A 1153433-nucleotide genomic window follows, 5' to 3' on the forward strand; every position below is an offset into this window, starting at 1 on the left:
CTTGAAGTATAATTGGCTTCACTGATAAGATGGGAATATATTCAGGTTTGTTGCCAATTTGACCTACCTAGGCCAGGATAGTTTTTAATTCAGAGGGGCACCTACATAAGATCCTTAAAATGCTGAACTTCTTGACTCTGAGCTATTGGGCCAATTAGAGTGTTGATTTTATAAAAATCTAAATAGTTGACCCAAGTATAGGCCGTCCTCAACTAGTTCTTTTACTGGCCGTTCAAAGTTATAACAACTTAGTTACAACTGAAAGTTATAACTGAAAAGTGACATGATCATTTTTCACACTTATGACCATTGCGCCATCCTCATGGTCACGTGATCAAAATTCAGACACTTCTCGGCTGACTCATATTTATGATGGTTGCAGTGTCCCGGGGTCATGTGATCACCATTTGGGACTTTTTGACAAGCAAAGTCAGTGGGGGAAGCCAGATTCCCTTAACAACCCTGTTAATAGCTTAACAACTGCAGTGAGTCACTTAACAAATGTGGCAAGAAAGGTCATAAAAGGGGGTGAAACTCACTTAAGAAATTTCTCACTTAGCAACATAATTTTGGGGATCAATTGTGGCCATAAGTTGAGGACTACCTGTACATAAAACACGCTTCCTCCAATATCATCAGACCCAGCCTAAAGTCTACCTGCTTGCTGTTTCATCAATGGTAGCAATATTCTATGGAGATACTACCCATGTTTTGCAAAATCTAGACAACCATTAGAGATGGAGAAGTTCTTGTTCCTAGTATCATTATGAAACACAGCAATGGTGGGATTCAAATAACTTAACAACTGGTTCTCTGTCCTAATGACCAGATGGGTAGGCAGGGCTTGGTGATCATGTGACTGTGTGGGCGTGGCCAACTCAACATTACTCAGGTCGATGGGCACTTTGCCTTAGCTGTTACAATGTGATCAGGGTTAACCGGAGAGGCAGTTTCTGTAAGCAGGGCAATAAAGATTAAGCTAGAAACAACACCAGAATGTTTCCTTCCTGCCTTCCTTACAGGATTAGCCCTGTAAAGCAGAAAAAAAACCAAAAGAAGATTTCTTCCAACAACTAGTTCTCTGAACCTCTTAGAAAGTTAAGAACTGGTTCTCCCGAATAGGTGCGAACTGGCTGAATCCCACCACTGAAGCACAGATACAAATTATAAATAAGTTGGCTAGCCATGTTGCTGTTAGTTGCAAAGTCGTATCCGACCCATTGCGACCCCATGGACAGCGTTCCTCCAGGCCTTCCTGTCTTCTATCATCCTCTGGAGTCCATTTAAGTTCATACCTACTGCTTCGGTGACTCCATCCAGCCACCCCATTCTCTTGAGTCGTACTCTTCTTCTTTTGCCCTCAATCGTTCCCAGCCTTAGGCTCTTCTCCAGTGAGTCCTTCCTTCTCATTAGGTGCCCAAATTATTTGAGTTTCATCTTCAGGATCTGGCCTTCTAAAGAGCAGTCAGGGTTGATCTCTAGGACTCACCGGTAGATCGCTTTGCAGTCCAAGAGATTCCTGTGAGTCTTCTCCAGCACCAGAGTTCAAAGGCCTCAATTCTTTGGAGTTCAGCCTTCTTTATGCTCCAATTTTCACAGCCATACATTGCAACTGGGAAAATCATAGCTTTGACTATATGCACTTTTGTTGATTAGCCATACCTCAGTCCATATAAAGATATTTATTTATTTTTTACAAAATTTCCAGTCATTGCCCTTTCTCCCTAGAGTGTGCAGCAGGATTCTGAGTTATGAGGAATTTTTAGAAGGCCTGTTTAAAAATAATAATAGCAGGCTGACTTCATTTTTTTGTTGACAGTTTAAATATTTGCTTGCTCCTTCCCCTTGGAAACTTGTCTACTACTTCCACGTTTGAAGGTTGCTATGTTATTGCCTGTTTTATGTGGGTTATTTATTTATTTTTTAAAATGGAATTTCTTATTTTCACCATTAACTCTGTGACTCAACCAGGTAGTGAGACTACAAAAGCTTTCTGGGAGTTAGGATGAGGGAGTGGGATTTTTACTTAGAAAATTAGGAAATGTTTTCAGATATGATCGTTGTACATACCTGTCCTCTTCGCTGGATTTAAAAGGCATATTTTAAAAATGCATGGAAACCGGCATACCTTAAATCTATTAATTCAGGTAAGAATTATTTACACCTTGTTATATATTCCTACTTTATTTTTCAAGCCAATGTTTATATTGTTTAGTTATGCTTGTCCTCAACAACTGAATTGTACTGCCAAGAAAATACTCCTTCCTTCAAAGGAGTTTGAGGCTGCATTCTCCACACATTACTGCCAAATTTAATCAACTTTAAAAAAAGAAATAGAACGTTTAGGAAATTAGGCTGCTGTATTTTATCTAGTTTTTTCCCAACCTGGATGTCCATAAATCATACCTCTCTGTCTGTGTGTGTGTGTGTCTCTCTGTCTCTGTCTCTCCCGCCCCCCCCCTCCCTTCCTCCCTCTCTTATTTTTATCCACACTGCAGAGATGGGATGAATTATGTATTAAGATATTATGACTTTGGTACTTGTGTCAGTCATTGGAACCCATATACATACAGAATTGTATAATGATATCATCCCATTTGTGGAGTCATTCTTGCTATAGATGCAGGTAGTCCACAACTTATAATAGTCCATTTAGTGACTGTTTGAAGTTACAATGGCTCTGAAAAAAGTTATTTATGACCGTTTTTCAAACTTACAACCATTGCAGCATCCCCATGGGCATATGATAAAAAATCATTTGATTGATGCTTGCCTCATATTTAGGATGGTTGCACTGTCCCAGGGTCATGTGATCACCTTTTGTGACTTTCTGACAAGCAAAGTTAACGTGGAAGCCAGATTCACTTAACAGCCATGTTAAGTGGCTGCAGTGATTCAGCTAACAAAGGTGCTAGCAAAGGTCATAAAATGGGGCAAAACTGACTTAACAAGTGTCTCACTTAGCAACAGAAATTTTGGGCTCAGTTGTGGTCATATTTGGAGGACTACCTGTACTGCTCTTTGTAAAAAGCACATATAATTCTATAGAAAACATGAATTCTTGTTGTTAACGCCTGGTTTTAATTAAGTGTGTTCGTTATGCGTATATAAAAAGGCATCTGACAAAATTAAGGTGAAAGGATAAAACCTGTTGAGCTTAAACAATTGTTCCAACTTCCTAAGGAGTTGTTCCAGCTCTAATGGATATGGGCTAATGCTATTCCAACAACTCCAGCTAGGCTTTAAGTTAAGAATCCTTCTAGAATGATTACAACATTTCCAGTAACACTGAAATAGATGTTTTGAATTTCAAACAGAATGTTTCAAAACTTGAAATGTTTCACTCTTACAACATTCTGTACACCTCAGCATGGAAATACAAAAATGCAAGATGAAACCTATACAATAAGATCCTCAGCAAACCAGTAGGAACACAGCCTACAAAAGAAGCAAATGTCTAGTTAAGAATGTGAAACTTGGGTATTATCCTTATCCCTTCCTAGCCAGCCATATTCAGGTGTTTAACTCCAGAATGCAATTGCTCAATAAATTTCGTACATTTGTTTGCACAACGATCAAAGATAAAGAGAAACACCACATATTGCAGTCTTATTCTCTTGGGTTTGGTGTTAAACATCTGAAATATTTTTTTAAAAGATTGTTCCATTCTGGAACTTGCTAGTGGAGTTTTGTTAGATACGAATAAACATAGGAAACAATTTAAAAGTTGAAATTTTCCACAGGGGTGTTAGATGCTACCTATCTTGTGAGCTATTTTATGTTTTCCACAGGAGGAGCAAGAGGCTATATATAAATATCTTGTGTTTCTTTAGTTATTATATGAACGTATAATATTTTCTGCAAAGGGTTTCATTTTCTGCATCCTTTATGAAAAAGTACCTTTTAGCTGGAGTATATGCTTTTACTTGTTTAGGGAAAAGATAAAGAAGGGAAGCACCAGCAAATTGTACTGCTGTCTCAGCATTTCTATGGAATTTTTGAAGTAAGCCTATAATTTGGAGATTTGGAAACAATGCAGAATTTATATTAATACCTGGATTAGTTTCTTTTGAAGAATAGTTTAAATGTTGAGCTTTTCTATTTCAACATAATGAAAAGTCCCATAGCACCTGTTGAGACCCATTTTCATTACTTGTTCAACTAAATGATCACAAATTGTTCAGAGAATTAAATTGGGGGGAGGTGCAGGTAAGGAGAAGTTAAGGTTAAGGTTTAAGGTTTATTGCATTTATAAGCCACCCTATTCCCCAGAGGGACTCAGGGCGGCTAACAAATCCAAGGGAGGGGGTAGTACAAACAAGGCAACACAACAAACAAAATAATCAACAGTCACACAATTCGAGCGGGGAAGGGAACTCGTCAACCCCAGGCCTGCCGGAACAGCCAGGTCTTAACGGCTTTACGGAAAGCCCGAAGGGAGGTGAGGGTCTGAATCTCCGCGGGGAGTTCATTCCAGAGGGCCGGAGCAGCCACAGAGAAGGTCCTCCTCCGGGTGGTCACCAATCGACATTGGCCGGTAGATGGAATCCGGAGGAGGCCTAATCTGTGGGATCTGATGGGTCTTTGGGAGGTAATTGGCAGCAGGCGGTCTCTCAAGTACCCAGGTCCAATACCATGAAGGGCTTTATAAGTGACGACTAGCACCTTGAAGCGTATCCGGAGACCAATAGGCAGCCAGTGCAGCTCGCGGAGGATAGGTGTAACATGGGTGTACCGAGGTGCACCCACAATCGCTCGTGCGGCTGCATTCTGGACAAGCTGAAGTCTCCGAATGCTCTTCAAGGGCTGCCCCATGTAGAGTGCTAAAAACCATGTATACTGTAACTTTCTTAGAAATTGTTTTCTAACAAAGAAAAAAAATTCTGATTATATGTTTTTTTAATTACTTCAAAATTGTGCTTTAATGCATGCATAACACTGCATTATTGCAATCTTGCAGCTATGCATACAGTCTTATGTTTTAGATGTGGGAGCAACAACCCCATAACAACAACCCCATAACTCAGGGATGTCAAACTCAATTTCATTGAGTGTAGCATCAGGGTTTTGTTTGACCTCAAGGGGGGCGTAGCCAGGGAACATGGCCAGCTCGACATCACTTATGTTGGAGTTTGCCTGTGGTGGCCCAAGCACTCTGCAGCGAAAATGGGCTCTTGAGGTCCATTTTCTGCTGCGGCAGCCTCCTGCAATCCTCTGCCAGTGAAAATAGAGTTCTGTTTTCATTGGCAGAGTGTTGTAGGAGGCCGCCGCCGCAGAAAATAGTGCTCAGGAGCCCGTTTTTGCTGGCAAAGGCACTGCAGGCCAGTCCTTCACTGTTTCCAGGGCAACTCTGTGGGCTAGATCTAAGCACCCAATGGGCCTGATCCAGCCCTGGGCCTTGAGTTTGACAACCCTGCCATAGCTGTTTAAAAACTCAAGCAGAGCATTACAGCTTATGAAAATATGTTTCTAGTATGAATCCAATAGAAGACTCATTCAGCTGATGAACAAATCTCTGTGCATCTTGTTTATAATCATTTGCCGATCTAAATAGTTGTTCCCTGAAAGATCACAGTGCCCTTTTTGAGCATTAAAATCCGGTCCATTCCCTGCACACCCTGAACTCTCAGAGGACATGCTGCAACCTTAACAAGGAGAACTGCTTGCTTAATTTCTCTTAAAATTCCACATGATTCGTAAAGCAAAGCAAAACTTTCTAACTTGAACAACAAGTTTCTGAGTTGAACAAAATACTTTACACATTCTGAAGTGTTGTATTCATCATACTCACTAACAAATTTTCTGAAAGTAAAGTAGATAAACATCAAGATGCTGACTAGGCAGTCTGAAGGTTTTGCCCTGAATTTATGTCTGAAACCTAGCCTCATCTTGGTAAGGATGCTTCTGTAAATTGATGATAAGATTGGTCTAAACATGGTAAGAATGATTCTTATATAAACGGATGACAAGATTAAATAGCAATAAAATGGGAAGATTTTGCTGTACTGCAATCTCTACATGGTTAACCTATAAAGAGCACTACTGTACACAATAATAGTCTACTGTGATAATAATTTATACAGAGAGTGTAGTTTGTGTGTAGGTGTATATGTGCTTTCAAGTCAGTGGGTGACTCTTGGCAACTACCTGGACAAACTCCTGCAATTTGTTTTCTCAAAGTTTTCTCAAACATGATTTGCCAATTGCCATTCCTAAACCTGAGAGAAAGAAGATGAACCAAGGTAATCCAGCTGGCTTTGTATCTAAACCAGGTCTAGAACTCTCAGACTACAGTTTCTAGCCTTAGCCATTACATTAAATAGGATGCCAGAGAGTACTTCTAGCTTTAAATTCTTATTTATCAATGCATAGTAGAGAAATGTTCTAGAAGAAGCTAGGATTTGTCACAATTCATGGAAATAAAGATTTCCACTATGTTTATATTAATCTGATATCTGTCTGGCGTAAATGCATAAGTATATTTATATGCTAAATGTAAGGTGTTAAATATTAAAGTTGCCTGGACACAGGTATTCAGCTGAGGACTCTGCCAGTTACGTATCTTGAGCAGCGGTGGGATTCAAATTTTTTTATTACCGGTTCTGTGGGCATGGCTTGGTGGGCGTGGCTTGGTGGGCATGGCAGGCTTGGTGGGCGTGGCTTGGTGGGCATGGTAGGGAAAGGATACTGTAAAATCTTCATTCCCACCCCACTCCAGGGGAATGAGTCTGCAAAATTGCCATTCCCTGCAAGAAGAACGAAGGTTGAATTTTGGACCAGACTACTCAGAGTAGAATCGGTGGTGTGTCAAGGAGCCTGGCTCTTAAAGGTCTTGAGACAGGGAAACTACATTGAGGGAATCTAGTGACCTCAGGCAGGTCTATCATCAAAAGAACTCTTTTGCATCTTGGAGCGAAGGGAGTGGACGCGACAAGAGGTGTAGCAAAAACAGTAACCTTTATTCAAAGCATAGTAACTACGATTCAACGTGGCGTGGTTCGCGCCAAACATTTATACCCCCAAGTTTGAACAATGAGCCAATAGGGCGTCGAGTAGCTCGACCAATCGGAGAGAGGATTAAACTGGCTCCGCCCAAGAACCAATCAGAAAGGGAGACCTTACTTCCCGCGCTAGTATTCAACACCCCTCCCCCCCTAGTCAAGGTACCCTTAGGAAGGGCAAACATAGTCTTGTAGATAGGTGGGACGGTGACGCTCTCGTCCCGACCTTCGTAATTCCCCGGCGGATTTCGTCGAGGGGGAAACTGCCGGCGGAGGCGTGTCCGTAACGGGGCGGTGAGTCTGCGGCGTGGCCCCAAGAGATGATGCTGGCCCGGGGCCCCGTGCCCAATGTCCGTTTGTCCAAGGTGGCGTCTCCGTGGCAACAGGAGTGTCCGACAGTGGCCCCCTGCAATCTGGTTGGGATGTAGATTCAGAGTCTCGATAAGGGCTTCGCGGGAAGGAATAGCCGGATGAGGCACGTCTGTCCGAGAAGTCGGCTTGTCCCCCGTTCCCCGAATGGAGACTGTCCGTTGGGGAAAAGGTCATCAAGGGTAGCTCACGCTGAGAGCAAGTGTCTGAGAGGCTCGGGCCGTCTGCTTCCGCGGGGAGGCGTCGCCTTAACTGGTCCAGGTGGCGCCTCCATTGTGTTCCGTCGGCCAGACCGGCCCTGAAGGAGCAGGGGCCAGTCAGAGCTGTGATGGTCGCAGGAACCCACCGTGGATCCCCGGAAAAGGAACGGGCCCATACGGGATCCCCTAACTTAAACGTATGGGAAGGAAGGGCCCCTAGGTTGCTCGGCAGATCCCCTGCGTAAAGTGGATGTAGCCTATCTAGGGGGGTTCGCAATCTCCTTCCCATCAAGAGCTCCGCCGGACTTTTATTAGTCGTTGGGCAGGGTGTAGAGTGCTGGCTCAAGAGATACGCCGCCACCCTTTCCTGCCAGTCGCCCTGGTCCATGCGGCCCAAGGCTTCTTTGGCTGAGCGGACTGCGCGCTCCGCCCGGCCGTTACTAGCTGGATGATAAGGGGCTGTGGCTGCGTGTCTGATTCCTTGTTTGGCCAGGAATTCTTGGAACGTGGTGGAGGTAAACTGGGGCCCATTATCTGAGACTATCACATCCGGTAGCCCATGTGTGGCGAACATCTTACGAAGGGCCCTCACTGTACTCTCTGCTGTAGTAGAGGTCATGATTACCAGCTCCACCCACTTGGAGTAAGCATCGACTACTATCATAAAAGTTCGGCCATGGAAGGGGCCAGCGAAGTCAATGTGTAAACGGGACCATGGGCCTCTAGGAATTTCCCACTCCCGGGGGGCGGCTATGGGGGAATTCGGCCTAGAGTTTTGACATATCCTGCATCGACCTACATAATCTGCAATTTCCGAATCTAGCAAGGGCCACCATACATAGCTGCGGGCTAAAGCTTTCATTCGCGCTATGCCTGGATGGTTTTTATGAAGTGCAGGCAGGATTCGTGCCCGCAGGGCTGTGGGGATCACTACCCTATCCCCCCAGACAAGACAACCCCCATGAAGGGCAAGTTCGGCTTGTCGTGCTTTAAACGGTCGGAATCTTTCCGCTACCTTTTCCGCGGGCCAACCCCTCAAAACCCATGAAGCTACTTGGGATAAGACCGGGTCAGCCTTTGTACAAGCTGCGACATCCGCAGCAGAGACGGGGAGGTCAGATTCAGCAATGGACAAAATAGAGAGAGAAGGCACATGGGCTGTGTCCGTCTGTGGCAAAGGGCAACGGCTCAGGGCGTCTGCGTGCCCTAGCTGCTTACCCGGATGGTATAACAGCGTATACGAATACGCCGTTAAAAACTCAGTCCAGCGTGTCATGCGGGGAGACAAAATAGGGGGAGTTGGCTTGTCGCCTGCTAGTAGCCCCAGGAGCGGCTTGTGATCCGTGACAAGGGTGAAATTCCTACCATAAAGGTAGTCATGGAATCGCTTAATGCCGGACACTGCAGCCAAGGCTTCTTTATCGATTTGGCTGTAGTTCCGCTCCGTTGAAGAAAGTGTCCGGGAGTAGAAAGCTATGGGGGCCTCTGAGCCATTCGGGAGGGCATGGCTCAGGACCGCCCCTATACCATAGGGAGAGGCGTCGCATGTCAAGACTAGGGGCATCTTATCGCTATATTGGATTAAGACTGCCGATGAAGTTAAAATATCTTTTATAGCCGCGAACGCATGCGCTTCACGGCTACCCCATTTCCAGGCCGCTGACCGGTCAAGCAGTCGATGTAGCGGTTCAGCTAGCGAGGCCTTATGGGGAATAAAAGGGGCATAAAAATTTAACAGCCCCAGGAACGCCTGCAATTCCGCCCTAGAGGTGGGTGCAGGTGCGTTTTTAATGGCGGCAACTTTGGAGGGAGTGGGGTGGATGCCTTGTGCATCGATGAGAAATCCCAGAAATTCTACTTGGGGAACAGCAATTTCGCATTTGCTGCGCTTTAGTTTCAGTCCTGCCTCCCTAAAACGTGTAAGAACCTCCCGCAGTATTTTCAGGAGTTCCGAGTGGCTAGGGGCTGCGACCAGGACGTCGTCAAAGTAAGGAACGACACCGGGGAGCCCGTGGAGCAACCGCTCCATAAGGCTCTGAAATATCCCCGGGGCAACTGAAACGCCGAATTGGAGACGGCGGCAACGGAAAGCCCCGCGGTGTGTGACGATGGTCTGGGCTGTAGCCGCGTCATCGTCTACGGGGAGCTGCTGGTAGGCCTGTGCCATATCTAGCTTGGCAAAAATACGGCCTTGCCCTAAGGAGTGGAGTAGATGTTGCACTACGGGAACGGGATATGGATTTGCCTGCAGGGCCAAATTGATGGTCGACTTATAGTCGGCACATATCCTCACCGATCCGTCGGGTTTGACCGGGAGTACTATGGGAGTTTCCCAACGGGCATGATCTACGGGCTCGATTACCCCCTGCTCTATAAGCTTATCAAGTTCAGCATCTACCTTTGCTCTCAATGCGAGGGGAACCCTGCGTGCCTTCAGCCTAATGGGCGCGACCTGGGGATCGAGGCAAAGGGAAATGGGGGTGCCCTTATAACAGCCCAATCTCCCATCGAACACATCTGCAAACTCGTCTAACACACTATCTGCGGTGCGGGGAACTACCCTGTGCACCCCTTCTATAGTGAGACCCAAAGCGGGGAACCAATCCAACCCAAGGAGAGCGGGCAGGTCATTCCTAACAATTAAAACTGGAAGTTTTCCTTTAAAATCTCCGTATTCCACCCGGATGTGGAATATTCCTGCCGTGGGAATCCCATTTCCCTGGTAATCTAAAAGGGAAACCCCAGCGGGGCGCAATTTACTCTGGGGAACCCTGGGGCAAAGGCGGGAAAACAAAGCCCAAGATAGAAGGGAACGGGAAGACCCAGAGTCCACCTCCATTCGGCAAGGCTGACCTTCGAGACGGACGACGGTGCTAATTTTGCGATGGCCGGCGGGAACGTGAGAAGCCTGGTAAACCACGCAGTCGGCGCTGGAGGGCTGATAGGTTGAATGGCAGTCCTCAGCTCGCCTCGCAGAACGTGGTTGTTGGCGGCCTTTCAGTGCCTGGCGCTGGTCGCTGGGCTGCATAAACGACGGGGCTGGCACAAGAGCCCGGCAGACCCTGGCGAGGTGTCCTTCTCCTCGGCAACGGCGGCAGACGGCAGAACGAAACGGGCAGGATGCGCGGCTATGGCGACCGCCGCATCCGCGGCAAGGGGCGTTTGAGACTGGCTGAACGGGCGTCGGTGGTTGCTGATGTGGCCTCCGCTTTGATTGCGTCCTCATTTGTCCGACGGTTTCCTCCTCCTCATCTTCCGAAGGAGAGGGGTCGTCGACGAGGTTCGTCTGGGTGGAAGGCGTTGCAGCGGTTTGCGCGGGGGTTTTCAGCTGGAGGCGTTCGATGTCGGCCGTGGATTGTTCGGAGAGCTCTGCTGCTCGTGCGGTCTCCACGGCTTGCACCAAGGTAATTTTGTGGTTCCGGAGCATACGGCTGCGCAATTGCACGTCGCGGACCCCGCATACAAACTGCTCCACGAGGTTCTCCTCCAGGTCTGCAAAATCGCACTGAGCGGCCACTGTGCGCAAAGCCTCTAGAAACTGGCTGATGGATTCGTTGGGCTTCTGCACTCGGCGGCGAAAAGTAAAACGACGTGCGATCAGAGAAGGTGAGGGAGCGTAATGGTCCCTCAGCCTGGACATCAGCTCGTCCCACCCAAGTTTGTAGGCTGGCCTCGGGGCGGCCAGAGCTCTCGCAGAGGCAAACATGGAAGGCTCACAGCAGGACAAGAAAAAACTGCATTTCTCCTCGTCAGTCTGTGCCCGGTTCTTCGATGCGATTAGATAACACTCGAAACGCTCCATGAAACCGTCCCATGATTCTCCGGCAGATCCAAACGGCGCGAAGGGAGGAAGCGATGACGCCATTGTGGTATGAAGCCAGAGAGGGAAGAAGACGGCAAGAAAATTTTACGTTCGCTGCCGGAGTTCTCAACCTGAGGAGCGGATTCGTGCTGCTTCAGACGCGATGGCAAGCTGGCTTGTTCTCCTCCGTGGTCGCGGGAATCTCATCCCATCCTCGTCGCCAGTTTTGCATCTTGGAGCGAAGGGAGTGGACGCGACAAGAGGTGTAGCAAAAACAGTAACCTTTATTCAAAGCATAGTAACTACGATTCAACGTGGCGTGGTTCGCGCCAAACATTTATACCCCCAAGTTTGAACAATGAGCCAATAGGGCGTCGAGTAGCTCGACCAATCGGAGAGAGGATTAAACTGGCTCCGCCCAAGAACCAATCAGAAAGGGAGACCTTACTTCCCGCGCTAGTATTCAACAAACTCCAAGTGTGAGTGGACTTTATTAATAGCTGTCTTGGATGAGAAAATGTATTCATTTTAGGTATCGCCCAACTCCAAACTGACTCTGGGCAGCATACAATCAAGGCAGCAGAATAAAAATAGAATATAAGAGTTATTACATAAAAAAATAAGAACCAGCTAGCCACATCCACATACAATGTGACAGGGAATCCAAAGCTGGGAGAGAATCACTAATGAGGGGACTATAGCTGAATACACTAGTTAATATGATTACTGGGTGTTTGTGGAGGTTGGAAAATACTTAGTGGTATTTGATTGAGTTGGGACATTACCTTTAATTGGCATCACTAAATTGCTAGTTTCCAGTGGGGCTGAGTGAGGCCCTATAACAGGGGTTCTCAAACTTTTTAAACGGAGCCGATTCACGGTCCCTCAGACTGTTGGGAGGGGAGCAGATCGGCTGGGTGGGCATGGCTAGGTGGTCATGTGACTGGGTGGCCGTGGCTAGGTGGTCATGTGACTGGGTGGGCATGGCTAGGTGGTTATGTGACTGGATGGCCGTGCCAGTTTAGCAGTCCATTTTTCCTTTGTTCTTGCTGTACTTGCTCCTCCCCTATTCACACACGGTCATAGATCACATGACTGTGAAAAACATCCTGAAAGGCTGTTTTTAAAGCATTTTTAAAAGACTTTTAAAAGACTTTTAAAGAACTACTTTACAAGTTGGCAGCAGAGCAGCTTTTCAAGCCAGCAGCAGCCCCTCCCCTACTCACTCACCGATCCTGGATCATGTGGCTTCACTGGCGAGATCACCCATCACTCAGCTGGCTCCCCTTTCGGACTTTCCTTCCTTCGGTAGCAGCAGTGTGATCAGAAGTGCAACTCAACCCTTGAAATAACTAACCAGAAGTGCATCTGGAGTAGATGCTTGCTGGGAGATAAGGCCGATGGTAAGGGGCAGGGCAAGGGGTGGGGCTGAATCCCACCACTCCGCGGGCTGGATACTTTGCATTGGTGGGCCGTAATTAGAGGATCGGTGCCCTATAATAATAGACAGAAGAATTGTCAGGCTTAGAGCGTTGATTGACCTCCTATCATTATAATCAAATTTAATACTGTATTTTACACTTACACTTTTTCTTGTCTTCCAGTGCTGCTTTTAACCTATACAGCCCAATACGGTTTAGCATTGAGGTAGCTGCAAGAGGGACTCAGGGCGGCTAACAAATCCAAGGGAGGGGGGTAGTACAAACAAGGCAACACAACAAACAAGATACAGAGAAAAAAAATTAAAAATAATCAACAGTCACACAATTCGAGCGGGGAAGGGAACTCGTCAACCCCAGGCCTGCCGGAACAGCCAGATCTTAACGGCTTTACAGAAAGCCCGAAGGGAGGTGAGGGTCTGAATCTCTGCGGGGAGTTCGTTCCAGAGGGCCGGAGCAGCCACAGAGAAGGCCCCCCTCCGGGTGGTCGTCAATCGACATTGGCCGGTAGATGGAATCCGGAGGAGGCCTAATCTGTGGGATCTGATGGGTCTTTGGGAGGTAATTGGCAGCAGGCGGTCTCTCAAGTACCCAGGTCCAATACCATGAAGGGCTTTATAAGTGATGACTAGCACCTTGAAGCGTATCCGGAGACCAATAGGCAGCCAGTGCAGCTCGCGGAGGATAGGTGTAACGTGGGTGTACCGAGGTGCACCCACAATCGCTCGCGCGGCTGCATTCTGGACAAGCTGAAGTCTCCGAATGCTCTTCAAGGGCTGCCCCATGTAGAGCGCTAAAAACCATGTATACTGTAACTTTCTTGGAAATTGTTTTCTAACAAAGAAAAAAAATTCTGATTATATGTTTTTTTAATTACTTCAAAATTGTGCTTTAATGCATGCATAACACTGCATTATTGTAATCTTGCAGCTATGCATACAGTCTTATGTTTTAGATGTGGGAGCAACAACCCCATAACAACAACCCCATAACTCAGGGATGTCAAACTCAATTTCATTGAGTGTTGCATCAGGGTTGTGTTTGACCTCAAGGGGGGCGTAGCCAGGGAACATGGCCAGCTCGACATCACTTATGTTGGAGTTTTCCTGTGGTGGCCCAAGCACTCTGTGGCGAAAATGGGCTCTTGAGGTCCATTGTTTGCTGCGGCGGCCTCCTGCAATCCTCTGCCAGTGAAAATAGAGCTCTGTTTTCATTGGCAGAGTGTTGTAGGAGGCCGCCGCCGCAGAAAATAGTGCTCAGGAGCCCGTTTTTGCTGGCAAAGGCACTGCAGGCCAGTCCTTCACTGTTTCCAGGGCAACACTGTGGGCTAGATCTAAGCACCCGCTGGGCCTGATCCAGCCCTGGGCCTTGAGTTTGACAACCCTGCCATAGCTGTTTAAAAACTCAAGCAGAGCATTACAGCTTATGAAAATATGTTTCTAGTATGAATCCAATAGAAGACTCATTCAGCTGATGAACAAATCTCTGTGCATCTTGTTTATAATCATTTGCCGATCTAAATAGTTGTTCCCTGAAAGATCACTGTGCCCTTTTTGAGCATTAAAATCCGGTCCATTCCCTGCACACCCTGAACTCTCAGAGGACATGTTGCAACCTTAACAATGAGAACTGCTTGCTTAATTTCTCTTAAAATTCCACATGATTTGTAAAGCAAAGCAAAACTTTCTAACTTGAACAACAAGTTTCTGAGTTGAACAAAATACTTTACACATTCTGAAGTGTTGTATTCATCATACTCACTAACAAATTTTCTGAAAGTAAAGTAGATAAACATCAAGATGCTGACTAGGCAGTCTGAAGGTTTTGCCCTGAATTTATGTCTGAAACCTAGCCTCATCTTGGTAAGGATGCTTCTGTAAATTGATGATAAGATTGGTCTAAACATGGTAAGAATGATTCTTATATAAACTGATGACAAGTTTAAATAGCAATAAAATGGGAAGATTTTGCTGTACTGCAATCTCTACATGGTTAACCTATAAAGAGCACTACTGTACACAATAATAGTCTACTGTGATAATAATTTATACAGAGAGTGTAGTTTGTGTGTAGGTGAATATGTGCTTTCAAGTCAGTGGGTGACTCTTGGCAACTACCTGGACAAACTCCTGCAATTTGTTTTCTCAAAGTTTTCTCAAACATGATTTGCCAATTGCCATTCCTAAACCTGAGAGAAAGAGGATGAACCAAGGTAATCCAGCTGGCTTTGTATCTAAACCAGGTCTAGAACTCTCAGACTACAGTTTCTAGCCTTAGGCATTACATTAAATAGGACGCCAGAGAGAGTGGTCATGTGACTGGGTGGCCGTGGCTAGGTGGTCATGTGACTGGGTGGGCATGGCTAGGTGGTTATGTGACTGGATGGCCGTGGCCAGTTTAGCAGTCCATTTTTCCTTTGTTCTTGCTGTACTTGCTCCTCCCCTATTCACACACGGTCATAGATCACATGACTGTGAAAAACATTCTGAAAAGCTGTTTTTAAAGCATTTTTAAAGACTTTTAAAAAACTTTTAAAGCACTACTTTACAAGTTGGCAGCAGGGCAGCTTTTCAAGCCAGCAGCAGCCCCTCCCCTACTCACTCACCGATCCTGGATCATGTGGCTTCACTGGCGAGATCACCCATCACTCAGCTGGCTCCCCTTTCGGACTTTCCTTCCTTCGGTAGCAGCAGTGTGATCAGAAGTGCAACTCAACCCTTGAAATAACTAACCAGAAATGCATCTGGAGTAGATGCTTGCTGTGAGATAAGGCCGATGGTAAGGGGCAGGGCAAGGGGTGGGGCTGAATCCCACCACTCCGCGGGCTGGATACTTTGCATTGGTGGGCCGTAATTAGAGGATCGGTGCCCTTTAATAATAGACAGAAGAATTGTCAGGCTTAGAGCGTTGATTGACCTCCTATCATTATAATCAAATTTAATACTGTATTTTACACTTACACTTTTTCTTGTCTTCCAGTGCTGCTTTTAACCTATACAGCCCAATACGGTTTAGCATTGAGGTAGCTGCAAGATTATTTTCTTCATTTAGAGGCAGTCAGTCCAATTTTGTTCCCCAAAAGAAAGAAGCTGCTAGTCCATGGTTTCTGTGTGGTGAAACATGCTGAGGTTTGCAACCATTGTCTTGTTAGGGATGTACCTTTTTATAGAAAAGATTCCTTCTGGAAATTAGTCTTGTTCCTGTTTTTTGGTTTTCTGCAAAATATGAAAAACAGCTATTTTGGAGAGTTTGTGAAAAATAAGCATGTGCCATTGGGTTGTGAGTTTTAATTATTTGTTACGGTATTGCTGACTTTAGTTTATCCAAATGATTGCAGTAGAATATACAATGAACCAGATGAGATGAGATGAAACACATACACTGCCTTACTAGGAGTGTATGTACACTGAATGGCATTTGTATAGCAAGTTATATGGACCGAGACAGTAGAGAGAACTGTTGGCAAATAGTGAAAAATCTTTAATTCTTGAAGAATTGTTTTTCCAATAGTGGTAGTTTAAGTAAAGATATAAAGTATAGTATTTCAAAAGGTGTATGAATGAAAGGAACAAGTTTCTTGTTCCTTATCATAGCAATATGAAAACTTAGCATTTGCTAAATTGAAAATGTACATAAATATGGCAAGTGTTAACTTGGTCACATTTTTATGCATTATTGCATTATTGCTATTGTCTTTTAATATATATTAATACTATAATATTTAATATTGTATCAGTATAATATAGTGTAGATTGCATAGCTAAGTAGGCTTGAGATGGTATATCAATTTCATGCTGTAAATAAACATACTACGGGATTTTAATCACACAATTTTGTTCCTGAGCAAAATGGATTTTTTTTTTACTGTTTAAAGTTAAAAAAATCAAATATAAGAAAAACAGTGTTTAAATTTTTATAACCTCATTGCCCAACTTCTTCATAACTTCAGCAGAGAAAAATGGGAAAATCAAATTTGATAAATATAGAAATGGTTTTCAGGGTATTGTAGTAGTAGAATTCTGAATACTATTGATAGTATTATTTGAATTATTCAATTATTCAAATTGTTCTTTGCTTTAGTTACAGTCATGAAGTTGATCTTCATTTTGGTTCTGGTCACTAATTAAGATTTATTTCTGGGAAATGTTTCTTGGAGTTGTATTTCTAAAAGCATAAGGACAGAACATAACGTGACTAAATTACTTACATGGGGAATGAACTGCTTAAGGCAGAAAACAGTATTATGCAAACATTGTAAATTCATAACAATCATCTACTTGATTTTCTAAATTCTAAAAAAACTTACCACTCCTTTTTTTCTTACAGATTTCATAACATATACTAACCTGTTTGCCTTCAGGAAGAATCCTGAATCCTATGTACTTTTGTGAAAATGGCATTGTCCAATTTGACTTCGAAGGCTGTACTGATTTATGATGACTGGATTAAAGATGCTGGTATGTCCTATTCTTGATAAGGTTCTCTTAATTGTGTAATATATCTCATTATACTTTAAGCATGTAACAACTTACACATAAATAATGCTTCAAGATATTTTTATGGAGACATGAAGACCGAGAGCAGTTAAACTTAGTTCTTCACAAATTTCTTCATTTTTAGTATATTCTATTTGCATATAATGTAACCTTTTTAAACATGCTACTTCGGCATATATTTTAACATTGTTTTTGAGAAGATGGAGATGGAAATTATATACCTTTAAAAGATTCCAGTTAAGAGTTGTGCATTAAGCTAAAAACATAAGAATGATTAATGTAACGATGATAAAATGATCTAACTGGCATGTTATAGCAATAACATTTAGACTTATATACCTCCCCATAGTGCTTTACATCACTCTCTTGGTGGTTTACATATATTCAGCAATCTGGTTCCTCATTTTACCGAGCTCAGAAGGATGGAAGGCTGAGTCAACCTTGAGCCAGTCAGGATTGAACTTCTGGATGTGGACAGAGTTAGCCTGCAATTCTGCATTCTAACCACTGCACCACCAGAGCTCCCGCTCTTATTCCCAGTGAATAAGATAAGGCAATGTAATATTTGTCCTGTTTACTGTAAACATAACAGGCAACAGTCTTAAGGTGTTGACTTCTTTCTCATTTCTCACTAGCAACCAATAGTATCCTTTAAAGAACCATATCAAGATGCTGAATCTAACCCTGGCATTTTCTAATAAGTCTCCTCTCATGCCGGCCCCCAAAACATTCATTCAGAAAATGAAGAAGATGACACAGCAGAACAGGGAATATTTATATACAAAATACATAAATAGTTTTGATTTTGGAAGCATGGAGGTTTACATGGTTTAGCAAATAAAATAATGGTTATGATTGCATTCTTATATTCCTTATGATTGCCTTAATTTTTAAAAGCAGGTATAAAAAATATTATTGTTTTAGTACTTATGCATTATCACATTCTTTCATGAATCAGTTTTTAGCCACTGAACTGATGACTGTTGTTGCATTTGGAAAGGTAGGGATTGAAATAACAAGTGGCCCTCAGTAGCTTATTAAACCTTGTGAAAGAACTGAAATAAAGAAGGTAATTGAGAAGGTAATATGGCAATTTCTTTCTGAAATAGCTTCAGGTCACAATGCAGAACTAAATGTTCCCGCTCATCAATGGCTATCTGTCATTAAAACATAAGACTTCAAAGAGAAAAGTGTTGTAATATAACAGATTGTGTATAGGAAAATGTTTAGCCTTTGTCTTTGGCCATTTAAAACATGGAGCAACATTTGTGGGAACTTTTTTCTGAATTCCCATTAGGATGGATCAATTGCTTTCTCAACACTACATGATTGGAATAAGAGTTGGCTTCAGAATTAAGAGTGTCCTGGCCAGCAGCAAAAGAAAGTTGAAGGATAGGGTAGTGATTTTAGATTCAGAATAAAAGACATTTGGATTCAGAAAGATTAAAATATTACATACAGGTTTAATACAGCAAGTGTTAAGGTGTGATGAGAGTCAAAGCATTAGAAGTAGGAATTAAAAAATATAATTTATTGCTAAAATTATTAAAAGTGTGCTTTAGATAAGAACATTTGAAAAGAGAAAACCCCCAGAGCTATCCAATTTCAGTCATCTTTCTTTTTATTAAATACTGTTTACAATGGCTTCATCTTTTCTGATGTTTTTATCTTAACAACGTTTTCTCCATTTGACATTGTCTGGGTTTACATGTTGGGCTAAGGCATAAAGTAATTATGTGTGATGTGTGAAACTAGTAAATATTCCAGTGGTTTCTGGTGATTAGAATTTTCTTATCCTTGTCCTGTTCATCCTTTCCCTCCCTCTAATATTTGACTCTTATTTATATTGGCTTTTTAAAAATCACTATGACTATTGGCATTGTTTACACATAGTATTGAATTTGAATAGAATGCAGAATTTGTAGTGACTTTGATATCCCATAGTCTCTTTAAGTTAATATTTCTTAAAATATTTCTTTATGGACATTGGGCAGCATACAATTTAACATGGTAGGAAGATTCAGTATTTTCCTTCCAAGGTTTTCATTGCATTGCCACAGTTGTGACAGAGGAGTTGAAAACAAAACTATCCGCCATGATTTCATTTCTATCTGTCTGATGTTCTTTAGCTTAATCGATATATATATAAACACAAAAACACTCACACACATATCACGAAATCTCCAGAACCGTAAAGCCTACAAACCTGAAATTTGGCACATATGTTCCTTTTGGCTTCTAGGTGCTCGGTAACAAACAATTTTTTGAAATGAACATCAGATCATTAGTATTTCTTCTATTATTATTAACACGCTCTGATGATAAGAAGTTAGACATTCTACTCCCCCTCCAAACTTGAAAACCTGGACGTGGGCATGGCTAGCACATTACTCATCCAGCCTGCTTGCTGAGAGTTTGAAGAAGAGCCTGAGGGAGAGAAGGGGATAGGATAGATAGGGGAGGATTCTATGGGGCAAGCCTGAGGGAGAGAAGGGGACAGGATAGGGGAGGATTCTGTGTGGCAAGCCTGAGGGAGAGAAGGGGATAGGATAGGGGAGGATTCTATGGGGCAAGCCTGAGGGAGAGAAGGGGATAGGATAGGGGAGGATTCTATGGGGCAAGCCTGAGGGAGAGAAGGGGATAGGATAGGGGAGGATTCTGTGTGGCAAGCCTGAGGGAGAGAAGGGGATAGGATAGGGGAGGATTCTATGGGGCAAGCCTGAGGGAGAGAAGGGGATAGGATAGGGGAGGATTCTATGGGGCAAGCCTGAGGGAAAGAAGGGGATAGGATAGGGGAGGATTCTGTGTGGCAAGCCTGAGGGAGAGAAGGGGATAGGATAGGGGAGGATTCTATGGGGCAAGCCTGAGGGAGAGAAGGGGATGGGATAGGATTCTGTGGGGCAAGCCTGAGGGAGAGAAGGGGAAAGGAGAGGCCGATGGTAACCACTCATTAATTTTCAAGTGTCAACTTATCAAGCCTGATCACACAGTTTCGTAGCAGAGCATGGGTATTCAGCTAGTTTTCAATAGATTTAAAGCCACATTGGCTAGGAATTCTGGGATTTGAAATCCAACATATTGGCAGAGATTCAGCTATTCCTTTTCATCCAAAATGCCTCCATGACAAACATTGACCTCTTTTTCAACATCTCCAATATTTCTCTTTTTTACTCTTAAATTCATTTTTTTTTCTGGCTTGGCCATCTTTTATACGAAAGAAAATTGTCAGAAGATTTTCTACAACTGATGAAAATTTGTGCTTAAATGATATAAATGGTGAGATAATAGTCATGCTTTACTTGAATATTATCCCAGCATCTATTAAACAGAAGCAAAATTATCTGTATTTTAACTGTTGGTAACCTATGCTAGAACACCTCATACATTGACAATATAGATGAATGAGTTTTTCCATAAAAGAGAATATATCTGGTCAGAGTTGAACTATGGAGTTTTTAATGTGCTAATAATGTTATCTAGTTGGGTAGTGAAATGTCTGCAAGAACACACCCAAGCTCAAAGAACATAATGAACTATATGAATTAGTTTTTGTATTGAAAACTATTGAATAGGCAGAGATGAACTTTTACCTAGATCTTAAATATCTATATGAGGTGGCAAATATTGCTAAATTAATAGAATAAATTTATGAGGAAGGAAAAATATTTAACCACTGTTTGTTCTAGTTATAATTCTCATGAAAATAGGTAATTTGCACATTCATACAAATATTTTAATAATTTTACCAGTTATGATTTTAGCTTTGGCTAAATGAGAAGCCGTACATTGTGTAATGTATATGTGAAGTTTTTATATAAAGCAAACAAGAAACTTAAGATAAAAAAACCTGTACTTTTGAACTGGCAAACAGCCATATTAGGTAGGCAATAATTTAGGTTAAAGAATATGCTTGTTATTTAAGTCAAAATATAGAAATATTAAAATACTTTTTAATATCTCTTTTCCAGATCCACGAGTTGATGGCTACCTACTCATGTCTTCACCTTTCCCACAAGCATTTATTCTTGGAACTTATATATATTTTGTCACTAATTTAGGGCCAAAGTACATGGAGAACAGAAAGCCTTTTGATTTGAGGCAATTAATGTTTGTTTATAACTTTGGCATAGTGGCTCTTTCAATATATATGACATATGAGGTAATTAGTAGATTGCTCATTTGTTCTAATAGAGATGTACAAAGGATTCTCCTGAAATATTAATGATTTATGTAACTTAGGTATACAGAAATACTTTTGAAATCAAAACTACATTTTAGTTTCTCGGTATGGTGTAAACTGCTAAGCATAATCTTCGTGAGATATGAGTATTGCCTACTCTTTCTTCTATCACAGTCCTATAATGGGTCTTGTAGATAGTTTTGGATATAAACAAGTTAGGGACTACCCCAAAAAGAAATAAGGTTGGGCTGGAACAAAAGAAAAAATGATTTAATTTCTACCTGAATAAAAAATATAATTAAATGCAATTTATAGGATTGTAATCCAGTCATATATTTAATTATTAAAGTGATAATGCTATACAAACTCTGGAATACCCATGGCTTACAAAGACTATAAACAAACTTGGATCTTTGACATTCGAGGCCAATTCTTGGGAAAATATATTATGGGATTTAACTTAAATAAAATTCTCCTTGTTTCAAATATGTATGTCCCCTTCGTAGTTCCAATGGTGCTTTTTCAAAAGGCAACTGGACTTTGTTTTCCTTTGAAGACATTTTGCTTCTCATCCATTTGAGTATTAAATTTTACACATTTGAAGGCATCGTTTGGAAGAAAATCAGCCGGCTTTTAAACATGCAATGCAGGCTGAGTGCACATGTCACACTAAACTACAATAAGGTTTGTTTGTACTTTAATGGATTATATGAAGCCAGCCATTTATAGTTTATTCAGTTAAAAAAAAAAGTTCAGCAAATCCATACATAAAAAGCACTTCCCTGGAGCTTTTTATAGCATTCATCAGTGCTGTGTATGGTTTGGTTCCTTCTTACTGTAATTTTTTATGCAATCCAATGATTTGTAAAAACTAAATATTACACTAAATTCTTTTCTTCCACTTCTAGTTCCTCATGTCTGGCTGGGCCACAGGCTATACATTTCGCTGTGATATAGTTGACTATTCCAGGTCACCTATGGCGCTCAGGGTGAGTATTGTAATGATATTATTGTAATCCAAATTAGGGCTGTGTCTGGTCTTTCGACTGTATTTTTCATCCAAAAGTATCCCAAGCGACTGAGTTTGTGAAACTGAACAACAGGCCATAAAATAGGACCAGACCAGTTAGAAGACTATTCAATTTAATAAAAAGCAAGAGGTGACTTTTGTTTAAGCTTATGGAAATTTCAAAAAAAAAAATTAACAAATCCTATTATGTAGCTTCATGATTGTTGGAGTGAAAAATAACTTGATGGCACATTATCAGTCAAGCAATTATGTAGCTGTGTTTTTCTTTTATACCAAAGGCCAACCAGTGATGGGATTCAATTTTTTTTACTACCGGGTCTGTGGGTGTGGCTTGGTGGGCGTGGTATGGCTTGGTGGGCGTGGCTTGGCTTGATGGGCATGGCAGGGGAAAGATACTGTAAAATCTCCCTGCACACTCCAGGGGAAGGGTACTGCAAAATCCCCATTTCCTTCTGATCAGCTGGGACTCGGGAGGCAGAGAATAGATGGGGGCGGGGCCAGTCAGAGATGGTATTTACCGGTTTTCCAGAACTGGTCAGAACCTTCTGAATACCCCTGCCCCACAACCCCCAGGTTGCAGCAGGCTGTTCAGAACCAGACTGCAGAAGCAATGGGTGAGTGTGCACTTGTGGGCTGGTGAGCTCATGTGTGCTCCATTTATATGCACATGCCTGCTGCTTGCGCAGAATCATCCCCCCCCCCTCATGTCAGTTTGCAAAGCCATAAAGTTTGGAGACCACTGTTTTAGAGACTTCATTGAATTCTGCTTATTTCTGCCTCAGGAATAATCATATAGGGATATTTCAGTTTTCCTACAAAAGTGTCGAATGTCAGTTTAACGCTGTGTATATAAAATAGTCATCATGCTTAATAAAATGGAGAATTTTCATACAGTATTGAATTTACTCAATGTTTTTGCTTTTTATAGATGGTTCGTGTCTGCTGGTTGTATTATTTTTCCAAATTCTTTGAGTTGCTAGACACTGTGAGTATGATTATATAGTTTAATAAATATATTCTGGTCTGTATACATAATAAAATACTGATTAATAAACAATATCATATATTTCAGGGATTTCTGTGTATATAGAGTATTTGTCATCATTAGAAGAAATGTTAGATTGATACTACTGAATGGGTGAAAACTTTCTGGAAATTAGACTAATTTGTATGGAAAATCAGACAGCTTAGTTTCTCACTTTTCTTCTTTCAGTGAGAACAGCCATGTCAAGATCTGCTCATTATTTATTCATAATAATGATGCTGTGCTTTACCCTTATCTATAGATTTAATTGATAGAAAGTTTAGTCCAGTCTTCAAACTTAGCTCTTCACATATCTTTGGACAAGTTTCAGAATTCCAAACTTGTGGTGAAATTTAAATTTATTTTTACTACCGGTTTTGTGGGTGTGGCTTGGTAGGCATGGCAGGGGAAGGATGCTGCAAAATCTCCATTCCCACCCCAGTCCAGGGAGAAGGATATTGCAAAATGTCCATTCCCACCCAACTCTGGGTTCAGCCAGAGGTGGCATTTGCCAGTTCTCTGAAGTACTCAAAATTTCCATTCCAGAACATGTCAGAATTTCACCCCCTTTCAAACTATGCTGGCTGCGATTTCTGGGAGCTGTATTCTTAATACCCCTAAAAGTGCTCTAAATGCAAACTGTAAATTTATCTAAGTGTTGTATTGAATATTAGAGTCAGGAAAAAACAAATTGTGCAATCAAAGTCAGTGTGTGAGCCTTGAACCGAAACCCAAGAAGTTAACAGAATAATTTCTGAAATAGAACATAAAAGTTTGTAGAAAATATGCATTGAAAAACATTTCAGTCATTGATAGATCATAACTTGAAAGAAACAATATAGAACAATCACATGGAAAGTCAATTTCTTTAGTAAGACACAAAATGATAACTCCGTTCTTGGATGGAAAACTATTACAAACCTATTGTAGGCCTTGGGGTTTCCTATATAAAGAATATAATATAAAAGAGAGATCCAAAGACTTGTAGAAGATCCTTTGGCTCTGTGTTAATGTGAAACAATCTTTCCAATTTTTATTTCCCAATCCAGCTACTCCCAGCCTTATGAAATTGTTTTGAACTAGAGCTCTATATCATAGATTTATTATTTACATGCACTATTCAAGTGGTTTTAGGTGGGGCTGTGACTCTATTGTAGAGTCATTGTATTGTAGACTCTATTGTATATTACTTTCATCCTTTATGAAAATAAAGGACGCAGAATAGACTGTATAGTTTAGCATATGAATGGGCCTAATTCCCAGTAGCACTAGCATCTATGGCTGATTGGGGAGGGATTCTAGATGCTGTAGAATCAATAAAATTGTAGGTTTTTAATAGGTGGGAATGACCTCTGCCAAAGATCATAGAGGATTATGATAAGAAGGAGACAATACTTGTTAGCAGGACCAGAAGCTTGACTTGGTCTAAACCAGCTTCTTTTATTTTGAACCAATTACTTTGATTTTTGCAGGTATGCTAGCGTTTGTAATTTATTTTCATCTGTAAAATGTAAATCAGATAACAAACTTTTATATATGCTGAACTGACCTTTCTATTCATACTGTTCATTTTAAATATGATTCATTTCAGGTCTTCTTTATCCTTCGAAAAAAGAATGCCCAGGTGACATTCTTACACGTCTTTCATCATACAATCATGCCATGGACTTGGTGGTTCGGAGTCAAATTTGCTCCAGGTAGTCAAAACTTCAGATTTCAAGTTGAAGGGTGCCTTTAAATAATGACAGAGTTTTGTGGGCTGAGAGGAGTTGTGTCAACACTTGGCCAAATAATGAAACTAAGTATTCCATTTTTGGGGGGTGCATTTGGTCTCTAAGTAGTTTACTTAGCTATTTGTTTTTTTTTTTTAAATGGTCTTTTTCTTCTAGATCTATTGTGAGCCAAATCAGAGCATCAGCAAACCCATAATTAAGCTGAAATCTATAAATCCTTGAAGTTCTTAATAGTGTTCTGGTAAAAAAAAAAGAGAAGAGAACAGGGAGCAGATAGAGAAAATAAAAACTGTATGTCAAACAGCATAAAGACTGTTTGAAGCCTGCTTCTCTCCCACTCTTAAACTTATGTGCAAACAAGGTGAACTTAATGTAAAGATAAGGAATATTTGAGAAAATATTCTTAATGATACTACTGCTTTCTCTTTTGAGGAAAGAGCTTGTTTGAAAGAAAAGATGAAACAAAGAACGGCTGTCTCTTTGTATAGAACTGGGAGAGGCAATTCTGTTATTTTACTAGAGAGTCTAAAAAATAAGGGAATAAGTGCCCCAGCTATAAAGCTCCTTGACTTCTCCTCCCTTCCCACTCTTTAATTCTGGCACTGTGAGGAAGGAAAAGGGGAAAAAAAGAAAGCAGAAATTAGGCGAGTCAGAAAATATAATGTTTATGCCTACCTTCTTTCTTATGAGTTGTTTATAGTGACTAAGGAAGGGAGAGTGGGTCTCTATCAGAGGTGGGTTCCTACTGGTTCAGATTGGTTCAGCCGAGTAGGTAGTAACTCGGCTGGCCCCGCTCCTGAGCTTGTTCTATCAGCAGCGCCCTAGCCGCTACCATCTTGTTTTTTGCTGCTGCGCATGTGCAGAAGCATTTTTTTAACTACTGAACGTGCACGTGCAAAGTGTGTACATGCGCGAAGTGCATCCCTGAACGAATTGGCAGTAACAGAAGCTAGAACCCACCCCTCGTCTCCATGATGCAAACACTAACCTTTACCTATGGAGCAGTCCTGCAGTGTTCGCTCCCCACTCCCAAGAAGCAGAATAGTATTACGACCCAATAGATTTTTAAGTCATTATTCTTGTATTATGAAAACAAATAATGACATTCAGACAAGAGAATGAAAAAGATTATTATTGGCTGCATAATATATAATCACCTCAACTCAACTCATACTCCCTCTTTACTTCAAAATAAATATCAAGTTTATCCTTTCTTATCAAAGCATACAGTTGTTCATATGTTTTAATAACTAATATGGAAAATTTTTGATTTGCAAATCTTTGTGAGTGGGTTTATGTCACTCAGTAAACTGCTATTTATCCATGTTTTATTAAATAAATCATAGTTTAGTTTTAACGGAATATGAGACATCCACATTATGATACACAATTTCCTAGGGAAAGAAGTAAAGCTTAATGGAAGATCAAATTTGTGCAATAAAACTAAAATCTCAGGAGTCTTAGCAAATGAGTTTCCTTTGAAACTTACTATATGAACTCAACACCTGTCTTAACTTTAGAAAATGTTAAGCTGAACTAATCTGCCTGAATAAATAACTGATTGTGGTTAGTAACCAATTAACAGCATAAAATTTAGAGAAGGCTGAGATGAGGGAGAAATTGCTTTAGTCTCTCATTCCTTATCTTGATTGTGATCTAAAACTGGTTGAATATAAGTTACCTGAGACTTTATTTATGTTGCAGTTTAAGGAAATGTAGTAGCATAGATTTTTATCAGGAAAGGAATAGAATGTTATACTAGGCAGCTTGAATAGAGATAAAATTAACTCTCTTAATAGCATAGTAACAGTATTGCTTCACAGAAAGAGTAGTTGAAACTTGAAAGCAACTTCCAGCGCAACTAGTGGGTCAGTAACTGAGTTTAAATATGCTTGGGATAAACATTGGTCTATCATCTAACAAAAAAAGTAAAAATGAATAAGATAAAAAATAACAATAAGTTTTAAAATAACTTTAATTAATTGATTAAACAGAACAAAAACCCAAGGGGCAGATTCAAAGGACTACAGGGACTTTTTCTGCCTTCAATTTTCTATATTTTTTCTGTTTTAAAATGATCAAAAATGCAGTTTATGAATGCATGTAGCATAGGTTCAAAGTGTGGGGGAAGATGGATTTTTAGCAATATGAATCCTCTAAAACAGATGCCAATAGCTCATAAATATTTATGGATCTCAGTTAGTTAGCATGCCAATAAAGTACTAAATGCCGAACAAATAGAGCGGATCTGAGTATATTGGTTTTCCATTAGGTATGTCCTATAAATTCTGCCTCTGTCCGAGCTAATAATTCAATATCTAAATGAGAGTTGATTATGCCCATATTTGATAATGGACAAAGTTCAGCTATGGAACAGTAGTTGGCACTGTGGCAGCTCAAGGAGAAAACAAATAGTGCTTAGATTATGCACATTACATATGTTTATTTCCTCATATTTGTTGGGGTTTCTAGAATATTGTGTGAATTTAGCTGTTTGTAATTTATTCAACAAACTATACTTAAGCCAACATGAGATGTCTGAATCAAACATACATCAATAAAAATAATTATTTCATTTTTACATGTTAGTACTGGGCATCCACATTGTTACTCTCTTATAATGAATAAGAGATGCATTAAGCTTAACATGGGAAAAGCTACAGTATACTGTCCCAAAGGTGCTTTTTCAAAAACAACTGGACATTGTTTTCCCTTGAAGACATTTCGCTTCTCATCTTTTCTTCTTCAGTTCAGAACTGAAGAAGCCTCTTGGATGAGAAGCGAATGTCTTCAAGAAAAAACAAAGTCCACTTGCCTTTGGGAAATAAGCACTTTTGGGACAACCAAATTAGGTCTCTTTATACCAGATTTCTAGAGATGCAGTTGAAAATGGGATCAAAATCAGTATTGAAATGGCTATGATTGTTTTAATTCAATGCACTGCTCTTTGAAAGTCCATTCATACATTTTCTGGAATTACAGAAGGAGCTTTCCTTTCTCCAGTTTTTTCCCCCTGAAAGATAAGTTGGGCTTCCCAAAGGGGATTTTTCAAGAGGGAACTGGACTTTCTGGTTTTTCTTTGAAGACGTTTCATTTCTCATCCAAGAAGCTTCTTCAGCTCTGAAGATGTTTCTTGGATGAGAAGCGAAATGTCTTCAAAGAAAAACCAGAAAGTCCAGTTGTCTCTTGAAAAAGCATCTTTGGGACAACCATGACCTGGATGACTGAGAATCTCCATAGACATAAGTTGGGCTTATTGGGAGAGACTGACTGGCCCAAATTCATTCAGTGGGTTTTCATTGCAAATGTGGACTTGAAGCTGTTTCCTTATTATATTTTAGTCCAGTAATTTACCGTATTTTTCAGAGTATAAGACGCACCCAGAGACTGAAAATCTGAGTGCGCCTTATACACTGAATACAGCATTTTTTGCCTCCTGAAACCCCACCCCTTCACCAAAATAGCTGTGCAAAGCCTGTAGAAGGCTTTCAGAGTGTTCCTGGGGGCTGGGGAAGGCAGAAATGAGTGAAAATGGGCTGTTTTTGCTCAATTTTGTCCCCCCAGCCCCTAGGAGTACTCTATAAGCCTCCTGAAGGCTATGCATGCAATTCTTTTGATGAAAAACGGGCAGTTTTTGGGAGGTTTGCAGAGTGCAAAAACTTTCTTTTAATTTTCCTCTTCAAAACCTTTGAGCGTCTTATATTCTGAAAAATACAGTAATCACTATGCTGTGGTGTAGCATATTACAAAGTATGGCAAAAAGGAACCATTGAATTTGTAAATTATTTTTACATATGACTCAAAGGAAGCATTCAACAATGCCTGTTTTATTTGATGTAGATAATCAAATTAGAAGGAACCTTAGAAATAATCTAGGCCCATGATGGCGAACGTATGGCACATGTACCAGAGGTGGCAAATAGAGCATGCTCTGCTGGCAGGTGGACTATCGCCCAAGGTCAAATCTCTAAGTTGTTTCTTTCATGAGCTCCTGTTTCCCTGCAAACAATGAAACAGAAGCTCACGAAAGAAAAAGATCTTACCTGTTGCCGCGCTGCCAGTGTTGGGATGCCCTGCCTCCTGCCAGCCAGCTAGTCTTCGGGTCTCTGCTGCGCATGCACACACATGCACATATTTACACATGCCCATGAATGTGTGCACAGATGTAAGTGCATATACATGTCTGCGCATGTGTACGCATTGGGCATGTGTGCATGTGCAGTTTGGGTACTCGGTGACCAAAAGGTTTGCCATCACTAATCTAGGCCATCTCTTTGTCCAATGCAAGAGTCACTAGATCTCTGAAGACCTTCCAAGTTCTGTTTGAAGTGAAGTGCTTTGCTTTATGTTACAGTTTGTTTTACTCATTAACAGATCAAAGAGTTAGAAAATTCCTCTTGGCATATAACCTTGTCTACTTCCTTGTAGCTTTAACCCATTGGTTCTGGTTCTGGCCCTTGTGGTCCTAGATCAGCAGTTCTCAACCTGTGGGCTGGGACCTCTTTGGGGGTCAAACGACCCTTTCACAGGGGTCACATAAGACCACCAGAATAAACATATTTTGGACGGTCTTAGGAACCGAGACACCAATTTGATGGTTGGGGGTCACCACAACATGAGGAACTGTATTAAAGGGTCGCGGCATTGGGAAGGTTGAAAACCACTGTCCTAGATAATCAGTTTACTCCCTTTTCTAAATGACTGTCCTTCAGGTATTTAAAGACTGGTTTCATATCTTCTCTCAGTTGTCTTTCCTCTCCTCAGGCCTTTTTACACTTCTTCATTTGACTTAGTTTCCAGACCCTTCATCATTTTGATAGCTCTTCTCTGAACTTGTCTTTTGAACCTTGGTGCCCAGAATTGTGCCAAGTGGAATCTGACAGAGTAGATTTTAACATTTATTTCCTGTGACTTGAACTCTGTGATCTTGTTAATATAGCCCAAGATAGAAATTGCCTTTTTCACTTGCTGAATACCTTCACACATTTCTGCCAAGTTGCTGGCAGGATTGCTGCTGGTTGATATTTTTTTTAAAGGTCCTATGTACCTTTTTTTCTAGTGGTCTTAAATTCTTGTTCTAACAAGCACAGCTGTCTTAAGCGATAAAAGAGTCTGAACAGTGGAAAATTCTTCTTTGTTGGAGGTTTTCAAACAGGCAGGTTGGTTATCTACCTAGGATGATTAAACTTAATCCTGTACAGGGGGTTGGACTAGATGACCTAGAACAGGGGTGTCAAACTTGAAGCCCGCAGGCCATATGTGTCACACATTGGCTTTGCCCAACCCCAGTTTAGTGAAGAGAAAAAAGAGTTGTGATACATCTTGGGATGCTGTGAGTTTGATACCCCTGACCTAGAAGGTCCCTTCCAACTTATATATTCTAGAATTCTATGAAGCCAAGGCATCCCCCTCCAATACTTATGCCTTTTATTATACACATTTCTCCCCATTAAATTCTATTCATTTTAGTTCACAGTTGAAGTCTATTGAAAATATTTTGCGTTTCTTCTCTCTCCCCTCCCCTGCTTTGGGTTATCTGCAAACTTGATAAGTCTCCCCTTATATCTCTCCTTCATCAACATATTGAATAGCACAGGTCCCAGTGACATTTCCCTTAATGCTTCTTTGCAAACTGAAGTGAAGCTTTTAATGAGCACTCAGTAAGCCAATTGTGAGTGCTTCTGGTAGTTTTACCATTCTAGCCCCTATTTTACCATTTTACCATTTTACTAAGGAGAACCATGTGACTAGAAACCATGTGAAACAAGGTCAGCTTCACAGCCTTGCATAAGATATTGACCCCTATGTTCCATGGAAGTTGGAGGCACCACTAAGGTCCATGTATGATGTCCTTAAAGCAGAAACAGGACTTTAATCTTGCGGGCTCCCTGCTCACCCTGGGCAGGTAATTCTGTAGGAGTTGGGCTTCCAGGCTCTGAGACATATAGAATTAGAAAATTAATAACCAGCACTCTGAATTATGCCTGGCCGGAAAAGAACTGAGGACCAATATAGCTCCTGGAGGATGAGTATGCATGGAGAAAGTTAGGGATATGTGCACCAAATTCTTTTTCTCTTTAGGTAGAATTCATCTTAAGCTGCTAAAGGCAGTGTACTCTGATGCACATTAGAAAAAACTCTCCAGGTAGGATTTGAAGATAATGAATAAGCAAGGTTGCATTAGGAACATAATACAGGTAGTCCTCGAATTATGACAAAGTTCAGCCCAAAATGTCTATTGCTAAGTGAGACATTTGTTTAGTGAGTTTTACCCCATTTTATGACTTTTCTTGTCACAGTTGTTAAGTGAATCACCGCAGGTGTTAAAGTTAGCAACATGGTTGTTAAGTGAATCTAGCTTTCCCATTGACTTGGCTTTTCAGAAAGGTGCAAAAGGGCCCTGGGAAACTGCATCTGTCGTAAGTATTGAGTCAATTGCCAAGCATCTGAAATTTGATCACATGACCATGGAGATGCTGCCATGGTCATAAATGTGAAAAATGGTGGTGTCACTTTTTCACTGCCATTATAACTTTGAATGATCACTAAATGAATTGTTATAGTCAAGGATTATCTGTAATTAATTTATGGAATAGGAAGCTATTTGCTTTCAAGAACAAAATAAATAGCAAGTAGGGTGGTATTCTATTGTGCTCTTGCGGAGGGAGATCCAGCCAAAACATATCGGCAACAACAATGTGGGCAGCTTTGGTGAACAACATTCCTTTTCACCATGTTATTATGCACAATCTGAAACAGATGACAAACATTAGTTAAAATGTGTGCCATAACAATTCTGTTAATGTTTTAGATACCATAACTGGTGATTGTTTTTTTTTTTTAAAAAAAAACAGAACACTTTAAAAAATCCTTTTGACACTATGCATTTAAAATAATTCTTCATGAGCTTGAATGTTGTGGTTAGCTGATGCTGTAACAGACTTAAATAATGGTTTTGTCATCAGAGCTGCATGTGGAATTAGAGGAAAATAAATAACTTGCTGAACAAGATTCATGCAAATTCTTTAGGCACTGCTGCTTAACATTGCTCCAGTTTTAACTCGCTGTAGATTCTGCTATAGACTTCCGGTTTATTATTTCCCTTAGATTTGACGGATGATCTAATTAAAAGCTGCAGAAAATACATTCCATGAATTTTCCACTATTGCAGATTGAGTATAATCAATGTGGATTTTTCTGGACCAAACAGCAGCATTAGACATTTTGAAAAAAAATTCAAACCTACAACAGCCATTCTTCAGGCATAATCATATAAAACACATCCACCCCTAATCAGTGATTCCAAACATTGGTTATTCTCCCAGTCTTGATGAAAACTAGTTAAAAATCCCAATTAAATAATGGTAACCAGATGCCAATTCTCCGTAACTCAGAAGTTACTTCATCCTGGATTTAAAGATGTTCAACAATCATTACTAAAAAAACAAACAAGAAAACCCCTTAAAATTGTTGCAGAAAATCAGGCGATTTGGATTGCGAGATCAAGAAATAGCTTTATGTCCTGCCTTAGTCCCCCTTCAAGACTCTATTTTTAGCTACAATTGAGTCTTGCCTCTTATAGTGTCTTATTATAACATTTGGCATTGCATATGCAAGGTTAATATCTCAGGAGTACATATTAGCAATGCAAACATATAATACAACCACGTGTATGATGATACATAGCAGTGAGAAGAAAAAGACAAGTAAAACATATAGAATGATTTTCAGATCTTGCTCTCTGAAGGCACTTTCTCCAGTCCCCAGGGTGCATGTTCCAGTCCAATTACTAGGCAAGCATAAATATACATTTTTCCCACATAAGAAGAAAACTCCATTTCTCCTACACACATACCTATGTCATGGAAAAGGCATGGGCTCTGAAGTTCTTTTCATTAGTGCCTGAGAACTGGACCTTCCCTAAGTTCTTAACTTTTGTTTGAGTCCTAACAAACTAAGGTCCAATAGTTTTGCAGCTGAATGGACTAGGTTCCAATCTGGTTCCTTTAATAACCATGTCCAGTCTGGATCTTTTGTATCATCCATCTGCAAAGGCTTATTCGTGGTTCCCTTCACAAACCTTCTTTTCTCTGGGTTAATAAAATTTCCATCAGACTTTGTATGTCTGCCCAAGTAGACTGGTGAGTTCAGAAAAATGGATGCAAAAAGGACATGCATCTCATCTGGATTTTCTCTATAATTAGGAATTTGATTTTTCCAATTATATAAATTAGCCATTGAGAATGGAGCATATATCCACACCTTACGTAACTCCCCCGCAACTCCTGGCAATAAAATTCCCTTAGGGGCAATTTTAGTTTTTGTCTCAACTGCTCCCTTGGACCGGGTTTGTGGTCCACTTGATCTGTCCCTTTGGTAACCTTTTTGGTTTTCTTCCTGGGTCTCCTACTTCTTCAGCGTCAACCATTTCATATCAAAGATACTTAGGTGGAGGGCACTGATGTCGGAGACTCTCTCTCTCTTCTTTTTTGTAAAACAAAAACAAAAAAACACAACACAGGAACAAATGTTTCATTGAGACTCTCTTTTTCTTTTTTCTTTTCTTTCCTCCTTGAGGCTTGTTACTCATCCTGGTCTTCTCTTAATGCTGCGAAAGATTGAGGGCAAAAGAAGGGGATGACAGAGATGAGGTGGCTGGTTGGAGTCACTGAAGCAGTAGGCATAAGCTTAAATGGACTCTGGGGGATAGTAGAAGACAGGAAGCCCTGGAAAAATGTTGTACATGTGGTCGCAATGTGTCGGACACGACTTCACAACTAACAACCACCACCTTCTCACAGCTTCGGGTACCGTTCCAGTACAGTGCTCTGGAAGGCCGACCCGCCCGACCGAGCTCCTTACTGTGTTTTAAGCTTTTGACGCTTCCAGGCACGTGCATGGTGCATACAACGCCTGCGTGATGCTCTGCGAGCAGCTGGAGCATTGTGGAGGCTTACAGAGCGTTGTTTGCAACACACAAACACATGTGCGCACCGCATGCGTCCATATGGGCGAAGCCGTGTTCCAACCATACCTGTTGGAACGGGATTCAGAACCCACCACTGGTGTACATGCATTTTTTTCATTTATTTATCTATTGATGTTAATGGCCTTGTGAGCAGGGAGTATATAGAAAAACTCCAAAATATCAGTTACATTTATTTGTTTGAACACAAAAAGCTGTTTTATTCTTAGGCTAAAAGCCTGAGAACACTTAGGTTTTGAACACCACAACTAAAACATCCTTTTACTTGAATCCACTCTTGATTACTCCAGCTTTCCTCACTTCATTAGTTGAATGCAAGTTATTTTGGCTGCTAAATAAATAAGAGAGTCTGATCAGCTAATATAGAGGGTGTCCAGCATGGATAATTACTGCTTTGTGAAGTTCCTTCTTAAATTTTCTTCCGCCTCTTTAGCATGACTATAAAGTGAATTGTTTTCCAAATGATGGCAGTGTTGGTACAAATTCATCATCCATCCATTCATTTTAAACCATTTAACTGCTAACCCCAAATGCCCTCCATATAGTATTGGAACTATACATCTCAGAATTCCTAACCAGTATTTATTTTTTATTTTATTTTGTCAAACATGTACAAGATAACAGGTATAAGAATAAACATAGACATGAGTCTATATTAGTAACAAAGAAAAAGAGTACAAATAAATGGGGACAGTAGGACAGGGATGATGCTGGTGCACTTAACAACGCCCCCTTTATGGACCTCTTAGGAATGGGGTGAGGTTCCACGGTAGGACAGTTTAAGGTGGAAGCTGTGGGGGTTTGAGGATTGTAACAATGGAGTCAGCTAGAGCACTCCAGACATTGACCACTCTGTTGCTGAGTCATATTTTCTGCAATCGAGTTTGGAGCGGTTTGCCCTTGAGTTTGTATCTATTGTTTGCCTGAGTATTATTGAGGTTGAAGCTGAAGTAGTTGTTTGACAGGTAGGACGTTGTAGCAGACAATTTTGTGTACAATGCTTAGGTCAGACCATAGGCAGTGTTGTTCCAGGTTCTCCAAGCCCACAATTTCGAACCTGGTGGCATAATGGATTCTATTGTGAGCAGAGGAATGGAGTACTCTTCTCGTGAAATACTTCTGGACCCGCTCAATTGTATTAATGTCTGATAAACAGCGTGGATAGATAATCACTAGGAGTTGAAAACAGCTTGATGGCACATAATTCACATGCTGATTGCAATCCAGTATGTTGTGTTTGGACTTCATCTGGAGGGCACCATTTTGGGAAGTCTGCACTGTAGCATTGCATGTAGCATCGCATTTTGCCATACAGAATTTTTCTTCTAAATGGCATTCACCCATTGCACCAACATATAGACAAGCTTTACATTAGATGCTAGGATAAAATGTGTTTGGTTAGTTTGTAACTCAGAATGATATATGACCCAGGCAGCTATGGAAACTCAGTAAATTGTGGATTATTGGCTAGCCATGCATTAGCCAGTCATAAATACAACTTTAGTAGAAATCTATGAAAACAGGATTAAAGTACATTGTTGGGTGCTTATTATTTCTGTTGTTTCTCTGATATACTTCAACTATGACATGCTGTGACTGATAATAAAATGTGACCGAGTTGCATGACTGGAGACATATCTTGCCTCCCTTTCTACAGGAGGTTTAGGAACATTCCATGGTATGCTCAACTCTATGGTTCATGTGATCCATGTACACCTACTATGGACTTTGTACGCTGGGGCCAGCATTTCATAAGCACTTATGGTGGAAAAAATATATGACAACTATACAACTGGTAAGTAATTTCGAACAGAGTTACAGAAAAAAAATAGGCTTAGATTTGAATGAGTCGTACTACAAAAGGTAAATAGGCACATTATAAAGTCGTGAGCTAGCTAGATATATTCAAGTTTTCCACTCGGTTGCTTCCATACAGCCGAGTTTTCTCAAACAGATGATTATATAGTGAGTGGTAAAGATTACCTACATTAACAGATGTTATTTATTTGTGATTCTGGGTATCTAACAAAGATAAAACAGAATATGAATAAATGATACAATAAAGCAATGAAATAAAACGTGCTGGGAAAAGCACAAGAGTCATATAATTAAGTAGTGTCATATACCCATCAGGGGTAGCAGAATGAAAAACAAGATCTTCAGGGTTTTCTTAAAGACCATCAAAATTTTAGGAGAGATATACTGATCTATGTTGTTTTAATTTTTACTGTTACATCTGAGTCCTCATATTTTACACCCCAAGTGCTTACAAAGGATGTAGTTTATCATTTGGCTGGCTGCCAGAGCAGAAGGGAGCACGTTGCCAACCTTGCCTGGATTCCACAGCTAAGCGGGTGAAGCCTAGTTTGAAATGGGGCAGTTTGTGAATATTATAAAATGGGTGGATCGATGCGTCCTCCAGGGAAGAAGAAACATAAGGAAATAGAAATAAAATCCTGCAAAATATGGTGTTTCACATTAGGATCATGATTATGCACAAAGTCTCCAAATTTGATTATCCTTAAGGAGGAATGCATATTTTTTTCTGAGAATGCATTCACTCAGAGGTGGATTCCTACCAGTTCGGCTGAACCGGTAGTGGTTTGCAGGCCTGGGTCACTGGAACTGGTTTTTAAATGTTCTGCAATGCGCAGACCTATTTATGGCAACTGTGCACGCTCGCGGAGCCAAACTGCCCATGCACCAGCAGTAATGCCAGTAGCAACCCACCCCAAGTTGGACATAGCGGCAGGGCGGGCAAAAGCTGATTTCTTTCTTTTGCAGCGGGCTGCCCCGACACAGAGAAAGAAAGCTCGCGGGCTGCCCTCCCTGCTCTCCTACCCCCTTCCCTCTCTCTCAAACAACTCTCTCTCAATTGACGAAACAAACAAACACACACAGACACAAATTACTTACAAATTACATTAATTTTGCAATTCCTCCCCCTCCCTCCGACTCACATACCTTTCCAGCTGTTTCACAATCACAGAGGAGTTCAACTCTGCTCTTGCCTGCCATGTGAAATATAAAATATAAAGGAAAAAGGCAAGAGCCTGCTGAGGTCAGGCTGGGTTAGCTGCTGCCAGAGTCCCCATTGGATGACTCTGGCTTAACTGTTTCAAAAAGCCTCTAAAAAAAACACCTCTACAGGAGGAGGCAAGAGAACCACGTGCCTCATATACATAAGAAATTTTTCGGCTTTTAACCCTTGCTTAACTCTGCTGAGTGATCACTAAAGTCAGACTAAATGAGGCACATGGTTCTCCCCGCCTCCTCCTGTAGATGGCTCTTTTAGAGGCTTTTTTAAACAGTTAAGCACTAAGCAGAGTCATCCACTGTGACTCTGGCAGCAACTACCTCAGCCTTTTTTCTTTTACATTTTTTTCTTTTCATGATGACAGTGGTGAGGCTGTGCCTCCCCTGCTTGCATGTCACTGGACTCCAGGAGTTAGATTCTGAGCTGCTCAAGGTTGACTCAGCCTTCCATCCGTCCGAGGTCGGTAAAATGAAGGCCCAGATTTTGGGGGGGCAATATGCTGACGGTAAACTACTTAGAGAGGGCTGTACAGAACGGTGAAGCAGTATATAAATCTAAGTGCTATTGCTATTACAAACAAGCATGGAACATTTCCTTTCTGTTATCTACAGTATTGGAAGCTGTATTGTGGAAAGAGTTGAATCAAACAGTAGGTGGAACCAGAGTCCAAAATGCATACAGACAGGACATTTGTGATAGTGGTGAAAAGCCAAAAGTGGGCTGAGTGAAGATGTTTTTTTTAATGCAAATAGATGAGGTTGTAGTCACACGTATTCACCACTTTGGCTTGTTGCTCCATTTCACAAATGCTCCAGGTGAGAATACCTGTTCTCTTGTTGGCATTTCCTCTTCCTGATGCCCTCTTCTCTCCAATTGTTGGTCTGTACAAAAGGACAGAAGCTACTTACCACAGCTCTAAAATGATTTGTGTACACATGTCCTAAAATGTAATAGCAGGCATTATGGAATTATTTGGATTGCAATTTCCTTCTTAGCTCTGTCTTAATTATTCTCTTTGTTTTAAAGTAATATCCTTTCAAACATTAAACAAACATTAAATACAGCTAACATAAAAGGAAAAAGAGAAGTTAAAAAAATACAAATATCAATTAATAAATATTAATATATATATATATATATTACTCAACTTTTAGAGATAATTTACAAACCTAAGTTTAAATGAATAATACCAATATTTAAAATCACTGAACATAATACAACATTTTAAAAAATCAATATTCCTAATATTCTAACTTTCAGCTAACTTGTAATGTTGTCAAATATGAATATCCATGTATTCAAAATCCATATTTCTTTACACATTTCGTATCTAGTTTTCAGGTCCTAAGTCAAAATAAAAAAAAATTCTCTCTTGTAAGAAATGTAAACGAAATAATTATTTTTTCCAGGTGCAGTTCATTTTGGTGACAGGGCATATAGGACAAATCTACCTCATGGATAATTGTCAGTATCAGTATCCGATTTTCATGTTCATCATTGGGCTCTACGGATCTCTGTTTTTAATCTTGTTTCTACATTTTTGGTATCATGCTTATACCAAGGGTAAGCGGCTCCCAAAACATTTGCAAAATGGCGTTAGCAGAAACAAAAATGAATGAAGGGTTCAGCGACAAACAAAATCTGCAGTACTTGACAATCAAGAGGCTTCAGCGCCAGCACACTGGATGTTGTATATGATTTTCCAGGACAAGAAAATATTTTTTATAAATTATTTGGAATTTAAATTTGATGTGAGGAGAAATAAAAAGTACCTAGTCCAACCTGCAACTTTCAGCAATAAAGTATTATTGTGAAAATATATGTATTAAACAACAATTTAGCGGCTCTTAAATGCTTATGTATCTTCATTAAAACAAATGATGTGTTTGATAAGTATACAACAATACTTTGAACACTGAGATACATTCATTTTAACGCGTCACAACTTCTTTAGACTGCTTTTAACTGAAATGGAAATCGGTTTCATGGATGATACAAAGGGGTATAAACCTCACTGTTAATATTATCTATCAACTTTGTTTTATACAAACTGTACTTCTGTATTAAAAAACTATGATTCATAAGTCTTAACTCTTGAATTTTTTTAAACGTGTCTTAGGGTTTTAATAATGGATGGTTTGGAGGAAACATTCACACCCTGCGAATTTGCAGAACAATGAATTTATGCTTGCTAAAATATTGTCATGTTTTAAAGTAAGGCCAGCTTCTTCTGGAATCAGTTCGAAGCTTATTAAGATGGAGTTTGTTAGACTGTCAGGAGGACCATAGCAAAATCCCAATAGTCCCTGGGAAAAGCTATTGGCAGTTAAATGGATCTTAAGTCAGAATTTTTTTAGTGGATCTAAAATTCAGTTTTACATTTACACCAGCTCTTTGCCTAAGTTCCAGTCTTTCCACTGCTTGATCCAGAAGCCCTGGACCACAAGGGGCTGCCTCCACTACAAATCCCAGCAAACAGGATTTGAGATACTACTTGAAACTTCTGCCCGTTAGGGAACAGCTGATGGGGACATACTCATGAAGCAGAACCCCCCCCCCACACACACATATATATTAACGCATGTTTGTGCAAACCATAGTTGAGCAAATCACAATTGCCTCAGTTCCCACTAAGATTAAAAGAGGTCACATGGCGTCCTTCAATTCTTGGCTTATAGCCTTTGTGTCAACTCCGCGAGGCAATTTAAGAGAGATCAATCCTTGCACCCTCCATATAAAATGGGGGGAGAAGATGGAATCCTTCCAAATTGCGCAATGACGCAGAATCGATTTTTAGCAAGAGGCCACCTTAGCAGGCGCCAGTAACGTCACCTGCCCGCAGCATACAAAGGGGAGATAGCCGAACAAAAAGCATCTCCTGAAATTATCAGCCCCTTCCTTTTATCTCGCTGCCGCCCAGCGATTGGTGACGCAAAAAGGAACTGATTGGGCGCTGACGGTAAAAACGCACCTCTGACGTTTCTAGCAGAGAACCCAATCGCCTGCTTATCGGGGGCAAAGAGCGAACGCAGGATGATTTTTTTTTTAAATGAATGGAGTGTTTCTAAAAGGATTTCCTCCAATCGGCTAATGCTGCGGTATCATGTGACCTAGATTTAGTCCAATCAGAACGCGGTAGCCTCGATTCAAACTTTCCTTCCAAGGTTGTATCTATGCTGTGTCCCTCGTCGCCGTGGAGACGGAGTTTTATATTTTCTGGGCGACCGATGGAGCCTCGATCGTGGGCCCCGGGCCCTACCGAGCAACTCGGCTGGTGAGTAAAGCACGTTTTCCGAAGGCTTTCTAAGCACGAGCTGCCTTTTTTTTGTTGTCCTGAAAATAAGTAATATTTGAACATAAGAAAATAAGCATGTGACCCGGTGCCTCCACTCCCTGATAAATTCGTGGTAAATAGCATTCCTAAATCTTGAAAAAAATCCTGTTTGCTGTAGATTTAATATATAATTTGACTACAGTTATATACTATACACTTTATATAATTGACTACAATTCAGGTTAACAATTTTCTGCAGGGTGAATGGTCTTAAATTGCCCCAAAGCACATGCATATGTATAGTCTTTACATTGAGTCTTTATTGATTGGCCTGATGAAAGAAATGTCCTTCTGGGTTCGACTCCAAGTGGGGAAAAAGACACCGGAGACATGGAGGCTGCTTGGAAAGATGGTTTAATGGTGGACAGGACCACATGGCTAGAGTCCTGAACAGAAAAGGTGGATCACATGCATCAATATTGGGGAAGAAAAGATAGAAGGAAAGGCTGAGATGCTGAGACCCTGGTTTTATGCCCCTCTCTGGTCTGAGCTTGTATTCTGATTGGTTGTCAGATTTCCATGGGGCCATGCAGGGGCAACTCTCTAGGCTGTGTTTTGAATCCAGGTTTAGTTGATTCTCAGATGCCATGTGGTGAGTTGGGTAATGGCTATTGCTAGCATGCCTTGATTCCATCACCTGGAGCTGAAGGGGAGAACTCTTTATTATGTAAAGGACTGGCTTGGCCATCTTAATGGCCCATTGACAAAGGGGGTGGGGGCAGGAAGCTGCAGGGAGCTGTTCTCTCTCTTTAAAACACGTTTCTTCCTTTTCACATCCAGGGAAATATTCAGCCCTTTCAATATTTCCTAGGATATTTCATTTTTCTGGGAGGGTAGGTTTTAACTTCCTACAGGCTCCTGGGCCATATCAAAGTGCAAAGTTCCAGAAACAAATTATAACTCAAATTTAATAATAGCAATTTGAAATGAAATTTGATAAAATAAATTTAAAATGGGATTGGAATAAAATACGATTTAAAATGGAATTGGAATAAAATACGGCCTAAAATGAAGTTGGAATAAAATACAATAATTTAAGATATAGATAAATATGATAAAATTATATTTCTGTGTCACCCCTGCAATCTACCCCCAATCAGTTCCACATATGCAGATCTCAGCCGAACCATTTTGTTAAGTATTGTGCTGTGCTAAATTATTTTCCAGTTCGGGCTGCACATAAGAGACACATAAGGTATAGTGAAATCCGATCCTCCTAATTTGCGGCCAGTTTTGGAATTACTCCAGCACATCTGGGCAGGTGCTGCATTGAAGAAAGCTGGTATTTTGAATAGGCTGACCTGTTTTAGGGACATCTGCACCTCTAATGGAAATGAGGCTGTTATAAATTAACATTTCAGCTGTGGATGCTGGGATCGCCTGCATTCACTGCCACTGAACCATGGTCTTTCCCCGAGTTCCTGTTTATGTGACTGATTCAGCTGTTCTTCAATTTTGAGTGTACTAATGCCAACTTAGATAGCAGCATGTAATGTGAAAACACTAAACCTGGTTGAACTGCTAGGTTTGGGAGACACTGTCAGAAAAATCATGGGATGGTAGTATAGAATGGAAGGAGAATCAAAAAGGGGAACTTCCTGGGAAAAAAGGCACCTGCATACTGTTGTAGGAAAACTGCAAGTTCATGCTGGTGCATTTGGGTATTTTAATACATATTTGGATAGTCTATTAAATGCATATATGTATACAGTACAGTTCTTTCTGCTGCAGCCAGAGCCTGCATAAGTGCTACTTTGTCTGCAAGACAAAATCTACCCATCTCACTCGTCAAGTAAAGGTAAAGGTTCTCCTCGCACATATGTGTTAGTAGTTCCCGACTCTAGGGGCCAGTGCTCATCTCGGTTTCAAAGCCAAAGAGCCAGTGTTGTCTGAAGACATCTCTATGGTCATGTGGCCAGCATGACTAAACGCCGAAGGTGCACAGAACGCTGTTACCTTCCCATCAAAGGTAGTCCCTATTTTTCTACTTGCATTTTTACATGCTTTCGAACTGGTATGTTAGCAGAAGCTGGGACAAGTAACGGGAGCTCATTAACGTAAAAGTAACGGGACATTTCTGATCGACAAGCTCAGCGCCTTAAGCCATGGCATTACTAGTCAGGGTAGCATTCAAATTCTAATCTCCTGAATGATATGTATCTGTAGAGAGTCAGACCTAAACATTAGCCCTCCTGAACATTTCAGAGATTCAGTCAGATATTTGCAGGCAAAACAGAGGTATCCCTAATAGCTGCTCATCTTTGTCTTATGCCTTATCAAAACTGAGTTTGTATTTTCTTTATGGACGCAGCACCCATAGCTTCATTAATAGATCACTGTTTACGATGCAGCAGAGTGTGGTGTTAAAAGCTTTGAGTGGGCTGCATTATTTTATATAGTAGATGAGAGAATACATTTCCAACTGTTATCACTTAATTTTAAAAAGAGTATTAGAAATACCACAAATTAAGACTAAGCTACAGCCTTTCTTCCAGAAATCTTGGGAGGTTTTTTTTAAAATTAACAATTAAAACTTTGCATCCAACAAATGATGATTCCAGGTACAGGTAGTCCTGACTTACGACCACAACTGAGGCCAACATTTGTGTTGCTAAGTGAAATATTTGTTAAGTGAATTTTGCTCCATTTATGACCTTTTGTGCCACAGTTGTTAAGTGAATCTCTGCAGTCGTTAAGTTAGTCATACGGTTGTTAATGAATCTGACATCCCCATGGACTTTGCATGTTAAGAAGATCATAAAAGGGAATCACATGACCCCACGATGCTGCAACCGTCATAAATTGAGTCAGTTGTCAAGCACACAAATTTTGATCATGTGAGAGTACTGCAAGGATCATAAATGTGAAAAACAGTCCTAAGTCACTTTTTTCACTGCTGTTGTAACTTTGGTCACTAAATGAACTGTTGTAAGTCAAGGACTGTACTGAAACAATGGCCTTGTGCAATATTAAACCTATATAATATTCTTCAGGACATTGAATCTTTTAAGTGCTTGCTGGGTGGTGTGGATGTGTTTTGCATTTCTAGCCACCAGATTTTGTTAAATAACCCATGATTAAAATTTATAATTCAATATGAACCCAGTTTATGAATTTTTGCAGGTTCTTGAACAGTGTGAGAAAAAAAAATCCTTAGATTTCTATAGAGACTTTTATCATCAACATTACTCCTGATTTGAATCTTTGCCTCCTGCCCCAATTATGATAAAGGTACATAGATACCTGCACATTTGATGGAGATAAGAAAAATAGAGCTACCTGGGTTACAAAGACTGGCAGGAATGATGGTTCTAGAAAATAATAATGCAACTTCATCATTTGCCATAAATTGTTATTTATACGATGACCTACATATAAAGTGTAAGGAATATCATTCATTTGTTATGGCTACCTATTGAAACATTGACTTTGGGCAGCCAACAAAATTAAAAAAACAGCTACAAACTTTACAAAATATTGCAAAATACAAATGTAGTTATTTGGACTTTCCAGATGCTTGGTCTTCCACTCATATCCATCAGCTTTGGGCAGTGGCTAGGCATTATGAAAACTTCAATGAAAAACAACATGTTGCCACCTCTGAGCTATAGGGAGTGTTATTCTTCTTCCTCTGTGAAGAGAAATAGGCTTTAAGTCTTGCCTGTGATATATGAACAAGACAGGTGTTGAAGGCGATCAATTTTTCTCCATATTTTTTATCTCTTATGAGCAATGAAACGGGACACAACTTTTTAAGATAAATAAAACCGTGTAAAATAAATGGCCGATATTAAGACAACTGTGATTGAGAATTTCAACACACAAATCACCATGTCACAGTTTTGTGCATCTATATACACCAATCAAAGCAGATTTATGCTCAAGTAATTTAAAACCTGAATGTGCTCAAGCATGATTTTAGAACGTATGGTTGTTAAAAGGGAATGTGGTTATATTGGAGAAAGTCTGAAAACAACCTGAAAACAACCAGGCCTTTTTTTAGACTGCTGATTAGAAATAATATATAAAAACGGAAAGAGCTTGGCTAATATGGAAAAAGCCTAAAAGCTTAAATTAGAAGGTACAAGTTAGGTTTCTTCATACACTCTTTTGTTCCTTCTCAGGTGCTACCCCCAACAAGTACTAACTTGTGCTTAGATAAAACTTTCATATTTCTTTTCAGTGGAATGAGACTGTTGAGCTCTTTTCGAATGGAATGCCTTTACGGAAACATCGTTTTCACTTCAAAAGCTACGAAGGTTGCTCACAGCTTCGGAGGCTGTGGAGTGGTTGCACAAACTGCTGAGACGCAACCAAAACTTTAGCCCAGAAGTAACTCGTGCCAAACAGTTCAGCTTCTCAAAAGTTCCTGAAGAATCACGTTATTGAAGATATCAAGGACGATGGGGCAAGATGATTTGAAGATAATGGTAAATTATATAGGTAAATAACTGAATGGATTCTTCGGGCAAAAACTGTGTACTGTGTTCATTTTAATGACTATTTTCAAGTAAGCGTTAAATCCTTAGTAAGAAAGAAATGCACGGTTCTTGCAGCATAAGCAATACAGGGAGTCGCCATTAACAACGGTATTGCAATCGGGAATTCCATCAGTGTGGTTGTAAGTGAAAACTCACACAGCTGCACTAGCTTATGAAAGTCGTTATGGATGTTAAGCAGATCGTGCTTGGTTGTTACAATTATGTCACTGACTTGCAACTTCCTGCCTGCTTCCCATTAACTTTGCGTGTTGAAAATCCAGTAGTGAAGTTGCAAATAGTGATCACATGATCCCTGGGGGGGCAACCGTTGTAAGTGTTCACTGATTGCCAAGCACCTGAATCATGATCATGTGACCATGGGCATGCTACAACAGCCACAACTCATGAACCAGCTGGAAGACTTGTTCTAGTACGTTTACAATACAATACAAATACAATACAATACAATACAATAGCAGAGTTGGAAGGGACCTTGGAGGTCTTCTAGTCCAACCCCCTGCCTAGGCAGGAACCCTATACTGTTTCAGACAAATGGCTGTTCCAACATCTTAAAGACTTCCAGTGTTGGGGCATTCACAACTTCTGGAGGCAAGCTGTTCCACTGATCAATTGTTCTAACTGTCAATTTGATCTGTTATGCCTCTTATCAGTAAGACTGAATGTATTCAGTCTTGGTATTGTAATGGTATTGTTGCAGAATTGACCTAAAATAGCTTAATATTTTCCTCCAGAGCCAGGAGGTACCTGCCTCTTTCAGGTAGTCTACGACTACCATCCTTGCATCTTGTTCACCAGAATTTTGCTTCTGTTCCTTGCAGGCCTATTCATCCATAGACTACTCAGGTGCTTAAAAGGAACTTCTGTTATATATTCAGCCAGGATACCAAACATGCTCAGAAATGGGGATACATCAGTCTAAGAGAGTTCCTTGATTGGGAAACTAGTCACTTGTCTAGCTGCAATTCCACTTACAAAGTTTGGTGGGTTTTATAGGCACTTGATCTTACCTATAAAGATTCAGATCATTGGTTCTTACTCAAATCATGATTGATTGTGGAGCCAACAGTAATTTTGTGGACTTCACACCCAGAATTTGGGACATGCCATATAGCCATCAGTGTCCCTAGAAATAATTGATGAAAGATCCCTGCTATTTGAAATAGTACTGACCTAGTGGAAATGGGGTTAGAAGAACATATAGAGGAACTGTCATTCTACCTAGCCCTATCCTTAATTTCCAATGATTCTGAGAATTGCCTAAGGATGACTTCAAATCATATGTCAAAAGGAATTAATATACTTCAATTCCCCCATCTGTAGGGAGCAATTTTTCAGCAAAAATAAATTAGAGCAAAACAGTTTTCCAGCTATGTCTTAATGAGCACAATCCCCTACAACCACATTGTCCCTATGACTGTCCTGTGGGCATGATCCCTGGAGCCGAGATTCCATTGTACATCTACTTCCTTTCAGAAATTGAACTTTTGCAACTCTGCAAAATTTCATTACAAAAAAATCTCAAGATGATTAATTTATCTCTACATCTGTAGCTACTTTTACAGTATTCTATTGTCAAAAAAAAGAAAAAAAGTCAGGATAAGTTCTGCATGATTGCCTGATCCTCAACCAGATCATAATTCAAAATCAGTACTCTACTTGATCTCAGAATGTCCAGGGCATATGTGAAAGGGCCAGAATTTTACAGATCTCAGTCCCAGAGGAGTTACATACAACTGGAATGAAAACTGGGAAGGCAACTAATGAAAAAGCTGTTCTTTCCACCTGCTAAGGGTGTTTTGAATATATTGTGATCTCATTTGGTTTGTGCAACACTGCCACAATATTCTAGCACTTGATTAATGACGTTTTCAGGAGTTTACCAACCAATCTGTCATAATCTATTTAGATGACACCTTGATTTATTCATGGTCCCTTCAGCATCACAAATGTCATGTAAAAGATGCTTGCAGTGCCTCAGATAACATAATCAGTATGCAACTCCTGAAAAATGCAACTTTGAAGTCAATGCTATTAATACCATAGACATTGCATCTCTACCAAAAAGAAAGTTCCAAAAGGACCCTGCCAAAGTAAAAAAAAACTTCCTACTGACAACTCTCAAGATGGGTCAAACAACCTATGCCGAAGCTATGAGCTCTCACAAACTATTAATACATCTTCATTCCAAACTTTGCAAAACTCACAGCTTCCACCAATCTGTGCTGGAAATACACCCCATTCAGACAGAATATCCTATTCCAATAAGGTTTTGGACAAATAAAAAAGGATTTCTCCACTCTATCTATCCTCCAACATACTGACTATACTCAACCATCTGTAGATGAAACTGACATTTTTGACATCACAGCTTGAGCTATTTGCTAAATGCTACAAGAAAGCTAAAAACAGAAGAATGATAAATCCATCAGAACATTTCTGTGCTATGGTCTGGGACAAGGACTCTTGGCTATTAAGGCAGACATTGAAACTTGATGGTTTCAGTTGCTGAAAAGAGATCAACATCTAGAGCAAATTCAGACCAACCACCATAACCGAGGGAGAGAGTATGAGGTTGAATGCTTCTCCCTTTTGTAAATGCTAGGCTTAACTCCCCCTATCCCAAGGCATAAATGTTTATAGCACCATAAATTGATAGGGAAAGTGTTCAACCTCCTCCCTCCCCAATCTGCCTAGAGACAATCTGACCAACAGACTCAGTCCATAGTTATCCATGCCAGTGTTCCAGCTGAACAATTGGCCCTTCCAGCTGACTACATTAGCCACACCCTAACTTTTTCAAGGGTACCTCATTCCATAGATAACCAGGTCAGCACACTGATGGAAGAATTTGTTCTCCAATTTGTTTCCTTGTTCAAGTCAGACACCAGATATCATAGTTCAGAGTTCAAAAGTTGATTCAGTACACAAGATTCCTAAATGAAGCTGGCTCCATGCCAGGGATGCAGTACCCTTTTATAATCGGGTACAAATGTCCATGTCTGCTTTAAAGATCTCAGATTCTAATTTTTCTAATATAGTTTAGCCGAGTTTCCTACTTTCTAATTGATATGATTTATCTCTCTTGCTATTATTGTGATAGTTCTTATTCATCCCTTATGTGTCCCATGTGACACACTTGCTTCAAAAAATGATGGATTGCCTTTCCCTTTAAAATTATATTAGTTGAGCTAATAATTAATTTCTAACAATACCACACCCTCCATCCCTCAAGCCAGTTAAAAGAGAAAGCCAATCCAGAGGTATATGGGTGTGTAGGAGAACAGGAGACAAAAAAAAAACGGAAGTGACATTCAGACAAGTGCAACAGCCACAGACAATAAAAGGGCTCATAATTGTAACTACAAGCCATGGTAAACAGCCTATTTTGGCTTCATCCCTACCTGGAGTTTAGGTTGCATGTTTAATAATACCATTGCTTAAAAGCAGAGCTTGAAATGTAGCCTGGACCTCAGCAACAAATGTGTTCTGCATCAGGTTTTATGAAAGGAGCTAAGGGGCTGAGGCAATGCCTAATGTCCAACAAATGCAAGAACATTTGTAGTGAGCCAAGGATTGCATGCCACTTCAAAAACATTTAACTATTATGGGTACTGAGCCCCAAAGACTTGTTTACCTGTCTAAGTTAACTTGGCAAGGCTAGGAGGGTGGAGTTAACCCATTATTATTGTTGAGGAACATATGTAAGAAGTAAAAGCATTGTATAACATTTCCATCTAAGCCAGGCATGTCAAACTCAAGACCCGTGGGCCGGAACTGGCCCGCGGGGCTTGCTGTAGCCCACGGATCTGGCCCTCCCAAGCTCTGTTTTCGCTGGAAGAGGGTTGCAGGAGTTTGTCTCAACCAAAATGGAATTCAGGAGCTCATTTTCACTGGCAGAGCGCACAGGCCACCACAGGTGCCCCTGACACAAGTAACATCAAGTTGGCCATGCCCATCCTAGCCACGCTCATCCTGGCCACCCGAGGTCAAACCTAACGTTGATGCAGCCCTCAATGAAATTAAGTTTGATACCCCTGATCTAAGCCGCTGTTTCTCAATTTGGCAACTTTCAAAATTGCCAAGTTTGAGAAACACTGATTTAAACTGCAGTGTGTCCAGTCATTGCAAGTGACCCCTTAACAATAAATTGGAATACCTTTTAAACAGGTGTCTGTGGAGATTCTCAGTCAGGAGGACTTTTAAACAGGTATGAAGCCAAATCAACACCAGATCATTGTTTCCCCTTTCAATTTTTGAGCATTATCATGGTTTTATTAGCTGAAATTCTTCTGTGTGATGGTAAAGCAAAATATAAAATGGTTAATAAAACAGCATTTGAGTCCTGGTTTTAGCTGATCCCAAATGATAACTTTCTTCCAATAAGAAGAAAAATATTGAAACAAGTGAAGGTGAAAATTCTGCAATACTCTGCAGCATCAAATTTATCTATTTATAAAGATATTTCACTTGAATAAAACTTTGTTGTGATTTCCCTCTCAAAGCAAAAAGATTTTTTTAGCTCGATCATGTTATAAATTGATATAATTTTTTGTGTATCTTTAGTTTTGGAGAAGTTGTGTAATTTTGTATCTGAAGTTCTTTCAGCTTAAAAGAAAGATTGTCTTGTAGCATCAATGGGGTTAGATTATCAGGGCAAAATGATAGTGTTCCTATGAAGGTTTTAATAGACTGTTTTTAAATTTTAGGTTTCCTCCTTTCTCACCATTAAAACCATATCCTAAACGATCTCCTTACCGAAAAGAAATTGTGAAATTCCCAAACTGGGACTTTGAAAAAGTTACTTTTCAAGAGCACATCCCAGTGAAACCAATCACATTGGTAAGATATCTTCCCATACATTAATATGTGATGCATTGAGATATACCTGAGATTATGTCAAGATTATCATCTTTTCCACCTTCAAAGATACCAAGAAAAATTAAAATTGGCAGAAGTCTGTAGTCTGTAGAGATTCTCAGTCATCCAGGTCATGGTTGTTTTCAGGAGGAAACTGGACTTCCTATTTTTTCCTTGAAGACATTTCGTTTTTCACCCAAGAAGCTTCTTAAACTCTGACAGGATAGTGGGGGATGGAATTAAAATTAGGGTCAAAATTGGTGGATTTATAGAACTTGTTTCATTAATTTGAATTGGACTTAGTTGTGACTCTTTCCATAGATTGGGTCAAATATATTGCTGGCAAGACAATGTTGCCATGAAAAGGCAAAAATTATAGATTAACAATAATTAGGGTTTTTCTCCTCACACTGCTACAGAATTCTGAAATGTGGTTCAAACGGCACAGCATAGCAATTGGAGAAGTACCAGGATGCAAACTCATCCATCGTCGACAATTAAAAGAGGCAAATGTAGAAGACATATGGAAGTCCAGGACTTTATCATAGTAAGCATATTGCCTGAGTTGTTCTTTTACAAAATAAATGTGGTTGGAATGTACTTTCTTGGTTTTGAGGCTTGGCCTCGATCTCTCTTATTCCTTTGGAATAGATTGTTCCTCCTGAGAATCTGGACTGCATTTCACCACACATTAAGCCACTGCAATTAATGTTAGGAGTTGCTTCCAAAATGGAAAAAATATACTTAAAAGTCCTGATAGCCATTAAAAAAAATCCAAAGGTATCAATGAACAAATCGGTAAATTATTTTCTGTCTCTACAGACTTTCTTTATTGTTTCCAGGAGATGATCTATAACAGTGGTGGTGAAAGTTTTTGGCACTGGGTGCCCAAACCGGAATGAATCTGCATGCGCATGCACGTGATGGAGCAACAGAAACCCAAAGACCAAGTTGCTGTTGCGCATGTGCGTGCAGGCCACCAGGTCTTCAGGTTTCCAGCATGCACATGTGCGCTGGCCAGCTGGTTTTGTGCACACTTAAGCAACAAAAACCCAAATGCCAGGAGGCCGGCGCATGCATACACACTGGCCAGCTTGCCTTTGGGTTTCCAGCACTCCAGAACACACGAAGACCAGCGCAGCAGAAACCAGAAGAGCAGCCCGCGACGGCACATGTGGCCACCAGGAGGGCATGTGTGCCATAGGTTCACCATTACAGATCTATAATGACAGATCTGATTATGCAACTTGGATTGTTTTATTTATTTATTTACTTAATTCATATGTCTTCTATTACGTGGTTCGAGGCGAGTCTGGGTGACATAATAAAACCTACATGTATAAAAACAATTGTAAGTATAAAAACAGATTAAAATTAGAAAAGGTTTAAAGCAGAAACAAACAAACATGGGTTTGGAGCAGGGAATGGTGTTGCTTTCTCTGTTACTACACCAGCCACCTGCATCCATCAGCTTCTCTTTCAGGGTTCCATGCCAACTAGCACAGCCAAATGTTAATGCTTTTCCTGAAGGCCAGAAGAGAGGTAGTAGATATCACCTGCTATGTCAAAATATCCCAAAGGGCAGGGGACATGGCAGAAAAGGCTCTTCTAGACCCTATTAGTCACAATTCCTTGGCTGATGAGGTCCACAGTATGCCCCTTCAGCCAGCACGAGAGGGGCAGGTCAATCCCATTGAAGAAAGAAGGCTCCAGAGATAGCCTGGAACCCTGGTGGGTTTCAAAATTTTTAGAACCTCTTCTGTTGGTGTGGCCTGCTTTGTGGGAGTGGCTTGCTGGCCATGTGACCAGGTGGAGTGGCTTGCTAGCCATGTGACCGAGTGGGAATGGCTTGGCAGTCATGTGACTGGTGGGTGTGGCCAACTTGTAAAATGTGGTGAAACTCACTTAACAACACTCTTGCTTAGCAACCAAAATGTTGGCTCAAAAACTCTGGCATTTGAAGCACGCAAGTCTTAAAGCTGTCAAGTTACAAGACCCTTGCACCCCTAACCCTTTAGAAAAAAAAACCCAAGGCTGTTCAAACTTGACAGCTTTAAGACTTGTGGACTTCAACTCCCAGAATTCCTCCTCTCGCTCTTCATCTTGATGATGTACAGATGGGCAGGGGGAGGGAGCTGAAACCGGTTCTAAATGGCACTAGATTTGTGGAACCTCTTCTATAGAAGAGGTTATAACTGGCAGGAACCCACCCCTGCCTGGAACCCTACTCTAGAGGGCTTTAAAGATAAGTGACCAACACTTTGGATTGGACCCGGAAGCAGATCTACACCCAGTGCTGTTTGTACAACAATGGTGTACACTGCCTCTCATCCAGAGAAAAAGATGATAAAGTCCCAGATCCTAAGGCTCCATGTATTCACAGCTGTTTTGTCTTACCAGCCTCAATTGAAGGCAGCCACGATTAGATCACCAGGGATGGAGATGTAAAGCTGTGTCATTAGCATATTGATGATAACTCATCCCATGGTGTTGGATGATTTCACCCAGCAGTTTCATACAGATGTTTTATTAAAGATTACTTTTAGTCCATTCACAACACACTTCTGGAAAACTGACTACCTTTCTTTTAGTGAGACATTTTGTCCAATAAACAAAGACCTAATCTAGAATGTAGAGTGAAACATTTTCCTAACCTTTGGGCGTGTTGTTCTGTAACCTGTGGGCTGCAATCTACTACCGGGCCATGGCCTGTTGGCCACAGGGCTGCATGAGTGGCTGGACGGTGAGCATGCATGTATGCGCATGCACCCCCCCTCATGCTAGCATCACTGTCAGTGCCACATGGGTGCTACTGTTGCCCATTTGCATCATGCATGCGCTCGTGTCACTGTTCGTACATGCACATGCACAAGTAAAGGCCCCGGCCCCTCCTCCCCATCTCCAGGCCACCAACCCAGAAAGGTTGGGGAATTCTGCTATAAGTCACATGTGCTGAAGTGTATCATCCAGGAACTGGATGAGCTTGTTACAGGTAATATAGTACAGCCACAATTGGGTAGTTTCACAATTTTGCACACTAAGGATCATTAAGCAAGTCATCACGCCACTGGGCCCAATTTTGAAAACATTTTTACGACAGTTGCTAAATGAATCGTGGCCGTTAAGTGAATCCAGCTTCCCCAATTGACCTTGCTTGTCAAAAGCTGTTATGAGTGCAAATCATGAGCACATGACTGCAAGAAGCTGCACTCATAAATTTGAGCCAGTTGCTAAATGCTCTTATTGCATGGGTGGTACGACGGTCATAAGACGCTTTTTTCGAGGCCAGCATAACTTCAAACTCTGATTAAATAAGTAGTCATAAGTTGAGGACTACATGTGTGAAACACCGAAGAGAAAGTGATGCAATTCCCTAATCTCTCCTTTCGCTTTTATTATAGTTTATTATAGTTTAAAAATAGTTTATATTAAAGTAGCACTATCATATGTATGTAATGTTGTTTGCATCTGAAAGATGCAAATAATTTTTGTTTTAAAACAGTTTTATTGTTTACTAATGAAGCTTTGAAGATGGCTTATTATGCACAAAAACACATAATCTATTCATTAATATATATGTACATAATTCAGTGACAATGTGAGCTATTTAGCTGTAAATCATTTTCCAGATAACTGCTGTTAGCTAATTTACGTAAATCTGTTTGCTTTATGTCTTCTATAGCTTGCAAAAAACTTTAGGCTTGGATTCTCTGAATGATATTTTGGACACTAAACTTGTAAATCCAAAGGACATCATTCAGAATGTGTACAATGTCAACAAACAAGGAACTGTCATTTTAGAAGATAAATCAAGTAAGTGGAACTTGTTTAATATGTTATAGTTTTGCTGGAATGCCTCAGGAAACAAATATATCTTGATCACTAACCTGCTCATTCAGTGGCAATAAAGTTCTGGGACAGATCTGTCTAAAGAAATAAAAGAATTGGTGATAATTTCATTCCCCATAAAATCTATGAAACATTGATAATTCCAATTACCGTATTTTCAGAGTATAAGACGCACCTCTTTCCCTCAAAAAGAGGCTGAAAATCTGGGTGCGTCTTATACACTGAATACAGCATTTTTTGCCTCCCAATACCCCACCCCCTTCACCAAAATGGTCATGCATAGCCTTTAAGAGCCTTGCAGAGTGTTCCTGGATGATGGGGAGGGCAGAAATGAGCAAAAAATGGACAACTCTGCAATGCTCCTAAAGGCTATGCATGCCCTTTTGGGGGGGGGGGGGGAAACGGGCCCATTTTTTGCGAAAAATGGGCTGTTTTGGGGAGGTCTGCAGAGTGCAAAAACTTTTTTAAAAAATTTGCCTCTTCAAAACCTTCGTGCATCTTATACGCCAGCATGTCATACTCTGAAAAATACGGTACTCTTTGCTGTCTTTCCTTGTACATGCCCTCCCCCAACTCTTAACTAATTCCAGGGTTGAGCACAGCACACCTAAGTGGGAATGGGGGACAACCAGGGGTGGGATTCAGCCGGTTCGGAACAGTTCAGGCGTACTGGATGCTAATTTTATAACTAGTTCGCTGAACCGGTAGTTGCAAGGACCGACTGGCCCCTTCCACTCCACCCTGTCCTTCCTAGGAATCTCCATGTGGCCTGTTTTGGATGCCAGGTAAGTGCAGGCTCCGGCCCCTGGGAGGGTGTAAAACGGGCCTCCTGGAGTCTCTGGAGGGCCTCTGGAGCCTGGGGAGGGCAAAAATGGCCAACCCCACCGTGGTTCAGGAGGCCGAGTAGATTTCCTTTAAAAGGAAACTATTATGGGTTATCTCTTAAAGCTCCATCTGTCTCTAGTATTCCTCAGTGGCTACATAACCCTGCTAGGAAGGGTCATCAGAAAATTTGGAACACAGTATGCTCAAGAAATAGCTTTCCATAATCTATTCTGAGGACAGTATGGCTTCCACGATAGCGCAACTATAGTTAAAAAGTGGCTGGATGAGGGATAATAAATTGAAACTGAATCCATTACATGTTGTCTGAGTTAACTTTCTGCAAATACGTTTCACTGCAGTGTGCACTGTTGAAATGATAAGCAGCATCCTTAGCAAAACTGAGTGTATTCATTTGGGTTGTACTTTTTAAAAAATGTTCTTTATTACGTAGAGATCATCTCTGTGCACCAAGAAATAGAATGCTTATTATCTTATTATGATTAAAAGTTATTGCTTTCTCTTACAATCTTATTACTGGTACTGTTTTTGTACTCTGAAATCGTTTTCCTCAACAACTACATGAATCCCTCCTTAGCTGATCAATGAGCAGCAGCCTATAAAGACTCATATAATTCACTTGATATATAAAAACTAAAGGGGACAAATATTAATCCTTCTATGGGGAGAATCATAAAATCGTTAAAGAAATGCATGCCTGCAGTTGTAATTTAAAACCCAATTTCTTTTGTATAATAATTTCTAACATATTAAACCACTTTTTAAATTCTTTGATGCAGAAGAAGTTCCACATTGGGTTCTATCGGCAATGAAATGCTTAGTGAACTGTGAGTATTTTTTAAATTTTATTTCTGTATGTCGTTTGGAATTTACACTTTCACATTGACTTCAGTAAAGAAGAAACCCCTCATTCTTTTTTTAATAAACCGGTTTTGATTAAATGAATCTGTTTTCCATCATAGTTTTTCTAATAACAATATGATACTTTCTGCAACAGAGCTGGGAGGAAATCAATCTGCCACATAGCATGTCTCATTCTCATCAACCATTGTTCCAAAGGTGCAGTTTATTTGAGTGGAATATTTTCTGAGGAGTGGTCTGGCGATGGGATGAATACAGTCCTCAATGCCTTAAATTACATTTAATGACTTTCAAAGTTACACGTGAAAAAAGGGACTAAGGATGACTTTTTACATTTATAACCATTGCAGCATCCCCATGGTCACATGCTCAAAATCAACTTGGCAACTGACTCATATTATACAGTTACAGTGGTCCCCCTTTGCAACCTTCTGACAGGTAAGTCAATGGGGAAGTCAGATTCCCCTAGCACTGGTTTACAACCTCTCAACTGCATGAGGTCACTTTCCAGGCAAAAAGAAGTTGTAAAACGGGGCCATAATTCACTTAACAAATTTCTCACTTAGCAACAGAAATCTTGGGCTCAATTGTGGTCATAAATAGAGGACTACCTGTATTCTTTCACTGTCTCTGACCCTCAGACACTAGGCTAGTCCTCTTCAACGTCCTTGAATATTTAGGTTACTGAGGAAAGCAGGATGAATCTGCTGAACTTTCTAAAAGTTGCTAATACACGCGAAGAATAAATTTCCTTTTATGTCATAATATAGATAATAATGCTAAAAGACTAAGTTTAATTGGTTTCTTCAAATTCTTCTGAGGAAAACATTCCTGACAGTTGGAACAATTAATCAGTGGAACAACTTGCCTCCAGAAGTTGTGAATGCTCCAACACTGGAAGTTTTTAAGAAGATGTTGGATAATTATTTGTCGGAAGTGGTGTAGGGTTTCTTGCCTAGGCAGGGGGTCGAGCTAGAAGACCTCCAAGGTCCCTTCCAACTCTGTTATTCTATTCTATTGTAAATTGAAAGTGTCAGGTGGATTGCACACTTTTAAAAATTGGTATTGTGACCTCCTATAACATAGTATACTTTCCTTACTCAAAGGAAAGTGATCCTTTCATTCCATGTCGTACTTAATTTCACACATAGAAGCAATTGGGATTTGATAATAAATAGAATGCAATGTTTTAAAGTTTTTGGAATGGCCATATTCGCGCATGGTGGATATATGAAAAGAAAAAAATACTGAAGAAGGTATGTTTGTAAATTGCTTCATGCTATAATTTCAGGTAGTATGCGTATATTGTTCTTAGTTGTAGTCATTCTCTACTATTAGAAAGCCCTTTCAATTGTTCCTCATGGTTGGTTACTCTTCGTGTTAAAAGATAATCTGTTTTAAATCAGGGATTATCTATCTGGAGGAGCCAGGAATAAGGATTAAGTTGAAGCGCTTTCAAAAGATAATTCCCTGGGTCTATTCTGAAGTGGTTTTGGCTGAGAGAAATCTGTACTGCAAACATTTAAAACCACCAATTTGTTTAGGAAGTTCAAAACTACCTTGAAATTACAAATTTATGAATAGACAAGATTGCACAACAAGTTTTTAGAAGGACAGTACATTAAGTCCTTGTTAACAGTTCAATCACTATTTTCATTCATATACCTATGTGACAGCATAGTATTGTCGTTGCCGGAACCTCATTTCCATTGAGGTATGGTTGGCCCGCACCCTGTTGCTTTTCTAAAAGCTTCTAAAAATGTGATTTTTCTCAGTGGACTGACGACCACAAATCTGGATGGAGCCAATCATGTGGCTGATTTGATTGTGGTTATTGTTGCCATGGAGGTGGTGTGGGGTTGTATTAATAGGTTTTTATGCTCTGGTGGACTTTTACAATTTTGTAAGCCACTCAGAGTCAGCTATGTGTGAGCTGGGCAGCTGTACTTTAATAAATTAAAACAAATAGAATTTTCATTATGACTACACATGTAAATTAGTGTCATTTCTGCCATCTGCATAATCCAACCAGGATATTTTTTTCATTCTACTTTCCCCCTTTCCATTCATTTAGGGCCCAGATATCCAGATCTGAAACATCCCACCTACTCAGGTTTTGAAAGAGATGTCTTTAGAACCATAGCAGATTATTATGCACACATGAAGGAGCCTCTTCTCACTTTCCAGTTCTTTGATGTTTTTGTCAGTGTGCTGGGTAAGTTATGCTATGAAAAACACATATCTGGCAGGCTGAGTGCCCAGTGCTTGTGCAGCAAAACTTTATTGCTCTCCTTCAGCATCTTTCGTAATGAAAATGACTCCTTCTAGAACTTGATAGTTTGAGAATAATGGTTGTTCAATGGATGTACATCTAACAGGACACCTAAACATTTCTTTTTTTAAAAAAAATTGAACTTTCAGGATCCGCAATTCAGACATTACATCCTTCTTTAAGAAGGGCAAGCTTCCGAAAGGCAAACCTCAGCAATGCAAATAATCTTGAGGGCAGTTTATTCAGAGATTTGCCTGGGGTGCATTTAAAGCAGGGGTGTCAAACTCACGTCATCATGTGACATATCAGGACTCCCCCCCCCCTTTGCTAAACCGGGCGTGGGTGTGCTCAGCACATGACACATCTGGTCTGCAGGTTTGACAGCTCTGATTTAGAGGAAGAATCTAACCTACTTTGAGCAGACTGGGGATTACCTCACAGCAGTAAGGGCAATAAATTTCAATATTTCCCCACCCTTAGTGTCTACTTTTTAGAGAAATTGGTCCCTTTTGGGTAGGGAGAGCCTCTTCAAACAACTGATGGTCCTCTGTGAGGATCTGATGGGCGGGGGGGGGGCATCTTCAGATTCTCTGTGCCTTGGACTTTGACTTGGCCGAGCAGGCCGAGGTGGCCTGATTCATGGCCTGGTGATATGATCTGGAATGAGATTTGGTTGATGACACCGGAGGAAGTAGGCAGGAATCTTTGCTATGAACGCAACCATCTGTTTACTGGATTTGAGACCTCCTTGGGTTAAACAATTAAGAAGTGACCTGCAGTTAGATTCATGCTATAATATCAGCCTCTTTCACAAGGGAGTGGGAGCCTGCAGTTTTGAAAAAGGCATCGGTCCCTCCTTCTTCAACAGATGACTTTGGCTCCAATACTTTTGGGGAAAGTCATTGAAAAGGTAGTTGATTTTGTAGCTGATGAGAACGCCGGAGGAAATGCATTATCTAAATGTCAGGTTTCATGCTGGGATTTAGCACTGACACGGCTTTGGTTGTGCTGATAGGTGATCTGTGGTGGGATAGCGGCAGTGCATCCATCTAATTGGTGACTTTCAATGCCATCAATCATGGTATCCTTCTGAGCTGCCTTTACTTTGTAGGTTAGAGATTGGGCCTCTAGTTTATGATGGTTCTCTTCCTTTCTCTGAGACAGTTACGGTCAGTGTTTCAGGGTGAAAAGAGCAAGACTTTCCTTTGTTGGTACTACAGAGTTATCTTTCTCTTTCCCCTTCTTTTCAACATCTGCATGAACCTGCTGAGTGAGGTTATCCACTAGTTTGGGGTTTGATATCATCAGTACCCTGATCATATCCGGGTATATTTTTTGAGTCCAGGCTAACCAGTGAGACTGTTGAGGTTCCAATGCCTGTAACCAGTGCAAATTTGGATGGGAAGGAATTGTGTCCACTCAATCCTACCAGATTGAGAGACTGGATTTTCAAAACAGATCAGATCTGGGAATATTTATATTTGACCTTAAGATGGAATGGCAGTTCCCCATTAAAGGAGGCGTGTAATTAGGGGTTGTCTCCCATAATATCTATCCTGCCAATGTGATCTGGCAAAATTGGCACACTCTGGGTTTCTTCCATTAAACAATGCCATCTACTGGGACCCCAGAAGCAGATCTTCACCTAGTCCTAGCTTGAGGGTAATTAAAGCCCCCCCCCTTTTGTACCACTCCACTTTGTCAATTTGTCTTTGTAGTTGTTGTTGCTCTTTTGCTTTCTTGCTTTTAAATATTTTTAGTATTTGTAAACTACCCAGAGTTTCTGAAATTGTGTGGCAGAATTTCACAATAATTACTTCAAAACAATTATCTTCATGCAGAGACAGTTCAGCAATACCATAAAACATAACACCTTAAACAACTTCTTTGATTGTTCTGATTAACCCTATAATTAGCATATTTACATCCTATGGTTTTTCAGGAATTTTGTTGATCTTATTGAATAATTTCAGTAGGGTGGTAGTCTTTTAAGAATTAGTATCACTTCTTTCTTTTGTAAACAAAAAGTTCTTTTATTTCCCACTAAAGTACATTTTATTTGTTTGGGTGGTAAGCAATTTTATACAAGTCAGAAAGGGAGCAAGAAATCATAAACCAAAGACTACTTTATACCAGTAATGTTCACTATTCTTCTCTCAACTTCATACATTGCCTTTATTCTTTTAAAACTTCATTGCTTTTTGTTTGAGGACTTCCACAAAATAAAAGTTTCTTAGTCTTTTGACCTAAGTGGTACATGTAGCATACTGACACACATTCAAGGGATCTGTGTATTGACACTAACATCATACTTAGACATATACACAAATGTTCTGCCATCATTTGTGCTGTTGAAGTGTTGGCAAAGCAATTGTCGTCATGGAAATGACTGTTACCTGATTGTCATAATTCCCCATCCTACCTTTCCATAACATTTTGGACCAAATTTAACACAGAAAGATTCATGTGAGAAATGTTGGAAACTGTTAATAAATACAGTTCAACAATGGTAGATAATTATCAGTCTTGAAAACCTCACCACTATTTTCAAATATGAGTTATGTAGACAATAATTAAATACCAGACAATTTCAGAATGACAGAAGATCCAGTTTGGTAACCCTCATTGTTTCTATTCCAGCTGCAGAACTGTTAGCCATTCTAATTTATGCCTTAAAATGAACAGTTATCTTGGGATCTTTTTCCATGGAGACCTTGCTTTTCTATTTTGCCATGTGCTAAATTGATCTCCCATCACACCAGATTCATAAGCAAAGCTTTGGCCTAACTTGGATTTGACTCTCTTTCTCCTCACAAGGAAGGCTGTTTCTACTAGTTACAGTTTGTTACTACTTAAAAGTTTGTAAACCTTTGCATTTTCAATATTTCCACATAAATATGATCTAAAACAACCATCTACACAAGTCCTAAAACTCAATAAAGAGAATCCAATTCAACCTTTGAGTCAAAAACATACTTATTCAATGATTTATTGAAGTAAATGATCCAAAGTTAGATACTTCTGTGTGGCAAGTATGTGAACCTTTGCTTTCAGTCACTGATATTACCCCCGTTGGGCAAAAATAACTGAAACTAAACGTTTAACATAATAGTTGATCAGTCCTGCTTGGAGGAATTTTAGCCCCTTCCTCCATTCTGACAGCTTCAACTCAGGAATGTTGATAGTCTTGCTTCCGTGAAATGCCCTCGAGAACAAATAACTTTCTTCTGCTTTAACCATTTTTTTGATCATATGATCTATGTATTTGGGGTCATTGTCTTGCTCGGGACCCATTTTCTCTTGATAGTCAGTTAATGGAGAAATTTTCATATTTTCTTGCAAAATTTGCTGATAAAATTCAGAATACATATTTTCCTCTATGATGGCAAGCTATCCTGGTCCAGAGGCAGCATAGCAGGAACAAACCTGATACTGCCACCCGTAGTTTCACAGAGATCTTATGCTGGAATACAAAAAGTTTACGTTTGCCAAACATAATGCTTTTCTTTCAAGCCAAAGAGTTCTAGTTTGATCTCATTCATTTACAAAACTTCTACTAGCTTTCTAACTTATCCATGTGGTGTTTCACAAATGTAGGCAGGCAGCAATGTTCTTTCTGAAGAGTTGTGGCTTTCTTCTTGCAACCCTGCCAAGTGCACCATTGCTGTTGAATGTTCATCTAATGGGGGTCTCCTAAACAATGACATTTGCCCATACAAGAGAAGCCTTTAGTTCCTTAGACATCACATTGGGCGTTTGAGGGACCTCTGGAGTATTAACATGCCTTTTTAGGCTGTTGTTTTGATGATAAGCTGTAACATGGTTTGTTTTATTTTGAAGTTTTTTATTGGTGAATCCTTACACTGGTTTATTCAGAGAACAAGGATTAATCAAATCATGATTTAGTATAGCACTGAATCAGATCTGTAAATTTCATGCCACAGGAAAGATATGTATTCCATTTTTTTCAGCAGCATGGCCATTTTATATAGAAAACTTATCCAAGTAGGATAATCTAGGAATAAGCATAAAATACTGTAGATAACTTTTTAAAATTGGAACATACCATCCACGTTGCTAGCTACTCTCAGAACTATTGACTTGAGTTTCCTTGTAATGAAATCTTATATGGAGTCTAACCTCAAAAGAAAATTTGCTGAATGAACACTCCTGTTCTGTAAAAGTTTGCAACACTTGAAATTACCGAACTTGAAGTTGGAACAGCCAATTTCACTGCTGTTTTCTGGGATAGGTCTGCTCAAAATGACCATTTTTTTCTTCCAGCTGAGAATATGCAAAATAGCATTTCTAAACTCAAAATATTTTATATAAATCTTTTCCTGTGTTATGGTTTCATGACTATAAAACCTCACAACTCCGGCAACTGGGAGAGAATGGCAGACAGCAGCATTGCAGAGGCTCCTACTGCTGCCCACAAAAGCATGTCTGAGCCCACCCAGGGACTACTCTAAGCAGATCAGGCATCCTGCCCCCCAGTGGAGACTACTACTACATAAGCTGACTAAGGGGGAAAGGCCAAGGATAAGGCCTCCTCCTCCTCCTCCTCACGCAAGGGCTCGAAGGCCAAGAAAGACTCCAAATCCGGGACAAAAATAACACAAAGATAAACTGGCATTCACCGAGGCACCCTGAAAAAGGGGAGGCACCACCCTCCTGGCTCTGCCACCATTACAGCTGGACCTTGCCCAGGAGCCTTTCAGCCCAATGCTCCCCATCAACACGTCTGCCCTTTGGGGCGACGTGGGGCCGTGAACACTGAGTAGAGCCTCCAAGGCTACCTTTACCCCAACAGCGGCTGGGCTTCCGCAAGAGGGACAATTGTCAACCTGGCCAAGTTTGCCCCCAATGGTCATGGTGTCACGCTCATTGTGCATTCAAGATTTTTTGGCAGAACCATCCAACCTGAACCTGAATTCCAACAGAAGGCACAGCCTCCACAGGCCACTGCACCCCCCCTGCCTCCCCTTGTTTCACAGGAAGGGGTTGACCACCTCCCCATTGGAACCACAGTGTAGCCCATCACCAACATCTGAGGAGGGGGAGATCAGGGACGCTGACCTCTCAGAGGAGGAAGGGGCTACCCCAGATAAGCCTATATGCACCGGCCCTATTTCCTCCTGCGCTGTTCAAACCGCTACTGAGCAAGGCCAAGGCTGCTTTGCCTTGGAAACCCCGACAGGTCTCCGTGGCCTCTCCACCGCAGCTGGCCACAGCCAGCGTTCTATTTAAGGAGCACAAGTTGGAAGCCAATGTCATACCAGCTCCTCAACTTTTTGTGGACGCATTGCAGAGACAGTGGTCATCTCCGACATCCGGAACCCAGTCCCTCTATGAATGATAAGTGATTCTACATGTCAATGAACAGCTGGACAAGATGCTTCTATGGCCAATGGTTGATCCCCCAATTGCAGCCCTATGCATCGCCCCAGCTATGCCAGGATCCCAGGAAGACATCCTTAAGCCTGAGGATTGACGAGCTGACCAAGTCCTACAGCGGGGTCATCAGGCAGCTGCCTGGGCGGTGAGGGCTACTTCAGCGGCCTCGTTCTTCTCAAGATAGAGCCTTTTTTGGCTGCAACAATTACAAGAGTGTACTCCTGCAGTAGACTCTAGGACTTGAATAAAATAATTGCTGTGGTGCAATTTACTTCAGACGCCACCCTGAGCACCACCAGATTTTTCTCCAAGGCCATGGCCTCTGTGGTGACTTCCCTCAGACTCTTATGGCTACAGCAGTGGCAAACTGATCTAAAACATAAATGGAAGCTAGCCTCGGAGCCTTACAAAGGGAGGGGGGCTTTTTGGGGATGTACTTACTCCGCTGCTTGTCGAAGGCAAAGACAAGCATAAGGTTCTTCCTCAAACCCCAAGAAGGGATTTACTCGCCCGGCCCCTTATCCTAAAAGGCAGAGCCCTTTCGAGCCCAGGAGTATTGGGGGCGGGGGTGTCATTTAGGTATCCAGATTATTCCCCCTCGGGCTTCTGCCCCCAAACTGGCTACGGCCAGCGATCACGGCAGCAGTTGTACCGGCAACAGAGGGGCAATCAGTCTCACCGGCCCTTTCAGGGAGGCAATGACCACAACTACCTCAAACCCTAATCTGGCTGAGGATGGGCCTCTCATTGGCGGAAGATTGCAATATTTTGCTGATCAGTGGGAAGCCATAATGTCCAATTCCTGGGTCAGGGACATGGTCAGGTTTGGTCTGGCCGTGGAATTCATCTCTACTCCCCCCAAGCTCTTTGTTAGGTGCCCAATCTCTGGTAACCCCCCAAAGGCACCTCCTGATGGGTCGGGCCATCCAACATCTCCTAGATATTAAATGCCATTCAGGAAGTTCTTACCACATAGGTCTCAATTTTGTTTGTTATTCCCAAGGTCTCACGGGGCTGGAGGGCCATTTTGAATTTTAAAAAGTTAAACTGTTACGTCTGTTATAGTTGTTTTAAGATGCAATCACTAAGTACAATTCTGGAGGGTGTCCGAGATGGGGATATGCTTACTACTATTGATCTCACGGAAGCCTACCTGCATGTTCCCATTTTGCAGGAGCACCGTCAGTTTCTTTGCTTTTGTTATGATTCGCACCACTATCAATACACGGCTTTGCCTTTTGGCCTTTCTTCCACGCCCCGCGTGTTTACTAAGGTTTTGGTGGCCCTGGCTGCATACTTACGCACCATACCTATCAGGGTTCAACTCTACCTAGATGACGTCTTGGTTCAGTCGAGCTCCCAGGAGGCAGCCGATCTTGCCATGGCATTGCATGTGTTTCAGGCCCATGAGTTTTCCATTAATGAGGGCAAAAGCCATTTCACACCTACCACCAGAATTCTTCACCTGGGGACCTGGATAGATTCGGTGAGCAGCCAGGTCTTCCTCTCCGAGGATCACATACGTAGTCTGCGGTCACTTGTGGCCGAAGTGAGGGGTTCCCGAAGTGCGACTCTCGCCACCTTATCCAAGTTACTGGGGAAAATATCTCTGCCTTATATATCGTTCCCTGGGCTCGCCTTCACACGAGAGATTTACAGTGGTTCTTACTCCCCTTTCAAAAGAAGAGGACTAGTATGTCAATTGTCAAGGTGTCCCTGCGCAGGGGCCTGGTCAATTCCCTCCATTGGTGGGAATTGGGGGCCATAGAGAGGGGTTGTCATTTCAGAGTCCTCCACAGGGTCACTATCACCACGGAGGCCAGCCTTTATGGCTGAGGTGCACACATGGGGCCTCACATGGCACAGGGTCAGTGGTGCCAGGAGGAGGCAGAGTTAATATAAACTGGTTAGAACTGCGGGCTATCAGATTGGCTTTATTGAGTTTCCAACACCTCATTGAAGGTCAACATGTGTTGATCCTCACGGATAACACAACTGCCAAGGCCCTTGTTAACAGCAAGGGGGCACTAGATCTAGGGATCTGATGCTAGAGGCTAATACATTGGGTTCTTGGGTGGAAGACCATCTGCTCTCCATTGGGGCAGAGCACAGGGAAGGCTAATGTGTCAGCTGATTGGCTCAGCAGTTCTAGGATTGGCCAGGCAGAATGGCAATTACACCCTTCTCTCTTTCAGGAGATTGTACAGCGGTTCGGGGACCCAATAATAGACCTGTTGACCTGTTTGCCTTCCAGTACAATGCCCAACTCCCCAGATTCTTTTCGAGGTTCCATGCACTGGGAGTGGAGGGCGTGGATGCCTTCCACTGCCCCTGGCCCAGGGGTCTTCTGTATGCCTTCCCCCCAGTACCTCTACTGCTCAGGGTGATCTGCAAGATTATCAGTGTAGGAGCAGAGCTCATCCTTCTGGCACTCTACTGGCCACGGAGACTATGGTTTGCCGACCTTCAGGCATTGTCAGCGGAGAGACATTGGATAATTCCAGTGGACAAGGTCAGACTTTGCCAGGGATCACTAGAACACCTGGAGCCGCAGTGGCTTTAACTGACCGCCTGGCGATTGAACGGCAAGCTCTCCAGAGGGGTGAACTCTCTTCTAAAGTCATAGGTACCATCCAGGCGTCTAGGAGACTGTCGACTGTGCACATTTATAATGCCACCTGGAAGACTTACTGCGTTTGGTGTCAATCCAAACGCATCATCCCGCTTGAATCTTCCATCTCTAAGGCCCTGGAATTTCTCCAGGATGGTCTCGAAAAAGGGTTGTCTGCTAATACGATCAGGAGACAGGTGGCAGCTCTTAGCACAATACTCACCTGGGGGGAGGGACAGCCTCTTTCACATCACCCATTGGTATGGAAGTTCCTGAAAGGGGCTTCCAATCTGCGATCTCCGGAAGTACATCATTATGGAACCTCACGAAAGTATTGGAGGCACTTACCGGGCCTTTCTTTGAACCTCTGCGGGAGCTTCCCATGCGAATACTTACCTGGAAGATCACATTCCTGGTAGCGATAACATCCGCTAGGAGAATATTGGAATTACACACCCTTTCAGTGAGGGGACACCTGTGCAAATTTTATCCTGACCGGATGGTGCTGAAGCTAGACCCCTTGTTTATGCCAAAGGTGGGGTCCTGGTTTCATAGGGCTCAGGAGGTCATCCTTCCCAACTTCTGCCGCTCCCTGATTCATCACTTAGAACGACAGTGGCATACATTAGATGTCCGTAGGGCGCTCGAGATTTACATTCAGCGCACGGTGAGCCTACGGTGCTCAGATACACTGTTTGTGTCCTTTTTGGAGCAATCATTGGGTCAGAAAGTGTCAGTGGCTACCATAGAATGTTGGGTACGTAAGTGCATCGCAGCTGCCTATGAGGCACGCCAGGAATTGGTGACGAACGGGGTTACCGCCCACTGTACTAGGAGTGTGGCTACCACCACGGCATGGCCCAGTTAGGCATCTGGACGAAATATATAGAGCCACGGCGTGGGCGTCACCTTCGCCATTCATTAGAAATTATAAATTATACAAGTTCGCATCAGCAGATGCTGCATTCGGGCGCAGGATTTTACAGACTGTAGGTTCTCAATGTTTCAGTGCGGAACAGTATACAGCCCATCCTTGAATTAGCCAGTCTTGGGTATGTCCCATTCATGGATGCTATCTCCATCCTTATTGAGAAAGGGCGTTGGTACTTACCTGATACTCCTCTTCTAATAAGGTGGAGATAGCATCCGGCCCACCCGTGTAGGAGTACTGTTCCTTCTGGTTATTGTGGTCAAAATATTATTCTGATCAATGGTTGAGAGAGTTTGAATTTTTCTGGTTAGTGTATTGAGTTGAGTACCAGTAAATTATGGTTGGATAACACGTTGAGTCTGTGATTCTTTACTTCGCCAGAAAGCTAGGTGGGGACACTCACAAGGCAGGTTATATAGGCTGATAATTAATTAATACAGACTCAGTCCAATCAGCACACGGACTGTGTTAACCCATTCATGGATGCTATCTCCATCTTAGAAGAGGCATATCAGGTAAGAACCAATGCCCTATCTCGGAGGCCTGGAAATAATTCTTAATTAGCATAAAATTTGAGGACAAAATGGCTTAGATTCTCTTCCTCTTCAGGTTGTCAGAAAGTATAATCTTAATTTATTTACAATATTATTTTGTATTATAGTTATGTTATTTACAAATATTACTTTGTAAGCATAATAAAAACATTCCCAAGAAAAGATCAGTAGGCAGGCCTTAAATGCTTTTGGGTGATGAAAACAACTTAGCTTGAATCTTTTAATGTTGGGTACCGACATACTTTTCGGTTTCCTTACAGCTTGTATTTTGAATGCCAAAAAATGAATTAACAAAGTGAATGATAAAATTCTCATTTTAAGAGAAACTCGAGGTTGAACATTTAAAAAAATAATATTTAACACCTTTTAAAATCATGTTTTGATCCAGGAATCTTGCAGGAAAAGAAGCTAGCTACTGAAGCATTGCAGATTTCTTGTCTTCTTCTGCCACCAGCAAATCGGCGAAAGCTACAGTTGTTGATGATGCTGATGGCTAAGATACAGTCAAATAAAGATCTTCCACCTCTTTCAGATACACTTGGAACAAGAGCAATGGTGTGTGTCTACCGGAAAAAGAAAAATATTATGAAATCACTTTAGAATTGCTCTGGGGGAGACTCTATTTAATGACTTGTTCTAGAAATAGTAGTAATCTGTACAATGCAGGGTGTGGTTTGCAATATTCTCTTGTCTCTTTCTGTAACTCTTAAGTCAAATCCCGAGGCTGAATTTCCTTGCTAAAGTGGATGAAAGTTGATTCTTCCCACCTATTTCTCACCACAGTCCTTGTAACTTTTTTTTTACACTGCTTGCTCCGTGACGTGACTGGGTTTTTTAGATTTATAACCCTGTCTTAATGGGTATATGAATCAGTGGGTCCAAGAATTGATATTAATCAGTGTGATAGCAGGCCTCCAGTATCAGTATCGGATCAGTTTATAAATACTTAAATCATTGAGTTTGGAGGAATCTTAAAAGTCACATAGCCTCTGGCTGAATACATGACCTGCAGTACAAGATGTAGTAGCAACTTCCATCATTTACGGGATAACAAATAACACATTCAGTATATATTGTGAGACCTGATCTCATTGATGTCCTCTCTCTCCTCTGTTTCAGATGGTTCAAACTTTTTCTCACTGCATTCTTTGCTCCAAGGATGAAGTAGACTTGGATGAACTCTTAGCAGCTAAATTGGTATCATTCATGATGGACAATTATCATGAGATCTTAAATGTTCCTTCAGCCTTAAAAACTGCAGTTGAGGAACATATAGCTCATCTCCAAAGAGTCCAGGTGAGCCTTATGGGGTTGAATTTTATTCTCCTGTATAAAACATTTTTAGTATATTTTGAAAACCCACCTAAATAAGCAGATTAAAGTTTTCTTTGCAGAATTGCTCTTATCCCTCCTTTAGTTGACAGCACATTATATGAACGCATGTAAATTAGGTGGTTGTGTGTGAGTTTGGAAGTAGGAAATCAGGGGATGGTAATAGTTCCGTGTTATATTACAGTGAATGGTGATAATGGAAGAACTAGATATGAGTTCTGAGTAAATTATGCAATGCTCTGAATGACTATGAATGAATAATTGTCCTAATTGGCAGAGACGTTTGGGTGGGTACAAAAGGCATTCAGAAATTCAAGAAAGGGAAAGGTGACAGTTTGATGAATATCTGTTTAAAGGAAACAATTTAGTTTCAGGTATGCAGTGTAAGCAATAACTTATTCATAGATGCACATGGTTAAGAAATGAATATAGTTCTAAGAGTAAAACAAACAAAAGATTGAGATGATTAGTAAAGGATTCAATGGTGATGATAATTTTCTAAATTTGAAACAGTCCAATTTTTTGGGTAGAATTAAGGGTGGATTGAGGGGAGGATGGACATGGCAAAAAAGGAAACAAAAGAAGCAAAAGGGAAGTTACATCAACTTCAGGAGGAAAACATACGAGTCCTATATGAGAAAATAGATTAATATCTCAAGGGATGAGATGAAAATAGATCTAAGAAAAGAGAATGTAACACTGTTAAGAAGAGAGTAAAAACAAACATGTTCGGATTACCAGAGAGTTGTGTGGAGTTATGCTAATGGGATGTAAGTTATCTCATGAAATATGAAGTGCAATAGTGAAGTGAAGGAAGCCAGGGATTAAGAAAGGACACGCACATATAAATAAGAGAATGATTTCTGAACAATAGAGAGAAAGATAGAGCATAAAATGTGTGTTGAAAAAAAAATAGTTGCAAAGAATGTAGTAGTCTCAAGAGGGCATGAAGCAGTTAATAGTAAAAGAGCCAGAGAAAACTCACAGCAATTTCAATGGAAATGTACGATTTATAAATAGGTGAAGAGATCTAAACAAAAAGCCTCAGGTTAAGTGAATAGAATTTCAACAATTAACCCATAGATCGCCCACAATTATTTTATTGACCAAATACTGTTAAAACAAAACAATTTGATGACTCTGAATGACAGGAGATCAGAATCATACTATAAGGTCCCAGAAGTTTCCCCCAGCCACTGAGATGCCAAAGAGAGTGAGACTCAAGACGAGGCTTGCAAGAAATAACAGCTTTTTATTTGTGGCCAAAGTAAAAAGACTAGGTGAATATTATATCCAAAACATACAGACAAAATGCATGTAAGGAATAGTCACACCCTTGTGAGAGTGGCTCAGAGTATTATATACATTTTATGCCGATAGAAACAAAGTTTACTCAATCAGAGACAAAGATTTGTTACTAAAAGTGTTCTTTGTTCAGTCCCCCGTCTCTGTCCACCTTATTTATGGAGCATTCTTATAGCCTTGTGTAGGAGTGGTCCATCCCCGTCCCGTCCCCCTCCCGGCCAAGTGGTTTATTCGGCAGAATGTTTTCAGAGTTCAGAATTTATCAGGAAAACTCCCTACTCTGGTTCTTTTATCTATGGGGTCTGATATTCCTAGGTAACAGTTTCTTCTATATTTTCAAGGATGTGCCTAGCTTTGAAGCCAAGAATAGAAGCGAGAACCAGAAGTGAGATAACAAATTTTGTACTGATGCCAACCAGTATTAAGGTTACAATTTGCTAAACTAGAATTAGTTCCTAACAACTAATTTCTGACAGTATACAATGTAAGCAGGAGTCAATAACAAAACTCAATTCCTAACCAATGACTTCTAGCAGTATATCAAACAAACAGCAGATATTGGTTTAATCAGTAACAATTATATAGTAGCATAAGCAACTCATAATAAAAGCAAATAGCCAATATTGATTCATATACTCCTTCAATACATACCACTCATGGGAGTGTATTCCAAAGTGTGAGGCTATCACTAATAAGCCCTGATGGTGCCTATATACTTACATCTCACATAGGGGGAAACGTTCAAAGGCCTTTTCTAAATATTTGAACTGGGTGCATTTCCTGATAAATCCTACCCCACACCACATAGGATTTTATATGTAATTGTTAGCATTTGTATCTGGAAGCAACACTGCAGTGATCTCAAGATAAGAGCAATTCCACCAGAACAAGTTTTTCTTGCTAACCAACTGGTCACCATTTTGCATTAATTGCAGCTCAGGGCTTATCTTCAAAAGCAACCACATAAAACGCATTGAAGTAGTTTAATTGTGCAATGATCAGGGTATGAGTTGTTATCACAAGGATTTCATAGTCCAGGTACAGTCATGACTGACACACTAATTACAGCTGAGCTGGGCAAAGGTCCCCTGGCCATGACTTCTCTTTCATAACATGGAATGACGGAATACTGGGAAGAATATTTCAGAGATTTGTTATAGAGCTATTAGGGAAGTTCAAGAGTGCAATTAAGGTGGATGCTATAAATGATTAGTGTCCAAGAAAAAAAAAAGTTGCAGGGATGAATGCAAGAACATCAGGGTAATGAACTTATTAAATACTGCTATGAAGATGTTTCTCAGAATTTTAATTAAACACAAAAGGTGACAGTAATCAAAAACTGGGAAGTGCTGTTCAGAGGTGGTATTTAGGAGGTTCTGACCAGTTCTGGAGAACTGGTAGCGGAAACTTTGAGTAGTTTGGAGAACTGGTAAATACTACCTCTGACTGACCCCGCCCCCATCTATTCTCTGCCTCCCGAGTCCCAGCTGATTGGGAGGAAATGGGGATTTTGCAGTAACCTTCCCCTGGAATGGGGTGGGAATGGAGATTTTATAGTATCCTTCCCGTCATGCCCACCAAGCCATGCCCACAGAACTGCTAGGGGAAAAAATTGAATCCCACCACTGGTGCAGTTGGAGAAATAGCAAATGGTGTCTGGTTTGTTATGCAAAATAAATATATGTCAAAAGAAGCAAAATGTATGTTTATAAGAGTGCTACTGCCTACTTTGGTATATGAAAGTGAGAACAGGGTACGCTAAAAGACCCTAAAAGTCGAATGCAGTCAGAATCAGGCACTTAATAATGCATGGGAAATAAGAAGACATAGGATCAAGAATGAGTCTGGACTGAAGGCAAAAGTGAAATGCATGAAGGAGGAATGAATGGACCGAGAGCATGAGAAAGACCAACAAAGTCCTGGATAGATGAAGTGGATGAGATCCAGGGAAAAAAGAAAGGCAAGAAGTTCAAAGAACAGAAATTGGTGTATGAGTTGAATGTGAAGGAAGCAAGAATAGAAAAGTGTGATAAGACATAGTGAATGGTGTTGGTGTAAAGTTGTTTTAGTTCTGTTTCCTTTTATTTTTTATTAACTCGTGCATGTGTATGGTTTGCTGTTGTGCTATGCATAATATTATCTTGAAAGAGAATAGCATGATGGATATTGCTATTGTTTTTTTTTACTGTTGAATGTGATTTTATGCTGTTTTAAGATGGGTAACTACATATATACATTTAATTAATTAATTATGCAGATATGTATGTAGGAGGTACATTACAGATTAACAACTAGAAGACAGTCAGTTAGAAAACATGATCTGATCATTAATAGTTATAAGCCCCTTGACAGGTTGAAATGTCTCTACAAGTATTTTGTGATCCTTCCTTCCTTCCTTCCTTTTTATAAAAAAACCTTTTATAACTAAATGAAAATTATCATAATTAAAATATAAAATTCCCTCCTCTCTTTCGGTCAAATGCAATATGTCTCTCATAGCAATGAATTTCAAAACAAAGGCTTACTATTCTAAGCCTTTCAGTGGTCAATTTTGCTTCAAGTGGTGATAGTTTATTTGACCTTCATAATGTTTATTAATCATAGAGATAAGCAGAAACAAATTCTAAATGTCTTCTTGTGATTTTTTTGTCTCTCTGTGTGTGTAAAATTCAGATAAAATATCCAGAATCAGATATAGATGCTATTTTGCCGTTGCCATCATTTTGTCATCAAATCAGCACTGATGAGTTTGAACACCCCAAAACAAATTGTCGTCAAGGGCCACTGGCAAATTTGTTGGAAGAAATCACAATGAATATGGAAATGTCCATCAAAGAGAAGAAGAAAAGGTTAAAACAGGTAAATGAAATTGTTGATTTTTTTCCCTTCAGTTTTCTCTTCATTTTTGCGGAAACATTTAAGTAATTGCCTTTTTATAGCTAAGTTGGAAAATGGATTGATATTAGGTTCTTTGATTTATATTTATTCATTATTTTTATTTATCAAATGTATATGGTTCCCATTTCATGGAAAGTGCCTTTGGGCAGCATATAACAATAATTTAAACAATAAATGTAACAATACAAAATAATAATTACCTAACCATTAATTGTGGCAAACATATCCAAAATAATAATTATGAAAAAACATTACACACTATAAAAGCAGAACCAAACCAGGAAAGAAAATAATAGAGGAATGTGAAGAATAATGGAACCACCACACAAGTTGATCCATCTTTAGGGTCCTCAAGCATACTGGCACTCTACAAGTAGTCCTCAATTTACAACAGTTCATTTAGTGACCATTTGAAGTTACAACAGCATTGAAAAAAGTGGCATATGGCTGTTTTTCGCACTTACGACCGTTGCAGTATCCCTATATAACATGACACTTGGCAACTGACTCATATTTACAACAGTTTCGATGTCCCAGGGTCAATGTGATCACCTTTTGCACCCCTCTGAAAAGCAAAATCAACAGGGAAGCCAGGTTCACTTAACAACCACATTACTAACGTCACACTTAACTGTGGCAAAAAAGGTCATAAAGTGAGGTAAAACTCACTTAGCAAATGTCTCATTTTAGCAACAGAAATTTTGGGCTCAATGGTGGTCAAAAGCTGTTAGAGCAGGGTGTCAATAAAGTATATGCTAATACAATTCAAGACATGAAACCAATGCAAACAAAGAATAAGAATGAATGAAACAGATGTGTTTTGGGTCTCCTCCAAAGGAAGAGACGGTGGATGCCAAATATAATTCATTATCTTCTTTGCCATTAGCTGCTAGAGAAAAGGCAAGGTGTAAATCCTGAGCCATTTTTTAAATATGCAAATATAAACAAGCAAATATGTTGACGCATTCAAGACTGAATATAACCAAGGTATGGATCATTGCTACTAAATCTGACCAGCTGACAAATGGTTGAAGTTGACACGCCAACCATAATTGTGCAAATGCATCATCTTGTCAGTATCTCGCACCTTAATCCAATGATAGCTGAGCTCAGCAAGCATTCTCAGAAATGAAATTGCTCTTTCAATAAAAGAGCAACCTCAAGGGGAAATGGCTAAAACCACAAATTCTCTGTTGACCAGTAACACTACTCTGAATTGAATTTCAAAATCGTTCTCTCTCACCAACCATACTTTCTTTTTCTGTTTCCATTTAGCCTTTTTAGTTGCCCCTGGAAGCCATTATAGCAATTCATTCGGTGTACCAAGTCTTCCCCCCCACCCCCCTGAAATTTCAGATGATGTTTTGGAAATTTTCACAAATAAGACACTTGATAGGATTGTGGGTCATGTTAAAGGTTCCACACATATAAAGGCCTTCTCTACAGACTCTTAAGTGACTGATAAGGCAAGATGCTTGTGAGTTCCTCAGAGATGGGCTATAGCTCTGTTTAGAGTTTTGCTGATGTTGTGTAAAACATATTTTTATTTCATTTTCATTTTCATTTTATACAATCACTTATATACTGTGCATAAAAAAAAGAAAAAAGGAAGAAAAAAAAACCCAACATAACACTTCATTCCCCCATACACCCTCTCTTCTCCCCCTCCAACTTTCCTTTCACCCCTCCAGCATTCCCCTCTTCTACTTCCCTACCCCCTCAGACGTCTCCCCCTCCCTCCATTTCACCCTCCTTACATTCCCTCTCACTCCCTCTTTACTTCTCCCTTCTCTTTCCCTCTTCTCCTCACTTTGGTGTATCCATACAATTCAATTTGTTTTTTACAATAAAAGTAGAAAAAGAAAAAAAGAAAAAAAAAAAAAGAAAAACGAGCCACAGTACACAGTGAATTCTTATTGTTCTAAGGATTGAAACTGTAATTCCACCCTCCCCCCTCCCCCCTATAATCCCCCCTCCCCAACCCCCTTACGGCTTCGCAGGTCCCATACCCGGCATAATTCTTTAACAAGCATTTGAGTATAATAAGGCCAGCTAACTTTAAAATTAAAAAAATAAGATAAAAGTAAAGCCAAAAAGAAAAAGGAAAAATAGTAGAAAATAAGAAATAAACAAAAAAAAAACACCCACACTCACACACAAAAAGAAGAAAGAAACAAAAAGGGTCAATAAACCCACTACGTTAACACAGCTTCCCATTATCTGTAAATCTTAAACAATGTGACTCATTCCAAATTTCGATTATTTTGCTACTTGCAGGGTTTCAAACTGTATTAGAGCCAGGTAAGTTGGTCAATTAGAATTCCCCAACTAAAAGTCTCCTTGCTTTGTCTATCTATTCAGACCTTTAATTTATCTCTTTTTTATCCAAATATCCAAACCTTTCTATAACACCATTAAACTCAAATACTTCTTTCATTTTTCATTTCCAACACCTCCCTTTCTATCCTTACCCACCTCCACATGTAAATTTTTTACCTTCCACCCTGCCTTTATCCATATCCACATATATATTTTATCCACATTCATTGCTCCTCCCATGTTTACTCCACTTTCCTGAAGATTCTCCGACCAATCTTTCTTAACCTTATATTGATATAGCAACTCAAACAAACATCAGCTTGCGTTCTAGCCCCAGGTAATCTAATTAAACTTTCGCTGCCCTTCCCTCTCCCACGCACCTCCCAACTCCGTTCGTCCCAAACCGCAACTCAAAAAGATCACAATTTCCGCTCTCCTCGCCTAAGAAAATAGTTCATGCACAATTTGAGTTAGAGTTCAGACAAAACTTCTGTACAATATATGTCCACAATCAGCAACGCTTCTTTCAGTCTCCATATCTCATCATCGATATGCCACTTTTCCATTTTATCCCAGACAGAAATCATAAAACTTTAAAAACATCGCTTAGTCTTTATTCTTTAGTCTTCTGCCCTTCCGGAAGAGAAAAACAACACCCTCCGCCTTGTAGCCACGTGTCTCGCTGTTTGTCTTCTCCTTCTCCTTGCCTCTCCCCAGATCCGGATGAATCAGGAAGTCCCGCCTTCAGGGTCTCGTAGTAAAATTTTCGGGCTTCACCGACGGAGTTAATGCGGTGTTTTTGGTTGCCAAATGTAACTGTAATACCAGCTGGGACTTCCCATTTGTATGGAATCTGAGAGTTTCTGAGTTCTTCGGTTAAGAAAGCGTACTGTCTTCTTGTTCTTAATATTTGAAATGGTATCTCTTTAAAAACAATCAAGTCTTCCCCATCAATTCTCAACCTCTTTCCGTAGAGCCTCTGTATTATCTCATTTCTAGATTCCCTTGTAGTAAAGTATATTATTATGTCCCTCGGAAGCTGTCGCTGTTTTGCTACCCAGGAATTCTGGCGGTAAATTCTTTGAATCTGCCAATCAAAGTTAAGTCCCGGACTTCCCACCAAGCGACTGAAAGCCTCAAAGAATGTCTGTTTCAAATTCTCCTGTTGGTTTTCACGCAATCCTCTAACTCGTATCGCAAAGGCAGTCTTGTTATAATTTATCATGACAAGTTCTTTTTGGGCAGATTCAATTTCCTGTTCTAACGTTTGAATTTTTGATATCAGATTAAGGTTAGTTTCTTCCAAAAGTTCCAATTTGTCCTCTGTTTCAGCAATATAATCTGTCATGACTGTCATTACACCGATCATATCCTGCTTTGCCTGAGCAATTTTAGCATCAAATTGATCACATAAATCCGATATCAGTTGATTAATCTCCTGTCTGAAATCATTAAGCGTTTTGAGAAGGAATTCTTGTGTTAGCAAATCTCCCGTGGAGGGTGTAGGAGACAAGGGTAGCGCCTTCATAGCAGTTTTTGGAGATATGTTATTAAGGAAGCGCTTCTGTTTAGATTTGGGAGCCATTCCAGAATAAAAATAAAAGACAAGCAATCAAGCGAGCCAAAAATCAAAGTCTGTGCTCCCCTCAGTTAATCTTTTAGCAATTAGTACGGAGAAGCCTTCAGGAGGGTAGGGTCAACTAGCTCCGTCAGATCAAACACAAAAGCTACGAGATCGCCATCTTGTGACGCAGCTAAAAAAGAAAGGGAGCCTTTTGCGAAATTGAAGCTGGTATTTTAAATAGTAATAGAAGAAATTCCTCGGGAATGGTCCCCGCCCGGATTGGCTTTTAAATAGCTTAGCTTTGTCCTGGGGGGGAGGCAATCTGCCTAGGCTGCAAAAAAGGCAGCGCGGAAAACTGGCCGGAGTAAAGGCTCAGCTAATGTTGAATCTCTTCTCCATTCACAGCAAAAAAAAAGCTATGAATTACAAAGAGATCCTAACGACTGACCTCCTCCCTGCCCCTTTCTGCCAGAAAGGGGAGATATCTATAGATCTTATAAGATATACGAACCAGAGTCCTGGCAGGAGCTTTTTTTTGGCTCCCGACGGCGGCAGCTCCTCCCCTCGAAGCCTAGTTTTGCTGATGTTGTAATGGCTTACTTCTATAAGAGAACAACACTAGGATCTTTTTAAATATATGTTCAATAAACCTTAATTCTGCTCCTGCAGTTCATCAGCTTTTTTCACAGAATTCCTTTGGAAACATCTATAGTGCTGAGACTACAAATGCTATATTCTGTAGCCAGGGCAATACATTTATGGCATATGTAAATATTTTTATTGTGGCAAGTGCTTAAAAACCTTGAGGGAGATGGATGATCTACATACATGAAATATAAATAAATCCCAAACATTGCCAAAGCAACAGAGGAGGATTTAATAAATTTAAATCCTGACCCGATGAAGAAAGAACTGATATCCGGCCTTTATAGAATTTTAGAATTCCTCTCTACAGATACATAACATGCCTTATAAATGCATCAAAAACATTTCTCCCATTTAATGCATAACAAAACCTTGACAGCTGTTCAGGTTTGCCATGTCTTAAGTGAGATCAGAAATTGCCCAATATTTATTTTAGTTTTCAACAATATCAACAAGACAGATGCATTAGTAAGGGAAATCTTCTTTTAAAATTAGTGGTTCTTAGGATTTTCCTTCATATTTAAATATAAATATTTTTTTTCTAGAATGTTTACAATTTGTAAATATTAGTCTTATTGCAGGTTCTCGTAGCTTATAAAAGATTGTATAGAATAAAATATATTATATTTGTTATTTTATTTATTAAATAAATAATGGTGGTATTCTGTCCATCTCGCTGATAAGCAACTCTGGGTGACTTACAAACATATTCTTAAGTGTGAGGCAGGAGCCTATAAATATGAATTTGCTTGCCAAAATTATTATGTTTTAGTCTTTAGTTTAAATAATATAGTCTCATTCATGTCTTAATCATTTTGGTTGAATTTACAATAATGAAATAATCCCAGTATTTCTGTTTCAAAACAAAATGGATATATACATGTGTGTCAGGGATGAGTTCCAGCTTCTGTTACTGCCAGTTCGCTCAGGGATGCACTTTGGGCATGTGTGTGCTTCGGGTGCGCATGCGCTTGATGTGTGCTATGTGCGCAAGCGTAGTGGTAAAAGAAGCGCAGTAGCAAAAAACAAGATAGAACCAGTTCGGGGGCGTGGCCAGCCAAGTTACTACCTACTCGGCTGAAAGGTAGGAATTCACCTCTGATGTGTTTGTATATTTGGGTTGTGGAGATAACAAAAACAGCAGGGTTGTTGCATGGAAAATAAGAGGAGGATAGTGTATTGGACATGCTTGCTGTCTTGAATTATTTATAAAAACAATACAGGTGGGATACAAATAAATAAATAACTTAAGTACTATGGATTGTGCCATAGGGTTTGACAAAATATATGTCACATATTTCTTTTTTACAGTGAGAGATAAGGATTTTACATTGTTTGCTTTTAGTGAACAAACTAAAGCAACTTCCTTAACCCAGGTTATTCCTTTTCAGTTTCAGAAATCTTATCCTGATGTATACAAAGAACGTTTTCCTACTCCTGAAAGTGAAGCAGTTCTTTTTCCAGAAAAAAATAAACAGAAACCACTGTTGATGTGGGCATTTAAAAGGCCTTTCCAGCCGTTTCAAAGAACAAGAAGCTTACGCATGTAAGACTGTGAATGAGCCGAATGTCTATAATGGTCTGTGGAGCATCTGGATTTCCACGTAGGTTCTGAAACTTGTTTAACAAAGAAGAAAATCAAGGCAGAACACTGCTAAGCTGAGCCATTATCACTATTTGGGGGAGGGTGGGGGGAATCCCTTGGTGCTTTTTCATTTTATTTGTTCAAGTTGAGGTTGGGAAATAACGGGTTCAGATGATCGTATCATAGCACGTGAGAGACTTAACACCTGTAGCCTCATTCTGCAAGCTGCAGTTAAACCAAGAAGTCTCTGAAAATCTTTGAGTTATTACTGAGTTATTAAAATACAATAAAAAACACTGGAGCTATCCTAGTATTATCCTAGTGGTTGGGCAGCTGATAGGTGAAATATGTTGCTATGGCTTGCTGAGTAAACTATATTTAAAACAAACATTAGTTTAGAAGAATTTGTCAACCCAGTAGCCATCCCTAGAGAGAAGATAAGTAATAAATTTCTATTCCTTCTGTTGAAGTCTGGGAATACCTGGAGATCCTTACCAGTTGTGGAGAGGCACAGAACCTGGGCTGAATACACAGAATGATCTCTGCTCAATAAATTTCTTTACAGGAAGTCCTTGACATACGACAGCAATTAAACCCAAAGTGTCTGTTGCTAAGCAAGACAGTTATTAAGCGTGCTTTGCGCCATTTTACGACCTTTCTTGCCACATTTGTTAAGTGAATCACTGCAGTTATTAAATTGGTAACACGGTTATTAAGTGAATCTGGCTTCCTCATTGAGTTTGCTTGTCAGAGGGGCGTAAAAGGTGATCACATGACCACGGGACACTGTCATGAATACATGCCCATTGCCAAACCTCTCAATTTTGATCACATGAGCATACCTGCAATTAACTACGTGGAATACATCCTAATAATAGGACTTCTTAAATTAACTAAGTAACCTTGCCTTAATGAGGCCTGCAGAAGTATACAGAATACAGAAGTTTCTGAAAATTGTCGAACTCTTCTGCAGCGTTGTGCAAACCACATTAAAGCAGCAAAATGCATCGCTTGGCCATATGGCGCTCTTCTGGAAGTGGCAGCAATATCAAAATACAATTCAGCCACTGGAAACATGCCAGCTGTTTCCAGAATCACGCCATGCGGCCTCACAATGAAGCAATTCAATCCAGCCCTCTGGAAGGCCTCAGAATTCTTCAAAAGGAAAGTGAGGAGAAGGGTGTTTGATCTAGTAGGGTGGGAATCAGGCTTAGTGCCTGGGGAGACCTGGTGGAAATTGGAAAAGACCCAATTGTGGGGACACAAGGAGCAGGAAACAGACTAAGGGACATTTGGGGCGATGGGAGAGGCCTTGGGAGAGCAAGGACAAGCAGGGCTGGGGCTCCCAACAGCTTCCCCCAACCCTGATCCACCCCATCTTCCACTTATGACATGTATGCTCATGTAATGATTCATTGGGAGAGCTAAGGAAAAAGTTATTAGCTGAGTTCTTCATTTAATTACCATTGCAACATGCGACTGTAATGGGCAGGTTTTATTTCAGTCATAGCTCAAGGATTACCTGTACTTCAAGAGGAATCATGGATTTGCATATTTTATAAAGTCAACCATTATGACTTAATCAGTGAGGCATGTTTTTGACCAATCATGGCCTAATCACTATAATCCCACTCATTTCCTGCAAGACTCCCTCCCCCCTCCCTCTCTCACACACACACCATTTTTGTCCTTGCCTCAAAAGAAGGTGGTGATATGGACTCAGACTTGAAGAGTTCATCTCTCTCTTTTCCAGTCTGATCAAAGTACAATCAGAGAGATTTAGATGTTTATACCTTGCCTTTCTCATGCTTGAATGAATAGTATTTTAGTTTACTCAATACACAAGATGGTTATTTTTTTAATAGTTTTGTGAACAAACCATATTGGTCTGTGTCATGTCACTGGCAGTGGCTAATATAATAAAAGATTTATGCTTATTAGTTCCTTCTGAATCTTAAATGAATGTTCATGTTTTCAATATTTTCCACTATATAGTTTTCCAATTTGGACAAAAGGAACATAAATGGTTAATTAGATACTTTAAGATTTAATTTCTGCTTGCATTTTTGTTTATTAAGATGTGATTATCTAATGCAGTCCATAGGGTAACAATTACTACTGTGTCTGTTATGGGAGGATCTAAAAAGAATGTTTATCGTCATGAAAAAAACAAATTGTACTTGTAGGCAGCACTGAATTTCAAGAAGAGGGGAAAATATTTTATTTGCTTGAATGAACCTGAAACACTGGATCTTGTTCTGCTGACTAGGTAAAACTTTATACTGTTGGTCTTAAGAAGCAAAATGGATAAGTTCTTAGATTCCTGAGCAAGAATTTCAGAAAAGAAGTTTGAAGAATGTTTTTAAGGCATTACCTGTGTGATATTTCTGACACAATACCAGACTGACTTATGGGAAGCAATCTGGCTGTATCTAAAGGGCAGAAACAAGAAGTCTACTTATCATGTCTCACATCCTTGTAAAGTGCATATATATGATTTATTCATACTATATATTCTTTATTCAGAGATATTATTTTATGCAATAGTTATTTAATCCTGGGGATAAGTTTTGAAATGGGGAAATAAGAATCTACTTGAAAATAGTCTTTTGTAGGTCTTAAAGCAATTTCTTCTAGTTACCATATATGCCTTTGTTTAGCTGAGCTAAGACAGCTTAATTGTGCTTCTCTTAATATGATTAATATGATTACCCTTTAATAAGGCTCTCTTTTTGTAATATTAAAATAACTTTTCAATAGCAATTTTTGAAGGAATTGTGGAGAAAGACTCAAAGATTTGGAAAACGATGAATAGGTTTTACATCTTTTCCATGACAGCACAGCACCTAAAAAGCCACCATATCTCCAAACCAGGGAGTGTGGTGACTCCAGAGGTGAGGCCACAGGACTATGATCGGTAGGCTCTCATTCAAGACCCAGTTGCTACCGCAGGATGGGGTGAACTCCCATCACAGGCTTTAGCCGCTGCAGACCCAGCAGTTTGAAAGCAGGCAACTGTGAGTAGATAAATGGGTACTACTTTGATGGACAACTTAATGGAGACATGAAAGGAGCCCCCAACTGGTCGTCCCCCATTCAATGGTCAATCATTTCAACCCAGAAGCACTTTGGTGCTCCCAACATGACTAGTAGCATCTCCAAATCCATTTGTGTCAATCTTCTTTTGTCATCACAGAATAATCCAGAAATGGAGAAGAAAGTTAAAATCTTTTACCAAGTAAACAAACTACTGGGTATTCCTTAGGCAGAAATATAAATCTCCTAACCCAAGTGGCCATCCCATTTATTGCACCAATGATCCAGCAGTATGCTGCAGCTGCCAAAAAAGCCAACACCATCCTAGACTACATTAAAAGAGGGATAGAATAATAGATCATGTGAAGTGGTAATACTTTGCCAAATTCTGCAATTTGGAATTGCAGGAGCTACATTTATAAAATTACTGCTGCTGCTCAGTTCCAGTAAGGCAGAGTCAAAATTTAAAACAATGGTTCTCAATAATATGCCCTCCCGATGTTTTGACTTTGAATTGTTGGTTTAGTTTGTAAAATGTGTTTTTGTGCATGCACAAAAGAAGCAGATATGTTCAAAGGCACCCTGAAGGTTTGATTTGAAAAAGGAAGTTGACTTAATTGCCTTCATAATGAATCTCTAAATCACATATTCATTCAGCTTAGCATGGTTTTAAAAACAAAGAGTTGCCCATGCAACTACAGGAGAAAACTGGAAATTTGTGCTCTGTTCATCTCCATTATGTATCCCCACCACTTCCTTCTATCAACCATCTGCTGACTTTGCTAGAAAATGTTAAGTATGGTTGCTATCCATTTCCCCCTCCCTATGTTTTAAATGTGGATAGATATGTGTAAAAGTACGCACAATTTATGAAAAGGTCATAACAAAAGACAAGGCACTGGATTATTATATGAACTTCACTGTTGTACAATGATAGACAAGCTAAGTATGTATGTATTGGGTGTCCTCCAATCTACTGTACCCCTAAAGAATTTCTGAAAATAAAATATTGTTTTTAAGATCTTTGCTTTATGATTTTTATTATTACCCTAAGCTGTAACTTCCTTACTGTGATAAGGGAAAATGCCTTGCTAAAGCTCATTGGTATGGTTGGCTTATCTAAAAAAAGCATAATATGATTCAAGAAACAGACATACAGTATTCATAGGGAAAAGTTCACAGAAACGAATTCATTTAAATTCAGGGTTTACTTCCAAGTAAACATTCTTATGACTTGAGTGACAAAGGAGATGTAAGAATGAACTAGTTATATTTTTAAAGTATAAGAAGTAGTAGTTTTATCGCTTTTAGCATAGTAATAATTGATTTTTTTTTTAAAAACCTTATGTTAAGAAAAAATTATCTTATTTAATCATTTTAACTCTTTTCTGCCTAGTCTAGTCCTTTAGTTCCCTCTAGTGTCTATTTGTAATCTTTATGAAGCCTTAATTCCTAATATTCCTAATATAATATTCCTAATCTGTTTCAGTCATTTCCCACAAGTATATTATTTGATTATATACTTGTTTTTCAAATTCTACTACAGAAATCTTTCTGGCCTCTGGTTTTTCTTATCTTAAAAGGTTTTTTTTTAAAAAAAACATGAACTGAAATAGTATCTCAAAAAGGATACCAATTTCAATGGATAAACCTTTAAATGATGACGAGAAAAACATTTTGTTTTAAAGTTTACCTTCCATTGATTTTATAGGTTTGAAGGCATTGAACGTAACAAGATAGAGGTTACCAAAATTAGAATACAAAAGACAAATGAAGAAAAGGATCTGGATGTAGAATAGCTCTGACAAAAAAATAGGATGATGCCCTTTATGGGATTTGCAAAGTAGGCTTTGAAAATTCCTTTTAGATGCCAGAGTGAGGAAAGAAAAAAAAGTCATGTGATGTCATACATGATTTAGAGGTCAAGATTGCACAGAGCAAAACAAAGGAATATAAAGATGAACTATTTGACCATAGATAAAACTATTTATTTGATATTTCTGGTAACTCCTATTTGACTTTTTGCCTACCAAGGTTTGAAAGGATGATGATTTCTGGATAGAGGCAGGTTAGGTTTAATAAATTCACCAAAGAAAGATTTTATTTCATCTGGAGAAGAACTAGATATAGTAGACCACCACATATACCTTGGCCAATGGATCTCACCGGTAGGTGATACAATAAAGGAAATTCACAATCGATACAAAAGCTAGGAGTGGCGCAAAGAGCCATGGAATGATACATGCTCGGCATTACAAGACAAGATAGAAAGACGCAAATGGATTAGAGAACAAATGAAAGTATACAATAACATCAATAGAGTAAAAAAATGGAAATGGGCTGGGAACATTAGCAAGAAGAACTCATGGAAGGTGGACCAAGGCAGTCATGGAATGGATTCCACAAGTGTCCACAAAAGAGACCTAAAACAAAATTGATCGATGACATCAGCAAGTATTACAGGCCCAATTGGCAAAAGAAAGTTCAGGACCATATTGGTTGGAAACATGTGGAAGTGGCCTTCATCCTGCAGTAGATAGACAATGGCTACAATGATGATGATGATGATGAATAGTTAGACTATGGGTAGAAGGCTCTTAACCTGTAAAAGAAGGTGAAAAGTTAGCATATGAACTTATGCTCAATGACTGGAAACTGCTTTTTTATTATTTTCTTTATTGCCTTTTTCTTTTCTACTTTTTTCCTTTTTAAAAAATTTTGTCTGCATCTTCTGTACTTTTCAACAAATAACAGTTGTGCAATATCATTTATTTCCAATAATATGGTTCTCAGGGATAGTGACTTATCAAAGGGAGTCTTAAAGTAAGACCTGAGCTATTCTTGCCATGAATTAAAAGCAAATTTAGCTTAATGCCAGTCTTTATGTTATTTCTTTTTTGCATTTGTTCCTTGACTTTCTGCGAAGAAGCTCATGACAGCATATCTATTTTCCATCATCTCTGCACATTATCCCAACTGCAAACCTGTGAAGTAGGCAAAATTGGATCCATTCTGCAATGCAAGGTCAAAATTCAAACGTATTTCCATCAGCTGTGAAAAAAAACAACAACCTGAAACTGACCTGCAAACCTCAGCAGCATGGCCATTTTGTTGGGATCCTGGAAGCTATAGTTCAGCAACATTGGGATGGTCATAACCTTCCTGTATGTCAAGTCTGTTGATCCATGGCTTTTGTCTATCATGGAGGAAAGCAAAAGAATACGCAAGGCCCATATCCAGGTCTCACCTTTCTCCTTTTTATGTCCTCTGAAGCCTCCTCTGACCACAGGCATTGTTTCAATCCCCAAATTGCTTCCTTTTTTTACAAAACAAAGACAGAGGGAGATAAAAATCCTAACCTCCTACGTGAATGGGACCTACTCTGCCTTTTGTAACCCCATCTTCAGCTGCTCTCATCCTACCCCAAAAGTTTTAATTTATACCTTGGCTTGCTTCCAAAAGGCAAGGAGAGTATTTATGCTTTATTTTCCTTTGTAAATAAAAAAAAAAGATTCGGTAATGCAGGAGTGTCAAACTCAAGGCCCACAAGCCGGATTTGGCCCGCTGGGTTCTTAGATCTGGCCTGTGGGCCGCCCTGGAAACAGCAAAGGACTATCACGTGGTTCCTCTGCCAGTGAAAACAGAGCTGGGGGGAGGGGCTCTCCTGGGCTTCGTTTTCAGTCATGACAGCCTCCTGCAGCCTTCTGCCCAGCAAAACAGAGCTTGGGGAGGCTGCACACCAGAGGTGGGTTGCTGCCAGTTTGACCGAACTTGTAGTGGATTTCAGGCCTGGGTTGCAGAACCGGCAGCAACCCAGGCCTGCCACACCCCCGAACCGGTTCCCTCATTACTGCTGGGCCAATGCCATTTTGTTTTTTTAATGATTGCACATGCACAGTTCACTAAATTGTTCTGCGCATGCGCGAAGAACAATTTACACTGACCAGTGCATGCAGCACAGCTTGCATCTGGCACACCGACGGGTTGTGAACCGGTAGTACAACCGGCAGCAACCCACCCCTGCCACACATGGCCCGCCTGGGGGCCATTTTTGCTGCAATGATCTGCAACCCTCTGCCAGCAAAAACAGAGCTCGGGGAGGCTGCACGAGCTGGCAATGTCCCCTAGCCATGCCCCTTCAGCCCCCAGGTCAAACATAATCCTGATGCAGCCCTCAATGAAATTGAGTTTGACACCCCTGCTCTAATGCCTATTTGATCCCACTGTGGCGATCTAGTCTACACAAGGGGGAACCTATCATCAGCAAGTAGCAGTTGCGGAACTTTAAAACACAACCAGGACAACACCCTGAAAATTCCTTATGGAATTTCACGAAAAAGTATTAATAGTCCACCATTCCATTTTGCATTTATGCAGCTTAAGTAATATTTGAACAAACAGTCAAACAGCAAATCAAGAAGACTAAAGATGGGCCCACGTGCTGCATTAATCCATGATTTGCTGGTAGATACATTGTAACTGTAGTGTAAATACCATTTGCAATCCTGATAAGCCATAAATTGGTCTACAAAGGGAACTTGTCTGAGTTTACACAACTGTTAAAATGAGATCAAACACTTGGCTTTGTTATTTATTTATTTATTTATTTATTATTTCAATTTCTATATTTTAAGTCACAGATTCTAACTTCCAAGGACTTTATGGAGAAGACAACTAAGACACCAATCCTTTCTCTTCTCCTTTTATTTCCATATTAGCTTAGTTTGCATAAACTATGTTGTACAAACATAGTTTATACTATGTTTGTACAACATAGTATAGTTCATTGTAATTGTAGTCTAATACTGCACAGTCTTTTAACCATAATTCCCAATTTATCTGAGATTTAGGCGTTACTCAGACAAAAAGTAATCAAGCTAAATTCAGGTAATGCCGTATGTTAAATCAAAGTTAAGATGGCAGCTCACACAATTCTATTAGCATGCTAAAATGGCTTAGCTTATTTTACAAACGCTCCAATTCATAGTATTGCCTCTTTTAACTATCCATAGGATTGAAGAAATACATGTATTTGAAGATAGTTGAGAAGTCTTATGACACTATATTGGAATGAAGACCAGGGACACTGTCGTGGCCCTTTGGCTGCCAGCAGAGGTAGCTGCAGAGTCAGTCGAGGATGAGGTTGAGAGAGACTAGCCAGCTTCGGAGCCTTTGGAAGGCTCTGATAAGGAAACAGCATCAGAGCCAGGGCCTCCCCCATAAGGAGAGGAAGCTCTCTTCAGGGCCTGAGCTGAGTGAGGGAGAGGAACAGATGGGAGAGAGGAAAAGAGAGGAGAGCAAAGGAAAGCAGTAAGCTGGCTCTCAGGAAGAGGCAGACGCAGATGATAGCCAGCCCCTCCCTGACTGGGAAATAAATAGGGGTTTGAGAGTGGCCGGTTGTCGCAAAGAACTGTTCGTTTCTAGTACAAAGCAGGCAATTTGGATTTCTTGGATAAACCCAGGTTTATTGGGACTAATTACATTTGATTTTTTTTGTTTATCCCTGTGAATAAAAGACTCTTATAAAAAGTGGTTTGTTTTACTCGTGAGTAAATATCTTATCACTACTTGTGAAGGCTGGGCCAGAACAGACACATTTAATATTTCTTGTAAGTATTAACAATGACAATCTAATTTCTTTGAGTTCAGTTTTTTTTCTCCTTTAAATTATATGTAATAGTGCAAAGTATGAACCCTACTTGATAGCCTTCAAAACACCATAAAACTACTGCCAAACTCTGGTTGACTTCCTGTCTCATAATTAGCCATAGCCCTGCTTTGTTTTGGCTTAGTTTGTGTAATCTTAATTATTATTTATAAATCATTTCTATGGCTTCTCAGGTCATGGGGACCTGGCTAATCATGACTTGTTCAACAATCCATCATTCAAATTGAGCTGAAGCCTATTGTGGTTGCTGTCCTAAAATCAATTTATGTTTTGATGTGATGATGTACTTTATATAATATAACTAATTGAAGTTAATATATTACCTTATAGAATTTAATTTCCAAGATCTCAGGTGCTATGGTGAGAATTGTTTGATTAGGGACTAATTTTATTTCCCATAATTCCTAATGTCTGAAAAGTAAGTTTGAAAGATGCCCCTTTCCTTCACCTGTTATGATGTAAAAACATAATTCCAATGGTCGTGTGATATCTTAGTGCTATTTTATCACCTTTGAAGATCTCTGTTAAATGTCTTCATAGACAACATGTTCTAATTAGAAGGCTAATGATGATGAGGAATTATAATATGTAGGTGCTCTCTTATGTCAGTACTATTCCATTCACAACAACGGTAATTGATGTTTGTCCATTTAATACCATATCTTCTGATCCAGGAGGTAAGAAGCTCTTGGCTTATGAACTGGCACAATGGCCTTGAAAAGGATGCTTTTTTGTTTCCATTCGGGCAAGCTCCCCATTCTTAGTGTATTGTCTGTTCTTTGGATGAATGAAGCACCAAGAAGTCTTCCCAGGGAAGATCAGTCTTTGCTGACTGTAAGAAGCTTGCACAACTCCTAAGACAGTGATGTTAAATAGCAGCATTCACTTTTCATTTTCTAAGCAACTAATACATCATGTGTTCCAAAATTAGCAACAGGCGGGAGGATATTTGTTGCCATTTTTTGTTGGCCTGTCCGTGACCCGTCAAAACCGCGGAGGACAAAATCGCGCTCGACGAAAGCGCGCATGTGACGTCATCACAGCGCGACGAAAAAAATTAAAAATTGAAATAAAATTAAAGCAAGCCGATTCACATAAAGGTAAGGGTTAGGTTTAGGTTTAGGGTTAGGGTTAGGTTAAGGGTTAGGTTTAGGGTTAGGTTTAGGGTTAGGTTTGGGGGGGTTAGGGTAAGGTTTTAGCTTTATTTTTACATTTTTCGATCACAGTGCGATGTTTTCGTCGCGCTGTGATGACGTCAAATGCGCGCTTTCGTCGAGCGCGATTTTGTCCTCCGCGATTTTGTGGTGGAACCGGCCTGTCTTCATTGGTGCATTTCAGTTTATGTTGCCCTCTTAATCATTATACATCATAAAACCTTTAAATAAAATCTAAAACAAAAACATAAATGCATTCTTCTCTGACAAAGTGCTAACTGATGCTCTATTGTTTGAGGAGCAACAATTCAACTGCATTTAAGTCTTCTTATGATGTAGCTGTGTGGGGGAGAGTGGAAAAAAAGGACAGGAACTTTGCTTCTCTAAATTACAGTGATGTTTATTTTTACGGTACTTTGCAAATAAACAATCTTTGCTTATTTCTAATATATACACTCCCAGACACTTGTCTTGCTTCCTTCTTGCCCGATTCCTACAGGTGTTCCTTCTCAGAATTTTGATATGCTCGTTTTCCTAGAAAGTTTCAATGGGATCACTTTTTGGGCTTGCTTTTAACCTGGAGGGGAGAATAGAATAGAGGAGAAAAGTAACTCTTTCTTGACCTTTTTGGAATTCTGGAAACCTTTACCAAGCTGTCTTTACTGATGTCTGATTTATCCAGGTTTGTTTGCAGGGAGAAATAAAACAAAACTCAATTTGGTGGCCACAACCATGAGATCAAAGCCTCATTTTTAAAATGTGCATCACACAAAAAAATAAAGACAAGCTTGGGACAAACACACACACACACACCCAAAATAGTGTATCCTGCAGATTTCCCTTTCGCATTCTGCTTGTTCCTGTGGGATCCTGGGCTGGAAATTCCTTTTCCAAACTATCCTTTGATATAAACAATTTTTCCAGTTCCCACAGCACAAATACAACTTGGAACAGCATCCAATAACTTTCTCCATTGCCCACAGATCTGCCTTCTTATACGTTTTTATTACAAGGCAGATGCTCCTCTTCTCAGTTTTATGCATGGGGGAAGGAGTAGGAGAAAGAACAAAGAAGGAAGAAGATTTAACCTTCAGATGATTTTGCAGCCTTGTTCCAGATATGGCATCTTACCCTGCCACAAGCTGAAAAAAAGTTATTTCAATTTTCATTGATATAACTTCTAAATCACTGAAACTATGTAATTGTTCTGCTCTTTTCTACCATCCCTGCATGTCCAACTCTGGGCATTATACTCAAAGGATATCTTTGCTATCGTATTATTAGTGTCACTGCATTTTGCATTCACATAAAGATTATTATCTCTAAACATTTTTAAGAAGATACTTATTGCTGTTTGACATGATAACACAGTGACTTTAGGAAGGATGAACAAGCTCTGATGTTCATGACTTGGATTGTTAATAATGTGTTTGATTGCCAGGACAAATTGAAGGAACACTCTCTTCATTGTGATAGTGCCATAGTTGTGGAAGAGCACATTTCAACATTCTTCCTTTGTTGTTCTATTGATATGCTCAGTCTCAATACTTTCCAGAAATGAATCTTTGGGGGGGGTCTTCTAATCCAACCCTTTGCTCAAGCAGGAAACCTTATGCATATTTCAGTTCTCCAATCTCTTCTTTAAAACCTTCAAAGTTGGAGCACTCACAACTTTTGGAGGCAAGTTGTTCCACTCATTGTTCTGTCAGGAAATTTTTTCTTAGTCCTTGGTTGGTTTTCTTCTTGATTAGTTTTCATCCATAGCTTCTTGTTCTGGAATGTTCAGGTGCTTTGGAGAATAGATTGACTACCTCTTCTCTGTGGCAACCCCTTAGATATTGGAACACTGCTATCACTGCTTCCGGAGGGCCACTGCTCCAGAGGGCCAACCTGCCTGCCCAAGCGCCTTATCTGTATTTGAGCTCTTTGGTGCTTACGCGCACGTGCACGGAGTGCACAGAGCCTGTGTGACGCTCCGTTGAGCAGCTGGAGCATCACAGAGGCTCACAGAGGTGTTGCAAGAGGTAAGGATGCGTGTGCTGTGTGCATGCGTCCACTGTGCGCATGCACTGTGCACATTCATGTGCTGGACACCGAGGCCCCTTGCAACCCTACCAGTTGCAATGGGATCCGGAACCCACCACTGTACCTAGACCTTCTTTTCATTAAAATAGACATACTCAATTCCTGCCACTATTCTTTATATGTTTTATGCTGTTTATCTCCTAATCATATTTGTTTCTCTTCTTTGCACACTTTCTAGAGTCTCAACATATTTATTTCGTGATGACAAAAATTGGATGCAATATTCTAAATGTGGTCCTACCAAGGCAGTATAAAGTAGTACTATCACTTCACATGATCTTTATTCTATCCCTCTATTAATGTAGTCTAGGATGGTGTTCGCTTTTTTGGCAGCTGCAGCATACTGCTGCAGAGATTGTCCACTAGGACTCAAAGATCTATCTCGCAGTTACTACTAGGTAGTAACTACAACCATGAACCACCTATTCTAGTGTTGACAACATCAGATACCATTTCCTCCCTCCCTTCCCCATCTTTCTCTTTCTGTCTCATTTCACCACTTTCATATGTCTCTATTTACAGAGAGAGAGAGAGAGAGAGAGAGAGAGAGTGGGGAAAGAGAGAGAACTGTTATGGGTAAGAAAGGAGGAGAATATCCTGATGGTATGAAAAGCTACAGCAAAAATTGCTTGCTGGTTTCTGTTCTAAATGATTTGCCAACAAGGCAGGGCAACTTGGAACTGCAAAAATACCTGAAGGATTTTAGGTAATAAATATTGCAAGAGTTTTCATCCCTATAAGTCCAAAGGAGCCTGCTAAATCTCCTGTTCTGCTTTAAATCCTATTTCCCACCATTGTCTTTCATTTGTTGAACCAGTGCCTCATTCCTCTTTATTACACTGATTTGCATCAGCCTCTCCCTCCAAAACACTCATGTGTACAATAATTACATATGTATAATAGGTATTTATTTACATATCTAACAATATATGCATAGCTACAGTAGCTATTATTACTATCATTCAAGTACAAATTCAAAACATCTCTGTTTAGTGTGATTAGTGTGCCTGCTTCATTTCATCAAAAGTTGCTGATGGAAAAATTATTAATTCTTCCCACATCGTATCCTGTTTCTGCTAAGGTGATGCAGACACTACAAAATATTCGAAGTCTATCATAAAACCACCCACACCAACCAAGGGCCTCACTATCAAAGTAATAATCCAACCTCCCACAAGAGAAGTTGGGTAAGAATACTATTTAGACGAACACAAACACACTACAGCAAACCCTGAACATCAGAAAAAACAGATCATCTATACAACATCTTCCAACAAAATGGATAACCACGCACTTCATCAAAAAGTGCCTGACTACTCAACCCAATATAGCACAATCAACAGAAGCTGTGACAGGGATAATGTTCTGACCCAGCCTTCGCAAGTAGTGACAAGATGTTTACTTGCGAGTAAAACAAACTCTTTTTATAACAGGGCAGTAACAGTCTTTTATTCACAGGGATAAATAAAAAACCAGACGTGATTAGTCCCAATAAACCTGGGTTTATCCAAGAAATCCAAATTTCTTGCTATATACTAGAAATGAACAGTTGCCTGCCACAACCGGCCACTCCCGAACCCTTCCTAATAATTTCCCAACCAGGGAGGGGCTAGCTATTGTCTGTGTCTGCCTCTCCCTGAGAGCCGGCTTACTGCTTTCTTTTGCTCTCCTCTCTTTTCCTCTCTGCGCATACGTGCATCTGGGATAGGCCCCCTCGGTTCCTCCCCCTTACTAGCTCAGGCCCCAGCTGTGCCTCTGTCTCTGATGTTGTTTCTGTATCAGAGCCTTCCAAAGGCTCCGAAGCTGGCCCAAGCTCTCCCTCAACCTCCTCCTCTTCCGAGACTGCAGCTATCTCTGCTGGCAGCCAATGAGCCATAATACTAACATTACTATCATGCATCAAAAACATCAACATCTCAAAAACCATCAATAGACTATTACAACAATATGGCATATAGGACTATATAGGACAGGCAGGCAGAAGACTAGTAGAGTGCATCTATGAATACCAACTAGTGGTCAGAAGACATGATGAAACCCCTTAATTTCGCAACACATGGACACACTTAACCATAGTTTAAACTGGGAAACCGTGAGCATCTTAGATCAAGCCAAGTCCCAAAATGCTAGAGAATTCTGAAAGCCTGATATTCAGGCCATAAACAGGCACACAGAGATAAACAACATCTACATACCATGGTAATCAAAAAGCCAAAAAGGAAACAAAAATACCAATTTACGTCTTCACCGGCAATCAACACCCAGATGAACAGAGATTAACACCGAGATTAACATTAGACCAATAATCAAGAAGCAAGTCAAGGAACTACCAATTCAGACAAACAAGCTAACAGTAAACAACAATCCAAAGAACTACCAAGGTAATTCCCACCAAAACTGACAAGGCAAGCCATCAGTATATACAAACCCACTCTCTACTACCACTGATAATGTTACCTAGTTTGGTAACGAATTGTGTGCAAGAAAACAATCAAGCTCAGAGACCACCAAGGATTCCACCCCAAAATACTTTTTGTAAATGTTTCCCCATCTCTTTAAAAAGCAAGGAAGATTATGGTTTTCCAACATAGTTAAAAACAAAAACTATTTATATCCCACCTTTATTATTTTTATCAATAATTCAGGATGGTGTATATATCTTCCTCCTCCTATTTTCCCCACAGCAACAACAATTTCTTCCACAACAACTCAACAACCCTGTGCAGTCGGTGGAGTTAAGAGAGAATGACCGGCTTTCATGCCTGTGGCAAAATTAGAACCCACAGCCTCTAACCCCTTAAGCACTAGACCAAACAGATGTCTAACTGAAAAGGCTAAAGATGTCATTTTAAAAAATTGAGCTGACTGCAGCAGGCTGGTTTGTTTGTTTGTTTGTTTATTTGTTTATTTATTTATTAAATTTATATGCCACCCATCTTGCCAAGAATCCTGGTGGCTTACAACCAAGTAAAAACGAGATAAAACATTAAATAGTAAAATAAATATTAAAAGTAAAATTCACTTAAAATTAATAATGATGGCAAGGATGGACACGGAGTGGAAGCAGAATCTTATCTCAGTTCATTAACTATCTCCAGTATGCCTTCCTGCATTCAGGTGCCAAGTCAGTTGGAAGAACCAAGGTTTCAAGCCACGTTGGAAGCCTAAAGGGTGGATGCAGATCTCACCTCAAGGTCATGATATTCAGAGGGCAGGAGCCACCTTACCAAAGGGAATAAAGTCCTCCTTGAGTCCAGGTTATTTCATTTTATTGGCAGCAGTATGGAAGTGGTTTGCCGTTAATTTATGGGTCTCTTTCTAGATGTACCAATCTAGCCCAGTGGTGGATTCAGCCAGTTCGCACCTATTTGGGAGAACCAGTTGTTAACTTTCTAAGAAGTTTGCAGAACTGGTTGTTGGAAGAAATCTCATTTTGCTTTTTCCCCACTTTACAGGGCTAATCCTGTAAGGAAGGTAGGAAGGAAATATTCTGGTGTTGTTTCTAGCCTAATTTTTATTGCCCTGCTTACAGAAACTCTCTCATTAAGGTTAACTCTCATTACATTGTAACAGCTAAGGCGAAGTGCCCATTGACGTGAGTCACATTGTGAGTGACATTGAGTTGGCCATGTCCCCCAATCACATGACCACCAAGCCACACCTACCCAGTTGGTCATTAGGGCAGAGAACCGGTTATTAAATTATTTGAATCCCACCACTGCCTACAGCCCTTACTGGGAGTCTCTTCTAAACTCTACGTTTAGCTTTGTCATATCAAGCCATTTTTGGGAAGATGCTGTCACTTGCTATAATATGTCTGCAGTTGTAGAAACATGTAAATGTAAACAAGATTATAGCCTTTGAATAACCTATAATAAATAGAAGTTAGTCAGGGGTGTTATTTGACTTGATTTGGTCCAATCCATGAAAACTAGTTGTTAAATTGTCACACATATTACAGCTAAGCCAAAACTTCACAGTTTTTCTGCTCTACCCAGACAAGCTGGCTTATCCAGGCAAAGTAGAAAGGAAAAATGCAGAGCACATCTGACAAGGATGGGAGGTTTTATGTGCACAAAGTCACAGCCCAGATAGAACTAAGCTACCCAATTTTCCAAAGAGATAGTTTGTCCAGGCTGAATGAAAAGAAACAGCCTTTTATTAATTCTAATGGTATTGGAAATACAACCCAGCACATAAAATCTAACAAATAACTTCTATGATTTATTTTAAAAATCAATTTTTAAATTAAAAAACTCAGCTTGCATAAATGTGATCTATTGATTAAAAATCCCCCCCCCCCAATGTTATAGGTCCATAAGACTATTCAATTCTATATTAATCGAGTGCTAAACAATAGTGTGGCTGTGAGCAGCTTATGCATACTTAACAAATCCTTTTTTAAAAAAATGCTTTAATTATCTAAAAATGTGTGATATCAGCTATATTAAGTTAAGAAGCCTTTCTCTCTATGGACACAGATGGATATCAACTATTTCTTTTGATGTTCTCAGTTCTCCAAGCAAAGCAGCTCAATCAAACTTTTTGAATGTTGCATTATCAAAAATTTCCATTCCACTCAAAGGAAATACTTTACATGGAAGGTTTCTTCTGACAGTCCTATAGTCCCAAACCAGTGGTGAGATTCAATTTTTTTCCTACTTTGTGTGGGCGTGGCTTGGTGGGCATCGCGTGTCTTGGTTGGCATGGCTTGGTGGATGTGGCAGGGGAAGGATACTGTAAAATCTTCATTTCCTCCACATCAGCTGGGACTCAGGAGGCAGTGAATAGAACGGGGCAGTAGGGATTCGAATCGCCGAACTGCCAGCCTTTCTGATTGACAAGCTCAATGTCTTAGCCATTGGCTATTTAATTGTAAGTAGGTTATAATTTTTAAAAGACATATGTGCTGTTCACTCACTTGCTACCTGTGCTTGCATGCTTTGAATAGCTAGATTGGCAGGAGCTGGAGTGAATGACAGGAGCTCGCCCTGTCATGCAGCAGCATTCGGGTCTCAAATACAGGCTTGCTGATTGTCAAGCCAGCATCCTAACCTTGTGAGACACTGTGCTCCATATGTGCTGATAATATAATAAAGGTAACACCTATTTGTATAGGTTTGTAGCAATGTAAGGTTTGAGAATTCTTGCCTTACTGCTGCTGTTATGACTCACTCTATTTCTGATCTTTGTTGAAATATGACAGTCTTTAAAGGAGGTGTAGGTATGTCCTGTTCATTAAATACTTTGCTATTTCCCATGCTGAAAGGCTGACATGATGAATTACTGTCAGAACCATTTGTTGCCTTATTTAAATAACACCTCTGAGGTTAGTTTGATCAACTGTAACCTTGGAGGGGTTAAGGTACTTCTCAAATGCAAAAGAAATTTACATTTACATCAGCACAAAAAGTTGAAAATTACTTCCCTATTGGTTGCTTTTTTTAGGGGACACAGTGGCTCAGCGGCTAAGACACTGAGCTTGTCAATCAGAAAGGTTGGCAGTTCGGCAGTTTGAATCCCTAGTGCTGCATAACAGAGTGAGCTCCCGTTACTTGTCCCAACTTCTGCCAACCTAGCAGTTCGAAAGCATGTAAAAATGCAAGTAGAAAGTAGGGACCACCTTTGATGGGAAGGTAACAATGTTCCGTGCATCTTTGGCATTAGTCATGCTGGCCACATGACCATAGAGATGTCTCAGACAACGCTGGCTCTTCAGCTTTGAAACGGAGATGAGCACCACCCCCTAGAGTCGTGAACGATTAACACATATGTGCAAGAGGAGCCTTTACCTTTTAAATTTGCTTTTAAATCTAGGTTTTTTCACAACAATGTAATAGAAGAAAAATAAAGATGGGCCATTATCAATATAACATCAAAATGCCCCCAACACCACAGAGCTTTGTTTTATATGTAGTTTTACACTGATGAATTTAGAAAAAATTGGCAACAATCTGAAAAGCTTAAGGACATTCCCACCCCAAAACAGTTACAGTGAGAAACAGCTGGGATACAATTTTCAGACTGCAGCTGGTCTTAACTGTTCTAGGATTTTAAGATCTCTCTGGGAAGTAAAAATAATCAAGATGTCATCCATGATTGCAAAGTCCCATCCCTTTTTAAATATCTGTTGTGAATGCAGGACATGTTAAAAAGGGGCAAAACTTTGAGTGTGCAGTCATGGCATCATCTTGACTTTTTCTGTTTCTCATTGCAAATGATGCTTACCCTCCAGAACCTGGTTTAAACTAGAGCATTCCTTTATTTAATGAATAATGCCCCAGATAGGATACTTCTTACAAACTAATTTACCTTTTTCTTTTTTCTAAGAAAGTTATCAAATACATTTTTGTATAATTGTGAACTCTCTTGCCCTTCTATTTTCTAAGAATTACCTATGTGGGTTCAGGAACATTTGTGAAAATAATGAACTGTTGTGGAAGTTTGTAGTTTCCAGCATGCAAACTTCCCATGTACTGTTTATTGTGATTAAAATAATCCAAAAACTGGGTGGGGTAGCAAAACTGCCTGTCTTGTTTCCCTTCTGGTAACAGTCAAACATACCTTCTTGTAACAGCCCATCACAACCGCTTTGTCAGTAAGTCAACTTGCATTCACACAAAGTGCTCCCTGAATTCCCATGATGGCCACTGGCTGAACAGGGTGCCTTTTCGGAGTTTACCCCAATTGGATTCACAGACCACACTTGACTTATTTTAATCATGGCTTACTAAAAAAAAAATTGGCTGGGTTTCATACATTGCATTAAGGTACTATAAAGTTTCATTGGGCTTGGTTTGACATGCATGGACTAGCAACTGCTCTTCAGAGGTCCCAGCAAGAGTCTTCCTTGAGACTTCTGGGTGAATCTTGTGACTTTTATCATGCAGTGAATGTGTGCTAATCTTGAACTTTGCCCTTTTTGCAATAGTCTTTCCTGTGTCTAAGACAGGATATTGAAAAATTCTGGTCTTAAGCCATTCAGAGTTATAGAGTTAGTGCCAAATCCTTGGACTGAGCCTGAAATCAAGGTTTGGGCCACCACAGTGGGACCTGGCAAGATGCATTCTGCATCTGTAGTCTTGGTTACTTTTTGAGTTCAGCCTGACCTCTAGTGCCTTTATGAGCATATCCATGTACCTTTCTTGGCAGAGTCAGACTTGATTTGCCACTGCCTTCTACTGAGGTATATTTTAATCTCCCTGATCTAATCAACAGTCTTGGTATTTCCTGGATGCCTCCCTTTTAAGTATTAACCACCTCCAGCCTGATTCAATTTCCAGCCCAAACTAGGACACCCAAGAGTTGCCTCTGGCAGAAATGTCTATACTGTTTTCATAGTTACCTGTATATTTAAAGAGAATAAACCACAATAATTGAAACATAAGGTTTGGCTCCCTCTCTTGTCTGCTCGAAATAGTAGCACTTAAACCCTTAATTTTTCCTGAACTCTAGTAAACCATTTTTCCTAACAGGTTCCACTTCACTGGCAATAATAGGATTGTCACTCAAAGTTCTACCAACGATAGCTATCTTTTCTCAAATTGCTTTTGGTTCCTTCTCTTTCAAGCTGTTTTGGGATGGAAAACTCTTGCATTCATCCCCCCCCCCCCCAATAATTTTAACCATCTGAATGCAGACCCCAGTACGAACATGTGGATATTGTAGATACAAATAGTACGTAGATAGAAATAATATTTGCACTTCTAATGTGCATTTATCCAGAGGATGGCTTTCAGGAGTAAATGAATTGCTGAGAAAGGGAGGAATAAAAGGTAAGCTGCAATACTGATACATTCTCATTGTAAGGTAGGTAGAATTTGCGGGTTTTTTTTTTAAAAAGAAGATGATATCCTTACCAGATGATCTGGAAATACCACTGAAGTTTGAAATGTTTATAAAGGTTTATAAATGTTTATAAAGGTTGTGTCAAAGGGAGATGATAGATTCTTTTTGCTTTCATCTATGCTTATATATATATAATGTGCTCACATGGTGGCACATGATGTGCCTCTTGACTTTGCTTGTTACTCAGTTAACTAACAGTACATGCAGAGTTTTAAACTCTTTTTTTGCTTTGGTGCTTTGGTGTAGCTTTGTGTTGCATTGTTATTCCATCACTTCTCTTTTTTGATGGGGAAACCAAAGTACTACATCACCAGATGGATTAATTTATGTTGTCCACAATCAAAATGTTGTAACTATAGCAGGGGTGGGCTTCAAAAATTTCAACAACAAGTTTTTTGCCCGGTTGCTGGGTGGGCGTGGCCATGGTCTTGTCGGCCTATTGCACCACAGTAGGGGTGGGGGGTTCACCATCCCCCAGCTCCGGAGGCTTTCCTTGAACCTCTGGAGGCTGGAAATGGGTCCATTTCTTGCCTTCCAGGAGGCCCATTTTCTCCTCTCCCCGAGCCTCACACAAGCCCTGCACTTACCTTGCATCCAAAATGGGCCACGTGGAGAATCTTGGGAGGGGCTGGGCAGGGTCAGCCGGGGATGGGACTTGGAGGTTCTCCGAACCAGCCATAACATTAGCTATGGGTTCTCCTGAACCTTGGTGAACCCATAGCAGCTCCTCTAAACTATAGCCAATTTTATGCAGGTCACAGGGTTCAGGAGCTGTATAAGGACACATTTAAAGGTACCAGGATAAACAATCCTGTCCTTGAGGAATCAACTGTTCTGCTCTTCTAAGCATGTTCTTTTCTTAATGCATCATCTCAGTTGCCCCAAGATTGTTACTGAACACTGTTGTTTTTGGCAAAACCAAGTGTTTGGCAAGTCAGGCTTACAAAGATGTATGCAACTGGTTTGGCTGGTTACGTCTAGGTCAATTAAACTGCTTTCTTTCCAGAATGAAACTTTTCTTTCATTCCGGTCTTGACTGCTTCAGAATTTGTAAACAACAGAAGTAGATAAATCAAGAGCTGCATGGATACACTTACCTTAGGAGACAAAAATTTTCCCATCTGTTAAAAGAAAATGGATCTTGGGTTTTTTCCACCAGGAACATTATTATTGCACCAATCATATTTAATTATTATTGTATATGGGTAGCGTAATCATTCTCAAAAGCTGGAACCCTTTTCTTCATGAATGAGTAGAAGTAGTCCTGTTGTATTCCTTATTGGTGATCATGTTGATATTATCACACTTGGTTATGTGCTGTATTTTGCAGGTATCCCTTTCAAAGCTTGGATAATGTATAAGTAGCCACTCTTGTATAGGAAAATAGGTGTGTCAGCTGAAAACTTCAGAACCTGAACTACAGAGCAATTAACTTAAAAGGTGTGGTAGCTAAGCCAAGGATGCCCAACCTGTAGTCCCTTAGAAGCTCTCCTAAAGTTGCCATCAAAATGTATGCCATAATGAGATAGAAAAGGGACATTACGGAATAATTGGGAGTAATCATATTCCATTCATTTAAATCATTTTATTTTGACTAGGCTGGCATGTCATTTCTTAGCATGCATTTGACAGCAAATGATTGACCTGAAAAAGATTCCATGTTTCTTTGGATAAGATTTTGCGCTAGTTGCGGTGCCTTTCCATTTTTTTCTAACACTTTTGCACATGCAGTCATTGAAAAAGAGCCTGAGTTTTAGAAAGACAACACCACATAGAAATTATGTTCGGAACAAGGCCAGACTATAGCAAGAAGAACTGCTGGCAGGTGGATCAAAGCAGTCATAGAATGGATCCATCTGGTTTTAAGTCTCTTTTGCGGATGTTTTTTATCAAATGGATCCCAGTTGGCTCAGGACCATATTGGTTGGAAACGTGCAGAAAAGGCCTTCATCTTGCAGTGGACAGACAATGGATAGGAGGAAGAGGAGGATGGCCACTATTAGCTTCTTATATTTTCATAGGACCCTTGGTATGTTTGTGTGTAAAAAATGTCAAGAAGTGCACCTTTCTGACCGAAATCCTGGTCTTCCTTTTTCACATCCAAAAATAATGAAGCTTCAATCATTTGGTGCGCTACCTTGTTGTCATTTTTTTACTTTTCTGCAGACACCCTACATCTTCCCACAAGTATTGGATACACAGAGGCCCAATAAGGCCTCTTTGCCAGGCATTTGTGTCTCCCAAATGAGAAGAAGAATTCTGCAAAGTATTCTGAGAAGGACTACTCAGGAGCACCTGACATGCTGAAGACTCTGGTCGGGAATCTTTAAGGGATCTCCTGTGGTGTCACTTCTTGTGACAGAAGCACTGGTTCCTACTCAGCAGTATAAGCAGAGGAGTCCCAATGCAAATAAACAGGCTGCTGCACATATACCAATAATTTATATTACCATCTAGAGCTCCTCCAGAAAAGCCTACAGGCTTAAGTTGCTCATTTCCCAATTACCTAAACATGCTTAAATGCAAATGAAAGAAAGAGAAAATAATACATACGCTAGCATTTATGCTTAGATATACATTACAATATAGTTTGCAATAAAAAAGCAATGAATAGAATCAAAATAGAAACAGAGGGAGCACAGCTCTGGTGGGACAACTTTTCCCAAGTTGCACCCGCTCAAGCTGTAGACAGACCAAAGGCAACATATGGATGGGAAGCGTCCACATGTGGAGTCTTCTATAACATTAAACTATGGTTTGACTGAAAGGCTTAAAAGTGGGATCTGTTCTGTAGAAATCAGGACCTCAAAACTCCCTACCTTTGGTTTAGAGTTTTTAAAAGTGTGTTAACATGCATACACATACGGTGGGAAGCTCTTGGGTTTTTTCCCCATTTCCCAATGAGGCTGAATATGTTGACTAGATGTATTGTGAGATTAAACATTCTGTTAAACTGTTCTGTGTTTCTTTTCAAAAAAGGAAATAGTGCTGATCCTTTTATAAACACAATTGTTTCAGAAGATGTCTGTGATGAAGGACAGACTATGGCTGTGTGAGAATCTGAATAGAAATATTCCTATTTTTTATTATAAACATACAAGACCTTATCAGACTTGATTCCCAGTTAGCTAAGCACAAAATTCTTGGATTTGGTTAAAACAGGGGTTGGCAACCTTAAACATTCAAAGAGCCACAAAGGTCCTAATCGGAAGTCCCCCATTCAATTCTGGAGCCGACCAGAAGTCGGGTTCTCCTGCTATAGAGTCTCCTCCTAGCGCAGCATCCTTTTTCCTCTACTTGTCCTAACCGAAAGCCCTATCAATTGTGGAGCTGACCAGAAAACCCATCCCTTGCCTCCCGGCCAGCCAGTCTGCCCCCCCAACAGTCTGAGAGACCATGAATTGGCCCCGTTTAGAAAGTTTGAGGACCTCTGCTGTATATTATTGAGTGCTTTTGAAGGCATTCAGACTGAATTTGGGCCATTCGGTTCAGATATTTTGGCCCATATTCATGGCTGCACCATGGCAATAAGATAAGGAGAAAGTGATGGAGTGGCTTTGGATTGGTAAATCACCCAACTCCAATTTTAGTTGTGGTGATAGCTGTGGCCAGGAGAACCTCACCCAGCTTTATCCAACATGCCAGTTATAAGCATTTTTAGAACATGAGACTGTTCACAATCATCCAGGCTTTAATCTACTCTTGATTGCAATGTACTGTAGATGGCTACTGCCCCTGAAGTATAATTATAAGCTGCAACTGATCCAGATTGTTGAGCCTATGTAAATTACTTCTCCAGGAGCTCTGTTGGTTACAGATGGCTTCTAGATACAATTCAAGGTTTCAGTTGTTATTTTCATGGGTCAAGGCTTTGATATCTGTGGGATTGCCATCTCCCAATAACCTCTGCCCACCTCGTCATCACATCATATAGGCTAGTTTTTCTCCATATATCCTTGCTTTAGGAATGCCATGTCGGAGGATGCAGAAGGATGCCTTTTCTATTGCTTCTTCCTCTTGGAAAATATGGCTTTTCCTTTGGACACTTTCCGTTTTAATATCTTCCTTGTCTCTATAGACCAGGGGTGTCACACTCGATTTCATTCAGGGCCACATCAGGGTTGTGTTTGACCTCTGGAGGGCTGGGGGGGGCAGCTCAACGTCACTCATGTTGGGGGGCACCTGTGGTAGCCAGAGCGCTCTGCCAATGAAAGCAGGCTCCTGAACTCCGTTTTTTGCCTGTGACAGTCTCCTGCCAGTGAAAATGGATTCCTAACCAGGGTGAAATCCAGCAGGTTCTGGAGAACCAATAACGGAAAATTTGAGTAGTCCAGAGAACCGGCAAATGCTACCTCTGGCTGGCCCCAGAGTGGGGAGGGAATGGAGATTTTGCAGTATCCTTCCCCTGCCACTCCCACCAAGCCACGCCCACAGAACCAGTAGTAAAACAAATTGAATTTCACCACTGGCTCCTAAGCTCCGTTTTTGCCTAAGACCGCTTCTTGCAACCCTCTGCCAGTGAAAATGGAGCTCGGAAGGGATGCCCACAGCAGAGGCACCACAGGCTGGTCCTTCACTGTTCCAGGGCAGCCCCATGGGCCACATCTAACACCCTGTGAGCTGGATCGGCACACAGGTCTTGAGTTTGACACCCCTGCAGACTGTTAACTATAGACTGTTAACAGCCCACTTCCAGCAGATATACATTTGTAATATATTGGTGGCTGTAGGATCTAAAGATACCACTATTAACTAGGATTTACCATTCCCAGATGTTCATGATAGATTACTCTCACTGATGGAAGTGTATATCCTCTAATCTTCCAGATTAGAGATGACTCAAACAGAAAATAGAGACAAGGGTGTGTTATGCAAAAGGTGCCTCCAGGACAAGGATTTTGTTTAATTGGGAAGTCCCAGCCGTGCGGGTAATGTGCCACAAAACGGGTGATTTCTAGAAAAGGATTTTCTGGATGCAGGTACCCCTTTGTGCATTCTCAAAGTACAGAAGTTATAAAATCTGCTTTGTGATTTTATGTTAGAAACATTTATATACGATGCACATAAAAAAAGAGGGCAGAATTGCAATCCAAAAATGTTATGGCCACCATCTTGACATTTTGATCACACACTGTGGACCAATACTTCTCAGTCGAATATTAGTGATTTAATAAGGTAGTCCAGCTAGCTTTTCTGTTGCTGCCCTACAGAACTTTATACAGAATTGAGGCAGGTACAAAGGGGAAATAAATAATGTCCTTTACAAAAATAAGAAAATATTGATCACCACTTTATGAGTTGTTGCATCCATAAGGTTTGGTGCAACATTGGGTCCAGATTCTAATTCATGCATCGGCAACTACCACCAATGAATCCTAGTCTAAGATAGAGTGTAGGTACTGTATGACTTCATGTGAAAAGAGTCTTTCCCCCACCTGCCCTCAGTCGATATGGGGAGGGGAGGGGGATGGCCAATCTTCAATCCAAACCGGATAGAAGCAGGGGTGAAATCCAGCAGGTTCTGACAGGTTCAGGAGAACCGGTAGCGGAAATTTTGAGTAGTTCCGAGAACCGGCAAATACCACCTCTGGCTGGCTCAGAGTGGGGTGGGAATGGAGATTTTGCAGTATCCTTCCCCTGCCACATCCACTAAGCCATGCCCACAGAACCAGTAGTAGAAAACATTGAATTTCACCACTGGATAGAAGCTCCTTTTCCAGCATCTTCCTCCCTGCCTAGCATCACTGATGCTCCACTTACCAACAGTGATTAGAATGTTGTGATAAAAATACTTTTCAAACCCAAAACAAAGGGTGGGGATGGGGATTCTCTCTGCTGGACCAACAGAAAAAGGGAAGCCAATTTTAGCTGGGAACATTTCATGCTTCCACTTCCTTTGAATTTGGGGGCGATTCTTGTCTACAGTGGCTCTTGCAACCATCAAGCAAAGTGTTGCTTTCTTTTCTAGAATATTGGTTATAAAAAGGCATCTCTCAGAGCACCTGAAGTCAAAGGAAACGAACAATAGAACTCCTTAAATCATCTGGAACTGCTTCATAACCTGCTTGTATAGAAAAAATGAACAGCTAAAACAACCACCATCAAGATTGCAGAAGTACAGGATGTCAAAAACATCTATGATTACATCTATACTCAGGGTGTCAAACTCGTGGCGTCACGTTGCCATCACATGACATTTTGCAATGTTTTCCCTTTTGCGGAGCTAGGATAGGCGTGGCATGTGTGTGATACATCCAGCCTGCAGGCTGCCAGTTTGGTACTCCCCTGATCTATACCAATTAAAGCTTCCTCTATTTTTTACATAAGTCCCTCAAGGTGACAGCTATCTCCTGACTTTTTTGACCCACAGTTTTCATAATTAAAGGGCTGCAGTGGCTCAGTGGCTAAGATGCTGAGTTTGTCGATCAGAAAGGTTGGCAGTTCGGCGGTTCGATCCTCTAGTGCCGCGTAACGGAGTGAGCTCCCATTACTTGTCCCAGCTTCTGCCAACCTAGCAGTTCGAAAGCATGTAAAAATGCAAGTAGAAAAATAGGAACCACCTTTGGTGGGAAGGTAACAGTGTTCTGTGCACCTTTGACATTTAGTCATGCCGGCCACATGACCATGGAGATGTCTTCAGACAGCGCTGGCTCTTCAGCTTTGAAACGGAGATGAGCACTGCCCCCTAGAGTCGGAAATACTAGAACATATGTGCAAGGGGAACCTTTATCTTTTCATAAAGGAAGCGCAGGTTGTACAACAGCACTGAAAAAAGTGACATGACCATTTTTTACACTTACAACTGTTGCAGCATGTCCCATGGTCATGTGGTCAAAATTCAGATGCAAATGGCAATTGGTTTATATGAATGACGGTTGCAGCGTCTCGTGATCATGTGATAATTTTTTGCGACCTTCTGATAAGCAAAGTTAATGGGAAGCCAGATTCACTTAACTGTGTTACTAACTTAACAACTACAACGATTCACTTAACAGCTGTGGCAAGGAAGCTCATAAAATGAGGCAAAACACATTTAACAACTGTCTTGCTTAACAACAAAATTCTGGGGCTCAGTTGTAGTCATAAGTCGAGGGATAACCTGTATTGCCATTATATGCATTGCTAGAGAAATCTCCCGGTTGGCCCTGAAAGAGGAAGCTGAATCTCTCTGGGGCAGGGCTTGTGACCGCTTTTCATAGTTACGACCTCTGCAGCATCCCCATAGTCATGTGATTAAGATGCCCAGCAACCGGCTCATATTTATGACCTTTGCTGTGTCCCAGGGTCAAGCGATTCCCTTTTGCGATCTCTGACGAGCCAAGTCAAGGGGGAAGCCATATTGACTGAACAACAACTGGGTCACTCCCCTCTCAAAAGGCAGCGATTCACCCTTATCAACGGTGGCAAGAAAAGTTGCAAAACAGGTCAAAACTCACTTAAGGAATGTCTCCACAACAGGCTCCATTGCGGATGTAAGTCGAGGACTACCTGTACCTCCAGTGGTGGAATTCAATTTTTTTTTTACTAACCGTTCCATGGACGTGGCTTAGTGGGCATGACATGGCTTGATGCCTGTGGCAGGGAAAGGATCCTGCAAAATCCCCAATCCCTCCCAATCATCTGGGACTCGGGAGGCAGAGAATAGATGGGGGCGAGGTCAGTCAGAGGTGATATTTACCGGTTCTCCGAACTACTCAAAAGTTCCGCTACCAGAATTGGTCAGCACCTGCTGAATACCTCCTGTGTGTACCTCTCTCTTTTTAACTGCGAGACGACTTCGCGCCAGGGAAATACGAACTCTTGCACGAGTTTGCTCTCTTTTCTACAAACTGCCTAGACCTCGGGCTCCCCTGCGCGGGTGCGCTCCAATCCAAGCTAAGGCAGCTTTATCCTTGGGCTGAGGAGGCAGGCAAGATTCCGGGTGCAACGTGGAGCGCCGGCTTTGAGAATCATTTGATTACATCAAAGCAAATCACCTGTTCCTCCGAAAGCATTCACACAAAGTCAGCCTGTGCGATTCCATCTCCCGGGGCTGCCAGAGCCCCGCCCACCCTAACACAACGCCTGCCTGAAAAAGGAGCGTTATTAGCTTCAGCAGCCGAGCGTGTGTGTGTGTGTGTGTGAGAGAGAGAGAGAGAGAGATTGAGAGAGAGAGAGGGAGGGAGCTTCCCTTCTTTTTTTCCTTTCTTTCTTTCTTTCTTTCTTTCTTTTTTTTTGTTTGGGCTGTCGGTTGGAGGGTTTTCCTGCTTGTCCCAGCCAGTTGGGCTCGCCGCGGAGAGGATAAAGCAAGTGGCTGATGAAAGCGAGTTCACTTTCATCACTTGCCGTTTCAGCAGCATGCACAAGCACGAGTCCCGGGGCTTCTCGTAATTCCAGGGGCCTGCCTGCTCCTGACCCCGAGGTCTTGTTTCTCCGGCACGGCGCCTGAGGTGGCGCTGGGATTTCCTGTCCTAAATCGCTGTCTCTCCGGGAGGACCCCCCTGTGAGTAAACTCTGCTTTTTGGGAACTCCGGTGTGGGAACCGCACGCTTTTAAATGCCAGCTGCCCCCCCCTTTTTTTTTTGTGTGTGTGTGTGTGTGTGTGTAAAGGCTGGGTTAATGTACAGGAGCCGTTTTCAAGGCTGCTCCGATCCGCCTGCCAAGTTTCACTTGCTCCGTGCCTTTGAACTTCGGTGCCCCGGAGCATTCCGAATTAAGGAATATCACTGTTTCCAAAAGAATGCTGCTCGGCTCTTTCTGTGCTTGCTCTTGCTTAAAAAAATTAGAATTATGAGAATTCATTTTAATACCGGTTTAGATCAGAGGAACATGCTGCGTTTGGGTTACAGACAATATTCCAAAAACAAACAAACTCTAGTGGCTGCATGGAATGCATGATATTCAGTGGTGTAAAGAGACCTTCCTTTTTATGTGTTTAACCTTTATTTTAAAATTGTTTTGTATTTGAATTTGTAAGTCACCCAATGTCTATGGAAGTGGGCTGCTGCCATACATTTTAAATAGATAATTAAATATTCATCCTTTGCTTTTCAGTAGTCTTTATTTGGTGCATCCCAGCCTTGGATTAGAGAAATGGTATTTTATGCTGTCCTATATGTTAGAAGTTGGACTGTAATTATCCATAAGCTTCTGTGGAAACAAGTCTTATTGAATTTAGTGGGATTTATTTCTGGATAAAGAGGGCCAAGGTCAGATGGCAAAGCTTTTAGAGAGGGAAGCAATTAGAGGCAAGCCTGCAGGTAAGGGACTAGCAGCCTTGATTTCTATCTGCCACCTGTTTTATAGGGATAAGTAAATCATCAATGAAAAAGAACTTTAAAATCTCTGGGAAATGTTGCTTTTGTTCCAAGCATGTTTCCATAATAAATGGACACAATGGGACTTAGCAAAGTTGCTAAAAGTCACACTGGATTCAAAGACTTCATTTTTGAAGTTATTTATTATTTTTATGTAGCAAATATTCTACCTTTCCTCCACTAAGCTTAAGGCAGCATGTAGGAGAGTCTTCTTTTAAATTAATTCTTGCAACAGCTATCCACAGAGGGAAGCTGAGCTTTTGCTGCATAGAATGCGGATTTTTGCTCTGAATGGCCATCTGGTCCTTGGTACAATATAATAAAATCTCATTAATTTTAGTAAAGATGCAACATTGTGGAAGGCTTCGGATAGTCAAGTTTACACCAGCTTTCTAAACGAGAAAAATAGCTGCCTGTAATGCTTTCTAAGAATGTGTTATGTAGACAAAAGTTTGTTGTAATATGACTTGCCTTCTTTCTTTTGCTTTAATTTAGATTAGGCTCTGGTTGGTTTCTGAATTAGTGCATCTCTTCTTTCATCACAATGAGTCTATGGAAGTGAAATACCCACTTGTCTATGCCCTCTAAGCATGGTTAAAGCAAGGCCAGTGAAATCCAGTGCACAAATTATGTACTTTGCAAGGGTACCATATGTTTGGGGTGCAAGTTGCAATATTAAAAATAACACCGGGCAAGGGCACATAGAATATTATGAAAGAATTGGGGGTGCTAAGTGGAATTTTGCATCAATATTCCTTGAACACCAACAGGGTCACTGGTTAAAAGTAGAACTCGAGAACCTCTGGTGGCCTTTGAGCTTGGTTGCTTTCTTGCAGACGTTTCATTACCCAAACTAGGTAACATCATTGCTCCTAGCACAAACAGAACTTCCACAAATAGTTTTTTTTAAATTGAGAGTTATATTGTAGAAGAAAAATATTGTGTATACTCTGCGTTGTTCCATGTAACAATTTGTAAAACTGTGGGTTTAGTTTTTCCTGCAGTGCCTCTGTGTCTAATTTTTCCATTTAGAGATTTTTGTAATGGCTGTGAAATAAGTGGTGCAAAGAGGCAGGTAAAAAAAAATTATATGAATCAGCCTGACATATACTGTTTAACTTTACAATTCCTCTTACAACTTCCCCTATATCTGCTTCCTCTACAATAGGGGTAGAATTCAACAACCTGTGGACTTCAATTCCCAGAATTCTTGAGCCAGCCATGGTGACTGAGGAATACCGAGAGTTGAAGTCCACAAGTCATAAAATTGCCATAGTTGCCCACTCCTGTTCTCTAACCTAGTGCCTTCTACAGGGGTGTCTGGCGCTGAGATTGTCATCCATTTGGAAGAGGTCATGTTGGGAAAAGCCCATTTAAATTATTAGTTCATATAATGGCCCCTGCTTCATTTAAGCCCTTTCAGGATAATTTTTGCAATGTTCCATTGAAAAATAATAGGCCACCCTAGTCTACTGTATTGTGCTTATCTCTATCACTAATGGAAAGGTTATGAACAATTTGCATGGAAGTTGGAATTGACTAGAGATTGGGAAAATAGCATAGAAGCCCTAAATACGGTAGATTATTTCTTCCTAAAGTTACCATACAAAGCTCTTCCCCGAATAAAATTAGAATCTTGTGTAAGATTTATGTTTCTCCTTGAACATTATATTCCTGAAAAATAAAATCATATAACCTTGAGCCAGCCAGGATTGAACTGGCTGAGGCCAGAGTCAGCCTGTAATACTGCATTCTAACTACTGCACCACCAGGGCTCCTACATTGCACTTGTTTCCTACAATACCTTTGTGGGGATTTGAGATTGGTCAAAGTCACCAAATGAGCTTCCTTATTATGGGTGAGCATGACCTGCGTCTCCATAGTGATGGCGAACCTATGACGTGTGCCACAGGTGACACGCACACCCTCTGGGGCATGCCAGCCATTAGTAGTAGTTGTAGTTGAGTTTATTTATAGGCCGCCCTTTTCCCTGAGGGGACTCAGGGCGGCTAACAACTTGTATGGGAGGGGAAGACATACAATAACATAAAAACACAATGTATAATTAAAATCAAGCGACATTCATACAACATTCGGGGGGGGGCGGATTATGGTCTTTACCCCCAGGCCTGGCGGGATAGCCAGGTCTTGAGGGCTGTGCGGAAGGTCTGAAGGGTGGTGAGGGTACGAATCTCCACGGGGAGATCGTTCCAGAGGGTCGGAGCTGCTACTGAAAAGGCTCTCCTCCGCGTAGTTGCCAGCCGGCACTGGCTGGCAGATGGCACTCGGAGGAGACCTAATCCCCAGACCAGCTCACCGTGCATGTGCATGTGCCTCCCGTTGACCAGCTGGTCTTAGGGTCTCTGCTGTGTATGCACTGGAGGTGGGGTGCATGCTAGGGGGTGCTTGCATTGCATTTGGGGGGCTCATGCAGCGCTCCCATGCCCCATTTTGGCTTCCAGGTTGATGCAGGAGGCCTTTCAGGCCCAAACCAGGATGCAGGAGGAAGGCGCGCGCACCTTATGGATGCTGGCGCTTTGGCATGTAATGACATAAAAGTTAGCTGTCACTGTCATATGCCTTTAGGCATGCATATCATTGTAAATGCATAGGCTCCCCATTTTTTCATGCAGTTACGAAACAAATGTCACAGTTATTGTGCATGTGCAGGCAAAGCCAGGAATTGTGACTTTAATTTCCTTTTAAGAGTATGCAACATATACAGGTGTGAGTGTGTGTGAAATGTTTGGAGGAGGGTGAATTATGACATAGTTGCAGGTGAAGTTAGAGTGCAGGTGGTCGAGCCAGCTGATAAAACTAGCTCTCCCTTTGCAGAGTTAGTTTTTCCTGTGAACAAAAACTCTGGAAAGTAGGGCTGTATCCATCTGCAAACTAAAAGTAAATTTACTTATGAGCAAGCTGTTCGTTCTACTAGTCTGTATTTTGCTGATTTTTTGTGTGTGTGAACTGGACATGATGCTTGGAATGAAGTGCAAGACTGACATGATCCCAATCACACTATTTAAGTCCACACATCACTTTGACACACACACAGCCTATACTTTGCACCTCATCTAGTTCCTCCCCTTGCCCCTCCTTCAGAAGAACAGCCTCCAAATTGCTAGTTTCCTCTGTCATTATTTGCAGGAAAGCTACAATTTGGGCCCTGCCACTCAACCATTCGCTTAACTGAGTATCCAACTGACCAGTAAGAACAGATTGCTCTGTTTCCTGAACTTCGTAGGATCATAGAACCATAGAGCTGGAAGGGACCTTGGAGATCTTCTTGTCTAAGCCCAGCTTAACAGCAATAGGAAAAATACAGGTGTCATCTTTCAGTGTTCTAGGTGCGCATGTAGCCCTTCTGGTCAAGGGCTTGTTTGTATGATACGCTTAACTGGATCATGGGTGGTAGGTGGAAGAAGCATGATGAGGAAACTCTAACACTAGGAAATGACCTGCTTAATGAACATAGGGGGGGATCAGTTTTAGCCCCAAACAACTCTGAGTTAGTTTGGATCCAAATGAACTTCCCATCTGTTGTTCAGGCTACCGTATTTTTCGGAGTATAAGATGCACTCCCACCCCCCCACCCCACTAAAAGTGGTTGAAAATTTTGGTGGATCTTATACAACGGACATTGCGGCGGAGGACGGGGTGGGGGATGTAGTGCGGCACTTATTAGCTGTTCTAGAATGGGCCATGATGACAGTGTTGAACGGGTCATAGCGGTGGGTGGCGAACAGGTTTTGCCGAACAGGTGGCGGCAAATGGGCGGCGGCGAATGGGCCAGACAAATACTAGATGGATGCTGGGAGGCAGATGCAGATTTTTTTTTTCTTGTTTTCCTCCCTCCCAAAGCTGTGCTTCTTAAAGTCTGGAGTGTCTTATACTCTGAAAAATACAGTATTTATCAACATGGGATCTTTAAGGGAACATAGCTTTATAGCTTTTTTACCCAATGACCTCTCAGATAAGGCACTGAGAAAAGAGCAGAAAAGAGTTGAATGGAGTCACTCCAAATATCTGTAGAGAGATGTCCCTGATTTCAATCCTGCAGATTCCGCCCACCCCCAACCCCGCCCCAATACAATATTGAGGAAGAAGTCAAAAAGTGGTGACGAAAATATCAGTCTCCTCACTTTTTTTTTTGCAGCTGATGAACGGATTATTTTTTAAAAAATGGCCGCCATCAGCAGCCACCTTAAGTTGTGTACTAGAATAGAATAACAGAGATGGAAGGGACCTTGGAGGTCTTCTAGTCCAACCCGCTGCTTAGGCAGGAAACCCTATACTGTTTCAGACTAATGGTTATCCAACATCATCTTAATAACTTCCTGTGTTGAGAACATTCACAACTTCTAGAGGCAAGCTGTTCCACTGATTAATTGTTCTAACTGTCAGGAAATTTATCCTAAGTTCTAATTTGCTTCTCTCCTTGATTAGTTGCCACCCATTGCTTCTTGTTCTACCCTCAGGTGCCTTGGAGAATAGTTTGACTCCCTCTTCTTTGTGGCAGCCCTTTAGATATTGAAACACTGCTATCATGTCCTTCTTTTCATTAAACTAGACATACTAGACATAACAGTTCCTGCAACTGTTCTTCATATGTTTTGGCCTACAGTCCCCTAATGGAAGACTAAAGTAAATCTTTTGACTGGGGGAGTAAATGGTTTGCTCATGCAAGCTGGGCAAGCAAGTTTTACTGTTGGGGTATTTTTCTTCAGGTTGGCTAAAATGCTGTGGAAAACTTGTGACCATTCCTCATGTTTCCAAGCTCATCCAAGTGAAAATATATTAATGCAAGTTGCATTTACCTTTTTTTCTCCCTATTGTTGTAATGTTATAAAACTTGACACTTTGTCTTATTTCAATGCAAATTTTAATGTGGTAATATTTACATAATATGGTTAAAAGTTATTAATTATTTAAAGGTATTGAAAATAAAAAGAGACAAGTAAAACTTCATTGGTGTTAATTCCCATTTTAGGATGTCAGTGTTACAAGCATAAGATTATTTAACTTGTCATCCAAAGTCGAATTTAAGGTTAAAAAAAAGAGAGCACTGCAATTCATATCAATGTATTAGTGATATATCAATGATTTCAATTTTAATCCAGCTATTTAATATTAACATAATATACAATTATAATATTGTTACTTAAAATACATATATGTAAGTGTGTATGTTGATAAAAGGAAATAAAAGATACACAAAGCAAATTTAACAGAAGGTTAAAAAAACCCTAAAAGTTAAATTACTGTAGTTCAAAAGGAATAGAATAACAGAGTTGGAAGGGACTGTGGAGGTCTTCTAGCCCAACCCTCTGCTCAGGCAGGAAGCCCTATACCATTTCAGACAAATGGTTGTTCAATCTCTTCTTAAAAACATCCAGTGTTGGAGCATTCACAACTTCTGGAGGCAAGTTGTTCCACTGATTAATTGTTCTAACTGTCAGGAAATTTCTTCTTATTTCTAGGCTGCTTCTCTCCTTGATTAGTTTCCACCCATTGCTTCTTGTTCTACTCTCAGATGTTTTGGAGAATAGTTTGACTCCCTATTCTTTGTGGCAACTCCTGAGATATTGGAACACTGCTATTATATTACCCCTAGTCCTTCTTTTCATTAAACTAGATATACACAATTCCGGCAACCATTATATTTTAGCCTCCCGTCCCCTAATCATCTTTGTTGCATTTACCTTCAAATACCTGCTTTCATGTTAATTGGCGATTTGTCAATGCAGATGGTCATGTCAGCCACTTAAATAGGCATATCCTAGGCAAATTCCCTTGAAAAAGGAAAAGGCACTAAATTTGGTTCCAGGAATAGATTTTTCACCAATACATTGCAAAAGAAAATAATTGCATCTGGAATCTGAAAAAAAAACATAGATATGTTTTCCTCTTGGGATTCACTAATTGTGAAATATTACAGGAGTTTAAGGAGTTTCATCCTTTTGAGAAAGGTGAAATAGAGCATTATAAATTGATCTTTGCAACAGTCTCAGATTCAAAAAGAAAGGATTGTGGCACAAGAGAATTCTGGGATGTTTTTGCTCTTCTGAAAAGAGAAATACTTTTGGAGCAATACTTTCAAAATTACCTGGCATAGTTCTCAGATCATTCAACATGAATGGGTTTCTGAAATGTATTGTCTATGCCTGAGCAGCCAACGGCAGAGATTTTTCTTGATAAACAGGATAGATTATGAATCAAGTTTGAATTAATGAGATGTCAACTGTTTCTTGGTTACGATAAAGTGGAAAACATCAGATAATGAATACATTTTCCTTGAGGTTCAAAATGAGAGGCAGAGTACTAATAATTCTACAGAGGAATTATTGAGTCTGTCATTTGTACCTCCATAACTGTCTGGTTTGGCTCTGCAAGCAAGCAAGACAAACACAGACTTCAACGGATAATTAGAACTGCAGAAAAAATAATTGCTACCAACCTGCCTTCCATTGAGGACCTGTATACTGCATGAGTCAAAAAGAGGGCTGTGAAAATATGTACAGACCCCTCACATCCTGGACATAATTTTTTTCAACTTCTACCCTCTAAACAACTCTATATACCAGGACAACTAGACACAAGGACAGTTCCCCTCCCCATGACATCACTGGTAAACAACTAATTCCCACAACACTGTCAAATAATTTACTAAGACTATTTTACTATTCTTCTTCTCTTTCTTACTAATATCTATCTCTTCCAACTTACACACACGCACACACCATGTTGTTTATATCTTTCAATTTATATTGTTTTTATTTGTTTCTAATGTGATTTGATAGCTTATAAGTAACCTTGACTATCACTACCACTAATCACAAGTGTTGTATCTTTTTATTCTTGATGAATGTATTTTATTCTCCTTATGTACATTGAGAACATATACACCAAAGACAAATTCCTTGTGTATCCAATCACATTTGGCCAATAAAGAATTCTATTCTATTCTATTCTATTCTATTCTATTCTATTCTATTCTAATAACTGAAAATGGGAGGTATGATATTTTCTTGGCTAGAAACAAATAGAGACAAAGCTTGTTCTGGAAAGTTATTACATGAAATGTTCTTTGACATACAAATATTGAAATCTATTTTGGTGCATTATAGGGGCTGTAGTGTTTCAATATTTTAGCCATAGCTGCATTTCATTTAACTGTTGCAGTTTGTTTCCAAAATACTTTTGTTCTCTTGTAAATAGCAAAAACAAGCATTTTGATCTTTCAGATATAAAAAGTTTACTTTCTGCAAAAAAAACCAAGCTCAAAAAGCACCAAGGATCCCACAGTTCAGGGGTGGGTTCCTGCCAGTTTTAACCTCTTCTATAGAAGAGGTTCCACAAATCTACAGTGCCGTTTAGAACCGGTTCCAGCTCCCTCCCCCTGCCTGTCCGCACATCATCAAGATGAAGAGCGAGAGGAGAATTCTGGGAGTTGAAGTCCACAAGTCTTAAAGCTGTCAGGTTTGAACACCCCTGGTTTTTTTTTCCTGAAGGGTTAGAGGTGCAAGGGTCTTCTAACTTGACAGCTTTAAGACTTGGGTGCTTGAAATGCCAGAGTTCCTGAGCCAACATTTTGGTTACTAAGCAAGAGCTAAGTGAGTTTCACCACATTTTACAAGCTGGCCATGCCCATCCAGTCACATGGCTGGCTGGCTGGCCACTCCCACAAAGCAGGCCACACCTACAGAAGAGGTTCTAAAAATTTTTGAAACCCACCACTGCCACAGTTCAACCCGACTTGCAAATATTCTTTTCTATTGGTATATTTCAGCACCAAGGACCCCACAAATAGAAAAGTGCTAGAAAGCTGGCAGGAATTCGTAATGTAAAATCCCCATAAGGTGAGATGTTGGAACTGAGCTCAGAGTAAGAGAGAAAGAAAACTGGCTAATAAGATAAGATAACATTATGCAGACTCAACTTCTTGAAGAGATGCCTGTGCTAGGGCAGGGGTGTCAAACTCATGTCATCATGGTGACGTCATGTGACCTATCTGGACTTTTTTCCCTTCACTAAACTGGGCATGGGTGTGGCCAGTGTGTGACGTATCTAAGGCACCTGAGGGTAGAACACCTGACGCATTTCCAAGGTACCTGAGGATAGAACAAGAAGCAATGGGTGGAAACTAATCAAGGAGAGAAGCAACTTAGAACTGAGGAGAAATTTCCTGACAGAACAATTAATCAGTGGAACAGCTTGCCTCTAGAAGTTGTGAATGCCCCAACACTGGAAGTCTTTAAGAAGATGTTGGATTTGTACCATTTGTCTGAAATGGTATAGGATTTCCTGCCTAGGCAGGTGTTGGACTAGAAGACCTCCAAGGTCTCTTCCAACTCTGCTATTGTATTGTATTATTGTATCTAGCCTGTGGGCCTGGAGTTTAACAGACCTATTCTAGGGTGATCCCTGAAGATAAGCCAACATAGCAGGGAAGAGAATGATTCAGGATGGGAAGAGAGAAAGAAGAGGATCGAGAGAGACTGAGAAGATGACAAAAGTTGCACTGAAAGAGGTTGTCAGTAAGCTTTAATTTGAAGCCCTTGGTTTAATTCTTGAACAATATAGTAGTTTCAGACTGTTTCATGTGGCCGCAGAAGCAATAGTTTTTCAAGTACGGAGATAGTTAATCTCAGCATAGTAGAGCAATTAGGCCATAAAGCAATTTACTGCATTCCTTTGAAGGCAGAAGCCAGAAGTGCAAGGGGAGGGGGGAAATGATGTTCTGCTTGAATGCATTAACTGAAGGCTGCTGGAATAATTATATAATTATAATTACCCTTTCAGACTAATGTCTTTCTTTCCTTGATATGCTAAAGCAAAACAAACTAACAAAAACCTAAATGGTTTGCAAGAAGGTCTTTGTGTGTCACTGTCTAATCATTCCCAAGAATTCAGGACAATTCTTTCTTTATTAGGAAAACAAAAATATAGAGAAAATAAACTTCTTTGACTTCATTAGTTTTGTAAGGCGATTACTCATTAAACACTTTCTCATGTACAACACTGTGCTATCTCTTGTTTTCCAAGACTGGCACAAGATTGGCTGTATATAGAGATAGCTGGGCTTTGTCTTGTTTTTCAGCATTGGCTACCAATTATACAACCAACTTTGTGCCAGAAATATTCTGTGTTTTGATCAGAAAGATCTAAAATAGGGGTGTGAAACTCGCATCATCACATCGTCCCGTGACATATATTGCAACTTCCCCACGTTTGCTAAACCAGGGGTGGGCATGGCCAGTGTGTGATGCATCTGGCCCGCTGGCGACAAGTTTGACTAAAGCATCATCCTTTCTACTTTTCTTAGAACTAGGCTAGGAAGAACTAAGATAGAAGAACTAGGCCGCTGGAGAGATTAAATAAAAGGAAATTAAGGAAATTATTGGGAACATTTGAGAAAAAGGATTTGCCAGTGAGATTTCAATTGGTCTCTCCACACTATAACACTTAACTGAACTTGTTGATCAGAAAGGTCGGCAGCTCAGAGGTTCAAATCCCTAGTGTCACATAACAGAGTGATCTCCCATTACTTGTCCCAGTTTCTGCCAACCTAGCAGTTCGAAAGCATATAAAAATGCAAGTAGAAAAATAGGGACCACCTTTGGTGGGAAGGTAACAGCGTACCATGCATCTTTGGTGTTTAGTCATGCCGTCCACATGACCACGGAGACGTCTTCGGACAGTGCTGGTTCTTCTGCTTTGAAATGGAGATAAGCACCACCCCCTAGAGCCAGAAACGACTAGCACATATGTGCGAGGGGAACCTTTACCTTTATAATGCTTAAACATCCCGCACCTTAATTTTCTGTGAGCAGGTTTTATCTCAATGTCACAACAGTGGCAGTGTTAGCCAACATCAGCTAATCTTGAAAAACTGGGTAGGATTCATTTTATCACTCAGATGGCAGGGCACTACGAAATTCCATGATTTTAAATTAGTTTGGGAAGTTTAAAGAAAGTCTTGAGAAAAGGCCATGGGAAATTATGGTACTTCTGCAGCTGCTGTGTTGCCAATGAAACCACATGGATGCAAATCATCCAGGTAATTGACTTACGACCAAAACGGGGACCAGAAAAAAGGCATCATGTGACTGCATGCAATTTCACAACCTTTTGCCATGGTCATTAAATAAGTCACTGGGGTTAAGTGTTGTGATGGTCATAAGTGCAAGAACCAAGCCTTAAAGTCATTTTTTAAAGCGTTGTCGTAACTACAAATGGTTCCTAAATGAATAATTGTGAGCCTGTAAAGTTATCAGAAGGCTTACCTTTATCCCCTCACTGTGTGTTATAGCTTATATACAAACTACCGTATTTTTTGGAGTATACGATGCACCTTTCCCCCCCAAAAAAGAGGGTGAAAATCTGGGTGCGTCTTATACACTGAATACAGCATTTTTAACCTCCCGAAACCCCACCCACAAAAATGGATGTGCAGAGGGTTTGGGAGGCCTGCAAAATGCTCCTGGCGGCTGGGGAGGGTAAAAAAGAGTGAAAAACGGCTCATTTTTTGGCCGTTATTGCCCCCCCCAGCCCCCAGGAGCACAAGCCTCCCAAAGCCTATGCATGCCTGCTTTTTGCAACAAATGGTCCTGTTTTTTGCCCATTTTTTGCCGCCCACAGCTCACAGGAGCACTCTACAAGCCTCCCAAAGCCTATCTATGCCCTGTTTTTCACAAAAATGGACTGTTTTTTGCTCGTTTTTGCCCCCATCAGCCCTTATTAGCACTTTACAGGCATCTCAAACCCTCTGCATGCCCCATTTTTCACAAAAAACAAGGCATGCAGAGGGTTTGGGAGGTCTGCAGTGTGCACAAACTTTTTTAAAAATTTACTTTTTCAAAATCCTGGTGCGTCTTATACTCTGGTGTGTCTTATAGTCCAAAAAATAAGGTATGTCCTTTTTACATTGTTTATTTGTTTTCTACATGGCAGATAACAGGAAAGTAGAGTTCCAATTTTCCCCAGTAAATACCCCAGAATCAGGGACAACTTGGGATGATATGTTCTCTAGAACAACACAAGCTAAGGATGCAGTTGTAAATCAAAGTAATCATTCTTCACTCTGTCCTGACATTTATGTACTGGACTGCTAGCAAAATAGGAACGCTTTGCAAGCAATCCATTTTTAGTACTGATTAAGCTTCCTATTAATAGTTCATTTTTTCCCCAATACATTTTCTAGGGCAACTAGAAAACAAGCCATCCATACAAATCCTCCCAACCAAAAGAGAGCTGATATTTTCATGGAATTGAGGTAATCCCATTGAGAGAACCTGTTTTCCCTGTTTCCCAGACTCAACCCATTCAAATAGAAAGTTACTAATAGAAAGTTACTAAGGAGCTACAGTGAACCGGTCAATTAGCACATTTGAAAAATCACTTGGTCTAATGTTTGTTAAAGAACCTACTTGGTAAACTTGGGAGACAAACTGTCAGTTTACAAACCATTCATTTCGTAATCTGTGCACAGTTCCTGATCAGGAAATGAAGGAAGCTTACGTAAACCAACGTTACAATAATTGGTAACTTAAAAAAAATTCAACATACATAATGGCTCTGCAATTTTGTAGGTAATAAAGGCAGAAATCTATTAAGAGCTTAAAACCACCTTGAATTCTTTCCAACTCCTTTAGCAGTAGTAGCCATGAGAACGGTCCGTATCTTTTATATAACAGAGAAATGTGTTGCATTGATGCACAGATAATCCTTGACCTTCCCTCATTCAAAGTTAGAACAGTGAAAAATGCGACCTATCACCGTTTTTCACACACATGGCTTTTGCATCATCCCCATGGTTAAGTGTTTTTACAGTGGGACCGATCTATCAGGGCAACCTGGTCTACCCAAATATAGGATGGGGCATACTGCTTCCACTTTCATCTTTCAGCCCCCATCCAGGAGCCTTTGCAGGCAGTTGCTTTGGCAACAAACTATTTTGTGTTAAATTTAAATTTGTCGGTAAGTTTAAATCCCCATGGTCCTGTGACCAAAATGTGGGTGCTTGGCAACTGGTATGCATTTGGCAATGTCCTGGGGACATTTGATTACCATTTGTACCCTGTTTCCCTGAAAATAAGACTCCCCAGATAATAAGCCCAATTGGACTTCGGAGCGCATGTTCTAAAATCAGCCCTACCCCAAACATCAGCCTTCCCCGAAAATATTGCAACACAGCAGCGGCCATGAGATGACCACGCTTGCCGCCTCCTGTGCCTCAAAAATACTAAGACCTCCCTGAAAATAAGGCCACACGCTTATTTCGGGGGTCAAAAGAAAATAAGTCCCTGTCTTATTTTTGGGGAACAACTCACTTAACAAGTGTCTTGTATAGCAACAGAAATTTGGGGTTCTATTGTGGTTGTAAGTTGAGGACTACCTTATGTAAGTTTCTGGGTATGAGGGTGACGGTTTGTTCTCTGACCTTGTGGGTTGGTTTCTGAATGTTTTGTTACCAGGCTATAAGTAATATCTGCAGCTGAGTTTAAGGACATCCCCTAAACCAGTGATGGCTAAACTTTTTGCCACTGTATGCCAAAAGAGGAGGGTGTGCGGAGGAGCCGTGCACGTGCATGCCCATACCCATAATTTTATGTGCACTTCCCCGCACCCTCGTCTCCACTTTGGTGAATGATGGCACAGTGGACCTGTTTTTCACCCTCCCCAGACTCCAGAGGCTTTCTAGGAGCCTGGGGAGGGAGAAAACGTTCTCCCCTGCCTCCTGCAGGCCCTCCGGATGCTGGAAATGGCCCATTTTCTGACTTCTGGTTTGCGTCTTGGACCGTTCTTTTGCCCTCTGGAGGCTTCAGGGAAGCCTCCTGAAGCCTACGGGGGCGGAAAATGGCCCAAAATGAAGGCCAAAATCAGCTGGCGTGCTGGAGCTAACAGGGCAATGCCTCACGTGCCCTAGGAAATGGCTTTGCATGCCACCTGAGGCACACATGCCATAGGTTCGGCATCATGGCCCTAAACTCTGCTGAAGATGTTATCTAGCTTGGTATCAAAACCTTCAGAAACCAACCCACAAGCTCAAAGAATGAACCATCACCCTCAGCCTATATCTGAGCTACAGATAATTCACCACTATTGCAAAGTTTCTGTGTATGTTGAAACTAGAAAATACAGCCTGGACATCCCTCAGTTCTAGGCGTTCATGACTAGAAAGGAGGAAGACTTAGAATGGAACAATCAGCAACCTTCCATGCTGTAGCTCAGCTGCCTCTTCTATATCCATCTTTAAGGAGCATTCCACCTTCATAAGGAAGGCTTAAACATAAACAATACTAAGAATTATATGTTATCCCCATCATCATCCCCATCCTAATCTGGTTCCACCACAAAACCGCGGAGGACAAAATCGCGCTCGACGAAAGGGCGCATTTGACGTCATCACAGTGTGACGAAAACATCGCGCTGTGATCGAAAAATGTAAAAATAAAGCGAAAACCTTACCCTAACCCCCCCAAACCTAACCCCAAACCTAACCCTAAACCTAACCCTAAACCTAACCCTAAACCTAACCCTTAACCTAACCCTAAATCTAACCCTAAATGTAACCCTTAACCTAACGCTAAACCTAACGCTAACTCTTAACCTAACGCTAAACGTAACCCTAACGCTCTAAACCTAAACCTAACCCTTAACCTAACCCTAACCCTAAACCTAACCCTTACCTTTATGTGAATCGGCTTGCTTTAATTTTAATTTTATTTCAATTTTTAATTTTTTTCATCGCGCTGTGATGACGTCAAATGCGCGCTTTCGGCGAGCGCGATTTTGTCCTCCGCGGTTTTGACGGGTCACGTCCTAATGCACTGTGAAACAATCAAATTTATTGTATGCAGAAAAGCCATCTCCACTTTAATTCTGAAGGCTTCTTAGATGGCCTTAGATGAAGAGATAAAGTAAAGGTAAAGGTTCCCCCGCACATATGTGCTAGTTGGTTCTGACTCTAGGAGGTGGTGCTCATCTCCGTTCCAAAGCCGAAGAGCCAGCGCTGTCTGAAGACGTCTCTGTGGTCATGTGGCCAGCATGACTAAACGCAGAACACTGTTCCTTCCCACCAAATATGGTTCCTACTTTTTCTACTTACATTTTTACATGCTTTCAAACTGCTAGGTTGGCAGAAGCTGGGGCAAGTAACGGGAGCTTACTCCATTATGCGGTACTAGGGATTTGAACTGCTAAACTGCCGACCTTTCTAATTGACAAGCTCAGCATCCTAGCCACTGAGTCATCGTATCCTTTACCTGAAGGGGTAGAGCTACCCTAATCACAAGGTAAATACAATTCCATAGAGAGCAGGCAACAATTATTTGCCGATGGGCAGACTGTCCTGAATTTCTTCGTGACAATCTATTGGATTGCGAAGAATAAAACTATCCTCCTTAAGAAAACTACCTTAATTCAAATTGAGGTAGGTTTTTGAGGTGAAATACAGATTTATTTATTTTTTGCACAAAATAGAAATGTCCACTCATGTAGTTCATGGATTATATCAAAATATGGTTATTAACTAACCATAGTGGCCTTGTTCATCCTTAATGCTAGCCCCAAATTCATGGTTTATAAGTTACAGTGATTGAATATATAATTCACATTTTGGAGAGGGTTGCCTCCAAGACAGTGTTGACTCGTAACAACTGCCTAAACAAGTCTGTGAAGTTTTCTTGGCAAGATTTCAGAAGTGGTTTACTTCCTAGGGATGAGAGAGTGACTGACCCAAGCTGACCCAGTTGGGTTTATGCCTTAGACTGGATCTGAACTCACTCCTGATTTCTAGTTGTAATTACTCTGTGCTCTCTATCACATCTCTATCACGTTAAACCAGAACCAAATAAAACATAGTTTCAGTTACTACAGTTATGAATATGTTGTCATTAAACTTAGATTTACCAAATCTATGCTATGACTGGTTTGTGCTATTTTTGTTCATCCCTATTACTGTTTACTCATATATCTGATGTTGTTAATATAAGCTGTGCTGGATGTAAAGTTGAAATGCAGGCTCATCCATAAATGTTTGTAATAACTTGTTAGGAGTGAGTCATATGCAAAAAGGTTTCCATTTGATATTATTCAGGTTTTTTTTTAAAAAAAACATTCTAATATAAAGGCTGATCAATTTGTTTTTCAATAATTATCACGGAAGAAAGTCAGTTTTTTTATTGTTGTTATCTCTCCTAATTGTGATTCTACATGTAGGGAAGATTTTTTTTTTAATTAGGGCAGCAGCTGTTCTCCAGAAACATGGTTGGCTGTATTCCCCCTACTTGGAGATAAACAATTTATTGTACAAAGAAAATGTTTTGTCATATTTTATGACAGAGTGCTGGCAAAACCATTTCTGGATTTGTTTTAAGCACCTACAGCTGAATTTTGTTGGTAGGTTACGATAAATACCCCTCCAAACAATAATGGAATCGCTATTCTGTTGCCAGATCCACTATTATCCTCCAGAGGACTGCTGAACTACAACTCCCCAAAGGTTCAAGTAGCATGGCCACGATGTTGTGAGATGTGGCTCAACAGAATCTGAAAAACTGCTATTTCCCTAAGCAGAGGCATCCACAGCATAAGGCCCCTGACCAGTGGTGGGATTCAAAATTTTATACTACCAGTTCTATGGGTGTGGCTTGGTGGGTGTATGGCTTGGTGGGCGTGACTTGGTGGGTGTGGCAGGGGAAGGATACTGTAAAATCTCCATACTCTCCCCACTCCAGTGGAAGGTTACTGCAAAATCCCCATTCCCTTCTAATCAGCTGAGACTCGGCAGGCAGAGAATAGATGGGGCCAGGGGCAGTCAGAGGTAATATTTATCAGTTATCTGAAGTACTCAAAATTTCTGCTACCGGTTCTCCAGAACTGGTCAGAACTTGCTGAATACCACCTCTGTCCCTGACTTTTGGGACTCCCGTCTCTCGTGGACAGATCTGTTCTTACTCTAATGTGAATAATTGAAAGTGACTCATCAGAGAAGAATGAGGGGTTTGGCAGGATTGCTGAATGTTAATATTTGGTCAATTCTGGAAGGCTTCAAACTTTTGTGGTGGACCCACTGCCTGAAAGTCTCCAGAAAAAGCTTGTCATATGTTTGCTCCTGTCTATGTTGCACTATGATGTAACAGAAAATTGAAATTCAGATCCCAAACAAAAATTATGCTATGAAATTTATAATTCAACTAATAGTGGTTTTCTTCAATGTGTCTGCTGAATAGTTGGGTTTTTTTTGTGGTTATGTCATTTGTTTTTCAAGCAAGGACACAGACATTGTGCAGTTAGCTACTTAGTTATTTCTCTCACCTTTCTATCATTTACTTTTTCTCTAGAAGGAAAACCAATGGAGAAAAAAATAGAACATCCCAAAGGAAGAGAGTGCCATCTGGTTCCTTTGTAAAATTTTCTGAATGAGACAGAGCGGTTTCATGATAAAATCCTTGTTCAGAAGTTTGATATGTGCCAGTGAAGCCCAGGCAGTGAGGATGGAAAAATATCTACTGTCTCAACTTTTCCCTGGTGACAATCTGTTGCTCTTCCAAGGACTTTTCAGTAATTTCTTTGATCCTGTCCACCCATCTTATTTGTTGACAAAATGCCAATTCTAGGGATTTTTTTTGTAGCTCATCATCCACTTGCATTAGATGCCAAAACATGTGAGTTTGTGCTTGCTATTCAAGAGAACAGCCAGTCTTTCTTTTATCCATAACTGATTTTTCTTGCAGTTCTGGGACTCCTGTAATCATCCCTAAATCTATGATTTGAAGGTGCTTTTTAAATTAATATTTCACCACAACTGTACATTATTGTAGAATATTGTAGAACCTTTTAACTTATTATTTCTATTCTATTGTAGAAATACAATTACTATGGATTTCTTTCGTGACTACTTTTAAGTAATCTTAACCCTTAAATTTTATATGATTCATCTGTTTTTCTTTAAAACAGCTTTCCTTTAAAAAATATGTTCCTGTTTGCTGACATTCTTGATTAACAACTTCTTGCTCTTTCTTGCTCAGTTTAAAAAAAAGTTATTTGGTTGTTTGGTTAATATATGATATTTTTGTTGATCAGGGATTTCACTCTACATTTTACCTGTGACTCTGAGGATAGCTTGTTCTGAAAGACATTGCAATGTTTTCTTCTCTTGGAATTTTTTTTTGGGGGAGGGATTCCATTTCAGTTTCCACAAATAATTTTACGTCTTCCCATACTTTTTAATGTTCTCATGTACTGTACTTATTTTTATAGTGATCTTATGTTCTGACTGTATATCCTCCAAATCAAATCTTGCTGATATAACTGCTATTTTTTTTAAGTTTTAAAGTTTAATTTGTATCTTTGACACCAATAATTTATGATCTATTCTACAGTGGATACCTAGGAATGTCCTGGCTGACTGGATTGTATTTCTTATCTTCTGCTTCTTGTTATACAATCAATTTGGTCCTAAATTGTTTATCTGATGACGGAATTTATGCTTCTTTGAGCAGGTTCTAAATGTAAAGAAAGAATTTTCTTTGCAAAACTCTATATTCTGGATTATTGTTTTTGTTCAATCCAAATCTTTTTGTAATTATAGAATTTTCAATTTCTCCAAATTTTGTATTCAAATTATCTATTAGCAATAATATATCATTTCCAGCTACTGTATTTTATACTTCTTGCATTTCCATTGTTTTCTGCTGTTTTCTATTCCTGCATTCATAAATTGGAAATATACTTAATACTTATTAGGTAAAGATGTGTTAGTTGTTCCCGACTCTAGGGGGTGGTGCTCATCTCTGTTTCAAAGCCAAAGAGCCAGCCTTGTCTGAAGACGTCTCCGTGGTCATGTGGCTGGCATGACTAAACATCAAAGGCGCACGGAACACTGTTACCTTCCCACCAAAGATGGTCCCTATTTTTCTACTTGCCTTTTTACATGCTTTCGAACTGCTAGGTTGGCAGAAGCTGGGACAGGTAATGGGAGCTCACTCCATTATGCAGTGCTAGGGATTCGAACCGCCGAACTACCAACCTTTGTGATCAACAAGCTCAGCATCATAGAAACTAAGCCATTGCGTCCCTAATGACACTCATTAGGTATCCACTAATTCCAATAGTATGACACTGTTGTATGATATTACATGTGCAGGTTGGCTTAGGTTGGTAGGATTATAACTAGGTCTTCTATTTTGCAGGGAATGTTTGCAGGGAATATTTGGCATGATCTTTGTATAGAATCATTAATTTTTTTTGCTTCATTTTCAGTGCCAGCTATTAGTCTCCTATTAATGATTGTACGGCTAATAATGAAGTGACAATCTGGTTTGTACATGTCTTTCTATGAAAAATTGGACAAGTGATACATCTTTTGTAGCTGAATTTGTATAATTCAGAGGACTCAGTCATGAGCATCTGCTAGCCAGGTAAAATTTCTTCTTAGAATGTAGATTGGTTTTTTTTAGTAAATCATCTTTACAAATATTTTGAGATTTCCAGAATAAAAATGAATGTTACTGTTATTCACAGGCCTGTTGTCCATCAAAGTAAGTCATAATGGAATTTGTTGATTTTGGATTGCAAACATTTATGAATTTAACAAATGTTTATACACTTAGGCTTATAATTTAATAAAATCTGTGAACTCAGTCAACTGTATTTCATTCAGTAAACCATATTAAATAAATTTTGGTGGTCAAGTTATGTAATTCCAATTATTAATTTTTCTTTAGATAACATTTTTGGAAAATACAGATATTTAACAGAATAACAAGTTTGGAAGGGACGTTGAAAGTCTTCTCTCTTCTTAAATACTTCTAGTATTGGAGCTCCAACAACTTCTGGAGGCAACCTCTGATTATTTGTCTTAATTATCAGGACATTTCTCCTTAATTCTAGGTTACTTCTTTCCTTGATTAGTTTCCATCCATTGCTTCTTTCTTTGAATAGTCAATGTTAATTTGAACTGATTAATGCATGGTTTAGAAAACAGGGAATTCATAATGTTTTCAACAGTATTAGTCATCATGACTAGTGATAAACACATTTCTTACAAGAATAGTTCTTTGTTTCAATAGATAATCTGGAGCAATAGGATATTGAACATTTTGTTGTGCAATTCTAACTTTAGCTTTAGAACATTTTTTAAACTGTAATATGAACTTAATGTTAATAAATATTAATAAGCTTGGATGCAAACATCTTGCTGTTTGAACTGAGTTGCAAATAGTGGTCCCATTTTTTTTTCTGATCATGCCGTTTTGGATCCTAATATTCCCTGCAACATGAATTGTGTAGTAAATGGCTAAGTCCTTGTTGAAGAACCAGTTTCATGGTTGGAACAGAGTGAACCATTATTTAAATTAGTTTCCTGTTACAACAAAGGAGTATTAGTTGATGAGATCATCACAATCCCTCCTACTCGAGGTATGCCCTTATAATGTGCATGAGTGGGATTAGAGTTTTCAATTTTTTTCCCCTGGGCTCCTTTGCTCAATTGTAAAATACAAAACAAAACAAAAACATTTTGTTTTACGCTGTAGGGTTGTGTGTGTGTGTGTGTGTGTGTGTGTGTTTCTACAATCAAAATAAGTAGACAACACACTATTGAATGTGGGGCTCTGGAGTCTACAGAAATTGGATTTTGGCTTAAATGTCTCTTTAACAGGATGTTCAGCCCTGTCCAGTTTACACTATTATAATTAAAATACAGAGACACAGTGCTGGAAAGCAATTTGAAGAACAAATATTTCTTGATAACTCTGGCAGTAAATTTATTTGCACATACATATTGTTTAGTGCTAAATGTAAGAACATTGGTACAGCAGAGTTAGCTAAGCTTTCCATGCTCTGAAAAGTACTACAGTCCAGCTTTTGTATGTATTAATCATCCCTGTGTTTCTAAACCAAATCAGTATAAATGAGGCATTGCCTAGGATATTTAATCCTTTCATCTTTCCTCAATCTAGCCCCCCCTCCCTTATACATGATGTGTATATATAGCTCTTTCTGCGATTGAACATCTGTGCTTCAGTTCAACAGATGGCTCATCAACTAATGTCCCAGAGCATAATGTGACATCCTGTGCTGGCATTAACCTATCCTTCTTCCATTTTTTCTCACTTTGCCTGGGCTCCAGCTGTATGAAATCTATAGTTATGACTTGTCCTGTGACGACAAAAAAATGATGGAAGAGATAATACCGTAATATTTTTTTTCATCTAGGTCTGATTAGTACAAAAGGCTAGAATCTGGGGTATTTATAGATGACATTTTACCTGATGGTTATACACACTGGCATTTGTAATAGCTCATGTAATGTATGGCAATGGTAAATAATTAGTGAAAGCATTACTGAAAACTTTGAATGAGGTTCTTGGTTTCCTAAGAGGAATATTTTCTTTTGCTCCAGCCTAAGACATTTTAACAACAGATTCCTTTGAGTTTGAACCTGGTTATAGGCTGTAAAAATAAATAAAGAATAGAAAAACAATAGTTTAAAGTACCCCCAATCATCAGCCCTCTGTGGCTCTATAATTTTTAAAAAATGTATTGCCATCTGTTTTTAATAATCTGTGATCTTGGAACTTTACTGAATGGTTTCTAAGAAGTTAAACAAAAATTATTTTGTAGCATGAAGATAAAAATAAATTGGGAGGAAAAAATCTTATGATTTGTTTGACGTCTGTATGTCTAGCTATAGCTAAAGGCACAACAGGCCAAGCTTTATTATAAAAATCATGAGACTTAATATTAAGTTGGCATGACAGGCAAGAAACAGCAAATTGTTTTGAAGTGGGTCTTATCAGAGCTGAGGGTAGTGAGTTGGTATTTCTGTTTAATTTCCCTTAATTACTGTATTTTTCTGAGTATAGGATGCACCGGAGTATAAGACGCACTAAGGTTTTGAAGAGGCAATTTTTTTTAAAAAAGTTTTTGCACTTTGCAAACCTCCCCAAAAGGGTCTGTTTTTTGTGAAAAGGGGCCCATTTTTTTTAAAAAAAGGGCATGAATACCCTTTAGGAGTGCACCTGGAGGGTGCCCCCCCCCCCAAAATGAGCAAAAAATGGCCCATTTTTCACAAAAACGGGCCTGTTTTTCGTCAAAAAAATGGCATGGATAGCCTTTAGGAAGCTTATAGAGTGCTCCTGGGGGCTAAGGGTAAAATTGAGCAAAAAAACAGGCCATTTATTGTTCATTTCTGCCCTCCCCAGCCCCCAGGAACTCTCTAAAAGCTCCCTAAAGACTATGCACGGCCATTTTGGTGAAGGGGACAGGGTTCCGGGAGGCAAAAATGCTGTATTCAGTGTATGAGATGCACCAGTTTTTCAGCCTCTTTTTTGAGGGAAAAAGGTGCATCTTATACTTCGAAAATTACGGTATATGGTCAGAGACAGATATATTGGAAAGCTGAAAAATGAATCAACATAAAATAGGCCTTCCCATTTGAGATGATAACAGAAATCTGATTCGTGTGAACTGTTATTATAGACTTTGCTCCTGGAATTGTCAAATGAGATTTAATCTGCATACTAGGCATGCAAAGAGTGCCATAAATTGATAGAAGAAATATAGCAGATGTGTGGCTGTACATTATGAATCTTGCTTGGTTTTGTGTTTAGACAATGAGATTTCTTTAAACAAAAGGAATGAGGTCCTGTTTAAAATACGAAAATATCCTTTCACTACTCTTCAAAAGAGGGGTCAAAGAGGCCATCTATGTCAAAATTGAGCAGCCCTCTTTCAACAGAGGGGAGGGGATACAACATCATCTATCTCCAGTCTATAACACAGTCCTTTCAGCAGTTCCAAGAAGGCCCCATCCCCATTTGCACTACTCAAGTGACCCTGAGGACACAGATAAACCTCCAAGTGGCCACAATGACTCTCTAAAGCAGTTGGCTGGGGAATTCTGGGAGTTGAAGTCCACAGGACTTAAAGTCGCCAAGATTGAGAAATACTGCTCTAAAGCATGGGTGTCAAACTCATTGTGTCACATGACCGTCTCTGATGTTTTTCCCATTCGCAGAGCTGGGGTGGGTGTGGCCTGCGCGTGACGCATCTGATCCATGAGCCACCAATTTGACACCCCTGACTGAGAATCTCCATAGACAAATTCATTAATGCTGCCCCTTGGTTCCATAGCTTAGAAACATCTGACTTGATCTTTCTTTCTTTCTTTCTTTCTTTCTTTCTTTCTTTCTTTCTTTCTTTCTTTCTTTCTTTCTTTCTTTCTCCCTTTCCCCTTCCCCCTTTCTCAAAAGAGGGAAAAAGTATGCTGCTGAAATTCTGTGATGAGTAAGGTAATTTATTTATGTTTGTCTGTCTGCCTGCCTGCCTGCCTGCCTGCCTGCCTGCCTGCCTGCCTGCCTGCCTGCCTGCCTGCCTGCCTGCCTGCCTGCCTGCCTGCCTGCCTGCCTGCCTGCCTGCCTGCCTGCCTGCCTGCCTGCCTGCCTGCCTGCCTGCCTATCTATCTATCTATCTATCTATCTATCTATCTATCTATCTATCTATCTATCTATCTATCTATCAGAATAGAGCTGGAAGGGACCTTGGAGGTCATCTAGTCCAAACCCCAGTTCAAGCAGAAGACCCTATACCATTTCAGACAAATGACTATCCAGTGTCTTCTTAAAACTTCCAGTGATGAAGCAACCACAGCTTCAAATGGCAAGCTTTTCACTGGTTAATTGTCATCACTGTTAGGAATTTTTTCTTAATTCCAGATTGCTTCTCTGGAATACTGATATAATGTCACCCCCAGTTCTCCTTTTCTCTAGATTAGCCAAATCCAAACGCTACAACTGTTCTTTCGTATGTTTTAGTCTCCAGGCCTTTGGTTGTGTTTCTTTGCACTTTTCCCAAAGTCTCAACATCCTTTTTGTAATGTAATGTTAATGAACCCAACAACATAAAAAGTTGTTGGGATTCATTAACATTAAATATAAACAGGGATGGGGCCAAGTAACTAGGATCTGACTTGGTTGCTATGTCCCTTCATGATGTGCAACTTATGAAAGAGACTCCACACTCTTATCCTCATATGTTATCATAGCTGGAGTCAAACAAGAAAAGGTCACACCTGAGTTTAGCTTTGCTGGCATTTAAAGACCTCAATTTGTTGTTAGGGCCCTGAGTGCATGGAGTTTTTAATTAGAGCCCCTGGAAGGAATTAATTCTGGAAAAATATGCACGTCTTAACTAAACTCAGAAGTGCTGTTATTTCTCTGTAGCAAACGGACTCTTAGTGGTGTAGCTAAATAGAGGGAGTAACTTTGGACCGTGAGAGTAATGATTAACCTTGAAAGACAAGTGTATGGTTAGCTGTCTTGCCTAATGTGTACATCTCTAATGGAAAATGGTGGCTTGTGGGTTAAGAGGCCTGCCAAGGAAGAAATTACTTTTTAAAAAATGTGGTCCAGTCAGAAAGAGCCAAGGGTAATTATGTAGTTCATGAAAACTTGAGATGTAGGCATTGTTCCACTGTTTTGGCATCTGTCACTGTGCCAAGAAGGTAGGAATTTTCTTGTTACATGGTTTGCATACGACAATTCTCTCCCATTTGGGGGAGCTATTGATTTTCCCTGAAAGTTATAGCTATCTTTGACTTGGAAGGTCAGGATTTTCTTGGGCAGAGGAGACGATTTGCAAATCACATACAGCTATAGTGCCAAATCTTGCATGCTGTTGCCTTTGCTAATCCACCATGAGCTTCAAAGTGCGAAGAGAGTAATGCACGTAAAATAAACCAAGGAGTCTGCCATGAAGACTGGAATATGAATTCTTGTTCTAAACTAGAAAAGTGTAGAGCAAACAAAAAATGGGAACCTGTGAGTTTAGTGGATATAGTTCCTTTTAATTAGCTATATTGATAGAAAGCAGGCTTTTAAAGGTCATTTCCATCAGCAGCAATATTTGCTCTCTCTTGACAAATGAATGTTTTCTGTATTTTCCCATGCATTGGCATGCATTCAAATGTCTCAAGAGCACAGTCATCAGACAGAACACTAGGATCAAATCTGTAACTGTCTTTCATTTATTCCCCCTCCCTCTTTTGTTTAAATGTTTGCCCAATAACACAGCTCTCTGTTTGCCCATGCAAAGAAATCTGATACAGTAATACAGAATTTAGAATGAGTTGTCTGTTAACCAAGAAAGATGTGATTTATACGATTTTTTTAAAGTTAAAAAAAAAGTATTTCTCAGTAGAAAAAAAAAAAATGACTAGAGAGTCATTCAAATTGTCCTGCCAAATGTTCAGAGCAGATGTCTACAAAATGCCTATTATCCACTAATCTGAGACTGTTGTTAAGCTTGTATGATGGGAATATTTGGATCAATGAAATTTAATTCATTAACTACTGCTATATGTTGACCAGCAAATAGCTGCTATTGTGCTATGAAGCATAAAGGTAAAGATTCTCCTCGCACATACAGTATGTGCTAGTTGTTCCCAACTCTAAGGGGTGATGCTCATTTCCGTTTCAAAGCCGAAGAGCCAGCGCTGTGCGAAGAAGTCTCCGTGGTCATGTGGCTGGCATGACTAAACACCAAAGGCACACGGAATGCTGTTACCTTCCCACCAAAGGTGGTTCCTATTTTTCTACTTGCATTTTTACGCGTGACCCATCAAAACCGCGCTCGACTAAACCGCGCCCGACTAAACCGCGTCACTGATGTCATGAACAGGGCAACAACAGCCAGCGCGGAGAAAGAAGGGCGCTTTAAATAGCGCTTTGAAAGCAAGCCGATTCAACTTAAGGTAAGGGTTAGGTTTAGGGTTAGGTTTAGGGTTAGGTTTAGGGTTAGGTTTAGGATTAGGTTTAGGGGGGTTAGGTTTAGGTTTAGGGGTTAATTTTAGGTTTAGGGTTTACAGCGTGCTTCTGTCTCCGCGCTGTTGTCGCCCTGTTGATGACATCAGCGACGCGGTTTAGTCAGGCGCGGTTTAGTCGAGGGCGGTTTTGTCGGTGAACCATTTTTACGTGCTTTCAAACTGCTAGGTTGGCAGAAGCTGGGACAAGTAACAAGAACTCACTCCATTACGCGGCGCTAGGGATTCAAATCACCGAACCGCCAACCTTTCTGATCGACAACTTCAGTGTCTTAGCCACTGAGCCAGCGCTTTGAAGCATAGTGACTAACAAATTGCAGCTGTGGATGAGGGAAACATTTTGAAATACTTCTCTAATTACAGAGGTTAGTGGGCAAGAGAAAGTTCCTCTCAAAAATCCCTACTCTTCTAGTTTATCAGGTATTAGGCATTGTCTCACTTTCTACTACGAATAAATCTATTCTACAACCAGGCTATTTTTTTTTAACCTTACTGCGTTTCTGTATGCTAATATTGTTATATCTTTTCTCGTACATTCATTGCTAAAAAATTAGGGATTAAAACATCCAAATCAGTATGTCTTTTCAAGCATGTTATTATTATCCCGATAACACTCTAATTAGAAGTATATTTTAAATATTACAATATTTTTGTTACCATCAAGAAAAATATGTAACTTGGACATTTTCCCTAGTTGAGTATTACAACATATGAAATGGTATGCATGTTTTTGACCAGGCTGAAAATAATATTTACAGTTTTGACCTCAAGTGTGATCACTTTCGACTTGTACATTTTTTCACCCTTACTATTAGTTTCATCTTGAATCATAGCTCCTTTCAGACCTGCAGGTCAGTTTTAGGTACTAGGTGTTTGTTTTGCAAAACTATTTTGTGTTGTTGTGTGGGTGTATGTTACCTTTAACATACGCGTATGCAATGGCTTCATCTACTTAGGTCTTCAGATACCTATACTGTTTCCCTGAAAATAAAACCTCCCTGGGTAATAAGCTCAATCGGGCTTTTGAGTGCATGCGCTAAAATAAACCCTCCCCCTCAAAATAAGCCCTCCCCAAAAACATTTCAACACAGCAGCAGCCATATGGTGACCAAGCTCGCCGCCTCCTGCACCTCAAAAATGATAAGACCTCCCTGAAATTAAGGCCAAATGCTTATTTCGGGGGTCAAAAGAAAATAAGACTCTGTCTTATTTTCAGGGAAGCATGGTATTGTAATTATTTATTAAATATTTTCATTTAATATTTCAGAATAAAAAGAGTTATGCATTGTATTTGATTAGTATTTATTTTAAATACTTCTAAACTTGCTTTGATGCTATGCACCATGAGCATGAAATCTGATATAGTAAAACAATAGTTAATCAAATAGGTAAAGGTTCCCCTTGCACATACGTGCTAGTTGTTCCCAACTCTAGGGGGCGGTACTCATCTCTGTTTCAAAGCAGAAGAGCCAACACTGTCCGAAAATGTCTCCGTGGTCATGTGGCCGGCACTACTAAATGCTGAAGGCACACAGAACGCTGTTACCTTCACACCAAGGTGATTCCTATTTTTCTAGTTGCCTTTTTACATGCTTTCAAATTGCTAGGCTAACAATTAATCAAATATTAAAACATAAAAATCAATTACTGTGGTTTTTGATGAGACAACACTATGAAAAGCAGAACAATTCAACAATGGAACCAACCGTTAAGAGCATTGGTGTCCTCCCCTTCACTGGAGGAGATTAAACATCCCTCTTGCAAAGAAACATTAAGTTAGATTCCAACTCTTAGCAGAGCAGAGGGTTGAACTCAGTAACCTTACTGGTCCCTCTATGGTTCCATAGAGATGCCATATGTTAACATGAACAAATTGTGCTCAGCACATGCCTGAATGGAAATAAGGTTGATACAGCCTTTCTCTTTAAATAAAAAATGTTCCACAAGGTGGCTGATTTAAAAAAAATAAAAGGCCTTTCTATTGGTTGATGTTGAATATCTACAGCAGTGATGGCTAACCTTTTTGTCGAGGCGTACCAAAAGCTGGGGGAGTGGGAGGAGCGGGGAGGGGTCACACATGTGCATGCCCACACCCATAATGCAATGTCCTCTCCCCTGCGCATGCATGCACAACCCCCCTGTGCATGCGCACAACCCCCCCTGCACATGCACGCAGGCCTCCAAACTTCCAGGAGGTCCATTGGGCCATTTTTTTGCCCTCCACAGACGTCAGGAAAGTCTCTTAAAGCCTGGGGAGGGTGAAAAATGGCCCAACATGCACACTGGAAGTTTTGGAACTTCCGGGTTTCCCTTGGGGCTGTTTTTCGCCCTCTGGAGGCTTCAGGAGGCTTCCCTAAAGCCTCTAGAGGGCGAAAAATGGCCGAAAATAAGCTTGCCAGTGCATGCATGCACACTGGAGCTGACAGGGCAATGCCTCATGTGCCCTCAGAAATGGCTCTGCGTGCCACATGTGACACACATGCCATAGGTTCACCATCACAGATCTATAGGATTTGGCACACAAAAATAGGAAGAAATATGCTGCTCAATCATACCTGTTTGAAGGAAGTGATTATTTTGTTCAGAAAAAAAATTCTGGCATTTTGCCTGCAGCTTTTATAAGCTGGAATACTTGGTCTAATAAATCCCATGCTGCTTGGAGCAGCTCTGGTGGGCAGTGCTGTCTACAGGTGAAGCAGTGGCAGTCATGTAAATACTCTGTAACAGCCTTTCCCCCACCCCCAAGTATTTCTTCACCACCAGTCTAATAATTGCTGTTCCCATTTCAGTATCTACCCGACTCCATGGAAAACCTGGAGTCCTGCTGGCTTCCCAAACAAGAGAAAGATGTTTGGGAAAATTGATATTAATCACTGTAATCTTTTCTCTATTCTGAGGCTGACAGAAATGTTTGCTGTGATGGCAGAGAGTCCCAATCATCTGGAAGCCTCTGTAATTTTATAAAGCTAAGGATTTAGCCATGACAGTAAGACTCCATCTGTTGTCCCAGAAAACAGAGGCTCATTGAATCCTGTAATAAACACACCAAGACGACAGATTGGACAAAGAGTTATTTGCATAAAGTAAGCATGCAAGGGGAAAATGTCCCAAAGCAAGCACGTACATCATTTTGGTAATTTCCATTCTACACCTAGTCCTTGAATTACAACCACTTCTTCAGTTTGAAATGATAACCGTACTGGAAAAATACCTTGTGACTGGTCTTCATGAATATGAATGTGGCAGCATCCATGTGGTCACAAGATCAAATTTCGGGTGCTTGGAAATCAATTTACATTTACGAGAGTCGCAGCATCGTAGGGTCATGTGATTTCGCCAAGCAAAATCTGTGGGGGAAAGCTTTGTTGTGGGACCAAGTTGTATACAATTTCACAAGGAAATTTTAATGGAAAAATAAAGCCAGAAATTCTGAAATCACTGCTCACAACTCAGTTAGATTTAGATTTTAGATTTTATTAATATTTATAGGCCGCCCTTTTCCCTGAGGGGACTCAGGGCGGCTTACATAAAATAGGGAAGGGAGGGTACAAGACAATAAACGCAAAACAATACATAAGAGTAAAATAGTACACAACATTCATTCATCATTCGGGTGGGGGCAGATTATTTTTATCCCCAGGCCTGACGGGCTAGCCAGGTCTTAAGGGCTGTGCGGAAGGTCTGGACGGTGGTGAGGGTACGAATCTCCACGGGGAGATCGTTCCAAAGGGTCGGAGCTACTACTGAAAAGGCTCTCCTCCGTGTGGTTGCCAGTCGACACTGACTGGCAGATGGAACTCGGAGGAGGCCTAATCTATGCGATCTAATTGGTCGCAAGGAGGTAATTGGCAGGAGGCGGTCTCTCAAGTACGCAGATCCACTACCATGAAGGGCTTTATGAGTGACAAGTAGCACCTTGAAGCGCACCCGGAGATCAACAGATAGCCAGCGCAGCTCACGGAGGATAGGTGTTATGTGGGCGAACCGAGGTTCACCCACAATCACTCGCGCGGCCGCATTCTGGACTAGCTGAAGTCGCCGGATGCTCTTCAAGGGCAGCCCCATGTAGAGCACATTGCAGTATTCCAGCCTAGAGGTCACAAGGGCCCGAGTGACTGTTGTGAGGGCCTCCCGGTTCAGGTAGGGTCGCAACTGGCGTACCAGGCGAACCTGGGCAAATGCCCCCCTGGTCACAGCCGTCAGATGGTGGTCGAAAGTCAGCTGTGGATCCAGGAGGACTCCCAAGTTGCGAACCCTCTCTGAGGGGTATAAAATTTGACCCCCCAGCCTGAGCGATGGAACACTGATCGAATTATTGGGAGGGAAACACAACAGCCACTCGGTCTTCTCCGGGTTGAGTACAAGTTTGTTAGCCCTCATCCAGTCCCTAACGGCCTCAAGACCCCGGTTCATCACGTCCACCGCTTCATTGAGTTGGCACGGGGCGGACAGATACAACTGAGTATCATCCGCGTATTGATGGTATCTTATCCCGTGCCTGCGAATGATCTCACCCAGCGGTTTCATGTAGATGTTAAATAGTAGGGGGGATAAGACCGAACCCTGCGGCACCCCATATATTAGGGGCCTAGGGGTTGATCTCTGCCCCCCCACTAACACCGACTGCGACCTGTCCGAGAGGTAGGAGGAGAACCACTGCAAAACAGTGCCTCCCACCCCCACCTCCCGCAGTCGTCGCAGAAGGATACCATGGTCGATGGTATCGAAAGCCGCCGAGAGGTCAAGGAGAACCAGGATGGAGGCATGGCCTCCATCTCTGGCTCTCCAGAGATCATCGGTCAATGCGACCAAAGCGGTTTCTGTGCTGTAACTGGGTCTGAAGCCCGACTGGAAGGGGTCGAGATAACTGGCTTCCTCCAAGGACCGTTGAAGCTGGAAGGCCACCACCTTCTCGACAACCTTCCCCACAAAGGGGAGGTTGGAGACTGGTTAAATATCCCACTTCCCTAGGTGTTTTAAGAAGCAGTGTAGTGAAGTCATTATAGCTGTTGAAGTCATTAGTAGCTCATCGATGAAGAATAGCCTTCAAAGACTTCAATTCGCATGACTATTTTCTGCCTGTGTGACAAATTTACTATTTTCTGCCCAAGAACAGGGAGGGTTCAACCAAGCGAACAAACAAGGAGTAGCTTTGGCAAAGGCGGGTGCCTCACATGGGCAATGGGACAACTCGCCGTGGCCAACTTGTTGCAGCCAGCTCACTATGGGACAACATGCCATGGCCAACTCGCCAAGGGATAACTTTCTGTGGGGCAATATAACAATTCAATTTAATTGTTTAAAATAAATAAAAAATATTTTCAGTTTTGCCATTCACATTTTATTCTGTCACTTCTTTTTGTATCTTTTAATGATTCTATTCCACCATTTCCTTGATATTAACATAACTCTTGCCCTTCAGCGAGTTGTCCTGTGGCGAGATCATCATGGCGTACCTGCAGCAAGTTGGCTGTGGCAAGTTGAACTGTGGCCATGGTGAGTTGACGATGACATGTTGGCAGTGGTGTCATAGACTCTCCTTACATATTACATGAAAACACTGCATATTCAGTGTGGAAAACGTAAGTGTATATACATACGATAACAGCCTTACAAGTCTACTTTTCTCAATGCTGGCTTCATATTATAGTGGTATTTGACTGTAGGGTTGACTGTTAACATCAGATCAGATGAGAAAGACAGGCATGATGGTTTTTAAAGACCTCAGCTACACTAAAGTCTTGCTCAGCTTGACCAGAAGTCTAGCTTTCTTACAAAGATACCTTTGTTCTCCCAAATGAGAGCAAAGGCATAACTGAAAAGATCAGGTAGAAAATTACTTGCCTCCTATCCAGGGCTGCTTGAAATTTAACACCAATGTCAGAATAAAATTGGGGGATGTGTTTAGGAAACTATGTTAAGTCACATGAAGAATACAATTCATTATTATCAGATTTGATGTGGCATTTGAGGATAAGTGTTGGGGCAGAAAATGCCAGGAAGCGTGTGAAGGTGAAAGTTAATGCAAGATTAATTGGTAAGGACAATGGATGTTTGAATACAAAGCAGAAACTATTTATTTTGAAGAATCAGAACATGGTAAGGTCACTGAGTGCTTACACATTACTAGCTGGATATCCGTGCTTCGCGGCAAAATTATGTGACCGGACAATGCAGGAGAAATCTGGTTCACTCCAGTTTAATTCGTTGGCTCAGTGGTGGTCGGTGATTGAAACACATAAGGGAATATTGCTCCCGTTGCCTTGAGTCTGGAAGCAGTTCCATAGGTGGAATGCATAGACATTGTGGTGAGGTACTGACGTTTAGTACTGTAAGAAGTCCCAGGCCGCTCCCGAGTGAAGGAGTGTTCACAATCCATTGGCTCAGTGGTGGTCGTTGATTGAAACACATAAGAGAATATAGCTCCCGCTACCTTGAGTCTGGAAGCAGTTCCATAGGTGGAAGGCATAGACATCTTAATGAAGTACCAACGTTTAGTATTGTAAGGAACCTCAGACCGCTTCTGAGTGAAGGAGTGGACTGTCTGCCAGTTTGAACTGAGGTAACGGAATGTGAGGCAATTGGCAGTTGGAACAGAGGTCTTTTCAGGTGGGGAGGGGGAGTAGAACTCCTTAGCATCAGAGTGTGTTAATTACTGTATAAGAAATACTAATGATCTGGTGGTCATTTCAACAAAACCTTTCTTAGAGAGCACCTAGAAGCCAAGAGGAACATACTGTATGTGCCAAATTTCAAGTTTGTAGGAGTTACGGTTCTGGAGATTTTTTGATGAGTGAGTGGTATTTGTCTTTTATATATATAGAAGAATCACTAGAATATTAATGACTGAAATAGACAGTCTTGCTCTATTTCAGATATTAATTTCTAGAAATTAAAGAATTTTTAGAATTCTTTTTATTTTAAAGTGGAAGAAAAAATATGCCCTTTTTGAGTAAAATCATCTGCATTTCCATTATGGTGAACAGGAAATTTAGTCCTGAGTATTGCTTTTAAATATCTACAGGAAAAAGCTGTTGGAAGCTAGATATGATCACCTTTTACAATATAGATTTCCAGGTCCATAGTATGTGCAGTTCTGTACCTAGAGTTATGGAGACCGAATTGATAATATTAACTTTCAGAATGACTAGGAGTTGATCTAGTTCACTTTTAAACGACAACTTTTTCATTTAAATCAATCTGTCTGTTAAGGCAGTGGTCTCCAACCTTTGCAACTTTAAGACCTGTGGACTTCAACTCCCCTATGCTTTGCTGGCTGAGGAACTCTGAGAGTTGAAGTCCACAAGTCTTAAAGTTGCCAAGGTTGGAGACCACTGTGTTAAGGCATTCACAATATTTTCATATAGCCCTTTGGACTATCTGGCTGGTTATTTTTTTTTGCTCTTTTCACACCCATTTCCCAATAAAGCCATGCCCATGTTTTGAATGTTTTTTCACCAAGCCATACAAGACTGTCGCATCCAAATAAGAAAATCTTGTTCTACCCTTCTGAGAAAAGCTTCCATGTCTTTTGGATTCTAAAATAGGTAATTTTTTAAAAATAAAAATTGGGAATAGTTCTTCCTTTACTCTTTTCTCCTCCATTTTAAAACATCCATATTGGCTACAGCTTATAGGGGCTGAACTCCAATAGAGTTGGAAGATTTTGGGCTGATAGTTAACATGGATCCTTCCTCCCCTTTCATTGGTATTATTAACCAATTAAAGCTTTATTAGCAGATTAGATTTTCAGTGATTCAGTTGCCTCTGTTATTGGATTTCCCCAAGTCAGTCTATTTTTCTTTAAGTAATTTACTGAGGACATGGTAGGGAAACTAGTAAAAAAAATATTTCCAAGGATGTGTCCATCATAAACTCTGATTTATCCTTCTTTCACATGAATATCATGTTATGAAGCTGTATGACTATTTTCTCATGTTTCAAGAACAATTCAGATTATTGAAAACATGTTTTAAGAACTGAGCCTGACTTGAAGATCCTAAGTTGTGACAATTGCACATGCTCTCCAAAATCCAAATATTCCCTGGTTTAAAAGTACCTATCCACTGCATGGCAACTCAGCTGGATGTAGTTTATTCAGCAAGTCATGATTAAATAATTCATGTCTAGTATAATAGGTGAACTCAATCAGTGTACTTTAAGCCTCTGGAAAATCCCTCTGAAAATCACAGTTTTGTAATTTTTGACAGTATCTAAAGCAAAAATGATCTAGCTGGGATGGAAATTGTATGGGGGGGGGGGGAGGAAGGAAGTAAAAGCAAACAGCCAACAAATGAACTTAGAGACATTGCTAATCTATGTTTTGTAAGATGACTGATAATGGGAGTTGCAGTTCAACAACATCTGGAGAGTTTTACCATACTTGAATTACATCATGTGGGATTGCTGAATTGAAAATAGTTTTATATGAGGAATGCACCATGCAATTCAGTCTTTTACTGTCCCAAAAATATGTCTTAATTAGTGGAAAATATGTAACTGTATCTAACATTTCAGTATAGTTTTTCAGAGATGCTGGCTTTCTACCTTGCTATCACAGAAGTACAGGTGAAACTTGAAAAATTAGAATATCGTGCAAAAGTTCATTTATTTCAGTAATGCCAACTTAAAAGGTGAAACTAATATATGAGATAGACTCATTACATGCAAAGCAAGATAGTTCAAGCCGTGATTTGTCATAATTGTGATGATTATGGCTCACAGCTCATGAAAACCGCAAATCCACAATCTCAGAAAATTAGAATATTACATGCAATCAATAAAACAAGGAATGTACATATAACAATATCGGACCTCTGAAAAGTATGTACTCAGTACTTGGTTTGGACCCCTTTTGCAGCAATTACTGCCTCAATGAGGCATGGCATGGAAACTATCAGCCTGTGGCACTGCTGCCACATGGAAGACCAGGATGCTTCAATAGCGGCCTTCAGCTGTTCTGCATTGTTCGTTCTCGTGTCTCTCATCTTTCTCTTGGCAATGCCCCATAGATTCTCTATGGGGTTCAGGTCAGGCGAATTTGCTGGCCAATGAAGCACAGTAATCCCATGGTCATTGAACCAGGTTTTGGTGGTTTTGGCAGTGTGGGCAGGTGCCAAGTCCTGCTGGAAAATGAAGTCAGCATCCCCATAAAGCTCGTCTGTGGAAGGAAGCATGAAGTGCTCCAAAATCTCCTGGTAGACGGCTGCGTTGGTCCTGTACTTAATGAAGCACAGTGGACCAACACCAGCAGATGACATGGCTCCCCAAATCAACACAGACTATGGAAACTTCACACTGGACTTCAAGCATCTTGCAGTGTGTGCCTCTCCATTCTTCCTCCATACTCTGGGTCCTTGGTTTCCAAATGAGATGCAAAAGTTGCTCTCATCAGAAAAGAGGACTTTGGACCACTGAGCAACAGACCAAGTCTGTTTTTCTTTAGCCTAGGTAAGATGCTTCTGACACTGTTTGATGTTCAGGAGTGGCTTGAGGAATGCAACATTTGAAGCCCATGTCCAGAATCTGTCTGTGTGTGGTGGCTCTTGATGCACTGATTCCAGCCCCAGTCCACTCCTTGTGAAAATCCCCAACTCTTTTGAATGGCCTTTTCCTGACAATCTTCTCCAGGCTGCGGTCATCCCTGCTGCTTGTGCACCTTTTGCTTCCACACTTTCCCCTTCCACATAACTTTCTATTAATGTGCTTTGATACAGCACTTTGGGAACCTCCAACTTCTTTTGCAATTACCTTTTGAGGCTTTCCCTCCTTATGGAGGGTGTCAATGATGGTTTTCTGCACAACTGTCAGGTCAGCAGTCTTTCCCATGATTGTGATTCCTATGAACCAGTCTGAGAGACCATTTAAAGGCTCAGGAATCCTTTGCAGGTGTTATGGCTTAATTAGCTGATTAGAGTGGGACACTTTGAGCCTAGAATATTGCACCTTTTCACAACATTCTAATTTTCTGAGATTGTGGATTTGAGGTTTCCATGAGCTGCAAGAAATAATCATCACAATTATGACAAACCACGGCTTGAACTATCTTGCTTTGCATGTAATGAATGTATCTCATATATTAGTTTCACCTTTTAAGTTGCATTACTGAAATAAATGAACTTTTGCACGATATTCTAATTTTTCGAGTTTCACCTGTATAATATCCTTTCTCCTGTTTAGTTTTCTCAAGACTGTAAGACATGATGTCCATTTAACCTTTACTTGGAGCACAATGATTTCTTACTCTTTCCACAAATTTTAACAAAGCTATTTGTTTATTTAATGCAAATTTATTTCAGTAGTCTGTTTCTGCCCTGCAGGCTTGTTTCTGAATGGTGTGCTGACTTTGGCCCTAGACCCCAGGGTCATCGTTTGTTCTAAGGCAGGAGTGTCAAACTCACGTCGTCACGTCATCACATGATGTATCGTGACTTTCCCCCCCTTTGCTAAACCAGGGGTGGGCGTGGCGTGAGCTGCAAGTTTGACACCCCTGTTCTAAGCAGACAGCTGCATAGGATTCCTTTCAAACATGCCAAAATCTCCATCTTGTGCCATGCACTTAAATGGTTTATATTGGCTTGCCACTGATCCAGCTTTTCAATTTTTGGAAAGATATTTATCTACTTTCATTTTTTCCCAGCTTCCAATCCTGAATGGAACAACATTAATGGATCCTGTGCATCTTCCACTGTGTCTTACCTGGCATTACTAAGCCCCAATGCACATTTACCAGCCCTTTGGTCCCCAGCTCCTCTTCTTCATATCTATACCAAGCAATTTTGTACCATCTAGAAAAAGGAGCTTCTATTTCAGGGGTGTCAAGGTGCTGCCTGCGAGCTGGATGCATCATGTGCTGGAATCGCCCACCCATTTTAGTGAAGGGGAGAAAAGTCACGATAAGTCACCTGACGACAACATGATGACAAAGTAACACCATGAGTTTGACACCACTGTTCTATTTGCCTTTTTTTTTTGGACATCAGACGAGAGGAAGGCATCTTAGACCTGCACCTTTGCTGAGGTCTGGTGTTAGTAGTGTTTGATTCCTTCCAGAAATCCCTTGAAGAAGTGATCTATTAGGCCAGGGCTCTCAACTTTAGCAACTTCAGCAATGTTTAAGGTGTGTGGATTTCGACCCCCGGAATTTCTCAGCCAGCATGGCGGGGGAGTTGAAGTTCGTACGTCTTGGAAGTTGCCAAAGTTAAGAAACACTGTATTAGGCTGCGGCAGAAAAATTGCTTCCTCCCCCACAGCCTACAGTTGTTTTGCCTGACCAAAATAATACTAGATAAGTTTTGCCAGATATTTAGTTGAATGCCTCCTTGGATTTATAACTGTGACGTTTTTCTTTATCAGCTTTCAAGCCCATCCAAGATGCAAACAAAGTTGCAGGCAACAGACTGTGGTTTTGAAGCCTGATAAAGACAAGGTGCTCTTTTTTTCTTTTGGATATTGTACTATACTGTATGTTCTTTCTGTCAAAGAAAGATAGTTGCTAAGGACAGTTAAGGACAGTTAATCTGGCGCCTTTAACTTCAAGTTTAATTCTCTTATTATTGTCTAAAGGCATTAGAGGAAAAGAATTCCTATCACATATGTAGCACTGTGTGCTAATATTCCTTAATAAAACGTGGAAACAGGATGCACAGATCACCCTGTGATTCTGCATATGTTCCTCTGTTCCAGACCATCCATTTGACGTGGGGTTGGGAAAAGAACTTAACCTACAAATAACTTAGAATTACTAACTGTTTTTCTGGGGATTTGTTAAAGGCTTCCTGATGAAACCTGTAAAATTTATTGGGCCACAGCAACCATCTTGAAATCTGCTGATCATACATTCAGCATTGTCTACTGAATAGTTACATCTGGGTAAGATGGATTAGGTACATGAGCTGGAGATTCTCTGTTCTTATTGTAAAATATTAGTTCTGATTGGCTACATAGACACATCACATTTGAATTATGAATTGCACTGACGTGTCATAGAATACTTGTAGAATTGACAGCAAAATCATTTGCATAAGGTGACCAGACAGTCACGATTTATAACAATTTGTCCCGTGTCCCGGGGCGTTTTAAAAAAGTCCCGATTTTCTGGCTTCATGTTGAAAGCCCAGTGGATTTGCTTAAGAAATCCTATCCGGGGCGAGACAAAAGACACCCTGTCTAACCTCTCTCTCTGTCTCAGTACTTTCATTGAAGATATTAAAACGTTAAAGCAACAAAACGGACCCCCCCCCGCACCTCTTTTACCTCATTTTATAAGAAAAAATGACCAAGTACCATAGAGCTCCAGGAAATGCTTGTCTAGAGAAGCCGCGAGTGTTACTTCCTGGATTTTCCGGAGGGGAGGGGCACGGAGGTTGGAGGTCGGCTCGTGTGGAAAAAAATGGTGGCAAAGTTTCTTTGAAAAATATTTCCCTGACTAATTTCACCATTTTAATTTGCTCAGTTCTTTGTATTAACATTTATATCATTCTGGATTGACTTGGAGTGTTCACTTGTGCCTGCTGGTAAGTGAACTGGGTTTTTTTCTTTTATTTTTAAATGTATTTTAAAATAATATTTTATTTATTGTGCATAGGATTTTTTAAAAGTTTTATTGTGTGAGGATTCTTTTTTTAAATTGTCTTAGACTATTTAAAAAAAGATTCTATCCAAAATAAATTGAAGTGAAACCATTTTTAAAAATTCTATGCACAATACTTTGAAATTTTTACTTCAATTTATTCTGTGTGGGTTCTTTTTTTAAATTGTCTTAGACTATTTTAAAAAAAGATTCTATCCAAAATACAAAATACCAGCTGCAGTTATTCACTTAAGAACTGTGGCAAGAAAGGTGGTATAGTGACCAAAGTTACAATGGCATTGAAAAAAGTGACTGATGACCATTTTTCACACTTAGTGACCATTTTCATACTTAGCGACCATTGCATCATCCTCATGGTCACATGATCAAAATTTTGATGTTTGGCAACAGATTCGTATTTATTATGGTTTCAGTGTCCTGGGGTCATTTTAATTGCCTTTTGTGACCTTTTGACAAAGTCAAATGGGGAAATTAGATTCACTTATGTTACTAACTTATCAGCTGCAGTTATTCACTTAAGAACTGTGGCAAGAAAGGTGGTATAGTGACCAAAGTTACAATGGCATTGAAAAAAGTGACTAATGACCATTTTTCACACTTAGCGACCATTTTCACACTTAGCGACCGTTGCAGCATCCTCATGGTCACGTGATCAAAATGTTGATGTTTGGCAAGAGTTACAATTTATATTTGTAAATTGTAGTTATGTTGAAATAAAAAAAATTACAATACTATTTTTGCGTTATATGAAAATTTTTGTTGCTCTGTATAAATTTTTTAATTAAGCCCCCCCCCCCCCAGTCAAAGGTGTCCCTCTTTACCAATCTGAAAATCTGGTCACCTTACAATTGCAGTGTGTAGGAAACCAATTAAAGTCATCCATGAGCGGTGGTGGAATGATGAACCCATAACCTTCTAGATGTTGTACAGATCTTGGCATTTGTCCTTGTATTAAAAAAAAATCTAGACACTGTTGCTGTAACTTACACCTGTCATTGACCATGAGTTCGGTCATTGTTTTAATTTTGAACTTGTCAAGAAAGCAAGTGTGATGATGTGATCAAAGTCACACCCCAGTTTTATATTAAAACTTATTGCGTAGTCATGACAGTCATTTTGACTATTTTAGCAATATTCTCCTCCCGTACCTGTCACCCCTACAGATTTATACAGTACTGACTAGCAGATTCCAAATTTTCTCTTCTGGCCTAGCTAGACTAATGTTTTCTCCCCAATTGTGTTTTTCTCCATATTCACAGAAGTATATACTTTATATACTTTTATATGCTTTAGAGCCTTCTCCACCTTCACAAAGAAGGTGTCAGCATTCCAAATATCATGCAGAATTAAATCAGAGTCCAAGGCAAGAGCTATCCTTAAAGTTCCAATTTAATAAGTCAGACATGTTGGCACATCTGTGGAAAATCCCAATTCTAAAACTTCCTGGGATTTCACCCCCGTTGAAAGTTCATGATCTTATCCCCACACCCATAAATCCATCACATGGTCCAATCTTCTTCAGCCATGCTGGCATTTCCACCCATCCAGTTCCGGTCAGATGCAGAGGTGCGGAGACAAAAGATGACCTTGGCTTCTAGAAAAGAATGACAACAACACATTCCACAATTCTACTCCTTTCTATCCCCCCTCCCAACTACTACACTAATGAAACAGCACAGTGAAATAAAAGAGAGTGTCGCAGGCCAAAGATCCTAAAAGGGATATAACTGCAGGCCTGACAGAAGGTTCTAAAGCAGTGATAGCTAACCTTTTCAGGATTGAGTGCCCCAAAGCATGCATGCAAATGCACGTATGTGTGCCTGAATACCCAAAATGCAATGTGCATGTGGCCCCTGCACGTGTGCCCGGCCCCTCGTGTATGCATGCACCCCCCTGACACATGCCCCACCCCTGACGCATGTGCGGCAGAGACCGAAAGACCAGCTGATTGACGGGAGGCACATGCACATGCTTACGCACACACACAATCACACACACACACACATTCTCTCACACACACACCATTAATCAATTTGGCCATTGTGCATGTGATAGGCCTATCCACCAGCCTCCCACCTGTAATTAGCTTTGTCATTTTTACTTAAGACATGTTAATCGATGGAGGCTTAGCTCGTATCACTTCCTCCCGTATTCTTTTATAACTACACTTGGAACTCAGATGTTCCAGTAACAGTGTTCTGTCTGCCTTCAGTGTTTAATCATGCCAGCTACATGGCTTTGAAACGGAGATGAGCACCTCTCCCTAGAGTCAGGAACAACTAGCATATATGTGCAAGGGGAACCTTTACCTTTATAAAGATTTTCAATGGATAATAAATGTTTTATTTCTCCTAAAGACAGAATAATTTGTACCTGTTATTCTGTGGCTAGTAAAATCAGGGCGTTTATGTCGATTTATAGTTGTAAAATGTTACATGAAGGCAGATGCGTTGAACTTCAGCTCCAATAATCTCTAGCAATGATGGGCAATACTGGATGGTTATGATTTTATTAAATACAGGTAGGATTGAAAACATATTGTTTCCCAGTTTGTGATTTAATTGCTTCTCTTTGAATGGATTATTTTCATTAATTTGACAAGGCCCTCTTTCCTGATTTTATGTGAAAAGCCAGGATTGGAAGTAACTACATGTTTAGCTAATGCCTTATCATTTCCTGAGGCTGCAACTGTTTTATTTTCTCATAATAATATTATTTCTTCAGCTAAACTTAAGAGATCATAAAACACCCATTCCTATACCCATTTTGAATCCTATTAAATTACTTTGAAACTGCTCCTTGATTCATGATAGCTTATAGAGATACGGTGATAAGAAATTCCAATATAATATTGGTTGTGGCTTAGACACGTTGCTGCAAAAGTAGCAATGCAAAAGTTAAAAAAGGGGGGAGGGGAGTTAATTTAATGTTTAGAAAAAAATTAGATCAAAAGTAAAGGAGTCCCTGCAGATTTTACTCTGCTAGTTATTGCCGACTATAGGGGTGCTGTTTATCTCTGTTTCAAGGCCATTGAGCCAGCATTGTCCATAGTCACGTGGCCAGCATGACATAACAGAGCGCCGTTACCTTCCCATTGAAGAACCTATTTCAAAGGTGTCAAACTCAAGGTTTGTGGGCCCCCAAGGTGCTTAGATGTGACCTGTGGGCCTACCCTAAAAACAGCAAAGGACTGGGCCATGGTGCCTCTGCCAGCAAAAGTGGAGCTCAGGAGGACCACACACAGGCCTCCTGGGCTCCGTTTCCTGCCAAGTTGGCCTCCTGCACTCAGGCCTCCTTTTTCACTGGCAGAGGGTTGCAGGAGGCCATTGTGGCCGGAAATGGAGCCTTGGTGAGTGACATCAAGTTGGCCATGCCCACCCGGCCCCCTGAGGTCAAACAACCCTGAGGTGGCCCCTCAATAAAATCGAGTTTGATACCCCTGACATATTTGTCTGCTTGTATTTCCATGCTTTTGAACTGCTAGGTTGGTAGGAGCTGGGGCGAGGATGGGAGCTCACCCTTGTAGCGTGGAGCTCGGCTTTTAAACCTGAGCTTCCAGCTTTCCAGCCGACAAGCTCAGCGTCTTAACTGCTGAGCCATCGTGCTGCTACAGGGGGAAAAATGGAAAACACAAATAAAAAGAATAAGGTCCTCTTGATTCACTGTTTTATACACATCCAGCATGCAAATTACATGTAAGTGGGCAATTCAAATGATCTGTAAAACCAACAGAAGTTGAAGTGGTAACAGATTTTATCATCACGTAAATTTATATAGCTCAAGACCTTGTGAGCATATCAGAACACATGCATAGCTCTTGTGGAAAGTTGGGGGAGAGGATAAGAAGGAAAATTTGAAAGAAAATATGAGACATAAAATTAATTTAGAAATAAAACCTAAAACAACCTCTGGATGCAGCTCAGGCAGGTTTTTATTGGCTATCTAGTTAATATATGCAGTCTGATAAGAAACCTTTGCCGTCATTTCACCTCTGAAAAAATGGTGCTGAATCCTCTGACAGTTCTAGATGGCCATTTGATGATGCTTGGCTGTTGCTGATCCTTGGCTGTCTGATGATGAAAATGCTCTTGCTGATCCTTGTTTTCAAGGATTATCAGTCTGACGTCTGAGATAAGGAGTCCTGGGGAGGTGGAATATCTCTCACTGAATTTTAAATATTGCTATGCCACATTCGTATCCATAGCTTCTGTAGCAGGGGGTTGAGATTATCAATCTTTCCAGTGTAAAAAAATAGTGAAGCATTGCTGACACGATGGAATATACGGTACTGGAGAATGTGAATCTTCCATAATTTTGTGGGTAAGTTACAAGAGTATGATAATTGGGGTATTATTTGATTCTTTATAATTATTTATAGTGCTTAAAATGAAGAAACTGTATGATAATGTTCTCATGACTCTTCTAGACAGAGCCTTTTTGGAGGTGGCTGTTATGGAAATACAAGACCTCAAGCTCAAAGGGAACCTCAGAATTAGACATTTATTCATTTGAAAGTTACTTTAATGTTTTCAAATTACTTTATACTGTGTAACTCTCTCTTTCATGCTTTATTCCGTCCATGCATGGCAGTTTTTATTTTTTTATTATGTCTAGCAGCCTCAAAAGTTGGAAGTACATCCTGTAGCTCAGCTTTTATGGCCCTTTCATAAAATCATAGAACTGCAGAATTGGAAAGGCCACACGGATTATCACGTCCAACCCTTTGCAATGTTCTGGAAAACGGATTGTTTGAGAGGCATCTAGCCACATCTTCAACATCTCAAGTGATGGAGAATCCACAATCTTATAGGTAGATTAATTTCATTGTTGTACAAATCTGGCTATTTTTCTTCTCAAAAGAAATCTATGTTACTACAACTTATTTTTAGTCTTAGTTTCTATGGCAGTGGGAAATACTTCCTGGAAGTGGTGGGCTCCTGCTCTCACACACGCATGTGCATTTGCACTTAAAAGGTTCCGTGCATGCGCGCACAACATTTAAAAAGGGGAAAATATTACATTTTTTTCAATGAAGATTGCTCTGCGCATGTGCAGAAGAGAAAATCAAGATGGCGCCGCTGAGGATAGAATCGGTATGGTCACGTGTCCAGCCGAGTTATTACCTATTCAGCTGAACCGGTCTGAACCAGTCCGAACCCACCTCTGCTTCCTGACCATCTTTAATTGGACCTTGTTTTATGTACGTGAATACAGCCATCATGTCTCTACTTTGTCTTTCTTCCTCCAGACAGAATAGTTCAAGTTCCTTGTCCTCACAGGCCTTGTCCTCATAGGCCTTGCTCCTAGTGAGATCTAGATAAATTGTTATCTCTTGACGGCTGGTCAACATTAATGGGAACATGGTTCATGGTCTTCCTACCTTAGGCACCAGATTTGAGAATGCAAGGAAAGGCCATGGAGCCTTTGCTTGCAGATTTTTTTCCTTCATAGTTATAAGGAACTCAATCAAAGGTTGAGGCCGGCTACTACATATGACTAAGTGTTAGAAAAATAGGACATCTGTCTTGGTTTGCAGCTTCCATGTACTCAAGAAGTTACATATCTTCCCCCATCATGAAAAAGAAGACAGTTATTTTTCTGAAACAAGCCTACATTTCATTTTTCGAACTTTCAAATTATTTCAGGACTACAGCTTAATTGTTTTTTGTCCCAACAAAGGCCCTTGCAAAGGGAAACAGCTTCTGTTTTATTCTTGTTTTGAGTCATGCCTTTTGTTTTGATATGTATCTGTGATCCAGCACTCCTTTGTTTGAAAAACAAATGCAAGGCTTCAGTTTATGGTTATGTGATATGTAGCGTGTTGATATTTTCCTCATCTGTAACAGTCTGAAAGATAATGTTTGTGTATCAGTCTGAAAGATAGTGTTTGTGTATCAGACAATAATCTCTTAACAATTTACTTTTGGCTTATCCAATTTCCATCCTGTGGATTCCGGCTTACCCATTTCAAATCCCCGATGAAACGAGAGATGAAAGTGCATGCTTGTTTCTTCCCCGTATATTCAGTTGTATCATGGCTATCCATCCTGCAACAATCAATGCCTGTCATTGGTCTCCCCTTTATGATTGACAAAGGCAAACAAGTTTTATCCTTGGACAATGTTGGAGCCTCCTATCTTAACACTGGTACCATAACTTAAATCTGTTTTAGTATGCATAAGGATGCTTTCAACTTGTCTCAATAATGGCTATGGATGAAATGAAGGACACAATAGACAGACATAGACATATTTTTGCCATGGTTGAGATGCAAGCGGAGACATAGCTTTGCTCTTCTCCAAGCTAAATGTGTCCATTTCCTTCAATCTTTTCTCAGCAAGAATGATTTTCTTTGTCCTTCATTATTTTCACTATTCCAAGCTCATTTGTTCATATTGTTTTAAATAGTGGGCTCAAGGACTAGACACTAACTTGAGAAAAGCTGTAGCTAAAGGATATAATTTTTTGGTTGTTTTACAACAATATGAGTTTCCTTTAAGAGACACGGTGACTTAGCAACAGAAGTTCTGGTCCTAATTGTGGTTATAATCTGAGGATTATACCAAAGGTGCTTTTTAAAGAGGCACCTGGACCATCTTTTTCTTTGAAGATGTTTTGCTTCTCATCCAAGAAGCTTCTTCAGCTCTGACTGGATGGTGGGGAATGGAAGGATTTATATTCCTTGCAGACAGCTGGTCATTTGCATTCCTTTAGAGAGTTGTCAAGGCTACTTGGAGGTTTGTCTGTGTCCTCAGGGTCACCTGAGTAGTGTAAATGGGTACGGACTGCTGAAAGGATTGTATTGGGGAGCTGTGCGTTTTGCAGGATATTTTCTGCCCTGTGTCCCTTCAATGTTGAACACAGGCTGTTGGGGACAAGTTTGTATTGTCTGCATCTCAAACTGAACTTCAAAGAAAAATAAGAAATTGCCTCTTGAAAAAGCACCTTTGGGACAGCCATGATCTGTATGACTGAGAATCTCCATTGACAATTTGAGGACTACCTGTACAGCTTCATTGTTTTGGTTAGCAAATGGGTAAGATAATGCAGATATACGTACGTGAAGAAAGATGGAAATACCTTTGAAACTAAATTGTTGTTCCTTGCTTTCCCCTCCTCTCCGCCCATACAATAGAAAGGTCACCAACAAGGACTAAGAATATTAGTGGATATATTGCATCCTGAAACAGAGTCCAAGTCGCCCCCTCCATAAGGATTAAAGAAAAAACATTAAGCATCTCTAAATTCTTGAGGACTCATGCAATGGCCATACATTCTTTGCAATATCTCACTGAAGTCTTGAAAAATGTTGCAGAAATTATGAAGTGAATGACACTGATATAGATGTATAAAACTGCAACGATCCAAAGATCAATTCCCCAACAGTAGAATAAATAATGTGATGAAAATACAACCTATGTGGGATAAAAAATCTAATGGGAACAATGAAAAAATGCTGTTCTGTCGATGAAAAGTAAAGGTAGCTGATCTCTTGCCTTTTCTGTTTGATAATAAATTATCATTCCTGTAATATTTAAGAATTTAGTTCTTTATATTCAATCAAGTTTATAGTGTTGGATTAGTATTCTACTTTTTAAAATGCTCTTTTTTCTGACTGTTCCTTCTGTTAATTCCAGTTTCTGTCCTTGCTAGGAGTAGTTATGCCAATTAGATTAGGTGGTGCAAATGAAGTTTGTTTTTGCTAAGAATTCCATGTCAACTGAATATTTTTTTTCATAAAGAAGAATGGAACTGCCACCTCTCGCAGCAGTGAGGCACCTGATGGAGCTTGGGACTTTTCCTGAATCCCTTGCTCACAGTTCAACTGAAGCCCTAGTGAAAGCCTAGAATAGGGCAGCTACTGGGGCCTTGGACCGCGTTGTGCCTTTGCGGCCTCTGACCCAGTACTGATCCCGGGTAGCTCACTGGTTTACCGAGGAGCTCCGGGGGATGAAACTCTGGAAAAGATGCCTAGAGAGTGGAGGCCAGCCAGTCCGAATCCGACCGAACACTAGTAAGAAGTCATATTAAATCCTACTTAGTGGTGATAAAAGCGGCAAAACGGCAACATTTTTCTGCTCTTATTGTGTCTGCAGATAACTGCCCAGCCACCCTGTTTAGGGTGACCTGCTCCTTACTTAATCAAGGAACTGGGGAAGACCCCTTGTAGGGTAGGGATGAGGAATTTGTTCAGTATCTGCAGAATAAAATCGCTCAGATTCTGACAGGCTTGAACACTGACTGGGTAGATTCGGGAAAGTCGATGGCGATGAATCTTGTGGAAACTATCTGGGATGAGTTTGACTCTGTGACTCCCGAGGGCATGGACAGAGTTATGGGGAGACTTAGTGCTGCCATTTGTGTGCTGGAACCGTGTCCCTCTTGGTTAGTTTCAGCTTCCTGGGAGGTGACACGAGGCTGGCTCCAGGTGATTACCAACGCTTCATTGAGAGAGGGGTTCTTTCCCACCACCTTGAAGGAGGAGGTGGTGAGGCCCCTATTTAAGAAGCCTTCCCTGGAGCCAACTATTGTCCGGTCTCCAATCTTCGCTTTGTAGCAAAGGTTGCTGAGAGAGTGGTAGCACGTCAGCTTCCCCAGTACCTGGACGAAGCTGCGTCTCTGGATCCATTTCAGTCGGGTTTCAGGCCCGGGTACAGCACAGAGACGGCATTGGTTGTGTTGGTTGATGATTTCTGGCGGGCCCGGGACAGGGGTTGCTCCTCTGTCCTGGTCCTATTAGACCTCTCAGCGGCTTTCGATACCATCGACCATGGTATCCTACTGCGACGACTTGGGGGGCTGGGAGTGGGGGGGTGCCATTTTGTGGTGGTTCTCCTCCTACCTGTCGGATCGATCACAGTTCGTGTTGATTGGAGGGCAGAGATCGATCCCAAGGTGCCTCGTGGGGTGCACCAGGGGTCGATTCTCTCACCCCTCCTGTTCAACATATACATGAAACTGCTGGGCAAGATCATCCGTAGTATTGGGGTATGGTATCATCAATATGCTGATGATACCCAACTTTTCATCTCTACCCCAAACCACCCAAACGATGCCCTCGATGTGATGTTTTGATGCCTGGAGGCTGTGCGGATCTGGATGGGGACAAACAGGCTCAAGCTCAATCCCTCCAAGACTGAATGGCTGTGGTTTCCGTCATCCCGGTTTGTGCATCTTGTACCATCTTTGATGATAGAGGGAGAAATCTTAGACCCCTCAGAGAGGCCCCGCAATCTGGGAGTCCTCCTGGATACGCAGCTTAGTTTAGAAGAACACCTGACGGCCGTGACCAGGGGGGCTTTTTACCAGGTTTGCCTGGTACGCCAGTTGTGCCCCTACCTGGATTGGGATGCCCTGTGCACAGTCACTCATGCCCTCATCCTTTCTCACCTGGACTACTGTAACACTCTCTACATGGGGCTGCCTTTGAAGAGCACCCGGAGGCTTCAGCTGGTCCAGAATGCAGCCGTGGGGGTTGTCATGGGGTACCTAGGTGCTCCCATGTTACACCCCTTTTAGGCGGCCTGCACTGGTTGCCGGTTGTTTTCCGGGTGCGATTCAAGGTGTTAATTATGATCTTTAAAGCGCTCCATGGCTTAGGCCCAGGGTACTTGCGAGACCACCTACTGCCACCGGTAGCCTCCCACTGTCCAGTACGATCCCACAGCATTGGCCTCCTCAGGGTGCCATCAGCCAGGCAGTGTCAGCTGGTGACCCCCAGGGGGAGAGCCTTCTCTTGGGAGCGCCTTTCTTTGGAATGAGCTGCCCCCAGAGCTTTGCATAATTCCCGACCTCTGGTCCTTCCGGCGTGCCCTAAAAAGTTGGCTTTTCCAGCAAGCCGGCCTGGCCTGAATAAAATTAATTATTAATTTTAATTGTTAATTTTAATCTAATTTCTAAATCTCATTGTAAATGTCTATTGGGTTTTTTGGATATTCTATTTAATCTTTCTTTTAACTTTTGGAATATGTCTTTTTATGTTGTATGCCGCCCTGAGTCCTTTGGGAGAATGGCTAGGTATAAGTCCAATAAACCATATAAGCCCAATAAACCGAAACCTAAACAAATTAAGACATTAAAAAAATGAGGGAGAAAGCAAAATGCATTGATTCAGCCCTACTTTCAGGAGACCATCTCTTAATTGATTTCTTTAGGTTATCGCAGAAAGAACTCTTATAGCCCTGAAATCAACTTTATCTTTTAGTGGCCAGATGTAGCAGAATATGCCTACCTGTTATTCGTTTATATATTCATTTATTTATTAGTATCCTGCCTTTATTATTTTTACAAGTAACTTAAGGCAGCAAACAAACCTAGTATTCTGTTCTCCTCCTATTTCCCCCACAACCACAAACTTTGTGAGGTGAGATGTACTGAGATAACATGATTGGACCAGGGTTGTCCAGCTAGCATTAATGGCTAAAACACAGGACTTGAACTCATACTCTCCAGTTTTCAAACTTGGTGTCTTAACCACTAGACCAAACTGGCTCTTTTTAAAAACCTATTCCTCCTTATGTTGCTAAACATCAGAGAACAAGAGGGTAGTTTTTGAGGGTCTATGAAAATTCAACACGGTCAACTCACCATGGCCAAATTGCCACAGCGAACTCACCACGGCTAACTTGCCAAAGCCAACTTACCATGGCCATCTTGATACAGGATAACTTGTTGCAGGACAAGAGTTACACTAATATCAAATAAATGGTGGAATGTAATCATTAAATAGAATCATTAAAGAGCTGCTGTGGTACAGTGGTTAGAGTGCAATACTGCAGGCTACTTGTACTGATCACCAGCTGCCAGCAGTTTGGCAGTCCGAATCTCACCAGGCTCAAGTTGGCTCAGCCTTCCATCCTTTCAGAATGGGTAAAATGAGGACCCAGATTGTTGGGGGCAATATTCTGACTCTGCAAACCACTTAGAGAGGGCTATAAAGCACTGTTAAATGATGCAGTGGGACCTCGGGTCACGAACGGTCAGATCACGACCAAATCGGGTTCCGACAAAAAAAATTGCAATTTTTTTGACTCTGGTTGCGAACATATGGTGGTGATCAAATGTGGCTGCAGCTGATTTCCCTTTCTGCGCCATAGAGAAAGTTCTGATTTGCTGAACAAACCTGTCTGCCATTCCACATGTTAAAGTTACCCTTTAATCTAGTTCTCGCTGGCTTCTAGCTTGTTTTGTAATTAACTTTCTCCCCAGCCAAGCAGCCTCTCTCTCCCTCTCCTATCTTCCCGGGAGAGACCCATGCGATGCTGCAGATACCTCAATCACAGTTTTTTTGTTACTGTTGTTTTGCGCTTGTCGGGAGGGTTGGCAACAGAGCCAAACAAGCTCTGCAGTTGGGAATTCCGGCAGCTTGGAAGCCAGGATCTCCCCCCTGCCTTCCCTCCCCTCAGTTCTCTTCGAAGCTTAGGCTTTGAAGCATGGAAGGAAGGTGTGCGTTGGGTCGCTTCTTCTCGCCGGGGCTTCCATGCAGAGAGGAAGGCAGGAGGAGCACTGCAGAAGCCAATCAGTCAGGTCCGAGCCCTCCTATCTTCCTGCCCAGATTGTGGGAGAGCTGGGGCCCCTAAGACAGCCAAGAGGAAGGCAGGAGGAGCTATCTGTGTTATTAAAGGAGTTTACATTTTGCTATTACACTGTGACCTCCAATGCATATGTATGTATAGTTCATAGGGGTCTGGAACGGATTGATCGTATTTACATACAATCCAATGGGAAAATTAGATTCAGGTCACAACCAAATTGGGTTGTTATCAAGGTTGTGTAATGAATTGTGGTCGTGACTCAAGGTCACTCTGTATTTACTGTAAGTCTAAATGCTATTGTTATAGCTATTGTTATTGCTATTGCTAAGTGCTATTGCTATTAAAGAAAGAGTGCAAAAGGAGGCACAGAATAAATGTGAATGGCAAAAGTTAAAATATTTTTTATTTAATTTAAATTTTAAATAGAATTGTTATATGTCCTGTGGTGAGTTGGCCATGGTGAGTTGTCTGCAATGAGTTGGCCATGGTGAGTTGCCCTAAGCAAGTTGTCTCATTCCCAGTTTTTGAGGCACTTCTTCATCCATCCTTGCCTTTCCAGGCATATTTGTCTTGGATTCCCAAATTTCCCTCCGTCATCTAGCCCAGTTCTAACAGTGCTTTTTAATCCAAGGTCCTTCTCTGAAAAATAAATGCTTGTCCCCTTTCTGTTTGAAAACATCTGGTGATGACCATATAAAGATCTGTTTTTGTGCATCAATGAAAAGTATAACAGAAAATCCAGAGAAGGAGGAGCCATCTCGTGATGTTATAACGTGCGGTCTCGATACTCTGAGACCGTTGTTGACACTTTTGCTGCTGGGGGTCCATTGAGACCTAAACCGTCCCATAGAGATGGTGACCAGGAAGACAAAGCCTTGCTGGTCTCAGGGATATTGCAAAATCCCTGATAGACCCAAGGGAAGTGCTTCAAGCCCGTGGTAAACAGGCAGCCCTTAGGCTGATGAAATCGGGATGCTCCAAAAGGAAGGAAGTGAAAAGAGAAAGTGAGTCCATTTAGTGAGATATTTTTTCTATTTTGCTAAAGACTGCCCAAATAAATGTTTCTTTAAAGCCAAATTAGATCCTTAAACAAAGAACTGAGCAGCAAAAATAATCCTAATGGATTGCTGTGGAAGTTTTTTTTTCCTTTGTCATTGTAACTATTTTTGTGGATTGAAATGCTCGTAAGTTCTTCATCTCTCCTCTTAAAGTGAACGGATTCATTTTTTTCCTTCTGCTTCTTGTTGCTTTATTTTTTGACTTCTGGATTAAAATCTTCATTATTATTTTAACAATTCTTCCTACTACTTGTTATTAAATCACACTAAAAGCAATCTCAAGAACTTTGTTTCCTACAGAAGGTGAAAATTAACTGCCAGTTGGAATTTTTTGAAACAACGTATCTCTTTCTTTATTTGACTTCACTAACTTTCCAGCTGAAGGGTGTGCAACTTGTTTACAGAAACTGATAAAAAACCAAGAGCATGAACTATTTTCACAGGTGCCTCTGAGAATTATTTTGGCAGGGAAAGAAAGAAAGAGAGAGAGAGAAAGAAAGAAAGAAAGAAAGAAAGAAAGGGTGGGAACAGAACCCTTCCCCTTTGAAGAGCATAAAAGAACTTGCGTTTAAGTCAATTTAAAATAAAAGTAAGAGAGGCCTGGAAGACTAGACTGGCAGTCATTATTAGTTTCTTTTTCTTTCTCTCTTCTGTTTTGGAAACATGGGTCAATACTTAGATAAGGAAACCTTAAAATTCCAAAATATCTTGGCTGGAATTCAAAATCTATTGGAAGGATATGGGAGAATTGAGAAGAAGCTGGAAAGACTAGTCTTCCTCACAGCAAACGATGATGGGTTGGAGCCCCCAAAATTAAAGGGGAGAATGAAGATATAGAAGATAAGATAAGACAATAATGAATTTATTAATGGAGCAAATGTGGGTGAAAATGGAAAGGGAATGTGGAAAAGGGAATTCGATGAATTGGAGCTCTACCCCAGATTCCAGGACACAGAAGAGCAAAAAAATACTAATGATGATAGACATAAGAAGAGACATTTTTTCAGAAGCAAGATTGATAAACAAAGACAAGTTAACTTTAGTAGCAACTGGTGGGCAAGGAGATTATCTGAGAGACCCTTCAAGCAACAAAGTGCGGAGAGAAGCCTATAAAAACCTTATAAAGGAGATAAAAAGAAGACTGACTCCACAATTGGCAAGAGAGATAAGACTGTTTTGTTACTGGAAAGGTTACTGGAAAGGTTGACAATTAAAGTTGGTAATTAAAAATTAGTTTTTTTATTGTTGATTAATAAATAGGAATTTTGTAACTCCTAGATTGTTTTAGATTGTTATTAAATGTTTACTCGCTAACAATTAATTAACCATAAATAATAATAATGAAATGATAATGGAAACAGCATAATGATATATACATGTATTGACAATTTACTAAAAGAAATTTGGATATAAATTGTAAATTGTGACTTGGGAAAAAGACCTATAAATTTTATTAACAAATCTTCATTTAGATCTTGTTATAAACGTTGTAAGTTTTTTTGGGGGGGGTGTGAGGGCCCTGATGAGAGGAGATGGGGCATAAATAGTAAATTATTTTTAGCCAATTATAACAACAACAAGGAAATGTTAATGGACATTGTTTAACAATACAGTATATACATGCTATGTTATTGGCTAAAGTAACTTGGATATAAATTTTATTAGTGAGTTGGAAAAACAGGGGGGATGGCTTAGAAACTTTATTAATTGACTTTTACTTAAAATATGTAAAGGTGTAATGTTATTGGAGAATTTTTTTGAAATAGCTAATGAATGCCATTATGTGGTTCTGTCTTTAAGTATGAGTGATTTGAGGTAAAAGCATGTTCAAATAATTGTAGTCAAATGAGAATTGTGGTACATTGATAGTAAGATATACAAAGATTTTTGACTTAAAATGTATAATCTAATATGAACTATAAGTAATGACTGTGGAAGAAATGCACAAAAGTTATCTGTAACCAATCGACACGCTTTCTACAAGATGTAATGAAGGATGATTCTTTTTTGTGTGTGTGTTTTTGTTCAATTAAAATTAAAAAAAAATTCAAAAAGAAAAAAGAAAAAGAAAAGTATAACAGAAAATCCTCTGTGTTGATTTTGCTCTGTTCTGGTATCTAGTATAAACTTTACCTTATTTCTCAGTTCGGTTGATTGCAGTTAGTGCTATCAAATGTTTGACTGTTTTAAAATGAAGCTAGGTTCCCCCCCCCCCCCCACTATGCAGTACAGAATCGCTTCTCTCACCCTGAATCACAAACAAGTCCTGTCTTTCTTTTCTATCCTGTCTAACTGGATACTATTTACATGACTATAATCCAAAGAGAAAATGTAACTTTACTTCACTGGACTCTTGGGATCCTTGCCCATTTGCGTACAGCGCAGAAGTTGTATCAGTCTTATGTTGACACTGTTAAATGTCAGGAACTTCGCAAAAGCAGACACATTTTGAACTGGAGCACTGCCAGGCTATGCCGGCCAGTGAGACACTGTGAGGTATGTATTCTGTATTTTATGTTACTGTCTTGAGCCAGCTGTTCCCAACAATATTCTTCAGATGTTGGCTGGGAAGTATAGGAATTGTAGTTCAGCACATCTGGAGAATATCACTTTTGGAAGAGGGACATTGGGCTTTGTTTTGTGACAACTTTTTAACAGGTTAATATCAGCTGATTTAGAATGACAATACTTTTCAGAGGTGAATGTAATAACCCTTTATAAAATCTAGAAATGTCCAAAGCATCATGGGTTGATTTGATAATAATAATAATGACAATATTATTGGAATTGTATAGTGAAAGTTATCCTCTAGCCTGCTTTCTCCTCTGTTGTAGAACTATTTCTGAAAAAAGTAGACAATGTGAAAATGTTTTAGTTATGTCTGTATGAGAAAGCTACAGATACAGAGCCAAGTGGACAGAGTAAAGACAATTTTGCTATGGGCTTAATTCTCCTCTAAACGCAGCTTGTGTCACAGACAAAACCTTGATGAAACAAAGATGAAACTTACTCAGCCTTCCATCAAAATGAAAAAGTCACAAATATACTTTCTCAAGTCCTGAACCATGTGTCTTTGGTTTAGCTTATTATCTGGGTTCACTAGATGCACTGAGTAATTGAACAGTCCAATCTGTTGAGCACAAATGGAGGAATTTGCATAATGTATTAAAGCATTATTTACCTCTATTTACAAACCATAACAGCTGGGTTCATTCAACACGTTAAAGCCAAAACGAATAAACTCTTTTGTGGTTTAGTCTGACAGCTAAGAAGGCTGGTACCCACAGTGTATGCTGTGAATACCAACAGTACTGCATTTGCTGTGAATCTGCAAAGATTTTTTTTTTAAAAAGCAGCAACTATATTCCAAGTGCATATACTAGTGATGGCAAACCTTTTAGACACTGAGTGCCCAAACTGCGCACACACATGCCCAAACTGAAATGTATGTGCATGCACAAATGCATGGACATGTGCATGCATGGACATGTGTGCATGCGCAGCAGAGATCCAAAGACCAGCTGGCCAGAGGGAGGCATCACATCACCAGTGTTGCGGCAAGAGGTAAGATCCTTTTCTTTCGTGAGCTTCTGTTTCATCATTTGCAGGGAAACAGAAGCTCAAGATAGAAACACCATGATGATCTCACCTGGGGTGACAGCACACGCCATCAGAGAGGGCACTGTGTGCCACCTCTGGCACATGTGCCATAGGTTCACCATCACGGGCATATACTATTCCAATCACTTGAAGATTCTTTCTTCTTTCTTGTAATTTGAGACGATATGTCTGATATATATTAGCATCTAAAGCAGGGGTGTCAAACTCACATCACGTTGTCATCATGTGACGTATTATGACTTCCCCCCCACCTTTGCTAAAACGTGGCTGGGCATAGCCAGGGCATGATGCATCCAGACTGTGGGCCACGAGTTTGACATCCCTGATCTAAAGGATGAGCTGATGTATTTTGCTAATCTATTGTAGGAAAAACTATCAAATACTTTATCATGGAAGAAACTTTAATGAATTATAACCCACTTCTTTTGGAAGTGATGTGCTGAACCATTTGCCTTGATTTTTTGAGGGTACTGCTGTGATTTGGTCATTCTGATTTTGTCACAGCTGTCATAGATTGCAGGATATTTTATGATCTATGAGCCAGGTCATCAGTTTATGGAGCTGTCAATGCTAACATATAGACTTTTGTGTACTTTGACATTCTAATGTTCAAACTAAGATCTTTGTGCAAAACATGCACAGTCAAAATGCTCTTTTACCTCCCTAAAACTGTATCTTCCTCTGGCAGGATGGGCTTGTCCGGAAAAAGCAAAACTCAGTATTTTCAGCCAAATAAAAATATTATCCCACCGAAACCAACCCAAAACCATAATGATTAAATGGTTACACCAAATTAGTAAACTGCTCATCTCTTTAGTTCTTGTTCTGATCTCATTCGTATTTCTCAGGAAGGGAGGAGTATGAATCTGAATTAAGGAAGTGAATGTTGATTTTTTGAGCAATATGTTTTCCATGTCAAGATTGACAAAAGGCTGGTCCAGATGACTAAGGAGGATGCCTGTAGTGGCAAAATATTGCAGGCACTGTAAAAAGTACACTGAGCCATTACCACAAGGCCTATTCTACTTTGTGCTCTCAAATGTATTGGAAAAATGTTCTGTAGAATTATTTTACTACTTCAGACAGTAAAAACGTAATATAGTCCAGATCATTGTGTAGGTTATGGCGAAATGTCTTAAAGTGCTCAAAATTTAGAGCATAGAAGTGGGACTCTTCGTGTGAGATTATTAGGACTTTAACACTTAGCTAAGTACAGTCCAAGTCATGTTGTCCCTGAAAGCCGAGATATCCCGCAACACACCCATGCAAAAAACAGCTAGAGCAGCAGGTGACATTTGATATCACCAGGAAAGCACCTTCTTTTCAACCTTATGGGACCAAATAATTTAGGATGCTAGGTAAGAAACATTCAACTTTTAGTGTGGGTCAACTCTGCTTCTAATAGTTGCTTCATGTAAGCTATGCTAGGGCCATTCTGGCTTTGCATAAAAATGGTGACACTATGCATTCTTCTGTTTACTTAGATAACTGTTCCTGGTATACTTAATACTGTTCTGTTTTATTGGTGTGATTGAAGTCTGCAGACAAAAAAAATATTATGTGAATCATCCCTTTTACAGTACAGTAATAATCAGAGAGCAGGTTCATGGGATGACTTGCAGCAGAATATAAGAACATACTCAGTAGAATCCTTATGTTACAAATCATGAAAAATATGTCTATAAAATTGCTTTTTTGGATAATGGACAAACAAAACCATAACTGAATGGTACATCTTAGAAAATGTTAGATGTTAGGATCTAATGTTAGAAAAGATGGTAACTTACTGAAATTGTTCGTATTTATTTATTTGATTTGTATAGTTGCCCATCTGAAGAAGTGTCTCTGGGCAGCGTACATCATAAATACTAGCTTTGATAGAGCAGAGCAGAATTCTTTATTGTCCAAGTGTGATTGGACACACATGGAATTTGTCTCAGATGTATAAGTTGTCAGTGTACGTGCAAGCAACAAGTGGTAGATCTTGATCATAATCATAAAATACAAGCATTGTAAATCATAAGATATAACACTCAGTGATAGTCATGGGATACTAAACAATCCACATAAATCATAATAGGATACTAAATAAAAGCAATCAACATAAATCATAAGATACAAACAACAAAGTTATAATCATAAGATGCTAAAGGAAAGATGAGAAGGATAATTGTAATACAGCCCTACTACATGATTTGACATTCCAGAGCATAAGACAGTGTTGTGGGAATTAGTTGTTTAGTAAAGTGATGTCATGGAGGAAAAATTGTCCTTGTGTCTAGTTGTTTTGGCATGCAATGCCCTTTAGCGTCTTGAGGAAAGAAGTTGAAATAGTTTATGCCCAGGAAGTGATGGATCTGTAGGTATTTTCACAACCCTCTTTTTGGCTTGGGCAGTATACAAGTCCTCAATGGAAGGCAGGTTGGTAGCAATTGTTTTTTCTGCAGTCCTAACTATCTGTTAAAGTCTGTATCTGTCCTGTTTCGTTCATATGCCAAATCAGACAGTTATAGAGGTGCAGATGACAGATTCAATAATTCCTCTGTGGAACTGTATCAGTAGCTCCTTGGGCTGAATTATATGAGTTGACTTGAAGGGGAAGTAATCTATCTCTCTCTCTCTCCCTCTCTCCCTCTCTCTCTCTCTCTCTCTCTCTCTCTCTCTCTCTCCATACATACATACACATATATATACATACATACATACACATATATACACACACACACACACACACACACATATACATATAGATAGATAGATAGATAGATTACTTCCCCTTCATCAAGTCAACTCATATAATTCAGACTTTTTACATATTACATTCCCTTTTACATATTTTTCTTCCCTTCCTTTGTCCCTTTTTTCATCCTGCACTTTTTGTCTTGTGGTTTTCTTAGTTTGCATTAGTTTTTTTAATCTTTGTATTTCTAAACATCAAGAAAAAGTATTACTAAAATGAAGCGCCCAGATATGGATGTAATATTCCAGATGTAGTCTGACTAATGCAGAATAAAACATGATAATGATTTACGTATCTTGGCTTTTGTGCCGTATGTCTGTTCATGTAATCTAGCACTATGTTTTCTTTTTTTGCAGCTGTGTAGTGTTGTTAGCTCATGTTCAGATCATGATCCACCAAGAGACACAAGTATTTTTCACATGCGCTACTTCTCAAATAGTCTCCTCTATCCTATATGCCTTAGATGTTTTCTATCCTTTATATTTGCCCTTCTTCATCCTGCTGTTCTTTGTTCATTGCTTAAGCTTATCAAAATATTTTTTGAATTTTGATAATGCTCTCCAAGGCAATGTTTCTTAATTTTAGCAACTTTAAGCTCCATGGACTTCAACTTCCAGAATGCCCCAGCCATTTAAAATTTCTGAGGCTGAGGAACATTGCTCTAAGGTGTTTGCTATTATCCCTATTTTTATCTCATTCATAGATTTCTTCTTCTAAATAATTACAAATATAGTGTACACTACAGGTCCCAGAATAGAATTCTGCAATATTTTGCTCAATACTTACAGTTTAACTCTATGGTACTGATATATACTTTTTCATTATAATTTTTCAACCAACCCTTCAGCCATCAAAAGTTTATGTAGTTGGCCCACATTTCCTTTAATACAATCTCAAAAACCTATCAAATGCTTTGGCAGCATACACTTGATCCACCTATTTGCCAGGGAAATTGAACACTCTATCAAGAATGGTGGGATATTTTTTTTGCATAATTTGCTTTGAAAAATAGATGCTTCTACCAAGTAATGCATTCTTTGACAAGCACACAAACCAATTGCTTAATAATTGTTCCAGAGTTTTGTCCTGTAATAACCTGTATTTATCTGACTGATCTGCAATTAAGCAGCCCTTGCTTTATCCCTTTTTGGAGAAACAGAATAAACAGCATTTATTCTTAAATCTGCTAGGATTCTGCTTATCTTGAGAGAGGAGTTAAAGGCTTCAATAAGGCATCTCCAAATTCCTTCAAAATTCTCAAATGTAATTGGTCTGGTCCTGGACATTTAAATTCACTCATAGTAGATGGGCTCTCCTATGGATTGCTACTTTTTCCTGTTGTTTTTGGTTTTGTTCAGATCCATTTGAACACAGCCATCTCTTTTGGGAGAGTGTTAAAGCCAAGTATAAGTTGAAGTGTCCTGTTATTTCTCCATCACCTAATAATATTCTGCAATCTTTACCAGATGAATTATCTTTTCTTTTTCTTTTTTTCTAAGCCACTGACATAGCCAAGAAAATATTTTAGTTACTTTTAGCTTTCCTTGAAAAAAATCTAACTTGTTTTTGAATTTTTCTTTTGCAGATGTTAGCTTTTTGCTGAAACACTTCCCTGGTGATTATATCCATTTTTTTTTCATTTCCTATGCATGTCTCTTTTAATTCTGAGATCTGTCGAACCTGCTTTATGCACCCATTCTGCCAATTAATAGATGCTGTATCCAGAGGGGAGGTTCGCCTGAGTAGGTAGTAACTTGGCCGGACACGAGCCCGAACCGGTTCTATCCTCTGTGGCGCCATCTTGATTTTCTGTTCTGCACATGCGCAGAACAATCATTGAAAAAATGTATTTTTTTCCTTTTCTAATGTTATGCGCATGCGCAGACCTTTTTAGGTGCAAATGCGCACACACGTCGAACCGGTAGTATTGCGGGCAGGAACCTACCCGGCTGTATACATGAGTTAAAATGCAACATTGTAATAAAAACCCAAACTGTCGTGGAAGGAACGTATATTTTCTACTGATTGACAAATATTTGGGAAAGTTTTAACAACAATGGATTTCCCTTCCCTTAACGTTTTCAAGTGGAGCCTAAATAGCTGTCTAACTTGGATGCTTCAATTTAGATGTCTGCACTGAGAGGGGAGCTGCATTCCGTGACTCCTAATTAATCCCTTCCAATTCTAGGATTCAGTGATTTTCTTCTGTTGTTCAGAAGACAAGGGCTGCCAGTTTCCATTAATCTCTGCAATGCTTGCTGTTTTACTGGTGGCCACATGGTTGAGCTATTGTGTAACCAATTGTACATCATCCAATATAAACAAAAATGTTGAAAGCTTCGAATTAGAATAAAATTAGCATCCATGGGGAAAATGTGACAAGTGACCTTTGGCTGGCTGGCTTTGGGTCAGGCGAAAAGACATTGCTGATCAGTAGGATACCCCAATCCTCATTAAAGTTGTTCTGAACAAGCGTCACACAATTCAGACTGAATAGATAAATGTGCTTAGACTTGTTGGGGAATAAAGGCTTTCCCTACTTTTGGGGTAGCATGCTGAGGGAGGTATTTTAAGAAGTAGTATTTCATTTCATTTCATTTTATTATATTTATATGCTGCCCTTTTCCCCCGAAGGGGACTCAGGGCGGCTAACAAATCAAATCAGGGAAGGTGGGGTACAGACAAAAAATAAAAAACGAAACATAACAATACATAATTTAAAAACACACAACAGTCATACCATTCGAGACGGGGGCAACAGCTCTTTAGCCGCAGTAAACGTAGTTAGTCAAATTTCATAACGTTTAATTACAATTAATTGACTGTCTTTATTAGGGCTCCCCAATTCCCGGTCCGCGAAGCTCCATTTGTGCAAGTGGTGGGTTCGCAATGCAAAACCATCTCCTCTTGCCCCTCCCAACTGCTGCCACTGCCATCGCTGCCAGTTTGCAAAGCTAGAAAGTTTGGGGATCGCTGGCCTGTATGATTTGTACCTGTATAATAATTTCACCCTTTGTTCCATTAAAAGTAAAAATGCAAAAGTTGGTGAGAACCTTTGAAGGGTCTGTGGATGTCAAATCAGCTTTTAAAGGTCAGGTTCTATAGTTCTGTCCTGGAGATTCATTAGAGCTTTTCTTTGTACCATTTATTTTCTGAAGTGCTGCTCAATTTTTGAGCCATAGTTTGAGATGTTCTGCATGTATGGAGATGATCTAGCCATGATAGTCTCACCCAAAGATACCAGACAAAGGAGGCTGCTTTGAGAAGTTTGACAGAGATTTGTGGTTAGACAACTAGTGATATTCATTAATGCACCTTTTCAAATTGTGTCCTACAATTTGTCCCATTATGGCCTTACCTCTCTATTTCAAAGACTTCCAGGAGAATATTTCTGCATTCTTTATCCTCTGTTTGGAACAGCTTACAAATCACAATCTATTTGCAAGGTCAGCCATACCAATTGGGGTAATTAGATGTTATTCTATCTGTCTGTCTGTCTGTCTGTCTGTCTGTCTGTCTGTCTGTCTGTCTGTCTATCTATCTATACACACACACACACACACACACACACACACACACACACGATATATATCAGTGGTGGGATTCAAAAATCTTTACTACTGGTTCTGTGGGTATGACTTGGTGGGCATGGCAGGGGAAGGATACTGTAAAATCTCCATTTTCTCCCCACTCCAGGGGAAGTATACTGCAAAATCCCCATTCCCTCCTGATCAGCTGGAACTCGGGAGGCAGAGAATAGATGGAGGGGGGCAGTCAGAAGTGGTATTTACTGATTCTCCAAACTACTCAAAGTTTCCACTACCGGTTCTCCAGAAATGGTCAGAACCTGCTGAATACCACCTCTGATATATATGGTGCTAAGTGCATGATTCCTGTGGTGCCTGAAAGTGCATGATTCATAAGCTGCCCAGAGTTGCCTTGTGGCAAGATGGGAACAAACAAATTTAACATATATATCATGTTTCCCCGAAAATAAGACAGGGTCTTGTTTTCTTTTGACCCCAAAATAAGTGCCTTGCTTATTTTCGGGAAGTTCTTATTATTTTTGAGATGCAGGAGGCGGCGAGCGTGGTCACCTCATGTTTGCTACTGTGATGCAATATTTTCAGGGAGGGCTTATTTTCAGGGGAGGGCTTATTTTCAGGGGAGGGCTAATTTTCAGGGGAGAGCTTATTTTAGTACATGTGCTCAAAAGTCCAATTGGGCTTACCCTATTTTCCCCAAAAAAGCCCTCCCCAGAAAAAAGTCTCCCCAATCGGGCTTTTGAGCGCATGCACTAAAACCAGCCCTCCCCCAAAAATAAACCCTCCCTGAAAATATTGCAACACAGCAGCAGCCATGAGGGGACCACGCTCATTGCCTCCTGCAGCTCAAAAATAATAAGACCTTCCCAAAAATAAGGCCAAGCGCTTATTTCAGGGTTCAAAAGAAAATAAGACCCTGTCTTATTTTCAGGGAAACTTAGTATTATCCGGGGAGATCTTATTGTCAGGGAAACAGGGTAGATTAAAAAAAACAGAAGAGGGAAATAGGAAACTGACCTGTATAATTTCTTTATATTCTATAAAATCCTCTCTTAATATGTTAGGTTACTTTTAGTTTCCCAAATGATTAGGAAGTGAACAAAAGCATGTTTCCCATCTTCTAAGCCATTTTATTAATGCTAGATTAGGAAGCTGGCTGTGTGATGTTTGGGATCCAGCCTTGCTCTTGTTTGGTTATGTCTGAATATAGCAGCAGAAGAGGACAATGGAGAGAATAGCTTTCTTTCGGCAACAGAAAAAAATCCTTTATTGCAGAAACTAGCTGACTACAAAGAGAATTTTCTCTTTCTTTTTGCTATTATATGTGCCTGGTGATGAAAATTAAGATATGTTCCCTTCTATAACCTCCTTTTACTGTTAAACCAAATTTTACAAGTTCCTAAACACATTTAGTTTTGGATCTTTTCATTAATCGCTTCCTATGTAGAAATTAATCTATTGAAAGAACTGTGGAGGACTGGTTGAAATTTTAAGCTAATGAAAATTGCCATTTACAAATAGCAACAAAAAATGGATGAAACTGGCTTAGTTTGCTCCTCCACCATGTTTTTCAAAGAAGGATAAGCATATAATGAAATTCTTCTGGTTGGACTATGGATTTCTATTAATGGAGGTGGCCAAAGGGCTATCGGCTATTATATGCAGTCTACCTACCATCCTGATCTCTCATGAATTCTGCTTGCCTGCTTAGAGTAGATGGCCTCCAAGATCCCTTTCAACTCTCTTATTCTAAATTTGTCTGGTCCCCCTTGAAAACCATTTAACTTGATTAAAAACATCTGGTCTAAAATCATCACTGCAGCTTTTGGCAACAAATGCTGTCGTTTAACTATGCATTGATTACCTTTTCAGTAAAGTTTGCATGGTATCAATAGCACTTAGACTTATATACCACTTTCCAGTGATTTAGAGCCCTCTCTAAGTGGTTTACAGTGTCAGTATCTTGCCCCCAAGAATTGGGCCCCCATTATACTGATCTTGAAAGGATGGAAAGCTGAATCATCATTGAGCGGTCAGAATTGAACTGCTGGCAGTCAGCAGAATTAGCCTGCAATACTGTATTCTAACCACTGCACCACCAGAGCTCTTGATGGTAATATCCATCAAAGTAATTTTTAAACATTAAAATAGATACACAGAAAATTGCTGACAGTGTAAAACAAATATAAATATTGTCTATTGGTACCAACTATCCAGGCTAACTCTACTATTAGGCAATTGCCCTAGGCAACAGTAGCAGCCTAAAGTCTTCTCTTTCTGGGTCTCCTATCATTCATGTCTCTATGCTCTAGTTACCACGGGTCATTTCCTGTAACCCCAAAGCCAACCAGCTGTCTCTCTGCACAGTGTAAGTTTCTATCCCTCAGCCAGTGTAAAAGCAAGGTTAACTGCCAATTGGTTTTTAGACATTGAAGTTGGAGCCATCTTGCCCTTTCCCTCAGGCAGCACAATGTCTTAACTCTCTTGGACAATAACAGTCCTATTAAAAATAAAGCCAACTTCTATAAACAAATAAAAATCAGTTCCATTTATCTTTTGTGAGCCAGTGGCTTGATCTTAACTTTAAGGAATCCAAGGAAAATTTTTTGCACCAGCACCAACAGAAAATAGCTCTAGATATAAAAGAACAATGCAATGAGTTCTGATTGAGACATATCTCTGAAGTTGTTTGATTGCTAGCTTTTTTGTTGCCTGAATTGACCCCCTGAGTTTCACTTGTTGCTTCGAAAGTTGTATAGTAAAAAAGTAACAGCCACGGAGGTACAAAGGGCTCAGAGTAAATGAAATCTCTGCTTGCTTCAAGCAGTACCAGTGGAGGTGTTAGGTGCTCATGCTGGCAGTTATTATTTGTTCCAGCCTCATGTCTACCAGGGAATCAGGCACTGCTAGGTTGCGAAAAGTGTTCCATTAATTTCCCTTGCTGGCAATATTCCACAGAGTTAAACTGGAGCATGATATTGGTCTCTGCCTATTTTTTGTAGACAGGTATGGGGATGGGGAAATTTAATACATTCATTTCCCCAGGGCCAGATAAAACTAGAATGCATACATTATGCCAATCAATCTTAAAGAAAAAACTATGAGCAAATACCTAACCACATTAGTCTTAATGCAACATGTCTACTCAACCAATGTCTTGCAGATTTGTAATAGCAATAACAATAGCACTTAGACTTATATACCACTTCACGGTGCTTTACAGCCCTCTCTAAGTGGTTTACAGAATAAGCATATTGCCCCAACAATCTGGGTCCTCATTTTACCCACCTCCGAAGGATGGGAGGCTGAGTCAACCTTGAGCCTGATGAGATTCAAACTGCCAAATTGCAAGTAGCTGGCAGTCAGCAGAAATAGCCTGCAGTACTGCATTCTAACCACTGCACCACCAAGGCTCAAGTTACCTTCCTCAATGCCTTTTAATAAACTAGATGCATGCACCCAAACCAATCAGTGTCAGTATGTCTATCAAATATATTAAAATTATGTTGCCACATTTCTTAAATGTTAAACTTGTTAATAAAATGAGGTGAAATGCACTTTTTAAAAACAAAGTGACTATAGGGTCTAAATACAAATAGGGAAGGAACATTCAAAGTCTGTTCAGTAATTAAAAGATAGACATCTGTGAAAGGCAGTAAAAATAAATTGGTTAAAGAGTAAGCTTAATTTAAATATTTTTTGGTTTCCCCATGCATTCCTGTTTTCTGGATCACTGACTTGGCTGGAAAAAACATCAACAACTGAGGAGAAACTGTACATAAAAACAGAATGCAACCGCCAAAATACCACCACTCACTGCCCCCTTGTATAAACTCTTGTTTAATAATCTTTCCAATAGAATCTCATAAAGGAATACGACAAGAGGCTAAGGACTGTTTTTGTAAATAAGATAATAAAAGTGGAACAAAATGAAACCAAAATTGCTCTGGGGTTGAATCTGTCTGCCTGTCTACCTTGTGTGTCCATGTAATGTTCCATCAATGCTACATGGATGAGACACCACTTTTGAGAGATATATGGACACCACTTTTGAATGGGCTTATAATCCTTGAGTCCACCAAAAGGTAAGGGTTAATCATACGAAAATCTTCTACTTTCAAATACAGTAATGTTACAGCACGATGCTAGGCAGAGGGCATTGAATTACAAGGCTGGTATTTCCATTTCGCATAGTAAGGTGATGGCCTGAGACAAGTCAATTTGAGCATTACCAAAGGACTACCCATAGTTGGTTGGTAATATTTTTTTAACCCTTGAGAAACTACATCAGGAGCTGCATTATTTGATTCACATCATCACTCTATACTTTGGCTGGACTTGCTTATTTGCAAGTAACTTGTAATGGACTTTTGATGATTAGAGATGAACAATGAGGCTTACAAGTTCTTTATAGATAAGAGATGAGATATGGGGAAAAGAGATTTTATGTAGCAGTATCAGAAAGTAATGTTACTTGTCTTGATGAAAAGAGGCAATTTCTTTAGATGATTTCTTAATTTTTTTATCTTCACTTTATATATTTCTTAGTTCATATTATTTTTTCCTCTTTCCATCAACAATAACAAAAAATATTATAAAAAGGAAGTTGTAGTTTAGCAAGAAGTAGAGTTTATATAGGTTTCCCACCCTCATGTTGTTTGGTAATGAACAAGTTTGAACAAGGTTTGAAAGAAAGGCATTTAAAGATATGGTGATGGCACAATATTTGGAGGTTGTAAAATAGGACTCAAGAAAGATCCTGCAGTTTGTAGGCACTTTTGACTGGATGAAATGGGAACAATTGATCATACACCAATAGAATGTAACAAGGTAAATTAAATTATATTCTGAATGTGGTGAACTGAGTAATACTTACTTTCTGAGCACCATATTCCCATTGTGCATTCCCATTATGCAGTGGAGGCAACAGAGTATGGTTTTTAAAATGAAATATGTATCTCAGCTATGAATCAAAGAAGAAGATAAATTTTGGCAAGTATTTCTATCAAGTGTGATTTATCGTGTAATTAAAATCAAGATTTAAAGAATAGTCTAAGCTCCATATAAACTCAAGGAGGGGGTGATTGTATATAAATTAGCCAAAAAAGATAGGATAAAACTGTTTAAAAAATAATCTGGGCACCAGTTATATCTAAAAGATTGAGATTCGTGGGTAAAGCACAAGCAGGCTAGTCATTAGTGTAGCTCTTAGAGGTTGAGATGAGAAAGAAATTTGGGAAGACTGAGATTTCTTTCTCCCTCAAGATATTTACAATATCTCAGCATGCACCCTTTTCAATGTGAAAGGAGCTCATAAATTCCACACGAAACTCTAATCATGCTTTCAGCAGGAGTTTTATCAGCTTTCCTCCTTGAATACTGACTCTACCTTTACAGAACTGAACCAACTAGAGTGTAAGAAATCACATTGGCAAGTGTCAGAAATGAGCTATGGGACCAGAGATGCTTATAAAATAGATCAAAAGCACGTAGATTCTATTGCTCAAACAAGGTCTGAGTAAATAGAGTGCCAAAGATGTTGGGGCCAAACTCATAGCCAGGGAGATGTTCCAAGATCCTGCATTTTCTGTTAACTCATACATGGCAGGTGGGTTCCTGGGTCAAGTCCTATTCATTTGTGACCTGAGGCCATTTCTCCTCCTCCTGCCCATATTGTTTTGTAGGAGCTGGTTCTGCATCATATTATTTCCTGAGTACTGGCTTCATTTCCCAGCTCAGTTTATTCTCATTCTCATTGCTTTTTCAGTTCAGCTTGCTGTTCAGACTGCCTTCCGTGCCCTTTCACAGATTCTAATTTCTAGGCAGGCTTGAGCTGTGCCACCTTTCAATTAAGCCTTGCCTGAAAAGAAGCAATGGGTGAGTCAGAGGACAGGTCAGGATGGCTCTATTCCTCCCTAACTCTCATTTAGATTCAAGGACACAGTGAATTTTCTAAATTTCCCCCCTCATATTTAAAGTAAAATTTATTATATCAGAAAGCGAAGATGGGAATAACAGCCCGAACCAGATAAAAACTAGAATAGTTTAAGGCGTATAGTAGACAGTGGACACCCATGGCGATGGATGAGTCTGTTTTATCTTATGTGAGATTTTTTTTACAGTTTTATCAAGTTTACAAAAAAAAATGAAAAGTGACTTTACTGCTTTGTGTTTTGTTACCAATGATCTGTTGAATGAAATTCTCAGCTGATGAACAGCACGGGATGGAAACATGCTTCAATTATTTCCAGTTCTCAGAAATCTGCCTTCAAATCACCTCATGATTCTTTGATTCTTGGCTAAGTCACAACGGGACTGTATTTGCTCTTTGGATTTTTATAGTCGGGAGCACCTTGAAAGCAAAGTTGTTGCTAAATGAAGTTCTCCAATTTCTATCCTGTTTCCTTCCCCTTTATTTATCTGTAAATGTGTTTTACCGTTTACAAATTTTCACTTCCCCTTATCGCTTGCAACTTTTGTGAGGTTTTTTGAGAGACTTTATTGGAGATTGCAGATGATACTGGGATTTTTTTTAAAAAAAAGGTGTGTATTTGTCCAATGATATAGGCTCCAGGTCACTGGTTTTGGACAGCCCAGGAAAGAAATTCCCTAGTAATGTCTTAAAACCAGGAGGTGGAGGAGAGGGTTATATGCAGCAATGGCACATTCAGACAAAATTCTTAGTTACCTGTGTTGGAAGATATGGCCTTCTGGGTTCAGTTCCAAGTGGGAAGAAAGACACTGGAAAAATGGAGACTGTTTGGAAAGATGGTTTTAATGGTGGACAGGATCACATACCTTGAAGATTTTGGGCAAAGAAAAAAAGGGCAGTGATCCTGAGAGTGCCTTGAGTTTTATACCCTTTTTTGGCTTTTGAATTTGAATTTGTATTCTGATTGGTTGTCAGACTCCCATGGGGCCATGCAGGGGCAACTCTGTAGGCTGTCCTGTGTCCCAGGGTTGGTTGAGCCATGCTGGGTGATGTAATCTTCTCAGGTGCCATGTGGTGAGTTCTGTTGCTAGATGGATAGAGGGCTAATCCTACCTTTGTTGGATCTTGGGTGAGGGCATTTGCCTATTAGGGCATTTATAGGTTATAGGTTTAGGTTTATTAAACTTGTATGCTGCCCTATTCTCGGAGGGACTCAGAGCGGCTAACAAACCAGAAGGGAATGGAAACAATACAGAAAGACAGAGAACAAAATAAAGAAGACAATTTAAAACTCTCAACAGCCACAACAATTCGAGTGGAGATGGGAACTCATCAGCCCCAGGCCTGCTGGAACAGCCAGGTCTTGACGGCTTTGCGGAAAGCCTGAAGGGTGGTGAGGGTCCTAATCTCCACGGGGAGATTGTTTCAGAGGGCCGGAGCAGCCACAGCGAAAGGCCCTTCTCTGGGTGGTCGACAGTCGACACTGGCCGGCGGATGGAATTCGGAGGAGGCCTAGTCTATGGGATCTAATAGGTCTTTGGGAGGTGATTGGCAGGAGTCGGTCTCTCAAGTACCCAGGTCCAATACCATGTAGGGCTTTATAAGTAATGACTAGCACCTTGAAGCGTGTCCGGAGACCAATAGGCAGCCAGTGCAGCTCGCGGAGGATAGGTGTAACGTGGATGTAACGAGGTGCACCCACAATCACTCGCGCGGCTGCATTCTGGACAAGCTGAAGTCTCCGAATGCTCTTCAAGGGCTGCCCCATTTGCCTATGAATGGCCCTAGCTACCTCTTTATCTGTTTAAAAGGGGACATCTTCTGTGGGCTATATTAAGAATGAGTCTGTTTCCTGGCTAAAAACATGTTTCTCCTTTTTTCATCCAGGGGAATATAATATTCTGCCTTTTTCATATTTCCTAAAACATTTCATTTTTCTAGGAGAGGGTTGGGTGCTAACTTCCTATACTTGATAGCTGGGATAAATGCAAAAACTCTATACTCCAACCATGGGAATGTTAGAATGTCCAAATTTTCCTTTGAATAAAAGCTGCTTGTCAAATAGATTGCTGAAAGTACAAAATTCATAAGATTTAAGTATATCATGGAAATGGAATGGGGGAGAGAAGGCAACAAGGCACAACCAAAGTGAGCAGGAATTTGGGTGGGTCAAGAGCCTCAGAGGAGGCTCTCTGTACAGGTCGGCCTCAGCTTACGATCGCAATGGGGACCAGAATTTTCATTGCTAAGCAAAATGACTGTTAAGTGAGTCGCACCCAGTTTTACAACCCTCTTTGCCATGGGTAAGCAAATCACTTTCAGTTAAGTGAACTACAAAGTTGTTAAGCGAATCCAGCTTCCTCCATTGATTTTCTTCTTAGAAGATGTCTGGGAATCATTATTGCTGTATGTACACTGAGAGCTTAGGCACCAGAGACAAATTCCTTGTCTGTCTAATCACACTTGGCCAATAAAGAATTCTAATTCTAGTCATTCTAATTCATGTGACCCTGGGATGGGGCAGGCATTGTAAATCTATGTCAGTTGCCAAATCCCTGAATTTTGGTCATGGGACCGTAGGGATGCTGAAACAGCCGTACATGTGAGGATATATCATAATCCACCTTTTTCAGTGCTGCTCTTAACTTTGAACGGTTGCTAAACAAATGGTTGTAAATCAAGAGCTTCCTATAGTTTGGGGGTTGTAAAGGAGAGGGAGGAGGGGAAGAGAAGTGCTTTCAGATTTGCAAATTACTGTAACCTTATAGTGAGGTAGAATTAGCTAATCTGGCCATGTCCCCCTGTCTGGTTTACCTCCTAAGGCTGACAATTATTATTCCTGTAATTTAAGTGTAGCCCAGTGATGCCGAACCCTTACGACACCAAGTGCCCAAACCAAAACACCCGTGTGCATGCGTGCACTGGAACGCCTGAAACCCGAAGCCCATTTGGCTGGTGCACATGTCCATGCTGGTCAGCTGATCTTCAGGTTCCTGGTGTATGCATGCACACTGGCCAGCTGGTCTTTTCGTACGTCAGAATTCCAGCTGGTCTTTGGGTTTCCGGCAGTCCAGCACACACAAAGACCAGCTGACTGGCATGGAGATGTGCACCAGCCAAATGGGCTTCAGATTTCTGGCACATTTGTGCACCAGAAACCAGCATCTGGCAACACCACACATGCCCACAGAGAGAGTTCTACATTCCACCTCTGGCACATGTGCCATAGGTTTTCCATCATGGGCATAGCCTATTCTTTTTATTTTCATGCATGTGAGTATGTATTTCAGCATCACTCTTTTTTAATCAAATGCACCTATTTATCTGTTAGGAAAAAGATGGCTTTCTGCTACCCAAAGAATTTCCAGTACCAAACAGGGAGATATTTTTCTCCTTGCGTTTGTTGATAAGAGTAGGAAAATCTTTTGAAAATAAAGGAACGGTCAGGAAATGCAAATATCTGCAAGTATTCCTGCTGAAAATATTGAATGCCTTTGAAGATTGCCCTGAAGATTAATTGTTGTGCTTGAGAGGTGTTAAGAGTTTCACCCAGAGCTCTTCAGTTAATTTCTCTCTCTCTCTAGGAATTCCACCCATGTGCAGGTGCTGGTAGAAAAGAGTGAAGAATGAAGCTCAGCCAGTTAAGCTGCTTTTATTGCAGATACAAGATGCCTTAATAAAGAAGGTTGGGTATTGCAGAATTAAGGAGCCAGTCCTTTATTTACAATAGACCCAGAGTTTTAATGTTGCTTTTCTTTCTCAGGCTCTTACACGGTACTACTTGTTCATTTCTTACCTTTGTATCACGGGTGTCTGTACCATATTAAATATTAGTATATAAATGTTTTAAATAAATCTATAAATTTTGCTAATTGTCTGATCTGGTCTCTGCCGCACAGAAGGAAATATTTCGTTAATAAATTTTGAGCTTTTTTTTTTTTTTTTGCAATCCTAAGTGGAAAATGCTTTTCCTTTCCTACTTATCGCCTCTTTCATTTTCCTGACATTATCCAGTTTTGTTTTCTCCTTTCTTGTTTCTAAATAGCTGCCCTTTCTACTCTCTTCATCTCCATTCTGTTTTTTTTCCCCTCCCATCATCTTTTGCTGCTGAAAACAGGGAGGGGAATATTGTTGTGGTGTTTGTATTGTGTAAAAGTCCATTTGGTTATATGAGAGCCAATATAAAAATGTGAATACATTAATTTTATGGATGGGATAGTTTATTTCTGAGGTCTTGTTTTAACCAATAGTTATTCTTTTAGTACTTTTTCCTTAACCTGTTCTTTTTCTTTTCGAATGGAACTTTGGCAAATATGTAGATCGGGGTAGTCAACCTTTTTATACCTACCGCCCACTTTTGTATCTCTGTTAGTAGTAAAATTTTCTAACCGCCCACCGGTTCCATAGTAATGGTGATTTATAAAGTAGGGAAGTAACTTTACTTTATAAAATTTATAAAGCAGAGTTCCAGCAAACCCCTACCGCCCACCATGAAAGCTGGAACGCCCACTAGTGGGCAGTAGGGACCAGTTTGACTACCACTGATGTAGATCAACAATGTACATCTGTGCAAGTGAAATACATTGGAGAGAGATATGTGTGAATGGTTTCAGGCATGGTTGACAAAAAGCTGGACATTACACAGGATCTTTTTGTGTGTGTTTGTGGTCAAGCTCAGAAGAACCACATTTAGTTATATTCTCTGTCTTGAAGATCGCCAGAAGGTAATGTTTTATTTATAGTATGGAATAGAATAGCCCTGAGAGCTGAATAATAAACATAAAGTATGTGTTGAGGAGCTTGCTATACCTGGAGGAGATGCAGTGGGAGCAATGTGGCTCACTAGCGGTGGCCCGACAATCGATGGTGCCAAATGGCTGAGGCATTACCCTCCGAACCCACATCCCCCAGTTGATCAGTCCCAGTAGCCTTCCCCAGTGGCCATGCGACATGCGGTGGGTCGTTCCTGGTGTCGAGGAGATCCATTGCTGCCAGAGGGGTGTTGGCCCAGGCAGCTACTGTGGCGGTTGGCCATGCGCAGCCCCAACACACCAGCTGCCAGATGGTGGTTACCGGTGGACGTGGGCAGCCAGATGGACATGGGGCAGGGTCCAGAGACTTGAAAAGGTGCTGGGAAGTGGGCGCTCCCAGTGCTGACTTTACAAGGGACACATTTCCTGCTTGTTGCATTGTACTCCCTTTGTTCCTACCAGGTCTGGCCTAGGCTGGCTGAGAGTATGTTGGACCAGTCATTTGATTTATCTTCATCCTGTTATTTGACATTTAATTGAAGTAATGTTTGAACTGGATCTATTTCAAAATTCATGATGCCAAATATATTGTACGTCCAGTAAATCCTGGAATGAAATTTTAGAGGTACGGGCTACCGTTTGACAGTGCAGTTTTCAAGTGATGCATCTATTACCCTAACTCTTAAGTAACTAGATACAATAGGAAGTAACAGCCTCATTTTTTCTAATGGATGCTCTAAAACCATCACAAGCTTACTAGCAGTGTGGAGGGCCATTTAGGAAAAATTTCTATTATACTTCCAAGTGGCTGCCATGAACGCTGAACAGAAAATAGTATGCTTTCTGATTGGGTGGAGCAAGAATTCTTAGTGAATATAGTACATTTACATGCATGGATGAAGAAAGACACCATTTAAAGTCTTATCACAAAACATTTTGACTTATTGTATGTATATGTGTATGTATATGTGTGTGTGTATGTATGTATGTATGTATGTATGTATGTGTTTATGTGTACGTACGTACATACATACATACATACACATACACACACACACACAGAGAGAGAGAGAGAGAGAGAGAGAGAGAGAGAGAGAGAGAGAGAGAGAGAGAGAAGGGAATATCTATCTTCAGTCACAAAAAGAGATAATTGAAGAATTTGTAACAGACCTAAAACTTGTGATTAAGTCTTATGATCTTGAAATGTTGAATGAGTCTTTGATGTAAAATCAAAGTCTTTGAGGCATAAGAAACAGGAAGGTGCAAGGACAATTGCTTAGAATGGTACAAAATGCTATTGCGGTATGGCAAATGGCAGACCTCACTAAAAGCTGAAAAAGTGGTGAAATTCATTTTTTTAAACTACCGGTTCTGTGGGCGTGGCTTGATGGTCATGTGGCTTGGTGGTTGGGGCTTGGTGGGTGTGGTAGGGGAAGGATACTGCAAAATCTTCATTCCCTCCCCACTCTGGGGCCAGCCAGAGGTAGCATTTGCTGGCTCTCCGAACCACTCAAAATTTCCGATACCGTTCTCCATAACCTGTCAGAACCTGCTGGATTTCACCCCTGAGTTGAAAGTTTGGGACATAGCAATGATAATACTCCAATATTGACAGTTACCCACAATAAAGATGAATGGGAAGGAAAGGCTTGTTTCTAAGATGGTCAGACAGCTGAGAAAGAAGCCAGATTGCATGCAATCAATGCAGTCAATGTGGCACAAACAACTATATAAACAATGTTCAGCATCAGGCACAGATAACACGATGTGGAAATTACATGTGTAAAATGTGCGAAACTAGATTTCTTTTAAAGAAATATACACAGCAATGTCAAAGGACACTAAATTTGAAGAAGACTGTTTTATCCTTTGCTCAATCAATGTGGCATAGTGAGACATTGGAAAGACGCTACAATTAAAAACAAAACTGAAAGTTGAAACAATATAAGGAAGAAAGAATTATTCACTGTACTGGAAATCCAACTGAATGGGATTATTTCATGTTTAGAATTCACAAAAAAGATGGAAATCTAACAGGTTGCCTGGACCCTGTGTATTCATAGAGACTATTACCCTATTTATAGAAATTGAATTCTTAGCAGAATTACTGTATTTTTTGGAGTATAAGATGCACATCTCTGTCCTCAAAAGAGGGTGAAAATCTGGGTGCGTCTTATACACTGAATACAGTATTTTTGGCCTACCAAAACCCCACCCCCTTTGCAAAAATGGACTTGGAGAGGGTTTGGGGGGCCTGCAGAGTGCTCCTGGGGGCCGGGGACAGCAAAAACAAGCGAAAAACAGCTTTTCTTGTTTTTTGCTCATTTTTGGCCCCCAGGAGCACTCTACAAGCCTCCCAAAACGTGTACATGCTCTTTTGGGGAGGCAAAAATGGGCTGCTTTTGCAAAAAAGAGGCGTTTTTTTTACTCATTTTTGTCCCCCCCAGTCCTCCCCCAGCTCTACAAGCCTCCCAAAGCTCTGCAGCCCCCCCCTCTTTTTTTGCAAAAATACGAGGTGTGCAGAGTGTTTGGGAGGCCTGCAGAGTGCCAAAACTTTTTTTTTTTTTTAAATTACCTCTTCAAAATCATGGTGCTTCTTATACTCTGGTGCATCTTATAGTCCAAAAAATACAGTAACAGACCCAAATATATTTTCCAAGTTGGCACATCAATGAAGAAAGACTCAACTATGTATATCTTAATATGCCATACAATCAGTATAGCTTTAATCATATACTTGTTATGTTCCTGACACTTGACAACTGATATAACATTCTAGGAACCATAAGATATATGCATGAGATATTTGTATGTGGTACCATAGAAGGAGAACATACTTACCAATTAAAATTGGTACTAGAAAAAACCCAGATCTTCAAATATTAAATTGAACAAAAGCAAACATTGTTTTAAAGTTCAGGAAATGCTAATGAATCATGGCATTAAACCAGAGCAGGCTAAACTAAAGGCAATTGTAATAGGCCAGAAAGAGATTCAGAAGATTATGGGAATGGTAAATTATGGCCCAAAATTCATTTCCAGTCTGGTAGCCTACATCAAAATTGGAGGGCATTTTCAAAAATGCACCTGGTATTGGACTTCTACACATTATATAAGCATATAAATAACATAAAGAATATTCTGAGTACAACACTTATTATGGATTGGGTTGAGGGTAATTTTAATCCAGGAAATGATTGGCTCATGGTTGTCTTCTATATATGCATCATATGCTTTAATCCTCATTGGACAAATATATCCTCTCCAAAAAGTCATTTGGATTGCTGTTTGGATCAAACAATTTCATTTCTAAATATATATGGAAAAAATCTTAAAGCAAAAATTAATTATTACCCTGAAATCACCATACTGAAGAAAGGACCAATTAACATCCATCCAGAATACACAACTATTGCTGACATTTCAGTAATAAGACTTTGATCTCAGTTTTAAATCAGATAATTTATGGCAGTTGCTCTCTCTTGATCATATATCACAGATTGAATTGAGAATATCAAAAAAGAATTTAATCCAGAAATTTATATTAATGAAATAAAACAGGGGTCCCCAATTCCCAGTCTGTGCCCTTTTATCGGGCAATGGCCCATTGGAAACTGGGCCATGCAAGTAGCAAATGAGCACATGAGCGCATAAGGCTTCATTTGCACAAGTAGCATGTCTTCATGTAAAACCTCCCCCGCCCATTACTTCTGTCACTGCTGACAGTCCACAGAAAATTTGGGGACTTTTGGAATAAAATGGAAACATCTTATAGACAACATGAAATTGCAACAGCCCTTAAAAATAGATGAAATTCTTGAGGAAAAAATTGTGCGCTGGATCATGCCAAAAACGCCTAGACACTTTTGATTCCTTTGTCTGACCTTTTGAAACTTAAAGGCATGCTTCTCTGATGTCATCCCATCAGTTTATCTTCCCGTTAGAGCCCATCTACATTAAAGAGGCATAGGATTTGAGATATCCAAGAGACATGCCAAAAACATGTCTCCTTGCTTACCATGAACAATAAAACAGAGATTCCTCAGAAGAAGAAGAAAAGGAGGTTTTCCCGAAAAGTCATTCCAGTCTGCTAATGAAACCCTTCAGAGATGAGGATTTCCCCCTGGTCTCTTGGAAAAAAGTAAGCATTGACTTTTTTCACTGTGTCATAAAGACTAGATTATGATAAAGAATTACTTTTTCACATTATTCAAAAGTAACTCAATCATTGGATTTGTTAGCACAGATCATTATTAAAACATCAAAATTTCTTACCTAGATATGGCATACCATGAGTTGTGATAGCAATAACACTTAGACTTATATACCACTTTACAGTGCTTTTGCAGCTCTCTCTAAGTGGTTTACAGAGTCAACATATTGCCCCTAATAATCTGGGTCCTCATTTTACCCACCTTGGAAGGATGGAAGGCCGAGTCAACCTTGAGCCTGGTGAGATTCAAGCCACCAAATTTCAGGCAGCTGGCAAATTATGGACCACAATTTGGAGGCATTAAATTTAAATATGGATTTGAACACTTGACACCAACTCCCAAATATAATCAAATAGACTCATAGAAACATATACAACAATTGTCAAGACTTTCCTGCAAAATGTGAGGGATGCTAAATAAGATTTTTGTCTTCTTAAAACTATCTCTTTTGTAATGTGGAAAGTTTCCAACTGAGCTTCTGTTTGAGGGACCAGGTGAACACCTTTCCATTCTCAGTCATGGAAATGTAAAGATTCTGGGGTGTTGAGAAAAACACTCAAAAATGATATATATGCAATTCTCACCACATTGTCAGAGCTGTGTCTCTTTGGCAACACATATAAGATTAAAGTTTCGGTGTAAAAATTCCAAAAGTCTGGGGACTTCAAGGAAAGATAAATTTGCCAAAGCTCACCATGATCCTGTTGAGTCAAAACAGAATTAGAACAGGTTTTTCAGTGTAACTTAATACACTCCCCTCATAACAACACAGATATCTAAAGCATTATCAGCAGAAAGCTTAGAACAACCAGTAGCAATTGAAGGTGTGATAAAAAAGAAAATAGCTCCTATTATATGTTATATAAAGTCAACTGAAAACAAGAAAGTGAGCAGACTAACTGAACAGTACTGAATGTTATATTATGTGAATAGCTTATTTAGAGAGAAGGAGATGTGAGGAAAATGGTAGTTACCAAAAATTATTCATATTCTGAGGAATAATGTTTCCCGCAAGATATCAGGTTCATTTTTAGCCAGGTGAGAGTTGAGTCCAAGCTGAGCTTAATAAATGCAGCAAGTTTATTTCTTGTGTTATTGGCTTTTCATTTAATAAACTAACCCAAAGCACATGCTTTTTATTTCTATGAAAAAAATACTACAAAATTTCATCAGAATTTGGTAGTCGTCTGTGGAGTTTGGATCTGTGGAGGCGAGAAGGAAAACAAAACCTTATGTGAATTGCTTAACATATGTACTGAGGGTTGTCCAGTCATAATTTATATTTGCATGCAAAACCTAGTGTGACTTTTGAGCTGAGGAAAATTATGCACTTGTGGTTTAGAGCAAATATATAAGGGAATATGTTAAATTCATTATTTCCTGTTTCTGCATTAAAAATGTTTGGGAAATCTTTTGTTTTTTGTGGCCCTTTCTCCTAAAATACATGCTTTTAATAGCATTTTTAAAAAAAGATACTTATTTTTGCAAAATATTATTTATTCAAAATACATAGTTTGCATTCCTTCTTTTTTGTGTTAAAAAATTCAAGATTTGGAGAAGTATGAGTTTTAAAGAGTAACTGTGCTTCCTCATAGGCATTTCATTTCAAATGTCTAGAATTAGATATTAAAATGGGAACCAAAATAACATTTCCCCTCATATACTGTCTTTCTCATAAACCTTAAAATGAAGTCAGAAGGCTTTTTCTTCTAAGATTTGGCCATTTATGGGGAGAATAGTTGGACATTGTTTCTTCTTTCTTTGCTTTATATTTTTTTCTCTTTTGTGCTCCATACTTTTGCTCCCACGGATCTGCAGCTGCATCTTATTTTTACCACAACAGGTAATTAATTGGATTTCAATACAGTTTCATTCCTGGAGCTTAGTAACTAGGTCTCTCCTTTTGCTTTCCTTTTTCTATGGCTTCATCTGACATTTTCTCCCTGGACAGACAGAAACAAAAATGTATTCACCAGATGGCTTGTGATACTTCAAAGGAGTTGTCACAGGAGCTGACAAATGACTCTGTGACTTGCACAAGGCCATTAAAATAACAGAAGAGAAAAAAACAGGATGCATGGAGATTCAATCTTTGTGAGGAAAAAAAAAATTCCTTCATGCAAGAGGAAAAGAGGTTAGATACCAAAATGTGTCCCCTTTAATTGACAGTATTTTAAATGCTGAAGTCCTGGGAGTTCACAGTTGGATAGTAACAATTGCCAGGTTTGGAATAACTACAGTCCAGAAAGAATGATGGCAAGGAAATGTTTCCATAAATCAGGGGGGCTAAAAATGTCATTGGGGCTTGCATAGACTTGCCAGGGAGGAAGAGGAAAAAAAATGTATTCAGGGAAAATTAAGGAGCAAAGTGGATGTTTTATGCTTTGCAGGTCCTCAGCAGAAAGGCAATGACATTTTAGGAAAAGGCAATGAAATCAGCTGATGACTTGGCTATCTCCTTCCCAGAAGCCCAATTAAGCATAGAATATTTGTGTTGTTTCCAGGGCATCATCCATTGCATTGTTTCACTAGGAGAACCTAAGTACCATTTAAAAAATATTTTTGTGAAAAAAGAGAATTAAATAAAAATGGTGTTATTTTCCATAAGAACAGTAATAACAACAGCAATAAATTTATTAATGATAAAATAATTCTTTCTTCTTAAAAATTTAAATTCAGAATCCCAATTTGAAATGGATTTTTTTATTTTTATTTTTGCATAATCTTCTCAAATGTGATGCTGCACAGATATGTTGGTAGTTTCGGGGCAAGATTTGTTTAATTTGTACATATTTTAATCTTGTATTTTAATATTTTAAAATGTATATCATATAATATGTCTAGTTTTAATTGTGATGCATCTGACACCAATAATCAAACTGTCCATATATTACACTTTATCTCCCTGACTTCCTAATGAGCAAGAGCCAAATTCCTTCTAGATGCTGTAATCTGAGGGGTGTCAAACTTGATTTCATTGAGGGCCACATCAGGGTTGTGTTTGACCTTAGGGGGGCCAAGTGGGCATGGCTAGAGTGGGTATGGCCAGTTCAACATCACTCATGTCTGGGGCACCTGTGGTGGCCTGAGCGCTTTGCCAATGAAAACGGGCTCCCGATTTCGGTTTTTGGCTGTGACTGCCTCCGCCAACCCTCTGCCAGTGAAAATGGAACTCAGGAGGAGGCTGCCTGTGGCCTTCGCGAGTTCTGTTTTTGGCTGTGACAGCTTCCTGCAATCCTCTGTCAGCAAAAGTAGAGCTTGGGAGGGCCATGGCAGAGGCACCATGGGCCAGTCCTTTGCTGTTTCCAGGGTGGCCCCATGGGCCAGATCTAAGCATCCCCGCAGGTCGAATCTGGCCCTGGGGCCTTGAGTTTGACACCCCTGCTGTAATCCAACATATCTGAAGGTGATAGACTGTTTTAAGGAAGAAAATGAAAAACATTATCAAAAGGATTGCTATTACTTTCAGGACTTTCTGCCTTTTAATCCAAGAAGTGAGATCCATAGACCAGGGAAAAATAAATATATCCCCCAGATGCAAATTTCTTTACCAAATTAGGTGCCATTTGACAGGACCAGTGCCAACCTCTGACATCACATTACATTTGCCAACTTTCTAATTACCCCAGAGTAAATTCACATTGCTATGCTGATGTCTGCAGGCCTTGCTGGTTTTTCCCCATCTCAGCATTCCTTGTAATGGCAAGCAGCTGGAGTGAACAGCTTCTTAATTCCTTGCAGTGCTCTCTAATTGCATCATGAGAAATGTAAGGAAGGCTATACTCAACACTGTCACCATGAGCACTAAAAGAAGAGGGGGAGTGGGTTCCTGAGAGAACAGTTTATCATAGCCTTTTCAAACTAGCAGTCAGTTCTGAGTTCCTCATAGAACAGGAGTGGGGAACCTGTGGTCCTTTGGGTGCAGTGCTGTAGTACTGATTGTCTATGGAGATTCTCAGTCATCCAGGTCATGGTTTGTCCCAAAGGTGCTTTTTTTCAAGAGGCAATTGGACTTTCTAGTTTTTCTTTGAAGACGTTCCGCTTCTCATCCAAGAAGCTTCTTCAGCTGAAGAAGCTCCTTTAATGAGTACTATTTCCAACTTGACAGGAGATGTACTACAGGTAGTCTTCACCTTATGGCCACAATTGAGACCAAGCTTTTTGTTGCTAAGGGAGACATTTGTTAAGTGAATTTTGCCCCAATTTACTGCCTTTCTTAAATTGCGACGAATCACTCAGTTGTTAAGTTAGTAACACCTTTGTTAAGTGAATCTGTCTTCCCCATTGGCTTTGCTTGTCAAAGGTTTGCAAAAGGTGATCACATGACCTTGGGACACGGCAGTGGTCATAAGTGCAAACCAGTTGCCAATCATCTGAATTTTGATCACAAGATCATGGGGATGCTACAAAGGTCACAAACGTGAAAAATGGTCATAAATCACTTTTTCAGTTCCATTGTAACTTTGAACGGTCACTAAATGAACTGTTGTAAGTCAAGGACTACCTGTCCTGTGTAGAGCACGGATGTCAAACTCGATCGTGTCACGTGACATCATGTGATGTATTGTGACTTTTTTGCCTTTGTGGAGCCGGGGTGAGCGTGGCCTGTGTGGGATGCATCTGGCCCCTGGGCTGCTTATTTTGACACTTTTGGTGTAGAGAAACCTGGAGATACAAAGATTACATGCTTATAAACTCTGTGAGAAAAAACTTGTTTAGAATGAGGAAAACTGAAGTCATCATAGTTTGTCCTTATAATGCTATTTATCAAGCTCTTCATTTTATGGCATTGAATGACTTACATTTCTATATATATTGAAAAATGAAAATAAAGATTTATTACAGTCTGTTTGGGCCAGCACAAAAGACCTCGTTACCTTCTAGAAAGATGGGAAGAATGAGTAGGTGCTGATTTCTACAATGCCATACTCACAGCCTGTCATGATAAAAAGAGAGCATATTGTAATTGTGGAGCATCTGTGACTTAAGATAAAATTCCCATTATAAGCTCTTTTTCAGTCTCTAAACATTTCTACATTTGGAGATTGGAGCAATGTTGTAAAATAAATTCCAGGTCCTGGAACACTGCACTTTTCCACTAGTTGTTGACAAAATCCTTATTTCCATCCTTATGTCAACTTTTCTGGTTTAGACGCGTTAAGAAGGACTGCATCAGCAAGATGAAATGTTGCAATTAATAATGACTTAATTTTCTATACTGTAAAAATATGTGCTGACCATATTAAAAATTGCTGCACTTTTCTAATGTTCCTGATAGAGGCTATCTTTACTATTTAACTTTTCCTCAGGTAGTTATTGGATATTAATCAGAAATGTTAGAATTATAGACTGAATCAATACAAGATTGAATCTATACTTATGGGAATAGCTGTGTATAAGACGCACCAACATTTCCACACTCTTTTACGCGGGGGAAAGGTTCATCTTATACTCTGAAAAATACGGTACTTACCATTTAGGAATTTGTCTAGTACTGTTTTGAAGCAGCCAGCATCACATCTAGTGGCAACATATTAGATACTGTGTGAAGAACTATGATCTCTTAATCAATTTTAAGTTGTCTTCTGGTCAGTTTCATTGGAAGGTGTAAAAGTAAGGAAGATGTCCTTGAGAGAGGCAGGCTCTATGGGCAAAGCAATTTTTTAAATGCAAAATGTCCAGATAAAAATGTTTAGAAGTGGCTCAAATGGACACCTTCTCAATTCACTATAAAAAAGAGGATATAGGAAAAAATCAGACTTGCCATCTTATGTTATTGTAGCCAGTCTTAATAAAAGTAGCTGTAGACATCCTAAAATGGAGCTGATTTCATGGCTTAGTCTACCTAGTAGAACTGACAGATGGACTAGTTCTGATGAGGAGAGCACCTCTTTCTTTTTCTGTTCTGCCCAGTTTAGTTTAGTTTAGTATCATTGCACCTTGTACAACGAAATTAAATGTCATCTTCAGTGTACATTATAACTATAAAAATAAAACACAAACACACATCCTTCACATTCTATACAATTGAATTGAAAACCCAATATTGCATTAATATTGCATTATACAGTAGAATTCAATATAGTTACTGCCCTGGGATAGAAGCTATTTTTCAGCCTATTTGTCCTTGTTTTTATTATCCTGTACCGTCTGCCAGATGGTAATAGTTCAAAAAAAGGGTGCCCAGGATGCGATGGATCTTTAAGAATGTTTTGAACTTTCTTAAGGCAGCGGGAGCTATAAAGCTCTTCCAAAGTGGGGAGAGGGCAACCAATGATCCTCTGGGCAATGAAGTTAACCCTCTGGAGTGCTGTCCTATCTGCCACTGTGCAATTGGCAAAACATAGACAGGTGCAGTAAGTTAAAATACTCTCTATGCTGCAGTGATATAAGGTCACCAACAGTTTTTCATTCAATTGTTCTTTCCTGACAAGTCTCAGGTAGTATAATTTCTGCTGGGCCCTTTTGACCAGTGCTGCAATATGAGCACCCCAGGTCAGGACCTCTTTTATGATAACACTCAGAAACTTAAAAGTGGCCACTTGCTCCATTCGGTCTCCATTGATAAGCAAGGGCTGGATGTCTGATCTATTCCTTCTAAAGTCCACTATAAGCTTCTTGGTCTTATTGGTGTTAAGGACCAGGTTTTTGTCTCCACACTATGAAAGCAACCAGTCCACCTCATCTCGATGGGCAGACTCATCCTCCTGGAGATGAGTCCCACCACTGTTGAATCTTTTTTAAATTTTGTAATAGTATTACTAGTGTGAGTGAGAATGCAGTCATGCACATAAAGAATATTATTGAGTATGGGACTCAACACGCAACCCTGTGATGCACCAGTGTTAAGAATCCTCCCTCTGGAGGAGGTTTCGAAGTATTTCTAGCAGGACTACCAGATTCTGTAATAGCTTTATTCCCTATGCCACCCATCTGGTACCGTGTTTCCCTGAAATTACGATATGTCCTGATTCTAAGCCCATGCCATATTTTTCCTGTGGGCAAAAATATATGCCCCCCCAATAATAAGCCCCCTGGACAACCCCCCCCCCCCGCCAGCCAGGCAGAATGCCACTCACCAACCTAGCGATATCCCAAAGACACAAAGTCGCAGGAGGAGCCGGGGGGAGGGGGCAAAGGAGCTCACATTGTTTGACGCCTTTGGGATAGCGCTAGGTTGGTGGGTGGCACTGTGCCCAGCTGGAGCGGGAGGTTGCCGGGCAGCTGCTCTCATGAGCAGCCACCCGGCAATGCCCCTTTCCAGCTGGGCAGAGAGCCACTCACCGACCCAGTAATATCCCAAAGGTGCTAAGCCGCGTGGCGCTCTGCCCAGCTGGAAAGAGAGGTTGCATGAGCACTTGTTCTGCCTCCAGCTCACGTGCCTTCCTGCCTCACCATGCCCAACTCTCCCTGCAGGGCTGGGCCAGGGCGCCGCCGCCGCCCCACTGCTGCCGCCATGCTCCGAGCATAACCGGCTTCCAAACTCTGGAGATCCGCTGCCGAGTCTTCTGGCACCGGCCACTCTGGGACTGCACTCTATGGTTGTGGGCTGCAAGAGAGCAGCCACCCACCCACCCAGCCAAACCAATAAGCCCTCTCCCCGATAATAAGGCCCAAGCAAAAAAAAATTGGGGGGAGGGGTCAAAAGAAAATAAGACCCAGGAATACGGTAAACTTTCAAGATTCATTTTTCTCACTATGTACATTTATACAGCCGAACTAGACTGCATTGTTTCTCTGTGTCATATAATATATGTGGGTATATGCATGATTTTTTATTTATATTTTTGCCACGTTTATGTAGTGTATATTGGAGATGGTGACCCTTTTGAGAGCTGTATACAATGAAATTTCATTTTTAATGTATGTCGATTAGTCTACATTTAAAGTGACAATAAAGTTATTCTAAGTCTAAGTCTATATTATGGGAATTGGACAGATTCTCCCTGTTTTCTTTTTAGACATAATTTTACATAGCTCAGCTTTCCATTGTAAGCATCTTTTCCTTCAATCCTTGTATCCTGTCCTTATATGGAGGATTATCTAGGTTGCCCTTTTCTCCAGCTCAACAATATCCCTCTTAAAATGAAAACCAGGATTGGACACAACGTTCTAGATGTGGTTGGACCACAGCTAATAATATCAGCCAATTTGTTTATCCCTTGTTAAATATTTCCTAGACGCACATTGTATAGATTATTTAATTGAACTACCTAAAATGCCCCAGGATCTTTTTCTTGTGTGGTCTGGCAGTTCTATTTCGATCATGTTATAAATGAAACATGGATTTTTATCTCAAATGTGCATCACTTTACATTTGCTGACCTTGAATTACATTTGCCATTTAGTAGAGCAGTCACCAAATATGATAAGAATCCTGTGGAGCTCTTCATAGCTCATTGCATTTTTTCCATCATTTTAAATACTTTTGGTATGATCAAAATACCGTGGAATTAACTCTTTAGGTTGGTTATATGCCTTATGTAGCCAAAGGGTAGTAAACAATGACTTTATCATTCATACATATTCTTATATTTATTTCATTTCATATTCTAACCAGCACTTGTGTTTTATTATGTATAAAAAGTAAGAAGGAATATCGTTTTAAAATATTTTTTCCAATTTCCAGAAGGCTTTCTGTTATTGAAAAAACAACAACACTCGGAATAGTTTTGAGTTTATTTTGAACTTATTTTTGGCATGCTTTTGAATTTCCTTTATTGTTTCTATGTAGCAGAGAGTAGGTTTTTTTTCTCTTTTATACATCTTTCCATTACTCTGAAATCTTCCTAACTGGCCATGTTTCTGATCTGAAAAACACTTTTGGATTGTTTTGCTTTGGGATTAAATAACAGCATGGAAAATCAGGGTCATTCAGTAGATCCTTGGAGAAACCATGTTACTGAAAAACCCTCAGAACTTTATCCCTTTATCCCTCTCATAAGTTGGTAGTTCAAGAAAATGACACCTGCTGTTGAAAATTTAACTTTAATGCTCTTTTCCTTTGTTTTTTTAAAGGAAATAAAAGAAGAAAGGGCATTAATTTTGCATCATTCTCATTGAAAGCGTTAAAAAAAATGGAGAAGCACAACACTCCCTCCCATCTGCTCCATGACATTGTTGCTTGTTGACAAGCAATGGGAAAGAGTTCTGCATGAGCCCAAAGAAAGTTGTTGCTTATCCAAGTTGACAGTATTGGGCTAGAAAACGGATGCACAAACTATGGTGTGGATGTGGCATACAGCCCTAAAAGACTTTTTGTGCAGACATCAGTATGGAGGACAGTCCCTGCCAGTTTTAAAATTAATTAAAATTGACTGATGTGCTTTTAAGAAAAGATTGAAGAGGAAAGATAGGATGAAGATTACATTTATGGATGGAGTTTAAGAAAATACTATTGTTAATAATTCATTCTGAATGTGTGACAGTAATTGCATGTAATCCCTAGTTTGTGAATTGTTGAATAGCAAGACATCTTCTAAATTCCAGGTTTCATAATCTGTGTGTGAACATGTTTTGGTAATACTGAACTTCATTGCTGCTATAAAATAGCAGCCAAAGGAGTACAATACTGTCCTTATTGTTATCAGGGAATGCTGCATATGGAATGGGTTCAATTGAATAATAAGATTTGCTTAGTCTGCACTTTCTCTATATTGCTAAAAATATATGAAGACCACAATTGACCAAAGGAATGCTGGGCAGTGAAATAACTGAGATGAAGATCCTTGGATTTTATTGAGTGGGGTTGATGAATACACAAAGGGTATTGTCTAGGCTTGTTTATGAATGAAAATGCTAAAAGGTATTCAGAAGGTATGGATGGGTTCAATCTATGAAAATTTGTAATCAATACAAATACAAATAAATACAATAGCAGAGTTGCAAGGGACCTTGGAGGTCTTTTAGTCCAACCCCCTGCCTAGGCAGGATACCCTATACCGTTTCAGACAAATGGCTATCCAACATCTTCTTAAAGATTTCCAGTGTTGGAGCATTCACAACTTCTGGAGGCAAGCTGTTCCATTGATTAATTGTTCTAACTGTCAGGAAATTTCTCCTCAGTTCTAAGTTGTTTCTGTCCTTGATTAGTTTCCACTCATTGCTTCTTGTTCTCAGGTGCCTTGGAGAATAGTTTGACTCCCTCTTCTTTGTGGCACCCCTCCCCCCCGAGATATTGGAACACTGCTATCATGTCTCCCCTAGTCCTTCTTTTCATTAAACTAGACATACCTAGTTCCTGCAACCGTTCTTTATATGTTTTAGTCTCCCCTAATCATCTTTGTTGCTCTTCTCTGCACTCTTTCTAGAGTCTCTAGATCTTTTCTACATCGTGGCGACCAAAACTGAATGCAGTATTCCAAGTGTGGCCTTACCAAGGCATTATAAAGTGGTATTAACACTTCACGTGATCTTGAGTCTATTCCCCTGTTTATGTAGCCTAGAACTGTGTTGGCTTTTTTGGTAGCTGCTGCACACTGCTGGCTCATATTTAAATGGTTGTCCACTAGGACTCCAAGATTCCTCTCACAGTTACTACTATTGGGCAAGGTACCACCTATACTGTACCTGTGCATTTCATTTTTCTTGCCTAAATGTAGAACCTTACTCTTTTCACCATTGGATTTCATTTTATTAGTGCCCAATGTTCAAGTTTGTCAAGATCCTTCTGTATCTTAAGCCTATCATCTGGAGTGCTGGCTATTCCTGCCAGCTTGGTGTCATCTGCAAATTTGATGAGTTCCTCATATAGTCCCTCATCCAAATCATTGATGAAGATGTTGAATAGTACTGGGCCTAAAACAGAGCCTTGGGGTAGTCCACTGCATGCTTCCCTCCATGTAGATGCAGTTCCATTGAGAACTACACATTGAGTGTGGTTGGTCAGCCAGTTATGAATCCATCTGGTGGTGATGCTTTCCAACCCACATTCTTCTACTTTATCTAGTAGTAGGTTATGGTCTACCTTATCAAATGCCTTACTGAAGTCCAAGTAAACTATATTGATGCCATTCCTCTGGTCCACTAATTTTGTCACTTTGTCAAAGAATGCAAAAAGATTAGTCTGGCATGATCTGTTTTTGACAAACCCATGTTTGCTTTTGGCTATTACTTTGTTTACTTCTAGATGTTCACTAATTCGTTGCTTGATTATCTTTTCCAGAATCTTCCCTAGTATTGAGGTCAGGCTAATAGGTCTATAGTTTCCTGGATCATTTTTTCCCCTTTTTTGAAGATGGGAAACACATCAGCTCTTTTTCAGTCCTCTGGCAGTTTCCCGGTTCTCTAGGATCTCTGAAAGATATAGTTCAGTGCTTCTGAGATCTTGTCTGCCAGTTCCTTCAGAACCCTGGGGTGTAATCCCCCTGGTCCTGGTAATTTGAACTCGTCTAGGGTAGACATGTGCTCACTTATCATTTTCTTCCCTATTTCAACTTGTGTTCTTAATCTGATTTTTGTGGTGCTGTTTTTGATAGGTTGGACTGTTTTATCCCTTTGTGTAAAGACAGACGCAAAAAAATGAGTTAAATAGTTCTGCTTTCTCGCTGTTGCTTGTCACCTTCTTGCCACTTTCTCCAGCAATGGACCAATTGTTTCCTTAACTTTTTTCTTGTTTTTAACATGTTGTAAGAAACTTTTTTGTTATTTTTTTACTTTTGTGGCAAACCTTTCTTCATTGTGAGCCTTAGCTTTCCTCACTTCATCTTTACAGGCTCGGGCTATTTGCTGATATTCTGCCTTAGTTATGTCCCCTTCTTTCCACTTTTTATACTTATCTTTCTTGTCTTTCAGTTTGTTAGAGAGTTCTTTGTGCAGCCATGCTGGTTTCTTTTGGGTGCTGTTTAGTATCGTCCAACACAGATTAGAGCCCTACATGGAAAGAGAGATGCCAGAGATTTAATATATTTTTAGAAAAGGCTGAATAACAGAATTGGAAGGGAACTTGTAGGTCATCTAGTTCAACCCTCCACCCAAGCAGGAGACCCTGCACCATTTCTGACAGATGGCAGTTCAGTCTCTTCTTGAAAGCTTCCCACAACTTCTGAAGGCAAGCTGTTCTATTGGTTTATTGTTCTCACTGTCAGAAAATTTCTCTTATTTCTAGATTGAATCTTTCCTTGATCAGTTTCCATTCATTAGCCCTTTTCCGGCCTTCAGGTGTTTTGGAAAACAGGTTGACCTCATCGTCTCTGTGATAGCCCCTCAAATATAGAACACTGCTATCATTTCTTCTCTTGACCATCTCTTCAACTAGCCATGCTCATATGTTCCTGTAACTATTCTTCATATGTTTTAGCCTCCAGTCCCCTAATCATATTTGTTGACTTTGTGGAGTCCTTGGCGCTTTCTAAGCTTGATTGTTTTTGTACAAAAAAGTTTTATTATCCAACTAGGTAACATCTTCAGTGTGGAATGGAGTGGGGTTGGCTCTCTTGTTTATAGTCAGCTGCTTGTTCTGTAAGCATAGGTGAGGTAGTTGTTTCCTCCTTGGAAGTTACTTGATTAAATTGTTAATTATTTATTGAATTGTTAGTTCCTTGACTTGGATATTGTTTACTGCTTGATTGGTTTGTATGGTATTAATCTGGGTACTGATTGCTGGTGAGCAGATATTGTGGTGTTTTTGTTTCTTTACCTTTATATTATCTATATTGAATGATGTACAAATGTTTATTTCTATGTGTCTATCAGTGGCTGATTTGTCTGAGTATTTTGTTTCCAGGAATTTCCTACCTTTTTTGGATTTAGAATCTAAATCTGTTCACAGTTTCCCAGTTAAAACTTTAGTGAAGTCTGTTCATGTGTTGTGAGATTAAGACGTTATCATCATGTCTTCTGACTGCTAATTAATGTTCATGAATGCAGTCTGCTAGTCTTCTGCCTGTCTGTCCTACATAGGATGCTTTAAAGAAATAAAATTCACAAGGGAAAAAGAAACCAACACACTGTCCTTCCCGAATATTGTCATCAGTAGATAAATTAATGGATAATAGCACTATTGGGAGACCTGACAGGTCAAATTTGGAAGAGATTGGTCTGTCTAACAATCAAACACTGACTTAAAATGCATTACAAGGTTATATGTAATGTATAGCAGTAAAAATCCATAATCTGGTGATGCTGGTATATTATGATACTGGCATATTATATTATGAAAGAACTAAAGATGAGTTTGGGGAAAGCTATACATTATTGGGCATGATTGTTAATGTGTGTATGTGTGTGCGTGTGCGTGTGTGTGTGTGTGTGTGTGTGTGAGAGAGAGAGAGAGAGAGAGAGAGAGAGAGAGAGAGAGGGAGAGAGAGTGAGTCTGCTAGTTTAATAGATGTTGAAAATGAGAGGAGAAAAATATAAGGAAAATGTTTGGGTTATTCAAAAGTATCAGTATCAGGCACCACAGGTATATTTTAACTTTTTGTCCTTTCTCTTACTCCATTGAGAATGCCGCTACTCAGAATGAATAATAAGATTGTTTTATGAATATCTCTAGAAATATATTTGAATACATGGCTTAAAATTAAGCCTGTGTGTACAAATACTATAAGAATAAGTACACATTTGAAGCATGGTTGACTTGCTAATTTATAATAAAAGGATGAGAAAACTAGTGAAGGATGTAAGGTGATCACAGTTGCTGTATGTGAGACAATCTATTTCAAAGACCTTAGATCATGGAAGGAACAAAAAGAAGTAAAAGCAAACTATTTGAACAAAATGAATAGAAAGTGGGTTTGAGAAATGGGAACGTGGAAACTGGTTGGAACGAAGTGAAAAATATTATTTTAAATGGCGAAAGAAGTAAATGCATCTGTACTAATGAAAAAATGCTTAATGAAGTGAAAATGGCTTTGAACAAGAAAAAAAGATGAATGTAAGAAATAATTGCTGCAAAAACTACGGATGACAGAATGATAATGTTTAGTTGCAAAGAATGTAGTGAAGGAGAATATGGAATGGTCAAGATTAAAATAGGCAGAGAAAATGCAGAAAAATGGTGATGGAAGTAAAAAATAGTTTTGGAAATGATTCAAAAGGGGGAAACAAAGAGCTTCCAGCTGGGTGAATTGAATTAAAAATAAAAGTGATGAAATGATGTGAGAATATTGGAAAGAGCATTTTAGAGATTTGTGTGTAAATGATATGTCATGGAAATAGGATTGAAATGATGATTGAAGAGAACCTTGACATCTAATTGGGGGGGGATGTCAAGACTTGCGTGTAGATTCCATCTTGCTCCAAGAGCAGGACAAAGGTCAAGACAGTTGGAGATGGGCTGGGTGAATGGTTGACCAGGGCATCTTTATGTCTTGTTGTGTTCTTAGCATACCACATCACTTGCAGAGACCGCCTTCATGACCGTTGTCCTATTCTAGTAGGTTTCATCCACTCAATCCATCAGAATCTGTCTGCACATGCTCGAGATAGACTATCTCACCCAAGGTCAATGACCCAACGGATACTCTCAACCTTGTTTGGCCAGCCTGTTGAAGCTGTTGCCTGAGGTGCGGCTACTGCTCATGCTACAGCTATTAGGAGCCACATGTGAGAGTTGAGTGACAGGTGGGGACCAAGGGTGGACAAGATGCCCTAAAAGGACACGACATGCCCCCTATACCAGAGGTGCTACTCCTTCCTGAACACCCCATACATCCCAGGAATGAAGTACAGGTGAAACTCGAAAAATTAGAATATCGTACAAAAGTTCATTTATTTCAGTAATGCAACTTAAAAGGTGAAACTAATATATGAGATAGACTCATTACACGCAAAGCAAGATAGTTCAAGCCATGATTTGTCAAAATTGTGATGATTATGACTTACAGCTCATGAAAAACCCAAATCCACAATCTCAGAAAATTAGAATATTACATGCAATCAATAAAACAAGGATTGTACTTAGAACAATATCGGACCTCTGAAAAGTATGTACTCAGTACTTGGTTTGGGCCCCTTTTGCAGCAATTACTGCCTCAATGCAGCATGGCATGGCAGCTATCAGCCTGTGGCAGTACTGAGGTGTTATGGAAGACCAGGATGCTTCAATAGCGGCCTTCAGCTCTTCTGCATTGTTTGGTGGCATGTCTTTCATCTTTCTCTTGGCAATGCCCCATAGATTCTCTATGGGGTTCAGGTCAGGTGAGTTTGCTGGCCAATCAAGCACAGTAATCCCACAGTCATTGAACCAGGTTTTGGTGCTTTTGGCAGTGTGGGCAGGTGCCAGGTCCTGCTGGAAAATGAAGTGAGCATCCCCATAAAGCTCATCTGCGGAAGGAAGCATGAAGTGCTCCAAAATCTCCTGGTGGAGGACTGCATTGGTCCTGTACTTAATGAAGCACAGTGGACCAACACGAGCAGATGACATGGCTCCCCAAATCAACATAGACTGTGGAAACTTCACACTGGACTTCAAGCATCTTGCAGTGTATGCCTCTCCATTCTTTCTCCATACTCTGGGTCCTTGGTTTCCAAATGAGATGCAAAAGTTGTTCTCATCAGAAAAGAGGACTTTGGACAACTGAGCAACAGACCAGGTCTGTTTTTCTTTAGCCCAGGTAAGAAGCTTCTGACGTTGTTTGTTTTTCAGGAGCAGCTTGACGAGAGGAATACGATATTTGAAGCCCATGTCCAGGATCCTTCTGTGTGTGGTGGCTCTTGATGCACTGACTCCAACCTCAGTCCACTCCTTGTGAAAGTCCCCAACACTTTTGAATGGCCTTTTCCTGACAATCCTCTCCAGGTTATGGTCATCCCTGCTGCTTGTGCACCTTTTTCTTCCACACTTTTTCCTTCCACATAACTTTCTATTAATGTGCTTTGATACAGCACTTTGGGAACCTCTAACTTCTTTTGCAATTACCTTTTGAGGCTTTCCCTCCTTATGGAGGGTGCCAATGATGGTTTTCTGCACAATTGTCAGGTCAGCAGTCTTTCCCATGATTGTGATTCCTATGAACCAGACTGAGATACCATTTAAAGACTCAGGAACCCTTTGCAGTTCTTATGGCTTAATTAGCTGATTAGAGTGGGACACTTTGAGCTTAGTATATTGCACCTTTTCACAATATTCTAATTTTCTGAGATTGTGGATTTGAGTTGTAAGCAATAATCATCACAATTATGACAAATCACAGCTTGAACTATCTTGCTTTGCATGTAATGAGCCCTATCTCATATAATAGTTTCACCTTAAGTTGCATTACTGAAATAAATGAACTTTTGCACGATATTCTAATTTTTTGAGTTTTATCTGTACTATAAATGCTAGGGTCCAAGAAAAGAATTGAGGAAGAGGAAGGAATAAATGCTATGATAAATTTGAACAATGGTAAACCTGCTGCTATAGATGGTATACTTTAGTGACATTGTCTTTCTATAGTGCTTAGTAGCCAAAATGAAACAACTAAGTACAGTGCTTACTCAATATTCAGCTAAGCACAGAAGAACTGCTCCTGATTTTATACAGATGCATAAAGGAGCATGACAAAATGCATTCCTACAAGAAATTGTTATTGTGGCAGGTAGAACAATTCCTCTTTGTGTTGTAATGACATGTCATGCTGTGATCCAGTTTCTGATGAATGTGAAGCCATGAACACAAATATTGTTTTTTGATTTGTTCAGAAAATGGCAAATGTTGTCCTTAATCTGTACTCTTTCTGAATGTAAATGTAAATAATTAAATGTGTTCATGCATTAAAATAAAATATCACCACTAATGTGATGAAGATTTTGGAAGAGATAGGATTTCTGAGAAGGCTTTTCATGTGCCTTAACAGATGTTCTTATGTTGAAGTGCCAGTTTTTGAATTCATATAAACATCTGTTTCATTGGAAGTCCTCCCTAATGTGTAACAGTGTACAAGTCAAATAATGTATTCCTGATCTTCATTAAAATTCAAAGTAGAGAACGCAGAGTAAGATATTGCTAATAAACAGTTTGAGTGATGATTGTTCAACAAACAACTTGAAAGATAACAAACAAAAGCAGCAGTCTTGATGACGAAGCAGGAAAAAATCATGTAGGGCAAAAGCTTTATTAGAAGATTAGAAGATTTATTACGAATAAAAAAATAAATTTGTAAATTGAAGATTTACAAAACTTTTCAAGCTTCTGAACCAGGGGTCTCCAACCTTGACAATCTTAAGGCTAAAGGACTTCAACTCCCAGCAAAGCTGGTGGGGAATTCTGAGAATTGAAGTCCTCCAGACTTAAAGTTGCCAAGGTTGGAGACCCCTGTTCTAACCTACCTACCAAAAGCTTTTCACTTTATAAATATTTGCAGATACTTTCTAAAAACAAGAAAAAAACAGGAAGGGGAAAACTGAGGATGGTTTTCACGAATCCCAGACCTGCATACATTTTCTAGACTTAAATTCTCACAATTTACTAAGCCTTAATTCTTAAAATGACACTCTGGGGCAACATACCACTTGATAGGTTCCTTGAGACCGCCAATGTCCCTGCCCTGCATTCTTTTAAAAATAATAATAAAAAAGAATGGAAAGCAAACATCCTGCATTCCTTAAGAATAACAAAGTTGAAAAAACATTCTTAGAAAATAAATGTTGGGTACTGTAACTCCTTATTTGTAATCACATGGATTTGGATGGCTTATAGCAGATTTCGACTCTGCCATTTTGTCAGAGTCAAAATCTTCCAAGAGCCACAGTACAAGTTTGAGTTTGTTTAATATTATTATGAAAAAACATTTATTTATTTACGGCACTACAAACACCCATATATCTCAGCACAGATTACAATAAAATCCTAATAAAATTTCAAAACCTCATGGATGGATATATTTTTTAAAAAACCAGCAACATAAACAATAAAAACACAATATCTTGATCCAATGGCATTTTGTTCCATGATGGAAAAAGGAGAAGTTACCCTCAATGTTGGTTACATCAGTAGCAGGTTGTACAAAAGGTGCTCAGTTGAAAGGTTAAGATAATGTGTTGGATTTTAAAAGTATAGGTAAATACCTTTTCCTGTAGAACTTTCTGTTTATTTGTTACATTTATATACTGCATCAACCAATTGACCAAATCGGCTTTCTTCTATAAACTTGTCAAGATATCTAAGTGTTATCTTGAGTTGGGTTTGGATAATAACAGACAAATAATGTAACTGCTTCAACACCAAAGTGCTATGGCACTTTTGAGAGATGCTGCTCATTATTCCTCATACTACATTCTGTGTCAATCCTAATTTCTGGGCAGACTTGAAGTACCATCCATTATTTCAAGAACATTGTAGTAATCCAACTTTGAGATTACCAGGGCATATGTTATTGATACTAGGATTCTCCTACAGCTAAAAATCCAACTAGTTTGTCCGCTGACTAGATGAAATTATTCCAGCTCCTTTTTGTCATAGGTGTTTTATGGGTCTACAGCATCATAGTGGATGCAGGTGGATTCTCTAATGACAAACCTGTTTTTAAAGACATCTCATCTGAATTTTGAAGAACTCCAAAATCCACCATCTTGTCCACACGTGCTTCTTGTTCTACATGCAGCCTCTTAGGGACATTGTAAAGTCTTCCAACATGTTCAACCTAGAACTTGCAAAAAGAAAACACGCAACTTAGCGCACTGTGTGGACTGAATCATTATGGTTTGTAACCAATTGTTTATAGCCTACTGTGTTATACAAGCTCAGCCAATTATGATTTATTCATTAAATTTTAACATGCTGTGTGGATTCACTCATACTGTATATAATACATTGGAATAATCTGCAAACTTACACATTGGGTCTTGAAGGTATAAGAGGGTCTGGAAAGGGAATTGTTTTGAAACAAAGAGGCATATGGGTTGAAATAATAAATAACTTTGGTGAGATACAGTGATGTTGATGTGCTGCAATTTTAATAGGAATAGAGGAACAGATAGAGACAAAAGAATGAGCAAGTGACTTACTTTGTTTTATAGGCTGTACACAAGCCTGGTTTACTCAGCGATGGTTGAAGACATGAGTAATGTAAGATTATTTCTTTAAACATTTTTCTGAGCAAATATTTTATTGTCTCAGAATGCAATAACCACTACTACTAGAATTTAATACTTTTGATAGGATTACAACAATTCATTAGTCTAAATCTATACAATCAGTATGATTAAGTTATTTACTACTGACAAGCAGCAGTTTGCTGTGAGGAATTCAATGCCCCACATTTTTTATTTATGCTTCCTTACAGGATAGATTTAGGAACAATTAATGTATGTAAATATATGTGAACTATTATGTGCTTTGTTAGCTGATTCACTGTTAAAGTTTCTTCATTTATCAAGCTTGCTTTCCATGTTTCAAATTGAGGGAATGGGGGTTCCTGTAGTGGTAATGTGGATCAGATCATTTCAATTTGCAAGTAGAAAGAATATAGTAATTACACATTCTTTTATCTCCCTGCCATTGAGACACTGTGAGAATCAAAAGGAAGAGTTGATGTAAGAAGAGGCAGGGCAGCCTAGATGCTATCTATCAGCCTGTCTTGTCTATCTACCCATCCACCCTTTCTCTCTGCCCGAGAGAAGGATTATAATTCAGTCTGCTCTTCCCTGTGCATGTTTCTTATCTGCAGAATTTAGCAGAACATGGTGATTCCTGCTTTGATGTCAAAGTGATGCACCCCATTTAGGTGGTTTAGTCCCACACCATTCTGTCATGCCGAAGGGAGTGGCATTAAGATAGGAAACCTTCTGTCCAAAGAGACTTATGGTGTCTCCAAGGCCTTTCAACATTAAGATCACTTAAACCTTTTAATAGCAATAGCACTTAGACTTATATACCACTTTGCACTGCTTGACAGGCCTCTCTAAGCAGTTTACAGAGTCAACATATTGCTCCCAACAATCTGGGTCCTCATTTTACCCACCTTGGAAGGATGGAAGGCTGAGTCAACCTTGAGCCTGGTGAGATTCAATCTGCCAAATTGCAGGCTGCCGGCAATCAGCAGAAATAGCCATTGCTCCACCGCAGCTCATGAGTATCCTAAAATTCCTTTTAAATCTATTTTACTTTTATTATACAAGCTTTCCAGAGAGTGTTGTTGCTAAGATCATACGAGATAAATAAATATAGCCCTCAGTGAAATGAATAATTCTGTACAATTGTTAGATTTTATTCCCTGCTTTATTGCTCTTGTGTAACAACAACTTATGTTACTGATTTTATTTTCTCTCACACATTTACTGCTAGTGACATTAAAAACAACAACAACCAATGCTTGATCTAGTTATCATGATATTCTTTTGTAAATACAAGAAGACATACCACTGGTTAACTAATCTGGTACTTTTAGACTTAAAACAAATTTGCAATTTCACAGAATCTTTTTCTTTGAACATTAGGACTATGCTGGCTTTTCAATCACCCCTTTCACATTTCACCAATTCTCCAGGACTTTTTTTTTTCAAAATTACATTTGTTATATCTGAGATCACTTCTGCCAGTTCCTTCAACACCCTGGGATATAATTTATCTGACCTTGAGGCTTGAATTCATTTAGGGTAGTTATTGCCTTTATTACTTATTATACCTTTATTAGTCTTGAGCTATGTTCCACCCTTCCTTTAATAGTGTTTGAAAAGCTTCCCTCTCTCTTTTGAAAGAAGACAAATTTCAAAGTGTTAAGCTGCTCCATCTTTTCCCCATTTCCCATGATTACTTACCACCTTTCCTGCACAAGAAAGCAATAATCTTCTTGATGCTTTTTTATTTTGCAGATACCACCAAAATCCCCTTTTATTATATTTTGCATTCCTTGCCAATCTCATGCTGTTTTGAGATTTAAGCTTTTCTAACTCCCTCCTTCCAGATTGAAGCTATCAGACTGTAATCATATTTAGTTATTAGCCCTTTTTCCCATTTTTATTCATCTTTTTGCTTCACAAGTTATCAGTGAGCTTGCTATTTACCGATAGACTTTAAAAAATTTGCTCCCTCCCTCCCATCCTTAATCAACTGATTCAAACTTGCATGTTTAAATAAACATTTATTTATTTAAAACAAACATTCATAAAGGCAAACATATACCAAATTCTGGGTGACTCCCAATCAACATGACTGATTTCTCTCTTCGTTATCTTGAGTTCCAGTGTGACATGGCTGCTTTCGTTTAAAATGCCTTCTACCTTCAATCTGATCTTCAACTCATTCTGAGTTGATCAGAATAAGAACCTGAGTAGCTAACACCCCCCCCCACTTGTTTATTTTATTACCTGAAAAATGAAATTATGAGCATTCCTACATGAGTTATTCTGGGGGGAAAATTCAGAAAAATTGAAGTCTTGTATTATCATTGTAACTTACCCTCTTGAGAATTTGATGAACTGGCTTAGAACAGCATCATCCACATCTTTTGCCTTAGTACAGGGCTCTCAAACTTGATTTCATTAAGGGCTGCATCAGAGCTGTGTTTGACCTGGGGTGGAGGTGGGGGTGGAGAGCTCAAACTCACTCATCTCAGGGGCACCTGTGGGGGCCAAGTGCTAAGGCAGACCCTCCCTCTCATTATAACCTACCTACCTACCTTCCTACCTACCTTCCTTCTTTCCTTATCTTCTTTTTCCTTCTCTCTTCCTTCTCCTTTCTTCTTCCTTCCCCTCTTTCCTTCTTTTTCCTTCCCTGCTCTCTTCCCGTTTTCCCTTCTTTTTCTTTGTCTTTCCCTTTCTCCTTTCCTGTCCCTTCTTGGATGCTGAAATTCAAAAGGGGAAACATTTCTACTTTTGCTTTGTTTTTACTTTGCTTTGCTAGGTCTCTGCCAGTGAAAAGGGAAGGACTGCCCCCACGGTGCCTCTGCCAGCGAAAACGGAACCCAGACCCAGGCTCGGTTTTTGCTGGCAGAGGCACCACGGGCCATTCCTTCACTGTTTCCAGGATGATCCCACGGGCCAGATCTAAGCACCCCACAGGCCGGATTTGGCCCACGGGCCTTGAGTTTGACACCCTTGCCTTAGTAGATTGTCTGTATGTAGCTCCTATAATGGTATTATTTGGAGTCTTTCAGCTCTTTAACTCCTTAACCTTTCCCAAATGCTTTTAACAGAACTCCCTGATTAAGTTTATTATTATTTTATAACGCATAAAATGCTATGGCTTTGTTTTCATTGGATATATTTATTTTGAATATTTCAAATAGAAATACTATGCCACAGATTTCCATAGTAATTATCAAGGTAGGTCCTCTAGTACCTCTTTTCCCATGTTAGGTCCTCTAGTTCCTCTTTTGCATTGGTGTTCAAACTCTAGAAGCTGGGAATGTAAGGTCATAGTTGTTTTCATATTTCTGGTGAGTTGGAGCTTTCCGAATATTCTTTTCTTTTCTCATACTTTCTCTAGTCTTATAGGCAACCATATTCTTACCTATTATTCAGCTTTATGCCTGTTTCCTTTCAAGCTTAGTTTAAAGCCCTCCCAATGAAAATCTTTACCAGGAGAACTCTTGCTCCCAATATTTTTTTATTACAGATAATATAAGTCTAAGAATCCACATCTGACTAAATGATATCATCTTAGCCCGTTGTTGACTTCTAAAACCCCGCTCCTTTTTCTTGGCCATTGATCCTGAATATGGAGGAATAATGAAAACTCTACTTGTACCCCAAATCCCTTTACCTTTCTATTCTTGGCTTTATTGTCATATACAATTCATTAAAGTGCCCTCTTCTAAAGTATCATTTGCCCTGACATGAATTAGAAATGGCAAGTGATCAGTTGCTTTGATGGAACGTCATAATATATTTCCAACATTTTCCAGGCTATGTGCAGAAGACAATACACTGCTTGTAACTACTTTTGCCTTTGCCACCACACCTCTTTTTCTCTTCAATAAAGACCTTTAGTTTCATTGACCCCCGTGTAAATGAGAGTCCTTTCCAATTGCTTGGAGAAACCAGGATGATAGAACTATCTCAGGGAATTCTCCTTGTCCAAAGCCTGAAATTGGCTGGCCACTTCAAGTGGTAGGGTGTCAGTCATTATGTCAATTTAGTGATTTGATAATGTTTGTTAATCATAGTAAAAAACACTTTTCAAAACTATGGATCTTCTTCTGGTTCATCCACATTTTCTTGCCACTTATCTCCAGGTACTTACAATTGAGATGTCTTCTTGCACCTTGGAGTCCTCTTCCTCTCCTTCTAGATACCTTCCTGTGTCTGGTTCTCCTTGAAGAACTCTTTCTGCTTGTGTTTATGGAAACTTCTCTATGAAAAGCTTTGCATTTTTCACCAACCCGAATGAGTCCTAAAGAAGAAAACTTGAGTTCCAGTCTTTTCATCTTATTTCCCAGCAAAGAGACAAATCCGCCATTGCCAGTGTAATTGGTATCCTGTTCATGTAGGAAGACATATGTAACACCCACATCATCATTGGTCCCTTAAGAGTCCATCTTTTAATGATTTCTGGGGTTACCTTATTTCTTTCTCCACTTATCTTCCTTATAAAATTTGATGTTCTTTTTAGCTATTCTGTTCACTTTCTCTAGTTGTGAGCTTTTTAAAAAGGGGTGGATGAGGTTGAATTGGTAGCACCAAGCTATTTCAGACATTTGAAATAAAAATACCCAGATTTCTTGTATAGAAATGGACAAACCCAACTGCTTTCCTTTCTTTTTTAATTTTTCTTTTAACTCTCAAGTTATTTCTATCCCATTTATGAAGAATTATGTTGTTTGAAGGGAAAATGACTTTCTGGATGATCATAGGAAGTCATCTGGAGAATTTTACATCACAAAAAAGGTACAGGCAAACGTTTTTGGGTTCAGTAGAAAGTTAAAGATGGATGTGAGTCACTTTTAAGAGCTGAGGTGGCGCAGTGGTTAGAGTACTGTACTGCAGGCTATTTCAGCTGATTGCTAGCTGCAGTTCAGCAGTTCAAATCTCACTGGCTCAAGGTTGACTCGGCCTTCCATCCTTCTGAGATTGGTAAAATGAGGACCCATATTGTTGGGAGCAATATGCTGAGGGCTGAAGTGCTATATAAGTGCCAGTGCTATTGCTATTTTAGAAGGAAAACTTCTATTCTCATTCTTAAGCCTTTTCTCCAAGTCTGAAAAAGCACCTTAAATCCTAGTATCAAAACTGGCAGTTTGCTGCCATATTTTCCAAATATAATTTCAAAATATTGAGAGGCTGCTTAGCATTTGACCCTGATTATAAAGTGGTAGGACAACTGTGGTAAGATCTGTTGTAGATCCTGTCAGCCATGTGCCAATTGCTGAAAATACTGTCTAGTTCATGGTCTGCCTTAGCCTGCCTTCTTTTATCTGCTATGAACAAAATGTTAAGATTCTTTGGTAGATGATGATTTTGAATGTATCACAAACATCTTACAATACATATACAGTGTAATCTCTGTTAATGCAAATCAGTCAATAAGCTTTAACATCACTTTGTCTTCAGTTTTTGCCATGTACATTTCCATGTTACCTACATTTGAAAAGCAAATTATTCCTACCCTGAGCTCTCTTTTGAAACGTAACTGCTTCTGTTTGAATCCAACTGTCACTAAGACTTCCTGGTTCTGCCCACCACTGCCAACACAATGAATTTACACGGTTGTTTTTTGTTTCAGTGTTGTAGGGGCAGGGTAAAAGGAGCACGGATTTATATTAATGCTAATGTTCATGTCATTATAGTTCCAGCAGAATTGGTTGCAGAATTCTTTTATGCCTATGGTCCTATATTCTTCCTCAATCCAATTCCTTTTTCTTTGTAGCTCTCTGCAGTTAATTTTAATATCATTCTTCAGTAAAGAGGTAATTAAGACTATAAATCTGACAGACAGACAGTAAAAGTTTTACTGACAGAGATCACTTATCTCTCTAAGTTCTACAAGAAAACCCATAAATAAATATGATATCAAGGATAGGAAAAACTCATTTTCAAGGTGGAAGTGCAGAGGATATCTATAACCATAGTCTCCAAAATGAGCACACTATCAGCTGTGAAAACCACTTTTGTATTAGTGAGTGTGTTCAGTTATAAATGAAAATGTAAATAATTGTTTCTCTCTTATTTGGCAGAAAGGTGGCTATACCATCAGAGTCAATTTAGGTATTTGCCGAATCTTTGAACAATCAGCCTAAAAGATTCAGTATTACTAATCTCGCATAATCAATGCAGTTTAGAATCATCAGGAAATCTTGACAGCCAAACTAAAACTAGACTGTTCCTGTGGGGCCTCTGTAAACAGTCTTTTTTTCCCCACTGTATGATGGACTGATGGTCCATCATTTCCAATGCTTTCTGCTCTTTACCTTTTGAGGTATAGGTCCATCATTTCCAATGCTTTCTGCTCTTTACCTTTTGAGGTAGGCCACATTATGAAACAGAGTCTTTCAGATGATTGGAATGCTAATTTATGGATATGGGCTTTAATAACAGAATCTTTCAAGGCTGGCTATGTTTCCCTTACCTTCCCTCTTACCCTCCCTGGAATTAAAACAGACCCTCTGGGTTTCTTTTCTTTTTTAAAGATTTGCTTTGTTTCTCAGATATGAAACATGTTTTCTTAAATTGTTGCCATGTAGTTTTTTTGTCTCTGTGGTTCTCCGCACTAAAAGAGAAAATTTAAACTTGCTTGCCTTGAGGGGAGCAGATATGGAGTCAGGAATTAAAGTGTAGTAGTGATTTGCAGCCATTACTAAGGAGAAAATGGATGTTCTTATTTGTGATTATTGAACACTTTCAAGGCGCCCACATGCAAATGTCTGACTCTATTATGAACCTACGATTGAATAGCTCCAAGAACTTCTTTGTTTTTCTGAGGAAATCCTTGGACAAATCCTCCTAATCCCATTTGTAGAACACTCAGTGTAAAGGTTTAGCTCCATCAAAAGTATCACGATTCACTACAGGAGATTTTTTGTGCATTCAACATTGCCAGTATTCAACTTCACAGACAAAAGGCCTTTCCCATAGCTCATGCTTTCCATTATATTCTAGCTAGAGTATGTTAATTAAAAAAGAGGGAAGCTGGTCCTTTATCATACAGTGGGGAAAAAAAGACTGTTTACAGAGGCCCCACAGGAACAGTCTAGTTTTAGTTTGGCTGTCAAGATTTCCTGATGATTCTAAACTGCATTGATTATGCGAGATTAGTAATACTGAATCTTTTAGGCTGATTGTTCAAAGATTCGGCAAATACCTAAATTGACTCTGATGGTATAGCCACCTTTCTGCCAAATAAGAGAGAAACAATTATTTACATTTTCATTTATAACTGAACACACTCACTAATACAAAAGTGGTTTTCACAGCTGATAGTGTGCTCATTTTGGAGACTATGGTTATAGATATCCTCTGCACTTCCACCTTGAAAATGAGTTTTTCCTATCCTTGATATCATATTTATTTATGGGTTTTCTTGTAGAACTTAGAGAGATAAGTGATCTCTGTCAGTAAAACTTTTACTGTCTGTCTGTCAGATTTATAGTCTTAATTACCTCTTTACTGAAGAATGATATTAAAATTAACTGCAGAGAGCTACAAAGAAAAAGGAATTGGATTGAGGAAGAATTTTCCTGCCTTGACAAGTGAAAGTATATAGATGCAGGGAAAATGTTATAATAAGGGCTTTTTTATCCCCTCCCAGTTTTAAATATTGTAAACTGAATCACCATTTTAAGATGTTTTATTTTGTTTTATATATTTGTTTGTTTTATATATTATATAATTTATTTTGTTTTATTTTGAAGGAACTTCCTTCCTTCCTTCCTTCCTTCCTTCCTTCCTTCCTTCCTTCCTTCCTTCCTTCCACTTCAAAAGAGCTTTAGACATTTTCAGTTTATTTCATTTTCAGATCACATACTCTATATCTTCTAAGCCAGGCAGGGGAAAAGTCAAGTAATGCACCAGCAAGATAGATGAACAGTCAGAAACCTGCCCATCAAATCATCCAGTGCAGAGAGTATCCAGCAAGACAGCTGGAGAAGCTTTGTTAAGAATTTCATATGCTGAAGAGCAAGGAAGCTGTTCAGGCACTGGTAAAAATTAGAAATCTAGTTTCTTATTGATTCCAGTTCAGATTCAGAGGAATCTGAATTTCAGGAAAAGAGTATTAAAATATATGGTTTGCTTCAAAATTACACTGCTAGAAAAGAGGCTGCATGAACAGTTTCCCTCAGACTATTGATTTTAATGATCCCAAATATGTACATTCTTATTAACTTGTTCAGAGAAGGAAAATTGGTGACACAATTTCTCATGATTTGGACATTGGAAAAAATAATGTAAGCCCAATAATGGAGTTAAAATGCTTTACAAAACAAAGAGGCTGGTGAGAAGATCCTACACACCACACTCATTTGCATTACTGTTCCACAAAATTGGTTTGCAAGAACAGAAATGTAGAGAGATACAGTAAATAGAGTTGGTGTAATTGCAAACCAAAGATCTCAGAGTTAAATCACCATCAATGTTATATCAGGACCAACCTACCAGCTTGAGAGCCGCAACACTGAAGATAAAAGTCTCCAGTTGAACAAAAATTAAGAGAATGAAGATCATTACAGCATGCTGTCATACATGCATTCATACATACAACAAGTCAACAAACCACAGCTTCAATAGAGTGCTGATGCGAATGTATCCACTGTCTTATAGCCCTAAGGTGGATCTCTACTGCATGGACCTGTCCTTCCTAATTATTGTTGCAGACTGTAGAAAGTAAGGTGAACTAAACTTAGTTAGGTTCCCCTTTCCTTCACTGATCTGAAACCTTATTTTTTTTTTGTTTCACTCCTTCTTACTCTTTTTCTGCACTCTACATCCCGTTAGTTACCGCTAAAGAATATATATTTGCTATGTTAGGTTAAGAAGTAGGATATAAAGAATGTAGAATAACAGTTGGAAGGGACCTTGCAGGTCTTCTAGTCCAACCCCCTGCCTAGACAGGAAACCCTATACCATTTCAGACAAATGGTTATTCAACATCTTGAAAACTTCCAGTGTTGGGGCATTCACAACTTCTGGAGGCAAGTTGTTCCACTGATTGATTGTCCTAACTGTCGGGAAATTTCTCCTTAGTTCTAAGTTGCTTCTCTCCTTGATTAGTTTCCACCCGTTGCTTCTTCTCCTACCCTCGGGTGCTTTGGAGAATAGCTTGACTCTCTCTTCTTTGTGGCAGCCCCTGAGATATTGGAACACTGATACCAGTGTTCCAATATCAATATAGGGGATAGTCAATATCTATATCTATATAGGGGATAGTCTCCCCTATATAAAAGGTGAGGCCAAGACATGGGTGCCCATTTGATATATGAGAAAGTAACTGTTATTTTTTTAAATATCTTTTTTATGCTTGAACAGATTTGCCTGTCTACAGGGTGTCGTGGGAAGATTAGTTTAATTCTGAATGCTGGACTGTCTTCAATCCCTATTTTCCACTTATCAAAAGTGTTTGCTTATGAGCACCCCTTATATCTGCCAACAGATGTATAGCTCGGTATTGCAGATTGATTTCAACTTCTAAAGTGTTTGACTAATTAAAATATTCAGGTCAGCTACAAACAGAAGGGTAACTTCATTTTCTCTCCCTGTCTTTGGAAGAAAAGGCAGCACATAGTAAATACTATCGTTGGGTGAGAGTCTTATTTTCTTTATTAAGATATTTTTCCCCAAAACATTGTACATACGTGTAGGTTTCTCCAATCTGATACATTTTAGTTGTATTAGTGTAGAAATCCCGCTATTTCCTACAAACTTGCTGACTGGATGTGATGGGAACTGGAGTATCAGATGTGATAACTCTTTAACATTTTAGGAGGCATCTCTATTCTTGGCCCAAGTTGAGTAGTGAATGCAAGTTGTCTTCAGGCGAAGAGGACATTTGCAAGAGGAAATCATTACACTTTAATTAAAATGCTTATTTCCTTGGGTAATAGTGTTAAATGATTATTATGATGGTAACATGAAGCTGACTCTGAAATTAACTGAGAATTCAGGGAATCATAACCTTGCACATTTAGAATAGCCCTACTTGGAAAGGTGAGGGGTAGAACTTGGAAGAATTTGTGGTTCTGACTAAGGTCCAAGTATTTATGTTGGCAAGTAGCAAAGATAATTTCTGCCTCACAGAAATCCAATTTTAAAATTAGACCAGAAGACATGCATCTTTTGTATTGTTTCTTTTTTAATTTTTATTTTGCAAATGCCATTACACAGCTGAAAATACTTTGCAAATTTGGAGACTTCTTGACAGTCCCAACATATTTCAAGAGCACCACTTTGGGAATAGTTACTTTACACATACTATTATCTGCATTGGAAACATTTTGCAAGTAAGCAGTTGGTTCTAAGCACACTGAATGTCTCAATCATATGAGTCAGGCTTGGTCATGTGGCTCTTTTCTTTTCAGTCAGCTACCCACCACTATGAATAATCAGACACTGCCTCTGTTATTGAGCTGGGGTCATGAGGAAAATGCACTCATGCATTTTGGAGTACATGTAGGACGTCAAGGTAAATAGCCATGTCAACAACAAAATTGGGCAGAACATATCAAGGACAGTTACATAAAGATGTCTGACATTGTCGTTGACGTGAGGATCAACCAGAACATTGCTGTTTTCTGCCTCAGTGGGCTTTTTCTTGCCTTGCATTCCAGATCTTTTCTCCCTAATTGGCAAAATTAAGTTGGAACACCAGCTTATCAACCAGCTGCAAGCTACAATAATTTAGAAGCCTACCAAGCTGCCAGCAGCTCATAAGCAGAAAGAGGAACTTTCCTACCAGAAAGCTGATGCTCTTGGTAAAGGAAATGTCTTTTGCAATTAGTTTGCTACACAGGACTATTTCTCCAGTTCTCATGCAATTTGCGACTTTCGGGAAAGTAGCTATCTTTCATCAAAATCAGTATATTGTAAAATTGTCCCACATTTCTCAGGATAAATACTTTATCCTTCCTAATTTCAAATTGTACATTTTAAGAGAAGAAAATTAATTATATTTGTCAATTCCTTTTCACTTACTATGGAACAAATTCTCTAGAAGCTGTGGCTTGAAAAACAAGCAGTAAAGTACTGTGTTTCCCTGAAAATAAGACAGGGTCTTATTTTCTTTTGACCCCCAAAATATTGATTGGGCTTTATTATGGGGGGGGGGGCAGAGCCCCATTCACTGACCTAGGGGCATTCCAAACGTGCCAAGCCACGGGAGCCGGAGGGTGGTGAACAGGCGCTCATGCAGCTTGGCGATACTCCTAGGTCAGTGAATGGTACTGTGCCTGGCTGGAAAGGGGATTTGCCGGGCGGCTGCTTGGCTGCTGCAGCAGCGCAATACAGCTGTTCGACCCTGAGGTCCAGCTCTTTGAGAACCCCGCTCACAAGAGAGCAACCGGCTGGCAACCCTCCTCTCCAGATGGGCACAGCACCGCTCACCGACCTAGTGGTATCCCCAAGGCGGCAAGCAATGCGAGCCTTTGCCCCCTCACCCAGCTGCTTGGCGCTTTCTGGATACCGCTAGGTCGGTGACTGGCGCTCTGCCTGACCGGGGGGGGGGGTGTTGTTATCTAGGGGGCTTATTTTCAGGGGAGGGCTTACATTTTTGCCCACCTGAAAAATGTGGCATGGTCTCATTATCATATGTCATATTTTCAGGGAAACACGGTATTTCCTTTCATTATGGGACATAGGTAACTATACTCAAAACTAACCTCCATTTGCCCTATACAAATTAAGGGTCCCAAGGATACATAGGTCCTCAGGGAAGTTTGACATTATACTTAAGAAACAAAACTTTTCTATATGTAATTAAGCTAATGATTTAACAGAAGCAACGAGGTTTTTTTAAAAAATAGAGAGCAATCACTCATAACTGGATATACCTTATACAACTTTCACTGAACTGGTCCCTTTGGTTGCATTGGGATTGCAGTTCCAGAATTTCCAATACATGCAGTCCATCAATAATTTGGATTAATGGTTTAACATTTTCATATTCCAATGCTTGTCTTATTTATCAACCAACCCAGAATAATGCACAAAGAATAAGAGCATAGGAAGGGACCATCGCATTAGTATCAGAAGCTATAAAGTAGCTTTTTACTAATGGAAATGTTTTCACAATGTGTATACGCATTTCCATTTCGAAGAGTTAATGACATGTAATGAGGACACATAATTGACCTCTATACTCTTTCTAGCTAACTTTTGGCTTAAAAAAAAATGAGGAATGACTTTTTTTTTTTAAGTACTCGATTTTAATAGTAAACATTGTGAACTGGCCACAGTAGTTGTGATTATCCAAATTTCAATTCAAGTTGTACTTGTGAAAGCATATAGAAAAGTCAGACTGAAGGGGACGTGACCCCTTGTGGATTACATCCACTGCTCTGTACTGCTCTAATACATAATATGAGCATAACACATAAAGAGAGAGACCAAGTAAAAAGCTAACAACCAATTATATTTTAGAATAGTATCTGAGCCAGACAATCCTGTTAAACTGTAATGTAGTTTGTTTTGGCTTGACGGTTTAGGTGAATACAGCAGGTGTTTCATTGTATTGTGTGCATAAAATAGAAGTAGATGTTTACTCTTCACAGGAAGAAGAGCATATGGGGAAGCACCCTTATTTTTTTCTCATTTGTGCTCTGTTGCATTACATGCTTTTATGCTGTAGTAATCAAAAGAGAGACGTGGTGGGGAAAAAAAATAGGAAAAAAGGAAGAAGCTTCCCCAGCCTTGTGCTCATTTTCGTATGAAGAACTGGTCTGACATTTTATAGCCTGAGGCACAGAAACATACATTACTTCTGCTGTCGATGACCTGGCATCAAAGACCAATACTCTGCTTGGTGATCTGAGGCAGAAAATCCTACGAGCAACTATCCTGCTCACAAAAAGCCACTGATATTCTGATGTTCTCAGCACATACACCAGTTATTGCCTTAGCAATCATTTACTCAGTTTCCCTGTGTTTAGGCCCATAAGACATGCTGAATGGTAAATTAACCCATTGGATAGTTTATATAAAACAAGGGTCCCTAACCCCTGGTCCATAGCCTTCTGCCGGGCCATGGCCTGTTGGGAACTGGGCCATGCAAGCAGTGTGCAAGTGTGTGAAGCTGCATTAGTGCAAGTGGCACACATGTGAAACCATACATACACACAAACACCATTGCCAGTGCTGGTCCACAGAGCTGGAATGGTTGGAGACCACTGATATGAAATGCTTGTCTAAAATCCTTTTGGCTAAATAATTTACTGATGTGCTAGACTTATATATTGCTTTTCTTCAATGTATTGCTTTGGGACTCACTGGAGAAGAGCCTAATGCTGGGAACGATTAAGGGCAAAAGAAGAGGGGGACGACAGAGAATGGGTGGCTGGCTGGAGTCACCGAAGCAGTTGGTGTGAGCTTAAATGGACTCCAGAGGATGGTAGAGAACAGGAAGGCCTGGAGGAACGTTGTCCATGTGGCCGCAATGGGTCGGGCACGACTTCACAACTAACAACAACATTGCTTTTACCCTGCCCCTGCCAACTCTCTGACATATGCACAGACCATTTGCATATAACAAATACCTATTAAATATGCTAACATAAATGAAAAAGCAAACAAAATACTTCATCTGAAAACTATCCCAGAGTTGCAGAGGGTAAGGGCTGTCCTAGCCCTGCCTTTCAAAAAAGCATCTTTAGTCTTTTTCCCACTAGCCCTTTTGAAACATGATTGTTCATAAAAGCAGCTCAGCTTCTCTTTACTGCCTTTTTAGATTGCAATAATGTGCAGTAAAACAGCATGAAATTAAATTTCTTGCTAATTGTACCAAACTGGCAGTGCAGAAGAGGGTAATGGGTAGCAAAAATATCCAAATGCAGCATTGATTTCCAGAACAAACAGCATACAGGAAGTTTTCAGCTACCATTGGCCTCATTCTCTTGCCACAAGGGTGGATTCCTATTGCTAGTAATACACTATTTAATTTGCAGAAAACCTGCTAAACATTAAATGAACACTGAATGTATCCTAGCACTGGGTTAAGAAAAAGTACAGTTATTTGCTCTTCTTTGGGGCACAGGTGGGCAACCAGCAGCTCCCGTACCAGATGGTTCCCTTACCTGCTCTGTGGTCCATGGAGTTCTAGGAATTCTACCCACTTTTCCTAGTGCTAAGCTACTGGACAACATGGAACAGATGTCTATTTTGCCAATACTAATGGCAGCCTGGAAATACAGATCTTGAGTAAGATGACAGGGAAAGAAGGGATTGACTCTGGTCATCTTCTTGACAATTGCTTATAATGGAAGCAGAGAAGTAACAATATGAAGAAATTGGCCTAGAGATGATTTTTTCTAATGATGATAATTCTTCTCAGGATTGTTTCTTTCTACTACCCTGTTTTCCCCAAAATAAAATCTCCCCGGATAATAAACCCAATGGGGCTTTTAAGTGCATGCACTAAATAATCCCTGAAAACATGCCATCCCTGAAAATATTGCAACACAGCAACAGTGATGAGGTGACCAAACTGGCCTCCTCCTCAACCTCAAAAATAATAAGACCTCCCCGAAAAGAAGGCTAAGTGTTTATTTCGGGGGTCAAAAGAAAATAAGATCCTGTCTTATTTTCAGGAAAACACGGTATGCTAAGTAATGGAGGAGTAGCATTGTAGAGAAGGATATGGATCTTGTGTCTGAAATAGAAGGAAAAAGGTAAGGGTGTCTGGGTTTATACTTTATACCAAACTGTGGATTTGATCTGGCTACTGTATGAATGTATTGCATCTTATTCAAAAGTAACTTATTCAGTATAACTGGTGTGGAGTCCCAGCTTCTTGGGATTCTGGGATTGCACAGCACACTAAACCCAAACTAACCACACCATTAGTTTACAGAATATACTGGCTAAAATGTAATTGAATAGTTTGTGCTTGTGTTTTATGTAAAGCATGTTCACAGCATGTTCTTAATTAATTAATTAATTAATTTGTTTAACATATTTCTATGCCACTGGAATAGAAAAAATTATTGGTGGTTTAATCAAGGTTTGCTATGTTAGACTGGATAAATTCACACATTATAAGCCATGAGTTGTTTTAGTCATGATTTTCTGAGCAAACAAAACAATCTGATTTATATGTCATAGTAAGCAAAAACCTAAGTCCAGTTTTATATTCTCCATGCAACAGTATCAGTTCACCTCACAGATTTTTTTGTTGTGGGGAAAGTAAAAGGAAGAAGTATTAGGAATGTTTGTGGCCTTGAGTAACTCATAAAGCAATAAAAGCAGAATAAATATCTAATAAATAATATTTTTGAATATAGGTCTTTTTGTTATGAGACAAAAAAGGTAACCATTGACATGTATAGAATATGTACCTCCAGAGGCATGTTTCAGGGGAAGCAAATCTGCATTATAACATTTTGAATGGAAAAAATAATAGGCCACATTTAAATAGTCCCCGTGTTTTGGTTCTAAGCAGGCTGAAACTGGATCAAGATGATTGAACAAAAAAAAAAAGAATGTTTTCCATGGCAAACCAATAAATATAGTCCATTCTGACTAGATGAAATGGGTTCTGGGCTTTGATTGGCGTGCTGTAGGACAGCCCACTCTGCTACAGCTAATGGCCTTTTTGCTTCTACCGGTAGCTGCCAGAGAGACAACTGGCGTGCAGTTGAGGTTTTTTTCCTTTTGTGTGAATGACAATATTATGGAAGACCAAATATATGGGTCTTCTGTGGGATGGGTATTCTGGCACCACAGTTTGCTTCCATTAAGGTTTAGCCTTGCATAGCTTTGGGCTCAGGGAAAATGGCTTGCTTGGCCAGGATCAAGAGCTAGGTAGAAGAAGAGCTAGGTCTCCTCTGGTCTTCGGGACAGGCTGATGCTGTGGCCAAATGTTTTCTCAGATGCTGCCAGACTAGCCACTTCAGGGTGACATGCAGTGATGATGCAGATTGCTGGAAAGGACCTATAGCAGGGGCGAAATTCAGCAGGTTCAGACAGGTTCTGGAGAACTGGTAGCAGAAATTTTGAGTAGTTCGGAGAACCAGCAAATACCACTTCTGGCTAGCCTCAGAGTGCGGTGGGTATGGAGATTTTGCAATATCCTTCCCCAGCCACACCCTGCCCACAGAACCAGTAATAAAACAAAATGAATTTCACCACTGACCTACCTATAGCCAGAAACTGGCTGGGGTGGGGAGGACACGTATGGTTTCCTCTGGATCTGTGGTCAGAGCACAGGGAGCAGCCAGTGGAGAGCTCCTTTTCCACTTGCGGCCAAGAAAGTAACCGGTTGTCAGCTCACTGCAGGGATGTGAAAGGATGAGTGCTTTTCAAAGTGACTTTTCTTCCACATCTAAGAATTTAGGTTAAACCAGAGCAAGTTAAAAGCAGAATGCTGTTATTAAGAAGCAAACTGTGACACCTGCTTTAAAAAGTTATGTAATGCTGTGCAAAATGGATTTTCTTCTGTTTTCGTCTGTGATTTTTCGATCCCTTACCTAAAGATCTTTCTTTACTTTCAAAGAAGATTTTAAGGATACCTGCTAAGTTAATATTATATTCAATAATCTTTTGAATCCTAGTATAGTTTGTTTTTTAGCTGTAAATTACAAAGTTGTTTGGAGAAGCTGTGAATGTTTTAAAAAATTATACACTGTACTAGAGGAAGCTCAATTATTCCACCTCCTGAAAAACTGAACAGTTGTTAAGGTAATACATATCATATACTTTTCCAGGAGTTTTTACTCTATATAATGCTGGATTAAAACTTTGGTAAGCAAACTTGATTTTCAAGGACAAAATCTGAATATTCTATTTTGCATTGCACGAGCAATAAAAAGATTTTTTGCCTTAGGCTGAGATCAAGGGCCAATCCTACTGTTAGGCAGAGAAAGTACAGTTCTGCCTAATATGCATAAATTTCTTAGGTATTGTGTGGTAAAATCAATGTTATTCACTTCCATTGTTTTTCTTTTTGTTCCTTTTAATAGCTAAATTATTTAAGGGGAGTATGTGCTGTTAAGATGTTACTTAAAATACACACCAGTATTCTATAAAAATGACTTTCAGGAGGAGCTGTAAAGATGGGCTTTTTTGCAGTGGTTTTGTGAACCTAGCTATTGACATTTTAAAACTGTGGTTTGTAGTTTAGCGTGTATAAAGTGAACATTAAACTAACTATTTAACTGGTAAATTAACTGGTGTGGGAGAAGACTCCTGCGAGTCCCTTGGACTGTGCAAGGTGATCAAACTGGTCAGTTCTAGAGGAGATCAACTCTGACTGCTCTTTAGAGGGCCAGATCCTGAAGATGAAACTCAAAATACTTTGGCCATCTAATAAGAAGGAAGGAAGGATTCACTGGAGAAGAGCCTAATGCTAGGAAAGATTGAGGACAAAAGAAGAAGGGGACGACAGAGAATGAAGTGGCTGGATGGAGTCACTGAAGCAATAGGTGTGAGCTTAAATGGACTCCAGAGGATGGTAGAGGACAGGAAGGCCTGGAGGAACGTTGTCCATGTGGTGGCGATAAGACATGACTTCGCAACTAACAAAAACAACAAAATTAACTATGATGAAGCAAATCAGGATAGGTGCAATGTGTAGATGGGTCAAAATGCTTGAACATCTAAATATACTGGAACAGAGTGCAATTTGTAAGTAGGAAGTGGTCCAGTACATGGAAGTTCAGAAAGTTTGTTTATGGATGAGGTGGAAAAGATATAATGATGCTTCCTTCTCACTTTTTAAAGCAATAGTTACAATCAAATGGGGATATTTTCTCCGTACTTTTCTATGTAAGCTGCTTTGAATTATTTATGATTGCAAGGGACCAAGAGGAGCATATTCCAACAGATCTGAACAATTAATATCAATCTCTGTTTTTTTAAATGATACTCAGAATCATTTGGACAATCATTTGTCTGAAATGGTACAGGATTTTTCTTTAAGCAGAAGACCTCCAAGGTCCGTCCCACTCTGTTCTTCTGTTATTCTGAAGAGGTTTCTTTTGCAATACTCACATCCCTGTTAATATTTTGTCTGCTGTAACTGCACAGGCAACTTCGGAATGTGAGAAGATAAGGCACTGTGCGCCCCAAACTATTAAAGGAGCATCACATGAAGCTTCAATAACCTGATAAGGTATTTTCTGCTAGGTATCCTCATTATAAAATTGTTTCTTCTGATCCTCGCCTGGTCATGAAGTGTGACCTTCATATTTTTATTCACAGGGAAGAAAAATATCAACTGAAAACCAGTTCATCCATGGTTATCTAGCAGATACTCAGGCCAACAAATAAAGTTTCTCTCTCTTTCTCTCTCCATAGGTAAAAATTTCCTTTTCCTTTTCTCCCCCCCCTCTCCTCTCTCTCCCCTTGCCTCCCCCGATACATTTCAGACAAAGGGCTGAAATGTCTATTTTTAAAAGCCTCCAGTGATGAAGGACCCGTAACTATTGCAGCAAGCCATTGCACTGATTTATTCTCACTATCAGGAAATTTCTCCTTAGTTCTAGGTTGGTTCTTTCTTTGATTAGTTTCCAACCACTGCTTGCTGTCTTCCATCTTCCTATATTCTGGTGCTTTGGAGAATAGGTTGACTCCTTCTTTGTGGCAACCCTCAAATATTGGAGAACTGCTAGCACATCATCCATAGTTCTTCTTTTCACTAGGCTAGACATACCCAATTCCTGCAACTGGTCTTTTATATTTTAGCTTCCAGCCCTCTATATCATCTTTATTGCTCTTCTCTGTATTTTTCTAGAGGCTCAACATTTTTCTATAGTATAGTGATCAAAACTGTAGCCGCCCTGAGTCTCTCGGGAATAGGGCAGCATATAAATTGAATAAATCAAATCCAAATCCAAAACTGGATGCAGTATTCCAAGTGTGGTATTACCAAGGCCTTATAAAGTGGTACTAAGATTTCACATGATCTTGAACTTATCTCTCTGCTAATGCAGCCTAGGATAACATTGACTTTTTTGATGGATGCAATACAAGGCTGGCTCATAGTTAAGTGATTGTCACTAGGATTCCAAGATCTGTCTTGCAGTTATTGCTACAGAGCCAAGTTTCACCTAATCTGTACCTGTGCCTTTGGTTTCCCCCCTCTAAGTGTACAACTTGACTTTCCTCTACATAGAATTTTATTTTGTGGGATAGGGCACAGTGTTCAAGTCTGTTGAGATCCATCTGGATCTTAAGCCTATCCTCTGGGGTGTTGGATACTTCTGCCAGTTTAGTGTTGTCTGCAGATTTGATGAGTTCCCCTTCTATTCCCTCATCTAAATCTTTTATAAAGGTATTGAGGAATACTGGGCCTAAAACATTACCTTAGGGTACCCATTGCTTACTTTACTCCATATAGATCAGGGGTAGTCAACCTTTTTATACCTACCGCCCACTTTTGTATCTCTGTTAGTAGTAAAATTTTCTAAACGCCCATTGGTTCCACAGTAATGGTGATTTTATGAAAACCTAATGAAAATTTTTAAATAATGCTATGAATTTTTTTTAAAAAGTCAATTAAATTTTTAAAAAAGGAAAGTGCTTCAGTATCGGACAAAACCCCTATCGCCCATCATGAAAGCTGGAACGCCTACTAGTGGGCGGTAGGGACCAGGTTGACTACCGCTGATGTAGATGTAATTCCATTAAGGACTATACATTGAATGTGGTTTGTCAGCCAGTTATGAATTCATCTGCTGGTGATGCTGTCTATCTCACATTTTTCCAGCTTACCAAGAAATAAGTTGTGGTCTACACCTTACACCCACAGCATTTCACTGGTCCACTAATTTAGTTAACTTTGTCAAAGAATGAAATAAGATTTGTTTAGCATGATCTGTTTTTGACAAACCCATATTGGCTTCTGGTTATAACTTTGCTTGCTTCTAGGTGTTCACAGATCTGTTATTGTTTTATTATCTTTTTCAGAATCTTCTTAAGTATTGATGTCAGGCTGATTGGTCTGTAGTTTGCTAGATCTGTTTCATCCCCTCTTTTTTGAAGATAGGATCTACATCAGCTCTTTACCAGTCATCTGGTACTTCCCTGGTGCTTCAGGATCTTGGAAAGATATGGTTTAGTGGTTCTGAAATGACATTTTCCAGCTCTCAGAACTCTGGGATATAATTGGAGATGGGTTCCTACTGGTTCGGACTGGTTTGGCCGAGTAAGTAGTAACTCGACTGGTCACCCTCCCGAACCAGTTCTATCGGTGGCGATGTAGGTGCCGCCATCTTGTTTTTTTGCTTCTGCACAGAATCATTTTTTAACTTAATGCACATGCATGCATAGTGCACGCACGCCCGAAGCATGCCCCTAAGCGAATAGGCAGTAGAAGAAACCAGAACCTACCTGGATATAATCTGTCAGGGTCTAGTGATTTCAACTTGTATAGAGTAGAGGTTCTTTTACCATTTTCTTGCCTATTTTAATTTGAATTCTTAGTCTGTCTTTTATGGTTCTGATTTTGGTTCTTTTCCCTTTCCCTTTCCTTTTCCCTTTTCTTTCTTCTTTCCTTTTCCTTATAAAATAATTTCCTTAATGCAATACATTGGATTTTTCCTTTCCTCCCTGTCTTGCTGGATATAAATTATAATAATTAACATTTTATATGTGGCAATTTCCTTGATTTTTCCTGTGGTGAAAAAAAAAAGCTGCTCAGAGATTGTAAACACATGTTAGACATGAAGCACATATCCTGTACAATAAAAATCCACCAGTAAGATAATGAGATGTGGCCTTTTGCCTGGAGAGGCCATAAGCAGCTCTTGTACTAAGAGTGGAGATCTATTTTTTTATTATTCAGTTGTCAAATAAACTTTGCCCTAAAGGAAGTTGATAAAAGCATCCTTAAACTGCTTTCAATCTGGCTTCTGTTCATAATAGACAAACAATTTCATGCTTAGTTTCTGAAGCATGTAAGCAGGCAGCTTCTTTCATGACCATTTTAAATTGTTCTCATTATTTAAAAAAAGCAATACCATGGCTCTATTTGAGACATAATTTAAATGCATAACATACCTATTTATTTCCTAGAACATCAAATACAACACTCTGCATTTTTGGCACAAAGCTGTTGCCTTGATAGTCCCTATGCCTGGCTTAACAATTTGACCTTGAGTATCAACAGAATCTGACAAGAATATAAAGTAGATTTCTCTAGAGCAAACACTTTTAAGAGCCTGCCTGGAATACCATGCTTTTAGCTATCATCTTTACAATAAAAGGGGCAGGTGGGAATCTTCTGACATATACAATTGGGATATATTTGTTTTTCTTCATTGATTTGAAGTGACAAAAGTGTGCTTGCAGAAGTCATCAGAATTCCAAGCCAGCAATTGAGAAAGAATTCTTGAGTCCTTAAATATCATTTCACTAAGTAAAAATGAAGACTATTGTTGATGCTCTTGTTATTATTGGTATGGCTATACTTATTTTTATAGCAAGGTCTTTTGCTCTCAAAGTACATATAGTAAGTAAATAAGTAAGTAAGTAGACAGGTCACATTAAATTGGCTACTGTCAATGTGAAAGGTTTATTTCCTGTAGAGAGAGAACTCAAATTCTATCTACAACCAAAAGTGTTGGGATTAGATTTAATAATCTCAACTACATGTTCTGTCCCATATTTACCAAGGTAACACTGTTATAAGTAATATCAGCTATTCTGGGGCCTCATTCATACATTCACCTTCCATTACTGTTTCCTGCTATTTTTCTGATGAAAAAATAAAATAAAAAGAGTTTATAAATTGTGCCAAAAAAATATATGCAAACATCTGAGTATGACAGTCATTGTAATAAGTGATTAAAAAGTTGAAGAGATCTAGGTATGGTCCCTTCTCAGCTGTGGGGCTTACTCAATGACTTGACCAATTATCAATTTACCTCATAGAGTTCCTCCTGCTGGAATAACATTAAAGGAGACACTCTTTGAAAGGGCAGACAAAAAGAAGGATATACATATAATCCGTAACAAGTAAAAAGGCAGAATGAAAGCCACAAAAATGAACCCAATTTTCTCCAAATCTGATTCAACCATGTTTAGAAATGTCTCATCACTACTGCACAAAATGCACCCAAAATATATTTATTTAAAAGCTCAGAGAGACCAGAATGTGCCAAGTAAGGAACTGACTGAAACCTAGTATTAAAATAATAATTAATGTTACAATATGTCTATCCTTTAGACTATTTTTTTGAATTATACTCATTGTATCCACATTGGATAACTTCAGTAAATTTCAGGAGCAAATCCAATATACAGGTTCAGTTTTCCTTAAAACAATTAAGTCCTGATTCTGATGCTAGTCTTTACTACCTGCTGCTAATAGGCTGTGATTTCCATATGCCTTTAGCTCTTATTGCTAGTTCATAACATCATCAGAGTCATGTAGGTTCATATGCTTCCTAAATCGCTTTGTAACCATACATTGCACATGAATATGATTTTCTCAGTGGTAGTTTTTATCAGCAGGGATGCTGTGATCTTTTCTATTACCTTTTAAGCTTGCTTCTGATGTGTTTGAAAAATCAAACATCTGTAAACAGCATTTCCAGCTGTGCTTTAAAGAAAGCAAATATTATTTCTTGCCAATCCAGTGCTGATCAATGGATGACTCAGACCAAGCATGTTGAGCTATTCGAATAATTTTTTTTCCTCCTTCTTGCTGCAGAAAGATTATGCATTATGATTTTCATTTGGAAACAACATCTTGCCTGTAACCTTAAATATTGGGTTTAAAGTATGGATGAATTATTTACTGAAAATTAAATAATTGGCCCATCTTGCTTGCGGTACATCTTTTAAAATAACCAAGATAATTGTTTTAGATGAGCCTTTGGCTCTGTCTCACAGAATTTTTGATGTAAAAATTAGCCAAACAATAGAATTTATTCACCCTGCTATTTGAAGTGAAAAGAGATGCTTATGTGAGTTTGTTGCACAGCCTCTTTCAGACTGAAAAATGCATTTGGTCTTTGAATAGTGTGCTGAAAATCACACTCCAGCAACTGTGCCAAATTAATTATCCTCACTAATGTCTATGGAGATTCTCAGTCATCCAGGTCATGGTTGTCCCGTGTTTGAAAAAACACCTTTGAGATATCCTTACTAATGTCTTTCAGAATGATAACAAGAGGGGACAATAATTGAAACTGTTCAGTGCATTAGTCTTGAATGAATATGTTGATTCAGACTTCATTCAAAGGAATGGGGTGTATTTTCCTGTGTATGTGTGTGTGCTTGTGTGTTTGTATCAGAGAGAGAGAGAGAGAGAGAGAGAGAGAGAGAGAGAGAGAGAGAGAGCACACGATACGAGTGCTACCTATATATACAGTAACTTTAAATGTATGGTTTAAGTTATAAACAAATGGTCTGTTTTATGCTTAAGTCTTTCTGTTTATCAGTTGGAAAAGAATGTCCTCAGCTTTAAGACCAATTATTTATACAAATGTCAAAAAATGTTTAAAGAACACCACAATCCTGTATCCATTTATTTGGGACCAAGTCCCATTTAGATTTGCAGTTTCTAACTTGTTTTAATTCTTTATGTTTCATATTTGTACATAGTCTTGTACTGCAGTTTTATATGCTAATTGCATTTCCTTTTACCAAATAATCCCCAGGGAATGTGTTTTACATATGTTTTACAAGTACAAATTATTAATACTGATTTAGAGAACTGGAATATAGTTCTAAGTATGAATGGTATATAGCATTGTGCTAAAGTTCATATAAAGGCGCCATCTCAAATGGAAAACAGGCATCTAATTTGTTTGGAGGGTGTTGGTATGCTATCTCAGAAAGCTCTTGATGCCAAGTTAATACAGCAGCCTTGTTTCATTTGGCTGATCTATTAGGAAATTCATGTTGCTCAGGATGATGGGAATGATAGTTTAGCATCACTAAAAGCATTCGGTTAGGAGAACGTAGGAATTCAGCAACACAGTACCTTGAAAGGTGGTGTGAAACTATAATAGTATATTTTCTTTGCATTAGGTGAAATTTGCTCTTGTTGGAACTTCTGCTGCTAAAATCCCAACCAGATCAGCAACTGCAACATCATGAGCAAGGATACAAACTCTCTCTCGGTCAGAAGTAAAAGTGTAAGTAAGTGGTTGTGTAACCCTCCCTTCATTTTTATAAATTCAATCAGTTGTGTTTCTTCTTACAAGTTTTGTGTGCTTGCATTAATAACATTGTTTAGACAGTTTTAATGAACTCATGCCATGGCTTTTTATCAACAAGATATCTACAAGAATGTTTTTCCCCTCTTTCTCTTTTCCATTTTTCTTTGCTTTCTGAATTTGTACAATTGCCTCTTTGTAGCTACAAACTATTCAGGATATCCAGAAATAATTGAAATGAATAGAACATTGCAGCAATTAAAAGCAAAGGAAGCAGAGTTGGTCACAACAGTCTTGAACCTGGAAGTGATCTGAACATTTCTATAACATATTTTTTTTCTTTTTGAATTTATCCTATCTGCTGATTAATGTGTCTCTTTGAAAAAAAACAAAACAAAATCAAGGTAAATTACTCTTCATGATTAGGAATTTGTTAATTTACATTATTTTAAAATATGCTTTGGCATCACAACACATATTTTATCACGTTGTCATGTTTGGCAAAAGTATCACACCTCTAAGAAATTGCCAGTGAGATTATCATTGCCTTTAAATGCTAGTATCAGAAAATCCCAATCACAGAATAAGTTTGCACTAGTTATTCAGTTTCAAAGTGTCACTCTATTATGTTTGTTGTAGGAGCATGATCTATGTTATATTAATTAATGGTAACTTAAATTATTATTAACTATAATTATTATTTTGGCAAATGGAGAAGTTTTCCTTCCTTCTTCCTTTTTCCCCATTTATTGGTTTAGAAGTGGTGTTGCAATTCGAGGATTTCATTCTCATGTCCCTTTTCTGATTTCATAGGATGTCACAATCTATGCATTATCCATAAGGAAGAAGTGTGTGTTTTGACTGAGAAGTAGCCAAAAAATTTACAGACATAAAAGCCACACGGAGTCTATTGGTTCTGCTTTAATGTTCTTTTGTTTGCTAATGTTATGGGAAGACAACCATGAAAAATACTTTAGTTTAGCCTTTTCTCTCTCCTGCCCTTTAGAAATGACACCACACAACTCAGAAGAAGCAAGGGGCTTGAAAGTGTGTGCCTAGCTGATAATGGCTTTGAGCCCAGAGTGCCACAGTGGTTTAAGTGTGGATGGGTTCAACAATGCTGGTTTTGAACAATATGCTGATGCTTATAAGGGAAGTGTGTATGGTAATATTTGATGGTGAAGTGGGCTGCTTAAATTATGTTGCAAAGCTATAGGAAATAGGTATGTGAGTTAAAGAGAGGGGGCAGTATTTATGGAGGATCTGAGCACAGTTTCTTGGAAAACTTGGAGTTTTGCATTTCCATCATAAGCCACTCATCCTTTTTGAATGGGGAGGGAGACACATGGCACCCTCCCTCAGCCAACCTCTGTTTTCTGTCTTTTTCTGCTTCAGAAATAGTGTTTTATATCTTGTGCCAGCTCAAGTCACGCTGAGCCATGTGTGTGATGCCTTTCAATTGCTTCCAATTCCACTTGGCTACTACATCTGCAGTAGGAACATCCTTTTCCCTCTGGTCCCTGATTGGTACTTTTTGCTGCCATTTGTGAAGAGATAAAAATGTTGGGCTTTTTTCTCCCTCAGGTTTGTGACATAACAGGACAAAGAAGGACACTTTTTTTCCCTTTTTCTTTTAAAATGAGGCAAAACTACTGTGTGCGTGTGTATTTATTATTTTATTATTTTATTTGTTTGTTTGTTTATTTATTTAACATCCCCTCCCCTCTACTTCTCTTACAAGGTGATTCTGGGCAGCTTACAGATCATAAAAAGATAAATAGAAAAGCAAAAATTTAAAACTATGCAAAAAACAAAAACCCAGACCCAGACCTTTTTCTTTCTGTTCTGAGAGTCTGGCAAAATAATGAAGTTTCGTGTTTTCTTTTTTCTTTTAATTGATCCAAGAGGGATAAAGAATCAGGGGAATCTACCAAACTAGAGATCTTGGTAAATTTGGGTTGAGCAGAAGACCAAGCCATGACTGCAGCCAAAGCAAATGGAGTGGTTGAAATCCAGAAAGGGGGGGGGGGGTTCTTAATTTGGCTTCATCTTTAGCTGAGGAAAAGGAAAATGAACATTTAAAAGTGAAAAAAAGTCTCTTGTGGAAGATTGCCATAATTATTCAAAGATCATATTGGTTTAATAACAGTTTGAATTGGAAAGTTGCTATCCCCCAGATGAGAACTGCAAGCCACAGGGGGTGCTTATTTTCTTTGAATTAAATATGTCACTCTCCAATAAAGCTGGGTTAATATCAGATGAAGTGAAGTTCATCTCAGCTTTCTGAGCAATAATGATTTGTCATTTGTCAGGTTTAAGTATTTGTAATGCTTTGGAAAGAGGTTTGGACTTTGTAAAACCCCCCATAAGGAAAAAAAAAGTGTACAACTAGGAGAAAGGTATAAAATAAATAAGAAATGCATGAGCATACTGAATTAGCATAGAACCGTGATGGCAAACCTATGGCACATGTGCCAGAGGTGTCATGCAGAGCCCTCTCTGTGAACATGTGTGCCATCGCCAACTGATCTTCAGGTTTCCGGCGCATGCGAAGACCAGCTGGCCGTCGTGCATGCACGCACCAGAAACCAGAAGAGCTGCTGGCTGGCATGTGCATGCACACCGGCCAGCTGGTCTTTGTGTTCTGGTGCTCTGGCGCACACATGCGTGCACATTCCAGTTTGGGCACTTGGTGTCGAAAAGGTTCACCATCACTGGTGTAGAACACAACTACCCTTCCACTCCCAGATTAGCCATCTTTTATCCTAATATTATAATACAGGTAGTCCTCAACGTATGATCACAACTGAGCCCAAAATTTATGTTGCTAAGTGAGACATTTGTTAAATGAGCTTGCCCTGTTTTATGACCTTTCATAAGGTCATAAACTTGCCAGAGTTGTTAAGTGAATCACTGAAGTTCTCGAGTTAATAACATGGTCGTTGAGCGAATTTGGTTTCCCCTTTGACTTTGCTGGTCAGAAGGTTGCAAAACATGATCATGTGACCCAGGTATACTACAACCATCATAAACACGAGCCATCTGTAGTGGAGGAGGGCGATTTTGGGTTCTCCCTAACCCCTCTAGGGCATTTCCCAGGTCCTTAGCCTCATCTCTAGAGGAGGAATACATGGAGGAGGTTTGTTCCCTGTTGGAAGAGGAAATTCCCCCTCCTGGGCCTGTAGCCAGGGATTTGTCCCAGAACCAAGATTCCACTCCTGAGCTAACCCCAGCCATGAAGGAGGTGGTTTCAAGGGCTATCTCTCAGGGGATTGCTGATGGTATCCAGCAATTGGGACTTTCCTTACCCCTTCCAGGCTGAACCAAAGCCAAAGAGAAGGTTGTTGATCCCCCACAGCAAGAGGGTAGGGTCTCCCCTCCTGCCTCTTCAGATGTCAGCGAAGCATCTGATGCGGAGGAGGGCGGTCATGATGCCCCAGATTTGTCAGAGGATAAGAACCCAATCCCCGACGTTCCCGCCTTCTCAGGGTTATTCAAGCCCTCTATGTTTCAGGCCATTCTCACCAAGGCTAGGGCCTCCTCTCTTCAGATGGGGCTTCCCACACAATCTGATAAGAATTCTGCTGAACAGGGCAATAAGCCAACATCGGGATCTCAGGATCTAGGGACAGGGCTGTTCAAGGAAACCACCCCTCCTCAAGAGTTGGTCCCTGCTCCCCAGTTATTCTTGGACATTATACAACATCAATGGGCCCAGCCAGGCTCCATGGCTAATCCCAGTGGGGTGGACGAGAAGTTTTATTCTATGGAAGCTGGCATGGAGAATCTCCTGAAGCTCCCCCAGGTTGATGACCTCATAGTGGCCCTAACCTTGAATTCGGTCCTCCCAGCTGACCTGCTGGAAGGACTCAAAGCTGAGAATAAGAGGGCGGAGAAGGCCTATCACAAGACTCATATGGCCACAGCGTGGGCCATGAAGGCTTCCTCCTCCTCTTCCTACTTCAGTAGGGTGGCCCTATTTTGGCTACGCAAATTGCTGTCCAATCTCCCAGCTGGTGACATTAGGTCACACCAAGATGTAAACAAAATAATTGCAGCGGTCAAGTACTTGGCCGATGCTTTGCTTAACGCCACCAAATTCTCAGCTAGAGCACTTGCCTCCAATGTGACCTCATGTTGCCTGCTGTGGCTTTGTCACTGGCAGGCGGACATGAAGGAAAAGTGGAAACTTGCTTCCGCTCCATTCAAGGGAGGCAAGCTTTTTGTGGAGGCCTTAGACTCTATTTTAATTGAGTCTATATAAGCGCAAGGTCTTGCCGACTATTACCAAAAAAAGCCGGGCTGGAAAGGGCAGTCATTTTTTCATAGCCAGCCCTTTCATAATGTAGATGCCCCTTCTACCTCTAGGGGTTACACTAGGCCTTACCCAGTCACAGGATTGCTCCCACGAGAGGTCCTCATTCAGGGACAAGAATAGGCAGCAGGGGAACCACAGGGCCTTCCGAGGGGGATATTCCAACTGCTCCTTTAGGAGGACTAAGTGACCGTCATCGGTCCCCTCCCATTGGGGGTCATCTACAGTTGTATGCTAACCAATGGGCGGAGACAACGACAGATGCTTGGGTTCAGAACACTGTTCGGTATGGTCTGATGCTAGAGTTCCTTTTGATGCCTCCGTGGACCTTCATCCGCTGTCCCATTCCCAAATCACCCCTCAAATGCCAGCTGATGCAGGCGGAGATCAGACATTTGCTGGAGATAGTGGCCATCAAGCAGGTAGTTTGACTCCCTCTTCTTTGTGGCAACCCTCGAGATATTGGAACACTGCTATCCAATTGAACAGTACATTAATATGCCCCGGTTTATATTTTCCTCTTTTGCTCTATTACCTACAATTTTTTTTTGCTATATGAACTAATAAAATTTAAATCAGTCACTGGTATAAGTTGTCTAAAAATTTTAATTTCAGAATCAAATTCTTGGAACTCTTAACTTTATTAACTTATCCTTATGTTTAAAAACCAGTAGAACTTTGCTAAAACTTGCAATAAATAACTGCTTTAACATTTTAGTTTTTCAAAGATTCAGCCTGTAAAATATTATAATCAGAAAAGAATCATGATTCTGAATCTTTTTTATTGCTTATAATAGTTAATAAGCAAATAAAATCATTTATTTTATTCTGAACACAACATTCCAATAAAAGGTTCTTCTTTTAGTAGATGTAAATCTTGAATTTGTAACTTTTCAAAAAAAATACTCTGCACATGACTGGAAAATAATAAGATATTCTCCATTTTCTGCTTTATTTTTCATTATTTTAGTCAAGCTCTTTTAATCATAATACCACATTTCAACAATTGTAATTTGTTTGATTATTCTTTTGGGTAGCAGAATCTGCAGAAAGTTAGCTTTTACTGAGAATTTGTTCCTTTTCTTGAATCTTGGACTTTAATTTTCAGTCAGTGTGTCAACTCTATGCATCAGCTTTGTTGTCATAATTTTTTCCATAATCTTATTTTTATCCTCTCTTATCTTATTCCACACGCACTACAGATCTTGATGAAAAGTTAATAATAACATTTTGAATACGCAAGTCTCTGCTAAAAGTTTTAAACCAAATAATTTATATTTTGTTCTTTGCTTTGTTTTCTTGTCAGAAAGCCTACAGATCTCATACAGGTTATTTTTCCTAGGTGCATAATTATTTTCAAATGTTTCATATAATGTATGGATATTTCTCTTATCAATTTCCTCATAAAATTGTAACTTCTTCATCAATCTGAGCTTTCATTTTTAACAGTTTAGAAAACTTTTCCTCCAAATGTTGAGGCCACATTCTCTCAATATTCTTCCAACATGTCTTCATGTATTTCTGACACCACAATGAGTTAAGAATAACAGACCGGAATGTTAAAAAAAATGCCACCAAACTTAGCAATTTTAAGACTTGTGGACTTCAACTTCCAGACTTCTTCAGCTAGCATAGCTGGCTGGAGAATTCTGGGAGTTGAAGTCCACAAGCCTTAAAGTTGCCACATTTGAAGACCTCTGACTGACACAGAAATAAACCATAGACACAAGTGATTGAGCAAATTCTACTAAGTCACAACAGCATGAGAAGGGGCATGACGTTGTCCTTCCACATGAAATGAAACCTACTGTGTAAATGCCAAGATAATGTTAAGAGAAGGCTTTATAGTTGACAACAAACAACAAACAAGCTTATAGTTTGTTTCTGACCTATTCTGGATCTATGAATTTTTAAAAAATGCACCTCACACATATGATTGTTTTCATACTGGGAATAAAAAGACTTAGTAGAAAAGGAACTGGGGCATGGGAAACTGTTGTTCTGAAAGCCAAAGTTCTCTACAATGCAAACTTGCAAATTAAATCGATAGATGCTTCTGCTGAGATAGAAAGTCTCAGGCTCTTTTGTCAACTGCCAAGTGATTAATCACCAAGCCGGAAACAGTCAAATCGGACTTGGGGAAAAATGGTCAGAGTGAAAGCCAAACAGATGTGCATAGAATTTGAAAGAGACCCCAGAACCACCTGCGTATCATATTTCATCCTTTTCCTTTCTTTTGCTTTTTTAAAAAATCAATATTTGTTGTTTCTGTGGGTGCCATGGTTGCATTTATGCATCATGAAAATTTGAAATTTATGCCTCATGCTGGACCAGATCAGTTGAATGCAATTGGCAATCTTAAGTTTTCCTATCTCATCCTGTTTTTATCTCTTGAACTTCCAAAAACAAAACAAAACTAGACTTGTTTTTAAATTTTAAATACTATAAATTGTAGTTTACTGTAGCTGCAGGCATGCTCTTGGCTTCCTGCAATGCCTCTACAGATAATGAAGCTCTGGACAACTGCCAGTTTTCTTCAGTCCTAAAGGACTTCATCACCCAAAGCTAATGACTATTGATCCAGATTCAAGATTCTGTTCTTCAAATATATATGACTCCAAACAACTTGAGGTCAAGATATCTGGCAGACTACCTTCACTGTTATCGGCCAAGTTGATTGTTAATATCTTCTGTTGTGGTTTTCCTGCATATACTGAAAGCTAAGATTTGAAATAGAGTACAGGCACTCTTCAACTTACAACTACAATTGAGCTCAAAGTTTCTGTTGCTAAGTGAGACAGTTATTAAATGAATTTTGCCCCATTTTGTGACTGTTCTTGCCAAGTGAATTGGCTGCAGTAACAAGTGAATCTGGCTTCCTCACTGATTTTGCTTGTCAGAAGATTGTAAAAGTTGACCACATGGTCCAGGAACACTGCAACTCTCATAAATGTGAACTAGTTGCCAAGCATCCAAATTTTGATCACATGAGCATGGGGATGCTGCAATGGTTTTAAATGTGAAAAATGGTCATAAGTCACTTTTTTTAGTGCCATTGTAACTGTAAATTATCACTAAACAAATGGTTATAAGTTGAGGACTACGTACATCAAACCCTCAGTTTCAGAGATGATTAAATTATTCTTGAATGCTCATTCAACCTTGAAAATACATCATCTGCATCTTACAACATGACATTGTCTATGCAAAAGTATACATGTGATTATATGTTATGAAAATGGAAAATAAAAAATAAATTTCGAAAAAAAAGAAAAGAAAATACATCATTTGCATCATTTACATAATTTGTATAATTCAAATAATATCATTTGTATTATTGTGTCATGACAAATGCCATGAGTTGATGCAAATGGTGAAAACTGATGGAGATAACATAAATAGTCTGAACTACTTTGGAAAACATATACATTAAATGCTTGTAGTATATGAATAAAATATGCTCATTATATCAAAATCTATTAAACTGAGATCTAGTAAATCAAGAGCTTATTGGAATTGAAACATTACACAAATATGTGACATACATAAATCTATACATTTATTAAGAATTATGTTCTTGAGTTTTCCAGGTTTGGGTTTCTCTTTATAATTCAACTCATCTGTAAGGAACTGACTCTTATGACATTTTCCCTAGTAGTTCTTAGATGATTTTGCCAAAGCTTATCTGTGAAAACCAATATATGATGATCCCAGAGTTAGGAACAGGAGCAGGGTAGCCTGAACTAAAAAACAACTTAGAAAAAAGGGCACACACCAGTGGTGAAATTCAAAAATTTTCCCTACTGGTTCTGTGAGCATGGCTTGCTGGGCATGTGACTTGGTGAGTGTGGCTTGGAGGGCATGTGACTGGGTGGGCGTGGCTTGGTGAGCATGTGACTGGGTGGATATGGCTGCACAACTGACTGACATACAATGTAAAACCAGCTGGATGTCACACAAAATAGCCCCCGCAACAAGCAGGATCTTCACAGACAATTAGGCACAGCTGATTGTCGCACAGCTGATCAGTAGAAAAAAAAGCTAAAAAAAGTTCCCATGATTGCAAGGCACAACTGATTGTCGCGCAGACTGGTAGCATTTCACACACGCATGTGTGCATAGACAGACAGACAGACAGACAGACAGACAGAAAAAGAAAGAAAACACACAAACCAACAAAATTCAAGACTGAAGAATAATAAAAATACAGTAACTTACATTTTGTCCAAAACTGTCTCCTAGAGAGGAAGACTAAAAATTATGTGATGGGTATCTAGAGTAGCTATCCAAGCTATGGTGCCTTCAAGAGGGTTTCATCACTTTCTCCTTCAAGGTAGAAAGCACAGCACCCTCCTTAAGGAAGCATTAGCTCCCTCTCAAATTCAGTTGAGCACATCTTTCCTGGCCTAGTAGGTTGGGTATGAATGTATGATCCCACAAATGGCAACCAAAAAGAAAGAGTCCTATCCACTTACTTAACCTTTACAAGTTGAAAAAAATCCAGGTAGCCTTGTAATATATTATTTACCTCTTGTGAGGTATATTATTTATCTCTACCAGTACTTGCAATTGCTGGAGGAGACTTTTGTGTCTGCTTAAGCAGGATGTAAGAAGAGCCAGTTGGGTGGAGTGATTAAAGACACTGGGCCACAAACTGAAAGACTATGCTTGCCTAAGGCATGAAGCTAGCTGTATGATTTGGGTCAGTCATTCTCTGTCAGATCTAGAAAAAGGAAATGGCAAGGCACTTTCAACAGTGTTGCTAAGAAAATTGCTGTGACTCATTTATACGTTTGGGACTGGCCCATGCATTATAAGTCAAGGCTACCAACCCTAAAGCGTGTTGCTTCTTTGCATCATCAAGAGACCCATGTTGCAAAGCACCTTGTTGTGTTGAATCCAGACTGCCTCATATAAGCCTAAGAAAGAAAGAAAGAAAGAAAGAAAGAAAGAAAGAAAGAAAGAAAGAAAGAAAGAAAGAAAGAAAGAAAGAAAGAAAGAAACAAACAAACATGGAGCAAAAGTGAATATTTGTCAGTTCAGCTACAGTTTTTAATTTTCACTTTAAAAAATTAATTGAGCAACGTTGAGGGAAAGGCATATAAAAGGTGTAAGGGACCAATGAAATAAAAACTGAATTTTAAATGCATTTGAGAGGTGGCTGTGATGAACTTAGGTCAGTCTATGTGGGAAAAAATGAAGAACAAAACATTTTGGTGCTGAGAGCTTATAACAGAAATTAGTGCATGGAAATATGAAGTGTTTAACAATGAGAGAACAGACTAGTGAAATAAAAACAGACTCTTTCAGAGAGTTATGGCTTACAGAGAATGGCTGGATATTGGAGATCGATTGTGGGTTCCAGGTGCTAGTAAACATGTTTCTAGAGAAAGCTGTTAAATGGGAGCCAAATGGTGTGAAAAATTGAGGGTGTTATGCTACAGGAACTCTTGAAAGGAGAGACAGAACAATCAGTCTCCATGGGCAGATGGCAGCACCAGCAAGTTTCACAGGAGAATCTAGTTTTTTGCCTCACTGCTCATATTTCCAAGGCAAAAGTAGTAATAGAATGATGCCCAGGAGAGCTAATTTATATTCCATTTGTGTGAGACACATGCACTCGGTCTCTCTCCCCCTCTTTCTCTCTCCCTCCCTCCCTATTTTATTAAATGCACTGATTACTATGGAATAGCCTATCTTTTCTATTTAAGTACTAATTAGTGGCTCAGTTATACAGGTAATCCCCAGTTGCTGACTGTAATGGGGACTAGGAACTCTATCACTAAGTGACACAGTTGTAAGGTGCAACATCATGTGACTTGTGATGGCAGTTCTGACAGTCTCAGTTGACATCATTAGACAAATTCTTTGTGCTCGCAGCATGTCTCATGATTGTCATTGGTGACCCTCTTCTGGCTCCCCCATCGAGTCTGCTTTTCGGAAGCTGGCTGGAAAGTTCACAAATGGCAATTATGTGACTGCAAGACACTGCAACAGTGTAATTATGAGCTGATTCTCAAGCATCCAAACTGTGGTCTCATGACCTTGCGGACACTGTGAAGATCACAACTGTGTGGATCTGTCATAAGTACCCCTCGTTCAACTTTGTTGTAACTTGTTGTTGCTCAATACATAGATGTTAAGTACATCTGTAATGCATACATTTATCCAAAACAAATAAAGATGGGAATGTTTTTGATGCCCCCCCCCTTCTCTCTCTCTCACACACACAGGGAGGGAAGGAGGGTGGGAGAGATAGAAATGAACAGAGAAAGTTTAATTTGAATGTGGTTATCACTTGCTTTGCATTAGAAATTGCTGAGAGCTGAGTGTACAATTTACAAAATGAACACAGGAAAAAGGGAGGGGCAAAGGGAAGAGCGATCCAGAGAGCAAGAAAGGGACAAATTGGAAGATGAGTCAAAAAGTGGACAGAAAAGTTATAGAATAGGGGAAAAAATGCTGTGAAATTGATATTGGTTCATGGTTGGTGTGCAATACAATGTAGTGTACTGTTTGTGTGCACTTTTTAAAATAACTTCTAGGATAAGGTAATAGGTAGTAAAAATGCTTTTAAAAAAGCAAAAAAAAAAAAAGGTTCCCAAATCCCCCAGCACATCTGACCGTCAAACAGCTGATAGTCGGAACCTTTTTTAAAAAACTTTTTGAAGCATTTTTCTACTACCAGTTGGGCGAATAGTTAGTAAAACTGCTTTTAAAAAAGTAAAAAAAGGTTCATCAGCTGTGACAATCAGCTGTGCCGTGGGATGGTGGCAATCTTTTTTTAAAATACTTTTTTAAAAGCATTTTTTTACTACCAGTTCAGGAAACTGGAAGCATTCGTTACTACCAATTCCAGCGATCAGGGCAGAATCGGTAGCATTTCACCCTTGTCCTATACATATATAAGAGTTGGCAATGTAATTGCTAGAACACCAACATATTACATTTTACAATTCATACAGTATTTGATAGATTGGGGTATGTTGTATTATATTTTAGAAGCAATTGTCATGGTACTAAACCTATTATTAAATTAAAAAACAACTTATCAAAGTGTTGGAGATGTGGACAGGGTTTAGTTAACACAGAGATATCACACTTCCTGTAATAGCTGTGAATATAATTGTGGAGATTTCACAAAATTGATTAAACAGCCACTAGACTCTGTTATTTTAAAATGGCACAGGCAAGTATGATCAAAACTGAATGAAGTGGAGAGGCAGGGCTTGACGTCAAAACAACATGACATGCAATCTTGGGGTTCCAGCATTGCTGTCGATAGCTCTGTTACTGGACGGTCCTTTTGGACCTAAACTGTTCTGAAGGAACAGTGATAGAGAAGAGCAAGTCCTGCTGATCTCAGGGACATCACAAAGTCCCTGATTGATCCAGGAGAAAGCTCTTTTTGCCAGCTTCAAGAGAAGCAGCCAAAATGGCTGCAGAAGGTTGGGACAAGCCCCTGAAACAGAAGCAGTACAGGAGAGACAGTGAGAAATGGTGAGAAATTTTTTTATTATTAGAGAAGGGAAAACCCAAAAGACTTGGAGTTTAAAATAAAATTGAAAACAGAAGAAAATAAGCGGCGAATTAACCTTGGTTTAAAAGTATTGTGTTATCTTTTACCTTAACTTTGTTTTCCATGGATGGACTTTTTACAAATGCCTCTTACTTTTAAACTGGACTGGTCTCTTTTTTTCCTTCTTCCTCTATACTTTTTCCATTTTTGTATTCGTGGATTAAAAGTTTCTTCTCTCATAAGGCTTGGTTGGAGCATAATTTTTAAACATTTTTTTTCCTCTTCGGAGCTTGGAGTTTACAGAGAGAGGCAAAAACAGATGGAAAAGAGGTAACACTACCATCTAGTGGCTAGAGGCTTGGCAATATCTAATATTATGAAGCTATAGACTTTGTTTACTGAAAGCGTCAGTGGAAAATGTTTTGTTTATACAGGTGTTCCTTTGAAAGAAAGAGAAAGCTTTGATTTGAAAAACTCCACTGAATTTGTATGAAACCTAAAAAGTCTCGGATGTTTTGGCAGTGTTTATAACCTGGAAAATGGCACAATGTGAAGAAGAAAAGGCCCTAACTTTGCAAATAATTTTCTTAGAAATTCAAAAAGTTTTAATAATCACAGAGAGAATTGAAAAGAGATTTGAAGTTATAGATCAAAATACAGAAAGTATGGGGACAGTGATGAAGTTTGAGGATAGAACTCAAAAAAATCACAGAGACATATGAAAGTGATAAGAAAATTATTGACACTAACAGCAAAGTGAGAGTGGAGGGAAATGACAAGTGTGAAATATGGAAATGAGAGATCGATGAACCAGAACTTTATTTCAGATGTCAGAACATAGATGACGAAGAGAGAGAAAATTTGGCAGAAATAATGAGAGTAATCTCGGCAGAAGCATTAATGATAACAAAAGTTAAGCTGATAAAAGGAGCAGATAGAGGGTTTTGAATCCTTATAAGACATGCAATGAACAACAAGTTTTTAAGACAAGTCCACATAAGTTTTATCAAGAAAACACTTAGAATACAGACTTTACAAATGGCAAGAGATATTGGACTACACTATTTCTGGAAGTATACAGGATGATGAAATGAAATGTCACAATAAAATTTAGTTAAATGTAGTTAAATTTTGAGTGCTATATACAACGTAATAATAGCTATAGTCAAATAAATGATTAATAATGATAACAAAGCATTTATATATACTAGATTGATAATATGAAATTTTATACAAACTGTAAGTGAAGATTATGGAGATGATGTTGAAAAGCCTTTTTATAAAAGATAAAAAATTCTATATAGAATAAAATATAAAGATATAATATCATTGGATGATTTCAGGATGATGTTATGAAATGCCATAATATAAATTTACTTCAAATTTAATATGCCTTATGTTGAAAAGATGTAATAATAGCTAGGCGTAATGGATGTTTAATAATTATAACAATTTGTATACACGTATATTAGATTGATGATTCTAATAATGGGAAAAACATGGAATTGAAAATTATTAGAGAATGTTATCAATGCTAAAATAATAGAATGACTTAGAATAGGATAAAAAAATAACTCTTTATTATTGGATATGTTGAAGATGATATAATGAATAATTATAATATTAATGGTTATATATTTAGAATACCTTGTCCAAAATGGAGAAACAATAGTGATAATCAAACAAAGGAAGCATAACAACAATGTATACAAAGATATCTTGATTGACAATATGTGAATTTTGATAAAATTCAAGAGATGACTATGGAAAGGACGCAGAAAGACCTTGTAGCCAATCGACACACTGTATGTAGTTGAAGAGGGTTTTATGTTACACGTGTTTGTGTTTGTTTGAAAATAAAAATTTTATTTAAAAAAACTGAATGAAGTGATTAACAAAATCATGCAAAATTTGACTTGACTTTTATGTAAGGCAAACTTGGGTAAAAGTCATTTTTCTTTGGGTATCTCTTAACCCATCACAACAGGAACATTTAAATTGACTTATTGGATGATTGAGCTTATATTAAAATTTATTCAAAAATCTCCCATAGTATTCTTAATAAAATGAAATTTGATAAAATAATGAAAGGTAACTTATTGAAGTGGCAATAAAGATCATTCAATGATATTGTTTTTATAATACGGATAGCCTTTGAGTTATGATTTTTGGTTCAGTGAAATTAATATGGTGCTGCAGGGAGGTACTTACGACCGGTCCTTGAAATTTGATAAACCTTTCTGATAAAACAGTTTTGGGAAAGAAAAAAATTGGGAAGTAATAATGTAAAGCAGTGGTTTCTTTTATAGAATAGAATGGAAGAAGAAAAGTAGGTGCTATTGAGAGAACAAAAGAAAAATTAGCCAGCTTTGAGAGTTAAATAAGCTGTTTCCTCATCACATGGCTACTTAGAGGGTTTACAACTATTCCAGTGATAGCAGATATATTCTATAAAATTAAGCATGAACCTTGTCTCCCAACTTATTTCATGTCTTTCATAATCAGTAATTTGAAGTGCTGGAATTCTATAAGATCCAAAGTTAACTACCAGCAGAGTAGTTTACTACCAAAATATTTTAATGAATACTTTGGTTCTGGAGAAAATTACCTTGACTGGGTGATCTATTGAGAATTACTGGTACTTTGAAGTTATCAGAATATTTTCCAGTGAGGCATAATAATTCTATAATGATGAGGAAAATGGATGCATTTTGTAATTGACAATGTACCCAGCTGCCTCATTTTGTGTATACGCCAATCAAAAGGTCTTCACAGCTACATCATAAATTGTTCATTATTGTGTGAGCTGGCATCTTTTATTCGGCCCCAGACAGTGTAACAGTACTTTCAAACAAAATAATGTTACTACTTTAGCAAACTCAAGCATCTGCTGGTTGTCTGGATGCTTTAAAATACAGAGGCATTCAATAATGTATGCAAGCATGGTGCATGATTAAAATGAAATAGGAGGTAGTTTGTTTTTAGTTCTATAATTAGCATTTATACTGCAACATAAAGTAGGATATTTTTTTTGCACTATAAGACTCTGATGCTTTGCAGAGTTTTGGAAAGCCTTACCTTGATTTATATAATGTCTGACTTTACACAACCATAACACACTATTAAAAGGAAATAAATAATTCATATTCTTTCACTACTGGATGGATTTGGATTTTAAGTATATGTCTTTTGAACCTCTAGCTCATTTACTTAATTGCTGCTATATGTAGTACTTATATATTATGCTGCATGGCTTTATCAGCAGGCTGCTGAATAGAAAGTGATATTGCAGACTGAATTTCCTGCAATAAAAAAGTACAAGGATAAATAAAGTGTATATTGCCCAGATACATTACCTGCAAAGCTTCAGCTGTATGCTAGATTTATTCAACTTAATATTTGTAGGCTATGTTAACAGCATATTCTTCAAGTGAGTATGTTTGTTGTGTTTTGAAAGTTGGTGGCCAATAGGTGTAAAATTATCAAGAAGTCATGGTTCAGAAGATGATTGTCAAGAACTGAGATTCTTTCCAAATCTTACCTGACTTTGATTGTTAATATTTCCTTGCTATAGTTGAGCGTATGGGTATTCTGACTGAGAAGCAAATTCTGCTTTCCTATTCCTTAGGCACAGAAGGAGCAGTGGTGGAAAACAGGATAATGTTTTTCTTTTGGTTTGGGGAGAATTTGGAGGATTGTCAATGTATTAACTTCATTGAAGCCTGTTTCTAAGAGCTCAAGCTGGCACACCTAATAGTATGAGATACGATTCTTTCAACAAGCAGTTGCCCTTAGAAATAAACACCCTTGTGACTTCAGAGGCTAATGAATTTCTGAGGTGGAGGAGAGAACCTACGTCTCAAGACTCACATTAATATGATGTGTTAGCAGCCAGTATTGTTGGTGCAGATGGGGCCAACAGAAATGTGATTCCTGATAAGAGGCAGGCTATAACTCTCATAAATGGGAAAGAATTGTTTTAGGAAGTCCTTGATCTAAAAATCTTTAAATTGAATTCTATGAGGGAGGGAGAAGTCCAGAATATGGTACTGGGTCTGGTTGGTAGGGATATGCAAGGCAGGAAAGCACTCAGTACTAAATAGTAAATTTAAAAAAAGGATAAGGAAGTTATATGATCAAAGGATTCCAGAGTCTTGTACAATAAACAAACAGGTTATAGAGAACAACAGGAAGAACTAGAAATCTTAAAGTAGAAAGGCCAGTATTGTTTAGTAGGCATAACTGTAACAAGTTGGATGAAGATAATGAATAGAATGCATAAACTTGAGAAATAAATAAGGATTGAAGGATATAGTCTGCAAAAAATGAATATACTGTAATAGTCAAAAGAGGAAGAGTAGGACATTATATATAAAGGGAGTGTACCAATATATTCAGGTTCAAGAATTTGAGCATGAGAGTCAAGTACAAAGAAAAAAAAACATTTTTCATACCAGATGCCAGAATTTGGTCTGGATCCCAGAATTTTTAGAGATGACAGACTTAATAATAATTGGTCTGTCATCATTTGCCCAGATTTGTTTGAAAACTAGCTTGGCGAACAGTGCAAAATCTCTAGCAATTTCTTAGTGTTCTAGCTGATTGGTTCATTTCCCAGAAAACTGAAGAAAAGTTAAGAGGATTGGTTCTCTTATATTTGACCCTACTAACAGGAAATAGCTGGTAGAAGAAGTAAATGCAGCAGAACTTTTGGTAGGAACTTTGAGTTTTCACGAAAGGGACATTTGAGCACACCATGCATACGTACTTGACCACAGGATATCCAATTTTAATATCCTAGTGTAGAGAATACTAGGCAAAATTATGGAATAGATGATTAAGATGTCTATTTGTGACTATGTATAGAAGAATGGATTGCTTGATGGGAGCCAGCATAGATTTATAAGGAACAGGTCAGGTCAAATCAACCTGCTTTCCATTCTTGACAGAACAACCAATTTAACTTGACCATGAGAATGTGATGAACATAGTGTATCTTCCCTCCAGAAAAGCTTTTGAGAAAGTCTTCCATGAAATTCTTTTTTACAAAATATGAGAGTATGTGGGCTGGACTATGCTACCATCTGATGAATACAGAGTTGGTTGAAAAACATCCCCAATTAGCCTTCAATAGCTCCATGTCAAGCTGGAGTGAAATGTCAAGTGGCATATTGCAGGGCTCCATTAGGCCCAGTGCTCTTCAACTTATTTATTAAGTACTTGGATGAAGATGCAGAAAATACAATTATAAAACTTGCAGATGACTCAAAAATAGTGGAGACAGCAAACATATTACAAATTACTGTCTCTTATTTTCAATCTTTCTTGAGGTATGTAAGATGCAGATGCACCAACTAATATATGTTCTATCACGAATTTTTATGTAGCCTTACTGTAGATTTACTACTCTGAGAATATCTTGCTAGGCTGACTCTAGAAATCATCTCTGTATCTTTATAACTTTAAGCAAATCAGTGAGGAGGAGGAGGAGTTCCTAAACTTCAAATCATTTTTTTAAAAAAATGGCAATAAGTAACAAAGACATCATTATCTCTTATTTAATACCATTCCCAATTTCCAAATAAGCTCAGAATAATAGAGAGTATTAACTGAAATGGTAGAGAGACTCAGATTCAAGCCAGGCTTAAAGGAAGCATACAGTAGGTATACTACTGTCCTAATATATAATTACTGGAGAAAGATGTATTGCTGGGAAAGAAGGGTAAAAAGAGAAGATGAGGATGACCAGCAGGAAGGTGAATAGACTCAGTAACAATGGCAATTAGGACACAGCTGAAAGGAACATCAATTTGATGGCATATAATTCATTTTTGGCACATAATATATACAGAAAAGAGAATAGGTTGTTTGCATCTGCTTCACTGTAAACATCTGTAAAGTAAAGGTAAAGGTTCCCCTGCACATGCGTGCTAGTCGTTCCTGACTCTAGGGGGCAGTGCTCATCTCCATTTCAAAGCCAAAGAGCCAGCACTGTCCAAAGATGTCTCTGTGGTCATGTGGCTAGCATGACTAAACGCCAAAGGCACACAGAACTCTGTTACCTTCCCACCAAAGGTGGTCCCTATTTTTCTATTTGCATTTTTACATGATTTTGAACTGCTAGGTTGGCAGAAGCTGGGACAAGTAACCAGACTCCGTTACGCAGCGCTAGGGACTTGAACTGCCAAACTGCCAACATTTCTGATCGACAAACTCAGCGTTTTGGTCACTGAGTCACCTATAAACATATGTAAGTAGTGGCAATAACATCTGTGCTTAAACTACATTCAAAATACTATAGGCTATACTGGTTCCCTAAATTTCAAAAGATTGTAATAGGCTAAATAGGAAAAAGTACAGGAAAAATGGATGACAAATTACAAAGTCACAGGGATCTTCCATACAGGTAACAGCTAAGCTTTACAAACATTTTAGCTGACTAAACAAAGATCATTAAGACAAAAAGCCTGCCAGAAAGTTGCAAAATTAGTGATAATGTGAGAAACTCTGGGAGTTTTCCCTCTCTCCTATAATAATAATACTTTTTATGGTTACCTAATATAATCAATTCACACCATTTATCATTAATTTATGGGATTCATTTAGTAAAGAAAAACGAATTCTATTCAGAGAAGCACCCCCAAAACTAATATTTTAAAATATGTCATTCTGTCTTGAGAGCAGCAGCTAAGGTGGTAGTAATAACAGTATTTCTTCCATCTGTCTTTCTCCTACAGCCCTTATTGGGCCTGCAGTTGGAATTTGGAGATATTAAGGAAGGAAGGAGGATTTCATCTAGAACAGTGTTTCTCAACCTTGCTGGCTGGGGGATTCTGGGAGTTGAAGTCCACGGGACTTAAAGTCGCCAAGGTTGACAAAAACTGATCTAGAACAAAGGCTGCAGTACAACCTTTGAATCATTTGTCACTTCTCTCTTGCCAAAATAAGCTGTTCTCTCCTCTCAAATCAGAGCCAGGAAGGGCACAACTACTGCCACCTCATGAAAGGGAGTCGTAAAGGGAGTAGTCTCTAGAGATAATGAAAATGCCAAGCCTGCAGCTGCCAAGTTGTTCCCATAAGAAATAAGAGCAATTGGAGACATGGGCAGCTTTAATTGGAACAGGATCTGTTGTTGCAAGCATGCAAGATTTTAAACAGACTTCAACAGATTGATCTTTTACAGCTTCCCAGGCCTCTTTCCAATTGAAATGATGTCTCTCTGTGTGTAAATACTTGTCTTTCTTCATGCCTTGTGTCCCTTCATCCCTTTCATATTAATCTCCTTCTTTTAGCTAAATTGTAAACTGAGTGGGATGGAGTTCTCACTTGCTCTTTCACACACATACACAGAGAAAGAGAGAGAGAAAGAGAGAGAGAGAGAGACAGAGACAGAGAGAAATAATAATCCTGTTAAATCATGGGAAAGACCTATATTGGCCAGAATTGTTTATCACAACAGGCTCCCAACCTTGATTTACAACCACAACTTTGAGCCCAAATTTTTTGTTGCTAAGTGAGACAGTTGAATTTTGCCCCATTTTTACTACCTTTCTTGCGGCAGTTGTCAAGTTAGTAACACAAATGTTAAGTGAATCATGCTTTCTCATTGACTTGGCTTATCAGTTGGTTGCAAAAGGTGACCAGATGACCCTAGGACACTGCAACCATCATAAATACATGCCAGTTGCCAAGAGTCTGAATTTTTATCACCTGACCATGTTTATTATACTTGTATGCATGTTGTATGTTTATTATACTTGTATGCCGCCCTATTCCTGAGGGACTCAGGGCAGCTAACAAAAAGTGGGGAAGGGGGAAATACAAAAAACGAACAAGACAAAAACAAGGTACAAGAAACAGATTAAAAGCTACACAACAATCACAACAATTCAAGTGGGGCTGGGAACTCATCAGCCCCAGGCCTGCCGGAACAGCCAGGTCTTGACGGCTTTGCGGAAAGCCTGAAGGGTGGTGAGGGTCCGAATCTCCACGGGGAGACCATGGAGCTACTACAATGGTCACGAGTGTGAAAAATGTCATAAGTCACTTTTTTCAGCACTGTTGCAATGTTGAACGGTCACTAAATAAACTATCATAAGTTGAGAACTACCTGTATTTTGGAACCTTAAAATAAGGTGGGGACAGTGTTCTGTTGCTTCTCACAAGGGCATGTGTACTGCTGAACACCCTGTTGTTTCTGATCTTGGTAAAAATTCATAGCTATAGTAATTAGTGTATGAGGAATGTTCCTATTCCATGGATGTCTCTTATTACCAATACTTTTAAAGACATCACAATTGGTAGTTGTCACTACATCTTATGGAAATGACTTTCATATTTCCTAGTGGACAACCATAGTGGAATCCTAGTGGACAACCACTTAAATATGAGCCAGCAGTGTGCAGCAGCTGCCAAAAAAGCCAACACAGTTCTAGGCTGCATAAACAGAGGGATAGAATCAAGATCACGTGAAATGTTAATACCACTTAATAATGCCCTGGTAAGGCCACACTTGGAATACTGCATTCAGTTTTGGTCACCATGATGTAAAAAAAAAGATGTGGAGACTCTAGAAAGAGTGCAGAGAATAGCAATTAAGATGATTTATTAAAACATGAAGAACGATTGCAGGAATTGAGTATGTCTAGTTTAACGAAAAGAAGGACTAGGGGAGACATGATAGCACTGTTCCAATATCTCAGGAGTTGCCACAAAGAAGAAGTCAAGTTATTCTCCAAAGCAACTGAGGGTAGGACAAGAAGCAATGGGTAGAAACTAATCAAGAAGAGAAGCAACTTAGAACTGAGGAGAACTTTCCTGACAGAACAATTAATCAGTGAAACAACTTGCCTCCAGAAGTTGTGAATGCTCCAACACTGGAAATTTTTAAAAAGGTGTTGGACAACCATTGTCTGAAGTGGTATAGGGTTTCCTGCCTAGGCAGGATGTTGGATTAGAAAATCTCCAAGCTCCCTTCCAACTCTGTTATTTGATTCTGTTCTGTTCTGTTCTGTTCTGTTCTGTTCTCTTCTGTTCTGTTCTGTTCTGTTTTATTCTATTCTATTCTATTCCATTCCATTCTATGGAGTGAAATATTTTTCTTTGCTAATGCTAAAGCTTTCATGATTGATAATTCCAACATCTAATAGAAAGAAAAGTAACTTGAAAGCTCATTTTCTCCATATTATGTCTAATTTTATAAACAATATGTTTTATAAACTTTTTTTTTGTAAACTAAAAAGTATCAGGTTTTGCAACCCTGAGGAAGCCACTGAGGACTTCCCTGGTGATAACTGTGTTCCCTTTCCTGCAGTTGCTCCAGATGTATTATATACTTGTTGTTATATACTTACAAACGCCATAGCCAGAAGTATTGTATATGCAGAATTCCAAGTGTGGTCATGCCATTGATTTATATAAGAATATTACAATACTGACAGACTTAGTTTTGATCCTTTGTAGTCCCTGGAATGAATGAGCCATTTTCACTTCTTAAAAAATGTGCACACTTCTTAAGTTAGGATTACTTTTTTATTTCAATGTACATTGATCCAGGAATACAGGTAGTCCTCGACTTATGATCACAATGGAGCCAATAATTTTTGTGGTTAAGTGAGACATTTGTTAAGTGAGTTTTGCCCCATTTTACGACTTTGAGCCGAGGTGGCGCAGTGGTTAAATGCAGCACTGCAGGCTACTGCTAGATCAGCAGTTCAGCGGTTCAAATCTCACCGGCTCAGGGTTGACTCAGCCTTCCATCCTTCCGAGGTGGGTAAAATGAGGACCCGGATTGTTGGGGGCAATATGCTGACTCTCTGTAAACCGCTTAGAGAGGGCTGAAAGCCCTATGAAGCGGTATATAAGTCTACTGCTATTTTCTTGCCACAGTTGTTAAGTGAATTACTGCAGTTGTAAGTTAGTAACCTGGCTGTTAAATGAATCTGGTTTCCCCATTGGCTTTGCTTGTCAGAAGGTCGCAAAAGGTAATCGCATGACCATGGGACACAGCAACGGTCATAAATATGAACCAATTGCCAAGCATCTGAATTTTGATCATGTGATTTTGGGGATGTGCAAAGGTCGTAACTCTGAAAAATTGTCATATGTTCTTTCAGTGCTGTTGTAACTTCGATGGAGACATCACTGTTTATATCTAATACAGGTTATTTACAAATAGGCTAAAATGAATTCTGTAAATTCTTTGGGAACTCTTTCTCTTGTATCCATCCATTGTAAGACATACTAATTTAGTCCAACTCTCTATTCTTGCATTTTATCAAGTTATATAGGACTTCACCTTCTTATCTATGACTACAGACCCGAGGTGGCACAGTGGTTAAATGCAGCACTGCAGGCTACTTCAGCTGACTGCAGTTCTGCAGTTCGGCTGTTCAAATCTCACTGGCTCAGGGTTGACTCAGCCTTCCATCCTTCTGAGGTGGGTAAAATGAGGACCTGTATTGTTGTTGGGGGCAATATGCTGACTCTGTAAACCGCTTAGAGAGGGCTGAAAGCCCTATGAAGTGGTATATAAGTCTAACTGCTATTGCTATTGCTACTTGAATTACAGGGTTATCCCTGTCTCCTAATTACACCAGAATTAACCATAATTTTCCCTCTAAAATTTCACAATATGACTTTTCATGTTAGCAATCTCAAGTGATTTTTATGAGTTTTTGGTTGGGGTTTTCTTTTGTGGGGAGGTGGCTTATAATATATAATATAAAGATTGCCAACCACAACTTACTTAGGTTTTTTGGTGAGATACTTTTTTTTTTTTTTATTAAGAATTTATATGCCGCCCTTTTCCCTGGAGGGACTCAGGGCGGCTTACAATAATGAGGGGAAGGGGGTGCAAGACAAGACTTAAAGGAAAAAAAAATCGTGAATAAAAGAAAATTATCCATAAAAACACAACATTCATTCAACATTCGGGCGGGGTGAGAGTAATCCTATCCCCAGGCCTGACGGGATAGCCAGGTCTTCAGGGCTGTGCGGAAGGCCTGGACTGTGGTGAGGGTACGGATCTCCACGGGGAGGGTGTTCCATAATGTCGGAGCTGCAACTGAGAAGGCTCTCCTCCGCGTAGTCGCCAGTCGGCACTGACTGGCGGATGGAATTCGGAGGAGGCCTACTCTGTGCGATCTGATGGGACGCAGGGAGCTAATTGGCAGGAGGCGGTCTCTCAAATAGTCAGATCCACTACCATGGAGCGCTTTATAGGTGGTAAGTAGGACCTTGAAGTGCACCCGACGATCAACAGGTAGCCAGCGCAGCTCACGGAGGATTGGTGTTATATGGGCGAACCGTGGTGCGCCCATAATCACTCGCGCGGCCGCGTTCTGAACTAGCTGAAGTCGTCGGATGCTCTTCAAGGGCAGCCCCATGTAGAGCACATTGCAGTATTCCAGCCTAGAGGTCACAAGGGCTCGAGTGACTGTTGTGAGAGCCTCCCGGTTCAGGTAGGGCCGCAACTGGCGTACCAGGCGAACCTGGGCAAATGCCCCCCTGGTCACAGCCGACAAGTGATGCTCAAAACTCAGCTGTGAATCCAGGAGGACTCCCAAGTTGCGGACCCTGTCTGAGGGGTGTAAATTTTGCCCCCCCAGCCTGATTGTTGGAACATTAGCCAAATTTTTGGGAGGAAAACACAACAGCCACTCGGTCTTTTCCGGGTTGAGTACCAGTTTGTTAGCTCTCATCCAGTCTTTAACAGCCTCAAGGCCCCGGTTCATCACGTCCACCGCTTCATTGAGTTGGCACGGGGCGGACAGATACAACTGCGTATCGTCCGCATATTGATGGTACTTAATCCCGTGCCTCCGAATAATCTCGCCCAGCGGTTTCATGTATATGTTAAATAGTAGGGGGGACAGAACCGAGCCCTGCGGCACCCCATAGGTTAGGGGCCTCGGGGACGATCTCTCCCTCCCCACCAACACCGACTGCGACCTGCCCGAGAGGTAGGAGGAGAACCACTGTAGAACAGTGCCGCCCACCCCCACCTCCCGCAGTCGTCGCAGAAGGATACCATGGTCGATGGTATCGAAAGCCGCTGAGAGGTCGAGGAGAACCAGGATGGACGCGTGGCCTCCATCTCTGGCTCTCCAGAGATCATCGGTCAATGCGACCAAAGCGGTTTCAGTGCTGTAACCGGGCCTGAAGCCAGACTGGAAGGGGTCAAGATAGTTAGCTTCCTCCAAGGTACGCTGAAGCTGTAAGGCCACCACCTTCTCAACAACCTTCCCCAGAAAGGGGAGGTTGGAGACTGGACGATAGTTGTTAAGAACTGCTGGATCCAAAGACGGTTTCTTCAGGAGGGGCCTCACCACCGCCGCCTTAAGCGCGGTGGGGAGGTGTCCCTCCCGAAGAGAGGCGGTAACAACCGCCTGGATCCAGCCTCGTGTCACCTCTCTGCTGTTGGTAGTCAGCCAAGAGGGACACGGGTCCAGTATGCAGGTGGAGGAACTCACAGCTCGCATAGCCTTGTCCACATCCCCAGAGGCAACATCTACTTAACTCAGTTTGTGTACTTTTTCTGTTAGATAGGGACTTTCCCCAACTCTGCTTGAAAATGCAATGGATGGATGAAACAATAGTCTTAAGCATTCAAATGGTGAACATTATTTCTTTTCAGAGATTCATTGAATGTCCCTAAAAATACTGAATAAAACATTACTAATTATTCAAAAATGTTCTATTCCTTTTCTATTTGTGGGCTGCAGCGGAATGAATCATAATTGGTTTTATTCAACCATTTATTCTGTTTAATGCAATAAACCTTGGATTTGAAGATCCAAGGTATTTTTAATTTAAGTGTCCAATTTACCTATTTCATTTATTCTTACCGGTTCCATGAGCAGCATACAAAATCAAGGCTCTGTCTTGGGTATGTCCTTGTGTATGAACGGAGAATCTATTTCATGAATTTATTTCCTTAAATAGGAAAATGAACATTTCTCTTTGCAAGGACAAATATAAAGCATGGCATTAAAAGCTGATCTTAAAGTATAACTTTTGAGATGTCAGTAAGGATGACCAGTAGATTTCAATAGTTAGGGACGTAACTTTATATCCACTTTTACATGTTTAAGAGAGTATTTTAGGATGTGTTTTATATGACAATTGAGTGCAAGACTGGGTGAGACCTTTTAAGAGTCAGTACTATGCAGGGGTGGGTTCCTGCCAGTTCTAACCTCTTCTATAGAAAAGGTTCCACAAATCTACAGTGCTGTTTAGAACCGGTTCCAGCTCCCTCCCCATGCCTGTCCGCACATCATCAAGATGAAGAGCGAGAGGAGGAATTCTGGGAGGTGAAGTCCTAAAGTCTTAAAGCTGTCAGGTTTGAACACCCCTGGGGTTTTTTTTTCTAAAGGGTTAGGGGTGCAAGGGTCTTCTAACTTGACAGCTTTAAGACTTGGGTGCTTGAAATGCCAGAGTTTCTGAGCCAACATTTTGGTTGCTAAGCAAGAGCGTTGTTAAGTGAGTTTCACCACATTTTACAAGTTGGCCACGCCTACTTAGTCACGTGGCTGGCAAACCCACCCGGTCACATAGCCGGCAAGCCACTCCCACCCGGTCACATGCCCGGCAAGCTACTCTCACAAAGCAGGCCACACCTACAGAAGAGGTTCTGAAATTGTTTGAAACCCACCACTGGTACTATGACATAGGTGGGACGCAGTGGCTCAGTGGCTAAGATGCTGAGCTTATCAATCAGAAAGGTTGGCAGTTTGATGGTTCGAACCTTAGTAGTATGTAACCTCTAATGCTAGTAATGCCATTAGCTCTCTGCATTCTTTACCCATACCATCTGTGCTTGGGATAGTGACAGGACCCAGCCCTATGACACACTGGACCAAAAACATTGTAAGAAGAACTCGCTTTTTGGGACAGACTTTGATACACATAACTTAGCATTATGTTCTTTCTTTCTTGTTATCCATAAGCATGATTCTTCTTTTACCGAATGGTTTCTATCTGACATAAAAGGGACGGGGTGGCTCAGTGGCTAAGACGCTGAGCTTGTCGATCAGAAAGGTCAGCAGTTTGGCGGTTCGAATCCCTAGCAATGCATAACAGAGTGAGCTCCCATCATTTGTCCCAGCTTCTGCCAACCTAGTAGTTCAAAAGCATGTAAAAATGCAAGTAGAAAAATAGGAACCACCTTCGGTGGGAAGGTAACCGCGTTCCGTACACCTTCGGCATTTAGTCATGCTGGCCACATAAACATGGAGACATCTTTGGACAGTGCTGGGTCTTTGGCTTTGAAATGGAAATGAGCACTGCCCCTTAGAGTCGAGGGGAATTTTTTACCTTTACCTTTACTATGAGACAGGTGGGTCTATAAATTGTAATCAACAAAGAAACTGAAAAAAAAGTTGGTGAAGATTTGGTGCTGACAAGGTAGCAGGATGTGCTTAGTCAGTCTGGCATCTATTGAAATAAAAGTAATACAAAGAAACTGATAAGCCTCAAGGTTCTCTCACAGAATGCAGCTCTAACAATCTTAAAAGATCTGTGGTGGTAGCTTATATATTGCTGGGTTAACCACACAAATGAATTGCTGCATTTTTCTTGGCATTCGCAACTGTGTATATAAAAGAAAAAGAAAACCAAGCCTCTCTATGGGTATCTTGTCTAAATTTTAGAGCTAGTTGAAATGACATTTCAGGATTTTCCCATTGTAAGCACCTTTCGCCTCTCCTTTAGTAATTCTGCCTTATAAATGCTTCCATTGGAACTTGGGCCTAGAACAAAATAAAAACAGGAACAGAAGGCACTCAAAACCAGCAATACAGTACAGTCAATTTCTTTCTTTTTTTTTTTAACTACTTCACCATTTAAAAAATAATAATGTTTAAATAAAAAATAGCAGGCAACCTGGCATTCTGCAGAATACAGTGTCAACTTCCAACTTTACCTTTATTTGCCTGAGAGGCTGACCATCTGCCTAGAAAGCATTTGCTTTGCTGGAACAACCCATGCAATCTTCAAGCAGCTTTTCTCATTCTGGGTAGAATTCTACCAACCCAGGAGCAAGATCAAAAATAAGGACATAATATAATATGCAGATCCTCTCTTTGCATATTCCTTTGTTTTTTCCTTGCTCTTTCTAATATACATTTGTCCTAAGAAAAGAATATACAACTTCTATCAACTTTAGAGACATACCCATGGAATGCAGAGGTGGTATTCAGCAGGTTCTGACCAGTTCTGGAGAACTGGTGGCGGACATTTTGAGTAGTTCGGAGAACTGGTAAATACCACTTGTGATTGACCCTGCCCTCATCTATTCTCTGCCTCCTGAGTCCCAGCTGATCAGGAAGGAATGGGGATTTTGCAGTAATGTTCCCCCGCCATGCCCACCAATCCACACCCACAAAACCTGTAGTAAAACAATTTGAATCCCACCACTGATGGAACAACAAGACTGTGTTCTAAACATGGTCTAAATTTTCTGGGTTTGGGTTTCTAAAGAGTCAAATGAATGTCAATCTTCTTCTGCCTTATGGTCCACAGTTTCATATGCTGTCCACTTCTCCTGTTATGACTGTTACGACTGTTGGTGTGATTAAAAAGGAGGAGACAGTGGTGGTCTTCAATGCAGGCACTTAACCAGGAAAGGTGAATGGCTGCAGTAGTAGGATCTTGGTGATAGTGGAGGCAGCAACAGAGGAAACCACTCCTGGTCTTCTTCTGTTCCCCCTGTATACATTAGGATTTCCTGGGATGAGTTTTTGAATGGGATGTTCCTGCCAAAACTGGACCACTAGTCAGATAATGGCAATTGGCAAGTTTTCAGAATAAAATATAATAATAGCAATAGCAATAGCAGTAGACTTATATACCGCTTCATAGGGCTTTCAGCCCTCTCTAAGCGGTTTACAGAGAGTCAGCATATTGCCCCCAACAATCTGGGTCCTCATTTTACCCACCTCGGAAGGATGGAAGGCTGAGTCAACCCTGAGCCGGTGATAATAGTCTAGGAACCTCCTAGCAATCTTGTCAGATTTTAAAACCAAATCAAAGTGGATGTTATCTGATTCACACATGTCCACCTGAGGTGAGGTTCATTCAATTCAGTTTATGTTGTGTCTACAGGTCTATATGCTGTTAAAGCAACTTAATACTTCACATAATCCTGAGTAAAGATTCTATGATTTCTCTTTCTGGTAATAGTGGGAATAGAAGAATTGTGAGAAAAGGCTAACTTCTTAAATCTTCCCCAGATTTAATACAGCATTTAAGAAAAGAGATGGAATACGTACACTCAGAGAATTTTTGTCTAGCCATAAAAATGATGAGAAAGAAAAATCATTAGATGCACTGAGGATTTATTAATGAGATGGTTTCCAAATTTCCCATCTAGTTAATTAGATTGTCTTTCACTTGATTTGCTTCTCATCAACATCCTTTTCCAGTTTTCTTTTCTTTTGATTAGGTGCCTTGCATACTGTTCATACAGTTCCTTTACATATATCACATCTGGTTAGCCTCCAGTTTAAGCCTAAAATGGTTATTGTGTCCTGCCCTACAGTGATGGTGTCCATTTGTATGCAATAAACTACAGCGTCCTTTTCCCTTACAGTTAGTTCTCGACTTCTGACCCATTCTTTAACCCATTCAAAGTTACAATGGCCTGAGAAAGGATCCTTTACAGCACAGGTGTCAAAACTCGATCATGTCACGTTGACATAATTTTCACCCATTTTGTGTAGCACAAAACTATGCAAAAAGTAAGAAGAGGGCAAATATTCCATCTTCCAGACTCACAAAAGTAGGACTGGCAAGCCAAATGAGCAAGGAAAAGTCGTTCTTCATACTTGCTCTTCTTTTTGCATTGAGCAAAAACGTAATCTGCAGACTGACATTTTATGTTGTTTGGCTCTTCCTACCAGTCTCCTATAATAATTGGAGTTTAGCTTCCTGATTAGTCATTACTAGCTATCCTTTTATGCTATGAGATTAACAGACCTTGAAACCATGTACTAAAATATAAAATTTGATTTTGTTGCGGCCATGAAAGTGACTTATCCCACATTCATTCAATTGTACTCCAGATGCTGCAGAGTTTTTACATTTTCTGTTTAACATTCTGTAACATTTAACATTGTCATTAAGTTAAATATATAATACTAAATTAAAAAGAGATCACCTTGTTTTTTCCCCTCTGGTTTCCTGCTCCCAACCCTCACCTGTCGAGCTGCTTACAAATCCCATTTAGAATTCTGCCCCAGGAAGGAAAGCTTCCGATCCAACAGTGTTCAGCCCAGCTCTAGTCCTATAAAACAGAAGGCTTCCATCTTTTCTTATTAATCAGTGTGTCAAATACACATTGTAGTTTCACAAATTCATTTAACTTGTACAAAACCTCCATTTATCACAAATAGAATCCCTATATCATTTCAAAGCTAAGTACTTCCTGCAAAATGAAACACTGTATCCCCAAGCCTAGCTTTGTATGTCATTCTTATAGTGTACCAGATCCCTGGTACAGGAGGAAAGGTTCAGCGTCTAAAAACAACAAAAAAGCAATATCAGATGACTTTCTGTAGTGTGCTAGATGTTGAGACAGTGGTTGGCAAGGAACTGTGGCATTTATAATTCTTCATCTGAAGAGTTCTACAGAACTCAAAGAACATATTAATTAAATGTACTGGTGGGAACGAAACCACTACAGGCACAGAATTACTTCTTATTCTCTCAATTTGCTCTGAAACGTAAGTTCAGAGTTAAGCAAGAGTTTCATATACAGAAAGTGACAGTGCCATAGATTTCACTAAGCCCAGCCAATTCCAAGCACATCTCAGCCATTGATTTATTTGTGATGAATAGAGAAATTGGGCCTAGCAATATTTTCCCTGGATAGTTATATACTACCTAGGGTTTAATGCTAAGTTCTTCTAGAATCATGTTCCCATCTGAAAACAAAACATCCCATACTCAGAGAGCAGTAACAAATATAACAAGGCCTTGTACACAAGGGTGGGTTTCGGCTTCTGTTACTGCTGGTTCGCTATGTGTGCATGCACAGAAGCAACAACCAAGATGGGGGCGGCAAGTTTGACAGCCCTGGCTTACATGAATGCAACCCAACAATTAAAAGTGAGGGATAATTCCAAAAGTAACAGGAAGCAATTTGTCTCTGGCAATTTTTCTATAACTCCTATTGGTAAAAAAGAAGAAGAAAAAGACAACCTAAAGTAGAAGAAATCAGTTAATTCTCACTGATTTATTGTATTTGTTTTCAAACTGAAAAATTTGATTCAAGGATTTCAAATAGAATAGAAATTCAAATAGAAGGATTTAAACTCAAATAAAGAGAAAGAGAAAGACTCTAATCATGTTTCTCTATTGTTATATAAGACCTTTTCTTTTTCTCTTTTACTATTTGATAATGATACAGTGAATAAGATATTTTCCACAAACCAGTTTTGGAGAGAGAGGGGGGAGGGGGGAGAGAGAGAGAGAGAGAGAGAGAGAGAGAGAGAGAGAGAGTGAGAGAGTGTTTGTGTTTAGTATTGCCTTTAAAAAAATTCTCTAGGTTTATTTTTGGGTTTTCTGATTTTATAGTAATATTGTTATACAATGTAATAACATGTAGAAAAATAATTGAAAAATAATAAAGATTGATTCCACCTCTATTTCAAGTGTGGACAATCCTTTGAGGGTAAAACCAACATTTAATTAAGGAGTGGGCGGCGAGATAAGACATACAGGCTATGTTAGAGACTTCCAAGTTAGGAATGTTTCCTCTATGATTTTTAGGTGAGGTTCTTTGTTTAAAACAAAACATTGCAATTGATTTTGCTATTGTTTATCCCCAAACGCCAATGCAATATTTCCCAAATGGAAGAAAAAAATGTTCTGCTGATTTGAGGGACCTGCAGAACAGATTCTAAGCCCCCCCCCCAAAGGTCATCTATCTGTGCTGTATTATTGACCAGAAAGCCTTCAGACCCCCTCTTTTTCCCCCCTCAAAAAGTCTTCAGTAAAATGATCACTTTAATTTTCATACCAGTGAAAGCTATCAACAGTGTGAGAGAGGGAAACAGATAAACAAATAGCTCCAAAGGCTCACATTAATATATAGTGTCATTTGAGCCACAAAAGGCTTCCCCCTCTGGATGTAGTTTAATAGCTTCCATTTGTTACAAAATCTTGAATAGTAAGGGAAGAGTATTCATCATTTGCAACCAAAATAAGTGGGAGAGAGGCATATCAATATATTTATACAATACGACAGTAATCATCTGGATTAAAAATTGGGAATATACTTACACATAGTCAATGTGTCCCAAAGCAAAGTTGATAGCTCAAGGAAATATCATTTTTAAAAATAAATAAATTTCATAGTAAATATGTCCTAGTTTATTTGCTACATATCATTGTTTGGACTCTTTTATCATTATCTATTCATTGTTCATATTAATTCGAAAACCATTCAGAGCCCCTATTTTGATTACGTTGGAATCTAAATTGTAACTAACCAAATAAAATGTCCTGATTTGAGCACATTTCAGTATTTCATGACATTCTGATAAATAGTCTGTCTGGATTATTGTAAGTGTCAGGAAACTTGAACCAAACTATTACCAGCTATTTGAAGCATAGCAAGCACAGATTAAGATACAGATCTTTGGAATGAAATTTAACAAATGCAAAATTATCCATTTATGATACAGAAATCAAAGGTACAGATAAAGAAACGAGGAAGGAACAGTTATCACCAACCTTTGTCTAATTTCCAAAACTATGGAAAATTAAGCTGTAAGATTCATGGGCTTAATTGTCACAATTATGTTAAAGTATTATCTTCTATATGCTCAGTTGGAAATTATTTCTGGGGCAAAAAAAACTTTAATAATTTTAATTCTAGTCCTATTGGGCCCATCAATCCATAAGGTTAGAATAAGTGCTATTTTTCTAGAGATCTGGATCTTGAAGAACTTGAATTTGATCATACAATTTTGACAATCCACTTCTAACCTTACATTCCTAGTCTGTCAGATACTTTCTTCAGTTCCAGAACTGCTGCTTCAAGTAGCTTCAACCAGGTTTGAAGGACTCACCATTGATTCATGCAGCACATGCTGAGTGTACCATACTCAGTGAGTAAAATCCCCTTTGAGTTTTTCTTAACTGCTAAAGACTATAACAACAAATGTATTTAACTTTCTAGCTTACAGTATGTAAATAGTTTGTCTTCCAGGATATTTTCATCAACTTCTCAATCTAGTTTAAAACCCCACTATTATTTTTTTTTTTTTGGGGGGGGGGGGTTGCCAATAACCAAATATGTCCTTCTTAGCTGAGACAAAATTGGCCAGATGGCAATGCTAGTGATTATTCAATCAAGAGAATATCATTAATTTTAAATACACTGAATGTATGATATATGACTTTGAGGGGTTCTTAGTATAGAGATTCAGTAAACCACCTCTTACAGGTGGCTGTGCAACCCCCATTTCAAAAATAGCGGAGGTCCACTATTGTTTTAGATAAAGTGTTCCATTGTTCAACAGTTGTTTGGAAAAAGAGTTATAATATTCAACTGCATTTCTTTTCATTTAATTTCAACCTTATCCAGCTCTCAACAAAGTCAACAAAGAACAGATCTATCTCTTCTTGCACATGATAGTCTTTTCGTATTTACAGATTACTGACAGCTAGTGTCAACAGCAAATTTGATAAGCACCCTTTCCATTCTATTCTCTCAATCATTTTTAGAGATATATAAGAGCACTGGGCTAAAAATAAAATCACAGAGTATCCTTACTTGGTACTTCCCTCTAATACAATAGAAAATCATTGATAAGTATCTTTGAGGTTGCTTGTTTAATCATTTTCAAATACTATGGACTACAAAACAGCTATCCCACATTTTTCCACCTTACTTATAAGGATATCATATCAGATCCAACACAGGACATGACCAAATATTTTGCTGAGATTAAAGTATGTTTTTACAGCATTCTTTTATTCTTATTGTATATAATGCAGCTGAACTTCAGAATGTTTGAGACTCTATTACAGTGAGTGCTAACCTGTGCCAAAAGTGCATGTACACGTGTGTGACAATTTGGGGGGGATGACCCCCACACCCATTATGCAATGTACTTGTGACCCCTCCATGCCCGCCTGCGCATGCACCTCTTCAAACTCTTCTTTCCCCCCATGCGTGTTTCTGCGTGACTTCCCCGCACCAGCTAGTAGGCCTCCCTGCAGCCTCCTGGGAGAAAATATCCCCCTGCACATGGGCACACATTTTCTGCATGTGCCCCATCTCTGTGCATGCATGGCAGAGCCCTGAAGATCAGCTGGCCAGCGGGAGCCACTCACAGTGAAGCTGAGCTGAGCTGATGGCGTGCTTGCCCGCAGAGAGGATTCTACATGCCACCTGTAGCATGCATGTCATAGGTTTGCCATCACAGCTCTATTATAAAGTCATATTGAATTCAATTGACTAAAACAAATTTATTACAGTGCTATTCTTTCATTCCAGCTTAATTTTAAGAAGTGCAAATGATAGGTAGAAAATTGTATCTATGGATATAATGGAAAATGCAAGAAGATGATAAGAAAAATAATGGGACCCTCTTTCAATAGAAGGAGGTATTTTGAGAAACAAATGATAATCATATCTAAATTGATTACAAAGAAAAAAAAAGACTTGGACAGTCATCAGATAGTTTACATCATTGTTGCCTGGATTTATACGTTGCCATAAACTCAAATGTGATTTGTGGTTCATTGGTTGAAAACGTAATAAAAACAAATCAATCCAATCTCGATATACTAATGTCTGATTAAACCAGGTTGGGATTGTGTTCTCCTTACATAAGGGAATACAGCTTTGCATAATTGCATATGATATATTGAATTTTTGTTCTTGAATAAGTGGAAGAAATGGTATAATTCATAGCACTGACAATTTTTTTCCAGGGGCACTTATGCTTTGAATGAAATGATTATTTGAAGGAATGCTCTGCAGGAAAGTGGCAGATCACTTATAATTAGTGGAGTGAAACAGTTATGGTCTTCTCTGAGTAGCAGGAATCTGTGCACATTGTGCCTCCGTCTGCAAAGTGAGTCATACGATTGGGGGTGGGGGTCAATCCTGCTTTGATCCTTTATTGAAGTAGAGTATCTTGCTTCCAAAAGGTGCCTATTTAAAAAGTTTTTTATTCTGCCTTTATTATTTTATAAGTAATGCAAGGTGGCAAAGATGTGTAATATCCCCCCCCCCCAACAATCTACAAGGTGATTTGGGCTGAGAGAGGATGATTAGCATAAAGTCACCCACCTGGCTTTCATGAATAGGGTGGAACTAGAACTCACAGTCTTCTGGTTTCTAGGCCAAAACCTTAACCGCTAAATGAAGCTAACCTTGCTTTGCCTTGCCTCTAGAAGGTTGAATTGCCCCACTGAGGCAATTCAGACGAACCTAATCTACATGATTGTTATCTGAGAACTCATATTCTTCCTCAGATCAAAAGAATCATTATTCTTCCATGAATTCTTTGTTCAAAAGTCAATTGTGACTTCTTCATTTAAGAATCATTTTTCAAAGGTTGATACTGTAGAACTGAATTTTGTTTCTAAAACATTCATCGCAATTGTACAGATAAACCTCTGGATTACATTGTCTTGCCTCCCACCCCCCCACCCCCCCTCTCTCTCACACAGTCTTGACTTGTGGGAGAAAATAGTAGGATAGGAAAGCAAGACATTTCAATGAATATTTTATTATAACTATGTTAAATCACTGAGATAATTTATAAATGAATAATTAACCCCAAATTCAGGTGGGATCAAGGAAACCTTTCCTTCTCAATGGTGCATGTGTGTGGGAGTGGATAGTCATTTATATTTCACTAAAGAAGCAGAAATCTTTATAAACATAATAAAACTGAAGCTCCATGTTGCCCTTTTGAGCACTTTTTAAACCCAAAACAGCTGTCACTATTGTTTTTTTCATTAACAAATTCATTTGAGCAAAAATACACAAGAGCATTCACACTGTGAAATGCTGCTTACAGGACTTCCAAGGAAAGTGTAGCATCAAATTAAGCATTCTTGTATCCTCACAGGGGCTCATCTAGGAAAACATTTTCATTTGGTGCCTGTGTGTCTTTGGCTTTAGTTGTCATTTTGACTGATATTAATCCATTGCTTTAAAAATCTCTGGAATTGACTTTTCTGGAATGGGAGAAGGTTACAGCTGATTCTTAATGAAATGTTTATTGCACGTACATAAATTCTATTGGATATTCATCTTTTGAAATGTTATCAAATGATAAACTGACAATTTTGTAAAAAAGAGAGAGAGAGATTGTTTCGAATACTGCAAACCTATCTAAATTGCAATCTGATGCAAATGAATAGTTGCTGTTTTGAGATGAGCAGATATAATTTCCTAATGACAGGAAAGACAGCTTTTGGTGTGTGGGAAGAGACCAAAGGTTCACATTGCAAAACAACCATGACATTTAGAAGCAATTTCATCTCAACCATACGTTTGTGCACTGCCCAGCTTTGTTTAAGAGTGCTCCCAGATTGCAATATATTCTATAATTGGTATAATTTCAAATTATTCTATTACTTAATTTAAAAAGAAAGGGTGTTGCAGCTAATATTTAATTAACGTACTAACATTGACTGGGAGATGGCCACTAGTAGGTTTATTCTAATGGTGGGATTCAATTTTTTTTACTACTGGTTCTGTGGGTGTGGCTTTGTGGGTGTGGCTTTGTGGGTGTGGCATGGGAAGGATACTGCAAAATCCCCCTCCCCTCCCCACCCCACTAACTTGCTTTCCAGTTCCATTCTCCTGTTCAGGGCAACAAAAGAAGATCAGCTGGGAGGCAGTGGGGGCGGGGCCAGACTATTTGCCGGGCCTCTGAACTACTGCTACCGGTTCTCCAGAACCTGTCAGAACTGGATGAATAGCACCTCTGATTTATTCATATAGTTTATAACTTTATAATTTCTCAGCATCAAGTAACTAGACTAGTTGAAGGGAACGCTGTGTTGAGAGGACCTCTGATTACGATTCTTAACTTTCCTGTGTATAGCAGGGCTGTCAAACTTGCAGCCTGTGGGTCGGATGCATCACGTGCTGGCCACGCCCCGCCCTGTTTAGGAAAGAGGGAAAAAGTCACAATACATCACATGATGCTGCGAGTTTGACACCCCTGGTATATAGAGTTCACAAGATCTGCTAGTTGGCAGTTGTTTGAATCAAGAGTACATTCTGACTAAAATTATATGCCACATTAAGTAAGTTGTTGGTTTGAGACAATGTTTTGTGTGAACCCATCTATTGTGGTTTGCAAGCCATAATTATATGGCTAGTATGTAATGTGAATCCAGCCCATTGTTTATACCATGGTTAAATGACTATTTTAATGGAATGCTTGAGACCGCCTTTATCTAATCCAAGAGCACAATGCCTGTGTTTTTCCAAATGTGGTTTGATGTTCTTTTCTATTAGAATAATAGAATTATAGAGTTGAGAAGTATCTTAGGGGTCATCTACTACAAAGTCCTCCTCAGTGCAGAATCCATTAGAGCAGGGCTATCAAACTCGTGGCCTGTGGGCTGGATGCGTCACATGCTGGCCACACCCAAGCTTGGTTTAGCAAAGGGGGGAAAAAAGTCCCACTACATCACATGACACTGCCGTGATGACATGAGTTTTCACATCCCTCCATTAAAGCATCTCTGACAAATGACCATCTAATCTGTTTGAAGATTTCCATTTAGTTATGGTATCAAACAAATTAAAATCATATCCCACATAAGATAGGACCAATTGTAACTTAATTAGAATCATCTGTGTTTTAAAGAAACTTAATATTTTTCCATTATAAGGTGTTTTTTTCTTCCTTTCTGAAACTTTATTATAAAAATACTTTTTAAACAAGATGGCATTATCAATGATAGCTTTTCTGCCTCACATTTTTATGATACTTATGAATAATAATGGCTTTCAAGGCAATATTAGATCTGCCTTGAACCGCAGAATCGCATTTCCTAGAGGGAAATTGATCATTTTATTTTATAGTATTTTAGAAAATTGCTTTAATCTGCTAGCCCATGGATCATATTATTGCTGCAATAGCAGTGCTTAAGTAATACTACAAAATCCCATATGTAAAGTATTAAATCCCATATTTAAGTAATGCTACTAAATCCCAAGTTTTGTCTAGAAACATACAGGTGCTTATTTTAAACATATGATTCAAGACTGCGTGGCACAAACCTTCAGCTACTGTATCAAGGTTGCATGCTGAAAAAAGGTCATTTTCCCCCAGCTCATTACTTTGACATAGGTCATACCCAAGGCCTAAACTATACCACATGTAAACATTATATTCCATTGACCTATATCTTGATTTTATTTCTCTTTGGTAAAAGCCCTTATGGGGCAGACATGTACTGGGAACTCTGCAAGTTTTCCCGCAGTTTTTTTTCTTTAAAAAAAGAATATAAACATGCTGAAATAGCTTTATTTAAAACTCCTAGGACTTCCAGTGCTGAAATCATCATTGTCCTCTTTTAATGACACCATAATCCCTTGCAGGGTGGAGTCTGGGCAACTGAATGGAGCTGGGTGATTACTAGCCGGATGCCCTTCCTGCTGCCAGTGCGGAGTTTTCCACCCAGCAGATATATTCTCAGTGTGCAGAGAGATAGAAATATCTGTCTCTACCTAGGATTGAACTCCTGATTCTGGTGGCAAAATTGTTCAGTGATTAAAAGTGTTAAAACCAAATTCTTAACGATGCTTCAGGCTGAGGTGGAGATGCCTTTGGCACAGGATTGGAGAAGTAGTTTTGATCTGGATTTCATCTATGTTGTATTCTACTGGAAGAAGACATTTCAGCAGACACTGTGGATTTCAGTCATTAAAAGGATGATCAAGTATGCTGTACCATGTAATGGCAGCAGTGGTGAGAATCATTTTTTTTTACTACTGGTTCTGTGGGTGTGGCTTGGTGGGCATGGCAGGGGAAGGATCCTGCAAAATCCCCATTCCCTCCCCACCCGACTAATCTGCTTTCCAGCTCCATTCTCCTGTTCAGGGCAACAAAAGAAGATCAGTTGGGAGGCTGGGAAGCAGCAGGGGCAGGACCAGCCTATTTGCTGGTTCTCCAAACTACTCAAAATTTCCACTACTGGTTCTCCAGAACCTGTCAGAACTGCCTGAATACAACCTCTGAATGGCAGTCACTGTTTGGATGTTTTTTGGAAATTAATTTATGATTTTTTTAAAAAGCTGTGATTATTAAACTGCAAAGTATCTCATTCCTGAATTTGTCCCCTACAGCAGGTTTCCTTATCATAAAGTATTTTTATTCAGGTTTTCTTTAATTTTACCAAAGGAAGTGGCAAAGTGTTCTAGTATCACCTTTTGAAGATTGTTTTTAGAATAACCTTTCAGTTGTCTACAACACTTCAGTTGTCTACAACATTTGAAGTGATAACTTTTTAGGAAATACAGTAGCTGTTTTGTGCCTTGAAAAGAAATTAAGTAACTAAAAGATGTTTGTCTTGAGTTTCTAGCATATTCTGGTATAGGATCCGGTGTGCGTCAGATTTTACATGTTGATTTCAAACCTACCCTGATTTCCTGCCAGAGTGTTATAAATGACTATTTAAATATGACTGCAATTACTTTAATATTTTATACCTGTTTTTTTCCCTTTTTAATCAGGAAAGGTTTGACATATTCCTTAATCACTAGATCTTGACTTTGTAAGCTAACAGTTAGTTGTAATGTTACTCAGAGGTTGGTAAATACCTTTCCCCAGGGTTTTTTTCCGTTAATTTTTAGCCATGTGGACTTCAACTCCCAGGATTCTTATTAATAGACATGGTGTCTTGTGGAATTCTGAGATTTGAAGTCTACATGCTTTGTTGTTGTTGTTAGTTGCAAACTCGTGTCCAGCCTATCGCGACCCCATGGACAACATTCCTCCAGGCCTTTTTGCCTTTTGGTACTGTCTATGGGGTTTTCATGGTAAAGATACTGGAGTGGGTTGACATTTCCTTCTCCAGTGGGTGGATCACGTTTTGTCAGAGCTCTCTGCTATGACCTGTCCATCTTGAGTGGCCCTGCACAGCATAGGTCATAGCTTCATTGAGCTATGCAAGCCCCTTTGCCATGACAAGGCAGTAATCTATGAAGGGGCTACATGCTTAGAAATTGCCAAGATTGATCATTCTACCCTCAGCTAATGTATCTAATATTCAAAGGAATATTAGAGGAATCATCAGAATAGAAGACCTTTTAACTGAATAGATGATTTAGGACTTCCTGGCAAAATGTATAGTCTGATGCCAAGGGCTGGTATATGGTATAGCATATACCTTTATCATTCTAGTTATACAAGAGAAAATACATCTGTGATGAATAGTTTTGGACAGAGATGTCTTCAATTTGCAGCTTGATCATTACAAGTAATATCAGTATCATTACATAAATATTAATATCAATGCTCCCTCTCTATTCAGGGAAAAAGTTTTGAATGTTATTGTTTTGGACTTAATAGCAATTTATTCTTTTTTTAAAAAGGATATTTAAGAAAGAAGGATCTGTATTTGAATGATTAAACCTTTTTTCGTTCAGCTAAAATTAGGATATTTCATGCCTGGTTCTCTCGCTTAAATCAATGTCTCTGTTGTCATGATTAATCATTTTCATTGATTCCTTACTTAAATTATATTATTCAAATGAAACTTGGTATTAACTGGTATTGTCTTCTATAAGTGTGATGTTAAGGTTAAGACTATATGCTTATCTAGTATTGCAATAGAATTTATGTCTTTTAAAAATAAAACCATTCTGCTTTAATTTCTTTATACATGACTGCTGCAGGTTGTGTCACAAGTATTTGCATCTTATTGATAACCACGTCAAATTGGCTTTGCACTAATAATTGTTATACCATATTTAGCATGGCTATCATGAGACATGAGTCCCACATTACAGAAACATGATTCTTTATGCCTTCCTTGCCAATGAGCAGTTTATTCTGGGACACCTGAAGGGCAGTTCAGAATCATTTAGCTAGGTGGCACTAGAGGGCACTACTGGAAACATTCATGCTTTACACAGAAGCCACTGGGTTCACATTCTATTAAACCATGGTTTGCTTAACTGATTATTTGTAGACAAAGTAAGAATTGGTTAGATTCACATAAGGTGTGAGACCTGTGATGGCGAACTTATGGCATGCATGCCACAGATGGCACGCGGAGCCATTTGCCAGGGCATGTGAGAGGTTACCCTGTGAGCTGACTTTGGCATTCTTTTGAAGCAATTTTTCCCTCCGGAGCATGAAAAACCAGCCCTACGGGCAAACCGGAAGTTCAGGAACAGACTTCTGGTTTGCTTGTAGGGCCGTTTTTCACCCTCCAGAGGGGGGAAGCATGTGCATGTGCGGCACACCCGCGCATGACCTCCCCGGTGCTTCCCCTGCTTTTGGCATGCGAGCTAAAAAAGGTTCGCCATCACTATGCTAGACTATACACCATGATTTTGAATTCACATATTGTGCTAAACCTAACACACCCTAGTGTGTCACACTAAGCAGCTTAGTGTGAATTCAGCTGCTAAGTATTAGGGCTTAGGATATATTACAAGAACATCTAACTGACTTATGGTTTATGTTGGCTACTCTAAGCTAACATAGAAGGATAACACTTTTATAATACAAGTTGAAATGGAGTGTCCTTCCATGAGTGTATAATGTATGCTCCTTCAGTTGAAATATATCCTCTTTATGCCCGAGGGTGCGGGCATTTGCCATTACCAACCTCTGATAGTGCGTCAACTAATATAGAAAACTAGATATCCTTGACCCATTGTGTCATTATTTCAAAGATATATTCCTCAATGCCTCAACAATGGCAGAGTATATAATATACTGGAAGAAGATTTTTTTTAAAAAAAAAGTCAAAGAGATATTCAGAATTGTATGTGCCTTGAAAGAAGTCTGTGTTGAACTGCAAAGCATGATCAAATATCAGGAACTGACCACAGAATATGCTTTATGATATTTGTATTATTTTATAAAATGCTTTGTGGCAATTTTTAGTCGTTAAATGTTTTATAATAGTTTGCAAATTTTCAATTCCACAGGAGTCATGGGTCTCAGATTTTGCATTCATTCTATAAGTCAGACCATTTGATGTACTCTGGTTTGAAAATTGTTGCCCTGTAATGTACCATTTAAGCCACTTGAAGGTTACAGACATGACATTGTAGCATATAATATAAGAGAATCAACTGCACTTTAAATAAAGTACATAAATTTTATTGTCAGCTTTCCAAGTAACCAAATAGAAAATACAAGAACAGCTAAATGTACTTTATTACAAGGCTACATTAAAAGAATCTTGCAAGTCTGAAAGTACAAATCTCCAGACATGTTTTTTTAATTGCCTGATTAATTAGGGTGCATCCTTTCTAAATTTCTTTCTCTCTCCATTACCCATTTCCCCCTTTTAATTGATCATTTTTAGACAGCATCTCTCCCTCCGCCCTCTCCTCTCCCAGGGTCATTCTCGCATCCATATATGTATCCATCCATTGTTCATTGCCAAATTATTTCTCAACTCTTTAACTTTGTCCATTTATTTTAATAGTTGGTGAGCCTAAATTTCAGGAAAAATATACAAGTGAGAATTTTTTCCAAATCATTGGCTGTTGGAACCAATGAGTAAGACCCTCAAACATATAAATAACAAATTAAAAATGGAAAGTTGTACATGGCAAAGTATTCATGTATATTACAAAAAAACCCAGCTCTTCTAGGTGCTGCTTGGAGTGTCCAAGCATGGGTTAACTTCAGCTTGCTGCACAAGGACTGAGTTTAAATCTGTAATGTAGCCACGCCATCAGTTCCCCTTGGAGGTCAGTTTGAAAAACTCAGTCACCCTAAAAGGCTGCATTGGGGAGTTCCAGTCCTTGGACAGCAAGCTGGACTCTCAAAATTAGATAGTGTAGCCTTTTATTATTTTCTGTTGCTTACTGTATAGCCTTAGACAGTCTTAGGTTTTGTATTTTCCATCAGAAACAGCTTTCCTTTAGTCTCTTCCTTCACATGCAGATCAGGCAGCTAGGAACAAAACAGCCTTCCACAATTACACGCAGTTGAGGCCGCAACGGGAGGCTCGCCAGCGGCCGCTGGCAAACCCAGGGGCAAGGTAGGAAAATCAGGATCCCCAGTGAGCTGACGGAGGACTCTTCGTAGCCCCGGAGGTCTTTTGGAGCCTTCTGGATTGCTGACAGCAGCCCTGGTGCCATTCCATGCTTGCGGCGGCCATTTTGAACAGTAAAAAAGCGCGCTTTTAAAATCAAGCCGTTTTTTACAGTGCTGCAGCCTCGTCCTTTGCAGATTGCCACTGGGAAGGGTGTTAATCATGTGACCTTGCTCTGGGTCTCCAGGCTGGCATCCCCTTCCCCAGGAAGAATTAGCGGCTGCAGGGAGTTTGGCCTTTCCAGGTCATTCCCTGCTTTTTCTATCAGCGCCGATCTGCGGGCACCCAGGAATCTTCCAATTTGGCGCCAAAACTTCATCACTGCATTCCCTGCCTGGGCCATTGATTCAGCTCTCCAATCAAAAGGGGGCCCAACTCTACTCTACTCAGGTGACCACCTTGCATAACGAGGGCTGGGGCTAGTAGTTTAAATTTTTAATTTTTTTATAACTTTGTTTGCAAAGGAAATTTCAAGACCAAAACCAAGAGAAAACTGTACAAAAACACATAGTCTAATTTCATCTAAAATGAAATAGTATATATAAATTTATTTTAAAAAGACAATTTAATTTCTATATTTTTCACATGAATGTGAAAAACTGTGCATCAAAGGATGACTTTTGTATGGTAAAAAGAAAAGTGGATTTTGGAAAAAATAAAGCTAAATGATAGCTTCTTGAAATAAAGTACTGTCCTTTGTAAGAAAGGATGTATAATCACCATATTCTATTCACAATGCCAGAGGCTTTACAAAACCCTGGCTGGAAAATTCTGGGACTGAAACCCACTAATCTTAAAGTTGCCATGTTTCCTGCTGTAGAAGCTTTGAAAACTGTGTGTGTAGAAATAATAGCCAAATGTTCCTTTTGTTGAATGCTGCTTACTAGGCCTGTTAATGTCCAGAAAAGCCAGAAAAATAATGGAATGATACTACTGCTAATCTTAAAATGTGGATTTGTCAGATAACGTAGTGTGGGAAGCCACCACCATCCCTCCTCCTAGAGGAATGAAATACTTTGAGGAATATGAGGCAGAATAAAATATTTCCCCTAAAAGAGAAATACAAATTCTTAAGGGAGACAAAAACTCAGAGCCCCATCTCCCTGCCCCCAAGCACATATTGAGCTGGGGCAGCTTTTAGAATAACCCCAGCACCCCTTCAGAATACAAGCTCCTTCATTGCATCATCTCAGAGCAGACCAAACATCAACCAAACTTAGCTCAGACAAACACCTTGGATTTGTACTTTTCCTACAGAACCAGCTTTGACCCCCCCCCCCCCACATAATCCCTACATGGCCCCATGGGAGTTTGACAATAGAATACAAGTCCTTGCACAAGAACAGGAAGCTCAAGTGCAAAGCCCAAGAGAAGGTATTAAAAACCCTCATTCACAACTCCATGTGGTCATCTGCCCAGAAGCACCCTTGTGGTTCTGCTTCATCAATAAATGACCCTTTTTCCAATCAGCCTCTAGCCTCCATTTTGTCTCCAGTGCCTTTCTCCCTACTTGGAACGGAACCAGATGGATATTTCTTCCCACAATAGGCTTGAAAAGTGATGGCAATGGTAGCTCCTTTTGAAAGATGGTTAGATAATAGTAAGTAGTGTGTAAGAGATTTGCTCCTCACTTAGCATGAGACTCACTGGGTGGCTTGGCTGATTAACCTCTCAACCCAACTTATCTCCATAGTCGCTGATGTGGAGACTTCCACCATCCCATTTCCTGCTTTATGTTCTTCAGGAAAAAAGGCAAAATATAAACAATAATAAATACAGTGTATTCTTCTTGAATAGACCCTTCCCTGTGACTCTAAATGAGGGGATTATAGACTGCACACACAGATGCCTGGGTAAAAGGTAGCAAAAAGAAAAAAAAAACAGCAGGGCAAGGGGGGTAATGAAATATTCATTAATTAACGTGATAAATACTTTGGTCTCTGAATATTATATTAATTTGCATCTCATTATATTTTTATCTCATTATAGTTCTGTCTCCGGATGTGGGGTGGTAGGTTGGAATAAAAGCCACATACTCTGTTTAATAGGAAAGATGCAAAGTAGTGCTGATTGTGTTAGGGCTGACATTTTATGCATGTTATGTATGTTCAGTTTTTATTATCTTGCTCATGATCTCAGGCAATGCAGTGTCTTGTGGAACAGGCTAATAATATAAATGTATTTATTTTTGTTTAATTTAGAAAATGACACCAATAACACTGAGCAGTTTTGGCCAGTTCACTGTCAAACAGTTTTAAAAAAAATATAAACAAGAAATCTCAACATTATAAACTTTACGAAGTATTTTTAACATTAAAATGCTTAAGTTTAAAATGTTTGTGTGAAGAAATCTGTTATAAGCCACCACTTTAGCATTTTAATAAGACTTGGGCATATTTCTTTTAGTGTGGTAATCGATTTGTGAGATAGGCACGAAGGCAACAAAGGCAAATGACACCACACACATGATGTCATGTAAATGGCACAAAATGATGAATTTTGCCTCATTTACTTGATGATGTCATGGCACAATGTATGTATTTCTGTCAACATTATTGTGGCTTTTGGTAGAAGTGTATATAAACATGAGCCCCATTGCGAAAAATGCAGAATGAATTAAAAGAATTGGTGTCAAGTACATCTTAAGCTGCAAAGAGTGTCCTACTGATGAGGCAGGTCCTATCAATCCTGGTTGACTCAATGGAAGTAGGGAGTCCTCTGAGCAGTTTTGGGCTAAGGCATATATGAATATTTGTATGTTGATAAATTTAGAACAAAGGTGTCAAACTCAAGGCCCGGGGGCTGAATCCGGCCCATGGGGTGCTTAGATCTAGCCCACAGGGCAGCCCTGTAAACAGTGAAGGACCAGCCCACAGTGCCTCTGCCAGTGAAAAGGGAAATTGGAAGGGCCACGTGCAGCCCTCACGAACTCCGTTTTCACTGGCAGTGGGTTGCAGGAGGCCATTGCAGCCAAAAACAGAACTCATTTTTGTTGGCAGAGTGCTTGGGCCACCACAGGCACCCAACATGAGTGACATCAAGCTGGCCATGCCGACCCTGGCCATGCCGACCCTGGCCATGCCAACTCTGCCCCTGCCCCAAGGTCACACACAACCCTGATGCAGCCCTCAATGAAATTGAGTTTGACACTCCTGATGTAGAACATCTGTAGCATGTAGCAACTTTACACTTTGACAGTCCTTCTTAGTAATACAAAGCAATTTAATGGGATTCCTCAAATATCAAATATATCAGCATGCCGCATGCACACTTAGGACAATTCAGAATGGATTGAACTGGATCATTAACATAGAAGGTTTGCAGTTGTAAGTTCAGCATCCTGCTGGTTTCCCTTTCATGAAATGATGGGGAATAACTTTAATATGTTTTATGCAAATGTCAGCGAAGCTGAATTTTATTTGTGAAGAAAAGAAATTCCTTTTTTTCATCAAGAGGAAGTGTCAGATTGCATATTTTCAAGTTGTATTTCTGAAAAATGCATACATAGTATTTCTCAGCTGTACAAGTCATAGCCAGACTGTGACTGAAAGCTTAATAAGTTCTTCTTTAAAAAAGTAAGACAATGTTATTTTAATATGGAGGATACCTAAGATCATTTGGTATGATCATTGATAAAGGAACTGTGTGGTTGTTAGGAAAAGCTATTTATTTGTGGCAGAATTGGAGTGCTTCACTTTGTAGATATCAGGGACTTGGGGATTTTTATTTTATCATAATAGATCTGTTATTGAAAGATATGTACTATATATATATATATATATATTCTCTTTACAACATTTATTTTCTTCTATGTAACTTTGCTCTCTAGCTGTGATGGAGTAAAATGAAAATAAATGTGTCTCCATACATTTATTGTTGCTCTACTGAGTACTCCATTGCATATATGAGTATGCATGCCATTTTTCAATTTCGGGAAGTTGTGTCTTGTTTGGATTGCATTTTTTAAAAAAGTAATACAGCTGAAACAGTCAGTTGCAACCCTTTACAACTGCAGAATCTACCTTCCTATTTTTTTTTTTAGACATTTGATCCCCGGAATTTGGACTCTTCTTTTAACTGCATTAAAACAATAGGAAAATTACATGCCACTTTTCTCCTACGTTGGATATTTTTGCTGGCATAAATAGATTTTTTCCCACTTTCCCCTTTTCTAAGTTGAGGGGATGGGGAAGAAAAATTATATTTGCTCACCTTTCTCATATTACCCCAACTCAGATCCTGTTATTACAGGTAATCTTTGACTTACGACTGCAATTGAGCCCAAAAGTTATGTTGCTGAGTGAGACATTTGTTAAGTAAGTTTTGCTCCTTTTTATGACTTTTCTTGCCATAATTGTTAAGTGAATCATTGGAATTGTTAAGTTAGTAACCCAGTTGTTAAGTGAATCTGGCTTCCCTGTTCACTTTGCTTGTCAGAAGTTTGCAAAAGGGGATCATATGATCCAGGGACCCAGCAATAGTCATAAATGTGAATCAGTTGCCAAGTGTCCGAATTTTAATCACTTGAACCCGGGGATGCTGCAATGGTCATAAGTGTGAAAAATGGTCATAGCTCATTTTTTCAGTGCCGTTGTAACTTTGAATGGTCACTAAATGAACTGTTGTATATAGTAAATTATAGCTGAACAGTATGCAATGTGGTGTGTACACAATGCTTGGTAAACAAAATGAACAATGAGAGAGCTGCTCTTCTTACGCTGTGGTTGTTTAATAGATCTTTTCATTATTAAAACAAAAAAAAATCAGCTTCATGTCAGCATGAAAATAATAATTTGCAATTGGCATAGGCTTTATTTTGTTGGAAGGAGCTTTGATTGAAATTGTGTATTATTTGTACCCTTTACATGTGATGCAAGACAACCAAAGGACCGATTTTCATACAAATTCCTATTATTTCTGTTTAGGATTGTTTTACATTGTGTGAAGCAATCTTCTTTTGCAAGAGGTTAGGATAACTGTATCAATTTGTTCTCTGATAGGAAATGAAAAAGGGAGGTAAAGAAGTAAGGCAGAGGAGGTAGATAAAAGACTTGGGAGGCTTAGAAAGACTTTAATAGTGTTATTTTAACATCTCTCAGGTACTAAAAGGAAAATCGTGAACAAATATCTAGGAAAGAAGAAGTAGTGGAAAATTGAAGGCTGCTGACCTCAAAATTACAACCTTCCATTTGCCCAGGCAAACTAATATCCATGAAACACACTGACTGAAGCATCTCCAATGTAAGCTGGTTAAAATAAGAGAGATTTGGTTTGTTTCGCTGTTGAAAGGATAGAACAGCATCTGGTTCTGACGCTTGCTGTATTATAATTTCTAGAGATGAGGGGAAGGATATGGAGATGCAGTCTCATCTTGAGTTTTGCTTTCAAATATTTGATCATGAGAAATATAATTAAAAACAACACCTGAAAGAACTGTGTTTGGGAAGAAACAAGGAAGGCATGAGTCTTGTACCCCTTGGGAAACAGAAATCTATGCATTATATTCATAGTATTGACTTTCATTTGAAGTATTGCTAAGTCACCATGCAGTTTTCTTGGCTAGAGATTGCTTAATAATGGCTTAATTTGCCTGATGAATTAAAACACAAACATCTAGTCAAGAAAATGTGGTACGAATACAGGAGAAATAATAGAGATATTAGTATTGTTGGTGATATACAGTATATAGACTTACCAAGGCAGACAATTTGGATAGCACCTTCTTGGCACAGACTTTTGAAGTAAGAGAGACAAAATAATAACTTAATCTCCTCAACATTTATGGGAAAAGCAATTCAGTCCAATTTTTAAAGTAGCTCAAATTATTTCTCAATCATGGAAGGCAGAAGAAGAAAAAAGAAGCTAGTTCTCCTGATTCTAAACCATAGGGTCCAACGTCGTAGGAAATTAGGAATATATTTTGGATTCCAAGATAATACTGCAAAAAAAAATCTTAGGATCTAACAGAAATAGATACACAGACCTTGATAATTCATAAATTGTATAATGAATAATAAAATTATCATATTCTACCTATGAGATTTTTTTTGGGGGGGGGGGGAATCTTTGATTTACTTTGAAAGAAAATTCATAAACAAATTTTGTTTTATCAAATTATCCCAGGCTTTAATGCTTTCTGTGAAATATTCTTACAGTGTTTTCTTTGCCAAGAATTATTCAGAAGAAAAGAATAAGGTTACACGAATTTTAATGACTGAACCATTTCCCATTTATAACCAATTTATTTCCTAGTACATTAGAGCAGATACTTTTAAAAAAAAGCTTTCTGTGATTTGAGAAGGAGACAAGTCTTTTCACAGATGATGGAGAAGATTGCAACTGACTCTTTAGATAAGCCCCCTTGCATATGTATCCATTTTGGGAACTGTCTGTTATAAATTGTATGAGAAATATAGAAAAATACAGAGTAATTTGATACAGGTTGAATATCATTCATTCATTCGTTAATTCCTCACTGATTTCCTCTATTCATATCTAGCGCTTATGTAACCCTGACATGTTTGATCGTTTACAATGGTTTGCGCTCCCCCCAAATTGTAAATAGTAAATAGATAAATATGTCTGTGTAACTCTTATTAACCAGAAAAAAATGATTAAAAGATAAAATGTTTAGTAGATAACATTAGACTGAATGAAGTTTTTATTGCATGCAAAAAATACGGTAATTCTAAAACACTTCCTTGAAATTGTAAAGACTGCAGTAAGAGAGATGAGAAATGATTTATGCTATCCTTGGCACCAAAAATATGGGTGATATGTGCAAATGCACAATGCCAGGAACAAATGAAAGCAAACAGAGAATTTGCTATTCTAAAGAGCTAATATTGAGATTTTCTGGAGCACATTTCATAAACACTGTGAACTTCTGTTACTAGAGACTGGTGGTTCAGTTTTCTTGTAGGATCTGAATTTTGGCTGCTTCTACCTGCTTAGGAAATATGATTTGTCAATTTGTTTACCTGAGATAATAATAGAAATTATTGGCATCAAAAACTACATACTGCAGGCTTCCTCAACCATATTATTGGAAAATGCATTCTATAATTTAAAGAAAATTTAATGTTTCTATTTTGTAGATTTTATTAAAAACCATGTTATATATTATAATTTGTTGAATAAACAATAATTGATTGGATTTGCATGATATGTTCAACCAGTGAGCTTCAGATTTTACAGTTCTATGAGATACTAAAAAGATAAATGAACTTGTGAATCTCTTTTCCTCATATGAAAAAAATCATTTTATTTATGTATACATGTCACACACACAGAGGAGTTTTTAATACATGTGGTATTATAATTGTTTACTATGGGCTTGCAAAAAATGGGTTAAATCATCCTTCCACTATTAGGCGGCTTCCATTGCTCCTTTCAAACAATGCAAATATTCAAATGTTCTATTTGCTAAACACATACAATGTGCTAGTTTGGATCCAAAGCAAAAAAACAAACAAACCCAACAGTATTTGTATTTGTCTTTTGAAAAGCATCTTATTGAAATGATGTGAGTGCCAACTGCTAATGATATCATGTGTCAGGATTCATCCCCTTCCTTGGGTCTCTAGTGGTGAAATAAATGTGGTGGGATATCATTTATTTATGTCAATAGATTTCAAGGTTGCCTAACTCCTTAACAGCTCTGGGCAACTTTCAATTAAAACAGAGAGAAAGCAAGACATAACAATAAGAAAGAAGAACTGATGGAAGGCCACGTCAACCCTAAATGAACCAAAACTGTATGGCTTCCACAAGTACCCCATTCCTAAGGCCAGTGGGAAGAACTATATTTTTAATAGCATCTTGAAAGATCTTAGAGTGAGAGTTATAAAGATCTCTGAGGGAATGGCTTAATGCATACGTATGCATATATACAATATGCCAGCTGGTTTGCCCAATGTCATTGCAATGATATAATTCATTCATACATATGCATTCAACACTATGGAGGCAGTGGGAGACTTTGAGGCACAGCATTTCGTAATCAGGAACAATGAGATCTCAGCATGAACTTTGACAGCCTTCACTTCATCCCCTTGCCTTTCATTATAGGAGCCTTTAAAGTCTCCATGAAGACTTTAAGGTCTCCGTGAAGATTTTTCTTTCCTTTTTCTTTCCATTTTAGGGTACAACCTTTGGTCGTAGAACTGCATGTAGTCTTCTTGAATGAGATTTCCAAAGTTATTTCAGAGGTTAAAATTAACAGATGACCTAAAAAGAATCAGGAAAATAATCTTCTTACGAACCATATATCGAGAGGGCAAACATTTATTTTGAAATAGTCAAATTGTATTCCTCTTGTATATTTTTTTATTTCTACCTTTTTATTCTAGTTTGAATAGGATTGATAGTGTAATAGTGTATTTCCTCTCATACATACAGGGTGTATAATTTAGTTTGAATAGGATTGAGTGTAATAGTGTATTTCCTCTCATACATGTATAATTGTCTTATTATGGAAATGTTCTGAAATATAGGATGAAATACTTGTAAAGTTATTCTTAATGATGGGAAATAGTTGACTTTGTAGTTGGAAATATTGTGAATTGTACAAGTTCCAGAAAGCTGATTAGGCTCTTGTAAGCCCAACAGGATTTCCCACTTTTTGTTTTAAATAGATGAGTTGTATGTTGTAGGTCAAATTTCAAAGCAGTTTGTTCTATGGCTATGAGTTCTGTTAAGGAAAAAAAAGATCATTGGAAATATCTTTTTGGGTATTATTTTCTATTTTTTGTTTCTTGGACAGGAAATCTGTTAATTAACAAAATAACGTAGAGCATATCCTTTAATATAACAGCTCTATTGATAGATTGGTATATGCATATATTTGTACAAATTCAAAATTTGCTTCTTTTTTGTTGCCTCTTGTTGTCAAGCAGCCTGGATAAGACTTGCACTTTTAAAAAAAATTAAGGCATCACTACCAATATCTTCCAACTTTTGAAATGATAAATATTATAACAACTACTGGTATGTTAGGCTCTTTGCAGAAAGCTCTTTGCAGAAAGCTTTTTACTTTGGTGCCTCATGGAATCGCCACAAATGGTTGGTGTTTACATTCATTATTTATTTCTCTGGGATGTACATTTCAAATCAGATTTAGCGTGGAAAACTTTTACATCTCTAGTGTATGAAAGTGCTGAAAGAGAATGTGAAATATATAATGATATGTCTCACAATCAGAATAGGTTTTTTCTAGCTTAAAAGGCTAGCTTTTGTTCTAGACTTTGAACAAAATACCATGTACCGTATATCCAATTATTGTTAATTATTGGGAACACAATAACAGATTGTAGTGTGAAGATGCATTATGTTTTAATTTTGTCAATTAAGAGAGGCCCATTTGTGCCAATTTCTTTTTACTGAGAAACAATACATTATTTTCAATATTTCTCAGAATTTTGTAATGCAATTATCCAGTTAAAAGATAATTTGTAAACATATAATCCATAAAACACAGTTCAATGATGTATCTTGCATGGAAAAGAAGGCTGCAAAAAGTTACATATATTAGGCAAAATTGCAATAGAAATCCATATGTTAGGAAAAAGGCACAGATTTTTAGTGTGCATTTTTAAAATTCTTCATGAAGAAATAAGATTAACTGAATTTTAAGGTTGCGTGGATTAAAAATTTAAGGCATCTTAATAAAATCTATATATTTTGTTCAAACAAAGGCATAGAATCAAAATCACGTGAAGTATTAATACCGCTTTATAAAGCCTTAGTAAAACCACAGCTGGCATATTGCATTGAGTTTTGGTCACCACATTACAAAAAATATGTTGGGACTTTGGGAAAAAGTGCAAAGAAGAGCAACTAAGTTGATTAAGGGCCTGAAGACTAAAACATATAAAGAATGGTTGCAGGATATGGGTTTGACTAGACTAGAGAAAAGGAGGACTAGAGGAGACATAATAGCAGTAATCCAGTATTTGAGAGGCTGCCACAAACAGGAGACGGTTAATTTATTTTCCAAAGCACCAGAGGGCAAGGCAAGAAACAGTGGATGAAAACTAATCAAGGAGAGAAACCACTTGGAATTAAGGAGAAACTTCCTAACAGTGAGGAAAATTAACCAGTGGATCAGCTTGCCTTCAGATATTGTGGGTGCTTCATCACTGGAGATTTTTAAGAAGACATTGGACTGTCACTTGCCTGAAATGGTTCACCGACAAATGCGCGCTCGACAAATGCGTGCCGACAAAACCCGGCCCGCCATCAACAAACAACATAATGGGACACAAAAACAACGTTATAACCCTAACCCTTTATAACATTGTTTTCGCGTCCCACTATGTTGTTTGTTGATGGCGGGCGGGTTTCGTCAGCGTGGTTTTGTTGGCGCGCATTTGCAAGCATTTGACAGGTCATGGTCTGAAATGGTATAGGGCAGTGGTTCTCAATCTGTGGGTCGCAACCCCTTTTGGGGTTGAACGACTGTTTCACAGGGGTCGCTGAGACCAGCGCAACTCTAAAGTTTAGACTCCACCTCGCGTTCCTTGAAATCCCCGTAGATGGGCTCCAGAGTGGCTGCACAGAACATCGCCGCAGCTCCACGCCATAAAAAACATAAGTGCGCACAAACACCCTGTACAATTAGCCTCGGAGACTTCATAATGGAGGGAAAATGTTCCTGCGAGGGAGGAAGGGGCTTAGGTCCTGCTCAGGGCTGTAATGTGTGTGGGGCGTGTGCGCGGTTATGTTTTCCATGCTGCTGCCAGATACTTTTAACTATATCGAAATCCACAACCAGACCTGTCATCAAGAGCCAAGTTCAGGAGCCTGAATTGGGTCCATTCACACAATGAAAACCTGCTTGCTAAAAGTATCATAAACCATGCACAAAGGAAAAGAGAAAAAAAATGCAATGCAAGTAAACAATTTAAAAATTGATACAAGTGGAATTATTATTAGAAATAAAATGTAACAGAGAAAATGATATGTATGAAAATATAAAGTTGGGTTTCCTGAAATGCCACCCTGAGAATCCATCAAAGAAAGTAAATAAGCAAGGACAACAACGGAAAGGAGGAAAGATGAGGAGGGAAAGGAAGAAAGAATCAGGAGGAGAAAAGAGGAGGAGGGGAGGAAAGAGAGGGGAAGAGGAAGGGGGAAAGGAGGAGGAGGGAAAGGAAGAAAGGGTAAAAGCAGAGAAAGCAAAGCAGGGGAAGTAAGAGTAAGAGAGAGGATAAGAGGGAGGAGAAGAGAGGAGGAGGGGAGGAAAGAGAGGGGAAGAAGAGAAATTTTATGGTTGGGGGTCACCACAACATGAGGAACTGTATTAAAGGATCGTGGCATTAGGAAGGTTGAGAACCACTGCTTGATCCAAGATTCCTTCCAGCTGTATTCTGATGAAAGATTAAATCAATATGATTTGAGAAAGCTAGTTTGGTGTACTGGTTAAGGCACCAGGCTAGAAACCAGAAGTCTGTGAATTTTAGTCCTGCCTTAAGGACAAAGCCAGCTGGGTGACCTTGGGCCAGTCTCTCTCTCTCATCACTAGAGAAGAAGGCAGTGGCAAATCAGTTCTGAAAATGCTACCAAACAAAGTGCAAGGACTGATCTAGGCAGATGCCAAGAGTAAACACAGACTCAAGGAACCCCAAACCATCAATAAATTGTTCACCATATTTGCCTGAATGGAAGATCTGAGTGCAATGATTACCCCTTTTCCCAAAAGAAATAAGAAAAAAGTTATGAACAGAAATACCTTCCTTATTACAAACTTTTGACATTATTTGTCAAGGTTTCCAATTCTGACCAAAAGTAGTCTTGTGAATTTGGCATTGTACATGAGTATTCATGGGATTGTAAATTCCATTTTATGCTACATTCCAAAATGAGCAGAGGTAGGTTTAAAAAGTCTGTATTTCTCTCACATTATGCTAGTGCTAAGTTCTATATAAAGTACAAGATCCAAAAATATGTATACTGTAAGACATAACTAACTGACAAATGTTCCTTGTAATAATAAAATGTAAGATGATGGTATATCGTCAGATCCCAGATATTTTTACAGGGACGCTGGCATTTTGGTGGGAGGAAGTGGGGAGGAATGGAGTGATCCAGTGACATGGAGGCAGGGGAGGCAGAGCCTCACCACTGTCATCATGAAAAGGAAAAAAAATGTAGAAGGAAAAAGGCTGAGGTAGTTGCTGCCAGAGTCACAGTGGATGATTCTGCTTAGTGCTTAACTGTTTAAAAAAGCCTCTAAAAAGTGCCCTCTACAGGAGGAGGCGGGAGAACCACGTGCCTCATTTAGTCTGACTTTATGATCACTTGAGCAGAGTTAAGCAAGGGTTAAAAGCCGAAAAATTCCTTATGTAGATGAGGCACGTGGTTCTCTTGCCTCCTCCTGTAGTGGGCGTTTTTTTTAGAGGCTTTTTTTAAACAGTTAAGCAGAGTCATCCATTGGGGACTCTGGCAGCAGCTAACCCAGCCTGACCTCAGCAGCTCTTGCCTTTTTCCTTTTATATTTTTACATTTTCATGATGGCAGGCAAGAGCAGAGTTGAAATCCTCTGTGATTGTGAAACAGCTGGAAAAGGTATGTGGGTCGGAGGGAGGGGGAGGAATTCAAAATTAATGTAATTTGTAAGTAATTGTAAGTAATGTGTGTGTGTGTGTGTGTGCGTGGATGTGTTTGTTTCTTCACTCAGAGGGAAAGGGGGTAGGAGAGGCAGGGAGGGCAGCTCGTCAGCTTTCTTTCTCTGTGTCGGGGCAGCCCGCCAGCAGAGGGATGCCTCTATGTCGGGACGCCTCTATGTCAGACATAGCATAGCATAGCAGCGGAGCGGCCAAAAGCCACTTTCTTTTTGCCTCACCAGCCATAAACCTCACCGCACGTCACTGGAGTGATCTCTATATGAAGTCTCTGTTTCTGTTTCCCTGCAATGATGTAGTGCAGGAGGACTTTGGTTAGCATTGCTTTAAATATTTGGTTTTAAGTGAGAAGCTTCAGTTCTTGCCTAGATCTCTTGTTATCACAAACCTTTCAATAAAAGTTCATTTTGGAACAACTGCAATTTCAAGAGTCCTGCTTTCTTGGGAAGATTGGAGAGGCAAGAACTTATAGGTAATCATCTTTACAGCTGGAATAATTCAAGGCCTATCTACTTAAAATCTGTAGAAAAGTCCAAAATCCTTCACTAAGGCAAAGTGAGACACTGAAGAAATGGTATAAAGGGTTTTCAAAATATGGAGCCAAATTTTACATCCCAAATGTATTGACCAATATGCACATACATTTTAAGGCCTTATTTTTAAAAATCACATTGCTCAAGCATGTATTCTTTGTTGTCTACCCTTCCATGTACAGTGAAAGCATTTTCTCCATCTCCTCTACAGTTGGATTTCTAGTGTGCATGGTTATAATGGCACTCAAATAGAACATCTCGTGGCATTAAAAATTATTAGCATTCTTTGACATGCTACACACAAAGTGAAAAGCACTCCTGAGGACTGAGGATTCACCATCAGATTTGGCATGATGTATTATGTCTATGTTTGTTCCTAGGGTTAGAGAGGTTATCTCCTTTTACATAATTAACCACATAGTAACAATAGTAGCTATGACAGATGTAGAAGTACATGGCAAGTTTCATAATTAGAACCACCGTAGAACCCATAAGTGAAGATGCAAAAGAGTTTCACAGGAAAATGTTTTCATGATTTTAGTGGAGGAAATCTAGGCATGTTTCCAGTTCTTTGAGGCATATTGATGATTCTGGCACAAATTGGGTAACAGAAATTCTTTTTCATATAAAACAAGTTTCTGGATGAAAATGTTCAAGTGCATAAGTTACTAGTGCTATTTTGGGGTCAGTTATGAATTTGCATAAAGGAAATTCACATATACTCTAGCAATGGAAACATGTGAGGTCTGCAATATTAATTTTTAATTATTAATGACAACTTAAAATTGGCTGTAAAGTAAGATATTTATAGGATTAATTGAATATCTCTCTGCATTTGTTCACACAAACCATCTCTCTCTCCCAAACTAGTCTTTTTCTGTCATTTACTCTATCTCTCTCTCTGTCTGTCTGTCTCTCTCTCTCTCTGTTTGTGTGTGTGTGTATATGTGTGCGCGCACACACACACACACAGGTGTGTGATCACCCACAGAAAACTAGACTATTTGCCAAACTCCTGACTGATCTATTTGTTTAAAATGTATTAATTACTATTGAATTCAGTGGCTTTCACTTCCAGGTAAGTATGCTGTGCTGGAAATGGATCTATTTAACCCAGCTAAAAGTCACAGCCAAGAAAAAGCATTAAAATTCTGCCAGGGTCTGACTTGTATTATTATTTTTATCAGCCATCCAATGCCAAATTATAGAGGGTTGTCACTTTTAGCTTGTCTCTGAGATGTACTGTAGCACCCAGGATAGTCCCACTGAATCATCAGCCGTCAACAGTGAAAGTGTCGTAAGTGGTTTTTTTTTTTTTTTCAGAATATTTTGAAGAGGGTGGAGCAAGCTGTAAAAAAAATCTAGAATGTACAGAGACAAAACTTACAAGCGAATAGCTTAGAAGCGTATAATTAAATATCATAAAAGCAACCAACTCCATATTTTTCCTCATGGAAAGCTTAAAATTGCCTGAACTATTACTGCCCTGAGTGTTTCAACATCATCTAGCATAGTTCTGCACTCATTAAAACCTCATTTTGACTAACACTGAACAGCTTGAAATTTCCTTTTTAAAGATACATATATACATTATCAGATTCAGCTAGTGAAGGGCAATCAGTATAATGCTTAAAAAGAAATTACATATAAATATACTATTTCCCCTTATAACTGCAACTGCACTATTCTCTTAAATGAAAAATAATAAAAATATGGATAAGTAGCTTCCTCGATACATTTGGTGGAATTTGGATCTGGATGATGAGCCCTAACTCACGAGGAAAATGAAGGCTGCCCATCTCTTCATCTAGAGCAGTGATGTCGAACCTTTTAGACACTGAGTGCCCAAACTGCATGCACACGCATGCCCAAACTAAAAAGTATGCACCCAAGCAAAGATGCACTGACATGCGCTTCCACATGCACCAGCATGCGTGCATGCGCAGCAGAGACCCGAAGACCAGCTGGCTGGTTGGGGGTAGAACATCCCAACACTGACAGCGCGGCAAGAGGTAAGATCTTTTTCATTCATGAGCTTCTGTTTCGTCGTTTGCAGGGAAACAGGAGCTCACAAAAGAAACACCACAGAGATCTGACCCTGGGCGATAGCGCGGGTGCCAGCAGAGAGGGCTCTGCATGCCATCTCTGGCACATGTGTCATTGGTTCGCCATCACGGATCTAGAACAATATTTCTCAGTCTTGACAACTAAAGATGTATGGCGATCACCCTTCTTTAGTTTGTCAAGGTTGAAAAACATTGGTCTAGATACATATCCCTAAGGCAAGGAGGAAAATTAGAGAAGTATTTTAAATCCAACTGGTCCCTTGAAAGACTTTTCACTTTAAAGCAGAAACACTGCAATAATGTTGTAGTCCTTAAAGTGTTTTATACACTGTTAGAGAATTAATAGAGATCTAGAGAAGCAAATTAAGTTAATTATAACAATGTCCCGAAGGATGGATGGATATTAGATAGATAATGAGATGTATTTTAAGACATGCCAAACATTGAAACCAAATAGTTACAAACCCATCATTTTGGAAAATAGTTGGATTAGATGTTTCTTGTTTTTCTTATCTTTCTTCCATAATATTCTTTTGAGTCATATGTTTTTAGATTATAACTCCTGAAGATGAACAGTTTTATTATTCTAAAAGGCACTTTGGGAGCATTAGAAGTGGAATTACTTAGAATATCAATTTTGATTTTAGGCTCTTTTACTAAGTCAACTGAAATAATTAAACATAGTTTCAAAGGGCTTTTAAATTAAACCTGGATGAATGAATATAAAGGAATCAAAATGTAGCTTCTAAGATATTGCTTTGATTTCTTGTTCATGAGAGGTGATGGTTGAAAAAATAATAATGGCATTAATGACTAAGCCAACAATGATTTAGCTCACTGATTAATTTCCATTAAAGAAATAAATATTTTTAAAGCCCATGAGAATTAACTTCAGGTGAAATGGGAACCTCTGGAAAACAACAGCTGAAGATGCAACTTGTCTCTTTAAGTCATTGCTGAAAGGTTTGGAAAACTGAAAAAGGGGAAAAAATAGCAAAAATTGACGTAGAATAAATACACAGAATGAATGCAACATCTAATAATGACATCTCTAAATGCTGTAACCAAATGCTAAACATTTGGTAATTCACCACTAGTAAATAATAAATAATTCCTGAAAGTTTTTATCCAATGAGATGCTTTAAAACAGATTGCTTACTTACTTTAACACATGGTAAACATCACTTTGTAGTCAAAATTATGCTGATTAAAGAATGTATGTTATCTGATATTTGGATTAATGGGTCTAATAAAAACAAGCATAAAAGTTGTGAATGACAGCTATTTAGCTTAATTTGGACTTAATGCAACTATGTCTTCTAAATGAAGGATGATTTAGATTTTGGCATTAAGATGTCTAGCCATAGAAAAGTTTGCTTTTGGCAGCATTGGGATTTCATCCAAACACTAATGCAGAGAATCAGTTTGCCATTTGGAGTTGAGTGAATTTGCCATTTAGAGTTATACAGATAGTTCTCCACTTATAACAAGTTGCTTAGTAACCGAATAAAGTTACGATGGATTCCAAAAACAGGACTTATCAGACAGTTTCAAGATTCTTTTTTTTTTTGTACAAATCTTTTTTATTTCCATTTCATTCTATACAATCACATGTTTACTGTGCAACCGAGGCATATAACATTGGGTAATAAACACAGCCATCGCTTTTATAGAAAATGCCCCCTACAATACAAACCCAATATACCGCCTTAGCCCACCATACACCCTCTTTCATCCCCCTCCAACTTTCATTCTTCCTTGTCTCATACCCCTCTACACCTACTTCCCCTCCCCCTCTATCTAACCCTAACCCTATCACTCCCTCTCTTAATCCATTCCCTCCCTTCCTTCTCCTCCTCCTCTCTCTCACCCTCTCTACTCTCCTTCTTCTTTCATTCAGCTCCTCCCTTCGGTATACTTCTATTACTTTCCAATATATTCAGTTTGTTCTGTTTTGACACTAACATTAACAAAACCACAGTATACAAGTGCAATCATGCTTTAAAATTTAACACATATTATATTTCCCCCTCCCCCCCTCCCCCTAGATCCCCGCCTCCCTTCCCTCCCCCCCGACTTCCCAGAGCCCATACATGGTATAACTTTTTGACAATCACAGTCTAAAATATCTCTACATTGAACTCAGCTTCTTGCTGTTACCCAAATTTTTAACAATTTAAGTTATTACTAATTTTAAGCATAAGCTATCTGGAATTTCCTAGTCCCGTATTTGCTTTGTATATAATCAATCCATTTTTTCCAGTCTCGTTTATACCTCTCATTTGAATGTTCTTTAAGATATGCTGAAATTTTTGCCATTTCGGCTAAGTTTGTAACCTTCAAAGTCCATTCTTGAATTGTAGGCAGGTCTTTCTTCTTCCAGTATTGCGCCACCAAGAGTCTTGCTGCCGTTATTAAGTACAGAACCAAATTAATCTCTACTGCTACAAAGTCAATACATATACCTAGTAAAAACAGTTTGGGAGTGAATTTTATCCTTTTTTTGAAGATATTTTGCAGGATCCACCAAATTTTTATCCAAAATGCCTTAACATTACGACATGTCCACCATATATGAAAATACGTAGCATCAAAAGAACCACATCTCCAACATTTAGGCTGAACATTTGAATACATAGAAGCAAGCTTTTTGGGATCTAAGTGCCATCTATAAAACATCTTATAAAAATTTTCTCTCAAATTTTGTGCTTGTGTAAATTTTACATTTCTTACCCATATTTTTTCCCATGTGTCCAGCATTATAGGTTCTTCAATATTCTGAGCCCATTTTATCATACAATCTTTAACCATTTCGGTTTCTGAATCCATCTGTACTAATACATTATATATCCTCTTTATGTGCATTAAACTTTGATCTCTTATTTGTTTAAACAAGTTATCCTCAGCTATTACAAAACCTATTTTTTGGTCTATTTTCCACCTGGCCTGTAGTTGGCCATACTGAAACCACGTTTGAACTACCTTCTCTTTTTTAAGTACCTCTAAGGATTTTAATTGCAACACCCTCTTTCTGTAATAAGGAGTTGTCTATAAGTGGTTTTATCGTGTTTTTGTTCTATATTCATATTTTCAATTGCATGTCTAGGAATTGCCCACATGGGCAATTTGTCATTTAGTTTATGTTGATATTTTTTCCAAACCCGCAATAAGGCATTTCTTAAAATATGATTTTTGAAATTCTTATCCAGTTTTTTGTTAAATAACAAGTAAGCATGCCAACCATATACCAAATCATGTCCCTCAATATTCAATATTCTGTCATTGGTTAAATGGATCCAATCACTAATTGCAGATAAAGCCACTGCATCATAATATAATTTTAAATTTGGTAATTTCAATCCTCCTCTTTCACGTACATCTTGCATTATTTTCATCTTAACCCTCGGCTTCTTTCCTGCCCATACAAATTTGTTGATACCCTTCTGCCATTCTAAAAGATTCACATCTCTTTTGAGTATTGGTAACATTTGAAACAAAAATAAAAATTTTGGTAAAATATTCATTTTCACTGCCGCTATCCTTCCCAACAAAGATAAATGCAGTTTCTCCCACCTTTTCATCTCCATTTGTATACTATGCCAGAGTGGTTCATAATTATGCTTGTATAATTTCCCATTTGAAGTTAAAATATTAACTCCAAGATATTTGACTTTTTTAACAACCTCACATCCTAACATCACTCCCAATTCTTCCTTCTGTTTGGTATTCATATTCATTGCTAATATTTTGGTTTTTCCTAAATTGATTTTAAATCCAGAGACTTGACCATATTGATTAATCGTATTCATTAAAACCTTACTGGATTCCTGCGGTTGTTTCAATATTATAACCAAGTCGTCCGCAAAAGCGCGCACTCTGTATTCTTGCTGTCTGATCTTGATCCCTTTTAAAGCATCCAAGGCCCGTATCTTATTCAGCAATACTTCCAAAGTTATAATAAACAATAGTGGGGACAAAGGACAACCCTGTCTTGTACCTTTTTCTATTTGAAAGGAATCTGTTAAACTTCCATTAACTATAATTTGGGCTTTTTGCTGCTGATATATTGCACCAATTGACCTTAAAAAGCCATCTCCTATCTGCATTTTTTGCAGTATCTTCAACAAGAATTGCCAATTGACTCGATCAAAGGCTTTCTCAGCGTCCAAAAATATGAATGCGGCAGGGATTTGATTATTCTTTCCCAAGTATTCTAAAGCATTAGTAATTAACCTGACATTGCTCTTCATCTGTCTGCCCTGTATAAAACCTGTTTGGTCAGTATGTATCAGTTGTTGGATAACCACCATTAACCTATTTGCTAATATTTTGGTAAAAATTTTATAATCTACATTAAGTAATGAAATAGGTCTATAATTTTTCGGCTGAGTAAGATCTTGGTCTTCTTTGGGTATCAACGATATGAACGCTGTCTTCCATGAAGGGGGCACTTTACCTTCCGATTGAATTTTATTAAATAATTCTCTAAGAGGTTCTACCATTTCTAACTGTAAGTTTTTATAGTAAACGGCTGTTAAGCCATCTGTACCTGGTGCTTTCCCTAGCTTTAATTGTTTGATTACCTGCAGGATTTCCCCAGAGGTTATTGGTTGGTTCAACCTATACCTATGTTCTTCGCTAACTAGGGGGATTTTCTCTTTATCTAAGTATTTATTTATATCTAAGTCCCTAATTTTGTCCCCTTTATACAACTCTGTAAAAAATTCTCGAAATCCCTTTTGGATCTCTTCCTGCTGAAACACTTCCTTCCCTCTGTAACACAATTTGGATACATTTCGAATTTTCCTTTTTTTCCTGATCTGATAAGCCAACCACCTACCGGGTTTATTTGCATTGCAGAAAGTATTATGTTTAGCATATAATAAACTGGTGGCTACCTGGTCAGAGATCAGCATATCAAATTGAGATTTTAATATGGAAATTGCTTCTTTAGTCTTTGTATCACCTGGGTTCAATATTAATTCCTGCTCTTTCCCTTTAATTTCCTCTTCCAATTCTTTACGTTTTTGCCCTTGTTTATGTCTATGTATTTTGTTTATATTTATCAATACTCCTCTCATATAGGCTTTGCTTGCATCCCATACATATTCCATAGGTGTACCCTTATTCATGTTAAAAACAAAGTATTCAGATAACAATTTTTTACAATCATTAACATACTTTTCATATCTGAATAAATTTTCATTCAGCCTCCAGGACCTTCTAGCCTGAACTACCCTTCCCAGCTCCATCCAAACTGGGTTATGATCCGAAAGGACTCTGGCCGTAATCTTTGTCTTCTTCACCCTAGAAAGTAAATCATTAGTAATTAATATAAAGTCGATCCTTGAAAAAGATTGATGTCTGTCGGAGAAGAAGGTAAAGTCATATTCTTCTGCATGCCTTTCACGCCAAACGTCTCGCAGTTCGAAGTCGTCCATCATGTCAAAAAAGGATTTGGGTAGTTTAGCTCGGAATTTAGTATTCGGGCGAGATGTCTTCTTATCTCTTTTGGTGTCAATCACGCCATTCCAATCACCCAATAGTATGCACGACTTAAAGTCCCACTGTACTAATTTAGCATGGAGATTTCTATAAAATCCATCTTGTTGTTGATTAGGAGCATAGATTCCCAAAAGCAATGTCTTTTTCCCTTCTAAGATTAAATCTAATGCGATATATCTTCCAAAGGGATCTGCTTCGATTAGCTCAGCTTTAATGTCTTTCCTTAAGTATACTACTATACCATTTTTTTTTTCCGTAGCAGAGGTCACAAAATGTTGACCAAGTTTGGGATTGAACAGATATTTTTGATCAGTTATTTTGATATGAGTTTCCTGCAAACAAATTATATCGTTCTTAGATTGTTTAAGATAATGAAATATTTTCTTTCTCTTCTGTGGAGAGTTCAGTCCATTAACATTCCATGTCAAAATCTTAGTTGTCATTTTTGGTTGCCTGAAGCTTTTTTAGAGCCTCCCGCATGGCCTGTCTCACCTTGGGTCTAGCTCCTCCCACAGCTTCTGAGCTTGTTGCTGTAGCTCCTTGGTCAATGACCGAAGATTGTAAAGATTGTTGCGTTATGGCTTGTTTTTCTGTTTGTCTGGTGGTCATATGGTTAGATCTTTGTTCCTTAACCCCTTGCCCTTCTGGGAGGGGGAGATGATACGTTTTGTCTGGTGATTGTGTAGTTTGCTGTTTCTCTTGTCCTGCTCGTGGTTTTTCTCCATATCCTGATGGTTCAGAGTGCCCCACTTTCAAAATCTTATGATAGAAATCTCGAGCTTTCCATACAGAGTTGAGACGATATCTTTGCTTATCAAATGTAACTATGATGCCAAACGGGGCATCCCATCTGTACTGTATCTGGCGCTTTCTGAGCTCTTCCACCAAAAAAGCATAATCTCTTCTGGCTCTTAGCATTTGAGGTGGTATCTCTTTCAAAACCATCAAATCCTGTCCGCCAATTTGAAGCTTGGTATTGTAGGACTCTTGTAATATCTTATTTCTGGATTCTCTTATAACAAAATATATTACCACGTCTCGGGGGAGTTGCTTTTGTTTCAAGATTCTGATGGAAAATTCCCCCAGTGCCTGCATTTTGGACACTCAGCATCTGGCCGACCTCTATGGCCATTTGCAGCAGAATAGTCACATGACCATGATCCACAATATTTCCTAGCGTTTACTTCGCCATAGTGAAAAATGCTATTTTTGTTTAACAACTGCCACAAAAGTTGTAATATCAGATGCAGTTCGGCGGTGACACAATTATGACCATCATGATTTATGAATGAAATTGTGGGCTCAGTTACTAACTTTAGTAAGGACTACTTGTGGGCATCTGTAAACAAGTAGATTTAAAATCAAGTAGATTCCCAAATGGTTTGGCTCTAAAATGTTTTCTTTTCTGATGGCAGATAACCAATGTAATTTAAATGTTATATCAATCTCCTGAAGCAATCTAATCAAAAAGAAAGCTTAACATTTTTACTTATTACATTTTTAGGTCAGAGCTTGAGGCCAAGGATAGAAATGTTTTGAAAACATCCCATGTTAAAATAGACAATATCTATAAAATGCATTAGTGCTCTATATTTTAGGAAGTGTCACATTTAATTCTTTTATACCTCAGTGTGAAGAAAACTGTCAGAAAAACAGGACCTTGTTACTACATTTTTAGTACTCATCTTTGTACACCAATTTTAGCAAGACAAAATTGCAACAAAAATGTATATCTATAAATAAAAGTGAAAGAAAGAGCATGAATAATCACTAAAAATATAGTGCAAAAGCCACGTGTTGCAGTATATGTCCACCACACCAGAATTCATGGAAGAGCCTATTACCAAGCCTCTAACTTTTTTGTATTATATACTGTCAATATCTTCACCATGCTGACTTGGTCAGCTGAAATCCAACATGATTTGGAGGATCACAAGTTTTATCATTCCTGCTAAAATAACATGATGAATCTATATTTACTTACAATATAAATATTTATTTCACCTATATTTACTATTTGAAAAAAATGAAATAATGTCACAATATTTAAGCAGTTTGTAAAAAAACTTTTTTTCATTCTATTTTCCATTTTTAATTAAGTTCTCTAACTCATTTTAATTTTTTAATGAAATTAGAGCTTTCATTTTGAGAAGTGTTTGTGTTCCTGAATTTTATTCTTTTTCTCAAAGAAACGTTTTGTCCCTCATAACAACAAACAACAAAGCACCATGTAAAATGGTTAAAATGTCAACTGTCAACGTATAGAGTAAAAAAATTTCAAATTTTCTTTCAAACTCTTTATTTCCATGCTCAATACTGCAGTATAGCTCTTTCAGAACTATTTTTGTTAAAAGAGAGTCAAATATTTTAGCTTGCATAAGATGAACTATTAAATATTCTCATTTATTTTCTTTCTGACCTTCATGTACATAAAATGTGGTCTAGTTTTATTTTCAGTTATAAATTCAAAGATAACATTATGTGAGCCAAGGGCATTCCTGCTACACAAAATGACTTCCATATACCTGTAGTAACCTCTGTTCATAATGATGTTCTGTACTCAAGGATTTTCTACCTCTCAGAAATTGATTTTGTGAGAGTGCAAGAACTGGAAATGCTGTCACCTTCAAAGCTCTCCATGTTCAGGCCGTAACTATTTGTGGGATCACCACCTACAGTAACATCTCCCGTCCCTCATAAAAACAAATAGGTTGGGCTGTCTCCATATGCCCTTCAGTTGCAGGTACTGTGTCAATCTGCTTTCTTTAGGAATGGAATGGAATGGGAATTGGAAATGGAATAGAATACTTTATTGGCCAAGTGTGATTGGACACACAAGGAATTTGCCCCCAGTGCATAAGCTTTCAGTATACATACAAGCAACAAAGTGATAAATCATAAGATACAATCATAAATCATAAGATACAACCAACAAAATGATGCTCATAAGATACCAATAAGAGTAGGTAATAAGAAAGATGAGAAGGATAATAGTGATACAGTCCTGCTACATGGCTAGGCATGGACAGTGCTGTGGGAATTATGTGTTTAGCAGACTGATGAATGGCATCTTCCTGGATATTTCAAAGACTTTTCTCTTTTGATGTTTTATAAAGACATGGTAACTTCAAAGAATAGAGGGGGGAGGGGCTGAATGACATTTTCCCAACAGAATGGAAGCTTTTTTAAAAGTGGATAGTGGTATATTCCTAGATTCTCATATACTGTATGTTTTTAATGGATATGGTGTGCTTTGGTTTTGTTTTAATCTGAGCTACAGATGCCACTCACAGTCAGTTTATGATTGGAATAGCTCATAAGTCCTATAAGATACATACAATCTAAATTGTATGCACCATATATCTAAATTGCATATATGTGTACATGGTAAAGGTAAATAAATTAAATTTAGTGAAACAAACAATAGTCTTCTGATCATTTCCTTTTAAAATAAAATGTTAACATAATTGAGATTTATTTGCTTAGTTTCTGACTATTTTCTGTCCATCTATTCTTTTTTTTACTAATGCAAGTTATAATTTCTATTATTTTTCAGAAAAAGGGAATGAGCCAAAATGCCATAAATTGTTTTTCCCCCACTTGTTACATTAAATGGGGATTTTTTTTAGCCATAAGCAAATCAACTTGTCCATTTTCATTTCCTACCCTGTCATGTATTTGTTTTACATTATATCATGTATAACCAAAAAGAAACAAACATGTTATAGCTTGCTATTGTATGCAAACCATACCAGTAGAGCTATGTTTGAGTATATATCTATATCTATATTTCATCTATCTATCTATCTATCTATCTATCTATCTATCTATCTATCTATCTATCTATCTATCTATCTATCTATCTATCATCTATCATCTATCTATCTGTCATTATACTATAATATGTTGGTTTAAATCTGAAATATATTTATTATAGATTCTGGAAAAAAAAACATTCTGGTATCCGAGATCAGGAATTGAATTATGCTATTTTGAGGCTGAAAAGTTGTGAATGGAAGGAAATAATATTGCTTTATAAATTTAGGCCAGGAATAGAAATGATAAATTTTCAGGATCCTAATATTTTCCAATTTCAGCCTTCAAGGCCATTTGTGCCCTTAACCTTGATTACAGGAAGTGAATGCTTCTTCTTTTGTCCTATTCAAGGATGGGGGTTATCCATTTCATGTGGAGCAGTTATAGTGGTGATTCTGCTTTTACGATGCCATTGTTCGGTTGTTATAAAAGATGCTGTTCAGTCACAGAAAGGCTCATTTAAGAATATGATGGAAATATATTACCTTGCTTACTGACCTTATCTGAAATTCCTGATGAGGATGGAAAATTGTAAAAAATTATGAACAGGACAGAGCTATTACGCCTCAATTGTAGACACACATCATATGCCTGCAACCGACAGAGATGTTGATAGTGAATAAAGAGATTGGAAGGCATCAGATTAAATAAAAGATATGAGGGTAGATTTGGGATAAGGTTGCATTGTTTACCAGTTTTCTTCCATCTCCAAGGTGTTGATTATGGGCTTTAAAGAGGCCTATATTGCATGGGTCCAGGGTATCCGAAGAGTCATTTCACACCAATAGAACTTGTCTACTCCACTCATGCAACCAGACGTGGCCTCCTGCTAAGGAATTTTTGCATGCAGGGTCAATGGAAAGAGTGTTTTCTACTATATGCACAACAGAGGTAGTATTCAGCCAGTTGTGACAGGTTCTGGAGAACTGGTAGTGGAAATTTTGAGTAGTTTGGAAAACCGGCAAATAGGATGGCCCTGTCCCCATTGCCTCCCAGTCTCCCAGCTGATCTTCTTTTATTGCCCTGAACAGGAGAACGGAACTGGAAAGTAGGTTAGTGGGGTGGGAGGGAATGGGGATTTTGCAGTAACCTTCCCCCAGGAGTGGGGAGGGAATGGGGATTTTACAGCATCCTTCCCCTGCCACGCCCACAAAGCCACACCCACAGAACTGGTAGTAAAAAATTTTGAATCCCACCACTGATGCACAACCATGTGGAATACTGTGCAACCTGGAACTTCTCCCACCTTTTGGCCTTCTAGAAGGGTGTTAAAACTGGGTTTTGCTAGTTGACTTGGGGTCCTGAGGGAGATACTCACCGCTGGAGGTGGTTGATGGGGTAAGAAGATCTCATCTCTATACCTTCCATCTCTTGACTCCTGATTTTCTGCAATTTTAAATTTTTTAACTGCTTTTCTATTTATGTTTTTATGATCTATAAGCTGCCCAAATTTACCTTTATTGGGAAGATGGGTAGCATATACATTTAATAAATAAGGATTTTAACCAACAGTCAGTGGAAATATTGCAAGGACGTAGAGTGCAGTGCTTTGCTATTGTACAACATTAAAAGGAAAGAGTGGAGGAAAAAATCCTCAGAAGATTATAATGCTATTAATACAAGGCATCTCAAATACTTTGCGTTGTTTCCTCTCCCGAATCCACTTCTATCAATGTGCTAAAATTCATATTATGCGCTATTGATTTCAGGAAAAGAAGAAACCCTCTTCAGACACTTTAGGTATTCTGTGACTTTTAGTTATGATGCATTATTTCTGCTTATCTTGTTCCTCAGAATCAAACTAACATTCAATATCATATCTTGAACTCCTGCATTTCCCCTTACTACCTGGTTTCCCTGACCTTAACAGAAAATTATGAAGGCTCAGCAGCTATTTACATACTCTTTGATGGTTCAGCAGTTTACTGAGATAGACCATTTATTAGTATGGAAATACTGAAATATGCAATACCATTCATCTGCAGCAGTGTTTCTCAACCCTGTCCCCTTTAAGATGTGTAGGCTTCAGTTCCCACAATTCTCAGTTCCCACAATTCTCAGTTCCCACAATTCTGGAAGTTGAATCCACACATCTTAAAGGGGCCAGGTTTAAAAACACTGTTTTGGGGACTGAAAATAGTTCAAAATTGTGCTTAGATGTGACTTGAACAGAGGACTGAGCATCTGATCACTGCCGATTCTATATATCTGAAAGAATCACCATGCTATTCAAACCTGTTCATATGATGGAATAAGTATAAGTATAATCTTTATTGTCATTGTATTTAAATACAATGAAATTGGTTTTAACCTCACTGGTGCAAAATTATAAAAGAAAGAAAAAAAGAAAGAAAAAGGAAAAAAATGTGTGCATGGAGTGATTGTGGTTGTATTTAAAAGTCTCACAGCCCAAGGATAGAAACTATCTTTAAACCTGTTTGTTCGGCTGACTATACTTTGATGTCTTCTGCCTGATGGTAGAAATGCAAAGAGACACTGAGACACAGGGTGTGAATCATCTCTGAATATCTTCCTTACTCTGCTAAAGCAGCAAGATCTGCAATGTCATCCAGTGGTGTCAGAGGGCAATCAATGGTTTCTTGTGTCGAATTGATCACTCTCTGTAGTGCCTTCCTGTCCGCAGCTGTTAAACCAGCATACCATACTGTAATACATCAATGAAGTAATTCAAGGATTTCGATGTACGCTGCAACAACTTAAATGGATTCCCTAAGCTACTGATTCCTGTGATATTATACAATCATAATAATCACACCTATATAGAAAGAAGCAAATTTATTCTTGGAGTGCTTAATTGGTTCATCAAAGCAGATATTTTGTACTGCTTGATTCATTCTTTGTTGCTTCTGTAATTGTATTTTAGATTTCATTTTCATACGGTGTTTACTTACAGATCATCTAGAGAATTTTTGTTATTGGATAACATATTCTTTCAGTAAACTTTTAATAAAGTAACTCCATGTAGAAAACAAATCTTGTGTCAGCCCCCAAATTTGTAAAATAGTTTTAAAATATTGAAGGCAAATACTTTTTCTTCAGAGCATACAAGATTAGTGTGTATATATCACTGACCTCTAAATTTGTTGTGTGTAATATTGTAGCCTCAAACATTGGTAATAAGAAATTGCCTTTTAATTGCACAGCTGTTGACCCATTAAATTTCAATTTAAGAGAATCTATACATTAGTATTTTTGCGTCAACTGAAATTGCACTTGAGAAAATTGAAAATACATGACATGATTAACATGCAAATAGAAGATTTTGAACACATTGACATCACCCTCTTTCCTAAGATTATTGAAGTACCAATATGTGTTTAACCTTTCTGATAACTCAAACTGATATACAGTCATTGTATGTGTGTGTGACCTACGGTAGTTTTACTACGACCGCAGTAATCCTATGAGGCAAGTTGGACTGAGAAAAAATGGCTGATCCAAAGACAGGTTATTTCTTTAAAAATCTATTAGCAATGTTACCCATATTTCATGATGCACACATAAATCCTACTCAATTTAGTAGGATTTGCTTTGGAGGGAATTATGCCTAAACAGTTTACAGTTGTGTTTTTATTTTTGTATTTTAGATATATTTTCATGTGATCTGTTTTGATTGTGGCAGCAATCAAAATATGTTTAATAAATAAATTTGTCTATCCTCAAAATCAGTGTTTTTCAACTTCAGCAACTTTTAGGTTGTATGGACTTTAAAAGCCAGGATTTGTGAGCTCATGATATATACATTTCTCATATATAAATTTTATAAAGTTCATCAATAAGAAAGTCGATGATTGGGATTTTCTGCAGCTTCAGCAGCACTTCATAAAAGCCCCTGACTTGAGACCCATCAATCACACCTATCTTGTAAGACCATGCAAAATGCTTGAAAAGGGTACTTTATAAAATAGATAAGTGTGAGTAAAATATTCAAGGTATTAAAGCAGCTGCTTCCTCTGAAATGTTCCTTGTGGCTCCTCTGAACATGTTTCATGATTGTCTGTACATGTTTGTGCTTATTTTTGCTTTTCTGGCAGTTCCGATGGAAGAGTCTGCACAATGCACAATAATGTGTAGACATTTCTTAATCTGAGCAACTTTAAGATGTGTAGATTTCAACTCCCAGCCCTGGTACAGATAGTTGATGAAGCCGTACTGAATCTTCTGAGGGAAAGAGGTTGCTTTAATCTTGAACAGCAGCACTACAAATATCCTGCAAAACCCTACCACTTAGGACTCTAATTCATGTATTTAGTATTGCATTGATGTATATGTTACCAGCAATGTGTGAAAAGCTGGCATTATATAGAATGCTTAGGAAAGCTATAGAATGTGTGATGTTTTTAGGCAAAGAAATATCTGTGTTATTTTAATATGCTGTGTATACTTTCCGTATATAATACCTCTCCATTATACAGAATGACAAGAACTATTTAGATAAAGTATGAAAAGAGAATCAGGAAAGGGTTAGAGTTAACCTTAGTCCTAACCCTTTATTGAAAAGACATATATGAATATGAAAGAAGAAATGCAGGATAAAGTACAGGACTTTCTTAGTGAAAAACAAAAAAAACGAAAGACCAGCATTGTCCTACTTGTTGCAATAAGACAGGTTAGAATACGATTTTAGCTGGAGTATTTTATACTTTTGTCAGCTTGCCTTTTGGAATTGCATAGAATGCCCAGGAAGTGTGTGAAATATTAAGGATTTTATACTTTGACATCTCATTTTTGGCATTCCTTAGATTTCCTAGGCATTCTACAAACGCCTAATTTCACACATTGACAGTAACATGTATATGCCTCATCTATATAATTTACAAATATAAAATACAATAGAATACATTTCGTTTCAGGAACCATAGAACAAAAAACAAGGGAAAAATCCACATTATTCAAACTGGATCAGCAAGATAGAGCTCCAAACTAAAATGGGAGCTGAATATCAATACTGAAATTCAAAAGCCTGCCAGAATAAAATTATTTTAATTGTCTTGCAGAAGAACCACAACAAAGAAGCCTGTGAATAAAAAAATCTGTCTTTGGGATCAAGGCACTACATCTCTATAGTCCAGCTCCCACTTTCTATGGGAGTTTATCTGTGCCCTCAGGGTCACCTAAATCACAACTCTTTCAGCAGTTACAGGAAGGTTTCATACCCATTTGCATTCTGATTCAAGTGACAACCCACCTCCCCCCAGGGCCCAGATAAACCTCCAAGAGGCCCCAATGACTCTCAGAGGGAGTGCTAAATGACCAAATTAACAGCTGGAAGGGATCTTGTAGATCATCTAGTCCAATCCCCTGCCCAAGCATGAGACCCTACACCATGTCTGACAAATGACAATTTAGTCTCTTCTTGAGAGTTTCCAGTGATGAAGCTCCCACAACTTCTGAAGGCAAGCTGTCCCATTGATTGATTGCTCTCACTGTCAGAAAATTTCTCCTTATTTCCAGGTTGAATCTCTCCTTGTTTAGTTTCTATCCAGATGACTGCAAGGAATATAAATCCTTCCATTCCCCACCATTCAGCTAGAACTGAAGAAGCTTCTTGGATAAGAGGCAAAATGTCTTCAAGAAAAAACAAGAAAGTCCAGTTGCTTTTTGAAAAAGTACCTTCTGAGGAGCAAAGTACCTTCTGAGGAGCAAAGTCAATGGGGAAACCAGATTCACTTAACAACCATGTTACTAACTTAACAGTGATTCACTTAACAACCATGTTACTAACTTAACAGTGATTCACTTAACAACTGGGTCAAGAAAGATCATAAAATGGGACAAAATTTATTGCCTTACTTTGCTGTAGAAATTTTGGGCTCAGTTGTGGTCATAAGTCAAAAACTATCTGTACCAGTGGAGAAACCAGAAATGAAATTGGCAAAAATGAAGAACAAAATTGACTGAGTTGAGATTTATGCATAAGTTATAGTGGTAGGAGTGGCAAAGGTGGAGGGATAGGTAGTGTCCAAGCCAGTGTGGCTTCTTGGTGACTGCCTAGACCAGAGGTCAGCAACCTGTGGCTCCGGAGCCACATGTGGCTCTTTCATCCCTCTGCTGCGGCTTCCCGTCGCTGGTTGGATCCACAATTGATAGGGCTTTGGGTTAGGACAGGTAGAAGAAAAAGGACGCCGTGCTAGAAGGATACTCTATGGTGGGGGAACTGGACTTCTGGTCGGCTCCAGAATTGAGCAGGGGGCTTCCAGTTAGGACCTTTGTGGCTCTTTGAGTGTTTAAGGTTGCTTACCCCCGACCTAGACAAATCCCCTCAGCTTTCTTGCCCAAGATTTCCAAATTGGATTGCCATTGCCTCCTTCCTACGACTAAGAGGAAATGATCAGCCCAGGGTCCCTCATTCAGTAGGCTTCACACTACAATGCTTTAAAAAGTATGTGTGTATATATATGTGTGTTTGTGTGTGTGTGTGTGTGTGTACACACACACACACACATACATACATACATACATACATACATACAGCTGTTTGTATGTTTCAGCATAACTCTGGAACACCTCGTACAATTTCAACCAAACTTGAAACACAGATGATTTACTTTCTGGTGAAACATTCTGAGGGGATAAGACACCCCTAACACCCCTCGGTACATGTGTTCTGTTAAGACACAGCCTGTTGTGCCTTTAAATGGCTTCTACTGTACTGCCATAAAATGGCTTCTACTGTACAGTGCAGTAGAGTTGCCATGGTAATGGCTTAACAGTACTCCACAATGGGGCTCCCTCTGGTAAGGGGAAAATCCAACCTTAAAAATTACATTTGGTCCAGACATTTCCCTCCTATAAATAAATACTCAGCATACCCAACATTATTGACTAATGTTAAATAATATTGCAAATGAAAGCAACTGTCCAATTTGAAGAGTTTGGAACCTAATGCATAAAGCCTGTAAAATTGACAAAGACTATATAGCTTAAAACTGCACCTCAAATCTTTTTGATTTGGCTGTTGAAACTATTTCCACAAGGACAAACAACATTGTGGCTTAATACTGATACTATACTATAGCATATTATGGTTTGGTATCTTTTGTGAACTTAACCACTGTGATTTGTGGTTATTCTATAATTATAATTAAATAGGTAAGACTTAATGAAAGCCACATTCTTTGATTCTTTGTCAGCCCAACCCGATGACTAAAGAATGCCTTAATGACCAAGCTAGATATGGAGGCAAGGGAAGGCAAAATGAAATTTGATTGCATTAGGACTCTGGGCTTATAACTAAGAAAGACGTACAAAATTATTATTGCATATGCTGCTGCTGAGTCTTGCTGGTGCAAAATTGTTTCCATTCCTGCCTTTCAATTATGTAACTTTGCCATTATATTTTAACAACTTGGTTGCTGTTTGGTGTGAGTTTATATCATAGCACAATGGGATTTTGATGATATCTATGTTCAATCAGCAGGTTGATAAATTTGTGTAAGTGTTATAAGCCAGCTAACAAGAGAGCTTTTGTAGAAACCCGGGTGATTTGTCTTCTAGCACTTTGTAATTTTTGTCGATATTTCTTGCAGAGTGCCTCCTGCACAAAATCTTCAGATAGATCTTTATTTAGAGCCACTGGAAATTGTAGGTAAAATCATGACTTTGCTGAATTGCTTGTGATCTCTCTTCTATAGTAGCTCTTGCCCTGCTGCCTGCCTCCAGTCCCCCAGGCTCTGTTTTTGGCTGTGACGGTCTCCTGCAGCCCTTTGCCAGCAAAAACGGAGCTCAGGGAGGTTGTGTGCCCTCCCCTCCGCTGGTGTTCGTTTTCCGCTGGCAGAGGCACCGCGGGCTAGTCTTTCGCTGTTTCCAGGGTGGGCCCGCAGACCATATCTAAATAGCCTGGCTGTATCCGGCCCATGGGTTTGACTCCCCTATTCTAGAGGGTGTCTTAAAAAAGGCTGGCTTGCTTGCAGAATATCTGGCATGGACTCAAATAGCAAATCTGTGCTGGCAACACAAAATGCCATTGCAGCTTTAATTAAAAGGGTTAACATTGTTTCAGTGGAAACAGTGGAAAGGAGTATTTGGGAATTATTTTATATTATGTCCTACTACTTAAATAAGTGAATCCTTTCTAGTTTGCTGTCCTCTGGAATCATAATAAAAGTAGTTAAAAATCAAAGGAAGCTTATTACAGCATCTTGTAGAAGGACCTGTGTGATCTGGAATATGAAAGAAAGCTTAAAAGACATACTGTGTTTCATCTGTGTTTTGTACTAATTACATGGACACGATCAAAGTATGTAAAACTGAGCAAGATGTAAAAATGAAAGAGTTTAGTCTTTAACTCGCTTTAATAAAGGAGCAACTGAACAGCACTCTGGGCAATTTCAAAATCAGGATAAAGTGAACTAAGTATATAACATATATGCATGATGGAGTTTAAGGTATTCAGTAGACTCAATATACACATATTGCTTGATTGACTCAGTTCTCTTGACTTGACAGTTTTTCAATCAAATCCTTTTGCCCTATGGATTAAACTTTTGAAAACTATTTGTCAATTTTAGCCTTCTTATCTGCCTTGAGCTTATTATCTGTAGACGAATGCTTCATACCTCTGAGATGAGCTTTTAATCAATGCCATTTAGATTACAGGAATGAACCGGCAACCATTTTTAAACGAACTGATAAAGATATGCTGTTTGATGTGATTTGGCTGGTTTTGCCTTAATATGGTTTGAGCCAACAATTGTGGGTTTTTTTTGTATTGATCATCAAAAAGGTAAAAGTAATTTTCTCCCCTTTTCTTCTTTGTTTTACTGTTTTAAAAGAACCAACTCTGGTGAGCTCTAGATAAGTACAACATTAGTGGTTAATCCCAGTAACTGAATAATAAGACAAGATTGCAAACATGCTAACCAACTAGCATTAGTTTTTTTCCAATATACTATACTAGCTATTGTAATTTGTAAAAGTATTTCATGGCTTATTATTTTATGGTAAACCTGGTTATCATGGCTTATTTAAGATTTAGCAAATCGTTTAGCAAATAATATCTCCTTAGCATCATAGTTTAAAGTTGCCATGGTTTTTCGTGGTCCCGTTTCCTTAGCCAAATATTAAACTAGAAACCTTTGCCTTGCACAATCATATCTTTGTTGACAATGATATCTATGCACTTAATATGCACTGTGCACTATAGTTGTCATCCCTGTGAACTTCTGATGCTAGAAAGCTAAAATACAAAGTATTTTCTGTAGCTGTTTACATTGAGTTACTTTGGGTGGGGATATAATATTAAGGATTTTCAATAATGGAGCCATAGGCCATAAGCTTGGTATTCTCTTCTTACACCTTCCAATCATCAAAAACAGTATCATCAGAATATACAAGATAGCTGATCTTTCTCCCAAGAATTTTAATTCCAATTTCTATTTCTGGCAGATCAGCACTTCTCAAATGTTTTTGTGCGTATATGTTAAATCGGTGACGGTATATAACTTTTGCTCATTCCTTTTCCAAGGAAATGAATCATTTGATTGATTGACTGATTTAGGTGCCATCAACTTGATATGACCTCTTTATATTTTTTTATCCAGGTGATTTTCTTGGTAAAATATACAAGTGATTGATTGTTGCCTACTCCTGTGCAGTATGAAATGGCACTTTAATTTCTGTGATTCAAATGATGTGCTTTCAGCATCTTCCTATATCCAATACAAGTGTTTGCTTTAGCTGGGCAGTTTGGGTGACCTTCACACTTTAGGTGACTGTATGAGAATTATATTCTGTTGGCATACAATCCCTACATTTTTCCCACTTCCCTCTCGGAAACATCCCTCACCCTGAAATGATGAGATAACACAAACAAATAGGGAAGAGGGGTTGAATCATTTTGCTGGTGTTTGCACAAATTATTCAATAGGAAGATGAGGTAACCCAATACATACAAGCTTTTTAACAGCTACGGTATTTTTCAGAGTATAAAACGCACCAAGATTTTGAAGAAGCAAATTTTAAAAAAAGTTTTTGCACTCTGCAGACCTCCCAAAAATGGCCCATTTTTTTGCAAAAACAGGCCCATTTTTTTTAAAGGTGCATGAATAGCTTTTAGGAGGCTTGTAGAGTACTCCTGCAGGGTGGGCTGGGGCAAAAATGAGCAAAAAATGGTCCTTTTTTGTGAAAATGGGTCTGTTTTTTGTCAAAAAAAAAGGGCATGCATAGCCTTTAGGAGGCTTATAGAGTGCTCCTGGTGGCTGGGGAGGAAAAATTGAGCAAAACTCACTCTGTTTTTTGCCCATTTCTGCCCTCCCCAGCCCCCAGGAAGCCTCTGGAAGCCTCCTAAAGGCAATGCACAGCCATTTTGGTGAAGGGGCGGGGTTTCGGGAGGCAAAAAATGCTGTATTCAGTGTATAAGATGCACCCAGATTTTCAGCCTCTTTTTTGAGGGATATATACTCTTATACTCTGAAAAATATGGTATCTACAATTTGTTGCAGTTAGCATGGTCAAAAGCTTTTGTGTAATCAATAAAAAAAATATTTACCTTTTTTATGAAACTCTCTTGCATTTTTCATTATCTATCAGATGTTAGCAATCCATTCCCAGGCACGTCTTCTTCTGAATACAGCTTGTATATTTGGCACCTCTTTCCCTATGTATGTAATTCTCACTTACAATTGTCTCATTCAGCAACCACTCAAAGTTACAGTGATTCTGAAAAAATAACTTTAGGATCAATGCCCTCTTTCATGAGTTCACCGCTTTCTTCAGTTACATGATTGCCATTGTATTCAGGAATCATCGTCCTGTACCTGAGTCCTCTCCATACACCTCTTGTACAGATTACAAGAGATGAAGCAGGCACACAGTGGGGATTACACATCAAAAGCAATTATGTGAAGGGAGGGAGGCACAGGAGAGATTGCATACAGACATTGCTTGGTTCTCCCCACACTCAGAGCAGAAAGATTGGAGAGAAGGGATTTCAAGAGAGTAGGGAATACTGTTTGTGTAGCATTCTTGTGAGGCCCACAAAATTACACACTAAATTTGCATTATTTAATGAAACCTTCCATTGGTTTTACCAGATCATGACATTCAGGCATATTATTCTAAGGGTTAAAATCAGTTTCATCAACTAACTAAAAAGAAGAAACATTGCTTGGAAGCCACAGATAATTCCTCCATAACCACTGTATGTATTTGGAAGCAATACATACACTCTAAATTCACTCTGACTGAAATCTATGGTATTTTTTTTTTACATCTGTAATTTCAAGCAGAATACAAGAAATAATGTAATATTTAGAGCTATTCCTGTCCTATCCACCCAGAGTCACTTCTTATGAGAGAGACAGCTGTATAAATGTAATAAATATATAAGAAAATATAAACTATAGTAAAAATTAGCCTATGTAATTGAGGTGATTCCCCCTCCCCCGAAGGAATGAAATGACTAGTAGATATAATCTATAAATTAATAATAAAGTTTCCCCTCATTTCTTTCCTATTTATTTATTTATTTATTTATTTATTTATTTATTTATTTATTTATTTAAACATTTCTAGACTGCCCATCCTTCTCAATGACTAGGTGAATAGTACAGTTCTTGGAGAAAACATGTTAAGAGTGTAAGATAATTTGAAAGAAATTGTATGCTCTTTCTGTTACATTTTTATGTTTTCATGTATATACATATGCCAATTACCAGTGCCTTCAGAAATGCAATATGTGTGCTAGCTTTTCTTTTTTTAACATCGAGGACTATTTCTGTTTATTTTCCTATTTTAAGAAACATAACTGAGCATGCAGGAAATTGTTAAAGAGATTGTTTTTCACTGCAGTTGGGAATGCACGAGTGCTTAAGCCAGCTAATGTACTGTGTGATTTAAGCAAGTGGTCCTGAAGATAATATAGTATTCCAGGTGCTTTTAAGAAGCTATTAACCACTGGGCCATGACTAATGTACATGTGATCTGTAACTGTGATGTGAGAATGTCAGTTTTCTTTGTGAGTTATACCTATATGTCTGTATGAGCAATGCTAGGTTGTTTTTGTGAATCAACATAATTGCAGCAACTTTATATTTACATTTCTTGTTTTACTTTTTTGCACTCGGTCCATTAAAGGCGCCCTTGACATGAATGACGTCAAGTAGGCCATGCCCACCCCAGTATTCCAAGGTCAAACACAACCCTGATGTGGCCCTCAATGACATTGAATTTGACAACCCTGTTGTAGATGATTTAGACTTTAGAGTTCATCCTGTATTATTAGTTCTGTATTTCACTAAATAAATACATATTAAGCTAGCAAAAAATAATTGTGACACACATTTATATTATATGGTTCACATTTAACTAGAAATGATACTTTTTAATAGAAGCACTTTGCAGAATCATATAAATCTCTGGAAACATTAAAAAATTGAAAAACCAAAAGGAATGTCAGGAGATGTATGGTGGGGAAGGTCTAAAGAATGTAAGAACCAGACGTGGGTTGTTACCGGTTTGGCCCGGTTCATCCAAATCAATAGTGGAATTCAGGCCTGGGTCGCAGAACCAGCAGCGACCCAGGCCTGCCACACCCCCGAATCGGTTCCCTCGCCGCTGCTGGGCCGCTGCCATTTTGGTTTTTAGTGACTGTCCAATTTTGTCAGACATCTATCAGAGTCTGAAAAGAATACTTTGAAAATGTCTTCTTAAGCAATTTTAGAACACAACAAGGGAGGTTACAGCCTTGCATTTCTTTTACAATTATGTCTATCCACTCATCACAATTTGCTCCTCACAAAGTTGCTGAGGTTATAACTTTGATGGCTGGAAACAAGAAAGATGTTGCTGAACTCTTGCTGAAGGTGAAAAAGAAATTATCTATAGAATCCTTGAGAACAACAACATCCCCCTGCCTCTTAAGATTGCATCTATAAATGGTGCAAATGCTATGCAAATAGGCAGGGAAAATGTTGACAGACATAATCTTCCTTGTCTCAGAAATTCACAGTTGTAGTCAGGAAATAAAGAGACATTTGTTACTTAAAAGAAAAATTACGGTACATCTAGGCAAAATATTAAAGTGCAGAGACATTATTATAAACAAAAATATATATTGTCAGGATCATTAATGTAGTTGTAATAGGTCTGTGAAAGCTGGACAATTAGAAAGAAAGGATGATTTTGAATGGTGGTGTTTGAGTAAGTTCCTGAGAATACCTTAAGCTGCAAGAAGAACAAATAATTCAATAGAAGATGAAGTAAAACTGAACTTCTCACTAGACACACCAATAATAAAAGTAAATAAAATACAGGTAATCTTCAACTTACAACAGTTCATTTAGTCACCGTTCGAAGTGGCAACGGCACTGAAAAAAGTGACTTATGACCATTTTTCATACTTACAGCCATTGCAACATCCCCATGGTCACGTGATTTACATTGCAGTGTCCCAGGGTCATGTGAACATCTTTTGTGACCTTCTGACAAGCAAACTCAATGGGGAAGTCAGATTCACTTAACAACCGTGTTACTAATTTAATACCTGCGGTGATTTACTTAACAAATGTGGCAAGAATAGTTGTAAAATGGGACAAAGCTCATTTAACCACCTTCTCACTTAGCAACATAAATTCTGGGCTCAGTTGTGGTCATAAATCAAGGACTACCTGTATTTTCTATGCATAACATATGAAGGCAAGAGGCATTAGAGCAGACCCTGAAATGTCTAAAAATCAAAGCAATTGGAAAAAATGCCAATATGAGATAAGAAGGTCAGCTATTATCACTATTGAGGCATGAAAATTGGAGATTGAAAATTGAACAACTGAAAAGCAAACATTATCTGCCCAATTTTTTTTTTAAAGGAAAGCATAGAAATGACGGAACTATCTGGTTAATTAGAAAAGGTGCATTCAAAATCTAGGGGGAATAGATGTCTTCTTTAACCATGTAGAACAAAGGTCACGTGAACAGGTTTTATATAAATTGTTCTGGTTGATCCCTCTGTAATACAAACACAGTCTCATACAGTATAAACACAAAGACAGAGACACACATATACAAACAACACCCATTAATGTCTTTCATCTCATTGAATTGCCTGCCTACCTAATTTCTTGAAAAGGTGGATAATCACCTGGATATATAAATAGACTGATGAACAATGCCAACTATTAATAGAGCCTGCATGCTGTAAATCAGAAATCTCGTATTTTCACAAAAGATTCAAAAGAAACAGGTATTTTATCTTGAAGGGATGATTTGGATTGTTATTAATGAATGACTGATTTACTTTTTTAATGTTTGAGTAAGAGCAACTTTCCAGCTATCATGGAATTTAAGAGCAGTGTAAAACAAAGAAAGTAAGTCTCGGTGGGAAGTTATGTAAACAAAAACCACTTATTGCCTTTTGTCAACAAACCAATTCACAGAACGTACGGCCAGCTGTGTAATTCAAACTGATGAAATGTGATAGTTCATCTATCAAACTATTGTGATCTTCATCTTTTCCCTTGCCTAACATTAATCCAGAGGAAAAAGATATTCTGCAGTGCTAGGCTATACTGTATGTAGAGAATGCTAATATATCAAGAATGTACTATGTATGCAGGTAGAAGTGATAGGTTGTTCCCTCCTGCAAGAATTCCATGCAAAGTTGAAATTAAAAGCTAATTTTAATTCAGTAGAAGGAAGATATACTTAGTGCTTTTATTTATTGGAAGAGAGATACATTTTGTATATCAGCATTCTTCTGACTTCATCAATATCATAAATCTGGACAAGGCATAAGAAAGAATGCTTCCTTTAATACAACAGAGTTATAGTATAGAAGGAAATTTGCCATTTTGAGTAATTTTTCTGCCACCCATGTTTATGCTTTTTAATAAAATATATTGCTTCAAAAAAGCGCAAGCAGATTTTTTTTAAAACCACCACAGACTAACATACTTCCTACACTTAAATTGTCTACTTGTAGTGTGTTTCTGTATGGAGATACTTTCAGTTCAAATACTAACTTGCTTACCTTACTCCCCAGTGCAGTAGTTGAAGTTTCTTATGCAGGAGGAAAGTCTCTTATTTCAGCTTTATTTCTGGAGAATGAGTCATCTAATTTAGCCATCATGGGCCTTGGTATGGGCTTCAAATTGTGACTCATTTATTCATCAGATTGCTGGTAAAATAAAGCTTGTCTAGATGAACAATAATTATGTCAAAGTAATCTCCAAGGATGTCCATCTATTACTGTGAATTCTTTAATATATTAGCTCATTTTGATGATTTTAGAAAGACATTTTAATTAGTAATTTTGAAAAAAAAGAGTGGTGCCTAGCACATACTGTCATTTGCAACCTCTAAGACTAAGTGACCTTCAAGGGCCAGATTTAATACCTTTAGAGTAGGGGTGTCAAATTGGCTGCCCACAGTCCGGATGCGTCACCTGCATACCATGCCCACCCCAGTTCCGTGAATAGGAAAAACATTATAAAATGTCACACGACAGCAACATGACGTGGCGAGTTTGACACCTGTGCTTCAGAGAATCATTTTATTTATTTTCATTCATGCTGCATAACTGGGAGATAATAAATCTTTATGTGACATAATTTGGGAGGGTTTGTGGCATTTGTATGTTAATCAATATTTGCCTGGTACATTTGAACAACTACTATGTATAAGATTCCTATTGATTATGCACCATCAAGACATTGCTGACTCTTAATACCAATACATTTTCTTCTGTGACAATATGTCCCTAACCTGTACCAAAGGTGCTTTTTCAGGAGACAACTGGACTTTCTGGTTTTTTTTCTTTTTGAAGATGTTTCGCTTCTCATCCAAGAAGCTTCTTTAGCTTTGACAGGATAGTGGGGAATGGAAGGATTTATATTCCTTGCAGATAGCTGGTCATTTGCATCCTTTTAGAGGATTGTTAACGGGGTGAGTTCTGGCTGCTGCTACTGCCAGTTTGCTCAGGGATGCGCTGTGCACGGACACTTGATGCACAGTACTAAAAAATGCTTATGAGCATAAGCAAAAAACAAGATGGTGCTGCCTACAATGCTGCCAAGAGAACCAGTTCAGGGGCGTGGCAGGCCGAGTTACTACCTACTCAGCTGAACCAGTCTGAACCGGTAGGAACCCACCTCTGGTTGTTGAAATACTTGGCCTGGATGACTGAGAATTGCTACAGACGTTTAGCTATACAATTTCAGATGAATACCCTTTGAATGTTGTGGGAGTAGGATTTCCAGAGGAAAAAAATGCAGACTACAGGAATGAGGAGCACTACTCAGGTGACCCTGAGGACACTGATAAACCTCCAAGTGTTTCAACAACCTTCTAAACGAATGCAAATCACCAGCTGTCTGCAACTACTATCCTTCCATCCTTCACTACCCTGTCAGAGCTGAAGAAGCTTCTTGGACGAGAAGCGAAGCATCTTCAAAGATAAAACAAGCAAGTCCAGTTGCCTCCTGAAAAAGCACCCTTGGGACAACCATGCCGTGGATAACTGAGAATCTCTACAGACTTGTCCCTAACCTGGTTTTCAACCTTGTTGCTGCTTTAACTCTATTCACTTTGCTGCTAGTCATCCTTTTCTTCTCTTTCTTTCCATTAATAGAACCTTTTCTAGAGAGCTGAGTCTTCACATCATATGTCCAAAGTAAGACACTGTAAATTGAGCAAAGGTGGTGTGGTCCTCTAGTGAGAACTTGAGATTGATTTGTTTAATGATCCATTTGTTTGTTTTCTTGGCTGTCCATGGTGTCCTCAAAAGACTTTCCTAACACCAAAGTTCAAAAGCATCATTACTCTACCTAGTATTCTTAAGGAAGCCTTCAGTTTCCTTAAGAACTTGAAATGTGTTTATACCTGTTTTTATTTTACAGAGAAATTTAAAAATATTGATTAGGAGTGGTAGGAAAAAGCATACTTAATTTTATACTAGTCTGATCTACTCCATTTCTTGTGATGTACAACTTAGATTATAATTAAACTTCTTCAGAATCTCTTTAGACTCTTTTTATGTTGAAGAAAACAAAGGGACCAAGTCCTTCATTTATTTTAAAAGTAACAAGTTTGTCAGAATTTTGTGAAGGATAGATTTATTTAGCAAAAAGATAAAATAAAAACAAACCAGAAATGTTCTGATTTTCACAGTAAATGTTTTCTTCCTCATATATTAGCTTTAACTAAACCAAACAACGCTGGTGTCGACTAACTCTACAAATTTTGCTGAAATCTAAATGTTCAATTATTTGTTTTAATTTGTTTTCCAGAAAGATAAAATAGATTTCAAAATTATTTGCAGTCAGCAAATAATCACTTAGAAATGTACAGAAAATTCAAAGGTAAATGTATATAGGAAAGACATTGGGAGATGAAGCCAACAGGTGCTGCCTAGGAAGTAGTCAGGTAATAGATCGCATACCTGCAGCTGCATAGTGAGCAAACAGCATAGCTCACAAGGGGCCTCCCTACGTTCTTGGGCAGTAAAGGTGATAGTGAGAGAATTATACGTGTAGACTTGCAAGGTTCTGTTAATGTAGTTTTACCATAAAGTAGAATTAGTTTAGCTGTTTCCTGTCTTGTCTACCTGATAAGACTGACATCAACACTGGCAAACTATATTATTGCAATAGTAATACAATAATGTAATAATATAACACAACCCAATAATGTAATGTAATATAATGTATTATCATATATTATATTTGTCAGCCCTGGTGTTCCCATCTGTCCGTGGCTGCCATTCTGATGGGGAACATGCTGCACATTGAAACACTGCATCTCACATGTTTCCAGAAGTTGGGTCTCTCTGTGGCTGTGGCTGGCATTAGAGGCTCCCAGCCATCTCCCCCCTCAGCTGTACATCAAAGCAGGGGGGAGGGTGCAGGGGCTCTGAAGCAGCATCTCCACGCAATTGCCAAGGAGAAGGGGTGTGGCAAGCGCTGACCAGCTAGAACACAAACCCGGAAGCTTGCAGCAGCTGTGGTTGTCGGCTAGATGACAGGCATTTGATGATAGGATGCAAGAAGCAGTGTTTACATTTAACAGCTGGGGGGGTGAGGGAGCATCGGTCGTGAGGGAGGATGGCACATGGGTGGGGTGGATCACGGGATGAGGAGCATGAGAATGGGTGGAGCTGCTCATAGGGTGGTGGGGAACACAGAGCATTAACTCTAACAATTATTCCCTTTGTCTTGCAAAGTGGTGGTCAGTTAGTGCTGACTTGGATGAACATAATTATCTTATGCTATATTATATTATATTATATTATATTATATTATATTATATTATATTATATATATTATATTATATTATATTATATATATTATATTATATTATATTATTATATTATATTATATTATATTATATTATATTATATTATATTATATTATATTATATTATATTATATTATATTATATTATATTATATTATATTATATTATATTATTATATTATATTATATTATATTATATTATTATATTATATTATATTATATTATATTATATTATATTATATTATATTATATTATATTATTATTATTATTATTATTATATTATTTTATATTATATCATTATATTATATTTATTATATTTCAAGAATTATATTCTTGAAATATGCAATATTGAAAAAAAAAACATCTGGGTGACTTTGGGCTATTTATTCAGTTTCAGCCCAACTTACCACCTGTTGTGGGGAAAACCAGAGAAGGAGGGGTATTAGATATGTTCACTGCCTTGAGTTGTACATTAAAACATCGGGACAAAAGTCTGTGTTTGCATAACATCCCTTTCTGCTCTTTTTCCCTATCTAACTCCCTTTTCAAATTGTACATTAATTGAGCCACTCTTTGCACCTGAGGAAGTCGGACAGTGTTTCTCTCTTTTTTTAAAAAAATAAAATTTTATTAAATTTCAGAAAAGTATAAAATACAAAAGAGCAAAGTAAAAAGAATTTAAAAGAAAAGAGTAAAGGTGTAGGTAGAGAAAAAGGAAAATTGGGGAATGCAGACAAAAAGCTATAGAAAAAAGTGACTTCCAATTTTCTTCAGTACAGATAAAAAAACCCTGAGTCAATTCCCCTTTGAGCTACAATAAGCTATAACAAACAGTACTTCTACCACAAGCCAGTCTAGTCATCAACATCCAAGATTAAAATTTCATTTCTTTAAGTTTCAAGCAAAAAATAATAATCCAAGGGTCGTTTCCAAGTAGAAATGAAGCTAGTGCTAGTCTTTTCTTTAATCAAAGCAGTCAGTTTCACCATCTCTTTCCACTCTGTTAATTTTGTCACCCATTTTTCCAATATTGGTATATATGAGTCCTTCCATCTCACAGGATAGAGCAGAGGTGTCAAACTCGATTTCATTGAGGGCTGCATCAGGGTTGTGTTTGACCTCAAGGGGCTGGGCTGGGCGTGGCCAGCTCAACATCACTTGTGTCAGGAGTGCCTATGGTGGCCCAAGCATTATGCCAGTGAAAATGGGCTCCTGTGTTCTGTTTTCAACTGCGACAGCCTCCTGAAACCCTCTGCCAGCGAAAACGGAACTGAGGAAGGCCGGCTGCGGATCTCCTGAGCTCTATTTTCACTAACAGAGGCATTGTGGGCTGGTCCTTTGCTATTTTCAGAGTGGCCCCACGAGCCAGATCTAAGCACCCCGTGGGTCTTGAGTTGATACCCTTGGCATAGAGGGAAGGTCACATTATGATACAGCATAAGAGTGATGCTGCTGTTGTCAGGTAAGTCTGTGCCTTTTAATAAGATTTGTTAACCAATGAAGGTGCTGCTATGAGTTGCCTTCTGATTTTCGTTTTTGTTTTGCAGGATCTGTTATTCATGAGTTTTAAGAATTAAAGCCTGTGGGATTCAAAGGTCTTGAGTGTTTTAAATTAAACAGTCAGTCTTTGTTACTTCCAAACTATGGCTTGTATCCATAATTTGATTTAAAAGGAGTACTTGGATTAAAACGAGAGAAAAAAAATCCATGAACAATTATGAACTTATGAACTATTGTATCCCAACATCACTACGTAGTAAATGCTTAAAAAGTTATTTGTGCCTGCCACCCCAGTTGTAGCAAAACTGTTGTTGTTTTTTGCCAAAATGTTGGGAAGTACCCAAATGTTATCATGAAAGTCTTGTTAAGTTTGTATGCACCATTTCTATAACACAAAGCCAGGCTACTTTTTTATAGCTGGGACGCACATTCTGCCTTCCTTGTTTTGATGCCTTAGAGGCACAATCAATGAAATTGCATCTTACAAGTTGAGTGGTGTGGAAATTAGATTCCCACCCCCTTCCTTGTTTTCACAAGCCTTTAGCGTTATTCAAGATTATTTTAATGTTTTAAATCCAAGTCTAAAGCTTAAAACATTGGCATCACTCTTAAAACTGGAAACCATGCTATTGATTCTTAGTACTCTGTTGCTGAATGTCAGAGCTTGGTTGAAGGAGGCTCCAGAGAACCATTTCAGACTGTGTACCAGGGGTGGGTTTCAACCGGTTCACGGCGGTCCCTGTAAACCGGTTGGTCGGCGAACCTGGAAGTAAGTAACTTCCAGGAACGGCGAAGGGGCCACCCGCACGCCCGCGCTCCTTACCCGTTTTTGACGAGTTCTGCGCTTCCACGCATGCTCAGGACGCATACAGTGCCTGCGCGATCCTCCAGGAGCAGCTGGAGCATCGCACAGATGCTAGTATGCATGCGTGCACCGCACGTGTGCACGAGGACGCCGCTGGCCCCGTTCCAACCAAACTAGTTGGAACGGGGCGAGAAACCCACCCCTGCTGTGTACTATGCTTAATATATCTGTGTAATGTAAGCAAATATATTCTTACAGTAAGTTCTCCAGCAGTGCCAACATGTACGAAGATAAAGGAAGAGTATTTGTAGCTGAGGTTAAAATGAGGGTGCTTGATGCTTTCTGAGGTGCTCTGATAATGTTGCCTAGTTTAGGTAATGAAACATCGGCAAAAAACAACCAAGTTCATAGAAAGTTCACAGCAAGAGACCTCAGAGACCTCTCAGGATGAAAAAATAAGGTTCTTCTTTTTCCTTTTTCATATGATTTTTTTTAAACTAAAAGATAAGGATTTACATGTAATGATGGAATTTTGAACAATTTCATGACAGATATTTATTCAAATAATCTTTTATATTGTAGGCATCGGAAGAAACACTGTACCATCAAAATGAAGAAGAAATGGTTCTCCAAGGAACGGACCAGTATCGTGTTAGGAGGTTGTCCTGTCGTAACCTTCAGCTTCCGCCTTTGGCATTTAGACAGCTGGAGCAGTTAGACTGGGAGAAAAAGGCTGATCCAGAGATGGTGCAGAGGCCCACCAACCTTCCACTGAGAACTCTTCCTCTCATTGCTATTACTGCTGCGGACACTGTCAGGTAAACATGGAAATCTACTTCTTGTCTCTTATGACGGCTGAGGTACAGTGTTTCAACAGCTAGGTTTCTGATTGCATGTGATAAAAAGACTTTTGACTCTTAATCGTGAAGTAAATTAAGACAGCTCGCCTCCAATGAAAGGCACATTTAGAATATTGTAGGCTAATATAACAGTGGTCTTAAATAGTAATTTTGACAAGAGTGGTAGTAAAGAGAAGCAAAAATGCAGCGTTTTAAAGAAATCAAAACAAAATACCACATAGTTTATGCCACAGAGTTGTCTAGTTAATGGCAAGAACAAACTATAGGAATAAATTGAGTGAAACTATTTCTTTGCCTTCCCTCTGCACCAATGCTTTATTGTCTATATACTGTATATAAAAATGGCTGTGTGTGTGTGTATGTTCCAGCATAACTCTGGAGCCCCGCGAGCAATTTCAACCAAACTTGGTACACAGATGACTTATTCTCCGGAGAAAAATACTGTGGGGGGTAGACACCCCTAACTCCCCTCTGGATGTATGTTCTGTTAAGATGCAGCCTGTTGTGCCATATTGTCGTACTGGCTTCTACTGTACAGGGCAGTGGAGTTGCCATGGTAACGGCTTCACAAGGGGGCTCGATCTGATAAGCGAGAAAATCCAACATTAGAAATTATGTTTGGTTTGGACATTTCCCCCCTATAAATAAATACCTGGGCAACACCGGGTTATCGGCTAGTATAGTATAAAACAAGAGCATTTGATCCCAAAATCTTATTGAACTCCAATTCCACATATCCTTGGTTAGCATAGCCAAAGTTTAGGAGCACCGAGTTTTATAACTCAACAGTTCTTAAAAGTACATTTATCTTATTTGGAACAAAGTCTGTAGTTTTGAAAGCCACGTGGTCCATTTTTCTAGAACTGTACCATTTAAAATGCTTAAATGCTCTTCCCTAACAAAATTAAGTCAGCTATATTCTTGACTCTTAAATCATCACTTCATATTGGCACATAATATGCTTCTTGAAAGTAACAGAGTAGTCTCTATATGATGCCTGAGTGGCTGGGATTACTGTAGATGAAGGGAACATTGCTGACAGAGAGATAAGGACCAAGATTATCCATCATAGAGAGAACTGCCATATACATTCATCTGTACTGTTGAAGTTAGCCTAATATTACATAGCTTGCAAAATGCATATGACTGGGCAGATGATGGGTAGAGGAAATGACACATTTTTCAATTTCTATCCACAAGACTGGTTGTGATTCCTATTGTTGAATTGATCTGATAAATGGGAATTTTTATAGCTGTGGCCAAGACGCAGAGTCACATCCTCTTTTTGTTAAGATCAATACACCTTCTTGATGTTTGGTATGTGAAGAAAGAGGAAGCATCAGCGCACAATACTACAACCAAGTTACAGATGAAGGAGCTTAAATATGAAAATATACATCCAAGAAGTTTGGCTTGGTGATTTTACATATGGGATCACTCCAGCTAATGAGTAGAATTAGCAAAATGCCAAAGGAAACATCCTAGATTAATGCAAGAAAAATATGAACGCAACTGATGAGTGAGCAAAAAGTAGTATCACATTTTGAAAAAAGGAATGCACTGCACATATAAAATTAGAACATTCCTCCAAGGAAGTCAAAAGAGCTTACAATTAAAAGGGGATATGCTAATTATCACAGGTGTGTTGGGAGAGGTGACGCATGCAAAGAATCTCACAGCATGTGGATCTTTGTCACATGTCACAGAAAATGTCACTGTCCATCTTCCTGCATAACATAAATTGTGTGTTTAGTCACTGTTCCTAATTTAGTTTTGATATTTTTTTTGGAAGTATGTTTACATCTGAAGTGAGAAAATAATCTACACCTACGTATATGCTATAGTATATTGATGCTAGGCTGAAATGGAGAAGAACCATGACTGTCACATTGATAACTTTTTAAAAAGCTGCTCAGCAAGAATGTAACTTACTGTCTTAGTGTCACGAAGGTCTGGATGGGGAGAAACAAGCTCAGACTTAATTGAATGCTGTTTGTCCAAAACACAGAACCATTTTATTGGTTTGAACTGTTACTATGGATGGGCTCAAGAACTGATTCCATAAACGGGGGTCCTTCTGGATTTTCAACTCTTGTTGCCTTCGAAAATAATTTGGAACCTTTGGTTGGTGCAAAATGCAGAAATTAGGCTGAAGATTGCTGTTATTTTAGTATTGCACCTACATATATTTAATGCACTGTACTGGTTACTAAAAGACTGCAGGGGATATTTCAGTATTCAGTATTCTTGTTTTGACCTTTAAAGCCTTACATTTAAATACTTCAAATATACTTACAGATGGTCTCTTCTAGGTAGAATCTTCCCAGTTTATGCATATGTCAAGGGATACCCCCATCCTTATAACCATCCCATTCAGGAACTTTGCTTGGAGAAAGTCATTCTTGGTAATGTTTCTCATGCTTTGAGATCTAAGCTCCCAGGTTTTATCTGGCAGTGTATATAGTCTTCTGCAAGTTGCTGAAAACTTTGGTTTCTCTATTTGATCTCTAGTATTCTACTCTTAGGGAACGCGGTGGCTCAGTGGCTAAGATGCTGAGCTTGTCAATCAGAAACTTTGGCGGTTCGAAGCCCTAGAGCTGTGTAACGGAGTGAGCTAGCAGTTTGAAAGCAGGTAAAAATGCAAGTAGAAAAATAGGGGCCACTTTGGTGGGAAGGTAACAGCGTTCCTTGCGCCTTCAGTGTTTAGTCATGCTAGCTACGTGAACATGGAGACATCTTTGGACAGCGCTGGCTCTTCAACTTTGAAACAGAGTTGAGCACCGCCCCCTAGATTTGGGAACAACTAGCACATATATGTGTGGGGAACCTTTACCTTTACATTCTACTCTTTACATGTGTTTATATTTTATATACACTCCAGTAGACAAAAGTGAACTGGGCAATATCAAACTATTGTAAAATTAATAGTTACTCTTTTATTTCAGGAAATGCAGATGTTGGTTGAGGAGCTTAGAGGACAGTTATCCTCCCCATGCTGTACCCTAAGAGTAGCTTTCAATGGATGGGCCAGCAAAAAAAGAAAAACATAAGAAGGAGTTGATTCTGGAGCTCCTAACAGTTAGCAACTTTATTACAGGCTGACCTTAGTACCTTAGAACACAGATTTGTGGAGTTGGAAAGGAGCATGTAAGCCATCATCCAAGTCTTCTCAACCTGGGCATCCAAATTAAAATATCTACGGTGTTCAGACTATTGGATTTGAAATGTTTAGATTTTTTTTAAAAAACAAAAACAATCCTTTTTGCTGTATATATGCTGGATTTCCATGCAACATCTCAAGCACTGCGGTTATGGATTCATTGCTGAACCTTTTTTATTTGATGCAGTATCCAAGAATCACAGCAGGTGGCAGCACATAGCAGTCTTTGGTTGATACTAGAAAAAAGCCAAGATTAGGGTGTAGTTGAGAGGTCACTTGATTAGAAAAGCCAGTTCTAGGCTATTGGTTAGGATTGGAAGTCAGCATGTACCCTTAAAGAATGGCAAACCACATTTTTATTGTTTTGACACGATCTACACAGACGTCTCTGTGTGATCACTAGGAGTTGAGTTTGATTCAAGGAAGTTCTTACCTTATTTCCTAGCAGGAATAGCCAACACTCCAAAAGACAGGCTTAAGATACAGAAGTATCTTGACAAACTTGAACATTGGGTGCTATTTAGCAAAATGAAATTCAATGGTGAAAAAAGTAAGGTTCTACATTTAGGCAAGAAAAATCAAATGCACAGGTATAGTATAGGTGGTACCTCGCTCAATAGTAGTAACTATGAGAGGGATCTTGGAGTCCTAGTGGACAACCATTTAAATATGAGCAAGCAGTGAGTTGCAGTTGCCAAAAAAGCTAATACAGTTCTAGGCTGCATAAACAGAGGGATAGAATCAGGATCACGTGGAATGTTAATACCACTTTATAATGCCTTGGTAAGGCCACACTTGGAATACTGCATTCATTTTTGGTCACCACGATGTAGAAAAGATGTGGAGACTCTAGAAAGAGTGCAGAGAAGAGAAACAAAGATGTTTAGAGGCCTGGAGGCTAAAACATATGAAAAACAGTTGCTGGAAATGGGTATGTCTAGTTTAATGAAAAGGACTAAGATGACATGATAACAATGTTCCAATATATCAGGAGTGTCCAGAAAGAAGAGGGAGGGTTAATCTATTCTCCAAAGCACCTGAGGGCAGGACAAGAAGCAATGGGTGGAAACTAATCAAGGAGAGAAGCAACTTAGAACTGAGGAGAAATTTCCTGACAGAACAATTAATCAGTGGAACAGCTTGCCTACAGAAGTTGTGAATGCCCCATCACTGGAAGTTTTAAAGAAGTGATTGGACAACCATTTATCTGAAGTGGTGTAGGGTTTCCTTCCTAAGCAGGGGGTTGGACTTAAAGACCTTCAAGGTCCCTTCCAACACTGTTATTCTATTTGTGATTCTATTTGTGATTTCTAAGCAGTTTTGAAGAGCAATCAGAAACATCTTTTGAGGGATGCTAAAGCTAAAAACTACATCCCATATATGTGAAGAACAAGTTGCACCTACATGGATCAAAACTCTTTAACCCCTTAGGAGAGGAGAGTGTCATTTATTCATGTAGGACTGGAAAGAAAAGAATCCATTTTCCTATAATCCACTTTCTTATCCAATGACAACTATTACCTTTTACATTTATTATTATTTGGTAAACATGAGTGGGGAGCCTTCTCAGCACAATCCTCATGATTTCAGTCCATTTAAAATGCAGTTTATAAATCAGCGCTATAGCTGAAACTCAGTTTCACTTACTCTTGGCATTGCAATAAGGCCAGTGTTCATTGTTTTTCCTTTATTCTGGTTGAATTGATGTGAAATGGTATGACAATGCATTATTGGGGGAAGTTAAAACAAGTAGGAGGTAGGGAAAACACTTGTTTAAATGCTTCTGTATTTTGAACAGGCACTACAGATTATAGAGCGTTTCAGAAATGACCTTGGAGAAACTATGTGAAGCTGAACCCTGGAAAACAAAAGAAATCTAAGGAAGAAACCCAGAGCAGCTCAAACTCCATGGAATATAAAGAGGGAGGGAAAACAAAATGCAGTTACATTCTGTTACTACAGTCATCATCTTCTTCTTTTAACGAGCCCATAATCCCATGCAGGGTGGAATCTGGGCAACTAAATGGAGCTGAGTGTTTACTGGCCAGATGCTCTTCCTGTTGCCAATGCAGAGTTTTGATCAGCAGATACATTCTCATTGTGCCCAGAGAGAGAAATGTCTGCTTCTACCTAGGATTATGAGGTGAGAGTGCCACCTCTAGGCCACCGCACCACTCCATTCTGTATATCCATAAGTACATTTTTAAAACCAGCATCTTTATCGATACTTCAAAAGTACGTTTAGTCAACGTACTAAAATGTTTAATGTGCCAAAATACAAGGGACACTTATATTTAAGTTTAAATAAAACCAGTGTGAATTTGTTTTCGTTTTTTTGGCTCCATCCACTACTTTGAATTTACCCATTTCCAGGTCTTCCAAAGGCCTACATATCCTCATTCAGTTGCAAGTTAGTCACTGGAATTATACTTGTAGTTTGCAAGTAGTCCACAAGTGACACCCAATTATTTAGTGATCATTTGAAGTTACAACGGAAAATGACTTATGACTAGTTTTCACACTTACAACTGTTGCCCCATGGTCATATGTTTAAAATCCTATTGCTTAGCAACTAGCATGTATTTATGACTGTTATCCGCTATCCCAGTGTCACGTGATCATCATTTGTAACTTGCCCAGCCAGTGCCCGACAAGTAAAATAAATGGGAGAAGCTGGATTTACTTAATGACTGCGTGATTCACATAAGAACTGTGGCAAAAAGATCATAAACTGGAGCAAAATTACCTTGCTTAGCAATGGAAAATTTGGCCTCGGTTGTGATTGTTAAGTCAGACTATCAGTACTTGTCTATACATTTTGGGCATTTTGATTTTAAGAAGAGTTTTTGATTTGAACAAGGTAAGTGAAATATGAAATACTAGCTGGATACCCATGCTTCGCAAAAAAACCATGTGATCAGGATATGCAGGAGGAATTGGCTCAGTGGTGATGGGTGATTGAAACACACAGGGAATATTGCTCCCGCCGCCTTGAGTCTGAAAGCAGTTCCATAGGTGGAAGGTGTAGACATTTTGGTGAGATACCGGCGTTTAGTACTGTAAAGAGTCCCAGACCGCTCCTGAGTGAAGGAGTGGAATGTCTGCCAGTTTGAACTGAGGTAACAGAATGTGAGGCAACTGGCAGTTTGAACAGAGTTCTTTTCAGGTGGGGAGGGGGAGTATAACTCCTTAGCACCAGAGTGTGCTAATTACTGTATAAAAATACTAAGGATTTGATGGTCATTTTGAAAAATCCTTTCTTAGCGAGCACCTACAAGCCAAGGGAACCATACGTGCCAAATTTCAAGTTTGTAGGCTTCACGGTTCTGGAGATTTTGTGATGAGTCAGTGGTATTTGCCTTTTATATAGATTTTACTTCTCCAATAGTGGAGCATGCTCTGATTGTTTTTTAAGAATCAGAATCCTTGTTAGAAATGCATTAATAACAGCTGTAATGATTTGCATGAAAGCTACAACATCCCTCCTAATTCAAAATATAGTGCACTCAGCTAGGCAGCCAGTATTTTCCCCTTAAAGGTGTGGCTGTTCAATCTTTCCCTAAAGAGCAGCCTTGGTTGATTAACTTGAGAATTCTATCCTCAACAATCCCTTTCAATCAGTTTTGATTGTCCGTGATCTGGAGTGCAGCCATAGGCTCATTTCCAAAAAATTTTTTTAAAAAAGGAATGATTGGCTAGGAACTTCATCACTATAACAAGTTTGGAACAGTGGTTTCTTTGAACCTGCATTTTTTGTATTCCCCATACAGTTCTTTCCCATTTATAAATAAAGCAGTGATTCCATAGGAAGAAATCCCTTGTGTCTCCAGCAAAGCTAATTGTTCCTGTGAAATTAGTTTCAAGACAGCTGCTGTCTCCAGGATCAGAAGAGGGTAGCAAAGATGTTATTATTTTATATTTCAAGTGGGCTCAGTCACTGTGATTAGAGAATGACAGAGTCAGAAAGATTCAGAAGGCCGCTGCTTTTCAGGGATCAAAATTTAACCGTCTATGACAGATAGCAATCTGGTCTCCGCTTGAACACATCCTGAAGGAATATATTTAACATCTTCCTTGGAAATTGTTTCTACTATCACATTTATATTATTGTTAAAATCATTTAAAAAAAAACACCCAGAATTTGCCTTCCTATATTTTAAAGCTATTGTGCTGTGTCTCTTATCAAAGGTGACTTCCTATTGTTAAGTATTCCCAAGTATTTCAATCTTTTCTCACCAAACCAATTTCTAATTCCCAGATTATTGCTCTTGTCTGACCCTATCAGCATTATGACCACTTCTTATTCCATATTGTTTCTCAAGTTAATAATTTTGAATTTGTGTCTGTTAAATTTCATGCTGTTATTTTCAGCTCCTTTTTATGAAGCAATTACCTTGAATTTTATTTTTGCGGTTGGGGATATGAGCTGTTCTTTGTAATTTTATGTTATGTGTAAAATTTATAATTAGTTCCTCCATCTTTTCATCCATGTCATTAAGGAAAATGTTGAAGGGCCTAGGACATTGGAGCATCCATTTAATAGCTCCCTCGAATTTAATGAGGAGCTATTAATGAGCAATCTGAATATATTTTTGAGCTAATTCTGCATCCAGTTAATTGTTAGGGTACTTACCTAGACCACTGTTAGTCATCTTACTAATCAGAATTTTACATGATACTTTGTCAAATGCTAAAATCAAGATATTTACATCTACTGCAGTTTCATAATTGACTTTCATAGTAACAAAGGTTATTTGATCAAAATGACATATGTCAGTTTGGCTTATTTATAAATCCATGCTCAATTCTAGTGATTCCTGCATTGTTTTCAAGGTACTCATAGATCAGTTACATTAAAGGTAAAGGTTCCCCTCACACATACCGCATGTGCTAGTCATTCCCGACCTACGGGGTGGTGTTCATCTCCGTTTCAAAGCCAAAGAGCCAGCATTTCTGAAGACGTCTCTGTAGTCATGTGGCTGGCATGACTAAATGCTGAAGGTGCACAGAATGCTGTTTCCTTCCTACCAAAGTTGATTCCTATTTTTCTACTTGCATTTTTACGTGCTTTCGAAATGTTAGGTTGGCAGAAGCTGGGACAAGTAAGGGGAGCTCACTGTTATGCGGTGCTAGGGATTCAAACTGCCAAACTGCTGACTTTTCTGATTGACAAGCTCAGCGTCTTAGCCACTGAGCCACCCTCAGTTACATTATAGTCTGCTTAAAAATATCAGTTACACCTCAGTTACATTATAGTCTGCTTAAAAATATTCCTACTGTAGATATCCAAGTTAGATTGACCACTCTATTTCATTGGAAGCAATAAAAATTGGTTTTCTCTTCTTTTGGAAATTAGCAACATTTCATGCATATGATCACCTTACTCTTTCTCTAGGATTTCTCAGAGGTAATATATAAAGATTTTCCTGCACTATTACAAGTTCTTTGCATGCTCTAGAATGCCATTAGTCTGGCCTTAGGGATTTAAACGTTTAAAACAAAAATATGTCCCTCAATCATGTTTAGATAAATCTCTAATTCTATCATTTCATCCTACTCTTCACAATTGCTAATACTTCACATACTTTTTTTAGTGGACAAAACTGAACTAAAATAACAGTTGAGTATTAATTAGCTCTCCTTTTTAATCTTATTTATTGGGCTGGTTGAGAGATTTGTTTTTCCTAAATTTTGCATACTTTTCAATAAGCCTTTGTTGTTTACTCTTGGTATCTTTCACTGACCTCTAAATTCTGAGTTTTAACTTGTCTGACATAATTTCTATAAATTGAAACTATATCTGTGTATTTTTCTGTGGTGAACTGACAGTATCTTTCACCCATTTCAATCTTCAGATATTCTTTAAGCATTTTGAGCAGATAAGATGCAGGGCTAGTACTGCTGAATTGTCAATAGCAATTATGACTGAGAATGACTGGCATTAGTTATGCCTAAAGCTGTGTTGGACTATTACTGTGGTTAATATCCAGGTTGGTTTGCACCCAGCACACTCCCAATCACTTCCTATATTCAAATCAGAGCAAGCATACATGTCACTGAGTTCAGCTAACAAAATATAGTTTGTTTTTTTTATTTCTCAGTAAATATCAAAAACAGTTAACTGGCAAAAACAAGACACGGCAAATGGAGAACTCTTGCCTCTCTTACCATCTCATTGCTGGAAAGTGAAGGAGAATTAAAATCTATTTGTTGAATATCTTGAGATACTCAAACAGAAATGCCATTTTTTGTCAGGTAATCTGAAGGATAAGCATTGTCAGGTTTTGAAGTGATGGAACCCATTCAAAAGATATATGCAAAGTCTTCCAAAACAAATTTCTTCTTATTTAGGTAGACATCAAATTGGCAAAGTCTGTTGTAATTTCAGATCTGACAGAAACTGGAATTTCACCACATAATATTGAAAAGTAGAAACATCCCACAAAAGTCACATTCCCCAATAAAAGCAAGAACCATTATCGGCCGGTGTCTTCAACTCCACCTCCAGCTCTCAGCAAGGACAGCCTCTCTTCCCACGGGAAAGACGGTCACCTAGCCAAAACAATCCTCACTATCTATCTACTCCCCCCACCTTAAGAATATGGGGAGCCCAAAAACCCTCCTTATGTTGTAAAGAGAAAGAAAAGGAATAAATGAGTATAACAGAGAGCTAAATATAATGGCTACACATATGTCAATTTCGGGTATGACAAGCATATTATAAAGAAGAATCAGCACATCTCTCCAGACTCTAGGAATGCTACAATTTTTTTTTGACAGTTCATCTGTTTTTAAATTGCTTAGCAAATACAAGCTAGTGAGTACATTGTGGTCCTTTGCAAAACAGATTTTCCCCAGTGCCCGTGAAATATATCCTATCTCCCACCTTGATTCTTTGTGCAAGAATTCGTCAAAGGAAATTTTGCTGCATGTACTACGTAAGTTGAAAATGTAGGAAGCATAAGATTTACTTTTGTGGGCTTGCCTAAGTATCCTTAATATGTGGCTTCTGTTCCTCCGCTTAGCTTGAGGTTGCATTATCCAAAGTAATAGAAATGCAGAGATTCAGAAAGCATGGTTTGGTAACAGAATGTACTGAAAATGAATTCAGAGAGAAAGTTTTTCTCTGGGTTATGCTTTTGCGGCTCAGCAGGATAGCATCTGTATTGAAAATAAGTGGGAATGAAGATGAATATTATCAAGATCAAGGGGACTAGCCATCTGATTCACCAATGGTTTTTGTAGGGACTTATATCTCATCTTAGTCCAACAGCTTCATGCAGGTTGGCTCCCTTCCTTCCTTTCTCTTGGCAGTGATTGCGCATCATGACTCACCAAATAGTAAGGAAGAAAGCAATACAGCTTTATATCAATATGACGATCCCTGGGAATATTTGCTACTATTTCTGTTTAAGAATAACATGGGCAGTGTGGGCTAATTCCTCTATCATTGCTGACTCCATCCTATAGATTAAAATCTTTGTAGGTGGAAAACTTAGTCCCTTGGAGGTAAAAATCCTTCTTCAAGGATATTTTATAAATGAGTAGCAAAGGTAGGAAAACACTGAGTGATCGTAGTCCACTTCTTATACAAAGCACAAAATGGAATGTGCAAAATGAATTTGAATCCCCTAATACAGTAGATTAATGTTGGCACACACTACAGTATTCTACCCTGTAAAATGGAAAATATAGTGAGAATGATTGTATTGACATACAAACCTTATATATTTTTACTATTGAGCTCTGCTGATGCAGTGATTAAGTGCTGTATAGCAGGCAAACTCAGTTTGAAATTCGATCCTAATGGGCTCAAGGTTGACTCAGCCTTCCATCCTCTGAGGACTCAGATTGTTGGGGGCAATATGCAGAAAATGGTTCTACATTGTAAAATGCCCAGAGAGTGTTATAAATCACTATGGGTTGATATATAAGAATAAATGCTATTGATATTGCTATTATTTAAAAACAGAGTGAGTCTACTTTGGTGGGTTTTTTTTTGTTCTTTAGGGTTTATCTTTATTTCCCTTATGTTAAAATAGTTGGAATCCTTGTATTGTTTTCATGTTTGTAACTTGTCTATTTTCCCCTTCCCTTATATTGTGAGCCGCCCTGAGTCCCCCCAGGGAAAAGGGCGGCATACAAATAAAGTAAAATCAATAAAAATCAATCAATCAATCAATCAATCTAAGGTTTAGATTTGTTCAACTTCATTTACAGAAGGGCAGATTTCAGTTAAAATACAGAGAAACCAATAATGAGACCTGGAAAAGTGACAACTTTTTCATTTCCAAAGCTGTTGAGGCAATGATCTATATCTTGCAAATGTGTCTACTTTGAACCATTCTTTTCTTATTTACAGTTAGGGAAAAGTTAATTTCAACCTAGCCTGAATTGTAAATTTCCTTCCTTCCTTCCTTCCTTCCTTCCTTCCTTCCTTCCTTCCTTCCTTCCTTCCTTCCTTCCTTCCTTCCTTCCTATTATTTCTTCTGTTGCTATTTTCTTATTTAAACAAGAAGTTTAAAAAGTAAACAGTGACACAAAAAAGGGAGGGGAGGTGATATAAGATATCAGAATAATACCACCCATTTCCAGTGAGGCTGTACAATCATTTTTTAAACTACTCAAAATAATTCTCATCATTTGCCTAACATAAGAAAAAAGGCTGGTTTGTGGTAGCATATACTTTTGTAGGCAAATCACATATTTTCTAAATGTCAGTTCTAAATTATAAAGGACCATTTCATTTAGTAAAGTTTAATTTTACTTTTACAAAGCATCCCTTAGGCCCCCTTCACCAGATTTCATTATTCTGAGCTAATTGGGGCAATGAGTGAATTAAATCCTTTGATAGTAGTAGTAATAGTAATAGAAGCGCTTTTGCTTTATAATCAAACCCATGAACAAGTATTTAACATGATTTTGTGCATCTGTTTGAGACTTATGCATCACGGATGATAGCTTCCAATGCTATCCATTTTTATGGTATCTCTTAAGGTTGAATGTTTTCTCTTTTAGTTTTGATTTGTTGAGGAAGTATTTGAAAATTGAAAGAAATATTTCTGTTTGGATATTAAAAATGTTAAAGTAACTAGAATTACCGTGGTGGTGCAGTGGTTAGAATGCAGTACTGTACGCTAATCCTGCTGATTGCCGACTGCCAGCATTCAGCAGTTTGATTCTCACTGGCTCAAGGTTGACTCAGTCTTCCATCCTTCTGAGGTCAGTAAAATGAGGACCCAATTGTTGGGGGCAATGTGCTGACTCTGTAAACTGCTTAGAGAGGACTTTAAAGCACTATGAAGCAGCATATAAGTCTAACTGCTATTGCTAGAATTACTTGAACTGAACTAATCTGCATATTTGCATAAAGGCAAAATGATATTTTGGAGGTATCCTCAGAATCTGATAATTTTGACAAAAAGTACTTCATATTATCATGATGCAAATTTTATCCCTTTTGTATGTCTGCATGATGATACACTACATGCCCAAAAAGCTTGCATTATGCTATTGTGATCCTTGTCTATGGAGATTCTCAGTCATCCAGGTCCAGTGACGTGCAGTGAGGTGTATGGTTGGTGAGGCAGTCCTCTCCCCCGACACCCCACTGACTAAAGCACTTTCTTTCACCTGCCTGTGCTCGCAGCAGAGCTCAGGCGGGCTGCCGCGAGCTCAGGCGGGCTGCCGCGAGCTCAGGCCGGCGAAAGAAAGTGCTTTAGTCAATGGGGTGTCGCGGGAGAGAAGTGAATGCCTGAGCATTGCATTTATTAAAGAAAAAAGAAAAAAAAGAAAAAAAAGAAAAAAGAAAAGAGGGAGCGTGGGGTGGGGGTGGGGGCATCAGAAATGGAGAAAGAGAGGAGGAAGAGTGAGCGCAATGCTTCAGCTTTAAAAAGAATGACAGAGTTGAAGCCTCTAAAAAATGCGCCCTCTGCAGGAGAACTGCGTGCCTCAACTACCTCAGGATTTTTTAGGCTTTTAACCCTTGCTTAACTCTGCTTGAGCACCTAAAAAGTCAGACTAGATGAGGCATGCAGTTCTCCTGCCTCATAGTAGAGGGCGCTTTTTTAGAGGCTTTTTTAAACAGGCAGTCATTCACGGTGTGGCAGCAGCTAGCTAGCCTAACCTCAGCACTCGCCTTTTCCCGTTTACATTTTTTTCTCCTTTTCATGATTGACAGTGGTGAGGCTGTGCCTCCCCTGCCTCCCCTGACTGCATGTCTCTGTCCAGCTCATGATTGTCACAAAAGTGCTTTTTTCAAAAGGCAACTGGATTTTCTTTGTTTTTCCTTCAAAACGTTTCGCTTCTCACCCAGAGGCAAAATGTCTTCAGGGGAAAAAAAATGAAGTCCCACTTTTGGAATATTGTGATTCTTGTTTTGTCCTGTAGATGCCTCTCAAATTTACTGTGATAAGAGAAAAATTAGTTGTGCAAGACCACCAGTTCAAAATCATCTGAAATAAACTACTATTTCATTTCAGGATTATCCATATCATTCTTCAATCATTCTGCTATAAACTGCATTTCTGAGCTTTATCCTAAGGTACAGCCTTAAATTTCTCTTTTGAAGCGAAATAGGGAGAAATGAGAATGACCAACTTAAGTGATTCCTAAGGCATCAGGCAGCATCTTCAAATAATAATTGAAGTATTTGCATTTCCTGTACGTTTGTACTGTTTTGGCTATATTGTTTTGGGTTACCATTTTAATTTTAATGACCAAAGTTTATTGATTGCCTTTGCCTGAAATATTATTGAAATAATGGTCATATATGGATGTGAAATGATTCTTTTTGGGATACACTTAATGTCACCGGTGGAAATTAGCAGCTCAGCACAATTTGGATGCTTTTCAGGGATGGGTTCTGGCTGGCACTACTGCCAGTTTGCTCATGTGTGTGCTTCGCTCGTGCAAGCGCTTGATGCACACTGCATATGCATGCGTAATGCAGTAGAAATTCTTAGATAAAAAAACATGGAAATGAAAGATACTAGAGAATGTTACCAATACAAGAATAATAGAATGACATTGAATGTAACATAAATATATGTTAAATAGAGCCGAGGTGGCGCAGTGGTTAGGGTGCATTACTGCAGGCCCCTTCAGCTGACTGTTATCTGCAGTTCAGTGGTTCTAATCTCACCGGCTCAAGGTTGACTCAGCCTTCCATCCTTCCGAGGTGGGTGAAATGAGGACCCAGACTGTGGGGGCGATATGCTGACTCTGTAAACCGCTTAGAGAGGGCTGAAAGCCCTATGAAGCAGTATATAAGTCGAACTGCTATTGCTATTGCTATATATTATTATTGTAGGTGATGTAATGAATTGTTACAATATAAACAATCCCAATATTTAGTATAGTTCATTGAAAGGGAAGGAATAAATAGTGATAGTCAAACAAACAAAGTACAATGATAATAATGTATATAAATATATTGGATTTGATAATATGTGATTTCATATAAATTTCTAGTGATGACTATGGAAAGAATGCACAAAAACCTTGTAACCAATCAACACACTGTATGTGAAAGATGGTTTTATGTTTTATGTCTTGTTTGTTTATGTCTGTCTCAAAATAAAAATTTTCTACAAAAAAAAAAGAAAGAAAAAGAAATTGTTCTGCACCTGCACAGAACTGAAAAACTTGATGGCAGCGACTGGGGAACAGGTTTGGGGGCGTGGCAAGCCTGGGTCACTGCCGATTCCAGCGACCCAGTCCACCAAACCACTACCAGTTTGGCTGAACCGGTCTGAACCAGTAGGAACCCACCACTGATGCTTCTGGATTGAAAGGATTAGCCAGCTATAAGCAAGGATTAGCCAGCTATTATCCAGGGAATGCCAGAATGTGTTAACAGCACACAATCTTCGAGGAGTCTCCTTTCAAGACCTCTGAAATATGTATGTATACTATGGCTTTTTGATTAATTTCCCACTACTTTCCTCTGGACCCCTACTTTCCTCTGGACCCCCCTACATTAAATTATTAGCTGAACATCCTACAGCTTTTTAGGGACATAGCCGAAACCCAGAAGTTCAACCTGGTGTCTGATGTATTATTCAATAGGGCTGTGTCTCATTTTAAATTCATTTGGAAGAAGATATTTGGAACTTGCTCAAGGGAAATGCCTCACCTCTCTTTATTAATTCAAGTGTAATGGTATGTGGAATGACCTGGGAGGTGAGAGGCAGAGATGCTGCCTAGGGAACATCAAATAAGGTGTGGGGAGAGCACACAGCTGCATAGAAAGAGATTCCTTTTTCTGGAAGCTTATAATTGATAGTTATTATTTAGGACAGAGATCTTCAAACTTGGCAACTTTAAGACTTGTGGACTTCAACTTCCAGAATTCTCCAGTCAGCTGGAGAATTCTGGAAGTTGAAGTCCACAAGTCTTAAAGTTGCCAAGTTTGGGGACCCCTGATTTAGGATATCATCCTGAGTCATTCAGAAAAATGAGAGGATATAATTCTTTATCAGCAGTAATGATACTGATTTTCAGATACTGCATGTAGGTTGCAGCAATCCAGAACAACAGTTATTACTGTCTAGTATTCACCTGGAGTTCTGTAGGCCTGATACTTTAGCTTTATAGAGAGATATAGATATAGATATATGTATGCATAGTTGTATTCTTCACACAAATATCAAAGCACACAAACAATCTTACTATCTCTTCCAGGTCTTGATTTTAAAATAAGTCAGATAATATTCTGCTGAAAACTCTTGTAAAGTTTGCAAGACAATAAAATACATTCCTCTGTTTCAAGGTCAATAACATTGCAGGGACAACCACTTTGAGTAATAGGAAACACTACTATTGTAAACCCTCTTCTGTTTTATAATTAAATTGGTAAATGTAGATTCACACATATTATTGAACATTATATGCTAGTTGAGGGTTAAACTCTTTTTAATTGCTGTTCTCGGATTGAAAGTTTTAAATTCCTATTCCCACAGGACCAGTTTCCATCCCCAGATTGAATAAAATGTTCTTTCTGCCTGACCAATGAAAGGCTTTTCCACTGATGTCTGCTTCCCATCCAAGAGAAGCTTTAAATAGCTTTAAATAATTTCTTTATCTTTGGTGATGAAGTTGGATTGATTCTAGGCAGACAGAGCAATCTAAGATAGAATTCTCTATTGGAATTCTAGCTAACATAATTTTTGTGGGTAGGGAACTAGAGTTACCTGACTTGAAAAGACTGTTTTGGAACACCCAATAATATGCATCATGCTTAATATGTTTACATTTCCCCCTTCCTGAATATATAACAATTTCTTATTCAACTGTATTACCCTTTTTGTACTAGAAGCAGAATGTTAAGTATTAGTTTAGAATTAGCTCTTTGTCTTCCATATATCCTAGTCACCATGTATTATTTAAGAGTCTGAAATATTTCCTAGGATAGATCTTTTAAATAAAAACATTCTCACAGATTGAACACTGTGTTTTCTATTAAACTAAATGTCATGCTTTGCATCTGAATAGTGTTCCAGAGGCTTTATTTAATTTATTTATGATCATATTTATATGGCTGTCCATCACACACAATATGACTCTGGGCAGCATATTATTCCCAAATGTTCTGTGTAAGATCAGGGCAAAAACATCTGTGGACTGATTATAGCATGGTGTATACTCTCATGAAGATGCAATAGAATAGAATAGAATAGAATAGAATAGAATAGAATTCTTTATTGGCCAAGTGTGATTTGGACATACAAGGAATTTGTCTTCGGTGCATATGCTCTCAGTGTACATAAAAGAAAAGATACGTTCATCAAGAAGCATAAGGTACAACACTTAATGATAGTCATAGGGTAAATAAATTATAATGTATAGATTTAGTTCATTCGTCTGAGATGCAATAATTTTAATTTATTGAATGCAATTCATCTTCCTCTAGGTAGCCACATACACTTCCTCTCAAGGTAGAAGGTATACAAGGTTATTAATCTCAGTTATTTTGGCAGTTTTTTTTGCCAAAAGGATATCAGATAAGAAGTTTTCTATGTTGCTCGTTTCCTTTTTAACTTGATCATACATGGAAACGATTGCATTTATAATTCATGTTATCATATATTTGTTTATTTACATACTCTTAAATGGATTGGCAAATGCAGAATGTACTATTGAGTGAAGCTCCATCATTCTCAACAGATGCATACCACACCATCTGGGTACTAGTCACTTTAGCTCCACATTAAAACAAGATATAAAGACGCAAGATTTTTAAAAAAATGCATTAATACTGAGAGCATAATTAAAAAGTAGCAAAATAATATTAAAAGCCTGACAAATAGAATGATCTGTCTAAAGCACAATGTGGAAGAGTTAATGTAGCTTTCCTCTTAATGTAACTGCAGTCAAAAGTGGGAAGGACAGCTGTAGCAATCCTTAATCATTCATACTATGCTTTTATGTTTTTGGGGTTTGGGAAGCCCCTAATGCAGTGGGTCTCAACCTTCCTAATGCTGCAACCCTTTAATACAATTCCTCATGTTGTGGTGACCCCAAACCATAAAATTATTTTCTGTTTTCTGTATTTTTTCGAAAATATGTGTTTTCCAATGGCGACCCCTGTGGAAAGGGTCATTCGACGCCTAAAGGGGTCCCGAGCCACAGGTTGAGAACCACTGCCCTAATGTCTCTCAACCATTTCAACTTTACATTGGCACTGAAGTGTTTCCAAAGCACTTAGCTCCTCCTAACACCTAATTTCTCACAAAAGAAGAAGAAGGATGTTATTTGTGCAGTGCCATCTTGTCTTATCTGGCCACAAGAGGTTTGCCACTCCTTCATGGGCTAGGGCATATGTGAAATTCTAGAGTTTGCCATCCCAGTGGAACTTAATTAAGGAAATTGGATTGCTGAGAAAAATCTGATGGCAATTAATGTTTCTGAAGATGCTTTGAGGAGGCGATGGCATTTGTCTCTCTAGTTATTATTCCTGCAAGCAATGCCACTGACTGCTTAGCAGTAAGAGACAAATTCTTGCTGGAAGCACAGGCTTTGATAATTTATTATTATTCCCAGATTAACTTGTATGATGGAAAATGATTTGTCCAGCAGCCCATATTAATGTGGAATTGGGTTGATTAAATTTTGGAATTTGTTGCTGAATTAAATTACAAAAAAGTGCACTTAATAGGAGGGGGGTTTAATGAAAATTGTCAGAGCTCTTTAGTGATAAAACAGTAATATGTCTCAAATAGATCAATTTTTAGTGTGCCATTTTGTTTTATTCTCAACTTCAGGACTCTCCCAATGGTGCTAAGAAACTTTGATATAACTTTAATTTGATTTTATGTTGAACCAAGTAGTCTTCCACTTGCAATCATTCATTTAGTGACTGTTCGACGTTAGAAAGGCACTGACAAAAATGACTTGTGACTGGTCCTCTCACAACTGTCACAACATTCCCACAGTCATGTGATCAAAATGTGGGTGTTTGGCAACCGACATGTATTTAAAATGATTATAATATTCCATGGTAATGTGACTGCCATTTGTGACTTCCTCAGTCGGGGTCTGATGAACAAAATCAATTGGGAAAGCTGAATTTGCTTAACAACTATATGATTCATTTAATAACTGGATTAGTTTGCTTAGCAAAAAACTTGTAGGATCAGGCATGGCTCATTTAACTACTACCTTATTTAGCAATGGAAATTCTGGTCCCAGTTATGGTTGTATCTCAAGGACTTTCGATATCCCATTGTCTCACAGATTTATCATGGAGCCAGATCAATTCCTACTATCATTCCAAATTCCAAAGCAGTGGTGTTATAAGGCCCCTTTATTGTGGCCATGCATCTCCCTTTGTTTTTCCTGGTTCGTGTTCACTGTATTGCCCTGAAACCAATTACTTTACAGCATTCACAAGATGTCTGACAGCAACTTTTGAAACCCACAATTTTATCTAAGGCATAAGTTACTGCACAGTTCATCAGATATATGGATTGATGTGGATTTATATGCATTAGAATGGGAGGGATGGGGGGAGGGAAAAAACCCAATGGGTTTAGCAAGCCATTGCTTGTTTTTGATATGTGTCTGGAGAACAAAAAAATATAAAACATCGCTTTAAATTATATAGAGCATTGTGGGAGCTAAAGAGTTTGGAAGAGGCACTTTTAACAGTTTGGCACCTGGTTTATACGGGCAATACCTGTTACAGCAGCCATTTTGTAAGCAGCAATTCCTTTCTTGCTCATGGCGTTATTTTTGGTGTAAGCTGTTTGTCTCAGATGTGTTCAGTAGGACTGCTTATGTTTGAGCAGTATGACTTTGCAAATTTTCATACTTGCTTATAATTTTTGCTGGCCTCCATTAATGCTATTACAAAAGGCCAACACTCCCATTTAATTAACAGATTAATAAATCTGGTTGTTGAAATTGAGTGTATCTTCAGTAAGAGTTGGGCTTTATACACTTTAGATGATATTAACTTGATTCCTGCTCTTGTTTTGTAGAAACGATTTTCAATATCTCTTGTAGATATCCTTGTTTCAGTTTTCCTTTATCTACAATAAACCATCTTCTAAATGGCTCAAAAGCCAAACTGAAATATAGCCAATTCAAATTCCCTGATTGTCTCTTCTTCATGACCCCACTCTCTTTTGACATAATTAGTTTAAACAAAAATGCAAATTGGAAATTAAAAGCAATCTCCAGTATGATTTAAACTTTCCAAATAATAAAACTGTTGTTTGATTGATTATGTGCCATCAAGTCATTGCCAACTCTTAGCAGCTACATACATTTTCTCCATAATGATCTGTCCCAATCTCACCCTTCAGTCTTCCAACATTGCGCTCATTGCCACTATAATTGAGTCCACCATCTTAACTAGTCTTTTTTCTTCTCTCTCCTTACACCTTTACCAGGATTACAGCCTCCTCTAGAGAACTCAATACCAAAGGTGCCTTTTTAAGAGGCAACTGGACTTTCTGGATCATTGAGGGGTTGGAACTGTGCTTTCTGCCGGATGTTTTCTGCTATGTGTCCCTTCCCTGTTGAGCACAGGCTCAGGCTGTTGGGAATGAGTCTGTCCTGTCTGCATCTCAAACCGAAGTGCAAATGGTTCCTGTAGTCTGCACTTTTTCTGGAAATCTCTTCATATTCCCTCACCATTCAAAGGGGGTTCATCCCAAAGTATATAGCTAAATGTCTATAGAGATTCTCAGTGATCCAGGTCATGGTTGTCCCAAAGGTGCTTTTTCAAGAGGCAACTGGATTTTCTGGACAGTTTTTTTACCAGAAAGTCCAGTTGCCTCTTGAAAAAGTACCTTTAGGACAACCAGGACCTGGATAACTGAGAATCTCTATAAACATTTAGAGAACTCGATCTTCAAATAATGGGCCGGAAGTAGAGCAATTTGAACCTGATCATTTGTGCCTCAAGTGAAAACTCTTGAGTAGGTTTGTCTGATGAGGATCCATTTCCAAAGGTCAAAACAATTCCGTAACACGGAAGGATGTTTTTGAAGGACAAGGAATGCCAATACGCAATGTTTTAAATTATAGAACCAAAGCAAAGTTTATTCAATAGCCACCCTTTATTAAGGTGAATCTTTTTAATAGTGTTATATAGTCAATTTCCTAATCTGCATATTAGTTCAAAGAAACAAATTTTGCAAAATTCAATTTGATCCGCAATTTTGATGTCTCATAGCATACCCTTATTTTTAATAGACTAAAGCTGTCCAGGCCTGTTCCAGATACGACATTGTGGTATTAAGCCTTTGGCAGTTCTGACTAACCAGAACTGCCATTCTGTTTTATCCTAAACCATTATAGAAAGGTTAGAAACATCGTTGGCTGTAACATTTTGAAATAATAATATATAAATCATGACTCAAAAAGACAAATGTTACAGTCCATTGCAAAGTTAAGCACGCTTTGCATCACTGATTTTATTTCCACAAGAGGACTGAATTCTGTTCTATTTTGTTCAGGTAGAAAACTGTACATCATTGATATTATCTTTGAAATTAATTTACATTCCTCTAATAGCAAGATTTTTTTTTAAAAAAAATACAGACAGTATAAAAAATATCAAATTGTTTATTGGGAACATTTTTTTATTAGTTTTATCAATTCTGCTAAGCTATAGTATATTTCTAACTTTTTCAACTCCTGATTTTATTTTATTTTAAATTCTGACTTCTTAACAAGGTTTCTTCTTAGCACATGTAAAAATGCTTCCTGGTTGCCAAGAGGTTTTTTTTAATCAAAAGAAGAGATTTAATATTTTTCTCCAAAGGTGGACTTGAACTGCAGAAGGAAATGGGAGAAATATGCATAGTTTGATTCCAAAAGCAGCAGATGTCCCTTTTATCCCAAATTTTGCCACTAATTGCTGCTGAAGTCTTTGTTTTTGGTTAGCTACCTATGAATATTCAGCACCAAAGTTCTGAGCAATGCAATATATCATGTCTTCAGTCTGGCTACATTCTATTTATTAAGTGTATTTTTCATATGCACTGTTGCAATATTCGTAGAATAAAATTGCCCTTCTTTTACTTTCTCAACTATTAATTAATGGCTATGCTGATGTTCACCAGCAGACGTGCCTCACTCACTCACTCTCTTTTTTTAGTTGCCCTTCTCTCTGAAATAAGATAATTTGTTGGCTTCGGACATCATGCATTTCTATTGGTGAGAATTTCATTCAGTTTAGTTGTTTTAATTAAATGCTAATTGAAAATTCTGCAGCTCCAAAGATATCTAGAAAACAGGAGTTGAAGGAAAGCTGGCATCTTGGTTATAGAATAAAACTGTATCCATCTGGCTACAACCCAAGTAGCTACTTGGCCTAATCTCTGGGCACACAGTGGACTTTTGCCTTCCCCTCCCCCAACTTTAACACCTCTTGTAATAACAAGAATCTGCTTCCAAGACTGCAGAATTTCAAAAGTAATCTGACATGCCCTGTTGGAAGTCCTGCTGCTCAGGAAAACTAAGCCCAAATCCCTATTGAATGTATAGAGATAACTCTGTGGTTCTTTAGCCCTCTAATCACTACCCAAAATAACATCATTATAATAGCTCTGACTAATTTTGATCATTCAGTATGATTTTAATGGCTTAGCATTCTTCTGGGATTCTCTCTTCTATTCCTTAAAATAGGAGTGGAGAATCTTATTTTGACACTGAAATAGATTCAGCTTCTGATAAACATATCAGTGATTGAATATTTGGAAGTGGGCAAGACTAGCTACATTCTGAAGTTCATTCAATAGGAGCTCCAAATTCCAGAAAGCTGAGAGCACATTGAGGTGATGTTCTTCTGAGATTTCTTTCTCTTCTTCACTGTTGGTTTTGTGGGTGTGGGTATTCCTTTAACAATTATAGTTACTAATCCCTTCAAATGAAGTTCTAGAACTTGATTTCATTTTGTCTTTGTATCTTTTTACAAAATTCTTCAAAACTGAAATTAGCCTTTAGTAAAGTCAGCATTGGAAAGTTATCAAGGCCATTTTTTTTATTTATATAGCCACTTAAATTGTTAAAACATCAGCTATGTTCATTTGTATGTCCTGTGTAGCATCTTTTTCCATATTATTTGTATACCATGTCATTTTAAAATTCACTTTCATATCAGTCTCACTCTTAAAATTAATTTCTAGATCCATTGTTCACAAATATCTTCCAATATGAAAGTATTTTGTTCCATTCTGCAAATGGGTTCTTCTCCTTTAACTCTAATATTTAGTTTCTTCTGGTTCCCTTAATGTCCTACCTTCAAAGTTCAATCCTATATTTTTAAAAAATAAAAATAAAAAATAGCATTTTTCCACAGGAATGGTTGTTATAATTAATAACAAAATCTTAAACTTCATCTGAACCCTTAGTTCATTTTTAATTTTCTAAAATCAATTTGTTAATTACCCTATTCCTCTTTGTTAAAACAAATTGAATTTAAGTCCTTAAATCTGTATTAAAAACCTCTGTGTCTAAGAATTGAAGGAAATTCACCAAGTGTTGTAAAATATACACTTGAAATACTGCATTCAGTTTTGGTTGCCACAATGTAGAAAAGATGCAGAGATTCTAGAAAGAGTGCAGAGAAGAGCAACAAAGATGATTAGGGGACTGGAGACTAAAACATGTGAAGAAGGGTTGCAGGAACTGGGTATGTCTAGTTTAATGAAAAGAAGGACCAGGGGAGACATGATAGCAGTGTTCCAATATCACAGGTGTTGCCACAAAGAAGAGGGAGTCAAACTATTCTCCAAGGCACTTGAGTGTAGAACAAGAAGCAATGGGTGGAAACTAATCAAGGAGAGAAGCAACTTAGAACTGAGGAGAACTTTCCTGACAGTTAGAACAATTAATCAGTGGAACAGCTTGCCTCCAGAAGTTGTGAATGCCCCAACACTGGAAGTCTTTAAGAAGATGCTGGATAGCCATTTGTCTGAAACGGTGTAGGGTTTCCTGCCTAGGCAGGGGGTTGGACTAGAAGACCTCCAAGGTCCCTTCCAACTCTGCTATTGTATTGTATCCATCTCTTCAAAGATTCCTAGTATCTGAAAAAAAATTAACAAGCAATTTTCAAAAGTGTTTAGAAGCGGAAGCACAGTGCCCATAAAGGTTCCAACCATGTTTTGGATGGAGATGGTGTTCTGTTGAGCCCCAGAGCTCTAAACCTGCTGGAGACAGTGGTCATTTGGCTTCCTCCTGAGAGCCCATTGTCTTGAGTACTTGTGGGTAATCCCAAACCATATCTTTATCCAGAGAGTAATTTCAAAGAGATGGTCTATTCACCAGCAAAACATCTTTAGTTTTCCATTCCTTGCCTGGAAGTGCTCCTACTTCTGAGTGTACCTATTGGATTCTATAAACTGAAATTAGTATAAAGTTTGGAAGCCTTTCCACACTTGGATAATAACAGTTTTGAATTGTATACAGTTGTTCATAGTATTCAGGCACCCCTGTCAGCTCTGTTTGTCAGACAGCTCTGCTCAAAGAGACAGTGAAAATGTGCAAGACTCTACAGCTTCAGAAGAAAATGAGTATTTCAGCTATTTATGGTGTTATCATAAAGTTATGGAAGCTAGATATTTCTTGAAGTTGTTATTCTTTCCAGTTATGACAAGACTTCTTTTCTCCCTTTCACTACAATAGAGTCAGGTTTGCATCAAAATTGAAGTGGACAAATGCATTGCTTTTGTCATATTTTTAGCATTTTGTAAATCCATAAAGCTCCCCTCTTAGTTTTTTATTTCTGTGACTTATCAAGTTTGATATCTCTAGTTGGAAGTGTATCAGAATATTTGCTTTTATGAATACATGGGTGTTTATGCAAAATGTTTTACATTTTTCTAATGTAATTGGCAAAAAATAACAAATAGTTAAGATCCTTTTTCCTATCAGTTTGAAAATACAAATTTAAATATATTTGCATTGTAATGCAAACCTAATATACCCTCCCCCCCATTTCTGGTTGTAACCATGCAGGTTTCATATGATGCTCTCTACCATGAGTGATACATTTAGGAATTCAGTCATTAAGAGGATTTTTATCACCTTGATGATGAGAAATCCCAGACAACAGACCTTTTCAGAAGATTTGATTTAATTCTTCTTATTGGGATTTTTGAACCATTTTCTTTCTACCTCTGATCAAGTTCATCATTGCACACAGCTTTAATTTGGATGATGTAACATAGCATAATAGCAATAGCAATAGCAGTAGACTTATATACCGCTTCATAGGCCTTTCAGGCCTCTCTAAGCGGTTTACAGAGAGTCAGCATATTGCCCCCAACAATCTGGGTCCTCATTTTACCCACCTCGGAAGGATGGAAGGCTGAGTCAACCCTGAGCCGGTGAGATTTGAACCGCTGACCTGCTGATCTAGCAGTAGCCTGCAGTGCTGCATTTAACCACTGCGCCACCTTGGCTCAGCATAACCACTGCGCCACCTTGGCTCATTCATAATGCTGAAATGAGGCTTGTTCTGTTCTGTACAGAACATCAAATGATGCTGTATTACTTTACAGTTACAAAGGTAGAAGTGAAGGATAATGAGCAAAGCCAGGATTAGATTCACGGTGTAGGACACAGTAATGAATGGCTGGCATTTAAATAAAAAAAACAAAGGGAGAGGAGGCATAAAGAAACTGAGAAGTAGGAAAGTAATGTACTGTACAAAAGCAACACAATTCTTAAGGTGTTTGTACTTAAGATGGAGCAGGAAGAACTCTAAAAAGTGTTGTGATGCAAAAGCTTTCCCACTGAAACTGAAAGGAGGAATGCAAACTGCCATCTCCCTGAATTAACATAGGGATTGTTCTGTTTTCTGAGTGTCTTTAAGTAAAAGAAAATAAATTACCTCTATCTAAATAGATAGATAGATAGATATAGATAGATAGATAGATGGATGGATGGATGGATGGATGGATGGATGGATGGATGGATGGATGGATGGATGGATGGATGGATGATAGGTAAAATATTCATCCATTCGTCCATCTATCCATCCATCTGTCTGTCTGTCTATCATCTATAAATATAGAGATAGAGAGATAGAGAGATGGAAAGATAGATATTTATTTAAAATGTGTGGCACAATATATTGAAAAGCCTTTAAACACAAATTAGTTATCCCAGAATATTACCATTTTTATTTATTATTGAAATATGGAATAAAATGTAAAACCATATGTAAAAGTGGAATACAGAAAAAAAGGATTAAATGAAAAGAACAAAATAAGAAATACAATATAGACAATGTTCTGAATCGCTCCCACGATTTACCCCAATCAGACCCATGTATGCCGATCACAACTGAACTATTTTAGTCAAATAAGGGTGGTGTATAAGATGTGTTCTGAACTCACATGAAATATGTTGTTTTAGTATAAGGCTCCCAATAGTTTGTTCATCTAATGTGTGATCCAAGATACTTGTTTCACTCTTTCTTATACTCATTTCTGATTGTATTCAGAATATTATCAAAAGGAACGGATGCAAATAAAACAGCTTATTTTGGTCTGGTGTTGGAGAAGGTGCTTCCAATTCTTTTTTAAACTGGTTGATTTTGAATCCACATTTCTTTACAAATCAGTTCTTCATACTTCTTGAGAGCTGTTAGTGTTTGCAAACATGCGTTTGACACTTACAAACCCAGAACTTCTGTCCACAAACCTTGGTATTATTCATCATATCATCTAGAATTGTTGGATTGGAAAAAGCACGCTGACAGAATGTAGCCCATAAAAGCACCTGGTTGATTTGAAAGAAGGAAGGGAGATAAGAAATGTCACAAACCCATTCTGATGATTAAACTGTCTATCTGTGGCTTTCTTCAGATAAACATACTAACTCAATTTGACCATGGTTAATTTGAATGTTTGAGAAAACAGCACTTAAGCCGAGGACACCATCAGCTGCAGATGGATCAACAGAGTTTGAGGCTTTGATTGTTTTCTTCTTGTGAAGATGATGTTTGCATGATGGGGGAGTTTTAGTAAGAAGGGGAAAAAAGATCTCAGGATGTAAGTATCACTTCCTATAATAAACTGATTTTTTAATATCCCAGGGATACAACCCTGTGCTACTGTTGAATATTTTTAGCAACCACAAACAAGGTTTTGGAACTTGTCCCTGTCTCAGGACAGACTCATTGTTCTGCCTCACATAGGACATTTTTTTTCTGTTCCCTCCAGAGAAGTTCTGCAAGGGAATGTAAAAAGATCTTGACTGACATATTCAATTAAGTGGATTAACTTGTGTGCCTAGTCTTAATTATTTTTAAAGGTTCATTTGATGTTAGATTTCTTTTAATTAATTGACAGGTTTTTATTGCAGGGGAATTCTGTTTTTGTTTACTTACTATGATGCAGAGGAGACAAAAGAACAAGTCAGAGAAAGTATCTTTGACAGAATAGGATTTAGGAAATGGTTTCAATTAATAGTATCAAGGGATAAACTTGAAATCAAACACTGAAGGGGAATAAATTAAGGACTTGAAGCCTAGTCCCAAGAAAGCTGAGCATCCTTGTATATTGTTCACATCAATGAACTTTTCAAAGTAGCTTAAAGCTTAATGTACTTTGTTTAAGAAGCTCTAGAAATATGAAATAACAAAGGCTTAGCTGTAACTTTCCACCCCATTAGTTTTATCATGGATTCATAAATATTTCCTTTTCTGATTAATCCATTGTTCTGTGATCATCTCCAGCTTCTGGGTTATGTTACCACATAATAACTTGTTTGTGATGTTGTGTGTGAGCTCTTCAAATTGTTTTTTGTTTGTTTGTTTCAAGCTAGAATGAACTCAAAATCTCTCTGTGTTATGATTGGTGATATATTTTTGATGATTTGTTTTTTAGCATATGGCATATACATGAGACATGGTGGCTCAGTGGCTAAGATGCTGAGCTTGTCGATCAGAAAGGTCAACAGTTCAGCGGTTTGATTCCCCAGTGCCTTGTAACCAGTGGTGGGTTCCAGATCCTGTTGCAACTGGTATGTTGCAATGGGGCCAGGCGTCCACCACGTGAATGCGTGCAGCATGCACACAGCAAGTGCATGCCTACTTACCGACCACGATGCTCCAACTGCTTGGCAGAGCATCGTGCAGGCGCCGTATGCTCCGTGCATGTGTGTGGAAGCCCCAAACAGCTCAAATACAAGTAAGGAGGGCGGGCGGGTGGGCCCTCCGAAGCACCATACCGGAACGGTACCTAGTGCTTCCAGCAGGCACCGGTGCACCCTTACTGGTGCGTACCGGTCGTATCCCATCACTGTGTGTAATGGAGTGAGCTCCCGTTACTTGTCCCAGCTTCTACCAACCTAACAATTCGAAAGCATGTCAAAGTGCAAGTAGAAAAAATAGGAACAACCTTTGGTGGGAAGGGAACAGCATTCCATGTGCCTTCGGCATTTAGTCATGCCGGACACATGATAGCTCTGGCTCTTCGGCTTTGAAACGGAGATGAGCACCACCCTCTAGAGTTGGGAATGACTAGCACATATTTGCAAGGGAAACTTTTACCTTTATCTTTATATCATACATGGATTAGCAATATATATTAACATTTCATCTAGATTAATAAAACACAATAAAATATAAATGTTAAAATTATCTTTGTTCAAATACCAATATCTAGGCCATTTAACTGTTGAAGCGCAACACCCTTTATATTTTTAAAAAAAGATACTGGGCTAGTATATATCTTCAGTTTACAGCCCATCACAATGTGATCTACAGTTTGATGTAGGACCCCACAGTCATACTGAGGGGAGGTTACTGTGCCCCATTTATACAGAGAGTCCTGGCAAAGGCCATGTGAGATCTGAATCCTGTTTTTATTTTTGATGAGATTTGTACCAATAGAGCATTTTTATGTATTTTATTTTTGATCAGTTTATTACACTTTTATGTTGTCTGATTCCAAAATGATATTTTTACTGTTAAAATGCAAGAAGACATAGAAAAACTGTAAAATATCAAAGTCCATTGAGTGTTGGAAGAGTGAAATTGCAACCCAATGGACAACATTCCTCCAGACCCTTCAGTTCTCTACCATCCTCTGGAGTCCATTTAAGCGCACGCCTGCTGCTTCGGTGACTCCATCCAGCCACCTCATTCCCTGTCGTCCCCTTCTTCTTTTGCCTTCAATCTTTTCCATCATTAGGCTCTTCTCCAGTGAGTCTTTCCTTCTCATTAGATGGACGAAGTATTTGAGTTTCATCTTCAGGATCTGGCCTTTTAAAGAGCAGTCAGGGTGGATCTCCTCTAGGACTTACTGGTTTGATTGCCTTGCAGTCCAAGGAATTTGCAGGAACTCGTCTTCTCCAGCACTATAGTTCAAAGGCCTCAATTCTTTGGCGCTCAGCCTTTCTTATGGTCCAGCTTTCACAGCCATATATTGCAATTGGGAAAACCATAGCCTTGACTATATACACTTTTGTTGGCAGGGTGATGTCTCTGTGTGTTGGTGTGTGTGTGTGTGTACATGTGTGTGTTTGTGTATATATGTATATATACATATATATATGTGTGTGTGTGTGTGTATATATATATATATATATATGTGTGTGTGTGTGTGTGTGTGTGTGTGTGTGTGTGTGTGTATGTATATGTATATGTATATGTATGTACACTATATTGCCAAAAGTATTCGCTCACCTGCTTTTACTCGCATATGACATCCCATTCCTAATCCATAGGGTTCAATATGACGTTGGTCCACCATTTGCAGCTATAACAGCTTCAACTCTTCTGGGAAGGCTGTCCACAAGGTTTAGGACTGTGTTTATGGGAATTTTTAACCATTCTTCTACAAGCGCATTTCTGAGGTCACACACTGATGTTGGATGAGTTTACGTGGCCTACCACTTCGTGGCTGAGAGGCTGTCATTCCCAAACACTTCCACGACAGTTGACTGTGGAATATTTAGGAGCGAGGAAATTTCACGACTGGATTTGTTGCACAGGTGGCATCCTATCACAGTTCCACGCTGGAATTCACTGAGCTCCTGAGAGCGACCCATTCTTTCACAAATGTTTGTAAAAACAGTCTGCATGCCTAGGTACTCGATTTTATATCCCTTTGGCCATGGAAGTGATTGGAAGACCTGATTCTGATTATTTGGATGGGTGAGCGAATACTTTTGGCAATATAGTGTATGTATACTTGTATACACACCTGCGCATGTATAAAGGTATCCAATATGTGACAAAGAGAGACTATAGCAATAGCGCTTAGACATATACTGCTTCACAGTGCTTTACAGCCCTCTCTAAGCAGTTTACAGAGTCAGCTTATTGCCTCCAACAATCTGGGTCCTCAATTTACCAAATCCAAAGGACCGAAGGATGGATGGCTCTGTCAACCTTAGACTTCAGAATTGACCTACTGGGAGCCGGCAGAATTAGTCTGCAGTATTGAATTCTAACCACTGCACCACCACAGCTCTATCCTGTTATTTCATCTACATATAGACATTAAAGGAATCCATTATGCCAGCTGATTCTTTTAATTTGTATTTATCGTCTTCTCCCCTTTTCCAGCATTCTCATTGTTTTATTGCCCTATCCTCTTTCCAGCACTGAATAAAATAAGAAATATCAATTTTTTTGCTGGGGGTTTTCTCTTTGAGTTAGTCTTGACTTCTGGTGACTGCCTGGACCAGGGTGTCAAACTCACGATCCATGGGCCAAATGTGTCACGCATTTACCATACCCACCCCTATTTTAGTGAAGGGGAAAGTTGTGATATGTCACGTGATAACAATGTGATTCCGTGAGTTTGACACCCCTGGTTTGGACAAATCCCTGCAGTTTTCTTGGCAAGACTTTTTGGACATGGTTTGCCTTTGCCTCCTAGGTAGGGTTGACAGAAAGTGACTGGTCCAAGGTCACAGAGCCAGATTTCTGTCTATGACGGGACTGGAACTCGTGGTCTCCCAGTTTCTATTCTTATTTTTTAAACCCTACACCAAACTGGATTTAATGGAAAGTGTGGATAATCTTGGGGGATGAGGAAAAGGAATGCTTCCCAGGAAACAACCAAACAAGAGAGAGAGGAGCCCTCACTGGCTTAACAATGAAAAAATTTAGGAAGAATCGACCCTTATGGATCAAGCTGTTAAAAGTGGGAGTGGGACATTTGTACTTTTAGATTTGCAAGATACTGTTGATGTAGTCTTAAAACAAAGTATAATTATTTCATCTAGTCATGTTTCCTGCCTGGTTTAACTGGGAGACCTGACACCACCTCTCACAAGAAGTGCTATACTAATGTTATTATTAGGTAGAGTAGTGTTAAGATAGTAGCAACGCTCAGCTATCTTTCTCACTGTTTATCACCCGTAACAGAGAAGATAAACCTTCATTCTCCACATCTTATAGTATTTTGCTAAACTAGCCTGACTTTGGATAGATAGTTGCATTTGTTATCCACATGACAGAATAACAGTTTAGAAACCAGATAGAGAAAAGAAGATATCTGGAGGAATTCATGGCAAAGGGAAGAAAGAAGGTGAGTGATATATCCTTGATTGGTGGAGACAACTAACATGCTTAAAGCCCAGCTAACTTAGCAATGTGTGTTGTTTCAAGACAAGAGGCGTCTCTTGTGAGGGTTGTTTTCTGTTTGCAGGTGTCCTCTCTTTGAAGGCTACTCAATTCAATGTCTTTTGCATTGGGCCTTCAGGCCTGCCACATTTATTGCTGTGGGAAACTGGGAGGGAGGATTATATGGAGTGGGGTAGATAAAGTCAAAATAACATTCCTTTCTCAGAGAGTCAAGGATATCTTTGTCTTTGAAGAGCTAAGGTGGTACAGTGGTTAGAGTATAGTACCCCAGGCTACTTCAGTTGACTGCTAGCTACAGTTCAGCACTTCAAATCTCACCTGGCTCAAGGTTGACTCAGCCTTCCATCCTTCTGAGGTGGGTAAAAATGAGAACCCAGACTTCATTTGGGGATAACCTGGAAAACCTTCCAGATTCGGGTTTTTCCAGAGGTGCCAATATGACATCTCTAATAAAATGGAACTTTGAGGAATCTCAAGCCTCAAAGTCTTCTTTCATTAGGAGTGTTACTTGGAACCCCGACATTCAAGTCAAGTTGAAATAATGTGAACCAGACATATCTATAGGGGGATGAAAAAAGTTAAGGTAGTATACATTAATGTGCAACCCACATGAAAAATGGGGAGGCTTCAATTGCATGCAATCTTGGCTTTTTTGACCTTTCTTTATAGACTTCCCAGAAGAAAAGAAAGGAGATTGTTTGAAATTACCTAGAAACAGTTACAGTAGCATTTTGAAACCAGCGCAAGCTGCACACTTGGTCCAAATACTCACTCCTCTGGAGATCTACTATATTTCCACTTAAATTGTAGTCATTATTACAATTTAAATGGTAAATATGCATATATGTATACAAATATTAAGACATGAAAATGCAATTTTTAATGCAAACTGATATCCTCTTTATTGGGGTGATTAGTTCCTTATTTGGGATGATGTTTATGTAGTTGTCCTAATCCTTGAACATACACAAATAGCGGTGGTTGTATAGGGTTTAATGAAGATGAGTAGATCTGGTCTTTTCTCTCTCGCACTGTTTGCTGGTTGAAAAAGTATGTGTACTTGGGGGGGGGGTAAGTCTCAGAGCGTGTATCATTGCTTGAACAATTAAATATAATCTAATGAAGTGTTTTAGTGAATGTAATTTTGTGTTTGCTTGATATAGTTCCATGCTTGTAATTTATTTCCTCTTCTTCCTAAACAAATATTAGTTTTGTTTAAGTGGTCCCTATGCATTTCTGCTTAATCAGAGTTCTTGCAGCCACAAATCCCTTTGCATGCTTGGAAACACATTATTCTCAATTATGCAAAAGAGGAGGCAATATCAATTGGAATTTCAAAAAGCAGGTAGGAACAGGTGCATCTAGTGGTTGTGATTGCCCCCAAACCTGCGCCTTCATATCTCTATAAACAAATTTATGACCTGATGGAGTTATTTTGCCTTAATCTTCTTCTCACAAGTGTCATCCCAGAAAATTCTTGTTTTTTACAAGCTCATTGGGCATTTAGAGATTCCATTTCCTAAATTTCAATTCAGGTCCCTCAGGAAGTTTCAGATTCTAACAGAGTAATTGTAACTTAGAGGAGGAAAGAGAATAAAATATAAAGTCTCCCTGGAGTCAAGTGCAACTCCTGGTGATTACATAAACCATGTCAGTTTCTTGGCAACAATTTAGAAGTGGTTCACCATTGTCTGCTGCCAAGATTTTTTTTTTTAAAAAAAAACCTTCCAAATCTAGTCTCTCATTCTGGCATTTTTTGATGCTTTCATCCAAACATAACTAGATTCAAATATGTTTAACTTTTAAAAGCTTGACTGAGTGCGGCTACCTCCTAAGATGGAAGGGGGCAGTGTTGGGCTGCTGTTGATTTGGACAGGTTCGGGCGAATGGGTAGTTGTGACCTGTGGGTGGGCCCGGGCCCACCCTGGTGCTATGCTGTCCTATTTACCTTTGTTTTTGATGCTGCATGCTTGTGCGGAAGGCCGGGTGCATGCATGGATGGTGCGCACCAGTGGTGGTTGTAGGCAGTTCACCCCAGTACAGGCATACCGGAGCCTGCCTGGAGCACTGGATACCGTTCTGGCATGGTGCTCCAGAGGGCCCACCCACCCGCCTGAGCTCCTTACTGGTCTTTTAAGTCTTCGGTGCTTCTGCGCACACACATGGCACATACAGTGCCTATGTAATGCTCCACTGAGCAGCTGGAGCGTCTTGGAGGCTTGTGGAGGCGCTAAGATGCATGTGCGCGCTGCACGCGTCCATGTGGATGCCGCCGGGCCCGTTCCAACTGTACCGGTTGGAACGGGATCCAAAACTCACTACTGGTGCGCACTCACATTTTCAGTGCTCTGTAAATCAGTTGTTAATTCATGTGCCGTCCACCTCTGGAAGTGGGTATAGTGAGTCTCAAATAATCTCTGCTAGCACGAATTTCCTTTTGCTTATTCCTGCAGCAAGAACTTTTGACATCAACAATCTGCTGAAAGTGAATTGTGGAAGTGTGCCATTCAAGCAGAACTGCTTGTTGGCCTCATTATCCCATTAGAGGTTCCAAGGAAGGGGAGGAAGAATGTTACACAAAGTTACATAGAGAATAATATTTTCATATCTTTATCATGAAGGCACAAAGGGAAGATTAAAAAGATTTTAATTGCTGCATTTTGTGGCACTTCGTTCACCTGGAAATTAGTAGAGTTTCCATCAGCCTAAAGTTGATTTATAGTTGATTTATTTGGGGCACTTAATAAAGGTAAAGGTTTCCCCTCGCACATGCATGCCAGTCATTCCTGACTCTAGGAGGTGGTGCTCATCTCCATTTCTAAGCCGAAGAGCCAGCGCTGTCCGAAGACGTCTGTGGTCATATGGCCGGCATGACTGAATGCCGAAGGGGCACGGAATGCTGTTACCTTCCCAACAAAGGTGGTCCCTATTTTTCTACTTGCATTTTTTACGTGCTTTCGAACTGCTAGGTTGGCAGAAGCTGGGACAAGTAACAGGAGCTTACTCCGTTACGCGGCTCTAAGAATTTGAACCGCTGAACTGCTGACCTTCTGATCGACAAGCTCAGCATCTTAGCCACTGTGTCCCCATTTGGGGCACTTAGAATAGTACTATAAGCCAGTAGTTGTTGAAAAGAGCTTTATGAGAGATTCATATCAGATCTCTTAATTAGTACAATCTCAGAGTCTATTGGAAGTGAATTACAATGAATCTGCAATTCATACGATACATTTTAAAATAAGATTTAGGATACTAGTTAAATTTATCCAACTGATATCAAGCTAGAATCAATGTATTTAAAATCTGCAACATTTTGAGGGGTACAAATTTTTCTTCTTTACAAAAATATACCCAAAGGGAAGAGTGGCTTAATTAAAGTATGTTTGGACAATTTACTTAAAACAAATCTTAATTTGTTTTTAGATGTTTGTTACAGGAAAAGCAGTGTAAAGAGATTGACTTTCACTCTTATTTTGAAATCATATGGACATAATCTATATCTGTAGATTATCAAAAGAATTGAAAACAATCACATTGATTTTTAAGTGATTTCATTTATTAATGGATTATGGGCCATTAATTCATGTTTTACTCAAAATGACTCATAACTCAAAGGCATGGTCACAGTCTAATATAACAATCAGAAAACAGGACGAGTATAATCAAAGACTACCAAATAATGGGTTTTTCTGCAGTTTACAAATAGAGGATATGATGATAATTAAGTCATCCGTCATAAACACAATCACAAAAATCCAACGAAATCCAGACATATCAACATAAAATAATAAATAGGAATGCATTAAATTTTATAGATAGATATTATGTATCTTGTAAAAGACTTCAAGACTGGTTTGCTGTTTGTCAAGATACCTGTTCCCAATTGTTCTGTTTTGTGTTTTTAATTCAGTGCCATTTATATTTTTCTTCTGATTTGGATATTTCACATCTAAAGTGTTGGTGGCCTCCATGAAAGCTGAATTTTACCTGGATAGTGAGAAATAAATTAGAGAATAAAACTGATATTCCACTCTTGGTCCATTCAGCAGGATTTCCACTGCAGTTTGTATTTTTCTGTTTTTGAGAAAGATTAATCAAATATAGTCTACTCTCATTCTTTCAAACTTTGTTAGTATGTGGACACACACACACACACACGTTCAAATTGTTGTCTCCTAACTGTTTGACCATCACTCAGCTCTGAAAATGAACATAGATTTAGAATTCTTTATATTCTCAGTAGATATTCTTTCATTTTATATTCCAAGCAACATATTGCCCACTGTACCTGAATACAGTAAGTAGATATGGATATATGTCAGCTTCTCAGTTCAAGCCATCAAGACTGTGCTGTTAAGATAACTAGTTAAAGTGCTGGTTTGGTAAAGTGCTTGATACTACTTTTGATATGTCATAAAATGTGTCCTTTTAGTTCTTCCCCCCCCCCCCCAATAGAAGAGAATATCTGTAGCTCAGGGTTGAACTATTGAGTCCATGGTCTTCTCTGAGCTTTGTTGTTTGCATGTTTCTTTTTTCTGCTTTAATTATAGTTAAATGGTTGTGTGTATTCTATGTAGATTGCCTTTTCAAATTTAGCATTATTTGAGAGCATTTCCAGGAAAACATTGTAACGTGGGATTCTTTCAGAACACTATACATATAAGTACAAGGAAGCAAAGGGGTTGTCTAGGAACAGCATTAGACCATTAGTGCATAAAACCGTAATATGTTTTAATGAGTACTTGAGTAAATGCATAAGCATTATCATAGAAGTCCTATTACAAGCAAAGCAATAATTGTAAAGCTTCCATTTCAAATCTAGAAGAAATGCTTTTAGAGATGTCTAAAAGTGCTTTTTGTTTGCTTGTTTTTTGCTGTGTGCTTCTGAGAAAGGGACAAATGAAAAGGAAGAATCTTCTTGTGTTGTGTGTGTCTAGAGCAGGGTTGTCAAACTCACATCATTATGGCGGCATCATGTGACATATTGGGACTTTCCCCCTCTTCCTTAAACCGGACAGGGAAGGGGCCATCACCCAGCCTGCGGGCCCTTATGGTCTGGAGCCATATTGAGCTTGAAACAAATTGGCATTCGCTATGTCAGTTCAGATAGAGCTAGCTACATGTTCTCATTACAGGAGATTTCCAGTATATAATCACATTACAAATGTGCTGTGCTCCATGCTTAATACAACTTTTCACCAGTGATTTTAAATTGTTTGTCTTTGAGTCATTGAAAGGAAAATATGTCTTGTTCACTGATTCCTGTAAGATGCAGCTACAGAGGATAGTAAATTGAATTTTCAGGGGCCACTGCTTTTTAAGTATAAGTATAATCTTTATTGTCATTGTGCTTTTGGTCCAAATGAAGTAAATTTCTTTTTTTAATAATCATTTTATTGAGTAGATGAAAACTAATATAAACTAAAGTTGGAAAAGATAGAATGTGTAGTAAAAAAGAACAATACAAAAAGAAAAATAGGATGCAAAAAAGAAAATATAAAGGAGAAACTTATAAACAATTTTAAGAACTTATCATATTTTAGTTAATTTTTATTCTTTACCTTTACCTTTAACAATATTGGTATTTAATCTATTCAAACATCCTAGAATTTGATGTCTTTTCATTTTTTCTTGTCCCTTCTCACAACATTTTTCAGAACTTTAATATTTTTTGTATTATTAAAACTTTTTTAAATTTAATATAGGAAAATTATCCAGGCCATTCTCTTGGTTTGTTATTTGTGTAATCCTTTTAACTATTAAGACATCATCCAGATTATTTTTTATGTACAATGTAAGTTCTTTTTCTATATCATTCTTATATCCTGTCACTTTCTAAATCCACTTTTAAATCAGACTCAATCTTGTCAGATATAATTTGGTCCTCTTTCATAACATCTTATAAACACTATCTATTTATAGAGATAGACACTCTTAAAATTAACTTCTGTGTCCATTGTTCAAAATATTCAATATTTCCAGTGTTAAGATATTTTATTCCATTCTGTATTAAAAGCATGAAATGGTGTTCTTCTCCTTTAATTGCAATATTTAATTCCTTTGGGCTATTTCTAGATTGCAATCTCAAAATCCCATCATATTGGGTTTTTTCCCCCAGTGTTCAATATAGTAGTCCACAAAAAAGATTCTTTTAATTAATTTAGAAATCCCATTTCAATTCCATCTAGACTTAGTCTGTTTATAACTTTCCAAAAACAACACTCTACTCATTCTTTTGCCATTTATTTTTTAAAAAATTGCCAAGTCTTTAAATGTATATTTAAAAACGACTTTTATTGTGGACTGAAAGAAACTCACTCACTAAATGCAATCAAACTTATAGCAGTAGACTTATATACCGCTTCATAGGCCTTTCAGGCCTCTCTAAGCTGTTTACAGAGAGTCAGCATATTGCCCCCAACAATCTGGGTCCTCATTTTACCCACCTCGGAAGGATGGAAGGCTGAGTCAACCCTGAGCCGGTGAGATTTGAACCGCTGACCTGCTGATCTAGCAGTAGCCTGCAGTGCTGCATTTAACCACTGCGCCACCTTGGCTCTGCCATTCTGAAAATTCTTAATATTTGAAGAGTATTAAATGGGTAGTTCTAAAAGTCATTAAGAAATGAGGCTCTGCTAACTCTTATATCCATATAAACTACATTACGACTGTGAGCATAGTTGGAAACCCTTGACTCCAGCTGCTTCATTCACAGCTGACCTCAAAATTCCCAGTTCCAGTGGTCTACTCATGAGGCCACTTGTCAGAGTACTTATGGGCAGTTCCATGATCCCTCTTTTTTCTGGAGATATTTCCTTGGCCAAGACTCAGTGTCTGACTGCCGATTTCAGCCATAATGCCATCCCCACTGTTTGAGGGATGTCTAGCTGTTTAATTTTTGCACAGATATTTCCATATAATCTTCCTCGTGGTAAAACTGACACTTGTTTTCCACAAAGATTTTATTGGATCTACCCAGATGGACAGTATAAAAGTTCCTGAGTGACATAGCTTGTATTTAATAGTGCCATCTGCTGCTAAAATATAGCTTGCTGGCAAAATTCTTTCTCTCTTTTTCTGCAGCTGGTATGTGCCCCACACCAATGAAGGAGGTTGGGAGACTCCCTGGTGTAATGTGATAGGGAGGACGAAAGCAAGGTGAAATCATGATTTTAAATGGCCAGAAATCTGCTTGATTAATGTGGGATGGAGGCCCATGATTGCAATATTCAACTGTATGAAACTCTAAGAAGCCATACAAGAGTAAGAGCAATGGTTCATTCCCTCAGTCTGAACTGAATAGCAATAGCACTTAGACTTATATACTGCTTTATAGTGCTTTACAGCCCTCTCTAAGCAGTTTACAGAGTCAGCATATTGTCCCCAACAATCTGGGTCCTCATTTTACCCACCTTGGAAGGATGCACTCTAACCACTGAGCCACCACAGTGAAACAAAGAATATCTGTGTTAATGAAATACCTTGTGGTTTCCCTCCTCCCTATTGGCTTATTACTTCTTCCATAATCCAGAAAATAATTTTGATACTAGACAGAAAAAAACCAGTAATAATACTCCCCCACCCCCCAATGGAAATATTAGTGACCGGAGACAAGGAATAATTAATTGTTCTCAATGAAAGTAATTATTTCTGGATATTGCTGTTATATCAGATAAGATAGATGGTTTGTAGCAGCATCTATATGATGTCAACTTGAGAAGAGGGAAATATCCTCTTAATAGTTAGCTGTACTAAAATTAGAATATCAACATGCTCTCGGTTTTCATGGTTTTTGCCTCTTGCCTTTCAAAGACTGATTTGGAAGTGTAAATTAATCCAACACAATTTTATATCCTGACTACAATTAAGAAGGACCACCACCTGAGATTCCACTTAGTCATCAAGGAAACTTAAACACCCTTTCTTTTCAGCGATTTTTATGACCCTTCAGATTGCATGCAATTCGGAGCATCGGGGGAGAGGCCAATCTTTCATTTGTTTTCTGACAATTTTTATTTTTTACTCTGACCAGTTTCCAACCATATTTTTATATGTGCCTGAATATTTTCTCCCTTTCCTTCTAGGGACACAGCATGCAATACACATGCATTTATCTACTGTGTTAGAAGCAAATGCACAGCCACGACATTGTCAGCTTTGTTTTGTTAATTTTGGTGATAAATGACATCTGCATTTTATTTACAGATTTTGCACTTCAGAACGTATTACAACACATTATGCTGCAACTCCACCTAAGCTGCTTTTCAGATTTGGTTCATACATTTTTTTAAAAGAAAATCAATTTTTAGACTATGCCAATAAATAGATAAGGAAGGATAGTTCCAGATTAACTGGGAGGAAGTAGCAAGCTAGAGCTCCATGATGGCGAACCTATGGAGCCAGAGGTGGCACGCAGAGCCCTCTCTGTGGACATGTTCACCATCGCCAGCTGCTCTTGGCGGGTTCCGGAATCCTGGAAACTGGCCTGAAAAACAGCCGAAAAAAAGTCGGTTTTAGGCTGTTTTCAGGCTACTTTCTGGGCCATTTTTGGAGCCATTGACCAGCTGTCCGGCATTCATGTACATGCCGGAAACCCAAAGACCAGTTGGTCAGAATGTGCATGCACACCAGCCAACTGGTCTTTGGGTTTCCAGCACTCCAGCGCACACGCAAGCATGCACATGTATGCGTCTTCCAGTTTGGGCACTCAGTGCTGAAAAGGTTTGCCATCACTGCTATAGCTTGTATGTCTTCTCTGTGCCATTTTACCAACAGTCTTGCTTAGCTGTAGGAGTGGCCTTATTCTAACTACTCACCAAGCCCCTTGAGCTTTGTAGAACATTATAGAAAATTTAACATGGCAGTTGGCTTTCCAGATGGATTGCTTTCCATCACCAGATGGACTATAGATACTATATCAGTACAAGGCTGCTAGTAAAATCTGTGATTTGTAAACCAATATTTATGGCTTAGTACATTGCACAAATAATGTGGTTATTTAATAAAATGTATTTAAACCAAAATTGAGTGATGTGACTCCCAAATATTTGTCTTACTGTTACTGCTTGAATGTACGTTGGCGGTTTTTGAGAGAGGGAAAGTGGGAGGGACGGAGGAAGAGTGAGACAGAGAAACTGAGATATTTAGATTTATTATTCTGTTTCTTTTAAAATCTAGATTGTTTTATTTTCTCCAAGCCCATGCTTATTCTTTTCCTTTTTTAAATTTCCAATTTATTTGTCTAATTTGTAGCAGAGTCTCTATTAGCTTTTGTATATAATCCATCTGCAGCTGTTTCAGACTTTCCTTTTAGTCTCATTCCCACCCTTAATGAAAGAAAACAAACAAAAACCTATTCTTTTCTTTCTAGTACATTTGTCATGCTTTATGCTGAATTAATTTTCTTAATTTCGAAACTTTATCTGTGTTGTTGAACTATTGTATATATAATACCGACCTCAAATTTCCTCAAAGAAATGGTACCCAAGGAGCATATAATTTGTTTGTGGATTTTTTTTTTAAAAAAAATGGATTGCGTAGTGTGATTGTGATAGTATGAGTGACTCAGAGATGGCATCAGGATTGGGGCTACAAAGCAGAAATCTGATTCCCACACAAGAGAAAACAATTTTGTGACCAAGGGACATATAGATAGCACTTGACTTATAGCCACATATGGGCCCTGGACTTTGGTTATTGTTGTAGTTGTTAAGTTGTTGTGGTTGTTAAGTGGATCACTGCATGACCAGACTTGATTTTACAACTGTTTTGTAATGAGAGTCATCATGGTTGTATCTGATGGAAAATGGCAAAAAAGTCACAAGTCTGTTGTAACTTCAAATGGTTGTTAAATAACCAGTTGTAAGCCAAGAACTACCTGTACAATTGATTTGAAGACAGGAAATAAATAGCCCACATTGCTATTCTTTTAAAAACTTGGGAGAAGAGACTTGTATTTCTCTTCTTAAAAACAACGGACTTCTGTGTAGTTTGTGTTTATACATTCACTTTTCAGAGTCAAACAAGCAGGAAACAGAAAAGCAATATGTCCAGGCCCATCACCCCTTACCAGAGTGTTAGCAGCTGAGTTGAACTTCTATTGTTATGCCAGCAGCCTCTTTAGCAGCATAAAAACAGTATAGAATCCTAAGTTAAACCTTGCGGTCAAATGTAAAAAAGTTGATCTGAGAGCGTGTTTTGAACCTGACGCAAATACTATGTCATCTACCTAGCCAGAGTGGCAAGATTTGTGCTGAACAGATGCAAAGTCCATGGGCTGCTGCTAGGAGACCTGACTGAAGAAAATTTGTTGGCAGGACTGCAATCTACACAAACTGAAACCTTAATCTGCTGCCAAGCCTGTATTTTCTGACCAATTTAGTCTCTAATTGTTGCAGCAAGATGTTGTTCCCACGCATGCTTCCCCTTCAGGAAAGAATTCCACATGTCAGCCAAAACAGAAGTCTTCTCCGTGAATAAGAGTTCCCTGGCCTCCTGTTTAGCCACCTTATCTGAACTGCTGAGATCAGAGGCTTCCACACCCCTGGAACGTTAACCAAAAGGTTATTAATTTCCTTGAATTACAATGCAATGTAGCCCAATTAAAAAGGATCTGTTTGAGGAGAGCTATGTGGAGTCTTAAGATTAGCAGCCCTCCAAGAGAAGGTTGCCTCATTAATACTTGCTGAATGACCCACTGACAACAACCTTCCCAACCTGATGGACTAACTGTGCTTGGCCAAAACACATCACAGTGTGGAATACCAGTAAGTCATCACATCCTAATAAGAGTTTGTGTTGCAGGAGGCCTCCATGACAGCTTGTTACCTTTCATGCTGCAGTGAAAGCAGCTTGTGATTTCGTGGTATGATTTTGTGAAGTGGCCTGCAGGGCCAGAGCACTAGGATTGGCTGCTTATCTTCAATTCTGGCTGGTTGCCTCATCTCTGGCCTATTAAAATGGCATTCAATTTCCTTTGTGCCACACAACTAACAATGCCTGATGCCACTGCGGCTGAGTTCCATGATCCTTTTCTTGGACATAGTGACACAGAAGCTGCATCACAATTCTACCTGAATCACACACGGATAGTCAATGGTCCAAAAACAAATAGAGAGCAGCAGCAGAAGTGATTTAGCAATATAGGAAGACCACCTGTTCAGTTTCCAAACTACGTTCTCCGCTTAGACTGCCTCTCAAGCAAACTTAAGATGGAAGCCATACATACATGAAGTTCTCTATGCCAAAAATCAGGGGTAAACTGCTATGGATTCGCCTGGATATGGGGGAACCCGTAGCTAACGTTATGGCTAGTTCAGAGAACCTCCAAATCTCACCCAGCCCCTCCCAGGAGTCTCCACTCAGCCCGTTTGGGATGTGAGGTAAGCGTGGATGCTCGGGGTGGGGGAAAATTTCAGTTTTCGCCTTCCTAGAGGTTCAAGGAAAGCCTCTGAAGCCTGAGGAAGGCAAAAATGTCCCTCCTCCCCGCCGTGGTTCAGGAGGCTGACTAAGCCACACACATCATGGCCACGCCCACCCAGCAACTGGGCAGAGAACCCGTTGCTGAAATTTTTGAAGCCCATCCCTGCCAAAAATACTCAGAAATACTGCCTTTTATGTATGTTCAAGATTTGAAACATGAATCTAACAATAAGTTTTGAGAATATGGGAGAGATTTAATAATAGGCCCTGGCTGGAAAGTTTACTGTTTTTGAAACATGACTGCGAAGATAACAGCTGGGGAATAGGAATGATATGCAGGGTAGCTTCTCCCAATTGTTTATCTTTTGTGAAATCAGAATTTAATGATTTGAACTTTTCTTTAGGTCCTTGGTGGATAAATTGAGACTGCCCTTTCTATTTTGGCAGAAGGCATGGAGAGAAGATTTCAACATTTTATTGTAGTGAAACCTTTGAGGCTGTAAAACCAAAAACTGTTCAGATTTTAATGTCCTCTAAAACAGTTTACCATTCCTTCTTTCTTCATTTCAAAATGAAGCTGTTGCAAGCATTTTGAATCAGATAAAATTTGATTGTGTTGTCTTTGAATCTCAAATCTTAGATTTGAATCAGATCTTCACACCCTAATGATTATTTTCTGTATTTCTTAAGAGAACTTTTTCTGTCACATTAAAGACAGCAGTTTCAAGTCTTGAAGACTGTATATTCAATCACAAGGTATCAACAACTATTCTAAGATGTGTGCCTTGTCTATTTTTCTTCCTTTAGTGTGTGTTTTCTTGTATCAGATATCTGAAGTGGATAATATCTTCTTGTTACTTTACTCCCTGATTGTAGTACACTATAGTTTGAACCAGTGGTGGGATTCAAATTTTTTACTACCGGTTCTGTGGGCGTGGCTTGGCGGGTGTGGCATGACTTGGTGGGCATGGCTTGGTGGGCATGGTAGGGGAAGGATACTGTAAAATCTCTGTTCCCTCCCCACTCCAGGGGAAGATTACTGCAAAATCCCCATTCCCTCCTGATCAGCTGCAACTCGGCAGGCAGAGAATAGATGGGGGTGGGGCCACTCAGAGGTGGTATTTACCAATTCTCCAAACTATTCAAAATTTCTGCTACCGGTTCTCCAGAACTGGTCAGAACCTGCTGAATACCACCTCTGGTTTGAACTGCATAGTTATTTTTGGTAGAAGAGAAGGTAGGAAAATACTTGGTGAATGGGCCTCCTATGATTAGGACAGCAAGAATTGGGCAAATTAGTTTCAGTCGCATGTTTTTTAAAAATATTTTGGGCTTCCTCGTATATACTTCCATTTACTTAGCTATAGAATTTAATTAAAAAATACAGTGGAGGAAAAAAAGAGAAAGTATTCTGTGATATCAATGTAGGAAGTTTTGAAATGTGTGTGTGTGTGGGGGGGGGTGTTCTTCCTTTTGTCCTAGCTGTCTGATACAGGAAACTAAACAGTTCTTAGTAAAGTATTGTACTGAATTGCACTGCAAATAACTAATGTAAAATTTCACATTTATGAATTTCAATTATTAATTTATTCAAAGAAGTATCAACTTACGAATAGGATAGCGCTAAGCTGTTTGATTAGCATAGCTCTATGGGAACTCAGAAATATGCAGAAGATAATATTTGTTGCTGAACTCACTTTACTATGAAATGTGGGGTTTTGCTTTAACAAGGATTTCTTGTTAAAAGATGCTTAAATGCATATATATACTTAAATGCATATATGCATATTGAATGCATACATTTGCTATATAAATTATGCAAAACAAGAAATTATACCTATTGTCTCAATTTGTATAACACAGAGCAGTGTTTTCAAATTTTCTTGGTACATTATTTGGTTTATTTATAGTGGAATTCAGTTTTTTTATTAGATGTTCTGAACGTTTGTTATAGTCTGCTTTTTAAATTCTGGCTTTGTTAAGAATCACTTTATAAGATTATATCATTTCTGATACATTTGTTCATTTTTTTCAGGTTATTGTTTGTCTTTAATGATGCATCACATTTTTTCACATTTTAATCTTAAGACATCTCCCGATCATATTAGAACATTCGAAGTGACTGAGCATTCTAAATTTAGTTTTGCTAATAGATTATGGAATGACACAGGCTTAAAGAATACTTATTGTCCAATAACAATGCAAATATAATACAAATATTGTTGCCTTAGTACAGTCCCAAAGGAAGAATCTAATTTGTCACAACTGATTGATTTTTCCATTGCAGCAGGAATCTAGTCTAGCAGGCTTTCTAACCATGCAAAATGAAATAATACTACAGGGCTTTTGCTGGCACTAACTGAATTGGGACTATTTTAAGGCATTGTGTAATTATTTTCCTCCAAGCTAATCTTCGTGATTTAAAAATGGGTTGATTTGCTTAGTTTCCTGTACCAAATTAGTGCAATTCTTTAAACTGAAATGATTTTTCTCAGTTAGGAAGATATTGTTTAAACTATAGTTTATGGGTAGAGGGGTTTTAAAGATCAGACAGATGTAATGCTATTCAAAATGTATCTTATGTTTAATTATAGTTGCCATTCCATAAAATATATAGCTGTCCTTTATTTCTAATAAACGCTGAATAGCTATAAATTAAAGTTATTTAAGATTCAAAAAGTGATTTCTGGAGTTTTTCAGAAACCAATATTTACCAATAAAGTTCAATTATAATGAATATTTGATGGTAAACAAAATTGTGTAAGTCAGTGTTTTTCACACTTGGCAATTTTAGGGTGTGTGGACTTCAACTTCCAGAATTCCCAAGCCAGAGCTCCCAAGCCCAAGCTGCCAAGTTTTAAAAATGCTGGCCTAACTCTCTTCTCCAACAATATTGTTTTCTTATTAAAAACCATTACCAAATACATGTTGTATCATACTCGGCAAACTTATAATTATGTTTGAAATTTTATTAAATAGGAGGTGCACTCATGCTATTTCTGGCTGATTCAAAAGGTTAAAAAGTAATCTGCAAAGTCAACTGGAGCCATCATGATGGTCCATCAATGATTCATCATCTCTTGACTGATCCAAAAAAGGGCCCTGTGGATCCCTCTTTACTTTGGCTGAAAAATGCCTTGTAAACCTTTCTTTCAGGACATGATGTAGCCTTCCCATTCTCTGCAGCCCGTAGCGAATTCTAGACAATTTAAGGATTTTCCAATCTATGTTAGCTGAAGGCTTTCCATCTTCTTTTGACTGGGAATAACTCTTTCCATGTGGTTCGTTGGCCATAACCAATCTGATAATGGTGTAAGAGCTGGGATCTCCTTATTTCTTGTGGCCATATTCAGCTGCTGCAGGCATGTACCTCTCTATTTTGGTTGCCTGCAGTGAGTACTGATTGGTTGGCAGATCACATGTTGGTTGGGAAAATATGAAGTCATATTTTAGAAGTCATATTTACTCGCCCCTCATAAATCTCCCATGTGGTGTGTTGGCAAGTTCAGTGGGGAAGATCTCTTCATTTCAGCAAGTACTATTCTTTATGCAACCTACCAGCACTAGAGTAGGGTTGTGAAACTTGATTTCATTGAGGGTTGTGTTTGACTTCAGGAGGGAGTGGGCATGGCCACTTGTGTTGAGGGCGCTTGTGGTGGCCCGAGCGCTCTGCCAGCAAAAATGAAGCTACGAACTCCATTTTCACAGGCAGAAGCAGCACAGGCCAGTCCTTTGCTGTTTCCATGGTGGTTCCATGGGCCAGATCTAAGCAGCCCCCGGGCCTTGAGTTTGACACCCATGAGCTAGAGGATCTGAAAGGAGAAGACAGTCACATCTCTCAGATTTCTCACTTGGTTTTTCAGTAGATCATGAAGATATCTGAGAAAGGAGTTTATGATTGTAAAGATCCTTCCCTCCTTCTCCACATGCATGTTGGGTAGGTTCCACTAAAGGTGTAGTACTGGTTGAAGCAAAAGAGCTTCAGGATTCTTTCCCACCATCCTATCCTCAATAGCAATAACAATAGCAATAGCAGTTAGACTTATATACCACTTCATAGGGCTTTCAGCCCTCTCTAAGCGGTTTACAGAGTCAGCATATTGCCCCCAACAACAATCCGGGTCCTCATGGGGACCTCGGTCACTTAGTGAATTCAGGAACCCCATGTAATGGATCAAATTGCTCCATGGCATAATAAAGGTGGAAGGGAAACTCTCATGCCTTATCTATGGATGTAGAGTGAGAGAGACTGTGTGGCTGAACAGGTTTTATAATCCCAGCTGTATGGATCGGGCAGGTGATCCACAAGAAGAGTAGGACTGTCCTTGCAAAGCAAGAGCAGTGTCTTCTACCCCACCCCTCATCCTCGCAGACTAGCTTCTAAAAGATGGCTAAACCAACCACTCCAGCTGATGCTTAAAATCGCTTTTGCTCCCTGTCTAACCCCAAGCTAAAAAGCATGATTAGTGAATATTTTTCCCACTTGCAGGTAAATCTTGTAGTAAATTGTTACGATAGCACCATTCAATACCTTCATTAATGAGGCGGAAAAGTGTTGGTCCATGGGGGCAACCAATAAATGCTGGCATACTTTGCATCACTTCATGGACTGGAGAACAGCATATTAAATCAGCAATCTCGATGTGTCCATTTCTTAAAACTCACTACTTAAGCTTTTACTTTTTCAGAATGCAAAGAAGCAGGGAAAAGGAACTGAATGCAGTTACTTTGCTAACAGAGCTACTCTGTAATCACATATGATTCATCTGGCTTCCCAATCCAATACCTTGGGAGAAATGTTGAGTCCTTGTTTACCAATATAATCCAATTATCTTTTCTTTTTAAGGGGAAAAAGATACAGACGTTCGTATTATTTAAAAAGCAGGGTTTGAAAGAGCCTTGTTCCTAAACCACTACATTTAATTCTCTGAGACTGGACAGGCTCCCTCCAAAGGACACTTACAAAGTTTCATCACAGATTACTAAACAATACTTATTTCTATATTTATTTCCAAGCCATAAAAACTGTCTGACAGGGAAAGTTTTGGCACATGAAATTGCCTAAAGTTCATCCCCTAGGACAGGTTTTATATATTAATCAGATGTGGACTTCGCTTTGCCAAGATTGCCATGTTTCTTTGAATTATTTTCGGCTCATTTTTTTTTTTGTATCCCAATGCTAGCTGCTTTCTCTCTATTGTCCTCTGATTCTTTGATTGTCTCTGATGTTTCCAAACACAAGATGTTCTTCCTACGTTTATATTATGTGTCCAAAGCATTTAATGAGTTCTTTGTCCGCTTTTTCAAGGTAATCTCGGTCATTTTTCCCAGCACAACAATCCAAAGTCACCCATTTATTTTCAGTAATCTGTTCTGATGGTTTAGCTTTTGTCGTTACTACAAGTGAAAAAATCATAGCCTTGACATGTTTAGGTTTTTATATATGTTCACTGTAGCATTTTGTTAAATTTGTTGTAATCTTTCTTTCAAGTAGCAGTTGTCTCTTTGTTTCATGGTTATAATCATAATATTTATGAACGTTTGAGCCTAGGAGGATCAAATCCATTATTATTTCATGTTCTTCTCTACTGATTTGTATTGGGTTGGCATTGCTTTTTGTCATGACTGTAACATTTTAAGATATGGAATAGCAGATCAGCTTTTCATTTCCAGTCCTTCATCTTCAACAAAGCATCCCTCAAGTATTTTTCACTCCCAACTGCCCAGAGTCTGACTGACAGTAGATAAAGCTAAGCCATCAATCTGAAATTGTTGATGTTTTTCCCCTCTGCTAATATAATTCCAATTTGAAGTGGCAATATAACACACTCCTCAGTGCACACTTTCTCCAACTTTAAAATGTTTAGCTCTCTTGTTCCCTGTTGCATTCTAATTATTGCTTCTTAGTTATTAAACATACTCTTTGATATGTAGGTGAAGTGGCCAGTTTTTAAGTGTTAGCTATGTTAGTCAATCTAAGATAGCTAACTCTTATCGAATATTTTAGTATAATAAATAACCTTTGTTCTTTTATTTTACTTTATTATGGTTTTAAACCAGACTGCATACATAAAACTCGGCCATAAAAGAAAAGTATAATAAAGAAAGACATGCATCTAATCCACCAGGGCTACAGCAATGCAATAAATCCTTAATACTAAAAAGCCATACTTTTCAACTCTGTATGTCACCTTCAGGATCAGCCAAGCAAAAACAGGAATCTTTTCTGCAACTTTCTAGCCTTTTCATTTATCCACTGGGTGTTCATAATGTGATTGAGATGTCTGGGTCATAGCTACATATATTTTTGAAGTCTAAATTGCAAAATCTTGGGTATTTATACTACTATGTGAGCTAAATATAATTTTTCATTAGTTTAGGCATTCTTTAGCCTGCCCTGCCTTGGTATTAGAATATAAACCAATCTTTTCTCTTCTCTGGACTACTACTGTGAATTGTGTATCTACTCACAAACTGCACTGCAGGTATACTTCAATTGTATCATCTTTTATTCTTTTAAACAGTTCAGCAGGTATTATCAGTTCCCATGATTTTGGTATAAGCAATAGTTTCTTAATCCCATTTAAGTTCACTATCTAAAATGTCTGAATATAGTTAAGTAATCAAACTTTTATACCTATATACCTATATATCACTGATTTGGAACATTCTCTGTAGAGCTCTTCAATATAAACCACCTCTTCTTTATGTCCATCCTCACTAGTAAGAGCCGAGGTGGCGCAGTGGTTAAATGCAGCACTGCAGGCTACTTCAGCTGACTGCAGTTCTGCCGTTCGGCTGTTCAAATCTCACCGGCTCAAGGTTGACTCAGCCTTCCATCCTTCCAAGGTGGGTAAAATGAGAACCCAGATTATTGTTGGGGGCAATATGCTGACTCTGTAAACTGCTTAGAGAGGGCTGAAAGCCCTATGAAGCGGTATTTAAGTCTAACTGCTATTGCTATTGCTAAATCTTAAACTTTTTGTCTTTTATCAAGTTTCCCTTGTGTTCTCACATTTAATTTTATAAGGAATAAAATTTTGTTGTTTCATTTTATCCTTTATTTTTCCGCAGTGCTTGTTTAGATATAGTTCCTTGTCCCTTCTTACCCATTTCTGGAATTCAAATTCAGATTTACATGGGCCCTTCTCTCGCTTCTTCCTTTCCTTTTTCTGCTATGACTAAAATGTTATTTCACCTATTTTTGTATTTTGTATTCAGGATATCATCATTTTTTCAGGAATTAATACGTAATCCTTTTTCATTGTCATAACATATTTGTATGGAGTATTTCTGAAATTGTATTTGATGATTTTGTTTTCTTTAGCTCAAGTTTTAATTTTGGAAGAAGTAGTTCAAGATTTGAGATGCAATCAATAAGAAGTCTTTTCTATGACTGAAAATAGCTTCTTCATTTTCACTTACAGAGTATATAATCAGTTTGATTTTGATGTAGTCCTTTGGTGATGTCCTTGTGTAGGGTCATTTTTTAGATTGTTGGAAAAAGGTATTTGCTATAAATGTTGAATTTTCTTAGGAAAATTATTTTCCTGCTTTGTTTCAGACACCATTTTTCCCTCCAGAGTTTTTTTTTTTACTTTCAGATGCAGAATTCTAGTTACCTATAGAAAGTATATCATTTTTATATTCTTATTGTATTGACAAGCTGTAGATCATGGTAAAATGTTCCAATTTCTGCTTCCTGTGCATCTGCGGTTGAGGAAATACTAGGATCACTATAATATTAATTGGCTTGTCTTGGGCTCAAACCTATATCATTGTATCACTCTGAGGAGTTTTATCCAATCTCTGCCTTTGATGATTTTCTATTAATAATATAACTATACTTTTTCCTCTACGATTTTCTTGTCTTCAGTAAAAGATCTTTCTGTCAGGATTTTCCCAGTATGTCAATATTCCCTCTTGACATTTCTGCTCTAACAATCTCCTTAGTTCATAGTTCTGACATTCCAGTAGCAGTGGGTCTCGTATCATTACGGTACTAAATTTTTCTGGACACATCAGCTATTAATATCCCTTTTGGCTTTAATCCGGCCAATGATAGACACTTTAACCCTTCATATATGTCTTCTACACTTCTCCAGCAACTTATTGGATATTTCTTCCAGTATGAATTGGTTGAGAATATTTATTTTGTTTTCTTGGCAGATTGCTGAAGTGACTTGTCATTTCTTTTCCCAGTGTAATTCATATAGTCTGATTTCTTGTCTGACTTTCTTGTCATGAGTGATTCTTTTGGAGGTCATTGGGGTGTATAAGTCCTTTCACAACTATCAAATTCCTGAATATAAATTAGTTACATAAGTAATAAATGTTATAATGATTACCTGTGGTAAATACTCCTTTAAGAAGAGCTTGATGCTAAATAGGTGACTATTTAGATATTTCTACAGTATGTAATATTCTTAGCAACGATAGTGAAGTTTTCTCCCAATCTTCTAGTATGCTTTTTCAACTTTTCAAATGGCCTAAAGCCCTGAAATTTCTTGGTTGTCTCCAATACCAATAATAAGATCAAACTTAGCTGGTTTTTTTTTTTAAAGAGACAGAGGGAGGGGAGAGAAGGTTACCTTAGGGACTGCTATTTGCCATGAAAAATGTCCAGGTCTCAAAAAAAGTGTGTATTTCAATATAATTTAATATAAGATAGCTGAATAGTCCTAGATGTGATTAAGGGGATATATGAATCAAGGAAAATAAAGACTAATAATTGACAGAGACTAAATGGTGGAAGGCTTATATAAAGAAAATGAATGTGCCTTTGATGTTATGTTGTTGTTTTCAAATTACATTTGTATCCTGCCCTTTTTCTGGAGTTCAAGGCAACATATCATTTTATCTCCTAACAGCAATTATCTGAAGCTGGTTGGGATGAGAGACACGAATGGCCGAGTGAGCTCCAAGGTTGTGAGGGAACTTGAACCTGGGTTTCTTCTGTCGTAATCTAATATCGCAATCACTGCTATTACTCACTAGTTCTCCTAGTTCTCATGATAGCAATATGGGAATGCAGACAAAATAACTTAAGAAGCTTGGTGGAATATTTATTTCAAGCATAGGTCCTACAGTTTTGAATCTTCCCATGACATCCTTTCATTCCAATATTGTCCTTTCATTGTGATACTGTTAGTTTAGTACAGGAATATGTCTTAGGAAAGCAGTATATTGCTCTGGCTTTTATCTAAGGTCAGAGAATTTGATGTCCTTCAGTTTATTTGGGCTTCAATACTTCAGCATGATGGATGACAATAAATTGTAGTCCAAAACTTTTGAGGCTACCAAATTGCTTGCCCTGTCTTACTATCGAGAACTTCATTATTTTATAAAATGGCATGTTTCTGAAAAAGGTACCAGACATTCTGATTTATGCTGCAATTTTATTCATATTTAGCTGAACGTAAATGGCATTCAATTTGGAAGCCAAATAAAAATTAATGATGCTTCGAATATAAATGCCATTGATTTCATTGGATCCATCAAAATATGGTCAAAAGTAGGTCAAACCTAATGACACTTATTTTTCTGTAAGCATGCGAAGTTGTGCGGTTAATTAATGAAGGACTTTGCTTTTGTATGCCTCTCAGTCCCATGATACAAAATAAGAGAAACAATTAGCAAAAATCATAATTGTAATAAATACCAGGACCACAAATAACATGCATGTAAAGTAAAGTGAGTGTGTCAATGACTTAGCTCAGGGAACTTGAAGCAGCAACTAGGTTTTTTTTATTTAGTTTTCTTCTCCTCTTATGCTTCTCCTGTGCATGCAGCCAGACTGGTTTGGGAAGCAACTATATGAAAAAATACCTAGAATGATTGGGAAGAGATGCACCAAAGAGAAAAGCAGGCCACATGCCACCAAACTTTTTCTAACATGTCTTCAAGTTTTGGAGGACCAATACATTTCCTCATAATGGAAAAAAAAATCAAAAGCAAATGTGTTATGAAATGAAATGGTTTAGGCTGCTATAAGAAACAAAAAGACAATTGTTTGTCAGTAACTTTGCACAAGTTCTTGAAATTCTTAGCTGATTGGATTTCACCTTATAAAACAGTATAACATCTTTATTGTACTTAGACTAAATTACTCTTCCATTCAAATTATTTGAAATTTATTTATTATTTATGGCATATATTATTTTCCATTGGAAATATGTGTTGTGAATCCTAAATATAACAATCGGATGCAAGAAACTGATTCTTTGAAGTAGAGAGTAAGATTTTTGACACTAAGACGAACATTTTCTCAGAATTTGAAGTTCAAAACTCTGCAAAATTTATGGCATACTTAGGCATAGATGCCTTTCTTTTGGGAAAGTAAATTTATGTGTTATATAGATTTGCAGGCAAAATCACAAACATATGTTTGCATATACACTTATAAAAACACAACCCTTCCCTTCAAATGCATCAGGAAAAGGACGCACTGAGAAACTCTGGAGAAAGGAAAAACCAAATTCCTGCATTTAGCCCCATCCTTGCAAAAACCGGGAGTGTCAATCTCTATTCAACCTCCATACCAGATAGTTTTGATCTGACATGGAATACAATAAATAGGTTTCTTGCTTTTCTCAGCAATCAATCATTGGATTCCTTGTGGATTCCTTGTATAATGTGACATTGTTCTTGATATTCAGAAGAATGGCTATCTTGAGGAATGTTCATGGCCAATACCCATTAATAGTGCTATTCTGTCTGGATAAGTGTTATATGCTCTATCACAGGGGTGTCAAACTCAAGGTTCGGGGCCTATATATCTGGCCCGTGAAATGCTTAGATGTGGCCTGCAGGGCTGCCCTGGAAACAGCAAAGGTCCAGCCCATGATGCCTCTGCCATGGAAAACAGATCTCGGGAGGGCCACCCGCGGCTCTCTCGACCTCCATTTTTGCTGGCAAAGGGTTGCAGGAAGCTGTTGCAGCTGAAAACGGAGCTCAGGACCCCTTTTTCGCTGACAAGAGTGCCCGGGCCACCATTGGCACCCCTGACATGAGTGACATCAAGATAGCCATGCCCCTTAGCCATGTCACCCTGGACCTCCGAGTCAAACACAACCTGATGCGGCCCTCAATGAAATCAAGTTTGATACCCCCGTTCTATCACAACCTCTATTGAAAAGTATTCAGAAGCTTCATTTTCATTTTGGAAGCGTTTTGGAAATGGTGGGATCAGAAGTGTTCTTTATTTTCCCAGAATATAGGATAGGAAACAATGGACACTTTCCATAACAGTATGTAAAATTTCCTAAGCTTTCACCTGAGTACACAATAGAGTTCCCTTCACTGCAAATGAATTTAAACTCTAAATGAGTAGACAGTTGGACAGTTTCAGACTGATTATAGGGAGCTTATGACTTCCTTATTAAAATAACTTCACTGCTACAAAATGGTATCTGGATGCAGTTCAAAATGCTGCTGGACACAAAAAGCTTTATATGCTTTGAGACTGAGAAAGAATCATATCCTCTTTCATATCATGAAATAACGATTCACTTAAGACCTCTTTGTATTTATTATTCAGTGAAAGAATTCCACCTATAACATAATTTAGACAAATAAAACTGTAATACCATAACTCCATGAAATGTGACTATTATAGTACATAGTTAATTCTGCTTCTTGTATTCCTCTATACTTCTTTTAGATATATATTTCTTTTCGTAGATTTTCATGGGTACAAGTAGGAAGGTCTTGGCGCATTCAGGTCTTTTCCCGGGTAAGATTGAGAGTATCTTGGTGACGTTTCGACGAGGTGCCACTTGCCATCTTCAGGCTGTGCCTTTGAAGATGGCGAGTGGAACCTTGTTGAAACGTTGCCAAGAACTCTCAATCTTACATGGGAAAAGATCTGAATTCGCCAAGACCTACATATATGTATGTATGTATGTATGTATGTAAAGTTTTTTAATTTTTCATTTTCATAACATATAAACACATGTATACTATTACATAGCCAATATCGTATTGTATTATTAATTGTTTACATCAATTCATCTTACCATCAACTCCCAAAAACAGTTATTGGCTCTTCTGCTCTCCATACACTATATTTGTAGCTTTATCCATCACTTTTCGTCTCCCTCTCTCCTCCTCCTTCCTACCTCCTTTCTTCCCTCTGTCATCCTTTTCTTCTCTACTTCCCCTTCCTCTTTCCTTCTCCTCTCTCCCCTTTCCAATCCTCCTTCCCCCCGCCCTCTCTCCTAACCCTCTCTTCTTCCCTTCCCTCTCTCCTCTACTTCATACTCTTCATCCCATTTACTTAGTATATTTCAGCTTCTGAGCGAGCTCCATTTTATGTTGATGGTATTCATAATTCCTTTTCAATATATTTAATTTTAACCTATATCTTCCTCCTTTTTTTTAAAAGAGAGAACAAAAAGTATACATATATAGTTATTATACTTTAACACCCCCCCCACACACCTAATTTTGGCCGAGATGTAAACCTATTTACAATTCCCAGCTTTTCTTGTCATTATGTTTATATAATTATACATCCTTACATGCACCCAAGTGCATTTCACTTTCTTCATCATCTTAAAAGTTCTATTTATGTCTATGTTTCATATATTTTAATCTATGCTTAATTATCCTTCTATTGTCATATTCAATCAATTAGCAACTCAGTTTAATTATCATGTATAAAAGTAAAAAACCTCTGCTTTACAATTTCCCCATATCACTTTCATATTTGTCTGTATTCCATATGTTTTAACCTTTATTTAATTATCTTTCCATTATCATATTCAGCCAGTTAGCAACTCCATTTTATTGTCATATTTAGGAATAACCCCCTTAGCTTTATATTTTACCATATAACAATTTCTAGTTGTCTGATTTTTTTCCTAGTAAGTCTTTTGTCCCACTTCTCTATTCCTGCCTTCTCCCTTTTCTTTGTTTTGACATGTCCACCCTCTTCAATTTTCCCCAAGCCTCAGTCAAAAAGATCTTTTATATTTCCCTTTGTTGGGGCGTAACCTATTTCAATTTTCCTTATGCCACTGTCAACCTCCAAAACATCTTTTGTCTGCTTTTTATTCTCTTTTGTTGGGACAGATCCCCACTTTACAATTTTCCCTATACCGCTGCCAAGCCCTATGGAGTTTTTTTGTCTGCTTTTTATTTTTCTCCATTTCTACCCCTTCATTGATTCTCCCCCCCCCCCCACTTCCTTCCCTTCTTCCTCAAATACCTGCTTCTCTGAATTCAGAATTCTATTGTGGCTTGATTTTAATGATTTATGCATATTTTTTTATAATTTCACATAGTTCTTCAAATTCCCACCTTTCCATAATCTCCAGTCCCAAAGTTACAGTTAGTTATATAATTCTTATTTCAGAGTTCTAGTCCACCTTAAATTTATCTATTTCAGCTGCTGTGGGGAAGGGCGACGGGAGCCATCTTGGTCTTTTGTTCTTCCTTAATGTCCAGTTCCAAAATTGCAGTTAGTTATACCAATATTATTTTGAAATTCAGGTCCAAATTTAATTAATTCAACTACTGTGAAAATGGAAGAGAAGCTGGAGCCATCTTGATCTTTTGCAGAAAAAAGAAAAGAAAAAAAAAAGACTTCGTATTTCCCCAGTTCTTGGTTTTGTTATTATTTTTCCTTGCTACTTTCTGCTTTTCATTGGTTATAATTGCTCAAAATATATTAATTGGAACAAATTTGCATACAGCCAAATTCGGGTATATTTCTCTTCCCTCCTGCTTTTCCAAGTTCTGATTTATGGCAGTTGGTTAATTAAAATTTCCCACAAAGGCAAGATTAGGTTATCAGTTGTCAGCAAGGAGATGGTGCCTTTTTTTCTTGATCTTTCTCCCTTGTTGTATTTTAGTTCTCATTAATTAGAGTTGCTTAAGATATGTTAGTAAAAAGACACTCGGACAAAGCAAATCTTCACGCTCCCAGACTCCTTTAAAAAAAAAAAAATATTTTCAAGTCCAAGACCAAATTTAGAGTTTGTGTTTAAGTGGGTTGCGTTTGAGTGGGTTTGTCACTTCTCTTCTTCTTCCTTTCTGTTCAAATTATTTCAAGCAAATGGCTCTCTTTGGGGCTAGTGATTCAACCCTCCATTTTTATCCTTCTTTCTTTTTGCAAAAATCCTGATCTGTCCATCAATATTATTTATGCTTTCAAGATTCTTTACCTTTTCCAAATTCTGATTTATAACTGTGAGTTAATAGATCTTACCAGGCTTTCATCTCGCCTCTGCATGCTCCTGTTCAGCTGCTTTGGACTGGAGCCAGCTTTTGTGCAGCCATGTTGCTGCCGCTCCGATTCAGAGGGCAAATCTCTGACCTATGAGGGACCTGTTGCACTCCCTCTGGGTCTGATGAGACGCTGCTCCTTCTTCACCCCCCTCCCACAGGGGGGGTTCTGATCCAAAAATGGATCTCGGAGACAGTTTGTCAGGTAGGGTTCATGTGAGACTCTTCAGAGCTCACATTCCCCACGTCTGTCCAGCTAGAGAACTTCACGTCGACTCGTATTCCTCTATACTTCTAACTGAAATGTTTTCATGAATTAATTAAAAATAGATGAATAAATGAACTGTACACCGTCACATTAAAGTTTACAGTTATGAATTACAATTTGTTAGCAGCTTTTGAAAGATCCCTGGAAATCATATCCAAGCACTGGGGAGCAAATGGAATTGTACAGCCTTGTTCAGTGCCTCTTTAATTTTGTCTGTGGTTGAGTCGCTTAGGACTGGCTGTTCTAATGAATATCAAATGAAAGCTGTTTTTCCTTTACTCCTTTTCAATCTCTTCACATCTCCCCTGCTAGGCTGAAGAGAACGGCAAGATTTCTTGCACAGGTTGATTGAAAACATGAGCAAGAATAGTATTAGAAGAAAGGAATTCTTATTGTCCAAAAACTGGATTTGTGTGAAGTCTTCCAGAAAGCTAATAAAAAGTAATTGTAGCCAAATTTAATATATTGAATGGATTTAACTGCTGGCTCTTTATCGGTTAAGTCTATTTTATAAACACTGAATATTGACTGCAACCTTACAGATTCACTTGTACTGTTTGTCAGTATCTGTGTGAACACCTCCATTCTATGTCACAATGTTTTAAATCCTAAGGATTTAATGTAGTATTTCATTACTGTGAAGGCAAAGATGAATAAAAAAAAAATAAAAAATAGTGTTATGATCTGTGGCAATGATTGGTTACATCTCTCTGAATATAATTTAACTATTGAATCAGATTTAATGATTTAAACCTGCTGGTTAAAAGTTACTGCACTACAGCAAAGTATTCTTTTTAATACAGTCATTATCACTACTATCAGTTAAACTGTGTTTTCACATGCAGAAGTATGTTTTGGGTTTAAACAATCGCATTTACAATTTAATAAGTTAATTTCCACAAACATCACCCTGGTCCATTCTACAGAGTTTACTTTACGGGTGCACTAATCATGACTCCAAAGCCTATTCTCAGTTGCTATAATCGTCCTAAGCAATTATTTGCTCAACTATAGTTAAGTAAGAGGAACCAAGGTTCACACAACATGTTAAACAATCCTCATTAGCTAATGATCCAGCCCACATCTGGATCACACATCTGCTTTGCCTGGCCTTATTTTTTTTTTTTAAAAGAAAATTCTTCTCAGGTGGCTGACTTCGCAGCGGAACTTGCTCTTCGGCAGAATTATTTAAACCGAAATCATTTTTTCCCCGCACCGTTTTATTTTTATATTATCTTCTCTTTCTCTCCTCCTTTGGATCTCAAAAAAAGTTCAGAAACGACTGGTTTATGATGAAAGTGCTCCACCCCATCCTCACCCTGAACAGTGGGCACAGACATCGCTCTAATTAAAACATTGGCAGGCTGCTTGGGAGGGGGGGGGAGGGACGGGAGAAAAGAAGCGCGCGCTTGCGCGCTCCTGGCATTTTTCCATTTGGAGGAAGCTTTCAAAGCAGGAACGCTTGGCCAGGCTGAATGGGGAATCCTTCCCACCGCCGCCCCCAACCCCTGCAAAGAGGAAGAAATCCACCCCCCAGACAAGCCGGGGAAGACCCCGAGGAGGAGCTAAAGAGCCGCGGCATCGCTTGCCCTCCGTCCCTCCGTTTCGCAAGCGACGTCGACTTCGGGTAACTTTCCGACCCCAAGTCACCTCCCCGCCACCAGCCCCCCCCCTCCCCGAAGAGGGAAAGGCGACCATCCGTAGCAAGCCCGGCTTAAAAATCAAAACCCAAGAAAAGTGGGAAGGGGGTTTGAGCGGGAAAGAAAAAAAGACGCCGAGCTCGGGGAGGCGAAAAGGTCGCTTTTGAGGTTGGGGAGAAGCTGGCGAACCTCGCTTCCAACACTCTCGCTTGAAAATTACAACAGCTTGTGGCGAACTCCCTCGCCTCGCCTGGCTTCTCGGGGCGGCGGAGGCTCCTGCCCTTGTGCGCCTCGCGGCATGAAGCCGGGCGACGTCGTCTCCTAGCGGCTAGGGGCGGGGGAGAAAGTGCGGGGCGTTGCTCGGCCGCCACTCGGCAACGGCGCGACTCGGGAACTGTCCAACTTTTCAGCAGCGCAGTTTGCCTTTCCTCTCGCCCTCCGAGCGCGGGGAAGGAGCGGCCGAGGGAAGCGAGCGCGGCTGCCGGGGAAGGAGCCTGCCGCCGCCTCCTCCTCTCCGAGCCCGCGCGAAGAGCGGCATCCGCAGCAGTGCCTTGTCTTTGCAGCCCTGCCCCGACCGCCGAAGCATGGAAGCCGAAGAGAACCGCCCCAGCCTGACCGAACCGGCGCCCGGCGGCGGCGGTAGTGAGAAACTGCCGGCGCCCAAGCATCTTTGGCGCCACGAGCACCACTGTCGCTACCAGCTCCGGCAGCAGCACCACTTCCTCGTGCACCAGCCGCAGGCGCCCCAGAACCAGCCGCCGCCGCCTGCTCCTCCTCTGCCGCCGCCGCCTTCGCCACCCCCTGCTTCTCTCCCTCCAGCCTCGCGGGGTCGCGTCGTCGGGGGCAGCGGCGGCGGCGGCAGGGTGAGGCATCGCGGCTATTCGGACACGGAGCGCTACCTCTACAGCCGAGCCATGGACCGCGCGTCCTTCGCGCTGGAGACCGGCCACCGGCCCGGCTTGAAGAAATCCAGGATGTCCTGGCCCTCGTCCTTCCAAGGCTACAGACGGTACGCGGGAAGGGCGAGGGGAGGGGAAGGGGGGCTTTGCGCGGCGGCGGTCGGGGCCATTTCACTTGCCCTCCGCCATCCTTCCCCTTCCGACAGGTGAGGGACGAAGTCGGGGAGAAGGTTTCGCCGGGAGGGAGGAGGGTGGAAGGGCACGAACCCGGCAAGGGAGGTTTACCAGGAACCGGGCGCTGGGAGGTCAGAGCGCTGAAGGAGAAGCGGATTCCAGACCCCGCGGAAGACGTGCCGGAACTGGGTGGAATCGTTAGAGCGGCTGTAGGCGCTGGACATCTGGACGTGATACGGAGGCAGCTGCTTGATCTCTTTTTTTTCTTGCTCAAAACAGGCCGACTTTAAAAGGGAAAATGAGAGGGGGGAAAAGCAAGGGAACACTGTTCCTTTTGCTCTGCACACACACAACAAAACTACATATGGCATGCATGGGTGCTTGTACGTGTGTATGTATTTAAAAACTGGATATGAGTAACCGAGTCTGAGTGTGAAACAATAATCATCTCCCCAGATCACTCATGTTATGAATATCTTACCAGGGTAGCATTTACAAGCCTTTCCTCAATCTGCTACCTTCCAGATGTGCCGGCTGTAGTGTCCATCCTCCCCTGAAACCACAGCCATTGGCACCAAATTGAAAAGGGCAGGATTAAAATCTCACACTTGGCAGTAAATCTGTATTCTGTATTCTTTCTCTCCCCTCCTCACTTTCCTGGTATACCTAGTATATTGTTTTATTTTTTTTTAAAAAAATCCAATAATCATTTGCTTTCTTTGCTTTAGTCAACATTCTAGAAGTTAAAGCTTTAAAATAGCACCCCTCCCTACTAAAATGAAGTGACTGCAGTTTGATGGATAAGCGCACAGCTGGTCTTCCTTAGATGCTATTAGTTGATTTAGAGGAAAAGGCATGGAGAAAGTGAGTCAGAGGTGGTAGTTGTTGCAGAAATATAGTTGCTGATAGATCAGATGGTGACATCACTTTTTAAGGAAAACTTCCTTTGGCAATCAGCAAAGAACTTCTAGTGGCAAGATAGAATAGTTTCATTTACATTACCTAATTTGGCTTGAAGTGTGCAGAACTATATCATTTTCATTTACGTATGTTATAAATGATGGGGGGAATTCACACTTTAGTAATTGCTTTAAATTCTTCAAAATCTGGGTTAGTGTGCTCTAGCTAAGGACTGTAGTACAAATATCAGATTTGTACTGATTTTTCACCACATTTTGCACCACATCTCAGTCTAACTACAAATAATATTGTCCACACTGGTGTCATTGTGCTGTTCTTGAAAAGAAGGAAGCAGTGACCAAGATCAATTATGTTGATTCTTCATTACCATTTTGGAGATGAACCATCACTTAGTGCAAATGCTACAGATAACTATTAATGTCATTTTTTCTTTCTCTTTAACAGGAATTACACATTAGAACAACTGTGGTTTTAAGCTTTCCTATAATTATTTTGCTAGAAGGTAAACAATTCACCTGGGGCTTCCAGCATTAGTGACTTATTGGGTCTTCTTTTATGCCAATTGGTCAGTAACAGGCTTCATGTGACCCCAATAATAACTGGATAATGGTAGAAAGTTCTCTAGGTGTAGTGGGAAAGTGGCCTTATGAAGCATAGATGCCAAGGTAGATTGTACTAGCAACCATGCCCCTCTTTCAGTTCTCTTTATTCTACTGGGACTTACTGGGATAGGATATGCAGATTTTATATATACTGGGGTGGAAATTTATGGAAAAGAAATGATAAGCTTACAAATTCAACCTTTGAAGAAAATATTGGTACTGTTTTCAGTGGGTGATTATAAAGGATGAGGAATTGAAAAATGAAAAACCATTCCTTTGGATTCATATTTAGTCATATTTAAAGAAAGCCCACTTGAATCAAAGGCACTTAATAATGCATGCCTAATTTAAGTCCAATATATTTGAATGTTTTTTAAAATTCTCTTTTTTTAAAAAAAGAAAAAAAATCTTCTTTCTAGCTGTGTCTTCTTTATTAGAACTTGGTAATAAGAATGTGATACTGATTTATTCATACTTACCAATAGATATATTAATATTAATGAACCTAATTTAAGAATGAGTAATTTGGTTGCAACCTCAGTTCCTTCTACAAATAAACATGTTTCACCAATGAACCATTTATCTGATATTTCCTACTGGTTGATCTTCAGTTGCATTTATATAATCATGCTTGTTTTATTTTAAAAGGAGATAAATTGCAAAATATTTTATTCTTGTATTTTGGAGAAAAATGATCTAATGTGACATTTCAGTCTCTGAAACACAAGACATTTCTACAGAGCATAATCAAAACATTCTAAAAATATAGATTTCTTCAGAGACCTCAAATGTAATATAAAACAGGGCATTTTCAACTTAGCGAGATTTAAACTAGAAAAAGTATATTTTGAACTATTTTACAAGTTAATATAGTCTAAATTGTAAACATATTTCATAAAAAGTTAACCTTAAAATTCCAGGGTATTTTTAACCTTTTTTTATGAATAAGCTTTTGAAACATTTGCAACATGTATTTCAAATCAGTTTTACAAGTTCAATTATTAGGAGCATTCAATGAATTTAAAGACTTAGATCTTAATATTCAAATGATGCAAACACTTTAGGATGCAAACAGTACAAATACTGATTATGTTAGTTTGTGTACAATGAAATCAAATGTAAGCCCTTTATATATTTTTAATGATCATATAATGATATATGAGAATCATAAAAATATTTTAAGGTACTTATGTTATGGAATGTATGAAGCAGGATTTTCATTGTACAAATTAATATGATCCCTTGGTGAGTTCAAAACTTTCTTTATTTTATTTACAAAAAATCTTTTCTTGTTGGAAAGTATTTGGTAGAGAGAAAGTTGCTGAAAGTAACTTAATATAAATATGTTTGTATTCATATTTGAATATATGAAAACTTGTTAAATTTGCACTGAAGGAAATATATTAAATCTATGAACTTTTTATAGTATACATTAATCTTAGTGGGGGTGTTAAATGCATCACATCTTAACAACTTTACAGCAGGTTTTTAAAGATTAGAAATGTTAATGCAGTCAAGCATGCAGCTATGCTAAGAAGTGAAGTCTAGTCTGTTGTTAAATGGGAATTGCAATACATATAAAATGACCATAGAACTGTTTTTTGTTTTGTTTTATTGACATTCCCTTTGAAAGTACTGATTAATCTCTCCATTCTGTTTTCTCACTTAAAATATAAATGGCTGACCTAGAACATCAATCTGCAAAGTGCCTCATACGCTTTAAAAAATATTTCAATATAGTTTAGACTTTGAAAGAACTGGCATTGAACAGTGTGCATCTTGTGTAGAAAGAAAATGCTTCAATCCAGTTACATGGGGTGGTTGTTATGGAAAAATTTGAAAGTAGGAATGTTATTATGCTGCCTTGAGATTCTGGAAATAACATGGCACAATATAAAAATCTAACAGCAACAACGAAAAACCAATAATAAAGCACCAAACAGTGCTATCTCAAGGATGTATGGTACCCTTAGGCCACATTAAGTAATATTACCACCTCCCGCTGATATGAGGAGCTGCATTTTTAGAATGTGTTGGAAGAAGGATTGGCATTGGCCCTTGGGTTTTGGAATCCTAGGGCTGTGTCTACTTTGCCTTAGCCTAAAGCTGATCCTGCAAACAAGAATAATGATAATTAATCAAAATTATTAAGCACACATCCAGAAAAAAAGCAAATAATCAAGTCCTTTATTGGCATGAAAAGTCTTCCAAAGAATTGGATTCTGTAGATAAGGTATAGTCTTCTAGACTACAAGTTGCCTTGCAGCGAGATGGGCAGCAAACAAATTTAATAAATAAAATAAAATTACTGTGGGATTACTCTTGTCACAAATTTGGGAATTCTCATTGTGTCAGCTGTTAGTTTAATCTGTGGTTATAGGGGATATTATTTTGAAATCAACATAGATAGAGGGAGGACTATATTTAGAAACCATGGTGTGGGATCTCAGAGCTAATGTAAAAGTAGACTCATTTACTTCCAAGATGTGTGCAAAATTTCATTTAAAAAAATTAGTTCAGCGTGTTTCTTTCACTGGCCAGCTGGCTTTCTTTCATAATTATGATTCATTTTCCATTCTGTGAACGGTCCAAAAACAGTTTTGTTTACATCATATACTCAGTTCAACATTTAATTTTCACTTCAACGAAAATGTTAATGAGATTACCTTTTTTTCTTACTTCGCACTGAAATTCCCAAGGATTCCCAAAGATTAAAAGTAGAATATTCTGATCAGATCAGCATACATTTTGTTGCTCATGCATATTTTTGCTGGTAGCCGTAAGTCTAGCAAAGTAAATATTATATCAACAGAAAATCCTTTGATTCTCTGATGGGCAAGATAAGATGTGTGCCTAACAATATGGATATTTATTCAGAAGTAAATCCCAATATAATCTTTGGGGCTGTTCCAACTGTATGGTGAATGCAATCTTTTCCATGCGTTCCTTCAAATATTGAAGGAACCTTTACAGCACTACTCATAACCCTGGTTGCTGTTTTCTACTTTTTTGCTGTGAAAAATACTGAACGTATCACTTGGAAAATAAAAACCTTGGGTTGGCATAATAAATGTTTTAACTCAATCTGAAGTAGATTGTATGTTGTATATGCAGTTTCTTCTTTACCGTTGCTCTTTGCAACTTGGATTGTTTGGCTTTTATTTACTTTATTCTTTATATTATTTTAAATGCTTTGTAAAAAAAAGTTTTGGGGGAAAGTGATGGAAAATCCTGAAGAGTAGAATACAAATTTATTTCTCAAGTAAAATACATTAGGATACCTTCTTGAATGAAACCAATAATGAGATAGAAGAGAATTCAGAACATTTATCCTACCCTTTAGATTGGGAAACGGTAGACAATATCTATAAATGATATTGAAAGGTGAAAGTTGTATTACAACGGGTGCAGATACCTACTTGGCATTACAGTAGCACATAGAAGGGCCATAGCTGTGGTCTTTTCTTTGCAGTGCCACTGAAAAGATTATGGGCAACCACAGCTACTTCAGCATAATTTTAATTCATATAGCCCAGGAATCAGCAAAATAAGAACATCATTTTTTCAGAGGTTTCTATTTTCTAAACTTTGAGCAATGTCTGTCTCTTAGAAATATTTATTTGGAGGAATTGGCTGAATTCCTCTGTCAATTTATTTGACATTGGTGAAGGAATAGCTCCCAACCACCTGAAGACTTCTACAGAATCATAAAATCAACAGTCAGAACCCATAACTTTATATTCCAAGGTTTTGCCATCATGATAAAATTTGCAGAATCTACTACAGGACTGTTAAACCCGCAGTCTGCAGCTGGATGCGTCACATGCTGGCCATGCCTGGTTTAGCAAAGAGGAAAAAATGTCGTGATATGTCACATGATGCTGTTGTGGTGCGCAAGTTTGACGTCCCTGATCTACTGCACAAAAACATTATTTTGGTCTCTCTCTGCCTAATGATAGGGAGATATTCCAGATGCTGCCCATATACATATTCAGCATAGTAAGTATATGGTTTGAATGTGGCTTGGTAGCTGATCGATTGGACAAAATTATAACACGTATATTAGAGCCAGGCACCCCCATGTAATAATGTGACTGTTGCATTCTTTAGCAGTTGCAGCTTCCAACCTCAGCTCAACAGTAATCCCACAGGGATCTCATTACAACAATCTAAGAGAGGGATTACTAATCTATGGACAGTTGTTCCTGTTCAGGAATGGAGACAATTAGCATTCCCCTTAACGAGCAGAAGAAGAGAAAAAAAAAACCTCTATCTTCAGCCTACCAGGTTACAGCTGCTGTACTCTAGATGAAATGTGATGGATGCTTTATTGCTCATACCTGTGCATAAGACCAGCTGTGTATTTTTATATATTTCCATTAACTTGAAGCAAGAAACAGTTTTAGTATTTCTCAAATTTAAAGGATACCTTAAATTTACGTCGGATTATATGCATTTTTCTCCATTATGAGTATCTCACTAGCATTTCAGGGCGTGTTAAGGTGTACTGGTGTTCCTGTGCCCAAGCAAAACTAATAAAGTGATGAGGCTTGTGAAAACTGGCTTGTTCACTTGACGATTATATGTACAGATGCCAACCTTTCTACAAGCCTTTCTTAGCCTGATTCCCTCCAGATGGGTTGGTTACAATATAATCTGCAGCCTTCCCAAAAGACATGCCATGGGGTTACAACTCTCCTGGCTGAATTGTCTTATAAGACTTCTTTCAATATATAATTAGCCATTATAAAGTGGTGTATGGTTTTAAAATAAAATGTAACATGAAATTAATGTTAATACAGATTTAAATAAAATGGTACATGCCTATCTGTCTGTATTTCTATCCATCCATCCATCCATCCATCCATCCATCCAGTGGTGGGATTCAAATAATTTTACAACCGGTTCTCTGCCATAATGATTTCTTCCAACAACCAGTTCACCAAACTGCTCAGAAAGTTAATAATTGGTTCTCCCGAAGTGCTGCAAACTGGCTGAATCCCACCACTGTATGTATGTATGTATGTATGTATGTATGTATGTATGTATGTATGTATGTATGTATCTATCTATCTATCTATCTATCTATCTATCTATCTATCTATCTATCTATCTATCTATCTATTTTTCTATCTATCTATCATCTATCTATATCTATATCTATATCTATATCTATATCTATATCTATATCTATCTATCTATCTATCTATCTATCTATCTATCTATCTATCTATCTATCTATCTATCTATATATATATATATATATATGTTTTCTGAGGTTTTCGTGGGTATTAGTATGTAGGTCTTTGGTTATTCGGGTTTTCTCCCGTGTAAAATTGAAGGTGTCTTGGCAACATTTCGACGAAGTCTCATTCGTCATCTTCAGGCTTTGTGCTTCCAGGTGCAAATATATATATATAAATCTTTATATATATATATGTGTGTGTGTGTCTGTGTATGTGTATGTGTATGTGTATATATATATATAATCTTCTATTTACCTATCACTTCTTTCCTGCTCCTTTACACATCCCTACTTTAAAATTGTTCAGTAGTTCTCTACCCTGAACAGGTATATGTTTGTCAGTGTTGCACTGCACAAATATTGTTTGCATTCACTCATAATATAGTGAGAAAAAACCCACAACTGGATTACAAATGCTTCTTGAAATCATTAATGCAAGCAGGACAAATTTATGGATTAAAATATCTTCAGTGATTAAATTGTAGACTTTAATATCTTTTTATTAAGAAAAATATTATAGCTTCCATCTGAAATATGTGTAATATTTATAAAATAGATTTGAAATATAAATATGTTTATATTACAGTAATTATAGATTTAAAGAATAATGTTGATGTCATTGGAAACAAAATATTAAACATATTTTAAAACAGCTTTAAGAGCACCTGCATTAAGTGTTACTGCAATTCAGCTAAGAAATACAAGCCTTTGGTACAATACATGTTGCTTGAAATGTAAAATGAGATTATTTGTTGGATTGTTTGGTTACGTGTCATCCAGTTTGTGTCATCTCTTAACAACCACATAGATTTTCTCCTTGACAATTTGTTCCTGGCCTGATCTTCCAATGGTTCACCCAATAATGTTGTAACTGAATCTATCCTTGCTGTTGGTCATCTTCCATTTTTCAGCTTTCTCCAGAAAGCCTGAGTTTTCACTTAATGTGTTCAAAGTAGGATAATTTGAACCTACCATAGTCTTGAGTGAAAATGTTCAATTTTTCTCGAATTTGTTTGATGATCCAGTTGTGTGTTCTTTTAGATAGCCATGATGTTCTCAGGAATCATTTTCAAAACCAGAATTCAAAAGCATCAATACTTTTTCTATCTCGTTTCTTCAAAGTTCAACTTTCACCTCTGTGGACTGTTAGAGGGGAAAACTTTGCTTGTACCATTTTCATCTTTGTTGATGTAAACACAATGTTTTTTATTGCTATTGTACCAATTGCAGTCTGCAGCATATTTCATAACTGTTGATTCCTTTACTCTTAATAATCAGTTCTAAAAAAATTGCAGAGATGACTAGGTTGACCCTGAGGGAGAGGTCAAGCATGTCATCAGTTTGGTGTCCCTTCATGCCCAGAAGAGATCAAAGTCCTTCTTGAATTCCTTTGACTCTAATCTACCATCAATTTGCTTTGACCATTAGTACAGGTAGTCCTCAATTTATAACAGCACTAAAAAAAGTGACTTATGAGCGTTTTTCACACTTACAGCCATTGTGGCATCCCATGATTATGTGGCCAAAATTCAGATGCTTGGCAACTGGTTCATATTTATGACCTATGCAAGAACCACCATAAATGGGGAAAAACTCACTTAACAAATGTCTCACTTAGCAACATACATTTTGGGCTCAATTGTGGTCATACATTGAGAACTACCATAGTTCAGATTTTTGTAGAGAGATAGCAGGGAATAAAATTGTACTCCATTGAAAAACTTGGTTCCTGATTTTTTGCGCCTGACAAGAATTTCAATTCTAATTAGTCAATTTTAAATAAATACAGTAGTAATTTTTTAATAAATAATAAAATACAGGAGTCCTCAACTTATGGCAGTAATTAAACTCTAATTATGGTCATAAGCCATTGCAGTTGTGAGTCGAGGCATCACATGATGAGACCCAATTTAATGGAATTTGCGATGGTCATAAAGTGTTTTATGTCACTTTAGGGCAGGAGTTGGCAACCTTAAACACTCAAAGAGCCAGAAAGGTCGTAAATGGAAGCCCCCTCCCCCCCCCGGTTCAATTCTGGAGCTGACTGGACATCCATTTCCCCCACCAAAGAGTCTCCTCCTAGCATGCATCCTTTTTCCTCTACCTGTCCTAACCAAAAGCCCTATCAATTGTGGAACTGACCGGTGACAGAGAGCCACGGCAGAGGAATGAATGGGCTACATGCAGCTCCAGAGCCGCTGGCTGCTGATCCCTTCTTCCCTTCTTTAGGGAAGTATGTTGTAATTTTGAATGGTAATCAAGTGTGGTCACCTGCAAGTGTGGTAAGGTTGAAATCCCATAACTCAAATTTAAATTTGACAAGGGGAGACTTACTTCCTTTTCTTTTCACAGCAACCCAGCCTAAAATTTTTACTTCCTACACAAATATAATTACAAGACTCTGTCTCTTGTTTCTTCTCCTCCACTTTTTTTTCCATGACATAAGGTCAGTTCTACCCTTACATACCAGGTGCGAAGGAACAATGAGTAATAATGAGCTGACGTGGAATTATATGCCATCTGACTTGCTTAGTTTCTATTAAGCTAGTAACTTATTGCCTTCGGTTGAACTGAATCATATTTTTTCCATTTTCCATTTTTTCCCATTTTCAGCAATTTTCATCCACTTTTGTAAGAAGATTGATGGGGGGGGGGGAGGATCTTTATCTCAGGTGTAAAAATGTTTTGAAGGGTCTTGTGGCAATAATACAAAACAAAACAAATTCCAAACTGTTCCTTGTCATTTACTCTATGGCTGGCCTGTCAAACTGGCTGTGTGTGATTGAGTTTGACAACCCTGCTCTATGGCATCAGACAAACCATTTAATCAGCTCCATCTCCATTTTTGGAACTAAGGTCCACTGACATGGCCAAAGGGTCCTCCAGAAAAGTAACAAGGTGAGGGAGGTACAATTGTACCTCCAGGGATATGATGTTCTATAGACAAGGGGCCCCAGGAGAGAAGCCTCTTTTTTGTAATGGGGGAAAGGCAGTTCTTCAGATAACCCGATGTAGGCTATTAAAGGCAATGTAAGTTCTATGTTAAAAGAATCTATTGTCTTTATGCATACTGCATACAATCCTCAGGGCATGCCTTTTTTCAAATGCTTTTCTTTTTGGAATTAAGAAGAGTCTAATAGGCTTTTTGTAGAAAGACAAATGCTAACTAATTTATTAACAGACTAATTCCAGTGGGGACAGAATAATGAAATTCACTTCCAGTGGACTTCATGGAACAATTGTTTTACATCTGCATATGGTTGTACAAATTGTAGCTTTTCCAAATGTTAACACTGCCTGCAGTGACATATGGGAAGGCTGTGTTCTCCAGATATTCTTACATGTCCCTGAGCAAGAAAAGGGCTGTGGAAATAAAAGGCCATGACCAAGGAGAATTTACTGGGAATATGATCATTGAAGCAACCATATTATGACTTAATGCAATATAAACATCCGGTCTATTACTGAATTGGAATCGGTTTTAGTTCTATCTCAGAGTAGATGCTTCGAAATCTATGAGATTTTAAATTAACATGATTCCATCAACCTCTAATAGTCCTGAAAAAAGCTATTATAATTTTATTCCTTATATAATTGTCCGTACTGCAGTCTATGTTGAATATCATCCCCTGACTAGAGAAAGAATTCTGGAATTCCAGAAAAAGGCTGTCCACATTTGTTTGAAAAGCTGCACTGATGGAAAAGCAGTTCAGAAGGCAGGCAGGCTCTTTAGCTGCTTAATACAGGGGTGTCCAAACTTGGGAACTTTAAGACTTGTGGACTTCCCCAGCCAGGGAGTTGAAGTCCACAAGTCTTATAGTTCCCATGTTTGGACACCCCTGGCTTAATAGTTCTCATGGTTAGGAAAATTCCCCTCTTTTGTGTTTGGTTCTCTATAAAGCTCCACCAACGGATTCTTGTCTATCTTTAGCCTCTATGGAGAATAAATCCACACTATTTTTCATGTTTCATATATTGGATGAAGCTGTCAAATCTCTTGTTATCCTTCTTTTAACCATTCTTCATAGGATTTAGTCTCCAATGCCCTCTTTACCCTTGTCACTCTTCTCTTCATTCTTTTCACCTCTATAGTATTCTTTCTTATTATGGAAACTAAAAATGGACACAATATTTCTGGTGCAATTTGATTAGTGCATTCTGTGACTTAAAGATTGCTTTGGCTTTTTTGGCAACTGTAGTAGACCACTGGCTCATGCTTATTCTGTGGTCTACTGAGCTACCCAGCTGCTTTAAGCTAAACATAACATATCTGTTCACATGTATCCATTTTCTTGATTTTACCTACCTAAGTGCAGAATTGTGCATTGAGTTACATTTCATTGGAAGGAGCTCAATGTTCATCAAAATCCTTTGGAAACTTGAGCCTATCTTCTGAGTTCTGACAGTCCCCGTAGCTTTGTATCATCTGAAGATTTGCTGAGTATCTCTTCTATTTCTTTTTCTAAATCACTTACAAAGATATTAAAGAGTTCTAGGCCCAGGATGGGCTACTGATGAATCCTATTATATAACTCCCTCCCTGAGGACATAAACTCATTAAGAAACATGTGTTAGGTAGGTAGATTGTTCAACCAACTGTAAATCCATCTGGCAATGGGACCATCTATTTGATATTGGTCCAGTTTATTAAACAGATCACTTTATCAAATGCCTGACTAGGTATATTAGATCTGTAACATTTTTTGATTTACTATTCTATTTACTTTTATAAAAATATATGGCATAATTTACTTTTAGCAAAGCCTGTTAATAATCTTAACTCCATTCTAAATCCTGGATTATATTTTATAGGATTCTCATAGGTATTGATGTCAGGCTCATGGGTCTGTAATTTCTCAGGTTTGATTTTCTTTCTTTTTTTAAAAAAAATGGAACAATGTTAGCTCTTCTCCATCTTCTGACACTGAACTAACCGTATATTCCAGGCGAATGTAGCCAGTAAGTTTGACAATACATCAACTAGTCCATAGTACCCTCCGATTCAGTTTATATGGCTTCAGCAGCTTGAATTAATTGAATTCTGTGTTGTCTCACTACTGTGTTGCCTATTTTGACCTTCATTTCTCTTCTATACCTTGGGTGAATCTTCTGAGAGTTTGGATCACTTTTTCGTTTGTCAACAAATAGAAGGAAAATCAGAATTAAGCAATTCAACTTCTCCCTGTTGTCCATCACCATGCTGTCATCTTCTCCCACTGGTAGAATAAATCTTCCTTTCCAAACATATTCAAATAATGTTTTTTTGTTATTTTGTGTGTTTGTGTTGATTGAAAGACTCGAATTTGGATTATTTCTTGGTATTCTGCTTCTGTTTCATATCCCTTTTTCCATTTTTTAAACTTGTACTTTTTATTGATCAATTTATCAAAGTCCTTTATATAACCAGGCTGGGCTCATCAGGCACCAGCCATTTCCCCTTCTTTTTGGGTCTTAATCATCTCATCTCCCCACCCCCACCCCGAATTTCCCAACCCTCCTGAATTGATTTTCCATTCAGAATTTCCATCCATGAAATGCTTCCCTCTTCTTCCCTTAAATTACTCAAGATGGAGGGTCAAGATAGTGGAAATTTCTTCAATGTTTTAATGGGAAAAAAGAAGGCTGTGGACTAATATTGTGAACTATTATCTGCTCAAGAATAATTTAGGATCATTTATCATTTTCACTTAGTGATTCTTACCATATAAATGCGCTAAACGAGTCACAAGTGAAATTCATAAATCTCAACTTCATTTGTTTAATTCAGTTTTTCTCTAGTCATGTTCTGCAGATATTTCATATAACAGCTCATGGAATTCCAGTGCCTAATTGGGAATGATAGGAACTCATATCAAAACGCTTCATAGAAACTTCAACACAGAATTTTGAGGAGAAATTTGTACCATAATGTCCAACTTCCTGAGCATCTAAAGTAAACCACTAACAACAGATGGGTGTCCAGTTTCTGCTTTCAACACACTGCATGAAGTGAAGCCAACCAACTCTTTAGAAAATTGTTTCCAATCCATTTCTCTGTGTGTGAATATCTGGAGGATATCAGGTTGAAAAAGTTTTCAGTCATGAGATTTGTGTCACCCATTACTAATGTTAGAAGCAATGTATATTAAAAGAACAAGTTTTTTTATTCCAATAAAGTAGCATCTAAAACTTCAAAGTAATTTAATTGAGTATACTGTGTTCAATACACAGAAGTTATTACATTTTTGTGCTTGAATCTAATTTCCATTTACATGTTTTGCCAAGGCAAACTGGATGAAAGCAAATGATAATAGAATAAGAGTCTCAATAACAGCATTTAAAAATGTGCATTTTAGCTCTAAGTGACAGGAATTATGTAATAGAGTGCCCCGCCTGTGTGTTGGGTTATGCTAATGGGAACTTTGACATACATCTGTGGTGGAATTATGAAGTGAAAGAGGTTATGGATTATGGATCCCTTGTTTCTACCCTGGAGCATTATTCCCTATACTAACTGGCTCTCTGCTAAAACTAGATTTATCTGTTATTTCCTTTCTTTTTCTTACTTTCTTTGGCTTCTATTTCTTCTTTATTTTCTGTGCTGTGCATAAGAATGCCCACCTGAATAAATATGTATGCATGTATGTATTTTTGTAATAGTGCTCTAACAGAAGAAAAATGTAGTAAACAGGTTCAGTCAGCTTTGAGTAATCTAAAAGTAATTTTCACAGAGATGTTTGATTTAAAAATATATGAGAAATATAATCCTTGGATATCAATTGGAGAACAATCATGTTCATTTAAATGAGCAGCAATAATTTGGGAGGGGGGAATATTATTTTCTGACATAATAAATATCACTTTGCGAGGCAAAGTAGATAGATCCTTACAATGATAAATGCAGTGAGAATTAAAACTTGAAGCAGAACTCAATTTTCTGCAGTTTAATCCTTAGCATCTCCATATAAAACATTCAACGAATTAGCTAATGGAAAGACCTCTATCCAAAAAAATAGAAAATAACTTTACTAGTGTTTTCTCTCTTTTTTTTCCTTCTCTCTACAAACGAAAAATGCACAAACAAAATCCAGTAGCACTGAACTAAGTGACCTAAGTTTTTTTGAGACTTTTAGATAAGCTTAAGATCAGCATCTATGATGGACTGCTGTTTGAGTCATGGTCCATTTCCATGTAATTTTCTAGACAATGATATAGGACAGATTTGCCACTTACCTTCAGTCTAATAGTCTGGGAATTCATGATTATTTCTAAAACTTGGGTTCAAAGAGGTTTTCTTAAAACAGCTGTTAGCTGCTTTTATTTAACTGCTGGTAGTTCAGTTTTGTTTCTGTGCATATTCTCTTTCTCACCCATATAGCCAGCTCCCTGACAGCCTTCTTCAAACTGCAGAATTTGCCTCTCATATTATTGATACTGATATTGCCTCTCATATTCAGTGGAAGGGGCTCATCTTTTTGGCAAACATTGGAGCTTCTAGTATCCTTTCATCAATCATGTGACCTGCATCAAAATGTATTTGCATATTTCTTGAGTCAGGGAAGATTCGTTGTGCATAGGGTCTCTGTGTATGCACGAGCTGGATCTCGTTTAATATGATTGATTGAGCTTCGTATGCACTGAATAGCATGTAAATCCTCATATATTGCCACAAATATCTTGCAAACTACTTATCTAAGTATAGTTGAATATCACATTATTGGCCTTACTGATTAAGGCTTCAGCAATTAATTAAATGATAAGGAAAATAACTTCACTGTCAAAACAGACTTAGTTTATTATGAAACTTTCAATGACTTTGCTAGAGTCCTTCATAAACAGGGACTTTAAATTAAGCATTATGTCCAAACAGCAGTTTACTTTAATACTAATCTTTAAAAGCTAACCATCCTTTATATACATTTAGAAGTTTCATTTTAAAAATAGCTGTCATGAACTGTTATAAACCATTTTCATCAAATACAAAGTTGGCATGCATGGACTATCAACTCAAAACATCTGGTATTAATAGTTTCCCTCTATTCAGCTGTAAATCCGAGTCTGCAGATGTTCTACATAAAGACACAATGACTGAGTTGGTTTCCTGAGTGAGTCGTTTGTTATAGAAAAAACAAGAATAGACCTTTTTATCTGTTATGATAAAGTGTTTAATGGTCAAGTCCAGCAGATGGATGGATTAGTTGGTTAGCTGATTTGTTATGATGGTCTAATCCAATAGTCCACGGGTGGTTTATGAAATCTAAATACATAATTAAAATATTGAGATGTGCAGAAGCAAAGTCTCATGGAGGAATAGATGAGAAAAGAATACTCAGACATTATAGTTACCTATAAATAATCAACAGTCACAAAACAGTTCATTTCTATGCAGCATGAATTTGCATGCACATGTTTCGCATATAAATATTTGTCGATTTCTGAAGCAAACATTCAACATCATGTACCAAGTTACTCACCATACTGCTAAATCACATTTATGACATTTATTTACCTGCCAATTTCATCCATCCATCTTTCAGAAAAAGAAAAAATATAGAACTCTTTTTCCATAAATAACTACGGTAACTTTACATTATCTAAGCCTTCTTCTAAATCTGATCATGATGTAGATCAGGCTGATTTTTGAATTATTCAAACCAGATGCATCTAACTGCAGATTAAGCTTTCACAATGGATTGGGAGCTCTCTGAACACTCTGATTATACATACTATTTATTCTGTGAAATTGTCATCCACATACTTTGGTTTCTATCATTTAGTATTTTAGATAAAGTGCCTTTCTTCCTGGTTAACTTAAATTATTACCTAGGAACTCTGAAACAGAAAAGTTGTCAAAGTATTTTATAGATTAGAATCCATGAAAAGAAATCTTCCAGAAAACTACAATTCTAAATGTAAACGTTGGCATTAATTATTTATACATGAATAGAGAAAAAAGCATGTTCGTATAGAAAGATGGAAGAGAAATTATTATGTGTTATTATTTCATATTGTTACAAATTATTATTATTTAAATATACTTAATTTATATTGTATGTAAACGTATGCCATCAATAGCTGAGTATTTAAACAGAGCAAAAATTATTGCAAAGAATCAATATTGAAATACTTAATTTTGTTCTTATGTTATACAGAAACTTATTACATACTGGCCAATTAGATAACATTCAAGTGCCCCAAATGTTTATGGGGCAAGGGAAGCCCTAGTCTTATAAAAATGACTATTGATGGTCCAGAAGAATTAATATTAGCATCCGTGTTAGGACCCATGTTCCTTCAAATCAAATGGCAGAATTATGATGCAAGCAACAGCAAGAAAAATACATCATATGAACAATAAGGCATGCTAGAATATCTGGCAATTCTGCTGCATTCAACAGATGTAAACGTGTTTCCCAAGGCAGTTACCAATTTACCATGAATAGAAAGCATCAAGTATTGAGGCCAATGCTCCTTTTCTAGCCATGGACGAAAGCTATGAAGAAAAACACAGTGACTGTAGGAATCCAGATTACATCACGGAAACCATTCCAAATCTATTACCACCCAAACTGTCCAAGTGTATTGATGAAAAAGAAGCTGCATCTGGATTGGATGCATGATACATGTGAAGTTTTTCAGTCTTGGTGAAAGCTGGCGTTCTTGTCAGCAGGAGCCAAGCGTAACATTTTAATAACTGAAAACTTGAGCTTTCATTCAAATTTGTCACAATAACTCTTGCAAAGAATTGCTTGGTGGATTGTCTTATGCAGTGTTTTTCAACCACTGTGCCGCGGCACACTAGTGTGCCGTGACATAGTGTAAGGTGTGCCGTGGGAAAATTACTTTATATATAGTCAATATAGGCACAGAGTTAAATTTTTTAAACATTTTCTAATGGTGGTGTGCCTCGTGATTTTTTTCATGAAAAAAGTGTGCCTTTGCACAAAAAGGTTGAAAAACACTGGTCTTATGGATAATCAGGGTGTTGGCTTGACTCATTGCTTCACACTGCTCAAACTGAACTATATGCTGAGCTGTAAAAGTTAATTAAAAAGTAGCTCTGCTGATGTTTGGAGCATTGGGAATTGCTCTAAGTATCTAATCCACACTCCAGGATAGACTTGTGTGCTGTGCTTAGAGGTTAAAGATTGAATTTGCCTGATTGATGTAATTGGAGCAGTTAGTATTTGCAAAATAGGTTGAACCAACAAATAATAATAAGATTTATTATAATTATATTTCTGTCCCACCTTTTTTATGTCAGCTGAGCCAAAACTAAGAAAGCATCTTATTTCTCAATGTACTGAGTGGACTCCAATATCACCGCAGATGGGGACTGCAGCCAAGAAATTAAAAGATGCTTGCTCCTGGGGAGGAAAGCTATGGCAAATCTAGACAGCATAAGAAAGGCTGACCGCCAAAGAATTGAGGCCTTTGAACTCTGGTGCTGGAGAGACTCCTGTGAGTCCCTTGGACTGCAAAGTGATCAAACTGGTCAATCCTAGAGAAGATCAACCCTGACTGCTCTTTAGAAGGCTAGATCCTGAAGATAAAACCTAAATACTTTGGCCATCTAATGAGAAGGAAGGACTCACTGGAGAAGAGCCGAATTCTGGGAACGATTGAGAACAAAAGAAGAATGGGAGAATAGAGAATGAGGTGGCTGGATGGAGTCACTGAAGCAGGCAGCATGAGCTTAAATGGACTCCAGAGGATGGTAGAGGATAGGAAGGCCTGGAGGAACATTGTTCATGGGGTCGCGATGGGTCAGACACGACTTCGCAACTGACAACAACTGAGTGATCGAGGCCATGTCTTGTTTTATTGCAGTTTAGCATATTGTACAGAAACAATCACTGAATCTTCTTAACTATAGTTTGTAGTTTAGTGTGTTGTATAAGGCCATTTAAACCTGGCACCCTCAGGGATGTTATGATCATGTGCAAAACTTCCCGTACTTTTCCTGTCAGACAGTACACTCCAGATTAGACAGGGTTAATAGGAGCTTTTGAATTTTGTATGCCAGCATTCACTCTACTAATCATGGTGGCATGACAACAATCAGATACTAATAAGAATGGCAAAATAAGCAAATGTCAAGAAATGAAACATTAGTGTGTTTTTCTCCTCAAATGTTCACGTTAGCATAGTCTGAAAATATTCAGTCTCATATTTTATGGGGAGCATCTGAAGAACCTTTTCGTGCCTTTTCCATTTCACAATATGAATACTTTCTCGTGGGCTTCTTTGTCTCCCAGTATCCTCAAGGCAAATGTCAGAATACAGCACAAATGTACAGGAAAAAGGGACACCATGCCAACATGGAGAGATGCCACAAAATCCTTAGCAGCTCTGCTGTAGGATCATCCCTCTGAAACAGGGAAGATCAAGAATTAGGAGCAGCAGCAATTTCAGAAATGCTCTTTATTGTTTCAAAGTGTCTGGTGTTTTCCCCCTTGCTGCATCTTACACCCCAAAAAATGGAGGTGGGGTTATTTTGAGTTTATTTCTTTTTTTTTTTTCTTTCCTAGGATTGAGCAATCTCTAACCCGTTCCTTTTAATGCCTCATTCATCACTTCCCCAATGCCAGAGCCAGGATTATATTTCATCGCATGTATTGAACTTACATCTTTTCCAAATGTAACAGGCAAGCTTTTCTTGTTATGTCTTCCGCCTGCCTTAAAACTAATCAACATAAGGCTGTTCATATAGGAAAGACCCTTTAATATCTCCAAGGAACTCATGTGGTTTGTTTCCTACCTAGATTTTTTTATCTTTAAGAATAAACATTAACTTTCACAGCTGGAGACCCATCTACAACAGAACCAAGCCTTGGAGAGTAACTTTTAGTGCAGTCTCTATGCTTTATTTGGGAATGGCTTGCTAGTGTTTGTTTGTTTTTGAAGCATAACCACATTCCGTATTGTCATGCCCTACCTATTTTGTTAATTTTGCTCATGGTTGGTCACAGTTTTATCTGTAGCACAAGAGGAATTAATTTTCATTTTTGTGGAAAGGAAGGATGAGAATATATTGTTTTAAGTTGGGCAATTGGCATCTCTATAATGAAATAACTACCAACATATTTGCATTATCTATAGCTTTCATTGCATATTATTCTGAGGGCAAAGACAACATGTGGGGAAAGTGAAACTGATTCTGCTAGCCTACCATATGAATACCATCAGAACAGGACAACAGCATCGCCCTCCTCCCTTACATCAAAGGCACCACAGATAAAATCAGCAAAATTCTCCACAAACACAATATCAAGACAGCCTTCAACACTGACCAAAAAATAGCCAACATCTTAAAAATCCCAAAGACAAAATCCAGCTAGAAAACCAAGGAGTCTATGAAATTTGATTTGATTTGATTTATTGCATTTCTATGCCGCCCTATTCCCAGAGGGACTCAGGGCGGCTCACAAACCAAAGTAAGGGGGGATACAAATAGGAGGAAAACAACGGACAAACAACTACAACAATTTAAAAACAATCAACAACCACACAATTCGAGCGGGGACGGGAACTCGTCAGCCCCAGGCCTCTCTTTTAAGGGCTTTGCGGAAAGCCTGAAGGGTGGTAAGGGTCCGAATCTCCACGGGGAGCTTGTTCCAAAGGGCCAGAGCAGCCACAGAGATGGCCCTCCTCCGGGTGGTAGCCAATCGGCATTGGCTGGTAGATGGAATTCAGAGGGGGCCTAGTCTGTGGGATCTAATAGGTCTGTTGGAGGTAATTGGCAGCAGGCGCTCTCAAGTACCCAGGTCCAATACCATGAAGGGCTTTATAAGTGACGACTAGCACCTTGAAGCGTATCCGAAGACCAATAGGCAGCCAGTGCAGCTCACGGAGGATAGGTGTAACATGGGTGTACCGGGGTGCACCCACAATCGCTCGCGCGGCTGCATTCTGGACAAGCTGAAGTCTCCGAATGCTCTTCAGGGGCTGCCCCATGCAAAATCTGTCCTGCAACATACATAGGACAAATGAACAGGAGAATAAATGCACGCATCGCAGAACATAAGAACGCAGTAGGAAAAAAAGAAAAAACTTCCTCCCTTTCCCAGCATCTTAAAGCTACAGGACATGAAATTAATTTTGAAGGAACCAGGTTAATCTGCAAAACTGAACACTTCAACAAGAATATTTTCCCTACAGAAGTACGGTATTTTTTTCAGGTCAGTGTGGTATACTTGTTTGGCTTATTGAAATTCCAGATACCTTCTGTAGTAATGTCTGGACTTGCTCGCAAAATGTCTCACTGAAACCTTACAGTCTAGGGCTCTAGGACAATTGCTAATCAGTGTAGAAAATATTGAGCTAGACAAACTAATGGACTGATTCAAAGTAAGGCCGCTTGGTTAATAGCTACCATTCATCAATGGGTGGAACAAAAACATTTCATCCCATTTCTTAAAATTAGCTATTTTATTATTTCATGTTAATATTTTAGTTATTTTATCATATGTTAATAATTGAATGGCATTTGCCTGTATTTAATGATTAGCAAATATTTGATTATTAGAACCCTTTGATTAACTTATTAATTTCATGACAAAGGTGTACTGGTGTGATTCAAAATATTAACAGAAAAAGCTAGTCTCTCCCTCCTCTATCTTTGTTTCCACGTGTGTAAGAAAAAAAAGGAAATCACTTGAAAGTATTCTTAATTCTGTTGTACTTCATTGTTGAAATCAAATTATAATTTCATTGTCAAAGCAATAGCTCTTAAAATCATGCTGAGTTATTTAAAAATCAAATCCGTTAATAAGAAAAAGGAAAGCCATATAATTGCTGTATAAAATCCACTGTCACACTGAGTAGTATAAACAGAGGAAACAATAGCTTACTTCTGGACTTCCGGTTGTACTGCTGGCCTCCTCAGAAGCCTGATCTGCAAGCGCTGCAGTCAGCTCCGACCTCTCCCAATCGGAGGGTCCAATTTTGGACCATAGCCCGCCCTGAAGGGGGGATGAAGTAAGGTGGGATTGCCTGGCAGATCGAGGACAGCCACATCTCTCCTCCCTGACTGGGAAAGCCCCTCATCTGAAGACGAGGAGCAGCGGCATCCAAAATGGCTGCCATGAGGCTGGGGACAGCCTGAATCCCCAAGATGGTGCTGGAGAGGAGAAAGCGAATGGAGTGTGAGCTGGGTGAGAAAATACTTTTTATTGAAAGTTGATCCCAGAAATCCAAGAGGGAAGCATCTTTAAAGCTATTTGTTGAAACGGCGAATGGGTAGTTATACCGGAGAATTGAAGAAGGAAAAAACCAGCTTTTTAAATAATAAATAGAAACTTGGTTCCTCAAAGCTAAAAGACATGGTATTGAGAGCATTTTAAAATGCTGGAATTAAAGTCCCAAATGTCTCTTTACAAACATTGCTCAATTGCTCAATTGCTCAATTATTGAGTTTATAATTTAAGAATAATTTGAATATTTGAAAAAATAATTGAAATTGGAACTCTTAACACTATTGCAGAGAGGTTGAAGCAGACAGAAACGAGAGCGTCATCCGCTGATGAAAAGGGAAATATGCAAACTTAGAAATAACTATTCAAAAAAACTGGAAATATTAAATACAGACCTATTCTAAGGCCACTAGAGACCTGATTATTAACTAAGGACTTCAGTTAAGAGCCCCTAAACATCATTGAATATTATTGAACATCTAAGGTAATTTGAAGAGGCGTGGATAACCTCCTGGTGAATTCAAACTGTTTGGACTGACTTGATGAGACATTTAAAATTGTGATTTGGAAGTTTGGTTTTTTGAATTAATGAACTCTGGACAGTGGACTAAAAAGGAGATTGACTAAACACAGACACAGCATAAGCGAGGAGAACTTAAACAGAATGGAGCTTTTTCAAAGCATTGAGAAAATATTTGATTGTATAGACCAAAAATTGGGAAATTTAATGCAAAGAATAATGGACGATGATCAGGACAAGGAAGAAGGGAAAGTGGAGAGAAACCAGCAAGAAGAAGATAACAAGGAGGAGATGTTGCCAAAATGAATAGTGATTAAGGAAATAATAAAGGAAGGAAATAATGTAAAAGATTTAAAAAGGGAATGGGAGAAATAGGAAGAGAATTGGGGAAAAGAGATAGGAGGTAGAATGGATAGTTCTTGAATTAGACAGTGGGAAAGGGTAGAGTTGGGAGGAAAAGTTAGATTGCATAGTCAAATAGAGGGAATAAAAGACAAATATGGGAGGAAAACTAAAAAGAAAATAAGATTAAAGGGTCAGTAGTGGGTAAGAGATGAAGGATAAGGGAAAATAGAGTAAAAGGATATTTTTATATTTCAATAATGTGTATTAATATCAGAATTATACAAGTTGGATTATTATTCTAGCAGTGATAGATATCAGGATAATATTGTAATATAAATGGATATGAAGAATGGGAAAAATAGACTTTGAATGACTGTACTACTAAATATGTATTATAATATGAATAACAGTGGAAGGTTAGAACTTAATGGGTGATTAGGGAGATAGATATATATATAAATATATATTAATCTAAACATGTGTATTAATAGTAGAATTATATGGATTGAAGAACTGGAAAGAACATTAATAGAAATACCCTAAATGTATAAATGATCGTTGTACTAAAACTGTATAAGGAGATATTGAAAGATGGAAGAATGAAGGATGGAACTTTGATTTAACTAAGGAAATATGAACAACAAAATAGGTGGAAAACACGTCTTTCAATATTATAGCAATAGGAAAGGGGGGAAAGAGTTAAAATAGGGATAGAAAATAGTGAGGGAAAATAATAATTATAATATGTTAAGATATGCAAAAGGACAGAAAGGTTCAGAAAGGAAGGGTGATAATAAAAGACATGTATAAATAATATGAAACAATGGAAAGGAAATGTAATATTTAGGAATAATGAGACTATGTTTACGTGTACCGAAATGTATGTTACCCAGGTACCATACCATCCACATATTGGTATAAATATAATATAGAATATAAAAAAAATATAAAAAAAATAGCTTTCTTCTATTTGGGGATCAGATATGCCCAGCACAATAGCATTTGCTATTGGGCTGGTCATGTCAGATTTCCAAACACAAGACAAACCAATGCGGTTGCTTTAGTACATCAGAACGAGTTTTTTTTCCTAACCCCATCTTTCTTTCCTCCCTGGGCATACTTCCAAACAAATTATTCAAGTACAGTCACCCCATAATAGTGTTTTTTTAGAGTATCTACTAGAACTATCTTAGATCCTGAGGGATTCTTGGAAATATACCAAAAGAAACACCAAAAACCAGTTTGCTGGCCTCAAAACCAGGATAATGTGAGTTCTAGTCGTGCCTTCGGCATGAAAGCCAGCTGAGTGACTTTTGGCCAGGCATTCTCTCTCAGTTGGACGTTTTCCCTATTGTTGTGGGGAAACTAGAAGTAGGAAGGAGTATTAGATATGTTTGCTGCCTTGAGTTACTTTATAAAGTAACAAAGGTGGGATAAAAATCAAATCAAATGAAATCAATACAGTTGATAGTTTGCCACCTATAGCTTCTCTGCACATCTCTTGGTTATGAACCATAACTATGAAGTGAAAGATTCCGCTGAACGGAGCACCTAATGTATATACGATTTAGTATGATGTCTTGTCTACCAGCATGGAGAAGTACCAGGCCCTGTTAACTCCTTTGGCTTCTCATATTCCTTGTTCCTAATGTTGCTGTCACTTGGCACCACTATATTTATCACCACTTCTAGTCTACTTCCACTATGTCTTCTTTAAATGTTTGAATGAACAGTACCTGCCTATCTGTCTGGATCTGGAAGTTAAACAGGATCTTAGCCCTGTTTATTCTAAATGACCTTCTGTGGAATCTCCCATCTGAATTTGGGAGTCATATCTATTCATGGTGTAGATTTCCTGTATATACACCATATTTTTCGACATATAAGATGCACCAGAGTATAAGACACATCAAGATTTTGAAGAGGCAAATTTTTAAAAAATGTTTTTGCACTCTGCAGACCTCCCAAAAAGGACCTGGTTTTCGTAAAAACGGGCCCATTTTTTTTTCAGAAAAAGAACACAAATAGCCTTTAGGAGGCTTGTAGAGTGCTCCTGGGGGCTGGGGGAGCAAAATTGAGCAAAAAATGGCCCATTTTTTGCTAATTTCTGCCTTCCCCAGCCCCCAGGATCACTCTGAAAGCCTCCTAAAGGCTCTGCACGGCCATCTTGGTGAAGCAGGTGGGGTTTGGGGAGGCAAAAAATGCTGTTTTCAGTGTATAAGACGCACCCAGATTTTCAGCCTCTTTTTTGAGGGAAAAAGGTGCGTCTTATACTCCAAAGAATACGGTAATATCAGGCCTTTGGTTGTGCCATTCAGTGTTCCTTGTTGGATCTTAGCCCTGAAACTCTGTGTTAAATTGTCTCCGAGGCCTCTGCAAAACGAGAGAACCTGGAAGAGAAAAGTGGAGGGAGACAAAGAGAGAGTTATTATCATTTTCTTCCAATTAATTCTAAAATAAAATATGTTCCTCCTCAGAAAACAATTTTAAAAGCTTTAAGTTCTCTTTCTTAAAAATGTTGTTCATCTTAAAAATGTATGATAAAGGATAGATCTGCTTCATAAATTGAAAACATTTTCAGTCTATAATAAAATTTTGAAAAAAAGTTTTTAAAATGGATTTAGTTAACAGCTTTAAACATGCACGCACTGTTGCTTTTTCTTGGTAACACCAGTACATCTTTCTCATAATGAGCTTACTGTATTTACAACCAGATGTTGCCTTCCCCTGTGACACATCCTGAAATTGCTTTTGAAAATAATGTTATAGTGAAATATGCCTGCAGTTTTTCAAATGGTTTCTCCCTACATTGAAAGAGGCTTTTTTGGATTCTGTTCTCAGGAGACATAAGAATTTCTTTTTGAATTTCTGTTGCTGGCATTTTTGAGCTTTTGATGGAGATGACTTGAGAGCGTTACTACTGGAATGAAAGTTGTGAACCACTATATTGTTTTCAATATCACTGAAAAGGTTGATAGAAATGTTGTAGCTCAGGGGTGTCAAACTCGATTTCATTGAGGGTCGCATCAGGGTTGTGTTTGACCTCAGGTGTCACTCGTGTTGGGGCGCCTGTGGTGGCCTGAGTGCTCTGAAAACCCACTGGCAGAGGTTTGCAGGAGACCGTCACAGCTGAAAACAGAGCTCAGGAGCCCACTGTCACTGCCAGAGGCACTACGGGCCGGTCCTTCACTGTTTCCAGGGCGGCCCCTCAAGCCAGGTGTAAACATTCCACGGGCTGAATCTGTTCCTTGGGCTTTGAGTTTGATACCCCTGTTGTAGCTCATTTGCAGGGTTTTATTTGAGGAGGAGGAGGTTAAAGTGATAATGGCAGCAAAAAGCCGCTGGGAATCAAACTCATCCCTTCAACCCCCAAACTTCCCAAAATGGCTTTAAGTCCTGAAATGTCTGGTTGAACTGAATTGGGGCATAAGTTGCCCATCCCTGTAATGATCCTTTGGTGGTAGTCTTTGGACAGCAATCTAAGTAGGAACAACGTAGGCCAAAAATGCTATATTTATTTTGAAAATATAGTAATTATATCAAAACCTCGCATCCACATACTATATTTCTTCTGTTGCAATCTGTGTCTTCCATCATCTTCTTTTTTGATAATAATAGTTATCTTAGTAGAGTGAGATGTAAAGTAAGTTTGCACTTAATAGTTCTAGATGTCTATATTAGAACTATGTGGTGGTCCAGGTATGAAGTGCAAAAATATGATTGATTGTGTTGAGGTTCACTTGTAAGGAACATGTTACACCGAATGATCCCACAGCTGCTTTAAGATATTAGATGTACATTATCGCATGCTCTAAATCACATGTTATTCTTCAGATATGGATCATTGCACAAACCTAATCTATGTACATTAATTAGCTGTTATGTGCTTCAGTCAAACAGTGGTCTTGCTTTATACTCTTGTTGATGATGCATCAATGACTTCCTTGGAGCTGTAAGATTCCTTGTTGTTTCCCTCCCCTGCCTGCCCTGATTCTTTACACTACATTAGTTTATTTCAAGAAGGTTATTATGCTCCAAATCATGGTGGGTAGGCCATTAAAAAGATGGGAATGTCTATTATTTAAGTATACACACAGGACCTCATTACATCAAAATAAAAAAGAGGACAACAATGACATTGTGAATACATTTGAGAAATACTAATAGTTAAAGTGGGTTATTTTATATACTAGTATGTGTGGTGTGTTTATTTTTTATCCTTCTTTTAAGAAAGAAAATTAGTTGATATTCTTCATGCTATATTAAATTGGACCATATGTCAGTCAACACACATAACAGAAATGGCTATGAATGTGCAATTATGTAGTAATTTTCTGGATTTATTTTTAAACATGCTGGTACTCTGCCTAAAAACTGCACATCTTCCTAAATAAGGATAGATAGAATCCAATTTTGCCCAAATTAGGACCACAAGAACAATATTGCTGCTATATACCAAATTATAACAGTTGTCTTGGTAAATGTCTTGGTTGATAAAGTAGCCCTGCAGGGTTTAAAGCATGAATTTCCATCAGTAAATATGTGAATTGAAACTGTGTATATGAAGCTTGCTGGCTGGGAATTCTGGGCATTGAAGTCTATTATATTTGAAAGACATCAAGGGGGGTAAATGCTGCTGTACAAAATGATGTAATGCAAAGAAATGATTCTTGGATTTGATGACTGTCCTATTGGAACTAAACTGGGACATAGTGACAACACTTATATTCAAACATGCTTCTCTAAAAATCCACACGCTTCCAAATGGGATGCATTTTGTGTGGAAAATAGCACCACATGCTGCTGTTTCAGCAATAGAAATACTTTTGCCTTTCTTATAACACCTGGCTTATTGTGAACATTTTCACAGGGAAATACAGGGAGGGAAGGATTGCTTTTAGAAGAGGAAAAACGTTCATAAAATACCTCACCTTTTTTTGAGTCAACACTATTTGGGAAATTTAGATCAGCTAAATCTATGTCACAGGAATGCTGCCTGGGTTTGCTTTTTCTTTTGATTATTTAAGTGCCACTAATTAAAAAATAAGATTCTCAGAAAAGTTCAGTATTTAATTAGAGAACTAATAAAATGTATGTTGCTAAATATCATGGATGAAGTTTCTTATTGTTTCCCTTTTATCCATATCTTCTTTGTTGCCTTCCTTCCAGATGAAGCATCTTTTAACCCTAGTGCAGTTCTGATGGTACATTTAGATTTGCTTTCTTAGGCAAACTCTACCTTAAAGAATAATGTGTTGAAGTTTCAAGTTTCAGAAAATGCATAAGGTCACTGCTAGCTTCCCAATTTGAAAGTCTTGTGGAAGAGAATGTGGATTAGAATCCATAACACTCTTTCTAACTTAGAAGGGAAGAGGCAGGATTAAAAAAATCAAGACATCTCCTCTAATCTGTGAATCTTCAAACTGACCATAATGTTGGAGTGGTAGGGCTCAGGTCCCAAAACATCTCAATCATTTATGGCAGACTTGAGAAGACTGTAGCACAGTTATTTCTCCCTGGCAAGGGAAAGAGTTGATACTTCAAAGCAAAGTCATCCTTTTCAGCACTTGAACAGAATGCTTAGTCACTCAACCTTAGTCAGCTGCTGTCTTTCAGTTTACCAAGATGCTCAATTTTCTATTTTTCTCCCTTTTCTCTAAAAATACCATGACATAGATAATTAGCTCTTTAAAGTAAGTAAGATGCACAGGAAACTTTTCTCTAAATTTACTAATCTTCCAGTATCCAAATTTTCAATAAAAAGATACTGAGCAGCATCAAGCAAATTCTCAAATCCGTTGTATAGATTCAGTAGAGAAATCTGGTTGCATTAATGTTTTTCAGTTTCAGTAAGTGCAAAAGCAATACCTTAGATTTTGTATTGTTTCATCACACCATGTGAAGTCTCTTTGACTGATAATAAATAAAATAGTATTTCCCAATTTAACTGACTTCCAAAGTATAATCTTCAATTTCTACAATTCTCAGAAATAGCCCCGCTGTCTGGGGAATTATGGGAGTTGAAGTCTATACATGTAGAACCTACACAGGTTGGAAACTGATCTAGAGAAATCACTTCCTTATGAGACCCTCTGTCCACCATTACAGGATTTCATTTGGACTTAATTACTTTTCATCTAGTGCAAATTTGACTCAAGCAAAAGATATATTGGAAATAATAGTACTTATTGAACTGGCTAAGTTTGGATGGCATTCCTAAATTAATTACTGAATTAACTCATGAATACACTGATTTTTAAAGTATCCAGTGTAGGTTCAGGAATACATTAAGCCACTACAAATCCTATCATGTTCCAAATTAATCATGTTTTTGTGTTGTGCAAATGCAGCTGTTAAATCTTTAACTGAGATGCTTAGGTAATACTGTACAAACACAGCTATTGTGAGAGAGGCATAATTTGATCTCTTTCTCTCCATAATGGAGAGTGAGGTTTAACAGTGCTGGACTGGGTGGGGAAAATTTCTCCGCATTGTTTCGTTAATTTTTATTATACCCATTTAAACCACATAAAACGACAAGTTTATTAAATTATTTTGTCCTCCTCTATAGGAACCACTTTGTAAGAGATCATTTAATTCAAGGAAATTGTAAAGCAATCATGAAATACCTAGTCACATTATCTTCTCCTCTCCTAGGTGCTTGAATAGAAATGGGTTTCTAAAGATTTAGTCACCATTTTCCATATTTTGTCTATTTTTGCCTTTCAGAGTGAACGAGGGGGGGGGATTGAGAATGATGGAAGAGTCATAAACTCCTAAATGTCTTTTTCTATAAAAATATGATAGAACCATCAAATTATTTTTTCTTAATAGGCATGAAAAAGTAAGACTATTTCTGAAGACCATTGTTATAATAGCAAAACTTTGCTCTACGTTTCTACTTCATGGGGTATAAGAGTGGGAGAGTGATGATTATTCAGAAAATATTAGGCAGACTGAATATAAAATCATGTTTTAATTGCCAACATTTAATTATTAATTAATTATAACAAGAGCCAATGTTGCTTCTTAGCCTATAAAACAAGGCTCCTTCAAAATATTCTAAAAAATGCAAAGGGCCTGTTTCCAAAATAATAAGATGGGTAAAAATCTACTGGGAACAACAATAACTAATAAGTTTGCCTACTTAGCTAAACCTCAGAGAATTCAGTTTAACTTAAATGGACCCAAACATGCACAGAATTAAATTGATATACCCAATCATTTGTGCTGTAGGAATTTTAATTTGTCTTGCATAGTTATTCTCCAAGGAAAAAAAGTTAGAAAACGATTTAGCTGAAAAAATAGCCTTCTCTCCTACAGAACTTTAGTCATGGACTGGCAACATCTGTCAAATACAGAATAGCTGCTTTGGTCATAATTGTTGGGTAACAATCAAGAGTAACTCCTGGTCCCTTGTCACAGTTGCAATGTTTCTCTTTATGTTAGACAGAGTAGACAATTGAAGTGGTTTAGGTATTTAGGTGAAAAATTGCATGAACTAGCTGTAAAATACTAGGAGTATAGAATCTTCAGAGAAAGCTTTAATTCAACTCAGGATTTATTTCATATGAAATAGTCCTCAATTTATTCAAATTTGAATTTGAATTCCCATTGCTAAATACTGTAGTTGTAAAGCATGATTGCATCACTTACTATGACAATTACTTCAGGATTGATGATGGTTGTTAGGGAAGAAATATAAGATTGATTTAATCAAAGTTAAAATAGATTGTTGCTTTCTCTGATAACCCGTATGTATCTTTGCTGATCAAGACTGAACTATTCAAGGATTTTTTAATAGATAAGAAATGGAATATGAGGAGAAGGACCTTTTGTTGCATTTTAAGAAGGGATGATAAGTTATTAAAAAAAATTATTCTTGTGATAAAGGGGGAAGTCACTTCTTTATATATTTCTTTTCTTTATAATGTTCTTATCTCTTTTCTATTTATTTTTCCTCTTCTGCACTTTCTATTTTTTCTTTATATTCCTTTATTATTGTTAGATTGTATTAGTTTTTCCTTTTTTAATTATCTTTAATAAAATTATTATATAAAAAAATCATAACTAGCAGAACATCCTTCCCCTCTCCAATCTAGAGACAGTAGAGCCATCACTTTGCAAGCACCATCGGTTTCTAGGATCTTTATACCACATTCCAATCTTTAGTGATTTACAGATTATAACAGTTAATCAGGTGTCTAGGAGATGCAGAACCTTGGATAGATTGTTCCAGAGACAGTTTATCCCATTGGGACAAAATGTTCCATTCCAGGTTCTGTTTCTTCTCTGAAGTCTAAAGAGATGTTCCTTGGTCCTGAAATCTTATAGCTCAGTCATTCTCTGCATGCTGTTAAATAAGCAAAAGGTAATGTGAGATCTGTGATATAAATGAGACTAATTTAAGAGCTTCTGATTCAATGGGATCCGTGATGACAGCTCCATAACCTGCAAAAGAGGAAGAGAAAAATATAGCGATGTGGGATTGCTCAGCCAAAGTGCCTTTCCCATAAGACACCATTAATCATCCATTTTCAATTCTTGTAGGAAAAGGAAGTGGCAGGGTTTATCCTTCTAACCAGTTTATATATTACTTTGTTAATTATTTGCAGTCGGAAAAGTGAAGTGGGTTATAAATTCAAGTAAGTACATTGTCTGAATCTTTTAAAGAAAGTGACCCTGTCTGGCTGAATGGATGCAGGCAGGTGGACAGCAGCTGAAATATAGATAAGGCTACCTTAATATCTACTTACCTTGAAAGGAGTGTTACATGAATTTAATGTACATTTGATTCAACTACTAGGGCATTTTAAAAGAAGAGGTTGGAGGGGGATTAATAAAGAACTGGCATGCAGGTACCAATTTTTGCTTTAGGGGAAATGGGGTTGTCACTTTTAAGCTTCATGTGTTTATGTTGGCCTAATGAACAAAGAAGGACAGAAGGAATTACTCGAGTAATTTATTTATTGTTGCTCACCTACAGACAGAAATCTTGCCAGATTACAGCACTTGTCTACATAACTATAGATATACTCTGCAACTGCTTTGTGGATCTACCTTCACCCCTTTCCCTGAACACAAAAATTCCAAGCTTCTTTACTCAATCAAAGAGCCTGAGATTCTGAAGTATATTCCAACACAGTTTGTTAACACTGTGGTTGGATAACTTTAGCATTAGGAAATTTAAAGGCCATAGATTAGAAGTCAAACAGGGACTGTCTTTGTGTAACAGAAATGGAGCAATCAGAATATCTTTATTTTGATACCTACATGAAGGCAATTGTAGAGGAGGTTCAGAAGATCAAACAAATCTTCTCCTGCTAGGTTAAGGATGTCTTTTTATCCAGCTTTATTGGCCAGGTGGCAGCTTATTAAGTCTGAAGCACTTCAGCTTGTATTTGAAAAGTGCATGGGTAGGAAGTGTTCCTCAAGAATATTGACCCAGTAGAATGGTTGTTGAGCTGAACAGATCATAGAATCAAAGAGTTGAAAAGGGACATTTAGGCTATTTGCAGCTACAGTATGTCATGTTTCCAACTTATATTTAGTTTGCAATTAACTGTCAATTTTTAAAAAAAATGATAAATACTGTTATCAGTGAGGTATTTCATAGCCTATATTTCAATTTCTTTTCCAGCTGTGTTATGCATGTGTCTCTTTGTTCTGTAAAACTCAGACCATTTTGAGTTGTATATTTCTCTCTTTCAGGTACAGAGTTGATTTTGAATTATGTGCAAATGTTATAAACAGTCCCTCTACCTCTTAATCTAGGTGGCTTATAAAAATGATAGAGAATGAAGGACTGGGACTGTTATCAAGCTATTCCTGCAGAATTCCCACAATCTCCTAAGCAAATCCCTTAAGTAGAATAAGAGATAAAGTTAGTCTAGCTAGATAAATCCATGATGCCTCCTAGTAATTACTGCATTGTTTTCAAGATTCTTTTTTTAATTTCCCCACTTCAGAGTAATATGTTTTGAGCAACTCTTAATCTGATTCACTTTTGAGCAATACATTAAATTGACTATCCCATCACCTTCCACAGTAGTCAGAGAAATACAAGGATTAACTAAATAATCCCATATTTCAGAAAATTAGGTAGAATTCTGAGTTTCCCAAAACAGCCACTTTATTAAAGAAGCAGCTCTTGAAAGGGGTGGAAGAGAAAAAAAAATACATCATTCTGAAAATTAATGTGACCTTTCCATAGAAAGATTTCCTTTAATCACATCTCAGTGCTTAACAGGGCAGATCTGACGTTGATTTGTAGACGTCTTTTTTTTTCATACACAAGTCATTAAAAACATCTTAAGGAGAGAAATGTCTGTTAAAAATTAACTCAGTATGAAGAAATATGCATATTTGAATATTATAGCAATGCTTCATTTTCCTCAGAGATACAATATTGAAAATAACCCATTAAAATAGTTATACAAGTTATATGGTTATAAAATATGTTTAATATTTTATTTTTATTTTCTGTCTTTGTTTTGTCCTGTGGGAGGAGGGTATTGTAAACTGGAAATAAATGAAACATTATTTAAAAAAAAGAAAAATAACTTATTTTTGCCCATTTGACTTAGTGACCTACATATCCACCTATGTCTGTAGCTATAAGAATGTGTGAGATGGAGACTACAAAGAGCCCTGGAATTAAAAACCACAATTTGGACTGGGATTTGGTTGCAAATTGTTGCAATTGTATGTCAAAGCCCCTACATGGACCCTTTTTTGGGGGGGACAATTTTACAGTGGCCATTGCTTTAAGTCTGATAACATGGTTGTAAGGTGAAGCATGCAAACCACTGTTAAGCAAATCCATTTTCCCTGGTTGGTGTTTTATGCCACAAACTGGGGAAAAATTAATTGTACACCTCCCATAATCTCTCTGTGAGAGAAATGATCGGTCTCCATATTTAATATATAAATATGTAAAAAACTAAACTGCAGTAAACCAGCAAACCCCCCCCCCCCTTTGAAAAATCATGGTCATGTGTCTGTGGGACACCGCAACCATTCATAAATACAAACCTGTTGACAAGTCCTCAAAATTAGATTGTGACCTGAGAATTAGGGGGCATGCTTTATAGACTGCAAAGCATGCTTTACAAGGGCATCATAACTTTGAATTGTTGTTGCATGACTAGTCATAAGTCAAAGATTAACTTTACTTGGATTTGCCTCTTAACTTTCAAATACTCCTGAGTAGCTGTGAAGTTTTATTTATCTGTACTTGCATATAAATATCTAATATACTAATACAAACTTGTATATTTGTCAGATGAGTTCAGAGCTTGTCAAGGAGATGTGGATGCTTGGGATTGGGCCAATAGGTACATACCTGCTTCCTTGGCTATACAGGTAGTACTTGACATGCAACAGTTCATTTAGTGACTGTTCAAAGTTACAAGGACATTGAAAATTGACTTATGATCATTTGTAACACTTGCAGCATCCCCATGGTAATGTAGTCAAAATTCAGAAGCTTGACAACTGACTCATAGTTATGACAGTGTCCCAGGATCACACAATGACCTCAATTGTGGTTGTACATTGAGGACTACTTGTCTGTTGTAAATTGATGTTACCACAATTTGGAGAACCAGAGGTGAAGACTTCAATTCCTAGAATGCCCCAGCCAATATGGTCATTGCTGGAATTTTGGGACTGAAAGTCTACACATCTGCTTGTGGAAATATTACTTTGAAAACCCACAGATATGATATATGCTCTATCCAGTGATGGCTAACCTTTTCCCATTGCGTGCCAAAAGTGAGGGAACACAGGGAGGACCATGCGCAGTCGTGCCCACCCCCATAATTCTATGCGTGCGACATCCCCCTGTACATGCACACGTGACCCCTGCCATCCCCCCTGCTTTTGGCAGCCAATAGACCTGTTTTTGTCCTCCCCAGGATCCAGATGCTTCTAAGGCTGGGGAGGGTGAAAACTACCTCCCCTGTCCTCCCAGAGGCCCTCCTGAAGCCTCCAGAGGGCAAAAAAAGGCCTATGGACAACCTGGAACCAGACTTCCGGTTTGCTGGTAGGGGCTGATTTTGGAACCCTTCTTCTGCCAGAGCCCCGATGGCACCCAACCCTGAGGTGCCGTGGCTGAACCCAGGCGGGGCCATTGAATCCCCCTCAGAGAAACACATCCATCATTTCAGTCCGGCCCGCGTGGGAGGGTGTAACCTTGAACCGGCTCCCCTCAGAAATGACAGCGCGGAAGAAAGGGGTCGGGCGGCTTCATCCCGGCTGCCCGGCAAAGCCGCCCTCCTCTGCCGGAAGGAAAAATGGTGAAAGGAACTTCCTGCCTTTATCATGGAGCGATGCTTCTTATACTTAGCGAGGGTCAGGTATCTCATGGCTGAATTTGTGTTTTAGCACGTAAGGGAATTCTGGCGATTGGGTTAGTCAAGGACGGCAATGGTTAAATGAGAGGAGCCCTAATTCCCCATTCCTTCCTAGCTCCCTGAAAGTTGTAGTCGCCTGGTACTGAGCTGAGGAAAGTCGGCTTCCCCGGCAGAGAGAATTGAATTGAATATAGAATATCAGAGTTGGAAGGGATCTTGAAGGTCTTCTAGTCCAACCTCCTGCTTAGGCAAGAAAACCTACACTGCGAAAAGAAAAGAACGTAGGGTTAGGGTTACAGGGAAGACTCTGTAGAGATTCTCAATCATCCGGTGATCATGATTATCCCAAGGGTGCTTTTTCTGGAGGCAACTGGACTTCTACTCCACAGATTTTTAGCGATGCAATTTGGCATGAACACCCTTTGAATGGTGTGGGAGTAGGAATGGATTTCCAAAGAAAAAAATTGCAGACTACAGGAACCAGGAATACCACTCAGATGACCCTGAAGGCACAGATTAGCCTCCAAGTGCTTCAAGCACTGTCTAAAAGGATGCAAATGAAAATTTTGGCCGAAAATGAAGGCCAAAGTCAGCTGGCCAGCACACATGCCCACTGGAGCTGACAAGGAAATGCCTTGCATGCTCTAACAAATGGCTATGCGTGCCACAGGTTCACTATCACAGCTCTATGCCAATGGCCTCCAACCTTCTGGGCACCAGGGTCCATTTTTGTGGAAAGAGGTTTTTCCGCAGACTGGAGGGCACATATTTTTGTGTACTGCCTGCATCCCGTGGATAGGACTTCGTCTTTGCAGCCTGGTTTCTGGCATGCTGCGGACTGGTGGGGACCCCTGGTATAGGCAATGTTTCCCCTTGTTTTAGGTATTTCTTTTTTGTGTATGATTCTCTTTCTTTTAATTTTAATTCTCCAATGACGCACCTTTTTGTGACCGATATCCTGCATGTGATAAAAATCCTACAACAGTTAGTTTGGGATGTTAAATATATAACTTTATACTAAATATACATTTGATCAGTTCTTTGGAAGGTCCATGGATTGAGTACAAAAAAATAAAAATAACAGCAATTTAGGAGAAAGCAAGAGAAGGAAGCAAGGAAGCCCCAAATACAAAGACAAAATGACAGTTGAACTAATATTTTTTCATAAATTCTGCATTTCTGCAGGTCTTGATCAGATGGGCTGAAAGTATAACATTAAATATAATGATATTTATAAAATACGGATTCAAACAGGTGGGTGACTTAGAGTTTTTCATCAAGTGCAATCAAATCAGACCTTTTGCAAAACCCATCTGACCCTTTTTAGAAGCCACCTGTGAAGGGAAGATAAGAAAGATAGAGAGGAAAGGCCATCAGAAAAAGAAAAAAGTGAAGTCAAAATATCAGAAGAAAAGGACTTGGTGGTCCCCCACATATTTTCTCCAGGCTTGGTTCATTACTTGCTTCAATGCTTTCCAGGAACTGTTATGTGCACCTCAAAAGGTTAAAGGACATCCTTTAACTCAAAACAATTTTGCTCACTTCTCCTTTATTTTTACTTTTCCAGGTCCAAATCATGAAAATAAGGGAGGAATGGAAGTGCAAATGTGAATGACTCTCATATTAAAAATTCCCCAGCTCCAAGATCCAAATATAAAAAGCTGGAATTGAATCACCTCATTCCCTCCAAAAGGTTTTCTGCTAGTTGGGAAGGGAAGTGGCCTTCCCTGAGCCAAAACATGCTGCCAATCCCTGTATGGTGTAGAGCAGAATTGAACAATTGTGGCTGTCCAGCTGTTTTTGGACTGCAATTTGCCTGCCTCCTCGCCATCGGCTGTGGTGGTTGATGGAAATAAGAGCTAGAGCTTAACAATATTTTTCCTCTTGACGTATATAAAATATATGGTTGGCATATAAGGGCCATTTGCCAAAATTGATTCAACAATCTTTCTTTTGTGAGGGGGAGTTTGGTAATTAAAAGATTGCACTATTGCATATCTTCAGTTTCGGGCACGCAGCTAATACTTAAAAAAATGATCAGGTGAACAAGGAAGAACACAAGAACAAGGTGTTGTGTTATTGTATATGGCATCATACTGGAATCCTAGGCTACTTCTGGATTTTTATTTTATATGTACAGTAGCTTGCTGGCAGTTCCTCTGGCAAAGGGCACCTTTCAGTCCAAATATATAAATTTGTTATGTCAATACATTACTGGAGAGATATTAAAAGGAGAGCAGGTTGACAATATTAGTATATCTTGAAAATAAGTCTGCATTCTAATAGGGCATTATTCTGTAAACAAATGTTTAAATTTTGAAATGTTAACTTTATCTCCCACTCCCAATAAAGCAACCTACAAATTCTTTAAAATAAGATATTGTGGAATGAGAATATATCTGATGTGCATATGTCTGTCTGTCTGTATGTCTATTACTTTTTAGCCAGAAGTTTTAACTTTAAAGTAGCCTTAAAAAGGTACATCTGGGCTAGTTATTCCTGACCAGGGTGGATTCCAGCTTCTTCTACTGCTGGTTCGCTCAGAAATGCGCTTCAGGTGCATGTGCGCTTTGCGCATGCTTGATGCGCACTATGAGTGCATGCACAGTATATAAAAATGCTTCTGCACATGCACAGAAGCAAAAACCAAGATGGTGGCACCTACCGTGCCGCCGATAGAACCGGTTCAGGGGCGTGGCCACCTGATTTACTATCTACTCGGCCAAACCGGGCCAAATCGGTAGAAACCCACCTCTGTTCCCCACTCTAGGGTGCGGTGCATCTCCATTTCGAAGCTGAAAAGCCAGCACTGTCCGAAGACGTCTCCGTGGTCATGTGGCCGGCATGACTAAATGCCAAAGGCGCACGGAACGCTGTTACCTTCCCATCAAAGGTGGTTCCTATTTTTTCTACTTGCATTTTTACATGCTTTTGAACTGCTAGGTTGGCAGAACCTGGGACAAGTAACGGAGCTCACTCCATCACGCGTCACTTAGCCACTGAGCCATAGTGTATTTTTAATCACTGTGTTGCATACTAGGAGGCTCTTCTCATTACATGGAAGAGTGATATGCAAATCACCCTTCTCCAACCTGGTGCCTTCTCAGTGGGTTGGAATCCTTCTGGGATGCCTATCCACCATAGCCAATAGTAGCGTTGGCAGTAAATTATATTAATTACAGTTCCCGCACATCTGGAAGTCACTAGATTGGAGAAGTTTATCTTTTAAAATATTAGTTCATAGAAGTGTGAAATAAAATTACATTTCTGAAGCATCCTCAGTAGAGATCCCTATGGGTATTATTATAGATGCATGCTTCTGTGAGTTCAAGCTATTAGGGCTGAATCTGAAGCAGTCAGTTTTCAACACATTTGCTCACTCAATTTGTTGTATGCATAAATTACTTGCAAATGGCCTCTGTCTTGTATCTATAAACTCCTGTCATCTGAGATGCAGATTGGAGATGGTAATGATTTTTTTTCCTCCTTACAGGCTGGCATTAAATTTGCCCAAAGTAGCACAGCTTTGCCATTTTGGGAGTAGGGAGCCCCCTCTGCTGTTAGTTAAGAGTAAATGCTATTATTTGTTATTTCCCTTCCACTCTTTCAATAGAATTGGTAATAGTAGAGTTAGAAGGACACGATGTTCCGATTATGAAGCCAACACTTCAGGTTTCTGTGAAGTGGGAATAACCAGAGCAGAGGAAAGCTTGTTTGCCATAGTTGTCCATTCAGTATCTGAGTACAGATTAGAAAAGGTTGTGCTAGACCAGTTTTTCTCAACCTTGGCGACTTTAAGTCCTGTGGACTTCAACTCCCAAATCTCCCAGCCAGCTGGCTGGGGAATTCTGGGAGTTGAAGTCCACAGGACTTAAAGTCACCAAGGTTGAGAAACATTGCTAGAGCCTATAAAATGGTTGGTTGATATTTGCTCTTGCTTAATGTAATATAATGATTCCACCATACTTGCTCCTTCAGATTCCAAAGCTTATGGCAGATGACTTGAAGGACAGATTAAAAGTTAATTCCACATTTTTACCTAATTTGTGGATAGGAATAGATAGTTTTATCAGGTTTTGAAGGAAACAACTATGCTTCAATTAACAGCACTGTGCAAATGTGTTGTCAGTTGATTATTTGTTCTCTTTGTTTACTAACACCACCAACCAAGCATTCATCTTAGCAGCTAAAAATCATGTGAGCTATTAACCTATATTTCACCTTTTGAAGGATAACCCAATCAAATTGACTAATAAAAGGCAACACACACATATATGTTTGTGTATATATTATAAAACTCGTTTGTGTGGAGCATGTGTATATGTGTGTTATTATGTGTATACTTTTGAGAGAAGGCAACAGAATTTCATTTTTAAAGTGTGCCAGTAAAAATGTCAATAAAGGTTATCTATCTATCTATCTATCTATCTATCTATCTCTATCTATCTATCTATCTCTCATAATAGATGATGATGATGATAATAACAACAACAATAACAACAACCACACTAATAATAATAATAATAAAACAACTGGCCGCTGTGATACAATTGTACAATAATAATAATACGACGACAAGATTTGTGGGACTTTTGAATACAAACGGATCGTCATTTAGAGCACAACATGCCAGATATCACTGTTGTAGAGGTGTACAGTTTATTGATATCGCTGTTCCTGGAGATGCCAGAGTCAAAGAAAAAGCACTAGAAAAAGTAAAGAAATATCGCGACCTGGCCATCGAAACTACATGGCTATGGATGAAGCATGTAACAGTGATACCCATTGTCATCGGGGCACTTGGCACCATGTCCAAGTATTTTATAAGATACATCAACAAATTGCAGTTTCCTGCAATAACACCAGTGGAACTGCAAAAAACTACACTACTCGGAACATCTTATATTTTAAGAAGGTATTTGGTTGATACCTAGGATGCTGGCAGCAAACCGCATCAACCATTAGCACCAGTCATGGTATTTGTAATGCATTTTTTAATGTTCAGTTGGCTGAGTTTCATGTTTAATGAATATAATATAATTATATTAATTATAATAATAATAATTATAATAATAAATAATAATAAATTAATAAGCATGGCATTTAAAGTACAAGTTCTTGGGCTTTAACTCAGGCTGGTTAATCATTTGCCATCCACTGAATCATTGAAAAGCAAACTATAGGATACAATACTAATACAATGATTCAAATGTAACTGTTAATTGCTTCTCAGAAAAAGAAGATAGTTATAATACATTAGAGCCATTCCAGGAATCTTGATGACAATAATTTAATGATGAGGAAAGCCTTCTCATTCTCCATTATTATTGTTATTATTGTTGTTGTTGTTATTATTATTATTGTATATACTGTAGTGCTTTCAGAGCGAAAGAAGCCGCTGCAGCTTCGTTTGTGGGAACCATTACAATAAAACACCAAAGAAACAGGTCTGGCCTGCTTGGTTGCAGAGCCTGTAGCTGTTGTAATATCGTTCAATCTGATTTATAATCCAGCCCTTGAATTATAACATCCTTGTAAGTAATTCATGAACTCATTTCATGCATTTAGGTTGGAGGCAGAAAACCAGTGAATTATAAAGCCATGGAATAATTGACACTTGAGTCTAACTATCCTAGTCTCAATATTGCAATATTTATATTTACTGATTTTGGAAACACATATGAAGCAATAAACCTGCTTTATCAGCTGCTTGGTTGGAAGCCTCTTGATAAACATTGTTGTATACAAAGGCAGATGATTTTCAATGTTTTGGTCATTTCAAAGGAGCCGTTGAAGTACTGCTTGACTAATGGGCAAGAACAAAAAAAAAGATTGTATAGTAAAGGAGATATTGGAAGAAGAGAGGTTGGTTTGAATGTTGTTTTAACATTTTAGCATTTTTACCATACAGGTGGTCCTTGACCTACAACTGTTCATTTAGTGATGGTTGAAAGTTACAACGGCACTGAAAAAAAGGTGACCTACGACCATTTTTCACACTAGCCGCCATTGCAGCATCCCCATGCTCATATGAGCAAAATTGAGATGCTTGGCAACTGATTCATATTGATGATAGTTGCAGCAGGGGTGGGTTCCTGCCAGTTCTAACCTCTTCTATAGAAGAGTTCCACAAATCTACAGTGCCATTTAGAACCAGTTTCCAGCTCCCTCCCCCCACCCATCCGCACATCATCAAGATGAAGAGCCAGAGGAGGAATTCTGGGAGTTGAAGTCCACAAGTCTTAAAGCTGTCAAGTTTGAACACCCCTGAGGGGGGTTTCTAAATGGTTAGGGGTGCAAGGGTCTTGTAACTTGAAAGCTTTAAGACGTGCATGCTTCAAATGCCAGTTTCTGAGCCAACATTTTGATTACTAAGCAAGAGCGTTGTTAAGTAAGTTTCACCACATTTACAAGTTGGCCACTCCCACCCAGTCACATGGCTGGCAAGCCACTGCCACCAGTCACATGGCCAGCAAGCCACTCCCACCGGGTCACATGGCCGGCAAGCCACTCCCACAAAGGCCACACCTATAGAAGAGGTTCTAAAAATTTTTGAAACCCACCACTGAGTTGCAGTGTCTTGGGGTTGTGTGATCATTCTGACAAGCAACCCAATGAGGAAGCCACATTCACTTAACAACTGTGGTAAGAAAGGTTGTACAATGGGGCAAAACTCAATTGACAAATGTCTCACTTAGCAACAGAAAGTATGGTCACATGTCAAGAGTTACCCCTCAACCAGAAGGGGAGGTTCTTTCCTCTTATCCTGAACTAATCTTAGAGAATAATTTTAGAGATTTTAAAAATTGTTTTAGAATAATATGTAGCACTCTTTAGAAACCTTTTAGATATTTCTTTCCCTAGGACCAGTGGTGGGTTCCGGATACTGTTCCAACTGGTACAGTTGGAATGGGCCCATTGGCATCCATATGGATGTGCACAGCACGCACAGTGTACTCATGCGTTACCGCATCCCCGAGCCTCCGCAATGCTCCAGCTGCTCAGCGGAGCATCGTGCAGGCACTGTATGCACCGTGCATGGAAGCACAGAAGCCTTAAAAGACAGGTAAGGAGCTGGGCGGGCGAGTGGGGCCCTCTGGAGCACCGCACCAGAACAGTATCCAGCTCGGGCATACTGGGCATACTTCCTACAACCCACCACTGCCTAGGACTATAGAACATACATCTAGCAAGTCTACTCATATCCTTTTCAGAGGCTGGGTCCTGAGTACCAGAGATGGGATGTCTCTTATGTTCAGGGAGGCATCTTTGACACATATCCACCAGAGGTGGCATTCAGCCGGTTCTCTCTGGTTCGGGTGAACCGGTAGCAGCGGCTGTGGGAGGCTCCTCCCACCCACCCCTACATAATGCACGAGCACTGCACATGCACAGAAGGCGGTGCTCATGTGCAGATGAGGTGCATGTGAGTGAAGCAAGTGCATGCATGACCTTGCTCACATTTGTGAACCAGTAGGGAAGGTAAGTGAATTCCACCTCTGATATTGCATCCAGTTCTCTCTGTTCTTACCCCAGCAATTAGTGAAAGCTGATAGTACAGCTGCAGAGGCTCATGTCCCATATCCCTGTTATTAAAACATCTAATGTCGCTCTACATGGGGCAGCCCTTGAAGAATGTTCGGAGACTTCAGCTTGTCCAGAATGCAGCCCGCGCGAGCGATTGTGGGTGCGCCTCGGTACACCCACGTTACACCTATCCTCTGCGAGCTGCACTGGCTGCCTATTGGTCTCCGGATACGCTTCAAGGTGCTAGTCGTCACTTACAAAGCCCTACATGGTATTGGACCTGGGTACGTGAGAGACCGCCTTCTGCCAATTACCTCCGATAGACCCATTAGATCCCACAGAGTAGGCCTCCTCCGAATTCCATCTACGGCCAGTGCCGGCTGTCAACACCCGGAGGAGGGCCTTCTCTGTGGCTGCTCCGGTCCTCTGGAACAATCCCCATGGAGATTCGGATCCTCGCCACCCTTCAGGCCTTCCGTATAGCCGTTAAGACCTGACTGTCCCAGCAGGCCTGGGTTGTTGAGTTCCACCCTATTCGAATTGGCTGTGTTGTTGTGTTTTTAAATTGTGTTGTATTGTCCTGTTTTGTATTTGTCTTACTTTTCTGTATTGTTCTCCCTTCCCCTTGGCTTTTGTTCAGCCGCCCTGAGTCCCTTTGGGAATAGGGCGGCATACAAATCGAATAAATCCAATCCAATCCAATCTAATATTTTCTTTAGACAAGTATCACTTCTGATCTTCTTGCCTATGATCATCTCTTCAGGAAGGGTCTTAAGAAGACTTGCTTGCTGCTTCCCAAATATAAGCTTGATCAAATTCCCCAAACCAGTCAGGACCAAACAACTATTATGCAAACAGTGGACCTTTTCATCTGCATTTTCCCCATGTTTCCTCAGACCATTGTTTTTCTATTACGATTAATGATGATGTATTCTTCGCATTTTTGGATACCTTAAGTACAGGAGAACATTGTTGAACAACCAACAGGATGGGCTAAAGTTGGTTCATGCGTGGGGTTGACCCATGGTTCATTAAATAAATTATAGCCGGTTGAGTTAACTTCCTACGCTAAGCTTAATTAATTAGGAAAGTGTTTTTCCTCTTTTTGACGAAATACCACATTTGATTTTTGAGTTACTGTATCTACCGAGGGATGCGGTGGCTCAGTGGCTAAGATGCTGAGATTGTCGATCAGAAAGGTTGGCAGTTCAGCGGTTCGAATCCCTAGCACTGCATAACGAAGTGAGCGCTGTTATTCATCCCAGCTTCTGCCAACCGAGCAGTTCGAAAGCATGTAAAAATGCAAACAGGGACTACCTTTGGTGGGAAGGTAACAGCATTCCGTGCGTCTTCAGCATTTAGTCATGATGGCCACTTGACATCTTCGGACAACGCTGGCTCTTTGGCTTTGAAATGGAGATGAGCACCGACCCCTAGAGTCGGGAACGACTAGTACATATGTGCAAGGGGAACCTTTACCTTTATGATTAAGGGCTGTGTTCCAAACCTAATGGGCCAAGAACATACATATTACAAGTAAAACATAATTCATATGATTCTACCCTAAAAATGATCCTTATCACATTAAAAATTAGAATTTGGAGACAACTTGAAAATCTTTGAGATTGTAAGATGTAGTCATCCTGAATTCCCTCCCCCCTCATGATATAATGCATTATTCTGCATTTGGAAAATGCAGGTTTCTTGTTCTAGCAATTTACCAATAATCATTCTAGCTTCTTGGAATTGTGCTCTCTTTGTAGAAACTCAGACTGAATGACATTATTTCACATATGACACAGAAGAACAATCACTCTGGATTTGTTCAACAATGTTGTGTCAAAAGAGCTGTAAAATGTTTAAAATTTATCTTATGTTACACTCCTCCTCTCTCTTTGTGCATGTGTGTGCACACACCTTCAAATATGTATAGACTCTTAGTAACTGCCTGGATAATTCACTGCAGTTTTCTTGGCAATATCTTTTGAAGTGGCCTGTTTGTCTTCTTCCTAGAGTTGAGAGAAAAACAATAGGTAGTCCTTGACTCATAACACCTTATTTAGTGACTGTTTGAAGTTACAATGGCACCGAAAAAAGTGGCTTTTCACCAGTTTCACACTTAAAACAGTTGCAGCATTTCCATGGTCATGTGATCAAAGTTCATCTGCTTGGCGACTGACTCATATTTATGATGGCTAAAATGTCCTGGGGGATCATGTGATCACCTTTTGTGACCTTCTGATAAGCAAAGTCAATGGGGAAGCCACATTAACTTAACAACTGTGATACTGACTTAACAACTGCAGTGATTCACTTAAGAACTGTGTCAAGAAAAGTTGTAAAATGGGGCAGAATTAGTTAAGAAATGTCTCTATTAGCAACATAAATGCAGGGGTCAATTGTGGTTGTAAGTTGAGGACTACTTGTAAAAGGGTCACCTTGTGTGAGAGAGGTTAAGTCAATTTAGTCTAAATAAAGAAATGTATGTTTATTATTACACTTGTATGCCGCCCTATTCACCTGGCTGGCTAAGGCAGGACAGGAGATCAAGTTTCCTGATTTTTTCTACCAATATTGCCATGTCTTAGACTTTCTCAAAGCATTCATTCTCCCAGTTTAGAAAAGCCTGTTAAGGAATAACCATTTACTACTCGATCTAACTTTTCACTATTTATATGCATAACTAGCAATTTTCCACTCCATTTTCACTGTCAAACACAACTTATCTTTACTACTAAATTAAAATACAGTTTGCTAGCTTGTGGTTTAACATATTGTGCGATGGTGAGATTCAGCCAGTTCACACCTTTTCGGGAGAACCGGTTGTTAATTTCTAAGCAGTTCGGAGAACCGATTGTTGGAAGAAACCCCTTTTTGTTCCCCCCCCCCACTTGACAGGGCTAATCCTGTAAGGAAAGCAGGAAGGAAACATTCTGGTGTTTGTAGCCTAATCTTTATTGCCCTGCTTACAGAAACTGCCTCTCCGGTTAACCTTTATTACGTTGTAACAGCTAAGACAAAGCACCCATTGATGTGAGTGATGTTGAGTTGGCCACACCCACCCCGCCTACCCAGCTGGTCATTAGGGCAGAGAACCAGTTGTTAAATTGTTTGAATCCCACCATTAGTAGTTAATTATTTGATTGAAGCAGAAAGTAAGTGATAAATTATGGAATAATAGAATGAAGATCTCTTGCCAATCAAAGGAAAAGTGCCAATTTTTTAAAATGTCACTTTCTTACCAAAAAAAAGAGAGAAGTGATTGTCTCCAAAGTACATAGGGTATTTTCATGTGGAGATACCTACTGGCTTTAAAATTATTTCTAATTGGTTTCCAAAACTGGTAACAGGTATCAGTTTAGTATTCACAAGGAGATTCAAAGTAGAATAAAATCTAAACTAGTTATTCTCTCTACATGGTTCATCCAAGCAGCTTTTTTTTTGCTTTTTCTGCTTTGGTCTGCATTTATTCTTGACCCCAACCCTTCTTGTTTTATAACACATATCTTAAGTACTCATTAAAATTATTTTATGTTTATTATGAAGTAACCAATTTTCTATTTCATATACAACATTTTTGGGAAAATTTTATAACATTCTCAATTAAAATAGTCTAGGGGAAAAGATATTCATTCAGTTGACATTAATGGAAAATTGACAACAAGATGAGGAAATACAGAAAGATGTGGGCCATTTATGAAATGAAAGAGAAGATATGACACCTTTATTATTTTTACAAATAATTCAAGACTGCGAATAACATCCAGCACATAAAATATTGGCATGAAAATGAGGTTTTGTTTCAAATGTATGGATTAAATCTAAGTCTGCCTATGCACGCTCACCAGCACAGTAATGAGTATAAAACTAGAAACATGATTGCTTGAATTGTTTGCAAGAAAAAAAGATTGAGAGACTAAGTGAAGGAAACAAAAGGGAGTTTCTGTGTGGCCAATTTTGGTAGGTAGCTTTTGTGGGGGAAATCATCATAGGAAAAAAAAGGAAACAAACTTGTAATAAAAGAACTACTGCATTAAAAGCAAAGGAGTCTTTATGAAAGAGTATAAAATTGACCCATCTATCAACAGAATGAATTAAAGTTGACATGGGGAAAGAAGATTGGTTTGTTTTTTTCAAACTCACACTAGAGAAGCAAGTCAGCAATACAGTGTATTTCCTATTCTGAGCTAAATGATGAATTGGATCGTGTTATATCACTGAATTAACACTATCTTTCTCACTTTCAGTCCAAACGCTTGCCTTCCTTCACTTTCAGCAATTCATATAAAACTTTTGTCTGATAGCGAATAATGCAAAGTAACACACTTTTTTTAAAAAAAAAACAAACACATTAGTGTGCTTCCATTGAACAGTTTTGCTTAATTACCCTGAAACATATATTCTAGGCTGATTAATATCCACTTAGTACAAAGGAAATACTTTATCAAATACATTTGGGGGGAAATATTGTACAAATAAGCTAAACCTTCAGGGCTTATTGAAGGTAAAAGTGGACACTTTTGCTTTTTCTATTTCTTTTAGACAGGAATGATAGTTCCAAAATCTGGTTGAAATTTTTCAGGTGAAAACCTATGTAAATGACCATTAAAACTTTTGAACAATGCTTTGCTTTCAAAGTTTGATAGTCGGCAAAGTTTGACAAAAACCAACATTTTCTATGGCCATAAATAGGCATTCTTAATAGCTGCCTGTTTCCAGAGTTTATGGGTGCTCTGACAATTATCAAACATTATCAATAAAACAATTTTATTGGCATTTATATGGTTGGGGGGAGAGTTGAAAATACAAGCATCACTATTCCTAAAACCTTGAAATCAAGGGAAAGGCATCCGTGTTGTTCTGTTCGTTTGTTTCCTCTTCTATTATTGCTGGTGGAAGGGAGTCATTATGTTATCTCTTGAGCTAGTACCATTTCTTGTTCCTCTGTGGACATGGCTATAGGGGGAATAATATTCTAGATTTTTAGCAACATGTACCACCTGAACTATACCACCAAAAGGGCAGCTACAGTAATAAAATGTTCTACTGCCATTCTAAAAATACTTTCACTGATTAATTTTATCTTCCATCCGTGGAGGATAAGATCTGCAGAAGCTAGTGACTGCAGGAATATACTCCTAGACGTTAGGACTGAAATTTTATTTTAAAAATAACATTCTAACGGACTTAGCATTTAATCTAATGAGTACTATAACTAATTCTGTGTGTGTTAAGTAAAGGAAATACTTCAATGAGCTAAGCTTGATCCCTGGTGATCCTTGAACACTGCCAGCTGGTTTTTCTTAAAACTTACAGAAAGCCGATTGGTGTCGTGGTTGAGGAAAGAAAACCAGAGACTCTGAATTCTAGAAACCCCCTCCCCCCTAAGCATTAAGTCAGCTGGTGTCTTTGGGCAGCCCTTCTCTGTCAGCCCAACCCATCTCACAAGGTTGTTGTAGGTAAAATCGGAGGCATGAGCATTAGATATGTTCATTACCTTGGGTTAGATATAAAAAAAGCAAGATTAAAAACTGTTGTGGCCCAGCAGGAGCCGTTGGAGCTGCCACCAGACTCCGACAGTGAGGGGCCCTATGAGTCGGCTCTGGAGGATGTGGAGACCCTGGACAGGGTTCCGACTCCGAGCAGGCGCAGAGAGGCTGGTTGGCCACTAGGAGGCGCCTGAGCCTTGGACCAGTGGGAGGAGACAAGGGAGTGTGTTCCTGACGTCAGCAGTGAGTTGTTCCTGGATGCCCGGCACCGAAGAGCTAATAGGCATCAGGAACAGTGCGCAAGTTCAGGAGGTAATTGCACTCAGCTGATGGTAATTAGGCTCCTCTATAGACTATAAAAAGTCTGCTTGTGCACACGCCCTTTTGCAGAAGTCAACACAGGAACTAATGGCGGAGAACATTATTGTGAGCTTGGCAGGCTGATTGCTGCCACGCCTTATCTCTGCTGGATTGCTGCCCAAGCTTGTCTATGCCGGTTTGCTGCCAAGGACCTGTCTGTCTGTTAATTAAATGCGTAACTTATTTTTGGCTCGGAGTGTGTGTTGGTGTGGACGAGGGGGTTCAGAACCATAACGTAATGTCAGGGTTCCAAGAAACACCCCAACGAAAGAAAACTCCAAGGCTTGCTTTTCCTCAAAAGCTCCATTTGTTAGAGATGTCATGTTAGCACATCTGGAAAAACCCGAATCTCAAAGCTTCCAGGTTTTTCCACCCAGTTGAGAGTTCAAAACCCTGCCCCAACACCCACAAGTCTATCACATGGTCCAATCCTTCCTTGTCATGAAGAAAGATTCTTCCCATCCACATCCGTCCAGGTGCAGGGACAAAATTGACCTTGACTTTCTGAGAAAGAATGTTATTATGGCTACCACATCACCCAAATCTGTATAATCCCCCCTCCCATTTCCCACAGTAGAAAGTTGTGACAGGCCTGAAATTCAAAAAGGAAAAGATGGCTTCCAGGTCTGACACTTAATAATAATGTACACCTTTTTATGCTTTTTGTATTATGTGTAATTTTTTATCCACTATGATAACTAAGATACACTATATTGCCAAAAGTATTCGCTCACCCGTCCAAATAATCAGAAGCAGTTGTGAGCGAATACTTTTGGCAATATAGTGTATCTTACTTTGGCAGAAATGTGAGATAAAAATGAATACATGAATTCACAAATAACAATACACTTCATGCACTAATTTGGTGCTGTGAGTTGAATGTATTTTATCACTGGATTCATAGTGTAGGTTTTTGAATTGGTTTTAGGGCCTTGGCTAAGGAATATAGTGGAATTATATAAACTTTGAGAACAGTATCTTTAGTCCAATATGCTTCCTTTTTATCCGCCCTTCTCCTGGTTACCCAAAATCTTCATAGTTCCTGTTCCAAAAATCGAGGACCATATACATAGTCCTCAAATGTTGTTGAAAAATACCTTTCAGCTTCAAGGTGATTGAACATATGCTGGCTGTGGACAATTCCGGTACAGTTGGTGCAACACCAGTTCACTTTAATTCAGTTTTCACCATCCTGGGTGCTGTCCAGATAAATAAAAGTTTGGGTCTCCAAATTCTCTTGCAAGCAGTGCAGGTCTTGATAACTTCTGGGATTCAGGACAATATAGTTCTAATGTTTGAAGGACAAGACATACTCCCAATAATTTATTTTACTTCAAATATTTTTAGGATGTCTATGTGTTCCTGTTTCTCATAATAAGTGAGTTTACATGTGTGTGCCTCTTATTCCTCATAAATAGTACCATTGCTTGAAACAGATGAAGTTATTTTCCTCCTAAATGACCACTAGAGGGAAACCTTGAATTTACATGAGGCTTGGTAAAACTCTGTTTACTTTTGGTTAGTACTACAACATGATCTGAAGACTTCAGCTATTCACTTAAAGTGAATCCACCCTAACTTTTGAACTTCTTTTGACTCTACCTTCTGTAAAATGCTGTATGACTGTTTAACAGTGCAGAGTTGTGTGGTCACAATAATTTAATTCAATTTTGTATCCAAGTTGCAGAGCCCAGGGTCTTTATTAGAAAATGTGGTTAAACATAGGCTTTCTTAGAAGCCATCTATTTTTGAAAAGCTATTGCATTCAACTCCAGTTTAAAGGTAAAGACCATCAGAAAGAAAGGAATAAGTGCCCTTGAAACTACTCCTGAGCAGCCCACTAATGTAGGAAGGTTACTCGTCACAATCTTGACTCACCATGGTGAGATGTATTTGAGTTAAATTATTTCTCTGCATGATATGTATAAATTCCAACCTTTGCACATTATGCATATGTATAAATTACCACATTTTCACCTTATGTCTACCATCTTAATGGTGCATTTGCTCATTTTTCTCAAATGGCCACTCGAATGTGATTCTAAGCAAAGAGGTTTCCTAAGAAATGGTACACCAGGTATAACATGGTTGGAGGCGTGACAGTTGCTAACCTTGTTTTATCCTCTCTCTTGTCATCATCACCCTTATTTTAACTGCTGACTCACCCAATTTGCTGCCATATACCCATAATGCAATTCTCCCATCTCCCCCTTGTGCATGTGTGCCCTAGCCCCCGCACTCACCTTATCCCACCCACCGCCCAAAAATGTTAGCAACCGATTCTCTGCCCGGTTGCTGGGTGGGCGTGGCCATGGTGGGTGTGGCCTACTTGACCTTCTGCACTATGGTGGGCAGGAGCGTTTTCCCCCCTCCCCAGGCTCCGGAGGCATTCCCTCAAGTCAAATATAACTTTCTTTGCTTTTTTTTTCTGGTATGGTAGAGGAAAAACAAACTTTTTCTCCACAAGTTTCCATTCAATATAATGGAAGAGCATTTCCTTATCTTCAAAAGTGGTAAATATTTTGGTGAAATTTTCATAAGAGTGAAGGGCACTTATATATTCATAAATTGGTCAAGGGGTATATATATGTGAATCAAATCTTTTCTCTTTCCTTTTACAGTGAGCTACTTAAATAAAACCCCACAGGAAAGCATCACAATAGAATTCTCTTTATTTAAATATTTAAGCGTGAAGTATGGGTCACTAAGGTTTCAGAACGATGCTGAAATATAACAGGAAAATTATCAAAAAAAAATCCCAACAAGAGAGTAAAGTCAGTATTAAGAGAAAACTGGATGAAATTTTCAGGCAGCCTGAGCCTAAGGTAGAAGAATCTTCATTCTGAAAGGAAGAGAATTCATGGCATGTGCTTCGTGCTGTTTGTGTTTTGACATGCTTCAACTTGCTTGTCCAGTCACTGCCAGTACATAGTCTTCAGGCTCCTGATCATGTCTTTGCTAACTTTAAGAAGTTCACTGAGGTTATACATTTCACCCTCCCGTGTTTTCATGAGAACCTTTTTCCTCAACTTTTGTGTGGATTCCCTGGGAATACTTATTAGGCTACTTTGAAGAATAGGATATTGCACTAAGCAGATCTTGACTCTGATTTACCATTTCTTACTTTCTGTACCGCTGTAGTTTATTTTGGTCACCATCCCTTCCTTCAAGTTATGACTTTCTCATAGAGTTTTTAGATTATGTGAGGTGGGAGTTACCAATTGTTGCATGAAGAAAACCTTGAGGAAGGCGGAGAGCTTTTGACTTGTCTCCTTGTGACAGGAAAATGCATTAAGTTGATGATGCTTTGAAGTGTTTTTGATGACTATGTGTTCATCCATGAGAAATGTATTGTTATTTGGTTTGGAGCAAACAATAAAGTGAGTTTTCTTCCTTAGAAATAAAATTATTTATTCAACACAAGGAGTGAGCTAAGTGATTATCTATCCAGTCTTAAATCTCAAGTAGCTGAGATCACTAGTGTCCTTTTCCACAATATTTCAGGAGTCTACTTTCTTATTATGAGATCCAACATGCCCATTTAATTGAGTTAACAACTTTTTGTTTGGAATTGTCATGTCTTAATTTATTACTAATGGCATTACATCCTGTTCTGGTTTATTCTGAAGAAACCAGTTATTCAGAAGTCATGAACTTTTCTGCTAAAGGAAGCAACATTCAAAAGATGAAAAGGATCTCGGTGGAATAGCTGTTCCACAGGGCAGGGCTGCTATGGTAAAGGCATGCTACCAAGTTCCCACCCAAAGACATTGTTTAATAGAAGGACTTGAAGTGTATGGACAGATACCTCAGGGAGACAAAAAGCTACATTGTGCTAATGTTAAGTTCATTCTTGAAGAATAGTTCCTTGTATAGCCTAAAATGATACCATCTATAAATAATGAAAGATATTAGAAATTTGAAGGAGTAGGAAAACTAACAGAAAGATGAGTAGAAAGATGAAGGCTCTTGAATCACTTATAGATTCACTTAGAACCCACTGATTCAATATGTTTTTATGGGATTAGTTTCTTCTTTGTATTGGTAGGAGTACATAGTTAAAAGAAGGAAACCTGTCTTTTCCACACTACACCTCCGGTAGTTTCCATAAACATGGAAAGCTGGAACCAGAGTGCAATAGAATTATTCAAAGCCATATAGTGAAGACAGAGGGGTTTTTTTCCCTCCTCACCAATTCTGCTTCTTTTACATAAAAAATAGAACCCGTACCTCATTCTTATTTCAGGAATCCACTGCTCACATGTCTTACTAGCATTCAATCTTTTCCAATCAGACAGCAATGTTATTCATTAGTGTTTCTACTCTTTCCTCTGTTTTGGTTAAGAACTCAGATTGGGGAACCTGTTTTTTTTCTGCAAATAATGGACTTTGGACTTGTCATCTAGAAATTAGCTGGTGCATATTTATGACCCATAAATGCCAAATATGCATATGACACACTGAGGCCTTTTATCTGGAAAAGAAAAGGAAAGCCTGAGAGAAGTCTGAGAGAAATGGAACCTTCATGCTAATACTCTTTCCAAGCAGTGGCTGTGAAATGTCAAATCTAAAAATAGTACTGTCTATCAACATGACCAATAAATACCGGAATATGCAACTCCAAATTGGTGAATCGTTATATTCTTTTAGTTGAAGAGCTAGCATATGGTAATCCTGCCTGACCCTAATTGCTGCCTCCCAGAAGTGTTGGATGACAACTTCCATCATTTTGAGCCATCAACCTGTTGCCAGGTAGCTGAGAATGCTGATGGTTGTAGCAAAACACTCCAGCAAAGCACCAGCTGGGAAAGACAGGTGTCAAACAAATTGACAGTCACTGCCATGATCTCAATAAAAGGGTATACGGGGGAGGGGGGAAGAGAAACCCCTCAGTGATAGGTATGCAGAGTTGTTACCAGAATGATTATCACTTTGGGCATTTCAAAGTATATAAATGCTAGTATGATATTAAACATGGATTTGATTTGACAATTACATGCTAAAAAGAATTCCCCTGTTACTTCATCATGCATAAATATTTCTTTTAGCTTTACAGGACCTATCTATGATGCTAGCATTTAGTAAGCTACTTTGATACCAAATATACTATCTGGCTATAGTACTTTGCAGTAGTTATCAGTTGGATAATTGACTGATTTCCATGTAATCCAGTCCTGGGAGCCTAAAATACAGTAACAAGTTTTATACAAATATGAAAATGCTAATTAGAATGTTATGTCCTAAATTTGGAATACCTTTAGGATAGAGCATTATTGCTTAATTTTAAAAAAATCAAATCAGATATATTTACAAATTTGGATCTTTGCAGTTTTGGACCATAAGTTGCTTGCACCTATTCTAAATGTAGCTTTTATTTCTCATCCAAACATTATGGATTAGATTTTAATTGTTTTCATGTTGTTTTTTTTAAAAAAATCATTCCAATTTTGATATAATTAAAAGTAAACTATAGGATATATATTGCAGCTGAATTATTGTTGTATGTGTTTCTGATTGGTGTTTGCTCATTAAATGAGTCATTTCTACCTATTTTATGATTGCTGGAGTGATTCACTATATCAGTATTTGAAAGCCCGGAAAAGAAAATAACAGAAAGGTCATTCACTTACCTTTGAATTCTAGATGCTGAAAACTGGTTCCTGCTTTATGTTGTGAGATCAGTGCAGTATAAGATCAGCAGTTGAAGATACTTTTGGTGATCAAGTAGATGGCAATGAACAGATTGAAATCAGAATTCTTTGTTTCAGTGTATTTCCAAGTGAAAATCAAGTGGACTTGATTTATCAAATTCAAATATTCTGGGTTTATGTGAGAGAGGTCATGTTTCGCTCAGACAAATGGTTTTGCATATGTTGCATATTATCTATAATTGATTACTGAGCTCCCAGAATAATTAGTAATATTATTTGTTTTTGTTTAGAGTGGTCTACTAACTATATGTCACCAAATTATGTTGCACAGGTTTTTATGTTTGCAACTAACCTGTTTGATCCATGTATAGATTTTGTGACTAGATTTGAAAATGAAGACTGCATGCAAATGAATAATGGAAATTACTCTCTATGGAATCTATGGAGGGAGATGCAAGAATGAGTCAATGTGCATATGTATCCAAGAACATTTGTTATGACAAATTGATGTTGGCTTATAATGCAATCAGACTTAGGCACATGAGATGCAGTCAGATCTGCAATGGATCATGTGACACAGCTAAGCTTCAGAACTATAAGCTGTTGTACAAAATTGTTGTGTCATTATGCTTCAATGTCTTAAAAGTTGCACAGAAGACAAAGCCTGAATAGAGAAGTATGAAAAATCTTGTATTTACATGAAAATTCAGTCTAGTTTTAAGTGTTCATATTCCCAATCTGTTGCTAGTCCCAGTAAAATAATAATTTCCAGTAACTGATGTACTTTTACACATTTAAAGTATAAAGTCACATTTTTCATTGATGGTGCCATTAGAATTAGATGAAAGTCCTTCCAAATTTATCAATAAGTACAGCCTTTTAAAGAATAAAACATTTTGTTCAGTCTTTCTGTTCTGTAGTTATGTCTATAGTAGTCATGTTTGGTGAAGTAGTTAAGCATCAGGCTAGAAATGGGAGATCATGACTTCTAGTCCCATCTTATGGGAAGTGAAGTCATCAGGTTGGCTTTGGGCCAGTCACACTCTCTCAACCCTAAGAAGTAGACAATGGCAAACCGCTTCCAAAATCTTGCCAAGAAAACTATGAAGACTAGTCCATATAGTTGCCAGAATTTAACACTAACTTGATGGCACAAAAAATCATTTCTATCATTATATTGTTTCCATAAATTATTCTGCCATTTCTGAACAATTGGATTTGAAAGCTTTATGAGAAAATAAAAGCAATTGGTGGTTGTATTTTAGAACTTTAAAATATATCAGCTTACTTGTAACAAGTATAAAAGTAACTAGGGGATGGGGTGTTTCATATTATAAAATTGCTTAGGCTTTCTTTCCCCATAATTCTTAATGGTGATAATGTTGGTATGTTGAGCCTTACCTTAAATCAATCAATATCAGATAAGAAAAAAGTTAATTTGAATCAGAAGCTGTCCCAAATTCTAAAAATGCCACTGATTGACTGATTACATGCCATAAAGTTGATGTTAATTGACACTGGCTACATAATTTTCGCCATGATGATCTGTCTCTAACATGGTTTTTCAGGGCCTCCAATAGTGGGCTCATCATTACTGTAACAAAGGAGTCCTTGATGCTCTCTGAGCTTGATTTTCTTACAATTGCTACATTATCCAACTAGGTAACATCAGTGCTACAAAGGAGAAGGGTTTGCCTCTGTTTATATGCAATGGCTCATCCTGTCAGTGTGGGGGGAAGTGTTGCTTTCATCTTGGTAGAAGAAGAAGAATAGGCTTGAATAGGCTGTTGTTTACTGTTTGATTGTTTGTATGAGTTGGTAGTTCCTTGATTGGGGTATTGTTTATAGCTTGATCCTGTTTTATCTCTGCTTATTTGGGTCTTGATTGTTGGCAAGGAAGTGTTCTGGGTTTTTGTTTCATTTTTAGCTTTTTGATTGTCTCTTTTGAATGGTGTGTAAATTGTTTATGTGCCTGTGATGTAACTGAACTCATCCACTTGCCTGCTGGTTATCTGTCTCCTCTCTTCCCTTCCATGTCTTTCAACTTTATAGATTTTGCTAGAGACCTAGATATTCATGTAATATGTCTGCAGTAAGATAAGTTGAGTCTGGCCATTTGGGCTTTGAGTGAGAATTCTAGATTGATTTGTTCAGTGATCTAGTTGTTTGTTTTATTGGCTGTCCACAGTGTTCTTGGGAGTCTTCTTCAACACCTACGTTCAAAAGCATCAATACTCTTCCTATCCTATTTCTTCAATTTTTGTAAATATATGCATCAAAGCATCTGAATATCTTTTCCAAGGCTTTCCCATCTCCTCTATCCAGTCTATGATATAGCTAGTTCGTGCCCAGTCATAAGAAGCACATTCTCCTTTACAGAACTGGCAAGATTTGGCACCCCAGAACATACCTCCAAATCAAGGGGGCTCAGGACCCTGGACAGCACCCTGGATTTTAGGGGAGCTGGTAGAGTTTTTAAAAGACATTTGCGTTAATGTCAGGGTTCCAAGTAACACCCCAATGAAAAAAGACTCTGAAGCTGGAGTTTCCTCAAAGTTCCATTTTATTAGAAATGTCATATTGACACATCTGGGAAAACCCAAATCTGAAAGCTTCCAGGTTTTCTCCACCCAAAGAAAGTTCAAGTCCATGTCCATCATCTACATGTCCATCATATGATCCAATCAAACACCATTCAGAACTGCAGATGTCTCCCAGTCACACCATCACAGCTGCAGGGCAAGGTGTCCTTGACTCTCTGAGAAAGGAATGTTATTCTGACTATATATCACCCATATTCCATACAATCCCCCCTCCCATTTTCCCACAGTAGAATATGTGGCAGGCCTGAAGGCCCAATTTAAAAGATGGCTTCCTGGTCTGTTGACTGCAGTGTCCAAGCTGCATCTATGTCTCTCTCTCTAACCAATGGTGGAGCAGGGACATCTGAACAATAGCAGCCATAACCGTGCAATCAAAGCCTTGCTCTTTTTTATATATGCCACACAGGCCATCCACCTAAAAAACAAGCAGAATTTCATGGACTTTCCCTGCTGCCCCCATGCGCACAGGTGCTCTAATGAACAGACTGTCAGAACAGCTTGTGTGATTTTAGGCATTTCTAGAAGAATCTGGATGTAGCTCCTTATTCTGATGGTGACTTTTCACCCAGTTAGTTCAACAGTGCTGCCAGAATCATTAGTAAGATCTAACTACTGGTAAGGTTAATGAATGACTGGATTTACCATATGTGATATAGTAGTCTTGTAAATGTATGAGTTGTAACTGTTGCTTTTCTCCATGGCAAGATTTTGTAAAAGAGAAACCCTTCTATCATGCATTTTGTCACAACGATTTCGGGAAGGCTGGGAAAACTTATGTTAAAAATGTAAGGAAAACACAATGGAAAAACATACTAAATCTGCTGTCTGGCGGAATTAGGAAGTAGGGGTAAGGAAGATGAAGAGACCTTCATAACCTGTAAAGAAGTAAGAGAAAAAAGAAGAAAAAGAGGATAAATTGGGAGGTTGTAGCATCCAGTAGGGTAGATCCCACAGAAGACATCTTATTCAAAGCCTCCCCAACTTGGAAATAACAGCATTTCCAAATGAGCATGTAAAGGAGAAGAGTTTATAATTAGAAATTAACATCTACAACTTAAAACTGAGCCAACTGAATGGATATGAAATTGCAATTAATAGTTATAACTATCAGATTATCCAATAGTAACTGGAAAGTATTTTCTTTTTATGGTCTTAAAAGAGGGATGGGGTGAACTGCATGTAGCTTTGTATACAATGATTTTTTTATATTTGAAAAATGAGTATTTGTAATGTATATACAATATTTGACTTTTAAATACTATGTAACAGGAGAATAAGCAAAGTAGCCTACGCAAATTCCATTCAAGGTTTCTTTCCTCCAGGTTGTAATGTAAACATTTTATGTTTGTTCCGGATGATTATTGTGCAATATTAGCACTACTTGAAAATCAACTTAAACTTTCACTTCCTTTTCAGTGGATTTAGCTTGTACATCTTTGTTGTGAAAAACCTGTTCATAATTTCAACACCATCCTAAAAAAGCTTAGCTTGGTGTTTAATGGTGTGTTATAATGTTTTTGCTGTTAACATTGGTTTACATATTCAGTAGGTTAAGGAACTTTAAAGTTCCTTAAATATATACATAAACAGGCACTCATTAATGATAGTGAAAGGTTGACGTCTCCAATTCTCAATTATAGACAAAAACATCAAAAAGACAAAAATCACTTTCTAAATCAGGTTGTTTTTTTTAGCTTGACCACATAATTGTCTCAATTTTTGTTATTTACTTATTAACTATACAGAATCTTCTTGTGGCATTGTAAGAAATGAGAAACTCACATGATCCTATCCAATCAGACCTTTTTGTGATTTCGAATCATAGTATAGTCTATGTTACTTTAATTCCGGCATAAAATACCACAGTTAAAAGATATAAATGTGATATTAAATTATATTCCTGTTATCCATCATTTTATGGAGATTTTTTGCTTTATCAAACCTGGGCTTGACAGCGAGGATACTTTTGCAAAAATAGAAATTTCCAATTCTTCCCGAAGTTGAATAATACATTCAAGATATGTGTTTTTCACCAGTTTTTGTAATGTCATAATATTCTAGAAAAAATGAAGTTAAAAAAGCAAGTTTCTATATGGTCTAAATGTAATGTTAAGTATGGGGATTCAATTAATTTTATATTAAAAGTTCATTTATCTTATTTTTTTATTCTTTTAATGTTTACTTTATTTTAATCATAATATATGCACATGAGTTACTATATAATCACTAGTGTACTTTGCTGTTGTTAAAATTTACACAAACACCTTTATACATTGCTGTTGTTGCTCTTGTGTGATCTAGGTACAACCTCTACTCAGTGTAGGAATCCACTACTACATATTCTTAACTGCAGTCTTTAGTGAAGGAGACCACTTCATTAAAGTTTCCATTTCCAGGGGCAGCTCTTAGCATTAGGAGAATTTCTGAGTACAATCCAAATTGACATTCTTGTTACTTAAACTATCCTTGTTCTTTCTTCTGGAGCAATTCAGAACAATTTTGCCCCATCTTCTATGTAACAGTTCTTCAGATACTTGAAGGCAGCTATCTCTCTGCATTGTTCTCTCCTCCAGGCTAAACACATACCCAATTACCACACAATTCTTCAACTTTTCATTCCAGGCTTCTTATCATATTAGTTATTCTTCTCTAGATAGGTCCTAATTTGTGAACATCCTTCCTAAAATGTGGTGCCCTGGAGGTTATATTCTAGGCATAATCTCACCAATGCAGAACAGAGAGGAACAATGACTTGCCTTCATCATATTGTTATACTTAAACAAGTGCAGTCTAGGCCTGCATTTGCTCCTTCCTTTCTTTTTTTTTTTCCTGCCTGCCTACCTGCCTTTGTTGTTCTGTAGCATGGGTGTCCAACTCAAGTCCTCGTGGTTGTGTCACGTGATGTATTAGGGCTTTCCCACCTTTCGCAAAACCGGCCGTGGGTGTAGCCAGCATGTGACACATCTAGCCCATGGACCAGGACTTTGACAGTCCTGTTCTGTAGCGTCATATTACACAAAGATACCTAAAACCTTTTTCTAATGTGTTGGTTTCCTCCATTCTATATTTTTTTTTCCTACCCCAATTAAGGACTTTGCATTTATCCAGTTGAAATTTGATTTTCTGACAACTTGCCCCAACCGTTCAAGATCTCCTTTAATCCTGTGAATTGCAGTTCTTAGTGTTTTATAAGTTCCTGGAAAAATCATGGTTTCTTTTGTGAATGAGTCAAAGGAGATCCAATTTCCTGCTTGTTTTTCCCCCATCAAAGACATTTGTGGAAGGTGATGAAAGGTTGGTGCTTCCATCCAATAGTGTGGGAATTGCCAGATTCAGGTAGATCACAGAATTAGATTACTGATCTCTTATGTTGCCTTCTGTGTCATTGGCTTTATGGTCTATAAACAAGGTTGCTATGACTCACTTCTCACCAAACAAAATAATTTCAGGAAGATATGCTACCTGTAAATATTTTAAAGAAATAAGACAGGGTTTTACCTATCAATTAACAGGATGTCAGTTTCTCTGACATCATTATTTTCTCTTTTTTTGTTATTTGGCTCTACTATTTAATACTCTACACTTTATGTAATATTTATTTGAATAGTTTTGTATGCTAAGATAATTTCCTGTTTTGGAAGATAAATAAATTATGCAGTGACTTGGATTTTATTGTTACAAATAATAGCTTTTGTATAGACAAGTATAGACAAGATGAAGGCTGTCATATTTTACCTGAGAGTAAATGTTACTGAATTAAGTTGTATTTACTTCTAAGCAGACATGCATCAATTATAACATAATGTGACTTGATGGTTCAATTGAGCTTGAGACAATCTGTGTGAACTATTCATAGGTATGGGGAATTTAGTGTGGAAGGATTAAGAAGAACCATAGCATATGGATGAAATAATTGGCAAGTTCCACTGAATAAAGCCAAAATTGGGGTCATTAAGAAACTATAGGATGATATCAGTATTCTTGGAAAACTCTTAGTAGTGCTCAGAGTCACTATAACATAAGGTTTAATTGCATGGAGTGTACTGTCGTTGCATAAGAGACAGTTTCAAGCAGAGGCATCCCAAATTCCTAAAAGAATTCTTAGTGCTTTGGTTTTCCTACAGATGCAAAAACAAATTTCAGTTTCCTCTGTCTACTTTTAAAACAAACCTATTTCCTGTTATTGTAGATACACACATTCCTCTTATCCCGATTTGGAGGATAAATACAATTGAGTTCCATAGCAAATATATTGCAATGCCTTTCTATACAATATGTTTAATCTGGTTGCAATTTGTATGTATTTGTATAATTTACTGAACTGTAAACTAACAAAATAAGTTGAGTTCATACAATGTGTGGAGCCACAAAAATCCTAAGATTAACAATAATCCTAACTAAGATTAATAATAAGTAGCTTCAGCATGGGGAATCACTAGATTTTCAACTGACCTGGATAATTGTGTTTTATGAACACAGCCTCTGATACTGAATATTAGCTTAATATTAAGATGTACTGCTTCAGGCCATTTATAACTGAGTTTATAATTTGAGTGGCCCTCCTACTATTTCCTCTGGTACTGACTACACTGCTACAATTGCTGCTGCTACTAATACTACTCCTACTTGGTTACAGTGAATTATATCTGTGCGGAACAGAATAGCAGTTTTTTATGTGGCATCTTCTCCATTCAAATATTGGGAGAAGAAAGTCAAAAAACAAGAATCTATAAGCAATTTTCATAAATCTTTGCAGGTAAAATTGATCATATACAGTACATCTCAGGTTTGACAACAATGCTAGACTGGTTATCTGCACCTCATTTCAATTAGACTTTTCCTAGAATGTGATACTGAGAATGATTTGGTTGTTTGTATTATGCCATAAACTAGATAGTTTTTTTTTAAAAAAAAAATAGAAATGACCCAGGGGACTTTCTGGACTATTTGATGCAATTGAGGTTTGAGTGCACTCTTTTGCAGTACTTTTGATTCTTCCAGTCATGACCAGAGGTAGTATTCAGCAGGTTCTGACCAGTTCTGGAGAACCAATAGCAGAAATTTTGAGTAGTTCAGAGAACCAGTAAATGCCATCTTGGACTGGCCTCGCCCACATCTATTCTCTGCCTCCCGAGTCCCAGCTGATCAATGGGAAATGGGGATTTTGCAATAACCTTCCCCTGGAATGGGGTGGGAATGGAGATTTTACAGTATCCTTCTCCTGGAATGGGTTGGGAATGGAGATTTTACAGTATCCTTCTCCTGGAATGGGTTGGGAATGGAGATTTTACAGTATCCTTCTCCTGGAATGGGGTGGGAATGTAGATTTTACACTATCCTTCCCCTGGAATGGGTTGGGAATGGAGATTTTACAGTATCCTTCTCCTGGAATGGGTTGGGAATGGAGATTTTACAGTATCCTTCTCCTGGAATGGGTTGGGAATGGAGATTTTACAGTATCCTTCTCCTGGAATGGGTTGGGAATGGAGATTTTACAGTATCCTTCTCCTGGAATGGGGTGGGAATGTAGATTTTACACTATCCTTCCCCTGGAATGGGTTGGGAATGGAGATTTTACAGTATCCTTCTCCTGGAATGGGTTGGGAATGGAGATTTTACAGTATCCTTCTCCTGGAATGGGTTGGGAATGGAGATTTTACAGTATCCTTCTCCTGGAATGGGGTGGGAATGTAGATTTTACAGTATCCTTCCCCTGGAATGGGGTGGAAATGGAGATTTTACAGTATCCTTCTCCTGGAATGGGTTGGGAATGTAGATTTTACAGTATCCTTCCCCTGGAATGGGTTGGGAATAGAGATTTTAAAGTAAACTTCCTCTGCCATGCCCATCAAGCCACAGTCACCAAGCCACACCCATAGGAGCAGGTAGTAAAAGTTTTGAATCCCACCACTGGTCATGACATGTCATGAAAGTGTTACTGGAATACTGCTGATTGAGTCTACGTCAATATGTTAGTGATATACAACTCTGCTACTCCTTGTTGCCCAACTGCAAGAAAGCAATTACTATCCTCCTGATTATGAGTCTTTGTCAATATCATGTCTGGTATGTCAAAAACTTTCCCACAATATTTAACCGCATGAGTTTAAAAAGCTGTTTTTCTTTTGCCTAATTTCCTTTCATTTTAATGCTAAAATATCTCATTAAATTGTACCCAGAGCCAGTTTGGTGTAGTGTTTGGTGGAGTGGCAGCAGGCTAGAACTGTGGGAGACCAGGAATTCTAGTCCTGCCTTAGGCATGAAGTCAACTGGGTGACCTTGGGCCAGTTACTATCTCAGCTTTAAGAAGCAGGCAAGAGCAAGTCACTTCTGGAATCTTGTTAAGAAAACTGTAAGGACTTGTTCAGGCAGTTGCGAGTAGTCAGTACTGACTCAAAGGCAATGCGTGCGCACGTACTTTTATCTAGTGGCTTGGGTGAAAAGTATAAGCAAAGCTGTGCTAGAACAAGGGAGACATTCATCTTATACAGCATCTTAGCTTTCAAGAGTTGCACAGATGCTTTTAGAAAGCCAGCAGAGTTTTTGAACATTCTGTGATCCATTTCTTTTAAAATGGAGATTCGTGCAGCAACACGGTTAATATCCCCTGGCAATTTTACTAAGATAGTATGGGAAATTCTACAAATTGAACACTATTTTGTTTTGAATGGCTTGAATCCAGTCCTAATCTATTTCATTGTTCTAACCTTGAATGCTAATATCAAGAGAAAAAGAGAGAGTTTCTGTGGGAGTGGGGTGGGGGGCTTCAAGTTAGTGTCAGTCCTGGCAGTTGCCTTGAGTAGCCCCTGCAGTTTTGTTGCTGTGATTTCAAAGTGATTTGACATTGCCTTTTACTTAGGATAGAGAGGCCCATGGTTACCCAATCCATTTTCTCTATCCTCGGAATAATCCTATAATTATCTTTGACTTAATTTTATTGTAATTCTAAACTAAAGCTTATGTACTCCACCTCCATCTCTTTTTCCCTGCTAGTCACAAGAAAAGGATCAGTTTCCCTGAAAATAAATTAAGATTACTTTTTGGCGCTCAGGATGTGTGCTCCTCTTTTAAGCCATAGTTAAAACAAACTGCAGTTTGAGTTTGAGCATAGGCATAATACTCCTGCAAGCAGTTTGTGGCTGTGTGAAAGGACTTGCAAGCTAGCAATTCATTTACGTAACACTAAATCCTGAGAAGTGGGCAGAAATTGTTGTAATACCTGGAACATTTTGATTGCTTTATTCACAGTTTTTAAATACACTTTCCATTTTCATTCTTCTCTCTCTCTCTCTCTCTCTCTCTCTCTCTCTCTCTCTCTCTCTCTCTCTCTCTCTCTCTCTCACCCTCCCTCCCTCCCTCCCTCCCTCCCCCCCCTCTCTCTCTTTGTATATTATGTTTTTATACTGGTTCTTGTTTTAAAATCCCAACCATAACAGAATTAAGCCAATCCGCAAAAGAAAATATTAGGGAATTTAATCATTAGGGAAGACCAAGACATCCTGAAAAAGTTTTTAAAAGGTTCCTAAAATACATCATGTTTGGTATATCACCGAGGATAATGATACTGTAGTCCCTGATTGCCCCTCCTCCATCATAACCCCCCAATCTATTTCCCAACTTGAACACAAAACTCCCTCCACTGTACATTTGGAAAGAATGCGAGAAAGACTGCAATTCTAATCCAAGAATTCACAACAACCCAGAAATAACAGCAATCCTGTGCTACATGTATGAAGAACTATTTGTTCAAAATATGTAATACAAGGTTAGGTGCTCTTCTTGCAGCGGGGGCGGTAGTTCATAGAGAAAGAGAAGGGGGAAGGACATGCCTGACATCAGCTCCCCTCCCTTCTCCAGAACGAGAAACTCACAGATTGGAAAAGAGAGCCCAATCAGGAAAACATGCCAAGATTTTAGCCCTCCTCCTGGCACTTTTTTGTATACATATTCAAGAGTCACTCAAGCAGCTGCAGCATATTAGTTCCAGTAGTTTTGACAGCCACTGCCACAGGACTGCGACTCGGTGCATTGTCCCTTCGCTCCGTGTTCACTTACCTAGCCAGCAAGAGTGAAGGCTGTTTTGGCAGCATGAACTTGTCATGGAGAAGCAATGCCTGACAGGTTCGGTGGAGGAGTTTGCTTGTTTTTCTTCTTCCCTTCCTCTTCTTTGCAATTCAATATTGAAAGCAGGCAGCACCATGTTACAGGCTGAACAGGCTGAATCAGAGGTGCAGCTTGGCACAGTTCCTCAAGACTGAATGAGCAAAGGGTGTTTTTTTTTTCCCTTTCCAAAGCAGCCAAAACAAATATCACGTTGCATTTGTAGAGATTTCGTTAATATAAGTTGCTTTGGAAACATGGCTCAGCAAACAACAAGCCCAGGCACCTTGATTGTACCTGAAGTTGACAATACACACTGTCAAAATCCATGGCTTAACGAGGATCTTGTGAAGACCCTGAAGGAAAACCTGTTGCAGCATGAAAAGCTCAAGATATCCCAGAAATCTTCATCAATTTCACCGAAGTTGTCTCCCATCATTTCTCCCAGAAATTCGCCAAGGCTGTTGCGCAGGATGCTTTTGAGTAGCAACATACCAAAACAGCGCAGGTTCACTGTGGCACATACCTGGTAAGATCTGAATTGTACCCTCCCTCCCCTCACCCTTTCCAATTTTTTTTTGGAGTAATATTGCAGTTTTGTAATCCAAGGTTGCTAACCCTTCGTCTCAAATTCCTGGAGATAAAGACCAGATTTGATACCGTTAATAGTAGCAATAGCAATTAGACATGAAATCTTGTTCCATTACAGTCAAACTACTTTTGATATTAAATTGACTGAAGCGAATGCTGCTCCAGGAAACAGGAAGGAAAAGCACTAGAGCTGCCAAAACTGCATTCACTTTTTTTTTGTCGCTTTCAAAGGACACTTTGTTCCCTTCGTGGGCTCTGTGGAAGATTTAATTTATGTGAAGAGCAGTAAGTCAGATAAAGGATATTTATCTGACTTACTCTTAAATGATGAAATGATAACATCCTTCTCTTCTCCTCTACCATGTTAGGTGGGTATAGAGAAACAATGTCTCATATTGCAATTGCAAAATCTCTTAAAGAGGATATTATTAGATCTGCCTCTCCATCAAATTTAGATGGAGGGAGAGATGTAAAGAGCAAACATGAATTCCAGGCAGCTTGTTTTCAGATAACTGCTATGAAAAGGTGGGGGGGGGAGGGACGCAGGACAATGCAGTTAATAGAAAAATCTATTAACTGCATTGTAATTATGAACTGGACAGAATCAGTGTGATTCGTATGTATAGATGTATTTTTCAGTTGTTGAACTGACTGCCAGATTATTGCATTTATTTCATTTCTAGTAAAATCTATTCTGAGGGGTTCTTGATGCTCTCCGAGCTTGCTAGTTTTCTTGGATGCATTTCATTATTCAAAGTAGTTAAAATCATCAGTGCTAGTAAGGAGTGTTGTTTGACATTCTGGTGTCTTGCCCTGTCTGTGTTGGTGGGGTGGTCTTAGAGATTCTTGGGCAGTTGGGCAGTTTCTTGATCGAAGTATTGTTTATTTGATTGTTAGTCTGGTGTTAATCTTGGAGTTAATGTGTGCTGATCTGGGTGCTGATTGCTAAAGAAACCTATTCTTTAGCTATAACTCTCAGAATCACATTGGCAAAGATAGCTTTTTATCATTCTGCATGCTTTGAATTTTGTTGGATGGATTGTTTCCTAGAGCAACTAAAAGAAACGTGAAGCTGAACACGGTATTCCAATAGGAATGGAGTAATCTCTGTATGCTCTTCACAGAACATTACTTTCTCATGTTAATATTCATGTCATTAAAATGAGGAAGAATGCTTTAGTCCACAGCAGGTGTGACCAACTTGTTCCCATCTTGTTTTTTGCAGTCCTTTACAACTCTCAACTGTGCGCCTACATTGCATGACACATTTGTAGCCTTTTTCATTGCTACTTTTGTGGGGATCTTCTAAAAGAAAACAATGCCTAAAGAGGTGTGTCGAGCCTTTGATAATTTCAGGGCTCCCAAAGTCCACAAAAACCAATTAAATAGCTATAAAATTTGATCCATCATTTCAAGTAATTGTCACATATCGCCACCATCTGGTCATAAAAAGAGATAAAAAGATAAAACTCTTCAGTCATGGCTAAAAAAGGTTGGTTACCAATAGATTATGTGCTGTCTGTCACCCAAGCCATGATTTTGCCACAATTTGTTAAATAAGCCACAAATCCTTGGTTTGCATAGGATCTTGAGCAACAACCTTGGCTTACAAAGTACAGTAGCTGAGTTCCTGCAACACACAAAGCTTAAATCATACAAACTACACTATGGTTTAGCATGAATGTAGAACTGGGAATGCAGGTTGCCTTTCCTTGCTATAAGGAGTAACAAAAGCCAATGCCTCCTTAAACACTCAGTATGTGTTGAGACTAAACAAATCTCTGTTGAGAAGTGTTTCAATTTATGTAGCTAGGTCTCTTTGTCTACTATTGAATTATGATTGGGCATGATCACAAAATATATGAATTATATTTCTTTGTTGTCACACTTTTTCCAATCTTTTTCTAAGTACCAATTAGGATACTTCTTATTTCTTCTTTTTCATATCCTGGCAATAATTCTATTTCTTTCTTTCTCTCTCTCTTTCTGATAAGGCATGGAAATTGAGACTTTTGATATCTAAAAAATGGAATTCAGTATGAAGGGATTGAATGTTTCCTTTGGGGCTAGAATTACTAGCAGAATCACTGATGGGAATTGATGCATGTTTCATTTGGAAAACAGCAGATTTGGGAAAGTTACTCTCTTCCATTTGATGAGAATTAACATTCATACATAAATGTTTTGGACTTAATTGTAGAATGATCAAGGTTCCTAGATGCTAATAATCTTGTGGTACATGTGTCAAAAGGAATTTTGATGGCGATACTTACTAACTTCAGAGCATGTGATTGGAACATATTGTTAATAATAATTTCATTTGTACACAAGCCTGCTCAGTTAAGGCTTATATGAAGATTTCACACTGAAAAGCCATATCTCAGCTTTCTTCAAACGAGTACCCTTCAAAACTATTGGCGGTCATGCCAGCTGGAAAGAATGAGCATTAAATCCTCTACATCTGAAAGGCTCTGGTTGGAAAAGAGCATTCAAACTCCTCATTGGTAATCTGAAGACTTGATTACTTCTGTTCCCCAACATACTATATTTTACAACTTCTCTTTCAAGTTCAGCATTCCATTCAAACTGTTTATCTTGAAGTCTGAAATCTGTTTAAAATTCTGGTTCAGTGTTAGAAGATATTTATAAGGAAAGATTAGCGTCTTATTTTGAGATATTTATATAGGAAACTCCAAATTTCTATAAAAACAATAATGCCTAAACCATCATTCTTTGCCCATGGCACTGCATAAAGGTCAGTTTTGAAGTTTTTCATTTTCATTAGATATTTTATTTTTATTTTCTCTTTCTCAAGAGCAGCTTTCTTTATTCTGGTGTTCGCTAGATGTGCTGGAATTACATCTCTGAGAAATCCCAGCTGTGTGGCAGTGGGAAAATTTTTGGTCCTAAAGCATTTGAAGGACACCCAGCTGGAGCAAGGCTGTTTAGACGTTCTTGATTATATTACTCATCTGTAAAAAAGAGGAAAACAATTCCAAGACTGTTTCCTGGAAGAAATTACAGTTGTAGAGCTGTTGCCTGTGGGCTTCCATTTTCTGTGGGTTTCTATTTCCTAAATGCTCCATTTTTTTTGCATTCTGCATGGCTGTCCAATGATGAAAGTAAATTGATTTTCAAAAACAACTTATGATGTGTTAGGGAGAAAGATGACATTCCAATATTATCCAATGTTCCCGTAGATAAGTTATTTTTTATTTTAGTTATAATGACATTATAAATGTGATCAAATGACTTTCAGTGGGTTCTCAAATTCAATATGATCTGGGACCGTGATGGCGAACCTGGAAGTGATACACAGAACCATCTCTCTGCGCATGCCAGCTGTCGCCCATTGCTCTTCTGGGTTCTGGTGTGCAGATGCACACTGGGCAGCTGGTCTTCGTGCACGCAGGAATGCCAAAAATTGGAAGAGAAGCTCCCCGGTGCGCGCAGCTGAGCTTCCTTTTTCTGGCATGTTCATGCATACCGACCAGCTGGTCTTCATGTGTGCATGTGCACCAGAAACTAGAAGGGAACTTTCAGCTCTTCCGGTTTCCAATGTCCCCCCCGCCCCGCCCCATGTGCTCTTGTTTCAGTGCTCAGTGCCAAAAAGGTTTTCCAACACTGGTCTGGGATCTCACTTCAAGAATCTTTTCTTAGAAATATCTTTTTTGCTGCATGAAATACTAGGCAGGTAATGGCTAACCTTTTCTGGACCAAGTACTCAAATCCCCAAAATGCAATGTGCACCCCCTGTGCAGATGTCCCGCTGCCACACAGGTGCATGTAGCCCCCGCATGCACCCCATCCCCTGCATGCACCTTGCCTGCCACACATGTGCACGCTTGTCCCTGCATGTGCCCTACCCCATGCATGCACAGCAAAGACCCAAACACCAGCTTCCAGCGGGAGGTGTGCACGCATGCAGATACGTATGAGATGAATGAATGTCCCACTTTTTATTATTATATTGTTGTAAATTTTTGTGTTTTTTAACTCTTACGTGGGGACTGTTTGGGGGAGTGTATGAGTATGTGTGATTCGGAGGACCTGCCGGGAGATGCGGGGGCCATGGGGGTGGTTGAGGGGACTAGAGACACGGGAGAGGGTCGGGGTATTACGGTCGTAACAGGGAGGGGCAGATACGGCGGGGACTTTAGGGCAGGCCATTATCGGGGAAGGAGGGTTCGCTACATTACAGAGATCCCTCCTTCCGGCCCTATGAGTCCCACTCCGAGACCAGATGGCGCAAGTGATCAGGACCCTGGACTCAGGCTGTTGTCGCTAAATGCCAGGTCTGTGGTACATAAAGCTCCTCTCGTCCGGGACTTAATTTTAGACGAGAGGGCAGACCTGGCATGTATTACTGAAACCTGGCTGGGCCCAGAGGGAGGAGTCCCCCTTGTAGAGCTGTGCCCAGAAGGATTTCAGGTGCTGCACCAGCCGAGAGCCCAGAGAAGGGGTGGGGGTGTGGCCGTCGTTATCCGGGAGTCGTTAGTTCCTCGTAGGGTATGTTGCTTATTACTTTTATTATATGTGTCTTTGTCATTGTTTTGTATTCCCCCTCCCTGATTTTATGTGAGCCGCCCTGAGTCCCCTCAGGGAAAAGGGCGGCCTACAAATATTAATAAAATCTCAAAATCTCAAAAATGCGCAGCAGAGCTGAACTGGGGTTATGGTTCGCGTGCCATCAGAGAGGACGCTGTGTGCCACCTCTGACACGTGTGCCATAGTTTCGCCATCACTGTAGTAGGTTCTATTTTCTGCACCTTCCCTCTCTTTCTCTTTCTTTGTCTTACATGCTCAACCATTGTTTAAAAGATGTTGGGGAAAGGGTGATACAAATTCCTAATATATTGAAGTTGATACTGTCAGTGCAGTTGACCTCTGAATCTGAAGAAAGAATGTGCGTCTGAAAATGAATAAAACTTGGTTAGTATTTTGTTCTTTTAAGACTGAAAAAAAATACTCAGATTGTTAAGAGGTTACAATAAAACAAACAGCTATTCTTCAAAGTCTTTTCAACACAGGGCTGCATTTTCTAAGGTGTTTTGATTACTGATGTTGTAGGTGTTACTAATGAGTCACAGGCTATGTGTGGGAATTTTTCATCACAGAGTTTACATTTAGTTAGGATGTTAGAAATACAGAATATTTTGAAGGATTTTACCTCAAGCCACAATGTGGCAAGTTTTTTGGGAATATAGGTAAAAAAAAAGCTTTTTATTATTTATTCAGAAGTGTCTGTCTGCCTTAGGTTTGTAATGAATCTTATTTTATATATACCCATAAATCTTGGGGACTTCCTTGTAAATATTTCCTCCTTTTGAATTTTTAAAAAAAATCTAGACAAAGATCTATTTTTGGAGCTCAAATTCACCTTTGGAATGAATCAGAGGTAGTCAATTTGTTGTCCGTAGACGTTATTAATATCTATTAAAACCAGAATATGCAGAGATTTATGTTCCTTCCCTGCAGCGAGAAAAAGGCGTCATGAAAAAACCCAAGAAGGATAGTATAAATTTGGATGTCACAGTAATAAGGAATATCACAGAGACAGAAAAATTGGGGTGCTTTACTCAGTTTGATCCTTGGGCTAGGTTCAGTCTCTTCCATCAGAAGTGTGCTATTCCCATTATTGTACAGTGGTGCTTCGGTACACATCTTTAATTGGTTCCAGGAGGTGTGATGAATACCAAAATTGATGAGTACCAAACCATTTCCCCCTGTAAGAAATAATGTAAGTGAGTCACAAGGCAGCTGACACTGACAAATTCTTGCTGGTGTCAATGATGATTACCGGGAGGGAAAATTTCACATCAAAATGCATGGAGTACCAAATTTGATGAGTTTCAAAGCAGTTGAGTACCAAGGTCCCACTGTATAGGGAATGTATCAATATGAACCTTCTTGATTTATACTCTACTGTTCAAAGAACTATCCAGTTGCTATGGTGGAGGACAAAGAATGTTCCTCCATACAGTCAGCAAAAATCAACTGGACTTGCAGTTGAATCTTTCTCCAAAGCTGAAGAAAGATAACTGTACTCCACTATATCTAATGTTAGTAGTAAAAAGCAGTTATAAAGAAGATACACAACACAGTTCTGCCTCAAGTACGACGCTGTCCTATTTGCTGGTTCCTGCACAATTTGCATTTACAACAGCCTTCATTAACGAAGTGCCTTCCAGATATGTTGGAAATATAATTATAATATAATGTAGCATAGTCATAGTTTTAGAATTATAAAAATCATAGTCCAGCCTGTTTTACAGTCTATGGAAGTCATTTCATTGTGCCTGATTGTAAACCTTGCCATGCATCTCCAGGTTTATGCATCTGTAATTGCATTTCTATTACGCATCTCCATTATGCATCTATAATGACAAAGAATAGATTTATTCAGCATAGGTGGGCAACCTGTAGGAATTCATGAGTTGCTGAATTACAGTTCCTAGGAATTTGTGTCACTGGCAAGACTTACAATGACGACATTTGTATGGGTGTGCCTTCAGTTTCGACTCCTGGCAAGTGCTTGGACTAGTCCCTGCAGTTTTCTAGGCAAGGTTTTTTGGGGAGTGGTTTGCCCTTGCCTCCTTCCTCGTACTGAGAGACAGGGATTGGCCCAAGGTCACCCTGCTGACCTCATGCCTAAGGCAAGTCTAGAATTGATGGTCTTCCAGTCTCAAGGGCTGCCACAAAGAAGAGGGAATCAAGCTATTCTCCAAAACACCTGAGGGCAGGATAAGAAACAATGGGTAGAAACTAATCAGGGAGAGAAGCAATCTAGAACTAAGGAGACATTTCCTGACAGTTAGAACAATTAATCAGTGGCAAAGCTTGCCTCCAGAAGTTGTACATGCTCCAACACTGGAAGTTTTTAACAAGATGTTGGATAACCATTTGTCTGAAGTGGTATAGAGTTTTCTGCCTAAGCAGGGGGTTGGACTAGAAGACCTCCAAGGTCCCTTCCAACTATTCTATTCTATTCTATTCTATTCTATTCAGCTGAGGTGGCACAGTGGTTAGAGTGCAGTACTACAGGCTACTTCAGCTGACTTGCTAGCTGCAGTTTCACAGTTCAAATTTTACCAGCTCGAGGTTGACTCAGCCTTCCATCCTTCTGAGGTGGATAAAATGAGGACCCAGATGCTGACTCTGTAAACTGCTTAGAGAATATTGTAAAGATCTATGAAGTGGTATATAAGTCTAAGTGCTATTGCTAAGTGCTATTGCTAGATATTAGCGATTGAGAGCCAGTTTGGTGTCATGGTTAACTGGGAGATGGTGAATTCTAATCTTGGTTTAGGTACAAAACTGGCTGTGTGTCCTTGGGCCAATCATTCTCCTTCAGCCCTAAGAAGGAGGCAATGGCAAACCACTCCCCAAAAACCTTGCCAAGAAAATTGCAGGGAGTTGTCCAGGCAATTTCTAGAATCAGACCCACAGACTGTCTCTTGTTGCAGCATTAGTTAAACTCAATCTAAAATTAAGTGTATACGTACTTTCCTGCCTTGATAACCTCTCTGTAAACTAATCATCTTTGGTGAAGGCTAGTGTGATACAGATGATGTGTTAATGATTATTCCACAAGCATTTTTGATAGTAGGTAGTAATTTCAATACCAGAAGAGGGCAAGTGATGTCAAGCCAAATTAAAGCATTATTCTCCTAATTTAGAAGAATCTCTTCCTTTCATAGTCAGCCATTGTAAAGACATAAAATCTAATTATGCTGGATTGTGCTTTGTACAGACATTCAGCAGACTGGATCTGATTATTTTAAATGGATCCACTAATAGGAATTATCTAGGAAAATTCAGTTTGGGGCAAATGAATTTATGAGTTCTTCTACAGATTAGGTCACTAATGTCCATAATATTTTGCAATTTACGCAATTCTAGTTTTAGAACTGAAAGTAGATTAGATTGTGATTATCTTACACCACCTCTAATGCTCTTTCCAGAGGGGTGGAATTTATTGCTGTGAGTGTCTTTCAAATTGCAGCATAAGCAGACATTTCATTCAAGATGGTCAGGGCAGTTATTGCTAATACAGTTTTTCTCAACCTTGGCAACTTTAAGATGTATGGACGTCAATTCCCAGAATTCCCTACCCAGCAAAAAGCACCCACATCTTAAAGTTATCACAGTTGAAGAACTCTGTAGAACACAAGGTCATTGTATTCCAAGCTTCTTTTTTTTTATGTATGCAGTCGAGATGGGACTTTTATTGAAAACCAGTCAATGGTGAAAACTCTGTAACATATTATGAAGGCCCTGCTTTGAGGACTCCAACAGTATTCAAGGTCAGCAGAGAAACAGAAATATTCTGTATTCAAATAAGTTTTGTTAAGACTGTGTTAAAAGCAAGGAAATATTATGACACACAATCAGTGGTGGGTTCCTACTGGTTCGGATTTGGTCAACTGAACCGGTAGTGGTTTGGCAGCCTGGGTCGCTGGAACCTGGGTCGCTGGAACTGGCAGCGACCCAGTCCTGCCACACCTCCAAACTGGTTCTCCGGGCGGTGCCATAGGTGCCGCCATCTTGTTTTTTGCTTCTGTGCATACTCAGAACAATTTTTTTGCATTGTACATGCCCACGCAGTGCGCCCATGAGCAAACCGGCAGTAGTGCCTGCCAGAACCCACCCCTGTACATAATATATATTTAGGTTAAATGAAAGGCATTGGAAGTAAAAAAAAAATGACTACCAGATAAGGCAGATGATACATCTCGAAGAGTTATGAGGAAATCAAAATGAATGCTTAAAGACAGCAGAACAGTAGTAGTATTTGATATATAAATGTATGTATGTATGTATGTATGTATGTATGTATGTATGTATGTATGTATATATATATATATATATATATATATATATATATATATATATATATATATATATATATATATGGATATATATATCCCCCTCCCTCCCTCTCACTCTCCCCCTCCTCCTCCCCATCTTCCATCTCTATCACTCTTATCTATTGTTTCATTATTCCATTATTTTAATAAGTTGATATGTTAATAATCTAGCTTAAGGATTTAATGATTTAGCAATTTACATTTTCTTTAATATTTTATGATTTGTATTCATATATTTTTGGATAACTTTAAACTCTTGATTTTGTATCACTTTACTCTCTGCTTTCTCATCATAATCTTTTACCTTTAATCGATTGTATTTTTGTAGTATGCTGCTTTTTTACTGTGCAAAATTCTGCATAGCGATTACAAGAAAGAAAAGACAAAAGAAAAGAAACCCCCATAACCCCGTTATCTGTCACTATTGGTCATTCCATGTGAAATGACTGAGAATTGAGTTCAGCAAAATGCTGGCTGTGTGCAAATAATATTGAATTAATAAAAATTTCTGGGCTAATACAATAACGTATAATAAAATAGAACCTGCAGACTGGGTTTGTACAATACTGAAGCCCGTTAAGTTTAACATGCAGGTTAGGATTAGGCTCTTAGATTGTTAACTGTCCTATTCCTGAAGTGTCACAGAGGGATCATTTCTGACCCATCAGATTCCTTTTTGATCATGCACTGGCTGGCATTCTGGCACCACCTTGAAAAGCAACGTAATGTATGTTGAATAAACATTTCAAGCTACAACCTGTGCCATAACTATATGACCTCTATTTAGATAGTGAGTCAAACTTTTTCTGTAGGTCTTATATTTCAACAGTCGGGGAAGGTTACATATGTTCATTTTAGTAAAACTCTGGATTAAGTGATCTGTCCTTTAATAGTATATGGAAATGATCTTGAGGGAAAAGGGGAAGAAGAGATGCTGCTTGCAAAACAATCAGACAAGAGAGGGAAGAGCCCTCAGGAGCTTAACATCAGAGGAGAAAACCTACGAAGGAGTCGACCTAATTGATCAGGCCATTAAAAATGACAGTGAAAAGTTTATGATGTTTTAATGTCGCTTAAAAGTAGAATTAGCTCGTTTCATTGTATTTCTTTTCAGGTTTACCAGAAAAGGTTGACAGTTCTGCATGAAATTGCATTCACTGATGAGGCAAGAAAGACATACTTGAGGAATTTTATTAAAGTAGAAACATCTAGATGTATATGCTAATTACCTACCAAATAATTTCCAGCTGCTAGATATTTTAGATTTACTGGAAGCCTCTGATTCTCAAATTTGTGAGAATCCAAATTCACACAAATTTGGATTTATTTTTGCTGTTGACTACTGTAAGGCAAATGAGAAGTCTTAGTGATTACTAACAAAACTATTCTTAAAACATGACAGAAAGGACTGTATCTAAAACTCAAAATGGCAAAGTTATGGACAATAATACTATCTGCAGAACACATAGATAGGTTCACTCTGTATTGTGATTGTTCTCACAGATAGTGGAATTATCGCAGATTGGAATACTCATAATAATTTGAACATATAACTGATTGATTGATTGATTGATTGTAGAGCATTTCTAAGCCACCCCACAAAATATTATTTTGAAACATTTTATGTTAAATCCAGCACTTCCTATTGGTTCATTTTCTCCTTTATTTTTTTTTAAATCTATGTCATAACTTTAAACAAACTCAAAATAATCAATAGATCATTTATGACTAATTTACAAGAGGCTTAACATATGGCAAGCTAAGTGTTTTTCAAAATTTTCCTCTGTGGGAATGGCACTAGGTCTTCTAAATGTTGAAAGGTTGAAAGGTTTGACATATGGTAACTGTATCATCATCTCAGTGCTTTTTCTGTTAAATGTTTTGTGAAGCTTTCAGAACATCAGAACACATAATATCTGGCTCCATTCAAGATTATAACAACGGAATCCCATTCACTTGTCCAGAGTTTCCTTTGTCCTACGCTCTACATACAGTGCCCTAGTAGCACAGTAGTTAGAGTGTAGTATGGAGTTTGATCCTGGCAGGTCTCAAGCCTTCCATCCTTCTGATGTTGGTAAAATGATGGCTCAGATTGTTGGAGGCAATACGCTGACATTGCAAACCACTTAGAGAGTGCACCATAAAGCACCATGGGTAGCAGTGGTGGGTTCCGAATCCTATTGCAACTGGTACAGTTGCAACGGGGCCCGGTGTCCTCCACATGAACGCACGTGGCATGCACATGCGTCTTACCCTCCAGCGACGCTTCTCCAAGCCTCCATGACGCTCCAGCTGCTAGGCAGAGCATTGTGCAGCTGCTGTACATGCCGTGTGCGGAAGTGCTGAAGGGTTTAAAGACAGGTAAGGAGCACGGGCAGGCGGGTGGGCCCTCTGGACCACCATACTGGAATGATACCCAGTGTTCCAGGCAGGCTCCGATACACCCGTACCGGGGCGTACTGCCTGCAACCCACCACTGATGGGGAGGTATATGAGTCTAAGCGCTATTACTACTCCCCTTGTAAGCCCATATCTGCTTCGGAGGCTATTTCAACCTGCACACAGAGAGAGATCTAAGTGGCAAAGCTACAGCAGAATATGCATGGTGGCATCATCCTTAAACTTCACTCTTACATACTTGCATCCTGACATCAGATCCATGTATGTAAATGAAAGGGTTCATTTCACTGTGATATAGCACACACTTCTTGCCCCCATCTCCAGCCAATGCCTTTGCCTCCAATATTGCTTGTTCTGATGGCAGCTGTATATAACCCATTGATGGATTATCCATATTGCAAATTATGCTATTTTATTCCTTCTACTAAAATCAACTATACACTTTAGTAAAGATGTTTCAAATCTTGTAATATTGACCTACTACAAATGTAAATAGATTCTTAGGAAGATGGTTGTTACACTTGGCCTATTGCACAATGCAGTTGGGGGGTGTCTAACTGTTGCAACTTAAAACAGGAGCACATGATACAGAAGATAATACAGAGTTTAAGACTAATAGTTGCTAATAGCCTGATACTTCATTAATATCTGTATTGTTTAATGTCTGGGAATCACACCATCTGATAAAAGTAAAATTCTAATCTTCCCACAATTATTTCAGTAAAAGCCTGAAATTTATACATTATGACAGAGGGAGAAAAACTTTTCTACCCTCACTTTCCATACCATATTTTTCTTTCTTGATTATCTTTTCTACAACATCTGTATATGCAATGAATAAAGAAGGGGAAATTGGGATACAAATGTTTTAGCCATTTATTTCAGAGACAAGGAAAATATTTAGTTTCTATTTCACTGATTAGAATTAATGCATACTTTGGGTCTCTGTTCTCTGCAGAGTTGAATATTATCTATTGCCTAACTACTGGCTAGCTGCATAACATTTCCAGTCGTCCAGCTGTGGATTGAAGTTTTGTGAGCACACAGCAGTAGTTGCTCTCATGATCATCTGCCATTATCAATAGGTGGAAAAAAACTGGCTGTAGAATTCTTTCTATTGGACAAGGTTATGAATTCTCCTGCTGCCATGGCCTCTTACTAAGTGGCAAAGGTTTCCAGGTCCAATTGTGTCCAACTCTGGAGGGCAGTGACCATCTCCTTTTCTTAGCTGAGTGAGCCAGCATTGTCTGAAGGCATTTCTGTAGTCATGTGGCCAGCATGACTATACTTATTTATTTACTCGCATTGGCATGCTTTCACAATGTTAATTGGGCAGGAGCTGGGACAAGTAAAAGGAACTCACCCCATCGTGTGGTTCTTGGGTCTTGAACCTGGCTATCAGCTTTCCAGCTGACAAGCTCAGCAGACCTTGATCCTAGGAAGTCTACCTGTGGATATGAGCTAATGCCTTGGTTGACAATTTTTAAAAATTGGTATGACAAGCGTAATTTGAGCAACAGTTGCAGATATTACATACTGTACATCTTAAAAGAGATAGGTGACAGAGAAGGCCAGTTGCTCGATAGAAATAACACCCTTTTTATACGAGTCAATGGAAGAGAACCATGCATCATCTACTATTACAAGTACATTCTCCTCAAAATCTTCCCAGGTATTATCTGGCATATCATAACTGGAATAATATACCAACAATAAAAAATCTTGCATCAATTTTCTCTGAATCTAACTAGGAGTAAATTTGATTTTCTTCTTCCACTGAACTTACCATTGTTGCTAATTCCAAATCATTTTAACTTTTGATATCTCTTTTATTTACAGTATAGGATGCTAGCAAAGCTTTCATGACAGATTTGTTTATTTCTCTGGCATCAAATGGAGAGAAAGCTAAGCAGAAAAGAAGACTATATTACTGAGTGATCTAAAAAAAATTAGAATCCAGGCATAAATACAACCTAATTTTAGAACAAAAGATAAAAGCAATACGGAATTAATTAGATTTAATGGAACTACATAAATGAGACTTACAAGAGTAACTGATAATGAGTTGCTCTGTTCTCAATTAGTACTTCAAGAAATGGAAGTGCTGCCAGTGATCAGCCATGGCCAGCAGCACCTGGAAGCAAATCACAGGGTAGATAAAACAGTACACAAGAAGGCAAAAGAGTCTTGCGTCTCTTGTTGTATAAGCCCTTGTTGGCAGAAACAGTGGAAAACCTATAATGCATTGATTGGGAATAGAATCAACAATATAAAAGTGGCTGGAACTTTTCTTGGCTTAAAACAACTTTTTATACAGCATAGGATTGATGTTCTTCCAGGAAGAGAGTCTTGTTTGTGAAACCAGATCTGGCATCTGCCCACATAATATGTTGATCAAGTATTATATAGGCAGATCCCTTTGTAGAAGCCAGATATTCAGTGGTGGGATTCAATTTTTTTTACTACCGGTTCTGAGAGTGGTGCTTGGTGGGCATTGCTTGGTGGGCATGACAGGGGAAGGAAAAACCCCATTCCCACCCCACTAACCTGCTTTCCACTCTTTCTCTTATGCAGGGCAACAAAAGAAGATCAGCTGATCAGCTGGGACTTGGGAGGAAGTGAATAGATGGGGTGGGGCCAGCCAGAGATGGTATTTGCCAGTTTGCCGAACTACTCAAAATTTCAGCTACCAGTTCACTAGAACCGGTCAGACTGGCTGAATACCACCTCTGCAGATATTCCATCTCTTCTCCAGCATAAGCCAAAATGGCCCTGTAATTAGGGGGATATAATCACAGCAACCTAAGTAGTCAATAGAACTGGCATGATGTGATCAAGCCCTTGATCACATCATCAGCCACTTTGTTGATGGAGACCACTAATTCATGCCCACCATAAAAACTGTGTTAGGAAAAGAAGGAAAGCATTCTTTTAAAATTGAAGTAGCTAAAGGCAACTTTAAGATGCCTCAACTATATACTGTCAGGATAAAATCAACCCCATGAGGACATCTCTTCCCAAATCAGAAACCAGAGTATGTTTGCATTTTTGTTAGAGGAACTGGACGATCAGCCCTTAAGGCTGTTTTTCTTCAGATTTATTTCTTGAATGTTCCAATGATCAGATATCACCTCTCTTCTTTCTATCTCAAATTTATGGCCTGCATATTCTGATGGTATTTTGGTAATAGCTAACAAAATCAATAGTGCATAAAAGCAACAAAACAGAATCAGTACAAATATATGATCATAGGCCTTAATAAGCTTCTAGAAAAAAAATAGTGTGTTTTCTATTAAGAATTTCCATTCTTTCATTTGATATACAACTTTAAGCTCCCCCCCCTCCTATTCCAGAACGTATGAGAATAGGGCATTTTGTTTACTTGGCACTTCACAATATTTTTTATAAACAATTGAAATTGAAGTGAAAGATGTGAGAGGAAATGTAGAATGCATAAACAAGGAAAAGAATAGGAAAAGTATGTTCAGGGGGAATATATTTATGCTCCCTTAAAACATAAAGATCATTGATATAGTTTATATTTCCTAAAGATACAGAATCAAGACTGAAAAATAACAATATTGATGGCCTGAAGATCTGACAGCAGCGGACATCCCAAAGCTGAGGGCAGCAACTAAGAAGAGAGAATTTCAGATTACTTAACAGTTGATTTTTTAAAAATCATAGTGTGCTGAAATCATTCATTGATTCTGGCTACATGTCATTTCTAAAATCTCTTTTATCAGGAACTTCCTTTCTCTTCCTTTACATAGGTTGAGATTAGATAGATGGATTTATTATTGTGAGTAGTGAATGGCCCTGTAAATGCTCGTTTAATTTTGGTCACCCATCTTACCTACCCCTTGTAGGACATATTTTGGGGGAAAAACATGGCTTCCCCATTAAAAACCATTTAACGCAAAACACCAAAAGAGTGATTGGGCAATAGAGGCAAACATCTTCTCACACATTTCTTAGCCACCTCCTAATTAACATTTTTAATTTGACTAAGTGCAAGAAGACCATACTCTATCCCTACACAGTTCTGCAACATTCTCTTCTTTCAAATACATTTTAAGAACATGTTCTTTTTCACTCAGTTGAATAAAAAGTCAATTTGCAAGATTTTCCCCCTACATGGTACTGAGTTTGTTTGCCTTTCTTGCTTTTACAATGAAAAGGGAGCAAAAAGAGAAAAATTGCCAGCATTCAAATGAAATTAGACATGATCAAAGTAAAGAAATATGGCTGCAACTTCAGTGAAGAGTAGGAGAGACAGAGGAAGCTTCCTCTAGAGCTTATAAAGTGATAACTTTCCTTTCTTGTAAGACAAAGATCAATCTTTGGGGGGTGGGCACAGATCAAAGTAAGTGGGGCAATGATGAAAAACGGGCAGAGTCATATGAATAAGTCAGGATTGTCTGCATTCCCAGTTTCAGAAACTACTTTACTTCTGTTTAAAATTTTATGTTAAGACTATTTTTGGTGTTAGGTTACTTATCATGTGTTTTTTTTGAGCAGTGGCTCTGTTTTGCTGTTTCTGCGGGAAAGTGGGAGGTGGGATGCATGCATATATCTGTGTGTGAGAATGATGTTTATTTGAAAGAGAATACTTAGTGCATATAAATTGAAGATCAGTTGTTTGTATCAATAAAGATTCTCCATTTTGTTCAAAGTTAACTTTAATCAAAAATTATCAAATCATTACCTGCTCATTTTCTTCTGCCCCTGCCCTTTTGTGAAGAGAAATTTCTGGCAGATACGTATGCTATATTGTATAACTTACATGATTATTAAGGATGGAAGTGGTGTGTGTGTATGTGTGTGTGCGGGCGTGCGTGTGTGTGTGTCTGTGTGTGTAATATCCAGGATTCATATCAGCCAGAGCTGATAAGTGGAAGAATTTTTATCTCTGGTTCTTACCCCACCCTCTCACTATCTACTCTGTGTCTACTCTGTGTTTATGGTAAAAGTTGTCATAAATTACAGTTCATCTTCCTTTCAAGGATATATAGAATTCCAAAAACATTGTGATTCTTTAGCAGAAATGTTATAGCTGTAATGTCCTCTGCTTTCTTAAAAATGTCAAATGTGCCCAGAAGCCTACTATTTGATTTGATTTTAAAAACTGTCACCAGTTTTTCATCATTAAAATAAGTATAAGGTGGGATAAAACCTAGCAGCCTGAAATACTAGGATTAAGGCAACAAACAAAATTAGTAAGTATATCAGCCCAAATTCAGTCAATGTCTGGATAAACATAAATCTTCAAGTAACACCAGACATTTATAGTCCAAAGGAGCAAGGACAGAGTTTGAAATGCCACAACCAAGAAGACACTACAGTTAATCACTGTACAATTCATATTTACATATTGCAGTATTTATTTATTTATCCAAAGACATATACTGTAGTTAATCTAAGTAAAATTTTTGAATGTAACACAATGCATTCCTAATCTAATTACCATAAGTAATAACCCTACAATTATTACTGAACTATATTTTCTGTCATACTGGCTAGTGCAACTGGTATATTGTAATTCAGTGATATAGCCATAATCTTTGAACCCATACATATAAAAAGGCAATCTACATTTTGTACTTTGGGGGAAAGGTACAAAACAATATTGCAAACAATAATGTGGAAGAATGTGCTCAGGAAAGAGGTATTCAGCTTCAGTATGCTATTACACTTTACATTCTAATATTAATCTACATTCCCACCCATTGTAAATATTCTTGTCTTTACTCAAGGTGATAAGCTAAAAGAGAAAATGCAGCTGGCTGGTTGTTTCTTTCATACAAAGGAATGTAGCTGTCTTGATAACCTTTATAGCTGATACTGTATATGTTTTGATGACTACACAACATGGTCTGTGCATATGCTTTTATTTTCAGTTGTATATAAAGATACAGAAACTGCTGTTCATCACCAGATTCAAAAATATTTAGTTGGATATGGCTTCTTCGTACACCTGCTTTCTGTTCCAGAAATATTTCAGAATGATCTCTCCTTTGAATCTTGAACTCTATATTAGAAATATATACCTTATACAATAACATAGCAGCATTCATTCTATAAGTTTAAATCTATAGTTATTGTTGAACAACAGAAGGTCAGAAATATTGTTGTACAGATGCAGTTGTGACTAACCAACAGATTGTTTAATGGAGCGAAAGCAAAGGGAACATATGGTATCACTGGGTTTCAGTTGATGCCCCAAACAGATCAAGGGCTCTGTGGCATTTTTAAAATTGTTTTGTGCCAAAAATGTTTTTCTAACATCTCTTATTCTCTTTGATAAAAAAAGAATTATGCTGTTGTATTTCCTTTTTCAAAAGCGAGTACAAAGCTGAGTGGAGGACAGTGAGTGATGTTAACATTGCGTCAATAATATACATCTTCCCTTGCTTTTCGTACTTCAGTTAAATCCCACCAAAGACATTCTCCCTGAGGCCTTTATTAGATCTGGAAAAAATAATTACTGGGTGCTTTGGAGCAGGGGTCAGTAACTCGTGGCTCTGGAGTCGCATGTGACTCTTTCATCCTCTGCTGCGGCTCCCTGTCACCGGTGGGATGCCCAATTGATAGGGCTTTCGGTTAGGACAAGTAGAGGAAAAAAGACACTGTGTTAGGAGGAGACTCTATGGTGGGGGAACCGGACTTCCGGTCGGCAGAGGAAAAAGGATGCTATGTTAGATGGAAACTCTATGGTGGGACTTTTGGTAGGCTCCAGAATTGAATAGGTGGGTTTCCGGTTAGGAAAACCTGAGAGGATTCTCTCTCTCAGTTATTCTTGTCTGCTTCTCCATTTCATAGTGATTTTCAACAGTTAGAATGCATGTAAAATAACCAAAGTAAATGAAACTAGGTAATTAAATAAATAAAAATATAATGTCCTTACACTTTGGTTTGTGCCTTCAAGTCAATATTGAATCATAGATAGGAACCCTACATCATCATCTCAGCATCTGGGAAGCAAGCAGGAAATATGATGTATCTCTTGGAAGAGAAAGAAAAGGTTTAGAAAATTTGACGAAATGTGATACATATCACTGTCAGTAGTACCTTAAAATACAGTTGTGCAAAATGATTTGAGTTGAAAACATTTTGAGCAAAAGAACACCTGTCTGAGATCAAAACAAGATACATTTGCAATGCTTGTTTTGAAGTTAAAGCAAAGCCAATGACTATGACTGGTTCCCATCCAGCAACAGCATTAGGAGAGTTTGTTTATAGAATTATAGGAGACACAAAGTGGAAGTGATTTACAGCTCAGCTAGTCCTACTCCCTGCTGGCACAGGAATATACAAAACAATCGCTGATCACCACTTCTGTGAAAAATCAACACTTCTAGGCAGATTGTTCCACAACTTAATATTACTATCAGAAGAATTATCTTAATATTCAGTCTGAATTTTCTTCCTTTAATTTAAATCTTTTGGTCCTTAGCATGCTCTCTGTTTAAAAAAAAATATCCATCCTCTATTGCATATGAGGTAATTGTAGACCACAATCTTAGCTCCTCTTAACCTTCACTTTTGCTAGCTGAACTAGATAATCCTTGTGAGGCTTCATTTCTAAATCCTGCTAGTTATTCTGTGAACTCATTCCAACCTATACTAGCCCCTTTAAAGATGTGATATACTATACTACAAGCATTATCTAACCAGTGCAAGATACAATGGAATTATGTTCACCCATGATCTGGACACAATGCTTCTACAGGTCAACAACATTGCATTGGCCTTTCTAGCTTCTGCACCACATTGCTTGCTCATATTCAGCTATATTATTCTATTAAATTTGCCCACATGCACTGCTTTCAAGCTAAGTTTCATCAGTCCCGTAGCTATGGATTTGGCATTTCCTACCCAGTTGCAGGAAAATGAAGTTTTAGCCAAATACCCTACTTGTGGTCATCAGTGAATCTGATCAGCATTCTTTTAATCCATCATTTAGAGAAGCAAGGTGAGGGTAAGCCAAAACCAATAAGCTGGTAGTTGGAATGTTGCATGTGCATTGATCTTACACACATGTTCAAAAGGGGCAGGATTTGCATTGTGGCATTCAGTCCATCAACTTGCTTATTTTAACACTCACCCTATCTTGATACTATTGCTTTGGAACATTTATAAACCCTCCAGGTTAATGCACAACCTTTTAGGAAATGCACAACCTTTTAGGAAAACTCTTTGGGTGTGCTTGTACAACCAGTGACCAATCTATTAGACCACAGTACTTTATATTTGCAATTATTCATCTTGCTCACAAGGATACAATTGCCAAATCTTTTCTTCAGTTTTTAGATAAACTGTATAATATTCCCGGAGTGTACCCCATTTTATGATTTTAAAAAATAGATTATTTCTTTTTGGCATGATGAATTCTACAATTGGTGGCATGGCATTTCCCCCTCAAGTAGATACAAATATGCTGTTTAGTAGTTTGCTGTGCTACGTTACCCAATATTGATGTTTAACCAGTCAACAGCTTCATGCATCCTGTTCTTTCCTATCTTTGAATATTAGGACTATGTTTAATTGTCTTCTGCATCTTACTAGCTTTTTGAGAGATTTCAAAGATTATAGTCAGTGGTTTTGAAATCACTTCTCCAATACCTTGAATACTTTGAGGTATAATATCTTGCCCTGATTCTGAATTTATTTAAAGTAGAAATGAAGATTCTTATTATATCTTTACCAGTCCTAATTTGCTTCTCTCCCTTTTCTTAGTCATGCTAGGAAAGGCTCTCTTTATCCTTAAAATATTATAATATTTATTTATTTATTTATTATTTATTTATTTATTTATTTGCTATTTCCCTAATTACCTCTTTACTTTCTCCACACATCTTCCTTGACACTTCTTTTTATTTTGAAATGCTCTAAAAATGCTTCGTACTGTATTTTGCCAACTGCGTTTTATCCTTCCCCATTCCATTCCAACAGGCTTGCGTTACTAGCTAACTCCTTCTAACTCCTTCTTCTCCTACACTTCTGTTTAGATTTCTGAGACAACTTCTTTTTGCTTCTTTGTTTATTAATTCCTATTTGACTATATAACTATTTGGCTTTTCCTTTTTTCTTTCTCATATGAATTGCTGGTGGTTGCTGCATTCTTACGATTTTTACAACCCCATTGACTTCAATCCCTCTTAGAATTTCAGGTCATACTGCCCAGTGTTCATCTAAGTTCAGTAAGATCTGCCTTCCTAAAGTCCAAAATATATGACATTTCAACATTTTTTCTCCTCATTACTTTGAATTTCAATATCATGTGGAATGATTTTTCCAAAAGTGCTGCAAATATGAAGATCTCTTTTCAAATGTAAATGATTGTTGTCGTGTAATAACAATAAAATATTAATTTCATACTTAGCAAATACATGAGTATTTGATTTAATCTTTGCCTACTCTTCTTCTAGAAATAAATCTTTAGGGTTTGTTTATTTTAAAATTCCTCTAGATCAAGGTCAAATTGTGTTAAGTATTTCTTTAGAAGTAGAGAAAAAATATATATAATAATTCAGAAGCAACAGCTGTAAATTTCTTAATTTTGTCTCAGTGGCTTGAGTGCTTGAAGTCTTGAAATATCAGATTTGAAGACTAAAATGAATTCCAGAGTTCTGTCTTTCATTCATCACTAATATAATGTGTGATAGTTCAATTTTGTTTAATATGTTCTTTTTTCATAGAAGAGGATTTGTGTTTCTTTGTTTTAAAATGTATCGCCAAGAACATAAAATTAATTTTCTAATTCGTTATGATATATTCTCAATGTGTGAATTTGATAATTTCACACACAATTGTGAATCAAACCATTCTAGATTAGTGTTCCATAACTATGTTCTGTTCCAATAGGTTTAGTCTGATAATAACATTAATTTGTGTTGAGCAAATTCTCATTTTCACAGCTGAGCAAACACTTGTTTTTTCCCCCCATTCGAATTCTGGCATATGTTGGGGATAATAGACTTCACCATGGGTAGGAGGTACACTGCAGTATCCTGTTACCAGTATTAGATTTACACCAGACATTACTCATTCAATTATACAATGCAAACATGATGCAAACATCAGATTAATCATTGTTGGGGAGTTGTAATTAGGAGTTTGGTTCAGAAGACTATATGCTAAATGTTTGGCTTCTCTGATTTGTTCTTTTTCTTCCTTAGGTACTTATTTTCACATTTTTATTTTTTAAAACTTCTTCTTTTGCTCATCTTTCATGGCAATTTTGCCTAATCATTTTTTTATTTCCTTGAGTTTTTATATGCCTTTTTATATGCCTTTTTTGAGTTTTTATGCCTTTAAATCCTGTTGCATGTTTTATGCCATTTACAAAAATAAAATTTTCAGTGATGTGTGGGGAAAAATATTTTTGCTGAATAAGATCTTTTTGGTTTTTTGATTAAGAAGACAAGTATTTCTCTTCATTCTCCTTGGAAGTGAAAGGAAATAACATAAACAGCAATGCAATAAATCACTTTAAAAGAAGAATGTGAGCAACAAAGGAAGAATCACAGTAACACATACATCTAGTAACACAGCATCAATAACATGCCTTATAGCAGGGGTCTCCAACCTTTTTTATGACTTGTGGATTTCAACTCCCAGAATTCCTCAGCTAGCTGAGGAATTCTGGGAGTTGAAGTCCACAAGTCATAAAGTCACCAAGGTTGGAGACCCTTGCTTTATAGCACTCAACTAGATGATGCAAAGAATAAAAATGCCTTGTCTAGCACTGAAGAAATAAGACTGCAGGCGTGTCAGATATGGAAATATAGAAGACATTCCACTACTGGAATGCTACTTCTGGAAAAGCTCTTTTGATAGATCTCAAAAGAAGGAAAGGCTGAGAAAGGGCTCTTCAAACCAGAAGAGTAGCCAATTTATATGTTGCTGAAGTAAACTCCAGCAGCCTCAATCAGTGGGGACAACCATCTTTCCCATTCTTAAATCTGATGCTATTTCTTATAGACTTCTACAGGGATACCAGGCTGACCATATGACATTACTTGCAGATTTCCACTGGAAAAATTAATAGTTAACAGAGTACACAAACCACCCTTGAATATGGGTTAAACATGTTGGCACTTAGAAGACCTGTGCAGTCAGAAGTCTGAAGGATTACATTCAAATTCATAGAAAGTTATATTTCCATTTTATTCTGCATTGGCCAGATCATGCTTGGAATACTTTGCATTTTAACTGTCAAGTACTACTCCAGATCCATTGCAATTATTCTTTCTCTGGAACCTGAACTGATACTCTCATAGCAAAACAAGACCTCAATTAGAATTGGTTGTATCTAATCTGTATTTATAAAATGGTCATTTCTCAAGTTCCTAATTTCACATTTTCCTGCCAACAACCACCTTCACATTAATATAATTGTGGAGAGGCTTCAGGGGTTTTCAAGAAGAGCTACCAGGATGTTAAAAGGAAAATAAATCAAGCCACCCAAGTCGTTTATAAATATGCAAGTTTCTGGATCTATGTTAAAATTTGGTAAAAGGTTTTTTTATTAATTTTATTGTAATTTATTTGAGGATTGTTGAGAATTGGGTGGCGTACACGTTTAAATAATAATATGACATCCTGGGTTCTTGGGAAGGAACTGATCCATATGAAGACCAACATCAAGTAAAGAACTGGCAGCTGTGACTTCCTATTGTTGCAAACCGATAATAACAACAACCACCCCCAATGGATTAAAAGTAAGAGTATTCAGACTGAATATTATGAGGAATAAACATAACAATTGTTAAAGTTGGTGAATAGAGTAATGTTGGGCTCCTTCTTGCTAGAACAGGGGTGGATTTCCCCTAACTGGAGGTTTTTCAAAATGAAGCTAAATGGCTGCTTTTAGAGATAACAATAGCACTTAGACTTATGTAACGCTTCACAGTGCTTCACATCCCTCTCAAAGCGGTTTACAGAGTCAGCATGTTGCCCCCAACAATCTGGGTCCTCGTTTTACCAACCTCAGAAGGATGGAAGCCTAAGCCAACCTTGAGCCTTGTGAGACCCAAGCTGCCAAACTGCTGGCAGCCAGCAGAATTAGCTGTGGTACTGCATTCTAACCACTGCATCACCGCGATTGATGATTTAGCATATTCCTGCTCTAAGCAGAGAAATGGACTATGTCACATGTGAAAACAGTTCCAACTCTTCTATTTTAAGATACTGTAAATGAGACAATTTTCTAACATGAAGAATTATCCTAAGAGATCCAAATCTTGCTAAATCTTAACTTGCTCTCCAAGTTCTATAATTACTGTATTTTTCGGAGCATAAGATGCACCTTTTTTCCTCAAAAGGGTGAAAGGAGGGTGAAAATCTGCTCCCCACCTTTGCAAAAATGGACATGCAGAGGGTTTGGGAGGCCTGCAAAGTGCTCCCCGGGGCTGGGGAGGGGGAAAAAGAGCAAAAAATGGGCCATTTTGCCCCTCCCAGCCTCCAGGAGCACTTTACAAGCCTCCCAAAAGCCTCTGCATGCCCCCCCCCTTTTTTTTTTTTTTGCAAAAAATGGGATTTTTTTTGCTCATTTTTGACCACCTGAGCCCCCAGGGGCACTCTACAAGTCTCCCAAAGTTCTGCATGCCCCCCCCTTTTTTGCAAAAAAATTAGGTCTACAGAGTACTTGGGAGGCCTGCAAAGTGAAAAAACTTTTTAAAAAAATTTACCTCTTCAAAATCATGGTGCGTCTTATACTCTAGTCACTAGAGTCTAGTGCATCTTATAGTCTGAAAAATACGGTATATATCCACAGTTTTACAGCATTATTTAGTTCGAAGTGTTGTTGCATATTGCACAAAGTTTCCCTTCTCTTTTCTTTAAAGTTTCCAAGAACCTCAACAGGAACGTAGGATCAAAAGAGAAGCCTCTTGCCAATTACTTTAAGCTTAGAAATTAGAGCATATCTCAAAAGAAGACAATGGACATCTTCTGAACTGTTGCCCAAGAACCTAGACACAGCTTGTCCACAAAGAGCTGAATATGACTCAGTGAGACTTTATCTTTTATGATTCAATAGACTTCAAATTTTAATGAAGAATTTCTTTTGAAGTGATAGCTATTAGAAATGTCCTGTGGAAATGTTTCATTGTGAACTATTCTTAAGTCTCCTCAAATACATGTACAGTACTGATAAATAATGGCAAAATAATGCCTATATATATTTTTTTGGACTGTGCACAAAATTATCCTGTGATGGTGCACATATATTGCTATGTTATGTATCGTTACGGATCTTTCATGAAAACATTAGTTATGATTCCCAAATCCATTTGCTTTTGGGAGCCGAGGTGGCGCAGTGGTTAAATGCAGCACTGCAGGCTACTTCAGATGACTGCAGTTCTGCAGTTCAACTGTTCAAATCTCACCGGCTCAGGGTTGACTCAGCTTTCCATCCTTCCGAGGTGGGTAAAATGAGGACCCGGATTGTTGTTAGGGGCAATATGCTGACTCTGTAAACCGCTTAGAGAGAGCTGAAAGCCCTATGAAGTGGTATATAAGTCTAACTGCTATTGCTATTACTATTCTACTATACTCAACATTTCTTATTTGGCTTTATTTGTTGTTTCATACATGAAAAGTTTGCTGAGTTAATGTATTTTAAATTAGATGGATCCAATTGGTAACAAGTAGCTGTATGATTTTTCAAGTCTTTTCATCATTTTGGATGTAAGAGACTGCAAAAAGTATGAATTTCCTTGTCCTCCTTTAAAAAATGATACTACTTAAGGTTACATGCCTATTCTTTATCTTGTCTAAAATCTTTACAAAATAAGTAGTCCCTCAATAGCATTTAATAATTTACCAGTATGTACTCTGCAGTTCCTAGTTTAGCAAGAATTGAGAAAATAGATTTAGACACAAATCCATCTGTTTATTACTGTTAAATTGTTCGTGGAGGCATTATTTTTCCAAAAAAGTATTCAGCACAAGGATTATATTCTCCTTTTCAGAGTTCATACTCTTGGAATTCTGTAGGGGTTTTTTCTCATTTCTGCAAATTTAGGCCATTTGTTTTACAATGTGTATATTAAATCATGTATTGATTCATGTTTCAATGAAATGAATGCACTACATGTCACAGGACAGTAAGCCGAGGTTGTTTATTAACACATGAATGAAGGGTCTTTCATTCTTGTAAGGATTAGCTTCATACATGTCCTAAAGTTACATTTTAATTCTAAAAAACTCTTCAAAAGCAGCAGGTTGAAAGGCTGCCAAAAACAAGGTGATTTTTAATAGGCAGCTGGGAAAGAAAGCCTAATTATTTATTTATGTAAGTCTTCTAATTATTGTTCAAAGAAGTTGCCAAAGCAGAAATGCCTGACTGTAAAGTCCTCATACCCACTAGACAACTGTTGGGGGTCAATTTGGAGCCTTGATGGGAAATCTAATCCAAACTAGAAACTTCTTCAGATTAGGCTAGGTAAATGGGCAAAACCTTCGGATGGATACTTTCATGGGGTTCCTTTTATTCCAATGATAATTTTCCTCTCAGAATTAATTTCGCTATTGATTGCAGCCCAAGTCAGTTTATGCCTGTGGTCAAAACTAAGGTTGTGTTCCTTCCTGTCTATATGCAAAAGCCAATGGGAAGAATCTCAAATCCTTCTCAATGCTTACAATGGAATTGTTTCCTCCACTGTCTCTTTTTCCCCTTCTGTTCAATTGTGTCCAATTCACAGAGACTATCTGGATAAATTTCTGCAGTTTTCCTCGCAAGGTTTTTTTCAGAGGTGGTTTGCCATTCCTTCATTTTCCACTGCTATTTAATGACCACAAGCTAACTGAATGAGTGAGGTAGGCTCTGTGAAATAATTTAGTCCCTCAAATCTCAATAGTACCTGCCACTATAGCATTAATATCTAATAATTGGGTTGGCTGAATTTGCATTGAGATCTATACTTCTGTTTTATTCTAAATCAAATCAGTATTAAAGTCAGGAGGATGGCAAGTCCTAATTTGCTAAGTTTTCTTAATTAAAAATATTTGAACCTCAGGATATGATTCACACTTTGAACTGTAAAGAATGTTAACTACTACAAGTTATTGATATAGAAATTCAGAGAAACGGTACTTTCAAATAAATCTACTTAATATTTAGTAATTAATTATTATACACTGGGCAAAGTTTGAAAAGGTTTAGATAATATTGCCTTTGTAAAGGCTAGTCAAATGCAGTTAGTTTTCTATCATGGCATTATCATTTACCTACAGTTAAAATATTAAATATTAGCCACTCTTTCTCATACTTAACATTTTTATTTCAGACAATTTCTCACCACATTCAATCTTATCGAAGAAAATATTTTGTTGGGAAACACAATAGTAGAACTTAACACCTTTGATCCACCAGAATTACAGTATACCATACATTTAAACAATTGTATAGGTTATTCTCTAAAATTATTATACCTAGCATAATTTAAAACAGTACAAGAATATGTCTTAATTTCTTTAGAATGATTATTCGAGTGTTAAATAGCCTTTTTGAAGAGAAAATAGTTAATTGGAATTGCAACACTGATATATAGGATATAAAAAAATCTGAAAGAAAAAAAATATTTATAGAGCTACATTCTGGCAAGAGATTAAAATGCATAATTAAATGTGTAAATCAACAGAGAAAATGTCATATTACCTTTTTGCTATTAATTGAAAAGAAAAGAAAAAGGTTGAAAAAAAGCTCTGTCGGTCGTCCTCAAATTGTGATCATCGTCATTTGATGGAAGGAGCAAAAGCTCCTTCCATTAATGGCTACTTTTCCTTCTCATATTCCATTTTGACGCTGTTAAAGTGTGTTGTTAGGTCAGGGGTAAGTGAAATGACGCACGATGGTTGCTAAGTATTTCATAGGTACCAGAGTAGTTAATTCGATATATTTGTATGAGCTAATTTCAGTGCTGTAATTGCTGTAAACTTCTTTTTTTCTATATATCCAATTGCGAACATTCTGCAAAATGCATGCGTATCAAGAATTTCAATAACATTTCATGTAGTTTCATGTATAATATATCTATTCATAGCCGTTGGATTTAATAGAATTTCTGAATAGGAGAGGCCTGAAGAGAGCTAAAATACTACCTGTACAAAATACTCATGCAGCAAGATATATTATAAAATACATTGCAAAAAGCTAAATGTTTTACTTATACCCTGAACGCGTTGACTTTCTGAGGAATTGGCTACCTGTTTCTTTATGATTTAATGTACCCAGCTGTGCATTATTTTTTAGGCACTAGACAGAACTCCAAATAAAATGTCCTACTTTTTTCCACTTTTAAATAATATGAGATCAATGGGGCAATGCTTCTGGACTATAGAACATTCAAAACAATTGTATTTTACAGTATTGCATGGATAGAATGAAAAATCCAATCTCTCTTCTTTTCTCTTTCCCTCTCTCTCTCTCTTCTATAATAGCAGACAACGTTAGGCATAGTTGAACAGCTGCTACTAAAGCACTTGGGAAACATCTTAGTCCTCTGGTTGCTATGAAGAACCATAATGTTTTTTTGGCTAGTAAAATGGAAAAATGCTGGCAGGCTGTCAACTGAATTGCTCGAATGAACTGATCTGCCAGTGAAAGAGCACAGCTAATGTTCATCGGAGTACATTCACAGAGGCACAAAAAGTGCCTGTGGAAATTTGGTAGAGATTACCATTCAGTGAATTGAATCTGCCATTCTCTGTGGACAATTAACTATTTGGCTCCCCCTCCCCATAAACTTCTACTATAAACTTGAGAGTAAAAAGTCTTGAACATAACGTGTCTTTTTACTGGAATGTATAGGATTGCAATGTCAAATATAATGTAAACAAACATGGCCTACCAAGTTGACCATGTTAAAAGAATTAAAAATGCAAGGCTCTTTAGAGAAAAATTAGGTTAATATAAATATTTCAATAGTTGCAAATTTTTTAAAGCTGCTTGTTGAACTAAATAGCTAATGGACTTAAACACACATTGTTTATTCGGCAAATAGGTTCCGTGGCCAATACTGCAGTCACTGTGTTTTGTAGTTTGGAGACTACCAGATTTTTCGATTCAACAAAACTGAAAAAGCTCCTTATATCAACTTTGCTATGATGGCTATTTGAGGATAAATACATAATTTAGTTTAGTTCTGATTGATTGATACCTACCTAAAATTTTAAATTATGTCATGTTTTATAAATATGAAAACCGTTTAGTTAATTTCTTTTGTATTTTCCAGTGGATGATGGATTTGTGTACCTTGCTTAGGATGGAAATAGAAACAGGACATTGACTGCTGGAATTAGCATTAATAAAAATAGGAGGCTTAAACAATACAATTATACATTTTGAGCTTGAATGTTAATTTAACATTGCTTACAACCAAGCAAAGGTACAAAGAAACATCCAGTTTATTTGTCTTGAGACTTCTCTCCTCATGTTCATTGACAAATGTAATTGATACAGACATGGCTACAAAAATAGTTTGTTCTGCCATCTCTGTTTTTCTTGGGTTTTAATGATTTTTGTCTAGACCAATGTAAAAAAATGCATAAACACAAAATACTCATGAATTGTTCTGACCCAGCTCCCCAAACATGACAAACCCTCTGAAGGTAAATCAATGATTCCGCTATTAGGAGTGCCAACAGCCCTGGCAAAATGTTTGTCTCTCACCGCAGGCTAACAAGTTTGTCTGGCAGGGAGATGAATAGTTGTCGGCCATGGATGAGAATCCTCAAGGGAAAAACAACTCAAGAAGCTTGGGAAATTTTGAAAAATGAGATTACAAAATAGCAATAGCAATAGCAGTAGACTTATATACCGCTTCATAGGGCTTTCATCCCTCTCTAAGCGGTTTACAGAGAGTCAGCATATTGCCCCCAACAATCTGGGTCCTCATTTTACCCACCTCGGAAGGATGGAAGGCTGAGTCAACCCTGAGCCGGTGAGATTTGAACCGCTGAACTGCTGAACTAGCAGTAGCCTGCAGTGCTGCATTTAACCACTGCGCCACCTTGGCTCTTGTCTAGCCCAGTCTAGCACAATACCAATGAAGAAGAAAAATAACAGCTCCCAAAAGAAACCAGCATGGCTGCATAAAGAACTCTCTGACAAATTGAAAGACAAAAAAGATAAGTATAAAAAGTAGAAAGCGGGGACATAACTAAGGCAGAATATCAGCAAATAGCCCGAGCATATAAAGATGAAGTGAGGAAAGCTAAGGCTCACAATGAAGAAAGGCTTGCCACAAAAGTAAAAAATAACAAAAAAAAGCTTCTTCCAACATGTTAAAAACAAGAAAAAAGTTAGGGAAACAATTGGTCCATTGCTGGGAGAAAGTAGCAAAAAGGTGACAAGCAACAGGAAGAAAGCAGAACTATTTAACACATGTTTTGCATTTGTCTTTACACAAAGGGAGAAAACAGTCCTACCTATCAAAAATAGCATCACAAAAATCAGATTAGGAACACAAGTTGAAATAGGGAAGAAAATGGTGAGGACCTGTCTACCCTAGACGAGTTCAAATCACCAGGACCGAATGGATTAAACCCCAGGGTTCTGAAGGAATTGGCAGATGAGATCTCAGCACCACTGAACTATATCTTTCAGAGATCCTGGAACACCAGGGAACTACCATAGGACTGGAAAAGAGCTGATGTGGTTACCATCTTCAAAAAAGGGGGGGAAAAAACAGATCCAGGAAACTACAGACCTATCAGCCTGACCTCAATTCCAGGAAAGATTCTGGGAAAGATAATCAAGCAACAAATTAGTGAACATCTAGAAGCAAACAAAGTAATAGCCAAAAGCCAACATGGGTTTGTAAAAACAAATCATGCCAGACTAATCTTATTGCATTCTTTGATAATGTGACAAAATTAGTGGACCAGAGGAATACCTTCGATATAGTTTACTTGGACTTCAGTAAGGTATTTGATAAGGTAGACCATAACCTACTACTAGATAAAGTAGAAGAATGTGGATTAGACAGCATCACCACCAGATGGATTTGTAACTGGCTGACCAACCGCACTCAACGTGTAGTCCTCAATGGAACTGCATCTTCATGGAGGGAAATATGCAGTGGAGTACCCCAAGGCTCTGTTTTAGGCCCAGTACTCTTCAACATCTTCATCAATGATTTGGATGAGGGAATAAATGGGGAACTCATCAAATATGCAGATGACACCAAGCTGGCAGGAATAGCCAACACGCCAGAAGATAGGCTAAAAATACAGAAGGATCTTGACAAACTTGAACATTGAGCACTATCTAATAAAATGAAATTCAATGGTGAAAAGAGTAAGGTTCTACATTTAGGCAACAAAAACGAAATGCACAGGTACAGTATAGGTGGTACCTTGCTCAACAGTAGTAACTGTGAAAGAGATCTTGGAATCCTAGTGGACAACCATTTAAATATAAGCCAGCAGTGTGCAGCAGCTGCCAAAAAAGCCAACAAAGTTCTAGGCTGTATAAACAGAGGGATAGAATCAAGATCATGTAAAGTGTTAATACCACTTTATAATGCCTTGGTAAGGCCACACTTGGAATATTGCATTCAGTTTTGGTCACCTCAGTGTAGAAAAGACTCTAGAAAGAGTGCAGAGAAGAACAACAAAGATGATTAGGGGACTGGAGACTAAAATATATGAAGAATGGTTGCAGGAACTGGGTATGTCTAGTTTAATAGAAAGAAGGACTAGGGGAGACATGATAGCAGTGTTCCAATGTCTCAGGGGTTGCCACAAAGAAGAGGGAGTCAGACTATTTTCCAAGGCACCTGAGGGTAGAACAAGAAGCAATGGGTGGAAACTAATCAAGGAGAGAAGAAACTTAGAACTGAGGAGAAATTTCCTGACAGTTAGAACAATTAATCAGTGGAACAGCTTGCCTCCAGAAGTTGTGAATGCTCCAACACTGGAAGTCTTTAAGAAGATGTTGGAGAGTCATTTGTCTGAAACAGTATAGGGTTTCCTGCCTAGGCAGGAGGGTTGGACTAGAAGACCTCCAAGGTCCCTTCCAACTCTGCTATTGTATTGTATTGTGTTGTATTTACAAAGCAAGTGCTTTAACCAAGATGCTGTTACAGCATATATGGTTAAGATATAGTTCTAAAAGACGTTAGAAAGAAATACGGCATTAAGAAAGGATTGTTTTTAAAGAGCTTGTGCTCCTCTCCCCAACAGGCACACACACACACACACACACACACACACACACCACACAGACACATCCCTTTCTCTCTCTTCCTCCCTCCATTTATCATCTATCTATTCATAGATCTCTCTCTCCCTCCCTCTCCCCCTCCCCCTCTCCTATGTGTGCATAAAATACAGGAAGATAAATTATTGGCAACTACTTTCCAGGAAAAGAATGATGGGAGTTTACATCAGTGGGGGAAATTGTCCAATGAAAAGACATGGTTGCCTGTTGTCCAAAGTGAATACCTTGCATGTTATATTCTGGACAGAATTTTCTTCAGTTGCTTAAGGACACGTAAACCTATACAGAAATGATTAATTGGGAAGTTTAGTTATGCCTTAATTGTCTTATGCTTATGTTTATCTATTTGAATATAATTTTGATAAGGAAGGCCTTGATATTTCAGATGTATTGGGCTTGATACTTTTTTTCCTTGAGTTTGAAAATAAAGATGAGATGATGATGATGATGATGATGATGATGATGATGATGATGATGAAAAGAGGAAGAAAGGGACGGAGGGCAGAAAGAGTTGTACTGGTCATGCAGAAATCCTTGAGCCAATAGAGAAACAACTTGGATTTTAATTGTTATATTTTTAGGCAGATCACTTATAATGGATTCTTAAGATATTTTGGAACTCCTTGTGAGATTTGTATGATGGCAGTGGTATAAAGCTTCAAATTCCATAAGATCCTTTGGAGAGAACTCAGAAAAGATATAGCAGTCTTCCAATAAAATCAACAGGCTTCATGTAAACAGAATTCTATGAATGTATTTTCTATGATACATTAGAGATAGCATCTCTATCAGGTAAACTTGTCATGTATGCAGATATAATAAAAAACAAAAGCACATTTAGCTATGAAGTAATTGACATAAAGAAAGCTAGTTTGGCACAGTGGTTAAGGCATCAAGTTAGAAACTAGGAGACCATGAGTTCTAATCCCACTTTAAATACCTAGGATGGAGGCAATAGCAAAGTACTTCTGAAAAACCTTGCAAAAAAACCCCATGAATTGACATTTAATAGTAAAATATATCTACCTGTTTACAATTGAATATAAATAAATGAAGAAACTATATTTTTATTAGTCACTAAACTGATTTCTTAATTTTCATTGCAGACTTGTCATCAGATTAAAACTCTGACTGGGAGAAAAAGTGCAGGGGGACTTTATCATGTCCTTTAAAGACAATGTAAATTTAGAGAGAGGCAAATACATTTTTACAACCCTCCTCCAGTAGAGGCCTGCTTCCATGTGAGTGAAATTTCATAAGCAACATCAACAATTAATGTTAGGCATCGTAAGTGTTATATGAGAAAATATACTTCTCATCCAAGATTAACTACCAGTGTAGAGCCTATCTATGGATGTATGGAAGACAGTTATGCAACTAAGTAATTTTAACATTGTGTTAATAATAATATTTTAACATTTGGTTCACCTGATTTATTAGTTCACATTTATTTAGGTGAGACAATGAGTCAGATTCATTACATCTGAAGGCGCAACCCTACTTTGACAAAACAAAACTTGGCCATGGCACAGAACTCTTATTTGGGAAATATGAATATCTATCTACTCTTCCATGTTTATGGGAATTATCTTAAATAGAGATTTATCTTCTTTTGGGGTAAATCTGGACTCATTATTTTGGAATTTCCCTCTGTTTTATCCAACTGATATCCAATGCAAAAACTGAAAGTTTTGAGTAGGCCAAATTGTCATTTGATTGACCTTTTCCTCACTACTCCCAACATTTTCTCCATCTATGCCTGTAGCATATTGCCACCTCTGGTCTTAGATGCGGTGACAATGCCCTGGACTGACCTAGTGCATAATATGGGAGTTTTCTGGACTCATGACTCCTGATTGAGCAGTTAGCAGTTGTGGCCAGGAGGGTCTTTGCATAGCTGTAAGTTGTCTACCAATTATGATCTTTCCTGGACCAAAAATTCCTGCTCACAACTCACGCCCTAGTCACCTTCCATCTTGACTATTGCAAGTGCAACACACTCTACCTAGGGCTGCCCTTGAAAAGTATTGGGAAATTAGTTCAAAATGCAGTGGCCCACATGGTTTTGTGCAGACCTAGATGTGCACACATGGAATGAAACAACTTGCTATGGCCACTCACTGCAGCCAACTCACAGCAGCCAAATTGTGACAGCCAACTTCCTATGGCCAGCTTGTTGTGGAACAACTCACTGCAGGATAATTCAATAATTCAATTTAATTATTTAAAACAATTTTTTAAAAATATATTAGTATAACTCTTTTCTCGCACCGAATTGGCCATGGCAAGTTGGCCATTGTGAGTTGGCTGCAGCAAGCTGGCAATTGTGAAGTGTCCTAGACCTATGTACATGTGCCATGTGTCTCGCAGCAGCTGCATTGATTGCCAATTTTCTTCCAGGTTCAAATCGAGGTGCTGGTTGTCCCTTTCAAAACCTTGTATCGCTTGGAACTAGTTTATTTGAAGTACTGTCCTTTCCTGGTCATATTTACTTAACCCACCATAGTATGAAGCCAGGGGATGCCTCAAGTCCCCTCTGTTAAGGTCAGAATGTCCTTCTTCTTGATCACACTGTGTTATCAAGACAGTGATCTAGTGGGATCAAGAAGAAGGGCATTCTGTGAGGTATCTCCCTCCCTATATAAATTTTCCCTGCAGAGATAAGATTGGCCCCCACAGTGACCTGAAAACCTGGTTTTGCCAATGGACCTGGGAATCCCAGGGTGGGATGGAGCCATCAAATGGCTTATTTGATTGTTGTCCGGGGAGGGGAGTATTGCTATTTTATTGCTTTTATATAGTCTTTAATCTTTGTAAACCAACCAGCATCACTAAGAATGAGTTGGGTGATCATATAGATTTTCTGAAATAAATAAATAAATTCTGGATCTCTGTTTTTTTCCCCTCAATTTTTCTTTACTTTCAGAAAGTTTGTTGGTTCTCCTATTCCATTCTTTTTATTTCTTTTAATAAAGATTTTGTTATTGTTTATTTCTAGCTACACATGCCTCCATTCTTCCAAGCTCCCATCTGTGATTACCTGCATTTCTGAATCCAAAAAAGCTTTGTGAAAAGAGTTCCCGTGTTCTACTTTTCCTTGTGACTTAACTGAAGTTTGAGAAGCCAGAAAGACTGAGAACCTTTGAAGAATGACCTTCCACTCAGTTCCCTTTTAAGTACAGCAGGATAAAAATTGTAAATTCCAGCCATAAAAATAGTGCTGAAATTAATATATAGTACAATTGAAACAATAGATGAGTTCTTAATCATCAGACCTAATGAGACTAGCTGACCCCCCAAAAAGGTTTTTGAATTTATGCTTAACCATATATCTGTAAATTAAATGTGCAAATCTAGCACAAATATAATGTTCCCATTTTAAAGGTAAAGGTTCCCTTTGCACATATGTGCTAGTCGTTCCCGACACTAGGGGGCAGTGCTCATCTCTGTTTCAAAGCCGAAGACCAAGCACTGTCTGAAGACGTCTCCATGGTCATGTCGCCAGCATGACTGAACACTGACGGTGCACGGAACGCTGTTACCTTCCCACCAAAAGTGGTCCCTACTTTTCTACTTTCATTTTTACATGCTTTTGAACTGCTAGGTTGGCAGAAGCTGGGACAAGTAACAGGAGCTCACTCCGTTACGCAATGCTAGGGATTCGAACTGCCAACCTTTCTGATTGACAAGCTCAGCGTCTTAGCCACTGAGTCACCGCGTCCCTGTTCCCATTTTACCGCGTTCCCATTTTAGGGTGATGCATATTCCATTTTTAAAATTAGTGAGCAAACTGCCATCTTGAGGTAAAGCAGCATTTTCTATATAAAAAGCAGTATATTTACATATCAAATATTAAATCCTTCAGTTTGATCTTTGTTTATATGCAATAGGTAGAAAATGATAGGGTCCTCTTTGGTCTAACAACAGAGGCACAATGAGTACAATGTCTGAATCTGAAAAGGCACCCTACAAAAGACCATTTATAGAGGAGGGGAAACGGGTGGTCCATTGACAACTAGGATTGAATGTGCTAGTGTCAGCTTATGCTGTAATCACAGAATGTAATCACATTGTTGCATCTAACAAAGGACTTTTGGCACCTTTATACACCAGCAATGCACATTGGCAGTTTAGAGCTCGTTGTCAGCTTGGCTTAATGTCTGCCAGTTCACTGAGAGTGAATTGAAGTTATATGAGCCAGATGCATGGGGGGGGGGAGACTTTTGTGTATACAATTGAACCTGTCATCCTCTGTTTTCAAGGGACAGTAAACAGAGGGGAACGCAATATGGTAAACAGAGGGGGAAAGCAGCTATTCTTGGCTATTGACAATAGCAGCCATGATAACAATAGAAGGTTTGAAAAGAAGAATGGATTTTCATATGCCGAGTTTGTGTCGATGCATTCCCAGTGAGAATGGATCTTTAATTCTTATTCCACTCGTCATCTTCGGAGCCTTTGTCATCTACATTTCTGAAAGGACTCTAATAAATGGAGGGGGTGGGGAAATCACACAGGACTACTGATTTAAAGGGCTCCACCTTTCAAACTCCCCTCAATCTTTTATTCTTCCTTTCATGACCTTGATTACCTGATGACATTTGCTAAAAATCATGAAAAATAGATTTTCTTACATGGATCTGCAAAAAATATTATTTTTAAAATAAAACCTTACCTGACAAGAAAATAGCAGTCGATTCATTTCATAATAGTGTTTAGATCACAAAAATATAAAAAATATACATAATGGAAATGTACCTGTTTAAGGATGAAAGCAGAATAACATTTGAGACTGGAACATATTAGTATGCTAATATGAAGTATAGAATGAAGTTTAGGTTTACTGATTCTTTTTTAAAATTTTTTTTTATTATTTACATATAAATATATTGAATACAGTGTAATTGTCCTGGCATTCCACTTTCCATGAAACAAAGATAAAAACAAAATAACATATATACTATTTTAAACATTGTTAGTGTTGTACAGTAATTTCTGACCATCATATTCTAGTGTATCAACCTATTTATCATTCTAATACCTACATCCAAATACATACATAATGTCTCTTTCCATGTTCACCTAACCTGATTCTTTCACATTCTCGCTTCTACCTCATATTTCTAACCATTGATAGAAACTATCCCATGTAGCATAGTATTCTGTATCTCCTTTATCTTTTATTTTTAACATTAGTCTGTCCGTTTCTGCACAGACTAGTATCTTCCTTATAGTCTCCTCCTCTGAAGGGGTGTTTTCGCTCTTCCACTGCTGCGCATACACAATTCTTGTTGCAGTCAAGATGTGTAATGTTAGGTATATTGTCCCTTTATCATAACCATCTGATATAATACCTAGTAAAAATAATTCTGACTTAAACTCTATATGTTGTCTGGTGATTTTTTCTAACTACATATTGCATTTGTATCCAAAATTTTCTTACCTTACTTATTTACTGATTCTTGTAGCCCGGAAGCTTTTTGCTTCTAGAACTAGATAGTTGATTTGTTTTGTATATTCGTTTTCTTATGTCTTGCAGTTTTCAACCCAGTATATTAATTTGCTTGGAGACAAAGAGTTTGCACAAGTTCTTTTTATTCAGTGACTGACTTGATGTTATATACTGTAATATTTGCCAAGAAATCCTAGACTTCCCAAATGAGTGCTGGATGACTTAAGCCTGTCACTTACATTCAATGTAATCTTTTTTTTTAATTTATACCCTGCCTTTATTATTTGGCTGAGAGAAATTGACTGATCCAAAGTCACCTAGCTGGCTTTTACAGCTAAGGACATGAATTTTGTAGAATAGTTGTTATAAGAATTATAGGAGGGAGTCTCTTATATGCTGCTCAAATTCCCAGAGGGAAAAAAGAGATATAATAAATAAAATAAAATATTGGGTTTGTTTTGCATTCTGCGACTAACTCTTTATTATTAAGTTTGGTAATAGATCTCTGCTTTGCTTTATCTATAACTAGTACCGTATATACTCGAGTATAAGCCGACCCGAATATAAGCCGAGGCACCTAATTTTACCCCCAAAAAGCTGGAAAAGTTATTGACTCGAGTATAAGCCTAGGGTGGGAAATGCAGCAGCTACGGTAAATTTCAAAAATAAAAAATCAGTGTTATTTGAAACTCAAAGTTATGTTTATTCAAGGGACCCGCTTAATTAAAGTGTTCTATAATATCAGTATGACTTATAATACTGCAAGTCTGCAATATTAAAATACTTGTATAGGGGATCCCCGGGATCCCCCGAAGAGATCAAATCACAACCAGTATGCCACCTTCTTGGTATATTGTTTTTATTTTCACTGTTTTTAAAAATGAGCATTATTTCATCCTTTTTTTCTGTATGTTTGATTGGTATCTGCAATTTGTGTTAATTCTGTTCATACATATAATATAAATGAAAAACCCAGCTCTCTTAAAAAATATTTTAAGTTCTTTCTGGTGCTCCCTTTTAGAATTGGCCAACTAATATTTCTGTTCGCCCAACTAATGTCAGGCAGAGTTAACTGAAAAAGTAATTTTTCATGAAAGGACATTTTCCTAGGATTTTAATTGTTCTTACTGTCAGATTTCTCCTTATTTCCAGCTTGAGTCTCCTTCTGACAAGTTTCCATTGCTTCTTGTACTGTCCTCAGGTGCTATTGCTGCCGCCGCCTCCTCCTCCTCCAACAGCACCAGCACATTTGCTGCCCAGCGCTGCGGCTGAGGTGAAGCCGCCAAAGCTCCCGCTGGCACCCCCGCAGCGTTGGGCGGATATCCGGCAGTGCTGTTGGAGGAGGAGGAGGCGAACCAGCCTGCCATCGCCGGCCACCGCTAGCCCCGCCGCTCTTCCCACCCCCTTCCAAGCCCCACAGTCCAGCGGATGGAGCAGAAGCAGCTCCGGGGCTTCGCTGCTGCTCCCCGCATTTTCTGCACGGGGATCCCTTGGAGAGGGGATTCCAGCCTGCCATCGCCAGCCACTGCCAGCCCCGACGCTCTTCCCACCCCCTTCCAAGCCCCACAGTCCAGCGGATGGAGCAGAAGTAGCTCCGGGGCTTCGCTGCTGCTCCCCGCATTTTCTGCACGGGGATCCCTTGGAGAGGGGATTCCAGCCTGCCATCGCCAGCCACTGCCAGCCCCGCCGCTCTTCCCACCCCCTGGACTGTGGGGCTTGGAAGGGGGTGGGAAGAGCGGCGGGGCTGGCAGTGGCTGGCGATGGCAGGCTGGAATCCCCTCTCCAAGGGATCCCCGTGCAGAAAATGCGGGGAGCGGCAGCGAAGCCCCGGGGCTGCTTCTGCTCCGTCCGCTGGACTGTGGGGCTTGGAAGGGGGTGGGAAGAGCGGCGGGGCTGGCAGTGGCCGGCGATGGCAGGCTGGAATCCCCTCTCCAAGGGATCCCCGTGCAGAAAATGCGGGGAGCGGCAGCGAAGCCCCGGGGCTGCTTCTGCTCCGTCCGCTGGACTGTGGGGCTTGGAAGGGGGTGGGAAGAGCGGCGGGGCTGGCAGTGGCCGGCGATGGCAGGCTGGAATCCCCTCTCCAAGGGATCCCCGTGCAGAAAATGCGGGGAGCGGCAGCGAAGCCCCGGGGCTGCTTCTGCTCCGTCCGCTGGACTGTGGGGCTTGGAAGGTGTCGGGAAGAGCGGCGGGGCCGGCGATGGCAGGCTGGTTCGCCTCCTCCTCCTCCAACAGGCAACAGCACTGCCGGATCCAGTTGTAGACTCGCGTATAAGCCGAGGCGGCTTTTTTCAGCCCAAAAAGTGGGCTGAAAAACTCGGCTTATACTCGAGTATATACGGTATGTAATGGTTGTAGGTATGTTGGCAGTAGAGTAACTTTAATCCTTTACAGATTCCATCCAGACTGAGTGTGCTTGTTCTTTGCAATAGATTTTAGTTGCTCCAATTGGAGTTCTCTTGCCAATGAAAATAGCAGATGTTTTCAATTGAAATTGAATCTGAATTACAGTTATAGTGGATGTATCTGTAGATGAAAGATCAATGGATGAATGTTGAAGCATATTGAAAACTTTGCTTTGTTTCCCGTTACATAAGATAAAACATTATTTTGAAAGTTAATTACCACAGTTTTATTGCAATTATATATGCACATTTATTGGGAATAAACTCCATTGAATTCAATGCCTAACTAGATTAGTGCTAATCCAATATGTCAGACTGTACATTTGAAAAATTTAAACAAACCTCTTCATAATTATCAGTTTCATCTAAGGGACAAACAGTCAACTTAAAGGTATTTATTTATTTTGCTTACTTACATACTTTGTTTTCTTTTTCTTTTTCAGGTAAGTACCATTCCGAACAAAAGATTTGGGGGTAAGTGTATCAAAGAGAGAAGATTTATCCGGTGGGCAACCATTCTGCAAACTGAATGTTCCAATTGCTTTTGCATGTGAAAATTACTGGTCATGATTAGTCCAAAAGTAAGTTCGGAATGAGACATATTCAACAACATAGTTGGGTAAATATAACCAAGTAAATATATTGAGATATAGCTTGGATTGCATTTGAATGTTTTTCATCTTAACACTGTCTTCCGCCTTGAGAATGCCTAAATGATATAATTTGTTTTTTTTTTCTTCAGCCCCTTTATGTGCTCTTATTGAAAGAGCTTGAAATTTCTTTGTATAATTAGGATTTTTTAGAGAACCATCTGCAAGATTGCTATTTATCTGGGTGATGTTACATTATGCTGTATGAATAGCCAGATTTCAGAAAGGACTGAAATGTGCAACTGTGGATAAGCTGATCTCTAATTATACGTACCCGATTAAGCTATAGTTAGTAACTTCATTCTCTTTGAAGAATCCTTGATTTTGAAATTCATAGGGTCTCTTCTAATGCAACCTCTTCCCCACAAAAGATTGAGTGCTTATTAGCTCTGATAATAGATGCATCCTTACCCATATTGATCATATTTCAGAAATTTGCTGTATTTTACTGGAAATTGAGATACCTGCAAGTTGTCACCTTATTTATCACTTATGATGTTGTATTACCTATTCTTAAAAATGATTTGTATGTTAGTTGTGGTGTATATACCTTTTGTAATTGACAGGTGGAAATTTTGTCGATACATATTTTCTATTATTATTATTAAATCTATTTTACGGTCACATGTTGTCTGAATACCTAGGCTGTAATATACCAAGAAATAAAAATAAACTAGTTTAGACACTTTTCCAAATAATCTTAGACTGGATAATCTAGCTTGATCAGTTCACATTCTTTATTTTATTTTACTTTACTCAGGATCTTGGTTCTAGTGGATCGAGTCACACTTAATGCATAACGTATTGTTAGTTAGAGGTTAGCACAGTAAATGTTCACAGCTACTATAGTTTGTAGCACATGGTTAATGACCTAGAACAGGCTATTATAGTTTATTCAACTAATAATTAAAACAAGCTGTGCTCTCCATTTTAGCTGTTGCAAAACATAAACTAATAATCTTCCACTTTGTCCCTGAGATTTCTCCCTTGCTTTTTGAAAACAGTTTCTTCTGAGGAAAAACCAATGGGCAAAACGTTCCTTTAGACTCATAAAGTAAAGTGACTCAATGAAGTCTGCTTTTTATATTCTTGTATCTGTGTCTCAGTGGCTAAGAAGCTGAGCTTATCGATCAGAAAGGTCAGCAGTTCGGCGGTTCAAACGGAGTGAGCTCCCATTACTTGTCCCAGCTTCTGCCAACCTAGCAGTTCAAAAGCACATAAAAAATGCAAGTAGAAAAATAGGAACTACCTTTGGTGGGGAGGTAACAGCGTTCTGTACGCCTTCGGCATTTAGTCATGCCGGCAAGATGTCTTCAGACAGCGCTGTCTCTTCAGCTTTGAAACAGAGATCAGCGTAACTCCCTAGATTCAGGAATGACTAGCACATATGTGTGAGGGGAAACTTTACCTTTATCTTTATCTGTATTCTTGTATATTCGTCTTTTCTTTGCATTACAGCAGGGGAAGAAGAGCCTAGTCATTTGACTTTAGCTAAGGTAACATGCTTTGGCTAAGATTGAGGGTTCCAGGATCATTCATAATTTCCCCTTTTTATTCCCATAATTTCAGGGCAGATAAGGAAGCACATGATGCAATCCAATTGTCCTTATTAAATTCTCCTCAAAATACACAAGTGTGATTTATTCTCTGGACACTAGATGTCAACTTCTCCACAATATAATTTCTGACCCATTGGAAAGAATGTGTCTTTAGGCAAGAACTACAGCAATTAGAATAGAACTACATGTGAGAGGTTTGGAAAGGATAAATTATCCTTTCCTCAGCACCCATCAAGCTGCAGACTCTATCCTTCCAGGAAGGCCTTGAGAAATCATTGCTCAGCTTAACCTATTTTACAAATTTGATGGAACATTGCAATACTACTTGGAGTTCTTTAGAACTGATGAATTCTACTTGGATTGATGAAGATACTCAGTTATCCAAGTAGAGGTATCTGGTAGTTGAATAATGGAAACTGGATTTCTTTTTCTCTTTGGTTTGAAATGTTTCACTGTTTATCTTCTGAATTGAAGAAGCTACTTGGATAAACAGTGAAACATTTCAAACCAAAGAGAAAAAGAAGCCTTTAACTTCCAAACAGGATAAATAGATATAGTGTAAATGTGACACCCCCCCTCCCCGCAAAAAAAGTTTAAATAATTTGGTCAGTTATAAAGGTCCAATTCTCTATCTCCTTCTGCTGCAATTAATTTATCTCTGCCATTGTTGTCAACCATTCAGTCGTGTTTTGACACTTTGCTACTCTATGAATCAGTACTCTCCCTACCTCTCTGTCTTGTATCTCCTCCTTCAGATCTGCCATGGTCATCCTGGTGTCATCCTGTGTAGTGTCTAGCCAATGGGTACTAGCATTATCCCTTCTCCTTTTTTGGGTGATCATTACAAGCATGACTGGCTTTTTGAGTGAGTCAACTTGCATGACATAGCCAAAGCATGCTAGCCTTTAGTGATCCTGCCTTCGAGCGATATGTTTGGTGAAGCTCTGTCTAGGATTTCTTTGTTTGTGACTTTTGCAGTCTGTGGGATGTGTAGTAGTCATATCCAGCACCACAATTCAAAGGCATCCACCCTTCGGCTATCTGCTTTTTTCAGAGTCCACGTTTCGCAGCCATAAGTAGAAACTGGAAAAAATATTGCCCTGATTAATTTGCATTTGGTTGGGAGGCTAATATCTTTACTGTCCTAGATGTTATTCATGTCAGATATTGCAATTCTTCCAAGTGCTATATGCCTTCTGATCTCAGGGCTGCAAAGGACCTTACTTTTCTCACCACTGAACTGTGTCTTGTTAACCAGGGCCCAATGTTCAAATCTGTCAAAATCCTTCTGAATTTTGAGCCTGTCTTCCAAAGAGGTAGCAATTCCCTCCAACTTGGTATCATCTGCAAATTTGATGAGTTTTCCTTCACTGCATGCTTTCCCTCCATGTAGATGTAGATCCATTGAGGACTACACGCTGAGTGTGGTTGGTTAGTCAACCTCAAATTCTTCTGGTGGTTGTACTGTTCATCCCTCACTGTTCTAGTTACAAAGCGCAAGTACAGAGAGGACTTTCTTCTCTGAGGAAAATGACACTCTTTCTATTAAGACAGAAATCAAAGAAGAAGAAAGCCAGAATTTAAGAGCTTTGAGTTGTCTATAAATAGGTTTCACATTATTCTCCTCTCATTTTAACCTGATGATCCCTTCTCTGCAACAGTGCCATCTAATGGCCCTAGGGGATGTTCCTTATGCATTACAGCATCTGTCTTATGGAACAGCACAGAGATACATAGAGATGCACACACATGCCCTCCAGCTCCTGGCAGCAAGCTCCCCCCACCCCAGCCTTCTGAAAAATCTTGAAGACATGGCTTTTCCGTCAGATGCACTGGGGCCAGGCTATTAGTAGATCCAATATATATCCAGTTTAATTGAATTTTATCCTCAGCTTTCTTATAATGCTATTTTGTTATTGCTTGTTTAATGCTTTGCCTTGACTGAGATAGCTGGTCACTTAAATTCTATAAACAAACAAACAAATATCTATTTTCCCAATAAATATTACTAATCTAAACATAAAGAGAATTGTTCCTTTGCTATTCTTCTCCAGTCCTGGGGATATATGATGAGTATAAGAAATTTTGAGAGAAGAAAGAAGCATGTGACTTATTAATCCATTTATTAAGAGTTTATTCAAGCAAAGGTATCCCAAAATTCTCTTTATTCCCTTGTTCCCAAAGTCCAGGACTTTGCCTTTTATAAATCCTTTTGAAAACAACAGCCATGAATTGTTTGTAGATGACATCCATAATTTGATAATTAGATTAATTTAATTTCAGTAACTCCCCAATAGCAAATCAGTTAATGTGTTTATAATGAAAGCATGGCTTTGTAGCCTCCATCATATGTGAATTCGAGATATCCTTTGTTTTATACAATGGAGGTTATATCAGATTGCAAATCAGCTCTACTTATTTGAAGCATTTTATTCTTATTGTCTAATCAGAGAGGTTCACAGAGTGGATCAGTAAAAAGAAACTTGTCTCCAACTTTATAATTTAAAAATAGGAAAAAGGAAAAGGAAAAAGAGTGGGAAGGGAAAATCAAATAAAAATTATTAGATTATGAAATCATAACTAGATTATAATTATAAAATGTATAATATAATAAAGGATTGTTTGTTTGCAATACTGGCAAATGTCTATAGCTTGGGTGTAGGATAAAAGTGGAGGTTCATTCTCCAAGCTTGTGGATTGGTATCTAAATGTTTCATTATCTGGCTAGGTAACATCTTCAGGATGTTCTTATAGTGCTTATAAGGGCCTCGTGTGGTCCATAGGTCTTGTGATGGAAGAGTCACTTCAGGTGAGGGTCTTGTGATGGGTCTTGTGAGGGGTCAGATCAGTGGTCGGTTGTGAATCCCGTTGCAACCAGTATGGTGCAACCGGGCCAGGCGTCCACCACATGCACGCACACAGCACGTGAGCAGTGCGCACCTGCGAGCTTACCGCCCACAACGCTCCAGCTGCTCGGAGGAGCATCACACAGGCACCGTACGCTCCATGCGCGTGCGCAAAAGTTCCGATCAGCTAAAATACCAGTAAGGAGGATGGGCGGAGGGGTGGTCCCTCCAGAGCACCATACCAGAACGGTACCTTGTGCTCTCAAGCAGGCACCGTCGTATCCCACCACTGGGTCAAATATGGGTCACATCAGGTGAAAGTGATGTGGAAGTCATATTGTTTGTATTTTTATCATGAAAAGGCACTAGTTTAGACTCTAGAACAAGAGTCCCCAACCTTTTGGACTTCAGGGACTACTAAATTCATAATTTTAAATCGCGCAGACCACTAATATTATCTGCCTAAGGACTCGGTGGGTGGGTGCGGCTAGGTAGTCATGTGACTGAGTGGGTGTGGTCAACTTGATGTCACTCACAGCAAGGGGCACCTCGCTGGCCTCTATTTTCTTCTCCCAGCCACTCCTGGCCTGCCTGCCTGGGCTCCTTAGAATCCCAATAGGAAACAGTTGTTGGAGCTAAGCATCCACCACAAGAAAGAGCTAGCAAAATAGCTGGCTCAGTTCAAATTGGATCTGACCGAGAAGGAGTCTTAGCAGAAGCCTCTCACTGAGGACTATGAGCATAGGCTTTCCAAGCAGAGGGGAGTGCAAGGCCAGGTACCAGCACCTGGAGGCCCAGCAGGCTGGGATTGTCAGCCAGTTCCAGGCCTTTGCCACCAGCAGCGCTTCCCTCCAAAGCCCCACACCTGCAGGCTGAAGCAGACTCCAAGTCAAAATTTCTGCCCTCTCTAACCCTCACAAAAAGACAATAAAGGGGGAGACTCTCTGCAGAAGCACAAGCATTCATTGCACATATCTGGCCCAGGGGCCATAGTTTGGTGACCCCTGATTTAGTGGAACATAAAAAATGCAAGTAATTTTGCTGCAGACCATCAGAAATTTCTCATGGGCCACCAATGGTCCATGGACCACAACTGCTGCTCTAGGAGACTGAGTTCTAGTCCAATTACAGTGTTGTGGGGAAAATAGGAGGAGGCAGAAAGGAGCAGTAGGGGCATTCACCACCTTGAGTTATTTATAAAAAATAATAAAGGCAGATTTTTTTTTGAAAAATCTACATTTAAATGACTTACCCTAAGATCTAAAATGGCTATTATAAATCTGCCTTCCAAAACTTTACCTAGTGTCTGAATTAACTAATTCTGAGTTTGCACAATACATTGAACCATATGAGCCATATTTACATGACATGCTAAGCCACATTCAATCAATGCCATATTGTTCCAAATAACTATGAAAGGTAACAATGCCAAGAGTATCACAATAAGCGATAGATAGCATGTGATGAAACCTTCTTTACTTACAAGAACTTAGCATCTCAACTAGTTTAGGAGCCATGTTTTACTATTTGTGCTTTCCAGTTATTATTGACTTTTGGTAAGTGCCTGGACAGGTTCCTGCAATTTACTTGCCAACATTTTCCGAAGTGGCTTTCCTTTCCCTGCTTCCCAAGGCTGAGAGAGAGGATCACCCAGCTAGCTTTGTGCTCAAACCAGCACTAAAACTCATATTCTCTCAGTTTTTATCTTGGTGCCATTAAATTGCTATGTTAAACTGTTCTCACTTTATACATACAATTTAGAAAACTCAGCAAAAACAAGTTTAGTTTTAGAGAGTTTATTCTATCTCTTTTTTTTTCCAGGCTTGAACCTTAAGTAGCTTTGTACTTGATTTTTAACGATATACTTTCCTTCGCACTTTATTTTTTATCCTTTTGCTGTTATAGTTCCAGATAAGAAGCAACAAAGGATCAAAAGTACAGGAAAGCAAGTAATAAATATTTTAAACATTGACTTGCAGAAGAAAAAGCATGGCCTTTTTAAAAGGTCACCCTCAAGATCTGCCCAAGATAGAGATCTCAGATTTACTTAATATGTGGTTTCAGACATTGGATTCCTGAAGCCAATATTAGTAGCCTATTGGGATGTCAGGATGCCTTTCTGCTGTGGGAGGGGGGGTGAGAGAACTAGGAAAGAATAAAGGTATGAATGCCTAATTGCTTAACATTCAGCCTGGTTTTGTAATCTGCTCTATCATAATATAGCAATGAGTTTTCTCTGCCATTTCTAATGCAAGTATTCTTTATACCAGCAGTTAGATTTGGGGGGGGGGGGGCTGGGAAAATAAGGCAGCAGTGGCACTTAGAAAAGAATTATTAAAAGACCAAAAGCATGCATTTTTTTCAGTGAGAAAAGTTATCTGATACCTATCAATGCTTGGATTTATAAAATCTATAAATCCAGCTAGCATGATCAGAGTGCAACTTGTACTCTAAAGTATCTCTAGCATTAAGAGGAGTTTATTCGTGGAGTTCAACCCCAGTGAGGAATCTCCATAAAAGCTTGTATTGAGGGTCTGTCCTCTGAGTTGTGAAGTCATTCACTAAGTGATTTCTTATTGCTAGGGTGGTATAATAAAAGCTACTGATGGTCTGAGGGCTGCGATGGCTCAGCATTTAAAGAAACTTGAGCTTGTCAACTAGAAAACTGACAGCCTGGGTTTGAGACTCAAGCGCCGCACAATGGGGTGAGTTCTCATTCCTGCTCCAGTTCCTTCTCACTTAGCAGTTCGAAAGCATGCAAACACGAGTACATAAATAGGTATTACTTTGGTAGGAAGGTAACAATGTTCCATGCACCTTTTGAATATAGCCATGCCAGCCACATGACCATGGAAAATGTCATCAGACAATGCTGGTTTCTTTGGCCAAGAAACAGAGATGACTACTACACTCTAGAATCAGACACAAATGGACAGGGAAACCTTTACCTATTGATTGTCCTTTATGGGTGATTGGGTGACAATTTCCTGCTGAGCAGACTGAGACTTGTGGAAACCTGTAGTGAAGAAGATAAAGCAGTTTTAAGGGAGCAAGTTTACTCAATGAATACTGTATTTCCACGAAAATAAGACAGGGTCTTATTTTCTTCTGACCCTTGAAATAAGCACTTGGCCTTATTTTTGGGGAGGTCAGTATTTTTGAGGTTCAGGAGGCGGCGAGCATCGTCACCTCTTGGCTGCTGCTGTGTTGCAATATTTTCGAGGGGGGGGAGAACTTATTTTAGTGCATGGACTCAAAAGGCCAATTGAGCTTATTATCCGGGGAGGTCTTGTTTTCAGGAAAACAGGGTAGTGAGATTTAACCAAAAAAAAAAGGCTTGTGGAATACACTGAATATTTAGGAGAGAAACAAAAGAATCTGAAGGCATGGGTGGTATTAGCTCTCTAATCCAAGAAAAAGGATTGGAAAAGGAAAAAAGTATGAAGGTGTGCAGATGGTTATGAAGCTAGCCTTGAAGAAATGTATGGCAGCTGTTACAAAAACAATGGTTTAGCCCAAAAAGATGGGAAGGAGTGAGAAGAAACTGAAGTTTGGTCCATCTTGATTCTCTTGTGTATGAGGGGTGGTAGATAAAATAGAAAGTCTGTCAGGATTTCAAAAATCCATTATTATACCATATGTAAATTAAGTTGTAGTATTTCTTGTAATGTCTGGTACTTGACCAGGTCAGGTGCTTGCAGAGCTGACAAGGAAACAGTTATAAATGGTACCAAAATATATTGGTATTAATATCTAAAATTGTCTGAATGATAATAGAAGATGTAAACTTCAGGAAACAATGTGTGCCATGTAAAAGGAGGTAGTTTGGGGGCCTATTAAACTATTTTTTTCTTTTAAAAGCTCATAACATTTGTACTTTTGTTGCTATTCATGAACTCCTGCTGTTATGGCAAACAAGAGGAACTGAATTTTCAATAGGATAATAGGATTCAATAGAGCTGCTAATGGAAAGCAGGTGAAAGATCTCGTATTTGGAATATAGCTGAAGGCGTAGAAGGTTGAAAATAGTAACAATAGAAAGAGAGGAAAAGTTGAATTATATGCTAAACGTATCTCAGAAGCCCAACTTGTCAAGACCATAGAGACTATGAGGTCTACATTACCAGCTGCCTCCCCCACCCAGTAGGTAGTTTTGTTACTTTTCAAAGCTACTTGCAAATCTTTCCACAAGGACAAGAAGTTTAATGTGAAGGAAATATTTAGTTTTCCCATATTTAGTTTTATTTCTGCTCTGAAATAAATGTTTATTTTTCTCCTGGTGATAATTTTTTTTAAGGTAGAGGATCTAATGAGATGAACTGTCTTTCATTTAATCCTAGCAAGTAGAAAAAAGTTAATAGACAGGGTAGAAGTAATGGGATTTGGGAAAGAATTCTTCAGATTAAGGAAAGCTAAAGCTAAATACAGTCAAATGCATGCAAAGTAGCTTTCCAACCAGGGAAGGCTACCTAATTTTTGCTTTGGTTCAGTCTTCTCCAACAAGAGTTTACCTGCTTCATCAGATAATTGTGAAAAATATAATGAAGGAACAGAATGATAGCTTAAGACAAAGATTTCATGATCAGAGAATGCTAATTACTTTTAGGTTAAATGCTGAAGTCTTGATAAATGGTATGGACTGGATTTGCTCATAGTCTGGCTGACCCCTTATGCATTATTTTTGAGAAGTCCTGGAGAACTCATAAAAAGCCTGGGGACTCGAGGAGTAAATATAGTCCTATGTTTAAGAAGAAGAAAAAGAAGAAAAATGAAATGCTACAGATGCCATTTTGAGCTGCAGAAATACAGATGACCAGATAGGTTTCTATATCTCTTTGCTGCCATCTGTTGGTTGTCTGGAGTTTTGCAGTTCAAATCCAGTAACCCTAACTAATTTGCATTAATTCTGTTTAAAGGGCAGATGGTGTGTGTAAAATGTGTTGCTTTGGTGGTGTGTGTAAAAATGTGTTGCGTGAAAGAGTTAGAGGTTGCCAGCATTTACATCAGACATTCCTTCCTGAAGGAAATTTTGAGTACCACTTCTGCCCTGCCTGCTGTGCCATTACCATTTCATCGTTACGTAGTTAAATTAGGAAGTTATATGGTTTAGTTACATAGGTCATTTAATTTGGATTTAATTCTATTTAATCTAGTAGACTTAATGGAGCTGAATTGGCTTTAATTTTTAAAAATGCTTAATTGACTGTGCAGCAATAGACTCCAAAAAAGTAGAAGCACGATTTCAACATTGCAGAGGTGTTTGCAAGCCAGAACTGTTGCAGGAGAAGATATTTAAACAAAATTAGCATGGACTCTTGGACCATTGTGAATTTGCGAAGCAAAAGACAAATTGGGAATTATTTAACCAAATCAGTACTTTATTGTCATCTTTTAAATTTAGCAATCAACTTGTCTAAAATGCATTTACTGTATAGTTCATTCAGTCTTCAGTCACTTTGAAGACTGATAACCTATTAACCTACACCTATTATAAGGTAGACCATCTGGGATGCCCAAAGCTACAGGCTAAACTATAACTCAGAAAAAACACTTTGGTATCATGTCAAGATAATTGGATAGATATGTCCATGTAAGTTCAAGCATGTCTTAAAGGCAATTTTATTTTTTAAATATTAAAAAAAATCAAAATACTTTTATTATAAATTGTTCTTATCATGTAAAATCAATGAACCTTCTAAGGATATCCTAAGAAGTATGCTATAACATCATATTTTAGTGGCTTATTATTTAAGAAACTTGGCTAAGATTTAGCTAATATCCTGCCATTTCTTCATTGATTCAATTGAATTTGGTGCCTGAAATCTCTGGTTTAATTTCTGTTTTTATATCAGTAATTTCGCTTCTGCTTTAAATTAGGGATGAAAACAGTTCTAGAAATTTTGACATAAAGGCGGTCTGCACATTTATGTTTGAAAATGTAAAACCATATTTCACATATAGTACGACCTTCTCCAAAAGTACGGTTTTCTACATGTGCCGGGATTATACCTTTCTGAGTATCCAAGCAGTTTAAAAGTTGAAGTCCAACTTAATAGATGCATACTACGTTTGGAGAAACCCTGAGGCAATGTATTTGAGAATACTACAGACAGACATTATGGAGTTTTAATTTTGTTTTATGGAATAATGGTGGCATGATATTTTTTTTGGCAGATTATCTTTGCATGTGAGTACTGATGCATCCTGCTTACTGATAGTAGACTCAACTTAAGACATGGCTAACAAGAATTTTTTTAAAAAAAAATAACACATAGAACATGGCCAATGTAGAAGTTATCTGAAATAACTGAATGGTATCAAGTTGCATACCTTTTAAGATAGATACTACATTTCATATCCCAAATCATACAAGCATTATGTAATATAAACCATACAAATGTTACAGCTCTTGCAGAATGTATTCTACATTCCATAATGCCTAATGGAATTAAACAGTTCATGGACTGGCACCAGTTGCTAATTTTTGAGTAGCATAAGATTAGTTTTTTAGTTAGGCTATTATTGGAACCGTCTCCTCTGCTTGTAGGTAAAAGTGGCTCCTAATCTATTGGCATTTTCTAAACTAGATGAGACAATGGTATTTTAATGGCTATTTGGCTTTAGGTAGAATAAACTATGGGTTGCCTATGAAGCATTTGTCAACTTATTGGGGCTTTTAATAAATATGCTTTCCCTTTTTATATTTATGGTGTTATTGCCCATAATAATTAATTTTGAGTAAATTAATTTTATATATATATATTATAAATAAATAAATAAAATATGTAAGGGAGGAAGAAAGAGTTGTAAAGTTACGAAGAAAGGAAGGAAGGAAGGAAAGGAAGCAAGAGAAGGAAGGAAGGAAGACGTTAGATGTGAGGATTCTGAATGAAAACTAGTTATAATGAAAATTAAATTCTTGCTAAAGTTTTTGAAAAGTATGTTTGGCACTTGGTGATCCAAGAAATTATCAAATAGGTTGATATTAATCCAAAAATAAGCCAAGCAGTTAAATGAAATGAATAGTTATTGGCTGCTCTTGTTCTAAAAATCATGATAATAATATTCTGCATGAAGTTTTTGTTGCAACTTTCTTCCCACTATATCTGCTTATGAAGCTTAATAAGGATCTATAAGAATTAGTTGTAGCATAGAGAACCTTCTATTAACATAAATTACAATGGCTGTAAGAATAGTGGCTGGCAATAGAATTGCTGAGTAATATAGGCATCAGGGTACTCCCCCCCCCCCCCACAAAGCCGGGTGATTAACAAGTCAATTCATTAAGTGCTCCTGCAGTTTTTTATTGAGTGCTATGAAATTGTGGAATAAAGGCCTCGTGGTGGGGTGACACAGTTGTATTAACAGTTAATGTTGTTATTTAAAGTCACTAGGAGTTCACAGAAATATTTAGCATATCATTCATTCATTTTATATGTCCACCCAGTTTGAAGGCCTTATAAAAACCAACAGATCTCTGGGGGGAATAATATTCCAGAGGTCAGTTATCAAGACAGAAAAAGTTGTCTTCTTGGGTCTCACCAAATTGGACTCCCTAATAAGCAGGACCAGAGCATGCCTCTTTTGCCAGATCTAAAAAAATGGGTAGATTAGGGGTAGCCAGCCTGCCTTCCTTCCTTCCTTCCTTCCTTCCTTCCTTCCTTCCTTCCTTCCTTCCTTCCTTCCTTCCTTCCTTCCTCTTTATAGGTTACAACCAGCACCTTTGTTTGCACCTGGAAGCATAGCGGCAGCTTTGGAGCAAAGTTGTAACATGTGCTGATTGAGAAGTAGACATAACTACTACTCCTGCTGCAACACTGTAGTTTCCAGAATAGTCCCATGTAAAATGCATTGAGGGGGGACTAAAGGATGAATGGCCATGAACAGAGCCTCATAGTCCAGGAAACTGGGCAAAGGCCCTCCTTAACATAACTATTACCTGTTTTTCAAACAGGAGCTGTGACTCCAGGAGAACCCCTAAATTGTGGATTGGTTCTGTTTGGGATTGAGCAGTCCCATTGAGAACTAAAGATGGAAAATTCCAAAGCCAGTGGACTCTATACCCAAGGCCAGTCAGTCTTGCTGGGATTCAACTGAAACCTGTTATTCCTCATCCAAACTTCCATAGCCTCCAGTCTCTATGATAGAACCTTTATAGCATCACATATACAGCCAAGGGTGGAGATGTAAAGCTGGTATCATCATCTTACTGATAATACCTCATACCATGTTATCAGCTGGCTTGATCCAGCAACTTCAAGTAGGTGTTCAACAAGAACAGAGACAGTACCCTGCAGAATAGGGGCTAAGAAACTCCACAACGCAGGAGGCAAGGGCTTTGCTCCTGATCAACAGGAGCACAGAAAAGTACAAAATAGCAGTACTCTAGGGACAAAAAAGAGAACTAGAACAACACAAGATTGCCTTCTTTCAATCCCCAGAACCAACCTAAAAGGATACCATGATCAATGGGATTGAAAGCCACCAAGAAGTCAAAGAAGAGAAGGATGACTGCATCCTTCTTACCCCAATTCAGCTTTTATCAGAAGTCATTGACAAATGGGATCAATGCTGTTTTGGTTCCGTGCCCAGGCCTGAAATCTGACTGAAGAGAGTCCAAAGAATCTATTTCTTCAACAGTTCTCTGGAACTGCAGCACAACCACCTTCACCATATCTTCCTCAAAAGGGAAGATTAGTAATGCAATAAAAGTTGCCGAGTATGGATAGGACATTTCTGTCTATTTATGGTGAGATGAACTCTGTTTCATTTTAAGTTACAGCCATTATTTCTAAATAGCATCTACACAGAAACCATGGAAAAAGCTTATCAGTTGGCTATATGTCCCTCCCTGACCTGGTGCAGAGATGCTATTGAAATCCTAAAGTAAAATTAGTGTTCAGCACAACACAAGATCTCCTATGAACAAGGTCTCCTATCATTGGTTCCAGTAGTCATTCTCAATGTGCATTGCATGAAACACTAGAATAGCAAGTAGAAGTCACACCCTGGATGTGGTGTGTCGGTTATGTCACTACTTGAAGCTGTATGCTATGACAATAACTACTCATGCCTTGATCCCCTAACCCTACTTTGTTAGCTATGTATTTTCTGTTTTGGTTGCAAGCCATGAAGGGTTTTAAAGGTGACAACCAGCATCTTGAATTGCACCCGAAAGCAAATTGGCAACCAATGCAGCTTCCACAGGAGAGGTGACACATATGCACACTGAGGTCTGCACAAAACCATGGGTGCTGCTGCATTTTGAACCAACTGGAGCGTCCATATGCTTTTCAAGGGCAGCCCCATGTAGAGCTCATTGCAGTAGTCAAGACGGGAGGTAACTAGGGAATGAATGACCATGAGTAGGGATTGTTGATACAGGATAATAGGTACACAACCTGTAGTTGCACAAAGGCCCTCCTGGCCATGACTGACACCTGCTCTTCAAGCAGGAGTCACAAGCCCCCAGATTATGCACGAGGTCTGTTTGGTGCAGTGCCAGCACATCCAAGAGCAAAGGTGGCAATTCTGCATGGAACAAAGAACCCCAAACCGGATCCCCTTGGTCTTCAAGGATTCAGTTTCAACCCATTGCTCCCCATCCAGCTTCTAATAGCCTCCAGGCACCACAAGAGGGAAATCACAGAATCACTTAACCAGGGGTGAGATCCACGCATACGCAGAGCATCAGAAACAGAACGTGATGATGTCCAGGTGGGTGGGTGGAGCTTGCCATTACTACCAGTTCACCCAAACCGGATAGAATTGCACTACTGCACTTAACTCACCATGGGCTGAGATATACAGCTGATCATCAGATATCTCAGCCCATGGTGACTGATGATCTCACCCAATGGCTTCATGTAGATATTAGATAGAAGCGGAGAGGGTACCGAGTCCTGCGACTCGGACGAGGATTGGACCTCTCGCTTCATATTAACACCGACTGAGGGCAGCCACAGAAGAAGGCAGGATACCGTAAAGCCCCAAACCCCGAAGCTGATTCAGAAGGATACTATGGTGGATGGTATCAAAATCATGAATATATTCCCTTCTTTTTAAATCAAGCAATGCCAGTTTCTATGCAGGGTTTTTCCTTTTTTTTTTTTTCCATTTTAGCATTAAGAAAATCCCCTTGTGCTATTCAATTCATCATGCGATTAATATTATGTAGAAACACCACTTGGTTTTTGTCAGATTATGGATTAAAAGGTGTTTGATTTATTAATGCATTTAGTTTATTATGCCGCAAACCTTTTTTTGTTTTGTGCAATAAATATAGAAAGTTGCAATCCTTAGCAGGCCCATAACTCAGAGATCCTAATGCTATTTATTCCTGCATGGTTTCCCCCCTATTTTCCCAACCCCATGTCTACTATCAACTATTCAGTGGGAAGATGTTTCTATTCAATGCCTGCAACTAATATATTGTTATTCATTTGATTTTTTAAATTATTTAGGCTCTCTTTAAGAGATTCCTATAATGCTAACAACAAATAGATAAAATAAACAAGGTTATAAGAAAAGTGATTTTAAAAAGTTTAGAAATTTCCTACATAACATAATGTTTACAGGAAATACTGATAAAGACAAGACTAGATGGTGCTATATTTGGTTGATAAACCACCAAAATATTCCGCTCTATGCCAAGTTTTAAATAATTCTTGGAAAACACAGTAAAACAACACTTTCATATTGTTTCCTAGAAAAAACAGATGTGTTTATAAAGCCTACAGAAGCTTGAGGGAGTCATTGTCTTTGCTTTATATTCATTTATTAAATATGCTTCTTTGCCACTTGAGTTACACAACTAGATAGCTGTAGTAGAACGGTGTCTTGGGGCCCAACATACACTTTAGCTAATATGCAATGGCACAGGCAGAATGAGACAGATACTCAGGCAGCTTACAATAATGGCATTTCCCCCCCCCCCCCCCCCCGGTATGGACTCTTTAGCTCTGCTGTACAAAGTATGGGTAACTAGGTAAGAAATGGAGCCACTTTATTGTATAGGAACAATATTAAAAATTATTCTCTAGGGTTTTGATTCAAGGGGATTTACGGAACAAGGGGCTTTAACAGAGCAATTTCTGGAAACAGTCATTTGTACCTGGTCTTACATTGAAAAAGGCTGTAAAGAGAATTCAATAAATCAAATAAATGCAAGCCATTCCATTTTTATGAGGTTCCCAGGGATGAAATGGCTTGCCTTGATGCAGATCAATAAAATCCCAAGGCTTACTCGTTTCTAAAATAAGCAGGCTGTGAATGTGCAGCACATTTCACGGCTCATGGAAACAGTTTTGAGCAAGTGCCTCCATCTTCGTATGAGATACCTTGCTTGTACTCATGAAAAACCCATCCCATGAAAAGCTATGCTTCATTCCCCCCCCCCCCCCCCCCCCAAGGTTATGAACAGGAAAGCCACAATAATTTGATTCATTGAGAAATGCTAAGCCATAAACTGTGGCTTTTCTCATTCATTGTACTAACTCAAAACATATAAAAATATATTTCTGTCAAATGTGAGCACAGCCATACTTCCTAAAAACTCCACAAACCCAGCAACATTTTCAAGGGATGCCACTTCATGTGGCATTTCTCTCTCCCCCCTCCCCCGCTCTTTTAAACATACCTTTTATATGAAAGATCATTAAATTAGCTTGCTGTTTCAGCATATTATTATAGTCACATACTCATTCTGGCCAGACTGCTGTATATTAAAAGGAAAGCAATAAGTGCTTTGTAGATTGGGGAATATTTAACTCACATTCATTTAATAAATCTCATTAAGGATTTAACAATAAACCCATTATTCATTTGCAATTCTAAGTGTGTTGAAAGGATATTACTCAGCTTTCCCATATGACCAGCCTGGTATTTCTTCTTCCTTCCTGTTTTAAGTTTGTAGGAATCTAAAACCCTTAGGCCATGGATGGTGTCTTTTTCATTCTGCCTTTACCATTAATTTCTCTTGCATCTCCTGTTCATATAGTGCATATAATAATTGCACATTTATATGATGTGTTTCTCCAAAAATAAGACATGGTCTTATTTTCTTTTGACCCCCGAAATAAGTGCTTAGCCTATTATTATTTCTGAGGTGCAGGAGGCGGTGACCGTGGGCACCTCATGGGTGCTTCTGTGTTGCAATATTTTTGAGGAGGGTTTATTTTTGGAGAAGGGATTATTTTAGTGCATGTGCTCAAAAGTCCAATTGGGATTATTATTTTGGGGAAATGGGGTATTATAAATGCAAACATTAAACAGTTATATGCAGATTCCAGAGTGGTGTGTGTGTGTGTGTGTGTGTGTGTATCTGTGTCTGTGTGTGGTTGTGGAATTGGAACAGAATAACATGATGAGGACAAGATATTCTCTGCTTATCTATACAAAGGGACGATGGATTACCTATCTTTCTAGCTGCTGTCTGAGTCTATTTAATTTGCTCCATAAAAAGAAAATAACGGGGACTAGGATGTCTTAGAAAATGAGAATATAATTTAAAATTATCTCTGATCTCTGTCTCATTTATTTCTACCTGTGTGAAGCACGACCACTGAGCAGCATCTTTGTATTCATCAATATAAGTTACCTAATATCTAAGAAAGAACAAGAAAGGTAGTTTAGTTTCCAGTGGTGTATTTGGCTGCATTCCTGGAAAGCTAGGGAATAATATCACCTGTGTTGGTGACTTGTTTGTTTGATAGATTGCTTTGGTTTCTTACAGGCTAATCATAAGAAACAGTAACTCGAAAACAGTAGAAAACTGACTGCTAAAAAAGAAAAGTGGGGTATGAGGATGGACTAAAAGATCTCTAAAGTCCCTTCCAAGCCTAGGATCCCCCAAATCTCAAATTTTCCTTCTGTGAAAATACATGCTTATAATTTTATTTATAAATACTTCTGAAAGAGTGTTTGCACTCAAAAAAATATAGAAACAGCTCACTGAAACTTTTGCTTAAATGGTAAGGTGGGTGTAGCTCTCTAAAGATGGTTTCCATATGTGTAGGCAATTGTCTATTTTCACCTTTTCTTTTCTTTTTGCATTCCTTGCCTTTGGCATGTATTTCTATTATTTGCTATTATTTGCCAGTGTGAGACTAGAATTCCAAAACATTCAAATAAGGGAGTATGTTGACTATATTGATTGATATTCTTGTGGCTGTGTCATTCCAATCCCCATGGCATTTCCTTACTGCCGATTTTAGATAACTCTGCAGATATTCCCCCTTCAATTCAAAAAAGTAATCAAATTCAATGAGGTGATAAAATGCAGTAGCAACACCCCCAGGCTCAATATCCCTAGGTGCTCAGCAGTGCTGATTGTTTAATTGATCTGTGTGCATTTAGCTTGAGATTGTGAGAAAGGTTTGCACAAATACTCAGCTGAACACATTTTCAAACTGATCTATATTCGAGAATTCCACAGTTTTCAGTAATAGAACTCTCTAAATATGCTTTTTTCTTTTCATATCATTATGCTGTATACCACATTCTCTAAATAGCTCAGTATGTTAGGATAGTAGTCCTATTTCAGTACCGTGAATCTAGATAATACTGTACTGATGTTCCACAATTGTAATAGTGAGGGTGGTTTCCCCGCAGGCATTCAGCATGAATGAGCATAATTACATGTGGGGAAAACTGTACACATGATCTGGGTGAGAGGTTTAGCATTCAAATGCCCCCATCATAATTTCAGCAGCAACTTATTTGCAAGGAGCCCTAATTTCTACCTCACTCTGCAACTTTCAAAGTGACAGTTGTGTTGTGTTGTGTATTGTTGCTGAAGGTCTGTCAGTTTACCTTTTTATCCTCCTGTTCAGTAACAAACCCTTGTATTGGAAAGCTGACTTGAGATTACAAATGTAAATGAAAATGGAGTAAAAAATAATTGAAAATGTAGATGGGAGCGGTACTGAATGAATATGGTCAACAGGAAATAATTTGTTGTTATAGTTTATCTATACTGTACTTTGTAAGAAGTATATCATATTAACACAACCTTCATCTCTATACTAAACCAATAAGATTTTCATAGCTTTGAAATTATAAGAATTCCTGTGCAAGCTTGGTTAAGAGATACTGTTGCAGAGCTTCAATATTAAAAATGCAAAGGCTGCCTTTATACAATGAATTCATTACAGCTAAGCCAGAAAGAAAATAGTTTAAGCAGCTGAACCATTCGAACAGGTCCAGAATTACAGAAGCGGTACAAAGTTATTTTAATTTAATCATGGGTATGGAGAAATACTTTTGCCCCATGCAGCTCAAATTTTTGGAGCAATAATTATTCATTAAGTTCTCCATATTTTAGCCCATTGTTTTTCAAACTTGGCAACTTTAAGATATGTGGACTTCAACTCCCAGAATTCCCCAGCCAGGATGCTAAGGGCCATAAAAATCTACTGATCTGCAAAAAAGCATTCAAAAACTGACTCTTGCGCCAAATAAATATTTTGAGGAACATTCGTAGCCATGACAACAATTGCATATGTTTTGGGGTGTTAATTTAAATTATAGCAGCTAGCCTAGTGGAATTTTATGCAATCTATAAATGTAACTTACATATTAGTTTGTCATAATTGCGAAGGTTATGACATAAGATCTAACACCTTTGGGATGAGGGTATTTACAAAATAATTTGATTGCCAAATACTTATGATAAAGTTGAAATATTTAAAACTGGTTGCAAAATACTTTAAATCTTGTCATTGCTTTTGACAGGTTTTTTTCTCTAGCAATTTTAGATTATGGAGGGTGCTGTTTTATGTTCAACCAAAGTTATTTTGCAAGCCACGTGGTAGGTGAATGATCCTCTTCATGTCAATTTTTCTGTGTCTTTAATTAAAACTTTTCTGCAAATTATGTATTAGGCAACTCATTAAACAATGTCCATACGTTTGATAGTTCATCTTTTTCAATTTCCTTCTCTGTACAGTTCATATAACTGCATATGAAAGTATAGTCATAGCAGTGGTGGGTTCTGGATTCCGTTGCAACCAGTACTGTGCAATGGGCCAGGCATCCACCACATGCACGCGTGCAGCACGTGCGCAGCACGCGCATGCGTACTTGCCGCCACGATGCTCCGTGACACTCCGTGACACTCCGTGACACTCCGTGACACTCCGTGACACTCCGTGATGCTCCAGCTGCTTGGCGGAGTGTCGCGCAGGTGCCATAAGGTCCCTGCGAGTGCACGGACGCCCCAATCAGCTCAAATACAGGTAAGGAGGGTGGATGGAGCACATACCAGAATGATACCTGGTGTTCCCAGCAGGCACCAGTATGCCCATACTGGGGTGTACCGTTATATCCCACCACCAAGGCATAGATTCTGTAACTAAAAAGACCGAAGTGGGTTTTAGTTATAAGTAAGAGTGCAACCCCATCGCAACCCGGCTGAACAATAATGTTGAATTTTGGACTGTGACCTGATTGCACCATGTGATTGGATGCTTAGGCAGGGGGAGGAAAAATATACTTTTAATTAAGGGGGAAACCTGAGGGGGATCAGAGTCGGGTTTCCCCAAATGTGCCAATATGGCATGCCTAAAAAAATATACTTTGAGGAATGTGCCTGCCTCAGAGTTTTGATTCTGTTGGGGATGTTCTTGGAAGAGGCATTGTGTAAATATGGAATAGGTGCATTTCAATCTCAAAGCTGGGGGCAGAACAGCCAAAAGTCTATTGGATCAAAAGAATGGAGGAAAAAGCTTAACGTTGAAACCCTGAGAGCTACAGTTTGATTTCTATGTCCTGCAGTAGACAAATTGACTCCATATACGTATATGATTCCTTTCTTGTCTGCAATAAAAGTAACTTATCTAAGAGTATTGAGTCCTTAGAGTTCCAGTTGTTATCTAGATCTTGATTGCAAGGCTGAATTTCTGGAAGGACCTAATTGTATAACTGTGCCTAATCTGATGTCTAATGTTTTACGATACAGCAATTAAAAACATTATTGACAACATTTACAAAGTATACGTTAGTATGTAAAGAAGAGAAAAAAAATACTGCTCAATTTCATGCTTTTTATTCAGAATTAACTTCCACTCTATTTAGGAGAGCTTACATCCAGAAAAGCAGACGTAGGGTTGAGCTAACATCTTAAACATTTTTTTCAAGAAGTGACTCCCTCACTGAGTTTAATACGATTTATTTCAGAACAAATGACACAAGGAAAGAAAGAGTAGAATTTCAGAACTCATCAAAGAATTTAGTAAAACACATCCATTATCTTTGCCTGCCTTTCAAATGGCAAATAATTTTTAGTGTAGTTGGAATAAACTAGAATCCAATAAATGTATCTAACTATATAGGTATGAAAAAAAATCAGCAATATGAAAGATTCCAAATATATTACTCTTATTTTTTATTTACTTGATTAAATGGTATGGGAACAAGAGATTGTTGACTCATTGGCCAAGTAAGAATTTCAGGCAATTACAAATTATTCTGAACACAATAGTCCACTGGTGAAATTCAGTGGTTTGACAGGTTCTGGAGAACCGGTAGAAGAAATTTTGAGTAGTTCAGAGAACTGGCAAATACCATCCCTGGCTGGCCCCAGAGTGTGGTGGGAATGGAGATTTTGCAATATCCTTCCCCCAGGAGTGGGGAGAGAATGGGGATTTTGCAGTATCCTTTCCCTGGAGTGCGGTGGCAATGGAGATTTTGCAGTATCCTTCCCCTGCCACACCCACCAAGCCACCCCCACAGAAACATTGGGGGGAAAAACTTGCAATAGGCCAAGTACTAATATAATTTATGGTTCTCTTATGGGCCTGGATAATTTTGGCGCATAGTTTGAGGGACATCTTTAAAAAAAGGTAAGATGACAGCTGCAACTGTATGATCAAAGTCCCTTTTTACATGTATAGCATCCCTGCATATTTACTTCATTTTAAATTTCAAAAATGAAAAATAATAGCATATAAGGTGCTTGATGTTTGTAGTAAATTTGGCTTTATGCAAGTTTAATACGTAACCAGGAACTGTTCTTGTTATGACTGTTAAGGACTGCCTGCAGCCAGACTTATAAACCATTGTTTGAAATGGAAATGCTTGGCACATATCCTTCAAGTACTAAGACGAGTTTTATCCATGGTACACGCCAGACAAAACAAAAAATCAATGGTTTGCTATTTCCTTTCTTCCCTGCATGTATTTCAGTCGGTTCATTTGGATCTGGACTGGCATTATTTCTGCTTGCTTTAGAAAAAGGAAAAACAAAAACACAGGACATGATGTTGCGGTTGTTATAAGAATCACAGGCTGCAGATGGGGACTAACCCTATCACTTTCATTTTAGAAAAAGCCCACAGCACACCAACAAAAGTAAAACAACAACTGCACTGCAAGTTCACAATTATTGCTCTCATCAGATTCTCTGGGCCTGTTAGTATGACATAAATAACTTAGACTTCTCCTTCTCCCAGTAAGTTTGGCATCACATGCTAGAAGCTTATCAGGAGTTCTGTCTTGAAAAGTTCACTATTGCAGTCCACCAGCCAATGGAAAGGAAATTGAAAGAATGTTACCTCTGGGAGGGATGAGGGTTAGAGATCAAATTGCTACAGAGATTAATGCTGGACTGAGTGAGAGACACTGATTTTCAGTACATCTCCATGTAGAGTATTCTTCTCAGGTTCATGAGAAGTAAAAGTAGTGAACTCCACAGTGCTCAGTTGCTTTTGCATCTTCCCACTATGCTTAACTCGTTTGGTGCTAAATGCTTGGGGTTAGGTGACATATTTAATGAAAGTTCTTTCTTGAAGTTCCCACTACACATTAGCTCTTCTACTGACTCCGTTACATGTGATACAAATCCTATTATTATGTTTGTACATTATGCTTATTTAGCCTGGTTATTGAATGTACCCTGCAGAATACATGTAACTATAACTAACTGAATCTGCAACAGCTTAAGGGACAGAGACACAGTACACCAATCAAGGTTAAAACAAATAAGCTTGACACATTGTATAAATGAAGCTGAAAGCTCTTTACTTGATTAGTAATGTGTATAACTTGTCCACAACTTTGTTCTGACAGCTGGGAAGGATAATTAATTTGATTTGGATGATACGAGATTGCATGAAATATTTGTTTCAGGGATGTATGTCTGAGAAAGCCATGGTTTCATCTTAAGATAGTTGGAAATCTTGATTATAATCGAGTTTCAGATAACATTCTTAGCGTTACTACCATATGATTTTGCAAATGTGCTATTTTAATTTATTCCTATTCTAACTTTTGTTAGGGATAATGCAGCTTATTCATGGTTTATTAAAGGAAGATCGCCTTATTGTTATTTTTTTATTCATGCTATTGGGGAGTAGACTTAATTTGGCAAGCTAAACCAAATTATGTGGTTATACATATTGACTCTTATCTAAATTTATGGTAGCATATCATGATTATTGCTTTGAATTTAGTAAACATTTAACCACAATTTTGCTGGAATAATAAAATACATAATTTTGTTTAAAAGTTACGAGAAAACATTCTTGATATAGTTCTATAAAATTTTAACTGAAAGAAAAGTGTTTATTTTTAAAAAAATACCTATTAGTACTTTTTCTAAGGAATGGATTTTTCTTGGGAAAGAAATGGAAGTGTGATCAGTAGGTTATGTATTAAAAGAATCACTTTCCAAAACATTTTGCTGATTATTTTTTTCATTAGCAAGAATAATAATATATATAACTCTACTCACACCATTATGCAGAAATAAGTTACTTTTATTGTTTAACCATTAATTGGCTTGAAACTCCAATTGAAAAGTGAATAAAAATATAAACAATCTACAAGATTTTGTCACTTGTGGAACAGGTGAAAGAATCTTGGTGATTATTTAGGGTAGGAGTGATAACTAGTGTCCCAAAGCCTTGAGTAAGGCCACAAATCCTCTCAACATTTACTACTAAATTTCAGTTTTTGATAGGAATGAAGTGGGAAATTATTAAATATATTGCGAGTAACCATATTCACTGTATGTAATTGACACATGACTTTAATTAAATGTATATCTAAATGAAATCACTTTTAGTTTCACTCAGAACATCATCTTTTACTCTCCCTTATCCATATTCTTTAGAATGTAGCCTCTAAAATATCTGATAAGTTTTAGATATAGATATTGGACAGAACAAATATTGCATGCACCTTTATTCATGACAAGATGTGCAGGTCCCAGCTGTCAGCATCTGGGACCTGCACATCTTGTACACCTCACTAGCTCCTATTAAAAAACAAGTTCCATTAAAGGAAGCATGAATTAAATTTTACCTAAACAGATTTGTCAACTAATTGGAATTCAAATCAATAAAGGCACTAACAGCGAAATTGATAGGCAGTCCTTAGATCCAATCTAAGCCAAGATTCTAAATGAACCATGAAAAATAGTTGAATTCAATAAGCAGAACAGTACGCATTTTCTTTCAGAGATTTCTACAGTGTCAGGTGCACCTTTCAAACAAGGCTCAGAGGTGAACAAGGTTTAGGCCTATGTAACTTCTAATATAAGCTGTTATGCTACAAGTTGCCATCTTTCATCTGAGTTTTGCTTACTACTAGAAGTATTCATGAATAATACCTCTATAATTGACAAGACGCCTCTTCACAAAACCTGTGATACTGCCTTCTGTCTACTCTTTGGCATTCACTGCAACATCTGTGATGTTCTCTTAGCCTGGTCAGATCAATATTAGTGGCTGCAGGTGCAGAATTTGGAACCTTGGACTATGATTTCATCTAGTTAGTGGCATTAAAGTCTTTTGCAGACATTTAGCCAAGTCCAACCTTTAAAACTGGAACCAGCGCTCATTTGCATATTGCATTATACCACAGGCTTTTGATTTTGTTCTGCGTTTTCCTTATTGGCCTACACTGACCCTTACTAAATTCTGAAGCTTTAGCAACACAGGACCCCAAAGTTTATCTTAGTTTCAAGTTTCAATTTGAGAAAATATATTCTGAATCTGCGAGAATCTCTGCCAGCTAAGGAAGTGTTTCCCTCGTTAACTAGTTATTGTGCCAACTAATGTCAAGGTATCATTGAGAATGCAAAGTTTGTTTCTAATAATATCTTAAATATTAGGATGTGAGAGACTTTCATTTCTTTGAGATTAACTTCTAATATTACAGAAAATTGGAGTTGTTAAATAATCAATCAAAAGGATAAGCTGAGGCATGAATTAATGTACAGTATAATATAAATATTATATTCTACAGGGTATCAACATCTCATTCCACATCAGATTTACGAAGCGTTGTTCGAATAAAATCTAAATAAAGCAAACAACAAAACTCTGTCAAAATCCCAGTTTGCTTCTTTTACTTTGAGTCACAAAGAATCCACTGATCATTGCAAATAACCCAATAAAAAGTTTGGCTGATACTGGAGTAGGTTCACCGTACAAAATTGCTTATAGAACAATGGTCTGTATGGGAGAACTGTCAGAAAGAAAGGTCCCAAACAATCTTCCCAATGGAGAATTCACAGAATGAAAAACTTTAATATTCTAGACTGAATGCCCTGTCTTCAATATTATAGAAAATCTGAAGGCAGATCTCAAGCATGTGGTATGTGCAAGAAGACCTGAAAAGTATTTCTGAGGTTGTTTTTTTTTAAATCTTCTTTAGGGATGAGTGGGAAAATACTCCAAAATCAATTATTCTTAGCTGCCTATGAAAAATGTTCAGAAGCTCTTATTTCTACCGAAGAAGGTATTAATAAACTACTGACTGGAAGGATCTTTCAATAAACATTTTCTTATTTTGAACTTGTAACCTACACATAAAAGTAAATGTTGAAATCTGCAAAATTATTTACTAAGACTGTATTACTATTCTTCTTCTCATCCTTCGTATTACCTATCTCCTTTTCTTCTTATGACTATAACCTCGTTGCTTGTAAAGCTAGATTGTATCTTTATGATTTATATTGTTTTATTTGGTTTCCTAGTATGATTTTGGTTGCTTATTTAGTATCCCATGACTAGCACTAAGTGTTGTATCTTATGATTCATGATGAATGTATTTATGATGACTATGATTATGATTTATCACTTACAACTTTTATGGACAAGTGAGAGCTTATCCACCAAAGACAAATCCCTAGTGTGTCCAATCACACTTGTCCAATAAAGAATTCTATTCTATTCTATTTTAACTTCATCCCTGTCAGCTGCAGCTCATTTGGAGTTTCATTGAAACAGCACTTGTCCAGGGATGCCTAAACTTCCGCATATAGTTGAAAATATAGATAGCATTAATAATTAATAAACCACACATGGGAAGTCAATCTCTGAAGAGAAATGAAACCGGCTCACTTGAAACAGACAAAAGAGCATTTTAAACAGGTACCGGCATAATTTCAGGCCACAATGCTTTAATGAAAAATCTTTCTAGATAGGTTCATTACAGAAGCTGCTTGCTTTCCTGCTTCTGTTGTTTTTTCATTCTCTCTCTGTGCTTCTGAGCCTTAAAGGTTGACAACTGATGCACCAAGATCTTTTGTGTGTCAGAGAGAGAGAGGAGTTGCTTTTATGCTTCTGAAATGACGGCATGAAAGAGAGATGATGTGAGAGAGGCTGAACTGGCTCACTCAGTGCTGGAGATCTTGCTTCTTTTCATGCTTGCTGCCCAAGAATATTGCTTGCAACATCCAAAGTTCCTAAAAGTCCCACAGTGGAAAAATGGAAGAAACAGTGCAAATGTCACAGTCTGCAATTTTTTCATTAATAGAAGTCTAAGATGATGGTAATTTAAAATGGAAAATGACATTATAGGGTGTGGAAATAGTATTTTGTCTCTCTAAGCTTTGTTTTGGATGCATTATGTAAATGAAATGTTTTGTACTGGCTTCAGATGCCAGGCAGCAGATTTTTCTAGTTATGGTTTGCCAGAACCAGAGAGAGTTTGCCAGACAGAGAAAGGATTTGCAGCATATTCAGTATATTCTTTTCAAAGACATAAATGTATATTTTCTTCAGGAGAAAAATAGCACAGGAGAAAAATATCCACTACTATGACTGGAGTCCAAATTGCAGTTTTCTGTATCTGTGGGGGCCCACATTTGGGGGCATAAAAGGGGGGCACATTGCGTGGAACACTGCTACAAAATGGGTCTAGCCATGTGACATACATGACAGACATGGGCAGCAGTAGGATTCATTTACCTTTTCTACCGGCTCATATAAGGAGCGCATATCATCATTAGCTTTGATTCTGCTTACTAAGAATATTATTTATTTGTTAAATTGATATATTTTCCTCCAAGGATACAAGGGACACAATTCTCCATCCGCATAGATTCACACAACTACTTTGGGTGGTATGCATAAAAGAGAAAGTATGATTTTTATGCCATGAATTATGCTCTGAGTACAGATTTAAATTTGGTTCTTCAGTTACTAACACTGGCCATTATGTTTTCTACTACATTTCTTACTTTGTGCTTTAAGTTCTTGGGTGACAGAAGCTGAGGTAGGAAGAACACTTTATTCAGTCTGTGCCACACAACAGGACCTAACTCTGAGCTAACTTGTTTCCCTCTGTCCCATCATTTTTAAAATAGTGCTGTCTTTGCTTATCTTGGTCATGGTTATGATACATGTGAGCAACATGCAATGGATTTCTTTTCATCCTCAAATGTCTTTGGTTGTATAAGGCAAATGTGGCTTTACTAGACCACTATAGTATCCAAATTATGGATTCAGAGGAGACGGAGATGACTCTTTTCTTCTATGACAGAGACAAGTCCTGCAACAGTACAAAATGCTTTCTTAGGCAGGGAAGTGTCTGTGGCCTTTCTCAACGTACAGTACAACCATTTCTGCACTTTCTCCCACTTTTTTGATCCTACAGGAGAGAGGAAAAAGAATGTAAAATATATGTGAATTCAGTCAACACAACTGTATTTTGGTCTTCACTCCAGGCAGAATAATGTGTGCTACCTATTCTGCCGTGACAGCAGACTTGACTAAAAACGAACAAGTGCATCACTCAATTTTCCTGTCAATAATTGACATTCTTTAACAATAAACAATGCTTACAATAGTTAGCATTGCTAACGTTGTGATTTATAGTATGTAGTAAATTCAATTATGACCTGTTCTGATTTATAACATTGAATCAGTATAGCAAAAGCACTTTAGATTTATATACCGCTTCATAGTGCTTTTACAGCCCTCTCTAAGTGGTTTACAGAGTCAGCATATTGCCCTCAACAATCTGGGTCCTCATTTTACTGACCTCAAAAGGATGAAAAGCTGAGTCAACCTTGAGCCTGGTGAGATTTGATCTGCCAAACTGCTGAAAGTTGGTGATCAGCAGATGTAGCCTGCAGTACTACATTCTAACCATGGTGCCACTGCAGCTCAGCAGCATAGAATTTTTTTTAAAAATAGCTTAGAGTGAATTGACGAGAGTTAATTTTGTACCTTGTATTCAAGCCACTTAGACGATTTGGGAGAGAAAGATTTACTATATTACTGTATATTATATTATATATTATACATTATAATAAATATGTATGTATGTACACACACACACAAATATATATTTACAGTCTACACATGTTCTTCACATGTTCTTCAGCTTGGTGCTCGAGACTAATGTTAGGGTTACCCAGTTCTAAGGGTAAGTCCTATCTAGTTAGTTCTCCACAGCAGAGGCCAAAACATGTTTTCCAGATGTAAGCAAATGTAACCATTCCAATCATTCTTTACTTTGGCCATTTTGCCTGGGGCTACCGGAAGCTGAAGTCCAGAAACAGCTGCAGATTTCTCATTCTTGCGTTATTAAAAAAAAGTGAATCTTTGTTGCATTTGAGAATTGGAGCCATAGAGTCAGGAAATGAGAGGCTTGGGAATGGAACGATCCATTTCGTAAACAAAACTCAGGTGTGAGAAAAGTTCTGCGAAGTAACCCATCAGAAAAGAGTAGGACAAAATAGCTCAGCATTTAAATCTATAGTATAGAAATACTACTTGATTCCTACTGGTTAGAAACAGCTCTTCTCTTTCAGGAATTGCTTGATTCTGTAATGAAGTATCTTGTCTAAGAGTCCCAAATTCCTCTGAGAGTGCCAAGTTTCAGTAGGAGGATTGTTGCAAAGGGCAACTATTTGACTCCTGCATATCCTGAGACCTCACAGATATGACTACTTTCTACAATATTTTGCTGAGAAAATCCCTCAGATTCACCAAATATCCACTGGACTCTATGATAAAGACTACAGCAAAGTCAGGCTAGTTTAACTGGAATTTCTTTCACTCTGTGGATTCTAGTGAAATGGACACGATGCTTGCTAGTATGCCTCCTGCCACCTGGTAGTTTGATTAGTACTTTTCCTGGTTTTTACAGAAGATAGGGATCTCTAGTGAGCTCAGCCTGGGAGATGATCTTGTGCCTCCTACAGCCTTGAAAGAAGCACTGCTACTTTCCCTTCTTGAAAAGTTCTTTCTTGATTCGGCTATATTGGAGAATTATATCAAAGGTGGATTCCTATTGGTTCAGCCCGGTTCGGTAGATCCGGTAGTGGTATGCTGGCGTAGGTCGCAGAACCGGCAGTGACCCAGGCTGGCCACGCCCCCAAACTGGTTCCCCAGTTGCCGCCATCACCATCTTTTTTTTAGTTCTGCACATGTGCAGAACAATTTCCATTGAACTGTGCATGCATGCATAGCCCGCATCCAGCGCACACACGCACGAGCGAACCGGCAGTAATGCCGGCTGGAACCCACCCCTGATAATGCTGTGTCTAATCCTAGGAAGAGGGTTAAGATTATGTTTTTGGTGGGGATTTGAACTTTAGATCATGTTGGAAGTTTCAATCCTCATTTTATCAGTTGAGCATGAGACAGTGCTGTATTGGTCGTGATGATTGTTGATTTTTTGTCAAGTTTCTAATTGTGGGGAAATTGATTCTTCTAGTCCTACTAACTTTTAGTCTCCTTTCCATACCATTGACAATTGTATTCTTCTGGACTATTTTCATGGGTTAGGAATTGTGACACATATCCTCTAGTGGTTCCTTTTCTATCTTAATGGATGATTCAAGTCGGTGTTGCAAATGGGGTATTCCAGTAAAATGCTATAAGGCTCAATTTTCTCATACTCATAATTAGTATCTACAGAAAGCCACTGAGAGACACTATCATTTGTTCAGTGTGTGGTGTCATCAATATGTTGTCAAGGATCAGTATATTGTCACTCTGGGCTGCTCCAGCAATGAAGTCCAGGACTTATCCTGATGTCTAGAGGCTGTTAGGGTTGGGATGGGAAAAAACACATAGCAATTGACTCCAAACAGAATGGAGCAGCTATTAATTCAATGACGTTCTCTGCTGCTCCTCGTGTTATTTCTTCAGAATGCTAACATTATTCCAGAGGGACTCGGTATGAAACTTGGACTCACTGCTGCTGCTGGATGGGCAGATGAAGCTGTGGCCTAAAGGACTGTTCTCCAACTTCAGCTAGAGCCCTGATTGCTGTGGAAGCAGGGGAACATTGTGATAGTGACTCATACTTACATCAAGTATCTCAGATCTTCAACGTAGACCAGATTAGGAAACAAGAGTTATGAATGCTAATTTTACTTTTATTATAAGGTTACAGGAGCAGAATCCTGAAAGCTTGAATGCAATTCCCCCTTCCATCTGTTTATTTTCATGTATGTATGTATGTATGTATGTATGTATGTATGTATGTATGTATGTTCCAGCATAACTCTGGAATGCCTCAAGCAATTTCAACCAAACTTGGTACACAGATGACATCCTCTGGAAACAAATACTGGGGGAGGGGTGATATGCCCCTGGTGTGTGTATGTGTGTGTATGTGTGTGTGTGTTCCAGCATAACTCTGGAACACCTGGCCCATTAAGGAGAGTGAGTGTGGAATCCTAGAGCGGAATTTTTTTGTGATCTCATTGGAGGGAGAAGGGAGAGCCTGGGCAATAGCAATAGCAATAGCAGTAGACTTATATACCGCTTCATAGGCCTTTCAGGCCTCTCTAAGCGGTTTACAGAGAGTCAGCATATTGCCCCCAACAATCTGGGTCCTCATTTTACCCACCTCGGAAGGATGGAAGGCTGAGTCAACCCTGAGCCGGTGAGATTTGAACCGCTGACCTGCTGATCTAGCAGTAGCCTGCAGTGCTGCATTTAACCACTGCGCCACCTTGGCTCTTGGGCCATTAAGGGAAGTGAGTGTGGCATCCTAAAGCAGACATTGTTTGTGATGTCAGTTCCTTCACAGCTTCCTCTGGAAAACCAGTCGTGACATTTGTCCTCCAGTGGACCAATGGTCAAGCACCTGATGATTTGGGGGCAAAGTGCCAGGGTGGAAAAAAGGAGCTCATGGGAGGGGGAAGGGAGAGGGCAGGGATGATGGGCATGGGAGTAGGGAGAAGAAAGGCCCCTCTCAATGGCTCCCTGTCAGAAAAAAAATGCTTTGGAGCAAAATGCCAGGATCGTAGACAGGGCAGGAAAGAGGAGTGCATGGGAGGGGAAGGGAGAGGAAGAGGGATGACAGGCATGGGAATAGGGGAAAGAAAGGCACCTGTAGGACAAACACTTCGATGTCTATAAATAACCGGGCAATGGTGGGTCATCGGCTATAAGAACTAAAGAGGATCATGTCAGAGATGTAGTTCTGCTCTAGATTCAGCTTTCTATTGTCTAATAGGTCTTGATTGTAGCTCTTTCTCTTGTCACCTTACATTTATGCCTACTGTCCATTACATTCCACCATGCTAGATTTCTGCAATTCACTCTGTATGGGGTCATCTTTAAAGACCACCTGAAATCTACAAATGATTCAAATTGCAGATTTTCTCCTTCCATTAGAATCAGCCCACCCAGGAACAACATATTAAGAACATTTCCCTAGAGTTTCTCACTGTCATGAAATCAGGGATTGAGGCCAGTTTGATTAGCCTTAATATTTCTGACCTTGCTTGTGCAGCAAGCAAAGAATTTTCTTCTTTGAGGGATTTCTTAAGTTAATAGAGAAAAAAAGCCATAGAAATGTATATAACTGATACAGTGGTGAAATTCAAATTTCTTTACTACTGGTTCTGTGGGTATGGCTTGATGGGCATGGCAGGTGAAGGATACTGCAAAATCTTCATTCCCTCCTCACTCCAGAGGGAAGGATATTGCAAAATTTTCATTCCTACCCCACTCTGGGGCCAGCCAGAGGTAGTATTTGCTGGATCTCTGAACTACTCAAAATTTCCGCTACCGGTTCTCCAGAATCTCTCAGAACCTGCTGAATTTTACCCCTGGTCTGACATCAGTGCAATCGAGCGAGTTCAAAAGTATTTTACGAGAAAGGTTTTCCACTCTTCTGTACACAATAGAATTCTCGATGCTACTAGGCTCAAAATTCTAGGTTTGGATAACTTAGAGCTGCATCACTTGTGGCATACAAAATTATACGTAGTGATGCTTTACCTGTAAATGACTTTTTCTGTTTTAATCACAATAATACGGAAATTGTTCTAAACTTGACTGTAAAAAGTATGATTTCTGTATTAGAGTTGTCAAAGTCTGAAATGCTCTACCTGATCCAGTTATCTCAGCTACAAATTTTCAGTTTCAATCACAAATTGACTTCCGTGGACCTTACTCCATACTCAAGTGGTCAGTAGATGGGGGCGTGCATAAGTACACTAACGTGCCTATTGTCCTTGCTATTGTATTTTTCCCCTTTTATTCTTGTTCTTGTTTTTGTTTGACAAATTCTAATAAATAAATAAATAAATATGTAATTACCCAAGGAGCTTGTTAGTATTAGCAGTTGCATTATATTTGCCCTTACTATAACCATAGCTGTTTTCCTTTGATGTTTCTGTACATCAAAAACTATTGTACAGAAGTTTGCAGAATTCTCTAAATTAAGTAAATACACCTTGTCCTTTTATCCCCTGAAAAGTTTACTCCTCTAAATATTTCTAGATAACTAAGTAAGCCATGTCTCTTGCTCTGTTATCTTTACACATAAGGTATTTATGTGGTCATAAGCCCAAGCAGGAGTTTTATCCTGCTTGGATGTATTATTTGTCATTCAAATGTGTGACATGCCAATGAGCTCAGAGGTTTAGTTCACATGGAGATGATAAATTTGCATCAGAACTGTGCAACTGAGGTGGTAGATTTATTCATTTGTTTATCAAGAAACATTTGTATTCTGTTGCCCCAGAATCAAGAGTTTCCTGACTTATAATAAAAAAATGTAAGAGCTTGTTTTCATTCGAATGAATCATAGTGCAAATTATCACATTAAAATATATTATTGATATACATCAGTTTAGTTGCTTATTGATTTGTATATCATTACAGTGCAAATTGCTTTGAGGTTCATTACTTTTGGTCAGTGGTCAGACTACTCTTCTCCAATTGCTGATGGCCTGAAGAAGTATTGGATTACAAATCCCAACTTGGAATTCTGAGATAGTCTAATATATCTGGAGTCCACCAGATTAGGAAAGACTGGAAGTAAATCTGAGTTAGATTGATAATCTGACCCAATATAAAATAGGCTCATTTGTTTTCATAGATTTTCATGGGTGTAGGTATGCTGGTCTTGTTGTATTTCAGTCTTTTCCCATGTAAGGTTGAGATTATCTTGGCAACGTTTCGGTGAGGTCTCATTCGCCATCTTCAGGCTGGGTTTTGGGCTTAAAGTATGATCGGAGCTGCCGCCTTTCTATAAATCTTGGTGGGGATGTGTGGAGTGCTGGCTTTGTTTCAGTAAGTGGATGATTGGTTCTGTGGTTGTATCATGATTGGTAGATTGGTGCTGATTGGTACTGGCTGTGTGTCCGTTGTTGTTTCGTGTTGTAACGGCCTGGGTGGTGGGTAAGGCTAGTTTGTTGACTAGAGCTGGTTTCCAGATGTCTGGTAGGCGGGAGGTATCATCACATTTATTCATGTTGTGGGGGTGTTTCTCTATTTCAATAGCTTCCATAATTATTCTCTTGTTGAAGTGTTCAGTTTTGGAGATTAACCTGATTTCTTCAAAATTAATTTCATGTCCTGTAGCTTTAAGGTGCTGGAAAAGGAAGGAAGTTTTTTCTTTTTTTCTTACTGCGTTCTTGTGTTCTGCGATGCGTGCATATATTCTTCTGTTTGTTTGTCCTATGTATGTTGCAGGGCAGATTTTGCATGGTATTTCGTAGACTCCGTGGTTTTCTAGCTGGATTTTGTCTTTGGGGTTTCTTAAAATGTTGGCTAGATGTTGGCTATTTTTTGGTCAGTGTTGAAGGCTGTCTTGATATTGTGTTTGTGGAGTATTTTGCTGATTTTATTTGTGGTGCCTTTGATGTAAGGGAGGAGGGCGATGCCATTGTCCTGTTCTGTGTCTCGGTTTTTGGGGGGAGTCTCCCTTTGGATTAGGTTGGTAATTGTTTTTATTTGGAATCCATTGGAGATTGATACGTTTGTGAGAGCGTATAATTCAGTTTTCAGGTGGTCTTTGTTGGCTAGGCATTTGGTTCTGGAGAGTGGGTCTTGGCTACAGAGTTGATGGGTGGTGATGGGATTGCGTGTTTAAGTAGCGGTTGGTGGTTGTTTTTTTCCCCAGTAGATGGTTTGTCCTAGGGAGCCATTGGTTTTTTTGTAGATTAGGATGTCCAGAAAGGGAAATTGGTTGTTTGCTTCTATTTCCATAGTGAATTGTATTCTGGGGTGTAGGCTGTTGAGATGTGTAAGGAAGTTGTCCAGTTTTTCTTTCCTGTGTGGCCAAAATCACGAAAGTGTCATCAACATATCTAAGCCAGAGTTTGGGTTTGTGTTCAGATTTATTTAAGGCGTTAGTTTCAAAATGATCCATGTATAATTTTGAGATGACAGGTGAGGGGGTGATCCTATGGGTGCTCCTTCTATCTGTTTGTATCTTTGTCCATTATGGATGAAGTATGTGTTGGTTAGCAGTGGTTGGTCAGGTCCAGGATGTGTTTAGGGGGGTTGTGTTTCTTCTGGATAGCTGTCAAGGCTTCTTTTATAGGCATTTGGGTGAAGAGGGATATGACATCGAAGCTCATGAGTAGGTCGCTGGGTTATAGGTTTTCTTTATTGTTTCTATGAAGTGGAGTGAGTTTTGTACGTGTGAGGTGATGGATTCTGCATAGGGTTGGAGTTGTTTGGCGAGGAATTTGGCAAGATTCTGTAGAGGTGAGCCTATGGAGCTGACTATGGGTCTGAGTGGTGTTCCTTCTTTGTGTATCATGGGGAGGCCATAGAGTTTGGGCATATATATTTGTTTTCGTAGATTTTCATAGAGAAAGACGGCAGCTCCGACCACACTTTACTCACACAAACAGGAAACCAAAAACACCAGCCTGAAGATGGCGAGTGAGACCTCGCTGAAACATTGCCAAGACAATCTCAATCTTACACGAGAAAAGACCCGAATATAACAAGACCAGCATGTGTGTGTGTGTGTGTGTGTGTGTGTGAGAGAGAGAGAGAGAGAGAGAGAGAGAGAGAGAGAGAGAGGGAGGGAGAGAGAGAGAGAGAAAGCGCTATTTCAACCAAATGTAGTACACAGGTGACTTACTGTCTGGAGAAAAACACCATGGGGGTAAGACATCTCGGGGGGGTGTGTGTTCTGTTAAGATGCAGCCTGTTGTGTCTTTAAATGGCTTCTACTGTACTGCTGTAAAATTGTTTCTACTGTATAATGCAGTGAAGTTGCCATGATAACGGCTTCACAATACTCCACAAGGGGGCTCCCTCTGGTAAAGGGGAAAATCCAACATTAGAAATTACATTTGGATTAGGATTTTCTCCTATAAATAAATACCCGGGCAACGCTGAGTGATTGGCTAGTTCGTTATAAATTGGCCTGAGATTTTTCTCTTTATTGTGATTTGGCGTTGACAACTCAATCCCCTCTGGAGGAGCAGTAGGCAAATTCACTAAATAGCAATAGCACTTAGACTTATATACCGGTTCAGAATGCTTTACAGCCCTCTCTAAGCTCTTTACAGAGTAAGCATATTACCCCCAACAATCTAGCTCCTCATTTTACCGACCTCAAATCATAAACTTTTATGGGTGTAAATGTATCTAATAAAATGGACTGTTGTCCCTGAAGAGGATAATAAAAGTGTTAGCTGTTGAGGTGCCATGCTCCTTTTGTTATTTGGGTTGCATAAATGGATACCACTTGAGAAACTTTAAAGGGCACATTTTAAGCTTGCAAACTGATAATGAATGACTCCTCTAAATGCGCTTTCTCCCATTACTGTGCTGGAATGCCTTGAGCTTGTAGAAATGAAAATTTGCTTTATCCTCCCCCCCCCCCGCCTCTATTTAATTTGCTCCTGTCCCCAGGCTTTTCTCTGCAAAGCCTAACCATCATTAAGCTGCCTTTGAAATATGTAGGACTAAGTAGGAAAATGCCACTTTAACACCACTACAACTAGCCTGTCTCAGTAGTGCTATGGTATGAAGGGAATGTCATGGGAAAACTGAGAAAATTATATCTGAAGAACCATCTCACCCCAATGGGACTATGCCCCATTTGTTCCAGCAGAAAGGGCCTCCTTTGGATCCCATGGGACAAAGAATTTCAGCTGGTGGGGTCCAGGAGAAGCCCCTCCCCCACCATCAGAAATATTCTCCCATCTGAGGTGAGGTCCACCCCACGTTCTTGGCCTTCTGTAGTGGAAAAGTCTAAAAATGTGGCTCTGCTGCTTGGCCATGAGCCCCAATGCTATGCTGGGGGTGACTGATGGGGCAGAGAAGATCACCACCCCATCCTCTTGATTTTTAACTTTTCTAGACAATTTTTCTAATTTCAATTGTTTTTAGCACTTTTAAACTGTTTAATGTAACCTGCTCAGAGTCACATTGAGATGGCAGCATAGACATTTAACAAACAAGCATTTCTATGATTCGCTCAATAATCAGCTGCAAGTGTACAAAGCGTGGCTTCATGGGCATGGCAGGAGAAGGATACTGCAAAATCTCCTTTCCCACTCCACTCCAGGGGGAAAAATACTGAAAAATCTCCACTCCCACCCCACTCCAGGGGAAGGATGCTGCAAAATCTCCATTCCCACCCCACTCCAGGGGAAGGATACTGCAAAATCTCCACTCCCATCACATTCCAGGGGAAGGATTCTGAAAAATCTCCACTCCTGTCTCATTCCAGGGGAAGCATACTGCAAAATCTCCATTCCCACCCCACTCTGGGGCCAACCAGAGGTGGTATTTTCTGGTTCTCCGAATTACTCAAAATTTCTGCTACCGGTTCTCCAGAACATGCTGAATTCCACCCCTGGTACAAAGGCCTTTTATCTCATGCATACTTATCTATTTGTTCTCATATATGGTAAGAGATGTAATAAGATGTGGATGTCAGTTTCAAATTAATTTTAGCTGAAAATGTGAAATGCTGTCTTGGAAATGCTTGATGCGTCTCCATATACCGTAGCTGTATTCACGGCTAGTGGTAACAACTGGAGCAGGGATGAAATCAACCTACCTTTGCAAATGCATGTGCGCTGTGCTTGTTTCGCATGCATGTGCAGAACATAAAAAAGTGTGATGACGTCCAGGCGGGTGGGTGGAGCCTACCGCTGCCTCCGCTACAGGTTCACCTGAACCGGATAGAACCGGCTGAATTGCATCACTGAACTGGAGCCTACACAGTGGGTGCCTATGCTGGCTAGGCAAGATGGCATTATAGTAAGAGAGAGCATATAGCGTTCCCATGGCATAGAAAATATAACGTATTTTCTAAACTGAAAGGGAAAGAAGTGTTTAGCTGGAAGGAGAGGACAGGGTGCAAAAGCCAGGTGTGTCACTTGATTTATACCTTCTGCTAATTTGTTTTGTGTTAGCTTATCTCATTGTATAAATCCAGGCATTGTATGTAAAACCATTTTATGGGTCAAGCTGCGGTATTCACCTCCAGAAGGTTGTGACTGATTTCAGAAACCATTAGCACCATTACTGAGGCCAGGTTTGGCCTCATTGTAAGTTATATATATGTTGCACATATGTTATTACAATGGACATAGGGTGTTTGTGTGTCAAACGTCTTGTCCAGAGCTTAGCACACAAATGATTTCTCAGCATTTGGGGAAGAGAATGAGGCTTTGTCGCATGCATAGCGTACAAGATCCTCTACAGCAAGATGAGTCATAGCCTTTACCAATAGCATCGAGAGGTAATGCGGGCAGTGAATGGAAATGGAAAGAGGCAAAGGCAGCCCTGGATCGCTACGGGCTTTTTCGGTTTCGTCTTCATCCCCATTTGTCTTTTCTTTCTGGGAACTTGGGAGCCTCCGCTGAAGAGAGGCTTTGCCAGTCCTGAAGTACAGTAGTCGCGAATCTTTGGCGTGTCACAATAATGTGCCCGAATTTGGGAGGCGGTGGTGGTGGTGGAGGAGAGCGCTTTCTTACATTTTAAAGCCTTTCTCAGTGTCCCAACGGGACGTGCCGTTTTCTCTGTGATATATTCGATGTGGCACGCAGGAGGGGGAAAAACTTCAACCAGCGGGATTTACAGGCAATAACCGTGTTGCCACACCCCTTTTCCTTTACGGCATCCTGGTCTCAAAGGCTTTGTGTGTGACTGTGAGTGTGTGTGTGTGTGTGTGAGAGAGAGAGAGAGAAGATGAGGTTTTTTTTTCCTTTTTGAGAAATGTAAAGCAGGTGAATTTCGCAGCCCCCTCGGTCTGCATGCCAAGGAGCCGCGGCTTCTTTCTTTAGGGCGCTTCTAACAAAAGGCGTCTTCGGGTCCCCAGGATGATCCTATTAGTCCCAGCGAGTTAAGCCTCGGATTCCTTGTTCCAGAATGACAACAACAGGGTTGGGGGCTGAGCGGAGGATTTGTAGGAGGCAGCGGCCGCCAGGGCCGTCCTTAAAGGAAACAGGAAGTGCCGAGAAGTAATAAAGCAACGTGCTCGGGGTGGGCAATGGTCCGGCTTGGGAGCGCTCCTTCCTCACGCCTCTGGATCTGGCGCGGGGCTTTATGACATCGCTGTTTTCTTGTGAAACTCTCCATTCAGGTACAGGATTTCCTGCCCGGAGGGTTCACAATTCGTTTGGAACCTGATTGCAAACGGGAATGTTTTTTCCCCCCCTTTGGCTGCATTTTCCCCGCTGGGTATTTTGTTTTTAAACCGTCATTTTTCCTTGCGGGGCTTCCTCCACCCCACACGGTGTTATATATGCATTTGCATTGATCTTACTGGAGGCGGCATTAAGCCCTCAGTTTCAGAGTGAAAGATTCCCAAAGCGGGATTTTATTTCTTTGAAATCGGAGCCTTGGGCTCCCTCGGTTTTTTTTTCTTCTTTTTTTTCTTCCTTTCCCCTTCTGTCGAACAGCCGCTTCCCTCCCTGGGTAGGTGTCTGCCGGAGAAGCAGCGGAGGAAAAAGCCTTGGCAGGATGGAGAACCCACCTAAAGGGGCCCCCTTGACGCTAGCACATCCTCACTGCAGCCCGGGGGCTAATTCTGCTGCACAATGATAGTGGCCGAGGCTACCCTGCAAGTGTCCCAAGCTCCCGGGAAGAAAGGAAGACAAATGGTTTTCGAAGGTCAGTGTTGCAGATCGTATTTATAGGCGGAAGGAAGGAATCCCGCGAGTATCACGTCTCTCTATCCAAGGATGTTACCAGACATTCCCGAGTAACAGTAAACAACATCTCGGACCCAATTCCTTGAGGGAACCCAATTAAAGGGGGGGGGAGAGTTTACAGGGAAGAATGTTTAGAGGACGCAGGACTTTAAATTGTAGTCATTGGGCAGGGCACATGTTTTTGTATTACTTCTACAGAATATAGTATTGACTTAAAAGCCACAACCCTAAAGCTGGACACTGCAGCAAAGAAATCTATATTTCAACAGCAGGATTCTAGGTGTGTTTTGTCAGAAGTAAGCCCTGTGATTTTTGGGGTGAGACTTACCCCCTGTTTACCCTTAGTGTCATGGAATTGTCATCTTCCTTACAGTTGAAAGGGCAGCTTTGTAATGGCGTTAAATAGCATCCTGGGAGCACCTTTGGTTCATAATGGTGTGTCAACATCCTCTTCTCTTCCCACGGAGCAAGAAAATAGCACTGCCTAGGACCCTCTCCTCTGAAGTGAGTCAAGGAGCTTTATTTCTAGATGAAAAGTTTGTTTTGTGTGCGGTTATTCGTCGTGTTTTGTCCCTTCTTCCTTGCCAAAAGAAATAAGGAATGCTGAATATGTATTTAAGAAGGAAGAAAAAGCAATATCTGTTTCTAAAGGACAGCATGGCAAAACAGTGTGAAGTTTTGCTTTTCCTCTTAAAAACTGATCTAACACAGATGGCAAGAAACTCACTTTTGACTCACATTTTCCTACTGTCTAAAATGCTGCATATGAAGACACTTTAATTTATACTTGGGATTTATCAAGTGAAATTACTGCCTTTATTTAGGATCAGCTACATAAAGCTATAATTCTTTTGTGATATTTTTTTCTTACGCAAGCAAATGGCATTAATGGATGGACCTAGAGTTAGAAAAAAATAAATTCTTCAAGTTCAGTTCAACTCCCAGTGACTACCCAGATACATCCCTGCAGTTTTCTAGGGGACAATTCAGAAATCATTTGCAACTGCATTATTCCAGGATATATATATATATATATAATTTTGGACTTCCCAATCTTGCGTACAGAAGGTCTCTCATCCATGTGCCAACCAGGCCCAACACTGCTTAGCTTCTGAGTCCAGATTTGGTCTGCAGGTGCTAGAAAATTTTAGGAAAATTCTGTTCTCTATGCTGGAGCTCCAGAAACACATGGAATATGATATATATGTATGTATAAGCATATATATTGAAAACAATTGCAATAGTCCATTACACTAGCTGATGCTATTGTTGCTGTGGAGTGTACCTATGAATACCGCAAGAGATAAAAGTTTTGGATTGATAAAGACTGATGCTGACAGAACTATGAATGTGATGCATGTAAACAATTTCCCATTCAGGAGGCATTCATGGATATGGTGAGTAATTGCTGCGTGCTTCAGCAAAGAACCATCTTTTTCCATCTGGCCTACTAAACTAGATCTTGACTATGATTGCCATAAACCCCAGTCAGATTTGGTGCTATTGATTTGGGAATGTAGGAATCTAACAAACATGGGAGGAAGTCCCTGATTTATTAGCTAAACATTATGGCAATGGATTATTTAACACCTTGGATAAAAATGAATCAGTTTGGAATGGTAAGCCAGATGAAACTAAAATGCATGTGATATAAATCAAGTTTTATATAAACATATGATGTCATTCTGCCTGAATTTGGTATGTTTTATCTGTACATGTATATAACTTTTCAGTGTTTTGTCATTTGAGTCTCTTCCTATAGAGGTGTTACACTGAAAGGGCTGCTTAGCTCATAAGCAATTGGATGTATGCCTTTTCCTCCCTTCCCCCCTCTCCCTGCCCCACCCCCTTTTTGCTAGAAAATGCACCAGAATATGAATGATGCTTTCTCTAATAAATCCTCTACATGTCATCTTTTTTAAAATATATAATATCACTGAAAGATTAAGAATGAACACTTTGGACAAGTTGCATACTTTTATTGGTTTAAAAAAATCTGCAACTGCATTATTCCAGGATATATATATATATATAATATAATTTCTGCTTTGTAAGAATAATTAAGAAAAGAAGCATTTGTGGCTGAGAAATTTTGTGTTTTTCTTTTCTGTTTTCCTGTATAATTCTTATATAATGATATGATTTGCTTGTACCATTTACAGTACTAAGTAGCATTCTATAGAGAATTGTCAATTTATGTCTCTACACCATAAAATATATGCTAGGACCTCTCTCTATGGACTTCTTGCATCTTTCTCATAAAGAACAACAAAAGCAACATTTTGTTTTCCTTTAAGTATCATACCAAGATTTCATGTATATATTTGAAACTTGGGAAAGAAAGGGCTCTGAATTTCTTTCCTATAACAATTTCTAAAACAATGAAACAAAAGGAAAATAAATTGCATGTTTATATTCTTCAAATGACCCAATTAATAAGGTATTTTGACTTTACTAATTCATGTTTCTTGTACTAAGTATGGTTTTCGTCTGTTCCAAAGCCAGACATTATAACCATTTGGGGGCAGCATAAAAATCTCAAAATTGTAGGAACTCAATTTTTCCTTTCCTGATCAGTGACACATCTACGCTTATCTATATGCAATTTCTTCATCATCCATATATTTTTCATTTAAAATTACATTTTTTTCATTTAAAGGAAGCGTATACGATCAATGACCAAGTCATATTGACAGTCATATTATAAACTTAATTTTTTTTCCACATGAGTTTTATTAGTTCTACCCATTCTTTCCCTCTTTACTATGTTGGTGATGAAAAGTAGGTGAGGAGAGATAAATGAAAGTGATGAAATTTTAAACAAGTTGATTTTCATGAGAAAAACTATCTTGCAGATGTTGCACATTACGGAAATGGCCACCTGTATCCTAAACCGATTTTCTTATAGGCTGGTCATAAAGCAGCCTAGAGATTTTTGGATAAATGTATTAGCTTGGCACAAACCATTAGCATACCCAAAAGGAATTAAGTGAGCATGGATGATTCTAGATCTATGATGGCGAACCTGTGGCATGAGTACCAGAGGTGGCACGCAGAGCCCTCTCTGTGGGCATGTGTGCAGTCGCCAGCTGCACCTCCAGGTTCCGTTGCGTGCATGCTGGTCTGGTGTGCATGCGTGCGCGGCCAGTTGCTCTCTTCAGGGTTCCATTGTACGCATTCATGAAGAACAGCTGGACAGCACACATGCACACACCAGAACCCGGAAGAGAGCAGCTGGCCGTGAGCACATGTGCACTGGCCAGCTGCTCTTTTCTGTGTTTTGGTGGTCCGGCACGCGTGCACTAAAGGCACATATGGTCCTGTGTCAACATTCAGTGCCAAAAAGGTTAGTCTCCACTGCTCTAGAGAAAATACTAATTCCATATCTCCAGTGTAGGCTGTTGAAACGAGAGAGGAAAAGACGACTACTGGAACAGAACAAGGTGCAGGAACAAATTAATATTTCAATTCATGTCTAGAGCAATCATTATGGAAGAGAGAAGCATTCATACCTTATATTAACTAGGAAATAAGATTCCAAAGTAGTTGTATGAATTAGCTCTTTAGATATAAGCAGATAAGCTAAACAGGATGGCATTTAGTTCCCAAAGATCTTCTTAGTCCCAGAGTGGAATAGGAATATGTGACATCAATCCTGAAGACTGGCAGCAATACAAGACCTCGGAATGTACATGGCTAGGTATAGATACTGGGAACCAAGCCTTGTGTACTGAGGTGATTATTTGCTGGTCTCCCTTTAGGCCAAGGATATAAACTGTGACACTGAGGAAAATATGATCCCCCGACTCCTTGCCAAAGTGAGGTATGTTTATCTATGTGCGTTAGTGTGAGGCAGGTTGTGAAATATAATGGGTGCCATTTCATCTATTAAAGCCCCGGGAGCCTCCAAATACAGATCTTACCCCTGCCTGCATTGGAGTTATCCTATATGTTGTGGAAAGCCTACTGTGGCTGTACAGAATATGTGCAGTATTAGCGTCTCCCTTTTCCTTGAAAGCAGCATCCAAAGTCCTTAATACTGTGAGCAACCTCTGCATAAAATGTTGCTTGCTTTAAAATATGCTGATGTTGACATGTATTGAATATAGCCAGCTTGCAGAGAAGAGAGCTCCGGTACCAGTGAAGGAATACGTGGATGAATTATTCTATCGTTAGGTATTGTTGACAATATATTTGAGAGTGTTTCACTCGGTATTCACCTTTATAGATATATTAGTACAGCCTTGTTCTATAAAGATGAGGTTGATTGAGGAACATTTGCAAGTATAGACAATAAGTGGGAAACCCTAACCCTTCAAATATTTACTCTTGATATAGTTCTGCATATTTCTTCATAGCTGAAAAAGATGCTTGTTGCATGGGATGCTTGTTGCATGGGAAGGCGAACACATTGCTTGCTTCATGTTCCTCAAGTGTTTTGTGATGATGTGACTGTGTAGTCTACACAGCTTAAAATCCAGTACTATTAAACAACACTTATGACACACATGGTGCAAGAAAATAAACAAGAATATAAAATAGAATTAACATTTAAACTAATGGAGAGAGACAGAAAAATAAAACATTGGGGATAGTAATCGAATTGAATGTGAGTCAGCAATGAGTCAGAATAGGAGAGAAACCATATAATTAGCACCAAAAAAAAAAAAAGTATAGTGCCCAAGAATGAGAATAGGAAAAGACTACTTTGTCCAACCTTGGCATAGCTAAGCATTATGTTAAAAGAGTAAAATCTGCTGTGAAACCTAAGACAACTGTTACAGACAATAAGATAAAATACAGCAGGTTTCAAAGAACAATTAGAAGAGAAATATAATGATTGTGAAAATAATTGTCTTGTTGAATAGAAGACATATTGGAGAGTTTCCTTCTGCAGAGATGTTGAAGAAAAAGTTGTGTCACTCTGTTCAATATTATATATATATATATAATATGTGTGTGTGTGTATTATATATATAACACAAATTATATATATATATATATATATATATATATATATATATATATATATATATATATATATATATATATATATATATATATAATTTGTGCTGATAAATAAATAAAGGGAGACTAGTATAGATCTATTTCAAGCTATTTAGCTCTCATCAGCTAGCCATACCCTTACTGGGATTCAAATAAAACACAAATATAACAAAGGCAACAGTAAAAATATTGGGTTTCTGTCGTGATGGACTCTTGTGACGAGCCGATTGACAGAGAATGGAAGCAATTAGTTTCCTCCCATAATTGGGGCATACCAGGGGTTGTGACTTTATATATATATATGAGACAGTATATTTACTGTCATCTTCATATACCAGTCGATCTTTTATCTAGTTAACTGCAAGCTTCAAGAAGAAAACCACCAATTAATCAGCCACATTTTGGCCCACAGCTTGTGGAGAGCCAACCTGTATGTTTATTTTATGGTTCACTGTGTTGTGCAATCTGACAAAATTGACAATTTTGTAAACGGTCTCTAAGTTACCCATAACTTTGGTGAATATGTGATGTCAACAAAGTCATTACAGTAGCAAATAACTTAGCAAATTAATTTGAAGAGTAATCTAATAGATTTTACTTGAAAGCTAAGCTGCCACCTGTGCATAGGATGAGCTTCTGTGTTATTCTGAATAGTCAATATTGTAGAAGAAGGAATTTCTCACTCCAGACAACAGGCTGAAATCCTGTTCGCCTGTAACTATGGCGGTGATCATTCCAATTTCCTGTGCATCTGGTCATTATATCTGCTTTGGAATAGTCAATTTCAGGTTTATAGTTAGAGTGTGAGAAGGCACTGCTTTATTCCTAATAGATGTGTGAAAGTTTCAGGCTGATTATGCCAAGTTGAGTGTGTGTTTTTGTTCAGTGTTGGCTTTGAACATTCCTTTTAGTGCAAAAGCAGGATTAAAACATTGATTTTAATGAATCAGTAATAATTGTATAATATACCTGTGTTATGGGGCAGCTACTAGCCTGTGGGAAGCAAGTCCAGTTTGGATAGAATAATTGCTCCACAATGGAAACTCAGTTCAGAAATCTGACTAAACTACTTTCAAATAAAACAAAACCTCAGGACTGAACATTCACATGGTTCTAGTATCTATTATAAATAAGTAAATGATTTAGAAGTATATTTTACTTGTATTCTGGAAAATGTTGTTCCATGAGTCAATGGGCAATTGTGTGTTGAATGTCACCCCAAAGGAAGACTTCTGTTCCTGTCTTTATACGTGTACTTTATATGTAGATGCTAACACTGAAAGTGGATTGGCTGAAATAACATTATTGCAATTTGCATCGGATTTTGTGTGGTAGTATTTCAAGGGTCATAGCATGGCCAAAACTCAGGATGGAATAGAAGAGATTAAATAAGGACTGAAGAACAGTCAGAATAAGGACTAAAGTAGCTTCATTAGACTGTTGTCAAATTAAAGTGTCACATATAATATTAAATATGATAAAAAAGGAATGACTGTATCTATATGTTTGATGCTGACTAAAAATTCTGATTTGAGACATATCTGTCTGTTAAGTTAGTGATTGATAGAGAGATGTCATCATCAGCCATTCAGTACCCTTGGGCCACTGAATCAGCATTTTCCATGCCCCTCTATCTCACATCGCCTCCTTCAGATAAGCCATGATCATTCTGGGGTCATCCTTTATAGTATACAGCCAATGGGGAAAGCGGACCCTTCTCCTTTTTCTGCTGATCACTCCCAGCATGATTGACTTTTCGAGTGAGTCAGCTTGCATGATATGACCGAAATATGATAGCCTCCGTTGGGCAATCTTGGCTTCAATTGATATGTTTGGTGAGGTTTGGTCTGTTTGTGATTTTTGCAGTCCAAAAATAACACAGAGAAGCACATTCATTTATTTACTTGATATCATATATGTCATGATGTCTCTGCAAATAACATATGTATGTAAGTGTATGTATGTATGTACATATTTATTTAACACATTCACATAATTTCCCATCTTATAACCAACTCTGAACAACTCCCATAAAAATCATAATGAAAGTATAAAACTAAGCACCTTAAAATGTTAGAACAACAAAAATGTGGCATCAAGTCATATAGTTCCTTATTGCAACACCTGGGAAAAAGCCAGGTCTTCAAAGTTTTACAGAAGTAGGAGGATACCAACTTCAGGGGACAGTGTGTTCCATAGGGCAGAAGCTGCCACATTACAATACAGTTTTGATTGGGCATGCTCCCTAGCTGTCATCAAATGGCAATATAGAGAGCATGCCTACCCTATCTGATCTTTAGGACAGGTTGATGTTTTTAAGGAAAGAGGTCCTGCAAATAACATAGTCCTATGCCTTCTAGGGCTTTAAAGGTGATGTCCAGCATCTTAGATTGCACCCAGAAAGAAACTGGAAGCCAGTATGGAGAGCATAACAAAGGTGTTAGATGGCCATATCTAGGGGCCACCATTAATGTGTGTGCTGCTGTATTGTCGGCCAGTTGAATATTCCTAGTGCACTTCACTAGGAATGAGTGCATTGAAGTAATCCAAACGGAAGTTGACCAAGGCAGATATGAGTGACTGTGAGCAAGGCCTCTGGGTTCGGGAAAGTGTGCAATTAGTGCATTAGATGAATCTGTAAACCTGGAACTCCAGCAGTGGCTGCCACCTGCCCCTTGAGCCAGAACCATGAATCTAAGAGTATTCCCCAAATTTTGTATCAGTTCACTCAAGGAAAGGGTCACTCTATTCTGAGTCAAAGATGAAGTATCATCTGGGCTTGGGAGCCAAAATCTCACAGCCATTCCATCTTGCCAAGGTTGAGTTGAAGCTGATTCTTCCCATCCAGATCCTTATATCAACTGCATCATAATATCATAATTCTAATAATGATTGTATGTTGCTTATGTTAATTGAATGATGTCATCAGTATGACATCATTTTCCCCTTCCTCTTGACCCCGATGGTCATTAGCTGAAGGCTACTTGAATTCACAGAAATAAGTCTGTAGGACTTAGGGTTAGGGTTAAGTAATCAAAAGTTTATTGAATCCTGGCCATCATAACACATGCTTACCATGATTCAGCAAGATCAAATAAAAATTAGTTATAAATATTTGCATGCAGATTTTTCAGTTGAGAATTGGTAAATAGATATAATCCCAAGGCTGAACGGAAATCTTAATATGCTTCAAGCAGTGTTTATGAAGGTCACTGCCCAAATATATTCAGACCTTTTCTGCATGTACTGAAATCCATATCAATAGCAGGAGTTTGAAGACAATTTTTTGTTCCTTTTTACCAAATATCTTAACTTTTTAACATTAGCCAAAGGCCAAAAGGTTTAGCATTCAACAACTGCAAGGAAGGAAAAGAAAAGAAAAATAACACAGTGATTTTTTTATTTTATTCAGAAAACAAGTATGTGTCTAAATCAGCAACAATTCAACAACTTAATCTTATGAGTCAACTGCTGGATAAACATCATTCCTGTTTGCTGATCCCAAAAGTATAGCACAATTTCTTTCCAGGAGCTTTTATTTATTGCCACATTGTACGTATAAGTCACACTTTTTGCTAAAGGCAGTGGAAGATATGTGTGCAATATCTATTTATGACATTTGCAACTGGAGAATAAAATTGAACATAAAATATAATATAAAAGTATTACAAATTTTCTAGGAAATTGTCAATTTCTCCACAGCTTTACATGCATCTAGAAATTAAGAAAAAGGGTGGGATTAGGTTTGGACAAAAAAAGACATGTCTTGATATGATTGAAGCTGCAGTATCCTCCCTTAAAACTGAGACTGGGAGATAGCAAACTAAGACTATATATACAATATATATATATACCATTTACCTGGGGTAATACTCCCTCCCTTGAACTCAGGTGAATGGCAGCACCAATAAGCAATAACTGATCTCAAAGAGCTAAGTTGTGTTAATCTTCATTCATATTTTGTTTGGAGACTACAAGGAAATACAAAGCCTCTAAGGAAGTCTAGAAAGTCAGAAAAAATATCAACTTAAGTTAATAGAGACATACTTCTGTATTTTTTATAAACTACATGAATGTCACTAAGAGATGAGATTGACCTGGTTACCTGAGAGACCGCCTCCTGCCGCTTACCTCCCAACGACCAACAAGATCGCACAGGTTGGGCCTCCTCCAGGTGCCGTCAGCTGGACAATGCCGGCTGGTGGCTCCCCGGGGGAGGGCCTTCTCTGTTTCTGCGCCGGCCCTGTGGAACGATCTACCCACAGAGATCCAGACCCTTACCACTCTCCCGGCCTTCCATAAAGCCGTCAAGACCTGGCTGTTCCGGCAGGCCTGGGGCTGTTGATTGATATCCAGCCCCGCTTAGATGGAATGGATGATGTGGAATTTTAATATTGTATTTTCCATTTTTAAATTTTAAATGTTCTTTGTCTTGTTGTGAGCCACCCAGAGTCCCATTGGGAGTGGGTGGCATACAAATTTTATTAAACTTAAACTTAACTCTCATGGAACTTAATAGGATTAAGTTTTGGATATAAACATACGGTACTTTAATTGTTTTAACTCCAATTTGGAAGTCCTGGACCTCATGTTGTCTACATGAGGTCCTGGACAGTACTGGGATTCAATTTTTTTTACTACCGATTCTGTGGGTGTGGCTTGGTGGGTGTGGCATGGCTTGATGGGCATGACTTGGTGCATGTGGCAGGGGAAGGATACCATAAGTCCACAGGAATTGGTTTGTGATTCCCATATTTTTTGGGTAAATCCCTGAAAAAAATAATCTTATCCCTTACATCACAGGAGTCAAACTCAATTATGTCACATGATGTATCATGACGCATCATGGCATTTTTTGCCTTTGCAGAGCTGGGTGGGTATGGCTTGCGTGTGATGTATCTGGCCCATGGGCCATCAGTTTGACACCCCTGTTTTACATGGTCAGAATGATCTAGATATTGTTGCTCACATAATGGTAACTCTTTGCTTAGATCAGTTTTTCTCAACCTTGGCGACTTTAAGTCCTGTGGACTTCAACTCCCAGAATCTCCCAGCCAGGCTGGGGAATTCTGGGAGTTGAAGTCCACAGGATTTAAAGTCACCAAGGTTGAGAAACACTGGCTTAGATTATTATAATTACTCTGTGTAGACTTTTGGTCTCTAAGTGATTTGTGGCTACTCATAGACACATGTCTGCATAGGATTTGAATTTTAGAATGTTTTTGCTGCTAAAATTTGTAAGGCACCTACTTGGTCATTGTTATACACCTTTCTTTATCTAGGGCTCTCCTATATTAATTTTTGATGAATGGTTTTTGTTTGTCTTCTGTGGCTCACTTTTTTCAGTGTGGCCCTCAGTTTTCCCCAAACAGTAAATTACAGTTAATTGTCAATTAAATGTCTTAATTAACAAGTGGATCTTCAAAATTATTTGAAGAAAATATCCTTCTCAGAATGTCGCTCTATGAGAGAAATGGGCAGTCTCTAAGTTTGAGTAGGGATCTCCAACTTTGGCAACTTTAAGACTTGTAGACTTCAACTCCCCAAATTCCCCAGTCAGCATGGGGAATTCTGGGAGTTAAAGTCCCCAAGTCTTAAAGTTGCCATGATTGGAGACCCCTGTGGTACATCATAGATGGATGGATGGATGGATGATAGAAAAAAAGGAAAGGAAGGAAGGAAAAAGAAAGAAAGAAAAAGAAAGAAAGAAAGAAAGAAAGAAAGAAAGAAAGAAAGAAAGAAAGAAAGAAGAAAGCAAACTCCTGGAAGATGTAATTTAGCAACATTTCCATGACAAGTTTCCTAGCACTGTATAGGTTTCGGTTTCACTGAAGGCTACTAGGGGGGGGGGAAACAAAGAAAAGATGATCTCCCATGCTTAAACCTATGAGTTTGAGAAACTACTCCTGCAGTAGTCATTTTTCTTAAGGGATTTGAGGCAACTGTCTGTTTGTGCACGAATGGCATCTGGACATACAGTAAGTACAGTACATAGGAATATTTTTTTTAAAAAAACCACAAATATTATAAAGCAGCATATGTAGTTGTTATAAAAAGCAAAATATAAAAATCCACTAACATAGAATGAAGTAGCTCAGGAGGCCTCAAAGATGTCTGAAGTAAATATCTTTTGCCATTAGAAAATAATCCTCAAAGAGTCAAATGCATTTCTTTGAAAAAGAACTACAGAGCTTTGCTATCATGATAGAAAAGACCTATCCTGACTCATCCATTCTATTATACTTCATATGGTAATGGGTCATAAAGAAGAAAGGTGAAAATAGAACTGGAACTTCTTTTTCTTTCTTTCTTTCTTGCATATGGGAATATATTAAATTACCTTTTAAAAGCCTCCTCTATACCAATTCTGAATAATATATTCATCCATTGTCTTAATGGCACAACTTTGCCCAGCTTTCAGATATAAATCTTTTCTACTCTTCACAGTAATGGCAAAGGAAGGACAGGATGATTTGTCTGCATTGCCACTGAACAATAGTCCTAAAAAAAGTGGGTTTCACATTATATGGAAGTTTCTTCTGAACTGCCTACACTAAAAACAAAGGCTGAATTTTATACCCATTTACCTGGAAGTAATTCTTCTTTAATGAATTCTGCTTGCTACTTGAGTATAGGATTGCACTATGAAAAATGATAAGATAGGCGTAAATTACAGCATTCGGTTTGGAATCTGATGGAGCAAATTTGAGCAATGTGCTTCTGTTGAGAGAATTTGGGGAAACCACAATTGAGCTAAGGGCCCAGACCTGAATCTCAGTTCAGGAATCCAAATCTTTTTATCTGCGATGGATAAACACAAATGGTTAAAACATTTTTGTAACCTGAAATGGATAGAATGTTGAGGAATTTGATTTTGTATGACATTCCAGGCAATATGCTTGGTTGACTGGGTTAGTTGCCGTGATATTTTGAGGGGTGGGAAGAGGGGGGGGAGCAGTAATGCTGATATATTCAAAATTTCTTAATGGAATTATGTTGTTTCTTTGAAGGAATGAAGCCTGTGAAATCCTATGAGAATAATTTAGTTGTTTGTTTTCAGAAGGTCTTTGTTTTTGGGGAGGAATTTTCAGAAGAGGATGTACTTATCCTGTGCTTTTCTGTAGACAATTGTTATAAAAATAACTTAAAAGATCTTGCTGCATTTCAAAAATTTGTGCATAGGGATTCTTCAAATTGAATGCTCCTCTTGTCTTCCTGTGTTCCTGGTATGTTTGTTCTGTTTAAATCTTCTGTGAAGCTTTTTTGGTAGAATCAATAAAAATGGCCATACATCAATAGGAGTTAAGATGAATGCATAGCTCAAGGTATCTTTGTATTCCACTCATTAACATTTCAGTCACAAAAGTGCAATCATAGTGGGGTCATCTTCTGACAAAGGCAGAAGATCTGGAATTTTCCAAGCAAGCAAACATAAACTGTTAGCCCCTCTCAGTTTGCATAATATTCTTTATGCAATATTCAGTATTTATTTTTTTGGGAAAAAGAATTAACAAAGAATACTGATCTTATGAATTCAGCATTCTACCTCCAAACACTATGATTAAAGAGTCCTGATAGAATCATTAATTGTGATTAGAAGACGGATCATACTCAGTAAACTACATCCCCTCCTCTCTTTGTCCTGTAATTTCCCTATCATGCTGTGATGAACTGTATCAATTTTTTTTATAGATGTACTTTCTGACTGTGTTCATAAAGATGCTTAACCAGCTCAGTTAAAATCTAACTGCTCTGTTTACAAAATATCTGAAGTGTAATTAGACTAAGGTGACCAGACGTCCCGCTTTTGGCAGGACACACCCGCTTTCCAACGCACTTTCCCGCGTCCCGCCCGCCTTTTTAAAAGGCACGCTTTTTTTGGCGCTGGCAACTCCCGCCCATCAGCTGCTAGCTTGCTGGGCTGGCTCATCGTTCTGTTCTCTATCAGATGAGCCAGCCCAGCAAGCTAGCAGCTGATGGGCGGGAGCTGCGAGCGCCAAAAAAAGCGTGCTTTTAGCCTTTTACCTACTACCTACAAATTTAAGCCAGCCCAGCCTCCCGCTCACTGATTGGATTGGCCTGGACTCCAGCCAATCAGTGAGCTGGCTGGGATGGGAAATTTTCAGCACGCTTGCGCGAGTTTCCATTTCCTTTCTACAAAAGACGAAAGAGGTTGCAGCTGCGCTGACTGGTGAGTAATCTAATTCTAATCGAATTTTCCGCTCGCCGCGGCAGGAGGAGAGGGTGGGGGCAGCTGCAGCCGCCCGCGGCCGGTTCAGGGGCTCCTGCCGCCCGGCAGAAGCCCCTGAACCGCGTGCGGGCGGCTGCCCCTCCTCCTCCCTGTTCTCCTGCGGCCGCGAGGAGTAGTCCGTTCGTGCAGAAATTGATTGCCCGCCCCGGCTGAGTGAATTGGGATCGCCTGCGGCCGTGAGGAGTCCTCGCGGCCGCAGGCGATCCCAATTGAATTCACTCAGCCGGGGTGGGCAATTTCTGCACGAACGGAGTATTCCTCGTGGCCGCAGGCGATCCCAATTCACTCAGCCGGGGCGGGCAATTCGTGCAGAAATTGCCCGCCCTGGCTGAGTGAATTGGGATCGCCTGCGGCCGCGAGGAATACTCTGTTCATGTAGGAGTCCTCGCGGCCGCAGGCGATCCCAATTGAATTCACTCTGTGCGGGCGGCTCGGCTGCCCCCTCCTCCTCCCTGTCCTGCGGCCGCGAGGAGTAGTCCGTTCGTGCAGAAATTGCCCGCCCTGGCTGAGTGAATTGGGATCGCCTGTGGCCGCGAGGAGTCCATTTGTGCAGGGGTCCTCGCGGCCGCAGGCGATCCCAATTAAATTCACTCTGTGCGGGCGGCAGGCGCTGCGCCCACGAGGAGCTGCCTCTTCGTGAATGGGATCGCCGCCTCCGAGAGCATGGGCGCAGCGGCTGCCGCCCGCACAGAACATCGTGCGGGGGTCCCGCCGCCCGGAAAGTTATGGAAAGTTATCTGCGGGCGGCGTCAGTTCGTGATAGGGATGTTTCGCTGAATGGCGGCTGAGGGGCACGCTAAAGTGCCAGCATGAGTTTGAAGGGCTGGCTTGCCGCTTGCCTTCCACTTCGGCCCGCGCGGAAGGCAATCCAGCCCTTTCAAAGTCATGCCGGCAGTTTAGAACTCGCCCGCAATTCAGCGAAAGATGTTTCGCTGAATGGCAGCTGAGGGGCGCGCTAAAGTGCCAGCATGAGTTTGAAGGGCTGGCTTGCCGCTTGCCTTCCACTTCGGCCCGCGCGGAAGGCAATCCAGCCCTTTCAAAGTCATGCCGGCAGTTTAGAACTCGCCCGCAATTCAGCGAAAGATGTTTCGCTGAATGGCAGCTGAGGGGCACGCTAAAGTGCCAGCATGAGTTTGAAGGGCTGGCTTGCCGCTTGCCTTCCACTTCGGCCCGCGCGGAAGGCAATCCAGCCCTTTCAAAGTCATGCTGGCAGTTTAGAACTCGCCCGCAATTCAGCGAAAGATGTTTCGCTGAATGGCAGCTGAGGGGCACGCTAAAGTGCCAGCATGAGTTTGAAGGGCTGGCTTGCCGCTTGCCTTCCACTTCGGCCCGCGCGGAAGGCAATCCAGCCCTTTCAAAGTCATGCCGGCAGTTTAGAACTCGCCCGCAATTCAGCGAAAGATGTTTCGCTGAATGGCAGCTGAGGGGCACGCTAAAGTGCCAGCATGAGTTTGAAGGGCTGGCTTGCCGCTTGCCTTCCACTTCGGCCCGCGCGGAAGGCAATCCAGCCCTTTCAAAGTCATGCCGGCAGTTTAGAACTCGCCCGCAATTCAGCGAAAGATGTTTCGCTGAATGGCAGCTGAGGGGCACGCTAAAGTGCCAGCATGAGTTTGAAGGGCTGGCTTGCCGCTTGCCTTCCACTTCGGCCCGCGCGGAAGGCAATCCAGCCCTTTCAAAGTCATGCCGGCAGTTTAGAACTTGCCCGTCATTCAGCGAAACATGACTTTGAAGTGCTGGCTTGCTTGCCGCGTTTCCCCGGAGCGCTCGGACTCCTTCTCTGGGCAGAGTTGGAGCCTATCCTCCACCTCCTCCCAACGGAGGGGCGCCCTAAAAAAAAAAAAAAAGGAGCCAAGCCGTTCCAAAGATGTGAAGGGAAGCAACCAGATCGCAGCGAGGAGAAGGAGGAGGAAGTAAATACAAGTATAATAAATACAAGTATTTATTATACTTGTATTTATTATACTGTGGATTTGGTCTGCATCAACCTGCCGCCTCCCCTCACCAGGCAAATCGCGGTGAAAACTCTGGGTGAGTCTCCGCGGAGAGCTTGGCGGGCAGCTGGCTGGACTTCTAAGAGGTGGGGGGGAGGAGCGGCAGCTCCTTGAAATGGAAAAAGGCTTGCTTCCCCCTCCCCAATGAGACGCCTTCCACGATAATAGGAGAGGAGAGCTAAGAGAACAGGGCGGGGTTGGGAGAAGGCATGGGACCGGGCTCGGATTTGCCATTTGAGAGAGAGAGAGAGAGAGGAAGGGGGAGAACACGAGTGTGTGTATCCCTCCTTCCTTCAGCCCAACACTCTAGCCCGGCTTGGCTCCCGCTTCGTCTGTCCTGCCTCTTCGCTTCTCTGTTCGATTGTTGAAAGTGGGAGCCAAACCGGGTCATTCCTTCCAAGAGGCAAGTTTCCGTTCTCTTAGCTACGTTCTGCCTTGTGATTGCTGTCTCCAGGCTCTCCTCTCCTATTATCATGGAAGGTGTCTCATTTGGGGGAGGGGGGGGCAGGCCTTTCTCCATTCAACAGATCTAATATACAGAGTTTTATTTTTTGGCCCTAAAAATATTGTCACTGAGGATGACAGAAATTTCTTCATCATTGCTATTGGCTTCAAGTAGCAAATAATTAAACATGGTTTTTAGTGTACTTAGTTAGCTATCTGCTTTTTAACATTACATGGTATCAGTTTCAAGAATGCATGCAATCCTGAAAATTTGTAACAAACTTGTTGAAGGGCCTATGAAATATTTTCTAGTTTAGTGTAGAATAAGTATTCTTAATAAAAGAAAAAGTCATTTTTATTTAATCAATTGCATTCCTGTTTATAATGGCATTAATTAACTAAACTGGAAATAAATCTATGTTTTGCTAGAGTTTTAAAATTAAAAAACCTTACATTTTGTAAGGTTTATTTTAATCAGAGTTTTGCCAAGTGAAATTATATAATGGTTCCTCATGTCTCTGTAATTTTCTAAATCTCATCCAGAAGTACCACAGAATCTGGCATTTTCAGCAGAATGATGCTGATGCTAATAAAACATCCTGATTTTTGGTGAAAGGATGGAAAGAGGAAGGAAGGAGGAAGAGAGATCTAAAGAGCAGAAAGACAGAAGGCAGATAGGCAAGAGGAAGGAAGGAAGGAGAAAGAATGGAAAGGAAGGAAGGCTAGAAGGAAGAAAGAGGGAGGGAGGGAGGGAGGGAGGGAGGGAGGGAGGGAGGGAGGGAGGGAGGGAGGGAGGGAGGGAAGGAAGGTGAAAGGAGGAAGGAAGGAAGGGTACTTCCACTTGTAGGCCTGGGACTGAATGCAGGAGGAGTCTCTCCATAGGATCAGCTGCTCCTCTGATCATGGTCTATGAAAATGTTACTGCCTGCCTGATGCAAATTTAGACAGATGGTGCTTTGGGCTGCCCCTCAAATCCCCCCTTTACTCCTCCCCCTGTAGAATTCAGCCCCCTGAGTTTTGCCTTTGAGGGGCATGTGTGGTTATGGCGGATGGCAGAGTCAGCTGGAGGTTGAGAGGGGATTGGGGCTTTTGTCCGCCTGTGGAGTTCTCCCCATGGACAGGATGGGATGTTGGCATGAAAGGGATCCGGGCACAATCTCACCTGTTCCAAGTAAAGTTGCCTTTTGCAATTGGCTACCGGTAATCCTCGACTTACGACCAGGATTGATCCCCCAATTTCTGTTGCTAAGGGAGACGTTTGTTAAATGATTTTTGCCTCATTTTGCGACCTTTTATTGCCACGTTAAGTGAACCATGGTGGTTGTTAAGTCAGGAACATGGCTGTTTAGTGACCAAAATTACAATGGCATTGAAAAAAGTGACTGATGACCATTTTTCACACTTAGCGACCATTTTCACACTTAGCGACCGTTGTGGCATCCTCATGGTTACGCGATCAAAATGTTGATGTTTGGCAACAGATTCGTATTTCTGATGATAGTTTGAAATGGTGACAGTATAAATTATTGCTGGTGTAATACTTAACAATGGTTTTTAAGGATTTCTTTTATTTATAGAATACCTTTTTATTATTTTGGGGGGATTTTTACTTTTAAATTGTTTATAAAATGTATTTACTACAAGAAATGTTCCTTTTTGCAAATGTGATCTTTGCAAATCTTTGTGATGCAATATGTTCAGACCAGGTTTATGTGTCTCAAAGTGGCTGCTATACTATGGGCAGGCCAGGTTGGTGCAAGGCAGCTTTGCCAGATTTGGTGTGTTTCACCCTCATTGAATTTTATATCGTATAAAGAATGGAAGGAGGAAGGAAGAGAAAAAAGGAGGAAGGGAGTGAGTGAGGAAGGAAGAGGATGGAAGGAGGGAGGAAGGAAGGAAGAGAGGGAAAGAGCAGAAGACAGATAAGGTGAAGGTAGATCAGCAAGAGGAATGAAGGAAGAAGTGAGGAGTCTCGAGGAGGGGGAAAACATTTAGTGACCAAAGTTACAATGGCATTAAAAAAAGTGACTGATGACCATTTTTCACACTTAGCGACCGTTGCGACCATTTTTCACACTTAGCGACCATTGCGACCATTTTTCACACTTAGCGACCGTTGCAGCATCCTCATGGTCACGTGATCAAAATTTTGTTCGGCAACAGATTCGTATTTATGCTGGTTTCAGTGTCCTGGGGTGACCTTTTGACAAAAATTTTTTTTTTAATCAAGCCCCCCCCCCCCCCCCCCCGGTCAAGGGTGTCCCTCTTTTCCAATCTGAAAATCTGGTCACCTTAAATTAGACTCTTATGTCTATACCTCTCCTAATCCCAAAAGACTAACAAAGCTTTGGAAATTTCAGCTGTATGTTTGTTCCGCTTAAGAAGAACCTTGCTTAATTTCAAGAAGTCCTGAATCTTCCCAGTAGAGCCATACAATTGCCAGATCTGTTGTGCACTTCTAAACCCCAGGGCTACAATATCGCAAGGTTCCATCAGAATTAACAAAGTGGAAGAAAGGCATGTGATATTGTTGTACAAGTTATTATCCCTGAGTATGGAGACGGGTCCATATCATTCAGTCCTTATCTCTTTAAATCAGAGTTTTGTGCTCTTAGAAATTGAATGCAGGCTAGCTTTAGTTATTTGTTTTATTTAGGGGCCCCTTTACAGAAAGTTTGCATGTAGCCATTGAAAGAGATTTTTTTTTTTAAAAAATGTTAACTTCCAACAATATTTGTTGTTATTACTTAACTCAAAGTTTGGGGTACATTCAAAATTTTCTTTGACATATTGTAAGCCTTAAAACTGAATATCAAAGAAAATTTTTCTGGGCTTCGGGGGGTGGAGCCTGCCGCTGTCGGGAGCTCAACGAAGCTCCTGCCAGGACTCTGGTTCGTATATCTTATAAGATCTATAGATATCTCCCCTTTCTGGCAGAAAGGGGCAGGGAGAAGGTCAGTCGTTAGGATCTCTTTGTAATTCATAGCTTTTTTTTTTTGCTGTGAATGGAGAAGAGGTTCAACATTAGCTGAGCCTTTACTCCGGCCAGTTTTCCGCGCTGCCTTTTTTGCAGCCTAGGCAGATTGCCCCCCCCCCCCCAGGACAAAGCTAAGCTATTTAAAAGTCAATCCGGGCGGGGACCATTCCTGAGGAATTTCTTTTATTACTATCTAAAATACCGGCTTCAATTTCGCAAAAGGCTCCCTTCCTTTTTTAGCTGCGTCACAAGATGGCGATCTCGTAGTTTTTGTGTTTGATGTGACGTACTTAGCCAGCCCTACCCTCCTGAAGGCTTCTCTGTACTAATTGCTAAAAGATTAACTGAGGGGAGCAGAGACTTTGATTTTTGGCTCGCTTGATTGCTTGTCTTTTATTTCTACTTTGGAATGGCTCCCAAATCTAAACAGAAGCGCTTCCTTAATAACATATCTCTAAAAACTGCTATGAAGCCGCTACCCTTGCCTCCCACACCCTCCACGGGAGATTTGTTAACACAAGAATTTCTTCTCAAAACGCTTAATGACTTCAGACAGGAAATTAATCAACTGATATCGGATTTATATGATCAATTTGATGCTAAAATTGCTCAGGCAAAGAAGGATATGATCGGAGTAATGACAGTCATGACAGATTATATTGCTGAAACGGAGGACAAATTGGAACTTTTGGAAGAAACTAATCTTAATTTGATATCCAAAATTCAAACGTTACAACAGGAAATGGAAAATGCTCAAAAACAACTTGTCATGATAAATTATAATAAGACTGCCTTTGCAATAAGGGTTAGAGGACTGCGTGAAAACCAACAGGAGAATTTGAAACAGATCTTCTTTGAGGCTTTCAGCCGCTTGGTGGGAAGTCCGGGATTTAACTTTGATTGGCAGATTCAAAGAATTTACCGCCAGAATTCCTGGGTAGCAAAACAGCGACAGCTTCCGAGGGACATAATAATATACTTTACCACAAGGGAATCCAGAAATGAGATAATACAGAGGCTTTACAGCAAGAGGTTGAGAATTGACGGACAGGACTTGATTGTTTTTAAAGAGATACCATTTCAATTATTAAGAACAAGGAAAGAGTACGCTTTCTTAACCGAAGAACTCAGAAATTCTCAGATTCCATACAAATGGGAAGTCCCAGCTGGTATTACAGTTACATTTGGCAACCAAAAACACCGCATTAACTCTGTCTGTGAAGCCCGAGAATTTTACTACGAGACCCTGAAGGCGGGACTTCCTGATTCATCCGGACCTGGAGAGAGACAAGGAGAAGGAGAAGACAAACAGCGAGACACGTGGCTACAAGGCGGAGGGTGTTGCTTTCTTCTTCCGGAAGGGCAGAAGACTAAAGAATAAAGACTAAGTGATGTTCTTAAAGCTTTATGATTTCCGTCTGGGATAAAATGGAAAAGTGGTATATTGATGATGAGACATGGAGACTGAAAGAAGCGTTGCTGATTGTGGACACATATTGTATATAAGATTTGTCTGAATTCTAACTCAAATTGCGCATGAATTATTTTCTTAGGCGAGGAGAGCGGAGATTGCGATCTTTTTGAGTTGTGGTCTGGGACGAACGGAGTTGGGAGGCGCGTGGGAGAGGGAAGGGTAGCGAAAGCTTAATTAGACTACTTGGGGCTAGAATGCAAGCTGATATTTGTTTGAGTTGCTATTTCAATATAAGGTCAAGAAAGATTGGTCGGAGAGTCTTCAGGAAAGTGGAGTAAATATGGGAGGAGCAATGGACGCGGATAAAATATATATATGGACATGGATAAAGGCAGGGTGGAAGGTAAAAAATTTACATGTGGAGGTGGGTAAGGATAGAAAGGGAGGTGTTGGAAATGAAAAATGAAAGAAGTACTTGAGTTTAATGGTTTTATAGAAAGGTTTGGATATTCGGATAAAAAAGAGAGAAATTAAAGGTTTGAATAGATAGACAAAGCAATGAGACTTTTAGTTGGGGAATCCTAATTGATCAACTTACCTGGCTCTAATATAGTTTGAAACCCTGCAAGTAGTAAAATAATCGAAATTTGGAATGAGCTACATTGTTTAAGATTTACAGATAATGGGAAGCTGTGTTAACGTAGTGGGTTTATTGACCCTTCTCTGTTTCCCCTTTCTTTTTAGGTGTGTGTGTATTTTTTGTTATTCTCTTTTTTTTTTTTTTGGCTTTTCTTTTCTTTTCTTTTTTTTAGTTTTAAAGTTAGCTGGCCTTGTTATACTCGAGTGCTTGTTGAAGAATTATGCCGGGTATGGGACCTGCGAAGCCGTAAGGGGGTTAGGGAGGGGGGATTATAGGGGGGAGGGGGGAGGGTGGAATTACAGTTTCAATTCTTAGAACAATAAGAATTCACTTGTATACTGCGGCTCGTTTTCCTTTTTTTTTTTTTTATTCTTTTTAAAAAAAAAAAACAGATGGATACACCAAAGCGAGGAGAAGAGGGAAAGAGGAGGGAGAAGTAAAGAGGGAGTGAGAGGGAATGTAAGGAGGGTGAGATGGAGGGAGAGGGAGATGTCTGAGGGGGAAGGGAAGTAGAAGAGGGGAATGCTGGAGGGCTGAAATGAAAGTTGGAGGGGGAGAAGAGAGGGTGTATGGGGGATTGAAGTGTTATGTTGGGGTTTTTTTTTTGTTTGTTTGTTTGTTTTTTTTCTCTTTGTTTTTTTGTTACGCACAGTATATAAGTGATTGTATAAAATGAAAATGAAAATGAAATAAATAAAATGTATTTGAGAAAAAGAAAATTTTTCTGAATGTTCTTGCTAAAAATGAATCTGAAGTTGAAGTAAATTTTAACAATAGGTCATTTTAAAAGAGGAATTTACTCAGTTTCACTAAACTGAAATAATAGCCTAATCATTATCAGCTGCAGCTATGGATCCTTTATATGCTCTCCAGGGTCAGTGGTTTGTTCAGCATGAAAAAATGCTGCATGTTCTTATGTAGTCAGATGTTTACATCTCTATTTTTTTTTTTAAAGTAGGAAATTGCAAAGTAGAACATTGCTTAAATCAAAGGCAATTTTTTGACCCATGGATTTCATTTAAAAAAAAGATTGGGATAGGAAGTTTTAGAAAACAAAATGGAGCCGTAGAGACGTTAACACAGCCATTTAGATCTTTATGTTAGTAAAAAAAATCATGCCACCAAAAATTGATCACTTTGCTGCCAAATTTCAAGAGTGTAATTTGGGGTTCTTGCAAAAGCCACAAAATGAAAGCTGTAGCTGCCCATGACTATTTTAAAGGGAACCAGTCTCCAAAAATAAAATAAATTTATTCTTTTCTAGCTCCCATTTTGTACTTTTCTCCTCCAAACATAGACTTCTATACTGTGGTCACTAAATATACTCGGTATCCATTGGACTACATTGTCAATCTATTTCTGCCTTCAGATTTTTCTTCTGAACAGTTTCTCCTGCTTTGGCAAACTGTCTGCTGTTGCAGTTTGGAAAGGATGGTTGGCCATAAATATTCCCCACAGAGAGAATGAATTTACTGTTACCATGTAAGAATCAGAGTTCCTGATAGAAAGTATAGCATGTGGGTATAGCATATAATTTCATAAGATTACATTAATAATAATAATTAGCATCCTAAAAACAATAACAAATGGATAATGCTTTATATTTATATATGCATAGTTAGGCTGTGCAAACTTTTTTGAGCAAAGGCTGCTTTGAATGACATCTGGGGCTGTACTGCTTAATCAGGGTAAGGCCAGGACAAAGACATGGGTAAAACCAAAACAAAAAGTACGTTTGATTAAATTAAAATTAATGCAGCTAATTAATGCGGCCATGCTTTTAATCACTTCCTCATTCTATCAAGATAATTACAGTTTGCTGGCAACTTTTAAACATAGTCTGGAAGCACACCCAACTGTTTTAGTGAGGAAACCATAATTACGATATAGTACTGCTTTTTTCATTCTCAAATTCTGCTGTTGCATGGAATTGCAGTTTCTTTTATTTCCAGCCAAAGGCCTGACTTGCAATCCATAAAATTGAAGCCCAACAGAACCAAATTGCAGAAGATTGGTATAATGAATGGTGTTATGGCACTACTAATATAATGGCATATTTGTTTTTTTAACAGTAATTGTGTTACCTGTAATGTCACATTTCAGCTCAGGGCAATTGTAAATCTTGTCTCTAGATTCTCAATATCCTCATTGTAGAATTGGTTCATTGTGCTCTTGGACATTATTCAGCAAATATGGATGTTTCACTGGAGAAAAGGATGAAGCCTATGTTTCCTATTGTACAAATACAATAGGATTGTATTGTGGCACAGATAGGACTCTGGCATTCTCTGGATAATTGACAGGTGAATTAAAATGACTTTCTTCCTGAGTGGTGGCAAGTGGTGGGAATTTGAGGCCCTACAAACTATGAGTCTGAATTCAAATGTGATACCCTGGTAAAAAGTGATAAGTCTGAAGCCCGAAGTAAAATGACACCCCTGGTGATAACTGATGGTGAGTAGGAAAATTTCAGTGATTTTTTGCAGTAAGTTTTGACCATAATGGATAGACATCAGTAATCTCAATCAACAGGAAATTATATGTACCTTTTTAAGGGTATCTTAAATCAGGGGTCACCAACCTTTCGGACTTCATGGATGACAAAATTCATAATTTTAAATCCTGCAGACCACTAAAATGATCTGCCTAATGACTGGCTGGGTGAGCATGGCTAGATGGTCATGGGACTGGGTGGGCATGGCCAACTCAATGTCACTCACATCTAGGGGTGCCTCACCAGCTTCTACTCACCCCTCCTCTCCCAGCCACTCCTTGCCTCCCTGCCCGGGCTCCTTAGGATCCTAACAGGAAGCAATTGTTGGAGCTAAGCAGTCACCATAAGAAAAAGTTGGCAAAACAGCTAATTTCAAATTGGATCTGACCAAGAAGGAGGCTCAGTTGAAGGAGGCTTTCCAAGCTGAGGGAATACCTGCAGGAGTGCAAGGCCAGGTACTGGTACATGGAAGCTCAGTGGGCTAAGATGGTCAGCCAGTTCCAGGCCACGATACAGTCCCATTGGAACAAGGTCCTTCGGTTCTTCGTCACCAGCAGCACTTTCCTCCAGCCTTCGCCCAAAGTCTTCCACCATTGGCCGCTCTAGGAGTGCTTCTATGGTGGGCCAGCTGCTGGAAAAGTCTCTGTCCGGAAGATTCTCTGTCAGGAAGACTCTGTCCGGCAGCCGGCCCACCAGAGAGAGCACTCCTAGTAGAGCGGCTGATGCTGGAAGACTCGGCCCCGGGTTTTGGAGTTTGGAAGTTATGCTCGGAGTGTGGTGGTGGCGGGCGGCGGCAGCCAGCGGTGGTGCCCTGGGAGAGCTGCGCAAGGGCTTGGTGAGGTTGGGTGCGGAACAGGCACTCGTGCAACCCCCCTCTCCAGCTGGGCAGAGCTCCATGCACTGACCTAGAGGGTATCCTGAATGTGCCACGCCATGGGAGCTGGGTGGGCAGAGCGCCACGTAGCTTGGCGCCTTAGTGATACCCCTTAGGTCAGTGAATGACACTTTGCCCGGCTGGAGAGGGGATTTGCTGGGCAGCTGCTCATGAGCATGGTTACCTCATGGCTGCTTCACCCCTGAGGTTGTGCCTGTCTCTTCAGGAGCCGCTCTCAAGGGAGCAGCCACCCGGCAACTCCCCCCTCCAGCCAGGCAGAATGCCACTCCCCAAACTAGCGGTATCCCGAAGGCATCAAGCAACATGAGAGCTTCCCCCCCCCCCCGGCTCCGGTGGCTTGGCACCTTCAAGATACCGCTAGGTCAGTGAGGGGTGCTCTGCCTAGCCGGAGGGGGGTTGTCCAGGGGGTTTATTTTAGGGGGTGGGCTTATATTTTTGCCCACGTGAAAAATATGGCAAGGCATTAGTTTCAGGACAGGTCATATTTTCGGGGAATAATGGTATATTTTTACACACTTCAAAATATATATGCATGAAATTTGATATCATAAAATGTGATGATTGACTACCTAAATGCTATTAGCCATAATGTTATATGGTGCATCTAGTTCAGAAGTGTTAATTGTCTGAGTACCAGTCACTGAGGAGCAACAATGGGAAGGTGGTAATTATCTTAATATCTGTTTGAGAGCTTCCCAGGGACATCTCAGAGAAAAACAGACTGCTGCCTGTTCCAGTAGGGATCTTTTCAACTTTTTATCTTCATGTGCAAAATTCTAAGAATGGATTAGAAGCTATAATGCTTTTTATTGTGTAGTTCATATTGAGCAAAATTGCATTAAGTGCTTGTTTCTCAGAGTCATTAATTAGATGCCTACCACAGTACAATTAATAATAAAATATTATTTCACCTTTTCATATTCAATAACTGATATGTAGTGTTATGGAAACTGGAGAATATTGTACCATATTTGGCTGCTATCCCCCTACCCACAAGTGAGATCCAATAGTTTGGATTATTGTTAACATTAAAAATATATATTATAAATTTAATAAATATTTAGGCTTTGTTAATATGCCCTAGAATTTCCTCTGGGCTCTTGTAATAGTAAACCATACTTTCCTGGAAACTCAAGGTATATTCTATTATATGTCTATTAATTAAATATTAATTAAACTTAACAAATTTAATGTAATATACTGGCAAATTATTTTATTTTTTTCTGACAACTGAATAGCTTTTGCATGTGATTTTTATATTGATAGCAAACCTTGTAATGGATCTTTTGCTCTTCTTCCAGATGTTCTAATGTTGCTAACTTAGCAGCTGGTTGGGTACCTATTGATGTACTTCAACCTTCTCTTCTCTTATCCCAAATCCATCCTGATATTTACACAGAGATTTCAAGTTTATCTTAAAACTCCTGAAACCTTTTTTTAAAATATGTCAGGAACATACATTACCTTAGCAAAACTGGAGAATATAAAATGTTTTCAATATTAATATTGTGTTAGTGATTCAAATGTAAAACAATATAGGTAAGAATTTTTATGAGTTGCCAGAAAACTGACCTGAAAATACAATCAGTGTGGTTAATAGCCAGTTATTGGGTTTGAATGGGCATTTATTGGATTCGGGACCAAACACTTTTATGATGCTTTTCATAGTGTCTGGAAAAAAGGAAATTCAAAAGCAGGCCATGGAGGAAACAGATGTTGTTTGTTCATAACTATGTGCGGTTTGATTTCATGTTATCCCTCTGTGAGATAAATATACTGTATATTCCCCTACATTCTAGGAAGAGTGTGGGTTTGTTAATTTGTGTTGCTGTGGTATTGTTTGTAAAATGTTGCATAACAGATGTGGACTTTAAATATAAAACTGTAAATTAACCTCCTCTAATCTCCTCCAGTGCCCTGGTGATGTTTTTGATATAAATCCTATCATCCCAACAAATGTGGTGATTAATTGTTGTACTATATGAATATTTTGCAGTTTTAGCTAGGTAGATGAGTCTTTATCTACTTTTTCCAACTAAGGAACATTCCCCAACATTCTGCATTAAAAACAACATCAGTTAATTTGGTGAAAAAGTAATTGTACATCACGCAGCAAAATTGTTACATCTGACAAGAGGATTCTATTTACAATAATTTAGTTCTGAACAGGCCAAATTATATGCAAAGGTCTCATCTTTTATTGAGCAATATTCAATTATTTATCCATTACCTCCATGGTTTCTCACATTTAACACAAGTCAACTTAATCTCACAATAAAGTCATTTTTCTCATGAAACGTTTTCAGATTAGCAAGTAGTGACAACCAGGGAGTTTGCATGGTACTAGAAAATTAGCATTGCACTCAGTATAATATGCTCAAAAAATCACCTCCCTTCTGGAGAGAACCTCCAAGGAGAAGGTTCTTGCTGGCATCATAAATACTCCAGCTTGCTAATTGAGGGCTAAGATGAGATTCTTCTCTTTAGAATAGAGAGAAGGGGGCCTCTAGGAAAATGAATAAGAACAATGTTGGTTTTTTAGGGCTGACTTGTCACTTTTAAATATGCCCAGTGCTACTTTGACATAGCACAGTAGGTAACGTGATCCTCCCTCTGGGCTCCTGCAGAATTTCTTTCTTTCTTTCTTTCTTTTAAAACAAGCTGGTTAGGTTTTTCCAAGGGCTTGTTGGAAGAAATGTCCTTCTGGGTTCAGCTCCAAGTACGGAAAAAGACACTGGAAACATGGAGGCTACTTGGAAAGGTGGTTTAATGGTGGACAGGACCACATGGCTTGAGTTCTTGGGGGAAAAGTTGATCACATGCTTCAAAATGTTGAGTGTAGAAGAAAAGAGAAAAAGAAGGGTTTGCTGAGAGTTCCTAGGTTTTTTATACTCTCTGTTTCCTGTTCCTGTGTAAGAAATGTATGGTTGTCAGTCTCCCATGGGGCCATGCAGGGGCAACTCTCTAGGCTGTGTTTTGAGTCCAAGTTTGGATGAGCATTGCTTCTTCCCAAGTGCCCTGTGGTGAGATGGGTAGAGGGCTAATGCTATCATGCCTTAATCCCATCACCCTGGAATTGAAGGAGGGATCTTTGTTACATAGAATAGACTGACTCAGGCATTTTAATGATCCATTGACAAAGGTGTGGGCTATTAAGAGTGAGTCTGTTTCCTGCCTAAAAACAAGTTTCTCCATTTCTGATCTAGGGAAATGTAATATTCTGCCTTTTCAATATTTCCCAGGATATTTCATTTTTCTAGGAGAGGGGTGGGTGCTAACTTCCTACAGGCTTTTCCAAGGTTATCTACTTTAATGAAGAATAATAATCTTTGATTGAACTGGGCAATGGATATCTCTTATTCTCCATAGTGAGGGGGGAGGAGTATCCAGAATGGGTTTGACTTTGTCCTCTCATGATTGGGTGAGTCAGATAAGCTCTTTGGGTAACCCCCCCTGGGCAGCAGGTCTCCCAGATTTGACTCATCCCAATCAAGGGAAAGGTTGCACCTCTCTAGACCTCCAGTAATTTACAAAGGATTAAAGAAAATAAATAGTGGCCGCCCATTAAACTCCGTCTGTGTTTACATTCTGAATATCTCTGCACTAATCCTAGCCATAGAATCATAGCACCCTTATGGCCGGGGGGAAAAAAGGGTCAGACAGGCTGGTCCCCATGCCAGAACCCACCACAAACTCAGAATGGGATGCCCGACTATGAGAGATCGCAGAAGCACCTCAGATAGCCTATGAATTTAGACAACATTCGCTGAGGGCAGAACATATAGCAGGGGTGGGTTCATCAGAGCCGACTGACTCAACCGGACCAAGGGGACAATTTGGAGCGGAAGCTGCAGCCAGCAATCTTCAAGGAGCTGGCAGAGTGCTTCGGACACCCGGAGATCGACTTATTCGCCACGCCCCTCAACGCTCAGCTCCTGAGGGTCTTCTCCAGGTACCAGACATGGGGGGGGGCAGAAGGGGCGGACGATCTGCAAAGCCCCCGGACCAGGGGTTGTCGGTATACCTTGTCAGATTCCCAGGGTCATATGGGAAACCCTTCGGGAGGGGGAGGAAGGGGTTCTTTTGGCGCCTCACTGGCCCCGGAAGCTGTGGTTGCAGATCTCCAGTCGCTTCAGCAGAGAGGCCATGGAGAATCCCCCAGGAGGGGATATCCCTTAACCAGGAGTCGCTGGAGCACCCAGACCTTCAATGGCTCCAGCTGACTGCTTAGCTCTTGAGCGGAGCACCCTGGGGAAAGACCTCTTCCCCCCAGGGTGATGCAGACTATCCAGACTGCCCGCATACTCTTCACAGAGCATATCTATGGCTCCAGGTGGCAGGCCTCTGCCTCATGGTGTAATCTCCTGGGGCACAATCCTAGCCAGGCCTCAGTGCCTCAGATTCTGGACCTCCTCCAGGCAGGCCGGGATAGAGGGTTAGCTTCTAACACAATTAGGAGACAGGTTTCAGCCATCTCACCAGTTCTCCTGCGTGGCAGGAACCAGAGCCTGACTTACCATCCTATGGTCAGGCAATTCCTCAAGGGAGCTTCCAACCCCAATCCGCACACAGCATTCAGGTTCCATTCCTGGGACTTACACAGGGTAGGGAACGCTCCAATAGGCGCTCCATTTGAGCCGTTACGAACAATTTCCCTTAAGTTCCTGATTCTCACGGTGGCCTTTCTGGTGGCCATCCCCTCCACCAGGCAGATATATGAACTGCAAGCTCTGTCCTTGCTTCTTCCACCAAGACAGAGTGGGGTTACGTCCTTCATTCCCAGGGTGGGCCCCTGCTTTCATCAAACCCAGGAACTGATTTGCCCAACTTCTGTCCAGACACTTCCCACCTGTTAGGAAAGAAGTGGTTCTCTCTGGGCGTAAGGAGGGCTCTGAAGATTACCTCAGGAGAACCAGGCCAGACAGGAAATCCGAAGCCCTGTTTGTCTCCTTCCAAATAGGGGCCTGGGTAACAGGGTGACTTCCACCACATTAGGTAGGTGGTTGCGAACCTGCGTTGCCACTGCATACCAATCGCAGGGCTTACAGACACCAATCATATCACAGCTCACTCCACGCGGAGCGCAGCCAGGGCCTGGGCCACGCAGACACCCCTGGCCGGAATCTGCAGGGCAGCCACGTGGGCTTCCCCCTCTCCCTTTGCTAGGAACTATAAACTGGACTCTTTTGCCTCAGCAGAAGCCTCTTTGGGCGCAGGGCATTGCAGGCGGTTCACAGGGCGGGGCCCACGCCTCAACTGGCATGAGCGGGGGACATGGGGGGTCTTGGGTCTCCCTCCCTAGGGACGTGCAGGCTTTGGTACGTCCCATTCTGGATACTCCTCCCCCCTCACTATGGAGAAAGGGCGTTGGTACTTACCTGATACGCCTCTTCTCATAGTGGGGGGAGGAGTATCCAGTCCCCCCCTGACTATGTTTGTACGACTAAGTTTTATGTTCACAGTTTTATGAAATATAAATATGGATGTTGAAGACGATAAAAGCTAAGAACTGAATTAAGAGTCTGGAGTGAATGGTGCAACGAGTCGGATGGAGCTCTTCGTCAAATCTGGGAGACCTGCTGCCCAGGGGGCGTTACCCAAAGAGCTTATCTGACTCACCCAATCATGAGAGGACAAAGTCAAACCCATTCTGGATACTCCTCCCCCCACTATGAGAAGAGGCGTATCAGGTAAGTACCAACGCCCTTTTTCCATCCCAAAGAAAAACCTTAGAAACAGGACCTTGCATCCATTGTTGCGTTACTGTCCGGGCATAAGTGCACCAGCATGCCTAACATCCCTATCCTACTGTCTCCATTTATTTGTACCCTTTTCCTGTGTTCTTATTCATGTTTATTCTTATTCCTGTTGTCTTGTACATGAGCGACATAAACAACCAACCAACCAACCAACCAACCAATCAACCAACCAACCAACCACCTAATCTAAAAATGAGATAGTAAAACAGAAGCTTCTTCCCCCAAAAAAGAAAGCAGTTGGGATGCTGGAAGTCCACGTTTGGACCAATATTATTTCATATATGTGTGTGTGTGTGTGTGTGTGTGTGCGTGCACGCGCGCACACACACACACACACACATTTCTACTTTTTACCTACCTACTCCTGCTTTCAGTTGGGTTTTTCCACTGTCATTTCTCAGCTTATCTCAGATATCCTGTAAGAGCCATTACATAGGCTTTCTTGACCAACAGTGTGTTTTCAGACTTGCTATACTAGTAAAACTGGTTAATAAGGATGATTGCAGTGGGGACAGAGGGACAGTGAGCATTTGTTGCTAAAAATATTAAAACAGTCACTTCACTTGAGGGCTTGTTAATGAAGATAAAGGAAAAACTGCAGTTGATGATGGCTAGAGCTAAACTATGGTATTGTCAAAAGGGAGGTGTAAAGCTGTACTATTTATAGAATATTTAAGGACTTGCATAATGAGTCAGAGCAAGGGTCTACTATTAGAGACAAGACTATATCTAGTTCAACATCTGCCCTATTTTAAAGGAGTTGGTCTATTTGAAGTTGTTTTTCAAGAGTTTGCCCAACTCAAGGCTGTTTCAGAGATAAGGCAGCTCAGAAGCTGAAAGGAGGCCTTAAAGCTGCCCACAGGTAGTTTAACCTCTGGCAGCAAAAGCTAAGCAGGCAGGCCTATGTTATCTAATCAGTCTTTCCTACTACAATATAATACACTGTACTTTTATTTAAAAGCTTCCTTTTTACAACCCTGTAGCCCCTATTCAGGGTAGAATTGGGGTGACTGGATGGAGCTGAGTGTCTACTGGCTGGATGCCTTCCTGACGGGAATGGGACAACTTGCCACAGCCAACTTGCTGCGGCTAACTCGCTATAGCCAACTCATTATGGACAACTCGCTATGGGATAATTTAACAATTCTATTTAATTATTTAAAATAAAAATTATTTTAATTTTTGCCATTCACATTTCATTTTGTCCTCCCTTTTGCATCCTTTCTTTAATTATTCTGTTCCAACCTTTCTTTGATATTAGTCTAACTATTGTCCCACAGCAAGTTGGCCTGTAGCGAGATGGCCGTAGCAAGTTATGCTTCAGTGAGTTGGCCATGGGAAGTTGGCCATTGTGAGTTAGCTGTAGTGAGTTGGCTGTGGCGAATTGTCGTAGACTATTCCTGACACCTCTGTGGAGTTTGCAGAATATATATATATTGCATCCTAGGAGTGAAATATCTATCACTACTTGGGATTGAACTTTCAACCTTCTGAGTAGGAGGTGAATGTCTTCACCACTAGGTCACATTGCCACTATCTCTACCTACGTTTATTTAAATTGCTGTATTTATTTCTAAAAATGTATCTATTCCTGGGAGTCCCAAGGGAGTGTTCATAGGCACCTCCCTCTCTTTTGCCTTGCCTGAGCCCATTATCTACATTTTAACATATTTAAAGGTTAATTTAAATAGAACGAAAAAAGAAGTGGCATGTAGCAAACTATGCAATTTCCTTTCATGAAATTATTTTCATTCCCATTCAGTTCTTTAAATTTCATATCAGCTTCATTGGCATGCTTAGAAAATAAATGTCCGAAGACATCTCCATAGTCATGTGGCTGGCATGACTAAATGCTGAAGGAGCATGGAACTCTGTTACCTTCTCACCAAAGGTGGTTCCTATTATTCTACTTGCATTTTTATGTGCTTTCTAACTGCTAGGTTGGCAGAAGCTGGGACCAGTAACAGGAGCTCACTCCATTACACTGTGCTAGGGATTTGAACTGCCGATCTTCTGATCCACAAGCTCAGCATCTTAGCCACTGAGTCATCACGTCCCTTTTATTCAATGGTTCACCGACAAATGCGCGCTCGACAAAAGCGTGCTGACAAAACCGCTGGGAAAAAACACGAGTTCAAAATTGCGCCGACGAATGAGCGCAGAAGCGCGCCGACAACAGCGCGCCGACAGAAGCGTGCTCTAAACCTAACCCTAACCTTTACCCTTACCCTTACCTTAACTGTAATCGCGCTTCTGTCGGCGCTCTTTTGTCGATGCGCCTTTGTGGGCATGCTGTTGACATCACGGTTTTATTGCCACGGTTTTGTCGGGCACGCTGTTGTCGGGCGCGCATTTGTCGGGTCACGTTATTCAATATATGTACCTGCCCGTAAAAATGAAAAATATTTTGAGGAGCAACATGGAAGCAATGGATCTATCTCCCCCATTTGCCTTCTGATAATTTTTTTTATTCCACTGTAAAGTCTTTGCCCATGGCAATAATTTTCTTTGAATTATCCTGAAAATCAATTTTTCCTAGCCAAAGAACTCTGACATATAGATGGTCCCATGTCTGCTTTATGCAAACATTTGTCCTTTTTTCTCATAATGCACTTCTTATGTTTTTGACCATGTGTCAGTAATTACTCTTAACAACTGCCAGAGATTTTACAAGGTCACATGCAGAAGCTTTTCCTGACTTGGAATATTAATTATGTATGTTAGGGATTGGACTTTACACATCAACAAACATTTATTTTCATCTGCCTTACATTTTCCATATTCTGAGGGGAATGGAAAACTTTCAAATGGACAATCTGGTATCCTCTATTTTAGTTGCGTGACATACAGCTCCAATCACCTCTAGCTAGTTGGCCAATGGCAAAGATTTATGTGGAACTGTAGTTCAAATCACATCATGTTATGTATTCTTGCTTTGCAATGTAGTTAGCTTCAGAGAAAGAGAGTTAAGTCAGCAGTAAGGAATAAACTGAGTTGTTTGATGCCTCAAATAATAAGAATGAAGCTTCTTAAACTTGATGTAGCCTGAGCTGGCAGCAGATTCAGGGAGTGAGGAAGTTGGGGAGGAACATGGGCCAGTCCTGGAATCTGGGAAAGACTCTGATGAGGGTTCTGTGTCGGAGACAGAGCGGGGACCAGAGCTGTATGCCAGTTATCAGTTGCCTTCGGAGTCAGACATCAGTGAGTCAGATGAACAGCTGGAGCCTGTTCCCAGTGTGCACATATGCAGAGTTACTAGACAAAGGGAACAGCTAACGAACAGGGGTCGACTTGGGAGTAAGGCCAAAGGTGGACAATGAATAGCCCTCCCAGAGAAAATAAAAGAGGGACGAAATGGGAATGGAATTTGCAGGAGATATCGGCCTGTCAGCTCTCCAAGCCAGATAAGGTCTGTGACTATAAATCCTCCCTTGAAAGACTTTTCTGAATGTGAAAGAGAATAATTCACAGTACATTAATAAAATGAGTTTTTGTTGAGACAAGGAGTTGCTTCATGCTCTTGGGAAGCCTAGGTCAGAACACTTGGTGGTATTTTGTATTTACTCTAAAATATGCAAGACTGTTTGCTCACTACACTTAAGTACTGGCTGGATAAACAACTTAATTTGTTAAATGTGCTTTATGGTTTGTAAAGTATATTGGCTGCATTTCAACAAAGCAACAAGTAAACTACATTCTAGCTTAATGCATTCTGTGGAAACAGCAATGGGTTGCCCTTCCATACAATCAAAGCCCTGTATAATCTGCCACAATCATAAAAGTGAGACATAATAAAAACATGAAATTATTTATTAGTCATTGTATGCCTTCGCAACCAGTGCAGTGCAGACTGAAAAAAATGTGGATTATTTTGAAGGAATGACAGATTCAGTCAAACAGATATTTACCTGATTTAAAATAAAATGGTTTGGTGGAGCCGATGATTAACTCTCATTAGCAATTCTGCTTTGAAGAACAAAGGCAGACTTTATTTTGACAGTTTGGTGATACCAATTATGTCAGGAAGTCAGGATAACTTGAAGGAAGAGAGAAAAGAAACAATTGGCTTGATCAAGGACCATCACAATGTGTTTGGTATTGGACTCAAACACCACAAACTGTTAAAAGAATGGTTATACATTTGCAGCAGTAAAAGAAAAATAATACAGTTAGTCCTCGATTTATGACCACAATTGAGCCCAAAATTTATGTTGTTAAGTGAGACATTTGTTAATATCTTTGCCCCATTTTATAACCTTTCTAGCCACAGTTGTTAAGTGAAGCATTGCAGTTGCCAAGTTAGTAACACAGGTGTTAAGGGAATCTGGCTTCCCTATTGACTTTGCTTGTCAGGAAGTCGCAAAATATGATCACATGACACTGCAACCGTCACAAATATGAACCAGTTGCCAAGCATCCAAATTTTGATCATGTGACCATGGGGATGCTGCAATGGTCGTAAATGTGAAAAATGGTCATAAGTCACTTTTTTCAGTAGCGTTGTAACTTTGAACTGTCACTAAATGAATTGTTGTAAGTTGAGGACTGTCTGTATCTACAAGTTTAACTTGCAGAAGATGAAGTAGCATAAATACCAAAATATCAGATCTCGGTGAAACAGTAGAATAAATTTCCTACTGCGAACTTTTCACCAGCAAGATAAGCTTTATCAGAAATGATCACTTTCCTTTATAGAAGTTATATGAGTACAAAATAGATATATGTCAAAAATATGGGAGGCATAGGCACAAACCTCTGTGTGTTAATAATTCACCGGAGGAGGTGGTTAGCAATATTCTTGGTACAACTATACAACTAATGAGTAGGCTAGCTTGGTCACTTAACAGGGAGCGGGCACAACAGTGCCTGCATTTTTTACATCTCATGAGAAAAGTACATCTTCCTTCCTCTGTCCTTACCACTTTCTGTAGAGGGACGATTGAGAGCATCCTGTCATATTGCTGTTTGGTTTCCTTCAGACAGGAAGGTGGTGCAGAGAGTGGTGAGGACAGCAGAAAAGAGTATTGGCAGTTCACTCCCTTCTATCCAGGACATAGCACATAAGCGTTGCTTGAGCAGAGTCTGCAGGATTGTCTGGGATGCTACTCATCCTCCTCATGACCTGCTTTCCTTGTTACTTTCCAGGGGCAAACTTTGTGGTATCAGAAGCAGAACATCCAGATTTAGTCACCGTTTTGTTCCATATAGCATCGACCTTGTTAACTCTCAAGTTTCCTCTTTCTGCTATGTATTAAAAAAGGAATGTTTTAATATTTATATGTATACACAAGTCTAGGTATAGATGTCTGTGTCTATGTGTAATGTGTATGTGTGTATTATACACTGCTCAGAAAAATAAAGGGAACACAAAAATAAGACATCCTAGATCTGAATGAATGAAATATTCTTATTAAATACCTTGTTCATTACATAGTTGAATGTGCTGACAACAAAATCACACAAAAATTATCAATGGAAATCAAATTTAGCAACCCATGGAGGTCTGGATTTGGAGTTACACTCAAAATTAAAGTGGAAAAAAACACTACAGGCTGATCCAACTTTGATGTAATGTCCTTAAAACAAGTCAAAATGAGACTCAGTAGTGTGTGTGGCCTCCACGTGCCTGTATGACCTCTCTACAACACTTGGGCATGCTCCTGATGAGGTGGCAGATGCTCTTCCAAGGGATCTCCTCCCACACCTGGAGTAAAGCATCCCCCAACTCCTGGACAGTCTGTGGTGCAATGTGGCGTTGGTGAATGGAGCGAGACATGATGTCCCAGATGTGCTCAATTGGATTCAGGTCTGGGGAACAGGCGGGCCAGTCCATAGCATCAATGCCTTCATCTTGCAGGAAGTGCTGACACACTCCAGCCACATAAGGTCTAGCATTGTCTTGCATTAGGAGGAACCCAGGGCCAACCGCACCAGCATATGGTCTCACAAAGAGTTTGAGCATCTCATCTCAGTACCTAATGGCAGTCAGGCTACCTCTGGTGAGCACATGGAGGGAGGTGTGGCCACCCCACACCATTACTGACCCACTGCCAAACTGGTCATGCTGGAGGATGTTGCAGGCAGCAGAACATTCTTCATGGTGTCTCCAGACCCTGTCACGTCTGTCACATGTGCTCAGTGTGAACCTGCTTTAATCTGTGAAGAACACAGGGTGCCAGTGGCGAATTTGCCAATCTTGGTGTTCTCTGGCAAATGCCAAACGGTGTTGGGCTGTAAGCACAACCCCCATCTGTGGACGTCGGGTCCTCATACCACCCTCATGGAGTCTGTTTCTGACCGTTTGAGCAGCCACATGCACATTTGTGGCCTGCTGGAGGTCATTTTGCAGGGCTCTGGCAGTGGTCCTCCTGTCCCTCCTTGCACAAAGGCGGAGGTAGTGGTCCAGATTCTGGGTTGTTGCCCTCCTAGGGCCTCCTCCACGTCTCCTGATGTACTGGCCTGTCTCCTGGTAGCGCTTCCATGTTCTGGACACTTGCTCTGACAGACACAGCAAACCACCTTGCCACAGCTTGCATTGATGTGCCATCCTGGATGAGCTGCACTACCTGAGCCACTTGTGTGGGTTGTAGTCTCCGTTTCAAGCTACCACTAGAGTGAAAGCACCACCAGCATTCAAACATGACCAAACCATCAGCCAAAAAGCATAGTAACTGAGAAGTGGGCTGTGGTCATCACCGGCAGATCCACTCCTTTATTGGGGATGTCTTGCTAAGTGCCTATGCTTTCCACCTGTTGTCTATTCCATGTGCACAACAGCATGTGAAATTGATTGTCAATCAGTGTTGATACCTAAGTGGACAGTTCGATTTCACAGAAGTGTGATTGACTTGGAGTTACATTGTGTTTTTTAAGTGTTCCCTTTATTTTTTTGAGCAGTATATATATGTATGGGTACATGTATACTTTCTTTTGAGAAGAGGCAACAGAATTTCATTTTTAATGTGGGCCAGTATGCTCACTGTAAAAAATGACAATAAAGGTTGTCTGTCTGTCTTTCTGTCTGTCTGTCTGTCTGTCCATCCATCCAGATCCTACATGAGCAGCATGTAGTAATTGACTTCCTACTTCTTGTCTAACATTATAGTTCTAAAATTACATACAAGTTGAACAACTGGGATCACACTGATTATATGTTTCTGGACTCGGCCATCAAATTATATAAGTTACGTTTTATGGTATATGTGCTCCATGATGGTTTATAAACCATAGTTGTAGCTTATCATGTTTATATGAATCTAGCAATTTTTGGCTTATTTAATTAACAGTGGTGAAACAAAATAACACAGCATGCAAATGTTAATGTAAATCTAACAAAACTTCTGTTGGGTGGAGGATAAAATATTTTAACACATCTGGAAGACACCAGGATTAGAATGTTTGGGTGGGGAGTTTAATAAGGCAGAAATATTGAAAAAAGATACAGGGAATGGGCTAAATTAAAAAAAAAATGGTTGCAATGTAATGGAGAGAAGAAAAGAACGTAAAGAAACCTAAATAGCTGAAGAATCCCAAGAAAAAGAAAATAAAGAGTTGAAGTATCCTTTTGCTATTTATATTCTTAGAGGCCAATCTTAGTCTATTGTGAACTTTTACCTTTGCTTGGTCTTTCTTTGCAAACCAAAACAATCACATCTCTTTCAACATATGAGTCAGAGCTCTCAAGATGCCTTCATAATATTAGAGCCAAGATGTTGATCACTTGTCAGACGCAAATGCTGAATGAAAAATACTACGGGAAAACCCACAGTTCTCTCAGGTAAAAGAATGATTTGTTTTGGGGGAGCAAAAACTGGAGTGGAAAGAAATTGAACCAACAGATCTCAGCATATTCATACAACTCATTCCATATAGAGAATGAAGTAATCTTGAAGGATTTTTCCTCATGAGGAGGGCATAATGACACACAACTGGGTAATTTACATTGCTTCATAGTCAATGAAGCTTGCATTATTTAAGCATAGTTTTCATTATTTGGATTGTGGCAATGAGTCAAACTCCTTGTCCTCTTTCAGACTTCCTAAATTAAATATTTTCTCCCAGGGATACTCCCTTCTGCAGAAAATTTCAGTGCTATCTCATTCAAAAGTCAGAATGAAAAAAATATATTAAATTATTAATTATGCAAATAATAATTAATAATGAAGCTGGATATGTGAAAGTAAGCAACGGCTTGAAGACTATGGGTGATGAAAGGCCATATTTCAGAGAATTATAATTGCCCGCTCTCATTAATTGTTTTACTCGGTAACTTAATACAAAGAAAAGCAAATTACAAAGCTTCTGTCTTAAAGAGTTTGCAACAAAATGCAATAGTGACAATTATGAGAAGAGATTAACACAGAGAAAGGGTTGTAGAAGCTAATTATTTTCCCTTCTGCTTCAGTAGGTCTATCCAAATCATATTTTTGCAGATGGGTTATGAAGTCTATAGTGAGGGGTAAACATTGGCACAAGCATTATGAGTTCTAAATTTTATTCTTTTCCTTTTAAAGCTGGAGAAAAATATTGAAGAATGCCCTTTTAAAAGCATATTAGCATGAACAAAGCACCACTATTTAAAGCACTGATTACAAGCATAATTAGGACTGGAATTGTGATCATAAGTTGGTACGGTTGCAAGTCAAGGCCCAATGTGACCAGACTTGATTTTTTAAAAAAATATGATAGTTGTTAAGCAAGTCACTCTAGTTGTCAAGTGAACCACATGGTTAATACTATCAAATTGTCTTTTTTGGTTGTAAAATGGGGGAAAAGTCACAAAATGTGATCATGTGACCATGGGATGCTGCAGCCAGACATAAATGTGAACCAGTTACCAACCACCCAAAATGTGTTCATGTGACCATGAGGTAGTGCAGCAGTCATAACTTATGAGCACTCAATAAACAGTGGTGGGTTGCAGGCGGTATGCCCTGGTACAGGCGTACTGGGGCCTGCCCGGAGCACCAGGTACCGTTCTGGTACGGTGCTCCGGAGGGCCCACCCGCCTGCCCAGACTCCTTACCTGTCTTTAAAGTCTTTGGTGCTTCCATGCATGGCTCGTACAGCACCTGCGTGGCGCTCCGCTGAGCAGCTGGAGTGTTACGGCGGGTCACAGATGCGTTGCTGGACAATGAGACGCATGCACGCACTGCATGAGTGACGCACACGTTCATGTGGTTGACACTGGGTTGTTCATGTGGATGACGCCGTACCAGTTGCAATGGGATCTGGAACCCACCACTGCTCATAAATAACATTTTTGTGTCCATAATTTAAAATGGTTATTAAGCGACCAGTCATACATCAAGACCTACCTATAAGACTTATGTGCAGCACCTGTTCCCAGAAACAAGCAAGCAAGCAAACAAACAGGAAGCTAAGAGGAAGAGAGTATCCTGGATGTTCTCTATGAAAAGCTCAATGAACAACTCCAATATGGAAGACACCTGGCTTGGCATAGTAGTATTTACGAGAAGGATCAGGATTTCCTGGTGGACCATATATGAAACATGAGCTAACAATATCTTGCAGTTGCCAAAAGAGCCAGTATAATCTCGGATTTCAGCAACAAAATTATAATGGTGAAATGACAGGAATTGATAGTTCAGCTCTGGTCAAATACACTGTCCAGTTTTGTTACCACAATAGAAGAATGATACCAAGCAACTGGAAAGAGTGCAAAGAAGGTGAGAGGCTGGGAGGCTAAACCCTATGAAGAACTGGATATGTTTTACTAAAGAAGAAAAGGAAAAGGGGAGACTTGATAGCAGTCTTCCAGTACTTGAAAAGCCGTCCTAGAGAAAATGAGCAGTACAAAACCAGAGATCCAAACTTGAAACAAGGATGAATTTCTTAACCTTGAAAGTTATTAATTAAATAAGGCTGGGATTATCTGAGGGGTTAGAGCAGGGGTCTCTAAGCCCGGGGTGCAGTCTACTACCTGGCCTTGAACCCTTTGGAATTGGGTTGTAGAAGTGGCGGGCAAGCGCAGGTACACATCCCCATTTGTGCGAGCAGTGGGTGCACATGGCTGCCACTTGTGCAAATGGAGCTGGGTGCATGCGTGCCTGCCACTGGCACTAATGGAGCTGTGTGTGCGTGTGCCCCCGCACTCACATGGAATTATCTCCTCTCCCCTCCAGATAGTCTGCAAAGCCAGAAAGGTTTGGGAACTCTGGGTTAGTGTGAAAGACCTCCAGTGAGCCTTCTACCCCAGTGGTGGGGAGACCACTAGTTTGCCTTGTTTTGTGGTGGTCCACACTCATTAGATCAGCCAATTTATGAGGGTGTCCTTTACATGCTTTCAAACTTCCAGTTCTATTGTTAATAGTATGCTTATAATAGCATATTTAGGATTGATTACATCTCTTAACCTAAAAGAACTCACCCCCACACAGTTTCCAAATGGAATTTTCCTTCAGAGACTTGCTTTTTTCCTTTGAAATTCTTATTTGTAGACATTGAGGCAAGTTGTTTTCACTGAGGAAAAAAAAAAGTGTGGGAAGAAGGCTTAATGACCACCACTGCCTTCTTTTTGCTGCAATAAAGCAATTATTACCAGCATATGGCTCCTCTTTGTTAAGAAAGTAGAATGGCCAGAAATTATTATTTGTCTAATATAGAAAATATTTATCTACATTTTAACAGCATTTCAACAATAAAAGTAGATGAATTTTGCCTTGATGCGTGTAAATAATCAAAACACAATGCAGAGGGATATTTGCTCCATTGTAAAATCTATCTAAATATGGGATATGTAAGCCTGTATTTAAAGTAAACTGACCCCCTCATTGCTATTCTCTAGATCTGGTAGGACTCAGTCGGAGTAGATATGTAACCTGATTAACAAGTATGTGAAAAAGCTGTGTCTGATAGTTGGCAAAATGCTGTTCTTGTTCTCCCATACAAAGGGGAGAAAGCTAATGAATACAAAAGATGCAGGACACTTAATTGGTTAAGTGTGTCTGGAAGACATTTGGCAGAATTCTCATCAAAGTACTATGATAAGTGACAATCAGAGGGTACACACAGTTGTTTTGCACTTTAGCAGGTCACTGTGAAAGATACACTATATTGCCAAAAGTTTTTGCTCACCCATCCAAATAATCAGAATCAGGTGTTCCATTCACTTCCATGGCCACAGGTGTATAAAATCAAGTACCTAGGCATGCAGACTGTTTTTACAAACATTTGTGAAAGAATGGGTCGCTCTCAGGAGCTCGTCATATTGAACCCTATGGATTAGGAATGGGATGTCACTTACAGTAAGTTCATATGCGAGTAAAGGCAGGTGAGCGAATACTTTTGGCAATATAGTGTATAAGCAAGAGAAAGAAACTTTATCACACATTTATTGACTTAAAGCTTATGATAAAGTGAATGCGCTTGAATTAAGAAATACTTTGCATGAATATGGAGTTGACAGTTACTCAATACAGTAAGAAAAAAATATGACTGAAATATACATAAAAGATAATTAATGGCATGCATAGTGGAAAGGCTCAACATTGTCAACATAAGAGAAGAATATATTCTCTTTAATTTAATAAATTTATGCATACCTGTGTAAGAAATGCTTTTAGTGATGTTGGAGACATAAATGTAGGATTTCTCTTTTTTGTAAGTTGAAACATCAAATGATTTACCATATATGTTAGATTGTATGATTTAACGAGTTGTGTGGAGCTAAAATTTAATATATCAAACACTAAAGTTCATTACATTTAAGGAAAATCAAATAAAAGATTGCAGGCTATACATAAATAATGGACAAAAACTAGAAGAACTGTGTACTTTGGTAGAATATTTAATGAAAATGGGGAAATGGATGAATGAATTACAAAATGTAAATACAAGTAAAGTGGTAGATAGTAGTCTATTGTGAGGAAGAAATGTTTTCTATAAGAGCAAAAATGGCTGTTTATAAGAGAGTGATGAGAAGTGAGGGTTAGCAGTGTAGGGAAAAAGATAAAAATAAACTGAATGTACTGAGGATTGGGAATTCTATAAAGTAAAATAAGAATGGAATTGTTCTGATATGAATAAGTGATGAATGAACAGAAATGGAATTAAAAGTGAGTGACCAGTACAAAGGAAGTACATTCAGGCTTTTTGGTCATATAAAGTGGATGAATGATACAAAAAGTTTGTGAAGACTGAATCATTGGTGAAATTCAGCATGTTCTATCCGGTTCGGGCGAACCGTTAGTGATGGCGGCGGGAGGCTCCACCCATCCACCCGGACATCATCACATCTCGTATAGATGCCCTGTGCATGCGCCGAAGGTACTGCACATGCGCGGAGGTGATGCGTGCCCTCACATTTGGGAACCGGTAGCTAAGGTATGTTGATTTCACCCCTGGACTGAATGAGTTGAGAGAAAGACCAAGAAACTCAGAATTGGATGAAGTTGATGAGATCTTCAGAGAGTGATGAGATTTTTTTTAAAAAAAAGACAAAAGTATAAATTTCTGTATAGACGTGCTACAAGCAAGAATGATTTAGAAGAATAGGAAGGTATGGATATTGAATAGTTTTAGTCTGAACTAGATTTAATTCCCTTTTCTTGATTTTTTTCAATTCCTGCCTCAACTTTCTGTTGCATACTACTACTTATGCCTACCTGAGCTTTACTTAATGCTGAATAGTGTGAGGTTATGCATGTACCATATATATGCATATGCATATGCGCACACACGCGTGCGCATGCACACACACACACACACACATATATAGTCTTTGAGTTTTGACTGGTTGCGTAGCGACTGTTCAAAAGTTCTAGCAGAGCTACTTGTGGGCTACTTATGACCTAGATTTGAAGTTCCCATACTTGCTGCCACTCTCCTCTTGCAATCACATAACTGCACTTCCGATGGTCAGCAATTGGGCTGTGTTTACAGCCATTTGCAGAGTCCCGCAGTCCCATGAACATGTTTTATGATGGGTTTGGTGAAAAACCAGCACTTACTTCCAGCTTTTGGTCATGGGTTTACTTAACGATCAGGGTTTCCATTTTATGACTGCATATGCTTAACAGCTGCTGCAAAAAAGTGTCATAAAATCAAGCTAGTCACCTGATTAATTCATTTTATGACCACGACAAATTAGAACTGTGATGGGCAGGCTCCATTGCTATTGTAGCTTGAGGATTTCCTGTACATAATTACATTATCGTGAATTATAATAGGATAACTTTATCTAACCATAGTCTAGTCTCTCAGTAGGCTGAAGATGAAATCCTGATTTTCACTGTTAAGCCCTGTAATCATGACAGATTCATTAGAACTGATGCTCAGGTTTCTACAGGGAGCATTAAAAGCCAGGGGGACCAATTATAATTGATTCTCTTCTTCCTTCCTTCAGAAGACTGTTGTCAGCTATAACAAAATTAAAATCTGATCAATCAATTGTTTTTCAGATTCAGATGGAGGATATGAAGCTTGCTTGGAAGTATAAAAATATATTAAATGAGAGATACATCAAAGTACATTATAGTATATGAAGGACAGAGATTGGTAACTTTGTCATCTGTGATGTAAGAATATCAGCTGTAGATTTGATTGTGTCATATTTTTCTCATTCATTTCCCCCCCCATTCATTTCCTCATAAAAATGGCAAGCTCCTGACATATAAGATATTGAAAATTCTTCTAACAGTGATTAAAATATAATACTGACTATTCATTATATTTCCGTTCTTGAATTATGTTGTGAACTGATTTATGTTAACATATTACTATTATCCTAGAATAAGGAAAATGCAATTGGTATTGTTGTAGGGATTAGGCAAGTAATTGGGTGCTTTGGATTCAGACTGCAGGTCCATGGAAATCACAAACACCAAGTTTAATATTACATCTTTACTAAAAGGCTTTTTACATAGAACACTGATAGCAAAATGTATGGATAAACAAGAAGGCAGCTACAGTGAGATAAACAGAATTGTATCCAAAGGACCTGTATGGTATATAGCTCCCTTATATGGGGATGGTGTGATACGGATTGGTTCCTTTGATGGGGCAGGATTCTTTCTGGTTAATAGTCTTGTTAAGCACCTTTGTTCAACTCTCCTATCTTGGTGAGCCCTTCCATTGGGGGTGTGTTAGCATCTCCTCTTTGTCTTCTGAGACCAGCAATAGCTTTTTGTTCCTGGTTGCTAGAAAATTAGTTCACTTGCATCCCCTCAAGCTGATGATGCTCTTCATCTTCCAACTCTGAACTAGCCATGACAGCAGGTAATACATGTCAGGCCTGTATGCAATAACACCATTCCCATCCATGTTGGAAGAGTAAACACTTTATGACTGTGACCTAGATAGACACTGACAGAAATGTAATCATGTTAGAGATTTGCCCTCTGGGTTTCAGATTCAGCATCAGACATAATACCAAGAACATGCAATCACTTGAGAGAACTTGGCATGAAGGTGGGTCATACAAGTTATGGAAGGTGTATAAGAACAGAGCATTTCACTGCCTCATGGCCCATAGACTTCATCTTGGGCTGGTGGTATAAGAAACTCCAAAGATTTGGGTTCTGCAGGATATGAACCTCTATGCCCAGAGGGTCAAAATTGGATCTGTTTAGAAGATGTATGGGTTTGTCTCAGTATCAGCCATATACTCACAAAAGTATACTAGATTTAGTCTGAAACAGATGAGACATTGCATAAATATGGATGTTGACCTCTATCTATTGTGGTCAGGACACTTTTCAGTCACATTACAAATCATGAACAACCTGAAACTCATTGAGAGAGTGGAATTTATTAAAACGGTCTGTTTCAGATGTATAAGGGATCCAAATACTTTTGAAGATGTTTGAAGCTTTCTGATAATTTTGGCAGGAAGTTCCATTTTGTTGATTGTTAGTAAAAGTTGCTTGAGATAGTTGCATTTATGTGCTGGTTATGACCCTCCCCAGACCAGGCTCTACCAGTATAACTGAGCTACTGCAATTTCTCCTTGTAGGGTTGACTTATAGAATGTACCAGCCAGACTGCTGGTGAATGAAACCTTCTATTGCACAATTATACTTATTTGCAGTTTATAGTGCTGGTTAAAGTCCTATAAAGTCCAATGTGGTACCTTATGATTCTTCCCATTTTGTACGAACAAGGTAAAAGAGGTACATACTAAAAGTTAGGGAAGATGTAATGGCATGTGAAAAGAACCTGGCAGACCGGGCAAAGAGATGCTGCCAAGGGAATGGGCAGATAAAAGACAACATAGCCCACAGCTGGATAGTGGCATAGCAAAAGACCTCCCTAATTTCTTGGGCTGTAATGGAGGTGAGGAAAAAAATGTGCTTTCAGACTTATAAGATTCTGTTGGTGTAGCTTTACAATAAAGTAGGATTATCTTATCTGGTTGTGCTTCCTATTTGGTTTTCCCCATGAGACTGACACACTTTAATCTTGATCTACCCATTCCCAGTCTGACACTTTTGCCACAGACTAGATTGCATTGACTACCTTGGATTGTCCAATTGAAACAAGGAGGTTTCAGCAACGTTCCTTCCTAGAATCTGTCTCCAATACTCTTTGATGCCACGAGTTGTCTTGTACAGAAAAAACAAAGAAATTATATGGTACTTCCATCACAACATGTTGGTTCACTTGAGACTGTTGCAACAGCAATCATCCCTTTGTGACCTCCTGCCATGGAGACAGCAATACCATGGAGAAAAACATTATAAGACAGGGAGCTTTTAAAAAAAAAAAAAGCTCTTACATACGTATCAGCAGTATTACTCTTCTGCAAAAGTAGCAGAGTACTGTATATACTCGAGTATAAGCCTAGTTTTTCAGCCCACTTTTTGGGCTGAAAAAAGCCGCCTCGGCTTATACTCGAGTCAGTGAAAAATTTGCCCGAAATGGAGGAGAAAAAGGGGCGGGGCCATGCCGCTGGGTGACACTCGTGAATGGCCCAGTGCCCCTGTGAGTTTCCCCTCCCTCTGTGTCAGTTTGCCGCGCAGCGCGCACCGCACCATCCCCCCTCCTCACGTTCTAATGTAATGCAGGGCTGTCTTACGATTCCCCTTCCTCCCCCTCCTGCCGCTCTGCAACGATGTCCCACCTCCTCCTTGTTATGGCAAGCAGCCACATAGCGATGTCCCACCTCCTCTGGTACAGTGATCCAATGATAGGAATCACTGTGCCGTGTGTCATAGGAGGCGGGACATCGCTCCCACGGCTGCACGGGACATCATCATCACAGCGGGACATCAGCATCATGAGGTGAGTGAAGTATTTCATTGAATACACCGCTAGTTTACTGTTTTTCTTTGAAATAAATATTCAAAAACATTATTGGTATCTATTTTTATTTTTGAAATTTACCGGTAGCTGCTGCATTTCCCACCCTAGGCTTATACTCGAGTCAATAACTTTTCCAGTTTTTTGTGGTAAAATTAGGTGCCTCGGCTTATATTCGGGTCGGCCTATACTCGAGTATATACGGTAATCAATGTTACTTCATTATATAATGTATTTCACTTTTCATACAAAAACGAATAAGTGTAAATTCAGAAGGCTACTGAGGGTCTTTGAATTTATATAATGCCAACATTTTGGCATTTGAAGAAAATACGATTAATGAAGTTGCTTTCAAATTGTTTACAACAAACAAGAACATAAGAATCTGCTTTCCTCCCTTATTAACATGGAGAATACATATATAGAAGCCTTTTGTGGCTACTGGTATTGTGAAATGAGACCTCAAAGCAAAGGGAACAGCTTGATGAGGCCAATTGGCTCATTTCTGTGATAAGGCTTCATCATGGACTTTCACACCCCTAGAAGAAGGCCATTTGTGTGAGAACAGGATGAAAGAATATCTTTGACTGGGGGAAAAGGAGACTATATTGAAATATCTGAGAGGCTATTATGCACAAGATGTTCTTAGAATGGTTCCAGAATGTCAGACTACATTCAGTGGGTAAAAATTGCAGGGAACCAAAGTAGTCAATGAACCCATTTTCACTACATAGGGAAAATGATGATCAACTCAGGAAGTGATAAACTCTTCTTGGATAGAAGCTTTTAGGAAGGGAATCTATCAGTTGAGGATACAGAAGCAAAATCTTGCACTTGTAGCCCTGTAGGGAGCTGAGAATGAAATGGATTTCTAGGGAGTGCTTCAATTTTTTACTATCTACATTGGTACTCCATAGCTTTCTACAACTATTGCTCAGCAGATTTGCAACTAGAATGCTTTGTGTATAAGCTCATATTTGGAGATCTATAGAAGAAGATGGCAGAGAAGGAGAAAAAGGAGGAGAAGGAGGAGGAGGAGGAGGAAAACCAATTCCTTGGTTCATGTGCCAAATGTACATGTATTGTGTATTAGCTACCCTTGCAATCTTCCAGCATTCTTCATTTCATTCTTTCCTCCCTACAAAAAGACAGCTAGCAATTCCATGGTAACTGAACATTCATAGTCTTTCCACTGCACACTGTTATACCTTTCCCTTTAAAGATTTTGTCTTTCAGTTTTATGAAGTGTGAGACTCCCTATAGAGTCTGTAGTTAATGCTTCTGTAGTTAATGCTTACATGCTGATAGTAACTGGGACAAAGAACTCCCTCATTAAGCAATGTGGTTATAAAATATGATGTTATGTGACTTTGCCAACTTCTGATAATGTTTCCGACAGTTCCAGCTGTCCAGAATTCATCATTAGGTGAATTCTGCATGGTCATCACAGTGTCCCTTGGTCTTATATTTGCTATTTGCATTCTCCTACTGGCTTCCCCATTGACTTTGCTTGTTGGAAACCAGCACTAAAGGTTGCAAATGGCAATCACATGACCACAGGTTGCTGCAATTTCATAATCGTGAGAGGCTGTTGAGTGCTTGAATTGTGATCATGGGGACACTGTGATAGCTGCAACTGTAAGGATTGTTTACAAGACCCCCTTATGCTGTGACATTGTAAGCTCAAATAGTCACTGGACACTCCTATAAGGAAGACTACCTGTACTGTGTATAAGGGGCATTTTGGTTACATAAGAACTTATACCCATTACTGTCAGAATAAAATTTCAGATTTGCAAAACCCCAATGTCATTGTTAGTTCCTGCCAGGTAAGAGAGAAATGCCCTTTTAATTTGGTTTTGTTGGCCTGCTATGTTATCTATTTTATTAAAAAAAATGCTCATATGTGTACAACTGGAGATTTCACAGATGTTACATATACACTAGACTGGAAGGGTGTGAAAAGCATGTCATGTTAAACCAAGCATGGACATATAGGGAAAGAGGAGAAAAACATTTTAAATCATCCCTGTTGAATGTAACAGGCTCCCTATGAACATGCACAGCATCCGAGGACTGCAAGTCTACCAAAGATGAGGGTTAGAGATACAGAGCCCAACTTATCTATTTACTATTTGCCAGATAGGGTGATCACCGTGCTACGAAGCCTTGCTTCAAAAAGGACAGGGTAAGATTGAGATGGCTCAAAAATAGGGTAGCCCCAATAAAAGGGATGTTTACCATTCCTCCTCTCTCAGTATTTCAAAGGCCTGATTTATTTGCAAACAATTAGACTCAATATTTCAATTTTTGCTTAGCAAAAACTAAGACTGTTCTTGCACCTATTACACTAATTATGGTATTTTATCACAGCATTAGCTTTCATGGAACAAATTGCTTTATCAGGTGTAGTGGGTTATAGTGTGCAAAAGTTTATTCCATAATAATTGTGATAGTTCGTGAGATACAAAAGATTTTTGAAATAAATATGATTTCTTACGGAATTGTGTAAGTGAATAGATAAGATATTTTAAAATGCTGGGTGAAGAAAGACTTCAAAGCAAACAAGAACCAACCAACCCCCCCCCCACCACCACTAAGGTTTCTGCTAATAGAGCATAATTGCTGTATATTACTATGATCAATAGTGACAATGTTTTGTATTTGTTAGTGCCAGTGCTAAAAATGCTTTGTCATCTATGTTGTGGACTAGAGTTGTGGTGCTGAGCAGATTTCGGTGAAAAAACAAAGCAAATATCATAATTACAATTATCATTTCACCCTGCCTGCTTGTGCTATTATGTGCCTAACCACATAATTAATAAAAGATAACATCCACATTGTACACTATCAAAAATAATATGAGATGTTGGCACATGTGTGTCTGTGGCCATATTGATCTTATGCCTTGACCTCTTTGTTTAAATACTTGAACAGGGCATTTGTGTTTCTCACATGGGCTAGGATGAAATGTAACAAGGGTAATTAAAATGGAATTGCCAGAAAGGCATTTAAGCTATCATTCTAGCTCTCTAAGGAAGATGGATTGCCATCTGTAGGAGTACACCTCCCATTAATTTGTGCTTTGTAAGAGGGCAATACTATTATATTCTTACTGCAAGGCAAAACCTCTATGGTATTTTCTGTATCAAGTGCCAAAACAATTTCAGATAGTAGAATTGACTTGGGGAATGAAGATCAGCTGTGTCATTTGCTGATCTGCCTATGGGCTAAATGACAGTGGTGAAATCTAATTTTTTTCCTATCGGTTCTGTGGGTATGGCTTGGTGGGGTGTGTGTGTCATGTGACTGGGTGGGTGTGGCAATGTAGTCATGACTGTCAAAAGACAGAAACTCATTTTAACAATGTCTTGCTCGAGCAGGGGTTGGACTAGATGACCTCCAGGTCCCTTCCAGCCCTGGATTGCTGTGCTCTTTCAAGGTATCCTCTTAGGTTGTGTCTAGTGCCAGGTTTGTGGTCCTACCTCCCTCTCCTCTTTCTTTCTTTCTTTCTTTCTTTCTTTCTTCCTTCCTTCCTTCCTTCCTTCCTTCCTTCCTTCCTTCCTTCCTTCCTTCCTTCCTTCCTTCCTTCTTTCTTTTCACCCTCACCCCCTGTTTTTGGCCTAGCAGGCCTCAGAGAAGCTTCCTGGGAACAAAAGCAGACCCCAAATGCTAAAAAAATAAATAAATAAAAAACGTTCCTACCATCGCACAGCACAGCTGATCATTGGAACTTTTTTTAAACTTTGTTAAGCATTTTTTACTACCGGTTCTGATGAACGGGAACATTTTTTTACTACCAGTTTGGCCTAACCCCTGCTAAATGACCTTCCTCACAGCTCTGTGGTTGACGTAATATGGGGCATTGGGACAGCAAAGATTGAGTATACCAAAGCTGGATTTGGATGGGTAGAAAACAGGTGCTTAGGACAGATTTTATTCCCCTTTTATCCAAGTCAGGATTGTTTTATACCTTATTTTCAGAAGGGTTGGTTTTTGGGGGGAGGGAACAAGTTAAGGAAACTTCAGGTAACCATCCCTGTACTTTCTCTCTCCTTCCCCCCCAAATCCCTCAACATTCACCTTCCATCTTCCTTTCTATCATTATAAATGAACAATGCTGTTCTCTATAGCACTTGAAGCCATGCCAAGAATCCATGGGTGCTTTACAGAGGGTGATCCAATTTTGAAATAAGGAAACCATTAAGTAGTGGAATTCCTGCCTCCTGAAGTTGTGGCTCTTCCATCACTGGAGATTTTCCAGAAGAGTTTGGGTAGCTATTTGTCTGGGATGATAAGAAGATTCCTGCACTGTATAAGAGATTGGATTGGAAGACCTCTAATCTTCAAGGTCTTCCATTGATTTTGTAAGCTCATAAGAGAAAACAAAATATCCTTTTTCCTTTATCCAGAATTTCACTTGGAATTTAAGCCCTGGGACCGTGATGGCAAACCTATGGCACGTGTGCCAGAAGTGGCACACACAGCCTTGTGGACACATGCGCCATCACCAGCTGCTATCTTGGTTTCCCAATGCTAGCTGGTCTTCGCAGGCGCTGGGGCGCCAGAAAATGGCCCAGAAAACGCCCAAAAAACAGGCATGCACGCACCAGCCAGCTGGCCTTCAGGTTTCTGATGCTCGTGAAGACCAGCTGGCTGGTGTGCATGCACATGCCAGAAAGAAGCTGGTCTTCGGGTTTCTGGCACATGCACATACATTCCAGTTTGGCCACTCAGCGCCATCACTGCCCTAGGAGATTGAAGGTATCCTTTTCATTTTGTCTTTTTCCATGATGAATAGGGGCAAAGTTAATTGGAACAATTTCTGGCACAGTAACTAGGACATATAAACTCGTAAGTCAAATACAGAGTCACCGTTTCTGCTATTGTGGCTTTCAAAAGTTGGATTAGTAGAGCCATATAAGGTTGTCTTGCGACCTTTCAAAAAGTCACATCCAAATATGCTGCATGATGCTACAGTTCAAAGCCATTTCATAGCACAGAAATGGGCTGCAATTAAGGCACAGCCTGCCTTTTTCTCTGCCAAGAGCTATACTTGTCTTCAGAAAAGTGGAGGGCATCAATTAATTGGTAAAAGAGCAGATAAGATCAGGAACCTGGCATAAGCTGGACAGTGAGGTTGATGGGTAGAATTTAATTACTATTGAAGGGGAAAAATAATTTATTCACCAGTGCTATTATCTTACTATTGCTCAGAGAAAAGCAGTCACCATTTCACCAAATTAGAAATGGTGCTTGCTGACATTTGACATTAGTCATGAAAGCAATATATTTTACAGTAAAGTTATAAAAAAATCCAACATGCTATGAATGGTGCAGAATGAACTTTCTAAAGTGGAAGGAAAGATGAGTTGACCAATAGGAATATTTAGTACTTGCCTCCTTTTTTAAACAATAGATTTCAAACAAGTAATCATTGGAAACATTATTTCCTACAGCACTTAGATTACTGCATGAAGTTATAGCTGTTATTTATCAAATACAGAATCAAATATCAAGCTAATGCTTGAGGATGTACAGTGGGATCTAATTTGAGAATCTACTGTCATAAAGTTGTGATTAATGAAGATATTACAATATTCCTTTTGTAATTCTTCCTAACCATTTTCATTCTGTCTGATGAAGTAAATAAGATAGATAAGATAAGGTAAAGTAAGATAACTTTGTCATTTTTTTATTGCAAGCACAATGGCCCACATTAAAAATGAAATTCTGCTTTCAAGAGAAACACATATACACATGCATACATACACACACACACACCCACACACCCACACACACACACACACACCAGAGGTGGGTTGCTGTTGGTAGTGGAATTCAGGCCTGGGTCACAGAACTGGCACGCCCCTGAACCAGTTCCTTCGCTGCCGCTTGGGTGGCACCATTTTGAATTTTAGTGATTGTGCGTGCACAGTTCACTGTAAATTGTTCTGTGCATGTGCGCAGAACAATTTACGCTGAACGCCTATGCAGTACAGGCATTGCACGCAGGTTGCCAACCGGCAATAACTGGCCATTTTTGAATATGTAGCGGAAAGAGGAAACTTGAGAATTTACCTTTTATAAAGTATCTTTGATATCTGAGCAGAGGCTCCAAAATTACTGTTTTGAGTTTAAAATAGTTGATGCTGAAATCACACCTTTGCCCCAGAAGGGGGCTGATATCAAAAAGCTAAACACGATTGATTAGTACTTGGATGAGACTCACAGTTCTTGAATGAGTATCCATCAGGTAATCCTGGGGCACAAAAGATAGATAGGGGTAAAAAATTCCAACAGAAGGATATCATAGTTTATCATTGTCAAGAAAAATATATGTTCACATCCTTGTAGTTATGAGGTGTTTAATCTGATTCAAAGGATATCAATCTTACTGATTATGTACGAGTTTTGGCAGCGTGACTAGTATTATGAGATAAATTCAGTAGTAAAACACAGCACACAGTGCTTCAGACAATTAATAGTGGTTTATATATACAGAAATATATACAAACATGTACATGCTGAGATAAATCCCTTACTAGCTAGGAACACAAGGAGCGAAATGTGAGATACATGATGAGTAAGAGAAATGCCCTCTAATGACCACCTATATAGAGAGACTTGTGTGGACCTCCTATCAGAGTCTTAAAGGGGTTATACCATAGCTACAATGAATTAGTCACATTGCATCATCTTACTGATTACAGCTTACAACCTTTCATCAGCTGGCAGCTATTAAATCTTCAGTACCTTGACAGATTTTCCTAAGACTCATAAACTAAACATTAGTTCTGTATTATTTAAAATCCAATTCGTTCAACACAACAAAAAATCTTTGGGTTCTTTCTTACTATGAATCAAATCCTTGCAGGGAAATTAAGATTTAAGGATGTTAATATGTTGTTAAAGTATATTCTAAAAGTTTGGAGTTTGTCTACATCTCTACTTAATTAAGTCTTTGAACTCTGCAAACAAAAAGGAATTCTGAATTCCTGGAAGGAAGTATGTGCTAATTCTAAAGATTAAATTAATCATCTTTCAATTTTGAATTGGCTTTGTATTGAGTGAGTGAGAGAGAGATGTTTATTGAAAGCAGATTGAAATGAGTAATCATGAGAGTATGAGTGACCAATGCAAGAATTACTTGTTTCATCATATTCATATCTGATTCTGTTTAAGCACATAATCTAAAACAAAATGGATACCAATAGCTTTAAGAGAAAACTGATGACAACAGGTTTTTGAAATTACAGTTTCCTAGAAGACTCTTTTATTGCCTCTAAATGCTTGACTTGATAGCACTGAGCAAAGGCAATAATGTTAGTGAACTCTTCACTATTAACAGCAATAACAGCAGCACTTAGACTTATATATTTCTTCACAGTGCTTTACAGCTTTCTCTAAGCAGTTTACAGAGTCAGCCTATTGCCCCCAACAATCTGGGTCCTCATTTTACTGATCTCAGAAGGATGGAAGGCTGAGTCAACCTTGAACCAGTGAGAATTGAACTGCTGAACTTCTGGAAGCCGGCAGAAGTAGCCTGTAGTACTGCATTCTAACTACTGCACTACCACAGCTCCCTACTATCAACACTGAAAAATAATATGGAAAAAAAAAACATTTGTATCATTAGTCATGGTTTAATTGATATTAACAAAATCAGCCTCTAGTCAAGAAGAATGATGGTGGTGTGAAAATTACTGCCCAAATGATTCATCTCTACATACAGGGTTAGTTTTAGGAATTAAATATACATACAAAGTAATTTAAACGCATATTTGCAATATTTGGCATGTATTGCAGAATGGAAAAAGTACCGCTTATATATTTCACGTATCAGAGGATATGATAGAAGCTGAGAATACCTAGAGAGCACTAGGTTGGGAAGTCTGTAGGTTTTGGTTTAAGAAAAATATTTAGAAAGGTGAACATGTCAGAGGTATAAAGAATTTACTTGGAATTCTTTGTATATAATTGATTAACATAATTGATTAGCAATTAGCAATACTTGATCAAGTTACATTTGATTCCTTAGGAAAACCATGTAGTCCTCTTTCTCCTCCTGGTTTGCTTCTACTCTTATAGACTCTGTTTTACTTCCACCAGATACAAACAAGTCAGGATAAAATGTGTAGGGAACTTGATAGCAACAATGCCTATGAGAACACCCTTTAGTGATCATTTCTAATGGAACTTTTAAAAGTTATTGTGGCACTCATATTCCAGCTTTGTAAAACTGGATGGTAGTTTGAATGTTTGAGGACTTAGTGTACATTGCTCTATACTCATACACAGTTGAGAAGTGAAAAATGCATTTATATTACTTGTTGATATGGGCAGCTATAGAAATCAAATCAGTCTATCAGTCTCTTGAATAACTATGCATTATTCCAGAGTTCTTTCTCTCATGCTCTCTTGTTCACAACAGCTTACTTATCAAAATAATATTAAGTCCACAGTTCTTACTGCTTACTTCCTTTTACTGCTGTGTTTTTTCCGATTTTCATTAGAATTCTTTTTCTTTTTTTAAAATGTATTGTTTTCTGTTAGTAACTAATTCTGTCATAGAACAGCATGGGAGTAGAATTGAATTCCTATTAAAAAGCATTAGGTAAAAACTAGAACGAAGGAAATATAAGGTACGGGAACAGGAAATGCTATTCAGTTATCCTGTTATTTTTAACAAACATAACATTAAAAATATTCTTGACTATCAGTAATGGGCTATAACTCAGTGAATTTTGCACTTTTTGCATGCAAGGGATTTAGGCTTTAGCCGAGAATGAGACTCCAAAGGCAAGCATGATTGTATTTGCTTCCTATTATTTTATTATGGATGGAATTCTTGCTGGTTTTTCTGAGCAATTATTTTAAATGGAAAGAAATAATAATGCAACTGTTGTGAACCCACAGCATAATTATGGAGGCTTTTTATCTGTAAATTTAGTTATGGGAAGAGGAATTGGGGATGGGAGGGAGGTAGATTAATCATTTCCACACAGGATCCTATCTGAGTCAATCACCTGACCAGAGGCTTATTCTTTCAAGCTTTTGGATTCATGCTGGAGCCCATCCTTAGGGATTTTCTCTTTTTGCAGAAATTTCTCCACACCTCATGATTTGAACATTCCAATTCCAGAAATATTTGTTTATTCTAATATTTGGGGAAAATTGCTTGAGAAGATTCCACAAAAAAAGATTCGCCCTGGTCTTTCAAAATTGCTTAAGAAGAATCCAGTAGTAGCTACATTATAACTGCAAATTGCATTCTATTTCAAAATCTTTATGTGATCGCATTATCTGCAACCAATTATTTTGGTCATATCAATGTAATTTCCCTTAATCTCAGTAACTACTCCAAGCCATTAAACATCACTTTTTGCCTATCCTTCCCCTAGTTTGTTATGCCTTCTTCTTCTTTGTTTTCTAAAACAGTGTTTCTCTTGAAATTCTGCTTTTTATCTCTCTTTCATTCTGGGCAGCTTTGGCAACTTTTAGCTCTGTTTCAAGTAGCTTGTTTCTGGGCAGAGATCTTGTAAGATCATCTTATTTCTTTATCCTGAGGAAGGAACAAGGGAAAGGTTTTTAGTTATTGCTGCCAAAGATATGCAAAACACACTATGCCACATAATTTTCTTTATAGAATATCACTGCAGTATAGATTGTACAGATATCCTGTCAAGAGATGCCCAGATTCAGATGCTAGGCTATTGTACTATGTAGATTAGCTTTTTGCAGGCATTTAAGCTCCATATGCAGGAAGTGAGTATATCCCAAATGAATCTATAAACAATTTTGGCAATGTTTCCATGTACATGACACCAATGTAGAACTTTTTGTAATGGGCATGAAGGTATGCAGAAATATTATAAGCCTAATAATCTCAACGTCAATGAGCTAAAACTTCCAAAAAAGAAAACTGAAAAACCAACAATCACTGCTCTTAGACTTAATGGTTTGAATCCCATCAAACATTTCAGCATTAACGGTATTAACAAAAAACTACTAATGTGCAAACTCCTAAATATCAGTTCCTTTCCCTTCCTTGAAATGCAAGGACACATCATTTAATAAATTATTGAGCCTTGATCTGGCTAGAAAGATTGATCTCCAAATAGATGGCATGGGTTGTATATACAGATATTTTGCTGATTGATTGGTTGGCTCTCTTGCTGTATCTTCTGACCATACTGAATCATCTTCCTCTTCCTCTTCCTCCTCCTCCTCCTCCTCCTCCTCCTCCTCCTCCTCCTCCTCCTCCTCCTCCTCCTCCTCCTCCTTCTTTTTTCTTCTTTCTTCTTCTAAAATGGCTATGTGTGTGTTCCGGCATAACTCTGGAACGCCTCGAACAATTTCAACCATACTTGATACACAGATTACTTACTCTCTGGAAACAAATACTATTGAGGGTGAGATACCCCAACACCTCTCTGGGTCTGTGTTCTGTTAGGACACAGCCTGTTGTACCTTAAATTGGCTTCTACTGTACAGTGCTATGAAGTTGCCATGGTAACAGCTTCACAGTACTCCACAAGGGGGCTCCCTCTGGTAAGGGGGAAAATCCAACATTAGAAATTGTGGTGACATTCATGGAAGGAGGGTTGAGACAAATAAATACCCGGGCAGCACCGGATTAGCAGCTAATTTTTAATAAAATCTTACATTTCTTCAAATGAAAAAATTGATGAACTTCTATGAGTCAGAGGTGGTGTATGAGGAGATGGAGCAGAGGTTGTATTCAGCAGGTTCTGACCAGTTCTGGAGAACCGGTAGTGGAAATTTTGAGTAGTTCGGAGAACCAGTAAATACCACCTTTGACTGGCCCCGCCCCCATCTATTCTCTGCTTCCCGAGTCCCAGCTGATCTGGAGGAAATGGGGATTTCATAGTAACCTTCCCCTGGAGTGGGGAGGGTATGGAGATTTTACAGTATACTTTCCCTGCCACACCCATCAAGCCACACCCACAGAACCGGTAGTAAAAATTTTGAATCCCACTACTGAGTTGGAGGCAGAGAAAACTGACACACTTCCAATGGCTTAGGCTACTATCTCATATATCACCACCTGACATTAAAGTTACAAGCCAAGCATATCTGGAACGCATTAGAGAATCTTGAGCTAGACTAATGTTGTTAGAACATCTGCCCAGCAACAAACATTAATGAATTGGGTTGTCTCTCATAGATCTTGTAGCTAACATTGGAAATAGCCTCACTGGATTTCTTCTTCTCATTTTTCTCCAAGCCTCTTCCATACTTTTGTAATATAGAACAACTTCTCCCCTAATTCATGTATAAAGTAATTTTGAGTTCTGTCACTGTTTATCTAGAGCTGTATGCATGTATAAAACTTACATTTTGCAGTGATTCACACTTTGTATCTTTGGATTTAGATGAGTTTTTGTTCTCTCTTGAATGTTATTAACAACATGCATAATGTCTAAATAGGCCAGACTTTCCATTCCTTTATATTTTGAATTTGTTTATAAAAAATTTAAAATTAATTCCAGAAATCATTTATTTGGCTATAAATTCTTAGTGAACACCAGTCTTCTGTCATCTTCATTTCTAAACTTCCAGTTGTCTTACAACTCCCCCTGCTGTTGGTATAGAAAAGAGAGAGATAAATCAGAGAGATAAAACTAGTCAAAACCTATTCTAAAACTTGACAATTTTTAATGTTTTGCAGGAAGCAGAACAGTGTTGGCAGAAGTTTGAACTGTATATATAATTCTCAAAATAGAGGAAAGGATATGCATGTATGCAAAATTCAGGGTACTATGTGGCATCTAGCGACTGTCTAGATTTTTTCCCCAGCCTATAATGGTAGCCCTTGACAGAAGTCAAAAGAGGAGAGGAAAGTAAAAGGAGAATGTGGAAAATAGAGAAAGTAGAGTGATAGACTACTAGTCAGGAAGGATTATCTGAAATTTTGAGAACAATTCTGATTAGTGAATGGAAGCTCAACATAGGCAACGTGAAGACGACCAAAGAACAGAAATAGAGACATTAAGAAACTATAGTCTTCGACTTAATGGCCATTCTTTTAACAACCAAGATGCCCATAGCCAGGAAGTTTACAAAGCTATTCAGATAGGCAAAACTTTAACAGCTGAGCAGTGATGACAAAATTTAAACTGTGTTCACTGTTCCTCTTACATCTCAACTCCTGTACTGAGCAGTTCTCCAATCAGAAAATGAAGAAGTATGTTTGTTTGTTTGTTTGTTTGTTTGTTTGTTTGTTTGTTTATATATAAATTATCCTGGAAGAGGCTGATTTCTTTTTGCACTGAAGTTGTGTTTTCTCTCAGCACTGAAGAAGCAGGGCAATTTTCTGCACAGAGAGAAGTTTGTGATCTTGTCAATTCTGGAAGGTATCAACTGCCGGATTGTTGAGGAAAAAAAAAACTCGACCATAAGGAATCATTGCAGCCTCTTGAGATAGATAGTTTTAGCTGAGCAAGACTGCATTGTCTTCACTTTTTCCATCAGGAAATGTTAAGAAGGCCTTTAAGAACACTTCAGCTGCCTAAAAGCAGCCTCTTTGTCAGACATAGAATATCTCTTTAAGTCCCAAAGGTGCTTTTTAAAGAGGCAACTGGACTTTCTGGTTGTTGTTTTTTTGAAGACGTTTCTGAAGAAGCTTCTTGGATGAAAAGCAAAATGTCTTCAAAGAAGAACTAGAAAGTCTAGTTGCCTCTTGAAAAAGAACCTTTGGGGCAACCATGACCTGGATGACTGAGAATCTCCATAGTCTTCAGTGAAAGTTTTTTCTCATTTTCTTAAAACACTCTTCCATTTTCTTTATTTTCAAACCCATTCTGTGTTATGAAATATTTGGATTGAATAATTCTACTATTGTTCCCTGTGCATGCCTATATCATAAAGCAGTGAGGACAAACCTGTTGGGCTCAGTGTATCAAAAAAATGGGAAATGCCTAACTTGTCTCTGCTGGCATGTCAGCCCCACCTAAACTGTTCAGGGTATCTAAATAGGGGGAAGATAGATAATGTAACTATGCTATACCTGTTTCTTTAAATCATACTGTAAAATGTGATTGGTTGCTGTTTCCTCAATCAGCCATAAGAGGGAGCCAGGATGACTGTTAGTTCTCTGTTTGTTAGATGCTGGGCTGATCTGATCTGAGTGTTTTGGAAGCTGGCTGTTAGAAAGTGCCGTGAGTTATTGTAAGTTTTGCAACTGCTAGCAAACTTTGTGTACCGGACTGTTTGTATGATTATGGACTATGTTATTTGGATTATCCCTTAACTGAAAGACGTTGATGACTGACTGTCTTAACTGTGTATGACTTGGACTGTTTGATGGACTCTGATACCTCTATTTCCACGAAAGTAAAAGCCTACTTAAACTGCAGTGTCTCTGTATGCTGGTTTGTGTGTTCTCCAACAACACTCTCACAACGCTTCTCTGAACATACTTGCTCTCCCAACGGGGACCTTACCTAACAGAATTCTATACCACCCCATTTATATACTCTGAACTGTGGAATTCAGCAGTACCAAGGCTGGGCCTGAAATAAAGCCCTGGCTTTAACTTCAGTCCTAGCAACACCCCTGTAACTTAAAAAGGCTGCCACATGCTGTTGCCCAAGGTTTGTGAGCCTTGGGGAATGGTGAAATTGGGCCCATGTCCTGAGACCCACTCCCCAGGGTCTGCCACATGCTGCTTACCTTCAGGTGGTTTTCTCTTTCTATAAAAGGCCCCTGCGGCCTGCCCCGGGCAGGCCTTCCCACTTGAAGCAGCTTTGGAGAATGATCTTCCACAGTCTCTTCAGATATTGTGCAAAGGCTCATCCTGTTATTATGCAATTTTTCAGGGGCTCCAGAGGCTGCATGAGACCATAGGCCTCATGTGCTACTTCTGGAGGGTCTGGAGGCTGTGTAATAGCTCATCTCATTCTTTGAAAGTCATGTGGGAATGGGATGTGGTTTAGAGAATAGTTGTTGTCGGGTGTTGATGAATGCTGGTGTGTCACCCAAAATATCATGGCATGTCACTCTTGATACGTGTTTCATAGGTTTCTACCACTGTAGTAAAATAATTTCCTTCCTTCCTTTCAGCAACTTTGGTACTGCCTGGATGAAGTTGTTACCAAAACAAACCAAAAGTTAGGCTATCACTATAATATTATTTAAGATACTTGAAAAGCCTTGCTTCTGATTTTGCAGAGCTTGTTTTCTCTGACATTTGGTTCATCTAAATCTTACAAAAGACCTTGCCAGACGCTGAGGGAACTGGGAAGAAGCCAAGAACAGAACAGACACACAAAAACTGAAGTGTGTTGACAAGCTGAAACAGAAGCCATTGCTCTGCCTGATTAAAATAGGCTTGTCTTCAACATCTCGCTCTAGCACGTTGGACTTCAATGAATCTCTTGCCATTCATCTGTGGGTACAAGCGAGACAGGTTACAAATGGAGCAGTTAGGGTAGGGTAAGAGAGCATAATTAGGATGTAAGTTGTGCTTTATTCTTAATTTCTGTATTAGACTTAGAAGTGCAATTGGATTTAGCTGAGATACAAATGAGAAGACACAAAAGATTGTAAATCTTCTCTTGTTCCTCTTTCAAGTCCTAGTATTTCTGCAGCTTCTCATACCTCTTCCTGACATTGCTGTCACCTGATATCGCTGCATTTATCACCCTTGCTGCTGCTTAGTCCTTGTCTACAACTACTTCTTCAATGTCTGTTGATTGGCCAGTATCTTCCTATCCATCTTGATCTGGAAATTTCATGGGGTCATAGTCCTATTATTCTCCATGATCTTCTGTGGAATCTCCCATCTCAACTTGGACAGGTTTAATCTATACAGTATCCCATTCCATCCTATCCCATTCTATCCCATCCTGTGCAGAGTCTTGTTTTGCCATAGCACATCCTCTGCTTGATCTTTTCCCCATGTCTGTTGCTGCCTCAGGCATTCCCTCGGGTGGCCAATTCATCTTTGGATGACATGTTACTGATGTATTTATGGGTTTCATCCAGGACAGTAGTTTTGACACTCATCAGACACTGCTTGCCCTCTTTTTGACTTTGATGTTGAGGTGGAAAACTCTGTAAATAGTGAGAGCTTCTGGGTCCTCACATTGGCACTCTCCATGCCCTCCTTTGGCCAACTTATTACATGGCAGAATATCTGACTGACAGGGCATATATGTTGATGGCATTGAACTTGTTTTTCCTATTGAACTGGCTCTTTGGACTCTGTCTTAAGCTTTGTATATTAGATATTGATGCCCATGTGACATGGTAGGTAGGTAGGTAGGTAGGTAGGTAGGTAGGTAGGTAGGTAGGTAGGTAGGTAGATAGATAGATAGATAGATAGATAGATAGATAGATTTATTTTATTTATTTATTTATCAGCACAAATACAAGATAGATAGATAGATAAATAGATAGATTAGATAGATAGATAGATAGATAGATAGATAGATAGATAGATAGATAGATAGATAGATAGATAGATAGATAGATAGATGCAGACAGACAGACAGATATCAGAATATGTCTGGAATTCTACACCCCAATGTGCTATAATTCAAACTGAAAAACTGCTCAGTGGCTTAGAGGCCCACAAGAAAAGTATTATTTTGCTTAATGCTGCTACTACCATGATACAAGGTGAGATTGACAGGTCTCTGTGCTTCATACTCAACCCCCTAGGCAACTTTACTTTGGAGTGGAGTTTGTGTACATTTCTGGATGGAGGAATACAATATATGTTGTTGCTTGCTGCCCTCAAAAATGTTATCCCATAATCCCTATCAAAATATGACCCAGTGGATAGTCTGGGCAGTTTTGGTGTAGGCTGGGGAATTCTGGGAGTTGAAGTCCGGACATCTTCTAGTGGCCAAGGTTGAGAAACACTGGTGTAGTTAATGGTATTTACTAAATTTTGTACATGAGATAAGATAAAGCTGCCATTATTAAGGGCATGCCACCTGAACCTCCCCCATTCCACTTCTTTATTCCACATAAAAGCACACTTCAGTGTTTAACAGTACCAATGTTAAAATCCAGGAAAAGGAAACTACCATAGACAGCCTCACAGTCAATGGGCAAGAGGTGTTAATTGTATAGAGTGTGGCTCTTTCACTCTAAGCTGCTCACTTAACAAAGAGAGAGCTTAGAATGAATTGTGCGGCAAAAGACAAGCCCACAATCCATAGGGGCTTGGGATCTATTCTTCCATTAGTTCCATTTATTCTATCATTTGTTCCCCATGGTTAAATAGTATCTTCTCCCCTGGGGAACTGTGGGAATAAAGGCTTGAGTTTCTCTGTTCCGATTTTGAAAGGCTATGGCCCTCTTATTCACTGATCTCTGTAGCCTGGTGAGACATACTGTATACACACTCAGTGAAGTCACAAAGACGAAGATTAATGCCACCCTTTGTGTTTTAGTTTAAGCACATACTTTATTGTCCAACAGTAGGCCAATTGGTGCATAGCTCCGCTTTGCAGAAACCACAAGGAACTACTCTTTTTCTTCCCAGCCAGAACCTTGTAATGTATTAGATTATTAAATAGAATAGGTGGATGTGTTCAGTTCCCCCAGGCTGAGGTAGTTTTCATGATTTGGGTTATTGTAGAGTCTGCAACGTGTGAACTGCATACATCCAACTATTCTGTTTACTACTCCAGATATCTCCAAATGAATCCTAAATAGAAGATTCCTTAGTCAAGGGAAAGCCCTGTGTATGTGCTCCCAGGGGCACACCAGAACTTCCTATCTTTTTGATTATGTCAAACTGTGGTGGAAAAAGTCACTTGAGAACACACAAACAATTGGAGAGGGTCCAACAATTGTTTGTTTAAAACTATAAGGACCCATTGGTCTCCATCAAGGAGAACCAGAAAATTGTCAACAAAGTTCTTGTGTATGATTTAGAGATCAAAGATGAACATACAGCTGACGAATGACAAATAATTATTTTACAATTGATAAAGAATATAGATAGGTGTACAGAGGGATCAGGGCAGGGGTGAAATCCTCTCAGTTTGGCCTGGTTCAGCTGAACCTGTAGGGATGATTGTAGTAAAAAAAAGCTTCCGAGGATCGCGCGACCCGCCTGTGAGCCACACGATAGTCAGAAGCTTTCCCCCCACTTTTTAAAGCATTTTTTTCTTGCCGGTTCGGGCAAAAAGGCAGGAAAAAATACTTTTAAAAGGGGGGGGGAAGCTTCCAACGATCAAGCAACTCACAGCTGATCTGTGCAATTGTTGGAAGCCCCCCCCCCTTTTTAAAGCACATTTTCCTGCCTATTCACCCGAACCGACAGGGAAAAATGCTTTAAAAAGTGAAAAAAGTTGGCCACCCCCCCAATCACATGGAAACATCCCCCCCAACCAAGCCATGCCTACAAAACCAGTGGCAAAAAAAATTTCGCCACTCGATCAGGGTGTCCCTGTTTCTGGAAAGAGAACACTTTGTAACCCAGAAATTTAGCCTTTGAGAAGTGCATGCCATTTGAGTTGATTGTTATTCTAACACTTTGACCCTGTATCACATTTTGAACATACCCATTATCAGCATCCTTGAAAACTTTGCAGTTTATGGAAATATACTGTACAGTTGATCAATTAAAGATTATTCATTCATGTAAGAAAAGTTCAGTTCCAGGAGGCTTTATGCCAATTGTAGTATGTATATAAGAAAAATGGTTTAACTAATAAGGCTACTGTAGTTGAATACATTGACTTATATAGTATATAAACAAGGAATGGCAAAGATATTCAGGAACCATTGATAGCAATAGCAATAGCACTTAGACTTATATACCGCTTCATAGTGCTTTTACAGCTTTCTCTAAGCGGTTTAAAGAGTCAACATATTGTCCCCAACAATCTGGGTCCTCAGTTTACCCACTTTGGAAGGATGGAAGGCTGAGTCAACCTTCAGCTGGTGAGATTTGAGCTGCTGAACTGCAGCTAGCAGTCAGCTGAAGTAGCCTGCAGTACTGCACTCTTAACTACTGCTCCACCTCGGACCTTAATGATCTGCAGTATGATCTGAAGAAGAATTCATTCCACATACATTTATTTTAATTCAACACATAATAAGATACTTGAAAGGTAGTTTCTCATCAATTGTGCTCTTATTTTTTTTTTCAACATATATATGTAAGCAGAAAGCAGAAAAGATCTAACCAGCAAGTTTCATGATGATTTCAGAAAAGGATGACCATTCATTATTATATTGGGAGGAAAGGGGAATAGGGGTCTTATTTACTATTTTCAAAGGAGACTTTGCTGCCAGTCTGATTGATAAGGGCTATACCAAACTGGAAATGGAACTTGTCTATCTTTTCAAAATATGTGTTTCCTGATAAATATTCTCTCTACTTTCATGATAGATATTTGACATGGTTATCCTGCAGTGCTACCCTCTGGTGAACTGGGAATTATTTATGAAGATGTGTATGTTTGAAGCTATTCCACTGAAAACCCCAAGAATATACATGCTGACTAGAGAGGCTACCTTGAAGTGTGTTGGATATTAGCTGCAAATACCTAATAAATCTTAAGTATAATAATGTTTAGAGTAAGAGCATGAAGCTTTTGTCTGGTTAACGCCTAGCATTAAACCTCTGACTGCATGCCTGGAGCATATTTCCAAAAATAGACGTAGCTAGGCATAAAGCTGAACTTGATTTAATTTAATTTGATTTAACTTATATTTATATTTCATGAAAATTATATTAATTAAATGCATGATTACTTTCCATGTATTTTTTCCTTCTATCACATTAAAAATTACAGTTTGGTGTTACGACTGTTGAAGAGGCTGGTGAGGGTACACCCAAGACTTTGTGGGCACTATGATTTAAATGCAATGGAAAAGCTATTTAAAGTACAAGTGGAAATAAGATGGATGAAATGGTGTATGAATGTGTATATTGCAAATGGGTTTGTCCTTGCCATGTTTAAGTAATATTAGATAATATGACCAATTTCCTCTTGCATTGATTGGTGCCCACAAAAAAGTTACGTGTTCTGATCTTTTAGCCATGTTTGGGATAACATAGAGTCAACAATGCACGGTTTTGTAGTGTGTACATTAAATAGCTTAGTATCAATAATTATTAGTAGCTAAAAATGCATCAGTATGAGCAAAAGAGAGAAAGAGATGTGTTAGAACTGCAAGCTCAGCATTATGTACCCTTTTGCCCCGCAGTGTGTTGAATCTGATATTCCAGAATGCCCATATAGCATGGCTGTGTTGCCAGTGATTTATGAGAATTATAATCCAAAGGTTTGGGAGCTTTGTCGACACTATTCAAAATAATATGGATCCTCTTAATGTGTTAATCTCACCTCTAAAATGAGCTCTATCTCACCTATGAACTACATATCCATTAACAACTTCTAATAGCTGAAGTTAGAAAAACAAACTGACTTGTGTAATCATCACTTTGTTATTGGTGGTAAGATCTGGCATGATTGATGAATGAGAATGACAAAGGAAAAGAGATTGGCTTTCAAATGTGTTTCATTTAATTAATTTAGGAAAACTGAGAAATTTGGGCCAAATATACTATGGCTTTTCTTTGTTCTGAGCTCTTAGAAATAAAGAAGAAAGTGAGTACAAAAACAACTGGATGATCAATCTGTTTATAAACATATAAGCAGCAGGTTGTATAGCAGTTTTATATACTTTTGGAAAATACTATAATCACTGAAATTGCTACTGAATGTTTCCATGTAGGACAAGTTGATCAATTACATATACTCAAAAGATCATCATGATAAAAAAAGAACTGGGCATAATTGTTGCTTAGCAAGTTGGTATTAATCTCTTCTAAAGAGAAATAAAAGGAAAGCCTTAAAAAAAAAGTGTTGAGTAGAATGGGGCTGAAATTTTAGTTTAGAAGGTTTGCTTTTAATTCTAATGAATACATTCAGCAACAATTTAATTTTTCTGTTTTGACATCACTGTCTTCAGCCACAGGTGCTTGACTACGATTTAAGCCCTGTTGGTTATGATGAATCACTGATTTTGTTGATGCCATTATGATGCTGTGTCTGATTTAATGATATGATGGATTTACCAACAACATTTGATTAAATGGTAGTGAAGGAGAATGAGGACAAGGTCAGTAAAGGTGAAGCAGCAATTGCAAACTGTTGAGCAAAGTTAGTATCAAACAATACAAGGTGAATATACCTTCAGCAATTTGGTTTCATTTATGTGAATGTTTATTTTTGCAACTTTTTATCAAAAAAAACTCTAATGCAATTGTCCCCATGAATAGTTATTAATTATAATTTTGTTATTGATTATGTGCCATCAAGTATTTTTTGACTCTTAGCAACAACATAGATTTTCTTCATATCAATATGTACCTAACATGGTTTTTCAGGTCTTCTAATTGTACTTGTTGCCACTGTAACTTGAGTCTAATATTTTTGTTGCCGCTCATTATGTTGACCATTCGTCTTCCATTTTTATACATAGAGGAAAAAATGAGTTTTCTGCCTGAGGTTCTTAATATTTTTTTTTACAAAAATACAAGAGAAATGTGGAGGTTCCTACTTTGTGAATATAAACATTCAAGTAATTTTACTTCTTCATTATATTTGGAGGTCAGAATTTAAAGAATGTTGCTGCTGCTTTCATACGCCCAAGGCAGCTTTGAGACTTTAGAGCAATGGTTCCCAACCTTTTTCTGGTCATGCCCCACCTAAGCATCTCTAAAATTCTGATGCCCCCTCTGTGACATACAATTCTTACTTTACTTAAAAAGTGAACTCTACTCATGCGGAGAAGGCCTAAAAGGCCATTAACTTGGTTTAAACAAGATTCAAATTGCCTCCATTAAAAATCAAATTGTCCCCTGCTGGGCGTGGGCCCTACATTGGAAACCACTGATTTGGAGCTTTCTATTCAATGCAATCTTTGTTTCTTAAATTTAGGAGAAGTTTAAAAGCAAATCATAACACAATACACAAACATGATGTTCAACTAGGGAAAGAGTAAAGATAAGTCTTTTTTTTAATTTAACATGGCTTTTAATAACATTTTCATATTTTTTCATAAATGGGACAATAAATATTTAAAATAGAAGAAATCAAAGCTGATACATTTCATTTCTCCAAGTGAGATGAACTTTGTGCATCCTGTATATTTGCAAGGATGAATTAAAGTTGCTGTCTTTTTTTATTGACCAACAATGAACTTATGCAGTTACAATATATGCAGAGAGAAACAACATATATATTTTTTTACTGCTGGGAATAGTTGTATATTTTGAGATTGGGTTGGTCAAGATGAATGAACATTTTGTTTGCTTGTTTTTTTATAAGAATGTAGCAGCATTCACACTTTTTTTAGCATATATAAATAAATTATAAAAGCTTAAATGCAAAAGATTCCATTAGGCAAAGGGGATTTTCGTCTGAAATCTTAGAAAAGCCATCACATGAATTGATATCAGGAGGTTTGATAGATATGTATAGAATAGGGTTGTCAAACTCAAGGCCCGGGGGGGGGGTGGATCCAGTAGGGGGATGCCCTGGAGACAGTGAAGGATCAACCTGCACGGCCCTTCTAAGCTCCATTTTCGCTGGCAGAGGTTTTCCGGAGGCCGTTGCAGCTGGAAACAGACTCAGGAGCCCATTTTCACTGTCTGAGCATTCGGGCTTCCACAGCCACTCTCCCAGACATGAGTGATGTTGAGCTGGCCACACCCACATCCACCCTGGTCCCTCGAGGTGAAGCACAACCCTGATGCGGCGCTCAATGAAATCGAGTGAACAAGTATTGAACACAATAAAATAATAATTCTAAAATAATCTTTATGGATATAATACTCTGATTCCATTTACTTACTCTTAATTTATTTTATAAAAAATAAATTACCCTGGGGTTAAGTCTTGCTGGATCGTAAATAGGCAAATATAAAATAAATTAAGAGTAAGTAAATGGAATCAGATCCTTTAGAAACTTAATATATAAGTACAGTGCCATCATGCACAGTGCCATTTTCACCACCAATATTATGTGTGATAGATATGGGTGATAACCACAGACATAAAGATACTCAGTAAGCTTCCATGGCTAAAATGGACATTAATCTTGACTCCTTTTTATTAGAGTAGGTCAATGCCTTTACCAGCATGTGAGATGTCGTCAAGCATAGTTAGAAGCAAAGTCCTAAGACTTGGTTATCTTTCAGATGGAAGGAGGCATTTAAGGACACAAAGCTTCTAATAAGTAGGCTTATTGTGGAAAGCTAATGAAACCTTGATGAGATAATTCCGGCATCTACTACATATTAAATGTTTTGTTTATCCTGAATAAGCATTTAGGTGCTTCTCCTATCTGCACAATGCACAGTCTTGAACTCACTCCTTTTTCTATGGGAGGGAATATGTTCAGCTACACAATATTAATTGTCTTGTCTGGTTTCAGGCTATTTAAATAATTGGGCACAGGTGTCGTTTACTCCTTATGCTCAAAACAGGGTAGCTTGCAGCATGCTATGACTTGTAGGCAGAAGAAAGAGACATCATACTTGAATAAACCTGGTTCTGCTATAGAGAAGCCTTGAGTCTTTATTGATTGCATTTGCTAGCTTACTTTGTTCTAACAAGTTTCTAGTATTTTTCTAGGATCTTATTAATAGCTTCTTCTGTCTGTTTCTGTCTGAAAGTCTTCGAGTTTTACTATGGAACTGGGTGAAAAAATATATCATCTTGGTTCTCCAACTTTAGTATTAGATTACTAACTAATAAATAAGATATACCACATTGCATACTTGGAAATATTAAAAATATGGGCACTATTTGACCATGAAATTAAACTAATTTTGGTAATTTGAAGGCTTTAGCTTTGCAACCCTCTCCACTAAAATAAAATAAAATAAAAATAAATAAAATATCCTTTATGTGGTACACCAATGTTCCTGAAATGCAGCTTTCTTGGCAAAATGGAAAACAAGAGAAGTCCTAGAATGCCCTTGAATACCTTGGTCCTAAGCACGCCACTATGATTAATGCTAAGCATTATCTTGCTATGCTTCATAGACTTGTGCCTTATTAGCCAATCCATCACAAGGGAAGAAGCATAAAGCATGTTTCTAGGTGGTAATGAGAACAATGATATAAGACAAGTAGTAATGGGGACCCACAGGATTATTTGAAGATTTATCTAGCTCCCATTTCTAATAATGATCTGAGCATGAAATTTTTAGAACTAATTTATCTTGGAAACAGCAAGGATCCATGTAAACAGTCTTGAGAGTCTTTGGTTGAGCTTGTGGCATAATACCATGAGATGAGCTGCATATAAATTTGTTAAATTAATAATAGCCAAAAATGTACCCAATCTGACAATTTTTGTTTTTGTTTTCAAATAAATCAAAGATCAGCAAATGTGACAACCTACATTAAAGCTTATAGATAAGTTAAGATAAGATAATAAAATGGGATGGGATGATAATCTTTTCTGTGTACACAATGGCCAACTGAGGCTGTTGTTATTAAATAAGTAAGCATTTTGACTTGTGGGTCGATTTCATTCCTATGCTGTATTTTCTGACCCATCAAATTGTTTCCTGACTATACAGTTTAAAAAATATTAAATTGCTGGAGACTACAATCATGATTCTTATTCTATATTAATCTTGGTGAAAATTTGTGCCAATTAGTACCATATCACAGTCTGAATTATTTCCTTTCCAAATTTTGAATACACGTACAATGTGTAGCTGTTTCCAGTTTTTGGTAATATTGGAACAGCTGGAAGCATTTTGAGTTTGATTTGGCAGGAGTTCCTAATCTGACCTCTGTGTCTAGAAATAGAAAGTTCATGCATCTAGCTGTGGTTAATCCCTGTTCTTTCAGGCATTGCATGAAATCTCATTTTTGTGATATTGGACCTTGACAAGCAAGGCTATTTTTGTGTTTAGTGTGAGTGTAGGGGGATCATTTGATTAAAAGTATTTTACAAGCAGCAACATACCTATGGTATAATTTAAAAAAATGTATCCCTACATCAAACAATAACATGTGATCTAAACTTGAGTGTTGTATGTCATCAAACAACAATGCGCTCTACATGGGGCAGCCCTTGAAGGGTATTCGGAGACTTCAACTCGTCCAGAACGCAGCGATTGTGGGTGCCCCTCGGTACACCCACGTTACACCTATCCTCCGCGAGCTGCACTGGCTACCGATTAGTCTCCGGATACGCTTCAAAGTGGTAGTCGTAACTTATAAAGCCCTTCATGGTATTGGATCTGGGTACTTGAGAGACCGCCTGCTGCCAATTACCTCCCAAAGACCCATTAGATCACACAGGGTTGGCCTCCTCCGGGTTCCGTCTACCAGCCAATGCCACCTGGCTACTACCCGGGGGAGGGCCTTCTCTGTGGCAGCTCCGGCCCTCTAGAACGAACTCCCCGCAGGGATTCGGACCCTCACCTCTCTCCAGGCCTTCCGAAAAGCCGTCAAAACCTGGCTTTGCCGGCAGGCCTGGGGTTGATGAGTTCCCTTCCTCTCGACTTGTGTGGTTGTGTGATTCTTGGCTATTTTAATTACTTGTATTCTGTTCTATGTTCCCCTTTTCCCCTTTTGAGTTGTTCGCCGCCCTGAGTCCCTCCTGGAGAAGGGCGACATACAAATAATAAAATTCAATTCAATTCAATTCAACAAAAGTCACCGTATACTGAAGTGTCTGTGACCATTGCTTACCCCAGTTCAAATGTACATTTTCTTAAAGTCTTCCTGAATACAGGTGGCCGTCTCTGGATTTTTGCTTTGTTTAGCAATTGTTTGAAATTATGGGGCCATTGAAATATAACTTGACATCCTGTCCTTCCACTTATATTAATTACAATGTCTCAGCTAATTACAAATTTTATTTTATATATTACATTAAGAGTGGAGAATTTATTCGTGGTGGCCATGAAGAAATGCTAGTATCTATGGCTTGATGGATTGTCACATTGTTTTGAAAGGTTGTCATAGACAATTTGCCAGGCCTCTTTGTTGTCTGAATATATGCACAGATGACATTTTCACTGGATTTTCTGACAAAGTTTCAGGATTACCTAAAGCACCTGTGGTAGAAGTACCATCTCTACATGCATACCCATGCTCAGACATGGGAGAAGGCCATTAAAATGATTTACCTTCAGTCTTTGTTAGGGTTTTCTATAATGTGGTACTTTGCATAGGTCTGGTATGGATGCGTTTCTTTAAACAATGCTGAATTATTCAGTCTAATCCCGTGAATTTCAATGTATGCAATTTCTTTTTTATACCTCTTGGGGAGTCTGGATAGTGTAGAAGAGAACCAGGTTCAAATCTATCCTCAGCTATGGAAGTTCATGGCATAATGCTAGACCATTCATTTTCTTTCAGTCCAATCTACCACAAAAGGTTGTTCTTCGAACTACTCAAAATGTCCACTGCTGGTTTTCCAGAACTGGTCAGAACCTGCTGAATGCCACCTCTGGATAAAAATGCCAAATCTGATCTAAACATCTGGCTAACTGCAATCAACCATAATAATGTAATCTTGTGTGCCTCCTCAGTCTCAACAATTTCAAGCAAATTTGGAAGAAGCATTATATGCATCCTTTATTCATCTCCTGGAGGAAACATGAGACATAACACTATCAAATAAAATGTATACATAGGTCTTCCTATAATAGCCATTATTATTCCATGTACTGACATTCTTAACACTTTTCTGTAATCCATGATCCCCCGTTGAGGTTTCAGGGTGCCTTACTTGGCCCATAATACAATCAAGGGAGACAAACAGCTATTTGTGAGCTCCCCGGTGACAAGGCTGTATTATTTCTTGCAATATTGGAGTGTTCTGATACTTATTTATTGCCTCCCTTTTTTTTTTTTTTTTTTTTTTTTTGCTGTCTGTCAGCAACCATGGAAATCTTTCTCATTGTTAATTCCTGTTTTCCCTAAGCTGAAAAGGATGCTGAGATAGTGAAAAGTAAATCAGGAAGGCCAAAGAAAAGGAAAACATGGTTTCCTTGGCAACAGTTGCCGTGCAGCAGTCAGAGGTGGCATCTGTCTCGTCATTTATTAAACCAAATTGTGGTTTCACAAATCTGAAACAAATCTCAGAATGGTATTGGGTGCTGCTTTATGCACAATCTGTCCTTCTGCAAAGAAAATTTGGTAGTATTATGATAAATTGCTTTATTTTTTTATTTTTTTTAAATAACAGCCTAAATATTGTTACTAGGAATAAATCTGCTCATCTGAATCTTACCTGTAAATAAACATACAGAGGATTATACTATGAAAACAGAAGATATTAGTTGACAGAAATAGAGGGAAAATAATCTAATAACAAGTAATCTTAAGAATGACGTGCATTATAATAATTAACATAAAATAAACACAGAAAAGGAAATATGGAAGCTCTAAGCTGAAGTAAAATACTATTGTTTTAAAAATTATATGAATAATTTTTAAATTTTATTTTTTTATTTTATGTTTTAAAAAAACATGAAGTGTAACGGGGGATCTTTGATGGGATTTATACTATTATAAGAAGAAACCTGAAGTCTCAAAGGAGCCTAGTGCCTTCCAGAGGTTCTGGGACCTCAAATCTTTGCATTCATTCTGGTTGGAGAAGGTTGCCTTTCTATTTTCTGGCTTATCTTGTTGTTCAGATAGCCTCAGTTGAGGGCTCACATTTTTTTACTTCTGAAAAATAAAGTGTTAAAAGGGCATTACAGAAGAATGTTTGCACAGTCCTGTGGAAGATGGAGGGGCTTAGATTCAGCTGTGTGTTTAATATCCATTCTTGTCAGTGTTTTGAAGTTCCTCTTGCGGAATTTAGGGCAAAGCTATTCTTTAAAAGAAAAATATATTCTTCCCAGAGCACAAGAGAATCAAACAGCTGACATCCTCTTTTATCAACATGATATAAATTGACGTCAGAGCTCTGGGAACGCTGGAGGGAACTCTGAGCCTGTTTCCTTTTGCGTTCTTCTGACAGTGAGGATACATTTTTAATTGTTTAGTATCAGGGCAAATTTATAGTCACATGTAAAGCTCTCTTTTCTTCTTTCTAAACATATAATTGCTGCATTGTTAATTTCATTTAATGATGCTATAGTCCATGAGAAGTCATCCTGTAGAAAGGCAGAATGTTACCGGCATTAATTAAAAGGAAAAATAATTATTATATCTGCAAATTTCAATATATACTGCTGAATTTGCTTTGTTTTCTGAGTTGAAATTAACAATTATGAGAATGATGAGTCTGACAATAACTACTGAGAGTTCTTTAAGATTTTGCAAGGTACAAATGTAAGTAAAAATATAATGAAGATAATAGAGAAGATTTTTCAAGATGTTCCAAAATCTTGTGCTATAATATGGCCCCACAAAGTCAAATTATGAATTTGCTTGCAAAATAGCTCAGCTGAACAATGAACTCAGGGATGATTTATTTATTTATTTGTATTTAGTAATCATATTTATATAGCATGTCATCTCATAGTAAAATGACTGATCATATTTTGCTGTCCGAGATAATAGTGAATGGCCCCCCTTCACCCCAAAAACCTGCATAAACTTAGAATCAACTGTTATTTTGATGGCAGCTGGCTTTCTATGGTGGGATGGATGGATGGATGGACAGATGGACGAACAAGCATCTGGCTTTTCAAATGTTTTCACTCTTAGACAGTGTTCTACTCTGAGATTTCTGGTGTGCTTTATGGGAGTACAATTAAAGCAAATAGGTATTAAACCATGGCTTATATAAAAGATTGCTGGTGCTATCCTTATTAATGAAGTGAACTGAGGAAACTGCCTGATGCGAGGGGGACACATTAACAATTAAATTGTTATTTAATATATTATAATTATAGGACTACACTATAAGAAATGAATCTGGGCTTTCCTGCCTGATACACCAAAATCGTGTGACTTTATGTATTATGTATCAGGGGTGAAATTCAGCAGGTTGTGACAGGTTCTGGAGAACCGGTAGCAGAAATTTTGAGTAGTTCGGAGAACCGGCAAATACCACCTCTGGCTGGCCCCAGACTGGGATGGGAATGGAGATTTTGCAATATCCTTCCCCTGCCGCACTCACTCAGCCATGCCCACAGAACCAGTAGTAAAAAAAAAATGAATTTCATCACTGCTGTGTACCCAGTCTTGGGTGGAAGGTGGAGGGCTCAGCTTCAGGCAGCCAAATTGTTTGCATCAAGCCTAAATTTGTTTATTCAATCACAATTAGAAATCACACAGTTTTCCTGCTACTAAAAAGAGAGTTGTACTTATTTCAAAATAGAAGCTTTCTATCACATCATCTTTACAACAAGGAAATAAATCCAGAGGGGAAAAAAGAGAGGATGTAAGCCTAAATTCCCTAAGGCCTTTTCTCATAATGCAAAGTGAAGGTTTTGCACTACATCTGAACCAGAATGATGGGTCACATGCAGGTAACGCATTATGGCTTCAATTCTGTGGGGAAGCTCTTACAAATCTAGTGTGTGTTGTGGTGAAAAGCTTGTCAGAATTTGAGATAAATTAGCTTTACAAAGAGAGAGTTGGGGAAAAAGTAGAACATCATTTTTCCCAATCACTTTTTCATTTTTTAAAAAAAAAATACAATTCTTATATTGGTTAAGTCCTCAAACCCTGCAGAGGGAAGATAAGAAAAGGATTGTACGCAACATTTCTAAAATTAATGTTTCAAGCATTCTCCAAAACTACAAGCAATTTACAAGGCCACAATTAATCTCCCTCACAAGAGGTAACTTCTAGGAAGAGCCTTTTATATTTTCCAGACTATTCAGGACATTACTAAAAACTTATTAGTACGCAATATTAAATTCATAACTGTTATTATGTTCTTATTCATGCAGAAAAAGCAAAGGAGATCTTAGCTTAGTTTTTGGTGGCACATTTTAGTGTCTAAATTAGTTTTGCAATCATAATACAAACATAGTTGAATAATCCTTGATTTACAACCACAATTGAGTCCAAAATTTCTGTTGCTAAATGCGACATTTGTTAAATTCTACCCCATTTTATGACTTTTCTTGCCACAGTTGTTAAGTGAATCACTGCAGCTGTTAAGTTAATAATCCAATTGTTAAGTGAATATGGCTTCCCCATTGACTTTGTTTGTCAGAAAGTCATAAAAGGGAATCATATGACTCCAGGATAGTGCATCTGTCATAAATGTGAGTCAGTTGCCAACATCTGGATTTTGATCACATGACCATTGGAATGCTGCAATGGTCATAAGTGTGAAAATTATAAGTCACATTTTTCAGTGCCATTGTAACTTTGAATGGTCACTAAGTGAACTGTTGTAATTTGAGGACTACCTGTATTCCCAAGAACAATATAGTGGCTCTTGTTGCTCCTTATGTGTTCTCTTGTTTCCATCAGCGAGTCTGCCAATTATTCAGTTTTTCTTTTTGTCTTGTAGAGCCTTTCTATATTTATATAGGTCTCTAGTTTATCTCCTGATTGCAACATAATTGACATGTGACAGTTAGCTTAAAATTGCCAGCATGCCCCTGGCAAAGTTGGTTTTCTTTTATGATCACTATCAGCAATTAATTGTACCTATTTAATTTTCTGCATTTAATTCTATTTACTATTCTTGATGTATTCTATTTACTATTCTTGATGTATTTACATTTAAGAATGTGTAAATATGCACAGTGTCAATTGAAGTGCAAATGATTTGGCTCAAATTATCCTGCTTTGGAGACATTAAGCAAAGACCCAGTTCTGTAGGGAAAAAATCTATAATGTTGGGAAAGCTGGCAGTAAGAAGAAGATAAAAACGAGCAGCAATTATGCAAAGGGTGCCCTGTTAGAAGACCTGAAGCATCAAGATCTTCTTGAGATAATCTATCTCCGTGGTCACTCAGTCAGCATCCACTTAATGGCAATAATCAGTGAAGTGTGCAGACACATTCAGGCCCACTCACCACAGCAGGTTATAGAGTATATCCCGTTGTAAGCATAGTTGAATAAAAAGCTTAGGTCACAAGCAACATATTAGTTTCTAAATTTCATGACATTTTTTTGTCATTTGTGACAAAATACATAGACTACATAGACCAAAGGTGTCAAACTCAAGGCCACGGGGCCAGATCCAGCCCGGGGGGTGCTTAGATCTGGCCTGTGGGTCCACCCTGGAAATAGCAAAGGACTGACCCTCAGTGCCTCTGCCAGCAAAAACAGAGCTCGGGACGGCTTCAGGCGCCCCCCACCCGAGGTCCATTTTTGCTGGCAGAGGGTTGCAGGAGACCATCACAGCTGAAAATGGAGTTTGGTAGCCCATTTTCACTGGAAGAGTGCTCAGGCCCCAACATGAGTGATATCAAGCTGGCTAGGCCCACCCTGGCCACGCTGACTCAGGCCCTCTCACATCAAACACAATCCTGATGCAGCCCTCAGTGAAATCAAGTTTGACACCCCAGAAAGGGTTCTATTTCCACTGATTTATATCAATGGTCCTCAATCTGATATTTTCCAGATGTGTTGCAATATAATTTCCAGCCAGTTTAGATTTTGATTCAGAATTAAGGGAATTGTAGTCTCAGGTTTTTTGGAATGTGTTACATTGGTATAAAGCTGCATGTTGGCTGAAGAATTCTGGGAGTTGAAATCCACACATCTTCAAGTGCTGAGTTTGAGAAACACTGCTTTAGAAAGCAAAGTAGGAGGAGGCATAATGAACTAGGGGAAGACTAGGTAAAAAGTGGTGTTTATGGCTTGGAGTAGTTACTGAGATGAAAGGAAATTAAGTTTATATGAAGAGCAAAAAAGTCTCTAATCCCATAGAGGAGAATTTGAGCTCTTAGAATATGGCTTCTTCAATTTTCCGTGTAGTTTTTTCACTGACTGATGCTTATCAAACCATGAAAGCAGAAACAGTTCCCAGATCTCAAACAAATAAATATTCTGGAAATGTGACAGTATGGTGATTTTGTAGCAATTCTACTTAGTGCAGAATCTTTCAGACAGTTTTGAAACTGCAGCTACAGTGATGTTGGAGCAATGTTTCTGCTATTCCTGACAAAATTATTATTTTTTTCAATGTAGCAATTGAAAAATGACATGAATTGCATTATATATTGTATCTTGCACTACTAAAATAAGAGAAATAGGGTCTATATACATGTATAACCAATACAATTTTAACTTTGGAGGGCCAAGGAAAATAATAATTATTTCAAGAACGAGTGCACCTTTTAATTTAGCTAAACTATAGAATGTATTTGTATTCTACAATGCATGTTTAAGGAAGGCAACCAATTCTGTTTAACCCTACATCTGGGAGTGTTGAACGATGAAACACCAAATAAAAAAACCTTGCCACTTTCTTCTCTTCATTAGATAATTGTTCCTTACATTCTCCTCCCTGGCTTGCTAAATGGAAATTCTGTAAGTTACCTCCAGGTTTAGTGTAGGTTAGAAACTGAAATAAAGGTGTACATTGGGGGTTCGAACAGTTTTGTATTTTAAGAATTCACTGTTTATCTCAATATGCAACCTAATCTCCCTGGTAAATTTTCTTTTGCCTTTTTTTTACTCTAGAGTTCTGTTATTGGAATGTTTCTTTTTTTCCTCTCTTTTTCCTCTCTATCTCCTCTTGGATAAGGTACCAGATCTGTGCTTCAAAATCTAGACAACTACAGGAGTTAAAGTTTTATTTATCTTTTTGTTTCGCTGCAGTGTTTGTCCAGATTTTTCCAACATAGATTTGTAAGCATCCTAGTCTCATTTTAGGCTCAAAAGCCAGCTGGGTGACCTTGGGCTAGTCACTCTTTCTCAGCCCAATCCAATTGCAAGATTGTTGTTGTGTGGAAAAACAAGATGAGGAAGGCATGTTGGATATGTTGCTGCCTTGAGTTATTTGTAAAAATAACAAAGGTGGAATACAAGAAAGAAAGAAAAAAAAGAAAAAAAAAAAAAAGAAAAAAAAAAAAAAAAAAATAAAAAAAAAAAAAAAAAAAAAAAAAAAAGAAGAAAGGAAAGAAAAAGAAAAGAAAGAAAAGAAAGAAAGAAAGAAAGAAAAGAAAGAAAGAAAAAAGAAAGAAAGAAAGAAAGAAAAAGGAAGGAAAGAAATAAAGAAAGATCACACATCCCTATTTTCCATAGAGTTATATATAGCTGCTCTGATCAACTCTCCATTTGATTGAATCTGGAGGGTAACAATTTCTATTTTGTTTTTATTTAATTCTCCATTCCATTCCTTGGAATATTTCCACCTTGATTTGTGTGTTCTTAAAATGTAACTTCATTATCTGTGGTCATTTCATCAACCAAGTATGCTTCAAACCAAAATCTTTAACAAAAAAGCATTAAACCTAGCTTTGTTTCTGGGCTGATTTAGGTTTCAAAAGTCCCTAAGCAAAGCATCTATGATGGGTTTCTTCAGTATCCCCGCAATTCTCCAAGTAGCACTCAGTATCTGAGATTGAAGATGCTCACCACAGAAACAAGTCCCACAACCTATTTCTTTGTGCTAGTTTGCTACTAGAGACAAAACTATATTAGCTGGTTATAGCAACAAGAGGTATGGATACTGCCATCAGTTTTAAAATATTAGCCACCTTCCTTGAAGCTTTCCATCACCTTCTCTAGGCTGTATACCTTGGAATTGTAAGGCTCCAGACAGACACAGAAAAATTATTACGGTACATATTGAGTTGTCTGCATTATTTCTAAAAGTCCAACATTTTTTATCTTAATTTTCATAAATAATCCTACTTTGTGATCTTGTTTGCATGCACAGATGTCTTAACAACTGTTTGTGCTAATCAAGGCAGAAGGATAGTGATTATCAGAGGTGTAGGAGCGGAAGGAGGAGGTGGAGAGCAACCAATTAGTTTTCTTGTTGCATGCCTTCCAGAAAGAATTGCTTGATTTAGCCCAGGCTGGCCTGTCTGTCTGTCTCACAGCAGGTGGCAGTAAACCACTGGGCCATCTCTACAATGCCCAGCAGACAGAAAGGCAGCAGCCAATAAAACAGGAAACTTTCAGATCTGTGAAAAAGTATCTGATGGTGGATACCTTGGTTGCTAAGTACAGATTCAACAGCAGCCAAGCAGCAACTGGACCATTAAAAGCAGATTTAAAACAATTCAAAGCAGAGAAATAAATGGCCTTAGCTATTGAATAGGCCATGATTGATGTTTTAGAAGCTTCCACTGCTTTTTCATGCCTTCTGGCCCTTTGAAGTCTTGGAACAGAATGTTCATTTGATAGGCGTCAGATATCAGTCAGAACAGAGCTGGAAGGAATCTTCCAGGTCTCTTAGTCCAACCCCCTGTTCAAGCAGGAGACCCTATACCATTTCAGACAAGTGACTGTCCAGTCTCTTCTTAAAAAGCTCCAGTGATGAAGCACTCACAACTTCTGATGGCAAGTTGTTTCACTGGTTAATTGTTCTCACTGTTAGGAAGTTTCTCTTTAATTCCAGGTTGCTTATCTCTTTGATTAGTTTCCATCCATTGTTTCTTGTCCTGCCCTCTGGTGCTCTGAAAAATAAGTTTATCCCCTCTTCTTTGTGGCAACTTCTCAAATACTGGAATACTGATATCATGTCCCCACTAGTCCTTCTTTTCTCTAGACTAGCCAAACCCAAATCCTGCAACTCTTCTTTCATATGTTTTCATCTCCAGGACTTTTATCATCTTAGTTGCTGTTGCGTATATGTATGCACACATGTGTGCACACCTCTTCTTCTTGCATCTTATGGCAATGTGATTTCTCCCCCTCCATTTTGTAGTTCGTTCGCTGAAACCAATGGTCTGGTAAATGGGAACAGAGTATTGAAAAGATTTTGGTATTAGATTTTAACTGCTTAGGTTTATTGTCTTTAAGGAAAAGAATTTATTTCCTCATTATAAATGGAAACATATTTTGGAAGCCTTCTCTGGGTTTCAGGCCCAGGACATTTAACACAGTGTCCCACCCATGAAAGGAAAAGGATTGTACTGTTACTCTGAGATACAAATGTGTAGCTTCTTTCTTTCAAAGTTGTTTTGTTTTTTTGTGTTATTCAAGCCTTTTCCTTCTATGAATAATTGTAGGAGAAAATTAAGTTTAATCCAGCCTGCTAGAATGCTTCCTAATAGATTCCAGATAGCATCTATTGCTGTACTGATATAAATTTTCTATGTTTAATGATGACTCAAGTAATCCTGAAAGCAATGTCAATTTATGCATACATATAATAAATGTTTGACTGATCTTGGAGAGTGCATAATTCTATGATAATCAAGTGTGTATATGAAGTAAAAGTTTCTGATGGAATTTGCTACTTTTGAACAGTTTTCAATATGAGATAGTGGTAAATATCTCTGGCTCAAGTGTAGGATGAAGGTGAAAGTTCATCCTCTGAGCTTGTGGGTTGGTTTCTGAGCATTTCGTTACCAGGCTAAGTAACATCTTCAGTGGAATGTAGGGGATGTCAGTGTCGGTGTTCTTCTGCTTATAAGGGGGTTGTGTGGTCAGTAGGTTGTGTGATAGTGAAGTCACATCAGGTGAGAACCACGTCAGCTCAGGTCTTGTGATAGGTTTTCAATATTCGTATTTGTTTTTTAATATATAAACCCAAATATTGCACTTTGCTGTTTCAAGTGTTTGCCATAAGATAATCAATAGGATATTCACTGCTAGGGAAAACATATTATATTTGGTTAAGGCTATAAAGTATTATTGCTTTGGGATCTTCCTCAGTTAAAAATACTGTCCAGTTTTGAAAATGAGAAAATTATCACTTATTTCATTCTATTGACCTCTCATAAGGAATCAGCATAGAGAGGGTTGTAAGTTTGAACGGTCACTGAATGAACTGTTGAAAGTCAAGGACTACCTGCATTTAATGACATTGTGTAGTCCCAATATGCATTTTTTTCTCATCTTATCCCATCTATCTCTTCATGAAAGTGAGTAAACCAGATCTTCTGTGTTAGCCATGCTGACTGATTATCCCAAGCTTGGTAGTGTGTTGTATAGAAAACATCTGATTGGACAGGGCTAAAACCCATGCTAATCCACAAATGAATGCTAAACTATCATTTGATGTGGTAGAAAATTCCTTCTTTTCCGTATTTTTGTTTTTGTTTTTGAAACCAATACATTACAACTAGGCCCTGCTAGTAACAGAACAGAATGTAACAGACGCATCTGATGCTTTCTAAACTGTTTAGATAAAAACATATGATTATTATGTGGTGGGAGAGAAGAAAGATATGTTTAGAATGTAATATTTATAATACTGAACATTTTCTCTCTTCTTTATTTCTAGGTAAGTTTTACTTCACATCTCCTTGAAATGACAGAAATTGTATTTCTTGCATGATGTGTAGCAAATGTAAAAACAAGACGTGAATGCAAAAATGGCATTGTTCGTCAACTTGGGTAAGATTTCAAAACAGCTTCATCATGTGCCTATTTTGTTCTGAGGTTGGTAACAGAAAGTAAGCCCTACTTTGGCAAGAGTTGTTATGTAGAAACATAAACCTGAGTTGACTTTTGTGCTCCACTTGAAGTGCATGGAAACTAGCAGTTTCTAAGGTTTCTTTGGGAAAAAAGTAGCTTGGCTATAATCATATTCATAGTACTAGAAACACCAGATTTTTCTTCTTCTAAATAGGAGGAAAGATTGTTAGGAACATAGTGTTACTCTGCTGTAAAGGATCCAATTGATCTAATCTCCATATTTCTGTATATATGCATATATATAGTATTTATTGCCCAGTCTGCTTGATTGAGGTCTTTCCAGTATTTACCTTCACAGAATATCTTATCATTTGCAGATCATATATAATTTCATATCAGCTATTCTGAACCAGGCTAATGTAGCTCTAGTTCACACTAGTTCAGATATATTAGTCTGGATAGCATTTTGTGAATGAATTGGTCGCAACAAGTATTCCAAAATTTGTGGCTTCTTTTTCTATATTATTTCCAAACCTGTACTCTTTCTGACATAAAGCTTTTTGAGAATTGGAAACTATATGAAAATGATGTGACCGGTACATTTATAGGAGAGCATTTATTATCATTTCCGTGTCTCCCAATTAATAAGTACTTTACTGTTATATATGTTGACTTGACTTTCTCAGCCAATTGATGGATCATCTCCTGGGGAGTCAGTTCAGACTTTAAATAATGGTAGTATAAAGCATCCATTCTGGTTGATATCTGTTGCTGTATGATTTTAACAGGCAAACATTATTTAATTTCTTTGTTCAAAAATACTTGATTGCAAGTGTTGGTAACCAAGACCATGTGTCTGCTGGGGAAAGCTGTTTGCCACTGATCAAAACAGAAATTAGTCTAATGAGAAGAACTACAAGGGCATTCTATAAAAAAGTGGAGCGGTATAGATGATAAATTATGTGAATTTCTGAATCACTGTCAGAAGACTGGAGTTAGGGAAAGTTGAAAGGTTGCCATCAAACATAGCAATCCCGCTTCCCATATCACTCTTATCATCCTTTCTCTTAGCACCAAATTCTAAAGATAAATGTGTAGTTCAACAGACTATTCAGAATCATACTGGTTAATTTTCTGGAGAATTAATAAATAAGGAATGGGTTCATTTTCTCTTTACTTGTGTCCTGATTACCCATAGTAATCCAGCCAAGCCTATTATCCCAACAATGAAGAGAAAATAATTAAAGGATAATTAAAGTGTTTTATCTACTCTTTCTTATAGCTATAAGGGCTTCAGAAGGAGCAGCAGGTGAATAGATGACAACAAAAGTCAGAGGAAAGAAACTGTTGGCAGTGGCACCACCATAGGTCTTTAACCAATATCCTCAAATTCCTAGCCCTGTCAGGTAACCAGGAGCATGATGGTCATCCTCAACAACCCATGGAGTGACGCCAGAAAATGCTTTAAAAAGGAAGAAAACTTAAAAGGGCAAAGTAAAAGTCAAAACACACCAATGAGGACTGAGTTGTGCATATAATATGCAGAATGGCAAATTGAATTGGATCAGATCTTTATATTGCCATTGACCAGCATAAATGTAGAGTAGCAATGGAAAATATGAAGGAAAGCAAAATTCTTTCTGGAAGAAACGACTGGCTTGAGCCTTGGATAGAAGCCTAATTTTAGATGGAAAAATGCAACATTTTGCATTGATTAAAATTACTATTATTATACACTTCATTTATATACAACACAAGGCACCAACCTATTATCCCCACAACTCCATGTCAGCTGAGTTGACAGAGAGTTGCTGTCATAACCTTCTGCTTTCTAGCCCAACACCTTTATACTACTACACCAAGCTGGCTTCCAGAATATCAAATACAAAATTTGTATTCATTAAAAAAAGCAATGGGGCAAAATTGGGGCATTTCTAGAACCAGATATGACTCTTCCATGCCAGAAGATTTCCAGACTGGCATCGGTCTTGGATTTTTGTCATACACAGCATGCATAAATATCATAGAAACAATAAACTCTAGAAATGGAAGGCGCATGTAGCACAGTGGTGGTTTACTACTGGTTTGCGCGTGTTTGTGCACGTATTCGCGCACACACTTCTGCGCATGTGCAGAAGTGTCTGGTGGGTGGGTGAAGCATCCTGTCACCACCACTATCGGTTCCACTATTGGGAGCAACCCACCTCTGACGTGGCACTATTGTTGTGTTAGGATACCCTCTCCCAGCTTCCTAGGTTGTTGCTTTCCAAGAAACACAACTGGGGAATATAAGAATTCCTGAAATCTTTCCAGTATGCGATCAATTCCCTTTAAATTACCTGCTTGTGAGTGTGTGGGTAGAGATCTGTATATTAACCCCAATTTAGAGGATTTAAATTGGTAAACAGAGGAACAGTAGTATTAAAATATTTTATTGTATTTATTTATTTATTTATTTAGCTACTATATTACTATTTACCTCTTCAGGTATAGCTATAGTAACAGACACTCTGAATGCAGCATAATGATACAAAGTAAAATATTACTAAATGCAAGGTTGGACAATACAATTCTACCAAAAATGGTCTGTGCAAATGTGTTAATAGTGGAGACATCCATTGTGCTTTCTTAGAACCACATATGTATGATTTTCATGAACTTCCCTTCTAATCAATGCGACATTCACATCTACTCACACGTTCATAAACATGTGACAATGAGGTTGTTGTTTTTTAAAAAAAGCTTTATTACAATAAGCTAACCATTTTTGAAAACCTGCTGTTTGGGATTGATTTTTTGGGGATAGAACACAGCAACATTCAGGGATTAGAATCTCCAGTGGAAGTCATGCAGCCTTTCAACTAGGTAATTAAATGTGGATTTGTTGTATTATTGAAGATAAGCAACTGCTGTTTTGAGACTTAGCCCTGGCATAGTCAAAGGACAGACAATATTTGGGTTTTCCCATTTTTGCACTAAAAAAAAGAGAGAGCAAAAGATGAGAGCATGGAGAACATAAGAGAATTTGAGAATTATACATGATCACTCTGTCCATATGTCGATATAATCAATATATGTCTCTCTTGTGGTATTGAGGAAATACATTCTAATAAATTTACTACTTTCCAGCTTTGGATTGCAACAAACATGAAGATTGAAATAGAAAAGCTTAGATGTAATGGATAGCATCAGATAGGGGACTGCAATGTCATGTTTCAGTTGTTGTCTAAGCCAGCCTTCTGCTGTATAGTTAAGTGGATTATTTGCAGTATTTTTCCATGTGCTTACTTTCCATATGCTTCCTTTTGCTAAGTCCTTGATATTATTATAGGCAAGGAAAAAGCACAAGAGAGATCAAAATATTTACATGTTGGATTTCTTTTTGAAGAAAACTGTTTTTTTTATAAAACGCAGAGCATTTTCACTTCTAGAAATCTTATTAATATAAATATATCTGCTTCAGGTTCTTATTTCATAGAGCTGGGAGGTCAATTTGCCATCGACTGTATTGATAACACTACTCCGAGTCAAAAACAGAGAAAGATATTTGAATGTACAGTATAGCATATAAATACTATTTAGGAAAATATATTTATTTTCATATTTATTGATAGCATATCCGTGTTCAAGCCTATAATTGTGTGGCTACTTTAGAGAAAGCATATATGAGTTGTCCCAAAATTAGAGTATATCAACAAGAATAAAAATTATGCACTGATCTCTCAGTTTGACTGTCTAAAAAATGAATCTTCAATTTTGCCACTTCTGAATGGGTACACAAACACCTGGATTTATTTATTCCAAAAAATCATAGAAATGAAAGATTGAAAGGATCTTTGGAGATCATCTGATCCAACCCTACCTTGTGCCAGAATCCATTAATATATCCACCCCCGATTAATGAGCATCTATTGATCAAATATCTTCAGCAAAGTCCATCATTTCCCACTGTTACAATGCCATTATTGTTAGGAATGTCAACAAAATTCATCTTCTTTGTAATTTAAACCCAACAGCTAAAACACAATTCTGTGCTGTGTTCTATATGATTAACTTTCAGAACCTTAAATATGGCTATCACCTTTCTTTTTAGTCTTCTCTATTCCAAGCTAAATTATATCCTAATACTTCCAACTGCAGCTTATAGCTTTTTTCCTTCACAGCCCCTTACCATGTCAGTTGTTTCTCTGGTATTCACTGGTTCTGTGCTGGTCCTCTATGATTTTCAAAGATCACAGGAGTGGGCTTTGAGATGTCATCAAGGAAGTTCTTCAAGTCTCCAGATATAATGGATTGACCTGGGAAACATAAATGCATTCATGTTTCTGAGGTACTACCACTCAGACTAGCCTATCTTCTATCTACTCCATGTTTATGTCCATACAGGCATCATAGCCATGACATGGAACTGGTTTTCCACTGCTTTCCTCTGGGATTTTTTTTTAAAAAAATCTTCCAGTCTAGATATTTTAAAGATGGCAGCATGCAAAAATAGACAGTCTGCTCTCTTTTGAAATAAACAGCAGGACCGTAATCAATGGGTTTAAGTTTTCTAAAACAGAATCAGAATGAATTTTAAGAAGATTCTTCTGGAAGTAAGAGCAGTGGAGAATTTGTTCTTACTTGATATTTTTAAATAGAAGCTTGATGGCCACTTTTAAAAAATATTTTAGAGGATTCCCATTGAACTGAACAAGAGTTTGGACTAGCCTTATAATAATCTTTACATTTTGTAATTTTGTAGTGTTCATTTTATATTGTGAGTCATAATTTTTTTAATCAAGTGGATTCTCATGTAATAGAATATATTTTATTCTAATTTTTTATGCATTGGAACACATATTTTGTATTTTTATTAGTTTAAAATATAAAAAATAGTAGGAAAAATAGAGGAGGAAAAAGGGAAAAAGAAAGAACAGGCGTTGATTTCTGACGGCCTTTGTTTCAGCAGAATAAGATAATAACATCAAACCTCAACTTTTTACTTTTAAATAATAGAATAAACTAGCCATTTCTACAAACCTATCAAATTGGTAAAACAACAAACCTATCTAATTGAGAAAACCCCAAATCAAAGTTTCATTTTTTCTACCTCAAGCACAAAGTCCAGAAACAGTAGAATTGATTACAAAAGTAATTGTGTTTTTTTTTTCACTCTGATCAAATTAGTCAATTTAGCCATTGGAATATGTATTTTGGATTAGTAAGACACATGCCTTGATCTTTGCCATTTTAATTTAACAATAGCAACCTAGAATATTTGAGTTTATAGGCAGTTTATTCACTGTCAATAGGTCAAATAACGTTGGTAGACAACCTAATATTTTTTTAATATTTTTGGTGACGTTTCTCATTTTAATTAGAGTTCACAAAAATTTGAAAAGTTTATAGGAAATAGTTTTATAGTCAAAGATATCTGGAGAGTATCAGGTTGCCTGTTCTTGTAATAAAGAAGCAAATTGACCAGAAGTCTCTCAGAATGGCAATTGCAAGCCATCCACAGATACAACAATCAAGGCAGAAGTTTTTTTTACTGGGGAAGGTCAAGGTGAGCTCAAAAACAACTGTGTCACAGAACAGATGATTTTCTGGGCTTAGAAATAAAAAAAAGGTTTTTAGCTCATTCTTCATAACACTTTCAAATATTTGCATGGCTAGATAAAATGCAAATGTTTATACAGCCATAAGTAAGCATTAGGCAATAGCAATCTCACTTCTGTTTCATAGATCTATAGTATATGTAATTCTACTTATGTCTACCCAGATAGCAAGTACATTTGTGTAGTGGTTGTCTCCAGAGTGGTTTAGCTGCATTTGAAGTACAGCTAGCAGTAGTAATTAATTAATCGCCTGATTACTAAATCTCAAAAATTCTATGTTGGGGAAAAAGCAGTTGTTGGATTCCCCTGAACCCTAAGTAGATATGGAAAAGATTGCATTTTTGAACTATCCTGAAATTATCTATTTTCTTCAATGTTAGTTATCTGGGGTATATTTTTAAAAATAAGTATATGGAGTGCAAATCCTTTTCTTTTATGATTAATCATCCTGGGAACTGGGTAGTCAAGACAGGATTATTAAGAAGAAGTAACTGTTTCTGAGCAACAAAGATGATTAGGGGACTGGAAGCTAAAACATATGAAGAACTGTTGCAGGAACTGGGTATGTCTAATTTAATGAAAAGAAGGACTAGGAGAGACATGATAGCAATGTCCCAATATGTCAATGGGTGGAAACTAATCAAGGAGAGAAGCAACTTAGAACTAAGGACAAATTTCCTGACAGTTAGAACAATTAATCAGGGAACAGCTTGCCTTCAGAAGTTCTGAATTCTCCAACACTGGACGTTTTTAAGAAAGATTGGATAATCATTTGTCTAAAATAGCATAGGGCTTCCTGCCTGAGCAGGGGGTTGGACTAGAAGACCTCCAAGGTCCTTTCCAACTCTGTTATTCTATTCTATTCTATTCTATTCTATTCTAGCCATAAATTGTTATCTGTGAACTCAGCCCAGATAAATAATGTGCGAATAGATGCATACATGTTTTTCCCTATACATATCCAATTCTCCTACATTAGCAAGTAATTCAATGAAAGGTGATATTGTGTTTTTTTTAAAGGGGGGGAGAGATACCATGCATATTTAATATTGAAATAGCCAGTGTCCACAGAGAATGCAAATTTAATGTTCAATAGTTGATACACCATGAGCCACAAATTAGGAATACATAGATGCCACTGACCTAACATTTCTATAATGTATTTATTTTGCCTATGCAATAAGCAACATTTGTGCAACAACCTTAGTTTTCTAAACTTAGCAACAACAGCTGATAGGTACACATGATATTCCCCTAGAAAAAAATGAATAAACATTATTGTTCTGCCACAGAACTGCAGCAATATGTTTGCATGTATTTTAATGCGTAACTGTATACACAGTGGCCAGCATTTTTCAAAATCTGACTTTTGAGCCTTTTTTCCCTGAAACAGTTATCTTGTCAACTGCCTTATGGTGGGATACCCCCCCACACACACAATTTATATTTTTAAATTACATTTATATCTATGCATAAAATTTAAGAAAGAATCAAAGCTATATCTTAAACTATATAGAGGCATAAAGGTAATTTCTCTGTGGAAGAAACAAAGAAAACCCTAATAACTTTATTATGTGCAATCACTATTAAATTCAAAATGTAATACCTATTCAGATTACCTAATGGAAACCATACCTTTCATCAAATTTCTCACATTAAAATATCCCCGTTGTTGAGCTTAGCAGATAGTGAAAGGTTTATGAGGAACTTTAATGGAACAGCTGTGACCTGTATGAAAAATATTGCACTTGTCCAATGTGTTTATCAGTTTCTTTGTCAAAATAGGTCACATACTGTTTAGCATATTTATCACTCCAGCAAGACTAGACTGACACTTTTCGCTATGTAAAACATGCAAGCCATTGGTCACCGAGGTCAACAAGCGTGTATGTTTTAATTTTCCACGGGTAGCATTTGAATCTATTTTGGCTGAAGTAATCAGTAAGAAGAGCAGAACTTTGGATTGACAGGGCTGTTCTTGTTAGGCTTAAATTACTTTCAAGCAAAGGCTGTATGCAAAAACAAATTGAAGAGCATACTGTTTAAAACTACCGATAAAGACATTTTTAGAACTCATTAGAAATAGGAAGCTCAGTTTGTGAGATGAAACATGAATCATGATTAGATATATCCATGGTAGGAATAGAAATAGAAAACTAAAAGATCTTTTTTGCCCATCACTACCAATCTACCCAACTGTAAACTATAAATGGATGTAATGCACAAATGCACACCATTAATTCACAGTATGGAAATGAATTCTAAAAAGTCTTGTGAGTGTCCCAGATGAAATGACTATCCTCCAACATTCAAATACCTCCAAAGTTAAGTGAATCCTTAATTTTGCAGCCTTCATTCCAGGATGTGCTTGTGCCTAATTCAAAGAAGAAACTAATCATCTTGGCCAAAAACACTACATCAGATACTTTAGCTTTCTGATGTCCTTGCCTACAAGAGTAATTCATAGATATTAAATAAAAAAGTTTCTTATTAAAGATTAATTCTGGATTAATCTTATGGTTTTCTCTTGTGGAACAAGAACTGCCTAAACAACAGAAAGCAGGTAATGTAGACATATCACAAAAGCATATGAGAAGCCAGGCATTGCTGATTAAGTCTGGTGCTTGTACAATTTTTCTTTAGATTCAAAGGTACCCGAAGTCTACTTACAGGAATGAAAGGGATTTTAGTTAGTCATGATTAGCTAGCACTATTGATTACAATGGGATTTCTCGCACAGCATGATTATATCTGGATCCAATGGAGTGAGGTGTGAATTAATGTTACGCTTTAGAGTAGCATCACATCATCAAGAGCCCTAGAAACACAATGGAATTGTGAAAAGCTTTAGAAGGAATCTTTCAAACTGGGAAAATGTCAGATGTGAGCCTGTGTCATTATGTATAAATGAATTGGATTATGTTGAAGCAAAAAAATATATCTGTAATGGCCTGTGAGAATGACTGGGAGACAAGAGAAGAAGGAGATGCAGCTTAGGCAGCAGTGAGACGAGAGAGATCTCAGTTCACAGGAGGACTGCAGATGTGGGAAGTGTTTCAGAAAAGATCCTTCCTAGTTCTCTGAAAAGTAATGGTGATGAAGGGGCCAAAGTGCCTTGAGACTTGTAAGAGTCTGTTACTGCAACCCTATAATAAAGGTAGTGTTAAGTGCTCTTTGTTTTGATTTCTTGTCTGGACTACTTTGAATAGCAACTTCAACTTACATACTGTTTCACTGTGTTTTACAGCCCTCTCTTAGTGTTTTACAGAGGCAGCATATTGCCCCAACAATCTGGGTCCTCATTTACCAACTCTGGAAGGCTGGATGGTTCAGTCAACCTTGAGATGGTTTGGGATTAAACTGCTTGCAGTTGGCAGAATTAGCCTGCAATGCTGCATTCTAACCAATGTGCCACCAGGACTCTGAAGAGCTGGCACCAATTTTGTATGCTCCTCTACTTGCCTTTACTTTCCAAAGAACTAAGGAGGATCCCTATTGAGATGCTTCCACATCTCCATTCCAACTGTGGACTGAGATATCTGTTGTCTCACTGTGACCTAGGATGTGGCTCTTCATCCTCTGGTCTCCCAAGATTATTTCCACAGACCATTACATAAACCGACATAATTTCACATACATTCATGAAACGAAGAGCTTATATGTAGACAACCTTCAGTTTTCAGAATCCATGAAAATGACAAAACAATAGAAAAAGACAAGAGTAGCTGCTGATCAGAGTTATCAATATGGATACTGAAATTACTAAATTCAGGTAATCTTTAATTATGCAATAAATCAAGTTGTCAAGGTAAGAATCAATAATTCCAAAGAACCCCTTGCTAAAAATTTTGAAGCCCAGCCCTGCATCCTTCCCATTTGATTTAGGGCTGTTGGAAGATACAGAGTTAAAATCTCTGTTCAGATTTTCCATCACAAAGAGTCCAGTATCCTATTGCTTCTCAGGCTACAGTGCTTTGCTAACTGAATCGGAACATCAGCTCATAAACCTGCTAAGCAGGAATATGGAATCTTCAGGGGGGTTTGTATGAGAAAATACAAGTGCAAGTAGAATTCATGCTAGATTCCCCCCCCCCTCCAGGCTGGCAACTGATTATCCTTAAAAGTTAAATTCAATATAACATTTGGGGTTTATGGTAAGACTGATTATAATTCAGGACAGGCAACTTTTTAAAAAAGTTTTTATTTTAAAAAATATTTTAATTTTCTTTTTATAATAAAACAACAAACAAATATAAAATATAAAAATGATGACTGCTTACAGATATACACTTGTATCACTAATGATATTACCTATGATTAACTTTTGCTATGGTTCCTGGTGTTCCTTGGTTGGTTGGTCTTGCAGACATTTCCATACCCAGTTAGGTAACATCAGCAGTGCTACTGGATTTGCTCCACTGGACTGATGCATGTCACCTAATTGCAAGAAACCATCTGCAAGAAAACAACCGAGCTTAGAGAGCACCAAGGACCCCACAGCTCAAACCTGAGCTACAAATATACTTGTCTATTGGAACCTTTCACTGCTAGAATTTTCCAAGCCGGGAAACCCCCTTATAAATACCTAGACAACCTAAAACAACCACAATACAGATAGGCAATTTGGTGTCTTATTTACATTTTGAGCAGGGTACTTCAGATTTATTGAGTTTTATTATGCAATAAGGGATTGCAGTGGCTCAGTGGCTAAGACACTGAGCTTGTTGATCAGAAAGGTCGGCAGTTCAATGGTTCGAATCCCTAGCGCCATGTAACGGAGTGAGCTTCCGTTACTTGTCCCAGCTTCTGCCAACCTAGCAGTTCGAAAGCATGTAAAATTGAAAGTCAAAAAAATAGGAACCATCTTTGGTGGGAAGGTAACAGTGTTCCATGCGCCTTCACTGTTTAGTCATGCTGGGCCACATGACCACGGAGACATCTTCGGACAGCGCTGGCTCTTCAGCTTTGAAACAGCTATGAGCATCACCCCTAGAGTCGGGAATGACTAGCACTTATGTGCGAGGGGAACCTTTACCTTTATTATACAATATCTGAAGTTTTTAAATATGCTTTTCTCAAAAAGAGAGAGAGAGCTCTATTAATAAAGGTCTCCAACAGATACAGTAGTGTAAAATACATGTAATGAAAATAAGAACTTGGTAAATTGTAATGAATCTGCATGTTTGTTAATTTTTCACACCCGGAAAAAAGATGACACCTTCAAACGTTAAAATCACCACACCCTACCCTTTTTACCCTGGAGAAAGTAAATCAAAACACATATGATTGTGGTTTGAGATAAAGGCAGCAAATTGAAATTTACACTGCTCCTGTTGACGTATAAAAATACCTGCAGCTGCTACAGGCACCTACAGTTAATAACTACAACTCTTTCCAAATGCTACCACTGCTTGTGAACTCAATCTTTCCATTGGCCTATTGAAGCAGTCATTGTACTATTAATAATTACAGATTCCCAATGGCTTCTTACCATGTACAGCAGAGATGGGCCACACCTTGAGGACATCCTTAACAAATTACAAAAGGGATGTAAGCCAGGAGTTTTATCTGTCAGTTAGATACAGTTCACCTGAACCAATCACTACATGTTTTTTTTTTAAAAAAAACATGTTTCATGTTTTGTTATTCTGTTCCATATTGATTTTTGTAAGTGTGACCTTTTGAGTCAGTTTTAATTTCTGGAGACTACATGGACATGTTCCTGCAGTTTTCTAGGCAGTGTTTTGGGAAGTAGTTCTCCCTTTCCTTCTTCCTTGGGCCAAGAGATGGACTGGCACAAAGTCATTTTGTGGCTTCATGTCTAAGTTGGGACTAGAAACTTATAGACTCTTGGGTTCTTGGGAGAAGATGCTAGCAAAATGGTGAGAGGAGTATATCTGAAGAGATGGTTCCAGTCAGAGATGGAATTCAGATGGTATTCTGACCAGTTCTAGAGAACCATTAGTGGAAATTTTGAGTAGTTCGGAGAACTGGTAAGTACTGTCTCTGACTGGCCCAGCTCCCATCTGTTCTTTGATTCCCAAGTCCCAGCTGATGGGGATGGAATGGGGATTTTGCAGTATCCTTCCCCTGGAGTGGGGTGGGAATGGAGATTTTACAGTATCCTTCCCCTGCCACTCCCACCAAGCCACTCCCACCAAGCCGGACCCACAGAACCCAGTAGTAAAAAAATTGAATCCTACCACTGTTCCAATTAGGTTGTAGGTCACAAAACATGAGATGGTGACATAAAATCCATAATTACACATGTGAGCAGGAGTGAGATTTTGGTGTTTTAGAGGATGGTATTGTGGGATGAGATTGCTTTGTTAGGTTTAGGTTCACAATATACTGTAATGTGCATCTTGCTTAAAGATCTATAGAATAACAGAGTTGGAAGGGACCTTGAGAGTGTTCTAGTCCAACCCCATTCCCCCCCAGCACAAGAAGGATACTCTATACCATTTTAAACAAATGGCTATCCAGTGGATCAGAAGGGGCCTTGGGGAAACTATAAAATTAATTGGGAACCTGGTATGATCACAGGTCACCCTCTACTAATGCAGAACCTTACTTAAGATCCCATTGTAAATCAGAGGCTTTGTTATTCTCTTATTTAACTTCCTATAACTTCCTAACTGGGTATTTTGTTCTTAATTTGCTAGCAAGTAATTTATTAAAGTCTTTGACATTACAAATACATTTAGAGATTATGAAATCAATAAATTTTATAATTGAAGGAGTCAAGGTTTTCAAACCTGGTAATTTTTCAAATTATAATTTTCAAAAGCAACTGAAGCTGGTTTTCTATGATCACGTGAGATACTAATAACATCTATAAAACTTTAGTAAGACCACACCTAGAATGCTGCATCCAGTTTTGGTCACCACACTATAAAAAGACTCTAGAAAGAGGGAAGAGAAGAGCAACAAAAATGATAAGGGGGACTGGAGGCTAAAACATATAAAGATCAGTTGCAGGAACTGGGCATGGCTAGTCTAGTGAAGAGAAGGACCAGGGGAGACATGATAACAGTGTTCCAATATTTGAGGGGCTGTCACAGAGAGAGAACCTATTTTCCAAAGCACCTGAAGGCCAGACAAGGAATAATGGATGGGAACTGATCAAGGATAGATTCAACCTAGAAATAAAGAGACCTTTTCTGACAGAACAATCAACTAATGGAACATCTTGCCTTTAGAGTTGTGGGAACTTCATCACTGGAAGCTTCCAAGTAGAGTTTGGACAGCCATCTGTCAGAAATGGTATAGGGTCTCCTACTTGAGCAAGGGCTTGGACTAGATGACCTACAAGATCCCTTCCAACTCTGTTGTTCTATTCTAATTTATTTTCAAGATGCTTGCATATTTCTTTAACATTTCTGTTTTTGAGCTTTGGCAATTGGTTGAGGGTATGGATTCTGGTGGTGTTTTTGTTTCACTGCTTTTCATCTTTCTGAAGTCTCCAGGTTCCCAATCAGAAAAAGCCCTGCAGGGGGATTTCAATCCTTCTAGCCTGAAAGAGTAGAAAGGCAAATAATCTGGAGAAATGATGATACAAACTAATAATAAAATCTCTCTCTCTCTCTCTCTCTCCTATTCTCTCTCACATACTTTTGCCACTTCTTTGTGAAATAAATTATTCTCTTCTATCGCCCTGCCCCATTTCTCTTTTTCATTGAAATAAATGTTAAAAAGAAATTGTATTATATTAAACAGAATTAGACCAAGTAGGAAAAATGCAGATGTTTTGATCTGCACAGTATTGGAAGCAGGAACTTGTTAAAAGTTTAGATGAAACACTTCTACACTAAATCACATGATTTACCTACAAACCTTGTTTTGCTCATATACAATATGCATGTTACAGGGAGCACAGTTGTCTGATCCTAGTTTTTGACATCCTACCAGAGTGTGTATGTGGGAAAGAAAAATATATAAGCTCTACACATTCTAGATAGATATATAAAGCAACTCCAATATTGCACATGCTTAATTTTTAACATTATCCATTATTTTCACATGCACATGAAACTAGTCTGAGTTTGCAAAATGCTTTGTTAAGGTACTTGCAAAGGAAAGGGGGAAAAAACCCAGGAATATGAATAAGCAAGCTCTCTTTCATTAGGACTAGCGTCATCTGCGTATAAATAGTCCATCCCAGCCACCAATTGCTGCACTGTAATTGCAGGGAGTGAGTTTTTAGAGACTGAATTTGCAGCTGATCAAACTGTGCTCAGTGGCTGTTGGGTAAGGGGGGAGTGGAGCTAAACTCCTCCAAAGCTTTCCATTTTATTTGTTCCAGCATTTGACTGCAAATCTGACTCTGAATGGCTGTAAGTGGCTGTTGTTGCTTCAGGGTGAATAGAGCAGCTAAAGAAATCGTGCCTTTAAAAAAAAACTTCTTTGAAGTAGCAAAGTGCAGAAGTATACCTGAGCTGTACCTTGGAGCTGAATCTCTGTACCCAGCAGTTGTGTGTGTGTGTGTTTTTACAGCTTTCCTAGGAATGCTCCCTTTCATTTGTTAGCTTTCTGAATATATATCTATATATCTATATACAACAGCTGCAACCTGGATAAAATGAGTTTGCCATCCAGCTGTGAATACCTAACTCTGGAGAAGGTGGCTAGGTTTCGAAGTGCCTTCATTCATGGATCACCCTATGCTATTAACAAGCCTATTGATATTAAGCAGCAAAGAAAACGGTAACTTTGGACTTTTTTCCTTGTTAATTAACAATAATTTAAAATTGGTAGTAAGCTAACAGAGATTTGTCCTTTTTTCTAAGGTGCTTATAATATATAACTGTTTTAAGTACCTTTTAATAGAACAGAGGGATATTTTAAATATGATATTACGTCTACTATTCAAAATGGAACAAAATCTCACAAATCTACCCATAAATATAAAATTCACATTCCTTTAGTCAGTTTTGAAAGTCTAGAGGATACTTTAATTTAAAATTAAATGGCTTTATTTTAGTATGTGCTATGCAGTTCTTTTGATTTGAGTATCTCATATGTTTGTATAACAACATTATCATTTTTATTTCATATTATTTAATAGATGCTTGTTTTCTGAGCTCAGAAACTCCATAGTTATATTTCACACCTCTTTCCTTTTGTGGTTGCTGTTTTGTTTTCTTCAACCATAAAGTTTCATAGAAAACCTATCATTTCATTAATTGGAAATTGTTTATTTTCATGCTACCTGGGAATTATAATTGCAGATTTATTTGCATTCTATTTCTAGGTGTAAATGATGATTTAATATATATTGTAATGCTTATTTAAGTAGGAATCCCCACAATATTTGCTCTTTTTATGCCAGAAGAAAATGTGAATGTTTTTATCAGCATAATTTTACGAACTGCTTCTATCATAATGTTAGGTCTCAGGTGGTTGAGAGGTATTGGATATCCATGCTCGTTACTAATTCTTTGTTCCAACTTGTCACGGGTATTTTCCTGTAAATTGTGAACCGTTACTTATTTTTCTGTAGTAAACTTTGAATATCATAACAGGTAATTAGGACATGTGGCATTTCTTCTTTCGTTTTCACTTATTTTTTATCATTGTGTGATTGATATTGCTTATAAAGCAAAACAGCATGAGGCTTGTCTCACCAAAGAGAGATGTCTGCTGATTGGAAGTCCTCAATCTTTACAATAATTTTTTAAAATTATTTTGATCCCTTTCTGCCTACCTTGGAAAACTAACAAGACAGCTGAGTATGAACAAGGCTTTTTTTTTTTTTTGAGGCCATCTAATGTGACTGAATGTTGTGGGAGAATAGAAAGCAAGGAAGGAGATGTCATGGCATAGACTCTTCTAGAGAAAAGATGGTTGACTTGGATCTTCAATAGCATGGCAACTGCCACAATGTTTGGCATCTCTAAGGCTACAAATCTGTCTTCCAAAGCAATAAGTTCCATGCAGAAAAATATGTTTTTTCTACCTATCCTTTCTCTTTCAATTTGGTGGAAGGGAACTGTTATCAAAGACTTTTGTTTAGAAGAAGTGAATTTTGGTTACCTTTTTATGATGTTCTTGCACTTCACTAATTATTTAGTGACCAAGAGATGTTTTTTTTCACTGCATAAACCTTTTTTCTAGTGGTCTGCGCTCTTCCTGGATTTCCATCCCTCAGTTATGCCCTAAGATAAATCATAACAAACTCTGCATTTTTTTCAGAATAAAAGAAAGACACGTTGCAGAAAATTGCAATGTTATCAGCTTGTGCTGCCTCCAATAATGGAGCTGGCCAAAGTAAATTAGAAATTTGAACAAATTAGAGTTTAAGACAGTAGATCACTCAAAGCAGTAAGGATGGCATTGCACATTTGGTGTGTATTTTATGGTTTGGCTCCTATTCGTTTCTGCTTGGCTCTCCAATTGCCAGTTAAGTAGAAATTGGCTGCTTGCCTTGCAAATCCATCATTTCAGGATTATTTTGTAGCAATACCCATCTTAAGCTGTAATAAAATGCAATTGAGAAAGGCTTTCACTCAAGTTCTGTTCAAATTGCTCATTTGGTTATGTTGCATTATTGCCACAGCTGCTGCTGCTACTACTGCTACAGATATTATAAATCTCTATGTTATTTAATATATGACCACTATTTTCCTTCTGTCCAATCATGTTTGATTCTTGGAGATTGCTGGAACAAATCCCTCTAATTTTCTTGGCAAGGTGTTTCAGAAGTGGTTTGCCATTGTCTCCTTCCTAGGGCAGAGAGAAAGTGACTAACCCAGGCCCACCCTGCTTATATTACCTTCATGAACCAGGCAGAACACTCTCAGTTTTATCTTTGCAACTAGAGCCCTGCAAAGTAGATTTTGTGGAGATATGCTGATTGACTGAGTCATTTTCTGTGCCCGGGGCTAGACCTGAATGTACCCCCCCCCCCCACTCTTGTCCAGGTTCAACACCTGCTTTTCTTCTCTCTCTATCAAGCTTTGTAGAAAGGTCTTGGTATATTTTTGCACATCTTTTTATTGTTGTGCCATATGTCTAAGTTGTGCTATTTTATGACATGGTGTGATATAGAGTTTCCACTCTGTGTGTGTGAGAGAGAGAGGGAGAGGGAGAGAGAGGGAGGTGGTATTCAGCAGGTTCTGACCAGTTCTGGAGAACCGGTAGTGGAAATTTTGAGTAGTTCAGAGAACTGATAAATACCACCTCTGACTGCCCCTGCCCTCATCTATTCTCTGCCTCCCGAATCCCAGTTGATCGGGAGGAAATGGGGATTTTGCAGTAACCTTCCCCTGCCACGCCCACCAAGCCACCCCACGCCCACAGAACCTGGAGTAAAAAAATTTGAATCCCATCACTGGTGTGTGTGAGTATTTTCAGTATGTATAATTTATATTCCCATTCAAAAAAGTTGCATTGGAGTCTTCCACTTTTAGAACTTGGTTTTAATTTTCTTCCATGACCTCAATGTTATATTTATCTGAAGCCCACTCAGACTTCTGCTGGAAGCTACTTACTTTTCTTCTATTTTGCTAACTAAAGCATCTCAGCGATATTGTCACATCTAATAGAGAATTTTGGAAAGAAAGATAGCAAGTCAAACTGTGTTGGGGGAACTTTATTTGTTTATACAATTGATGCAATAGGCATGAGTTTGTGCACTGACATGCCAATTCCTAAATTGGTAAGCCACGTACTTACACCTTGGTGACCTCTTTTTGGTTACTGTCCATGAACATCACTTTGTCCTGAATTAAGCAGTGTGGATAGCACACTTGATTTGGCTTGTAGTGCTTTTAAAAAAACCCTGTAGATCTGGAACTTCCATTGAAATGCTTGACCAGGATTGTATATGAGTTATATGATAGTATGAATTATGTGAATTATTAACCCTGGTGCTATATTTGTTTAGGGTATTTTTAAAGGATGAATTATTGATATTTTTACCAGATTATTCATGTGGGCCATATAAATCTACAGAAAGAAATGCTGGAGCCAGTGGTAGCATTAGGATGCCCTGTAATCAGTGGTGGGTTTCCAAATTTTTTACTACCAGTTTGCTCACTCGCACACGTGATGCTTCTGCACATGCGCAGAAGCATCCGGACAGGTAGGTGGAGTCTCCCGCCACCGCTACTACCTGTTCGGCCGATCCAGGCCAAACTGGGAGTAACCCACCTCTGCCTATAATGTCAGTTTTGAAATACAATTGAAAGTTTGAACGGCATTTTTTTTCCATTTCATTAATAGAGCTGTGCACATTTTGACAACGAATCAAATGCTTCAAAATTTGTGGATGCACCTGTATGATATTCATTAAATCAGCCCCACATTTTTCAGACTTTCATATGAAATTGAAGGGTGGTGGTGGTGGTGGAAAGTGCAATTATTTTAAGGGTTCTATTAGGTTTTGTTGACTCCTTAAAGGACCACCATCTTTTTCAGACTATTCAGAAATTAGGTAGGTAGGTAGGTAGGTACTGTAGATAGATAGATACATAGATAGATAGATACGTAGGTAGGTAGGTAGGTAGGTAGGTAGGTAGGTAGGTAGGTAGGTAGGTAGGTAGTTAGGTAGATAGATAGATGATAGATAGATAGATAGATAGATAGATAGATAGATAGATAGATAGATAGATAGATAGATATGAGACTTAATGTCTTCATATTTGCATGAAACCCAAACTACTTCTTTCAAATCATAATCAGATAAACTTAATGCATAATACCTTTGGCAAAAAGACCTGACTATAGTCTGAATAATTTCATGCCGTTGGTAAGCTCATCGTCATATTCAGTTAGTATCTATGGAAATGAATAAAGAATAATAGCCTATTGGCGGGAATTGGGATCCAGATTATGATGCAGTTATTTGCTGGGCTTTTAGTGTCGCTATAAATAGAAGGAAATAATAATGGGGACCAACATATGTCTGACAACTACTAGGATGTGTTTTGAAGAGCACATCTTGTTCTGTGAAATAAATGCATTAATTGTTCTTTAGAACTGATCAGGACAAACAGTGGGCCTCCAACTTTTTAAACTTATCAATAACAAAAGGAAAAGGCTGCTGCATGGCAGGGGAGAGAAACTGTTACGTGTGTATCCACATACACACAATGTGAAAAAATAAATTTGGTGCAATGCTTTTCCACATACGAAACAAATGAGGTTATGGGGGTTGAAATTTTTTTGGGGGGGAGGAGAAATAAATCTAACATTAAACAGTTTAATCTTTGCAGAAGTTAGCTGTGATAGAACCATACAATGGTATCAAATAAACCAGTTTCATTAGTACTAAACAAATCCCAATAAAATTTAAAACTTTTTAAAAGAGCTTTAAAACAATAAAATTTAAACTTTTTAATGAGAAGGATGGACATATTTACTTTTGCATAATTCCTTTTTCCCCCCCAAAGATATCCACTCTCATCCTGTTTCCCAAACTGCAATTGAAGAATAGTGCTTCCTTTATTAAAACTGTTTCTTTTCAACTCTCCTTAAAATTCTGCAGCTTGGAAAACACTGGTGGTTCTAAACTGCTTTGGACATTCTGTCTTCTAATACTGAAGTTATAGTTGCAGTTTTCTTTTTCTTTTCAATCCTCTGATTCCTCACAGTCGTTCTTCCCTTCTCCTCTGTTATAAATCCCTACTCTCTCCAGGCTTTGCATAGATGCCAGTTTAATCAAGATACAATTACTCATTTACTCTCCTTTGAAATGCAAACATGGCATGTGTGTTTAATAAAAAGAATGCACATGCTTTGTACAGGGTTTTAGAGATATCTGTTTGCATCCAACTTATTTCTGCTTCTGGTAAGCCTGCTAGGCCAGCTTGGAAAGAACTTGAGGAAAGAAAATTTCTATTGACTTTACAGTCTTCTTATAATCCCTACCATGGGACATGACCTATAAGAAATGCTCCTTAAGCTTCAGGACAACCACATAGAACAACCAATGGTGGGATCCTGCTGGTTTAACAACCGGTTTGGTGATCACGTGCTTTGCTGCATGTTCCGCGTGCACCTGCGCGCATGCGCAGTTTTAACAAAACTTACCTTCCACGTTACTTCTGGGGAGTAACACAGCTGAGGCATGGCAGTACGCTCTGCCGAGCGAATCAGCTGAGAGGATATAGGTAAGTAAAGCGCAGGGGTGGGCGGGCCCACCTGACCATAAGAGCGAACCGGTTCTCTCCCCAACTGATCGTCGGAGCTATCAGTTCGCCCAAACCGGTCTGAACCGGGTGAATCCCACCTCTGAGAACAACTTGCATTGAATCCTCAAGACATCTGCCTGTCTAGCACAGTACATGTTTTTGCTATGCTGAAAAAGAAAACCTTGCCATTTTCTCAATCATTCTCAGGCACCTTAAAATATTTCTTTTGTATGTGTTTTTCTTCCAAAAACATTTTATTAATAACCCACTTTTCTAACAATTGCCTGGTTAGCTGTGAACATCCTTTGTCTGCTCTTCAAGTTCTTACAGGCATGCTTCATTATAGTTCCTACTGCTTTTCATTCTTCTCTACTTTTTTCTTTAGAGCAGATTTAAATTGACACCCCTTCAGATATAGGGTATGTTCAAATAATGTGCTATTCTCTGAAAAGAAAGAGAAATAGCCAGGCTAGTTGCTGAGTCTGTGAGTTTTGCATGCCATCAATATTTTTTCCTATGGCTTTTGTTATGGCAGGGTCTTCTGCATATTGAACAAATCATAGAAGATGAAATGATTTTAAGATGAAATGCCTTAGTTTATCTTAAAGATGAAATGTACAATGTCCATAGAGCCGAGGTGGCGCAGTGGTAAGGGTGCAGTACTGCAGGCCACTTCAGCTGACTGTTATCTGCATTTCGGCAGATCAAATCTCATTGGCTCAAGGTTGACTCAGCCTTCCATCCTTCCGAGGTGGGTGAAATGAGGACCCAGACTGTGGGGGCGATATGCTGACTCTGTAAACCACTTAGAGAGGGCTGAAAGCCCTATGAAGTGGTACATAAGTCTAACTGCTATTGCTATAAGCCATGCCAGGTGAAATCTCTGGGGCTTTGGGCCATATTATTCTTCTGCTCTGAGATACTGATGATCATTTTGGCTGGAGGCTGGGTTGGAAATACATATAAAACTTATATTTTGTCATTATAAATTGATTCTGTTGCAATTATATTATCCCCTTTTTTCCCCAAAGGATCAGTGAAAAAGGCTTAAATCTGCTCCAAACGTAACATTTTCAAAGATTATTGCACTCTGTTTAAGTGTATTCAGAAGCCATCCAAGCCTGAAGAGTACTTGCGGGAGCTGAGTCCAAAAAGAACTTGCTGAAGCGAGCTGGGAGCAACGGGGAACAGGAGGGCAGGGCATGCTGAGTCCGTATAGCCATCTGGCTAAGAGAAGCCAGTAATGCTGGCTAGAAACCCTTTTACATGTATAGTTCAACACGTGCCAAGCTGAGACTCCAGTAAAGAGACCCATTCTGCTCACAGTGTGGCCTTTTCTTTTGCTGGCTTGGTTTGTAACCATGACATTCTGTTTTAGCCAGCAGGGTGCTGCAGGAGGCGTCCATCCCATCTCCCCTCTCCCCCTGGCAGGCTCGCAGAGAAGCATTACAATGCTGATCCGTCCGCGAAGAAATCCAGTTTGACACTCCTGCTATAGATAGAAACTGTATTTTTTTTAAATGTGCCTCTTTCTCTTTTCTATCCTATGTTAGGTGCTCTCTAGCTCTTTCCTTTTCACCTTCTTTTCTTTGCGTTTGCAATGGTCACATTTAATCTCATGTTGTTTTTCACTAATAGCATGAGAGCTAAGTCTCAGAACTATCTCCTGTTTTCTGAACTACTGTAGTATTCCCTAGTTCATTTCTGGAAGTGAAAGAACATTAAACTAAGTATTCAACCCTTTCTATATTTACTACATAAAGACAAATTGATATCAGACTAAACATGCAAACTATTCTGCTGTTTATCTGTGGGTGGGCATGGAGCCTGCAATATTTGAAGAATATGGTTGGTGGGGAGGACTACATATTCCGTGCTGTTCCCAATATTTTAATTTTGGCTGGCTCCACTTCCTTCCCGTATTTGGTTGCAAAATCTAAAATCAGAATATAAAATAATTGCACCATGAAGCTCACTGAAAGAATTTTAATTCTCAGTAGATCCATTGCAAGACAATAGCAGGGCTTCCATGCCTGAGCTGCTGAAATCAAGATGACCACTGAACAACAGCAAAGACATATAGAGAACTCTCTTCCTTGCCATCTGATAATCATCTGGATCTTTACAGCCCAAGTATGGTAGTCCCTAGATCAGTGATGCCGAATCTTTTTGGCACCAAGTGCCCAAACCGGAATGTCTGTCCATGTAGGTGTGAGTGTGCGCTGGAGTGCCGGAAACTGAAGACCAGTTGGCTGACCCAGTCATGCCTGTTTTTGGACGGTTTTGGCTGTTTTTTTGTCCATTTTTCAGGGCAGTTTTCACCTGAAAAATGGTCTGAAAATGGCCCGGAAACCAGCCCCCAAACAGTCTGGTTTTTGGCCATTTTCAGGCCATTTTCTAGCACCTGTGAAGACCAGCTGGCTGGCACGTAAGTGCGCATCGGAAACCAGAAGACCAGCTGGCGATGACACACGTGCCCACAGAGAGGGCTCTGCGTGCCACCTCTGACACGCATGCCATAGGTTTGCCATCACGGCCCTAGATGATGCTAGCAGGAGCAAAGTTTAGAAAGCATTTGCCCTCTTCTCTCCTCCCAAATCAACAGGACGGCCCATTTTTCTCTGTCTCTCATGGCAGACGTATGCTCTGCATTCACAATCCTGAAGAGCTTTTTTCATAGACCGACTTTCGTTTCCAACACTTCATGAAATGAAGTGATGATGGTCATTGAACTATTCCAGGAAGCGCTGCAAAGAAATTACTTCGGAAAAAAGTACCATACTATTGAAGCCTTGTATAGTTTTATGTGGTGAAAGCAAGAGAAGTTAAGAACTCCAGCTACTTTCTACATTTTTAGAGCAACTTCCCGCCTCCATGAGCTTGTATCTTTGCCAAAACCTACTGGAGTGGAAATCTGCCTTGCAAAATGAAAAAAAAAGTAAAAAACGTAAGATTTACGTCAGTTTGTTCATCTCCAGAACAAAACGGCATGTTTATGCATACCATGGAATGAATGTACTTACTTCTGAGTGAATGTACTCCGAACCCTCTCAGTCAGAAATGCTGCTAGAGGGGTCTAATTGTCTTCAGCTGAATAAACAAAGATCCTCCTTCCTCACTCATATTCAGTATGAGATCAAAAATAAGACTGGCACAAAGAGAGACTGAAGGTGGAGAGATCCTCTTATTTTCTTTGAATGCATTTCTGGATAATTGCTCATGTTCTCTGAATGGGTAGGAGAGAATTGCCTGAATGGGCAAGTTACTTTCTAATGTCCCTGAACTGACCATATGAAATCATACCTATGGGAGTGCACAAAGAACGTCAGATAGAAAGAAAGTGTGAAGCAATTAAAAATAAAGTTTGGGCAAAGTTTGTGTTCTTATCAAATTTAGCCATGGGGACTATTCTTCAACCTGCAGATATTCATATTAGGTTTATTTGTGTGGTTCTGAGTAAAAAAAAAAAAAAAAAGCATACAACAACAGGCATTAACGTTAAAAAAAATCATTCTGAAGTAGCATGCAAATATAATTTGCTTTACAAACATGCCCTGATTGACAGTAATGTTCTAAAACAGCAATGGCGAACCGATGGCACACATGCTGAAAGTGACCCGCAGAGCCATTGCTCTTCTGGATTCTGGCACGAGGACCAGCTGTCGCTTTGAAAGTGCCTCTTTCTCTAATACACAATTAGGCTGTTAGGCAGTCAGTAGCTGGAGGCAACAATGAAAGTCTGGAAGCTCAATACACCAATTACAATACACAACAAGGCTTGGAAGTCCTTAGCTGGAAGCAACGAGCTCTTTCAAGCAACCAGAGAAGAAAAATCCACTCAGAATACCACGTTAAAGCTGACAGCCCTCCAATGGCTTCCTATGCCGCCCCGCCAAGGGAGGAGAGGCAGGCAGACACCACCCCAATGAGGCTATTGGTGGGAAAGAAGGAAATACTCACAAATAGGAGAACAGAATTCACAATTAAATTACAATTAACTCAATACTAATGAAATTTTCTCTGGAGAAACTAGATGATCAATCGTCCAGATTGATGGACTGACTCTAGGGGTCTGCCTGGCAGTAGGGGCATGGTTTAAAGGTCTCATCAGGCTCAGTGCAATCATTGAGTGGATGAAATCAACACAGTCTGGATACTCCTCCCCCACTATGAGAATAGGCGTATCAGGTAAGAACCAACGCCCTTTCTAAACCAGGGATGGCGAACCTATGCACACGTGCCAAAAGTCACCTGCAGAGCCATTGCCCTTCTGGGTTCTGGCGTGACGGCCAGCTGATCTTCACACAAGTGAGACTGCCAGAAACCAGAAGAGCAGCACGCACCAGAAACCGTGAGACCAGGTAGGCGGTGCATGTGCACGAGCCGGAAACTAGAACATTTTTTATTAAAATATGCATAAGCTTCCATCAGTTATCACATACTTGAATATATTCTCTCTTTAAGGATATAGGACCATGATGGCGAACCTATGGCATGCAGCCATAGTTTCTATGGCCATTCGAACCCTCACCCCAGTTTAGCTCTGCTGTGTATGCATATGCGCCTCCCACCGGCCAGCTTGGGGCTGCACACGCATGCTTGGGGGCCAGGAGGCAGGAGGGCCATGTGCATGCGCAGGGGTGATGAGCATGTGCGGGGGACACACAGACATTGCATTCTGGGGGTTTGGGGGCGCGCACATTCACGCACATGTCTGCTTTGGGCACTTGGTCTGGAAAAGATTAATCATCACTGATATAGGAGAACCTCATTAGAGATCTGGAATTGGAATGGTCTAAGTTTTCACATGATTTCTAAATCAATTTTTAGATTTTTTTCTTTTATTTTTTTTTTCTTTTAGAAAAAAATAGAGCAAATAAATAGATGATGATTCTCTTTTGTGGTGCTTTGTAAGAATTATGGGCATATTAATAAAGAAACTAACCATTTTAAGCAACCTGTACTCTTACTGCATGAAATTGATTGGTTCATGATAGATTACAAGGTACATGAATTGTAAGCAAAGAATAGGATTGTGTATTTCCTTAACGTCTCATTAATTCTCAATAGAAGCTAAGACAAACAGTCATTAGCAAAGGTTATTGGATCTTAAGATTTAACCAACTAATGTCTTGCAAAATGTAAATATTAAGAACCAGCCACAGGAGCAACAGATGTTGGGCACTAGATAAGCAATGCAATTGTGTGCTTATTACATTGCCATTATTAAAAACAAAACCTTCAGTGTTTAAATAGCATTACAGTTATAAGACAAATCAACAAAAGTCAGGACATTGAAGCCTGAAAGTGATGTTTTGGGGGACTGGCTTACTTGACCAGGATTATAATTTTATTTGCACAAAAGAAATGTTTTTGACATCTTCCATATTCAAGCCAAGACAAATGTAAAGAATTTAAAGAACCTGGAGAATTGTACAATTTAAAGAACCTGGAGAATTGTACTTTTGATATAGTCATATTTTGGCAGATGAAACATATTTAGAGATGGAACAGTACTTGATAGCTGCTTCTGTTAAATTGTTAAATTCCCAGCAGAACTGGGAACAAATTCTTCATCAAATTTTAAGGACCAAACAACTGGAATAATCTTAAGAAAGAGGGAAATCTCCAATCAAATCTCAAGAGCAACACATTAGCACCGATCAAAGCATTGCTACTGAAAAAGCCCAGTGATGGATACGTCCATATTTGCCAGCATTGCCAGGAAACTGCAGTCCACTGGAAAGATTAAAGATATGATATCCTTGCACATACCTCTTGGCCACCTTGGAATTTATACTTCTCTTATGAGAATTTCTTCAAGATTTTGTCCTCTTTAAAAATAATGGTAAAGATAATTCTCTTTCATCAAATTAAATAAGAATGGCAGAAAAGCAGGACAGAATTACTTTGCATGGTAATCAGTTTCTGGAATTGAAGCGCTGAAAAAGCTTCTTGGATGAAAAGCGAAATGTCTTCAAAGAAAAATCAGAAAGTCCAGTTGCCTTTTGAAAGAAAAAAACAAAAGCATCTTTGGGACAACCATCTATGACCTGGATGTCTGAGAATCTCCATAGAGAATTTGTGGGATATTTTCCCACCCAATTCTGTCATTAAAATGACATTTACAAACTAAGATAGGTCTAGAGGAGAATATCCAAGATGCTAAGGGGTCAGGAAGGAGAAATTTATGAGGGAGATTTGGGGTATAATTAGCCCAGGGACCCAAGGACTGGAGACATGATAGCTATTTTCAAGTACCGAAAACGCTGTTGTGCAAAACGTGAAGCAAAACCGTTAAGAGTTGTTACAAAAGAGAGGACAAGAAATAATAGTTTTAAACTGTAAGAAATAGAGTTCAGATGGACATTGGAAAACAATTCTAGTGGTATGGAATAGAATCCTTTATTGGCCAAGTGTGATTGGACACACAAGGAATTTGTCTTTGGGGCATATGCTCTCCTCGGTGTACATAAAAGAAAAGATACATTCGTCACGAAACATAAGGTATAACGCTTAATGATAGTCATAGGGTGCAAATAAGCAATCAGGAAACAATATTAATGTAAATCGTAAGGATGCAAGCAACATAGTTACAGTCCTGCAGTCATAAGTGGGAGGAGATGGGTGATAGGAACGATGAGGAGATTAATAGTAGTAGTAATGCAGACTTAGTAAATAGTTTGACAGATGGCATTCAGGGGAAAACTGTTCTTGTGTCTAGTTGTTCTGGTGCAGTGCTTGTTTAACAGTGGAACAGACATCTCTGGAGGTGATGGCTTCTCCTTCACCGTTAAACATGAGCAGAAGTTGGCTGGTTTTTTGGTTCTCATGCTATAGCAATGGATTCCTTCACTAAGTAGGGCAGGTTGGATTAAATGATCCATGAAAGATTTTTCAACACTTACAGTCCACAAGGTTTTTTTTTAACATTTATAAAAATCCTATGATTATTTCTTATATTCTGCAATAGAGAGAGAGATAGCTGGCTGGAATGAGCTGGTTGGCTGCCATATATACAGATTGTTCCTTGGCCATTACCACTGTTACCAATTTTAATTTCTCCCAGAATGTGCAGCCAATAAGAGCATAAGGGTGTGTAGAATATGTTCAAATTAACAACAGGACCAGAAGGCGGGACAAGAAGCAATGGATGGAAACTAATCAAGGAGAGAACTAAGGAGAAATTTCCTGACAGTTAGAACAATTAATCAATAGAACAACTTGCCTCCAGAAGTTGTGAATGCTCCAGCACTGGTGGTTTTAAAGAAGAGATTGGACAACCATTTGTCTGAAGTGGTATAGGGTTTCCTCTCCAAGGTGGGGGTTGGACTAGAAGACGCCAAGGTCCCTTCCACCTCTGTTATTCTGTTAAGATATGGGTTTTGCATCATGAAATTATGAGGTACATTTTGTCACCTGCTTCCCTCTCTACCCCAACCTCCAATGCCTGTGATTAGTTGAAACTGAATATATCAGGCAATCATCCAAATGGGGAAAGTTTATGTGAATGGGATATTTGTTATTACTTTAATTAGACTGCTATTGCATTGGTTCATAATATGCCCAGAAATATTAACTAGAAGAACATTCATAGCTGTGAATGGATGTGAGTTAATGTCAAAGAATATGTTTTATGTATCAAAATAAATTTGCAAAAGAATGCACAGGACCATATTGGTTAGAAACATGCAGAAGAGGCATTTTCATCCTGCAGTGAATAGACAATAAGATGATGATAATGATGATATTAAAATCATACATTCGTTGTTTGACTAATGAAATTAAAGGTTATTCCTACCTGAACCCTACCTGAACCGGGAGGCTCTCACAACAGTCACTCGGGCCCTTGTGACCTCTAGGCTGGAATACTGCAATGTGCTCTACATGGGGCTGCCCTTGAAGAGCATCCGGCGACTTCAGCTAGTCCAGAATGCGGCCGTGTGAGTGATTGTGGGCGCACCTCGGTTCGCCCACATAACACCTATCCTCCGCGAGCTGCGCTGGCTACCTGTTGATCTCCGGGTGCGCTTCAAGGTGCTACTCACCACCTATAAAGCCCTCCATGGTAGTGGATCTGCGTACTTGAGAGACCGCCTCCTGCCAATTACCTCCCTGCGACCTATAAGATCACATAGATTGGGCCTCCTCCGAATACCATCTGCCAGTCAGTGTCGAGTGGCAACTACACGGAGGAGGGCCTTTTCAGTAGCAGCTCCGACCCTTTGGAACGATCTCCCCATGGAGATTCGTACCCTCACCACCGTCCAGACCTTCCGCACAGCCCTCAAGACCTGGCTATCCCGTCAGGCCTGGGGATAAGATCACAATCTGTCCCCACCCGAATGAAGAATGAATGTTGTGTACTATTTTACTCTTATGTATTGTTTTATATTTATTGTTTATACCCCCCCCTCCCTATTTTATGTAAGCCGCCCTGAGTCCCCGCGGGGAAAAGGGCGGCCTATAAATATTAATTAAAAAAAAAAATTCTAGGTGGACCTTTTGCTTGTTATTTTGAGTATTTTTAACCTTGTCTGCTAGAGCAGAAAATACTGGGATTTTAAAAAGTTCTTTGTAAGATTCTGTCCAATCCAATTTCTTGCTCTATTTCTCTTCAGCATAAAGATGCATTTATCTCAACATGATTTGCCTGAAATTTTTCATTGTTAAAAAAATTGCTAGTACACATAAGCGGGCTATGCCTTTCCTATCATGTTCCTTTCATAAAAGTTAATCATTACTATAAATGATGGGATGGTTGAATAAGAGTATCTAGTACTTATTAAGCATAATGTAATCAGCCCAGATGTAAGTAATCTTAAGATAAATAAAAAAATATTACCTCCATTTATATAATTGCACAATCTTGCTTCTGCAGGATATTGCTTAGAACACATATAAGCATACCCAACATTTTTCTACAAAGATATCTACATTTTTAGGAAGTAACTTTTGATACAGCTTAGTTTTTCCTTACAGCATAGATTTCTGTGAACTACTCCTTCCTCATAATGCATATCACACTCATATATTATACAAAATGAGCACAGCATCACAACACTACTGCTGATTAAATCCTTTGATCCTGAGATGCTTGTCCTGTAACAAATAGAAGGTTGGAGGGATTCATACATTCTGTGAATTGTTTGGTTTTTGCTTGTGTATTGTACCATAAATCCAACTTTCTTAATTATGCCCTTATTGTGACCCCATTCTCTGTGATCCATACTTTCACCAACTTGATGGTGAAATATATAAAATAACTATCATATTTAATGTTTTAATTTCTATTGTTTTCTTTTAATCAAATTAAAATCATGATTATGTTTTCCTTGCAAAGTTGCCATTCTTTGCCTTCCCCTTAAGTTAAGACATTTTGCCCATGTTCTGACAGAGCAGAGACACAGATGTCAGGTTTCACACAGCACTTGGCTGGAAATCTTAGCTACTTTTTCATCTTCAGAAATTGGCTTTCTGTGCTGCATGTTCTCAGCTATGATTGGCTAGATTAGTTTCTAGGTGCAAAGAAGAAGGCATGAAAACTGGCCCATTGTCATACACAGAAGTCAATCCCTCTGTAGATCCATGGCCCAGGGTTTAAACTCTAGGCTTTTTTCTTATTTGACATTTCTTAATTGACATTTAATTAATAATACTTTCTTAATTAACATAACTTTGGGAATCACCTGATTTATGTTAACCTAATGATTCTTTCTAGCCTGGAATTTTTGCTTCCTGTCTCACCAGCCATGTCTCTACACAGGAATTTCACCAGGACAGAGTATTAACCTTCCATTAACTCCTTCTCTGTTTGCATAATTCAGATCCCTGGGGAGAAGTTAGTTTAGTTCTGAAGAGCTTAGAGATTGTTTCAGGATAAACTAGCCTCTCCCAACTTCCAGTCTGCCCACACACACCATGTTTGAGTGGGTCATGGAGTTTGTATAAAGTACTAGTCTCACTTCTGACCCATTTAAGCCTGAGCATAAAAATCAAACTCAAAATAGTAATAATTAGATTGTCGGGGTTCCAAATAACACCCCCAACGAAAGGACTCCGAGGCTTGAGTTTCCTCAAAGTTCCATTTTATTAGAGATGTCATATTGGCATATGTGGGAAAACCTAAATCTGAAAGTTTCCAGGTTTTCCCCACCAAAAAAAAAAAAAGTTCAAGTTCCTGCCCAGCACCCACATGTCCATCCCATGATCCAATCAGGCACCATCCAAATCTGGAGATGCCTCCCGGTTACATCATTGCAGCTGCAGGGCAAAGTGTCCTTGAGTCTCTGAGAAAGGAATGTTACTTTGACTATACATTACCCACACTCTATATAATTCCCCCCTCCCATTTTCCCACAGTGGAAAATGTGGCAGGCCTGAAAGCCCAATGTAAAAGATGGCTTCCAGGTCTGACATAGGTAGGACTGTATTAAGCCTTTGAAATTCCCAAATAGTCTCTGGTTTATGCCAGACTACTGTTAGATAATATAAGTAACTGGAATTCAACTAAGTAATCGTGGCATCAATCCTCAAGGCCTGCATTATTGCCATTTAATCTCTATTATTTAGACAAAGTGCTGGCTTTGGCCTTAAAGAGTAGCTAATAAACACTTTGGGTTACTACATCGGGGATATAGAAATCTAAATATACTAGTGGTATATTTTCTATCCTGCTAGATAACAAAGGGATAAAGAAAATATATTTCTGCCATTTAGCAGTTGTCTAGATTTTTGCAACACAGAAGGATTAGGTAAAAATTGGGCATGTATTTCAATAGTGTTTTACTCTAGATCAGTGATGGGTAAACTTTTTCCCATCGCGTGTCAAAAGCGGGGGGAGCACAAGGGGATCGTGTGCAGATGTGCCCACACTCATAAAAATATGTGCATGACACCTCTGCACACATGTGTGCACGATCCCCACCCTCCCCCCTGCTTTTGGTGCACAATGGACCCATTTTTTGCCCTCCCCAGGCTTGGAGAGGGTGAAAGCAGCCCCCCTCACCCCCCCGGAGACCTTCCGGAGGCTTCCCTGAAGGCTCTGGAGGGCGAAAAATGGCCGTACAGGCGAACTGGAAGTCCGTTCCTGAACTTCTGGTTTGTGCGTTGGGTTCTTTCTTTGTCTTCCAGAGGCTTCAGGGAAGACTCAGGAGGTTGAAAAATGACTGAAAAAGCACACTGGAGCTGACAGGGCAACGGCTCACATGTCCTAATAAATGGCTCTGTGTGCCACCTGTGGCACGTATGCCATAGGCTCGCCATCACGGCTGTAGATCATTTTGAATAATTTTCTCGAGATGCCAGAGTGACTAATAGAGGATAAAAATGCTCACCAATAGACAGAGAGAAATAGAAAAAAATTTCCACATTTATTTCTACTTTTATCTATTTTGTTGTACAGCAGAAGCAGTGGAAGAACGAGGGACTCAAAGAGACAGTATTCCAAAAACACATTGCCTCACTGTTCCCAATTAATGGGAAGAATATCTTTCCTTGCCTGCTTAACATTTACTTCATATTGAGTGCGATTGTTCACATGAATAGCAATAATTACCTCCAGTACATTTCCATTACGCCTGCCTAAATGCTATTATTACAACTATGATATCCTGGATTAGTTAGTAGATTAATTTCTGATCATTCAAGGAAAGAGAGTTGAGAATCATGCCAAAACTGCAGCGACGCAGCAGGGAAATATTGGCTGAAATAATTATGCTGCAGATGGGGTGGAGCGGAGTTTTAAAAACTTTCAAATGGTTCAATCTATTAAAAAACACAACATTGAATGCTTGTGAACCACCCCCTGAATTTATTAAAGGTTTCTAGTTGATCTTGTCAGCGGTGGGATTCAACCGGTGTAACAACTGGTTTGCTAGCATGCAATTTGTACACATGTTCAGTGAGTTTGAAAACAGCTCAAAAACTTACTTTCTACTGCAGCACCAGTGAGTAAAACAGCTGAGGCATGGCAATCCCCTCTGCCATGCCTATCAGCTGGGTTTCAAACAAAGGAAATATAGGTCAGTATAGCACAGGGGCAGGTTAATGAGCCCACGTAATTGTCGGAGTGAACCAGTTCACTCTTAGCTGATTCTCAGAGCTACCCGTTCGCCCGAACCAACTGAATCCCAGCCCTGGATATGGTCAATATGGAGTACCTTTTTTTGCCCATTTTCCTTTTGCTCTTCTGGTTGCAAAACTTTTAATATTTCAATTGCTTAACTGGACTTGAACATACTGGTGTGATTTGTATTCCGATGTGATTACTAATGTGATTACTTGGATCCCTAAGGATGTTCTTACTACAGTTGATGCTTTTAGTGTTATTTGTTTTTATTTCAAATGGTATTTAGATCTTAGTTTTAACATAAGCTGCTAAGAGAATACTTCTGGCTCAGGAAAGTACTTGATTTTCAGAATCAATCAACTGCCAAAAACAAGAGAGCTATAGAATCTACAAAAGACATGCTGTTCTCCATAGTGAGGGGAAGAGTATCCAGGATGGGTTGACCTTATCCTCTCGTTGATTGGACTGAGTCAGATAGTTTTTTGGGACACGCCCCTGGTCCACCAGGTACCGCCAAGTTATCAACTCAGTCCCTCAACTGGACAGTTTGCCATCCTGGATCTCTGATAAACTTGGAAGGTTTTTTAAAAAGCAGAAAAATCAAATTGTCTCCCTACCGCAGCAGCTGCATGCAAGCTGGACAGCTCCCTGAGGTGCGAAAGAACTGCCGAAAGCCCCCAGGGGTGGCACGCTGTCCAGGCCTCTGAGTGAGACAAGCATCACTCAGAAAGGAAATCTGCCGGGCAAGCATAAGGGTCGAGCAGTGAGCCACAGCTTTTTCAAGCGCCGCGGAGCACTTGCGCCACCTCCATGCGACACGATTGATCGGGACCACTGGCAGAGCCTAAGGGGGCACTGGATTCCTGGACGATGAGCCTTGCCATGGAGACTCTGCCAGGCGCCGGAGCGCTCCGCTGCTCCCCACAGGGTCGAGCGGCGAACCATGGCTTCCCAGACGCTACAGAGTACACCTTGTCCATGTGGCCCAACTCATTGGAAGGAGCCCACGAGCAGAGCCAAGTCCCCAGCAGCGCCAGAAAGAGGCAGGAGGTGGAAAAACCGTCAACAGGGTGCGCGGCAGCTCCTCAGAGCACAAGTCGCTGAGAAAGTAATTTTAAAAGCGGTGCCCTTTGTTTCCTGGTGCGGGCGCCATCTTGAAGCCGGGAGGAGACACGTGCTTAAAGATGGCGGCACCCAGCGGCACCCAGCAGCACCAAGGAGACCAGCAGGACCCAGGTAGCTGCAGCGACAGCCAGCAGCCCCACCAGAGGGGCAGAGGATCACACCAGGTTAGTGGCCACCCCAGAGGCTGCCCAGAAATGGGGGAGCAAAGGCTAGAGACAAGAAGGAGCACCTTTTCCCCAGGGCAGAGCTAGAGGCAGAGGGTGGTCCCAAGCCTTCCAAATCTCCCTCTAAGTACGAAAGGCGAAGGCACCAGAAACTGGAGCAGCTTTACAAAAAGGTAAGTAGCCATAAGTCCACACAGGCCCAGGACATAAGGGGAAGGCCCCTGGAGTCCCTCCAACAGGCGGGGCCACAGGGGAGGACTCCACATTGCAAGCAAGGACACATCAGGTCTTTGGGGTCCTGCTCAGGAGTGGCAATCACCCTCATATACGGGGCTACCACCTCTGGGATTCCCCCCTGCACAGGTAGGCATGGGCACCAACCAACAACTCCCTACAGGGGTCACGCCCCACTCCATTCCATAACTAGGAAAGAAGACCAATAGACTCCATGGGTTGGAAATCCAAAGTACTTTTACTAATTATAAATGGTAAGCAAGCAGCAGTGAAGCAAAATCTGAATAATATGGCGCGAAAGCAATTGATATATAGCAAAGCCCGTTCCCCCCCCTTAGGATCAAAGCTCCAGTCCAATCATAAGTCCTTCAATTGTCAGGTGTGAGATAACTTCAAAAAGACAGGCCAAGATGGAATGTGAAGGCCGTTGATGCAGGCGGGAAACACGTACGCATGCGCAATCCCAACGACTGGTACATCCTAGAACATTCCTCCAGCAGTCCTCCAGCACACCAAGTAAAACCCTCCCACATACACGCCCCCCCCCTTCCCGTTTCATGGCAGCTGAAGCAGCAGCAAAGCAGAAGCTGACATCCGGCCGTCCCCCGGAAAAAAGGCTGTCAGGCCTGGAAGGAAAAAAAAACAAACAAACAAGACAGACAAACAATAAACAAGCAAGAGAGGGAAAGGAGAAAAGTCAAGGCTTGTCGGGATACGAAGCATAAAATTTCCGCAGTAAGCGGGGGGCACGAACGTGGGACTTATCAACCCATTCCGTGTGGGAGGGGGGAAAATGTTTCCAAGCCACAAGGTATTGGATGCGATTACGGTGGCGACGGGAGTCCAGAATGTCCCGGACTTCAAAATGACGGTCGCCATCAATAAGTAACGGAGCAGGTGGAGGGGCATCTGCGGGCCGGAGGTCGGAGACCCGAACTGGTTTGATGAGGTTGATATGGAACACCGGATGGACCCGGTTGAGATGTTTGGGCAATTGCAAACGTACAGACACAGGATTGATAACTTTCACAATTGGGAAAGGGCCAACATACTTGGGACCCAATTTCTTAGACTTCTGCGTAGTATGCAAGAATTTTGTGGACAAATATACTAAATCCCCAACGTGGTACTCATAAGGCTGAGAGCGTTTCTTATCAGCCTGCTTCTTATGAGCCTTATGGGCAGCGTCCAAGGTGGAAAGAGTGAGGGGCCAAAGGCGACTGAGACGTTCACTCCAGTCAGCAACGGAAGGAACCTGAGGCTGGGCCGTAGGCAGTTCGGGGATAGCAACAAAATCCTGGCCGTAAACCACCCGGAAAGGGGTGAAACCCGTGCTGGAGTGAACCGAATTGTTATAGGCCACTTCAGCATGCGGCAACAAGTCCACCCAATCGTCCTGTTGATAATTGATGAAACAACGTAAATACTGTTCAAGAACGGAATTAGTACGTTCACAGCCGCCATTAGTCTGAGGATGGTAGGCGGAGCTAAGGCCCTGGGCGGAGCCAATGCGCGTGAGGAACTCCTTCCAAAATTTAGATGTGAATTGGACTCCACGATCGGAGATAATACGGTCGGGGACCCCATGCAAGCGGTATATGTGAAATAGGAATAATTTAGCCAACGCCTTGGCGGAAGGAATCTTGTGGCAAGGCACGAAGTGAACTTGCTTGGAGAACAAGTCAGTAACCACCCAGATGACGGTGTGCCCCTGGCTTTCGGGAAGCTCCACAATAAAGTCCATAGAAATCTCCTTCCACGGGGCAACCGGGCGAGCGACAGACTGCAGAAGGCCGTGTGGTTTCCCTGGTGGCTTTTTGGCGGTAGCGCAAACCGGGCAACTGGAAACATAAAGTTCAATGTCCTTTTTTAAAGAGGGCCACCAGAATTGTCTCTTCACGAGGTGCAAAGTTTTGACGAATCCAAAATGACCCGCCATCCTGGAGTCATGGGCGCGACGAAGGACCACAAGACGTAGGGAAGCGGGGATGTATAATTTAGCACCAATCCACGGTAGATCTTCCCTCATGGTGCACTCGTCCCGATGGTTCAGGAACCAGTCGTCTTGAGGAAGAGCTGCTTTGAGGTCAGAAAGCAGATCGTGAGGTACGTCCTTTTGAGCCTTGGTCTGTTGACGTGTGAGTACCGGAGCTGCCAAGAGCGGTTGGACGATACTCAGTTTGGAACAATTATACTGAGGTAACCGGGACAAAGCATCAGCCATGAAGTTCTTTCCCCCCGGGATATACTTTAGAGTGAAATTGAAACGGTTAAAATATTGGGCCCAACGCATCTGCTTTGGGGAGAGACGGCGCGGTGTGCGTAACGCTTCCAAGTTCTTGTGGTCAGTCCACACTTCAAATGGGTGCTTAGAGCCTTCCAGGAAGTGGCGCCAAGTAGCGAGGGCCCAACGGACTGCAAAAGCCTCTTTCTCCCAAACCGCCCAGCGCCGTTCCGTGTCAGTGAGTTTACGTGAGGTGTACGCGCAAGGTTGCAAGTTACCTTGGTCATTGGCTTGTAGGAGAACGGCCCCAACGGCGACATCACTGGCATCCGCCTGGACAACGAACGGCTGGTCGAGATCAGGATGTTTAAGAACTGGTTCAGCTGCAAAAAGGCGTTTAAGCTTTTCGAACGCCGCCTGGCATTCCATGGTCCAGTCCAAAGGCTTACTGGGTTTTGGTCTCGGGTCGCCTTTTGTTTTGAGCAGATTAGTAATGGGTAGAGCAATGTCGGCAAAAGAGGGAATAAATTGACGGTAGAAATTAGCGAAACCCAAAAACTTTTGCAACTGTTTACGAGTTTTGGGAGCGTCCCATTCAGTGACGGCCTTCACTTTTTCAGGGTCCATCTCAACGCCATCAGGGGAGATACGGTAGCCCAGATAGTCAATAGTAGTTTGGTGAAACTCACACTTAGACAACTTGGCATACAGGTTGGCAGCACGGAGTTTCTTCAAAACAGTGCGCACCAGATTGACGTGGTGGTCGTAAGTGCGGGTATAAATGAGGATATCGTCCAGATATACGATAACGCCCTTATAGAGGTGGTCGTGTAGGATCTCATTAATAAATTGCATGAATACAGCAGGAGCCCCCTGAAGGCCAAAAGGCATAACCCGGAACTGGAAACAACCAAGGGGGCAGTTGAACGCGGTCTTCCATTCGTCCCCTTCCTTGATGCGTACTCTATAGTAAGCTTCTCGCAGGTCCAATTTTGTGAAGATGCGTCCCTTCCCCAATTGTGCCAATAAGTCCTTCATCAAGGGTAGTGGGTAGAGGTTGTGAGAACAGATGGCGTTAAGGTTTCTAAAGTCACAACATAAACGAAGAGACCCATCTTTCTTCTCACGAAATAACACAGGTGCCGCCACCTTGGGTCGTGCCGGTTCAATGAAACCACGTTTCAAATTTTTGTCAATGAAAGAACGCATCTCCTCCATTTCTCTGGGCGACATGGAGTAAATGCGGGGTTTGGGGAGTTTGACCCCGGGCAAAATGTCAATGGAACAATCAGTGGGCCTGTGGGGGGGTAAAATGTCCGAAGATTGCTCGCTGAACACTTCTTTAAGATCCAAATATTCTTTCGGAATTTTCTCCTCTCCTGCTATCCTCTCCTGCCCCCTAGCGGCCATCTCAGGAACGTCAGTGACGTTAGGCTGGGTTGGAGAGCCCTCCCCCACAGGAGGCACTTTGGAGCGAATACGCAAGCGGCCTGTCCGCCAGTTTATGTGGGGGTTCCATTTCCGGAGCCATGGGATGCCCAAAATAAGTGGTCTGTCCATGCCAGGTGCGACCACAAAGGAGATTAATTCAGTGTGGGTACCCATTGTCATTTCCAAAGGCTCAGTAAAAAAATGGGCGGGCCCCCCCCCTGCAATCGATCCGTCTATCTGGCAAAAAACAATAGGGGTTTTCAAAGTGCGCAATTTGAGGCCTAATTTCTCAACCATGGCCGGATTGATCATGGACCGGGAACAGCCGGAATCCAGTAATGCTAGGAGGGTGGCAGGTGGTCCCTCAGGAGGAACTCTTAATACAATAGGGAGCAGAAGGGGCCCCTTGTTTGAACTCACCCAGCGAGGGGAAGCGTCGTCATCTGAGTCATCAGAAGAAGAGGAGTTAGCATCCGCGTCATCCTTCAACGGTTGGGCCAGAGGAGGAGGGTTGGTTTCTCCAGCGAAAGCCGTTTCCTTCTTCTTCCTCTCAGAGCCTCTTGCAGATTTCTCCTCACGTCTGGGAGGGGGTTGGGCAGAGAGAGGTGTTTTCGCCCTACAGAGGGGGGCGGTGTGCCCAAGCTTGCCACAGCGAAAACATGTTAAAGGTCTGGAGGGGCCAGAAGGGGGCTCTCTCGCGTCGCCTCGGCGTTTGGAAAGCACTTGAGTAGCAGGAGGGGGGAGGGCCTTGGCAGCCCTTTCTTTCCGCTTCCTTTTTTCTTCAGTGGCATATCGCAAACGAATCAAGTCAAGCTCAGCGTCAGCCGCATGCTCGAACCAAGTGATTAAGCGTCTCGGCAGGTTACGATTAACACATTGTTGATAAATTTCAGGGTTTAAGCCTTCGGCAAATCTGTCCAGCATCGCATCCTCCCCCCAGCCTCTCATGTACTGAGACAGACACTGAAATTCCTGGATGTATTCGGCGACAGGCCTGTCGTCTTGGTCAAAAGTTAAAAACTTCAATTTGTTTCGCTTCTCGGTCAACGGGTCATCAAAACGTCGACGGAAAGCTGCCATAAAACGGTTGAAATTCCCCAAGAGGGGAGAACCAGACATATGCAAAGCAGTCGACCACGCCGCCGCCTCACCATCCAAAGATAACAGGACCATCCTGACCCTTAAAATGTCAGATTCAAAGTCCCGGCCATATATCTCCATGTAATTAAAAACCTGCATGAGGAAGGAGGCGAGGCTAGCCGAAGCCCCATTAAAACGCACAGGCAAAGGAGGGATTTTAGCCATACGATGTCTTCGGGGGGGAGCCTGGGGTGGAGGTCCCCTTTGGTCAGCAAAGCCTCTAGCCGCAGGGGGTGATGCGGGCCGAGGGGGGGGTGGGGGAGAATCCTGGCGTGGGTAACGTTGCCAATTTCTCCAGTCTCTGTCCTCCTCTCCCCTTCTCTCTTCCAAAAATGTTTGACCCCAATAATCAGGTAGTTCACTCCGGGGGGGTTGTCTCCCAGGGCCCTGGTGCTGATAACTTCTCCATTCCCCTTCATCGCCCCTTTGGCTCCAATATTCATGAAACTCACCCGCCTGAGGTTTCCTCACGGCCCCTGGCTCCAGCGAAGTCTGTTGAGGAGGTTTTTGGGTGAGTCCAGCATTCCAGCTTGTCTCTATTTCTCTTTGCCCCACTGAAGTTGACCAACGGGGTAGGGGGGAAGGTTCAGGCTGACTGGAAATTTGCAGTTGAAATAAATCTTCGTGCAACGGCCGGTCAGACGGGCTGGGCTGGTGTAAAGAAAGGTCGGGAGGTCCCAGTTCACTGGAATCCGTCCCTCCAACGGCGCCTTCCTCCTCTCTGGTCGGAGAAGACATTATTTCCCTTCTCGGTAGACATAAAATCTCCTGGAAAGGGATATTTTCAGATTTTGCTTCTTGTCACGCCCCACTCCATTCCATAACTAGGAAAGAAGACCAATAGACTCCATGGGTTGGAAATCCAAAGTACTTTTACTAATTATAAATGGTAAGCAAGCAGCAGTGAAGCAAAATCTGAATAATATGGCGCGAAAGCAATTGATATATAGCAAAGCCCGTTCCCCCCCCTTAGGATCAAAGCTCCAGTCCAATCATAAGTCCTTCAATTGTCAGGTGTGAGATAACTTCAAAAAGACAGGCCAAGATGGAATGTGAAGGCCGTTGATGCAGGCGGGAAACACGTACGCATGCGCAATCCCAACGACTGGTACATCCTAGAACATTCCTCCAGCAGTCCTCCAGCACACCAAGTAAAACCCTCCCACATACACGCCCCCCCCTTCCCGTTTCATGGCAGCTGAAGCAGCAGCAAAGCAGAAGCTGACACCAACGTTCAATGATGCTAATGATGCGGACCTTCCAGCAGTGCATGACAGCAGCATTTCAGCAGCCACAAATACAACCTCAGGGGGCATCTCCTCCTAGGATACCAAAGGGCCTGGAAACCCAGAGGGAAGACATTCCTAGCTTCTCAGCCTCATCACACGAGGACAGTGACCTGGATTGGGAGGAGGGGGAGGTTAGGGAGGATAAACTATCTGAAGACGAAGGCATGCCCCCTCCTAAGCCAGCGTTCACCGGGTTATTCCAGCCCTCATTGTGCAAGTCACTCCTGTTCAAAGCCAAGGCAGCCACCAAGCTTGGAAACAGAGCACAGCAGCACCGCCTCAACACCAGGGGTTTTCAGAAGAAACCATCTTTGATGAGCAGGCCATTGAGACTAACATGGTGCCAACCCCCAGGGCCTTTCTTGAGTCAGTCAAGCACAAATGGGCAGCCCCCACAGCGGGACCCACGCCCACATCCACAGACAAGACCTTCTTCAATGTGGATCAGGACATGGCCGAGGTGCTTTCACAGCCTTCCATCGATGCACCGGTATTGGCACTGGATAGAGTTCTTTGCCGATAACTGGGCGATACCTGGTGCACCAGGGGCGTGTCCCAAAAACCTATCTGACTCAGTCCAATCAATGAGAGAATAAGGTCAACCCATCCTGGATACTCCTCCCCCACTATGAGAATAGGCGTATCAGGTATGTACCAAGGCCCTATTTCAGCCCTTCCTTAGAGAGATAAGTTATAAGCTTAAGGAAAAAAACCTTGCTTATTTATCCAATCTTTCCTTTCTTTCTACAGTACTTCTAAGAACAAATTACATAAAAGAGAGACCTCTTGTGGATGTTTTTCTGCCTGCCTTGCATAAAATTTGCCTGGATCAGTTGCTATAACTTAACTTTGTGTAATATTAATTTTTTGTGCGTTCCTTCTAGATAATGGAATTTAATTATAGCTTTCATCTAGACTAATTTGAAACCCATTACAGAAATTATAAAACTATTAAGATCTAATTCAGGTATAAAAATGTGAAATAAAACTTTTCATAAAAGTAATGAAGGGGTGGTGCTACAATAAGTAACGCAGTATTTTGATTTTAAATAATTGTAGTAAGCTTCATAGGGAAGTGTTTTGGTTTATATTTAAATATTCTGGTACAATTTGTGCATCTATATAAAGTACAGTGTTCTTTGCTTTTTTCCTTTTCTTAGTGTCAGAATCCTGTCTGTCATATTTTAAGGGTTAAATGACTTTCTAATGTTTCATGATAGAGGGATTTTTTAAATTAAATATTGACATATGTATAATATTTTATACTCATTCTATTTTAATAATTTAGTATTGATTTTATTCATATTTATTTTCTTATTTATGAGGAATCTGTCTTGAGGTTGACTAATAGACAAGCACTTGCCACATAATGCTCCAGACTTAACAATTGTTGATAAGAAAGACAAAAAAATATGAATGGTAGATGTTGCAGTATCTGGGTACAGCTAAAGAGAAGAGAAAGAAGTGAAGAAAATCACAAAATACAAAGACCTGCAAAGAGAAGTACAACAGCTGTAGAAAAAGAAGCCAAAGATAGTACCAATATTAATAGGTGCCCTGGGTGCAATTTCAAAACATCACTCAAATGCCATTGGCATTGACAAAATCACCACCAGTCAATTGCAAAAGGCAGCTTGGAGCAGCTTACATCTTGTGGGCAGTAACTTTATTGTTATTAAGCAACAACATCTGCCTATCCCTGGTTCTTTGGAAGAACTTGATAGGTGGACAAAAATACCAGATTCAGTCTAAACATGCGCTGACTGTTTGATAAACCATAGTAATAAAAAGAATACAAAGAATTGCAATATACTGCAGTGCTTATATTTAGGATTCCGGTCATCCCACAACATCTAGCTAGGATTCTGTCTGCTAGTTCCTTTCTTGCTTTTTTTCCCCATAGTCAGCATTTGTAGAAGCTGAACATTTTGATTCCTAATACTGTAGTTGTGTTGGTAGTGGTCCAACTCCAATTCCAGCCTTGCTAATACCAATGGGTTGTGCACAAATACTTCTTGTTTTGGCTACATATAAACTTGGAGCTAAAATCCTTTTAGCAAATATGAATACTGATACCAGCTAGAGTGTATATAATGTTATAGATTATAACTGGCCCCATTCCTGTTGAAAAATTTCCACCCATTCTTCTTTCCTTCTGCTATCCATATAACTTTGCAATTACATAACTTGAAAATGTCATTTTAGCACAAAAGAGCAAGTACATTCATGTTTTCTTAAAATACTAATAAATGTAAAGAATTGTGATTCGGCTAATAAGGCAGAGTATAACAATAAATATGTCATTGTATTACAGTGCTACAAAATATGGTGGTAGAATTACAGTTCTGCTATATTAAGAATAGTATTACATATGAACAAGATAGTATAAACTCCTGATCAAAAAGGGTGACTAGCATGTTTATTTCAATATTGTTCTATTGAAAGCAGAAGAGAGATGCCTAATCTAGAATGCAAGAATTGGGACTACTAGATGGCAGTAAAGAATTTGAATTGTCATTTGGTGTTTGGGTAGAGAAAGGGAGATTACATATAAATGCTTTATCCCTAATTTGTGTAAATATTAGCCAGTCAATCACAGTTTGAGCAGTTCACACCTGATTGACCTTATCTGTGCTTATCATCCTTCTACAAAGAGCCCCATTCCTGATGATCAAACTATCTACATTCTTCAACATGAGGAATTATTTTGGTGTTATAAGTGGAACCAGTTGTTGTTAGTTGCAATGTTGTGTTTGACCCATCATGACCCTATGGACAACATTCTCCAGACCTTCCTGTCCTCTACCATCCTCTGGAATCCATTTAAGCTCATGTCTACTGCTTCGGTGACTCCATCCAGCCACCTCATTCTCTGTCGTCTTCTTTTTCTCTCAATCTTTCCCAGCATTAGGCTCTTCTCCAGTGAGTCCTTCCTTCTAATTAGGTGGCCAAAGTATTCGAGTTTCATCTTCAGGATTTGACCTTCTAAAGAGTAGTCAGGGTTGATCTCCTCTAGGACTGACTGGTTTGATTGTCTTGCAGTCCAAGGGACTTACGGGAGTGTTCTTCAGCACCACAGTTCAAAGACTTCAATTCTTTGGCGTTCAGCCTTTCTTATGGTCCAACTTTCACAGTCCATTGCAACTGAGAGAATCATAGCCTTGACTATTCACACTTTTGTTGGCAGGGTGATGTCTGCTTTTTATTGTGCTGTCTAGATTTGCCATAGCTTTCCTCCCCAGAAGCAAGCGTCTTTTAATTTCTTGGCTGCAGTCCCCATCTGCAGTGATCTTGGAACCCAGGAAAATAAAATCTGCCACTACCTCCATCTCTTCCCCATCTATTTGCTAGGAATTGAGATGGCCAGGTGCCATGATCTTACTTTTAGGTTGTGATTTCTGTTGTTTTACTGTTCTAGAAAATGTGAGAAGTTGATCCTGAAGTGGCTATAACAATATGTCTAATGAAGGTGATCTATAGGAAATTTTAAGAAATCAAAATAGCAGTCTTGACCACTCATTGAAGTTGTTGTCTGCACATTAAAATGGGGGTGACTTTCATTGAGTTTTTGAAGCTGCCATCTTGACTTTTGATTCCCTTCCCCCTTTCCCACAGACACTTCAGGCCTTATGAACAATATCTCAAAAGAAAGTTATTTTCCCTCTCTATATTTAACTGATAGTGATTTTCCAAGGACAAGTGACATCTGAAAAATTACAGCCTAATTTTAGCTGAGATGCAACTGAAGAATGTGACTAGCAGGGACCTTGATATATTTCATGATAAAATGTTGAAAATGGACTTGAGGGAAAGCTGACTTCCTGTGTTATTATCTATTATTGTGAGAAGGTAGTAAATGCAAGCTAAATATTTCCTTGGTAGTATGAGACCTATAACCAAAGAAGGCAATTCTTATATGATGCTGGCATTATTTTTGCCACGGAGTTTCATGGCAGATGGAATCCTTGAGAATGTAGAAATAAACACCTTAATTTGACATCTACTTTGTTTTTGGGCATTGGGGTTTTGATTGTGTGCCATTGGGTCAATCTCGACCCGTAGTTACTACATAGACAAGTCTCTGCAGTTTTCCTGGCAACATTTTTCTGAAGTGTTTGCCTTTGCTATCTTAGTTCTAGGGCTGAGAGAATCACTGGCCCAAAATTACCAGCTGTCTACAAACTTGCCCAAAAGTCTTACCATGGCTGAGCTGTATAAACCAATGTTTTAATTCATTATATGGTAACTTTGCATGTTCATGTTCTTCTATACATATGGATTCCAATTCTGGAGGTTGAAGTCCCAGCCCCTCTTCAAAATGCCAGGCTGGGTTTAACTGAGGAAACAGTGGAATGCTATTTATTAGCTTTAGATAAGTGTGTTGAAGATATGATATGGAGCAGCCTTGTTTAGTCTCTAGATGTGTTTCACTGGCTGATGTTCTGTAGTTACAATTAACCCAGAGGTGGGTTCCTACTGGTTCGGACCAGTTCAGCCGAGCAGGTAGTAACTCATCCGGCCACCCCCACCTCCCAAACCAGATCTATTGGCAGCGCTATAGGGACCGCCATCTTGTTTTTTGGCTTCTGCGCAGAAGCATTTTTTCTACTGTGCATGCGCGCATAGCGTGCATCAAACGTGCATGTGCTTGAAGTGCGTCCCTGAGTGAACCGGCAGTAGAAGAAGCCAGAACCCACCCCTGATCTGGACTATGCATCTGGAGAAACACTAGAGTAGGTATTCTGGACTCATACATAGTTCACCATTAAAGTTAGCCGTCATTAACTTCATCTGCTTATAAGATTGAGAAATAGCAGCCTTTGCAGGTGAAAATGTGAATATCTTTTATTCTTACACTAATGTTCTAAGGCCAGAGTATATCACTCCTGCTTAGACTGTAATAGAATATTGATTTGAGGTCAGACTACCTCTGTTACATTGACCACAGAATATTTTCCATTAAGTAACTTAAAAATCTAATATTTAGTAGGGTTATAACAGCATAAATTATGGACTGAAAAATAAAAAAAAACATTTCTGTGGAGGAGTTTATACTTCTATTCTTCTTAAGTCTGATGTTATTAAATATATAAATATTTTAATGAATACATTCTTTCAGTGGAGACCCTTAAAGAACTCAGCAGGATTGTAGAACTCCCGAAGGGACTTTTTTTTTTTTTTGATGGCAGTGAATCAATCAAGCAAATATTATGTTAATACATCCTGGAGGCAATTTACACCAGCCCTATGTTTGTAACAAGGACAATCTGGGACTGGGAATGCTGCCTTAATCGACAAGGCAATGGTGTGGATTTTACTTCATCAAGCAAAAACTCCGTTATTGGATAGCTGAGGCCCTTTATAAAGACAATTTACTATCTAAAGAAAGGCAATGCTTCAGCACAGCAACAGAATCAGCACTGCTTTTGTGATAAATCTGAGATGTCTTTAGAACTTTTCTAGGCTGGATTCCAGTTGGAAACAACGTGGTAAGTAGCAGGTTTTAGTGTTGCACTTGAAGAACTATTGTCTTTAAAATAGCTATTTACTTGAAACAGCGTATTATTCTTTTGATGGAATTTGCGCCTACGTGATAATGCATGGAGATATTTCCTCAATGCCAGTAAAGCTTTCACCTGGAAGAACATATTTTAATTTTCTTTACAAAATTTCATCAGTTTTAAGGCCAGAATCCAAGATCTTTATTTATTTTAATATTTAGTAATTTAGATCATGTGAAGTATTAATACCACACTTGGAATACTGCATCCAGTTTTGGTTGCCATGATGTAAAAAAGATGTTGAGACTCTAGAAAGAGTGCAGAGAAGAACAACAAAAATGATTAGGAGACTGGAGGTTAAAACATATGAAGAACGCTTGCAGGAACTGGGTATTTCTAGTTTAATGAAAAGAAGGACTAGGGGTGACATGATAGCAGTGTTCCAATGTCTCAGGGGCTGCCACAAAGAAGAGGGAGTCAAACTATTCTCCAAATAGGACAGGTAGGGTAGGACAAGAAGCAATGGGTGGAAACTAATCACTTTACTTTATTTTACTTTAATAAAATTTGAATGCTGCCCACTCCCTTGGGACTCTAATCAAGGAGAGAAGCAACTTAGAACTAAGGAGAGGTTTCCTGACAGTTAGAACAATTAATCAATGGAACAACCTGTCTCCAGAAGTTGTGAATGCTCCAACACTGAACATTTTAAAGAAGATGTTGGATATCCATTTGTCTGAAGTGGTGTAGGGTCTGAAGTGGGTTGGACTAGAAGACCTTCAAGGCCCCTTCCAACTTTATTGTTATATTCTATTCTATTCCAATGCAGCTAAGTTGAACAAGTATATATTTATATGTTTGTGAAACAAGTATTCTTCAGTATTATTTGTAGGACTGCCTTTCTCCAGTTGTCTCCACCCACGTGCCTAGAATAGGCCTGCTTCAGGTTCTTGAAGAAATGTCATTAATGGAGTCGAGTGGTTTCTTTCCTGATTACTAAGTGAAGTTGATGCTGACAGGGAACTTAGGAAATGTTTACTTTGTATCGCAGAAACTGCCCCTTGCTACTAGTTCTTGTAAGATGAAGAAGTGGATGACCAAAGTCTAGGGTCATTTTTAAAAAATACTGCACAGATATCAGTAATATTAGATATATTTAATCACTTAATGAAAAAGAATTGTGGCATTTTCATGAATGATATAACAATGGAAAATGGGTTGTAGATGCACCTGCTGAGTTTTGATGCACCCCCAGAGCCCACTTTTATTGGCATCAAAAATGGGGCAATGCAATTTGTTACGGATAGGATAAATCACTTGTTTCAGAATTCCAATGATAACATATAAGAACACACACACACACACACACACACACACACACACACACACACACATGTATACACATGTATATGTATATTTAAAGTTAGAACTAAAAAATAAAGGTACATAGATCCCCCCTCCAAATGTCCCAAGGGATGGAAAAAGTTGCATTTTCTAAAATAAATATATAGCCAATACAAAATAATTTATCTTCAGTTTCAAGGGGGAAAAATACTGGGCAGTGGGGGGGAAAGGAGATATGAACTTTCAAGAATGATTAAACTTTGGAATTATAATTAATTTCTGTAGCAGTTACTATCACATGAATGCTTTTATAATTCCAGTTTGCAGTTTAAATATTCTGAAATATTTATTGTTTAATAATCATTGTAATATGTTCTTTGATTTCATTGAGACTGGTTCTATTAATTAGTTTAAGTACAAATGGTACCCAGATGAGTAAACTACTGCCATTCAGTGAGAATAAAATTAATGCTATAAAGATTAGCATTGTTAGATAAACTTGTTGAAAGCAAATAGCATATTGCCATACAAGTTTTATGTGTTACCAAACAGCAGTTGCTGCAGTTTGAATAGAAAATCTTCCATTTATAGTTGGATTGTTATTATTCCATTATATTTTGTGATAATGTGTAATTCAATGAAATTAACATGATGTTTGAGCCTAAGTAATATCTCTAGAGAACAAAATGATTGTTCTGCAATTGGAAACAGTATTGTTTGGAGATTTTGTAGAAATGAAACATGGAATAGGCCATAAAATTTTTAAGCACACAGAATCACCTTTTCCTTCTGCAAATTACAGGTGCAAATCCTGAGCTAAGAAAATGAACTCCTTCAAATTAAAAACAAACCCCTCATTATTATTGCCAGAACATTATGTTGTGGTCTGCCAGCCACTGGCCCCTCCAGCAGCCGAATCAGAGGAGGAGGAGGAGAGGCATGGGAGTCAGGGTCAGCATCAAGGCAATTCTGAGGGGATGTTTTTTGGTTTGGTTTGACTTGGACTTCAGTGAAGACAGGGCTTGATACGTCCTGGCCAGGAGTGTAACATATTTGGACTATTATATTCTGGTGCTGTTCTGAGGTGTGACATAGTTATGCACTGGGCATGAAAGTCCAGCCTGCTGCTTCTGTCCATTTACCATATTAAATAGTAATAGCACTTAGACTTATATGCCATGGCCCCATCAGAATCCAGTTCAGAGGAGGAATAGGAGTAGGAATTGGGACTGTCCCATAGAGAAGGCATACCATGGGGTGATGGGGGATGCTGTCCCTCAGGCATTGGGGAAGGTAGTTGACCAGATGGAAAGCTGCCTGCCTGCACAGGCAGAGAGAAGGATCAGCTGCTGACCGTCAGTGGTGCTGATAGGCAGTCAATCTCCTCTGATGAGGAACAGCTACCTGTTTCCACTTTCCTTCCCTTTGATTGCCCTTTGAGTGGAGTAGACAGCTGTTCCTCATCAGAGGAGATCAGCTGCCTATCAGCACCGCTGCCGGTCAGCAATCAATCCTCCTCTGTGTCAGCCCCTGGCGTGCCTTCCCTGTCAGACAGTCCCAGGTCGTCGTCCTCCTCCTCCTCCTCCTCCTCCTCCTCCTCCTCCTCCTCCTCCTCCTCCTCCTCCTCCTCCAAACAAGTTTCTGATAGGGCCATGACACTATATATTGCTTCACAGTGGTTTACAATACTCTCTAAGCCACAGGTGTCAAACTCGCTGTGTCACGTTGCCGTCACATGACGTATCGTAACTTTTTTTCCCTTTGTGAAACAGGTGGGTGTGGCGTATCTAGCCTGTGTGCCACCTGTTTCACACCCCTGCTCTAAGCGGTTTACAGAGACAGCATACAAGTAGTCCTCGACTTACAACAGTTCATTTAGTGACCGTTCAGAGTTACAACAGCACTGAAAAAAGTGACTGATGATCATTTTTCACATTTATGACCTTTGCAGCATCCCCATGGTCATGTGATTCACATCTGGATGATTGACAGCTGACTCACATTTATGACGGTTGCAGTCGTGTGATCTCCTTTTGTGACCTTCTAACAAGCAGCCAGATTCACTTCAGCCATGTCACTAATTTAAGAACTGCAGTGATTCACTTAACAAATGAGGCAAAACAGTCATAAAATGGAGCAAACTCAGTTAACAAATTTCTCACTCAACAACATAAATTTTGGGCTCAATTGTGGTTGTCAGTTGAGGATTACCTGTATTGTCCCCAAAATCTGGGTCCTCATTTTACCAATCTCGGAAGGATGAAAAACTGAGTCAACCTTGAGCCAGTCAGGATTGAACTCCTGGCAGCGAAAGACAGAGTCAGCCTGCAATACTGCATTCTAACCACTACACCACTATGATTCAGAAATATGGTTCCTCACCCATCTTTGATTTAAATCAAAACCCAGAAGCTTTCCAAGGGTTCTGGCAAGGATTTTTCCCCCTCTTAGCAGGTATCTGACTGATATTGATTTATTTCAGGACTGTGTGTGGATGGATTTCTATTTTGCCAGTGAGTATGGATTTTTCTCTCAACCAAAACTTGAGTTTCCAAATTTGTGTGTGCGCGCACGTGTTTAAATATGGATATCATTGCATTTATTCCTTAAGTCTCCCTTAAAAATTAAAGATAACAATTTTCATAGCTTTCTTTTTAGATTTCCATTTAACATTTTGCTATGAGCTGAATAAATGACATTCAGTATAAAGTAACACATCCTGTATAAGCCCATATTCTGGCTTGGTCAGGACATATCTTTGGAAATGCACTCAAACTTTTAAAAAGAAGTATTTTAACTCCCCTCCTCCAAAAAAAGCTGAGATCATTCACATGTAAATGTTTTGCAGCAAATTGTGTTGAGTTCTCAAAGTCATTCACTGTAATAGGAGTAAGGCACCAAGCTTTCTGGATGGAAAAGCTGCCAAGAGGTCTGAAAATAATCTATCCAATTGTGACATTCTCCTGGACTGACTGATGCCTATGTACAATTATATCCTATTAAAATGAAAAACTGATTTAGGACCATCCATCTCTGAAAAGACAAGATAAAAGTAATGTTAGTAAGGTATGTTAGAAGGTAGTTTCACATATTGAGTAAAATATTTTTTCATACAATGAGGGCCTTGCAATGGGAGCATATACAAGGCAATATCACTGTATACCTACATGTGCTTGGTTTCCACCAATATTTGCATTCTTCCTAGAACAAGGGTGTCAAACTCGATTTCATTGAGGGCCACATCAGGGTTGAGCTTGACCTTGGGGGCCAGGTGGGCGTGGCCAGCATGGGATGGCCAGCTCAATGTCACTCATGTCAGGGGCGCCTGTAGTGGCCCAAGCATTCTGGCAGTGAAAATGGAGCTCGAATGGGCTGCACGCAGCTGAGCTCCGTTTTCACTGACAGAGGCACTGTGCGTCAGTCCTTTGCTGTTCCCAGGGCAGCCCCACGAGCAAGATATAAGCACCCCAGATCTGACACCCCTGTCCTAGAAGCATAATGAAGATCAAGGAGACATTTAACAGTTATCCTTACATTTTATATGCATGGATGGACTAACTGGTTTTCCCACTATCCCTTCCCAAATATGTTCTGGATGAGTCATAATCTTTGCGTGTGATCTTTTTGTGTAACAGTTAGAAACAGGTCCTACTTTAGCCTAATATTATATAATATTTTCAGCGTAACATTTTTTCCTAATTTCTAAATTGTTTGGGATACAATTTAGGCTGAAGCGTAAAAATTGAGGGGAGTTTCTTTTGGATCAAGCTTGTAGCCCACTAATCCTTGTTTTTTTTTTCAGGAAGAAACAATTAGAAAGCAGTGAAAAGTACTCTTGCACTTTTAGCTACTTAACTAAAGAAAAGCTTTCTTTTCTTCTTTTCTTTTCTTTTTTGTTGGCTTTCTGGTTCCAGTCAACAAACAGTCCTCAAACTCCAGAAACTTAATAGAGAAAAAGGAATAGTATCTTTTTCCATCTGTCCAGAACAAAACATCTATCCAAGCTGCTGGAATGACAAGAAAGAACCAGGAAGAAAATGTGTGTACTGTAGGGAAATATACCCTGTTTTCCTGAAAATAAGACCTCCCTGGATAATAAGCCCAATCCGGCTTTTGAGCGCATGCACTAAAATAAGCCATCCCCAAAAATATTGCAGCATAGCAGCAGCCATGAGGTGACCACGCTTGCTGCTTCCTGCACCTCAAAAATAATAAGACCACCCCGAAAATAAGGCCAAGGGAAACATGGATATGTTAGCAATAGCAGTAGCACTTAGATTTATATACCACTTCACATGCTTTATAGCCCTCTCTAAGTGGTTTACAGAGTCAGCCTATTTCCCCCCAACAATGTGGGTCCTCATTTTATCCACCTCGGAAGGATGGAAGGCTGAGTCAACATTGAGCCTGGTGGGATTCAAACTGACAAATTGCAGTCAACCAGCAGTCAGCAGAAATTGCCTGCAGTACTGCACTCTAACCACTGCAGCTCATGATGTTACCTATCATTACTAAGCATATATAAGTAGTCCTCAACTTAATCATTTGTTTAGTGAGCATTCAAAGTTACAATGGAACTGCAAAAAGTGATTTATGACCGTTATTTTCACTTACGACCATTGCAGCATTTCCATGATCATGTGACCAAAATTCTGATGCTTGGACTCTGGTTCATACTTATGACTATTGCTGTGTCCCAAGTCCACCTTCTGCGACCTTCTGATAAGCAAAATCAATAGGGAAGCCAGATTCACTTAACAACCATGTTAGTAACTTAACTGTAGTAATTGTAGCAATGTCATAAAATGGGGCAAAATCCACTTAATAACTGTCTCATTTAGCAACAGATTTAGAGCTCAATTGTCATAAATCAAGGGCCACCTATAGCTAAACACGTAGTGCTAAGCCAGGGGTATCAAACTAGCAGCCCACAGGCCGGATGCATCACTTGCTGGCCACACCCACCCACATTTTAGGGAAAAAGTCATGACATGTCATATGATGACAAAGTAACATGAGTTTGACACCCCTGTGCTAAGCGATCACCCAAGACTTATAAACCACTCAGAGTAGCAGGATTCATGTATCATGTTTAACTATGCTAAATAAGGCTGAAAAAGTAAATGTTTGGTTTTACCTAATACTGGCAGTTCCCTAGATAGTGTTGATCAACTCAATCAAAAGTAAACATAAATAAGGTAAAGGTAAAGGCTCCCCTCACACATATGTGCTGGTTGTTCCCGACTCTAGGGGGTGTTCATCTCCATTTCAAAGACAAAGAGCCAGCGCTGTCTGAAGACGTTTCCATGATCATGTGGCTGGCATGACTAAATGCCAAAGGGGCAGGGAGTACTGTTACCTTCCCACCAAAGATGGTTCCTATTTTTCTACTTGCATTTTTAGATGCTTTCAAACTGATAGGTTGGCAGAAGCTGGGACAAGTAACGGGAGCTCACTCCATTATATGGTGCTAGAGATTCAAACCGCCGAACTACTGACCTTTCTGATCGACAAGCTCAGCATCTTAGCCACTGAGCCACCGCATCCTTTGTAAACTTGTAAACTAGCAATAAACTAAAAATAAACAATAAATAAATAAATAAATAAAATAGCATTATAGTAAAATAAAATAGCATTAAAACCCAATCAGAAAACATAAAGCCCATATAAATAAGCAAGTTGTGTGAATCCAGGTTGGGTAAAATTGAATATTTTCATTTTTCTCTTTTGGTTTGGTCTTTACCTAAATGCATTCAAGATATTATTGAAAGAAAACACAGGCCCAGCAATGGTACTTTGCTCTTGAGTTCTGCAAACTTTCTTAGCAATACATGTCATTGCTTCCAGTTAATCAGGGCTGTATTTATAAAGAGCTTTGACGTGAGAGTTTCTCACTCAGTTGGTAATGAGATAAGGCCTTCTGAACCCTGCCAGCTGCAGGAAATCCATGTTATCCTGCCTCCTTTGCTCTCTGTGTCACTTCAGCAGAGCCTCAGAAAAGGACATTCTCTTAGACAGCCACAAGTGCTTTTATGATTAGCTTGAGGCAACTCGTGCTTTGTGGCTCTGATTCTCTAAACAACCCCGGATTTCTTCAAGTCTGCAAATGGCTTTTCTCTGGGACCCCCTGGAAATCTCAACTCTTCCGTGCCCCTCTTCAAGAAACAGGAAGAGGTTTCGTTTTTTGAAGTCATACAGGTACTTGGTCTGACATTATTGTGGGCATAATTTTGTACTTGGCCTAAAGTGAATTGACAAGGTTGAGTAGGGCGTGGAAAAGTATTATTGCTCACATTTGTGTCACACAATTCATATTTTGCATGTTATAGGAATTTTGTAGGTTATAGGAATCTTCCAAGGAAGCAGTTTAACATACAATGTAAGAATTACTTTAGCGTTAGTGTATCAACCATTAATTAATATTTTAAAACAGAAAATGAGTATAAAAAGAAATAACCAGCTTTTAACTAAAGAAGTTTGGGCCAGTTTTAGAAATCCCTTATCTAATTAACCATGCAATAATAGATGGTGCCTTTAAAGTCAATGAAACAGTTTTGAAAGTTCTTTTCATCTTAACCATTTATGGATATAAAGCAATGTGATAAGTACAACAGGGATAATCCTTTTCTTATTTGTGCTGTACAAATGAAATAATATGAAATAAAATGCGTTTCCTCCAGGGTTTTTTAAAACTTGCTGCTTTGCTTTTTATTTTACTAATATAAAAAGACATTATTTATAGCTGCTGATGCTCTTAAGGTTGTAATCTTATATTTTCTAATCCAGGAGTAAATCCTTTCTAACTCATTGATACTTACACATAAAATACGATTCCACTCCTATTCATTAATAAACAAATAGATAAATAAGACATGATTCCACTCTTATTCATTAATAATTTATGTTCATGTAATAAGGAAAATTGCTTTATTCTTGTTTAATATTATATTGTATATGTGTGAATGTAATCTCCTTCCTTCTGTGGGTATATTGACAATATGCCATTAGGCAGTACACCGTTATATTAGGCTGTAATCCTTACTTGGGAGTAATTCTGAGTTAATTTAATGACCTGTATATAATTGCACAGTATGGTTATAATCCTGTTTACATTTACCTGGGATTAAGGCCACTTGAATTTAAGAATGGACACATATAGAAATGTCATACTGATACGAATGTTTTTGCAGTGCCAAAAAAAATTACAAATGATTATATGAAGACATAGGCATGCAATCTTAAACCTATTATGGTACAAGTATAGGGGGGAAAACACCTAATATATAACATTCAAGGTAGAGCACAATGTTAGATGCCATAGATACAATAAAATGCTTTATAACACGTAAGAAAGAACAGTTTGCTTACTTCTGTACTTTTATACTTTCATGTCAATTGTCTCTTTGAATAAGGGAGGTCAGGAAGGGGAAGCAATTTTTACCTTTCTCCATGACTCTCTACCTCAGAATTTTAGTGTTATGTGTCAACATGTTAAATGCATTCTGGGCTCATATGAAAACTGCGTATTAATAGGTAATAAAACTTTACTGTAATAATTTTTATTACTTTTTCTGCTAAAAATTTAAATGTAGAAGGTATTTTTAAAATTAGAAGGTACATTGAGTTCTTTGTTGCTGCTAGATGTTAGATATGGTCATAGTGCAAGCTTTTCTGCAGAAGTCACTTAGTTCTAGAAATTGATGTTATCTGAAGAAAGAAATAATGTGAAACCATAAGGCATTGGATGGGGAAGGTCTCACAGTCTCTTTCTTGATGAAGACAACATTTCATAATGTGTATAATGTTTCCTCCCTACTTTCTATCTGGCTACATTGGGACTTTTTAAACAAATGTAGAACCTTTGCTTGCCATTCCAGCTGTGTATCCAATGACTGGAATTTCCCAGATGTTAATCACTTTAGGGGTATTTTCCCCTCTGAATTTGGAATTCTACTTTTCCCTTCTGATGTATTCTAACCTTCTTGACCTCACTGTGGTAGATTAATTATTATTATTATTATTCAAAACATTCCAAACCTTTTACAAAAAGCATTAAATAAGGGCAAAATAATTAGATAAAAGCAAAAACAGAATAATAGCAACCCATAAAATAAATAGTATGGTATTAGGAGCAGTTAATTAGTTAAAAAAATATAAATATGTGTTTTTAACAGCCGCTTAAATCTCACATATTTTGTTGCTTGGTATACTTCAATGGAGATTGTCTTACAGAATGAGTGCCATAATAGGAAAAGTCCTTTTTTCCCCCATCTTTATGAAACAGGTGTGGGACTGGCCCTCAAAGGATTTGGATATCTGGGAGGCTGATATAATTCAAGATTTGTTTATAATCATTATCAGCTTAATCATAATCTTGAAGGAATGCAGCTACATACCAGAAAAAATGGAACAATCATATGTTTTCATACAGCTAGATTTTCATTTTCAATGTGATATGAAAGAAACCTTAGAAACCATTTGTTATACAATGTTACTCTGCAAAAATTGGAGCAGATAGCAGAGAGATAGCAAAATAATGTAGGTTATTTGAAAATATTCAAAATTTAATTGTAGGCAAGAATAAAAATCAATAACGACACAAAGATCAGAGCAGGAAAAAAGCATAGTGCAATATTTATAAGTGGAAATACTTTATTTATATTGTACATCCACTGGTAGAGACACTATCAATTCTTAATTCAGATATGAGGGGTTTTAATTTGGGAAGACTCTCAGACTTTTTCCTTCCTCAACTTTTCTCCTTTATTTCCTACTTTCTATAGCCATTGAGGATGTGTTATTCAAACTGGAAAATTATTACTGCTATTCATTATAACTTTTAAATCGCATTTTATAACATATTTTATCATGTAATTTAGAAACAAATTTTGAATAGGTAAGATGTAGCTTTTCTCTGTCCTGTTATCCTAGTGAACTCAATTTATATGGAATAGAAAAGACAGTGGTGACTCCATGCAGAGGAGAAATGATGCATATGTATAGTTATTTCTGACCCTTTCAAACAGGGAAATAATGCCTTGTTTCCCTGAAAATAAGACAGGGTCTTATTTTCTTTTGAAACCACCACCACCCCAAAAAAATAAGCACTTGACCTTACTTTTTGGGAGGTCTTATTATTTTGGGGGTTCAGGAGGCATGGTCACCTCATGGCTGCTGCTGTGTTGCAATATTTTCAGGGTGGCTTATTTTGTGGGGAAGGGCTAATTTTCGCACATGTGTTCAAAAGCCCGATTTGGCTTATTATCCGGAAGGGGTCTTATTTTCAGGGAAACAGGATAGCTTTGCAATAATGCATATGCATGATTATTTCTGATTCTTTCAAACAGAGAAATAACAGTTTTGTCCATTTTTAATGTAAGGAAATGATCATTCAGAGAATTTGAATATGATGCCTTCAGAGCTGCAGTCGAGTGAGCGCAAACCATAAGGCAATTTCCCATACCAAATTGGAAAAGCTTCTTTTCTTAAGGAACAAAGAGATTCGGATCTTGGTTCATTAAAAAATCTTCATTTCAACATTTTAAATGACAATATTTTTCTTGGTAAACAAGTTGATTGTTTTACTCCAGCTCTAACTTAAAAATTCCACTGGGATTGAAGCATAAACCCCCACTGCAATTTAGTTCTCAATTCCAGATAAGTAAATTTGCAAACATTCAATTTGTGAAAAAATGAAAACAAATATTTCTTTAAAAAAAACGTTTCTTTAAAAAAAATGACACCAAGTAAATTGGGATCTACAGTTGCTAGACCATGCTCTCTTCTAGGGGCATATATCCCACTGGGAGTAGCATGTTCTAATTAAGTTAACTATAAGTGTCTCTGGATCTGTTTTGCATAATGCTGTATTCCCAAGTGTCCAAGTCCTGGAAAATAATAATAGTGGCTATTAAAAATAATGGACAATTGAGTACTGTTTTTTGTGTTCTTTTGTTTTACTCCCTGCTTTAGTTTCCTCCTTTGATATCCATCTAGGATGTTTCTTCTGGCTATGAAGTCTTGTCATGTGGTAATAAGCAGCTGCCAACCGTTGACTTTTCAAGTACATGTGTGGAAGTTTACACTAAAAGAGAGAGAGAACTGTGAGAAATTCAGTCTAACCATTTAATTATTCCACTTAGTGCTACAATTTCCCCCTAAGTCTTTATTGTTAAGCTTGCCTTACACATTTTATTAATGAATCTGTGTTGGTAATGAATTTGTGGATACGTTTACCACAAATAAATATTTAGACCAGAACTGTCAAAAGATATAACTGCAAATTTATCAGGATCCTGGAGAAAACCCGTTAATCCTACCACAATATTCACAAATTACTGAACTACCTTCAGGAACCAGGAAGTGAAATGAGAATGGCTGCCCTACTCATGGGACTTATATTTTGCCTCTTCTGCATTGACTTTAGATAAGCAGCTCATCTCAAGCTATATAGAAAAAAAGGTTGAGTTTAGGTATTTAAACCATATTATGGTCTGGTTAGTCTTCCTAGGTTTGTTCGGGAATCCAGCCATTGTGATTTACAAATAATAGTATGTGGCTTGTGAAAAGTATGAATTCATCTGTGATACTTAAGAATTATATCTGAACCAGTTCATGATGGCATATATTTACTCTGTTGTCCATCTCTGTGAGGATTCTTGAATGGAATGATATGAATCTGGAATGAAAGCTCACCGATAGGTCTCTGCCATCTTTCAGAAACACATTGAAAGCACAAGCTTTAGCCATTTTTCTTCCCAAATGAGGTGATTGACAAAAGGTTCATAGCATTATCCTTTTCCATTCTATTGGATATTCAGGTGGGAATCTTTCATAATTATGTGGTACTTCAAAAAGAATATATCAGATTTCATTGAATGGAAAAATGTGTGATTAACCAAAATATTCCATTTTTTAAATGTTTACTTTAACCTATTAACAATCCGATTGCCATATTTAGAATTTAATTAGATTAACCGAGTTGGAAGGGACCTTGTAGGTCATTTAGTCCAACCCCCCGTCTAAACAGGAGACCCTTAGACCATTTCTGACAAATGGCAGTCCAATTTTTTCTTGAAAGCTTCCAGTGATGAAGCTCCCACAACTCTCGAAGGCAAGATGTTCCATTGGTTGATCATTCTCACTGTCAGAAAATTTCTCCTTATTTCTTGAATGTTTCCTTGATCAGTTTCCGTCCATTATTCCTTGTTTGGCCTTCATGTGCTTTGGAAAATAGCTTGACTCTGTAGACTCTGTGGCAGTCCCTCAAGTATTGGAACACTACTATCACTGCTCCCTTGGTCCTTCTCTTCACTAGACTAGCCATGCCTAGTTTCTGCAACCGTTCTTCATATGCTTTAGCCTCCAGTCCCCTAGATAGGAAGGTTAGCAGGAAGTAATAAGTAAACAACTCAATACATTTGAAAAACATTGGCTTGGAAAGGCAATACTGTACAAAGATAAATTATCTGAAGAAACAGCGAACAAGGCATTGGGTCAATTTACCCCAAATCTTGGATTAAACTGTTTTGTTGACTAAACTCTGCCTGGGTCCACACATCACACTATACCTTGTAAATCATGAATTCCAAGCCACACTTGGCTTCTGATCATAGAATAAGAGAGACATGGCCTGAATCTGTTACTTCCTTTCAGTAAAGTGGTGGGAGAAATCTCTTCTCTGACCGAGACCCAGGTCTTGAGTTCATTTATTATTTTTATTTATTTATATTTCCTATTTCTAAACTACCCATCTCCCTCAGATTTCATATTGTGGGCATGAGAAAGAGGCAGGAAGGTTGTGGCTTTTATTCACTACTACCCAATAAACTGGCATTGCCCAGGTATTTATTTATAGGGGGTAAATGTTCCCACCAAAGGTAGTTTCTAATGTTGGATTTTCCTCCTTACCAGAGGGAGTCCTTTTGTGGAATACTGTGAATACTGTGAATTACCATGGCAACTCCACTGCGCTGTACAGTAGAATCCATTTTACAACAGTACAGTAGAATTCATTTTAAGACACAACAGGCTGTATCTTAACAAAACACACACCCAAGGGATTTTAGGGATGTTTTACCCCCACAATATTTGTTTCCAGAGACTTAAGTCATCTGTGTACAAGTTTGGTTGGAATTGCTTGAGGAGTTCCAGAGTTATGCTAGAACGCGCGTGTGCGCACACACACACACACACACACACACACACACACACACAGCCGTGTGTGGGTGTGGGTGTATGTGTGTATGTATATATATATTGTATGCGACATTGAACAGTTGCTACGCTTCTTTGTTAAAAAACTTTTCTAGTTCTTGAAATAAAGTTATCAGGCTACATTTCATCAGTCTAATGTCAAATATTGAAACCAAGATCTTCTTTCAAGTCAATTTAATGTATTTCGGGGTGGATAGGAAAAATAAACAAATCTGTACACTACTCATTTCTAGGAAGGTCCTATTCTTTTACTTTTTTTATTCCTTCCTGCAAAAATAACTTTAAGAACTTTTACAGTAATGTGTCAGAAATCATAAGAATATTATAAATAGAACATTAATCAGAAATGATACTAGATACACCAAGCATACATGGTGACACAAGTACAACTTATGTGGTAGAACAGAGTTCTTAGGAACCGCAAGTATAACTAAAATAAGTATCAATCTGAATGCTGTATTGTTTGCTTAGAATTACCAATTGTGGCAGTGATTATTTTTTTAAAAAATGCTAATATAGATATTTGCTTCTTTGTATTCACTCATAAGTAAAATTATTAATTTTATTTTACAAAGTTATTAAAACTTCCAAATGTATTCCAGTCCACATAAAAATACCCTGATCAAGATCTGGTAATTTGTGGATACCCCTCCCCCCAATAAAATAGCTCCACCATAAGTGTCTGAGAAGGAAATGTTCTTGTTCTGGGACTAAAGGAAAATAAAATTGAAATATGCTTAGCCATCTGCTCCTATACCTATAAGATAAGATAGATAAAATAGGCTATAAGAGCCACAGTGGTGCAGTGGTTAGAATGCAGTACTGCAGACTATTTCTGCTGCCTACTGGCTGCTTGCAATTTGTCAGTTTGAATCTCACCAGGTTCAAGGTTGACTCAGCCTTTCATCTTTCCGAGGTGGGTAAAATGAGGGCCCAGATTGTTGGGGGCAATGTGCTGATTCTGTAAAGTGCTAGAGAGGACTGTAAAGCATTGTAAAGTGGTATATAAGTCTAAGTGTGATTGTATTGCTATTTCAGTGCTGCTTCGGGGTATCCATAGGAATTGTTCTATCATATAACAAAAAGGGCGAGACTTGCTAGAAACCCCAACCATCTTGATCAGGAGTTCCAGGAATTTTATTTAACCAACAGTTGCCATGACCTGAAAAAATTGAAAACCCCTGAAGTTGGTGACTTCAGTGTAACAGAAACAAACTAATAATGAGTCTTAGATACCAGCAATGTAAAAATTCCCCAAAGTGGTTCTATGTGGTTATTACTCATATGAAGCCAAATGTTTTTTTTTAAGAATTTTTTTAATTTTTGGTTAAGCAAACACAACACAAAAAACCCCCCAACTTTCGTTACATATTGTAGAAGTGTGTCGATTGGTTACAAATAACTTTCGTGTATCTCTTCCACAGTCATTACTTATAGTTCATATCACATTGTATATTTTAAATCAAACATCTTTATATATCTTACTGCTAACATCCCACAATTCTCATATGACTATAATTGTTTTAAAGTCCTTTTGCATGAAATAATCCAAAATTAAAAACACAACCACATAATGACATTTCATTAATGAAATAAAGTAAGAGCCGAGGTGGCGCAGTGGTTAGGGTAGAGTACTGCAGGCCACTTCAGCTGACTGTTATCTGCGGTTCAGCGGTTCTAATCTCACCTGCTCAAGGTTGACTCAGCCTTCCATCCTTCCGAGGTGGGTGAAATGAGGACCCAGACTGTGGGGGCAATATGCTGATTCTATAAACCGCTTAGAGAGGGCTGAAAGCCCTATGAAGCGGTATATAAGTCTAACTGCTATTGCTATTGCTATTAATTATTTCTAATATCATCCAATAACATTACACCTTTATAACATGTTCTAAGTAAGAATTAATTATGTTTGATAACAAAATTTCTAATCCTCTTTTCCAAGTCGCTGTTTACTATTTGTATCCCAATTCCTTTTATCGAGCCAGTACATATATATATTGTTAACTATATCCCTTGTCATTTCATTGTTATTATTATAATTGTTATTTATTAATAGAAATTCATTCGCTAATTATATCAGGTTTCTCTCATCAAACCAACACATGTGTGTACCTTGTTATCATTATCATTTATTTAACATATTACTCTAAAAATTACTAAATTACTAATCACGAATCATATTGTAGAAGTGTGTCGATTGGCTAAAATAACTTTCATGCATCTCTTCCATAGTCATTATTTATAATTCAAATCACATTATATATTTTAAATCAAAAATCTTTATATATCTTACTATCAACATACCACGCTTCTCATTTGACTGTGGTTGTTTTAACATTCCTTTGCATGAAATAGTCCAAAATTAAATATATATTTAATTTATATATATATTTATAGTTAAATATATATATATATATATATATATATATATATATATATATATATATATATATGTGTGTGTGTGTGTGTGTGTGTGTGTGTGTGTGTGTGTGTGTATGTGTGTGTGTGTGTGTGTGTATATATATATATATATATATATATATATATATATATGCACACATACACACATACATACATACATATATATATATATATATATATATATATATATATATATATATATATATATATAACTATATCCCTTGTCATTTCATTGTTATTGTTATAGTTATTTATTAACAGAAATTCATTCACTAATTATATCAAATTTCCTCTCATCAAACCAATACATGTATGTACCTTATTATTCTTATCAATTATTTATTTAACATAGCACTCTAGAGATTACTAAATTACTAAACATTATTTACTAAAATTAACTAATTTTTATTATCAATTTTCATATATCAGCCTGTATACTTCCAATAATAATACAGTCTTATTTCTTTTGTCATTTATCATTTATCAATGATCTATTTATTTCCTTAATTAATTTTTTGTAGACTTCTCTCCGCACCTTGTTGCTTGTAGCATCACTTAAGTAATCTTGATGCCCTCCATCTGCTATTTTAATCACCTTATCTTTGGTTGTCAATCATGCTTCTCAGAAGTTTTCTCTCCTAAAATCCATTGTTTTTTCTGTTTTTTCTGTTTTTTCTTCTTCCATGCCTTGAAATCTGGGGTAGAGTTCCTGTCGAACTAATTCTCTTTTCCATACTCCCCTTTTCCCACTTTCAACCATGTTCACTCCACTGGTAAAGTAATCAGTTGTCTTGCCTTTGTAATCATTTTCCCCTTCAATTTTTGGGACTCTGACCCCATCATTTTTTGCTGTTATAAATTCTAATTTTTCCATCTTCTTCTCGATTCTCTCTGTTACTTCTAATAAATTTTGAATTCCAGCCAGGATGTTTTGCAAAGTTAATGTTTCTTTTGAATATTGTGCCGTTTTGGCAAGCTGGTAGATACTGCCACTCTGGCTTTCAAAGCTTCTTATATTAAATTAGCTTAAATGCAAATTCATTTATGATCTTCAAAAAAGAAGGTTCTATTTCTTTTTCTTTCCCATTGCCAGTAGGACTCTCAAAGTGCACCTGTATAAACAATTCGTGCCCCTGCTTCTTATCACTTTCTATAAATAAGTTGCAGAGCCTCGAGATACAAAGTCAGTGAGATCAAAAGGAAAAGGGAAAGTGCATTGTTTCAAAAACTCAAGCCTCCAGCCTCCAAGTGGCAGTATTGCTTCCCACTCTCTAATGTTATTTCAAACTTAAAAGAAACAAAGTTTTTAAATGGAATTAATAGCAAGAAATAAAAGTCTTTGTTGAAATAAAGAAGACTTTAATCCATAGATTAAAAAATAAAAAATAGAAGAAGAAAAACTGATCAGTTCTCTTTAAAAAGAAAAAAAAGTTGCGAGCACTTCAATCCACAACGTAGAATTACAAAGAAAAAGAAACACACTATCCAAAGCAATCCAATTTCGCTGCTTTTCTTCTGCTTTCGGATTTAATTTAACTTTTTAAAAAAATTGGGCAGTCTTTTCCAAAACAATAAAGTTTCCTCACCAGATGGACACACTTTCTCTTTCCGTTCCCTTCCAATCCGAAACTGCCCAACTTTTATCAGCCTGGGGCTGAACTTTTTGTCACCGGCTTGAAGAACTTCTCTTGGATCGATCACAGACTTTGCGGTGTCCCTGAGATCAGCAAGACGTATTCTTCCTGTTCACTGTCTCTCCGGGACAGTTTAGGTCTGATTGGACCATCCAGCGGCAAAAGTATCGGCAGTGGTCTCGGGGCATCGAGACTGCACGTCCGTAACGTCGCAGCGTTGGCTCCTCCTTAGTACTATGAAGCCAAATGTTAATTTTTTGCAAACATGAATTGCTACTCTGCAAAAGTTTGCGCCATTACAATTTATCTAAAATCCTAATTTTATTTGTGATTAACCCATGAGAACATTTTGTATCAGAATTTGCAAAAATGGAACACCTGTCATTAGAATTTCCATCCCTGATATAGATAGAAGCTTAGAATTCTAGTGAGCACATTTAAAAGTAATCATTGCTTGAATTTTGCTTAAAAGCACTTTTTTTTTTACTTGAATCTTTGAACGTTGATAGACTAAATGTACAGGTGAAACTCAAAAAATTAGAATATCATGCAAAAGTTCATTTATTTCAGTAATGCAACTTAAAAGGTGAAACTAATATATGAGATAGACTCATTACATGCAAAGCAAGATAGTTCAAGCCGTGATTTGTCATAATTGTGATGAGTATGGCTTACAGCTCATGAAAACCCCAAATCCACCATTTCAGAAAATTAGAATATTACATGCAATCAATAAAACAAGGATTGTACATAGAACAATATCAGATCTCTAAAAAGTATAAGCCTGCATATGTACTCAGTACTTGGTTTGGGTCCCTTTTGCAGCAATTACTGCCTCAATGCGGCATGGCATGGAAGCTATCATCCTGTGGCACTTCTGAGGTGTTATGGAAGACCAGGATGCTTCAATAGCGGCCTTCAGCTCTTCTGCATTGTTCAGTCTCATGTCTCTCATCTTTCTCTTGGCAATGCCTCATAGATTCTCTATGGGGTTCAGGTCAGGTGAGTTTGCTGGTCAATGAAGCACAATAATCCCACGGTCATTGAACCAGGTTTTGGTGCTTTTGGCAGTGTGGGAGGTGCCAGGTCCTGCTGGAAAATGAAGTCAGCATCCCCATAAAGCTCGTCTGCGGAAGGAAGCATGAAGTGCTCCAAAATCCCCTGGTAGATGGCTGCATTGGCCCTGGACTTAATGAAGCACTGTGGACCAATACCAGCAGATGACATGGCTCCCCAAATCAACACAGACTGTGGAAACTTCACACTGGACTTCAAGCATCTTGCTGTGTGAGGCTCTCCATTCTTCCTCCATATTCTGGGTCCTTGGTTTCCAAATGAGATGCAAAAGTTGCTCTCATCAGAGAAGAGGACTTTGGACCACTGAGCAACAGACCAGGTCTGTTTTTCTTTAGCCCACATAAGACGCTTCTAATGTTGTTTGTTGTTCAGGAGTGACATGACAAGAGGAATACAACATTTGAAGCCCATGTCCAGGATCCGTCTGTGTATGGTAGCTCTTGATGCACTGACTCCAGCCTCAGTCCACTCCTTGTGAAAGTCCCCAACACTTTTGAATGGCCTTTTCCTGACAATCCTCTCTAGCCTGCGGTCATCCCTGCTGCTTGTGCACCTTTTTCTTCCACACTTTTCCCTTCCACATAACTTTCTATTAATGTGCTTTGATACAGCACTTTAGGAACCTCCAACTTCTTTTGCAATTACCTTTTGAGGCTTTCCCTACTTATGGAGGGTGTCAATGATGGTTTTCTGCACAACTGTCAGGTCAGCAGTCTTTCCCATTATTGTGATTCCTACTGAACCAGACTGAGAGACCATTTAAATGCTCAGGAACCCTTTGCAGGTTTTATGGCTTAATTATCTGATTAGAGTGGGACACTTTGAGCCTAGAATATTTCACCTTTTCACAATATTCTAATTTTCTGAGATTGTGGATTTGGGTTTTTCATGAGCTGTAAGTCATAATCATCACAATTATGACAAATGACGTCTTGAACTATCTTGCTTTGCATGTAATGAGTCTATCTCATATACTAGTTTCACCTTTAGAGTTGCATTACTGAAATAAATGAACTTTTCCACAATATTCTAATTTTTCGAGTTTCACTTGTAAACTTTGTTTTCCTGGATTTTTGGGTTGATATACCCCAAACCTATAATCTAGGTTTGCTTTTTGTCTTAATATTTGTTCTTGTTGATTATCTGAGCAGAAAACATAATGCTTTAGTTTTTCTGGTTCGCCTATTTAATATGTTGTTTATTACTATGACTTTTTCACAATGTGTAGCCGTTTCCAAAATGAAATCATACCAAAATGGAAAGTGCAATGCTCATAAAGGGGTCTATAATTTTGGATGAGGGCCACTTTCTATCTCTGAATGAAATGAGACTAACACATTTTCACCACCCCGAGAATTGCTATAATATAACTAATCATCTTAAAATGTTATATATAATCTTTCTAATTTGGGATGAAGGTGCGATTGACTGACCTGGTTTGATAGGCTTAGTACTGTATCTATAGTTGTAAAGATAACAAAACACTGCAAAGTGTTGATACATGGGCATATTATTGAATATAATACAGATGGTACCTTTATTTACAATATTGCATAGACCAAATGGGTATTTTATCATTGAAGTATGTTTCAAAAGATATTTATCCATTCAGGTTAATGCCAGCCATCTATTACTATGTGAAACATCAAAGAGATTAGTTTCATGTTTCACTTGAAAAGCTGATGACTAAGGTATGCCTGAGGGTTCATTTGGCTGCAATCATAGGCTCCATGCCCCATGCTACTGAAATTCTAAAATCAAGAATTAGCATACAACAGTGTTTGCAAATCTCTAGGGACAGTTTTATGGTCAGTTCATTTAGGTTAATTGGCCTGCTGTTATTACTTGTCATTTAGTTGTTATTTAGTTATCATGGGGCAATGGCTATCATTTTGTTATGTTTGCTTCTGTGGCTTCATATTTTGGATTATTAATAATAGTATCTAGCCACATTTCCTGTTGGACTCCATTTGGTTGTGTTAGAGTTTTCCAAACATCAGGTCTTCTCCTTTGATTCTTGGTATCTAAAATATATGTATTTTAGTTTCATTATTAGTACCTCTAATGAGCAGTCCAGCATATATTTATATGGGAAGATGATGATCATGTGCCATTAAGTCAATATCAGTCCGTAGCAACCCATAAATTGATCTTCTCCAAGACCTTTTGTGATCTCAGTAGTGCAGTCATTGGAATTGTAACCATGTCCATACATTTTGTGTCTGGTTATGTTCTTCCATTTCCTTCCTCCTTTTCCAACAATATAGATTTATTAAGGGAGCTGGATATTTTCATAATTTGTCCAAACTAAGAAAATTTGACCATAGTTACTTTGTGCTTCAAATGAAAATTCTGAACTGACTTATGATTAATTTGTTTGTTTTCTTGGCTATCCAAAGTATTCTCAGAAGTCTTCCCCAACAGATATGTTCAAATTTGTCAATTTCCCGCTTTCTTGCTTCTTGAAAGTTCAATTTTTGCCTCCATACAGCATCACAGGAAATACCATTTCTTACACAAGAAATTTGCTCATACACCAATCCATGGTGTATTACTTTACTATTGTTCCTTTATTATTGTTGATTCCCAAAAGCATAATCTAGCTACCAATTCAATATCTAAAGCTGATTTTTCTACCTGTTGTTAGTAGCTTGAATTTTATATTTAATTATAGTCCCCCTATTCTTTGTACTTTTGTTACTAGAATTTGCAAATTCTTTGCATTTTCAGCTTTTAGACAAATGTCATCAATAGAGCACAATTATTGAAGTTTCTTTCTCCAATTTTAAACCATCTTCTTCCAATACAGCTCCACTTAGCATATATTCAAATGTATAGGTTAAATAAGTAGAGAGTATATTATTGTTAATAGTTAATGCTAAAAGGCAAAACCTGTCTATCACTTCCTGGTCAATTTTAAGACTGGTTGCCCTACCGGTTGGTCATTTACTTGCTCTTCTTTGTATTTAAACTTAGTTCCATTGTGTTCACTGTACTCCTTGACTCCAATTGCTAGAATTTGCAGATCACTTGTATTTTTAGCACAGCACAGGCTATTGATGTTTCTTCTTCCAGTTTTAAATGCATGCCAATCATTTTCCCATCCAGCCTACTTCAATATATATTCAATTATATAGACTGAGTAAATAGGAAATCACAGTCCAAGCAGCACATAGGAAAGCAAATCATATAATCATCCTGTTCACTTATTGCTAACACAGAACCACTTTGCTTTCCTATGTGTTGCTTGGACTGTGACTTCCTGTCTGTGTATAGATCTTGCATGAAGACAATAAGATTCTGCTGAATTTCTAATAATTCACTGCTTGGAATGCCTGACACAGTCAAAAGTACCTCTAAATCAACAAAGCACCTATTGACTTCTTTTTGGTAATCATTGGCTTTTACAGGGATCAAGTGTGCATCAACAGTAATGTCTCACTCTTTTCTTAAATCAACTTAAACATCTGACATTTCTTGCTTCATGTAGCGCTGGTATGGATTTCCCCCCCTAGCATTAGAAGTTCTTGTAAATAGGGAATATCTTCTAAGGTACTTTGGATGGTGGCATATCTGTTGTACAGAATTTTAGTATATTCTTTCCATCTTTGCTTGATCTTTTAATAGTTACTACGGTAACTGTTTATTAGTGTATTTACCGTGCCAATTTAAGAGTGGAATCTCCTGAATTTGAAAATTATTTAAAAAAACCTTCCTTCTTTTTCTGATTCCATCTTCATTGCTTTTGTCATTTTAATATTCTTCCTTTTCTATTCTAAAAGAGAAAATTTCCTTAAGTTCCTTCCTGATATCTTTGTCTTTCTTGATACCTCTCTTTTTTTCTTGGCAATTTGCAATATTTTTGCTGATATCCAATTTAGTTTCCTGTGTTCCTTGGTCTTTGACAGTTTTTTTTTTTTTTTGGTAATAATCTTAACGATTTCTTTGATTTCGTTCCACAGTGCTCCTGGTTCCCTATCAATGAGGATCAGGACTTCAAAGCAGTTCATAATGTTCTCCTTAAAAATATTGGGTATGTGCTCATGATCATATTGTAGGAGCTAGTTTGGCTTTGTTCTTCTTTTTTTAACTTGATTTAGAAGTTGCACATTAACCGATTGTGTTTTGTTCATAAACAAGTTTTGCCTTTGGTGAAATGGAGTCTGTATTCCCAGGAGGAAGGGACTGCTTTCCAGAGGAAAGCTTTGTTTGGAAGGAAGAGGGTTAAAACAGCTCCTTCCTAGCTTTTATGCAAATAGTTGCTTTAGTCTGGCAAGATTCTGTCTATAAGTGAAGAATAATAGAGGAAACTACTCTAAAATAACTCAATGTGTCGTTCTTGGGGCCTGACATTGCCTCCTGTTGTAACTGAGCTCTTCTTGTACTAATAAAATAGTAAATTTGATTTCCTCACACTCCCAGCAGGTATTATCCTTTCCTTTCCCTTTTCTCCCCTCCCCCACTTCCTTCGTTCCTTTGTTCCTTTCTTTCTTCTATAGCCGCCCATCTCAAGCAATAATTGATTCAAGTAGAAAGTCCAAGGGGAAGATATTCCTCAGTGCAGGGGCCATTGCCAGAAAGGTTCATCTTCTAGCCCTGTCAGCTGAGACATTTTTGGCTGATGGGGTCTGCAGCATGTCCAAAACAGTAAACCATTGTTTTGATAGTTTAAAATTGTTAATAGACAAATTATTGGATTACAATAAACTGATGTATCATTCTCCTACTTTATTGGTTTGGTTTGGTTTGGTTTTGCCTTTATTTGTATGCCGCCCTTTTCCCTGGGGGGACTCAGGGCGGCTCACAATTCAAAAGGGGGGGTGGGAGAAGACAAGCAATAGACAATACAGCATGCTAAAAAGAAAACACAACAGTCGCACAATTCGAGTGGGACTACAATCTTAACCCCAGGCCAGCCGGGACAGCCAGATCTTTAAAGCGGCGCGGAAGGACTGGAGGGTGGTGAGGGTCCGAATCTCCACGGGGAGTTCGTTCCAAAGGGTCGGAGCAGCCACCGAGAAGGCTCTCCTCCGGGTAGTTGCCAGTCTGCACTGGCTAGAATATGGAATTCGGAGGAGGCCTAATCGATGCGATCGTATCGGTCTAGTGGAGGTAATTGGCAGTAGGCGGTCTCTCTTTATTTCCATTTCCTAAGCTATACATTTCTTCTATACTTTCCTCAATATTTCTAACTTTGCCATTCCAGTCTCCAACCAGAAACAGTACATCTTGCTTGTATGTTCTGATGATTTCTGAACTTGACAATAACATTCATGAATCTTCTCTTCTACATTAATAGATCAAACATAAATATGAATAATTGTCATATTAAAGTTTATCCATATGACTTTGCCTAGCCATTCTCAGCCCAGTCCCCACTCACAGTGTCATTGTGGGGAAAATAGGAGGCTCAACCATTTGTTTACTGCCTTGAGTTGTACAAAATAAAGGTGAGATATCATTGTCATCATCTTCATCGGACACTGAGTGTGTTGCTTACTTTAGTATTTTAAATTCTAAATCCTTCTTAATTATGCAGAATGATGTCAGAGCTTTGCAGAAAAATCTTCAGCCTTTCAGCGAGAATTATTCTTCCTTTAAAATGCAAACTTTTTAAAAAATAAAATTGAAAAGACAATGAATATTCAGGCTTCATGGTGCTCTAGAAGCATTGCATTGCTTTGCATCCAGCCCACTTTGGCTTCAAATTAGTAAGCCTGCCTTGAAAGAGTGTGAAAAGAAGGAACTTTTGATTGCCCCCCCCCATCTCTATACTTATGACCCTCTCCCCTGGTTCATGACCTATACTTTAAAAAATGTTGCCTTACACCACCATTGTCTTATCATTCGCTGTAGACCTGGGCAATGTAGCTTATAAACTGTGGTTTAAGGCATAATGCATTCTGAGGCTAGAAATAATTGTGGCTTATTCAAAAACACCACGGTAAGCTAATCAGCTCTGTGATAATGTTTCTCAGCAGTTTGTAAGCATGACATCTAACTGTACAATACTTTACGTAATTGTTCCAAATATTTCTTTTTTTAATTAAAAAAAAGAGTGAAACAAAAATCAAAACTGATTCACTTTACAAGTCCATGAGATACTCTTAATAGTCTGGCTTCGTAATCTAGACAAGGTCTTGTTCCCAGGGCCTAATTTAAGAAACACCACTCCTATTCCTAATTCCCCCCCCCCTAATTCTCCTCCTGCCCCAATTTTGGCAAAGGATGGAGAATATAAATAATTGACAAATTTCATGTGCATAAATAACATACATACCAACAGTGGTGGGAAATAACCTTGGTTGAATGTCCCTTATTTTACAAGAGGAGGTTTGTTGCCATTAATTTCATGAAGTCTGAAATCTATGCTGATACTATAGTTGAAGGAGATGGGAAAATGTTAGCACCTTCCCATTGTGAATAGATAAATCTATCCGTTTGAATTCTGATTGTTCCCAAGACAGGAGTAGGTTCCGGCAGGCAAATGGTTATCCAATGTTTTCTTTAAAATGTCCAGTGTTAGAGCATTCACAACTTCTGGGGGCAAGTTGTTGCACTGATTAATTGTTCTAACTGTCAAGAAATTTCTCCTTAGTTCTAAGTTGCTTCTCTCCTTGATTAGTTTCCATCCATTGCTTCTTGTTCTACCCTTGGGTGCTTTGGAGAATAATTTGACTCCCTCTTCTTTATGCAAGCCCCTGAGATATTGGAACATTGCTATCATGTCTCCCCTAGTCTTTCTTTTCATTAAACTAGACATACCCAGCGATCGTTCTTTATACGTTTTAGCCTCCAATCCCCTAATTATCTTTGTTGCTCTTCTCTGCACTCTTTCTAGAGTCTCCACATCTTTTTTATATCATGGCAACCAAAACTGGATGTAGTATTCCAAGTGTGGCCTTACCACACACATTATAAAGTGGTATTAACACTTTCTGTGATCTTGATTCTGTCCCTCTGTTTATGCAGCCTAGAAATGCAGATAAATGATATGATCCTCAAAATGGTCATAGGAAAGCAACTTTTATTGTACAATTGTGAGCTGACAATTCAGTTCTTTACCTCGCAAATAGGAACAAATTCATGGCCTTTGATTCAGGAAAGAGAAGAGAGCTGTCAGACCTAAAGAAGAACGTAAATCCCCAGGGAAGAGGGTGACATCACACTCAAGTCATACTGTCAGTATGATGAGACGTGCCTGTAGGCATGTCAGGTCTTATTGCTCTGCATCAGTTATTCAGCTCTTTCAGGGCAACGTAGTCTTTTGATATATATACAGTGGGTGTTGCAAGGAATTCCGTGTGCAATCAGAGTGGGATATCCTTTCTGTAAACAGTATTGAAGCAAAACAAAATCCTAAATAAAGGACATGCTGTCAGCTGCCATTCAGTCCTACTATGTTGTCAGCACTCATTGATCTCATGAGAAAAGAGTGCAACAGGATTGTGTCATGAAGGCATTATAGTTTTTAATATTGCATAGATTAGAAATCATTACACCCCTCCACCTGTTTGGACTGAGGGAGAGAATAAGAACGGTTGACAGCACTGATCTTCAAATACCAAATGAAAATGGTGGGTTTGTTTTGCAGCATATTTTGAAGAACTATGTGGAGGATGTTATTGGATGAAGATTCCAGTGTTCTTAAGGCCCTATCTTATCTATCTTGCTTCTTCACAAACAGTCACGAGGGGACTAAACAGCAACTTCAAACTCTTCTTGAATTGTATAGTATATAAGGCCAATCTTGCATAAATATTGAGTCAATCTTGACTCCTGGAAACTGCCTGAAAAAGGCAGGGTTTTTTGGCAAGATTTTCAGAAGTGGTTTTCCCTTGTTTTTTTCCTGAAGCAGAGAGACTGAGCCAAAATAAATACTTGGTTTCATGCCTAAGGCAGGACTAGAACCATTTCCACATTCATAACCTAGTGCCCTTAACCACTACACAGACACAGGCAGAGAGAGGGGGGGGGAGAGGGAAGGGAGAGAGACACAGTCACAGATACACACATAATATTATTTAAATCTATATTCTGTCAAAATGAGCAGTTTACAAATGATTTAAAACATGAAAAATGAGACAATAAAACAACACGAAGAAAAAAGAAATGCAGAGATGGCAGAATTATAAACCAGGGACAAACAAACAAAAACCATGGTGTCCTTCTGAACCAGCTGCAGGTTTGGGAGTGGACAAAACTCTATTAACTGGTGTATTAACTGGTTATCTCCCTTCCTCAGTAGCCAGTTTCAGTAGCCAGTTTCAGTGTTGATTAAGGGTGAGAAATCCAACCCTCTGTCCTAAATTGTGGAGTGCCACAGAATTCGGTACTCTCTCTGTTCCTATTTAAGATCTACTAAAAGGCATTAGATAGAATGACTCATAGCCTAGGGGTGAGATATCCTAAGTAGGCTGATCATACTCAGCAATATATATCTTCCCCTAGTGAAGTAACTGATGTTGCCGAAGTCCTATTGAAGCTGTAGGGATGGCGAAAACAGACTTTGCTTCAACCCTGAGTGGCTTTGGATTTGAGGGGCACCTGAATCTAGGAATTTACCATGTTTGTTTTTGGATGTGGTTGCACTTCCCCAGACGGACCTGCTGTGTAGTTTGAAGTCCTTTGGGGCTCACAACTCCTGTTTGAAGAGCAGGTGGTAGTTGTGACTAGCAGGACCTTGGTATAACTTCAAGTTGTGTTCCAGTTGCACTCATTCCTGGATCATGGTCTCCTTGGTATGGATTACTGTAATGCATTTTACCTTGGATTGCTTCTGATGAATATTTGGAAGCTTCAGTTGGTGCAAAATGTAGCAACACAGACAGTTTATGAGTGAACCTAGATCACCACACATTATACCTCTACTCTGGCATTGGTTATTAGTTTATTCCTGGGTCCAATTCAAGGTGATGGAAACAACCTATAAAGCCCTACATGGCATGGTCCCAGATTATTTGAGGATCTGTCTTTTCACAGTGACATCTACCCACTCTATCAGCTACAGAAGAAGAGGCTTGCTTTGGGTTCCATCCCCTACAGAATGTCATCTAGACCAGGAGGAGGCCCCACCAGATGCTGAAGTTCCCCTCGAGTCTGTGTAGCCCTGACCTTGCTAGACTTCCAGAAAGATCTCAAGAACTGGCTTTGTCATCTACCTTGGAAGCAGAGAAGAGTATGGAGCCCATAAATGGTTCTTTAATGGTTGTGTTCCCCTGGTGACTGTACTTTGTATGGATTTTAATAGTTGAATTGTTTTTAGCATCGCTATTTTCTTATTATTGGTAGTTTTTATCTGACTATCAGTAAGTATTGTGTGTTACAATTCATGATGAATGTATTATGATGACTATGATAATGATTTATCACTTATATCTTGATGTACACTGAGAGCTTATTCACTGAAGACAAATTCCTTGTGTGTCCAATCACACTCGGCCAGTAAAGAATTCTATTCTATTCTATTCTGCTTAGAGCCAAGAATGTGAGATAGGTGGATATAGAAATTGCAAAAATAAATTTAACAAGAGAAACCAAGCTAAGTTAAAAGGAGGTTTAAGACATTCTCACCAACGGCCCGGATGACGAGCCAGGTCTTCAGCCCCTTCAAATCCAGCAGGGTGGGGGGCATTTGTATCATGGGAGGAACTCTCATTCCAGATAATGGGCACTGCTATAAGGAAGGTTTCATTCCAGGATCCCCACAAATGTCATTGTTTATTAATCAAAAAAACCCAGAGTGCACCAACTCTGCCAGATTAAACCAGCTAGGCAGATACTATGGAAGAGAAATGGTCCTTCAAATAACCAGGCCCTATGCTATGTATAGCATAGGGCCTGGTTATTTGAAGGACCATCTTATAGCAGGGGTGGGTTCCAGCAGGCACAAAAATTGTTCTGCACATGCGCAGAAGCGAAAAACAAGATGGTGGAGAGCCAGTTTGGGGGCGCGGCAGGCCTTGGTCGCTGCCGGTTTCAGCAACCCAGGCTGCCAAACCACTACCGGTTCAGCTAAACCGGTAGGAACCCACCACTGGATTATAGGTAACAACCACACTTTAAATTGAATCTAAAAAAACAAGTAGCAACTAGGGCACCTTGCAAAGCAGAGGTATTACATCAGCATGTTTCCTGGGATAAGACAGACCTACCTAGCTTATTATCCGTTACCATAGCTTATGCATAAAGAGTGATTTACTAAACACTGTCATAATTAGTCTTCTATGTTGTCCTCCCCACTCCCCCAAGGGCCTTGTGATACCTTGAAAAGGTCATAGATTTCTATGAGAGTGGCAAAATGATATTATTTTAGATGTTGCACGTGCTTCCTTTCTAGGCCCTGCCACTTTGAAGCCTCTTTTTAACCCATGTTCTGCAGAGAAGTATTTGCATGCATTTTAAGCTTCTGATAAGACAATTGTCAACTATTAAGAGAACCTTAAATGTGACTCCCATGTCAGAGGTAAAATTCAGCAGGTTCTGACAGGTTCTAGAGAACCGGTAGTGGAACTTTTGAGTAGTTCAGAGAACTGGCAAATATACCGCCTCTGACTGGCCCCAGAGTGGGGTGGGAATGGAGATTTTTGCAATATCCTTCCCCCAGGAGTAGGGAGGAAATGGGGATTTTGCAGTATCCTTCTGACACACCCAGCAACCCACGCCCATAGAACTGGTAATAAAAATCTGAATGTCACCACTGCCCCATCTTAATTGTCTGATATCAGTTGTCTGAAGTCAGCTTTTTGACTGAAAGTCAGAAGCTGGAAATTGCAGTTAAAGTGTTTGCTTTTCTGGCATTATTTTTGACTCAGATGGAATGTTAGTAATTTGGAGGGAGAGCTACATTTAGGAATGTCACTTCTCCCCTGTGATTTCTTTCAACGTTTTCAAGCAGGAGAGGCAGTTGACTTCACAGGCCTTGGCCTGCTGACATGCTTGACTTTTGCTTTGTTCCAATGGCATTGCCACTTTCTCAAACCCCTGGTACTTTTCAGAGTAAATAGGCATTCCTTGACTCAGTTTCTATTCACTTCAAACAACAATTCTCCTGAATTCAATTCAATTGTGAGCCACCCAGAATCATTTCCTGAGATGGGTGGTTATAGAAATCAAATAAATAAACAATTAATAAAGTTGGTGATTTCCCGGTTGAAGACTAAGGCAAACTAAGAGTTGAGTAGTTCTATATTTTCTTTATTTTATATTATCTTGCCCTTGTCAAATCGGGCAGCTGGTATTGTCCCGATTTTCTAGTCACATCTGATAGCTCTATATATGTGCAGAGTAATGATGTTAAATATATCGGGAAAAGAGAGTGGAATGAGGAAGCTTTAATGAATAGAGGAAGAGGGCATATGATGAGATGGGCTTAAAGATTCTCTTGTATATTGTAATTTTATTCTGCATACATGATGGTTAAAGATAGAACACTACTAAGTTGGGACCTTGTTTTCTTGACTTTGATTATATGCTTCTTGAATTTGCAAGTCTGCACATACATCCTATGTTGCTCAACTGTTTTTTTTCTGGTTTTGTAAGTTTATGAACATTTTACCTTTTATTCAACTGTGTTTTGGGTTTTTTTAGGACATGCCTTAAGGCTATTCAAATGGTGGAAGTTTCTGCTGTGTTTTGGAATCATTATAAGTAGGCGAGGGGTAACAGAGTGAAAGTAAGCAAAGGGATTCTCAATTACATGCCAAGATTTGCTTTGTTAGCAGCTGACTGAAGAGTGCTGTATCAGCTTTCCCACAAAATAACCAGCCTCCTAGACTCTGTTGTAGCATTTAGGTTTGATGGTTTTGAGAAAAATGGCTACCAATAGTGTACTCTTTCCATAGGATTTGATTCAAGTTGTTTGCTCTGTCCTCAACTCAAGTGACATTACATGGAGCTCTGTGCTTCATTTGCAGAGATTACAAAAATGTGTTTTATTCCAAATCATAGCATGTGATCACAATATCATTTATGGTTTTCATAATTACTTACTTACTTAGTTAATTAGTATGTTCATAGGTATTACAAAACAAGAAAGAATTTCTTATTTAATACACTACAGGTGAAACTTGAAAAATTAGAATATCGTGCAAAAGTTCATTTATTTCAGTAATGCAACTTAAAAGGTGAAATTAATATATGAGGTAGACTCATTACATGCAAAACAAGATAGTTCAAGCCATGATTTGTCATAATTGTGATGATTATGGCTTACAGCTCATGAAAACCTTAAATCCACAATCTCAGGAAATTAGAACGTTACATGCAATCAATAAAACAAGGATTGTACATAGAACAATATCGGACCTCTGAAAAGTATAAGCATGCATATGTACTCAGTACTTGGTTTGGGCCCCTTTTGCAGCAATTCCTGCCTCAATGAGGCGTGGCATGGAAACTATCAGCCTGTGGTACTGCTGAGGTGTTATGGAAGACCAGGATGCTTCAATAGCGGCCTACAGCTCTTCTACATTATTCGGTCTCATGTCTCTCATCTTTCTCTTGGCAATGCCCCATAGATTCTCTATGGGGTTCAGGTCAGGCAAGTTTGCTGGCAAATCAAGCACAGTAATCCCACGGTCATTGAACCAGGTTTTGGTGCTTTTGACAACGTGGGCAGGTGCCAAGTCCTGCTGGAAAATGAAGTAAGCATCCCCATAAAGCTCATCTGCGGAAGGAAGCATGAAGTGCTCCAAAATCTCCTGGTAGATGGCTGCGTTGATCCTGGACTTAATGAAGCACAGTGGGTTTTCACGAGCTGTAAGCCATAATCATCACAATTATGACAAATCACGGCTTGAACTATCTTGCTTTGCATATAATGAGTCTATCTCATATATTAGTTTCACCTTTTAAGTTGCATTACTGAAATAAATGAACTTTTGCACAATATTCTAATTTTCCAAGTTTCACCTGTATATTGCCAAAAGTATTCGCTCACCTGCCTTTACTTTCATATGAACTTACTGTAAGTGACATCCCATTCCTAATCCATAGGGTTCAATATGACGTCGGTCCACCCTTTGCAGTTATAACAGCTTCAACTCTTCTGGGAAGGCTGTCCACAAGGTTTAGGAGTGTGTTTATGGGGATTTTTGACCATTCTTCCAGAAGTGCATTTGTGAGGTCACATACTGATGGTGTACGAGTTTACGTGGCCTACCACTTCGTGGCTGAGTTGCTGTCATTTCCAAACACTTCCACGTTCTTATGATACAGCTGACAGTTGACTGTGGAATATTTAGGAGCGAGGAAATTCCATGACTGGATTTGTTGCACAGGTGGCATCCTATCACAGTTCCACGCTGGAATTCACTGAGTTCCTGAGAGCAACCCATTCTTTCACAAATATTTGTAAACAGTCTGCATGCCTAGGTACTTGATTTTATACACCTGTGGCCATGGAAGTGGTTGGAACACCTGATTCTGATTATTTGGTGGGTGAGCAAATACTTTTGGCAATATAATGTATATTGCCTGCCGCCCCATAATTCAGAATACAATGATTAAGTTATTGTTGTCGTTGTTGTTAGTCCAGCTCTTTGTTATAATTTCAAAGAAATCCAGGGGCACATTACTCTTGCATTTCACTTGGCAGTCTGGAATATATTTCACTCATGATGCATTGCAAACTCTTCAACCTAATCATATCATGTATTCCTGAAAATAAGACAGGTTTTGTTTTTTTTTTACCCCCGAAATAAGTGTTTGGCATTATTTTTGAGGTGCAGGAGGCAGCAAGCATGGTTGCCTCATGGCGGCTGCTGTGTTTCAACATTTTTGGGGAGGGCTTATTTTTGTGCATGCGCGCAAAAGCCCAGTTGGACTTATTATCCGGGAGGTCTTATTTTTGAGGAAACAGTATATGTCTCTCTATTCTATAGAACATCCTTTCTATTTTTTTTTCCTCAATTTTCTGTGAACCCAAACAGGAACCCTTTAGATTGAACCAAAACTGTAGATTCTGTGTGCCAGCAAAAGTATACAGTAGGTGAGATTATTCAATCTGACCATGAAACATAACATCTGAATGGTCCGTAAGCAACCTTTCTCAACTGGGACCACCTCCAAATCTATAGACTTCGGTTCTCAGAATTCTACAGCCAAATTGACAATTGCTGAGAATTTTAGGAGTTAAAATCCATTCATCTGAAGTGAAAGCCAATCTGGATAGACCTGGGGATAGTGTCCATGATTCCAGTATATGGCTGGACTTACATGGATTCTTTGTGGAGTTACAGTTGTACAATAGGGCTACATTTACGTTCAAAGTTTGTCCCCCCAAAATCCCTCCCCTGAATCTGCCTAAAGATGAGCAGTTAACCATGGATTATTTGGCTTGCTTCTCCATCTTTTCTGAGCTGTTCTTGTCTGCTTTGGTTGCTTGCAATGTGCTCTACATGGGGCAGCCCTTGAAGAGTATTCGGAGACTTCAACTCGTCCAGAATGCAGCCGCGTGAGCGATTGTGGGTGCACCTCAGTACACCCACGTTACACCTATCCTCCGCGAGCTGCACTGGCTACCGATCGGTCTCCGGATACACTTCAAAGTGCTAGTCGTAACTTATAAAGCCCTTCATGGTATTGGACCTGGGTACTTGAGAGACCGCCTGCTGCCAATTACCTCCCAAAGACCCATTAGATCACACAGGGTCAGTCTCCTACGGGTTCCATATCCAATACCACCTGGCTACCACTCATGGGAGGGCCTTCTCTGTGGCAGCTCTGGCCCTTTGGAATGAACTCCCCGCGGAGATTCGGACCCTCACCTCTCTCCAGGCCTTCCGGAAAGCCATCAAAACCTGGCTGTGCTGGCAGGCCTGGGGTTGATGAGTTCCCTTCCCCTCTCGACCTGTATGGCTGTATGATTCTTGTTTATTTTAACCATGTGTATTGTATTTTATGTTCCCTTTTCCCCCTCCGAGTTGTTCGCCGCCCTGAGTCCCTCCCGGAGAAGGGCGGCATACAAATAAACTAAATCTGAAATCTGCTTGAAAACTTGGATGGAACACAAAACTAAAACAGGAAAAAAACCTAAAACCTGTAAATTCGGAAACCCTTCACATTAGGATACAGTGGCAATCAAACCAAAACCAGACAATTTTAAATGGTGATTCTAATATTTTATCTAGGGACCTTTTATGCTGAAGTGATATCACCCAGTGTATCAGTGTTACTTCAGGCTTTGCTTGAACAGCTGGCATAATCTTTAAACCTTGGAGTTTGAAGAGCCTGGAAGAAATCTTGTTGAGATCTGACACTGGAATTTAATCTATTTTCTACAAAACACAAGTACAAGAAAATACCAAATGACTGGAGTAAGTTAACTATCACTAACTTTTGCCAAATTTACAGTTGACTTTATTTTTCCTTGACTGTTTGTAGATTTTTCCTATTGTAAATAGGCCAGTAGGGCCAACAGCCAGAATTTATTAAGAACAAAAACATTGTATTCCATATATTGTATAGTGAGATTCATATATAGTGAATTTGGTTTTCTTGGTCGGCAACTATTCTTGCTCCAGAAATAATGTTCTAATTCTAAAAAAAAATTATAAAGAAAAAAAAAATCTAATTCCTTGACTGCAATATCTGACCTTGTTTTCTTCTCCTCTGTCCTCCCCTGCAAGAGAGTTGGCCTTGGAGACACATATCCTCCCTATTTAGATGTTGAGAAATATTAGAACACTCCTGGGCTGGTTATCATTCAGCTGCTACGACTGCATCGAGAGGCCTCAGGTATCATCCCAAAGAGCCAAATCAGCAAGTTTATTTTTACCAGTCATCCAGAGTGACACATTGAGAAGCAGTTGAAGCGAACAATTCCTTGGCTTTCAGTGCATAGTGTCTCTAGCTCTGTTGGATCTTGATTTCCCCTTCTTGCTTATTTCCAGGAAAACATACCTAGGTTGGCAGTCTTTCAGTGCCATCATATTATGCTATGAACTGTTAATTATATTTAGTGGTGCTTACTCCCAAAGTAAATAGATTGCAGGATTATACACATTTAACTGTGAACAAAACATATTAAATCTAAAAGATATTACTTCTGAGTAGTCACGTGCTGTATACATTTTGCTCCCATGTTCTTTAAGATGTTATTATCTAGAATTCTTAGAATTCCATTTTTGGTCTTTATTTATTTATTTTATTTGTCAGTTTAAAGTAAAAGGTATGGGGGTTAGAGAAACTAACAACAGGATTAGGTAGAGTGTTACAGACATTTACTACTCTATTGCTGAAGTCGTATTTCCTGCAATCAAGATTAAAGCGGATTACATTTAGTTTGTATCTATTGATAGCCCTTGTGTTATTGCGGTTGAAGTTAAAATAGTCGCTAACAGGTAGGATGTTATGGAAGACATCTACATGGGGCAGCCCTTGAAGAGTATTCAGAGACTTCAACTCGTCCAGAATGCAGCCGCGCGAGCAATTGTGGGTGTACCTCGGTACACCCACGTTACACCTATCCTCCGTGAGCTGCACTGGTTACCGATCGGTCTCCGGATACACTTCAAAGTGCTAGTCGTAACTTATAAAGCCCTTCATGGTATTGGACCTGGGTACTTGAGAGACCGCCTGCTGCCAATTACCTCCCAAAGACCCATTAGATCACACAGGGTCAGCCTCCTCCGGGTTCCGTCCACCAGCCAATGCCATCTGGCTACTACCCGGGGGAGGGCCTTCTCTGTGGCAGCTCCGGCCCTTTGGAACGAACTCCCTGCAGAGATTCGGACCCTCACCTCTCTCCAGGCCTTCCGGAAAGCCGTCAAAACCTGGCTGTGCCGGCAGGCCTGGGGTTGATGAGTTCCCCTCCCCTCTCGACCTGTGTGGCTGTGTGATTCTTGGTTATTTTAATCACTTGTATTGTGTTCTATGTTCCCTTTCCCCCCTTGAGTTGTTTGCTGCCCTGAGTCCCTCCCAGAAAAGGGCGGCATACAAATAAAATAATCTAAATCTAAATCTAAGACAATGATGTGTACTAAGCTTAGGTCAGAATGTAAATCTGCATCCGGCGACTCCAGCTAGTCCAGAATGCAGCCGCGCGAGTGATTGTGGGCGCACCACGGTTCGCCCACATAACACCGATCCTCCGTGAGCTGCGCTGGCTACCTGTTGATCTCCGGGTGCACTTCAAGGTCCTACTTACCATTCATAAAGCACTCCATGGTAGTGGATCTGGCTATTTGAGAGACCGCCTTCTGCCAATTACCTCCCTTCGTCCCATCAGATCGCATAGAGTAGGCCTCCTCCGAATTCCATCTGCCAGTCAGTGCCGACTGGCGACTACGCGGAGGAGAGCCTTCTCAGTTGCAGCTCGACGCTATGGAACAATCTCCCCGTGGAGATCCGCACCCTCACCACCGTCCAGGCCTTCCGCACAGCCCTCAAGATCTGGCTATCCCGTCAGGCCTGGGGATGAAACTTTACTCTCGCCCCTCCCGAATGTTGAGTGAATGTTGTGTTTTACCGCTAATTATTTTTACTCACATTTTCTTTTTGTGTTTTGTCCTGCACTCCCCTCCCCTATTATTGTAAGCCGCCCTGAGTCCCCTCAGGGAAAAGGGCGGCCTATAAATGTTTAATAAAAGTAAAAAAACTAAAAAAAGTAAATGGTGTAGTTCAAGATTATCCAGGCCTAAAATTTCAAGCCTGGTGGTATAAGGAATTTTATTGCAGCAGAAGAGTTGAGTACTCTTGTTGTAAAATACCTCTGGACCTTCTCTAATGTATTAATGTCCAAAATACAGTGTGGGTTCCAGGCAGGTGAGCAGTATTCAAGGATAGGTCTGGCAAAGGTTTTGTATGCCTAGTTAGCAGTATAGCGTTACCAGAGAGAAAACTAGACTAAAACTAGTCTTTGGGACTCTGTTTTAACAACCAAAGGATTAGTTGGATTTCCCATCCAAGACTGGAGCCGAGGTGGCGCAGTGCTTAGAGAGCAGTACTGAAGACTACTTCGGTTGACTGTTAGCTGCAGTTCAGCAGTTCAAATCTCACCGGCTTAAGGTTGACTCAGCCTTCCATCCTTCTGAGGTGGGTAAATGAGGACCCTGGTTGTTGGGGGCAATATGCTGACTCTGAAAACTGCTTAGAGAGGGCTGTAAAAGTACTGTGAAGCAGTATATAAGTCTAATTGTTATTGCTAAAAGCCTTGAACTTGGAATTGAATTCCTTTATCGTTCTTTTTTTCTGATGTTGAGAATCTCTTGGCTAGAATGGAATAAAGAGACCCGGTGGAAAGGGACAAAGGCAAGTAAAAGGATATGGAGAAAACTAGAGATAAGTTCTCCCAAGTCTTCTATCACACCTTCAAATATAATAACTCTGAAATGTGCCAAATTCATTTCTTCCTATTGCTTGAAAAGGAAGGGGAAATTTTTCAAAGATAATTCTTCCAGAAAATTGGCAGGAAGATGGTTGTTGAAAACCTTGGGAGTTTGAGCTTTCAAAAATCAAGGAAATCTAATAAAGGTAAGGAACTGCTTACACCCCACTGTGATTCTTGGGAATTTTCTTTTCAAAACTCCCTTTAGGAAAAAAAAAGTTATGTTGAGACTAGTGCTAGTTTATCATTAAGGAAGAATGGTTACTAACATATTCCATGACCTTGGGATAACCCCTCCCCCCAAAAAAAACAAATGAATGTGGCCGCTGCTAGTGAGGTAGACCTCTTTTTGCAGTAATTCTCATATCGTATCTTATAGAAATGTAATCTTACCAAAACTATAGTGTTTCCATCTCTACTATCCATACAACAAGTCATATGTTTAATGCAGTGGTTCCCAAACTTGACAACTTTAAGACTTGTGGACTTCAACTCCCAGAGCTCTGCTGGCTGGAGAATTCTGGGAGTTGAAGTCCACAAGTCTTAAAGTTGCCAAGTTTGGGAACCACTGGTTTAATGCATACTTTCCATTTGGTGTTTCTTTAAAATACCATCGATTCTGAAAACTTTGGAGAAACAAACCAGATTTTGCAAGTAGGTGTCTCAAAAAAAAAAAAAAACTATTCGGGATTGTTTTCAAATTGTTTAAAAATAGGTTTTCATGATTTACAATGAAAGATTCTGCAGCATTTATAAAAGGGGCGGGAACAGGCCTTGGAAAAGTGTTGCTATGCTGTGCAAGGTAAACACTGGCACCAATATAAGAAACAAAGGGGGGGAAATGATGCTAATTATCTGCAGCTAAGATCACATGTTTATAAATCTTTCAGATATCAAATACGTTTCAACACAAACCTTCCACATAAATTTCAAAGTTGCACTTTAGAGCTAGAGAAAGTTTATTGCTGTCCGCCCTCTTGCTGCCAAATTTTCCCTTTTAGGGCAAACTTTAATGTTTAGAGATTTTGAGCCCTCACACATTTGTATTTTGACTTTTTAGTGATGCATTTCACACCCTGATCTTCTGGTTAAAAAAAAAAAAGACTCCGCTCTATCAGATCGCTCTAATTTTTAAGTGTTGAATTCGTACGGGGCATCATGAGTAAGAGATTAAGCTATGGGTCTGTAGTTCAAATCTTACGTCTCTGGTTCACGTCTGGTTCAAATCTTATGTCTGCTATGAATTAATCACATGACTGGAGGCCAAACAGCAAGAGCCTTTAAGCTTACCAGAACTATTTTGTTTTAGCTGCTAAAATCTCAAATAATTTTCTTAGAAACAGGCAGAAGGTAGACATTTTTTTTCAAAAAGGATCACCTCAAGTATATTCAGGGCCCCAAATTTATTTTCTTCAGTGTAATTGAACCGAGCTCACCACAAATTCTATTTCTACTCATCCAAAGTTGATTTAAGTTGACACAAGAGAATCACTTGCAATTTGTTTTTGCTAAAACAATTGGCTGTCCGGAATTTGGTAATCTGCTGCAGATCATCTACATGCCAAGCCCAAAATGCCCTCTATTGTCTTAAAATTATTTGATAAATTCTCCTTCTAGTGGATAAATTCAGGGGGAAAAAAGTCAGTCCAACTTTTCTGCTTACACACATCACGGCCATTTACCTTTTTCCCCTTCTCCTTCTGCAGAGAAATTAAATGCTTTATAATCACTATTGCCTTTGTATTCTATGTATGCATTCCTAGAAGGAATATTAGTATTTTATACACATATCCTAATACTAGATCATGTCTAGTATGGAATATGCTATTTAACAATAGTGTTCCTCTGCGGAGTGTACACTGACCTGTTCTACAAATATTATTTAAGATAATACCCAAATGCTATTATTAATTCAATAAGGTATAATATGAATTATATTGGATTCGAAGGATGGGCAATGCACAGCCCTCCAAATTTTACTGAAGTCAAACTGCTATCAATCCTACAGCTAACAATGAGAAGTGCTGGGAATTGCATACTAGCATTTATTGGGAGACCATATACATTGTCCACTTCTACTCTATGTTGTTGATGTCAACCACATTCTACTGTACATTGTATGAATCTGAAAAAGAAGATTTCACAAATGAATTTGCTGAAATATTTGACCCTGCTCATAATAATTCATCTGCATAATAAAGGTAAAGGTATCCAGTTGTGTCTGACTCCAGGATGTGGTACTTATCTCCATTTCTTAGATGAGGGAGCCAGCATTATCCAAAGATATTTTCATAGTAATGTGACTGGCATGACTATAAGCCGCAGCACACAGAATGCTGTTACCTTCCCACCAAAGTGATACCTATTTATCTACTTGCATTTGCATGCTTTCAAATTGCTAGGCGGGCAGAGATCTGGGCAAGTAACAGGAGTTCACACTTTCATGGGGCCCTCAGATCTTGAACCTGAGCTGTCAGCTTTGCATATGTTTAGGACCAGGTTATGCTAGATCACGGTTATCAAACTCACTCTGTCACGTTGCCGTCACATGACATATCATGACATTTTTTCCCTTTCACGGAGCTGGGTGAACGTGACCTGCACATGATGCATCTGGCCCATGGGTCGCCAGTTTGACACCCCTTACTAGATGATAGATAAATAAGTGATCTTATTTAGTTAAAATGACAAACTAAAATTCAGCAGTTAGTGGCAGAGAATATGACTGGAGTAATATCATTTCTGTATCCTGTACTTTCATGGTCTGAATACAATATATGTGTGTTCGTGTGCGTATTGCGTGTATGTATGTAGGTATGTATATGTATGTATGTATATGTATATATAGAAACTAATGTTTTCCCCATCATTTCTTTATCCTGTACTTTAATGGCCTGAATACGATACATATGTGTATACTAATGTTCCCCACCCCCACCCCGCAGCTTGAGAGGTTATTTTTGATCAGGGAAACAGCCTGGGATAATATTTTTGATAAAATGGATTGAGGGAAAAGGTTTAAGCAATCCTCTTTCAGCATTTTTTTTAAAAAAAACCTTTAAAAATCTGAATGTTGGCAGATATTAATGCCCTTGCTGTGCATTATATTTTTAAGGCTGTTTGACCTGCTTGCTTGCAGATATTGTAACCTCAGTGTTTGTCAAGTTGTACTATGTATACCGGTGCTACACAGCAAGACTCTAAGTAAGATGCATGTCTTACTCCAAACTTCAGAAAATCAAAATATTGGGGGAAAGGCAAGGAACCCCAAAGAGCGAACCTGCCCAGAGGATCCAGATGCTTGTTGGTACATAGAGGATGTTGCTACTTTCTGTGACCCCTTAAAATTTACCATGACTCGTAACTATGAGAATGCACATAGTCATACAGGTAATCCTCGATTTATTCATTTAATAGCCGTTCAAAGTTACAACATCACTGAAAAAAGTGACTTATGACCATTTTTCACCCTTTTGACCATTGTAGCACCCCCATGCTCACCTGATCAAAATTTGGATACTTGGCAACTGGTTCATATTTATGACCATTACAGTGTCCTGGGGTCATGCATTCACCTTTTGCGACCTTCTGACAAGCAAAGTCAATGCGAAAACCAGATTCACTTAATAACCGTGTTACTAACTTAACAACTGCAGTGATTCATTTAACAGCTATGGTAGTGATGGCAAACCTACGGCAGGCGGGCAAGAAGTGGCATGCAGAGCCATCTCTCCAGGCACGTCGCCCATTGCTCTTCGGGTTCCATCTGGCCAGCTGGTCTTCAAGTGCGCTGGAGCGCCGGAAAGTGGAAGAGCAGTTCCCTGTTGTGGATGTGCTTGCTTGGAAGCTGAACTTCCAGTTTCTGGTGTGCATATGTGCGCTGGCCAGATGGTCTTCATGTGCGCATTCATACCAGAAACCAGATGAGCAGGTGATCAGAGTGCATGCGCATGCTGAAAACTGGAAGCTTGGTTTCCTGGCACATGCATGCTCATTGGGGAACTGCTCTTCCGGTTTCTGGCGCTCCCCGTGCATGCGCGCCAGGTAGCTGCTCTTCCAGTTTCTGATGCTCCCTGCGCGCACTCCTGTTTCGGCACTCAATGCCAAAAAGGTTCGCCAACACTGAGCTATGGCATGGAAGGTTGTAAAATGGAGCAAAATTCACTTAACAACTGCCTTACATAGCAACAGAAATGTTGGGCTCAATTATGGTCATAAGCCGAGGACTACCTGTATAAATTGTCTACGGAAAACATGGTTTTTTTTTTCGACAAGTGGTGTTCCTTTGATCGAATGATGGTGATATTTAGGATACAAAAATGACTGAGATCCAGGGCTTTAAGTAACAAACAAGGATCCCCTTTAAAATATCTCAGTATTTGCCAATGAACATGTGAAGATAAAAGCTTGGAAGGATATATTGAAAGGAATGTGTGGGTTGATCCCTCATTGAAATTCTTTGTGCTGTTATGGAACAATTTGCATTCAGATGACTGGTGTAGACCTGGAGGGCCAACAGATTAAAACAGTAAATAAACCTTGGTTGATGCCAGCTGGTTATTAATAGGTGTCTGTCTAGGAAGCCACAAAAATCTCATTCTCTACGTCTTGTTTTATATTTTAAGATCTTCTGAATAATGCAACAACAGAATACGGGTGGCTGGAATTGGTTTCATTTCCAAAGCTGCTCTCTTCTGAATTCTTTGCAAGCCGTAATCTACTGTTCTTGAACTATTGCATGAAGGAATAGTTTCTCTGCATGTAATCACTTGTTTGGAGCATAGTTTCCTCCATTTAAAAAGTAAATTACAAAAGCAGATCTATGTCACTGAATTTAAAAATATCTGCCTAGTTACATAAACCACTATAAATAATTTCAGTGCAGCCATTAAAATGCCTCTTTCAAAAACCGAATGTATTTTAAACCAGATACTTTTATTATTAGCCAAGCAGTTTATATGATAAAGTTCACTAAACCTGATAACTGTTTGGAAATGTTAAATTCTAGATGTTGCCTGCAATTCTGTATGCATGTTTCTGGGCTTCACGTCAGATTGAATTAAGCAGAATGCACTTCTAAGTCAAAAGTAACATACTTCATCATATAAGATTGCTCACTCTGAAAGTAAAGATCAATTCATGTATTTGCAGGGAATAAGAGAGGAGCAGCAGACTCCCCCTTCGGCTTATTTATTTTGTTTTGTAACTACAGTATCTTAAGGTGTTCTATCAAACAGATGTTACTTAGCCCTCAAGCAGTCAGTGTTTATGTGTGTGCCTGTGACGAAACAACTGGATTCTCTTTCTAAAAGCTGTGTGAAAAGTGTGAGTGAGCCAACAAGAAGGAAAGAGAGGAATCTCAAATAATCCTTCTATATGGAAACAAGGGGTCATAAATATCAGGTAATCCTCCTGTCAAAATAAGGGGTCTGGTCTGTTGAGCTTCCATTTAACCCTTGCACTTCTGAAAGTGAAGGTTTCCTGCAGACTCCCTTGTCTCATCTTCATGTTCTCCTTTTACCATTTATCAACAATTTTAGAAAGTGGCTGACCTTTAAACCTGTTATTATGGGATTGTGAGAGGAGGAATTTGTTTTGTTTTTTTTTAAAAATACAATCAAGGCTCTTTCGGCTGCTTTGCCTCCCATGTGACTTAGATGGAGAATTGACTCAAAGCACAGTTCCTCCCCCAGCAGCGCAAGGCAGAAGAGAACAGCACTGTCACTTCCAAACAGTCCTGGCATAAATGCAGAGGAATGAGCAAAGAGCTTCAGTACTTTAAAGATCATCTCGAAGGTCCTGAGCTCTCACTTGGAATATGTTTCTTTGGGAGTTTCTCCTTTCGATTTCCTTGGCAAACAGAAAGCATGGGATGGAAGAAGTGTGAAAAGATTTGAAGTGCGGCTGCTAAGGAGTGCTGGGTTGTTATTTGCACGATGAGTATTATAATGAAGCCGAGATCCCGTTCCACCAGTTCTTTAAGGACCTCCGATGCAAGCTGGTAATGTGGTTTCCCCCTCCCTTTCTTAATTCTAGCACTGTGTCTACAACTGCTTTGCGTTCTATTGTGGGATGTGTTAGTCAATTATGCCTCCTGATCTGAAAGATTTGGAGGAATAGGTAAGCCAATATTGGAAATAACCCTTGCCTTGCTCTGTGCAAGATGGTTGTGTCTTACACCGACCTATTATTTTCATGAATGTTTGCTGCTGTTTGAAAAACTTAGAGATGTAATTTGAACAGAGGAGCAGGAGGATCATTATTTTAAAGGGTGTGTAGTTTGCAATATTTGTTCATACTCGGTGTGCATTTTAACAAATCGAGGAGTAACAGATCTTGTGGTGTATGAGGGGTGAGAATTTACCTTATCCACTCTGCTAATTTTTAAAAAAATAATCTTTTTGAAGAGCCCTACATTAATAGTGTTACAAATGCTGGTGCAATATTGTGTTAATAGAACAATCTTGTTCATCTGCAATTAATATTCCCACTTATTTGGTACTAAGAGAAATAAATTTAGTAAAACATATGACTTAAGCATGCATGCATAGATTATTCCATTAGTCCAGAGGTCATATCATGCTTAAATTGGTCCTCAGGTTAATCTCAGTTCTGGCAGGAATTGACTACATGGCCATTGGCAAGCTACCCTCCCCTTATGCATAGTTTTCTATCTCACTTCTGTTAAATGGGGAGCAATTTATCAAACAGGATCACAAAACACATGTGAGGAACTTTGAACATTTGGAAATACAATACTGTGGTTAAATACAATTTTGTAGTCCTCCTTAAGGTTGCAACCTAACATATGCGAGATACAATACATATAACACAATAAATCCAGAAAGATCAAACTAGAACTTGGTTTTAAATAAATCCATAGAGTGCTTTTGTCATCTTACTAATCAGCCGGCATTTTTTTTTTGTTATGGTTGTGTAAATTATAGGACTTTTCAGGATGTTAATCCAGGAAGGACAAATTCACTCTTACCTATAGCTTGTAGGCATATCCTGTTTTATTTCTAGATGCTTTGACATCTTGCCACTTTTACTTAGATCTCCCCTTATGGTTGCATGCATAGAGACATGAACAAAGAAACAATCCAAGTACATATATCATGCTATTTCTATTGTTCTGATAAAATTCATTATAGATATTTTAGATTGTCAATTTCTTCTTTGAATCAGGATTTCTTTTCTGTATTTTCCTTAAGGGATTGGCCATAATTTGATACAATTTAGATAGCTCCAGTAGTGCTACTAATCCATGATGAATCCATCACTTTTGTTAAAATAGTGGGTGATGCATGACATATATAATATTATTAACAAGATGTAGTAAAATGCATTCAATTAGGCTTCACTTTGTACATGCTTCATGCCTCCGGCATGAGTAGCAGTGGATTTAGTTAACCTACGTCAACAGCGCAATGTGACATAGTTGGAATCTTCACAGTAAACTGTTGCCAACTCTCTGTTACAAAAGCAGGAAGAAGCATCTTTTGTTTACCTCTGTAGTCATAAGTCTACAAATGACAGTCTGTATTCAGGCAAAAGCCCAACTGATGTCACAGAATTTTACTTTGTTGCACAGAGAAATATTCTATCGCTTGTACTTTTTTGTTGCAATCACACACACACATGTACGTACGTACGTACGTACGTACATATGTATGTATTGTGTCACAACCCCTGGTATGCCCAAATATTGTTGTGACACAATACATACCTATTTCCCTGGCTTAGCTGATAAAGGAGGAGAGCCTATGGCTTAGTGGCTAATACAGCTGCCTAATATGTAATACAGCCCAGGTTCGATTCCCAGTAAGGGTATGGCTAGCTGATGAGAGCGAAATAGCTTGAAATAGATCTATACTAGTCTCCCTTTATTTATTTATCAGCATAAATGCAACACACACACACAAACACACACATCACAACACACACATTTTTCCACTTTTATATTATTTCACTAATCTTTGTTTTTTCCCCAGTAGCCAGATAATACTAAATGATTCTTTGTTTTATTTGTTTACATGTTTATTGACATACTTTCAAAATGTAAAAATAATGATATTGATCCTATAGCAGTGTTAGATATAGTTTTAAGTGTTCTCTGATGTAGGTCTTGGGGTCCAAGACATTTGGAAGCAAAACATTTGTAAGCAAAAATATTGCTAGCTATAACAGATTATTGTCTATGTCCCTTGAGCATAATCCTGATCTTTATAAATGTAAACCATGCACATGGGAAGGTAAACATTTTAAACATTCTGTTTATAAGTTAATAAAATGAAGGCAGAGTGCTTTTTTCATAATAAAGCTTCCCAGTAAAGTATTTATCAGATATTTATAGACATTTTAATATTACTACTGATTAGACAACTAATACAGACTTTACTAAGAGGGAGGTCCCTCCTACTAGCCACATGCAACAGTAGGTGATGGGCAGATAGCCCCACATGCATGCATTAGCAAATATATGACCCACACATTTTTATGTATTCATTTATTAGATTTCATCGCACCTTTATTACTTTATGAATACCTCAAGGCAGCAAACACACCTAATACTCCTTCCTTCTCCTATTTTCTCCACAACAGCAACCCTGTGAGGTGAGTTGGACTGAGAGAGAAAGTGACACCCAGCTGGCTTTCATGCCTAAGGTGGGACTAGAACTCACTGTCTCCTGATTTCTAGCCTGGTGTCTTAACCACAATAACAAATTGGCTCATATACATTCCCTATAACAGGTATATTTGCATTTGTACATTTCCCTTCTTCCAATCACATCAAATTGTAGAGAACTTTAATTTCCTTCCTTGTATGCTGCCTTCAACATATACCCCTACTCTCAAAATCATGTTTTTTCTAATTTACCATTATTTTTCACGAGGCACAAAGTACATGGGGGTGGGGGGAAGTGTGCAAGAAGAACTTAACTCATTAGGAGTTTCTTTCTAATCAGCCATGCGCAAGGGCAATTTGGACTGTGGGTTGTCCATATCTTTAGTAGCTCAGTCACTGTCATGGTCTGCCTCCATCTTCCTACTTTCATCTAATCCCTCTGGGGGTAGCACCATCCATTTGTCTATCAGTTGGCCTGATTCTTGCAGATCTTTATTATTAATTATCCAAGCTGTTGTCTCGGAATAATTTCACTGTGAACTAGGGTAGAGCATGATGCTAGTTGGAAAAATCTAGTTAATGCACGTTGAAATGTAAAATGAATTGCTAACAACTGTACTCCATTAAGGATTGTTCTGTTTGATGTTAAAAAAATTATTCATAAAAATGAACTCCTCTATATAATCAAAACCAGCATGTCAAGAAGAAATCTAGATGAGAGGCTTCATCCTAGCATGCTCAATTTATGTAATTGGCACACAACTACATAACTATAGTTTAAAATAGCCTTATTCAAAAAGAAGTTAAATGTCTAGAAATACATTAGGCTAGGTGTTTCTTAAGCTTTCCAATCCCTGGCACATTCTGAATTTTAACAAGTACATGCGTTTCCACAAAATGTCCATGGAAAATCCTGTTTATCCACAAAGGACATGCCCCTGGGACTGAGTAAGTCCGAGTCTCATTTCTGAAACTCAGATCCCTGCTGTTCACACCATCTCAAGGATACTTTCTGGGGTTTCTCCATTCTTATCTAAATGAAAGTTTTGTAGGGTTGTTTTTTCATAACCCATGTCAGTAAAGCTTCAGTCTATAGTACTGTTCACTGAATGCTTTTGCCCCATATTAGGACAGTAAAGTTTATAGAAGAAGAAAAGTCAAAACCAGTAGAAAGAAGAGTTTTAAATCTTGCACTCAATCCCGACAAGACTGAGTGGCTATTGATGTTCTCTCCCAAGGATGGTCCAGCTATTCCATCTCTTCCAAATCTTCCATCTCTTAGCCTGGGGGGTAAAATTATACACCCCTCAGAGAGGGCTCGCAATTTGGGAGTCCTCCTGGATCCGCAGCTGACACTAGAACATCATTTGTCGGCTGTGACCAGGGGGGCCTTTGCCCAGGACCGCCTGGTGCACCAATTGCGACCCTATCTGGACCGGGAAGCCCTTCGGATAGTCACTCATGCCCTCGTTGAATCCAATTCAAGATTGGATTACTGTAATGCACTCTACATGGGGCTGCCCCTGAAGAGTGTTCGAAGACTTCAGCTAGTCCAGAATGTAGTTGCGTGAGCGATTGTGGGTGCACCTAGGTACACCGACATTACACCTATCCTCCGCGAGCTGCACTGGCTTCCCATTGGTCTCCAGACACGCTTCAAGGTGCTAGTCGTTACTTTTAAAGCCCTACATTGTATCGGACCTGGCTACCTGAGAGACCGCCTCCTGCCTATCACCTCCCAAAGACCTATTACATCGCACAGACTAGGCCTCCTCCGGATTCCATCTGCCGGTCAATGTCGGCTGGCGACCCCCCGGGGGAGGGCCTTCTCTGTAGCTGCTCCGGCCCTATGGAATGATCTCCCCATTGAGATCCGGACCCTTACTACCCTTCCGGCCTTCCGCATAGCAACCAAGACCTGGCTGTTCCGGCAGGCCTGGGACTGTTGAACTATCCAGCCCCATTCTAGGTTATGAATGTTGTTGAATTTTTAAGTGTTGTTTTTATTTTTATATTCCCCTTTCCCTTTTTATTTGTAAGCCGCCCTGAGTCTTCCGAGAGTGGGTGGCATACAAGTTAATTAATTAATTAATTAATTAATTAAATAAATAAATAAATAAATAAATAAAATTCAAGCATGCAGGCTGTCCTCATCAAAACCAGGAGGAGCAAGAAAGGTCACTGGGTTCCAGAGAAGGTACCTGAGATTCCCTAGGGCAGGGGTCTCCAACCTTGGCAACTTTAAGAATTCTGGGAGTTGAAGTCCACAAGTCTTAAAGTTGCCAAGGTTTGGAGACCCCTGCTCTATGGTTTAAGGACTAAGAGAGGCAGATAGGGTTGTTGGGTAAGGAATGGAGGACAGCACACACATAAATAATCCAAAAGCTTCAGACCTGGTTACAGCACAGAAACCGCTTTGGTCGCATTGACCGATGATCTCTGGAGAGCCAGGGATGGAGGCCATGCGTCCATCCTGGTTCTCCTCGACCTCTCGGCGGCTTTCGATACCATCGACCATGGTATCCTTCTGCGACGACTGCAGGAGGTGGGGATGGGAGGCACTGTTTTGCAGTGGTTCTCCTCCTACCTCTCGGACAGGTCGCAGTCGGTGTTGGTGGGGGGGCAGAGAACGCCTCCTAGGCCCCTAACATATGGGGTGCCGCAGGGTTCGGTCTTATCCCCCCCTACTATTTAACATCTACATGAAACCGCTGGGCGAGATCATTCGGAGGCACAGGATAAAATACCACCAATACGCGGACGACACTCAGTTGTATCTGTCCGCCCCGTGCCAACTCAATGAAGCGGTGGACGTGATGAACCAGGGTCTTGAGGCCGTTAAGAACTGGATGAGAGCTAACAAACTGGTACTCAACCCGGACAAGACCGAGTGGCTGTTGTGTTTCCCTCCCAATAATTTGGCCAGTGTTCCATCGCTCAGGCTGGGGGGTCAAATTCTACACCCCTCAGATAGGATTCGCAACTTGGGAGTCCTCCTGGACCCACAGCTGACGTTTGACCATCACCTGTCGGCTGTGACCAGGGGGGCATTTGCCCAGGTTCGCCTGGTGCACCAGTTGCGACCCTACCTGAACTGGGAGGCTCTCACAACAGTCACTCGAGCCCTTGTGACCTCTAGGCTGGAATATTGCAATGTGCTCTACATGGGGCTGCCCTTGAAGAGCATCCGGCGACTTCAGCTAGTCCAGAATGCGGCCGCGCGAGTGATTGTGGGCGCACCGCGGTTCGCCCACATAACACCCATCCTCCGCGAGCTGCGCTGGCTACCTGTTGATCTCCGGGTGCGCTTCAAGGTGCTTTTTACCATCCATAAAGCCCTTCATGGTAGTGGATCTGTGTACTTGAGAGACCGCCTCCTGCCAATTACCTCCCTTCGACCTATTAGATCGCACAGATTGGGCCTCCTCCGAGTTCCATCCGCCAGTCAGTGCCGACTGGCGACTACGCGGAGGAGAGCCTTCTCAGTAGCAGCTCCGACCCTTTGGAACGATCTCCCCGTGGAGATTCGTACCCTCACCACCGTCCAGACCTTCCGCACAGCCCTTAAGATCTGGCTATCCGTCAGGCCTGGGATAAAGATTTTAATCCGCCCCACCCGAATGTTGAATGAATGTTGTGTTTTATTATTTATTTCTATTTTTACTCACGTATTGTCTTATGTTTGTCTTGCACTCCCCCTCCTATGAATTGTAAGCCGCCCTGAGTCCCCTCAGGGAAAAGGGCGGCCTATAAATAATAAAGAAAAAAAAAAGATAGCAGACAGCTTCTTCTATAAACATTTAGCCCAGCTGGAGAGAAATCTGGGGGGATCCAAGTTATTTATCTTAATTATAGTAACTCTCTATAAAAGAAGTTGGGAGATTCCTCTTATGCTTTCCAAGATTTTGTATTTAGTCCCTACTGATATTAAAGATACCTTCCTGGAAATTTCTGCAGCTTTGGCTTCCGTGATCTTGGCCAGCTGTGTGGTCTTCACATGGACATCATATCATGTACCACTATACTAGACCATCATATATCATATCATAATATAATGTAATATAACTTTTTTAAAAGCCTAATGACTAAGCAGAGAGTCAATAGGTGTGAAAAATGTTTTGTTTGATCTGATGTACTTCTGTATAAGATGAGTATGAAATATTTAACATTTGAAAAGACCAAATTATTTTGGAGGAAGAGATTTTTCATCGTGTTGTTAACATTTTACTTGTAGTTAAGTCAATGAATCTTAAAACCCCTAAATGATGGGGAATTATTATTTGAAAAAATCTTTGTCATTTTCGCCCTCCCTCACCAAATTTGAACTACAAATTAATTCATAATTTTGCTTACAGTCTCTCATAGTTTCATAGTTGCTTTCAGGTTCTTTAAAAAAAATTCTGCTGTCTGCTATACCTGAAAACATTTCAGTATGTAGTTGTTAGGAAAAGACAAATACTGAACATGACTAGGGGTCGGTTGGTCGGTCGGTCGGTCAGTCATTCATTCATTCATTCATTCATTCATTCATTCATTCATTCATTGCAAAGCTGAATTTGGAATACCTTGAATTCAGTGTTGAGGGAGCCATTTGGTTATGAGACTGTATGGAAGAAACAAGCCACCATGCAGAGTGCAGGATAAAAATAAAGGATTAAAAAAACCTTTTTGCAAGTGCTTTGTAAAAATTATAGTAATAAATATTCATTTTATTGAACAATTGAGGCCAATGCCCAAGTTTGTTTTATTTTATATATTTGTATTTATTAGAATTATTACTTAGTAGGCTTTAAACAATCCCTTTCCTTCTAGCCCTGTTTGATAGACTTGCTGTAGAGTGATCATGCTATATAACCAGCAGTGTCCTTAGAGATGGGTCAAAACAGGCAGTGTGGCAGAGATGGCAAAATCCATATCTAAATCCAACAGATCTGCCACCTACCTACTTTGACCTGTCCTATGGATGCCATTGCATATGTCCTACTTGTAAAAGATCTGCCCTCTGTTTGAAAATGGTCAGTCTGTATCTCTCTTTTAAAAGGTACCATCTTCCCTATTGTTCTGCCTTTCCCAATTTGCTGTCATCCATATAAATACAGTACAATACAATACAATACAATACAATACAATAGCAGAGTTGGAAGGGACCTTGGAGGTCTTCTAGTCCAACCCCCTGCCTAAGCAGGAAACCCTATACTGTTTCAGACAAATGACTCTCCAACATCTTCTTAAAGACTTCCAGTGTTGGAGCATTCACAACTTCTGGAGGCAAGCTGTTCCACTGATTAATTGTTCTAACTGTCAGGAAATTTCTCCTCAGTTCTAAGTTTCTTCTCTCCTTGATTAGTTTCCACCCATTGCTTCTTGTTCTACCCTCAGGTGCCTTGGAAAATAGTTTGACTCCCTCTTCTTTGTGGCAACCCCTGAGATATTGGAACACTGCTATCATGTCTCCCGTAGACCTTCTTTTCATTAAACTAGACATACCCAGTTCCTGCAACTGTTCTTCATATGTTTTAGTCTCCAGTCCCCTAATCATCTTTGTTGCTCTTCTCTGCACTCTTTCTAGAGTCTCCACATCTTTTCTACATCGTGGCAACCAAAACTGAATGCAGTATTCCAAGTGAGGCCTTACTAAGGCATTGTAAAATGGTATTAACAATTCACGTGATCTTGATTCTATCCCTCTGTTTATGTAGCCTAGAACTGTGTTGGCTTTTTTTGCAGCTGCTGCACACTGCTGGCTCATATTTAAATGTTTGTCCACTAGGACTCCAAGTTCCCTCTCACAGTTACTACTATTGGGCAAGGTACCACCTATACTGTACCTGTGCATTTTGTTTTTCTTGCCTAAATGTAGAACCTTACTCTTTTCACCATTGAATTTCATTTTATTAGATAGTGCCCAATGTTCAAGTTTGTCAAGATCCTTCTGTATCTTAAGCCTGTCTTCTGGAGTGTTGGCTATTCCTGCCAGCTTGGTGTCATCTGCAAATTTGATGAGTTCCCCATTTATTCCCTCATCCAAATCATTGATGAAGATGTTGAAGAGTACTGGGCCTAAAACAGAGCCTTGGGGTACTCCACCGCATACTTCCCTCCATGTAGATGTAGTTCCATTGAGGACTACACGTTGAGTGTGGTTGGTCAGCCAGTTACGAATATGAATTGCTTCATCTTTTATAATTCACAGATGAAAATTATAGAATCACAAGTCCATTATATTTTCAGGATACCATTTGGGGAACTTTGTTTTTTTCCCCAAAACACCCTCTGAACTGTGTTATTCAGAAATAAAGAATGTTAAATAGAGGTGTGCATTAAATTTAGTCTCAGATCACAGCAGATGGAGCAGGCATTCAAGGTCACATATCTATATTCTTCTACTATATGAAATGCATATGGGATTTATTTTATTACTAGTTGAATTAATGTAACTGTTTTTATAAAGAGCCATCTTGGTGCAATGATTAAGGCATCAGAATAGAAACTAGGAGACCATGAATTCTAGTCCCACCTTGGGCGCAAAGGCAGCTGGTGACCTTGGGCAGTTACTTTTTCTCAGCCGTAGGAAAGAGACAATGACAAACTACTTCTGAGTAAACTTGCTAAGGAACTACTGACAGCTGCCAGAAGTCAATACTGGCTCAAAAGTGCACAAACAATTGTTTTTCTATATGTATGCATAGAAATAACAAAATATCTATGCAAACATACATAAAAGCACTTAAATATGAACCAGATGTATGCTGCAATGCTAAAAAAGCCGATGCAGTCCTAGGTTGTATCAACAGAGGAATGATATCAAGATCACATGAATTGTTAGTATTGTTTTATACTGCGTTGGTAAGACCACACTTTGGAATACTGGTCGAGTTTTGGTCACCACAATACAAAAAAGATGTTGAGACTCTAGGAAGGGTGCAGAGAAGAACAACAAATATGATTAGGGGGCTGGAGGCCAAGACATGCAGGAACAGGGTATGTCTAGTCAAATGAAGTAAAGGTCTAGGAGTGATATTGAGGGGCTGTCACAGAGAAGAGGGGCAAACTTATTCTCCAAAGAACTCTGAGCAAGACAAGAAGTAGCAGATGGGCGTGACCTGACAAAAGCGCGAACGTCAGAAGCGCGCCGACAAAACCGCGGCGCTAAAACCGCGATGTCAAAAGCGCGTCGACAACAGCGCGCCGACAGAAGCGCGATTTAAGTTAAGGTAAGGTTTAGGGTTAGGGTTAGGGTTAGGTTTAGGGTTAGGTTTAGGGTTAGGGTTAGGTTTAGGGTTAGGTTTAGGGTTAGGTTTTGGGTTAGGTTACAGCGCGCTTCTGTCGGCGCGCTGTTGTCGGCGCGCTTCAGGGCTCATTCGTCGCGCGGTTTTGTCGGCGCGGTTTTGTCACTGCGGTTTAGTGAGGCGCGCTTTTGTCGTTCGCGCATTTGTGGTGGAACCGCAGATGGGAACTGATCAAAGAGAGATCCAACCTAGAACTAAGAATAAATTTCCTGACAGTCAGAACAATTAATCAGTTTACATCCAGAAGTGTGAGTGCTCCATTACTGGAGATTTTTAAGAAGAGATTGGGCAGCCATTTGTCCAGAATGGTTTAGAATCTCCTGCTTGAGCAAGGAGTCAGACTTCCAAGGTCCTTTCCAACACTGTTATTCTATATTCCATTCATTCATTTTCCTAAAAGTGTAATGGGGGAAAAAAATCTATGAAATAAATGTTTTGCAAAGTAATAATGATACAAATTGTAAAAAAAGTGATAATAGAAAGAAGTAAAACAAAAAATAGAGACAAAAAAGATATTAAGAAGTGGATGCCAGTCTTTTTTATTGCCTTTATAAATACATATTTTGTCCTTCTAGGATTACATCAGAACATCCCTTCTTTCCTTATTTATCCTTTCTAGTCATCAAACCCATAAATCACAAGTTCATTTTTTCCCATTTTCAGCAGAAGGGCCATAAAGAGTTTCCAGTCACCAACGAATATGATGATCTTTTACCTAATCAAACAAATCAGTTTTGCCATTTCTGCAAATTCTGTCATCAACACCAACCATTTCTTCACTATTGGCATTTAGTCTTCCCTTTTTTAGTTTTGCTTGCATGTCAATAAGAATGCTTTTGGCTTGCTTTTTGAAGAAATCAGAGAAAATTCACACTTCTTGCCAAAAAATACATGCATTAGGGAAAATATTTGCAATATTGCAAACAACAAATATGTACCTCAATAAATGTACATGTCCACAATCGTTCAATAGACTATCCTTTAAATATAAACTATTGTGGGAAGAGTCCACAATAACTTTCAACTTTGGAACTTAATGCTATGGGAAAAAATCTACATGACAGTAGATTCCAAGGTCAGTTTTCAAACCCTACAAAGCTTAGTCCACTCCGTGATACCTAACTTCAGGTACCAGGAAAAGTAATGGACTTCCTGTCTCTACTTACAATCCCTATGCAGAGGGGATACTGCTGTATCGGCTCATTGAGATAAGTCTTAGCTTCTCATCGATATGAACCCCATTTAAATTAAAGCAGTTTTTCTGAAATTAGAGCCTTCTGAATTATTTCTAATTAGTCATTATAATCTAATTCACATTTACTTATGGTTGCAGTTTAAAGCCAGGCTCTTTGTTCTGGTTTACTCAGGAGTAACTCCAACTAGTGGAATCAGTGGGCTTCAGTTCAAGAGTGCATAGATTGTAGCTTTTGTCATTTGTACTTGGAAGAAGATTCATGGAACGTAATACTGAACAATCAAGTCTGTTTTCTGGAAACTGCTTTTTATGGTACTGGAAAATGAAATGAAAAGTTTGTTTAGAAGTTTGGGAGTACTATTAAATTCAATTCCAAATACATCTGAGTAGAATTGTGCTCTACATTATATTCATATTATGGAAATGGTCTTGTGTTAAGCCAAGCTTAGTGATTGCCCAGCCAGGATATTTTTGGATGTTATCAAAAATGCAAATTGATAGTCAAAGATAATGTATTACTATGTTAACTCTTGCATTTTATTGCCCAAGCTAGAGAAATATTTGTGTACTTTGATCGGCCAAGTGCTATATAGTAGTGTAGCACAGAATTCCCCATCATGATATATACTAACCCAAAAGTCAGTTGGATTTATCCAAGGGACCAATAAATAGCAGAGGATCAAAAGGAAGCCTGGAGGTCAATAGGTGGCCAATAAATGATGGAAGGTTGACTGGGAGAGCTCCACACTAGTTACTAATCCTGAAGATGAAATGGCTAATGGTGAGACAGCATTACCCAGGATTGGATATTCAGCTGCCAGCAAGAGTAGATTATTATTATTGGTTGCATAGTCAACCAGATGTTCACTGAATTTGACATTTTTATCCATCTCTTGAGTGCTTCCCAAGATAGGCAGATATTGTTGTATGGTGGTTTTTTGTTTGTTTGTTTGTTTGTTTGTTGGATTTATATGCTGCCCTTCTCCCAAAGGACTAGGGTTAGGGTTAAGATACTTTTAGAAGTATTGTCACAGAATGTAAGCCATTTCAAGTAAAGCTGCCTTTTGCAGTTGACTGATGGTGATTTTGTCAATGCCAGGAGTGTTCAAGTGGTATTCCAGACATTTTGGGATTGCACCCATGGCACTGATTGCTATTGGTACTAGCTTTGCTTTCTTTTGCCACAATCATGCTATTTCTATTTGCAAATCATTATATTTTGTGATTTTCACCAGTTTCTCCTCTTCTTGGTCTTCTCCCTCCAGGCACTTCCATGTCCACTATCAATCCTTTTGTCTTTGTTATCAACAACGGGGTGTGCAAAAAACAAAAAAAATAGTATAATGTATTTTTTAAAACAACAACAACCATATTTACAAACTATTCTAATGTAGAACATTTGTGCTGTTAATTACAGCATTGAAGAGAATTCGCTTAAAGATCTGTAGTTTTTCCATAGCTGAAGTTGGTTTTCTATTTCCAATGTGTGTGAGCAATATGTCAGCAGTTCTTTGTAATGGGATAAAAATAACCTTTACTGATAAATAAATGTAAGTGCTTACAGTTGATTTCACTTTAGTGGCATAGATCTCGGAGTTCTTTTATGATAAAGTCCATGTTTAGTATGAAGTAATGCGTAGCATATACCAAAAAAGGGAATATAGTTCCTCATGTGCTGTTTAAAAGCAGTTGCACATTAAATTACAGGATTTCTTAATTGAATCTCAGCTATTGTTCCTAAATTATGGTATTAGTATATCTGGAGACAAATTTCTGAAATTCTGCGACAAATATGTGATATAAAAAATGAAGTGAGTAGTTACTGCAAATTATTGAAGCAGAAAGTATCTAACAAACTTTTTTGGTATAACAATGTATATTCCCTTTAATGGAATTATGGGACTCCTGAGAGGCTGCAGAAGATCAAAGAGATGTTTGCACAGGGAAAATGGGACCTTCACATGAGCTGTTGCATAAGGTAGCTCAAGGATGTCCTGTTTCACTTATGACTACTTCTCTGGGTCCTCCCCCCCCCCCCGGAAATAAATTATGAAACAAATGTATTTTATCCAAAGGAATATTAGAAGAAAAAATTATACTGGATATTTTCTTCGCATGACCTTAGTTGACAAAAGCACTTTTACAATATTTGAAACTTAGCAATTCTGAAAGCAAAAACAAAACCCAAAGCTGCCTGAAATAGGTTTGATTAAAATGGTAGACTACTAGGAAACAAAAAAATCTTGTGAACTTCATGTTTATTACAGAAAGGTTTATGAGGAGCAACTTTCCACAGCACTGATTGTTAAGTGAGTTTTGCCCTATTTTATGACTTTTTTTTTGCAACAGTTGTTAAGCGAATCATTGCAGTTGTTAAGTGAATCCTTGGAGTTGGTCAGTGAATCTGGCTTCAACAATTGACTTTGCTTGTCAGAAGCCAGTTGGGAAGGTTACAAATTGTGATCACATGAACCAGTGATGGGTTCCGGCCAGCACGCCCCGGTATGGGCGTATCGGTGCCTGCTAGGAGGGTAGGTGCCTACAGGGCTTCGGAGGACCTACCTGCCCACCTTCCTTACCTGTATTTGACCCAACCGGGCCATTTGCACACGCGCACACAGCATTCAGCCCCTGCACGACACTCCGCCGAGCAGCTGGAGCATCGTGGGCGGTGGGTGCGCATGCGTGTGCAGCATGCATGCACGTGGTGGATGCCCAGCCTCATCGCAGCGTACCGGTTGCGACGGGATCCGGAACCACCACCGACATGAACTCAGAACAGTGCAACTGTCATAAATAAATTGCCAAATTGACAATGAAATTTAATCTCAGGACCACGGGGTTGCTGCCATGGTCGTAAGTGTGGAACTGGTCCTAAATCACATTATTCAGGATTGTTGTGACTCCTAACAGTCACTAAACAAGTAGATTTAAGTCAAGGACTAACTGTACAATCCAAGGGTTTGTTGAACTGCAATCTTATGTCATTTTATGTTTTGCGTCAGTTGTGTTCAACTTCTAATTTGGTAGGAAGATGGTTAAAATCTAGCATTTTTAGACTCTTTCAAATCAATTTCTTTGTTTCAGTAGAAGGTTATATTTTTATCAGGTTTGTTGGTAAGAATTTTTGGGCAGCCTGGCAGGGATGTGGACTTGACTGTCACTAGTGGTCATTGGTAGTACTGGTGAAATAATAATGGTTCCTTCACAGTTAAAAGCCACAACAATAATTGCTGTGAAACCTGTCCCTTCTCTTTCATTCTACTATCCTGCTTTAGCTTTTTTAACAATCCCAATTCTCCACTCAACTCTGGCACATAAAGAGTTCTAATTTTTGGACTTCTTTGGGTTGAAACCAAACAGATCATCTATCTTGCCTCTAAGGTCTCCAATATACCAATACAGATAGTCCTTGACATACAACCATTCATTTACCACCTTTTCAAAGTTAACAACAGCCCTGAAAAAAAGTGACTTATGGCCGTTTTTCACAGTTACAACTGCATCATCAACATCATCAAGATCACATGCTCAAAAGTCAGATTCTTGGCAACTGGCATGTATTTATGACTGTCGCAGTGTCCCGGGGTCACGTGATCACCTTTTGTGACTTTCTGACAAGCAAAGTCACAAGGAAGCCAGATTCACTTAACAGCCATATTGCTAATTTAACAACTGCAGTGATATATTTAGTTAACAACTGTGGCAGGAAAGGTCATAAACTGGAGCAAAACAAATTTGAGGGTCAATTGGGGTTGTAAGTTGAGGACTGCTTGTACTGCAGGAAAGCTAACTTTAACATGTAAAATGGTACATAGAGGATCCTCACTGAGTGAATTAGTAGGCAGAAGAATGTTTTATTTCACATTAAGTGTTGAAGCTCATTGAAAATACCCAGTGGAGGTTTTGCAAAAATATCTATTTCTGGTGGAATAAAACCTGATACTGTAACCTAGTACATTTCATATCACAACAAGCCCACCATGACGGAAGTTGTGGTCTGACATATCTTGACAATACCCATTAGGGAAAATCTATCCTAGAAACTGAGGAATTTCTGTAGATTTTCAATCCTGGGTCTTATTTGATGGAACCGAAGAGGTAGCCTGTGAAAGTATAACATTTTTTTTGTAATGTTATTGTTTTGGGACAAAATGTAGCAAAATGTATAAAGGGTGTTTTCTGTGGTAATTAAATTTTAGACAGATAGATTGAAAATCTTTCTACAAAGAGAAGTGTTATTCATAAGGGTAATGAGGCTATTTTCTGAAATAGTGTAGCTGATTGATGGGGAAGGAGATGGATATACAGTATATTAATAGGTTTACATTTCTTTCCATAAAATAAATGAGTTGCTCGATCAAGTCAGCCAGCTGATAAAAATACTAAGAAAATGTGCACGATGAGAGGCTGGGTCACAATAAGGTAGAACTAGATATGTAGCAAATGGCAAACTAACATTTCTTTCTTTGCACATATACTCTTTCTGTTGTCCAAAATGCTGATTGGGACTGGCCAATAGTAGCCTTATGCTGACACTTGGATTTGAGTGTGTAATATTACATTTGCCTTCCTATCCTCCAGGGCTTTATTTATGCATGAGATCGGACAATTTTTTCCAGCATTTTTTTAGAAACTTCCTGAAACAGATCAGGAGTGTGGCTGTATGGAGTCACAGAATTTAAACACAATATATTTAGGCCTGTCTGCCCCATCCAAAGGGAATTGGGACCAATTCTCCCATTCCATTTGGGACCTGGATTTATGCCAAATCTAATGCATTCTCTTGAAAAACAATTCAGTCAGGCTAGTTGCTTCTGGAAAATATATATATTGTTTTTGAAATTGGGAACGAGTATCCTCTTAGTGCCTTTTGGACTTGGAGACTCTAAAGTTTCTCTTCTATTTGGGGATTTGTTGGATCTCAGGGCGATTTCTAGTGAAACCTGGCTGGGTGCTAACCGTGCTGATCTTGTTGAACTCAGCTGGGGACAAGGTTTTGTTCTGAGAATAAGGAATTTTTCTGAGTCTGCTCAGGCAATGCAGAGATTACTCTTCTCAAGGTTACTTTCTAAGGTTTCACAGAAAAGGGAGGATTAGGAAACTGTAACATTTTGAATACCAGCTCTGTTGAAATGGCATTTATTTTTTTATAAAGTTGTGTGAAAAAAAATTGAGAAAACAATACTGATTACATTTCACCAAGAAGTAACAGTGTCTCAGTTTGGATATTTAATTGTTAAAACAGAAGTTCATAGGAAAGTTAAGGCGTCGTTTCCTTCCGTTTGCATATCTGGAACATAGTGGCAGAGCTGTGCAGGGCTTCGATTAAAGGGAAAAAGACATTAAGGGGGTTCATGGAAGGGGTAATTTATGCCGTTCCTGTTGGCAAATGGTTAAAATAGTTACGCATTTAAATGGCTGTCCTTCCCAATTGCGACATAACTCTAGGAAAAGATGCATTTATTTGCCAGTAATATTCCCTGCAAGTCTCCAAAAGACACTGATTTCAAGTTTGAAGTGCTGCACTGCTCTTGCGTGGTATTTGGGGAAAGTTTCAAAGCTTAGCCCAGTACAAATATTTAAGCTTTCCAGTGCAATGCTTAATCTCTTGTGTGCAACCAACTGTCTTTAGCTAAAGTTTTAATCTCTGTTACTGACAACACAACTTCTATGTACCTGAGAAATGGAAATGGTTGTTGTTGGGGAATCCTACCCTTAATTACAATACAAGGTTTTTTTTTCGCTTGGAGGAAATACTTTGTTCTTCTTAGAAACAAATGTTGATGGGGAAGTGATGCAGTGAGAATTTTATCCATCTGAAATGCAAAGACCATTTTTTTCTTTTTTTATTAAATTTTATTTGTACATTTTTCTTTAACATACACGAGTGCTTAATAAACAGTGTATTGTCTGGGTAAATTTTCCTCTACATAATATCAATAATAACAATAACAATAACAATATGCTTGTATATAGTAGTATTCTTCAAACTTCTAATTTCCATCTCTGTTGTCTAACCATTTGTAAAACATATCCCATGTTAAAAAGTATTATGTATCCTCTTTATCCTTTATCTTTAATGTTAACCTATCCATTTCCACACAGTCTAATATTTTTTTCATTATGCTTTCATGTGTAGGAGTTCCCTCAGTTTTCCAGTATTGTGCAAATACAATTCTTGCTGCTGTCAACACATGTAATATTAAATATACAATCCCTTTGTCATATTTTTCTGGTAGTATACCTAGCAAAAATGTCTCTGGCTTTCAGTCTATATGTTGCTTTATCAATTTCTTTCTCCAAGTATTTTTTTTCCATCCAATATTTTTTTTTGCCCTTGGGCAAGCTTTTTTTTCCCTTGAAGGAAATATTTTGTTCTTCTTAGAAACAAATGTTGATGAATTATTATGAAATGATGCAGTGAGAATTTTATTCATCTGAAATTCAAAGACAATTTTTCCTCTTAACTGAAGTAAAGTTATAAACAGAACACTATCTTGTGTTGTTACATTGATGACAAGGGGCATTCTGGATATTTTGTGCACTTTGAGGGCTTCTCAATTGGCACTGACATCATTTTTTTTCCCTTTCTGGAAACAAGGAGAATCTTTGATTTAGAAAAAAAACGAACATCATTGATATTAATATTTTATTCTCCTCATGCAAATCAAAATTCTAGTTAAAGATGTAGTTCCAGGATTTGTTTGATTCTGGTCTTGTCAATAATTTTTGTTTCTTGGCCTGTAAAAAAAATAGTGGCAGTTATAGTTTAAGATGATGGTTAAATCATAGTTAAACTAGGGGTATTATGGTATGCAAAATCAGGTGGAAATAATGAGAGACTCTGAGAGTCCCAACAAATATAATCTGCATTATGGAGCTGCAAACAGATGCTTTGTTCACACCCATTTTCTGGGTAATTCTCATTAAAGCACTCCACAGTTGTATTTATTTACTTATTAAATTTATATGCTGCCCATCTGTTCAAAGCAGCTGTAGCTACAATAATAGTTTTATAGCTGTATTATAGTATTGATTTTCCTTTGCTTTCCTTTTGTTCCTTTGGCCTTGTCCAAACCATCCCCTAAGCCTCTCTCACTTTATTCTCTTACCTTTGCTCCTGCTTTCTTTAAGGAAATAGTCAAGTAACACTTTTCTTGCTTTATTAGGAGGTTAAAAAATGTTCCCAAGATGAACATTCTAATTGTCCATTTATCTAGTATTTGGTACAGTCTCACTTTCTCATCATATTTGAAAACTGAACTGAAATAAGTATGGATCAATCTTCTTAGGTAGGGTATCCGCCAGATCTGTTAGAAAGTTAGCCTTGAAAGGTAAGAAAAATGATTTAAATTCTAGTTTTAAAATAGATTCTGTTAAGCTTCTCTTCCATTCAATGAAGCCATTAAATTGCTTACAGGTAGTCCTCGACCTACAACAGTTCATTTAGTGACTGTTGAAAGTTACAATGGTGCTGCAAAATATGACTTATGACCGTTTTTCACAGTTACGACCTTTGCAGCATCCCCATGAGCATGTGGTCAAAATTAAGATGCTTGACAACTTACTCATATTTATGACCGTTGCTGTGTCCCAAGGTCGTGGGATCCACTTTTGCAACCTTCTCCCAAGCAAAGTCAATGGGGAAGCCAGATTCACTTACCAACTGTGTTAGTAAATTGTCAACTGCAGTGATTCACTTAACAACTATGGCAAGAGAAGTCATAAAAACTTCTCACTTAACAAATGTCTCACTTAACAACAGAAATTTTGGGCTCAATCATGGTTGTAAGTTGAGGACTACCTGTATTTACAATGTTCCCAGCATGGTTTGATTCAACTTTTCTGGCAGGCTACATAGATTTTCGTTTAATATGTTGTGTAGTTTGTAAATCATGGTTTATGGTTTAGTATGCTGGGTGAAGCCATCAAATCCCCCCCTATTTTTAGCAAACCATAATTTAGAGTGTTGTGTACTCAACTAATTTACCTCTCAATACATACTTGAAGGGACAGGGTGGCTCAGTGGCTAAGATGCTGATTTTGTCGATCAGAAAGGTCAGCGGTTCAAATCCCCAGGGCCCCGTAATGGAGTGAGCTCCTGTTATTTGTCCCAGCTTCTGCCAACATAGCAGTTCAAAAGCACATAAAAATGCAACTAGAAAAATAGGGACCCCGTTGGGAAGAAGGTAAGGAGCACTACCTGCACCTTCGGCATTTAGTCATGCTGGCCACATGACCACGGAGACGTCTTCGGACAGCATTGGCTCTTTGGCTTTGAAATGGAGATGACCACCGCCCCCTAGAGTCGGGAAGGACTAGCATGTATGTGAGAGGGGAACCTTTACCTTTGCATACTTGAATGAGGATCTGTTAGTGTATGTATGCCTGCTTGCCAACTTTAAGTTGGTATCTGACTGGTTATCCTAAGAGTAGATGAGCCTTTGCCTTTGTACAAACCTTTGTAATTATTTACTTGGTAGCATGATTCTCCATATCGTTTTGTAAAGAGGGTGTAGCGGTGACGTTGCTTTCCAGGATGTAACAAGTTGCAATGATGTCTACCAAACTTTACAGTGTAATATAATAGCCACACTGTATATCCTTTATTTTCTGATTATTTTCATAACATTTCCCAGAGTATGCGTTATGATTCACATTTAATACGTTGGGCTTTATCTAGTGTAGAATTTTTTTATGGGTTATGTTTGAACAAGAGTCCTAATTCGGAGTCCAAGCATTTTCTTTGTGTGCAGATTCCCAACTTTGCTTCCCTCTGCATTGCCAACAAAGCTTTCGAGCAACACTTGGTGGAAAAGACTTCGGTCTGACCTGTTGGTGATCTACAGCAATGCAGAAAGTCAGAACTGAGTTTATTTATCTGGCAAAAGCAACATTTCGGCTGAATGCTAGAGCTGAAAATTGCATCTTGGATAGCTTCCATAGCTTTAAACAAACAAACACAACACACGCACACACACACACATACACACATTTAATATATGTGTATGTGTACACAGAGATGGAGAGGAAAGGAGGGAGAGAGAGAGAGTTCTTAAAGCTTAGAATGTTAAAAGCATTTATTTTTATTGTCGTTCTAAGACTGAGAACCTTGTAAAGATGGGCTTCTGCACACTGGTCTCAAGGAGAGGAGTAGAGGTGGTTGCTTGAGCTGAAAAAGCAGATGGGAGCCCCTTCCCCAGCTGAAGCAATCTAGACAACCTTAATGAGAAGTTTGATTTCCAGCCAAACTCCACACACAACAGAAAAAGGTGCTGACTTTCAATAATCCATTTAGCTTCCCCCTCTCATGCCCACATTCTGTCACTGAATTGATTTCAAAGATACTCAAACGTTTGCTTGCAGAGAATCCTGGGAGGGAGACTCAGCCAAGTAACTGCCACAGGCAATGTTTGAATAAGGAAGAGCCATTTATTACGATTGAGGCCACTCTGCCCCCCCCCCCCCCGAGAGACTTTTTTGGGATCAACATTATATTTCATGATGTTGAAGAAATCACTGCTAATAAAACTGGCATGGAGACTGATAATAATTATTTAATTCACAGTCTGGAAACTTTGCACTGTTTGAGCCACTCCAAGTACTTAATTTATAGACACACACACATACACACACAAAACTCACAACTGCTGCCTTGGATTTTTGTTTCCCTTTGACTCATTATAAGGCAGACCCTGTTCTCCTTTTTCCTAAGGCAAAGCAGCCAGAATCTGTTGTATTACAACTCTATATAATACAGTCAGGGTTGGGCTTCAAAAATTACAGCAACGGATTCGCTGCCCCATTGCTGAGTCGATGTGGTCACGGTGGGTGTGGCCTAGTCGGCCTCCTGCATCAAAGCGGGGCCATTTTTTTACTCTCCCCAGGCTCCAGAGGCTTTCTTAGAGCCTCCGCGATGTGGTGCTCTGGAGGCCAGAAACAGGCTTGTTGCTGACTTCCGGAACTTCCGGTAGGCCCGTTTTTTGCCTTTGCCAGGCTCCGGAGGCCTTCGTCGAGCATCTGGGAGGGTGAAAACTGCTTCTCCCGGGCACCGGAGGCCCTCTGGAGGCCGGAAACAGGCTCATTTCTGGACTTTCGGTTGGCCCATTTTTCACCCTCCCTGAGCCTCCGGGTGGGCGCTGCACTTACCTGGCATGATAAATGGGCTGCGTGGAGACTCCTGGGAGGGAATGGGTGGGATGGGCCTGGCCAGCCAGGGTGACATTTGGGGGTTCGCCAAAATGGCCAAAATCCTAGCTAGAGAATTGCCCGAACCCATGTGAACCCCCAGCAGCAGCTCACCCCTAAATAAAGTACATTTTCTCATTAATTACAAAGCTCCGATTCCTAATTTTGGGATTACTATACTATCAGTACAGTTCGTTTTATTATTACTCTTAGTGTTACTGTATTTGTAGCTGTAGGTCTTATTGCTGATGTTTGTTGTATGCTTCCTATGGTGAGAAATGAAGAGAGTCAATATTAAGACAGGAAGAAACATGCCATTGATACTGACTCTAATAAACAGCCAGGAGATGATAACTTTGCATCTGAAACAAGCAAGTTTATTCTTAGCAAAATACAGTCAAATAAGTGGGAATTTTCTGGATGCTCATCATTTGCTATAAAGAAGTTATTCGGGTTGACCCAAAAGTGCTTTTTCAAGAGGCAAATGGACTTTCTTGGGGTTTTTTTGAAGACATTTTGTTCTACATCCAAGAAGCTTCTTCAGCTGTGATTGGATGGTGGGGAATAGAAGGATTTGTACTGATTACAGACAGCTGGTCATTTGTATTCCTTTAGAGATTTGTTGAGGCCACTTGGAAGTGTGTCTGTGTCCTCCAGGTGCAAACGGGTGTGGAGCCTTCTTGGGACTGCTGAAAGGTCTGTATTGTGGAGCTGTGCTTTCTGCAGGATGTTTTCTGTCCTGTGTCCCTTCACTGTTGAACACAGGCACAAGAGATGAGTCTGTGCTAGTTGCATCTCAAACTGAAGTGCAAATGGTTCCTGTAGTCTGCAATTTTTCCTGAAATCCGTTCAAATTCCCACACTATTCGAAGAGTGTTCATTCCAAAGTGCATAGCTAAATGTCTGTGGAGATTCTCAGTCATCCAGGTTGTGGTTGTCCCAAAAATGCTTTCCCCAGTTGCTTCTTGAGGTGCTTCTTGCACCTTTGGAATAACCTTGATCTGGATGTCTGAGAATATCCATAGATATACCTTCAGTGGGATATCTATGACTTTGACTTCTGACAACTACACATCCATGTTGTTTTCCCCCCCAATAATATAGCAATAGCACTTAGACTTGTATACCGCTTCACAGGTATATAAGTCCTCATCTTCTTCTGTCTTATGTAGCTCTGGGATTATCTGGGAGTCTCTCATCCAAATACTGATCAGGATCAGGTCTTGCTTAATTTTTCAGAAACAACTAAGGTCAATTAAATACTGTACCTACAGTAGATGTTATTTATTATAGGAAAGGGGAAATTAATGGTACAAGCCCCCCAGGTGCCCATTGTTCTAACAAAGATTGATGCAAGTAGTTCTTGACTTACAATCACTCACTTAGCAATTGTTAGAAGTTATGTTGGACCTCTTGAGGCTACTTACAATCCAGATTTGAAATTTTGACACTCATCCTCACCTCCAGTTATGTAACCACACTTGGGGCACTTAGCAGTCAGGCCACATTTACAGCCATTTTCAGTGTCCTGTGGTCATGTGACTACATTTTACAACGGTTTTGCCGAAAATCACATTTCCCCCCGGGGTTTGGCAAACCTGCACCCACAGTGAACCATTGGTTCCAATATTTGAGGGGCTGCCACAGAGAGGAGGGGATCAAGCTATTATCCAAAGGCTAGACAAGGAATAATGGATAGAAACTGATCAAGGAGAGATTCAACCTAGAAATGGAATTTTCTGACAGTGAGAACAGTCAACCAACGGAATATCTTTCCTTCGAGAGTTGTGGGAGCTTCATCACTGGAAGCTTTCAAGAAGAGACTGGACTGCCATTTGTCAGAAATGGTGTAGGGTCATGATGGCGAGCCTGTGGCATGTGCGCCACAGGTGGCACGCAGAGCCATATCTGCGGGCACAGGAGCCGTCACCCTGCTCAGCTCTACCGTGCATGCGCGCCTCCCATCATCCAGCTCATTTTTGGATCTCTGCCATGCATGCGGGAGACACGCGCGCATGTAAGTGGGGTAATAATCACATGTGCATGCGCGGGGATGGGGATGACACGCACATGCATAGGGGATGGGAAGAGCATGGGGAAGTGCACCTCCCCTCCCCCCTCGTGTACCATTTTTGGTTTCAGGAGGCTCCAGGGAGGCCTGCTGGGCCCTAAATGATGCACTGGGATTTGTGCAGCGCCCCCCGGCAGCCCATTTTTGGTCCCAGGAGGCTTCAGTGCATTGCATTATAGTTATGGGTATGTGCGCGTATGCTGTTCCACCCGTGTGCGTGATTTCAGCATGCCATCACTGGTGTAGAGTCTGTTGCTTGGGCTAGAAGACCTACAAGGTTCCTTCCAACTCTGTTAATCTGAGAATCTGCTTCATTTACTGACCTCAGAATTCACTTAATGCTGCAAAAATGATCAGGTCGGTCACATAATGATCCAATTTGTGACTGTCATAAGTTGTGATCCTGATTGGCAGACTCCTTTATGGTTGGTAAGAGCCAAGGTGGTGCAGTGGTTAAATGCAGCACTGCAGGCTACTGCTAGATCAGCAGTTCAGCGGTTCAAATCTCACCGGCTCAGGGTTGACTCAGCCTTCCATCCTTCCGAGGTGGGTAAAATGAGGACCCAGATTGTTGGGGGCAATATGCTGACTCTCTGTAAACCGCTTAGAGAGGGCTGAAAGCCCTATGAAGCGGTATATAAGTCTACTGCTATTGCTATTGCTATTGTAACTAGAGGACTACCTGCATTTAAGTGTCCTTCTAGCTGCCTATAGTTCTGATCATGGCTTGTCCTAAAAATGGCTGGAAATCTTTTTCTTTTAGGAAGAGTTCCAAGTCCTTTGAAGTCTAAGAAAATGTGAAGTATGATGTCCTAATTGTCTTTAGACTTAATTCACTCTTAATAAATGCTAATACAATTATTTTATTTTCTAAGCTTGTGTCATAAAAGTCTGAAGTGAAGAAAAACAGAAGTTGTCAAGTTGTTATTTCTACTGGGAGTTTGCCTAAGAAGTGGGGGGTTGGGGGAAATGTGTGTTAAAGAACAGCTCTTAATTTGCAAACTAGTTATGGTTTAAATATGATGTTCTTTATCTTTGATTTTGATCAAAACTAAAGTAAATCTAGCCCAGGAACATTCAGTGCTCTATGTTTGCATGTACAAATAGCCACAAACGTCGTATTGAAACATAGTACTTTAAGTGCCAATATTTTAAAATGAAAATCCTGAATTAATACTTTTACTAGCACGCAGCATGGATTGCACGCAGTGAAACAAAAATGAATAATTTCATTTCACTGCTTCAGGGAACCTTAATACTTTCATTAAAAACAACAGTATATTTCAAAGCATATTAACTAACCTTTCAGTTTTAGAATTTTAGTATACATTTAGCAAATCGGGACTTGTTCCTTTTTATTTCAGTAACTTCAGTGCTTTGGTTCTCTAACTTTTAAACAAATGTTAAACATAAGTGTGAAAAATGAGTCTTATTGGTTGTTTTTGCTTGAGCGTGTATTTTTTAAAAAACCAACTTCAGCAACACTAGTAACATTAATTCAGTGGGGCAAATTCACACATATTTATAAGGAATCCCATACTGTCTCTTCCATTTTCAATTTGTGTGAATGTTAACTCCAATTTTTAATAGAAAAATAAAATGATGAGAGTATAATGTGGATGATGATATAGATAACCAGAATTTCATTTCAAAATTAGCATATACTGAACAACTGCCAATGTGAAAGTTTTCCACTACAGGTAATCCTAATCTTACAAATTTTCTCCTCCGGTAATATTGTGTTGCTAACTAGGGCATACAAAACCTTTGCCAGACCAATTCTCAAATACAGCTCCTCTTTCTGAAATCCACACTGTATATCGGACATTAATACAATTGAGCGAGTCCAGAAGTATTTCACAAGAGGAGTTCTACACTCCTCTGCTCGCAACAGAATACCCTATACCACCAGGCTTGAAATTTTTGGCTTGGACAACCTAGAACTACGCTGCCTAAGGTCGGACTTAATTATCCGCTACAATGTCTTACCGGTCAATGACTACTTCAGCTTCTACCACAATAATACAAGAGCACACAACAGATACAAACTCAATGTAAACTGCTCCAAACTTGATTGCAGAAAATAAGTCTTCAGCAACAGAGTGGTCAACGCCTGGAATGCACTACCTGACTCTGCTGTTACATCTTCAAATCCCCAAAACTTTAACCTTAAATGGTCTACTATTGACCTCACCCCATTCCTAAGAGGTCTGTAAAGGGCATGCATAAGCGCATCATTGTGCCTACAGTCTCTGTCCTACTGTCCCCATTTATTTGTACCCATTTCATTCATATTCATGTTTATTCTTATACCTATTATCTTGCACATCAAATAAATTAATAAATAAAATCCTCAACTTACAATCATTCATCTAACAACCATTTAAACAAGGTACTGAAAAAAATGATTTATGAATGGCCCTTATGCTTAAGCCTATTTCAGTGTCCCCATGGTCCCACAATCAGTTCGGACACTTGGCAATGACATATATTTATGATGGTTGCAGCATTCCAGGGTCACCTGACTGCCAATTCTGATCTTCCCAGGAGCCTTATGAAAAGCCAAATCAATGGTGGAAGGCAGATTTGCTTAATAACATTGTGATTTGCTTAACAACCATAAGAAAAATGGTTGTTAAATCAGGTATTACTTAATGACTGCATTACTTGGTGGTGGAATTGTCGTTGTTAACTTGGGGACTACCTGTAATTTCAAGAGTATGAAATCTTTAAAAAAACTTTAAAAAATATTCTAGGTAGCTGGCAAAATATTTCAGTTAAGACACAAATCTACAATTATAGAGATACTGCAGGCACTGGGACATAGGAAGAACAAACTCACTCAAGAAAAGTTTCTCCAATATAGGGGAAAAGAAGATAAGGACACTTACTCACTTTATGGTACAGATTTCTGGCCTGGAATATTTTTTTGGCCTTTATTTTTAAATAGAAACATCTGTAGAAATGCTGAACTGCTAAGATGCAGAGGGATTGAGTTGATTTTTTAAAAGTTCAAAGTGGCCAGTGCTGTTTTATCTTGTATTTTTAAATGGTAAAAAAAAATCCCACATAATTGTAAAGCATAGGGTTTTTTTTTTGTGGAGAATATGGTTTTGCTCAGATTTTTCCCAGAATAAAATTTCATTCTGGGAAGCACCAGACAAGCCACTTTGCAAAGAATCCATGCTTCTATGAGCTCATGGGACATTTAATAGAAGCCTTGGCTACCTTGGATGTATAAAAGCAAATACTGGCCAAGTTTAGAATGACATAGAATAACAGGGTTGACAGGGATCTTGGACGTCTTCTTGAGCTTGAGCAGGAGGCTTCATTCCATTCCAGATAAATGGTTGTCCATTCTTTTCTTGAAAACCTCCAGTGATGGAGCACCCACAACTTCTAGAAGCAAGCTGTTCCAGTGGTTAATTGTTCTCACTGTCAGGAAATTTCTCCTTGGTACTAGGTTGGATCTCTCTTTAATGACCTTCTATCAGTTATCTTACCCTCAGTTCCTTTGGATAATACGCCAACTCCCTGTTCACTGTGACAGTAATACTGAAAGACTGCTATCATGTCACTAGTGTGTGTGTGGTCCACATTGCTAGGGAATGTTCAAATTCATTTCCTGTAGACCAGGAGTCTCCAACCTTGGCAACTTTAAGACTTGTAAACTTCAACTTCCAAAATTCTGGGAGTTGAAGTCCACAAGTCTTAAAGTTGCCAAGATTGGAGACTCCTGCTGTAGACCACATGGTAACATTCACATTAATCCCAGCATCGCTTTTTTCTTAGGTGGTCCTTCAAGTGACAAGCTTCAATTTTTGCTTAAAAGCATTAAGAAGGTGAACAGGGACTACAACCTCAGTGAGATAAGACTGCCTTCCCCAAATTAGGGGTCTAGGAGAATTTAATCTCACATCTGGAGGATGTCAAATGGGAGAACAGTGATCATGAGGAATGTCATATCTGCTGGAATATTTAGATCTGTTTTGAAATTTTTGTGGGTGGTAAGAGCTTGGGAAGGCTTCTCAGCACTCAGTAAGTGGCGTTTGCAGACATCGATGATTGATCTATACTTAGAAAGGTTATGCTGCTTGGCAAGAAATGCAGGCAGCATCTGTCTGCCAAAGTCTGAATAAAAATGATGCAGACCATTTAGAAGATAACCAAATTACACTGAGGATAATTTCTTATAGAGGAATTCATATAATTGCCTTGGAGAATAGGAACTTGTAAATTGTCGTTATTGCCATTGTATTTTATTAAGATAATCGTATAGGCCATAGTCCTAAATACACTTCATAGGGATGAGATCTAAATAAGATCCATGAGAAATATGAGGTTTATAAGGTACAGGTAAAGGTTCCCCAATGCACATATGTGCTAGTCATTTCCAACTCTAGGGGGCAGTGTTCATCTCCGTTTCAAAGCCGAAGGGCCAGCACTGTCCGAAGACGTTGCCATGGTCATGTGGCCAGCATGACTAAATGCCAAAAGCACACGGAACACTGTTACCTTCCCACCAAAGGTGGTTCCTATTTTTCTACTTGTATTTTTACATGCTTTCAAACTGCTAGTTTGGCAGAAGCTGGGACTAGTAACGGGAGCTCACTCTTACGCGGTGCTAGGGATTTGAACCACTGAACTGCTGACCTTTCTGATTGACAAGCTCAGCATCTTGTCAAGCTGAGCCACCGCGTTCCTCTAATGCGGGTTTATATATTTATCAAATTTAGAGAGCTGCCCACATTCATAAGACTTAAGGTGGCATGCAACATTAAAAACAGTAGAAACCATAATGATAACTATTGCCATTATTATTACTTGAGAAAATGCCCTGACCCAGTTACAACTACCTGTCCCATCAGGTCTGGTGGAAGAGCATGTTACTATTACAATGTGTCATCTGATGAGACACAACAAGAGAGCCTTTTTTGCCTCAACACCCATTTTTTGAAACATCACCCCCCAAAGTTAGATGGGCCCTAATCTTGACTCTAACGACATGGTACACCAACCTGCCAGAGTATCCAGTGATTGTCCAGGTCCTGCCAGATGGGGGGACCTGGGGATTCAGTTGTCTGCTTTTCCTATTTTTTGGTTGTAATTTGGGGGTTCAATTGGATTTTTACTGGTTTTTAAAGTGCTTGTTGTGTTTTACTGAAGTGCTTTAAAAACATGTTAATCCCATCATCATTATTTCTTAGGTGGTCCTTCTATTGGTAAGCTTTTTTTAACAGCGCTTATTGTATTTTACTGAATGAACAATGTGGTGGTCTAGAGGTGAAGACACTCGCCTCCTACTTGGAAGGTTGAGAGTTCAGTTCTAGGCAGATGTTTCTCTATCAGGGCTCAAAGAGAAAATATCTGCTGTGAACGAAGTGTAGGCGTCAGGAAAGACATCTGACCAATAAATGCTCAGCTCCATTAAGTCGCCCCGACCCCAAGGGTTTACGGGGTTGTTAAAAGAAAACAAAATATATTTTACTGAATCTTGTTTTGTTTATTAGTTGCTTGTAAAAATGTAATCTACCTAGAATTATAAACATGAGATGGGTTATACAAATTGAATTAATACATGAATTTTATTATTACTTAATTATAATGTCAATAGGGGAAGTATGTTACCCTACAGTAGGAATTTGTTAATTTATATCAAAGTCTTTGTTAATTTGTTAATTTATATCAAAGTAATTCAGGATAAAAAATGTTGACTTTCCTTAGGATTCCTCCTACAGTTGTTGTCTAAGTCCCAAAGCATTTAATTTTGCAGCTTAATTTACAGGGGGCAGGGGAGGGGAAATATAACTACTTTTGAAGCTGTTAAGCATCTTCCATTCATATACCAGTTCTAATAATACATAATTTATATACACAATGGAGAACTGGGACATACATTTTACAGCTACAACACAGCACAACTTTAAAAAGAGACTTCTTTTTCCAGCTTCTGATGCTTATATCATGTTTCTTGATTATGTATTCTGGAGTCTTAAAAGCTCGTCCATTCTTTTGTGGCATTCTGGTTCATTCTGGTTTTTTTTTTATAAATGGTTATATAACCTACTAGAAACAGGCTGAAATATGGAATAGTGGCATGTATATTTTGAAACATTCACTGTTTTAACAGCTTCATAAATATTTACTCAATATTTCATTTAAGCAGACCTTTCCTTTTATAAGTTTCTTTATAACTTTTAACAATATAGATTTCTGCTACTCTTTACATTTAACTTACCAAACTTATAAGCAATATTAAAATACCGGTTTTAGTTGGATAGTGCTTCAAGAATACAAAAGTGCCTAGTTTGCTCAGTAGCTATAAACATTTCTATTGTAGTAGTTGTACTGTTATATATAGGATGAAGAAAATTGCTGTACTAACCCTGTTTTATCTTATCTTAAATTCAGCATGCACAACTCTTAAGATATTTGAACTTGGCTAATTGAGCAAATAAAATTTAGTAAATTTGCTCTGGCAGCAAGTTCTGTTGTTGTCAATAACTGATACATACATTTGGTTTATTTTTCTTTTGAGCCCAAAAGCTAATAGCATTGTTGGCTTGCACAAAATGTAGCTTTTTCATTAAGTCTGTAGTCATACAAACACTTAATGGACTTGGAATCCTGATGGATCTAGTAGATTTTCTTCTGAGCATTTATGTATATTATCGCTTTGTAACATTACACTTTTTATATAACAAACAAGGGGGAAAGTGTTTCAATATTTTACTGAAATATATCTCATGTTATGTGAAATGTATGTATAGCATATACAGTAGAGCGAATCATGGCTGTTTGGTAATTGTAATCACCCAGTGTGGATGTTTAATTAAAAATATGATCCAGTTCTTTTTTTTTTTGCTAAAAATATGCATCTTTTTAGCATATTAAAAATAAAAGTGCTACTAAAAAAAACCCACTTGTTAAGAAACAAAACCTGTCCTTGAATTCATAATTGTAGTATAAAATCCTAGCTTTGCATCACCAGCCGTAGTAATGGAGAAAGAAACAGAAGTTTAATATTATTTGCAAACTTTGTAAAGTGATGGCAAAACTCACTAGCCTTGCTTTCTGTTAGTCAATGCTAAGGGAGTCAAACAATGCCTGAAACTGTTACAGTTTAATTAACTGGAAGTTAATTTATACAAAAACACCAATACCAGTTCAAGAGAAGGGAGGGGGGAATTTTCCATTTCCTTTGACCTCCCATGTACAAACTGTGTCTGTCAGATTATTTTTTTTCCCCTTCTGTCCTCAACTAATTAAATGTAGGTCAATGCAGAACTTCCAGGATGAACTGAGAGTTATTCTTTTTTTTTTTTTTATCATGAAGGCTGGATATGGCTTCAAACTTTCTAGAGTGTTATACTGTAGGCTCCTAAGGCTCAAACATTACTTAAACCAAACTGGTCTTTGTTGATAAAAGTGCCACAGAGAGTGTAAGAATTGGCTTGATGTATCTGAGTCCAATCAGTGAAATTCCAGTAGTAGCCAACGAGTGGTAGAAATTGTTTTGTTTATCTTATTTTCTAAACAGGGGAGCCAGTTCTGTGCTTATGAAATATCTCTTGGAATTATCCAGTGATATTCTTGATGACAAATACAGAAGTTCCATTAAAAAAAAATCCCTATTAGATTTGAGGATGGTGCAATCAAACATTTATCTCATGCTCTTTAAAAAAAAATTTTTATCTAGCAGCCATTACCAATATATGTGGTTCCATGATATACACTATATAAAGCGGACCTTTTCATTGTTTTTTCTTAAGTCTGTATCCAGTCAACGTAATTGGATAGCCTCACATTCTACTATTGGGGAGATCAGGGACGTGCAGTCACTAGAGGCAAGGGAGGCGGAGCCTCCCCAGTCTCCTGAGAGAAAGGAAAGAGTTTTTTTTTTTTTTTATGAATTAAAGCCAGGGTAGTTGCTACCAGATTTCAAGTCACAGTGGCTTGGTGTCTGCTCTCAGTGTTAACTAGGAGGAGGCCAGAGAACTCGGGGCCTCTTTTGCTTAAGGAATTTTTCGCCTTTTAAAAGTTAAGGCGGAGTTAAAAAGCAAAAGATTTAATATGCAAAAGAGGCACTGATTCTCCCGCCTCCTGATCTGGGAGCAGCGAATCATGTCTTGCACTTGAGCGACTGTGATTCTGGAGAGGTTTTTCTTTCACCAGCCGCCATTTCTTCTGCAGCCAGCCCAGCACCGAGGACGAGGAGGAGGAGGAGGAGAAGAGCGGTGAGCCCTTGTGGCTGGCTGGGGAGGGACTCACCGCTCTTCTCCCAGCCAGCCAGCCACTCACCCCCACCCGACCTGCTCCCTGCCTGGCCAGCCAGCCGGCACAAACACTCACCGCTCTTCTCCTCCCAGCCAGCCAGCCACCCGACCTGCTCCCAAGAATGTCAGCGGGGATGGAGGAGGCGGGGGGCGAGGCGGCAGAGCGCGGCAGCGGCGAGAAGCAACACCCCCTCCGCTGTGTCCGACAGGCATCTCGCGTTTACGTCCATCATAAACGAGAGACGCCTGTCGGACACAGCGGCGGGGACGTTGCTTCTCGCCGCTGCCGCGCTCTTGCCTCACCAACGGTATCCCTCACCGCACGTCATTGGGGGAGATGGACATAAAGAAAGGACCCTGTTCAAAATGTTGTTAATCAGAACTAAAATTCAAAGTCATTGAATTGCTTAGTTCATTAGAGCAAAAGGTGATTCGGAATCTTTAAAAAAATACTTTTCTGAGTTGAACACAAGTGGCATAATTCTAGAAAATATGTAGGAAAAGTGCATACTGAGTTGGAATCACGAAGCATGTTAAAAATTCTTAGCTTAAAGAAGTTTTTAAAAAGAGACCAAAAATGCCTCGGGATTAATATGTTTTGCTAGAAGGAAAGCTAAAGAGTTTAACTTTTTCAATCTCTCATGTTCTCATTCTGCCATTTCTGTCCTCCATAGCCTAACTGAAGCTTAGCCTTGAAGCTTAGATATACTGTAGGTAGTCCTCACTTACTGACCATAATTGAAACCAGTAATTTTCTTGCTAAGCAACATAGTGAACAAGGGAAACATCACTTGATTGCACTTGACTTATGACTCAATCTGCTTTGGTTGTGAAGCAAACCAGATGCAGTCATTAAGTGTGATATCATGGGACCAGGACTTGCAACTTCTTGCCAGTTGCCATATTGCCTGGTCAACTGTAAAGGTTGTAAATGGCTATCACATGACTGCAGGACATTGCAATTGTTTTAAATATGTGCCAGTTGCCAAGCATCTGAATCACCCAAATGAAGACCTCCAAGATCCCTTCCAACTCTGTTATTCTGTAATTCTGTTATCATGATCACGTGACTGCAATGCTATGGCCACAAGTTCGAGGACTGGTCATAGATCACCTTTTTCAGCATCTTCATAAATATAAATTTGTCTCTGAACAAATTATCAGTAAATGAGAAGAACTTATGTTTTTTCCCTTCCCCATGTTCTAAGTGACTGCAGAACAGAGGTGCGTTCCTACCAGTTCGGACTGGTTCGGCCGTGTAGGTAGTAACTCGGCCGACCATGCCCCCAAATCAGTTGTATTGGGGGTGCCGTAGGTGCCACCATCTTGCTTTTTGCTTCTGCACATGCGCAGAAGCATTTTTTTACCTACTGCACATGCAGTAGGAACCACCTCTGCTGCAGAGACGTATAAACATACTGTATATGTAAACGTATACATATACTTTCTTGTATAATACTTTCTACGTGAACTCATTAATACTTTCACTATGTACTCATTAGATAGCCTTAATGAATTGATTTATGCTGATTTTTGTACTATAGAGAAATAAGTACATACACATTTTGTTACATAATTACATGAAATGAACACAACCTGTACTTTTTTGCTAGTATATGCAAGCTAGTATAGAATGTTATCATTGGACTGAAATTCATTCCATCCTCTCACTTGGGAAATATGGGGAAAGCAATGATAAATGTGCGCAAATATGGAAAAATATAACTCTTTTTCCAAGTTGATACAGTGTTATGTGCATTCTGTTTATAAAAGTTGAATTACAGTTAGCAGGGTTTATAGCTCTTATCTCTGCGAAACTTACCATATCCTGTTTACAAATGGATCAGAATGATTGGGCTGGATTCAAACCATTTTTAAGGTTACTGTCTGAATCAACAGCAGAAACATTTACAGGCAATTTCTTTACCCAGCTTTAATGAATGCTTTGGCTTCTGGATAAAATAATTCATAATTTTTGAATGAGTAGACCCAGCTGTCATTTGGTACACAAGTGAATATATAACCTGCAGTAAAGATCTCAAATGCCATTTCACTACCTATTTTGAGACTGTTGTTTGTAAATGTAAATCCTACCCTGTTTCCCTGAAAATAAGACCTCCCCGGATAATAAGCCCAATTGGGCTTTTGAGTGCATGCACTAAAATAAGACCTCCCCCAAAAAATAAACCCTCCCAAAAATATTGCAACACAGCAGCAGCCATGAGGTGATCACACTCTCCGCCTCTTGCACCTCAAAAATAATAAGACCTCCCCAAAAATAAGGCCAAGCCCTTATTTCAGGGGTCAAGAGAAAATAAGACCATGTTTTATTTGTGGGAAAACACAGTATAAAGGTAGAATGGATTTTTAAATTCCTGTTTTGTATAAAAAGATACCAATACATTCTTCTGGAAACATGAAGAGAGAATATCATGAATAGATGTTTCAGCAGCGGAGCTATTAAAGTTGATAGGTGACTTTATTTGCTAGAAGGGGTGTAAGTTTAAAACAATTGACTTACACAATTTGTCCATTAAAACTTTGTTTAAAATCCTCCTGTCTAATTATCAGTGAATAATGCATAATGCAGGATTGTGCCTGGGTACATGTTTTACAGACCTAAATAGGCTGTAGCTGAATGATAGAGTACATGTTTTTAGTATAGAAGATCTTGGCATTTTCAGATTGCAAGATTCTTGTATGAAAAACTCTGGAGAACCTCTGTAAACAGTACTGAACATGATGGGCTGGCTTGGTATTCAACACTATTCCGTGTTCCTATTACGTTTACTTAAGGACATTTTATGCTCTACGTAGCCAGATTTATATGCAGCCAGAAAGTTGGAATGCAGAATGTGTGTGTATTTTTTTTCAACTACTGCTGTTTTAAAGAACGGAAACAGATTTAATAGAGTTGCTTACTAGTAAGTTCTCTTGTTTCTTACAACCTGATCTAATGTATTCACAATTTACAGATTTATCCTATTAATAAAAGCAAAATGACCAAAATATAAAATGCACTGATATTCATTCAAACATATTATTGTTATGGAAATAATGATAGATTAACCCACGTCATCGAAGTGAACAAGAATTTTGAATAAATCTCTGATCTGCCCTTCAATACTCACACTATTATAAGATAAGAATCCCCCCTTAACCTCACTGCTCCCCCACCCACCTGAAGTACCCCACAATCCTTACCTCACCATACTGTCCCTCCACTCTCTGCTTGGATTTCAGGACTCTTTTGTCTCTAGGGGCTGGCTGAAAGAGATTTGAATATTTGAATTCCATTCTTACAGGAATTCAACTTTTCTACCCTTAGCCATTGCCAGGTCTTGCTAATGTTATATTTTTATGTAAAGGTAATGGTTTCCCATCTCCAGTCATGTTCAACTCTAAGGGTGAGTTTGGCTCATCTCTGTTTCTTACAGAAGGCAGCCACCATTAGCTGAAGACATTTCCGTGGTCATGTGGTCAGCATAACTATACACTGAGCACACAGAACGCAGTTATCTTCCTCTGAATTGGTACCTATTTATCTACTTGCATTTGCATGATTTTTGAACTGATAAATGAGCAGGAGGTGGGGGAAGTAACAGGAACTCACCCCATTACTCAACACTTGAGTCTCAAACATGGGTTGCCAACTTTTCAGTCAACAACACTAGTGTCCTAAACTTTGAGCCAACATGTCCCACCTCCCTTTTTTTTAATGTACTGGCCATCTAATACTTTGACTTGCCATGTTTCTTTTCTTTTCCTTATTTGGTCTCTTCAATATTCCATGTACCTTCGTAGTTTATTAGTTTCAGTGCATCTTTTTTCTTCGCTGTCCTTCAGGTATTCTTCCAATGCCCTTTTTTCTTCTTTAATTTTCTGGTGTACTTGCCATTCCCATCTAATATCCTTAGTAAATAGAGTCTGACAAAGTTGCTGCATGAATGAACCCTATCATTAATTTTCTCGTCTTCTGTACAGGACTTGTAGTTCTGTTTAAATCCAATCCAATATTCCAATTGTGTATCTTATGACTGGGATTGCTCAGGTGTTATGATATTTGAAGATGATGATATTTCCTCCACTGAGTTTGGATTTTAAGATGATCTTCACTCTTTTAATACATCTACAAGTAAAAAGTTGATATGATAACTATTAGGAATCTTACTCTACCGAAAGAAGTTAAAAGCCACCTTTTGTTTTATTTTCTTCCCTCATTTCACTACCTCTATCCAAGTCTGTTGTTCTTCAGAAAACTGATTTGTGACTGTACTAAAAGAGTTTGATTTGAAAATAGGATTGGAGAAGGTGCTTTCTAAATAGCATTGAAGTTAACAAATAATATAAATAGAACTTGAAACTGCATCACATATAAGTACAGTTCATTGTTGTTTTGCTTTCATTTATCAGTACAATTTTTTTATCCCTGTGACCCGAGAATTTTGTAAAGGAAATACTAGTATTAGTACAAATGCTCAAGCAATATCCTATCCAAATGCGAATTTCAGTGTGAGCTTGTTCCTTGTTGTTTTTGACTTCCATCTAGTGGATACTGTATTGTACTGCAACAAATATTTCATTTACAAATGTTCCAAATGCGGTTTCTCAATCCAAATCTAGTTTCTCAATCCAAATATTGTTAATTCAGAGAGATTGCCCAGGGTTTGACTTAGGAAGGTACATTTCTCATCTCTTATTAAGATTTCAGAATTTTATTCTGGATACAATGCTATGAGCTGTTTGATTTTTTACTATATTATATCAAAATCAAACTGTAATCTGGATCCTGGACGGGGTGGCAGAAACACCTAAATATTTTCTCACGTTGATTTGGGTGAGGAAGAAATCCTTGAAGAGCACTAAGGCTTTAGCAGCTTGTCGATAAGTAGGAAAAGGACCAGCCAAGTCAAGCACCAGAAGATTCAAAGCTCAAGTGGAGAAGGAATCAGATGGGTAGCAATAAAAGTAAGGGGATGTTTGCCTATCAGTATTGGGCTTCTTTGAAGAGTTATCATCACATCAAATGAGCAGTTCTGGTTATTCAGATTATCTAAGGTAATAGAAAGCAGCTTAAGTACTGCATGCCTTCACTGATTGTGTAGAGGTCTCCAAATTTGCATTCCTATCTTTTGGGATTGAAATATTTCCAGACGGTTGCCTCTGAGCAATACCCAATCAGATGTATTAGGCAGCCCTTTTCTCTTTTCCCACTTGAAAGCTTTTATGTTGGAAGAAAAAAATAAGGCCAAAAATAGATATGAGAAAATAATGAGTTAGAAAGGGTGGACAGTATTGTCTTCTGGGCTCGTAATAAAATACCAGGACGGAAGCAGGACAGTTGCACAATAAAACATCACCTAAAAAATATCTTAATTCTCAAAAATAGCAGATAACATGGTATTCCTTTTTCTCCTCAGTCTGAAATTAAAAATGGGTCGGAAAGTTTAGAGCTTTTTAAATTTTTCTGTGGTGCTGAAAAGAATTGCTGTCATAATGATAAATTGTGTTGATGCTCATTGAATCTTGCAGCTGCTGAGGCTTTCTGTTATATATGGAAAACAGCAGGATAAAGTTGTGCAAATCAGTGAGGAGACAAGTTCAGCATCATGGGTTTTATGGGTGGGATTGGGTTTGCAGTCTGTTCCATAATGCTGCAATTAATGAAGAAAGGCACATATCTAGGCTACTCTCTGAAATATATATGTTATATGTAAAGACAATATTCTTTTTTAGGGGATGAAAACTTTTCATTGAATTAAAAACAACAACACCGAGACTAGTTTCAAAATTTTGAAATTTGACACGTTTATCCAGTATAAGAAAAAGTAAAATCAAGGCTATAGGAACCAACAACTTACAAAAATCTTGCAATTGGGCCAATGAGATAACTGTAACCATGCTGTTGCATGGTTAAGCCAAATTTACTTCTTCCCACATTAAAAAACTTGTGGAGAAGGAAATTATTCTGTTTTCTCCTATATTCTGCTATTTCCTTTTGTTATTATTTCTCCCCTGCTTTAACTTCTTTATCCATTTGAAAACTAGCTTCATAGAAGGAACAGGTTTTGTGTAGCCAAAATGTTCTTTGAATTTTCTAATCTTGTACTCTCTGGATGTACTGGATTTAATCTCCCATCATGCCTAACCACAAGATCGAAATCTTGAAGTTGAACCAAATGTCATCAAGTCAATTAAGGTTGTCCTGGCTATTAATTGCCTGGGGTTGATTAGGTGCTACATTGCATTAAATATATCCTTACTTCCTTGCAGTTTCGACGTAGACAATGGCACCTCATCGGGACGGAGTCCCTTGGATCCCATGACAAGCCCTGGATCAGGGCTAATTCTCCAGGCAAATTTTGTTCACAGTCAACGCAGAGAATCCTTTCTCTACCGATCAGATAGCGACTATGATCTGTCGCCAAAGTCTATGTCCAGGAACTCCTCTATTGCCAGTGATATGTAAGTATTTTGAGCCTTTTCAATCATTTTTTTTTTCAAATGAGAGAATGGTTAATATTGTGGCCCAGCAGGAGCCATTGGAGCTGCCACCAGACTCTGACAGCGAGGGGCCCTATGAGTCGGCTCTGGAGGATTTGGAGGACCCTGGACAGGGTTCCGACTCCAAGCAGGGCACAGAGAGGCTGGTTGGCCACCAGGAGGCGTCTGAGCCTTGGACCAGTGGGGAGGAGACAAGGGAGTGTGATTCTGACGTCAGCAGTGAGTTGTTCCTGGATGCCCAGCACTGAAGAGCTAATAGGCGTCAGGAACAGTTGCGCAGTTACCGGAGGTAATTGCACTCAGCTGGTGGTAATTAGGCTCCTCTCCAGTTTATAAAAGGACTGCTTGTGCACAAGCCCCTTTTGCAGAAGTCAATGCATGAATTAATGTTGGAGAACATTATTGTGAGCTTGGCAGGCTGGATTGCTGCCAAGGCTTATCTGTACTGGTTTGCTGCCAAGGACCTGTCTGTTATTAAATGCCATAAAGTATCTTTGGCTCAGAGTGTGTTGGTATGGGACGAGGGGGGGTCAGAACAGGTTAATATGTAGAAAATGTAGGGCATTAGAATTCATTATCGGAAATTTCACAGAAGCACATTTAAATTGTGTATTTGGAGAATATCAACAGTAAGAATTGTTGAATTGTGAAACAAGTTTTAAAGGTCAGATTATGACCCACAGAAGATAAAGTAAATGATAATTTTGTTGTAGGAGATCTGTTGCAACCTCTTCAGGAGGCAAGGAAATTCTTTACTGCAATTTTATTAGGTAATCAGGATTTGTTGTTGACAAGATCTTCTGGTTGGGTTACGATGTTATTTTAATTAAAACAATTAAGAGTTTTTGAATCTGCCTAAGCTTCTTCCTTATTTTTAACATAGCTAATACAACTTTACTAATTATGAAGTGAAAATTTGATATTGAACAGTGTCAAATCATGTTGATAGCCCATGTACAAATAATAGCAAAAATAGACCAATTCCTTTTGAACAGAAGGGTAAAACAAAACCGCATGAATTTCCTTTCACTTCTTTTGAGGCAGAATGATACTTTTACAGATTACCTTAGATCTTTACCTTAGCAGCTATTAAGGAGGAATTGGAGGAATTTCCTTGAAGCCTCTTCCCATCTTGTTTAGATACCCAGTCTTCTTTCTGCTCCCCATTTAAAACAATAGTTGATTTTGGATTCCTTGTTGCTAAGGTTTTGTGGAAGATTGATCCCAAGTACCTCTAGTTTGGTTTCTTAACTCCATGTTTAATTTTGAACACTTTCTTTTTTAGCTGCCTCCCAAATATGTTTTTCCTCTTCTCTCTCCCTTCCTTTTTTGATCCATTTCTTTCTTCTTTACTTTTCCGTTTTACTCACAAGCTGACATTGTAACAATAAAAGTAATGATTTGCCTGGTAGAACACTATATTCAAGAGGAGAAAATATAACACCCGCAGATACTTCCTGCAATACCTCCAGCTCCACCCATGCATTATTTATTTTATACTATTTTAATTAAATAATCAATCTGAAATTCGCATGCTCACTTGGAATTTATTGGAAATGTGTCATGTGCTCATAAAAAAAAGTTAAACTGTGGACAGGAGCAGGAAAAAGCATCCCAGAATGCTAGAGCTAATAGCTGAACTAGTTTTACAAATAGCCCAAGGCACTGGATCATCTTTTTTTTTTTTTTTTTGAGTAGGCAAATTTTCTGTGGCGTATGTTGAACTGACCTTGGCTGATCTTTAAATTAAGCAGTCAGATCTGGTTTGCATGTGGAAAAGAACTACGTAGGAATTCCATGGCTGTAGGCTAGAAAAAAGTTGAGGAAAAGTTTCCTGGAAGAAGGCTGTGGCAGATGATTTCTGTATTGCTGCCAGAAAACTATATAGAGATGGCTATGAATTCATCAGTATCCAGCTCAACTGAAGATGTTCGTTTCTTATCTCATGGCAGCCGTTGCTAAGAATGCCATACAATGCTTTCCAAATTCTCGATGTTTCACCAGCTTCAAATCTTTTACTTCACTATATATTGACTAAGAATTACCTTATTTTTTGGAGTATAAGACGCACTGGAGTATAAGACACACCAGGTTTTGAAGAAGCAATTTTTTTTAAAAAAGTAGGTAGGTAGATAGAGGGAGAGAGAGAGAGAGAGAGAGAGAGAGAGAGAGAGAGAGAGAGAGAGAGAGAAATACAGTAGGTAGGTAGGGAGAGAGAGTGTAGATAGGTAGGTAGGTAGGTAGGTAGGTAGGTAGGTAGGTAGAGGGATAGAGAGGGGAAAATAGAGATAAAGAGAAATACAGTAAATAGGTAGGGAGAGAGAGAGTAGGTAGGTTGGTAGGTAGAGGGATAGAGAGAGAAAAATAGAGAGTGAAATACAATTAGATAGGTAGGGGGAGAGAGAGCGTAGGTAGGTAGGTATATAACTAGATAGAGGGAGAGCAAGAGAGAGAAATATAGTAGGTAGGTAGGGAGAGAGAGAGAGTAGTTACCGTGGGTAGGTAGGTAAAGAGAGTGAGTGTGTGTGTGTGTGTGTGAGAGAGAGAGAGAGAGAGGGAGAGAGAGAGAGAGAGAAATACAGTAGTAGGTAGGGAGAGAGAGAGAGTAGGTAGGTAGGTAGATGTTTCCAGGTGTATTAATGCATGTGCTGGAGAAGGAAATCGCTGACAACCTGTAGCACCTAAAACTCATCAACCACTTTAACTAAACAGCTTTCCAAAAGGAGAAAAAAAAAGGTTTTGCAATTTGCAAACCTCCCCCAAATGGCCCATTTTTCGCGAAAACGGGCCTGTTTTTTCCCAAATAAAAGGCATGAATAGCCTTGGGGGGGCTTGCATAGTGCTCCTGGGAGGGTGGAAGGGGCAAAAAGAGCAAAAAACAGCCCATTTTTCATGAAACCGGGCCTTTTTTGTCAAAAAAAATACATGCATAGCCTTATGGAGGCTTATAGAGTGCTGCCGGGAGCTGGGGGGAGGGGCAGAAAACGGCCCATCTTTTGCTCAGTTCTGCCCTCCCCAGCCCCCAGGAGCTGTCTAAAAGCCTCCATGAGGCTATGCACGGCCATTTTGGTGAAAGGGGCGGGCTTCAGGAGGCAAAAAATGCTGTATTTGGTGTATAAGATGCACCCAGATTTTCAGCCTCTTTTTAGAGGAAAAACGGTGTGTCTTATACTCCAAAAAATACGGTAAGCATATATATATATGAATAAGAATTCTTTTTTTTATTTTAAAATCTTGATTATGCTTGATTCATTCGCTTCCATACACACACACACGCACACGTACACACACACGCACAATTTTTAAAAACAGCATGTATAGCTATGGAGAATAGCAATAGCAATAGCACTAAAGATTTACAGTACATACCACTTCACAGTGCTTTACAGTCCTCGCTAAGTGGTTTACAGACTCAGCCTACTGCCCCCAACAATCTGAGTCAACCTTGAACTGGTGGGACTTTAACTGCCAAACTGCTGGCAATCAGCAGTCAGCAGGAGTAATCTGCAGTACTGCACTCTAGCCACTGTGCCACCACAGCTCTTTATGAATGGAGAAAATGAAGGGGAAAAAAACCTTTTTTTGAGCCAAGAAGATTGCCAATAATGCTGAATGAGGTTTTTCCTGTCTTCTTCAGCTATAACCTTAAAGCAGCATTCATACACATTAAAGATGCCAAGGTTGAGAACGCTGCCTTAAAGAATAATAACCTTTTCTCATATTTGGAAATTTGCTAAGGTTGACATTCTTTCTTTCTGTTTAATGCAATGCATTTGACATTTGCTTTATCTCCAAAATGCTCATTATTTCCTGAGTTGTTAGCAAAATCTGAAGTGTTTTGCTAAGCAAAATAGAAGGGTCAGTATTCTTTTTTACTTAGTTTAAATTTGATTCACTATGGGAAAAAAAAGAATGGAGCCATTTTTATATACCTACAACTCCTGTTATGTTCAGGACAAAAATAAGTTTGGCAGTAGGTTATATAAGAGCCGTGCCGGCAGTTCGAGTCTCACCAGCTCAAGGTTGATTCAGCTTTCCATCCTTCTGAGATGGGTAAAATAAGAACCCAGATTGTTGGGGGAAATGTGCTGACTCTGTAAACCTTTTAGAGAGGGCTGTAAAGCACTGTGAAGCAGTATATAAGTCTTAAGTGCTATTACTATACAAATATATCTAGCAAGGAATCAGATTCAACAGCATTTAAATTTGAACAAGTAAAACCCTCAGACCTTAAGGAATAACATTTGCAATGAAATATTTCAATTTTTTTCTAAGTTAATCACATTGATAATTAATTTGAGCAAAAGTTTCAGTAAACACTTAACATATTTGTAGCAAGGAGAAGCTGGCCCTTTAAATAACAATCCATCCGTAGGTGTTGAGAGGGAGTCACGTGAGCCCTGAGAACCAACAGAGGAAAACCAGAGGTTTTATTTGTTTTTGGCAGGAAGAGTTGGCATATTTTGCAGTTGGCTGGCATCCCAGATGAGGGAGGTTACTTCAGGCAAGAGTAGAAAACTTCAGGAGTTGTTTTGTTGTAGGCTAGAAACACATTAGGGATTTTCTATATTTTATTTTATGTTTTTTTTAAATTGTGCATTGCATGTCTGGAACTTTATCTTTCTTTGACATCTGTAATACCGTATATACTCGAGTATAGGCCGACCCGAATATAAGCCGAGGCACCTAATTTTACCACAAAAAACTGGAAAAGTTATTGACTCGAGTATAAGCCTAGGGTGGGAAATGCAGCAGCTACCGGTAAATTTCAAAAATAAAAATAGATACCAATAATGTTTTTGAATATTTATTTCAAAGAAAAACAGTAAACTAGCGGTGTATTCAATGAAATACTTCACTCACCTCATGATGCTGATGTCCCGCTGTGATGATGATGTCCCGTGCAGCCGCGGGAGCGATGTCCCGCCTCCTATGACACACGGCACAGTGATTCCTATCATTGGATCACTGTACCAGAGGAGGTGGGACATCGCTATGTGGCTGCTTGCCATAACAAGGAGGAGGTGGGACATCGTTGCAGAGCGGCAGGAGGGGGAGGAAGGGGAATCGTAAGACAGCCCTGCATTACATTAGAACGTGAGGAGGGGGGATGGTGCGGTGCGCGCTGCGCGGCAAACTGACACAGAGGGAGGGGAAACTCACAGGGGCACTGGGCCATTCACGAGTGTCACCCAGCGGCATGGCCCCGCCCCTTTTTCTCCTCCATTTCGGGCAAATTTTTCACTGACTCGAGTATAAGCCGAGGCGGCTTTTTTCAGCCCAAAAAGTGGGCTGAAAAACTAGGCTTATACTCGAGTATATACAGTAAGCTTGATTTTATTTTATTTTTTTGTGAATTCTGGAGTTGATTGGAGCACCAGTCTCATATTTGCTGAGCAAATTATTTGCAAACATTTGTTGGATTTCTCTTCCTGTAATTTACTTAGACCTAGATTTGAGTGAGGATTTCCCCTTAAATCCTCTCCTGGTTCCCCAGAAGGCTGATGGGGAACACAAGTTTATAACAAAGAAGTGATGGCAGCAAAGGGACCAACTTTTTGTCACTATTAACCTCCAAGCACATGTTACTTCAGAATCAAAGTATCCCAGAAGAAGGGTCTATGGAGATTCTCAGTCATCCAGGTCATGGTTGTCCCAAGGGTGCTTTTTCAAGAAGCAACTGGACTTTCTTTGTTTTTCCTTGAACACGTTTTGCCTCTCATCCAAGAAGCTTCTTCAGTTCTGACTCTGAGACAGTCATAACTGAAGAAACTTCTTGGATGAGAAGCAAAATGTCTTCAATGGAAAATAAAGTTCAGTTGCCTCTTGAAAAAGCACCTTTTGGACACTGAGAAAGAGGCTCCTTTGACCCTGAGGGCATCTTCATTATTAGTGTTGTACTGGTTTTTTTCAGTAATTCTGGTTTTTCTTTACCTTATGGTGGTTATAGAGTTAGACAAACTTCTGTAGCATGTTTCTGCCTGCTTAATGCAAAGAGAGACTGTTCTGGTGATCTCTGTTCTCAGGTTTTTAGTTCTAGTTTGACCATAGTAGGATGTTGTTGTTGTTTTTCATCAATCCTAACAACTGCAGATATCGTGTTCTCATTTTTATTGTATCTGTGTCTCTGCGCCCTCAAGTTAGCCTTGGCTCCTGGCAAATCCCTGAAGGTATTTTGGTAACATTTCAGAAGTGATTTGCTTGTGACCCGTCAAAACCGCGGTCCACTAAAGCGTGCCCGATCAAAGCGCGTACGTGATGTCATCAGCAGCACGACAAATAAAATTAAAAATAAATTAAATTAAAATTAAAATAAAATTAAAGCAAGCCGATTCACATAAAGGTAAGGGTTAGGTTTAGGGTTAGGGTTAGGGTTAGGTTAAGGGTTAGGGTTAGGTTTAGGGTTACGTTAAGCGTTAGGGTTAGGGTTAGGGTTAGGTTAAGGGTTAGCGTTAGGTTTAGCATTAGGTTAAGGGTTAGGTTTAGGGTTAGGTTAAGGGTTAGGCTTAGGGTTAGGTTTAGGGTTAAGTTTGGGGGGGTTAGGGTAAGGTTTTCGCGTTAATTTTAAATTTACCGCTCACAGCGTGCCGTTTTCGTCGCACTGTGATGACGTCAAGTACGCGCTTTCGTCGAGCGCGCTTTAGTCTACTGCGGATTTGTGGTGGAACTGATTTGCCATTGCCTGTTTCCCAAGAGTGAGATAAAGTGATTAACCCTAGCTCACCTAACCAATAGGGTTGTATCATCTGTGTACCTCAAATTATTTATCGTTCTTCCCCCAGTCTTCACTCCAACATCAGGCAGTTTCAGATCTAAATTCCTCATGATAACTTCTGCATACAGATTGAACAAAAATGATAAAATGGTCTAACTCCCTTACTGATCCTGAACCAATCTGTATTGCCATAAAGTGTACTTACTGTTGCCTCCTGATCAATGTACAGTAATCTGAGAAGTCTGATCAAGTCAGTTGGGACACCAAGATCCCCCTCTCCCCCTCACTCCTGCCTCCCCCCCTCTCCTCCCTCTCTCACACACTATAAGGATAGATAGATAGATAGATAGATAGATAGATAGATAGATAGATAGATAGATAGATAGATAGATAGATAGATGATAGATCAAACAAGAACATTATTTTGGTTGATAGCCATAGTTGTGAGTCTTTCAGTGAATAAGTGCAAATCCCTACAGATGGGGAAAAAGTAATAACCATAAATACAATCAATATATCATAATCAGATACCTTTTTCATGTAGAAATAGATCCAAATGACATGAATAAATTTATTCCTAGGAGAAAGATGTTGGATAATTGGAGAAGATGTTGGAGAAGGTGCTGGATAACCATTTGTCTGAAGTGGTGTAGGGTTTCCTGCCTAAGGAGGTTGGACTAGAAGACCTCCAAGGTCCCTTCCAACTCTGTTATTCTATTTCTATTTCTAAAGTTCATAAAATTGCAGTCCAGGCTGCCAAGGTATGAAGTAGCCAGCTCTTTCTTTTTAAGAACATTGCCTTATGAGTCAGTCTGTTATACTTATTCAAAAATGGTCAAGTATTGTCTATAGTAAAAAAAAAAAAAAAACCAAAATTAAATTGCAGCAGTAATTGGAACCATTTGAGCCAATTTACAAGTTCCAATAAATCAGATTCAGCAGTAGGTTCAGGTTGCCTCTCACCAGTAGATGTAACAACCAAATTAGGGAATTTTCCTCTGTGACTATTGCACATAGTGTTCCAACTGGGAATCCCTGATTGTGATTTGTTTGGTGTAAATGTCCAGAGAGAAAATCCCCAGCTTCGCTTGCTAGTTTCCTAAGAAACCAGAATCTGAAACAGTGAGTTTGGAGCTTTGTAATTGTTCTGGGTTATTGGGCAACACATTTGTCAGGCTGCATTACAAAGCCTGATTACTTGTTTTCACTCTTTTTAAACATGCCAGTTCAAAACAGGGATCAGTCGCTTTCTATTATACAGGTAGTCCTTGACTTACAACAGTTCATTTTATGACCGTTCAAAGTTACGACAGCACTGAAAAATATGAAAAGTGTGACCTATGACTGTTTTTCACAGTTATGACATTTGCAGCCTGATCATGTGATCAAAATTCAGATGCTTGGCAACCGGTTCATACTTATGGCCATTGCTCTGTCTTAAGATCATGGAATCACCTTTTGCAGCCTTCTGACAAGCAAAATCAACAGAGAAGCAAGATGCTCTTAACAAACTGGTTGGTAACTTACACAGTCGTAAAATGGGGCAAAACTGATTTAACAAATGTGTCACTTAACAACAGAAATTTGGGGCTCAATTGTCCTTGTAAGTGCTGGACTACCTGTATTATCTGTTTAATATAAACAGACCCTTTCTTCAAGAGAAAGTATCATATAAATTCATATCTTCGTGTGTTAACTTTTGCATCAAATTAAATGCATGAAAGCATTTCAGTCTTTTATTGTAGTCAGAATTGTGGTAATCTCTTGCTCTTTTCCTTCCCCTGCCAAGAAGAAATGAGTAGAAAAGTTTTATTGAGACTTTATTAATCCACAAAATCATTCCTTACCTTCTGAAGTAGTTTGCTCATTTTTAAAAAATTGTTCTCTTTTAGAAATAATTAATTCATGTGATTTCCATGCTTAAAAGGGCTGCCCTCTTCAATAAAAAGTAATTGTGAATGCCACAGTCTTCTACCTAATTCTATAAGGCATGAAATCCTCTTACCTTCACTACTGGTTTGGAACTGGGAATGTGTGTGTGCATGGGGCACTTCTGCACATGCACAGAGAATCCATGATGATGTTTGGGCGGGTGGGCAGCAGTGATGGATTTCAAATTTTTTTAGAAACCATTCTGTAGGTGTGGCCTATTTTGTGGGAGTGGCTTGGCAGTCATGTGACCGGGTGGGTGTGGCCAACTTGGAAAATGTGGTGAAACTCACTTAACGACCCTCTTGCTTGGTAACCAAATTTTTGGGCTCAATTGTGGTCATAAGTTCTGTTTCTTTTTTTCTTTCTTTCTTTCATCCCTTTCTCTCTCCCACTTTCTTTTTCTTTCTTCCCTTTTCTTTTTTCTTCCTTTCTTCCTTTCTTTTTCTTTCTCTCTCTTTCTCTCTCTGTCGCTCTCTCTCTGTGTCTGTCTGTCTGTCTCTCTTACTCTTTGTCTTTCTCCCTCCCTCCCTCTCTGCCTCTCTCTGTCTCTTCTCCCTCCCCCATCTCTGTCACTCTGTGTGTGCGTATCTCTCTCTGTCTCTCACTCTCTCTGCGTGTGTCTCCCTCTCTCTGTCTCTGTGTCTCTGTCTCTCTCCCCTCCCTTCCTCTCTCTCTCTGTCACTTTGTGTGCATATGTTTGTGTGTGTGTCTGTCACTCACTCACTCACTCAATCACTTAATCACTCACTTTGTGTGTGTCTTTCTCTGTGTCTCTCTCTGTCTGTCTCTCCCTCTCTCCCTCCCCTACTCTCTCTGTCTCTCTCTCTCTCTCTCTCTCTCTCTTTCTGTCTATCTCTCTCTGATTCCCTCCCTCTCTCTCTGTCTCTCTCTCGCTCTGTGCCTCTCTCTGTATGTCTGTCTATCTGTCTCTCTCACTCACACACACACAGACACACACATACTGTGGTCACCTTGTTGAGTGTTCCAATCACATTTGAAACACTCAACAACTGGCCTGCATTTATGGTTTTTGCAGCATTCTGCAGTCATAGGACCAAAATATATGGTTAAAAATACCTGGCAGCGGCGTTTTTCCCGGGGGGGGGGGGGCTTCGCAGACATCCCAAGATCAATGCCATCACATCTGCCCTCTTCGGGGACAGGTCCTCTTCAGAAGGATGAGGCCTCCATGATCCCCCTTGTGTTCCTCATTTTCCGGCCACAGCCCCACATCGTGGAAAACATAGGTGCGCGCACACCCACACAATTATAGCCCGGAGCAGGACCAAAGCCCCTTTCCCAACTGGCCCTTCCTCCCTCGAAGGGCTTCAGAGGAAAGCTTCTGCAGAAGCCCTGGCGAGTGAGAACAAGTTCCCGCAGTTACGTAGTCTCCGAGGTTGTAATTGTACAGGGGGTGTGTGCGTGCCTATATTTTCCACAGCATAGAGCCACAGTGAGGCTCTGCGCAGCCGGCGATGACTCCGGAGCCCCTCTGGGAAGATGAAGAACGCCTCGCGGATGTGCTCTAGAGTCATCGCCGGCCACACAGAGCCTCAAGGTGGCTCCATGCCATGGAAAACATAGGCCCGCGTGCATACAATTACAGCCTCAGAGACTTTGGAATGGCGGGAACTTGTTCTCACTCACCAGGGCTTCTGCAGAAGGTTTCCTCCGAAGCCCTCTGAGGGAGGAAGAGCCAGTTGGGAGAGGGGCTTTGGTCTTGCTCCGGGCTGTAATTGTATGGGTGTACGTGTGCCTATGTTTTTCACGGAGTGGGGTTGTGGCTGAAAGATGAGGAACGCAAGGAGGGCCATGGAGGCCTCGTCCTTCTGAAGAGGACCTGTCCCCGAAGACGGCAGATGTGGTGGCATCAGTCTTGGGATGTTCTGCGGAGCCCTCCAGGGAAAAACACAGTGGGGGATGGCTTTTTAACCAGGCGACTGTCAGAGAGAAGAGGGTAGCGTACACCCGTGGGCTTGTGCAACAGCCAAATCCTGGTCTCCTGTTCCTACTTTGGCTGCTGCACAAGCCCACATGGCATGAGCTGCCCTCTTCTCTCTGACAGCTACCTCGTTTCCAATGGAGGGGGTGGGGAATGCATGGGTTTTCCTCCCTCTGCATGGATTTCCCACCCCCTATTGGTAACAAGGCGGCTGTTGGCAGGGCAAGCCTGGTGTGGACAGGTGGGCCAAGTGAGCGGTGACTGGGTGGGCAGGGGGAGCAAGCAAGGGGTCAGGCAATGGGAGGTTACGCGGCCTCCAGAATAACGGGTAGCAGAAGACATGCTAAATTTGAGGAACGGATATGGGCGTATCCCCTGAAACCCACCCCTGGTGGGCAGAGCTTCCCGCCATTGCCACTACTGGTTCACCCGAACTGGGGTGAACCAGAAGAATACCACCTCTGAATTCTTTGCTATAAATGGTAAGAAAACAGACTGGGATTCATAGAGATCTTTTTACAATATATAGTTTTATTTTTTTCCAATGGAAGTGAATTTGGTGTCATGGATAGCAATAGCATCTTGCATTTATACTGCTTCACAGTGCTTTACATTCTTCTCTAAGTGGTTTACAGAGTCAGCATATTGTCCCCAGCAATCTGGGTCCTCAATTTACCAACCTCAGAAGGATGGAAGGCTGAGTCAATCTCGAGCTTGCTGAGATTCGAACTGCCAAACTGCACCCAGCCAGCAGTCAGCAGAAGTAGCCTGCAGTACTGCATTCTAACCACTGCGTCACCACATCTTATGGATGCTTAGAAATGACTAAATTACAACTGTTTTATAATTTATGATGCATCTGACAACCAGGTGGAAAGAGTAAAGCAAGAAGAAGTAACTTATCGTGAAGCTGATGAAAATAATTTATAAAATAGTGAAGATTTTGAGCTGTATTATAGAAGGGGATCTTAAAATATGACACGTACTGAATTCAGTATTGATTTATATTCTGTGTTTTGTTTTCTAGACATGGAGATGACTTGATTGTGACACCGTTTGCTCAGGTAGGTACCACATATTTTATGGCTGGATAGAAAAAATGAGAATCTATATTTTCAGTTTCAGGCTTCCAACTATAGTGCTAGAAGAATTATAATCCCAGCGACAGTATAATCTTAACTGGCAAAAGAAACAAAATTTATTTTTGACCTCTATTGCTTGTTGAAGTCACAATCTGTCATTAGTCGGACACTATATAACATGATGCCTTTTGATGGTGCCAGACACATCTGAATGATGATTGCAAAGACAAACTGCTTGACAAAAGACAGATGTTCAGGATTTCAAGTGAGCCTAGTAATCTGGTGACTACAGATACTGTACCCTAAGCAGTGGCATTTGTTAATATTTCCCCTAATTGGTATCAGTTAGGACCCTAGAATGGTAACTATTTATGTTTAAGCATATAAAGAGTTATTCTCAAACATACACGCCAGTGTGTTATCAATAAAGCAGGATCAAATGAATTTATTTGAAAATGTCCTTATTCTCTTGTGCACTGGCCGGAGAATCCAAGCATGGGTTAAACTTTGTCTGTTTGCCCAGAGACAGAGTTTGAAAAAACTTGACCATGGACAAAAAAAAAGTATTGTCAAGATTTTGTCATTTGAGAGAAGAGGAATAGGGGTTGATTTCTAGGAAATGTTGCTTTCCCTAAGACAAAGGCTACTTTTTGAAAACAAATAATGAATTGGGTGTTTTAGCAGAAGATACAGAACAATTAAAACTCGGACCACACGTCTTCTGAATAGTTTTTATCCCAGAGCTATAATTGCACTCAACAATGAACTAAAGGGCCGCCATCAGTGGGCTGTTGGACAGCATTATTTGGTCTGTTGTGTGGATTTTTGGGTGGTTTAGGGGCGGGGAATTTTGGTGGGTGGGGGGTGTTTGGAGATGGTCATGTGTTGGGCCTGGTCTCTGGGTGCCATGTGAATTTTGTTGTATGGGGTATACTGTGTCTATAAGTACTATGACAATAAAGTAAAGTTCAAATAGTAAGCAAGAGACCACTAAAACTATCACCCTAGTATCATTGCAGTATCTATGCATTGCAAAACAATGAGCAAACACTTCAGGCACACACCAAAAAAATCCTGAAAAGATTAATAACTCTGGTTTCTCTTCAGATCACCCAATAACTTGTTTAGGAAGCCACCTGTTCAGAATGCTGTCTGTTTATTGTTGCCAAATAACTCAGGGGGAGAAAAGCAGCATACCTGAGGAATTTGAGAGTAAATCTTTATGCACTTTGTTTGCTACAGGTGCTTGCCAGTTTACGTACTGTACGGAACAATTTTGCTGCATTAACCAACCTTCCGGATCGAGCACCTAGCAAGTAAGTGTGGGCTTTTTTTGTTTCCTGCCAAGTTTGCTTTTACTTAAATGCACCTTTTCCATTGCATACGTTCTCCATTATGTATGTATGCTTAAACACAATAACACAGCAAAACAAAGATGAGCTTCATTTAACCTGCAGGAGCCCTCCAAATTCTACTTCTTTTGGCCTCTCTAAATGCAATTGCTGGAAATCAGCAGCATGGCTTCTGACTGCTTTGAGATGGGAAATCCAATACTAATGGCAGTTATTATTAAAAAAGAGAGGAAAAATAATAAGTCCCATCTGCTAAAAATGAGGAAAGTTCCAACCTCGCTAGGGTTTCCTCCCTTCCTCCGCCCAGCTCTCCGTCTCCTCCTTTGCTTAGGCTCCCAGCTGGGTTCGGGGGCTTCTGCCCCTCGTGCCACGCTTTGCAAACATGGTGCAGGCAGGTGGGGGGGGAGAGAGAGATTGAGCGGTGACTGGGTGGGTGGGGGGAGCGAGCAGAGGGGCAGGGCAGGGGAAGGAGCATTCCGGTACATGATCTCCAGAAGAAGGGAAGGCACGCTAAATTTCACCATCCTGGTTCCTTGTGTACATGATATGACCATACGTACTTTGAAAATTGAAAGTCCACATTCATATGTGGAAGGCATTATTTGTTGAACATTGTTCGCCAGACCCGTGGGGAGGGGGGGGGAATGTATTTTCTATGTTGCATTGAGTATATCCTTTATATTATTAATTGTGCATCTTTAATTATTATTTTTTTAAAAAATATCGGTCTTTCCCAAAGACATCTAATAATACATGAATACATGATTTCATGATGATGCCTTACTTCTTTTTTTTTTTTACTCTCTCTCTCTCCTTTCTTTCCCAGACGGTCACCAATGTGTAATCAACCATCTATCAACAAAGCAACCATAACAGGTAAGACACCTTAAAACAGTCACACTATTATATTAAGGTGGTGTTATTATCTTGTGAATATAAGATTGCATAATCTGTTCCTGATGTATAAATACTTTATAAAGGCTTTTAAAAGTCCATAAATATTACTTGTAACTCATGTAAGTAAGTAAGTAGAATTTCTGCTTGATCTGAAATCTATTTCCAGTTTCTCAAATTTTTGTTTTTTGCTCAATCAAGCTACTTGGTGTAGTTTTTATGAGCTTTATTGCTACGAGGAAGTTGCTTATACTATGGTTTTCCCTCTACACATCTCTCAACTTTCTCTGTAGCTGGAGAAAAGGAGGAACAGGGGAATTCCTTCATAATACATTGAATATGAATTTGATACAAACATGAAAATATCTCTATATTTTTCTTCCTGTTTGAATAAAAAGAAAGCAATATCAGTGATAATGATTGAAAAAATTCAGAACATGGGCCAGCCTTTAATATCCTTATTGTAAATGAAGGCCAACATGTATAATATCCAGCATTTTTGTACTTTCTGAGGTCCATTTAGTCAGGAATGACTTTCACTTCCAGGTGCTTTTTTCAAGAGACAACAGGATTTTCTGCTTTTTCTTTGAAGATGTTTCACTTCTCATCCAAGAAGCTTCTTCAGCTCTAACTGGGTGGTGGGGAAAGAAAGGATTTATATTTCTTGCAGACAGCTGGTCATTTGCATTCTTTTAGTGAGTCGTTAAGGTCACCTGGAAATTTTTCTGTGTCCTCAGAGTCACCTGAATGGTGCAAATTGGTCTGGAGCCTTCTTGGAACTGTTGAAAAGACTCTGTTGTGGTCCTGAAAGGTTGTAGAACCTTTCAACAGGTCCAAGAAGGCTCCACAGCAATTTGAACTACTCAGGTGACCCTGAGGACAGAGATAAATCTCCAGATGACCTTAATGACTCACTAAAAGAATGCAAATGACCATCTGCGTCTATTGACCTATGCACTCAAATTTAAGAGTGTTTTTCCCACCATTTTGATTTTCCTTCAGTGTTGTACAAAGGTGCTGGATAAAAATATTTTGTGTATTTTTAAATGGATTGCTGCAATTGTTCCTTGTTAAAAGTTGCTGGGAATCCATTGATACCAGAATGGGGAACCTGAATATGGAACTACAGAATTTCAGCCAGAGTTGGATAACATCTAACAAAGAGGATCTAAATATAACGAAGTGCACTACAGATGCAGGTTAAGCTTTCGGCATGTAGTAGTGGTTGCAGTCATTTCTGGCAGGAACATCAAATTTATTGGTAATCATTACCCTGACTGAAGGAATGAGCAATATTGTAATCAGCTCCCATGGTTTGAAGGACATTGATGCAGTACCCTGCTATGTTGCATAAATGCATAAAAATATTGTTAGGGAAACATGCTATTTAAGCCATGCGGCAGCCTGCATATAAAGCTTTCATCCTAATTGAATCTGAGCAAATCTGCTACCTGTATTGCAAACTTCCAGAGAACGCCTACATGTATTGCCCTGAGTTCCTTTGGGGAATACAGGTGGGATGTAAATAAAGCACAGTAATTGGTCTGTTAATGTATGCCCAGACTTGCTGCTCCAGGGGACTTTCCCATTCTCTTAGGAAAGAGGAAAACCAGTCTTTACATGCACAGAATTCTAAGTGAAATGAACAGAGAAGCCTATACTCAGAAGCTTTGTCTGTGTGTCATACTTATTTTCTCTTCCCAGAAGGGATTGTTAAATCATATCACAGGAACGTTAGCACTGATTTAAAGTTAAGCATTAAACACCATTGCTACTACAAAATGCAAAGTAAGCTCATTTTCACTTCTGTGAAATATAATACAGATAGGATGGGTTTACCATAAGTTTTTGTTCTTCCTTTCACTTGGTGGCACGTTACATTTTTACTGATCTAAGAGCAAAACTGGGCGTTGAAGTGAATAACTGAATTTAAAGAAAAAAGAGCGTGCAGATACAAGGTGGGAGAAGAGGAAGGAAACCATATGAATAGAGAAATGTTAGTTGTCTCCCTGTTCTAGACTCAGTCCCTGAGCCTGCAATTTACTTTTTTAAAAAGTCATTTTGTAATTGCAAGAAATCATTAGAAAATGTATAGCTATAATGAATTTGATGCCAAACTAGTGTTAAAGGTGACTTAGTACTTATCCCTATCAAAACCTCACATGTATGGGTGTGACTTACTTGAACCAGTACTTTTCTATAGTCGCTGCTTTATATTACACTAGGTCCATGATGGTGAACCTATGGCATGCGTGCCACGGTTGGCACGCAGAGCCATATTAGCTCGCACCCCAACCATCAGCTCTGGCACACATGCGCATACCAGCCAGCTGATTTTCGGCCTTCTGGTTGAGGGGGTTGCGCACGCATGTGCATGTGGGCAGGGAGGATTGAATTGATGTGGGCATGCATGCGTGGGCGATAGCGCGCACACAGACAATTGTGGCACGCCATAAGAAAAAGGTTCACCATCACTACAATAGGTGATAACCCAGCGTTGCCAGGGTATTTATTTATTGGGTGAAAGTGTCCAGACCAAACTTAATTTCTAATGTTGGATTTTCTTCCTTACCAGAGGGATCCCTCTTGTGGGGTACGGTGAAGCCTTTACCATGGCAACTCCACTACGCTGTACAGTGGAAGCCATTTTAAGGCACACCGGGCTGTATTGTAATAGAACACATACCCGGAGGGGGGCGGTATTGGAGGTGTCTTGCCCCCACAGTATTTGTTTCCAGAGAGTAAGTCATCTGTGTACCAAGTTTGGTTGAAATTGTTTGAGGCATTCGTGTTTGTGTGAGTAAAGCGTGATCGGAGCTGCTGTCTTTCTATAAATCTTGGTGGTGGGGTGGAGTGCTAGCTTTGTTTCAGTAAGTGGATTGATTAGCTGTGTGGTTTTATCATGATTGGTAGATTGGTGCTGATTGATGCTGGCTGTGGGTCTGTTGTTGTTTTGTGTTGTAATGGCCTGGGTGGTGGGTGGGGCTCGTTTGTTGACTAGGGCTCGTTTCCAGATGTCTGGTAGGCAGGAGGTATCATCACATTTATTCATGTTGTGGGGGTGTTTCTCTATTTCGATAGCTTCCATAATTATTCTCTTGATGAAGTGTTCAGTTTTGGAGATTAATTTGGTTCCTTCAAAATTAATTTCATGTCCTGTAGCTTTAAAGTGCTGGAAAAGGGAGGAAGTTTTTTCTTTTTTTCTTACTGCGTTCTTGTGTTCTGCGATGCATGCATTTATTCTCCTATTAGTCTGTCCTATGTATGTTGCAGGGCAGATTTTGCATGGTATTTTGTAGACACCTTGGTTTTCTAGCTGGATTTTGTCTTTGGGGTTTCTTAAGATGTTGGCTATTTTTTGGTCAGTGTTGAAGGCTGTCTTGATATTGTGTTTGTGGAGAATTTTGCTGATTTTATCTGTGGTGCCCTTGATGTAAGGGAGGAGGGTGATGCCATTGTCCTGTTCTGTGTCTCGGTTCTTGGAGGGGGAGTCTCCCTTTGGATTAGGTTGGTAATTGTTTTTCTTTGGAATCCGTTGGAGATTGATACGTTTGTGAGAGTGTGTAATTCAGTTTTCAGGTGGTCTTTGTCGGCTAGGCGTTTGGTTCTGGAGATGAGGGTCTTGGCTACAGAGTTGATCTGTGCAGGATGGTGATGAGATTGTGTGTTTGAGTAGCGGTTGGTGTGTGTTTTTTCCACTAGATGAGCCATTGAGTTTTTTGTAGATTAGGACGTCCAGAAAGGAAAGTTGTTTCTTTGCTTCTATTTCCATAGTGAATTGTATTTTGAGGTGTAGGCTGTTGAGATGTGTGATGAAGTTGTCCAGTTTTTCTTTCCCGTGTGGCCAATTCATGAAAGTGTCATCAACATATCTAAGCCAGAGTTTGGGTTTGTGTTCAGATTTATCTAAGGCATTAGATAATGTTCCATGTATAAGTTTGCAATGATGGGTGAGAGGGGTGATCCCATGGGTGCTCCTTCTATCTGTTTGTATTTTTGTCCATTATGGATGAAGTATGTGTTGGTTAGGCAGTGGTTGGTCAGGTCCAGGATGTATTTAGTGGGGTTGTGTTTGTTCTGGATAGCTGTCAAGGCTTCTATTATAGGCACTTGGGTGAAGAGAGATATGACATTGAAACTCACGAGTAGGTCACTGGGTTGTAGGTTTTATTTCTTTATTGTTTCTATGAAGTGGAGTGAGTTTTGTACGTGTGAGGTGATGGATTCTACATAAGGTTGGAGTTGTTTGGCGAGGAATTTGGCAAGATTCTGTAGAGGTGAGCCTATGGAGCTAACTATGGGTTCTGAGTGGGGTTCCTTCTTTGTGAATCTTGGGGAGGCCATAGAGTTTGGGGCATCTGGAGGATTTCTCTCTGGGGATGATTCTTTGCTGGATCTCTTCACTGATGGGAGAGGCTTTTATTTTGGATTTGGTGTTTTTTTCCAGGTAGGTGGTGAGATCTGTGTTTAGAGGTTTGTAAGTGGGGTCTTGGAGTAGGTTGGATAGTTTGGCTTGGTAGTCAGACGTGTTCATCACCACTGTGGCGTTACCTTTGTCTGCTGGGAGAATGAAAATGTTGTTGTCTTTCCTCAGGTTGGTTTTTGTTCTTCTTGCTGTGAGTTGCTTCTGGGTGGATTGCTGGAACAAAGGTCATTGGTGATTGCAAGTCTGATTTTATTGGCTTCATCTGGGTTGATTTTAGTGAGTGTAGCTTCAACTCCGCATATGATGTCTTCAGTGGGGATGCGTTTAGGGGCTACTGCAAAGTTGAATCCTCTGGAAAGGACGTTGGTTTCAGCTGTGGTGAGGGTTCTGTCTGATATGTTGTGTACTGTTTGTTTCATGAGTTGCTGTGGAGGGGGGTTGGGCTTCTGTTGTTTTTCTAGTCTGTGGAGTTTGTTGGTCTGTGTGTCTGTCTTTTAGGAGGTTTCTGTTTTGGCTCTCCAGAGGGCTAGTTGTTTGGATTTATCCCAGAGTGCTGGGTGGATTTTGTTGCTGAGTTTGAGGTGAAGACTGAGTAGGCCCCGGTTGGTTTGGTCTAGTAGGAATCTCTTCCTGTGGAGTTCGTTTCTGATTAGTGCTAATTCAGTTCTTTTCAGGATCCTTTCAGTGGCTGAGGTTTTAGAATGGAATTTTAGTTGGAAGCATGTCAGGATCCGGCTTTTGTCTTGGCAGTTGCATAGGAATGTGAGGTCACATAAGATGGTGGCTCTTCGGACTTCAAGTTTCTTGTAGGTCCTGATGAGCAGGAAGGTTTCCTCCCCGTAGAGGTAAGATATTTGTTTTCATAGATTTTCACGGGTGTATGTACGCTGGTCTTGTTGTATTCGGTTTTTCCGTGTAAGATTGAGATTGTCTTGGCAACGTTTCAGCGAGGTCTCACTTGCCATCTTCAGGCTCGGTTTTGGGCTTATATGATATGTATTTAGTGTCTGATAAAGGAGGAGAACCTTGTGGCTTTGTGGTTAACACAACTGCCTAATATGTAATACAGCACAGGTTCTAATCCCAGTAAGGGTATGGCTAGCTGATGAGAGCTAAATAGCTTGAAATAGATCTATACTAGTCTCCCTTTATTTATTTATCAGCACAAATACAACATATATACATACATACATACATACATACATACATACATACATACATACATATGATAGGCACGTATGACTTAAGGACATGCTAATGAAGATGATTTTTCACTGCAGATAAACATTTATAGAGTAAAATACAACTTCTAAAATACGAGATATTTAGATATGCAGGTGTTAGAGTTTGTAGGCTTCATGTAGCCAATAATAAGTTTAAACCCTGCTCTGTTGATCCTGTTTTAGGAACAAGGATACTATTATCTCCTTACTTCTCTGCTCTTAATTTTACATTACTTGGTTTCTTTTATTAATAGGGATGGTCATCTTTTCTAACCATTAGTTGCTTTTTTGTTTGCCATTTCCTGCCCTCTTCTCTTAATACTGTAATTATTTGGCGTGTGTTGAATCACTGACATATACGGATTTATATCAGCACTCTTCACAATTAATATCCAACAGTTTGAGTTAATCTGCACAGCTGTCTGAAAGTTGCAGAGTACTTCAATTCTGAAAGGACAGCATTACAGCAGAAAGTCCCATTAAAACAACTTACATGAGCAAAATCAGAAGGTGAAAGATTATTATGTGGTAAATATATATCAAAATATATAGAAGGCAATAATTGATGACAAGGCATGTGTTGTTGTAAGCCTTCAGGTTAGTAGAAATCCATTTTGTAGTTCAGAAATAAGAATATTGATTTTATCCTGGAATGGGGAGAGAGTCTATTCTTATGACAATGCAGCGTTTTTTACAAAAATATGTTTATAGATTGCCAATATTTAATTTTCCCCCACTATATAATATCAAGGGAGAAAAGATTTTGGGTAATTGTGAGGAAGCCAGGATAATTTTAACGTAAGTATATACAAGATTAATTTTGTGCTTATTCAGCTCTTTCCAATTTTTTTCTACACATTAAATGCATATGCTATATTTAAAGTTAACTAATGCTAGGCCACTCCAAAACCATTAGTTACAGGTATCCAGTCTCCACTTAGGTTTTCCAGAGCATCCCCAGATTGGACAGCTAAAATTCAACAATTATCAGTTTTTAACACCATGCTTTTACCGCTTTGAGTCATTTGAAGTTTGAAAAGGTTGATTAACCGTAACACACCTATTTTGAAGTTTTAATTATTAAAGATTCTAAAAAGAGCTGGAATGTTTTGATCCCATTCTTCCAGTAACAGTCTCTAATTATCAGACATACCCCTTATGATCCTCAGAGGCCAATGTAATAAAAATACAGCTTTGAGGTTTAAAAAAACCCCACATGATTTAAAAGCTCACCAGGGTATAAGAAATACCTATACTTTTCTTTCTGTAATAGCAATTACTAAGATGACAGGACCTCACTGATTCTGAGGTTTATTATTATTCCTTAAAACTAGATACCATCTTAAAATTTATTCCTGGGATTAATCCAGCATTCTTGCAACAGTAGCCTACATTATGTAGTAGCCTACATTCAACGCTATGAATGTATGTTTCATAATAACCATGATTATTAGAAAAGGACTGCAAATTTAAAAGCTGTTTAACAGTATAATTCTGTGAAATCCTACGCATAAGTAAGTCAAATGATATTTACTTTGGCTTACACTCAGGAAAATATTAATAAAGCTGAAGATAGAAAAGAAAGTTGAAGCAAAACACTGTATGAGCATAAGCATGGAATTTCCTCTGGAAGCAGCATGTGGGAGTTTGAACCAAACATTTCCCTTCTTGTAAGAAACTTTCTCAGGTCTGAGATTTAAACTTCAAACTATAGGGTTTGCTTTTTCCCCTGGATGGGTCAGATCCAACTAGCTGAACAAATATAAAGCTGATCCAAACATTTAAGAGGTACCAAAGGTACAATTTCGTATTTTGTCTGAACTGGTTTCCGTACCTCTAATCATAACATTATATTTGATGTTACAATAGTTACCATAACACCAGACTTTTACAGCACCGGCACAGAGTTTCTAGGCAGGGTACATAAACCCCTAGTAATGTGGCAATATAAGGTTTATAAAGACATGCCAAGACAAAAATAATTTTCCAGACCACCTTAGCCTGTTACATCAGTGTGAAATTTGGCTCCGGATTTCTCTCTCATAGTGTTGCCAAAGGTGTTGAAGTGCTGACAATTCAACTTGTGTTCCTGGTAAAAAGTTTCCCACTTAATGGTCTTTAGTGCAGAACAGAGAATCTTCTTTGATAGCTGTAGGATTATTATTTTTTTTAAGAATGAATTTGCCGTGTACTAAATGCTTATTTGGAAGTATTGGCAATCTCAGGTTGAAAACAGTTGAGGCATTCATAGTAGACTTGATAGCCAAAGTCAGAGCCTCAGTCTGTGGTTCAAGATGTGCAAAGCTTCTGTATAAAATGTTGAGGGTTCCAATACTACAATTTTCTCTCAATATTGCCTATAAACTCAACTTTCCTCATATTTTTGAAAAGTCTATTAGAAAAGAACTGCTTCTTCTGCTCATAATTCAGGAATATCTATAATTAGAATTGTGTATGTGTTCATGTATGCAAGAGAGGGGGAAGGAGGGAGGGAAGGATAGACAGAGAGAGAGAGAATGAAAATGAAAATGAGAGTAAGAGGTGTATGTTAAACCTATCCCTGGTACAACTGCCTCACGTTGTAGTCACATATTATGTGGAAAACAGGCCCATCAATACCTTTTGGTATATTTGCTATATCACCCAAGAGATAGGGATATTTTGTAATTGATGTAAAAAGTGAATGATGTAACAAAAATAAAACAAAGCCATATAATACACAATAATCATAGTATATGTTTTGTTCTTAAATTGGCACCTTAAAGTTGTAAATTTTCAAGATCCTCGCAATAGCAGGAAATATTTCCATTCTATGGAAATTCAATGGAAATATTTAAAAATATTATTTAAGAATCATTATTTAAGAATAATGAAAGCATCATTTGCAAACTTTTAGAACATTGCTATGATCTATAAATATTTCTGTCAAAAACATTGTTCTAAGACATGTTCAAAAGAATTTCCACAGGACTACTAGCCATATCTGCAGAGACTCTGAATGTTGAGTGTGGTGGCCAATTAAAGCTAATTCTTATGTATATTTAAACACTCCTAATATTTAATATATATGCAACTTTACATGGTAAAAATACAGTATCCTCCAAAATGTATTTATTTAGTTTGCTGTGAATAGAATAGAATAGAATTCTTTATTGGCCAAGTGTGACTGGACACACAAGGAATTTGTCTTTGGTGCATGTGCTCTCATAAAGAAAATAAAATAGAATACATTCATCAAGAATCATAAAATGCAACACTTAGTTAGAGCCATAGATTACTAATAAGCAATCAAATTGTACTAGGAAACAAACAAAACAATATAAAATTTAAAGATACAAGCAACATGGTTATAGTCATAAGTGGGAAGAGATGGGTACTAGGAAGGAAGGAAAGAATAATAGTAATACAGTCTTAGGTAATATGACAGTGTTGTGGGAATTAGTTGTTTAGCAGATGTTTATGTTGGTTGAGACATACAAATAATTCCATCAATAAATGAATACATTCTTTATGAACATGTTCTTAATGGACTAAATTCTTAGACGTGTATTGTAGCCTATATAATTGCTATTCCAAACTTTCTCTCCTGTCCTTGCCCTGTCTTCCTTTTCTCATATTCTAATTTTTAAGCTGATATTAATTGCATAGCATGAAAGACATCTTTCCCTCCTGTGCCCAGCTTTTGTTTTTATTGTGCATGTTTCTTTAAATTTTACCAATTTTTCTACATTGCTCTCCAATCCAAAAGGTGTTTTCTCTTTGAATGAGTCATAGTTTAGGTGCACTGAAGCACACTTATTAAATTAGGTCTTCGGTATATGTAAAACATTGGATACAGTCCAACCAAAGTTAAGCACTTTTAAGCCTCATTGACTCTCAATGGGAGATTAAACAGTCTTTCAACAGGAGCCGTTTCTTCAAAGCAATGAGCTTTTTAAAATATCTAATCTTAGCTGGATTCTGGCCATTTTTTCACTAAAGCAAAGCATTTGAAGGCTTAAGATTTCACTAAGGCTGCAATCCTGTACACATTTACCTGCAAGCAAACCTTATGGAATACAAAACATCAAAGCAGTTTGCTCCTAACTGGGTTCTTATCCACTCCATAGGTGTGTTCATATTCTCATTCAAAAACCTCATTATTGACCCTTGATAAAATTATACTTTTAATTTAAAGCCTAATAGAATTGGTTCACTATATTGAATCCAATTAATACTGAATTCATAGTCTGCCAAACACTTTCCAATCTATGACAGAAAATGCAAGAGGAAAATCATGCATATCTTGCTTGTTTTGCCAATATAGAAGAGAAAATACTTGTCAGGTAAGATTTTCTGCATCTGTCCATCTCAGTAATCCAGAATGATGCCATGTGTACTGAGAGCTCCAGACGAATGTTATATTTCAACACACTATTCACCTCTAGAAAAATACTTTGAATAAAAGAATCTGACTTTAGAAATTTTTGCATTGACTAGTAATTATTCTCAGTGGTAGGATTCAAATAATTTATCAACCGGTTCTCTGCCCTAATGACCAGCTGGGTAGGCGGGACTAGTGGTCATGTGACCGTGTGGGCATGGCCAACATCACTCAGGTTGATGGGTGCTTCACCTTAGCTGTTACAATGTAATAAGGGTTAACCAGTTTCTGTAAGCAGTGAAATAAAGATTAGGCTAGAAACAGCACCAGAATGTTTCCTTCCTGCCTTCCTTACAGGATTAGCCCTGTCAAGTGGAAAAAAACAAAATGAGATTTCTTCCAACAACCGGTTCTCTGGAGTGCTTAGAAAGTTAACAACTGGTTCTCCCGAATAGGTGAAAATTGGCTGAATTCCACCACTGGTTATTCTCCATCATTTCAGACAAATATCTTTCTCAGTCAAATTGGGATATGCTAGAGATTGTTTTTACATTCCAAGCCTACTATCAAGCTACCAATTTTCTAATCTTAACCTACACCCAAATGGTACTTCTTGCAATATGCTGTTTTCCAATTGCTTTCCAATTCTTTTTCATGGTAAAAAATATTCAATGTTCCCACCCAATTTTCTACCCCAACCCAGTGCCTTCTATAGCACAACTCCCATTATCGTAAACCAGTATTCACAGACTTTTATGATGCCAATGGAACAGAAACACCTATTTGTAGAATTATGGATGGGACCAAAATTATATGCCACTAATCACTGTTTCCAGAATTTAATATGTAGTTATACTTCTACCAAAGCCAAGGAGTCTCTCCTGCTCACTCCCATCTCCTTACATAACTTGCAGTTGAGCTATGCTTTTCATTTTTGGAACCTTTACAACATCTTCTCCTAGTTAAGATAGCTGTTTGACTAATAATGTCAGAGATACAATCAGATACTGATTGAAAATGTGCTTCAAATAATAAAAATGAGAAAGGTTGGGATAAAAAAATGTCAATGTTCTTTTCCTGTCTCTCTTCTCTCCCTCTGCTTTTGTTGTTTTCAAATAAAAATCCAACCTTTTGGGATTATGCCAAAATCTTGAAAACCAGTACATAACCAGCCATTTTTTTTAAAAAAAAGGAAACATTCTTTTAGGTTTGCAGGAACTCATTTGTGTTTCACCAAATTCACTGCAACCTTTCCTACAAAAATACATGCAGTTTAAATCAAATAAGCCAAACTTAAGAATTTTGTGTACAAGATCTATCCTTGGCTAGCTCTACTTTTCTCATTTGATCACTATAATGCATATGTAGGTATGTATGAATGATGGAAGGTCTTTTTACTGCTATTATCCATTCACTACAGTTGCTAATTAGTGAAAATTGCCCAGGAATCCACCAACAGATTCACATCTATCTTTTGCCCTATCCTGACCTAAGTCAATATAAATGTTACCATTTGTCAAAAGACAATTTAATACTATCTGCATTTGCTTACTGTCATCCCTGCTTAACTCTTCCTTGTTCATCAGGATAAGTTAAAAGCAAATAAAGTATATTAAGGCATAGAATAAAGTCTGATCCAAGTACAAGCTCCATTTTGGGAGCTTTAATACTATGGCGGTGGTGGAAGGTCAGGTACCTATGTCTTAAATTGTCCTTAAATCCAGAGACAATTAAAGCAGGAAAGATAATCTAGAGATAATCAAAGCAGGAAAGTGGGAAAGATGAGAACAACAATAACAAAAAACAAAAAAGCATTTTCAACTTATTCCCAACCTATAAACATTGACCAAGCCTGTATTGTAGTATGAACTATGTACAAAAGAACAGATTATTTCATGAAATTAATTACTCTGACAGTAAGCATTACCTGTGAACCTGCATACATACAGTTGCATTGATGTATGTTCAAATTCCATATTAACTACATACTATATATGGCTTCTGCAGAAGAAATTGATTATAGTAGTTGGTTGAAAGTAGTTTTTTCTTCAACTCCCAGCCCTCTTCTAATAATTATGTAAGTGGGAACGTCATACCCATGAAAATACAACAGAGGACAGCAAAGAGCAGAAGGTGGCTTTCATAGAGTTAATGGAATCCCTAATGATAAACTTGTGTAGGTTGTAATACTGTGACTTTAGTACAGAAAATTAAAGAAGAGTACAAAGGGATTGTTACTACGAACAGTTCATATGAAATGTTAATATGAAAAGAGTTAAGTTCAAATGTTAGCACAGAAAGCTGCATTTGTTCATTATTCCACTGCCCTTTCCCATATAACTTTAAATGCAGAAATGAAAACTGCTTTGAAAAATGCTTGGGAGGATTTATGAGTGAAATGTAGCAGGAAATATATAACATACACACAAATAAACATATGAGGATTTTTAGCATATTGAGAGATATAACCACATCCTGTGTCTACGTCTTCTTCTGGACTGGATCTTGTAATCCACTCCAATTAGTTTCTGTTCCAAAAATATAAACTGAATAGTGAAACCATGTCTTAACATTAAAAAATAGTCCTCATTCTATCTCAAAGACAGGTGGCTTTTTATCGTATCTTCCCAAACAGCCAACTGTTGGTGCTATCTCTAGAGGAGCATTCAGAGGTCAAACCATGATAGCCACCTACACAGCATAGAAGGGAGAAGGCAAGCAATAGGAGAGAAAAGTTTCAGCAATTTGGGGAATGTATGATCAAATGTCCCAAAGATGCTGTTCAAAAGGCAACTAGGCTTTCTTAAGTCTTTTTCCTTGAAAATGTTTTAACTTCTTATCCAAGGAGCTTCTTCAGCTTTGACTGAAAGATGGGGAATGGAAGGTTTTATGTTATTTGCAATCATCTGGTTGTTAGCCACTCTGAAGGTCCATTCTTAGCTCTCAGAGAGTAGTTGGGGTCTCTTAGGCCTTTATCTGTACCCTCAGAATCACCTGAATCAGAGTGCAAATGCATGTGGAACCTCTCTGGGACTGCTGTATGGTGGAATGAGAATGATGAAAAATGAGTCAGCTTGAATTATATTTATTAACCTGTTCCCAAGAAAAGAATGCTGCTACATGTAATATTTCAAGATGCGGGTCTCGGAGACAATAAGGTATGATCAACCAGTTGATAGATAAATACATATATTCTAAATGAAAGTAAATACTAATTTCTGTCATGATTTTGCTATCTATGTGAAGGGTATCGAATTTTTCCAATACATTTTAGAAGCCGTAACTTAATACTTCTTGTGTTAAGTGTTTTTTTTAATCAAGGCAACCTGGTCTAACCCAAATATGGGCTCCCGCTTTCGTCTTTCAGCTTCAATTCAGGAGCCTTCGCAGGCAGCCGCTTTTGCAACAAACTATTTTTGTGTTAAATTTTATATTTTACCGAAAAAGAACCCTTCTGTTTCTTGGTTGGTAAAATGAAAGCTTTAACACAGTGGTGAAATTCAAATTTTTTTTACTACCAGTTCTGTGGGCGTAGCTTGGTGGGCATGGCAGGGGAAGGATACTGCAAAATTCCCATTCCCTCCCCACTCTGGGGCCAGCAAGAGGTGGTATTTTCCGGTTCTCCGAACTACTCAAAATTTCCACTGCCGGTTCTCCAGAACCTGCTGAATTTCACCCCTGCTTTAACATTTCTTCTGTTGTGTGAATAAGGATTTTTGTTTTCTTTTGTAACATTAGAAGGTTCCAAGCTTTTTTAGAGTTGCTGGATGTATGGGAATCCTTGCTGCATTTGGGAAACAGGAAATAACTCAGAGGTCAAATTGTGCAAGTGACTGTTGGGTTCAGCTGGCTTGTTAAAATTCCCATCATACTAAACTCTTTACCATCAGCAGCGGCTGTTAGGTAAATTCTTCTTTCATTTGAAAGATTGCAAAAATGACAGGGAGAGCGTGGAGGGCAGGGTGGGGTGGGAGAAAGCCTGTGTTGTGTATGCCAAAATAAATGAGGGGAGAAGTCTTCTGAAAACCATTGAACATAATCAAGTTACCCAACCTGACCCAACATTTTTCATGAAACATGGGAAGACCTGGCACACATGTAGAGCAAACAGAAAAGAATTCACTGGAAAAGATAGGAAACAGTTCTAATATTTTTAGGGTATCGTTTCAGAAAAAAAGGAGAATATTGATTTTTACCAAAAAAAAAAAAAAGTGGTGTATATAATAAGGGCCTCTCTCACTTGCACTCTCTCTTTCTCCTCTATTCAGTGGAGGGAAGGTTGTATGAGGACATCAAGGAGTGGGCAGTTACAGTGGCCAGGCTCTGAACTATATCTATCATGTTACTAGGGAGCGCTTTTGATGATGAACTAGTTGTAATACTCAGGGCTTTTCACTTTGATGGGTAAAAGATTCCAGATGCTGCTGCAATAGTACTTTCATTTCTGCTTCCCAGAATTGGAATCTCTGCCAAAAGCTATGTGGGTTTAGATTTGCAAGCAAGAAGTACAATAACAATTTTGTTTTGTTTTGGTCTCCTGATGTTCCCTATCCTTAAGATTTCCTTGGAGACATTTTATTATCTGAAGTCAAGAACAAATTGGTAATTCCTCAGTCCTTTATATAACCAACTAGGCAGACAGTTTTGAAGACTGGTGATGGTGGGAGGTCTTCCATTTAACTGGGGAACTGGAAGCTACCTTTACGTTCTCAGCAGAGGGATATACATACACTGCCTAATGATTGAGCTGGCCATGGATGGTAAACTCTGGATGGTAATCTATATACAGTATATAAAAATGTGTGTGTGTGTGTGTGTGTGTGTGTGTGTGTTCCAGCATAACTGGAATGCCTCGAACAATTTCAACCAAACTTAGTACACGGATTACTGACTCTATGGAGAAAAATACTGTGGGGGTAAGACACCCCTAACACCCCTCAGGGTGTATGTTCTGTTAACATACAGCCTGTTGTGCCATATTGCCATACTGGCTTCTACTGTACAGCACAGTGGAGTTGCCATGTTAATGGCTTCACAGTACTCCACAAGGGGGCTCTATCTGGTAAGGGAGAAAATCCAACATTAGGAATTTGGTGTAGACATTTTCCCCTTATAAATAAATACCCGGGCAATGGCCAGTCTTAAATAAAGAGTTAAATGGGAAGAAAGCAACAAAATTTGTTTTTATTCAAAGCTTTGGTTGTGCCTTATAGATGTTTGTAATCATATGTGCATACATATATTTTTATATATTTAACAGGAAATTCTCAAATAGCCGCCCACAATCTGTTGCCCTCCTGGTGTGCTAAATTAATTTTCCATAATTCTCAGCACTGTGGTTCTTGGCCATATGGACTAAGAAATCTGGGAGTCTGATACAGCAAAGAAACTTCCCACTGGGGAAGACTATACCAGACCTTTGGCTGGAAAATTCCACATAGATACCTTTTACTAGAGATTTCATCATCAAAAATTGTGATGAAAGAAGAAAGAAAGCAGTAGTTTAAAAGTAGAAAAGCTAATAATGACTTTAAGTTGCTTCACCTGTAGGCAAGGGATAAGCCACTGGCAAACATCATGTCAAGGGATAAGACACATGGCTAGGAATATCCATAGGAGGTGGTCAGTGGTGTCCAAATGGTGGGTGTGACCAGGCAATTGAAGGCCCACTCTCTTTTGAATTGTGTTATATGTATGTACGGTATAAAAGAGGCAAGGTATTAATCACCTGACTGCCTGTCCTTTTGAGCTCCCCCTCCACCCACCCTGGATACCCCTGGGCATGGCTTTAAAAAACAGCTATATTCCTGGAGCATTGTTATGCATGGTTAAGGAAGCATGAAGTTCAGCCTTTAGAGTGAGCCAGCCCTGATGTAATATTTAATCCTGCCTTAGCATTATATGGCCTCAGCACACTTCTGTTCCTCGTGGCTGTGCTGGAGGAGGAGTTCATAAAACTTAATTCCAATATCACTACTGTGGTTTAGTAACATGTCCAAAGGGGACCAACAAATTGTTGTCCTGCTAGTAAATGCAGCCTGGATTGCTTGTACAGCACTTAACTTTTGTTATTCAAGCTATTATCTGTGTTCCTTCACAATGCTGAATTAAAAACCAAGCAGTCTGGGTTTGTACAATATGCTAAACTACAACACATTGACACTCATAAGTAGAATCCTTAGGACAGAATTAGAATTCAAACATGTATGTGGATATTCCCTAATTTTATTTCTGTAATAGCTACCTTACGGGATAACTTGAGCTAGGAGAGAATGACTGACACATAATCAGTCACTGTGGTTGGGAAAAACCATAGAGAATCAGCTTATATATATAAAAGCAAGGTTTCGTCCCATTTTATCTTTACTTTGCAAGAACTTCCATCAGCCACTGTATTTTATAAAAGGAATTGCTAAATGGAACAGCTCATGCAGGCCAGAGTGTCATAGTTCCAGCCCCTCCCCTCCTTTTGAGTGTTCCTGTAGAAAAGGGGAGGGGTTCTATTGCAACATTTTTGCCCCTTCCCAGAATATGTCACTGCCTAGTTGGTATTTTCTGATTCTTGTAAAGAATAGTTTGTCAATTGGCAGTAAGTCCAATGCTCATACTTGTTTCTTTTCACACATGCCTCCTTCCAGAGCTTTCCAAGAAATGATAAGCCTGTGTGTCACCTTAGCCAATTTTATGGTCCCTCAATCTGTAGATCTTTAGCTCCCGTAATCCCTATCCATCATGACCAAAGTTGAAGGCAACTGGACTGCAGCAAATGGAATAGCTATCAGTCCTGGGGGTGCAGTGGTTAAAAGTGAAGTATTACAGGCAAACTCTGCCTACAGCCTGAAGTTTGATACTGATGGGGTTCAAGGTTGACTCAGCGTTCCATTCTTCTGTGGTCAATAAAATGAGACCCAGATTGTTGAGGCAACATACAAAACATTGTAAAACACACAGAGAGTGCTGTAAAGCACTATGGGGTGGTATATAAGCAATGGTATTGCTAAATGCTATTCCTATAAGATAATTTGTACAGAGCACTCTTGATCAGTACCGTATATACTCGAGTATAAGCCGAGTTTTTCAGCCCACTTTTTGGGCTGAAAAAAGCCGCCTCGGCTTATACTCGAGTCTACAACTGGATCCGGCAGTGCTGTTGCCTGTTGGAGGAGGAGGAGGCGAACCAGCCTGCCACCGCCGGCCACCGCCACCCCGCCGCTCTTCCCACCCCCTTCCAAGCCCCACAGTCCAGCGGACGCAGCAGAAGCAGCCCCGGGGCTCCGCTGCCGCTCCCTGCATTTTGTGGACGGGGTCTCGCAGGAAGGAATCCCCTCTCCAAGGGATCCCTGTCCAGAAAATGCGGGGAGCGGCAGCGGAGCCCTGGGGCTGCTTCTGCTCCGTCCGCTCCTCTCTGCTCTCCTGTCGCCAGCTGGTGGGGCTGACCCTGATCCATAAACACTGCCGAATTCAGCCTCGGATCTTTGTCGGGACCTCTTTCTGGTCCACCTCTGAAGTCCATATTCTCCATAGTCTCTCAAACTGCTCCCCCCCACCTCCAGTTTCTTCCTAGTTTGATCCCACGCGCCGCTGACCTAGGAACCGCATACCTGCCAGCAGTTTTTTCAGGCTGCTCCCAGATGGGAAGGGAGGGGGATTGTATTAGCCAAAGGGGGGAAAGCGAGCGAGCGAGCGAAGCAGTGGGAGGGGGAAAGGGTCCCTGTGAAGCCCTGCGGCCAAGGAGCGCTGCCTGCTTTTAAAGAAAACCTGGAAGGGGAAGAGGGCGGGTTTTTTCCCCTCAGTTGTGAGGGCAATGCTGCTCGCGACTTTCCCCTAAATGTTGGAGAAAACTTTTCACCGCTGTCCTCCTCGGCTCATTTGGGAAGGACGATTGTAACAGGTTGAGATTTCCTTTCAAAACAAAACAAAACCAACCCCTCCCCCGGTCCCAATGTTTCAAACAACCCCCTTTCCTGCTGGGAAGAGCCCAGCCAACCCCCCCGTCCCTTCCCATTCGAAAGGGAAGCTCGTATCACCTTCTAGAGAAAGTGGCAAATGCCCTCCGTGACTTCCTTGGTTTTTCTCCGGGCTCTGCTCTTCGGCATTGCCCTTGGGGAAAACTGCCGCGGTTTGTTTCCTTGAATATATTAACAGGCGCGTGGAAAGCAACTAAGCCAAGGAGCGTACGTAGTCCAGCCAAGCGAGTCTAGTTTCCTGGGGTCCCTTGCTCGCTCGCTTTCCCCCCTTTGGCTAATTTGGGCTTCTCTTTCAAAGAAAGAAAAAAAGAAAGAAAGAAAGAGGAGGAGCCAGGGTGTAGAAGGGGTTTACAATCCCATCTGGGAGCAGCCTGAAAAACTGCTGCCGCGCCACGCCTGCGCCCCAAACAGAGCTGGGTCCAATCAGCCTTTTTTCCCCTTTTTATGCCCTGTCTCAGACGTGCAGGCGCGCATGCTGTGAACTTGCCCACTTAGACGTCGAGGTTGCCGCGTGCACTCTTGTATTTTCCCCTTCCTCTTACGTGTCCCCCTTGGTGCAGCGGGCTAACGCTGGTGAAAGGAGTGGGGTGGACACAACTGGTAAATTATAAACCACAGATTTTAATCCTATTTAATTTTTAATGGTATCAAATTTAGCTATAAAGAAGAGAGAAAGAAAGAGGGAGTGTGTGCACAGGAGTGTGGATTTTCTAAAAATCCCATTGAATCCAGAGGAGGGAAGAGAGAAAAAAAGAAGGAGTGTATGAGGGTGGGAGATTTCCTAAACCCCATTGAATCCAGAGGAGGGAAGAAAGAAAGAAAGAAGAAGTGTGTGCACAGGAGTGTGGATTTTCTAAAAATCCCATTGAATCCAGAGGAGGGAAGAGAGAAAGAAAGAAGGAGTGTATGAGGGTGGGAGAACGACAGCTCTGATGGTGATGACTGCGAACTCAGTGATGATGACAATGTCTATGCTGATAACCTCACACTAGCTAATGCTGAAGCTCTGTTTGGACATACAGATGATGAGGAGGAATCCAGTTTTGAAGGATTTTAACTCTTATGTTTTAGCTTGGTTGCTGAATGAGCTAAGGTTTTTGTACATTTAAAGTTATTGTTGATACCATATTGTTTTTATTGACCCTCTTTTCCACTTACAGAGCTAGTTATTTATTTATAAATAAATAATATTTATTTATTCAAAAACATTATTGGTATCTATTTTTATTTTTGAAATTTACCGGTAGCTGTTGCATTTCCCACCCTAGGCTTATACTCGAGTCAATAACTTTTCCAGCTTTTTGGGGTAAAATTAGGTGCCTCGGCTTATATTCGGGTCGGCTTATACTCGAGTATATACGGTACATAGGAACTAGTACTCTGCGCTGAACTAAAAATCCTTCGTCCTTCCCGTTTAAAATAGGAGTCTGGATTTGTATAGCAACTACAACACAGCCTCCCTAAGACCTTTGGAGTAGCTAATGCTATCAAAGATAACTATTCACTGTGGATCACAGTAAACCCCATTCTTGTCACTAAATCTTTGAGTGGTAGCAGCCTCGTCAACTGTTATCATGTAAACAGAACCAACAATATAGTTCCTATAATACTGGGACTACCCTGGATAGTGTAGTTTTGCTTGTGAACATTTCCTACTTTTCAGGAAAACGATTTGCTCCTATGAAGAAAACAGCTTCCTCCATTATTGTTAAAATAACATTACCCTCGCTTTTATTACTAGTTACAATAAAGAGATTAATATTCAAGGCTTTTGGGGCAATATCTGACGCTCCCGATTACTCTTGTCACGGGGACAAGTTGCCCTCTTCTCTCCAGCATCATGGAATAAGTGAGCCGCCAGCACTAATGAATCAGCAAAATCATTAAGATTTTCCAGATGGAGAATCATTTTGTGAACATGTGGTGTTTTTGGACAAATAACTGACTGTTATGATGTGTTTAGCTCTTCTGCTTTTCCCTGCTTTGTGAACTTTTAAAATTAATTGCCAGAAATTTACAGATGTTAGGCAAAACAGAGTAGAAATTAGATGGTTTTCCTGAACAAAACTGTCTGGCATGAACATCACCAGAGAAAAATAGCTAAATGTCACAAGGAAACCCTTTATACTATAAAAATCGTGTTAAGGTTATAACTCCATTCTTCTTGTTGAATATGCAGCTTTAGTCATACTCAAGTGATATCAGTGGAACAATCTTCAGGCCTCTCTGCTCAATGCCAAGAGATTTAAAGAGTGATGATTTGCACTTTTGTAGCTCTTATACATTCTGAGAGAAGACTCAAAAGTTAATGCAAACTAAATAATACAGTACTGTAAATGCAGAGTGACCAATACTGAAAATAGGTATCAGAAGAAGGCAAGAGTGAATATCTGTTGTTTGGCAAGCCAAATATCTGATACAAGAAAAGTTACACTCAAGGCAAGCTGGACACCTGGGAACTGAATAAACATGCCCAAAGCAATCTTTTTAGTATAGTAAATTATTTTCTTCTGGGATATTTTGACTTTCCAGCCCTGGAGTTCTCCTGTGCCCAGCAATCAGTTTTGTTATTTGAGTATGCACAAGCCAAAATGCTATGGAAAAGACATTTTCACAAAGCCTTGGATTTACACTGCTACAAAGAAATGTTGAGGTAGGCTTTTAGGATTCCAATCTTAATCTCATTATAGCAGCTATCCCATAATCCTTTAAAAAAGGAAGCTGGAGTAATTATGAGCATGTATCTATACTGAACTGGATGGTAGCATTTTAATATCATAAACTAGAAGTTTACTTTTTCTTATTTTTGAACCAAAATGGCTGTAGTTGATACCATTACCAGAATACTTGTACATTTTTTCTCTAAATTCTTGCTGGATTTGTACTGGATTTTGATAGTGTACTTCCACATATATACAATCAAGCATATTTTGCTCCTTCTTCACAACAATCTTTAAGAAAATTCTTGATGCAACTAAAGAAACTAGCTCACAACCTTTGCACCTGAGGGGATTTAATTTGTATGTCTGGTTCCTGCAGACCAGTTAAGACTGTGTGCTGCTACATAGTTTAACCCCATCTTCTCCATTCCCTTGATTTTCTTGCTTGCTTGGAGAGTACTTGGAAATTTAAAAACTAGCGTATCTTGCAAAGTTGTCATTGGCCCAATAAAATTAAAGTGTATTTTGATTTATTAATGTGGTAGTTGAAATAGCTAGGCTTGCTTTGACCTGTATGTGATGGTATTCCTGGCCTTCCCATGAGATAGGCAGCATATAAATTGAATGAATGAATAAATATGGCATGTCCCATAGCTTGGATCCAGACTTTAAGCATCATTATCCCATGCTTCAGCAATTAAAGTAGCCAATCTTAATTTGGTGTCCTTCAAATGGGACCAATTACAACTCTCAGAAACCTGATTAACTGACTAGAAAATCTATGGGTTGCAGTCCAGTATTTAAGAAGGCACCCAGGTATAAAATGATTAAATTAGCAATGTGGGGTAGGGAGTTGCGGAATTTCCATAAATTGTTTCCATGCAATAAACGAAGGAAAGGTGTTGTGCAGGTTCAGCTAACTCCAAAATTATATCTCCAGAAATCTGCACATTAATGGATAGGAAAAAAAAACCAGTGCAGGCTGAGAACATGAGAAAGACACCGTAATGTAGAATATTTGCACCCTATTGCAAATTACTTCTTTTTTAACTTCTTCGCTTTTAGTTCTGCACCTCAATTAGCAATGTTGCTAATTATCGTCTTTTTCAGGAGTGCTTAAAAAACAATCACCCCAAAGCGGGCCCTCGTGTAACCCTTTCAGTAGCGCTAGAGAAAATAGCTAGCAGAGAAAAACGATTCTCCCTCTATGGTGCGCTTTGCCTTAAGGAGGTTACGAGAACCGGCGCCATCCTTTTCCTGCTCTGTTCCAGTCCGGAGATTACCAGCAGCCGACGCGTTCCGAATAAGAGTAGCCTCTGAGGGTTGGTTTCTGATGTCGCGCGAAGCATGATAAGAATGCCATTGACGTCAGCAGACGCATCAGCAGGACGAGCGGCACCCCTGCACTTCAAACCACACCAGGCAATTGCAGCGCTTTGAAAATTAAAAGCCGCTGCTCTCGGAAGGGAGGAAAGGGGAGGGGAGGGGAGCTCCTTCTGAGCTCGCCGGTTGCTGCTGCTGCATTTCCTGTAAATAAAAGGAAGAAACAAAGAAAAAAAGGCTGCAGTGTGTGAATGAAAGTAGTTATCATATACATTTAGCTTTCTTTGTTTGTTTTCTTGGAAAACAAACGGCACCACCCGTGCGGGTTATTGGCCGGCGTTGAGTTGGCAACCAGACAAACCCCAGTTTCGAATAGCCTTGAAGGGTGACTGTGACGGAACGGGAAAGATTCCGAAGGCAGACATGAGTATTGGAAGCTATCTAATCAAAAAGAGTATTGTAACTCAGCGTTAATAGCTTGTGTTTTCCAAGAAGCTATGTTGCTGAAATATAAAATACCTAGAATTTGGAGGAAGTAGTAGAATCTGATATGAGCGTCAGGAAAAAAAATGCAATTTTATGACAGAAAACAGAAAATGGTGCAGTCTTTCAATTTATTACCCTATTTTTTTCCTACATTGTGAAAACAGTCTTGTCAGATAGGTTGAGACAAGCAGTGCTGATAAATCTTAAACTGCTGAAGGAAGTTTGATGGCCAGATACTATTTCTCAGCCAATTTTCAGCCAAAATCCATAGTCTACCATGTATGTTGCCTAAAAATCCTACAAGAAAAACCCATCACAATAAGGGTGATAACTATACCTATGTGTAGCTAATGCATCATTCTCTAAGGAACTGCTGCCTATAGCTGTGAAGCATGATAGTTGGTGTACCTATAGAACTGCCAAGGATGAAAAGAAAAGGGGAACAGCTAATCTTAACTATGCTGGGTTAGCCTTCTCAATGTTCAGCCATAATGTTCAGCTATAGCCAACTTACCAACATCTGGAAGACAAGTTCTAACTGATCTATGCTTGTTTAAGTATGCATGCTTGCACCCAGAAGGAGATGAAGCACAAAAAGATGCAACATTGTCTTAGAAAATATTCTGGAAGAGCTAGCAAATGAAACAAGAATTTTCATTTTAGTATTAGTTAAAGTATGGAGCTGGACAATTAGTTTGTCCTTACTAGAAAGGCAATTAGTTTGCAATGCTTTTGTTTAAGATGCTTCATATACCAGCAACGATCATAATGTAAAACTGAACAAGTTATATTCATAATGAAACTTCAAACAGGAAATGATAAGCTGTTTCAATATTATGAATAGTAAATTTTGGTCCCAGCACAGATTAGTATTGATATGTACTGTAAGTTTAAAGTATTGATTGTAAATAAACCCAAACAGCAAAGAATCATGCTGAATGATAATTAAGGGACTGCTAGGTGAAAACTTCAGGAAAAGATGCCAGATTGAGAAAGGCCTATGATATGTAAGCAGGCTACAGAGGATGTGGAAACAACAACATTGTAAAAGGAGATCCTTGAATGGGATATCAGTGAACCATGGATTTTATGACTAAATCTGGACTGCAAGAATTTGGATGCCTGCTACCTGGCAGCAGTAAATTGGACAGTTGGCAACCTGGATACAATAGCTTTAAGTGAGCTATTTGTTCAAAAAACAGAGTATCATAAAACTGTCTTGTAACCACCCTCAATTATTTCAACCAGAGCTTAATAATGATCTTTGTAATATGGTGTAGGGGCATAAGAAATACAAGTCTTTAAGAATCAGGGCTAAAGATACTTCAAGGTCAACACTGCTGAGATTAAACTAACTCAAAGAGTAGCAACAGCTACTAGACTAGAATCATGACTTAATATGTGAAGGAAGGGAATGGACAGTCCCTTTTATGCTGCTCTGGTTCTCCTGTTTGTGATTGAGGAAGGTGGTTGGAATACCAATGGGCAATTAATACGTGGTTTTTCTATATATTATAAATTCTAGTTTTTCTAGTATGAAAATTGATGTGATATTAGCTAAAGTTATCAGCTAAGGACTAGAACAGCTAGATTCAAATGCTCATCCAACCACAAAATTCATGCACTACATTTGCAAAGCACTCCTAATCTGATTATTAAATTATCTGGGTGTGCATAATGCATTGAATTTTAAACTTAACAGTAGTAGGAGTGTGTTTTGATATCTCGAATAACTGTATATCTTAAAAACAAATCTGGTACAGAATTAAGTTCAAGCTGGAAATCATTTCTGGACTACAATTTAATATACAGATCAGTGATGGGTTCCAGGGGCACTACTGCCGGTTCACTCGTGTGTGTGCTTTGTGTGTGCATGCTTGATGCGCACTGCGCAGGCGCAGTGCAATTAAAATTGTTCTGTACATGTACAGAACTGAAGAACAAGATGGTGCCGTCAACAGTGCTGCCCAGGGAACCAGTTCGGGGGCGTGACAGGCCTGGATCACTCCCAGTTCCAGCAACCCAGGACGCCAAACTACTACCAGTTCAGCCAAACTGATCCAAACCAGTAGGAACCCACCACAGATACAGATTTGTATCGTACCCCAAATTTGGGTTCCTCTGTTGTGTAATCTATATTCTAATTTCACAGGATATCAAAAACAGAACAGATTTTAACTTTTGGTCTAGTGCTTAAGGCACTAGGCTACAAACCAGGAAACTGTGAGTACTAGTTCCACCTTTGGCATGAAAGCCAACGGGGTGACTTTGGGTCAGACACACACTCTCAGTCCAATCCGCCTCACAGGTTTGTTATTGTGAGGAACGTAGGAGGACAAAGGAGTTTTACGTGTGTTCACCACCTTGAATTACTTATAAAGTATTAAAGGCAGGATAAAAAAGTAATAAATAAATAATAAATAACCTATAATATAACTCCATGATGGCACAAAGGTTAGAATGCAGTATTGCAGGCTAATTCTGCTGACTGCCAACTGCCGGCAGTTCAAGTCTAACTGGCTCAAGGTTGATTCAGCCTTCCATCCTTCTGAAGTCTACAAAATGAGGAGCCAGACTGTTGGGGGCAATAGGCTGACTCTGTAAACTACTTAAGAGAGGGCTGTAAAGCACTGTGAAGTGGTATATATGTCTTAGGATCCTATGATTAACTGAATCATGGATATTAATTGACTCGGTACATTTGTCATATGTACAAAAGCAGACATTTGTCACAAAGGATAGGTTTCTAGAACACTTTAGCTGAATTTGTATATTGTGGTAAGTTGGCTAGAATCTCAAAACTTTACGTTGGCAATGTTGCCATGAATATCAATTGCAGAGGGATCCATGCAGGCTACGTTGACTTATTTTGAGAAAGGGTGCGATTTGTGTATAGAAAGTATGGATTGACTAGTTATCAAAACCATTGTTTATTTTTAGAGATTGTCTTTTTTTCTCTCTTCTTTCTCTTCCCTCCTATTTGCATCGCTTGAGTTTCCCATACTTTGATATATAAAACAGGAAAACTACAAATAGTCCTCGACTTACAACAGTTCATTTAGTGACTGTTCAAAGTTACAACAGCACTGAAAAAGATGGCTTAAGTCTGTTTTTCACACTTACAACCATTGCAGCATTCCCGTGATCATGTGATCAAAATTCAGATGGGCAACTGACTCATGTGATCACCTTTTGCCGCCACCTGACAAGCAAAGTCAATGGGGATTCACATAACAACCAGTTTACTAATTTATCAATTGCAGCCATTCACTTAACAACCGTGGCTAGAAAGGACTTAAAGTGGGGCAAAGCTCACTCAACAAATATCTCACTTAGCAACATAAATTTTGGGCTCAATTGTCATAAGTCGAGGACTACCTGTATTGAAGAGGCAGACTAGTTTTCAGAATTCTTAACATTAGGATTATATAATATAATGAGGCCTGACCATGAAGGCCAGTTGCTTTCCCATCCTTGTAAAAAACCTACGTTACAGGCTTTCTTGTGAGAATATAGTAGGGAACAATATATACTCACCTGAACAACAGGGGAAATTCGTGATACACTACGTGTAAAATACACGTTTTCAAAAAATGTAGGAAAGTTTAGACATGCCTTTTTATTCTGGGACAGAAATGTAGTTTGCTACTCAGTTCAGGTTGTTTTTTATTCAGATCTCCCTAGGCTCTCCCATCTGGACTCCTGCCTTCCTATGTCTGGGTCACTTCCTGTTTAGTTGGATTTTTCAGCCTTTTCATTCTGACCTCATACCTTCCTCATGATTTTTCTCGCCTTGCTGCCATCTGTCTCTTTCTCTCTTTCCGGACACTGAATATCACACTATCTGTTTTAAGCAGGATTCCTTCTGTCATGCAGTTTGCGATGAGTTTAATCTGTTCTAATATATTGAATTTCACCTTCATGTGGTATCTTGTAAACATGCTATTTTTTATGCCTTAACAAGGGAAGAGTTGCTGGTCGTTTTACATGACCTGCTGCTGGGAAGGAGGCAAAACCAAACATTTTCTTTTCCAAGCTGTTCTCTTGTCAGGTTTGCACATGTTTGGTAGAGGAGGAAATGCTTACTTTGAGCTTCAGTTCTGCTTGCATTGCGGACATTTGTTGGGGGTGAGGGAGTGAGGAGAGAGAGAAATTTATTTTGAAAATCTCTCCCTACACATTATACTTAATTATGAAACAAAACCAATACAGAATGTAAAAGAACTGATGTACGAAAAAGTTCTATCCTCTACCACAAGCCTTCCACATTCAGTGAGTTTACTCATTGGTTTTCAGTCTCGATTATGATTACAGTATTCAGAAATAAGTCCTATGGAATCTGAAAGGGCTTATTCCAAGCAATCAAATAGAAAGTTGCAGTCCAAAATAGCCATTTTATTTAGCAACAGCAATAGCACATATATTGCTTCACAGTGCTTTTAAAGCCCTCTCTAAGCGGTTTACAGAGTCAGCGTACTTCCCCCAGCAATTTTGGATCCTCAATTTACCCATTTTGGAAGGATGGAAGGCTGAGTCAACCTTGAGCCTGATTAGATCTGAACTGCCAAATTGCAGGCAGCAGAAGTAGCCTGCAGTACTGCACTCTAACCTCTGTGCCACCATAGCCCATATCCACCTTTACTTTTTAAAAAATGCAGAATGTATACTATATTCAATATGTATGTGTGTTTTTGTTCCATTATTCCATTACTAACCCAGATTTATGTATGTATATAAATCTATGTTGTGATCCAAATCCACTGTATAAGTTGAAACAGGGCATCAGCATTTCCTGATTCAAGGTTAATTACAAATATAATTGAAGTTTGGATTGTTCAGCATGTACCTCATCAAATAAAGATGCCTAGTATTATATGATGTGTCTTAAACACAAGCATTTGTACACTGATTGTCCTTCTAGACTATTAACTGTAAATGAGACATGATTGGAATTGGTGCTAGGAAGGATGTGACAAATATTATAAGATGCATAACTGTTGCTAATATGGCCACTTAACATACTAGATAATTATCAAAATATGGTTTAATGTCTTGATTATAATAAATATATTTTATTCTAATCAAGACAAATACTTTACATTTACAGTGGTAGCGTTAACAATTTCTGATGCTTTTATAGAAAAAAGTTTTTATATAATGGCATGTGAAATCTTTTATATCAAAGTATGTAAAATCAGTTACTTCTCAGTACATTAAATGTACTTATAAGTGTTCTGAATTTTAAAGGAAGCTATAACTACATTTTGTGCCAGTTTGGTACAACATATCTTTGGTGCAACAAGTTGGCGAAAATGAGAGTGACATCTCCAAAGAAAAAAGGGCAAAGATTTTTTTCTTGATCCTCTGAGTCTAGAGTGTACCTGCTCTAACAGGTAGCAGTTTATCCAGGGCTAATGCAAAGATCTTATTACTATGTGCTGGCTGAGCTTCTTAACTAGAGATGGCTGGGACTAAAATTGAGACATTTGGCATACCAAATAGGAATTTTTCCATAACTCTGTAATACTTCCCTAAATAACTGGGCTCCTTATTGGGTAATCCTAATCGGGTCTATGATAACTCACCACACCCAACTCACTATAGCCAACTCATCACAGCCAATTTGCCATGGCCAACTCGCCATGGGACAATTGGCCATGCCCAACTTGCCGTGGGAAAACTTTCCACAGGACAAAAGTATCAAAGAAATGGTGAAATAGAATTATTGAAGAAATGATGCTAAAGGAGGACCAAAAGAAATGTGGATGACAAATTTAAAGTATTGTTTTAATTATTTTAAATAATGAAATAAAATTGTTGAATTGTCCTGTGATGAGTTTTCCCATGGGAAATTGGCCATGGAGAATTGTTCCATGGCAAATTGGCCCTGGCGAGTTAACCATGGCAAATTTGCAGCCGTGAGCTGGCTGTGGCATGTTGGATGTGGTGAGTTGTTCCATTCCATCCTAATCTAAGCAAAAAAAAAAAATCAATGTACCCCAAATAAGGGATTATATGGTCATAAAAAGGAAGGTAGTGATAAGAAGAAAAACTTTGTGTGTGTGTGTGTGTGTGTGTTAGTGAATTGAATATATTTTACTTAGTAATAGGATAAGGTTTTATAGCTGAGTGAGTAAACAAATAATTGTTGAGGTTCCCAAAACACAGTGCCTGCCTTTCTGGAAACTTTATTTCCAATTGTATTGGTTATGGTGGTTTTCTCCTTGATTACTAGTAGGATGTTGCTGGAATAGATTAATCCTGTAGACCTTGTAGAAGTTGTAGGGCAAATTCTGAAGAGCTTAACATTTTGAAACAGGGACATCTCAAGTCCTGTTTTTTAAAAATCTCATTCTGGAGAAGACTTTCACAGTTGGAAAGGAAGCTGGAGGGTTGTGTAAAGCAACTCTTTATTCCTGTGCTCCCTCCTGAAAAAAAAATGCTTTAAAACTGGACTAGTGAAATTCAGCAGTATGGTTTGGAGAGTTTGTGGTCTTTGTATAGGATCTCCCTGATGTAAAAGCGTTGATATCACAAAAATGCTCATGACTCCACAGTAGAATGTTATTTCTAACATGTAGATCACTAAGTCATATAGTCATTTTTCTTGTCTTCATGGGGTTTTGATAATACTTCTTGTAGTAGAATAGAATAGAATTTTATTATTTGTATGCCGCCCTTCTCCGGGAGGACTCAGGGCAGCGAACAATTCAAAAGGGGGAAAAGGGGAACATAAAAACGAAATACAAATAATAAAAATAAGCAACAGTCGCACAACCATACATGTCGAGAGGGGAGGGATGTAATGTTAACAGAAAGGTTCAAGAGATGGGACAGATAGGGCATTAATATGCTATCTATATATATCTGGTTTTTCTTTGAAGACGTTTCACTTCTCATCCAAGAAGCTTCTTCAGCTCTGACTGGATGGTGGGAAATTATACTCCTTGCAGACAGCTGCTTATTTGCATTCTTTTAATGGGTCGTTAAGGTCACTTGGAGGTTTATCTGGGTCATCTAAGTGGTGCAAATTAGTGTGGAGTTTTCTTGGAATTGTTGAAAGGATTGTGTTGTAGATTGGAGATAGATGACTGTGGCATCCCTCCCCCTCTGTGGCGAGATAGCTGTTCAATTTTGACGTAGATGGCCTCTTTAACCCCCTTTCAAACCAGTGATCCTCTCTGTCCAAAATATGGATTTTGTTATCTTCAAAAGAGTGTCTTTTAAATGCCTTCAAAGAAAAAAACAGAAAGTCCATTTGCCTCTTGAGAAAAGCACCTTTGGGATTTCTTCCATTATTTCTCTTCCCAAAAGCACAAAAATAGCATTTTACTGGGAAATAGTACATCCTTTTTTCTATATTGGTAATATGCTCCTTAAGAGATAAAAATATAGTATATTTAATTTAAAAATGTATCTCTATAGCCATTCCAATCATTGTTAGATGCCAAAGTCTTTTACAACTGAAAACAATAGCTAAGTTTTTCAGTCTTCTAAATGTCATTTGGATGTGCTTAAGATTTGTAAAACCTATTTACATATATAGATTGTATTTCATATAATGTTATTTCTTCACATCAGCCTTAGTCTGTTGCTTATTAAAATCTATATGCTGTTCTTCATCAGTGATGGTTGGCAGCCTGGCTGTAGTCCTGGTTGATCAGTCATCTTTCTTTCCTGTTTAGCGATAACACCTCCAAGCAGATGAATGACAGCCTGTTTATTCTAAATGTTCAGTTTACCACAAGCTCTTTTCCCCCCACACACATATTTGACTTTCATCTGCAAGGGATTTATGGAATTTATGACTTGGTTCGTTTGATGTGGAAGAGTTCCACATGTGAGTGATGGTGAGCTGGAAAACCTTCTGGGAGTTTTTGCCAAGAATAATTGGCTTCTGCATTGTGGAACAGCTCAAATCTTACGAACATTGCAGGGTGTAATTTGGGTGTTCATGTTGCCCATAGTTCAAAGCATTTTACTAGCCCACAGTGGCACACTCAGTTTCCTGCTGGTTGGTTTTGAATATGTTTTTGAAGGAGGTTGAATCCTATGTGAGGGAGAGGCCAGTGTGCAGTTTTGGGGACTAAAAGAAAGTTAGCACAAGTTCCATCCACTTTTATTAAAAGATTTTATAATTATTATATCGTCTGCGTTCTGATAAATCTTAGAAACTGTTAATGATTTGAGATTATGTTGTTGACCCTTTATTCAGGAATAGCACTTAACACTTAGATTTATATACTGCTTTACAATGCTTTACAGCCCTCTCTAAGCGGTTTACAGAGTCAGCATATTGCACCCAACAATTTGGGTCCTCATTTTATCCACCTCAGAAGGATAGAAGGCTGACTCAATCTTGAGCCTGGTGAGATTTTAACTGCCAAATATCAGGCAGCCGGCAATCAGCAGAAGTAGTCTGCAGTACTGCACTCTAACCACTGTGCCACCATAGCTCAATAAGGAAAAGGAACTATGCACTAATCAATCTGGCACTGATAACTGGGAAGATTGGACCACAGTTCTAAACCTACTGGAAGTAACTGTCTTGTGGTCTCCTCATGAGGAGCAACTGACTAGAGCACTTATGGACAATCTCAAGTCCTTTCCTTGTCCGGAGAGGGATTATGAAGAACCAATCCCTCCATCTTCAGTTCACCATTTCTTCCCTGGAAGTCCACATCTTTATATCCCATGGCATTGCATTTTGATTAGCAAACAAAGTTTAGCATGACAACTAAATGGATACATAGCTGGCCCAAAAAAGTAAAGGTTTTTATTCACTGATACTTCATCAAACTGAAGTATGAAGTTATGTTTCATAAGGCTCAACCATTGACACACTGTGCTTTTACATTTTTATTAATGATTTAGGCAGAAGAAATCAGATTTGCAGATAACACAAAATTGTAATACTTTTAAACAACAGAAATAACCTTCAAAATGACCTGGAAAGGTTGGTAAAATTGGGCTGAAAATAATGGACTCAAATTTTTAAAAAGAGAGATGCAGAGATAGAAAAAAACTTCAGAGAAACTTCAGAGAAACAGTTATGGGGAGATACCTTGTTAAAAGTGTTTATGAAAAAGAGTTTAGAATATATTAAGGGAATTTAAGCCAGTAGTATTATGTAGCTGCAAAAAAAAAAAAGGCAAATTCAGTATTAAGCTGCATCATTGGAAGTATCATCTACAAATGACAGAAAATAACAATTCCATTGCATTCTGGTCAAAGCCCACTTTGATACTATGTCCAGTTCTGGGAACCACACTTTAGGAAGGATTCAGAAAATTGAAATCAGCCTTCCTATAACTTATGTCTATTATTCTATCTCTCGTATTCTTGAATAACGAAGAATAGATCTTGACTGTCTTGACTGAAATATAATTTTAGTTTTTTTAAAGAAAGCTACTATATTACCCCTCCATCTTCTTTTCTCAAGGCTAAACAATCCTAGTATCGTCAGTCTTTTTTCGTAGAATTCAGCTTCCAATTTCCTGAACATCTTTGAAACAACTTCAAAAAAGGATACCTACGAAAAAAGACTGATGATACTAGGATTGTTTAGCCTTGAGAAAAAAAGATGGGGAGGTAATATAGGAGCTTTCTTCAAATACCTAAATGACATTTCACAGAATAAAGTCAAAATCTATTCTTTGTTATTCTGGAATGCGGGACACAGAATAATAGACATAGGTTTATAGGAAAGCTGATTTCAACTGAATGCTAAAAAAGAACTTCTCAACAATAAGAGAGTTTAACATAAGAACTATTTGCACTGAAAGTTGGTGGGTTCTTAAGCAGAGCCATGGATAGAAGATTGTTTAATTTGGATTCACGCATAAAATAGTAGGTTTGATGTAATGAACTGAATAGGCCAACTTTATGATTAATGAAGGGATTTGGAGTTTTGTGCAATAAAACTTCTAGGAAACCATCCTTTAAAGGAAATTTCATCCTGGAAGTAAACAGATTTTTTTAGGTGTATCTACATGCCCCTATCTCGAATGGTATGATTGTTGCGCTTTTAAATTATGTATTGTTGTTGTCAAATTGTTTGTATCCCCCCTTCCCTTGTTTTGAGTTGTGAGCCGCCCTGAGTCCCCTCGGGGGAAAAGGGCGGCATACAAATGAAATAAAATAAACAGTACATATGTTACCATCAATTATTACCAAATATTTTGGACTTGCATGTCTTTCTTGGAAATGATACATATGAAATTTCTGTGTCACATCTGCACCTCATGACTGATATGACACAATTAATTTAAAGGGTACAGTATGATATTTTGGGCTTCACTGAACTGTCTCTTATGTGGAGATACTACAAATACATTTTTTTAATTTATTTTTTGAAACTTTTAAATGAGAAGATAAAAGCTAATGCAAATTAACATAAAGTAAAAAAGAAAACAAGAAGTCAAAGAAAAAGAGAAAGTGTAAGAAAAGAAAAAAAGTTGAAGAAAAAGAGGGAAGGGAGAATGAAAGTTATAAAGAAATGGCTTTCAATTTTCTTCACAGCAGTTATAACTACAAAGTAAATGCTATGACTAAACAGTGGTGGTACGCCTTTTTTAGAATACATGTTGATGATGTACTTTTTCTGCTTCGGTTGGTCACTTGAATTATATCCTCGAAGAAGCAAACCAGGGCAAAAAAAAAACCCCTTATATCTGGAATTTTTTTATGGGAGGTGTCAATATATCTAGGCATACTTATTTGGTGTTAGACTTGCTTCATTTTTTAAAAGGAAACTGACATGTTCTAAAGGAAAACAGTGCCCTCAGAATGACTGTGCAATGTATCAGATTTAGTTCAATTCGTTGCTTCACAAGCAAACATAGCATTTACCTGCAACTCTTTAAAGGGACGCCATGGCTCAGTGACTTAAGACGCTGAACTTGTCGATCAGAAAGGTCAGCAGTTCGGCGGTTCAAATCCTTAGCGCCGCATAACAGAGAGTTCCCGTTATCTGTCCCAACTTCTCCCAACCTAGCAGTTCGAAAGCATGTAAAAATGCAAGTAGAAAAATAGGGAGTGTTAAGTCCTCTATTTGTGATCTGTCCTAAGTCCTCGACTTACGGTCGGCTGCAAGTCCTTGACTTATGACTGACAGCCGGCAACTGCTGAGCTGTGCCTGATTGGCTAAGGCGCGGCTGGCTGAGCGCGGGCTGTTTCCACCCTTCCCATTGGTCACCCTGCTTGACAGCTCATGTATAAATAGCTGTCAAGCAGGGCGAGGTGCTGAACTCTGTAAATAGTTACCTGTTAGCTGGTTCTGTTAAAATAAAAGCTGTTCTACTTACCCCAGCCGTTCCACGCTTCTTCAATCAATTCAATCTTCAATACGGACCACTTTGGTGGGAAGGTAACAGTGTTCCGCTAGAAACGACTAGCTCATATGTGCGAGGGGAACCTTTACCTTTAAAGCAGTAGTAACTTTTTGAAGCATCTTTTGGGATTTAACCTAAAGCACTTTTCAGGCTCAGCCTTAATCATAACTTTTTATTACCAAGACTATTTTGGATCCCAATAGGCCCAAAAGCTTCCTTTAAAAATAAAAATGATAAACAGCCACAGCCCAGCAGATGGACGTGTGCCTATATGCTCAGGAAAAGGTCAAATATAAGCAGAGGAGAAATGAATCATTCAGGGAGGAAGAACTACAGGTCAGATAAGTAGCAGTTTATCTTAAATTAACTTTTTCTAACTGTCTTGGTCCCCTATGGCAGTCATTTTGTGAATGAGCAAGCTTCACCAAGTATCCGTTATTTGATGAAAGCAGCCATGTTGGAGAGAGAACAGCTGAGCCAGCGGGAGGAGTCAAATGGGGAATTAGTCTGGATCATCCTGAATAGAGAGTATGACAGAAAAGGAGAACTAAAGGGGTATCAAAGAGAGAAAGTTCTATTCATTCTGACTATGCCTATTAACCAAATTATCCCAGAGGGGATACTCCTACAGCAAGCAAATGACTCATCATCCCTGCCAGAGGAAAAAAGTACATATTGAGTTGATAATGTAAACTCTGAACTATTCCTTTTCTCCAACAATCATTTTTAATTGTTGCTTTATGTTAGTGGAAAATGGTTCAAAAAGCATAAGCCTGTTAATCTTATTGCATAATATCCTATTACACAGAGAGTTTTCCATAATGCTGGGTGGAGGGAAGTGGTGATAAAATAAATGTTTTCCAGTTTCTGTCCAAGGTTACAGCCACATGGAAAAGCCAGATAGAACATAGTTTGCAATGATATCAGACAAGATAGTTCGCCAGCACTGAATCATTCCTAATAAGCTGCCAGAAATAATGAGAAAACACAGGATGTTGAATGAAACTACACTGACCTACTAGGCTGTTAATTTGTGAAGTATCAATTTTACTTTGCCTGCTTGCCGGTTTTGCATTTAGTAAATATTCCAGGGGACAGAAATAATGCTGGAACAGAAACTTTTACAACCAGGAGTTTAAGATTACCATGTTAAAATGCAATCAAAACAACGTGAACTCAGAAATCAGTTCAGTGGAATGTATTCCCCAGAAAAGGCATTTGAGATTCTGGTTTTATAGCAAGCTCCTAAGGCAGGAGTCTCCAAACCTGGCACCAGAATTCTGCGAGGTGAAGTCCACAAGTCTTAAAGGTGTCAGGTTTGGGGACCCCTATCCTAAGTATTCAGACGTAGGGGGAGTTGAGTAAGGCTGCAGTGCAAATATAATCAGCGTTCACAATCTCATAGAAGCTTTTTTGATAATGGTGATATATTGAGGCACATGGCAGGCTATATAATGCCAATAAAGCAAATGTATTCAAAAGTGTGAAGCAACCACCTAAAATGGCACTACATTACTACCCTAGAAATAAAATTGCAGCCCAGGTTGTAAGGAAGCAGAATTTCCTGAAGGCAGTGTCCGTTTCCCATATGCAGGGGCCTTAAAATTATTTTTCATACAGGTAATCCTCGACTTACAACAGTTTATTCAGTGACCGTTCAAAGATATAGCAGCACTGATGACTTATGACTGTTTTCACAGTTACAACATTTACAACATCCCCGTGGTCATGTGATCAAAATTCAGAAGCTTGGCTTGGTTCAATATTTATGACAGTTGCAGTGTCGTGTGATCACTTTTTGCAACCTTCTGACAAGCAAAGTCAATGGGGAAGCCAAATTCACTTAACAACCGGGTTATTAACTGAACAACTTCAGGGATTCACTTAACAACTGTGGCAAGAAGGATCGTAAAATGGGGCAAAATTTACTTAAGAAATGTCTCACTTAACAACAGAAATTTGGAGCTCAATTGTGGTCGTACGTTGAGGACTAACCTGTAATTTGTAATTTTATCTTCCAAGACAGAGAAATTAGTTAATGAGCAATCTCCTTTCTTTACTTCCTACACAAGACAAATTGAATGTCCGATTATATACAGTAATAGAGTACAACCTATTTACGTATATGAGTTGATCATTCCTTCATGATGTAAAATCTGATTGCAAGTGCATAATTTGTTAAATATATCTACAATTTAATATATCACTATTACCTATACACATTTTAAGGTAGAAATATGAACTATGAAAGTATACAGTTTTGTATTTCTTTTTAAGGCTTGCGTGTTTGTGTGCTTTGTGATAGTTTGTCTATGCATTCATTCCTAAAGTATTCAGGGAATATTTATGTTTTATTTCATTTACTTACATATAATTTCATTTCGCTTTGCATATAGCAATAGTTAGACTTATATACCGCTTCATAGGGCTTTCAGCCCTCTCTAAGCGGTTTACAGAGTCAGCATATTGTCCCCAACAACAATCCGGGTCCTCATTTTACCCACCTCGGAAGGATGGAAGGCTGAGTCAACCCTGAGACGGTGAGATTTGAACAGCCGAACTGGAGAACTGCAGTCAGCTGAAGTAGCCTGCAGTGCTGCATTTAACCACTGCGCCCCCTCGGCTCTCAATATGTCCTCATTTCAATCATATCCCTGCAGTTTTGGAGAACTTTTTTTTAAAGTGAAAGTAGCTGATTTTATATACCATACAGAATGGTATATAGTGGAGTTAGTGACAGATTTTATTTTCCTGAGCTCCAAGATCACTGCAGATAGGGACTGCAGCCAAGAAATTAAAAGACGCTTACTCCTGGGGAAGAAAATGGCAAATCTAGACAGCATACTAAAAACCAGAGACATCACCCTGTCAACAAAACTGTGTATAGTCAAGGCTATGGTTTTCCCCAGGGGTGGGTTCCTGCCAGTTCTAACCTCTTCTATAGAAGAGTTTCCACAAATCTAAAGTGCCGTTTAGAACTGGTTCCAGCTCCCTCCCCCCGCCCGTCCGCACATCATCAAGATAAAGATCAAGATGAAGAGCGAGAGGAGGAATTCTGGGAGTTGAAGTCCACAAGTCTTAAATCTGTCAAGTTTGAATATCCTTGGTGGTTTTTTTTTCTAAAGGGTTAGGGGTGCAAGGGTCTTGTAACTTGACAGCTTTAAGACTTGCACACTTCAATGCCAGAGTTTCTGAGCCAATATGACTGGAGGAGGAATTCTGTTAAGTGAGTTTCACCACATTTAACAGGTTGGCCACACCCACCCAATCACATGGTTGGCAGGCCACTCCCACCAGGTCATATGGCCAGCAAGCCACCCACACAAAGCAGGCCACACCTACAGAAGAGGTTCTAAAAAAAATTGAAACCCACCACTGGTTTTCCCAGTTGCAATTTATGGCTGTTAAGTTTGGACCATAAGAAAGGCTGAGCACCAAAGAATTGAAGTCTTTGAATTATGGTGCTAGAGAAGCCTCCTGAGAGTTCCTTGGACTGCAAGGCGATCAAACCTCCTAGAAGAGATCAACCCTGACAGCTCTTCAGAAGGCCAGATCCTGAAGATGAAACTCAAATACATTGGCCATCTAATGAGAAGGAAGGATTCAGTGGAGAAGAGCCTAATGCTGGGAAAGATCGTGGGCAAAAAAAGAGGGGCACAACAGAGAATGAGGTGATTGGATGGAGTTACTGAAACAGTAGGTGTGAGCTTAAATAGACTCCAGAGAATGGTAGCGGACAGAAGGGCCTGGAGGAATGTTGTTCATGGGATCGCGATGGGTCAGACACGACTTTACAACTAACAACAAACAGAATAAACAAGACCAAATCAATTCTTAAGGAAAATATAATGAAGTAGTGAAGTTTTTAGTCTAAATGGTACAAAACGATCAATGAGGCTTCTTGTTAATTACGTTGCAAGTGAATTCATTCAAAATATCCACCCAAAGAGATTGCTTCAGGCAGAATGTTGAATATAAGAAGGGATAACATAAGGGAGAAGACAGAACAAATGCCTGCTGTCTCTGGATAGATATACTGAAGCGAGATTCAGATGCCAGTAGTTCAGTGCCATTTTTTCCTTGGGCCACAAAATATCTTGAGTTGCACATGGGCATCATTTGAAATTGCTTTATGCTGAGATTGCTTACATGAAACAGAAATCAGTTCTGGGATAGTTGTTCTCTACAACAGTGTTTCTCAACCTTAGCAACTTGAAGATGTCTGGACTTCAACTCCCAGAATTCCCCAGCCAGCATTCGCTGGCTGGGGAATTCTGGGAGTTGGAGTCCAGACATCTTCAAGTTGCCAAGGTTGAGAAACACTGCTCTACAAGTTGAAATTGTTCTCTGGAAATTGCCATGTGATGTTCACCGTCCAACTGTACTTGACCTCATCCAGATTCTGGTTCTCTCATTGTGGAAATTTCTTAAAAATCAGGATTTTCTATTTTTCACCAGAAATCTATTTTCCATGCTAGAGAAGCCATAATGGCTTAATGTTCACATAAATTTATTAATAAAAGTTGTAGCTTTCAAACTTTTAAGGATTAGATCCATAGATTACTTAACTCCAAACAAACCAAACCATTTTATATTCATGATGCATTTTTTTATTCTTTCCCACAATTATTTGAGTTTATGAATTTAGAAAGAAAGATCAAATATGTGTTAGTGATGAAAATATGATGAATAAAGAATAATGTCCCTGTCTATGGTTGCCTATGAATTTGTCCAAATATAGTCTTAGCTTTAGGACTAAGAATATTTGTATGGGCTTTATAAGTTTACTTTATACATTAAAGATAATAATTATTCATATTTAATTTATACTTATCAATATTTCATCAGAAACTGAGGACAAGGTGATAGCTTAAGCTACAAAAGAGTAATCAGGGTTAAAATTAACCAAAGGCAAAATTTGGGGCATCTTAAGGACTGGATGAGAGCTAACAAACTGGTACTCAACCCGGACAAGACCGAGTGGCTGTTGTGCTTCCCTCCCAACAATTTGGCCAATATTCCATCACTCAGGCTGGGGGGTCAAAATTTATACCCCTCAGACAGGGTCCGCAACTTGGGAGTCCTCCTGGACCCACAGCTGACTTTTGACCACCATTTGTCAGCTGTGACCAGGGGGGCATTTGCCCAGGTTCGCCTGGTACGCCAGTTGCGGCCCTACCTGAATCGGGAGGCCCTCACAACAGTCACTCGAGCCCTTGTGATCTCTAGGCTGGAATACTGCAATGTGCTCTACATGGGGCTGCCCTTGAAGAGCATCCGGCGACTTCAGCTAGTCCAGAATGCGGCTGCGCGAGTGATCGTGGGCGCACCACGGTTCGCCCACATAACACCAATCCTCCGTGAGCTGCGCTGGCTACCTGTTGATCTCCGGGTGCGCTTCAAGGTGCTACTCACCATTCACAAAGCCCTCCATGGTAGTGGATCTGACTATCTGAGAGACCGCCTTCTGCCAATTGCCTCCCTCCGTCCCATCAGATCGCATAGAGTAGGCCTCCTCCGAATTCCATCCGCCAGTCAGTGCCGACTGGCGACTACGCGGAGGAGAGCCTTCTCAGTTGCAGCTCCGACGCTTTGGAACGATCTCCCCGTGGAGATTCGTACCCTCACCACCGTCCAGACCTTCCGCACAGCCCTCAAGATCTGGCTATCCCGTCAGGCCTGGGGATAAGATCCGAACCTCGCCCCACCCGAATGCTGAATGAATGTTGTGTTTTATCTGTTTATTTTTTTATTCACATTTTTTTCTTTCTTGTGTTTTGTCTTACACTCCCTTCCCATTGATTGTAAGCCGCCCTGAGTCCCCTCAGGGAAAAGGGCAGCCTATAAATGTCAATAAAACTAAACTAAACTAAACTATAGCCACTTCCTCTTTGTATGTGATAACATGGGATTTTACCAGGGGTGGGATTCAGCCAGTTCGCACCGGTTCGGGCAAACCGGATGTTAATTTTACATCCAGTTCACAAACTGGTAGTTGCAAGGACTACCTGGCCCTGCCCTTCACCTCCCAGGAGTCTCCATGAGGCCCATTAATCATGCCAGGAGCTTGGTGGAGGATACTTTTGCCCTCCTGGAGGCTTGGAGAAGCCTCCGGAGCCTGGGGAAGGTGGAAAACGGGTCTACCAGAAGTACAAAAACAGACCTGCTTCTGGCCTCCAGAGGGCTTCAGAAGGCAGTTTTCTCCCACCTGGAGGCTCGAGGAAAACCTCCAGAGCCTGGGGAGGGCAAAAAAGCCCCCCTCACCATAGTGCAGGAAGCTGAGTAGGCCACACACACCCAGGAACCGGGCAGAGAACCAGTTGTTAACATTTTTCAATCTCATTCCTGGATTTTATCCTATGGATACTCACTGAACATTTTTTCCCTTCAATATTAATCAAAAGTTTAGTCATAAGATTCTTTAAAAAAATATGGCTGAAATGTAGAAAGCATGACATAAATGAGGAAAGGAGTACTGTATTGCACAGATCTAGATTTAAGACTCAGAATAGGGAAGCCATAAGGGAAGCCAGAATAGGGAAGCCATAAGCTCCTTTCCTAATTAAAATCAATATATCTGTTCGGTCAATCAGCAAGGAAACTTGACAAGATGAATACAGTTACATGCAACCAAATGCTTGATATAAATGTATGGAATGAAGTTTAAAAAATAATGATTTATAATTACAGAGCTTTTTCCTATTACCTCATTATCTTTATAAAACAGCCTGCTTTCTAATCTTATATATATGTATATATTTATAACATTATTATTTAATTCTACTGCTGAAAATAAAAAAATAAGACCACTTGAAATACTGACTCTTTAACAATTGTATTTATTTTCTAAGTGGCAAAACCAGTGATTGCACAGGAAATAAATGCTCTACATTATTTCTTGCATGAGTAATACAGAATACTTCCATGAATTCAAGTACTATAGTAAGGAAAAGGATATATACAAAGTTTTAATTTTAAGATGAATGGAAAAAAAATACCTCAATTTGGAGAGAGGGTGTGTCCTGCATTTAATAATTGATCAAACAAAAAAAATATTTAATTGCTGTCAAATAGAAGCCCAGTTAAATCATTTTTCAGTGATTTTGATTTATTCCCTCGTGGCGTCACTAAGCAATGTATCCAGTTAACTTTAAGAGATATAAGATTTACCAGCCTGCAATTTTAATATGTTTTCTACAGCACCTATACTGGGCAATATCAATATAGGAAGATGTTAAAGGTAGATCATTAATGACAATGGCAAGAACATTGTATGTGGGAGAAGGCAATAATAAACTACAGCTGATCCTTGATTTACAACAGTTCATTTAGTGACTGTTCAAAGTTACAACATCACTGAAAAAAGTGACATGATCGTTTTTCCCAGCATCCTCATGGTCATGTGATCAAAATTCAGAAAGCTTGGCAACTGACTTGATTTATGGCATTTGCAGTGTCCCAGGGTCACGTGATCACCTTTTGCAACCTTCTGATAAGCGAAGTCAATGGTGAAGCCAGTTTCACTTAACAACCGTGTTACTAATTTAACAAGTGCAGTGATTCACTTAACAACTGTGACAAGAAAGGTCGAAAAAGACTCACTTAACACATGTCTCACTTAGCGACAGAAATTTTGGACTCAATTGTGGATGTAAGTCAAAGACTACCTCCTGTATTTTACCAATAAAAACACATGGATCAAAAAGATAACATGATTGATGATATAATGCTAGATGATGGGGCCCTCAAATTGGATGGCACTCAATATGCTACTGAGGAACAGCTGAGATTCTTTCATAGTACTGTTTTTAACCCAACAAGATTAAAGACTTCATGACATGTGGCTGCTAATGTTTACTAGTTTAGTAGTCAGGACACAAAAAGAATAGTATGATTTTTATAATCAGAAAGGATATAGCAAAGCCAGTACTTGGGCCGAGTACAATTGAATAATATCAGTTAGACATTGTCAGCATCTCACAAATGCAATGGTTACTCATATTTGTGTTCTAAACACTGGTGATGAAGAGTAGTAGGTTGATGAATTTTATGGCCAAGTTCAGTCAGAAATCAACTGAACATGCAAACAAAATTTTGTGGTTTGAAATTGTAATGCCACAGTTAGTAAGGAGAAAAACTTAAGTTTGCCAAGGAAACAAAAGTAGCAGGAAAATGACTTACAAATTTCTGCAAATCCAATGATTTCTTCATTACTACACAATCTTCACACAACTAAAACAATGCCTGCATACATGAATATCACCAAAAGGAGTGCACAGAAATAAAACTATTATTGCAAAAATTCCAGTTTGATATGCAGGTAGTCCTTGAGTTACAATTATTTGCTTAATGACAATCCAGAATTACAACAGTCTCAGAAAGGTAAAGCACTTTTATCACAAAATATTGACAAAAAAACCCCCCACCCCCAACATGTGATTGTGATCTGGGTGCGCGGCAATCTGTTTCTGTTTATGACCAGTTGCCAAGTGTCCTGTAATCATGTGGTAGCCATTTTCAGTCTTCTCTGCCAGTTTTCCCAGAAAGTCATTGGGGAAGCCAGCAGGAAAGGTTGCAAGTTGCTATCACTTACTAAGGGAACTACCTCTTGTCTCTAAGAGGGTGCAGAAATGGAAGTAAAATCCTGAAGGTTTCACCACTGTTTCTCCATTCTGCCAAATGAGTTCCCTTCCGAGATCTGAGCAATCCAAGCAGAGAGTGGAGAATTAGCATGGTAAGGTTTGTTTATGCATGTCAGAAGCACATAATTAAAATTAGGTATACAACATAAAATTTAAAATATAAACGTACAAGATTAAAATATGTATGTTAAGCAAATCTCGGCCAGAAACTAGTAACATTATGTTCTGTTCTACTGCCACGAAGTCATATATAATACTTCCCAGGTTTCTTAAGCTCCAGGTATCAGCTCCTGTGTTGGTTCTTCCATCCAGTGTTGATTCTTTGTAGCTTTCCATAGGTTCTCTCTACTTTTAAATTGTTCAAAGTCTTCCATTGACCTAAGGAAGCTTTTCCTGGATTTTAATCTTTGATGAGCTGGTTGTAGACCATAGAGTATAAATACAAATATCCAGGTTCAAACGATCATGTTTGGGCCATATTATGCAAAGAGCTAGCTCTCTGGAGAAGTACAAAATGCTGGAAATAGAAGAGAATAAGAGAAGGGCCTTGCCATCTGGCTATACGTTTTCTTCTTCCACACATTCTTCCTTTGCATGTATTACATGTTTGAGGTCTTCCCACAGTTTTTCAATAAAGTTCAAATCTGCAGACTGTAAGGCCATTACAAAACTTTTCTTTTCCCTGAATGCTATTTGGTTGATTGGAAAAAAATGTTTTAGATCTTTGTCTTGCTGAAATATCAAACTTCTTTTCTTCACTCGCTAAGGATATTCACTTTTATGACTGTGGTTCTTAACTGGGGGCAATTACACCCAAGGAGGTAATTTGAGCATGTTCTGGGGGGTAATAGAGAAATTTGTAATTACTTGTTTGAATTAAGGAGACATTTACGTAAGAGATGGATTTTTTTTTGTGGGTGGGGTAATTATAATATTCAAGACAGAGAAAAAGAGTAATTCGGTCAAACAGTTTAAGAACAGCTGTTCTAGGGTATGTTGATCTACTAATCATCCTTCCACCCACACAATATTTCCTGTGCCACACAACCCCCAGAACGTATTTGAGGCCACTGTTAGGGTTAGCAATCTGTCACATATTTTTCTTCAAATGACTTTTTTTCTCTTTAATGTATCTTCTGTTTTATCTTCTTTCTTTTTCTTTCTTTCATTTTCTTTCTCTCATTTCTCTTTTTTCTCCCTCCTCCTATACTTATATGCTAGTTTTAATATTCCAACTTTGAAGTCCCCCAACATTTTACTATTCTATCAAGAAATAATGTGCAATTCCATTTAAGTAGAAAGTAGAAGAAGGAGCAATGATTATATCTGTCCTCCAGGCTAAAAAAAGTCAGGTCATTTCATCAGGCCAAAGCACTCTGATTTAAAATAATTCAAGCTTCTGTCCTTTTTCATTCTTTAGATAATGACATTTGTGTGAGATTGAAGAAAAAGTTTTCTTCTGACAATTCTCTGATGCAGCATTGTTGTCTAAGTAATATTATATAGTCAGTCCCCCATTTATAATGGAATTAAAATTTTCATCATAGCTTGTTGTCATCATAAGTCGAGTTGGACCCAATTTTACAACAATTTTATAGTGGTCAATAAGCAAATCATATCATTAAACAATTCTAGTTTCCCAAAGGACATCTTGGCAATAAAGATTGCAAATCATGACCACAGCACTGAGGGATGCTTCAATTGGCTGTAAATGCAAGCCAGTTTTCAAGTGCCCAAATTGCAATCAAGGGATCGCAGGGGTAATGTGAAGGTCATAAGTGGAAGTACTGATCATAAGTCACTTTTTCCACTTTGATAACTTTGAAATGTCATTAAATTAGTGGGTCAAGAACTGCTTATACTAAGTATTGTGGATACCTCTTTCATGATCAGCAGAGATTTTCAAGAAATCACATAGTTATATAAAAATTGTCTTTTTTAGATTTTACTAGCCTCAGAGCTAGGGACAGTTATGGAAGAAATCTTTCATGGTGTTTAAGCTAATTTCCACAGTCAATTAAAATACGGAAGTTGAAAAGAGGTTGGATATTTCAGAAAGTCAATGATCAAAAAATATACCTCCAATCAACTATAAAAATCCAATCTGGGTCAGTCACCAGGACCAGAGGTTTTGTCTTCCGAGCTTTCGGACTCGTGCTGGAGCCCATTTTCAAGAAACTTCTCTCTAGCAGTGTGTGTCCTGTTTTGTGTGTGGTATTTATAGTTCCTGTTGTAAGTGGCTTTTTAGATGTTGACTGGGATGTGTTGATGACTGGATTTTTAGTCATTGTAATTTACAATGCATAATTATGCATTGTAAAGATTGCTTGGAGGTGGGAGATACTTCCAACATAATCTACCAAATCCCCTGCATGGATTGCCCCTGTGACTATGTAGAGCAGATTGGGAGGAAGCTAACCACCAGATTGCAAGAATACAAGTGAGCTGTCAGACAAGGAGACCCGAACTCATTGGTAGCCTCACACTGCAATGAACACACATTCAACTTTGCAGCTACTAAGATTGTTGGATGAGCAGGCACAAAATAGCCAGGGGCATAAGTGAAGCCTAGGAAACACGCCCCTCATCAGTCAATAAGAGTGCTGATTAACCAGCAGCATATCAAGGACTCAGAAGGCAAGGCCTGGGCAGCACCAACAAAGGACAGCTAATGACTTAAAAGCCATCATCACACCTCACTCAACATCTAAAAATCTACTTACAACACGGGTGTCAAACTCACAGCATCACAATGTCATCATGTGACGTTTCATGACATTTTTCCCCTTCACAAAGCTGGAGTGGGCTTTGCCTCCGTGTGACGCATCCAGCCGAGGGGTGCTAGTTTGACACCCCTCACTTACAACTATAAATACTACACACAGAACAGCACACAGCGCACATTCTGCTAGAGACAAGTTCCCTGAAGATGAGCTCCATCTTGAGTCCAAAAGCTCGGAAGACAAAACCTCTGGTCCCAGTGATTGACCCAGATTGGATCCTGCAACAGTATATTAGGACACATATAGTCATGTTCATTTGCAACTATAAAGAACATTAAAAAAGCAAGAAGGGTTTTGGAATGGCCTTAACAGTTCCCAGGCTTGAGGAGGTCTAAAAGATGCAGTACATGCAGAGAACAATTTCAGAGTTAGAAATATTAGCTGGCTCGAGGTAGTATTTGGAAGATGTTATTCTGCTGAAGGAGGCATTATAAGGAAGAGAATGAAACGGTATCTGCTTCTGCCATATGGTATTTTTAATCTCTTAAGTATTTGCATATAAATAGTAAGCATGTAAATGTACATCTTTACTTTTGTGTCATACAGAAGTTATGCCCATTTCTATTTCCTTAAAGATTCATTGAAATATAATATTTGACCAGGATTTCCTAAAGCGATTTTAGTGTTAAGAAATAATAATAAAGCAAAACTAGTGAGAGAACATGTTCAAAATATTCTTCTCAATGAATAGCTTCAATGAACTTTTGGGCATCTAGAATTAAAAGGAAATCTCGCTGAGGAATATAGTTTTTGGGTTTCTGTGCCAGAAGCTCCTTTTAGAAACTGAATTCTGGTTGCCCTTCTTTTCAGAATAGTTGTCAACCTTATGTAGCCCACATTTGAATCTTAATTTTCATTAGTCACTATAACCAGTCTCTAAAGGGCAACGTTTCGATCTTGCCTGTAGAAGACTTTTTCCAAAAGGGACAGGGACGATGAGTCCTTGAATAAACTTTCATGCAGAGCTAAGCCCTAAGCTGAAGTCACTGAATGACCAAGGGAAACTGAAAGGTTGAGGAAGAATTACTGGTTTGGGTCACATGACCCTGTGAAAAATTATGACATGCTTTTTTTACTTTAAGGAGGCTGCTTGTGAAAACCACAACTCTTCATAGCTGACACATGCTGACCTTAAAATTTCCAGCTCTTTCTCAGAAACTACAAAGAAATTTTATGAGGCTTTCGTTCTTCTCTTTCTTTGAAACAAGCAGTCAGACTGCTTGAGCCACTATTGTGAAACAGTCAACCTTTAGCTTTAAAGAAAATAGAGGGGATTTCTCAAGTTTTATTCCTGACGCACAGAGAAACAGGTTCACTTCTGTTGTGGTTTTTTTTCACTCTCCTTTTTTTCACAATGGGGAGCAGAGGTTTACCTGTCATGAAGAACAAATCCTTCCCAGCTGGCTCTTTCCCAATTCTTATCAGCAAACTTGTATTGCTGTGTCAGCATTTATTAGCACACTAAAGCTTCCCCCCACATGAAATAAGGAAAAAAAATGCAGTAAAACTAACAATTGAGTAAAACAAATGCTAGTTACTGTAATATAGTTGGAATATATGTATAGTTTCCTTAAAATACAGATATTTTTAATCTTCAACAACTAATTGCAACCATTATAGATGCAATGCCAAAAGAACATCATAGTTTTAATTCACATTAATTTATGCTGTGACCATTAACTTCATTAAGAACACAACCAAAAGTCCCTTATATCACCTTAAAAATTAGACATTCATTCCAAGTATTATATTTCATCTATATGATAAGCAGAATTTTGTTTATTAGAATTCATTTTGGGTTCAGAGTATACATAATCATACTATGAGGTTAATTGCGACAACATGAAAGAAAATAGAAGCTTCTTTTTCAAAAAAACAAATTGTTACCTTAAAATCAGTCTTTGATGCCAGACAGCCTATGGAATATGTATCAAAATCTTAAATTCAAAATAATGAGCTAGGGAAGAATTCCCAGGCTATTTTGAAAAATATAGTGGTTACATAGCTTCCATTATGGAAAGTGCATGAAAGATTAATTCTTTTATTCACAAGATTACATCTTCCTGGTTGTTTGGATACAACTCCTGTTTGTGCAACCTGCTATGGCAAGTGGTCAAAGATGAGAACTGTAGTTCAAAAGAGTTTAGAGAGCAAGAAATTGTGGCAGTTCATTAATGAATACATATTTTGAATCAGGGCATGAATCATTGTTCTCTCCAATAACTCACTGTCATAAACTAGAGAAGCACAATCTTTCAAGATAATAGTATACATGATTTTGAATTGGCACGTATGAGTTTGATTTTAATTATGAATATAATTAAAGTATATAAAAACAGTTGCAAAAACTTCCTTCCATGTATTTAGTAATTTTGCCACTATCATATTTAAAATTGAAATTTATGTCAAGTTTTGAAAAGATTATTACACAGGATACTACACTTCTGGGTATGTGGGAAAATCGCATGGAGCCCTGAAGCCATAAGTTAAGTATCTTCACTCTAAGCAGTCATCATTCTGATGTTGTCTCCATGCCACATCAAAGTGATGCACAGACATAATTGCAGTGGTGATTCCAAGTTTTCCATCTTAAACAGATGTGTTATATCATGGATTATTATGAAACAACTGCACTGAATTTAAATCTTTACTAAGTTTCTGCATTGCAAGCATTGCCATCATAGTCTAGCTGTGAATAAATTTTTTGAGGACTATTTATTTACGGAAAAATGGCAGCAGCCATACCCAACAGGAAAGTATCAGTAGCTTTGGTGTTACTCCAAGGCTAAAAAGAGAGGAAAAAGTAAGGGGGGAAAATCCTGAGGAAGCAAAGGAAGAAATAAGGAAGCAACAAAGCAATCCCGTGTCATTTGAATTCACTGAATGACCATCAGAGTTCAAACAACAAAAACCCAAAAATATTTTTAGGAGAGAATGGAGCAGAATGATAGGAAAAAAATATGGAAAAGAGGCACATGGATGTGAAGGCACTCAGTTGTTACATTGCTTTGTTCTACAGGCGCATTTTTAGTAGAAGACTTAAAATTCTATCCGTGAAGCAATGTGATTTATGAATTAAATCTTACCTGCAAGCTCTGATTATCGGATAAAATTACTACTTACCTTATAACATGTCATTCATGGTTCTGTGTCAGTGGAACCTCATAGAATTAATATATTATCTCATGTATCTTTATATAAAATACTGGATGGCTTCATAAGCTAATGTATATAAATATACATAGATTCTTCAGCCTTCTGCTATTTTTGGTGCCCCTGAGCTATTTCGTTTTCTTTTAAAGAGAAAAAAAACCCTGCTTCAATAGGTTCCTTTGAGGCCACTTATAAAAGTGAAGGTGGTGTATGAAGAGAATTACAAGTTATTAGCTGCTAAATTCAGGATTGCTGGTGGTGCTGAACTGTGGGGGTCTTTAACAGGGGTGGGCCTAAAAATTTGAAGCAAGGGGTTCTCTGCCTGGTTGATGGGTGGGCGTGGCCTAGTCGGCCTCCTGCACCCCGGCCGGAGGGGCATTTCTGCCCTCCCCAGGCTCTGGAGGCTTTGGTCATGCCTCCAGGAGGGCAAAAATGGCCTCCCCAGGTTCTGGAGGCTGGAAACAGGCCCATATCCTGCCTTCCCAAACTTCCCATAGGCCCGTTTTTTGTCCTCCCCAAGCCACCACGTCAGTGGTGGGTTTCAAAAATTTTTTAGAACCTCTTCTGTAGGTGTGGCCTTCTTTGTGGGAGTGGCTTGCTGGCCATGTGACCGGGTGGGAGTAGATTGCCGGCCATGTGACCAGGTGAGAGTGGCTTGCCAGCCATGTGACTAGGTGGGCATGGCCAACTTGTAAAATGTGGTGAAACTCACTTAACAACACTTTTGCTTAGCCACCAAAATGTTGGCTCGGAAACTCTGGCATTTGAAGCATGCAAGTCTTAAAGCTGTCAAGTTACAAGACCCTTGCACCCCTAACCCTTTAGGGAAAAAAATCCCAGGGGTGTTCAAACTTGACAGCTTTAAGACTTGTGGATTTCAACTCCCAGAATTCCTCCTCTCGTTCTTCATCTTGATGATGTGCGGGTGGGAGAGAGCTGGAATTGGTTCTAAACGGCACTGAAGATTTGTGGAACATCTTCTATGAAAAGAACCTAGAGGGTTTCAAATATTTCAGATGTTTCACCAGCAACCGTGGTTGACATCTTCAGAGGCATCTGAGCAAGGATTGACAGGGCTTCTATTGTTATATCCAGGGTCTGATGGAATCTTCAACTGTTATATCCATCATTTCCTCAGTACATTGGTTAAAATGAATGGGACCTTTTTCTTGCTCAGTAATCTACTGACGTAAGAATGAAAATAAGTTCAACACATCAGGCATCAGGTTGGGAAATCTGTCATAGATTAGCATTGTCCCAAATACTGAATCATTGATGAAGTCATAGCTGGTTCCTGGTTTCCTATAAACCCTTCATGACTGTAACATGTCAACATGTATAATGGAGTTATTGGCTATTGTTCTGGAGCCTTAGTAGACCAAAGTTCAAGTGCTAGATTCTTGCAATATCTGCAAGTGTTCATATAAAGAGATATTTTTTAAAAGATTGTTGTTTCAATAAGAAATTTTTAGTAACTAAAGCAGTTTACCACTATACTCTTCTGTTCTACTCACCACCAAGAATCCTTTGGGGAGTAAGGTAGAAATACTGCAAATAAATGGATCAGTCATTTTTTTTCACCATATGAGTTTACACTTAGTAATTAGGAATTATTTTAGTACAGATGGTAAAGTAGGATGCAGATTTTGTTTCGATCCTCCAAACTATAGTTAAGGTTTTGTAAGAAGTTTTATGTAATTTTCTTTTTCTCAAATTCTATTATATCACAAGGAATTTTCTTTTTTCTTTTTGTTGCAATACAATAAAGTAACATATACACACACACCCTTAAAAATTTTTTAAAAAAGACCAAGAAAATTATCTCATTTTCACAGAGTTTTAAATTATTACAAAATCATTAGAAATTCTTTGGGCAATCTCTCATTCATGAAAAATCCTTATTCCCATCACTGAAAAGCTAAAATAAGTGCCATAACACTGAAAAGATATAAAATTAAATACATCTTTCCTAAGAGGAAATTATAACTATGCTGTGAATATCAAAAAATGCATTTGCCAGGAGAAATTACCCTATAAAATTTGTTTGAAATAATGTGAGAGAGAAAAAAAATGCCTTTTCAAGATAAATCTGAGTTAAATTAATATTAATGGCATCTATATGACAAATATTCAAAGCAATTCTAGATCATTTGACTAATTATTTTATTTGTTTCATTTGTGCCAAAATAAAGAAATCCAAACATATCCAACACACCTTCCTCCTATTTTCTCCACAACTACCCTGTGAGTTGAGTTGGGCTAAGAGAGAGTGACTGGCCCGAAGTCATCCATCTACCTTTCGTGGCTAAGGCGGGATTTGAAATCACAGTCTCCTGCTTCCTAGCCTGGTGCCTTAACCACCAGACCAAATTTCATATCATCTTAATTTGAAATGGTGTGGAAAGACGGAAAGAAGTCCAACAAGAAGTCTTATGAATTGATTTCACTAATCTGACTCTGTTATGGCTTTAATGTCAGTAAAATTTTCAATGCTGTTTTCTTCTATCCTGATACAATTGGCATGATATCCTGATTAAAATTACAATATGTTGAAATTCTAAAAGATGCATTTAGTATTTAATGTAAAAAAATAGGTTTACTAATATTCAAATCTTGCATGAATTCATAATTTTGCTTATCTATCATTGGTTTATGTTTGTTGTAACTTTTTAAATACTAACAAAAATTCAGTTTTTCAACATCAGTTTACCTCAGAATAGTTCTAATCCATTTAAAAAGGGAGGGAGAGCTGAAAAAATGTGAAATGTGAAAAAATGCTGTAAACAAAGAATGCTTTCAGAAATATAAATAATGATTTTTTATTTTTGTCAATTTTCAAAATGCAAAGTGCAAACAAAAGAAAAATCTAAATCAACTCAATATTTGGTGTTACTACCTTTTGCCTTCAAACCAGCATCCATTCTCATAGGTACACCTTCATAACATCAGGGATTTTGTAGGGTTATAGTCAGGTGTATGATCAACCAATTATACCAAAAAGGTGCTAATGATCATCAATGTCACACATAGGTTGAACCCCACTCATGAACTGAAACAGAAACAGCTGTGTAGGAGGCTTAAAACTGGGTGAGGAACAGCCAAACTCTGCTACCAAGGTGAGGTTGTGAAAGACAGTTTCATGTCATGGCAAGATTGAGCACAGCAACAAGACACATGGTAGTTATACTGCATCAACAAGGTCTCTCCCAGACTGGGGTCTCAAGATGTGCTGTTCAAGCTCTTTTGAAGAAGCACAAAGAAACAGGCAACATCGAAGATCGTAGACGCAAGGTCGGCCAAGGAAACTTAGTGCAGCAGATGAAAGACACATCAAGCTTATTACCCTTCGAAATCTGAAGATGTCCAACAGTGTCATCAGCTCAGAGCTGGCAGAAACCAATAGGACCCAGGTACACTCATCTACTATCTGGAGAAGTCTGGCCAGAAGTGGTCTTCATGGAAGAGTTGCAGCCAAAAAGCCATACCTCTGACGTGGGAACAAGGCCAAGCGACTAACATATGCATGAAAACATCGGAACTGGGGGCAGAAAAATAACAGCAGGTGCTCTGGACTGATGAATCAAAATTTGAAATATTTGGCTGTAGCAGAAGACAGTGTTTCGTCGAAGAACTGGAGAGCGGTACAATAATGAGTGTCTGCAGGCAACAGTGAAGCATGGTGGAGGTTCCTTAAACATTTGGGGCTGGATTTCTGCAAATGGAGTTGGAGATTTGGTCAGGAGTAATGGTGGTCTCAATGCTGAGAAATACAGGCAGATACTTATCCATCAATACCATGCAATACCATAAGGGAGGTGTATGATTGGCCCCAAATTTATTCTGCAGCAGGACAATGACCCCAAACATTCAGCCAAAGTCATTAAGAACTATCTTCAGCGTAAAGAAGACCAAAAAGTACTGGAAGTGATGGCATGGCCCCCACAGAGCCCTGATCTCAACTTCATCGAGTGTGTCTGGTATTACATGAAGAGACAGAAGGATGTGAGAAAGATCTGTGGTTAGTTCTCCAAGATGTTTGGAACAACCTACCAACCGAGTTCCTTCCAAAACTGTGTCCAAATGTACCTAGAAGAATTGCTGCTGTTTTGAAGGCAAATGGTGGTCACACCAAATATTGATTTGATTTAGATTTCTCTTTTGTTCATTCACTGCATTTTGTTCATTTATGAACATAAATGTTTAAAACTTCCATTTTTGAAAGCATTCTTTGTTTACAGCATTTTTTCACACTTGCCTAAAACCTTTGCACAGTACTGTATGTATGTATGTATGTATGTATGTATGTATACATACATACATACATACGTACGTACACACCCACACACAGATACAAACACATAAATATATATGTGTGTAGGTATTGAAGTGAAATATGACTCTGCTAAGTTCAAGATTTTTTTAAAATGCTTTCCCATATAAACGTCTATGAGAAAATAATGCAGTAATAATACATATAGGTCTGTACTAATATTTCACTTGCAGAGTAGCTTTTAACATAGGAAACAGTAAGGCACTGTTTATTTGCCTCCTATAGTATGTAGTATTGTCTATTGCACAACCTCAGCCATTACCTTTGTTCTGTTGCAAACTCTGTTCCAAGGATAAGTAAATCCACATATTTTTTCCTTAATTATCAAATAAATAGTTTTTTATGAGTAAAGTAGTTCATATTTTAAGAGTAATGCTGGCAGCTACTGAATAGTGGTACGTCTGAAAATATTATGGTTCTTTTCCATTCATAAATTTAGGAAAATGCTAGCTCAGAATGTCATATTAGATTAGAATTTGGTCAATGTTGTAATTAAAAGATTCTGAGACATAATAAAGAATCAGTCTGAGTTTGGCAATTCATGCTGTATTATAATTCAGTGTTTCTCAACCTTTTTTGTGCAAAGGCACACTTTTTTCATGAAAAAGATCACGAGGCACACCACCATTAGAAAATGTTAAAAAAATTTAACTCTGTGCCTATATTGACTATATATAAAGTAATTTTCCCACGGCACACCTTACACTATGTCACGGCACACTAGTGTGCCGCGGCACAGTGGTTGAAAAACACTGTTATAATTTATATCACACTCTCATGTACATTAACAGTATATCACTTTACCAATCTATAATATGGATAACTAATTGTTTAAAAGGACTGAAAACTTTTATTGGTTATTATGTCTACGTTATAAGAGAAATCCATTGGAGATGGTTTAATACGTGCCAATATATCTAGTATTGAGCAGTCCCTAAAAATAACCTGATTTGGAGAAAGTTGCATTACATTTTGCCTAGGAAAATCTACAAATTATCTTTTTAAGTGTGAAGAGCTTCCCTTACCTTCATAACTTTAATTCTATATCATTCAATGCAGCGTAACTATTGGAGTAAAGTAGAATTTAAACACAAAACATCTTTCAGATATTTTACACTTCAGATTTTAAAATGCAGTTGAGCCCATCACAATTATTTAGATCGTCCCACAAGCTCAGTAAATAGTCCTCCTTTAGTGATTACAATTGGAGCTGGCAACTAGATCATTAAATGAGGCAGTCCATAAATAAAACCATTATTGTGTTTGTGATTTTTCTTCATTTTCCTTTGCTTTATAGGCCTGTGAAAGTCACAGGAAATGCAAGGAATGATCACAAAGTTCCTTTTTCATCACCATTGGTTAATGAGGCAGTCACTAAAGGAGAATCATCTATATTGCTAGTGATAATTCTGACATTACATTGGCCTCTTTCAATCTCTCTTGGTTGACTTCTCACCACCTTCCTTTTTTCAAATTAGTATTTTTTTAAATATTGCTGGAACAGCAAAAAGCCTATTTTGAATAGTGCTGATGGGAAGATACAGTATGTCTACGAAATCCAATGTATTTTAAAAATCATTTCGTATTTTACTGGCTCAGCAAAACATATCTGCACTTTGGATTTTTTGTAATTATTATCTTTATTTCTTATTTATGCTGTTTGCATTTTAATCATTTCCTATCTATCTATCTATCTATCTATCTATCTATCTATCTATCTGTCTGTCTATCTATCTTTCTTTCATACATACCAAGTATATCATAGCAGGATATAAGTTCAATAAATTAATACCTAGCTTAGGGTTAGTTCTGCCTGTTGCATTTTGGTTTTTCATTTCTCTGGTGACAGACTTTATGGACCAAAGGAGAGAATCAAACAGGTCTCTAAGAAAAAAAATGGAAAAGATGTTCAACTCACAAAACAAACTATGCAAGGAACACGTCAGTCACACATTTTCCCTTAGGGATTTGGTTTAAAGTAAACATGCTGCAATATTTGAAAAGGTCTTTCCTGATGATTATTTGGCTAGACTGACACAATAGACTGAAATTATGCAAATACTCAGTGTAATGCCCAGTTATGTATGATAAGCTAAGGAAAACATGGAGTAAATTTGTATGGCGTGTGGTGTGGTATAGTAGGCAAGAATTTGCAAACCAAAGAGATAAAAGACTTAAGAGTCCTAATCATTTTTCAGTTGGATGACCTTAGTTGTTTCTCCATAATGTGTGAATATAATTTCCATCACAGTAATGCTGAAGCCGAAAAAGATTACAGGAACTGGCCAGCCAGTTATGCACAAATCAGTCATGCTGATTTAGGAGAGACTGAATGATGTTCTTAACCCTCTCTTTTACTGAAGTCAACAATACCTTAAAAGCACTTATCTTTGGAGTGTATCCAAAGATGGTAAAATGCTTTCCTTATTTAATGCCCTGGACCAGATCATTAGTAATGATAATAGTAGCACAGCGGATAAAAGAAAAGCAAGGCATTGGAAGTTCTAAAAGCTAGCAAGGTGAGCTTGGTTCAGTTAAGGGCAGAAAGTGACCAGAATGGGGAGAATAGTAAGGGAGGCAGTTGGTCAATGCAGATTTAGCTCTTAATCCTGACTGCTCTCAAAACGTAGGGCTGCTGTGCACAGGCAATCCCTATAAATTATAGAGGTACTGCTTTGTTCCTGGACTTTGAACAGCAAGGCCCATGGCTACGTGCTAGTCAGGGACAGGGATAATGCCAAAAGGGAACAAGGAATGTTAGGCTGCTGGTTAAGGGGCTAATTCAGGCATGTCCACCGGCCCTTTTCCTGTTTTGTGGAGGCCACCAGAGGGTGTGAGAAAGACCTGGTGTCATTTCATACCTGTGGCTGTCACGCACCCCTAAAGTCCCGTAAAAGTCGTCTTCTAAATAGTCACTCCCCACGAGTCCTTGCAGACAGTATTGCTACTACGAGCGCTCGGCTACAGCTGTAGATGGGTTAGCCCGGGGGGGGGGGGGGGAGGGGGGGAGGAACCGTTTTGTATCTCAGGCATTAAAGCAGTATAAAGAATTGGCGCTTCAGTGGCCAATTGAAGGCGGCCACGGCTCATAGCAAGCGCTAAAGCCGAGGGCCTGAGGCAGGGGTCCCCAAACTTGGCAACTTGTGGACTTTAACTCCCAGAATTCTCCAGCCAGCTATGGTGGCTGGAGAATTCTGGGAGTTGAGGTCCACAAGTCTTCAAGTTGCCAAGTTTGAAGACCTCTGGCCTGGGGCGTTTACACGAGGCCCGGTGCTGAAGCGAAGCGCTATGGCCCCGTTCTAGTTCTATCCGATCTCCGGGGTCCCGAGGCGGAGGGTCCTCCCGCGGTTTTCGCTCATGTTCCGCGCAGGTGGAACTCCCCGCTTGTCCTGCAATGCCAGCCGCCAGTCTTAACGCCCTGGGAGGAGGCGGAGTGGAGCAAAGTCCCCAACTCCTTGCCGAGTTTTCTCTCTCTCCCCCCCTCCCGGCTGCACACACGCAACCCTGTCTTCGCCAAAACTCTCGGCGACGCCTGTTCAAAGGCTGAAAGCGCCACGGCGCTGTTCTCCTCCCCTCTCAGTAGAAAACACCAAACAATAAGGAGTTGGGGGTGGACGAAAGAGCGAGCTGATGTTTTAATTAAAATTTCTCAGGGCAGGGTGCGGGGGGGGGTGTGTGAGAAGAGAAGAGGTTTCTCTGCGAGGAAGGAAGGAAACCGGGAGGGTTGGGGGAACGGAGGCGCTTCCCTCAGAGCCGAGTTTCAGCTTTGCCGCTGCCTCTGCTACGCACAGAGAAGTTGAGCAAACAGGAAACGTGGTGGCTCGCACACACTGCAGCCGCTGCTCTGATTCATTGGGGCTTGAAGCTCGCCCGAAGGAGGACGGAGAGGAGGCGGAGGAGGAGGAGGAAGGTGTTGGCTGCCTCCAGCCCCAGGGAGGAGAGCGGCTGGCCGTCTGCGTGTCGCCTAAAGCCTCCCCTTTGCCAGAGAGCACAGTCCCAGCTCGCCCGAGTGGCGCGATTCTTGCTCGCCTCACGCGCTCCGGGAGTGGAGGGACCCGCGCTCCGAGAGGGAACCGGCTCGCGCTTCGGTCCCCCTCTGAGCAGCGCCGCAGAGAGCGCTCTCTCCGCCCGCCCGCCGAGTGTCGTTGCTGGAGTTGATAAGAGAGAGAAAAAAAGCTGGAGCGACTTTTGTTTTTTCGACATTCCCGCCGGAGACCAGAGCCCGCCTTTTCTCCTTCTTGCTCGGGCATAGCAATATGAAGGAGCAGAACTCATGTGTGGGCACTGGGCATCCCCTCATGGCTGGGTATGGCAGGATGGACCCGCTGGAGCTTGCTGCTAGCCCCGTGAAACGCTTGCGAACTGAGTACTCCTTTCCCTATCTCTTCGCAGAGGAGGCCTACCAAAAACTGGCCAGCGAGACCCTGGAGGAGCTGGACTGGTGCCTGGACCAGCTGGAAACCTTGCAGACCAGGCACTCCGTCAGTGAAATGGCCTCGAATAAGGTAGGAAATACCTTCCCCCACTCATGTTTCCATCTATCGACACATACACCCATCCCATCCCATCAGTTCTTCTGTGCCTTGCTTTATTTTCCCCGCCAAACCAAGGAAAACGTACGTCTACCTTAGCTTAGGGAGAAGCCGGCAGTTTTTTGCGCAACAAGGTTTCTTTCTAGTCTTAAATTGTGCGTGCAACAGAATAGCGCTGCTCCGATATCTTGATCTGTTATCTAAGATGGGTTCATCAGATCTAGATTAAAAAAAAAAAAGCTCCTTCGGTCAGCCATCCTGACAGCAATTATTGTCCACTTCTGCAGCTTTCCTGTAAATGATGCATAAAATTGGGCTGAAAGTGGTTTCTTACCTCCTGGTAATGTTTATCATCCCATAGTTGCTTCGAAGCAAATTCAATTGAAACTCCATAAAGAATTGATCCTAGGGAAACACATAGCAGAATGCAAAACTTTGCAACAATCCTAGCTGTATTAAACACTACATTATGACACTATGGATGAATTGGAGGGCAAACTTGAAAAGCAGTGCAGATTTTGAAACTCTCGTTTTGTCCACTACAGCTTGTTCTGCAAAGTAAGAGAGAAAGAAGATCAGGTGGGGGGGGGTGTGTGCTCAAAATAAATTATATTAAAATCTAAAGTTTCATATGCCATTTAAAGGTTGTGCAGAAATTCTTTTCTATGTGCTGCCAATTCAAAAGCTAAAAGGACAAATGGTTGCATGGTTTTGCAACCTTTATATCTAAAAAAAGGCCATAGGCTTGTATTATAAATGTCAGGGTAACTTAGTAAGTAGAGGGGATGTGATCATACTTTTTGTAAATCCCCTGTAACAGAATAAAGCAAGAAAGCCCATGTGTCCACTGGAGACACATTAGTATAAATTGAACATACATGTGTTTTAGATAGATGACAGATGAAATAAGTTGTTTCTGTAGCTTTTGCACTTGGAAAGGCAACAGTAAATGTGCTGATTAGAAACCACTGTTTCTAACTTAAGATGTTAAACCAAAACCATCAATTTACATATCATGATGTCGAACCATCCCAGGGAGACCTTTCTCTGCATGTCCACTCAGTACTCACAGAAAATACCCATCGCCACCTCTGTTTAGATGGTAACTTTCTGTTACATTAAAATGTTTTAGCATTTCAGGAGGTAGTGGTTGTCACCTATTTTTCATTATTCTTCTGCTTGTGTTTTAGTTTATCTCTGTATGCCTGTTTGTCAGATCACATCTAATTAGAGGATCAAGCACTACTCTTTAATACTAAGAACTTAATGTAATATAGTCATGATAATTTATCTCTGTACTTCTGGGCATTTAACTACTGGATTCTGTTAACTACAGTTAGACTGTATTCTTGCATGGCAAAACTTTCAGGATGCTTTGATTCTGCATTTACTTAGGTCAATTGTATGATAGCAAATTTTGATTTTTCAGACAATTTTCCTTTTTTTACTGAGTCATCGCAATTTGGTTAATGTTCTTCTATAACACATCTATTTTTGAGAAGGCTTTTTGTTTGCATTTATTACTTCACATTTTTAAGGGAACATTTATAATTTGCTTAAAAACAAAAGTTGTGAAGTTGTCTTGAATGTCACTAATGTTAGCAGCAGAAAAATGATTATTTGCAAATAAAAATGGAGTACACTAAGTGCAAGAATATGTGAACAACTGGTCTAATTTTAGTCGCCTCTGCCCTTTAGCCATTAGTAGTTGACCGTTTCTCATATTTGTGTTACATCTCTTATAATTTAATAGGCTTAATTAAGTACTTAAGGATAGTAAGAAGGTTTTTTTTTTGTATGTGGTAAGGTAAGAAAATATTCTAGGAACAATAAAAATACCATAAGTATAATACAACAAACTTTTATGGATAGCAGACTACTTTAGTTGGGGGACTAAAATTTTATCTAAAATTCTGGCACTGGAATTATGATGGTAAATAATATTTGAAGACTCTTTAATGGAGCTAAGTAAAAGAAACATTCCATAAAGGATCCACTTTTCCCGTCACTGCATAAATAGCACCATCCAGCCAAGGTTTCCCATAAGAATACAATGAGCTGAGTTGCCATAGTCACTTTGAAGGTCAGATTGAATGATGCCATCCTTTACATCAGCAGTGAAAATTTACGCTGCGGGCACACAATGGTTGATTTTGTCTTATTCCTTAAAATAAGAATGTCTCTGTTTTAATTTCTTCATTACTAATTAAATTCTGTGCACCATCTACCCTAGCTAGCAGTCCTATGTATACTAACTTTCAACTATGCTTTACTTTACGTTGTACTGACTTGTGTTTCAAGATTGTAGTCAGAAATTACCGTAGCTCAGGAAGACTCTGCGTCAGTGCTGGTGACTGCAGGGTTTCTTTGACATTGTATAATATAAGTAGATATTCTTGGGCATGAACACTAATTTTTAAAATTGTTCTCCCTCTGAAAAACTGATTTCTGCCTCTCTTTTTTAAAGACGATCTCCTTGCTCAAAGGTTTCTGTTTTCTTTGTATACCAAAGAGTGCTGCCACTAAGTTTCTTTCCAAGAGATATGGAGTAGATAAAGATGCTTGTTCCAAATAATCCTAAGTGGGCGTTTTGTAATCCCAGGAACAATGCTGTACATGGTTTGTTCACACTGTGTGACATAGTACATTGTCATAAATGCATATGTATTCACGCACATGTAAATCAGATACTTTCTGATACCTTTTAATCATCAAAGTAACAAGAGCGCTTTTGAGTTGTAAAACAAAGCCATGTAAATGCAATTAACATCTAAGTAGCTAACTAGGGTTATTTTGATAAATCCTCCTTTCTGAGGAAATTATCTTCTAGCCTTAATTCTCAGTCTTGGCTGGCATTTCACAGGTGGAGATTAGTTGAGTGTTTGACTAGCTCTAGGGCAGAAAAGCTTGCATAGGGGAGAGGATTGCTGTAATCTATTGACGTCAGTTTGTTAAGTATAAGCCGGGTTTCCTTCCAGCCTTTTAACCTACTTGCAGAAATCACGAAATAATAAATGGACAGACAGTGCATTACAACGCTTGTTTCTCCTTAGTTTTAACCCAGCTGAGTCTGCCTAGCCATGCCATAGTGTTGACGTAATTTATTGGGTAGAGACCGTCAGTATTTAGCAATTTGCATGCGTAATGCCCAGAGCAATTTGAAATTCCCAGATGTACTGGTAAAGTAATAGTACTAACACATTAGGGGGACAATTATCATGCATATCCATACATTCCTTCCTTTAACATTGAAAAACGATATGCCTATAAAAATATTCATACCTCACAATGAAGAATTGTGCTATAGTTGCAAGGAAGACATTGTGTGTACAGGTAATCCTCGCTATATGACCACAATTGAGCCCCAATTCTTTTGTTGCTAAGTGAGACATTTGTTAAGTGAAATTTGCCCCATTTTATAACCTTTCTTGCAGCAGTTATTAAGTGAATCACTGCAGTTGTTAAGCTTTTTTAAGTGAGTTTGGCTTCTCCATTGACTTTGCTTGTCAGACTTTTGATCATGTGACAATGGTCATATCACTTTTTTCAGTGCCGTTGTAAATTTGAATGGTCACTAAACAAACTGTTGTAAATCAAGGACTACCTGTACTCCTAGAAACAATAAACATTCTATAAAATTAGAACTCCTTTGACACTTTGTTTTTTAAGCTTTATTACTCCTCTTGGTATATCTGATATTCCACAAAAGCAAGATTTAATTAGTGCAGTACACTTACTTTAAAACAATTAAGCAATCATGCTTAACCATTTTTTTGATAATTTCACTATTAAATGAGAAAAATCTTGCAAATTCATATGTTTATAAACATATAAGGTAGTCCTCAACCTATCTCCAATTTAGGATCGGAATTTGTGTCACATGTCACTGTGGTTGTAACTTGAGTCGAACCTAATTTTATCATTTTTAGGCCTATCTGCAGCTATTTAGTAATCCCCGCAGTCATAAATGTGAACCCATTCTTCTGAATGGGCACTTTTTTCATTGAAATGGGCAAAAAGGTAACAAATTACTACAGGACATTGCAACTGGTCATAAATGCAAGTCGGTTGCCAAGTGCCTGAATTGCAGTCATGTGACCACAGAGGTTGTGCAGTAGTCATAAGGGCAAGGACCAGAGTTATTTCAGCAATATTGTAACTTTGAACTTTTTCTTTTTAAAAAAGTCTGTAAGTCGGAGATGACCCATACATTCACATTTGGCTTCTTCTTAGCAGAGCACACCTGTTATATCACTTTAATATATTAATAGACTAATATACAGATTTTTAGTATATCTGTCATTCTCAAGGCAGAAATATCTGGGGAAGGTGGGGAGGAGCTAAATGTCAACTGCCTCCATCCTACTAGACTCTTCTGTCCCATAGTTCTCTTTTTTATCCAAATTTAAGCACTAACTATACATACCCTAGTAAAATCCTCCTTGCCACTGTATGTTGGCAATAAGATTACTTTACAGGATTTAAGAGATTCAGATTGTTCCTTTCAAGAAGTAATACTCTGTATACCCATAAGTAATCGACTAGAGATGGAGAAAATTGTTGAGGAACTGGTAGACACCAACTTGTGATAATGTCATAGTCAAATCCATGTTTCAGGCATGTGAAAAGGAGTTCTTGTCCATATCTGCATTGGCAAGAATCGGAGCTAGTGGCAGTTTATATGAAAATATTATTTCAGTTAAGGGTTTTCCCCTCAAAGATTTTAACTACTGCTTTTTCATTGGAACGGAAAGGAAGTTAAAGAGATGTACATATGCTAAAAGAAGAAGAAGAAATAATTCAACTCACATTCTCTCTGTTCCTCTGTACACAAATACACACACACACACACAAACAATGTTTAACTAGCTCAGTAAAAGACATAATAACTATTTGTGGGTTTTAACCTTTATTAACTGTTTGTGTATATCTTAGCATATTGTGCAAAGTATATATTCCATGTTGTTATTGAATATATTGCACAGGCTCAGAAACTCAGTTAATTCAATAATCACATTAAATATATTATACAGATCTATCCCCATGGTGTATCTGAACACTGCTAGGCTGAAATTGCAAATCTATGTACACAATGACATAGTGACCAATTTCCACGGACCAAGTAATTTTTGCACGTGCCATAAATTCAAGCAATTTCACAGATCATTTATTACAATCCTTAAACACTATGATGTAGTTTACCATTGTTATAATAGATTTAACTGTTCCAATTAGAGAGGAAATATAATGTCACATATGATTAAAATGATTTTCTTAATCTGATTTCTTATATAACAACCATTGCATAAAATAAAATCATCAAAAAATGTATTTATTGGTTTAACAAATGTTGGCCCAGTGCCAAAGCAGATTGATGCCCTCTGTTGACCATTTAAAATAAAAAAGTAATAGTGGAACTCATAACATCTGCAGCTGATTATATGACTGTGCTCTTATATAATGTCTAGTAATTCAATCACTCTTGCTTTGTTATTTGGTTACATATTAATGGATTTGGGGAGGGGGGTTACCATTCTTGGGTGGAAAAGCCAACAGTGATGAGATATATTTACATTTTTTTAAAAAAAAAGATATTTCTGAGTAATATAAATTGGACACTGCTGTGACATATCATTGATCCATTCAGGCCAGGATGAGCAACTCAGATTGGTATGGATTTTTTCAACAATTCCCAATTTAAGAATGCATTTTTCTTCCATCTTTGATCTTCGAATATACCAGTTGATGTTCTTCAAAAGCATTATGCCTTAGATTCTCAATTATAGGAGTTGACATCTGACAGAACATGAGGAACATCTACCTAACAGTTGTCTCGATTTTTTTTCATCCAGATATTCAAATATCAAAGTGCTTTTGGGGATTTTGAATAACTTGCTTCTGTTTAACAATTTGGGGGATAGGAAATTCATTTCTTCATGAGGCTGGATTATACTTCTGAAACTGTTTCTGCCTCTTTTTGTGGCATATGATTTGGCTTTGTTGATAGTACATTGTGTTGGTAGAGTTAATTACTTATGGGTGGAATTAACTTGAATAAATGGAGCATGGTTAGATCCTAGCATGATCATTGCCTTATGGATAAAGTATCCATAGCTTGCAGGAAGAAATAAAGCAAAGCAGTAAAGACAAATATTTATTCATGTGTACACAAAAATTATATTTAACATGTCTCCTTCTACATACCTTTTCTCTTTTATGCTTTGGCATGAGATACAAGAATGTTGAATCTTGTTCTACAATGCAGGGGAAGGAGTGTCTATTTGCTTTAGGTACTGCCGGAGTACACAACAGCCTTTTTCTCAGGTAACCATGGAGATGAGTTTAGGTGGGATGGCTAGGTATCATTCTCCCTTATAGGAAGGATTTGTGGAAACAACAATATAGTAGTAAAGAAACATGTTACAAACTTTTCCTGTGCAAGAGCTTATTTAATTTTTAGACACTTCCATACAGTTTAACAATTGAACAATGATCCTGGCAAACAAATAGTTGCTGATGTTGACGATCCATTACCACAATAGTGCAAAAGAGTTGATAGAAAGAAGAAAACCAGATAGTAATAGCAGTAACTTGTGTATCAGAGCCCATTTGATTTGAGTTAGAACTGACTTGTAGGAGTAGGAAGTGGAAACATTTGGCTCCCTGGAAATAAAAAATGTTCTTAATATCATTCACTTGGAAGGATATTCCAATCATTCCTATAAGCAGTATCACAAGGGTACTACAAGACAGCTATACATAAATCTATGAATCAGTCATACATGTGGTAAACCTTTCAGGGATTTTTAGCATCCTTATGCAGTCATGAATTGCTTTTACAAGATAAAATCCCCAGGTCAAGCTTGATTGCTGAGGACTTCCATATAATTTCTTATAATTTTATTGGCAACAATACAAAATTACTTGCTGTTGTCTTCTTTCATACTGTTTAAAGTTCTCACTATAGCTTGGTTTATTATTGGCTTTTGCATATATCTAATCATAAAAGCAAATCTGCTTTTCTGAGTTCACATTATTTTATCTCATATCTGCTTCCACATCCACAAGCAAAAAGTCACGTATCTTTTTTCTATTTAGTCATATACTTGACATAGTAGCAAAAATGCATTTCATAATTTTTGGGGGTATTGGTGACTAAACTGAAAAAAAAATGTTTTGTCTCATTTCTGCTCAACTTTGACTAATTAAGTACATACATAATGAAGAAAATTCATGGAATCTAATGTTCCAGTAGGATTACAGTCTTACCCACACTTGAAAAAACTGAAGCCCAATTTATGTTGTTAGTTGCGAAGTTTTGTCCGACCCATCGTGACCCTATGAATAACATTCCTCCAGGCCTTCCTGTCCTCTACCATTCTCTGGAGTCCATTTAAGCTTACACCTACTGCTTTGGTGACTCTATTCAGCCATCTCATTCTAGTCCATAAATCAAATTCAAGGGACATAATCTACTAAAATGTGTTAAAAGAGGCACTCTGTGTTTGTTTCTAAGCATATTTGAGTAGGATGGCACATTCTATATAGAGGAACAAGAATTCGGATCTGGTGCATGTATACACCCTATAGGATTGGAAACTGACTCTAACAAGGTTATCACGATGCAAGCATGAGGAATGGGGGTAAATTAAGGGAACAATTTTTCTGAGTATTCACTTTCCTTACTTGTTTGCTGTATTAATGTATCTATTCTGTCCTTAATCAACTCTAGTGTATAATATTTCATTTTTCCCACCTTTTATTTACTGAAAAGAGTATTTTCCCCCAAATAATTGGTAATAAAATGGTAAGGTTCTTTCAGATTGGAAGATAGCCAATTGCAATGAAGAATATTAATGATCCAATTCTTTACTTAAAATTAGTCCCACTAACTGGGATAGTAAGATAATTGATGCTTTTGAATTTTAGTGTTAGAGAAGATTTCTGAGGCTACGATGGATAGTGAAGAAAACAAACATAGAACATACCAATGCAAAATTCTCAGTTGAGGCAAAAATAACGAGATCAAACTATATTATTTTAGTCTCGTTATTCAAATCCCTTGAGAATTTCATAATTCTGAAAAAAGTGGAAGGACAACAAAGGACAACCAGCAGCAAGGTGAATAGACTCATTTATACTAACATTAGGAAGCCTGAAGAGTGAGGTCTAGGGATCATCATCACCTAGAATGCCTGTTTGCTTGGTGAGAGATAACACCAATGATTCTTTCAGATTTGCTGAAAACATCATAATTCAGTCATACATTTTTCCTGTCAAATATATTTTAGAGAATAAGAATATTTCAACATTATTTTTCTTTTAAGTTAAATATGGCAATTTATTTCCTAGAGAATGGATGAAGTTGTAGGAAAGCATAAATTAACAAGCAAAATAATTGTCTCCCCTCCCTCCACATCCTTAGGAATGAGGCAGAGTTATGGCATCATAAATCTCATGCTCTTTTTTAAAATCACTTTTAAGCAAACTTCATATTTTTGAAAATTATTAGAAGGTAAACTACACGGTGCTCCTATTATTAGAATATAAACCATGATTGATTCAAATGTAAACTCTGTATCATGCCAAATAGAATAGAATAGAATAGAATAGATTAGAATTGGAAGGGACCTTGGAGGTCTTATAGTCCAACCCCTTGCTTAGGCAGGAAACCCTATACCACTTCAGACTAATGGTTATCCAACATCTTCTTTAAAACTTCCAGTGTCAGATCATTCACAACTTCTGGAGGCAAGCTGTTCCACTGATTAATTGTTCTAACTGTTAGGAAATTTATTCTTAGTTCTAGGTTGCTTCTCTCCTTGATTAGTTTCCACCCATTGCTTCTTGTCCTGCCCTCAAAGTGCTTTGGAGAATAGCTTGACTCCCTCTTCTTTGTGGCAGCCCCTGAGATATCGGAACACTGCTATCATGTTACCCCTAGTCCTTCTTTTCATTAAACTAGACATACCCAGTTCCTGCAACCGTTCTTTACATGTTTTAGCCTCCAGAATTACACTAGAAATAACTGGAGTAAATTATTCTGCATCTTTCTCAAATATTGTTGTGATTGCATATGTATGCTTAACTCTAAAGCAAAACAAGAGTGTCAAACTTGATTTCACTGAGCGCCGCATCAGGGTTTTGTTTGACCTCGGGTAGCCGGGTATGTGTGGCCAATCTTGTGACCTCAGGACATTGCAACGGTCATAATTGTGAGTCAGTTGCCAAGCATCTGAAATTCGATCACGGGACCGTGGGGATGCTGGAACACTTGTAAATATGAAAAATGGTCAGAACTCCCTCTTTTCAGTGCTGTTGTAACTTGGAACGGTCACTAAATGAACTGTTGTAAGTTGAAGACTAGCTGTTTATTCTATGGATTTGAATGGGCTAACAATGCAGACCTAAAGGTCTTTATAGAAATAAGTCCAGTTGAGCTCAGTGATACTTAGGATGTACCTAGAATGGATTGAATAACTTCCTAAGTGCTATTGATTAAATACTTTCTGTAGGTGTTCTTTTTTCTTGTCCTTCATGGATTTTTTTTAATTAACCTGGTTTAAAAATACAGGAGAGTTATTGATAGAAAGCAGTGTCTGGGCCTCTTGCAAAATTCTGTTCCTATTAAATGGCTTGCAGTCAAGACGAGGATAGGATTGTAAATGTAAGCATACAATGCAAATTTGTTTTTTTAAAAATAAAAATAATAAAACAGGAATATCAGGATTCAGACGCCTTATATGTGAAACTAAATTTTTCTCCGTCTGTTAGTAATTAGGATAAAAGTGGAATCTGCTTCTCTCTGCCCTCAGCTTAAGTCTGGGAGTATTGTTGTATTTTTTTCTGAAGTGTTTATGTTTACAGGATTCAAATTTCCTTCGGTAGCAACCTCCAGCTTAGTGCAAAGTGTTCTCCTTGTGTAAATCACATTTGTTTCTGAAAAGTGTATCCAAGTATGAGAAAGAAAGCAGCCTTTATGAATTATGATTTTCTGCTTATTCTTATGATGGTGCTGACAGATCTGTGAATGTCTGCAAACTAGCAACCTGATCGATGTGAACATGGGCAGTGATGTAACAACCTCTGTTCCTCAAATAATTTACATAGTTGGAGTCATCTGGAAACTGGGAAAGCCGTTGTTAGGGTTATCTATAAATCTATAGTGACTGGGTCCAAATAATGTGAGCTAAGTCTTGTCTCAAGTGAACAAGTGAGGTCATTTGGCAAGGTTGCTCGACTGAGTGGATGTTGCATTAGTTGGTTGACTTTGTTTGTGGATAAACACTCCACCTTGACATAACTTCCTTCTGGCTTATGTCTTCCATATCCCTTGGGGTACATCCCTATCAAGTCCGCAAGAGAAGCAAAACAGATTCTTGTGCTCCAGACAGAAGAAAAGCAATGCATCCCAAAGTTTAAAATCCAATATCCACAAAAGAATGAGTAATAAAACTGCACACCAAGCTGCTGTTCTAAGACTGGAATGACAGCAAGCAATGTTAAAATACATAGAGGTAAATCTGCTTGGCTACTCATAACCGTCCTTTTACCAGCAGTATTTAATCTTTCCCTTACTACTAACCAAAGGCAACTCCTGGCAAAACCCCAGGTACTACAACCGCTCAACAATTCTTAAAATTGCCATTCTATGCAGAGTTGTAAAGAGCATGCTCAAATTCCTCAGCATCTCTCTCCTCTGCTGCATGCTGATCACTTCAGTGGCTGCTGCGGGCTCTCATTACTGACAAATTGCATGCCGTGCTGATGCAGGCACCATAATAGGAAGCACCTAGGCCTGTCATAAACAGGTCTGAGGGAAAAAAGTGCAGGTCTGACGTATGGCGTGGCCATAGCAACAAGAAGAGATGAGGTTGAGGTTTCCATTTTGGAGTATAGGCAAGCTAATATAGCTCTCTTTAAGGAGCCAGAAAGTACCTGAAAAAAGCTCTGTCCATGTGTATATCAGCAAAAATTTGCTTGACTGCTTCAGATTCAACATAATTGAATGCAACTTTTAGGGGGCATTTAAATGATTCGTTTGAACTGATTTCTTTCCCCTTCAGTTACAACATAAAGTTTTGTTGGAGAATGATAGTACAATTACTCCTACAAAATACTTTTATGATTACTCAGAGCCTATATGTCTTTTGGAGGCTTAGTCATTAAAACAGAAAGGATATAAATTTTGAATAAGATGACTGTGAGCTCCTTGCAGCATGAGATATGGCCAAAGTTTTTTGCACCTGAATTTTGGATCCAGGTAAGATTCCATTTAATGTTTAGTAATTATTGCTGTCCTGTCCTTTTTTTTTCTTTGATAGTTAAATTAGTAAATTTATTTTTTTTAAGTTTGGAAAAAAAGAATTGTTAAGGTATTGGGTTAAATAGCTGCTTATTAGAAGCACTTTTTAAACATATAATGCTACGAAGGTTCTGTTGGAGTGTATAGAATAATTCACCTTGATGCATGTGGCAAGAACATTTGAGACTGAATTTAGTAAATTCTTATTTTTCCACTATTTTATTTTACACCATTAAAATAGTACTAAGAATTGAAAATGTACAATATACTGTTCCCTCTGAGAACTGAGTGATACTGAAGCAGGATTATATTTTAACGAAGTAACATTTTCTTTTTCCCTCCTGTCTTATTTTCTTAATTATACTTGCTTACAGATCTTATTGAAACATTAGCTGAAGGAGCAATGAAATTATTCTAAAATTAATGCAATAAAAAGTAAAAAAAATAACAGTAAAATTAACAGTTAAATAAAGTAAAAGAATGCATGTTTTGATCTTAAGATTAGATTTCAAATTTTGAAGAATATTTTTGAAAAAGAAGAAAACTAATGATTGCAACACGATAGTTAAATGTCTTTCTTTTTTAATGCATTCTCTCACATGTGAAAAATAAATATTAAAGTATTTAACCGTTTAATTGGTTTGGAAAATTAAACGGTAATAAAAATGTGACAAAAGTAGGATCTTTATTTAAGAAAGAACTGTTTTCATAATCCATTTCTTTCTGCACGTTTCTGACACTAATCTTAAAATCCAGACATAGAATTTTTAAAAAAATATTGATGTAATGTTAGAATTTGTCTTTTTGCCAGTAACACAGCTGGAATAATAGAAAAATAAAAACTGCTGGTAGACAAACTGCTGGTAGATAAAAACTGCTGGTAGTTTCTTCCTTTGGATGTTTTATAGGAATATGTAGCTGTAAAGAAACCCCCTTGATGCAAATGTGGGTGTGTCTTGCCTTGCTGTGCACTTAGAGTTGGCTATATTTTTAGTTTCTGGTTGCTTGAATATATTTGATTGGCAATAGTGATGAGATTTTGTTGTCACTTCTTCATGTAGACTCAGTGGAATGTTTTCTTGGAAATTGTACACTCACTGTGCTTTATGTTATATGTATATGCAGTCAAATTTTAGGATTGACTTAAAGTTTTTGACCCCTTTTAATTTAAACTGGAATCATAAAGATCTCAAAACAATGTTATCAACATAAAGCGGCCTTTTTGCCTGGAGCAAAGCATGCAATTTAGGATGGTGGCAAAAGGGACAAGAGAGAAAATTCCCTTCCAAAAAGAAACTTGTAATACCATTTCTCAGATTGGAGCTCTTAGCCTTGGGCTCACTTTTAGATTAGGCAAGCCATGAATGTCTTCACAATGATGGGAAGGAAGAGAAATCATGATTGCAAGGGACATGGGGGAAGATTGAATTGGGGGTTTATAACCTTGGGAAAGATACTTTCATATCAGTATTGAGAAACTGTTGTTTTAATTGTGTCTCATTTCCAAGTTTTTTTTTTTTTTAAAGTCTGAAATAATTTCACATTTCCCAGAATGTTGTGATTCTCTTTCATCTGTCTTCTCTTCTCTTGTCCAGGAATACTGCTCTGAAAGGAATATTGCTTATAATGCTGTCGTAAATGTTGTAAATGTCATCACAGGCATGCCTTTCTACAATTATGAACATTTGGGATGGAGAGAAAGAAATCTTGGAAGTATTAGTTTGCCAAAAACATTGATCTTTGATTGCCTGACTATAATTGTACAATCATCTTTTGATCAAAGAAAGAAAACAAATATTTGCCCATTTTGTAGTTATGACACATTTGACTCAGCCACAATTATCCAAGAGTTCCACAGATTCAGTCAGCTACTGGAAACTCAGTTGTCGTACCTACTACTAAAGTGCAAACTCTTAATTTTTTTTTCCACAACAAACCACTGAGAAGCCAAGACTATGAACAAATTAATAGAACTGTCTTTACCTCTCATTCTTGTTATACCTATAAACAACAAGAGGATTCTTAGTCATTAAAATCTATCTGGCTTTTTGGGGGGAGTAAGTCAGATGCACTTATGAGTACTAGTGATTTGATCCTCCACTTAAACTTACGTATTGCTGCTGGAGAAAGATCTGATTTCTCAGTATCTATAGGTGGAAATAGAGACACAGAACCGCTTAAGCCAAGAGCAAAGATTAAAGGTTCTGATTAGAAATAAAACACATAAAAGAGTGAACCTCTGCAGAAAATACTTTAGGTCTTGTATTGGGAATTAACAAAAAAGACTACATGGTCTGCAAAATACTGCAGAATTGATAGGGGGTTGCTGAAGAAGGCAGGTTAGGATGCACATTGCTTTTCTTTAAATTGTATATTCAAGATTGCTAAACATATTTGCAGTTGTAGAAATCAACATTTGGGCAAAGGCAGTTTAGAGTAGAGAAGAAGCAATGGTAGATCTTTTCCTGCTTTTTCTGTTTCCTTTTTTGATAAACAAATATTCGCTTTTATCTTCAACCATTCACCTGTAATGTTTAGCTGTGAATATTTAAGAAGTCTTCTTTTCCTTTGTCATGAAGTTGCAGTCCAATGCATATTAAATAGGAGTTAGCTTACCTAGAATTTTACATAGACATTGTATCTTTTTACCACTCATGTTCCACATAACTCTCAACTGAACTTTGTAGGTAGGTAGGTAAATAAATAGAGTGGCTTTTCTGATTTCACATTTAAACTTTTCCTTGGATGTAGCTTTAGTGTTCCAGATGAAATTAACACATGTCTACTTGGTCATTTACTAGTAATTTTAGGTTTTATGTAAGCCACATCATGTCATGTTTATTTACTGATATTAAAGATTTATTTCCTTCCTTCCAAAGTATATTTGTTGGTTAAATATCCTTATTTCAAAGGCTGAAGTAAGAGGGGGGAAAGTAAACAGTGGGATCAAAAGTAGAGAGGGTCCATCTGCATGTGATATTTTAGTGCAAACCTCAGATGTATTCCAGACAAGCTCTCTGATAATTCTTTATCATAGCCGCATCTATCTAACTTTGCTATGCTAAAGTTGACATCTGTCCCTCGTTTCACTTAAGATGTAAATGAATAGAATTTACATTCTACTTTAGCAATTTGATGCTGAAGTGTTCTTTGAAATTTTTATTTATTTATTAGATTGATACATTTTACTTGTACAGTTCAGTATTGCATACATAATACTCCCACCTCCTGTTTTCCAGAATGGGAGGAGGGAATGGTCACACGTGGGTTTTATCACAGCCTGATTGGTCCAAGGCTGAGAGGAAATCTATAAATACCGGTGCCTGTCCATTGCTAGCCCAGATTCTCTCTCAGCCTGGTCCAAGCTGTAGAGTAGTTGGATAGGTTCTGTTTGTTTTCTCCTTTTGGGTGAGTTCTATTCAATCTGATTCCTATTTGGCTAATTGGGCACTTTAAATTCAAATTCTAAATTGATCTGCTGCGGCCCCAAGGGACAGATCTCTGCCTCGGGCGGCTGGGGGAGAGCCCAGTGGGGCACCAGTCTCCCCCCCGCAGGCCAGGAACCTTTGCCCGTCCCCGGGTGCGGGGGTGCGGTTCCATTCAAACTGCTTCGTTCAAACTACTTGAAGGGGCTGTTTTTTTGCAGCATTCAAACTGCTTCGTTCAAACTACTTGAAGAGGCTGTGTTTTTGCAGCAGGAAAGTGAAAGTGAAACTTTAAGCCTCGAGGCTCCAGCGTGCAGATCGCTCCGGAGGGGGCCCCTCGCTGCAGGCTTCCTTTGTTTGTGTTGCCGGGGAGACAGAGCAGGGGGGGAGAGCGGCTCTCCCTGCTCAATTTAAAGTGAAGCCGGCTAGAAGCCTGGCTGGGCTGCTGGTGATTATTTCCAGCCCTTTTCTCCCGCGCACGGAGTTCCGGTGGCCATTTTGGAGGCTGCCACGTGCGTGAGGCCTTGCCTTATTGACGGGCCTAGTGCGGCCTAGTGAGAGGCCTTGAGCCTAGGTCTCCCCACAGGCTTCAGGCCCTGGTCTCAGGTGGGACTTTGGAGGCCGATTCCTGCTCCTTTCGTCAGACACGTGAGTGGGGCATGGACGAGGGAGCGGAGATTCCCCAGGGGCAAGGGGCAGGCCCTACTGGGAGTGAGGAGGCCTTGGATCGGGAGGTGGGGAGGGGGGCTCCCCCTCAGAGATCCCTTTCTTCAAGGCGCCCCTCCAGTTCTGTCTCTAGGGATGAGGCAGCTCGCCATAGGGCGCTGGAAAGGACCTTTGCCAGGGCAGAAAGGCAGGCCCAGTCCTCCAAGCCTTTATCTAGGGACAGATCCAGGTCCCCTGTTAGGCCCATTTCAGAAAGGTCTCTACTTAGAGGTTTTAGCCCGGCTTCTTCATGCAGCTCCCCTGGTAGGTCGCAGGCCTTCTCCAGGAGGGGGCGTTCTCCATCCCCCATAGATGATCCTCTGGAGGGCACGTCCAGAGGCCCCTGTTCCCCCCAAAGGTTGGCTCCTCAGGGCCCTGCTTCTACTTATGGGGATGTGGAGGATCTGGATAATCTCCCTGAAGGGATTAAGAGGCTTATTTCGGCAGCCATCACTCGGGGCATTGCCCAGCGGGACAAAGGCTCCCTTTACTCTAGGCATGGGGGGCTGAACAGGGCTCAGTTTCGGGCTTCCTCCCCTTCCATGATCAGTGAGGCTTCCTTCCTGGGTGGGGGGGAGTTACCCCAGGAGATGGGATTCTCAGATGATGAGAATACCACTGTTTCGGAGGAGCCTTCTTCTAAGGTCCTATTTATGCCCGCCTTGTTTAAAGTTCTCTTGGATAAGGCGAGGCACACCACCAAGGTCGGAACTGGGGATCCCTCTGTGCCCCCCCCAAGGGATCCCGACATGGTCATGTTCTCTGCCACGGCCACCAACAAGGAAGAGATCCCTGCCCCTCCCTTGTTCCTAGAGGTTCTGACCGACCAGTGGGCTAAACCTTCCACTTTCTCTTCTCCAGGTAGTACCGACCGTCGGCATTATAACATGGAGCAAACCTTTGCTCAGGCCATTCAGCTCCCGACGGTTGACACCCCTGTGGCCGCATTGGTGTCCTCCTCCCCGGTGGTGTCGGGCGATGCGGCAGATAAGATGAAGCCGGAGGATAAGCGCGCAGAGCTTACGTTGCGGAAGAACTTCAACGCCACAGCGTGGGCCATTAAGGCGGCGGCCTCGGCTTCCTACTTTAATCGTGCCACGGTCATGTGGCTCAAGAAGCTGCAGGCACGCATTCCCATACAGGAGGACCGGATCCATCAGGATCTGGTCAAGATTCTGGCGGCGTGTCAGTTTTCAGCTGACGCGACCTTGGACACGGTCAGGTTTGCTTCTAGCGCCCTGGCCACCTCGGTCACCTCCCGTAGGCTCCTGTGGTTGCGCCATTGGCAAATGGACAACAAAGCGAAATGGGATTTGGCGGCTGCCCCCTTCAAGGGGCCCGATCTCTTCGGGGAGGCTCTTACTCGCATCCTCGTGGAGGATAAGGACAAGAAGAAGGTCCTACCCTCCACGGCTAAGAAGGCCGAGAACAAGTCACGTCCCTTCCGTAGGCAACGGTATAGGGCCCCTAACTTCGGCTATAACCAGCGCTTCTCTTCTTTCTCTTCTGACAGGCATTTCTTGGGGCAGCCCTTCCAGGACAGGAGCCGTTTCCAGGGCCAGGCTCGGCGGCCCTTTCGGGGGGGAGGCGGCCGTCCCTTCCGCAGGGGGAAGTGACTCGAACCCGAGTCATCCCATCGGCGGCCGCCTCGCTCTTTATGCGGACCGGTGGGACGACATCACGTCGGACGCCTGGGTTCGAGCCACGGTTCGTTACGGGCTCAGGTTAGAATTTCTCTCCACTCCTCCAAATCTCTTTCGGTCGTTCCCTCCACCCCGGAGTCGAGAGCGCCGCCGCCTGATGAGTCGGGCGATCGCCCACCTCCTCGAAATCCATGCGGTGGAGGCGGTTCCCGCAGGGGAACGGGGCCGGGGCCATTACTCAAATCTCTTCGTGGTCCCGAAGAGCACGGGGGGTTGGAGAGCAATTCTAGACCTCAAGCGCCTGAACAGGTTTCTGGTCTACAGGCGGTTCAAAATGTCATCGCTCAAGTCCATCCTTCAGGGCATCAGGAAAGGCGATTTCCTGGCCTCCGTGGATCTCACGGAGGCCTATCTTCATATCCCCATCCTGCCCGCTCATCGCCGGTTCTTGAGGTTCTCCCACGGGCCCCACCATTACCAGTACAGGGCTCTTCCCTTCGGCCTGGCCTCGGCCCCGAGGACCTTCACAAAGGTCCTGGCGGCTCTGGCGGCCCATCTGAGATCGGTCCCGGTCCGCCTCCAATGTTATTTAGACGATGTCTTGCTTCAGGCGGGCTCCCTGTCTCAGGCCGTTTCAGATCTTCAGATTACCATTCGAAGCCTCCAGGCCCTGGGGTTCTCGGTAAACTTCGAAAAGAGCCATCTCACTCCCTCCACTCGCATTCTGCATCTGGGGACAGTCATAGATTCCAAGTTGGGGGAGGTGCGTCTGTCTCAGGAGAGGCAGGTCAGCCTTCGTCGGCTGGCAGAGAGCGTTCGCACAACGCGCTCCGTTTCCATCCTCTCTCTGTCGCAGTTATTGGGCAAGATGGTCTCTTGCATAGGGATTGTCCCGTGGGCCAGACTCCATCTTCGGCCCCTTCAATGGGAGCTTATCCCCTGTCAGAGGGGACGAATGAGCAATTCCCTTCGGACTCTCCGCATCTCGACGGGAGTCCGTGCATCCCTGGTGTGGTGGCTCTCCCCGGCCATCCAGCGGGGGTGTCTGTTCTGGGAGCCGAACAGGGTGACCGTCACCACGGACACGAGTCTGTTCGGGTGGGGGGCCCTGGTGGGCTCTCGGTTGGCTCAGGGCAGATGGACGGCCTCGGACCTCCGTCACAACATCAATTGGCTGGAACTGAAGGCCGCGCGTCTGGCTCTGAGTCACTTTCGCTCCTCGGTGGAAGGGAGCCACGTTCTCCTCCTGACGGACAATGTGGCCACCAAGGCGCACATCAATCGTCAGGGCGGGACCCACTCGAGAGCCCTCTGGCTGGAGGCTCTGCGATTGGGGTCGTGGGCGGAGAAACACTTACAGTCCCTGGTGGCGGAGCACATCTCGGGACTCTCCAACGTCCAGGCGGACTGGCTCAGTCGAGCAACTCTGGACAACGGCGAGTGGCAACTCCACCCGTCGCTGTTCCGGGAGATCTGTTGTCGGTTCGGGTCCCCCCGGGTGGACCTGTTTGCGTCTCCCGAGAACACACAACTCCCGCGTTTCTTCACCCGTTTCCAATCCAGCTCGGCAGAGGGCACGGATGCCCTCAGGAGCCAGTGGCCCCCGGGCCTCCTCTATGCCTTTCCCCCCATTCCACTCATCCCGGGGACCGTCAGGAAGGTGGTGACGGAAAGGGCCCTGGTCATTCTGGTGGCCCCGTTTTGGCCCAGGAGACCCTGGTTTGCGGACCTGGTTCAGCTGTCAGTGACTTCCCCGTGGAGGATTCCGCAGGGGGAGGTGGTCTTACGGCAGGGGGCCCTGATTCACCCAGAGCCTCAGTGGCTTCAGCTGACCGTTTGGCTCTTGAACGGCGGCTTCTAAGGGGGGCTCATCTGTCTTCCGGGGTCATTCGCACCATCGAGGCGGCCCGTCGTCCCTCAACGACCCGCATTTATAACTCCACCTGGGCAGCGTTCGTCCGCTGGTGCTCCCCCAAGGGCATCTCTCCCGTCAGAGCCACCATCCCCAACGTCTTGGATTTCCTTCAGAAGGGCCTGGAGGACGGGCTCTTGCAAAACACCTTGCGTCGCCAAGTGGCGGCTCTGTCCTCGGTCTTGGGGGGGGGCGGGATCTTCTTCTCTTTCCCAGTCTCCTCTGGTCAAGCTGTTCCTCAAGGGGGCGGCGAATCTCAGGCCTCCCCCCGTTCATAGATTCCCCACGTGGGATCTTCCGCTTGTCCTCAAGGCATTAACAGGGGCCCCGTTTGAACCTCTCCGCTCGGTGCACTTGCGCTTCTTATCACTGAAGGTGGTCTTCCTGGTGGCCATCACTTCCGCCCGGCGTATATCCGAGCTGGGCGCCCTGTCTTGTAAGGACGACCTCTGTCATTTTCACCAGGACAGAGTGGTCCTTCGCCTTGACCCGGCGTTCGTCCCCAAGGTAAATACCCCCTTTCACAGGGCTCAGGAGATCGTCCTGCCTGACTTCTGCCCGAGTCCGTCCACTGACAGGGAGCGTCTTTGGCATCGTCTGGATGTCCGCCGTGCCTTGCGGATCTACCTCCGGCGGACCAAGGATTTCCGCAAGTCGGAGGCCTTGTTTGTCTCCTTCCTACCTGGAGCTCTGGGTTCGAGGGTGTCCTCGGCTACCATCGGCCGTTGGCTGCGTCAGGCCATCTCGGAGGCCTACGTGGCCTCAGGGCGGCCGGTTCCGTCAGGCGTCACGGCGCACTCTACAAGGAGCGCGGCAACCTCGGCAGCGTGGGCCACGGGGGCCCCGTTTGAAGACATCTGCCGGGCGGCTACCTGGGCCTCTCCAACCTCGTTCATCCGGCATTATCGTCTGGATGCTTTCGCGTCAGCGGACGCGTCTTTCGGTCGTAGGGTCCTACAGGGGGTGGCAGCTGAGGCTCCCCTTGGTTCCTAGAGTTCCTGTTCTCCCTCCCTGGGACTTTAGCTTGGGTATGTCCCACGTGTGACCATTCCCTCCTCCCATTCTGGAAAAAGGACGTTGGTCTTACCTGAACGTCTATTTTCTGATGGGAGGAGGGAATGGTCACAACCCGCCCTGAGTTCTGTCTGTTGGGGCCAAGGGGAGGGCCCGGGGGGTGTTTCCCGGGGTTTGTTGTGTTGTTTCTTGTTTTTCAGTTGTACCGTTCATGTTCGAGAATCTGGGCTAGCAATGGACAGGCACCGGTATTTATAGATTTCCTCTCAGCCTTGGACCAATCAGGCTATGATAAAACCCACGTGTGACCATTCCCTCCTCCCATCAGAAAATAGACGTTCAGGTAAGACCAACGTCCTTTTTCCCCATAAAAATAATACTATGAAATGTGTTGGGTTGAGAGTGCAAAGTCTGGTGTAAAACTGGAGAAAAGTCAACTGTTGTATTATGTGCATAAGGGAAGACTGGAACTCATTTCCCAACCAAGGTCATTAGCCACTCTCTTCTTTAAAAAAATGCTACTGTTTTTATTGATGAAAAGTGGTTTTTAGCCCAGCATCAGGATTTTGGGGTAATTAAAAATCTGTCATCGATTTTAATTATACAAAATAGCTCTAAATGAGCTTTCTAATTTAATTTAATTTATTGTTCATCAAATTTTAAGATTGTCATCCAATATTTTACAAAGGTTAGTTTTCTTCAAATAGTCTCTACAAGGAAGGGAAGACATATATCATATTAGAAGCAGAGCAGAGAAATAAGTCTGTAGCCATTGTTTCCTGATAGGGAATGGAGAATGAATTTGATGTGGTGTTACAGTGTAGTAGTCTTACTGTTGCTGATAAACAACTTTTCTGATAGGGGAGAAAGGTAGATTGCCTAGTGGAGTAATATGCTCATGAATGAAGACACTTGTAAATGGGTCTAGGACAATGATGGCGAACCTATGGCACGTATGCCTGAAGTGGCATGTGGAGGCATGTTGCCTGGCATGTGCGGCGTTGCCTGTTCATCTTCCGGGTTTCTGGCATGTATTTGTGCATGACAATCAGCTGGCCTTTGTGCATGCAGCAGTGCCAAAAACTGGAAGAGCTGGTCTTCGGTTTTCTGACGTGAGCATGCACGTCAGGCAGCTGATTGTTGCGTGTACATGCATGCCAGAAACCGGAAGACTAGCTGGCTGGTGTACATGGATGTGCTGGAAACCAGACATTCATTTTTTTTGGCATGTGCATGCTCTCTGGGCACCTCGTCTTCTGGGTGGCGAGCCCAACGAGCGCATGCATGTGCTCCCTTTTCGGCACTTGGTGCCGAAAAGGTTAGCCATCACTGGTCTATGACAACTCACTGTCATTGCTGTGGCCAATTTGCTATGCTCAACTCAACCAAAGCCAATTTTCTGTGGGACAGCTCACCGTGGGACAAGAATTACACTAATATCAAAGAAATGGTGGAATAGAATAGCAATAGCATTTAAACTTACATACTGCTTCACAGTGCTTTACAGCCCTCTCTAAACGGTTTATAGAGTCAGCATTTTGCCCCCAACAATCTGGGTCCTCATTTTACCAACCTCAGAAGGATGGAAGACTGAGTCAACCTTGAGAAAACAAGTTTTCCCATTCCTCTTGTGAATAAAGTATCATTGTCTAAGATAGTTTCTAGATCACTGATAATATTTTAGCTTCTAAATTTTAAGTAACATTGAATTACATTTCTCTTCTACTGCCATCTACCATCATGAAAAAGACCCATTTTTGCCATCCTTGCCATCTTTCTTTATGATAAAGTACTTACTGTATATAATTTTCAATACTGCTTTTATATTGCCTGCTTAGGAGAGAGATAAAATTGAAGCAAAAAATAATTGAATACATATATAAAGAGTAAAGTTGAGAAATCACTGTAGTGACACTTGCAGTTCCCCAGGTCAGTTTTTCTATTGCTTGACCTAAAATTATCTTGTATTATGTACAATGTATATACACTGCAATAACAAAACAACAAAAACTTAAAAGACTTTGAGTGAAAAATCATTAAATCAGTATGAAATTACCAAAATTTAATTTATCTGCAGAGATAAGGCTGTCTTCTATTTCTTAATGCTTGGGTAGTACCCGCTGAAAGCAAGCAGTCCCATATATTGTTAGGTCCTAAAATCTGAATGTTTTAAGGTGATAAACAGAACTTTGAGTTACCTTGGAAACACAGTGGTAGCCAGTGTAACTCTTGATGCCAAAGTATGACATTGATACAGAGGTGGGTTCCTACTGGTTCAGACCAGTTCAATAGAACTAGTAGTAAAAATTGGGGCTGGCTCTCTGAACCGGTAGTACAGGCAGGCTGGCCATGCCCTCAAACCGGTCTCCTGGTCGCTGCTTGCGTACACCCAGCCTCAGGCCACCAAAAAGTCTTCCAGCCATTAAGAAAAAAGCTGCGCATGCGTGAAGATGGGAGCAGCGACTGGAGGTCTTTTGCAATGCTGCCGGCATTGCAGCCCTCCATCAACACAGCTTGGAGCTCCAAGCGGAAGAGGGTCCTCGGCTGTTGTGAAGAAGCAGCAGCTCTGGTGTGCCATGCCCACTTCATTCTCTTGGAGAGCCACTTGAAAACAAGGTGCAAAGCAGCTCTCAAAGAGAACAAAGTGGGTGTGGTGCACCCAGAGCTGCTTCTTCTTCACCACAGCCAAGGACAGAAGAGTTTGCTCAGGAGCGACGCTGGCGAGGAAGGCGGCTGGGTCAGAGGGAGGCATAGCCCAAGCTCTCTGGGATGGGTAAACAAGTGTGGGGAGGTGAAGGAGAGAGAGAAGAGAGAGTGTTGGGCAGTAGCCACAGGGGAGGAGGGCAGCGGCTCTTCTTCACCCCTGCTCAGAGAAGAATGCTCCCGACACAAGGAGACCAAGAGAGGGAGGCTCAAGCCAGCTCTCCACTCTAAGCCAGAGGTGGCCGGAGGTTGCTCTTGCCCTCAAGCAGCAACTCTGCCTCTTCCTCTCCCCAAGCCCAGCAAGGAAGCCTGCTCCTCCCACCAGATCTACCCAAGGAAGGAGACAGAGAGAGCCCCTCATATTTTGCATCCCGTTCCCAGCCTTTGCCCGTGCCTCTGTGCTGTGGCGGGGACGGGCCCAGGAAGCTGGGTGCCCCCCAACCAGATCTATTTCGCCATAGTTTGCACACAGAGAGATTTTCCATCTGGGACCTGCCTACCCCTTTGACCAGCCTGCCCAAGAAAGAGGCTGCTTTTGATTTCTACCACCGCTTCTTGAGAAGAGCGCCAAAGCAAGTGCAGGAGGAGAAAAGAGAGCTGGCGAGCGATCCACTGACTTCCTTTGTAAAGACGGTATAAAAGGGGAGAATAGGGAGAGGGGGCGATGCTTTCCCTCTCCGAGCCCCAGTCCTTCGCTGAAACTTTCTGAACTTGGAGTCTTCTGGCAGCGCTGGGAGGGTTCCCCTTGCTGATTCTGTCAAGAAGTGGCAGCAGAAATCAAAAGCAGCCGCTTTCTCAAGCAGGCTGTTCAAAGGGGTTGATGCCCCTGCTGTTGATCCCGCCAGGGGAATGGGTCCCCAAAGGGCAGGGTGTGCTCTCCGCTGCTGCTACTGCCAGGCACATCCATGCAAGATAACTTCCCAATGCAGCACAATTCCGGGACAGCAAGATGTTGTTTCTTTTGACAGCAGGAGAAGGAAGAAGGTGCTCCAGAAAAGTGTCCTGGGGCTGCTGCACATGTGCACCATTTGCCCTCCCGGAGCATTTTCTTCCTTCTGCTGCCGAAAGAAATAATATTCCGCTGTCCATTGATGGTACTGCAGTTGATCCTGCCGGGGGAATGGGTCACCGAAGGGCAGGGTGTGCTCTGCTGCCGCTGCTACTGCCAGATGTGTCCACGCAAAATAATTCCCCAGCGCAGCACAGTTCTGGGACAGCAAGATATGGTTTCTTTTGGTGGCAGGAGAAGGAAGTGCTCCAGAAAAGTGTCCAGGGGCTGCTGCACATGTGCCCCACTTGTCCTCCTGATGCACTTTCTTCCTTCTCCCACCACCGAAAGAAAGAACATCCTGCTGTCTGTTGGTGCCACCATGATTGATCCCGCTGGGGGAAGAGGCAGTGTTGGTGGTGCTGCTGCCGCCAGGCACATCCACATAGCATAACTCCCCAGGAAGGGCTCCGTCTATGTGTCCAGACCAGGGGTGTGTATGTGTGTGTGTTGAGAGAGAGAGAGAAAGGAAGAGAAAGGAAGGAAAGGGGAGAGAGGGAAAAAAGATATAGATAGAAAGAAAGAAAGAAAGAAAGAAAGAAAGAAAGAAAGAAAGAAAGAAAGAAAGAAAGAAAGAGAAAGGGAGAGAGAGAGGAAGAAAGGGACAAAGAAAGAAAGAGTAAGAGAGAAAGAGAGAAAAAGAAAGAAGGAAACAAAGAGAAAAAAGAGGGAGAGAGATGCAAGAAAGAAAGAAAAAGAAAGAGAACTTATGACCACAATTGAGCCCAAACTCTAAGCAAGAGCGTTAAGTGAGTTTCACCACATTTTATAAGTTGGCCATGCCCACCTGGTCACATGACCACCAAGCCACACCCACAAAATAGGCCACACCCACAGAACCTGTAGTAAAAAAGTTTGAAAGCCACCCCTGCATTGATAGATTGACAGGTAGCCATAACGATTTGAGCATTCTAGTCCAGCTGAAGTTTGCAGTTGGATTTACTTTTCTATAAGAATTATGTCATTTGGACTAGCTAAGTAATTATCCTAGCAGCCTAAACATCCTAAGTACAAGAGTGCTTTTGAATGCTCAACTCTTTTTTATATGCATATCCCAGTAATCCTTACAAAACTAAGTGGTTTTCAATTTGTGATGAAATCTGTTTTTTGTTTTGCTTTTTCCACTGTGGTCTTTTGGAAGTTGCTGAATGTCACAATTGGCAAAGCTGGCAGAGGTTGCTGGCAGCTCTGAGTTGTGTTCTGTTTCATAAATAATATTTCTCTTAACTTCAGAGTCCAAAGGCAAATAGTTAAAAAGACAAACCTCTCATCCTAAATCAGTGGATAGAATTATCTGAACTAAATACAGCCCTTTAGTGGTCAATAATTCTCCTAATTTTTTTCTGCTGAAGTCATGAAGCAGCCACCTTTATGAAGCTTGGTAAAGTCTGGAAGTTACCACTTTTATACTGGAGACCACCCAGGAATTCTGTATATTGAACCTTGAGTTCTACAGTAGATAAAAGGCATGATATAAATGTAATTGATAGAATGGTATGCTGTCTATGCTCAAATATCTCTGCTGCCCTTGCCCTATTTAGTGAAAGAGATCATTACAGGTAGTCAGACCTCTTTGCTATTGTCTTGGATACTCTGGGTCATCTAGCTAGCTAGCATTAGTTAGATAGCTCCATAGTAGCTGTATTTCAGAATTAGTTGGTGAAAGAATGTTGGATTGGTGTAAAATGGAGTGGAGAACACCATATCTACAATCTCTTGGCTTGTGGTAATATACTCAAACTACCCAGTACAAATGAATATGGTCGCTGGCATGCAGAAATACAATCCTTTATACTACTACCAACTTTCAAGTTCAAAACATAACTACTCATTATGAAAGAATAAACCCGTAGGCAACCAAAACCACATAGATTGATTTAAAATTTAATTATGAATTGTTAAGGTACTACTTTTGGCTGCCAATGCAAGAGACTTATTTGTAGCTCAGGTTGAAATGAGGGCTTCTTGGTGCTCTCTGCGCTTGGTTGTTTTCTTGCATATGTTTCATTACCCAAACTAGTGCTAACACTGATGATGTTACCTAGTTGGGGTAATGAAACATCTCCAAGAGAACAACCAAGCTCAGAGAGCATCAGCAACCCCTTTATCTTGGGCTAATTCAATGTATAGTACTATATTAATCCAGGATTAAATTATTCTCTACAGGAATAGTAATACCGTTCCTTTGACCTTTTTAGTATGGAAGAAAATTGTCACACTTAAATAATACTCGAAGCTTGAATGAACAAGTCAAAAGGAACTATCTTGCAATGTGCCTTTGAAATACTGATATCTAGTCAGAAGTGATATATAGGCTTTTGCAATGGCATCTGCATGTTAGGGCTCTACTGAGTTTGTTTGCGTTTGTATTGGTTCTGTTACTTAGCACTCTATGAAGTAGTGGCTAAAAAAGAAAGTGACACCAAAAGAATTTAGCAGCATGCTTTTACAAATTAGGGGAGTAACACAGGATGGGTGGGAATACTAAAATTTGACAGCAAGTTCAGTTCTAAATTGTCTCCCAGACAAAAATGTTTTTTTATATTAAAATGGGTTTAGTTTATTTAATTTATATGTAAAGTAGACTAAAAGCAATTTAAGCCAAATGCCATTGATCACAGGAGAAACTAAGCAGATCTAACTTTGGGTTCATATGAGGATAGGAGGCTATCAGTTGGAATTGTGTATAGTGCTGTGATTTATTTTCCAGGAGATGTTTCAGGATAGGAAAGCAGATGCTATATTTGGGGTCCTGCATCTTTTGAAGATTGAATCTATAGCCGCAATGGCAAGATTGAATCTATGGCACGCATGCCAGAGGGGACACAAAGAGCCCTCTCTGTGGGCACGTGTGGCCCTTGCCTCAGCTCAGCCAGCTGGTCATCGGGTTTGCAATGGGTGCATGCATGCTGGCCAGCTGGTTGTCAGGTTTCCGAGGTGCACATGCATGGCAGCCAGCTGGTTGTCGGGTTTCTGGCTCTCTGGCGTGTACACATCAAAGGTGGTACTCAGCAGCTTCTGACCAGTTCTGGAGAACAAGTAGCGGAAATTTTGAGTAGTTCGGAGAATTGGTAAAAACCACCTCTGACTGGTCCCGCCCCCATCTATTCTCTGCCTCCCGAGTCCCAGCTGATCGAGAAGGAATGGGCATTTTGCAGTATCCTTCCCCCTGCCATACCCGCCAAACCATGCCCACCAAGCTACGCCCACAGAACCAATAATAAAAAATTTTGAATCCCACCACTGGCACACATGCGCACCTTCTGGTTTGGGCGCTCTGTGCCTAAAAGTTCGCCATCACTGATCTATAGTCTGCCATGCCTGACTACCTATGAGTCCTTTATAAATAATTTTGATCACATGATGGAAGAAGATTGGGTAGGAGTATAATTAATAACTAAAAGAAGATCACATATTACTATTTTAATTATATATTACCACATATTGATGTCCAGCTGATCATCAGAACAAGAATTTAGTAATACCAAAATATTTTCAACCTCACATAAATGCAAAGTTGTACTTATACCAAACAACTAATATTATGAAGCTATTATATTTGACAAATACACATTACCGTTATATGTTATCACAAAATATAACACATATTATGAGGTTTTTTTTAAACAAGATTATTATGCTTGCAGAATAACAAAATATGTATGGTTTATTTGGCCAATTCCAGATTTGTTTTCCTTTCATTTCAAAGGAAGGATGACCAATAATAGGAAAATTAACACAAATATTTACAAAAAGGAAAGATCAGTGCTTGTGGTAATACTACAGCAGACCAAAAAAGAATATAGGTAGTTTGACAAATAAGAATAAGGGTGATGGTGAACAGTCTATAGAATATACTCACACAAGATAAAATTTAAATGTCATGGTTATACTTCTGATTGTGCAAAGGGACCAATGAATAGGTTCAAAAGGTTATAAGGAAACAGATTTAGGTTACTGTAATGATGTATTTCAGAGGAATTTCCGTTGAAAAGACCATTTCCTAGTTCAGTTTTTGGAAATTCACAGAGAGCTGTCTTCTGTAATAATTCTTCAGTTTTGGGGCACAGTTTAATTATTTCTAGAGTAGAGGAATCTAGACTAAGGGTTCCCTATATGGAAACATGCAACAAAAGCAAGGATGGGAAGCTAATAATAAAAATGGCAAATATGGGACTGAGAGAGAACACAATGAAACAGTCCCACTTCTGAAATCTTAATTAACACAAAGTTGAGTGGCAAGGAAGTATTTACCAGTATCTCTTCATTAGATTTGTATCTAAAGACTATTTTGTATGTAAGTTGTTGACTATCCAATGAAGTGGTGTAGAGTTCATTATTGAATAAAGCTGGGTTGGTTCTTAGCTTAACTAAGAGGCAAGTATGCCACTGAGGTAAAAGCCAGGAATTGACAGTGCTCTTCTTCTCAATCCATCAATTTCTGCTAATATCAATATACAGAAAGATACCCAGCTGCAAGATCTCCTGTAACAGTAGGTTGAAAAGTCTTTGGGAAACAATCCAAAAAGGTGCTGCCTAGAAAACAATCACATGATGTCTTACTTAATGACTGCTTCGTTCAAAAAACTGAGATTCCCATCCCAATTGTCATAATTTGAAGATTAGCTGTACTTACATTTCTCCCATTGAAATCAATATTGTCTCCTGGCATCCAAATGCACTGAGACATTTGCACTTTGTACCATATTTCTGAAGATAACATATTTAGGTTATCTGCTGTGCATCAGAGAGAATCGTTCAGGTCATTCTTAAATACTTTTTATGTGACTTTCATTGCTGCTTAGAAAAATGAACTAAAATGTAATTTTAAAGCTCATTCTTGCCATTTCCATAGTAGTGTCATTGTTGCTTATCTGTCTACATATTTTATAAATTGCATTTGAAGCTGTTAGCATTCTCCCTTCAAGGCCTAATGACACTCATTCCATACATGTTACTTCATCATTTGTTTTTGTTCACATACTTTACTGCTTAAGTACAAACTCTATCAGCAATTCTCAGTGTTGACCCTAAATGCCCTGGCCTTAGGAAGTTACTCTTCACATTTCTTGTTTCCTATGTTTTTAAACTTAACTAACCTTATCCTGTCTTTCCGTGTTACTTTGACATCCTTTCAGGGAAGTATGTTTGCAGAGACTTGTAGTCCATTTTGTTGCAATAGAGTAATACTTGGTTAATAAAATTATATACTGGTAGAATACCACAAAGAGATCTGAAGCAGGTTGGATAAAGCACCTTTAAAAAAAAAACTATGTAACAGACTTTTGCATATAGAGAGGATGGTTCTAGACTTCAACTTTAACCTCTGTATCAAATGTATTCCAGAAGCTGTCTGTTAATCTCCTCTTAGAGAAATGGAATATTGCCAGATCTTATAAAGAAGGAAACACTTACAGAGGCAAAATTTATACATGCCCTTAATACTTATTAATTGAATATTTCAAAGGGCATTGAAGTCTGTCACCCAAACATTGGCCAGAAATAGACCTGCTTAATTTGAACATGATTGCAGTCTCGTGGTCTATAGGATTTGTGTTGGGCCGTTTCATTTTTACATATCTTAATACATTTGTTTATTAATTATGTTTGTATACTACAAGGACTTCAGCAGAAGTCCCGATGGCTTATAACCTTTAAAACATCCATGATACAAAAATAAAATTAAAACTTCTACAAGTAGTAAAACTTCAGTAAAACGCACTGAAAGCGGCGGTGGTGAGACCCCTCCTGAAGAAACCATCCTTGGATCCAGCTGTCCTTAATAGTTATCGCCCGGTCTCCAACCTTCCCTTCTTGGGGAAGGTTGTTGAGAAGGTGGTGGCCTTCCAGCTCCAACGGTCCTTGGAGGAAGCAAACTATCTAGACCCCTTCCAGTCAGGCTTCAGACCCGGTTACAGCACAGAAACCGCGTTGGTCGCATTGATGGATGATCTTTGGAGAGCCAGAGATGAAGGACATCCCTCCATCCTGGTCCTCCTTGACCTCTCAGCGGCTTTCGATACCATCGACCATGGTATCCTTCTGCGACGACTGCGGGAGGTGGGAGTGGGAGGCACCGTGCTACGGTGGTTCTCCTCCTACCTCTCGGACAGGTCGCAGTCGGTGTTAGTGGGAGGGGAGAGATCGTCCCCAAGGCCCCTAAATTATGGGGTGCCGCAGGGTTCGGTCTTATCCCCCCTACTATTCAACATCTACATGAAACCGCTGGGAGAGATCATCCGCAGGCACGGGATTAGATACCATCAATATGCGGACGATACTCAACTGTATCTGTCCGCCCCGTGCCAAATCAATGAAGCGGTTGACGTGATGGGCCGGGGTCTTGAGGCCGTTATGGACTGGATGAGGGTTAACAAGCTTGTGCTCAACCCAGAAAAGACCGAGTGGCTGTTGTGTTTCCCTCCCAAAGATTTGGCAAACATTCCAACACTCAGGCTGGGGGGTCAAATTCTACACCCCTCAGAGAGGGTTCGCAACTTGGGAGTCCTCCTGGATCCACAGCTGTCATTCGACCACCATTTAACGGCTGTGACCAGGGGGGCATTCGCCCAGGTACGCCTGGTGCGCCAGTTGCGACCCTACCTGGACCGGGAGGCCCTCACAACAGTCACTCGGGCCCTTGTGATCTCTAGGCTGGAATACTGCAATGTGCTCTACATGGGGCTGCCCTTGAGGAGCATCCGGCGACTTCAGCTAGTGCAGAACGCAGCCGCGCGAGTGATTGCGGGTGCCCCCCGATTCACCCGCATAACACCTATCCTCCGCGAGCTGCGCTGGCTACCTGTCGATCTCCGGATGCGCTTCAAGGTGCTATTAATCACCCATAAAGCCCTACATGGCAGTGGATCTGGATACTTGAGAGACCGCCTTCTGCCAATTACCTCCCTACGACCTATAAGATCTCATAGATTAGGCCTCCTCCGCATTCCATCGGCCAGCCAGTGTCGGCTGGCAACTACAAGGAGGAGGGCCTTCTCAGCAGTAGCCCCGACCCTTTGGAACGAGCTCCCCGTGGAGATTCGTACCCTCTCCACCGTCCAGGCCTTCCGCATAGCCTTGAAGAACTGGCTCGCCCGTCAGGCCTGGGGATAAGAATTGCTACCCCGCCCGAATGATGAATGAATGTTGCTTACTATTTTTATTATATGTTGTTGTCTTAATATTGTATTCCCCTCTCCCTGGTTTTCTGTGAGCCGCCCTGAGTCCCCTCAGGGAAAAGGGCGGCCTACAAATGCTAATAAACCACTAAACCACTAAACCAGTTAAATTTGAACATAATTCTTAAATTTATCCAGTTCATAGCAAGTAATATTAATATTCACTCATGGCAAAATTAATCTAGAAGAGCTCTGTCTTTACCAGCTTTAAGAAAAATATAAATAAGAATAAACTCTTAAGATGACATAAGATTGCTTCAAAGAGCCAGGGCCATAACATTGGGGGGTGGGAGGGATTGAAAATCAGAACTAGCTCCTGTTTAGACAAAAAACTTCACTTTTGCTTTTCAGTGCTCATATTATCCTGAGATGGTGGGGTATTTGGTTGGATTTAAATTATGAAAATTTAATCTTTGTTTTTGTTGAGTCTAGATAGTCAAAGCTGAAATCCAAAAGATCAGGAAAAGTTTCTTCCCTCTTTCTCCTTGCTTCTATATTCAAGAACATGTCAATTAAGAGACTTTTTTTTGGTTTTTAATTCTGATTGGTCATTTAGACCGCAAAGTAGCCCACAAAGAGACATGTTGCTCTGTAACCAAACTTTCCTTCTTTAATGCAAATTTTATTAAGATGAACATCAAAATTCAGTGGAGGATTTGTAATCGGTACAGATGGAAATATAACTGTTATAAAATGTGCACTCTTAATTATGTGCCAATTTCATTGTGGCAGAAAATGTATAAGAAACACAGCTCTAAAAGCAAGTGATAGACAAATATAATATTGTGCGGTATGGCCCTCTTGTGGTATCATTTGAGTTATTTTTTTCCTTCTACCAGTGTTTCGAAATGACAGTAGGGTTTTGAGCCAAGGCGACCACATTAGCAATAACGGGCTGAATTCATTTCCTGCTCTTGATTATGCAGTCTTTTTATTCCTCTTTTATTTTTTAAAATAACATTTTTGTTATATCTTTATGAATTCATTTAACAAAGCTTGGATAGGTTTCATTGCATTATATTTTCTTGCTATACATGAACTTTTGGTTGTATGTGTACATTATTTATACCTTATGATAAACAAATACTGAGAAAGATAAAGATATTTGGATAGCCATTTTGCAGGATGCAGACCTGTAAATGTAGTCCTGTTTTTGTATCCACACATTGGCAATATTAAGAATTCCTCGGAAGGCTGTATAGAAAGGATTAATATTTTCACACGCAACATAGGAGTTTATCCCACATACCAACCCATGAGGAGGACCATAGTTTTGTTGTCACATTACAATATCTCTTGATTGTTTACGTCTGTGTTTCCTAGTTTAATTGTTCTAAGCCAGTGGATCTCAACCTTCCTAATGCCGCGACCCTTTAATACAGTTCCTCATGTTGTGGTGACCCCCAACCATAAAATTATTTTATGTTTTCTGTATTTTTTCAAAAATATGTGTTTTCCGATGGTCTTAGGTGAACCCTGTGAAAGGGTCGTTCGACCCCCAAAGCAGTCCCAACCCACAGGTTGAGAACTGCTGTTCTAAGCAGACACAGCTTACTCCTTAGAGGAAAGTTAGATAACTGTTTTCTTATAGTATTCATAAGATCTAAGAAATGTATTATGTATACATTCATAAGTTCTAAGAAATGTACAGTATAAGGAATGTAAACAATTCTTTCTGTTTAGGAGTGAGTTTCCGTAAACTCATCATTTGAAGTACAGTCTTAGAGGAATCAGTACAGGAGATTAAAGTAGATTCATCCAGATTAGAACTGGAGTTGGCCATTCAGCCTGAATGTATGTGCTTAGTTACTGGAGTTGAAAGGAAAAGTTTGAAATCAAGAAATTTTGTTTTGCTAACCATCTTTCCAATGTTAAATTAATCCAGAGATTTCCACATGCTAGTTCCCTCTTTTTCAAATACATTTTTGAATCTTGTTCTTACTTAATCAATCCAGCAAATATAAGCTGCAGCCATAGTTCAAATATAGATTTTACATTTTCACATTTCCCCCCTAGTTCATGCTTTAGAAATGCTTTAGAAATGACAGATGCTTCTTTAGTCTATTCTGTTCTGTTCTGCCTTTTGTTAGCTGAAATTATCTGATTTGGTTATTAATTAACAACAGATGGAATCACACATCTTCCAAGTTCAGAGTTATTGGAGACGGATGCTTTGCTTAAAGCATATTTTAATAAACAATAATATGAGCTATTGGCTACAAGTTAATTCCCTGCACTCACAGCTTACAGCATTAAAACAAAAGAGATTGGTGGTATATAAAGACTTAAACAGTTGATTTGCACATATTCTTATTTTTAATCTATCTTTATTTTTTTCGAAAAAAGTTAAAATAGAAACACCCAAAAATTTGTAAAGAAACGAAGAAAACAACTAAAACATGACATTAAAAAAGAAAAAGTGCATTATAAAAGGGACTAACATATTAACTGGATGCTGTGTGATATATTGCAAGAGTATTAGTTTCCCATACCATGCAAAACAGACCCAAAGAATTTTAAACTATTAAACTACTAATTTTATTTGCAAGTTAATATCATCTGCATACTATATTAATAACAAAATAGTTCACAGGAAGAACAATAATAAAAAAAGACAAGATTGAAATCCCCAAACCCTCTGTTAACAAACCCTGTGAAATTGTAATCAACATGTAGAAAATTTATCACAGCTTCTTAGCTATCCCAAATCATTTCAAAAGTTAACACTGAGATTGGTCCTGGATCAGTGATGGGAATCAGCCAGTCCGCACCTATTCAGGAGAACCAGTTGTTAACTTTCTAAGTAGTTCGGAGAACCGGTTTTTGAAAGAAATCTCATTTTGTTTTTTTCCATTTTACATAGCTAATCCTGTAAGGAAGGCAGGAAGGAAACATTCTGGTGTTGTTTCTAGCCTAATCTTTATTTCACTGCTTACAGAAACTGCCTCTGCGATTAACCCTTATTACATTGTAACAGCTAAGACAAAGCACACATTGACATGAGTGACATTGAGTTGGCCATGCCCACCCAGTCACATGACCACCAAGCCCCACCTACCCACTGGTCATTAGGGCAGAAAACCGGTTGTTAAATTATTTGAATCCCACCACTGTCTTGGATCAAATATCCACATTTGTTGTTTCTTAATAACATCTGTTATCAATTGTTGACTAAACAACAAGATGAAATTGTTTCCCAGTTAAATGTGATAAATCTATTCCTCAGTCTGCTTCAATCCACTTAAAAAGACCAATTATCACTTATCCCCTCAGACAGTTTTCTGCTGTTATATAAGAGTATAGATGTGAATTTCAGGGAGGTGTATAGAGTCAACTCTTTTATTTCTGGGTCCATATTTCTTCCCAGTGAATATAATGCTGGCCACGTTTCTTTTGTGGGTTTAATTTATTTATAGTCGTGTGCCTCTGAATATTTTTCCACAGCCCTTATGAGTTCATCAAACTTTTTAAAAAATCTTTCAACTAATAATTTTATGTTGCGAAACAGTCTTTTCGAGGGTCAGCCTCTTTCCCTTCTCTGTATTCTGATACGTTATAGTAGATAAAGCAGAATAAAAACAAAGACAAAGGAGCAGGAAAGATACTTTCTGGATATTTTGATCCAAAATGAAAAGAAGGGTTAAGAAAAATAAATTCCAAACTTTTTGCAAATTGATAAGTACAAAATCACTGTAGTTAATGTCCAATAAAAATTTAAATCAAGTAAAAACACTTCCACTATCTAAGGACATGCTTTTGGAAAAGCAAGTTATTCAAAACATAATATAAATCAAAAGGAAGAGGGAAAAAAACCAATGTCCAGCAAGTGTTTAAAATAAATCAACATTAGCTAACCAGTCAACTTTTAAAGTTAAAAAGCAAAACAGGATTTAAAAACTGAAGTTAAAAGCATGCTAAAAAAACAAACTGCCAAGACAAAGATCTATGCTTCGGACCACTTCCAAAGGGACCTGGAATCTTCAACACTCCCCTTCCCAGGTGGGAGCACAGTCATCCAAAAGCTGTCTTGGGTCATTCCCAAGTATTCCCATTCAAATCCAGGGAGCAGCACTGCCAAAGAACCAGTTTTGGAAGCAAAACCGGCAGATTGTCGGCCAGACAGAAAAAATCCACTGTGGTTCAGCATCCATCATGGGGAAGAGTCCAATAATTGTATATATTGTGAATGATAGAGTCTTTAAGTAAATGCAAATTTGTGTTACGTTTAGTGTAAAGGACAAACACTGTAACTCGTTTAGAATTAAGATTAAGAATTTATTAAATCAAAATATTTTCTTAACAGTTTTAGATTTTATAATGCCACATTTCTGTTTTGTGCATGAGTAAACAATGAAAATGTTTTTTGTTAGTCATTCAGGAGTATCTTTTAAGCAACACTTAATAAACCTTAGAAAGAATCATGAAAATGAAGTATGTCTGCATTTCTTAAATCATCTGAAATACCTGTTTTTGAATTCACGAAGGAAGATATTTCTCAAGTCACTTAAAACAACTCAATTTACCAAAAGTAAATATTTCATCGCAATTCAAACACTCAAATATTTGAAGGGGGTTTTTTTACTACATATTTGACTATCCGTAGTAATGGCATTAATACAGTAACCAAGATCAAAGTTTTACTGTTTTTTTTTAAATCCTTTAAAAGTTATCCAAACATATAAATAAGCCCATATCATATCCATGTAAAGGAGGAGATGGGCTTATTTATCTGATTGGGTAACTTTTCAAAATTTGCGCAAAAGGCTATTTGAATATCCAATCTATTGCATTTATAAAGGGTGGAATAAATACACTTTTTAACAAAATGTTTTTTTTAAACTTCAGGAAAAGCCCTAATTCTTTGCAAGATATGAAAATGAAATGAAACAAAGCATTTTATTAAGCAATCTGCAGTTTAGCAACTTGTTAAAAATGCTTAGAGATGCTATGCTAGTATCACTAGAGGGCACTGAGTGCAAAAGAATGAAATGGGTATTGTGTCTTGTAACTAAGCTATTCCAGAATCTGATAACTTACTGAAGATGTCGAAGTTGTGCATTGGGAAAAGAGGGGAAAAATCTAGTGAATTATTGGCTTTTAGGTTATGCAGTATCAATAAAACAACATTATTCATACAATTAAGAATTTCCAATCTGTCTGTCTGTCTATCTGTCACAATTTAAATTTGATAAATCAGCAGTTCTTTTATTTTTCTACCCAGTTTTATAATGTTGAGTCTTTGATTGCAGATATACCTTAAAATCAAGATGCTTAATAATCTCCACCAGAAATAATGAATACTGTTAAATCAATGAAAGTACAGATGATCCTCATTTAAAAATCACTCACAAAAATTAGAAAGGGGATAGAAATGAGAGAGAGGGATGCTAGTGGAATACACATTTCTTATAATAAGGTGAAGTAGTAATAACGGGAAATTAGAATTTGAACAATGGTAGTATTGAGAATGTTTGAACAATGTGGTGATTGGCATAAAAATAACATATTGAAATGTTGAATAACTAAACAATGGAAGATTATAACTTAACATAAATATGTGTATTACTGTTAGAACTATATAAATGTGTTAAATACAAAAATATGATTATTAGTATTTTATATGTAGTTAAAGGAGTGACATTTAGAATATGGTGATTGGCATAAGAATAACATATTGAAATATTGAATAATGAAATAATGTAGGATAATTTAACAAAATATGTGTACTATTATCAAAACCATATAAGATTGTTCAATTGTAGTAAATATGAGGAATATTATTTTATTTGTACTAAATGTAAGTTACTCAGGTGCCATACTATTCACACACTAATATGTTAGTTAAAAAAAACCTTGGAGGAAAAAAATCACTCATTCAGTGACCATTAAAGCTTGCAATGATGCTGAATGAGTTATGATAGATCCTCAATGTTCTGACCCTTGCAGCATCTCCATAGTCATGTGATTGCATTATGGACACTTGAGAACTTGCCTGGATTTTCAACTATCACAGGGTCCCACAGTCACATAATCAAGATTTGCAACCTTCCTTTGCAGTCCAAGCAGTCAGTGGAGAAGCTGGCAGAAAGTTGGAAATACATGAACTCCTTGCTTAAAAGTAGTAAGCAGGGATTGCCGGGAATTTCTATCACTAAGTAGCACAGTCATGTGATGTCATGCTTTATAGCAAAGGAAATTCCAGGGTCATTTACGGTTGTTAAGTGAGGAGTATCTGTATGCAAAGCTTTTGATCCTGATGTTTTCTTGAATATCGGTACAGTCCCCAGTTTAAGAATGAGTTCTATGCCAAGGTCTGTCCTTAAGTTGCATAAGCCAGAATAGTGTTATTATATAATACTGTAAGATAAGATAACCTTTATTGTCATTTTTGATTGTGAGCACACTGTCCCACATTAAAAATGAAATTCTATATAAGTAGTATTGTGTAATGAGCTTGAACCAACTTGAATCACTATATATTTAACACAAATTTTGCAGTAGGTTCCATTCTTAACTAGGGGTTATCCTTAAACCAGGACATTCTTAACCCAATGACTTTCAATATGTTATTTACTGACTTTGATGTTATAGAAGGTTTATAGTGATGCCTTTTTCTATAAAGTTTTTTCCTATTTCCTTAAATGCTGCTTTTATATCCATAACTTTGAAGTTTTGGGCAATAATTTTGGTTGGAAGACTTCAAACTATATTATTTTTAATAGCTCATCCTATATCCATTGTTCTTTTCAAAGATAAGCTTGAAAATCGTTCTCCCCCAAGATACATCAGAGATCTTGAAATTTTTCTGCTCAATAAACTTTTTCTTTATATGTTACTGTGAATATAGCTCTACTTCTTTTGTTGATATCTATGGAGATTCTTAGTCACCCAGCCCAAAGGTGCTTTTTTCAAGGGGGAAATAGACTTTCTAATTTTTCTTTGAAAACCTTTCGCTTCTCATCCAGAAAGCTTCTTTTGTTGATGAATCAGATACACATTTTTAAAAGTGTGTCACACTTAGCTATAAAAAAAGAATGTTCTACTTTTAAGAGTTATAACATAAAATTCATTTGTGGACTTAGAAGAAGTCTACAAAATTATAAAGATTTGAATAAACACATAAAGTAGGTTCTAGGAACACACAGTTATGTAAAGAAGCTTCAAGATACAATTTCATGCTACTTAACATCCTCAAGATACATGGCATTTTTAAAAAGTATTTACATATATTTGTAATTTCAAAATCTGCTTTTAAAGCAGTCATACTTTAAAATATAATTATGATTATATGTATTTACATTTGCATACCAATATGCTGTTGGCATGTGAAAGTCTTAGTTTTTTAAGAAATACATTACAGCTACATTTTCAGTGAATGCAGTGATGATTTCCCAGATTAGAAGCCTACACAGTAAAGTGAAAATAAGATACCTAGTTCAGAAATGTGAATATTTCATGTCAAGAAAAAATTATTTATTTCAGCAACCTGCTGAGTACATACTTAGAGGTAATTTGACTTTGATTCCGTATCCTGGAATACCTCTTTTGAAAAGTGTTGAGGAACAACTGATCACTGCTGGTAGCAATCCTTTGTTCACAGCTGCTTTTATTTTCTGATCCTAATCACTGCTATACATGACTGCTCCAAGAAGGAGGTGGTATCCACATGCACCCTTAGTCTAACAGATGCTGAAACCAAGTACAGATTTTGCATTCTCATGTGACTGGGTTTGTGGTCATTCCTTTTCTCAAAGAATCCCGCACCTGCCTGTTGTTTGAATTTAATTTTACAAGACAAGAGTGATACAACTGCTTTGGAAACAGTTAAGGTGTTAAGTTAAGGTGAAATTATGTAAAATAACTTTACTGTTATGATTTTTGAGTCAGTCAAAATTCATAACAATCTGTCTCTACATGGACAGATCCACAGCTGTGTCTACCTTTGACTTTCTTACTGCCATTTAGCTGTTTTGTTTTGAGGGGTGCTGTTAGTATTAGCCCAGAAAATGTTGGTTATTGTATAGATTAGAACAGTAATATATCATAGCAAATAAGTGCTTACAATAATAAATAACAGATGGAACAGATTTTGAATTAAAAGTAAGCCTTTAGAATTATTATTTTCTCCCTAAGTATAACTAGCAATTGTCTTATTTCTGGAAAACCCCATTTGAGGAATGATGTTATAGAGATCGATGGAAAGCAAAGGTCCTATTTATCAGGTTGAAATTGTTTTAACACGAGGGTTTTAAGCTTTAACTTGTCATTATATTATTTACCAATATTCATTTTCTTTTCACTATTTAATCACTTCTCCTCTAAATAATGGTTGTCCATCTGGTCTTTGTAGGGACACGGTGGCTCAGTGGTTAAGACGCTGACCTTGTCGATCAAAAAGGTCAGCGGTTCGAATCCCTAGCACCGCATAATGGAGTGAGCTCCAGTTACTTGTCCCAGCTTCTGCCAACCTAGCAGTTCGAAAGCATGTAAAAATGCAAGTAGAAAAATAGGAACCACCTTTGGGGGGAAGGTAACAGCGTTCTGTGCACCTTTGGTATTTATTCATGTTGGCCACGTGACCACAGAGATGTCTTCGGACAGCGCTGGCTCTTCGGCTTTGAAATGGAGATGAGCACTGCCCCCTAGAGTTGGGAATGACTAGCACATATGTGCGAGGGGAACCTTTACCTTTTAACTGGTCTTTATTTCTTTTGATTTTTCCTATTTTATTTTCCTGAGGATTTATCTGTGGAATTATTTCTGCATGATGCTGATATATAAATATATGCCTTACATTGAGCTGATGTAGCAGAATTCTGCGTAACAAAACATTTCACTAGTGAATGTTGTTAGTCAGTAGGAACAGCCCAATAAGCCCATAGCTGAGCACAGTCTGTCCACTTCATTGAATCTTGTGTGTGCACAGCCTCTCTTGAAATGAATAAAGAATGAATGTGCTGCAGCAGCATTCCCTGATTGACCTCATTAATTCAGAACAAATCAGCAAGTAGTATAATGAATAGTATGGCTCAGTTATGTGGTTTCAAACATTTTCCCTACTAAATTAAAATATTTGTGGCTCATTACAAATTCTCAGTTCAACCAAAAATATCAATCCTTTTTTAAAAGTTCTACATTTTAAAAAGAAAAAAATCATTTTTAATTTAATTTCAAAAACAATGCATTTAAAACTTTTGTGTTAGTATATGGAAATGGACACACATGCATTTAATGACAAAATAACTATATTACTATTATAATAAAAACTAGTTTCGAACAAGTCTTATTCTTGAATCTATCTCTCGGATGTTCCCATTCCTTATAGCTTGATTTTTAGTTATAAATTCTATAATTATGTTAGGCATGAGAACATAAAATGAGAAATTGTTTTTAAAATAATATGTAAATCTTGTTTGTCTAAACTTAATGTAACATGATATGGTCAGAATTAAAGAAAATGCTGGCACGGTATGCCAGAGAAATTGGTTGTCAGAGCCTAAAGTTTGTATATATGTCAAATCATGGCTTAACATAGCATAATGTGTGAAAAAGCTTGCTGGATACTTGAATGCCACTTCAGCTATCCTTCAATATATTTGTTGTATAATATATTGGGCCCAATTTCTACCCTGTTTCCCCAAAAATAAGACCTCCCCAGATAATAAACCCAATAGGGTTTTTGAGGCATGCGCTAAAATAAGCCCTCCCCCAAAATAAGCCCTCCCCAAAATATTGCAACACGGTAGCAGCCATGAGGTGATTACCCTACTGCACCTCAAAAACAATAAGACCTCCCCGAAAATAGGCCAAATGCTTATTTCGAGGGTCCAAAGAAAATAAGAGCCTGTCTTATTTTTGGGGAAACACAGATCTGGGTAGCACCAACTTTAGGGAATACTACTGATTCACTTCCTTGACTTCCTATTTGTAATATGGAGGTGGTTAGCTTATTTTAAACAGTGCTGAAGTAATATTTATTTTTTTTACTATACTGTAAAAAATTGCTCTGTATATAATTTAATCTAGAAAGAAATGTATTTTACCCTATCTTTTTATATTGAAAATTCACAGTGGAAATCTAAAAAAAATTCATTCTTCATATTTTATAGAAGTTAGATTAATGTTCCATTCAATGAAGTAGAATCAATTTCCCATGAATTGTGTTACTTTAGGTGTCAGGAAATATCTGTTGCATTTGCTTTTGAATAATAAAATGATTTGGTCCCAATAATATTGTTATGTTTGTTAGGACCCCTGAAGGTAGGAAAGTTACAATGATGCGTCTTTTTTTGTTGACTGCAGATGTGCATACCATATACTAAGCAGCTGAACAAAGTACTATTCTTTTCATCTGATTTATGCCATATATAAACTTAAATGCTTCTAGGCAGATCGAAAGCTTTTTGTATTGAAGTAATAATAAATGTTTTGCAATAATGTTATCAGAATGAGATGTAATTGAACTGCTGAATGTAGAGATTTAAAATTTCACATGCACATGTATGTGTGGTTGGAAAATGTGTGTGCATGTGTGTTTGTCTTTGTGTGAATTTTTAATGATAGAAAGTTAAAGAATTTAACCCAAATGATATTTAGGCTGAGCAAAACAACCCGCTACACTTATTTGACCGAGTTCATTTAGCTTCTCTCTGTGATATAATATAATATAATGTTACTGGCACACACAAAAAGTTAAGCTAATTAATCTGCTTTGAAATAAATGCTGCGGGGAAGCCATTATTAAAAGGCATTTAGCACAAAGGAGAACTACCTTCTTCCCAAGAGATTCTGCCATGAAGACCAATCAGAAACTAGCACACACATGTCACGGCTTTCTCTGCTGCTTTTATGTATTTTTGGCTAGCACAGGATTGGCCGTTCTCTGAATTTTATGGGAGGGTTTACTTGACACTGGTTGTAGCTTCCCTGCAGATCCTTATTTGGAAGGCTATTGAGAGAACAAGTCTTTTCCAGCAGCTGAGCATCTTGATATACATAATTCATCAAGTCGTGCTGTTCTGGAAATATGCAGATCTCTGTCTGCCCTTCAGATTTCTGTTCAGCTTGTGCAATATGTCTTTCAAACCAGATTCTTAAATTTTACAGCATTTTGGAATTTTGCAAATGGGTCCAAAATAATCGAAGATCTCCTAACTGGAACACCAGTTAAATGATCTCTTTTATACCTAATTGCAGGAAATTTATAAATCAGCAGAACTGAGAATCAAAATTCAGTTCAAAGGATTCAGCGTACTTTTTTCCCCTGTATCTCACTAATAACAGAGGACCGAAAATTCTGCTTTAATTTGGTAATACTAAAAGCATCAAAAATGCCCGAAGCAAATTATTTACTGTCAGTATCTTGGGGATACATAAAGGTAGGAATTTAAGAACTTTATAAATCATGTTTGTTTGCATGCAGTGTTTGCTTGAACATTGTTTTTGTATTATAGCTTAAGGCCTTACTGATATGTTAAAGTAACTTTAAAATATGTAATTGAAAATAATGAACTCCCTCTAACATTCACTTATGTTCAAAGGTACCTATAATAGAGTTGCGCAGTCCTGAGAAAAGAGCATATTCTCAGCTTAGCAGCTATAGTAGCACTGCTTTTTAATACTGTATTTTGGGGAAATCCTAGCTTTGTTGTGCATTTTTCATTCCCCAAGGAGAAGATCATTAAAGAGCATATAAGCAATAAATGTGTAATTTCATGTTACTTTCTTAATACGCAAACATTGCAATGATTACGCCTCTATTTTTATTTATTTTATTTTTTTTTGCTTTCTGTCTAAGACACACATCTCAAAATTGATTAAAGCCATTCTAAAATAGTGAATGTTTGGAAATGTTTTTTCTCTCTCTCACTGATGATGCCAACCTTAACTTGTTGAGAATTAATTTATAAAGCTTCAGCTAAAAAAAATGGTTTGAGTTGTTCCTTTATATTCACCTGAATACATGCCATCGTATATATTGTGATAGGCAGTGCTAATCTAAGAAAGAACCACGAACTTATCAGAAAATCTCCTGTTATGTATGTCCTAGATGCTCAAGATGTCAAGGAACAATATGCCCTTTTTCTAAATATGTGATCACTTAGTCAAATAAAGATGAATAACCTGACAAAGCAAGGATGGTATATTAGGTTAACGTTTTCCCTTTTGTGTGTAGAGCTTATCCCTAAAAATATGCTGTGTAAAGAAATCAATAGTAGCCTAGAGGAGAAGTACACTGTGTACAATCTATGTTGGAAGACTTCGGATAGGGAAACCCTGCCTTCTTTTAAAGTCACTGTGTGGCCTCAGAGAAACCACTGTAGTAGGTGAAGCCCTTTGTGCATCTGGTTTGGATCCTAGAGTGCATTGGAATGAAGAGCAACTGACCCCAAGCAATCTTTCTGAAAATATGATCACTAACTGTGATAACACCCCAATATGCTGCCTTAAAGCAGCATTTTAATTATGTGATCATTTATTGGATCATTTACTAATGCTGAGTTTCTAACATAACTATTTAATAAAATGCAAGTGACCACAATAAAAGCCTTAATAACTGAGGCTTGATAGTTTAGACTTTCAAATATAGTAAGGTCTTTTTGTTGTCGCCAGCAATACATTTCATTAAAGAAATTATATTTTATGCTTTTCTTGCTGAATTACCATTAATGTTACGAGTTTTGTGTGGAAGAATTATTTCTCACTGCAGATCAAGTTGAACAATTAATATTCTTGTGACCAGTTTCATGTAAAATCTATATTTTAATTTAATTCTACCCTGCAAAATGTTCAACTTTATTTCTTATGATTAACTCAAATAATTATATAGCATATCATATATATATTTTTAGTTGGGTTTTAAAGGACTGTAATATTTCTTAGACCATCTACAGTATTCCTATCATCTTTCATTTTCACCTATATCTCCGAATGACTGGCCACTACAAACATTAAGGGAATTTGAATTTGAAGAATGTATATCCTAAATTGGTAATGCTGAAAAATATATAAGCAATCCATAGCTTCTACATGTGTTAAGACTCATTGAAGTTAAAATGAGGTAGGAATCTAAACTGTGATTCTATATGTGCTAATTAGGGCGGAAATCTCATTGTATTGCCTCCTAATTATGAATTCTAGGGCTTTATTGCTAATATTCTGTATTATGCTGTTCAGTTCTTTACAGGTTCGAAAGAATTAGGTAGGAAGTATTGGATCTACATGACACAGAATTCATCACATGGTGACCCACTTAACTTACAACTGTAATTCTGAGGTCAATTATTATCTCAAATTGAGGATTTTTTTAAGATAGATAGATAGATAGATAGATAGATAGATAGATAGATAGATAGATAGATAGATAGAGGGGGGAAGAGAGTTATTTTTAGAAAGCAAATGGAGACATAGCCTGATGTAGTGGTTAAGGCACCATGCTAGATTTCAGGAGGCAGTGAGTTCTAGTTCTGCCTTAGATACAAAGCCAAGTTGGGTCAGTTGCACTCTCTTGGCCTTGGGGAGGAAACACTGACAAACTTCATCGACTTCCAAATCTTGCTAAGAAAACTACACAAATTAGGCTGGTCTGTCACCAGGAGGTTTATGTGCCAAAGACACACACACACATAAAAATTATACCTGCCCCAAATATTATCTTTATAAAAGATAATATTTATTAAAAATTAGAAATTTTTAAAGCTCTCTAAATATTCTGGATTTTTTAATCCAGATTTTTGGCTATTAGCCTAGGTCTTATGTAAACTGTAATCCAAATCACCTGGACAGAACCTGTTTGAGCAAGCAATCCTATTCATCCAGAGATTTATCATACAAAATAGGTATGGAACATGTGAGAAGCAGTATGAAGAAAACTCATAAAAGCACATGTATAAATGGGCTGAAGGAAAAGTGTAAATAGACTTTAAACATGTATCCTAATCTATCCTCACCCCAGTTAGGTTTTCAATATAAAATATAAGCACACAGATAACTAACTGATGTATAAATGAGGAGAGCAACACTTTGCAGATTATCCTACACTGGATTATTTTCAAACAAGATTTTACTTAAGTAACATATATTGTCCATACACTGAGGGCAGATGGGGAGAAGAAACAGTATATGTGAAAAAACACTACTGACAGAGCAGTGGTGGGTTTCAAATTTTTTTAGAACCTCTTCTGTAGGTATGGCCTACTTTGTTGGAGTGGCCTGCGGGCCATGTGACTGGGTGGGAGTGGCTTGGCAGTCATGTGACTCGGTGGGCATGGCCAACTTGTAAAATGTGGTAAAACTCATTTAACAAAACTCTTGCTTAGCAACCAAAATGTTGGCTCAGAAACTCTGGCATTTGAAGCATGCAAGTCTTAAAGCTGTCAAGTTACAAGACCTTTGCACCCCTAACCCTTTAGAAAAAAAAAACCCCAGGGGTGTTCAAACTTGACAGCTTTAAGACTTGTGGACTTCAACTCCCAGAATTCCTGCTGCAGTCATGTTGGCTCAGGAACTCTGACATTGAAGTGTGCAAGTCTTAAAGTTGTCAAGTTACAAGACCCTTGCACCCCTAACCCTTTAGAAAAAAAACCTCAGGTGTGTTCAAACTTGACAGCTTTAAGGTTTAGATAGGATTCTTAGAGGCGGACGGGTCGATTGGTGAGCTAGGCAATCAGTGAGCGGTGGACGGGCCAGCACGGTGCAGATGGGCGGGGGGAAGGAGCTGGAACCGGTTCTAAATGGCACGGTAGATTTGTGGAACCTCTTCTATAGAAGAAGTTAGAACTGGCAGGAACCCACCACTGCAAGAGAGCAGGCTGTACATTCACAACCTGATGGCTGAAAAATCATGTAGCGCCAAGTCAAATAGTATAAACAATGTATTTCTAAATAGCTAGCTTTTCTGCATATGGAAGACTTAAGAAAATTGTAAAATGTACCTTTTCTTAGCATATGGAAGAATCACAATCTGAGTTATTCCTCCCCACCCCCACACCAAGAAACTCTAATCCTATATTCTTCCAGCCTTTTCTAACCAGGTCACTTCCGTAAGAAATGGATGAAAACTCCTAATTCCCAGCCCCCCTATGGTAATTGTATGGAAAAATTATGACAGGTTTATTTCAGCACTAGGGGAGACTTAAAGATAGCATACCCCGGAGGCTCTATGTCTTTGCTGGCTGATGGGAATCATCCTTTCATGTGACTCATCAGGCCAGCCGTTCAAGTCACCAGAGACTGCTGAATGGCAATTTCTTATATCACGAAACAAATGGTGGCAGCTCTTCGATCTCTCTGCTTCCTGCAATGTATTTGTAGGCCTTGAATTCTTAAAGCAAGAACAATCTTACAGTAAAAGAATATTGCAGAAAACCTTGCAGTACTTTCATTGTTAAAACACAAGATGCTTAATAAAACTCAAATCCCAATCAATACTGTCCTCCAAAGCTTATGAACCCCAGCTTGCAAAACTGATAGCAAGGCTGAGGAAGCCTGAAGCCTGATTGTCTGCCACTAATGAAATCACGCAATTAGAAAAATGATGACACTATTGGAGGCCATGCGTTTTGATAATTGGAATAGCTTATTCCAGCCTTCCCAAGTGCCTGCAAGAGTGTTCATCATCAACTCATGCTCTTCAATCAGCAGGTTGAGGATTGTGTGTAATCTGTCTACAGGTCATCAAATTGAGAAAGCCAGTTTCTCTATTTTTTACATGATCCTCATAAGTTTTTTTTAACCTGTACATGTTTTGCTTTATAAATTGACCATATCCACAATAAAATCAGAATGCTTAGTTCCCAAAGCCGTTGGATCACTAATTATTTTATTTTATTATATTATTTTAAAATTTAGGTTTGTAAATTTAGATATACATATGTTTAAGTAACTAAACAACAAGTAATTGAGTTACGGTTTACTCCTGCCTATAGAATTGTCTAATGTTGCAAGGTAATTTTAATTATTTCCACTGGAAGTAGATGGCTTGTTGACTTCACTTTAAAAAGTAGGAATTTAAGAAAATTGTTCTCTTTATTTAATGAGGACATGGGTGGAATATGTGTACATTTAAGTATACATTTTTAACTAGGACAAGAGCAATGAAATTGATCTCTACTCATATCCATATCCATAACCAATTTTTCAGTATCTCTTTATGTAAAATGATGCGTCAATAATACATTTGGTGAAGCCTACTTGGACATTTTGCCTGAGAATCTGATTTTATTTCTCGTTATGCATTGACCTAAGGTGGTAAATTGAATTGAAAATTTGAACATACCTGTTAAAAAGGTTCTTAAACAATTCTTGTACCATATACTCATTTACTGGCCATTGACATACACTGTTTTTCTTCTCTTTACAGTTTAAAAGAATGCTCAATCGAGAGCTAACCCACTTATCTGAAATGAGCCGATCAGGCAATCAAGTCTCTGAATATATATCCAACACATTTTTAGGTAAGCATGATTATAAAACCTGGTATTCCTTGTTTTTTTCTTTTGTTTTCACTAACTACTACAGGATATCATTATATAATAAAACAGGCATTAATTATTTAATTAAAATACAATGTTTGCTTTTATTTTACAATAAAAGTTGCTAAGAGTTGTGGCAAAGAGTTTACCGGATGGTCTTTTGCTAACTGACTTAACGGTACGTTATCCATAGGCCTACATTATCCATAGGCCTTTGTCAATCCTTCCAAGCTATTCCCAAAGGACTATGACTAAAAGTCAACACATTAAAAATATTTCAGACTCATTAGAAGATGATATTTTTATTAAATCCAAATGAAACCTATATCTGAATGGTTTTCTTATGCCACCCATCTTGCTTTTGCAACTACCAATACATAGTGTCTCTTGCAGGTCCGTACATCTTCCAAATTTTTCCAAGGGCTTTCCCATAGCTGCTACTGAACAACCTGCTCATTCCTCTGATTATCCCAGGGTCTTCTTGAATCTGATGTGGATTGTTGTGTCAGCCCGCCTGTCTTGCCAGTTATCCCCGAGCTTTCCTGCCTAAGCACTAGTTATTCCATCAGTCCACCCATTCCCTAATTGTGCTTGGATATTCCTGAGACATCAGTCTTTATAGAACCTTCTTCCACTGACTCCAGTTGTCTTGCTGCCCTCCCATTGATTTAGCACAGCTCCTGCAGCTGTGTCTTGAGTATGTGTCAATATACTGCATAGATTTCTTACTTGGTGAGATCTGATCAAAAGTATTTTGCCCTACAAATCAGTTCTATAGATTGGAGATCTAAACTTTCATAGAATATCATGAGCATACTGGGGGTAAAATCTGGACTTTAATTTTGAATGTGGAAGACTAATCAGAATGTGCTCATACTGACTAATACTGCCCATTATCAGAGGATATTGGTAATGGCACAGGGTACAGGTAACTTAATTTAATCAATACCTTTCTGCCTTAAAAAAGGGCATATGGCCAACGTGGGCCCATCTAATGATGTTTCATGGCATATGAAAGATTATGGTAGAAATGAATAGCAAACAGAATGAATTCAGAAACAAAATGAATGAATGAAGGTAATCTAATATAGTAGAATGGAATGAATAAATACATTCAAGGAAGTGAAGGTAGAGGTTTGATTATGTATTAATTGGTGTCATTTAAGTGCCACCAATATAGTGCCGCCATTCTGGAGTGTCACCAATATAGTAATATATTATACCACAGTGACTGATGGTAATGGAAGAATTAGTTGGGGGAATTAAGCAATATTCTGAATGAATGCAATCTAGAGAGGAAATTATTCTTACATGGGATGGATGGATGGATGGATGGATGGATGGATGGATGGATGGATGGATGGGAGGAAGAGAGAGTGTAGAAAAAGTGAGTGGTTTATTTGAAAACCATAGAGCAAACAAGAATAGTGATGGTTTGATGAGTATGGATTTTTTTTCTTCAAATATGTGGTTTAAACATAAGACTATTCATGCAAATACATAGCAGGAAATGTGAATAAAAATCATGATTATTTAATTATGATTTTTTTTAAAAAAATAGGAAAGGATAGAATGGTGCTCAAAAATTCTGAATGATAGGACATTGTTTGGTAGTCTCAAAAATAGATCTTGAATAGATGGAGAAGTAGAATCAGACTGGTTAGGAAAAATGCATAAAAGATGATGACAACAGCAAATAAAGATAATGGAAACTATTATACAGTTAATTCTCTTTTAATGACCACTTGTTCAGTGACATCTCAGCATTCTCATCATCACATGATTACAATCCAGGCACTTAGCAACTGGCTCACATGACAGTTGCAGGATCCCAAAATCAATCACCTTTTTGTGACCTCCCTTGCCATCTTCCTATTAACAAAGTCAATGGAAAAGCTAGCAGGAAAGATTACAAGTTGCTCCTGTAAGTCATTTTATCTATTTAAGAAAATTTACCTGACCACCCAATTCCCTCTCAGTGACTCCCACTGCTTTTGAGCAACCCAGCTATGAAGTACGAGAACCTGGGGTTCCATATCACTTACTCACAGGACACATGCTCAACCACACTCTTGCGGTACATGCATGCCTGACAACACCATAGCAGCCAACTGCAAATGCTCGGAAAGGTGGAAACAAAAACAGGAAGAGGATGACCAGCAGCAAGTTGGACAGCACAGTTGCAATTGACACACTCTTAGAAAGATCAGGTTAGGGACAGATTCTCATGGAAGAAATCTTATCTGGTTGCTAAGAGTCAACACCATTTGATGGTGCATAATCATTATTTAATACATTGATAGAAAATAAATAAGTGTGGTGATGTTAAAATAGCTGTATTTAAGACAAGCTGCTTTTATAAATCTGGATAGAGAAATGTTAAGGCGTGTAAGTGGAAAGATAGTGGAAATAAGATAGTCTCTTATGAGGAATGGCTGTTTCTTGAATAAAGCAAAAATGGCTGTACATATAAATGTGCTTCTGCCCATTTTACTATTGGAAAGTAAGAGTGTGGTATTTCATAAAAATAAATGCAATGGAAACAAGATACTTACAAACTATATTTACTTATTTATTTATTATTTATTTATTGGAATTTGTCAAACAAAAACAAGAACAAGAATCTACAGGTGAAAGTCGAAAAATTAGAATATCGTGCAAAAGTTCATTTATTTCAGTAATGCAACTTAAAAGGTGAAACTAATATATGAGATAGACTCATTACATGCAAAGCAACATAATTCAAGCTGTGATTTGTCATAATTCTGATAATTATGGCTTACAGCTCATAAAAACCCCAAATCCACAATCTCAGAAAATTAGAATATTGTGAAAAGGTGCAATATTCTAGGCTCAAAGTGTCCCACTCTAATCAGCTAATTAAGCCATAACACCTGCAAAGGGTTCCTGAGCCTTTAAATGGTCTCTCAGTCTGGTTCAGTAGGAATCACAATCATGGGAAAGACTGCTGACCTGACAGTTGTGCAGAAAACCATCATTGACACCCTCCATAAGGAGGGAAAGCCTCAAAAGGTAATTATAAAAGACGTTGGATGTTCCCAAAGTGCTGTATCAAAGCACATTAATAGAAAGTTCTGTGGAAGGGAAAAGTATGGAAGAAAAAGGTGCACAAGCAGCAGGGATGACTGCAGCCTGGAGAGGATTGTCATGAAAAGGCCATTCAAAAGTGTTGGGGACTTTCACAAGGAGTGGACTGAGGCTGGCATCAGTGAATCAAGAGACACCACACACAGAAGGATCCTGGACATGGGCTTCAAATGTCGTATTCCTCTTGTCAAGCCACTCCTGAACATCAAACAACGTCAGAAGCATCTTACCTGGACTAAAGAAAAACAGACCTGGTCTGTTGCTCAGTGGTCCAAAGTCCTCTTTTCTGATGAGAGCAACTTTTGCATCTCATTTGGAAACCAAGGACACAGAGTATTGAGGAAGAATGGAGAGGCACACACTGCAAGATGCTTGAAGTCCAGTGTGACGTTTCCACAGTCTGTGTTGATTTGAGGAGCCATGTCATCTGCTGTTGTTGGTCCACTGTGCTTCATTAAGTCCAGGGTCAATGCAGCCGTCTACCAGGAGATTTTGGAGCACTTCATGCTTCCTTCTGCAGACGAGCTTTATGGGGATGCTGACTTCATTTTCCAGCAGGACTTGCACATGCCCACACTGCCAAAAGCACCAAAACCTGGTTCAATGACTGTGGGTTACTGTGCTTGATTGGCCAGCAAACTCGCCTGACCTGAGCCCCATAGAGAATGCCAAGAGAAAGATGAAAGGCATGAGACCGAACAATACAAAAGAGCTGAAGGCCGCTATTGAAGCATCCTGGTCTTCCATAACACCTCAGCACTGCCACAGGCTGATAGCTTCCATGCCATGCCGCATTGAGGCAGTTCTAAAACAGCCAGGGAAGTGATTGAAGCCTGGGAAACCGGCCCCTCTTCAGTCAACAGAAGTGCTGATTTACCACCAGCCTAGCAAGTACTTAGAAGGCGAGGCCTGGGCAGCACAAACAAATGACAGCTAATGACTTAAAAGGAAGCCATTAACACATCCCCAATCAGCATCTAATAAGCCACTTACAACAGGCTCTATAAATACTACACACAGAATAGCACACACACTGCTAGAGAGAAGTTCCCTGCAGATGGGCTCCAGCATGAGTCTGAAAACTCATCCTGGTGACCGACCCAGTTTGGATCCTGAAACTCTATTTTGGGACACATATATTCGCCTTCATTCGTAAGATTTGCTCACTTTGAATAAAACCTTAGGAAATCCCTTGGAATTCCATGACCCTTCTAATATTTCCTTTCACTTGAAAGCATCTGACATCTTGTTTTAGAGCCCTTTCTCTTGATGGTTCTAAACGTTGTTCATATGACTGAAGTTATAAACATCAAAGCATGCATATGAGTCATTATTTTTCATCTGCTGTTGGTTTGTGCCAGTTCAAATTCTTTTTTTTCCCTTTTCTGTTTTGTTTAATTGGTGATCAGTAAAGGAATAGGAGAGGGCTGATTGCCTCTGGCTGAAAATTGTTGACATTTTCACTTGTCTGTAGCAATTGGATTTTCTGCTTTTTCCAATAAATGCTAGCCTAACCTAAAAGATTAAAGAAAAGATTTGGGCCAATATATACACGTGACAATAGATGCCATGTTTACACCAAAAGAAAATTGCAAAAAGAAAAAATCTTTGCAGGAAAAATAATTTCTTTTGAAACTTAAAAGTGTATTACCAAAACATAAGATAGAGTAAGGTGGTGTCCTTATTCCGTGGAGTATTTCCTAATGCTCTTTGCTATATCGGAGCAGAAGCATTTCAGTGCTTTCAGTTTGGAGCAACATTTCTACTTCTTATTTAAAATCTGAAAAATTAGATTGCTAAGATCTAAAATACAAAAGATTAAAGAAAAGATCTGTGCCAATACATACACATGGCAATAGATTTCCCCCCATTTCTAAACTGAAATATGTTTGCAGTTCTTAAATATTTTGTACATGCATCATCTTTTTTTCCTTCTTAGCATTAATTTAGAGGAAAGAGAGAAAAAAGAATCTCCAAATAAAAATAGTATTTCTTCACGTGGTTTTACAGTTTGACAACATTGAGAATATGATACAATATTATTTTTTTTGGGGGGGATAAGAATTTGAGAAAGAATTGTTTGGAGTTCTTTTTTCTGCATTTAGCAATGAACCTTTTATGTGAGGAAAAATTAACATAGATTCCTTATATAATATAAGCAGTTTTGGTTCCATGTTGATAATCTTACAAAACCACCATTGATTTGAGTTGAAGGTCTTAAACAGATTTCAGACTTCTGGCCAGATTTAATTTCTCTGCCTAATTTGCATGAGAGGAACTTTGAGAGGGAACCTGAATTACCATGATATCCTCCCATGTCTAGAAAATATATACTGGTGTTGACTGTCAGGAATTTATAGGAATAAATAGTACAATGCATATGAGAACATTAGATTGGAGGAGAACAATCTACTGTCAGGGATAGCACAATTATGTTTGCTGCCATCAATTGTGGCAGTGGGGAAGTTTTTATGTTTACTTCTACTGTGGAGATTAAGAGCTAGAATAGTGAGCCTGATCCTGATTTTCTGTTCAATATGAGTCTGTAAAAAATCTTATGTCACGGGATGAGAGCATGCCTTTGTTCACCTGGGATCAACCTAGGATGAGGTCGTTAAATCACAGGGAGTTAATAAGCATTACTCACATTGCGTCCTTTGAAGTTAATGCTTGAATGTGTGCATTATATCTGCTCAAAAGGAAGGCTTATCAAAAACATTGTCTACTCTTTACAGATAATTGCTATTAATTATTTGAACTGAAATTACAATATATTTAAACATTTTGGAAGAAGAAAATAAATCAAGTTCAGGAACAGGTTTGAAATTGGCTTGCTTAATTATGGTTAGTTGAAAACAAGACAATGATTGTGATCTTTCTTGCAGCATGTTCATAGCAACAGTTAGAATTATTCCAGCTTGATACAGTTTTTGAGATTATTATCTACATTAGAACTTTGGCTTTTAAAGAAATATGATATTGTAGCATCTTTATTATTTATTTTCATTTGTTCATTCATAAAACATAGGCCAACTTTTTATGCTCAATCATCCTATTTTTGTCAATGTAATTGGAGTAAATCTTGTCCTAGTTATGCTAAATGCATAATTGGTTTACTTGGCCTCATTTTCAGCAGTGTTCCCAAACTAGCGGCAAACAGAGAAGCATCTGTTGACAGATACTGAAAATCTGTGATTTGCAAGATAAATTGTGAGCCAAATATTCTTGAATTAATATTTGTAAAAATAACTACCTTATTCATCAACTTATAATTATCACTGCACTTTAGAGACAATCTTGTGATAGGTTAGATTTGAGACATGGGAAATACTGAGGTGAGATCTCTACTCAAACTACAATAATGGGGTAACAACATCACTCAAGATTTAGAAAAGCATAAAATAATATGAACAAATATCTAAGAATCAGAACTGAAAAGAAATTATTTGGACATAAGAACCTAATGGCTCCTTGTTTCACTTTTTAGTTTATAATATTCAAGCTTTTTTATATCAACATCATTAGATTTTGTAGCTGTATGTAATGTCAATGTTGTTGCACTACTGAGAGAGTAAATGACCAGTGTAAGATTGCTTAAATCTATAACTAAAGTGGTCCTGAACCTAGATTTTTATGCAGTTATTTATTATTTACTTGTATGCCGCCTTTGTTAGTTTTTGCAAATAACTCATGATGGCAAACATGTCCAATATGCCTTCCTCCTCCTATTGTTCCCACAACAACCTTGTGAAGTGAGTTGGGCAGAAAGAGAGAGTGACGGGCCCAAAATTATCACCTAGCTGTTTTTCATAGCTAAGGTGGAACTAGAAAAAGAACAAGTTAATAAGTCTGATGGTGATTCGTTGTGTTCACTTGCATCTTTCTTATTTCAAAATTATTTTGAAGCACTTTTTAAAAAAAGCTATGCTGCAGTTAATGTTACTTCTTACGGTAGCGGTAATCTACAAATAGATTATAGATTTTTTTCCTCTTCTTTAAAAGACAAGCAGCATGAAGTGGAAATCCCATCTCCAACACAGAAAGAAAAAGAGAAAAAGAAACGGCCTATGTCTCAAATCAGTGGGGTAAAAAAGTTGATGCACAGTTCCAGCTTAACAAATTCTAGCATCCCCAAATTTGGAGTCAAAACAGATCAAGAAGATATTTTATCCAAGGTAAGAGCAATTCTGATTTCCAGCCGATTCAGTATCTGTAACTCAGATCCAAATACAGTCACAAAATTACATTCACAAATATTTACATACATCCGAATGTCTATATGAATTTATATGTCATGTGTGTAAAATCTCACACACCGATTTAGTACAGCCAAATAAAGATCCTGATTCATTTTTTTCCTTAGCACATTGTGCATCAGAACTGTGTAACTGCAGAAGTCAAATGGATTGTTTAAAAATAAAATCACCTATAGAATTTAACAAAAATTCTAGATGCCATGTTTACACTGAAAGAAAATTGCAAAAAAAAAAAAATCTTTGCAGGAAAAATAATTTCTTTTGAAACTTAAAAGTGTATTCCCAAAACATAAGATAGAGTAAGGTGGTGTCTTTATTCCCTGGAGTATTTCCTAATGCTCTTTGCTATATCAGAGCAGAGCAGTACTGAAGCAATTCAGGGTATTCAGTTTGGAGCAACACTTCTACTTCTTATTTAAAATCTGAAAAATTAGATTGCTAAGATCTAAAATACAACGAAATCAAGAGCAGATGTTTTGTACATAGTGTATTGCAAAGCCAGGGTAACAGTTTCTGTTTTTTGTTTGGTTTTATATCAGGAGCTAGAAGATGTAAATAAATGGGGCCTCCAAGTGTTTAAAATAGCCGAATTATCTGGGAACCGACCTTTGACAGTTGTCATGTATACAATCTTTCAGGTATGTTTAAGGGAGAAACAACTTTTTCCCCTTTTCTTTTCCAGAGGACTTTACCTATTCTGAATAAACAATTACTTTTTCTCTCTGTAACTTCAGGAACGGGATTTGCTAAAAACGTTTAAAATTCCACCAGACATGTTAATAACCTACTTGATGACGCTGGAGGATCATTATCATGCTGATGTGGCATATCACAACAATATACATGCTGCTGATGTTGTACAGTCAACACATGTGCTTTTGTCTACCCCAGCTTTGGAGGTAAGTCCACAATATCTGGGTGAAATTTAAAAAAAAACCTACTTGTGAAACATACTGTCATGTTCGCAATACACCAAGGTGGCTTGCCAAATGATTAGTTACTGAAAAAATAAGTTTAATTTAAAGGTATTAACATTTGAAACTTTATTATAAAAACATTTTGTAAATTGGACTTTAATCTTTTCCCCTCCAGAAAAAATGGTGTTTGTACTAGTAGAGATCCAAGCGAAAAAAGGGGAGAGGACCAGTGCAATTCTGTTTCATTTAGAACATTTTCTCCATTAGTCATTCTTCTCTGTTCCATTACCTTATTCCTCAATATTTCCTCTTTCTTTCTTTTAGGCTGTTTTCACAGACTTGGAGATTCTAGCTGCTATTTTTGCCAGTGCAATACATGATGTTGACCATCCTGGGGTTTCAAACCAATTTCTTATCAACACAAGTAAGTTAGTTTATTTCTGGCTCCACTGATTGTCTATATACTTGAGATTCCTTGAACAAGCAACAAAGAGGGTTTTTTTTTTTTAAAAAAAAGATGGTTTTGGATATGTAGAGTTCCTGCATATATCATATGGTCAGTCATCAAAAGCATATTTCTAGTCCAGTGTCCCTTCGTCAAAATGAGAATTTGAAGAATAACAAAATAACAACTCAGTTGGATATAGAGCCAAGGTGGCGCAGTGGTTAAATGCAGCACTGCAGGCTACTGCTAGATCAGCAGTTCAGCGGTTCAAATCTCACCGGCTCAGGGTTGACTCAGCCTTCCATCCTTCCGAGGTGGGTAAAATGAGGACCCAGATTGTTGGGGGCAATATGCTGACTCTCTGTAAACCGCTTAGAGAGGGCTGAAAGCCCTATGAAGCGGTATATAAGTCTACTGCTATATTCAAGGTTTTTCCATTCTTATTTGTCTATGGGCTTCACGCAACTGGGAAATCTAAGGCAGCTTTCTTCTGATAGATTGTTGGAGGTCTCTGAATGCTACTTATTCCTCTAGGTCAGAATTCCTCAGACAGCTTTGCTTCAATTCTGGGAGTTGAAGTCCACAAGTCTTAAAGTGGCCAAGGTTAAAGACTCCTGCCCTAGGTCAATGTTTCTCAACTTTGGTAACTCTAGGATATGTGTGGTGACTGTGGAATTCTGGGAGTTGAAGCCCACAAATCTTGCTGAGCTTGAAAATCACTGCTCTGTATTTTTCCTGGGTTTTCTGGCCCATTTGGAATCTCTATACTATTAAAACTCTTGTTGTCATGATCTTTACCTAGGTTAAGTAGTGGATCATAGAGAAGTATCTCAAATGGACTAACTTACATAATGCATCCAAAATCAGGATCAGTATTTCCGAAGAGAACAAAATTAGGGGAAGTTGTGGCTGCTTCACTACTGCTATGCTGCTGGGCTGCTGCTGTTGCAGTCATATGATCTTCTTGTTCAAATTCTGCTACAGTTTCCCAGCCAGACTTGCAATCTATCACTTCCTCCCTCACCGACTAGCAAGAAATTGATTCATCATGTGGCTCTCAAGGAAAAACGTGCCTGAAGAAAGACCTGGATATTTTTATTGCTTTATGTGCCCCATGCGGAGGCACACAACATGTACATGCATCTATATTCCATTCAGGAGAATGGGCCACTATGTATGTGTATCCATAGTGGTCCATTCATTTATAGTTGTTCACAAATTTGTGAAGTAGGTTCCCATTTTTAAACTGTTCTGAGGTAACAATGGCAATCTACAATATTGTAAAATAAATGAATCTTATCAACGTAATTATGCAAGTTGGAAATAGAGGGGGAAAGGTTTCGGTGAAGAGATGACACCAAACATCCCTGCAACGTGTCAAGGGGTGCAAGAGATAAACAGAGAATGAAAGGTCTGTATTTCTGCAGAGCCACAAGGAAAATTACAGAATGAGGAGACAAGAAAAGACAGAGGTGAAAAACGAAGATCAACTTTGAATGTGTGGCAGACATTAATTATTGCAAGAGTCCCTCAATGTGACTACCTCTGCCTTCAGCATCAACATTTCAGCAGAGAAAGAAAAGAAAAGCAAAATACACAACTTGCACAGTGTAACATTTCTACTGATTTGGTACCATGGCCAAAGTCTGCCCTCACTCTCATAAATTCCTATTCTCTCGAAAAACCACCATTTTCTGCATTATGCAGTGCCCTTCGTATTGCAGGATAGGCAATGTGCAACCTCTGCCTAATAATGAACTTCTCATTTTATATAGCAATGGGGCACCTATTGCAAACAGGAAGTTTGGTTCAGCAAGAACATCAGATAATACAACTGCCTGGACTTCTTTTCTCCTCCCCTATCCATCTCAGGACTGCACAGTCTCTTCCTCTGGGCCTCTTTCTGGGAAATGTCTGTGTTGCCAAAACTCTCCGAAAAATGTTTCTTCATATGCACATTCTATCACAGAGCTAATGCCGCTCAGTTTCCCACAGAACTCCTTCGTTCAAGTGAACTCTCTGGATTGCTATCACATAAACTGGAATTGAAGGTCATCATTTTAATGAGATTGATAAAAATAGGATCACCAACATGATTTGCCAACATCCGATGATGGATATGGCACAAGAAGATGATTTTAATGAGGAAGTTGGATCTTTCAAAGCTTTGCAAAAGGAATGCATACAATAATGGAAGAATTCCACAGGAATCTCACTGTAGCAAATACAAACTTTGGTACATTCAAAAGTGACACTGTCATGATTCCAAGAATTCGCAGTCAATTTATCAGAAGGTGAAGTTGTCCTTCTTCAGCACACAAAGTTCCCAATTGCAGTCATGCTTTCCTCTCACTATATATAAAGCAAAAGGACAAATCATGGAGAAGGTGCTGATTAATCTGGAGAAACCAGCATTCCAGCATTGTCAGCTGTATGTTACTTTAAGCCAAGGAAAAAGAAATATAAACCACTATTCTTAAAGAATAGCAGATCAATCACAAATATTGTTATCTAAAACAGGGGGCCCCAACCTATGGGCCATGGCCTATTTACAAAATGCAAATGACCAGCTGTCTGCAAGGAATATAAATTGTTCCATTCTCCACCATCTAGTCAGAGGTGAAGAAGCTTCTTGGATGAGAAGTGAAATGTCTTCAAAGAAAAATCAGAAAGTCCAGTTGCCTCTTGAAGAAGCACCTTTGGGGCAACCATGACCTGGATGAATGAGAATCTCCGTAGATACATTAGCAGAATATTAATATTCAGTACATTTAAGTCAACAAACTACAGACATATGATTAAGGAATCGTACCATACAGAGGGAGGGATGAAGGACATCTCTGTTCCACTTGCCACTGATAGCTTCCAAGTCTTCCATTATTTGATTACAAAATTATTGAGCATTTATGCAATAGAAGGGAAGCGTTTGCTGAAACATTTGTTCATGATCAGCCCTAATTTGTTCTTATTTGGTTGCCCTTGTAATTTTCAAACCATTTTTAAAAACTGGACAGAGATTTAGAATTGGAAGAGAGTCTGTTGAGAATTGGAAGAGAGTCTGTTGTCAGATTTGATTTGCAATTAGCCATAGTGGGTTTTTTTTCCTAATGTAGTTGGATGTTTTGGATGCCATACTAATGTTAAAACCCGAAATATATAACTTCTATAAAAAGCAATTTTTATTAACAGTGCTGTCTTTGGACTTTCTTGCAGACTCTGAACTTGCCTTGATGTATAATGATTCATCAGTCCTAGAAAACCATCATCTAGCTGTTGGCTTCAAATTATTGCAGGAGGAGAATTGTGACATTTTCCAGAACTTGACAAAAAAGCAGAAGCAATCATTGAGGAAGATGGTCATTGACATTGTGAGTTGTTTTTATTTATCCATTATTTATTTATTTATGATTTTTAATGTATTCCATTTTTAAAGATGCATTTCATCATAAACTTGATATTACTTTCATTGTTTTGCTCTTATATAGCTCAAATGAAAAATGATATACCAGATATTTTGTGGGGGAGGTGGGGAGATAATTTGAAATAGGTCTTATATCTGATTTATAAAAGTTATGTTTCCATAAGATCTATCTGCTGATTAAGATATTTTCACTGACTGTCTCTTTAATTCCCTTACCAAGATTTAATAGCTTCTAAAACAAAAGCAATTATTGTGACCTTTATCTTTTGTTTCTCCTCCAAGGTCCTTGCCACAGATATGTCTAAGCATATGAATCTATTGGCCGATTTGAAAACAATGGTTGAAACCAAGAAAGTGACTAGCTCTGGAGTTCTACTTCTCGATAACTATTCAGACAGGATTCAGGTAAGATACTCTGCATTTTAAACAAGTTGTATTCTTTCTTCACCTCATTACATTCAGATGACCAGTGTGTCTCGACTTTTTGAACTGACTACCATCCCTTTTGTCAAAACATTTTCCCAGTTATGGCTGCTTATAGGGCATTCTTCCTTGATGAGGTGCTTCATCTTACAGCGGTACTTCACTCTTCCTTGATTGTTCATTTAGTGATGCTAATCTACACTGACTAATGATTAATCAGTTTGTTCTGCTAAGCACAGCTTTTTCAGCTTGCAGAAACACTGTTACAAGTGAAGCAGTGCAGACTACCTGCATACCCATACCTATTAGTAAAGGTACAGAAATGCTTTTTTTTTTCAGCCAGAGCCTAAATATAAACTGTCAAGATTAGGTGCAATCCATTATGTCCCCACTGTATTTTGTTGTTCAAATGTCAACACTATCTTTACACAAATGCGTATATACACAAGTAGGAGTGTCTGAAGTTTCAATCCGTTGCTTTGGTTGGCTAGTTGATTGGATGGTTTTGTTTGCTGAAATGTTTCTTAACCCACAAAGTTCTACTTAGGAGTGAAGGGATGGAATTACTTTAAATGTGCACTCATGTTATCAAAATTTTAAAATTAAATTTCATTCTTAAACCATTTTTAACATTTCCATATGAAGCAGTACCAAACGCTGAAGTTTGGCTTTCAAAATTTCATTCAAATGCTCATGCAGCCTGCAGGCCAGACCTAATTTAGACTATTCTGTCAGTGTCTGAATTTTTTTCCCTGCTCTTGAGGGTGGCTAACAGGCTTGATTAATTCCCACATATCTTCATAACTGATCAGTCTTGCACTTACAACATTTCTGGCCTTTTAATATAGGCAAAGCTATAGATGTGAGATAATTGGTAGCTATTAATGCCAGTGTGAAAAACGAATAGCATATCATCCTCCTGGTGTTCAGAATAAACCTTGCACTCCATGTATTTTCAAGATTTCTGTTTTCTCACCCACTAAATGTGCAAATGGAAAAAGAGTAGAATAACACCACAAGTTTTCTCAATATTTTTTTTTCCTGTTTAATTTAGGTTCTACAAAATATGGTACACTGTGCAGATCTAAGCAATCCAACAAAACCACTCCAGTTATATCGGCAATGGACAGATAGAATAATGGAAGAGTTCTTTCGTCAGGGAGATCGAGAAAGAGAAAGAGGCATGGAAATAAGTCCCATGTGTGATAAACACAATGCATCTGTAGAAAAATCACAGGTAATCATTTAATTGAAAGATGAAAAATCAATGTAGTTGATTTCGAGCAGGGGTGTCAAACTCACTAAATCGGGCATGGACGTAGCCAGCATGTAATGCATCCAGCCTGCAGGCCATGAGTTTGACAGCCCTGATTTAGAGAATACTGTAAACTCTTCAAGAAAATAGGCAATAACTGTTGATTAATGCCTGATATTCAGCATAGCCCAGATCAGGAAACTGATTGTACAGGAAGACAAGAACTATGTTACATTTAAAAGGCTATCCTAATAGAATCTTGGAAGACTGGTTGGACTTTATCTCCTCTTCCTCTTATATCTCAGTGAAACAGAGTCTCCCTGAGTTTGTTCCCAATGTTATCTCATTCCCCTTGATTTAAGGGACTTTTTTTGCTTGTAACATATTTCTTGTTTATTTCCCTCAAGGTCCTCTTTACACAAATGGTTGATATAATACTAAAGCCTACAAAATAATGAAAGATTAATTTGAAGTTTTCATTTAAGAACAAAAATAATATAGAAAATAACTAAATAAAAAAGATAGCTTCTTATGAAGTTAATTTTAATAAATAATGTGATACACCTAATTCCTTCCTTCTTTAGAATAACAACATCTCTTAATTCTACATTGTAACAGGTGGGTTTTATAGACTATATTGTTCACCCTCTCTGGGAGACCTGGGCTGACCTTGTCCACCCAGATGCCCAAGACATCTTAGATACATTGGAGGACAATCGTGAATGGTACCAGAGCACAATCCCTCAGAGTCCTTCTCCTTCATCGGATGACCAAGAGGAAGGTAGACAAGGACAAACTGAAAAATTTCAGTTTGAACTAACATTGGAAGAAGATGGTGAATCAGACACAGAGAAGGACAGTGGAAGTCAAGTGGAAGAAGATACCAGCTGCAGTGACACCAAGACTCTTTGCACCCAAGACTCAGAGTCCACAGAAATTCCACTTGATGAGCAAGTGGGAGAAGAGGTGGTAGAGGAGGAGGAAGAGGAGAATCAGTCAGAACCTTGTGTGCTAGAAGAACGGTCTCCTGATACGTAACAGTGCATAGCTCTCTCTATACTCTCTCCTTTTCTGTTTTTAAAAGCTGAAAATGGTTTCCAAAGTGCATATCATATGGCACAACCATGATCATGCCTCACTGTCATCTGCCAGAGTTGTTTGTTGATCAAAAACTTAGTTCAGCACTCAGGATTAGTGTGACCAGAATTGTTCATCTCCATGGCACCAGAGAATGAAGGAAAACATCTGCAAAGAACAGTTGAATGAAGAGTTCAGCTTGGCTGATTTGATGAGAGACTGACAGCACTCACAGCTGTTTTTCACAAGGAGTAAAGGCTGGTCCAAAGCTAATGTGAGTGTGTGTGTGAGATTATATGTGTGTTTTGTATTAGGTTTTAATTTCATGAGGAGGCAATTAATACCATACCTTTAATGATTAACACCAGAATCTAAAGAAAGTGACCAGCAAATGAATCAAGTTGTCTATGGGAAAACAAATGCACTCAAATATGGGGATACAACATGAACCAGTAGGAAGATGAAGCTGTGGAAATCACATACTTTTCTAATTTCAAGTCTTCCTGACACATGACTGAAAAAGGTGTAGCTCAATGGTTGCACTGAAGTCTGCATTTTGTATCATATGTAAAACAGAAATCTTTTTGTAGAGTTTACTTTTATTATTAAATGTGTTGGGTTATTATATTTAAAAGAATGCAACACCCTCCGAATTTCATCTGCCAGTGGCTTTCTCTTCCTCCCTCTTCTCCTATCCCCAAAAAAGAGTAACTTGCAAGTTTTCAGTACATGTATATGCTACACTGGATAAATTGAATTTTATATTTGTTTGCACTTAGATTTTCATAGCAATTCCTTCAACTGTTATAAAATAGCTTTTGTTTTATAGACCAATGATACGTATATGATGCTCTGTTAATTCTCTCTCACCCATCCACCTACCTAGTCTCTTATGGTAGGTAAACACTTTGTTTTCTATCTTTTTTTTTCTTTGTAAATGTCCAAAAGCAGCAATATATTATCTGCTATGAGCTCTTTGACCTCACAGATAGCTTAGTCCTGCAGATCCAAGGTTTATGGTTGTGGGTTAATTCCCCTCAACCAAACCAATTATTTTTGAAATCTAGTGGAACACTAGAGTAGCAGTTCCCCAACATTTGGGTTGCAACAATTGAGGGGTGGCAGGAATGTGGACCATTAGGATTCAATCTTCCTATAGTAGATGCATTGGGGTTCAGAAGGTTGAAATGAATGACAATAGTGCATAGAAACTTGAGAATGCTCCAAAACAAACATTGGATACTCATAAGTATGAATAAATTTGGATCTGAGGTTTTCAGATCTATGGCCAGTATAAGGGTGACTTTCCTATTATATACACAAATGTTTTATTTGCTAACTGAATATTTCCTTTTCCACAAGACAGTTTGTTGGCCTGAACAATAGCATTGTAGGAGTCTTTTGCCCCAATGACTTACTAAGACCAACAAATGCTTTGGTTGGGGGCATGCGGGCAACTGTCATTGCACAGTACTACAGATTGTATTTGTGCAAATAGGTCAGGAATAAATTGTTTCTAAGGGATTTTTTTTCCCCGTCAAAAAGTTTTTGAGAGGGTTTGTGCTATTATGGGAAGTGCACTACTCTAAAAAACTGACAGGTTGTTAAGGGGGGGGAGTATTGCAGAGCAAAGTGTAGACTGCCATCCATTGTAGAATTATATTATGGCTGTTAATTAAAATGGGATTTGTGTATTTAATTTTAAATTTGGCTGTAGCTGTAGCATACAGCTACAATTATGTGTAGGAAATCTATGCACAGTAGCAGACATTAATGCAGATTGAAGCCTGTGAGGATTGAAAAGGGCCATCCTCACTTGACCTGTGCTGCCTTTCTCTTGCCAGATTGCATTAGTAGGCACATATTCATGCTGCTTTATCAACATGGTACATTTCCTTGACCACATAGATTGTCTCTCTTTGGTCTACATTTGCATGAAACAGCTCCTCACCGTATGAAAAAGCTTTGCACAGAGTTATTGTAATCCCAGTATTGAAGCAATTTGGTTGGACTGGGTTTGAATCATGAGTCTTTGTTTTGCTGCAATGAAAACAGAAATTGGATTGGATTGGATTGGATGGAGCCTAAATTAATAAGGCTTTAGTCTCATTGTAATCAATGGAACTATTCCTTCATTTATTTAGAATTAAGACTTGTTTTATACATCAAGCTCTTACGGTAAGCACTGAATAATGAGGATTTTAAAAAAATGTTTTAATGTGTTGACTCTTTCTTAGTTCTTAATGCCTTTTGTTAAAAAAAATACCAGCTAGGGAAATGAATGGAAGAATATCATCAAATTGCTGTTAGCATGAATTCATGGCCTCTCCTTCACTACTTCGACATTTGTACAGTCCCCAAGAGTGCCTGGAATTTTAATGGAAAAAAAAGCAATATAAATTCCAAAAATCTAAATGGACATAGAAGGGTATTTTTTTCTGCACTAATAGTTTAATCAATAAAGAGGAGTGCTCTCTGGCTTGAGCCAGCAAGTTCTGAGGAAAGAACTGTTAAATACATAAATATCTTCGCTTTTTAACAAGATTTCCCAAATGTTAATTTCAAGGAGGTTTCATTCATTGCTGGATCTTGTTAGAGCGCACACTATAAGATTAAACTTTCAAAGAAAATGGAGACTGTATTGTGTAAAAATGCACCCATACACATGGACAATCAAATGACAGAAAGCGTAATAATTTTTAGAGCCAGGGATTGAATGCACTGTACAATCTTTTCTGTTTTCTTTTTATTTTATTTTGCCTGAAGTGTGTGATAGCACACACATGGCTGAAAAAAATATATTAAAAGGTGACTTTACATGTGCTCTCTGTTTTTGCCACAAGTAAAATGCAAAGCATTGGTACAGTTTTGAAAAGGAGGGTGGGAGAATGGGGAAAAGGTGAGAGGAATATGAGTTTGCATTTATACTTTAGCTTGCAAGTTACTGTTCTTGGTAATGTTGTGTCTGTTCCTTTTGATTTCTGATTTCATGTCATTGTTTCAAAAAAATGTGATCAGATAATATAGGTAGAACAAATCACATTCAAAAGCTTTTTTAAAAAAAGAACTTGAGAATGAAATGAATTTTACAACATTGTCATTTATTTTACAATGCATTTATTTATTTTTATTTGTGCCATGCATATTTTTTTCTCACCAAATGACCTTACTTGTAATAAGTCTTGTTTGTCTCTGTTTACAGCTATGTATTTATTGTAATGTATATAATGTAATGTTAATTGTAAATTATAAGTTCTTATTATAACATCATCTTGCCGGGATGGTGTTGCTATATTTGGAAACTCTTGGTGAGAGAATTAATATTGTGTATACATACTCCCCTTGTACATTTTTCCCCTTGTGTAATATATCCTATATCACCTTAGAGCTTGTTTATGGAAGAGTTGAGAAAAACGATAAAATACATAGATATATAAATTAAAAGCTGCAGGTCTTTGGTCCCAGGGCTGTGCCTTAACCTCAAACAAAATTTTCTTCTGTTTTGCTGCATTTGGAAAAAAGGTTGTAGCAAACATGGGCTGGGCGTATCTCTAATATGCTTTTTTTTTTAATAGAAGGACTTCAGTTGTGTCCCATCTAGGAATGTTCTCTTTTCCACTCTCTAGGATCCACTGAAGCTGAGTTTTGGGGAGAAGGGTTTTTTTTTTGTTTTTTTTAAGGGTAAGATGGCAAGAGACTGTGCAGCTGAAACTGCCATCTTGACTCTGTGACACCATGTGGATGCCCCTGCTGGCATCTGACCTCCTTTTGAATAAATGCCTTCTCTCTAATGGAATATACATTCCCCTTCAAAGCATTTCTTGAGGGATTATTCACCTTTCTTAGAGAAAGTAAAGGAAAAACAAATGCTACCAACACTTAATCAACAAGAATGAGTATTAATCAATGGCAGCTACTGCTCTCAAGCCCCACTGAAACAAGGCAGTCACTTTCTGTCCATACCAAGGCAATTCATATAGGCAGATTATTTAATACAGTGGCTCTCCAGATTAGACCTGTATTGATATTGCACTGTATACAGGACCTATTCCCTCCAATAAGCTTTCAGGTAGCCGAAGCTTACTTCTGTATGAATGGATTTGCAGAAGACTGTCTGTAGCTTTTCTATATCCTTGAAACACTACCGTTGGTTTTAGACCAGCGTTTCCCAACCTTGGCACTGGCTGGACTTCAACTCCCAGAATTCCCCAGCCAGCGAATGCTGGCTGGGGAATTCTGGGAGTTGAAGTCCAGACATCTTCAAGTTACCAAGGTTGAGAAACACTATTTTAGACAAAATCAACAATGGCCTGAAATATGTCTCGCTGCTGCTCTTGGACATGAAGCTTCGTAGTTCAGATACCTCATCCCCATTCCACCCACGCCCAGCCCATGTAGCATGTGATTGCTCGGTGAAAGGAGAGATTCTTTTTCAAGAAAAACAGAGCCGCCTCCTTGACACAAACTGTAGATTTTAGCAGCCCTGGCCCAAAGGAATACGATCGCTTTTGTTTTACACAATATAAAAGGGACACTATTACAACAGAATTCCTGGACAATATTTTTGTTGTTTTCAGTTGGTTTTGTTTCCTTTGGGTATGTCTTTAGAGTGACAGAGTATGCGAACATTGCAAATAATTCAATGGTTTCTTAGCCTCTCTTACAGCCTATGGAATAGTACTGTATGTCAGATACCTTCATATGAAATTTTTATATGCAATGGAAATAAAAGCATGGGTTGATTCTGCCTAGGTAATTTCATTTGACTGGTTTTTTTGCATGTCAATTTATATTAACACAATTATTGTCCCATAAATGAAAAGGTTGGTCTAAAATACAAGGTGAAAAGAGGAATGGGAGTTGGATGATGTTATGGTTGGATGTACAAACAATTGTGCAGGGAACTCATTTGAAATAGGAGCAAAAAGAGTTAAACCCAACTTCCTCTTACTAAGTGAAAAAAACCTGCTACAGAGCAAAAATTTAAAAATAATCTTGGATAGCCAACAAATGTTTTCTATGTTGCCTTATCATTATGAATCTGGAACAGGCTTCAAGAAACGTATGGGAGTGGTAAATTAAGTCTCCTACAGTCTGTGTAACTTAATCTATCCCATCATTTCTAACGTACCTATAGAAAATACATAAATCTAGAATTAGAGAATAGATAAATAGAAAGATTTGATAGATGTTTGCACACATAGGTCAGACAAGGATGTCTAGCTGAGTTTTATTTGTTCTTCAAAGGAAGGCCTGATTAGTACTTGAATGGGAGACCATCGTGGTATGTCAAGCGACATTGGGAAGTTGAAAACCATTGTGGGGAAAAATGGCGACAAACCATTTCCGTATTATTGCCAAGAAAAACCTACACGGACATGAAACAGCCAACAAGATTGAAGCGTGAATCAGAGAAGATTCCATTTTACCCTATTGCAACACAAATTATTGTGCTGCACTTAAGAAAAAAAAATGCACCTGGGAACCCATCGAGGTTTTCTTTCTATAAATCTTGTTTGTAAGAACAGTGGCTTGTTTTAAAGTTTAATTGTGGTTTGGAAAAATTGACGGAGGATGGTCTGCTTGTACCTTCTGTGATAAGGCATCCCTTTTGAACAATTGCCTTCCCATCTGCAGATGTATTGGGACATTTCAAGAGGCTGCTTTTAATTGTTAGGCTGTTTCAAAGCCTAATTTTAGTAGGGGTTGTGTGCGCATGTCTCTGTGGGTGAGAGAAAGAAAGAGTGAAAAATGAGAGATGTGCGAGAGTGAGAGAATAAGGTGAATATATGACAGAATGGGGTGTGTATATTTGGGAAATGATCAAGAATATAATATTGATATGTGAGAAAGAAAGTGCTGGGGGGGGGGATGAAAGAGAAAAGTTTGAGGAAAAAGTGGAGTGTTTGCATGAGAGAGAATCCTGACAGAAGCGAGTTTATAGAATATATTGGGAAAGGAACCATGGATTATGTCCTCACTGAAATGCCAGCTGTCATTGGATCTATCCTTGCACTCTGCATGCAAATCCACACACAGGTGCCTTGGGTGAAAAATGTTCCCCCAGCAATTATACTATTGTCTGGTCACTGCTATGTAACAATTCTTAAGACATGAGGTTAGTTTTGTTGCTCCTGCAATGAAAATGACTGTGGAAACTGCTTAGAAAATTAACAGGCTACAACATGCCAGAGAAGCGTATGAAGGTGGATGAATGGGACTTCAATGGAAAGAAGACATGAAATGTGTATGAGAAAAGAATTTATTAAGTGTTACAAAATTGCTGAGAGAAAGCTGTTAACAATGTGTGCAGCAAAAAATAGAATTGCAAAATGTGATTAAGAACAAGGAACAGGGAAGAATAAAAGAGAAAACATTACATGGTTTTGATTGAAATATGTGACATTTTTGAAAACGGATGAAGGCACCGAAACAAGGCATCACCAGCAGAAGAATGATCAATGTGATATAATTATTTGGGTTGAAACAGGAAGTGAGAGAATGCTGGAAGTTTGACTTCAGAGATATGTATGAGAAAGATATCAAAAAGTATGGAAGGGAATGCTATAAATATTAATGTTCAAAAGAAAAATAGATGAAAAAAAATAATATTGCCAGAATGTTGAAAAATGGAAAGGTAGGTGTAGAAATGTCACTGGAAAAAGCATTAAAATCTGAAAATGGTTTGCTCATAGCTGTGTTGATGAGCCTTTTTTGCACCGAGTGTGCAGGCGCGGGGGAACGCCAGAACCCGGAAGAGCAATTTCCCGGCCACGCATGCACATGCCGGGAATCTGAGCTGCTGGTTTCCAGTGCGCGCAGGTGCACTAGTCACCTAGACTTCCGGCTTCTGGTGAGTATGCACATGTAAAGCCCAGCTGGTCAGCGCACATGTGCATGCTGGAAACGGGAAGCTACATAACAAAGGAGATCAAATTGATTGTTGTGAGGAGGGGGGGAGATTTTTTTATTATTATTTTTTGCAGAATTATGATTGAAAAGATGACAATGAGAAAAAATTGGGAAGTGCAATATGACTTTATGCCAGACAGGACAGAAAAAGTTGCTTTTTAGCTGGTCATTGGGAAATACATGTCTGAAAAAAGAAAGTGAACGTGAATGCTGGTAATCCTTATGACCACAACTGGGAGTGTAATTTTTGTTGCTAAGTAAGAAAATTATTAAGTGAGATGCACCCTATTTTATGACCGTTTTAGCCATGGTTGTAAGCAAATCACTGCAGATGTTAAGTGAATCATGTTGTTAAGCGAATCTGGACTTGCCCATTGACTTCCCTTGTCAGAAGCAACCAGGGGAGGTTGCTAATAGCAATCATGTGACCCCAGGATGCTGCAACTATCAGACAGGCCAGTTGCCAAGCAACCAAATTTTGATCATGTAACTGTGGGACTTGCTCCAATGGCTGTAAGTGCAAGGATTAGCTGCAAGTCACTTTTTTCAGAATATTTTATCATGTCACATAGAATTGCAGAGCTTCAGGAAAATCAAAATGACAGATAAGATGACAAATGCCCTCATACTGGGACAACTGCAATTCAGGCCAGTGTAGGAACTGAAGGTCCTGCAGCCATCTGTTGTGAGTGGGGTGGGGGAGAGAGACTGGAGAATAAAGCCTTACAAATTTGCTGAAAAGTTACAGGGCTGAAGAGGTATGAAACTCTAGGGCGTCGGTGCTCATCTCTGTTTCAAAGCCGAAGAGCCAGCGCTGTCCAAAGACATCTCCGTGGTCATGTGGCTGGCATGACTAAACGCTGAAGGTCCACGGAACGCTATTACCTTCCCACCAAAGATGGTTCCTATTTTTCTACTTGGATTTTTACATGGTTTTGAACTGCTAGGTTGGCAGAAGCTGGGACAAGTATCAGGAGCTCATTCCGTTACACGGTGCTAAGAATTTGAACTGCCAACCTTTCTGATCAAGAGCTCAGCGTCTTAGCCACTGAGCAACTGCATCCCTTAAGAGATCCTTACATATGATTAATTTCTCATACATTGTTACACTCAAGTAACTAAATACTAGCATAGCTTATAGGGCTAAAAGAGAGAAAGAGGAAAAGAAGCAAGAAAGTCAGAGGTCTATTGGAATAGTCATTAGAAAGATGGGATAAAATTAACCATGGGGCAGGGCGAGCAAACCTGGTGTAACTTAAATGTCAGACATTTTTTGGTGCTTGAGAATGGTATCAAGAGAAGCAATAATGCAAATTGGATGGGATTGGATTTTTCATTCTTTTTGTTTCTTAAGAAAAAGGGAGGATTGAAGAGATTTGTTGTTTTTAGTTGCGAAGTCATGTCTGACCCATTGCGATCCCATGGACAATGTTTCTCCAGGCATTTCTGTCCTCTACCATTCTCTGGAGTCCATTTAAGCTCACACCTACTGCTTCAGTGACTCCACCCAGCTACCTCATTCTCTGTCATCCCGTTCTTCTTTTGCCTTCAATCTTTCCCAGCATTAGGCTCTTCTCCAGTGAGTCCTTCCTTCTCATTGAATGCCCAAAGTATTTGATTTACTACAGATTTTGTGCGCTGTAATTACTGACTCCAAATTGTCACCAGTTTAAACTAAAATAATAATGATCAGAAGAGGCCCCAGGAAAACTAACAATCCAAAATAAAACTTAAGACTTCAGATCCCTCAGTAGGAAAGAAAGTATAGCTTGGTGCACCTGGAAGTCAACAGATTAGAGAAAGCTGCTTTGGATCCATGCACATAGCAAACATCAAGCCACATGGCTTTAGGTGATTCCAGGGGAAAAGGAGTGTCAGAAAAACTCAAGAAGACAGCTGTGATTACATGATTGCAGTTGCCATCTTGACTTTTTGATTCTTATTGCAGATGCCCCTAAGTGATACCTTCTTGGAAATTTATGCTGAGTTCCATAATCTAAATTGACAAAAAATAAGAATAAAAAATAAATAGAAAGGACAGATGATTAAATTATGCACAGTAGCAGCATAACTCTTTTTCTAACCCTTTCCTACACTTTCCAGATACATGAGTCTTCAGCTCCTATCAGACTTGCTGGCTGGAAAGATAGCATCTAACACATCCAGACAGAAGTTGATTGGGAAAGACTAGGCTAGAGTGGGACTAAAACATCTTTTTATAAAACAGAGTAGGAAAATGTGGCAGAGGAGAAGGGACTTGCACTGGTCTGATAAGGATCTATGCTGCCGACAAAATAGAACAACCAGTGGGTAAGAGTAAAATTTACTATTCAATTATTCTCTTAACAAATAATCTTCTTCTTCTTCTTCTTCTTCTTCTTCTTCTTCTTCTTCTTCTTCTTCTTCTTCTTCTTCTTCTTCTTCTTCTTCTTCCTCCTCCTCCTCCTCCTCCTCCTCCTCCTCCTCCTCCTCCTCCTCCTCCTCCCCCCCTCCTCCTCCTGTATTCCCGCAAGTGCACGGTCCACTTTTGGGATCATTGAACACCACTTTGCACGGTTAGCTGCATCTCTATGGTGCCGGTCCATGGTTTACATATCTTTGTTGATGGTATCTTGCCATCTCTGATTTGGGCGCCCCCAAGGTTGCTGGCCATTGACTTCTAATTTTTATGTAAACATGGCAATGGTGCAAGGTGATGCTCTCTGGACATATCCATTCTAGCAGAGTTGGCCTTCTCTCATCTTCTCTATAATTGGTGCCACATTAAATTGTTGTTGAATGGTGTCATTTGTGATGGTCAAAAAGGGAGATGCCCAATATCCAACAGAACATTCGCATTTCCATGGCATGGAGATAGCTTTTGGTCCCTATTGTTGCTGCCCAGCATTCAGTGCCATACAGTACAATAGGGCAGATGGTTGTCTTGTAAATCTTAGATTTAAGATGGGTTGGCATTTGTCTGTCACATAACACACCAGTGAATTCTTGCCGACACATCCAGGCTGCATTCACTCTTCCTCGCACCTTGCCATTGATGTCACCATTGTCTTGGAGGTAGGATCCCAGATACCGAAAAATGTCCACCTTCTTTAGGTTTTCTCCATTGATTTGAAGTAGTTGTAGTTGTAGTTGCGTTTATTTATAGGCCGCCCTTTTCCCTGAGGGGACTCAGGGCGGCTAACAACTTATGGGAGGGGAAGACGTACAATAACATAAAAATACAATATGTAGTTAAGATCAAACAACATTCATTCAACATTCGGGCGGGGGCAAACTATGGTCTTTACCCCCAGGCCTGGCGGGATAGCCAGATCTTGAGGGCTGTGCGGAAGGTCTGAAGGGTGGTGAGGGTACGAATCTCCACGGGGAGATCGTTCCAGAGGGTCGGAGCTGCTACAGAAAAGGCTCTCCTCCGCGTAGTTGCCAGCCGACACTGGCTGGCAGATGGCACTCGGAGGAGGCCTAATCTGTGGGATCTTATGGGTCGAGAGGAGGTAATTGGCAGAAGGCGGTCTCCCAAGTACGCAGATCCACTACCATGAAGGGCTTTATAGGTAGTAAGAAGCACCTTGAAGCGCACACGGAGGCCAACAGGTAGCCAGTGCAGCTCGCGGAGGATAGGTGTTATGTGGGCGAACCGAGGTGCACCCACGATCACTCGCGCGGCCGCATTCTGGACTAGCTGAAGCCGCCGAATGCTCTTCAAGGGCAGCCCCATGTAGAGCACGTTGCAGTGTTAGAAATCTAAGTTGGATATCATTTGATGCTTTCTATCAAAGGATAACTTAGTTTGGATCGATGATCAAAGCACCCATTTTTCAAACATTAGTTCTTCTGTTTTTCTGTATGTGGAGAAGTTTTCTGGACTGTGTTCCTCTTTGTTATTCAATTCATTTGGAAGCTCACATTTAAAGATTAATTCTTCTTTCTTCAAAGAAGAATGTAGGAAGAATGGTTTGCTAAGAAATATCATAGCTTTTTCCAAAATGCCAAAGCATATCCTAGCTGAAATGCTCTATTTTTATAAACAGATCTATTTTAAACCAAAGCTCAAATGCATTACATTGCATTATCTTCACACGTGCTAGCAGGATGAGAAAAATAGGAAAACGAAGGAGGTTGATGTCAGCTTCTGCCTTGCTGTTGCTTCAGCTGCCATGAAACGGGAAGGGGGGGGCTTGTATTTGGGAGGGGTTAATTGATGTGCTGGAGGAATGTTCTAGGATGTACCAGTCGTTGGGATTGCGCATGCGTATGTGTTTCCCGCCTGCATCAACGGCCTCGACATTCCATCGTCCGGCCTGTCTTTTTGAAGTTATCTCACACCTGACATTTGAAGGACTTATGATTGGACTGGAGCTTTGATCCTAAGTGGGGGGGAACGGGCTATTCTATATATCAATTGCTTTCGCGCCATATTAATCAGACTTTGCTTTGCTACTGCTCGCTTACCATTTATAATTAGTAAAAGTACTTTTGATTTCCAACCTATGGAGTCTCTTAGTCTTCTTTCCTAATTATGTAATGGAGTGGGGCTTGACAAGAAGCAAAGTCTGAAAAAGAAACCCCTTTCCAGGAGATTTACGTCTACCGAGAAGGGAGATAATGTCTTCTCCGATCAGAGAGGAAGAGGGGCCCGTTGGAGGGGCAGATTCCAGTGAAGTGGGACCTCCCGACCTTTCTCTACACGAGCCCAGCCCGCCTGACTTATCCTTACACGAAGATTTATTTCAACTGCAAATTTCCAGCCAGCCTGAACCTCCCCCCCCACCCCGCTGGTCAACTTCGGTGGGACAAAGAGAGACAGAGACAAGCTGGAATGCTGGAATCACCCAAAGGCCACCCCGACAACCTTCGCTGGAGTTGGGGGCCGTGAGAAAACCCCAGACGAGTGAATTCCCTGACTATTGGAGCCAAAGGTACTTTGGGGAAAGAAGGGGAGGCGATGAAGGAGAATGCCGAAGCTACCAGCTCCAGGGGCCCATGAGAAAACCCCAGCGGAGTGAATTACCTGATTATTGGGGTCAAACATATTTGGGGGAGAGAAGGGGGGAGGAGGAAAGAGACTGGAGAAATTGGCAACGTTACCCACGCCCGACATCTCCCCCTCCCCCTCGGCCTGCTTCACCCCCTGCGGCTAGAGGTTTTGCTGATCAAGGAGGGCCTCCCCCCCGAAGACATCGGATGGCTAAAATCCCTCCCTTGCCTGTGCGTTACAATGGTGATTCTGCTAGCCTGGCCTCTTTTCTTATGCAGGTGTTTAATTACATGCAGATTTATGGCCCAGACTTTGAAACTGACATCATGAGAGTCAGGATGATTCTTTTGTCGTTAGATGGTGAGGCGGCTAAATGGTCAACTGCTTTGCATATGTCTGGTTCTCCTCTCTTGGGGAATTTCAACCGCTTTATGGAGGCTTTCCGCCAACGTTTTGATGACCCGTTAACTGAGAAGCGGAGCAAATTGAAGTTTCTAACCTTTGAACAAGACGATAGACCTGTCGCCCAATACATCCAGGAATTTCAGTGTCTTTCGCAATACATGAGAGGCTGGGGGGAGGACGCCCTACTGGACAGATTTGCTGAAGGTTTGAATGAAGACATTTATCAGCAATGTGTTAATCGTAACCTGCCTAGACGTTTAATCACTTGGTTTGAGCATGCGGCCGACGCTGAACTCGACTTAACCCGTCTCCGTTATGCCAAAGAGGAAAGAAGGAAGCGGAAAGAGAGGGCTGCCAAGTCCCTCCCCCCTCCTGCCACTCAATCGCTTTCCAAACGACGAGGTGAAGCGAGAGGGCCCCCTTCTGGCTTCTCCAGGCCTTTAACATGCTTTCGCTGTGGCAAACTAGGGCACACCGCCCCCGAATGTCATGCTAAATTACCCCTCTCTGCCCAACCCCCTCCCAAACGTGAGGAAAAGTCTGCCAGAGGCCCTGAAAAGAAGAAGAAGGAAACGGCTTTCGCTGGGGAATCCAACCCCCCTCCTTTTGCCCAGCCATTAGAGGGAGACGCGGACGCTAACTCCTCTTCTTCGGAGGACTCCGATGACGACGCATCGCCTCACTGGGTGAGTTCAAACAAGGGGCCCCTGCTAATCCCTATTGAATTGAAAGTTCCTCCTGAGGGGATACCTGCCACCCTCTTGGCTTTACTTGATTCAGGCTGTTCCCGGTCCATGATCAATCCAGCCATGGTGGAGAAATTAGGCCTCAAATTGCGCACTTTGAAAACCCCTATTGTATTTTGCCAAATAGACGGCTCCATTGCGGGGGGGGGGCGCCCATTTTTTTACGGAGCCTTTGGAAATGAGGATGGGTACCCATACTGAATTAATCTCTTTTGTGGTCGCACCGGGCATGGACAGGCCACTCATTTTGGGCATCCCATGGCTTCGGAAGTGGAACCCTCACATAAATTGGCGGACAGGCCGCTTACGCGTTCGCTCGAAGGTGCCTCCAGTGCGGGAGGGCTCTCCGGACCAACCTGCCGTCACTGACGTTCCTGAAGTAGCCGCTAGAGGGCAGGAGAGGATTGCAGGAGAGGAAAAAATTCCGAGAGAATATCTGGATCTTAAGGAAGTCTTCAGCGAACAATCTTCGGACATTCTGCCCCCCCACAGGCCTACTGATTGCTCCATAGACATTTTACCCGGGGTTAAGCTCCCTAAACCCCGGATTTACTCCATGTCGCCCAGGGAAATGGAGGAGATGCGTTCTTTCATTGACAAAAATTTGAAACGTGGTTTCATTGAACCAGCCCGACCCAAAGTGGCTGCCCCTGTACTGTTTCGTGAAAAGAAAGATGGTTCTCTTCGCTTATGCTGTGACTTTAGAAACCTTAACGCTGTCTCTACTCAGAACCTCTACCCACTCCCATTGATGAAAGACTTGTTGGCACAACTAGGGAAGGGCCGCATCTTCACAAAATTGGACCTGCGAGAAGCCTACTATAGAGTACGCATTAAGGAAGGGGACGAATGGAAGACTGCTTTCAACTGCCCTCTAGGTTGTTTCCAATTCCGGGTTATGCCTTTTGGCCTTCAGGGGGCTCCTGCTGTGTTCATGCAATTTATTAATGAGATCTTGCACGATCATCTGTACAAGGGCGTTATCGTATACCTGGACGATATCCTCATTTATACCCGCAGTTATGACCACCACGTCAATCTGGTGCGCACTGTTTTGAAAAAACTCCGTGCCGCTGACCTTTATGCCAAATTGTCTAAGTGTGAGTTTCACCAAACTAAAATTGACTATCTGGGCTACCGCATCTCCCCTGATGGCATTGAAATGGACCCTGAAAAGGTGAAGGCGGTCACTGAATGGGACGCGCCCAAAACTCGTAAGCAATTGCAAAAATTTTTGGGGTTCGCTAATTTCTACCGTCAATTCATTCCCTCTTTTGCTAACATTGCTCTCCCTATTACTAATTTGCTCAAGACGAAAGGCGACCCGAAGCCTAAACCCAATAAGCCTTTGGACTGGAACATGGAATGCCAGGCGGCATTCGAAAAGCTTAAACGCCTTTTTGCCGCTGAACCAGTTCTTAAGCATCCTGATCTCGACCAGCCTTTCGTCGTCCAGGCTGATGCCAGTGATGTCGCCGTAGGGGCCGTTCTGCTGCAAGCCAACGACCAAGGTAACTTGCAGCCTTGCGCATACACCTCCCGTAAACTCACTGACACGGAGCGGCGTTGGGCAGTTTGGGAGAAGGAGGCTTTTGCGGTCCGTTGGGCCCTCGCTACTTGGCGCCATTTCCTAGAAGGCGCTAAACACCCATTTGAGGTTTGGACTGACCACAAGAACTTGGAAGCGTTGCGAACGCCTCGTCGTCTCTCCCCCAAACAGATGCGATGGGCCCAATATTTCAACCGTTTCAATTTCACTCTAAAGTATATCCCGGGCGGAAAGAACTTCATGGCAGATGCTTTGTCCCGATTACCTCAATATAATTGCTCTAAACTGAGTATCGTCCAACCGCTCCTGGCAGCTCCGGTACTCACACGTCAACAGACCCACGCTCAGAAGGAAGTGCCTCAAGATCTACTTTCTGACCTTAAAAAAGCTCTTCCTCAAGACGACTGGTTTCTAAACCATCGGGACGAGTGCACCATGAGGGACGATCTACCGTGGATTGGTGCTAAATTATACATCCCCGCTTCCCTACGACTTGTCGTCCTTCGTCGCACTCATGACTCCAGATTGGCGGGTCATTTTGGTTTCGTAAAAACTTTGCACCTCGTGAAGAGACAATTCTGGTGGCCCTCTTTAAAAAAGGACATTGAACTTTATGTGGCCAGTTGCCCAGTTTGCGCCACCGCCAAAAAACCGCCGGGGAAACCGCAGGGACTACTCCAGTCCGTCGCTCGCCCGGTTGCCCCTTGGAAGGAGATTTCTATGGACTTTATTGTTGAGCTTCCCGAGAGCCAGGGGCATACCGTCATCTGGGTGGTCACTGATTTGTTTTCCAAGCAAGTTCATTTCGTGCCTTGTCACAAAATTCCTTCCGCCAAGGCATTGGCTAAACTGTTCCTTTCACACATCTACCGTTTGCATGGGGTTCCCGACCGTATTATCTCCGATCGTGGGGTCCAATTCACATCTACTTTTTGGAAGGAGTTTCTCAAACGCATTGGGTCCACCCAGGGCCTTAGCTCCGCCTACCATCCTCAGACTAATGGCGGCTGTGAACGTACTAATTCCGTTCTTGAACAATATTTACGTTGTTTCATCAATTATCAACAGGACGATTGGGTTGACTTGTTACCACATGCTGAGGTGGCCTATAACAACTCGGTTCACTCCAGCACGGGGTTCACCCCTTTTCGGGTCGTTTACGGCCAGGATTTTGTTCCTATTCCCGAATTGCCTACGGCCCAACCTCAGGTTCCTTCAGTTGCGGACTGGAGTGAGCGTCTCAGTCGCATTTGGCCTCTGACTCTTTCCACTTTGGACGCTGCCCATAAAGCCCATAAGAAGCAAGCCGATAGGAAACGCTCTCAGCCCTATGAATACCACGTTGGGGATTTGGTGTATTTGTCCACAAAATTCTTGCACACTACACAGAAATCAAAGAAATTGGGACCCAAGTATGTTGGCCCTTTCCCTATTGTGAAAGTCATCAATCCTGTTTCTGTTCGTTTGCAATTGCCCAAACATCTCAACCGAATCCACCCGGTGTTCCACATCAACCTCATCAAGCCGGTTCGGGTGTCCCACTTACGGCCACCGGATGACCCTCCGCCTGCTCCGTTGCTGATTGATGGGGAACATCATTTTGAAGTTCGTGAAATTCTTGATTCCCGCAGGCACCGTAATCGCATCCAATACCTGGTGGCTTGGAAACACTTCCCCCCATCCCACACGGAATGGGTTGATAAATCCCACGTTCGTGCTCCCCGCCTGCTACAGAAATTTTATGCTTCTTATCCCGACAAGCCTTGACTTTTCTCCCCTCCCTCTTCTTTTTGTGTTTTGTCGTTTGTCTGTTTTGTTTGTTTTTCTTCCAGGCCTGACAGCCTTTTTTCCGGGGGACGGCCGGATGTCAGCTTCTGCCTTGCTGTTGCTTCAGCTGCCATGAAACGGGAAGGGGGGGGCTTGTATTTGGGAGGGGTTAATTGATGTGCTGGAGGAATGTTCTAGGATGTACCAGTCGTTGGGATTGCGCATGCGTATGTGTTTCCCGCCTGCATCAACGGCCTCGACATTCCATCGTCCGGCCTGTCTTTTTGAAGTTATCTCACACCTGACATTTGAAGGACTTATGATTGGACTGGAGCTTTGATCCTAAGGGGGGGGGGGGAACGGGCTATTCTATATATCAATTGCTTTCGCGCCATATTAATCAGACTTTGCTTTGCTACTGCTCGCTTACCATTTATAATTAGTAAAAGTACTTTTGATTTCCAACCTATGGAGTCTCTTAGTCTTCTTTCCTAATTATGTAATGGAGTGGGGCTTGACAGTTGCCCAGTTAGAACCAGTACCTTGGCAGACACGTCCCAGCTTCCCTTTCAAAGCTTTAGCCTTTGCTTTTGGTTTTTCCCTCTTGGAAGGGACTTAGAAATCATTAAATGTGAGAGAGAAAGACGTCAGTGCACTTTGATCATTCTGTTACAATATGCAGTGCTGTTGGTTCTGTTGTCATTCCACATCAGTGTCATATTGAGCTGTTTTTATTCCTGGTTGAAAGAAGAGCTGGCAGAGATGCATTCTATTCATGTGCCTTCCTTCACAATGCAGGAGAAATGTCCAGCTTCTTATGAAAAGGAAACAATACTACAACAATCAAATGAAATGGAGCCAAGAATTAGGTTTCCTCTCTACTTTCCAAATTCTGCCATTCCATAAAAATGAAGGAGGTGCACCTTGGTATGTTAAGGAGGATTCCACTTAACTTTTTATAAGGGAGTAGTTTTGTGAAAAAGCCAGTTTGGATTTTCTGAATGAAAATTCAGGATGGTTCCAAATACAGCTATAGGCACATTTCTCTTCTTCTCTCCTTCTTTTTTTTGAATGGGCTATAAAATACAAGCCAACTTCATAAATACTTTCTTGCCCTCTCTCTGTCCTCATGCTAAACTGGCTAGCTGAGCTAGATTTGATGGAATCAATATATAAGAGCCGAGGTGGCGCAGTGGTTAGGGTGCAGTACTGCAGGCCACTTCAGCTGACTGTTAGCTGCAGTTCAGCGGTTCTAATCTCACCGGCTCAAGGTTGACTCAGCCTTCCATCCTTCTGAGGTGGGTGAAATGAGGACCCAGACTGTGGGGGCAATATGCTGACTCTGTAAACCGCTTAGAGAGGGCTGAAAGCCCTATGAAGCGGTATATAAGTCTAATTGCTATTGCTATTTTTCTGAAGCTCTGTCATGTCTCATAGTCAAATTTAGTAAATCAAGCATAAGGGTTATGTGTAAAATCCTTTCCAAAGGCAAACACTAATTTATTAGTGTTATTCTACAAAATGTTTGATCAGAATGGGCACACTGCTTGAAAGCTCATTCATGATAATTGCCTTAAAAATGCAGTGAGAAATGGTGTAGATTAAATGAACATTTTCTACTAGAATTCTGAAGAATCCCAAACTCCCAAGTTTACCTCTAAATGGATAGATTGCTACTCTCGTGTACACTTGTTCTTGCTCATATTTTATCTTGCCGCTCATGCAGCATATCCATTCCAGTGAGGAATTCCAGCACAGTTGCTCAAAGACATGAAATACCTTTGCCAATTTCCAGGGGGAGAAAGCGTTCTACAGTGTACAGTATATATTCACCATATTCTTGGTGGTGTATCTCTGTGATTCAGTAATGAACTTTCTTGTTCAGAAGTCCCTTAGACTGAGGTAACATGAGTGCTGGAAACATCTGAAACAAACCAACAAAAAGTATATCTTGCTGGGTGTTTGATACTGTCTACCAAATGAGTTAGAAGGGACAGATATATCAGGAAACTGAGGCTTAAAAAAACTTTGAAAGGGTATTAGGGGACATTTCAATCACTTAGCTATCCAATTGGAAGACTTCTGCCAAATACATAATGTCAGATATATTTTTCACATATCCTGGTCATATTTGTTCTCTATCAAAAGATTTAAGATGGGCATTAGAACTACTTTGGATCTAGAATTTATGGAAGATGTTAAATTGATAGAAACTTTTACAAGTGGCTTTTAGAAAATAAACTAAGATAAATAGTAAGGAAGATGCCACAGAAAGAAAACCTTAGAAATAAATGTATTGTGGATGACTGAGACTTCTAAAAATGACAATTAAGCATAGTCTCAAACAATACTTGTGAAGAAGAAAACTAGGGGACATCTAAAGAAGCCCTTGTGGTCCCATAGGCAGCTTGCAAAGGGGCTGAAACTAAAGAAGGAATGATGATTGGAAATGTAGTGCCGGTCTTTCCTGATTAGTTCCACCGTGATTCCCTGAAAATAAGGCGTGATATCTTTTTTTACTCCAAAACAAGCACTAGGCAGTTATCAGGGCATGGATGACTTGCCTGTGGATGCCCTGAGGTAAGCTGGTGCAGCTTTACCCCTCCACCTGCGTCACCTTACCTTATATCAGTGGTTCCCAAGCAGAGCTGGCTGGAGAATTCTGGGAGTTGAAGTCCACAAGTCTTAAAGTTGCCAAGTTTGGGAAGCACTGCCTTATATCAATGGCACTGCAAGCAACCAAACGGAATAGACAGATGGCTGCGCAATCATGCTAGGGCCTATTTTTGGGATAGGGCTTATTTTTGGGGAAACACGGTAGTAGCTTTTTGTGCTTTTTCCTTACTGCAAAGCAAAGTCACAAAATCACGAAGAGGGGACACAGTACTGGCTGAAGTACTCTGTTTTACACGAAGCCATTAGCCAGCTGGAAGAAAGGAAGAGCATGCTGGCCAAATTAAGAAGATCCTTGGTAGCTAGAAGGTGAAGTGATGTTTTTTATTTTAGTTGCTGATATTATATAAAAAGTTTGCTGTTTTTTATGAACTAGAAGCCTTCTAGAACCTTCTGATGAGAGGCAATACAAATGTATGAATAAATAAAATATTTGGGGACTAAAATTTTATTCCACCTAAAGAAAAAGGAAAATAGCCACAAGCAACTGATGCAGGAATAATATTTCAGGATGTTTATCTCTTCCAAGGCCAGTTATGATTATACTTTAGGTTATCTAGAGACATTCCCAATGCAAACTATTATATTTAATTCCACCTAAGTAGAGGGCACTGCCTTGTGCTTTCTTCCAACAAATCACAAGGTTTAAATTGCAAGGTAAAAGCACAAGCAGCGGGGTGGGAGGAACTGTGCTATCACTGGGGTGAATCATGTTCCCCTGCTTTGTGTTGTCTTCAAGTGAGCCATAGTTGGGACTCATTAATAACTGATCCACAGGGAAATGGTGTGAGGTGTCCTCATTGTCTTTGGTGACAAAGACAGGGAATGAAAGTTTTCATAGCTATTTCGCAACCTACACTGTGCAAGCAGTTCTGAAAGGGAGATGCACATTTTGCAGGAGACAAAAATAACATTAAGGAAACAATACCCTTGTGGTTTTCTTAATGATCCTTGGAACAGCAAAGAAAACAGTGCTGTTAGCGAAGGTAAAATGAACGTGTTTAAGGCTGACATGGAGGAAACAATGGGAGGGAGCCAAGTAAAGAACAAGGATCAAAATCTAATTTGGCTGAGAGCTACTATTGGTTCTGCACCGTCGCATTCATGAGTTTTTCCACAGAGTTCAGTTTAATTGCCTGTCAACTCCAGAGGGAATTGGCAAAGGGACTTGGTAGTCACAGGAGTGTGAAAATCTGAATGGACCAAATTCCTGGCTCAACCAATTTAATGGCCCAATGCTTCAAAACTCTGAATGACCACTTGACGGCAGCAAAGAGATACAGAGGATGTTTTGCTGCCATCTGTTTTAGTTATCGCTCCTTATGTGTGTGCTCTGAATGCATGCTCTATGGTTGTACGCTCTGCAGGCAGCTGGCCCACAACCATAGAGCGTGCGCCCAGAGTGGCCACTGCCAAAAGACACGGGTTGGAAGCCATGGAAAAAGCCAGTCTGGGATGGTGGTGAAGGTGCCCTGACTCTGTAATGAGAGCTAGGCCAAGCATCGTGAGGCTGAGAGGCGGGTGAGTGAGAGCGGAAGAGCCGCTCACATAACCCCCTCTCCAGCTGTGCAGAGCGCCATTCACTGGCATTTGGAAGGCACCAAGCCATGAGAGCCGGGCAGCAGCGAACAGGCACTCATGCGGCTTGGCGATACGCCTAGGTCAGTGAATGGCACTGTGCCCAGCTGCAAAGGGGGTTTGCCGGGTGGCTGCTCATGAGCATGGTCACTTCATGGCTGTTGTGTTGCGCTGCTGTGACAGCACAACATAGCCATTTGCCCATGAGGCTGTGCCCGGCTCTTTGGGAGCCCGCTCGCAAGAGAGCAGCCGTCCGGCAACCCCCCAAAAATAAACCCTCTCCCCATAATAAAGGCCTAGCCATATTTTCAGGGAAACACGGTAACTATTTACAGTCTGATTCTTGTTTCCTTCTGTGGAGCAAGGACCCAAAATACTCAGCGTAAGCAAGGAAACAGATACCCAGAAAGTATGGCATAAATCAATAAATATCAACTTCACAAAATACACAGAATTGGATGCAAACTTATCAATGCTTAGGAGAAGTTAACTGAAGCCACTGGTTGAGTTGCGTTATGACATGGAAATGAACTAAAGTTGTTTGAATCTGGGTTTTACCTAATACATGTATACCTCCCCAAAAGTGAGCAGTTTAATTTTTTTTAAAAAAAAAATAGCATTATATTGCTTTTCTTGTACTAATACCTACAAGACACTGTTCAAGAGAATATTCAAGATAATGTAGGTTGCAAAGTATTCTGTATGGATTGAAACCAAGATAGCAGAAACAGAATTAAGAAGTAGAATGATTATCAACACAGTAAACATGTTAGATACCAGCACTGAAGATTAAAACGGTTTTAAGTGCTGGACAAACATAAATCTTTTTAGTAGATCAACAACAATGTATACACGGTTAAGAATATGGTCCTTTAAAGGACTATTTACCTATTGGGAGAAATCCATTGGGCTATAAAGATGAAAACAGTTAAACCCAGAAATTGGCAACATTTGTACCAAATCTAGGATTGGCTCTCAGCCTCCCCAGATGTCCAGGTGGATATTCATAATGCTTTGTGCAAGGAAAGCCTTTCAGTGGTCATCAAAAGCACTTGCTCCTTTTTGTTGTTTTCCCAATGATCTAGGACTTTAAGGCAGTTTGAGGAGCATTGGACCATACCTAGTCACCAGTCCCAAAAGTAAATTGCTGATGGCGTTGATGAATGTTTCTTGTGTGGGAGAACAGGAAGGAAGAATTTGCAGTCAGACAGTGCAACAGCCATAGGACTAAAGGGCAATGATCAGTGAAGAGGTGGATATGGATTCCAGCGAATCAACTGCATAAGAGTCTGCCTGGAATCCACACTATATATCAGACATTAATACAATTGCAAGGGGCCAGAGGTATTTCACGAGAAGAATCCTTCACTCCTCTGCTCACAATAGAATCCCTTATGCCACCAATTTTGGGCTTGGACAAACTGGAACTACGCCGCCTACAGTCTGACTTAAGCATAGTACACAAAATTGTCTGCTACAATGTCCTACCTGCCAACAACTCCTTCAGCTTCAACTACAATAGTACATGGGCAAACAATCAATACAAACTCAAGGTAAACCGCTCCAAACTCGATTGCAGAAAATACGACTTCAGCAACAGAGTGGTCAATGCCTGGAATGCTCTACCTGACTCCATTGTTACATCCTCTAACTCCCACAGCTTCAACCTTAAACTATCTACCGTGGACCTCACCCCATTCCTTTTTTTTTCCCCACATAATTTTTTTTTCCCATTTCATTCTATACAATCACATGTTTACTGTGCATAACTGGGGCATGTAACATTGAGTAATAAACACAGCCTTCACTTATATAGAAAATGCCCCCTACAATACAAACCCAATATACCACCTTGGCCCACCATACACCCTCTTTCAACCCCCTCCAACTTTCATTCTTCCTTCTTACATACCCCTCTACTACCTACTTCCCCTCCCCCTCTATCACTCCCTCTCTTCATCCATTCCCTCCCTTCCTTCTCCTCCTCCTCTCTCTCACCCTCTCCACCCTCCTTCTTCTTTCACTCAACTCCTCCCTTCGGTGTACTTCTATTGCCTTCCAATATATTCAGCTTGTTCTATTTTAACACTAACATTAAAAAGCCACAGTATACAAGTGCAAACATGTATTTTAGAATTTAACACATATTATATTTCCCCCCTCCCCCCCTCCCCCTAGAACCCCACCTCCCTTCCCTCCCCCCGACTTCCCAGAGCCCATACACGGTATAACTTTTTAACAATCACAGTCTAAAATGTCTCTACATTGAGCTCAGCTTCTTACTGTTACCCAAATTTTAAACAGTTTAAGTTATTACTGATGTTAAGCATAAGCTATCTGGAGTTTCTTAGTCCCATATTTACTTTGTGTATAATCAATCCATTTTTTCCAGTCTCGTTTATATCTCTCGTTTGAATGTTCTTTGAGATATGCTGAAATTTTTGCCATTTCGGCTAAGTTTATAACTTTCAAAGTCCATTCTTGAATTGTAGGCAAGTCTTTCTTCTTCCAGTATTGCGCCACCAAGAGTCTTGCTGCCGTTATTAAGTACAGAACCAAATTAATCTCTGCTGCTGTAAAGTCAGTACATATACCTAGTAAAAACAGCTGAGGGGTAAATTTTATCCTTCTTTTGAAGATATTTTGCAAGATCCACCATATTTTTATCCAAAATGCCTTAACATTACGACATGTCCACCATATATGAAAATATGTAGCATCAAGAGAACCACATCTCCAGCATTTAGGCTGAACATTCGGATACATAGAAGCAAGCTTTTTGGGATCTAAATGCCATCTATAAAACATCTTGTAAAAATTTTCTCTCAGATTTTGTGCTTGTGTAAATTTTACATTTCTTACCCATATTCTTTCCCATGTGTCCAGCATTATTGGTTCCTCAATATTCTGAGCCCATTTTATCATACAATCTTTAATCAATTCCGTTTCTGAATCCATCTGTATTAATACATTATATATTCTCTTTATGTGCATTAAGCTTTGATCTCTTATTTGTTTAAACAAATTATCCTCAGCTTTTACAAAGCCAGTTTTTTGATCTATTTTCCACCTAGCCTGTAATTGGCCATACTGAAACCACGTTTGAACTACCTTCTTTTTTTTAAGTACCTCTAAGGATTTTAATTGCAACACCCCTCTTTCAATAATAAGGAGTTGTCTATATGTGGTTCTATCATGTTTTTGTTCTATATTCATATTTTCAATTGCATGTCTAGGAATTGCCCACATGGGCAATTTGTCATTTAGTTTATGTTGATATTTTTTCCAGACCCGCAATAAAGCATTTCTTAAAATATGATTTTTAAAATTCTTATCCAATTTTTTGTTAAATAACAAGTAAGCATGCCAACCATATACCAAATCATGTCCCTCAATATTCAATATTCTGTCATTGGTTAAATGGATCCAATCACTAATTGCAGATAAGGCCACTGCATCATAATATAATTTTAAGTTAGGTGATTTCAATCCTCCTCTTTCACATACATCTTGCATTATTTTCATCTTTACCCTCGGCTTCTTTCCTGCCCATACAAATTTGTTGATACCCTTCTGCCATTCTAAAAGATTCACATCTCTTTTGAGTATTGGTAACCTCACCCCATTCCTAAGAGGTCCGTAAAGGGGGCGTGCCTATCTTTCCTGTCCTACTGTCCCCAATTTATTTGTACTCATTTCCTTTGTTCATGTCCATATATTTATATTTCTCTGTTAAATCCAAGTCATATTACTAAATGCTGCTCAATTAACGAAGATTTAGCAAAGATATCAACAAAAAATGGATCAACATATTCAACCATATCACAAGACTCTTATTGGTGGTTGCTATTATTAGCGGGTTTTAGAATTTGGTATTGGTGCTTCTGTATTATAGAATTTATTGGAGTGAGCAGAAGATAAGTATGAGGAAGCTAGCAGGCAATGGGGAACAATAGAAGGTTTGATCTTTGCATATCACGTGGCTTTTTGTAGTAAAAATAAACTGCTAATCTAGGCCGATTCTATATGTAAAACAAGACCATGTGTGGTGTGTGTGTGTGTGTGTGTGTGTGTGTGTGTGTGTGTGTGTGAAAAGAAAGGTGTTGGCCAGGCCATGAGCCATGTGACATTTTATAACTTCTCCTCAGGTCACTCGCATTGTTGTGAAAGTAAACTGCCTGGAATTGCACTGGCATTATGTTAATTGCCACCTGAATATTTTGCCAAGAACCTGGAAATCAGTCCCTCCAGAATGGAAGAACAAAACTCAGAACATTATGTACATGAATAAAAGTGATTAATCATTAATGTATCCAGGAAACAACTTGATCAAAGTAAAATGAGGCTAAGAACCACTAATCAAAGTGTGAAGCGTCTGTGGCTCCTGTGTTCACACACCTTGAAATATGCTCCTCCAAACAAATATGTGTAGGACTTCACAGAGTAACTAAATTATGCAAACCAAACATTTGCCATACAGGCTTCATGTTTCATGCCATGGTCTTTCCATATTTTATTTCAGACATAAAAGTATATCTATGTAGTGTAAATCGGTAAAGATTTTACAATATAAGTGTTACAACACAAAACAAAACTTATAGCCACATGCTTTATTAGGTGGGAACGCTGAAAGATGCAGTCCATCACATCAGTAGAGCATCAGCCTGAGTATAGTCTCAGATTTCTCCCAGAAATTATTGTTATATGGGATATGGTTTTAGTTCCGAGGTACGTTAAATGTTTCAGAAAAGCTGAGATTTTTATTTTGTCACTCGTCATTCTTCTCTTATCATTCTCTGTCTCTGTCTGTCTCTTTGTCTTTGTCTTTCCATCTCTGTCTCTCTCTGTCTCTGTCTCTCTCTGTCTCTGTCTTTGTCCTCTCTCTCTCTGTGTGTCTCTGTCTCTCTGTGTCTTTCTGTCTCTGTCTTTCCATCTACCTCTCTCTCTGTGTCTGTCTGTCTGTCTGTCTGTCTCTCTCTCTGTGTCTTTCTGTCTCTCTGTCTCTTTCTGTCTCTGTCTCTCTGCGTCTTTCTGTCTCTGTCTCTCTGTGTTTCTGTCTCTGTCTCTCTGTCTCTCTCTCGCTGTGCCTTTCTATCTCTCTCTGTGTCTTTCTGTCTGTCTCTGTCTCTCTGTGTTTTTCTGTCTCTGTCTCTCTGTGTCTTTCTGTCTCTGTCTCTCTGTCTCTGTCTCTCGCTGTGCCTTTCTGTCTCTCTCTGTGTGTCTTTCAGTCTCTCTGTCTCTCTGTGTCTTTCTGTCTTTGTCTCTGTGTTTCTGTCTCTCTCTGTCTTCCTCTGTGTGTGTGTATGTGTCTTTCTGTCTCTCTCTCTCTCTGTGTCATTCTGTCTCTGTCTCTTTCTCCGTCTCTCTGTGTCTGTGTCTGTCTGTCTCTCTCTCTCTGTCTGTCTTTCTCTCCCTCTGTCGGTGTCTCTCTGTCTCTCTCTGCCTTTCTGTCTCTCTCTGCCTTTCTGTCTCTGTCTCTCTTTGTGTGTGTGTCTCTCTCCCTCACCCCTCTCTCTCTGCACACACATATATAATACCATGCTGTTTCCTTTCAGGAAAAAACTAATGTTTTGGTCCTGAAAAATTTTGAAGATCGGAAGGAGGGACGCGACCACAGGGTGAACACAACAACTACTTTATTAACTGGTAAGTATGACAGCGATTCAAGGGAACGCGGTGCGCGCCCAACTATTTATATAAACAAGGCAGCCAATAGGAACCCGGGACTTGGGCAGCAACAGCTGTCAAGTCCCAGGTCCAATCAGAGCTAACTTTCGGCTGGCAACAGCCTCCTCCGCGTCCTGGCCAATCAGGATGGAGGAGGCTGTTGCTGACCTCCAAAAGGTGCTGAAACTTTAGTTAACCAACTGAGCCTATTTGCATGGCTCATTAATATTTAACACCCCTTCCCCCCCAGTTCTGCGCATGCTCCCCGGGTGGAGCATGCGTAGTCCTGTAAATAGGCGGGGCGGCGCCGGACCCGCCCCGACCTTCGCAGTTCCACAGGAGTCGTCGGCGGAGGTGGACCTCCTTGTCGTAGCTCCTCCCGGAAGGGGGTGTAGCTCCAAGGCACGCCTTCTCGAGAAGGCCCAGAAGGCGGGCTCAACGGCAATGGTAAGCAGGGACGTGGTGGCGTGTCCTGAATAATAGAGTTAGGTCTGGGAGGAGTGTCACTGGGGAAAGATGTAGCTTCAGGTAGGGCCTGTTCTGCGGCGGCTTGAGCTTTCTGTTGGAGGCCCCTGCAGGGGGCGCTCGGGTAGGCCGGGCCTGGTGTGGAGAAGGCCCAAGGATTCGACTCTCCGGATTGAGCTTCTGGTGGCTGATAGGAGAGGCCTGGTGTGGCAAAGGCCTCAAACTGCAACCCCGGAAGGGCGGTGTTGACTTCAACTGGGTCCGGACTGCCGGCCGGTGGCGGGAGGCGCCTCCTTAGTTGATCCAGGTGGCGCCTCCATTGGGATCCATCAGTCAATCCGACCCTAAAAGAACAGGGGCCTGTCAGGGCGGTTACGGTGGCCAGAACCCATTGCGTAGGCCCAGAAAATGCGCGGGCCCATACTGTGTCACCCAGTTTAAACGAACGGGGAGGGATAACCCCCAGGTTGCTCGGCTGATCCCCTGAATACAACGGGTGTAGCCGGTCCAGGGGAGTCCGCAGACGCCGGCCCATCAAGAGCTCCGAGGGGCTTCGGTTGGTTGTAGGGCAGGGAGTGGAATGTTGGCTTAGCAGGTAAGCCGCCACTTTCTCCTGCCAGTCGCCCCGGTCCATGCGGCCCAGGGCCTCCTTCGCTGAGCGGACCGCCCGCTCCGCCCGGCCATTGCTGGCCGGGTGGTACGGGGCTATGGGCGCATGCCGGATCCCCTGCTCGGCCAGAAATTCTTGAAACGTGGTGGACATGAATTGGGGCCCATTGTCCGAAACTACTAGGTCCGGCAACCCATGTGTTGCAAATAGCCTTCTCAAGGCCCGGACCGTACTCTCCGCCGTGGTGGAGCCCATCAGGACCAGCTCCACCCAGCGGGAGTAAGCGTCTACCACAATCAAGAAACTCTGGCCGTGGAAGGGACCAGCGAAATCCATGTGGAGGCGTGACCATGGGCCTCTCGGAGCCTCCCACTCGCGAGCAGGCCCGGCGGGGGGATTTGGCCTTGACTGTTGACACGGGGTGCAGCGGCCTACATAGGCCGCTATCTCTGAATCCAACAAGGGCCACCAGACATAGCTACGGGCTAATGCCTTCATTCGCGCTATGCCAGGGTGATCCTTATGGAGCAGGGATAGAACTTGTGGCCGCAGTGCAGCAGGGATCACTACTCGATCCCCCCAAACGAGGCACCCCCCGTGGAGGGAGAGCTCCGCTTGTCGAGATTTGAAGGGCCGGAAGCCCTCTGCCACCTTATCCGTGGGCCATCCCCTCAAGACCCAGGAAGTGACCTGGGAGAGGATTGGATCGGCCTTAGTGCAGGCCGCGACATCCGCAGCAGAAATGGGAAGGCCGGAAGACGCGATGGAAAGGATGGAGAGACTGGGCACCTGGGTGGTATCGGTCTCCGGCAAGGGGCAGCGGCTTAGGGCATCAGCGTGCCCTAGCTGCTTGCCCGGACGGTACTGCAGCGTGTACGAGTACGCTGCGAGGAACTCCGTCCATCTCGTCATGCGGGGGGAGAGGATGGGGGGGGTCGGCTTGTTGCCTGCCAGAAGCCCAAGGAGTGGCTTGTGGTCGGTGACAAGAGTGAAAGGCCGACCATAGAGGTAGTCATGGAACCTCTTAATCCCGGACACTGCAGCCAGAGCCTCTTGTCGATCTGGCTGTAATTTCGCTCCGCCGAGGAGAGTGTCCGGGAATAAAAGGCCACAGGGGCCTCCGAGCCATTCGGGAGGACATGGCTCAGGACCGCCCCAACTCCATAGGGGGAGGCGTCACACGCTAACGTCAGTGGCATCCTGTCATTGTACTGAATCAGGACTGCCGCTGACGTCAGAGTCTCTTTGACAGCCGCGAACGCATGCGCTTCGCGGCTCCCCCAGCGCCAGGCCGCGGATCGGTCGAGCAACCGATGCAGCGGCTTGGCTAGTGACGCCTTGTGCGGTATGAAGGGGGCGTAGAAGTTCAGGAGCCCTAGGAACGCCTGCAGCTCCGCCTTGGAGGTGGGTGCCGGGGCGTTCCTAATGGCTGCAACCTTTGAAGGCGTGGGGTGGATGCCTTGGGCGTCAATCATGAAGCCCAAGAATTCCACCTTAGGGACAGCAAACGAGCATTTGCTGCGTTTAAGTTTTAGGCCCGCGCCCCTGAAATGACTGAGGACCTTCCGGAGTACTTCGATGAGTTCTGAGCGGCTGGAAGCAGCGATCAGAACATCATCGAAATACGGAACAACGCCCGGTAGCCCATGGAGCAAGATCCCCGGGGCCACGGAAACGCCGAATTGAAGGCGGCGACAACGGAAAGCCCCACGATGGGTGACGATGGTTTGGGCAGCCGCCGCATCGTCATCCACCGGGAGCTGTTGATAGGCCTGCGCCATATCTAGTTTGGCGAATGTGCAACCCTGCCCCAGGGAGTGGAGCAGGTGTTGCACTACAGGGACTGGATAGGGGTTTGCCTGAAGGGCCAAGTTGATCGTCGACTTGTAGTCGGCGCAGATCCTCACCGACCCGTCTGGCTTGATTGGGAGGACAATGGGTGTCTCCCAACGAGAATGGTCAACGGGCTCGATGACTCCCTGCGCCAACAACTTATCCAGTTCGGCGTCAACCTTGGCCCTTAAGGCAAAGGGCACCCTACGGGCTTTCAGCCTAATGGGAGCAACCTGAGGATCTAAACTTAAAGAGATGGGGGTGCCCTTATAACAACCCAGCTGGCCATCAAAGACGTCGGCAAATTCCCTTAATATGTCTTCGATGGAAGAGGGGACAACCCGGTGAACCCCCCCTATGGACAATCCCAGGGCTGGAAACCAATCCAGGCCCAGAAGGGCCGGCAGGTCGTCCCTAACGACTAGAATGGGCAGTTTCCCCTGGAATGGCCCGTAGCGCACCGAGATAGGGAAGGATCCCACAGTGGGAATCAACCTCCCTTGATAATCCCTCAAGGAAACCTCAGACGGCACTAAGTGGCTCTGGGGAACTTTAGGACAGAGTCGAGAGAAGAGGGACCAGGGCAGGAGGGATCGTGAAGAGCCAGAGTCCACCTCCATCCGGCAAGGCTGACCTTCCAGCTGGACGGAGGCTGAGACCTTCCGGGCTCCCGCAGCGGCTTGGTTCGCCGCACTGTCAGAATTACTAGGTTGACTGGTGGAATAACAATCTTCAGCCCGCCGGGCGGGCCGCGGCTGCTGGCGACGCGGCTGCGCCTGGGATCGGCTTGAAGATTGCAGGAACGACGGTGCCGGCAGTAGGGCCCTGCAGACTTTTGCCAGGTGGCCTTCCCCTTTGCATCTGAGGCAAATGGCATTGAGGAATGGGCAGGCCGGGCGTTTGTGACGGCCTCCGCATCCCCGGCAGGGCACCATAGACGCTGGTTGCGCCGCTGGCTGTGGTTTGGGCTTCTGCTTAGGCTGGCTCCTCATTTGTGCCACCACATCCTCCTCTGGGTCTTCAAAAGGCATCTCGTCCTCAACCATATGGGCTTGAGTTGAAGGTTCTGGAGGTGGGCGTTCAGGCGCAGATAGCTGTAACCGTTCAATATCGGCCATGGACTGCTCTGATAGCTCTGCTGCCCTGGCAGTCTCCACGGCCTGAAGCAGGGTGATGCGGTGGTTCCGGAACATGCGGCTCCGCAGGTTGACATCGCGGACCCCGCACACAAACTGTTCCACTAAGTTCTCTTCCAAATTCGAAAACTCACACTGCGCGGCCACCATGCGCAAAGCCTCCAAAAATTGACTTATAGATTCGTTCTGTTTCTGGACCCGCCGGCGGAAAGCAAAGCGGCGTGCGATGACAGATGGGGTGGGAGCGTAATGATTTTTCAGTCTTGCCATTAGCTCGTCCCACCCCAGCTTGTACGCTGGCCTTGGGGCGGCCAGGGCTCTAGCAGACGCGAACATTGAAGGTTCGCAGCAGGAGAGGAAGAAACTGCACTTTTCTTCCTCGGTCTGGGCTTGATTTTTTGAAGCTATTAAATAGCACTCAAACCTCTCCATAAAACCCTCCCAGGATTCTCCGGCAGAACCAAAGGGGGCAAATGGAGGCAGCGCAGACGTCATGTTGACAGTGGTGAAGGGAGAGACGATGAGAAGACACACAAAAAAATTTTTTTCCTTCTTCAGGCAGTGTTCGTTGCCGGTCTACACGGCGGCAGCTAACTGCTTGTCTCTCTCTTTTCACCCTAGCGTCGCGGAATCGCGGATCCCATCCTCGTCGCCGGTTTTGAAGATCGGAAGGAGGGACACGACCACAGGGTGAACACAACAACTACTTTATTAACTGGTAAGTATGACAGCGATTCAAGGGAACGCGGTGCGCGCCCAACTATTTATATAAACAAGGCAGCCAATAGGAACCCGGGACTTGGGCAGCAACAGCTGTCAAGTCCCAGGTCCAATCAGAGCTAACTTTCGGCCGGCAACAGCCTCCTCCGCGTCCTGGCCAATCAGGACGGAGGAGGCTGTTGCTGACCTCCAAAAGGTGCTGAAACTTTAGTTAACCAACTGAGCCTATTTGCATGGCTCATTAATATTTAACAAAAAAGGTCCTGAAAAAGAAGGTGTGTGTCTTTGTGTGTGTAGAGAAAGAGACACAGAATGAGAGAGAGAGAGAGAGAGAGAGAGAGAGGGAGGGAGAGAGGGAGGGAGGGAGGGAGGGAGGGAGGGAGGGAGGGAGGGAGAGAGAGAGATAATGAAGACTGTAGTCAAGTAATCTGGTGTCATGTAAAATATGCGCCCTTCGGAAGACTAGACCATTCGGTATATGCATTTCCAGTGCAATACAAGAAACCTGATCAGAAGCAGCCATGAGTTTTGTAGTATCTCAGAATGTTCAGGTTTCTTCTGGAATAAACTAGCATGAAACAGTCAATGGTTGTTACTACTTTACATATATCTTTGTGTATATCTGAATGTTATGTAAAAAGTAAGGCCTGAGGAAAATAGAATACAAAACAATGCAGCAAGGAATACAATGTGTGTGTGGGGGGGGGAGGGAAGGTTCATGGATCAAGTGCACAGTCATGGCCCCAACTAAAATGTGTTGGATATCCATTCTAACAAAGATGGCCCTGCTGTGCTGATTGAGCTATATGAGAACTGAAGTCAACCTACACCTTACATTATGTCACTTTCATGTATCCTACTCCCCAACAAAGTTTTTTGCAAGGGGGAGAGGTGGGATCAATGGTGAGTTCCTACGTGTTCTGACCGGTTCGGATGAACCGGTAGTGGTTTAGCAGCCTGGGTCGCTGGAACAGTCAGCGGCCCAGGCTGGCCACACCCCTGAACTGGTTCTCTGGGCAGCGCCTATGGTGTCGCTGTTTTGTTTTTTCGCTTCTGTGCATGTGCAGAACAAATTTTATTGCACTGTGCATGCCCACGAGTGAATTGGCAGTAGTGACTGCAAGAACCCACCCCTGGGTGGGATTACTTTCTCCCAGGTTTTGGTCTAGAAAGATTGGGAACTTTTTCTGGTTAGGTTTTGTTGTTGCTGCTTGGATTCATGAATTGGTTTCATGCTATTATTCTTATTGCATATTTGTTAAGTATGTTGTGAGGTGCTCAAGTCAATTTAGAGTTTGGCAGTGCATAAACTGAATAAATTGTGTTTGCACTGCATTATATCAAAGCCTGGTGGATGATGGGAGATTTGAATTTCATCCAAAGCACCACCTGCATGTCTGCCACAAAGCAAAATCCAATGTGTGCTTCTTACATCAACAGCCCTGGCACAAGCGAGACAAACAGATTTTTGAAAAGATAAGCAGGTTGGAATTTTGTGTTGGCGGTGGTAGAAACATTTGTCTATATTTGAGTTGATGCACTGTAGCCAAATATTTTGTTATTCATTTCCACCATCCAGATTGAATTTTTTTTCTTCTTCCACGAACTGAGATGGAGATGCTTTTCTTTCATAAGTAAAATCATGTGACATTCACATTTGATCCTGTGAAATTCTAGTTAGATCGGGAGATACAGTTTTAATAGGCCGCCTTTGGACAAATTCACATTGATGCTCAGAAGTCCATGGTCCAAGCAGAAGTTAAACATGAAAGCAGTTGAGTAAAGTCAATCGTAGCTCATCTCCAGCAGAAGCAGGATGAAAATGCTGCTCCCACTGTGAATACAGGCCAGTAGGATGTCTGCCCAGTGGGAGCCACATTGGTGCAGTGGTGAAAGCGGTGGCCTAGAAAGCAGGAGAGTGGGAGATTAGCCTCTCCTAAGCATGAAAGCCACCTGAGTGACATTGAGCCAGCCACTGTCTCTTAGCCTAACCCACATTGCAGGTGTTTGTTATAAGGAAAATAGAAAGAGGAAGGAATACTGGTATGCTCACTTCACTACCTTAAGTTGACCAAAACATATTACAAAGACGGGATAAAAGGATTATTATAGTTTGTTTTCCATAGTCAGCCAGATGTTCAGACTGGGATTTCTGTCCACCTATTGGATCTTCCCCAAGGGAAGATGTTGTTTGGTGATAATAAAGGCATCATTGCAGAGTGTAAGCTGTTCCAACTATACCTTCCTTCTGCAAATTGACTGATGGGGATTTTGTCAAAGCTGATGGTGATCAAGTGGTGCTTCAGATGTTTTGGGATTATATATAAGATGCCTAATACTATCCCTAGTTTTACCTGTGAGGTAGGTTGCTTTGCTTTCTTCATGTTTTGTGATTTTCTCCAGTTCTTCCTCTTGCAAAAAAGCTGAAGAAACAGTGAGCCACCTAGTTAGCTGTCCACGTCTTCCCACTTGAGACTTGAAACTCTTAACTAAAGCCGTCTTTGGTATGCCTACACCAAATATGGTAGGACAGGTGATGGAGAGCATCTCAGAAGATTAGGAAGACTGGTGGGAAACAGCTTCTCGCTTTATCTTTCTGGTGTACAGGTCTTTTGTGATTGTTTGTGGCAGCCTTTGAGTGAATCCTGCAGTACTGAGATGAAGACATTTGAATGGCAAATGGATGCTATATACACCGCCTCTCTCTTCAAAACAAACAATTCTTTCAACATTTTCCCATCTCACACGGTGCAAAAAGAGACTTCCTTCAGGGTAGATGATAGTGGAAGGAAGGTAATGTTATGGTGGACTTACAAAGGCTCATTTCATGCTCATTAATTTGTCCCAGAATCATCTGCACTAAACTCCTGTTGAATCCAGCAAAGTCCCAGCGCTGGTTCCTGGCAATGCACCACAGGCTGATCTTGCCTGTGTGTGTGTGTGTGTGTGTGTGTGTGTGAGAGAGAGAGAGAGAGAGAGAGAGAGAGAGAGAGAGAGGGCGAGAGAGAGGGAGGTGGGGAGTGAGAGAGAGAGGGAGAGGGAGAGGGAAAAACAGACAGACAGACAAAGAGAAAGTGATAAGAGAAGATTGACTAGTGGCAAAATAAAAATCTCAGATTTTCTGAAATGTTTAACATACCTCAAAGCTAACCAATATCCCATATAACAATAATTTATGGGAGAAAAAAACCCCTCCTCTTAGCAATAAGAGATTGATTTTAACAGCTTTGAGAGAGCTATTTTCTCCAAATTCTCTCCCATTGTTTCTCAATTAGATTTTGTTGCTGCCGCACAGTGGAATTTTGACATGTACAGTGTCTCAGGGAACAGGCTCAGAGAAAAAGAAATTTGACCGGTACTGCAACCTTTATACATTGTCTGCTTTTGTTCTACTCTCTCTCCCCTTCCCTCTCCCCAATCTTTTAGCACTTCAAGCCTGGTAATGAAAAATGTTTATATCCTCCTCTGTACCTGACACTTCCTTCTTTTCACATGCCTCGGTCTTGCCACAATCATCAGAGAAGTGATACCATCACTATTGACTACCCCCTCTGGGTCCCTCTGTGGAATCTGAAGAAAATCTGGGCATTTACTCTCAAACTTTCTAGCAAGGCTTCCCAGTTTCTCCTCGATCTTAGGATGGCAGATCATCCCCATTAAGATGATTTGTGTATATGTTGAACTTAGAAGGCAAAAGACCTGGTGCTTTTTCGAATAGGATGATTGCAGATGAACCAGTTGGCACCAGAAGCACTTCAAAAGAGAAAAAGCAGAAGTGGATTGAATCATGGTTTGCTGAGGGGATTACTGCACCGCATTTACTAAAAAAAACCACACATATTTGAGAGAGAAGACAGCTGGCTTTGCATTGCGCGACCATTTTAACTCAGTTAATGAAAATTATTTTTGGAGGTACTGGCAAGAATCTCACTTACCTCAGTCTTGCACAGAGACAGAAAGAGAGACAGAAAGAAAGCGAGACAGTGAGACAGAAAGAGAGAGAGACAGAGAGAGACAAAAAGAGAGAGACACACAGAGAGACACAGAGAGAAATACAGACAGACAGACAGACAGACAGACAGCAAGAGGCACACAAACAGAGATACAGAGAGAAAAACAGGGACAGAGAGACACAGAGAGAGACAGAAATAGAGAGAGGCAGAGAGAGACAGAGAGAGAAAGAGAGAGAGAAAGAAAGAAAGAAAGAAAGAAAGAAAGAAAGAAAGAAAGAAAGAGACAGCGAGAGACACACAGGGACAGAAACAGGGATAGAGAGAGTAAAAGAGACAGAAATAAAGAGAGAGACAGAGAGAGAGAGAGAGAGAGAGAGAGAGAGAGATACATGCACACAGAGAGAGACACACACAGACAGACAGCAAGAGGCATACACACACAGAGAGAAACAGAGTATTAATTTTTTAAAAAAATATATTTTGTTGTATTTCCTCATCCTTCCACCTGCCTCTGTTCACAGTCAAATCTTCCTATTTCTCCAAAGAAACGATCTCTTCTTCCATTCCCATAAATGGAAAGCAAAAGAGGAGAAAGAGGGCAAAAGAACCTCCATGTTTCTAGGCACCCATAGAAACCTCAGGACCTAATTATATCATCCAATCACCAGGCTCTTTTGTAGAACCCAAAACCCCAAAGCTTTGGATGCCGGTACTTTTAGGCCCAATAAGAGAACATCCAATGATCCAGTGGCAAGCAGTGATTGACGTATCAAGAATGGTTGCAGGAATTGGGTATCTCTGGTCTAATAAGGGATGACATGATAGTAGTGTTCCAATATCTAAGGAGCTCCCAAAAGGAAGAGGGAGGGGCACTCAACCTATTCTCCAAAGCACCTGAAGCAGGGGTGGGACTGAAAAAATTTAGCAACCGGTTTTCTGCCCGGTTCCTGGGTGGGCATGGCCATCCTGCACCATGGCGGAAGGTGTTTTCACCATCCCCAGGCTCCGGAAGCTTTCTTTGACCCTCCGGGAGGGTGAAAATGGCCTCCCCCAGGTTCTGGAGGCTCTCTGGAGGCTGAAAATGGGCCCATTTCCAGACATCTGGGAGGCCCATTTTTCATCCTCCCCAGGCTCCAGAGCTTCCGAGAGGCCCAGTTTTTGCCCTCCCAGAGCCTCCGCGTGGGCCCTGCATTTACCTGGCATCCAAAATGGGCTGCGTGGAGACTCTTGGGAAGGGATGGAGCAGAGTGGAATAGAAGACCTCCAAGGTCCCTTGCAACTCTGTTATTTTGTTACGAAAAAAAAGCCTTAAATTATTTTCCACAGTAGCTGCCAATATGCTGCTACTTTGATTTTGTGTCTGTGTTAGGAAACATAGGGGAGCAGCGTGGTGAGGGTGAGACACCTAATTACTCCAAAAGTTATCTTTGGATATAAGATGAAAGTGGATGAATGAGCATGAAATAATCTGTAAATGGAAGAGGAGCTCTTTATTTCCCCCATCTACAACTCTTCCCTCAGATCTATTTTTTTTTCCAGTTTGGCTGGGAGTTTGATTTTTTTTTTTTTTACTTTGCAGAACCTTAAGGTAAATCAATGAAATGAGTTGATTGAGTATGTTTTGGGAACTCAACCACTGCACCAAAAGTTTCTTCTCTAAAGCGACTGAACTAGGAACTTCAAAGGCAGGTTTCCAAGGAGCTTCCTAAATTATGTTATAGATACTGTTAGATGAATTCGGAATTGGGAATTGGTTCGGTTCCAAGTGGGGAAAAAGACACTGGAAACACGGAGGCTGCTGGGAAAGATGGTTTAATGGTGCACAGGATCAGATGGCTTGAGCTTCTGAACAGAAAAGGGGGATCACATGTTTCAAGATGTTGGGTGAAGAAGAAGAAAAAAGGGCAGAGATGCTGAACATCCCTGGTTTAATGCCCTCTCTGGCCTTTGATCTTGTATTCTAATTGGTTGTCAGACTCCCATGGGGCCATTCAGGGGCAACTGTAGGCTGTGCTTTGAGCCCAAGTTTGGTTGCCTTGCTGGCTGATGTAATTTTCCCAGGGGCCTTGTGGTGTGTTTCTGTGAAGGGTTAATTCCACCTTTGATATGTAGAGTAGACTAGCTCAGGCTTTAATGGCCCATTGACAAAGGTGGGGGCTGTTAAGAGTGTTTCCTGCCTAAAAACATGTTTCTCCATTTCTTATCCAGGGAAATATAATATTCTACCTTTTCAATATTTCCCAGGATATTTCATTTTTCTAGGAGAGGGGTGGGTTTTAACTTCCTACAGTCTCACATTAGATGACCAAAATTTGGTGAGAGTAAGAATTGAACAATTTCATCAGGTTTTAGCCAGAGCTCAAGAAATTTCAGTATTTTTACTTGAGGTCTTATAAATAGGAAGGTTTGGTGGTTCCATGAAGACCCTGTGAGAAAGTTGAAATATCTTAGAAGAAATTGCGTGCTTTCATCATTTTATTTATATGAAATAAAAATATGCAAGATGAATGGTTTACCATTAAACAAAGTGGTCTAAATACCTAAAGATTTTCTTTACTGTCATTAAACACATATAGTTCTAGAAAACATGGAACCCAGGGAAAAGGAGAAAAGCAGGAGGCACCTCAGTCCCATGTTAGCTTTTAGATTGAGGATATAATGACCGCTCTGCCATGTATGTATCATTTCTGAGAAATGCTTCCATACTTTGGAGGGAATGAGGTTAAAAGAGGACAAAGCAAATGCTTGCGTCAACGGAACAGCTGTTGACACGCCATCTTGTGGTGAACATTAGCCAAACAACATCATCATCCCAATGGGCACATTATAAGCAGCCCAGGCTGTTAGTCATTATATACACACAAACACAAACACACACACACACACACACACACAAAAACACACACATGTGTGTTTGTGTATGTGTTGTGTTTTTGTATATGTATGCCCCCCCTTTCTCTCCCCTCTATTGTCATTGTACAAAATAAATACAACGAAATTGGTTGTATTTCATTGTAAATTTATTATTTATGACTATGGCTAAAAGGAGGTGGGGGTGAAAAGCAGGAAGGGTGTATTTTCCTACATTTAGGGAATGAATTCAAGACTATTTATTTATCTCATTGATTTATAAGGCTGTCCAACTTACCCAATGTGACTCATACAAAATTGAGGAAAATAACTAACTCCATATATATTATAAAATACTGCATAGAATGGTGACCAAATGGAACAATCAGAACAACCAAAATATGTCTGTTCTTATTGTTGGTGGTGTTGGCCAACTCATTTATTCATGTCTGACCTAAATCAGAATCTCCCAACAGATTACTCTAATGGTCATAGAATGCATTTGTGGGTACCTAGTAGGTCATCTACAAAAGTAATACTCCTGGTCCTATAAAAGAGAGAACTTACTTTTAAAAATAAAGAAGTCACAGATGTTTAAGTTTTGGGAAAGAAATTGCACCACAACTAGATCTGGGTGAAAAATAATTTTGGTTTCAATAAAAAAATTTTAAGAATAGCACCCTAGACAAATTAGGAGGCAGCACATTTTTTTCAATAAATAGCTCTTAAAAATGAATTCGCGACAGGGAAACAAAATAATATCTGTGCAAAGAAGTTCAGGCAGGGGTGGGTTTCAACCGGTTCACGGCGATCCCTGCGAACCGGTTGGTCGCCAAACCCGGAAGTAAGTAACTTCCGGGAACGGCGAAGGGCGCGCCCGCCCGCCCGCCCGTGGTCCTTACCCAGTTTTGACGAGTTCTGCGCTTCCACGCATGCGCAGGACGCATACAGCACCTGCGCGATCGTCCAGGAGCAGCTGGAGCATTGCGCAGTGTGCACGAGGACGCCGCTGGCCCCGTTCCAACCCACCCCTGAGTTCAGGACTATATGTCATAGACCTAATGTAGTTTTTCCTTCTTCCATACTTACAACAAAAAGAATATCTCACCAGTAATCAACCCCACACAATCAAGCAATGAACAATACCCAAATCAAAGTACTATAAACCCAGATAAACAATCAAGTGGTAAGCAACAGCCTAATCAAGGAGCTACCAAGGAGAAAACAGCACCTCCTAACAAGGAGAGTTACTGTATATAAACAGAAAGCAAACCTCACACCCTTCTAGCACTGAAGATGTTACCTAGTCAGGTAGTGAGATGTTTGCAACTAAACAACCAAGCTCAAAGGGCACCAAGGACTCAATAATTGAACCTTGAGTTACATATTCTCTTCAGTTGGTTGCTAAGAGTCAACACCACTTTGATGACACATAATTGATCGATCGATCAATCAATCAATTTTTTTAACCTGGTTTTCCTCAAAATTTCTCAATAAATTATTTTTTTTAAAAATAAAGTGATTAAAGCATGAAAGAAATTCAAAAAGAAATTTTCCATTGAAACTTTCATCACACCCAAGACTGCACTATGGTAGAGTTACGATTTTATGTAAGTATTCTCCAGTGGTCTGATCTGAAGCACTTCCTAAACTAGTTTCTTTTCTATTTTCCTAGAGGTACATTAACTGGATAGCTGGACAGGATAGAGGCTATTCAGCCTAGCTAGTGACATCCTTGCTATAATTATCCTTTACTGGGAATACCTGGAAGAAGGGATCTTCTGGGGATATTTTAAATTATTCTCTTTTTCAGTATAACAATGTACCTTAGTTGCTGAAGGATTAAGGATCACTTTCTGGATGTCTAATTTTAGAAAATAGGTTGAAGGAAAATTACCTTAGAGGCTGAAAAGTCACTGCTTGTTAAGAATAGATGGTACCTACCGGTATCTAGGTAGACCAATAAATAGTCTACCATATGAAATTGGCAGCTTCTAAATTTAGTTGAAATATTCTTGCAGCAGTTAATGTAAACAGTAATTACTAGATAGCTTGTTGCAATCCATAGTTAAATCTAGTGCTTCCTGAAAATATGTGTCAGGAGCAGTAGGTGGGTTGCTATTTTCTCTGGGTTTGCATATGCCCTGAAGATTAATGGTATGGCAGCATTAACCCCACCAAAGAACTCTCACATTTCTGTGGTGTTTCTATTTGTAGACACATTGTTAGGAAGAAAGAAAGCTATTGTTGTAGGTGGCATTGGTGTCCTGATTCTCCAATATTTGGGGGCTGGCGAGCTCATTTCGAAATTTTTCAAACTTGTGGGCTTGCTTATATAGTTCCCTGGGGGACCTAATTAGCAATAGCAATAGCACTTATATACCGCTTGACAGTGCTTGACAGCCCTCTCTAAGCGGTTTACAGAATCAGCACATTGCCCCCAACAATCTGGGTCCTCATTTTACCCACCTCAGAAGGATGGAAGGCTGAGTCAACCTTGAGCCGGTGAGACTCGAACTGCCAAACTGCTGGCAGACAGTGATCAGCAGAAGTAGCCTGCAGTACTGCACTCTAACCACTGCACCTCCATCGCTCTAGATTGATTCCAAAGCAAAGATTTGTTATAAGTCTATCTCCTACCCTGTTTAGACTAGACCCCCATTTTTTAGGACAGAAGTCCCCAACTTGTGGACTGCAGACTGGTTCCAGTCCTTGGCCTGTTAGGAACTGTGCTGCACACATGGAAGGTGAGTGAGTGAAGTTTCATCTGCACATGTGCAAGGCAGTGGTGGGATTCACTTACCTTCCCTACCAGTTCACAAATGTGAGCACTCCTCCCCGCATCTGCACATACACACCTTCTGCGCATGTGCAGTGCCCACACATTACATTGGGATTAGCCACCGCTACCAGTTCGCTCAAACTGGAGGGAACCAGCTGAATACCACCTCTGGTGCAAGAGCTAGTTTATGCGCAAATACACACACCGCTCCATGGGAGAATTGTCTTCCACAAAATTGGTCTCTGGTATCAAACAGTTTGGGGGTCTGCTTAGAATGTCCCCCTCCCCTTGCTGTTCCTCTCGTCCCTTTTCCAGGCAAAAGAAAATTCAAGATAGCAATGATCCATCTTTTTACTTTTTTTAAAGAAAGCTTAAGGGATCAATTTAGGACTCAGAGGTCTTGAAGATAAAGATTCCATTGGAGGCCAGTATCATCTTCTTTTCATTAAAATTCTTAAAACTCATGTCAATCATGTAACTTGGTGAGGATTAACGGAGATGTCTGAAGTCATGTTGTCTATTTCGACACCTTCTGTGGATGTCCCTGGGAACAAAAAATTCCGAGTTACATTTAACAGCAATTCCTGATGGTATCACTGTTCAACATTTTTATTATGGATAGAAGATTCACTGGTTGATTTTTAAGAGAAGACCCCCATGGACGTCTAGCAGCAGGGATACTGTAGTCCTTGATTTCCTAAATCAGCAAAGAATTGGATTGGATGATGCTTTTTCTGAATATGATCAGAAATATTCTTGACCCAGTTAGTTATGCTGTTAACAATATGAGCTAAAGTCATACCTGAATAAAGAGCTACATCTATTTTTTCCCCATAAATCTCAGCATAATATACGAATAACAAATTTATTTATTTTCAGCAATATTTTTACACTACATATGTTCATTTGGAAATATTTTACCCCTCTCTCCCGCTCTGCTCACTCTTTCTCTCTCTCAAACACTCACACATCTAAAGTAATAAATTTGCCTCCTGCGTCATCAGTTTCCAAAAATGTATTTTTGGCTTCAGCTGGCCTCCTGGAAGAAAGCTAGAGCTCTAGCCACAAAAATTGATATGAAATAGAACGACATTGTCTAATCGGTCTGAACTGCCATCGGTTTCTGATAAATAATATACTATGCACACACATAAACAACTGTCTAATAAAACGGGGGACCATCTCGGATGATTTTTTTAAAAAAAATTGGAGTCTGTCAAAGAAATTTGGGCCTATACCCCACACAGATGTTTACAGGGACTTATACAAACTTTGACACATGCTAATTTACATGAATGTTTCTTGGAAAGGATTGAAAAAAAAGCAGATGGGCATACTACAAAATGTTAAAGCTAGGAATAATCTTGCTTATGGACCTACTCAAGGGTAGCTTATAGCAACTGTTTTCTGCCGTCATATTTCCCACCCCAGTCCCTGATTTAGAATTGGTGTTAAGTCAAGGACTGCTGATTCTAGCAGTGATATGCTTCACTGTTTTCCCAAAGTCCCCTCCTCCCCACCATATATAAACCTTTGGGGAGGGTTATCTCTCTTGGTAATGCCATTGCCATCAATAGCACTTACACCCAGAAATAGAGGGAAGAAGTGAGTTTGACTAAGTGAGTCATGCAGGGAACTTCTGTGACTGAGAGTAGTCTACGATTCAGTTCTCCCCACTAATAGTTCTTAACTACTCTACCACACAGATTCTCTAAATACATACTTGGTAGGGGGGACACTTATTCTAAGTTTTCTCTTATTTAAGAGAAAATAAGTCTAAGTCTACTGCTATTATTTAATTTTTATCTGTCATAATTCTCCCATACAAGTAATGCTATAAACAAGAGACAAGCAAGGATTGTGAAGCCTTGCCACTCCAATCCTACCATTCCAGAACAGCTTAGTACATCTGCTTTGAGCCCTAATTCAAACTCTAATTCTCAGACAGGTTGGTTATGCTGGATGTGGACTTGGGGAAAAATGTAGTCTGGCACATCTGGAATATATGAAATAGAGCAACTACCGGTATTTATTTATGTTTATTAATTTATTTAGTTTGTCACTCATGTACAAGATAACAGGAATAAGAATAAACAAGAATAAGAACACAGGAAATGCGTACAAATAAATGGGGACATTAGAACAGGGACGGTAGGCATGCTGATGCACTTATGCATGCCCCTACTGACCTCTTAGGAATGGGGTGAGGACAACAGTAGAAAGTTTAAGGTTAAAGTTATGGGGGTTTGAGGATGTAACAACAGTCAGGTAGTGCATTCTGTTACTGAAGTCGTATTTTCTGCAATCGAGTTTGGTGTGGTTTACTTTGAGTTTGTATCTATTGTGTGTTCGTGTATTATTGCGGTTGAAGTTGAAGTAGTCATTGACAAGTAGGACATTGTAGCAGATAATTTTATGTACTATGCTTAGGTCAGACCATAGGTGGTGTAGTTCTAGGTTGTCCAAGCCCAAATTTTTGAGCCTGGTGGTGTAAGGTATTCTGTTGCGAGTAGAGGAGTGGAGTACTCTTCTTGTGAAATACCTCTGGACTCACTCAATTGTGTTAATGTTTGATATACAGTGCGGATTCCAGACAAACAAGCTGTGGTCGAGAATTGGTCTAGCAAAGATTTTGTATGCCATTGTTTACAGTACAATATTACTGGAGAAGAACTTCAAAAGATTAGGTTAACTACTCTTAATACCTTTTTGGCAATGCTGTTACAGTGAACTCTGGCACTTTACATCATTTGATCCGAGTACGCCAAGGTCCTTGACAGAGGGTGGGGGGTGTCATCTACGAGATTGTATCCGCCTAGCTTGTATTTGGTGTTCTGATTTCTTTTCCCAATATGTAAGACAGAGCATTTGTTGGTTGAGATTTGGAGTTGCCAATTGAACTAGTTGCTCATTTATTAATATTTTTTTCTCATACATGCAAGAAATTTGGAGTGGAAAAGCATGCAAATCGGTCAAGAGACATGGTGGCACAGTGGTTAGAATTCAGTATTGAAGGCTAATTCTGCCAACTGCCATCAGTTCGATCCTTACCAGCTGAAGGTTGACTCAGCCTTTCATCCTTCCGAGGTCGATAAAATGTGGAGCCAGATTATTGGGGGCAATATGCTAACTCTGTAAACAAAGAGGGCTGTAAAGCACTATGAAGCTGTATATAAATGTAAGTGCTATTGCTATAGTGCTAGTTCTATATAAATTAAAGCTGTCCAGATATTATTTAAGATGCCCATTGATCCTATCAGCTTAAGAATTGGCAAAGGACTTTGAGAATTGATCCAAAAAAATTGCTGGAGCTAAATTAGCCACCTTTGTTTTAGGTAAGTCCTGTCTATGGTGATTGGCAGACAATGGTGATTGAAGGCATATTGGAAATAGATTGCAAAGATGTCCAGTGATTTCTACTTTTATTTTCTTTTAGAGAACTCTCTCTGTCCATTGAGCATAATGTGCCAGAGTCATATTCCCAAAAGTAGGTAGGTGCAAGAAGCAGATCAGATGTGGCCTGGCAAAACTAATTTGACCTAATCCAATTCACGATTAATTAAAATAAAACCAATACATGCTGTTAATCTTCAAGCATTACATGTAGCAACTTGTGTAACTTTTTCTGGGGTTTATATCTTAGCCTTTTAGAGGAAGACATTCAGATTACGGCCTCTGTGAGACCAAACTGTCTAAAAATTCATTAAGGTGTAAAATCATGATGAATTTTCCTTCATTTCTTTGTCTCTGCAGCACCTGTTCTGAAGCACAATTCACAGATGCCCTCTTGTGTCCACTTAAAGCCATTCACAACCCCTTCAGACTGAATGCTAATCATTGTAAGGACTGTTCATAGGATTAAAATACTGAAATGTTGCTCTTTTACGTAGATAAAATGGGAAGAATGGTGGCTATATTTTTATTTTTATGTCTTGGCTTCTAAGAGGAGTAGAGCCTTTTGAAATGAAAACAGGCAATCCAAGGATTAAGGTTGTCTGGGAGGAGAAGGAAACATCTGCCTAGAGATGCTCCTGTTTTCATCAAATGACTTGCCAGATATTATGTGCAACAAGATTTCTTCTGTCTCTTTATGTTTTCAAATAGAAATTTAACTTTTTTTGCATACAGTTCTCTGTGATCTCCTAACTTTTATATACTGCTTTCAGTACTACCTAAAGATAAAGATTCCCCTTGCACATATGTGCTAGTCGTTCTTGACTATAGGGGGCGGTGTTCATCTCCATTTCAAAGCTGAAGAGCCAGCGCTGTCTGAAGACGTCTCTGTGGTCATGTGGCCAGCATGACTAAATGCCGAAGGCGCATGGAATGCTATTATTTTCCCACCAAAGGTGGTTCCTATTTTTCTACTTGCATTCTTACATGTTTTCGAACTGCTAGGTTGGCAGAAGCTGGGACAAGAAACGGGAGCCCAGAGTTCACTCCGTTATGTGGCGCTAGGGATTTGAACTGCCAAACTGCCAACCTTTCTGATCGACAAGCTCAGCGTCTTAGCCACTGAGCCATCCTGTTCAACGCTACCTGGAACAAGCTATATCATCATCATCATCATCATCATCATCATCATCATCATCATCATCATCATCATCTTTTAACAACCCCATAATCCCTTGTGGGGTGGAGTCTGGGTAACTGAATGAAGCTGAGTGTTTACTGCCTGGATGCCCTTCCTGTCTCCAATGTGGAGGTTTTTTTTCCCCAGCAGATATATTCTCAGTGTGCCCAGAAACAGAAATATCTGCCTCTACATAGGATTGAACTGACAGCCTCCTGATTGTGAGGTGAGAGCTCCACCTCTTGGCCACTGCACCACTCCTGGAACAAGCTATATGGTGACACTGAAATGCAAATGCTGCAATTATGTTCTAGCATTAAGGTGTTTGATGCAGACATATGAATTGGGGCATTTGCCTGATTACGTTACCACTGATGTATTGTAATTTGTACCCAACTCCCTCGGGGGTACCATGGTTGTTTTGTTTGTTTGTATGTATGTATGTATGTATGTATGTATGTATGTATGCATGCATGCATGCATGCATGCATGCATGCATATGATTGCAGTGATTCTGGAGATAAAACAGCATCCATGCATTCAGGGTGTGAGTCTTGTAAGTAATCTCAGAATTGTGTGACTAGTTGTATCATGGAGCAAGCCGAGGCTAAAATAGGCCATCCTGTATGTTCCAGAGTACACGGGACAGGTCTAAATTGAGACTGGATTATTTTCATAGGAATAGTCTGCTTCACAGGCAGAAAAATATGTTTAATATGTCTAGATTGGAATAGATTCCTTTTTTCTACAGAACCTATAAAGAAATAAATACTTGAACATGGGAAGCTGTTCAATAACCACAGATGGAACTTTTACAGAAGATGATTTACACATGATTACATTTGCTGGGTAATAAAACTTTCATGCAAAATTAGCTCCATCTAAGCCGAGGGAGATGTAGACTTGATGCTTTATCATACCACCACCACCCCGCCTCTGTCCTAATTTCCCTCTTCTCAAAAGCTTTTTACTTTTCCCTACAGAAATTGTGAGGAAGAAAGTTCTGTTGCCTTTGCTAGTGGAAGAAAGGATACAATGGATAAGGACGGGCAGAAGACACAATTTTCTTTGCTACTCTGGAATTGGACCGTCTCTATTTTCTCTTTGAACTATCTATTGAACTTTCCTGTTCAAAAGGCTTCATAGAGGAATGAAATCCTTGGTCATTATTACTAGAAACTCCTATAGTATCATTGTTCATTGAAAGCGCAGTCTAGTTCAAGGGTCAGGACATGTGGACTTTATAGCTAATAAAGCTTTGTTGTCAGGCTCAGACAAAGTTTAGTATTTCCAGTCAGTTATAGTTTGTCATTAAAGAGATGAGGGTCATTAAAGAGATGAGGCTACTATTCTAACATTCACATGAACTCATGCAGACATTTTAATGAGAGCTCCCAGTTGTGGCCCGCCAGTGGCCAGTGGATTCTGGACAGTGAGGAGGTTGGGAAGGAACATGGGCCAGTCCTGGAGTCTGGGGAACAGAGCCATATGCCCATTATCAGCGTCAGACATCAATGAGGCAGATGAGCAGCTGGAGTTTGTTCCCAGTATGCGCATGCGCAGAGTTTCCAGACAAAGATAAAGAACAAGGGTTGACTTGGGAGTAAGGCCACAGGTAGATGATGAATGGTTCCTCCCAGAGGAAATAAAAAAGGGGCGAAAGGGGAGTGAAGTTTGTAGGAGATAATTGGTTCGCTTAATTGGTTCGTGACTTTCCGAGACTCCTCGCCAAGTTTTGCAGATATTGGCCTGGCAGCTCTTCAAGCCAGATAAGATCTGTGACTGTAAATCCTCCCTTGAAAGACTTTGCTATATGTGAATGAACAGAATTCACAATAAATTAATAAAAGGGTTTTTTTTTTTGTCAGAACAAGGAGTTTGCTTCATGCTCTCGGGAAGCCTCGATCGGAAAACTTTCTTTGAGCACAGCCAACATTGTTTAGACCAGTATACAACATTAATCTATTCAGGAGTGTTAGGAATATGATTCTAACGGTTGGGTTGGCAATATATAAATCATGTACCAATGTTGTTCCTGTTTCTTTAAACCATACTGTAAAATGTGATTGGTTGCTGTTTTCCTCAATCGGCCATAAGAGGGAGCCAGAACGACTGTTAGCTCTCTCTCTCTGTTTGTTAGATGCTGGGCTGAACTGATCTGAGTGCCGTGAGCTATTGTAAGTTTTGCAACTGTTAGCAAACTTTGAATGCTGAACTGATTATCTGATACTGGACTATGTTATTTGGATTATCCCTTAACTGAAAGACATTGATGACTGACTGAATTATCCGTGTATGACTTGGACTGTTTGATGGACTCTGATACCTCTATTTCCACAAAAGTAAAAGCCTATTTAAACTGCAGTGTCTCTGTATGCTGGTTTGGGTGTTCTCCAACACAACTCTCACAACGCTTCGCTGAACGTACTCGCTCTCCCAACGGGGAGCTTACCTAACAAGGAGCAACAATTTACCCTTAACAGAGAGTTATTCTCAAGGGGCAAACTGCTTTTGATGTGAGCTGTTGAGTCTCCTATCGACTGGGTGCTCTGAACTCCTTATTTATCTTTCATCTAAGATAAGAATTCTGAAACTTGGTCTTGCTGTACATTGAGACATGACCTCATTGACATTGAGGATTTACATTCGAAAAAGATTTTCTAGTTGGTGGCTGTAAATACAATATAAATGATTGAAAAGTGAAAGCAGTGTGTCTGCAGGAGAACCTGAACAGTTAATCAAAGCAGATTTTCTAAGAGTTTCCAGGGCTCAGAATACAGCTAGTCCTCAACTTACACAAGTTCATTTAATGACCCTTCAAAGCTACAACGGCAATGAAAAAAAATGACTTACGACCATTTTTCACACTTTCGACTATTGCAGGAACCCCATGGCCACGTGATCAAAATTCAGACGGTTGACAAGTGATTCATATTTATGATGGCTGGCGTGTTCTGGGTTCATGTTCTGCTTTTGTGACCTTCTGACAAGTAAAGTCCATGGGGAAGTGAGATTCACTTAACAACCAGCATACCAACTTAAAAAAATGCAATGATTCACTTAACAACTGTGGCAAGAAAAGCCGTAAAATGAGGAAAACTCACTTAACAAAATGTTTCACTTAGCAACATAAATTTTGGGCTCAATTGTGGTCGTAACTCGAGGACTGCCTGTATAGCTTTCTGCCATGTAAAATAAATGTGTGATCTGGGGAAAGGAATGAAGAAGCATTTAAAAATAAATAATAAATCTTCCCATAGCAACCGCACAATAAAGGATGACTATTAATCTGCTGACATACAAAGCTTTCTTGAGGGAAAAAAAGCAGCAGGGAAAAGACTCGACCCACAACAAGGTGTGAACAAAATGTCAGTGTCATTTTTCACACTGGCATCTATAAATGCCTTTGGATAATGAGCTAGGATAACTATTATGATGAGCTAAGACTTGTTCTTTAGGAAGCACCAGAATTTCTTCCCTTGGTTTTTAAAATGGAAATTCTCTTACTATTCACTGCAAAGGAGGTAGATGTTATGAATACACCAGACTCCTAATTGTGCTTTCAGTTTTCTCATCAATTGAATCAGAGGTGGGTTCCCACGAGTTCGGCCGAATAGGTTGTAACTTGGCCTGCCATGACCCTGAACCGGTTCTCTCAGCACCGCTATAGGCACTGCCATCTTGTTTTTGGATTCTGCACATGTGCATAAGATTTTTTTTAGTACTGCGCATGCGCCCGCACGGCGAATCCCTGCACGAACCGCCAGTAGCAGCAGCCGGAACCCACCCCTGAACTGAATCTTCCAGCAAGGCACAACTGCAGGTCAGTTCCAAATATGAGGAAGTTCTGGACAGGGTCTTCTGCTGGAACTCTAGGCTGATGGAGATCCAGAGGTGGGTTCCTACCAGTTCGCACCTATTCGGTAGAACCGGTTTGCCAAATCTACTGAACCGGTTAGAAGAGGTTCCACCAGTGGACCTGGAAAGCAGGCCACACCTACAGAAGAGGTTCCAAAATTTTTTGAAACCCATCACTGGTCATGGATATGATAATTCTACACTATCATGCTCATATTTATAAAACTCAGTGCCTCTGTGAAAGGTAAGGATGACTACTGCATTTGTGGTGCAATCAGAACATTGCGTGTGTTGAAGTTGTTTTAACGCAAACCAAAGATGCCTTTTAAAAAACAAGTTTACATCATATTCTTATGCATGCCAGTGCTGTGTGTGAGGTAATTTAAGGTGGTTCTGACAAGTGTCGTCGGCATCTTCATATCCGGTCACATGGGTGGCAAGCCACTCCCATCCGGTCACATGGGTGGCAAGCCACTCCCACAAAAGAGGCCACACCCACAGAGTAGGTTCGAACAATTTTTGAAACCCACCACTGTGGAGATCTGTTCCACTGTGCCTGCTTCTGGATGGTTGTGTGTTCAGACAACAAGGTTTTAATGCTGAGTCAGCAACTTACAGTCACAGAACCACAGTCACCTCCAACCATAACCTTTTATCTTCTGGAAGGTCCCTGGGGCCTGTTGCCAAAATTCATGGCAAATGGCCATTTAAAAACTCAGCACTTCTGATGTTTATTTTAATGAGCAGGACTTTTTTTTTCAAGAGGGATATCTATACATACCGTATTTTTTGGAGTATAAGACAAACCGTTTCCCCAACCCACAAAAAAAGAGACTGAAAATCTGGGTGCGTCTTCCACACTGAATACAGCAATTTTGGCCTCCAGGAACCCTGCTCCCTTCACAAAAATGGATGTGCAGAGGTTTTGGGAGGCCTGCAAAGTGCTCCTGGGGACTGGGGAGGGCAAAAATGACCAAAAACTGGGCCATATTCTGTTCATTTTTGTCCCCCCCCAAGTCAGTGGTGGGTTTCAATTTTTTTAGAACCTATTCTGTAGGTGTTGCCTGTTTTGTGGGAGTAGCTTGGCAGTCATATGACCGGGTGACAGTGGCCAACTTGATGTCACTCACCAGGAGATGTCATGGATTGGGTAAAATGTGGTGAAGCTCATTTAACAACGCTCTTGCTCAGCAACCAAAATTTTGGGCTCAATTGTAGTCATAAGTCAAGGACTATCTCTGCCTTCCTCTGTATGGCAGCCTGGTCCTAGTAAACTATTTCTCCTTTCTGGCAATTTTCCTCTCTGTTAGAGGCACTAAAATAATCCATACAATGTAGGGTTTCCTGCTGCAACAGTGGGTTGGACTAGATGACCTCCTAGTAGGCTTCTAGCCCTAAATTGCTGTGCTGTTTTTCTTTCTTTCTGATAACAAAGAAACCTGCCTGACGGCTCATTCCACATGCCTGCCAGATAGAGATAATGAGATAATGACCCTAGAGAAAGTTTGGCTCCGTTCACAAGCCTTTTAGAAAGACAATGCTCATATTGCACAACCCCCAAAACTTCAAAAACATAAAACCATATAACATATAACCATATAACCAATTTGTTCTTTCCTGAACCTTTTCAATTTAAAATTATTAAGACTTGTGGACTTCAACTCCCAGAATTCCACAGCCAGGCATGCTCAGTTCCGATTTAAAGTGACAGCATTTGTTTTTCTCCTTTGCAAAAGAAGTTTCCTTCTTAATTTTTATTTTTCTTCTATCTTCCCCTCTTTCCTCCCTCTCTCTCTCCCTCCCTCCCCCCTCTCTCAAACACACACACACAGAGAAGTTGGATTGGACTATCTCTCCTACCCCCTTCCCTCTCTCACTCACTCTCTCTCTCTCTCTCAAACACACATACACAAAAGTTGGATTGGATATCTCTTCCAATGGGTTGAAAGCAGATCCTCTGCCATCCCCCCATTCCATCGCTACCTTCCCCCAACACCTCCCCCATTGCAAATGCAGCCTGCTGTCTGGGTGGGAAATGCCTGGAAAGTAATAAAGCTCACCCATTCATCTCCTGCTGGCAGGCTGGGGTGAGAGGAGAGGCAGAGAAGCTGGAGGGGAGCCGATCCAAGCCTTCCAAAAGAAAGATGCTGGGGGAAAGTGTGTGTGCTACAGCATGGCTCTTTGTCTGGCTTCTTGCCTCCTCCTGTGGTCTCCTCAGTGCTTGCTTGTGCTCTCCCTCCTCAAGTGTAGTTTGATTGCAGGTGGAGCCACATTGTCTTTTCAAACTTGTAATCAGTGAAGCTGGGCTGGATTTTTATTTAGTTTTATCTAGCTGTGTGTGTGTGTGGAGGGGAGAAATGGATGGGGGCCTGGGGAGGAAGTCACTATATTTGGGGAGGGAGAGCATGAGCGAGCACTGAGGAGACAACCGGAGGAGGCTTTAAAAAGTTTTTTAAAAGTTCCAACGATCAGCTGTGTGACAATCAGCTGTGCCCAGGAATCATTGGAACTTTTAAAAAACTTTTTAAAAGCATTTCGTTGACCACCGATCAGCTGTGCAACAATCAACTGTGTCTGATTGTCTCTGAGATTCCTGCTTGTTGCAGGGGGCCATTTTGTGTGAAGTCCAGCTGCTTCTGCATTGTGTGTGAGTCAGTTGTGCAACCACACCAGTGGTGGGTTGCAGGCAGTATGCCCTGATACGGGCGTACTGGAGCTGCCTGGAGCACCAGATACCATTCCGGTATCGTGCTTTGGAGGGCCCACCTGTCTGCCCGAGCTCCTTACCAGTCTTTTAAGTCTTCCGTGCTTCTGCGCATGCGCACTGCACATACAGCACCTGCACGAAGCTCTGCTGGCTCATGAAGGTGCTCACACGTCCATGTGGATGCCGCCGGCTGGTACGGTTGGAACGGGATCAGGAACCCACCACTGAACCACACCCGCCTGGTCACATGTTCACCAATTCACACCCACCAAGTCACACCCACAAAACACGGTAGGAATTTTTTTTTTAATTTCACCACTGGGCTGCAGATGGATGAAGAGCAATAGAGCCATCTGAAAAACACCCCTAAAATATATTATAAACACCTAGAGTCTGAGGAAGAAAAATAGAAGCTTCTTCTGGAGGACAGAACTTGCTGCAATAATATTAGAAGTAATGGAAACTTCCATAAATTGTTTTAGGAATATAAAATAGTGATTTAGTCTGTCTCTTATTCAGTCTTAAATCTGCTTCACAGTCATACCTAAGTCATAGCCTGTTAACTGTGGCTTAATTAAGAAGCCCTAATTGGCAGTGCTCATATAGCACCCTGTGCTTTACAACACGTAATTGGCTGAGTTTTCAGTGCTAAGCCAAATCTCAGGAAACCATGTGGCATCTAGCAAAAATGTGAAGCCATGTTCTTCAAGCACCCAGTTCGCTAAACTGTTTTCCATTTTAGTTTGGAAAGACTAGAGATTTAACCTAAGACGGTTTCATATAAAGTAGGTGCTCCACCAAAACTGTGGCTGTAAGATAAAAATGCAGGCGATGTATCCTTTCTTAATATTAATATTCCTGTGCAAAGCTACTTAAATTCATTTCAAGGCAGAGGCTTGTCCTCTGAGTGATGTGCTTTCTTTCATGGAAGAGAAGAAATGAGACTCATGTATTTTGAACTGTTTTCAGCCAATGCTAAAGAGAAGGCTTCTCTCAGTGCAATGGTATTTACTGAAACCACTCTGTCTGGAAGATTTTCTGCGCATTCTGAAGTTACTCCAGCTGGGTGGCTTCAGGGCACGACAGAGATTGCCCACAACACAACCAGCCTGGAAGATGTTTGGCACATGAGCTGCAAGCTGAACAGCTTCAGTGCAGGCTAGAATTTCCTGCAGTGTTTAGTAAAGCCACCCAGTGTTTGGTCAATGCAACAGAAGAAAGTGCCTCTAGTTTTCTTTCACAGTGTGAGCTCTGCAGAAGAAAGCTGAGAAGGAGGATACAAGCAGGACAATCCAAAGCAACACGGTCACTTTGCTTTTAAGGCGGTTGTGTTGCCTTAAACCATTGCCCGGTCTTAGAATCAAAGTAACAGTGATTTTCACTTTATTATATTCAATGCACAAAACCTGAGTTTGAGGTGGGAAGAGCAGTCAGAGAAAAGAAAGGAAAGAAAGAATCTAAAGGCTAGATTATGAATCTAGCAGAAGCTATTGTTGGCCTTTTGAGAAATAACCATCTCCATCTAAGGGTTTCTGTCCACTCAAGAAGATCGAGATTGGTAGATTTACTTCAAGTACAGTATCTTCTCTTAAGGTTTTTAAAAATTTTAGCGACCGGTTTTCTGCCCAGTTGCTGGGTGGGTGTGGCCATGGTGGGTGTAGCCAGGGTGGGTGTGGCATACTTGCCCTCCTGCATCATGGGGGGGGGGGCATTTTCACCCTCCCCAAACTTTGAAAGCTTTTTTTCGAGCCTCTATGAGGGCAAAAACAGCCTCCTGTGGGATACGAAGGCCCTCTGAAGGCCAGAAACTAGCCTGTTTCTGGACTTCTGGAACTTCTAAGAGGCCCATTTTTTGCCCTCTCAGTACCTCCGTGTGGTCCCTGCACTTACCTGGCATTCAAAATGGGCCACATGGAGACTCCTGGGAGGGGCAGGGCGGGTGGGGCCAGCCACTCCTTGCAACCACCAGTTCGGTGAACCAGATGTAAAATTAGCATCCAGTTTGGCAGAACCAGTCCAAACCAGCTGAATCCCACCCTGGGTTACTTCCTGGGATCAGATTAGCTCTTACCCAGTTGGGCTTCAAAGAAATAGCCATTAAAACCTAGTTTTTAAAGAGAGTGGAACTGATCCGACCAGCAGCCCCATTCATGCTTTTATGTTTAAGTCTTCTTTGGATTGTTAAACTTTACCTAATTTAGTTGAAATTTTTGTTTTTTTGTTAGATACTTCTTCCTCATTGTTTTCGTTGAAAAGGAAGGAAGTGAATTGCTCGTCATAGTCATTTTAGATTAAAGATAAGCCCTAAGAAGTAAATAACCAATCAACATTAAAATGGACAGATTATTTTTTTTCTACCAGACACAAATATCATAAATGAATTCTTATAATAAATACAAACAAAAGAGAAAATGTATACTATATATTTTGTGCATCTGTTTGCATGTGTATGAAAATAAGAACATATATTTTGAAATATTTATGGATTATAGATTAGAAGGCTACTTTATGATAATCTGAAGAAAGAATGAGTGAATGTACCACCAACATTTCTATATTTTTTATTAACAGGTTAGATAGTCTTGAGACAGTTATGAAGATAACAGCGCCCTCTGCTGTTTGAGGTCATGGCATAGGACAGTGATGGTGAACCTTTTTGTCACTGAGTGACCAAAACAGAATTTGTGTGCATGGCAGTTTTTGCCTGCTTTTCAGGCCGTTTTCAGGTGGTCTGGCACTTGTGAAGACCAGATGTCCAGTGCACATGTGCGCACCAGAAACCAAAAGTGCAGCTGGCGACAGCGCATGCCCACAGAAAGGGCTCTGAATGCCACCTCTGGAATGTGCACGCCATAAGTTCGCCATCATGGGCATAGGAGATGGTAAGCCCATTACTCAAGAATAAGTAATCAGATGTCCTGGTGAATTAAATATGCTGAATGAATGAATTAAATATGCTGAATGAAGGATGAAGGCTTTAAAGTTACCAGAGAAAAGAGCTTATTTCAGAACAAGTCCTTCTTCAGAAAAAGCCAAAGTGCTATTTTTGAAATCTGGAATGAAATCAATAGCGTGTTCCCATGTGGTCAATTGTCACTGAAGAATGTTTTGAACAAAGCACTTAGTTTAAAACATTTGCATTTACATCAAATAATGACCACCCTTTTAAATTCTGTACCACTGCAGTTTATCCTTTATAGCCCTATCAAAAAGTCACTACATATGGTATTAAGACCTTTAATCAATAATGTGAATTTGTATTCATTTGAGTGAGAATGAGAGTAGCTACAGAAAAAGATTGTAAAGACTGATTTACTTCAATTTAAATATAAACTGAGGTGTAAATGTTTGTTCTTAGTAAAAAAAATCTAAATTTCTAAAATTAATAATGACATTACTTACAGTATATATAAACTATGGCTCATAGATACCTGTTGTGACTCAGCAGCAGTCTTCTGTGAGTCTTTTCGGAATCCAAGATTAACGATGCAGCTGGGGCTCGTTAGTGGGGTTTTGGAGATAAAAGGACGGATGCTGCCACGCCCTAGTTGCAGGAGTAAACGTTCCTTCATGCATTCCTTGGTTCGTACAACATTGCTTGATCATCAGTCATGGTTTATGTAAGATACACTTGGATAAATGCTTTGTGTTTCCTGTAACCCTGATTCAAGAAGATACACTTGGAGAAGTGCTTTGATTTCTGTAACCCTGATTCTTAGAGACTTTGGAAGAAGTGTTTTGCTTTTGTTTTGTTCAACGTGTGTTGCCATAAGAAAGATTTGTTTTCATTCCATTATCTGGTCAGAGACTGTATTTATGTTATTTTTGGGCTCGAAGCCAGTCTGAACCGAGAACTGATAAAGAAAGTTCCTTTTAAGTTTGTCTGCTCGCTGTTTGTTAACGAGCCGTGAAGGGGGGGGGACAGAACAGATACCATATTGCAAAATGACTAACAATAACCCATTAAAGTCTTTGTTTTGCAGAATGTTATCTCCCTAATCATTTTTTTTAATTAAAAGAACCTAGAAACCTAACATTAGCTATAGCAATAGCACTTAGACTTATATACCGCTTCACAATGCTCTCCAAGTGATTTACAGAGTCAACATACAGCCCCCAACAATCCTCATTTTACCTCAGAAGGATGGAAGGCTGAGTCAATCTTGAGATGGTCAGGATCAAACTCATGGCAGTGAATAGTGAGTTAGCTTGCACTTCTGTATTCTAACCAGGGCCAAACAAGGAGTAGAAGGAGTAGAGTACCATGTGTTGGTAAAGACATTTTTGGACATCAAGAAAGATGTTGCATGGATACTTTTACCCACAAGCAAAATATTGGGGACTGAAACTCAAGAGAAAGTTATGTAGGGAAAAATGTGAAAAATTGCCAGTGAACTCATCAAAGCTTCAATGTTCTCATGAACCTTATTTGTAGCAGAGGCATCCAACAATGAACTTCTTCTACAGAGATGGAGGCTCCAGGTATGAAGAGACATCTAGGGTCTGTAAGAGGCCCTTTCAAGAGTTAGAGGACTCTTAGTAATAGAGACCTTTCCAAAACATAATAGAAAAAAGTGACAATAAAGTGACTTTTTCAGTAAATTCTTGCATACATCAGAAACTATAGCTCTATATAATATGTACTGGCTCCAGTTCTGTATTCAAAATTCTGGGTTCTTTATTTATAATCGGGCAGAGAAGAAATATGCTTTCAGAAATGGTCACTGACTCCCTGGCTTGTGTATGACAAAACAGATTCTCATGCCAGCTGCTATTTCTACCATTCATATTCTTGGCTAAGTACCTAAGTAGGAGAAGGAAAACTTTTCCAAATTTTGCTGAACAGAGGAATTAGATGAAATAGAATTTGCTTTTGAAATTTCTATCAAAGAAAAGAAATTTGAAATGCATGGAATGGTGTTCAAGGGGGCCAGTGTTTGAACATTAAGTTCTTGTTTTTCATTGTATAACCATTTCTCCAAAGATCTATAACGTTCCTTAGCTTTGACTAAATCCCAAGGGAAGAAATTATGACAGAATTTCTCCATATAGTGTTTTTGTCTGTGGTAGTGTTACCATTACCAATTAGGAAATGTCCTCCCTCTTAAAAAATGTTGAAGATCTGTTTTTTTCATTTGGAGAAATTCAAATAAACCATCTACAGATAAATTTGGTGGGAAAAGTTTGAAAGGCTATCTGTACATGGCCTCTAGTTCAAATTGCCCTCTCCGGGCATGGTGGAAGCAAAATGGAAATGATCTAATTTTAGGAAAAGGAAGCATTCCCACGGCAGATAACATAGAACAAGGAAAAAGGAGTCCGGTATTAATCATCTGTTAGGGATGTGCAAATCAACCAAGATCTGATCTTACTTTGTGATTCAAGAATCAACAGTGTGGAGATCTGATAAAATGTTCAACCAGATGCTATGCCTGACTAATGAGAAAAGTACTCTGATCCAACTTAAAAATAAAAACTTCCAAAAACTGTTAAAAAAAGTAAACTCTTATTAAAAATCAAAGACTTCATCAGTCTTGGACTGTTTGTTTTTCACAGTTGGCAAACTGGTTGGCATGGCTCATTGGCAGGTTGGTGATGCGGAAGGATGCCATTTAACTGGTCCTTGTGATTTAGTGCACAAAATTTCCAAAAAGGAGATCTTAAAAGATTTATATTCACCCTTTTACCTTCTGACCATTCTCTTTCTTGGCAGCTAGGCTTGGCAAGAGTAAGGTTCTACATTTAGGCAACAAAAACAAAATGCACAGGTACAGTATAGGTGGTACCTTGCTCAACAGTAGTAACTGGATCTTAGAGTCCTAGTGGACAACCATTTAAATATGAGCCAGCAGTGTGCAGCAGCTGCCAAAAAAGCCAACACAGTTCTAGGCTACATAAACAGAGGGATAGAATCAAGATCACGTGGTGTTAATACCACTTTATAATGCCTTGGTAAGGCCACACTTGGAATACTGCTTTCAGTTTTGGTCACTACGATGTAGAAAAGATGTGGAGACTCTAGAAAGAGTGCAGAGAAGACCAACAAAGATGATTAGGGAACTGGAGACTAAAACATATGAAGAACGGTTGCAGGAACTGGGTATGTCTAGTTTAATGAAAAGAAGGACTAGGGGAGGCATGATAGCAGTGTTCCAATATCTCAGGGGTTGCCATAAAGAAGAGGGAGTCAAACTATTCTCCAAGACACCTGAGGGTAGAACAAGAAGCAATGGGTAGAAACTAATCAAGGAGAGAAGCAACTTAGAACTGAGGAGAAATTTCCTGACAGTTAGAACAATTAATCAGTGGAACAGCTTGCCTCCAGAAGTTGTGAATGCCCCAACACAAGTCTTTAAGAAGATGTTGGATAACCATTTGTCTGGAATGGTATAGGGTTTCCTGCCTAGGCAGGGGGTTGGACTAGAAGACCTCCAAGGTCCCTTCCAACTCTGCTATTGGATTGTATTGTATCTCATCTTTGGATCTGGGAAATGTTTCATTATGAGAATGAAAATGAAGAACATTACCATAAGTTGTGGTCGCACAGTGGTGAGGATGCAATATTGCAGGCTACTTCTGCTGCCTGCTGGCTGCCTTCAATTTGACAATTTGAAATCTCACCAGGCTCAAGATTGAACCATCCTTCCATCGTTCCGAGGTGGGTAAAATGAGGGCCCAAATTGTTGGGGGCAAAATGCTGACTTTGGAAAACCACTTAGAGAGGGTAAAAAATTGTGAAGCTGTATATAAGTCTAAATGCTATTGCTTTCTAATCTCAAGTCTTGACATTCTGATAGGGAGGATTTATGGAAGTAGCAAAACATTGGCTGGCTATTCATGGCACTATCAGAGACATCGTCACAGCACTATTTGTCATTACCTTGACCAGATAAGGACAGAAAGTTACAAACATGTTTGAGAATAAACAAAATCAAAAGCATTGGCGCAACAGTTTTCAGCACTGTGTCTTGGTTGCCCAGGTTTGTGTGCCATGAAAGGTTCAGGTTTTTTTTTTTTGCTAATTCAGGAACCCCTCCCAAACTGATAGGAAGTGTTGTGCAGGTAGAATTCAGTCTCTGTGACATCACCAGATGGACTGCCCCTATTTCTTATCCTGAATCCCTTCTAGTTCTGTGACGCAGACGTCCTGCTTATAAGAGCTATGTGGTGAGATGAAAAAAGTTGAAAACCATCACGTTAAAGCAGTGATTTCAACCTTTGCAATTTTAAGATATGTGGACGTCAACTCCCAGAATTTTCCTAGCCAGCTTTTAGTGCACTAAATATGATTCAAGGACATCTGATGCAACTCATCACTTTAAATGGCCTTACAGACCAGACTCAAATTTCAATTCAAGGGATAAGTTGCTTGATTCACCTTCAAACTGAACTGCCCATCCCAAACTGTGTAGTCCTTGCAACTCTAGGTATACTACATCACTTCCACATAGGGTTTGGGCACTGCTCCTCGATGCAGCTGGTTTTCTTTGATCCCATGCCATCAGTGTCTTTGGGCAACCAAACTGATTTCCTTCTGGCATGACTGTCCCAAATTTCAAATGTCAAAAGCTGCACTTTGCTTGAGGTCTGAAATGCTTGGGTGAGTCATATTCTGCAATAGCTGTGCAAATAACATTGGAAGACAAGAGGAAGACCTGCAGTTAGACAATGGTCTGACAAAAAACATCTGAATCCAAAGCAGGGATGAGGTTGGAGAAAGCCTCTGAGAAGGAACTCTCCCTAGTTCTCTGAAATGTAAAGGCAGGGGAGTGGGGGAAAGCAAGCAGGGGTGGGATTCTACTGGTTTGGACTGGTTTGGGTGAACCGGTAGCTCTGACCATCAGCTGGAAGCAAATCGGTTGAACCGGCTCTGACAATGAAATAAGGCCACCTACCCACCTCTGCGCTTAACTCACTTATATCTTCTCAGCTGATTGCCATGCCTCAGCTGTTTTCCTCCCCAGCAGTAATGCCAAAGTTACTTTTTCTCAAAACTGTGCATGCGCGTACAGCGTGCGTCAGACGGGCGCACAAGTGAAGCGAACGTGCATGAGGGAAGTGTGCGATCACCGAACTGGTTGTTAATCCGGTGGGATCCCATGACTGCTTGCAAGGTTCTGTTACTGCAATCTTAGAATCAAGCTCATGTTTTAGGACTCATGGTTTTTGTTTATTGTCTGGACTTCCTCAAAGGGCTGATAGAGATCCACTGGTAGGAACTCACACTAGCACTTGTACCTTAGTTCTCTTTTTCTGCCATTTGTAATATCTTGGCACTTCCATGTGACCCTTGCACCAGACTTGGGGCAGCCGGGCCAAAACTGCCTGGTAAGTAGATTGTGATGTCAGCTGGCTGTTCTTCCAGAGGTTTTATGAGTATCATCCTGGGCTGTTGCGACAACAGTGTTGACAGCTTGGGGAGGGCTTGGCTGTGCTCCTCTGGCCATTTGAAAGTGCCCCTAGACCACCCAGAAATCTAATGGCATGATGATTGCTCACTTGGAGCTGTTTATGGTGCTTTCAATTACTGTGTGCCTTACCACTGCTTGAGGCCTCTGAGGGAACAGAACGGGACACACGAAGGAAGCGTACACCAGTTAACCACATTTCTGGCAGCCTGACTGGCCCAGCATTCCTCCTCCTATGGAGGAACTCCAGCAAACCCACAGGAATGCAAATACAGCCACTTTTCAAGGTTGCCAAGTGTACAGGGCAGGAGGATTCCATCATTCTTAGGATGGGTATCGGAACACCCTGAAACTGCCGTACTTGACTCTCCATTTTAAATGCATTGTTATATTTTACCTTGCTGGATTTGTTTCTAAAAAAAATAAATGCCTGGCTTGAATTGGTTTTGAACAACAGCTGAAAGATGCCATTCGAAAATAAACATTTTGTGCCCAGATTGTGAACTAAAGTGAGATTTTTTTTTTCAGACACAGGCCTTCAGTTTGACTGGATAGTCAAGGTATAGTTAATCAGAACGTCTGCTTCTAAGTAATTCTGGCTCGTGAATAGGATGGAGGTACTTTACTTCATGAACAAAAGAGTGCTGCTAAAAAATGTCCCCCTCTGCAGGTCAGTTTCCTATTGTCTACTCTGTTGTGTCTTGTCCTTCATATTCTTTATCTTGATACCATTATGAATTGGGTTACGCTATTTTGGCTCCGAAGGAAACTGCTCTCCATTCTTAAGAAAAAACAGTTTTGTTATCCCTCTGCAGTAGCCATAGCAATAGCAATAGCACTTAAATGTATATACCGCTTTATAGTGCTTTTACAGCCCTCTCTAAGTGGTTTACAGAGTCAGCATATTGCCCCCAACAATCTGGGTTCTCATTTTACCAACCTCGGAAGGATGGAAGGCTGAGTCAACCTTGAGCCGGTCAGGATCGAACTGCCGGCAGTTGGCAGAAGCTTCCCTTTTTTTCTGCAAATGAATTGAGGAAAGTCATTTCCCCCCCCCCCAGTGAAACAGTTGTTAGTTTTTTCAATCTTAAGTAAAAAGAAACTGACTGGATTGTGCATGCTTCAGAAACGTTTTGAAAGACTTGCTTTTACATTGTGCAAGCACCGTGCCTGTTCTCTACTCCCTAGACAGCTCCACTTTTTTCAGGCTATCACACAAACACGGCAAAAAAGCCCTGCCATTTTAATGAGATGGTTCCTTATACTCAGGGGTGGGTTCGCTTGGGTTTGGGAGAACCTGTAGCTAACATGTTGGCCAGTTTGGAGAATCTCCAATTCCCACCACTGGATGGCCACGCCCACTCCCACCCCTCCCCTCCTCTCCCAGGAGTCTCCATACAGCCCATTTTGGATGTGAGGTAAGTGAAGGGCCCGCCTGGAGGCTCGGAAAGGGGGAAAAATGGATCTCCTGGAAGTTCTGGAAGGCCAGAAACGGGAAAGCCTCCGGAGCCTGGGGAAGATGAAAACGCTCCACCTGGCTCTGGTGCAGGAGGCTGACTAGGCCATGCCCATCATGGCCATGCCCACAAGGCAGAGAACCCATTGCTGAAATTTTTGAAGCCCACCCCTGCTTATACCTGTTGGTTCTGCTAATGTCTCATGAAAATTAGCCCAATAACCAATGAGTATTTGTTTTAATGTACTTTGAATTAAAATGTGAAAGCAAAAGTTTATTTCAAAGGGTAGCATCAATTGAGAACCCAGGGCAGAAGGAGGTAGTCAACTATGGTCATCTAAGAGTCTCTGGCTTTGGATTAGATCATGCCCATACTCACACAACCTTTTTTCCCATGGATCCAAAACTTCTCTTGTTTTATGAAGGAACTGAGGGATGTGAAATAGTTGAAGGGACACCCAGAGCACCAAAGGAGGATAGCAAAGAGAAACCCAAACCAGCATGAGTAACAGCTGCTATTAAAGTCTGTCTTGTGGTAGTAAGGGTGGTGAAATCAATATTACATCAGAGGATAGTCATCTGGCTACCCTGTTCAAGGTAACTTGGCTCTTCCGAGGATGACTGATTTGGAAATTTACTTCCAGGGCTGCTGGGAGGAATATGCTTGGCATCTGTTGGACAAACTTGCTCAGATTTGCTCCTGGTTGGACAGTAAGTTAAATAAGTCCATCTACTTACCAGTCAAATCAATGAAGCTTATTTCTGAGTAAATCTGTCTCAGACTGTATTAGAACACTTTAATGTTTTGTATAAATTTATTACACAGAACTGTGTTTTCAATATCTGTATAGTGAAAGATCTGGGTTTTTTTAAAGGGATATTTTAACACACAATATTTATTTATTTATTTATTTATTTATTTATTTATTTATTTATTTATTTATTTATTTATTTATTTATTTTGTATGCCGCCCACTCTCAAAAGACTCAGGGCGGCTTACAATAAAAAGGGAGGGGGGATATAAAAAATAAAACAACAGTTTAAAATTGCAACAACATTCACAACCTAGAATGGGGCTGGACAACTCAACAGCTCCAGGCCTGCTGGAACAGCCAGGTCTTAGTCGCTTTGCGGAAGGCCGGAAGGGTAGTAAGGGTCCAGATCTCAAAGGGGAGATCATTCCAGAGGGAGCAGCTACAGAGAAGGCCCTCCCCCAGGGAGTCGCCAGCCGACATATAAGATGCATGTGCCAGGTTGTCTAACATACAGTACCAATGGTGGGTTTCAAAATTTTTTAGAACCTCTTCTGTAGGTGTGGCCTGTTTTGTGGGAGTGGCTTGCCAGCCATGTGACTGGGTGAGGGTAGCTTGCCAGCCATGGGGCTGGGTGGGCGTGGCCAACTTTTAAATGTGATGAAACTCACTTAACAATGCTCTTGCTTAGCAACCAAAATGTTGGCTCACAAACTGGCATTTGACGCACGCAATCTTAAAGCTGTCAAGTTAGAAGACTCTTGCACCCCTAACCCTTTAGAAAAAACCCCCAGGGGTGTTCAAACTTGACAGTTTTAAGACTTGTGGACGTCAACTCCCAGAATTCCTTCTCTCGCTCTTCATCTTGATGATGTGCAGACGGGCGGGGGGAAGGGAGCTGTAACCTGTTCTAAATGGCACTGTAGATTTGTGGAACCTCTTCTATAGAAGAGGTTAGAACTGGCAGGAACCCACCCCTGTACAGTACATATATATTTGGAATAATGCAATGTTTCTAGAATACATTTTAAGAATTAGAGCAGTGTTTCTCAACCTTGGGACTTTCAAGATGTGTGGACTGCAACTCCCAGAATTCCCCAGCCAGAAGTTCCATCCTGTTCTTCTTCTAGTGTCAGGCCAAGTAATAAGCTTCATTTGAAGACAATACTTATTCCAATAGAATGTGACCTAACATAATTGTGTTTTATAGTAGCTTTACCCAAAAACATTCTTCAGAAGTGTGGATGTCACGTCCAAAAATTCACTGCAAATATTAGTAAGAATTCTGGAAATTTACATTTAAAGAAAATAAGTAGTTTGAAGAAAGGTGTAGGGTAAGAGCTAAAACCATTTCTTTTTCAATGGGAATAAGCTAGAAGATTTTATATACAACAATCTGAAGAAATGTACTTGGAACTTCACTCGAAACCCATGAGCGCAGCACATTAGCAAGCACAAACATTTGAGCTGGTTCAACTAAAAATATTCTTCACTCTTTTTATTTTTAGCACAATCTTTTTTTAAAGATAGTTCTAGAAGTAAAATTAACATGCACTTGCAAAGAAGGAAACATGGACATTTTCATATGTGTGTGTGGGTGTATATATATTTATATAATTCTCATATAAGAAAAATAATTTAACAGAATTAGGAATAGAATATTTTTGCACAACACTATCAATAGCATTTGTATGATATACACATGACTATCAGACACTTGACAGCTAATAGGAATTGTTGAAATAAGCCACACAGTCATCAAACAACAAGTGGAGGCATCTCATACATTCAACACAACTCTCTCTTCCACACAGGTTTATATACACTGAGTAGGTCGTTAAATATTGCACTGATTGGCCCAAGATCCCTCAGATTTGAGGTGTTCAAAAATAGAAAATAAATCTATTTTTAAGTAACATCTTCATGCAACATTTAAGACATTTCAGTTACACAAACACTATTAAAGAGTATATACATTCCGACAGTCCAACTGAATCACAACACATTAGCTGACATTATTCACAATATGTTGAACAGGAATCACAGCACAGGTTCTATTTAACACTAGTTTGCAAGGTCACGTGTCAGGATTCCCCATTCCTGCCAATTCATCATGGTTCGGTGGTAAGCAAATCCTAGGATCAGTTTCGTATGTTTGGAAAGAGAGATTAGGTGGTCAAAAAGTTAAGGTCAGTCTCTCCTTTAAAATGCCAAGTGGATCCTGTGTTCAGGAGCCTGCCATCTGCTGCCACTGTAAATATAGATTGTACAGGTTGGGAAGTTACTAGAGACACTTGCTAGTGACCAGATGAATTTCTTGGCAAGTTCCACATAGCAGAAGAGACAAGGGGAGAGGAGAAGAAAAAGGAGGGGGACTGGAACTGTACAGAGATTGTCACCACTAAACTGAGAAGGGAAATGAGTTGCCATGAGAAATAAAATATATTTGGTAAAGTGGGACTTGAGCATTTACATACAGTAAATAAGCTTTAACAGTGATAACAACAAAGTTCTCTTAACCTGAATTGAGCATATTGAATTCAAGTCTTTCAAATGTAAAACTAAAAAAAACCAAAAACACCTACTTGCCTGTGGGAGGATGGGGGATGAGAATTAAATATGACTGACCTATTTACATGAAATAAATAAACATTAGCCAGCTATAATTATGGGAATTATAATGCTGGAATTCAGCATACTTTTTATGATTCCCATAGCTGTTAATACAAAACTATTTGCTGTATTTGGGAAACAATGTTCTATTGGCTACAGAACCAAGATTGGCCATATTCCTGTGAATTCCAATATGTCTTATCATTATCTAAGTTACACGGGTCTGATTGGAGATTGGAGTTCAACATCTGGAGGGGCATATATGGCCCAATGCCCACCCCTGCTCTAAACTTTTTAGTAACTTATTAATTGAATGAAATGTATGTTTTATGAGTAACCAAAGCTACCTGAGATGTGAATGTTTTTGGCCTTTCTAATATACATATAAATATATGAGAATCTGCCCATATCAAAAACAAGCAAAATCTACAAAAGGACCCTCGGGGGTCTTGTCATTCCATAATAGCCCTGGTTTGACAAAATCAACATTCATAGTTGCCATACAGGCTTGTTTCAACAGACAAAAGTTCAAGCTGAGGACAGTTCAACATGGGATAATTCAGAGTTCAGTCCAGGTTTCACTGGATGTCTCTAGCACAATTTGGGTGGGGACATATGCAGATTTTGCCATCACAGAAGCAATTACATCATTTGATCCATATTCAAATGAAAATATAGTGGTACTTGACAGGAAGAACAAAACTTCAATCTACATTGAAAACTAGCTCTAGTAACTGTGATTGACAAAAACGGACATCAACAGACATGAATCTTGCACCACCGTTACATTTTTTAGAAACCAAGAAGGTTGCAAGTTAGGAGCAAACTCCAGTGAACGTAGTGCACCACAGCACTCTATTCTTAAAATAAGTAAGGTGCAGGCAGTACAGCTGGATGTATCAGAGCTGAGCTGACCAGAAAGAAAAATCGAATCTTTCAGACTCAAGCTCTGGAAAGGCCACATACTGTAGATCTAGCTATTCAGGTAGTGTTCCATGTCAATCATCCCTGACCAGGTGCCCTTTAGTGGCACTGAGCTAAAATATTCCTAACTCTCCAGCCAGCATGCTTGCTTGCTGGTGAATAATAACTGCAGTCAAGCATCTCTGAAAGTTGTTGGGTCAAGGGAGGCTGCACCATGCAGTGTATTGAAGGCTAATTAAGTTCACAATAATGCAAAACCATTTCACTTAAGATGGAGGAGAGTATTAAAGAAAGGTGAAAGCATGCTCAGGTCTTCACAAAGAAGGATTAGCTACATGAAGTGAACATGATTTCAGAGTGGCAAGGCAAAGTCCAGGAAGAATTTTTGAGGCAAGGTCTAAATATTTGCAATGAGTTGGGGAGAAGAGTTTAATCATGTCCAGCTCCTTTGGAAGCTCTCTCCTTCTTACTTTAGCAATGGACCAATCAAACTTACCACCCAGAGCAGCAAGTTACCTGTGCCACTCTTCTTTTGTGATGTCATTAGCACGATCATATACGAATCTATGGTATATATACAATATATCTTTGTAATTCAGGTAGCACTATAGCCTTGGAAAAAGAATCTCAGTTTTCCAGGAACAGTAGTTTCTTGAATGTCAGGGAAATATACAATCCTAGCTAAAAAAGCACTTTACCAACACAGATAATTAATCCTCCAGAAAATACGTTCCATTGCATTATTAATCATTTGGAAAAGCCCTCTGTATAAATACGAAAGTATAAATGGTTCCATTAACAGTCACATACGTTGCAGCTAAGAGAAAGGAAACATTTTGACAGAAAGGACAGACCAAGCTATTCTGCATTTTGTACATCAAGCAAACAGTTTTATATATAAGGTGTTTTTTTTGTTTATGTGCTACCTTGAATTAGTGGCACACAAAATGACAAAGATCATTTGCAATTTCATAAAGTGAGTTTAAGCCCCAAATTATTAATTTATTGATAAGATATGTAAGACCTTTGTTAGATTATGTTTGCATTATGTGTTTATGGACAATATATTGTAAGTGTTTGACTCACACATCTGTGGTAAAATTACCTATAAAAGGAGATTTTATGAAGAAACCTTATGCTCCTGCTGAGAGTAAAAACACTCAAGAATGTAATTTACTGCAATTTTCCTAATTAAATTTCTTGATTAAACATTGTTTTTCCCATTTCCTCCTCTTTTTTCTCTCACTCAATCTCCACTTCAATTCTCTAACAATAAAGAAGCAAAATATTGGTTACTATCTGGTTTTCTAAACTTCAGTTTGATATTTTTATAACCTTGTTGTATGTATTCTTAAATGATTTTAGTGCATTTAAAAGATTCTATCTAGACTAGCGAAAGTTGTTCAGTAGGAATCATGGAACGACAACAGCCAAATCATTCCTATTGTTTCAACTAATGACAGAGGAATTTTTAATTCGTTCTGTAACCTTTGCATGAATCAGCAACCTGCACTTTATTTGTAGAAAAGAAGAAATTATCCTGTGGATTATACCCTTCTTTGGAATGTATGTCACTTGTACATAGAATGCATATAATGTACCTCAGAAAGTTGCTTACTAGATTATATATATTAGGAAAAATTGTAAATATCATGCATATAAAAGCCTCCACCTACAGGCTGAAGTGGCGCAATCTACACACATATATTTACCACTTCCATCGAGTCTAACCTACATTTGCTTTTTTAAAAATAGCTAATTTCTACATTCCAGTCTGAACCATCCCCTGTGCTGCAGTTTATCCTGACCCAAAGTTGTCGCTTGGCTATATAAATTGCAAAAACTGGTGGTCAAATCAGGACCACAGTGGATAAACAAAAAAATAAATAATTTTCCCTCCCCTTCTTTTAGGTTTTGATTTGGATTCGGTTTTTTGCACTTATTCTAGAGCACGGGTGTCAAACGTGCCACATCACGTTGATGTCATATGACGTGTTGTGATGTTTTTCCCACTTGCAAAGCTGGAATGGGTGTGGCCCTGCATGTGACACATCGGCTCTGTGGGCCACCAGTTTGACACCCCTGTTCTAGAGTAAAACTCTCCTCCTCCACAACATAGTTTCTACCTAAAGAAATATATTAATGAGAGGCCAAAGTCAAAGGATGCTCTGAGACATTTGGGCCAGTTAAGACAAGAAAAAGATAATAGCAGTGGTGTAGGGGTTGCCTGAACTATGTAAAAAATAGGGACATTGAATGTCCAAATGCTCCTTATTGGTGTATTGCACGTTGTTGTAATAGTCTCTTAGCATTTAAGGAGTTTAGTCCCAGATTCACACCTTTTAATTATCTGGGCACCAATTTGAAATGGGAAAGAAAAATAGAGAGGCTAGTAATAAGGGTACTTTTATGTGTGTGTGTGTATGTATGTATGTGTGTGTATGTATGTGTATGTATATATATATATGTATATATATATATATATATATATATATATATATATATATATATATATATATGTGTGTGTGTGTGTGTGTGTGTGTGTGTGTGTGTGTGTGTGTGTGTGTGTATTTGTGCTGATAAATAAATAAAGGGAGACTGTAACTCTAAATATATATATATATATATATACATTGGGTTAAATCTTACTCTCCTTTTGTAACAACAACCGATATATGGAAGATATTTCCTTGCAATTAACTATATTTTTAATTTCCATCTATTACTCTTGATCAATCAACCTGGAATTTAATCCACATTTAAAATGGGATGTAATGAAGAATGATAAACATGTAATATTTATTTGGGAGCCACGCTAAATTGAAGGCTTTTGACCCAAAGCAGTGAAGATGAAACATGCAGGTTGAGATAAAATTGCTTCCCACTTTCAGAAAGAGAACTAATTAACATAGTGTGAAGTAAATATCTTGGCACAGGGGACTATAATTAAAATATTTGGCACATTGCCCTGGTAAATTCATCCAGAGATTTCATAATCATTTGATGCAGTCTATGTTTTTGTGATTGTTGAATATTTTGTTGCTACTAATGTTGATAATAATAATAATAATAATAATAATAATAATAATAATAATAATCAGAAACCATCCAAATTTAGATAATCTCTTTAAAAATTGCAAGAAAATAATCAGGGTCAAATTATTGCTAAAAGCTTATGATTCAGTCAAGACCTTTTATAGCTCCTGATGATATCAATGAAAGTGGAATGGAAAGGGAAAACAAAATTTTATAAAAACAGAAAAATGACTTTCCCATGAGAAATAGGGAATCTAGTTTTAGGAACCGGAAAAGCAGTTCTTCAATAGATGAGTTTCCACTGTTGTAATATTCCTTTAGAATAGATTTATCACATTGAAATTATAAGCGTGGCCTTTAAACACATAAGAGTTCCATGGACATGTTATAGTTACAGCTACTATCTTGTTGACTCTGGTTTCTAAGTGGTGGCCTTCATAATGTTTTAGGACCATGTAATGGCCAACATAAAGGAAATAAGTTGGAGCTACTGACCTAAACTTGTAGGAGAGCTTCTGTGGCAATGGAACATGAGATGTAAAGTCTGTGATATGGCTGTAAGACTAATCAATTAATAAATGACTACCAATGTAAAACAGGATCACTGCAGATATCTTCAGCATCATCATGCTGTTACATTTGGCTGGACTTTTAGAAAACTAAAAGCCTTAACAATTTACTCTTTCATGACCAAGTATATTCCACAGGGACGATATTAAAAAAAATGCATTTAAAGATCATAGAGTCCATGTATACAAAACAGATATGAAAAGAATCTAAATCACTTTCCTCTTATTATGCTCCTCCTGTGTTGAGGCTATTTGTATCTGCTACCTGCAGTTTCTCATTAGTCAGGTATTACTTGTGAAGAGTTGTTTTGAATGAACTTGCTAAGCCCTTTAAAGATTGACTGTATTTAATTTTATATGTTTGTGTTTGATATGGAAATAAACATACAAACTGTATTGGAAATCTTAAAGTATTTTGCGTAGTGCAAGTAGGGGACAGCACCTGTTTTCTAGATGTCGGGCACCATTGTGCATTTCATATGATAGTGTGAATCCCTATTTTAATGGGTTTTTTTAAATGCCCCAGATCAAAACCCCTGAGATAATATGCAAAAATGCTGAAATCTCACAATTTTTTTTCTGCAGTCTCCTTAGATGCAATAAGAATCCAGATATCTGGAGACAGAATCTTGTTGTCTCCTTTTGTCTAATGAGAAGAGGTACTATGGGTGGGGGGGGGGGGAAGCTCTGTTACATTTTATTATTTGCATATGGACATCTGAATTAAACATTTTCCAAATGAAGCAGGACAGTCAGTTCTACTGATTGAATCAGATTGGAATTCTCTAAATCTTTTCAAATGATTTGGAAGTTTTCTCCAAATGGTTTCTGAATTTCAACTTGAATAAACATAATTAATTTGATTTGAGCATTGGAAAAAAATTGGATTAATTTTCCCTGAATCACATCGACAATTTAAACAGGATTTTGTCAGCTTCATACAGACTTACTCCAATCTGCCTATCTTTCTTAGCAATTGTCTTCATGTGATCAGTAGGGAATATATATATCGGTTTTTCTTAATGAAACTGAATTAAATGTTGCAATAAATGTGATCTAAATAAGCCAAATACTATGCAATAGTGTTTGGCTATGGATCCACTTTACCTGGGATTCTATGGTGAATTCTACAAAGAATTGGTGCACCAGACCAAAGAAATGGGCAACTAGAACAAACATTAAATGTAATACCATTTTAACTGAATGATAATGAAAATGAAAAACATGCAAGCAATGAGATTGCCATAGAATGTACAGGATTTAATAATTTTCTAATTCAGTCACATTAAGAATCATAATAGGATGGACATTTTTGGAAGGACTCTGGGAATTGCATCTAAGGTTTTAGAAGGACTGCATAGACAAATTCTGGTCTAATGATGGATGGGACCTTGCCAGATAATCAGTGCTGATACTAATTTTAAAAAATCCAATTAGAAGTAGGTAGCAGCAGGCTTTTGCAAAACCTATTTCTGAACTTCTATATCTTGGCTTTGAGTAGGAGACCTCACTTAAAATGAGAGCGTGGCATGCTTGTAATTATTTAGGGACACCGTATGATTTCTCTAAAAGTGCCAGATCCCTGCCACATGGAGCCACTCATCTTCTGGCAAGTTATTTAAATAATATACAGATAGTCCTCAACTTACGACCATTTGTTTAACAACCATTCAAAATTTGAACTGGTCCTTGCTCTTATGACTGCCGCAGCGTCCTTGCAGTCACATGATTAAAATGCAGGCACTTGGCAACCACCATGTATTTATGATGGTTGCAGCTTCCCATAGTCACCAAATCACCATTTGTGACTTTCCCAGAGGGCTTCTAATAAGCAAAGTCAATGGGAAAAGGGCGAGATTCGCTTCCTGACCACATGACGCAGTTAATGAGTGTGGGAAAAAGGTTAATAAAATCAGATGCAACTCCCTTAATGACTGCATCGCTTAGCAATGGAAGTTCTGGTTGCAACTGTGGTTATAAGTTGAGGACTACTTACGGTTGCCTTTGAAGAATCGCATTGCTACACTTCAGCAGTTTTTATGTTGATCCAGAATTCTGAATAATAGGAGTCATATTTCTGAACTGCTTGGTCATTGCCCTGGAATAAATAGCAACAACTGAAAATGGGTGATGGAAGAGTCAACACCAGGCAGAATTTGTGACGGAGGTCACAGCACCAGCTGAAGCAGCGATAGATTTAGAAGGAACAAAGGAAAGATCACAGAGAAGACAAGCAGCCATCTAAGCGTTGAGGCCAAATGCAGAGAAATTAGAGTGTCCTTTCTTTACACATTTGTAACTCTGAATACATCTTTTACCAGGAGTGGACATTAAAGAAGAGGTATACTCCTCTGAAATGAACCAGTAAGACATTATAAATAAAGGCATATAGACCTAGGTAAATACTCTATTGGCCAAAGAACATACTGGAGTTGCCTTGGTTGACAATGATGTTATTAACAGCCACAGGTGGGTTGCTGTTGTGGTGGAGGGCTCTCCTTTAGTCTTGTGTTCTGTTTACCAGCAGCAATAGCAGGATCGGTCTCCAGACTTTCAGACATTTTGTCACAGATGATATCCACAAGCCGTTCAAAAGTCTGCTTGACGTTGATGTTGTCCTTGGCGCTTGTCTCAAAGAATTCAAAACCTAGTGAAAGAGACCCAAAACATGGATATCATCAAACTTTAATCACCTCACTTTGGAATAAGGTTTGTAGACTGCAACTGAAAGGACTAAGGAAATCGGTAAGGTAAATATAGATATGCATCTAGTCTTCCACTTAATGACAGTTCATTTAACAAGGGTCCAAAGTTACATACGAGGGACTCTGAAACAATGAATGACCATCTGTATTTGCACTTACTATCATTGCAACACTGTCACAACACGCTTGCCGACATTGTAATTCGGGCACTTGGCAACGAGATCAAATTCATGATTGGTTACAGCATCCATGCTGTCGCATGATTACAATTTGTGACCTTTTTCTTTGGCAAAAAAAAGCCCATTGGGGAAGCTGGATTTGTTTAATGTCATAATTCATTTAACAACTGTTGTAAATAGTTGTAAAATCAGGTGTGGTCACATAGCATGACCAAAGATTCTGATCCCAATTGTGATTGTAGCGCAAGGGCTGCTTCTATCATCCTAGTTAAAACAATGATTGATATATTGTTTTGTTCCCCGTGTGACTAGGAGGAAAAAAGCCAGCTCCATCCATTTCTGATTAGTTCCGATCTTTGGGGGAAAGGAGAGAGCTAACCATGGAATGCATCTAGATCAGCTGCCCACAACTTTTTGGGCACTAGGGACAGGTTCTATGGAGAGAGTTTTTCCCCATGGACTAGAGGGGGCATGGTTTGTGTGCTGCCTGCATCCCACAGATGGGGCTTCATTTGTTTGCACAGCCTGGTGTTGTGGCCCACCAGTGGCAAGCAGACCGGGCAGCAGAGTTGGACAGTGAGGAGGTTGGGGAGGAACATGGGTCAGTCCTGGAGGTTGGGGAAGACTTGGATGAGGATTCCACATTAAAGGCAGAGATGAGGCCAAGGCCGTCTGGCAGTTCTCAGCTGCCTTCAGAGCTAGACAGCAGTGAAGCAGAGGAACAGCTGGAGCCTGTCCCTAGTGTACGCATGCATAGAGCCAGAAGAAAAGAACAGCTAAGAATCAGGGTCAACTTAGGAGTAAAGCCACAGGTGGACAGTGAATGGCCCCTCCCATAGGAAATAAAAGAGAAGTGAAAGGGGAGTGGGCTTTTGCAGGAAACCATTCATTCATTCATTTGTTCATTTCAGGAGTGTAAAGATCTGTCCGTGAATCTCAGAGACTCTGAGCCAAGTCTTTCCTTGCATAGCACTTCAGTTTTGAAAATATTTACATGGCAGCTTTCCAAGCTAGATAAGGTCTGTGGTCATAAATCCACCTGTTTACCAGGCCTTTGCTGAATGTGAATGAGGGGAATTCACATTCATTTAATAAAAGGGGTTTTGTTGGGTCTAGGAATCTGCCTCATGCTTTTTGGGGAAGGCTAGGTCAGAACATCTGGTTTCTGGCATGCTGCAGATCAGTGCCGGTCCACGGATCAGGGTTTGGGGACCCATGATCTAGATTATATTGTTACAAAATCCAAAATCCATATTATAAAGTAGGACAATGCTCTGGATTTGAACAGAGAAAAAGGACGTCAGGACTGTAATGACATATGCAACTTTGGCTAGCAACTCTTTATAGAAGCTGTGTCTTCCCCCAGGATTGTGCAGTTGGCTTTGCATAATCTTGAGTAAAGATGTGATTAGTGTACAGAGGCACTGACAGGTTTTACATTCACATCCAAATAGACTTCAGAGCATTATTTCCCTTCCTGTCTAAAGCTATGCACAAATCCATTAGGGATGAGGGGATATCTTCAAGCCCATGGTTAATTCCTGTTGATTGCTTGGACTAGTCCTTGCAGTTTCCTTGGCAAGTTTGTAGACAGGTTCGCTATTGCCTGCTTCCTAGGACTAAGAAAGTATGATTGGCCCAAGATCTCCCAGCTGGGAGGGACTAGAACTCCCAATCTTCTAGCTTGTTGTCTTATCCACTTCATCAAACTGGCTCTCCAATAGGGAATAAATATTTTCATTAGATCTAATCAAGGATTGCAAGGGTTAAGTACACATGTTTTTGAGTTATTTAAAGTTAGTAACCTGTATTTTCACATTGCTTGTGAAACTGCAACTGTGCTTTATTATTTCTTCCTTTCTTATCCAAATTCTATGCCACTCATTTTGCCAAGAGGATTCTAATGCAGTGGTCATAAAGTTACTTTTTCATCACTAATGTAAATGCAAACAGTCCCTAAGCAAGGGCTCCAAGCAGGGACGTGCAGTCACTAGAGGCAAGGGAGGCGGGGCCTCACCAGTCTCCTCAGGGAAAGGAAAGGATTTTAAATAATTTTCTTAAAATAATTAAAGCCAGGGTAGTTGCTACCAGATTTCAAGTCACAGTGGCTTGGTGTCTGCTCTCAGTATTAACTAGGAGGAGGCCAGAGAACTAGGGGCCTCTTTTGCATAAGAAATTTTTCACCTTTTAAGAGTTAAGCAAGGGTTAACAAGCAAAGAATTCCTTATGCAAATGAGGCACGTATTCTCTTGCCTCCTGTAGAGGGCATTTTTAGAGGCTTTTTAGAGTTCTCTGGGAGCAACTAGCTCAGTCTGACAGAGCTCTGGCTTTTCAAGAGGGGAGGGCAGGGCAGGGCAGGGAGAAGCAGAGTTGAATTAGTCTCTGAAACAGCTGGAAAAGGTGCGTGTGGGGAGGGGGGAGGAATTCAAAAAGTTTGAACGGAAGGCAGCAGGGGAAGGGAGGGGTATGGCAGAGGAGCTGCTTTCAAGCCTTTGGAAAATATATCCAATCCAACTTCTGTGTTTGTGTTTGAGAGTGAGTGAATGAGAGAGGGATCCAAGTTCTCTGTGTGCGTGTGTCTGTTTGAGAGAGGGGGGAGGGAGGGAGAGAGGGAGGAAGGAGGGGGAGGGAGAAGAAAAAGAATGGGAAAACTTATTTTGCAAGGCGGAAAAATGCTGTCGCTTTAAATCGGAACTGAGCATGCCTGGCTGTGGAATTCTGGGAGTTGAAGTCCACAAGTCTAAAAAGTGCCTCACCAGGGCTAAAGCTCACCGCACGTCACTGGTATATACTATATTATATTATACATGTGCACCACTTCACTCCAACTAGATTTTAGGTAGTTAAACTCATCTGTAGCCAGAAGTGGTATTCAGCTGGTTCAGACTGGTTCGGCCGAACCGCTAGTGGAAGTCGCGGTTGGGCGGGTGGGACATGGGAATTCACATTTGCGAACCAGTAGGGAAAGTAAGTGAATACCACCTCTGCCTGTAGCCACCAAAGCTCTCAGTAACTGCAATCACATCAGTTTATCTGTTACCCTTTCAAGAAGGGGAAGTAGAGATAGAATGGGTGTTATTCATATTCACTGAATCTAGGGTGAATTTCTTGAGTAGTGGGCAGATCAACACTGTCTTTAAACCTCTGTTTCTCTCAAGGAATTACTGATGGATGTCAAAGCTCTTTTGTTAAATGGAAATTGGCCAGAATTAAAGGCAAGAGGTGGCATTCAGGCATTATGATCTCCTCTGTAATAAAATCCACTGAGAAAAATGAGGACATAAGTTCCACCACTTCTGCTATCAATCCTCCACTACAAGAGAACCTTCCTCTACTATATTTGTTGAATGGGATACATTGGAAAGTTATTCTGATGAAGATTAAGTACTAGACAACTATTTATGGGTGGAGAAAATACTCCAAATAATCTGCACCCACCATATGGACGTTTGCCTCAGATATTCAATATCTCTTTATCCGGTATCTTTATTACACACTAGCCATTAACCTGGCATTGCCCGGGTATTTATTGGAGCCCCCTTGTGAAAACTGTGAAGTTGTTACCATGACAACTCCACGTTGCTGTACAGTAGACGCCATCTTAAGGCACAACAAGCTGTATCCTAATACTATTACACTACTGCACACTATCACTGTGATTTGATACTATAGATATAATTCATTCCTTTTCGTTTCAGTGGCCCAGGCATTTCAGAGTTATGCTGAAACACAGACATAGACATACACACTGAGGGGTGTTATGGGTGTCTTAACCCCATAGTATTTGCTTCTAGGGAGTAAGTCATCTGTGTACCAAGTTTGATTGAAATTGCTCAAGATGTTCCAGAATTATGCTGGCGCACACACACACACACACACACACACACACACACACACACACAGAGAGAGAGAGAGAGAGAGAGAGAGAGAGAGAGAGAGAGAGAGAGAGAGAGAGATTTCTATATTTACATATATACACATACATACGTACATACGTATATATGTACATACATATATACATACATCATATATATATATATATATATATATATATATATATATATATATATGTTGTATTTGTGCTGATAAATAAATAAAATAAATATGTATGTATGTATGTGTGTATATATACATACATACATACATACATACACATATACACATGCATACATGCATACATACATACATACATATATTCGGGTCTTTTCCTGTGTAAGATTGAGATTTGGCAATGTTTCAGCAAGGTCTCATTCGCCATCTTCAGGCTGGTGTTTTCGGCTTAAAGCGTGGTCGGAGCTGCCGTTTTCTATAAATCTTGGTGGGGGTATATGGAGTCCTGGCTTTGTTTCAGTAAGTGGAATGATTGGTTGTGTGGTTGTATCATTGAATTGAATTGAATTGAATTGATTTTATTTGTAGGCCGCCCTTTTCCCCGAGGGGACTCAGGGCGGCTCACAGAAAACCAGGGAGGGGGGAATACAGCACTAAGACGACAACACATAATAAAATAATAAGCAACATGCATACAACATTCGGGCGGGGTAATGGTCCTTATCCCCAGGCCTGACGGGTGAGCCAGTTCTTCAAGGCTGTGCGGAAGGCCTGGACGGTGGAGAGGGTACGAATCTCTACGGGGAGCTCGTTCCAAAGGGTCGGGGCCGCTGCTGAGAAGGCCCTCCTCCTTGTGGTTGCCAGCCGACATTGGCTGGCCGATGGAATGCGGAGGAGGCCTAACCTATGAGATCTTATAGGTCGTAGGGAGGTAATTGGCAGAAGGCGGTCTCTCAAGTATCCAGATCCACTGCCATGTAGGGCTTTATGGGTGATCAATAGCACCTTGAAGCGCATCCGGAGATCGACAGGTAGCCAGCGCAGCTCGCGGAGGATAGGTGTAATGCGGGTGAATCGGGGTGCACCCGCGATCACTCGCGCGGCTGCGTTCTGCACTAGCTGAAGTCGCCGGATGCTCCTCAAGGGCAGCCCCATGTAGAGCACGTTGCAGTATTCCAGCCTAGAAATCACGAGGGCCCGAGTGACTGTTGTGAGGGCCTCCCGGTTCAGGTAGGGTCGCAACTGGCGCACCAGGCGTACCTGGGCGAATGCCCCCCTGGTCACAGCCGCTATATGATGGTCGAATGACAGCTGTGAGTCCAGGAGGACTCCCAAGTTGCGAACCCTCTCTGAGGGGTGTAAAATTTGACCCCCCAGCCTGAGTGTTGGATTAATGGCCAAATTTTTGGGAGGAAAACACAACAGCCACTCGGTCTTTTCTGGGTTGAGCACAAGCTTGTTAATCCTCATCCAGTCCATGACGGCTTCAAGCCCCCGGTCCATTACGTCAACCGCTTCATTGATTTGGCACGGGGCGGACAGATACAATTGAGTATCGTCCGCGTATTGATGGTATCTAATCCCGTGCCTACGGATGATCTCTCCCAGCGGTTTCATGTATCATGATTGGTAGACTGGTGCTGATTGGTGCTGGCTGTGTGTCCGTTGTTGTTTTGTGTTGTAACGGCCTGGGTGGTGGGTGGGGCTCATTTGTTGACTAGGGCTGGTTTCCAGATGTCTGGTAGGTGGGAGATATCATCACGTTTATTCATGGGAGGGTGTTTCTCTATTTCGATAGCTTCCATTATAGAGAAACACCACCACAACATGAATAAACGTGACGATACCTCCCGCCTATCAGACATCTGAAAACCAGCCCTAGTGTTTGATCTATTTTGACAGTCATATTTTTCAGTTCCTTTTCTTTGGCTATTAGGAGAACTAGGCATATTACACTATGTATGTATGAACCCTGTCCAGATGTTCTATCCAGACAAATATGGAGGAGGAATGGGCAAACCTTCTCCGGAATTGTTTGTAGAATTCCCTGCTGTCAGGACTTTTCTTACCTAGTTGCTCTGCTAAATGTTTGCCTCTGTCAGCAGAGATTACACGTTCCTCTTCCATGTCACATTTATTGCCGACCAAAATAACCTGGGCATTGTCCCAAGAATACGTTTTTATTTGGGTAGACCTTATGAAAGACAGAGAAAGAAAGCAAATCCGTTAATGGATCAGCAAATTTACAAAACTGATCTTACCTTTATACAGACTTGGACAACAGAAAAATGCAGTTTTTGATTTTTCATAGCAGAACAAACATTTTATATGCGCTTACAGGTAGTCCTTGACTTATGACCACAATTGTAAGAAGAGTGATGCAGTCAATAAGTGAAGCAATCATCATGTCATTGACATGATTTTATGACCATTTTTAAATCGCAATCATTAAGCAAATCACATGATTGTGAAGTGAATCCAGCTTCTCCAATTGACTTTGTTTGGTTGGAAGCTGACTAGGAATATTGCAAATCACAAATACATAATTGCAAGATGCTGCAACCCACATATATGTGAGCTGATTGCCAAGAACCTGAATTGCAATCACATGACTGCAGGGTGCATGTTTGAGGGTCGTAACTTTGAGGATGGGACCCAAGTCACTTTTTCCAAGGCTGTCATAATTTTTGAACCTTCATTAAATGAATGGTCATAAGTCAAGAACTACCTGTATATTAACAGATGAGTAAATTGCAATTGGATTTTCTAATTCAGAATCCCAAAGAACTTTTAACAGATTAGCAGAGTTGGAAGGGACATTGTAGGTCATCTAGTCCACCCACCCCCAAGCAGGAGACCCTATCTATAGCTGAGGCTTACCCCAGACTGAAAACTTCCATCTTTCTTTCATAATCAATAACACTGCATTTGTTTTGAAAACCTGACCAACTATGCACAACCATTTTATCACAGAAAATCACAGAACTATTGTCTAAGCCCTGCACAGGAATCCTCATACTATCCCAGGCAAATGTCTCTCCAAAGTCTCTTTGAAAACCCCCAATGATGGAACACTCACAACTCCAGGAGACAGGTTCTTCTACTGTATAATAGTTCTCAAGTCTATGACCTTCCTTCTCATTATGTCTCCCTGGGTGAAGTTCCCATCCACAGAGTCTTTTCTTAACTTCAGATGCTATGGAAAATAAATCTACACCTTCTTCCCTATCACAGTCCTTAAAGCATTAGAAGATTGCTATCGAGTAGTCTCCATATCTTTCTCTCCTTTAGGTTAAATGTACCCAGGTCCTTTAATTGTTATTCATAGGATTTAGTCTCCAAACTCATCTGATATGATTAGTATTATCAGTCTCTGTGACTCTGACACCATGACTCTATTAACGCAGCCCATGTATTTATCCCCTTTGGCTGCTGCAACACATTGCTTGCTCGTGCTTAGTCTGTGGTCTACCAAGATATCCATATCTCTCTCAGAAATACTATTGCTAAACTAAGTACAGGTTACCTTGCCTCTGTGCATCTAGTTATTCCTGTCTAAGTGCTGAACCCTTAGTTGCATAAGACCTAATGTCCAAGTCTATTAAGAGCTTTTAAAAACTTGAGTCTGCTTTCCAGGGTATTAGCAATCCTTCCTCCCCAGTTTTGTGTCATCTAAAACTTTTATGAGGACCTGTATACTGCATGAGTCAAAAAGAGGGCCGTAAAAATATTTATAGACCCCTCACATCCTGGACATTAATTGTTTCAACTCCTACCCTCAAAAGGAAGGTATAGAGCACTGCACACCAAGACAACTAGACACAAGGACAGTTTTTTCCTGAACACCATCACTCTGCTAAACAAATAATTCCCTCAACCCTGTGAAATTATTCATTAAGGCTGCATTACTATTACTATTAATCTTCTCATCGTTCCTATCACCTATCTCCTCCCACTTATGACTGCATGACTGTAACTTTGTTGCTTGTATCCTTACGATTTATATTGATATTGATTGTTTCCTGATTGCTTATTTGTACCGTATGGCTATCTATCAGTGTTGATGAATGTATCTTTGTCTTTTTATGTACACTGAGAGCAATATGCACCAAAGACAAATTCCTTGTGTGTCCATTCACACTTGGCCAATAAAGAATTCTATTCTATTCTATTCTATTCTATTCTATTCTATTCTATTCTATTCTATTCTATTCTATTCTATTCTATTCTATTCTATTCTATTCTAAAATGGCCAAATTTCAGCAGGATTTGCTTCCCAGGGGTCTCCTATTCACATTCTTAACGAAGGTTCCACCACAATACCGCGAAGCCCTTATCCGTGGAGACATAAGCGCGAACCCTAATCTGCGCCGTCCGAATCGCTAAAGCAAATGCGACCTTACCGCGCTGACATAAGGGCGGAGGGCAAATCCGCGCCTTCCGAAGCACTCAGCACCCTAACCCTAACCCTAACCCTAAACCTAAACCTAAACCTAACCCTAAAGCAAACCCCTAAACCTAATCCTAACCTTAATTTAAATCGGCTTTTGTCGCGGCGGTGATGACGCGCGGTGATGATGTTGCGGCTTTAGCGATGCGGTTTTATCACCGCTATTTTGACGAGCGTGGTTTTGTCGTGCCATGCTTAACGAAAGCTAACTACCTGGTCCAAAAGTGTTGTTCTTGTCTCTGCTAAGGTTGTCACCATATCACCACACAATCTCTTTAGCTCTCTGGAAGGTTGGGAGGTTAAGCTACATTCCCATTGTCTGAACTCTTTCACCTCTTTAGATGGCCCACGTCACAATTGCAAGCTTCTTCTATCAACAGGAGGGTTACAAATGGATGAATACTAAATTCTACAAGTAGTAAGCATACAGATAGATAAAAATATTATCAGTGCTAAGTTTACAAACTTCTCTGGTGGCTTGGTTATTGCATAAAGTATTCCTTCAGTTCTTTTCTCAAATTATCTCATTCAACCTCATGGGAAAATATGCATTGATTTTGGACTACTTTTCAAAGAAAAAAAATATTGAAATGCTATCATGGTTGGATGTAGCGTGGAGAGTTGAGTGTCCAGTCTTTCATTGTATAATCATTTCTCAGAAGTCTTCAACCACACTGGTCTCCCTATGTTATGATTAAATTCTAAGGGAAGACATTATGAAATCACATGGCCCTTTTTTAGATGAGGAATATATGTAGTCAGAGACACTGCAAAGAAATGGAAAGAAGTATAATAAAAAAAGAAAAGAATAACATATCACTGCCTCCTCTGCCTGTTTATAACAATCTAACTTCAAAACTGCAATAAAAATCTTCTAAATAAATAAGAATGAGGTAAAAAATAGAAATATTTTTCAGAGAAAATCTAATTTTCTGAGAAACCAGAGGGATAGATTTGTTCAGAATATTAGTTTCTATATCACTGGCTGGTTTGTAATTTTTGGATTGTTCAGTGCTTTTGATTTTCTTTGTGATTCTAATATACAAATGTTCCTTATCTGGAGTGAACATTCAAAATAAAAAAAGTCAAAATTAAATTGGGTGTAATAATACCTTATAGAACATCTCCCCTTGTTTCCTTGGAAATTGTGTGGGGTTTTTTTTGGGGGGGGGGGAGACTGTTTGCTTTCAGCATGAGGTGATGTTCCCAGAAAATTAGATTAGGACATCTCCTGTTTCAAATTAGTTCTGTTTATACTAGGTCACATGCAGAACTTTTACCAGATGAAGACATTTTATTACGAACAGATCCATTGAATATGAAAAGTACATTTTATGAAGAACAGATTCATGTATGCATGTACATGGGTAAAATTTCTGCGGATCAGTTTGAAGATGGACATACCGCTAAAAAAAATCCTAAGCCATCTCTAAATACATGTGCATAACTATGGCCAACTGTGCTGGAAAATTATTTATTTCGTATACATGAGATATATTTTCATGTATTTAAATATACATGAAATTCATAAATATATATGAAATGTATTTACTGGAGTTATATGCCTCTCCAAATCAATAGGACTTTGAAATGTTTGTGCTATGCCACACAAGCTGGTAATAAAATGGTTAGTGACTGGCAAAGTCCTTTCTCCATTTTTGCAAAACAATTCGGCCTCTACCAACATTGAGGGAGAGGGGGTTGCTCAGAGATAGCGGGTTGGACTTGAGTATTTAGACAGAATTCTCAAGTACTGGGTTAGGTTTTATATACAGGTTCATTCATTCATTCATTCATTCATTCATTCATTCATTCATTCATTCATTCATTCAAAAACATTCAAATCAACAACTGGCCAGCCACAATCAATAGCTAGATACCTTCATTGCTTCCCTGCCTTCCTCTGGCCCTGTGAGTGATGTGTCAATGCCAGATTACCACAGTAATGGAGCAGTGTTCAAGTCAGAAAGAATTTGGGACATTACAAGGACACAACCTCTAGCTTCTGGTTATAAATAAAGTGCCTTCCTTTCCCCAATTATTTTTAAAATTAAAATCCTTTACAATAGCTTTATTGAATATGCTCTTACTTTTTTTCTATACTGTATGCCTGTTTTTGCATACAGTATAGAAAATTTTTCCCTAAAACAATGTGCTTTTTACTAATTATTATACCTTTTCAATACCTCAATTGAAAATTTTCAATTTCAGCACATAACTGTATTTCCAATCGTATCTACACTTAGTAAATGTACATGGGAACTCAACGAACCTCTCTTCCATCCTTCCCATCTACATAACATCTTTTCTTGCCATAAATATAAACAAATGCTTACCACAGTTAGCAAAGCCAAACAATATTTCCTGATATGTATTCAATTGTAATTTCATGTTCTAGTTATGCTGTCCAGTGTCATAAAGGGACGGAGAATAGAGACACATGAAAATGGTCTAAAGTTTCCATCATGTTAATAGAGATTTTGTATTCAGACACAATGGTGTATGGTATGTCCAACTGTGAATTTGATGGTTCATGGATTGTAGAGAAGAGCAACAATGATGATTAGAGGTCTGGAGGCAAAAACATATAATGAACTGTTGCAAGAACCAGATATCTCCAATCTATCAAAGAGGAAGACTAGGGGTGACACAATAGCAGTCCTCCTATATTTGAAAGATTGCCACAATGGAGAGATGGACAATTTATTCTCCAAAGCACTTGAGGGCAAGACAAGACGTAACAGATGGAAACCTATCAAAGAGAGATCCAACTTAGAACTAAAGATAAATTTCTTGAGGGTGAGAATTATTCAGTGGAATGGCTTTTGCCTTCAGAAGTTGTGGGTGCTCCAACACTGGAGGTTTTATAGAAGAGATTGGTATAGAAGCTCCTTCTCGGGCAAAGGGTTGGGTTAGAAAATCTCCAAGATCCCTTCCAACTCCCTTCCAATGTTCATCAAAGGCCACTTGCAAATACAATAACATGTGATGTTTTTATGTATTTAATGTATTATATTTCTAGTTCATTCTTATTATTCTGCATGTAAATCTAATTGTCTGAACATGGACTTATAAATGGCCAAATGTGGATCAATGACACAGATGCCAATTTTCTCCTATGACCTTCTTTGGTGGAAATGATTGGCAAAAATTCATTGATTCCCTTCCTTCTTTCCTTCTTTCCTTCCTTCCTTCCTTCCTTCCTTCCTTCCTTCCTTCCTTCCTTCCTTCCTTCCTTCCTTCCTTCCTTCCTTCTTCACCATAATTGTTCGGTAGAATTTTGACCTGAAAGAGACAAACACTAAGCAGACTCCAATTAGTTCTGCTGTCTGTGGCTTGAGCACAATTTATTTTCTGGGTCTTGTCAAAGAGTTCCCAAAGAAATATTTTAAAACCTTATTTGACACCACAAAAAGAGTAATGTTTCAGTACCCTCCACGTAATGTCTAGGCTTGTCTTCAAAAACTTTGCTTCTTTCTTAGTCTACTTTGAAATGCTGTCTCTATAGTAATGACAAATTAGGCAGCAGAAGTTGTCATGAGATCATGGAATTGAATCCAATACTAATTAAAAATCCAGAATTCAGGAGACATTTTGTGGAAATTTACATTTGCTTGCAAAAGGACACTCATCCACCACATTCAGTTATATGAAAAATCTTGGTTGATTGGGTAAATGCTGTATATGTTGCATGTAAAAGTAATAGAATATAGTGATTATACCTGCAATATTCTTGATTGTGTAAGAAAAACCTACTAAACTATTATCCCAAAATATAAAGTACAATTATGTAAAAATGGTATACTGGTTCAACATTGTTCTCTTATGCCCATTCACCAACTCTCCTGTCTGCCTGTTATATCTTTTGTGGTCTCTTCCCTCCAACATATTTGTGCATCTAGAGCAGACAAAATACACATGCACCAGAATCAGAACACATTTCCACACTTTAGGTCCTTTTGGAGTCTCTCCCCTCCCATTCCCCCTCCACACACATAGACTCACTTGAACCAAATTGGCTTTGCCTCATGGTAAGGCCAATGATCCTGAATAAAACTTTATAAAGTTTTATGAGCCAAGAGGACAGGAAAAGCAGGAGAGATGCAGCTTTTCTTTCAGATGTGTACCAGAGGTGGTACACAGCGAGTTCTTACCGGTTTGGGTGAACTAGTAGCGGCTGCTGCTGGAGGCTCTGCCCCCCCAACCTAATATAATGCGGACCTTCTGCGCGAGCGCACTCATATTTGCAAACTGGTAGTGAAGATAAGTGAATCCCACCGCTGATGTGTACTCATTTGTGTACTACTATCATATCCACATTTCACACATTTATCACAGATGTTACTGTGCATGAAAGGAAAAGTCCTGGAGGCCCAGCTATGAATCTTTCTAAATAGCCAAGGTAGACTAAATACAATCCAGGCTAAACCATGTTCACTCAACATTTGCACATAGCTTGAATGGTTTTTTTAAGGACTTATGGAAAACAATTTAATCTTGGGGCAAGAAATCAGAAAATCAAGATGTGAACATTATTTTATCCCAAGGCTCAATATCCCATTTCCCTCCTCCTCTTTTTTTTTTTAGTGGCCTCCTTTTTTCCAGTCTTAGTTCTTTCATATACTTCATTTTGTTGCCTATTCTGGCTTCCTCCTTCAGGCCAACAGATTGAATGAGCAACAGGTGAATACTCAAACAAATGGAAGAAGTAAACCTTTTAACATAAAATGAGACAAAAAAGGAGGGTTAAGCTGCACATCACTCGGAGTGCTTTTGATTTTTAAGTCACAGTGGCAGTAAACTCTTCCATTCCCAGATGCCACCCTTGGATTCAGAATCTGTAGACCTTACGGTTCTAAAGAGTAGAACCAAAGACCTAACACCAAGACATCAACAAAGCAGTTCACTCAAATTAACCCTCAACAGAGATAGCAGCACAATGCTATTTTCACGAGGAATGTTCTTTTTGTATTGCTTCTGTTTCTGTGATCCAAATCTACTATATGACTCAGTATAAAAAAAAATGGAAAGGTAAAATAAACAGTAAAACCTATACAGAAATTGCATATTTCGAAGGAAGTTAACACAGGAAGTGCCATGAATCATCCCCACACTGAATGCTATGTACCCAATGACTGAACCATGTATGGAGTTATACTCAGAGTCCAGCTAGAGCTGAAATTGCAATGCAAACTGCAATAAATATATTGCTTCCTTTTTACAGTAAAATATTGCATACAGCCTTCTGCTGCGAGTTCCAAGAACATGCTAAGGAAAATAGAGAAGGCGCAAAAGAGACATTGAGGATTCTCTTTGGGATTCTATACGCAGAATATTTTAAACAGAATTCCAATCAACATGTTTGCTTTGTTTTGCCTTTAAATGTATCCCATTTTTTTTTAAAAAAAATCTGCAAACAGAATTGTTTGTTCATTCTCTTTCTTTTATTTGTCTGGGAATGGGGAGGGGGGGAGGAGGAGGTGGGGGAGGCAGCAACAATAGAAGGGGCATCAAATAAAGAGAATCCTCTCGGGAGATGGAGAAAGAAGTTAAGAACCTGAATTTGACTTACCTGCAGGAAGGCATGAATGAAGGAAAGGAATGCGGCGGTACATAGAAGCCAGAACAGAGTGAGGCCTAAAGCATAGACATGGAAGATAACAAAGCCATTTTGGGCTGTTTTCAAGAGAGGCAGGGTGCTGCAGGAAGATGCCACAGAGTCCTTATATGGCAAGAAGAAGACGGCGTGGAGCAGCATGCAAAGTAGGATGAATTAAGTGTGTGCAGATTAGAAACGAGCAGCTTACTTTTTTTTTTTTTAAAAAAGTGCATCTATTTCTCTGCTGACATCTCTCTAGGCAGGTTAGGCACTGACAATAATGACAATGACTTGGCTACAAAGCCACTGTGCAGAAGAAGGAAACGATATTTTATAATGCAGCATTGAGCTTTTTAAAAATTTCATTGCTATTCTTTGTTGTGCCATTGCATCAGTTGTGTTCTTTGCTCCACGCACACTACCTATTGTCAGCCTTCTAGTATGCAATCAATCTTAGGGCTGCTTGGGTCGATCTGTCTCAGTAGGAACAATGGATTCTTAAAAAAGAAAAGAATGCAGGAAAAAAATGTCACATGAAATAGAAAATAGCAGTAGCCAGCCCTAGTCTAGTGCTGGTGTGTAGTGCAGATGTAGTGCAGATGTGTCCAACCTGCGTCCCATGGGTCGCATCCAGCCTTGGACAGCTAGTAATGCAGCCCCACAAGATTTTATTAAAAAAATATTTAAAAATAAAAGAAGTTTGTTATAGACCTGTATAAACATTAACTATATTGTATGTTTTATATGTGGCCCAAGACAATTCCTCTTCACTCAATGCAGCCCAGGCAAATCAAAAGGTTGAACACGCCTGAATTAGTAGTGCCTTGTCCCATGCACTTATAAAAGAACTTGGAATACTGCATTCAGTTTTGTAGAAAAGATGTGGAGAGTGCAGAGAAGAGCAACAAAGATGATTAGGGGAGACTAAAACATATGAAGAACGGTTGCAGGAACTGGGTATGTCTAGTTTAATGAAAAGAAGACTAGGGGAGACATGATAGCAGTGTTCCAATATCTCAGGGGTTGCCACAAAGAAGAGGGAGTGAAATATTCTCCAAGACACCTGAGGGTAGAACAAGAAGCAATGGGTGGAAACTAATCAAGGAGAGAATCAACTTAGTACTGAGGAGAAATTTCCTGACAGTTAAAACAATTAATCAGTGGAACAGCTTGCTCCCAGAAGTTGTGAATGCTCCAACACTGGAAGTCTTTAAGAAGATGTTGGATAGCCATTTGTCTGGAACAGGGTTTCCTGCCTAGGCAGGGGGTTGGACTAGAAGACCTCCAAGGTCCCTTCCAACTCTGCTATTGCATTATTGTAAGTTGTTTCTGATGAAGTATAAATAAAACACATAATTCTTGCTTAACTTTGGTAATTGGAACAGGAATTCCCAACACTAAGCAATGGGGGCATAAAATTTAATGTCAGGTACCAGTTGCCATGGCTCATTCAGCGAGGGCCACATGTGACCAGAACTAGCTTCTAATCGGCAAATGGAGAAGCTGGCAAGAAGTGACAAGTTCCAGTCATAGCATGCCCTAGTGGGCAGCTGAGTGGTACAAAGCGGGGGAAATCATAAGAGGGGAGGTTTTGGTGCATCATGAATGCAGGAAGGCCCAGGTGGCTGGCGCAGTGTGGCCAGAGCACAGAAAGGACAGGTGGTGGATGGTGGGGTGTGAGTGCCACCTAGTGGATGGCAGCCTGCGTACCCAGGGTCTGCACTCATCTTGCCACTCAGGAGCTCCTCAAGGGGAAAAGTGGTCGGTAAAGGAATGACTTAACAGAGCGACTTGCAACCTTCCAGCTCCCCCATTGACTTTGCTTTTGTTGGGAGCCAGTAAGGAAAGTCACAAATAGTGATCACAGGACAACTGTTGTAAGTGCAAGCCAGTTGCCAAGCTACAGTTGTCAGCTGTGATCATATGATTGCAGAGTCGCTACCATGGCCAAAACTTCAAGGACAAGCTAAGTACCCTTCATTTATGCAGGTTTGGACATGAATTCAGAAAAGAAATTTGGAATAAGGTTGCTACCTTATAAGAGTGGTTTGCTGAAGTATTACTTTGTCCCAATAGAATTAGGATAGTGATTCCACATAGTATTTTCTATGTGAATTATATGATCCAGTAGGATCTTTTTTCATGGTGTTTGCTCAACATTCTCCCATTCAACAAAGATATTTCTGAAATTGTTTGGTCATGAGACATTCTATCTGATTTACATAAATACATACATACATACATACATACATACATACATACATACATACATGGATTCTGCAGCCACACATCCCAACAAATGACGCAAGCAGCATTGTGGCACCAGCTTCACCCCTTTTGTATATCTGTGTGATGTCACAATTCAAGTACCAAAAGGGCAGAGTTTATATCACAGGTGGGTTGCAAATTCTGGCACTACCGGTTCGTTCGTGCATGCCACATGCACAGAAATTTCTGTGCATGCGCAGAAGCGTCCAGGTGGTGGGCGGAGCCTCCCGCCACCACCACTACCCGTTTGCCCAATCCAGGCTGAACTGGGAGCAACCCACTTCTGGTTTATATGGCAGGACTCCTTTTATCATTCTGTCTACTTTTCCTCTCCAAAGATGTTGTCTGTTCCTAGTTTCCATTTCTAATTTATGTGTATGTTAGCCATGACATTGTTCAACGTCATCAAATTTTGGAAGGAAGTCTCTTTTGATTCTCTAGCATCCCACTTATTGCTTCATGTCAAATTTGGCAACTCCCATGCATAGGTCGAACCCCCTGGTGACTTCTTTAGGCACTATCATAATTGCAAAGGACTACATCTTGATTTTCAACATTTATGCTTGTTATTTTCAGAAATAAATTGCATTATGCTATGTGAGCAGAGAAAACAAAACCTTATTTGCCTGTAAGAACTGAATTGCTTCCAGTTAATTCTCATGCCAGAGAGTTTGAGCCAAGCCATGATTAATTCTTATTACTAAAGAACCAAATCAGTAACATAAATTCATAGTAGATCTTTATGAAGATTTTGGTAAGAAATCTTTGGAAAAGAGAGGCCATTCTGAGCTAAGAGACCAAACTGCTCAGATTAGAAATTACCTAAAAGTCATAGAGAAAATTGTAAGGGAACTCCAATCAATATTTATAATCACAATCACTAGTCAGTAATAAATTGTAACAATAATGCTGCAAGGTAAGATTCCTACTAGTATGAATCATAAATAATGCAAATTGACTAGTTCTCATATCTTATGAAAACAACTGTAAGTCAGAAAGAAGCTGGCATCAGAAAAGCCATATTCCACTCCAGACCAGTATGCATCATTGCAAACTTGGCAACCTAGAGGTAAGTTGTTGGAGCCTGAAACTGATATTCAACAGCCTGAAGCTGTTATAGTGTTATCCAACACAAGCAAAACTCAAGACTCTTGCCAATTGTTGGGGCAGCAACATCTCAATTTGTTTTGCTAGCGAAAAATATTGTTTTCTCTTCAGAATCTTGCTGTGCCTTTCAGATATCAACGTCTAATACAATACAATACAATACAATACAATACAATACAATACAATACAATACAATAGCATTAGCATACAATAGCATTCAGGAGACAACTGGACTTTCTTCTTTTTTCTTTGAAAATAGAATAGAATAGAATAACGGAGTTGGAAGGGACCTTGGAAGTATTCTATTCCAACCCCCTGCTTAGGCAGGAAACCCTACACCACTTCAGACAAATGGTTGTCCAATCTTTTCTTAAAAACATCTAGTGTTGGAGCCTTCACAACTTCTGGAGGCTAGTTGTTCCACTGATTAATTGTTCTAACTGTTAGGAAATTTCTTCTTAGTTCTAAGTTGCTTCTCTCCTTGACCAGTTTCCACCCATTGGTTCTTCTCCTACCTTTGGGTGCTTTGGAGAATAGTTTGACTCCCTCTTACGTTTTGCTTCTTATCCAAGGATCTTCTTCAGCTCTGCCTGGATGATGGGGAATGGAAGGAATGGAAGAAATCCTTCCATTCCCCACCATCCAGTCATAGCTGAAGAAGATTCTTGGATGAGAAGTGAAACATCTTCAAAGAAAAAAACAAGAAAGTCCATTTGCCTCCTGAAAAAAGCATCTTTGGGACAACCATGACCTGGATGACTGAGAATCTCCATAGACTTGGGGGTATGTAATTCATGAAGATAACTTCAAAACTTTGAATTGTAGACACAGATATGATGGATTGAAAGATCCCCAGCTAAACCTTTTGGATGACAGTCTGTTCCTTGACTATTTTTAAAATATATATATACTGTCACCCTTCAAAATACTTTGTTTGGCAGAGAAAAGGTAATAGTATATGCACTAAGTACCTTCTCATTGCAGGTGTTTTCTTCTGTAAAAATAAATAGATGTGGCCTTAATTTAACCCATAGGGTATGTGTTTTGATCACAATTTTATTGAGTGACCATCTGTTTCATACAAAAAATAATTCAGCCCTGTGATGAAGCAGGGTTTATTTCACTATTGCTGTTGATTGGAAATTTGGTAGTAATGAGTTTGTGGTCAATTAAGCTTCACACCATTGTCAAGTTATTGTGTAGAAAGATAGCTACACTCACAGCTGGCAACATGGAATATTGCCAAGGGCCACCCACCCTCTCTGGATAATTGATTCGACTTTATTTACTGTTCTGTTAGGGAATTAGGTTCTTTTTTTAAAAAACCCCATTAAATCAGAATCTATTTTTCTGTAGTTTACATCCCTTATTCTAGAATGAAAGAGAACAGCTTTGACCTTCTACTACGAAACAACCTTTCAGGTATTTGAAAACTATAACTATATTCCCTCTAACCCTTCTTTTGACAAGACTACATGATTTCTTCTTCTTGTGCCATATCCATCATCGGACATTGGTGATTATATTGGTGTTCTTATTTTTATCAACAGCCACACGAAAAAGTGCTGCTGAGTTTTGTCCAAACCTGTCCCTTAGATTTTGAAGCCATGGTGTTTTTTTTCTGCCTGGACCTCATTTGCCTTCTATATTTCCCTGGATGATTAAGTGAAGTATGCTGCATTTTTGGGGAGGTCGCATCATGTGTCCAAATTATTCTAACTTTCGCTTTTTTATGGTTTGATGATTTCCCTCGGCTTTCCCATGCAGCTTAGCATCTCCTTATTTCTGATTTTGTCAACCCAGTTTATATGTAACAAACAGCCACATGTAAATCCACATTCCAAATGCTTCTAGACTCTTCAAGTGGCTTTCTATCAGAGACCAACTCTCTACTCCATAGAGCAGGATAAAAAAGATGTAACATCCGATAAGGCTACATGACACTCAACAGTTTCAATCACTATAGTTTCTAGTGCCCTGACAAGTGGTAGGTTCCGGATCACATCACAACCGGTACGCTGCGACGTGGCTGGGCATCCACTTCAGGCACGCATGCTGCGCATGCATGCACACCCATCACCCTGCGACATTCTAGCTATTCAGCAGAGGTCGCGCAGGCACCGTATGCTACACATCCGTGTGCAAATAGCCTGGTTGGCTTAAATACAGGTAAGGAACGCAGATGGGCGGGTGGGCCCTCCAAAATACTATTCTGGTATGATGGCCACTGTTCCCAGCTGCTCCCAGTATGCTTGTACTGGGGCATACCGCTCGGAACCTACCACTGCCCTGCTCATCTTAAATGCCCTTCTTCATATCTTTCTCAGAAAGATTTTTTTGAAATAATGTTTATGCCTAGTTGATAGAAATTATGTTGATGCAACAGCTGCATTTTCCTTTTATGCAACCACATCCTACATCAATCAATTATATTCCAAGATTTATTTTTTTCATATGGTTTATTGCCCTAGGCTGCATCAACAGAGGGCTAGCATCAAAATGACAAGAAGTGATAGTTCCACTCTATATTTGCACTAGTAAGACCACCACTTGGAATATTGTGTCCGGTTCTAGGTACCACAATACCAAAAATCTCTAGAAAGCGTGCAGAGAAGAGCACAAAGATGATAAGGGGACTGGAGGCTAAACTATACCAGGAACAACCAAGAGAACTAGGTATGTTTAGTCTAACAAAGAGAAGACAGTAGAGATAACAATAGCCATCTTTCAATACTTGAAGGACCATCACAGAGAAAAGGGGGTTGATTTATTCTCCAAAGCAGCAAGAAGGACAAGAAGCAAAGGGTGGAAGCTTGTCAGAGGGAGACCCAACCTGAAACTAAGGAAAAATTTCTTGACAGTGAGAACAGTTAGTCAATGGAAGTCCTTGCCTCCTGGAGTCGTGTGTGCTCCATCATTGATGGATTTTAAGATTTGTCCAGGATGGCATAGAGACTCTTGCCTTGGGCATGGAGTTAGACTAGAAGACCACTAAGGTCCCTCCCAACCTTATAACTCTATTTGTATCTCTATTACTACAAAGCTCTGGGTATCAGCAACTCCTGCCTGTAGCTGAAGGAAGTTAATATAGAACAGTGATGGTAAAACTTTTTTCCCTTGGGTGCCAAATGCGCAAGCAGGGACACCGACACCCATAATCCAATGCCCCACAGGTCCCACTCCTGCGCATGCACATGGGACACCCCCTGCTTCCCCCAACCCTGTGCACGCATGCACGACTTCCATTTTGGTGCTCGCAGGCCTCCCTGAAGTTTCCTGGAACCAAAAACGGGGCGTGGGGGGCCACTGCTTCAGGGAGGCCTGCGAGCACCAAAATGGGGGGTAGGGGATGCCCTGCACCCCTTACCCCCAATTGTGGTGCTAGCAGGCTTCCGTGAAGCTTCCTGGAACCAAAAATGGGGGCCGCTGCATCCACCCCACCACCCAGGCATGCAAGTGTAACCCCCACCCCCACCCCCAGGCATGCATGCGCTTCTCCCAGCAGAGACCCGAAAATCAACTGGCCGGTGGGAGGCATGTGTGCATGTGCAGTGGAGCTGACCAGGCTCACATGCCTGCAAGATGGCTCTGTGTCCCACCTGTGCGTGCCATAGGTTTGCCATCACGGATACAGAAGCTGGTGTCACAAGGCTGTGTTCAAAATGGGAATAGTAGAACTAATCTTTTATTTTAAGAGACTATACTGTAATTTGCAGATTTGGTTTTATTTCCTTATTTGTGTTTGGTCTTGAGAGTAGGGGTAAGAGCCTCATTGGGCAGGCTGGTAATGCCAAGTGACAATGGGCATAGATGAGGCTAAATTGACTATTCCTTTATTTTTCACTCATGTTTCGGTAGGAGCAAAATGCCTTTTTTGTTGTTGTTAAAGTTATTTTATACCTTCTCTACAGGTTTTTTTGTCATCTCAAATAAATGAGAAGCTATGTTGCAGAGTTTCAGCAATTTTTGGTTGGTTAGGATTATAGGACTTTAAAAATGAGTTTATTCCATGTCTCCCTGGAGAACTTAGATTGCCTATATTTGATATAAAATATTTTTTTTAAAAAGAAGAAGTTAGGAACAGCAATTCCTGGCCCTTATTTATCAGCCGAGCCCCAGCAAACTAACAATAACAGGAAGCCTGTGACTGGTCTTTGTCATCTTGCAAAAGACATTCATCCTTTATTGATAATATCTTCTTATTCCGTTTAAAATTGAGTTGTTTTCTCCAGCAGCCATTTAAATGCAGAACAAAGGAAACTATTAAGAGCCAGAAAGTAGAGAGCCTTGAATAGTGCCAAGATTAATCCACCTTTCCTAGAAAAGCAATTTGTTTAAGTGTTAGTTACCATCAGAAGCTAGTGGCCACTGAATAATGTAAATATTAACTTGCTTTCCATTTGCTTTCATTTTTAAGTAGCAAAGGTAAATCTAGAGAAATGTGTTTATATATATATTTTTAAATAGGAAAGGAGAAAATAATTCCAAGAATCTGGGAATGGAAACAATCAAATTCATCGGAAACAGGTGACACCAAGGCAGAGCCTGCTAAATGATGAGATTGGTTACCTTGGAAACAAGCTTGGAATCCTTCATCAGATAACAATATGATGCAGAATGTTGGCCTCTCTCCCTCCACCCTCTCCCCAAGTTGTTACAAGGATTTAAGATGGCATATTATAGAAAGGAAGACATTTACCCCAAATTCTTCATTATTATTTTGTGCGCTCTTCTCTTGAGAGTTATCTAATTACTCAACTTTCACCAGGGGTGGGTTCCAGCCAGCACTACTGCTGGTTCGTTCGTGTGCGCACTTTGCACATGCACTGCCCACGCGTGCACAGTGAAATTAAAATTGTTCTGCGCATGTGCAGAACTGGGAAACAAAATGGCACCGCCAACCAGGGAACTGGTTCAGGGGTGTGGCAAGCCTCGGTCGCTGCCAGTTCCAGCGACCCAGGCCACCAAACTACTACTGGTTCAGCCGAACCAATCCGAACTGGTAGGAACCCGCCACTGACTTCCACATACAATATATGCAGGGGAAAAATATGATTGCTTCACATTTTGTTTTGCACCAAATGTATTTTTTTAATCAGTGTTAAAAGAAATAAATCTTGAAAAAGAAATTGTCCATAATCCTACAACAAATGTTTCATCCAAAGGCAATTCTGACCTGACAGGTATTCACACTGATGATGGATTAGACTAAATGAAAAATCCCAGAGGCGCGGCCCCCTCCAAACCACACAGATATAGATTTAGGAAAAGGCTGCTTTTTGCTTGAGAAAATTGGCAAAACCTTCCCTGATGATCTCATTTCCTTCCCTGAATACCGTAACTGCGCTCAGATGGGGAATCTGCGCTCCTGAATATAAGGAGGAATTCAAAATATAAGTAAATTGCTCACAGATTATGTCCATGCTTTCTACTCAAAAGATTTTCTCTTTGGGTATAGAAGACAGATTTTCCAGGCAAGAGAGGCAATAAGGTGATTCAGGAAAAGGCCAGATTTTTAAACATTTTGGAGAGCCGTGCTGGGGGGAGATGCCATCTATAGAACATCTTATAAAGATTTTCTTTATACGCCGTAGCCATTGTTAGTTTCTGATTAAGTATCCAAAGTTTTTCCCACTTAGCCAATTCCACATTATAACCGAAATTTTTCGTCCAGGCGACCATAGTTTCTTTGACATGTTCCTCCTCTAGCTTATATTCCAACAAAAAACTATACAACACTTTGATCAGCCTGTTTTCTGTCTGTATCAAAGCTTTCCATCCTTCTGAGGTCAGTAAAGTGAGGAGCCAGATTGTTCGGGGCAATGTGTAGACTCTGCACACCCCTTAGAGAGTGCTGTAGAGTACTGTGAAGCAGTATTATAAGTGATACTGCTACATGCTATTTCATGCATCAGCATCAGCAGCCATATTTCTGAGGGATTCTGGGAAATTTCACTGAAGAGGCTGTCAACATCTGGAGGGACATAGATTTCTTTCCTGCTAGTACTTTATTTTGGAGAGTTGTGTGGAGAGCAAAAAAAACCAGGAGATCTTTTCAGATCAATAAATTTTATTAAAAGGCATAAGCTTCACCTTAGGGAAGCTAATCCCTTTTAATAAAAAATTGATAGTCAGAAAAAGATGCTGCTAGAGTCATCCTGATTTATTATCCTGGCACTTAAGTTAACAGTGTTATCACTTAGACTTTACAGTCATGGCCATAATCTTGTGTAGCACATCAATCAATATTCTTTAAAATGAACCAAAGAAATTATTGAGAGAGCTGCTGTTACTAAGGCTAGAAACACCTTGGTGATGATATTAGGCGTCTAGAATTCTACATGAAAGAATATCTACTCTGTGTTCTCATTCTTCAGGAGAACAACAGATAGTTCTTACTAAGACACCCTTCACTTTTGATTTGGGGATATCATAGATTTGAAGTCTGATACTATAATCCAGGGAGTGTATTGTTCTCAACTACTTATTGCACTTACATTTTAATATTGTCAATCAAAGCTCTAGATTCTTAGTAATGTATTGCAACATGTTCAGGATCTATTCAATTCAGCAGAATGAAGTTGTGCTTTACTGATTGCTATCATATATAATGATTGTTTTACTTGGATAAATTGTGAAAGAGCTGTGATTTTTGGTTGTCGTTCTTTAAATATTCTATAAATACTAATGCCATAATACTTAAGCTTTATTCTGATGGATCTAAGGCAATGTACACTACAGACATTAGCTGATAGTTGCCCTTATAGATCAATTTATACTTTGTACAGCCAGACTGTAATTTAAAAAAAAATCTGAAACACTGAAGTATTTAATTTTATTCATCTATATAACCAATGCCACAATTTTTATGTTTCTTTCTTTTGTGGGAATAACACTGTCTTTTTTCACTGTACACTTATTAACTTTTATTTCAGGCATGGCAGTTATAAATCATTCTGCATGTTCATCAATTTACTTTATTTTAAAAGTGTTCATCATAATGTCCCTCTGTAAAAGGCTCAAAACTAGAAATGGGCACTAGATTTTGAAGAGAAGCAACTTGAATAAATATATTCATCCTTAATTGTGATGTTTATACCTATTTTCTTGTTTCTCTCTCATCTCTAAAAAAAAGAAGAAGAATCCTGGTGGCGCAGAATAGAGATGGTATTCAGCCAGTTCTTACTGGTTCAACTGAACTGGTAGCGGTGGCTGCTGGAGGCTCCACCCACCTGCCCCAAAGTAATGTGCAGCCTTCTGCGCATGTGCCGAAGGTGGCGCAGGCGAGCAAAGCAAGTGTGCATGTGAGCATGCTCATATTTACAAACTGTTAGCAAAAGTAAGTGAATCCCACCACTGGCGCAGTAGTTAATAGACACTCTGGAGTTAGCCTGGAGTTCGATCCTGATGGGCTCAAGGTTGATTCAACCTTCCATCCTTCTGAGGTTGGTGAAATGAGGACCTGGATTGTTGGGGGCAATCTAGTGACATTGTAAACTGCTCAAAGAGTGCTGTTAAGTACTATGGATAGTAAATATAAGTCTACATGTTAAGTGCTATCTCTAAATAAAAACAAAAATGGCTCTGCGAGACTTCTATTGTCTTCCAGAAACCTGCAAGTTCAATTGGAGTTCATGTATTTTCAGTAAAGGCATTCTCCCCCCCCCCCTTCAGATTATCCCTGCTGCAAACTTGGAAAGGCTAATTAAAAATGTGCTAGACATTGCTGCAAATTATAAAATCCTCTGAGTCCCCTTCTAAGAAATCATAACTTTTTTCCCCCCAACTGTTAATTAGGGAAGATTTTCTGAAAGCATTCTTGATGATTATCACATGCTCAATTCAATCTTATTTAAATAAGTAAGTAAAGGGAGATCTGAAACTGTCTGGAAATGATTTATTATGAAATGCCCACTCAAGGTTGTCAGTGCTTATCATATTGATTGATTCACAAACTAAATCTTGGAAATTAGAGTTTGCTGAGAAAAAAAATGCCTATTAGTGTAACCCTAACCTTTCCTTCAAAGGCTGAAAATATCTCACATCACTAAGAGGGTGGGGGGAAGGTGTGTATTGCACTAAGGTGTGCATGCCTTAGATATGAAGACCCAGCAAGTCACAATTTCCCAAAATGAGTGCACTCATGCCACTTTTCATATATTGGATATTAATCTTGGATCTAGAAACAGAACTTTTAGAGTAACCTTCATAACTTCCTTTTAATGAGAGATTTATATTTAACATACAGTAATGCACTGATATCTTTTCTTATGATGCAGGCAAAGTTTGCAAAGCTTATGTGATTTCTTTCAGTAGAGCATTCTGACTGCAGAAAATTAAAAAACTATATATTTTTTTTACTTGAGCTCCAGGACAGCCTTTATTGCCAGAAATGTAAAATAAAGCACTCTTTCATAGCTTGTAATCATAGTTACTGCACTGTGACAGTTTAATATGAAAAATTTCCCAGAGGCTGCTAAAGTATTTCAAAATGTAGTCATGTTTGACCTAGCAATGAAACGACCTAGTTCAGTGATGGCGAACCTTTTTTGGCTCCTTTGCCAAAAGCGGGGGGAGCACAGGGGTTAGGGAAGTCACTACCGGTTTGCTCATAGGGCATGTTTTTGCCCTCCGCAGCCTTCAGGGAAGCCTCCTGAAGGTTCCGGAGGGTGAAAAATGGACCTACGGACAAATTGGAACTCACTTCCGGTTTATTCGTAGGGCCCCTTTTTGCCCTCCAGAGCCTTCAGGGAACCCGGAAGTTTGGGAATGATGACCTCCAGTTTGTCCAGATGGCCAATTTTCGACCTCCAGAGCCTTCAGGGGCCTTCAGGAGGCTTGAAAACCCTGGATGGCAAAAAACAGTCCTACGAGCAAACCAGAAGTCTATTCCCGAATATCCGGTTTGCCCGTAGGGGTGGTTTTTCACACTCCGGAGGCTTCAAGGAAGCCTCTGGAGGGCAAAAAACAGCTTCAAAAGAAGGCTGAAGTCAACTGGCCAGCGCACGCATGTCGTTAAAAATGGCTCCACATGCCATAGGAGTGCCATAGGTTCAGCGTCATGGACCTAGTCCATATTAATCAGACTTTAGAGCTTTTCCCAGAGATGGCTTTATTGGAATTGTGGGAAGCCATCCCCCTCCTGGAAGAATGAAATATTTTAAGGAATATTTAAAAAGGCAGAATATAATATTTTCGTAAAGGAGAAACATGTTTTTAAAGACAGAAAGCAACCCCCACATCTTTCTTAATAGCCCCAGCAGGACTGGGCAACCTTTCTACAAGACAAAAGACCTTCAGCTCCAGGATGATGGGATTAAGACATGACTTTCCAGAACATAACAGGATTATCTAGCAGCAGAGCTCACTACATCGCACAATCTCCTAAGGACATTGCATCATCCAGCACACTTCAAGCAAACTTTGCTCAGACAAACATTGCCCCTCATGGTCCCATGTGAGTTTGACAACAACCAATAGAATACATGTTCTTGCACAGGAACAGGAAGTTCAAGTGCAAAGCACAAGAGAAGGTATAATCCCCCTCACTCTTAACTCCTTGTGATCAGCTGCACAGAATCACCCTTGTGGTTCTGCTTCATCAATAAATGGACCCTCTTTCCAATCAGCCTCCAGCCTCCATTTTGTCTCCAGTGCCTTTCTCCCAGATTGGAACAGAACCAGATGGATATTTTTTCCAACAGAATGGATAAACGCTCAGTTCTAAATTCTCTGGAATACTAAAGTTTAACATGTTCTCTATACCATAACTGAGAATAAAACAATATTCTTTACAGGTAGTCCTCAACTTATAGTCAATTTCCAATTTTGCAGACCAGCAAGGGGGGGAGAGTAATGATTCTGTGTGAGTGGCAGGTGTGCCCGCTTGCATGAGCAGCTTCATTTGCACGAGCGACTGGCACTCGTGCACATGCATGAAGCTCCATTTGGAAACATGCTGCTCACACAATTAGAGCTTCAAGTATGTGCAGGGTACCCACCACTCGTACAAATGGAGCTGCATGTGTTCATCTGACACATTGCACAGCCTGGTTCTGAATGGGCCACAGCCCAGTAACAGGCTATGGCCCAGGGATTGGGGACCACTGGTTTAGTGAATGTTTGAACTTACAACAGTACTGAAAAAGTGACTCACAACTGTTTTTCATACTTAATGACCATCACAATATCCCCAAGTTCATGTGTTCAAAATTTGGGCAATTGGCAACTGTCATGAATTTGGGGTACCTTATTGCCACTAAATGTGCTTTAGAAACAGGGGCTGAACCAGATCTATCCACACATTTTAGCCAGGAATGAGAACTGATTCATGATGCATTGGTACCTGATGTAAAAAATAAGTTGCTTCTTTATCTGAACTGACAAAAAAAACTAACTAAAAAGGAAGAGTTAAAACAAAAGCTGAACTTTATTTTAGGAGATATTTACTCAGGATCTTTAGCAGGCAATTCTTCATTACAGGAAAAATCCGAAATGTTTGCTTTGGGAAATAATTTGCCCAGCTGGAGTAGATTTTGGCATTCAGGTTAACTCTTTCCTCCAAAAGAGTTAAGTATGAACATATCTTCAATCTGCTCATGAAGAAGAAAAAGTGTTAAAGATGGCATGTGTATATTGATGCATGTCTGTATGCCTTATGTAGAACTCATGTTTTATGCTATACTAGCTGATAACCCAATGCTGTCCAGGTATTTATTTATCCCAACCCTTACCCACGGGAGCTCCCTTGTGTATTGTGAAGCCATTACCATGGCAACTCCACAGTGCTGCATAGTACAAGCCATTTTACTGCAGTACGGTAGAAGTCATTTAAAGACACAACAGGCTGTATCTTAACAGAACACACACACCCTGAGGGGTATTAGGTGTGTCTTACCCCCTCAATATTTGTTTCCAGAGTGTAAGTAACCTGTGTATCAAGTTTGGTTGAAATTGCTTGAGACGTTCCAGAGCTTTGCTGGAAAACACACACACACACACACACACACACACACACAGAGGGAGGGAGGGAGAGAGAGAGAGAGAGACAGACAGACATTTTTATATATAGATACGATGTTATCACTTATAAATTACAAAGCAGTCATGAATTTTCAAACAAGAGATGATAAAAACTGTAGGGAAATAAATGAAGAACTGTACCATTTTTCTGGAATGTAATGCCTCCTTTTCTTTCTTAATTCTGATTTTTAAAAGGCACATCTCCACTTTCCCCCTGCATTTATTTTAAAATACAGTTCAGAAAATACCATATTGAAAGCAGCCTGGTGATTGGATATTCTATATCTAGCAAGTGTGGTACATCTAGTACTCTGTATTAAGATGCAACATACGGTAGAATAAATTAATAATACTATTGTTCTCACAACCTTTACATTCTGAAATGTGCTGGCTATACTGGATACTTTCTTGTGGAAGGAAAGTACCTTTTTTTCCATATTTGAACCCATACATAATTTTAATTGATCATTTAATTGTGAATGAAGGTATAACTAATTGATCATTTAATTGTAAAGTAATTGTGAACTGAGCATATTCTGGAGGTCTACTTTAGTTTATAATAATTTTATAATTATTAAAAATCATAATAATAATTAGTGAAAATTTAAAAAAATTGTATAATGCATCGTAAGAAGACAGGAAATGATGAAAAATATTCCAAAAAATATTCCAAATAATTCTACGCAACCTGAATAACATGTACTTCAGCTTGGGATTTATATTCAGATTTATTGCAGCTCAACAGAAAAGATCTCCATGGTGACCAAGGAACCATTTTAAATATTTTGGTTTTGAAAGACAGTCCTGAGAATGTACTTCACTGAGAAATCACTGAATGTGCATCACACACTTTTTCTTTGTTGTTCTTTTATTTTGCATACTACATTAAGTTACATTTATTAATGAGCAGTGATTATGTTAGGTTTCTTGTTATGTGCACTCATCTCCTTATGATGACAACAATTTACTTGAAGAAATAATATTTCTTTTCATCAATTCTGGGGAATGAAGTCCACACATCTTATTGTTGCTGAGGCAGAGAGTTAGACAACAGATACAAATAGTACCTAGGGCTAGACTAGACTAGACTAGACTAGACTAGAATACTAGTTGGAAAGAATACTTGCCAGGTGGTTCTTGACTTACAACACAATTGAGACTGGAATTTCCATTTTAAGTTATTTGGTCATAGGTCAAGTTACCTAATTGTGCAACAATTTTTATGGTGGTCACTTAAAGAAATCCCATGGTTAAGTGAATGGATCTTCCCCAATGGGAATTTCCTTCTGGAAGTTGACAAAAAAGATTGCAAGCCATGATCATGTGTCTGGAGAATAGCGCAACCGGGTGTAAAGGTGAGTCAGTTGCCAAATTGCAAGCCCATGTCTGTGGAGGTGGTGTAATGATTGTACGTATGAGTACACATTGTAAGTGGCGTACGCCGTAAGTGGTAACTTTGAACCATTGTTAAATAAATGCTCACAAGTTGAGAACTAACTATACAGCCTTTCCCTTTAGGATAGCTGTTGCTCATATTCAGAATATACTCTAGGATAGAAAGCCATAATGCAAAGATTCACATTAGTGATGTTGCATGGATAGACAGACAGGTATTTAGGAATTGGCATGGGTATAAAAAAAATTCTCACGATACTTTTCCACAAAGATTTAAATGGAAATAGCTACTTCAGAAATTTAAATTTCATTGTATTTTTCGCAACACTGAATACCACAATTACAATTTAAAAGCAGGCACAATGCAGAATAGCAAAACCAAACCAGCAACCTAAAATCTGATATTTTTGCTTTAATTGGGTAGAACAGTTGATAAAGACGATCAGACTTTATTTAATGGTCAATTAGCTGCAGTATAAGCTCTTTTAGATCTTACAATATGCCTAGAATGAATCATGAAAGTTGATGTGGGGCTAGTTTTTAACCTCTTTAGTTGCTCAACAAAACCGAGCTCCATCTGCCTATGTCTTTGTCAGATGGGGCGAGGGTGGGGAACATAATTGTTTTCAGTACATAATGTTCTATTTTGAGACAGGAAATGTCCACCTGCATTTTCTGTGTGTCTATTTGAGTATGTGTACTCTTGAAATTAGTAACAGATAACTCCAGTTTAGCATGATCGTGCCCGGAGGAATCTTCCTATTAATTTACATGTCACAGATTTCTTGACTGTCTGTAAAGATCAGGGGTGTCAAACTCCCAAACCACGGACTGGCTGCGCCACACGCTGGCCATGACATCTATGCCTGGTTTAACAAAGGGGAAAAAAGTCATGACACGTTACATGACGATGCCATGACAACTTGAGTTTGACATCCCTGATAAACATGGTAAAAGATGCTGCTGATTTGGGCTTGGGACAAATGCAAAACCATTTCAAATCAACATATATTAATTAACTATATCTGAGAAAAGAAAACACAATACAATCCCACAAGTCCCATAAGAGATTATTTTCAATAAATTAAAGAGTTTTTAAATTTATACTTGTCAAATAATGCATGAAAAAGTTTGTTAGTTGATGCCTTGAAAAAAATCAGCATGCTTCTTTATTTTGTTTGTTGTTTCTTATTTCCTTTCAAACAAAAATGAAAGTCAAGCCAAGTTAAGACAATAAGTGTGGTTGATCTATTTTTCTTAATCTATTAAAAAAAATATGGCTTGCGTTATTATTCAGTAGCTGAGTTCATCCCTTATGTTTACACATGGTTCAATGAACAATTTGCTGTTTTGTAGTTGACATATTAAGCCAAGAACATGGTTTAAAAACCATGCTTAGACTTACAAGTCATGCTAAACTATGATTTGATTAACAATGCTTTACTGAATAAATGTTTTTCAGTTGGCACGTGTCTATAATGCAACATGTTAGGTCAAAATGAAACAAATCACATTAGGGTTTAATGTGTGGACGTAGATAATTTTTAAAAAGGGAAACACTATGGACCATTCTATTTTTGATAATTATCACTATGCCTCTAGCCTTTCAGGAGAACATTATACATATTGTTGTTGACATACAGAAATAGAGTACCCTAGAGAAAACAGATTACCTGGACCCATTTTAGTCAGGATTCAGACCTAGTCTAGGATGGAGAGACAGCACTGATCATATTTATGGATAATTACTAGGATGAACAAGGGATGCGGTGGCTCAGTGGCTAAGACGCTGAGCTTGTCAATCAGAAGGTTGGCAGTTCAGCAGTTCGAATCCCTAGCACCGTGTAACAGGGTGAGCTCCCGTTACTTGTCCCAGCTACCACCAACCTAGCAGTTCGAAAGCATGTAAAAATGCAAGTAGACAACAGCCCTCCGTGCACCTTCGCCTTTTAGTCATGCCGGCCACATGACCATGGAGATGTCTTTGGACAGGTCTGTTTCTTCAGGTTAGAAACGGAGATGAGCACTGCCCCCTAGAGCTAGAAATGACTAGAATGCATGCGTGGGGGAACCTCTATCTTTACTTACTAGGATGAAGGAACTGTACCCCTCCTGGTGATGTTGGACCTTCTTAACAGTGTTCAAAAACATCAACCATGGTATCCCTCTGGACCACCTGTAGATGTGGAGGTTGACGGCACTACTTTGTAATGTTCATTCTTAATAGGCAGTTCCAAACTTGAGTACATGTGAAAGTAACCCAACCTGGGAGACATATGTTATGCACAGAAGGGACTCCAGGCTGACCACCTCTAAAGTTTCATTCAAGATTGTCCCCAACTGTAATCCTGGAAAATCTTTAGCAAGTGGTGCAGAAAAGGCTGCAGGCTAGTTGCTATTGGCACACACAGCAGAAAATCCTTCAATAGTGGAAGTCATCCAATTTGATCAGCACAAAGAAGTCCACAGCTTGTTCCTTCGCCTTTATAGTTAGAAGCAAAGGGACTGCATCCACCTCCCCCCCCCCCAAAAGCAGCTTTCAATTTATTAATGACTGGAAATCTCTTATGAGTTTTTGCTGAAGAAAAAAAAAGCAATGAAGTTGGATTTATGAGTTTAATTATTAGAAAAGGTAAATTATAGTGGGGGGAATTATGTTGCAACCTTAGAGAAAGAGGGTAAAATGTAAATGAACTTGTAACTGCTGAAAGCTACTTCTTTATAATTTTTTTCTTTTCTTTTCTCTGTTTCTTTGCTCAGCTGATAAGGAGGAGAACCCTGTGGCTTAGTGGTTAACACATCTGCCTAATATGTAATACAGCCCAGGTTCAAATCCCAGTAAGGGTATGGCTAGCTGATGAGAGCTAAATAGCTTGAAATAGATCTATACTAGTCTCCCTTTATTTATTTATCAGCACAAATACAACACAAATGTAACAAAGGCAACAGTAAAAAATATTGGGTTTCTGTCTGGATGGTCTCTTGTGACGAGCCGATGGACAGAGAATGGAAGCAGTAAGCTTCCTCCCATATTTGGGCATACCAGGGGTTGTAACACTAATTACATACCTATTTCCCTGGCTCAGCTGATTAGGAGGAGAACCCTGTGGCTTAGTGGTTAACACATCTGCCTAATATGTAATACAGCCCAGGTTCAAATCCCAGTAAGGGTATGGCTAGCTGATGAGAGCTAAATAACTTGAAATAGATCTATACTAGTCTCCCTTTATTTATTTATCAGCACAAATACAACACACACACACACACACACACACACACACACACACATGTTGTATTTGTGCTGATAAATAAATAAAGGGAGACACAAATACAGCACAAATACAACACAAATGTAACAAAGGCAACAGTAAAAATATTGGGTTTCTGTCGTGATGGTCTCTTGTGACGAGCCGATAGACAGAGAATGGAAGCAGTCTGCTTCCTCCCATATTTGGGCATACCAGGGGTTGTGACACTAAATACACACACGTATGTATGTATGTATGTATGTATGTATAATTTACAGCCAGTTCTGAAGCTGATTGTGTTCATCTACAGTATTCATTTTTTTTCCAGGATTCACTCTTAGAAACACTACAATATTTCAATCTTTTCTTTTCAAAATGTCTGTATGGATATCCAGCAGAAAAACAGAATCCTATGTGAGTGTAGGAATTGCTTTCGCACAAGCTGGGAACCCATACAGGAAGATTTTTCAAGCATCTTCCCTGCCTGCTTGTGACCATCTTGTGTGCAATTTCCTGAAAAGGTGGGTCAGATGTGCTGAGTCACCAAGTTAATAAGCAACAGCATCAATTTTCTCAAGACAATTCAGAACACAGGCAAATGTTCACAGAGCAGAGCAGCATGTAAAGAGTTAACAGCTGCCATGTCATCTACGCCAGAACTAATTCAATAATGTACATGAGAGCAGCATGAAATGGCTCTTGGCATTCATTTATTTCATGTTTGAATTTGGTTAAAGTAATTAGTAGAAATAAATCAAATCCAGCAGTTCCAATTATATGGTGCTTGCAGATGTTGTATATAGAACTCAGCAGCATGGAAGTTTGAAGCTTAAAATGTACTTGAGACAATGCTAAAAAAATGTGGGTTTCCCCTCCCCCTCAGCACTTTTGCATACCTACTAAAAGAGGAAGGGGTGAAAAATCACATTGTTCTAATGGGAGCTAACAGTTACAAACCAAGATAGAATATGCCACAAATGGTGTTTTAATTGCAACTAGCCAATAACCCAGCGTTGCCTGGGTATTTATTTATAGGGGGAAAATGTCTGGACCAAATGTAATTTCTAATGTTGGATTTCCCCCCTTACCATAGAGAGCTCTCTTGTGGACTACTGTGAAGCCATTACCATGGCAACTGCACTGCGCTGTACAGTAGAAGCCTGTATGGCACAACAGGCTGTATCTTAACAGAACCACACCCTGAGGGGTGTTAGGGGTGTCTTACCCCCAAAGTATTTTTTTCCAGAGAGTAAGTCATCTGTGTACCAAGTTTGGTTGAAATTGCTTGAGGCGCTCTAGAGTAATGCTGGAACACACACACCAGAGGTGGGTTGCACGTGGTACACCCCGGTACAGGAGTGCTCAGACTACCGGATACCGTTCCAGTAGGGTGCTCCGGAGGCCCACCCGCCAGTCGAGCTCCTTACCTGTCTTTTAAGAATTCTGCTCTTCTGCGCATCCGCATGGCACATACAGTGCCTGCGCGATGCTCCACAGAGCAGCTGGAGCATCGCGGAGGCTTGCGGGGGCACTAAGATGCATGCATGTGCTGCACTGGTTGGAACGGGATCCGGAACCCACCACTGACACACACAAACAGAGCCAGATAGATAGATAGATAGATAGATAGATAGATAGATAGGTAGGTAGGTAGGTAGGTAGGTAGGTAGGTAGGTAGATAGATGATAGATAGATAGATAGATAGATAGATAGATAGATAGATAGATAGATAGATAGATAGATATAGATAACATAGTCCTATTGTTAGATAGGAAAGAAAATGAGAAACTACCCTGTTTCCCTGAAAACAAGACCTCCCAGGATAATAAGGCCAGTCTGCTTTTGAGCACATGCACTAAAATAAGCCCTCCCCTGAAAATAAGCCCTCCCTGAAAATATTGCAACATAGCAGCAGCCATGAGGTGACCACGCCCACTGCACCTCAAAAATAATAAGACCTCCCCCAAAATAAAGCCGTGCTTATTTTGAGGGTCAAAATAAAATAAGACCCGGTCTTATTTTTGGAGAAGTAGAAAGTAACGGAACAGTAAGAATGAAGTTTAGCTGTAATTTGGATGTAGAATGAACAACTTCAGAAGATACAATCTTAGCCTATATCACAGAGCCTAGACACATTTTTTAATTAGTCAAATCATAGTCTGGGGATAGAAAGGCACAAATGGTATGTTGATTTTAAAGGCACATATTGCTTGACTTTGAAACCAAGATGCTATTTTGCTTTTGCTTTTTGTTTTGTTTTAGCAATAGCAATAGCAGTTAGACTTATATACCGCTTCATAGGGCTTTCAGCCCTCTCTAAGCTGTTTACAGAGTCAGCATATTGCCCCCAACAACAATCCGGGTCCTCATTTTCCCCACCTCGGAAGGATGGAAAGCTGAGTCAACCCTGAGCTGGTGAGATTTGAACAGCCGAACTGCAGAACTGCAGTCAGCTGAAGTATGAGCCGAGGTGGCACAGTGGTTAGGGTGCAGTACTGCAGGCCACTTCAGCTGACTGTTATCTGCAGTTCAGCGGTTCGAATCTCACCGGCTCAGGGTTGATTCAGCCTTCCATCCTTCCAAGGTGGGTAAAATGAGGACCCAGACTGTGGGGGCGATATGCTGACTCTGTAAACTGCTTACAGAGGGCTGAAAGCTCTATGAAGCGGTATATAAGTCTAACTGCTATTGCTAACTGCTATTGCTAAGTAGCCTGCAGTGCTGCATTTAACCACCACCTCTTACTTTATATTTCACACACATTTATGACAATTCTTTCCTTTCAGGGTAAACAACTCAGGCAAAGTACAGAAAAGGAATGAGAGATAAGGAACAGAAGAAATGAAAAGAAATAGCAATAACACTTAAATTTAGATACTGCTTCATAGTGCTTTAAAGGCCTCTCTAAGAGTCAGCAGAGTCTAAGAGTTTACAGAGTCAGCCTATTGCCCCCAACAATCTGGGTCCTCATTTTACCCACCTCTAAAGGATGGAAGGCTGAGTCAACCTTGAGCCCGGTGAGATTTGAACTGCCGAAGTGCTGGCAGCTGGCAAGGAGCAGAACTAACCTGCAGTACTGCACTCTAACCATTGCACCACCACAGCTCATATTAAATGAAAGATGGTAGAAAAGAAAAAGAAATGTAGCTTACCCTAGTATTCATTATGCCTCTCACAGGTTTTCATCCTTCTATGTGTAAAAAATATAACAACTATATACTAAAATATTTGGATCGAAAGACTGAATCTGTATTAAAAATTAATACAAAAATTGATAGAATACGACCACCTCGTTGGCTCTGAAACATTTTCTTGCTTAAAAAATGGAAATGTTGCATACTTTAGTACTACAAGTCTTCTTTTTTCCCCACAATAACAAAAAAAATCCTTTTTTTAAAAAAAAAGATGAGAATGGGATGGAACAAGTGGATTGGCAATTCTTGGGGGAAATGCTTAAGGACAAGTATCTTTTTTTGAATCATTAACATATAAATCAGTCCTAGGGTGCATCAAGAGAGGAATAGTACCACAAAATGTGTGAAGTATTAGTATCGTATATACCACCTTGGTGAGATCAAACCTGGAATACTGCATCCAGTTCTGGTTATCATGATACAAAAAATGATGATGAGACTCTAGAAAAAGTCCAGAAAAGAGCAATAAAGATAATTAAAGGACTGGAGGCTAAAACATAGGATGAATGGTTGCAGGAATTGACTATAACAAATCAAATGAAGAGAAGGACTTATAGTCTTTTGATACTTGAAAGGGTGTCACAAAAAAGAGGGTGACAATTTATTCTCCAAAGCACTTGAGGGTAAAACAAGATGTAATCAGAGGTGGGTTGCTGCTGGTTTGGCCTGGATCCGCCGTACCAATAGTAGCAGTGATGGGAGGCTCCACCCACCCGCCTGGACGCTTCTGTGCATGCGCAGAAACATTGTGCACATGTGGGAGCGTGCAGGTGTGCACCCAAACTGATAATAAAAAGATTAGCAACCCACCTTTGGACGTAATGGATGGAAATTTGTCAAACAGAGATCCAACCTAGAACTAAGAAGAAATTTCTTGACAGTGAGAATAATTAATCAGTGGAATGACTTCCTTTCAGAAGTTGTGGGTGTTTTTATAGAGGTTTTTAAAAAAAGAGATTGGATACCCATTTGTGCAGATGGGTAGGGGCCTCTTGCTTGGGTAGAGGATTGTACAATAAGACCGCCAGTGTCCCTTCTAACCCTGTTATTCTGTATTCTGTATAATGGTTGGGTCCTGCTTTCAAAAAAATCTTCAGGCAAAGACTAGGCAGACTTCTACTGGAAATGCTCCAGAGCCTCTAGATCAGGGGTGTCAAACTCAATTTCATTAAGGGCTGCATCAAGGTTGTGTTTGACCTGAGGGGATGGGGGGGGGGAAATGGCCAGGGTGGGCATGGCCAACTCGACATCACTCATGCCAGGGGCACCTGTGGTGGCCAAGTGCTAAGGTAAGACTCCCCTCAGGACCCCCCTCCCTCTCATTATAATCTCCTTCCTTCCTTCCCTCCCTCCCTCCTTCCTTCCTTCTTCATTCTCCCTCCCTCCTTCCTTCCTTCTTCATTCTCCTTTCTTCTTCCTGTTCTCTCTTTCCTTATTTTTCCCTCCTTGCTCTCTTCCCATCTTTCCTTCTTCTTTGCCTTTCTTCTTTGCCTTTCTCCTTTCCTGAAACATTTCTCCTTTTGTTTTGTTTTTAGTTTGTTTTGCTAACCCTCTGCCAGCAAAAAGAGAGCCCATGTTTGGCTGCAACAGCCTCCTGCAGCCCTCTTCTAGAGAAAATAGAGCTGGAGTGTGTATCTTTTTGCTGGCCGAAGTTGCAGGAGGCCATCAGGGCCAAAAGTAGGGCTTGATTGGGCCATATGAGGCCACACTAAGCTCTGTTTTTGCTGGCAGAGGCACCACAGGTCAGTGCTTTGCTGTTTCCAGAGTGGCCCCACAGGTCAGATTTAAGCACCCCATGGACCCTCCCATGAGCCTTGAGTTTGACACCTCTGCTCTAGATTTTCTGGACCAACCTTTAAGTTGGACAAGTTTAGATTAGGTGACTTCCAAGGTTTTCTTTTAAAAAACGATTCCATTCTCTTTGAATAAGATATCTCAGAGGGAAAAATAAGGACCTCTTCAAAGTGCTATGATAGTTTTTTCCCCCAGTTTTCCACAATCATGGTGTGTACCATGATAGCTTATCTTGTTGCTCTGTACTGGTGAAGCATTGGATTCAATTCTATAAATAATCAATGGGCAGAAAAGATGTAAATCTTAAAATATTAACGGAACAGAATGTTTTGCGTATGATAGTTACAAAGCTGAGAGTGCTCTTTTCCCAGCATAGGAAAATGTCTTCCGGGGTACACATGCTTTTAATAAAATAAGAGAAAGAGTATCTATTAAATCAAATGACAAGTTTTAAATATTGTTATATGCAAACTAAGTTTGAAACATGGAAGATGGTTTGGGAAGTAGAATGACGAGAAGGAGCTGGGAGGTTGTTGTTAGTTGTGAAGTTGTGTCCAATCCATCACAACCCCATGGACAACGTTCCTCCAGGCCTTCTTCTCCTCTGCCATCCACTGGAATCCATTTAAGCTCACACTTACTGCTTTGGTGACTCCATCCAGCCATCTCATTCTCTGTCATCCCTTTCTTCTTTTGCCCTCAATCTTTCCCAGCATTAGGCTCTTCTCCAGTGAATTCTTCCTTCTCATTAGGTGGCCAAAGTATTTGAGTTTCATCTTCAGGATCTGGCCTTCTAAAGAGCAGTCAGGGTTGATCTCTTCCAGGATTGACTGGTTTGATCACCTTGCAGTCCAGGGACTCGCAGGAGTCTTCTCCAGCATCATAGTTCAAAGGCCTCAATTCTTTGGAGCTCAGCCTTTCTTATGGTCCAACCTTCACAGCCATACATTGCAACTGGGGAAACCATAGCCTTCACTATACACACTTTTGTTGGCAGGGAGATGTCTCTGCTTTTTAGTATGCTGTCTAGATTTGCCACAGCTTTCCTCCCCAGGAGCAAGCATCTTTTGATTTCTTGGCTGCAGTCTCCATCTGCAATGATTTTGGAGACCAGGAAAATAAAATCTGTCACTACCTCCATTTCTTCCCCAACTATTTGCCAGGAATTGAGAGGGCTGGATGGGTTAGAAAGTTCTTATTTTAAACTTTGCTTTTGTAACATCTCTTCTAAATGATGGTAGCCACAATGTCACTGTTGGAAAGTTGACAAATAAAGCTGGATTTACAGCACCTGAACTGGACAATATCCTACAGTGCTGAGCCAAAGGTGGGATCTCTGGCCTTGGAAGATATCTGCTGTAGGTTGAAAAATCATATAATAACCCAGCAGGAAAAAGGCAAGGGCAAACTTCTTCTGAAAAGTTTTGCCAAAAATCCTACAGGGAAGGAACTTGCCAGGAATCAGTGGGTATCCATTGATTGGAAGATGTGTTATAGTCTCTTTCCTTTTTTTGATGTTCTGAGTTGCTGCTGTGTGTTGGTACTCATCTGAATAATGTTTTTATGCCTCTTACACCAATATTATTCAGACAAATATAAATGAGGTGTGGTGGTGCAGTGGTTAGAGTACAATACTGCAGGCTACTTCTGCTGCCTGCCGGCTGCCTGCAATTTGGCAGTTTGGATCTCACCAAGCCAGTGGTGGATTTCACATTTTTTAGAACCTCTTCTGTAGGTGTGGCCTGTTTTGTGGGAGTGGCTTGCAGCCATGTGACCGGGTTGGCATTGCCAACTTGTAAAATGTGGTGAAACTCACTTAACAATGCTCTTGCTTTGCAACCAAAATGTTGGCTCAGAAACTCTGGTATTTGAAGCATGCAACTCTTAAAGCTGTCAAGTTACAAGACCCTTGCACCCCTAGCCCTTTAGGAAAAAAACCCCAGGGGTGTTCAAACTTGACAGCTTTAAGACTTGTGGACTTCAACTCCCAGAATTCCTCCTCTCGCTCTTCATCTTGATGAAGTACAGACAGGCGGGGGAGGGAGCTGGAACCGGTTCTAAATGGCACAGTAGATTTGTAGAACCTCTTCTATAGAATTGGTTAGAACTGGCAGGAACCCACCTCTGCACCAGGCTGAAGATTGACTCAGCCTTCCATCCTTCTGAGGTGGGTAAAATGAGGACCCAGATTGTTGGGGCAATATACTGACTCTGTAAGCTGCTTAGAGAGCCCTGTGAAGCAGTATGTAAGTCTAGTGCTATTGCTATAAATGCACTGCAGCAAGTCAGAAAACTAAAAAAAAGAAAAGAAAATAGAAGAAATTACAGTATTAAAGTTATACCGTAGTTATGGGACTTTTCAAAACTTACAATACAGACATGGGATTTAAAAACTATAATTTAATATATGAAGGATCGGAATTCCCCATAAGAATGAAAACAATCTTTTCATTATTTGATATATTTATAAGAAATGCAATAAAAAAGTAATAAAACCTTTCAATTATACATAACAAGCTTACGAAAATATTATGAAACCAGAATGTTTTTGATCAAAGACTTCTGCACTTTGAACTAGAAAACAAATATGAGAAATTAACATCATATATAATAACTGCAGCAAGATTGCCATTCCAGATGTACAAAGATAGAAGAACAGTGAAATATCCACAGTGGAAGACTGCATTATAAAATTGATGGAATTAACAGGAATGATGAAATTGACCAGCATGGTCAGAGGAGAAATGATATAGACCTTTTGAAAGACTGGAAACCTTGTATGGACTTTTTGTTGAAAGAAGGAAAGACTGTATTGATTGCATTGATAAGAATTTGAGTGGGGGAGGGTTAACAGGGAGGAGGAAGAAAAAAGGAGGGAATGGAAATAACAAAATCACCATCAATCAAAGGCAGTTTTACTTGGAACAGCTTACATCCGTCAACGATATATTCAACACTATCAAACAACAACATCTGCCTATTATTAGGAGCCGAGGTGGCGCAGTGGTTAAATGCAGCACTGCAGGCTACTGCTAGATCAGCAGTTCAGCGGTTCAAATCTCACCGGCTCAGGGTTGACTCAGCCTTCCATCCTTCCGAGGTGGGTAAAATGAGGACCCGGATTGTTGGGGGCAATATGCTGACTCTCTGTAAACCGCTTAGAGAGGGCTGAAAGCCCTATGAAGCGGTATATAAGTCTACTGCTATTGCTATTGCTATTGCTATTGCTATCCCAAGCCCTTGCGGAGGACGCAACACATGGATTAAAAATGCCAAATCCAGTCTAAACATCTGGCCTATTGTGTAACTTACCATAACAATAACAGTATACATTAAGAGCTAGCAATGACTGAGGAAGAAAGAGATCTTGGAGTAATGGCAAATAATGCAATTAAGGTATTCACACGGTATACATTCATTGTAAAAAAAAAGGTGAACAGCATGTTAGACATAAAAGAAATGGGACTGAAAATAGTCCCATAATATCATGACGCCCTTCTATAAATCAATGAGAGAGTATCTGGTTTGTGTGCGTTGTGAACATTTCTGGTCATGACATCTCAAAAACGATATAAGGGTACTAGAGAAGGTCAGGGGAACCAACTAAGTTGGTGAAGCGGTTGGAGAACTTCCCCATGTGGAAACGTAACAATTAGAGTTTTTTAACCTAGAAAGAAGGTGAATTAGATGGGACATGATGAAGGTATACAAACTTGTGTATGGTGTAGACTTAGTTTGGTATAGTGGTTAAAGCATCCTGCTAGAAAGCCAGAGATGGTTAAGTTCAAGTCCTCTCTTAGCCATGAAAGCCAATGGGTGACCTTAGGCCATTCGCTCTCTCCCAGCCCTCTCACTTCACAGGGTTGTTGTCGGGGCAAAAATAGGAGGAGGAAGATGTGTTGGATCTGTTCACCACCTTGAGCTATTTGTAAAAATAATAAAGGAGGGATTAAAAAAACAACCAACGTGGACAAGGAAAAGCTATTTCCCTTTTCCCAAAGAACTAGAACTCAGTGAAACAAAATCTTGGGAGAATCAGGACAAAAGGATTTTTTTTCAATGTAAAATGCACAATTAAACTTTTGTACTTGCTACTATAAGATGTGGTGCTGGCTATCTGGCTTTAAAAAAGGGGTAGCACCAATTCATTCATCCCCCAATTCATGGGGATCAAGGTCTATTAGCTGTGATGGCACTGCGACTACCTCTGAAGATTTGCTGGAAGGTTAGTGGGCTTCCTTGTATAGTTGGTTGGCTGCTGTGAGAACACACCACTGGATTAGAGTAGAGTAGAGTAAAGTAGAATAGAATAGAATAGAGTTGGAATGGACCTTGGAGGGCTTCTAATCCAACCCAGGGAGAAAACCCTATACCATTTCAGACAAATGGTTATCCAATCGCTTCTTAAAAACTTCCAGTGTGGAGCATTCACAACTTCTGGAGGCAAGCTGTTCCACTGATTAATTGTTCTAACTGTCAGGAAATTTCTCCTCAGTTCTAAGTTGCTTCTGTCCTTGATTAGTTTCCCTCCTTTGCTTCCTGTCCTACCCTCAGGTGCTTTGGAGAATAGCTTGACTTCCTCTTCTTTGTGGCAGCCCCTGAGATATTGGAACACTGCTATCATGTCACCCCTAGACTAGATGAGTCAAATGTCCAATCCAGCAGAACACTTCCTATGTTGTTTTGAAGACATTTGAATTTGTCACTAATGAGGAGGGGAAACGTTTAAAGTTTTGTAGTTGCCATGAGGCACAGTTTAATCCAGAATAAATAATTCTCAAAATCAGATTCACGTTAATAAGAAAGGCACCTTTAGCCAACTCTTATAACAACAAGAGTCAAAATGAGGTTGTCAGGTAACTATCCTTTATTTCCAATGGATTCCTAAATATATTTTACTTACCAGTCTTGTACAGCATTGAAAGATTCTTCATTGGTGATGTCATACATCAAAATGAAGCCCATAGCGCCCCGATAGTAGGCTGTAGTAATTGTCCTATATCTCTCTTGACCTGCTGTATCCTAAAACCATGAAATATCAATAGTTAATGTCTAATAATAAGTAGTGAAATTCAACACTTACATCAGCCCCATACTGATGGCATTTCAAAATATTATTTTCAACAAAAATAACATTTCAGGAGATCAAACACCCTTTTCCACTGTTTGATAGTTATATGTATGGTATATCTAGGCAAAAGCTGGAACTAAGTTACTTCAGATCATGGATCTTGAAGTCATTGTTAGCTTCCATTGCTTCAACTGTGATTTATTTTCATCTGATAAGTAAGTGATGAGTCTCAATATGAAATGATAAGCCCAAAGATACTCAAATGCACGTGAGAAAATAAGCCTTCAGCCATCTTTATCTGTCAACATATTTGATGTTGACTGCATTTTGGGGCAAATTACAAATTATATTAGAGCCATGGCAAAGACATTTGCTTCTCCATTGCAAGGTCCCCTGGAGGGCAGATTTCATTACAGAAATATCAAGAGGCGAAAGTATGTAATATCTTTTCCTTGAGAAGAGTTTTCTCCCTCATTAAAGTTGCTTTTATTCTTCTGGTAGGTCTGGTAGGTGATGGTTAAGTGTAAATGGAAAATCATATGGGAAGAATAACATTTAGTACAACTTTCTTACAACTTCTGCGCAAGTGGCATTTGTTCTGCTCCAGGTTTATACAGATAGTTTGCAACTTATAATCACAACTAAGCCCAAAATTTCTATTGTTAAGTGACTTTTACTCCATTTTATGACTTTTCTTGCCACAGATGTTAAGGGAATCACTTAAGCAGTTGTTAAGTTAGTAACATGGTTGTTAAGTGAATCTGGCTTCCCCATTGACTACTTGTCAGAAGGTCGCAAAAGGTGATCCTAGGACCCTGAGACACTGAAACTGTCATACATATGAGACAGTTGCCTGTCTCATATGTATGGCATCTGAATTTTGATCATGTGACCACAGAGATACTGCAATAGTCATAAGTGTGAAAATGGTCATAAGTGTGAAAATGGTCATGCCACTTTTTTCAGTGCTGTTGTAACTTTGAATGGTTACTTAATGAACTGTTATAAGTTGAGGACTACCTGTTCTTAATTCACTTCTGCTTTGTTTTCAAAATCTTGGGCTCCACTGAATTTGGATGTGGAACATTTTTCCCACTGAGTGGAACTCCCATCTCCCAGATTTGGAGCATCGTGTTATTTTGTCACCAGTCACATTTCTTTTAATGAAAGGATGATACTGTGATGCCTGCAAGCACTCTATAAAGCCCCAAGGAGTATGATGATGTTGGATACTGTTTTATGCTGTCACACTAGTTGGTGAGAGGAATCATTGGTTGGTTGGAGGTTCTCATATGATGAGACAAATCACTGATTGACCTGATTCCAACATACAAACTTTAGATGCTGTTATAGAAGTTATCTTAGCTACAGTTCACACTTTCTAGAATTTCTTTTTACATAAAGAGGCCAGTTAAATTTTATTATAAAGTACTGTATGGGAAACTGTGTCTTTGCACCCATGGCTATGTTACTGGAGGAGGAGGAGGAAATTGTAATCCAAACAGCTGGATGGTGCTGAATAAACAAATAACATTTGTTTGTCTTCAAGCAGTTTTGTCTAACTGCAGTTTTATCTAGTTACAAAACAAAGACTTTCCCAAAATGCAGCATTGCTTATATAAGTCTGTTAAATACATTAATTTTACATTAATTTTTCCCTGATGCACATTTAAATAGGTTTTACAGATTATATATCTCCTCTGTCCCAATTATTGCATTCATATTCATGAATTGTTGCTGCAACATTAAACAAATGTAACCATAAGAAGAAAATGTCCAGTGTATTGCAGAGTCCATTGTCATGAATGACACCTTCATTACAATTGATGTACATGGGGAAATGTCATAGTAGATAGTCCATACACAAGGTATTTCTGGAAAAAATTAACCAAGTACTTAAATTTCATTTATGACAAAATGCTTTAGTGACAACTGATACATTCATAATTTATTAGAACCATGTGAAGAACTAGTGTGAACATGAATGCAATTAAATATGACTTCATTTACTATGCTAACATTTTGCCATCAATTTCCCTGCTCAGTGAACTTTGCAGTCCTTTTGTTGCATGTTGTATGTCTAGTTATTATGCTAATAGACTATTCAGAATAATTAATTCCATATTTCATTTATACTTCTTACTAAAAATTAATCCTGATTTTTTTCATTAAATCTTGACATAGGTTTCTATGGAAAACCAGTTAGGTTATCAATTCAATCTTCCTTATTCATTGGTGCTAATTTACCCACTGATCAGATTATTCTAACACTGAAATGCCATGGTCCCTTTCTACTTTCAGAGTAATTTTCTAAGCAAAAGTCTAACAGCATACAATAAGCCTGACAAATATTGATAAAAACGTGCCCTATTTTCCATTATGATGTTACCATGGCAATCCATCTTTTTCCTGGTTGAATGGTGAAAATGCATAAAGATTTTTGAAGGAGCTTTTTCTTTGCTTTGGTACCAGACAGTCAGTCAGGTGTTGTAATTGTAGCTATAGATACACACCATACAGAAAGCGCATAATAAAATGTCCTTTGATAATGATTGCTGTTGGGTATGTAGTGATGATTCATGTAGAAGTAAAGCTAGAAGAATCTAATTTTTACTCTAAATCAGATGGTTGTTTACTCAATTGTAGGTCTTGCTGTACTAGTGAATATGCTTATAAATATACATAGGTCTTATAATCGAATTGTATGTATATATACATATACGTACAATTCGATTATAAATATCCCATGTTTCTCCAAAAATAAGAGAGTCTTATTTTCCTTTGACCCCCAAAATAAGCATTTGTCCATATTTTGGGGGAGGTCTTATTATTTTAGGTGCAGGAGGCCCCTTAACCTCAGCCCACGGCCCGCGGATCAGCTGATCCAGAGAGGACCAGAGGTTCTGTTTCTGTTTTTGGCACACTCTTGCCAGCCCTAGCATCACTGGGCCTGCCACCCTTTTTGCAGCTGCCACTAAAAAAAGGGGCGCAGTAGCTAGAGTTTGCGGGAGTGGCCTCTGCGAAGCTGTTCCGCGTGTATGGCAGGTGCATATGGGACACATGGGGCATATTACCCCCCTCCCCACCCCAGGATATGGCAGGGACTGGCTGCACTTGCGTTTAAATATTTTAGGGGAGGTCTTATTTTAGTGCAAGCCCAATTGGACTTATTCTCCAGGGAGATCTTATTTTCGGGGAAACAGGGTATATAGGACTACAGCCTGACAATTCAATCTCAAGAAAGCTTGCTTATAAGTAAAATTCCTCTCAAGACCAAAACTGCTCACAAGACACCAGTATCCCTATCTGCAATAGGCTTGTGAATCAGCAATTGCTCCTTTGTTTAACAATTTGCCAATTCCAAAATATTTCAAGGTTTTGCTTAAAATCCTTAGTTAAGACAAAGTGTTTAGTCAAGATTTACTGACAGTTTTATGGCACAAGTCCCAGTTCCTCATAGTGCTAAGCAGGAAACATCAATAGCTGGGTTCATATATCATGTTTAGCCAAAGTTGAACAAACCACATTATCTCTGAACATGTTCCTGGGATCCAGTCATGCAATTTGGGATTATTGTTTATCCCAATTCCCAAAGCTTGATGCAGGAAATCAAACATTACAGCAATCTATAACAACAGATAAAATATGCTAGCTTTAGCTAAAAAAAATAAAATCCAAGGAAAGGCAGTGCTCACCCTCGACTAATAATAATCCCATTTTCACACTGATTATTTTCAGCATTAAGAAGTCTCTCATAGTGTTAAATTGGAATCTAATCTCTAATTTAAAGTCCACTTCTACTTTCTGAAGAAGCAGATAATAAACTTTATCCTCTAGTTCTCAGAAATATAACCTAGGAGATGAATCTGTTTCTGTGGTATTCAAACTGAATCATACTAAAAACAGATAAGTCCTTGACTTACGACCACAATTGAGCCGAAATTTTCTGTTTCTAAGTAAGACAGTTGTTGAGTGAATCACTGCAGTTTTTAAATTAGTAAAATGGTTGTTAAGTGAATCGGGCTTCCTCACTGATAGTTTGTCATAAGGTCACAATATGTGATCATATGACCTGGGACCATCATAAAGATGAGTCAGTTGCCAAACATCTGAATTTTGATCACATGACCATGGGGATGCTGCAATGGTCATAAGTGTGAAAAACAGTCGTAAGTCACTTTTTGATGTTGTAATTTTGAAGGATCACTAAATGAATTGTTGTAAGTCGGGGACTACATGTACTTCTCAGCATCAAAATAAACTAACTGAATTTTTTAATTAAAAATTCTAGCAGGTTAGCCAGAAAGAGAGGTTAGTATTCTATGCAAATACTTTCCCACGTTTTCTGCAGAGAAATATCCAGGCATTTAGCCTTCTGAGCTAGCATAATCCAAGCACAACTTTATTCCCTAAATAAGGACAGTATCAGGTCTGAAAGCCATCTTTTGCATTGGGCCTTAAGGCCTGCCACATTTAATGCTGTGGGAAATTGGGAGGGGAGATTATAGGGAGTGTAATAGATATAGTCAAAATAGCATTCCTTTCTCAGAAACTCAAGGACATCTTGCCCTGCACCTGGAGTGGTGTGACTGGGAGGAATCTCCAGTTGGAATGGTGCCTGATTGGACCATGTGATGGACACATGGGTCCTGGGCAGGGACTTGGACTTTCATTTGGGTGGGGAAAACCTGGAAACTAGGCAGGAAATCCTATACCGTTTCAGACAAATGGCTATCCAACATCTTCTTAAAGACTTCTAGTGTTGGGGCATTCACAATTTCTGGAAGCAAGCTGTTATACACACACACACACACAAACACACACAAACACACACACAGACACACACACGAAACATACCAACTTGCAGGTGACCTTGGTCCATTTAAAAGGTATTACAAATGAAACTGACAAATATGAATCCAGAAAAAAATTCTATGTGCAGACAGGTGTTGGCATTCCTGCTTCACTGAAAGGCTGCAGAACAATATATGGAGTCAAAATTCAATCTTCATTTATTAATAAGTCAAAGTAAAAAATGAGATACTTTTTCATATACTATAAAGGTGATATAACATGCAGGAGTGACTCGTATTGTATTGGGCATAATTCCTTTATAAAATCCATGAATTCCTTCTTTCCTCCATATCCTATGGATGACATCAAGTACTCCAGAGAATCTGTTGTGCTGATCCTGGAGACATGCCCTCACAACCTGATACGGGTATGTTGCTGTGACGGCAAATATTTGGGATAATGCTGCCATGGTAATATATTTCAAGTGTTCCATTTCATATGTGATAGTTTTATATTTATTATATCGGGATTTTAAATTTTCATAAGCCATAAACTGAAGGGCTCTATGTGAGATTCCAAACAGACCAGGCACAAATCCCTTATATAGCCCATGTATACCTTCATGCCTGTATATTTTAATAAGAGCATCAAACATTCCTTCTTTGACAGGTCAGCACCAGCTTCATATAGGCTAGACATAGTGGTGGAATTATTAATAAGGTCTACATGATAGAAATCAGAGAGAAGAAAACATATTTCTTCAGTGATTGCATTAATAGATGGCCTAGCCTCCAATTATTTCAGCAATGCTTTGATACCATCTGAGTTCAACTATGTTATGAACAACTTGTAAAATTCTCCAGAGATGAAATCACTCAGATTCATGTAGGATCAGTATCACTTTGGGAAATGTTTTGTCTAGGGTATTTATCACACTCTAATAATATCTTTTTGAATAAGTTCTATTACTTTTCCTATAAGGTAGCAGTTAAGACTCTTACAGCACTAATTATGTGTAGGATTCTTTCATGCCTTGGTTAATAAGAGCATCAAAGAATTCCATCCTAACGTTTCTTTGCAAAAGATACATTGGGGCCTCACCCCTAATGCTTAAGATTGACACTGGACCTATCCATTTTGAACTTCATCTATTATCTAGCATTGAGCAAAGCCTGTGAAGATGGTGGTAGCACTGCAGCTCTTAGAGGAAATAGGTTAGATATGGAGATTCTGACCCACTGAATGCATTGATAAGCAGACTACAGAAAGTTGACTTTTTTGTAACTTCTGTCATTTTTTCATGACTTAAGATTTTCTTAATGATAGCATCTTGTTGGAGCTCTTGTATTGTAGGAGGGAACTGTTGCTTAGAACCACTATTTGAGGAATATGTATTATACTGGGAAACATCTGTTCAACCAATTGAGAACTTTCTTTACTTAATAGTACATGTCAACAGCAGCGAGGATTATGTTTGTACAGTCCTGGAAAAATGAAGATATATCTCGAGATAAAGAGATAACTAGGAAGATACTAGATTATGCAGAAATGGATAGATTGACATTGAAAATTAAGCAGAAAAAAGATGTAGAATATTATCAAACATTGAATCTATTTTATCAATGGTTTGAAAAAAGGTGTGGAGATTAAGAATGCAAATTTGTATTGTTAAGCAAATTAAATACCCAGACAACACAATGTTTATTAAGCATTAAGAAATGTATTTAATAGAAAATCAATTTAAAAAATAAAAGAACTTTGTAAAGTGATCTTGCAATATTCCATTTTGCATTCCATGTTAATTTAATGACTTTAATGAAGTTGTTGGAGATGATCATTTATGGCTTTGGAGATAACTGTCATCAAAATGCAAGTGAAAGCTTTACATTCATTTCCTGAAGATTCAGAGTAGGTATCATCCAAATTGTCACATGTCCCCAATCTGTAAAGGCTATTTATGATAAAATGAAGCTGAATTCTGACAAGATGGAACTGTTATTGATTCTTGAGACTGGATTTCAGGATTAAGAGTCACCCCTTCTGCAAAAATGGTTGAAGAGTAATGGCATGAATCTCTTTTCTAAATATTTAGCTACTCTCATTTATTGTTGGGCATTTAAAGATGACATTAGTGAGAAGAAGGCGGGGCTTAGCAGCGAGAAGATGGATTTTCAGGCTATTCCTGAAATTCCCCTATTCTGAAGCACTAGGACGGTTCCTTTTTGGATCCAAGCTGTCCCGGAGAGACAGTGAAAGGTAGGAGGAGATCCAGTGACCCCAGAGACGTTCGCAAAGTCTCTGGGGGCTTGGAATTTAACCTCCTTTGCCAGTGATTTCCGGATTAGCCATAAGGCTAACTGAAACTGCAGATAGCTCCAAAGAATGGCGAAGTGTTTCCAGCTGGTAAGGTGATTTTATTACTCAGAAAAAGACAGTCCGCCTAAAAATTCAAGCTAATTTAAATTAAAGAACAGAAGAATCTAGCGGCGATTTCGATCTCTTTATTGGTTTATGGACGGTGGTTACCCTATTTTTTAAATGTCTTAAATGCTATTTACATGGACAAAGGATAGATTACTCCAACATCTCCTCTGATCCTCTGCAAGTGGGCTGTAAACCAATTCACTATAATTTGGCTCCTTACAACTTGACACTTTTATTGCTTGGCTGGATTGGTCTAAGATCAGATAAGATTCCAGTTCCCGGCTTGTTTTTACTTGCAAATACCTCAGAGTTCCTAAAGAAAAAATACTAACTCCATACAAATATGGCGTCTATTCAAGCCTCTATTCAAATGATTTCTTCGGCACTACAAAAATTATCTGCCACACATGATAGAATTGAGAGAAAGTTGGATTATCTGGTGTTTCTAGCAACAAAATATGAGGGAAAAATGAGAACGTTGAACGTTTGAATGTTCTTCAAATACAAACTAAGGATGTCAGAGATAAAGATTTTCAATTTGCTGATATTCGGGGCAACTGGTTTACCTCTGAGGGAGAAAAAGATGGAATGTCTGAAGGGGGAGCAGCCACACAGAAGATTTACTTCGAAAGATAGGGCGCAGGAGGAGTGAGAAGCATTAAAGAATTTATACTTTATGAAATACCATCTGCAAAACTTTTGATACCACCACTGAGAATTAAAGACAAGCTGATAAAGGAAATAAACAGAGGACGGCAGCATTATATGAGAGGCACCATAAGCAAAAAGGCGCAAAGATTTTTTTGTATGGACTTGCTCATAAAGATGTTTGGAGAATTCGACCTACGAATGGCAACAGGATTAAGGAGGTTCTGTTACTGGAGAGACACAGGCTGATAGATGGAAGAGTACAATTTAAAACTAGCTAAACCTAGTTAAATTCATTTGTAATAGATATAGTTGAATAATAATTGATAATGATAGTAATGTATATAATGTTGAGTTGCTATGATAAATAATAATTGGATATGAGAAGGAAAGGTTAGAAATATTCTTGGACTATATATAAAGGTTATTAATCACAATAATTATTACTATAAAAATAAAATATAACTATATACAGTTAAATCTTAACTAATATGGGGAAAATGCTATGATATACGATATAATTAAATAAAGAAAGGAGAATGATAATAAACTATATACATGGAGGATGGAATTTTTGGTATTAAATATTATGGATGTTTAGCTAAAACAGGATATGAGGATTTGATGTTAATGGAGGATTTTATAAACAAGTAAATGAAATGCCAGCATGTGGTTATGGATCTTTGGTATAGTTAAGGATGAAGGATGTTTAAACAACTGTAGTCAACTAAAAGTGGAGGTATGATGATGTTAATATGGTAAACATTTGAGTTAAGATATTTGAATTAATATGAATTAATGGAAGAGATGCACAAAAATTTGTTGTAACCAGCTGATATACTTTTTTATAACATATACTTGTGTTCTTTTTGTTTTTTTCTCTGTCTTGTTTTTTGTTCTTTTTTGTTTTGATTTCCCCCCCCCCCACTGTTTTGGGCATGTGTTATTTATGTAACAAAAAAATAAAAAAAAATTATTAATAAAAAAAAAAATCATCTGGATTGATAAAAAAAAAGATGACATTAGTTTCTTAACTTGTTTTCCACCAAATGTATGATTTTGAAGAAACAAAGAAGTGAAGCAGAGTAGAACCACAACCTGGCACAATCCTATTTTTTGAGGTATTAATTTCACGAGGACATAAATATAGTCATGTAAAGATCTGACAAAAATTAAAATACTAACTTTGGGGTTGGTGGTGGAATTATATTTAAGACAAACCAGTACATAAGTTTTTGGTAAGAGAAAATTTATCCTAACTGAGGCCTCTGATAGCAATAGCACTTAAATTTAAATACCACTTCATAGTGCTTTTACAGCTCTCTCTAAGCAGTTTACAGAGCCAAGGTGGCGCAGTGGTTAAATGCAGCACTGCAGGCTACTGCTAGATCAGCAGGTCAGCGGTTCAAATCTCACCGGCTCAGGGTTGACTCAGCCTTCCATCCTTCCGAGGTGGGTAAAATGAGGACCCAGATTGTTGGGGGCAATATGCTGACTCTCTGTAAACCGCTTAGAGAGGCCTGAAAGGCCTATGAAGCGGTATATAAGTCTACTGCTATTGCTATTGCCCCCCAAAATCCGGGTCCTCATTTTACCAACCTTGGAAGGATGGAAGGCTGAGTCGACCTTCAGCCCGGTGAGATTCGATCTGCCAAACTGCAGTAGCCAGTGATCAGCAGAAGTAGCCTGCAGTACTGCACTCTGATCACTGTGCCACTGCGGCTGATCCCAAAAGACTGGATGAAAACTGCATGTTCCAATAATGTTCCTATTATTGTCAGAACCATTAGGGAGACCAATATTAGACGGCCACATCTATGAAATGCCCATGACAAGCCTCAGTTTTGGAAATTGCATTCAGTATTTTTGATGATAAATTTATTTGAAAGTATCCACAGTTCTCAGCTTATAAAAAGAATTTTATGATAAACTTTAAAATTACTATGGCATGTGAAAGTTTATTTATATTCTACTCATCAGAGATTCTCTGGTATGAAGAAACAGATTTACAATAAACCTATTCAGTCATCCCTGACAGCAATTTACTCAAGTTTTGGCAGACATTAGTCTCCAAAGGGTATGTCTGTTGTTAACAAAATGGCCCAATAAACATATTCAAGTCATTGACATTCCAAATTTTGGGATCCTGGAGTGAATGAAAAGATGCTTCAATGCTTCCTGTAATGTGTGGCAACCTTAAAGAGCCTAGGTTCTTAGCAATAGCAGTTAGACTTATATACCGCTTCATAGGGCTTTCAGCCCCCTCTAAGCGGTTTACAGAGTCAGCATATTGCCCCCAACAATAATCTGGGTTCTCATTTTACCCACCTCGGAAGGATGGAAGGCTGAGTCAACCCTGAGCCGTTGAGATTTGAATAGCCGAACTGCAGAACTGCAGTCAGCTGAAGTAGCCTGCAGTGCTGCATTTAACCACTGCGCCACCTCGGCTCTTAGCAATACAAGTATATACCCTACCTCAATACATTGACACACAGACTTAAACTGAAACATTAAGTACAAATCATTAACATCTGCAAATATTTGATCTTAAGTGTGAGTATTATAACAAAAAGGACAACTAAACTATAGCAAGCATTAGCAAATCACTGGCTATGAAGCTGCAGCCTGCTTTCATCAAAATTCCAAAGGTGAATATTTTTAATTGCTATATTTTAAAACAATTATCCTGAGTTTCTACTTTCAAGGAGGTTTATATTCTCTTCTAAATAAACAAGAAGTAGAGTGAAGCACACATACATGTGTAGTATATAGATCACAGGTTGTTTGCTAAATTATGGGGATATGTCTTGTAGAGGTGTACAAAGAAAGATTCAGGTCAGCCCCGTCTTTCTAAAGCTGTAATAAAAAAGCTGTTAACCAAGCAAATCAAAACAAAGAGGAAGCCCCTCAGTTGACTAGGAACAGGGCAACACTTTCCTTTGTGAGGTGTTACTTTGATGGGATGTTCCATTATGAATTGTCGCAGAAGAATTCAAGGGCTGCATTTCTGAGGGAATGCAGCCCTTGAAGGAAAAAAAGCTGTTCTGAGTAGCCAGATGGAGCACAAGCAGGGGCGGCTGCTACAGAACCCGTAGCTAACATTATGGCCAGTTTGGAGAACCTCCAAATCCCACCCCTCGCTGGCCCTGCCCACCCCACCCCTCCCAGGAGTCTCCACATGGCCCATTTTGGATGAGAAGTAAGTGCTAGGCCCATGCGGAGGGTCGGGGAGGGGGGGAAATGGGCTTCCTGGAAACTCCCTAGCCCTGGAGCCCAGGGGAGGCAGTTTTTGCCCTCCCAGGGGCTCGAGGAAAGCATCCAGAGCCTGGGGAAGATGAAAATGCCCTGCCCTCCATGGGACAGAAGGCTGACTATGCCATGCCCACCATGGACACACCCACCCAGCAACCCGTTGCTGAAATTTTTGAAGCCCACCCCTGGGCACGAGTGTTACAAGACCAGTCAGCTCTCAATGAAGAATAGTGGTTGAATGTCCTAGATTCACTTAATCGACTCAGCAGACGGATGGAACAAGGAAAAATCTTCAATTTTATTTTCCTCCCAAAGAGAGGAGTAAAAGTGTAATCCTTTGCATTTGAAAGAACTCAGTGTACACATGCATCTATGTAACCTCTGGCTGAAATTCCTTGTCCAGAGACAAGTGTTTGTGACCGTACACAATGATGAGAATATTTGTAGCTTGGACTTGAACTATCTCTGTGGCCCCCAGAGAACACCAAGGATTCTCCAGTTGCTCACAGTATATAGAAGCCCAGAGGCTACTCAAACTACCTCCATGCCCTTTGCAGTGATCTAGAAATAGCTTGATTGGAAGCATTCTCCTGAATCTGAAATATACTGAGAAGTTTACAATATCTTTCTCCCTCAAAATGCCTGGAAGGATTGCAATTTTCTAATGTTTCAGTGTAAGGAGGCGATTGCCAACAAGTTCTAGAGCTATTTAGATGACGAAATGTGTTCTCCCAAAAAATACATAGACATTACTGTATGTTTAATTTTTCATCCCTTTAAATAAGGGGTGAAATCCAGCAGGTTCTGACAGGTTCTGGAGAACCAGACGTGGAAATTTTGAATAGTTTGGAGAAACAGCAGTGGAAATTTTGAGTAGTTCGGAGAACTGGCAAACATCACCTCTGGCTGGCCCCAGAGTGGGGTGGGAATGGAGATTTTGCAGTATCCTTCCCCTGCCACTCCCACCAAGCCACGCCCACAGAACCTGTAGTAAAAAAATTGAATTTCACCACTGCTTTAAATCTTTTGGTTTTTAAATATTGCCTAGTATTATATTTATTCTAGTAACAAAAATTTGCAGTGATGATATCTTTTTTGGTATGGAAATATTCATAACATGTTTCAGATAAACAGGCAGTGATCTTTTTAAGGGGCAGCACTAGGATCTGATTCTTACACAAACATAAGGGATAAAGTCCCTGGTCTTCTCTTCCATAGAAATAAGTAAACCAGTTTCAAAAGCTCCAAAGGAAAGGTCAGAAACTTAATGGAAATCCAATATTAGAACAAAGACAGAAATCTATCTACTTAGTCCTGAAATCTGGTTTTGGCCAAAGTCAGTGCACATTAGAAGCGGGAATAATTGCTTCTAATTTTAGGATGGCCACCACTGGTTGATGGCAATGGTCTGTCTCAGTTATATCTCCTTCCAGTAAAGGTGGCTGGTAATCGGACTGCTTACTCTTTGTTTCTTGATTCATGTGATTTATTGGCATTTCTATCTTATTTTATTTTTCTCTTGTCAGTTGCCCTGGGGAAAGGAAAACCCTGCCAGCTGTGAAGTGGTCCTCCTCAATTTATCTTGGTTAAGCTGCAAGAGGACGTGTTTATAATTCTCTCAACAACCCTCCTCTGCTCTGAACTGGGCAGCTGCTCCCTCTTTAATCCAAATCTTGCATCCAAATGATTTGCAGCTACCCTTTTTCCCCACTTAATTTAAAAACTCATAGAAAATAAAAAGAATAAATCAATCAAGGACTTAAAAAAAAACACCAAGCTGTATATTGATTAAGTGCACTAAAACTCCTTTAGCATAATCCATAAAAACCAATATGAGTAATTGAATTTAGGACTTTCTCCTGGCCTTGTTCAGGCAGGGGCTAATGTTATCATTCATTGCAGAGAGCGGTAGCTTAGGAACATTCAGAGCTTGCTTATACTGTTGTTCAAGATATTCAGGACCTTGTTTTGATTAGTACTTGTGCTATATTTATATGTTGCATCTGAAATGAGGCTGAATTTTAAGTATGAGTCTGCCTTCGTTGCCTGAGGAATTTCTCCCATCTTGCATATTTGTCTTTCAGCCTGCACAACATTGGTCAAAACTGTTCTGCCTGCAGAGCAAATAACCTTCGCAGGTTTTTCACGGCTGGCATTCATTATTAGAATGGAAGGGTATCAGTCTCCCTCATTTCTCCCTTGTTCTGAAACCATTTCAAATAATTTATTTCAAAATGCATCCATATTAATGCATTTTACCATTTTTATAACCTGCCCCAATCTGGGTAGTGATCAACAAACTCACAAAGAAATCTGGGAACAAAATTAAATGGGCAATGTGAGATTATATGCCTGAGGATTATTTAAAGTGCACTATGTTTAATATATTCCTTGTGTATCATTGTGGGAAAATGTGTTTTGCGGGAGATAGTGGAATATTCAGAGAAAATTCAAAATAAGCCTTTACCGGAAGTTGAACGAGGAAGAAGTCTCCTTTAAAGATGTTTGGAGATTAATATTCATCAGGAAACTTTAGAACAGAGGTCACCAACCTTTCAGACCTCAGGGAGCACTAAATTCATAATTTTAAATCCCGCGGACCACTAATATGATCTGTCTAATGATTGGCTGGGTGGGCATGGCTGGGTGGTCATGTGACTGGGTGGGAGTGGACAACTCAATGTCACTCACATCGAGGGGCACCTCGTCAGCCCCTACTCACCCTCCCAGTAACTCCTCACCTCACCACCAAGTTTCCTTAGAGCCCCAACAGGAAGCAATTGTTGGAAGTAAGTACCACCACAAGAAAATGTTGGCAAAATAGCTCAGTTTAAATTGGATCTGACTGAGAAGGAGGCTCAATAGAAGCACCTCACTGAGGATTATGAGCATAGGTTTTCCAGGCAGAAAGCAGACCAGGAGTGCAAAGCCAAGTATCGGTGCCTGGAGGCTCAGCAGGCTGAGATGGTCAGCTAGTTCCAGGCCATGACGCAGTCCCACTGGAACAAGACCCTCTGGTCTTTGCCACCAGTGGCACTTCCCTCCAGCCTTCGCCCAGAGTCCCACACCAGGAGACCGAAGCAGACCCCAAGTTGGAATTTCTGCCCCCCTCCGACCTACACAAAAAGACCCCAAAGGGGGAGACTCTCTGCAGCAACACAAATGTTCATTGCAGGTAACCATCCCAGGGGGCATAGTTTGAGGACCCCTAATTTAGTGAAATATAAAAAATGCAAATAATTTTTCTGTGGACCACCAAAATTTTGCCCACAGACCATCAGTTGGTGACCACTGTTCTAGAACATATACAGACTGAAGGAATACTGGGTAATTAAGTGGAAGTCTATTCCACCATTATTTAATGGCCATAATATGATTTTCTTGAATGCAGAATATGAATGCTAACAAATGTTCATTATATTTGAAGTGAAATGTAGATATATTAATAAAAACATGTATTAGTATATTTTACCCATATTTTATGTCCTGAAATAGAGGACAAGAGTGAGAAACAAAATTGTCTTTATTTTTAAACCCAGAAACTCACTAAATCAGATGAGAAACAGACAATACTATTCTCTATTATGGAATGGTGAAATTAGGTTCATAGTTATAGAGGGTTGCAATCTCTTTGCAATAAAGGTTGGCTTAGTTTGAATTTGCACAATGAATCATAGAATTGCAAAGGTTCTCAGAATAATCTGATTCAACCTTCTGCTCAGTGCAGGATCATCTAAAGCAGATGACCATTCAGTCTCTGTTTGAAGACTGTCAGTGAAGGGAACACACCATGGTAGCATAGGGTGGGACTATTACTTACTGAGATCTGAATTATATGCTCCTGTAGCTAATACTTTCAGAAAAATAGCATTTACTTTTTAAAAGGTGCAATCATACTGGTAGCTCTGTTTAACCTGCAATTTACTAGAACACTAAGTCTCTTATTGCATGAGTTACTGTACTGTACTGCTTCAGGGGTATTCTCTGCCCCTTTGTATATATATGTGCATATAACTTTAAGCATATAGAAAATGGCAGAGCTTTGATGTGCATTTGTGCCTGCTATAGGGTTCCACCTCATCCTGAGTTGTGGATACCTCTGATTGCCTTTGAATTAGAGCTTAGTGTTCTTTTATTATCACCTACTTTAGCCTGAGCTGTATTATTCTTCATCCACTAGAGGTATATCACTGGCCAGTTATGGCTTTGTTTCCCTTTTGAGAGAAGACAGATGTAAAATTTGAATTAAGACATTTCTTGCCACCAGCCACTAATCCACTCTTTCCTCTTGGCTGCAGACTTCTTGGCTTTTCTTTGCTTCCCCTTCCCCAAGCATTGTTGCTTTGAGCATTTTTTTGCATGCCTCATCACATTCTGAGCTTTAGCCTTTCTGACACAATCCCTACAGTTTCTGATGACTGCCTTCTTCGATTGCCTTTGTATGTCCATTTTTCTTTTCTGCAAGCTCCTTCATATTCACACTCGTTTCTTAAGAGGTCTCCCATTTTTTGATCCCTTCCCTGACCATAACAATTCTGGTGGAGGCACTGTCTCAAAACATTCTGCTTCACTCTGTGAATAACAAAATTAAATACTGTGGGATAGTTGGAAATTTTAGTACAATGCTTTCTAAAGCATCCTAGAAGAAGAGAGCTATGTCAAGACCTCTTTCAAAGCCTTGAGTGAGTCTATCTTACTTCTTCTTTCCTAATAGTTAGCTTTTCTATCGATCTTATTAGATGCTTGCTATAAGTGTAGTGCTGTGTGTAGAGCAGTGTTTCCAATTTTGGCACCATGGCTGGTTGGAGAATTCTGAAAGTTGAAATCCCTAGATTTTCACACTGTCATGGTTGAGAAACCTGGTTTATATAGAGTCTTAATGGAACTGGTTGAACTTCTAAGTTTGAGAAATAAATAAATATAGACATACTTCATAGATTTCTAGAGATAAGCTCATCACCCCCCAAATTCTACAATAAATGCAAAAACATCAATATAAAAATTGGCGCCTGTTTATTTATTGGTAAATTGCCTCCAAAAGATTTATTTATAATCTGTTTTTTTTTTCCTTCTCTGCTGCAAAGCTGGGAGAATTAAGATTGATGAAAAGCAGCCAACATCTTCAGTTTGGCCCTGTTAATTTTCTCCACCTAAATCTACAATTAGTTAATTGTAAAAGGAATTGTGCACTCAACAGCACTGGAAGGTAATCTCTGGCGTCATTCAGGGATGAGTTTTGGAAATCAAAGGAAATTATAACAAGCAAATAGAACAAGTGGAAATTGGAACAAATTTGCTAGAGGAAACTCCATTCAGTATAAACATTAATAATTTTTTTCAGTTCTTCTGTGGATCATTTTCTTTTCAGATTTCCTGATTGCCTCTCTGTTTGGGTAGCATACCAGTGGGAGACATCAGGTCATCACAATTTAGCAGTTTCAGGCTTTGTTTCCTTTTAGCCAACAGGATAGATATCACAAATCCTTGTTAGTGTGCCTTTTATAATTTTGAGATTTGGCTGCTTCCCAGCATGATCCATTGAAGCTTCTACTGTGCAGGTAATGAGTTATATTTAGCAACTAAATCTAAAGCACTAAACGTTTATGGAGATTCTCAATCATCCAGGTCCTGGTTGTCCAAAAAGTGCTTTTTTAGGAGGCCACTGGACTTTCTCATTTTTCTTTGAAGATGCTGAAGAAGCTCCTTGGATGAGAAGTGAAATATCTTCAAAGAAAAACAAAGTCCGGTGGCCTCCTGAAAAAGCACCTTTGGGACAACCAGGACCTGGATGACTAAGAATCTCTATAGGGTTTTAGCTACGCATGTTGGGATGAACACCCTTCAAACAGTGTGGGAGTATGAATGGATTTCCAGAAAAATAGCAGACTACAGGAACCATTTGCACTTTAGTTTGAGATGCAGACAACACAGGCTCTTCTCCAACAGCCTGCACCTGTCTTCAATAGTGAAGGGACACAGGGCAGAAAACATCCTGCAACCAAGAAGTCTCCACTCCAGGGGTGGATTCCGGCTGCTGCTACTGCCAGTTTGCTCAGGGGATGCACCACACGAGTGCTTGATGCATGCTACACATGCATGTGCAGTACTAAAAAATGCTTCTGCGCATGCGCAGAAGCCAAAAACAAGATGGTGGCACCTATGGCGCTACTGAGAGAACTGGTTCAGGGGCATGGCAGGCCTGGGTCACTGCTGGTTCCAGCGACCCAGGCTGCCAAGTTGCTACCTATTTGGCTGAACCGGTCCGGTAGAAACCCACCTCTGCTCCACACCCATTTACACTACTCAGGTGACCCTGAGGACACAAAAAAACCTTCAATGACTTCCACGATCCTCTAAAGCATAGATGTCAAACTCAAGGTGTCACGTTGCTGTCATGTGATATAGTGCAACGTGTTTTTCCTGGAACCTGGGTGGGCGTGGCCTATGCATGACGCACCCAGCCCACAGCCCTCCAGTTTGACACTAAAAGGATGCAAATGACCAGCTGTCTGCAAGGAATATAAATCTTTCCATTCCCCACCATGCAGTCAGAACCGAAGAAGCTTGAATGAGAAGCAAAACCTCTTCAAAAAGAAACAAGAAAGTCCAGTTGCCTCCTGAAAAAGCACCTTTGGGATTAAAGCATGAAAAGTAAAACCTCATTCAGGATTTATCAAATGGGGTTCAGCTACCTTGCTTGTTCCATATTCTATATCCGTGATGGCGAACCTATGGCACTCGTGCCACAGGTGCCATGCACCGTCCTCTCTGTGGGCACACAAGCCGTCACCCTAGTTCAGCTTCACCATGCATGCATGTGTACTTCCCGTTGGCCAGTTGGTCATTGGGTCTCTGGAGCACATGTGCGGGGGGTAAGGTGTGTGCAAGAGGCTGTGCGTGCATGCACTGGGGACAGGGTGTGTGCAGGGGGCTGGTGCGCATGCATGGAGGCACATGCATGGGAGCTGCACATGCATTGCATTTTGGGGTTTGGGCACATGCACACTTTGGGCACTCGCTCTGGAAAAGGTTAGCCATCACCGTTCTATAATTAGTTCACCAGACAAATTATCTGGTAATAAAAAATTACAATAGAACAACATAGCAGAGGGCACAATTAGCTACAGACACAGCTGTAGCAAGGAAGTTTTTTTCCCCTCTCATCTATTATTCTTTCCTTACAGCTTCCTCCAATAGATGCTAGTCTGCCACTTAAATCCCAGTGTTTCCATTGCAAATAAGTTAGCTGGAACCTCAAACAGGGTGAAAAAATGGAAGGCACAAAAGATCTCCCATTGGGAGGGGGAACAGCCACTGCCATCACTTACCCACTTACCCACATTTGGACCTGCTGCTTATTTTCCTCACTTGCAGGCTGTATTACCATCATCTGCTAATCATTCTTTCCTGCAGAAAAGTCACTAGCAATGTTTTAACAGCAGACACTAGGCTAAAATGTATCCTCAAAAGGGGGCCTCCAAATGAAGCTTTATGGAATAGTGTGGCTTGTTCTGATTGTCCTCTCTGATGAGTAGAGCACAGCGGTCTATTTATATAGGCCTGTGAACTACTGTGCTAATTTCTACAAGAAAATGGTGAATACAGCTCTCCCAAGTATGTACTGCTCCTAATAACTTTCAGAAAAAGTTATGACTGTCAGGCCTGCAGCATCTTTTCTTTTGGGTCTTTGGCCTGCCACACTTTCTATTATTCTGCTATGCATTTTCTATTGTGGGAAAATTGGAGGGGGGATTGTAAGGAGTCGCATACTATGTAACCACAACAAAATTCTTTCTAGAAAGCCAAGGTCATCCTTTGTCTCTGCACCTGACCCGAATTGGATGGGTGGAACTGCCAGCATGGCAGTGGGAGATTGGACCATGTGATGGACTTGTAAGTGTGGGAGCAAGATCTTGAATTTTCAACTAGGTGGGGAAAATTGGGAAGTTTTCAGATTTCGGTTTCCCCAGATGTGCCAACATGGCTCTTTCAATAAATTGCAACTTTGAGGAACTTATTGCTTTGGATTTTGATTTGTTTAATGATGCTATTTGGAACCCTGACAATGACATTTGAGTGGCTCACTTCTATCAAGCTATGCCCTCTGCCCGTCTTGCTCTTAGACGTTCTTAGAGCACAACCATGAGCAAAGGAGCCTCTTCAGCAGACAGAATGGTAGGTTGAAACATAACCTTGATCTGTCATCCTTCTCAATCTGTCACCTGAGATGACTACCTCATGCCAGTCTAGAAAAGAACAGCAAGAGATGGAGAAAATTGCCCAAAAAAGCTGGCAGAAAAAAAAAACCTCAAGTGACATTGTCAGATCAAAGTTTTGCCAGTGCAGTTAGCAGGCCAACTTTTTTTAAATTCAATTTAGACAAGAGAAATAGTGTTTAGTATTAATTATAAAAAGTTGGAACAGTGCAGGGAGATTCACCTAAGGATTTTTTTTGGGTCTACTCTGAAATCATAGTGTTTTTATGTGTGTAGGCAACCAAACATCCAAAGGCAGATACATCAATTAGTTTTTCTCGGAACAGCCACCCTTAATTGGAACAAAATATTATTAGTTTTTTTAATTGAGGAGACATTAGTGGCCTTAGCAGAATAAATCACTTTTTGTAGATGGTAAACTGGCAGAAAATAGTAGCCCCACTCTATCAAGAGGACAAAACTAATTATTTCCATTCAAGCAAATAGGCAGAACAAAGAAAAAAAACACAATGAATGTTGGAAAATTGCATCTGTTACCTAATAAGATGCTTATTTCCTCCCATTTTCTCTCCGAGAGAAATGACTCAGCATATTCTAAACTGAAATGTGGTCTAGTCACTTAGCCCAAAGTACTTTCACCCCAGACGGCAGGGGTGGGCTTCAAAATTTTTAGCAAGGTGTTTTCTTCCTGATTGCTGGGTGGGTGTGGCCTAATCAGCCCTCTCCACCACAGGGGGTGGGGGTTCACCCTCCCTGGGCTTCGGAGGCTTTTTTCGAGCCTCCGGGAGGGCAAAAACATTCTCCCCAGGCTCTAGAGGCCCTCTGGAGGCTGAACTTCTGGAGGTCCATTTTTTGCTCTCTTCAAATCTCTGTGCGTGCCCTGCACTTACCTACATCCAAAATGGGCCATGTGGGGACTTCTGGGAGGGGTGGGGTGGGCGGGGCCAGCCAGGATTGGGATTTAGGGGTTCTCTGAACTGCAAAGAATCGTAGCTAGAGGTTCTCTCAAACCCCTGCAAACCCCAACCAGCCCACCCCTGCCAGACGGTATCCCCTCTTGAATGCCTCCAAAGTATTTTGAAGTCCTATTTACTTCTGATGGCCTTGAAAAGATGAGGTAATGAACACCACGATCAATGTTCCTTCCAGCTGATCAAGAAGCAACTACAGAAAACATTTACTCATTACTTTCTTCTCTGAACTGTAGCACTGTCTGGAAGTGGGAAAATATCATGGTTTTCACTCTACACAGAATGGGGAAAAATTGCTATCTTGCACCTTCACATGGTTTTGTTGTATATGTTTGTTTTACATGTGTGCATTTGTCTAAATGAGATTGCTAAGAAATTAGGGATGCCTGACTGTCAAGATGTCATTCTTCCTGAATACAATTCCTACTGAAAGTTGAAACATGTTTAAGCTAAAAAAAAATAGCACAAAGCACTGTATATCGGACATTAATATGATTGAGTGGGTTCAGAAGTATTTCACGAGAAGAGTACTCCACTCCTCTACTCACAATAGAATTCCCTATGTCACCAGGCTCAAAATTTTGGGCTTGGACAATCTGGAGCTGCTCCACCTGCAGTATGATCTAGGCACAGTACACAAAATCATCTGTTACAACGTCTTACCTGTCAACGATTTCTTCAGCTTCAACCTCAATAATCCACAGGCAAACAATCGATACAAATTCAAAGTAAACAATTTCAAACTCGATTGCAGAAAATATAATTTCAGCAACAGAGTGGTCAACGCCTGGAATGCTCTTGCTGACTCCATTGTTACATCCTCAAACCCCCACAGCTTCAACCTTAAACTGTCTACCGTGGACCTCACCCCATTCCTAAGAGATCCATAAAGGGTGTGTGTATAAGTGCACCAGCGTGCCTACCTTCCCAGTCCTACTGTCCCCATTTATTTGTATTTATTTCTTTCGTTCATGTCCATGTTTATATTTATACCTGCTATCTTGTACATGTTTGACAAACTAATAAATGCAAATCGATCAGAAAGGTTGGTGGTTCGGCGGTTTGAAACCCTAGTACAGGTCTCCTGTGTGAGCAGGGGGTTGAACTAGATGATCTCCAAGGTCCCTTCCAACTCTGTTACTGTTTACTGTTTACAAATACAAACATTTGGAAGCAGTGAAGGCAGATGCCTCCCTGAATCACTGAAGTATAAGGGGTGGGAGCACAGTTTTCCCAAAATTTAAAAAGGGGATATCAAACTCGAACATCAATGAAGAGTAACCCCATCTCTAAACGAAGTAACATTTTAAAATGCATCTTGGAACTGCAAGGATGGCTCTAATAAACGTAGACTTAATGGTTTCAAGGATGTTATGTCAGCAAGAACTTTCCTCAGCTGTCTGCTGTTCTGCCCCTGCTTTCCTGTTTCTTAAGAGGCAATATTACAAGCCACATCAAATATCCAACAGAGTAACTGAAGGATGGGTGGCTACATAAATGTTTTAAATAAAATAAAATAAAATCTAGCTGCAAGCTTCCAAGGAGGGAGGGAGGAAAAGGGAAGAATCAAAAGTTTTGTGAAGAGATCTCCCTACGTAAAAAGAAACACCGCAGAGCCAGTCTAGCTATAAGAAAATCAGCTCGCACTTCGACTCTTAATAGGTCTGAGGCGCCTGAATGGGAACTTCAAAGGGAAGTAGAAAAATAACAGTTGCTGGAAGTCTCAGCTTCTTTTAGACACAATTTAACCAGTAGTCTAACTCCCAGCCAGACTAATTCACTTATTGTTTGCACACAAAACAAGGCAATGCAGAAACAAGACTCCAAGGTTGTTCCAATAGAGTTGGCGAGCTGATTTTATGGTTAAACTGTAGTCGACATTTCTTCTTATAGTTCAGTCATTTCATTGTTTGAGCAATTGATTTCTATTGAAAAAAAAACATGGACTCATTAAAATGTGACTTTGCAGCTTTGGCTCCAAAGCACCCCAAGAGACTTTCTATTTTTATTGAAGCCCATGTGTCATATTTCGATTCCTTGGGAATCCTTGAAATTCCTTGAGGAAGAGACACAACTTCAGGTCAATTGTGATGTGCAAATCAGTTTTCCTTTTCACTGTAAAGGCAAGTGGCTCCATGTATGTTCAACACAACATTATTTTAGCCACAAAAGAAACCACCTCATTATAATACACTCAGTCCTTCCTAATAAACCAAACTGTGCTTCATTCTGCGCTGAAGAATGTAAATTCTTGCTGTGTCACAAACAGGTCAATTGTGAATTAATTTAAACCCCTAGAACTCTGATTAATTTGATCTTTGGGTACCCACGATACTTACTGATATTCAGTTTGGCCCTAAGTATATTGTTTTTGAGGATTGTGAAGAATTGATAAAATGACTGAAAGCTAGAAGAAGCAAATATTATTCATCTTCAGAAGAGGAAGGTCACAATTCAGAAGAGGAACATCACAACATCAAGAGGAACATTGACTTGAAGTTGTATCTCTTTCTCAAGATTGCTTGTCTAATATCAACATCTGGAAAGATTCCAGAAGGGATCATAAAAAGATGGATCTGTAAGTACATTGAAAACAATAAACATCAGAATGGATTTGCCTGTTTTTTTAAAAATTGGATTGGATAAGTTTCTTAAGAGATTGTGGAAATGCTATCGATATATCTTCATCTCAATAATGCATTTGACAAAGTATATCATGATATTAGCAATCTAATTGTACTGGCCAAATGCATGGTAATTAAATGAATGCATAGCTGGCTCATAAATCATACCCAAAATCTGTTCATAAATCATTTCTCATCCAATTGGACTTAGATATCTGGTGTGCTGCCAAAATTCTACTCCTTAATATTTGTATTAATCCCTAGGATGATTACTTATGAAATATACAGATAATTCAAGATTTGGTGGAATCATTAATTATCTAAAATTCATTAATAAAGACATTCCAATCTTAAGGGCATAAAGAAAATGCAAATAAATTTAGAGAAATTGACTGAAATCAACAATGAATTTTAAGTGAAAAATACAAAATTCTTTGTTGAGGAAACAAAAATAAAATTCATTAATATCACATAGGATGTACCCTATATGATAATAGTTCTTGTGAAAAAATATATATACTAGAAGTGTAAGTGATTGAAAATTAATTATAAGCCACTAAGTATGATGAGGTTGCAAAGAAACAAATGCAATTTTAGGTTGCATGAAATTTTCCTCTCTGAAGTACTGCATCCATTTCTGGACACCATACCGTATAGCTTCAGAGAAATTATAATACGTTCATGTTGAACGTGAACCTGCTACCTAGAAAGAGAAATATTTCTCTATGAAGAGAAATATTTGAGGATACTTGAGAAAGAAGCGATTGCAAGGAAAATATAATACTTTTCAAATATTTGAAGGGAATCCACTGAAAGTTAGAAAAAAAACTTCCTAAAAGTAAGATTATTTCATAAGTGAAGTCAATTATCTGGAATGTTAGTGGGCTCCCTTTCACTGAATATATCTATCATAAATTATTCCATCTGTCATAGATCCTTTAAACTGGATTTTTGTGAAGACAGGCCATTGATAGCCTAAGGCACCCCTTCTGACTCTACAATTCTACCTACATCTTTCTGCAGCTTCTCTGTCAGTGCTTCTTAATTTCAAAAATAGCCATGAGATAAATTTTCTTATGATGTTTTCCTGTTCGATTTAATTTGACTTTGGAATCAAGGAAAGCTGAAGAGGGACAAAGATAATTCTGTAAAATAAAAGGTAAGACTTTAACCGATTCATTAATTTACTTGTAATTAAAACAATATTGCATAGTTCTAATATTGTAGTAATCAAGATTACTACAATAATAGTACTAACTATTGGCAAAGGGATGAGTCAATTTTAAGGCTACTCTTAACCAAGGAAATTCTCTGGGTGACATTAGGTCCAATCGCCAATATTTTCCATGGGCAAAAAACACAAGGTCCTTGTTATGAATTTTTAACAAGTGCTTTTTAGTAAGGTCTAATAAATATAGACCCCACACATCTCTATATTTTATAAACATTGAAAACGTATGTTTTTAAAGATCCAGATTTAACCCATTGCTATTATGCAGCATAAAAGTATTTTGTGCTCCAAAGACAGCATTTGCATAGACTGTGCAACATCACTACAGGCAGAAGAATTTAGAGAAATGTGTTCGCAACATCTTTTATCCATACTTTCTTTATAAGATGAATGTGTTGTAAATACCGTAATTGTCACTTTTAAAGGAACTTATAGGATTTGTAGTGTAAAGATCCTGAACTTGTTGTGTGAAATAACTACAATGTCTTCGTTCCTTGCAAGTGTAAGTAACATTGAAAATTATTGTATCTAGTTTTCATAACAGGTAAACAGTTTCCAAGTATATCTTCAGATATTGAGAATTATTACAATAAGGCTTAGCTTCTGTATCTGCATCCTTTTATTTCGGCGTAAGCAGCATCGAACCCAGTCAAACTATTCTATTTGAATAGACACATTCAGGATAGTATTGTCACTTTCTTGGAGTTCTGCAGCCAACAGCAACAGATTCAGATAGCAAGAATGGACGCACATTTCATAAAAATTAAGGAATAGAATTTGCTTTGAGATTTCTTTGCAATCAATGAAGTGACATTTCCTGATCATCATAATGGTTTCACAACATGGTATTCCCATGGGATATTTCCAGAGATAAATTGAAGAGTGAATTTAATTAAAAGTCACAATTCTTGCATAGAGAGCTTCCTTTATCCTCCCTCTTTCCCCCAACAGGGGAAAGGGTAGTCTAATACACAAAACCTCTACAATATGTTTCTGTTAAGAAGAGCTCTCCCTCTCCTTAAATACTTCCACAACTGCCTGAGACAGTCTGTTCTTTCAAATTATTCTCCCCCTCAGCTCCACAGAAAGATATAAAAAACAAAATAAACATGAACAACGAAATTAGAAAATTTTACCTGATGCCTAACTAAAATATACTTCTATATAATTGTCATATCTTCTACATGCCTCCCTCACCATCTTCTTTTCAGCAGGCTAAACATATTCAATATCTCTAATCATTGTAGTTACTCTTCTTGGAACCTAGATCGCTTGGTTGCTGTATTTCCTAAACTGCAGTACTAAGTGTTGGATGCTATCTTCTAGCTGTGGTCTGACCAAAACAGGATTTATGGCAATGATGACCTACAGAACCTAGATTTTGATACTAATAGGCATTGGATTAGTGATTTTGCAGAACTCTTACTTTATCCTTTAGGGATATGCACCATTTTGGACTTGACTGCCAAAATGTGGTTAAGAGTTCAGGCAACATGAATGTAACACTGGACTAAATTTATTTTTAAAGCTATAATATTTCCTGGGATCACATGGTAGTTAAAGAGAGTGATGCAGTAGCCTAGAGGTGGAGTTCTCACCTTACAATCAGGAGGCTGTGAGTTTGATTCTAAGTAGAGGCAGATATTTCTCTCTCTGGGCCCAATGAGTATATATCTGCTGAATATAACTCTGCATTGGTGATAGGAAGGGCATCTGGCCAGTAAACACTCAGCTCCATTCAGTTGCCCAGACTCCACCCCACAAGGTATTATGGGGTTATTAAAAGAAGATTACATGGTAGTTAAAGAAAGATATGTGACTGCTTAACTAGTGGCAGAGAGATGCTACAGTTGCATCCTTGTACTTGTCTAAGGCACATTTTCTTAATTATTTCCAAAGAGTTGCATATCTGTATGATCTATATCTACTTATCTCTACTTTGTTAAATCTGTAAATAAGCCTGAATATTATTGAATGCCGTTAACCATCTGGAATCATTTTGCAAAAGCAGGCTAAGAATGAATATAATGTGGGAATTCAGTTTACAGCACAATCATTGAGTCAACTATCCTATGTCTCTTTAAAATCAAGGAAACCAGTTGGGTTTACACTTCTGCCTAAGAGGATGCACAAAATCTGTGTCATGTCTCAGGCAGGTAACTCAAACCTTCAAATCCTAGTTTAAAACATAATAGAAATAAAACATTTTCTTGTAGCAGTTACGGAATATTAGGGCTGTGCAAAACTTCAGTGGGATATTTTACTTTGCTGATGCTTCAAGCTATTTGATGAGGCAATTCAGTTCTCAACAGTCAGTTCACAGACTGATTACGACCTAGGAGAAGGTTCTGTCAATAAGCTGAAAGTTCTTCCCTTATTAGTAAAACTACCCACCACCTCACTAGTTCACAGAAAATCTGATTCTGCTTTAATCTAAGAGGAGATAAATTGGTTCTCACTGGAAAATAGTTCCATCACTGAAATTCTTGTCACATTATCCTCTTCATTTTGATAAATTTTGTTAAAGAAGAACATGGCGGAACTTCCTGATTTAGAAGATTTATATTCACATTGAGGAAGCTGCAAAAAAAACCCCTGACTTTCCACTCCTAAATAATGAAATATAGCTGCTACATTGCTTTATTTTATTCTTGCAGTAGCAGGAAGGAGTATCTGTCTATCTCTCTTTTGGTAGTCCCAATGACCTACTTAATGAATACTGGAAAAATCACTGGAGGTGTTGGCGCCTTAGTCAGACAAATCACATCATTACTGCAGCTTGTTAAAGCAAATATCTCTGCAACATATAATGCCTTGTTCAGACAATAAGAGCCACAGTGGTGCAGTGGTTAGAATTCAGTACTGCGGGCTACTTCTGCTACCTGCCGGCTGCCTGAAATTTGACAGATCAAATGTCATCAGCTGAAGGTTGACTCAGCCTTCACCCTTCCAAGGTGGGTAAAATGAGGACCCAGATTGTTGGGTGCAATAAACTGACTCTGTAAACCACTTAGAGAAGGCTGTAAAGCTCTGTAAAGTGGTATATAAGACTAAGTGCTATTGCTATATGTGGGTGGCTCACACAGGTAATAGAAAGCATGAGAACAAGGGTGTTCGTGTATTCATGAGCTTCAGGTTGGTGGCTAGTGCATCACTGTGGAAAGGAAATGCTAGAGTAGAAGGTGCTGTGCCTGACCCAGCTTGGTTCTTCTGTTCCTATGGACACAAAAATAGTCCTTGCTACATCAGTTACGGAATATTAGGGCAGTGCAAAACTTCAGTGGGATATTTTACTTTGTGACGACTGCGGGAGGTGGGGGTGGGCGGCACTGTTCTACAGTGGTTCTCCTCCTACCTCTCGGACAGGTCGCAGTCGGTGTTGGTGGGGAGGGAGAGATCGTCCCCGAGGCCCCTAACCTATGGGGTGCCGCAGGGTTCGGTCTTGTCCCCCCTGCTATTCAACATATACATGAAACCGCTGGGTGAGATCATTCGGAGGCACGGGATTAAGTACCACCAATATGCGGACGATACTCAGCTGTATCTGTCCGCTTCGTGCCAACTCAATGAAGCGGTGGACGTGATGAACCGGGGCCTTGAGGCTGTTAAAGACTGGATGAGAGCTAACAAACTGGTGCTCAACCCGGAAAAGACCAAGTGGCTGTTGTGTTTTCCTCCCAAAAATTCGGCTAACGTTCCATCAATCAGGCTGGGGGGGCAAAATTTATACCCCTCAGACAGGGTCCGCAACTTGGGAGTCCTCCTGGACCCACAGCTGAGTTTTGACCACCATTTGTCAGCTGTGACCAGGGGGGCATTTGCCCAGGTTCGCCTGGTGCGCCAGTTGCGGCCCTACCTGAACCGGGAGGCCCTCACAACAGTCACTCGAGCTCTTGTGATCTCTAGGCTGGAATACTGCAATGTGCTCTACATGGGGCTGCCCTTGAAGAGCATCCGGCGTCTGCAGCTAGTCCAGAACGCGGCCGCGTGAGTGATCATGGGTGCACCACGGTTCGCCCACATCACACCGATCCTCCGTGAGCTGCGCTGGCTACCTGTTGATCGTCGGGTGCACTTCAAGGTCCTACTTACCACCTATAAAGCGCTCCATGGTAGTGGATCTGGCTATCTGAGAGACCGCCTTCTGCCAATTACCTCCCTGCGTCCCATCAGATTGCACAGGGAAGGCCTCCTCCGAATTCCATCCGCCAGTCAGTGCCGACTGGCGACTACGCGGAGGAGAGCCTTCTCAGTTGCAGCTCCGACGCTATGGAACAACCTCCCCGTGGAGATCCGTACCCTCACCACAGTCCAGGCCTTCCGCACAGCCCTCAAGATCTGGCTATCCCGTCAGGCCTGGGGATAGGATTTACTCTCACCCCGCCCGAATGTTGAGTGAATGTTGTGTTTTATAGTCAATTTTTTTATTCACGTTTTTTTCTTTTATGTCTTGTTTTGCACTCCCTTCTCCCATTGTTGTAAGCCGCCCTGAGTCCCCTCAGGGAAAAGGGCGGCCTATAAATGTTCAATAAATCTACAAATCTACAAATCAGATTAAGGGTGTTTCTAGCTGGAAACTTACAGGTAGCTAAAATGAGAATATTGATTTGCTACAATTAGATCCTCAGTTCTAAGTTGCTTCTCTCCTTGATTAGTTTCCACCCATTGCTTCTTGTTATGCCCTCAGGTGCTTTGGAGAATAGTTTGATTCCCTCTTCTTTGTGGCAACCCCTGGGATATTGGAACACTGCTATCATGTCTCCCCTGGTCCTTCTTTTCATTAAACTAGACATACCCAGTTCCTGCAACCGTTCTTCATATGTTTTAGTCTCCAGTCCCCTAATCATCTTTGTTGCTCTTCTCTGCACTCTTTCTAGAGTCTCCACATCTTTTTTACATTGTGGCGACCAAAACTGAATGCAGTATTCCAAGTGTGGCCTTACCAAGGCATTATAAAGTGTATATTAACACTTCACGTGATCTTGATTCTTTCCCTCTGTTTATGCAGCCTAGAACTTTGTTAGCTTTTTTGGCAACTGCTGCACACTGTTGGCTCATATTTAAATGGTTGTCCACTAGGATTCCAAGATCCCTCTCACAGTTATTATTATCCCTCTCACAGGTATCAAGGTACCACTTATACTGTATCTGTGCATTTCATTTTTCTTGCCTAAATGTAGAACCTTACCCTTTTCACCATTGAATTTCATTTTATTAGATAGTGCCCAATGTTCAAGTTTGTCAAGATCCTTCTGTATCTTAAGCCTATTTACATCCTTATCTTTCTCCAAGAGTTCAAGATGGTAATTATATTTATTTATATCCCCACAACAATAAGAGCTCTGTGGCCTAACACTAACTTTCCCATCCAACTTCAAACCATTAGCCTACCTGAAGCTCACTGGCTCCATCTTAATATTTGGAGGGAAGAAGGAGAAAGGTTGCTCTGTTACTGGTAAGTGATGAAAAAGAAATATCAGAAAGTGTAAGGGTAGTGGGAAGCTGGCAGAGAGAAAAAATTAGGAGAGGAAAGATCCAAAAGTATGCATTGGGATGGGACTTCCAGGATATTTCGAAGGGGTTCAAAATATTCTGGTTTTAGTTCAAAAACTAAATAAAACATTAAGCAATCGCTCCCTAGCTATTGGTTTTTAATAGGTAATTTCATCACTGGTAGTCTCATCTCTTTCCTTTCCCTACATCCACTTCAGACATATCAAACTGATGCCTTTCTCTTTACCTTAGCTCTCTGATGATCTACAAAAGAACTTGAAGATTTCCAAGTCTGTCAGGTCTACCTGTGTGAAAGTGAATGAAGTCAGCCACCACTATTTACAGGACAGATTGCTGTTCGGCTGAATCATTTGAATCAAGACAGATTTGCTGGCTCACAGTCTAAATTCTGTAATTCTATTTGGCCAGAAATGCTTGGTGAACATTCTGGTTTTAATGAGGTATTATGGCAACTTCAACTTATTATTGCTTATTGCTTTAAATTTATTTCAATGGACTGCCCTGCCCTGATTCTGCTGTTAGAAATCTTATTTACTTCAATGGTGTCTCAATGGTGCCCATCGATGTTTAATTTCTGGGTTTTACTCCAGTTGTGGGATTCAAAGTTTTTACTACTGGTTCTGTGGGCATGGCTTGGTGGGTGTGACATGGCTTGGTGGGTGTGGCTTGTGGACGTGGCAGGGGAAGGATACTGTAAAATCTCCATTCCCTCCCCACACCAGGATAAGGTTACTGCAAAATCCGAATTTCCTCCTGATCAGCTGGAACTCCGGAAGCAGAGAGTAGATGGGGGCGGGGCCAGTCAGAGGTGGTATTTACCAGTTCTCTGAACTTCTCAAAATTTCTACTACCGGTTGTCCAGAACTGATCAGTACCTACTGAATACCACCTCTGTTTTACTCCCAATAGACTATATAGCAGACTTCCTGATGAGTCACTGAAGCTTTAGAGAATGACAGAAAGTCTCACCAATTTCTAATAAATGTTGTGGTTCTTAATGAGTCAGAATACATCGGGAGTGATAGGAACAGAGAGATCAGGAATGGTACAACATGCAATGCTAGCCTGTGCTTATGCATCACAGGAAAGGAGCAGAACAACTGATTTTCCACAGCCAATCTACCAAAATCTTCTTGTTGCTTCCACCCAAATTGCTTGGCACATTTTTGGATGCAACCCATCAGAGGATGCAGTAAGAAAGATCACTGAACTACTTTGAACTTCTTAAGATAGGACTTTCATTGGTATAAAAAAATGTAGTGCAGATGCATAGGAATACAGAATGCTTTTATTTATATTCAATTTTAGACTTATTATCAAGGCTTTTAATCTTGTTGACTAGAATTAGGACAGTTAAAGTCATGTACAACAACAGGCAGTTTATGCTGCCTTACTGAGCTGAACTATTATCTGTTCTTACTGACAGTGACTCTAAAAAGTGTTTTAAAAAGTTCATCTACAAAGTTCATCTTTTTAAAATGGCAGAATCTAGAGGAATTTGGAAGCTTCTGAATTGGGGCTGGATAAGGTCTGGATTTAAAGGACAAAATATGATTCATGAGTATCCATGCAGTACCTCTCAAGAACACCTTAAACCAAACTCAAGTTTGCAAAACATCTGTATTCAACCTACATGAACACAAGAAAGGATATGAAGAATAATCTATGTATTTACTCATGTGACTCTGTCTGGCCTTATTCTGCACAATCAGGCTAGAAGCCCATGTGGGTAATCTAGTTCCATGGGTTAATATCTGTAAAATGTCAGGTACATGCACCTTGCCTTCCTTGGCTATACAGCCACAATAACAAAAGTTGCCATAAAACAAACAAAATAATGCAATATTTTTCTCTATGTTTATACAAACTAATATTGTACTTTAACTTGAAAATATACATATGAGCAGGAATTGGAGCCACTACACAACTCACATCAAATATTCCAATAATATGTTTCTTGAAATACGTGCCTGATGCAAATTACCATCACTTTCAATTATAAATGCATACTGTGTGTGAAGCATGCAATTGCCTTATAATATAATTTCAAATGTAAATCAATGGAACACAAGCGCTGTTTATTTAATAAGGTAGTTTGGAGAAAGCTGTGCATTGAACTATTTAGTTATCAAATTTGCAGTATATATTTGCGCATCAAAAATAAGGGATTATAGGTGGCATATAACAAAGCTAAAACATGGTCAATACATATCCAAAACGATTCTGTGAGAAATGTACAGTTAGATCCTCAGTCTAAGACTGCTGGAAACTAATAATTCAAATCAGAGGTGGTATTCAGCAGTTTTTGACTAGTTCTGGAGAATTGGTAGCAGAAATTTTGAATAGTTCGGAGAATCAGTAAATAACACCTCTGACTGGCCCCGCGCCCATCTATTCTCTGCCTCCTGAGTCCCAGATGATCAGGATGGGGATTTTGCAGTAACCTTCCCCTGGAGTGGGGAGGGAATGAAGATTTTACAGTATCCTTCCCTTGCCACACCCACCAAGCCATGGCCACCAGGGCATGCCACGCCCACCAAGTTGCACCCACAGAACTGATAGTAAACATTTTTTAATCCACCACTGGAGTAAAACCAAGAAATTAAACATCAATAGGCACCATTGAGACACCATTGATTCAAATCCCACGGACGTAGGAACTACCAAGTTTCTAAGAATATAGGCAGTTCAAAGCAGGGTAGTTTTTTTTTTTTTTTTTTTTTTTTGCAAAATCATGCTGTTCAGGTCTGATAAATTCAACTTTCTAGGTATTCAGGAAGTCCATTCTAGATATTGAAGTATCACTTTATTGTTATTGCGGTTAATTGTTTGTCATCAGGATGGTTAGATTGGATTTGGCATTTTTATCCATCTACCAACTCCTTCTCAAGAACCTGGGATGGGTTCATGTTTGATGGTATTAGAGATCTCATTGCAGGATGTAAACTGTTTCAAGTAAAACTGCTTTTTGCAATTGACTGATGGTGAATTTGTCAATGCTGATGGTATTTTAAGTGATGCTCCAGTTGTTTTGGGATTGCACCCAAGAATCCTCCACTATTGGCACTACCTTTGGTTTCTTTTGCCACAATCATTCTATTTCTATTTGCTTGTCTTTATATTTTGTTATCTTCTCCAGTTATTTCTCTTTTATTCTGCTCTGTCCAGATGCTGGCATGTCCATTATCCAGATTTTTTTGTCTTTCTTATTAACAATAATTAAGTTTGAGATGTTAGGTGGAAGATGCATGTCTGTTTGAATTCTAAAGTCCCAGAGCACTTTAGCTTCATTTATTATCAACATATTTAAAACTATAAAAATAAAGCTAAAAAGAAGAAATAATGGGTGAAGAGATGTTAATAATAATGGAGCATCCTCACTAGAACTATACAGCAATGCTATAGGCATGGTTCATATTATAACTATTATTGTAGGTTATAATGCAACAGGAACACCTTTATTTGAAATCTGTTCCACAGAATAACTCTTTCAAGATTCATATCTTATTTTCATCAGTAGCCTTGGGGTGTATCCATCATCCAATTGTATTCCAGCTGCATTAACAAATCACTTAATGCAGAAGTCTAAAATTACACAAGAGGACAACAATATGGAACATTCACTCACAACCGACAAAATTGCTCGGTTTCGGTCGGATTTGGACTCCATCCCTGCAGTTCCAGCCGAGGCACAAGAGGATGAATTGGTAGACCACCTCTGGGTTGAGTTTCAGGATGTTGCCCCTGGGGATGTGGACAAGGCCATGAGAGCTGTGAGTGCCTCCACCTGTGTACTGGACCCGTGTCCCTCATGGCTGGTTGCTAACAGCAGTGAGGTGACACGAGGCTGGATCCAGGCGGTTGTTACCGCCTCCCTTCGGGAGGGGCACTTCCCCGCCGCACTTAAAACGGCGGTGGTGAGACCCCTCCTGAAGAAGCCATCTTTGGATCCAGCTGTTCTTAACAACTACCGTCCAGTCTCCAACCTCCCATTTGTTGGGAAGGTTGTTGAGAAGGTGGTGGCCTTCCAGCTCCAGCGGTCCTTGGAGGAAGCAAGCTATCTCGACCCCTTCCAGTCAGGCTTCAGACCCGGTTACAGCACAGAAACCGCTTTGGTCGCATTGACCGATGATCTGTGGAGAGCCAGAGATGGAGGCCATGCCTCCATCCTGGTTCTCCTCGACCTCTCGGCGGCTTTCGATACCATCGACCATGGTATCCTTCTGCGACGACTGCGGGAGGTGGGGGTGGGAGGCACTGTGTTACGGTGGTTCTCCTCCTACCTCTCGGACAGGTCGCAGTCGGTGTTAGTGGGAGGGCAGAGATCGACCCCTAGGCCCCTAACATATGGGGTGCTGCAGGGTTTGGTCTTATCCTCCCTACTATTCAACATCTACATGAAACCGCTGGGTGAGATCATTCGGAGGCACGGGATAAGGTACCATCAATACGCGGATGATACTCAATTGTATCTGTCCGCCCCGTGCCAACTCAATGAAGCGGTGGATGTGATGAGCCGAGGTCTTGAGGCCGTTATGGACTGGATGAGGGCAAACAAGCTTGTACTCAACCCGGAGAAGACCGAGTGGCTGTTGTGCTTTCCTCCCAATAATTCGATCAGTGTTCCATCGCTCAGGCTGGGGGGTCAAACTTTATACCCCTCAGAGAGGGTTCGCAACTTGGGAGTCCTCCTGGACCCACAGCTGACTTTTGACCACCATTTGACGGCTGTGACCAGGGGGGCATTTGCCCAGGTTCGCCTGGTGCACCAGTTGCGACCCTACCTGAACCTGGAGGCCCTCACAACAGTCACTCGGGCCCTTGTGACCTCTAGGCTGGAATACTGCAACGTGCTCTACATGGGGCTGCCCTTGAAGAGCATCCGGCGACTTCAGCTAGTCCAGAACGCAGCCGCGCGAGTGATTGTGGGTGCACCTCGGTTCACCCACATAACACCTATCCTCCGCGAGCTGCGCTGGCTACCTGTTGATCTCCAGGTGCGCTTCAAGGTGCTACTTATCACTCATAAAGCCCTTCATGGTAGTGGGTCTGCGTACTTGAGAGACCGCCTCCTGCCAATTACCTCCCTGCGACCAATAAGATCACATAGATTAGGCCTCCTCCGAGTTCCATCTGCCAGTCAGTGCCGACTGGCAACTACACAGAGGAGAGCCTTTTCAGTAGTAGCTCCGACCCTTTGGAACGATCTCCCCGTGGAGATTCGTACCCTCACCACCGTCCAGACCTTCCGCACAGCCCTTAAGATCTGGCTAGCCCGTCAGGCCTGGGGACAAAGATAACTGTCCCCACCCGAATGATGAATGAATGTTCTTTACTATTTTACTCTATGTATTGTTGTGTCTATTGTCTGTATACCCCCCCCCTTTATTTTATGTAAGCCGCCCTGAGTCCCCTCAGGGAAAAGGGCGGCCTATAAGTATTAATAAATACTCTAAATACTCTAAATACAATGACTTTTTGAGAGACAATGCTCAAATTTTTCATGAATTCTGTTCCTATTAAACAATGCAGAAACCATAAAGATGTGCTCGATGCATCAACTATCCCGTTCTGTTCTTTGTTTTCTTTAATTTGATCTCCTTGGCTCTTTGGCTACAACTAGAAGTCTCTCACTTTTTTACTTTCATTGGATAGAATAAACTTTTCCCCTACAAAAATTCATTCCAACTTTAGAAAGCCTACAAGAACTATGTCCTCACCAGAAGATAGAACCTGGAGACATTTGAGTATGGGTTTCAGCACTTGCAAAGAGAAAAGAGGCATGAATCGTCTACTTATTACTAGACTCAAGGAACCTGTGGTCCTTTTGGAAGCCTCAAATTTCTATGTAGCTGAGGATATGGAATGATCAGGTTCTAAATCCAAGCAATCAGATAATGGAAGAACAATATTCTTAGGTGTTATTGTTCAAAAGGATGCACATAAATATTCCTTTAAACTGGAACTACCATGCAAACTGATTCACATCTACCTTATATGAAACTCAGTTGTCAAGCTGGCAAATCCAGAAAAAGAAACTCCTGGGACATTATTTTATAAACTTTACTGATTAAATTCACATTGGCACAGAAGAAGCCAAGCCAGCACTGGGCTTCCTGTGCAAATGCACACATAGTTCATTTCCCCATGGACCACCCACAATCCATTATATCCACCAATCATTTCTATTAATTTTGTTTTGGGAACCAGCCGACCACATTATGGCATCTACCCTGGGTGTCCTTGAAGGGGGGTGAGCAATGTCTCATGGGCACCAATGATGCTTGGAGGCCATTCACCCCTCCTTGCATTCTAATCAACCCCACCCCCATTCTTTGTAAAACTGTGAGCAAAGCAAAATATAGGGGAAAGTTTGATTCAGTTTTGACATTTCATTTACCAGATGAAAAAAATGGAAATAATGCTTTGCTGATATTTATCTGTAAACATATTAGTGTAAATTATAAGACCCTGCATTCATGTTAGCTGTTTTTGCATTATGAGACTTATCAATAACATGCACACTAATAGGATACACAGTAAAAAAAGGAAGTGCATCTCCTGTAGCTGAAAGACAATTTATTGCTGCATAATAAGCAGGTAATGACGAGGCATCAGCAAGAGTTAGTATGCATCTCAATAGCTTATAAGCTTCTTCTAAAACAATATGCATATATTAGCCTTCCCTAGGCACTTACAATTATCTGGGATAGTGTACAGGATACAACAACAAGGATGGGGATAATTGCTAAATATGAATGAGGGGGTACATGTGAGCTTTTAGCCCATACAATTACAGCCCCTCACATATGCTCAAATACACGTTTTAAGTCCTTAATAAGGTGAAATTGAATTGTGATGGGAAAGTCTTTAGCTGACCTGAAAAAATGGGCTCCCGCATTTGGGTCAAAGGGCTTTGAAAGGTATGCTGGGATTTGTACTCAAAACAAGATGTGGGACTTACCTAAATGGGAAAGTTTAGAACAACACCTAAATTTTAACTCAATTACATTTTATTTATTTACTAAAATGTTTCTGGAATAGAATAGAATAGAATTCTTTATAGGCCAAGTGTGATTGGACACATAAGGAATTTGTTTTTGGTGCGATTCTTGGAGCTCTCAGAGTACATAAAAAGACAAGATACATTCATCAAGAATCATAAGGTACAACACTTAATGATAGTCATAGGGTATAAATAATCAATCAGGAAACAATCAATATCAATATAAATTGTAAGGATGTAAGCAACAAAGTCCTGCAGTCATAAGTGGGAGGAGGTGGGTGATAGGAATGATGAGAAGACTAATAGTAATAGTAATGCAGCCTTAGTAAATAGTTTGACAGGGTTGAGGGAAATATTTGTTTAGCAGAGTGATGGTGTTCAGGAAAAAACTAAAAAACTAATTATATTGACTTATTGAAATAAGATAGTTTGAGTGCTCCCTGTGAATTAAGGCATTTTATCAATATGGTGGTGACATTTGAAGAGATTCTTGGAGTTCCTTGGAGGTTCTTGTTCAGCCCTGTTCTGAGAGAAGCCTCTGAAGTAAAACCTTACCAATTTATAAGAGCTGGCTTTGCTTAAGACCCCATTAGATGCTTTCATTTGTAGCACTTATTTCAACTGCATATATAAAGAAATTGAACGCCATATATTTAGAATTCTAGCTTCGGAACTCTACCTTCAGATGATTAGGGAGAAGGAGATATTTTTAAAGATAGGCCCACAGCAGCCCATATTAGTAGAAAGGGTATTCTGTAAGATAGGAAGACTAGGTTCCAGCTTTTACATTCTAATGTGTTTGTGTATTTCCAGGAAACAAATATTAATGACTTCCACGACTAATGTCTCAAAGCAGTGAGATGAGAAAACTCATGAAAAATCCAGGCCTCTAAAACTGTAAACCAGTCAATATGAGTAAAATATTGTCTCTCTTTTTCCAAATAGTAAAAGGAAAAGAAGAATATCAGATGTCATGATCATCACCATTTAAAGACTAGAACAGGAGCTGAAGGACCTACTTCATAATATTAGGAAAACTAGCACTATGCTTGCGAACATTTGCAGAAGCTTGCACGTCAGATCATGCTGTACTTCCCCTTTCTTCTGATAAGTCAATGAATTAGAGACATGTTTACCTGAATCATATCTGAATGTCATCTTATTCTTTGTGGACTTATAAAATGCTTCAGCTCTTTTTCCTTAGGTAACAATTCCCAAATATCTCCACTAAAGTCATTTTCCCTGCTCCATGCAGCTATAAGCAGAACCACTCAAACATCAATCCTTTAAAATACAGGTGTCAAACTTGCAGCGTTACGTTTCCATCACATGATGTTTCATGATGTTTTTTTCCATTCGCGAAGCTGGGGTGGACATGGCCTGTGCATGATGCAGCCAGCTCGTGGGCTGCCAGTTTCACACCCCTGCTTTAAAAGCAAAGTCATATATAATCAATATCAGATTGTCCCATCATCAGAGAAGGATGTATTCCAGAAGATGGAAACTAAGATGGAAGCAAACTACGGTAGATTCAGTACTATTTGAAGACAGTTTGCTTCTGAACAAAGAGAACGATCGCTTCTCCATTCTACTTGTAGGTCATGTAATTCATAAATCCTCCATTAAGGCAGCTACCAGGGCAAAATCATCCAGCATAAGAGGACAAGACATCATTTACTGGACAAACTATATGGTATGTATCATTCTGTCCTTCTATGTTTCCTTATTTCCCTCCTCACCATTTCCTGCTCGAAGCAACCACATAGCTTTACCAAATGGTGAGCTTGGACTGGTCAAATGCAAGAAAGGTAAACGGAAGAATAATCAAGATTAATTAATACAATTGTGAAGAAAGATTAAAATAGAGCTGTGTTTCTCAGTCTTGGAAACTTTAATAAATATGGATTTCAACTCCCAGAATTCCCCATCTAGCATGAATTCTGGGATTTAAAGTCCAGATGTCTTAAAGTTGCCAAGAAACACTGAAATAGAGTAATTTGCCTTTAACATTTAATATATAAACCTGAAAAGCAGAGATAAACCATACACATATACAGTAGGCTTGCTTACCCAAATTTGTAGCTTAATTCTTTTTTCATTTTTGAAGACTGTTTTCACTTTGAAATCGATCCCAACAGTGCTTACAAAAGCTGAAGTAAAAGAATCATCAGCGTAACGGAATAAGAAGGAGGTTTTCCCAACACTGCTGTTACCAATGATGAGAAGTTTGAACATATAATCAAAGTTCTGATCCGACGTTTCCTTTTGGCCATGTCGGGTATCTTGCGCAGATGCCATCTGTAGATTGGAGATGAGGAAAGAGAGAGATTTTTTTTTTAAAAAAAATTAAATGTTATGTTTGCTTCATGTAACTCCAAAGTGCTTATCTTTTCACCACCCTTCTCAGGACTAGGTGCCCAAGTATTTGTGTAGAAATTGAAGGAGATCGTACGATATTCAAATAACACCAATAATCAGAGTGAACATTTTGGTTCCAGAAAATAAGTGGCAACTTTCTCCTCCAAAAGGGAGCAGTGCTAATTAATTCTGTTATCCAAATGGCCAAGATTGTGTATATTCACAGAAGTGTTTTTAAGCATTCCTAAAATAGCAACACAATCATCAAAATCAATTGCTATGAAAAGGAGAAGAATTCTAGTGCCTAGGCCAAAGAAGACGAAATGACAAAGCAGTTAAAAGAGGAGGGGAAAAACTCTTGCTTAGCTTTGTGAATACAAACATCCCGGGTGCATACTGGGCAAAGCCCCGCCCCCACCTTGGCTACTCAGACCAGACCACATCTCTGTTATGCTAATTCCAGCATACAGACCACTCAACAGGCGTTCAAGACCAGTTCAGAAGCAGGTGAGGACCTGGCCAGCAGGAGCCATCTCTGCTCTTCAGGACTGCTTTGAATACACTGACTGGGACATGTTTAGGGAGTCTGCAACCATCGGTGACTCTATTGACTTGGAGGAGTACACATCGTCAATGACCGGCTACATCAGCAAGTGCATTGATGATGTCAGAGTCTCCAAGAAAATTATCTCACACTCCAACCAGAAGCTGTGGATAACTGGAGAGGTGCGTGCTCTACTAAAAACCCGAGATTCTGCATTCAGGGCAGATGATAAAGCAGCCCTAAGAACAGCGAGAGCCAATCTGTCCCGGGCCATCAGAGAAGCAAAGCATGCACATGCCCAGAGCATCCACCAACCCTTCATGAACAGCGGCGACACACGACGTATGTGGCAGGCCATCCAAGCCATCACTAATTACAGAATATCACCAAATGCCTGTGAGAGTGATGGTTTACTTCCAGATGTGTTAAACAGCTTTTATGCCCATTTCAAAACACAGAATGCTATGACAGCGAGGAAGACTACACCTCCTTCCAACGAGCAGATACTTTGTCTCTCCACTACTGACATGAGGAAAGTTCTAAGCAGAGTCAACCCACGGAAAGCTGCGGGACCAGACAATATTCCTGGCAGAGTACTCAGAGGATGTGCAGACCAACTGGCAAATGTTTTCACTAACATCTTCAACATCTCTCTGAGCACCACTGTTGTCCCAAAGTACTTCAAGACAATGACCATCATCCCTGTGCCAAAGAAACCATCAGTGTCCTGCCTTAATGACTACCGTCCCATTGCACTTACTCCCATCATCATGAAGTGCTTTGAGAGGCTCGTCATGAGGCATATAAAGATCCTGCTGCCCATAACATTGGATCCACTGCAGTTTGCATACCACTCAAATCGCTCTACCGGCGATGCCATCTCCACTACGCTCCATCTAGCCCTCACTCACCTAGAAAACAAAGACTCATATGTACGAATGCTCTTCATAGACCTTAGTTCAGCATTCAACACTATCATTCCCCAACATCTGATGGGGAAGCTGACCCTGTTGGGCCTGAACACCTCCTTCTGTAAATGGATCCTGGACTTTTTGACTGGAAGACCTCAGACAGTCCGGATCGTGGATAACACTTCTAACATACTGAGCACTGGAGCCCCTCAGGGCTGTGTGCTCCGTCCCCTGCTATTCACCTTGCTGACGCACAACTGTGTAGCAATGCACAGTTCGAATCACATCATAAAGTTTGCTGATGACACGACCGTGGTGGGTCTTATCAGCAGGAACGATGAGACAGCATACAGAGAGGAGGTGGAGAGGTTAACGAACTGGTGTAAAGCTAACAACCTGTCTCTGAATGTAGACAAGAGAAAAGACTTCAGGAGGATACAACGCGACCACTCCCCGCTGAAGATCAATGGCTTCTCTGTGGAGATTGTAGAGAGAGCACCAAATTCCTTGGTGTTCATCTGGCAGAGAATCTCACCTGGTCCCTCAACACCGGTTTCATAACAAGGAAGGCCCAGCAGCATCTTTACTTTCTTAGGAAACTGAGGAAGGCATAGCTTCCACCACACATCCTCACAACCTTCTACAGAGGGACTATCGAGAGCACCCTGAGCAGCTGCATCACCACCTGGTTTGGGATTGCAAGACCCTACAGCAAATAGTGAGGACGGGGTTGTTCTTCCCTCTGTCATGGACATATACACTACACGCTGCATTCGTAAAACCAGAAACATTGCGGCTGACCACACACACCCTATACACACTCTCTTTACTCTCCTGCCATCTGGAAAAAGATACAGAAGCATTCAGGCCCGCACAAACAGACTGTGTAACAGTTTCTTTCCACAAGCCATCAGACTCCTCAACACTCTCTAAATTCTTAGATTTAGAGCTATATGTAGTTCTGTGTTCTGCTCTTTTTCTTTTTATCTATGCTGTCTGATGTAGCACCTTGGTCCTGGGGAAACATTGTTTCGTCTCACTGTGTACTGTACTGTATATTGTTGAAATGACAATAAAACCTACTTGAGTTGACTTGAATTGTCTCCATCTTTTCTTGTTGTATTATAATCTTGCTATATCAAATTGATATCCTGTTTTCCCCTCCAGGAACGTAAAATTGTGTATACATAGCATAATTGGGGGTGGGTGGGCTGGCTTTGAGTAATATAATGGGATTGTAATTTTAAAAGTATGCAAGGACAGGAGGGTGAGCAAATATGGGATAATAGCTGTATATATAGTTTAATTTCAATTGGATTATAATTGCATTTTATTCATCTGCTGTTTTTACTTCTCGTTTATATTCCTTTCTATTTCCAAAGACACAATGGCATATAAATAGAAATAAATGAATAAATAAATAGCACATTATAGGTGTTTCGTTGATACAGGTAGTAAAGATATGAAATGAATTCAAAAGAATTATATTTAGGAAAGTGCAAAGAAAAGAATAGTTGTCATCATTAAATGAGTTTTTTTTAATAGTTCGCCTCTGGCTATTTAGGGTTTAAATTTATGTAAATATGTATAAATACATACATCTGCCAGGACAAAAGATTCTGACTTCTAATTTGGCCAGTAGGAATTTCAAAGCATGTATTTTGATGTGACCTTTCTGAATGTTCACTCAGCTTTGGTTAATTTCTGCTACTGTTGAACGTATATCCTAAATATGTGATTTTCTGCTCTCCTGGAGAAAAAAAATCCTAATAATTCTTCACTATAATGAAAATTAATTTGGTTTTATGTTTTAAAAAAACAATATAACATTGTGATAAACTGACTGGGAAATTCAGGGAGTTGAAGTCCAGATATCTTAAAGTTGCTAATGAAGGTGGATAGTATGCAGAGTTTCTTGCACTTGCTGTAAGTGTCAGATGTTCTCCTGCCTTATTCATTTTTTTTCAATGATGATCTATATCTTCTTTGGCTTCCCACATATCAATCAATAGTCCTAAGTGAAAACATAATAAGGAACACCTCCCATGGTGCTTTTTCAGTTCAGGAATATGGGCAATCAGGGAATTTCATCTCCATCAAGTGTGTACAAACTAGATTGAATCCGATATGAAATGTCAGTTTGACTTGACAATTCAGAAAGCTGTTTGAAGTTTTGAAGCAGATAGTTTCTTTTCTAAATCAAATGCATCTGCCTTAATATCAGTTATCCAGCTAATATTATACCAAAGGAGAACTGGTATAGCAATACAGGATGATTGCTTTGACTTGCACAAATGCCAAGACAGACTCAAATAGTGGGGGGCTAGGTAGCAATACCAATAGCACTTAGACTTATATACCGCTTCATAGTGCTTTTACAACCCGCTCTAAGCGGTTTACAGAGTCAGCATATTGCCCCCAACAATCTGGGTCCTCATTTTACCCACCTCGGAAGGATGGAAAGCTGAGTCAACCTTGAGCTGGTGAGATTTGAACCACTGAACTGCAGCTGGCAGTCATCTGAATTAGCCTGCAATGCTGCACTCTAACCACTGTGCCATCTCGGTAATTAAAGGTCTGCCATGGTATGAAAATACAGGCTCATAAAAAATGTTGTGGGCTTTTCAGTGTCTTGGATTTAATCCCAAAGACCTAAGGACCACATTAGAGTGTGAGCATAGCTCCTGTCATCCTGCAGGTGTATCTTTTAGCAGAATCATATGGCTGCTGCTTTAAAGAGTCCTGCAGTGGCCTAGAGGTAGAGCTCTCACCTCACAATCAGGAGGCTGTGAGTTCGATCCTAGATAGGCAGTATTTCTCTCTCTGGGCACAACGAGTATATATCTGCGGAACAAAACTCTGCATTGTTTACAGGAAGGGCATCCGGCCATTAAACACTTAACTCCAGTTGCCCAGACTCTACCCCCAAGGGATTATGGGGTCGTTAAAAGATGATGATGATATGGCAGCTGCTTTAAAGAGTTTCAGACAGAGGCTAAATTGGCTGAATTGAACCTGAAACAGAGCACACCGTACAAAACACAGTCTGTTGAAAAGGGTAGGTGGAAATTATGAGCCGAGGTGGCGCAGTGGTTAGGGTGCAGTACTGCAGGCTACTTCAGCTGACTGTTATCTGCAGTTCAGTGGTTCTAATCTCACCGGCTCAAGGTTGACTCAGCCTTCCATCCTTCCGAGGTGAGTCAAATGAGGACCCAGATTGTGGGGGCGATATGCTGACTCTGTAAACCGCTTAGAGAGGGCTGAAAGCCCTATGAAGCCGTATATAAGTCTAACTGCTATTGCTATGAGTGGCATTTTAGAAAACATATTAACCTAAAAATGTTCGTATCCTTCTTTCTTCCATGTAGCACTAGGAGCCATAGTTTATTCCCTACTCTCATTTTATCTTTGTAACAATCTTGGAAGATAGTTGAACTGAATGGATGCAACAGACTTAAACTTGCCTACACCAGTGGTGGATTCCTATCGGTTTGGACCAGTTCAGCTGAACCGGTAGTGGTTTGGCGGCCTGGGTCATTGGAACCAGCAGCAATCCAGGTCTGCCACATCCCCAAACCGGTTCCACAGTTCTCTTCATTTCTAGACCAACAGAAAGCCAACAGAATATCCCAGTGGTTATGGGAATGAATAGCTGATAGTGATAGGAAGGATCTTGTCAGCCTTTAAGAGCAGACTTTGAGTTTTCTGCTATTACAATACAAATGCTACAACATAAAGCACAATTTCAAGGTGGTGATATTTTTCAAATGCTATTGAGGCTTTTCAGTCCTTCTATGTGTAATTGATCCCCTCGGCCTGCTTTCTTAACTGGTAACATCTGCTTTCACTGTTGCAAAATTGGGGTGCTTGACTTTCATTTTCAGACAAGTGCAAAACACTTTAAAGGACAGGATTTCAGTTCTCTCTATATATCAAGATTCAGGAATCACTATTGTTATCATTACACTGAAATATACTCCCACTCATTTCTTTCATGGAATGTAACTACAGTATTCCCTTCTTAAAGGTGTGTGTGGTGTTCACTCACTTTTTGCCAATGATTAACAGATGTGTTGGGAATATCACAATGGATCTGCATTATAATAATAAGCATTAACTATCCATTTGCCTGCTTGAATTATGTTTTGACTTTTATAAGCATGGACAGAAACTGACTACAGAAATATAGATGATTGGATGGTTATCTATAAACAGGGGTGGGCTTCAAATTTTTTAGCAAGGGTTCTCTGCCCGATTGCTAGGTGGGCATGGCCATGATGGGCATGGCCTAGTCAGCCTCCTGCACCATGGTGGGGAGGGGAGGTGTTTTTGCCCTCCCTGGGCTCCGGAGGCTTTCCTTGAGCCTCTGGGAAGCTGAAAATTGCCTCCCCAGGCTCCGGAGGCCCTCTGGGAGTCTGGAAATGGGCCTGTTTCCTGCCTTCCTGAACTTCCAGTAGGCCTGTTTTTCATCCTCCCCAAGTCTCTGTGTGCGCCCTGCATCCAAAATGGGCTGCTTGGGGACTCCTGGGAGGGGAGGGGTTGGCAGGGCCAGCCATGAGTGGGATTGGGGGTTTTCCAAACTGCACAGAATCTTAGCTAGATGTTTTCCCAAATTCCTGCGAACCCTCAGCATTTCATCCTGTGTATAAATCCATTTTTAGGACCCAGAGGCTGAAGGTATAATCAGAATCTAGAAGGGATATTTCAGGATTCTACAAAGAATATTTTTTATAGTAGCTAGAATGTTTTGTCCATTAAGTGACTTACATGATGGATATGACTAGCCATTGAACAAATATTGATCAGAATGGTCAGTTGAAAATATTTTCCATTTTTTCTTAGATCCCTGAAATGTTCCATATCTCTCAGCTTCTTTTTCAATGTTGGAAAAGTGGCAATATTTTGAAAGTGGCTATCAATTACTTATTTTGCTTTGGGATTTGTTGAGGACCCAGAAGTTTCCTTGTGAATGCATTGGTCTGCCACGTGCCTTGTTCCTGGTTTTTATTTGTAATTAAAATCTTGAAATCTTCTTTCAAAAAAGATTTTAAAAAAAAGATGAGATAAAGGTCTTGAAGACGATCAAAAAGATGTTCAAATCATCATATTGTCTAATTCTGAAAAAGGAGGTGTTAAGTAAACAAAGAATGATTCCTTGACACTATCACTTGTAAGCAGAGGAAGTCATGGTAAAACTAATTTCATAATTAAGTATATTATTTTGCATTATTGTAATCTTCTGCAGTGAGATATTTTCTTGCTTATTGATTGGTTTCCAGTTCGGTTCAGGATGATGATTTAAAACTTTAAAGCTTTGATCTGCATGGTAAGTGATAACAAGGGACAATATGTCTCATTATCATGTTGCCTGGATGTTAAGTCTGAAAGGGCAATTTCTATACATTCCTGAATTGCTTTTTCTCAATATATTATGGTTGATCAAGCAGTCAGGCAGATGTTTAGACTGGATTTGGCATTTTTTGTCCGCCTATCAAGTTCTTGCCAAGGAACAGGAAGAGCTTGGTGTTTTTGAATAATATTAAAAGTATTGTTACAGGATGTAAGTTATTCCAAGGAAAGCTGCCTTTTGCAATTAACTGGTGGTGATATTACCAATGCCAATAGTGTTAAAGTGGTGCTTTAATAGTGCTGTTTTAGGATTGCACCCAAAACAATGGCATGGCATGGGACTTAGACTTATATACCACTTTACAGTGCTTTTCAGCCCTCTCTAAACGGTTTACAGAGTCAGCCTGTTGCCCCCACCTCAGAAGGATGGAAGGCTGAGTCACCCTTGAGCCTGGTGAGATTTGAACTGCTAAATTGCAGGCAGCCAGCAGCCAGAAGAAGTAGCCTGCAGTACTGCACTCTAACCACTGAGCTACTGTGGCTCATTCAATCTAATACTATTGATTCTATCTTTGCTTTCTTTGCCACAGTTGTTCTACTTCTATTTGCAGGTTTTTATATATTTTTTTCTGATTCTTTCTCTTATATTCTGCTATTGTCATGTTCACTATACAGACTTGTTTTTCTTATCAACAATTGTTAAAAATCTGGGGTGTTATAACTCTAAGGTTCCAGAGAAATTTAGCTTCTTCATTTTCTATTACTTTCTGTTTTATGGTCATACTGGTCTTGCTTGCAAGCAAATGGCAGTTCTTACAGATATTTCAATGCACCATTTTTTCTACTTTGTCAAGTGGCATATGGTAGCCTAATAGTGAAGACACTGGCTTCCCACTCAGAAGGTTGAATGTTCAATTTCAGATAGCAGCAGAAGTTTTTTCATAGAGCACAAAGAAAAAAATATCTTCTGCGAACTCCACATAGGCATCAGGAAGGACATCTGGACAGTAAATGCTCAGCTCCATCCAGTCACCCCAACTCTACCATGAATTTAGGCTCTATAAGAAAAAGGGGGGAAATGTTGTACTTGGTCATTCTGTTGTTTGCAGCCAGTCTGAATGATCTTCTTAGAGCAGCTAACTAGGTGGTCCATTATTTCTTCACCTTCTTTGTAGAGATGGCATTTGCTACTTGTCACTCTCTTCTCAATTCCAGGTTTGTATGCATTTGTTAAGGTTTGGTCTTATGCAACCAGAATTAATCCTTCTTTCTCTTTAATTTCCCTGTTTTTAACCATTGCCAGATGTTGCTGCTGTTGTTCCCACTAGGGCACTTTGGTATGTTTTGACTTAGGTATTCCCCCCCCCCCACTTTCCCCTTGGCAAACATTTGTAGCTCCCTGGTCTTCCTGGATTCCTTTGCGTGGATTATACTCTTTGTGTTACAAAACACGGAGCCACCCGAATTTACCTGAGAATAATCCCAATATTTAATCAGCGTGCTGTGCTTTATTAGTGATTTTTTCCCCCTTAGATTCCTCACTAGAGATTTTTTAATAAAAAAGAAATACTTCTATACATCTCTGGACTCTCCTCTAGCATGGAGTTCCTATTGCTTAGGCTTCAATTCATATCTATCAGTGGTGAAATTCAATTTTTTTTTACTACCGGTTCTGTGGGCATGGCTTGGTGGGCATGGCTGGTGGAGGATAGTGCAAAACTCATTCCCTCCCGACTCTGGGGCCAGCCAGAGTTGGTATTTGCCAGTTCTTCGAACTACTCAAAATTTTGGCTATCGGTTCTCCAGAACCTGTCAGAACCTGCCGAATTTCACCCCTGATATCTATACGTTGGAATAAAGTGCCAAATACTTTCATGCATTTGTAACCCATTGTTCTTCCAAACACTTGCACAAATTTGACAACTATTCCACTGCTCTGAACTCTGTAACATAACCAGAGGTTCTTCTATGGCCTAGGACACTCTTCACCATAGGAACAATCTTTCAGTCACATATAACATTCATAAATAAAAGCAGATGGCAAACGTGTAGAAGTTACCTACCACCAGAAACACCAGAAGTCTGTGTTAATGTTGATAATGCACAAAATATTTGTTGCCGACTTTGCTAAGGAGACAATCTGTATTCATATGACAAATGAGACAGTTGTTCTGTCATATTGCCTGTCAGCTTCTATCATACCCTAAGAGGCTAGTGCAAGCATGCTGGCTTATACCAATATTTGCTATCTTCAAAGTGGCCCTTATCAATTAAGGAGGCCACACAGAAGACTATTTATCCATAATTCATTTTCATTTTTAAAAAATTCCTCTGAATTTTAATAGCTGCATGGTTCGTACTGAAGATCTTTGATCTCTGAAAGCCCATAAATTCTCCCCTACATAACCTTCATTATGCAAGAACTAATACTAATTGTGGTGAAATTTCCTGACTCCAAGTAAACTTGTGTGACATCACTGTGACTCCTCATACCAATCATTATTTCTCTTTTCAGGCTGGTAAATACCTAATCAAAAGCAGCTTCCTGTCAGCCTTCCCATGTAAACGAGGCAGACATGAAACACAACCAGATGTTCCAACTTTACTTTACTGTAAGGCTACATTAACAGAATTTTGTAAGTCTGAAAGTACAAATCTCCAGCCACTCCCGTGACAGCCCAAGATGCTAGCTTCCGCATCTCTGTCCATTATGCAGCTGTGGGCTATGCCATCTCTTATCTGGCCATTCCCTAGGCAGTACTTCCTCACCCCACCTCTCAAAGCCTTTCTCTCATACCATTATACTTCCTGAGTTCCAGCCATCATATTCAATTATTCACAGTATTTCTTTTTCTGAATAACAATTCATCTTCAGCTCCTCCTTTTCCAAGCATCAGAAGATTATGAGAACAATGATATCAAATTATTAGAATTATTATTTTTTGTGATGTTGCTTCCCCATATTTCTGGATCCACTCAAATCCTGACTGAAGATGTTCGAATGAGCCAGGCAACACACAACAGAGAAAAGCCCAGATCATTTTAGTTCTGAGATTCCCTGTGTATTTTGAACAGATAAAATTTCTGATGACGTGGAAAAGAAATATGAATGGAGGCAAATTTACCTAATCAATTCTGAAAGTTTCAGAGTATTATACTGATCTCATTCGTGAAAACAGGGCCTCCCAGATACTGATTTTCCTCATCTGTATTTCTTTAATGAATGTCTGATACGAGCTATTTGAGATAGCTACTGTTTCATCAGAACTAAAGGAAAGAAGTGTGACACACTGATTGGAATCTTAGATACCAGTGGGAAGATTAAACCCATGGCTTTATTCTTCCATGAAGCTGATAGGGTTCAATCACCTATGCTTTCTTGGCCTGGACCTATCTAAAAGATTTTGTGAAAAAAACATAGGGTGACCATGAAAAATATATCCAACTCTATGGAAGAATATAGATAATAGAAGATTCTATTATCTAAGGGACAGGTCTAAGAAATCCAGGGGAAATCAGCATTTTTGACAAATGTTTATCTAATCTTGGCTGACCTTTAAAAAAAATGTAGAATGGGATCTGGTTAGTACCTGAATGGAAGAACCAGAGCAGGAGAATTAGGACAACCCAGGATTCTAAATTAAACTGAAAAATAAAATATTGGAAGATGGCAAGGGCTTACCATACATACTGTTGTTAAGAAAACTGTGTAGAAATGTTCATGAAGATGTCAGGCATCTAGCTCAACTCAGATATTTTTATTTTTGTGTTTTAATCTCTAGCCACTTAAAATTTTGGGCAGAAAAGGAAAATTGGGTAATTTGGGGTTCTAGTCTTCTTACAGGCAGTCCTTTATTTGCAATTGTTTACCAACCATTTGAAGTTACAATAGTGCTAAAACGTACCTTAGACTGGTCCTCCCAGGGTCATGTGATCAAAATCTGTGCAGTTGCCAAATGTCATATATTACAATGATTACCCAGATTCTGGGCTCACGTGATCACCATTTGGAAATCTTCCCAGCTGACTTCCAACAAGCAAAGTCAATGGGGGGGGGGTGATGGGGGGTGGGATTCCAGATTCACTTAATGACCATGTGATTCATTTAATGACCATTGTGATTTGCTTAATGACCACACCAAAATGTCATCACATTGAATGTAGTTCACTTAATGGCTGCCTGATTTAACGACAGAAGTTCCAGTCACAAGTTCTGCATCTGGCAGTAAATTGGCTTAGTAAGGCTAATTTGACAAAATCAAATGAATCCAACCAGCCTTTGATTTTTGTAAAAAAAAAGGAAAAAAAAAAAAAGGAAAAAAAGATTCTTTTCAGGGGGAAAAAAGTAATCAGAAACCTACATCCCAACAAAATTCAAACTCATAATACAATCTGGAATAGCTTGAGGCTTGAATAATTATCAACATATTCAGTACGGCTAGACAAATCTTCAATAGAGTGTTTGATAAAACTTCAAATAATACTATCAAAGCAGACTGTCAAATCAAAGTGGATATTTTAATGACCTCTGCACACCTTCTGTGCATGCAGAAAAAAACCTTGTAAAGCAAAGCAAAACAGCTGGCCACATTGATTCAGCTCACCTCTATGCTGTATTTTATTTTGGGACTCTGAGGCAGATTGACTCAATTTTCCAAGTTGTGGGCTAGATAGTCTGGAATTGGATCTGTGCTGTTTTGATAGGTCTAATTTTCAGCAGAGGACTGGGAGGAGGGAGAGGATTTGATGCTAATCAGAAGTACTTTGCATGATTGCAATTTTTTTTTGCATCTCTGAGAATACTTGATACTCTCTAATTATAATTACATACCGACATGCAAATTTGTATTATTAGTCTCTTTCAATCCTCCGCAGCTTTGCTTTGACAGTTCTGTTGCATCTGGTTTATATAAAATCAGTGCTTGTGCTCCTTTGAGAAGCAGCAAAAACTTTTTTTTTTGTGCATAATGCCATGACAGCAAGACGTGTGTGTAGAAGAAAAGGTTCCCCTTCATCAAAACCAACAGATGGATCTTCAAAAACAAAAGAATTGGGTTTTCTGAAAAAGGTTCTCCAATAAGACTGTTGATTCCAATATTGAATATTACTTAGCTGTACTATTTAATTTCTAACTAGTGGTGGAAGCCTCAGAAGTAAAATTATTGCAACATCACTGTGATTTCACTTCCTAAACCCTTCTTTGGTTTTCTTTAGTATCCTTTGTTGATCCAATTGTGCTGTAATTAGTGGTCGAAAGCTATCCTGCTCAGTGGAAAAACTCTTCCCTGTTGTTGCTGCCTCTAAATCTTGATTCACTTACGTATTTCCCTTAAAGCAACCTTGGGAATTTTATGATTTGTAGATTTTAGCTCCCAGAATTCCTCAGGCAGTCATTAAGTACATGCTGGCTGAGTAATTCTGGGAATTAAAGTCTACAAGTCATAAAGTTGCAAAGATTGGAGACCTGGCTTTAAAAGACACCTTAAAACTGGGTGTCCCCCCCACCATGGCTTTTGCTTGATAGTCTCATCCTAATACTTATTGTAGCTAAACCAAATTATGAGTAATTTAAATGATAGAATCCTCCTTGACTTAATCTCGTTTGATTCTCCTCCCTTTCCAATTAATTTACCTGTGTCTTTTAAGCCTATAGGATATAGAGAGAACAGGGAGCTCTATATATTTAAAGCAATGTTGTTATTGATCATGACACTTGAAACCAATGTTCTTGTTCTGCTTTAATGCCACAATTTTGTTTAGGACCCAAGCTTTAAAAATTTATTCAAAACTAAATAAAAATGTAACAATGTGTTTTCTGAACAAATGCAATTCTTGTAACTGATCCAGAAGCAAAATAAGCCTATAACTTTCACTTTTACTATGAAAATATGTAATATTTTTATTCAGCTGTAGGGTTCTAATTCTTTCTTTTAAAATTGCCTAACAATATGAAGATATATTTGATATATACACATATATTCACTTGTAAAGAGTTCGTATTCTTTTGCATTTAATTCTTGCAGATGGATATATTTATAATTACTTCTGGGGTAAATAGATCTCATCATGTAACATAACACTAGTAATCGATCTGAATACACACCCTACAGAGATGTTATGTAGGGGGACACAGTAAACAAGAAATAATTCTGTTAAAAGTTTTGAATTTTGACCTTCGATGAACAATCCCTACAGAATCATTTTTGCAAAATTAAAACCCTGTAAATATTCTGTAGCTGATAATATTTTGTAAATCTGGTTGCAAAATTTCTAATACTAGACAGCAATATTTGTCAATAGATATGATACAACTACTATGGCAAGCTATACACTAAAAATACAGAAATTAACAAAACATCTTTATGCACGTCTACACTCAAGTCCCATTAGGACCAGTGGATTTTACCTCCAAATTGGACAAGATAGAAAGTAGGGTATGTAGTTTACCTTTGGGCTGTAGAAATGCTCAGCCTTGTCAATTTCCAAAGATGGAGCTTTATTTTGTGCTTAAAAGTAAAACAAGACTTTCCTGGGAAGGAGAATCAAACTAATTCTCAATTTTAATAAGCTATTACTTTGACACTCACAGCGCTTCTTTAAAAATAGATATCCTTTTCTTCATATTTATTATATTTTAATTTTTCCCTTGCTCAATGCAGCTGTGATTAAAGACAATGCTTTGAAAATTTAGTAATTCAAATGCAAAAGTGACTTCTAGGAAGATTTAAGTAGCACAGAGTTGGGCTGCAATATTCAAATGACCACTAGGCAGTAGTAAAGAGATAGTGGAAACTCTTAACACTATTTTTCCATCTAGTGGCCATCCAGAATTTTCCAGCAGCAGATCCATCGCTCATCAAAGATCCATCAATATTTAATGTTATTGAAATATTAAGGTAGCAAGCTATGCTTACCTATAAGACTCATTCAGCACAATTGGATTTCTTTTTGGCTACATGTGACTGCATCTTGCACAATATAGAGTCAGAAATTAGACTTAATATGTTCAAGTGTTACTCCGTAGGCAATGATTTAGGATGGCTACCTAAATTTGGAGACTTCACGTAGAAAGGGAGAAGGAAAGAAGGAAAAGAAGAAATGATCGATATACAAAGAATAAGAGTAGAAGCCTCTTTCCTCTATGATGTTAAAACGCTAATGTTCTGTTCTTGCCCTGAATCAGCCTTTGCAAATGGAGTTGTCAGCTGAAAGACAGTTCTATCAAATTACATGTGGTCCTCAATGCTTTGAATTCCTCAGTAATCTCTGAGTTTAATGCCTTGTTCTCCCCTTAGTCGGCCAAAGAGAACAAATGAAGGGATCAGAATGTTTGAGGAAGACACAAGGGAAAACTGACACACGGTGTTTGCGATGGGAATTAACACGTGATGTTTGCCTGAGTATCGTCCGTCCTTTCCTCTCCCTCCTGTTTGCAAATGAGATCTCCGAATTACTCAACCACAGGTTCCCGTTTTGGGCGCCGCAGCCCTTCCCCTCCTAGCCGCTGTCCCCTGGCCCCGATCATGTGAATCTAGGCGGCCAGGGTCCCTTTTTTAAGGGATATTCCCGGTTCCCCTTTGACGTGCCACTAACCTGCATAGCACCTTCGTGCCTCATTGTCAACCGCACGTCTTTTCTTCCCCTCTCCGCTTTCTTCCACCCCGCGGATTTACTATCGCTAGGATCCAAGCAGCAGATCGAGCCCACAGCCAAGACCTCTCGGCTCAAGGCGGGAGCAACAGCAGCGGGCGACGCGCTCAGCCGCTGCTCCGCCAGGGATCCAGAGCAGACCGATCAGCACGGGAGCTGTCCACGGTGTCATTCCTCTCCTCCTCCTCCCCCCCACCCGCTTCGCAACGATCTGTGGGAATTGTAGTCAGAACCGACTAAAGGCTGCCCAATCGAAGAGGAACCTTCCATACCCACAACTACGTCTCCCAGACCCGCTCGCGGGCTTTTCGCTTCGCCCTTTCGTTCCCCTCCCCAATGTAATCGCTCCATGATGGAAACGGAAACAAGGGTCTCCTCGGCTTTATAGTTTCCCAGCTGTTGGGCAAGTCTTTGCTTGGGCTGCTGCTGGCTGAACTTTCTGAGGAGGGTGGGGAAGCCTTCAACCCCTCCTCCCAAAAAAACCCCGGGTTTCTCCATTAGACTAGCCGGAGGTGAAGTGGACCTCGCCCACTCCCCACGTTTTCTAGCCGGATTCAACCTCCATTCCCCAAATGGGTTGCCTTCCATTCTGGCGCCTTCGGGTGGAAGGCGCTTCATTGGGTAGGAAACCTGCCTCCAGCAGAGATCAGCGCGTTCCTTCGCTTAGCGTGGACCTATCGAGGCATCCCCTTGCTTTGGGGGTGGGGGGGAGAGAGAATTCGGGCAGTTTCATCGATGCTGGACTCCCCCCCCCCTTTAAAAAAAACAGAGGGAAAAGAGCCCTACCTTGCCGTACAGCTCCATCTCGGCCTCGCCAAACGAGAGCCCAGAGCCCAGCGGGCAACTCGTCGTCCTGGTTTTCGCACACAAAGACCGGCGAAGGCACCGAGCGAGGCTGGGGGGGAAACTGGGGAGGAGGGGGGGAGGGGTGAGAGAAGAGCCAAGGCAGAGCGTGGAACTCTCTCGTCCCTTGGAAGCTGGGATCCAGTGGCGCCTTTTTTGTTTGGAGCCTCGGCCGCCTCAGCTCCGAGCAGAGTTTCCTAGCACCGCTCTTTGGCGCTCGCGCCACCCGGGAGAGCTCCCTTTAGGCACCTTTGGTTTAATTAGCCCCCGAGCAGAAGAAGAGCAGGTGCGGGTGGAGGGGGCGGGAGGGGGCAATCAGAGGCAGCGCGTTGTGGAAACGGCAACCTCCTCAAGAGCAAAACAAAAGAAGTGCCGAAGCCAGGATGACGAGGGAGGTTTGGACCGAGTTAACTGCTCGTCAAAGGCTAGAGGAAAAGGTTAGGGAGTCTTTCCCCCTGCTCTTAATGCTTTCCAGCTGGATCGGATCCCCTCAATCCTCCCTAGCATCGTTTATTAGCTGTCCGGAGGTTGTATGAACGGGAATCTAGAATATTTGGAGAGCACCGGTTGGAGAAGGAATGGTGGTTTTTTTGTTGATTCATCTATCTGGGATCCAAAGGTTGCAGTTGCCGTTCTGCCTTCCTTAGTGATTTATTTATTCTACACTTTTATCACTCAGCCACCTTTGGGCAGGTTATAGAAATCTAAAATTACAAACACAGCAAACACATAAAATTATAAAAACAACCCTAAGCCCACCATAGGCTTAATGGCAGTGCCTAAGGCACTGAGCTTGTCGATCAGAAAGGTCTGCAGTTTGGCCGTTTGAATCCCTAGCACTGTGTAATGGAGTGAGCTCCCGTTACCTGTCCCAGCTTCTGCCAACTTAGCAGTTCGAAAGCATGTAAAAAATGCAAGTAGAAAAATAGGAACCACCTTTGGTGGGAAGGTAACAGTGTTCCGTGTGCCTTCAGTGTTTAGTCATGCTGGCCACATGACCACGGAGACATCTTTAGACAGTGCTGGCTCTTCAGCTTTGAAATGGAGATGAGCACTGTCCCCTAGAGTCAGGAACTACTAGCACATATTGGGCTAGGGGAACTTTACCTTTAAGCTGGACACCAATTACATTTAGCTAACCTTGAAAGTCTGATGCAATAACATTTTATTTATAAACTATGAGGACCCGAGCCTCATCTAGTTCTCAAATCAAGAGTTTCAAGTATAGAGGCCATCACAAAGAAGGTCTTTTATCTCCTCCATGCCTCCTCCCTCACTTCAGAGGGATTCTTTTTTTTTAAAAAAATATATATTTTATTCATTTTCAGATTCCATTTTACAGTCACTTATATACTGGATATTTGCTATAAGAAAAGAAATAAAATAAAATAAAAAAGAAAACACAACTCATCATCATTCACAACCCCACCTGACACTTCCATCCTCCATACACCCCATCTTTCCCCTCCAACTTTCCTTTCCTCCCTCTAACACTCCCCTTCCCTACTTCCCTTTCCCCTCAAACCTTCCTTTCTCCCCTTCCTCCTAGCATTCCCCTTACGCCCTCCTTACATTCCCCTTACTCCTTCCTTACTCCTCCCTCTTCTTTCCCTCTACCTCTCCCCATGGTGTGTTCCTTTATTCAACTCTTATTGAGCTATAATATGATACAAAATAAAGAAATAAAAAATGAAATAAACCAAGGAAAAAAATATAAAGAAAGAAAAGAAAAAAAAGAAAGAACAATCGTATACAAGTGCATTCTTCTTCTTATTGAAACTATATGAGCACCCACCCACCCACCCACCCCCCATAAATCCCCATCCCTAGTCCCCCCGACTTCCCAGGGCCCACACCTGGCACTGCCCTCTGTTAAACCCCTTCTAAAATATCTTATGATCGTATGAATTCAAAATAAAAGTAATATATATTAAAAAAATAGATAAAAAAGAAATTACAAATTATAAAAAGGAAAAGAAAAGAAAAGGAAAAAAAGGAAAAAAAGAAAAAAAAGAACTCTTTGTATTAAGCTCAGCCCCCCATCTTTATTTATATTTAGACAGTATAAATCATTCTATATGTATTCTATTCTCGTCTCTTGCTTCTTTGTTATTTACCCCAACCTCCTATAGACTCTCCAGTTCATCTTCCTTAACCTTATTTTCAAATAAAAATTTATACAAATTTGTGCCAACATCAGTTTACGATCTAGCTCAAAATAATCTCACCAAGCTTTCCCTTCTAGTAAGATTTAAGCAGCGTGGATCTTTCCACATATTCAAATAATACTTTACACAAGAATCAGTTTGCATTCTATCTTAAAATACTCTCATCAAGCTAACCTTATATTCAAATAAAAATTTATACAAGTTTATGCAGACATCAGTATACAATCTAGCTCAAAATAATCTCACCAAACTTTCCCTTCTAATAAGAATTAAGCAGCATGGATCATTCCACATATACTTTACACAAGAATCAATTTGCCTTCTATTTTAAAATAATCTCATCAAGCTTTCCCTTCTAATAGGATTTAAACAACGTAAATCATTTCGCATGCATTTTACCCTCGTCCTTTGCATTTAAACAACATAAATCATTCCGCATGCATTTTACTCTCATACCTTGCTTCTCTGATGTTTACCACTATTTCCCATAGTCCCTCCAAATAATCTTTCTTAACCTTATTTTCAAACAATAATTCACACAGAGGTCAGTTTACCTTTTAACTCGAAATACTCTGATCAGGCTTTCGCTCCCCCTCCACCTATCCCACGTTACCCGGCTCCCTCCTCCCCAACTAAAGTTCAGTAAAGTTACCATCTCCACTCTCTTCACTTTAGAGTCCTGGACAGTTTAAATTAAAGTTCAGACATACAAGTCCCGTGAAGTATACATTCAGCATCCACATAATTCAGTCCCAATATCACACCACCAATATCCAGTTCCACTTTTTCTACCGGAGAGAGATCGCAAACCCCCATTCAATCCAAAACTTTGGCGAATATTTTGGAATGTCTAAATCCTCAATCTCTGCTCTTCTGCTTCTCCGAGAGAGGGAGAGCTACCCCCTCCATCTTGCAGCCATGTGGTCTGCTGCTTGCCTTCTCCTTCGGCTTGTCTCTCCTCTTTTCCAAGTGAATCAGGAAGTCCCGCCTTCAAAGTCTTATAGTAGAAATCTCGAGCCTCCGAAACAGAATTGAGACGAAATCTTTGATTCTCAAATGTGACCGTAATGCCGGCTGGGGCCTCCCATTTATATTGAATCTGGTGGTTTATAAGCTCTTTAGTTAGAAAAGTATAGTCTCTTCTTGCTTTTAACATCTGGGATGGTATTTCTTTGAAGACAATCAGATCCTGCCCATCGACTCGCAGCCTGTTATTGTAAAACTTTTGCATGATCGCATTTCTGGATTCTTTTGTGGAGAAATATATAATTATGTCCCTCGGGAGCTGTCGCTGTTCCGCTACCATCGAGTTCTGGCGATAGATTTTCCAGATCTGCCAATCAAAATTAAGTCCCGGGCTTCCCACCGCATGGTTGAAGGCCTCAACAAAGGTCTGTTTCAGATTCTCTCGCTCCTTTTCGCGCAATCCTCTGACTCTTATTGCAAATGCCTTCTTGTTAAAATTTATCATAACGAGCTGTTCTTGAGTATCTCTAATTTTTTGTTGTAATGTTTGAATGTTAGTAGTCAAATTAGAATTAGCCTCCTCCAAGCTTTCCAATTTATTCTCCATTTCAGCGGTATAATCTGTCAGGGCAGACACGGCTACAAACGTATTCGCCTTCATTTGGGCAATTTTAGACTTTAAATTACCATATAGCTCCAATACAAATTCTTTAATTTCCTGTTTAAAGTCCTTAAGCATTTGAAAGAAAAATTCCTGTGTTAAGAATTCTCCAGTAGAGGGCTTAGGAGACAAGGGCAGCGATTTCATAGTAGATTCTTTAGATTCATTCGTAGATTCTTTAAGCACATTCATAGAGAAACGCTTCGATTTTGACCTGGGTGCCATTATAAATAAACAAATAAACAGCGCTCTCGCTCCCCTCTGTTTCCCCAAAAAAAAATTATTTTGTTAAGGAGCGGTCTGCAGGAAGGTAAAGCCGGCTAAGTACATCCCCTATCAGTCACCAACGGAGAGAAATCGCCATTTTGAAGTCCGTTTAAACAAAGAAGCCTCTGTGACAAATGAGGCTGGTGTTTAAGATAGTAATAAAAGCAAAAATCTCACAGGGGTGGGACCCGCCCGTATTAATCCTAGCTTCAAACAACTTTGCTTTGTCCTGGGGGGGGAGTCGCCTGTCTAGGGCTGCAAAAAAAAAAGCAGCTGAGAAGAACTGGCTGGAGATAAAGGCTCCGCTTACGCTGGATCTAATCTCCGTCCACAGCCAAAAAAAAAGAAAAAGGCTGTGAACTACGAATAGACCCTAGCCACAGAGCTAAAACTCCCTGCCCCTTTCTAGCCAAAAAGGGGTGATATCTATGATCTTATTTAGATATACAGACCAGATCTCTGAGAGGAGCTCCGTTGAGCCCTCTTCGGCGACAGGCTCCACCCCCAGAAGCCACTTCAGAGGGATTCTTGACAGCGCTTCCAGAGATGTTTTCATCAGATGGAGAAGTTTAAAAAAAAAACCCCACATGAATTGACTATTTACAAGCTGTACCATTAATCAAAAGGAGACTTTATTCTTACTCTTTCAATGTTTTTTTATGCTTGCAATTTACAAATCTGCTGGAATTGTAAAGAGCACTTTATGCTTCGTTTGCCAACCGTGTTCCATGTGTCTATATTTATGTTTCCTGAAACAAATAAAAGATACAAAGGTGCAGAGACTGTTAATAAAAAGTCATGGAACCCAGAATGGCTGCAGAACTTATGTACATTCCACCTATTTCATGTGTGTGTGTGTGTGTGTGTGTGTGTGTATCTCACATATAAAAAGTGCTTATATAGCAGTGATGGTGAACCTTTTTGGCATTGAGTGCCCAAACTGCAACGCACGTGCATGCATGTGCATATATGAGCACTGGAAACCTGAAGACCAGCTGGCTGGTGCTCATATGCCTGTTTTTGGTTGGTTTTTTTTTTTTGCCATTTTGGGGCTGTTTTTCGGGCCATTTTCAGGATGTTTTCAGGCCTTTTGGGGGCAATTTTCAGGCCATTTTTCAAGCTGTTTTTCAGGCTATTTTCAAGCTTGAAAAACAGCCTGAACACGGTTCGAAAAACAGCCCAAAAATGGCCTGTTTTTTTAAAACCAGAAGAGCAGCTGGTGATGGCATGCATGCCCACAGAGAGGGCTCAGTGTGTAACCTCTGGCACTCGTGCCATAGGTTTTTCCATCATGGTTATATAGGGTCAACAATTGCTATTATGCACACCTAAAGGTACCCTGGGCTAGCAGCAAAGCTGATAACACAAAGCTATTTTTTCCTTTTGTTTTGTAGTTGCTCTATTTGCTTTTTTGTGTGTGAGGCTTTTTTTCTTTCTGTTTTAAGGATGTATTCATTTGTAACTGAGAATTTCTGAGCCTGGGAAATCATTTGTACTAACCAAGCAAGCTAAAAATTGACCTATGTTTTTAAGAGATTGTGGAGATCACTGCAAACCAGAACAAGTGCATGGAGGTATAGATGGGCCATCCAATCTATAATTACTCTTCTAATGTAATCCATTGCAAATAATTTTAGAAGCCACAAAAAAAAAAAATAAGCTGCATGTTATCTAGGAGAATTCCAAGAAGGAGAATCTCTTCTTTTCATTACTTTTTCAGTTTCCTTAGGTACAGATATACCTCAATTTTGGAAAAGTTAATCCATATGTTTCTTATTTTAAAATCTCTAAACTGAACTAATTAGATTGGTATGTTGGGAGCAGCCTCAACATTAGGGGTTGAATCTTATTACTCCTTTTTCAACTGTCTACTTTTCTTCCATACTGGGGAAGCTGGTAGATCACAGCATCCATTATCACTTATCATGATCTCTTCTTTCACATGTACCACCTTCAGCAAAGTCAGATATGAATAATCCCACACATAATATGCTCAGATAAGTGTGCATCTTAAGTGGAGTAAACTTTAGAAAATCTGCTATTGTCTCCTTTCTGACCAGCCTGCTAACTCTCCAGTGGTGGGTTGCGGATCCCGTTGCAACTCGTACGGTGCAACAGTGCTGGGCATCCACCACATGCACGCGCGCAGCACCCGTCCAGCATGTGCATGCGTACTTACCACCTGCAATGCTCCAGTTGCTCAGTGAAGCATCGCGCAGGCGCCGTACGCTCCGTGCGTGTGTGCTTAAGCCCTGATTGGCTCAAATACAGGTAAGGAGGGTGGGCGGGCGGGCCCCCCAGAGCACCGTACCAGAATGGTACCTGGTGCTCCCAGCAGGCACCGCTATGCCTGTACTGGGGTGTACCGGTCATATCTCACCACAATAACTCTCCCATCTCAACTGATGGGAAGAGAATGAGAACCAGTTCAGAGTCAGTTCAGAACCAATTCCCACGGGGAACAAACAGGGAACATTTGCTTCCATTCTGTTCATGGGCTCATATTGCAATAGTGGAATGATTGACTGATTCAAAAATAATTTTGTTATTATCACAGTTTGATAGGTCACCCCATAGAGTTTTATGCTGGAATCTTTCCAGGTTGTTTTATACTTTCACTTCAGTGGTGCTATTCAGCCAGTTCTATCTGGTTTCGGCAAACTGGTAGCGGCAGCAGCAGGAGGTTCCACTCTAGGGGTGGGTTTCAACCGGTTCGCGGCGGTCCCTGCGAACCGGTTGGTCAGCGAACCCGGAAGTAAGTAACTTCCGGGAACGGCGGAGGGCCCACCCGCCCACCCGCGCTCCTTACCTGGTTTTGACTAGTTCTGTGCTTCCACGCATGCGCAGGATGCATACAGCGCCTGCGCGATCCTCCAGGAGCAGCTGGAGCATCGCACAGATGCTAGTACGCATGCGTGCACTGCGTGCGTGCACGAGGTCGCCGCCGGCCCCATTCCAACTGAACCGGTTGGAACGGGGCGAGAAACCCACCCCTGTTCGACTCACCCACCCAGACATCATCACATCCCATTTTTGATGCTCTGTGCATGCACAGAAGGACCTGCACATGCGTGGAAGTGGCGGCAGAGCTCGCTCACATTTTCGAACCAGTTGTGAAGGTAAGTTAATACTAACCCTGTTTCACTTGTTACTTCCAGTCCATTGGCTTGTAAAGGGGTGCAAGAATGTGTTGCGACATCAAAAATGGATGAATACTGTGATATTTTACTTGTCTATTTCAGTGAACAAAAACAGTGACAATTTTGCTATGTTTCTTCCTGGGAATAAAGATGAAATGTTGTTTACAAATTCATAACACATTTTTTTCCTCTATCTGGTTGAGATGATAGCCCATCATATTGTTATTATCTCTAGCAATGACATGGAAAATAGTTTTAAAATAACAGCTTGGATTCGCTGTAGACTATCAGATGTACCATAACTTAAAGCTCAGGATTTTGACTGTAAACAAGATATATGTTTCTAAGACCAGGTTGATACTGACTTCCCTTAATTTGAAATATTATATATTGTAAAAGTTGATAGGAAACTGAAACATAACAAGATGACTAGTTAAAGCATATCAGAGACAAAGAGATTCTTAATGATTGGTAAAAAATATTCTGGAGAATATAAAAATGAAACCATTCAGGCATTTTTGAATTATTTGTTTTGTTTATTAAAGCATAACAAGAAAGGAGAGAAACGATATTGTGTTCATATTAGATCTTTAAATTGATAATATTCTCCATATGATAGAATTTCACTTTTTCATGAAATTCTTATTTGGCAGCTGGAAACTGTACTAAAAGATTTGATTTGATTAAGTTTGTATGCCGCCCTATTCCCAAGAGACTCAGGGTGGCTAACAATAAAAAGGGAGGGGATACAAAAAAATAAAATAAAAAACAACAATTTAAAATTCTACAACAGCCGTAATCTCGAATGTGGCTGGATAGTTCAACAGCCCACTGCATCCTTTAAAAGGAGCGGGAAGGATCCCTCCCAGAGAGAGGTGTTAACTATCCTCTGGATCCAGCCACGTGTCACCTCCCTGCTGGTCCAGTATACATGTGGAGGCACTCACCGCTCCCATGAATGTCAAAATGAGTTAACTCTGACTTATAAAACAAATATAAATTTGACAGGGAGTGCAGTCCCTCTTAAATCATATGTAGGTTAATCAGGAAGCTTTCACTGGATGTTCTAAGGTTTTGTCAAATTGTCTTCTAGTTCTCTGCAGTAATGTATTTGACGCATTTGATTTATGCATCATTCTGAATTAGCCACTTTGCCTTTTAAACATTTAACACAAAAGGACAGTAAACACAGTCTTTAATTCAAGTTAGAGCTGTTCCATATAGGTTGGAAAATACTTTCAATAAAATTGAAATGCCTCATGTTATTTGAAAAGATGGTTGAATAGAAACCATTATTTAATGTCAATGTTGAATTTAATAAAACACAGATGACCTGTTTTTAAAACAGCTTGTTTTGATTACTGTGTTCTGTACTTGATAGTATAAGGAACAAAAGATTGATTATACTCTGTCAAAATTGTTTTCTAAGTAGATTTGGAATTGATGAAATCATCAGAATTTCCTTTTTGATAATTATCCTAATGCTAACTCTTAACAAAAGCAGCCAGAAATAGGAAATAGATAGCCATATTGAAGGAAATAGGAAATTATATTTAATATGAAAGGCATTCTACATGTATCTATTTATATGTATACATATATGTAAATTTAAATAGATTAGTGTCTGCAGAGGGGAGCAGGATGTCAAATATGCCAGATGACATGGTTTCATTGTGATGCCTTGTCTGCCATCTTGCAAATTTTGATCATCCCTCAGATATCTATGCTTACATACAGTGGTGGGATCCTACCGGTTTAACAACTGGTTCACTGAGCCTGTGCTTTACGCTCACTTGCTCACTTCGCTTGCACAAACGCCTGATGAGTGTTATACGTGCGTACGCAATTTAGGGAAGACTATCTTCTGGATTACATCTTGGGAAGTAAAACAGCCGAGGCACAGCAATCCACTCTGTCATGTGACTCAGTTGAGAAGATAAAGGTCGGTAAAGTGCTGGGGCGGGCAGGTGGCCCAGTGGTGGGTTTCAAAAAATTTTAGAACCTCTTCTGTAGGTGTGGCCTGCTTTGTGGGAGTGGCTTGCTGACCATGTGACTGGGTGGGAGTGGCTTGCCAGCTATGTGACTGGGTGGGCATGGCCAACTTGTAAAATGTGGTGAAGCTCACTTAACAACGCTCTTGCTCAGCAACCAAAATGTTGGCTCAGGAACTCTGGCATTTGAAGCACGCAAGTCTTAAAGCTGTCAAGTTACAAGACCCTTGCACCCCTAACCCTTTAGAAAAAAAACCCAGGGGTGTTCAAACTTGACAGCTTTAAGACTTGTGGACTTCAACTCCCAGAATTCCTCCTCCAGTCATGTTGGCTCAGAAACTCTGGCATTTGAAGCACACAAGTCTTAAAGCTGTCAAGTTACAAGACCCTTGCACCCATAACCCTTTAGAAAAAAAAACCCCAGGGTGTTTAAACTTGACAGCTTTAAGACTTGTGGACTTCAACTCCCAGAATTCCTCCTCCATTCATGTTGGCTCAGGAACTCTGGCATTTGAAGCATGCAAATCTTAAAGTTGTCAAGTTACAAGATCCTTCAGCCCTAACTCTTTAGAAAAAAAACCCAGAGGTGTTTAAACTTGACAGCTTTAAGACTTGTGGATTCCAACTCCCAGAATTCCTCCTCCAGTCATGTTGGCTCAGGAACTCTGGCATTTGAAGCACGCAAGTCTTAAAGCTGTCAAGTTACAAGATCCTTCAGCCCTAACCCTTTAGAAAAAAAACCCAGGGGTGTTCAAACTTGACAGCTTTAAGACTTGTGGACTTCAACTCCCAGAATTCCTCCTCTCACTCTTCATCTTGATAATGTGCAGATGGGCGGGGGGAGGGAGCTGAAGCCGGTTCTAAATGGCACTGTAGATTTGTGGAACCTCTTTTATAGAAGAGGTTAGAACTGGCAGGAACCCACCCCTGAGGTGGGCCCACTTGCTCATGGGAGCCAACCAGTTCACTCCCAGCTGATCTTAGGAGCTACCAGTTCACCCGAACCAGTCCAAACCGATAGAATCCCACCCCTGCTTACATATATTCATTCCTTTATGCATACTAAAATAAACTTTCACAATCTCAAATGATTATCAGGACATCGGCTGTCCGAATTCCGAAATTTCTTTCGAATTGTTTGAGAAAAACTGAAATGAAAATAGAATGCTCTTTCAATTGCTCTGTTAAATGAAAAATGAGAAATCTATGGCTCTGCAGAAATTGCGATACCACCTACATTCCCATGTCTGGGTGAATTGGATATTCTGGGTAGATTGATGGATTAAAAGAGGGACTAAAAATGGCTATACCTTATCTGGAATTTGGTGGTTCAAAGGCAAAACTGTATTTATGTATATGCTTTTTTAAGTTTGAGGAAGAGTCATGGCCTTTTGCTTTAATTTGCTTCTGAAAGAAGACATCCATCAAGTCATATTGATGATGGAACTTTGTTACTGAGAAGTAGTCATCTTGAGGTTACTCATCTTTTTTTTTTTTTAATAGAATTTTTCATTGAAGGTGATTCACAAATATTGACTAAAGACTTTTTTTTTTTACTTCTTCATTTAAGGATAGTAATGTTCACATTTTTGACAGAGAAGATAGAAGGTTTGTGAGAGGAGTGGATGTATCCATTTATGCCAAAGTGGAAAATTCTTCCCTCAATAGAGGTGAAGACCTCAGACGCAACCTGCCCCCCCCCCCCCCAATATTTTATCCTGTTCTTTCATCAGTCCCCAGGAAGTTCAATTTCACAGTTTCACCAGGGAGGCCACACTTAATGACCCCTAAGAATTTTAGTAATTGGTACATTCCAGTGACTCTACCTTTTCAGGTTCCCTTAATCAACTTGTTCAGGTTGAAGAAGCTACTTGGAAAAGCAACAAAACATTTCAAACCAATGAAAAAGTAATTCCAGTTGTCATGACACAACTTCCAGACAATTCTACCTGGATGACTGAGAATCTTCATCAACATATTGATTAAAGAGGATACATTCTACTAGAAAGCTACCAAAGTCATTTTCACAGGCCACTTCATTCATCTGAGGGTCTCCTCCCATCTCAAAGCTGTATTTCCATAGCATCAAAAGGGCCACCAAAATATCCTTTTTTGCTCCCTTCAGCAACTCCATCTATTTTGATTTTGATCTTTCTCTATACTCTTGTCTTTTTATAACCATCGCAAGCCTGATAAATCTTTTCATCTGCTTCCCCCCCACTGATTTTTTTTTTGGGGGGGAAGGGCCCCCATCAGCAACTAACCCAATTTTTCAAGTGGTTCCTGAAAACCCATTTTTAAAAAAAAGTTAAAACTCACTGAGAATATTGGCATAATAGTTAGGTCAGGAAGGAGTAATTCACAGTCTGCACGAGCTTTGTAGGTTAAGGAATCCATTTCATCTCCCAAGCTCTGTGTTCTATTGATGTCAAGGTATCTCTGATCATATCCTTCTGACTCACAGGAAGGGCGCAAAGGAACAGTAGGCTCTTCTTGAAATCTGTGGCTCAGAATGACATTAGGTCACTTCTCCACAACCATGAGTTCTCTATAGCCGCTGATATTGCAGCTGTCAACTTTTTCAAGACAGAATTTCTGTATATCCGTCAGTTTCCACATTGCAAAAACTTGTCAAGGTCGTTCCCAGGCTGCCACTTCTGTTCGGCCGCTGTAAGATGTCTTTTCAGTGCTGGCATCTTGAATAAAAGTCAGGCTTATTAAAATTAAATTTCAATTTATTTTTAGAAAGCAGCTAGTCAGTTGCTTCTAGAAATATCTCATCCACCTACAATATTTATAGGCCAAAACGTATAGGCAATTTACATTATATCCCACAATCTGTAGTTGTGTCTATGTTGACACGTGAACATGCGTATCTCTATCTATCTATCTATCTATCTATCTATCTATCTATCTATCTATCTATCTATCTATCTATCATCAATCTACCTATCGATCTAGTTATATTATGAAACATACAACAGTTTGGTCTAGTGCAGTGATAGCAAACCTTTTCAGCACTGAGTGCCCAACCCGGAATGCGCATGCATGCATGTGCATGTGTGGGGGAGGAGCAATGGAAATCCAAAGATCAGCTGACTAGCATGTACATCCCTGTTCTTTCACTGTTTTGGGCTGCTTTTTGGGCCATTTTCAGACTGTTTTCAGTCTGTTTTTCAGGCTGCTTTCAGTCTGTTTTTCAGGCCATTTTACAGAGCTCTGGGGCCAGTGGATGTGTGTGCCAGAAACCAGAAGAAAAGCAGGCATGCCCACAGAATGGGCTCTGTGTGCCACTTCTGGTACGGGTGCCATAGGTTCACCATCCCGGGTCTAATGGTTAAGGCAGAAGCTAGAAAGCAGGAGATTGTGAATTCTTGTCCTGCCTTAGCCATGAAAGCCAGCTGGGTGACTGTGGGCCAGTCACTTTCTCTCAATCCACCTCACAGGACTGTTGTTGAGGGGAAAACAAGAGGAGGAAGATGTATTAGATATGTTCACTGCTTTGAGTCATTTGTTAAAAAAATATATAAAGGCAGGATACAAACAGTAAACAAGTAAAAGAAAAGGGCCCTAGAGAAAGGTTATGTAGAGTAAACTAGAATTGTTCTTCATGAAAGGATGCATAAAAAGGTTATAAGCATATAAGCATAACAATATAAAACAATATAAAAACTACCACCAACCCCATCTCTTTCTTCCTCAAATTTGGAAGTGACTAATTTGCAGGGAAGATTCTCCTGAATTTTGCTGTATAACACAGGGATTCTGAATGTCTTAGTCTATGCATAACTAAGGGGACAGGAACTTCAAGCAGCATTTTCTATGGATTCCATATCGCTGTGGCCAGACACACAGCTGAGTCATATAAATTATCAGGGCCCCGTGGCCAATGCGAAAAAGCATTGGGATAACTTATAATCATAGCTCTATAGTTGCCATGGCTACTAGGTCAGCATGTTAGAAATTCTCTCCCTCGAAATTCACGTAACAATCTACCATGACAGCTATAAAGGAGAATGTCAGTGGGGGATGCTGGCTGCACATTTTGCTTTTGCCATTGTGATGAATTTCTTGAAGTTGTTTGAGGAATGTTTTTGAAAGGTTTTTTGTGACATTGCCAACAGAGCAGGACCGTAACAATCCAGGGTGTTTTTAACGATGACTTGGTCTACAAAAATTGGCCTGCGAACCTTTTTTATTTTTTTTGGCAACATGGAGATAAATGCTGGCTTGCTCAGTCTTGCAAATGATTGGAGACTCAGCAGCAGGATTTAATAAAATGTGGCAAGCTGGTTTTTATGGAGGAAGAAAAGGCGCCTTTCAAATAATTCCCATAATCTGAGCAGAATGTATTCTGGCTAGAGATGTTTTCCCTTTCTCAATTATTTGAAGATCCTTGTATGGTTTTAACTAATAAGGGTGAGTGTGAATTTATGAAGAATGCCTTTAAATGGTTTCTTGATGCTGCTTTCAAACAGCAAGTTTCCCCTCTCCATGTGTTCAGCTGTGATTGTTCAAACACAGATTAAGGTTACTTGCAACATAATCAGTTATTACAGTTAAATTGACTGGGTCTATTTATTATTTTAGGGATGCGGTGGCTCAGTGGCTAAGACGCTGAGCTTGCCGATCAGAAGGTCAGCAGTTCAGCAGTTTGAATCCCTAGTGCCGCGTAACGGAATGAGCTCCTGTTACTTGTCCCAGCTTCTGCCAACCTAACAGTTAGAAAGCACATTAAAAATGCAAATAAAAAAATAGGGACCACTTTGTGGGGAAGGTAACAGCACTCCATGCACCTTTGGCATTGAGTCATGCCAGCCACATGATCATGGAGACATCTTCGGACAGCGCTGGCTTTTCAGCTTAGAAACAGAGATGAGCACTGCCCCCTAGAGTTGGGAACGACTAGCATGCATGTGCAGGGGAACATTTACCTTCACCTATTATTATTTTCAGTAGGACTTAATCTTTCCCCGCCTAAGAATGTGATTATCTGCAAAATGTATCAGTTATTATCAGGTCTTTAAATACTTAGATTACATTCTCAAAGATGACATAATTTCTAGGCACATTAAGTTATTTAATTTTGAGAACAAAGCAAAAAACATATAACATGTTTACCTTCTGGTTCCCTAAAATAATTCAGTTATACAACCAGCTATGCTGCTACCTAACAGACTTTTTACACTATATAAGCCAGGATTCAAGGTTTATTACTAAAGACACTTGCTAATGTATATTTGTTTTTTCTCTTCATGCATGCAAAGTAAACTAAAAATTTTTGAAACCCACCACTCACTCACACACACACACTCACACAGAGAGAGAAAGAGAAAGAAAGGAAGAAATAAATAAAGAAAAAAAGAAAAAAGAAAGAAAAAGTGAGAGAGAGATGAAAGAAAAAAGGGACAGAGACACAAAAGGAAGGAAAGAGAGAGAGAGAGAGAGAGAGAGAGAGAGAGAGAGAGAGAACACATGGATGGCAAGCCACTCCCACAAGGGAGGCCACACCCACAGAGTAGGTTCGAAAATTTTTTGAAACCCACCACTGGTTATCAGCTAGTAAAGGCATAACAACAGCTGGTCTTTGTGTATTCCTTCCTTAAGCAGTCCTCTCTTTTCTATGCCTAAGTCCAAACATTGCACTGAATCATGATATCTGTCTGGCTGAAGAATTTGAGGTGGGGGGGGAGGTTGAAATTATCACATCTTAAAGTTGCCAAGGTTGAGAAACACTGACATACTAAACTGTGTGAACTGAGCCCTTATAATGGGTTAATGGGTTTTCAAGCTCAGGCAATAATAATTAATTTAGCCTAGAATGGTTTTTAACCATGGGGAAGGTGAACTCCATCCGCCAGTCAATGTCGACTGGCGACTACACGGAGGAGAGCCTTTTCTGTTGCAGCTCCGACCCTGTGGAACGACCTCCCCGTTGAGATCCGTACCCTCACCACCATCCAGACCTTCCGCACAGCCCTCAAGACCTGGCTCTCCCATCAGGCCTGGGGATAGGTTCCCAATTTACCCGCCCGAGTGTTGACTGTTGAATGCAAGTTGTGTTTTATTATTTTCTTTTTTTGTTCACATATTGTTTGTCTTTGATATTGCACCCCCTTCCCTGTGATTGTAAGCCGCCCTGAGTCCCCTCAGGGAAAAGGGTGGCCTATAAATCTTAATAAAATGACTAAAAAATAAAATGACTAAATGACTAATAAATAAACTATAGTCTAACCAAATCATAGCCCAGAACAATGGGCCATTCTATTCTACGAGTGAAAAGAAGTCTAAACACAGCTTTCTTATGATGTTTTCACTAAGATATCATTTAAGCCAGATGCATATATTTGCTTTGATCTGAACAGATGTTATTAATCTGGACTGTCTGCTCTCTGCCTACTAGGAATTACTGTTGCTATCTGCTTTCTCTGTGGACTTAGAGGCCAGGCAGTCCAGATAAGGAATACAGGCAGTCTTGCTTGGACTAGATGACCTACAAGGTCCCTTCCAACTCTGTTAATCTGTTATCTGTTATCCTACTTTACAGTCCTCAATTTACAACTGTAATAAAGACTGCCCATTATGGTTACACATTATAATGGGGATAAAATGGGTCAGCCACGTGACTGATCTGATTTTACAATATTTTTTGTTGTGGTTGTTAAGGTGATTACCACATTCGCTAAGCGATTGCCACAGTCATCAAACCAACTGTACATTTTGGGCATGGTTTTACTGAAAATCAGGAGTAAGTGCTAATTTTTGGCAAACCCATTATAAAACATCACTGTGGGACACTACAAACGACAGTAAATGAAGCTATGTTGCCAACTGCAACAAAGTTTGCTCATGTGACCACAGAGGGGGGCTCGACCATCGGAGCTTTGAATCCAGGTCATGTTCCCTTTTAGAGATTGGTCATAGGTTAAAATAATACTACGGGATCGGTCATAAGTCAAGGATTGCCTGTATAAATGAAAGACTTTCATCATCTTGGTTTTATGCCTCTCAGCTAAGAGCTAATGGTTATCCCTATATTTATTTAGTTTGTCGAACATGTAAAAGATAACAGGTATAAGGATAAACATTGACATGAACAAAGGAAATGAGTACAAATAAATGGGGACTGTAGGACAGTGATGATAGGCATGCTGGTCTGCTTCTGCACGCCCCCTTTATGGACCTCTTAGGAATGGGGTGATGTCAACAGTAGACAGTTTAAGGTTAAAGTTTTGGGGGGTTTGAGGATGTAACAACAGAGTCAGGAAGTGCATTCCAGGCATTGACCAGTCTGTTGCTGAAGTTGTATTTTCTGCAATCAAATTTGAAGCAGTTTACCTTGAGTTTGAATCTATTGTATGCTCGTGTATTATTGCGGTTGAAGCTGAAATAATCGTTGACAGGTAGGACGTTGTAGCAGAAAATTTTGTGTCAGACTGTAGGCAGCATAGTTCTAGGTTGTCCAAGCCCAAAATTTCCAGCTTTGCTCCCCTTATTTTTTTGAAAATACATTCTTATCCACATTTATTAAGAAGGTTGGAAACAACTTGACATTAAAAAAGAAAGAAAGGGATAGCCAATAATGTATCCATCTCAGAAGTCTAAATCTGTGTTGAATAATGTTTCTGAGGTTGAATGAGGGTCACTATTTCTTTTGAGGGGAATGTTTCTCATCATTAATAGCTACATAATAGACCAATGTACGTCACACAACCAAGATAATATACCTGGGAAAAAATAAATATAGTCAACAGAAAAAGACATAAGACGTTGACAAGATTATAGATATGACTTGTCAAGATGACTGAATGGGCACTACTGATATTAGGAGAACTTTTCCAAACAGATCTGAGGAAATGATCAACCGATCTGTCTTTTGCTTTCCGGTGAGTGCAGAGCTTATTTTCCATTTGCTTGCTCTGTGGAAGCCAGGCATTTATGTTCCTTCTCTAGGTAAAAAGCATTGTGTAAGCTCTCCTGTGTCCCAATCTCTCTCTCTCTCTCTCTCTCTCTCTCTCTCTCTCTCTCTCTCTCTCTCTCTCTCTCTCTCTCTCTCTCTCTCTCTCTCTCTCTCTCTCTCTCTCTCTCTCTCACACACACACACACACACACACACACACACACTGTTTACCTTGTCTTTTGAAGCTCTTGCAAAGCATTTCATAAGGGATTTGTGGCATCCGTATGACTTCCTAGAATACACAGAAATCCCTATGTACCTCTAAGGAAAGGTAACCTTTCACGGCCGTGTTGGATCTTACACAACCCATTATACAACTTGTTGATTTGGGGGGTGGGGAAGGAATCACACGTCAAAGTAGAAACTTAATCTCGCTTCCTTCATGGGCTCTTCTGCAGTACAAGCCTCTGCATGTTTACGGAGAAGTAATTCCATGGGGATCAAGCAATTATGTCTAGGCCCCCAATGTCTCTTTAATGAATTAGAAAATAACTTATCATTTTTTAGAAATAAGCAGTGATTCTTGCTGAATTCCTATATTCCAATATTGTTTATATTCTAATAATTATTGGTACTTGGGGCACAATCCAATAGCTTTATCGCCTGCAGGCAATGAATCTGCAAATCACTAGTAAGACTTCACTCTTTGTATTAAAGGTCATTATGAAAATTACAGAATATCTAGACCATATTGAGGTTAACTATAGGGAAGATGACTTATTGTGAACATGTCCTACTGTTTTCTTTATATTTATTTGAATTTTTGTATCAGTTTTATATATTTGACATGGTCAATTGACTTAATAATCTCCCTCCCTCCCTCCCTCTCTCTCTCTTTCTCATAGGACCCAAGTGTTCTGACTAGGCTTCCCCAAAAAGCATGAGGCAGATTCCAGGTCCCAACAAAACCCCTTTTATTAAATGAATGTGATTTCCCCTCATTCACATTCAGCAAAGGGCTGGTAAACAAGGTGAATTTATGACCACAGACCTTATGTAGCTTGGAAAGCTGTTATGTAAATATTTTCCAAATGCAGTGCTGTGCAAGGAAAGACTTGGCACAGAGTCTCTGAGATTCATGGACAGATCTTCACACTCCTGAAACAAACGAATGAACAAACAAATTGTTTCCTGCAAAAGCCCACTCCCCTTTCACTCCTCTTTTATTTCCTATGGGAGGGGCCATTCACCGTCCACTTGTAACTTTATTCCCAAGTCGACTCTGATTTCTTAGCTGTTCTTTTCTTCTGGCAGCTCTGCACATGTGCACACTGGGAACAGGCTCCAGCTGTTCCTCTGCCTGTAACTATGAATGTTGTGTATTTTAAATTGTTGTTTGTCTATTTGTCTATTTATCCCCTTCCTTTGTTTATTGTAAGCCGCCCGGAGTCCTTCGGGAGTGGGCAGCATACAAGACCAATGAAATGAAATGAAATGAAATGAAATGCCTCACTTCTATCTAGCTCCGAAGGCAGCTGAGAACTGTCAAATGCCCTTGGCCCCCACCTCTGCCTCTGACGCAGAGCCCTCAACCGAGCCTTCCTCAGTCTCCAGGACTGACCCATGTTCCTCCCCAACCTCCTCACTGTTCGATTCTGCTGCCAGCTCCACTGGCGGGCCACTACACCAAGGAAACTTTCTACCTCAAGTTATCAACACAAGGGCACTACTTACCAAGTCTGGATTCTTTAGGAGGAGAGATCATTTGAGACTTGTACATGATTTTGTCTATTTGCAAACATACAAATAGAATGTAACTGGAGGAGGAAAACAACACCAACAGCTTTTAATATTGTTATTAAAGAAGGGTTGTCACCGGGTCTTTTTAAAGCATAGGGCAACCTAATTCATTTATATCTTAATATTGCCTTTTTTTCCTTCTTATGTTTTAAATGTGTCTTTCTCTCTTTGCTGCTCCAAGAGTCTCAGGGTGTTGCTATCATCTGTCTTCTTTTCCCAGCGAGATCCAGCATGGCTTTTTCCATCTCACATTTCTGAGCTAAGTGTTTCCCTGTGTACTTAGCACATTTTGCTGAAACTTAAGTTCTGCCTCAAACATACCCACAGAAACTCCATTAACTAGGAGGAACATGGTTGCGGTGTGGATACATCAGGATATAAAAACCTTTTCAGAAATCAGATATGAATAAGTTCTGCAAGCCAGCACAGTACGATTACAAGTGCATAGATATAACAATAGATGAAAGCTGAGTTCTCTTCACCAGGAAGATACCTAGATAAATCCACTAGGACAGTGATGGCAAACCTTTTTGGCACCGAGTGCCAAACTGGAATATATGTGTATGTACATATATGTGTAAGTGCTGGAGCACCAGTAACCTGAAGATCAGGTGGCCCGAAGATCAGGTGCACACATACTTATTTTTTGGCTGTCTTTTGGGCCATTTTCCGGACTATTTTCCAGCTGTTTTCTGGTGCTATGGCCTGAAAAACAGCCTGAAAACAACTCAAAAAATGGTCTGAAAATGGCCTTTTTGGCTGCTTTTGGCTGTTTTGGGCCATTTTCAGGCTGTTTTCCAGAGCTCTGGCCCCCAGGAAGACCACCTGGCCAGGGCACATGCCCACAGAGAAGGCTCTGTATGCCATCTCTGGCACACGTGCCATAGGTTCACCATCACAGAACTAGGAATTACCAAGGGCATAGGATAGACTGGGAAGTTGAAAGAAAAAAATAATATCTAAGAAGAATCAATGGCAATCCAATTCCATAATACCAGCAACAAAATTGTATGGGGCACAAGAAAAAGGGTCCTCATTTGTACATTTTTCTTTCACTGCAATGCAAACTGATCTTGGGAGAAGGTGGCCTTTGGTGACAACTTCAGGATTAATGTGGTGTGATGAGCTGCATGAATCCTGAAGACAACACTGCAATGTGGGGATCTAGAGCATGGCTAAGAATAACTAACAAGTATACCTGCTCCAAATGATGGATCATTGAATAAACCAACCCCAATTTTCACTCAAGGTGATACAATGACCAAGCTCAAATTCCCCTACTTAAGACACATAATGCAAAGATTTGGCTCTGTGGAGGAGGCTGTTCTGCTGGGGAAGGTGAAACAAAAGACATGAAGAGGAGAACCAGTAACAAGGTGGATAGACTCAGTTACAGGGATGATAACTACATCATCAGAAGGCATGGATGACCAGATTAGGGACCAACCCGAGTTTCTCCATAGACTGAATTTGGGATTATTGCTCTACCTGTGCCACTTGTTCATTTTGGTTTGTTCTCATAAATAATACTCCGGTAAAGTTCAGATTAAGATTAGGACAGACCAGTGAATCTCAGATTACAGATTAACAGAGTTGGAAGGGACCTTGTAGATAATCTAGTCCAATCCCCCACCCAAGCAGGAGACCCTACACCATTTCTGACAAATAGCAATCCAATCTCTTCTTGAAAGCTTCCAGTGATGAAGCTCCCACAACTTCCGAAGGCAAACTGTTCCATTGGTTGAGTGTTCTCACTGTCAGAAAATTTCTCCTTATTTCTAGGTTGAATCTCTCCTTGATCAATTTCCATCCATTATTCCTTGTATGGCCTTCAGATGCCTTTGAAAATAGCTTGGCCTCTTCCTTTCTGTGGCAGCTCCTCAAATATTGGAACACTGCTATCATGTCTCCCCTGGTCCTTCTCTTCACTAGACTAGCCATGCCCAGTTTCTGTAACTGTTCTTCATATGTTCTAATCACCAATCCCCTAATAATCCTGGTTCAGATTGAGGCAGCTGTCAAAAGATCTATTGACATCAATGTTCTCCTATCACTTCCAGGAACTAGCTGCATCTTGGTTAAGCACATTGGTTAACTGTATTCTTCATTAATCATATCTTTTCTTCAAGTGAGTCCCTTAGGAGGCTATTCATGGATTAATAAGGTCCTCCAGGATCACACTGTTTACCAGGGAGATACAATTCAGAAATGTCTGTAGATCACTTCAGAATAGTTTTTATTCACATCCTTGGATGTACACACCTGTTTCCCTACAAAATAATCAGCCAAATGAATAGCCCTTAGGAGGCTTGTAGAGTGCTGGAGGGGGGAGAAATGAGCAATTTTCCCCCCCCCAAAAAAAGGGCATGGATAGCCTTTAGGAAGCTTATAGAGTGTTCCTGAGGGCTGAGGGGGAGGAACTGAGCTTTTTTGCTTATTTCTGCCCTCCCCAGACCCCAGGAGCTCTCTGAAAGTCTTCTACAAGCTATGCACAGCCATTTTGGTGAAAGGGGCAGGTTTTCACGAGGCAAAAGTGCTATATTCAGTGTATAAGACGCACCCAGATTTTCAGCTTCTTTTTTGAGGGAAAAAGGTGCATTTTATACTCTGAAAAATACGGTACTTTTGCTGGGGGCGTGGCCTGTTGCCGAGGAGGGCTCCATCGAGCTCCTCAGAGATCTGGTCTGTATATCTAAATAAGATCATAGATAGCACCCCTTTTTGGCTAAGAAAGGGGCAGGGAGGATAGTTCCGTAGGCTAGGGTCTATTCGTAAACCACAGCCTTTTTCTCTTTTTGGGCTGTGGAAAGAGATTAGATCCAGCTGGAGCGGAGCTTTTATCTCCAGCCAGTTCTTCTCAGCTGCCTTTTTTTTTTTTGGCAGCCCCAGACAGGCTAGCCCCCCCCAGGACAAAACAAAGTTTTTTCAAGCTAGAGTTGATACGGGCGGGTCCCACCCCTGTGAGATTTATGCTTTTATTACTATCTTAAATACCAGCACCATCTGTCTTAGAGACTTCTTTGTCTAAATGGACTTCAAAATGGCGATTTCTCTCCGTGGATGATTGATAGTGGATGTACTTAGCCGGTTTTATTTTCCTGCAGACCACTCCTTAACAAAATAAACTCTTCTTCTTTGGAAATAGAGGGGAGCGAAGCGCTGCTTACTTGTTTATTTATTATGGCACCCAGGTCAAAGAAGCGTCTTGCTACAAATGTGTCTAAAGAATTTAAAGAATTTTTACTGGAACCACAGCCTTTGTCTCCTATGCCCTCTACTGGAGAATTTTTAACACAGGAATATCTCTTTAAAATGTTTAATGCCTTTAAACAAGAAATTAAGGAATTTGTATTGGAACTATATGATGATCTAAAGTCTAAAGTTAATCAAATGAAGGCGAATATGTTTGCAGCCGTGTCTGCCCTGTCAGATTACTCTGCTGAAATAGAGAACAAAGTGGAAAGTCTGGAGAAGGCTAATTTTAATTTGACTACCAATATTCAAATTTTACAACAAAAAATTAGAGACAATGAAGAACAGCTTATGATGATAAATTTTAATAGGAAGGCATTTGCAATAAGAGTCAGAGGATTCCGTGAAAAGGAGCAAGAGAATTTGAAACAGACCTTTGCTGAAGCCTTCAGCCATGCGCTGGGAAGCCCGGGACTTAACTTTGATTGGCAGATTCGGAAAATCTATCGCCAGAACTCATTGATAGCGGAACAGCGACAGCTCCCGAGGGACATAATTATACATTTCTCTACAAAAGAATCTAGAAATGCGATTGTACAAAAGTTTCATAATAACAGTCTCCGAGTTGACGGCCAGGACCTGATTGTTTTCAAAGATATTCCTTTTCAGATGCTGAAAGCAAGAAGGGACTACACCTTTTTAACTAAGGAGCTTAGGAGTCAACAGATTCGATACAGATGGGAGGCCCCTGCCGGTATCACGGTTACATTTGAGAATCAAAGATTTCGTCTTAATTCTGTTTCGGAGGCTCAAGATTTCTATTGTAGGACTCTGAAGGCGGGACTTCCTGACGCGCTTGGAAGAGAGGAGAGACAAGTGGAAGGAGAAGGCAAACGGCAGGCCATGTGGCTGCAAGATGGAGGGGGTAGCCCCTCCTCCCTCGGAGAAGCAGAAAAAACGGAGATCGAGAATTTAGACATTTCAAAATGCTTGCTAAAGTTGAGGACTGAATGGGGGTTTGAGACCTCTCTCCGGTAGAAAAAGCGGACTAATTTTTATCAGAAGGGAAAGCTGGGTGAAACTACTTTGAGCTAGATTTTAAATTAACGTTAGCATAAATTTGATAGTGGTAAACATCAGACAAGCAAGGGATGAGGGTAAAATTTACGTTGTTTAAAGCTTATTAGAACAGAAAGCCGGTTGGGATTATCTTAAGATAAGTGTAAAAAGAATGCGGAATGATTTATGTTGTTTAAACTTTGTTAGAAGGGACTACTTTAAAATAGAAGGTTAACTGACTCTTGCTGAAAGTATTATTTGAATACAAGGAATGATCCATGCTATTTAACTTTTATTTGAAGGGAAAGTTGGTTGAAATCGCTCTGAGCTACATTTTAAACAAATGTTAGTATAAATTTGATAGTGGTAAATATCAGACAAGTAAGGGATGAGGGTAAAATGCATGTGGAATGAACTACATTACTTAAATCCTATTAGAAGAGGAAGTCGGTTGGAATTATCTTAAGATAGAAATTGATTCCTGTGTAAAGTAATATTTGATCTACGCTGCTTAATTTTACTAAGAAGGGGAAGCTTGGCTAGATTATTTTGAATTACTGTTTGAAAAGGGGGTTAAGAAAGATCATTTACGCTGTTTAAATTTTACTAGAAGGGAAAGTTTGATTACTCGTCTGTAAAGTTATATCTGAATATATGGCATGAACCACGTTGCTTAAATTTTATCGGAAGGGATCACGAGGTTTAGGAAGAGGAACGGGAGAATCTACAGAAGGTTGGGGTAAATAGCAAAGAAGTAAGAGACGAGAATAAAATACAGATAGAATGATTTATACTATTTAAGCATAGATAAAGATGGGGGGCTGAGATCAACACAAAGAGTGGTTTCTTTTTTTTTTCTTTTCTCTTTTCTTTTCTCTCTTCTTTTTTTTCTGTTTTTCTTTCTTTTGATATATTACTTTTATTTTTTTTAATCCATATGTATACAAGATATTTTAGACAGAAGGTAGTGCCAGGTGTGGGCCCTGGGAAGTCGGGAGGATTAGGGATGGGGATTTGTGGGGGGTGGGGTGGGGGGGTGTTAACATAGTCTTAATAAGAACAAGAATGTATTTATATACGGCGGTTCTTTTTTTTTTTTTTTTCCCCTTGGTTCATTTTATCAGATCAAACAACACTCGAATAAAGGCATACACCAAGGAGGGAGGTAGAGGGAAAGAAGAGGGAGGAGTAAGGAAGGAGTAAGGGGAATGTAAGGAGGGTGTCCGGGGAGTAAGGGGAGAAGGAAGGTTTGAGGGGAAAGGGAAGTAGGAGGGGAGTGTTAGAGGGAGAAAGGAAAGTTGGAGGGGGTAGATGGGGTGTATGGAGGATGGAAGGGTTAGGTGGGGTTGTGAATGATGAGTTGTGTTTCCTTTTTATTTGTTCGTTTTATTCCCTTTTTCTTTTTTTTCTTTTCTTATAGTAAATACCCTGTATATAAGTGATTGCAAATGGAATGTGAAAAATGAATAAAATATATTTAAAATTAAAAAATTAAAAATACGGTACTTTTTTTCTTCTTTACAAGTCTAGCTTGTAGTTTTTCTAGCAGCAGTATAGAAGTAGATCAGGACAGTCTTCTTTGAAGACTTTTTTTAATTTCCCAGGCTAGCCTCCAGCCTGGAGTTTTATTGTTGATTCCATTCCAGAATTCAACAGATCTAATCCAGAACAGAGATCACCAGCGAATGAAAACTAGATGCTGTCATCCATCCAGGGAGAAATTTTCAACTAAGGACCAAGATCAAATACTCCTGCTTGCTAAATTCAGGGCACCAGTGCTTCTGAAGTATAACACTAGCCTGAGGTTGCACCTTGTATCCCAAAGTTCTCCAAGCCGCTGAAATTATTGGAATCCGAACGTTACCAACTCAGCTTGAATCTGAATTGACAATGCTCATGTAGAAAAAAGATCTCAAGCAGCGGTGGGCTGCTTGGGGTTTGCAGGGGTTCGGGAGAACCTCTAGCTAAGATTCTGTGCAGTTGGGAGAACCCCCAAATCCCACTCTTGGCTGGCCCTTTCCACCCCTCTCTTCCCAGGAGTCCCCACGCGGCCTGTTTGGATGTAGGTAAGTGCAGGGTTTGTGCAGAGGCTCGGGGAGGGTGAAAAATGGGCTTACTAGAAGTTCGGGGAGGCCGGAAACCGGCCTTCAGAGGGCCTCCAGAGCCTGGGGAGGCCATTTTTGCCCTCCCGGAGGGTCGAAAAAGACCTCCAGAGCCTGCGGAGGACAAAAATGCCCCACCTGCGGTGATGCAGGAGGCTGACTAGGCCACACCCAGCATGGCCATGTGTCAGCCTCTGCTTTGCTGCTGCTTCGGCTGCATTGAAACGGGGAGGGGGGCATGGTATTTGGGAGGGGAATACTAATTGTGCTGGAGGAAGATCCTGGAGTTTGCTGCGCATGCAGAGGAGGTTTCCCGCCAAGGCCAACGGCAGCGACATTCCATCTGGGTGATGCCTTTCGAAGTTATCTCACACCTGACACTTGGGAGAATTATGATTGGACTGTAACTGGGATGCCAAGGGGAGGGGAATGGCTTATTCTATATATCATTTGCTTTCGCGCCTAAATAATCAGTCTTTCGCTTTGCTACGCTTCTAATCATTTATAATTAGTAAAAGTACACTTGATTTCTATCAATGGAGTCTCGTGGTTTTCTTTCCTAATTATTCAATGGAGGAGTGCTGACACCATGCCTGCCCAGCAACCGGGCAGAGAACCCCTTGCTAAAATTTTCGAAGCCCACCCCTGATCTCAAGTAAAATGAAATAATGAAGTGAGTTTTATTACCTACAATTTTCCAAATGTCAGTTTCTTTAATTACAGACTACAGGGATTGTTAAAAAAAAAAAAAAAAGCATGTTATCTTTTCAAAGCCAGAGAGCGCTCTCTGTGGGCAGCATTCTTTTCGTTAAATTGTTATTCTATGAATTTGGAATATGGTGAAATGGATTTGATATGGTGAAATGAAACGTTTCTATCACTGTGATAGGAATACGCAACAGAGGACACAGCACAGAATAGCGCACCTATATAAATATCAAGATGTCTCTATACATGTATCTAATTCCAAAGTTGTGGGCTAGACTTGAAATTAGAATAAAAAAAACTTTTAACCTGAAGAAAGCAAAGGTAAAGTACTTCTGTTTCGGATATGGCATAGTTCTGACATATGGCTGGCACAGATGTAACATTCTGCTTGCCCTGTAGATGACGGAGATTAACCCACAGACAGTCTTTTTTAATTTCTATGTATGGATTAATCGGTATCTTCTTTTCTTTTGCTTCAGGTAACAAAATGTCTTGGCATGTCAAACTTGAGATCTTTGGGCTGGATGCGTCATGCACTGGCCATGCCCACCCCCTTTTTAGCGAAGGGGGGGAGTTGCAATTCATCATGTGATGACAATGTGCAATCATGAGTTTGACACCCCTGAGCTAAATTTCACCCATTTTCTCCAGCTTCTAATTCTGTAACATTGCCAAAAAACCTGTAGTCACCCGTGACCCGACAAATGCGCGAACGTCAAAAGTGCGCCAACAAAACCGCGGCGCTAAAACCGTGATGTCAAAAGTGCGCCGACAACAGCGTGCCGACAAAAGCGCGCTGACAGAAGTGCGATTTAAGTTAAGGTAAGGTTTAGGGTTAGGGTTAGGGTTAGGGTTAGGGTTAGGGTCAGGTTTAGGGTTAGGTTTAGGGTTTGGTTTAGGGTTAGGGTTACAGCGCGCTTCTGTCGGCGCGCTGTTGTCGGCGTGCTTCAGCGCTCATTCGTCGGCGCGGTTTTGTCACCGCGGTTTTGTCACCGCAGTTTAGTCAGGCGCTCTTTTGTCGTTCGCGCATTTGTGGTGGAACTTTAGTCACCAACAGCCAAATATTACCTTTTATGCAAGTATGGATGTCCCAGATGACTTTGAAAAAGCTGCACTGAATAAAAGCCAGAATAAAATGATTACTAATTCTGGGCCATACACACATAACCTTAAGTCAACATTGCATGATATTTATGCAGGTGAGCTGATATACAGTACTTACATGTAATTAAAAAAAAATACTGCAATTTAAATAACATCCTAGCATAATGCAGATGTTACTTGATATTTTTTGGGGGGGCTGTTGGGGCATCATCAAGTTCAGGAAGCTGGAAGAGGGAGAATTGTCAACTCCCCTCACTGTACCAGATCTGCAGGGATAGATTAGTACATTGCACATCCATTGATATAACAATACAGATCAGATTAGGACATTGTCAGAAGTGGGCTGCTATGGGTTTGTCCGGGTTCGGGAAAAAACATAGCTAATGTTATGTCCACTTCAGGGAACCTCCAAATCCCACCCCACGGCTAGCCCCTCCCACCACACCCCTCCCAGAAGTCTCCACGTGGGCCATTTTGGATGCGATATAAGTGAAGGGTCCGCATGGAGCCTCATGGAGGGGGGGGAAATGGGCCTCCCAGAAGGCCTCTGGAGCCCGGGAGAGGCAGTTTTCACCTTCCCAGGGGCTCGAGGAAAGCCTCACAGCCTGAGAAAGGTGAAACCCCCCCCCCCCGTGATGCAGGAGGCCAACTAGGCCACACTCACCATGGCCACGCCCACCCAGCAACCGGGCAGAGAATCCATTGCTGGTTTTTTTGAATTTTTTTTATTTCAATTGAACAAAAACACACACAAAAAAGAATCATCCTTCATTACATCTTGTAGAAAGCATGTTGATTGGTTACAGATAACTTTCGTGCATTTCTTCCACAGTCATTACTTATAGTTCATATTAGATTATACACTTTAAGTCAAAAATCTTTGTATATCTTACTATAAATGTACCACAATTCTCATTTGACTACAATTATTTGAACATACTTTTACCTCAAATCATTCATACTTAAAGACACAACCACATAATGACATTCAAAATTTGTTTATAGGCCACAGTTTCCACTCCTGAGTTCTCATTCATCCATGTGTATCTGAACCGTAAAAATGAGGACAAGTGCATTGATTGCTGGTTTCTCTCAGCAGGGCATGTAGAAAAGCATGAGGACTGGACAGCCTCTTTAATTAAAGCCTGTGCCGCCTTTTGACTAAGCTCAAAAAGAAGTTCAGGTCCATTCAACTGTATTATTGTACTGCCGTTGTATCTATTACGCCCCAACATTTTAAAAAATTGCCTTATCTGTTTGAGCTGTAGAAAATAATCGTGACCCGTCAAAACCGCGCTCGACTAAACCGCGCCCGATTAAACCGCGTCGCTGAGGTCATCAACAGGGTGACAACAGCCAGCGCGGAGAAAGAAGGGCGCTTTAAATAGCGCTTTGAAAGCAAGCCGATTCAACTTAAGGTAAGGGTTAGCTTTAGGGTTAGCTTTAGGGTTAGCTTTAGGGTTAGGTTAAGGATTAGGTTTAGGGTTAGGTTAAGGGTTAGGATTAGGTTTAGGGTTAGGTTTAGGGTTAGGTTAAGGGTTAGGTTTAGGGTTAGGTTTAGGGTTAGGTTAAGGGTTAGGTTTAGGGTTAGGTTTAGGATTAGGTTTAGGGAGTTAGGTTTAGCTTTAGGGGTTAATTTTAGGTTTAGGGTTTACAGCGTGCTTCTGTCTCTGCACTGTTGTCACCCTGTTGATGACGTCAGCGACGTGGTTTAGTCGAGCGCGGTTTTGTGGGTGAACCGAAAATAATTGCCTTTCTTTAAAGTTACAGAGGCTTTGTATAAAATGCAGGTTTGTAAACGGCCTCTCCAAAGCAGCAGAGAGCAAAGGATATTAAGAGAAGTACAATTTTCAGGGGACACGTATATGAAATGCAGATTCAGTGATGCTACTGTAGTTGGAGCCACCAGTGGCTAAATGCCCTTACATAGAGAGCATGCATTAATGGCTCCACTTCGCCTTTAAGCAGGGCGGGGGAGGGGGGTGTTTCCACAATTTGTTGTAAAAAAAATATTGATGGCCATGACTGGGTGATCAACATCCTGTCTTTTTATTTATATATGCATGGGACATAAGATGCACATAAAAATGGGTGGAGCTGCAATCACACCAATAATAGCCACCATCTTACCTGTTTAACCAGATCCTGCAGAATATTTTCATTGTTATGAAGCAGGGGTGTCAAACTCAGTTTCATTGAGGGCCATATGGGGGTTGTGTTTGACCTGAGGGGGGTGGGGGAGGCGTGGCCAGGGTGGGGGTGATCATCTCAATGTCACTCATGTCGGGGCATCTGTGTTGGCCCAGGTGCTCTGCCAGCGAAAATGGAACTCAGGAAGGCCCCACACGGCCCTCCCGAGCTCCGTTTTCTCTGGCAGAGGGTGCAGGAAGCCCTCCCGAGCTCCGTTTTTGCTGGCAGGAGCACTGCAGGCTGGTCCTTTGCTGTTCTCAGGGTGGTCCTGCAGGTCAGATCTAAATACTGCGCAGGCCAAATCTGGGCCATGTGCCTTGAGTTTGACACCCCTATTCTGGAGGGAAATCTCAAATAAAGTGCCCCAGACTCTTGCTGATCAACATTTCTTTCTTTCCAGCTCATTCCTTTGTTTCCTGTTTATTTCTGCTCAGATTGATGCGTCTGCTCCATTTTCTGTTCCGCAAGAAGAAAACGACCAGCTTGAGGAGGGTTGCTGCTCGTTGTTCCTACCTGTTGGAGCAAAGAAGCAGCTTCAGAGCTGGTCTGGCTACAGGTCACTGACAGCATTCAATCAAACCTGAAAGCCACCCTAAATGAGGCTGCCATTGGTGGACCAAGATAGTATACTCAGAAGTGGTACATCCATCTTGCTATCAGTGGTGGGTTGCTGCCAGTTTAACAACCGGTTAATGTGTGCACGCACGCTTCATGCACGCCTAAAGCTCTTGTGCACAGCGCTGAAATGGAGCATTTAGAAGCTCAGCTGCTTGTCTTCCAAGTCAGCAACGGTAAATAGAACAGCAAGGAAAGGGAGGGGGCGTAATTGAGATAAACTAGAAAGTAGGAAATGAAGGCCTGAACCCATCCGAACCGGCTGAATCCTACCTCTGCTTGCTATGCATCTTTGTTGCTTGTAATTCCTTAACTTCCCCCTTGCTTCTCCAGGAGACCCTCAGCCTCTTTCTCTTCTCCTCAGGATTTGCCTTGTCCCAGCAGCCTTTCCAGCATTAGTTACATATTTATTTATGTATTTATATGTGAGACTTATATAGCTGCCTATCTTATATACAATATTTATGGGCAGGTCAGCACTATCCCCCTGGTATCCTTTTTGCTTACTGTAGTGATCTTCTCTATTCCCAAGATCATCTTGATTTTCCAAGTTCCAATATTCTTGCGATGCCTGGAGCCAGAAAGCTGCATTATGAGATGGGGCAGAATGTCCAAGCTTAATTGAAGAAGGCCTGGGGCAGGTTTTCCCAGTGCCTCCCCTGGGTGGCCCTGAAGCACATTTAACATTCAAAAGAATTGCTCAGGTAAAAGAGCATCCAAACCTCAAGCTGATTGTGACAGGTTTGTCAATACACAATAAGTTGATTCTTATTCCAAAAAGACCACAGTGTAATCTCACAGCACATTCATCTTCTAATGTACTTGCAGTGTATTTTAGAATATGTGTGTGTGTGTGTGTGTGTGTGTGTGTGTGTGTGTGTGTGTGTGTGTGTTCCAGCAAAACTCTGCAACGCCTGGAGCAATTTCAACCAAACTTGATACACAGATGACTTACTCTCTGGAAATAAATATGCTGGGGGTAGGACACCCGTAACACTCCTCGGGGGGGGGGGGGTGTTCTGTTAAGATACAGCCTGTTGTGCCTTAAAATGACTTCTACCATACTGCTGTAAAATAGCTTCTACTGTACAGCGCAGTGGAGTTGCCATGGTAACGGCTTCACAGTACTCCATAAGGGGGCTCACTCTGATAAGTGGGAAAATCAACATTAGAAGTTACATTTGGTCTGGACACTTTCAACCAGGCTTTGATTATTTTTGAGGACAATTTGGTTTTTCGGGGGCACAGGGAAAACATTTGTAACTAATTTAATTGTTGCCAAAATCAGGGCTTTTCCTGTCTAATACAGGATTAGGATCAATAAATACCCAGATAATCAGTTATCAGTTAGTTGGAGAATAAGCCTCTCTCTTGCCAGAGCCCTTTGCTCTTCCTCATATGAACATACAGCAACACCATTACTATGTTGACCAATCTAATGAAGGGGAATTCAGTGGAGAAAGCTGTTGGGAACAGTTAGCAATAAAAGGAAACCAGGCCACCAAAGAACACGATAGTTGGACTCCATCAAAGCTGACACTGATCAAAGTATAGAAAAACTCAAAGAAGCAGTTTAAGATCAGAGGACGTGGAGAGACCTGGCCCATGGAATCTCCAAGAATCAGAAACAATGGAATTATAACCCCATCATTTTGCTGACCATATTAGTGTGGTTGGCTTACGGCCCCTGTGTGTAGCTATTCAATAGTCCTTTTCATTTGGACGGAGAAGAAAGCCAAATTCTACACTCTGTTGTGTCCAGAACAGCTATTACCATAGGTAATAAATATTAATAAATATTTAAATATTTAGCTCAACTTAGCCAGAGCTTCGTACGACATTAAAACAGTGCTTTCCTAGTTTGCAAGTAACAGGAAAATAAAGTTGGCATGGGGTTTTGATGTAAGCATATTAATCCAACATGAAAGAACTAGTTTACTTACTTTTGAGGAAAAAAGTCAAAATTGCATACAGGTGAAGTTAAATTTAGAGGGAAGCATAGATTGCAATCATTATATATCAAACACAATCCTGTATTTGTTATTTTCAGTACAGCCATGCTGAAGAAGTGGCATTATGTCATTTTACCACAAGAGGGTGCTACAATACAGATTATAAATTATTCTGTTACAATACAAGTTGTTTTTCTTTTTTGTTTTTTTAAGGAAAAGTGAGAGACAAAGACAAAAAGTTGGGGCTGGTTATTTTGTTGAGCAGGGTGAGGTGTTTACAGTATCTCCCAGAATGAAAGAAGGAATGAAGCAATACAGTTGTTTTTGAATAATATGTTACCATCTGCTGTACAATTTTGCACCCCCCCCCCCCTGGTGAAATAGCTGCCTCTCTTTCTACCTATTTCTCAGGAAAGAAAAGGTCTTTCCAATTTCTCTTGGGTGTGTTTTGTATCTTATTTTAGTATTGGAGGGGGCTTCTGCTGGCATTGTTTTGTGCTGCCTCTGTTTTCATCAGCCTAGAGCCGTGATGGCAAACCTATGGCACGCAGAGCCCTCTCTGTGGGCATGAGAGCCATCACCCCAGCTCAGCGCATGCGCACGCACCTTGTGCCAGCCAGCTGATTTTTGGGTCTCTGTCATGAATGCGTGGGAAGCGGGGTGCAGATAGGAGATGTACACTCATGCATGGGGGTGGGGGTCACACATGCTTGCACGGGAAGCGGAGGAGCGCGGGGGCCCCCATGGTCCATTTTTTGTCCCAGACATATCTTTGAGACATAAATGTAATTTTGATCCTTTTACCCATGAAAAAATTACATTAAGGATCATTATTTGAAATATCACCAAAACTTGGGTCTGAATTGTGGCAACATGTTTTTTTTTCTTTTTTTGCAACAACAATAAAATTTGAGTGTTGAGCCTTTTATATGCTTAAAACCATTTTCCCCCCACACAATACATTCCCCTCTATAAGGTTTTGTAAAGGTTAACTGATTGTTGTGATTGAGACCATAACACATTTACACTGACTATTTATTGATGCTTTCAAAATGTAGCTAATTAGAATTGTTGCATTAATGTATACTGGTTTTGATGGTTGCATGTAGGTATCAATACTTCAGTCTGGACTGCATGAAGCAGAAACCGTTAATCAGTAAATGCAATTTATTTCACTTTCATTCTGGCTTTGCTGAGTTTGATTTAAAACCGGATTGAATCAGATGCATTAATGCATCTGTCGGTTCTTATACATCAGTCCCTGAGCTTATTGGAGTTAGTGCATATGTAGCAGGCAGTGTCAAAAATATCTTTTTCATCTATAAGATAGCACTGATGTACTTAGTAAGAGAGTTACGCATGATTTAGTGGCTAATGCGGAACTGTGAGTGTGGCTTACAGCTTAACACGTGATGTTTGATATAGGTAGTCCTTGACATATGAACATAGTGAAGCCTACCCATTACAGTTGTGCCTGTCCATTATGGTTGTATGTTGTGGCAGTTGCTAAACAATTTTATGACCTCTTTTGCAACAGTCATTAACCAAAAGCTGCAATCGTTAAGTGCTGGTTTTCAACAAAACCTTCATAAAATACACATAAAATATGTGACCCTTGGGAAACTGCAAACAGCTATAAATGCAGCTGTGTTGCCAAGCACTCAAAGTTTGGCCACATGACCACAAGGGGGCCTGATGGTCAGAACTTCAGAACTGATTTCATTCAAAGTAGTTCATTCACAACTTTTAACGGTTGGGAAGTGTTTGATTATAGGTTGGGGATTACCTGTACTTCACTGGAAGTATTGTAGAAGCTGCCATATTTCTTAGTAAATGCATATTTGCAAACTGATTGTGCTATTCCCTTTAAAAACCACTACGCAACCACTGCGCTGTGGTGGCCCGGTGATTAGAATGCAGTATTGCAGGCTAATTCTGCCGACTGCCAGGAGTGTGACTCTGACTTGCTCAAGGTTGACACAGCCTTCCATCTTTCCGAGGTCGGTAAAATGAGGACCCAGATTTTTGGCGGCAATAGGTTGAGTCTGTAAACCGCTTAGGGATGGCTGGAAAGCACTTTGAAACAGTCAGTGGTGGGTTGCAGGCGGTATGTCCCAGTACAGGTGTACTGGATCCTGCCCGGAGCACCGAGTATCCTCCCGGTACGGTGCTCCGCAGGGCCCATCCACCTACCCACGCTACTTATCGTGTTTTAAAGCTGTCAGCACTTCTGCACATGCGCATGGCACATACAGCGAATATGTGATGCTCCACTGAGCAGCTGGAGCATCGCAGAGGCTTGCAGAAGCATCCTTTGATGCTACAATGCGTGCGCGCGCTGCACACGTGCATGTGGGTGATGCCGGAGCCCACCACTGGAAGCAGCATACAAGTCTAAGTGCTATTGTTACTGCTAAAGATAAGGAGCGAAGTGCAGCAAAACAATATGGATACACTTTTTGTCATTCTAGTCCCGTTCCCTCAAATAAAAAGGGAAGATTTGTTGTTGCTTTGATCGTTTCTATGTGTTTGTCAATTTCAGTCATTCCCCCTTCCTTCAGGGGATGGGAGATAGATAATTACTCAACCATAAGTCAGTTGTAGTTTTCTCCAGCTCTATAGCGACTATCTACTTGAACAATCTCTTTTCCATGGCAATTTATGCTTTGCTGGCTTTCCATGTTTTTGTATGTGGTGTTATTTTAACTTGGGAGTTGTTCAAATGGGATGTGGAAACCAGGAAGACAAACCAACCTAGAAACGTTCAGGCAGAGTCTGAAATCAGGTCCATCCTATTTCTGCTGCAGGGCTCCCACTGGGAAGGAGTCTTTCTCCTCTGGCTGGTGACAAGGAACACAAAAACAAAGCTACAGAGGGAAGCCAATCACATTCTCTGTAATGAATTGTCTACTTCAGAGGCCTTCAAACTTGGCAACTTTAAGACTTGTGGAATTGCCAAGTTTGAAGACCTCTGCTCTATTCACTCACAAATCAGGACCACAAGAAGTTGTCAGGACCACAACAAGCTATGCTGGCTGGAGAATTCTGGGAGTTGAAGTCCACAAATCTTAAAGTTGCCAAGTTTGAAGGCCTCTGCTCTACTCACTCACAAATCAGGACCACAAGAAGTTGTCAGGACCACAACAAGCTGTGCTGGCTGGAGAATTCTGGGAGTTGAAGTCCACAAGTCTTAAAGTTGCCAAGTTTGGGGACCTCTGCTCTACTCACTCACAAATCAGGACCACAACAAGTTGTCAGGACCACAACAAGCTAGGCTGGCTGGAGAATTCTGGGAGTTGAAGTCCACAAGTCTTAAAGTTGCCAAGTTTGGGGACCTCTGCTCTACTCACTCACAAATCAGGACCACAAGAAGTTGTCAGGACCACAACAAGCTATGCTGGCTGGAGAATTCTGGGAGTTGAAGTCCACAAGTCTTAAAGTTGCCAAGTTTGGGGACCTCTGCTCTACTCACTCACAAATCAGGACCACAACAAGTTGTCAGGACCACAACAAGCTAGGCTGGCTGGAGAATTCTGGGAGTTGAAGTCCACAAGTCTTAAAGTTGCCAAGTTTGGGGACCTCTGCTCTACTCACTCACAAATCAGGACCACAAGAAGTTGTCAGGACCACAACAAGCTATGCTGGCTGGAGAATTCTGGGAGTTGAAGTCCACAAGTCTTAAAGTTGCCAAGTTTGGGGACCTCTGCTCTACTCACTCACAAATCAGGACCACAACAAGTTGTCAGGACCACAACAAGCTAGGCTGGCTGGAGAATTCTGGGAGTTGAAGTCCACAAGTCTTAAAGTTGCCAAGTTTGGGGACCTCTGCTCTACTCACTCACAAATCAGGACCACAAGAAGTTGTCAGGACCACAACAAGCTGTGCTGGCTGGAGAATTCTGGGAGTTGAAGTCCACAAGTCTTAAAGTTGCCAAGTTTGGGGACCTCTGCTCTACTCACTCACAAATCAGGACCACAACAAGTTGTCAGGACCACAACAAGCTAGGCTGGCTGGAGAATTCTGGGAGTTGAAGTCCACAAGTCTTAAAGTTGCCAAGTTTGGGGACCTCTGCTCTACTCACTCACAAATCAGGACCACAAGAAGTTGTCAGGACCACAACAAGCTATGCTGGCTGGAGAATTCTGGGAGTTGAAGTCCACAAGTCTTAAAGTTGCCAAGTTTGGGGACCTCTGCTCTACTCACTCACAAATCAGGACCACAACAAGTTGTCAGGACCACAACAAGCTAGGCTGGCTGGAGAATTCTGGGAGTTGAAGTCCACAAGTCTTAAAGTTGCCAAGTTTGAAGACCTCTGCTCTACTCACTCACAAATCAGGACCACAACAAGTTGTCAGGGATGCAGAATATGTAGACCCAAAATAGGTCAGTTAAGAATTGATAATGCGGACTTCAGATTAGATACCAGCATTGTTGTGTGCTGATTCAAGGATGAATAAGACAGATCTCACATGTAACACTCTCCATTTCTCTTCCAGGCTTCTGATTCTTCCTTTTCCACTGACTTTCTGCAGCACTTTTGATCACCAGACTTTCCTTTCTTCTGAATCAGTGGTGGGTTTCAAAATTTTTTTGAACCTACTCTGTGGGTGTGGCCTCCTTTGGGCCTCTGTGGGTGTGGCTTGCCGGCCATGTGTTCTCCCTCCCTCCCCCCCCCCTCTCTCCTTCCTTTTGTCTCTCTGTCCCCTTTTCCTTTTTTTTCTTTCATTTCTCTCTCTGTATTTCTTTCTTTTTTTCTTTTTTCTTTATTTCTTTTTTCCTTTATTTCTTTTTCTCTTTCTCTCTCTGTGTGAGTCTCTCTCTCTCTCTCTCTCTCTCTCTCTCTCTCTCTCTCTCTCTCTCTCTCTCTCTCTCTCTGTGTGTGTGTGTGTGTGTGTGTGTGTGTGTGTGTGTCAATGGTGGGTTTCAAAATTTTTTGGAACCTCTTCTGTAGGTGTGGCCTGCTTTCTGGGTCCACTGGTGGAACCTCTTCTAATCGGTTCAGTAGATTTGACAAACCAGTTCTACCGAACTGGTGCGAACTGGTAGGAACCCACCTCTGGACTGAATCCTTATGAGGTTTTTGAATGCACTATGTTACGTTTAATCTGGGGATTAATTGTTTTTCAAATATGAATTTCTTGGTAGATTTTTGTAAAACTTAAAATCATATATGCTATTTGCAAATGCATTCAATTGTAGAGGTGTGGGAAGTTATCATCCAGCCCTCTCCCAGAAAAATGAAATATCCTAGGAAATATTGAAAAGGCAGAATATTTCTCTGGATGTGAAAAGAAACATGTTTCAAAAGACAGAATAGTTGCCTATAGCTTTCTGCCCATCCCCAGCTAATGGGCCATTAAGATGGCCAGGCTAGCCCACTTTACATAATAAAGACTTCTCCTCACTGCAGCTGTAGGGGTAAGGGATATTACTCAACTGACCACAAGGCATCTGAGAACTCATCACAGCCTAGAGAGTAGCCCCCTGCATGGCACCATGGGAGTCTGACAACCAGTCAGAATACATTTCTTACACAGGAACAGGAAACAGAGAGGTGGGACTAAACAGGGTATAAAAAGCCTAGCAAGCCCCTTCCTCACCCTTCTCTCTTCTTCTCCATCAACATTGAAACATGTGATCACCTTTTCTGTACAGGGCTCAAGCCATGTGGCCCTGTCCAACAATAAACCATCTTTCCAAGCAGCCTCCATGTCTCCAGTGTCTTCTTCCCCACTTGGAGCTGAACCCAAAAGGACATTTCTTTCAACAGAGGAAAAGAACACTCTTGCTCCCACCTTGATGCTACTATGTCAACACATTTGTATGGCAAAAAACATGTACCCTAGCATGACATATTAGACAGCAAGGCAGGGAACTCAAACACTACAAGCAAAATGATTGACAATGGCACAAGTGGGCAGCACTTAAATATAGTAAGCAGTTAGTATAATTCAGGTTTTCAGGTTGGTCAGATAGGTTTGCAAATCAATTTCTCTCTGCCAAGTCATCCAGCGTAGGTTTATCAACTGCATTGAAGAAATGAGAACATTGCTTTAAGAAAAAATACAAAGAAACAAATGTATTCGAACAAGATTTAGAGCAAAAAGGATACAATTTTCTTGCCATAACAATTTGGACCCTTGGCTGTGCCAGTCTCTTAGAATATACCTGTGACGACGAACCTATGGCATACGTGCCGGAAGTTGCATGCAGAGCCATCTCTCCAGGCATGTCAGCTGCCGCCTGTTGCTCTTCCGGGTTCCGGCATGCACATGCACGCCTGCCAGCTGGTCTTCATGCATGCATGCATGCATGTGCAGCAACCAGCAATTCTTAGCATGTGCATGCGTGGCAGTAACTAGTAGACCATGTGATTGGCACACATGCACACAGCGCCTGCCCGGGACCTGCTCTTTGGGTTTCCGGCACTCCCCACCCGCCCGCGGGCTCCGGTTTCAACATTCGGTGCCAAACAGGTTCACCAACATTGGAATATATCATTCTATTTGGCAAGGTTTGTTTAACCTGTAGTATTAAAATATACCACAAGGGGCCGCTCCTGTTTCTTTTAACTCTACAAAGGAATAATTCCTAGTTACTTTAGCAACAGTAAGTATCCTACTTAGCAACAGTTAGATTCTTAGGCTCCAAGCAGCTGATTGGCAGGATTTCTCCAACCAAGAGAAGACATTCAGAAGATCAATCAGTAGGATTTTACGGAGGAGGAGGAAACAGTGTTTCTGGCAAACCTAGTTTCTAGGCCATCTCAATAAGTGGTTCTTTTATTATGACCCTTTAGTTTCTCCTTCTGCAGTTTCCTTCTCCGGATTCCTCCTGCTCAGCTTTATTATATGGTGCTTTAATATAATGGCAGGTTTTTCAATCAATGCTAAGCAGCTCTTCAGTTTCTTCGAAAGTGATGCCAACTCCAAAGAAAAATTGCAGCTGCCACAATTGAAGATGTAATGGAGAGACAATTAGAGTATATGTTTATTAGCATGTTAGGTTATAACCAATTTTATCCAAGAGAATTTGCAGAACCAATTGAAGAGTGTGAACTTCAGTATTCATCATCATCATTTCATCACCATTCTATTCATTGTCTATATCCACTGCAGGATGAAAGCCTCTTCTGAATGTTCCCAACCAATATGATCCTGAGCTTTCTTTTGCCAATTGGGCCCACAATACTTGCGGATGTCATTGGCCCATTTTGAGTAGGTCTCTTTCGTGGACGCTTTTTATCAAATTAGATCCATTCTATGACTGCCTTGGTCTACCCGCCGTCAGTTCTTCTTGCTATTTAAGTATTAGGAATGCAAATATTATGAATAAACTGCTTCTGGTTTAAGGAGGTTGGATGTGTGCACCTAGATCAGTGTTTCTCAACCTTGGCAACTTGAAGATGTCCGGACTTCAACTCCCAGAATTCCCCAGCCAGCATTCGCGAATGCTGGCTGGGGAATTCTGGGAGTTGAAGTCCGGACATCTTCAATTTGCCAAGGTTGAGAAACACTGACCCAGATGGACTCCAAATCACCATTTTTCCTTTGAAACATCTAGATTATTGTACTTCCCTGCCCATATATAAGCAAAGAAGAATGAAAACCAAGACCAGTCAGGGGAAAATGCATGAGAAGGAATTCAAGGCTTGGTTAGGAGCATAAGAGTTAAATAATTTAACTTTATGTGCAACGTTGTATGTGTCTTCTCAAGAAGGAGACTTTTAGAGTGATTTTCCCACAATTGCTCAAAGCATAGCTTGGCTGGGAATAGGGTGTTGGTGGCAGATTAAAATGATGGTGAAATTCAGCCATTGTTCATATGTGTCTTTGTCTGGCTGTGTTTACACATAGATGCAAGTGTGCAAATTTACCCTCCAACAGGACAATCACAGTAAGAGAAAGTACTGTATTACTGTACTATATTTAGGAATGTTGAGACACCATAGGTTAAATGAGTAAGGAAGCTTTTAGAAGAAAATGGCAATGAATACAAAGTTATTTAAAGTTTTTTATAAAATGTAGTATCTTTGGGGATTAATTTTTGTATACACTGCGTATAAAACTAAAAAGCTGGTTTTAACTTATTGCTAAGATACTAGACCCCAGATATCTTGCTAAGACATCTTTTGACCAAAATTTGGTGAAAAGCCACAATGGACCAATTCAACCCCTCTTTTTCAACTATTTTTTCAACTTTATGTTCCCACCAATTTTTTTACTATTGGCACATGATAATTTTACAGATGTTCCAATGAATCATGTTGTGTTGTTGCTTATAACCTGCGTGGTCTTCTTTGCATAAGCTGAGTTTCTTCTTCTTCTTCCTCTTCTCTGCCATTGAAAAGTAGCGGCTAATTTGTGATTTACCCTCTCTGAGACACAAGATTGTAAGCATGGGGTGCAAAAGAACAATGCCCAACCTGGAGACACTGGCACCTGAAGCATTTTTCATACAGAAAGAGGGCAGAAGTAGGGGGCAGAGGGGATGTGCCCCTTGTTTGCCTCTGGTTAGGACTGCTTCTTCCAGCCCCATTTGATGAAATGATGCTGTGTTGATTTTAATTTTGTAATTTTAAATGTTTTAAATGTTTTTATTGTTGTTTTTATTTGCTGTGAGCTGCCCAGAGTCCCTAGGGAGTGGGCGGTATACAAATACCATTAAAGTTTGAAAGTTTAAATTATTGTCATTTGAACCAATGGTGGGTTTCCATTTTTTTTTTACTACTGGTTTGCTCGTATGCGTACGTGATGCTTCTGCGCATGGACAGCTTTTGTGCATGCGTGGAAGCGTCCGGGTGGGTGGGCGGAGCCTCCAGTCGCCGCTACTGGTTCGCCCAATCTGGCCTGAACCAGCAGAAAACCACCTCTGGTTTGAACCTTTCTCACTCCTAAAAGGCTTAGATCAATGGTTCCCAACATGGGGCCCACGCCCCACAGGAGGGCAATTTGATTTTTAATGGGGGCAATTTGAACCTTGTTTAAACCAAGTTATAGGCCTTTTAGGCTTCCTCTGCATGAGTAGAGTTCACTTTTTGAGTAAAGTAAGAATTATATTGGGGGGGGGGATGAGGATTTTAGGGATGCTTAGAACCACTGACTTAGATGGATTGTTTGTTTATGAATATCTATCTTATTGCCTGGTTCGGTTGGAACGATTGGGAATATAGGGGGAAGTTGAAAGCCTGGACTGGAAGCAAATCCCGCAGGGTTCAAGCAGCGAACAGCATCGGGCTGGAACAGGGGCTTTGTTGTCAAACCCAGCCAAGCTCTCTTGTTCGACCTCGGAGCCCCCAACGCCAGCCCCCCCCCCTCGCGGATCGTTCCGCCCGCCGCGGCGCAACACGGCAACTCCGAGCTGGAGTCCAGCCCAGCCCGCGCAAGAACTTCACCTGGGTGGGAGGGGACGGAGTGACAAGTAGGGTTTGTGACGTCAGCGCCTGGGCGGGACCTGCCGTTTGCCTTATAAAAAGGGATGCCGAACCGCCGAACGCTTCGCGCAGCTATCGGGGAGAGCGGAGCCGGCAGACGAGAAGGAAGAGAAGAAGGAGAAGAAGGAGAAGGAGCGAGCGGGCTTGTTGGGGGGTTGCTGGGTGAAGGTCCAGCCGAAAGGAGCCATGGATTTACTGAGGACTATCGCTTATCAGCCGGGCAGCACAGCCTCTGGCGGAGGTGGAAGCGGCGGCAGTAAGATGGGGGAGCAGCAGCAGGCGCTGGGCAAAGCCTGCGGTGGGGAGTCGCGGAGAAAGAAGGCGGCGGAGTCGTCCGAAAGCCACCACCACCACCACCACCACTCGCATTCGGCTCCCGAGATTTCTCGGATTATTACAGACTCAACCACGGGAAGGAGATATTGCCGCGGGAAAGTGCTGGGAAAGGTAAATGCCCGGCGGCACTTTTGAGAGAGAAAACGGCTTGGAAGCCTGGCTGGGCTTTGGACTAGTCGGGAGACACACGGAGAGGCGGTTGCAGAGGATGAGCTACGGCAGCTCCTGCCTCCTCCCGACCCTCCCCCCCCCAAAAAAAAACAAGCACCCCAAGTCCGTCCCCAAATGTGATCGCCGTTTGGGGCATTTGAATACTTCTCCTTTTTCTCTTTTTGTGAAGGTCTTGCACAGTTCTCTCCTCGCCTTGAAGCGCTCGATCGAATGACGTCCCCGTTTCTTCCTTCTTTGTGCAGGCTTTTCCCTCCCTCCTTCTTCCTCCCCCTTTTCTTTCTCGCCTTTATTTCTCTCGTGGCTTTTAGGAGGGGCGAGAAAAAAAAAGAAGGATGAACAAACAGGGGGGGGGGGATAAAATAGATATTAAAGGCGTATTCGCTCCTTTCTGACTCCTGGATTTGCCTTCTCTTTTCTCTCCCTCCCTCCCTCCCTTCTTTCTTGTGTCGCCTGGCTCAGGGGTCACCAACCTTTCGGACCTCAGCGATCATTAATTCCTAATTTTCAATCCCACAGACCACTTATACATTAAAAAAAAAGATAAATAGTATTTAGTGCAATATAAAAAATGCAATTGATTTTTGTGCGGACCACCAAAATTTTCTCCTAGACCACCAGTGGTCCGCGGACCACCAGTTGGTGACAGCTGGCCTGGCTCACTTGAAGCACTCCCCCCCCCACAAAAAAAAAACTCCAGGCTGTTGCCATTAGGGATCTTGTGACACACATAAGCCGCCTGTCTGAAGAGGTGGTTTCACAAAAGGATGTGAAAAACTCCTACACAGAGTGTGGCTTCCATGCAGGGTGAGAGCATAGAGCGTGTTATGTGCCATTATGGAGAGAAAGCAGATGCAATAGGCATTTCACAAAGCAGGAATCCAAACATCTGGATTTTTCTCCTCCGCCCCCCATCCCCTTCTCTTTTTGTCAGCATATAGATACAATAGAGAACTGTGACCTTCTTTTGTGTGTCTGTGTGTAGAGAAATTGCGGATTCCTGCATGGTGAGGTTGGGAATGCACAGGACAGGAGATCTGTTGCCTTGCTGTAAAAGGGAATGTTGTCAATTTCCCTTTGTGGGATGGTTTGTTTGGAGCGGAGTAAATTGGCTTCATTTTTAAATACTAGGAGAAAGATGTTCTTAGGTTGCCTGTGGTGAAAATTTAGGTCAGATTTGGGGGGGATGACCCCCAAACCTCATCAACAACTTGGGCTCGTGGTGGGCGATCTGTTGTTCATAATTACACGTCTCTTGTTCTTTTGAGATTACCCAGTTGATTTGGACTCCTCAAAGGAGGGAAGGGGAAATATCTTGCTTTCTCACCCTAATGTGCTTTCTCCTCTGCTTTGTCTCTGTAGGGTGGCTTTGCAAAATGTTACGAGATGACGGATCTGACCACAAACAAAGTCTACGCTGCAAAGATCATTCCTCACAGCCGAGTGGCCAAACCCCATCAAAGGGAAAAGGTGTGTGTTGAGGGTGACTCTCCTTTCAGGAATCTCTTCGGAGGCTTGGGTGGCCCTTCCCTTTTCCTGCAATGGCTTGCTCACGTGTAAACCCTTTCTTCCCATGGATGGCAGGAAGCAAGGCTAATAATCCTTTTGTTTGCCTCCCCTCCTTTTCAGATTGATAAAGAGATCGAATTGCACAGAATGCTGAACCATCGGCATATCGTCCAGTTCTTCCACTACTTTGAAGACAAGGAGAACATTTACATCCTCCTAGAATACTGCAGCCGAAGGGTGAGCATCCCAGTGGGCAAAATCCACTATTCACTTACATGGAAACAGCAGCTAATGTAAAAAAAAAAAAAATTAAAATGTAAAAGGTATCTTCCAGACGCAGTGTTTCTCAACCTTGGCAACTTGAAGATGTCTGGACTTCAACTCCCAGAATTCCCCAGCCAGCGAATGCTCCATAAAATAGCGAATGCTGGCTGGGGAATTCTGGGAGTTGAAGTCCAGACATCTTCAAGTTGCCAAGGTTGAGAAACACTGTTCCAGAGGCAGCCTTTATCCCTTGCTCTAATGCTAGTATTTTTGTTTACATATGTTCTGGCTCCATGTGTGATTTCAGGAATGTAACTTTCTCTGTCTTTTATATTTTATTTTCCCTTTCCTGTTAGTCGATGGCACACATCTTGAAAGCAAGAAAGGTATTGACGGCACCAGAAGTGCGATACTATCTAAGGCAGATTGTATCGGGACTGAAATACCTTCACGAACAAGAGATTTTGCATAGAGACTTGAAGCTAGGTAAGCTGACATTCTCTCCCATGCCTGGCTTGTATTAGATATTGGAAGAACAGGGTGGTTTCCTCCCCCTCCCCCTTATGCATTATTTTACTTCTGTGTTTATATTGCACTCCCAGAGATTAATAGATACAATCGGCTCCTTTGCTAAGAGAGCCTTGGAATGCTTGAGTAATAGCATTAAGTAGTCATTCATAAAGAAAAGTTGGCTAGCTATTTGCTGACCTCCTCTAGACACAAGCCAGCACTTGTCCAATATGTTAATCAACTGGTGCTCAGCTGTCTTTTCCCCCCCCACTCTTGATCTGTAGGTAATTTCTTCATTAATGATGCCATGGAATTGAAAGTGGGTGACTTTGGCCTGGCTGCCAGGCTTGAACCATTGGAACATAGGAGAAGGTAAGGCTTTTTTTTAAAGAAAGAGGACAATTATTTGGGTTCAGTGTCTTCTCTTGCCTAGCTTTGAAGTCTTGGGTTTCACAGTAGGAGAGATTGAAGGCTTCCATAGTATGCAAAGATTGGCCTTTAAGACATGGCATCTGATGACTGCCAAGTCATCAGATACTCACTCATTCCACTTATATAATTTACTTTGGATGTGAATGGGCCTTTTAGGTACTGATGCATTTCTCAGCATCTCACAACACCAGCCACATGATCTGAGGCTGTTAGCCATGATAATGACTAACAATGCAGAGGTCACAAGTTTCTCATCTCTTGGGGTCAACTCATGCTGTCTTCTATCTCTGAACAATTCCAGAATATTACAGGATACGGATGGATGTAGATAAAGTTAACTAAGTGAATTGTCTTAAGGATGGCAGTTACTGAATCTTCTGCAGTAATAACAAAACTATTTGAAACCATAGTGATTTTATATATAACCTATTTTATGGAGTATATTATAGCCAAGGATAGCTTGGAGAAGTTTGAATAAAGAAGTAGAAAAGGGGTTAACAGTGAACCTTCCCAGTATGGAAGTAACAGCCAAACTAATAAAAGTAAAAATTCCTTTAAGTTCAAGACTCAATGACCACGGAGATGCTTCACATAGTTTCTTTGGCAATAAATAAAGATGGCTTGCATTGCCTTCAGATGTGCTGTTCAACTTCGTAGTCTGGCCTATGCGCTTAGGTTTCCTGGGGATCTCATCCAAGTCCTAACCCATTCTAACACTGCTTAGCTTGTTTCAGATGGGCAGGCCTTTGGGTGGTAGGAAGGACTTGGACTTAGACAATAGTTTATTCTTCTGAACTGATAAGATTCTAAATTTTGATTTTACTCTTATTTCAGAACGATCTGTGGCACACCAAATTACCTTTCCCCAGAAGTCCTTAACAAACAAGGGCATGGCTGTGAATCTGACATATGGGCCTTGGGCTGTGTCATGTGAGTATTTATTGAGAATGTTAAGGTGGATTTTCAAACCAGTGCTTGAAATAATGAGAAACTGGTTGTGTTTTATTAGAATCACACCACATGGGCACTTGTTGTGTTATACTGGTACAAAGTAATGTGTGATGTGTTTTCTATCATTTTGACCTCTGGGATCTCTGTATTTTCATAAAGAGATTGCTCTTCTTCTTTTTAATTTGGGAGATAACAAAAGTCCTGTGTTTGTCTTCTGACAGGTATACAATGTTATTGGGAAGGCCTCCATTTGAAACAACCAACTTAAAGGAGACTTATCGATGCATAAGAGAAGCAAAATATTCTTTACCATCGTCTTTGTTGCCTCCTGCAAAACATTTGATTGCAAGCATGCTGTCCAAAAATCCAGAAGACCGCCCCAGCTTAGATGACATTGTTCGGCATGACTTCTTCTTGGTGAGTAGTAGTATTTTTGCTGGGAGTAGTAGTATTTTTGCATTTGAAGTTTCTTCTTTCAGTAATGACACTGGCTGCTGACAATTGATTGCATGTACTCTATATATATGTATGTTCTCTTTGTACAGGGTTTCACTCCAGACAGGCTTCCACCTAGCTGTTGTCACACAATTCCTGACTTCAATTTGTCAAGTCCAGCTAAGAATTTCTTCAAAAAGGCTGCTGCAGCTCTCTTTGGGGGCAAGAAGGAAAAAGCAAGATACTTTGACACACACAGTATGTATCCATTTATATCTGGGGGGGGGGTCTTTACTGAAAATGCTTTTTAAAAAAAAGATAAATCTGGTTGCATCTTTGCAATACGATTTTTGCATGCTTAGCTTCCCTCTGTTCATAAGTGATGGATACTTAGTAATCAACTAGCCATATTCCGAAATAATTGGCATGCTGGGATATAGAAACAACTAAGATTTTAGATTCTGCTAATAGCAATAGCACTTAGACTTATATACCGCTTTACAGTGCTTTACAGCCCTCTCTAAGCGGTTTACATAGTCAGCATATTGCTCACAACAATTCTGGGTCCTCATTTTACCCACCTCGAAAGGTTGGAAGGCTGAGTCAACCTTAAGCCTGGTGAGATTTGAACTACCAGATTGCAGGCAGCAGAAGTAGCTTGCAGTACTGCACTCTAACCACTCTAACCATCGAGGCTCATAATAAACAGTAGTGCCAGTCACTGAGTTAATTATTGGCTGGAAAGTGCAGTTTGTGCTATGCCACTCTTGGTAATAATTTAGACTGAAAGGCAAATCATGACAAGTTTCTACAGCTAATAAGCTTGCCCAACAGATACACAGTAGTGTTCTTTAGATTTAAGTATCAAATTTAATGGATCTGTTGTTGTGTTTTTTTTAAATTTTCCAGATCGATTGGTCAAGGAAGATGAAGAAATATATAAACTTAGGCATGACTTAAAGAAGACCTCAATAACTCAGCAGGCTCTGAAACACAGACCCGAAGAGGTAAGCAGAAATTACCCAGTATGACTCCATCCTTCTGAAAGTTTGAGCATTTCTAAACCTAATTAGAAGGGACTTGCAAACAATTGGAGCATCAACAGCTTGAGCACAATATTGTGAGCAAGATGTAACCTTTAACAATTGAGTGCAAGAACTCCACATTTCTGTTTGTTCCATACCTCAATAGTACAAATGAACCACCATCTGTGTTTCTTTGCTCTTTGCAATCCTTAAAGATTGCTGAACTCCATCTGTGATTCAAAGCTTCTCTCCACTCGTAATTTATTTGCATTCTCAAACTAAAACATGTATTGTAGGAGCTAAATCTGGTGAGAGTTGGGTGGAGTAAAGACAGTTCAGTGATTATTGAGTAAAATATGAAATGGAAGCAATGTTCCAGGATTGAATGTCCAAAGACAGGTTTTTGTGATTCCTTTGGGATATTTTTAGCAGCTTGCAAACTTTTTAAAATGCAGTGCAAATTTATGACTTTCTGGAGTTTTTGAAGGCATTGCAAAATTTAGGCATTAAGTAATTTGAAGGACTGTTTACTTGTCTATTCATCTGGGATTAGACACGTAAATGTGGATCAAACAAAATTCTCCCTGTCCTTTTCATGAAAATGACACTGTTTCTTTCATCTCTGATATTCGATGAACTCCGCCTTTATTGATAGAAAAGCATTGTGTGCATTGTAAGTACTTTGTAAGGTTCCTTTCATGGTTGTCCCAAAGGTGCTTTCCCCCCCCCCAAGAGGCAAATGGACTTTCTGGTTTTTCTTTGAAGTCATATCGCTTCTCATCCAAGAAGCTTCTTCAGCTCTGACTGAATGGTTGGAAAATGGAAGCCAGAACTGAAGAATATTTTTGGACGAGAAGTGATATGTCTTCAAAGAAAAACCAGAAAGTCCAGTTGCCTCTTGGGGGAAAAAAAAACACCTTTGGGACAACCATGACCTGGATGACTGAGAATCTCCATAGACTTCCTGTCATGGGCATCTTTTGCTATGCACTTTCATAAATGGAGTAGCAATAGGTATATTGGATTCACCTAAAAATACTCTTTTTCCCCTCCCAGGAGATCCAGCCTTCCAGCACCACTGTAGCAAAACCTAGTGCTCTAGCAGAAACCAAGCAAATAGATGCAATCCGGATGATTGTTCGAGGAACTCTGGGAAGCTGCAGTAGCAGTAGTGAATGTAAGTTGTGGCATAAGGGCTTTGTAGTGTCAAACAGGCGGGGTAGGGATTTCAATCAGGAATGCTAAAAGAATAGTGTAAAATATGGTCTTTTGGAAAGTGTTCTTTCTTCTCTCTTACACCCATGGGACTATGGCTAGTCTAGTGAAGAGAAGGACCAGGGGACACATGATAGCAGCTTTCCAATATTTAAGGGGCTGCCACAGAGAGGAAGGGGTCAAGCTATTTTCCAAGGCACCCAAGGGCCAAACAAGGAATAATGGATGGAAATTGATCAAGGAGAGATTCAACCTAGAAATAAGGAGAATTTTTCTGACAGTGAGAGCAATCAACCAATGGAACAACTTGCCTTCAGAAGTTGTGGGGGCTTCATCACTTGAGACTTCCAAGAAAAGATTGGACTGCCATTTGTCAGAAATGGTGTAGGGTCTCCTGCTTGAGCAGGGGGTTGGACTAGGTGACTTATAAACTCCCTTCCAACTCTGTTAATTTGTTAATCTAAGTAAAATAATAAATCTGATAGAAAACTCAGCAGTTAATAAGATATATCTTTTTCTAAACATCACAAAGTGGTCAGGGTTTGGGGGAGTGCTGAGATTCTGATGGATCTCTTAATTGTCCCTTTCCCTTTATAGGTAGGAAGTGTGGTTCTAGCTGTGTATTAAAGCAATTTATGTTATATTTCTCTAAGCAATTTGGTAGAGCAAGTCATTGTGTATTGAGGTGGCCTTTTTTTTTGTCAATTTCACTACTGGACGCATTATTCATGAGCCCCTTTGTCTCTTGCTAGGTCTTGAAGACAGCACAATGGGAAGTGTGGCTGATACCGTCGCAAGGGTATTGCGTGGATGTTTACAGAATATGCCGGAATCTGATCATATTCCCAAAGAACAGCTGGCTGTCTCTTTCCAGTGGGTCACAAAGTGGGTAGACTACTCCAACAAATACGGCTTTGGTTATCAGCTGTCTGACCACACTGTGGGCGTTCTCTTCAACAATGGTGCACACATGAGCCTTCTTCCGGACAAAAAGTGAGTAGCTGCTTGATTATAAATCCAGCTGTTGCATAGTTTCCATTCTATTATCTGCTTGAGCTTAACACCTTTGCCTTTGCTTTTGGTTCTCCAGAACAGTCCATTACTATGCAGAACTTGGCCAGTGTTCAGTTTTCTCCTCTACTGATGCCCCGGAACAATTCATCAGTCAAGTCACTGTCTTGAAATACTTTTCTCATTACATGGAGGAAAACCTTATGGATGTAAGTTGGAACGAAAGAAGTGGGTAAGGTGGCTTAAATGGTAGCTTATATAACGAGCTCTGTTCTAACTTTGCTATGTGCTTGTTTTTAGGGTGGGGATCTTCCCAGTGTTACAGATGTCCGCAGACCAAGACTTTACCTCCTGCAGTGGCTGAAATCTGATAAGGCGTTGATGATGCTTTTCAATGATGGCACATTTCAGGTAGGTGGAGTAGCAAAGTTTTCTCTGAGCTTATTCAAGATTCTGTAGGACCGTGTTGGTGAACCTATGGAACGCATGCCGGAAGCGGCATGCAGAGCTGTCCTGGGCGGGACACAGGCCTCACTAGCTCCATGTTCCAGTGATCGCATGAGCGCTGGCCAGCTGGCCGTTGCCTGCACAGGAGCACCAAAACCTGGAAGAGCAGCATTCCACCGCACATGCGTGTGTCGGCACCCAAACATCTGGGTTTCTAGCACGCGCATGCGTGATGGCCAGCTATTCATTGCATGCGCACATGTGCCGGAACACCAGAAGTTTGGATGCTGGCACACGCCTGGCGGAATGCTTCTCTTCCAGGTTTCAGCACTCCTGCACACATGAAGGCCAGCAAGGCTGCGTGTTCCAGGCGGGATGGTTCTGCATGCCATTTCCAGCACGCAGGTCAGCGCGCGGTGATGTAAAGTTTAGCCTTCACTGCTGTAGGATGTTCCCTTAGTATATTAATGGCAGAAGACTCATGCGAATAGCATTTTATATGCTTGTCAGGCAACCTAAGGAAATTGCTTTAATTTCCTTTTGCAGCAAGTAACATAAAAGATGCATAAAATATGAGCTATTGTTTGGGGCTTACTAACCAAAAGTGGGCATTTCCAAATTAAGGGTGTCAGTCATAACTATTAAAGAGAAACTGAAATCAAAATTTCTTGTCATCAAAGGTATGCAGAAAAGATATAATGTAGAATAATATCAAAAGTGCCAGTTTACTGAAATGGAGCACTATGGATAATAATAGTGCCATGCATGGTCTAGTAGGGGTTTTAAGTATTGTCAACATTTCTATGAATTGTTTATTTGGTCTGGGCCTTTATAATGATCCTAGGAAAAGATGCAGTGGCTTTAAAGAGTTCTGAACAGGTGCTAGGTGAGCACTTCTTTGCCCCTAAAGAAGTGCCCCTATTATCTTCTGCAAAGTTTTCAGTTTACATCAATATTTCTCAAGTCATAGAAAGTGTTCCAGAATGCTGTAGCTATGCACAGTTGACTTTATACTGTATTTACAGATCTAAACCCTACTATATACAATAAAAGTTAACTTCAAAGTAAAAGGGAATTTTGCTGCTATAGTTAGAGGAATTAATCGTTGCTTAAGCAGGTAGATTCTGCAATGCACGACCAGAATTTTTATTTTAATTCCTCATGTCAATAAAAATCAATGTGGTTTTTAAGAGTAATAATCAGTATGCAGAGACATTCAGGGACTATACTGGGCATTTTCCAAGAGACCCATTTCAATCAATCTCACCTGAATGAGACCCAACATGGTAGGCATTTAGCTAATAAGTTGCTGAGTATGTCCAAATATCACTAATATCATAAATATTATTAAGTGTCTTTGTATAGGGTGGTTGGAACAAACACATTAAGTTTCAATTCTTGATTCTTTTCAGGTGAATTTCTACCATGATCACACAAAAATAATTATTTGCAACCAAAATGAGGAATATCTTCTTACCTATATTAATGAAGATAGGTTATCTACAACATTTCGTTTGACGACTCTTCTGATGTCTGGATGTTCTCTGGAACTCAAGCATCGAATGGAATATGCACTGAACATGCTGTTGCAAAGATGTAATTAAAAGAACTCTTCTAAAACCAAAAAGGACTTATCTCACTGAAGTCTACAGTGAAGGCAGTTGGATTAAAAAAAAAACCTAGCATGTTGATGGATGTGTGAGGAGTAGGGACTGGTACGATGAAATGTCTCATCTTATGTACTGGGCTGGGACCAGACATGAAGCTTGTAGTCTTTGTTGGATTAATGATGTGGTGGCCAGGAATCCTTTGGAATGTAGCTTTCCTTGGTTCACTCCTTTTGAAAGAGTTGAGTTGGAAGACATTTCTGCAGCAAACTATTGGAGGACTTGAAACTGTGAATAACACTTGAGGAATTGGGAGGGAGGGAGATCTCGATGTTGTGGAATATCTGTAAGAGGCACCTCATGGCTGCTTAAACTGTGAACTATGGCCATATTTTTTTTTCCTTTTCTTTTCTTAATTCTTCCAAGAACTGATCACACTTGTGGCTGGCAAAGTGCATTCCTTGTTAATAATCTTTTTTTTATTTATTACAGCCCAAAGCAAAGTATTTATTACATACATTTTTTTGTAATTGTGATTTTTAAATATACATTTGTTGGCAATAAAGAGTGGAAAAAACCTGAACTGATGGTTTCCATATGATTTTTCCTCCGGTATGTACTGCGTTCCAAGAAAAAGCAAAAGGCAATGCTCACAGGGAAATGTCTGATTGCTGTTTCTTCCCTTTCACAGTTAGCAATCAGTCTGCCTTATGAGTGTGTGAAGACCAAGCTTTCCTGTCTGAAGTTTTGCTTGCTTAATAGACCTTCTTTATATCACTCATATAGTGGTGTGGCTGTGGGAATTAAATAATCCTTTTAACATAATTTCTTTTTAAGTTTATGAAAGCTGGGGGGTGGTCCTCAATGCCCTTTCCCATTAGGAGACTTGGAGAAAAATTCACTTTGCACTTTTTCATACAGATGAGAACAAGCTAGGCACCTCTTTATGGAATGTCATGCTGCAGTTTTCAGTGGAGAAGTTGGCTCAAAATATAAATTACAAAGAAATGGACTTTTTAAAAATGTTTGATGTAACTGAATGCAACATTTTAATATGACTCATCCACCATAATGTTTAATGACTAGGAAAGAAAACATATGCCCAAAAGAATACTGTGTACTTAATATCAGAAACAGTTTGGATGGGATGTGGATACCCTTTTGATAGACTTATTCTTTTTTTTTTTTGACTATTTTGAGAATTGTAATTGCAGATTATTACAAGAGAATGCTAGTATTGATCCTGTTCTTATGAATCCATAAAGATTTGACAATTGAGTAAACATAGCATTAACAGGTAATGTTCCACTTTTCTACTGACAGCTTTATACAATGCATGAAAACAAGGCATCATCTTAATTTATTTCTTGGATATTTCTTTTTGTTTAATTACCTCTATCATGGACCTGATGTATTGTGCAGGAATGTAGAATTTGGCAGATTAGTCTTACTAAAGGAAAAAAAATGTTGGGGATTTCCTACTTAACTCGCACAAATAAAATGATTCAACAGTTATTCTTGCCTGAGGGATAATAGCCACAATAGAGAATTCAAAGCAATATTAAAGGCACATACCATTCTGCACTGTATTAACAATTAGTTTGGCTGTTGCCAACATAAACAAAATCTAGCTAGAGAAAAGTAGATTTGATGGAGGTTAACCACAGCTTCCGTGATGGGAGTTGCAGTTATCTTAAATAAAGTTTTTGCAGAGACAGCTACTGGCAAGCATGTGTCCCTTTAACAATGCTCTTCATTGCAACTACAGTAAACATTTGAACAGCCTGATAGATAGTGCAACTTATATTAACCACGTAGACCTCTTTGCCTTCTAAACATAAAACTGATGTGCAGTTGTTCACAGAACCTAGTATGAAAGAAAGATTTCCAAGTTTTGTCTGCTATTTGAACAGTGGAGAGGTGTTATATTTAGGAAAGCAGGCTTATTTTAATCACAGCAGTTATTGGTTGCCTGTTGTTTTTAGATTCAGGAAAGCTTTGTGGCCACAATGCTGTTGTTTGGACAGTTATATTACTTCTACTGCACCCTCAACAGTGTTAGAGAAGACCACAATAACTCGATTTAATAGTAAGAGATTAAATGTTTAGGAAAAGTAGGAATGGTCATATCCTGTCATATTCTTGACATAAAATCTTATCTTACTCTGAAGGCATCGAAAGCAAAACAAAAACCTTTGTAATTACTCTCAAAAATTGACACCATTGTCTTCTTTGTCCTATAATGAAAATCAAAAGATGGCTGCTCCTTCATCTTGGTCTACTCCTTAATATTCTGTTATAAGGAAATCCTCTGTATTTTAGAAAGCAAAATCTTGCCACTGATGTTACTGCAGTTCTCACTGAGCTGCAGATTGATGAATCATCTTTTGGGTGTTTTGTCAATATTTAATTATTGTAAATCTCAATTTACACCATAGAATGGGGCTTATTTAGAGAGAAAACTCATTAAAAGCCTTACCTTGGGTGTACATTTCTTTAAACAAAGGTATGTTTATTTCCAATTTTGACCAATGTACATGGTTTCTCAAAAGAGTCCCCTACAAATATAGGTTACTTTTCATAAATACTGCATTTTTAAAAAATTTCTCCTTGGCCCTTTTTGTAACTAGAAAGTAGAAAGTTGTAGGTAAGGCTAGTTCAGGCATGTTTATTCATAGTTTTGATTGGTGAACTTTCTTTCTCTCTTCAGAACAGAAGTTGGGCATTTAGTACACTTTTCATGAAAACATCATTTTTGTATCTCTTTCACCCTAGCCTACATTTTTAATAAGAAACTAAAAGGTGTAGTTACCTTAATTCTGCAATGCACATATCACTAAATATTAGCACATGTATTGGCTGCAAAATATAAATTAAAATGCCATTAAGAAATAGATATAATTTATCCCTATCCCCACTGCCCTTTGTTACCTGGAGATATCAGGACCTGCAATGACAGAATAGAGAAGTGTGGGAAATTAAATACCACCCCAATAGGAAAAACATGATGACTTGCTCATAGGTCTACAACTATACTTCATTCTTTATATGACAAATTGGAGGGTGTTGGTATGGATTTATTTGTCCCATGCTTAAGATGCTTAAAATTTGGGGTATTCCGCTGACTATCGGCTGCCTGCAATTTGGCAGTTCAAATCCCACCAGGCTCAAGGTTGACAGCCTTCCATACTTCCAAGGTGGGTAAAATAAGGACCCAGATTGTTGGGGAAAATATACTGACTCTGTAAACTGCTTAGAGAATGTTGTAAAGTGGTATATAAGTCTAAGTGCTATTCAGGGGTGGATTCCGGAGTCTCTACTGCTGGTTCGCTTGTGGACATGCTGTGCACTTCCCGTGCATTCCCAGAGCAGTAAAAATTGCTCTGCGCATGTGCAGAAGCAAAAAACAAGATAGGTGCCACCAGGAGAAATGGTTTGGGGGCATGGTAGGCCTGGAGCCACTACCTGTTCAGCTGAACAGGAACTCACCACTAGTGCTATCGCTATTGCTATACCTTCATTGGGACATCATGGTGCTGGTATAAAGTTACAGTATTACCTCTCTTGTACACTTCCAGAAGGTAGCCTTCTAGAAAAGCTACCAATTTTTGTAATTTGTGTCCACGTGTTATAGCTACTGATTTGCCTGTGGTATTCTTTTCTTGAGACAGGTAATATGATACAGAGACCTTAGAGGGAAAATACCCCTTAATTTAAAAGTTTATGTGAATAGTGTAATGCAAATATAGATAAGCCCCTTCCACATGCAAGGTTTTTTTAAACCAATCATCATATGTCCCTAATCCCCACCATGCTTTTGCAGCTATAATCTTTACATTCAAAATGAATTGACTCCACCACTATTTCAAAGGAGACATTTTGCCTCATTTCTTTTAAAATTGTGGAAGTTGTAGTTGCCCTTTGCTGATAAGATAAGCTCATTCTTATCTTCTCTCACTCTTTTCTCGCTTATCTCTCTCTCTCTCTCTCTCCCTCCCTCCATCTCCCTCTCTCTCTCCCTCTCCCTCTCCCACTCTCTCTTCAAAGAGTTAAGAAGATGACATGATGTCTTCAAATTATATCTTCATCTTTCTTGTTTAATCTAAGGGACAAATCTGCACAATGGCTATTTCCCCCCTTGCTACTAAACAAATGGAGTCAAACAGTGTTGGGTTTCAAATTATTTTAGAACCTCTTCTGTAGGTGTGGCCTGCTTGGTGGGAGTGGCTTGTCAGCCATGTGATTGGGTGGGCGTGGCCAACTTGTAAAATGTGGTGAAACTCACTTAACAACCCTCTTGCTTAGCAACCAAAATGTTGGCTCAGGAACTTTGGCATTTGAAGCACGCAAGCCTTAAAGCTGTCAAGTTACAAGATCCTTGCACCCCTAACCCTTTAGAAAAAAAATACCCAGGGGTGTTCAAACTTGACAGCTTTAAGATTTGTGGATTTCAACTCCCAGAATTCCTCCTCTCGCTCTTCATCTTGATGATCTGTGGACAGGCGGGGGGAGGGAACTGGAACTGGTTCTAAACGGCACGGTAGATTTGTGGAACCTCTTCTATAGAAGAGGTTAGAACTGGCAGGAACCCACCCCTAGAGTCAAATGATGAAGAGGAATTGGAGAGAGAGATAAACAGTATTTCAGGGAATGTTCCCAATAAGAGAAAGAAGTAGATTCATCTTTTGGAAGGTAGGGCCATATATTTTCCTTGAACAGAGTGTTGGAGAAACACACATGTTTTTGACACCCAAATGGTGCCTTTTCAAGAGGCAATTGGACTTTCTTGTTTTTCTTTGAAGACATTTCACACCTCATCTAAGAAGGTTATTCAGCTCTGACTTGATGGTGGGGAATGGAAGGATTTATATTCCTTGCAGACAGCTGGTCATTTGCATTTATTTTAGAAAGTCATTGAGGCGACCTGGAGGTTTATCTGTGTCCTCATGGTCACCTGAGTAGTGCAAATGGGACAACTATGACCTGCATGTCTGTGAATCTCCATAGATATTTTTGAGATCCATCAGTTTGCCTTTTTTTAAAAAAACATTTGTGACTGGCTATGACCATTCTACCTTGTCATTTTTTGAATAAGGCTGCAGTAATACTGTGATATATAGATTTGAAAATGATTGATATAATAAATATCTACATTCCAAACCTGCATTTTGTGCTGCATGAGAACTTACAACTTCGATGAACTCTTAGATGAATGAAGACCTTCCACCCAAGTTTGTAAAGGATTGGTAGTGTTGACTGAAAGATGAATATGGGCTTGATACAGATTATGAATGATGAGTGAGTTTCTAGGAAACCTCATATTGTACTTCACTATTTTAGGCATGGTTTCTTTTTGTATCTCAGTGAATATAGGTATTGATTGATGTTTGTCACTTCAAAACTTAAAAACGTCTCTTAAACCAAGCATTTGAATATCTAAATTCAGGACGTTTTTCAGCATAAATTATTAAATGTTATACCATTTAATTAAAATGTAGAATATCCTACAGCATCCTTTTCCCACATTAGTCATAAAACATAAAACAGTTTTTCCAAAATGATTTTATTTTATACTTAGTGATTCATTTTATTTATTGTGAAAACTCAGTTTTCACTGTGAATAAAATGAATCACAATCAATAAATTCAATCTCAATATATTAAATGAATCACAATAAAGAAATCCAGTGAAACTTTGCCTAATCTGCTACTATCAGGTGTGTTAATACTGTCCTTGAGATTAATGGGAATTATAGTCCAAAGTATGTAGTAAACACTAAAGTGCGGAAAGGTGTGTCTAGAATTTATTTATCTATAAAATTTATTGGCCACCCATCTTATCACAAGGTAACTCTGAGCAGCTTATGATAATAAAAGAATGCCTTTGGATGAGATCCATTTTAATTTACATTAAAATGTTTTCAGGTTGAAATTAGGGGTCCTTTTTGAGCACCAAGGACCCTTCATTTCAACCCTGAGCTATAAATATTTTCCTTTACTGATGTAATGCTTTTGTATGGAAAGTGGGAACCATTTCTGCATAAAAATCGGAGTAGAACGAATCTGCCCCTTCGAATGAATGACTGTTGTGTAAACATTTTAATGTAAATTAAAATGGAACATTGGTGCACTGATGATGTTATCTAGTTTGGTAATGAGATGCCTGCAAGAAAACAATCAAGCTCTGGGAGCACCAAGAACCCTTCAACTGCATTACATGTAGTCCTTGACTTATAACAGTTCACTTAGTGACCGTTCGAAGTTACAACGGCACTGAAAAAAGTGACTTATGACCATTTTTCATGCAACCATTGCAGCACTCGTCTGATCACATGATCAAAATTCAGATGCTTAGCAACTGGGCTCATATTTATGACAGTTGTCGTTTCCCAGGGTTATATGATCATCTTTTGTGACCTTCTGACAAGCAAAATCAATGGGGAAGCCAGATTCCACTTAACAACTGTGTTACTAACTTAACAAATGCAGTCATTCACTAAACAACTGTGGCAGGAAAGGTCATAAAAAGGGGCAAAACTCATCTTACAGATGCCTCACTTAACAACAAAAATGTTGGTCTCAACTATAGTCACAAGTCGAGGACTACCTGTATAAGATTTCTGTCTCACAGTGCTAACTCAGATAAACAAGCTGCACTGAATTCAATGAAAGCTGACTACTAGAAAGTATTGTGGGAATTAGGTTTATTCATTACATCATTATTATACCTTTCCCTTGAAATCCTATGACTTTCCATAATTGGTCCCAACAGCAATAATCCTGAAATAGGGTGAGGAGAGAGAGTGGGAGGGAGAGAGGAGGGAGGCAAGGAGGGAGAGAGAGAGAGGGAGGGAGGGATATATGGAAGTAGTGATCTTCCTCCCATATTTGGGCATACCGGGGGTTGTAACTCTAAATAGATACCTTTCACCCTGGCTTGGCTGATAAGAAGTCGAACTCTATGGCTTGGTGGTTAACACATCTACCTAAGATGCAATACAGCACAGGTTCGATTCCCAGTAAGGGTATGGCTAGCTGATGAGAGCTAAATAGCTTGAAATAGATCTATACTAGTCTCCCTTTATTTATTTATCAGCACAAATACAACAAATATATATATCAGCTGGCTCAAAGCAATCCCTGATTTACTAGGTCACTAGGGATTTGAACTTGGGTCTATTCCACTTAAGTATATTATCCTAGCCCCTACATCGGGCTACATCAGAACTGAAAAAGCTTCTTGGATGAGAAGCAAAACATTTTCAAGGAAAAAAAATGCAGTCCTTTTGGATTTGCCTTTTGGAAAAGAACCTCTGGGATATTCACGCTGAACGATACCATGAACTGGTTAGCAACAATTTGAGTAGTCCAGAGAGGCCTCGAAAAGATGTATAATATTGCCATGCAAGAATAAATGTGAGATGGCAAGGTTATAGTTGGACACTGACCTTGGTAACAAAATGCTTGGAATTGCAATGCAAAGTAGGTCCTATTAAGCTCGTTAAAAATGTGTCTGCCTGTCTGTGTGTTTCATTTTACTTTTATTGAATATCATTACATCAATAGATGATATTTCAGATCTTTCTGCAATCCACAACAGTTTATAATTCTATGTTACAAATGTGCAACCAGAAATCTCTTGAAACGGAAAGCTGTGTTATATTAGTATCATGTCCAGTGAGGTGCAACTCTATTCTATTTAATTGGTTTATTAATCAAAAACTGGAATGAAAGAACCAATGGCAAATGGCAAGCAATATTTATTTCCTGTTCAGACAAGCTTTAGAACATCTACAAATGTACTGTAAATGCCTGAAGCCCATCGGAAACTTTAAGCTAAATGGGTAGTTATAAAATCCAATTTGAAATTCTCTGGCTCTCTACAAATGTAAACTTGTGCTCATAACCTGTAGCTTCCTGTCTGCTTCCCTGCTTTTTATGCCTTATTAAGTTCTGTGATGGCAAACATCCCTTTGATTGAATTGCTAGTGCTTAATTAGACCAATACATTCAAATTAAGATTTTAAATGCCATTTAAATATACGGTATTGAAATCTAATATCATGGTTCATCAATGTTTGGAATTTTCTTTAATAGAACATAAGGATCTGGCCTCTGGGGTTTATTCTTTTTAATTTTATTTTCAGTATGAAATCTCCCCCAACAGCTCTAATGAAACCAAGCATGTCAAACATCAGCATTTAAATGCATCCCTGTTCATCCCAGTAAGTAGCTATAGTCATGGGAGGGGAAATTGTACTTTTGTGGAACAGAATGGCTTCCTATGATGGTTTACCGGAGTGCTAAAGAATGAGACTGAATGCAGAAAAAGGAAGAATGTGATGGGCATATCTGAAGCTCAGGAAGGAATGCTTGGAAGAGAAAGCATGACTCACCCCCTTAGCTATGTCTTTAATGCTTCTGAGATTTTGAGGCACTGGTTCAAATCAGGTCAGTAACTGACAGAGGGCTGTTCCCTTTCTTGACAGGTCATTTGTAAAGAAGGCGGATTACTGGGCACAATATTAAGTGGTTTAATCTTAACTGAATAAAAAGCTTGTGCACTAAAGAGCGACTTGTTGGCTGATTGCAAAGCACTGCACAAATTGTACAATATTTTACAACGGTCATGCTGCCTGGAGGATGCTGGTAATTGATGTCCACTTATCTGGATGCTCTCAAACTGGAGAAGAATATAGAACCGTGACGGCGAACCTACGGCATGCGTGCCACAGGTGGCAAGCGGAGCAGTATTTGCAGGCACGGCAGCCCTCGGCAGCCCTCAGCTCTGGTGCGCACCAGCCAGCTGATTTTCAGCCTTCTGGAAGGCTGAGGAAGGCGGTTTTCACCGTCCACAGACTTCAGGAAAACCCCCGGAACCTAGAGAGGGTGAAAAACAGGCCCAACGGCCCAATCGGAAGTTCGGGAATGAACTTCCGATTGGCCCGTTGGGCCTGTTTTTCACCTTCCCCAGGCTCCAGAGACATTCCTGAAGCCTAGGAAGGGCGAAAATGGCTTCCCCTGCCCACCCCAGAGGCTGCTATTTTTGCCTATTCCAGGCTTCAGGAAAGCCTCCGGAGCCTGGGGAAAGCAAAAATCCCCCTGTGTGGGGGTCACTTGCACATATTTGGGGGGGAGGTGTCACTCATGCATGCACAGGGCACACATGCATGTGCAACAGCACATGTGCACACAGTTTTGGCACACCTTTAGAAAAAGGTTAGCCATCACTGATATAGAATCAAATAAAATATAGCACTAGGATAGAAACCATGATACTATGTGTTCCATTTCTACCTGAGGCATGAAAGCTGGCTAGATGATTTTGGGCCAGTCGCTCTCTCTCACCCAACCTACCTCATGGTGTGTGTGGGGAAAACAGGAGGAAGAAGTATAGAACGTAGAGCATACAATAATAGAGTTGGAAGGGAGCTTGGAAGCCTTCCAGACCAATCCCATGCTTGAGCAGGAAACCCTGTACCATTTTGGATAAATGGTTGTCCAGTTTCTTTTTGAAAGCCTCCAGTGATGGAGCACCTACAACGTCTGAAGGCAACTTCTGTTCCATTGACACATCGCTCTCACAGTTAGGAAATTTCTCCTTAGTACGTTTGCTGCCTTTAGTTATTTATAAAAATAAGAATAAAGTTGAGATATAAATAAATAAATAAATAAAGCTTAACTACCTAATTACATTACAATATAAACAGTGCATCAACATTTTACTATGTTTTTATCCTTTACACATTTGGAAAGATAATTGCTTGCTTATGTCTTTTATTTCTAAGAAATAGAAAAGTTTGAGGAAATTTAAGAAGAGTGCCACTCTTATGTGTTTATTTATTAAATTTATATCCTGCCCCTCTCACTGTCAAGCAATCTATGAGGTAACTGACAGGGGCATATGTCTTTCACTGTACAAACACTTCTCATAAAAGCTGCAACTTTTATTGTGTCTCCCCCCCCCACCAGGCTGGGAAGCATGGGCTTCCATGAAGAATAGGGTGGTGACACCTGTGTAAGCTTCAAAAGCCAACAACACTGCCCTGAAACAATTCATGAAGTAAAAATAATAACAATGGAAGCCGCTTTTTGCAAGGGAAGAAAATATTTTGTTAAGCAGAGGACAAATTTTGGCCCACTATTATTTTCCATGCCTCATGAGAATGATCCGGATTACCTTGACAGATTGCTCAACAGAAACCCAGTCTAAACCTACTAGATGATTTCTGAACACACTTGTTCCTTGATAGCTGTGGAATGTGCTATTTTGTTAGGCTTTGGCAGCTCATTGGATAAACATAGAGTAACTGCCAAGTTTCAATTCAAATTGCAGCTCTATGTTTAACCAGCAGATAATGTTTAAAAGTAGTTTAAAGACACAGAGAATATGAAAACATTTATGGATATTTTAGTCGTATGGGAAAAAATGCTTTCAGTATTCCCAGCTGTGTGACTTCAGTTTGTGTAAACAGGGTAAATAGGATGCAGCCAATGGATATCAAACCTAATTAATAATGTAAAACTTTTAGAGCCATTCACTCATTGATGATTCTAAAGGTAATTCAATGGTAAGGTGCATATTTTACCTTGTAGAAGTTTTATGTTCGATGTCTGGAATTCCTAGATAGATCTGAGTAAAGATTCTTGCCTCAAATATTGTCAATTGTAGCCAGTCAGGGATATTCTATGAAATGAATGAATTCGCCTTGACTCAATATAAGGTAGTACCTTCCTATGATTCTTAAGTCATCCTAGCCATTCCACTTCCTGTAATGACAAGGGTTGTCCTCCCCTAAAGTTGAATCCCTCTAACTATTTCTTATGGCCTTGACAAATGGCATTGACGAAGATTCACATCTTTAATATGACCAGAATTTATGTGGTTGGTAAGGTACGCTGATTGTTCATCATCTCTGAAATTGTTGGCAGCATCAATTTAAAAATAAAATAGCCCCTGTGGTATTGGTATGTCACTGAAGATGTATAGTCATCTATTGGGAGTTTGATACTTATACCACCAGCTTGATTGAAACTCCAGAGCATTCTGTATTGTTGTTGTTAGTTGCAAAGTCATGTCTGACCCATCACGACCCCATGGATAACATTCCTCCAGGCCTTCTTGTCCTCTACCATCCTCTGGAGTCCATTTAAGCTCACATCTACTGCTTCGGTGGCTCCATCCAGCCACCTCATTCTCTGTCATCATTTTTATTTTTTACAAATATATCAAATCAATGCATGAACAGAGTGCTACCTGGGTGTCATACATTCTAATACAAGTAAAACTGATAAAGTAAATCATAATTATTACATTCAATCAACTTATGTTTATTTAATAATAATACACCTTTATATTAGATTGCAATCTATCGTTATGCAATTATTCCATGTTTTTCCTGTTGTTACTTTTATTTTATTATATAAAAATGAATTGTTCTATTTCTATTTGCAGGTCTTTATGCAGTATTTTATTATCTTATCCAATTCCTTCTCTTCTATTCTTTTTTGTCTTTCTTATCAACAATTGTTAAGTCTGAGGACACTGGGGGCGGAGCCTGTCGCCGAAGAGGGCTCAACGAAGCTCCTCTCAGAGATCTGGTCTGTATATCTAAATAAGATCATAGATATCACCCCTTTTTGGCTAGAAAGGGGCAGGGAGTTTTAGCTCTGTGGCTAGGATCTATTCGTAGTTCACAGCCTTTTTCTTTTTTTTGGCTGTGGACGGAGATTAGATCCAGCGTAAGTGGAACCTTTATCTCCAGCCAGTTCTTCTCAGCTGCTTTTTTTGCAGCCCTAGACAGGCGACTCCCCCCCCCCAGGACAAAGCAAAGTTGTTTGAAGCTAGGATTAATACGGGCGGGTCCCACCCCTGTGAGATTTTTGCTTTTATTACTATCTTAAACACCAGCCTCATTTGTCACAGAGGCTTCTTTGTTTAAACGGACTTCAAAATGGCGATTTCTCTCCGTTGGTGACTGATAGGGGATGTACTTAGCTGGCTCTACCCTCCTGCAGACCGCTCCTTAACAAAATAATTTTTTTTTTGGAAACAGAGGGGAGCGAGAGCGCTGTTTATTTGTTTATTTATAATGGCACCCAGGTCAAAATCGAAGCGTTTCTCTACGAATGTGCTTAAAGAATCTACGAATGAATCTAAAGAATCTACTATGAAATCGCTGCCCTTGTCTCCTACGCCCTCTACTGGAGAATTCTTAACACAGGAATTTTTCTTTCAAATGCTTAATGATTTTAAACAGGAAATTAAAGAATTTGTATTGGAGCTATATGGTAATTTAAAGTCTAAAATTGCCCAAATGAAGGCGAATACATTTGTAGCCGTGTCTGCCCTGACAGATTATACCGCTGAAATGGAGAATAAATTGGAAAGCTTGGAGGAGGCTAATTCTAATTTGACTACTAATATCCAAACATTACAACAAAAAATTAGAGATACTCAAGAACAGCTCGTTATGATAAATTTTAACAAGAAGGCATTTGCAATAAGAGTCAGAGGATTGCGCGAAAAGGAGCGAGAGAATCTGAAACAGACCTTTGTTGAGGCCTTCAGCCATGCGGTGGGAAGCCCGGGACTTAATTTTGATTGGCAGATCCGGAAAATCTATCGCCAGAACTCGATGGTAGCGGAACAGCGACAGCTCCCGAGGGACATAATTATATATTTCTCCACAAAAGAATCCAGAAATGCGATCATGCAAAAGTTTTACAATAACAGGCTGCAAGTCGATGGGCAGGATCTGATTGTCTTCAAAGAAATACCATCCCAGATGTTAAAAGCAAGAAGAGACTATACTTTTCTAACTAAAGAGCTTATAAACCACCAGATTCAATATAGATGGGAAGCCCCAGCCGGCATTACGGTCACATTTGAGAATCAAAGATTTCGTCTCAATTCTGTTTCGGAGGCTCGAGATTTCTACTATAAGACTTTGAAGGCGGGACTTCCTGATTCACTTGGAAAAGAGGAGAGACAAGTCAAAGGAGAAGGCAAGCAGCAGACCACATGGCTGCAAGATGGAGGGGGTAGCTCTCCCTCTCTCGGAGAAGCAGAAGAGCGGAGATTGAGGATTTAGACATTTCAAAATATTCGCCAAAGTTTTGGATTGAATGGGGGTTTGCGACCTCTCTCCGGTAGAAAAAGTGGAACTGGATATTGGTGGTGTGATATTGGGACTGAATTATGTGGATGCTGAATGTATACTTCACGGGACTTGTATGTCTGAACTTTAATTTAAACTGTCCAGGACTCTAAAGTGAAGAGAGTGGAGATGGTAACTTTACTGAACTTTAGTTGGGGAGGAGGGAGCCGGGTAACGCGGGATAGGTGGAGGGGGAGCGAAAGCCTGATCAGAGTATTTCGAGTTAAAAGGTAAACTGACCTCTGTGTGAATTATTGTTTGAAAATAAGGTTAAGAAAGATTATTTGGAGGGACTATGGGAAATAGTGGTAAACATCAGAGAAGCAAGATATGAGAGTAAAATGCATGCGGAATGATTTATGTTGTTTAAATGCAAGGGACGAGGGTAAAATGCATGCGAAATGATTTACGTTGTTAAAATCCTATTAGAAGAGAAAGCTTGATGAGATCATTTTAAAATAGAAGGCAAATTGATTCTTGTGTAAAGTATATGTGGAATGATCCATGCTGCTTAATTCTTATTAGAAGGGAAAGTTTGGTGAGATTATTTTGAGCTAGATTGTATACCGATGTCTGCATAAACTTGTATAAATTTTTATTTGAATATAAGGTTAGCTTGATGAGAGTATTTTAAGATAGAATGCAAACTGATTCTTGTGTAAAGTATTATTTGAACATGTGGAATGATCCACGCTGCTTAAATCTTACTAGAAGGGAAAGCTTGGTGAGATTATTTTGAGCTAGATCGTAAACTGATGTCTGCATAAATTTGTATAAATTTTTATTTGAAAATAAGGTTAAGGAAGATGAACTGGAGAGTCTATAGGAGGTTGGGGTAAATAACAAAGAAGCAAGAGACGAGAATAGAATACATATAGAATGATTTATACTGTCTAAACATAAATAAAGATGGGGGGCTGAGCTTAATACAAAGAGTTCTTTTTTTCTTTTTTTCCTTTTTTTTTCTTTTCTTTTCTTTTCCTTTTTATAATTTGTAATTTCTTTTTTATCTATTTTTTATATATATTACTTTTATTTTGAATTCATACGATCATAAGATATTTTAGAAGGGGTTTAACAGAGGGCAGTGCCAGGTGTGGGCCCTGGGAAGTCGGGGGGACTAGGGATGGGGATTTATGGGGGGTGGGTGGGTGGGTGGGTGCTCATATAGTTTCAATAAGAAGAAGAATGCACTTGTATACGATTGTTCTTTCTTTTTTTTCTTTTCTTTCTTTATATTTTTTTCCTTGGTTTATTTCATTTTTTATTTCTTTATTTTTTATCATATTATAGCTCAATAAGAGTTGAATAAAGGAACACACCATGGGGAGAGGTAGAGGGAAAGAAGAGGGAGGAGTAAGGAAGGAGTAAGGGGAATGTAAGAAGGGCGTAAGGGGAATGCTAGGAGGAAGGGGAGAAAGGAAGGTTTGAGGGGAAAGGGAAGTAGGGAAGGGGAGTGTTAGAGGGAGGAAAGGAAAGTTGGAGGGGAAAGATGGGATGTATGGAGGATGGAAGTGTCAGGTGGGGTTGTGAATGGTGATCAGTTGTGTTTTCTTTTTTATTTTATTTTATTTCTTTTCTTATAGCAAATATCCAGTATATAAGTGACTGTAAAATGGAATCTGAAAATGAATAAAATATATATTTAAAAAAAAAAAAACAATTGTTAAGTCTGAGGTGTTATGTGGCAGGTGCATGTCTGTTTGAAATCTAAGTCCCAGAGCGCTTAGCCTACGGAGATTCTGTGATCCAAGTTTCCTCAAGCAAAATGTCTTCAAAGAAAAAAACAAGAAAGTCCTGTTTCTTCCTGAAAAAGCACCTTTGGGACAAAGCATCTTAACGTCAACATTTTCTGTTACTTTAGTTTATGGCTCCGCCATTTCTTGCTTGGAGGCAAATGATATTTCTTGCACATCTTCCAATGCACCATTGGTACTGCCACATCAACCAAGGGTGGGTTCCTGCCAGTTCTAACCTCTTCTTATAGAAGAGGTTCCACAAATCTACCATGCCATTTAGAACCGGTTCCAACTCCCTCCCCCCACTCGTCCGCACATCATCAAGATGAAGAGTGAGAGGAGGAATTCTGGGAGTTGAAGTCCACAAGTTTTAAAGCTGTCAAATTTGAACAACCCTGTTTTTTTTTCTAAAGGGTTAGGGGTGCAAGGGTCTTGTAACTTGATAGCTTTAAGACTTGCGTGCTTCAAATGCCAGAGTTTCTGAGCAACATTTTGGTTGCTAAGTAAGAGCGTTGTTAAGTGAGTTTCACCACATTTTACAAGTTGGCCATGCCCACCCAGTCACATAGCTGGCAAGCCACTCCCATTCAGTCACATGGCTGGCAAGTCACTCCCACAAAGCAGGCCACACCTGCAGAAGAGGTTCTAAAATTTTTTGAAACCCACCGTCATCAACCATACATAATGTTTTGTCTTTATTATGGACAATTGTCAAGTCTTAGGTGTTATGTGGCTTGTGCCTGTTTTGTTATTATTTACTTTATTGTTTAATATTTTAATGTTTTTATAGGCTTTTAATAATTGTAAGCTACCTAGAATTGAAGATTGGTTATTCTGGGGCTGAGAAGACATCTGGTGTTAGCATGTGTGATTTCTCCAAGAGAGGATTCTGCAAACCAGAGGCTGAGGAGTTCTGGAAGTTGAAGTCTACACATTTCAAAGATTCCAGGATTGAAAACCACTGCCGTTATCAAAACATCATAATTTAAAAGGCCTCTCTTTTGTAATGAGCTGCTTCCCTTCACCAATGGGGTCATCCTAGGGAGTAGTACTGAAGATGACCCAAAAGATTCTGTAATGGTACGTAGAAATGACTGAAGGATAAGGGGAAGAGATAATGATTGTTTAATGTCTGGTTTACTGGACTGACTGAATCCTAAAGGAGGACACCTGTATCTTCTATCAGAAAGGACCATTCCTATTTTTTTTTAAAGAAAGCAGTCTCCTATCAAGATTTCAGAAGCACAGACTCTCTTTTAAATCTCACTTAAAATAGGGAAGCCAGCTTAGACCAAACCTCTTAAGAATAAGAGCAATTCCACAGTGGAAACAGTTCCCTGGCAGGGATGGGCTCCCCTTCGCTATACAGCCATCTGTTTGGCATGCTATAAACTGTATTTTGGCACAGAATGGGGCTTTGAACTTGTGGCCTAAGCGGCTTCTTACAACTCTGTGATTTTTAGTGAAGAATTCCAGGTGTTCAACAGCTGTGGGAATGCCATTTTTAATAAAAAAAATCTTTCATTTCTTGCCTATCATGACCCCAAAGCAAAAAAAAAAAAAAAAAAAAGGTCTTTTGGCACTGTCCAAAATTAACACATTTGTTATTGCATACATTTTCGTGACCCTGAATTTATTTCATCAGATGCATGAAATGTTATCCCAAGTTGGCAAGTATGTGTACACAAAAGCAGAGAGAAAGAGACATAAACAGTCGGATCAAAGGAGAATACAATATAATAAATAAAGATTGTGACGATTATCTTAAAGCTTAAATATTGATATTAACCAAAACAGAAAAGATGGAAATGAAAATTGCTTCTAATGTTTCAAGGACTTAGCTCACCCTTACAGTCATCAGTATTCATGTTGTGGTTGTAATATTTCTAACATAAAGGTAAAGGTTCCCTTCTCACATATGTGCTAGTCATTCCCAACTCTAGAGGGCGGGTGGGTTCCTGAACTGGTTAATACCAGTTCGCTGCACATGCACATTTGACTAAAAATTGCTCTGCACATGCGCAGAACCATGCCAGCAACGGCAGAAGACACCAGAGAACTGGTTCCAGGACATGTCAGGTGTGGGTCACTGCTGGTTCTCTGACCTAGGCCTGAATTCCACAGCAACCCACCTCTGGGCGCTGCTTATCTCCGTTTCAAAGCTGAAGAGCCAGTGCTGTCCAAAGACGTCTCCATAGTCATGTGGTTAGCATGACTAAATGCTGAAGGCACATGGAACGCTGTTACCTTCCCACCAAAGGTAGTTCCTATTTTCCTTGCATTTTTATATGCTTTCGAACTGCTAGGTTGGCAGAAGCTGGGACAAGTAACGGGAGCTCACCCTGTTACATTGTGCTAGGGATTTGAACTGCTGAACTGTCGACCTTTCTGATCAACAAGCTCAGTGTCTAAGCCACAGAGCCACCATGTCCCTCCTATTTTTAACATAGAAGAGATATTTACAAGTCCATTTTCAGTGGATTATTTTACAGTCTTTAAAAGTCTCTGTCTCTCCCCACGCAATGATCAAAGTGTGATGAGATAAAATATTTTTTGCGACCACAATTGTTTGCAGAATTTTAGCTCTGTTAAACTTCCTCTAAAAATATTTAAAACTTTTCAAAAGGATTGTTGAAAGGTGGAATCCTGGTCGAACTAAGTAATATAGCGTATAATCCAAGAAAGCATTTAAAATAATGGCAAATATTGCATTATAATTTTTTTATGGAAGGAATAAAACATGGGAGATTCAGATTCAAGCCTACTCTCAGGCATGAGGCTCATTCAAGTACTTTGTAACTTGATAAGTCAAGCCTAACTCAAAGGGTTGCTGCTGTGGAAAAAAAATGGGAGGGGATCAGGATGAAATGCTACCAGTTCAGACCAGTTCGCCCAAACTGGTAGTAAAATAAATGCTACTGGTTAGGGCGAACCAGTATTTACCATGATCAGCTGTGACGTGCAATTGATATTAACTAGAATTGTCGGATTTCCTGCTTTCTAGCTAATCTAAATCTAGATTACCCCCCCCCCCCCGCTGTTCTACTTACCTTTGCAGACACACTCAGTAGCAAGCTCCGCCCACCTGCCTGGACATCATCACATCCCGTTTTTGATGCTCTGCACATGCAAAGGTAAATTGAAGTAAAGGTAAAGGTATGCATTGCTTAAGATCCTGAAGAAAAGTCAAGATAAACATCTAACAAATAAAATAAAATAATAATTGAAATAAGATCATGAGCACAGTTAGGGTTTCACTTAGCAACCACTTCACCTAATGACCAGGTTGCTGGTCCCAATTGTAGTCACTAAATGGGGACTACCTGTAGGTGACTGTCATTCTAACACAGAGAGACCTAATACATCCCTTCACAATACAGAGATGAAATTAGTGAGTTTTAGGGCAATTTAAAGCATTTACACGTAATTCTTTTATTCCTTCCTTGCTGGGCCAGTAAAGCAATTCACTAGTGACATTTTTTCCAAATGCAAAAGTTCAAGAAAGGATTTTAGAGGATTTGTATGTAATTTTCTTCCTCTAGGCTTTCACTTCCCAGCAAGGAGAGCAACTTGTAACAAACAGTGCAGAAATACCTTTGAAATGCCATTTGCCTGTAATAAGGAAGTGAGAGTGGGCCAAGAGAGAAAGTTGGCACATTTGTTTGGTGTTGAACTGCCACATAATTTATCTGTTGACTTTGCCTTATGCAATATCCTTGCAATGGTGTCAAATGCACCACCTTCATGTCAGCGCATGGCAAGGCAGCAAGTTAAAGTTATGTCCTATCCATGTTTTCATTTTATTCATTCCTTCAAGTTCACTCTCTTGTCATTTATGAAACCCTGAAAAGTGTGTTTTGTTACTGATCTCACTCAGAGGTCAAGGGAGGATAGCTGTGTATGAAAGTAACTTTGTTCACAATAGTTTATCCCCATAAAAGAAAGAAATAGTTGCACGTCAATAGAGTGGGCTTGTTCACACAAGAGATCTTAGCTGTCATTCAGGGACCTCAGCTGTAGTGTAAAGACAAGATGGAGCCTTTAATCATACAATCATGCCTGCCAGCTTGATTTTTTTGGACATTTGTTAGGATGCCTCAAAAGTCAACTCTGAAGGGTAAGGATTTGATGTATCAGAAAATGACGAGGGATTTTTTCTTATTTAAAAAAGTCAAATGAGCATAATAAGATTAAAAAATCAGAATAATATGTGGAATAATCATATTTCCTTTTCCTTCTTGCTCTCTGTAGAGGAATGTTAAGAGTGAGAGTGGAAACTTTACTCTTCACCATCACTCATCACCGGCTATGTCATGTCTTCATGAAGTTAATTAAATAAAAGGCAGGAGAATAATGCTTTCTACTTCTATGGAAACAGAGGAAAGGGAAAAAATGATGCTAATTCTAGTCCAATCCCTTCAAGCAGGAGAACCCTCCCTCAGCTGAGCATTCCTTCTCCTCCTTTTCTATACCACAAAGAGACAGTAAAGGACCTGTTGAAAATTGCTAAGAAGAGGCTCTGAAAAACCTTTACCTTCCAAGGTACATTATTTTTAGCTATATTCTGTACTGCAATTATATTGGCTGCAGTGACGTGTGGTGAGGTTTATAGCTGGTGAGGCACTGACACAGGGGTTTCAAATTTTTTTTAGACTTGTGGACTTCAATTCCCAGAATTCCACAGCCAGGCATGCTCAGTTCTGATTTAAAGCAACAGCATTTTCCCCCTTGCAAAATAAGTTTTCCTTCATTCTTTTTCTTCTCCCTCCTCCTCCTTCCTTCCTCTCTCCCTCCCTCCCTCCCCCCTCTCTCAAACAGACACACGGACACAGAGAAGTTGGATCCCTCTCTCACTCACTCTCTCTCAAACAAACACAAACACAGAAGTTGGATTGGATATATTTTCCAATGGCTTGAAAGCAGCTTCTCTGCCATACCTCCCCTTCCCCTGCTGCCTTCCGATCCGAGCCTTTGGTTGCAGGTGGAGCCACATTGCCTTTTCAAATTTGTAATCAGTGAAGCTGGGCTTATATACTTTTATCCAGCTGTGTGTGTGTGTGTTTGAAAAGGCAATATGGCTCTGCATGCAATCAAACATTTTGAATTCCTCCCCCTCCCCACACATGCACCTTTTCCAGCTGTTTCAGAGAGGATTTCAACTCTGCTCTTGCCTGCCATCATGAAAAGAAAAAAATGTAAAAGGAGAAAGGCATGAGCTCTGAGGTCAGACTGAGATAGTTGATCTCAGATAACTCTAAAAAGCCTCTAAAAAACGCCCTCTACAGGAGGCAAGAGAACTACATGCCTCCTTTGCATAAGGAATTTTTCGCCTTTTAACCCTTGCTTAACTCTGCTCAAGTGATTATAAAGATAGAGTAAAGGAGGCATGTGGTTCTCTTGCCTCCTCCTGCAGTTAAGCGCTAAGCAAAGTCATTCACTATGACTCTGGCAGCAACTACCTCAGCCTTTTTCCTTTTACATTTGTTTTTCTTTTTCATGATGACAATGGTGAGGCTGTGCCTCCCCTGCCTCCCCTGCCTGCACGTCCCTGATCGGCTGTTTGAAAGACTATGCATGACTTCCTGACAGTGAGAACAATTACGGTAATCTGTAGAATGGCTTCCCTTCAGAATTTATGGATGGTCCATTACTAGAGGTTTTTAAGAAGAGATTCGACAACCACTTGACTGGGAAGTCTCATTTTGGGCATGGGATTGAATAAGACCTCCATGGTGCCTTCCAACTTTGTTATTCTGTATTTGGCAGGCCCATCTTTTATATAGATAGCCCTTAATTTATGACTGGTTGCTTATGACTTGATTCTGAAGTTCCAACAGCCGTTCCACCATAGTCATTTTGTTTGCTTAGCAACTGCCCCATATCAATGGCCATTTGCTGCATCTTGCAGTTATGTGACCATAATCACAACATTTTTGCCAAAACGTTATTTCTGGTTTTGGGCAAAGAATGGTTTCACTTAATAACTGCAGTGTTTGCTTAATGACTACAGAATTGCTTGATGATTGCAGCAAAAAAAATGGCCATAAAATCGCTCATGTGGGTGATCGGCTGAACAAACATCACAGCTTATGACTATAATGAGCAAACTGCATTAGAGTTGCAAAATGAGGACTACCTGGAACCAAATACATGCCCTCCCCTACCTTCATGCTCCTTTGCAATAATATTTGGGAAATGTTCTGGGAAGTTCACGAGGGGTCTGGTAGCCTAGTCATGAAGATGCTCACCTCCCACTCAGAAAGTTGAGAATTCAATCCTGTGTAGTGGCAGACGTTTCTTTTCTAGGGCACAAATAAAAAATAACCTCTGCAAATTCCATGAGGTGTCAGGAAGGACATCTGGCCAGTAAATGCTCAGGGCCATCCAGTCCCTACTCCAAATTAACAGATTATAGGGCTATAAAAAGGGAGATATTCTGTGAAAGCTCATATCTGGCATTTATCCAGCCTTTGCCTAGATTGAACAGAGGTTAAAATATAATATAAGCAAGGGTGGGCTGCTGTGGGTTCCAGGGGTTCAGGTGAACCTCTAGCTGAGATTGTGTGCGGTTTGGAGGCTTGCGGAGGGCAAAAAACAGGCCCACCGGAAGTTTGGGAAGGCCAGAAACAGGCCCATTTCTGGCCTCCAGACGGTCTCTGGAGCCTGTAGGGGACAATTTTGCCCACCCAGAGGCTCGAGGAAGGCCTCCGGTACCCAGGGAGGGCAAAAACGGCCCTCCCCGCCGTGGTGCAGAGGGACGACAAGGCCATGGCCACCATGGCCACGCGCACCCAGCAACTGGGCAGAGACCCCCTTTGCTAAAATTTTTGAAGCCCACCCATGAATATAAGGAATATAAGGAGATATTTTGATAGCATGCAGCATCCGGTTTCCTTTTCCCTCACTCGCCTTTGCACCCTCCCCCTTGGTGACATTTGAAGGAAGGGAAAAGAAAAGGCAGCACATAAAACCCCAAAAAACATGTGTAACGACATTAGGGCAGCAAACCTTTCTGCAAAATCTTATGGAAAGGATACAGTGGAGAGGTTACAGACCTAAAGCATACATAACCTAGTTTCCACTGGTACTATGTAACTCCTAGGAGGGGGAAGAGAGTGGAGCTACTCAATTATCTAGATACAGTCGATAGAAAGAGCATATCAGCAGCAGAGGCACACAAGTCAATAGGGTGGTTGAAATCAGACTGACAATTTCCCATTTCTGATTAAAGTGCATTATGAACACAACACATTAAAAAAAAACTGTTTTGAATGGAAATAGGACTGCCAACTTGGCTTTTTGTTTTATCCTCCCTGCGAACAACCCTGAGTCTTTTCATTATAACCTGGTCATAGTTACATGAATGCTCAGTAAAAAGAAAACAAAGTGACTGAATAGTGATGAGTACAATCATTATAGGAGCCATGTGGCACAGTGGTTGGAGTGCAGCATTGCAGGCTATTTCTGCCAACTGCCAGCATTTCGATTCTCACCCGTTTAAGGTAGATTCAGCCTTCCATCCTTCCGAGGTCGGTAAAAAGAGTACCCAGATTATTGGGGAAAATATGCAGACTCTATAAACTGCTTAGATAAGACTGTAAAATGATATGTAAATCTAAGTGCTAATCATACTGTAAAATGTGATTGGTTGCTGTTTTCCTCAATCGGCCATAAGAGGGAGCCAGAATGACTGTTAGCTCTCTGTTTGTTAGATGCTGGGCTGATCTGATCTGAGTGTTTTGGAAGCTGGCTGTTAGAAAGTGCCATGAGCTATTGTAAGTTTTGCAACTGCTAGCAAACTTTGAGTACCAGACTGTTTGTATGATTATGGACTATGTTATTTGGATTATCCCTTAACTGAAAGACGTTGATGACTGACTGTCTTATCCGTCTATGACTTGGACTGTTTGATGGACTCTGATACCTCTATTTCCACGAAAGTAAAAGCCTATTTAAACTGCAATGTCTCTATATGCTGGTTTGTGTGTTCTCCAACACAACTCTCACAATGCTTCTCTGAACGTACTCACTCTTCCAACGGGGAGCTTACCTAACAAGTGCCATTGCCATAGTCTGCTTATGACAGAAGCAGTGTGAAAATATTTCCAGCAATATTTCTTTGTACTTACTCCCTCTTCAGGATATTGGTCAGCCATTATTCTTAATCAGGATATTGTTTTTGCACATGATGCATAGTGGTGTCTTAGGGGAGGGATGGAGGGAGAATATTTACTTGCTATGATTGCATTTTATTGCTCATGAGTTTGAATGAATGCAAAAAACAGAAAAATGCAACCCAGATTGTGTGCCATGAATATGTTCCTGTCCTCCATGAGTCTGGGCCAGGATTAAAGATGCTGCCATAAAACATGGTGTCAGCCTGAAATTATGACTATATTCAACCCCAAGAAGGGAAATCAGGAGCTGTGAGACATAAATTACTGCACTGTCATGCAGTTAGTAGGTATTCAAGCCTCAAAGATTTTCTCCCAAATGCAGAAAAAAAATGTCATCTCTTGCAATCAACAAACAGGGCTGTCCTTAACTTTAAGTAAAGGTAAGGACTCCGTCAGCTTCAACTGCAATAATACACGGGCAAACAATAGATACAAACTCAAAGTAAACCACTCCAAACTCAATTGCAGAAAATATGACTTCAGCAACAGAGTGGTTAATGCCTGGAATGCACTGCCTGACTGTTGTTGCATCCTTGAACCCTCAAAACTTTAACCTTAAACTGTCTACCGTGGAACTCACCCCATTCCTAAGAGGTCTGTAAAGGGGGCGTGCATAAGTGCACCAGCGTGCTTACCGTCCCTGTCCTACTGTCCCCATTTATTTGTACTCATTTCTTATGTATATATGTACACCTGCTTATACTTATATGTTTATCTGTTATATTCATACTTATACTTGTTTTCTCATACATGCTTGACAAACCAAATAAAATAAAGAAATAAAAAATAAAGTGCCCCATCGGCTTCAGGCGGCAGGTTTTTTACTTATCTTTAAATGTTAGCAAATTGTTAACTATTTAGTTTGTGATGACTTCTATTAAAAGTTGGATATGGAAAAATGTGTAGTTTTAAAGTGTCAGATAATTTTAAATGTTCTGTTTCCTGATTGGCATAGGGGAATATTTTGCTCTGTTTTAGGTACAAATGTGTCAAGCTGTTAATATCTCTGCTTTGAAAAAAAAGTGCCAGGTACTTTCTACTTACGCTGGGGGAAAATATACAGCATATTACTCATAGTTAGCTTGGGAATTTATTATGTGGACTTTGAACTGGAGGAATTGCCTTTGAAGTTAAGATTCAAACAGGCGGTGAACAGTGCAAACTTAGCAATGACACTACTTTAGCATTATTTCCCATGATGCTTTGCTATATGATGGACATTAATAAAGATGATTCAAAATGCAGTTTAGTATGTAGAATTGATACCCATGACAACATGCCACAGGACTATGTCTCCTATCTACCTACCTACCTACCTACCTACCTACCTACCTACCTACCTACCTACCTACCTATCTATCTCCATCTATCTACTCATTCATCCATCCTTTCCCCACACTCATTAATTGATTGACTGTCAGATAGATTCATAACAACATTATACTAGGATTCAACCAAAGATCTCTCTAAACCAGTGTTTCTTAACTGTGACAACTCATTCGTTCACACATGTGGAAATTGCCACAGTTAGGAAACATTGCTGTAAATAAGCCTCCCCTGTCCTCTAGTGATCCCTGTGATGTGTTCAGGATATACTATATTCCATCATAGCTGTCTTCTCCTGTTCTTCTCAATCCCCTGAATGCCAACTTTGGAACAGGAAACTTTTAGTTGCCCTGAAGTCCTACACTGTGGAAAAGGATCAACTTATTTATATGTATAGTTTAATGGCATCTACTATTATAGATAGATAGATAGATATAGATTATAGATATATAGATATACCATTTTTATCTTTATTTACTTTTTCACTAAACTAAAAGGCCCCAATGACTATAGTCTTTCTACAAAAGCGAGTTACTGTTATTCTCCTCCTTGTTCTGGTTATTCCCTCAACCCCTCTTTTCCAGCAATAAAAAATGCATTTTGAGATTGGTGATCAGAAATATGCACCATATTTTACTAGGGATCACAAAAGAAAAATATGGCAAAGGTGGACTATATTTAACACTGCATATTTTAATGGCAACAAGACTGGTTTTTGCACAAAAATGGAAAATAAGGAGACTCCCTCGGAACAAGAAATAATAAATAAGATACTGACGTGCACAGAGATGGACAGACTGACTCTAGAGCTCAAAGACAAGGGTAAGACAGAATATCACAAAATCTGGGACAAATGGTACCGATGGTTAGAAATGAGGGAAAAAGGCCGGGACAGAAAAACACAGACAAATTAAGAATAGGAAAATATGGTATTAAGAATATGTGATAGGTAGGAATTGGATATGTATTTGTATGATTAGTAATTATATAAAGAAAAGGATCAACGGACAGATAATCTGATTGACTACATACACCTATGTAATGGATATAAAATGTAATTGTTGTAAGATCTACTCACTATATGGAAACATTTATGCCAGAAATATCGCACTATGTCCAATGTTTTTAATGTTTATCTAATAAAAAAATATCCACTGTATTCCAACCGTGATCTCACTATTGATTAATAGAAGAACATTGTGACAAATTGCAGATAATATGATGGCATTAGCAATTTGACTATCTCTTGGTTTATCCATTTCTCAACATATGCTAATAAATTTAAACATACAACTCCCAACATCAGAGTCTGCACACCCCATTTCACACATCCCACTATTATAAATTATAATATTCAAATTGCCTGTTCATTCCTATTTTTTCTAGTTCTTTAAAATAATCCAAGTGAAAGCAAAGAGAACCACTGAAAACTTACAACAGCTTTATAACAGAGTGTTGTTTCTGAGAATGGAGACAAATTCTTAATAAGCTTCATGAAACTGTTCTTTGGTTGATGGAAGATTGGTCTTCCTCTAGCCATGCTACAAAAAACAGAAAAGGGTGACTCTTGGATCCATAACATAGTGGGACACAGTGAAACATGCCTGGCCAAAATATATATGTTTTATTTAAAGAATATGATTCCCATGAGTGTTTTCTTCTTGAAAATGCACATGTACTGAAGCAGCCACTGAAGCATGATACAAACAATACAGCCTCTAAACCATCAGAAAACTTTGGTAAGACTTAGAAAATATTAGACATCACATTGCCCTTTTAATGTTCATGCCAAAATAACTTCTGTATCTGCCAGTGTTTAATGAAACATTACACTGATGCAAACAACTCATGTTGTATCACACGTTTCTTGAACAGATAACACATTTGACAGTCCCACTGAGTCAAAATAATGACAGCATGAATAATGCAGTGGATCTCACTGAGCTAATTCTCTCCTTTGCAATCAACATTTCCCCCCTACTTCTCTTGTCTTACATATCATTGCCACTCTCTTGTGTTATGATACAATCATGGACTGCAGTCAGCTTAGGCAATATATGTCACAAACAGAACAGACTGTTTAATATTTCATGCTTTAGAGAAGGAAAAAGGAAAGAGCCTAACATACAGCCTATATTCTGTTGTCTATGGAATGACCACTTATTTTTAATGTATAAGTCTTAAATTATGACTAATTGCAAAATAAGATGGCTGGCCCTTCAAGTGCTTACTTAAAACTGGCACATATCTCTTATTAAAAATAAATTTTAGTATCTTTATGGAAATTGTGCAATGAATTTACCCAGGAGGACTTTTCTACCTAAACTCAGTCTAATAAATGATTTGGCACTATATTTCTAAGATTAAAAGGCTATATGCATTGTACAAACCAGTTCTAGAGAAACCAGATAGGAAATTACCACGGATGTGGGAACTATTAACAGGAAATAAAGTAAAATGGATTGTGTGGATGTCTGACCTTATAAAACCCTACAGATCAAATTTGCACAAAGGCTTAAGTAAGTAGCCAGTAGACTTCAGGAATTGGTGGGGGGAGGGGCACAAGTAAATCTTTAAGTCAATGTTTCTCAACCTCAGCAATGTTAAGATGTACGGATTTTAACTCTCAGAATTCCTTAGCCAGTATGGCTTGCTGGCTGGGGAATTCTGGGCATTGAAGACATCTTAAAGTTGCTGAGTTTCAGAAACATTGCTCTAAATTTTCTGAAAGCCTGGGAATAATGACAATGGAAGAACTATGTTGAAAATGTTCAATCTGTATTTTTTTTCTCTAGGGAAGGATGAGGATGGGAAGAGGAGATTTCTCAGAGGTGATCTGTTGCTGTTTCCACTTTTACTCCTCTAATTCCAAAACCAGACTGAAAAGGCTTTGAGGGTGGAGGTCTGTTCCTCATGCTTGTGGATTAGTTTCTGAATGTTTCATTACCAGGCTAGTTAACATCTTTAGCAGAATTTAGGGGACACCGGTATTGTTGTTCTGTTTGTAAGGGCTTCGAATGTGGTTAGTAGATCTTATGATGGGGAGGTCATGTCAGGTGAAGGTCTTGTAATGGGTCAGGTGTGGGTTGCATCAAGTGAGGGTCTTGTGATGGGGAAGTCATATTAGGTGGCGTGTTTCTTCAATTTGGGAGCAAATGATGATGACAAAGATGTTATCAGTAATGGAATTGTGTTGCTAAAATTGCTATTTTATTTCCCCAAAGTTGTTTAATTAAACAATTTCATATGTTGATATATGTATTGAATTGGTTTTCACAGATTTCAAATGAATTGTGACTAAGTTAGAGTTCGAGTGCTGTATTATGACAAATAAATGTTTCACGGAATAAAATTAATGGATAAAGTTGTTTTTATCATAGGCAATGCATATGATATATGTGCCCCTTCTCATCTTCTCCTGCCAACTTTTGTTATCTAATTAATGGTAGGAAACAGTAACAGAGGACAAGTCAAGCAGATGTAATAAATCTGCAAATGAATTTTCTCCTTCTTTTATTTGTTTCTTTTCCACAGTTAGTATGAAAGTATCTGACTGCGCACAAACTTTATCTCTACTAAGCACCATAGCAAAAGGATTTGGTTTAAAGTGGCAAAGTCTTAGTTTAGAAAAATTGCCTGGGAGGATTTCATTTCACTTGCATTCATTAATTCCAGGCTAATGAGTCCTCAGTCATGTTTTAAAGTATAATGATATATATGCTAATACATTATTTGTTCTAGCCACAAGTAATTGAACATCTCATTGCTGAGCATCAGGGCTGATGCAGTATGAATGCATAATGGGGGCTGCTCCAAATGTTGAACTTTTTTATTTTCCAAAACTACTTCTTGTATTATGACTTATTTCTGTTATTCGTGTTTAAAATAAAAACAATAATAAACAACAAGGGCCACCTGAAAAACCTTTGAATGGCTATCAGGCTAATCAGGACACACACACACACACACACACACACATTCGTAGATTTTGATGGGTGTAGGTATGCTGGTCTTGTTGTACTTGGGTCTTTTCTCATGTAAGATTGAGATTGTCTTGGTGACATTTCGACGAGGTCCAAGACAATCTCAATCATACACGGGAAAAGACCCGAATATAACAAGACAAGCATATATATATGCTGCACAGATCAACTCTTCACAGTTCAACACAACTCTGCACAGATCAACTCTGTAGCCAAGACTCTCATCTCCAGAACCAAATGACAAAGACCACCTGAAAACTGAATTACACACTCTCACAAACGTATTAATCTCCAACGGATTCCAAAGAAAAACAATTACCAACCTAATCCAAAGGGAGACTCCCCCCCCCAAAACCGAACAGGACAACGGCATCACCCTCCTCCCTTACATCCAAGGCACCACAGATAAAATCAGCAAAATTCTCCACAAACACAATATCAAGACAGCCTTCAACACTTACCAAAAAATAGCCAACTTCTTAAGAATCCTCAAAGACAAAATCTAGCTAGAAAACCAAGGAATCTGTGAAATACCATGTAAAATCTGCCCTGCAACATACATAGGACAAACGAACAGGAGAATAAATGCACGCATTGCAGAACACAAGAACGCAGTAAGAAAAAAAGAAAAAACTTCCTCCCTTTTCCAACACCTTAAAGCTACAGGACATGAAATTAATTTTGAAGAAACCAGATTAATTTCCAAAACTGAACACTTCAACAAGAAAATAATTATGGAAGCTATCGAAATAGAGAAACACCCCCACAACATGAATAAACGTGACGATACCTCCCACCTACCAGACATCTGGAAACCATCCCTAGTCAACAAATGAGCCCCACCCACCACTCAGGCCGTTACAACACGAAACACGAACAGACACACAGCCAGCACCAATCAGCACCAATCTACCAATCATGATACAACCACACAACCAATCATTCCACTTACTGAAACAAAGCCAGCACTCCACACCCACCCACCAAGATTTATAGAAAGACGGCAGCTCCGACCACGCTTTAAGCCCAAAACTGAGCCTGAAGTTGGTGAATGAGACCTCGCCAAAATGTTGCCAAAGACAATCTCAATCTTACATGGGAAAAGACCCAAATACAACAAGACCAGCATACCTACATATGTCTCCAGGAGAAAGTCTGTCTGTCTGACTCAAAAAGGTTCTCAATCCTCATGGAGATGATGGGAAAAAATATTTTTCCTGCATCAGACAGCTGAATCCAAATCAACAGGCTCAGATTACCCAGAAGAACATTTCACACACACATTCAGAAGACTTTCTTGACAGGGTGAGACTGAAACATATTGTCTTTAAACATGGTGGAGATTGCCTTCTTTAAGGATTTTTGGGATTCTGTAACAGAGCAAATTCATATTGGCAGAGAGAGTAGGTCAAGTGCTCTTTGATAGATATCAATCTCTATGGTTATACTCCCATAGGGGTCTCAAACTAAGGCCCAGGGGCCGCATCCACCCTATGTGGTAATTAGATTTGGCCCACCCTGGAAACAGAGAGGGACCGGCTCACAGTGCCTCTGCCAGTGAAAATGGAGCTCGACTTCTCAATCTCCGTTTTTGCTGGCAGAGGGTTGCAGGGAGCTGTTTCAGCCAAAAGAGACCTCAGAAGCCCCTTTTCGCTGGCAGAGCACTGAGGCTACCCCAGACACGAGTGATGTCAAGCTGGCCATACCCATCCTGGCCACGCCCCCTGGCTCCCCAAGGTCAAACACAACCCTGATGCGTCCCTCAATGAAGTCAAGTTTGACACCCCCATACTACCATATGAAACAGCTACTTACAATGTGAAATCCAGTATGTCTGGAGAGAGTAATTGATCTATAACTTCAACAACCATGCTAAAATCTTCCCCTCCAAACCAACGGAGAATACTGCTAAGCAATATATACTTGATAGTTTCAAGTTTCATCTATGCTGGAAGCTCTAAATTGTGATCAAACCACATTTGAAACTTAAATAAGTTAACCTACTGACATGCACAACAATGAAGGCAAGTTGTCACATTCCTTAGTAATAAATGAATTGAGTGTCTCTTAGAAATGAAATTAGCATAAGGATATTTTTAGCTGTTTAATGTTGCATTATAGAAATATCTAATACAAAATTCATCTGATATGTATCAGTTTATCTGCATTCTGGCTAGAAATGAATGTTCAAAGGCCCAAGGCAATTCCACTTACAAAAGAAATTTACTTAGCTCAAAGCTAGGATTGGTGTTAACTTTTTAACGCTCTATGAGCATTGATATAGTTTTGTGATTTCTACAAAGATAAATCCCTATGTTTCTAGGTCATCTCTGTGAACTCATTCCAGTTCAAATATTGGAGAATTTCTTAAGTTGAAAACATATGTTGCAAGACGGTAACGTTTAAGGCAGTTTGACTTAATTATAAATTCTCACTGCTGAAATTCCCTTGAATGTGCTTTTCTAGTGAAACAAAAACAAATGGCAAAATCTAAAATGAACTACAGGGGGGAAAAATACTATGGTAGCTTCAGCACACTGCATTGAATGTTAGGCCCTTCATGAGTAAAACAGATTGAAATTGAGAGTCATCCATTTTGAGAAATCAGGCACCAGCTTACAACAATCAGTTATCAATAAACATATTGGAAGATGTCATATCCTATTGAAAACTACTTATGGATGAAGGCTTATAATTAAATTCATATTTTCACGCAAATTATAAGATTCCCAACTGTTTTAATGGATGCTTAATTTATGTATTCATGGGGAAAATCTTATCTATGGGGTTGCTAATAATCACCCATTACTTAATAACATGCAATCAATCAATTATACACTGAATCAATGCGATTGGGGAGAGATTGTGGCAACCTATTCTGCCTGTACCTTTGTACAATATATGGCTACATAAATATATAGGTTTTACTAGAGTATGTAGTCAATGTATGTTCAGCACAACTAATTTTGTTCACATTTAACATTTGTTAAATCTGTAGTCCTTGACATAGAACAGTTCATTTATTGACTGTTCAGAGTTACAACAGCACTGAAAAATGTGACTTATCCCCATGATCAAAATTAAGATGCATTTGTGATCATTGCTGTGTCCCAGGCTCATGTGATCCCCTTTTGTGATCTTCTGACAAGCAGAGTCAGTGGGGAAGTCAAATTCACAACTTATCAGCTGCAGTGATTCACTTAACAACTGTGGCAAAAAAGTTGTAAAATAGGGCAAAACTCATGTAACCATGTCTCACGTAACAACATAAATTTTGGGCTCAATTCTGGTCATGTCGAGGACTACCTGTATATGCTCTCCTATTAAATTCTGTGTCTTATTTTCTTCAGGTTTTACTCATCAGTTAATTATTTTTTTTAAAAAAAATCTCATCTTTATATACACTCCATTAGAAAATCTTGGTGGTTAAATAATAGATAGTGATAGATTGCATTTAGCCACTGGTAGCACAGTGGTTAGAATGCAGTATTGTAGGCTAATTCTGCTAATTGCCAGCAGTTTGAGCCTGACCTGCTCATTGACTCAACCTTCCTTCCATCAGAGGTTGGTAAAATGGGGACCCAGTTTGTTGCAGGCAATATGCTGATTCTGCAAACCAGTCGAGAGTGCTGCAAAGCACTGTGAAGTGATATATAGGTTCGATTCCCAGCAAGGGTGTATGTATGTATGTATGTATGTATGTATGTATGTATGTATGTATGTATGGAGAGAGAGAGAGAGAGAGAGAGAGAGAGAGAGAGAGAGAGAGAGAGAGAGAGAGAGAGAGAGAGAGAGAAAGTGCTATTGCAATTGCAATAAAGAACAAAGGGAGAAAGGCAGTGAAACAGGAGAAAAAGGAAGGGGAGGGGAGAGGAGAGGATCTCAGTTAAGGTAAAAAAGGAAACCAGAAGATGATCATTTGGTAATGGAAATGCTTTTCTTAGTTTTCAAAACTGCATTAGAATCCTTTGTTTCTAGAATCCTTTGTATCTAGCATAACAAGCTTTTTTTTTAAAAAAATCTCTTATTACTATATGATCTTATGTTAGGAGTTCATTCTCATATAGACTGAACTTGGAATGAAAAAAAAAAGTAATTCTCAACCACATTTATTGGCATTTCATTTACACTTCAAAAGACTAATGTACACCCATTAACTTGCAAATACCGTTTAAAAATCTCAGTGGAATACAAATGATGTTGTACAGGAGGACCAAATGAATGTATGCACCTCTTAATCCTGCTTGTGCGGACATTATAAGTCTGGTTCTCATAATATAAACAGCGCAAGAGGAAGGGAACTTGTTTCTGGGCTTTATCTCTGTATGAATAGAAGCCTCATGAAAATGTGTAAGTTACATCTGCTCCATATGCACAGAAAATGGGCCTTTCCAAAGACGAGATCCGAGATGGTCAACCTAAGGCATACAATTTGATACCCCTGAGCTGGATAGAAAGAACTACTCCAACTAAAAAGGAATATGTAGCAGATAGTGACAAGGCATGGCTGCTTCTGCTATTTCCACTTGTTGAATTGTTGTTCTTACTTGAAGAAAAGCAGTTGCCGTGTACAGATTATAACTTACCACATCATTGTTACAAATAAGAGTTTAAACACACGTATCTTGGTTGTTGTTCGTTTTCCCCCCACCAATTTTTTTTTTGCTTATTAGAGAGTCTCAAGCACTGATAAATTTTATCCACTTATTTCTACTGTCTAACACTTCCACCTCAGTGGTGGGTTCCGGATTTCGTTCCAACCGGTATGGTTGGAACGGCCCCGGAGTTACACACATGCACATGCGCGGTGCATGCATGCATTCTAGCATCAAATGATGCTTCCGCAAGCCTCCATGATGCTCCAGCTGCTCCGTGGAGCGTCGGGCAGGTGCCATATGCGCCATGCACGTGCGCGGATGCACCAACAGCATAAAGCACCGGTAAGGAGTGCAGGTGGGCAGGTGGGCCCTCTGGAGCACCATACCGGAATGTTACCCAGTGATCCGGTAAGCCTGTACTGGGGCGCACCGCCTACAACCCACCACTGTTCCACCTAACAAATTGGTTAGGGTTATCAAACAATGGTTCTGTGAATTAATGTACCCATGCCATAATTACCACAAGGCTGTTACATCAATCAGTTATGACTAGATGGGCAAAAACTTTTCAGACATGAGATTTTAAAACTAGTGGTGGGCCAAACAGAAACAAGGGACTCCCTTTTCACCATCTTGCCTAGTTTGGTTTCCAAGGTGATTATTTGATTGGGCTCAGAGAATATACTCATCTCTGACATTCTTTCTCTCCATTTAGATGTTTTATATATACTTTATATTTGTTTGCATTCGTTTTATCTTTTTTATTAAAAAAAAATACTAAAAATCATGTATAAAAATATTCCCGTCTCACTCTTATGGCTGTTATGTGTCTTCCCCACTCTTGGTTATTCTACCGGGAGTTTGAGAGCTCTGTGTAGGACCTTAGCTGTTCCTAACACTGCACTGGACAGAGACTTCTGATGTCGTTCCTGGGATCTGTTAGAGCTGCTCTCCCAGCTTAGGAGTCACAGCCCTGAGTGCCTCTACCAGCATTGGTACCTCTTTAGCCTTTACTTCCCACATCCCCTCCAGTTCCTTTTTAAGGCCTTGTATCTTCTCATACTTCTTCTTCCTGGTACATCTGTCACCTGGCAGGGCTACATCTATTGCCACTGCTGAGTTTTGGTCCTTGTCTCAGCACTGTCCTTCCTTATGGGAATTTGCTGCTAGCAACTGGTTCATTTGTGCTGCTAGATATTCATGCACTGTACTGCTGGTTTTTTTAGCCAGTAAGTGTGGATCCTGTCTGGGCCAGGTGCTATCCAGCTCGTCATGTTCTTGACCCACTGCTGGATGTCAGCTACTGTGATTGTGGCTGGTTTTTATTCTGGGAGTTTGCTGTGCTCTGTTCTCAGGTCCTGCAATCACTTTGCACTTGATGTTATGTGTTTTGTCTTTCTCCCATATGTTCTTCTAGTACTGTTCAGTTTCTGAAGATGGTGACCAGTGGTGATGTTCATTTTTTTTACTACCAGTTCTGAGGTTGTGGCTTGGTGAGCGCGGCAGGGGAAGGATACTGCAAAATCTCCATTCCCACCCCACTCTGGGGCCAGTCAGAGGTGATATTTGCTGGTTCTCCAAACTACTCAAAATTTCCGGCACCAGTTCTCCAGAATCTGTCAGAACCTGCTGAATTTCATCCCTGATGGTGACTCTATTGTATGATTGTACTGCCATTGGAAGTACATCTTGGATGGTTGTTTGGAGAACACAACATTTATCTTCTTTGTGTCTGCTTCTCTCATGCAACGGTCCCCAACCTTCCATGAAACCGGCACCAGGGACCGATTCCGTGGAAGACAATATTTTTAAGGAATGGGATGGGGCATGATTTCGGTGTCATTATGTGGCCTGGTTTCTAACAGGTCACAGTACTGTTTCATGGTCCGGAGATTCGGGATTGGGGACCCCTGCTCTAATGCAGTGGTTTCCAACCTTGGCAATTTTAAGACCTGTGGACTTCAACTCTCAGAGTTCCTCAGCCAGCTTTGCTGGCTGAGGAACTCTGAGAGTTGAAGTCCACAAGTCTTAAAGTTGCCAAGGTTGGAGACCCCTGCTCTAATGTATCTCCTTAGCCTCGTAGCAAGTGCTGTGAGCCTTTGTGAGGTTTGACCGGCTGGGAAATTTGGGGAGTTGAAGTCCACACACTTTAAAGTTTCCAAAGCTTAGAAATACTGTTCTTATCCTTTCTATGGTGCGCATGGTTAACAGAAAGAGACAGTAACACAGAGAGAACTATTCTAACCTATGAAGTACTGCCTTTACCATCCAGGATCAATTCACCCCAATTCCAAAGAAATCTCTCACTTGTACCCCAATTCACCAGCCTTATGGAATTGCTTTCATTTCATACAATTATCTGGAATTCTGTAAGTTAGAGTTCTCCTAGAGCAGAGGTGAAAAACTCAAGGCCCATGGGCAGGATGTGGCTCGTGGGCTGGATGCAGCTCATAAGGTGCTTAAATCTGGTCCATGAGGCCAGTCTGTAAATACTGAAGGACCGGCCCACAGTGCCACTGACAACGCCATTTTCGGCCTGGATGGCCTCCTGCAGCATTTTGCCAGCACCGTGCTTCATTTTGGCTGGCAGGGTGCTACAGGAGGCGTCTGTCCCATCTCCATCTCTGGCCCATGGAGGAGAACTCCAATGCTGATCCATCCCTCAAAGAAATCCATTTTGACACTTCTGTCCAGGAGGGCATCTAATTGTTAACATTTTGTTGCCATCTAACATTTGTTATTTTGGTTACCATTTACTCCATTACTATTAATTCTACTGCATGGATTGTTTTACAATATTTCTTTTATACTAATTATTATGACATTATCATGAATATTATAATTGTTGGTTTAAGATTCAAGACTCATATCTGAAGCAAGCAGGTAGGGAAGTCTTGTTGCTTTTGGAAATCTATTGGTCACCAGTGCATGACCCATAATTCAAATCCTGAAGGATAATACCAAATGGAAATTGCCTTTTTAACTCAATTAGTAGAGGAGACACAAGACATAAATACACTTATTGTTGCTACAGGGCTCTCAAGCTTTAAGCTTGGTTGCTTCTTCTAGGACAGCATAGGCATGTTGACCTTAACAATCTGGGTAATGTTTCCAGAAAATACACGTCACACATTGACAGAGGAGCCGACATGTCGGATGTTCTGTAAAATAAATATTCCCTAGAGTGATAAAAGTCTGATGCCAATTTATCCTTTTCCATTGTGAAATTTTCACAGGTCCCTGCTAGCTGTCCATATCTGCTCTTGTAAACTAAATTAGTCAGTTTTATACATTATAATAACTCAAGCATGTACAAAGATTATGTTGGCTGATACATCCCGTTTAATATCACAACGGATGTCTGGGCATGCCCTGCATGAGTTGTTGCAAAACCACAGTCCAAGATAAAGTTTCTGAACAGGAAATTTAAGCTTTCAATCAGGAGTTAGTGACATCAACCAAATCCTTGCCTGGCAAGAGAAGTGTGGCCTTATGCCATTTTCAAATGCAGGTAGCTCTCACTGAATGATTGCCCTGCTTAATGATCTTTCAAACTTATGACAGCACTGAAAAAGTAGCTTCATGACCTATCCTAGAACTTATCATACTCACAGCATGCACAGCACAGCAAGCACATGCAAATGATTGTCATTTGCGTACTTCACAATTGACGTCCGAACAAGCAAAATCAATGGAGAAACTGGCAGTAAATTACAAACGACATTGTGCTTAACAACCATGGTTGATTTGATTAATGACTGCAGCAAAAGTGATGTAAGTCCAGCGTGGTCTTATGTTTTGCATCATTTAATAATAGAGGTACTAGTCTCATTGGTGGTCATTAAGTAGGGACTACCAATGCTACTTCTGCATCATTGACCTTTATTGAATTTTTTTAGTAGTTTGGAACTTTTACAAATGAGAGAGTTTCTTTTCCATTGTTTATATTGTTTAACTCCATCATTTATATAATTAGGGGACTGGAGATTAAAACATATGAAGAACAGTTACTGGAACTGGACATGGCTAGTCTAGTGAAGAGAAGGGAGACATGATAGCAGCGGTCCAATATTTTAGGGGCTGCCACAGAGAGGAGGGAATTAAGCTATTTTCCAAGGCACCTGAAGGCCAGATAAGGAATAATGGATGGAAACTGTTCAAGGAGAGATTCAATCTAGAAATAAGGAGAAATTTTCTGACAGTGAGAACAATCAACCAATGGAACAGAAGTTGCCTTCGGAAGTTGTGGGAGCTTCATCACTGGAAGCTTTCAAGAAGAGATTGGACTGCCATCTGTCAATAATGGTGTAGGGTCTCCTGCTTTGACAGGAGATTGGACTAGATGATCTACAAGGTCCCTTCCAACTATGTTAATCTGTTAAATTTATTGCAATTTCTGAGATCTTTATGATCAGGAACTTGTTTTTCCCAGGCAGTCTACAAATCATGTCTACTGGGAAGGGGCATTACACTAAAAATGCTCTGCTCTACTGAAACACCTGCACTCATTATGGCTAGACTTCTATATTATGTACTAGACTCAGTAAATTATCACAGCTGTGATTCTGGTGGTTTCCTCTCCGCATGGAGATGATAATTTAGGAACTTCTCTGATGAAAATCAACAAAACAGAAGCATAGCGAAAGGGAGGTAGATGCAGGTTAGATTAGGGGGAATTTCCTGATGGTTGAGTACTGTCAACCCGTGAAACAGGCTGTCTTATGATCCTTTTCACTGGAAGTCTTCAAAGAGAGGCTGGATAGTCGTCAGTCATAAATGCTTTAGCAAATCCTACCCCAAGCAGGGAGTTGCAGCAGATGACCTCTGTGTACACTTCCAAACCTATGATTCTATGAAACACAAAATAGACAATAGAAATCATAGGTTTTTTATAATAAGGGTCACCAATCAATCCTGGCAGTTCTTTGGAAGGACAGATACTGACACTCAAATACTTTGGCCACCTAATGAGAAGAGAGGACTGATTGGAAAAAGGCCCTGATGTTGGGAAAGATTGAAGGCAAAAGGAGAAGAGAACAGCAGAGGATGAGATGTTTAGATAATGTCATTGATGCAATGAATATCAATTTGGGCAAACCTTTGGCGATAGTAGAGGAGAGGTGGTATGGGATGTTATACGTCAGGAAGAATTGGACATGACTCAGGGACTGAACAACAGTCCTCAATTTACAATCATTGTTTAGCAACTGTTCAGAATTACAATAGGACTCTAAAAAGTGGCTTAAAATCGGTCCTCACACTTATAACTGTTGAAGCATCCCCATGGTCATGTGATCACCATTTGCAACCTTCTCAGCCAGTTTCTGACAAGCGAAATAATCAATGGCAGAAGATGGATTCTTTTAACATCTGCCACAATAAAGGTCATAAAGTTGGGCATTACTCACAACACCCACTTTGCTTAGCAACAGAAATTCTGGCCCTAATTGTGGTTGTAAGTCAAGGACTACCTGGTTATACTTTAAGCGGCATTCATTAGGACTGTTTCATCCTTGCATCATAGAGACATGGAAGGAATTTGGTATCAGGTATTATTAATAATAATAATCACTAATTGAAGATCTCCTTCATATTTGGAAATCATCAAAACACAATTTCAGATGGGAATATATCCCAGAAACAGCAGCCGTGTCTATATTTCACAGGTGTAGTCACCATCCCTGTGAGTTTTTGGGCCTACTACAACTTCTTTTTGACCTGTTGCCATGATCTTAGTTTTAAAAACAAAGCAAAACAAAAATGAGCAGAAGACTGGCATTTGCCCTCTTTTTTGTTCTTTCACCTTCAACAATACTGTAAATTCATGGGTGGGATTCAGCTGGTTTGTACCAGTTCAGGAGAACCAGATGCTAATACTGGTTTGGCAAACCAGTAGTTGTAAGGACTGGCTGGCCCCACCCACCCCTCCCAGGAGTCTCCATGCAGCCCATTCATCATGCCAGGCAAGTGCAGAGCCCACGTGGAGACTCTGGGAGGGTGAAAAATGGGCCTACCGGAAGTTTCAGAAGTCCGGAAATGGGCCCGTTTCTGGTTTCTGGAGCCCAGAGGAAGCCATTTTGCCCTCTTGTAGACTTGGGGAAAGCCTCCAGCGCCTGGGGAAAGCTGTTTTCACTGCCCGGAGGCTTAAGGAAAACCTCCAGAGCCTAGGGATGGAGAAAACTCCCCACCAACACCGTGAGGAGGCCGAGGAGGCCATGCCCCTGGCCACGCCCACCCAGCAACCAGCCAGAACCTATTGCTAAAAATTTTCAATTCCACCCCCTGCTTAAATTGTCCTCATTTTCAGTCATCAAGGTGGTAAAATGACATATCCCACACTGCTAAAGAAGGTTTTTTTTGTTTTTTTTAAAAAAATAGTGTTAATCCCAGTTACTGCTCTTTCCCAAATATGAATTGTTTAGTTCCTTCTCTGTTCTTCCTGAGCCGAGGCAGCACAGTGGTTAAATGCAGCACTGCAAACTACTTCAGCTGACTGCAGTTCTGCAGTTCGGCTGTTCAAATCTCACTGGCTCAGGGTTGACTCAGCCTTCCATCCTTCCGAGGTGGGTAAAATGAGGAGCCGGATTGTTGTTGGGGGCAATATGCTGACTCTGTAGAGAGGGCTGACAGCCCTATGAAGTGGTATATAAGTCTAACTGCTATTGCTATTGCTATTCCTGATTGATACACATCCTTCAATAGGCAAAGGAAATGACCCATATCCCCTGATTTTTCAGGACTATCTACAATTTGTTGTGATATTCACCATCAAAAACTTTAGCTAATCAATGAAGCAATAATAGATTTTTTTTAAATCTAGAGATTTAAATATAGATAATGTAAAAATCTAAAAAAAAATCACTTTGCTTTTTCCATTATCTATTAGGTGTCATCTGTATGCTTTTTTGTTCCTTACATTGTTGGATTCAGGAACATAGTTGTTTGATCATTTGAACATTCTTTTCAGCATTGAGCATTCTTTAGCATGCCTGTTTTTGATATTTGAATATACATTGATCTTTTCCAGGTCCTTGGCCACTGCTGTGTTTTTAATACCAGCTTCCAAATCATGTATAATGTTTGAACTGCATCATGTTGTAAGATTTTAAACAGCCGCCCTGGTAATTTATCAACTCCTGAAGTTTTGTTAGCAATGTTTTCTGCATCCTGTTTAACTTCACTTTCTAGATAATGATAACATTTTTTGCTATATATCAAAGAAGGTTGAGATATTATCTTGTATGTTCATTTCACCTTTTCTTTATATCTCCCCCTCCCACCCCCACCCTGGAGGATTTTTGTCTTTTTTCATGTCTATTGTTGTATAGAAGTTTCATTTGGTTTCTGTAATTGTCTTAAAGAAATCTCTTGTTCTTCCTATTCAATTGTTATCCTAACATGTTTGCATTTTCTCTAAGTTCAGTATGTAGCAATGTTTGTCTCTCATACCATTTGCTTTCTATTTTTCATCATTTTTTAATGTAGCAAACTGCCCACTTTGAAATAAGATAGTAGACAAATCATGATCATGATCATGATCATCATGATCATGATCATCATGATCATGATCATCATCATCATCATCATCATCATCATCATCATCATCATCATCAAACTATTTGGCTTTCTTTTGCTTTTATCATCTTGGGAAATTTTTGTTTGTTTTATCTTTAATTCATTAATTTTAGTTCAGATTTGTAGCACTCTATTTATCATATCTAATCTTTTGAAATAAATCTTTACCTTGACCATGAAATCTGCTGTATTTATTGCTCTGATGCTTTCACTTGTTTTCTTTACTTTAAATCATACATTTTCAAAAAGGGTGAGAAGCCTCAGTCAGTACCTCATTACTTTTTGTTTACTGAATAAAGTTCCATTTTTTAAAATGTTTTATAGATTGCCCAGGGTTTTTTTTTTGCCTCACAGAGTCCATTGGAATTGAGCAGTTAATAAATTCATACCAACAAACAAATAAATTTTTGCTTACATGTTGTATAGGACATTGATTTTGGTGTTAACCATCCAGTGATGTCCATGTGTCCATCTTTTAAGCATTATCTTTTAAGATGCTGGAAAAGTTATTTGATATAAAATTAAATTTTCTATTGTCTTCCTTCCTGCTTTGTTTTGCTTATTTATGCCATATTTTCCCATTATTCTGGAATTCCAACTTTTAGCATTCTAGTCTCCAATAATTGGCATGTGAGTTTTGGGGTATATTTATCTACTTTTGATGTTGTGTCTACAACGTGTTGCAAGTCACTACAAAACTATTACCTTCTACTTCCTCTGTGTTGCCTTGCTTTGGACTTAAACTGAATTATTTTTTTGAATTGTAACAAAGTGATGGATAAAATAAGAGTCATATCCAAATTATGGATACTCTATTCGTATCAGGTTTTTTTTTCTGCTGTAGAAGATCTGATGCTCCCCTGATGTGAAAGAACTATTCCATCCCATTTCAGTTTGCTGATGCCTCAACAACATCAAATAGGTTCATGCTTAGTCATGCCATGATTTAGTCATTCGATATAACACATAGTATACATATTTCTGCAGTAGCAAGCTTTCCTTTTGTCTTTGCTATATCGGCATTTATGGGCTGTGATCCAGCCATTTCAAAAACACTCGTGTTACTTGTATTTGATTTCTATTTGATTACCATTTGACTGGAAGAGTTGTATCTCTGAACATGTTGTAACATGTTGACATTAGGCAGAAGATGTTGATAGAGGGCAGCCATATAGTCTCTGAACTAATTTGATGTCTTAAGGTGTTAGAACATTGTTCCTTTTCTTCAACTAAAATCAGACTTATTCAGATTTAGTGAATTCCAGTTCAGCCACCATTTTAACACATAAAATTGGGTGGGGAGATGCCATCTTATTCTGCATTTTGGGCTCCCAAATGTCTTGAAGCAGCTGTGACTGGAACACCCACAGAAATGGGTTTCTCCCATTTAGGCAGTTTACAAAACCATAAGCATTAATTTCTGACCTTCTATCGTACGCCTTCAGAAAACATAATGTCTGTAAGACATAAGAGCCAAGGTGGCGCAGTGGTTAAATGCAGCACTGCAGGCTGACTGCTAGATCAGCAGTTCAGCGGTTCAAATCTCACCGGCTCAGGGTTGACTCAGCCTTCCATCCTTCCGAGGTGGGTAAAATGAGGACCCGGATTGTTGTTGGGGGCAATATGCTGACTCTGTAAACCGCTTAGAGAGGGCTGAAAGCCCTATGAAGCAGTATATAAAAATCTGCTATTGCTATCTGCTATTGTTCCCCTTATTCACACTGTATCTTCCTTAATTCAAGCTGGAACACTTGCTTCAGCTTGAGTATATGGTTTCCATGTCCTGCAAAGGCTCCAGAGGAGCTGATCTGACGATGAGGATTCAGAGGAAGGGAGGCTAATCTTACATTAGAATTTATGTCTCTTAGATTCCACAGTATCTTTCTGATCTTTATGGCAGAGGAAAAGTTTTTGTGTTGCATAAATTTCATATTCGGAGACAAGCACCAATGGGGTGTGCTCCCTCCTACATATCTTAGCTTTGAACTGTGAGCTTTGAAGTTCAATAGTGCAATTCAGCAAGTTCAGTTTGTCTACAGAGCTCAGCTACATTCCAAATGGTATTAATAGTCCTCCAACTATGCCATTGTTTTCCCCAAGTGAAAAGAGTCAGTCACACCCTTCTTGATGACAAAGGCCCTGCTTGGGCTTGGGCTTCATTGAGTTTCAGCACTTTTACTTTCTTCCCACAGTATGTATGCATGTATATGCATGTGTATTTGTATTTTTGTGTGTCATTCACTTTATACATATGAGCCTAATGTCCAGTACCTACAGATTTACTACCACAAGAATATGCAGCTGAAGGCTAAGGGGGGAAAAACTGCCCTGCAATTAGGTACAGAATAGTTATTTTCTTCTACATCATTTATTCGGTTCCACCACAAAACCGCGGTAGATTAAAACGCGTGTGACTAAAGTGCGGTGACAAAACCGCACCGTCAAAACCGCGCGACAACAGCGCGCCGACAACAGCGCGCCGACAGAAGCGCGCTGTAACATAACCCTAAAAATAACCCTAAACCTAACCCTAAACCTAACGCTAAACCTACCCTAAACCTACCCTAAACCTAACCCTAAACCTAACCCTAAACCTAACCCTAAACCTAACCCTAAACCTAACCCTAAACCTTACCTTAAGTTAAATCGCGCTTCTGTCGGCGCGCTGTTGTCGGCGCGCTTTTGACGTTCGCGGTTATGTCGTGCCATGCATTTATTCAGGGCTTTCCTCCTATGCTGAGTTAGGAAGCTATCCATCCTTTCTGAAACTGCAAAAAAACATATTTGGCATGAAATTTGTTGTTCCTCCATCAATTTTCGTCTTACGTCTATTGCATATATTCAGCTTCAGTATTGTTTGGTGCTCTTCTGATTTTACAAACACAACATGTGATACATAAAGTGACTAGATTATGCTTGTAGCTTCGTAGTCCTCTTTCTTTTGCACATCACCAACTGATAGGGAAAAATATCTTTTAATCATGGACCATGGCAGGAATGGGGCACATCTGCAGGAGTCTGGATTTTTAGGCTTCTTCTTTTAATTTATTCTCCAGATGAATATCATGTTTCCCTGAAAATAGGACAGTGTCTTATTTTTTTTGACCCCTGAAATAAGCACTTGGCCTTATTTGGGGGCAAGTCTTATTATTTTTGAGGTGCAGGAGGCGGCGAGCATGGTCATCTCATGGCTGCTGCTGTGTTGAAATAGTTTCGCGAAGGGCTTATTTTTGGGGGAGGGCTTATTTTAGTGCATGCACTGAAAAGTCCGATTGGGCTTATTATCCAGAGAGGTCTTGTTTTCAGGGAAACAGGGTACATTAAAATAAAAAGAACAGAATCATAGATAGAGCTAAGTCTATCTGTGTAACTTCTTCATATAGGCAATACACAGGCTTCTAGATTCTTCCATATTCTGTCTGGAAAATAATGGTGTGTGTCTGAGGAAAGTCATTCCATTGTTTCACTATTTCAGAATGGAGTGAACTGGTAAAGGCCACAAGGTTTAAGGGCATCTGAACAGTCTAACGTAGTTGTGCAGTTCTGATATAAAGCACTGTTGTATTCAGCTCTTTAGGAAAACAACAGCAGAATTCTGGCAGATGAGGCTGGCCAAGGACGAAGGGGGCATGCTAACATGAGCCTGAAATTGCCAAGCAGCACCACTCCGATCCCACCCACTACTGACCCCTAATATTGCCACCAACATAGTCATTGGTGAGGCACATGAGATTTAACGTGTCTGGTAGTTGTCTTTGGTGAGTGTCAGAATAACAAGGAAAACAGTATTTTAAGGAATACTGCTAAGGATGACTTAATATCCGTATCTCACCCATGGAGTCAAAGCAAAGCATGGATCAATATCATGGTGTAATGGCAAGTAAAAGATATCGCCAGGCGCATTTATAAAACTGAATAAATCTGCACTGTCTTGTAATCAGGGAAGTTTACACCTAAGATGGCTGAAGAAAACGCTGTTCAGACTGAGATGATTGTTAACAACTTGGAAAGGATTTTGTTCAGACTACAAGATACAATATCTTCCCATTGGACAATTTGCCTTACTTTCTCTTCCAGGAGGGCAGTGGCCCATCACTTTCCTTTCTATGGGAAAATATTACTGCACATCCTGTGTATATGGTATGCAGGCAAAATAAACAGTTTTAAAATGCCTTTCTTGTATTTGCAAAGCATTTCTTCAAGAAGACTTTTTACTCATGTTGATATTATAATATCATCTGAGCCGTATAATGGCTGGAACACTTGTTTCCTCATATAGTACACCTTCAGTTCAAAACAAAAGAGGTATGACAGTCTCTGTGTGTTTGCGTGTGTGTTATTTCTAATTATTTAATTAAAAATATTTTTGTTTCCCCAGTTGCATTGTGGCAACCAGACAGCGTGGACAAGGACCTTCATTCAATTATCACATAAAATTGAAAGAGAACACTCAAATTGACCGAAACGTAATGTGTGCAAAACCAGGCTCCTTAAATGATGAGGGATTTTAAAAGCAAATCCTTTAAAAAGAAGGATAGCAATATGAATTGTGTAGAGAACAAAAAGAAAAAAGAACGTACATATGTAAAGTTGTGTGAGATGTGGCCAAAGTGAATGTAGTAGTAATTTGTGTCCTCCTTTTGGGTTATTAGATCTTCAGTTAAGTCAAAGAGAAGATTTAGATAAACAAAGGAAATTTTGTTTCACAGTTGTGGCAAATAACGTGTCTATTTCAGTTCCTTTCTTGAGAGCAAAGGGCAGAAATAAAAGACATGGGGAACAGTTTTAAAAGGCTAGAAAACAGGGAGGGAATCCAGAGCCTTCCAGGTCAGGAGAACCAGCTATCTGACACACAATTGCTCTTTGCTGGCACAAGAGGTTGAGTGACTTGGCAGGAAAAAAGATGTCTTAAAGATGTGTGGATTTCAACCCCCAGAATTCCTTGCCCAGCATTAAGAACAATGGCTTTATCCCTTACAATTTTATATATCCATATTTAATCTGACTGTAATAATATAGGCTGTATGTACTTAGGATATATGCATAATTTCAGAATTCTCAAAGTGATTCATGAATATTGATTATCTTCAGATGTCTCCAGGACCAGGTGTCAAAAAAAGTCAAACAAGCATCCTTAATGGCGTGATTTAAGTTTTGCAAATAAAAAAGGGGCAGGGCCTTGATCATAGACACCAACTCAACTTTTTTGGACTCTGCCCACCAAGAACCTTGACTAGGTCCCTATTTTAATTCCCATTCTGCAGGCAGATATGAAACAGAGCAAAAAATGTCATCAGAAACAATATGTGAATAGATGACAAGTTATTGGCTTTAAAAATACTTTACTTTGAGCAAGATTGTCCAACCTTAGCAACTTTAAGACCTGTGAGTCCACAAGTCTTAAAGTTTCCAAGGTTTTGACATTTCTGGCTTTGAGCCCTAGATCTACACATACTTCCTAACCTTTCTGAAACCTGAGACACTGTAGAGTTGAATATTTGCTTTATAGAGGTGACAATTCTCATCTGATTTTTAAAATGAGAAGCTCTGACATGCCACAAAAACACTTCCTTCTCCAATGAAAAAGATTACTGCCAAATTCCCACACCTGTACCTCACCTGATACATCTTGCAAGCTCTGCTAAATGCATTATTAACAGGAACTGTTGCCAAACTTGGCTTAATATAATTATTGACAAGTTATGAAACTGCAGATATGTCAAGAAGCTACATTTTGGTGTTCAAAATGTACAGAACATGGTATACTTTGAATGGTATTCTAATTCTTTCATCAATAATATGTTTAAAAAGGCTATCTTATCCTCAGTTTGGAGACTTTCCCTCCTTTTTTCAAAAGACACCATTGTAATTGGCATATCTCCTGAAGATGGTTTGTTACAACAAAAAAACCCATGTAAACTTGAGCTCTGAGGCAAAATAAGGTAAAGGAAGGCTGATCCAACTCTGACATGGCATCTACAACAATTGGGGGGAAATTCCCTTTGCACATTGATTAAGTACAGTATAAATATCTGACTAAGCAACTAAATATAGATCAATCTAGAAGCCCTATTCCATATAGGCTGAATGCTTGGCAGAAGTGGTTCTCTGTGGTGCTCATAGTACATGAAAGTCCCATCACGCAGAAAGGAAATATGTATAATCCTACTGACATTTGCTACATAGGAATTAAGATTTAATTAACAGGGAGAGGAAAAGGAGGAAAGAACAAAAGGAACATTCAGATGACTAACCAAAATTAAGCAAAGATTTAAATTACCAATTAGGGGACAAGAATTCAATAATTAGTTCAGAATGGTAGTGGACAATATGTATAGAAATTACAGGTGCATCTTTGCTAAGGCCTTGGCCTGTATATTATCTTTGATGGCAGGGGTGGGTTCCTGCTGGTTCTAACCGGTTCGCTAGAATAGGTTCCACAAATCTAGTGTGCTGTTTAGAACCAGTTCCAGTGGTGGAATGCCTCCTTGCTCGTTCACCCCAGGCCCCGTCCATCCGGTCACTGATGGTCTGCTTGCTCCCCCCCCCATCCGCACCATACCTCTAAAAGCCCTATAGAGAGCCCTTGGCTCTCTGTTGCTGCCTGTCAAGGAGGTACATAAGCTCTTTGCTGGTGCAGTGGCTTTTGGGGCTAATGGGGCTTAGGTTTCCAGCCTGACAGCGCCCGCTGCTTCTGGTCATCTATTGCAGTTGCAAGGAGCTGGGGAGAGCATAGAGAAGAGCACGAAGGTTCTTGGCGCTCAGGGAAGCTTCTTCAGCTCTGAGGAAGCTTCTGGAGGAGCTGAAGAAGCTTCTTGGAGGAGAAGTGAAAGGTCTTCAAAGAAAAAGCAGAAAGTCCCTGCTGCCTCTTGGGGGAAAAAGCATCTTTGAGACATCCTGGATGACCAAGAATCCTCATAGACATCCCTCATCACAGCCTTCCTTTCTGATGCCTCCTAGCCTCGCTTGCCTTCCATCCCTTGTCATGGCCACTCTCTAAAGCCCATGATAGTTGAGCATCAATAAGTCCTCTTGTAGTATCAACGGTGGCTGAGGGTTCAGAGGTGGCACACACCCATGGTTTCCTGATTGCCAGGGCTATTTGGGAAATCTAAGCTGGAGAGACCTGGTCTGTCCTGAACTTTTAAAGCTGGTGGGCTCTGGATAAAGGTCAAAATCTGAGCTTCATACTGACCTAGAGGTTTCTGTTGAAATCCTGGTTTAAGTTTTGGAGAAAGACTTATTTCACCCTAAACTTGTGACTTCTTTCATCAAACCTTAGAGTGATTTAGAAATAAAGAGAGAGAGAAAGAGGGAAAGAAAGAAAGAGAAAGTGAAAGAGAGAAAGAATGAGAGAAAGAAAGAAGGAAGGAAGGAGGGAGGGAAGGAAGAGAGAAAGAAAGAAAGTGGGAGAGATACACACAAGAAAGGAAGGAAGGAATGGAGGGAGAGGGAGAGAAAAAAAGAGAGAAAGAGAGAAAGAGAAAGAGAGAGAAAGAAAGAGAAAGAAGGAAAGAGAAAGAAAGAAAGAAAGAAAGAAAGCGAACTTATGACCACAATTTAGGCCAAAATTTTGGTTGCTAAGCAGGAGCATCATTAAGTTTCACCACATTTTCCAAGTTCGCCATGCCTATCCGGTCACATGACCACCAAGCCACTCCCACAAAACAGGCCACACCCACAGAAGAGGTTCTAAAAAAAATTGAAACCCATCACTGTTTGATGGGGACTTTGGGTGCTGCATTCCAAAAAGTAACCTAGGTCAGGACAACAAAGTGGGCAGGAGCAGCACAAAACCTAAATTTCCTTATCTTTTAGTTTGAAAATATCATTACTTTTTAAATGCTTTTTACTTTTCAATCCATCAGCATTTTTGATGTGGCCCTGGGAATCACAGTCATGGATTTTGTGGGCCTCAGGCAGCCTCAGGATTTACATACTTGAATTGGATGAATCACAGTGTTGTTAGTCTGTGTATTTGTTTTGGCTGCCCAAAACATTCCAGCTGCTCCTCCTGCTATCCTATTTTAACCTCTTTTGTCAGAATCCACTGAATTAATTCGATCTCTTTCCCACTATATTTTCTAGGCCCAAGACCTACACTGTACAGGATTAAATATGCATTGCCATAAAATATGGGGTTCCCTTTGAACTGAAATATGTAAACCAAGGTTCACACAAAACAAACTTAGAATAGAATAGAATAACAGAGTTGGAAGGGTCCTTGGAGATCTTCTGATCCAACCCCCTGCTTAGGCAGGAAATCCTACACCACTTCAGACAAATGGTTATCCAACACCTTCTTAAAAGCTTCCAGTGTTAGAGCATTCACAACTTCTGGAGGCAAGTTGTTCCATTGATTAATGGAATACAATAGCAGAGTTGGAAGGGATCTTGGAGGTGTTCTAGTCCAACCCCCTGCCTAGGCAGGAAATCTTATACCATTTCAGACAAATGGCTATCCAGCATCTTCTTAAAGACTTCCAGTGTTGGGGCATTCTCAACTTCTGGAGGCAAGCTGTTCCACTGATTAATTGTTCTAGCTGTCAGGAAATTTCTCCTCAGTTCTAAATTGCTTCTCTCCTTGATTAGTTTCCACCCATTTCTTCTTGTTCTACCCTCAGGTGCCTTGGAGAATAGTTTTAGTCCCTCTTCTTTGTGGCAACCCCTGAGATATTGGAACACTGCTATCATGTCTCCCCTAGTCCTTCTTTCTATTAAACTAGATATACCCAGTTCCTGCAACCGTTCTTCATATGTTTTAGTCTCCAGTTCCCTAATCATCTTTGTTGCTCTTCTCTGCACTCTTTCTAGAGTCTCCACATCTTTTTTACATTGTGGCGACCAAAACTGAATGCAGTATTCCAAGTGTGGCCTTACTAAGGCATTATAAAGTGGTATTAACACTTCATTAATTGTTCTAACTGTCAGGGAATTTTTCCTTAGGTCTAAGTTGCTTCTCTCCCTGATTAGTTTCTACATTTATATTTGAATATATGTAAGAATCTTTGTACAGACCCAGTTTGGTGTAGTGGTTATAGCATCAGGCTAAAAACTGTTTTAGTCCCACCTTAGCATAGAGCTAGGCTGGTGACCTTGGATCATTCCTCTCTCTCAACTCTAGGAAGGAGGCAAGACCAAACGACTCCCAAAGACTTTGTCATGACTGTAGGTTCAATCCAGGCATGCAAGAGTCAATGCTGGCTCAAAGGCACAGATGAATGGTTCTGTGTCTGTTTGTGAAGTGCACAACCAGTACAAAGATGCCTTTGGCTGATAGGTGTATTTTCCCCCCTCTGCTTCCTGTAGACCTCCAGTAATATGGTCATCCAGGAACTCTGGTGGAAGGGAAGAGAAGGGCACAAACAAAAGGAAAAGACAAATGAGAAAGGGGGTCTAGGACTGTTCTCGTACCCTTCGCCGCCCCTTTTTCACCCCCAGGTTTCCTCCCCCAGTCATTAACCTCTGCCATCTCGCCTACGCTGTTAGGACCCTAGCTGTTTGTGCCAGCCAATGGGACCCAGCATCTTTAGTCCCAGGCCCTTCCTCACGGGCTTTTGGGAGAAATACTGTTCATTCCATGAGAGAGGGTGTGAACAAGTAGATGCAAGTACCTGACCAATTATTTTAAGTACTTTACTTAGATACCTGAGAATGCCTAATTTATGCACAATAAAAATTATCAGTTAAAACTTATAAAAACAAACAATACAGGAAAAAAGAACCTCTGTTTGAGACACATGCATTAGCTTGTATTTGACTACTGAGCAATGCACATTTTATGGATCATTGAGCATAGTGTTATTTTGATAAGGTGGGTCTTTCTGTAATTTCTACTTTCAATTGACATTATTTGTACAAAACCAGTTTCCTATATTATGTGTCATTAGCTTCCTAATCAAACAGGAAAGTAAGATATGTACACCTTAAGTAACTGGCTTAATAATCACAAAAATGACAATAGCAAAAGTTTGCCAACTTGAAAATGTTTGTCCACAAGCAAAAGTCATTGAAGGACTATGTTCTTTTCCTACATGATAGCTGTTTAAGGCAAGCAATGTAACCAAAGGGTTTTAGATTCCATTTTAATTTCTTCCTTTAAATAGCTAGTGGATGATGATGTTCATCCATCGTGTTCAAAGAGGACCTTGACATCTAACAGGTTGTGGACTGTCCACGATGTGTCCGCAGGTGGTTGATATGGCTTATGCGGGCACGAAATGTTCTGTCACATGTCGGAAAGACATGTGTGGGCACCATTGTTGCAGTATTTGCAGCTCTGGCTTGGCTGAGTGCTCGCTTCTCTTGTGCTAGGGTTGTTCTCCTGTCTCAGATATCTGACAGCCTTGGTGGATCAGCATGTGCCATGTCGATCGATCTTGTGCCAGGGTTTCCCAGGAGGTGGTGTCAATATCCAGAGACTTGAAGGAGGCTTTCGATATGTCTTTGTATCGCTTCCTGTATCGCTTCCAAATAGCTAGTTGCTAGAAATATGAACGGTGTATTTTCTGTTTTATTTCCCAATACTGTGCTTTCCCAATATTGTGCCTCATCATTGATCACACCAAATACTGAAAAACTGCAAAGTAATTTCAATGCCTCCCTTCCCAGCCATTTTTGTCAATCCTTTGATTGACTGTAAGCAATTAGTGACCATCCAGGACCTTGCTATAAAAAGAAAAATACCAAGACAAAGAGCAAAAGACTGTACGTATTGCCAATTTATAGATATAGATGCAAGATTAGAAACAATTCTTATCCTCTAAATAGAAAAAACAAGGAAGGGGAAGACTATGGCAAGGTAACCAATATCTATGGAAGTCAAAAGCCAAACATCTGAAAACTGGCTATTGAATATGATTCAAAGGTCAATGCAATGTTTTGGGCCCAGGAATGCATGCAATCAGTGGTGGGATCCTGCCGGTTTAACCACCGGTTTGGTGATTGTGTTATCCGCGCACGTGCACAGTTTTAACAAACTTAGCTTCTGTGTTACTTCTGGGGTGTGACAATCTGCTCTACCACGCAAATCAGCTGAGAGGATATAGATAAGTAAAGTGCAAGGGCGGGCAGGCGAGCCACCTGATCGTCGGAGCGAACCTGTTCACTTCCCACCTGATCGTTGTAGCTACCGGTTTGCCAGAACCAGTCTGAACTGGCTGAATCCCATCCCTGCATGCAATCTCAAAAATATCTCCCAAATAATTGCTAATTGATTTTTATATGTTGGATAAATGAACAAGCACTATTCACACCAACTATACTTGGATAGTTGTTAAGATAAAATTAAATCCTATCCGTTTGTGACTGACCCCACTTTTTTGTTCTGGCTCAGTTCGCAGGTTCTCAAGGAGATGTCCTATAACAGCAGCCCCCAACCTTTTGGGTACCAATAAAGGTTTTTCTGTGGACTAGAGGAGTCATGGTTTTGCATGCTGCCTGCATCCCGCGGAGGGGCCTTCACCTCTTTGTGCAGCCCGAATTCTAGCATGCTGCACCCCAGTGCCAGTTCATGGACCAGGGGTTGGAGGGCCCTGTTCTAGGGCCCAGCTAAAGAAAAGTTGCAATTTTGATCTATAGAAAAAATTAGAGATACAATTTCTGTGTTGAAGTACATGGAAAGTACCAAGATGGTCACGGACTACATTCCATTTCCATAGAAATAATGGAGGTCAGTTGCAACTACCTAGGTTTGATTTAAATAAAGGAAAAAAATGTCCCGACAGAAGATGGAATATCTGTGCAGGTCGTAAGGTCTCCAACTTGGAGAGTTTTAAGAATTGGTTTGATAACCATGTCTCAAAAGCAGTTTACAAGAAATAAACAAAAAGTAGAAGTGAAATCAAACCATTTCTTCTTCTTCTGCCATATGTATCAGAATTCGAATGTGATGGAATACAAGAGGGGAAATTGCATCATGAATAATACATACTGCACACTTTTTATTGGGAATATTAGTCACATAGAGACATTCTTCCATTTAACATCAGCTAGGGCAGCAATAATCAGCTAACAATGCCTTCTTATTGATATTTCTAAATAGTGACACTCTTTTATAGGGAAATTCTCTTGGCGTGAATGCTTTGACAATGTGCTCTGTTATATCAAAGTTCTAATTATCTGAAGTATTTTTTGGGGGTGGGAGTGGCAACAGCATTAATCCCAAAATCTCACAAGGTAAATCAAAAGCATATCATTACTGGAATGGGATTAAAATGCTCCAGATTGTATTTGGTGACATTTTTTGGACCCAGCTTAACTACTTAAAAGCTTTAAAGTACAAAGATATTTGCTAGAGCCAGGTTACGGCAACTTGTCTTTCCAATGACTTTTAATGATAGTGTACATAATCTCCAGTCTCTTTAAATCTGCTAAAAATAAACCTTTTGAGCAAACTTGTTCCACAGGTTCATGTAACATTACCTAGATTAGGAAAACTCTCAGATGCTACGTATTCAGCTAATGTTACAAGCTGTAGAAAAAGTATTAAAACATGTATAAAATAGGATGCTGTACTGATGAATCTAATGTCAAGCAGGTGATTTTGCTTGACTTGGCGAGAATAAAAGTAGTTTTCTCCAACTCTTGTCTTCCAAAAATCTTGGACTGCAGTCACCACCTTCTTAACCAAATACCTTTAGATATACCTCCTGCTTCTTGTCCTCAGTTCCAAAGAATTGGACTTGAATTGAATGTGCAAATATACAGTCATACAGTCATTCCTGAATTATGACTGTACTTCAAACTGCAGGTGGGAGATTGCATATTTGGATTCTCTTCCATATGCATGTGCCTTTTAATATGTCACCGAGAATGAACTATGCTAGCCTTCATTCCTAAATCTTTATTTATTAAGAGTTTAAAATGCTGCAGATATTCTTTGCAGAGGCCATAGTTTGAAATTTCGAAAGAGAAAGATTCTGTTTATCAGTATGAATAAGAGAAGAAAGTCAGAAATCTGTTTTAACATTTAAAACAACCAAACGTAAATTATAGAAAATTGACTACTCATATTCTTATAGCTTTTCCTTTTAAAAGTCTATTTTTTAAAATTGTTTGAAAGAGTTCAAGACCAGCTCAGCCTTCCTGTGTATGTTTTATCTACACTGCTATTTAACTGAAATGCAAAATTAAATCCCAACAGTGAGATTAAATTGGTTCAAGAAGAGAAAGAATAGGATAAGGAGGTTTAGTCTGGATTTTGAACAGAGTTGCTAGAACATTTAACATCAACTCCCTTGGATATCCTGGCTTCTCCTATCTTATCAAGCTGTCAGCCTGCACAATTTAATTTCATGAGTTAGCCCTAAACCTTATGCTCCAGGAATGCACCTTTTGATATTGGATTTTGATGCATCTACCAGTCCCAGATCAATCCTTGATACTCCTTAACAACCGACACCAAATTCAAGATTAGCCTTCTCTGCTGATTTATGCAAAAGGCTCTTACAATCCTTCTCTAATCAGTGGAATAGGAGGCTATTTAAAAACAAAGGGAACTGCTATGACTGCCTCATTACTCAGAACATGTAAGGAGTAAATTCAGTACAGTGTGGCTGTGTGTCTTTGGGTTGGGGTGTTCTAAAATAGCTTCTGGAAATGGTTGTTTATGAGCAAAGAAATGTGGGGGTTAACTCTGTCTTGAAGCTGCTTTTCAGGAAGTGGTGCTTGGCTCAATGCTCCCTAACATTTTCATAAATTACCTAGGTGAGGAGATAGGAAGTACCCTCATCAAATCTGCAATCCCTCGTGCAAAACTGGGATTCCTAACATCTCAGAAAATAGAGTCAAAGTTCAAAAAGGTTCTTAATAGTCTTGAACACTAATCTCTAGCCAATAGAATAGGATAGGATAGGATAGGATAGGATAGATAGGATAGGATAGGATAGGATAGGATAGGATAGAATAGAATTCTTTATTGGCAAAGTTCAGTTCAGTTCAGTTTATTACATTTATATGCTGCCCTTTTCCCCCGAAGGGGACTCAGGGCAGCTCACAACTCAACCAGGGAAGGGGAGTACAGACAAGAAAATTTAAAAAACAAAGCATAACAATGCATAATTTAAAAACATACAACAGTCATACCATTCGAGACGGGGGCAACAGCTCTTTAGCCCCAGGCCTGTCGGAACAGCCAGGTTTTAAGGGCCTTGCGGAAGGCCTGGAGGGTGGTGAGGGTTCGAATCTCCACGGGGAGCTCGTTCCAGAGGGTCGGAGCGGCCACAGAGAAGGCTCTCCTCCGAGTAGTCGCCAGTCGACACTGGCCGGCGGATGGAATTCGGAGGAGGCCTAATCTGTGGGATCTGATTGGTCTAGTGGAGGTAATTGGCAGCAGGCGGTCTCTCAATTACCCAGGTCGTGATTGGACACACAAAGTGTGATTGGACACACAAAGAATTTGTCTTTGCTGCATATGTTCTCAGTGTACATAAAAAGGCAAGGTACATTCATCAAGAATCATAAGGTACAACCTTAATGATAGTCATACAGTATAAATAAGCAATCAAATCATACTAGGAAACAATCAATATAAATCATAAGGATACAAGCAACAAAGTTATAGTACTACAATCATAGGTGGGAGGAGAAGGGTGATAAAATGCAATTTAATGGCAAGAAATGTAGGTAATTGCATTTAGGTGGGAAAAATCAAGTGCACAAGCACAAGAGAGATGGCATCTGGTTTGGTGGTACTATTTGTGAGAAGGTTTGTGTCATTGTAGGCCACATGTTAAGCATGAACTGTAGCACCAAAAGAGTGAATGTGGGCTGCATTAAGACATATGAAAGGTATAGTGACAGGTGTAGTGGCAAAATTACAGAAAACGATAGTACAAGTAGCCCTTTATTTACAACAGTTCATTTAGTGTCCGTTCGACACTGAATGGCACTGAAAAAAGTGACATGATCATTTTTCACACTTATGTTGTAGCATCCACAAGCAACATTTGGATGCTTAACAACTGGTTCATTTTTATGACGGTCGCAGGTCATGGGATCACCTTTTGCAACCTTCTGATGAGCAAAATCAATGGGGAAGCAAAGATTCACTTTTCAACCCTGTTACTAGCTTTACAATGGCAGTGATTCCCTTAACCAACATGGCAAGAAAACTCGTAAAATAGGGCAAAGCTCACTTAACAACTTTCTCACTTAGCAACATAAATTTTGGGCTCAACTGTGGTTGTACGTGTACTAGTCTGTGCTGTACTGGTCAGACCTGGAATGCAGTGTCCATTTCTGGTTACCCTACCACAGAAAGAACCTGAGAAATGGGAAAGGGTGCAGAAAATGGTGAAAAGCTTGGAGGCTAAAGATAGTGAAGAACATTTAAAGAAGCTGGGTGATCTTAGTCTAGAACAGAAAAGACTAAGGGAGCAGTCTAAATACTGGAAAGGCTACAATTTTATTCTCCAGAGCTTCTGAGGACAAGATAAGAACCAACAGATAACAGTTTTACAGAGGAAGATTCAAACTTGAAAAGAGAAATTACCAAACTGAGGACAATTTAGCAATGGAAGAGCCTGGCCCTTCTAGTCATGCATGCTTCATTGACAATGGTCAATGTCAACTTCAACATTCTTCTCACATACAATGGCATCCAACCAGCTAGCACCATCTTAGAGTTCTTCATGTGATTTCTTCTTCTTCCCGACTGAAGAACTTTGCATCTACAGTACCTCTATGAGGTTTCATTTTGTTATTTTCTGTTTCTCAAATCCATCGATTTTGATTTGAATTTTGTTTCTATTGCTTGGGCAAAAACCTCTATGTCCCTGCATGGCCTTTTCAAACAAAGATTAGACAGCTATTTGCCTAATTGAGGATTCTTACCCTGGACAAGTGTTGGACTAAAAGCCATCTCATTCTGTGATATTTATTTATTTATTTATTTAAATCTATATGCTGCCCAACTGTCAGTGAATCTAGAGTTGCTTATCTGAGAAATTGAATAAATGATAATTTAGAGTTAAAATTAATATTAGTTCGGGGCTTATTGGCTATTGTGGTTTTATGCTTTTAAGTTGCTCAGAGTTACTGTGAGTTGGGCGGCCATATAAATTTTCTTAATAAATAAATAAAAGAACACTATTTAATTGAAGGAATCTGGAGTGTGACAACCTTGCCAGCTTGTAATGGCTGGAAAAGTTAGTTCTAATAGGTGAACATCCAGCTTGAAAATTTACAGCAAAAGGAAGACCACTTCTTCTTTAGATAATTGGCCCACTACAGATCTGTTTTTATTGTTAGATTTTTTTTCTTACTAGTAATCTATAATCTGCAATTTTATCATTTATGATCATTATTCCAAGTTGTGTACATTAGAGAACAGCGCTGATATTCTTCTAGCCCTGGCTTCATTTAACCCAGCAGGCAAGACATGAGTTCTAGTTCCACCTTGACCATGAAAGGCAGATGGGTGACTTTGGATCAGACACTGTCTCAACCCCTACTCACCTCACAGAGTTATTGTTGGGAAAAATAGAAGGAAAAAGTATTGGATATGTTGTCCTCCTGCAGTTATCTGTAAAAATAATAAAGATGGAATGTTGTTAGTTGCGAAGTCATGTCCGACCCATCACAACCCCATGGACAACATTCCTCTAGGCCTATCTGTCTTCTATCATCCCCGGGAGTCCATTTAAGCTCAGACCTACTGCTTCAGTGACCCCATCCAGCCACCTCATTCTCTGTTGTCCCATTCTTCTTTTGCTATCAATCTTTCCCAGTATTAGGCTCTTCTCCAGTGAGTCCTTCCTTCTCATTAGGTGGCCAAAGTACTTGAATTTCATCTTCAGGATCTGGCCTTCTAAAAAGGAGTCAGGGTTGATCTCCTTTAGGATTGACCAGTTTGATCGTCTTGCACTCAGCACCATAGTTCAAAGGTCTCAATTCTTTGGCACTCAGCCTTTCTTAGGGTCCAACTTTCACAGCCATACAATGCAACTGGGAAAACCATAGCCTTGACTATACACACTTTTGTTGGCAGGTGATGTCTCTGCTTTTTAGTATGCTGTCTAGATTTGCCGTAGCTTTCCATCCCAGGAGCACGCGTCTTTTAATTTCTTGGCTGCAGTTCCAATCTGCAGTAATCTTGGAGCCCAGGAAAATATTATCTGTCACAACCTTCATTTCTTAAAGGTTGGGTATAGGTAAGTAAGTAAGTAAGTAAGTAAGTAAGTAAGTAAGTAAGTAAGTAAGTAAGTAAGTAAATAAATATTCCATCCTAAAATATCTTTTATCAAGGCTAAATAATCTTTTTTTTATTTTAAGTCTTTATTTCCAGCTCTTCCTCAATGTCCTTCCTTGCACCTGTTTCTAATTTGTCTAACTCTCTCAAAGTGACAGGACAGAATATGACACAGCGCTTAGGTGTGGTTTGACCTGTGCAAATATCGTTGACCAATTATGGCGGGTGATATGGAAACAGTTTCTATTTGCTGATTTAGATGCCATGACACAGTGCTGAGTCATATTGATGTTGATCCGTTTCAACTCCAAATTCCTTTTCACGTACAACAGCATCCAATTAGCTAGCACCATCTTATAGACTAGTTACGCATGTGATTTCTTCTCCCTGGAAAAAATTGCATCTGCTTCTATCAAGTTTCACTTTGTTATTTTCTGTTTTTCAAACCTATCAACATTGATTTGAATGTTCTTTCTATTGCTTGGATAAATGCCTCTATACTCCTTAATGTCATGCCTTTTTGAAGTGATACCTGCTAGGAATCATGGGGACCAAAGTGAGTTGCAGACTCTGTAGCAAACTGATAAAACAGGGGAGTTTTGTATGTCTGGAGTGCTCTATCCCCTCCAAAAAAATCCTTAAAGAAACATGTCTCTTTGTTAAGAACAGAGGACTTTCAGAATAACTTAGTCAAGAGTTTATCATAGATAGCTTAGTATATTCCCAAGATGTAGACACTAGTTTTCCATATTGAGTCATTTTCTTCCCCATTTTCATCTTGCTTGACAGCATGTTGTACCCATGTTCACCCATTATCTGGCCATTATGAATAGCTTTCCATTCAGGGCAAAAGAGTCAGACCAACTGAGACTTATGGCCATAGATTACTCCATCAATGAAAGTACTTTTTTTCCAAAAACCAAGGGACATGTTTATTGCCACTCTTGTTCTGCAGACCTTATTTGAAATGTAATATTTGGTGCTTCTTTTGTATTGATTCCAACCACTTTCCCCCTCTGAACTGTACTTAAAAGTTCAGGTCAGGGTGAGAGCTGTCTTAAATATGCAGTGCACAACATGGAGCATTCATTGATGCCGAGAAAAATCTGCACTCACATGCCTCAATTAAGGGCAACATTGCTGAAGCATTATGCTTTCTCCATCTGAGGCAAGTCCAGACACAAATTGAAATATCTGAACTATGCCAGCTTTTATTAAGCATTTCAGCCAAGGGAGGCCTTTTCATTTCTTTCTGTGCTTTCCAAATCCCAAGTATGGAAGGCTTTTCTCTATTGTGTAGAAAGAATGCAGCCAAGTTTCTACGCACACTGTGTAACTGCAGGCACAGTTTATTGACTCTATCCTCTGTACTCAGTGTAGTTTAACTCCAAAATCTGAATATTCATCGCAAAACCTCCTAAAGGAAAGAGTATAGATTAATGGCTAAGTCGGAATATAGAACTTTGATATGGAAAGTTGCAACTTCAAAAGCTACCTGCATAACATCACGTCAAACTGTAAACAGGGATGCCCTCAAACACCTAGGTAAGAGGAACATAGCAATATATATAGCAATATAGCAGTAGACTTATATACCGCTTCATAGGCCTTTCAGGCCTCTCTAAGCGGTTTACAGAGAGTCAGCATATTGCCCCCAACAATCTGGGTCCTCATTTTACCCACCTTGGAAGGATGGAAGGCTGAGTCAACCCTGAGCCGGTGAGATTTGAACCGCTGACCTGCTGATCTAGCAGTAGCCTGCAGTGCTGCATTTAACCACTGCGCCACCTTGCACTTCTGCACATCTGCACTTCCTCTGCTGTTGCCACAACCATACACCTTCCCACACTATGCTGCCTCATGTGAACTCTTCCCTGCCACAGCAATGTCTGTCCTTTTATTTTCACAATTGGCTGCTCAGCTATACCACTATTTTGCAGTAACTCTGCGCACCTCATTTAACTTGGTTTATGCAGGGTAAGTGAATATCATATAACTCAAGTAGCAGAGGAGCACAAGGTTAATTTCAGTTCTGAATTATTTTGGGTTAAACTGCCTTCATCTGATCAGCGGGGTTTATGAATACCATGACCCAGTCAAAACGCAGGCAGTTTGCACACTTCCTCAGTTCTTTTCTGAAAAAGAGTTGGAGATATGGAATGTCCAGTAAAGGAAGCCTTTTCACTAGGCCTGGCAGTATAGACTCTAACTCTCAAATGTTAATTGGTTACAACAGTTGTTAGCTGTTATTAATGGCTGCTTGACCAATTGGATAGAGATGTAAGGAAGCCTTAGCAATGTTCTCCTTGTGCAAAAGCTCATGGGATACCCCTAGGAATTTTCTGGAAAAGCAAGTTATGATTTTGTATTTCCTAATGATGATTGGTGATATGCATCTGTGCTATAGAGCCATTGGTGAGCCGGTTGTTTTGGCTCTGGATAACTTTGTCTTATAAAAGGAGCCTGTGCACCACTCAGAAAAATTTCCTTATAGTGCTCCAGAAGGCAGTACAGAATAGGGGGGAGCGTGTCCTGTTGTGCTACAGTCAATTGGGTCACAAAGAATCAGACACAACTTAGTGATTGAACAATAAATGCTTCTACTGTTGTCACAGTCAATCTCAGAGAGCTGTGTCCCATAAAGTCAGGTGTGAAAGATCAAGTCCATATGTGAAGGTACAATTAAATTGCTAATCATGCCTTTGCACAGAACCCTTCTCTTCTCGATTAATGATTAGTGTTTGCTTAGAGTTAGAGAAAAGTCCATGGAATTCAAGGGAGATTGGATTTAGTTTGCTTGTGACAACGTAGGGATTCTAGGCTGATCTCTCTTTTGACTCTGCCCCCAGCTTCTGCCACTCCTTCTACACATAAACAATAGCTGATCTCACTAGCTTCTTTTGGAGACAAATTGAGAGCTCAAAGGGAGGAGAGCTTGACCTCAGTTTATTATTGAACTGACTGCCAATTGAAGCCTTACTTTGCTGATAGTTCCCACTCTTCACTTTTGGAGCACCATTTGGTTGCATGGAGCACCATTCTTGGGTGTATGGAGTAAGTCCTTCTAATCTACTTTGATATCATTAAAATACAATAGAACATACAGGTCATACATCAACTGATGTAGATATAATATAAATATAACCTTGGCACCCTGTAATTTCTTGATTCCACTGAAAAAACATTACTGTTATTTTAAATGGAAAATTGGAGCCTTTTTCTTTCTTCTTTAATGCTAATGGTTTTGTCTTTTGGCTTCTCTGTATTTATATAAAAAACAAAATAGGGTCTTATCCAGTGGTGGGATTCAAATAATTTAACAACCGGTTCTCTGCCCTAATGACCAGCTGGGTAGACGGGGCTCGGTGGTCATGTGACTGGGTGGGTGTAGCCAACTCAATGTCACTCACGTCGATGGGCGCTTCATCTTAGCTGTTAGAATGTAATAAGGGTTAACCGGAGAGGCAGTTTCTGTAAGCAAGGCAATAAAAATTAGTCTAGAAACAACACCAGAATGTTTCCTTCCTGTCTTCCTTACAGGATTAGCCTTGTAAAGTGGAAAAAAACAAAATAAAATTTCTTCCAACAACCAGTTCTCTGAACTGCTTAGAAAGTTAACAACCGGTTCTCCCGAATAGATGCGATCTAGCTGAATCCCACCACTGGTCTTATCCCTCTCTCTGTGCTGCAGTGATTTTTTTTCTCTAAGCATATTAGCTACATTTGAGGCCTTTTGCATCAGGATTATAGAAGAAAAATGTTTCTTCTAAATGTCTGTGGAGAAGCTTGACTGAGGCATTTTTTTAAAAAGAATCTAGCTAGATTCATACCTCTTTCCTTTATTAATGGGCGACGATGCAGCAAAAATTGGAGGGCTAAGTTCATGAAATGGCTTGCAAACTGCCCACCTTTGAACTAAAGATAAAACATAGGGCTCATTAATGCACAGAAGCACTTAAAATATATGAATAAATATACTAAGAAAATGTTGCATTCTTTACACAGAAGCTTTATTTTAAAAAAAATGTGTGTTGGAAGCTAGGGCTTTGGGGATATATAATAGTTTTGCTACAGATCTCAGCTCAGGCATTGTATGATAAATAAAAACAGACTCTGTGTTATGAAATTCAAATTCCCCCATAATTGGGATCAAGCTATTTGAAAGATTCCATTCTCCCATTATGTCTGTGTCCTTGCTTGTATGTCCTAGGAGAGGACCCCTAGTTGTGCCATTAAACAGCACGAGAAATAGCCTCCAGCAGTTCCTTGCACCAGGAATAAGAAATAAGTTGTTCATTATGGATTTGTTGCTGTAGTTTTAATAACAAGGACTGAGAGAACCACTTTTATGGGTTCCTCTTTCAAGAGTCAATGTACTAGGGATGACCTTTGGAATTGCACAGTTTGATATGGGGTTCCACAGTGGTTCCAGAAAGTACCACTTACTACCAGGCCCAACTGGGCAGCAAAATATCAGAAATTCCCTGCCATAAAAAGCCAGACTGAACCCTTACTTTTCTGTCTTTCTGCTATCAAAAAAGGAGAATTTGTACACCGCTTAGACTTGGAGAACGCTGTAAAGCCCTATGGAGCTGTATATAAGTTTGCTATTGCTATTTATGCATTAGAGCTGATATATCTGCTGAAATCAATTTAGCTAGTTAAGGTGTTTAGCTTTTTAGTTTAGCTTTCCCCTGAGTTTTAGTTTTTCCTCAAGTTTAGCTTTTCCCCCAAGGTGTTTGAATTGATTTGTTGCTATAGTTTAATTGTAATTCTATTTTATATTTATTGGTATTAGCTGCTATGAAAACTATTAAATGCCTTGGAATGAAAAGGAAAAAAGCTGGGCATTCATGTGTACTCACCTATACAGAGCAGGTCTCTATTTATCCTTTGCCTTGGTAGCAAAATATCATGGGCCATCCCAGTGGTGGGTTTCAAAATTTTCTAGAACCTCTTCTGTAGGTGTGGTCTGCTTTGTGGGAGTGGCTTGTCAGCCATGTGACCGGGTGGGAGTGGTTTGCCAGTCATGTGATTGGGTGGGCATGGCCAACTTGTAAAATGTGGTGAAACTCACTTAACAACGCTCTTGCTTAGCAACCAAAATGTAGGCTCAGAAACTCTGGCATTTGAAGCATGCAAGTCTTAAAGCTGTCAAGTTGCCCCCCTAACCCTTTAGGAAAAAAAAACCCAGGGTGTTCAAACTTGACAGCTTTAAGACTTGTGGACTTCAACTCCCAGAATTCCTCCTCCTGTTATTTTGGCTCAGGAACTCTGGCATTGAAGTGTGCAAGTCTTAAAGCTGTCAAGTTACAAGACCCTTGCACTCCTAACCCTTTAGAAAAAACCCCAGGAATGTTCAAACTTGACAGCTTTAAGACTTTAAGGTTTAGATAGGACTCTTAGAAGTGGGTGGGGTGATTGGTGAACCAGCCAATCAGTGACCAGTGGACAGGGCAAGCGTGGTGCAGATGGGTGGGGGGAGGGAGCTGGAACCGGTTCTAAACAGCACCGTAGATTTGTGGAACCTCTTCTATAGAAGAGGTTAGAACTGGCACTAACCCACCCCTGACCATTCCCAAAGAAACTACCATACTGGCTGTCAGTATGTAACATACACCTACTCCCTTCTCTTAATATTTAGATTCTGGATAGGCCATTTCACTTTAATTGCGACATCTGTCAACTTGAAGGCTTCTGTCTTTCAAGCAACAAACCAAAAACCTCTGTTTGAATTTTCATTAGGGAGCATTGAGATTAGAAACTTTATACAGATTCTAGTGGAACCAGATTTCACTCTTCTGTGAGATGTTTCGATTAGGCAAAAATCTATAACCTAGGTCAACGGATTCAGGCAAAAATTCTTTACTTCCTTGAGCTGGGTTTTCACTCCCATCATGCTGATAATATATACTGATATATATAATATATACTGAATGGCATTTCCCCCTTCCTTATTAACAGGAGTCCTAAAGTGAGAAGGAATGATAGTGTACTAAAATTAAAAAGCATCGGGGACTCTGTCATTAAACACTGGTTTTGAGCACAAGCAATCCTTTGTCTCCCTATGAAAATAGATAGCTAAGAAAACAGGACAAAGATCGCCATCTTTCCTGCTGCCATCTGATAATTCTCTATTTCACACACAGACACATGACTGGTCACTTAGTGACTGTTCAAAATTATGATGCACCTCTCTGGGGGGTACTTGGAGCTCCATAGTTACATGACCACACTTTGGGCGCTGAGAAACCAGCCCACTTTTATGACTGTTTGCAGCGTTCTATGGTGAAAAGACCTTGTCAATCAGAAAGTAGGCAGTTCAGCAGTTTGAATCCCTAGCGTTGCGTAACAGAGTCAGCTCCCATTATTTGTCCCAGCTTCTGCCAACCTAGCAGTTCGAAAGCACGTAAAAATGTAAGTAGAAAAATAGGGACCACTTTGGTGGGAAGGTAAGAGCACTCCATGCGCCTTTGGCATTTGGTCATGCTGGCCATATGACCATGGACATGTCTTCGGACAGTACTGGCTCTTTGGCTTTGAAACGGAGATGAACACCACCCCCTAGAGTCAGGAATGACTAGCACGCATGTGCAGGGGAACCTTTACCTTTATGGTGACAAGGTTATGTTTTATGATTTTTGCCAAAGACTGGCATTTACTTCTGGTTCTGCAAATAAACGCCCCATAGCAAACCACTGGTTGACTTAATGATCACAGCATTTGCTTAATGACTACGGTGATTGCTTTATGGCATTTGCTTAACAACTGCTACAAAAAAAGGTTGCAAAAACAGATCTAATTATGTGATGAACAATTTTACAATTGTCATGAGTTCGACTGCAATGTTTGTAAATCCATTATGGCCACAACTTAAGGATTTCTTGTATACCAGAAATCCAACAAAGCAGCCATTTCTCACTCTTTCTCTCTCTTTTGCATTAAAATAATATCAAAGTGAATCAAGTGCAACTGTTTGTCCATAACAGTTTGTTTTCATCTGCTGAATTATTATTAAATGAAAAGTAAACCTGAGATTCAGGATTTTTTTCTTGTTTTGTCAATATATTTGAGGAATGAAAAACACAGAGTTGCAGACTGGTGTGCAAATTCCACAAGCGAGCCTATATTGCCAAAATTTTGGTATTGTTTATGTATTCATTTTACAAATGTAAATGTTAATCATTCCCAAATGATTCCTTTTGGCTCATGCTAGAATTATATAAACGTTAAAGATATGAATAAACATTTAATACCCTCCCCAACAGCTCTGAAACCTGGGTAAAATCTGTGATAAGGAGGCAGTTGTCTCAACTGAGACATTTTTATTTGAATCTTTTTGAGACTCTCCTTATCTTTTTGCAGAGGGTTGAAAAATGTGGACACCCCCCCCCCCCAAATATATGAAAGTACAATAATATAAACTTTATAATTGCATCAATGGGCATCAGCTGTACATTGGGCTAACCTTGAAAGGGTATTCTAATAGCTTGATTATTCAGAAGCTATAGCTGGCACAGAGTGCAGCAGCAGTTCTTAGGGTTCCCATGGGACCCATGTTACATCACTGCTACACGACCTGCACTTGTTGCCAGTGTGCTTCCAAATGCAATTGTAAAGGTAGAGGTTCCCCTCGCACAAAGTGTGCTAGTCGTTCCTGACTCTAGGTGGCGGTGCTCATCTCCGTTTCAAAGCTGAAGAGGCAACACTGTCTGAACACGTCTCCGTGGTCATGTGGCCGGCATGACTAAATGCCGAAGGCGCACAGAATACTGTTACCTTCCCACCACAGGTGGTTTCTATTTTTTCTACTTGCATTTTTACATGCTTTTGAACTGCTAGGTTGGCAAAAGCTGGGACAAGTAATGGAAGCTTACTCCGTTATGTGGTGCTAGGGATTCGAACTGCCAAACTGTTGACGTTTCTGATAGACTAGCTCAGCGTCTTAGCCACTTAACCACAGTGTCCCTAATGCAATTGTAGATGTTGGTTACTACTTTTAAAGCATTGTATGGCATAGGTTCAGGTTACCTGTGGAATTGTCTACCCTGATGGGACTGGCCCACCCAATCTACACAGCCAGAGGGGAGAAACTTTGGATCCTGTCAGTCAAGGAATATCAGCTTGCAGGGTCCAGGATCGCCTTCTCTGCCATGGATCCTGCCCTTTGAAATATCCACCCTCCTGACTTTCTGTAAGAGCCTTAAGACCTGCTTCTGACAGATGTATTAGATTCCAATGGGGGAGCTTCACACTGGAGGTGGTTGATTATTAACAGCTAATCTCACCTCTTTCCTCCCCCCGACCTGCCCCGGTGCCTCTGGCTCCTTCTTTTCCATCCTGTGTTAGTGATTTTATTTTGTTTGTATTATCATTTTATACTTTTATGATTATTTTTATGCTGCAAGCCACCCAGAGTCACTTTGAAACCAGATGGATGGCAAATAAATTTAATTAATTAAATTAGTGATGTGAAACCACCCACTTCCCACCACTTCTGGCTCAAAAGGTCTACAAGTTATAATTATGTCCCAGTTACGGCTAAGGAAGCTGCATTAAAAAAAAAACTACAGGCACTTTGGAAACTTGAATACTGTATGATATGAATACTGTATGAAAAAAAAACCTGATGTGATAGAATTATATGTGAAAATCGCAAAATTGACATGGAATTAAATTATATTGTCCACATATTGATATTGTGCAGCAGTTATTCCCAAGAAAGCTCATGAAATGTTTTTGTCCATCCAAACAGCATTTCTGTTAAATGGCAGGAGAGAAAATTTTTATGGCAAGTGTGAAAATTGATCTGTTAGGTCTGTTTCCATTTTGCCTACAGGCTTCTGCTGAGTTAGCAAAAAAAACAAACCGAGAAATGCAAAGAACTTTTATTTCTGGCTTCCTCTTAGAGATATAACATATTTCCAGTCATGCCTATACCACTGAGAAAGGCTTCAGCATGTACACCTTCACTACCACTTAAAGGTGAAAAGAAAGTAGGAATTAGTGAAGGATTTGATTAAAAAATAGAATATTGATTCAACCGAAGAATCATATGAGAAATGAAATGAAGGCCGCTTTTTGCAAAATTTTCTGAGCAGTATCCATATGGAGAGATAAAAAAGTCAAGATGTTAACCACGATAGAGCAAAGAAGATTACCATGCTAATTACCATATTAATTAATAATGAAAAAATTAATTGCCATATTACAGAACCAGTTTGGTCTAGTAGTTAAACTGCTGGCTTAGAAACCAGGAGACCATGCATTCTTGCCCTGCCATAGCCATGAAAGTGGACTGGGTGGCTTTGAGCCACTCAAAGTCACTCTCTTTCAGACCAGAGCTGTGTCTGTGAGGAAAAGAGGAAGAGGAGGATTGTGTGTGTTCACCACCTTGAGTTATTTACAAAAATAATAAAGGCAGGATAGCAATAAATAAATAAATATCCAAGCCTTGCCCCTTTTGAATGTGTATCAATATCACACAGATGGGGAAGCAGACAGGGCTTCAATCAACCTGCCATGACCTCTATCTTGATACTACAGACCACCCACCACCACCCAAGGTACTGTCAATTTCAATTATTCTGTGAATTTCAAGTCAATAATCAAAGGGCTATGCGATAAAACAGTATGTATTGGTTCAGTATGTATTTGTTGCAGAGGTGGTATTCTACCAGTTAGACCGGTTCGTCCAAACTGGTAGTGAAAATCGTGGGTGGCCCCGGCCACTTGTCCCAGCTCTACAGCATCCCATTTAGACCCTTGTTTCACCAAAAGCACATGCACGGAAGCAGTGGTGGGTTTCAAATTTTTTTAGAACCTCTTCTGTAGGTGTGGCCTGCTTTGTGGGAGTGGCTTGCCAGCCATGTGACTGGGTGGGAATGGCTTGCTGACCATGTGAGCAGGTGGAAGTGGCTTGCCAGCCATGTGACTGGGTGGGCGTGGCCAACTTGTAAAATGTGGTGAAACTCACTTAACAACGCTCTTGCTTAGCAACCAAAATGTTGGCTCAGAAACTCTGGTATTTGAAGTCTTAAAGCTGTCAAGTTACAAGACCCTTCCACCCTAACACTTTAGAAAAAAAAACTCCAGGGGTGTTCAAAATTGACATCTTTAAGACTTGTGGACTTCAACTCCCAGAATTCCTTCTGTCGCTCTTCATCTTGATGATGTCCGGACGGGCAGGGGGAAGGAGCTGGAACCGGTTCTAAATGGCATGGTAGATTTGTGGAACCTCTTCTATAGAAGAGGTTAGAACTGGCAGGAACCCACTGCTGCGTGGAAGGCTGTGCTCATGTGCTAAGGTGGCTCGTGCGAAACGAGTGAAGTGAGCATGCAAGCACACACACTCACATTGGCGAATTGGTAGGGAAGGGAAGTCAATTCCACCCCTGATTTGTTGTTATTGTATGTATTTGTTTTTTTAGTGCTGATTTACAACTAGGAATATATGATGCCAAAATCTCCGTTTGTTCTGAATTGATTTTTACATAGATGCCATATAGTCATGTTGCAACAATGATTCATTATGACTGGATATGATTCTTATTAAACGTTCTATAGAATTATACTTGTGTAGGGTTTCACAGCTAGTACCTGTGGGGCTTCAGAGTTTAGTGACCATGGTCTAGACAACAGATTTTGTGATGTTTCAGCAACAAGTGCAGTTGGCATCTTTAGCGGGAAGCTGGTCTGATACATGAAACTGTAGGAAATCTGTTGTGTAGACCAGGGATTCTCAACCCCTGGACTGTGGATGGACACTGGTCTGTGGTCCACCAGGAACAAGGCCATGCAAATGAGCAAAGCCACATCTGTGCATGCATAGGATCCAGACAGCACATAAATCCATGCCCCACACAGTCCACAGAAAAACCTCCCTCCAGGAGGAAGAAGGCGGGGCTTAGCAGTGAGAAGATGGAGTTTCAGGCTATTCCTGAAATTCCTCTATTCCGAAGGATTTTTGGACGGGTCGTTGGACCCTAGCTGTCCCGTAGAAGACAGTGAAAGGTGATTGGAGATCCAGTGACCTCAGAGACGATCGCAAAGTCTCTGGGGGGCGTGGAATTAACCCCTCCTGCCAATTCCTTTTTGGATTAGCTGTATGCTAACCGAAACTGCAGGTTGCCCCTAAGAATGGTCTGAGTGGATTCACCTGGTAAGCTGATTTTATTACTCAAAGAGAGACGGTCCGCACTAAAATCTAAGCTAATTGAAACCAAAGAACAGAAGAATCCAGTGGTGAATCGGCTTTTTTTTAATGGATTTATGGCTGGTGGTTACCTTATTTCTTAAATGTTTTGAATGCTGTTTACGTGGATAAAGAAAAGTTTACTTTATTTTAACACCCCTCCGGGCTTCCCTTAAGTGGGCTGTAAACCAATTTACTATAATTTGGCTTCTTATAACTTGACACTTTTATTGCTTGGCTGTGTTGGTCTAAGATCAGATAAGATTGCATAGCTCTCAGCGTGTCTTCACTTGCGAATATCTTCTGCGTCACATCATGGCCTCTGTACTTGCTTCAAGTGATTCATTTCAAAAGATTTTTTCCGTTTTTCAAAGGTTGTTTGATACGTATGAAAAATCTGAAAAAGAATCTGAAAAAAAATAGACTATTTGTTGTTTTTAACACTAAAATATGAAGGAAAGAGTCAGAATGAATGTTTGAATGCTCCTGAAATTCAAATGAAGAATGCTAGAAAGGAAATCTTCCAACTTGCTGACAAGCCGGGCATCTGGTTCATTTCGGAGGCAGAAAGAGGAGGGGGAGCCTTACAGAAAATTTATTTCAAAAGACAGAGCGTAGAAGGAATGAGAAACATTAAAGAATCTGTACTTTATGAAACATTATCTGCAGAATTTTTGACACCACCCTTGAAAATTCAGGACGAATTGAATGGAATAAATCAAGGACAACATTATTACATCAGAGGCATCTTAAGCAAAAAGGTGCGAAGATATATCTGTTTGGACTTGCCTATAAAAATGTTTGGGGAACTTGTTTTAAGAATGGTAAGAGGACTTTGCTATTGGAGAGACATAGGCTGATAGATTGAAGAATACAATTGAAAATTAGCTAAATCTAATTACTCTTATTTGTAATAGATATAGCTGAATAATGATTGATATTGATAGTAATGTATATAATGTGGAGTTGATATGATAAATAATAATTGGATATGAGAAAGGAAGGTTGGAAATATTTTTGGATTATATATAAAGGGTTTTAATTACAATAATTATTACTATTATAAAATAAAATATATACAGTTAAATGTTAACTAATATGGGGAAAATGTTATGATATATGATATAACTATATAAAGAAGGGAGAATGATAATAAATTATACTGTATGGAAGATGGAATCTCTGGTATTAAATATTATGGATGTTCAGCTAAAATAGGATATGAGGATTTGATGTTAATAGAGGATTCTACAAACAAGTAATGAAATGTCAGCATGTGGCTATGGATTAATTCTTTGGCATAGTTAAGGATGAAGGATGTTTAAACAACTATAGTCAATTAAAAGTGGAGGTATAATGATGTTAATATTTTTGATTTTTTTTTTTTGATTTTAATTTGATTTTTTTTAATTTTATTTAGCATTTATAGGCCGCCCTTTTCCCTGAGGGGACTCAGGGCGGCTTACAATAATAAGGGAAGGGGAGTGAAAGACAAAATACAGAAAAAAAACGTGAAATAACTAAAAAGTACTAAAACACAACATTCACTCAGCATTCGGGAGGGGCAGAAGAGTTTATCCCCAGGCCTGACGGGCTAGCCAGATCTTGAGGGCTGTACGGAAGGCCTGGACTGTGGTCAGGGTACGAATCTCCACGGGGAGATTGTTCCATAGCGTCGGAGCAGCAACTGAGAAGGCTCTCCTCCGGGTGGTCGCAAGTCGGCACTGACTGGCGGATGGAATACGGAGGAGGCCCGCTCTATCTGATGGGATGCAGGGAGATTATTGGCAGGAGGCGGTCTCTCAGATAGTCAGATCCACTACCATGGAGCTCTTTATGGGTGGTAAGTAAGACCTTGAATTGCACCCGGAGATCTACAGGCAGCCAGCGCAGCTCGCGGAGGATAGGTGCTATGTGGGCGAACCGAGATGCGCCCACAATCACTCGCGTGGCCGCGTTCTGTACTAGCTGAAGTCTCCGGGTGCTCTTCAAGGGCAGCCCCATGTAGAGCACATTGCAGTATTCCAGCTTAGAGATCACAAGGCCTCGAGTGACTGTCGTGAGAGCCTCCCGATTCAGGTAGGGCCGCAACTGGCGCACCAGGCGAACCTGGGCAAATGCCCCCCTGGTCACAGCCGATAGATGGTGATCAAAACTCAGCTGTGGATCCAGGATGACTCCCAAGTTGCGGACCCTATCTGAGGGGTATAAGTTTTGTCCCCCCAGCCTGATTGATGGTACGGTGGTCAAATTATTGGGAGGAAAACACAACAGCCACTCGGTCTTGTCTGGGTTGAGCACCAGTTTGTTAATATGGTAAACATTTGAGTTAAGATATTTGAATTAATATGAAATAATGGAAGAGATGCACCAAAACATGTTGTAACCAGCTGATATACTTTTTTTTTTGATAATATATACCTGTGTTCATTTTTTGTTTTTTTCTCTTTTTTTTGTTTTTTGTTTTTTATTCCCTGCCTTGTTTTTTGTTCTTTTTGTCTTTTTTGCTCTTTTGTGTGTGTGTGTGTGTGTGTGTGTGTGTGTGTGTGTGTGTGTTGTTTTTTTTAATTTTTTCTTTTCCCACTGGTGTGGGTATGTATTGTTTAAGAATATTATTATTATTAATATCTTTAAATAGTAATTACAGTCAAATGAAAATGGATATATGATGATGGTGATATGTATGAATATCTAAGTTAAAATGCTTGAGTTATGTTTGTTGACTGCGGAGGAGATGTACCAAAGTTTATTTGTGACCAACTGATACACTTTTTATAGCATGTAAAGAAAGATGTTGTACCTGTTTCAAATTAAAAACTAAAAAATTTTAATAAAAAAGAAAAGAAAAACCTCCCTCCACAAAAAATGGATTCTGGCATCCATAAGGTTGGGGACCACTGATCTAGACCATGGCCACTAAACTAGAAGCCCTACACAGTCTTGTAGAACTGTTGCCTCATGAGTTCTTTTCTTGAGTTTCAAATGCAGAAAGCCATGAAAGCGGCAGAATGTTGGGGAGGAAATTCATAGAGCATTCATACACATGCACACATACACACAAGTCACATTACAAGCATATCATTCAAATAAATGAGTATTGGAGAGAGAAAAAATGCAGAATTTTAAAGTACAACACTAATTCGAAACATATTTCTGGACTCAAAGTTCATTAATTCTTAGCGTACAACTTTATGTCTCTTGTGATTGTTGAATCCCATTGTTTTGATGAAGGAAAAGAAGGAATTCTTGCTGAAGTTCATGCAAGGTTGAATCCCTTTGTAATTTGCAGTAGAACTGTTGGAAGAAATATCCTTCTGGGTTCAGTTCCAAGTGGGGAAAAAGACACTGGATTCATGGAAGTTGCTTGGAAAGAAGGTTTATTGATGAACAGGATCACATGCCTTGAGAGGCTAGGGGGAAAAGGGGAAGAGATGCTGAGAGTGCCTGGGTTTTATGCCCTCTCTGAGCTTTTGAATTTGAGCTTGTATTCTGATTGGTTGTCACACTCCCATGTGGCCATGTAGGGGCAACTCTGTAGGCTGTCCTGAGTCCCAGGCTTGGTTGACTCTTGCTGGGTGATGATGTAATGAAAGGGCTTTGGGATTCCTATTATGGCTCTGCCTGAAGGAGGTAGATCTTTGTTATGTAGAATAGACTGGCTCAGGCCTTAATTGCACATTGACAAAGGTGGGGGGAGATGAGTTTCTGCCTCCCTTTTAGGAGAAATATTCTGTCCTTTTAATATTTCCTAAAATATTTCATTTTTTTTGGAGAGGGGTGGGTGTTAACTTCCTACAGAACAAAGGGACGAGGGTAGTTTCAAAAGTTTGTGGAAAAAATGAATTCAGTAGATGTGCCTGTTCAAAAGTCCCTGCCTTAAGCATGAAGCAGCACCAGCCAACCATATGAGGAAAAGAGGAAAGAATTTGTTAGTAGATTATTTCCTTGTAAAAAGAAAAGGCACAATTGTTGTTTCTTTATTTTGGAACCGACTGCCTGTACGCACAGGAAGCTCAGGAAAGCAGAAGAGAATGATAAACGAACTGCCAGAGCATTAAAATCCCAGTTAGATTCATAGCAGAAGGGAGAACACATTAATACATGTTGTGGCACATGAAGAATGACCTCCTCCAATGTGCCATCACTACCACCCTCACTGTATCTCCTGGGAATCTGCCCAGGGCAATGACTGAAATTCTTTTGTTAGAAGAATAATTTGGGATTTCACGAGCTGGGATGGTGCAAGAACAAATAAAAAAAATGAAATCATGACATACTGTGCAAAGGAGATTTTATTCTCAAGAATAAAAGGCTAGACTACAAAGATACTGAAGTGCAGGGATTTGGTTTTATAGAGGGACTAGATTTTTTATTTTATTTTTGCTGTGAGCAGGGAGTGTATATATTGGTTTCACCATGTTCTTCCTATGCAGTTTGGGATACTCCTACTTTGGGCTTTGATCCTGTGTGAAATTCAGGATAGATAGATTGCACTTGCCCTCAGATATGCAGATTCCACCTTTGGCATCTCCCTTCATCCTGAGGGAATTCCTGTCTCCCCATGAAATCAGTGAAGTGCCAAAAGGTGTGGGATCAGAAGCTTTTTAACTACTAACAATTTTAGTTTTTATAAGAATGCCTGGTAGGCCTTTCAGCACAAATGCAATACACACACACACACACACCAGAGGTGGGTTTCAAAAATTTTTGGAACCTCTTCGGTAGGTGTAGCCTGCTTTCTGGGTCCACTGGTGGAACCTCTTCTAACCGATTTGGTAGATTTGACGAACCAGTTCTACCGAATAGGTGCGAACTGGTAGGAATCTACCTCTAACAAACAAACACACACACACACAGGCTTTTAGCCTGAAGATTTTTAATTATATATACTGTTTTATTGACCAAATTTTGTACTTTGTTCATTTTAACTGCTTCTTTTAAAGTTTGCTTGAATAAATAAACAGGACATAACTCTAAAGCTATATTCATATTTTCTTCCCATGTGGGGTTTTGGGTGAACTCAATAAAGAGAAATATATTTAGAGACACATTGGGAGATCAGAATAGAGCCAGTGGAGAAAACTCCCTTCCTGGGCTATTTTCCCTC

The 1153433-nt window shown here is 39.5% G+C and overlaps 5 protein-coding genes across 7 annotated transcripts; 4 read left to right on the forward strand and 1 right to left on the reverse strand.

The window, feature by feature from the left end:
* The first annotated feature begins 17204 nt into the window (after window positions 1-17204).
* Window positions 17205-38916, forward strand: ELOVL7 (ELOVL fatty acid elongase 7). Its single transcript, XM_032214467.1, is given in 8 exon segments — window positions 17205-17268; window positions 21276-21466; window positions 22396-22476; window positions 23446-23502; window positions 25133-25238; window positions 35918-35967; window positions 35969-36055; window positions 38707-38916. Coding segments are annotated over 8 exon segments (846 nt in total).
* A 1469-nt stretch (window positions 38917-40385) lies between these two features.
* On the forward strand, window positions 40386-79609 carry DEPDC1B (DEP domain containing 1B). Its single transcript, XM_032212688.1, is given in 13 exon segments — window positions 40386-40571; window positions 44815-44893; window positions 44896-44989; window positions 44991-45074; window positions 49840-49972; window positions 50410-50537; window positions 53673-53803; window positions 55462-55509; window positions 57618-57758; window positions 67697-67863; window positions 68428-68604; window positions 72619-72804; window positions 78763-79609. Coding segments are annotated over 12 exon segments (1494 nt in total). The 5' UTR covers window positions 40386-40571; window positions 44815-44847; the 3' UTR covers window positions 78922-79609.
* A 27309-nt stretch (window positions 79610-106918) lies between these two features.
* On the forward strand, window positions 106919-860788 carry PDE4D (phosphodiesterase 4D). Of its 3 annotated transcripts, XM_032212986.1 has the most exons (17): window positions 106919-107229; window positions 225835-225941; window positions 313749-313984; window positions 724831-725022; window positions 736678-736714; window positions 737975-738048; window positions 738911-738960; window positions 796060-796172; window positions 843493-843586; window positions 850715-850887; window positions 851508-851606; window positions 851703-851867; window positions 852210-852309; window positions 855544-855698; window positions 856034-856156; window positions 857229-857411; window positions 858048-860788. In XM_032212986.1, the coding sequence occupies exons 2-17, from the start codon at window positions 225900-225902 to the stop codon at window positions 858465-858467; spliced, it is 2256 nt and encodes a 751-aa protein (XP_032068877.1). In that variant the 5' UTR covers window positions 106919-107229; window positions 225835-225899; the 3' UTR covers window positions 858468-860788. The 3 variants fall into 3 exon arrangements, with proteins under 3 accessions (XP_032068877.1, XP_032068876.1, XP_032068878.1); XM_032212985.1 differs by lacking the exons at window positions 106919-107229; window positions 225835-225941; window positions 313749-313984 and adding an exon at window positions 437083-438302; XM_032212987.1 differs by lacking the exons at window positions 106919-107229; window positions 225835-225941; window positions 313749-313984; ... (2 more) ...; window positions 737975-738048; window positions 796060-796172.
* A 69695-nt stretch (window positions 860789-930483) lies between these two features.
* On the reverse strand, window positions 930484-1014275 carry RAB3C (RAB3C, member RAS oncogene family). Its single transcript, XM_032214331.1, has 5 exons — window positions 1014252-1014275; window positions 1012641-1012868; window positions 973723-973841; window positions 936812-936936; window positions 930484-930674 (listed from the first exon to the last, which is right to left on the reverse strand). Exons 1-5 carry the CDS (start codon window positions 1014273-1014275, stop codon window positions 930484-930486), a joined length of 687 nt encoding a protein of 228 aa, XP_032070222.1.
* A 55272-nt stretch (window positions 1014276-1069547) lies between these two features.
* On the forward strand, window positions 1069548-1079967 carry PLK2 (polo like kinase 2). The gene is made up of 14 exons (XM_032213431.1): window positions 1069548-1069921; window positions 1071341-1071448; window positions 1071608-1071724; window positions 1072108-1072237; window positions 1072546-1072633; window positions 1073528-1073623; window positions 1073866-1074061; window positions 1074190-1074337; window positions 1074989-1075086; window positions 1076161-1076281; window positions 1077072-1077312; window positions 1077410-1077539; window positions 1077631-1077741; window positions 1079190-1079967. The coding sequence occupies exons 1-14, from the start codon at window positions 1069661-1069663 to the stop codon at window positions 1079379-1079381; spliced, it is 2037 nt and encodes a 678-aa protein (XP_032069322.1). The 5' UTR covers window positions 1069548-1069660; the 3' UTR covers window positions 1079382-1079967.
* The last annotated feature ends 73466 nt before the right edge of the window (window positions 1079968-1153433 follow it).

The sequence above is a fragment of the Thamnophis elegans genome, chromosome 3 (assembly GCF_009769535.1).
Source record: "Thamnophis elegans isolate rThaEle1 chromosome 3, rThaEle1.pri, whole genome shotgun sequence".
In the NCBI taxonomy this organism is placed as follows: domain Eukaryota; kingdom Metazoa; phylum Chordata; class Lepidosauria; order Squamata; family Colubridae; genus Thamnophis; species Thamnophis elegans.

What these genes read in the sequence shown, in the direction of transcription:
- PDE4D (XM_032212985.1), top strand. Translation starts at nt 437,932, where the DNA reads ATGAGCAAAGGGTGTTTTTTTTTTCCCTTTCCAAAGCAGCCAAAACAA. An exon ending in TTGTGACACCGTTTGCTCAG is followed by an intron (nt 736,715 to 737,974) that starts GTAGGTACCACA and finishes TGTTTGCTACAG; the next exon opens with GTGCTTGCCAGTTTACGTAC. An exon ending in ACTATTCAGACAGGATTCAG is followed by an intron (nt 856,157 to 857,228) that starts GTAAGATACTCT and finishes TGTTTAATTTAG; the next exon opens with GTTCTACAAAATATGGTACA.
- RAB3C (XM_032214331.1), bottom strand. Translation starts at nt 1,014,275, where the DNA reads ATGCCTCATGACGAGCCTCTCAAA. An exon ending in CTCATGACGAGCCTCTCAAA is followed by an intron (nt 1,012,869 to 1,014,251) that starts GCACTTCATGAT and finishes TCCAATCTACAG; the next exon opens with ATGGCATCTGCGCAAGATAC. An exon ending in ACATTTAGCAGAGCAACTAG is followed by an intron (nt 930,675 to 936,811) that starts GTAAGAAAAGTC and finishes CTCTTTCACTAG; the next exon opens with GTTTTGAATTCTTTGAGACA.
- PLK2 (XM_032213431.1), top strand. Translation starts at nt 1,069,661, where the DNA reads ATGGATTTACTGAGGACTATCGCTTATCAGCCGGGCAGCACAGCCTCT. An exon ending in TTCGGCATGACTTCTTCTTG is followed by an intron (nt 1,074,062 to 1,074,189) that starts GTGAGTAGTAGT and finishes CTCTTTGTACAG; the next exon opens with GGTTTCACTCCAGACAGGCT. An exon ending in AAGATACTTTGACACACACA is followed by an intron (nt 1,074,338 to 1,074,988) that starts GTATGTATCCAT and finishes TAAATTTTCCAG; the next exon opens with ATCGATTGGTCAAGGAAGAT.